Genomic DNA, 975,000 nt, shown 5'->3' on the forward strand with positions numbered 1-975,000 from the left:
CAAAGTTTTCATTACATACATCATTGCGCTGAAAGGTTTGTGCTTTTTGGGCACTGAAAACGCTATTTAGAGCGTTTCAAGCGATAGGAGCTAAGGAAAGTGGTTTTTTTTTAACAAAGACATGTATGCACCTGCTTGTAGTTCTTTTGAATGATTTTTTTTTCATGTTTCTAATGAAGACCTGATGGAAAATGATTGTTTACATTAAAATGGATACTTTTGGATTGAAGGGTGAAAATGGCAAATTCGTGAATTGGAATGTTTAGAAAGGCAATTTTTCATCAAATATCAACTAACACACTGTTTTAATTACATCCGACTATGTGCTATAGGACGTGTACATTTTGGGAGCTGAAAAAGCAATTTAGAGAAATTCATGGCGATAGGAGCTAAGAAAAGTGGTTTTTCTAACACAGACATATATGCACCTGCTTGTAGTTCTTTTCAATGACATTTTTTTCATGTTTCTGATGAAGACCGTAACGGAAAATGATTGTTTACATTAAAATGGATAAAAAGAGAGAAAAAGTCTAAAATGCGAAATATAATGTTTAGAAAATCTTAATCATCAAATATACTCTATCACAAAGTTTTCATTACATACATCATTGCGCTGAAAGGTTTGTGCTTTTTGGGCACTGAAAACGCTATTTAGAGCGTTTCAAGGCGATAGGAGCTAAGGAAAGTGATTTTTTTAACAAAGACATGTATGCACCTGCTTGTAGTTCTTTGAATGATTTTTCTTCATGTTTCTGATGAAGACCGTGATGGAAAACGATTGTTTACATTAAAATGGATACTTTTGGATTGAAGGGTGAAAAAGGCAAATTCGTGAATTGGAATGTTTAGAAAGGCATTTTTCATCAAATATCAACTAACACACTGCTTTAATTACATCCAACTATGTGCTATAGGACGTGTACATTTTGGGAGCTGAAAACCCAATTTAGAGAATTTCATGGCGATAGGAGCTTGGGAACGTAGTTCTCTGCTAAACGTCTGTACACACATGCTTGTAATACTTTTCAATGCAATTTTAACCATGTTTCTGATGAAAACCGAAGAGAAAAATGATTGTTTACGCTAAAAAGTTTTAATTACAAACATTTAGGCGCTGAATGATTTGTGCTTTTTGAACGCAGAAAACTGTATTTAGAGCGTTTCAAGGCTTATAGGAGCTTGAGAAAGTGGTTTTTTCTAACAAAGACTTATATGCACCTGCTTGTAATACTTTTCAATGATATTTTTTACGTTTTTGATGAAGACAAACGATTGTTTACGTTAAAATAGATGAAAAGAGAGAAAAAGTCTAAAATGGGAAATGTAATGTTTAGAAAATCTTTAATCATCAAATATACTCTAACACAAAGTTTTCATTACATACATCATTGCGCTGAAAGGTTTGTGCTTTTTGGGCACTGAAAACGCTATTTAGAGCGTTTCAAACGATAGGAGCTAAGGAAAGTGGTTTTTTTTAACAAAGACATGTATGCACCTGCTTGTAGTTCTTTTGAATGATTTTTTTTCATGTTTCTAATGAAGACCTGATGGAAAATGATTGTTTACATTAAAATGGATACTTTTGGATTGAAGGGTGAAAAATGGCAAATTCGTGAATTGGAATGTTTAGAAAGGCAATTTTTCATCAAATATCAACTAACACACTGTTTTAATTACATCCGACTATGTGCTATAGGACGTGTACATTTTGGGAGCTGAAAAAGCAATTTAGAGAAATTCATGGCGATAGGAGCTAAGAAAAGTGGTTTTTCTAACACAGAAATATATGCACCTGCTAGTAGTTCTTTTCAATGACATTTTTTCATGTTTCTGATGAAGACCGTAACGGAAAATGATTGTTTACATTAAAATGGATACTTTTGGATTGAAGGGTGAAAAAGGCAAATTCGTGAATTGGAATGTTTAGAAAGGCATTTTTCATCAAATATCAACTAACACACTGCTTTAATTACATCCAACTATGTGCTATAGGACGTGTACATTTTGGGAGCTGAAAACCCAATTTAGAGAATTTCATGGCGATAGGAGCTTGGGAACGTAGTTCTCTGCTAAACGTCTGTACACACATGCTTGTAATACTTTTCAATGCAATTTTAACCATGTTTCTGATGAAAACCGAAGAGAAAAATGATTGTTTACGCTAAAAAGTTTTAATTACAAACATTTAGGCGCTGAATGATTTGTGCTTTTTGAACGCAGAAAACTGTATTTAGAGCGTTTCAAGGCTTATAGGAGCTTGAGAAAGTGGTTTTTCTAACAAAGACTTATATGCACCTGCTTGTAATACTTTTCAATGATATTTTTTACGTTTTTGATGAAGACAAACGATTGTTTACGTTAAAATAGATGAAAAGAGAGAAAAAGTCTAAAATGGGAATGTAATGTTTAGAAAATCTTTAATCATCAAATATACTCTAACACAAAGTTTTCATTACATACATCATTGCGCTGAAAGGTTTGTGCTTTTTGGGCACTGAAAACGCTATTTAGAGCGTTTCAAACGATAGGAGCTAAGGAAAGTGGTTTTTTTAACAAAGACATGTATGCACCTGCTTGTAGTTCTTTTGAATGATTTTTTTTCATGTTTCTAATGAAGACCTGATGGAAAATGATTGTTTACATTAAAATGGATACTTTTGGATTGAAGGGTGAAAAATGGCAAATTCGTGAATTGGAATGTTTAGAAAGGCAATTTTTCATCAAATATCAACTAACACACTGTTTTAATTACATCCGACTATGTGCTATAGGACGTGTACATTTTGGGAGCTGAAAAAGCAATTTAGAGAAATTCATGGCGATAGGAGCTAAGAAAAGTGGTTTTTCTAACACAGAAATATATGCACCTGCTAGTAGTTCTTTTCAATGACATTTTTTCATGTTTCTGATGAAGACCGTAACGGAAAATGATTGTTTACATTAAAATGGATAAAAAGAGAGAAAAAGTCTAAAATGGGAAATATAATGTTTAGAAAATCTTTAATCATCAAATATACTCTAACACAAAGTTTTCATTACATACATCATTGCGTTGAAAGGTTTGTGCTTTTTGGGCACTGAAAACGCTATTTAGAGCGTTTCAAGCGATAGGAGCTAAGGAAAGTGGTTTTTTTTTTAACAAAGACATGTATGCACCTGCTTGTAATTCTTTTGAATGATTTTTTTCATGTTTCTAATGAAGACCTGATGGAAAACGATTGTTTACATTAAAATCGATACTTTTGGATTGAAGGGTGAAAAAGGCAAATTCGTGAATTGGAATGTTTAGAAAGGCATTTTTCATCAAATATCAACTAACAAACTGTTTTAATTACATCCGACTATAGGACGTGTACATTTTGGGAGCTGAAAAAGCAATTTAGAGAAATTCATGGCGATAGGAGCTAAGAAAAGTGGTTTTTCTAACACAGACATATATGCACCTGCTAGTGGTTCTTTTCAATGACATTTTTTCATGTTTCTGATGAAGACCGTAACGGAAAATGATTGTTTACATTAAAATGGATAAAAAGAGAGAAAAAGTCTAAAATGGGAAATATAATGTTTAGAAAATCTTTAATCATCAAATATACTCTATAACAAAGTTTTCATTACATACATCATTGCGTTGAAAGGTTTGTGCTTTTTGGGCACTGAAAACGCTATTTAGAGCGTTTCAAGGCGATAGGAGCTAAGGAAAGTGTTTTTTTTAACAAAGACATGTATGCACCTGCTTGTAGTTCTTTTGAATGATTTTTTTTCATGTTTCTGATGAAGACCTGATGGAAAACGATTATTTACATTAAAATGGATACTTTTGGATTGAAGGGTGAAAAAGGCAAATTCGTGAATTGGAATGTTTAGAAAGGCAATTTTTCATCAAATATCAACTAACACACTGTTTTAATTACATCCGACTATGTGCTATAGGACGTGTACATTTTGGGAGCTGGAAAAGCAATTTAGAGAAATTCATGGCGATAGGAGCTAAGAAAAGTGGTTTTTCTAACACAGACATATATGCACCTGCTAGTAGTTCTTTTCAATGACATTTTTTCATGTTTCTGATGAAGACGTAACGGAAAATGATTGTTTACATTAAAATGGATAAAAAGAGAGAAAAAGTCTAAAATGGGAAATATAATGTTTAGAAAATCTTTAATCATCAAATATACTCTATCACAAAGTTTTCATTACATACATCATTGCGCTGAAAGGTTTGTGCTTTTTGGGCACTGAAAACGCTATTTAGAGCGTTTCAAGGCGATAGGAGCTAAGGAAAGTGATTTTTTTAACAAAGACATGTATGCACCTGCTTGTAGTTCTTTTGAATGATTTTTCTTCATGTTTCTGATGACGACCGTGATGGAAAATGATTGTTTACATTAAAATGGATACTTTTGGATTGAAGGGTGAAAAAGGCAAATTCGTGAATTGGAATGTTTAGAAAGGCAATTTTTCATCAAATATCAACTAACACACTGTTTTAATTACATCCGACTATGTGCTATAGGACGTGTACATTTTGGGAGCTGAAAACCCAATTTAGAGAATTTCATGGCGATAGGAGCTTGGGAACGTAGTTCTCTGCTTAACGCCTGTACACACATGCTTGTAATACTTTTCAATGCAATTTTAACCATGTTTCTGATGAAAACCGAAGAGAAAAATGATTGTTTACGCTAAAAAGTTTTAATTACAAACATTTAGGCGCTGAATGATTTGTGCTTTTTGAACGCAGAAAACTGTATTTAGAGCGTTTCAAGGCTATAGGAGCTTGAGAAAGTGGTTTTTCTAACAAAGACTTATATGCACCTGCTTGTAATACTTTTCAATGATATTTTTTACGTTTTTGATGAAGACCGTGATGGAAAACGATTGTGGAATGAAATGTGAAAAAGGCGAATTCGTGAATTGGAATGTTTAGAAAGGCTTTTTTCATCAAATATGAAGTAACACACTGCTTTAATTACATCCAAAGAGAGAAAAAGTCTAAAATGTAAAATATAATGTTTAGAAAATCTTTAATCATCAAATATACTCTAACACAACGTTTTCATTACATACATCTTTGCGCTGAAAGGTTTGTGCTTTTTGGGCACTGAAAACGCTTTTTCGAGCTTTTCAAGGCGATAGAAGCAAAGAACACTTTTCTTTGCTCCTATCGCCTTTAAACGCTCGAAAAATAATAAGAAATAGTTTCAACAAAGTGGTTTTCCTGACAAACGCATATATGCCATGGCTTGCACTCTTTCTTATCATTACATACAATCTGGGTGTTAATAGACTTGCTGGAATTGGGTGCTCAAATTGCTATTTAGAGCGTTTCAAGGCGATAGGAGATTGGGAAAATTGTTTTTCTGCAATAGGCATTATATGCTTTATGCATTAATATGTATAATTTTGCAATGAATCGTGAAGAATACGAATTCGTGAATTGTAATGTTTAGAAAGTCATTTTTCATCAAATATGAAATAACACATTGTTTCCATTAAATATGGGAATGTGAATTAGTCATTAAATAGACGTGTGCGCATTGGTTGCTGAAATCACTATTTAGACAGATTCAAGTCAATAGGAGCTTTGTAAAGTATTTTTCTAACAAGCGTATGTATACACCTGCTTGCAGTACTTTTAAATGACATTTTTCACATGATTCTTATGAAAACCGATAACAAAAATGATTGTTTACATTAAAATGCATAATTTTATAATGAAATGTGAAAATGTGTAAATCATGAAATATATTTTTTCAGAAAGCCATTTTTCCATCAAATATGCACTAAAACTGTTTTCATTAAGTACATGTATTTGCTAACGGACGGGTGCGCTTTGGGCGCTGAAAAGGCTATTTAGAGCGCTTTTCATATCGATAGGAGCTTGCGAAAGTGCTTTTTTTTAAACAATCGCATATATGAAATTGCATGAAGTACTTTTCACTGACATTATTCACATGTTTATTTTGAAAAATAATCCCAAATACGATTGTTTATCTTAAAATGCATAATTTGATAATAAAATGCGAAGATCGTTTATAATAATGTTTAGAAAGTCATTATTCATGAAGTATGAACAATGCTTTCTTGACAATTGTCTAAGTGCTAACACTAGTGTGCGCTATAACCGGTGAAAACGCTATTTAGACAGTTTCAAGGTGCTACAAGCTTGGGAAAGTGGTTTTCCTGACATATGTGCATGCATTTATATGCATAGGCATGAAGTACTTTTCACTAACATTTTTTACGCGTTCATGACGAAACATGGTTGTTTACATTAAAATGCATAATTTGATAATAAAGTGCTAAAAAGTAAAATATTCGTGCAAAATTATGTATAGAAAGTCATGAGTCATTAAATATGCAGCAGCACACTGTTTTTTTAAAAAAATGTCTATGTACTAACTGAAAATGCTTTTTAGACAGTTTCAAGGCGATATGGGCGAAGTGGTTTTTCTAAAAAAAACAAAAAAAAAACAAAACGCATGTATGATCTCCCATGAGATGGCATCCCATGAAATTAAATAATCACCAAAACTGTGCCATTCATTTGCTAGCTGTATGACGTCACTCTCCATCCTGTTTCTCTCCAATCGCGCCAAAGTGGCGCCGTTCATATGTGCTCGGTTTGTGCCGTTAAAACAAACACTATTTCTCTTCCTTAGATATAGCAAGAACGTTTTCGGGAGCGGTGACGTCACTCTCCACCCCATTTCTTTTAAATCGCACAAAACCGGGCCGATTTTTGCCGAATAGTGCCATTAAAATTAACATTGTACCTATTTCCCTTCCTTTGAAATAACATATTCGACTCGGGGCAGTGATGTCACTATCCACCCCATGCCGTCCAAATCGCTCCAAACCGGTTCCTTTCGTTTGTGCTCGATTTGTGTTGTTTTATGCCTGAGGAAAAAATAATCATAACTTATTCCCATCCTTAGATATTATAAAGTCTCTGGCGAGCAGTGACCTCACGCAAGCCGCTTTCCCTCCTCTCCTCCACAGCTGTTTCGTTCGTTTCTCCTCACGAGGAGCTGGCTTGTTACCGTTGCTCTCATTGTTTTTTGTTTGTTTGTTTGTTTGTTTTTTAGATGTGGAATTTTGTGTTTTAGATTTGTGCCAGGTGTTGTCACATATATTGAATTTTTTAAGATAATCGCCAATGCACTGTGATCTTACCTGAAATAATGTACTGTAACTAGCTGTAGTAACACTGTAGTGGGACTGAGGCTTGATTAAGTCCAATATGCAATGATAAAACTATATTATTGTGTGGTCTCTTAAGTTCTCTGAATACCTTTACAGCTAATAGATGTTTAAAGTCTTTGCTCCCCCTTAAAACGTTTATTAACCTACTACATAGTGGGATAAAAAAAACAGGAAATAACTGTGGAAAAAGGTAAGAATGTGCTTTGAGATCAACCTCTTAAAAGTATTTTTTATTGGGCAATCAAGCAAAACTCACATGAGCATGTCAGCTTTATTCCATGCCATAAAACACATTAAGTTATGATCTGCACACCAATGTACATTTCATTGCAATAAAATCAAGACGGTATGCAGAGGAACACCCCAAAAATGACAAAAAGCAATATAAAAGTATATGGGTTCCATTTAGTCTTCTGAAGTCATATGATAGCTTTGCAGAACATACTGAATTTTTAATATATTTCATTTAAAAAATAATAATTAAAAAAAAGTCATTGATTTCTGTTAAATTTTCCTTCCAATGATCTGGATAACAGAGTCAGTCAAAAAAATTCTTTAAAAAGAACTCAAAAGAACAGCGCATTCACTAGTCATAAGAAAAGTAGCAGTAAGTGAAGATGGCAAATATAGGAGAGATGACAAGATTTTCTGTGAATGACTTAAATTTCAGTCTGTTCATGAAGTAAAGCGAATTGACCTTCAGAAGAGGGAATATAGTGTAAGATGCATAGACCACCACATGATATTTTAATTTTTTTTTTCAACCATCCTTTACTTGAACTGATTTGAAAAAGATGCAGCGTAAGTGGAGTGAGGTGACTGAGGCTGTCATTCCGTAAGATTTTGCCTAGCATCTCCTAGTGTTCCATGGAAGAAAGTTACATAATTGTAACTTTCCTTTATGGAACACAAGAAGATGCTAGGCAAAATGTTACGGAATGGCAGAAAGACTCAGTCGCCATTCACTTATACTGCTTCTCGGTAATTCACAGGTGACACATTTTTTTCCTTTGACTGGTAATTCACAGGGAAAAAAATTCTTTAACATGTAAGCAAGTTGCAATCAGTAATGGGTTAGTGCCTTTGGCCAGGGATTACAATAAAAATAATTCCTGTTTTGATCTGTTGACAAGGAGACCAACCTGTTGAAGTGATGACATCATCAAAGTCATAAGTGCTGTAAAGGACCAGATTATTACAGGACAGAACATTGCAGTTCCCACAGAAAAGGTGTGGGTAGATTTAAGCTGATACATAAACAACAAAAAAAATTTATACTTTTATCAAGACAACCAGGCACAATATATGGCAAATCCTTGAGCTATACAAATATTCAAGTTAAACATCCAGAAGCTCAATACATTCCAGACTTGAAAACATATATCAGTCAGTGCTTTGGACTGCTGACAAAGAAGCCCAAAAACTCAAAGTTACCACCTTGCATCATCAAAGTAGACACTGCACACTGCATCAAAGCTCATTAGCTGGGGTAATGCCTAAGACAAAGAGAAAACAGAGTTGGAGAATTCTATATCTGAGCAATGGGACAACTTTTACAATCCGATTCACTGGAAGATGCAATGGAGCTCATTAATTAAGGATTTTTGCTTTAGCACTATTTTCACCTCATATTAGAATAGTTTTTTAAATCTATCTTGTTCTTGTGTTCTTGTTCTTGGTCTTGTGTCTTCCTGTACTGTACCCCTGCTGTTGCTAAATGCAATTTCCCCACTGCGGGACAAATAAAGGAATATCTTACTCTTACTTACTTACTCTTAATTCAGATGCAGTTGTCGCCTTCAGTGAATCAGAAGTAAATGATGACAAAGGTCTTGGAAAAATGCATGACTGAAGAGATGATTTGCAGAGGGGGTCTTGCCATGTGTCACTGAAGATGCCCATTTAATAGAGGTGACTGGAATCGAGGAGACACTCCACACATATCTGAAAACATGGGTCACATAACTCTGTGAATTGAGGCTCATCATGGTGACAGAGACAATCAGCACTTCTTTCTAGAGCTTGTCTCAAATATCATAAGAATGGCATGACACCTGCCTCTTTGGACAGCTGTGATGGTTGCACACTTCAAAAGTGTACACAACATAGCAAGCTCTGCAAATACTGAGGCTGAATTTAAAAACATAAAACATGGTCTCTTCAAACATGAAAGCCTCCATATCCGAATTAACTTTTTTTGGTCATACTCCACCTTGAGTACCTTGAGGGCACCATGAGGCTTTACTCTGCACCTGTGAAGACAACAAAGCAGGCTGAGACAAAGAATCAGAAGACTGAGCCAAAAAACTGCCAGTAGTGAGCAGGCAACAAAGGTTAAGTCACAATCAGTGGAAGAAGACCCTGTTGAAAACCGGAAAGGCCTTAGTGTTTCATTCAGGCCAAACTGCTTGTAAATGTAAATAATACCTGCACCTTTGACTTCTGTTATGTTATATTGTTCACAAAGGAGGCATAAAATTTTTGGTTAATGATTTTTTTTGGACTGGTCTCTGCAGAACTGTCATAGAACTAACAGAATTGTCCATAAAAATATTTCATTTCTACTGGCTTTATGCCCTTTTAAACAGTTCCATGATTTTTTTGAACAGCAGTTCTTTTTTCTTTAGTAATTGTTATGTTTTTTTTTTACATAGATCTCTTCATTTTTACGCATCTCTAACAATCAAAGAGAATTTTTTTTTCTAGCTGATCTGTTCTTTTATTGACATTATACCAGTCTAAACATTTCCATGGCTCTTTGAAAATTAATTTGTTTACAATTACTCCACAGTAATTGTTCTTTTATTTGTACATTTTTCATCTTTGCATTTGAAAGGAGCATCTCTCAAGCTTTGAGAGATGTCTGTTCTTTGTTCCATTTTTAAAAGATAATGCTGCATGCTGTGTTCTGCTTGATACCTTTAATAATATCAATATCAAGTCAAGTGCCTTTATTGTCGTTTCAACCATATACAACTAGTCAGTACCCAGTGAAACGAAACAACATTCCTCCAGGACCATGGTGCTATGTAAAACAACATAGAAATACAAGAGACCACATATTTTGCACGTGCAGACGTGTAGACAGCACAAGACAGTACAGTGACTACTGAAACAGGAAAATAGGCCCAGTAAGATACAGTACAGTGCCGAATAGTACACAGTTCTAGTAAGACAGTGAATCAGACATGACAGTAGTGCAAAAGAGCAATAATATAAGTTGCTGTAAATGTAAACATATGTAAGCAGCCAGGTAATGCATATAAAAAATTATATACAGTATTTTTATAAATATTGTAGCAGCAAAAATGCAGGTAGTAGAATATAGAGATTGCAAAGAGGATGGGATGGTGTTCAGTTGTGTGTGTGTTTGTGTGTTTTCAGTACAGTCTCTGAGGGTTGAGTCTGATGGCATGGGGGAAGAAACTGTTGCACAGTCTGGCCGTGAAGGCCCAAATGCTTCGGTACCATTTGCCAGACGCCAGGAGGGTGAAGAGTTTGTGTGAGGGGTGTGTGGGGTCATCCACAATGCTGGTGGCTTTGCGGATTTAATGTGTGGTGTAAATGTCCCTGATGGAGGGAAGAGAGACCCCGATGATCTTCTCAGCTGTCCTCACTATCTGCTGCAGGGTCTTGCGATCCAAGACGGTGCAATTTCCAAACCAGGCAGTGATGCAGCTGCTCAAGATGCTCTCGATAGTGCCTCTGTAGAATATGGTGAGGATGGGGGGGTCGTAGATGGGCTTTTACTCAGCCTTCGCAGAGAGTAGAGACGCTGCTGGGCTTTCTTGGTTATGGAGCTGGTGTTGAGGGACCAGGTGAGGTTCTCTGCCAGGTGAACGCCAAGAAATTTGGTGCTCTTGACAATCTCCACGAAGGAGCTGCCAATGTTCAGCGGAGAGTGGTCACTCCTTGCTCTCCTGAAGTCAACATCCATCTCTTTAGTTTTGTCCACATTCAGAGATAGGTTGCTGGCTCCACACCAGTCCATTAGTCACTGCAATTCCTCTCTGTATGCTGACTCGTCGTTCTTTTTGATGAGACCCACCACGGTCGTGTCATCGGGCGAACTTGATGCTGCGACTCGAGCTGTGCGTTGCTACACAGTCATGTGTACTGTGAACAGCAATGGACTGAGCACACAGCCCTGGGGGGCCCCAGTGCTCAGTGTGGTGGTGTTGGAGATGCCTTGGAGCAAGTTGGAACGACCGTGCTACTCAGGGAGGTGTTGAAGATGTCAGTGAAAACATCTTCCAGCTGGTCTGCACATCCCCTGAGCACTCTGCCAGGAATGTTGTCTGGTGCAGCAGCCAAAGCAGGCCTGAAGAGCAGAGATGGCTCCTGCTGGCCATGTTTTCACCTGCTTCAGAACCGGTTTGGAGCGGTCTGTATGCTGGGATTAGCATAACAGAGATGTGGTCTGAGTAGCCGAGGTGGGGGCGGGGCTCCGCCCGGAACACGCCGGGGATGTCTGTGCAAACAAGATCCAGTGAATTCTTCCTTCTCGTTGCAAAGTCCACATACCGATGGAATTTAGGAAGCACTGTCTTGAGATTTGCATGGTTGAAATCTCCGGCAAAAATAAACAGCCCCTCAGGGTGTGAATTCTGCAGTTCGCTTATAGCCCCATTCAGATCACAGTCACAAACTTCACCAGGAATGAGCAGTAACTAGAAACTAGCACCAAGTTCTTGCACCATTCCGTGTTGAAGTAAACACACAAGCCACTGCCGTGAGCCTTACCGCACAGAGCTGCATTTCTGTCGACACGAAACGAGGCTAGCCCATCTAGCTGAATGGCGGTGTCTGGACCTCTGTCGCTGAGCCATGTCTCCATGAAAACAAAGAGACAACAATCTATAAACTCACACCACATAGTTTGCTGGCGTTGGATGTAGTCCAATTTATTGTCCAGGGAGCAGACATTAGAAAGCAGGATAGAAGGGAAAGCCGGCCAGCTAGGGTTTGTATTTAGCCAGCTTGCTGCGCTTCTGCTTCCTCGCACACCGCTTCCAACATCCCCTCCCCCTGGCCACCAGCATCAGGCGACGCCAGGAGCTGGCGGCCTGGTCCCCGCAGCAAGCCGAGATTGCGTAGCTTCTCCAGCAGATCATTGTGCAGATCGGTTGTTGCATGGTTTCTGTACTTAGTGTCTGGCGATGATAGACATGGACACCGGTTGGTCCACTGTCCATGTGCCGTTAAAAAGGCAAGCTAAAAACAAAAATAGCACCAATTTGGATCCAGGGGGGTGGATCAATATGGTTGATGTGTTGGAACTGACATATACAGAACTAAGCAACATTATTTGCCATTAGCAATATTTCAGATAGTTACCCCGCTGAAAAAAAACAGCCTTTTTAACCAGCTTAAGGTGGTTTGTCATTCTTAAAGAAATTGTTCACCCAACAATGAAAATTCTATCATCATATACTTGCCCTCATGTCATCCTAAAATCTCTTTTTTTTGTTCTTAAGAACACAGAAAGAAAGTTTTTTTTCCATATAATGAAAAATGTTATGGAAAATATGGAAAATGTTTTTATTTACCATACAATGAAAGTCAGTGGTGCCCAAAACAGAGCTCGATTTTGAACCCCTTTAACTTCAATTGTATGGACAAATATTCTTCAATATATCTTCTTTTGTTTTCCTGCAAACAAAGAAAGCCAGAGATTTTAGGGGACATGTTGGAAAGTATATGATGACAGTTTCTTATAATGCAGTAACCTAAACTATTCCCTGAGGCAAAGTTAGGCTACTACTTGAATAAAATCTAAAAAACATAATGATAACAAAGAAGATTAAATACACTGCTCCAAAATATAAGGCAACACTTAATCATTATAGTATAACACCAAGTCAATTAAACTTGAGGGATATCAATCTGTCCAGTTAGGAAGCATAAAGTGATTGTGAATCAGTTTCACCTGCTTTCACCTTTCAAGGGCATGGAGGAGATACTGGGAGAAGGGCAACAACCCAGCAGCAAGACCGGTATCTGCTCCTTTGAGCAAGGTGGAATAGGAGGAGCACTGCCAGAGCCCTACAAAATGACCTCCAGCAGGCTACTGGTGTGCATGTTTCTGACCAAACTGTCAGAAACAGACTCTGTGTGGGTGGCTTGAGGGCCTGATGTCCTGATGTCACAGCTCAGCACCATGCAGCTCGACTGGCATTCGCATTCGAACGCCAGAATTGCCAGGTCCACCATTGGAGCCCTGCTCTCTTCACTGATGAGAGCAGGTTCACACTGAGCATATGTGACAGAAGTGAAAGAGTCTGGAGATGCCGTGGGGAATGTTATGCTGCCTGCAACATCATCCAGCATGACCGGTTTGCCGGTGGGTCAGTGATGGTCTGGGGAGGAATATCCTTGGAGGGTCACCCAGACCTCCATGTGCTAGCCAACGGTACCCTTACTGCTGTTAGGTAAGGGGATGAAATCCTCAGAGCCATTGCCAGACCTTACGCTGGTGCAGTGGGCCCTGGGTTCCTCCGGGTGCATGACAATGCGGCCAGAGTGTGTAGGCAGTTTCTGGATGACGTATGCACTGATGCCATTGACTGGCCCTCACGTTCCCCAGACCTTAATCCAATAGAGAACCTCTCTGACGTTATGTATTGGAGCATCCGAAGCTGGCAAGCAGCACCACAGACTGTCCGAGAGCTCACTGATGCCCTGATCCAGGTCTGGAAGGAGATCCCCCAGGACACCATCTGCCATCTCATCAGGAGCATGCCCAGACGTTGTAGGGAGTGCATACTGGCACGTGGGGGCCATACACACTACTCACTTACATTGTGAGTTGCCGTGATGAAATTTATGCAAGTTGGATCAGCCTGTAATTTCAACTTTTTTACTTTGACTTTCGGTGTGATTTTGAATCCAGCCCTCAGTGTGCTGATGACTTTGGCTTCCATTGACCATTGTGACATCATTTTGTTCTCAACAAATTAAGTAAGGATTTTCAACTTGAATATTTCGTTCATCGAGTTCCAGTGTGTGATTTAAGTGTTCCCTTAGTTTTTTTGAGCAGTGTACTTACTTTAGCGACGAACAAGAGCACAAACAAGCAAAGAGCTTGTTCCAACATGCTAAGAAAGGTTTCAAATGCTGTGATACACACAATGTGAATTTTCAAACAAATGATACACGCTCGAGCACAGAAAGAGTGTTGGCGCAGCCATTCTTGCGTATGGTAACCGGTAAATTAAATTAAATTATATGGAGGAAAAACATGCTCACTACTCGGTATTCTGTTGAACCGGAACTGCCTTTTTATTTGCATATGGCCTTTTATGGAAGACAGGCCACATATGACATGAGTAGGTTGAGGGCACACCCAATACAAACGTTAACAGAGAGGTATTTGGAGGAGATGGATGGAGAACGGCTTTCGTGAAGTCACTGCTCCGCCAGAGATTTTGTAATATCTAAGGATAGGAATAAGTTATGATGATATCTACTGCACAAAACAGCACAACTCGAGCAAAAACGAACGGCACCGGTTTGGAACGATTTGGACGGCATGGGATGGAGAGTAATGTCACTGCCCCGAATCCCATGTGTTAGTTCTAACGAAGGGAAATAGATACAATGTTCACTGCAACGGCACAAACCGGCACAAACGGAGCACAAACGAACGGCACCGAATCGGTTTACGTGGGGTGGAAAGTGATGTAGCTGGTCTTAAAAGATTTTTTTTCTGGTATGTTTAAGAAGGGATCATAGATGTGGGTTTTTTTTTTAACGGCACAAACCGGCACCGATTTGGCTCGATTTGAGCGACAGGGGTTGGAGAGTGACGTCACACAGCCAAAATAATTGATGTTTACAATCTCAAACACCAAACTAGCATGAACGTTCGTTTTTGCAGCACAAATCTGCACAAACATAGCACAGAAAAATGGAATACTTTTGGTGATTATTTAATTTTATGGTGTGGAAACTTCACGGAGATGGGAAATAATTTTCACTGAGATTTTTCATATTTTTATGTTGAAAATGATACGAAATATGATTGTAACATTCAGATGCACTATTGGTTAATGAAGTTCTAAAATATGAAAATCTCTCAAACTAATGTTTAGAAGGTCATTATTAATCAAACATGCACTAACACACTGATTCGTAACAACCTCCTATGTGCTAACGTTTCAATCACTGAAAACGCTTCAATCACTGAAAACGCTATTTAGACAGTTTCAATTCGATAGGAATTTGGGAAAGTGGTTTTTCTAACAAACGCATATATACACGAGCATGTAGCACTTTTCAATGATATTTTTCACTTTTCTGACGAAAACCGATAAGAAAATGAATGTTTACGTAAAAATGGATAATTTTGTACTAAAAGAGTGGAAAAGGCTAAATTGTGAAATATGATGTTTAGAAAGTCATTATTCATCAAATATACTCTAACACACTAAACAGTGTGTCATTACATACATTTCATTAGATACATCTATTCGCTGAAAGACATGTGCTTTTTGGGTGCGTCAAACGCTACTTAGAGAGTTTCAGTGAGGTAGGAGCTTGGGTGTGTGTTTTCTAGCAAATGCATATATCCACTTAGTTTCACATTCTCTTTTCTTTACATACATCTGTGTGATTTTTCTAAGTGATTTTTCTAACAAATGCATATATGCACCTGCTTGTAGCACTTTTGAATGATATTTTTCACGTTTCTGATTGAAGACCGAAACGGAAAATGATTGTTTACATTAAAATGGATACTTTTGGAATGAAGGGTGAAAAAGTCGAATTCGTGAATTGGAATGTTTAGAAAGGCATTTTTCATCAAATATGAACTAACTCACTCTTAATTACATCCAACTACGTGCTATCGGACGTGTACACTTTGGGCGCTGAAAACGCTATTTAGAGCGTTTCATGGCGATAGGAGCTTGGGAAAGTAGTTTTGCCTGTAAAAATGCCTGTACACACGTTTGTAATACGTTTTAATGACATTTTTCAGGTTCTTGTTGAAGACCATAACGGAAAATGATTGTTTACGTTGAAATGTATAATAAGAGTGAAAAAGTCTAAATTATGAAATATAATGTTTAGAAAATCTTTAATCATCAAATATACTCTAACACAAAGTTTTCATGACATACATCTACACGATGAAATGTCTGTGCTTTTTGGGCGCTGAAAACGCTATTTAGAGAGTTTCAAGGCGGTAGGAACTAGGGAAAGTGGTTTTTCTAACAAAGGCATATATGCACCTGCTTGTGATACTTATGATAATGATATTTGTCAGGTTTCTGCTGACGACCGAAAAGGAAAATGATTGTTTACATTAAAATGGATACTTTTGGAATGAAGGGTGAAAAAGTCGAATTCGTTAATTGGAATGTTTAGAAAGGCATTTTTTTTTTATCAAATATGAACTAACACACTCTTTTAATTACATCCAACAATGTGCTATCGGACGTACACAATTTGGGCTGTGAAAACGCTTTTTAGAGAGTTTCAAGGCGATAGGAGCTTGGGAAAGTGGTTTTCCTGACAAAGGCATATATGCCATGGCTTGCACATTCTCTTTTCATTACATACATCTAAGGGCTAAGAGACTTGGTGGAATTGGGTACTGAAATTGCTATTTAGATCGTTTCAAGGCGACAGGAGATCGGGAAAGTGTTTTTTCTAAAAAAGGCATATGCACACTCTTGTAGTACTTTTGAAAGATATTTGTCATGTTTGTGACGACGACCGAAAAGGAAAATGACTGTTTACATTAAAATGGATACTTCTGGAATGAAGGGTGAAAAAGTCGAATTCGTGAATTGGATTGTTTGAAAAGGCATTTTTCATAATTTATGATCTAACACACTGGTTTAATTACATCCAACTATGTGCTTTCGGACGTGCACAATTTGGGCTGTGAAAACGCTATTTAGAGCGTTTCAAGGCGATAGGAGCTTGGGAAAATGGTTTTCCTGACAAACGCATATATGCCATGGCTTGCACACACTCTTTTCATTGCATGCATCTAAGTGCTAATAGACTTGATGGAATTGAGTGCTGAAATTGCTATTTAGAGCGTTTCAAGGCGATAGGAACTTGGGAAAGTGGTTTTTCTAACAAAGGAATATATAGGCATCTGCTTGTAGTACTTTTCAATTATATTTTTCACGTTTGTGTTGTGTTGAATTGTTTACATTAAAATGGATAATAAGAGTGAAAATGTTTAAACTGTGAAATATAATGTTGAGAAAATATTTAATCATCAAATATACTCTAGGGGCTTCCGGTTTGGTTGGCAACATGTGAAGACGTCTTTGACTGGTCTCCATACTGAACTGTTTATATTTGTTTAACAAACGCATTCTCGACCAGCTCGAGATGATTTTATATAACTAAATATAACTAAAAGAGTAGAGACTGTTTTAAGGCAAGTTTGAATAAATAATTGCCCTATTTTGAGGTTTATTGAATATGCCCGTTATGCGTAGCGAACCAGATAAGATGGCGGAGAGCGCGACGGTGGAAGCAGCGGAAAGCAGAATGGAAACTAATCAAGAGCTCATTCTCCGCGAGATAAGAGTGCTTAAAACAGAGTTACTCTTGAAAATAGACGAAAAAGCTGCGGTCCAGGCCACAGAGATAAAGACGCAATGCGAGTTACTGAGAGAAGAATTTGTGACTGTGATGGGCCAGGCAAGCACGAGAATAGCGGCACTTGAGACTCGAGTGCTCTCGCTGGAAGAAGCAGGGAGCGGGCATTCGGATGATGTGAGTACTCTGCAGCGAGAGGTGGCGAAACTTAAACAAGATGTCGCTGTACTAGAATCAAAAAATGAGGATCTAGAGGCCAGATCTCGCCGCTGTAATTTACGCATCACGGGAGTGAAGGAGAGACGGGAGGAAGGAAAGTATATTCCCGACTTCATATCTGAGCTCCTTAAGGATTCGTTACAGCTGGATAAGGCCCCCGTAATAGATCTGGCTCACAGAACTCTGAGATCGAGACCAGAAGACGATCAACCAGCAAGGGCAACTATAGTGAAATTCCACTATTTTCAGGAGAGGGAATTATTGCTTAAGAAAGCCGTGCAGAGAAAGGAGATCGTCACACGGGATGGAGACAAAATACATCTTCAGCCTGACTACACCCAAAAGGTCATGAGACAGCGGTCAGCGTTCATCGAGGTACGTGGTAGCAATGCACAGCTCAAATCATATCATCAAGTTCGCCGATGACAGGACTGTGGTGGGTCTCATCAGCAAGAACGATGAGTGAGCATACAGAGAGGAGGTGCAGTGGCTAACGGACTGGTGCAGAGCCAACAACCTGTCTCTGAACGTGGACAAAACTAAAGAGATGGTTGTTGACTTCAGAAGAGCACAGAATGACCACTCTCCGCTGAACATTGGCGGCTCCTCCGTGGAGATCGTCAAGAGCACCAAGTTTCTTGGTGTTCACCTGGCGGAGAACCTCACCTGGTCGCTCAACACCAGCTCCATAACCAAGAAAGCCCAGCAACTTGATGTACTTTCTGCGAAGGCTGAAGAAAGCGCATCTCCCACCCTCCATCCTCACCATGTTCTACAGAGGGACTATCGAGAGCATCCTGTGCAGCTGCATCACTGCCTGGTATGGGAATTGCACTGTCTCAGATCGCAAGACCCTGCAGCGGATAGTGAGGACAGCTGAGAAGATCATCGGGGTCTCTCTTCCCTCCATCAGGGACATTTACACCTCACGCTGCAAGCCCACACACCCCTCACACACACACTCTTCACCCTCCTGCCGTCTGGTAAACGGTACCGAAGCATTCGGGCCCTCACAACCAGACTGTGCAATAGTTTCTTCCCTCATGCCATCAGACTCCTCAATACCTAGAACTGGACTGAAGGAAGGAACACACACAGACACATACATACATATGCACACATACACACAACTGAACATCCTCCATGCACATGTTTTACACATGTTTTGCACATGTTTTATGTTGCTGCTGCTACTATTATGTTTACATAATACAATACCATATGTTTACATTACTTCAGCGATTCATATCAAACTCCGGATTATTTGCACTATTGTTACTTAGCCACTTTCAAACAGAACTGCGTACTGGTCGGTGTTGTAGTTATTGTACTGTCTTGTTCTGTCTTGTGCGTCTGCACGTTTGCACTTGTGCACTTTATGTTTAATTATGTTTAATTTATGTAGTCCCCGTAGCTCTATGTTGTTCTGTGTTGTCTTATGTAGCACCTTGGTCCTGGAGAAACGTTGTTTTGTTTCACTATGTACTTGTATATGGCTGAAATGACAATAAACTCCACTTGACTTGACTTGACTTGGTCTACTCAGACGCTGTGAGGGTGTACACTACGGCCTATTCTATCCTGCTGAGCTGAGAATCACCGCGAAAGATGGAGTGAGGCGCAGCTTTAAAGATCCAAAGCAGGCTATGGACTTTGTAAGAGACACTTTGAAGCCTTAATGCAAACGATATGACCTGCAGCAAATAGCCAGTTAATGTATGGTGAGTTAAACAAAGACTTTGGCTATACTTGTATCATTCGGACTTTGTTTGATTGCGTATTATTGGCTATGACACTCAGCATCTGAGGAAAACGTCTGTTGACAGTAATACATTCAAGAGATATGTTCTTTTTATCTCTAGAATTTAAGATTTTCCTGTTAATAAGAGAAATGCAGTTTGTGATAATGTTATTTTATTATAATAGTTCAGATAGGAGTCTAAGTCAGAAGTTAAGAGGATATGTTACCTGGCAGTATTAGCAGCCTCCTTCAGAGGCCAGCTCAAGTTGTTCTATGTACTTTTTTTTGTTTTTATCCCCCCCCAAAAACCCAACCCAATCCAACCCAGGGAGCTTGTACTGTGCTGCAAAAGTAATCACATATGGCAAAGAGTGGTAGTACAGTAGTTTTAAGTTGGAATTGCCGTGGCCTTAATCATCCAATAAAACGAAGTAAAGTTTTCTCCCACATCTCCAAACAGAGAGCATCTATTGTATATTTACAAGAAACACACTTGATCCCTAAGGATCACAATAAGTTGAAGAGAGGGGGCTTTCAAAAAATTTTTCATTCAAAGTTTACTGGGAAAAGTCAAGGTACTGCCATATTAATACACAGAGATGTAGCATTTGAGGAATCAAAGGTGATAGCTGATAAAGAGGGTCGCTATATTATTGTCCAGGGGAAATTGTTCAACCAGCAAGTGCTGCTGGCTAACATATATGCACCTAATTGGGACAATGTCAATTTTTTTAAAGACCTCATTACACGTCTTCCAGATCTTGATAGTCACCAGCTTATTTTAGGAGGTGATTTTAATTGTATACTCCACCCAGTGTTGGATGGATCTACTGCGGCATCTGGGCCACTTAGTAAATCGGCTCGATGTGTCAATGAGTTTCTGCAAACTTATGGTATGGTTGATGCATGGAAATATAAAAATCCAACATCGAGGCTGTATTCTTTTTTTTCTGCAGCTCATCAGATCTATTCAAGATTGATTTCATCTTTATAGACAAGAGAATGTTACCATTACTTAGAACATGCGAATACACAGGCATAGTAATTTCTGACCATAGTCCTGTACTGATGTCTCTCTGCTTTCCGGATAACATGCCATCACGGGGTATGTGGAGATTTAACTCTAAATTACTGGCAGATGAGAAGTTTGTTGATTTTTTATCAGAACAGATAGATTACTTTTTTGAAACCAACTGCACGCCTGGTATGACTTACTGTAACCTCTGGAAGACAATGAAGGCCTTTTTATAGGGCAAATAATTTCATATAGTGTGAGTATGAGGAAAATAAGAATGGAGCGGATCAATCAAATTATTTCAAGGATAAATGATATAGTTCAAGAGCACTATAGATCCCCTGCCACTACTTTATATAAGGAGAGAGGAATATTACAGTCAGAATTAGATAGCCTAATCACAGAGGCAGAGGAGGCACTATATTTGAGATCTAGACAGCAAGAATTTGAGTATGGTGAAAAGGCTAGCAAGTTGCTTTCACATCAATTGAGACAGACAACTGAAGCTAAATATATAGCTGAAATTCACATGCACATCTCTATGCACATCCAACTGCTTGTATAAGAACCAACAGGGTAATATCAGACTATTTCTGCTTATACAGGGGTACAAGACAGGGCTGCCCCCTGCCCCCCTCTTATTTAATATAGCAATAGAACCCCTAGCTATAGCTTTAAGGAAAGAGGCAGATCTGTTAGGTATTAATAGGGGTGGGAGCACCCATAAGATTTCGTTGTATGCAGACGACCTCATAATATATATATATATATATATATATATATATATATATATATATATATATATATATATATGCAACCCAGATATTTCCATACCTAAAGTGATACAACTTATAAATAGTTTTGGGGCTATATCAGGATATAAGATTAATTTTAATAAAAGTATATTATTTCCAATTAATAATGAGGCAAGGCAGTTAGACCTTAACAGGTTCCCATTTAAAATAACTTATGACTCTTTTAAGTACTTGGGAATTTCAGTGACGAGTACATATAAAGAGCTATTTAGATGTAATTTTGCTGTAGTGACGGAAAAAACTAAAAAAGACTTAAACTGATGGTCATTATTACCTATTTCATTGGCAGGCAGAATAAACACAGTTAAGATGTCTATTTTGCCAAGGTTTTTATTTCTATTTCAAAATGTTCCTTTGTTTATCCCCAAATCTTTCTTTAAGGAGTTAGACAAATATCTGTCCTCTTTCATATGGAATAAAAACATTCCAAGAATTAGGAAAGCTTTTCTAGAAAGACAGAAAGATGTGTGGGGATTAGCGTTGCCCAACTTTATGTATTATTATTGGTCATGTAATATTGATAAGCTTATCTATTGGGCAGGGCATTTGAATCAGGAGAATGAACCGGTTTGGGTAGAAATGGAACAGGCATCTTGTGGGCCAGTTTCTCAATTTTCAATGCTCTGTGCCCCACTACCACTCAACAGGAAGTATCTGCCAAGTAATCTCTTGGTGACTAGTTCTTTTAAAAATATGGGCTCAATTTAGGTCACACTTTAAGCAAAAACGAGCACTTTCTTTGCTACCCATTACTTCTAATGCATTGTTTCCATCATCCTTAACCGATCATGCCTTTCAGGTATGGTCTAGAAAGGGACTTAGATATATAAGGGATTTTTTTCAGGGCAGTAGTTTTATTTCATTTGAACATATGATCAAAGCGTTTGATATTCCTAAATCTAATTTTTATAGGTATCTGCAGGTACGATGCTTAGTTAAAAAATATTTCAATACCCTTTCAACCCCTCCTCCTCACAGTTGGATTGAGGAGCTCTTTGACTTGAGTGTATCTGAGCGGGGTCTGATATCAACAGTGTACAGTTTGATTCAAAGAGTAGCCTCACCGTCTTTAGATTTTTTAAAGAAACAGTGGGAAGAGGACTTGGGAAGTGTAGTCCCAGAGACAGTCTGGCAGTCAGCAGTTAAGCGAATTCATTCAACATCTATTTGTGTCAGACATGGACTACTACAGTTTAAGATAATTCATAGGCTACACTTTTCTAGGAGTAAACTGGCGAGAATATTCCCAGAAATAAACCCGACATGTTGTAGATGTCACAGAGGTGAGGCTACTTTAGGTCATATGTTCTGGGCATGTCCAGCTCTAGGACCATTTTGATCTGCTGTGTTTGAGACATTTTCATATATTTGTGAAAAGGAGATAGAACCGAATCCAATAATAGCAATATTTGGTGTGACATTTGAGAACCTCTAACTACCAACAGGTCAATCGGATGCATTGGCTTTCTCTTCTTTGTTGGCCCAACGACTTATACTCCTACAATGGAAGTCAAACAAACCACCAACACATATCAAGTGGGTAGAAAGTGTCATGGCATGTTTAAAGTTAGAGAAACTCAAATACTCCAAGCAAGGCTCCATTAACAGATTTTTTAGAGTTTGGAGACCTTTCCTTTTATATTTTGAGGACAGATTCATTCCAAACACTAACTGCAAGCTCCCCACTTAGCGCCCCCCCCATCCCCCAATCCCCTCCCAACCTAGCGTTTTTTTTCCCTTTTAAGTACTGTGTTTGTTTGTGATGTTATGTAAAGAATTTTAGTTTGATGTGATTGTTGTGTAAATTTTGGAAAATTCAATAAAAAGATTTGTCTACAAATATACTCTAACACAAAGTTTTAATTGCATACATCTATACGCTGAAAGATTTGCGCTTTTTGGGTGCTGAAAACGCTCTTTAGAGAGTTTCAAGGATGTAGGAGCTAGGGAAAGTGGTTTTCCTGACAAACGCATATATCCACTGGCTTGCACATTCTCTTTTCATTACATACATCTAAGGGCTAAGAGACTTGGTGGAATTGGGTGCTGAAATTGCTATTTAGATCGTTTCAAGGTGGTAGGAGATAGGGAAAGTGGTTTTTCTAAAAAAGGCATATATGCACATGCTTTTAGTACTTTTGAATGATATTTGTCAGGTTTGTGGTGACGACCGAAAAGGAAAATGATTGTTTACATTAAAATGCTTAATTTTGGAATGAATGGTGAAAATCTCGAATTCGTGAATTATAATGTTTAGAAAGTAATTTTCATCAAATATGCACTGACAGTTTTCATTACATACATCTATGTGCTTTCGGACGTGTGCACACTGTCCGGTGAAAAGGCTGTTTTGAGAGATTCAAGGTGATTGGAGCTTGGGAATTTTTTTTTAAACAAACGTATTCATGCACATGCATTAAGTAGCATAGAGAGTTTTGTTTTGTGTTCTTTATTTTCGCTCTACCTTTGTTGCCTATTCTGTGTTTAACTTTTGAGTTGGTCGGAAATTTTACCTTCTTGTGTTCTTCCTCCAGGTCTGTTTTGACAAGTGTGTCTTTAAGTATGGCAGTAGCTCCATGTTTCCTGGTTTTCTTCTTCTCTGTCATTGGCCCTGCCTTATTTTGCGAGTTTGAAGGCTGAGGCTCTGGCCTGTCAGTGGCGTACCAGGGAGCAAAATAAGCATCACCAAATGAAGCAAAGATGGTTTACTTGTGTATTTATTTATTTATTTGTTTGTTTGTTTACCTACTTAATTATTGCATAATTATCTGACTATGAGGGCTATCTATGAATTAGTTTAGGCATACATGATCCTTTAACTGTATTACCCACCTCCTTTGGACACAAGCCATAGTGCATGGCAGATGCTGTGTCAAGGTAATGGCTAAGTATCCTCTCCTGATCTAAGAACTTGCTGATGACTGGAGTAACCAAAAGAGGGGTTCTTCATCAATCCTGCTTCCTCATTTTTTTCTCCAATATGATAAATATATGCAGAGTCAAATGACAGATGCCTTAGCTCCTAGCCACACCTCTTATTGACTTGCCTCTTGTTACTTCGTGCCCGGCCATTAACAAAACAGCAGTAGGTACACCCCTGTCGGTGTTCCTTGGTGTGCTTCTCATGCTGCAGTAAATAAAATCATAAACGGGAATTGTGTGAATTTACAAGGCTAACTGAACGGAATAGCATAGTGCTCTTGTAAAAGCGGGGAAAGTTTTACCACAGCGTTACAACGTTACTCCTGTCTGCAACTTAGTTTCGGACCTGACTACTCAAATCTGAAGGCTATATAAGCATTTAGAGACTATGCAGTATAAATGAGAGATTAACGATTTGATACTGAATTTGTTTTTAAATTAACGCTAAACACAGAGCTTAAAATTAAGGTCTGTGTGAAATTTTACTTACAGTATAGTAGAATGATATCTTCGAAAGTTGTTTGTGATTTTTTTAAAAAGAAAATGTTGGTATGGCGACCAGTTTCGTTATACTAATGTATGCGGAAACTACAATATAAAATCTCTTATAACGCGCCCAGCCTTAGGTTGTGCCCCGCTCTCTCCTACTTTTCAAAGACATTTTTCGCATGTTTATGATAAAAAAAATGATACGCGAAATGATTTTTTAAAAATCAATTAATTTTTTTTGAAATATAATGTTTAGAAATTCATTATTCATCAAATGTGCACTAACACACTGTTTTCATTACAAACATCTATGTGTTATCAGCAGTGTGCTCACTGGGCGCTGAAAACGCTATTTAAGCTTGGGAAAGTGGTTTTCCTAACAACCGCATGTATGCACCTGCTTGTAGGCTTTTCAGTGACATTTTTCACATGTTTCTGATGATATCCGACACGAAAATAGATTGTTAATTTAAAATTTTTAAGTTGATAATAAAGTATGAAAAAGTCGAAATCGTTACAAATAATGTTTAGAAAGTCATTGTTCATCAATTATGCACTAACACGCTGATTTCATTACAAATATCTAAGCTATCAGAATTGTGTACTTTGGGCACTGTAAACACTATTTAGAGAGATTCAAGGCGATAGGAGCTTGGAGAAGTGGTTTTTCAAACAAAGACATATATGCATATGCTTGTAATACTTTTCAATGACATTTTCCCATGTTTCTGATGAAAACCAATACAAAAAATGATTGTTTACATTAAAATCAGTAATTTTGTAATGAAGGGTGAAAAAGTCTAAATCGTGAAATATAATGTTTAGAAAGACATCATTCATCAAATATGCACTAACACACTGTTTTCATTACAAACATCTTAAGTGCTATCAGAATTGTGTGCATTGGGCACTGAAATTGATATTTAGAGCGCTTCAAGGCGATAGGAGCTAAGGAAAGTGGTTTTTCTAACAAAAACATATATGCACCTGCTTGTAGAACTTTTCAATGACATTTTTCTCATGTTTCTGTTTAAACCAATACGAAAAATGATTGTTTACATTCAAATGCATACGTTGATAATAAAGGGCGAAAAAGTCTATATCGTGAAATATCATGTTTAGAAAGTCATTATTCATCAAATATGCACTAACACTGTTTTCATTACAAACATCTACGTGCTATCAGAATTGTGTGCATTGGGCACTGAAAACGCTTCAAGGCCATAGGAGCTTGGGAAAGAGGTTTTTCTAACAAACGCATGTATGTACGAACTTGTAACACTTTTCAATTACATTTTTCACATGTTTCTGATGAAAACCAATACGAAAAATTATTTTTCACATTAAAATGCATAATTTTATGATGAAGGTGAAATCGCTAAAAATAATGTTTAGAATGTCATTATTCATCAATTATGCACTAACACAGTTTTCATTACAAACATCTATGTGCTATCAGAAGTGTGCGCTTTGGGCGCTGAAAACGCTATTTAGAGAATTTCAAGGCAATAAGCGCGAAATATAATGTTTAGAAAGTCATTATTCATCACATCTTTGTTCTAACAGATGTGTGTGCATTGGGCTCTGAGAGTTTCAAGGCGATAAGAACTTGGGAAAGTTGTTTTTCTAACAAACACGAATGTGCATGAAGTACTTTTCACTGACATTTTTCACATTTGTAATGAAAAATGACAGTAAATATGCCTGTAAAAAAATTAAAATGCATCATTTGTTAATAAAGTGCTAAAAAGTGAAAATCGTGAAAAATAATGTTTAGAAAGTCATTATTCAGGAAATATTCACTTACACAATGTTTTCTTAACAAACACGTGCTAAAACGTGTTGTCTTCAATCGCTAATAACGCTATTTAGACAGTTTAATGCGCTACGAGATTGGGAAAGTTGTTTTTCTAACAAGCGCATATATAAATGTGCATGAAGTATGCATAATTTGCTAATAAAGTCCTAAAAAGTGAAATAATGGAAAAATAATGTTTAGAAAGTCATTATTGATGAAATATGCACTTACACAATGTTTTCTTAACAATTGTCTAAGTGCCAACAAAGTGTGCGTTTCAAGCGCTGAAAACGCTATTTAGACAGTTTCAATGCGCTTCGAGCTTAGGAAAGTGTTTTTTTCTAACAAACGCGTATATGAATGTGCATGAAGTACTTTTCACTAACATTTTTCACTCGTTTATGAAGAAATATAACTGTTTACATTAAAATGCATAATTTGATAATAAAATGCTAAAAAAAAAATCGTGCAAAATTATGTTTAGAAAGTCATTATTCATTAAATATGCAATAGCACACTGTTTTCTTAACAAATGTCTATGTACTAACAGAAGTGTGCGCTTCTGGCGCTGAAAATGCTTTTTAGACAGTTTTCAGGCAATATGGGCGAAGTGGTTTTTCTAAAAAAACGCATGAATGATCTCCGTGAAGTTGGCATCCCATGAAAGTAAATAATCTAACTGTGCCATTCGTTTGTGCTACGTTTGTCCTCGGTTTGGTGTTTGAGATATTAAACAATATTTTTTGGCTGTATGACGTCACTCTCCACCCTGTTTCTCTCAAATCACGCCAAAGTGGCGCCGTTCATATGTGCTGGGTTTGTGCCGTTAAAACAAACACTATTTCCCTTCCTTAGATATAGCAAGAATGTTTTCGGGAGCGGTGACGTCACTCTCCACCCCACTTCCGTTAAATCGCACAAAACCGGGCCATCGTTTGTACTCGATTTTTGCCGAATTTTGCCCTTAAAATTAACACTGTATTTCTTTCCCTTCCTTTGAAATAACACACTGGATTGGGGCAGTGACGTCATTATCCACCCCATGCCGTCCAAATCGCTCCAAACCGGTTCCTTTCGTTTGTGCTCGATTTGTGCTGTTTTATGCCGTAGGAAAAAACATCATAACTTATTCCCATCCTTAGATATTACAAAGTCTCTGGCGAGCAGTGACGTCACGCAAGCCGCTCTCCATCCGTCTCCTCCACACCTGTCTCGTTCGTATGTGTGGCTTGTTACCGTTGCTGTCACTGTTTTTTGTGTGTGTGTGTTTTAGATTTGTGTCAAGAATTGTCACATGTAATGATTTTTTTTTTAAATAATCGCCAATGCACAGTTATCTTACCTGTAATAATGTATTGTAACTACTCTAGCTGTGCTAATACTGTAATGGGACTGAGGCTTGTTTTTGTCCAAAAAAAAGAGAAAAATAATAATTGTGTGGTGTCTTAAGTTCTCTGAGTACTTTTAACAGCTAATAGATGTGTATTTATTTACCCCAAGCACTACATAGTGGGATAACAAACCAGGAAATAACATGACTGTGGAAAAAAGTAAGCATGTGCTCTGAGATAAAATTCTTAAAAAGTACTTTTTATTAATATTGGGCAATCAAGGATAGCTCACATGAGCATGTCAGCTTTATTCCCTGCCATAAAACACATCAAGTTATGATCTGCACAACAATGTACATTTCATGGCAATAAAAGCAAGATGTTATGCAGAGGAACACTCCAAAATGACAAAAAGCAATATAAAAATACCAAAAAAATGGGTTCCATTTAAATGAAATATATTAAAAATTCAGTCTGTTCCTCAAAGCTATCATATGACTTCAGAAGACTTTCTGAAGTCATATGATAGCTTTGAGGAACAGACTGAATTTTTAATATATTTCATTTAAAAATAATAAAAAAAAGTCATTGTTTTCTGTTAATTTTTCCTTCCAATGATCTGGATCACCAAGTCAGGAGTCACATAAATCAGTCACATTCGTTAATGAATTAAGACTCAAGAATTATTTTGTGAACTGAATCAACCAATTCATTAAAAAGATCCAACTCAAAAGAACAGCACATTCACTAGTCATAAGAAAAGTAGCAATAACTGAAGATGGCAAATATAGGAGAGATGACAAGATTTTCTATGAATGACTTAAAAGGAATGGACTCCTTTATGGAACACAAAAAAAATGCTAGGCAAAATTTTAGGGAATGACAGACTCAGGCACCATTCACTTATACTGCATCTCGGTAATTCACAATTAACCATTTTTTCCTTTGTATGGTAATTCACAGAAAAAAACTTCTTTTACATGTAGAAAGTTACAATCAGTAATGAGTTAGTGCCTTTGGCCCAGGGATTACAATAAAAATAATTCCTGTTTTGTTCACCTGACAAGGAGACCAACCTGTGGAAGTGATGACATCATCAAAGTCTGCAAAGGACTAGATTATTATAGGACAGAACATTGCAGTTCCCTCAGAAAAGATATGGGTAGATTTAAGCAGACATTCAGTTTGAGATTAGTCTCACTAATCAGAGATGGGTAGAAATCTGGCCTGAAAAAAAGTAGTTTACAATGACAAATCACTCAACACATGTAAAAGGGAATAGACCATCCTGAAATGTGGTGTATGGACTCTTATCCTGTATGAAGAAATATGGAAAAATATCAAGACCTCATGAGCTCTTAGATTCAGGAGAGCAAAAATTTTTCCAAATGTTGCATCTCACTGTATAGACAAAATTGGGCACTGCACAGAGTGTTAGGCACAACTATCTACAACAGCTGAGAATATGCCAGCGGCTAGCGAACGAGTTGTACTTAAATATGCATGATCCGCAATGATGATGACAGTCTCCATCGCGGCAAAGCAAAACTCAGGTTATCAGAGGATCTAAGAAAACGTGTGTCTAAACAACTCTGGGAAGGATGAAAACCAGCACATATGGCGACCTGAGGCTTACAAACATGATGGATGTTGGTGACCCAAAGCCTAGCCACCTACCAAATCTGGCAACTTTAACAAAAGCCAAACAAGAGATGGGTGACAAAGAGCTTGGAAAAAAAGACACAAATCATGTCATTCCTTCTACTAAAATACAGCATTCCCAACAATGGAAGCATTCATGGCATTGGCCTTGATAGTTATTTTTTGCCATTACTGGACCCTATCTCATATGCAGGTTTATGAAATGAAAAGTACTCCATTGTGAGTTTTGATGCAACAGGTACAGTTGCGAAAAGACTGAGAAGGCTCTGTGGCTATTCTGGGCATGTTTTCCTGTACCAAGGAGTTTTGTGTTCACAGGGAGATCATGTTCCAGTGGTGCAAATGCTATCAGAGCACCACACCATCAATTCTATTGCAAACTGGCTAACTGAATGGAGCAGTTGCTGCTGTGCCCAAAGTCTGTGATTTCTCCTTGGCTTTGCTTGGAGCATTGGTTAAGGCCTTCACTCCTTACCCAGACTTGAAAACATATGTCAATCAGTGCTTTGGACTGCTGACAAAGAAGCCCAAAAACTCAAAACTACCACCTTGCATCATCAGAGTAGATGTTGCACACTGCATCAAGCTCATTAGCCGGTGGTAATGCCTAAGACAAAGAAAAAACAGAGTTAGTGAATTCTATATCTGAGCAATAGGAAAACTTTTACAATCCAATTCACTGGAAGATGCAATGGAACTCATTAATTCAATTGCAGTTGTTGCCTTCAGTGAATCAGAGAGAATGACGACAAGGGTATACCTGTTGTCATGGAAAAATGCAAAGCACAACTGAAGACACAATTTCCAGAGGGGGTCCTCCCAATTGTCAGTGAAGATGACCATTTAATAGAGGTGACTGGAATCGAGGAGACACTCCACACAGATCTGAAAACATGGGTCACAGAACTCTGTGAAAAAATTCAGATGATTGCAGCTCATCATGGTGACAGAGACAATCTACACTTTCTTCCAGAGCTTGTCTCAAGTATCATAAGAATGGCATGATACCTGCCTAATTGGACAGCTGTGATGGTTGCACACTTCAAAAGTGTACACAACATAGCAAGCTCTGCAAATGTTGAGGCTGAATTTAAAAACATAAAACGTGGTCTCTTCAAAATGAAAGCATCCATATCCAAATTGACTGTTTTTTCATAAGCAACCTTGAGTTCGTTGAGGGCACCATGAGGCTTTCCTCTGCATCTGTGAAGACAACAAAGCACGCTGAGACAAAGAATCAGAAGACTGAGCCAAAAACTGCCCGTAGTGAGCAGGCAACAAACGTTAAGTCACAATCAGTGGAAGAAGGCCCTGTTGAAAACTGGAAAGGTCTCAGTGTTTCATTCAGGCCAAACTGCTTGTAAGTGTAAATAATTCCTGTGCCTTTGACTCCTTTTGTCATATGGTTCACAAAGGAGGCATAAAATTTTTGGTTAATGAATTTTGTAGGATCTGAAGTGAACAGGCAAGGAAAGCAAAGAAGCCATAAAGCTAGGAATCCTGCTCCCAGACTTTGCAGACCCAAGTTAATTACCACTTGTTTACTGATTGCTGGATTTCAACTGCCCTGTGAACAATCAGTAACTGATAGGACATCCCTGACCAGAGGACGAACCCTCTTAGCCAAGAGGAACCTCTGTCAAACTTGTTGATCTAGGTCTCTGGTCAAGACCAGATGGCTCACCCAACACGATGCTAAAACTGATAACTACAGAAAAGGGGGGGGAACTCACCCAAGGACCCTCATGGAATGAGACCTTTGTTCTCCCCAGGAACACAAAGTTCACCACCCTTCACACATTCCACAGAACCCAGCTTTAACAGACTGCATAAGGATACTTTACATCTCCTATAAGGACAATGACTTTCAAGATGATGCACCATAGTTTGGAAACTTGTTGCCTCTTTTAATGTCATTCCATATGTGTGTCATGCTTATAGCCACCAGGTCATTATGATGCTTTTTGATCGTTTAACCGGGACCATAGTGTTCGTGTGTGTATCAATAACAGCAGGTATGTCATGTTTGGTATGTGTGTGATGACTATTGAATTTCCTAAGGGTTGGTATAATGTAAAGTTGAGTACCATGTATTACATGCATATTACCAAATTCCTTAACAAAGTTCTAACTTAACCTTATGCAAAGTTTGCAAAGCACATAACTCAGAGACCAGAATGTTAATTAGTGTCAGAGGAGGAGAATACAGTTTACACCCTGCCCCAAGATCCTGCTGATTGGAGCAAACACTTTGGGGTCAGCCCAACTGGAAAGGGTTAAACCCCCCTGATACAAAGGAAACTTTGAGAGTCTCATCCACAACATCTTCCAAGAGTTTCATCCTATCCATTCTTGAGAGAGTCCAACATCTTTCAAGGAGTCTCATCCACAACATCTTCCAAGAGTCTCATCCAATCCATCTTTGAGAGTCTCATCCAAAACACCTGTGCAAGAGTCCATCAACATCTTCAGAGAGCCTTTACCAACATCTTCAAGGAGTCCTCTTCAACTAACAGCTCAAGAGAGTCTCCATCCACATCTGAAGGAAGTCTCATCAATCAAGAGCTTTAGAAGTTCATCACAAGGAGATCACGCTTGCTCCGAGACGCAGCATCCAGACTGGTTCTTGCAAAGCCTCCAACTCTCGCCTTCGCACCGCTGTGAACCATTCTTCAAGGTTTTGCAACCTGCCTACGAGACTCCGCTGGGTTCGTGCCTCACTCTGTTTATCTTCCTCATTGGTCTTTCGAGACACTACATAAGGCCAACCAGACTGCCGACCAATCAACATCGCCGGAAAATCCTTCCAAACAATAACGCAACGAGGGAATCCTGGCAACACAAACGCAAGTATAGTACCTCCAGATTCTCGCTGAACTGGTGCATTTAATACAAGTTTAAAGCCCTTCTAAAAGCGAATGTTAAATCAAACTCATAAGTTGATGGTTCGTTCAGGTCATGGTCTGAGAAACTGCTAGTAACTTGGAATTTCATTCACTATCTTTTCAAAGCCATTTTCACCCCTGTTTGTGTGTGTGTGTGTTTGTGTTAGATTAGTTTCTGTGTTGTTAGAATAGTAATAAAGTCTTGTCTGATTTTATAAAGGCCAGTGTCTTGTGTCTCTGTGCTTTAAATTTACTGCCTTAAACTGCCGATCTTGTTACTGTGCTCTTAATATAGTGTTTCACTATATTTAGGATATTATTGCTGGTGGCCACGGAGGTAATATCCCATATACAATTAATAAATACACTCATTTCAACTTATCGCTGGACGAATAGTTGATCAGCTGTTAAAATATTAAGTTTACAAATTTCCCCTTTTGAACTGATCTGCTATTCTCCTACATATTTTGGTGGAGAATACAACAGCTTAACCTAAACAGCTAATTTCCTTACATATTGGTGGAGAATACATCAGCTTAATCTAAATGAGCTAAAATTTTCCCTACAATTTCTTGGACTGGTCTGCAGAAATGGGTTAATAATCAATAACAGAATTGTTCATAAAAATGTTTCATTTCTACTGACGTTATGCCCATTTAAACAGTTCCATGATTGTTTTAACAGCAGTTCTTTTTTCTTTAGTAATTGTTATGTTTTTTTACATAGATCTCTTCATTTTTACACATCTCTAACAATCAGTGGAATTTTTTTCTTGGTGATTTGTTCTTTTATTGACATTATACCAGTTTAAAAATTTCAATGGTTCTTTGAAAATTAATTTGTACATTCTCCACAGTAATTGTTCTGTTATTTGTACATATATCTCTTCATTTTTGAATGTCTCTAACAATCAAGAGAATTTTTTTTCTAGCTGATTTGTTCTTTTATTGAAATTATACCAGTTTAAAAATTTCCACGGTTCTTTGAAAATTAATTTGTTCATTCTCCACAGTAATTGTTCTTTTATTTGTACATTTTTCATCTTTGCATATGAAAGGATACACAAGCTTTGAGAGATGTCTCTTCTTTGTTTAAAAAATAATGCTGCATGCTGTATTCTGCTTGATACCTTTAATACTGTCAATATGGTTCATGTGTTAGAATTTACATATACATAACTAAGCAACATCATTGGACATCAACAATATTTCTGATAATTACCCTGCTGAGAAAAAAAAACAGCTTTTTTTTTTAAACCAGCTTAAGGTGGTTTGTTGGTCATAAAGAAACAATTCAGCCAACAATGAAAATTCTGTCATCATATACTCACCCTCATGTCATCCTAAAATCTTTTTTTTTTTTTGTTCCCAGGAACACAAAATAAGCTATATTTTTTCCATATAATGAAAAATGTTATGGAAAATATGGAAAATGTTTTTTCCATATAATAAAAGTCAATGGTGACTCAATTTTGGACCCTTTTAACTTCAACAGTATGGACAAATATTCTTCAGAATATCTTCTTTTGTGTTCCTGGGAACAAAGAAAGTCAGAAATTTTAGGGAACATGTTGGAAAGTATATGATGACAGAATTTTCATTGTTGGGTGAACTATTCCTTTAACTGGTCTGCCAGTATGATCTATGGCTGGCTTTAGAAGGGTTCTGTGCACTTTTCAAATGACTAAACTGGAGAGACCAGGTTAAACAACCTAAGAACAACAAACCAGCACACTAATTAGTGAAGGTGGCAGGTAACTAAAACAAGTTCTCTACTCATTGCGTTAAAAATATTTTAAACAAAATGAAACACACCTCACCTGTACTTGCATCACTGGTTATGCAGCTTCCTCAGAGAAAGATAAAATGCTGCAACTGCCGTAATATCTTGCAGAATCGTTTATGCTCCGATTATTTAATTATCTGCAATATACATAAAGCAATACACACTTTAATCACGTTACATACTATTACTCGAGCAAATGTTTGTTATAATGCAGTAACCCAGACTATTCTCTGAGGCACAGTTAGGCTACTACTTGAATAAAATCCACTACTACTTCAATAAAGTATATTTAGTGGGACCTGTGCTCACAGCCCAGCACCGTGCAGCTTGATTGGCATTTGCCAGAGAACACCAGAATTGGCAGGTCGGCCAATCAGCAGCAGGTCATTTCAATTTTTTACTTTGATTTTCGTTGTGATTTTGAATCCAGCGCTCAATGTGCTGATGACTTTGGCTTCCACTGACCCCTGTGACATCATTTTGTTCTCAACAAGTTACACAATGTATATAAGCAAAGATTTTCAACTTGAATATTTCGTTCATCGAGATCCAGTATGTGATTTAAGTGTTCCCTTAATTTTTTGAGCAGTGTAGTATTGTCTAGTATTTCCATAGGTCGTAGAGCCTTCAAACCATCTAAATAGTGTTTTCAGCGCTTATAACGCACAATTGTGTCAGCAGATAAAGGTTTGTGAAGAAATAGAGTGTGTTAGTACATATTCGATGAATCATGACTTTCTAAACATTATGTGTCACGAGTTTGACTTTTTTAACACTTTAATATCAAAGTGTGCATTTTCTTGTAAACAATCATATTTCGTACCATTATTCATAATAAACGTAAAAAATTGTCATTAAAAAGTACATGCATGATTCTTTTTTTTTTTTTTTTGGAATCACTTTCTCAAGCTTGTAGTGACATGAAATGGTCTAAGTAGCATTTTAAGCGCCTAAAGTACACAGTTGTGTCAGTACTCAAAGTTTCTTAAGACATATAGTGTTAGTGCATATTTGATGAATAATGACTTTCTAAACATTCGTTCCATGTTTGACAATTTTGACTTTTTAACACTTTATTGTTAAATTATGCATTTGAATAATTGAATAATGACTTTTGCTTTTTTATTTTGACTCTTTAAGACTTTAGTATCAAATTATGCATTTTAATGTAAACAATGATAGTTCTTATAATTTTTTTTATCATAAACATGAAAAATGTTTTTGACAAGTAAATCAGGCACATGCATGTATGCTTTTTTTTAAAATCACTTTTCCAAGCTGTTATCGCCTTGAAATTGTTAAATTGTTGAAGCGCACACATAGAGGTTTGAAAATAAACCACTGTAGAATAGTGCATTGAAAACTATTTCATGCATGCGCGTATGTTTTTTTTAACACCTTCTCAAGCTCGTAGCGCCTTGAAACTGTCTAAGTAGCATTTCTAGAGCCTAAAGTGCACACTTGTGTCAGCACATAATGGTTTGTTAAGAAAATAGTGCTTTAGAGCATATTTGACGAATAATGACTTTCTAAACATTATAAGTTCACGATTTTACTTTTTAAAACTTTTTTTTTTAAATCAGTTTCTCAAACTATCTAAGCATTTCTCTAGGTCGTAAAGCCTAAAGCCTTCAAACTGTATAAATAGTGTTTTCAGCGCCTAAAATGCACAATTCTGTCAGCACATAATGGTTTGTTAAGAAATATAGTGTATTAGTGCATATTTGATGAATAATTACTTAATATTATTAATTTTCTTTTTTATTAATTTAAATATTAATTTTCACTATTCACTATTTTGACTTTTCAACAATTTATAATCAAAGTTCGCCATCATTATTCATCATAAGCATTTAAAAAATATAATTGAAAATTAATTCATACAAGTACATGTATGCTTTTTTTTTTTTTTTTTTTTTTGAAAAATCACTTTCTCAAAATAGTATCACCTTGAGACTGTCTAAGTAGAATTTCCATAGGTCGTAGAGCCTTCAAACCATCTAAATAGTGTTTTCAGTGCTTATGGTGCACAATTGTGTCAGCACCTGAAGGTTTGTTAAGAAATAATGTTAGTACATATTTGATGAATCATGGCTTTCTAAACATTATGTTTCACCAATTTGACTTTTTAAACCGTTAATATCAAAGTGTGCATTTTAATGTAAACAATCATATTTAGTATCATTATTCATCATGAACATGAAAAAATGCCATTGAAAAGTATTTTATGGGCATGCATATGCACTTTTTATTTTTTATTTTTGAAAAAACACTCTCAAACTCGTAAGCACTTTCTTTATTATCAAATTATGCCTTTCACTATACTAGTCAATATAATTTTTCATCATAAACATGTGAAAAATGTCTTTGAAAAGTATTTCATGCAGGTGCAAGCAATGTTTTTTTAATCACATTCCCTAAGCGCCCTAGCGCTTTGAAACGGTCTAAATAGCGGTTTCAGTGCCTAAAGCACACATGTGATTTAGCACATGGTGGTTTGTTAAGAATACAATATGTGAGGGCATATTTGATGAATAATGACTTTTTGAAACACTATTTTTCACAATTTACTTTTTAACAATTTATTTTCAAATTATGCATTTTAATGTAAACAACGATAGTTCGTATAATTTTTCATCATAAACCGGAAAAATATCATTGAAAAGTATTTCATGCACATGCATATATGCTTTTTTTGCACCTAGAAACTGTCTAAGTAGCATTTTTAGAGCCTAAAGTGCACAGTTGTCAGCACATAAAGTTTTGTTAAGAAATACAGTGTGTTTGTGCATATTTGATGAATATTGACTTTCTAAACATTATTTTTTCACGATTTTTACTTTTTATCACTTTATCAAGTTATGCCTTTCAATGTAAACAATGATAGTTCATGTAATTTATCATCAAAGACATTTGAAAAATGACATCGAAAAGTATTTCATGGACGTTCATATATGGTTTTTTTCTTTCTTTTTTTTTATTTTTTTTTATTTTTTTTAGAAAAATTACTTTCCTTAGCTCATAGCACTTTGAAATGGTCTAAATAGCGGTTTCAGCAAATAGAGGTTTGTTAAGTATACAGTGTGACATATTTGATGAATAATGACTTTTGAAATATTATTTTTCGTGATTTCACTTTTTAACACTTTATTATCAAGTTATGCATTTTAATGTAAACAATGATAGTTCCTATAATTTTTTCATCATCAATATATGAAAAATGTCATATTATATATATATATATATATATATATATATATATATATATATATATATATCTTTTTTATTAATTTAAATATTAATTTTCACTATTCACTATTTTGACTTTTCAACAATTTATAATCAAAGTTCGCCATCATTATTCATCATAAGCATTTAAAAAATATAATTGAAAATTAATTCATACAAGTACATGTATGCTTTTTTTTTTTTTTTTTTTTTTTGAAAAATCACTTTCTCAAAATAGTATCACCTTGAGACTGTCTAAGTAGAATTTCCATAGGTCGTAGAGCCTTATATACATATATATATGGAAAAATCGCTTTCTTAAGCTCGAAGTGCTTAAGTAGCCTTTTAATTGCTCTAAGTAGCATTTTAATTATGTCAGCACACAAATGTTCCTAAAAAAAATATAGTGTGTGTGTATAGTGTGTTTGATGAATAATGACTTTCTAAACATTATTTTACACAACTTTTTAACTTTTTAACACTTTATCAGGGGGTGCTTTTTAATATAAACAATAATATTTGATATCATCATTCATTGTAAACATGTAAAAAAATATCATTGAAAAGTATTTCATGCACGTGCATAAAGGCTTTTTTTTTTTTTTTGAAAAATCACTTTTCTAAGCTCATAGCACCTTGAAACTGTCTAAATGGTGTTTTCAGACCCTGAAGAGCATACTTGTGTCAGTGCATAATGTTTTGTTTAGAAACAGTGTTTTAGTGCATATTTAATCAATAATTCAATTCAATTCAATTCAATTTTATTTGTATAGCGCTTTTAACAATGGACATTGTCACAAAGCAGCTTTACAGAAATAAATGGATTCACAAAAATATATTGTAAATATTTAAATTTATCACTGTGAATTTATCCCTAATGAGCAAGCCAGTGGCGACGGTGGCAAGGAAAAACTCCCCGAGATGATATGAGGAAGAAACCTTGAGAGGAACCAGGCTCAAAAGGGAACCCATCCTCATCTGGGTGCAACGGATAGTGCAATTATAAATAAATCCCTTCTATTGTGTACTATATGGACAAATAGTGCAATTGTGCAACCAATAAATTCATCGCAGTATTTGCAAGAGGTCCGGCTGGTTAAAATCTATCCACTGTCCACTGATGGAGTCCTGAGTACGAAGCTGCTCGTGGCAACTGCAGCCCCAAAGCCACTACAGCAATCGCAGTCCCAAGCCATTACAGTACAGCTCCCCATATGTGATCCCCAAGCCATCTCCACAGCCCCCAGGTGGCACCATCCCCAGCAATCCAAACAGTTCTTCAGGCAGTCCATATGGGGCCACCCCCAGCAGCAGCGAGCGAACTCAACCGATGAGAACTCCAACCAGAAGTAGGGCATCAGGATGGGTCAGGCAGCGAGGAGGAGCAGAAGGGGTCAGGATCACTGGCATCATTGGCATCTCAGAAGTAGCATGTGTAGCTCGACAGAGAGTGAGGGAGAGAGAGAGATGGAGAGAAAGGAAGAGATTGTTAGGTGAGCTTTTGTCCTCTAATGGTTAAGCACGATGTACTTTGCATGCAGAGTGCAAGCAGGGACTCCGGCAAGACTAGCTATGACAGCATAACTGAAAGGGAGAGCCAGAAGCTAACACAGACATGAGGGCACCCTGGGACATAAGGCAGCCAGCCACTCCACCGTCGACAAACCTGAGTGAACGTGTGAGAGTGGGGGGGCGACAGCATCCAAACATCCCATTTCACCACAACACTCTATGCCTGTGAAACCCTCCAGACCTGCCCCTGTACCTAAGAAAACTATTCACAAAAGGCTTGACTAAACAAATATGTTTTCAGCCTAGACTTAAACACTGAGACTGTGTCTGAGCCCCGAACACTAAGTGGAAGGCTGTTCCATAACTGTGGGGCTTTGTATGAGAAAGCTCTACCCCCAGCTGTAGCCCGCATTATTCGAGGGTACCAACAAATAGCCTGCATCTTTTGATCTGAGTAGGCGTGACGGATCATAAAAGACCAAAAGTTCGCTCAGGTACTGTGGCGCGAGACCATTTAGTGCTTTATAGGTCAATAGTAGTATTTTATAATCAATACGAAATTTGATTGGGAGCCAATGCAGTGTGGATAAGATAGGGGTGATGTGGTCATATCTTCTGGTTCTAGTAAGGACTCTCGCTGCTGCATTCTGGACTAACTGGAGCTTGTTTATGCATCTACTGGAACATCCAGACAGTAAGGCATTACAATAATCCAACCTAGAGGTAACAAAAGCATGAACTAATTTTTCTGCATCGTGTAGCGACAATATATTTCTTATTTTAGCAATATTTCTGAGATGAAAGAAAGCAATCCTAGTTATATTATCTACATGAGCTTCAAAAGAAAGACTAGAGTCGATAATCACACCAAGGTCTTTTACTGCTGCACATGATGAAACGGAAAGGTCATCCAGAGTTATTATGTAATCAGAAAGCTTACTTCTAGCTGCATGTGGTCCTAGTACAAGTACTTCTGTCTTGTCAGAATTAAGTAAGAGAAAGTTAATAAGCATCCAGTTTCTAATGTCTTTTACACATTCCTCAACTTTATTAAGCTGGTGTCTGTCATCTGGCTTTGCTGAAACATACAACTGTGTGTCATCAGCGTAACAGTGGAAGCTAATACCATGCTTACGAATAATTTTGCCCAGAGGTAGCATATATAAAGAAAAGAGCAGTGGGCCTAAAACAGAGCCTTGCGGAACACCAAACTTTACCTTAGCATGAGAAGAGAAGTCACCATTTACGTTTACAAACTGATAACGATCAGTCAAATAAGACCTGAGCCAGGAAAGGGCTGTTCCCTTAATGCCTACTACATTTTCTAGTCTATTGAGGAGAATAGCATGATCAATGGTATCAAAAGCTGCACTAAGGTCAAGCAGCACCAGCAAGGAGACACAACCCTGATCAGAGGCCAGTAGTAAGTCATTTACAACTTTTACCAGTGCTGTCTCTGTGCTATGATGAGGCCTAAATCCTGACTGATACATTTCATGAATGTTATTCCTATGTAAGTATGAGCATAGCTGCTGTGCTACAACCTTTTCAAGGACCTTGGAAATAAAGGGGAGGTTTGATATTGGCCTGTAGTTGGACAGTTGACAGGGATTGAGGTCAGGTTTTTTAATCAGGGGCTTGATAACTGCTAATTTAAAAGATTTAGGTACATAGCCAATGCTAAGGGAAGAATTGATTATCTTTAAAAGAGGTTTGATTGTTTCAGGAATTATCTGTTTGAGGAAACAAGTAGGTAAAGGATCTAGCATACAGGTTGATGATTTTGATGATGAAATTAGTGAAATTAGTTCAGTCTCTTCAAGGGGACTAAAGCGTTGTAGTTGTTTATCTAATATTATCATATTATCATCTACAGGGTTAGTTATAGAACTGTCCGGTTTTAAATTAATAGTCTGAATTTCTAGCCTGATATTTTCAATTTTACCATTGAAAAAATTCATGAAGTCATCGCTGCTATATAATGATTGTGTGCGTGTTTCTATTGTGGTCTTATTCCTAGTTAATTTTGCTACAGTATTAAATAAGAATCTAGGATTATTTCTGTTATCTTCAATTAGGGTGGAGAGATACATTGATCTAGCAGCACTAAGAGCTTTCTTATAGCTCAATAGGCTCTCCTTCCATGCTATTTGAAATACTACCAAGTTAGTTTGACGCCATTTACGTTCTAGTTTTCGAGTGGTCTGTTTTAAAGTTCGTGTGTGATCGCTATACCAGGGTGCTAGCTTTTTCTCCCTAATTATTTTTCTTTTAAGTGGAGCTACCTTATCTAGCGAGTTGCAGAACGTTGATTCTAAACATTCAGTTGCCTGGTCAAGTTGTTCGGGATCAGACGGTGATCCAATCATGGTTGATAAATCTGGGAGATTACTGATAAAACTTTGTGCAGTTGTTGACGTGAACGTACGTTTGACATGGTGACGTGGCAAGGTGCATATACTATGATTAATACACATTTTAAATGAGATGAGGTAATGATCTGAGATAGCTTCAGACTGTGGACATGAGACTATATTTTCTATATTTAATCCGAATGTTAGTATTAAATCAAGAGTGTGACCACCACTATGGGTGGGTCCTATTACATTCTGATTAACCCCTACAGAATCTAGAATGGACACAACTGCTGTTCTCAGAGGGTCATCTGGATTATCAAAATGAATATTAAAGTCTCCAACAATTAATGCCTTGTCTAAAGAAACAACCAGGTTAGAGATGAAATCCGCAAATTCACACAGGAATTCAGAATATGGCCCTGGGGGTCTGTAAATAATAATTACTGGAATCACCTGGGTAGACTTATTTTTAGTGGCTACGTATGTTATGTTAGAATAAAGAACTTCAAATGCGTTGAATTTATGACTAGGTTTTTGTGTGACGGCTAGATTATCATTATAAATGACTGCGACGCCTCCTCCTTTGCCAGTTAGACGGGGCTGATGTATGTAACTGTACCCGGGAGGACTAGCTTCATTTAATGCTACAAACTCGTTTGGTTTAATCCACGTTTCTGTTAAACACAGTACATCAAACTCCTGATCAGTAATGGTTTCATTAACAATAAGCGCTTTAGACGTAAGAGATCTAATATTCAACAGTCCTAGCTTCAGATCAACGGTGCTGGCTATGCATTCGGTATGGTTTAATTTTATGTTAATTAGATTACTAAAACAAACTGTCTGAGTATGTCTATAATTTTGTTTAGCTCGGGGAACAGACACAGTCTCAATACGGTGGAACCTAAGTGACGACTCAGTGCAGCTAGCAGACGGTCGGTTTAGCCTGCTTGTCTGCTCCCTGGCCTTGGCCCTGGATTGTCACCGATTAACTAGGCCTGTTCTGAGACTATGTGCTATGCTGCAAGAAATGAGAGCAGCACCTTCCCGAGTGGGATGGACACCGTCCCGCCCTAACAGGCCAGCCTTGCCCTCAAAGTTAGTCCAATTATCTATAAAGCCCACATTGTTTTCGGAGCACCACCTGGACATCCAGCAGTTCAGCGACCATAACCTGCTGTAAGCTACATCGCCATGCCGCATTGGGATGGGGCCAGAGCATACTACAGCATCGGACATCGCCTTCGCTAATTTACACACCTCTACCAAGTTAATCTTAGTAACCTCAGACTGATGAAGGCGTATATCATTAGCTCCTACATGAATAACTATCTTTGAGAACCTGTGCTTGCCTAAGACCCTAAGATTACCTGCTATGTCCGGCGCCCTGGCTCCCGGTATACACCTAACTAAAGCTGCTGGTGCCCCTAAAGGCCTAGCTAATTTCACGTGCCGCAAGATAGAGTCACCTATAACCAGAGCTCTTTCAGGTTTCTCAGCGGGTGCTTCACTGAGGAGAGCAAACCTGTTGGACACGTGAAGCGGAGAGGAGTGGTGCTCCTGTGGGCGAGCCTTAGCGTTAGCTTTGGCTTTGCGATTATGCCGCCGAGTCGTCACCCATTCGCCCCGCTGTGAGGGCTCTAATGCCGGAGTTGGGGGATTACTAACTCCGCCTAAGGCATCCAGACTTTCCCCTACAGAAACTACGCTGCTCTCACTCTCACTAACCCTCTCTAGAGACTGGATGCGCACCTCTAATGCAGCAATCTTCTCCGTCAGAGAGCTAACTAACATGCATTTATCACAAATAAAGTTAATACTAACGACGGAGGAAGAGTGACTAAACATCCTGCACTCAACACACTGAACAAGCTGAATGTTAGACATGTTGTTTAACGCACCTTAGTCGAAGATTTGTTGATATTATTGTAGACGGCGTGGATCCGGTGTGAATGGCCTCCGCTCGCTGTCTTGACAAAATACAAAAGCGCACTTCGAGAGAAAAAAAAATGAAAATACGGTAGAAGAGAACGTGAAAAATACAACAGATGAAAACGATAGCGCGATATTATTGATTTAAAAAAAGAAAGAAACAGTATAGTTAAGACGCCGATGCAGGCAAGAAACTCCCGGCAAAACAATTCGAAAACAGGAAGTGACGCGATATCACACACAGAGAAGTAGAACCTGCAAATTAGGACAAGACAGTGGTCCTAATGACTTTCTAAACACTACATTTCGAGATTTTGACTTTTTAACACTTTATAATCATAGTTTACCATTTAATGTAAACAACCATATTGGTTGTCATTATTCATCATAAAAATAATGTAAAAAATATAATTGAAAATTAATTCATGCACGTGCATGTATGCTTTTTTTTTTTTGTGGAAAATTCACTTTCCCTAGGCCTTGAAACTGTCTAAAACGCTTTGTCTTCGCCTATTTTAAAATGCAGCCCTCTAGTAGTTTGAAAAGAATACATTGTGCTAGTCCATATTTGATTAATAATGATTTTCTAACATTAATTTTCACGATTTTGACTTTTTAACAATTTATGATCAAATTATGCATTTTAATGTAAACAGCTATAAATCGTATTATTTTTCATCATAAATGTGAAAAATGTCATTGAAAAGTATTTCATGCACGTGAATATATGTGTTTTTTTTTTTGAAAAATCACTTTCCCTAGCTCATAGCGACTTGACACTCAGAGTGCCTTGGTCTAAATAGGGTTTTTAGCACCTATTAATGATGATTAATGACTTTCTAAACTATTTTACACGATTTTACGCAACCATATTTGGTATAATTACTCACCATATATGTAAACTACATTTACATAAAATGCACAGTTGGTATTTGGTATAATTTCTCATCATATGGATGTAAAATACATATACGTAAAGTGCACAGTTATGTCAGCACATAAAGGTTTGTTAAGAAATATAGTGTGTTAGTGCATTTTTGCTGAATAATAACGTTCTATAAATCATTTTAAACAATGTTGTCTTTTCAACAGTTTAATATCAAAGTATGCATTTTATTATAAACAAACATATTTAGTATCATTATTTATAAACATGTAAAAAATGTCATAGAAAAGTATTTCTTTTTCCTTTTTTTTTTTTTTTTGAAAAACTTCTTTTTTTTTTTGAAAAACTTTTTTTTTTGAAAGAAGCTCGTAGGGCCTTGAAACTATCTAAATAGCCGTTTCAGCACACACTTTTGTTAGCACACACAGTTTTTTAAGAACACAGTGTGTGTTAGTGCATATTTGATGAATAGAGACTTTCTAAATGTAAACAAAAGACTTTCTACATTATTTTGCATGGCTTTGAACCATATTTGGTATCATTATTCATCATAAACATGTAAAAATAAAAGTCATTGAGAATTATTTCATGCACGTGCATATATATATATATATATATATATATATATATATATATATATATATATTATTATATATATATTTAGAAAAATCACTTTCCCTAGCTCGTAGTGCCTTCAAACGATCTAAATACCGGTGTCAGAGCTTAAACCGCACACTTTTGTTAGCACACAGAAGTTTGTTAGTGCATGATTGATGATTAATGACTTTCTAAACATTAATTTTTCACGATTTTGACTTTTTAACACTTCATTATCAAATTGCGTGCATATATATATATATATATTTGCATGTATTTCATGCAAATGCATATATGTGTTGGTGAGAAAACCACAAACACTTTTTTTTACTTTTCCAAACTCCTAGCACCTTGAATCTGTCTAAAAAGCTTTTTCATCGCCTAAAGCGCACACACCTATTAGCACATAGAGGTTTGTTAAGAACAGTGTTTAAGTGCATATTTAATTATTCATGATTGTGTAAACATTATTTTTTATGATTTAGACTTTTTAACACTTTATTATCAAAGTCTACATTTTAATGGAAGCAATCATAAGTATCAATCTTCATAATTAATATGCGAAAAATGTGATTGAAAAGTATTTCATGCACATGCATATATGCGTTTGTTAGAAAAAATACGTTCTGAATAGAAGAAGAAGAAATAGAAACTGTCTAAATAGCGTTTTCAGTGCATAAGGCGCACTTGCAATTGTTAAGAAAACAGTGTGTTAGGCCACATTTAATGAATAATTACCTTCTAAACATTATTTTTCACAATTTTAACTTTGAAACACTTTTTTGTCATATTGTGCATTTTAAAGTAAACAATCATATTATGTATCATTTTCCATCATAAACATATGAAAAATGTCATTTGAAAAGTATCTGATGCAGGTGCATATATGTTTTTTGTGTATTTTTTTTAAAAATCACTTTCCATAGCTGTAGTGCCTTTAAACCATCTGAATAGATTTTTCAGAGCCTGCAGCTCACAATTGTGCTATCACGTAGAGGTATAGTGTGTTAGTGCTTATTTAATGATTAATGATGTTCTTGAAATAATTTTTTCAGGATTTTGCCTTTTCAACAATATTATCAAATTATGCATTTTAATGTAAATAATAGTTCATATTATTTTTAATCATAAATATGAAAAATGTAATCGAAAAGTATTTCATGCAGTGCATATATGCTTTTTTTTTCTTTGAAAAACAAAACAAAACAAAACACTCTCCCTAACTTGTAAGTGCCATGAAACTGTCAAAATAGCGTTTTCAGCTCCTAAAGCGCACGTACATAGAGGTTTGTTAAGAATACAGTGTGTTTGTGCATAATTGATGAATAATGACTTTCTAAACATTATTTTACATGATTTTGACCTTTTTAACATTTTAATATCAAAGTGTGCATTTTGTTGTAAACAGTCACATTTGGTATTATTATTATTCATCATAAGCATGCATAAAATGTCATTGAAAATCATTTTATGGACGTGCATATATGCATTTTTTTTTTGGAATCACTTTCTCAAGCTCGTAGTGCCTTGAAACTGTCTAAGTAGCATTTCAGTGTCTATAGCGCACAATTGTGTCAGCACATAAAGGTTTGTTAAGAAATATAGTATGTTAGTGCATATTTGATGAGTAATGACTTTCTAAACATTATTTTACACGATTTTGATTTTTTAACACTTTACTATCAAATTGTGCATCTTAATGTAAACAATCAAATTTGGTATCATTACTCATCATAAATATGTAAAAAAAAAATATAATTGACAAGCATTTCATGGACAGCATATATACTTTTTTTTGGAATCACTTTCTCAAGCTAGTAGTCGCTTGAAACTGTCTATTTTTCAACGCCTATAGCACACAATTGTGTCAGCACATTAAGGTTTGCTAAGAAATAGTACGTTAGTGCATATTTGATGAATAATGACTTTCTAAACATTATGTTTTTCCTGATTTTGACTATTTAAGACTTTAATATCAAATTATGCATTTTAATGTAAACAATGATAGTTCATATAATTTTTCATCTCAAACATGTGAAAACTGTCTTTGAAAAGTATTTCTTGCAAGTGCATATACGCTTTTTATTTTTGAAAAAAAAAACACTTTCTCAAGCTCGTAAGCACCTTAAAACTGTCTGCGTAGCATTTTCAGCAACTAAAGCGCACAACTGTGTCTGCACATAAAGGTTTGATAAGAAATATAGTGTGTTAGTGCATATATGAATATTGACTTTCTAAACATTGTTTTTCACAATTGCGACTTTTTAACACTTTATTATCAAATTATGCCTTTTAATGTAAACAATGAAAGTTCGTATAATTTTTCATCATAAACATGTGAAAAATGTAATTGAAAAGTATTTTATTCAGTATTTATTATGCTTGCTTTTTTTTTTTTTTTTCTTTTTTTTGAAAAAATCACTTTCCATAGCTCATAGCACCATGAAACTGTCTAAATAACGTTTTCAGTGCCTAAAGTGAACACTTCTGTTAGTGCATAAAGGTTTGTTAAGAAAACAGTGTGTTAGTGCATATTTGATGAATAATGACTTTTTAAACATATTTTTCACGATTTTGACTTTTTAACACTTCAATAGCAAAAAGTGCATTTTAATGTAAACAATCATATTTTATATTATTTGTCGTCATAAACATGTGAAAAATGTCATTGAAAAGTATTTTGTCTCTGTGCATATGTGCATTTTTCTTTTGGAACCACTTTCCCATGTTCCTATAAGTCACAGATGGGAAGTGCACATGAAGTTCTGACTTGAATGGAACACAGCATAGCACTAATGCTAAATCAGTGAAGCTAATTTAAAAAATTCGAATTTTTTTGTTATCTACAATGTTTGGCATGTTGTAGCCCGTGTTGAAGATCAAAGATCACTCCAGAGAGCCGAGGTTCGAGGCCATAGACTTTATTCTTTCAAAAAATAAAGCCGAGCGGTTCTCTGCAGAGAAAGCTTCCCAACTCTTCAGAGAGCCATTCTTATATACATTTACATGAACAAAAACTTCCACGTCCAGTTTTTTCACAAGACTCCAGGTGTTTAAGGCAGCCATTCTCACTTAAATTTACAGCTTGTTCCTGCTCTCCCCACTTAGGGGGATACCAATGCCTATGTAAGGTCATATAGATCACGTTCAGGCCTAGGATACTTAGGCCTATGTAAGGTCATAAAGATCACTTTCAGGCCTCTGTGTCACCTTGTGCCCTATACCGGTTCCATACATCTACAACATTGAGGATTACATGTTATCAAATATGAGTACACATTTCTTGGTTACAATATTTCTATATATTTCCCCTTCTGAGACTTAATAAGTCTCACTGTCATTACCTTCTTCAAGAGAGCGATCCCACAATCCAGTAGTTTCAATTACCCCCCTCCAGTGACCTAAGTAGATCACCCAACCTTTTTATCAATGACTAAATTCTGGAATCGCTGTGGAGAATCGGGACCAAACATCTCCCTCCCCACTTGACTAGGAAGGAGTAAAAGATCTCGTCTCCCTAAACATCAAAGAATTCAATTCAATTTTATTTGTATAGCACTTTTAACAATGGACATTGTCACAAAGCAGCTTTACAGAAATAAATGGAGTCACAAAAAATATATTGTAAATATGTGAATTTATCCCTAATGAGCAAGCTAGAGGCGACGGTAGCAAGGAAAAACCTCCCTGAGACAATATGATGAAGAAACCTTGAGAGGAACCAGGCTCAAAAGGGAACCCATCCTTATCTGGGTGCAACGGATAGTGCAATTATAAATAAATCCCTTCTATTATTGTGTACTATATGGACAAATAGTGCAAATGTACAACCAGCAAATTCATCACAGTCCCCGCAAGAAGTCCGGCCGGCCAAAATCTATCCACTGTCCACTGATGGAGTCCTGAGTATGAAGGTGCTCATGGCAACTGCAGCCCTGAAGCCACTACAGCAATCGCAGTCCCAAGCCATTACAGTACAGCTCCCCATATGTGATCCCCAAGCCATCTCCACAGCCCCAGGTGGCACTATCCCCAGCAATCCAAATGGTTCTTCAGGCCGTCCATATGGGGCCACCCCCAGCAGCAGCGAGCGAACTCAACCGATGAGAACTCCAACCAGAAGTAGGGCATCAGGATGGGTCAGGCAGGTCCGGGGAGCAGAAGAGGTCAGGATCACTGGCATCTCAGAAGTAGCATGTGTAGCTCGACAGAGAGAGAGGGAGAGAGAGAGATGGAGAAAGAGGGAGAGATTGTTAGGTAAGCTTTTGTCCTCTAATGGCTAATGACAATGTACTTTGCGGGCAGAGTGCAAGCAGGGACTCCAGCAAGACTAGCTATGACAGCATAACTAAAAGGGAGAGCCAGAAGCTAACACAGATATGAGGGCACCCTGGGACATAAGGCAGCCACTCCACTGTCGAAACAGTGTTTTAGAAGCATGAGTGTGCAATAGGTTCTGCGCTTGCCCGTGGGTATCACGGTTATGTAGATTATACACCAATCAATTATCCTTATACTATAACAAACACACACGTTATGCATACAGTCTCTTTTATATGCAGTAGCCATATCCTGGTGCGCTGAGAGGTCTTCAACTTCAACAGGTCTTTACCTGTGGGGAGAGGTTAGGCTAGCACTTACATGGGGCAAGGCTCATCATTCATCTTCTTCATTGTCACTTGAGGACTTGGGTTCTTCTGTTTTTTGTGTAATATCCATTATATCTCGTCAAATGTCCCATGGGTTCTTTTTTGGTACTTTCTGCATCACCACCGTCTGTTTAGCAGACGTATTGGCCACTAGAGTTCTAAAAGTAGGTAGGACACAACAAACCAACAGCCCACCAACAACTACAACTACGCCAATCATTATTCCCACTTTAGTTAACCAAGCTCCCCATTTTCCTAAGTTTAGTTCAAACCAGTCCCATGCACTGGCTTCTCTGCCGGCGTTTTCAGTCAGTTCTTGTCTGAGATTTTTTAGTTTGTTCATGGCTTCAGTAAATGTTCCTTCTGGTGCAGTATTATTAGGGATATAAGTACAACATTGATCCCCAAACAAAATACACACACTTCCTTTTTCAGCTAATAACCAATTTAGTGCTTGCCTGTTTTGCCATGTCATTTTGCTTGCTGCATCTAATTGATCTCCTAAGGCAGCTAATGCATCATCAGTATAATTAATAAATCTTTGCTGATTATAGTAAATATAATTTATCCAATCTGTATTTTTATTGGAGGTTATCCATACTAAAATAGACTCAAATCCTGACCTCACTTCATCTCTGACTTTGAATTCATTAGGTATATCTCTTGGCTGTCCTATTGAATCTATGTACACTTTAGGATCAGTCTGATATGCCCTCTTTGCTCTATGGTTCTCTTTTGTGTTACTTCTAACAGGTTGTTCTATATTCCAATCCACTATTAAGATCTCTTGAATCGTCCGTACTCTAGTACAGATCCCTTTCCATCCTTTAGGTAAAGTTGCTCTCAACAGTGTTTCTCCACAAAGCCAGAGGAAATCTGCTATAGGTACTATTTATTCATCATACCGATGTTTTATTGGAAAGACTAATGTTTGATTTGTGCATCTATGTATTAATGTCATATTCTCAGGTACCGTTACTGTTGCATGAAGTATAGATTTCTTTTGGACAACTGTTCACTGGTATGAGTCACTGTCCAGGTGCCACATCACCATACAATTACCTTGAAATTCTCCCATGCTATATTTGTCTTTAGACTTATTAAAGCATTCGTACTCAAGTGTATAATCTATTTCATAATCTGAGGGGTTCTCTATCTTTTTAGTCTCTATTTTTATATCGAATTGTTGACACCACTCTCCCCATCCTGGTGAATTGTAACTACCAAAGTATAGTTAAGCATTCAGCTGGGCAATATGGTCTTTTAAACTCATGCAGATGACAAAAGTGTTGATTAAACTCAGCACACTGTATATAGTCATACTGATTGGGGACTACTATAAGTGTTCTTAATGGTCATGGTGTGCATAGTAAACAATTACTCATTCCTGTTTCATGGGCTGTGTATGTAGCCCACTTATACCACTCATTATTTTGTGCTATTCTTAAAAGCTTTTCTTTTATTCCTTTACCAGTAATCTTATCACTAGATGTTTTTTTGTCCCTCATATAGTCATTGCCTTGTAGGGGCTGGCTTAGAGTTACTTTGTTACCCAATAACTAATGTCAATTAAATTTTATTTGTATAGCACTTTTAACAATGGACATTGTCACAAAGCAGCTTTACAGAAATAAATGGAATCACAAAAAATATATTGTAAATATGTGAATTTATCCCTAATGAGCAAGCCAGAGGTGATGATGGCAAGGAAAAACTCCCTGAGACAACATGAGGAAGAAACCTTGAGAGGAACCAGGCTCAAAAGGGAACCCATCCTCATCTGGGTGCAACGGATAGTGCAATTATAAATAAATCCCTTCCATTATTGTGTACTATATGCACAAATAGTGCAATTGTGCAACCAGCAAATTCATCACAGTTTTTGCAAGAAGTCCGGTTGGTTAAAATCTATCCACTGTCCACTGATGGAGTCCTGAGTACGAAGGTGATTGTGGCAACTGCAGCCCAAAAGCCACTACAGCAATCGCAGTCCCAAGCCATTACAGTACAGCTCCCCACATGTGATTCCCAAGCCACCTCCACAGCCCCCAGGTGGCACCATCCCCAGCAATCCAAATGGTTCTTCAGGCCGTCCATATAGGACCACCCCCAGCAGCAGTGAACGAACTCAACCGATGAGAACTCCAACCAGAAGTAGAAGTAGGTCCGGGGAGCAGAAGGGGTCAGGATCACTGGCATCTCAGAAGTAGCATGTGTAGCTCGACAGAGAGAGAGGGAGAGAGAGAGCTGGAGAGAGAGGGAGAGATTGTTAGGTAAGCTTTTGTCCTCTAATGGCTAATGACAATGTACTTTGCGGGCAGAGTGCAAGCAGGGACTCCGGCAAGACTAGCTATGACAGCATAACTAAAAGGGAGAGCCAGAAGCTAACACAGACATAAGGGCACCCTGGGACATAAGGCAGCCAGCCACTCCACTGTCGACAAACTTGAGTGAATGCATGAGAGTGGGGGGGGCGACAGCATCCAAACATCCCAGTTCACCACAAGACTCTATGCCTGTGAACCCTTCAGATCTGCTCCTTTACCTTTACAAAACTATTCACAAAAGGCTTGACTAAACAAATATGTTTTCAGCCTAGACTTAAACACTGAGACTGTGTCCCGAACACTAAGTGGAAGGCTGTTCCATAACTGTGGGGCTTTGTAAGAGAAAGCTCTACCCCCAGCTGTAGCCCACACTATTCGAGGTATCAACAAATAGCCTGCATCTTTTGACGTGGCGGATCATAAAAGACCAAAAGTTCGCTCAGGTACTGTGGCGCGAGACCATTTAGTGCTTTATAGGTCAATAGTAGTATTTTATAATCAATACGAAATTTGATTGGGAGCCAATGCAGTGTGGATAAGATAGGGGTGATGTGGTCATATCTTCTGGTTCTAGTAAGGATCTAAGTAATTGCTGCTGCATTCTGGACTAACTGGAGCTTGTTTATGCATCTACTGGAACATCCAGACAGTAAGGCATTACAATAATCCAACCTAGAGGTAACAAAAGCATGAACTAAATTTTCTGCATCATGTAGTGACAATATATTTCTTATTTTAGCAATATTTCTGAGATGAAAGAAAGCGATCCTAGTTATATTATCTACATGAGCTTCAAAAGAAAGACTAGAGTCGATAATCACACCAAAGTCTTTTACTGCTGCACATGATGAAACAGAAAGGCCATCCAGAGTTATTATGTAATCAGAAAGCTTACTTCTAACTGCATGTAGTCCTAGTACAAGTACTTCTGTCTTGTCAGAATTAAGTAAGAGAAAGTTAATAAGCATCCAGATTCTAATGTCTTTTACACATTCCTCAACTTTATTAAGCTGGTGTCTGTCATCTGGCTTTGCTGAAACATATAACCGTGTGTCATCAGCGTAACAGTGGAAGCTAATACCATATTTATGAATAATTTTGCCCAGAGGTAGCATATATAAAGAAAAGAGCAGTGGGCCTAAAACAGAGCCTTGCGGAACACCAAACTTTACCTTAGTATGCGAAGAGAAGTCACCATTTACGTTTAGAAACTGATAATGATCAGTCAAATAAGAAAGGGCCGTTCCCTTAATGCCTACTGCATTTTCCAGTCTATCGAGGAGAATCACATGATCAATGGTATAAAAAGCTGGACTAAGGTCAAGCAGCACAAGCAAGGAGACACAACCCTGATCAGAGGCCAGTAGTAAGTCATTTACCCCTTTAACCAGTGCTGTCTCTGTGCTATGATGCCTAAATCCTGACTGATACATTTCATGAATGTTATTCCTATGTAAGTATGAGCATAGCTGCTGTGCTACAACCTTTTCTAGGACCTTGGAGATAAAGGGGAGGTTTGATATTGGTCTATAGTTAGACAGCTGCCAGGGGTCAAGGTCAGGTTTTTTTAATCAGGGGCTCGATAACTGCTAATTTAAAAGATTTAGGCACATAGCCAATGCTAAGGGAAGAATTGATTATCTTTAAAAGAGGTTTGATTGTTTCAGGAATTATCTGTTTGAAAAAACAAGTAGGTAAAGGATCTAGTATACAGGTGGATGATTTTGATGATGAAATTAGTGAAATTAGTTCAGTCTCTTCAAGGGGAGTAAAACATTGTAATTAACATGTAATAATTGTTAATCGGATATTATTATATTATCATCTACAGGGTTAGTTATAAAACTGTCCGGTTTTAAATTAATAGTCTGAATTATTTGCCTGATATTTTTAATTTTACCATTGAAAAAAATTCATGAAGTCATCACTGCTATATAATGATTGTGTGCGTGTTTCTGTTGTGGTCTTATTCCCAGTTAATTTTGCTACAGTATTAAATAAGAATCTAGGATTATTTCTGTTATCTTCAATTAGGGTGGAGAGATACATTGATCTAGCAGTACTAAGAGCTTTTCTATAGCTCAATAGGCTCTCCTTCCATGCTATTTGAAATACTACCAATTTAGTTTGACGCCATTTACGTTCTAATCTTCGAGTGCTCTGTTTTAAAGTTGGTGTGTGTTCGCTATACCAGGGTGCTAGCTTTTTCTCCCTAATTATTTTTATTTTAAGTGGAGCTACCTTATCTAGCGAGTTGCAGGACGTTGATTCTAAGCATTCAGTTGCTTGGTCAAGTTCTTCGGGATCAGATGGTGATCCAATCATGGTTGATAAATCTGGGATATTACTGATAAAACTCTGTGCAGTTAAGTGTGTTGAACTTTGATTAGCAGCTAGTGGACGGGCCTGAGTCTGCGGGACCAGCTGTATCAGGTACACCACAGTCAGTATTGAGCCCACTACCGTGATCTTCCTCTTCACGCTCTGGATCCACGGAGGTGGATGGTGGCTTACCTCCTCCTCCATTATTTGTATCTGGGTTTGTTTCCCTCCCTCTCTCTCCATCAGTGGTGCTTGTTTCTGTCCTTTCATGACTGTCCTCTGAGGGCCCCGCTTGCTGTTTATTTTCTTTTTGCTGTTCTGGTGTTACTCTAGTACAGTGGTTTAAATGATACCAAGTAGTACTACCTTCTACATGTACCGCTGTTGGTGTAGCTGTTACCACTTTGTAGGGTCCTTCCCTTCTGGGTTCATTCCATTTTCTTCTGAACACTCCTTAGATACACCTGATCTCCTGGTACCTGGTACACTTGTGCTAGCACAAATCTTATTGAGTTTAGATTTGAGAGTACCATTAACTCTCTCCACCATTCCCTGTGATTGCGGATGATAAACACATCCCAGCCTTTGTTTTATCCTTAGTTGCTGCAACACTTTCTTCACCATGTTCTGAGCAAATGCTGAACCGTTGTCAGAGCTGATTTCTGACTGTATACCAAACCTTGGAATTACCTCCCTTGTCAAGAATTTAATTACTGTGCCTGCAGCTTGATCTACTGATGGAACTGTCTCTACCCATTTACTGAATCTGTCTATTACCACTAACATATACCTTTAACCATGTACTTTCTTTATCATGTCTACATAGTGTATTACCAGGTGTTTGAATGGACCTTCTGGGACAGGTATATGACCTATTGGGGCAGTCCCTTTCCTGACGTTATTGTGGGCACAGACTTCGCACTCTGTGCATCGGATATGAGAATAGTAAGAAGTGCTGTAGGAGCAATACTAAGTGCTTCATGTGAACACCATACACCATTTGTATCCTTATTAGCACCCCTATGTTGCCACTCTGTTTTTTCTGACTGACTGGCCTGGTGCTGTATATGAATGAGGTCTACTAGCTGCGGGTGCGGTTCTATACTAACCATTGGAGCTAACACTGCCATCTCACAACCTGGAGCCTTCTTGGCTTCTAAGTCTGCCGCATTATTGCCCTTGATGACAAAATTGTTTCCTTTTTTATGGGCTTGACATTTGATGAGTGCTAATCGCTTTGGCTGCATCATAGCTGACATTAACTGACTAATTTGCTCAGCATGTTGGTGTTCCATCACTTTTTTAAAAACCCCTTTGTTTCCAAACTGCCCCAAATAGATGACACATCCCATGGGCATAAGCAGAGTCAGAGTATATGTTAGTCACCATTCCTTTTGCTAACTGACATGCGGCAGTGAGAGCCTTCAATTCAGCTAATTGGGCAGAGCATGGCTGCTCGCAACGTTGTGAAATCACAGGTTTCTTGCATTAACACTGCTGAAGCATATCCATCTGTTCTATTTGCTACATACAAATGGAATGGTTTAGTGTAATCTGGGGTAGCTAGTGTAGGTGCAGTCTGAAGTTCCTTTTTGATGTCCTTTTTGAAGTTTCCTTTTGATTCAAAGGCTGATAGTGCTTTGCTGTTCCAGGTTAGAGCTGAATGCAAATTCTGTAGTCCAGCTTGCTTCATAATTTCCCTCAGCGGTGCAGTCTTTACTGCATAGTCTTCTATCCAGTCTGAGCTGAACTCTGTCGTACCTAGAAAAGTCATCATTTGTCCAAGGCAGTGGGGCCTTACTTATTCCTTCTAAATGGGTTGGTGTTATTACTGTAGTTCCATGAGCTATCAGGCGGCCTAAATATTCAATTCATTTAGTCATGGATACCTTATGCCTGCCCTGTGCCAGTTTGGTTAACACTTTAATAGAGTCTCTATGAGACTGTTCTAGGGATGCAGAACAAATCAATAGATCATCCATGTATTGCAGTATCATACTTTCCAGTGCCATATCAGCTAGATCAGCCCTAAGTACTTGATTGAAAACATGTTGGGAGTGTTTGTAACCTTGAGGCAGCCTAGTGTATGTGTACTGCTTCCCAGCATAAGTAAAGGCAAATAGATGTCTACTTTCCTCTGCTAGAGGAACACTGAAATAGGCTGAGCAAAGATCAATCACTGTAAAATACTTGGCATCAGGAGGGATATTAGTTAACAATGTGTGCAGGTTCGGTACCTCGGCAGGCCAATCTTCCACTATTTCATTGACAGCCCTCAAGTCATGCACTAAACGCCATTTTGATTTGTCTGCTTTAATGATAGGTAAAATTGGAGTGTTACAAAAACTAACTGTTTCATTAGTACCCCAGCCCGAATTAATCCATCAATGGTTTTTTTTAATTCCTAGTTCTGCATCTGGCCGCAGTGGGTATTGTTGCTTTCGTGGTAGAACTGCTCCTGGTCTGACACAAATCGTAATCGGGCTTGCTGATTTAATAAGACCAACATCTGCGCCTTGTTGTGACCACAGTACCCCTGGAACCTGTGTCTCCATTTGATGTACTAAATCATCTGTTCTAGACTCTATGCTTTCAATAGTTTCTGTGCCTGGTACTTGTGATGTGCTGCTGAGTACCACTATCTGTGGGCGCCCTGTCATTAGTGTGGCACAGAGAATTTTTATATACGATTTATCAGTGGAATGGAAAATTAAAGGGTGCTCCGTGGCATACCATTCACTCTCTTCTGCTCTTTTCATCATGGGTCCCAGATCTTTTGATTCATACCCTTTCCCTACAGACAAAGTGATGAGTGGGACAGTGTCAAGTACTTGAAAGCATTTTTGAATAAATTCACATGAGTCTACTTGCATAGTGGCTCCTTGTTTACCTATTATTACATATTGAGACATCAATGGTATCTTCCTGGGCTTGGTTTTACCCTCAGCTTCTTTTAGCCATTTTTTCTCATATACAGTTTCTAACTGTGTGTCATAGTGTATTGTACAATGAAAGTTGGATCTTGGCTGTTGTGCACCTGGGATCTGTGCCTCTATGTACTTTTGCCATTTGTTAACACTTAACATTACCTCACTTTCTACCTCTCCTATCCAATATACATTTGCTTTAGGCCTACTAATCACCATCTGGTTAGTAATTCCCCTATGTTATATATATATATATATATATATATATCCCTTCTGGTGAACACCATATCTGCAGTCCCAATTTACATAATGCATCTCTCCCTAACAAATTAATAGGAGTTTGCTCAGACACCAAAATGGGCAATGTTACACTTTTGTTTGGGGTTTGTAAACATACTGGAGCCGTCATAGGAATTAGCTGCATCTGTCCCGAAAATCCTACTGTCTTTGCAAATTTACCAGACAAGGGGAGGTGAGAGGCATAATTTAGACTTACACCAGTGTAAGTGGCTCCAGTGTCTACCATCATAGGAGTGCATTTTCCCTCTATATCAACCTGCAGCATAGGTTCTTGATCAGCATCAGTGGGTTTGGCATAGTCGCTGGTATAGCTGATTGCACAGCAGGAACTGGAGGCACATTCACTGAAGCCATCAACCCTGAAGGTTCTGCTTCCTCATTTTCCTTCGTTTTAACTGGTGCCTGGGTTCTTTTCTTTGCTTTGCTTGTTAATTCTTCAAGCTGGAGCTGTGCTAGTTTTCTTTGCATGTCTCTCTCTTGCCCTCTGAATTTTTGTTCATTTTTTCGGAAATGCTCTACTGCATGAACCACATGATCACAGAACTCTCTGTGTGTTTTAGAGCTCAGACCGACCACTTCTTCAAGCTTGCTTTTAACTGCTGGCGGCATGGCCTCCACCACAGCGTTTCTGAACAACGTGGTCATTAGGGGGTCTCCTTCCAGGTCTCCTTCCATTTCCTGTTACCACCTTTTCAATTGTCTTTGCACATAAGCAGTTGGATTCTCCGTTTCCCCCAGCTGTTCTCCTTTTAGGGCTTTAGGGTCCACATGGGCTGGGTACTCGTTTCTTAGCGCCCGTCACAGAGCTGGTCGACGTGGATCAAACGCAGTTCCATCCATCTGTGGAGTGCCTATGGCCCCTCTCATGTTTGCTGCTGTAAGCAGTTCTTCCATTTTAGCACCTCCCAGGATTTTTGCTAATAAGGCTTTTATGTCTCCTACTGCCAGTAATTTACCAGAGGTCTCGTCCTCAAAAAATTTTATCCATTTGTTTGCTCCACAACGGATGTCAGGGAGATGAGAGACCAGCCCATAGAGATCCTGTGTGGCCCAGGGCACATATTGGCCTTGTGTTCCCTTAATTAATATAGGCAAGTCCCCTGCCCATTTTGGCTCTCGGAGGTGCTCCCTTGCTCTCAGGCACCTTTCCCCCTCACCCTGGGTCCATAAAGGGGTTCCCTCTTCTTCTTCCATGTCATCAAGTCTGACTAAGGCAGTGATACATTGTAGATTATATACATGGGGCAGTGCCTAGAGATGGAGGCAAAGCACTAGGGTGGCGACCCTAAACAAAGCATGCAAATGAAGTAGACAGTTCTGGCCACCCACCCCGTTTCACTAGTCTTAATTCAATCAACATAACTATCCTACTCAGACAGTTCATTATCATAGAAACAAAGAAAAATCCACACCTATGGGGGTACGTTCAGGTATTGAGGAACACAAACAATGGTCCCCAGTTCAAAGGATATGAAAGGAGCACCAAGATCTATCAATTACAAAAAGGTGATAGTTACAGTATCCTGGTTCATTTGACTTATAAAGAAAGGAACAAGACTGGCAGAAACTATACATGTCGAGAAAGAATAGCTCTTAAAATTTGTATTCCCACACCTTTTTAATGGGTGTCTATCCCTCACGGCTGACTATCTGCTTCTTCCTGTTTTCAAGTTCAAGTTCAAGTGGAGTTTATTGTCATTTCAGCCATATACAAGTACATAGTGAAACGAAACAACGTTTCTCCAGGACCAAGGTGCTACATAAGACGACACAGAACAACACAGAACTACAAGGGACTACATAAATTATACAATAAAGTGCACAAGTGCAAACATGTGCAGACAGCACAAGTCAGTACAAGACAGTACAAGACAGTACAATGACTACTGGGACAGACAATGGGCATAGTAAGTCCCAGTGCAGCGCCGACCAGTATACAGTTCTGTTTAAAGTGAATCTAGTGACAGAGTGGAAATAGTACAAGAGATTTCTGCTGTCTAAGCCGCTCTTCTGTTTCTTTTAACTGTTCTTCTAATTTGTCTATCTCCTCATCTATTGCTTCTCCTATACTCTGCCTGAGTCTATCCTCATCCTCTCTTACCCACAATGAGCTATCTGCCTCCTATTCTCCCACCCTTTGCATAGCTTCTCTTACTTGCTGATAGCAGTCTTTACCTTTCTTTCTTTCTTTATTACACTGCCAGTCCCCACTCTCTTTCCTGTGTCCATCTGCTACATTCCTTGTTGCCTGGTTCTCTAATTCCACTTCCCCTCTAACATGCACGGTACCTGTTACTATTGGGAACTGCCGCTGGGTGGCTCTGGTGGGGCATATGGTGGTGGTCCCTTGAATGCCTCTTTCATCTTTTCCTCTGATTTTTTATCATCATTTTTCAACATCTTTCTTGCTAGCTTCATGCTTTTCCATAACGACTCCCCTTCTTGTTTGAATAATGATAACACTTCTTTTTCTATGTCTTTTTTGGCTTCCCTCTTCTTGCTCTTATCTTTTACTTTATGATTTTTGATTAACGTTTCCTTTTCCATGCATACGGACACATCAAATGATCCTTCAATTGGCCAGTTGGTGTTCAAGCCTCTGGTTCTCTTTCCCCACTTTTTGGAAACTTTTATTATGAGTTCTTTACACAAAGGGTGTTTGTTCCCTAACAACTCAACAGGGGTAGTTGCCATAATGAGTCTCTATAGTCTGCGCTTTACTTATGGAATTATGAGAGCAGTCCGTATTTCAAGTCACTACCATCTTTACTAAACATCAGTCCTTCTACTCCTTATTAAATTAAACAGATATGAACTAAGCCCACACTGCATGCATAACCTGCTCACAGGACAATGCTTGTATGTCTAAGAAGCCTACAAGCCAGCCTCAAGACCTCTCTGATTTAAAGTTAACCCTTATCCAATAAGCTGACACACTTAACCACAAGATATCTCTGAGACAAAAATGCAATTCTATATATTGCACAGCACAGTCAGTGCTTTCTCACAGCATGCACATTCTCCCACTTACTCTCTTTTGCTCCTCCACTAACAATTAATCATGGAACCAAGTACTTAAGAAACTATGCAGACTGTCCCCACATGGACCTTTTATACGATGTCTACTATACGGTGCAATACATAGAGCATAAATTCAACAGATGAGTTATGTGACACCCAACAAAAACTCACATGCCACCCAGTAGAGATTCCAGTGTGCTAACTGGATCACAATGGCTGCATTCAGGCGAATGGCGAAATAATCTACAGACCATGTATTTGGGCCGTCATTTTATGTAACTCTTTGTTCTATGACACCATTAGCTCCCAAAAACCTCAAACCTTTTTTTTTTTCCTCAACAACCTCCGAACTAACCTATTGGTCTGTCATATGGGATCACTCTGATTTGCACACACACGCATGCTGGCATACACACTCCTTTTTCGGGGCTACTGATTGGCTTCCACATTCAAAACTTTGGAGCTCATCATTCATAACTTGTCTCCTTATCTACAGAGCTCATCATTCACTCACCCTGGTCAGTGTGATATGGTCACGTCCGTCTCTACCAGGTCACACTTAAGTGACAGTCCAGGAGAGGTACGTGTCTAATATCCAGCCAAACACAGAGTTTATTTTTTCGTGCAAACTTAAACTTGTATTCACACACTGGGTATCATGTACAGGACTATGGGGATGTGTTTTTCGACATTGGATTCCAGAAGTGTAACCTGACTCTCACCTCTGCTGCTCACACTCATGCCCACACACACACACACACACACACACTCACTCGCTGCAGCGAGTGATACACAAACAAAAAGCACTCAAAAGGACAACACACAGACAATCATCCACAGAACCCCAAACTGGGTATAGCATATACAACGCCAACAAGAGACAGACAGAAACCAGAGCAAGAAGAGCTCTTTAACAACCCAAACCTTGTTTACAGTATTATACAGCTATATACTGTACTACTCTCGAGAGACTTGCACACCCCCCCTTCTGCCTCTCACCCCAGAAGATTTAAAATCTATCTATCTGCATGTATTCAAATCTATCTGCAAGATTTGAACAGCCACACTCGTTGATTCACCTCAACCTGACCAAACTATTTACCTGGCTAACACTCATCGATACACGAACAAGCTTGTAAGGAAATTTAGCTGTTTAGGTTAAGCTGATGTATTCTCCACCAAAATATGTAGGAGATTAGCAGATCAGTTCAGAAGGGGAAATTTGTAAACTTAATATTTGAAGTTAATAAGTTGAAATGAGTGTATTTATTAATTGCGTGTGGAATATTACCTCCGTGGCCACCGGCAATAATATCCAAAATATAGTGAAACACTATATTAAGAGCACAGTAACAAGATCGGCAGTTTAAGACAGTAAATTTGAAGCACAGAGACACAAGACACTGGCCTTTAAAAATCAGACGAGACTTTATTACTATTCTAAAACACAGAAACTAATCTAACACAAACACACACACGTAAACAGGGGTGAAAATGGCTTTGAAAAGAGAGTGAACGTATCTAGCAAGTATCTAGCAGTTTAGCAAGTATCCAAGTATCTAGCAGTTTCTCAGACCATGACCTGAACGAACCATCAACTTATCAGTTTAATTTAACATTCACTTCGTTTAGAAGGGCTTTAAGCTTGTATTAAATACACCAGTTCAGCGAGAATCTGGAGGTACTATACTTGCGTTTGTGTTGCCAGGGATTCCCTCGTTGCGTTGTTGTTTGGAATGAGTTTCCGGCGATGCTGATTGGTCGGCGGTCTGGTTGGCCTTATGTAGCGTCTCGAAAGACCAATGAGGAAGATAAACAGAGTGAGGCGCGAACCCGGCAGAGTCTCGTAGGTGGGTTGCAAAACTTTGATGAGTGGTTCACAGCAGTGCAAAGGCGAGAGTTGGAGGCTTTGCAGGAACCAGTCTGGATGCGGAATCTCGGAGCAAGCGTGATCTCCTTGTGAACTTCTAAAGCTCTTGGTTGATGAGACTTCCTTCAGATGTGGATGGAGACTCTCTAGAGCTGTTAGTTGAGAACTCCTTGAAGATGTTGGTAGAGGCTCCCTGAAGATGTTGATGGACTCTTGCACAGGTGTTTTTGGATGAGACTCTTGCAAAGATGTGGTGGACGAGACTCAGAGTTTCCTCTGTGTCGGGGGGTTTTAACCCTTTGCAGTTGGGCTGACCCCAAAGTGTTTGCTCCAATCAGCAGGATCTTGGGGCAGGGTGTAAACTGTATTCTCCTCCTCTGACACTAATTAACATTCTGATCTCTGAGTTATGTGCTTTGCAAACTTTGCACAAGGTTAAGTTAGAACTTTGTTAAGGAATTTGGTAACATGCATGTAATACATTGTACTCAACTTCACATTATACCAACCCTTAGGAAATTCAATAGTCATCACACACATACCAAACATGACATACCTGCTGTTATTGATACACTCACAAACACTATGATCCCGGTTAGACGATCAAAAAGCATCATAATGACCTGGTGGCTATAAGCATGACACATATATGGAATGACATTAAAGAGGCAACAAGTTTCCAAACTATGGTGCATCATCTTAAAAGTCATTGTCCTTACAGGAGACAATGTAGCCTTATGTAGTCTGTTAAAGCTGGGTTCTGTGGAATGTGTGAAGGGTGGTGAACTTTGTGTTCCTGGGGAGAACAAAGGTCTCATTCCATGAGGGTCCTTGGGTGAGCCCCCCCCTTTCTGTAGTTATCAGTTTTAGCATCGCGTTGGGTGAGCCATCTGGTCTTGGCCAACGGCCTAGATCAATAAGTTTGACAGAGGTTCCTCTTGGCTGAGAGGGTTCGTCCTCTGGTCAGGGATGTCCTGTCAGTTGCTGATTGTTCACAGGACAGTTGAAATCCAGCAATCAGCAAACAAGCGGTAATAAACTTGGGTCTGCAAAGTCTGGGAGCAGGATTCCTAGCTTTATGGCTTCTTTGCTTTCCTTGCCTGTTCACTTCAGATCCTACAAGCTTTTTACACTTACAGAGCTATTTACTGGCCACACTCATCAATTCACTTCCCGAACTTACAGAGCTATTTCGGGCTATATTCACTTTCCTTCTCCTTCTGCCGAGCTACACTCCTGAGCTGCCGGTGATCCAGACCTCCCCCCCTTCACTCTGGACCTGTCCACCGGCAATGCTTCATACTGCCACGAAAACGCTTCAGCTGTTTTCCATGGACTACACCAACACACATTGTGCTCACACACACACTACAGTGTAAACCCATATGAGGATGGGTTCTCTGTTGAGCCTGGTTCCTCTCAAGGTTTCTTCCTATCACCATCTCAGGGAGTTTTTCCTTGCCACCGTCGCCCTGCTTGCTCATCAGAGACGGCACACACACACACTTCACTTTACTTTTGTTTGTGTAAAGCTGCTTTGAGACAATGACCTTTGTAAAAAGCGCTATACAAATAAAAATGAATTGAATTGAATTGAAAATTGAATTTACTGGCCACACTCTTTTCACACTTATTTACACACTTTACTGCTATCTATCAAAGCCCACTTAACAGTAAAGACAATACTTATTTACAGGCTTTACTGCTATCTATCAAAGCCCACTTAACAGTAAAGCAATTCAATGCATGCGCATGACGTCGAAACCCTTCCGTTATTTGTAGGTCATCTGGGGCAGCCTTTTATGAGTGCTTAAGCTGCCACGGGCAACCCACAAGCGAACCACTCAAAACCAATATTCTAATGGCAAAAAACTGCCTTACCTTTTTATGCCTGCACCAGTTTTGAGCAGATCGCTCCCAGAAGCCCGCCACAGCTCAGCCCTCCTGGCTCCTGCCCAGTCCCATCTGGGGTGCCAGTTGTTGTAGCCTGTGTTGAAGATCAAAGATCACTCCAGAGAGCCGAGGTTCGAGGCCATAGACTTTATTCTTTCAAAAAATAAAGCCGAGCGGTTCTCTGCAGAGAAAGCTTCCCAACTCTTCAGAGGGCCATTCTCATATACATTTACATGAACAAAAACTTCCAAATCCAGTTTTTTCACAAGACCAGACATTCCCATATATTCTTATGTTAGTGTTTAAGGCAGCCTTTCTCACTTAAATTTACAGCTTGTTCCTGCTCTCCCCACTTAGGGGGATACCAATACCTATGTAAGGTCATATACAGTAGATCACGTTCAGGCCTAGGATACTTAGGCCTGTGTAAGGTCATAAAGATCACTTTCAGGCCTCCGTGTCACCTTGTGCCCTATACCGGTTCCATACAACATTGAGGATTACATGTTATCAAATATGAGTACACATTTCGTGGTAAACATTTTCTGGTTACAATATTTCTATAGGCAGAGGTAGGAAAAAACATGAAAAGAAAGGATGAAAGAGACATTCTGTGGTTTCTGACTAAAAAGAAGCCCAGCCTGCCTGTCGGTGACAATGACAAGCAATCAGTGTGAGAAGAGGGAGAGAGTGAGGGAGAGTCAGTGTGAGAAGATGGAGAGCATGAGGGAGAGTCAGTGTGAGAAGAGGGAAGGAATGATGGAGAGTCAGTGTGAGAAGAGGGAGAGAATGATGGAGAGTCAATCTGCCTGCTTCGGCAAAGAACAGTGCAGCACCCAGCCCTTTTCACCAGGTTAGCAAAATTTAGGCACAGCAAGATAATGACAAGAATGTGACACTCTGTATGTGACACTCAGGTTTACAATTTAAAACACTGATGGGTGTGATATGAAAAGAAATTTTTTTTTGTCATTACTTCTTGCCCCTATACTGACGAGGTCTAATGGATTTGTTATGCTATGCAGTGCATTTTCATGTCTACCAGAGCTCTCAATATATGGTTCAAACTCTCAGGCTTTTGTTTAAAAATTTCACCCATGAAGAGCTGTCAAACATTTTGTGAGAAAATATGCTTGGATTTTTGTTACATTTATTTCCATTTCAGATGCAAACTTGGATGGTGCAGGTTCAGATGACTTAGATGGACGTCTTTTTATAGACATCTTTTCAACGACCTGAAAAAGACAGCTTTTCACGTTTCGCTTTTCAACCAAATCTCAATGTTGCTGAGACGTCTGGCAAAGTCATCTTTTCAACGTCTTTTCAATGAGTATTTGCCAGGTGGAGTCAGTCCGACAGCGTGTTTTGGGTGGCACGGCTCCAGCGGCTTGATGTGGGTGGGCCTCCGTTGGCCGATCAGCAGCAAACAGATAGTTGACTCATTGGTTTACTAGCCTTTCTTCAGCAACAGGCCGCTAATGTATAAATTAAGTGCTGGGGAAATAATAATAATAATAATAATTAATATAACAAATAATAATATATATTAATATAGTAAATAATGAGAATGACATGCATTTTTAGTTGTTAGTTTGATTACGAGTGCAACATCTGTTGCTGTTAACACTATAAACTAATTGAAACTTATTATGAACTATAACCTATTTGGAATTTTGTAAAGGTAATGCACTGTCATTCTAGAGTGAAGCAGTCCTCCTTTCAGATTTCTGAAGTATTTTTTTCAGAAATTCCTCAAAAGTTTGCTGGATTAAGGAATAGGATTTAATTTACATTCATTTTGATTGTTAATTAGATTATGAGTCTATTATTTGTTTCTGTTAAGACAATAATTGAATAAAATGGTCCGCCAATGATGGTGTTTGAATTTTGCATAGCTAATGATCTGCCATTCCTGATTGAACCGGTTCTCACTTCAGCTAAGTACAGAAGGTATTTCAGAGGTAATTTCTGAAGTAAGTTTTCAACTAAATATGACAAAATGATGGTATATTGATTAACTGAAATTAGTTTATGTACATTTTAGTAGTTTATTTTACTATGAGTGTTTCATGTTGCTGTTTAAACGATAAACATAATAATGGCTAGCTAGCTTTTCCAGCTTGTCAGACCACAGTTCTTGGAAATATCTTTTCTGAGGTAATTTTTCAGTTTAAACCCATAAAAAAGCGTGTGGATTAATTGACTTGAATTAGTTAACGCCCCTTTTTTTTGTTAATGTGATTGTTGCTGTTTATATTAAACAAATCCCTGCTGGAAATTTAAGCAAAGCATTGTCGTACACAGTAAAATGAGGCTTAATAGATATAATTACATATGAATGATGGTTATTATTAAATTATACTAGTAGACAGCTTTATAATTATAATGGAAAAAATATAGTTTTGTTGTGCTATGCTTATGGGTTTTAATGAAGAAATGATTGTCAGTTTTTTGCCATTAATAATTTAATCGATTAAGAAAAAAATGCTCGATTAAGAATAGTAATCACAGTCAGACACAAGAAAAATTAAACTACAATCCGTTTAATTTAAAAATTAAACTACAAATGTTTGCATGGAAAATAGCGTATGTTTGTGCATATGCAGCATTTATACATCAAGCCCCAGAGATTTAAAATAGTGACACTTTATATAATGGACAGAAGATCTATTTCAGGCAACATTGTTCACAGTAAGTTATTATTATTAGTCATTAAGTTATTATTGTCATTAATTCACTTAGTGGAAATAAATCTTGAGTCAGTTTTGACTTTGAAACTAGTTTAACCTGTTAGCTGCCATGCCCCTTTTTGAACATATACATGAAAATGAACTATCCAATCTTCCTGATCTTTTACTGATAAACAAAAACTGATGATAATTTTCTATGATTTCAGGAGCTATAAGAAAGAACGCCTCTACAAGAGAGGCAACAGGGGAGCCTCCAAGAGGTGGTGGTTTCAAATTTTTGAAGGAAAATGCTGACAGAAACTGAAGAGGCTTCAGTTATTTTTTATTTTGTTCTGTACATTTTTGTGTACATTTTTATTATAGTGTACTGTGTAAAAAAAAAAAAAAAATATATATATATATATATATATATATATATATATATATATATATATATATATATATATATATATATATGTATGTATGTGTGTGTGTGTGTGTGTGTGTGTGTGTGTATATAATGTTAATATTTATTAATGATGTTAATGATTTTGAAAGTCCAACATCTATATTTGTATGTACATTAAGTTATATACAATAACACACACACACACACACACACACACACGCACATGTGTGTGTGTTTGTGTGTGTGTGTGTGTGTTATTGGCCTTACTATATCATCAACAGTTGATTTTTAGTGATAGTTTGTAATAAATTTCCAATATGGCTTAATGATTGTGAACTGCTCTGCAACAGCTGGAAACTCTCCCCTGTGTGCTTGGAGAAAATACAGCAGTGCCATGTTTTCACTCTGAAGTATGCAGGGCATGCATTAATTAAATCATACTCTTTTGAAGTTTGTTAATCACATTAGGTCATGATTACTGTCCACAAATTTAAGACCTCTTTAAATGATAATTAAGACTTTTGTTGCATCATTTAAGATATTTACGACCTTTTTATGACCTTAAATTTTGGAAAACTGAATTTAAGACATTTAAAAACTTTTTAAGGATCTGGGGGAACGAGCCCCGTTCTTCAGCTTACCTTGGAACTGATTACTTCGATTAAACTTCAGTCAAACATGAGTTACTCTATTATAATTACTTAATACTTATCCACTGTGTCTCCCATGCTCTCAGTTTCAATCTAACATATATACTTCCGCCTGCCTTTTTTCACTACCCCTGCCCTTCTCCTTCCATACACCCACCTGCAACTATTTTGACTTTTGAATTGAATAGCAATGATTATGTTCAAAATGTTCACAAAGACTAATTTGGGTGTAGTGTACACAGCACAACACTTTTTCATCGAGATATAATTTCCCACTTGCTGCAATGTGAGCTTATTTTCATGGCTGTATTAGGGCTATATGTGGTCCGAAACAGACATCCATCTTGGGATAACATCAGATGGACTAAGCAAAGCCCAATTTTTAACGAGAAAGGCCATGACGGGTCGACCAGATTTAGTCCAAAAAACATCCATGGACGACTGGTGGGTGAATACTGACCTTCAAAACATAATTTTTTATGTTTTGGACTTTTTAACACCTTGTCAAACGTACATTCACGTCAGCTACTGCACAGAGTTTTATCAATAATCTACATGCTAGATATGGTAGCTCCACTTAAAAGAAAAATAATTAGAGAGAAAAAGCTAGCACCTTGGTCTAACGATCACACACGCACCTTAAAACAGACCATTTGAAGATTAGAACATAAATGCCGTCAAACTAAATTGGTAGTATTTCAAACAGCATGGAAGGACAGCCTCCTGAACTATAGAAAATCTCTTAGTGCTGCTAGATCAAAGTCTCTCCACCTTAATTGTAGATAACAGAAATAATCCTAGATTCTTATTTAATACTGTAGCAAAATTAACTAGTAATAAGACCACAACAGAAACACGCACACAATCATTATATAGCATTGTTGACTTCATGAATTTTTTCAATGGCAAAATTGAAAATATCAGTCAAAAAGTGCAGACTATGAATTTAAGACAGTTTTATAACTAACCCTGTAGATAATGATATAACAATGTCAAATCAATGATTAGAATGTTTTACTCCCCTTCAATAGACTAAACTAATTTCACTAATTTCCTCATCAAAATCATCAACTTGCATAATAGATCCCTTACCTACTTATTTCCTGAAACAGATAATTCCTGAAACAATCAAACCTCTTCTAAAAAAAAAAAATCAATTCTTCCTTTAGCATTGGCTAGGTACCTAAATCCTTTAAACTAGCAGTTATCAAACCCCTGATTAAAAAACCTGACCTCGCCCCCTGTCAATTGTCCAACTATAGACCAATATCAAACCTCCGCTTTATCTCCAAGATCCTAGAAAAGGTTGTAGAATAGCAGTTATGCTCATACATACATAGGAATAACATTCATGAAATGTATCACTCAGTATTTAGTTCTCATCAGCACAGAGACAGCGCTGGTTAAAGTGGTAAATGACCTACTGCTGGCCTCTGATCAGGTTTTTGTCTTCTTGCTTGTGTTGCTTGACCTTAGTGCAGCTTTTGATACCATTGATCATGCTATTCTCCTTGATAGACTAGAAAATGTTGTTGTTAATGGAATGGTCCTCTCATGGCTCAGGTCTTATTTGACTGATCTTTATCAGTTTGTAGATGTAAACAGTGACTTCTCTACACATACTAAAGTAAAGTTTGGTGTTCTTCAAGGTTATGTTTTAGGCCCACTGCTCTTTTCTTTATATATGCTACCTCTGGGCAAAATTATTCATAAACATGGTATTAGCTTCCACTGTTATGCTGATGACACACAGTTGTATGTTTCAGCGAAGCCAGATGACAGACACGAGCTTAATAAAATTGAAGAATGTGTAAAGAATATTAGACACTGGATGCTAATTAACTTAATTTATTTAATTCTTACAAGACAGAAGTACTTGTACTAGGACCACATGCAGATAGAAGCAAGCTTTCTGATTACGTAGTAACTCTGGATGGTCTTTCTGTTTTATCATGTGCAGCAATAAAAGACCCTGGTGTGATTATTGACTCCAGTCTTTCATTTGAAGTGTTCGTTGATAATATTACGAAGACAGCCTTCTTTCATCTCAGAAATATTGCTAAGATAAGAAATATAATGTCACTACATGATGCAGAAAAATTTGTTCATTTGCTTTTGTTACCACTAGGTTGGATTATTGTAATGCCTTGCTGTCTGGCTGTACCAGTAGATGCATAAACAAGAAGATATGACCACATCACCCCTATCTTATCCACATTGCATTGGCTCCCAATCAAATTTTGCATTGATTATAAAATACTACATTGGACCTATAAAGCACTGAATGGTCTTGTGCCACAGTACTTTTGATCTTTTATGATCCACCATGCCTACTTCGATCAAAAGGTGCAGGCTATTTCTTGGTACCTCGAATAGTGAAGACTACTGCAGCGATAGAGCTTTCTCCTACAAAGCCCTACAGTTATGGAACAGTACTCCAATTAGTGTTTGGGGCTCAGACACAGTCTCAGTGTTTAGGGCTGGGCTGAAAACATATTTGTTTAGTCAAGCCTTTTTGTCCATTTGTCCATTTGTTTAGTCAAGCCTTTAGTTTTCTCTTAGGTAAAGGAGCAGATCTGGAGGGTTCACGGGCATCGAGTGTTATGGTGAACTGGGATGTTTGGATGCTGTCGCCCCCCACTCTCACGCATTTGCTCATGTTTGTTGACGGTGGAATGGATGGCCGCTTTATGTCCCAGGGTGCCCTCATATCTGTGTTACATTCTGGCTATCCCTTTTAGTTATGCCGTCATACCTAGTCTTACCAGAGTCTCTGCTTGCACTCTGCATGCATAGTACATTGTCCTCAACCATTACAGGACAATAAGCATACCTAATAATCTCTCCATCTCTCTCCTTCTCTCTCTGTCTCTCTCTCTGTCAAGCTACACATGCTACTCCTGAGATACCATGATCCTGACCCCTTCTGCTCTCCGGACATGCCTGATCCATCCTGATGCCCTACTTCTGGTTGGAGTTCTCATCAATTGGAAATCATTCGCTGCTGCTGAGGATGGCACCACATGGACAGCCTGAAGATCAGTGAGATTACTGAGGATGGTACCACTTACAACCATGAAGATGCCTTTGGACCACAATTCATATGAAGAGTTATGGTATCCTGGCTTAGGACTACAATTGCTATGATAGCTTTAGGACTGTAATTGCCACAAACAGTTTTGCACTCAAGTATCCATCAGCGAACAGTGGATAAGTTCAACAAAACAGACTTCATGTGAAAACTATAGTGAATTTCCTGGTTACAATTGCACTATTTGACCATGTAGTAACCAGTTATAGAAGGGATTTATTTATAATTGCACTATCTGTTGTCACCTAGATGAGGATGGGTTCCCTTTTGAGTCTGGTTCCTCTCAATGTTTCTTCCTCATATCATCTCAGGAGGTTTTTTCTTGCCTTCTTGCTCATCAGGGATAAATTCACACATTTAAAATTTACATCCTGCATGTATTCATTGCTATAAAGCTGCTTTGTGACAATGTCTGTCGTTAAAAGCACTATACAAATAAAATTGAATTGAATTAACACATTATTATCAAATTATACATTTTAATATCAACAATCATATATTGATATATTTTTTTTATCATAAACATGTGAAAAATGTCATTTAAATGTCCTTCATGTACATGCATATATGTGTTTGTTTGAAAAACCCCTTTCCTGAAGCCTAAGCATCTTGAATGCTCACTATGTTTTCAGCACATAGTGGTGTTAGCACATAGTGGTTTGTTAAGACACCAGTGTGCTGGAACACATTTAATGAATACAGACTTTGTCATTTTAAAGTATGTCATGCATGTGCATATATATGTGTTTGCTTGAAAAACACTTTCCTGAAGCCCTAGTGCCTTGAAACTCTCTAAATTGCCTTCTCAGCACCTAAAGCACACTCTTGTTTTAGCACATAGGAGTTTGTGGATAAAACATTGTGTTAGAGCATATTTGATGAATACTGGCTTTCTACACATTATTTCTGTTGGTTTTGACTTTTTAACACTTTAGTATCAAATTATGTATTTTAATATAAACAATCATGTTTCATATCATTTTTCATCATAACCATGTGAAAAATATCATTTAACAGGAAGACTTGCATATGTTTGCTTGAAAAACCACTTTCCTCAAGGCTGAGGACCTTGAAACTCTCTAAATTGTCTCTTCAATGCTTAATGCACACAGTTGTTGCATATATCGGTTTGTACAGAAAACATTGTGTTAGAGCATATTTGATGAACACTGGCTTTCCGCACATTATTTTTGATTGTTTTGACTTTTTAACAATTTTTTTTTTTAATTATGGATTTTAATATAAAAATCATGTTTCATTTCATTTTTCATCATAACCATGTGAAAAATGTCATTTCACAGGAAGAATTGCTCACGGTTACTTGAAAAATACTTTCCTGAAGCCCAAGCACCGTGAAACTCTAAATCCCCTTTTCAGTGCTTAAAGCACACAGTTGTGTGAGCACTTATCAGTTTGTTAGGGAAACAATGAGAGCATAGAGCATATTTAATGAATACTGGCTTTATATACATTATTTCTGATCATTTTGACTTTTTAACATTTTATCAAATTATGCATTTTAATGTAAACAATAATGGTTCATATCATTTTTCATCTTAGGATAACACTTTATTGATCCCAAGGGGAAATTAAAGTGTTCTTCTATCATACATTACAGTCAAGGCACAAATACACATAAGATATAAAGTAAGAATAAACTAAAGATAAGATAAAGTAGAATAAATATTGGAAATATTGAAAAAATAAATAAAAATGTATGAATAGTATAGATATAAATAGTACAGGGTTTTGCAATTTAGACTGAACTGCCTGCATTCTCCACCAAAATATGTAGGGGAGAACTAGCAGATCAGCTCAGAGGGGGAAATTCTGCAAACTTATTATTGCAATGACTAATCAACTCTTCATCCAGCGATAAGTTGAAATTAGTGTACATATAAATTCTTTATGGGATATTACCTCTGTGGCCACTAGCAGTAATATCCTAAATATCAACAAGATCGGCAGTTTAAGGCAGTAAATTATAAGCACAGAGACACAAGACACTTCCCTTTAAAATCAGACGAGAATTTATTAAACTGTTCTAATACACAAAAACTAATCTAACACAAACACTCGCATGCACACACACAAATTTCAACAAAGAAGGTTTTACTGCCATAATTTTGATTTACCTTTTATTTAAATAATATTGAATGACAGGTAATAATAGGTGCTTAAGAGAAATTTAGTGCTTTTATTTTGGTAGTCATCTGGTAGGAACTGTTGTTTTTTTTGTTCGTTCTGATGGATCCTTGTTAGAGACGCACGCCTGGTTGAAAGACAGAAGTGTGGTGTGTCGGCAAATCAAGCAATTAAGGTTAAAACAAAAGGAAACAAAGTAAAGAAAGGGAATAAATGTGTGTTTTAAACATCATTCTACCTCCAAGGTGTTGGTCATCCAGCGAGGTATGTTTTTATTTGTAATTTTATGTCTTTATTTTGTGTTTCATATTGTACTATTCTGATTGTAATTTGTGTTAATGTCAGTTCGACGGTGGTCAGAGTGGCGTTGGTGGCCAAGATCGCATCAAGCCACAATAAAGATTAATTAAGCCATCAGTGAAAGAACTCTTTATTGACTAAGCGAGGAGGTGGTGTGATAGTCGAACTCGGACCTGCATGATTCTCGGCCTCCTGGTGGTGACTTTGCGTCATTACAACAAGATCTCGGTGCTGCAAATGTTAATGGACACACATGTTCAACGGTTTCCTCCTCATGAAGACGTCCAAGAAGCCAGACATTAAAGTTTATGTTTGAAAAGGGGACAAAATAAGGAGAAACTACAAGGAACTGTGTTAAGCCAGACAACAACTGCACAATAAGGTAATAAAAGGGGAATTCATGCAAATCAAGCTCAAGTTCACTCACGTCAAGTTTACAAGTTTAAAAACCACAAGTAGTAAGTTCATAAAGTATCAGGAAGATTAAACATGTTTGAAATAAGTGAAACTGATAATGAAGGACCTGCTGCATATGAGGTAGCAGATACAGAGCCAGCAGATGAAACTTGTTTAGAACCAACAGTGCAGACGAAGCCTCGCAGAAGTGAAAGGCCTCGCACACTGTCAGAAAAGGGAAAAGAATTCCACAAAGATAAGTTACAAGGACTGCAACTTCGCTTTGACAGCATTTATGACAGATGGAAGGCACTGAGCAAAGTTGCTAAAAAATCTGTACTCAAGAAGGATCCAGATGATGTTCTTCAAGGACACACGAGCATTATTCAAAGAGAACTGGACGAACTGAACCTTGTTTATGAGGAATATCGCTCCATTGATAGTCCACCTCATGAAATGCGTTCCAGGTTAGACAAGTGCACATCAGTGACTAAGATTGTTCTGCAGAACACCAAATCTCACATTGAAGGAGCAAAGGAAGAAGAGATTATATGGCCTGATGTTGGCTCAATATTTGCAGCCTCCACCACAAGTGTGTCACTCTCAGCTGATACAGTAATGTCCAAAGCATCCTCTGTAAAAAGACAAGAAGCTGCTGCAGAGTATGAAGCTACAAAGGCTGTACTGAAAATAATGTCAGAACAAGAGAGACACAGAGAGAAGATTCTAGTGCTTGAGGAAGAAGACAAGCGCATAACTGCAGAACAAGAAATAATTGCACTGTCACAACGCCTCCAAGAGGAAAAGGAGGAAACTGAACGCAAGATTAAAAGACAACAAGAGAAAGCAGCTGTTTTAAAGAAACAACAAGAAGAAAGTGCTGCAAGAAAAAGGTCAGTTGAAGATTTGAAAAGAGAAATAGAACATCTGGAAAACCTGAAAAGACTCAATGCCGCTAAAGCCAAGCTCCAAGTTTATGATGAAGACTACTTTTCAGTAAAGTCTGTTACTCATAACATTCATCCTGCACAGGAAGAGATAACAGAGCACTACTCACACCCACAGAGAGACTCTGATGTCATTCATGAGAGTACAGCTGAGCTAGTGAAAGTTTTGGCAGAAGCTATGTCAGCAAATAGACTACCTATTCCAGAGCCTTCAGTATTTAGTGGCGATCCACTTAAGTTTAAGCACTGGAAATCATCTTTTCAGACCCTAATAGAGAGAAAGAACATTCCCACAACAGAAAAGATATTCTTTCTACAGAGCTGTTCGAGAAGCCTTAGATGGTTATTTTCTCCTGGGCTCTGAAAACTCATATGAGGCAGCATGGCATATGCTCAATGAATGTTATGGTGAGCCATTTGTCATTGCAAAGGCATTTAGAGACAAGCTGCATTCTTGGCCAAAGATCACAGGCAAGGATAGTGCAGATTTAAGAAAGTTTGTGGACTTCTTACAAAGCTGTCAATCTGCCATGGTTAACAATAATAATTTAAATGTACTTGATGATGGAATAGAGAACCAAAGACTCGCCGCTAAACTACCTGATTGGTTAAGTAACAGATGGAACAGAAAGGCCACAGAGTATCAACTGGAGCACAAGCAGTTTCCACGCTTCAGCTATTTTGTGACATTCCTATCCATGGAGGCAAGTATCGCTTGTAATCCTATTACATCATACCAAGCTATAAGACAAAGTGACTATGATAAAACCAAGACAAAGCCTCCACTCCCGGCCAAAAGACAAGACACAGCTAAAATCTTCACAACTAACACAAAGGAGAAAGGTACACTCTCCTGTTTGTTCTGTAAAAGGGCAGCACACAGCTAACACAAGTGTCGTAAGTTCATAGAGAAACCAGTTACAGAAAGAGTCAAGTTTATTCAAAGTGAAAGACTGTGTTTCGGCTGTTTAAACAGTGGCCATCAGTCCAAAGCCTGCAGCAACAGGATGATATGCAGCACATGCTCCAAACGTCATCCCACATGTCTGCATGAAGAAAGACAAAGACAAGAGACCAAGAAAGAACCACCTAAAGAACAACAAGTAAGTGAACAAAAGGAAATCACGCCACAGATAACACAGCCACAAGACATAGTCACAGAGAGCACCTCCAACCGAGTGACTCATGATAGCAGTAACACACAAACCTCTGCAATAGTGCCTGTGTATGTGTCCTCACAAAGTGATCCAAGTAAAGAAGTGCTTGTTTACGCTCTGCTGGACACACAGAGTGATTCCTCATTCATTTTAAATGAAGTAGCAGACAACTTGGATACAGCCAAAACTCAAGTCAAACTTAAGCTATCCACAATGTCATCCAAGAAAACTACTGTGCCATGTACAAGATTAGAAGCTCTACAGATAAGAGGACTATTCTCCACAAAGAAGCTCACTGTGCCAGTAGTCTACACTCGTGACTTTATACCTGCAAATCGTAGTCACATTCCAATCCCAGACACTGCAAGGGCATGGCCACACTTGGAGCATCTCGCTGAGCATATTGCTCCACCATTGGAATGTGAAATAGGGCTCTTGTTAGGTTACAACTGCCCACAAGCTTTAATGCCCAGAGAAGTTGTTTGTGGTGAAGAAAACCAACTCTTCGCTCAGAAAACAGATTTAGGCTGGAGTATCGTTAGTTACTGTGATTCCAGTGATACAGTCAGTGATGTGATTGGAGTAAGTCACCGCATCATTGTAAGACAAGTTATACCAGAAATTGAGTTAAACACAAAGTTAAAGAAAGAAGTTCATTACATCTGCAAGACACAAGTAAAAGAAGTAACCTTTCCAGATGTAATCAAAGCACTTGAATCGGACTTTACAGAGAGAGCAGTGGAAGAGACAAGCATTTCACAAGAAGACCTCCACTTCCTAACAAAGCTAAAGGAAGGAATCAAACACAAGCAGGATGGACATTATGAAATGCCACTGCCCTTCAAAGGTGACAGACCAAACCTTCCAAACAACATGTCAAGTGCAATGCAACGCTTAAACAGTCTTGAGAGGAGATTTAAAAGGGACCAAAGGTACTACATGGATTATGTAAGGTTTATGGAAGACATCATCACACGTGGAGATGCAGAGAAGGTACCTGAGAATGAACTTTGCAATAGTCCTGCCTGGTATATACCACACCATGGGGTATACCATCCGCAAAAGCCTGATAAGATACGTGTAGTGTTTGACGCCTCTGCACAATACAAAGACACTTCACTGAATGAACACCTGCTTACAGGGCCCGACCTCACAAATACACTGGTGGGAGTACTCTGTAGGTTCAGGAAGGGCTCAATTGCTGTAATGTGTGATGTGGAACGTATGTTTCACCAGTTCCATGTTAGGCCTCAAGACCAGGACTATTTACGCTTTCTATGGTGGGAGCATGGTGATTTAAGCACTCCGCCCTCTGTCTTCCGCATGAAGGTTCACCTTTTTGGTGCAGCTGGCTGTGCTAACTTCGGCTTGAAACATCTAGCCACACAAGGTGAAGACAAGTTTGACCCAAGTACAGTTAAGTTCATTCAAAAGAACTTCTATGTAGATGATGGACTTGTTAGTATGATGTCAGAAGAAGAAGCAATAAAATTAGTCAAAGAAGCAAGAGAGCTTTGTAGCACAGGTGAACTAAGACTCCATAAGTTCATATCAAACAATGAAAATGTGTTAAAATCACTACCCAAAGAAGAGTGTGCTGAAAGTATTAAAGCTCTAGACCTAACATTTGGGAAGCCACTCCTGGAAAGAGCACTTGGTGTACAGTGGTGTGTGTCTTCTGATGAGCTTCAGTTCAGAATAACAGTGAAAGAGCACCCTATGACAAGAAGAGGAGTCCTGTGCACAGTAGCTTCAGTCTACGACCCATTGGGATTTGTAGCACCATTCATCTTAAAGGGGAAGCAAATCCTACAACAGTTGTGCCAAGAGAAAGCTGGATGGGATGAACCGCTCTCAGACCAACTTCGGATCCAGTGGGAATCCTGGCTCCAAGATCTTCAGAACCTGTCAAAGGTGAGAATTCAGAGATGTCTCTTACCTGCAAACACAGACATCAAACAGTGTGAACTACACCACTTTTCGGACGCTAGTGTCACAGGCTACGGACAGTGTAGTTATCTAAGAACTGTTACATTTAAAGGTGATGTTCACTGTGCCCTAGTATTGGGAAAGGCACGCGTCGCCCCTACTAAAGTCACTACTGTTCCTAGACTTGAGTTAACAGCTGCAGTAGTCGCAGCCAGGACAAGTGTAATGCTCAGAAAAGAACTGGAGATAAGTAACCTCCAAGAACATTTTTGGACTGATTCTAAAGTTGCGTTAGGTTACGTGAATAATGATGCAAAGAGATTCCACGTGTTTGTGGCAAACAGGATTCAAAGAATAAAGTCACTCACAGACCCACAACAGTGGCATCATGTGCCATCTGAAAGTAACCCTGCTGATCATGCATCAAGAGGTTTAAGTGTTCAGCAACTCCTCAAGTCAAACTGGTTCAAAGGTCCAGAGTTTTTGTGGCAAAGTGAGCTATCCATTGAAAATGTCCAAGTTAGCGAACTTACGCCAAGCGATCCAGAGTTAAAAACAGTGCATGTGCTCAACATTCACGCACAACAAGGAGAGAGAACAATACTAGACCGCCTTACAAAATTTTCAGATTAGAGAAGAGTTGTTAAAGCCATTGCTCGTTTAAGGAAATTTGTGAAAGACTTTAAAGGTGTCACACAAACAAAAGGTGAAAACACAAGTATTCAGGATAGACAAGAAGCAGAACTGTTTATAATAAAGCTGGTACAAGACAGTGCATTTTCCAGAGAAATCAAAAGTTTGTCTCTAGGGAAAGACATTCAGCTCCAACATAAGACACACAAGCTGTACAGACTGAGCCCCTTTGTTGATGAGCAGGGAGTACTCAGGATGGGAGGACGTTTAACCAGATCAAGCCTTCATCCACATGTCAAACATCCTGCCATCATACCTAAGACAAGTCATGTATCATCTCTGCTGATTAAACACTACCATGAGAAAGTGCATCACCAGGGAAGAGGAATAACTGCAAACGAGCTGCGCTCCAATGGACTATGGATCATAGGATGTACCGGTGCAGTCGCTTCACACATCCACAAGTGCATACACTGTCGTAAGTACAGGAGAAGTACACAAGACCAACGTATGTCAGATCTGCCAGAGGATAGAGTGGAGATGACACCTCCATTCTCCTACTGTGGGATTGACTGTTTTGGACCTGTTTATGTAAAAGAGGGCAGAAAAGAGTTCAAAAGGTATGGTCTTCTTTTTACTTGTATGTGTTCTAGGGCAATTCATATTGAAATGTTAGATGACCTTACCAGTGATGCTTTCATTAATGCTTTACGTTGTTTTATTGCTATTTGTGGACATGTAAGACAAATCAGATGTGACCAAGGTACGAATTTTGTAGGTGCTAAGGGAGAGTTTTTGATTGCTATGAAAGGCTTTGACCAAGAGCAGTTGAAACAATATGGATGTGAGTTTGTACTGAACACCCCCTCATCAAGCCACATGGGAGGTGTTTGGGAGAGGCAAATAAGAACTATTAGAAGTGTGTTAACAGCTATTCTTGATCAAACCTCCAAGAGACTTGATAGTACCTCCCTTAGAATGTTTCTTTATGAAGTTATGGCTGTGGTGAATAGCAGACCATTAACAGTAGAGAACCTGAATGATCCAACTAGTGTTGAACCACTAACACCCAATCATATTCTTACGATGAAATCCAACATCATACTGCCCCCTCCTGGTGAGTTCATAAGCCAGGACCTGTACCTAAGAAAGAGATGGCGCCAAGTTCAGTTTCTGACAAATGAATTCTGGACACGGTGGAAGAAGGAATATCTTCTCAATCTTCAGCAAAGGCAAATATGGCAAAAGGACAAGAGGAACACAAAGGTTAATGACGTTGTTATTCTTCAAGAGGATAACTCTCCAAGGAACAAGTGGAAGCTTGCACGAGTAACAGAAGTTTATCCCAGCACAGATGGACGAGTAAGGAAAGTCAAGCTGATACTCAGCGACGCAACTCTGGATAAGAATGGAAAGAGGACTGTCAAACCAGTATATCTTGATAGACCTGTACATAAAACTGTGTTATTACTTGAGGCAGAGTAATGGTAATAAGTTCTTTATTGTTGTTAAATGTAATATGTTTGAGAAATCACAATAAGTATGTGATTTGGTGGGAGTTTTACTGCCATAATTTTGATTTACCTTTTATTTAAATAATATTGAATGATAGGTAATAATAGGTGCTTAAGAGAAATTTAGTGCTTTTATTTTGGTAGTCATCTGGTAGGAACTGTTGTTTTTTTTGTTCGTTCTGATGGATCCTTGTTAGAGACGCACGCCTGGTTGAAAGACAGAAGTGTGGTGTGTTGGCAAATCAAGCAATTAAGGTTAAAACAAAAGGAAACAAAGTAAAGAAAGGGAATAAATGTGTGTTTTAAACATCATTCTACCTCCAAGGTGTTGGTCATCCAGCGAGGTATGTTTTTATTTGTAATTTTATGTCTTTATTTTGTGTTTCATATTGTACTATTCTGATTGTAATTTGTGTTAATGTCAGTTCGACGGTGGTCAGAGTGGCGTTGGTGGCCAAGATAGCATCAAGCCACAATAAAGATTAATTAAGCCATCAGTGAAAGAACTCTTTATTGACTAAGCGAGGAGGTGGTGTGATAGAAGGGTTTTGAACAGAGAATGAATGAAATCTCAATTTTGTAGCACTGTATGCTGTTTCTCAGACCATGACCTGAACGTACCATCAACTTATCAATTGAACCTTCTTGTCATTCTTTAGAAGGGCTTTGAACCAGTTCAGCAAGAATCTGGAGGTACTGTACTTGCTTTTGCGCTGCTCTAGATGGGGATTCCCTTGTTGCGTCATTGTCTGGAGAGGTTTTCTGGAGGGGAGTGAAGAGTGCACCTGGCGGAGTCTCACTGGCAGGTTTCAGAAGAGCGGGTGGTTCATGGCGGTGCAAAAGCTGAAGTCAGAGGCTTTGCAGGAACCAGTCTTGATGCAGAGTCTCAGAGCAAACGTGATCTCCTTGTGATGTTGATTCTTGGTGTCAGAGGTTTTTTTTTAACCCTTTCTGGCTAATCCAACCCCAAAATGTTTCTTCCAATCAAACATTGTCTTTGGGTGGGGTGTAAGCCATATTCTCTTCCTCTGCATTAATTAGCATACAATCACACACATTCCAAACATCACATACTTCCTGCTATCAATATACTCATTAACCATTATAATACATGCTAAATGATCAAAAGCATGATAATGAACTGGTGGCTATAGGCATGATAGGTATAAGGCATGACATTAAAAAACCATAATGCATCATTTTAAGTGTCATTGTCCTTTTAGGCTATATGGAGTGTTCTGATATAGTCTGTGGAATGTGAGAAGTGTGGGTGAGAACTGAGTGAACTTTGAGTTCCTGTGGGGAAAGAACAAAGGTCTCATTCCATGAGGAGCCTATGTTAACTCTTTCTTAATGCCCCCCTTTGTGAATCACCTACATGATGTGTGTGTAACTTCTATACACTGGTGTAAGTTGATTTAAGTGGGTGTATGTTTACCTGGTGTGGGATATTCTACCTGTCATGAAGGCAGTTGAATGTTTCCTATGGTGTGTAGGAATGCAGGGATCATCAAACCAAAAAAATTGACTCTCGACTCAAACCACACATGAGACAAACAAAGATATTCCTTTACAAAGAACAGACCAGAGATGGCTCCAGCATTTCTTGGATTAAATGACAAGCTGTCAATCATGATGGATGCTAATAGCCACAGGGATGGTTAAAGCTCCAATAAAAGGTTGCAATTTCCCCCCCTTTGTGAGATGAACTCAAGTTGACCAGCAATTAAGCAAGACCTTTGCTTGGAGCATCTGCCTTGTTAAGCTATCCCAATCCACACCCCACTATATCCTGCTAGGATTGGAATGGTCTTTGTTCTCATTGAGTCAGCTAAAACTCTATGCCTATGCTTTACAACGTTAAGTGCTTTTCTTTTTCTCAATCTAGCCCCTGCAAATGTGTTTTATATTCCAATGTACCCTTACTACATAGTGTGTTAATCAGAAAGCAAGAATCAAAGGCTAACACTCCATAACCTAGCCTCAGCATGAACAACGAAATACGTCAACTTCTTATACAGTGTCAAGCTTGGTAATACTTGTGAAGTCATGGATTCAAACTGACGATGTAAATTAACCCTACTCTTAATGAAATTGTACGTAATAGATTTGTTATTATTCTGTAACTATACCATTCTTTCCAGAAGTTAATTGTTACACTTACATACAGTCAGGTCCAGAAGTATTTGGACAATGACAGAGTTTTTGTGATTTTGTGATTTTGCCTTTATACACCACCACAATGGATGTGATCGAAGTGTACACTTTCAGCTTTATTTTAAGAGGTTCCACAAAAATATGGCATTTACCATTTAAGAATTACAGCCATTTTCAACAAAGTACCTCCATTTTCAGTGGCTCAAAGGTATTTGGACAAAGTGACATAACTGTAAATATAACCATAATTTTAATACTTGGATGAAAATCCTTTACAGTCAATGACTGCCTGAAGTCTGGATCCCATGGACATCACCAAATTCTGAGTTTCCTCCCTGGAGATGCTTTGCCAGGCTTTCACTGCAGCCATCTTCAGTTGCTGCTTGTTTGTGGGTCTTTCTGCCTTCAGTCTTGTCTTCAGTAATTGAAAAGCATGCTCTATTGTGTTGAGATCAGGCAACTGACTTGCCTTCAAAAAGTCTTGAGTTGCTTTCGCAGCATGTTTAGGGTCATTATCCACCTGCACTGTGAAGCGGCGTCCTATCAGTTTTGTAGCATTTAGCTGAATATGAGCAGAGAGTATAGCTCTATACACCTCAGAATTCATCTTGCTACTTCTGTCAGCAGTCACATCATCAATAAACACCAGTGAGCCCGCTCCATTGGCAGCCATACATGCCCATGCCATAACACTCCCACCACCATGTTTGACACATGATGTGGTATACTTTGGATCATGAACTGTTCCTTTCTTTCACCATACTCTTCTCTTCCCATCATTCTGGTTAATCAAGTTAATCTTGGTTTCATCAGTCCAAAGAATCTTATTCCGGAATGTGGGAGGCTTTTTTAGATGTTTTCTGGCAAAGTATAATCTGTCTTTCCTGTTCTTGAATGTTACCAGTGGTTTACACCTTGTTGTAAGCCCTCTATATTTGAAGGGGTTTTTCTTCACCAAGGAAAGGATTCTGCGATCATCTACTTTAGTTGTCTTCCGTGGTCTTCCAGGCCTTTTGATGTTGTTGAGCTCACCAGTGCTTTTTCTTTTTAAGAATGTACCCAACTGTTGATTTGGCCACAGCTAAGGTTTTTGCTATCACTCTTATAGATTTATGCTGTTTTTTCAGCCTAACGATGGCCTCCTTCACTTGCATTGAGATCTCCTTGGACTTCATATTGGTAGCTCTCGTCGAACAGCTGCCAAATGCCAACTCAATACCTGATATCAAATCCAGACCTTTTAGGGAATGGACTGCACCTGGTCAATTAACTTCTTGTCAGTCAGTTGTCCAAATACCTTTGAGCCCCTGAAAATGGAAGTACTTTGCTTAAAATGGCTGTAATTCCTAAATGGTAAATGCCATATTTTTGTGGAACCTCTTAAAATAAAGCTGAAAGTCTACACTTTGATCATATTTTGATGGTTTTATTTCAAATCCATTGTGGTGGTGTATAAAGGCAAAATCACAAAAACTCTGTAATTGTCCAAATACTTCTGGACCTGACTGTATGTCATGTTTGGTATGTGTATTTGTTTTCATGTTTTAAAACTGTTGGTGATTTGCAAATTTAAATACCTCATACCACACAGTTATTATAAGCATCAAGGACAAATAATGCCGAATTATAATGGGAAATCAAGAGGTATGTGACCTAAAGGGTCGCAGGCTAATTAGCTGGAGGGCCAGGCAAACTAGTCACCAGTTGCCTTTAAGCTGATCTTTGGTTGGCTGAAAACCCTATAGGGCTGGTTTAGCCAAACTGATTAAAACCCTCATGGCCAAGTAAATCATGGAACTGGAAGAACCCCAAGGCTCTGTTCGTTGGCATCGTCTGGGTCATTTCTTCGCTCGGCCATCCAGTCTCCATCCACTCTTTCCGTCGACGACCAACGACTTCTCCAAAATTCTTCAACTCCTATCCTACTAGAATCTTCTGACCACCGACAACTACCTCCATACATAGACCAAGCAAAGCAAGTATTGATACCTCCTAACTTTATTAAGCTGCTGCAGTAACACTAACAACTCTCTGACTAATTCACAATTTAATACAGACATATTGATGGTTCACTCAGGTCAGAGTCTAGTGGTTTTTCATACTTCAGTCTAAGAACCCAATCTTCTGTCTTTTATCACTGGTTTCTCTTATGACATATTCATATGTGTATGTGTGTGTATGTTTGTGTGTGAGTGTGTTATGTGTATATAGTAGTTTAGTCTATGTGTAGTAGTTTAGTGTAATAAAGTCTCATCAGTATTCAAGGTGATGTTGTGCTGTGTTTCCTTGCTCACCATCTAAGTTCCTAAGGTGCCTTGTTACCGTGCTCTGAAGTAGTCATCATCATAGGAAGATATTACTGTTGATGGCCACGATGGTAATAACTTGGCAGAGTTGATAGATGCCTCACTAAACATTACGGTGGACTAAGTGAGCAGTTAGGGGTGGTAAATTAATTCTGATGGAATTTCCCCAAAGTAATTAATATTGCCTTTTGTATTAATAATCTCTACATAACTGGTGGAAGATTAAAATAAGTCAACATTCAAATGAGCTAAATTCCTTCCAGGTGTTAAGATGTCAGTCTGTTTTAGCTTCCCCCTTATATGTTTGACCCAGGAGTTTCTTGATCTGGTTTCAAAGGACCTAGTTGAGGATCAGCTTGTTGTGTCCTTGGCTGGGATGAGAGCTTGTCCTTGATCTTGTCCGAGACAGTCAAATAAAGCAGGAACTTCTTTGACAAACAGTGACAAACACTTCGTGACCTTCTGCGCTTTTCTGTAGTTGCTGTTGCACAAATCTGAATGTGGTTCTTGGATTTGGGCCCATATTTGTAGTCTTTTTTTGTCTCATTTGAATGTTAACATTTTAATCTTCCACCAGTTATGTAGCGATTATATTTTTTACCTTTTTACCAATACACTGGCATTTCATTCCACTGGCAGAATGGAAATCAACTAATCAGACATTTTCAATCAGTATAAACAAATTATTTTATCGCCGCAGATCTGTTATAAGATTAGTCAGGACACTGTTGGCTTTCTGTGTGTGAAGTGTAGTGACTATATTTAGCTGCTGGTGAGCAGGGCGATGGGAAAGGGAAGGGGTTTGAGCCCCCCTGCTGGGCAAATAATTCACACCTCTCCACGATAACATTGGTACAGAGATAAAACGCACAGCACAGCTAAATCTCTATTGATTGTAAAACACTGTATACAACTGCCACAATAAAATTATAACAGTTAAACCCAGTATCAGACTTTTATAAATGTTAACTTCCTTACATTACCTACAAAGACGAAAATCCAGTTCGTTCCCGGTTTTATAAATCATGCACATTTCCATCGGTATACAGTCCATCAAAGTTATTGTAGAAAAAAAATGCAAATTTTCACATTTAGTCACAGATGTCATCTTTGAAATGCATTTAGTGTTTTGGTGTCCCACCCCTCTGGATTTTAGTAATTAGGCATACATTGTAGTGACACACATTCAAAAATATTGCTATCTACCTTGTCTATGCTGAACAAACCTCATTAAATTAAATTTTAATAGGTCAGTCTTACTTGACTGACACCCACATAGACCAATTGTAGAAACTTTTAGCTTTCAAACAAGACCTCATTTGAGAAGATTGACCATTCAGAGACAGAGCAACAGAATTGCGTAATGTCACCCTCCCCCACTTTTAGGCACCTATTGGTCTGGAGCTGTCGATATGCTGTCAGTCTGCGGCTAAAGGCCAATCAACTTGTAGCACCAGGGGGGTTTGTTGTGCAAGCAGCCCTGATGGCTGTTCAGGCCTGGTTTTCCTCCCCCAAAAGTTATGTTTTGGCATGTTTTAGTCCCTGCAGCATTTCCTTGCTCTGATAGCTTGCTCTTGGTTTTCGCTTAGCACCTGATTTATTAGCGTCTTATAGAGATGGCTAATTTGAGGGTTTTTAGGAGGAAGACAGCATGGATTCAGCTGAAGAGCAAGCATTCCAGCAAGGACTGAACCCGCTACTTGAAATGTATGTAAGCTACATTGCTTTCTATTTTCAGTTTTTGCTTGTTTTATTTGCAGGCAGTATGTGTCACGGCAAAAACGGAGGCGGATTCAGTAGCGAGTAAAGCGAGGCTTTAATGAAGTTGCAGAAACTGAACAAGCGGAAACGAACAGTCCCAGGAAGCCAGCTGGACACAGTAATCCTCCCGAGGAGCAAGGCACGCAGCGCAACCGCGGAGCTGAAACAACATAAACATGAAGACAACGAACTGACAAAAGACAGGACAAACGCTGAGGTATAAATCGAGCCGGTAATGAGTGGCAGCTGAAAGCAATGACTAATTAACCGTAGTACATGAAACGGCCAGAAGGGGCCGGTGAACCCATGAACCGTGACCCCTCCTCCTAGGAGCGCCTCTTGCGCTACCAGGAGAACCTACCAGTCGATTGTAATCATCGATAAGGGAGTGATCCAATATGTCCCCGGCCGGGACCCAACTTCTCTCCTCCGGACCGTAACCTTCCCAGTCCACCAGATACTGGAATGCAGTTAACCGAATAAACGGGTTCCCCATCTACGAGACGCGGCGGGGGGGGGGGAACGGGGGCTGGCGGATTAATAGGCGAGTGAAAAACAGGTTTCAATTTGGATACGTGGAACACGGGATGGATTCTCCTGTATGAGTTTGAGGCGGACTGCCACTGGGCTAAGAATCTTAGTGACAATGAATGGGCCAATGAATTTGGGAGCCATATTAGAATATTTCTAGAATATTTTTACTAGAAAGCCACATTTTTTGACCGACGACGTAGACAGGAGGCTTCGACCGGTGGCGATCAGCCTGAGCCTTGGTGCGCGCACCCACCCGGAGAAGCGTCTGACGAACAGTTCTCCAGGTGCGACGGCACTTCTGGACGAAGGCGTGGGCAGAGGGAACCGCGACTTCGGATTCCAGGCTGGGAAAAATAAGCTACACTCAAACGGAGTAAGGCCCGTGGATGACACTGGCAATGAATGTGCGTACTCCACCCAAGAGAGCTGTTGGCTCCAAGAGGACGGGTTCTGTGAAACCAAACATCGTAACACTCGCTCCAGATCCTGGTTGGCTCGCTCGGACTGTCTGTTGCTCTGAGGATGGAAACCAGACGAAAGGCTAACACTCGCCCCCAGTAACCGACAAAACTCTCTCCAAAATTTGGAAATGAACTGGGGACCCCTGTCAGAAACCACATCAGTCGGGAGGCCATGAATGCGAAAGACGTGATCAACGACAGCAACCGCCGTCTCCCTGGCAGAAGGCAATTTGGGCAGGGGAATAAAATGGGCCGCCTTCGAGAACTGGTCCACCATGGTCAAAACCACCGTGTTACCCTGGGACGGAGGGAGGGCGGAAACGAAATCTAATGCTATGTGGGACCAGGGTCTAGAAGGGACAGACAGCGGTTGAAGGAGACCCTCTGGGGGACGATTGGAAGTCTTACAACTGGCACAGACCTAGCAAGCCAAAACAAACTCCCGAATGTCACGAGCCATCAGTGGCCACCAGAAGCATTGTTTGACCAAAAAAGGCAGTACGACTAATCCCCGGATAACAAGGGACCTTAGAGCAGTGGCACCAGCGGATGACGTCAGACCTTAACCTCTCCGGCACAAATAACCGACCCTGTGGGCACCCGGACAGAGGCGTTACCCCTTGTAAGGCCGTGCGGACCTTAGACTCAATCTCCCAAGTGATGGTGGAGACCACAAGTCTCTCGAGTAAAATAAGCTCGGGAGTAGTCTGCCAATCGGAACCATCAAAAACGCGGGAAAAGGCGTCGGGCTTGACGTTCTTAGAGCCCGGATGAAAAAACGAAAAAAAACGAAACGACCGAAAAAAAGAGCCCACCGAGCCTGCCTGAAGTTAAGACGTTTGGCCGAGCTGATATATTCAAGGTTCTTATGATCAGTCCAGACGATAAAAGGCACCCCCGAACCTTCCAACGCCACTCCTCCAAGGCCAACTTAATTGCCAACAGCTCTCTATTACCAATGTCATAATTCTGTTCGGCGAGAGACAGGCGATGAGAAAAAAAGGCGCACGGATGCATCTTGCCGTCCGCGGAGGAGCGCTGGGACGCGCCCACCCCCACCTCCAAAGCATCGACCTCCACCACAAACTGACGCGATGGATCAAGGGCAATAAGAATAGGGGCCGAAACGAAGCGGCTCTTGAGGTTTGTAAAAGCAGCGTGGGCTGTGCTCGACCAGTTAAACGCCGTCTTGGTGGAGGTCAAGGCGGTCAGAGGGGCGGCGAGTTGGCTGAAGTTGCGAATGAAACACCGGTAAAAATTGGCGAACCCCAGAAACCTCTGCAGGGCCTTGCGAGAGCCAGGGGTTGGCCAATCCACCACAGCCTTGATCTTATCGGGATCCATGCGCACCCCCCCAGACGACACGATGAACCCCAGGAATGGAACGGACTGTGCATGAAAAACGCATTTCTCCGCCTTGACAAAAAGCCCATTCTCGAGCAGCCGAAGGAGCACTCGCCTGACGTGCTGAACATGTTCCTGGAGAGAGGAGGAAAAAATCAATATGTCATCCAGGTAGACATATATGAACTGATCAACCATATCTCTCAGCACGTCATTAACGAGTGCCTGAAAAACCGCCGGAGCGTTAGACAGCCCGAAAGGCATAACCAGGTATTCAAAATGCCCCCTGGGGGTATTAAAGGCGGTTTTCCACTCATCCCCCTCCCTTATGCGAACCAGATGATAGGTGTTGCGCAGGTCAAGTTTAGTGAAAAAAGACGCTCTCTGCAACCGCTCGAAAGCTGAAGACATCAGCGGCAAGGGGTAAGTGTTCCTTACCGTGATGCTGTTCGGCCCCCAGTAATCAATACACGGCCGCAGAGAACCGTCCTTCTTGCCCACAAAAAAGAACCCAGCCCCTTCGGGAGAAGAGGAAGGACGGATGAGCCCGGCTGCCAAAGAATCAGAAATATATTTCTCCATGGCCTCCCTTTCTGGGACAGAAAGCGAGTATAACTTGCCTTTAGGCGGAGACTTACCTGGCAATAAATCTATGGCACAGTCATAGGGACGGTGCGGCGGGAGAGAAGCGGCTCGAGACTTACTGAACACTCCCTTCAGGTCCATGTACTCCTTAGGCACGTTAGACAGATCCACCGACTCCTTCTGGAAAACAGAACTAGACACAGATGAACAGGCAGACACAAGACAATTAGCATGACAATATTCGCTCCATGACAAGACCGTACTGGAACGCCAATTAATGTGAGGGTTATGGAGCGAGAGCCAGGGGTGACCTAAGACAACAGGAGCGAGCGGGGAGTTGGCAAGAAGGAAGCACCCAGACTCACTATGCACCACATTTAGCAGTATCCAACACCACAAGACTTTTAACACAAAAGGACTGCACTCAAAATTGAGCAGTCAGCATCCCCTTCTCAGAGGTGGTGTGCTGACCCAGCAAATTGGAACATCCAATTGCTGATGTCTACAAGGGGTGCCAATACACTGGAACGGTGACAGTAGCGAAAATTCCCACCTCCAAGCAGGTGTCGTGGGTGACTCTCTACTTCTGAAGCTCTTGGTTGACAAGAACTCCTAAGTGATTCTTCATGGATGACTCAACTTGACTCTTGGTGTCATAGGGTTTTTTAACCCTTTCTGGCTAGTCCATCCCCAAAATGTTTCCTCGAACATGTCTTAGGGCAGGGTGTAAGCCATATTCTCCTCTGACATAATTAGCATACTGTTCTCTGTGTTATGTGCTTTTCAAACTTTCCACAAAGTAAATTTAGAACATGGGTCATAAATTTTGTGTCATGGATGTAATAAAATTCTACTCAAATTTACTTCATCCCAAGTCTTAGAAAATTAAGCAACGATCACACATATCAAATATCACATACTTGCTGTTATCAATATACTGCTTTTCATTGTATTTGTACACTGCACAATGACAATAAATTTGAATCTCATGTCATACTCATTAATCATTATGATACATACTAAATGATCAAAAGTATAATAATGAACTGGTGGCTATAGGCATGATACATATAAGGCATGACATTAAAAGACAATAAGTTTTGCAAACCATAATGCATCATTTTAAGAGTCATTGTCCTTTTAGGCTATATGGAGTGTTCTGATGCAGTCTGTGGAATGTGAGAAGTGTGGTGAGAAAAGGGTGAACTTTGTGTTCCTGTGGGGAAAGAGCAAAGGTCTCATTCCATGAGGAGCCTTCATTAACTCTTTCTTGAGGCCCCCCTTCATGAATCAGATTACCAGATTTACGAATGAGTGTCCTTGGGCATTATCCCTTGGGCCAGCCATTTGGTCTTGGCCAATGGCCTAATTAATAGGCTTGACAGAGGGTTTCCTTGGCTGAGAGTGTTCATCCCTTAGTTCAGGGTTGTCCTAACAATTGCTTTATTGTTCACAGGGCTGTTGAAATTAGACAGGCACAAACAGGCCTGTTAACTCAGCTTCTTGCAATCTGCGAGTGAGTGTCCATTGTTTTATGGTTCCTGTGGCCAACTGATTGGAATCCGTGATGGGGTTATTTGTGTTGCTTGTGGACATGGGAATCCTGCACTAGTAAACCTATATAGTATGTATCACATACATCTATCGCTATGGTAAGGTGCAAGAAGTCCAGAATATTGTGTTGCAGTTCTATACAGCATAATGATTATGTATAAAGTATTATACATACAGATGAAGTAGTTATCAACAGATGACGTATTATCCACCGATGAGGTTGTTACAGTTGTCATATTGTGTCCAGTGCAGATAATCCATAGATGTACAATGATGCATGGATAAAAAGATCGATTAGAGTGCAGTGCACTCTGATGGCTGCCAGGGAAAATGACGTGTGAAAGCATTCCTGAAATGCTGCTGCCCCAGCACATAGCAGCAGTATAAAATACCCTTTACACCAAAGAACCTCAACCTCCTCAGGAAGTAGAGTTGGCTCTGGCCCTTCTTGTACAGCCTGTCTACGTTCACTTCCCATCCAACTTTTCACACAGATAGACACCCAGGTACTTGTAGGTGTTAACTGCCTCGATGTTCTCACCCTGGATGGTGACAGGAGCTGGAGGGGACTTTGTCTTCCTGGAATTTAGTTGGAGATGGATGTGCTAACACCAGTCCAGAAATCTGTTCACCAGGCTCCTGCACTCCTCCCTCCCCAGTGTCTTCTGAGAACTTTTGTAGATGACACATCTACCTGAAATCGGAGGTATACAAAGTGAAAAGAAATGGGGCAAGTACAGTCCCCTGTGGTGGTTACAGTCTGTTCTGACACATAGATCTGTAGCTGCACATACTGGTGCCTGCTGGTGAAATAGTGAATGATCCAGGACACCAGGGCAGTGCCCACTTGTGCCACATTCAGCTTCTTCCTCAGCATGAGGGGCTGGATGGTGTTGAAGGTACTAGAAAAGTCAAAAAACATAACTCTCACAGTGCTCAATGCAGCCTCCAGGTGCGAGTAAGCTCTGTGCAGCAGGCAGATCACGGCATTCTGAACCCAGACATGCAGTCAGTAGGTGAACAGTAAGGGGTCCAATGCCACACCCACATGTGTCCTGAGGTGACCGAGGACAAGCCTCTCTAGTGACTTCATCAGGTGTGTCATTCAGTTCCTAACTGCATAGTAGCATAATAATGTCTGCATAAAACTATCTCCTCTTCCTACTGTATATTCATGAAAAATGTCTTTATATCAGACACTCATTATAACATCACATATCTTCCTTTCTCCCTGTTATAACCCGCGATGTTCTGCGGGTATGTTTTGTGTGTGTGCGCTTAGTCTGTGCAGATTGGTCCATTCCATACTCCAGTCCGGGCCTTCCTACTCTGGCTCAGCTGCTGCTCCATCACCGTTGTGTTGCGGCTTCCGCCCCAAGATGACGTCATCGATAGGCGACAGTATTTGGAGGCGACGAAAGCCAGTGCCCCCAGTTTTGAATTATCGATGCTCACCCCATTGCATTTGTGGTTGTGCGTGTTAGTCCGCTCCGTGTTTCTGTTGTGATATTTCTGGTTTTGATCTGTGCCTTAGTTTTTGTCTGCTGCCTAGATTTGTAAATAGTCACGCTGCTCTCTCTCTCTCCCTATATATATAGCAGAGTGATTATTTACAAATAAGAGAGAAGTAGTATAAGGATCACATCACTGCCTATACAAAAGCAGTCATCCTTTATTTAATTTGAGTTGACCATATTCTAATCTCAACTGTTTTAAGACTGAAGTTTGTGACACTGTATGGAAAAAATATCTGCCCTCTATGTGATAAACTTGAAATGGTAAGTCTTTAAATGCTTAAACTGCAATAGCTTGTTATAGTGTGTTTTCAACTGCTCTTTTTAATTACATTCTTAAGTAAAACATTTCCACACATCACCTCTTTATTTTCTTTATTATCTTTTATACTGCTGGGGCTTAGCCATCCAACACTTGTTTAAAAGACCTGTTCTTAAAATAATTTTTTTATATACTGAAGTGGGAGCTTACTGGAAAAAAGAAGGAAAAACAGGGGCCGTGTTCACAAAGACTTTTGTCATACCACTAAAAGTGGCACTAAAATTTACTCACTTTAAAATTTCTTCTTAAAACCTATTTACGAAGCCACTGAGAGTAACTTTTACTTTGGAATTCCTAAGCTAGGAATAAGGTGTGGGGTTGACCCCCTGGCTACAGAGATGGCATATTTCATGAATGAATAATGTCACATGTCAAATACATTTTCAGCAAACTCAGCATACCTTATATGCCTGTATAATGACAAGATTTGTATTTTACTGTACATTTGATTAGCGTATTGATTTGCACATTCCTTACATGGGGTAACATACAACTACAGTATGTATCAAAGGCTCTCAACTGAAATGTCTGAATAAAAAAATTTGAATAAATTCTAAGAAATATCATACACTCTATTGCCTTTTGGCTACAGAGATGGCATTTTGGCAGTTTGTGAACACCTTACCTTCACACCCATATGTGCTTGCTGAACATCCCATAATAGATTTAGTCTTCTGTTGCTGTTATAATAACCTCCACTCTTCAGGGAAGGGCTTCCACTAGAGTTTGGAGCATGATTGTGGAGATTTGTGCTTATTCAGCCACAAGAGCATTAGTGGTATCAAGCACTGATGTTGGGCGAGGAGGCCTGGGGCATGTTCAATGGGGTTGAGATCAGGGCTCTGTGCCATCCAACCTTGGCAAATCATGTCTTCATGGACCTTGTTTTGTGCATAGGGGCATTGTCTTAGAAAGTAATTATAAATATCAGAATTTGAAAGCACTCTATAAGCACTTGGAACTTAACCACATTAGACTTACCATTTCAGCATGTTTATCATATTGAGAGTAAATATTTTTCAATAGTTTCACAGATTCACTAGTTACCTGATATGTAATGTATCTAGCTGCCACATGAAACATTTTATGAACCTAACATCAATATCAATTTATAGGCTTCAGGGCTTCAAAATTATTTTATTCTGCAGTTGCATGATGCATTAACTCTAAGTTTCAAAAAGCAGCTGACGTCACAAGCCTACAAGTACTACTGCCATGTTCTCCATGTTCTCTTCTCACAACAGTTGATGTGATCCTTAAAGTTCAAGAATATAAGCTCTGTGGCTCCAGTAAATAGCCAGAATATTACTGTGCACATTTGAATAGTTGGATTATGTTCATGAAATAAATGTGTGCTGTAATATTTTGCTGAAATAAATGTGGGTTTTGTGGAGTTTATTTTACAGTAAAAGGGATCTCTTGCTGCAAAACATCTGAGAACCTCTGCTTTGACTATTGGACAACTGGTATTAATTGTCATGGCAAAACTCTTCAGTTCAGAATAAGGAAAATAACTTTCCAAAGTCAAAGGGTTTTGGATGACAAAAATCAGACTTTATTGAAACAACCAATAAAGCCGAGATGTCTGCAGATCATCTGATTTACATAGTCATGGCTCATGCTTTTATACACTTCTAAAACAATGATCTCATTAAGTGAAGTCTTCTCTTTTTTTCTTTTTATCACACCATTGTCTCTCACCACAATTATTTAATTGAACCTCTATCTTAGTTTTAACCATGGCGAGAGTTCAGTCAGTTTATTTTTTAAAATGTTAACCTTCAACACAACTTCCACAATGCACTTCAGTAGTCTGGTAGAGAGAAAAACACCCTCCTATGAGATACAGTTGAGGGCAAAAGTTTGCATCCCCCATTACAAAAGGAGAAAAAAAAAGAAATGTATTGTCATCAACACAATATTTAATGCATGTTCAGTTTTCACAAATGTTCCTTCATCATCAAAAGTAACAAAAATGATCAAAGAGTGTATAAAAAGAAAGTGACAGTGAAATAATGGAAATTATATCAGTCCAAAAGTTTGCATCCCCCTTTATGAAATGTTTTCTAATACTTTGTATGTGCTCCCTTTGCCTTTATAACCTCCTCCAACCTCTTTGGGTACCCTCTGAGCAGCTTTTGTATCCTCTCAGGTGTAATTTTAGCCCATTCTTCCTGGCATATTTGTTCCAAGTCTACCTTGGCTGTATGTCATGCATGGCCTTCTTCAAATCTATCCACATATTTTCTATTATATTCAAGTCTGGGGACTGGGAAGGCTTTCACCTTTCACCTTATTCATTTTAAATCCTGAGTTGACTTTGCTTTGTGTTTTGGATCATTGTCTTGTTGAAGGATCCATTGCCTCTTCATTTTTAGCTTTTTGACTGATAGTAGGAGACTTTGCTTTCAAATCTGTTGATATTGGCCTGCATTCATTTTCCCTTCCACTTTATGCAGAGCTCCAGTGCCTGATGCAGACATACACGTCCAAAACATCAACGAGCCTCGACCGTGTTTGACTGTGGGAATGGTGTTCTTCTCCTCATAGGCAGAGTTTTTTCTCGCCACACGTACCTGTGCAAATTATGACCAAATAATTTGACTTTGGTCTCATTAGACCACATAATCTTATTCCAAAACTCATTTGGTTTGTTGACATGCTCTTTAGCATACTCCAAGCGTGCTGCCTTGTGTCTAGAAGTAAGCAATGGCTTCCTGGCTTTTCTCCCAAACAGTCCAGACTTGTGCGGACTGCGCTTGACAGTGGAGATGTGGACTTTTATTCCACTTGCTTCTAAGAACTTTTTCACGCCCCCTGCTGTTTGTTTTGGATTCTTATGTAGCTCTTGAGCAAGTTGCCTAGCAGCTCTTTCAGTTATTTTTCTTGGTCTTCCACTCCTTAGTAGAGTCTTAGTGTGTCCATCTTTCTTCCATTTCTGGATTATGGTCTTCACAGTTGGCACTGGTATCCCTAAACACTTTGAAATTTTTTTATAACCCTCTCCAGCTTTATGAAAGTTGAACAAAAAGTTTCATTTTTAGGTCTTCTGACAGCTGTTTCCCTGATCCCATTGTTGCTTGAGACTGCTCCTGGAGATCTACCCACTTGCAAATATAAAATTCACACCTAATTTAACACACCTGGTGCCACTCATCAAGCATTAAGTGTTGATGATGTTTTTTAAAGGATCAGACACCTAATTTTACATATTAAATTAAATGCCTAGAGGGTTTATCAAAGGGGATGTAAACTTTTGAGCTTGCTATTAAAGATAAATTTGGAAAATTGAGGCCATACCATAAAAGGTTTTCAGAGGGGAAACACATTTAAATGATTATGGAAGGCTATTTTGAAGATGAACTGTACAACAGAGGCAGATGTTTTGATTATTCACCCAAGGTGTAAGGGGGATGCAAACTTTTGCACTCAACTGTATGACACAGCAAATCTGGACTGAAGAAGATACAATTTATGAATGAGACTTGTGTGCTTATTGTTTTTCCCAAAAGCACACCTGCAAGGTCACACCAGTTTGTTTTAGGTTTCTTGATTCACATACACAGAAATATCCTTGTAAAATCATATGCATAAAGTCACTCTCTAAATGTACTAAATCTCTTATTATTTCTAAGTATTTTAACTCTTGATTATACTTGATGGATTATATAATAACCATACTTAAATCATACTTTGATTAAGAAAGTTCTTCTATATAATCTACTGGTAATAAATGTTTTGCAATATCTTGTACAGACTGACACAGTGCTGTCACTAATATCACAAAGGTAGCAACCTTAATTAAGGGGAAAAAAACTGTAATGATCTTATAAGCCTATACTGAAATACAATATACAATAGTTTTCAGCTATTTTCACAAGCTTTGTGATTATTTTCTTTAAGTATAAATAAACTGGAAATAAATACACAATTGCTTTGCATTAACAATTTATTTACCAATTAATAAAATACATGTTAAAATCTGTAGTTTATTGGTGTAAGGAATGCAAAGGATCATGCCATGCAAATCTGTCCTGTTCATGATAATCAACAATAGGGGAGAAAGGAAGATACACTGTTAGAAATTGCTGTTAATTTACTTATCAACAGTATAATCCTGTTATGTTTAAATGCAGTACATTACTGTTAATTTTGGTTGGTGAAATGACTTAGATGAAATATAACAGTATTTTACAGTATTGATTGCTTGAAGGAAAGAAAACAGTCCTTTACAGTAATTTTTGCATTGTATTTTGAAAGCTGCAGTGAGACCACATGTGAGTGTTTAAGTGGTGATTTTTCACCCATCTTCATCTTGTGAATTAATAGAGGAGTGACCTTTTGCTTTGCTTGTGAGCACAGGCAAAATACATCACATTTGCAATCAACTCATACTGTGCTGTGATAATGATTTGTTAGCCTATACCTGCCATCAGATCCCAACATCAAAAAAAAAAAAAAAAAAAAAAAAAGCTATTTGTAACTTTATACACTGCTCAAAAGAATTAAAGGAACACTTTGAAAACACATCAGACAGCGATCAGTGTGTACAGTGTCTGTACAGTTTCTAATGTTAAGTTTTATGCAGGGATGCATGATATTTCTTCTCTTCTAATCTGAAAATTTCAGTGATACTGGAATGGTAACTAACTTTTTAGACACTCGTTTCTGTGGGAACTGTGACACCGTGGAGTGGAGCTGGATTTCTAAATTTGATCTTCCCGATTACAGGGTGGGTTTCATCCAACGTTAGCTAATAAATTCTTCTTCTGCAAAGTGCAGCCTTCATCGTTCAATTGCTGACTCTGTACCTCACTGAAATGACAGGCAGCTTGTTTGATAATATTGCTATTATTTGCTTGCTAGTTTAGTGAAATAAACAATTACATTAATTTACCGAAACCTGCAAGATTAGTCAAAATGTTAATTTCCGTGCCCTTGTGCTTGCAAATTTGGGTAAACTTGTTATAATTTGTACATATCTCTGTTCTCAGGGGGAAATGTTTTCTCTAATAGTGTTGTGGTTGTTTTGTGTCTTTAATGTTGGCTGTATTTTGGATTGTGACAGTCCAAGTTGGTGATAGAATATTCCAAAGGATAATTCATATTCACAGTTTAGCTGTTGCTAGTTTGTATTCTTATGTTATTTTGCCCAGCACAGAATGCTAATGGACACTTGAGCTGGTGGAGATTCTTTTTTTTTGGTTGCGATTGAGGTTTTTTTTTTTTTTTCATGTCCAAGGACTGCCCAGTTTGACTTGTCAGCATGTTTCCATGTCAGATCTGTGGACATCAATGTAGTACTACAGTGACCTATGTGAAACACATGAGAATTCATAGCAATGCCCCTCACTTGTTTCTTCAGTGTTGCATCCAGGAACTTCCAAAAATTAGCAGCTTTACAGACATCACAAGGAAAGTGGAGCGTAGATCACATCTATGCCCTGCAGTAGACCTAGCATGCCATGTTGATTTGTGTAGTGTCAAATTTGATACACTGACTCAGTTTTATTCCCATCTTAAAGTGCACATTAAAGAAGTATGAACAGTGGCACGCAGGTGAAACACCAGGAAGCTGTATTCACCACTGGATGATTAGCCTTGAGGGGCACACCATTTGTGAGGGCATCCAGCCAGCTTTTCTGTCTGGGCTTGCTGCTGTCTTTTCTGCTTACTACATTTTCAATCTTCAGTACCAAGATGCTTAGATGCATACACCCTTCAGCCATCACTGTGTGATTTGAGCATTGAGGACCTTGTGTTGATCATGTTTCATTTCACTGGTCATATACCAACTGCCCAAAAGATCTGATGGCTGGAGCTTGTTAAGAAAGCTCTCCTGACACTAATCAGGGCAGAGCAAACTACCACTTTATCTGAAACATGTTTATATATGGATGTACAGGTGACAATGTGTAACTCCTAAGAAGATGCTAAAATGTAACATTGCCTACACCCAACTTAGTAAAGGGCAACATTCTTGATACAAGAATAGACTTTATTTATATTGTCTCAGTGAGTAAACTTTTTTCCCACACTAATTCTGAACACACACATTTGTTTTTCAAGCGGTTCATTGGAAAAATCCTGAGAGAAGCACCAAGGCTGGATGAGGCAAAGTCCTGTCAAAGCAGATGGGGAAGGTCACCCAGAAAAAGATTACATCAGTCAACGCTCGTGTCTCCAGTCTACTAAAGAAACTACTGGACTTTGAGTGAAACTTTATATAAGTCAGTGAACCCAGTCGTACAAACACACACACAACACACCCACCCACACACACATACACATACATACACACACACACACCTTTAGTCTCTTTAGTCACAGTATTTTTTTTTCAGGTATTCAGTAAGCCATTCTTATTCACTCAGCCACTCTCTCAGTCATTTACTCAGGCATTCTCTGAGACACTCTCAGTTTTTCACTCATTCACTCAGCCACTTTCTAAGTTATTCCCTATTCAGTCACTCAGTGTTTGTTTTTGTCCAGAGTTCAGTTTTTGGACAGCCTGCAAGACATGTTGATGTATTTATTATTAGGTATTTGTAATTTTTAAGGGTTTGTATGTTCATTCAGACATTCACTTGGCTTGTCAGCCACTGATTTTGATAATATTTTGTGTTTATTTGTGTTCAGTGTTCACACTGACTGCACATCTTGTTACAGTATTTATTTTTAAATGGCTGAAAATTTAGTTTTTGCCCTAAATGTGCTTCAGGATTTTATTTGTATTTCAAGAAAGCTTTTCAAAGGTTTTTCCAAAGCTTAATAATGAGAGACATTGTTTGAAAAGACACTTTGAAGCTGTATTATTTGTGTTAAAATTTTAAGTCACTATTTCAAAAGCTACATTTATACACTGTATTAAAACATAATTCAAATCACAAGGTTCGAAAAGAAATGTAAAAAAAAATTGTCCTTTTTGCTAGCAGTCCATTACTCAATAGCTTATACAGTAGCGATAAAGTTGACTTCTTTTATTTAAAGTTGACTCTTTTTATTTAAAGATGACTTCTTTTATTTAAAACTGACTCTTTTTATTTAAAGTTGACTGTTTTTTATTAAAAGTTGATTTCATTTTTTTTTTTTTTTTTTTTAAAGTTGCCTCCAAGTTGACCTTTTTTTTAAATTTTTTTTTTAGGTGCCTTGCACTTCTGGGCCACCGTGCCAAATGGACATTATAAATTTTTCGCAACCCTGATGCTTGATCACTCTACATTTTTCATTACTGATTTATATTTTAGGGCTGTTGTAATATTTGAACATTTGACCATGTCAGTAACATATGTTTAACATACTAAAAACCAAAGGAATATTCTTTGCACTGAGTTACCAGTCTAGCGGGAACGGTGAGCTTGTATTTCTAGACACAGCTTTTCAAAAAGTCAGGAGGTGTGTTTGAAATGGCACATCTAATTTTCCGCAGTCACATTCAGCTTTGAACAATTCGTAATAATAATAAAACAGTGGAAAATAATCCATGCCGAGGTAGTTTGATCCACCTCAACATGCAGCGGAGTTACTTACGACCCCAAAGTGCATTGTTTTCCTATAAAATTATGTCCCAATGTGTGTTATTCCTCTTATACCACGATGGCTCAAAGTGGGCCTTATTAATGCAGCAGAGAGCGCTGAATCCAGCTTCACACTGACAGGAGCTTGTAAAGAAACAAATATAAAAATATGGCAAAATATGTGTTACTCGATGTTGTCAAGGGAGGTGCACTATACAGTATGTGACACCCACATGTGCTTGTTTAGCATCCTTTTCCAAAGGCATGGCATTACTATGGCCCCTCCTTTGCTGCTTCAACAACTAATCTTCTGGGAAGGATTGTCCATTTAATTTTGGAATGTTGTTGTAAGGATGTGTGACCTTTCATTCACAAGAGCATTATTGAGGTCAGGCACTGACGTTGGGCATGGAGGCCTGGCATGCAGTCAGCATTCCAATTCATCCTAAAGGTGTTCAGTGGGGTTAAGGTGAGGGCTCTGTGCAGGCAACTGGACTGCTTCCAAACCAACCTTGGTAAACCATGTCTGCATAGGCCTCACTTTATCCTCAGGGGCACTGTCATGCTGGAACAGGTTTAGGCTAGGCCACTTAGTTCCAGTGAAGAGAAATTGTAATGGTACAGCATAAAAAGACACTCTAGACAATTCTGTGCTTCTATCTTTGTGTCAAATGTTTGGGGAAGGTCCACATATGGGGTTCATGGTCAGGGGTCCATGTACTTTTGGCCATGTAGAGTAGACGGATGGAAAATCTAGTGTAATTTATCTCCTACACTAGTGCTGCATGTCAAGATCGTGAAAAAGACTAAAATAGTATGACACTCTTAATATAAATGTGGCTTGTTTGAAGGCAGCTCCCAGTAACATTTCAAAATAGCAGTAAAATAGCAAAAATCTCTTTTCTCCCTTAATAAATAAAATAAAAGAGTAAAATGTGGGTCTCTCTCACACCCCATTTGTAAATCGTCACCCCACACGTAGTTGCGGCCCCTAATTTGGGAACCCCTGCTCTAGAGACTGATGTGTGTGAAAATGTCAGGAGATGAGCGGTTTCTGCTCAAACTAGTCTGTCTGTCACCAACAACCATGCAACAAAGTCACTGAAATCACAATTTTTCCTCATTGTGATGTTTGATGTGAACATTAAATGAAGCTCTTGACTTGTATATGCATGATTTTATGCATTGTTTTGCTGCCACATGATGATGACTTTATTTCCACTTTTCAGCTGTCCAGTTTAGGTGAACCAGTTGTACATTGGAGAAACTAAGAAAGAGCTCATCTACACTCTTCGAACTTTGGAACCCCAAAGAATGTATCTAATGTTTTGAGAACAGCTGTTGACATTGGCCAACATTTCAAATCTGTATTGGTTTATGTCCACACAAATGATGAAGGACTTTTGTCTGAAAAGTCCTGTTTCTCTGGAAACTTTGTATACTACACCTAACCTTTATTATAATCTACTATTATACTACTAGTACTTCCAGTATTCTTCTTCAGAATTTATATATAGCTCATGATCCAAAGTATACCATATCATGTGTCAAACATGGTGGAGGCAGTGTTATGGCATGGGCATGTATGGCTGCCAATGGAATGGGCTCACTGGTGTTTATTGATGATGTGACTGCTGACAGAAGTAGCAAGATGAATTCTGAGGTGTATAGGGCTATACTCTCTGCTCACATTCAGCCAAATGCTACAAAACTGATAGAACGCCACTTCACAGTGCAGGTGGATAATGACCCTAAACATACTGCGAAAACAACTCAAGACTTTTTGAAGGCAAAGAAATGGAATATTCTTCAATGGCCAAGTCAGTCGCCTGATCTCAACCCAATAGAGCATGCTTTTCACTTACTGAAGACAAGACTGAAGGCAGAAAGATCCAAAAACAAGCAGCAACTGAAAGTGGCTGCAGTGAAGGCCTGGCAAAGCATCTCCAGGGAGGAAACTCAAAATTTGAGTTTTGAGAACATGGGCTCCAGACTTCAGGCAGTCATTGACTGCAAAGGATTTTCATCCAAGTATTAAAATTATGGTTATATTTACAATTATGTCACTTTGTCCAAATACCTTTGAGCCCCTGAAAATGGAGGTACTTGAAAATGGCTGTAATTCCTAAATGGTAAATGCCATATTTTTGTGGAACCCCTTAAAATAAAGCTGAAAGTCTATACTTTGATCACATCTTGATTGTTTTATTTCAAATCCATTGTGGTGGTGTATAAAGGCAAAATCATAAAAACTGTCATTCTCCAAATACTTCTGGACCTAACTGTGTGTGTGTGTGTGTGTGTATATATATATACACTATATTACCAAAAGTATTCGGTCACCTGCCTTGATTCACATATGAACTTAAGTGCCATCCCATTCCTAACCCATAGGGTTCAATATGATGTCGGTCCACCTTTTGCAGCTATTACAGCTTCAACTCTTCTGGGAAGGCTGTCCACAAGGTTGAGGAGTGTGTTTATAGGAATTTTTGACCATTCTTCCAAAAGCGCATTGGTGAGGTCACACACTGATGTTGGTCGAGAAGGCCTGGCTCTCAGTCTCCGCTCTAATTCATCTCAAAGGTGTTCTATCGGGTTCAGGTCAGGACTCTTTGCAGGCCAGTCAAGTTCATCCACACCAGACTCTGTCATCCATGTCTTTATGGACCTTGCTTTGTGCACTGGTGCACAGTCATGTTGGAAGAGGAAGGGGCCCGCTCCAAACTGTTCCCACAAAGTTGGGAGCATGGAATTGTCCAAAATGTTTTGGTATCCTGAAGCATTCAAAGTTCCTTTCACTGGAACTAAGGGGCCAAGCCCAACTCCTGAAAAACAACCCCACACCATAATTCCTCCTCCACCAAATTTCACACTCGGCACAATGCAGTCCGAAATGTACCGTTCTCCTGGCAACCTCCAAACCCAGACTCGTCCATCAGATTGCCAGATGGAAAAGCATGATTCATCACTCCAGAGAATGCATCTCCACTGCTCTAGAGTCCAGTGGCGGCGTGCTTTACACCACTGCATCCGACGCTTTGCATTGCACTTGGTGATGTGTGGCTTGGATGCAGCTGCTCGGCCATGGAAACCCATTTCATGAAGCTCTCTGCGTACTGTACTTGGGCTAATCTGAAGGTCACATGAAGTTTGGAGCTCTGTTGCAATTGACTGTGAAGAAAGTCGACGACCTCTTTGCACTAGGAGCGAGGAAATTTCACAACTGTATTTGTTGCACAGGTGGCATCCTATGACAGTTCCACGCTGGAATTCACTGAGCTCCTGAGAGCGGCCCATTCTTTCACAAATGTTTGTAAAAACAGTCTGCATGCCTAAGTGCTTGATTTTATACACCTGTGGCCAGGCCAAGTGATTAGGACACCTGATTCTGATCATTTGGATGGGTGACCGAATACTTTTGGTAATATAGTGTATATATATATATATATATATATATATATATAAAATATGAAATTCTGAAGAAGAATACTGGAAGTACTGCAGTGTACTTCAGTAATAATAGTAGATTATAATAAAGGTATTTTAAATTTTAAGTATTTGGACAATGACATAATTTTGGTAGTTTTGCCTCTGTACGCCACCACAATGGATTTGAAATTAAGCAATCAATGCGTGACTGAAGTGTAGACTTTCAGCTTTAATTCAAGGGGTTTAACAAAAATATTGCATTAACTGTTTAGGAATTACAGACTTTTTTTTTTTTTTTACAGAGTCCCTCCATTTTCACAGGCTCAAAAGTAATTGGACAAGTGATGATAAGCAGTTTCATGGCCAGGTGTGGCCTGGTTCCTTGATATATCAAGACAAATTAAGGAGATAAAAGGTCTGGAGTTGATTCCAAGCATTGAATTTACATTTGGTAACTACTCATTGGACCTTTGGTCCTATGTTGTCCAAAGGGGTGTCGATGCAAGTGAACGAGGCCATCATCAGGCTGAAAAAAACAAAACTGACCTATCAAAGAGAGAGCAGATACTTTAGGAGTAGCCAAATCAAAAATTTGGTATATTCTTAAAATGAAGGAATGCACTGGTGAGCTCAGCAACACCAAAAGGCCTGGAAGACCACAGAAGACAGCTAAAGTGGATGATCACAGAATTATTTCCTTGGTGAAGTAAAACCCCTTCACAACTCCCAAGGAGGTAGGCATATCATTGTCAAAGTCTACAATCAAGCGACACCTTTATTAATGTTAGTTCAGAGGGTTTGTCGCAAGATACAAACCACTGGTAACACTTGAGAACAGAAAGGCCAGATTAGACTTTGCTTAAAAAAAAAAAAAAAAAAAAAAATCTAAAAATCTGACCAATTATGATGCAAGATTAACTTGTACCAGAATGATGGGAAGAGTATGTCGAAAGAAATGAAGGGCTCGTGATCCAAAGCACCCCACATCATCTGTCAAACATATGGAGGCAGTGTTATGACATGGGCATGTATGGCTGCCAATGGAACTTGGTGACTGGTGTTTATTGATGATGTGACTGCTGATAGAAGTAGCAGGATGAATTCTGAAGTGTATAGAACTATACTTTCTTCTCCGGTTCAGTCAAATGCTGCAAAACTGATAGGATAGCACTTCACAGTACAGATGGATAATGACCCAAAACGTACCATGAAAGCACCCAAGAGCTTCTTAAGGCAAAGCAATGGATTGTTCTTAAATGGCCAAGTCAGTCAACTGACCTCAACCCAACTGAGCAGGCTTTGAAAGGCAGAAAGACCCACAAACATTCAGCAACTGAAGTTGGCTGCAGTAAATTCCTGACAAAGCATCTCAAGGGAAGAAACTCAGCATTTGGTGATGTCCATGGGTTCCAGACTTCAGACAGTCATTGACTGCAAAGGATTTGTATCAAAGTATTAAAAATAATCCTGATATTTATGATTGTTAGTTTGTACAATTACTTTTGAGTCTGTGAAAATGGAGGGACTATGTAAAAAATGGCTGTAATTACTAAACAGTTAATGCAATATTTTTGTTAAACCCCTTGAATTAAATCTGAAAGTCTACACTTCAATCACATCTTGATTGCTTCATTTCAAAACATTGTGGTGGTGTACGGAGGCAAAATTAAATTGTTCACTGTCCAGATACTTATGGACCTGACTGTATATATGTGTGTGTGTGTGTGTGTGTGTGTGTGTGTGTGTAGACATGTGTGCACAAGAGAGCATAGAGGGCCTGTTAAATATAGTTGGACTACAGTTATTTGCATGCATGGTAGGTCACTTCTCTTTATCCACGCTCCCTCTTCATTGCTTTAGTGATCCTTTCTTCCTGTGTGCAACATTATTCCTTCTTCTGACAAACAGTAACCGGTTTTTCTGGTTTTTCTTTTTTTGTCTTTTCTTTTTTTGTATTTTTGTTTATCCATTCAAACTGACACTTCAAACAACCACCAGGATCCTAACTCCCACCCTATCTTTAAGGGGCACTCTGAAGAAGGGACAGAAAGAAGAGCAGAGGTGAAGAGGAAGTGGTAAGAAATTTGGTAACTGGATTATGACCATATATGCAGTATACAGTTTCAGCAGCCAGGAATTATTTGATGCTCTTGACACCCAGAAGTAATATTGACTTAACATTATAATATCACAAGAGATACAACTGATATATAAGTACTAACAGTGCTAAATCAGGCTAAATGTGCCAGGCTTAATTCTTCATGAGATTGCTATAGCTGCATGGCTGCAGAAATTGTATGTTTAAGGCTGATGAAACATTGCTTTTTCAACTTTGACTTAAACTATGGAGTCACACTTGTGATTAAGATTATTGATAAACAAATTCAAGCTAATAATAAATCATTTTTAAATAACAGTATATCAATCATTGATTTACCATGAGACATACAGTATAAAAAAGTGGGTTTTCTGGCTTCAAAGTAACATTGCTTCAATGGCTAAACAAGTCACTTAGTGTAATTAGTGTATTGGTTGAGCTGAAGTTTTTTATATCCCACACAGACCTACATACTGTGTAAGGTGGGGGAAGGAGTACGAGTGTCATGTGTCATTGGCCAGGCTTGGAAACCTGTGACTGATTTATCTTAACAAGAATCAGGTTATTCTGTCCATGTGGAACTGACATACAATCCACTTCAGTTAATCCGCTCAGTGTACTCCTGGTCAGCAATCAGTAGTATGTCACTACACCTTATAATGTACAAAGTATGCATTTAAAATTGTGGATATGCTTTAGATCACCACTTTAATTTAGTTACAGCTATCACAGAGAGAGGAACCACACAACAAACTTGCTATCAAAGTCTCTCAGTGTAATATAATATAGGAAACATTGGATGCATATACCTCAGTCTGAGCCTTAGTCAAACCTCAGGGTTTTAATGAAGGTCTACATTCTTAGCATTACTGACTGTTTGAAAGAAGTGACAGTTTGTAATTTGATCATGAATATCTGTTATGGCATCTCCTATTAATGAGTCCAGTAAATAAAACATGCTTTAAGCAATCTTTCGATTTATGGGCTGATGATTTTACTAGCTGTATTGAGTCTAATGATGTAGTTGTAGAAACTGTCTTTAGAACGTGCAAATTCTGATTCTTATTCTGTTATTGCAAAGAAAAAGGGAAAATAAGTGCTTGTGTTGTGGGAATAAAATCACTAATGGTAATCTTTTGCCTGCTGAGGCAGTGCTTTGTACAAATGTCCTGGATTAAAGAGTGCTGTATGGTCTGGGTGTCTTGACCACCCTTGCACAGTGCTTTGTGGTCTTTCGCTCTAAATTTGTGCCATAGGAGGATTGGCTATGTGTAATTGTTTCTAAGTATGAATTACTGTGTGAATGTGTGTGCATGGTGACCTGCAATGGACTGGTGTCCCATTTAGGGTATATTCCTGCCTCGTGCCCAGTGTTCCAAGCACAGGCTCTGGGACCACCATGACCATGACCAGGATAAAGCAGTAACTGAAATTGAATCTATAGAAGTTGTTGTCTATAAATTGGGACAATCAAGCTAGGTCAGAGCTGTCTACCAAAGTACTATTCTTGTGACTTTTTGTGACAACCGTAATGTGTGTCATTTTTAAGATCAAGCCAGAATATAGTCTCTAATCTTAAATCTTTCTTTGATTTAAAACATTTTTGCAAACAGTATGTAATATTGCTTGAATGTCTGTGGTCAAGCATTCCGTCAAATATAGACACAGTCTAGATATAACAGGATATAATTTGAGGGTATCAGATGCATCTCAGCCTAGATGTTTTTGTAAAATACTGATCCCAAAAAATATCAATCAAATGTGTTATTACCACTTATTCTGGGGTCTGGGTTAGCTAGTACAGAGTAGAGCAAGGGCATCAAATGCAAGTGCACACAGCATACTCTATGTGTGTGAAGCACAGTTTTAGATCAGGGATCCTGTTTCCTGGAGTAGGCTCTGGGAAAAAGGCTATATTTATAGTGATGAAATAGTTGTGATGTGTGCTAGTAGTGTGTCTGTGAATAAAGTGGGTCAATTAAAGAAAGACAGATCAGCTCTGCTTCTCTTCTCTCTGTCTCATGTTCTTTTGTTTATTATGTACACATACACAAAAATCCTTTACTTTGAGAGATGAACTTGATATCTGCAAACTTTGCTTTAGAAGTCTAGTACACATGCAACTACAAATGCAGAACTAATACAGCTATAATCTAACATTACAAGGTATGTGCAATGTGACATGATCTTAGAGTGGAATATATGCAATAGACATTTTCCCCTGGACATATTAGCTTCAGAAGTTTCACAATGTCCAACATTTATTTCAGACATACTGAAATAAAATTTATGTATATACCTGCACATAAAATATCAATAGAATTGTTATTGCACAACAGGATAGTGAATAAACAGTGATTTATCACTACAAATGTTTCTGTTAATCATACAGTCAATAGTTTACCCTATACATGTTTATTTCTCCTAAAAAGTATAAAATTCCTAGAGGAGTTTTTCTACATGTGTCAAATACACATCTCTCATTGTCTGGGTAGTTTATCTACAAACTCAAGATAGATTCACTGCAAAAACAAATCTTAGCAAGTGAAAATACACTATATGGCCACAAAGGTTTGTGGACACCTGACCATCGCACCCATATGTGGGCCTTCCCCAGACTTTTGCCACAATGTTGGAAGCACACAATTGTATAGGATGTTTTAGTATGCGGTAACATTATGCTTTCTTTTCACTGTGGTTAGGGCCCTAGCCCAAACATGTTCCAGCATGACAATGCCCCTGTACACAAAGCGAGGTCCATGAAGACATGGGGGCCTTTCGCACCACGGGAACCTTTTCGTAGTACCTGAACTAATTGTGGAACTACCCACTTTTTGGCATTTTCGCACCTCCGGAACTGGGTGCGATTTTAGTACCGGACTGCCTTTTTCGAGAACCAAATTAGCTCCTACTCCGGAGCAGGGTCTAACCAGCACAACTGGTACTATCCGTGACGTAAGTAGACGTTGATTGGCCAAACGCATACGAAAACGCCCTCACCCGCCATGATTTAAAACGCCGTGTAAACATACTGTAGTGTCAACTTATTTCGCAAGTATGGAGAACAGCGATAGATGGACGCGAGACACAACAAAAACACAGCTCCAATCACAGCATCCTCCATCCTCCAGTTGTTTTTTACGTTGTTCTTCTTCGTTTCCGTTGTTGAACGCTGCGCACAAATGACGTCGCTGTCGACCAGCTTACGTCACTTCCTGGTGCCCACTGTCAGTGCGAATGCAACCCTTTAAACGGTACTGGGAAATAGTTCGCGCAAAATCGCCCAGTACTTTAGTACTGTAAATTTAGTTCTGGAACTAAAGCGGTGCGAAAGGCCCTATTGTTTGCCAAGGTTGGAGTGGAAAAACTTCAGTGACCTGCACAAAGCCCTGACCTCAACCCCACTGAACACCTTTGGGATGAACTGCAATGCCGAATCCACCCCAGGCTTCCTCCCCTTACATCAGTGCCTGACCTCATTAATGCACTTGTGTCTGAATGGGCAAACCCCCACAGCCATGTTCCAAAATATAGTGGAAAGCCTTCCCATAAGAGGGGAGGTTATAACAGAACAGGAGGGTTAAATCTGGAATGGGATGTTCAAAAAGCACATATATGGGTGTGATGGTCAGGTGACCACACACTTTTGGCCATATAGTGTATCTTGAATATGGACAAATGTATACTATAAGGCCAAAGGCCAAAAGTATGTGGATACCTGAACATGACCCCATATGTGGGCCGTCCCCAAAATTTTGCCACAAAGTTAGAGGCACATGATTGTGTAGATTATCTTTGTATGCTGTAGCATTACAATTTCTCTTTACTAAGGGGCCTAGCCTAAAGCATGACAATGTCCCTGAGCACAAAGCAAGGTCCATAAGGACCTTTGCCAAAGTTGGTTTGGAAGCACTCAATCACCCCATTACAAATACCACCTTAACCCCATTGAACACCCTAGGGATGAAAGCTGTTGTAGATAAAAGGGAACAAGTCCTCACAGCAACATTCCAAAATCTAGTGGAAAGCCTTCCCACAAGAGTGGAGGCTATTTTGGCAGCAAACTTCATTTAATGCCATGCCCTTAGAATAGGATGTTCAGCAAGCACATATGAGTGTCATGGTCAGGTTTCTACACACTTTTGACCATGCATTATATCTAATATTTCTTATGATATTATTACAAGTCAAATATAAGATTATTCAGTGTGTTTTTATATACTTTTGCCCATTTCAAGTTTTACATTTTCTTATTCTATTGGCAGATAATTTTGCTTCTTTATGCTTCTTAAGCAATAAATGCTTAATTTAGAAAAATTATCTGCCACTAGAACAAGACTATTTCAAGCTTGCAATTAGTAAAAATGTCTAGAATCATATACATTTGGTTTGTTGTAATCTTATAACAGGAAATACTACATAAAATGTGACTATAATCAAGATGTTTTACTTGCTAATATACTATACAGTCCCATCTGGTGATGATAATAATCTAATACTATGAGTGACTAGGGTCACTGGGGAATGGGGAGTCTGTATAAATGTTAACAGTCTGTTTGTCTGTCCACTTTATCCTGTTTGGTTGGTCTTTCAGTACTTGGATGCGGTGCATGATGATGGAGAGCATAGTCATGAATCCAGTGATGGCTGGTTTTAGGCACAGGAAGTCTTTGTAGTGCCTCTCTTCACTCTGAGGAGATGGATCTCAGTCCCTTTGACAGGATATGGAATAAGTATTGCACCTAAGGCTATGCAAACTGCAACTTGGCCAAAGAGGTGCAATAATAATAATAATAATAATAATAATAATAATAATAATAAATTTTTATTTGTTGGTGCCTTTCATAACACTCAAGGACACAGTACCACAAGAAAAAACAACATGCTTTAAGAGCAAACGTTGTTAAAATAGATACGCGAAATTAAAATAGATACAGCAATAATATAGATGAGATAATTATAATGAATAAGCTATGGAAAGCGTGGGCTTAGAGCAAATTAGAAGAACCTCACTTTTATTGCCATTGTGTTTTAAGAGGTTATTGGCCATCCGAGTTTTAATGTCCTAAGACAGGTAGTGAGGATGGGGATGGGGTGGGTCAGGGAGGTGTTTGGTTTTGTGGCGCTGAGTATCATCGGCATATCAGTGAAAATGCACTCCATGATGGCGGAGCATATGACCAAGGGGCAAAGGGTAGATGATAAAAAGGAGTGGTCCCAACACTGATCCTTGCGGGTCTAACCATTCTTGATTTGGAAAAACTGTTTTCTGTTGTTGAGGTAGGATGAGAACCAGAGAAGAGCATTGCTGTTTGCCCCAATATCAGCCAGGTGTTCCAATAATAGTGAATGGGACATGGTAACAATGCTACCATGGATGAAGATGGTCAGAAGGCTGGAGTCAGCAGCATGAAGGCGGTCGTTAATAATTTTAACAAGGGCTGTTTCAGTGCTGTGTTCGGGACGGAAACCAGATTGAAATGGCTTGTAAAGATTATTGCTTTGCAGGTGAGCCTGGAGCTGAGATGCTACTGTCCATTCAAAAATATTTGCTATAAAAGGAAGATTGGAAATAGGCGAGTAATTATTTAAATCATGAAGATCAAAACAAGATGGCGGCGTGTACGGACACAGCGGCCCCTCTCTCTCCGACATCAGTGTTCAATTGTGCATTTTCGAGTGTTTTTGTTCACGTTCATGTTCGCATAGTTCGCCGTCATCTCTGTCCAAAGCTAGGTACAGTCGCTACTTGCTTTTGGAAATTGAAACAAGGACAATAAACCACATCTTGGACAACACAGTATCTGAGGAACTTCGGGCCCTTGGTTTATTCTGCTGACCCGACCAAACCGCCGACCTCGCTTGCGGCACCTCACCCAGAGAGGAGGCGTCGAAAGCGCTGCGAGAGGAAGCAGAAGCGAGGCAAACACAGAGGCATCCGGGCTAGGCTAGCAGCTAGCCCACACAGACTCACGATACCATCTCTCATTTTAGCAAATGTAAGATCACTGGATAATAAAATGGACCACATACAACTTCTAAGATCTGCGTAACGTGAGGTGAGAGAATGCTGTGTTTTCATCTTTACGGAGACGTGGTTAAATGACAACATACCGGACTCCGCTATCCAGCTAGCTGGGCTAACATGCTACTGCACTGACCAAGTCTGTGTTGAGGGAGGAAAGACTCGCGGCGGGGGTGTTTGTGTTAATATCAGCGATGCTTGGTGCCAAAATGCTGCTGTTGTTCGTAATCACTGTTCTCCGCTGGTAGAGTTTATTATTATCAAGTGCCGACCCTTCTACCTACCGAGGGAATTTACAGTGATTTTACTCGTCGCTGTTTACATCCCCCCCAGTGCTAACAACAGCGACCGAATCGAGGCATTCAGTGAATTAGTTACCAAGCTATCAGCGAACAACAGACAGCACACCCAGACGGATTTCTCATTACTGGCATCCAGACTCTAACAGACTATAAACCCCTACCACGGACCTGTGACGGTGACATATCTCTGCTTAACAGCCTCAACGAATTCTTTGGCCGATTTGAGACCTATAACACACCGGCACAGAAGATCCCACCTTTCCCACACGATTTACAGCCCTTTCTACCAAAACTTAATCAGCACATATTGCCCCTTGTGGGAAAGTTTAACACATTTGACTTAGCATACACAAATAGCAAAGAAGCATACAAAGCCTCCCCCCTCCCCCACCTTGGACTCTCTGACCACATCACCATCTTGCTTAGACCTGCGTACAGACCGAAGGTGAGAGTCACCAGACCAACCAAGAAGGAGGTACGTGTGTGGCCAGAGGGGGCCCAGTCTGCCCTTGAAGACTGCTTTGACACAACAGACTGGGACATCTTCAAAGAAGCAGCAACTTACAACAACCACATAGGCATAGAGGAATATACTGAGGCTGTTACTGCTTACATCTTAAAGTGCACCAACGATGTCACACACAGAAAAACCGTCACTATTCGGGCTAACCAGAAACCATGGTTGACAGGAGAAGTGCACAAGCTTCTGAGGGCACGGGATGCAGCCTTTAGAGCCGGTGACACTGCAGGCCTAGCAAGAGCCAACTTGTCCTGGGGAATCAGGGAAGCAAAACAACAATACAGCAATAAAATATCTGGACATTTCAGCAGCACCAGAGACACACAGAGTCTCTGACAAGGCATCCAAACTCTAACAGACTATAAACCCCTACCTGTGACAGTGACATATCTCTGCTTAACAGCCTCAACGAATTCTTTGGCCAATTTGAGACCTATAACAACACACCGGCACAGAAGATCCCACCTTTCCCACACGAGCAGGCTGTGTGTCTGACCCCAGTCAGCGTGAAAAAGACCCTCCTGAGGATCAACCCATGCAAGGCAGCTGGACCAGACAACATACCTGATCGCGTTCTAAAGAATTGTGCTGAAGAACTCAAGGATTCCATTCTTCCTCCCTCCCATGACCCGTTCCAGTTTGCATACAGAACCAACAGGTCCACAGAAGATGCCATCTCAGCTGCTCTCCATCCAGCCCTTACACACCTGGACTCTAAAGACTCCTATGTGCGTATGCTATTCCTGGATTTTAGCTCAGCCTTTAACACAATCATCCCCCAGCAGCTAATAAACAAACTAAGACACCTGGGACTCAACTCCCCTCTCTGTAACTGGGTGCTGGACTTCTAGTCAGAAAGACCACAAAATGTACGGGTTGGCGGAAAAACATCTAAGACCGTCACACTAAGCACAGGGTCGCCACAAGGGTGCGTGCTCAGCCCGCTGGTCTTCACCCTGTTGACCCATGATTGTGTACCCAGTTACAGTACCAACCACATCATCAAGTTTGCAGACGACACGACTGTAGTGGGCCTCATCACCAACAACAATGAGGCCAACTGCAGGAGCGAGGTGAGCCGACTGGTCCAGTGGTGTAACGACAACAATCTCTTCCTCAACATGGGGAATAGAAATTGTCATTGACTTCAGAAGAGGATCTCCACTGCACCCCCCACTAACCATCAATAGTGCAGTGCCGCAGTCGTGAGGGTAAACAGCACCAAGTTCCTAGGGGTGCATATCTCTGAGGACCTCTCCTGGGTGACGAACACCACATCGCTGGCCAAGAAAGCTCAGTCACGCCTCTACTTCCTTCGCCAACTGAGGAAAGCACGAGTCCCACCTCCTATCATGTGCTCCTTCTACCGGGGCACCATTGAGAGCATTCTCACCATCTGCATCACTGTGTGGTACGGAGGCTGCACTGCCTCCTGTCGAAAGACTCTGCAACGCATAGTGAATGCAGCCAGCAAGATCATCGGAGTCTCTCTGCCCTCCCTTGTGGATATCTTCCACACCCGCCTCACTAGCAAAGCCATCAGCACCGCAGCAGATGGTTCACACCTGTCAAACCTCCACTTCAGCCTACTGCCTTCAGGGAGAAGGTGCCGGAGCCTCCAGGCTCGTTCCACAAGGCTTTCTAACAGCTGTCAGGATGCTGTCAGGATGCTGAACTCTGTCCATTATCCCAGCTCACCCCACACTTCTTTCATTGCACATAAGACACTTTATACTTCTGCAGAACTCTGCACACATGGACATTTTTACAAACACCTATTCAAAATGTTACATGTACAAACTATTTAAATCTGACACTGTTTGCACTTTTACACTTTACAGTCTTTTTGCACTACTGTCATACTGCTGCTATTCTGTCTTGCATCTTACAATAGGACTCTATACCCAGAACTACTGAACGTTACATTTATTGCATGTATATTTGCACCTTTGGGAGTATATTGTATATAAACAGAATTCACTGTTTACATTTACTCAGAGGTATATTGAACATTTACATTTATCTGCATGTATATTTGCACCTTTGGAAGTATATTTGTATTTAACAGAATTCACTGTTTACATTTACTCAGATGTATTTTTCATTCAGATGTTTACAATATATTTTTCACTCTGTTTATTTATATCTATTTATTACAAGTACATTGCTGTTACCTTCACACAAAATCTGTTCTATATTGCACTGACTGCATTGACTGTAAACACTTGAGAAGAGAGAAGAGAAATGGTATTTCGATTCCTCTGTATGTATGCACATATGGTGGCATTGACAAATAAAGAACCTTGAACCTTGAAGATCTGCACCAGTTTTTTCAGGATTGGTGTGATGGAAGCAATTCTTAATGAGGAGGGAACAGTGGCAGTGAACAGAGAAGAGTTAATTATGGATGTTATAATACGGGAAATTGAGGGAAGCCAGGCTTTACCCAGGCTAGTAGGAAGGGGATCCAGTGAGCAAGTAGACAACTTGGACATGGTAATGAGTTCCATGATATCCTCGACTGATGAAGTTTTGAAGGCCAAGAGAGTAGTGGAGTATTCAATGAGGGGGAGTAGCTCATCACAGATGTAGAAGAGGCCAGTTGTTGATGGATGTTAGTGATTTTGGAGCTTAAAAATTCCAAAAAGGCAGAACACTAGTGGAAATGAAATAAGAAAAGGTGTTTTCTGGAGGCTTAAGTAAATTGTTGATGGTGGAGAGTAAGGTCTGTGTATTACTCTGTCCAGAACTAATAATGTTAGCATAGTAAGATGATTTGACAGCATTGAGTGCACTCTTATAACATATCAGGTGATCAGAGTACATCTGTTTATGTATAGTAAGTCCAGTTGTTTTTTGACAACTGCTCCAAACGACAGCCCAGAGCTTTTAGCTGCCAAAGATCAGAGGTATACCATGGAGAGGAGTGAATAAATAAGACTGTATTCAGGGGGGCCAAGGTTATGAAAAGATATGTGGTGATCTAGTTTAGATTTTGATAGGGGAACAGTGACATAAAAAAAGACAAGCTTGTGATCAGAAATGGGAAGTTCAGTAGAACTAAGATTACATGGCAAGACACCAGAACAACAAACTAAATCTAAGATGTGACCTTTATTGCATGCTGGGAATTTAATAAACTGATTAAGCGCAAAACTATCCAGGAGGGTATTAAAATCTTTATAAAATGTGCTGTTGAGGTTATCAAAATGAATATTAAAATCTCCCATTAAAATAACATTGGGGCATAGCACACAAACTTGTTAAAATAGACGTGAGTTCAGGGCTTAGGAGGTCTATAAATCACTACAACAATGGTAGGAGTGGATGTATTTGTAACCTGTTTGTCAGGTTAATATCAAAGGAAAGGAGGAAAAATATCTACTTGGGTCTGAGCTCACCAAAATACGTATAAACAATAGTATTTGGAGTTTCGGGTTCAGGGTCCCACACCATGAAAACAAAAATTAATAAAATACTTAATAATTGTATCTTAATATGTGTGTCTGCACTTGAATGAACTTAGTTTGACTTCAGAACCAACTGAACGAATAGAAGGGAACATACACAATCAGTTTCACTGAACAGTAACTGTCTTCACTGAATGCATTACTTCTTCACTTTCACTTCAATCAACAGCATAATCTGTAATTAAACACTTTGCACATTACCATATGAAAGTATTCCTTGCTGTTTACAATCTACCAATTGAACACAAAGGAATCAATCAGCAATATCCAAAAAAAATAATAATAAATTAGTCAACATATATATATATATAATTATAATTATTTATTATTGATTAAGCCTCTCTCTCTCTCTCTCTCTCTCTCTATATATATATATATATGGAAGTCCGAATGAAAAAGGACTGCGTTTTGCTCAGTTCAGTCAATGCGAATGTGTGAATGCCTACTGAGTCTTTGCAAGAATTTGATGACGAAGAAACTTTCTCTTCCTTGAGGCTGAGTCCTCTGATGACGAAATTACTCCGTAGTAATCCAGCGCGCCTCTCCCTCACTGCGAAGCCAACACGATCACAGAATACTGAGCCAGTACGTCCACAAGTAGCTTGCGATGTAACGTCCAATCGCTAATGCAATAGAACAGTTCAGACATCCATTTAGAAAAATATTCGCGAGGATGGATAAGATTGAGTGATAGCCACACATGCGGCTCACATCTCTCTTCAACGAGCTGGCGCGCATGTGTCATCACCCATCGTAGCATATATGGATATAACAATAAAACTTTTAAACTCACAACATTATTTCCATAACATAAATGTGCAAACAGGTTTACCAAACATACTAATTCGGCGACAACAATTTACATGCGTTGTATTGCACACTTTATACCCGATTAACGAATAGCATTAGTCATCCACATTTCCTCATATGAACAACAAAATACTTAAACAATATTTATGAAAATAAAGAATGACTGTGACTTACCTAATGCAACAAAACAGTTCAGACATCCATTTAGAAAAATATTCGCGAGGATGGATAAAATTCTGCGGCTTACATCTCTCTTCAACGAGCTGGCGCGCATGTGACGTCATCACCCATCGTCGCGCTTCGTTACTTATTTTCGTCCCACACACACACACAAATTGTATATATATATACACACGTTTTACACATCTTACACATCAGGCAAGGGAAATAACAACAACAACAAAAATATTATATGTATATGCATATGAACATACTTAAGGATACAGCATCAATTATTTGGGTGGGTTACACATTAAGCTGGACGGCCAGAATTTCGAAGGACGATGGTTCTGACACTGAAACCGGGGTGATTTTAAGGTTCTCGCGAGAAATAAGTGCGATCCCGCCCGCGGGGTTTACAGTTGTAAACAAATCCAGATGGTACTGTTTGGTTTAGGTAGAAAAAGCCCTATAAAAAGACATATAAAATCAAGTTTTAGGTCTGCAACGAGATCGTGAACAAAAGGGGCCTTATTGCTGAGAGATCATTGCAGAGACATTAATAAGGGAGAATTTGAGACAGTCCGAAACAGCAGGTGAAGTTGAGCTGGCCAGAGAACTAGAACACTGCTGTCTACGGATCTAGCGATATTTTTAGGCGTACGAGGAAAAGTGGACCAAAATGTGCGGATGGAATTTGCAGTACTGTGGTGAAAATTCCGACGGGATCCACGATGGGTGTATCTCGGATGCCGGACGATGTGCTTGCTGGTGACGGAATAAAGTTGATCGATGCTCAAGCGAGACCTGAGTCGGTAGAGCTCTGAGTACGTCAGTCGCGGAAAGGTACTGATGGTGGCAAAGAATAGAATAATCCATAACAGCGGCTTGAAGATCCACATAGTAAAAATATCAGCATCGCTAGGGATCCAGAGCCAGAGCGGAGAGGATGTACCCAAGCAACCAGAACGATCAACAGCGGATCGCATCCACCGGACAACGCCAATCAGACATTTGCCAGGTAATGTGGAGAGGAGTTTTAATGAGTCTGTGACACACATCGTAGCTTGTACCTCTAAAAGTAGGTCATCTGTAAACTGGATCAGAGCTTCAGACATGTCCAAGTCCTCTAAGTTCCTTTTTATGCAGCGGCTGCATAAATGGTTGCACTCTCTGTATTGTCCACGTGTAATGCTTACCATCATATGTAAGAGCAAACAGATACAGACTATCTTGGTGCAATGGAACTGAGAAAAAAAGGCATAACAGTCTTCTACTGTAAAATGCGAAGCGTTACTGGACTGGTTGTTAAGAGCTTGTTTGGCACTAAGGGTATAATGGGAATGACTGCTTGATTAATAGAGTGATTACACTGAATTTTTCCTCTCTATTAGAATATTTTGTTGTAATAGTAAAGAAATGACTGGCTGTATCACATGGGAGTGGGACTTCACGCTTAAGTGTGAATACATGTGGTTTGGGAGATGAATCATACAAACACGATTCTAGTGTTTTGCCCAAAAGTTAGAATTAACTTAAAGGTGGTGGTGAAATGTCAGTTTAAGGTGGGGGAGGTTATACAGAGTTCAACAGCCTGTTTGGGTGGTGATTGTCACAAATGCAGCAAGAAGTGTCTCTCACTTAGGACAAAAAAAATTCAGCTTAAGCTTCAAACTTAGATTGAATTTTCATTTGTGTCATTAGCAAAATCATAGGACCCAGACGTTGCGCACAACATCCGGATTGCAAGGAGAGAGACATGCGGGTTTGAGTTTTCTACCTTTTCCATCAGCTCGTGTATTAAATCAGTTTTAAAAGTGCAGCCTTATCATATTGAGTCTAAACAGTATGTGCAGTTTCAATTCTAGTTTTTGCTGATACGTAGAATCAAGTGGTCCTGGAACATAAGAAAGAGTACAATGTAACCAAGACAGTGTTTCAAGTATTAACAATGCAGAGGCGACAGACAGATTGACCTTTTCTAATGTTTGAGCAAATTGCTGTGTTATCGGATTTTGCGGTAAAAGCAGGTCCACAAAAGTGTCTGACAGAGAGTCAGAAAACATTTGTAATTGCCAAAGATTATTTTCTGGGACTTCTAAATAGAAACCATCATCTTTACAATGAATTCAAGCATTGAGTTTACATAGAACATCTCTGTCTTGTAAATTGATGGGTGTGTGAGATGAGACAATCACAGTTTGATTTCTGCAGAAGGCTTTTAAGCATTTTTTTTGCTAAACCTCTCCTTATGAAACCTTTTCTGTAGTATAGGATATTGCTCAGTGAGAGCAGCTATATGTTACTGTAACTCTTCTATACGTGTGAAGGTGGGAGTTTCTGTCAGTTGAGACAGGGGTTGTGGTTGAGGAGAAGACTGCTCTCATAGGGCCATGATAGTGGCTATATCCAAAAATTCTGTATCAACATAAGCAGGAGGTGCAGATGGTAGAGGAGTCAATTTTGGATAAAGGGGCACAGTTGCAGTAGCAGACACATGCTTATGAAAACTCACATGTTTAGCTAGGTTGAACCTTCCTTCCAAAAATACACAACGTATTTTCTCAGGATGGTTTATCTGTATTACAAGTCCTCAACATTAATGCTTCATGCTGCACCAACTGTGTCTTAGTTTGTTTACTCATCAGTTTTTAGGCTTGTCATTAAAGTGTGACTTACAGTAGAACTGCACTGTTCAGAGAGTTCTTTCATTGTAATTGCAAGGGCTGAATCCTACCACTTTCCTTGATTGTGCTTGTCTAGGAGCTTTTACTAACCTTGGTGCTTTAGGTCACTACTGAGGTTTTTGAGCTGACTCAGATAAGTGGGCTGGCTGATGCAGTAATGGACACGGTGTAGATCTACTATCTTTGCTCTTATTAAATTCGGGCAAATTAGCATGCAAAGAGACTTTGCAGTAATCATCACTAAGTGACTTTTCCTTTGTTTTACTATACTTTCCTCCCATGGCAGTTTACTACTAAATTCACAGTTAGTCACAGTCAAACATTCTTATGCACACTCAATCACACACAATCACAGTGCTGAAGAGTAAACCTCTCTCCATCTGCTGTGGGTCTCCCAGACCACCCCACCCTCCCCCACTCCCTCTGGGAATGGCAGTAGTCCTTAATATTTCAAACCATACCCCTCTTGGGTCACCTGGACCCCCACAACTCCTTCCAGGAATGGCCCCAGCCTTTATTTCAAACCAGACCCCTCTTGGGTCACCTGGACTCCACCACTCCTTCCAGGAATGATGGTTATAGTCCTTTTCTTTATGAACTCTTGGCTAGATCCATTCAATCTACTCTCTGTTGTGAGGTCGGGGATCCCATCTGACAAAGGTAAGGAACAATTTAATTTAGATGCTTACCTTGTCTTTTTTGGGACATTTCTGACACCAGGATTGATTTATGGAGAATTTTCCCTATTCGCCAAATGAAACCAATAGATAATTATATAGATCAAAAGGAGAGAAGTTCATTCTTCCTCTACAGAGGGAGCACACTTCAGCAATACAGCAACACTGAGTTATCACTTCAGATATACAGTCAGGTCCATAAATATTGGGACATTGACACAATTCTAACATTTTTGGCTCTATACACCACCACAATGAATTTCAAATGAAACGAACAAGATGTGCTTTAACTGCAGACTGTCAGCTTTAATTTGAGGGTATTTACATCCAAATCAGGTGAACGGTGTAGGAATTACAACAGTTTGCATATGTGCCTCCCACTTGTTAAGGGACCAAAAGTAATGGGACAGAATAATAATCATAAATCAAACTTTCACTTTTTAACACTTGGTTGCAAATCCTTTGGAGTCAATTACAGCCCGAAGTCTGGAACGCATAGACATCACCAGACGCTGGGTTTTATCACTGGTGATGCTCTGCCAGGCCTCTACTGCAACTGTCTTCAGTTCCTGCTTGTTCTTGGGGCATTTTCCCTTCAGTTTTGTGAAATGCATGCTCAATCGGATTCAGGTCAGGTGATTGACTTGGCCATTGCATAACAGTCCACTTCTTTCCCTTCAAAAACTCTTTGGTTGCTTTTGCAGTATGCTTTGGGTCATTGTCCATCTGCACTGTGAAGCGCCGTCCAATGAGTTCTGAAGCATTTGGCTGAATATGAGCAGATAATATTGCCCGAAACAGTTCAGAATTCATCCTGCTGCTTTTGTCAGCAGTCACATCATCAATAAATACAAGAGAACCAGTTCCATTGGCAGCCATACATGCCCACGCCATGAGACTACTACCACCATGCTTCACTGATGAGGTGGTATGCTTAGGATCATGAGCAGTTCCATTCCTTCTCCATACTCTTCTCTTCCCATCACTCTGGTACAAGTTGATCTTGGTCTCATCTGTCCATAGGATGTTGTTCCAGAACTGTGAAGGCTTTTTTAGATGTCGTTTGGCAAACTCTAATCTGGCCTTCCTGTTTTTGAGGCTCACCAATGGTTTACATCTTGTGGTGAACCCTCTGTATTCACTCTGGTGAGGTCTTCTCTTGATTGTTGACTTTGACACACATACACCTACCTCCCGGAGAGTGTTCTTGATCTGGCCAACTGTTGTGAAGGGTGTTTTCTTCACCAGGGAAATAATTCTTCGGTCATCCACCACAGTTGTTTTCCGTGGTCTTCCGGGTCTTTTGGTGTTGCTGAGCTCACCGGTGCGTTCCTTCTTTTTAAGAATGTTCCAAACAGTTGTTTTGGCAATGCCTAATGTTTTTGCTATCTCTCTGATGAGTTTGTTTTGTTTTTTCAGCCTAATGATGGCTTGCTTCACTGATAGTGACAGCTCTTTGGATCTCATCTTGAGAGTTGACAGCAACAGATTCCAAATGCAAATAGCACACTTGAAATGAACTCTGGACCTTTTATCTGCTCATTCTAATTGGGATAATGAGGGAATAACACACACCTGGCCATGGAACAGCTGAGAAGCCAATTGTCCCATTACTTTTGGTCCCTTAACAAGTGGGAGGCACATATGCAAACTGTTGTAATTCCTACACCGTTCACCTGATTTGGATGTAAATACCCTCAAATTAAAGCTGACAGTCTGCAGTTAAAGCACATCTTCTTCATTTCATTTGAAATCCATTGTGGTGGTGTATAGAGCCAAAAATGTTAGAATTGTGTCGATGTCCCAATATTTATGGACCTGACTCTACAACAGGAGTGAGCCCCTGATCATAGGAACCATACAGTTGGGTCCATAAGTATTTGGACAGTGACACAATTTTCAGAATTTTGCTTCTGTACACCACTAGAATGGACTTGAAATGAAGTAATCAAGATGTAGTTGACCCCTTTTGGTGTTGCTGAACTCACGAGTGCATTCCTTATTAAGAATATACCAAATTGTTTATTTGGCCACTCCTAAAGGTTCTGCTAACTCTCTGATAGGTCAGTTTTGTTTTTCAGCCTAATGATGGCCTCCTTCACTTGCATCGACATCTCTTTGGACCACATATTGAGAGTTCCCATGAACAGCTACCAAATGCAAATTAAACACAGGTGGAACATTAAACTGGAATCAACTCAGATTAAACAAATTAAACAAATGCAATTAAACACAGGTCTGGAATCAACTCCAGATCTGTTATCTCCTTAATTTATTATGAAATAACCTTGCCATGAAACTGCTTATCAGTCACTTGTCCTGTTACTTTTAAGCCTGTGAAAATGGGGGAGCTATGTAAAAAAAATGTCTGTAATTCCTAAACGGTTAATGCAATATTTTTGTTAAACCCCTTGAATTAAAGCTGAAAGTTTTCACTACAATCACATCTTGATTGCTCCAAAGGGCATTATACAGAGGGCAACCGATATCCATCTTCCATGATCTCACTTCTAGCAAAGCAAAGAAGAAAGGGACTTTCATGGACATGTGAACATGGACAGCTGCTCTACTTTGGATAGTAGAATCTATGAGTTATCTAGCTAAGTAGAAGGACATTAATCAGGATCCAGTGTCTAATGTCCTTTACACATTCCTCAACTCTATTAAGTTAGTGTCTCTCATCTGTCTGTGTGTCATCAGCATAACAGCTAATACCATGTTTATGAATAACTGTACCCAAAAGTAGCATATGTAGAGAAAAAGGCAGTGGGCCTAAAACAGAACCTTGTGGATCACCAGACCTTACCTTAGTATGCATAGAGAAGTCACCATTTACATTTATAAAATGATAATGATCAGTCAAATAAGACCTGAGATAGGAGAGAGACATTCCCTTAACTCCAGGGGTTTGGTAACTGCTAGTTTAAAGGATTTAGGTATATAGCCAGTGCTCAGGGAAGAATTGATTATTGATTGCTTCTGGTAGTATGAGTTTGAAGAAATGTGTTGGTAAGGGATCTAGTACACAAGTTGATGACTTTGATGAGGAAATTAGTGAAATTAGTTCGGTCTCTCAAAAGGGAGTAAAGCATTCTAATCGCAACTCTGATATGTTTATATTGTCATCTACATGTTTAGTTATCAAATTGTCTGGTTTTAAATTAAAAGATTGAATTTTTTGCTGAATATTTTTTTTTATTTTGTCATTGAAAAAAATTCATGAAGTCATCACTACTAAACAATGATGGTGTGCATGGTGCTGTGGTGGTCTTATTTCTAGTTAACTTTGCTGCAGTATTACATAAGAATCTAGGATTATTTTTGTTATTTTCTATTAGAGTGGAAAGTTATGATGATCTAGCAGCATTAAGAAGCTATAGCTTCTATAGCTAAGAAGGCTCTCCTTCCATGCTGTTTGGAATACTACCAATTTAGTGTGATGCCATTTTAGTTCCAATAACTGTTACATTGTCTAGCTGGAACAGTAGAGGTTTAGGCAAGCCCTCAAAATGAGTGTTTTCACATCTCAATAGCCTGGGTCCAAGATCCAGGCAAAATGCATTTGAACATACAGTATTTGGCCATACCAAAATATTCTGGCAGTGGGTTTGTCAATCATGTGGTTTGGTATTCAGTAGTAAAGCAAGGGGTGGTGCTATCCTTATTAATGGGTCTATACGGTATATATCATCAAACTAGACTGCTATCATAATAGCAGATTGCAGTGGGTATTACAGCGTTGTAACAGGAACATTGTATGACACTCCTCTGATACTGGCAAATGATAGGGTGGAATGGGACTACTTATTCTATACCTTTGGTTTTGGCAGGAAGTTTATGTCATGTGTCAGATTATTGTATATAGGTCTCTCTCTTCACATTGATAAGACTTACTACAGACACTTTCAGGTTGGTCATGGGACAAGACAGGGCTGTCCTCACTCACCCCTATCTTTTTTTAATCATATCCATGATAAAGAGCTTAGTGGAACCACATTAATTTGATACAAATGATACAAATTCTTCCCAGATTTACATATCTATTTATCCCAATATTTAATCCTAAGTAATTTTTAGCAGACTAAATGGCATTATTTCCTCCTTCATCTGGAATAATAAAACACACCGTGAAGCAAGAACCACTGTACAATTCTCAAGATATCTTGGAGGTTGGCTCTTTGAAAACCCAGCTGTAGATGCCTTTATCTTGATATGTCTCCTTCTATAACTAGGGGTGTAAATCAGATAGTTCCTCACGATACGATATGATATCGATTTTCTCCGCCAGCGATACGACATTTGCCGATACCTCAAATTTCTGCGATACGATTACGATTTGATTCGATTCGATTAATTTATCGATATTTTGATATTATGTGCCTAGTTTACACAAGCAGTTACATTTTTAATAACTCACAAATGCAACCAAAATATATAACATGAACATTTAATTGAACTCTTTGAAAATTGCACACTCTCTATCCCAATTGGGACATTTACAACAAGAAACTAACAAAAAAAAATTTTTTAAATAAAGAAAAATAAATAATGGGGGGGAAAAATGAAGTCACATGAAATTAATCAAGCTTATGATGGCAACAGTCAAAGTCTTCCAGTCTTTTGTGCCACAATGTGCAATAGTGCAAATCACTGAGGTACTGTAGTTGTAGAAAAAAAAAAATTTAATAAAAAAATAAATGACAGTGACAGAGGCAGTTTTTCGTCAGCCAAAGTACTTTCTTCAATTCCATGTTTCCTTTTCAGGTGCGCTGACAAGTTTGTCGTATTTCCTCAGTGTTTCAGCTGGTATTGGCAAAGTTTGCAAATAACAAGGGTTTTCTTTGTCTGCCCATCTGTTTTCCCAAAAACAGAATATTTCCAAACACATGATTTGCGTCCGACAGCAGGCACAACGTTTTCTGCGTCTGTCTTTTCGCTGCTACAACCGCTTTGTTGCTGCATCGCATTCGCGTTCTTTCTGACACACAGGCAGACAGTGTGGGGAGTAAACGAAAATGCGCGCTTTGGCGGAAATGCGTAGACGGACGTTACGTGAGGAATGAGGATGTGGAGTGTCAAAATAAAGGTACTGCATATCGATATTTTACATGTGGCATCAATACATCATATCGTTAGAAATTTAATCGATGCATCGATCCATATCGATGTATTGTTACACCCCTATCTATAACCTCAACAGTTTATACAAAAATTAAGATTTAATTCAACTGTTAAGATCTGGACACAAATACAATGACACTGTGGATGGATTTCATTCTCTCTAAAAATCTCCTGTCCATTCAAACCCTCTCTACTCGACAGGACCTTCGCTGATTGATACAGATGGTGTTTTTCCTCATCTGAGCAACTCTGACAAATTCAATTTGTCTAAAATTATTTTTGTCAGGTTGGTACAAATCCAAAATTTCATATTTAAAGTGGTACCCAAATTTCCTGCCCTACCCTCATACAATCCATGTAGTACTATCCTTGAAAGGGCCTCAGTCATTTAGAGGTGTAATATCCACTTTGTACAGTTAGTTTTCATTGGAGCAACATTCGTTCCTTGCTAGATTTAGTTGATATTTTTTATCTTCAATCTGCTCCAGGCATGGTTTTATATGCAATGCAAATTTCTGCATTGTATTCAATGGACAAAACAAAAAAATTCAAAATACTTCTCAGATATCAGTCCTGAATGTAATTAAATTTGATTAGATTCAACTTTATTGTCACTGAACAGAGTACAAGTACAAAGCCAACTAAATGTGTTTTATTTCTAAACAATTTCTATACAATTTCAATTTCTACCACTGATGCCCATGTGATTTGGTCATGTAGCAAAGTTAATAAGTTTAGGTCTTTGACTTTTTAATACAATGACAGATTGCTTGAACAAATCTATAGATCTGTGCTATTTTTGAAGTGTATCCAACTATGCTGATATTTTCAGCTACTGAAGCTGACTGCGTTGCTTTTTTCTTTTTTTAACCTTACTTGCTAGATGCTTTATATTTGTCATGTAAGAGAGGCTGAGACGGATGCAAATGCAGTTAGGCGGTTTATTCGAATGGCAGGCAGACAAATCTAAAACGTGAATCAAAATTGGGAATCAATACACAGGCAGAGGTCAGGCGATTAGTGAAAAGCAATGGCAGGGATAATCCAAAATACACAATAACAACACGAAACAAAAAGGCTTGGTACAGACAGGCAGATAAACACTGAACAGTACTTCGCACTGAACACAGAAACGTGAGGGTTTAAATATATAGCCTAATCAAGGGGCAAACCGAATGCAGGTGAGAGTAAACAGGGAACACGAGGGAGACAAACAATGACAGGACATGGGAGGAGACAAGACATGAATGAAAACAAACACCTGTGGCAACGTAAACAAACACATGACAGCGTGGGAGAATGTGCCACAGTGCTGCTAGCCTCTCCGTGCGCTGAGAGTCTCTGTGTGCAGCTCGGGGCTCAAGGAGGAAGTACATGACAATATTGCTTAAGTGGAAGGACACCCATCTTCCTACCTTTGCCCATTGGGTCCAAGATGTACTCTTTTTTTTTTTTTCTCAAGTTAGAAAAAAATTAAATATTCATTAACTCTTTTTACCAGAGGCCAAAAAAATGGAATTTCTGCCTGTTTTGGGGTCCCTGTTTTCAGCATGGGATTTTTGATGTCACACTCCACAGTCGTGGTTAATGGCTCATATGAAATTAGATACTCAGGGTTTTAAGAATTTGTGGTTTTTCATAAGTATTTCTTCTTTTACCTAGCCTACTAGGGGCAATATAATCAGAGAAAAGTTAAAAAAAAAAATACTAACAACAAAAGTATGCAATCTTGGCCAGAATGAATTTACATACTATCTGCAAAAATGCAGTGCCATGCTACATGCAAAAATGCATTGCCATGCAACATGCAAAAATGAGTTCACATCCTGCCTGCAAAAAGACATTCCACGCTACAATTAAAAATTAAAAATGGAATGCAACAGAGCTTACGTACATTTCAAGGACCGGGTTCAGTCTAGTGATGGGAATTCTGGCTCTTTTTAATGAGCCAGGTCATTTGGCTCAGTTCAGCAATAAGAGTACCACTGCTGGCTTTTATAATTCAGGCAAATTTAGTAATGTTTTGACCTACAGTTGGGGTCATAAGATTATATACACCTTGTAGAATCTGCAAAATTTTAATAATTAAAAAAAATAAGAGGGATCATAAAAATTGAATTGTTTTTTACTTTTTGTACTGCCCTGAATAAGTTTTTTCACATAACAGATGTTTACATACAGGGGATATAAAAAGTCTACACACCCTTGTTAAAATGGCAGTTTTTTGTGAAGTAAAAAAAATGACTCTAAGATAAATCATGTCAGAACTTTTCCCACCTTTAATGTGAAATTACAACATATACAAAGCAAAAACAATCAGAAACTTTTTAGGGAAAAAAAAAAAACTTAGAATAATTTAGTTGTATAAGTGTGCACACCCCTAAACTAATACTTTGTTGAAGCAGCTTTTGATTTTATTACACTACTCAGTTGTTTTGGATAAGAGTCTATCAGCATGGCACATCTTGTCTTGGCAATATTTTCCTACTCTTTCTTGCAAAAACATTCTAAATTGCCCAAATTGTAAGGGCATCTCCTGTGCACAGCTCACTTCAGGTCACCACACAGATTTTTAGTTGGATTCAGGTCTGGGGTCTGTGTAAGTCATTCAAAAACATCATCTTTTGGTAAAGCCATTCCTTTGTTGAATTGAATGTATGCTTTGGGTCATTGTCATGCTCAGCTTAACAGCAGACACCTGAAAGTTTTGCAGTAAAATAGACTGGTATTTGTAGCTATTCATGATTTCCTCCACCTTGATAAAGGTCACAGTTCTGGCTGAAGAAAAGCAGCCCTAAAGCATGATGCTGCCACCACCATGCTTCACCATGGGTATGGTGTTCTTTTGTTGATATGCTTTTTTTGTGCCAAACATACCTTTTGGAATTATGGAATTATTACACCTTTTGGAATTGGTCTCATCAGACCATAACACATTTTTCCACATGGTTTGGGGTGATTTAGTTGAGCTTGGATTTTTTTTTTTTGAGAAAAGGCTTCCTTCTAGCCACCCTACCCCATAGCCCAGACATGTGAAGAATACGAGAGATTGTTGTCACATGCAGAGACTAATCAGTACTTGTCAGATATATCTGCAGCTCCTTTAGTGTTGCTGTTGGTCTCTTGGCAGCCTCCCTGGTAAGTTTTTGTCTCGTCCTTTTGTAAATTTTGGAGGGATGTCCTTGTTCTTGGTGATGTCACTGTGGTGCTCCATTTTCTCCACTTGTTGGTGATGGCCTTCACAGTGTTCCATGATACATCTAATGTTTTGGAAATTATTTTAAACCCCTCCCCTGATCGAAATGTTTCACCAAATGAGATACCATACATGCTTTGTAAGCTCTTTGGGACCATGGCTTCAGCAGTCAGATGAAACCAAAAAGTTGTGAAGAAAATCTTACAGAAAAAAATCCTGGTCTTTATTTGGGGTTAATCAGAATAATTTAATTGATGATCACTGTATGATAATTACTTTTGGACATAAGATTGAATGTGATTGGTTCATTTTGAGCACAGCCACATCCCCAATTACAAAGGATGTACACCAGGTTATTGTAACATTTTTAATTTTTCCTAATTTTCCCTAAAATGTTTCTGATTGCTTTTCACTTAATTTTTATATGGTGCAATTTCACAGTGAGGGTGGAAAAAGTTCTGACATGATTTATCTTAGTTTCATTTTTTTACTTCACAAAAACCTGCCATTTTAACAGGGGTGTGTAGAATTTTTATATCCACTATATAGTCCACAAGACAAAATGACACAAATGAACCAGTTCAAAAGTTTACGCACACATTATTCTTAATACTGTGTGTTGTTACCTGGATGATCAGTGACTGTTTTTATATTTTATGATAGTTGTTCATGAGTCCCTTGTTTGTCCTGAGCAGTTAAATTTCCCACTGTTCTTCAGTAAAATCTTCCAGGTACAGCACATTCTTTGCTTTTCCAGCATCTTCTGCATATTTGACCCTTTTCCAACAGTGGCTATATGATGTTGAGATCCATCTTTTCACACTGAGGACAACTGAGGGACTCATACACAACTATTACAAAAGGTACAAACATTCACTGATGCTCAGTAAGGCAACATTAAGAGCCGGGGGTGTACATTTTTTACTGGATAATTGGTGTAAATTGTTATTATTTTGTTTAAATAACATTTAACAAAAAATGTTTTTTGTTTAAACATTTAGTACCCTTAGTGCCCTTCAGAAGCTACATAAGATATTTACATGTTTCCCAGAAGACAAAATAATAACAATTATTTTGCTTACCTATATATCGGTAATCAAGGACATTTATAAAAGTCTGATTATTGGGTTTAAATGTTGTAATTTTATTGTGGCAGCTGTCGAAAAAGCTTTAGTTGTGCTGTCTGTTTTTATCTCTGTACCAGTGTTATTGTGTTGCGGTGTGAATTGTTTGCCCAGCAGGGCTCACACCCCTCCCTTTCCCATTGCCTTGCTTGCCAGAAGCTATACACAGAGTCAAAATACTTTACAGACATATATAAAATGTTTCATTTGGTTATACCGATAATATCTGGTAAGTCCATTTCCGTTCCATCAGCGGAATGAAACTCCAGTGGACTATAAGAAAGTGTGGAACCCCATAAAGACTTTTCACAAGGTGTGGAATCCTCTTTTGAATTATATAAAAGAACACGTTCAGCTGCCTGCTGTTTCCTAGCCAGTACAATTTTTCATATGACATATATTGTGTAGTACCTACACTATATTACCAAAAGTATTCGGTCACCTGCCTTGACTCACATATGAACTTAAGTGCCACCCCATTCCTAACCCATAGGGTTCAATATGATGTCGGCCCACCTTTTGCAGCTATTACAGCTTCAACTCTTCTGGGAAGGCTGTCCACAAGGTTGGGGAGTGTGTTTATAGGAATTTTTGACCATTCTTCCAAAAGCGCATTGGTGAGGTCACACACTGATGTTGGTCGAGAAGGTCTGGCTCTCAGTCTCCGCTCTAATTCATCCCAAAGGTGTTCTATCGGGTTCAGGTCAGGACTCTGTGCAGGCCAGTCAAGTTCATCCACACCAGACTCTGTCATCCATGTCTTTATGGACCTTGCTTTGTGCACTGGTGCACAGTCATGTTGGAAGAGGAAGGGGCCCGCTCCAAACTGTTCCCACAAAGTTGGGAGCATGGAATTGTCCAAAATGTTTTGGTATCCTGAAGCATTGAAAGTTCCTTTCACTGGAACTAAGGGGCCAAGCCCAACTCCTGAAAAAAAACCCCACACCATAATTCCTCCTCCACCAAATTTCACACTCGGCACAATGCAGTCCGAAATGTGCTGTTCTCCTGGCAACCTCCAAACCCAGACTCGTCCATCAGATTGCCAGATGGAAAAGCATGATTCATCACTCCAGAGAACGCGTCTCCACTGCTCTAGAGTCCAGTGGCGGCGTGCTTTACACCACTGCATCCGACGCTTTGCATTGCACTTGGTGATGTGTGGCTTGGATGCAGATGCTCGGCCATGGAAACCCATTCCATGAAGCTCTCTGCGTACTGTACTTGGGCTAATCTGAAGGTCACATGAAGTTTGGAGCTCTGTTGCAACTGACTGTGAAGAAAGTCGACGACCTCTTTGCACTATGAGCTTCAGCATCCGCTAACCCCTCTCCGTCAGTTTACGTGGCCTACTACTTCGTGGCTGAGTTGCTGTTGTTCCCAAACTCTTCCATTTTGTTATGATAAAGCTGACAGTTGACTGCGGAATATTTAGGAGCGAGGAAATTTCACGACTGTATTTGTTGCACAGGTGGCATCCTATGACAGTTCCACGCTGGAATTCACTGAGCTCCTGAGAGCGGCCCATTCTTTCACAAATGTTTGTAAAAACAGTCTGCATTGCCTAAGTGCTTGATTTTATACACCTGTGGCCAGGCCAAGTGATTAGGACACCTGATTCTGATCATTTGGATGGGTGACCGAATACTTTTGGTAATATAGTGTATCTATAGTCTATTTAGAAGAATATAGTCATCTATGGTTTCAAGCCAATCAAAGAGAGATGACTTTTGTCAGAGGACAGTATTAGATAGCAGCAGAACTGTTACTTAAATCTTTCTAATATGTTAAATAGGAACCTGAACTCCATTCTTTAAAAGCTTTACAGATATTAAGAGATACACTAAATATTCTGTCTTGAGTGGCAATTGCGTACTGTACCACATTGAAGCGGCCTTGTATATTTATGTGTTTATGAAACATCTTTAATGAGGTTTTGTCAGACTGAGTAGATAAACCACTCTCCTAGTGAGAAGTTTAAATAGCAATTTACAGTAAACTCTAATCAGGCCAAGCAATGCCTGCAGTTCCCCTTTGATGTTTCTTCTTTTGTGACTTCCTGGTTGAGTTGGTGATGCACTCTTGGGGGAATTTTGGTAGGCCCGTCACTTTTATCTCCATTTGAAGTTAACGGCTCTCACTGGTGTGCTGGAGTTCCAGAGCCTTAGGCTGCGTTTACACGACAACGATGTAGTCAAAAACGGAAAAGTTTTTCTCTTGCGTTTTCAAAAAGTTTCACGTATACACGACAACGTTTTCAAAATGATTCGCGTTTACACATATCCGCGATAACGGCCAAAAATGCTGTATTATGTATGCCAGGCCAGTAGTTTGGGCGCTGTCACCTTGTTAGTTGGTTGTAATATTGGTGAAGTAAATCCACACTTTGCTGAAGAAGCGTTAGCAAACTCTTGAGCAGCAACAACACTACCATGTACTCTGCCATTGCTGTGTATGTTTGTTCGCGCTTGCCTTTACAATAGACATGTACTGCGCATGTCTACATACCTAACATGTACTATGCACGCGCATGACGTCACCGTTTTCAAAGATTCCCGTTTTGGGTGTTTACATGGAGACGATAATGGCGGCATTTTCAAAAACTTGCACTTTGAAACCCGTTTTCAAAAACATGCGTTTTCAGTCCCCAAAACGCCGCTGTCGTGTAAACGAACAGGCAAAACGCATAAAAAGTTTCCCGTTTTTGGCTGAAAACGTTATTGTGTAAACGGCCCCTTAGAAATGGCTTTGTAACCCCTTACAGACTGATAGTAATCATTGATTAGTGCCAGCAGTAATCCAGCTTGGTGTGTCTATTCTAATTGAAGTAACTAAGGGGGCAATTGCATTTGCACACACAGCCCATTTGTGTTGGATATCTTTTTTGCTTCAATAAATGAAGTGAAATTAATGTTTAAAACTGTATTTTGTGTTTACTCAGGTTGTCTTTGTCTTATATTAAATACTGTTTGAATCTGAAGTGTGAAATATGCAAAAAAACCAAAAAAAATCAGGAATGGGCAAATACTTTTTCATGGTGCTCTATGCGTAATTATATTAGTCATATTCTATTTTATTTGTTTATTTTTTAATTGTGTCTTTCTTTCACGTTACACTGTATTACAGTTGACAGCAAAAGAAAAAAATTATTATGGCTGATGGCAAAGATTTAAGCTCCTTTCAGGTCATTTTAATGGCCACCAAAAGCACTATACCACTTCTGGTCTTTAGACTCACTCTGCCAGTGATTCTCTTGTATTATTGCACTGAACACATTTTCCACTATTGTAAAAGACTTTGTCTTGCCAGTCAATCCAGTTTGTATATGCCACATGTAAAGAAACTCAAAGTGTTACACAATACACATGCAAGATGTGTTTTGCTGCAGAGTCAGTTGGATTGTGTATTTAAACACATGGTTGAACCATTTAACAGCTCCATTGGCAGGTTGTAGAGTGAGGAGTGGTGATGGCATGTTTGTCTATATTCCAGCACCTGAACAGGAAACTGAACCCTATTGAGTCACAATACTTGCCATCACTGCAAAAAATTAAATCTTAGCATAAGTGTAGATTAGTGAAAAAAGTGAACATTTTGCTCTCTAAAATAAATGTATAAAATTAGTAAAATAATCTGCCAATACCATAAGACTATTTCAAGCTTGAAATGAGTAAGAATGCCTAGATATACAGTATTTGGTTTATATTTGGTTTCTTGTAATCTTATAATAGGAAATGCTAGACAAAATACTACATAAAACCTAGATAAATATGTCTCAACATATTTTAACTTTGCTAAGATATAATTTTTCTGCAGTGATGTCAGCTGAAAATGTTTCACAAGATTTTTGTTACAATAGAGGAAGTCTTTGTGAATGTAAAGACTACCTCAAGCCACATACTGTAATAAGTCAGTAAATTAAATTCATACTTGCAGTCGCAAGCATCAGTTTCAAACCTATACTATGTCCATAGCCATTTTTTGGCATGGCCCATCTGGTAGAGGTGTAGGTTTAAGAGGAGTAGGGTGTAGCTAAAGGTGTGTTCACATTAGTGAGTGACAAAATGACAGGTGCTTGTTAATTTCCTATGTATGCAAGTGATGTTTATGAAACACTTTGCTTCATTTTGCATGTTGGTTTGAAACCCCACCTTACTTCATGGGTCATTAGTTGGATTGGTTGAGTGCCATGGCTTTGATATTTTGGTGAACTGTATCAGAAGTTAAACGTTATTTTACTGTATCACATTGACAAGAATATTGACACCTATTTGGTATTTATAGCCACACTTTGGTACGTAAATGAGATTGTCAAATGATAATCAGCATGTAGTCTTGTTAGGCTTCTATTTGTGCACATCAGACAGACAGTCTATATCAATGAAGTGTGCAGGTGCTTTATCCAAAGAAGCTTAATCAATTCTCTTGAGTTTATCATTGCTATAATTTTTGCAAACCACAAGATGTCACGGTTTTCGATACTAGCAAGGCTTTATCCACTCATCCCTAATGTACACATGTGACACAAGCAAAAAAAGTAACAGCACGACAAGCGACATGTGAGTTGAGATGATCTCAACTTTATGCTAATTAGACATGACCTGGTAAAGTGACAAATCCATTGGTTTGAATGATTCCTTGGAACAACTGCATGGTTACAACTTTAGTTTCTACCTGCACATAGTTCCTATATACTGCTTGACTTGAAAAAGCTGGAAGAAAAACCTATAAATGTGTTTGCATCTTATCCTGTTATATACTGTATATGACCTTGAATTAAATGTGAATATAGACGTTATGAAGAAAAATAAAGTTTTGTAGGACGTAGAAGATCATTTGTGTCTCTGGAGAGTGGTTGTAGCTAGTATAGTTAGCTCCCGCTCTTAATCTGATAATAGCTAATAGCTTGGCACGTAACATGTAAATCAAGCAAACATTTTTTCACACTGTATAATGTGTTAATTTAATTCGTGTTTAACTAGTTGTAAGAAGATATGCATATAGATGTATGGGTATATGGTGGTGCTTCTGGTGAGTTTGCTAGTACAGTTATTTCATGCTGCTAATCTGCTAGCAAAGCTGATACGACGCCTGGCATGTAACACGTCAAACAATCAACTTTTACATTTTTCACTGTATTATAATAGTAGAATTCAATTTAAATACATTTAAATAATTTAATAAATCATAGTAAACAAAAATACAAATAAATAATTTCATAAATCATAGGATATTGTCTGCTGGAAGCTACATATTTTGGCTACTGTGCCAAGGAAAACAAGAGCTGGTGATGACGGAAACACAAGAGCTGTAAAGAAAAACCCAAAAACTACAGTCAATGACATCACCAAGGGGTGAAGGTATCACAATCCACCATTCAAAGAACTATATATTTCTATATTTCACCATTTGAGAGCAGAGATATAGAGACCATACCATAAGATGCAAACCACTCATCAGCAGAAAGAGAGAGGGAGAAACAAACAACAACTGAAAGAAGCTGTGGTACAAGCCTGGAAAAGCATCACGAAAGAAGAATGCAACAGTTTGGTGATGTCAGTGGGTCTCCAGCTAGATGAGATGTTGCAAACAAGGTTTTTCGAACTCTTGTTTTGCAAGTGTTTTGAACCTATATCCAATATTACCCAACACAGCAATGTCCCTCCAAATTGATGAAAGGACAAGAAGAAAACTTATCATGGAGGATGCCAAGAGACCTATTGAAATGAGCTGCAGGAATATCTGGCAAGTACTAGTCACTCCCTGCATGTGTCAAGAGTCTCTTTTATTCTTCACGTCTGGGCTATGGGCTACGGTGGCTAGATGGAAGCTCTTTCACCTGGGAAAAAAAAACAAAAAAAAAACTCCCACCCTGCCTAAATCACCCCAAACTATTTGGCAGAATGTGTTGAAGCGGAACTAGAAGGTAGAAAGTTTTGGGCATAATTCTAAAAGATATGTTTGGTGCAAAAACAAATGGTGGGAATCATGGATGGCTTCAAATCTATTGTATTCTAGAAAATCTATTCTATTCTCCCATTCTATTCAAATCGACTCTATCTATATCCAGTCTATTTTGGCACAAAACTAGACCTCTGTTAGACAGCTGAAGAAAAATGTCACCTTCCAGCATGACAATGACCCAAAAAACGAATCCAAGTCAACAAAGAAATGGCTTCAGAAGAAGATCAGAAGAAGTAGTTTTGGAATGGCTCAGTCTGATCCCAGATATAAATCCTGTTGAAAAACTGTGGAATAACTTGAAGAGGGCTGTGCGCAGGGTATCGCCTCACAATTTGAATGATCTGGAGTGTTTTTGCAAGGAAGAGTGGAATAAAATTGCCAAATCAAGTTGATAGAATCTTACACAAAAAGACAGAGTGCTGTACTACAAGCAAAAAGTGCTCTAACAAAGTATAACTTAAGGGGTATGCAACCAGGCTATCATAGCTTTTTGCTGTTTTTCCCCTAAAATGTTTCTATTTGTTTTTCACTTAAATTTTGTTGGTTGCTATATCACATTAAAAAGTGATAAAAAGATGGAAAAAATATCTGACATGATTTATCTTGGTTTAATTTTTTAATAAGTTTTAACAAGGATGTGTAAATTTTTATATCCACTGTATGTGGTAGTGTTTTCTGAACACCATAAAAATCTGATCTTGTCTTCACTTTAATTTTTAACCTTACATGGGCACATAACATAGAGTCGGGTCCATAAGACACAATTTTTGTAATTTTGCTTCTGTACATCACCACAATGGATTTGAAATGAAGCAATCAAGATGTGATTGAAGCTTTAATTCAAGGGGTTTAGCAAAAATATTGCACTAACCGTTTAGCAATTACAACCATTTTTTACATAGTCCCTCCATTTCCATAACTGCAGAAGTAATTGAACACTTGAATGATAAGCAGTTTCAATGGCCAAGTGTGGCCTGTTTCCTAGTTATTTCATGACGAATTAAGGAAATAAAAGGTCTGGAGTTGATTACAAGTGTTGAATTTACATTTGGTAACTGTTTATGGGAACTCTCAAAATGCAGTCCAGAGAGGTGTCAATCCAAGTGAAGGTTAGTGAATCATAAGGCTGAAAAAACAAAACTGACTTATCAGAGAGATAGCAGAAACTTTAGGATTGGATACAAGATGCTAATGTTAGCTAGCAAAGCTATCTGTATATGAAACAAAACCAAGAGTTGTTACCCAAAACTATGATGTTTCTTGGAAGATTACTACTGCTGATGTTTATCAAAGGTATCAAAATTCACCATTAGCAGAAAAGAGTTTCCCACTTATAAAATGTTTAAGATTATAAACGTTTACTACAGAGCAAGCCTTCGCTATATACTTTGATCAACTATAACATTAACACACCTCCCCCTTGTGCCGCCAAAACAGCTCTGACCCTTCGAAGCATGGACTCCACAAGACCCATGAAGGTGTGCTGTGGATTACCAGCAGATCCTTTAAGTCCTGTATGTTGTGAGATGGGGCCTCCATATATTGGACTTGTTTGTCCAACACAGATGCTCGATCAGATTGAGATCTAGGGAATTTGGAGGCCAAGTCAACACCTTGAACTCTTTGTCATGTTCCTCAAACCATTCCTGAACAATTTTTTGCAGTCTGGCAGGGCTCATTATCCTGCTGGAAGAGGTGACTGTCATTAGGGAATACTGCTGCCATGAAGGGGTGCACCTGGTCTGCAACAATGTTTAGGTAGATGGTACCTGTCAAAGTAACATCCACATGAATGCCAGAACCCAAAGTTTCCCATGAGAACATTGCCCAGAACATCACACTGCCTGGCTTGCCTTATTCCCATAGTGCATCCTGGTGCCATCTTTTCCCCAGGTAAGTGACGCATACGCACCTGGCCGTCCACGTAATGTAAAAGAAAACACAATTCATCAGACCAGGCCACCTTCTTCCTTTGCTCCATGGTCTAGTTCTGATGCTCACATGCCCATTGTAGGCGCTTTTGGCAGAGGACAGGGGTCAGCATGGGCAATCTGGAAAAAAAACAAAAATCCATACTTAATAAAGCCCAAAATGATGAAATAAACATATATTTGTTGAGTTCTGTCATTTTTATTTCTACAGTATAAGAAAAGACATAGAGTTTGACATTTCTATTTTCTCAGCCTTAAAAATCTTGAAGCTTTTTGATAGAGATGCATGCTGTGCTGTGATCTGTCTCAGAGTGTCTCAAAGGATTCTGATGGCATGGGGGAAGAAACTGTTACACAGTCTGGCCGTGAGGGCCCGTGTGCTTCTGTACCGTTTACCATACGGTAGGAGAGTGAAGAGTTTGTGTGAGGGGTGTGTGGGGTCATCCACAATGCTGGTGGCTTTGTGGATGCAGTGTGTGGTGTAAAAGTCTGTGATGGAGGAGATAGAGACCCTGATGATCTTCTCAGCTGTCCTCATTATCCGCTTAAGGGTCTTGCGATCCAGTGCAATTTCCAAACCAGGCAGTGATGCAGCTGCTCAGGATGCTCTCGATAGTACCGCTGTAGAACATGGTGAGGATGGGGGGTGGGAGATGGCCTTTCTTCAGCCTTTGCAGAAAGTAGAGATACTGCTGGGCTTTCTTGATTATGGAGCTAGTGTTGAGGGACCAGGTGAGGTTTTCCGCCAGGTGAAAACCAAGGAATTTGGTGCTCTTGATGATCTCCACAGAAGAGCCTTCAGGTTCATCTTTCCAATGAGGTGGAAACTGAAGTCTATGAACAGCATTCGAATGTATGTGTCTTTTGTGTCCAGTTGGGTGAGGGCCACGTGGAGGATGGTGGTGGCGAAGGGTTCATTTGTTGAGCGGTTGGGGTGATATGTGAATTGCAGGGGGTCCAGCAGCCTTCCATTGGTTAACTCTGTGTAGACACAGTATCTGGTCATTGGAAGGAGGAATGGTCTTCCTCGCTGTCACTTCATTTTGCACCTTGAACTGAGCGTAGAAGTTGTTCAGCGCCTCTGGAAGGGAGGCATCACTGTCACAGGCAGGTAATGTCCTGTAGTTGGTGATGGCCTGGATGCCCTGCCACATGAGCCGCATGTCACCGCTGTCCTTGAAGTGGCTGTTGCTTCTCTGTGCGTGTGCGTGCTTTGCATCTCTGATGGCTGAGACAGTTTGGCCCTCGCCAAAGATCCAGTGTGTGCTTCCCTCTCGTTGCAAAGTCCACATGCTGATGGAATTTAGGGAGCACTGACTTGAGATTTGCATGGTTGAAATCTCCGGCAACAATAAACACTCCATCAGGGTGTGAATTCTGCAGCTAGCTTATAGCCCTATACAGTTCACAGAGTGCCTCCTTGGCATTAGCACTGGGGGGAAAGTACACTCCGATTATATGGACAGTGGTGAATTCCCGTGGTAAATTAAATTGTCTGCATCTAACAGTCACAAACTCCCCTAGTGATGAGCAGTAACTAGAAACTAGCACTGAGTTCTTGCACCATTCCGTGTTGGTGTAAACACACAAGCCACCACCGCGAGCCTTACCACACAGAGCTGCATTTCTTTCAGCACGAAATGAGGCTAGCCCATCTAGCTGAATGGCAGCGTCCAGAACTCTGTCGCTGAGCCACATCTCCATGAAAACAAAGACACAACATTCTCTAAACTCACGCCGCGTAGTTTGCTGCAGTTGGATGTAGTCCAATTTCTTGTCCAGGGAGCAGACATTGGAGAGCAGGATGGACGGGAGAGCCGGCCGGCTAGGGTTTGTTTTTAGCGTAGCACGGACCCCTGCCCTCTTGCTGCGCTTCCGCTTCCTCGCACACCTCTTATGATGTCCCCTCCCCTGGCCACTGGCATTAGGCAACACCGAGGGCTGGAAGTCTGGTCCCTGCAGCAGCCGAGATCGCATAGCTTCTCCAGCAGATCATCATGCAGATCGGTTGTTGCATGGTTTCTGTACTTTATTAGTGTCTGGCGATGGTAGACACGGACGCCGGTTGCTCCGATGCCCATGTGCTGTTAAAAAGTCGGGCTAAAAACAAAAATAGCACTGGGCTGAAATAGAATGTTAGGTTATGGGGTGGGGGGCAATGTTGATCTTATAAAATCTGGAGAGGTGCATGGTGATGGCCTTGAAACTGCATGCCTCTCTGTTGTGAACATGTGGATGGAAGTGACCTGTGTGTGTTTATACTATAAGTTCAAGTTCAAGTTCAAAGCGTTTATTGTCATGTGCACAGTGAGGAAAGCAAGTTTCCCTGTACAATGAAATTCTTTCTTTGCTGTCCACATTGAATGCCAAGACAAGTGCAAACTGTAAAGTTTCAGAGGTAGAAATATAGATTATGTATATAGAAGTATAGACTATGTACATCTGTATGTGTGAGTGTGCAATGTTGACTTGTGCAAAACAGTATTATAGACAGTAATGTGTTCACATGTAGCAGTAATATGCAGTATATCTCTATGTGCAATATCGACTTATGTACAAAACAATAGTGCAGTAACCTGTAGCAAATTGAGTGCAACTACACAATAATAATAGCAGCTGTCACATTTAACAATGTGCAAAATGAGATGAAGCTTCTCGATAAGAAGATAGCAGCAGTAACATTTACAAATGTGCAAATTCAGCTGTAGCAGTTCAGTCTACCTATTCTATGAGATATGTGAGACTAGACTGTGTCCACTGGCTAGTTGGGTCCTTAAGGGTGGAGGCAGCTCTCCTGTGGACTCTGCTGTGGTAAATGGTCTGCAGAGAGGGCAGTGGAGTCCTGATGATCTTCTCAGCAGTCTTCACCACTTTCTGCAGATGTTTGCGGCCCCTCATTGTAGTGCTGCCATACCACACAGTGATGCAGCTCATCAAGACGCTCTCAACAACACAGCTGTAGAAGTTGTTGAGGATCTTAGGTGACATGCCAAACCTCCTCAGCCGCTGTTGTGCTTTCTTAACCAGCTGGGTGGTGTTGAGTGTCCAGGTGAGGTCCTCGCTGATGTGGACCCGCAAATATTTAAAGCTGCTCACCCTCCACTTCAAGCTCTCGGATAAACAGTGGCTGATGAGTTCTCCTCTCTTTCTTCATGTCCACTGTCATCTCCTTTGTCTTGTCCGTGTTGAGGGTGAGGTTGTTGTCCTCACACCATGTCACAAGACTGGCCACCTCCCTTCTGTAGGCCGCTTCATCTCCGCCAGTGATCCGTCCTATCTCGGCGGTGTCGTCAGCGAACTTCACAATGATATTGTCCTTGTGGGAGGCGACACAGTCGTGTGTGAACAGTGTGTAGAGGATGGGACTGAGAACACACCCCTGTGGGGTGCCAATGTTTGTAATGATGGTGTCTGATGTCCTCTTTCCAATCCTGACAGACTGCGGTCTACCAATCAGGAAATCTAGGAGCCAGTCGCAGAGTGTGGGGTGTAGTCCAAGTGCAAACAGTTTGTGGGTAAGTTTATGGGGGATGACCGTGTTGAAGGCGGAACTGTAGTCGATAAAGAGCATCCTGATGTAGGTGTCCTTATCTTCCAGGTGAGAGAGGGAAATATGGAGGGCAGCAGCAATGGCGTCTGAGGTGGACCTGTTGGTCCGGTATGCATACTGCAGGGGGTATAAGGCATATACTGGACATGGTAGTAATCGTTCTGCAAATTGACCTTTGTATCATACTACAAACAGCAGTCTCTCAGGTTTGAGATACATAACATTAGGCAGAAACCCTGAGTTCCACCATGTGGTCATCAGTAGGGTTGTCACAATACCACAATTTTGACTTGATGCCATCTTTAGTATCACAATGTTTGATAATATTATGATTCTATGGCAAAAATTATGCTTTATCAGTTAGCAGCCCATTATCTGTTTATTGCACTGATTAAAATAGAACTTATTACAACATTATTAAGTTAATTAAGTAAGTCATTATTAATTAACATTTTGTCCATACTAGACTGATATTAGTAATTAAATTTTCATGAATAATTACTTAATTAAATTAATTTTGACTAAATAAATATTTGCAAAGTCCACAGAAACAGGCAGAAATTTTAATGACTCCATGCATGTTTGTCATTGTCTTGAATACTTCACTCTCAGAAAAAAAGGTACTCTTCCCTTGTCACTGGAATCTTTTGTACCTTTAGTGTGCCTTTTAGTAAAAGATTACCTTTAGTAATCTTTCACCTAGAAAGGTACATGTAGTGTAGCTTTAATACTCTAAAAGCTAATTAATCCAAGGTCCAATGATGTGCCTGAAGTCATTTTAAAAGTACTCTACAGTCCTATTACCACGTAAAACATACACGCTAGCGATACTCTTGAGCATTCTTATTCGCCAGTTTCTTATTTGGATTTTCCATTTCACCTTAAGAGTTCCATTAGTTGTGATCTCGTGCATGTAAATAGTGCCTTGTGTGCTGCTTGTGCATTGCACAGAATCAAATCCAGTGGCAAAGAGCAAGGCATCTTTGCTACACTCTTTCTCAAGTGGATGTTTTGTATTAGAGGGGACTGATTGTTTGGGACAGTTGTTTACTTTCTCTGGTATTGTAAAATTTTATTCAGATAAATATTTGGTAGAACAAAACCTGATTATTTGTGGAACCAAAATAAGGACAGAAATATTTGAATTGAAAAAGACTTGAATTTTAAAAGCCATTGAATTCTTAATAATATAAATGAATGACTTTCCTAATATGGTTGAAAACCACACATTTGTATTTATACAGACATAATTAATCTCTTTGAAATTCAAATTAGCTTTCATTTCAGTGTTCAGAGATTCACATTTTAATGTTCAGGACTTCAAGAAAATCAAGTATCTATATTCAAATATTTTTATTTCCAGTGTTCACATATTCAGTTTTCAAATATTCAGAAAACTGTATTCAGGTTGCTAATTTCAGTGCTCCAATTCAGATTGCAAAATTCAATATGAAAAAATGAAAGTTTAACATCTGGGCTACCCAGGAGTAGGCAAAAGCTATGGAGCCTGCAGAGTGTTCAATTTTATTTTTATTTGTATAGCGCATTTAAAAATGGACATTGTCACAACCAGCTTTACAGAAATCTATAAATTCCGGATATAAAATTTAAATTTATAAATTTGTCCCTAATGAGCAAGCCAGAGGTGATGGTGGCAAGGAAAAACTCCCTGAGATGATATGAGGAAGAAAACTTGAGAGGAACCAGACTCAAAAGGGAATCCACCCTCATCTGGGTGACACTGGATAGTGCAATTGTAAATAATTTCCCTTCTATAACAGTATATTATATAGTCAAAAAGTGCAATTATTATGAGCAACATTTCTGAATTCATTATACATTAACTTGATACATTTAACTCAATGATGGAGACTTGAGTGCAAAATTGTTCATAGCAATTGCAGTCCTAAGGATATCCAAGGAAGAACATCCACAGCCATCTTTATGGTTTGTATGTGGTACCATCCACAGTAATCTCTAATCTAATTGATCTTTAGGCTGTCGATGTGGGGCCACCCTCAGCAGCAGCAAGTGGTTTTCAGGTGATGAGCACTCCAACCAGAAGTAGAGCATCAGGATGGATCAGGCAGGTCTGGAGAACAGAAGGGGTCAGGATCACTGGTACCTTATCTCAGGAGTAGCATGTATAGCTCGAGAGAGAAAGAAAGAGAAACACAGATTATTTGGTATGCTCAATTATTTCTGCTCATTATTTGGTATGGTTAAAGACAATGTACTGTGTGTGCAGAGTGCAAGCAGGGACTTTGGCAATACTAGCTATGACAGCATAACTAAAAGAGAGAACCAGAAGGTAAAACAGACATGAAGGCACCCTGGGACATAAAGCAGCCAGCCACTCCACCATCAACAAACCTGAGTGACAAACATCCCGGTTGACCAAAACACTCTATGCCCATGAGCCCACCAGATCTGCTCCTTTACCTAAGAAAAAAAACTATTAATGAAAGATTTGACTAAACAAATATGTTTTCAGCCTAGACTTAAACACTGAGACTGTGTCTGAGTCCTGAACACTAATTACAAGGCTGTTCCATAACTGTGGGGCTTTGTAAGAGAAAGCTCTGCCCCTGTGGTAGCCATCACTGTTCACAGTACCAACAAAGAGCCTGCACCTTTTGATCAAAGTAGGTGTGGCAGATCATAAAGGATCAGAAGTTCCCTCAGGTACTTTGGCACAAGACCATTCAATGCTTAATAGTTCAATAGTAGTATTTTATAATCAATGCGGAATTTGATTGATAAGATAGAGGTGATTTTATGTCTTTTGGTTCTAGTAAGGACTCTGGCTACTGCATTCTGGACTAACTTGAGCATGTATATGCACCTACTGGAATATCCAGACAGTAAGGCATTACAATAATCCAACCTAGAGGTAACAAAAGCATGAACTAGTTTTTCTGCATCAGGCAGTGACATTATATTTCTTGTCTTAACAATATTTCTGACATGAAAGAAAGCTATCCTTGTAATATTATCTACATGAGCTTCAAATGAAAGACTGGTGTCGATAATCGCAACAAGGTCTTTTACTGCTGCACATGATGTAACTGACAGGCCATCCAGGGTTACTATGTAATCAGAAAGCTTACTTCTAGCTGCATGTGGTACTAGTACAAGTACTTCTGTCTTGTCAGAATTAGGTAGAAGGAAGTTATTAAGCATCCAGTCCCTAATGTTCTTTATGCAGTATTGTGCTGTTTCAGATCTCCTGCTTTTAAATGCCTCCCCCTCTCAGGAGTGTGCGCCCCTATATCAATATTTCAAAAGAAAGCTGTGAAGGCAGTCATGAATTTGAATTAAATTTTGAAAAAAGGAAATTTGTCTTTTAACTATTGTGTTCTTTAGTGGGAGTCCGTGCTGGGAGTGTGAGGGACTGATCCAAATATAACATGGTACACCGGATACCTGTTTGTGGTTCTTACTCTTGGCTTTTTGTACTCAATTTGCATATGGTTCTGACGAACTTTAAAATGGTTTCATTTTGAGCATTGTGGAAGGGTTGCATTATGGAATTCTTGTTGTTTGTTGGCCTTAAAGCCTTGGGTTTTTGTGTTATGAAATGTTTTGCAATATCAAATGTAATGTTTTCTTGGTTCACTCTCTTTCTTTTTTTTTTTCAGTCACGTGTATGGTCTATGTGTGCGCACAAGTTGGTTAAATTGTCTTACTGGCCATATCGTCTTATGATCAGTATAATTTGCATAGAGTACATTACCCCTGCATGCCCCTGTTTCAAATGGTTTGATTTTGCAAATCATTTGTCATGATTACTACTAAATGTCCAACAACACCTTAAACAGCTCACGCAAGGAGTAGAACTCTAATAGGAGAATGCACTTGTAGCAGTCTTTATAATGACTAAATGTACAAAACCCACACTATGTAATAACAGTAAGTAACCAGCTTACACAAGCCATAGCTTATAGCCCAAATCTACCAAATGCATCATATGTACTCCCTTGGATACTCACAGGTCCCTGCTTGATCAGGGGAAGTCTGTGGTGCAGGGGGGGTCCAGAACAGTGTTCCCAGTACAAAGACTGAACATTTATCCTGGAAATGCTAGGGCTCTCTGCAGCACTAGCATGCCTGCCTGGGCTTTGCCCCCGCATCCAAGGCTCCCCGAGTGTCGACCTGTGTGGGGACAGAGAGAGAAATAAACATACACAGATCAGCCATAACATATTAAAACCACTGACAGTTGAAGTGATTAACATTTATTATCTCATTACAGTGGCACCTGTCAAAGGGTGGGATATATTAGGCAGCAATTGAACAGTCAGTTCTCAAAGTTGATGTGTTGGAAGCAGGAAAAATGTTCTGCTGGGAAACACTGGGTCCTGGAATTCATGTGGATGTTACTTTGATGTGTACCACCTACATAATCATTGGTGCAGACCAAGTACACCCCATCATGGCAACAAGGCGGCACAAGGGGGACATAGCATAACATTAGGCAGGTGGTTTTAATGTTATGGTTGATCGGTGTATATAAACATATAAAATTTGATTATGTTCTGGTATACAAATGATATTACCTAGAGATATATTTGGTGCTGTTTTGGCACCTAAATGTAGCTTAAATGCATTGTAAGGAAGCTCTTTTATTAGCTAGGAATGGTGAATGATAATATTGAACCAACAAGTGTACTTATGTATTCTCATCTCTTTTTCTAAAGATGAAGATACCAACCACAAACCTCAGTAAAAAAAAAAAAATGATTACTTCATTCTTCCAAACAAGCAAAGTAAGTGGAAGCCTATTAGTGAATTTATTTTTTTTGTTTATGTTATTTTATGTGGTTAGTCCCATACTTGAAATAGAACTCATCACAGGGATCTACTGCTAAAAATAAAACTACTGATTATAACATTCACTCACCATCTAATGGATTAAGTGTATAATTGTAGAATAAGTGAAATATATTCAAGAAGAGCAGTAATGGACACAAATTAATGAAGAATGTATAAAAAAATCATTGGAAATACAGTTACTGTGCAGTTTTATGTATACATTAGTGTAGTGTACATTTTTAATGTTTTAGGTTCTCAAAATTCTAGATATTTATTTTATTAGAATTAATTTTTATTTGCAGTAATTATATAAGCTGGAATTCTCACAAAGTGTGTGTCACAAATCCCCCACAGAGCACTGGACTTTTATCTGTGCTGTGTGCTGATCCCATCCTCTTATTGTGACATTTGTTATTTTCATTGTCATCCTATTGAATTCAGCTGTTCCTGATTAGTTTCCTGATTACTATGTGTATTTATACTCTCCTGTTTAACTGTATGTTATGAAGCATCATTTCATGTACATTACTATATTTGCAGCTCAGAGCCTTTTCCCCACATTCTCTTATTTCCTGTAATCCAGCTTCCTAGCATCTGAGGTTTATCTTTTCCAGTTTTGATCCTCATGCCTGTTTTTCTCTGAAAGCATAGCATTCTCAAGATCTGTTACTTCACAACCAAGCTTACCTGTTTGCAGTTTGAGGTCACGGAGACATAAGGTTGATGTGCTTTATGCTGTGGCTCGGACTAACAAGGCGACAAGACTAGCTGTAACTGAGACCTGGCTAAAGGAGGATCCTACAGATTCAGTCATAGGTCTTTCTGATTATAATGTAGAAAGGAAAGATAGAGTTTCTTAGAGTGGTTGTGGAAATGCAATGTATGTCAGAAATAAATAGCACATAAACTTCTGGCTGAACTCAAGGGTGACAAATACAAATGCTTTTGGACATGCTTGAGATTGCCTCATTTGCCATGTGGTGTAAAGTGCATTATGGTTGTTGTGCTTTGTAACCCTCTAAAGTCCTCCAAGGAGGCAAACTCTGACTCCAATGTACTACTAATATATTTGTTTTTGTGTGCCATCCAACAAAAATTTACTTAATCTGGAATTGTAATAGTAGGCGATACCAACTCTGTAAAGTACAGCATGCTTTCTTCACATTTGGTAAAAAAAAAAAGTCTGTAAGGATTAAGTCAATAACATTCCATTATTACAACATGAAGGGCTTGTATCATGATCCATCATGATAATTCATGATCTGTGCCCTGTTGGTACATCACACATCACAGACCAATCTGTTGTCTGGTCTGCTGGGCACTGGGCTAAATTTCGTGTATCGCTGAAACTGGTCAAAGAGGCTGAATGGAATGTACACTATATGGCTACAAGTGGACACCTGACCATGACACCCATATGTGCTTGTTTAACATCTTTTTCCAAAGGCATGGTATTAATGTGGAGTTGACTGAAAGTAGAGCATCCTGACAGGTTGAGCATAGGAAAACCCTTGAGGCTCTCTGCCAGGCTAACCATTGGTGAATCCACCTGTGGAGGTTACATGTAAGCCAGAAATTTAACCTTATGCTGCCATGGTGATCTATGTACTTGACTGTCATTATGTTGTCAGAAGTGATCAGGGTATGACAGTTTCAAAAAAAGAGGTAGGAAGAACTTGAGGGCCAGCCAGGCTGCCCTGAATTCTAAAAGGGTGATGTGCCTTTTTTTCTCTTTTTTGAGAAAAGCCCTGTGCTTAAGGAGAATTGTGCCCTTCATACTGAGACAAGGATATATTCCTGTCTGTGGTATTTGGGGTTTAGCCACAGAGATTTGCTAAATCCTAATAGCCCCTAATGGGGTTAGTGTTGCAGCTATGGTTAACATTTACATTTATGGCATTTGGCAGACACCCTTATCCAGAGTGACTTACATTTAATCTTATTTTTATACAATGGAGCAGTTGAGGGTCAAGGGCCTTGCTCAAGGGCCTAGCAGCGGCAGCCTGGCGGTGCTGGGGATTGAACTCACAACCTTCCGATCAGTAGTCCAACGTCTTAACCACTGAGCTACCACTGCCCTTTAAGTGTGTTTAAGCGTGTTTAAGCGTTTAAACAGTTTAAGCGTGCCAGCAAAAGCTGGAAACATCCATAGCAACCTACTTAAACTGCCTGCCACACGGTGGGGTGAAAGGGGGGCTATCTATATTTGATAGCTTGTTGTCACATCACTGCACCATATGAAAAGGGATACTCGGATGAGGTACCACACTTTTGTTACCTGCTGTCCGTAATGTTGCAGTGCAAGCCTCTTTCCACTGTTATCCAAACTGTGCCATTCACTGGGCTGACTGAATTTTATGCTTGCTGGTACCAGAGTATTCTTCTATTGAATTCTCTGGTATGTTGACATGTGCTGAACATATTTTGTTATGTACTACATGATAGCAGCTAAGGTATTTAGTTGCCCATTGCCCATACAACTACTGTACGGACCATTCACAGATTGGTTGGTCCTTTGTCTAGTCATCCGGGGTTTGTGTTTCCCTATGTGTATTGTTTTCTCTTCCTCTCACTTAGCTGTGTAATCACATCTCTTGGCCTCCTTGGTGTGACTAAGCTGTGTGCCCTTAGTCTGTCTATATTACATCATCTGTGGTTTTCAGGATGTGCTTTCTTACACTATAATCGTGCAGTTTAGAGCTCAGTGTAGTACATACAGAAAATCATACCCTTTTATTCAATTCAATTCAATTCAATTTTATTTGTATAGCGCTTTTAACAATGGACACTGTCACAAAGCAGCTTTACAGATATAAATGGATCCACAAAAATATATTGTAAATATTTGAATTTATCACCGTGAATTTATCCCTAATGAGCAAGCCAGTGGCGACGGTGGCAAGGAAAAACTCCCCGAGATGATATGAGGAAGAAACCTTGAGAGGAACCAGGCTCAAAAAGGGAACCCATCCTCATCTGGGTGCAACGGATAGTGCGATTATAAATAAATCCCTTCTATTGTGTACTATATGGACAATTGTGCAACCAATAAATTCATCACAGTTTTTGTAAGAAGTCCGGCTGGTTGAAAATCTATCCACTGTCCACTGATGGAATCAGTGGAATGAGTCCTGAATACGAAGCTGCTCATGGCAACTGCAGCCCCAAAGCCACTACAGCAATCGCAGTCCCAAGCCATTACAGTACAGCTCCCCATATGTGATCCCCAAGCCATCTCCACAGCCCCCAGGTGGCACCATCCCCAGCAATCCAAACAGTTCTTCAGGCAGTCCATATGGGGCCACCCCCAGCAGCAGCGAGCGAACTCAACCGATGAGAACTCCAACCAGAAGTAGGGCATCAGGATGGGTCAGGCAGCGAGGAGGAGCAGAAGGGGTCAGGATCACTGGCATCACTGGCATCTCAGGAGTAGCGTGTGTAGCTCGACAGAGAGTGAGGGAGAGAGAGAGATGGAGAGAAAGGAAAAGATTGTTAGGTGAGCTTTTGTCCTCTAATGGTTAAGCACGATGTACTTTGCATGCAGAGTGCAAGCAGGGACTCCGGCAAGACTAGCTATGACAGCATAACTAAAAGGGAGAGCCAGAAGCTAACACAGACATGAAGGCACCCTGGGACATGAAGCAGCCAGCCACTCCACCGTCGACAAACCTGAGTGAATGTGTGAGAGTGGGGGGGTGACAGCATCCAAACATCCCAGTTCACCACAACACTCTATGCCTGTGAAACCCTCCAGACCTGCCCCTGTACCTAAGAAAACTATTCACAAAAGGCTTGACTAAACAAATATGTTTTCAGCCTTGACTTAAACACTGAGACTGTGTCTGAGCCCCGAACACTAAGTGGAAGGCTGTTCCATAACTGTGGGGCTTTGTAAGAGAAAGCTCTATCCCCAGCTGTAGCCCGCATTATTCGAGGTACCAACAAATAGCCTGCACCTTTTGATCTGAGTAGGCGTGACGGATCATAAAAGACCAAAAGCTCGCTCAGGTACTGTGGCGCGAGACCATTTAGTGCTTTATAGGTCAATAGTAGTATTTTATAATCAATACGAAATTTGATTGGGAGCCAATGCAGTGTGGATAAGATAGGGGTGATGTGGTCATATCTTCTGGTTCTAGTAAGGACTCTCGCTGCTGCATTCTGGACTAACTGGAGCTTGTTTATGCATCTACTGGAACATCCAGACAGTAAGGCATTACAATAATCCAATCTAGAGGTAACAAAAACATGAACTAATTTTTCTGCATCGTGTAGTGACAATATATTTCTTATTTTAGCAATATTTCTGAGATGAAAGAAAGCTATCCTAGTTATATTATCTACATGAGCTTCAAATGAAAGACTAGAGTTGATAATCACACCAAGGTCTTTTACTGCTGCAGAGTTATTATGTAATCAGAAAGCTTACTTCTAGCTGCATGTGGTACTAGTACAAGTACTTCTGTCTTGTCAGAATTAAGTAAGAGAAAGTTAATAAGCATCCAGTTTCTAATGTCTTTTACACATTCCTCAACTTTATTAAGCTGGTGTCTGTCATCTGGCTTTGCTGAAACATACAACTGTGTGTCATCAGCGTAACAGTGGAAGCTAATACCATGCTTACGGATAATTTTGCCCAGAGGTAGCATATATAGAGAAAAGAGCAGCGGGCCTAAAACAGAGCCTTGCGGGACACCAAACTTTACCTTAGCATAAGAAGAGAAGTCACCATTTACGTTTACAAACTGATAACAATCAGTCAAATAAGACCTGAGCCAGGAAAGGGCTGTTCCCTTAATGCCTACTACATTTTCTAGTCTATTGAGGAGAATAGCATGATCAATGGTATCAAAAGCTGCACTAAGGTCAAGCAGCACCAGCAAGGAGACACAACCCTGATCAGAGGCCAGTAGTAAGTCATTTACAACTTTTACCCGTGCTGTCTCTGTGCTATGATGAGGCCTAAATCCTGACTGATACGTTTCATGAATGTTATTCTTATGTGAGTATGAGCATAGCTGCTGTGCTATAACCTTTTCTAGGACCTTGGAAATAAAGGGGAGGTTTGATATTGGTCTATAGTTAGACAGCTGACAGGGGTCAAGGTCAGGTTTTTTAATCAGGGGCTTGATAACTGCTAATTTAAAAGATTTAGGTACATAGCCAATGCTAAGGGAAGAACTGATTATCTTTAAAAGAGGTTTGATTGTTTCAGGAATTATCTGTTTGAGGAAACAAGTAGGTAAAGGATCTAGCATACAGGTTGATTTTGATGATGAAATTAGTGAAATTAGTTCAGTCTCTTCAAGGGGAGTAAAGTGTTGTAGTTGTTTATCTAATATTATAATATTATCATCTACAGGGTTAGTTATAGAACTGTCTGGTTTTAAATTAATAGTCTGAATTTCTAGCCTGATATTTTCAATTTTACCATTGAAAAAATTCATGAAGTCATCGCTGCTATATAATGATTGAGTGCGTGTTTCTATTGTGGTCTTATTCCTAGTTAATTTTGCTACAGTATTAAATAGGAATCTAGGATTATTTCTGTTATCTTCAATTAGGGTGGAGCCCAAAAGGCTCTCCTTCCACGCTATTTGAAATACTACCAAGTTAGTTTGACACCATTTACATTCTAGTTTTCGAGTGGTCTGTTTTAAAGTTGGTGTGTGATCGCTATACCAGGGTGCTAGCTTTTTCTCCCTAATTATTTTTCTTTTTAGTGGAGCTACCTTATCTAGCGAGTTGCAGAACGTTGATTCTAAACATTCAGTTGCCTGGTCAAGTTGTTCGGGATCAGACGGTGATCCAATCATGGTTGATAAATCTGGGAGATTACTGATAAAACTTTGTGCAGTTGTTGACGTGAACGTACGTTTGACATGGTGACGTGGCAAGGTGCATATACTATGATTAATACACATTTTAAATGAGATGAGGTAATGATCTGAGATAGCTTCAGACTGTGGACATGAGACTATATTTTCTATATTTAATCCGAATGTTAGTATTAAATCAAGAGTGTGACCACCACTATGGGTGGGTCCTATTACATTCTGATTAACCCCTACAGAATCTAGAATGGACACAACTGCTGTTCTCAGAGGGTCATCTGGATTATCAAAATGAATATTAAAGTCTCCAACAATTAATGCCTTGTCTAAAGAAACAACCAGGTTAGAGATGAAATCCGCAAATTCACACAGGAATTCAGAATATGGCCCTGGGGGTCTGTAAATAATAATTACTGGAATCACCTGGGTAGACTTATTTTTAGTGGCTACGTATGTTATGTTAGAATAAAGAACTTCAAATGCGTTGAATTTATGACTAGGTTTTTGTGTGACGGCTAGATTATCATTATAAATGACTGCGACGCCTCCTCCTCTGCCAGTTAGACGGGGCTGATGTATGTAACTGTACCCGGGAGGACTAGCTTCATTTAATGCTACAAACTCGTTTGGTTTAATCCACGTTTCTGTTAAACACAGTACATCAAACTCCTGATCAGTAATGGTTTCATTAACAATAAGCGCTTTAGACGTAAGAGATCTAATATTCAACAGTCCTAGCTTCAGATCAACGGTGCTGGCTATGCGTTCGGTTTGGTTTAATTTAATGTTAATTAAGTTACTAAAACTGTCTGAGTATGTCTATAATTTTGTTTAGCTCGGGGAACAGACACAGTCTCAAAACGGTGGAACCTAAGTGACGACTCAGTGCAGCTAGCAGACGGTCGGTTTAGCCTGCTTGTCTGCTCCCTGGCCTTGGCCCTGGATTGTCACCGATTAACTAGGCCTGTTCTGAGACTATGTGCTATGCTGCAAGAAATGAGAGCAGCACCTTCCCGAGTGGGATGGACACCGTCCCGCCCTAACAGGCCAGCCTTGCCCTCAAAGTTAGTCCAATTATCTATAAAGCCCACATTGTTTTTGGAGCACCACCTGGACATCCAGCAGTTCAGCGACCATAACCTGCTGTAAGCTACATCGCCACGCCGCATTGGGATGGGGCCAGAGCATGCTACAGCATCGGACATCGCCTTCGCTAATTTACACACCTCTACCAAGTTACTCTTAGTAACCTCAGACTGACGAAGGCGTATATCATTAGCTCCTACATGAAAAACTATCTTTAAGAACCTGTGCTTGCCTAAGACCCTAAGATTACCTGCTATGTTCGGCGCCCTGGCTCCCGGTATACACCTAACTAAAGCTGCTGGTGCCCCTAAAGGCCTAGCTAATTTCACGTGCCTTAAGATAGAGTCACCTATAACCAGAGCTCTTTCAGGTTTCTCAGCGGGTGCTTCACTGAGGAGAACAAACCTGTTGGAAACGTGAAGCGGAGAGGAGTGGTGCTCCCGTGGGCAAGCCTTAGCGTCAGCTTTGGCTTTGCGATTATGCCGTCGAGTCGTCACCCATTCGCCCCGCTGTGAGGGCTCTAATGCCGGAGTTGGGGGATTACTAACTCCGCCTAAGGCATCTAGACTTTTCCCTATAGAAACTACGCTGCTCTCACTCTCACTAACCCTCTCTAGAGTCTGGATGCGCACCTCTAATGCTGCAATCTTCTCCGTCAGAGAGCTAACTAACATGCATTTATCACAAATAAAGCTAATACTAACGACGGAGGAAGAGTGACTAAACATCCTGCACTCAACACACTGAACAAGCTGAATGTTAGACATGTTTAACGCACCTTAGTCGAAGATTTTATACAGTCAGCTAGAATCCAGATTTGATCCCCAGGGACATTTTTCAATGTGAAATACTGAATTTTTCCTTGTGCCATTTCGTCTATTATTGAGTGTACTCAAAGGCCTCAGGAAATATTTTCCTGAAAATCTGCTTGGCCTTCATTAGCAACTATGAGGTAACAGGTTCATGCCTAGCTGAAAAAATAACAGAAAAACAGGCCAAACCTGCTTTATTAGTATGGCTGTTACAGCAGTTTTTTAGCAGTATTTCTAAAGCATTGAAATGGCCACTTAGACAGGGGCACTTCCAGTGTCTTTCTCCCATAAAAACAGCATTGATCTGATGAATGAATCGCCAACATCCAGTCAACATAGCACTGTAGGGCGTGCATTTGGCATAGCAAGGAACTCTCAGCAGTGTCCCCTTCACTTCGAGTTCAATAGATTGGTTCACAAAAGTGGGTTATATGACCTTAGACATAAACCCTGGGTTTAGCCACAAGATTACTCTAGAGCGATCTGACTACCAATGCATGCAGAGTGAATTCACCACCAAGGCATGCAGCTCCCCAAATCTTTTTGCCAACTTGAAGGCTAGCAAAAAGGTGAACTTTGAGAGACCCATTTCCGGCCTCCTGTATGGGCTCATAACGGAAGGTCTTAAGGGACATTGGTACAATGGTGACATCGGAGGCTGGCCTCCTTTTTTCTCCTTACCTTTTGGAGCTCCTTACCTTTTTGTAACATGTTTATGAGCCCCCAGTGAGACACCATCCATAGTGTTGCAGTGTGCTGCAATGGCTGGATGGAGATGGAGACTGGAGATGGAGATTTCCCATAGTCTAGCAATCCTTTTGGAAAGAGTAGTACTTTTATGTACCTGACAGTGCATGGGATCCATACGATGGAGTGCACACCATTCACAGAACAGTTTTCACTTAAGAGCGCACAAGGCCTGTGTACTTGGGACTCTTGCATTCAGTAGGCTTGTGAGATCCTGTGTAATATACCATCATTCTATCATCCCCCCTAACTATCGCTGGTTGACGGTAGTATCACATGTGAATTTGAGGGGGGAAAAGCAGGGGGTGTGGTCAGATATAAGTAACATGTGTCATGTACATATTACATTATTAAAGTGGAAAAAGTACTGGAAGCTGGCTATGAGTCTGCTATATCTATATAGGCAGGTTTTTTTGGCTTAAATACTCTTTAACAAGTTCAGGAATGCTTGCAAAACTGAAGTCGGGGCTGTAAATAAACCTAATGAGCTATTAGCTGTAACTAGGTTCATTATAAAATTTAAATAAAATTGTATGTGTGCATGTGCTCTGTGTTGAACAGCATCAGAGATACTTATTGAATTCTTATATAGTGAAGTTGCCCTTAGTGGTCAGCACGTTTGCCTCGCACCTCCAGGGTGCCTCCACCCTGTGTGTGTGGAGTTTGCATGTTCTCCCTGTGCTTTGGGGGTTTCCTCCGGGTACTCCAGTTTCCTCCCCCAGTCCAAAGACATGCATTGTAGACTGATTGGCATCTCTAAATTGTCCGTAGTGAGTGAATGGGTGTGTGAGTTTGTGTGCGATGGTGCCCTGTGATGTGTTGGCACCCCGTCTAGGGTGTCCCCCACCTTGTGCCCTGAGTTCCCTGGAATAGGCTCCAGGCTCCCCAAGACCCATGTGTAGTATAAGTGGTACAGAAAATGGATGGATGGATTGATATTTTGAGTTTAAAGACACTCGTGGCTTTATGGATAAGGGAAGCTAAGAAGCATCGGAAGAAGATGTTGCTCTGCTCTGTTTGTCTCTCTCAGTGCTCTGAAGTCAGATATAAGCTTATAAAGGTTTGTATAAGATACAAAATAGGATACATTATGAAATACAACAGACTTAGCATTCTGAACATATAACGGTACAATTTACAGTCTGAGAACTGAGGAGTAATATTCAGAGAAAAAATGTGTTTTTAAGAGGTTTTTAAGGGAGAGAAGGGAGAATGCTTGACGGATGTCTTGGGGAAGAGCATTCCACAATCTGGGAGCCACAACACTGAAAGATCTAGCTCCCATAGTCACCAGACGAAACTTAGGAGTGACTAACAATCCCTCACTAGAAGATCGTAAGGAACGGGCAGGAATATAAGGCAGAAGTAAGTCGGATAAATATGCAGGACCAAGGTTATGGAGAGCTTTATAAGTGAGGATTAGTATCTTGTAGTTTATGCGCAAGGAAACTGGAAGCCAATGAAGGTGATAGAGGATTGGGGTAATGTGATCATTCTTTCTCGTGTGGGTGATCACACGAGCTGCAGAGTTACACATGCACAAATATATACATGTAAGGCATACTCTTACAAATCCTCTTTCCTCTGCCCAGACAGGCCAGAAGCCATGCGTTCCCGTAGCAACAGCCTGGAAAATATTTCAGAGGTGAATTCATCTCAGGGGCAGGCTCAGGCAGAGCAAAGAGAATCCAAGTCTAATGAGCCCTCAACCAGCTTTCAAGGTTCTAGCCGATCACATCACAGGGAACCCCCAGACAGCATGAGTACAGTACAGCGAAAGCACAAGAGCAGTTGCTGCAGCCAGGCACACAACAAAAACAGTGAGCTGACAGAGCAGAAAACATCATTGGGGAACAGCAAGGACCTCTCCCACGATGATCTCCTTCTCCTGTTGAGCATCCTGGAGGGAGAGCTACAGGTATCAATGAACGGAATGCAATCAAAGTAAGAACCTCAGTTCATGTAAATACAGATAAGAACAGAGTCAGGCTACACAAGCAATGAGCAGAAACTAAGTTAATTTCAGAATGACCTTTTAATATTGAAGCTTTGAATATAGAGCAGGATCTCTTGCATGAAACAGAAATTTAATCATGCATTACATATACAGTAACAGACAGCAACTCCACTGTCTTGCACTGCCTTTCTTTATGGAATATACTGTATTATGGGAGCTCATTAGAGTTCATATTTCTACCAAGAATCTGACTATTTTATCACAGGCAATGGACATGTCAGGTCTGGTTGGTATAGGATGTCATTAAAATAGGACATTTGAAAGGAAGCCATGTTCCTTCACCTCACAATAATCTCAAGAACAGAGCATGACAAGCGACAGAGCTTGAAAAAAGGGGGGAAAAGAAGAACAACATAAAGGGCAGGAGACGAGGAATATCATGACTGGTCATATCATAGATAACCTCGGAATATTAAAGAACCTCAGTATTCATAATTTGAGGTGTTCAAACCCCCCACAAAATGTGCATTATCTTTATTATTATAGGCCAGAGATGAGGTGATCACGGTGCTGAGGGCAGAGAAGATAGAGCTGGCATTACTGGAGGCCCAATATGGATTTGTGACTCCTTCCAAAGTCCTTCAGGCCCTGCAGAGAGACACCATACAGGGCAAAGGTCATGGCTGGCAGGAAGACATCTATGAGAAGCCTATTGCAGAGGTGAAGCAAAACATCTTCATCCACTGTAGAATTTAAGAGGTTACTCTTTCCGTGTTCATGGTGCACGTGCAAAAACATATTCTCTATGTTATGAATTCTCCCATGCCCAAGAGCCTTATCCACCTACTCTACTGACACAAAGCCATGAAAATACAGTTTTGATGTCGCATCTGTCCTAAGTGGGAGTCATGGCCAGACAGTATTGCGTTACAATTCATTTTAAATGACACAGTCCCTGTTGCACTACACCCATAGTAGCACAGACACTTTCATTTTTGACCACAAAAAATAGCAATAGAAAACAAATGGGAAAAAGGAAAGGAAATTAGCTACTTGGAAAGCTATTTGAATTTTGAAGAAGCATGGATTCCTTTGTAGAACATGAATGTCTTTTTGATGTGAAATCAGAACTGTATCAAGATAAAAAAAAACCACACAAACACATGATAAAAAAGAAACAAATGTTTCCTGTATTTTATCTAACAACGTATGTTAGATATGTTAGCCAACAAGTCCATATTTTTGCTAGGTTTCTTTACTGTATATGCTGAAATGAATGCAGGAACAACAGCTAACAGCAAATTATTATTTTCATATTCTCAACTAATGTGAGTCTACATTTGCTTATGTTTCTTAGTTGGACAAGCTTGTGGAGAAGCAGAGAGAGACATACAGACGTATGCTGGAACAGCTGCTGCTAGTAGAGCAGGCACATAAACAGACACTCTACAGACTAGAGGATGAGAAGCGGAATCACAGAGAGTACATGAAAAAAAGTGATGAGTTCACCAACCTTCTGGAGCAGGAAAGAGAAAGGTCAGTGCCAGCAGAAAAATAGTCTTGGCCCAAACTGACAAAGTAGCCTAATATCCCTTTTAGGGTACATACTTTGTATCAGTTTGATAAAAGAATATAATTACATATATGGCAAATAAAATATGGCATACATATATTTGGCAGCCTTTTCCTACAACAGTTGAAACAAGGTTTGTTTAGACAAAAAGTTTAGGAAAGTCATGTTTTAGGAGACTTAGAAAAAGGGTCACAAAGAAAATAATTAAGGTCATGGATATAATAATTAATCATGAATAAAATGTTTATTAAGCACTGCAACTATGAGATTACTTATTAGACTAATTACTTAAACTGATTAAAACTGTGGAAAACAGTGTTAGTTATCATTACTGTTAAAGCTATTAGAATGACCATTATGCCATCATCCTGGTAGGTGCCTTTGAACTGCCGATGGGGGCACAGAACAATGTCCGTGAGCTGCTTGAACATCATGGGGGCCTTGTGGTGCTCCAAGGGGAGAACCGAGGGAATTCTGACACCTGATTAGGAATTCACAACAATGGGGCAGGAAGATTCCTCAATAATGCCATCACTTACCATTTTGGTTACTTGCATCAGGCGACAGACATTAGTTTAGAGACAAAGCGCGTACCTTGGTGCTTGACTATTGACAATTACCTGGGTGTAATCACGACACCAGACTGCCCAGAGAGATCCCTCCTAATCCTTTCAAATGGAACTCCGATGATGGGAGGGGGATGAGAGGTGCCGGAGCTGGCTTTTTGGAGTAGGTACTGGCACTTGACAGTCAAGTGGAAGCTGTAACTGAGTTTTTCCAGTGTGTAAAAGACTCCCCTTTATTTAGAAATACAGACAGGTCCATAAGACTTTGGACAGTGACACAATTTTCGTAATTTTGCCTCTGTACACCACCACAATGGATTTGAAATGAAGCAATCAAGATATGATTAAAATGTAGACTTTCAGCTTTAATTCAAGGGCCTGGCAAAGTATCTCAAGGGAGGAAACTCAGCATTTGGTGATGTTCATGGGTTCCAGACTTCAAGCAGTCATTAAAAATAATCCTAATATTTATGACTGTTAGTTTGTCCAATTACCTTTGAGCCTGTGAAAATGTATTGACTTTGTAAAAAAAGTCTGTGATTCCTAAACAGTTAATGCAATATTTTAGTTAAAACTTGATTGCTACATTTCAAATCCAGTGGCAAAATTACGAAAATTGTGTCACTGTCCAAATAGTTATGGACCAGACTGTATAAATCGGGCAGGGCCTCTGCCAGGTGGGTAGCTTGTAGCATCTGCACCACTTGTAGCACATGTCTCCAACAGTATTTCAGCCTGTCATCCTCTTTTTGCTCAAATAAAGTTGCCCTCTCTTCATGGTCTTGCCCCTATTTACATTTCAGATCTTCTCCATTTCTATTCTCCTGTGAGAACACTTAGATCATCTTCTCAGAAGTTATTGATTGTCCCAAAATCTCGTTTAAAATCTAAAGGGAACAGGGCCTTTGCAGTTCTGGGTCCTACGCTCTGGAACTCTTTGCGTTTATCCATCAGATCATCCTCTACATTATCTTCTTTTAAATCATCTCTTAAAACATATCTTTTTTCTCAGGCTTTTGCTTGAAAACATTTTTTGTTTTGTTTCTGTTTGTTTTTTTTTTGTTTGGTGATGTCTTGCATTACTTATTGTATAATTTAATGATTTTAAATTTTATGTTTTAATGCTTTTGTTAGTTGATATTTTTGATGTTTTGGCTGTGCAGCACCTTGGTCAGCACTCGTTGCTTTTAAGGTGCTATATAAATAAACTTGACCTTGACCTTGACCTCTCTGGATTCCTGGTGGTATGCAGATAGGAGAAGATTAGTTATATTTGTGGACTCACCCTCAACCTCCTAACTCACACAGTCTTCCTCCCCTTCGGGGCAAATACGGTGGTCATAGATGCTCAGGCTTCTTCCATAACTTCAGTAGTTTATGGCCATGGGGTTGGGAATTGGGGAACCCAGGCCAGTCTCTCATTATGAGTTAAGGCACAGGTAAGTCAGGGACTAGATCAATAAGCTGGGGAGACTGATAAGCTTCAGCATATCTGTATGGCCCTGGGAACAATGATGGACAGGCTAAGGTTACTGTGTTCAGGAGCCCTCAAAAATTTATCCATACCCGCTCTGGCAATAAACTCAATCCTCAACCCTCAGGATAGCTTTTGAATGATCTCCTACTGGTGCAGACTTGTTTCTAGCAGGTGTTGCAGCCTGGGATTCATGGTTCCTTCACTTCAGAAGCATTTAGGGTCTGAGGCAAGTTACACAGTTCAAACTCCTTTATTAAAGGTGAGGCGGGAAAAGAGCGGAGGGAGGTGAGAAACATTGTGGTGGTGTAAGGGACATGAGAATGGACATGAGAAGCTAGGGTGGAGGCATTGGAGTTGCTGTATGGTGACGCAGTGGTGTCAGGATGTGGTTGAGGCAGAGGAGCCTGGGACGTTGAACTCTTTTTGGAATGGGGCTAGCAGTGTCAACATTGGCTCAGAGAGTTGGTAGGGAATACGGCTCATCATCATCGGTCTCTATTAGGAAAACAGACAGGAGAAACTCTGTCAGTATAATGCCAGAAACTACTCACCTCTCTATGCAAATGCTCTCCTTTTATCTTCATGGCATGATGGGGAGAGAGGGAGAAGCTGAAGCAATCATCTACTTCCAGACATGGCTCATCGCTGATCTCTGCCTTGCGGCCATGTGCTTCCAGGCTGTCTTTAGCAGTGGGCTAAAGAAGTGCTGTCCTTTAAGCACCACAGCCCCAGTTTGGCAAGGAGAGTGCAGTCATGTGGCCATGGTATACGCCGGCCTGCTATCATAAGTGGCTTATGACACTGATTATTTTCCAGGAACATAGCAAAAGCAGCTATATAAAAACATCTACACTCTATCAAGGACATGTCTAGGGAGGTGTACTGGTGTCCTCAAGTGTAGATAGTGACAAATGAAATATTGCCACAAATGGTAATGGAAAAATTAACACTAAACATTTTGTATTCTTCTCAGAAATAATTGGAAAAACAAATTGCTGTACTTTTACTTGCACACATGTAAAATGCTTTTGTCATCCATCACTAGGGGGACAACCAAAGAGCTCATGACACAAAAGATGGTTTATGGATATAAAAATGACAGAGCCCAATCAGGGACATAATGTAAAAAGCATTAAACCTTAGCTAACCTATTTAGAAGTTATATCTCTGTTAATCAACATCTGTTGATGCAACTGGCCCCTTATATCTAAACCAATTTATATGTAGTAGAACATATTTTATGCAGTTACACATATTACAGGATATGGTAGCAGCACCTTCCTGAGTGGGATGGATACCATCCTGCCCTAAAAGTCCAGGTTTGCCCTCAAAAGTAGCCCAATTATATATATAAAAACCCATTGCTTTCATTGTTTTTGGAGCACTACTTAGCATCCAGCAGTTCAGTTGCTGTAACCTGCTGTAAGCTATATTGCCACATCACATTTGGATGGGACCAGAGCATGTTATGGCATTGGACATCACCTTCATCAATGTACTTACCTCTACAATCTCATCCTTAGTAATCTCTGACTGAGGAAGGCATAAACATTAGCGCCTACATGAATAACCATCTTGAAAAACCTGTGCTTGCCTGTGCTTTCTGGCGAATACCTGTTAAATGTGTCTATATATATATATATATATATATATATATATATATATATATATATATATTATTATTATTCTTCTACAAACAGTTTTTCTTTGATTATTTTTCTAAGTATTTGTATATGGCCTTACGTTTCCACTGGATTTGTTTCATCTCTTGAGCACTGTAAATAAACCATCACTTTACACTGTAACACCCTTGTGAGTAATGCCTTCACTTTGTTGCAGTTACACACTCTTTATATCACCTGGTATCGGGCCTGTGAAGACCCGCTGCTGCACAAGCCTAGGCTAAATGATTGAGACTGTGTCTGAGTCTGGAACGTTAATTTGGAAGGCTATTCCATAACTGTGGGCCTTTGTAAAAAAAAAATATCTGCCCCTTGCTGTAGTCTTCGATATTCTAGGTACTAACAAAGAGACTGCAGCTTTTGATCAAAGCAGGTTTTAGTGGATCATAAATGACCAACATTTTGCTCAGGTACTGTAGTGCAAGACCATTCATTGCATTATAGGTCATTAGTAGTATTTTATAGTCAGTGTGAAATTTTACTGGGAGCCAATGCAGTGTGGATAAGATGGGGCAATCTGGTCAAATATTCTGGTTCTAGTAAGGACTCTGGTTGCTGCATTCTGGGCTGACGGGAGCTTGTTTATTCGACTACTGGAACACCCAGACAGCAAGGCATTACCATAGTACAACCTAGAGGTAACAAATGCATGAACTAGTTTTTCAGCATCTTATAGTGACATTATATGTCTTAACAATATTTCTGAGACGAAAAAAGTTTATTCTAGTAAGACTTACTATATAAGGCTTAGTATAGACCTATCTACATGAGCTTCAAACAAGAGACTGGAGTCAGTGATCACACCAAGGTCTTTCACTGCTGCACACAATGTAACTTAAAGATAGATTTTATCAGAGATTTATCAATAATCGATAATCAATTCCTCCCTTAGCACTGGCTATGAACCTAAATTCTTTACACTAACAGTTACCAGATCAATATGATCTATCCAGATGTGAAATGGGTGGTTTTGCAACGGGTCGGCCGCACCCCAGAACAGCATAGTCAGAGCTTCCGAATGCTGACCTTCTGTGAGCTCAGCCGCCCGTTTGCGTTCGCCCAGAAGCTCCGGGACACCTGCCGGAGATGGCTATTGGCTGAGGGCCGTGAATGAGGGCCATAAGCTGAGCAGTTCGTCGCCTGACTTCCGGAGGGGATGGCGGAGTGGGTCCAGTGTCACCAACCGGCATCGCTGGAAGAGGCCGTCCAGCTGGCAGAGGACCACATGGCAGAGTATCCGGGGGCAGGCGAGCTGCCCTCTTCTCCTTCGCTCTCTCTCTCCCTCTCATGTCTCTCCCCCTCCTCCTTGCCCTTCCCCTTAGCCTGCTCCACGAAAACAGGGGCCAAATCCCCTGAAACCCGTTCCCCGAACCCGTGCTTTCGCTCCCCCTTCCTCTTCACTGGCACTGGCCCGTCTCCTGGCCCGCTCCTGGCTGGGTATTCACGGCAATGTTCGCAGGTGGTGCGCGGCATGTTGCGAATGTCAGCTGGTGAATCCTCTGGCCACCCCAAAAGCGCCTTTGTGCCCCCTCCCATTAATCGAGGTCCCCTTTGAAAGAATTGGCATGGACCTCATCGGGCCATTGGAGCGGATGGCACGAGGGCATCGCTTTGTATTGGTTCTAGTGGACTATGCAACGCGATACCTGGAAGCAGTGGCCCTGCACAACGTAATGTTGCGGAGGCACTCTTCCGTGTTATCTCCCGAGTTGGGATCTTGAAAGAGATCCTGACCGATCGGGGCACGTCATTTATGTCACGAACACTACGCGAGCTTTGAGTTGTTAATCAATTCGCACCAGCGTTAATCATCCGCAGACAGATGGGCTGGTGGAACGATTCAATCAAACATTGAAAAACATGATTCGTAAGTTCGTTCACAACGATGCGCGGAATTGGGATAAGTGACTAGAGCCCCTGTTGTTTGCGGTACGAGAGGTCCCGCAAGTCTCCACGGGGTTTTCCCCATTTTGAATTGTTGTATGGGTGGAGGCCCCGCGGTGTGCTTGACGTCATTCGTGAAAACTGGGAGGAGGGACCTTCCGGCAGTAAAAACGAAATTCAATACGTTCTGGATCTGAGAGCAAAACTCCTTGGCGACGGTGGTTCTGGAGAGAGAGGAGCTAGGACCAGAAGTAACTCTAAAAACTGCCGCTCAATCCACCCCTGTCCCTTATGGGGACCACCTCTCTCTGTCCCAAATCACGGACATGGCAAAACTGCAAAACTGGAGTTTTCCGACGTGTTCTCGCCTCTCCCCGGTCACACTGATCTCATAGAGCACCACATAGATCCCCACGCAGATCCCCTTGACTCCAATATCTCGCGAAAAAACAGCCTTTTCCACTCCGTTTGGGTTACACCAATTCGTGACCCTTCCTTTTGGGTTGTTAGGGCACCCCGCGACGTTCCAGCGACTCATGGACAGAATCCTTCGCCCGCACACTGCTAATGCCGCTGCTTATTTGGATGACATTATTATCTATAGTAATGATTGGCAGCGGCATATGCAGCACCTGAGGGCTGTCCTGAGATCACTGAGTTGGGCGGGACTCACGGAGAACCCAAAGAAGTGTGCGATTGTACGGGTGGAAGTACGATATCTGGGCTTCCACTTGAGTCATGGGCAGGTGTGTCCCCAAATTGAGCGATTGCGGCCTGCCCGAGACCCAAGACCAAAAAGGAGGTTTCTGGGGCTGGCTGGATATTATCGGAGGTTTGTGCCTAACTATATGGACGTCACCAGCTCGCTGACTGATCTCACTAAAAGGGGAGCACCAGATCCGGTCCAGTGGACGGAGCCGTGTCAGCAGGCTTTCGCTCAGGTAAAAGCTGTACTGTGGGGTGGATCACTGTTGCATTCTCCTGACTTCTCTCTCCCTTTTATTTTGCAGACAGATGCATTGGACAGAGGGTTGGGGGCCGTGTTGTCCCAGGTGGTGGAGGGGGAGGAGCGCCTGGTGCTGTACATCAACCGCAAGCTCTCAGCGCAAGAGACGAAGTACAGCACGATAGAGAAGGAGTGTCTGGCCATCAAGTGCTCGGTCCTCACACTCCGATACTATCTGTTGGGACGGGCCTTCACCCTCTGTTCGGACCACGCTCTGCTCCAGTGGCTTCCCCGCATGAAGGATGCCAACGCGCGGATCACTCGTTGGTATCCAGTGCTTCAGCCGTTCAAGTTCGAGGTGGTCCATAGGCCAGGGGCACAGATGGCTGTGGCGGACTTCCTCTCTCGGTCGGGGGTGGGGGGGGGGGGGGGGGGGGTTCGGTGTAGGGCCGGATGGCTCCCCGGCCTGAGTCGGGTGGTGGGGGTATGTGGAAGCGGCGGCATGGTCGAGCGCCGATTTATGAATGGAGGGCGGGGTCGGAGAAAGGGGTAAGGAGTGCGCACCTGCGGGAAATTTAACTAACAAGCATTCTGTGTTGCAGTGAGCGGAGGCGAGGATAAGAGAGTGAGAGAGAGACGAGTGCCTGGAGAGAGAGAGTGCATGAACCAGCCCAGAGCAGTGTGCTTGCGGGTGTGTGTGTATAGGTGTGGGGAACAAGACGTGACTGCTGAGAGCGGGGAAAAAAAGGTTGCGAATAAAGAGCCTCTGGGTTGTGCTAAGCCTGTCTCCTGCTTCCTCATTTCAGCCTATAGTGAGCTTGTCACATGACACTGATCCATGATGGCCCTGGTTAATGCTAGATCTGTGTCTAATAAGACTTTTATTTTGAATGACTTTTTTACTAGTCACGAACTGGATTTTTTATTTTTAACTGAGACCTGGGCTGGAGCGGGTGAGTCGTCTGTCTTTAGCGAGCTCTGTCCTTTAAACTGTTGTTTTATCAGCACTCCAAGATGTGTTGGGAAAGGAGGTGGAGTGGCTATGGTTTTTAGGAACTGGTTTAAATCTCGGACTATCTCTGTTGGGAACTTTTCTACTTTTGAATCTAAGTGTGTTCTGATAGAATCTGCTACCACTCCGTTATTATGTGTTTTGGTTTACAGGCCCCCAAAGCCAGATAAGGATTTTATAAAGGAGTTTTCTGAATTAGTTTCTCATGTTATCACATCATATGATCGTTTGTTAATTTTAGGTGATTTTAATATTCACGTCTGCTGTCCTGGAAAGCCCATGGTTGCTGAGTTTATCCATGTGTTGGATTCTTTTGGTTTTACTCAGCATATAGAAAATGCTACACGTACTTGGCCACACTCTGGACCTTATCATGTCTTATGGGTTTTCAGTTGATAACATAATCATTGGAGATGCTTGCTTTTCAGATCATAAGCCTATTGTATTTAATGTCACCCTATCTAGCCTTCGGGGTACTACAAAAACTACAGGTTTCTATTCACGTTGCATACATTCTCTCACTGCAAATCAGTTTTCAGGTATGTTTCATAGTAATGAAGTGTCTACTGCAATCTCAGTTGCTGCGGAACATTCTTCAAGTCCTGACGATCTATTTTCTCTCTTTAATTCTTCCTGTTTACACTGCGTTTCACATTATTATGCAAATGTAATTTTTCTCTCTTTTTCCTAAATAATCTATAAAAATGATAGTTCTCATAATTTTCAAGTCATCAAGCATTAGAGTATAACTCGACTGTTTTCGAACGAACCAAATCATAACGTTTTTTTTTTAAAAAATCAAAATCTTAAAATACACTGTTCCACATTATTACGCACAATAGAGTTTCAAAACATTCTACTGTTGTAAACAACTGAAAATGGTCATTAGTTAAACTGCAAGCATTTGCAGGTTATATTTGCTGAAATCAAAAGCTCTTTCAATCAAAAATATCTTAACAGGCCAAATTACATTTTGACATAGGACCCCTTATTGGATAGGAGTTTCACAATTCTTGCATCCATGGAAGTTGTCAGTGTTTGGATGGTTTCTGCAGGAATTTCTTTGCAGGATGTCAGAATAGCCTACCAGAGATGCTGTTTTGATGTGAATTGCCTCCCACCCTCATAGATCTTTTGCTTCATGATGCTCCAAAGGTTCTCAATAGGGTTGAGATCAGGGGAGGATGGGGGCCACACCATGAGGTTTTCTTGTTTTATGCCCATAGCAGTCAATGATGCACAGGTATTCCTTGCAGCATGGGATGGTGCATTGTCATGCATAAAGATGATCTTGCTACGAAAGGCACGGTTCTTTTTTTTGTACCACGGAAGAAAGTGGTCAGTCAGAAACTCCACATATTTCACAGAGGTCATTTTTACACCTTCAGGGACCTTGAAGGGGCCGACCAGCTCTCTCCCCATGATTCCAGCCCAAAACATGACGCCACCACCTCCTTGCTGACGTCGCAGCCTTGTCGGGACATGGTGGCCGTTCACCAACCATCCACGACTCCATCCATCTGGACCGTCCAGGGTTGCACGGCACTCATCAGTGAGCAACACTGTTTGGAAATTAGTCTTCATGTACGTGTAGGCCCACTGCAGGCGTTTCTGCTTCTGAGCTTTGGTTAAGGGTGGCTGAATGACAGGTTTATGCATAACTGCAACCCTCTTGAGGATCCTACACCTTGATGTTCTTGGCACTCCAGAGACACCAGCAGCTTCGAATACCTGTTTGCTGCTTTGCAGTGGCATTTTAGCAGCTGCTCTCTTAACCTGACACATTGGTCTGGCAGAAATCTTCCTCATTGTGCCTTTATCTGCTCGAACCCGTGTGTGTTCTGAATCGGCTACAAATCTCTTTATTGTACGCTGATCACGGTGAAGTTGTTTTGAAATATCTAAAGTTGTCATACCTTCTCCTAGGCATTGAACAATTTCTTGCTTTTTGGCAGCAGAGAGATCCTTCTTCTTCCCCATATTGCTGGAAAATGGTGGTCTGCTTAATAATGTGGAACATCCATTCTTAAGTAGTTTTCCGTTTAATTGGACTCACCTGCAAACTAATTGGCACAGGTGTCTGAGATTGATTGGAGTGATTGGAAGAGCCCTGACACACATTCCCATCCATGTGTTTAAACTGACCGACAAAAAAATGACCTTTATGACCTTTAAACACAATTTGCATAATAATGTGGAACGCAGTGTAGATTCCATAGCTCCTCTGAAATACAAAAATCCAAAATTTAAATTGCAACCATGGCTGGATGATTCCACTCGTTCGCTTAGACAGATCTGTCGGAAAGCAGAGCGGTGTTGGAAAAAAGATCATCTTACTGTCTCTGAATTTTCAGAGAATCCCTTGTGAACTTTCAGAAAGCAGCAAAAATAGCTAGAGCTAAATACTTTTCTGATATTATTAATAAATACTCTCATACCCCTAAAATTTTATTTAGCACTATAAACTCAATAATTAATCCCCGCTGCTCGTATGAAGTAGAACAATCACCAGATATTTGTGAGAGATTTTTGAGATTTTTTATTGAAAAGATTGCTGGTATTCGACCCTCAATTGATCCTCTTTGTTCTAGTTTCTTGGTTGACTGTTCAGTTTCTACAGCCACCTTGTGTAGTTTTCAGCCGGTGTCTCTCTCTGAGTTAAGGGACTTGGTGATGCAGACGAAATCTTCAACTTCGCCTTATGATGCTCTTCCCTCTGACCTTCTTAAAGGGGCTTTTGATACAATTGGTCCTAGTATTCAATAATTATAAACTCTTGTTTAGTTTTGGGCACTGTCCCTGCGTTTTTGAAGCATGCAGCCATTGCTTATAAAACCCAATGCCGATATTAATTGCTTGAATAACTATCATCCTATTTCAAAACTCCCATTTCTTTCAAAAGTTCTGGAAAGAGTTGTTCTGTCACAGTTACATCCTTTCTTACATTCCAAACATATACTTGAATCTTTTCAATCAGGTTTTACTATCCACCACAGCACTGAAACAGCTTTGTTAAAAGTGTTGAATGATTTGTTACTGTCGGTTGATTCTGGTGATAATGCAGTTTTGGTTTTACTGGATCTGAGCGCCGCTTTTGATACAGTAGATCATAATATCCTTTTGTCTCGCCTTGAACATTGGGTGGGCATAAAGGGTATAGCACTTCGCTGGTTTGAGTCTTATCTCAATTCCAGGTCATTTTCAGTGGCTGTGGGCCAGTTTATCTCATCATCTGCCTCTCTTCTTTATGGAGTCCCTCAGGGGTCCATTTTGGGGCCACTGCTCTTTAACTTGTATATGCTTCCACTTGGTGATATCATAAGGAAATATAAAATCTCTTTTCACTTTTATGTAGATGATTCTCAGCTGTATCTTCCTTTAAAATCTCGAGATTCTCTGCAGCCTCTCATTGACTGTCTGGAGGAGATAAAATGCTGGATGTCAAATAACTTCCTGCAGCTCAACAATGATAAAACTGAGGTAATTCTCTTTGGTCCCTCTAAAACCAGAAATTCTGTTGTTGGGAATTTAGAAAACCTCGCTCCATATATTAAGTCTCATGCAAAAAAATCTAGGTGTTATCTTTGACTCTGAGCTTTGTTTTGAGAAACAAATTAGCAAAAAAACAGTTATTATCAGCTGAGAATCATCTCCAGACTTAAATCGTCACTTTCCTTTCATGATCTGGAAAAAGTCATTCATGCTTTTATCACATCACGCCTGGATTATTGTAATTCATTATATATTGGTCTTCCTCAAATGTCGTTGGCACAGCTGCAGATGGTTCAGAATGCGGCGGCTAGACTGTTAACTGGCACCAAAAAACGCGAATCTATTTCACCTGTTTTAGCGTTCCTTCATTGGCTTCCAGTATTTTTTAGAATTCAGTTTAAGATTTTACTTATTGTTTTCAAAGCTCTTAATGGACAAGCCCCATCTTATGTTTCTGATTTTATTCATTTGCATTCAGTGCCCAGGTCCCTGAGGTCAGCTACTAAAGCTCTATTACATGTCCCTCGGTCTCGACTTAAATCAAAAGGGGACAGAGCCCTTGCAGTCGCTGCTCCATGTCTGTGGAATCAGTTGCCACCTGACATTAGGAGTGCCTCTTCTCTTTCTATTTTCAAGTCTAGACTTAAGACACATTTTTATTCTCTTGCTTTTCAGGTCTTTTAATTTATTGTGTTCTGTTGTCATTGTTGATATTATTGTTTTATTATTATTATTGTTGTTGTTTTTTATTCTATTTTAGAATTTGTTGTATTGGTTTTGTTCAGCACTTTGGTCAGTGTAATGCTGAATTTAAATGTGCTTTATAAATAAAACTTACTTACTTACTTACTATGTATATTTTATTCTCCTGAATAGACTGAATAGAATGGACACAAACTCTGTTCTCAGTGGGTCTTGCGGATTATCAACATGAATATTAAAGTACAGAAACAGCCAGGTTTGAGATGAAATCCGAATTTATGTCTAGGTTTTTGTGTGACACCTAGAATATTGTTATAAATAACTGCGACACCTGCCAATTTGATGAGGGCAGTGTATATAGTTGTATCGGGGGGAGGGGGGGATTTGGGCTCGGGCTCGTTTCATTTAATACTACATACTTATTTGATCTAATCCAAGTTTCTAATGCAATTTTACCTGGTATGTCTGGCGTCCTGGCTCCAGGTATACACCTAACTAATGTGGGCGAGCCTTAGCTTTGGCTTTGGCTTTGTGGTTGTGCTGTGAGTCTTCACCCATTTGCCCCAAAGTGAGGGCTAGGGTCAGGTAGCACAGCATAAGTTAAAAGGCAAGGGCTAGATGTGAGATGTAGTGAAATGATTTATTGGGGTCCTGGGGACAACTAAGGAATGAGACACAAAGAATTACTAGTTCAAAGATCAAGGCCCAAAATAACTAAAAAAAACCTCACTGTTTTTTTACCAAATAATTCAATTCAATTCAATTCAATTTTATTTGTATAGTGCTTTTAACAAGGGACATTGTCACAAAGCAGCTTTACAGAAATAAATACATTCAGGATATAAATTTATCCCTAATGAGCATGCCAGAGGCGACGGTGGCAAGGAAAAACTCCCTGAGACGATATGAGGAAGAAACCTTGAGAGGAACCAGACTTAAAAGGGAACGCGTCCTCATCCTCTGGGTGACAACGGATAGTACAATTATAAATAAATCCCTTCTATAATTGTGTACTACATGGACAAATAGTGCAATTGTGTAACCAGGAAATTCATTACGGTTTTCACATGAAGTCTGTTTTGTTGAACCTATACACTGTGCACTGTTGGAGACCTGAGTGCAAAACTGCTCGCGGCAACTGCAGCCCCAAAGCCATCACAGCAATCGCAGTCCTAAGCAATCACAGTACAACTGCCCATATGAACCACAGTCCAAAGCCATCTCCACAGTCCCAAGTGGCACCATCCCCAGCAATCCCAATGATCTTCAGGCCGTCCATGTGAGGCCACCCCCAGCAGTAGCGAGCGGTCTCTAACCGATTAGAACTCCAACCAGAAGTAGGGCATCAGGATGGATCAGGCAGGTCCAGAGAGCAGAAGGGGTCAGGATCAATGGTATCTCAGGAGTAGCATGTGTAGCTTGACAGAGAGAGACGGAGGGAGAGCAAAACATTCATTTTCAGCAAAGTTATACATCCCATCCAAGAGATAGGTAAGGAATCCCAGTGTTTTAGATCCTCCCTTATTCTGTCAACCAAAGGAACAATTTTTTAAATATATAACAGATTAAATTTTGTGCTAATAAAAATACCTAAATATACAAATTCCTTAGGTGACCAGTTAAAAGGAAATTTAGGGTCTATATCAGGCATAGCTTACAAACTGCTGACAGTCATGGCCTCAGACTTTGCAGGGTTGATTTTATAACCTGAGAAAACACTAAATAGATCAATGATATTAATAAATGCTGGTACTGACAGTCCAGGAATAGTAACAAATATTAACATGGCATATACAAAGAGAGTTATTTTATGCCACATATCACCAACCTGTAAAACTTCAATAGCCAAGTCCACCCTAATCACTTCAGCCAGTGGTTCTATGGCAGGTGCAATGAGCAGAGTTGACAAAGGACACCCCTGTCTTGTTCCTCTATGCAGTGGAAAGCTATCCAGTCTAGAGCTAATTGATGCCTTGGGATCTTGATACAACAGTTTGACCAATCAACAAAAAATAAGTAAAACACTTCTATCCAGTCAAATGCTTTCTCTGCATTGAGAGAAAAGCATTAGTTCAGTCTCCTTTATTGTGTCTGTAAGCCTGCGTAGTGTTAAGAAGACGTCTTATGTTATTTGAAAAATGACCTTTTATGAAGCCAGTCTTGTCTCTAAGAGTTTCAGGTAGCTTTTCATTTCAGAAATGAATAACTGAACATACTGAGTATAGGTTCAATTAGAAGGTTGTTACTTGTTATCTTAAGATCTAAAGTAACCATTGCATGGTCAGAAATTATTATATTATTAGTATGACTTGCTAGGATAGAATATAAAGATGTTCTAGGCATGAAGTAGTAGTCTGTCATAGTACAGCATTGATGGAATGGGGAGAAAAATTTATACTCTTTCTTTGAATAGAGAAGAGACCTCCAAACATCTATATAGTCCAAGTCATCACATATACCTGAAATTAGTTTTGCTAAAGGGGAGGGTGAAGCCGTTTTGTGTGGAAACCAGTTAGTGGATTCAACATACAGTTAAAGTCACTGGCTAGCACCATATTATCTAAAAAAAACCTCAGAAAATTCTGCAAATATTTTGGTAAGAAAATTAGGTGGTTGCCCAGGGAGAAGTAGATATTCATTAATACAATTTTCCTACCATAAAAAAGACTAATGAAAATCAAATATCGTCCATGACTATCCTCAATAGTTTTTAAAACCTTAAGTGGAACATTCTTCTTAATTAGAATTGCCACTCCTCCACTTTTGGATGTAAACGAAGAGGAAAAAATCTGCCCATATCCCATGCTCTTGTTTGTTCAAAGGTGTTTCCTTCAATAAAGCTGAATCAGAACTTTCTTAAGGCAATAGATCATTTTCTTTCTTTTTACTGGGTTATGTATTCCCCTTACAAATCATGTACCTAAACATAGCTTAGACATCCCAAGCCTCTAAGATATATTATGATGTGCCCTAGACACTTGCAAAAAAACTCTCAATTACCTGATTCATTAAATATTTATCGAGCTGATAACAATAATTAAAAAAAACCTATAACATATATAAGCACATAAAGGGGGTTCTCCCTATCAAATAACAAGCAAGGGTTTTTTCTCCATTCTTGTAGTGTAACAGAACAGTTTATAAGAACCATCTCTTCCTGAATAGTTTTTAACCAACAACTTTACATCATATGTAAAACACCAGTCTCCTGTTCAGTTTGCGTGACAAATTATACACACCTTGGAAGACGTAGTCAGTAAAGTGAATACAAATTGTCATACCTTGAATTCGAAGAGAATGCTTTGTTTCAAACACAAACTTTTAAAATGTCTGTAGCTATTAATTCACATATCTGAGTGCGAAATCCAGTTGCAAATAACTTTCTAAAGCATACCAGCAATCCAGGTAGCGACAGTCAGGGACAACATGAAACATAGAATTTTACATGGATTCTATAAAGGCAGCTGCTTCCTTCGGTGTAGTGAAATTTTTGTGTGTTCCATTAATTGCTACTCTGAGTGTGGAAGGGAATAGTAGAGCATATTCCACTTTCACGGCTCGCAAATGAACCTTCACGTTGTCAGATGCCTTCCGTTTATGGACTGCTGCCTCCAAGTAGTTGTTGAAGAACGAAAAATCCTGATATTTCCAGTTTGTTTCTTATCAGATGTGAAGCACTTAATGGCTGCAGCCATTACTCTCTGTTTGTCCGTGAAATTGTGGAGATGAAGGTGGCGATCAAGCCTGGACTTGGGGCAGAGAGAGCGATGAGCTCGGTTTAACTTCACTCGCCCTGCTTTAGTTTTAATGTTGAGATAGTCTGGAACCCATTTTTCAAAGAAAGTAACAGGATTGGAGCCCTCCATATCTTCCAGTAAACCAGGTATGCGCACATGATTCTGATGACTGCGATTCACCAAATCTTCTAATCTCTCAGCCATGGCCTGCGCCTGCTTTTCCAGCTGCTCTATCTGCACACCATGTGTTTCACTGCTTCGGTCCTCTTCTCAGATTCTTGAATTCACTGCACCATACCCTGTATTTTGAGCGATTGGTTGTCAGTTGCCTCCAAAACACTTTTGGTATCAATCACATTCCCAGTGTTGTCGGTCATATTCTGCATTGCTTCTAACAGGTTCGGGTCGGCCACGGGTTCACTAGCTAGGCTTTAGCTAATCATGCTAGCAGTGTCCTCATTAGGATTTAACACAGCCTTAGTCTGCAGGTTGTCTGACTCCACATTGGCCATGGCTTCGGCCGGGTTTTTAGTGTTGCTTGAGGTGGAGCTCGATGATTTATATTGTTATAATTGTTTAGAGTCATTAAGTTAAGAGTCACATTCATCTAATATTCGTTTCCAAGCAATTTAGAAAGAGAAGATATTAGAATAATAAAATTCGTCAAGCAGCTCACCAGAGTACCTGATTGGATAATTGCATGAATGAGCAGCTGTACATGTGTTCTTAGTAAATGGCTGGTGAGTGCAAATCTATGGAATGCCATTTGAGGCCAATACACAATACACAAATTTGATGCTGTTAATTTATTAATATCATGGTCCCTTAAAGGACACAAGGACATTTTCCCACTTGTAGGACGTCATTGTTTTATACAGGAAAGCACATCAAACTAAAATAACAGATTTTTAGATTATAGCTACTTGAATGCTTACCATCTTTTCACTCGTACATCGACACATCGATTAGAATTTTTATTCTATCTGCTTATTCAGCGAACATTTTCTATCCCCCAATTTTTTTCAGGCTTAAAAGGCAAGTGCTTGTATTTAAGGCTGGTGGTCTATACACTATTAAAACCTCATCTCGGACACCTTGACTCAAGAAAAATCTGCCCACCTCAGATGCATGAACTACATACATACAGGTGTTTTTCATCAGAAATATGCACCCAGAAAATCGACTTATGCAGCTGCCTAACATGTCTCTCAATACATGTAAAAATTGAAGTAACTTTTAGACTTATATCAGCGACTCTTATATCAGCTGTATACAGCCCTTAATGCAGGGATGCACAACATACAGCCCATGGACCAGACACGGCATGGAACACTTCCATAAACCTGTGTGGTGAAGACCAGACTGATAGTGAAGACCCAAGTTTATGTTCTTGAAACATGTGAGGGCCTGCTAAATGCACACCTGATTGCCATCCCCTTGATTGAAACACCTGACTTCAATTACCCCTTTAAATTAACTCATACTCCTAGATATTGAATAACTCCAGTGGGGGACCAGATACGAGCCTATAATTTTTATAGAAATAAGTCCTCTATAGTAGCATTCTGCTGTAAAAAAATTAAGTTTGAGGTTCCACTGGTTACAGAGCTACAGCTAGTAGAAATCTGGGGCAAAGCCTACTTTATTCATGCATTTTGGGAAATAAACAGATGTAATATAAGCATAACAAATAATAAAAATGAACAGTATTTTACAATAGTTATGTTTATGATTGACATACAATAGCTTATGCTTGTCAATGTTGCTACATCAAATGTAGCAATAGGTTCAAAAGGTTCAAATATCAAATGTTACTACATTTGATATTGGCAACTGTGAAGCAAGATCTATCACAGGGTTTTTCCAATTTGCAGAGTTTAGCTCCAACCTACAAACTCACCTGCCCGTAATTTTCTAGTAATCCAGAAGACCGTGGTTAGCTTGCTCAGGTGTGCTTGATTAGGGTTGGAGCTAAACTCTGTAGGAGAGAGGACCTCAAGGGCCAGATTTGAAGAACTCTGATCTATCATGATGGTACAGTTGGTATGCATGAATAGATTTTATATAAATATGGAATTACAGTGTTCAGTGGGTGTTTTACAAATGAAGTGTGTCATAACGGAGCTATGGTGTTGTTTCTCCTGTGATAAAAGCAGTAAGTGACTACAGCTCAGAAGAAAAGGAGTTACTGTGTTCAGGGGTAGGATGTGATGTTCCATCAGTTTGTAAGTACCATGAAAAGAAATTTCTATCAAAATATAACAGTTGTTGTGATCTCTTGGAATATCACAAAAAATCCTATTAAAAAAGGACTATGAGAAATTAGAGCACATATCCAAGGGAATTAACTATACTCTAAACCTGTCCCTGGTAGGTCACTGTGTCCCACTTGCTACAAAAAAATGTTTGTGATTGAAAAAGAAACATATATGGAGCAGAGTGAGGTAGTGCTGGGCGATTTTCATGATTAATTTGGTTAATTCAAATTAAAGTTTTAGCATGATTTTCAAAATGTTCTAATCGAGATATGTATGTACATGTACACACACACACACACACATACACATATTATATGTATATATGTGTTTGTGTGTGTATATGTATGTATGTACATGTATTTAAAAGTTTAAACCAATACGAAGGAAAAACACAGCCTTCTTAACCTGATAAACGCCTCCTACCTAGTAAACATGACCCTTTGGGGCCACTGCGGACAAACAATTGGGGAACGTGTGGGCCCCACACTATGGGGCCCAGGTGGGGCCTCAGTGGGACAGCTCAAACATGTGGGCTGAGTGTGGGCTGAGTGTGGGCTGCCCACACTAAGTAGAGGCCCCAAATGTGCATTTCACGCCAGTAACTGTGGGCATGCAGTGGGTCCATAATGGGCACCAGTGAGGGCAACAGTGGGGCTGCTCATAGTGGCCCCACACTGTGGGAATACAGTGGGCCCATAATGGGCACCAGTGGGACCCACAATATGCCCACACTTTGGGTTGGGTGTGGGCTGTCCCACTGGGGCGCTGCATGGGCCCCATAGTGCGGGGCCCACACGTGCCCCCAAAGCCTGTCTGGGGCCACTGTGGGCCCGTGTGGGTAGCCTATGGGCATACTGTGGGCACAGATCTGGGCCCACAGTATGCCCCGTGGGCATGCTCTGTGGGTCTTTAACAAATAGCAAAATTAGTTTGGTCCTACTTTGTACCTGCAGTATACCACAACATTACTATTAATTCATATGCAGAACAATTGCAGTAATTAAGTAAGCAGTAATAAAGTAAGACTAACTAAAACTGTTTTGAATACTTACATTTATTCACAGCCAGGTTAAAAGAAAAAATGAAGAAAATATAGAAAATTTTGTACAAAACTGTGCATGTGGATTGAATACTGAATGCTTTTTATTAAACAGAACCACATAACAACAACTTTTTATAAAATAGAACGAACACAGAACCATATTAGAACACAATAAGTATGACTCAATCCCCTCAGGGGCACCAATGGATGTCTGCAACAAGAGAGAGATAGAGAGAGAGAGACAGACAGAGAATATAATCTTTTGGAAAAATGTAACATTTAAAAAAATGAGTGCCGATTAATTACAGTTAGTTTACAGTTATGTATTTTATTTAATTTGTGTAACATAATTTGTTTACTTAAACTTGTGCAACTAATGCAACAATATCAAATTTGTTACAGTGATACATGACAGCCTAAAACCATTGCTTACGAGTAATTGTCAGCCTTCTTGATGAGTCGTGTATGGAACAGGCTGGTGGAGTTGGTGGAACTGGTGGGGCTGGTGGAGCTGGTGGGGGTGGTACAAGGTTTGATTATGTCATCTTCTTCAGTAGACTGGCACTCTGGGTAACATGAGTTTGGTCTAGTGTAAATAAAAATACATAAATGTTGCAAACAAAATTTCACTAATGAAATATCTTTTTATACATATTATGTCTGTTAGTGATTGTAAAAGTATGTAAGCACAATGTTAATTAGTTTTAGACAGAGAGAATATAACTAGGTACATTTACTTCAGGTATAATTCTGAGGTACTTGAGTATTTTCATTTCATGCTACCTCTGCTTCACTACATTTCAGAGAGAAATATTGTACTTTTTACTCAACTACTACATTTGTTTAACAGCTATAGCTACTAGTTACTCACTGTTCTGCACTAACTTATTTTCTAACTTATTTCAAGAGAACATTCTTTTCAATGTCTCTCTATGGGGATATGCCCCCTTGCATATTCACAGAAGCACTTAGTCTGTCACAATGTGCTCCTCAGATTGTTGAAGTTGCCATGTGCTTCATGCCTTTGCTTTCTAGCCTCTGTATTCTGTTTATCTGTATTCTGTTCACCTGAAACACTGTGTCGGTCATATGACTCAGACATCATGATTACTTTTACTTAAGTAAAGAATCTGAGTACTTCTTTATGGTGGCCCTACAGTGCAAAATAATCAAATAATTTTGTAAACAAGCTTCACTGATTAGCGTTACGGATTTGCTGCATTCAATTCAAGTCAGAACTCTGTGTTGAAGCTGTCAGTTGCCCAGCTGTCCCAGCTGCCATGGGATGCAGCATTAGTTTTATTTACAACAATTAATGACTGTGGCTGTGTGCCATGACCAAACATTATAGGTTTTATGTGTCAGCCGCTGTGTAAGCAATGTTGGATGGTAGCTAGCTAGTTGGATGGCTAACTAATTAGCCAGCCAGCTAGCTAGCTAGCTAGCCACCATCCAAAATTGCTTGGCCTAGGTAACTAGCTAATAAACTAAACTAGTGTGTTGTTGTAGCTAACTAGCTTCCTAACGTTAGAAAAGAGAAGTTAAGTAACAGCAACACTAATGTCCTTTGAGACGTTAGTTAAAGTGTTGAATAGGTACTTAATGTTGAAGCTTAAGTGGACAAGGATGATGAAAATGCACTGTCTGAGCAGCAGCTGTTACGAAAAAAAAGCGGTTACACAGGTTGAATTTCAAACCAACCAACTCAGCCAATGGAGTGCTTTGATGTAGATCAGCAATGAGTGACTGGACAGGGGCACTTCGGGAGCCAGTCAGATTTAGGCTACGGCCAATGCCCCACTGGCCCCAACCCTGGATCTGCCAGTGAAACAAAAAGAGGGAATTTCATACTAAACAGGCTGTTTGCTGTTGAATGTACATTTTTGTTATGCCATGGACAACTTATTGTTTACATTTTACTGTCATTGTTGCAGACCTCTGACTTTATGCAACATTCGCATATGGATCTTAAATAAAAAGGTTTGAGTACCCCTGGCATCTAATGTTAAAGCTTTTTAACTGTTCTGTGCTGTTGACAAGGAGGGTTGCCCACAGTAAACTCTCATGGTGGCCCCAAAGGGCAAAAGTGCTCTGGGGCCCACATGGGCTAACCCACAGTGAGGCCCATGTGGGCTTTCTGGTGGCAAGACCACAGTGGGTTGCCCACAGAAAGCCCAAATAAGGGCCCCAAAGGGCAAAACTACATGTGGGATTAGTGTAGGTTTGCCCTGCCCACATTGCCCCACAATAAACCCACACCTGCCCACGGTGGGCCCACACAGGCATGTTTGCTGGGTACAGCCTGTGCTATTCCCAAACACTGCATGCTTAGATTAAAAAAAAAAAAAAAAATCCAAGTTAAACAGGCAGCACTTCACTGAGAACTGTGCTCGTAGCAAAAGTTTCAAATATCACTTCAGGGATATAGATTTGGTACAGGTTTGAAAAATCAGATGAACAAGTGTATGTAAAATATAATGCTGCCTTACATCTAAGTGGTAATTCGCTGGTCGGAATTACGTCATTTTTGACCTTGGCACATTCGATAGATGAAGTGGGAAAATTGACTCCCCCCTGTTTGTATCTGTCAGCAACAAGCTAGGCAGATAACTCGGATGAGGGATGTATATTTTCTTTCTCAACCAGCAAACTGTGTGGTCAGTGTTTTAGATTTAACAAACGAATATGTGTGTATGTTGATTAATCTAAAGCTAATACTTGTATATACAGTATAACTCACTTAAAGGTAAGACGTTTTACTTTGTTTATTTCTGATGCTGTGTGCAACCATGCTGATTTGATGTCACTCCATAAACAGGGAAGGAACTCGGATTTGAGAAGAATACCCCAAGTTAACTTCTCAGTTGCAGTGACATTTCATGTCACGAAAGACATGGTCCCCATTTACTCTGTTGAGAAAGAAGGGTTCACCAAGTTGTGCAAAAATAGTAACAGTGATACCTATAGCAAATAGTGCAAATAATGTTTTTTTTTAATATTTAAAAGAACAATTGTTTGCACTATTTGCTATAGATGGTGCTGTTACTATTTTTCCAAAGTCCATTCTAATAAACAATAAATTTATAAACAAATTGTGTAATTTTTCAACTGCATTATGTAAGAACAAAAAAAAATTGAAATCGTAATTGAGAATTGTTCATAAAGTTGAAAAAAATCGTGGTTTTTTTTTTTTTGGCAATATCGCAATATAAATTGACCATAATAGTGGAACTGTGAGCAATCTTGAGCATTATATTAGGACTTATGTTCTAAGTCTAATGAACAAGAATGTGCATAATGTGTTCTAGAGATCAGTTTTTGTTCCAAGGAGCGAAGACCATCCTGAGCCGAGATACTGAGGTTTCTGTAAACAAAATCATGGTTAAACCAAGTGAAATAATAAAAAAACTGGTGGTTTTGTAATGCCAATACGTAGAGGTAATCTCTCAACAAAAATAAATAAATAAATAAAATTAAAAACGGTCAAGCAATCAACTTTACAATTATTGGACTACTTGAGATGGACTTACCCAAACATCAGTGAGTTAGGCATTAGATTTCCATCCACCTGGATCTCTGATCATCAACTTCAGAGTCATGTTTTCAATTCTTAATTCTGGCTGATCCTACCTTGATCTCAGCCAAGTCTCCACCGTTGCAAGACGTAGACACAGGAGAACTTGTCTGTCAGCTATTTCACTACATTTATATATGTTTTCATTGCCATATACATACGTTTGTATTATACTGATGCATAGCTTTCTTTTTATTATTAAACTTTGTATGTTTTACTATTTCTCTCTTGTCACAAATGAGTTCTACAAACTGTCAACAGATTCACTTAATTTTATGTAAATCAAATATCCATTGGGTAATAGGCAATTTATTACTATTTCTTATCTTGGTGATGCAACCATCACTAAGTCATATCTCATGCAGGGATTCTGTTAGCTGGTAAATTGTATTTGTAGTTTTTACTGGACAAATACTGGACAAACCAGTATTTGACCAGTAAAAACTCTGAATGACTGGCAAATTAAGATCCTGCCGGACACCATGTCTAGTAAAAATATTCACTTAAGGGACATACAAATTTCAGTAACATAAATAAAATACATATAATATTTAAAGTATATAAAGATATTTTCTTTTTTTTTTTTTAACAGAGAAAATTAGACAGATAGCAAAGTATGCATCTTAGCTAAATAATGATAATTCCGCTCGCTGCGAGGGGTGTGTTTGAGGGACAGACTCTCTGGTTGGTCTTTATGCTGGGGGAACTTTCTGCTGACATGCACAGAAAAGTAACAGATACATTATTCAATTACAGTATTAAAAATTCCTGTCACCCAGTCATATATACTCTGTTCAAGTCTAGAATTAAAAATGTCGTTTTACCCAGTCAGATACTACTTTACTCAATTCCAAAGATCAAATTTCTTCTTGCTTGCAGAAGTCAAGGCAGCTGATAACGAGACCTATCAGCAGATAATCAGTATGATCTCATTCTTTTCTCATTCTTTCATTATTTTGTCCATTGGACTGGTTATTAAAATAATAATCATTTCTAATATTTAATTTAATAGTAATAAATTCCCCACCTCACATACCCTACACTCAAAGAGAAACTGTAGGCATATCCTGCATGTGAATTAAGTGTCTCCCTCAATAGCAAAGCCAGTTCCCATTGAAAAGGTCTAGTCCATCTAACACCTGCATTTCCCTCCCTCATACATACTGTATACATTTGAGGGAGGATCATGCAAATAGTGGGAAGTCAGCACAAAAGACAGTGAAGTCTGGCTGATTACATATTCTATTTGATGTCCTAAACTTTTAGACCATTTAAAACTTTGGTTTAAAGAAAACAATTTAGGGAAACTTTTGTAGCGACTCTAGGTAGCAGCAGGCTGAGCACAAACACACAGGAGGTGGACTGCAGGAAAAATAGTGCTCTTTTATTAAGGAAAGTCACTGAGATTGTGGAGCCGTTGTAATCATTAGCCACCAACCATGTGTGTTTTAGCTGCCTTGCCTTGCAGCCACACGCTGTCGGGCTGTCCAAAACAGAAGGTGTGCTGAAGCGAAGCTGTTCTTTCAGCACCATGGTGGCAGTTGTGCGAGGAGTGCTTTTCTTTCTTTCTGCGCAGGCTGACAGTCCACTGTTACACTTTTCTTTTGTTATGCAGACCTGGCAATGTCAGGAACACATTCATCAACTTTCAGTTAGACAGGGCTTATTGCCAATTTTCCAAGTGTTAGAGAAGATGATCCTTAAAAATCAGTACAGTTTAAAGGTGCATTAGGCAAGATTAGTCAAGATTAGGTTTCTAGCTGATATGTAGGTGAATTGAAACATTGGAATGATTTTTCTACTCCTTGAATCTGCCTCCCAATCCTAACCATGTGCATGAAGTAAGACTCAAAAATGTGTGGTGGCCAGTGGAGTTCAGTTTGTCTTACCAGAGATTGTCGTGAAATCGTTTTCAAGAAATAGATGATAAAAATACCTAACATTTGTTGTACCAAATTAGGTGAGATAGTGCTACCCAGCTGGCATTATGCTAATACTCCTAGATAGGAGACCCAAATACTCAACATAACTTACATCTCATTAGTGGAGTTGATTTTCATAGTGGACCTCTTTCCTAGCAATTACAACAAATTTACAAGTTGCTAACGACATGGCTATAGGCTAGTTTATATCAGGGTAGCTGTTCTTGCTTTCAGAAACCTAGCTAGAAGATGTGCATCAACAGAGTGCTACAGTACTGCTGTCTCCTTGGCTGGTATACACTTATCCAGACCGATGTATCAATGTATCCTAATCATGTAACCCAAGTACTCTTCTTCATACAGCATCATTTTTACCAGAGCATGCATCAAACTCTCACGCTGAGTAGCTTCACTGTCCTGTTTTTCTATGACATGCTATTTGTATATTTAGTAGTATGCAGAATGGATTTGGGACATAACTATAATGAAACACGTACTTCACCAATTTTTCACTACAATTTTTTTTGGAAAACATAAATATTGTCAATACCACTTTAAGGTCATAGGCCAACTTTAATTAGAGGGACCACAGAGGGACCCAATGATAAAAACTGCTGTTGAAAGCATTAATCATCCACCACCATATCTTGCAGAAGATATAGGTCCTTTTGTTTTTCTGCTATATTGAAATATTTGCAATGTCTGACATGATTTCAACTGTCCATTGATGATTTTTTTTTTTTTCAGATTGAAGCTACTCAGTGATCAAGAAAAGGCTTACCAAGAACAAAGAGAGGAAGAGAATAACAGGAAGGTCACCAATCTTAAAGATGAACTGACTAAACTGAAGTCATTTGCCCTCCTGGTTATTGATGAACAGCAGCGTGTCACAGAACAGCTGGCTCAGCAAACTGCAAAGGTTCAGGAGCTGCAAGCTGCTGCCAGAGAGGCCCAAGAGGAGCTGAACTCTGCGCAGAGCAGGGCACAAAAAATGGAGAGCAAAGTGCTGTACTTGGAGGCTGAATTACATGAGCAGGCTATTCAGTTCCACCAAGAGCAGGAAGCCATAAGCACAAAACTGACTGATGAGAACAGCCAAAACAGGCATCTACGTCAGAAACTGTCTACACTTTGCCAAGAGCTGGATGAGCTTGAAGAGTCAAACAAGACCCTTCGCAGGGCAGAAGAAGAACTGCAGGAGTTAAGGAACAAAAATAGGAACGGGGATCATGGAAACTCTAGCCTTGTGTCAGAAGTGGAAGAATTGAGGAAAAGAGTGGTAGAAATGGAAGGAAAAGATCAGGAATTAATCAAAATGGAGGATTTGTGCAGGGACCTCAAGAGGAAGTTGGAGAGGGAGTCCATCCAGAATCATAGCCTGAAAGCAGAAGTGGACATGCTGAATTGCAGAATTACAGAGCTTGAAAGATTAGAAGATGCTGTTGGAAAGAGCAAACAGGAATGTAGCTTGCTCAAGTGTAACCTAGAAGAAGAAAGGACAGTAACTAAACATATGTGTAATCAACTAGATATTCTGAGGGTAAGGATCAAGGAACTTGAAGCTGCTGAAGATCTATTAGAGAAGACAGAGTGGACACTAAAGGAAGAACTTACAAAACTGAAAACACTAACAGTGATGCTTATAGATGAAAGGAAAACCATGGCAGAGAAAGTGAAGCAACTGGAAGACAAGGTTCAAAATAGCACTGATAAACTTCAGGCCGAACAGGACAAAGTCACATCAGTGACAGAGAAGCTGATTGAAGAAAGCAAGAAAGCTTTGAAGATCAAAGTGGAGATGGAGGAAAAAATCTGTATTGTCACCAAGGAAAGAGATGATCTTAAGACCAAGCTGAAAGCTGAGGAAGAGAAAAACAATGCCCTTCAGTCCAAATTCAGCATGATGAAGAAGAGGCTTCAGTCCTTGGAGGCTGTTGAAAGGGAGTTTTTGAGGAACAAAGTAAAAAAAGGGAACATGAAGGGACCCATCCAAAAAGATTTCCAAGAGGAAGACAACAAAGTGAAAGATTTAACACAGGAAGTAGAATGGCTCAGAAGGAAACTCGGAGAGATGAGTGTGGTTGAAGATGATCTAATGAAGACACACAATGAGGGTGAATGCTTGGAAAAGAGATACTCCAATGAAAAAGCCCTAATGGAAGAATTAGAGAGTGCAAGGAAGGCGCTTTCTAAATACCAACTAGTTGAGAAGGAAAATTTCAGCCAAGAACACATTCTGTATAAGCAGTTGAAAGAGGAAGAGGTCAAGTCCAGTCATCTGACCAAAGAGGTGGAAGTATTAAAGGAAAAGATACACAATTACATGAGTACAGAAAAGTCCATCTGCAACATGAAAACAGAATATGCAACTCTGCAGAGAAAGCTTACCCAACAGGAAGTCAGAAACAAGGAACTTGCTAGGGAGAAGGAGAGCTTAACAAGGGAGCTGGAGAGATACCGTCGCTTTAGTAAGAGCCTCCGGCCTGGCATGATTGGAAGACGGTTCTCTGACCTGCATGTCTCTACAAAGGAGGTTCAGACTGAGCAAGCAGATATCTTTACACCTACTTATAAGAGCCTTAGTCTTCTAGAACGAGCTGTGGTGAATGGGAAAATGTATGAGGAGAATAATCGACAATATGAACTCAATTATAATGAGATTAATCCAGCTAAATGTAGTCCTTCACACAAAAACATTAATAACCACCAGAACAACACAAAGCAAATTAGAAATCCTGTTTTAAAGAGTATAGAAAAACAACAGCTTATTAATTGCAAAATACAAACCACACAAAATGGAACTCACATTCAGCAAGGGGATGTGTTAGTCACCCATAATCCGAGCCAACATCTCCACATCAAGGTGACACCAGACCATAGCCATAACACAGCTGCTCTTGAGACTACAAGTCCTACTACAGAGAATACTCAGGCTTATACTAATACAGCAGTTATCCCAAAAACTGTTTGCACCAAGAAACAACAAATTACCATTGTCCAGAATGCACCAGTCTCACCACAGAATAATAAATATCATCCTTCCATTGAAAGCCCTTCCACACCTGAACAGTCAATGCCACCTCTTAGTATAACAACTTATTCCCAAACGTTGATTCCTGAATTCACAAGTTTATTGACACCAGACAGTGCAATGTCACCTACTCAAATAACAACAGTCACAACAGGAGTTTCTGATACAGCACAGGAGACAGAGGTCAAAGCAGGTCACACCGTGCTCTGTGCAACACCACAAAGGAAAAATAACTGGCATGTACATAGGTATAATAGTTCAAGCCCAAGTGTCATCACCAAAGAAGACAACAAAATTCAAATTCACTTAGGCATCCCTTACCTCCAGACTATCAACAGTAATACAGAACCCCTCAGTCCCTGCTATTCTCCTGGGCAGGAGCAAAGAACCTCAGCATTAACAACTGGTACCCCGGCCAAAGTTAACAGCAAAATTGTGAGTAGCATCAGGATAAAGCCCGCCTCCACTCCAATCCCACAGTCATCACAAACTACAGTAAGTAGTGTCTATAACTGACCTAGACTGTTAGTTTACCCACATACCATTAGGGGATGTAACAATACACTCCAGTCATGATTCCAATACTGGCTTCACAATTTGATTCAATTTGATTCTCATAATATTTTGAACAAAATTTTAATGAAGAAAAAAATGACTGAAAAGACCCCTTTTGTATTTCTGCACAACAGTGTGCTTTTTTGTCTGTATAAAAGTAAATAAATCAAAAATGGCTACAAACAGAACGGTTCACCATAGCAATAAATTTATAAATTCTCCCAAAATTTTGACTTATAAACAAAGTCTCTGACCTGGGGAAAATGATGAGGTGAAACATAATGAGCTCTGTAGCAGCACCTGAAGCATCATTTTAACCAGAAATAGAGCTCCAAAGTCAATGCCTGGGTTCCACAGCCTCTTTCTTGGGCTTCGTAGATTGTAGTGTGGGTTAGTGTTGCGTGGATGCTACTGAAGAGCTATTTTTAACTGTTATAACTTGGTCATGTAACCATATGACCTATAATGCCTGTCGGTCATTGTGATCTGGAGCTATCAGGCTCATATTTTAACTCTATGTTTTGTGCAGGACCTCTGGTGTTCAAACAGTGCAATTGCATTAGATGCATTATTAATAGAATGCTGATTCCCACAATGTGAACTGCACATTCCCATGTTGAACATTGTCAAATTGTTGCGCTCCAGTGGTGACCACTTCTCATTTTTTTTTTTGTTTTTTACTAGGGTGTTTGTAACTAGAGTGTTTGTTGGATTCGGCTTATTCTATATAATATGTGTGCATGTCCCAGAAGAGGAAAAAACAATAGTAAAGCAAATAATTTTGGCTCTATCACTGAATCTAATTCAGTTTTGGATTAGCTTTATTTAGTGCACTTAATGCATTTAATGCAAAGGTCAGTGATCATGCAGTTTACCATTATAATGTTATTTTTCATTTACCACATGATCAGCATTTAATAAAGTGCCATATTTTATGTTTTATATTTTACACATTTTATAAGCATTTCTACAAAAAGCAACAAAGGGAAAAAAGGGAGAAAATCCAGGAATTCAATGGGTTTGCTTGGCTGATTTAATTTCACCAACTGATGTCATATGACTGTAGTCATAATCATAGCCTTTCTCCAAAAATTCCAAAAATTTTAATCCATTAAGAGCAAGAATATATGTGTATGACTAAATTTGCAATCTTTTCCGATGATGCACTGGAAACCAGTATTGGGGTTGATACTATTTAACCATGACCATATGTTACATGAGCTACTTTAATTCCAGCTTTTACATTATTTTGTGATTTTCACACATAATCACAATTCATTAGACACAAATCAAGTATCACTTTATACATATATACAGTCTGGTCCATAAGTATTTGAACAGTGACACAATTTTAATAATTTTGCCTCTGTGCATCACTACAATGGATTTGAAATGAAGCAATCAAAATGTGATTTAAGTGTAGAATTTCAGCTTTAATTCAAAGGGCAGTAACTGTTCAGGAATTATAGCCATTTTTACATAGTCCCTCCATTTTCACAGGCTCAAAAGTAATTGGACAAACTAACAATTATAAATACAAGGATTATTTTTAATACTTTGATGCAAATCCTTTGCAACCAATGACTGCCTGAAGTATGGAACCCATGGACATCACCAAATGCTGATTTTATGCTCCCTTGAGATGCTTTGCCAGGCCTTTACTGCAGCTGTCTTCAGTTGCTGTTTGTTTGTGGGTCTTTCTGCCTTCAGTTTTGTCTTCAGTAAGTGAAATGCATGCTCGGTTGGCAAGTTAGGTGACTGACTCTGCCATTTAAGAACATTCCATTTCTGTGCCTTAGGAAGCTCTTGGGTTGCTGTCGTAGTATATTTTGGGTCATTATCCATCTGTACTGTGAATTGTTGTCCTATCAGTTTTGCAGCATTTGACTGAATCTGAGCAGAAAGTATAGCTCTATACACTTCAGAATTAATCCTGCTAATCAGCAGTCATATCATCAATAAACACCAGTGACCCAGTTCTGCTGGCAGCCATACATGCCCATGCCATAACACTCCCTCCACCATGTTTAACAGATGATATGGTATGCTTCGGATCATGAGCCCTCCCTTTCCTTCTCCATACTCTTCTCTTCCCATCATTCTGGTACTAACTTGTACCACATCTGGAACAAGTTTTTTTTGTACAGAAGAAACCAAGATTAACTTATCTTGGTTTCTTCTGTACAAAAAAACTTGTTCCAGACCTGGACAGACTATTTTTTAGATGTTTTCTAGCAAAGTCTAATCTGACCTTTCTGTGTTACCAGTGGTTTGCATATTGAGGTAAACTGTCTGTATTTACATTCATGAAGGTGTCTCTTGATTGTAGACTTTGACAATGATACACCCACCTCCTCCAGAGGGTGAAGTGTTTACAACTTGGCTAGATGTTGTGAAGGGTTTTTTTGTCACCGAGGAAAGAATTCTGCAATCATTCACTTTAGTTGTCTTGTGTGGTCTTCCAAGCCTTTTGGTGCTGCTGAGCTTGCCAGTGCATTGCTTCTTTTTTCTGTTTTGTCATTTCAGCCTAATGATGGCCTCCTTCAATTGCATTGACACTTGTTTGGACCCCATTGAGCGCTCCCATGAACAGCTACCAAATGCAGCTTCAACACTTGGAATCAACTCTAGACCATTTATCTCCTTAATTTGTCATGGAATAATGAGGAAATAGGCCAGACCTGGCCATGAAACTGCTTATCATTCAAATGTCCAATTACATTTGGGCCTGTGAAAATCGAGGAACTAAACCCCTTGAATTAAATTTGAAAATCAACACTTCAATTCTTGATTGCTTCATTTCAAATCCATTGTGGTGGTGTGCAGAGGCAAATTTACTAAAATTGTGTCACTGTCCAAATACTCACTGTGCACTTTATTAGGAACACCTGTACACCTGCTCATTTATGCAGTTATCCAATAAGCCAATCATGTGGCAGCAGCACAGTGCATAAAATCATGCAGATACAGGTCAACAGCTTCAGTCAATATTCACATCAAACATCAGAATGGGGGACAAAATGTGATCTCTGTGACTTTAACCATGGCATGGTTGTTGGTGCCAGCTGGGCTGGTTTGAGTATTTCAGAAACTGCTGATTTCTTGGGATTTTCACACACAACAGTCTCTTGAGTTTACACGGAATGGTACGAAAAACAAAAAACATAGAGTGATAGACAGTTCTGTGAGTGGAAGCACCTTGCTGATAAGAGTGGTCAGAGGAAAATGGCCAGATTGGTCCAAGCTGCCAGGAAGGATATAGTAACTCATATAATCACTCTTTACACTAGTGGTGAGCAGAAAATTATGTCTCAGCATGCACAAAACCTCACACCTGGAGGTGGATCACATCTAGTTCCACTCCTGTCACCCAAGAACAAGAATCTGAGGAATCATGGTCACAGGCTCACCCAAACTTGGCAGTTGAAGATTAGAAAAAAATCACCTGGTCTTTTTCCAGTCTTCAATTGTCTGGTTTTGGTGAGTTTGTGCCCATGATAGCCTCAGATACTTGTCCTTGGCTGACAGGAGTGGAAACTGATGTGGTCTTCTGCTGTTGTAGCCTATCTGTTTGATGTGCATTCTAAGATGCTTTTCTGCTCAAAATGGTTGTAAAGCTTTTCTGCTCATCATGCTTGTAGAAGGGGCAACAAGATGGTGCCGTGGATGGTGACATCGGTAGAGAGCTCCTATGAGCTTTGTTTGTTTACCATTGTTATTTGTAACGCTGATCTACTCAAATACATGAGAGATAAACTGTTGAATCACACTCCGAGTGATTTGATCCCCAACGTCATTAATCCGATGCAGTTTTTGAATTTTAGTCGGAGTGGCTTCTGCACTATACAGCAGCCACAAAAGACACAAGCAGGGGAAGCAGGCTGGCATGCTGGTATGGCTCCAAAATTCGGGACTTCATTTTCCACTCCCAGCTCTACACCTCGCTAAAACTCCGCTCATGAAATAAAATTGATGGAACTACAACTCCTCATCAAAACCAACAAAGACTTTTTGCAATCTGCTGCCCTGTGCTTCATGGAAACATGGCTACGCAACCTAATGCCTGATGGTGCGGTCCACCTACCTGGCTTTCAACTATACCATGCAGACCGCAAATCAGAGCTAACAGAAAAGTCTAAAGGCAGTGGAGTTTGCCTCTATGTAAACAAAGGTTGGTATTCGTATAATAGATGTATCCTTTTTAAAACAGTCTGTGAGCCCTTTCTAGAAGCACTAATCATAAACTGCAAACTGTTCTATTTGTCATGGGAGTTTCCATCGTTTTTTCTGATGAATGTTTACATTTCACCACAAGCTTGCGTGAGTGAAGCACTCGATCTGCTTAGCAGCCAGATTCAATGCATGGAGAAGAACCACCCGGACTCACTTCTCATCATTGTGGGCAACTTCAACAGAGCGAAACTCAGTGACGAACTTCCTAAATACCGGCAACAAATTACCGCCCAACAAGAGTTAAAAACACTGCGACACTCTCCCATGTTTGGGTGGAAATGAGGAAGCAAGAGGCAGGGTTGGGAACAACTCAAGAGGTGTTTTATTCTATGTCTTTCTCTTTCACTTTTCAGCAGTTTTATTTTCCCTACTATACATGTGCACGCACATATGCGGCTTTGTGCTGGTTGGCTGTCTCTCTTTCAAGGCACTTGTCTCTCTAATTTTTATCCTTGCCACAGCTCACTGCAACACAGAACACTCATTAGTAGAATTCCCCACAGGTGTGCATTCCTTACCACTCTGGCTCTGCCCTCCATTCACAAACCGGCATTCAGTCGTTGGAACGTCATGGGGGCCCTGAACAACCCAAAGGAAGGGTTACGAATTGGTGTAACCCAAATGGAGTGGAAAAGGCCATTTTTTTGCGAGATATTGAAGTCAAGGAGATCTGCCAATATCCCTTTGTTAAATCCAGTGTCGAATAAAAGCGAGCCGCGCCTAGCCGATCGAGTGCCTAGCCGATGAAGCAGTTCGTCAAAGCAAGGCATTGGTTATGCGTCGATTTTAGACACTGCATTGACTTTTCTAAAGCCCACACAAAACCAGACCGTCCCATTGGCTTTGGGCCCGAAAACCACTGGGCTGCTCCAGTCACTGTGGGACTTGATCACTCCAGTGTCGAGCATAGCCTTGAATTCATCCTGAACCACATTTTTTGTTCTGGCAGACAATAGGGGTGGCTGCTTACCACCATCCCTGGTGTTGTCTCTATGTGGTGCTCTATGAGATCAGTGCCACCGAGGAGATGCGAGAACACGTCGGAAAACTCCACTCGCAATTGGTATAAAGCTGTTTTTAGGTTTACCTCTGGTCCTAGCTCCCCGCTCTCTGGAACAACCATCGCCAAAGACATGGGAACCGCCACCCTCCATGGTTTAAGGAGGTTAAGGTGGTACACCTACCGTGCCCTGCCTCGGCCTTCAGCTTACCTCATAGTCGACGTCCTCAACCCGTTGTGTGACCTCAGAGGGCCCTTGCCACTTGGCGAGTAATTTAGAGCTTGATGTGGGTAGTAAAATGAGCACTTTATCTCCCGGTGCAAACTCTTGTAGCCGAGTACCCCGTTATACAGCTGGGATTGACGTTCTTGCACCTGTAGCAAATTCTCCTGTGCTATGTGGCTTAAGATGTGGAGTTTTGCTCTCAGGTGAAGAAGGTATTGAATTTGCTTTTACTGTTAGAAGGTCCCTCCTCCCAATTTTCCCGAATGATGTCGAGCATGCCAAGAGGCTTCTGCCCATACAATAACTCGAACGGGGAAAACCCTGTGGAGGCTTGCGGGACCTCTTGCACTGCAAATAACAAGGGCTCTAGCCACTTATCCCAATTTTGGACATCGCTGTGAACGAACTTACGAATCATGTTCTTAAGCCTTTGATTGAATCGTTCCACCAGCCCATCCATTTGCGGATGATAAATGCTGCTGTGAATCGATTTAAAGCTCGTTCTTACATGAAAGACGTGCCCTGATCAGTCAGGATCTCTTTGGGATCCCGACTCAGGAGACAACACAGAAGAGTGCCTCCACAACATTACCTGCGGAGATACTGAATGACTGAACAACTCTTTCGCAAGTTAAGCCTGATGAATCTTAGCATTTTCATCCTGGAATATGCCTGTGCCGTCAGGGAAGTCCATTGACGGGATAACCTTGTCATTCAGTACATTCAGGTGCTCAGCTGACTTCATTTTATTGCCACACAATGAGGCTGAGCCTAGACCTGACCAGTTGATGCAACCCCAGATCATAACACTGCCTCCAGAGGCTTGTATAGTATGCACTATGCATGACGGGTGAATCACTTCATGCATTTCCCTTCTTACCCTGACACGCCCATTGCTTTGGAATAGGGTAAATCTGATTTTATCAGACCACATGACCTTTTTCCATTGCTCCACAGTCCAGTCTTTATGCTCCCTAGCAAATTGAAGTCATTTTTTCTGATTAGCCTCACTAACAAATGGCTTTCTTGTGGCCACACAGCTGTTTTGTCCCAATCCTGTAAGTTTTCATCACATTGTGCCTGTGGAAATGCTCTTACTTTCACTATTAAACATAGCCATGAGTTCTCCTGTCGATTTTTTTACGATGTGACATCACCAAGCGTTTTAAAGCTCTCCGATCACAATCATTCAAGATTTTTTTCCGACTACATTTGTGCTATAAAGTTGACAGTTCACCAATATCTTTCCAGGCTTTAATAATGCACTGGACATTTCATAACCCAGTTCCAGGGATTTCAGCAATTTCCTTAGTTGTTTTCTTTGCTTGATGCAGGCCAACAATTTTCCCCTTCAGTAACATCTTTTCCACGACCATGGGATATGTAATCTGCCGTGGTTGTTTAAGAAATGAGAAGCTACACACTGCATCAGTTTAAAAAGAAGTGTTGCTAGCTGAAACATATTAATCACTGCAGTAATGATCCAATCATAGGCTTTTAAGTATTTGCTTATTTAAACCCAAGCAGCGACCTTTTTTTTGGCCAGGCAGTGTATATACATACACTATGGCCAAAAGTTTGTGGACACCTGAACATAACACTCATATGTGCTTTTTGAACATCCCATTCCAGATTTAATTCCCGTTTGCTGTTATAATAACCTCAACTCTTCTGGGAAGGCTTTCCACTAGATTTTGGAGTGTAGCTGTGGGGTTTTGTGTTCATTCAGCAACAAGAGCATTAGTGAGGTTAGGCACTAATGTTGGGTGAGGAAGTCTGGGGTGCAGTCGGTGTTCCAGTTGGTCCCAAAGGTGTTCAGTGGGGTTGAGGTCAGGGCTCTGTGCAGGACACTCGAGTTCTTCCACTCTAACCTTGGCAAACCGTGTCTTCATGGCACTCATTTTGTGCACAGGGGCATTGTCATGCTTGATCATGTTTGTGCCTCTTAGTTCCAGTGAAGGGAAATCTTAATGCTATAGCATACAGACATTCTAGATAATTTTGTGCTTCCAACTTTTTGGCAACAGTTTAGGGAAGGACCACATATAAGTGTGATGGTCAAGTGTCCACAAAACTTTTGGCCATACAGTGTGTATGTGTGTGTATATATATATATATATATATATATATATATATACACACACAGTATGAACATCGAGATACACTCACTGTCCACTTTAATATTCCTATTAAAGTGGACAGTGAGTGTATACTGAATGAACACGGGTATATATTTAATGAACCCTGGCAAAACCAGAATCACAAAACCAAAGGACAAAGAGCTCATAAATCAGGTATCAAAACAGGAACAAAGGCTTGGCACGTCAGGTCTAACAACACTGAACGATACTTCTCCTTGTGTGTGTGTTTACAGAATGTATATATAGGGTGTATGTATGACTGGAACCAGGTGTGTAGTCGGGGGATCTAGAACATGACAGTGAAGCAATGCGCTGGGGAGTGCAGTCCTGAGTGGCCATTTTTGTAAGCTGTGGTACAACTTAGAAGTTGGAGTCCACCGATTCCAGCTTTGACCTAACAGAAGAGCTTGATCCAAGAGAAGAACTTTCCTTGGGTCTGCCTCAAGGGCCTGGAGCTGGGTGCTCTGGTTGATGAGCATGAAACTCTCTGCAGAGGAGGGGGATCAAGAACTGCCTGAGCAGGTACCCAGCATCTCTCCTCTGGGCTGTACCGCTCCCATTTGATGAAATATTGAAGCTTGCCATTCTTGTGACATGAATTTAGGATTTCCTTGACAATGTATGCTGGTTGTCCCACATTGTTGAGAGGTACGTGGAGGGACATAATCGGCTAGGGGATCTGGTGTGATGGGTTTCACACATGACACATGGAAGGATGGAGCTAAGTGGCAATTGCATAGTAGATCCAGGTTATAGGTTACATTATTGATTCATTGCAATATCTTATAAGGACCGATGTGTCAATGAGTGAGTTTTCTGCAACCTTGTGCATGTCTCAGGTGGAGAGCCAGACTTGGTCCCCAGGTTAATATTGGTTGGTTGCTCCTCTATGTTGGTCAGCAAACTCCTTGTTAGTTTGTGCTATTCGTTCAAGCCATTTTTGCATGGTCTCCCACACTTGCTCGCAATACCTGAACCACTCATCCACTGTGGATGAGTCTGTGAGGTTAGCGGTCCATGCGAACAAGGATGTTTGGTGTAAGCTGGGTGGCGGAATATCTGAGAGAGTTCTGAGTGCATTGGGCCCAAGGGAGAAACTGTGACCATTCTTCTTGATTGTTGGCACAAAAGATTCTTAACCCTTAAACCTGCCAATTTCCTGGTTAGCTTGTTCAACTTGAACATTTCACTGTGGTTGGTAGCCTGATGTGAAGCTAACCAACACCCGCAACTTTTCCATGAACCTGCTCTAGACTTGTGATGTGAACTGAGTGCCTTTGTCATTTACAACGTTCTCCTGGATACTGAAGTATCTGAACACATGTTGGAAAAGACTGTAAGCAGAGAGGTGTCTCAAATGAGGATGGCAAATTGGGCAGGGGAGTGAGACGCAGTGATTTAGAAAATCATTGATAATGACCATTGTGACCATGTAATTATTGAAGCTGGGGAGGTCTGTGATGAAGTCAATGGGGTACCATGGTCGCTGAGTGGTAGGCAATGGTATTATTTTCCCTGCTGACAGGGTTCTCTGGCTTGGACACATGATGAACAAGAAGAAAAGAATTTGTTTCTGTAAGCATATTCAGCCACCAGTACTTTATCTGGAGAAGCTGAAATGTTCTGTGAACCCTTGGATGCCTAGTAGCAGGAGCCCTTTGGGCCCAGGTGATTAGTTTGTCTCTTAGAGTGGGTTTCACATAGGTTTTATCTGTGGGGCAGGACATTGGCACCTGTTGATGTTGGGATTGGACTGGTCAATGTCCCACAAGAGAACACCCACAAAACAAGATTGTGGGAGGATGTGCTCTTCACTGGTTTCTTTGGGAGGAGCAGGATAAGGGCATGATAGTGAGGCTTTAGTGTTGTTGGACCCAGGTCTGAAGGAGAGTGTGAACTGAAACCTGGAGAAGAAGAGAGCCAACCTTGCTTGGCGTGAGTTTAATCATTTAGCAGTTTTATTGTATTTGAGGTTTTTATGGTTGGTATAAATGACAAATGTGTGTTCTGCCCCCTCCAGCTGGTGGCAGCACAGTTATAGGGCCAGTTTGACTGTGAGCAGTTCTCTGTTTCTGTTGTCATAGTTCCACTCTGCAGGTGAAAGTTTCCTTGAAAAGAAAGGTGGAGCTTGGATTTCTCCCTGAAACTTTGTAACAACACAGCTCCTACTCCTGTTTGGGAGGCATCTACTCCTTGACTGTACCTGGCATGGGCCATGCTCTAATGGCAGTCACGTTATTAGTCTCCATGAGCACTCCTTTGGTGCTGATAACATATCCCAGAAACAAAGTCTTTGGCACATGAAATTCACACTTTTCCCCTTTGACATACAGGTGATTTTGGAGAACATGAGTCAGGACCTGTTTACCATGGTTTACATGAGAGTCTATGGAAGGGGAATAGATCAGTATGTCATCAATGTAAGTGGTCACAAACTTGCCCAGCATGTCCCTGAAGACGTGGTCAGACATTGGAATACTGAAGGCATGCAAGAAAGCCCATATGGAATTAAGTGGCCAGAGGTGGTGCTAAAAGCTATTTTCCATTCATCCCACTTTCGGATATGGATGAGATTATAGGCACTGTGCAGGTTTAGTTCAGTGAAGGTTTCTGAGTTGTTCTAGGGCTGAGGGAACGAGTGGCAGAGGGTAGCAATATTTTACTATAATTTGGTCAGTCCTCTGTAGTTTATGCATAGTTTGTGTCCATCCAGCTGATGCCGGAGAAGTGGAGTTTCGAATAGAGCCTTGCTTGAGTGCTTCCTCAAGTTAAGGGATAAATGCAGTTCTGTGGTGGGCTGGTGCCTGCTATGAGCTCAAGGGCACAGTCATATGGTCTGTGAGGGGGTAAAATGCTGCCTTTGGCCTTACTGAATCCTCTATGCACTCCTGATAGAAGGGGGAATTTCCACCTTGGTGGTTACCTCAGGGCTTTCAATGGAGGTTGATTCGGCCAGGACCTGACATGCTTTGAGGTATGATGCAAGACAGTGAAGGGACCAGGTGATTTCTCATTCTGCCCAGGAGATCTGTTGGAAAAGCCGAGGAAAGCTGAAGGGGTGCTCATGGACACTAACAACTAACAACACTAACATTAGAGCATGGCTCATGCCAGCTACAGTCAAGGACCTGCAGAGATTTCTAGTTTTCACCAGGTTTTACGGGAGATTCACGAGTAACTTCAGGTGCATGATGATGGGGTACCATTTAGAGATGGTGATTGAGTGAGAGTTTTTTTTTTGGTGCAGAGCACTGATTTGGACCATAATGAGTTTGCTATGGTGGGTGATAGAGCTTCCTGAGATGGGTTCACCCTCAAGGGCTTGAATCTGTAGTGGGCTCTGGAGAGGCTGGGTGTTGAGATGGGGCTTTTCCATGAGGGCCTGGTCAACGAAAATGCCAGCTGATCCAGAGCCAATCAGTGCTGTAACAGTTGAGAGACCTTCTGAGTGTCTTATCTAAGCTTTTATTGAAAACGTTTGAGAAAATAAGAATATGGTGGCACTTGCCGTAGAGGAGTGAGTAGAGCAGTGGACACACTTATGTGAAAACGTTGGTACACTTGGCATGGGGCATGAGGTGCCCTGTGCTACTTGATGCTTGGGGCTGGCACAATAGTAGCATAGTCTCTCCCATTGCTGCCTTTGGCATTACATAGTGGTGAGTTTGGCCTGACTGATTTGCAGGGTTTGGGCTGCGCCCCCCTCCGTGGCTCCCCCCTTATGGTTTTGCAGGAGTTGGTCCAGGCAGATAGAAATGTCAATAAGGGAATCCAGAGAAGCTCATTTAGAATGTCCTATATCAATACTTGTTACTATGCTGTTTTGAGCACCACTTTCTTCCATCCACTGCCAGCTACAAGTGAACTCAGTGGCAATACGGCTGCCCTGCTTGTTGGACAGGAGTTGTTTCCCAATTTCCTTGCCCTCTGGGGAATGATCGGAGACTCTTTGGAAGCAGTTAATTAAGTGCTCATAGGATGTGGTGTGCTCCACTCCCTGAGACCAGAGTGCTGTAACCCAGGTGAAATTCACTGGTGTAGCTGGCTGTGGTCACAGTGTGTTAGTTAGCTGTGTGAGCTTAGCATCATGCATGACTTGCTGCTGTTGTTGGTTTCCCACTAGCCAGCCTTGAGCTGCTAGCACCTGTTGCCAATCCAGCATACTTGCTGCATCCATGGAGACGGTGAAGTATACTGTCAGGTGTCAGAGGAGGATGCAGTTGCTTTATTTTTAAATGCATCCTTTAAATAAAGATATGCATTATTTAAAGCAGACAGGCAAACAAATACAAAAACGTGAAGCAAGGGCAAAGTCAAAAACAGGCAAAAAGTCAGGCGATCACCAAACAATGTACATGTCAAAACCAGAACCACAAAACCAAAGGACAAAGAGCAAGATCATCAGCCAGGTATCAAACTATGGGAACAAAGGCATGGTACATCAGGTATAATAACACTGAGCGATACTTCATGTTGTGTGTGTTATATAGGGTGTGTGCATGATTGAAACCAGGTGTGTGATCAGAAGTCAGGCGAGCTAGAACATGACAGTTAAGCGGTGTGCTGGTGAGATTTGCCATTTTACATATTGACTGTGTGAGAAACATATTGTTGCTTTAGCATGCCCACTGGATAGTTTATTAACACTGGTTTCCAGGGAGAAGTACTGGTTTATTTATATTGATTTGTTAGGATAAGTACTTCCATTTTCCTGGTGGTAAAATGAGTTTTTCTGCAGGCAGGCAATGAGACAGCATATGAAAAGCAGCATCAAAGAGATTCAAAATGGGATGCAAATGTAAATTAGTTTCTTTAGGGCCTTGCCTCTTTTCTAAGTATATATTCATTTTTTAGGATGTATGGTCTGCTTGTAATAAGTGAAACATGGGTATGTTTAAAGGCAGCATGGTACCATAGAGGGTTAATGAGGTTGAGCTTTAGACACTGTGTTGGCCATTCCGACCGAGCTTTAGCTGTCAAACAGGTGGGCTCACATTTGTTTGTAGAATACTTTGGTATATTAAATAAATAAATGAATAAATAAATAAATAATAAAGGCGATGCCAGTCGACCCACTGACATCAAACTGTTGCATTCTTCTTTTATGATGCTTTTTCAGGCTTATACCACAGCTTCTTTCAGTTGTTGTTTGTTTTGGGGGTTTCTCCCTTCAGTCTGGGATGAACTTCATGCATTTCTCTGTAAACTGGCAGACAGAATGTTTCTGTAGACTTTTGAATTCATTCTGCTGCTACCTTCATGAATGCATCATCAATAAAGATTATTGAGCCTGGTCCAGAAGAAGCCATGCAAGCCCAAGCATTGACACTACCTCCACCATGCTTGATCGATAAGCCCGTATGTTTTGGATCATGAGAAGATACATTCTTTCTCCACACTTTGGCCTTTCCATCACTTTGGTAGAGGTAAATCTTGGTACCTTTTGTGGTTCATCTCTGTATTTCTTTGTGAATTCCATTCTGGCCTTCCGATTCTTACTGCTGATGAATAGTTTTCATCTTGTGGTATGGCCTCTCTATTTCTCCTCTCAAAGTCTTCTTCAAATGGTGGATTGTGATACCTTCATCCTTGCCCTGTGGTGGTTGTTGGTGATGTCAATGGCTGTTGTTTTCGGGTTTTTTGTCTCCATTTTTCCTCTTTTCTCAGCTTCAAAATGGCTTGCTTTTCTCCCATAGAAAGCTCTCAGGTCTTCATGTTGGTTTTATCCTTTTTAACTACAAAGGATTCTTCACAGGTGAAACCCAGGACTCAAACTAAGAGTAGATATTCAGAGCTATTAATTGTTTAAACAATTAATATTTTTGATCACTTGAAAAATGGGTGGGTTCAAACAAAAGCTGCCATGTTTTAAGCTGTTTAACATATCTAGATGTAAATATGAATATGTAAATTCTGATTTACATATTACATATTTTACAAGGACCAAGGAACCATTCTACTGACAAACCAATACTAATAATCCAATACACAGGTGAAATAACCAATGTATATGCTGATAAATCAGTATTAATACCAGCAAATAAGTGTATCATAACAAATATATACATTACATTGAGCTTTGATTTATCATTAGGCATTGCTGTGGGCACCTTTGTTGGGTCCTCTACTGCAAGCTGCAAGTGGTTTTTAGGGTGTCGGGGGAGGGGCTATAATTTTTCATCATTGCAGAAAGTGTCAGGGAGTTAATTAAATCTTAAATGAGCAATGCTTTACTGAAATATGTATAAAGCAAGCACTTGTACAAACAGCATTACTAGCGGGAGCAGTGTTATTCAAATGGTGCAAAAGAGGAGATACAGAGTTTTAAACGTTCTGACTCCAGAACCAGTTCAGTTTTTACGCTGGGGTGGCACACGGTCTGATTCTCGGGAACCGGTTCTCTGAGAGCCTCAGGGGCGGGTCTGACTCAAAACGTTTTAACTCTCCGTTTGTGTTAGCATCAGTGTCCCACTTAGTATTTGCACCCAAATTTGGGCATCTCATTATAAATGATTATAAAGCAATAACACAAATAATTGTTACTTTTGTGTTACTATTTTTAACCCATTTCTTCCCTAGCCATTATCACAGGTTTTTAAATTCTTTTTGGAATTTAAGGAAAATATATTAATTTTACATATATTAACATTATATAATTAAAATTGTAACATTAATTTGATGTGTTCAGTGTCTACTCTTGACAAAGTCTTATGGCAGTCAGATGAAAGAAACCATATTTATGATAGAGAAGGTAAGTAAATCGGTCAGGTTTTTTCCAGAACACAACAAGAGTTAAAGAGCATGTTCGTTGCAACATTCCAGAGATAGGGGGCTCGTATAAATCACATTCGAGCATGACCATGTTCTGCACCACTATACAGTCACTTGGAATAATTCTTTTAATATAGTCAGGCAACGTATTTTCAACCATCAGAATATGACCGATAAATAAAGGTTATTCCAATTTATATCAATTTCTTTTTGCAATGATATATTGCAACAGTTTCATTTAGAACATGTTCAGCTTCCTTACACTTCTTATAACAACTGTGCTGTACTGAGGAGCTGTGATTTCAAAACAGTTAATGTATCAGTAACACAGTCCTGATCTATCAGAGGTTTATTTTCTTGTATCAGAGCCATGATTTCTAATGATAACACATTTATGTTCTGAATTTAATCTAGAGTGTATTGTGGTTGTGAGGCCTGTATGCTATAAGCCTGTAAGCTTTTTATATATTACTTATATATTTGACATCTTTCATTAAACTATTCTGGATCAGTAATATATGTAGGAATTCTACAGAGTAGTGTAGGTTCAATAAATTTCAATGAAGCTGAAACACTGATTTAAACACAAAAAAATCATCACAAAGTGCTAAATAAATGTCTTGAAAAAGAAAAGTAAATGTAGAAATAACTCTGATCATTATAACATCGGTAGTAATTTCATGTGTTACAGCCTGCTCGTTCCAGCTGCAACAAAGAAAGGGAGACCACATAGCAGTGCAAAACTAAGTTGGTATTTTATTTACAATTAAGATACCAAAACCAAATTGAGTAGTCAATGGTCAGTGCCATGCAAATGGTGGGTGCAGGGAAATTCTAAAAAAAATCTCACACACACACAAACAAACAATGGAAAAAAAATCAAGATGAAGGCTTCCCAACAAAACCACCTAGATACCAACTTCCAGGAAAAAGAAGCCTCAAATCATGAGCAGGCCAAGCTGCCATAGCCTTCCCTATAATATCAACCAATTAATCTTCAGGGGCAGGGCATGACACAGGCCAGTACAAACAATAGTAAAGCCTACAGAGGAGGACAGATGGCCGGGCCATCACCCATGTTAATTTTTATATATATTTTAGCCTATTTTATTAGTTACAAATCTCCTTGTATAAAACTCTGGTCCAGATGAGATTTTGTTCTCACAGTCAAATTCTGGTGTTGTGTGTATGAATTCATTGTGAAGATACATGAGCACCATCTTGTGTTCATTTCTGAATGATGCTGTCCTACTGATTTATTGTCACATTTCCCTATCAAAAGAACAGTAGCATAGAATGGGGTTGTCACATGGGTACATTGCTTATACCGCCAACACCAGAGGAACTCAAAAATTAAATAGCTGTTTTGTGTGACTTCATGTTCTGAGGTCAGTTTCCTGTTCAAATGTGGTCAAAGTCACTAATATATGGTGAGCACAATTTTATTATTTTTGATCTTTTAAACTAAAAGAACAGAGTGCACTTCATATTTTATGTAATAAAACTTTATTAGGTATGAATTTTCAAAATTCTGATTTTTTTTTATGGTGGGGGGGGGGGGGGGGGGGGCGAACTGCAGTTCTATGTTAAGTTAGCCTTGCGCTATAGCTACAATTAGTACACATGTCAGTTTGGGGCAAGTTGTTACAAAGGCTTTAAGGTAAGCACATGTGATAACTTGCCCCATTATTAACTGATGGAACTTGCTCAAAAATTATTATGATAATGTGTAATCACCTACTGGGTTGCTGCTAACAGTATTAAAAAATTATTGTAAATTGATTATTATATACAACATACAGTGTATTATTTATATTACCCATTCCAGATTTGGCCTACTGATTCTTTTGGTAAGTTGTACTTGGATTTGAATTTGAAATAAATTGTTACAAGTGCACAGCCTCTGCTTAACTATTATGAAGATGAATTATAAAATAATTCTGGCATTACACATAGTTCTTTAATGTGTCATGTCAGTGCACGAATAAGCGTATAACTCCCAAGGGACATTTCGGCCTACAAACATGGCTGCCAAGGACTCCAACTCCCGACACATACGTTCAAGCTCATCTGATTACTGATCAAGTACACCTGGACTCACTCAAACACACAGTCACGCACACTATAAATAACACATTCAAGAATGCAGTCAATTATCACTCAGTGTAGACTCATCTCTTGACATATGAAGCCTTGTTGTTTATGCTTGTTTATCTAGTTATAATCTTTGTTTGTCCCCTGTTTTCTGAATCTTATCTTGCCATGTTTTGGCCATTTATTTATTACCTGACCACTGGCTGTTTATACTGACTTCAACTTGCTTCACGATTTACACCTGTTTGCCTGTTGTAAAAATAAAGCCTTTTATCTGCACCTGCAACATCTCTGCCACCTGACATAATGTGGTCTGATATATCACATCACACCCAGGAAATGTAAGAAACAGTGAAAAGTGTAACAACAATGGCAGATCGATCGACCAATTGGCATATGAATCCAGATTGACAATATTGACAAACATTTGTTCAGGTGTGTTGAGCTCTCCTCACGAAAGATACTCTTCCTCGGCATCCTCAGCTTCTCTCATGGTAAATAGTTCATTACCATGATATTGTAGCTGATTATTGTGAAATAAAACCTATCAATGTATATCCAACTTAACTATATAATTATTCAATGATAGTTAACAGTTATTTAATATTTTATTTAAAATTTCATTAATTTTATTTATAATATTGACTTATTCAGCCAAACATAGTCAGAAAATTGTATTTTTTTTACAGGCATTACTGCATCACTGCATTTACCACCCCTTTCTGCTGTGTAATAAGACTTATTGTCATGCTGTTTTGTGGAGGGGCAAGATGGATCTTGGTTTATGGATGGGACAGGGTGAAATAACAATAAAAAAAATCATTAATAAGAGGCCTAGAGCTTTTGGGGGGGGGGGGAGTCTGATAGCTTTTTGGGCTAAGAGAGAAAATACATGCAGTACAGTGCTAGGATCTTGATTTCTTGTATTTCCATTTTACAAATAACAATAATTTCCTCTTCTTCTTTCCCGACAGGTACCTGTTGAAGCATTCCAGCAGTCTGGCCCCACCAGGATACCTAAACCTAAAGCCTACAGTACACCAACAGGAACAAATTCCAGGACTGCACTGACACAAAACACAGGAACTGCCCAGGACCTGCCTAAGTTGGGGGAAAACATACAATGACTTGAATACAGAGGACCTGTTTACAAAGTCATAATGAATATTATTTCAGCAACTTTTCAGAAACCAAAAAGAATTTTAAGTGATTTATTATTTGTTTATTTTTGGTATTACTCATCAGAAAAATAGCAGAAATTCCTGAATTACTTGTGAACAATCCTCATGAGAGAAAGGAGACAAAGAGCAAAGCCAGAAAGATTTTTTATATATTTTAGGGTTGAATTAGACCTTAGACTGACCTGGACTACCAGAGATCCATTATATTTTTAGGATACACCCCAGCCCCCATGGCCCCCTCACACATTACAAGACTTGACAACATTAAAACAGGAAGTCTAAGTACTAGAAAGTAATTTTATTGAACTTAAACAATCTGTAAAAATACAGTGTTTATATTGTTTTTAGTTTCTGTTTTTAACAGTGTAAAGCAACAGTTTATCCAAGAAGAAAGCGATTGTTCTATGGCTGTGCAAAACTGACCCTATACAATAACCATTCTGTATCATGCTGTCACAAACCCTTAAGTTAATGCATCTTACAGCACAGCAGTGAATTTTCTTTGATTTAGGTGAAAGCCTAATGGTACCTCATTAGGCTTTCAGCCATTTATGGTACCTCAACTCAAAAAATATTAATTGATATTTTTCAAATATGAATTACAAAAAAAGACTTCTTTTAAGGTCACTATAACAGAAGTACTCTATATGGCCAAAAGTATGTGGACACCTGACCGTCACACCTGTATTATTTTAAAAGAGGAGTGAATATATGGTAAACTCCAGAAACTTAAATTTATTTTCCCCCTTCTCTGAGCATACCATCACACATCTTTCTGTCACACAGTGCAACAACTCCCAGTGCAACCCCTAGAGCCTCCTTGTAGGAACTGCATAATATGTATAATTGTACCAATTACAAATCTATATTCAAACAGATTGAATATTACATCCCCCTTATTTAGAAGACTTGACCATCCTATGGCAGTAAACACAATATAGCCACAAACTTAAATAAAATGACTTCAGCCAGACTTTATGGCATAATATACCAATGTATGCACAGTATGCACAAATCAGTATGCCAACAATCAAACAACAAAAAAAAGAGAGAAAAATATCCATAACTATTTCAATGGGTAAAGTAGTGAGAATTTATATGACACACTTTTTTTTCTTCTTTCATATATGTATATATTCATATATGTATGTATATATATATATATAGCCGTAACATTAAAACCACTGAGAGGTGAATTGAATAATATTGATTATCTCGTTACAATTGCATCTGTCAAGAGGTGGGATATATTAGACAGCAAGTGAACAGTCAGTTCTCAAAGTTGATGTGTTGGAAACAGGAAAAAAGGGCAAGCGTAAGGATGAGAGCGACTATGACAAGGGTCAAATTGTGATGGCTAGACGACTGGGTCAGAGCATCTCCAAAACAGCAGGTCTTGTGGGGTGTTCCCGGTATGCAGTGGTTAGTACATACCAAAAGTAGTCCAAGGAAGGACAACCGGTGAACCGGCGACAGGGTCATTGGCGCCCAAGATCATTGATGCGAGTGGGGAGCGAAGGCCAACCTGTCTGCTCCGATCCCACAGAAGAGCTACTGTAGCACAAATTGCTGAAAAAGTTAATGCTGGCTACGATAGAAACGTGTCAGGACACACAGTGCATTGCGACTTGCTGCGTATGGGGCTGCATATGGGGCTGGAGTACTGTGCAAAAGATTTAGGCACATGTAGAAAAAAAAGCTGTAAAGTGAGGATGCTTTCGAAAGTATGAATTTTAATTGTTTGTATTTATCAGTTAACAACATTCAAACTGTGTAAATGGAATAAAACCTTAAATCTAATCAATATTTGGTGTGACCACCCTTTGCCTTTAACACAGCATCAGTTCTCCATGGTATCCTCGCACAAAGTTTTTTAAGGAACTCAGCAGGTATGTTTTTCCAAACATCTTGGAGAACTAACTACAGTTCTTCTGTGGATTTAGACTGTTTCAGTTGCTTCAATTCAATTCAATTCAATTTTATTTGTATAGCGCTTTTAACAATGGACATTGTCACAAAGCAGCTTTACAGAAATAAATTCAAATATTTACAATATATTTTTGTTAATCCATTTATCACTGTGAATTCATCCCTAATGAGCAAGCCAGTGGTGACGGTGGCAAGGAAAAACTCCCTGAGATGATATGAGGAAGAAACCTTGATAGGAACCAGGCTCAAAAGGGAATATATGTATGCACACACACGCTCACACACATAGTATATATATGTAGGGCAGCGATCCGATCAGCCTACACCCTTTACAATTATACTCTACTGGGTTTCACTTCACATCCTGATCAGTCTGGTCTCGGCAGTGTTAGGCTGTGCTTTATCTTGCAGATTACAATGATTCCTGCAGAAAATTTGACCTTCAGCAGTATGTACATGGCAAGATCTGAATGTGTCATCAGGCTTGATGACTAAAGCAGGCTTCCATCTACCATTCTCCTTAATGCTTACATGCTCTCCAACCTGTAGCGGTATAAGTGATTTTGCTGATAAGTTGTAGTACTTTTTTTGATACTGCTGCCTTTGTTCATGCTTGGCATACACATTTTTTGTGCTGACACTTTTAGGCTGTAGCTGTTTGCTGGTAGTGGGTAGGATGGAGCATAGTCTTATGCTCATCAGTAATTGGACAGGGGATCTGAAACCATCCAAAGATGTGTTATGGTATTCCAACAGACTGATGTACAGGTCTTTCTTGTCTGCTTTTCCTTTGTCCATTAGTGATTTGGCAATCTGTACTGCCTTTTCACTCAGCCCATTGGTCTGTGGGTAATGTGGGCTACTTGCGACATGCACAAAATCTCAAGCATGAGCAAAGCTCTCAAACTCTATTGAGCTGAATTGAGGTCCATTGTCTGAGATAACCTTTTCAGGAATTCTATGTGCTGCAAATCCGTTGTTCAGTTTGAGAATCACTGTAGCAGCTGTGGTGCTTTTAAGCTTCTCCAGATCAAAATATCTGCTGTAATAGTCGACAACCAGAACATAGTCTTCATTATTCCAGGTGAATAAGTCAGTGTTTACAGTTTGCCATGGTCAGTTTGGAATAGGATGGGAAATGAGAGGCTCTTTGGCATTTGACTTGCGGCGTTCAAGACAAATAGAACAACGTCCCACCATGCATTCAATCTCTTCAAACGTGCCAGGCCAAAAAAGACCCTCTCCAGCACGTTGATTTGATCAGTCCCATGTATCCTGAATGAATGTGTTTAAGCATCTCTTCTCTCAGCTGTAAGGGGATTATGATCTTTTCTAGCTTGAAAACCATACTGCCCATCTCTGATAGTTCATCCCTATGATTCCAGTATTCCAGTATAGCTGTAGGGCACCTCTTTCTCTCTTTAGGCCAGTCTTCTTTGATCACCCTCTTTAATGTGGACATCTGAGCATCTCCCTCTGTTTCTTCTCAAATAGTACTGTACTTTGCATCATTGACTGGGAGAGCACTGAATACGGTGTGGACTTGCATGTCCATCCCAAGGCTGTGATCATGGTAGGACACAGATTTTCTTGAGTGTGTGTCAGCTACTGGAATGTGCTTTCCAGGAATGTGTATGATAGTGAAGCTGTACTTTTGCAATTGCAGGATCATTCTTTGCAGAGGGGCAACAGCTAGTCGCTTTCTGATGATGGTTTCCAGGGGTTTGTGATTGGATTCCACGTTTATGTGCCAACCATAAATGTAGTGATGAAATCTTTTGCAACCAAAGAGAATGGCAAAAAGTTCTTTCTTGATCTGGGCGCAGTATATTTCTGAGCCAGTGACTGAATTTGCGGCATCTGTAAGCGGTTTACCCCCCTGCAGCAACACCACACCCAGGCCATATTTGGAGGCATCAACCTGCAGAGTGAGATCTTTACTTGGGTCAAAATATGCCAACACAAGTCCTGGTTCCTTTGTGATGACGTCCTCCATCTTTTGAAATGCTGCATCATGTAGCTTGTCCTGTATGAGCTCACTGTTGTGCTGCAGTAGCTGTCTCAATAGGGCATTAATGTCTGAAAGGCTTGGTATGAACTTTAAAAGATAATTGACCATGGCTAATATTGTCTCAATTTCAGCACAGTTCTTAGGTGGTTCCATTTCTTTTATGGCTGCCACTTTTTGAAGATCAGGTCTGATTCCATCCGATCAAAACTTAAGACACATATGATCAAATGCTGTTCATAGACTTCATTTCAGCATTCAACACAATCCTTCCTCAGCACCTGATTGGAAAGCTGAACCTGCTGGGCTGAACACCTCCCTCTGCAACTGGATCCTGTACTTCCTGACTGGGAGACCTCAGTCAGTCCGGATCGGGAACAGCATCTACAGCACCATCACACTGAGCACTGGGGCCCCCCAGGGCTGTGTGCTCAGTCCATTGCTGTTCACTCTGCTGACTCACGACCGTGCAGTAACGCACAGCTTGAATCACATCATCAAGTTCGCCGATGACATGGCCGTGGTGGGTCTCATCAGCAAGAACGACGAGTCAGCATACAGAGAAGAGGTGCAGTGGCTAACAGAATGGTGTGGAGCCAACAACCTGTCTCTGAACGTGGACAAAACTAAAGAGATGGTTGTTGACTTAAGGAGAGCAAGGGGTGACCACTCTCCACTGAACGTTGGCGGCTCCTCCGTGGAGATCGTCAAAAGCACCAAATTTCTTGGTGTTCACCTGCCGGAGAACCTCACCTAGTCCCTCAACACCAGCTTCATAACCAAGAAAGCCCAGCAGCATCTCTACTTTCTGCAAAGGCTGAGGAAAGCCCATCTTCCACCCCCCTTCCTCACCATATTCTACAGAGGGACTATCGAGAGCATCCTGAGCAGCTGCATCACTGCCTGGTTTGGAAATTGCACCGTTTCAGAACACAAGACCCTGCAGCAGATAGTGAGGACAGCTGAGAAGATCATCTGGGTCTCTCTCCTCCTCCATCATAGACATTTACACGACACGCTGCATCTGCAAAGCCACCAGCATTGTGGAGGACCCCACACACCCCTCACACAAACTCTTCACCCTCCTGCCGTCTGGCAAACGGTACCGAAGCATTCGGGCCCTCACGGCCAGACTGTGTAACAGTTTCTTCCTCCAAGCCATCAGACTCCTCAACACTCAGAGACTGGACTGACAACACACACACACACTCAACTGAATCTCATTCTCTTTGCAATTTTTGCACATTTCTGTATTCAATACCTGCATTTTTGCTGCTAAAATATTTATAAAATACATTATATAATTTTTTATACTCTCTGGCTGGCTGCTACCCCTTATGTTTACATTTACAGCAACTTATATTGTTACTCTTTTGCACTACTGTCACATCTGATTCACTTTCTTACTAGAACCGTGTACTAGTCGGCACTGCACTATATCTGACTGTGCCTTTTGTCCTGTTTTGGTAGTCACTGTACTGTCTTGTGAAGTCTGCACATGCTCTTTATGTAAAAAATACATAGTCTCTTGTAGTTTTGTGTTGTTTTATGTAGCACTATGGTCCTGGAGGAAGGTTGTTTCATTTCACTGTGTACTAACTAGCTGTATATGTTTTAAATGACAATAAAGCCACTCGACTTGACTTGAGTTTTATTTCTTTTTTCTATTGTTTCTTAATCTTTCTCTTTTAAATTTATATTGGTAACCAGTAATAAGCTTTTACCTCTCTAATCATGCAATTTGAGAGAGTTTTTGTCTTAAGTTTCGCCACGGGACTTCTGTTTTCAACTCTCCGAGTGACTGGCGCGCAGCAACACGGTGCCGGCTCTTTTGTTTACACCAGAGATCAGCTGATTGCATTGCAACCATCCGGCATTTTTGATCCAACTTTGTATCGGATTCATCCATAATAGGCTCAGGATTGCTCTCTGGGAAGGATATAGACAACACCAGCTTAATCATGTCCAGGTCTTAGCATGCTTTTTGTCCAAGCATGTGTGGTGACTGGGTGTCAACAGTGAAAAAATCCAGCAGCATGGCATTCTCTTTGTATTTGCAATGCAGTTGGCATGTGCCTTTAACTGACAATTGCTGCCCACCATATCCTGTTTGCTTTCTTTGGGTAATTGGCCATGCTTTTCATCTAGGCTACTTTCTCTAATGTTAACTCTGCTCCCTGATTGAGCAATTTCTCTCTAACCTGTGGGGAATAAATGCTGAAAACGATGCAATCTCTGGATTAGCGTAACCACAGTCTTCGATGAGCAGTCTGAGCTCAGTGACAAAATGATTAAATGTTTCCGTGGCACTCTACGTTTTCTCATTGAACTTGTATGTCATGAATATTGGATTGGCCTTTGGGACTACATAAGCTTCAAAGTTATAGAAAGCTTTGAGTAACTTAGCGTCATCTGTGGTGAGAGTTCATGTATTGTAGATATCCTGCCCTTTCTCTACAACCCATAACAGCAAGTAGCTGCATTTCTCCGCCTTGTCCTTATGTCGAAACAGTCCCAAGAACATCAGTTCAACATGCGGCTTAAACTTTCTCCATGCATCAGACAGGTTCGGTGATTCCCAATCCATTCGTGGTGCAGGCAGTCCAGCAGCAATTATCTTCTCGATTTACTTCTGACACCATCTATTATTTTTGAAAGAGGAGCGAGTAAGGTAAACTCCAGAAACTTATTTATTTTCCCCCTTCTCTGAGCACACCAACACATATTTTTCTGTCACTCAGTGCACCCACTGCCCAACAGAGCCCCCTTGTAGGAACTGCATAACGTGTGTAACACCAATTACAAATCTATATTCAAACAGATTGAATATTACAACATCCATATGTGGGCCTTCCCCAAACTGTCCTCACAAAGTTTGAAACACATAATTGTCTAGAATATCTTTGCATTGCTGTAGCATTAAGATTTCCCTTCAATGGAACTATGGGGCCCAAACCTGTTCCAGCATGACACTGCTCTCATTTCTTGTTTGAAGTGTGTCTTAATCATAATATAAGCACCTTGCCATGGTACCACGTCAAACAACTGCACAGAGTTTTATCAGTAATCTCCCAGAGTTACCAACCATGATTGGATCACCGTCTGATCCCGAAGAACTTCACCAGGCAACTGAATGCTTAGAATAAATGTTCCCCTATCAAGTTGAGGAATATGTAAAGGACATTAGACACTGGATGCTTATTAAATTTCTTTTACTTAATTCTGACAAGACAGAAGTACTTGTACTAGGACCACATGCAGTTAGAAGTAAGCTTTCTGATTACAAAATAACTCTAGATGGCCTATCTGTTTCATTGTATGCAGCTGTAAAAGAGTTTGGTGCGATTATTGACTCCAGTCTTTCATTTTAAGCTCATGTATATAATATTACTAGGATAGCTTTCTCTCATCTCAGAAATATTGTTAAAATAAGAAATATAATGTCAGTACACGATGCAGAAAAATTAGTTCATGCTTTTGGATTATTGTAATGTCTTGCTGTCTGGATGTTCCAGTAGGTGCATAAACAAGCTCCACTTAGTCCAGAATGAAGCAGCAAGTGTCCTTACTAGTACCAGAAGATATGACCACATCACCCCTATCTTATCCACACTGCATTGGCTCCCAGTCAAATTTCGTATTGATTATAAAATACTACTATTGACCTATAAAACACTGAGGTCTCGCACCTCAGTAGCTGAGTGACGTTTAGGTCTTTTATGATCCGCTATGCCTACTTCAATCAGAGTGCAGGCTATTTGTTGGTACCTCGAAGCAGTCTTCAGTGTTAAAGTCTAGGCTAAAAACATATTTGTTTAGTTAAGCCTTTTGTGAATAGTTTTTTCTTAGGTAAAGGAGCAAGTCTGGAGGGTTCACAGGCATAGAGTGTTGTGGTGAACTGGGATGTTTGGATGCTGTTGTGGTTATGGAGCTGATGTTGAGGGACCAGGTGAAGTTCTCCACCAGGTGAACACCAAAGAGTTTGGTGGTTTTGGTGATCTCCACAGAGGAGCCATCAATGTTCAGTGGAAAGTTGTCTTTGCTCTGTGCTCTCCTGAAGTCAACAACCGTCTCTTTAGTTAACCTCTACTAAATTGAAGGAAAGGCCAAATTGTGGAGAAAGAAAGGATCTACTCATGATCCAAAACATACAAGCTCATTGGTCAAGTGCGGTGGAGGTAGTGTCATGGCTTGGGCTTGCAAGGCTTCTTCTGGAATGGGCTCACTAATCTTTATTAATGATGTAACTCATGATGGTCGCAGCAGACTGAGTTCAGAAGGAACTTCATCCTGCAGTAAGACAATGGCCGAAAACACACTGCCAACACACAAAAGGACTTGAAAAAGTGGAAGGTTTTAGGCTGGCCGAGTCAATCACCAGACCTTAACCCAATTGCGCATGCATTTCACCTCCTGAAGAGGAGACTGAAGGGAGAAACCCCCAAAACTAACAACAACTGAAAGAAGGTACAAGCCTGTGGTACAAGCCTGGAAAAGCATCACAAAGAAGAATGCAACAGTTTGGTGATGTCATTGGGTTGCCGGCTTGATGCAGTCAAGGGATATGCAACCAAACATTAAGTGTTATTTACTTTAAGACTATCTGTTCCAATACTTTTGCTCATCTAAAAATTGGATCTGGCACAAAAGGTGTCATGTTGTTTAGCACATCTAAATGTAAATATCAGGAAATGAAATCTGAAATTCTGATCTATCATCACATATTCATCTTTTGATCTCAAACCCAAATCTATTCAGTGTATAGTTAAAAACAAAAGAGTTGGCCTTGCCATTTCAATACTTTCGGAGGGGACTGTGTGTATATATACAGTACTGTGCAAAAGTCTTAGGCACCAGCAAATAAATGCTGTAGAGCAAAGATGCTTTCAAAAATAATGAAATTAAATATTTCTACATTTAAAAAAAAACTATAAAGATCAGTAAACAGTAATCAATGAAACAAAGTCAATTTTTGGTGTGCCGGCCCTTTTGATTAAAAAAAAAATAGTAATCTGAAGTACAATTTGTGCAGTTTTATAAGGAAATTAGCTGGTAAGTTTTACTGAGCATCTTGCAGACCCAGGCACAGTTCTTCTGGAGACTTTGACTGTCGCACTTGCTTCTTATTTTTGCAGCAAAGCCCAGCAGCCTTCATTATGTTTTTGTCTGAAAAGTGGTCTCTTATGTAATATGCTGCTTTCTTTACTGACATACAAACATTTTTCTGTAATATTTAATTTTGTGCTGGAAAAGTAATGTTTGGAAATCTAAAATGTTTTTGTACTGACTTATAATGTAGAAGTCATTAAATAAAAATCTATAACAAAGTTTGTACTAAAAAAATAGGGTGCCTGAGACTTTTGCACAGTATGTATATAGAGATCAGATATATGCGATATCAGAAAATCTTCAACAGCAAGTTAACAGTGGTGTGCATTTCTGATTTGCAGTATATATATATATATATATATATATATATATATATATATATATAATAAAATTAAAAATAATAATAATAATCTTTGCTTACAATCACAACAAAATAAATTTTCTGTTTTAACATTATCAACTTAAATAATGCCTTGCGGTAACACCAGAGAAAGAAAATACAGCCTTAAATTTAATCTGTGAAAATGTTTTCTGTGCAAAAAAAATCAAAAGGCATTATTCTTTTCTTTTTTGTTTTTTTTACCAGATTTGACAATATTATTTAATTTTGAAGTGATCATGTGATACATTTTTCACAGAATTTTTAGATTCATGTTTATGGCATAGTGTACACCTCTGTAACCTTTTGGTGTAAAGAATTGCTAATTTTGTCCATGTAATGGTTTGGTTCTTCAACAAAGTTTTCCCTTTTTTTTGCTTGATTAATTAAAATAACATATTTGGTGCTTTTGTGGTAAGTCTGTCCTTAAAATGACTTTATGTTTCACTGAGAATATTCAAATTATACTCACTTATCACACAGACGGTGGTAGGATTCAAATGCAGGATTTATTGAAAACAATACCAGTAAACAATCCAGAGGGCAATTCCAAAATCGAAATTCAAACAGCATGCAGAAAGGTCAGGTGACCCCTTCCTGCTGGACCAGGGAAAATATGGGGACCAATCCTCTTGACTTTCTACACAAATGGTTCTCAAGAATCTGCTGATTTCTTTATTGTGCTTGCTCCAATTGACTATTACATTGGAGATGATAACCTGAAGTTAAACTTAATTCCTAACTTCTCCATAAAAGACTATATAGCACATCGAACTTTGTTTGACTTTGTAGATAGCAAAGATTTACAGTGTTGACAACTTTGACGGATTGCATTTACATACCTGTCCAGGAACAATATCACTAGTTCCACATCCAGCATTATCCCTTTCACCAATAATAAATTACTGCATCATGAATAAGTGCTACCAAAGTTTTTTCTGGTTTTACTGTTTCTAAAGATCACCATGAGATTGCTGTGGATGGTTCCACATAGAACTCAAGTCTCCACCATAGAAGAGTTGATAAATTCAACACAATAGACTTTAAGTTAAACTATAACGAATTCAGAAATAACACTGATGCTCATACTCATAAGTTGCTCATAAGCTCATAGGTTTCTATTTACACAACTGCACTTTTCAACTATACAGTTAGTATAGAGTTAGTATACAGTTATAGAAGGGAAATTATTCAATTATTCTTCCTCATGTCCTCTGAGAGGCCATCGTCACCTCTGGCTTGCTTATTAGGGATAAATTTATAGTTTTAAAATTGATATCCAGAATTTATAAATTCCTGTAAAACTGCTTTGTGGCAATGTCCACCATTAAAAGTGGTATACAAATAAAATTCAGTTGAATTGAACTGGAATTGTGTGCACATTCATGAGGCTTGACTATCATTTCTAGCTGTTCCTCAGCCCACAGGTCAACTGCACTTGTAAAAAAGACAGAAAACTATTCTGGAAAATCATCTGTGGAGATGTAATTTAAAATGTAAATTTGGATTGTTTTCCATTCACTGATATGGAATGGGCAGGATTAAAATTGTGCTGTAGCCAGCCACTAGAGGGCCTCATATTTGTAATGAACCAATGACTGTATACCGTGGGTGGACAACATGGCACCATTTGAAGCCTGAATTGGGTGTCATTGAAAATTACCATCTTGACTGAGTTTGCACAGTAGGTCAAAATTGGAGCCAGACCATATACAGTAGACCCTGCCGGTTGGAGAGTAGGTCCACCTCTCACCCACCCATATTGGAACGTGCACACTGAAGGATATTACCTGAACATAAGTTTGCACATCAAACAGTTACTCAAAGAGGTGAGTACAACATTATGAATTAATATGTAAAATGCTAAATTGGAGTCATATAATTTGCATATTAATTATATTGATTTAACCATTGAATAGGAAAGTGTTTTAGAGCTTTGAGTCACTGGCTGAGCTAACATTTGATAGCTAGCTGACACACTAATGTAATGTAACAACTGAAAATATACTGGTGAACAGCAGTCAATATTTACACTCAACACAACCTTTTTTAATTATTGAAAAATTATTGAACAAAAAATTGTTTTAATTATTTAGAAAATTTTCTGCTTTCCATTATTTTCATCTAACTTTGACACCTGCAGTAAGTTCTGCCCATTTTGTTGGTGGAGTATATTTATAAAGGATTGACTGGCTAAACTTTACCAAGCCACTTTCAAGCGTTACATAAGCTATATAGTTGGCGGCTGGTGGTGTATTTGATTGGATGGCTAAAATCTAGTATCTATCAATAGCTCGACAATGAAACTATAGCGTTGACCAATAAATTATATTCTGAGGTCTCATGGATAATAATAATAATAATAATAATAATAATAATAAGAAGAAGAAGAAGAAGAAGAAGAAGAATCATAATAATAATAATAATATTTAAGTTCCTTTGGATGAGGACATTTCTTAAATGCTGTAAATGTAAATAATATTCGGGCAAATTATTACATACACATATCCTGTCCCATCAACATTCCTTCCATAGCGTGTGTTTGTGAATTGTCTTATTTTTCCTTATTTGTCCTTATTTGTCCTTTTCTCATTCATTAAGCAGTCATGATTGTCCCAGAAGTGACAATGAGAGCATACCAGGAGGAGTCATGTTCTGAGAGGCCTCTTCTTTAGCGCTAGAAGCCTGCATTGACAGTCCTCTCACAAAAGTAAGATTCTGAGGCCAGTGAACTGGCAGTCCAATACAGCCTTGCAAAAGTAAAACAGGGGCCATTCAGGCCTTATAGTCATTCCCAGCTTAGTTCAAAAAAGTCGTTTGAATGCTCATATTTTTTAATATTTTACTTCTATGCATACTTTGTAAGACTTGCGCTGGATTGTTAACAATCTACCCTTCCCCGTTCACCTGTCTTCTCCACTCTTTCCGTTAGGCGGCAGTGTGGATAGCTTTTAGTTCGGCCTGCACTGCAAGCACACTGCTCATTCACGGGGAAAGGATGGAGTTGGCGCATCCTCAACTTTCATCTACCGCAAGCGCCGCACCGGACTTTCTGACAAAAGAAGGCGTATTAGATTTGGTATTCGTTTCTATATATTGTACTCCCTTTCACACGTGATATGGATATTAGTGGCGTTTTCTGGCGCCTGGTCGCTTGTTGATCGGCGACGCTGCTCCGGCTATAGGACCATCGGGACATTCAGTAAGCCGCCGGAGTAGCGAGTGTCCATATGACTGCAGGCTTGAGGAAAGGTCTTGGATGCGCCAATACGGGATAGTTTGGAAATATTCGTACAGATCTGTACGTACCGACTGCTGAAGGTCATATGAGCAACAGGGATGGCTTTGCATTTCGTATCTGAGACAATCTACAGTTAACTGATATTTCGTGATGCCTGTTCGCTGACATTACCATAGGTTCCTTTAAGTTTTCACTGACAGCTACTGAGAAGGATCCTATGCGCACTGCGAAGATTTAAAAAACACACAGTCTGCGCCTCGGTTTCGGATTAAACCGCGGTCAAACCGACAACGTTGAGACCTACCTAAATGGGATATTTCTGCATAATTTAAGCGCTCTTTGAATTGATGGGAAGACGTGCCGTTCCTCCGGTGTGATGGGTACCCTCGGACTTTACTGACATCGGGAACGGTCATTCTTTGGGTTTTTTTTCCCGCGGTAAGCCTCAAATCTGTGTGGTCATTTTACAGTCATATTTTGGGTAAGAAAAAAGGACTGTTACATTTATCTGTTGCTTGTACAAACAACCACGGCAATGTCGTATATCCGAGTCAACAATCTTACAGAATAGGCAGGAGAGGATGAATGGTGCTGCTCAATTAAGACTCTCGTTTTAGAATTCTGCAGTCTCTTTCAAGCTCACTTCATTGCTTCATTCTTCATTCTGCCTGCACAAAGTGCCTTAAATTAAATACATGCTTCTTTGCTTGTAATTGGATGTCTAAAGTGCATGTGTCATGTTAGACATACACACGCACACGCACTATACACACACACACACACACACACACATATATTTATATATATATATATATATATATATATATATATATATATATATATATACACACACACACACACACACACACACACACATATGTATATTTTATATATATATGTGTGTGTAGAGAGAGAGAGAGAGAGAGAGTCTGTATAGGCTAAATGAAGTCAGGTTTAATGCATTTTATCGTGAATTCCTCTGGATAAAGGAAAACCTTAGCTATGTGTTTGTTTAGGCCTACACCGCACATTAAAGTTGTGTACCCTAAAGGACTTTCCTATCACCATTAAAACTAGGCTATCTTGCAGGATCTATGACGTTGTAGGGTTATGTTATCGAAGGTCCAACATTTGCAGATGTTTTTCAGTGGATTGCCCTTACAGCAGATGTAACATCAGGAGAGAGAGTGAGAGTGAGAGTGAGTGAGTGAAAGAGAGAGAGAGAGAGAGAGAGAGAGAGAGAACAAAAGCAGAGTCACGACACTAGCCAGTTTCTATCAGCATGGTCTCACGCTGCCTCTTTAAGGGAGTTATATACTGGAGATAACAATTAGGAATTTAGCTGTCAGGATTTTGAATAAAGAAATGCCCTTGAAAATGATCTACTGACGATGGATAAAGGATAGATTTCAGGAGCCTTCATTCGTCCAAAATAACAAATGAAAGTGTATCAACTAGTATTACAACATAGGGCTACATTAGGTTCCTAAACGTACAATGGCATACAAAAATAGGGGGGGAAAAAAGACTAAATTTTATATGATCGGGCTAAAACCGAATAGTGCATGTCCCTTTAGTATCATGTTAACTTGGTGTCCTATTTTTTTACCCCCTGAGCAGGGTTGCCAGGTTCCGCGTATAATGTTCATGTGTTGCAGATATTTCAAATTAGAAATGTGTACCACTGTTAACTTGTAACTCCGGAAAGACTGAGAAAAAAAAACGTAAAATGAGCCAATATTTTCATTGCGTTCTGGGCTAGTGTCAAGTCTTTTTGTGCAATATTTGATTTGTAGTGGGGTTGGGAATTTTGATGAAACCTGGCAACCCTGCCAGGCTTCCGTGAGTTATTATTTGAGGCTCCACATTAAAGTTAAAAAAACAAAACAAAACAAACAAACAAACAACAACAAAGAAAAAAACTCGCGGTCACGGGAGTGTGCTTTGTGACATCCTGTGGGATCCTGATGCACAAACCTAATCTAAAGCTTTCTGGCAAGCTTTCTATAGAAACAAACAAACAAACAATTGTTCGTACCTGTTCTTATTTGTTCGCTATTTGTTCAGTCCGATTAATATATTCGTATTTGGTTACACCCTAACTGCAGAAGTTGTTTCCGTGATTCATCTCGCCTTCACGTAAAAAATAATCACATACACAATAAAGGTAAAACAAAACTATTCCGCTAGTTTTTTATACTTCACTAATAATACTTCCATTTTATTGTCTTGATTGATTCATAAGCAAAAGTAGATTTTGCCATGTAGCACTGGTGCTACCCTGCCAGAAAACTAAGAAGACCAGCACTAACAAAAATTCAGAACTCCACTTGAGGTCTTCCATGGACCTCCCTTTGTGCACAGGGACACTGTCATGCTGGAACATGTTTGGGCCCCTTATAGTTCCAGTGAAGGGTAATTTTAATGCTACAACATACAAAGACATCCTATACAATTGTGTGCTTCCAACAGTTTGGGGAAGGCCCACATATGGCTGTGATGGTCAGCCGTCCACAAACTTTTGGCCATGTAGTATATAATTATATAGATATTTGTAATTCCTTAATTAACTAGCTAGGCCATGCCACTGCTTTCTCTATGCTGTTGTATCCTCACAATCACAAGCAGCAGACTTGGAATCTGACAGCAAGGCTTTTCTTATTTTTGCACATATTTTTCACACCACCTTTCTCCAGCATTGTCTAGTTAACTTTCTTCAACAAACATATGTAATTGATCAGTGAATTAGAAATAGGATCTCTGAGTGGTATTGTCATGCTGTGTGTGTGCATGTGAGTGTCACCTGTAAAAGAGCATACATTAGAGAGGAGGCAATGTGAAAAGAAAGAAAATCATTCAGCCCACATATGGGAAAATGTGACCTACTGGGAAAATCCACAGACTTTCTAATGGCCTGTCTGCCCTGTGACAGATTTTGTTCCTGACAGCTCAAAACCACATAAAGTTGGCTATGATGCTAATTTTATGACCACTTTACAGTTTAAATGGGTGCACAATTGGTTCCTAACAATAGGCCCAAATTAGTAAATAAAATAAAAAAAAAACCTTGAGTTATTAATACATAAAACAACACAATATGTTGCAGAAAAGCACAAGTTTCACTAATAGCACAGGACTAAAAAACAAAACAGCTATAAAAAAAAACATATAACAGTGCTTAGGGGTTCAAGCCCCAGCACTGCCAAGCTGCCACTGTTGGGCCCTTGAGCAAGGCCCTTACCCCTCTCTGCTCCAGGGGCACTTTGTCATGGCTGACCCTGTGCTCTGACCCCAGCTTTCTAACAAGCTGGGATATGCGAAGAAAAGAATTTCACTGTGCTGTAAATGTATATGTGACAAATAAAGGCTTCTGCTTCTTCTGAACTAAAAAAAATGCAGGGTTTAATGTGATCCAGTCCATTCCTGCAAACTAGTGCTGGGTCAATATATAACACAACACATGTTGGGTCAGTTTGGCCACAAACTGTTGGGTTATATATAGAACTCAATGTGCTTTTTGCTTTAACTGCCCAAAGTTGTACAAACCCGATTCCAAAAAAGTTGGGACACTGTACAAATTGTGAATAAAAAAGGAATGCAATAATTTACAAATCTCATAAACTTATATTTTATTCACAATAGAATATAGATAACATATCAAATGTTGAAAGTGAGACATTTTGAAATGTCATGCCAAATATTGGCTCATTTTGGATTTCATGAGAGCTACACATTCCAAAAAAGTTGGGACAGGTAGCAATAAGAGGCCGGAAAAGTTAAATGTACATATAAGGAACAGCTGGAGGACCAATTTGCAACTTATTAGGTCAATTGGCAACATGATTGGGTATAAAAAGAGCATCTCAGAGTGGCAGTGTCTCTCAGAAGTCAAGATGGGCAGAGGAGCACCAATTCCCCCAATGCTGCGGCAAAAAATAGTGGAGCAATATCAGAAAGGAGTTTCTTAGAGAAAAATTGCAAGGAGTTTGAAGTTATCATCATCTACAGTGCACAATATCATCCAAAGATTCAGAGAATCTGGAACAATCTCTGTGCGTAAGGGTCAAGGCCGGAAAACCATACTGGATGCCCGTGATCTTTGGGCCCTTAGACGGCACTGCATCACATAAAGGAAGGCTACTGTAATGGAAATCACAACATGGGCTCAGGAATACTTCCAGAAAACATTGTCGGTGAACACAATCCACCATGCCATTCGCCGTTGCCGGCTAAAACTCTATAGGTCAAAAAAGAAGCCATATCTAAACATGATCCAGAAGCGCAGGTGCTTTCTCTGGGCCAAGGCTCATTTAAAATGGACTGTGGCAAAGTGGAAAACTGTTCTGTGATCAGACGAATCAAAATTTGAAGTTCTTTTTGGAAAACTGGGACGCCATGTCATCCGGACTAAAGAGGACAAGGACAACCCAAGTTGTTATCAGCGCTCAGTTCAGAAGCCTGCATCTCTGATGGTATGGGGTTGCACGAGTGCGTGTGGCATGGGCAGCTTACACATCTGGAAAGGCACCATCAATGCTGAAAGGTATATCCAAGTTATAGAACAACATGTGCTCCCATCCAGACGTCGTCTCTTTCAGGGAAGACCTTGCATTTTCCAACATGACAATGCCAGACCACATACTGCATCAATTACAACATCATGGCTGCATAGAAGAAGGATCCGGGTACTGAAATGGCCAGCCTGCAGTCCAGATCTTTCACCCATAGAAAACATTTGGCGCATCATAAAGAGGAAGATGTGACAAAGAAGACCTAAGACAGTTGAGCAACTAGAAGCCTGTATTAGACAAGAATGGGACAACATTCCTATTCCTAAACTTGAGCAACTTGTCTCCTCAGTCCCCAGACGTTTGCAGACTGTTATAAAAAGAAGAGGGGATTCCACACAGTGGTAAACATGGCCTTGTCCCAACTTTTTTGAGATGTGTTGATGCCATGAAATTTAAAATCAACTTATTTTTCCCTTAAAATGATACATTTTCTCAGTTTAAACATTTGATATGTCATCTATGTTGTATTCTGAATAAAATATTGAAATCATTGCATTCTGTTTTTATTCACAATTTGTACAATGTCCCAACTTTTTTTGGAATCGGGTTTGTACTTTTCTGTAAAGTATTTTGTTGATAAAATATAAAAATATAAAAAAAATATGTATATATAACCAGTTGCATTAGCAGTAAGCTCTTGAGTGTCGATTGAGTAAGCTTGTGTTTTCATTCCTTTTTTTAACTGCAAAATAATATCACTATTTATTGATTGATTGTAACCAAATTATACTATATGTTACCACCAAAACTACAAAAGATAATCTGAGAAATTAGGTACTTACAGATTTTTTCTCAGCTTTTCATTTTCATCTTTTCATCTTGAAATTTTAAAATTCTCAACAGCTTCATGTTCTATACAGTGACATTGCTGCAGTAAAACTGACCAAAATGTGATGTTATCACATTTTAGCAGAAGAATTAAATGAGTATGTTCTGTTGTGTTAACTAGGCAAAAGTTAACATTGTGAAATAACCCAGAAAATGACCAAACACGCTCAACCCATTGGATTAATTAAACAGATTATGTAAGTAATATCTAGTTTTCTGTAAAGCTGCTTTGTGACAACGACCATCCGAGCCTTGAAATGCTGCAAAGAATGTTTGCTTTCAAAAATAATGAAATCCAATGTTTCTACATAAAGAAATACTATAAAGATTAAACAATAATAAAATACAATAACAGTAAACAGTAATAAACTAAAAAGAGTCAATATTCTGTGTGATAACCCTTTAGTTGCTCCTGCACAATTTGTTTTATAAGTTTTATAAGAAAATTAGCTCATGAGTTTTACTGAGCATCTTGGAGGATCTGCCACAGTTCTTCTGGAGACCCTAACTGTCTCCAGACAGTTCTTTTTTGCATGCAAAACCCAGCAGCCTGCATTATGTCTTTTTGTCTGAAAAATGGTCTATGTAATATGTTGCTATCTTTTCTTTATTTTTTTTTTTTGTTGGAACAACATTTTTGTACTGACTCAATAATGCATAAACATCTATAAACATCTACAACAAAATTTGTACTAAAAATAATAGGGTGCCTAAGACTTTTGAACAGTAACATACAGTATAGTCGCAAGCAAAAGTTTGTAAACCCTTTGGAATTACCAGTTTTTGCATTGATCACCTAAGCAACAATTATAAACGAATACAAACACAGTACTAGTTTTCATGTCTTTATCGAGCATATTGAGTAATCATTCCCGATGCAGCCTGGAAACAGTAGGTGAACCTTTGCTAACAACTTGTCCAAAAATGTGTTGGAGCCAAGTGTTTCAATTAAGCAGATGAGACCTGTAATGTAGGTTGAAAAAGGTACTTTGCCCTTTAAATAAAAACACACAAAGGCTATGTTCACACAGCAGGCAAAAGTGGCCCAAATCCAATTTCCTGGACAAATCCGATTTTTTTGTTAGGCTGTTCACACTATGTTTTCAGTGTTTCCTATATCTGACAGTAGTCTGAAGAGATCATGCTCCTAAACGGACCTGTATGCACAAAGGAACAATGTGCCGTGTGATGCATTCAAGCTCGCTGTAAAAAGGGCACATTATTCAGTCATGGTCACTTCTATGGTTTTGTGTACTTGGTTTCTTTAAATTTTTCTTTTGAACTTTTAACTTTCCTTTGGCAATGCATCCAGGTTCTCCTTTGGCTGTGTTCAGCCATTTCTTTTGAGGTCTGTTCAAACACAGAGCGGTGCCTTCTAATTTTGTTTGTACAACATCATCACCCCAAATATTTATGAGGCCCCATTACCTTTATATTACACCACTGAAATCCTACTTCACTGTTATCTTCCATTTTTCCTTCCCATGAAATTATGACAAATGTCGGGTTGGATTGAAGTAAAAGTCACATGAATTCTGATCTGCCTGTTCAGACAGAGGTCGCATTGCCATGTATCGGATACTTATCAGATTTCAGCACCACATATGAAAGTGGCCCAAATCAGAATTGAAGATGTGAATGTTCAGTGTGTTTTTTTGCTGTTCACACAGCTATGCAAGTAACAAACCTGTGTCACATTTGAAGAAAAGATTGGATTTGGGCCACTTTTGCCTGCTGTGTGAACATATCCAAAGTTTGGTTACTGACAAATCTGTTCTTCTCAAGAACATTTGAGTAGTTTGAACCATGCCTTGATCCCATCAGCTTTCAAAGGACCTTAGAGGATGCATTATAGAGATGCACAAAGCTGGAAAAGCCTACAAAAACATTTGTAAAGACATGGGTGTTCATCAATCCACAATAAGACAAATTGTCGACAAATGAAGGAAATTCAGGACTGTTACTACTCTCCCTAGGAGTGGGTATCCTGCAGAGATCACACCAAGAGCACAGCCTGATAGAGGTGAAATAGAACCCAAGTGTAATAGCGAAAGACTGCAAAAAAGTCTACAAACTGCAAAGGTCATGTGTCCACTATCAGAAAAACACTGAACAAGAATAGTGTTAATGGAAGGACACCATGGAGGAAACCACTGATGTAAGAATAAATAAATAAATAAATAAAAAACCCTTTGTGGCACATCTCAAGTTCGCCCAAACCGCCTGGATGTTCCACAGTGCTTCTGGGAAAATGTGCTGTGGACAGATGAGACAAAAGTTGAACTTCTTGGCACAAATCCACAATAGTATGTTTGGAAGAAAAAAGGCACTGCACACCAACACCAAAACCTCATCCATTATGGCATCATGGTTTGGAGCTGCTTTGCTGCCTCAGGGCCTGGAAGCCTTGCAATCTTTGAAGGAACAATGAATTCAAAACTGTATCAAGACATTTTACAGGAGAATGTCAGGTCAACAGTCCATGACCTCAAAATTCCTCCTCATCTTTGTACCAGTGGAGGTTGTTGTTGGAGGTGGAGGTTGGTGGAGGTTGTTGTTGTTAAAGGAGGTTTTACACGTGACAAAATTCAAAGGTTCACTTATGTGGCAAGTGGTTTACCAGGAGTTGGTTATGTGGCAAATGGTTTACCAGGAGTCTGCAGCGGGAGTGTGGGGGAGTGAGGAAATTAATGGTGCGCACCTGATTCTTATTGGTGAATGAGTATGTAACATGCTTTTCTCTCTCGTTCTCACTCACTCAGTGCAGCTGGAAAAAAAATGGGAAAGTGAAAAAGTTTAGGGAAATTGCTCAAAGGGCAAAGGGATAGCATGTCAGGTTGTTCGCCCTTGGTACTTAAGCCAGTGTGTTCCAAACCCTCAGGCCACTGACTGAGATACAGTGCCCCAATAAGAGCCTTTGAACATTCTCTGAACATATCTGCAGAAAATAGCAAAATACACTCACCAGCCACTTTATTTAGAACACCATACTAATCCTATCCCTTTGCTCTCAAAATGGCCTAAATTCCTCATGGCATGCATTCCACAATGTGTTGGAAACATTCCTGAGATTTTGGTCCAAGTTGACATCACTGGAGAGGCAGATTTGTCAGCTGCACATTCATTAATGTCTACGTTCCTGAGCAGGATGCAGAAAGGCATTTTACTTTGGGGGTGCTGGAATTTTAAGCAGCATACATGTGGTGTGTGCTATGATGTCACACCCGATTGATAGTAAAATAATATTTCTTTTAACAGGCAATGTGTGTTGATATCAATAATTATGCCACAGCAGATAGTAAAATAGTATTTCTTTTAACAGACAATGTGTGTTGATATCAATAACTATGCCACAGCACAGCTGAAGTCTTGAATCAAAAAGTGTTTATTAATTTTCTATAGCACGGATCTTAATATTTACGAATGTAACATAAATGATAGATTTATATTAATGTGCTCATCCTAATATGTTATCATTCCTATAATAGCTCTTTCATGAGGACTAGTATGGTGGAAGCTCCACATATAACCTAGAACTGAAATAGAATTATTTACAAAAAAAAAGTCTACATAGGTATTCACCCCATGGCTGTCAAACCCGTAATGTCGTGCAGGTGAAACCAGTTGCCATCAGATTTAGTTGAATGATTTAAATACATGCCACAGTTTGTTAAAGAACATACAAAAACAAGTCATGAGCATCACGAAGATCAAAGAGTTATCAAAACAAGGTCGAGACAAAGTTCTGGAAAAGTATCAGGATTTGGTTATTAAAAAAAAATATCCCCAACTTTGGAGTACTGCTCCATTATTGAAAAAGGAAAAGAGTATGGAACAACTGTAACTCTGTGTAGAGGACACCATCCACCAAACATTAGCAAATGGGTAAGTTTCTTGGATTTTTGATATATGGGATCGTTCGTCCATAACGCGCAAATGAAATGTGGATCACAGCATCGTTAGTCTAACCCGAACAGAACTTGTTTCTTGGATCTTGATTATGGTGAACAGTTTTCCCATAACTCAAAAATAAATTTGATGGCAAATTCGCAACATTAAAACATCAAAATGCTCTTGTGAGGAGGGCTTGGAATTTTGCATTATGCCATTTGTTTTGATGTAACACTTGATGTGATGTGTGACACAAGCCTTGACGCAACACATCTGGTGCTAATTTGGGGTTAATCCTGATTATGTATAATAATATAAATAATTGATTTTTCTCTGTTTGTCCTGATATTCTAGGCATTGCAAAGATCAAGCTTAGTGAAATATCATAAATCATTTAATTACCCACTGGCTGCTGGCATGGGGAAACTGACGGCAGTGACAAGTAGGATTTCTATGGTCAGTGTATGAGACTATATTTATTTACATGAAGTGGGTAAGGTCGATAATTTCATGAGACTGTAATGCTTCCTGGATTTATTACTCAATGCCCATAGTTTCTGCCACTGACAGTAGATCCACCCAGTTATGGGGAGGTGCTGCACTGGTGACAGGTCTATGGCATACTCATAGATGCAGTGAATAGGGAGACAAGTAGCTTTACATTTGCCGAACATGTCCAGAATTTTGTGACCTGCCTGAGTGATGCTGACTTGGTGAAAGGTTACTGGACTTTCTGTCATGCTGAAATTAAATTGTATTTTAATACAGTTTTTCATTCACTGTGTCAAGTTGAACCTTAGAAGCAGGACTTGTTTATGTTATGCTGATGGGAGCCATGGAAATTGGGAGGCAGCAGATTATAATGAAGGACAGGAATACTGTCGATGGCTCTGATTGTCTGCTAAGCCTTAATGGAGAGTGGTTGAAGTGTAGATTACTAATTATTCATTTTATCAAGCTTTGGAAAGCATTGGTAAATGATGGATGCTTATGAGTTTACTGCACTTTTACTAATGTGTTTTTGCAGAGCCATGTTCTCTCCTCTACAAATGATGAACCATTTTCTGTGTGTGTGTGTGTGTGTGTGTTTGAGGTGTCTTCTCAAAGTGGGTCTTCACTTCAATTTCTCACAAAAATAGAAATGTTTATAACTTAAAATAGCAGCATGACCATCAATTTATCACCATGCCACCAAATAAAGGAAAGGAAAGCACAGGGATTGGAAGGGAGGATGGTGCTGGTGGGTTTGGGTATATAGAGATAAGGGTACAGAAATGCAGAGGTGGGGAAAATTTTACAGTGTATCCCATGGGGCTTACAGCATGCCTCTCCCTTTGACTTTCTCCCTCTTCTTCTCCCTTACGCTGAGACATACTGTAACTGGATAGTTTTATATGAATTCAATGGATAGAAGGAGAAGTAATGAAGAGGGAAGCCAAAACAATCTACTTAACTCAAATGCAAAGCTTTTTCTCCTGACTTGCAGAAGCTAGTATTTTAGGAATAAAAACAGATTGTTTCAAGCAATAATTTGATATAGTGTTACAAACAAGTTCTTGTTTTTTAGCCATAACAGATGGAAGTTTTGCTACTATAAAAATCAACTAAGATCAGTTACATGTGAATGAAACAGTTTCAGTCTGTGCAAGCTCTACAAATATGCCCATCAATACCATGATAATACCTCTAAAACAAATTAAACCCAGCTGGTTTTCCTAAGATTAGTAACATACAAACTTGACTGACTACCCACTGGAGATGTTCACTTCTGAGTCTGAGTCTGACTAAGTCTGAGTCAAGTCTTTAGTCATGTACTGTAGTTAATGCTCAGTTCATTAGCTGTAGGTGTTTTATTGCACATACAGTAAGCAAAACACTGCTACACTTGTTTTAAGTATTTTATTCATTGATTCTTTTTATCCATAGAAATTCATTCAGATCACAAAACTATACATTCTATATGCTGTGCACTTTATTTAAAATCATAATCTACAAAGATGTCATCATTGTGCAATAAGAGCTGCACAGAAAAGTGTTTGTATGCTGTGAAACTCATTGTACACCAACATGGAGAAATAAGAGAAACATTTTCATGTCACACTTTAGGTGAATGATTTTGTAATTACAACTGGCGGATTGGTATGGCCAAAATAGGCTTAGTATTGAAGGTTTTTGGGTGTTCTACATCCATTGTATTAGAGCCCTCTTCATCACAGTTTGGAAAAAATATTTAGCTAAGCACCTACTACAGCACTTCATGTATAGCAATGCGAGTTACCAATGAACAATTAACAACAGGTGAGTGTAATTTGTAAATGGGAGATTTCACTAGGCTTAGTTGAAAGAGGGCAAGTTTGTTGACTGAGGATTCAGGTATCTTTCAAACTAGAACTGTTCGATTAATTATTAGACATTAAGCAGTAAATATCTCTCCCAAGACAAAACAAATGCTGGATTTGTAAATTCAAATGACATAATTGAATGCATGACTTGCCAAAACAGACAAAAATTGAAGTGCTCTTTCTCCTGCCAGTAGCTTGTATGCAAACACAGCTGAGACACGTCTGGTAAGGCTTCATTGAGGTTTTGATCAGCAGTGTAGGGGCACATAAGGCACTGACAGGAAGAAAAAAAACATCTGTAGGAGTATGCAAGAAGAAAAGTACATTTTGATTACAGTTAAAGGTAAGAATATTTTGTGTACTTTTTCAATAATTCCATGCTTGAGCTTTCACTCATTTCCGATCAGTGTGCTTGTAAGAAAGATATGGCTTTGTGCTATTCTCTGGGATGATGGTGAGCATTTTAATGGTTTTAAGAGGCAGCATGTACTGTCATAGGAAAAAGAAAGTACACCCCCTTCAATTCTATGTTTTTATTTATCATGGCCTAAATAACAATCGTGTGGTCCTCATCAACTTCTATAAACAAAAAAATAACCTCAGGGGACAACAAAAAACATTAAAAAGATTTCAATATGCAGTATTTTATTTTTTTTTTCCCCAAAATGGAAACCGACACTTAGAAACTAGGTGGGAAAAATGAAGTGCACTCTATAGTTCAGGAACCTGTAGAACCACCTTTAGCAGTAGGAGTTTATCAGTCTCTCTAATATCATTTTGGAGAAATCTTGGCTCACTTTTCTTTACAGCATTGCTTTAGGTCATTGATGTTTGAGGGCATTTGTTTACGCAGAGCTCTCTTAAGATCCCACCACAGCATCTCAATGGGGTTGAAGTCTGGACCTTGACTTGGCCATTCCAAAGCCTTGATTTTTTGAGACATTATGAGGAAGAAACCTTGAGAGGAATCAGACTCAAAAGGTGACCCATCCTCATCTGGTTGACAATGAATAGTGCAAGTATGAATAATTCCCTTTTTTAACATTGTACTACATGGTCAACAAACATGGCACTGTGGATGATGACCAAACATCTCCATCTTGGTCTCATCAGTCCAAATGATATTGTTCTAGAACTTTGGTGGTTTGTTCAGATGCAGTTTTGCAAAGCTAAGTCTAACCTAAGTTTGCAAACCAAAAGTGCTGCTATATTCTGTTTGGAGAGAAGGGGCTTTTTCCTAGCCACCCTTCCATGAAAGCCATACTTGTTCAGTCTTTTTCTGAATGTGCTGTCATGAACGTAAATATTTAATGTGCTTACCTGTAGGTTACATGATGTAGCTCTTGGGTTTTCTTTACATCGCTGAGCACTAAAGGGTCTGAACTTGCACTGCTGAGACACCCACCTTCTCTCAGTACGCCTCATTTTTCAGTGTTTTAGTAAACTTTGTAAAGTATGTAAATGTTTTGTAGGCCAAACCCAAAATTTTTCTCCAGATTTACAATTTTAGAAACCCTTATGTTCTTCATACTTGTGTGTACAGTCAGGTCCAGAAGTATTTGGACAATGACCGAGTTTTTGTGATTTTTATACACCTTTATACACCACCACAATGGATTTGAAATAAAATAATCAAGATGTGATCGAAGGATTTCAGCTTTATTTTAAGATGTTCCACAAAAATATGGCATTTATCATTTAGGAATTACAGCCATTTTCAACAGTACCTCCATTTTCAGGGGCTCAAAGGTATTTGGACAGTTGACTGACAAGAAGTTAATTGACCAGGTGCAGTCCATTCCCTCGTTACTTCAAGACAAATGAAGCAGATAAAAGGTCTGGAGTTCATATCAGGTATTGAGCTGGCATTTGGCAGCTGTTCAACTGGAGCTACCAATATGAAGTCCAAGGAGATCTCAATGCAAGTGAGATCACCAAGGACAAAATGTTAATTAAAATTGAAGGTCAAGAACTTATTTTTTTAGCTTTCTTCAGGCACCTTGTCCAGTAGATGTTCAGTCTGGAAGATGTGGCTGGGGCGTCAGGGACCCAAACCAATGCCTCCACCTCATCCTTCCAGTCCTGGAAATGCCTGGGCTCCATACAATGCCAGTACACCTGCCCAAGCCTTACCCCAGCAGTCATGGTCTCTGGGCCTCTGATCTTTGTGAGAGGAGGAACAGAATCAGAAGGAAGGAGAGGGCTTGAAGGGACTTGGATGGAAGGGTGAGGAGGAAACTGGGTCCAGGGAACTGGTTTTAGGGAAAGGGTGCTCGTTTCCGAGGAGCTGGGATGGGAGAAGCGCTTGGGATTCTGTCAAGGTCGAGAAAGAACTGAACCTATGCTCTTTTGAAAGAAGCTTCGAAATAAGAGCCTCCAGGGCTGTTTCTGTGGAGTGCACCACTTTGGAACCAGACTGAATAGGATCCTGGAAGTTATTCTTGGTATTAACAAGACAGCTGATGTACACAGATCAGCACTAACATTAAAACCACTGGAAGGTAAAGTGAATAACATTGATTATCTCATTACAATGGCACCTGTCAAAGGGTGAGATATAGTAGGCAGCAAATGAACAGTCAGGTCTGGAAGTTGATGTTTTGAAAGCAGAAAAAAATGGGCAAGCTGGCAGAGGCAGTGTAAAATGGGCAGTTTTCTGCTGGGAAACCTTGGGTCCTGGCATTTATGTGGTTGTTACTTTGAGCAGACACCTAAACATTGTTGCAGACCAAGTACACCCTTCATGGCAATGGTATTCCCTTGTCCAATCCATGGAGGCCCACCTCACAACTTACAGGACCTAAAACGTCTTGGTGCCAGATACCACTGCAAACTTTCAGAGGTCTTGTGGAGTCCATGCCTTGATGGGTCAGAGCTATTTTGGTGGCACAAGGGGGACCTACACAATATAAGGCAGGCGGTTTTATTGTTGTGGCTGATCAGTGTAGAGCTGTATACAGCATGTTCAAGAATTTTAGAAAGAAAGAGGAGTGATACTTGTGTTTTTTTTTTCCAGGATGAAGATAACTTAGGCATGTGCTAAGATTGCTGGGCAAGAAAAGCTGCAGAATGTCTTCTGTAGAAAGAAAAGAAAAGCATGTTAAAGAGATGAAGAGAAAAAAGGATAGTGTGTAGGAATTGGGCTAGGAGTGAAAACGTAGAGATGGAGTGGAGGTTACAGTAAATGGGGGAACATGAGGAGTTGTTGGCAGGCAGGGTAGGTAGGTAGAATGAAACTGAAGAAAACCATAATTTGTGTAAAAGTGGAACAGGGTTGTGTCAATGTCCAAAACTGAAGGTTGGATAATGACAAGGTCTAGAATTTTTCCTCCTGTCTGTATCAGATGGCAGTTGTTGAAGGTCAGGTCAAAAGAATAAAAGTCACAGAGAAGGCAGAAGGAATGTAGCTAGTTTTAAGGGTTGCTGTTGCTGAATTCTATGGAATGATCCAGGTATCAGTCATTAGAGAGAGAAGGGAAGATAAAGCTGAGATACTATCCCAACCTGGGTGCTTAGAGTCTGTTCTGCTTTCAGGTGTCCTTATAAACATGTATAGCACCTCCCTCATACAGGTAGTTGTACTGTGTACTTGAAGACCACTACAATAATCTCCAAGCCATACAAATAAAATTGAATTGAACTGAATTGAACTGAATTCTTCCTCTCTCATGCTCCTGCACACCCAACCCAGCTCCTAACCATTAAATGTCACCATTTCTACCTTCCTTGGGAATTTACCTCAGTCATAGTGCTATTTATATTCCACCTCAGGTGGACACAGAACACTGCCTTATGTGAACTACATGAGGCTATTACTCAATACCAGACTCATCACAAGGATGCTGCACTCATTGTGGTGGGGGACTTTAACAGTGTCAAACTCAAACGTGAAGTGCCGAACTTCCACCAATACATCACCTGCCCCATCAGGGGCGAAAGTATCCTGGACCATTGCTACAAGATGGCTACTAGGCTTAGTCTCATCCACCATTGGAAATGATTAGATACAAACATGCCTAGATACAAACAAAGACTGAAACAAAGATATTCAACCTCTCCCTGGCACAGTCGATAATTCCCACATCCAACTCTAGCACCATTGTCAAGTTTGCTGACAACACTGTTGTGGTGGGCCTGATCTCTGATAATGACAAGAAAGCCTACTTAGAGGAGATTAAAGCCTGGAGAACTGGTGCCAGGAGAACAACCTCCTCCTGAATGACAGCAAGACAAAGGAGTTGATAGTGGAGAGGAGCTACCACCCCCATAACATCAATGGTGCCCCAGTGGAGAGAGTGAACAGTTTTTGGTACCTTGGTGTCCATATTACGCAGGACCTGTCATGGTCCTATCACATTAACACCTGGTGAAGAATGCTGGCAGTGTCTTATATGCTTAAGGGACTTTATCCCCTTCTCACAGTAGACAGGTGTTTGAAATCAACTTATCCGACATGAGTATAAAAAATGAATTATCGCCCCAAGTCTGCTATAATTATCGCCCCAAGTCTGCTATAAGATTAGTCAGGACACACAGGGTTTCTGTGTGTATATATACACAGTGTGTGTGTGTGTGTGCATTATTTTCCCCAATTACATTTAGAAATTCTGAGATGGCATGAAAATTCATCATTTTTGCTGCCATTTCCACTGCTGGTTTTGGAAATGTAATGTATTGCAGTGTAAGCAATTTGAATGAAGGTAAGACATGTCATTATTCAATTCGTAGTTGATTGGGAAATGCCAGTACTATCTCCAATTTCTCTTTGAAATATACCCGTAGCTAAAAACCCTAGAATAGAGATCAACTAAAACTGCACTTGGCTGATGATCCACTCCTCAAAGTAGAGTTTCCAGTGGTGTTAAAAACACATTCCCTCTGCAAAGCTGCATGAGCCAAATCTTCATACAAGGCATAATCCCAATTGATCTATAAATCTTCTTTTATATGATTTCAGTTTATATTCCGTCTGTGTCATCTGTCTGCATCTCTCAATTATGCTGATATGATAGACAGTACATGATATAGAAGCTCCACATAGTCAGTTTACCTGATATTATACTTTTCTACCACTAGGGGTTCTTGCATGCAGATGATCAAGAATGTGTGGAAATATACGCACATCCCCACACATAAGCAAGTCAACAAACATCCACCAACTTGAAGAATCTAGAATCTGCCAGGTAGAATGGATAAAAATCACTCCCAAAAAGTTTGCAAAGCTGGTAACAAATCCAACAGACTTAAAGCACTGCTGTTACTGTTACTGCAGCGAAAAGTAGTTCTACCCGCCACTAGTCTGAAGGGGTTGGATACTTATGAAAGCAGCCTTTTTTGGTTTTTAATTTTGTTTTAAAGATCTGCTGACAAATAATGAAATTTGTAATCGGAAAGCTTGCTTCTACCTGCCTGAAGTCCTAGAAGAATTACTTCTGTCTTGTCAGAATTAAGTAGGATCAAGTAACTCAGCATCCAGTGCCTAATGTCCCTTACACATTCCTCAACTTTATTAATCTGGTGTCTCTCATCTGGCTTTGCTGAAACAAAACTGTGTGTCATCCACATAACAGTTGAAGCTAATACCATGCTTATGGCTAACTGTACCCAAAGGTAGCATTTATAGAGAAAAGAGCAGTGAGCCTAGTGCAGAGTCTGGAATATCAAACTTTACTTTAGTATGCACAGAGAACTCTGCATTTCCATCTACAAACTGATAATGATCAGTCAAATAAGATCTGAGCCAGGAGAGGGCCATTTCCCTAAATCCAACAACATCTTCTAGTCTATCTAGAAGAATGTTATTATCTGTAGTGTCAAAAGCTGTACTAAAGTCAAGCAAGGAGACTCAACCCTGATTGGAGGCCAGTGGTAGGTCATTTACCATGTTAACTAGCGCTGTCTCCATACAGTGATGAGGCTTAAATCCTGACTGATAGATTTCATGAATGTAATTTAGATGTAGGTATGAGCATAACTGCTGTGCTACAGCTTTTTGTAGGATCTTGGAGATAAAAGGGAGGTTTGATAATGGCCTATAGTTGGACACCTGAAGGGGGTCAAGGATGAGTTTTTTTTAATCAGGGGTTTGATAACTGCTAGTTTAAAAGATTCAGGGACATAGCCAGTGCTCAGAGAAGAATTGATTATTTTTAGAAGAGGATGTTTCTGGTAGAAATGTGTAGATAAGGGATCTAGTAGACAAGTTGATGATTTTGATGAGGAAATTAATAAAATTAGTTTGGTCTCTTGAAGGGAAGTAAAGCATTCTAATAGCTGACCTGATGTGGTTATATTGTCATCTCCATGGTCAATTATCATATTGTCTGGCTTTAATTTAATATTCTGAATTTTGTGCCTAATATTTTCAATTTTGTCAGTGAAAAACTTCATAAGGTCATAAAGTTATAAAGTCATTGCTACTACATACTGATGGTGTTTATGCTTCTGTGGTGGTCTTATTTTTAGTTCATTTTGCTACAGTATTAAATGTAAACCTAGGATTATTTTTGTTATCTTCTATTAAGGTGGAGAGGTATGCTAATCTAGCAGTAGCTTAGAAGTAATTTTGATTCCATTCACCAAAAAGATTCGTTCAGCGACTCTTTGCGTAAGTTACATCATTACACCAGTAGGTGGTGCCAGTGAGTGCCTTTTCAGATATTACGAGTAGGTCATTATTTCAGCAGATATCAGCAGAGCCGACATCAGTGAGTCAGCAGATCCTTGTTCGTTCATCAGTAGTCTTTATAAAACAAGAAAAAACTACCAAAGCAGTCATGTGTTTTACATGGGCGGGACTTAAGTGAACGGAAAATATGAGTGAATACATGGAAGTGAACGAGAATGATTCATTCACTTAAAAGATTCGTTCGAAAACACAGATTTGTTCATGAACAAAACACCACTATTCAGAAGGCTCTCCTTCCATACAGTTTGGAATACTTCCAAGTTAGTTTGAATGACTTGGTTTTGCCTGCTTGTCTGCTCCCTGGCCTTGACACTGGATTGTCACTGATTAACTAGGCCTGTTCTGAGACTATGTGCTATGCTGCAAGAAATGAGCGCAGCACCTTCCCGAGTGGGATGGATAAAGTCCCGCCCAGACAGGCCCAGCCTTACCCTCAAAACTACTCCAATTATCAATAAAGCCCACATTGTTTTCAGAGCATCACCTGGACATCCAGCAGCTCAGCAACCATAACCTGCTGTAAGCTACATCACAAAACCACATTGAGATGAGGCCAGAGCATTACTGCATCACCTTTGCTAATTTACACACCTCTACAATATTACTCTTACTCTCTGACTGACGAATGTATATATCATTAGCTCCTTCATGAATAACTATCTTTCAATTCAATTCAATTTTATTTGTATAGCGCTTTTAACAATGGACATTGTCTCAAAGCAGCTTTACAGAAATAAATGGATTCACAAAAATATATTGTAAATATTTGAATTTATCACTGTGAATTTATCCCTAATGAGCAAGCCAGTGGCGAAGGTGGCAAGGAAAAACTCCCCGAGATGATATAAGGAAGAAACCTTGAGAGGAACCAGGCTCAAAAGGGAACCCATCCTCATCTGGGTGCAAGGGAGAAGGGGTCAGGATCACTGGCATCACTGGCATCTCAGAAGTAGCATGTGTAGCTCGACAGAGAGTGAGGGAGAGAGAGAGATGGAGAGAAAGGAAGAGATTGTTAGGTGAGCTTTTGTCCTCTAATGGTTACTTTGCATGCAGAGTGCAAGCAGGGACTCTGGCAAGACTAGCTATGACAGCATAACTAAAAGGGAGAGCCAGAAGCTAACACAGACATGAGGGCACCCTGGGACATAAGGCAGCAAGCCACTCCACCGTCGACAAACCTGAGTGAACGTGTGAGAGTGGGGGGGAAATAGCATCCAAACATCCCAGTTCACCACAACACTCTATGCCTGTGAAACCCTCCAGATCTGCCCCTGTACCTAAGAAAACTATTCACAAAAGGCTTGACTAAACAAATATGTTTTCAGCCTAGACTTAAACACTGAGACTGTGTCTGAGCCCCGAACACTAAGTGGAAGGCTGTTCCATAACTGTGGGGCTTTGTAAGAGAAAGCTCTACCCCCAGCTGTAGCCCGCATTATTCGAGGTACCAACAAATAGCCTGCACCTTTTGATCTGAGTAGGCGTGACGGATCATAAAAGACCAAAAGTTCGCTCAGGTACTGTGGTGCGAGACCATTTAGTGCTTTATAGGTCAATAGTAGTATTTTATAATCAATACGAAATTTGATTGGGAGCCAATGCAGTGTGGATAAGATAGGGGTGATGTGGTCATATCTTCTGGTTCTAGTAAGGACTCTCGCTGCTACATTCTGGACTAACTGGAGCTTGTTTATGCATCTACTGGAACATCCAGACAGTAAGGCATTACAATAATCCAACCTAGAGGTAACAAAAGCATGAACTAATTTTTCTGCATCATGTAGTGACAATATATTTCTTATTTTAGCAATATTTCTGAGATGAAAGAAAGCTATCCTAGTTATATTATCTACATGAGCTTCAAAAGAAAGACTGGAGTCGATAATCACACCAAGGTCTTTTACTGCTGCACATGATGAAACAGAAAGGTCATACAGAGTTATTATGTAATCAGAAAGCTTACTTCTAGCTGCATGTGGTCCTAGTACAAGTACTTCTGTCTTGTCAGAATTAAGTGAGAGAAAGTTAATAAGCATCCAGTTTCTAATGTCTTTTACACATTCCTCAACTTTATTAAGCTGGTGTCTGTCATCTGGCTTTGCTGAAACATACAACTATGTGTCATCAGCGTAACAATTCAATTCAATTCATTTTTATTTGTATAGCGCTTTTTTACAAAGGTCATTGTCTCAAAGCAGCTTTACACAAATACAAGTAAAGTGAAGTGTGTGTGTGTGACGTCTCAGATGAGCAAGCAGGGCGACGGTGGCAAGGAAAAACTCCCTGAGATGGTGATAGGAAGAAACCTTGAGAGGAACCAGGCTCAACAGAGAACCCATCCTCATATGGGTTTACACTGTAGTGTGCGTGTGTGTGTGTGTACAATGTGTGTTGGTGTAGTCCATGGAAAACAGCTGAAGCGTTTTCGTGGCAGTATGAAGCATTGCCGGTGGACAGGTCCAGAGTGAAGGGGGGGGGGGGGGGGGAGGTCTGGATTACCAGCAGCTCAGGAATGATGCTCATCTGGTCCAGAGCGTAGGGGGGGGTTTGGATCACCGGCAGCTCAGGAGTGTAGCTCGGCAGAAAGAGAAGGAAAGTGGTTAGGTACACTCACAGTCACTGTGTGGAGATAAAACTCAACATCCACGAGTCCCCCAGATCTACTCCTTTGATAAAAACACTAGTCGCTAAATGCTAGGTTAAATAAATAAGTCTTCAACCTCGACTTAAACACTGAGACTGTGTCTGCTTCACGTACATTAACTGGGAGGCTATTCCATAATTTTGGGGCTTGGTAAGAGAAAGCTCTGCCCCCCGTCGTGGTTTTGGCAATGCGTGGTACTGATAGACAGCCTGCATTACTTAGAGCGAAGTAGGCGCGGCGGAACGTAAGGTACTAACATATCGCTTAAATACTGCGGAGCGAGACCGTTTAATGCTTTATAGGTTAGGATTAATATTTTAAAATCGATGCGGAATCTTACTGGGAGCCAGTGTAATGTAGATAAGACTGGCGTGATATGCTCATACTTCCTAGTCCTAGTAAGGACCCTCGCTGCTGCGTTCTGAACTATCTGAAGCTTATTTATGCATCTAGACAAACATCCAGATAGTAAAGCATTACAGTAATCTAATCTGGACGTGATAAATGCATGGACTAGTTTTTCAGCATCACTTAGCGAAAGTATATTTCTAATCTTAGCGATATTTCTGAGGTGGAAAAATGCTAACCTGCTTACATTATCTACATGTGCCTCAAATGAGAGATTAGAGTCTATAATCACACCGAGATCTTTTACTGTTAGACTACTTGAAACAGAGAGACCATCTAAAGTAACAGTGTGATCTCTAAACTTACTTCTAGTGGCTTGTGGTCCCAGTACCAGAACCTCTGTTTTTTCTGGGTTTAGGAGGAGAAAGTTGCTTAGCATCCAGTCTCTTATGTCTATCGCACATGCCTCAACTTTCTTTAACTGGCTATTCTCATCTGGCCTAGCTGAGACGTATAACTGTGTGTCATCAGCATAACAACGGAAGCTAATATTATGTTTATGGATTATGTTACCTAAAGGGAGCATGTATAATGTGAAGAGCAGTGGGCCTAAGACTGAACCGTGCGGAACGCCATATTCTACTCGATAACGTGCTGAGTGGTCACCGTTTACATCTACAAACTGATAACGATCAGTTAAATAAGATCTAACAGTGGAAGCTAATACCATGCTCACGGATAATTTTACCCAGAGGTAGCATATATAGAGAAAAGAGCAGTGGGCCTAAAACAGAGCCTTGCGGGACACCAAACTTTACCTTAGTATGAGAAGAGAAGTCACCATTTACGTTTACAAACTGATAACGATCAGTCAAATAAGACCTGAGCCAGGAAAGGGCTGTTCCCTTAATGCCTACTACATTTTCCAGTCTATCGAGGAGAATAGCATGATCAATGGTATCAAAAGCTGCACTAAGGTCAAGCAGCACCAGCAAGGAGACACAACCCTGATCAGAGGCCAGTAGTAAGTCATTTACAACTTTTACCAGTGCTGTCTCTGTGCTATGATGAGGCCTAAATCCTGACTGATACATTTCATGAATGTTATTCCTATGTAAGTATGAGTATAGCTGCTGTGCTACAACCTTTTCTAGGACCTTGGAAATAAAGGGGAGGTTTAATATTGGTCTATAGTTAGACAGCTGACAGGGGTCAAGGTCAGGTTTTTTTAATCAGGGGCTTGATTACTGCTAATTTAAAAGATTTGGGTACATAGCCAATGCTAAGGGAAGAATTGATTATCTTTAAAAGAGGTTTGATTGTTTCAGGAATTATCTGTTTGAGGAAACAAGTAGGTAAAGGATCTAGCATACAGGTTGATGATTTTGATGATGAAATTAGTGAAATTAGTTCAGTCTCTTCAAGGGGAGTAAAGTGTTGTAGTTGTTTATCTAATATTATCATATCATCTACAGGGTTAGTTATAGAACTGTCCGGTTTTAAATTTTCTAGCCTGATATTTTCAATCTTACCATTGAAAAAATTCATGAAGTCATCGCTACTATATAATGATTGTGTGCGTGTTTCTATTGTGGTCTTATTCCTAGTTAATTTTGCTACAGTATTAAATAAGAATCTAGGATTATTTCTGTTATCTTCAATTAGGGTGGAGAGATACACTGATCTAGCAGCACTAAGAGCTTTCTTATAGCTCAAAAGGCTCTCCTTGCATGCTATTTGAAATACTACCAAGTTAGTTTGACGCCATTTACGTTCTAGTTTTCGAGTGGTCTGTTTTAAAGTTGGTGTGTGATCGCTATACCAGGGTGCTAGCTTTTTCTCCCTAATTATTTTTCTTTTAAGTGGAGCTACCTTATCTAGTGAGTTGCATAACGTTGATTCTAAACATTCAGTTGCCTGGTCAAGTTCTTTGGGATCAGACGGTGATCCAATCATGGGAGATTACTGATAAAACTCTGTGCAGTTGTTGACGTCAAGAGTGTGACCACCACTATGGGTGGGTCCTATTACATTCTGATTAACCCCTACAGAATCTAGAATGGACACAACTGCTGTTCTCAGAGGATTATCAAAACGAATATTAAAGTCTCCAGGTTAGAGATGAAATCCGCAAATTCACATAGGAATTCCAAATATGGCCCTGGGGGTCTGTAAATAATAATTACTGGAATCACCTGGGTAGACCTATTTTTAGTGGCTACGTATGTTATGTTAGAATAAAGAACTTCAAATGCGTTGAATTTATGACTAGGTTTTTGTGTGACGGCTAGATTATCATTATAAATGACTGCGAGGCCTCCTCCTCTGCCAGTTAGACGGGGCTGATGTATGTAACTGTACCCGGGAGGACTAGCTTCATTTAATGCTACAAACTCATTTGGTTTAATCCACGTTTCTGTTAAACACAGTACATCACACTCCTGATCAGTAATGGTTTCATTAACAATAAGCACTTTAGATATAAGAGATCTAATATTCAACAGTCCTAGCTTCAGATCAATGGTGCTGGCTATGCATTTGGTTTGGTTTAATTTTATGTTAATTAGGTTACTAAAACAAACTGTCTGAGTATGTCTACAATTTTGTTTAGCTCGGGGAACAGACACAGTCTCAATACAGTGGAACCTAAGTGACGACTCAGTGCAGCTAGCAGACGGTCGGTTTAGCCTGCTTGTCTGCTCCCTGGCCTTGGCCCTGGATTGTCACCGATTAACTAGGCCTGTTCTGAGACTATGTGCTATGCTGCAAGAAATGAAAGCAGCACCTTCCCGAGTGGGATGGATACCGTCCCGCCCTAACAGGCCAGCCTTGCCCTCAAAGATAGTCCAATTATCTATAAAGCTCACATTGTTTTCAGAGCACCACCTGGACATCCAGCAGTTCAGCGACCATAACCTGCTGTAAGCTACATCGCCACACCGCATTGGGATGGGGCCAGAGCATACTACAGCATCGGACATTGCCTTAGCTAATTTACACACCTCTACCAAGTTACTCTTAGTAACCTCAGACTGACGAAGGCGTATATCATTAGCTCCTACATGAATAACTATCTTTGAGAACCTGTGCTTGACTATCTTTGAAACCCTATGCTTGCCTAAGACCCTAAGATCACCTGCTATGTCCGGTGCCCTGGCTCCTGGTTTACACCTAACTAGTGTTGCTAGTGCCCCTAAAGGCCCAGCTAATTTCATGTGCTGTAAGATAGAGTCTCCAATAACCAGAGCTCTTTCACGCTTCTCAGCGGGTGCTTGACTGAAGGGAGCAAACCTGTTTGTTTCTCCCTCCAAGCATATGCAGACACAAGTGGTTTCCATACTACTGGTTTATTTGATGGCTATTCCCCCAAATCCATCGAGAAAACTAAGTAATGAAATACAAAACCACATTAACTTAATACAAACCAAAACATACAAACACAAAGCAAATATAAAGGGAAATACCTCTTTGGCTGCATGCTACATGAAATAGAAATTGTCTTGAATAGTCCTTAATCAGACGTTCAAGTTCAAGTCCTCTGCAAGAACACATCCACTGACACGCACAACGTTCGTGTTTGCCGCTTGCTGACTTGCAGGAACTGAGATGCAGTCAGCCATTATATACAACCATCGGCCGGTATTTCAAAATAAAAGTACTAAACTTCACAAAAAATAAATTCACAAATATTAAATGCAACTTATTTTTTTCATAATCTTAGAAAAAGTAAACAGCTTATATACATAATGTAAACAAAATAATAGCAACAGTTACACTCCCACCAAATCACACAACCTTAATGTGAGATTTCTCAAAATACAATATAGTTACTGATTTACACTTTTACACTTCAACCTTTCCTGTTATTAACCAGTTAAACATCAAACCTCTTAATCCATTTCAAGCAGAGTAACAACCTTATGTATAGGTCTTTCAGGAACGTTTCAAACGCTTTCAAACGTAGTGTCACTAACCATCAATTTTAGTTTTCTCACCCTACCATTTGACCCTGGGTAGACTTCTATGACTCTGGCAATTTTATTTATTACGTGGTGCCAGATCATCTTGTAGGAGGACAATGTCATTGACTTTCAAGTTCCTTCTGTTTTTATGCCACTTTTGTCTTGGCTGCAAGTTTAAAAGATACTCCTTTTTTCCATCAAGTCCAGAATTCATTTGCCAAATACTGTACTCTACACCACCTCTTTCGAAGATAAAGATCTGCTCTTATAAATTGTCCAGGTGGGGGCAGAATGATTGTGGACTTCATTGTAAGAATGTGGTTTGGAGTTAAAGGTTCAGGTCCGGATGGGTCATTCAAACACTCAGTGGTGAGTGGTCTACTGTTAACGATGGCCATAACCTAATACAGGAATGTCCTGAGAGAGGTACTGTCAAGCCTTTGCGCTGACTCGTCGAGAATAGCAGTAAGAACACTTCTTATGGTTCTTATTTGCCTCTCCCAGACACCTCCCATATGACTTGACGCTGGAGGGTTCATAAGAAATTCACATCCTAGAGCCTTAACTCCTTCTTGATCAATTCCTTTCATGAGTTCTGCAAACTCTCTCCTTGCTCCAACGAAATTGGTTCCTTGGTCACATCTCAACTGACGAACATTTCCTCTTATTTCAATGAACACTCTTTAAAGCATTGATAAATGAGTCAGTTGTCAAGTCAATCATCTCTATGTGTATGGCCCTTGAACAGAGGCAGGTAAGTAAAAGACCATATTCTCTCGAGCTCCTTTCTTCCTTCTTTGATATGTATTGGACCAAAGCAGTCAATACCAGCAGAAGTGAATGGTGGAGTTGTTTCCATTCTATCTTGCGGTAAGTCACCCATTTTTTGTTCTTCTGCAGGCCTTCTATACTTCCTGCACTTGACACATTTGAAGATGTGTGATGAGACCGCACCACTACATCCGAGGATCCACCATCCATTAGCTCGCAGTTCGTTCATTGTCATTCCACATCCTTGATGTACCTTTTCGTGAAAGTGCTTAATCAGTAAAGCTGACATGTGGCTGTTCTTGGGGAGTATTGCCGGATGCTTCACATACGGATGTAACGTAGCTTGACTTAAGCGTCCTCCGAACCTCAGGATACCTTCTTCGTCTAAGAATGGATTTAACTTGTACAGCCTATTATTTTTGGTCTTAACAACTACTTTCTTTAACTCTTTATCTCATCTAAGAATGCTTCCTTTTGAACCAGCTTGATGATAACATGTTCTGCTTCTTTCCTTTCTTCCAGGCTTGTATTTTCTGTGGTTCTTTGCTTCACATCCCTGAATTCTTTAATTATACATTTCAGTCTAGCAACTGCCTTTACCACCCTTGACCAGTCAGAGAATTTCTGTAGGCGGTCAAATAATGATCTGCTCTCCTTTGCAGCAGTGTTACACACAGGAACCTTGCGAAGTTCAGGATCATCTTCCTTAATTTCTATCACCTTGCAATCTCTGTCGGGTAGTTCCTTTTGCCAAAGAAACTTTGGTCCTGTGAACCAGTTTGAGGTTTTAAGTTGCTCTGCTGTCAAACCTTGAGAGGTATGATCAGATGGATTGTTCTCTGAGGCAACATAAGCCCATTGTTCAGGCTTTGTACTGGATCTGATTCTCTGAGTACGATTGGCTACGAACACATGAAACCGACTGGCATCATTGTTAATGTAGCCAAGAATGACTGTAGAATCTGTCCAACAGAACTCCTTTAGATCTTGAATTTCTAACTCGTTCCAAAGCACGTCACTGGTTTGCACTGCAACAACTGCCGCTGTGAGTTCTAGCCTCGGTATAGTTGTAACTTTGGTTGGTGAAACTCTTGATTTTCCCATTACCAAACAGCAATGAACTTTGTTAGACTTGTTAATTGCTCGCAGATAAGTACATTCACCATATCCAGAGACAGTTGCGTCTGCAAAATGGTGGCGCTCATGCCTTTTGGCCTTGCTCTCTTGATTTCCATTTCAGCTAGATTGGGCAAATCTCTGATCCAGAACTCCCACTGAGGTCTTAAGTTCTCTGGAACTTCCGCATCCCAACTAACCTTCTCTTTGCACATTTGCTGAAGTATTACCATACACAGAGGCCACGGTAGAAACCACGCCCCTTCTTGTTAGAGGATTGGGTTTCACTTGAACTCTGCATTTAAAGAAATCAGATGCAATACACCACTCTACTCCAAGAGCTCTTTCCAATTGAGGTAAACTCAAAGCCATATCCAGATCTTTGACTGTGGCACGTTCTTCTTCTGGGATGGTTGCCACCACTCTTTCACTGTTAGAGACAAACTTGTGGAGTCTTAACCTGCCAGTGAAACAAAGTTCTTTTGATTCTTTGATAAGCTGGATGGCTTCTGTCTCAGTTTGAACGCTTATCAGAACATCGTCTACATAGAAGTTTCTTTGAATGAAGCGTATGGTGTCTTCACTGTACTGACCACACCCTTGAGTTGCCAGATGTTTCAGGCCAAAGTTGGAACAACCAGGAGACGAGGCAGCTCCAAACAAGTGGACTCTCATTCTATAGACTTATGGTGTGATCTCCAAATTGCCATTCTCCCACCACAGAAATCGCAGGTAATCTTGATTCTCCTTTTTCACGTGAAACTGGTGGAACATTCTTTCAATGTCACACATGATTACGATGGGACCCTTTCGAACACTTACCAATACATTGGTCAAGTCAGGACCTGTAAGCAGATGGTCGTTGAGGGATGTGTCCTGAAACTTGGCAGAACAGTCAAATACAACACGTATTTTCCCTGGTTTCTGTGGATGATAAACTCCATGATGTGGAATATACCATGCTGGACTGTTGTCAATTTCTTCCTCAGGGACTTTCTCTGCGTCACCATGTGAAATGATGTCATCCATGAATCTTACATAGTCCTCATAGTACCGCTGATCTTTCTTGAATCTCTTTTCAAGACATTTCAGGCGGTGTACTGCACATATCTTGTTATTTTTCTCTTTTGAATGGTAATGGCATTTCGTAGTGAACATTGCTCTTTTGTGTGATATTTTCTCTCAGAATCGACAAGAACTTTAGATCCTCTTGGGACACAAGATCAGTCTTTCCAGCTCTTTCTGAAAAATCTGATTCAAGGACTTTTATTTTGTCTGAGGGAATAATTTCTCTTACTTTAGTTAGACTTACATAGTGTACTTCCTTTCTGACATTAACAGAAGATTCCATGGCTGGTGTCACTTGCTTTACCACTATCCTGCAAAGGTGCTATCTCATCTCGAAGGTGCTCTAGATAGGACCAAGCTTTTGCAGTTTCATTTGTTGGTATGTGAGTTCTGTTGGCTGGAATAAACTCCTGAGTGTAGACTGGTGGTAAAGAGATCCTTTTATCAGAATAAAAGCCTCTGACTTGTAGGTCTTTTACCTTTTGAGTGCTTACCACTGTGGTCTTTGAGGTCATAGTAGATAGCTTGAGCATAACTTGTTCTTTGCTTGCTTTTAATGCTTCAGCTACTTCACTTAAAAACATAAAAATCGTGTCGCTTTGAGAGTCTAAAAGAGCATAAACAAAAACTTCTTGTGCTGGTTGAGTTCTAGATGAAATCCAAACAGGAATTATCGCTGCTGTTTGTGTGTTAGTCTCATCAAGAATTACTCTATTTGAAGTAACAGCTGTGTGGTTATTTCTTTATGTTGTATTGATGGAGGTCTTTCTTGGTGCCTTTCTTGACTTGTACTTGACTTGTGTTAACGTTTGGTTTTCTTTAATTCGCTCCTCGTGCAGACAGGTTGGATGCATCTTGTGGTACATATCGCAGACACTCCTACTGTTGCAATTCTTTGAGAAATGGCCAGGCTTAAGACAACCAAAGCATAACTTTTCAGCTTGAACAAATTTAATTCTGTCAGAAACTGATTTCTCCATAAGCTTCCTGCATTTGTGCAAAAGATGTCCAGTCTTCTGACAGAAAATGCATGTTATGACAGGTTTTTCACTGGTACTTGTAGTTAGGGTCTTTCCTCCAAAGCTTTGACGTTTTTGAAACTTTTCAACCTCACGTAGTTTAAGTGCTTGCAATGATGTAGCAGGATTACAGGCAATTTTCACCTCTCCCGTCAAAAACTTGACAAACTGGCTGAAGGAGGGAAATTGGTTAGTCTCCTCTTCTATTTCAATAACCTTACGATTCCATCTCACTGTTAGCCAATCTGGTAACTTTGAAAGAATCTTCCTGTTTTCATTATAATCATTCAAGATTTCCAATGCCTTGATGTGAACCATGGCAGCCTCACAACTACGCAGAAAATCAACAAATTCTTTGAGCTCAAAACTGTCTCTAGATCCCATCTTTGGCCATGCTTGGAGCTTATCTCTATATGATTTTGCAATCGTGAATGGATTCTCATATCTCTCCTCTAAGATTTTCCATGCAGCAGCATACGCAGATTCAGTTCCAAGTAAGAAGTATCCATCGAGCACTTTCTTAGCTTGGCCACTTACGTACCTATGGAGGTAGTCTTCTCCTTATCTTGAATGTTCTTCTGGTCGATCAATGTTTCAAAGGAGAGTTTCCAGTCATTGTACTGCAATGGATCCCCACTGAATACTGATGGTTCAGGAACTGGAATTCTATTTGCACTTAAAGCACCTACCAGCACCTTCATGAGATCTGCTCTACTTTCATTAGAGGAGGAAGTGGTCACAGCTTGTGGTGCAGGAGACATTTTCAAGAAGTCTTTCTGATCTTCTTCAATGACCTCCTCTTGATCATACACCTTCATTCTCGCTCATGCTGCCTTCAGACTTTTCACTACTTCCAAATGTTGTATCTTTCCGTTTTTCCTCAAGAGTCTTTCGTAGAGCTGCATGATGTCCTTCCATTTGAACTTTAATTTTGGCTTCCTCTTCCTCTCTCTTTATTCTTTGTTTCACCTCTTCTGCTTCTTGCTCTAAATGACGTTTTGCAACTGCTGCCTCTTGATCAGCTATCTTCTTTTTAACTTGAGCTTCTAAGAGCTGAATTTCCAGTTGTTCTTTATTCGTCTGCTTAGACGATTTGAAACATGTTTTCCATTTGTTGTAAATATAAGTAAACCTTTGTTGTAAATATAAGTAAACCTTTGTTGAAGTGATTTAATTTTTGCAGCTTGCATTTCTCTACCCTTCTCTGTTAGTTCTTTTTCTTTTACTTCAGCTTGACTGTTGTTCCTCTTCTTTCTGTTCTTCAACACCTTCTTGACTTATTTCAGGTTGTGCTTGAGAATCTGCACTATCCTTAACGCTATCCCTTACATGAACTGTGGGCTCCCTTGGCTCTAACATTTGAGCAACTACATTAACCCAATTTTATAAGTAGAAAATATGCATAAATTACATCTAAACCAATATTGGCCCTTGCTCAAAGGTAAATGCCCTTAAAATACAAATAATTTAAGGCTTGAACACTCAGTTGTTGATTAATAGCTTTCAGTAACAACACTGCATGGGATATTAAATGTGCAAAATAACCTTTCAAATATTGTTTTCAAACACTCAATATAAACACCTCAAACACTTGAAAAGATTGATATCAAATAGCCAATAGCATTTACAAAACCCCTTTCATTTTGAAATCTAGAAAATTCAGTAAAACCTTTAAATATGTATATAAATTGCAATCTTGAATTAAATGTGAACAAACAAATTAAACGCTTCCCACACACATTGCAAATGCACAACATTAACTTACAATGAAAATTCTTTGAGAACCTTTACAAAACCCTCTTCTTAGGCCACTCTTACTAAAATTCTTAATAACTTAGCCCTTTGTTCTTTGTAATTATGTGCATCTTCTTAAGTCTATGTGTGTGTGGTATACAGTGTTTGCTCATCTGTTAGTCCTTCGACGACGCACTTCCACGCATTGCAAACATGTGCTAATCCCACTATTTCGGCAAACTTGCTGCATCACGTTGCGTCACACACTCGTGTCGTTGAACAGATCGAGTTTTCACTGTTTCTCCCTCCAAGTGTACGCAGACACAAGTGGTTTCCATACTACTGGTTTATTTGATGGCTTTTCCCCCAAATCCATCGAGAAAACTAAGTAATGAAATACAAAACCACATTAACTTAATACAAACCAAAACATACAAACATAATGCAAATATAAAGGGAAATACCTTGTTGGCTGCATGCTACATGAAAGAGAAATTGTCTTGAATAGTCCTTAATCACACGTTCAAGTTCAAGTCCTCTGCAAGAACACATCCACTGACACGCACAACGTTCGTGTTTGCCGCTTGCTGACTTGCAGGAACTGAGATGCAGTCAGCCATTATATACAACCATCGGCCGGTATTTCAAAATAAAAGTACTAAACTTAACAAAAAATAAATTCACAAATAATAAATGCAACTTAATTTATTCATAACGAAAATAATCTTAGAAAAAGTAAACAACTTATATACATAATGTAAACAATATAATAGCAACAGTTACACTGTTTGATACGTGAAGTGGAGAGGAGTGTTGCTCACGTGGGCGAGCCTTAGCGTTAGCCTTGGGTTTGCGATTATGCCCTCGAGTTTTCACCCATTTGAGGGCTCTAATGCTGGAGTTGGGGGATTGCTATCTCCACCTAGACTTTCCCCTACTGAGAGAGGCTTCTCAGTCAGAGAGCTGACTAATATACAATTATCACAAATAAACCTACTACTGATGACAGAGGAAGAATAACTAAACATCCTGCACTCAACACATTGAACAAGCTGAATGTTTGCCATGTTAAACATACCTTAGTTGAAGCTTTGTTGAAATGAAAGCTCTGTCTCTCCCTTTCTCTCTCTCTTTACCTATAACTCTTTCCCTCTTTTTGGCTGATCATGATGGCATCTTGTTCCAGTGGTTCAATATTCATTCCAAGGCTTAAGAAGATTTTTGCTTGAAACCAAAACCTGCACAATGGGATCAACCTCCAAACTAAAAGGACAGGATCACATATTAGGAGGAGGGGGCAAGGGGACTGGAAGGCAGGGGTGAGGTTAACACATGCTAAAATGTGCTGTGCAATTTTGAATTATGTCAGTTTGGTAGACTGTGGCAGTTTTTGGTGGAGAGCCCCACCTTCTAGCCAATCCAAATGTGCAAGTGGGTTTGCACCTCTGGTCAACCTTTTTCCATTGGAAAGGATTCTACCTTAACACTGCTGCTTCGTCAGAGATATATCTGCTACCAGGGGCTGATAGCTTGGAAATGGGGATTTTTGAACTACACTCTCTGCACTCTGAATGGTGAAATGTAAGCAGTGAGCAGCTGATTGCCAACTCTGCCCAAATCAGTGCCTTAGTCCACATGTAATATGACGTAACATAGAAACTTCTCTGTGTTGGTTCTCTCAGACTGTCCACTGCCATGCAAATGGACCCCTGTGGACAGAATGTCAGAAATAATGCACAGAAAACCTTCTAGCATCCGGATGTTCAATTCAATTCAATTTTATTCATATAGTGCTATAGGGCTCCAGTCATCCTGAACATTAACACATGAGTGATAATGTTCTCTGAAATATCACGCTGGCTCTAGCTGCTCAATACCAATATAACTATATCAGGCTTTTATAGCTGCCCATCCCTTTGTATGTAATTACAATGGTCAGTCAGTTACATTTAAAATCACTGGAGATATAAATGAATAACAACTGAATTAAATTTTATCCTACTCAAACAACTTTATAATTACATTCTCATTACATACAATCATCAACAAATGCTTTCTGCTGGAAAAGTCGTTCTTATTGGGAGAGTCACAACAAAGGGAAATATGCACCAAGGTCTTAAAAAATGTATAAATATAGTGCTAAAAGATCAGCCAGCATAGTCATACAATGAATCTAAAGTGCAACTTAAATGGCACATTGGCTAACTCGCATTGCCCATTGTTGATAGTGTGGCTCAAAGGTTAAGGCTCTGGGTTACTAATCTGATGGTTCGGGTTCGAGCCCCAACACCCTCAGGTTGCTGCTGTTGGGCCCTTGAGCAAGGTCCTTAACCCTCTCTGCTTCCTAGCAAGCTGGTATATGTGAAGAAATGAATTTCACTATATTCTAATGTATACCTGTATGTGACAAATAAAGGCTTCTTCTTAATCAAAGTGAACGCTAAACTGTAGTCATATTTTTTTTGCAGGTAAATTGATTTTTACCATTGTCAGGAAAAGATTTTAGAGCTTTGAGTCACTACTGAGCTACCATTTGCTAGCGAGCTGACAGTATCCATCATTTTAATCAAAGTAATGTAAGTATAAGTAGCAAATGCAAGGTACCAACTGAAAATATACTGGTAATAAGCAGTCAACATTTACACTCAACACAAACAATTTTTAAGGAAAAAATCGCTGCTCTCCATGATTTTCATCTAGCTCTGACACACAAGTTTAAGTGCTCTTTTATGCTCAGCTTCTTCTGTCAGTGCAGTGACTGGCTAATTTACCAAGATATTTTGAGTGTTTGTTAAGGTCATACAGTAAATAAATTATTATGAATTTTAGCTATTGTTAGCTAGCTAATGTTAGCCTTGGTTTATTTCATCATTTCCTTTGCTCACCTTGGTTTGCTAGTTATAATATCAGTACACCGAGGTATCTTAGACATCAAAATGAGCAACATACTGGAAAAACTGCAAAGAACTCCCCAGTGAGGGCCTGTTAGAGTAGTTTACAGCAGAACAGGACCTGGCTTTACTACAGAACTGTCCAGAGCTTCAGGTGCGTGCTTGTGTATCTAATGAGGCTCTGAATCACCTTATCAACCATGCCCTTCTATTTATCAGGATTTATCAGAGATTTAACTCATATAAAGTGCATTTATCATAGGAAAAATAATCTGAAAAAAAGATCATCTGAACTTGTGAAAATGACAGATCACTATTCCTAAAAATAATTTATGGAGCTGTAATTTAAAATAAAATTTTGCTCAGTTTCCATTCACTAACATGGGAATGGGTGGGGCTAAAAATTGTACTGCAGCCAGCCACTAGAGGGCCTCATAGACATTTTGGCGTCATATTTGACTCCCTGTTACAATATCTACTCATAGATACATTGATTCATTGGTTTTAATCCGTTATTTCCACAAAACCTGTGTTTTTTTTCTCGAGAGTAAGTGATTTGTATATATTTTAGCATTTACTATATGTTGTGTATGTTGTAGTGTTCTATATTTGATTTTTCTACTATTGATTTTTTTCACGTTCTATTATTTTAAACTTTGGTAGCGTCTGGCTAATGGATGTGTACCATGTATGCATGTTTACTGCATTATTGGGGCTGCAGAGAATTTCTGTAATAACTTCCAAACTCATAGGGAAAAAGTTCACATTTACCTTACGTGTAGCACCTTCTATATGATGAATATCAGCATCTATTCTCAAATGTATATCTGTGTAGGCTCCATCCAAACTTTCACTCCATGGTCACCCGATCCGCACCTCCTGCTCGATTTGCATGTGCTGTGTGAAAAAGTAATGTAACCTCGCCAACATTTCCACTATGCTTTTTGAGTAACATTGATATTTATTAAATAATTTACATTTTTTAAAAATCATATACAACGTGGGCCACTTTCTGTGTAATTTAGTGATACACATGGTTAGACAGTTAGAAGGTTAATGAAATAATCAAATTTATCCTTGGCTCTATTCACATGGTATGTACATTTTTTATGTACCTTTTAGCCACTCAGTCATCTTTACTCTTTCACAATCTTCAATCATACCCAGAATCCTTGTCTTCTCCCAGCCAATCAGAAATGCCCAAGATGCAATAGCATAATATACTCATGAGAAAAAGAAAGTACACCTCCTACAGTTCAATGCTTTTATTTAACAGGGCCTAAATAACAATTGTGTGATCCTCACCAACTTCTATAAACAAAAAATACCATCAGGTAACAATAAAAAATAGATTTCAATATGTAGTAATTTTCAAAAAAAGTAAGCCAACATTCAGAAACCAATTGGGAAAAAATAAGTACACTCTATAATTCAGTAACATGTAGAACCACCCTTAGCAGCTCCTACGTCTGTAGAAGTTTAGCAGTCTCTCACATCATTTTGGAGAATTTGTGGCCCATTCTTACTTACATTGCTTCAGTTTTTCGATGTTTGAGGGCATTTGTTTATGCACAGCTCTCTTAAGATCTCGCCACAGCATCTCAATGGGGTTGAGGTCTGGACTTCGACTTGGCCATTCCAATACCTTGATTTTTTCTTCTTTAGCCATTCAGAAGTAGATTTGCTGGTGTGCTTGGGATCATTGTTCTGTGGCATGACCCAGTTTGGCCCAGCTTAAGCTGCTGGACAGATGGCCTCACATTTGTTTGAAGAATCCACCCCTCCACCACCATGCTTGATAGTTGGTATGGGGTGTGTTTGGTGATATGCTTTGTTTGGTTTTGCCAAACATGGCACTGTGCGTGATGACCAAACATCTCCAACCCTGGTCTCATCAGTCCAAAGGATATTATACCAGAATTTTGTGATTTGTTCAGATAATATTGCAGTAATTTTGCAAACCTAAATGATGCTGCCATATGCTATTTACAGAGAAGGGGCTGTTTCCTAGCCACTCTTCCATGAAAGCAATAATTGTTCAGTCTTTTTCTGAGTGTGCTGTCACGAACATAAACATTTAATGTGCTTACAGAGGCCTGTAGGTCACATAATGTGGCTCTTGTGTTTTTCTTTACATCGCTGAGCATTAAACGGTCTGACCTTGGGCTGAACTTGCTAGGATGCCAACCCGTAGGAAGATTGGCAACTGTCTTAAAGGCTCTCTATTTGTAAACAATTCTTCTCACTATAGAATGGTGAGTTTCAGAATGTTTGGAGATGGCCTTATAACTCTTCTCAGACTGATGAGCAGCAACTCTGAGGTTATGGCTGATTTCTTTTCTTCTTGGCATGATGTACACACACCTGAGTGCTCCACAACACCAAAGTGCCAAAAGTTCTGCTTCTATAGAGGTAGTCACACTTCTTGATGATTAACTAATCTTGTGCATTTCATTACTAACACCTGGCTGCTCATTACTCATAATGAGTGTGGAAGTGGGAGGGTGTACTTTCTTTTTCCCATGACTGTAGCCTTAGTAATGTCAAAAAGGTTCATATGTCAACACACTTGCAATGTTGACATCACATGCTCTTTTTATAAAAGGATAAAAGGAATTTTTATTCCTTAAATAAAATGAATGAATAAATAAATTTTATAAGACAACATTAATGTGAGTAAAATGTATCCTATCTATAAACCAAAATACAGTATGATGGTGTGTGCTAACATATATGCAGTACACTTTCTTCAGTGCTAATGGCTTATATAAATGTATGTTCATATACAGTTAGGTCTGGAAGTATTTGGAGTTTTTGTGATTGTTTTATTTCACAAAAACATAAATCAAGATACCATTTAGGAATTACAGCCATTTTCAGCAAAGTACCTTCATTTTTAGGGGCTCAAAGGTATTTGGACAAAGTGAATGTGAGCAGAGAGTATAGCTCTATACACCTCAGAATTCATCTTGCTACTTCTGTCAGCAGTCACATCATCAATAAACACCAGTAAGCCCATTCATTTGGCAGCCATACATGCCCATGCCATAACACTTCCTCCACCGTGTTTGACACATGATGTGGTATACTTTGGATCATGAGCTGTTCCTTTCTTTCACCATACTTTTCTCTTCCCATCATTCTGGTACAAGTTAATCTTGGTTTCATCAGTCCAAAGAATCTTATTCCAGAACATGGGAGGCTTATTTGGATGTTTTCTGGCAAAGTCTAATCTGGCTTTCCTGTTCTTGAATGTTACCAGTGGTTTGCACCTTGTTGTAAACCCTCTGCATTTACATTCATGAAGGAGTCTCTTGATTGTAGATTTTGACAATTACATGCCTACCTTCTCCAGAGTATTTTTGACTTCTGATGTTGTAAAGGGGTTTTTCTTCATCAAGGAGAGGATTCTGTGATCATCCACTTTAGTTGTCTTCCGTGGTCTTCCAGGCCTTTCGATGTTGTTGAGCTCACCTGTGCTTTCTTTCTTTTTAAGAATGCACCCAACTATTGATGTGGCCACACCTAATGTTTTTTCTATCTCTCTTATAGATTGATGTTGTGTTTTCAGCCTAATGATGGTCCTTCACTTGCATTGAGATCTCCTTGGACTTCATATTGGTAGAGGGATTGGATCGCACATTGTCAATTAACTTCTTGTCAGTCAGTTGTCCAAATACCTTTGAGCCCCTGAAAATGGAAGTACTTTGCTTAAATTGGCTGTAATTCCTAAATGGTAAATGCCATATTTTTGTGGAACCTCTTAAAATAAAGCTGAAAGTCTACACTCCGATCACATCTTGATTGTTTTATTTCAAATCCATTGTGGTGGTGTATAAAGGCAAAATCACAAAAACTCAGTCATTGTCCAAATACTTCCAGACCTGACTCTATGTGCATTTACCAGGGTATGTCTGCCCCCTTCCCAGCTGTTATGCTGTCTTAATACCCCATGCTCAACCATCCCTTCCTTACCCCCATACCCACCTCACATCCAAGTACACTTGCAAGAAAAAAGTTTGTGATCCTTTAAATCATCCCTGGGTTACTGTATTCCTCATAACATGTTACCTGATCTTCATCCAAGTCATAATAATAGACAAACTCATTCCACCTAACCTGATAAAACGCATACGCTACTACACCATTTAAAAATTCATATTCTAGGTTTTAAAATGTATATAAATCTCTGACAATTTGTCTATTGGCTAAATTTAGTCAGTCACTGTCTTATAAAACACATACACAGGTTACTGACGGAGTCTGCTCTTCTTGAGAAAGGTATGTTTATATAAACTTTGCCCTGTGAACCATAATCTGATCAAACAAATGCCAGAGTACATGTTAGAGGAAGCATCATGGTTTGGGGCTGCTTTGCTACCTCAGGGCCTGGACAGCTTCCAATCATTGAGGGAATGATGAATTCGAAATTGCTTCAAGAACTTTTACAGAAGAATGTGAGGGTAGTGATCCATCACCTTAATGAATGCTGGATGACGCAACAAAATAATGACCCAAAACACACAAGTAGATAAGAAGAAGAATGGTTTAAAAAAAGAAGAAACTTTACCCTAGTACTGTAGGAACCTTAATTCCTCCTCACTGTGCAAGTACTATCAGCAGCTATAGGAAACCTTTGGTGGAGGTTGTTACTGCTTAAAGAGGTACTAGTACTACTAATGTAAACAGTTCAGATAATTTTTTCAGCCAAGGTTGTGAATTAGTAATCAAAGACTTCACTTAAAAGCTTGTGTTATCAGTTTAAAGAAGAGTATTTTATTATGACCTTAAATGAAGACTCGATCACATTTTATGAGTAATTAATGCAGAAATTCTGATGCTACATAGGCAATAGCATGTGGGCCCTTTCCTGTTTCAGCATGACAGTGCCTCCCTGCATAATCCAAGGTCCATTTGTAGAGTTTAGAAGAAGGCAGAGAGACATCTTTCACATGATGTCTGCTAGTCAAACCCTTTTTACTCAACATCAGTAGCTATGTTTATATGCATCTTAATATTCCATTAATAATCCAACTGATAGTATGTGTGCATTATGCACATGTGTGTTTGGGTCACAAGGCACTGCACAAACCATAGGTCATGTTACATTTTGTATATTTAAAAATAATTGTGAGGTTGGATGGACAATGAAATGGGCATCAAGCTAACATTTTGTGAATTGACAAAATGTGAATATGTAAAAATACATGTAAAGATGTGAATTGACCTTTATTTATTTCTTTATTTATTTATTGATTGTTATTCATCAGTATTTAATAGTCACCAAATATTCAGTGAGGATGCAGCACATACACATGGTAAAAGGAGGTAAAATCACTGATAAACTTTTACTTCTCGTACTATTCCCAAACAGTGACCTCTAATATTGCAATAAGAATATAAGTAAAGGCATTATACTGTGTTTTAGCGACCATCCTTGTTCCTGAATGTTGGACAAATATGAAATGGTGGGCAACCATTCTGTGGTCATAATGTCTTCTCACTGACCAACCTCAATAATACTTCTGTGATCAAAAAAACAGTATGTCTATAAAATTGTATATGAATTGTAGGGAATCCCCACAGCCATGTTCCAAAACCTAGTGGAAATCTTAAATGTATTTTACAAGGATGCAAAATAGAGGACCACCATACTCGATTCTATTCATAATAACAGACGTTTTTCATTATGCTTTTTATGTTATAATAAAGTTCATATTGCAGAGTTTGGTTTTGTATGTTACAACTGTGGCAAATCAAATAATTGAAAAATTATTTTTTCAATTAGAATGGATGTTAATATAACTTACATGAACATGGGAATTATACAACACAGAAATACTAGATGTAAAAAAAATCTGTTCATTAAATGTGCATATGAACTGCTTATCTCCCCCTGTTATTTATATTATTATTTTGGATATGTTTTTCCTAACCATAGCTATCAAATAAAATTCAAAGCTAAAAAAAATTGAGGCGCACTTCCCCGTGTGTTAAATATCCCTCACAGTTCCCCTAACAATAGCACATAACAGCCACTTCACATATGAATGTGCCCATAATATACCACCTGTGGAACCATATAGATTTATATGTACGTGATAGAAAGTTGTGTTGTTGATGTTTTTTGTGCTACTGTGTTTTAAAATAGTGTGTTTTGTACAGGTTATACAAATGGGAATGTTCTTTTAGTAAAATATGTATGAATTAGGGCTGAGACCAGGCTTAAGTATGAACCAAGGAACCTGAACTAGAATATCATGTGGAATCATGGACTAGTGATTCAAAGTTTAACATAGTTTATTTTGTTGTGGACTTACCAAAGCTACTAGTAGACTTACTAAAATCTGTGTACAAGGCTTTGAAATGTTTATTGTATTCTTTTGATTCCGTTTTTTTTCAAATCTTAAAAATTGATTGACTTTTTCATGTATTTGCAGGACATTGTCACAAGAGAAAATGAAAGGATCTATCCCTCTTCAGGTTCTCCTCTATGCTACATTAATTCGGAGCTTAAAGGTCGTATCCAAGAGAGGTTCAGGTAGGCCTGCAGTTATTGTCTTCAAGTTGAACTCGATGCCAATGGTGTCAATGGGGGTGCCTCAACAAGTCTAGTCCTTCTTGTTACTAATTTGTATGCCTCAAATAACCTTAAAATATACTTCAAACAGGAAGGAAGCTATGTTCTTCAGATATCATTCTACCGATAATCTTGGACAGACAGACGAATGCATGGAAAACCCAAAAACATAATGCCTCCACCACCTAGTGGCAGAGGCATAAAAATATTCTAAATACTGAACTTTAAAACACTGAAGAATGGGTCAGCATTTCTGAAGTTCAAGACATGCAATGGAAATAGTCTCAGATGAATAAATATGTACTATAACCTAGTTGCGTGCAGGAATATTTTGAACTTCTGAATATTTTGAATTTTGACTCTTTCGTATCATATTGTTTCTGAAAATAGACTAGACCAGAAGAGTCTTAAAAATTATATTAAGAATCATATTAAGAAATAAATTTGGGCCATGTGAAGTAAGTCTTCTGGCTCAACAGAGAAATGCAGTGTAGCATGGAGATTGTTGGGCATGACGAATATTTTAACCTTCAAGATCTGAATACGTTCTCTATGAATATTATATATGAATGCGTTCTCAATCAGGTAGAGAGGATTCTTGGTGATCAGACTCATTTCTTGTATTTACAGTATGAATTGCTTCCCTCTGGTAGAAGATATAGAATCCCAATGTGTAATTAAATCGATATAAGAATTCCTTTGTACCTGTATCGGTGTGTTTGTTTAACAAGAGTTTATCTTGATCTTATTTGAGTTTTTCTTTTTATCATTGTTTTTTACTGTTATTATTATCTGTTTATTGTATGTCTGCAGCAACATGTAGTCCACAACAATTTTCCTCTCGAGGACAATAAAGTGATTGACCCATCATGCATAGTGCCTACTGTACAAGCCTCTGGAGGCAGTGTTATGATCTGGGGTTGCAACAATTGGTCAGGTCTAGGCTCAGCCTCATTGTGTAGCAATAAAATTAAGTCAGCTGAGCACCTGAATGTACTGAATGACCAATGGAATGCATGCCATAATCAAAGCTAAACGCAGTGCAACAAAATATTAGATTGTGCGCCTTTTTTTGGCCAGGCAGTGTATATGAAATGAACCAAATTTAACCTTCAAACACATGCATCTATACTTATTGGCTCTGAGAAGAGATCAACTGGTAACTTGGAATGAGGAAGGTATATAGGGAGGTGGATAGGAAAGTGTGGTGGAGAAAGACAAATATATGGAGTCAGTATGCAGCTGCTGCAGAAATTATATGAAAAACTATTATCATATTATCATATCGTATTATTCATAATATTGTCCTAAAAAGATTCATAATATTATCATATTAATGACAAATGAGCTCAGTTGGTAGAGCATGGGACTCTTGATCTCAAGATCATGGGTTTGAGCCCTACGCTGGGCGCCAGCCCCAGCCACTGGGGGTGAACAGGCTAGTGCACTTGTGTGCACTAACTTCTGTTTGAGAGAGGTGTACAGATGAGGAGGTGAGAGAGCTGTAGAAGCTAAAGGACTAAAGTGCTACTATTAATATTGAAATAACCTTTTGAACTTTTCACTGATTTATGTTGCCAAAACATCCTAATATAATGTGCTTATAGTGAGGGCCATTCCTGAACATTTGGGGGCCCTTAGTATCTTGATCAACTTACTCAGGGGCCCACGCAAATCATATCATGTTATATGCAAGAATGAACAGAATTAGTACTTCATTATCCTGGGAAAAGCAGTTTAATAAAAAATAACATAAAACCAACTAGAACTAACCAAGAACTATTTAAACAAGTAAAATATGTACTAAAAATTACGGTAAAGAAAAATAACCAAATAAATACAAATTGAAATATGTACTAAAAATTAACTATATATAAAAATAACTATATATAACTATATTTTTCTTTACCTTAATTTTTAGTACATATTTTATTTCAATTTGTATTTATTTAGAATTACAAATAATATGCTTATTGTAGCAGATACTACTTGGTAGCTGTTAACCTTAGCTAACATAATTAGTAGCTAGGTATGTATAGTCAAGTTGAATTTGGTTTAAAAATTCTACCTACATTGTTCCTTCTTTGTGCTCTTCTGACATTGGTTAAGTTAGTTACCTAATTTAGTTGGAATAACTAAGTAAATTGCAGATGCATAAACCCATATATTGCAGCTCATACCTAAATGGTGCAGGAAGGTTTCAAGCATGTTGCAAGCATATGGTGACTGGATCAAGTAAAAAAAACTGTTTTGAAAAGCTGAGGGATATGTTAAACAAATGAAATTAGAATTATATTCCCCCTCAGGCCATTTGTACCAGCCAGAGGCAGGACAGGCAAGGTAGGCAATAGCTTGGAACCCTGAGTTTTGAGACGGCCCGAAGGTTTGAAGCACATAATATTAAATATTTAGCTAGCTTTTGTAGGACTAAGTTTAAAGTTATAATACTTAATCCACTGCTCTCATAAAACCAAATGTGTGTATTAATATTATTACTATTAAATATCTGACTCCAGTTTATAATGAGTTATCTGACTCCAGTATTAGTTAACTTAATTATCTGACCCAATTTACTAGCTTAATGTAACTGATTCCAAAATCAACCTTTTAGTTAAAGTGTTTAGTGAACTGTAATGTCTTAGAGTTCACTTCCAGTACATTTAATTCATGCAGCTTTATTGCATTATTGCATTATAGGTTTGACTTGCATGCCTTTTCTATCTAGTTGTGAGAGGTTTCATTTAAAATTGCAAGTATTACAGAGGGTTTACAACAAGGTGCAAACCACTGGTAACATTCAAGAACAGGAAAGCCAGATTAGGCTTTGCCAGAAAACATCTAAAAAAGCCTCCCATGTTCTGGAATAAGATTCTTTGGACTGATGAAACCAAGATTAACTTGTACCAGAATGATAGGAAGAGAAAAGTATGGCAAAAGAAAGGAACAGCTCATGATCCAAAGTATACCACATCATGTGTCAAACATGGTGGAGGTAGTGTTATGGCATGGGCATGTATGGCAATGGAATGGGCTCACTGGTGTTTATTGATGATGTGACTGCTGACAGAAGTAGCAAGATGAATTCTGAGGTGTATAGAGCTATACTCTCTGCTCACATTCAGCGAAATGCTACAAAACTGATAGGATGCAGCTTCACAGTGCAGGTGGATAATGACCCTAAACATACTGCGAAAGCAACTCAAGACTATTTGAAGGCAAAGAAATGGAATATTCTTCAATGGCCAAGTCAGTCGCCTGATCTCAACTCAATAAAGCATGCTTTTCACTTACTGAAGACAAGACTGAAGGCAGAAAGACCCACAAACAAGCAGCAACTGAAGGTGGCTGAAGTGTAGGCCTGGCAAAGGATCTCCAGGGAGGAAACTCAGAATTTGAGTTTTGAGAACATGGGCCCCAGACTTCAGGCAGTCGCTGACTGCACAGTTCATCCAAGTATTAAAATTATGGTTATATTTACAAGTATGTCACTTTGTCCAATTACCTTTGAGTCCCTGAAAATGGAGGTACTTTGCTGAAAATTGCTGTAATTCCTAAATGGTAAATGCCATATTTTTGTGAAACCTCTTAAAATAAAGCTGAAAGTCTACACTTCGATCTTGATTGTTTTATTTCAAATCCATTGTGGTGGTGTATAAAGGCAAAATCACAAAAACTCTGTCATTGTCCAAATACTTCTGGACCTAACTGTAAATGGACAGATGTGGTCTCTCTGACCCACATTCCTGCAGCCCAGGGTATTAAATGACTCCACCAGTCTACATCTTCTTGGTAGAAGTCGTAGTTGTCTAGATAGCAAAGTTACATCTTTGATTTTATTTCTGTCTATTCTCTGTGCCATTCGTGTGTCTGTGTCGGTGATGGGATAGGTGTCTTTTGTCTGTTCCTCTTTCAAGCCCAGTCCACTGCAATGTCACGATCCTGCATCCGTTTTTGTCATTGGAAGATCACAACTCTTACATGCCTTGCTCCCACCTCATGTGTATTTAAACCTTGTCAGTCTACACCCCTGTGCAGATCATTGCCTTTGCCTTGTCCTGTATGAATTTTGCTATGTGTGCTGATTTCTTCTGTGTATGACCCTCTGCCTGTTGTTGAACTCGATTGTGCTTTGCCCCTTTAGATTTGGTTGCTTCGTTTGGAGATATTTTGTAAATATCACTTTTTTGTAAATAGTACATTGTAAATAGTGGTTAGTAGGAAGTCAGTGCCATTTATATGGCATTTAATCTGTTTTCTCTTGGTTTGGGGTTAGCTAGGGAGTGAGGGAAGAAATTGTATTTTTTTTGTTTTGTTTTTTGTTAGGTTAGTTAGTTCACTTTGTGTATAGTTAGAGGGAATTTTGTTTCTTATTTTGGCCTGGTCAACTTTTGAAGCTTAAAACACATTGTGGGGAAGAAAAAGAGAATAAAATACAAAGAAAACGCAATCTTGATCTCACCACACCTTTCTTCCTTTGTATATTGCAGCCCGACCTAGAGCGGGTCATGACAGAATTGGGGGCTTGTTTTGTGCATTTTGTCAGTTCGCCTTGTTTCTCTCCAAATGCATTTATCTAGCAGTTTTGCCTTTGTGGTGGGCAAATGTGTGTGTTTAAGGCTACGTTTACACGACAACGATGTAGTCAAAAACGGAAAAGTTTTTCTCTTGCGTTTTCAAAAAGTTTCACGTATACACGACAACATTTTCAAAATGATTCGCGTTTACACATATCCATGATAACGGCCAAAAATATGCCAGGCCAGTAGTTGGCACTGTCACCTTGTTAGTTGGTTGTAATATTGGTGAAGTAAATCCACACTGCTGAAGAAGCGTTAGCAAACTCTTGAGCAGCAACAACACTACCATGTGCTCCGCCATTGTTGTGTATGTTTGTTCGCGCTTGCCTTTACAATAGACAAGTACTGCACATGTCTACATACCTAACACATACTACGCACGCGCATGTCGTCACCGTTTTCAAAGATTCCCGTATTGGGTGTTTACATGGAGACAATAACGGCGGTGTTTTCAAAAACTTGCACTTTGAAACCCGTTTTCAAAAATATGAGTTTTCAGTCCACAAAACACCGTTGTCGTGTAAATGAACAGGCAAAACGCATAAAAAGTTTCCCATTTTTGGCTGAAAACTTTGTCCTGTAAACGGCCCCTAAGTTATGAGATATGGCTGCTAAGTTTAACCTTGATCAGTTTATTATGTGTCCCTTGCTAGAGCAGTTTGAGCAATGTCATAAGGATGATCTGTTACTCTTTGAAGATTTTTACAGCATATTGGTTCCACGGAGCACAGCTAATCATGACATTAAAAAGCTGCAGTATGTGGAGCTGGTCGCAGCGAATCCTTCTTGAGAGTCTCCAAGACAGCTATTGCATCACATTTGCAGGCGGTTCCACAGATATGACTGCAGCAGAGGCTGGGACCAAACCTGAGTATCCGACAGGCATAGATAACGCGGTTGTAGGCTCACCGTTAGAGGAACCCATGCTCACACTATGACTGAAGCAAATTGATCTTGACTTAAGGCATCCAAATCGAGCAACTATCAAGCTCAGCTACTGTAGTTGCAAACATGGAGCTTGAGACTCAGAAGGAGATAAAAGTAAAAGAGCTGAAGACAGAGCTGCATTTCCTAATCCCCACCATAAGTCATTGTCTGTGCTAGAGCATGCACATCGATGCACTTCGGCTGTGAGTCCTGCTGGGTTTGATGTTAGCAAGCACATTGTTTCAGTTCCTATGTTTATGGAAAGTTAGGTGGACTGCTATTTCCCTGTGTTTGAACACACTGCTGTCACTGTGCAGTGGCCTTGAAATATTTGGTCTTTATGATTGCAGTGCACGTTTGTGGGGAAAGCTCAGGAAGTATGTTCTGCTCTAATGTTAGAACAGAGTTTGGATTAAGAAACAGTTAAATAAGTGGTGTTACGAGTGTATGAACATGTCCCTGAAGCTCGGCAGACATTTCGGAAACATGGCAAAACCGCCAGCCGAACATATGTTGAGTTCGCACACTGAAAATCTGCTTCATTTGGTAAGTGGTGTGCCGCAAATAAGGTAGTTACCTTCAATCAGTTAAAAGAATTGATCCTGCTAGAAGAATTTAAGACTTGCATTTCTGACAAAATTGTGGTTTATTTGAATGACCAAAAAGTTTCTTTGCTCGCTGATGCTGCCATTTTGGAGGATGAGTTTGTGCTCACACACTAAACTGTACTTTCCCCTCCACGGTGAGATATTTCTGATCACAGATCTCTAGAGCTCCTGTGAGTGCACTTAAAAATGCTAGTGATGCTAGTCTCATGAATGTTTTATTGTCATGAATCTGGTCACCTCATTGCTGCTTGTCTGGTGTTAACATGCAAAAATTGACTGAAAGCACAAAACAATCCTAAGAGTGTGGCCTTAGTGCATGTGCCACTGCAGCACTGTGACAGTTTTCTTTCACTTTCCTCCGTTGATGCTGCCTATGAACCTTTTATTCTGGATGGCATAGTTTCACTCACTGATGCAGACTTGGGACCTAAACCGCTGCATATTCTGAGAGATATTGGAGCCACACTGTCATACACAAGCCAGTCACACACAGAATGTCTTTTACACACTAGCAGGATAAAGTCACAATTCTAAAAACCTGTTACTGCTGTCAATCATGAATGACTTGCTAATCAGAGGTAAGTGTAGAGGTGTTGAACTTTGCAACATCATGGTTGAACTTGCTGCCCAGCTTCTACCATTGTGAGTTCATGAAAAAGGACAGGTTCAATCACAGTTGTCCAAATTTCATTTGATATAACTGTTCTTCTGTCCCTGCCCCTTCCTCTGTGCTGTCTTTTGCCATTGTTTTTTGTCCATTAAAAAAAACAACAAAAAAAAACACATGGCTCTTTTTGTACATCCTGAAATTCTAATTGGTGTGGTTGAACCATTTTGCTGCATCGTGTTTCTATGAGGAGAGTTGTGTGTTAAATGAGTTCAGGTTGTAAAGACTTGCGTTAATTATATGGAGTGGTAGTGCTTGCTGAATGAGCGTACAATGTGGCTATGTTTTACAAATGATAATTGTGTGTAAAGTTATACTTAAGTAATGCAACCAAATAAATTCAACGTTTATTGGCCACACACATAGCCATACACAGTACGAAATGCAGTGAAATGCTTTTCATGACCGTCTGGTGACATACATAAGAACAGAATTTACATAAAACAGAATTTACTTGCATACAAGTAGAAAAGAAAAATATGAAAATATAAAAGATATAAAAGATAGATGGCAGAAACAGTGTGGACTACACTACATGTGGAATACAGTGCATATATATGCAGTTGTATGTGCAATATGATGCTGTGCAACGTCGGGCTGAGGTAGTTGCAGTGAAATAGCTAACAATCTAATAAATATTTATTAATACAGGATAATACAAGTATATTAACAGGAATGCAGGATTGTGGGTGTTGTGCAAACAAATCCAAGATCTAGTCCTAGGTGTTGTTCTGCTACAGGGCGCGAATGGCCTCCTCATTCTCTCTATGTTGGCTTTCAGGGAGTGGAAGTGCTTCCCTGACTGAAACAGAGAAAAGAGTCCATTGTTCGGATGGCTGAGGTCCTTCACTATCTTCCTGGACTTGGTCCAGCACCGCTTGCTGTAGATAGAATGCAGGTCAGGAAGCCCAGTACAGATGGTGTGCTCAGCTGATCACCCCACCCTCTGGAGAGCCCACCTATCCTGCTTGGTGCTGTTCCCAAACCAGGCTGTGATGCTTCCCAAAAGGCAGCGTGGGTGTCCACCTGAGGTGGAATATAAATGGCACCAACTATGACCAAGGTAAATTCCAGAGGGAAGTGGAAAGGGCATTTGATGTTCAAGTGCTCTAGGTTGGGTGTGCAGGAGCGTGTGAGAGGAACAATGCTCATGCTGTTGCACCAGCTGCTGTTTACCATCAGACATACTTCACCTCTTATTGACTTCCGCAACTCCACTGTCCTGTCCATGCGGTAAACTGAGAAGACCTTGGCCGGTTTCAGCTATGTCTAATTGAAGTGGAGGAGGTTGCAGTCCCTAATGTCCCTCTGGAACTTAACTCTGGCAGGATGCTAGGCAGGGGAGCATGTTGTACTTGAGCCCTCAGCCTCTTCCTGATGCTGGCTCGTTTCCTTTCAGGGCCACTACTTCAGGTCGTGTCCTTTGTTCTTCCTCAAGATCTTGCTCGGTCAGCATGGATCCAGTATTAAAAATGGTGATAGGTGAGAGGATTGTAAACCAACCAAAAAAAAGATGAGTATTTCTATCATGTCTGGTAATAGCTGTGGTGAAAAGAAAAAGAGGCTAAAGTAAACATATCAGTGCAGTTGTGATGGCAGCCTCACCAGCAGCATCTTAGAACCGAAGATTAACGTGTGAAAACTTTTGAATACATTTAAAACAATTTAAATGTCTAGGCAACACAACAAGCTAAAATAATTCATGTGAAATGATTCCTGTTCTTGGCTGACAGGAGTGGAACCCTATGTGGTCTTCTGATGTTGTAGCCCATCCACCTCAGGGTTCAATGTTTTGTGTATGCTGAGATGCTTTTCTGCTCATGGTTGTAAAGAGTGATTATATGAGTTGCTGTATCCTTCCTGGCAGCTTGGACCAATCTGGCCACTTTCCTCTGACCTCTCTTATCAAAAAGGTATTTCCACCCACAGAACTGTTGCTCACTCAATGTTTTTTGTTTTTCCACACCATTCTGTGTAAACTCTAAAGACTGTTGTGTGTGAAAACCCCAGGAGATCAGTAGTTTCTGAAATACTCAAACCAGCTCAACTGGCACCAAATACAGCTTTCCAGAAAGTTCCACAGGGTGTCCGGTTCAGCAAATTGCTATTTGTTGTTATAATTTGCTAATCTTTCCAACAGCCCTTTTTTCAGTGTTTTCCAGTGTTTCCAGGGCATAGGAGTGGGATTAACATAAAACATACAAAAAACTTCCAGTATAGACAATGCCTACTATTGTGAATTGATCACACTCTGTCTACATAATTCAGTCTAGTAATTAGAAACTTTATTAAAATTAATGTGTGCAATGAAGGCACGTTTTGATGAGAAATTTAATACTTTTATGTAAACTATACATAATATCTTCTGCTAAATCTGACCCATCACATATTCCCTTTTTTAAATTAACTTACTACAGCATACACACTTTTAAAAGTTAAACCCTTAAAGGTTCTATGTAGAACTCTATAACAGTGTTTTCCTATCAGATTTCCTATCTTTTTGGAAGCTAAGAAACAATAATTATCCAATGAACCCTTAAAGAACCCTTTAGGTCAAAGGTCAAAACTGTCAGATATTCCTATTTGGTACCCACAAAAATATAAAAATCATACATACAAAAACACACACACACACACTTGTGCACACACACTAAGCTTGTTGCCTCCCCTCGCTCACTTGTTTGCTATTGCCTATTCATCATTGCATCATTCACTTTATGAACTTCTTTTCTTGAAAAGGACACTTGTCTATTTTATTATATGACATATTATGTGAGATGGCTCTAGAACAAATCTGTGGCTGTGAAGGCTGATTTATGCTTCTGCGTGTGCGTCTTTGCATGCATGCAGAATGTTATGTGCTGACACGTGCACAGGGTGAAATGTTCACGTCACCTAGGAGGTGCTGTGACATGAACCCCACCAGAATCAAGCAAACTAATTTCTGTTTTAAAAATAAGACAGCATATGATTAAAAGTACAATTTATAATCCAATCAAAGCACTTCAATTTAACTAGTGTTTAAATCTGCAATTCTATCAATCACTGATTGAGGGATGCTTTAGTTTTTATTTTTATTGAGTTGCTGTGATTTACATCACCTGCACTGTGTGTTTATTGAGAGACTGTTAGAAGAAAGATAAAGTAAAGTGTGCAATCCTGCAGGATTAAACTGGCCATTATAATGAACTACAGCCAGTATATACCTCTCACTTTATGTAATAGATATTTATATCATGATACAATATCATGATTGCAGTTTTCTGGAAATAGATCCATTATACAATAATGTGATTATATCAACATGTGTGAAGCAAACATAAAACTTGAGGGAAGATTTACTTGTGTTGATTTATACTAGCTGTTCGGTGCAAAAGTTTTATCATAGAGGAGAATTTTCACTTTTCACATATTTCTTTCACATATTATTTTCACTTCAGATGCATATTGAACAGTAGAACTTTGAAATAAACAATATTAATCTAAATTTGATTAATCCTGCAGAAGAAATGTTACAGTGTCTTATTAAGAATGAGACTGAAGATAAGCACAATGGATAGTTAGCTCATTAAACAACTGTGCCCTAGCACGTCTCTGTGTGTCACATTTACCTATGAGTCCGCTCTCTGTGTAGCAATAAGTATAAGTAAGCCTTGAGTTTTTTGGTTCTCTTTTAGAGGAGCTGGGCTGTGGAGGATCTGGGAAGCATGAGGGAGTCAATCTGTCTGTGCTCTCTTCTCCAGAGCTACCTGAGAAAGACTGTGCAATTCAGCACTACTGAAATCATTTCTATTTCTCAAACAGAGTGTCGGAACTCAGAGTCCCTCTCTGAGTGGACTCACTCGAGGGTGGACTCTACTCTCTGCCAATTACCTATATTTCACTTATTGTACTCACTGAAAAATAAACCTTAATGAAGAGTCTTCAGTCTTTGGATGAGAAGAAGCAAACTTCTTTACCAACACAGCACATTCCAATGAGCTCAAAGAAGGTGAACAGCCACAGCGGTGACACAACAATCTCACGCAGGAGAGTTGAGTGCCCCGAGTCCTCCAAATTCCCTTGCATACATACCCCCACTTTGGTCCGCCTATGTCATTATCTTCAGTTTAAACCATTTTGACTCCTCCTATCCTAATTTACATACACTCCACCATTTCCCACTATTTACCATTATCTTCTGACTTTTCTCCTCCTACTGACCTTTTGTCGTCTGTCTTCTTAGAATTTCCCCTAAATGTCCAGTTACCCAGCCTTGTTGACTTGTTACCCAGACACTTCTGTCTTCTGAGACCCCATATCCTGTTTTTATTGTCTGAAAAATGGGATTCTAAACCACATTCAGACTCCTCATCTTGTTTTGAGATGTCTCCTGACCCCTGGCCTAGTTAGTAAACTGCTATATAGAAGCCCTCACTTCCTGTATTCGCTTTATTGCTTTATTTTGTATTCATTCTTTTTATACTGAATCGACAACGTGCAGATGTACCTTCTGCCATGTGAAAGTTTTGCTTTATTCTCATTTTGTTGTTTTATGGCTGCTGTTTTATAGTCATTATTACTATTTATGCTTGATTAACTTGTACCAAGAGATAATGTTTCTACCGTATCTCGCCCTAAAGCTAGCCTTATGATTAATCTTATTCTCTACTCTACTTTTGCTCAGTTTCACAGACACACTGGATGTAACCTTCAGTGTGGCTTCTGTCACACCAACTGTCTGTCCTTGCAGCTAAGCTCGTCCACTTCCTGCCTCCGCATGTTGTGCACCAGATTTCTACCTCTGATAAGAGCACACAAACCATAAACTACTAGTCTCCTAATAGGCTACTAAGCTGCCCATAAGCGATATTTCTATATTTTTCTCGACAAGAGACTGGGATTCCATCTCTTTCTGTGGTGCTTTGTAAACTGCATTTTGCGCTGTCTATCATTTCTGCTGTCTGTTCTTCCCTAAAGCCAGGGTTTACCTGATTTTTGGCCCAATTTTGCTGTCACAGACCAAAATTGCACATTGTAAAATATTAATTTTGGTGTGAGTTGTGAGTTGGTCTTAGAATGCATAATGTGATGTCCTCACTGGTGGCCAATTTAGTGCCATTGTGAACAAAGACAGCAAATAACAAAGTTCTGCTCCACAGTGAGGTGTCACTGGGGATTGGTGACACAGTCCTCTAGTCAGACTCAATAACTGTGCTTGCCTGGCTGAAATCCGAATTCCTGCAGGTTCAAAGTATCTGTAGGAACAAGAGTCGCAGAGATCCAAGAACTCATTGAGGGCCACAGCTGGCACTACATGGACTCAGCCAGCAACCTAGCAGATGACATCACACGTGACCTTTGAGGACCTTTTGGAGGCCACCTGCAGATACCAACATGGGGCATCAGGGTCAATCAGGGGACCCGGATGCATCAGATTGCCAGAAGCTGTAGAATAGATAAGTGTGTGAGTGGTAAATTACACTATGTTACAATAGAAAAGCTCTAATAGGTATATATACTAGGGATATATACTAAGAATCTACAATTATATATAGATAATACAGAATATACAGTATAGAATAGAGCTGCAGGATGATTACAGGCAGTAAAACATCAGTGGCCTAACAGTGTAGTGTAGAGTTCGGCAGGGCAATGGTTGTGGGGAACAAGCTGGCCCTGAACCCGCTGGTTCTGGTGATAATGTTCCTGTATCTCCTTGCGCTGCACGTTGCCTATTACATGACAGATTCATGCCACATTGGTGCAATGCAACCGGAAACTGACAAAACCATTTATGTAGGCTTGAGGAGTGAGCAACAATCATATATACCTGGGAAAAAATCAGTTAGTCAGCTATATTGTTGATTATTATGTTTATTAGTTTCTAGTATTATTATGTATATATAATGGTTATATGGAGTTTATTGATTATATATGAGAAAAGATATACTTATATCTGTTTGTACTTACCTGTTTATAGTTGGTTCCAGGAGTGGGGAGAAGCCTAGGGCTTAAAAAGGAGTCCAAAGTTTCATTCTGAAGTTCCTTGCGAGCTGAGAGAATGTGCAACCATAGTGCCGTGAGAAAATTGAGTGTGGATTGTGGATGCATATATATTGTGTATACCTATATATAGTAGCTCTTTTTGTTGATTTATTTTCTTTATTTTGTTTTGTTTTGGGACCTTGTTGTTGGGCACTTGTATACAGTCTTATTCACCCATGGACATTTTTGACCTTTTTGGCACTGTAAATAAACTTCACCTTGCACATCTGTGCACTTGCAGAGTTAGCAATCATTTTTCATCTTTTATGAAATTTTAACATGTCCCATAGCGAGTCTGTGGGGCTCGCTTTGTGACATTTGGTGTCAGAAGTGGGATGGCTATCTGCAAGATGGTGCCAAAAGGCAAGAAAAACAGAGGGGGTTTACACTCCCTGGTGATGCATGGGACACGGTGGAGACTACGGAGGATGAGGAGGTGGCTGAGGATTGTCCAAGAGCTCCGACAAAGTCCAGCTCACCGCACACCAGGTCAGTCAATCCAGGTGCAACACTCAGCAGGGGAATGGTGGCCATTACGTGCTAGTGCCTCTGTAAATAAACTTCACCTTGCACATTAGTGCACTTGCAGAGTAGGCCATCATTTTTCATCTTTTACGGACTTTTAACACATCCCATAGCGAGAATATGCGGCTCACTTTGTGACACTCCTCCTGGAAGGAAGGTGGTTGAACAGTTTGTGACTGGAATGGGAGGAGTCCCTGATGATGTTGCATGTGCCAAGCAGACATCTACTGTGGTGAAGTTGTTCAATAGCTGGTAGTTGGGTACCATTGATGTATGGGTGATTTTCTCCACCCTTTGCATGGCTTTCCTTTCAGACACTGTGGAGCTGCCATACCACACAGTGATGGGGTTGGTCAGGATCCTCTCAATGGTGCAGCGATAGAAACTTGTTAAGATATGGGGAGACAAATGAACTTTCTTCAGTCTCCACAGGAAGTAAAGACACCGTTGCACCTTCCTAACCAGAATTGAAGTGTTAAGGTGCAGGATAGCTCCTCAAAGACATGGACATGGAGTGTCTGCTGCTTTTAGATTTCTGAAAGTCCACAATGAGCTCTTTGGTTTTCTCGGCATTGAGGGTGAGGTTGTTGGCTGAACACCATGCTGCTAGGCTTTGGATCTCCTCCCTGTAGGCTGACTCATCATTGTTGCTGACGTGACCTACCACCGTGGTATCATCCACATACTTGATGATGATATTGAAGTTATGCCGAGGTACACAGTCATGGGAAAACAGGGAGTAGAGCACCGGACTCAGCACACAACCCTGTGGGCTGCCAGTGTTCAGGATGAGGGTAGAGGACAGGTGATTGCCCAACCTAACAGACTGAGGTCTATTGGTTAGGAAGTCCAGAATCCAAGAGGTGCTGTTGCCCATGTCATTGAGCTTGGTGATCAGTTTGGTGGGGATGACAGTGTTAAATGCAGCTCTAAAGTCAATAAACAGCATCCTTATATACGTGTTGCTGTTGTCCAGATGGGTGAGTCCAGTGTAGGTGGTAGGCCCACTGTGAGGTGACTCAAAACCAGTTTCTCAAAGCACTTCATTACAATGGGGGTGAGTGCAACAGGCCGGAAGTTATTCAAGCATGCTACAGTAGAATGCTTAGGCACCAGTATGATGGTTGTAGTCTTCAGGCATGTGGGGATAGTTGCCTGGGCCAGTGACAGGTTGAAGATGTCAGAAAAGACCTGAACCAGCTGTTCAGCACATGCCCTGAGCACATGCCTGGGTATGCCATCAGGGATAGCGGCCTTACATGCAGCTACTCTGCTTAGTGCTGAATGCACATCTGTTGTGGAGAGTGAGAGGGGATGGTCAACAGTAGGGTCACCTTTTGCAGTGTGCTGCCTGCTGCCTTGGTCAAGGAGAGTCTGTCTTTTTGGATTGTGGTCAGTGATGGTCTGGATACCCTTCCAGATGTATCTGGGGTCAGAGGTGTTGTGGAAGTGCTCCTCAACACCAAGTTTGTAGGAATATTTAGTTTTCCTAATGCCCCTAATGCTCTGCTATAAGCCTCTGCATCACCAGATTTAAAAGCAACGTCTCTTGCTTTCAGCAGGAGGCGGACCTCAGAGTTCATCCACGGCTTCTGATTAGGAAAGATTTTCACATGTTTGAGGGTTGTGTCATTGTCTATACATGTGTTAAAATGATCCAGGACAGATGATGTGAAAGTGTTCAGATCTGTGTGTGAGACCTCGGTGGCCTGTGAGGCAAACATACTCGAGTCAGTATCTTGAAGCTTGTGTTTTAGTGAACAGTCCGCCTCCTCTGGCCATACCGTCACTGTCCTCACTGATGGTTTCACACATATGATGAGTGGCATGTACATGGGTAGCATAAACAAGAGAAGTGACCCAAATCAGGGAGAGGAATGACCTTGTACACCTCAGCAATGTTCATGTAAAAATCATCCAGTGTATTGTCCCCTCTGGTAGAGCAGGAGATATTCTGGAGGAATTTTGGAAGTAAAGTTCTCATATTGGAGTGATTGAAAGCTCCATCCAGATGTGCAGACTGTTTCTTGCTGATAGCTGCGTGGAGCTCTTCTATAGCTACTTTAGCAATAGCATCTAGAGGAATGTAACCTGTAGTTTACAACAATGACTAAAAATTCTAGGTAAATAGAAGGGTCTGCACTTAATTATCAAATACTCTAAATTAGCAGAGCAATGACGGTAGAGGTACAGTAGAGTCAGTGCACCATGATTTGTTAAAATAAATGCACAGACCTCCTTCTTTGCTCTTACCAGAGTCCATTACCGTTCTCTCTGCCCTGAAGACACCATGACCCTCAAGCTCAATGGTGCTGCTAGGAATGTTGTTGTTAAGCCATGTTTCCATAAAAGTCATCATGTCGCATTCCATAATCTGTTTATGCAATGTTATCCAAAGCCGCAGTTCATCCATTTTGTTCACCAGAGGCCATACATTTGCAAGAAAAATGCTTGGGAGAGATGGTTGATGTGGGTTTAGCTTTAGCCTAGCTCTAATGGCACCTTGCTTCCCCCACCTTTGTTTACAGTCTTTGGGCGGATGCTGGGTTCTCTTTGCCGGAAGAGCTGGATCAGCAGTCCATGGTGTCCTGGTGATTTCCCAAGGGAAAAGAAAGTTGTTGAGTATGCCATCTGTGCAGCTGTAACTGATGTCTAGCAGTTCTTGTCAGCTATATGAAATATATGCAAAGCTTTTTTGAGTGAATAAGCTTGAACCAGTAGATTAATAACTACTAAATCGTGAAATCTGGGGAGACGCAGAGCATCAGGTTGTGCATGCACCACCATCTTGGTCTAGACCAAGATATAAAACCGTGTACTATAAATGTTATTTCCTAAACTTGTATGATAGTTATGATGTCACCACACTGCTCACTATGAAATATGGATTAGATTGATATCAAACATGTAGAATATTTTAGTTAAGCATAGTTTAGATGACCAGGTTTAGTTTACATGGACTCACTGACCCACATTACTGATCACTTTAATCTTAATCAAATTACTACCACAGTTTATAAATCTACTACCGATGACACTCACTGGATAGCTATATTCTGCTAATCCAAGCTGATCTACTGTGAAAGCCTCATGGATTTGGAATTTCCTCTGTGGGTCACTTGGGGTGGACAGTGTCAAAGTCACAGATGTGCCATACAAGGCTCTGACCTCTTGGCAGAGGTTTGCTACCTGATCCTGACAGGTCCCGAAAAACTCACAGGTTTTGGATTAGGTTCCTGTTAAATTTTCATGAGTAGCTTCGGGTTTGTAACTAAATAAAAAGAAAATGTGCTCCACATGCGCTTTGTCACAACATGACAGACAGCACACAGGTCTCATGAGTGAAGTTATCTAGTTAGCTAGTTGTGCACAATGAGTGAGATAAAACAAAAAAATATTAAGGGAGAACTTTTTACAGTGCCAAATGATGCAGGGAAAGGTGCACTGTGGAAAAATTATGACCTTGTCGTTACAACCAATAAAGAGCTTAGCAGTTATGTGCAGTGTAGGGCTTGCAAAGCTGTTTTTTATTGTTTTTTTTTGCAAACCTCTCTTTGTGATGCAGAGTGACTGACAACCATCAGGAACACTCGGCCTCCACTGTGGGGTTGATCTAGGTAAAGTGTCTCTGTGGTGGTGTTACAGAGGGTGCTGCTTCCTGTATTGGTTTCTGCCCTTCACTGGTTTATATCATGGAGGGAGGAAAGGTGTTTTCACTTACAGAAACAGCAGAGCTTCTTTAGGTCGTAGTCTTTCACTATGTGGGCCAATTAATTAAGGCAAATTTGCTGATTTATTTATTTATAAACTCTCAGTGCAGTATTTACACTCTCATTTATGTGCAGTATCAGTGTGCAATATTTTAATGTGCAATACCGTCACACTACTGGCAAGCTACACTATTCTCAACCAACCTGTACTTATGTGTATACACCCCTCTCCCTTTTTTGTTTTGTGTTAGGATTTTTGCTTTTAGCACTATTTAAGCCATTTATGTACAGAATAGTTTTTAATCTACCTTGTTCTTGTGTGCATACTCTTTCTGTACTGTACCCCTGCTGTTCTTGTGTGCATACTCTTTCTGTACTGTACCCCTGCTGTTGCTAAATGCAATTTCCCCACTGCGGGACAAATAAAGGAATATCTTACTCTTACACTTACTCTTACTTAATGGAGTCAATGTTCCAATTAATTACCTGGTCTTTGGTTAGTGATGTGAATGCTGTACACTGACGCAGACAATGCTCCTCAGAACAGAATGGCTTAGCTTCTGTGGCTACTTTAGGAGGGGGCAATATGTGAGGGACGAGCAATGACCACGGCAAGGCCAGAGCGGGTGAGTGATGAACATGACGAGGAGAGAGGGGGGTAGCGACGACCCGTAGTAGGCCCGGCTGGCACACAGGTTATAGCCCCTCTGTGCTACCAAAGACAGAAGTTAAATACCAATGCTTATTAGACATTAACATGACTAAGGTGCGTATGATCTTGTGATGTGCAGGGGCTGATGGGTAACATAGTCCTTACAGCTATTGCACAATGGACTGTAAACTATTGTTTAGTGTAGCAGCAATATTGGCAGCAAAAAGAGTCTCATAAATAAAAACTGCACAGCAGGTTTGCAGTGGTATTGAGTCATACTGGGTGAGCGTTGGGAGGCAGCAGGGTGTTAAGTAATCTGACTGCCTCAGGGAAGAAACTGTTGCGGAGTCTGGTGGCGGTGGTATAGATGCTCTGGTATCTTCTGCCAGATGGCAAGAGGGTGAAGAGTCCATGAGAGGGGTAAACAGCAATGCTGGTGGCTTTGTAGATGCAGCAGTTATTGTTTGAGGTGATAATGGTGGATAGAGAGACCCCAATGATCTTTTCAGCTGTTCTTACAGTCCACTGTAGGGTCTTGTGATCAGAGACTGTGCAGTAAACATGCCACATGGTGAGACAGCTGGTCAGGATGCTCTCTGTTGTCCATCTGTAGAAGGAGGTGAAGACAGAAGGGGGGAGGTTGGGTCTCTTCAGCCTATGCAGGATATGGAGGAACTGCTGGGCCTTCTTGGCTAGGCAGAAGTCCTCTGTTATGTGCAAACCAAAAAACTTGGACTTTCAACTCTCTCCACAGTTGTTCCGTTGATGCGGAGTGGTGACTGGTCCACTCGGGCCCTCCTAAAGTCAACAATCATCTCTTTGGTCATATCAACATTAAGAGATAGACTGTTGTCTCTACACCATTCTGTGAGCTGGTTCACCTTCTCCATGTATGTGACACTGCATGAAAAGCACTGTATTTGGACCAGTAAATTACAGGGAACTCTGCCAAATTACAGTAGTAACCAGGAATTTACTCCCCAAAACCTCTTAACTCTACGGGACTGTGAATTTCTTGTTATATCTAGTTTGTACCACTTCGAGATGGGCATACACTGATGATTACCCTCCCATGTTTCCATGGTGTGTAATCCCCTTCTACCTGGGAACATTTTCACAGGTTGGTGTGAAATTTTGCACCTTTGTGATACCCTACTGATCAAAAGGGTTTCCCTTATTGGTCAATTTTCTCAACCTGAATTTGTAACCACTCCCCTAAACCCAAAAGCAATTGGGCCACTGCATTCCTAGACTTGTCTCCAAAGTCTTAGTCTGCCCCAAACTCTTACAACCATATACTTATTGGTTCACTAAGGAGCAATTTCATTATTATTATAATTTATCAATTTAAAATTTATATCCAGAATTTATATATTTCTGTAAAGCTGCTTTGTGACAATAGCCACTGTTAAAAGTGCTATATAAATACACTTGAATTGAATTTTATAATCTCAGGATCTGCATATGTGCTACCATCACAGATATCTGTTTAAGAAGATGCGCTGTGACTGCCTGGTTATGTGGAGAGCCGAGTCTGTGGAAACATTGTGATATAATGTTTTATTATACTGTGTTGTATTAGATCATTTTAAACTTAAATTTAGTTTATAAGAAATACAACTAGTTAGAAGTTGCTATAGGACAATAGTTAGTCTGACCTGTTCTGTGTATAACATTTTGTGGATTATTTTCTGAATTATTAAGCCGTCTTGTCTATGTATGGGTTAAACACATTAAACAAACTTGCTAAGGTTTTTTTTTTGTTGTTGTTAGGGTATGTAGGTTATGTAATGCATTTAAAGTGTCGAGTTACTGAGGATTTATTTGGTTGTTTGTAGTTAAAATAAGTGATGCATTTGTAATGATAATATATATAATCAACTATGCTGTATTTGTGTTATGTTAACCATCCATAAATAACCATTTGGTACTGTTCAAACCCAAAATCCACCCCAATGCTATGACTCAGCAGACATGAAAGAAATATCTCTATAACTTTAAAAATGTATTTTTTTATTTTATATTTTTAAATGTTTATTATCTGGCTTGTTCCCAGTGAACAGTGTTTAGTACCTACCAAAAGTGGACCAAAGAAGGACAACCAGTGAACCAGCGACAGGGTCGTGGGTGCCCAAGGCTCACTGAAGCGCATGGGGAGCGAAGGCTAGCCCGTCTGGCTTGATCCCACAGAAGAACTGCTGTAGCACAAATTGCTGAAAAAGTTAACGCTGGCTATGATAGAAAGGTGTCAGAACACACAATGCATCACAGCTTGAGTCTTCCTTCTCGTGTGCCAGCCAGTTTTCACCAGCTTCATCACACTAAAACTTTGTTCGCAGTCAGCAGAAGATGCTGGGATGGCAAGTATGAGGTCAAAAAATTTTAAGAATATCAGGACACTCATGACCCATCATCCTGTTCACAGCAGGCCAGGTGATCTTCTCAAAGGTCCAATTAGTGCTATCAATTGATAAGTTGAAAGTCAACATCCACTCTGGCTGACAGGAGAAGTGTCTCGAAATGATGAGTGAGCTCTTCCCTGTCAGTGTTGCCAAAGACTATAATAAATAAAAATTGTAAATATGTTTAGCATTTTAATGTAAAGTTAGTTTATAAATTTAATTACTAACTGTACACATGTCTGCATCTGGCCAGCACTGGAAATTGATCAGTTGCATAATCTTCAGGAAACCATTGCTTACATCCCCAAATCTATTAGTGAGGCACTGGCACTCACTAATCTATAAGCTGTTTCTTGGCCATATCCAGCTGTTCAGCATTAGCAGGCTTCAGAAGGATTGTCTCATTGGTGACAGCTTCCAGCACTGACCTCAGCTTAGGCCCCGTTCTAAGGTAAGCAAATTTTAGGCTTTTTGTGACAAGTATACAAGCACAGAAAGAGCAAACTACCTCTTTATAATTAATAATTCTATAATGGAAATATCTAACACCAAGTAAAATTAAGAATGTATACCCTGACCTATACTTCTGTATAACTGCCTGAGTGGAGGAGAGGCAGCTTTGAGCCTCAGCCAAAGTCACTAATGACTCCTGCAGTGTGACTGATTGCTGAGCTGTGTCAAAATGTCATACAGGAAGCAGGAGAACTTTACAAATGCACCATCACTGATGATATTGAGGAATCCCTGGGCCTTGGCCTTAAGATTTTGTTTGACATCAGCCTGCATTGTCTGCAGATACATAAAAAATGCATTGTATCATACACTTATGATACAAAGAAAAAAAGAAAAACATGCATCTGTGGTACCTGTCTTTACAGTGTAACTTAACAGTAGTATAGCTTCTAGTACAAAGTGATGTGTAATCGCTGCATAGCCTCTCAGGAAATGATCTAAAGCCCTCAGGAAGTGTGCCACTCACCAGGTTCCACCAATTCTGGTTGGAATTATGGGCTTCATGTTGAGCTCCTCAAAGCTTGCCTTGAGACTGCCTCTGTGTACTGAACTCTTGTGGTGCAAAGTATAAAGATCAGTCAATAGGTCCTGAACCTAGCCACCACACTTTTCCTCACTGCATCAGTATAAGCTAGCTCAAGCCTATTGGCCATGCAATGGATGTCCACCACATAAGACCTTTCTCCCCAGATTCTTCTGACCACACCGTTCTTGTTACCAGTCATCACTGCAGCTCCATCTATGGTCAAGTTTGCTCTTCCACTGAGTGCTCTCTTCACTACTCCCTGATATTCTGTTCATAATGCTACTCACTGCTTCAGCAATGTGAATAGCATCTGGCCTAGAGACTGCCTGAACAACAGCAAAATCAACCCTGACCTGCCCAGCCTTTGCAGTCCTCATGTACATCATCTCTTCTTACATAATTGAAGAGTCTACGGATCCATCTGTCATCACAGAGATGAATTTCGCAGTGGACACACTCTCCCTTAACTTCTTCTCTTGGCCTCCGCTATGCAGTGCATGAATAGCTTTGCCTGATTGACATTCCTGTATGTTTTCCTTACACCTAGACCTTTCTGACTGTCAAGCCTCAAAATGAAATAACAGACTACTCTACATATTTAATATGTTTAACATAGCAAGCTGACATGTAAATATGCATGTTTAGCATGAGTACGCTGATAAATGTAAAACACCATTTCCTATGTCACGGTTTAGTAAACATTCTACCAGTATTTTGGAGAGCTTAAATTAGCTAATATTACTTAGCTAGCAGTTAATCACAAACAGCATGTATCTAAATAGCTCTGTAAAGGAGAACAAACTTACTCGCACATCAATGTGTAATCCGAGAAGGGTCTCCCTTTTTTCCCCACAGCATGAACATTTCTGAAGAGAAGTTTCATACGGTCAAATAGCAATGACTTAATTGACACTAGGCTCCTGACAGCAACGCTGTTCAAAAACCTTTTGCTTGTTTTGTTGCTAAGCTCTGGAGGTGACTTTTAGCATTTCCATGGTCTTTAACAGCCTCCACTTTGAAGTTGTTGGTTCCAATAACAAAATTGCTTGTTTTCTGTTTTTCTGAAGCATACATCCTGCAGTCCTCACAATACATTACATTATTTGTGGGGTCATACACAAGCCACTCACGTCCAGATTGCCACTTGGCATTAAAACTCCAAATTTTCTTTTCTTGTGCTTCTTTTTCGTTGCTTGGTGGGACTTTCCTTTGTACACTGGGGTTGGTTACACCAGGCAAGTATTGGCACATGACTATGTTTTTTGAATTACCTATTACCTTAGAAGCTAGGTCAAGTTCAAGTAAGCCAGATACGCTTAGTGACGATCTTGTTCAAATAAGCCAGATATGCCCAGATGCTGCGCTCTTAGGAATTTAGTGCATATCGTGGCTCACAAGTACAGCATTTGCGCTAAACCTTCACAGATTTCACTTATATGAACTTCCCCTGAATTTTTTTGACAGGCTGCAGTCAGCAATGGCCTGCAAAGTGAAAGAACATAAATTATGAATCATAACCCGCCAAATTGGCTAGTGAGTTGACAGTGTTACCCACCATGGTTGATTTTCACCCGCTTTTAGTGGGTGTTCATTTCAAACCCTGTATATATAGTATATTTAGCCTGTTTGCTATATAGATTTTTTGCCTACAATGAGGGAGAATGTGTCTAACTATTAGTCATCTTCCTCCTCCAGTCTGAGAACAAAGCAGGCACCCATGACCCAGGAAATTAACATATGAACATTAGTCTTTCAAATCTTTCAGTATTCAGTGTGGTGGTGCTGGAGGTGGTGTTTCCAATCCTGACAGACTGGGGTCTCTGACGCAAATAGTTCAGGATCCAGTTACAGAGGGGGTGGTCAAACCCAGCAGGCTCAGCTTTCTTATCAGTTGATTGTTTTGAATGCTGAACTGAAATCTATGAACATCATCCTTACATAATTGTCCTTTTCATCCAGATGAGCTAGAGAAAGGTGGATGGTGGCAGATATGATGTCCTGTGTTGAGCAGTTAGGACGGTAAGCATACTGAAATGGGTCCAGTGTGGTAGGAAGACTTCGAAGCACTTCATTATGAAAGGTGCGAGTGCAACAGCTGCTAGTCATTCAGGTAGGACACAGACAATTTTGTGAGCACAAGGATGATGTTGGTCATTTTGAAGCACACAAGGATTACTGCTTGGCTCAGGGAGATTTTGAAGATGTCTGTGATTACATCTGCAAGCTGATCAGCATGTTCCCTTAATGCCCGGCCAGGTATGTTGCCAGAACCAGCAGCTTTCCATGGATTAGCTCTGGACAGAGTCTTCCTGACATCTACTGCAGATAGACAAAGTACTTGGTCGGTGGGAACTGGGTCGTTTTCCCCACTGGCATGTTGTTCTGTGCTTCAAACCATGCATAGAAATTGTTCAGTGTGTCTGGGAGCGAGGCATCACCATCACAGACGCGTGATGTAGCTTTATAGTGTGGCCTGAATACCTTCCCACATACGCTGTGTGTCCTTGGTGTTTAGGAAGTGGCCATGGATTCTTTGTGCATAGTTGTGCTTTGCCTCTCTTTTAGCCTGGGACAGATTGTCCCTTGCTCTTGACATGAGAGTTGCCAGGTCATCAGATCTGAAGGCAGTGTCTCAGGTTTTCAGAAGCATTCGCACCTTTGCAGTTATCCACAGTTTCTGGTTTGCATGTGTGGTAATGGTCTCAAAGGAAGTCACATCATCTACAAACCTGATTCCAAAAAAGTTGGGACACTGTACAAATTGTGAATAAAAACAGAATGCAATGATGTGGAAGTTTCTAATTTCAATATTTTATTCAGAATACAACATAGATGACATATCAAATGTTTAAACTGAGAAAATGTATCATTTTAAGGGAAAAATAAGCTGATTTTAAATTTCATGGCATCAACACATCTCAAAAAAGTTGGAACAAAGCCATGTTTACCACTGTGTGGAATCCCCTCTTCTTTTTATAACAGTCTGCAAACGTCTGGGGACTAAGGAGACAAGTTGCTCAAGTTTAGGAATTCTTAGGTATTCTTGTCTAATACAGGCTTCTAGTTGCTCAACTGTCTTAGGTCTTCTTTGTCGCATCTTCCTCTTTATGATGCGCCAAATGTTTTCTATGGGTGAAAGATCTGGACTGCAGGCTGGCCATTTCAGTACCCGGATCCTTCTTCTATGCAGCCATGATGTTGTAATTGATGCAGTATGTGGTCTGGCATTGTCATGTTGGAAAATGCAAGGTCTTCCCTGAAAGAGACGACGTCTGGATGGGAGCATATGTTGTTCTATAACTTGGATATACCTTTCAGCATTGATGATGCCTTTCCAGATGTGTAAGCTGCCCATGCCACACGCACTCATGCAACCCCATACCATCAGAGATGCAGGCTTCTGAACTGAGCGCTGATAACAACTTGGGTTGTCCTTGTCCTCTTTAGTCCGGATGACATGGTGTCCCAGTTTTCCAAAAAGAACTTCAAATTTTGATTCGTCTGATCACAGAACAGTTTTCCACTTTGCCACAGTCCATTTTAAATGAGCCTTGGCCCAGAGAAAGTGCATGCGCTTCTGGATCATGTTTAGATATGGCTTCTTTTTTGACCTATAGAGTTTTAGCCGGCAACGGCGAATGGCACGGTGGATTATCAGGAAGTATCAGGGATACTTCATGTTTTCTGGAAGTATTCCTGAGCCCATGTTGTGATTTCCATTACAGTAGCCTTCCTTTATGTGATGCAGTGCCGTCTAAGGGCCCAAAGATCACGGGCATCCAGTATGGTTTTCCGGCCTTGACCCTTACGCACGGAGATAGTTCCAGATTCTCTGAATCTTTGGATGATATTGTGCACTGTAGATGATGATAACTTCAAACTCCTTGCAATTTATCTCTGAGAAACTCCTTTCTGATATTGCTCCACTATTTTTCGCCGCAGCATTGGGGGAATTGGTGATTCTCTGCCCATCTTGACTTCTGAGAGACACTGCCACTCTGAGAGGCTCTTTTTATACCCAATCATGTTGCCAATTGACCTAATAAGTTGCAAATTGGTCCTCCAGCTGTTCCTTATATGTACATTTAACTTTTCCGGCCTCTTATTGCTACCTGCCCCAACTTTTTTGGAATGTGTAGCTCTCATGAAATCCAAAATGAGCCAATATTTGGCATGACATTTCAAAATGTCTCACTTTCAACATTTGATATGTTATCTATATTCTATTGTGAAATATAAGTTTATGAGATTTGTAAATTATTGCATTCCTTTTTTATTCACAATTTGTACAGTGTCCCAACTTTTTTGGAATCGAGTTTGTATGCACTTGCTGATCAATATCATATTCCACCATATTCCTTCACTGAGTGCCCTCATAGGCAATAGAGTTGATGTGAGAAAGACTTCTTAGACTTTTTAGTGAGAAAGTTGTTTCAGTGTTGCTGATCAGAGCACACTATGAATTGTATAGGCTTGATCAAGGTCTTTGATGTAGTTCATCTGGCCGACTTGGTGGATTTAATGGCATGGATGGCGGATTTAATTGTCACCCCAATCAGCCACACGCTGGCACTAGTGATCAAAACAAAAAAATGTACAAAAATGCCCATAACTTTTAAACCGTTGGTAACAGACTTTTGCGAGCTAGTCCTAGGCCATTCATCTGATTGGAACCAAACCAGTGCAGAAAGATTCTCTGCAGTCCCATTATCGACTTTTGATTTAAACTCAAGATGGTGTAGGTTTTGAGCGAACAGGCAAGAAAAGCAAGGAAGCTGTAAAAACATGAGCCCCACTCACAGACTTTGTGGAGCATAGTGAATTACCGCCTGCCTAATTTCAGCTATCCTGTAAATAGAGTAAACATTCGAACATCCCTGACCAGAGGATGAACCATTTCAGCCAAGAGGAAACCCTGTCAAACATTTTGATTTAGGCCATTGGCCAAGACTGGATGGTTGGTCCACAGGATAACACCCAAGGACCCTAAGCCATAAATCTGATAACCAAAAAAGGGGAGTGACTCACCCAGGGAGGCCTCAAGAAAGAATCAACACAGGCTAGGCCTTCTGGAATGAGACCTTTGTTCTTTCCCCCAGGAACCCAATTATCACCCTGATCTCACCACCAGTCACACATTCCACAGAACCCAGCTTTAACAGAATGCATAAGATTACTTTACATCTCCTAAATGGTCAATGACATTTAAGATGATGCACCATAGTTTGAAAACTTGTTTTAATGTCATTCCTTATATACTCTTGCCTATAGCCACCAAGTCATTATGATGCTTTTGATCATTTAACAGGTATCATAGTGTTAATGAGTGTATCAATAACTGCATATATGTGATGTTTGGTATGTGTGTGATCATTGTATAATTTCCTAAGAGTTGGGATACAGTAAATTGGAGTACAACGTGTTACATTTGTGTTACCGAATTCATAACCAAAGTTCTAACTTTACCTTGTGGAACGTTAGGAAAAGCACATAGCTCAGAGACCAGTATGCTAATTAGTGTCAGAGGAGGAGAGCATCGTTATACCCCGCCCTGAAGTCATACTGATTGGAGCAAACACTTTGGGGTCAGCCCAACTGGAAAGGGTTAAAACCCCCCGACACAAAGGAAACTCTGAATCTCATCTACCAACATCTCTGTGAGAGAGTCTCTTTTAACAAGTCTGAGTCTCATCCATCCAGAGCGAGAAGTCTCTTTTAACATCTTCAGAAGTTCTCGCCCCTCAACATCATGAAGAGATCATGCTCATGCCGAGACTTTGCATCTAGCCTGCAAAACCTCCAACTCCTGCCTTTGTGCTGCTGTGAACCACTCATCAAAGTTTTGCAACCCGCCTAGGAGACTGCCAGATTCGTGCCTCACTCTGTTACGATCCTCAATTGTCTTTCCAGACGGTACTTAAGACCAACCAGACCGCCAACCAATCAACAACTCCGGAAAACCCCTCCAAACAATGACGTAACTAGAGAATCCTTGGCAACACAAACGCAAGTATAGTACCTCCAGATTCTAGCTGAACTGTTGAATTTTATATAAAGTTTAAAGCCCTTCTACATGAAGCAAGGTTAAACTGATAAGTTTAGTTCAGGTCATGGTCTGAGAAACTGCTAGAAACTCAGGACTTCATTCACTCTCTGTTCAAAGCCTTTTTCACTCCTGGTTGTGTGTGTATACATGCATGTGTTTGTGTTAGTTTCCGTGTCTTTGAATAGTAATAAAGTCTCGTCCGATTTTAAAGGCAAATGTCTTGTGTCTCTGTGCTTATAATTTACTGCCTTAAACTGCCGATCTTGTTACTGTGCTCTTAATATAGTGTTTCACTATATTTAGGATATTATTACCAGTGGCCGCGGAGGTAAATATCCCATGCACAATTAATAAATATACTAATTTCAACTTATCGCTGGACGAATAGTTGTTCAGCTATTAAAATATTAAGTTATAAAATTTCCCCTTCTGGTGGTGATCTGCTAATATCCTGCATATTTTGGTGGAGAATGCAGGAAGCTTAACCTAAACAGCTAATTTCCTACAATGGCACGTCAAAACGTTTGAAGTGGGTATGGCCACTTTTACTTAATTAGCTATAACTCTTGAACAGAGTGAGATATTTTCACCAAAATTGATACACTTATGTATGGGCTCCAAATGACTTGAAAATTTGCATGCAGTGTCTTTATCAACGGTCCAGTCAAGATTTATGAGGACAATTGCGAATCTCAAAAACATGTACTCCATCGGTCAATTAGTTTTCAACAGCTATTAGACAATGTTACCAAAGGCCAATTGGAGCAAAACTTGGTGGACTTGCTTGACTCTTGACTCTAGAGGTCTGTGAGAAATTTGAAACTAATTGGCCACTGGGGGGCACCATCGAGTTTTTCATGCACATAAATGGTTTTATATACCGCAGTGTTTCACACAAATACAAGTAACTCACAATTTGATGGAGTTCCTCATTCTGAAGGACTTTGCCTCAAGAACCATTGGAGTCAGTCAAATTGTTCATTAAATACTTGCAATTACTTAAAAACATACTTTTGCGAACTAGTCCTAGGTTTTTCACTCAACAAAATAAAACCAGTGCAGGACAATTGTTTAGACTCCTTAGATCAATAATTATCAAAAAAAAATTGAACTTTCGATTCATCACCGTGACGGCAGGCATCATTTGTAGAGGGCGTTGCCACTTTTACTGAAATGGCTATAACTCTTGAACAGAATGAGATATTTTCACCGAACTTGGCACACTTATGTGTGGGCTTAATCTGAGGTCACATGCGTAAAATAGTGGAGCTTGGCTGTATGGTAGTGCTATAACAAGACAAAATATGAAATTGGCACTAAATATGGAACCATTGGTCCAACTGACTTGATATCTTGCATGATGTTTCTTTGTCCAAGGTCCTATCAGTGCCTATGAGGACAGTTGTGAATCTTGAAAAACATGACCACCATCAGCCAATCAGTGTACAGCAGCTACCAGACAAGGTTAATGAAGGCTGATATTTCTTAAAATTATCTTTCTTTTTCTCTGATTTAGGTGTTTATAGGCTTGCACAGTGTTAATTAATATCTTTTTATGCATGTCCTTAAAGGTCCTAAAGTGCTTGAACCCCAACAAATGCTGCTTGCAGCTATTCTTCTTCTTCTTATTATTATGTCCTAAAATTGATTGTGCAGACCAAACCATAAGACCTTGAGATCTGAAACTTTGAAGTTTGGTAGTACTCCACCATTCTACAATGGTGCAAAGTCTCACCCCGATTGGTCACACGGTTGCACTACAGTGATCAAAACAAAAAAAATTTACAAAAATGGCCATATCTTTTGAACTGTTTGTCACAGACTCAAGACAAAACATGAAATTGTTGCTAAATATGGAATCATTGGTCCAATCAACATGAAACCTGTCTTTTTTACTCAATCACAACAAAACTAGTGTAGTACAATAATTAAAATAAATCTGTTGAACTTTTTTATTTAGATAGTCATAACAGGGTTATTTACAAAAATGAGTGTAACTTAGTGTACCCAAAATAACTCCTAAAGGAATACTCAACATTGCATGAAATTAAGTAAGCACATGCAACATATATGATTCTTAAGAAACATGCAAAATGTAATGGAGATTGGACAATAGATGGCACTACAACAGTTTGAATGTTTAAAAATGCTATTTCTTTATGGTAAATTATCATATATTTTTTAAAATTATCTTGCTTTTTCTCTGATTTGGGTGCTTACAAGCTTACAATATTAAGTAATATCTTTTTTTAGACATTGTTCTTAAAGGCCCTAAAGTGCTTTAATCCCGATAATTTCTGCTTGCAGCTATATTATTCAGTATGTGATGGCAGTTCTGTCTTGTAACAAATAGAATTTGATATTTGGTTTGAGTTGTTTGATTTTAGCTTCATTGAGAGTTGCATGCCAATAAATTACTCCTGGGTTCTAGTGTGACATCTGACCCTCAGTTCACATATATAAGCTCACAGTTTTAAGTAGTTCATTGCCAGTTCTCTTCCCAGATAGCAGATGACTCCGATCTGGATTTACAGATCCAAGTAACAGTCACCTCCGTTTAGTTGATTTGTACGACTCCGGTGCAGATTTGTTTCGGGAATCTAGACTCCTGTATGGCAAATCCACATAAAAGTTGCAGTCATTTCAGAGTCAGATACCCAGACAGCCGACGATTCTGATCTGTATCCGCTTTTTTCCAGCACATTCTAACAGTCAACTTTGTTTAAAGGATTTAGCCCAGATCCAGTGCATGTTCAGTTCATTCAATTCAGTTAGATTTTATGTATGTAATGGACATTGTCACAAAGCAACTTTACAGAAATAAATGGATTCACAAAAAATATATTGAAAATATGTGAATTTATCCCTGTGAATTTATCCCTAATGAGCAAGCCAGAGGCGACGGTGGCAAGGAAAAACTCCCTGAGATGATATGAGGAAGAAACCTTGAGAGGAACCAGGCTCAAAAGGGAACCCATCCTCATCTGGGTGCAACGGATAGTGCAATTATAAATAAATCCCTTCTATTATTGTGTATTATATGGACAAATAGTGCAATTGTGCAGCCAGTAAATTCATCACAGTTTTTGCAAGAAGTCCGGTTGGTTAAAATCTATCCACTGTCCACTGATGGAGTCCTGGGTATGAAGGTGATTGTGGCAACTGCAGCCCCAAAGCCACTACAGCAATCGCAGACCCAAGCCATTACAGTACAGCTCCCCATATATGATCCACGAGCCATCTCCACAGCCCCCAGGTGGCACTATCCCCAGCAAACCAAATGGTTCTTCAGGCCATCCATACGGGGCCACCCCCAGCAGCAGCAAGCAAACTCAACCGATGAGAACTCCAACCAGAAGTAGTGCATCAGGATGGGTCAGGCAGCGAGGAGGAGCAGAAGGGGCATCAGCATGGGTCAGGCAGCGAGGAGGAGCAGAAGGGGTCAGGATCACTGGCATCTCAGAAGTAGCATGTATAGCTTGACAGAGAGTGAGGGAGAGAGAGAGAGATGGAGAGAGAGGGAGAGATTTTTAGGTAAGCTTTTGTCCTCTAATGGTTAAAGACAATGTGCTTTGTGTGCAGAGTGCAAGCAGGGACTCCGGCAAGACTAGCTATGGCAGCATAACTAAAAGAGAGAGCCAGAAGCTAACACAGTCATGAGGGTGTCCTGGGACATAAGGCAGCAAGCCACTCCACCGTTGACAAACCTAAGTGAACACATAAAAGTGGGGGGGGGCGACAGCATCCAAACATCCCAGTTCACCACAACACTCTATGCCTGTGAACCCTCCAGACCTGCCCCTGTACCTAAGAAAAAACTATTCACAAAGGCTTGACTAAAATATGTTTTCAGCCTAGACTTTGAGACTGAGACTGAAACACTCGGACTGTGTCTGAGCCCCGAACACTAAGTGGAAGGCTGTTCCATAACTGTGGGGCTTTGTAAGAGAAAGCTCTACCCCCAGCCGTAGCATGCACTATTCGAGGTACCAACAAATAGCCTGCACCTTTTGGTCTAAGTAGGCGTGGTGGATCATAAAAGATCAAAAGTTCGCTCAGGCACTGTGGCGCGTGACCATTTAGCGCTTTATAGGTCAATAGTAGTATTTTATAATCAATACGAAATTTGATTGGGAGCCAACGCAGTGTGGATAAGATAGGGGTGATGGGGTCATATGTTCTGATTCTAGTAAGGACTCTTGCTGCTGCATTCTGGACTAACTGGAGCTTGTTTAGGCATCTACTGGAACATCCAGACAGTAAGGCATTACAATAATCCAACCTAGAGGTAACAAAAACATGAACTAATTTTTCTGCATCGTGTAGTGACAATATATTTCTTATTTTAGCAATATTTCTGAGATGAAAGAAAGCGATCCTAGTTATATTATCTACATGAGCTTCAAAAGAAAGACTAGAGTCGATAATCACACCAAGGTCTTTTACTGCTGCACATGATGAAACAGAAAGGCCATCCAGTGTTATTATGTAATCAGAAAGCTTACTTCTAACTGCATGTGGTACTTCTGTCTTGTCAGAATTAAGTAAGAGAAAGTTAATAAACATCCAGTTTCTAATGTCTTTTACACATTCCTCAACTTTATTAAGCTGGTGTCTGTCATCTGGCTTTGGTGAAACATAAAACTTGGTGTCATCAGCGTAACAGTGGAAGCTAATACGATGTTTATGGATAATTTTGCCCAGAGGTAGCATATATAAAGAAAAGAGCAGTGGGCCTAAAACAGAGCCTTGCAGGACACCAAACTTTACGTTAGTATGAGAAGATAAGTCACCATTTACATTTACAAACTGATAACGATCAGTCAAATAAGACCTGCGCCAGGAAAGGGCCGTTCCCTTAATGCCTACTACATTTTCCAGTCTATCAAGGAGAATAGCATGATCAATGGTATCAAAACCTGCACTAAGGTCAAGGAGCACAAGCAAAGAGACACAATCCTGATCAGAGGCCAGTGGTAGGTCATTTACCACTTTTACCAGTGCTGTCTCTGTGCTATGATAAGGCCTAAATCCTGACTGATACATAGGAATAACATTCATGAAATGTAAGTATGAGCATAGCTGCTGATCCTACAACCTAGGATCTTGGAGATAAAGGGGAGGTTTGATATTGGTCTATAGTTAGACAGCTGACAGGGGTCAAGGTCAGGTTTTTTAATCAGGGGCTTGATAACTGCTAATTTAAAAGATTTGGGTACATATCCAATGCTAAGGGAAGAATTGATTATCTTTAAAAGAGGTTTGATTGTTTCAGGAATTATCTGTTTGAGGAAACAAGTAGGTAAATGATCTAGTATACAGGTTGATGATTTTGATGATGAAATTAGTGAAATTAGTTCAGTCTCTTCAAGGGGAGTAAAACATTGTAATTGTTGATCTGATATCATTATATTATCATCTACAGGGTTAGTTATAAAACTGTCCAGTTTTAAATTAATAGTCTGAATTTCTTGCCTGATATTTTCAATTCTACCATTGAAAAAATTCAGGAAGTCATCACTGCTATATAATGACTGTGTGCATGTTTCTATTCTAGTCTTATTCCTAGTTAATTTTGCTACAGTATTAAATAAGAATCTAGGATTATTTCTGTTATCTTCAATTAGGGTGGAGAGATACACTGATCTAGCAGCACTAAGAGCTTTCCTATAGGCTAAAGGCTCTCCTTCCATGCTATTTGAAATACTACCGATTTAGTTTGATGCCATTTATGTTCTAGTTTTCGAGTGGTCTGTTTTAAAGTTGGTGTGTGATCGCTATACCAGGGTGCTAACTTTTTCTCCATAATTATTTTTCTTTTAAGTGGAGCTACCTTATCTAGCGAGTTGCAGAACGTTGATTCTAAGCATTCAGTTGCCTGGTCAAGTTCTTTGGGATCAGACGGTGATCCAATCATAATCTGGAAGATTACTGATAAAACTCTGTGCAGTTGTTGACGTGAAAGAATGTTTGACATGGTGACATGGCAAGGTGCATATATTATTATTAAGACACATTTTAAATGAGATGAGGTAATGATCTGAGATAGCTTCAGACTGCAGAAATGTGACTATATTTTCTATATTTAATCCGAATGTTAGTATTAAATCAAGAGTGTGACCACCACTATGAGTGGGTCCTAATACATTCTGATTAACCCCTACTGAATCAAGAATGGACACAACTGCTTTTCTTAGAGGGTCATCTGGATTATCAAAATGAATATTAAAGTCTCCAACAATTAATGCTTTGTCTAAAGAAACAACCAGGTTAGAGATGAAATCCCCAAATTCACATAGGAATTCCGAATATGGCCCTGGGGGTCTGTAAATAATAATTACTGGAATCACCTGGGTAGACTTATTTTTAGTGGCTACGTATGTTATGTTAGTATAAAGAACTTCAAATGCGTTGAATTTCTGACTAGGTTTTTGTGTGATGCCTAGATTATCATTATAGATGACTGTGACGCCTCCTCCTTTGCCAGTTAGACGGGGCTGTTGTATGTAACTGTACCCGGGAGGACTAGCTTCATTTAATGCTACAAACTCGTTTGGTTTAATCCACGTTTCTGTTAAACACAGTACATCAAACTCCTGATCAGCAGTGGTTTCATTAACAATAAGCGCTTTAGATGTAAGAGATCTAATATTCAACAGTCCTAGCTTCAGATCAATGGTGCTGGCTATGCATTCGGTTTGATTTAATTTTATGTTAATTAGGTTACTAAAACAAACTGTCTGAGTATGTCTATAATTTTGTTTAGCTCAGGGAACAGACACAGTCTCAATACGGTGGAACCTAAGTGACGACTCAGTGCAGCTAGCAGACAGTCGGTTTAGCCTGCTTGTCTGCTCCCTGGCCTTGGCCCTGGATTGTCACCGATTAACTAGGCCTGTTCTGAGACTATGTGCTATGCTGCAAGAAATGAGAGCAGCACCTTCCCGAGTGGGATGGACACCGTCCCGCCCTAAAAGGCCAGCCTTGCCCTCAAAGATAGTCCAATTATCTATAAAGCCCACATTGTTTTCGGAGCACCACCTGGACATCCAGCAGTTCAGCGACCATAACCTGCTGTAAGCTACATCGCCACGCCGCATTGGGATGGGGCCAGAGCATATTACTGCATCGGACATCGCTTTCGCTAATTTACACACCTCTACCATGTTACTCTTAGTAACCTCAGACTGACAAAGGCGTATATCATTAGCTCTTACATAAATAACTATCTTTGAGAACCTGTGCTTGCCTAAGACCCTAAGATTACCTGCTATGTCCGGCGCCCTGGCTCCCGGTATACACCTAACTAAAGCTGTTGGTGCCCCTAAAGGCCTAGCTAATTTCACGTGCCGCAAGATAGAGTCACCTATAACCAGAGCTCTTTCAGGTTTCTTAGCGGGTGCTTCACTGAGGAGAGCAAACCTGTTGGACACGTGAAGCGGAGAGGAGTGGTGCTCCCGTGGGCGAGCCTTAGCTTTGGCTTTGCGATTATGCTGCCGTGTCGTCATCCATTCGCCCCGCTGTGAGGGCTCTAATGCCGGAGTTGGGGGATTGCTAACTCCGCCTAAGGCATCCAGACTTACAAAAACTACGCTGCTCTCACTCTCACTAACCCTCTCTAATGTCTGGATGCGCACCTCTAATGCTTCAATCTTCTCCGTCAGAGAGCTAACTAACATACATTTATCACAAATAAAGCTATTACTAACTAAAGCTCAACACACTGAACAAGCTGAATGTTAGACATATTGTTTAACGCACCTTAGTTGAAGATTTGTTGATATTATTTTAGACGGCGTGGATCCGGTGTGGGTGGCCTCCACTCGCTGTCTTGACAAAATACAAAAGCGCTCTTCGAGAGAAAAAAAATGAAAAATACAGTAGAAGAGAATGTGGAAAATACAACAGATCATGAGTTCATGAGTCTATATCAGTCTGTTACAGAGCTGCCTGTGTGCAATCTACGCATTTCTGGCAGATTTGGGCTGAATATAATAAAATTAAAGATAGAGCTGTGCCAGCTCTGGCCTACATTCACATCAGATTTACAGAATGCACCTGTGCCAGTTTTGGCCTGATCTGCAAAAATAAGCCAGGCCGAATTTGTTTGCCAGATTTGTCTCAGAGCTTGGGAAAGGTTTGGGCCAGATCAGAGCCAGAGTAGTTTTGCTATCAGGGTGGCTGAGTAAGTTCTGGGCCTTCTTAGTCTATAGTTTGTTTATAGACTATGCCTGATGATTTGAATACTGGTTCTGTCCTTTAATGCTTGACCATGTTTTGACATTGTCTGCTCTACCATTTTGAATTCTGGATTGTGTTTTTTACTGTTCCACCTCTCTGGAACTATGTTTACAAAACAGTTTCTTCTGTCTTTTGTTCACTGGCTGTTCAGGTCAGGTCACACATACATACTGTATATATATGACAAGTGTATATAACAAGTGTAGGAACATTGCCAATGATATAGCCCCTAAGATAAGCCTTTTACAATCCAGCCAAAACAATACAAAGAAAGTATGACACAGGGTTAAAAGGATGTTTTAAAAAAAAGTCACCATATCAACACTGTAAGAAAAAATCTTGAATGTAGTCTCATTCATTTAATATTTCCTGTTATAGGTTTACAATAAATCAAATATATTTTACTGATTTCACACTTGAAGTCATCTTGTTCTATTGACAGATAATATTTCTAACTTTGAGCATTTATTTCTAGAAAGAATCAAAATTATCTGCCAGTAGAATAACAGAATTTAAAGCTTGAAATTATTAAGAATGTGAAAACAGGCTGAATAACCTTATATTGGATTTGAAATAATCTCATAAGAAATATTAGATAGATTCACCCATAGTCATGATATTTTCACTTGCTAAGACATTTTTTTTTGCAGTGAATGATTATACATTTTCTTTGTTAAATAACAGCAATTTTTAATACTGTTTATCGTTAGCCTATGTAGATCACCCCCCATACAAATCCCTATGAATGAGCTGTTACTATAGAAATGATAATGTTTTAGAATGTGCACATTAATGTAATCAGCTGGAATTACTGTCAGTGCTGCTGTTATAGTTAATTAATGATTAAAAAAATCTACACTTTCTGATTTCTGCTCTCTTTTGAAATAAAGTCACTATAGTTGACAAAGTTGCTAATTTTGCAATACTGGTACTAGATGCTTTGCATATTTCACTACATAAACCACAGCTGCATGATGTCTTTGTACACCTTTCCCATGGATCTAAGGTAAATTTGGCTTTTGCCATGATTTTATGCTCCCTACACCAGGGGACTGAGGGAGACTGCCAATAACTGGATTACTAAGACCCATTAGCCTTGTAATACAAAACTATGCATTATATTCATAGTTAAAACTGTGCTGAATGAAAAGTTACAAATGCATTCTGTCTAGGATATTCTGCGTGAATTGGCAGTCTACAAATGGCTAAGCAAGGTGATTATTTATTGTGCAATAAAATGAAATGCAAATACTCTCCCCCTCTGCAGTGCAATACACATACATAAATGAATAATAAAAATCAATATGGACAAAGGTTATCTAATTAATAGGAATAAACAACCAAATTCATGGGTAAATATACAAAAGATGTTACTTATCACTGCCCCTTCATTTGGAATTAGAAAGAAGAAAGCTGAAACAAAAATGTTTAGGAAGTCACATGAGTGTAGAATTAGTTGCTATGGTGACAGTAATTTTGTACAGTGATACCAGTTGATTTATTTCATTTTATTATATACTTCAATTCAAAGGATTGGTCTAATTAACATTTATCTTAATGGCATTTGGCAGACACCCTTGCCCTGAAGTCTCTATCAATAAATACATCCTGATACTGGTTCACTAGGTTATGGACTAAGAATACTATCAGTCAAGAACTCTGATGAGGAGGTAGTATAGTAAGAAAAGCACACAGAAAACACATTTTTTAAATTGTGCTAATTTTAAAAAGTGCTAATTTATGTTTTTGGCTTTGTAGGCAAACATCAATATTTTAATTCTGATTCAGCCAGTGGAGGGAGCGTAGCAATGGGGTGGTGTGGAAGAACTTAGGAAGGTTGAAAACAAGTCATGCGGCTACATTCTGCAGTTCAGTTTTGCTGGGGTTAAGTTTAAGCTGATGAACTGCCATCCATGATGAGATGTCTGCCAGCCATGCTGAGGCCTGAGCGGAAACGTGAGTGTCTGAGGGAGGGAAGGAGAGGATGAGTTGAATGTCAGCCGCATAGCAGTGGTATGAAAATCCATATGAGGATATGACCTCACCAAGAGATCGAGTATAGAGGGAGAATAGAAAAGGACCAAGTACTGAGCCTTGTGGGACACCAGTGGAGAGTCTGCATGGAGCAGATGTGGATACCCTCCACCTCACCTGATATGACCGAACTTCCAGGTAGGAAGCAAATCATTGCCATTCTGTGCCACTATTTCAAGACCCATGAGGATGGACAAGAGAGTCTTGTGGTTGATTGTGTCAAACACTGCTGAAAGGTTGAGGAGGATGAGTATTGATGACAGTTTGGCAGGTCTAGCAGCATGTAGCTTCTCAGTGATGGCCAAAAGGGCAGTCTCTGTGGAATGTGCCACTTTGAAGCCAGACTTATTAAGATCTTGGAGGTTGTTCTGTGAGAGATAGAGAGACAGTTGATTGTAGAGAAGTGATACAGGTCAGTAGTTGCTGATGTCTGAGGGATCCAGACTGGGTTTCTTCAGGATGGAAATAACCCTTGCTGTCTTGAATGCAGTTGGTACATGACCAGATGACCAGATGATATGGAGCCATTGATATTAGTGATGAAGGGGAGGAGGTCTTTTGAGATGGTCTGGAGCATTGTGGAAGGGATTGGATCCAATGGGCAGGTGGTAGGATTGCAGGACAAGATGACTTGCAGGATCTCTTCTGTTGCTGTTCTCTTCTGTTTCCAGTGAAAGAGAAGGGAAATCTAGAATGTCTAGTGTAGGAGTCAGGCTAGGAATGAAGGTCTGGCAGATTCTTGCAATCTTCCCATCATAAAAGGTGGCAAAGTCTTCAGCAGTCAGGAAGGATGGAGCAGGAGGAACTGGCAGGTTAAGTAGTAAAGAAAAGATGTTGTGGAGCTTGAGAGAAGGAAAAGCAGAGGATAGAGCAGCCAGTGTAGCTGAGGTCTGTGGTGATACCCAGGTGCTGTCTTTTCTCTGTATTGCAACAACATGAATGACCCTTTCAATTAAACTCTCCATGTAATTGTATAGATAATTACAATGTGAAACATAATGAAAAAAGACGGTAGGCACTGCCTCATTTTCTGACAAAGGAAAGATAAACAAATATTCACTGATGCCCTAATACCCTGTTCTCACTCTCTCTCAAACACCTGACTATCATATCTATATGTGCTTGTTGAACACCCTAATACAAATTTAGTCCACTTTTACTGTTACAACAACCTCCACTCTTCTGGCAAGGCTTTCCACTAGATTTTGGAGGGTGTCTCTGGGAATTTGTGCCCATTCATCCACAAGAGCGTTAGTAAGGTCAAGAACTGATGTTGGGTGAAAAGGTCTGGCGCAGTCAACTTTACAATTCATACCAAATGTATTCACTGGAGTTGAGGTCAGGGATCGGTGCAGGTCACTCAAGATCTTCCACACCAACCTTGGAAAATATACACTACTGTGCAAAAGTCTTAGGCACCCTATTCTTTAGAACAAATTTTTGTTTGATTTTTTTTTTTGAGTTATTGAGTCATTTTCAAAGTGAAATGTATTGACTTCAATATGTCTTGATATGTCTAGAAATGTTATACTTGGGCCAGGGTGAGCAATATTCTATGTACAGTCCCTTCCAAAAGTACTGGAAGGCCACTTATTTGTTTTTTTTTTCTATACTAAAATAAGAATCAGTTACAGAGAGTAAGGAAGAAAGGGGAGATCAGAATTCTGCCAAAGAGGTGTATGAAGGCAGGACATGACAGGCAGTATGAAGCTTGGGGGACAAAGAAAGGCCACATTGATCAACATATGAGAAAACCATCACTAGGGTATAATCACTTATGCTCACCCAATATATGTGAGTTTGAAATACAAAAATATGTCCCTTTCATGTTCCAAAATGTCCCTTTAATCAGTAGCCGGCTATCAAGAGTTCTTTAGCTGTAACATCTCAAGTGGGTTGTGATAAATGAGCATCTATCATTCACTAGCTGACCATTTAATTAGAGAGCTAATAAATACCTTATGTGATCAACAAGAAAAAAGCTAAAACACCACCAGTCCTAAATCCTTTTTCCTCATATAGTGTAATATTGGACTCTTTCACTGTCTCACTGACTGTAAGGGTGGATTTCTGTAATGCCTAAATTTAGGTCATGATGACTTTAGAAGTTTCTGAGGTGCCGTATGATACATGCATATCACACAATTACTTAGCCTAAATTAAGTAATCTTCTAAGTGAAACTACTAAGTTTATGTGTTAATTGAAATTAGAAATAATTACGCTGGATGGTTATGCTGTTCACTCTGGAGACATAGAAGCACTGCAAAAATGTTAGTACAACTCATTATACTCATTGTTCCTGGTTCCCTGATCTGTATATGTATGTTACCACAAGAGGCCATCACACCCCTTAGCAAATTTTCAACTGCAGTCAAGTTATTGTGTCATACACAACGATCAGCCATAACATTAAAACCACCTGACTAATAATGTGTAGGTCCCATTTGTGCTGCCAAAACAGCTCTGATCCATCGAGGGATGGACTCCACAAGACCTCCGAAGGTGTGCTGTGGTATCTGGAACTAAGACATTAGCAGCAGATCCTTTAAGTCCTGTAAGTTGCAAGGTGGGGCCTTCATGGATAGGACTTGTTTGTCCAGCACATCCCACAGATGCTCGATCAAATTGATATGTGGGGAATTTAGAGGCCAAGTCAACACCATGAACGTTTTGTCATGTTTCTCAAACCATTCCTGAACATTTTTTGTAGTGTGGCCGGGTGCATTATTCTGCTGAAAGAGGCCACTGCCATTAGGAAATACCATTGTCATGAAGGGGTGTACTTGGTCTGCAACAATGTTTAGGTATATGTTACATGGCAAAGTACAAACATGAGTCACATGAATGCCAGGATCCAAGGTTTCCCAGCAGAACATTGCCCAGAGCATCACACTGCCTCTGCAAGCTTGCGTTCTTCCCATAATGCATGCTGGTGCCATCTCTTCCCCAGGTAAACGAGCACAAGCACCCGGCCTTCCACATGATGTAAAAGACAATGTGATTTATCGGACAAGGCCACCTTCTTCCATTGCTCCATGGTCCAGTTCCGATGCTCACATGCTCATTGTAGGTACTTTAGGCAGTGGACAGGGGTTAGCATGGGCACTCTGCCTGGTTTGTGGCTACGCAGCCCCATACACAGCAAGCTGCGATGCACTGTGTGTTCTGACACCTTAATATAGTAGCCAGCATTAACTTTTTCAGCGATTTGTGCTACAGTAGCTCTTCTGTGGGATTGGACCAGACAGGCTAGCCTTTGCTTCCCACATGCATCAGTGAGCCTTGGGCGCCCATAATCCTGTTTTCGGTTCACCAGTTGTCCTTCCTTGGACCACTTTTGGCAGGTACTAACCATTGCATACAGGGAACACCCCACAAGACCTGCCGTTTTGGAGATGCTCTGACCCAGTCGTCTAGCCATCACAATTTCACCCTTGTCAAAGTCACTCCGATCGTTATGCTTGCCCATTTTTCCTGCTTCTAACACATCAACTTTGAGAACTGACTGTTCAATTGCTGCCTAATATATCCCACCCCTTGACAGGTGCCACTCTAACAAGATAATCAATGTTATTCACTTCATCTGTCAGTGGTTTTAATGTTATTTATGATCTGTGTATATTCTAAAAGCTAGCTAAAAGTAATATGTGTGATGACAACCTACCAAAGTTACTGAAATTAATTTACTTTATTTAGCCAATGCACAACAAAGAAGGAGAAGGGCTTTATTAAGCCTGTAATGGCAATGTGTGTTTGTAAAATGATGTGAAGTTCCATTTAGGAAAGATTTAAAGCTTGCTGCATGTGTCATTTGGAAATTCAAAAAGTATTTATTGTGTGATATTTGTGGAGGTAAAAGACTATTTTCACTGACTAAAACTTTTCAATTTTAGTTGTCTAAAATTGCTGTATTTGTATTTGTCAACTACAGTAAGTCTGGATCAAAATAAACGAATTACTAAATTTGAATAAAAATATTATGTATTTTTGTCAGGGTAAGACTAAAACTAAATCCACATCATCTGCTAAAATTAACACTGTACTCAAGGTAACAGCACTAGTAATTACTGCCATCCATGATCTATTCAACCCATTTACATTGCTGACCCTTCAGTGTCTCTGATGGTTATGGAATAATTTTCCATGTTATATTATTAACTGTTATATTAACATGAGTGGAATTTAGAGAGTATAAAATAATAACGAAATTGGCATGATATTTGCTTCGTTTAGAGGGCCAGTCATGTGCTGTTAATATGATTGTACATATTCAGCAAAAATAGGCTGAGTGCAGCATGCTGGAGCATTACCAGTTAGCATTACCAGTTCTTCTCAATTTCTTCTCAATAAACATGTATGTAGGTGATTTGGCTAGTGAAATAGTAGCTTTTGTTGTCTCTGCCATCTAAACATTTGAATGCAGGTGGCCTATGTATTAACCAGTTTCTAGTGTGAGTACTTAGCATGTATGTAGCATAGAAAACATAGGGAGTCAGAACAGTATCATGAAAGCCATTCAGTCATTCTGCCACAGGGCTGTGCAATCTCTAAAAGAGCTTACCTCAGCCTTGCATCTTTTTGTCTCTACTGTAGCTTGTCCTCCCTCCATTTATCTCTTTCTGACATGCTTTCTCTCTCACCCCTACTTTGATACTGTCCACTCTTTTTTCCTCTGCTCTTCTGAAGAGTGGAGCCATAAGCTGTCACATTGGCAGGCCTTAACAGCATTTTCATGAGTGGGTGACTGAAAAAATCTCTAGCAGAGAAACTGGCCAAGCATGGCCCAGCTTAGAGCCTAGCTAAGTCATTTGCTACCATTGCGCTTGATCCATAGTGGTACAGCTCTCCAAAAATGAGTGAGAAACCTGAGCCATGGAAACCCATAGTTATATACACACCTCAAGTAAGAAGAAGAAAAAAAACTAAATTAATTACAATATATTAGCATCTGACAACACAGCTCCAATGGGCCCACTTTACAAAGATTCTAAGCAGAGTTCGATCTGAGGGGTGATAAGTAAAAAAAAAATCATCTCTCTTGTCTTGTCTTCTGTCTTCCTGTTCTATTTGCTTGGTATTGATGGTGTTATATGCCATCACATACTATATAGTCAGGTCCATAAACATTTGCGCATTGACAGATGTATTATTTTTTATATTTAACACAGTATTTTGGAGTTATAAGTTTTTAAATAATACAGTTAAATAGTGTATATGTCAGAGAATGGAGGCAAAGAAGGATGCAATTGCAGGTAATGCAGCTTTAATGAGAAAAGTCACCAAATCTAAAACTATAAGCAAGTTCAGGGTCAAAAACAGGCAATGGTCAGGCGATCAGCAAACAGACTAGACTAGGCAGGGCAGAGGCAAAAAAACAATAAACAGAATGAGTCAAAAACCAATATATCACCTTAAAGTACAGACTTTCAGGTTTAATTTAATTTAATTTAAACTTTTCGATGTGGGCCACCACCTTTTCAAGGGACCAAAAGTAAATGGGCAAACAAATATAATCATAAATTAAATTGTCATTTTTAATATTTGGTTGAAAATCCTTTGTATTGAAGCCTGGAACCCATAGACATCTCCAGATACTGGGTTTCCTTCCTGGTGATGCTCTGCCAGGCCTTTTCTATACCTCTCTTCAGGTCCTTCTTGTTTCTGGGACGTTTTGCATTCAGTTTTGCCTTCAGCAAGAGAAATACATGCTCAATTAGATTCAGGTCATTTGAGTGACTTGGCTCTACTTTTTTGCCTTAAAAAGTCTTGGGTTGCTTTTGAAGTATGCTTTTGATCATTGTCCATCTGCACTGTGAAGCACCATCCAGTGAGTTTTGAAGTATTTGGCTGAATCTGAACATATAATATAGCCCTATGCACTTCAGAATGCATCCTGTTGTTGTTGTCAGCAGTCATGTAATCAGTAAATACAAGGTAACCAATTCCATTGGCAGCCATACATGCCTATGCCATAAGATGAGGTGGTATGCTTTGGATCAGCAGTTTACCTCCCTTCTCCCTATGCTTCTTTTCCCATCATTCTGGGATTTGTCTCATCTGTCCATTGGATGTTGTTCCAGAACTCTATGGGCTTTTTAGATGTTTTTTTTTTTTTTGTTTTGGCAAACTCTAATCTGGTCTTCCTGTTTTGAGGCTTTCTAATGATTTACATCTTGTGGTAAACCCTCTGTATTTACTCTGGCAAAGTGTTCTCTTGATTGTTGACTTCGACACAGATACGCCTACCTCCTGGAGGGTGTTCTTGATCTGTCCAACTGTTGTGAATGGCTTTTTCTTCACCAGGGAAAGAACATATCTGTCATTCACTTCTGTGGCACATTTACCCCTAATTCTATTCAATTTACACTGCCTGCCTATGAAGTCCCATATCGATTACAAAGTTTTGTTAATGACATAGCTCTCAATGGTTTAGCTCTGGCATATCTTGCTGATCTTCTGGAATGTTACAACCTATCTCAACCATTTTGTTCAGCTAGTGAGGCAAGTTTATTATCACTACCTAAGATGAATCACAGCTCAGCCAACAGTAGATGTTTCCCTTAAACTCTGGAACAGTATTCCAGAGGATATTAGGAATGCAGGCTCTTTAAATGTTAAATGTTAAATTCCAGGTTAAAACCCTACCTGGTCAAACTAGATTGCTTTACTAATTGTGACTTGCTTTATTGTGAATTGCCTTTTCATTATTATTGTTAAACATATTGTTTATTGTTTAATTCTCCATCTTATTTCTATTTTTTAATATGAAGAATGCTTGTGAGTCAAAAATTAATTTGAGCTTTGAGCTTTGACCCTTTGTATTCAAGAAAATCTTTATTTGCACATTAGCTGGTCCTCTTTTTGACATAGCATTGAATTGATTAACCTGCATGAGTGATTTACAACTAACTGACAGCTTCAGGGTTCGCTATGGAGCTAAACAAACTTGAGTTTTGATAGCTATGCAACACTGGAACCTCTATTTCAGCAATATAGTAGCATCTTGGAACATTGCCAATCAGTTATCAGTGTGTATATTTTATTGTAAATAATTACTAATGTTACACATCAAAATAAGTATTAGCGGTGTTACATTATTGATCACATTAAAAATCTTTAACCTGTGGTGAGAAAACCTGCATTATTAAAATGGATGAATAATTTATACCAGAAGTTTCCTGGTGTACTAAGGTGTAGGAAGCTTGAATGCAGCATGCATGATAAAGAATAATATTATAAATTTGTGTTAAACAATGCTTCAACAAATTGTGCTTGCAGTTGTGTTTGTGTGTGCCTGAAATATTACTTTATTACACCCATATGTGCTTGTTGAACATCTCATTACAGATTCAGTCCCCCTTTGCTGCTATAATAACCTACACTCTTCTGGGAACACTTTCCACTAGATTTTGGAATGTTGCTGTGAGGATTTGGCCATTCAGCCACAGGAGCATTAGTGATTATTATTATTATAATTACTACTACTACTACTACTACTAATAATAATAATAATAATAAACTATAGCTGCAAGCAGCTACTGAGGTATCATGTACTACACAGCACCACTTTGGGGTCAAATGGCACCAATATTTTGTCTTCCCTCAGGACATGGTCCTCAACATAACATTCAAATTGGTAGTCGATACAATGAAACACTGCAGAGATATGGCCTCACTTTTTTTGGGTGAAACCTTTGGGTGAGACCTTTTTTGGGTGAAATAAGGTCTTCCATATTACACTGCAGATTTCAAAAGCAATACATGACTTTAAAGCGTCAGTCTTCAAGTGTCACAGAATGGAGATGGAGACGGATGCAAGTGCAAATAGTTCATTATGTAAAGTGCAAACAAAACCAAAAGTGTGAAAACAAGAACCATAAACAGGAACTGTGGATACGAAGCAAGAAACATAATATATGCAATAATGTGGCACATACAACAACAAAGGACAACTCTAACAAAAGCCTAATGGTGAGACACTGTAAGACTGCATAACAAGACACAGCTGAGAGTGATTACTGAGGCATGTGACTTGCTGGGGCTGATGGATAGTGTAGTTCTGCACCCTTTGGCGCTACCCTGACACCAAGGAACCACAACATTATGATTTTAAATTATTTTTAAAATTATTTTACAGACTAAAATCATTGTAGTGCTTGTAAACACTGAGACTATTAATTAACATAGGAGTTTTATTGTTACCTTAACTGTACAATTTTGGTATGGCTGGATTTCTGTTCACTCTCGATTTTTACGTGACATTAAAGCAATGTTTAGTGTGTGTACATATGATTCATATTTTCATGCCTACCAAGGTTTTAAAAATACTTTATATTAGTAAAAATTACACTAATGAAAAAAAGGAAGGAAATTCCTAACAATTTCTACAAACCAAATGAGTTGAGAAATCTGGTAACATATCAGGGTTCAGAACTCAGTGTGCTTTGTTTTTTAACATTCTAGCATGAAAGGCTTTGTATGCTGTACACACATAGTATGCCTCAACATTGCCTTTTTTTTTTTTTAACTTACCATGGGTCTAGGAACATGTATGATGTAGGTTCATTCTGATAACTAGATGTCATGATTTTACATGATTTTGTGAATTCATATGTGTGTTTTCAACATATGATCTCCCTGTTTTACACCTTCACTATCAAATTTGTTTGCTATGGGCGAACAGTTTCGAATATCAAATTCCGCCTGATAACTTTTGTGCAGCTTGGTGTGAAGATGATCTGAGCCAAAAATGGTGAGGATTGGACAAAAATTGGAGGCTGTGAAATGTTTTAAATGGATTTCAAGAAATTTCAAATATTCAAAATATTTATAATATATAACTGACATTTACATCAACTGAAGGAGTCAGGGAAAATAAGAATTATGATGCTAAACAAAACACTAAAAAATAGAAAAAAGAACATGGCTTTCCTTATTATAGCACCACCTAGCGGTCAAATGAGACAATAGGGTCTCTCAAGACATCATTTTTGAGGTGTCTACCAAGTTCGGTGTGAAAAAAAGCATTGCTGAGATATAGTCAACCTTACTGTTTTGCATAATGGCAGAAAATTAGAAATGGTAGATGAACATTTTTTGCATTGACTCAGCATCATATCAGAAATCAGATGAAACGAGAATTATGAATTTATTCCAAATGGTTCCAGAGTAAATAGCAAAAACATAGTGCTCAAATGACATGAAAATTTTTGGGACCCCTGGGGGTGCCTTCCCAATAAGTATTCTCAAGTTTCATGTCAGTCCATCAAGAGATATGGCCTCATTTCTGTCAGGGATTTGTAGAGGGCACAGATGAAAGTGCAGAATTGTACTTTAATGAAATGCGAACAATTCAGAAAACGTAAACTTAGACACAGAAACATGAACTAGGATCTTGAGGCAGAAAGATCGATTAATTAAGTCACGTCTTGCACCTCAGTCATTATCTACAATAGCTTTTGTCTTGTGTTGCCATTAGGTAATGACTGAGGTGCAAGACGTGACTTAGTTAATCGTGTTCGTTAACCAAAACATGACACAGGTGCAAACAGTCATGTGACATGATCCAACGAGGTGCAGTGGCTGATGAGAAATGTAGTCATGCACTGATTTCGGCATAACCATGACAATTTCCTATTTGGTGTTTTCGCCATCAGATTTGTTTGTATGTTATTGGTGAACACTTTTGAATATCAAAAAACCTGATAATTTTTGTGGAGACTGGTCTCAAGATCATCTCAGCCAAATTTAGTGAAGATGTGGGCTGAGAAGTTTTCTTTTTTTCTCCTCACTTTGCAAAAATCTTCATTATTTCCTCTATTCCCACAATTCCCAACCCATACTTATCACTCAAATGTATCATTGTCTATTGCTAAGTCTTATCAGGTAACCATCTATGCCCCCAGTTTCTTGCCTTTCCCTCACAATTAAAAACAATGAACAGACTTGAGATAACAGTTAAAATGTCAGCAAAGTAATTAAGAACTATCAAGGGCCATGCTTTCCTGGTGTCTGCCTGGGGGGTATAAGAGACTTTGCCTGGCTCTTAGCTACCAGACAGGAGCAGGTATTCCCCATGACTGGGGATGGCATGCTTGGAAACTTTCTGCCAGTGTGAATGGGATCTGTTTGGTCTACATAAGGCGCTCTCAATTTAAAAACATTTTTAAACTGCATATTTAGCCATTTAATTTTGTCATTGCCAATCCCTACTCTCAACTAGTTGTTATTTCCTATCACAGCTACTAATTGGGGAGGCTGATGTCTAGCATGTTCTTCCTCAAAAAGACATGAAGCCAGCCACTGTATCCTTCTGAACTGTTGCTCATGCTGCATCATAGGAAAGCAGAGTGAAAAAGCCCTTTTCCTACAAAAACTTTGTGGTGCACAATGTATAAACATGAACAGTCAGGTCCGTAAGTATTTGAACAGTGATGCATTGTTTGTAATTTTGCCTCTGTACACCACCACAATGTATGCGAAGTGAAGCAATCAAGATGTGATTGAAATGTAGACTTTCAGCTATAATTCAAGGGGGTTTTACAAAAATATAGCATTAACCCTTTAGGAATTACAGCCATTTTTTACATAGTCCCTCCATTGTCCCTTTGAATTAAATCTGAAAGTTTACATTTCAATCACCTCTTTGCTTCATTTCAAATCCATTGTGGTGGTGTACTGGTGTAAGTTATGAAAATTGTGTCACTGTCCAATTAATACTTATCAACCTGACTGTATGGACATATATTGATATCTGGGAATTATTTAATAATTACATATCTAGACCTAGAATCTACTCACAATTCAATTTGATTCACAGTACTGGCTTCAGATTAGATCCTCAGAATGTTTTAAAAAATAATTTAATGAAGGAAAATTATGACTGAAAAGACTCCTTATTTATAACTGAATCATATACATTGCAAAACAATGTACATTTTTGTCTGTATAAAACAAAAATAAAATATTGCTATGAACAGAGGTTTAATATTGCAAACAAGATGTACTAATGTATTATTACTTTAAAAATAAGTAAATAAATAAATAAATTCCCACAAAATTTTGATTGAATAAACAAAGTCTCTGACCCGGGGAAGATAATCGCTTGAAATATAAAGAGATCCTTAGCGGTGCCTGAGATATCATTTTAAATGGAAATAGAGTTCCAAAGGTGGCTAAAATGCCCGGATTCCGCATTTGACTTCTTGACTTCTGTAAATTGGGACCACTGGATTTGAAACAGTGCAATTGCATTTGAAGCAAGATTAATAGAATACTGATTTACACTATGTGAATTGCACATTTCCACTATGCACATCACATCTTTGTGTCATGACGCAGGCAAAAAATTCTAATGACAGTGCTATCTGGACCATGTTGGGCCAGTGGTCAAATCATTCTTTCTTTTAGACATGAGGCATATTTCAGGAATGAAATGAGTGGAGGTAAGTGGTTAGATTTTTCATCATTTATTAACTAATGTTGCAAAAAGTTACTGCTCTGTACACTATAGTGGCAACAATAAACCCAGAATTAAGTGATGTTGAGCACAATTAGTAGTTTCATATTTAGGTTGTAAATTAACCTTGAGGACTGGGTTTATTTTCAGTGATGCTAATTCAAACTTGCCTTGCTGGTCTCATTTCTGAAAACAGGATGAGAAAAGAACATAACCCAAATTTTCCGGGTATACCTCCCAGTAAATGTGATAAAGGTTCTAAGAGTGAATTCCCTGCATTCTTTAGGGAATGAGAGATAGAGCAGAAAGGGATTTTGGGGGAGGGGGTTACTAGCTTGTACTTGTGAAGCATGTTAATCTCATATTTTATCTCTAGTTTCTTTAACTTAGTGTTCAGCCTTACAGGGCTATTACTGTACAAATGAATCTAACCTACAGCAGTGCCCACTCTGTTTACTCAAACAGAACTCACAACATGAGCTAGTTATACTGGGCGATGGCCAAAGCCATATGAACATCACAACTACTGAACTGCTTGAAACTACTTCTTACCCTTCAGGTCCTGCCCTTTACATGTCAGACATTATAAATGACTCAGTCACACAAGATTAATAGTAGTGACTTGGGTTGCTCAGCAGAAAACTGTTAATGGAAAAGAAGCTTTGTGTGAATTTTGGAAAGGAAAACAGGAAGGGCCTTTAGATGGGTGAGCCTCTTGACTAGGACTTGTTCTAATGTGAATGGCTTCAGAAAAGACTGAACCATGCATTTATTGACCTTGTAAGTTTGAACGTAGTCAAACAACACATGGCAGAAAAACACTGTTTGAATTCATCACAAAGCAATGTAGGTCATATTTATATTAGTTGATATACTGGTCAGTGATATGAAAGGGTTGAAATGAAATTAAAGGGTTTCTTAATTAGGACTTCCACAAAGATCAAAATTTCTAGACAATTGTACTAATTTCAAACTTGAAATGATCTACTGACATGATTTTTCTAATTATAAGCAGCTAATTCTAGAAAGAAGCAAAATTTTCTGTCAAATGTAAAACAGAAAAATTTAAAACTTGTAAAAACATCTAAAATCAGAGTGAATAATCTTATATTTGATTTAGAATAATCTCGTAATATAAAAATAGTAAATTTTCCCATATACAAGATATGCTCCCTTGCTAAGATATGATATTTTGCAGTGTATTCACGTGTACTGCAAGTTTTATGACATGTCCTCACATTCCTCTAACTGAATATGGAGGGCAAAATACAAACACTTTCCAAATACAAGAATCCAAAATAGAAACAAAAATCATTATCTTAACATTCTTTATTTTCCCTTAGATTTAAATTAAACATTAAAAAAGAAATAAAGCACCAAAATAAGCAGACCAAAAAAGAAATTAAACTGAGTCTAACTAAACTGAGTTTTGTTAAACTAATTACTGTATTCTGTGTACACAAGGACTGTCAAGGGCCTTTACAAGTTGTATTCAAATTGCATATAAAATGTAGTATTAAAGTTCATTTAAATATTAATAAGCTTATAATTTTATACTACCAGTAAGTGACCTACATTTAATATAAGAACCTACAACAATTTAATTATTGTGTAGCTGTTTGTATAGTAATGACACTCAAATAAGCCAAATATGCTGTTTGTTCATCATCCCACTGTCTCATGTCACATTTATGAGTAATTACATCTGCCATCTGTGACTATCAGTACACTGACATTCATCAACCAGACACTGATGTTTCAGTCAAAATGTCTGAAAACTGGTTTTGTTGTAGTTGTTGTTGTTTTTAATAAAATGTTTATTTGTCTAGCTGTGATTAACAAAGGTTATGTGAAATCCCAGTATTTTTCATAATGCAGTCTTCAGAGTGCATTTTTATAGAATACAGCACTTTAGTCTGAACTGAGGTAGAGATGGTGCATTTGAATTAAAGGCAGCTCAGCAGCCTCTGGTTTCTAATACAGCTGGGGATGACATGCTTGCTTGACCAAAGAACCTCACACCAGTACACAGCATTTCTGTGGTCTTCTTCATTCCTATATAGGTTTCTAATACACACTACTCAGTCATTTTACTATCTCATCCCTGTCCTTTGCCCCTGTCTTCTATCTTTCTGTCCATATTTGCTTCTCTGTTTTTGATTGTTTTTCTTTCATTCTTTTCCCAGTCATTCCCTATCCTGCCATCAAACTGTTTCAGCTCTAGTTATGCTTGGCCTTCATGTGTATGAAAAGCTGCTGTCCCTCTCTGGGAGCCTATGGCCCTACATCAAAGACTTGTTCTGGTCTCTGATGTTTCAGACTCTAAAGTAAATCTATGTGCATGTGTTTATTTGCTTGTGCATTTCTGTCCATGTGTATGTGTGTGTTTATATTCACCTCTTTGTTAGTTATAGTGTTTGAATTACTAATAAGAGAGAAAGAAAGAGAGAGAGAGAGAGAGAGAGTGAGAGAGAGAATTAAATTTAGCCAGAGAAGAGTGCAAGTCACTCACCTTGACTTTAACTAGCTAAACAACAAACAGGTGATGCATTTGTATGCTTGAAATTACTTATGATAATAATAATAATAATAATAATAATAATAATAGTAATGGAAGAAGAAGAAGAAGAAAAACAACAACAAGAAGAAGAATACAAAATATTTTCAGCTTCTGCTAGATCCAAATTTATTTTTCCCTTCTACAGTTTACTTCTTTCCTTAGATCTTGGGTAACTGTAGACTACTGAACACTTCATTTTTATTGGTTCACCATTGGAACACCTGCATAAAACAGGGTGTGTTTCATGTAAATAAAAGATTAGTGGGTGGGAGCTTGCATCCACAAAGCTGAAGCTGATTCTTCATTTGTGCTCAGATCACTGCTTGTTCTGATGCCGTATGACATTTTCACGAATCATTCACAGATTTGTATGTTATGCCATGCACTCAAATCTGCACTCCTTTCTACACAGTGCTGATGAATAAGGTCTATTAACTCTCCTTGCTATAACAGTACATAGTCATTAAAAATGGAATCTTAACCTTCAAAATTCTAATGTGGTTACACAGGATGACCCGGCATTCTCTATCATGTGTGGAAGGCCTTGTCTTCATTTAAATCACTCAGTCAATTTGACAAAGCTGATGTGATCATATTGCATTCCCATTCTTTCACCTTGTGAACTCCAGCATCATCATCTTTTTATTAAACACTAACCTATCCACCAACTGGTATACTACACAGAAATATGTTTCAAATCCATAATATTAATTTAAAACCAACATTGTTTTTTTTTTTTTTTTTTTAAATTTTCCAGCTCTGCACTCAGTCTGTGCTGCATGAACATTTATATCAGCAGCTACGTTATAAATAAATTGTGTGGCCACTGAGCTTATGTAGTCATATACAGTATATTCATAAAGAATTAGTAACAGTAGTAACACCATACACACCAGCTTCTTACACACATAGACACACAAACAATCACTAAAGCCAGTGTTTAGCAAACGTTATTTGTTTAGAGATTTGTTTATATCATCTTCAGTAAGCGCTTTATCGCTGTTAGGGCGGCAGTGGATCCAGAGCCCATCCCAGGAATATTTGGTGCGAGGCAGGTATACATCATGGATGGGACACCAGTCCATCGCAGGACATCTTGCACACACATTCCAGACTTAGGGGCAATTTAGCATTTAACTGGTTTAATCCTACTCTTATGTCTTTTTATGGGTAACACAGTTTTTCACAGTGCAACACTGCAGGTTCAACCTTCAGAAAAGTAAATGTAGTAAATGTAAATAATTCTTTAGGCAATGCAATGTTGCATTAAGTAGGCTGTCACAGTAGATAGCTAGCTAACTGGTTCATATGGATTTTACCTACATTTTATACATTCTGTTGTATTTTAAGCACTTGATTTTACAAATCAGCTGTCAAAATCTTGTCAGATTAATGACAAAATACCAAAGTGGAGGCAAGCAACCTGCTGAAGGGTAATTTTGCCTGTTATAGTGTTTGATTATGTTATTTGTCAAGGTCCTTATGGATCTACACACCATCTGATTTGCTTTTCTAAATGCATTAACTGATTTTGTGAGGTGCAAATTGACCACAGCAGCTGTCAGTAGAAGTGCACATATGAGAATCTGTCTGAGAGAGTTTGTATCTTCATTTTTAATTTAGAATATATCAGTATTTTTTTTTCTTGCAGGTAGCAGAATAAACATATCTCTTACCCATGAAAGTTATCATTATATATAGAAGTATTTTTCTAGTGTGAAAACCTAAAAGCAAAAAAAAACCAAAAAACCAAAAAAACAACTTAGACCAACTTCGAATACAACACAAAAGAGACTGGAAGGTCAACTCAGAGGCTGTGTACAGGAAAGGGATGAGCAGACTCTAATTTTTGAGGAAGCTTAGGTCCTTTAATGTTTTCAGCAAGATATAAGAGATCTTCTACCAGTCTGTGGTAGCCAGCGCATTCTTCTTTGAGTAGTATGCTGGGGAGGTGGCATCAGAGCTGGAGAAAAACTCAACAAGCTGATCAAGAAGGCTGGCTTGGTCTTGGGCTGCTCTCTGTACGGTTTTTGAGGTGGTGGTGGAAAAGAGGACACTCAATAAACTCACAGCCATTCTGGACAGTAAACATCCCCTCCATGACCTACTGGTTAAACAGCGGAGCTCCTTTAGTAGGAGACTCTACTCTACTGCGCAAAGGAACGGTACAGCAGGTCGTTTGTGCCAACTTTGATCACACTGTACAACAGCTCATCAGTGGGCTGGGGCACTATTTTGCACTGAGCCAGTCTTAAGCTCATTGGACAATAGTTGAATTGTATCAATATTGATTATAGATAGTGATAGATCTATCTATCTATCTATCTATCTATTAGCTACAACGTTGCAACCAGCTGGGATCATATTGAAACTCCATATAGGAACTCCTAGCAAACACCAGGGACCCCATAACAGCCACCTAGTAACATCCTAGCAACCAGCTGGGTTAGCATAGCAACTTTTTAATGTTTTAACTTTTTAACCTATAAACATATTTCAATGCTTTGTCCAAGCCACAATAGTTTAGAAATGTTTACCATTCAAGTGCTGAATTGACTTGCAAATTAGTCAGTGTGTGACTCAAGTGTGAATCAATTTGGAGTTCCTACCTTGAGTCCCCGTCTCTGGCATGAGCACAGGCTTTGACGGCTATCTCCACCTAAAGAAATCAGTACTTGACATAGAGACAGTATACAGGCAGTATACAGATAGACCTAGTCTACAGGCAAGAAAATAATACAGTATAAGGGATGCCATCTAGAGACTAGTACATAGTACACAATTTTAGCCCTGATTTTCCAGTTGCCCACTAACTTTGGGGCTGGGTGACTTGTTTCCATGCAAAATACTGATAAAGTCACATGAGAAAGTGGAGAGAAGGTGTGCTTCAGCATGGATCTCTTCAGGTGTAAGATAAAGACATTGTTTACCAATGTTGGTGTAGAAGAACTCAAGTGGCATTCACAGAACCCTGACCTCAACCCCACTGAACATTTTGGCATGAGTTGGAACACCATCCTCACTCCAGGCCTTCTTGCCAGACATCAGTGCCCAATCTCTTGTTGTCTTGTCACTGAATAGGCACAAATCTCCACAGACACTTTCCAAAATCTAGTGGAAAGCCTTCTCAGAGGAGCAGAGGCTGTTATAGCATCAAAGGGGGAACAACTCAATATTAATTTCCATTAATATTGAAATGGGATGTTTTGGAATGGGATGTTCAATACTGAAGTGTCCGTATACTTTTGGCCATATAGTGTATAATCAGAATAAATGCCACTGGACAGTGTGACAGTGTAAGATTGTTACGTTGCACAAGCCTACTACCCAGTCCTCAGTAGCTTTCATTTATTGTTAGCCAGATTTTAGGGAAAGTATTACTTTAAGCTAACAGTAAGGCCATAGTTAAAGCCAGTTCTCCAGGCCTCATAAACCAGATATGGGTCCACAGCTTGTAGATGACAGCAGGGGATTGACAGTGGTCTGCATGCTGCAGATCAGGGATCCTCTATCCTGTATCCAGTGAAGCGTTTACATAATAAAAAAAAATAATAATAATCAAACCTTGACCAGGATGAAGTATTTACTGAAGACCAATTAATAAAAGGCTGCTACAAATTATTACTCAAAAATGCACAAAAAGAGCAGTGTTCTTTTTTCCACAATAGGATCTGCCAAAAAGGCAGATGAAAATGTTTTGAGTTAATGTGAATTAAATTCTATCGATGTTTTGAACCACTGTGAAATAAAGTATATCAATTTATGTTCGACTTGGCTAACATTAAACAAGTACATAGTTAACATCAGTTAACTATATTCTTTTAAGGATGCCACTGTCAAGTGTCAGATATGGATGCAGGTGCAGGTACAGTAGAGTTTTACTGAAGCTCTACTTTTTATTGTATCAAAATCCAGGCAAGGGTCAGGTGATGTACAAACAACATAGAGTTTGTTTGGTAGGTTTGTTTATTAATCCTGAATTCAATCATGAAACAGTCTTGTTTCAATCGGTTGCCACTTAGTGTGTAACATAGGGATGGAACGAAATACAAATACGTTATTTGGAGTGAACAGATAATGTGTTGTAAAAAGACACAAATATAAATAGAAGGCTGACTATTCTTTTTTTTAAGTTTGCCAGAAAGGTTTAAAAAGCATCTGGTTAAGACTGGCGGGTGTTCATTGGGACTGGCGTCCCAAAACAGATCACACTAGCAGGAGGTTTTTACTTTTCCTGCAGGAGTTCTCATACCATGCTGACAGTGTATTTAATATGGATGTCATTTGTCGCATCGGTTTAGTTGCATGTATTCACTTAATCACCAGCATTTGTTATTAAAATTAACTCTTTAAAGCCAGCTTCAGTTGCTTCTTCAATCTGATGGAATTGAGATGAATGCAGGGAACGTGGATATTATCACAGAAGCAACTGTAGCCTATCTATCTGCTTTTCTATTCTTCTATTGGCAACAACACAATCATGCAAATATGCCTGGCATGAATCGCTTTTGATCTATTGCTATCGCTAAGCATTGTTGTCATAGTCCTATTTCAGGAAAGGCCATACATCATCAGCACCAAGAAAGACAAATAGCTTAAAAATGACAGTGTTGTTTGTTGTTTGTGCCCTGTAGCAGATGTTCAAGAGGTTTATAGAAGAGGCAACAAAGACAATAACCATTAGATTCATATTAGAGTTTGTCTCATGGTGCGCTCTGGGCCATAAACTGCAATTAAACGCAAAATAAAATATTTATCTTCAGTACTTGCTGCAGTGGAAGTAATTCTGGATTTGTAGTGCAATGAATGAGTCAGTGTAGTTTCCATTGGGTGGTTTGTTCAATTTGAGCAAGGTGTTTAGTAAAGCACTAAAATGCTGGAAGAATAGAGCCACCAAGTGTTTCTGACTGCAGGCTTCATTTACTTTAGGCAAAGGGTGTATGAACATTTGCTACTGATATCATTCTCAGTTAAGTGACACAAGGTGGTATTTTGTATAATAGGCAAATGAATGTACTAAGAATAGGCTGGGATCAAATAGAATTTATTCAGGAGTGATCAATGTGTAATTTGATGCTTGCTGACCCTGGAAGTTCATCACGGCATATGCCCTCTTGTTCTTGATCTTGCACCTTGTGCTACGTTTGCTCGCAAGAGCTTATCAGAGATTTGAACTTCAGGATAGAGACATGCACAAGTTGTTGTGACTTGATAGCACTGCTTTTCTACTTCTGTCCAGGATGGGTTGAAAAGCATAAGAGGCATTTAACTTATAGGAACATACTGATCAATAGTAAAATATTCTTTTTTCTTGTATTATATTATTAACAGTACTGTGTTTCCCAGTTCACCGAATGAGAGCCTAGTCTCCATCATCTGTGTATCTGTTAATCACACACCAACCTTCACTACAATGGTGTAAACATGGTGGTGATATTAACGCTCTTGTGGCTGAATGGGCAAATCCCCACAGTCATGTTTCAAAATCTAGTGTAAATCCATCCCAAAAGCAAAAGGGGGCGGGGGACTAAATCTGGGTTGGGATGTTCAACAAGCACATATGGGTGTGAGGGTCAGGTGTCCACATACTTTGGCCATACAGTCTATCTCTACAAGAAAACATAGTCTCAGAAAAAAATAGACCACTTAGGCCAAAGTAGCTTTTCAAACAAATTTTAGTAACGTGCACTTCCCCAAAAAAATGTAAACAGTTTTTTTTTTAAATAAAACAATAAAGCATAGATAGCATATTCTAAAAATATTGAATAAAAATGTTATCACCTCAACTAATGTCTTCAGTATTTAAAAGTGCAATAAATGGTTATTGACAGGCAAGTGAGTATTTAAATATGTTTAAACCCTGAATAGAGTACCTGAGTTTGTTTTACATTTTTTTTATTTAACCGGCTGACTGGGAACGCTGGCGCGTTTGGCTGCCGCTCCTCTCACCGTTTTCCTTGTTTGTTTTTTTTAATGATTATTTAGTTACTTTGAATGGTAGCGTGGGGTTTTGGGGCTTTGAAGTTTTAAGCTCTTACAGCCTGATCGCTGTCTTAATAATTGCCTTGTTGCAATGTGCGATCACTTTTTAAACTTCGGACTGTTGTTTTTATCTGTGAGCTTTCTCTGGTGGAGTCTACCTTGCTCGGGATTTACTCTATTGCGAGGTCACTGTGGACGTGGATTCCCTCAGCATGGCTTTAAGGTACACCGCACACCAGCTACTGAACCTAAACAGGAACTTCTATTTGGTGAATGATACTTATGAGCTTTGCCATAATACTGGAATATTGCGACCAAGGCGCTACATACAATGCTCTTCTAGGCACAGTTTTATCCACTCGTCTTCTCCTGCCATCTCTGTTTAATATTTCGGCATAAAGCTAAGAGACGTTAACTTGAACAACTTGTCAGCACTTCCTCGCTCCGAGTTTTCCTCGTTACCCTCTGTGTCCATGAGTCTGGTTAAAGTGGCGTGATTTAACGCACGCTCTGTGAATAACAAGGCTCTGCTTTTGTCAGACATTATCACAAAAAAAAAACTGGACCTTGTGTGCTTCACAGAAACATGGCACAACCAGAGTGATGGACTCCTCTTTAATCAAATTACCCCCACGGGCTATGGGTTGTTTGATCTCCTGCAACTCTCTGGCAGAGGTGGGGGTATTATGGTGATTCATAACCTACAACACAAGCCCAGTGTCAGTACCACTGTTTACTTCTTTTGAGTGCCTCGTTCTGAGTGTCTCTGCCCCCCTCACTACCATCATCGCTACGGTTTATAGACCTCCAAAGACTAAGGAAGCCTTTTTGTCTGAGTGTGCTGATTTGCTGTCTATGCTGTGCCTCAAGTTTAAGAGGATTCTCATCTTGGGGGACTTTAACATCCATATTGACTCAAAAGACTCAGTGATAACAAAGGACTTTCTGTCTTTATTGGAGTGTTTTGATTTAATTCAGTTTGTTGACTGTTCCACAAAAAACAGGGGTCACACATTAGACCTAGTTATTGCAAATGGTTCTTTCGTGTCTGAGCTTGCCTCTGCTGATTTATGTCTTTCTGACCATCTAGCTATCTTTTTTAATATGGAGTTATCACACACAAATGTCTCAAATCGTACTATAAAATTTAACAAATGGAAATCCATTGATCTGCCTTACTTCATTATGTAAGGAAATTAGCTGTTTAGGTAAAGCTGATGTATTCTCCACCAAAATATGTAGGAGATTAGCAGATCAGCTCAGAAGGGGAAATTTGTAAACTTAATATTTTAATAGCTGATCAACTATCAACGATTAACTATGGGATATTACCTCCGTGGCCACCGGCAATAATATCCTAAATATAGTGAAACACTAAATTAAGAGCACAGTAACAAGATCGGCAGTTTAAGACAGTAAATTTGAAGCACAGAGACACAAGACACTGGCCTTTAAAAAAAACAGACGAGACTTTATTACAATTCTAAAACACAGAAAATAATCGAACACATAAACACACGCACACGTAAACAGGGGTAAAAATGGCTTTGAAAAGAGAGTGAATGAAATTCCAAGTTTCTAGCAGTTTCTCAGACCATAACCTGAACGAACCATCAACTTATCAGTTTAATTTATGCTTTGTTTAGAAGGGCTTTAAACTTGTATTAACTGCACCAGTTCAGCGAGAATCTGGAGGTACTATACTTGCATTTGTGTTGCCAGGGATTCCCTCGTTGCGTTGCTGTTTGGAAGGAGTTTCCGGCGATGTTGATTGGTCGGCGGTATGGTTGGCCTTATGTAGCGTCTCAAAAGACCAATGGGGCTGAAAAACATAGTAAGTAGCGAACCCAGCGGAGTCTCGTAGGCGGGTTGCAAAACTTTGATGAATGGTTCACAGCGGTGCGAAGGTTGGAGGCTTTGCAAGAACCAGTCTGGATGCGGAGTCTTGGAGCAAGTGTGACCTCCTCGTGATGAACTTCTAAAGCTCTTGGTTGATGAGACTTCCTTCAGATGTGGATGGAGACTCTCTTGAGCTGTTAGTTGAAGAGAACTCCTTGAAGATGTTGATGGACTCTTGCACAGGTGTTTTGGATGAGACTCAGAGTTTCCTTTGTGTCAGGGAGTTTTAACCCTTTCCAGTTGGGCTGACCCCAAAGTGTTTGCTCCAATCAGCAGGATCTTGGGGCATGGTGTAAACTGTATTCTCCTCCTCTGACACTAATTAACATTCTGGTCTCTGAGTTTCTGTGACCATTCTGTGCTTTGCAAACTTTGCGCAAGGTTAAGTTAGAACTTTGGTAAGGAATTTGGTAACATGCATGTAATACATTGTACTCAACTTCACGTTATACCAACCCTTAGGAAATTCAATAGCGATCACACATATACCAAACATGACATACCTGCTGTTATTGATACACACACGAACACTATGATCCCTGTTAAACAATCAAAAAACATCATAATGACCTGGTGGCTATAAGCATGACACATATACGGAATGACATTAAAAGACGCAACAAGTTTCCAAACTATGGTGCATCATCTTAAAAGTCATTGTCCTTACAGGAGATGTAAAGTAGCCTTATGTAGTCTGTTAAAGCTGGGTTCTGTGGAATATGTGAAGGGTGGTGAACTTCGTGTTCCTGGGGAGAACAAAGGTCTCATTTCATGAGGGTCCTTGGGTGAGTACCCCCCTCTTTTCTGTAGTTATCAGTTTTACCATCGTGTTGGGTGATGCGGTAATTAACTTGGGTCTGCAAAGTCTGGGAGCAGGATTCCTAGCTTTATGGCTTCTTTGCTTTCCTTGCCTGTTCACTTCAGATCCTACAATTAAATTGTTTTTCTCCATCAGATCCCCTTGATGACAAAATTTCTCTGTTAAATAATGTTCTCATATCTGGCTCGGATTCCTTTGCTCCTTTGAAATCACAAACCATTTCCTTTTTGCATTCTGCGCCTTGGTATAACGACAATCTCCGCTCAATGAAGGCACCTTGCCGAAAACTGGAGCGCAAGTGGTGGCTTTCTGGCTTCTACCAGGTTGGAAAGACCACTTGCAAGATTATAAAGCAGAAATGTTATCTGCCAGGTCTCATTATTTTTCCCAGATCATTGCTAACAACCAAAACAATCCCAGACAACTTTTTCATACTTTAAATAGATTGCTCAAGTATAACTGCTCCACCAATTTGCCTATTTTATCTGAGCTTTGTAACAAATTTCTTGACTTTTTAAAGAGTGCCTTTTCCAAAGCATTTGTTATTGGGTTTACTTCAGCACTGTTTTTGATTGAAGAGCTATTCACATGAGCTCCCTGTATTCTCTGGATTTCGGCACAAACTTTGAGTTGCCTATCATGGAACTCGCAATCTCTCTGTAAAAAGAGAATATGGAGATATTTAGTCGTTCTAAAATTGTCTTATCGCTCACCCCTAATAGAGATGCTGATTTACAGAAAAAAATGTTTAATCACTCTGGTTTGTAATCACAGTGGAATGGCATAGCCATTTAAAACTCTGGAAGTTGGCACCATATACCTCATGATTACTTGTTAAAGAATAGGAAGAAATGAGGACAATGACTTTGGTAAAGACTAAGTGACTCAATTAGGTTGTACATAGATGCCATGCGTTGAGGGGGTGAGACGGATGCAATTGCAGTTTAAGCATTATATATTTAATGAGAGGCAGGCAGAAAAATCCAGTAACTTTTAGCAGAGGCAGGGTCACAAACAGGCATAGGTCAGGTGATCAGCAAACAGAGACAACGGGGCTAAGGCAAAACACGAAAACCAGGAAAATAGCAGAAGTCAAGAAAGCAAAATACAAACATACAAAATGAAAGTTGGTAAAGACATGCGGGTAAACACTGAACAATACTTCACACTGAACACAGAAACACGAGGGTTTAAATATACAGGCTAATCAAAGGGCAAACTGAAAACAGTAATTGATTTCGAGTAATCGAGACACCCGAAGCAGACAACCAATTACAGGACTTGGGTGGAGACAGGACATGAATATAAACAAAAAAAAATGTGGCAGTGCATGACAGTAGATAAGATGCATATAGATAAAAGTACTAGTTTTGTTCTCATGTTATTGCTTTTATCCTTAGTCATGGTTACCATGAAGCTTACACATATTTTGCCATCTGGAATCCAGAGGTGGAGCCAGTGAGTTGGCTATGATGGTATTGTCTACAATAGACAATTAACGTAATACCTGTGTGCCTGCACAAAGTCTTTCACACAACTGTCTGATTAGATTCCTTCACCAACACTTCTGGGAGAAACAAAATCAGTTCTGTATGAACGGTCTTAGTATTTGCTGTTAGACAGAGACACCAAAAGATTTTACACTAGTGAATGAGTAACATGACTTAGTGGTGAGATAACTTTCCAACCCTTCATCTCTGTATAGGTCAATCCATCTCATTCTCTGTGTTTGGTGTTGCTTTTGGTCTATGTTTCATAAAAGAAATTCAACCAATCCATTGTTCTCACGTCCATACTACTCATGTTTAGCCACTTTCCTGCACTCAAGTGTCTGTTGTAGATGCCTCCAGCACTAGCGCTTGGGATTGGTGAAGAGGTTGGCCATCTCTCTGTCTCCACTCTGAGTGGATGATGGTTGATGTGTGGATCAAAGAAATGAGGTAGTCTAGGAGGGTCTTTCCACTATGTATACTCCAAGGCTGATTACATAATTTTGTGGGTTTGAGAAGGGTGCAACAGTCTACATATATTAAAGGAAAAATCCTCCTTGAACAAATTGCATATTAAACTTTACAATTAACTTATCTTCAATGGCGTCCATCTTTGTCAAAATGAAATACTGGTCTACTTTTGTTTTGGTTAGCAGTTTCCTACGTTATCAACAGTGCCTGCTGATAGTGGCACTAGTGGGATTTAACACTCTAACCTCTAATCTCTAACCTCTACTTAAAGAGAGTGTTGCAGCATCACTCAAACAGACCAGCTTCCAAAGCCATAACTTTCATGATAATACCTGCATCAACACCATCATGTTGGTCATTTTGCACATCACAAACGAGCTGATTCTCTGCATAGCATTGTGGAACTTTGAGTCCAGCGTCTCCACTATTGGCCACTATTGTTTTCTCTACTATTTCTATGTTGGATTTCTCATTAATATGACATTAAACATCACTGGACAATGGTGAGTGAGAAAAGTTCTTGCTCTTGTGTTTAGGAGCTAACAGTGAAAAATGATGTATTTATGTTTGAGATCATCAGTTTTTTTTCTCCTATTAATACCCATTGTAACTGCACTAGCAAGATGGCTGACAACTACTAACATCTTAGAAGAATTATGTATATAGCACCAACTGATAAATTAGCCCTAGAAACACTAAAGCGGATCTCAAATATTTCAATATAAACAAGTGTTTTATGGTGGAGTTTAAGCAAATCTCCCTTTATAAATATTAGATAATGGTTGAGGACTGGTTACATTTCAATACATTAGAGAGAAATGAGGAGTTATGAACAATGTATCTCAAATAAGAATAATGACAAGTATGAATAGTATGTCTTAAAAATAAAACATTATTTGGATTCTGTTTTAAAGAATTTAATCTATAGTTTAACAATAACATTCAATATTTCACATACAGTGGGTTCTGTTTGATACTGTTCTGTCTTCTACTATGCACTGCCCATAATGTTTACCACTTTATTTTCTCTAATTATATCTTGACTACATATACTTGTGTTCACTTATGATCATTTCCTGTGTGCTTTGGCAAACTGTCTGAATAGAGACATTTCCAGAGTTCAGAATTTATCCTGAACATTCCATTAGCCCATAACTGAGATGGACTTAACAATGGGTTAATGATCTGTAAGAATGCGGTTTTTGCTACAGTGGAGGTGCCATGAGCACAAGGTTTATAGTATTGACTTTGTGTGTACTAATCATTCCAAAGTCATCATGCCAGCAGTGCTAATAGCAATAGTATTAATTACAGTGCTATTTAATTAGTTATCAGTGTGGCAGGAAACGTACACTGAAATATATTTTAAGGAAATAATAGGATAAATAACTCCCTCAGTAATAAATTATGACTGATTTTAAAATACTTACTGAAGCACAGCATAAATAAGCACAGTGTATTTTATTCATGGTGTGTAGTCTAGGTTGTCTTATGCAGCTTTCTTTCAATTTGGTCCAATATCTATTGATGGTGAATTGATTGTAATGAATGGTTTTTAATGATTGATACATTGCTGCAGTCAGCAAATCATGTAATTTCCATTTATTCGTTTCCGTTTCATTCTACAACTGAGTTTATGACACACTATCTTCTAGGGCAGGAAGAAAAGCTATTTTTGCATGTAATAATGTGTCTTTTTGTGCCACCATTAAACACCAATGCTATAGGACTAAGGACTTTTACCATGTGTTTTACCAAGTGCATGTGTACAAGCACAAGTGTGTATCCCCCCACTCTTATTAAATTAATTACAAAAGAGAAGTTTGTAATTGCCTTTTCAGTTCATGATATGCACACTGGCCTAGTCTTGGTCTCTGCCACGAGGATAGAATTTGCACCAATGAACCTGAGGGATTAGACCCTGACAATTGCCTTCTGGGTTTTTTAATGGTACTTAGTATTTGACCTATGATATTTTGTATTGACCTTAAAACCTCTGGTCAACATGGTTTCTATTATAAATGCATTTTCAAGGGCAGATACACAATGCCCTACAGAAATGCCCTAGCTTCCTTCATAAAAAAAGAGCAAAAATAATATATAAAAAAGAACACATGCAATAACATACGTGGACATAGTTGTATTTAAACATATTTTTTTCAAACACTAAAAAACACTTTGGTGAAGTTCAGGTTCAGTTCACTGAGAGTATGTTTGCATTTATCTAAAATATTCCTTAAGGGTGTCACTAATTTTTGCACCTATATTTTTGAGAGAAAATACCATTGTATAAAAAAGTTGATTTTTCCCAGTGTTTGAGTAGAAAATTTAAATTGTTATTCGTACATCTTTGGTAACTGCTTTATCCTGCTCTGTGGTGGATCTGTACCCTATCTCAGGGACAGTGGGCATGTGTTGAGAATCTGGAGGAAACCCACACGGACATGTGTGGGTTTCCTCCAGAACATATGAACATAGGCAAGTATCCTGAGCTCATGATCAAACCCAGGAGGCAGCAGTGCTACCTGCTGCACCACCATGCCACTCAACCACAATTTATTTATTTTTAATTGATGCATAGCCTCCAGTTTTCCATCTGATCAGTATTGTGAGGTCATATAAAGACATGAAGTCTCATCTTCCTGTGATGGTAGAAAAGAAAGCAGAAATTGACAAAGCAGCATATGTATGCAACATATATAAAGATAAGTGTGCAAACATAAATAAATAAATAAATAAATAAATAAATAAAATAAGGGCATTATGAACATCTCAGTATATGAAAATGTAATTTGCAAAATAACAAATGCTATTTCATGAACAGTCCTAGAGAATTGCACTTATGAGGATGCAATGCAGTATTACAGATTTGCATGGGTTTGTTCAGTGTACAGTGTAGAACTACAGTGTAGGTTGAATTTCTTCAACTGCTGCAGGAAGACTGTCCTCTGAAGAGCCTTCTTCACAATAGTATCAGTGTTAGCTTCACATTTTGCAGTCCCTGGAGTTTGTTATTCCCAGGGTCATTTTATGGATAAAGGGGAGTCCCCTTCTAATTTCCAAAAGCACCTCTACAATGTACAGAGTGTTTAGCTTCAAGTTTCTCAGACTGCACCATGTAACAAAGAAATGTACAGTTAGATTTAGCACAGGTAATAGTTTTTTTCTGGAAAATAATTATTGAGCCTAAGAGACACAGGTGATGCATGACAGTGATTCTCATCATTGTAGGGGAGGGCCACACCAGCTCAGGGCAGAATCCCTCCCAGCCAGCAGTCTCCCAAGTACAGAGGAGCACTTCTTCTCTAGTGGACTTCTTGGTTGTACTTCCTGGATTCCAGAGTATATAAATTCTGGGTTCATCCCAAAACTGTAATTGTTTCCTCTCTGATTCCTCAATCTTCAGCTTGTGACCTGGGCACACATTTTAGGACATACTAGTTTTTAAAATGCACTCGGTGGGATCAAGGAATGAGAAGGTAGGAGGCTACAGCATCAAGGACACACATGCTTTTTACACAGAATTCTTTTTAATTGTAGCATGTGACATAAGCCTGTGGTTAATTCAGTGTGTAATCACTATTTTGTGTATATGTAGGTCAGTTACATAGTTTAAAGTGATGCTTCAGTGATCATTTGGCAAATGCAGTTCAGACTCACCAGGTTTGGAGAGTTCAGCTGTACTGGGATTGGCGACTGTGGTCTCACCAGAGTCAGAAAGTGCAGCATGAGAGAGTGAAGCCTCAATAACATTAGAGAATACAGCCTCACTTGGATTGGAGAGTGTGACCTCACCGGTGCCAGAGAGTGCAGCCTCACAGGTACCAGAGTGTGCTGCCTTTTCAGCATCAGAGAGTGTGGCCTCACCACATCAGAGTTTTCAGCATTGAAAAGTTCAGCATCATTAAGATCAATTGGAGTTGACAGGTCATTTTGAGGAATTTCCTCTCCCTCTCTTAATCGCACATATTGAGCTCTATTCTGACAGGCCAATCTTTCTCTTTCTGCCTTCTGAATTGAGTCAATGTACTGGGAAACTTGTCCACTAAGACTAACATAATGTTCATCATGACCTTCAGCAATATGATCTAGAATTAACAGTGGCAAATTCTCATCATAGACATTTGAATGTGATATGAGGGAAGTTGCATATGGACCCAGAAATTATTAGCACCTGAACACTGAACAATTCAGAGGCTCTTTGCAGCGTGGTATGGTCTTCATATGTGCCTTGTTGAACCATGCTCTGTAAGTAGGTATCCCAGTCACCAGTTACATAATTAGCAAGTGGAGTCCCATGTGCTGTTTGTGGATTTGCAAATCCATGACAATTTCCTGCCTGAGGGACATGACTGACTGAAATATTCCAAAGTTTGCCAACTGGTCGGCCACTGCTGAAAATGGGAAATCACCATTGGGCTGTGGATCCAGCTCTGTGCAGAAATCGGAGGAACCAAATGAAAGTAATCAGTCTGCATGTGTATAAGGAAACCAGAAGTTTCTTTGATTTGACTTCTGTCATCTGTGTTCTTCATCTCTGGTGACACTGGTGATATCTTTGACTGAAAACCACCTAAGCAACAAATCTGTGTTCCCAGGAGGTCTAAACCTGTCAATCTCAGATTCCTCTGTACAGTGATTCCATTAACAATAGCATGTTTCTTTATCAGGTTGTGGGGTCATCATTGACACTATAAATGGATGGAGTAGATACAGCATGCGCCTTGTGAATCATTTGTTCATCACAACAATTGGTTGCGTTTGCTGCTCTTCTTCTCACTCTCTTTCTCTTTATTTCAAATTATTTCCTTATTTTTCTTGAAGAAAAATGTGTATCTGCGCTATGTGCAGGCCCACAGCCCTTTTCAAAGTCAGTTGATGGATGGGTAATTTCAGCCAGCACTATGTTGTTGCTTTTACAGCCATAATACACATGGAACAGTGTCATCCAACCCAACTCTTTTTTGGGATTTTCTTGAAGAACTTGAGCATAAATAACTGGCCCAATTTACCCCTCCTCTCTGTACACTGATCATACTTGTAGACAGAGGTAGGTAGAGTATTCAAAATCTGTACTCAAGTAAAAGTACAAGCACTTATGGAAATATTTACTCAAGTAAAAGTAAAAGTAACAATCGTAATAGTTACTTGAGTAAGAGTAAAAAGTATCTGATGAAAAAACTACTCAAGTAGCTAGTTACTAGTTACTTCTGATCTGATTGATATGAAGCGAAAACCCTGAATTTCAAACTACTTGGAGAGCTTTCACACACCTCTCCTTGAAAGTCTTTGTTCTACTTATATTAAACCTAGGTTGAAGTAAAATAGCCTATCTCAGTCCTGTGATGAGCACATTAACATCACATAACCTGTCATTTGCAATAAAATCTCAAACACACCCAGATGTTTTTCTAACAGTTAACTCTGTCTTTATTTTCACAACACAAACTTGTCAGCATCTGCATTTAAACAAGCTAACGGAGAACAAAAGAGAAGGTATGTGTGCAGAGTGTGTGTTTGTTATTATGTTTGTGTATGAACTTGTTTATGTGTGTTTGCGCTGCAGTATGTGAATGTTTATTTGGTCATATGTTCTTTCTTGAACAATCAGTTTTTACAGAATTTTAATGTTGAACTTCAGCAGTGCCCATAGTTACCAAATTACCATTAATAGGGTTCAAATAGGCATCATTTTGACACTTACCGCTATGTGTTTTTTCAGGTTGGAGTTTGTTTTGGTGCACACAACATGCATCGCATTATGAAACTATTCTTTTTGACATGTTGGAGTGAAAACATAGACTGAACTTGAGGCCACGGGTCTTGCACACGTCTTCCTCTGCTTCAGCCATCATCTTCCAACTAAACGCGTGCTAAATGTAAGCGGGAGCTGCATAGCAGCCTCTCGCGAAGCAGCCTCTCCAACGCCTCGCGAGACTTGCGAACAAGTCATATAAACTACTTATTTAAAAAAATCTCATATTTATTACCATTTGGCAGTAACGGAGGAACGCAGCCAAATGTAGCAAAGTAAAAGTAAAAATTTTTCACTAAAAATGTACTTGAGTAAGAGTAAAAGTACATATCTTTAAATATACTCTAAAAGTACAAGTTACCCAAAAAATTTACTCGAGTAAATGTAACGAAGTAAGTGTAATTTGTTACTACCCACCTCTGCTTGTAGATTGCTCTTCCATGTGTGACTTTCCATTCTGTCATGTCCAGTATGTCTGTCTTGGTCTTTCCTGAACCTTTGTAGCTTTTATTGTCTTCAAAGGTGGCCTGTTTGGAAATTTTGCCTTCAGCAACTGGCACTCTCTAAATTCCATACTTGTTGAACAGACTTTTCTCTTGACCTGGAGTATGTCTGTCTTAATCTGACATTTACTTTCCATGCATTAGAACCTTTGGTGGCACCAAATCCTTGCTTAACAAGTACTGGACTAGCAGTCTACTTGACCATGAATTTTCCATCACACAAAATGGACTCTCTGTCGTCATTTAAGGAATACATTTACAGCATTTGGCAGACATTTTATCCAGAGCAACTTACAATTATCTCATTTATACAGCAAAGCAGTTGAGGGTTAAGGGCCTTGCTCAGGGGCCCAGCAGTGGTAGCTTGGTGGTGCTGGGATTTGAACTCTCAACCTTCCAATCAGAAGTCCAACAGCTTAACCACTGAGCTGCTAGTTCCCCCTATTAATGCTATTGATTATTTTTCCGAATTCTGACCAGAGCTGTCCATTGTTTTTGTCCTGTCTGGGACGAAACAGGAACATCAAATTCACCCCTGAGTACCTTCAGTATAACACTGTAGGTCTCATCATCCATTAACTGTTGAGTGTTGACTGTTAATTGCACAGAGGATGGACAGGAGAATCTACAGCCTAGAACAGTTAAAAAATGTTAGCTAATTTATACATTGCATTAGTAGCATTGTGTATGCAGTGAACTCTTTATTTATGTAATGTTTAGTTATTCATTTGTTTATGTTCACTATTATATAGCTTATGTTGTACTGTCATTTGAGTATATGAGAGAGTGTGTCTATTGAAGTGTAGCCAAGTATGGTGACCCATACTCAGAATTTGTGCTCTGCATTTAACCCATCTGAGTGGACACACACACACACACACACACAGAGCAGTGGGCAACCTTTTTTGCTGCAGTGCCCAGGGAGCAGTTGGGGGTTCAGTGCCTTGCTCAAAGGTCTCACCTCAGTCATGGTATTGAGGGTGGGAGAGAGCGCTGGTCATTCACTCCCCCCACCTGCAGTCCCTGCCGGACCTGAGACTCGAACCCACAATCTTCAGGTTCATCTTTGGGTTATAAGTCCGAGACGCTAACCATTAGGCCACGACTGTGTTTGTGTGTAGTCACCACTGATGTATAGTGTAGCCCCTGAGGCTAATCTGTCTAGCCCAAACAACTTCCAGCATGACAATGCCCCTGTGCACAAAGTGAATTTGGTTTACCAATGTTGGAGTGGTAGAACTTGAGTGGACTGCACAGAGTCCTGACCTCAACCCCACTGATCACCTTTGGGATGAACTGGAATTCCAACTGCACCCCAGGCCATCAGTGTCTGACCTCATTAATGCTCTTGTGACTGAACGGGCAAATCCCCATAACCACACTCCAAAATCTAGTGGAAAGCCTTTCAAGAACAGTGGAGGTTATTATAACAACAAAGGGGGACTAAACCTGGAATGGGATGTACAACAAGCACATATGGGTGTTATGGTCAGATGTCCATAAACTTTTGGCAATATAGTGCATGTTGAATTGCTGGAGTGAGATTAACATATGTCGAATGTTCTATATATGGTTGGGCTCTGCCCCATCTCCCCCTATGTATGAGCCGCCACTGAATAAACATAAATTCAAACCATACAAAATTAGGCACTGCTGCTTCAAGAGGCTAATATTAACAGTTGTAGCATGCTCAGATAGGAGCGTGGATCGCTATCACTCTTTCCCAGAGTGAAATTTGTGTTTTGAGAGACAGGCCTCTGTGATGAATAACTTATGTAACATCCCATGGCCAAGCCCTCATGGACATGGTGAGCAACTGTCTCCAACACATTTAATTAATCCAGCCTTCGCTTATGCCTGTGTGGGGTGGCACAGTCTGCTCTCGGATGCCAGGCACTCACTAATAACACCAGATGGACTGGAAAGAGATGTTATGGATTTGATTGAGATAGTTAGGATCAAAATACTTGCAATTTGCTCTATATTGATTATTTTCTGCTTGAATATAATTTAACATAATTTGCATAATGCAAAATGATACCCATCTCACTGATATCGCTGAAATGGTAATCTTGTGATTTAAGTATCAGAGTAAGAATGCTTTGAATAAATAGCTCTGTTATGCTGCAGAGACATTTATTTTTCACCCCACCCATAAGGCATGGGGGCTGACTAAATGGCCTAAGATCTAGCGACTAAAGGCCATAGCATCTTAGAACACCTGTGGGAGATTACAGCACAAAGTGTTAGACAGCACTCATCAAAACATCAACTGAAGGAATATCTTTTGGAAAAATGTTGTTCATCCCGCAGGTGCCATTCCAGACTTGAACTGATGCCAAGGAATACTGAAGCTGTTCAGGTAGGTCAGGACCCCCAGAAGGCTTCTTAGGCACTTACATTATATTTTAACACTCCTAACTACAAATCTAGATTTGTAACTAGATTTGTCATGAAGTATATGTATCTGCTGAATGAATTTTACAGTGTTGCTTTGATCTTGATTTCCTCTTTTAATTGCCTAATATTCAGAGACTTGAGGTGCCCAGCCATAAGCAGGATCAAAGTCACTCAACCTTTGGAGAGTCTGGATGCAATGTTAGAAGGATTTTATCACAATGTATGATACTAAGACAATTCTTTTGTATGTCTGAAATGGCAAAATTCTGACAGATGCCTGATAGCCAGCTGTAAAGAACATCAAAGTGATAGCACCTGACACAATAAAGAGAAGGAAAGCTCACCGAGGAATCAGTGTTGGATAAGGACAGAAAGAGTATTATCAGTCATCATAATATTAAAACAGAATAATATTAAAAAGGCATCTTACATCTGGATGTTGAAATTTCTCTGGACATGTAGCATTTGGTGTTGTATACTCTGTTGTTTGGATGGTGATTGCAGGATCTATGAAGAAGGGGCAGAGAAACTGATGTGTTCGTTCAACTTAAATCTGAGTATCTTAGTTTTATCTGTGAGTTGTTCATGGGATTCCATCTAACTGGATCTCTGATCCTCAGCTTCAGTCTCTTCCATTGCAAGATGAGAAAGCATGAGAAACTGTGACTTCTACGTGAAACCAGTGCACATTGTCATAAGGCTTTCTTGGTGGTGACTTCTATCCAATTAACTGATCAGGCACTGGGCTATATGAAGGATGTCTTGAGCTACATAAAACTGTTTTTTTGTGATATTGTATAATTTTTAGTGTCACCAGCTGCCTCATTTTAAATATAATAACATTGTTTATTTTTTCATGAAGTAGAAAAGAGAAATACCCTAAGTAGAAGTAATGCAGTAGAGGGAAGAGGTGATAATACAGTTCACATTATTTATGCATCCAATGCCAAGGCTAGAAAGATTAGGGAGATTTCTTTGCCTTCTCTCTCTCTCTCCCTCTCTCTCTCTCTCTCTCTCTCTCTCTCACTTATTGTTTCCTGCATTGTTCTTTTTCTGTCTTGATCACTCTTTATCTTACTCCTTTAATTTTGTGTTTTTGTTCCTGTTGCTTTTGATAGTTTCTTCTCTCATATTAATCCACTTTCTCTCTATTGCTCTTTCCTTATCTCTTGCTGCAACCCTCTCTGTTGATCAGTTCCTAATTCCAGTGATCACTTTGATCTTCTCTTTTTCTTCTCTTGTTCTTACCATCTGTCTCTGCTTTTTTATCAGTTTGTGCATTTACTCCCTTTTTTCTGCTTCTCTGTAATAAGGACATGTGATATGTGAATTTTTCATAAGATCAATCACCCTTTGAGACCCAAACCTTCATTTTTTGTTAACCTGCTTTAAAGGCAAGCACTTAAAGAGAAAGGAGTGTGTAAAAAGTAGAGGAGCTGGAATAGAGAAGTAAAAGAAGGGAAAGATGTTTCTGTTAAGGAGCAGAGCTCTTATCTGTGCTATTGGACTATGATGCTTGGCAAGAATTCTCTGGGGCACAACCATGAAAAAACCTCTCAGAGAGTAACATGAAGACAGTAAAAGAGAGCTGAGTTGAGGAGAAGTAGAGAAGTATGGAGAGACTGTATGGAAAGTTTTTTCTTTCTTTTTTCTTACATTATGTTAATGTTACACAAGATTTGCATGAGTGAAAAAATCCCAGCAATTTCTCTGTTTCTTACTGTCTGGGGAATTTAAAACTATGCTTAGAGTGATGATACTGCACAGCTGTTTCACATGTGATTTTTCATGACAGTACTAAGCAGAAAGGGCAATCTGAGGTGTGCAGTGTATTTTGTATAAATTACCTTTTTATGTATTGTAATGGTTCTGCACAACTGGGCTTATATTTTAGAAGCTGCTCTGCAGGGTTTTTGCATTGTATTTAGGAGAGCTCATTTACAGCATTTCTCCACCCAACAGCTCGATATGTTTTATGTCTTATAATGCATTTCTTTTCGTAAAGGCTGAAAAATTAGTTGGACTAATTCTGGACTAATTCTGCATCACATCATAGCTTAACACATACGTAGCTATTGTACGTTCTTAACCATAAAGAAATAGTATTTAAGCATGGCAATGTATGGATGAATAGATGCATTGTATGGATATATAAACTTTGGTGATTGACTGACAGAAATGACAGTAGGGTATTACACAGTCAAGGTCACAATTTTTCCCATTTTAACATTTATTTTTATGATTTTATCATTTTATTCCCTGCACACCTCAGATTGCCCTTTCTGCTTAGTATTGTCATTAAAGTGATATCTTTAAAAAAGACCTCAAATGTTCCAAGTCAGCTAAATCCTCAAAAGGAAAAAAGGGGAGAAGAAAAGGGGAGAGAAAGAATACCTTCACATTCTTCCTAATATTGGAGGCAGATGTTTAGAAGGTTTGTAGGAAAACAGAGAGAGAGAGATTGGAAGACTGGAATATGGAAGTCCTCTATAAAATATATCTCTGGAGCAGGCAGAAAGATTAAGCATGCTTGACAGCAGGACTGCATTATCCAATATTGGGTCCAGGACAAGCTAGAGAGTTAGATAATTCATCCACTGAAGTATAAGATTGAGTCGATTTGATTTCCTGATATTTACTGCTCCACATTGTGCTCACACCATGCTGATTGTTAATCTTTCCTCTGCAATGTTTTATGGTAATTTACTGTTTCTCCTTCCTGTCATACTGTTGTCAGCAATAGATGGATGGATAGATGGATGCATGGATGGATTGTAGGATGGATGGATGAGTAGATAGATAGATAGATAGATAGATAGATATCATTTTAATTATTTTATCTATCAATCAGTCTATCTATCTAGCTGTCTATCTATCTATCTATGTATCTATCTATCTATCTATCTATCTATCTATCTCTCTGCAGTCCCCCTGAAAGGATTGGAATGGCAAGGCCTATTCTTTCATTTTTGCTTTACATTGAAAACATTTGGTTTGAGATCAAAAGAGAAATATGAGACAAAAGATCAGAATTTCAGCTTTCATTTTCTTGATATTTACATCTACATGTGTTAAACAGCTTAGAACATGGCACCTTTGGTGGCAGATCACGCAATTTTTAGGTGAGTAAAAGTATAGGATCAGGTAGTCTTCAAGTACATTAAAGTAAATTACATTTAATATTTGGTTGCATGACTGCAGTGAGTGAGTCTAAATTCACACCATGGATGACGGCAAACTGTTCTCCTGTCTCCATGCTAAGACTAAAGTCACAAAGGTATTTTTCCGTGAGATGCTTTTCGCCAATGATGCTGCCGTGACATCACACACAGAAGACGGTCTGCAGGAGCTTGTCAACCGCATCTCCCACACCTGCAATGAGTTTGGACTGACCATCAGTCTGAAGAAGACCAATGTCATGGCCCAGGACACAGACTCCCCTCCTACTATCCTCATTGATGGGGAAAACCTGGAAGTTGTCGAAAATTTCACCTACCCCGGATCCACCATTTCCAGTTCGCTCTCCATCAATACAGAGATGAACGGCATGGCGAGACATGAGAGGAAACTCAACAGCTTCCACCTGAGGTGCCTATGGCGTATTCTGCACATTCATTTACATTTACATTTACATTTATGGCATTTGGCAGATGTCCTTATCCAGAGCGACTTACAATAGTGCTTTGAAGTCTATCAAAAATACATACTGATACTGGCTCACTAGGTCACAAACTAGGAATACCATCAGTCCAAAAATCTGTTGGGGAGGTTTTTTTTAAAAATATTTATTTATTTATTTTATTTTTGTGTGTGTGTGTGTGTGTACGTGCTAACTAAAGTATTTTATGAAGAGGTAAGTCTTTAGACGTCGTTTGAAGACTGCCAGTGACACAGCTGTTCGGACATCTAGGAGAAGTTCATTCCACCACCTTGGTGCCAGAACAGAGAAGAGTCTCGATGCATGCCTTCTTTGTACCCTGAGAGATGGTGGGACCAGTCGAGTAGTGCTAGAGGATCGGAGGGAGCGTGGTGCCGCGTGAGGTGTGATAAGTGCTTTGAGATAAGTGGGTGCTGGTCCGTTTTTTGGCTTTTTAGGCCAGTGGAGGGAGCGCAGCAATGGGGTGATGTGGGAAAATTTAGGAAGGTTGAAAACCAATCGTGCAGCTGCATTCTGGATCAGTTGCAGAGGACGAATGGCGCTCAGAGGCAGACCTGCCAGGAGTGAGTTGCAGTACTCCAGTCTTGAAATGACAAGGGACTGAACAAGCACCTGTGTGGCCTGTGTGGAAGAAATGGACGAATTCTTCTGATGTTATAAAGGAGAAATCGACATGAGCGTGTCAGATTAGCAATGTGAGAGGAGAAGGACAGTTGATTGTCTATGGTTACCCCAAGGTCACGTGCAGTGACCGAAGGTGAGATCAGAGAATTGTCTAGAGATTGCAAGATCCTGAGCTGGGGATGAATCACCTGGGATGAACAGCAGTTCAGTTTTGGTGGGATTAAGTTTCAGCTGATGAGATGTTGAGTGTCATCTGCATAGCAGTGATATGAAAACCCATGTGAGGCCATTCCAGAAGCAGCCATGCAACCCCCACCATGCTTGACCGATGAGCTTGTATGTTTTGGATCATGAGCAGATCCTTCTTTCTTCACACTTTGGCCTTTCCATCACTTTGGTAGAGGTTAATTTTGGTTCCAGAACTTTTGTGGCTCATCTCTGTATTTCTCTGTGAATTCCAGTCTGGCCTTCTGATTCTTACTGCTGATGAGTGGTTTGCATTTTGTGGTATGGCCTCTATATTTCTGCTTTCTGCATCTTCCTTGAACGGTGGATTGTGATACCTTCACCCCTGCCCTGTGGAGGTTGTTGGTGATGCCACTGACTGTTGTTTTTGGGTTTTTCTTCACAACTCTCACAATGTTTCTGTCATCAACAGCTGTTGTTTTCCTAGGCCAACCAGTTTCGATGTCTGGTTGTTAGTTAACCAATGGTGGCTTTCTTTTTCAAGACATTCCAAATTGTTGTACTGGCTATGCCCATTGCTTGTGCAATGGCTCTGATCAATTTTCCCTTGTTTCTCAGCATCAAAATGGCTTGATTTTCTCCCATAGACAGCTCTCTGCCCTTCTTGCTGGTTTATCTTTTTTTAACAACAAATGCAGTCGAAACCCAGGGCTCAACCCACGAGTAGACATTTAGAGATATTGATCGTTTGAACAATCAATCTTACAGGGCACACCTGGGCAACAAGAAACACCTTTCAGTCATATGTTAAAATATTTTTGATCACTTGAAAAGTAGGTGGGTTCAAATAAAAGGTGCCATGTTCCAAGTTGTTTAACACATCCCAATGTATATATCAGGGAATGAAAGCTGAAATTCTGATCTATTGTCTCATATTCATATTTTGATCTCAAACCCAAATGTATAGCAGTGTATAGCAAAAACAAAAGAATTGGTCTTGCTGTTCCAATACTTTTGGAGGGGACTGCAGATAGATAGATAGACAGACAGACAGGCAGACACCTAGCTAGCTAGATTGATAAATAGATACATGGATAGTTAGATAGATAAAATGATTCGTTGACTGTGTAGAATAATGCATCAGTTAATTGTCCAAGTGAGACAGGTGACAGGTTAATTTATAATTACTAAAAAAAATAAATAAATGCATTCTGCCTGAAGCGCAGATCATCTGAGGTTATTTCTAAATGTTGGTTCATAGCAAACTAACAATGTTAGCTGACTGCAGCAGATTTGCCAGAATTAAACGTATAGTGATTGTGGACATTGAAACTGCTTCTAAGAAATAAGAATGTTTTGTTCAGTTTGTTGATGTTCACAGCAATAATAATTAAACTGGGACAGAAATACATTTTATCTACAATTAGGCAGCCCATTTGAGGTTTATATTCAGTATATACTGAACTGGCTGAGATGTTTTTACTGTCAGTTTCTTTCTGCCATGTAAGCTCCAGCTAGCTATTTGCATGGCATGGGGAATGCACTGAGGTGTTCTTTGGGGTTCCAGTTCCAGTAATGAAACTGCTTGTACTATTCAGACTAACAAACTCACAATTGGTTCCTAGAGAGAAGGGATAGGTGTGTGTTAGATTGGTGGGGTTCAGTGGGGGTAATATATCCAGATCCTAGCACAGGAACACTGGGGCCCCATTCATACCTGGCATTAACATGCACCCTAGATAACTGAATCATAAGTGGTCAGTACAGGTGTGAATGGGGTCAAATGCATCTCATTTACATTCTCTCCAGAGTGACTTACAATTATCTCATTTATACAACTGAGCAGCTGAGGGTTAAGGGCCTTGCTCAAGGGCCCAGCAGTAGCAGCTTGGTGGTGCTGGGATTTGAAGTCCAACATCTTAACCACTGAGCTACTACTTCCCTGTCTCAAATAAAATGCATTATGAACCGATCATTAAACCATATTCAGAGGTGGTCTTGGACACATATGACCGCATAACATTTGTAGTGTGAATGCGAATGTCCCTCAATGCATCTCTGACAGCAACAAAGGACCAACTAATGGACTGCATCATTGCCCGAGCTAGAGAACATGTAATCATTGTCAGACTGTTTGGAAATCATGCTGAAGATTAGAGCTCTCTGCCACTAGGCTAATGGATAAAGATGATGCTATAATAGCAGAGATGAACGCATCTGCTTTTCATAGCTTCACTCGTTGTCTCATCTCTCATTCATTTATAAGTTTCCTTAACAGACCAGACGATTAAAATGTTTGAAACAGTCCATACAGGTACATGAGTTGGGATTCGCGGGACACTTCTACCTGGAAATTAACGCAGCAAAAGAGCACACAATTAAAAATTTCAATACAGCCTGTAAAGGTGCATGAAATTTCATTCACTGAACATTTCTGCCTGAAAATAAATGGCGCGTAAGACTAATGTAACAATTGTGTGTGACAGCCTTTCTCCAGCAGAAACAATGTATGAAATCTGATCACAAGTGGTTACTAAAGGTGCATCCATAATGGCAGGTGTGAATGGCTGTGTTTCAGCTGCCCTCTTGTGAGCCGATCACCCAGGACACGTGTTAATGCCAGGTGTAAACGAGGCCTGGGTGAGAACCACCAAAAGGCAATTTGGTGTCAACTTTAATGTTTTTGCATAATGGGAGGAAACCAGAGATCCAGGAAGAAATCCTCAAAGACTCAGTGAGAACATGTAAAACTCCTCACAAACAGTAACTCAAGCTCAGAATAGAACCAGGGTACATTGGAGCTGTGTGGTTGCAATTCACTGCACCACCTTACCGCCCCATCATATGTCTTACTGCAGTAGGTTACAGTTATCTTTCATTACAGTAATCAAGAACATTACTGTGAACCCGAGAAAATCAGGGAATGTAGGTTCTAAAAACAGACAGATCTAGAAAGAAAGAAAAAAGAGGGAATAAAAAAAAATGAAAATAAGAAACAAACGGAAGACACAAAAAGACAAATAAGAGCAAATTGAATAGACACATACACAGAGAGAGAGAGAGAGAGATGAGGGAAGCAGTAGCATCACAAAGCACTGTGCCTTCGCTACATGCCCTGTATCTAATCATCATTCATGTATGCAGATGCCTCCTACTCATTCTCTCTCTCTCTTAATCTCTCATCATATTCATGAATAAGGGTATTTATTAAGGGTATCCAAGGTGTGCCAGGGGTTTTTAGGGCTGTATCTGGTGTGGAGAAAGAATTTTAGGTCATATTCTGCCCAGCTAATCAATCTGGGCCATTGCTTTTTGCAGCATGAGCCACTGTATTAATATACACAAATTTAGCATGCTGTTGGCTCCTTCTGATTTTTTGCTCTTATACCTCTTCCTTTCTCATCTGTCTCTCTCTCTCTCTCTCTCTGTTTTTTCTCTTTCTGTCTCTCTTGTTCTCTTTCTCTGTGTATCTCTCTTTGTCTATCTCCCTCTCTCGCTTTCTCTCTTTTCTTGTTATTTGATTTGGTGTTATAACTTTGTGTGAAGTTAATAGGTTACAGTGTGTATACCTTTTAAGATGATATGTTTTTTCATATATATTTTATCCTTGATTTTATTTTTTTTGTCATATTAATTTGTTTTTTAATGAAGTGACAATGTTTGTAATAAAGGTCTTTGAAAATTCAATTCTCTCTTTCCCCCCCACTCTCTCTCTCTCTCGCTCTGTTTCTGTATAAAATGTTTTCCTTACACATGAATTTCTTTCATCCTCCTCATACCATGCTCTGTCTTTGTCATCCTTCTCACCGTATAAAGGTGGCTTAAGCAGTGCTTCTCAGTATTTCTATTCCCATCCCCTTTCCTCATACGTGCCTTTTTATTTCTGTCCTTTTTTTCAGTTCCTTTTCACTAGGTAACAGTGCTAAGGGAGGGATGCAGAGAGGAACACATCAGCTGCCCAATTCCTGGGCCACACTAGATGATATTGAGGCATATATAGTATATTTATATACAATATATATGGTATATTCACCCCTTTCGATTTAATATGTATTAAATGATTATCTTTCTAAATTATCCTGTGCTGTGGGGTGTGTGAAATCCAATCTTAATCTCTCCAATCTACTTTCTGTCCTGGCTGCCCAGATGTAAAATCATAAATGTTAAATGCAGAACACTACGTCATGCATGAAAGACCAATAACCAATGATAGCTGAACTGAAGTATCATCTCCCATGTGTGTTTTGATCGGCAGTCATGTTTGTTCATGAGGAATTCTGTGAGATCGCAGGTTCAGAGATATCTCAGGTTCAAATCTTGTTGTGATCCTATGAAATCTACAAATATGCAGGAATTGGGGTTACTCACAGTGCTTTGGGTTGTATTAATCTTATTTGTGTCCCAGTCATAAGTATTTTACTCTTATTTGATGCTTAATCTGCTGATTTATCCCACTGACCATTCAGTGAAGCTCAGCTCAGTCACTTCTAGTTAAAAATATTAACATTGAATATTTCCATAGTTTCTATGATAGTGTAACTGTCAAAATAAAATATTTTTAGTTGCCTCCAGTTAATTAATCTGTTCTTTTTCATTATATGAAAATTCATTTCATTCATGTGCTGTGTGAAGAAAATAAGTTGAGATGATAATGTGTGAATGACAGACTATCAGATTATTGATCTGACATCTGAGAGGAGAGAGATTGAGAGAGAGAGAGAGAGAGAGAGAGAGATTTTTTTTTACAGCTTTAGACCTAGAAAGAGAGAGATTTAGAGGATGACAGCTTTGCTAACTTCATGCATAGAGCTTCCCCCACACATACACAAACCTTTACAGAAAAGCCCTTCTCCCTTCCCTCCTTCTGACTTAACCAGGCAAGCTGTTAAATATTCATTAACATTTCATGTTATTAATGTAATCTCCTTGTCCACAGGTTATAGCCTATGCTTTTTAACACAGTGTATCTCATGTGGGATCTAATGAGGATCACCTCTCTACCTATATTTTTTACTAAATAACTATAACTATATTAACTAACTATAATAACTATAACTATCTTATTCTTCTACTCAAATGTAAAACAGAATCAGGTAAATTTGTATATAACCATTGTGTCCACAGATGTCAGTATCTTTTTGCCTTCTCTGTAGCTTTGATTTTGATTAAGAGATAATTATTCTGTAGAGTCTCTCTACTATGAGCCTATCGAAATGTGTATACTGTGAAATTTGAGTGTATGTATGCAGTCTATGTAGCTCATTTTATAAGAACACAAAATCTCAACTTATTGCACATTGATATTTCTCCAAATAAATAAATAAATAAAAAGTTAAGTTGTATTTTGTAGAAGCAGTTGGTGCTAAACTCAAAACCCATTTTACTGAAAATTTCTTCTTTCTTCTTGTGTAACACACTTTTTGCGAAAAACACCACATACATGAAATGCTTTCTGCTCAGCATAGTTGTAAAGATTGGATATTTGAGTTACCATAGTCTGTCCATTGTCTTCTGACCTTTTTCATTAATAAGGCATTTCTGATTTTTTTTCACACCATTCTGTGTAAACACTAGAGACCGTTGGTAAAATCCCAGAAGATCAGCAGTGTCTGAAATACAACCATGCCACGGTCAAATTCAGTGAGATCTTGTTCTTTCCTCATTCTGATGTTTGATGTGAACAGAAGCTCTGATGTAACTGTTTGATATAAAAGTTTGATGTAACTGAAGCTCTCGGTCTGTATTTGCATGATTTTATGCATTGCACTGCTGAATGTGTACAGGTCGTCCTACTGGATGTGTGAGTTCAGTGCCAGATATAAAACAAGGCAGCATGGTTGTGCCACCTCACAGCTCCAGGGTCCCCAGTTCAAGCCTAAGCTAAGGTTACTGTCTCTTTCTCCATCTCTAGATCTAGCTTTTTTAAGAACGTACAGGATTTTCACAGCTCCAGGGTCCCTGGTTCTATCCTGATGTCTGGTCACTGTCTATGTGGAGTTTCATGTGTTCTTGCCATGTCTGTGTGGGTTTACCCAGAATACTCTAGTTTCCTAGAGTACTCTGAACCCCAGCCTCTTGAAATGATGCCAGATCCTGACATGCTTCTGCTGTGACCTCTCTTACTGTGGACCTGCCTGATTTTATCCTCTGCTCTCGCTCTGTTTCTCCTGCTTCTTCAACTTTATATCGCATTTCCTGTAGTTGTGGATAATCTCACATGGTTGCACTAAAGACGGACTCAGAAAAAAACAGATTGTGCCTAAGACTCACCTTTCTGGATGCAGCATTATCTTACCTGCATACTTCAGAATTGCTAATGAATGTATGACTTTGCAACTGTGTGAACATATGTGAATGTGGTGCATATGGAAACATACATACATACATACATACATACATGTGAAGTCACACATTCTGGCTGAATGAATGTCTGTGTCTGTGTGTGCTTACTATCATATTGAGCAGGCAGGTAGTATTCCATCCACTCTGCTCTATAATTGAATTGGTACTCTAATCAGCGGCCAGGAGGTTGCTGGGTTTCAGCAGCTGACACTAATGTCCTCTAACAGTCAGGCTCTTTCATGTTCCAATTCACCAAGTCCCCTCACTGGCTTCAGCAAAGCCTTAACTTTGAGAGAGAGAGAGAGAGAGAGAGAGAGAGAGCGAGACATATACAGACAGACAGACAGACAGACAGACAGAATCTGAAGCAATGATGTAACACCAGTGGTTCATAATTTCATCAGGACCACAAGGTTGCCTGGTAAAAAACAGATATTCTAATGTAAAATGCTAAATTCTAGATTAGCAAGATTTCTGAATATTGCCAATAGCACCATTATCTTACTGTAAGTTGTCAAAACTACAGTAATAAACTACTGTACTAAACTACACTGCAATAAACATCATTCTTATTGATCCAGCTAATTTCAGCAGGAAATGCTTCTGTGACAGGAGTACCCTCCAATTATCATTTTTGTTTCTGTGGTAAAAATAAAATGCTACCAAGCATATAAAAATTTCCTGACAACATTCAGTAGGACATCGCAGTATGCCTGGGAGCCTCTACGCTACAATCTAGCACTCTGTAAACCAAAGCTTAGTGGGGTTGCCTTTTGTGTCTTTGGTGTGACATTGATCTGAGTACTATTTGTACATGGGATAAGTGTTCTCGGTATAAATCACCTGGGAGTGTCTTCACAATGTTTGCATGGTTATCACAATACTACAAACTCATAGTACATACACCTCATTTTAATACAAAAACTATTTTTTTTGGGCTTTATTATACATACTTCTTATAGGGCTTATGACCACATGCTTCATGAGTAGCAGGTCAGCAAGACTATAACTTGTACACTCTAAAAACGAACTCTGAAAACCTTTAGCCAATACATAAATATATGTATTGTTTTGAGATAAAAAGTCAAGGTCCTTGATATTGTTCGATATTATTTTATTGAGTTCTGATGACAAACGAATGATAAGTATTGTTTGAACACACCAGCATGAGTAATCTGAGCTTAAAATCTTTGATTATATAATAAAGAACACAATTTAATTTCTGGTAACTTAATTAAATTTGTCTGACAGCTTAATTTCTCTTCATATTTGTCTAAATTCCCCTGCCCACTTTATGTGCCCCAGCAAGTTCTCACGGCTTGACTGAGGACAAATCGCAGAAATGCAAAGCACGTTTTTCATGAACAAGGTTGGTGTTATTACCATGACAAATATATTTTCTTTATGAACAAAAAGAAGTGTTTATTTTTTTCGATTGAGATATTATTACCCTGGCCATTTTGCGGCTGTGATGTCTGATGCTAATTAGCTAGCTTTTTGTAATTCTGCCACATATGGACAGACCTGCAGGTGCTCTACATCTAAATTGAGTGAAAAGTGGCAATTATATGTGTAAATTATTTACAGTGACTCAGAATTCTGTTGGTTTATTCTGTTGTTGTATGGAAGTTACTGTGTATTGATCTTTTTTAACCATGCATGGTGTTCTCATCGTTTGGTATGACCACCTATAATGTGGTGTAACCAATAAATCGCAATAACTGTATTATAATTAAAACCAAAAGTTATTAATAACTGATACAGTATGTGCAATACTTTGTCAAAATTTTAAGCTTATTAAGGAAATATATTATTTATTATAGTGCATGATCATTTTTAAAATCATGACCATTTAATGTTGATGAAAAAAAGTGCTATATAAATATATGTGTAAACATCATTCCAAATTTAACAATTGCCAAATCTACTGTATGCTTGATTTTTTTTATTTGCCCCTTCAAAGTCCTTTTTTGTCAATGACCCATCTGTTATCTGTTAGTAAGAACATTTGCTTTTTTTTTTTTTTTTTTTTTAACCAAACATAACCCTTTAGTAAATCAAGAAAATATGTCTGAAAACCATTTAAATGGTTTTAATCAGGAACATAATGCTAAATAAGACCAATAAGCGAAGGGCAGTCAATAGTAATATAATATGTTCTAGAGCATGCTTTTTTTTTCTAGAGCATGCTTTTGATCCTCTTCTTCCTTACATTTCATGTAGCGGCTACCAGAGTGACATTTTCCACACAATATATAAATTTTTTTTTCTTAAAAAATGTTCTGGCAGAGTGGGATACTGTTTGGTCTAATGTCGAAAAATCAACTCATCCATTTTAAGGTTATTCATAGATCATATATTACACCTTATAGAAGACTTAGAAGGAACCTCCAACCCACTCCAAAATTTATCCAAGGGTTACTGTTTAACTAGGTCACTTCTGGAAGAGTCAGCAAGTCTCTGGAATTTTGTCTAAACACTAATTTATCTGCTCAGTAGGAATCTACTATATGTCACAGATGGTAAACAACATTGAGAAGACTTTTATCTAAGTCTCTTGCATGTCCAAAACAAAACTGCACTCAGCATGGGTTTTGGAGTAAAAATGCTTGAGTTTTCTGTCCAATGGATGCAGAATAATATCACATACAGAATAAATTAACTGACTTAGTCATTCAAAGCCAAAAGTGGCATCCACTCCGCATTATTAGCCCATCTAAGAAGAAATAGCCGTTTGAGAGATTTTCTACTCAGGCACAGCATCTTTATGACAGAGTATGCTTTCTGCACATTAATTAATGCCACATTGTCTGAACTTGTAACTGGTTAAACAGGTAAATATATAAAAGTATCTAAATTACTGTTTAAAATAACTATATACCTAAATGAATCTTGAAAGAAAATGTGTGTGTTAAGGGGAAGATTTCAGGTTAGGAACAACCAGTCTTTATCAAAGCATCGTTTTTGCACTTGTAAAAGTTGAACTGTTCTCTTTGGGTCTTGGCTCACATCCTGGATTCAGAGATGATCGATTGCGCATGTCTGTTTTGGGTGAGGGGGCGCTCGCGCTGTGTCTCTTCTCATTCGCGATAAAGACACAGAAGAGACAGCACACAGTTGAGAGTTTGTTATTTAATTATCTCCCTTTACAGGTAAAAATGCACAAAACATGAAGATTCATGTAGTTAAATTATTTGCTATTTGCACTACTGGTTGGATGCTAACTGTATTTCATTTCTCTGTACTCGTACTCTGACAATAACAATAAAGTTGAACCTAACCTAAATGTGCTTGTTGTCACGGGAGAGGGAATGACTAATCACATAACCCTCCACGGTTAGCATGAGGCACTCGGAGCATTGCGTCTGATTAAAAAACAACAACAACAAAACAAAACCAAACCAGTACGCGAATGTCAGATTTGATCGGTTAAAAAGTAATAATGCTACTGCAGTGACATACAAACTTATGAATGTCAAACACGACTGATTGAAGAGTAAAAGTATTCCTATAGCAAAGTACAAGCTTCTGAATGTTGGATGGTTAAAACGTAATGATTACAAGTTATTTTAGCAATATTCAAACTGTTGATTATTGAATGTGAATGGGTGAAAAAAGGAAACAACTAATAACTTAAACAACTAAAAACAACTTATAATTTCTATAAATGTTGGTACAACAGTATGCAACCTTTTTGGTTACAAGACTGCCTGTTTCTGTTATTGTGTTTTATTGTAACTGGATTCAGGTAAGAAAAAAGAATGGAGAAAAGCATAAAGAGAAAAAAATATTGAATTGTACATATTTATAAATTAGAAGTATGTAAACAAAAGCTGTATGTAAACCTTGTGGAATCTGTTTTTACAGTGTGTATCTGAATCTCGTTCGCCATAAAGACACAGAAGAGACGACACACAGTTGAGAGTTTGTTATTTAATTAATTAATGTAGGATCACTACAGTAGCACCTGCAAGATGTCTGACTGATATCAAGATCATTACTCCATTAAAACTCACTAATGTCCACAGCACTACAGAGATGTTGTAAAGTCTCCTATAGCTGTACTTTAATCAACACCAGAGAAAAACGTACAGCACTGCTAACGACACATCCAAGAAATTCCTCTATATGCTCCTGTGAATACGTCATGTTTATCTCATCTGGCAATTAAAGTAGATTAGCATAGTGTTCCCTCAAGCCAAATTATCACCCAAAATAAATACACTTCATTTAAATTGATTCTAGGTCTCATCCTTTTCAGGACTTGACAAAGGAAGGTAGTGTTTTTCATGGGGTAAAGATAAAAAAACACTACAGTTGAGTTATCTGCACTGCCAGAAACCTTGTTCAGAGTTTAGTGGACAAAAGCAGAAACTTACATACCAAGAAACTTGCATTCCCGGGCTATCAGTTTTTCCTTCACAGTTGCCCGGCAGACAAGCAGGTTCAGTAGGCTATTGATATATAACAGTCGTGGCCTTTTTTTATTTTATTTTATTTTATTTTTTAAAACTTGTCCAACAGCCAGAGAAAAAAGCCTCTGTTGTTGAATCTGAATCTATTTTTACTAGGTATTTTAATATGAAGCTAGACAGTATTTCTGGAATAAGGAATACAACCTGAGAGTAATACAGCACAATGCAGCACAAAACCTGTTATATAACTCTAATTCTAGCACAATATGCAGTCACCTCGTATTTAAACACAAAAATTAAGATGCTAGCAAGACAGCTTTACATGTGACGAGAGAAAACCACGACTCTTTTTGCCATTTTGTTAAGGGCACAAACACGTTTCATCACCAAAGATCTGCACATAAACTCACCCCCTCACATGGATTCAAGTACTTGCTTATTTTCTGTTGTCTGTATTAATGCACATGTTTTTGAGTTATACTTTTTGAGTCATACATTTGAGTTAAATTATTTCAGTTGCCGCTTTTTAGCCGAGATAAATGGGTCTCTGGGCAAGCATAACATAGGAGCATGGGGCAGCACAGTGGAGTTGCAAATGAATTCATGATTTGTATATGGTCCCAGTAACCCTGTATATGGTTAGTTAGAAAGGCACTGATTGTTTGATTGTCCTGGCAGTATTGTGGTTTGTAGAGGAAGAGTCCCATAATGTCTCCTCTCTCAAAAGTGAACATCATTCGATGTGTAGCTGAGAGGGAGAGAGAGAGAGTTAATGTGAGAGCTGAAAAGGAAAATATGGTTGCCTGAAGATGTTGAATACCACAGACAGACAGAGACAAGAGTTCAGATAAAGTACAGGTATTGGACAATATAAACAGTTAATAGGGCCATGATAAAATGTACCTAGTTAGATTTATTTATTTATTTATTTATTTATTTTTTAGCAATTGTGCAAATTGAGTGCAGAGAGAAAAAAATGATGGAGACAGGTGGGCTGTGGCTTTTAAATCACTGTGATATACTGTATGATATGGAAAAGAGAGCAAAAGGGGCCTGGCAGCGGTGTTTATTTGGAATGGGAAAATAACAATAATTTTCCATGCTTTTGCATATAAATGATGGCTGCCACACCTGCTAACACAGAGAGAGGAGGGAGGAAGACGGAGTATGGCAGTGATGAGTTAAGATTGGGCAAGGAAATGAGGACAAGAATCTAGTCTTTTTTTGTGCTGGGTTGCAGGTTAAAGCCAGCATATTGCCAATTCGGTTGGGTGCAAACATTTGCACTGTTGCTATGTTGTTATTTTTGTGGTCATGAGTGAGCAGATGTGGCTCAGGCGGCTGTGTGACATTGGAAACCCGATAGTCCAGTACTAATTTTAAACTCATTTTGTCCAAATGCGTCTCTGCTCCCACCTGCAGAGATCCACTCTTAGCACAAATGCAATACTCAAACTGTATTGTCCTGACTTTAAACACAGGCTTAAGAGTTGAGCACTAATTTTTTATTACTAATTTAATGGTTCTGTTCTGTTTGTGTCACCCCACTTCAACAGACAAGAGCATACATCACATGCAGGCTCAAGTATATAAAACATCATATCCAAACTTCAGGCACAAAATAGGACTGACTACACGGTGGCAGCAGCCAATCAGGACAGAGATAGTTCAATTCAATTCAATTTTATTTATATAGCACTGTTAACAATGGACATTGTCACAAAGCAGCTTTACAGAAATATATAAATATATAGTGTGAGTAAATTTTTTAAATGCTTTTTTTCACTCGCATTATTCATGTTCCTTTGCATTTCTATGAAATATTCTTCAGAATGTGTCACTGTCACGTTTTGAAAGAAAAATAAAGACCTTATTTTGTTCCTTTACCTCACGAGTGTAAAATCAGAGTAAAAAGAGTGTTATTTTTATCTTTTAAATGACATCCAGTGAAAATGAAATAGTCTACTTCCATTCAATTTTAGTCTCTAATTAGAAAGGTAAGTATTAAGGCCCTTTAACGTACCCAAAAGAGATAGCATGTTTTATCACCATAAGTGTACACTGTTGTTTTCATTAAAGCCAAATGATTGCTCAAAGCATATTTACCATCCATATCATAAAATGGTTAAACAACATTCCATATGTTTACAGAAGTGTTAGTAAAGTAATGCTGCGAATGGACTTATAAATTTAACTTGATGCATATTAACTGTGCAAAATTCAGTCTTCATTAAAGCCAAATGATTGTTCATAGAATACAGAATATCATCTACTGTTCGTGTAATAAAGTGACATTCAGTTTCATACCCATTTGATAGGTGATGTTGAGCTAAACAATTATGAAGGTTTTTACAATGTTTTATGAATGTATTGCATTCATTATATCATTTATATAACATATTCACTATATAATAAATTATATAATAAATACATTATAAAAGTACTGATATATGTCTATAATATATGGTTGGCCTACTTTAGCTGGGTTATTTTTTTTACTGGTCAAGCATAGACACATACATACCAAATGTTTTTTCTTGGTCTTGGCATTTTTCCCCTTTTGTGCTGTTTCAGCATTTTCATCAGGTGACAAAACTGGCAAGCAAAAATTAAATAGAGCCTGTCTGCACAAAGAACACTTACATTGTGCACCTATGTGTACGTGTGCTTTAGTAATAAGCTGACCCTGCATTTGTGTGGATGAGTGTCTCTGTGTAATAGGTGTTTGTGTCCAGCAGAAACATCCTCCTATACCCTGAATAGCAATTTCAGAAGGGTTAAAGTTTCTTTAAGATATCTGCCTTAAATTATTTAAAGTGAGGTGAGTGATGGAATCCACTGTGAGTATATGTGTGTAAGAGAGAGATTGTATGTGTGTTGAGCTATGTACACCATGGGAAGAAACAATTTAAATCAAATGTACAACAGTGGAATTATAGTTCACTTAGTTATCTTACAGAACACTTACAGTTACAGGATTTTACAGTTATGAACATTGAATGAGTTTTAAAAGTACACCACATTCTCTTGTATCTCTAAATAAAGGTATAGAAGGTGTACCACCCCACTGACGAGCATTTCTAAATTGAAAGGTACACTTTAGTACCTGTTTATAAGAGTGTATTTATTGCTGTATTAAAGTACAACAGAGGAACGTTATCATACTGTGTGTCTCCAGGCTAAGACCTTTCTCTTCTCAGATCCATCAGCCCTTTATTTTGTTGGCAGAACACAACTATCTGTAATGCTCTCTCATACCTGCTTACTTTAAAGGGACATTGGGTAGGATTAAAGTAAATAGCATTGGAATGAATTGTTTACCCCAGACATCCACATCCATGTACATGACGCCCTGCCTTTCACAATATATTGTGGCCAGTAGTATTTACTCGCATCAGTTAGGTAACTAGCTAATGCTCCGTCTGCTACCTAACTGGTCTTAGAGCATGGATCATTTTTTTAGTTCTGGCTGTCATTCACAGCATTCCATCTGTGGTTAAAAAAAAATAATAATAATAATAATAAAAAAAACAACAAAGGAACCTTTGACCCTGTATACATGTATACTGTACATGAATATTTAAAAAAAAAGTTTTCTTGCCTTCATTAAAAAATAAAACCTGTCTACTTCAAAAATGCTCACACAAACAGGCCAGCCAAATAGGGAGTGATGGTATGTCATAAACTGTTACGTAAACGAAGAGCTAACGAGTATGAAAGAGGAAATGCAGGTTAATTCATTTAGTCATCTCCAGTAACTGCTCAGGGTTGCTGGTTAGGGCCGCAGTTGGCAAAAAGGTCTTAAAAAAAAAAAAAAAAAAAGACAAACACAAGGATTTGTATGACTGACGAAGAAGTGGAACTACTGGTTCCGTTTTCAATCTCCATTCTCAGTGCAGTTTGTAGCGTTGGAGCGGTATGATTCAGGGGCAGTACAGCACATATCACACTCTTGCTCTGCAGCATGAGGGAGTAATAATAAAAGAAAGCAAAATTAAAGTGCAAACACATAGTAACAACCTGGTCAGCAGCCAAGATAAATAGAGCTGTAGCACATTCATAATGTCATTCATAAAATAGTAATGGGTATGCACAGATTTCCATTCACACAAAAAACAACAACAAAAAACTTTTAGGGTGGTTTTGAAATGTTTTGTATTCATATGGACAGGAGTCCAAAACACGGAGAACAATCTGTGTGAACAAGGCCTTCATTTTAATTTTTTTTTATAACTTTTGTTAATTTTTGCTTGTTGGAAAAATGGCCTCCTGTAGATTTGTATATCTGTCCATCCATCCATCAATCCATACAAAACAATTATATGTGTCATTTCTTTCCCGATACCTTGTTACACCTCATCTTAACAACAGCATGACATGTTCCCTAAGGGGATATATGCCTTCCACACTCATAATAATTATGAGCAAAAGTGACAAATGGCAAGAACCTTGTTGAATATAAAATATTCCCGTCAAAATTCTCTAATTGAATCCTTAAACAAAAAATTTATATTCAGAATTGACATATCACCTCCCCAAACCTTCCTTATATTCCTCCCTGTGCTATCTTTCTTTCTCTTTCCTCTCTTTACGCTAAGCTTTAACTGCTCAATTAAGCTGCTGACATTTTCAACATCACAGATCTGAAATGAAAAATCAATTGATTGCCTGCAGGATGTTTTTACAACTTTGATTTTGCACATTAAATGGACTCTGAACGAGCAGCCAAACGCAATCAGCTCTCTGCTGTAATTTCAAGCACCCTACTTACAAACTGGAACGCGCAAATGAAACCTGAAATTTCGACTCGTTATATATGCCATTCTTTATGTAGCACACTTGAAATTATCAGGTGGATCAAATAAAACATGCACAAATTTTATTCCCAAACATTGTTTCATAATCCAGGTCCTGGAGTACCCTGAACTGCACATTTTCATGTTTTTGTGCTCCTGACATAACTCAATACCACCTTTATATAGTATATAGGTGCACTATGGTCTATAGTTACTGGCTGTAGCCCATCTGTTGCTATTCATAATTTGTCTGATGTTCTCTACCCTGTCCATCAAAGGACCACAACAGGCCATATGTTATTTGGGTCAGTGCAGAATGGACAAGATAACAGGGGTATCTTAGTGAGTCATGCACTGATTTGAGTGTCTCAGGTGGAGCGGTGTTGCTGGGACCTCAGCGAAAAGATCTTGAGACAACTGTACTCTGATTTTGGTCTCCTCCCAGTTTTAAGCCCTACCAAGTCTCAATGACAGAGATGGTGATACTCCAAATTTTAAAAAAATATAGGCGTTAAACATTTTTCAAGGACATCAGCCTTCCCACTCATCTAGCTCTGACAATATTGGAATGTGATAGTCAAGACCAAGTGATAAAATGGGAGCGGAGACCAAAATCAGGGAACGATTTTCTCGTGATCTACAATCCTGAAGCACAGGATTTCAATGTGGTCAGGACGAAGATGAAGATACCCCGAAAATAATAATGTAGATGTGTATCTGCTTTCCCACTCCTCTAGTTCTGACCTATAATATATTTTGGATTTGAAAAAGATATGGATGTGTGCATGTTTTTGTGATCTTAGAGGTTTTTGTGATCTTAGAGGTCTCATACTCTTGGACTTGGTTTTGTCTGTAAAGATTTCAGCCTTTTCTTGGTGTTAATTGATATGGGTCATGGTGTTTTCTTGGTCTTGGCTATAACACTGCTATTCCATTCACAGTGAGAGTAGAGTGAGTGTTGCATAGCAACAGATGGGCTACAGTTGGTTATTTATGTACCTACAAAGTCTGTACATGTGATAGGTTTACCTGATAAAATGGCTAATGAATCACACACATCATTTGGAAGTTGGTAACTAGCAATCACTTTATGTATTATATTATTATACATATTGGGCAGTATTCAGAGTTGAGTTACTCGCACATAGTGAGGGTTTAATAGAGAAATTTTGGACATGAGACCTCAAACATAACTACAGACCTAGGCACTATTCAGACAGTTGCATGTGAATTGTGTGTGGGATGGATTTCTCAGTTTTGTATGATTCTACCCTTGGATGTAAGCCCAGACTAAATGACTATATAAAAGATAATCAGTTTTTTTTTCTAAACTCGATTTCTCATAATATGTCACACAATGTTAAAGCTACGACAGTTCTTCTAATTTAATGTTTTATGACGGTTGGCAAACCAACTTATGGTGCATATTCTGCCACCTACTGGGTTCTGACAGTTCTTCTGATATGAGAGGATATGAGAGGAAGTTGTGTAAAAATGCCCACAAATGGAAGGTGTGTTTTGGTCTGTTGACACACGTCTGTAAGTTCACGAGTGGTTTACATGATTTGTGAATCATTTTTCAACACAAGCAAGTTGGCAGATGAATATGCAATACTAACAAGAAATATTACAGCAAATCAAGTTGCTGTCATAGACTTCATGCATGCAGATAGAGAAGACAGTGGTGATAATTAGGGAATATAAATATGTTTTATCTGTTTTAGCAATTGCTTGTTTTAGTTACAGATTACCATGACGCCTTGCAGTTATTACAGTGCACAAAACAAGTCTTAATTAGCCACAGCTTGATTAGCAAGGTTACCCCCCCCCCCCTGCAGTTCTGCTGAAGCAACCCCTTCCTCCATTGCCATAGCAACAGAGATTATAGCACTTTAATAAGTATCGTCACTCCTGAACCCAGCAGCATTTCAAATACCTTCACATTCCTGTTTTTCATTTTCATTTGCAGCTTGACAGTGAGACAGATTCGGGGGGTGTAAGCTAATTCAGAGGCAATTAGCAAATTCCCTGTTCTGTACCTTTGCTGATTTCTTTTGACTGCACAATTCAGGATACAATTCATTCATTGCATAAAAATATGCACATAAAAAAGTGGTCTGAGATATTACAGTTTTTATATTCCATCGAGATATTACATGTTACTGAAATGAGGCCCTCTAAAAGTTCTAATATCGAAATAAATAACCCAGTAGGTATGATTGACTTATGAATAATGGGGAATGCATTCTGCTCTGTTGATTATTTGCTAAAATGTTTCTTGTGTAAATAAAACATCCACAATTACACAATCAGCTTAGCCTGTTGAGCATTCACACAGCTGCCTTCACCAGCTGTTCCGCTTGGAAGAGAAGTGAGGGAGAGGGGGGAAGGTAGAACAAGAAAGAATAAAAGAGAAAGTAGAAGGACAGATGAAATAAGTGTAACTTGAGTTATTATGCAATTACGATCATCGCTGTCTTGCCTACAGAAAAATATCCAATATGGTGAACTGAATGTGGCTTTCCCTCAGCTGTGTAGGCAGACACAAAGCAAGTGAGGTCTTGCTTAGTACAATTGTATGTTTGTTGGTGTGTGGTGTGTATCTGTAATTTTGTTTACAAAAATCTTGATGAGCAGCTAACATGACTGAATGGCGTCAACATCTTTTGAGATGTGTAGAAGTTTTTTTGTAGTGACGCTTCATATTACCAGAGATGTGACAATGCATAGATGAGTAAATGCATACTTTTCTATTAAATGCGTACTGTCTGTTTGTCTTTTTATTTTTGTCACTGAATATTAGTGGATCAAAGGCTTGATAAAAAATATGACCCATGGTTACTGTATGTTGCTACTGGGCTCATACACATTTACCTTACCTTGTCATTCTTCATTTCATTGTGTCATGTCTTTTTTTGGTCCTTATTTTCCAGTGTTCCCACATGTTCCATTCACTTTGTCCCTATGTTTCATTGCAATTTTGGCAGAGGATAGAGCACAGAGTATGAGAGTGACAGAAAAAGGGACTGAGAAGAAGAGAACATATCAGTTGTCAGAGTCTGTGTAATTTACAAAATCTCAGTGTTATTCTAGACACTATTGCACATATTTTTTTATCTAGGCTCTGTAAAGGTAGCAAATATATATAATGTAGTAAATGCAGTAATCTCTTTAGTCTTGAGTAATCATATACTGAATCAGAAAGAGAAACTCTTCCTCATACTCTTTCTCTCTCTCTCTCTCTCTCTCTCTCTCTCTCCCCCTCCCCCTCTTGCTCGTACTGGGTCACAGCTGGTGCTGTTGCTCAGGCTCTGCTGGATGCTCAGTCAACTGCTATCAATCCACACACAGCTACAGGCAGCCTCAACACACACACACACACACACACACACAGTGCTGCAAGCTTTTGTGCCCCAAATGTTGACACTGAAGAAATGAATCTGTTGCTAAGCAGTTCTTGATTTCTGTTATCTTGTGGTGATAGATCTGTTAATTATTAAAATAGTTTTAAATTAGTTTTTCCCTATAATCATCCAAGCAGTCAAAATATTCAGTGTTTATTCAAGGTTTAACTGTTAAAAATAAATATGTAAATTTTGGAAGTAACACTAAATGCTTTAAAGTTCTATCACCTATGTTATTACAGTTTACACCACTGACATATCCCTTTCTGTTTTATTTATTAACAGTGGATGGCTGTACAGACTGGTCAGTGGACTACTTAAAATACAAAGTTCTTCTTGGCGAGCCAGTGAGGATTAAGTGTGCATTGTTTTATGGATATATCCGAGCAAACTATACCCATGCTCAGAGTGCTGGCCTCAGCCTGATGTGGTACAAAAGTGTGGGCCATGGGGACTTTGAGGAGCCCATTACCTTCGACGGGATCAGGATGAGCAAGGAGGAGGATTCCATCTGGTTTAGACCAGCTGAATTACAAGACGTTGGTCACTACTCCTGTGTGCTACGGTAAGCAGAAAAAACATTCTTTATTACAATCTTTATTTGGGAAAACATTACTGTTTATTTTTTAGGCTTTAAAATGTCATACCCCTAGCTTCAGCTATAAAAGATCACATTATTTTTTATACTTTATTAACAGTTGTATTGTTTTATGAGCTAATGATTATTGTAGTTGTGTTTGAGTTTAAAGTTCAAACACAACTAAAAGAGCATCTCTGTGCAAATGAAAAGTCAATAGACTGGGACTTAGTTGCTAATGAAAGCTATATAATGACATTTTGCAGAAGAGATGAATTACTGGATTGCCAGTGTAAAGATTGCCACACTCTTGTATCTGCTTGTTTTGATGTATTTACTGTATAATCCATTGACTTTCAAAGGCTTTCGTTGTTTTTCTTCTCTCGGAGTGGTGCACTGAAGAGAAAGGGTTATTCAAATACTGTATCATGTATCAGGTTGTTTTAGTCCTCCCATAATAGTTTTTAATGTCTTTTTCCATTGTTCAGCCAGCTGCTACAGAATCCCTCTGCCCCATCACTGCCTCTGTCTCACTGATTTCAACCATGCATTCAGTCCGCACTGCTCAGGGTTGTGGTTGATCCCGATCCTGGGAACACAAATACGCTCTGGGATGCCAGTCCATCGCAGCTCACTGTACAAACACATTCACACCTAGGGGCAATTTAGAGAAGTCAATCCACCTATGTGCATGATTTTGGGAGGTGGGAGGAAACCAGAGAGCCCAGAGGAAACCTACACAGACATGGGGAGAACATGCAAAACGCTGCAAAGACAGGAACCTAAGCTCATGATTGAACTGGGGACCCTGAAGCTGTGCAGCAGTAACGCTACCCGCTATACCACCCAACTGTAATGCATTAAGGAGCAGTGGCACAATTCAGGGCTTGCATCTGCATATCATATCATTGTTTATGAAAGTGCATAAGAATTTGGTGCCATGTGTGTGAAAGATCAACCTAAACCCAGGCTAGTTAAGAACTCTCCATTCACTTGTGGAATTGAAAGGACATAAATTCAACTTCAATCAGTTGTAGCTCTTCCAGAGGTGAGCAAGGACAGAAACCCTCTGGAGTGTCTTTGGTTGTCCTGCTGCTCTTTTAAAAACTAGAGAGCAACACGCAGAGAGCACTAAACATTGCTTGTAAGGAATTTTGTAAAATATCAGCATGGTATAATCACACACCTTTTTTTATTGACTCTGAGTCGGTGGTGGCCTGATATGTCCTCAGGCATCCTAGTATCTCCAACAAGGAGAGACTATGTTTTTAGTGCAGCAGGTGAATATAAAAGTTTGAGTATATATTCAGATTTGAAAATTGTTATTGAGGTGAAATAAAATAAGGGCCACTAATCTCCTTGTACATTGATGCAATCAATTACATTGATGGACAAAGACCTTGAACATAAGTTGATTTTTCTTGTGATATCGGCTCGAGTGAGGAGCAGTATTAAGTGCCACTGTCTGACAGTTTTATGTAACAATATGTCATTTTGAAATTTATGTTTTGGGCAGTAAATACACTCAGAAACTATGGAATTCCATTTGAAGTCATTATTAAATTCTTAAGTATGATGGTATTAACTAATAAATTATTATAATTGTTTTCAAGTCCACAAAAGTATTTTTTTCCTTACAAAGAAGATCAGAGGAGACAATCAGAGAAATTGCTTATCTCAAGGACAAAGTTGTTTTATGGATAAAATTCTGAATTAAATTAAAGTGAGCCATAAGTGTATGAAGCAGATTAGTGCTCAATTTATCCTTCAAAACATGGGCATGTTTTCTTTACAGGAGAGTCCATTGAATTAACCAAATCATTATTTCGTTAATTTGACAACTCAGAATAGTGAAATAAAAGCCTTATTTAATAGCATAACATCCCAAATACACATTTAAAATTAATTAACTTGATTTAGTATCTTGTAACTGTATTAATTTGTGCAAACAATTAACTTTGCCATGGTAGCACAGAACTTCACTACCCATCAGCCCCTGTATGTCACATGAGCTTGTCACATGCCTCATTTATCCCCCTCACCTGTGTCTCATTATGCCTTGTTAAGCACCCTGTTTAAGTTCTGTTGGCTGTGTGTTTCTTTGTATAGCTTTTGTCATGTGTCACCCATGTTGTGGTTTGTTCCTTGTCTAGAGTCCATGTTCATGCATATAGGCTTGTTTTGGTTATTTGTTTATTTCACTTAAATTCAATAAAGACCTAGCACTTGTATCCTTCTCCAACTACCATATCTGACAGAAGCTAGACGAACCTATGGATACAGCTTGACATTCAAATTGACATACTGTTCAAGACTCTGAATATGGCCCTTTAAATTTCTCGCTCCAGCACTGTGTCTGTTATGTTACTATGCTTTTGTTAATGGTCAGTTTGGCTCTTTGTTTTGACTCCCGTCTGTTTACCAGTCTCTCATTTGCCTTGTCTAGTTTATGCCCAGTATTGTTTAGCCATTTTAGATTGTATGGCTGAGTGGGTTTTAATAAAAACCATAAATATTCCCTGCACCATATTTCCACCTTCATGACATGTATGTATATTTGGAGTTACCAACCTTAATTCTTAAGTTTGCTATAATTCAATATCTTCTCTGTAATGCAGGGGGTTGAAAAATGATAAATTCTCCTCTCTCTCAGTGTGCCACTCTAATCTTCTGCATTGTGTAATCAGGCTGAAAATAGGGTGTAGGGATTGTTTGTGTGTTGCTTTTTAGCTACACACAAATACTCAGACAAATTAGGGATAACAATTACTTGACCAGAATTGTAAGGACTAATCCCATTCTGTATTTGTGCCACCGCCTCTCTTTTCCCAGGTTGCTTAAAGTTTTGGTGCTGCTCTGAAGGCTAGCGGTTCAGTGGGCAGTGACAGGGGGCAGAAAAAACAGTCTATTTATCTCCACAGCATTACACTGATAGAGTGAAGTGATGGCTCTTGCTCAGATTCCTGCTTTTTCAGAGCTATAGTACAGTGCCAAAGTGAGGTACGGCAGGGAAAAGAGGATATATCTGATCTTGCCACAGAAAGAGAGTGACAGATAAAGTGACTGAGGAGAAGAAATATATCTCTAAAATGTAAGATGTCACAGTTGATGTAATTTAGTAAATCCCAAACTGCTAGACATCATTGCACACACACACACACCGATCAGCCATAACATTAATACCACTGACAGGTGAAGTGAATAACATTGACTATCTCATTACAATGGCACCTGTCAGGGGGTGGGATATATTAGGCAGCAAGTGAACAGTCAGTTCTCAAAGTTGATGTGTTGGAAGCAGGAAAAATGGGCAAGCATAAGAATCTGAGTGACTTTGACAAGGGCTAAATTGTGATGGCTATATGACTGAGTCAGAGCATCTCCAAAACAGCAGGTCTTGTGGGGTGTTCCTGGTATGCATTGGTTAGTACCAACCAAAAGTGTTCCAAGGAAGGACGATCGGTGAACCTGCGACAGGTTCCTGGGTGCCCAAGGCTTACTGATGTGCATGGGTAGCGAAGGCTAGCCTATCTGGTCTGATCCCACAGAAGAACTATTGTAGCACAAATTGCTGAAAAGTTAAAGCTGGCTATGATAGAAAGGTGTCAGAACACACTGTGCATTGCAGCTTGCTGCGTATGGGGCTGCGTAGCCACAGACCTGACCAAGTGCCCTTGCTGACCCCTGTCCACTGCCAAAAGCACCTACAATGGGCATGTGATCATCAGAACTGGACCGTGGAGCAATGGAAGAAGGTGGCCTAGTTTGTTGAATCACGTTTTCTTTTACATTATGTGTTTGGCTGGGTGCATGTGCATCGCTTATCTGGGGAAGAGATGGCACCAGGATGCACTATGGGAAGAAGGCAAGCCGGCGGAGGAAGTGTGACGCACTGGGCAATGTTCTGCCGGGAAACCTTGGGTGTTTCATGGGGATGTTACTTTGACACGTACCACCTGTCTAAATATTGTTGCAGACGAAGTACATTTCCTCATGGCAATGGTGTTCCCTAATACCAGTGGCCTCTTTCAGCAGGGTAATGCACCCTGCAACACTGCAAAATTGTTCAGGAATGGTTTGAGGAACATGACAAAGATTTCAAGGTGCTGATTTGACCTCCAAATTTCCCAGATCTCAATCCGATTGAGCATCTGTGGGATGTGATGGACAACCAAGTCTGATCCATGGAGGCCCCACCTCGCAACTTACAGGAAATAAAGGATCTAATATTTTGGTGCCAGATACCACAGAACACCTTCAGCGGTCTTGTGGAGTCCATGCCTCGATGGGTCAGAGCTGTGAATAATATATATCTGTGCTTTATAAAGGTACGAAAGATATACCATGTTGTCGCCTCTTTAATCTCTAGTAATCACCAACTGAATCAGAAAGAGAACCTTTAAATAATAACTATTAATAACTATTTATCTCCCCAAATCCCTGGATCATAATAAGGCACCTCTCACTGCAAGCTGGCACAAAGCTATAATGAATGATTTGATGAGAAAAAGGGTTTACTGGAATTTCTCTACTTTCCACAGAAGTTCTTTCACTGAACTTCACGTGCTCTCTCTATGGTGAATTTCAGCTGCTTATCTGTGGAATCAATTGCATTAAAAGTGAATATGTATATTATATGTATGCATAATTATATGGTAATAATGCATTAACCTCTGAGGTAAAGGGTGTCTTTTTTGAAAGGCTCATTAGGACACTTCATTAAAGGGAAGGCTGGTTTTAGAAGACTTTCTTCCTCTGTTCCCTTTTCCCTCTCTTGCTCTGCTTGAGAAATTTAATGTTACACACTTCATTTCCTTGCTAATTTAACCTTCTCTCTGAATCAAAATGTACTTTCATCCTAACCATAATCACAGAAATGATAAAATGGGGAAAATATTAATTTCTTCTTGAAGCTTAATCCAGGTTTTCAAGAGTTAAACCATGTCAGAATGATCTTTCATAGAGGAAATTTGAACATTTTAACAGGTACACTATATAGCTGAAAGTATGTGGACACTTGGCTACCTGACCATTTGTATGCTTTATCATTAAGAATTCCCTTCACTAGAACTAAGGGACCTAGCCCAAAACCTGTTCCAGTTTCTGTTCCTGAGATCCATTAAGTTATGATTTGCCAAGGTTGGAGTGAAAGAACTCAAGTGGTCTGTACAGAGCCCTGACCTCATCCCCACTGAACATCTTTGGGATGAATCTGAAAGCTGACTGCGCCCCAGGCCTCCTCACCTGACACCACTAATGCTCTTGTGGCTGAATGGACACAAATCCTCACAGCCACACTCCAAAACTTAGCAGAAAGCCTTCCCAGAATAGTGGATTTAATTACAGCAAAGGGGGACTAAATCTGGAATGGGATGTTCAAAAAGCACGTATGGCTGTGATGGTCAGGTGTCGTCAGTCTTGTAGCCATATAGTGTACTTAACATGTCTTCAGAATTTCATAAATATTTGTGTGCCTAAGAATAAACATAACATATACAAATAATAAAAGCTTGCATGCTTTTTCTTCAGAATCAGAATCATATAAACACTCCTGCTAGCACAACACAGGGCACAGTCACCTTGCAGTCACATATACCGAGAGAAAATAAAGATGCTAGCCAGGCTCAAGTAATATTTTTACTTGAAATGTGAGGACAGAACACCACAGCTTGTAGCTAAAACATTTGCTAACTGTAACTTTTTTTTCACAAGTATGAAGTGCTACATTAAAAATGGGAATTTCTATACTCATTTGTTTTCCTTAGCCTGTAGTAATGCACCAAATTTGCTCTCTATATATTATTACATTACATTAGCCATCATTTTTGGCCTGATGAAGAAACCGTGAGAGGAACCAGGCTCAAAAGGGAACCCTTCCTCATCTGGGTGACACCGGAGAGTTATAAATAATTCCCTTCTAAACTGTATACTATATGGTCAAAAAGTTCAATTGTGTAAACGCGAAAGTTCATTATAGTTTACAAATGAAGTCTATTTTGTTGAAGTTATCAACTGTTCACTAATGGGGAATTGAGTGCAAAACTTTTCATGGGAATTGCAGTCCTAAAACTATCAAAGCAATTGTAGTCCTAAGCCATCTTAGCAAAACTGTTCATATCAACTGAAGTCCAAAGCCATCTTCGTGGTTTCTAAGTGGCACCATCCACAGTAATCTCTTGTCACTTTAGGCTGTCTATGTGGGGCTATTTTCAGCAGTTTCCAAATGATGAGAAATCTAACCAGAAGTAGGACATCAGGATGGATCAGGCAGGACTGGAGAGCAGAAGGGGTCAGGATCACGGGCATCTCAGGAGTAGCATGTGTAGCTCGACAAAGAGAGAGAGAGAGAGATTGTTAGGTATACTAATTGTCATGTAATGGTTAAAGAGTGCAAGCAGGGACTCCGGCAAGACTAGCTATGACAGCATAACTAAAAGGGAGAGCCAGAAGGTAACACAGACATGAGGGCGCCCTGGGACATAAAGCAGCCTGCCACTCCACCGTCAAGAAGATGAAACCTGTATTGTCACACATACACGTGCAATACAGAAAAATTATTTTCTTCACATGTCCCAGCTTGTTAGGAAGCTGGGGACAGAATGTAGTGTCAGCCATAATACGGCACACCTGTGCTATCATAGTGAACCTAGATTAAGCTCAGGAGATGATGGGCCAAGACAAAAAGGTTGGGTCCTTGTTTTGGAAACAGTGAGCATTAAAACCTGATTGATCCGGATTTTGTGCCAGCAGACTTATGCTCCAGAGGACAGTAACATAAATAATAATGTGTAACCATTTTGGAACTGCACCATAGAGTAAGGTTATGTAGTTAGACTGATCTGACACAAATTTGTGATTTAAATGGATAATTGTGTCTTAACAGAAGAAGTTTAGAGGAAATGTGGCTGTGGTGTCCTAGTGGTTGCAGAGAACAGCACTTGTTTACCTGGATATAGTGTGTGTGTGTGTGTGTGTGTGTACATGTGGTGAGCAAGGAGGGGGCTCTACTCTTCTTGCCACTTAAACCACCATTCAAAGTATATTAGCATTAAACAGCACTGCTACTACTGTGAAATAAATGACATAAAACTATGAAACATTCTAATGGAGAAAGGAAGACTGAGAAAATGTTTCATGGGCTGTATCGTGTCAGTGTCACAGGTCAGCATTGTAAATACGAGTTTCCTCCCTGGAGACACACTCCCTTCTCCAAGACACATTTTTGGTGACTGTGTGTGAAATCAGATTTATAATCGTTTAGAAGAGACATGAGATGGCTAGTGGTTGTAAGAATAAGGAGTCATTGTAATGATGTATATTGTAGCAGCACTGTCACCTGTCTCTGACAGAATGGTGTCAGTGGTGGATAATTTTGGCATATAATTTTGTTTAAACAGAAGTCATGCTTTAAATGTAAAACAGTAACGCTTTACAATACTGTTTAACAGCTTATAGTGAAGTGAAGTGACTAGTGGCCAAGTATGGTAACCCATACTCGGAATTTGTGCTCTGCATTTAACCCATCCAAGTGCACACACACACAGTAGTGAACACACACACACACACACACACTGAACACACTCCCGGAGCAGTGGGCAGCCTTTTTTGCTGCGGCGCCCGGGGAGCAGTTGGGGGTTTGGTGCCTTGCTCAAGGGTCTCACCTCAGTCGTGGTATTGAGGGTGGGGGAGAGCGCTGGTCATTCACTCCCCCCACCTACAATCCCTGCCAGACCTGAGACTCGAACCCACAACCTTCAGGTTCACCTTCGGGTTGCAAGTCCGACTCTCTATCCATTAGGCCACGACTGCCCCCTATAGGCAGGATCTAAGCAGAAATGAATGAATAGTTCTTCATTAACACACATTCCTATTGACTACTGAGAACTCCTTGTTAATTACTCCTAACAATGTTAGGAGTTAATTATTAACTATGCAGTAATTACTGAGTCTTGCATTTCTCCTGCAGAACTACTAGCTAACTATGACTTTTTTATGATAACTAACTACTGTTTAATTACTGATCACACAGGCATCAGTTCCCATGTTCCTCCTGGAGATCTACTACCTTAATATACCTTAACCTATACCAATACCTCAGTGACTAAAATGTGATTGTTTAAATGTGTTATTATGCGTAGGTCTCCTCAGAGGAGTACAGGGTCAGAGTGTTGTTTTTATTTAGCCAGTCTAGGTGTGAAAAAAAAGAAATGGACAACAATAACGACAATAATTGAGAAAATATTCTCCATTCACATAGTTTTTGGTAAATAATTTTCTTTTAAATAATAAAAAATAGTAATGAATTACAATGTATAATACTGTTTCACATCTTCATTAACTACTGAAGGACAACACAATTTTTTGAACTCATCCATATAGTTAAAATACATGCAAACAACATTTTTAAGTGATTCATACAACTTGCAGCTGTTATGGAACAAATAGGGCTGGCAATTAATTTAAAGGTTACAGTCTAATTTCTTAAAATATATATTATTCAAAAAAATATAGTAATAAACAAATATTAACACTAGCGTACAATTTGCTCGTATTACATAAATTACAGAAAGTTAAAAAAAAACTGTTGCTTGACAGGTTGAGAAGGCAAAATTTTATAATTTACTTTAGTATTTTATATTAATTTCTCTTTATGTACCTGCAGTAATGTTTTAGCCCAGTTGTCCTTTTTTTTTTTAGCCTACTCAAATCTGTGTAACGCCCAGCAATCTCTAACGTTTTTTTTTTAATGCAGAATCTCAAATGATTTCCTCCTTATTAGAGCTTTCAATTACATGAGGTATGTTTTAATGTAGTTGTAAAACCTATGTAGTGCATCCTGTTGCCACTGCAGTATCATTTGAGATTCAACCACATAAAATAAGCAACTCTACTCAGTGCCTGATCACAATGTATAACAATATATAGTTATAGGAGTAATAGGAGTTTGGATGTGTATGTGTTATTACATCAATAAAAAAAAAAACAATATAAAGTTATTAACGAATATAAAATACAGACTGATATTGTTCTAAAATTTATATTAGATGTACAATGTTAAGAAATTTAATCGCTCAGTAGAGTCACTCTTTGTTTGTGGTTGAATCTCAAATGACATTCTAATGGCAAAGTAGTGCACTACATAGGTTCTACAAAAGTATTAAAACATACCCTATGTAGTGAGAAGCACTAGTAAAGAGGAAATCATTTGAGATTCTCCATAAAAAATCATGGGCTTTACACAGATTTGAGTAGGCTACGAAATGATAACCAGGCTAAACTATGACAGTATGTATATAAAGGGAAATGAGTATGAAACACTAAAGTAAATGATAAAATTGTGACACTGCCTTCTCATAATATTCTTTGTTTAAAAAAGTGACAGCTTTTTTTTTCGTTTTAGATTCTGTATTTTATGAAATACGGGCAAATGGTATGCTAATGGTTAATGTCTGTTCAGTTTATTATTATTATTTATTTTAATTGTTTTAAGTAATTAGTTAATGATTTGCACTTTTGTAAGACATTGACTGGTTAAATAAAAACAATACTCCAACCCTGTGCTCCTCTGAGGAGACCTACTAGTAGTTTTTAGTAGTTAATAGGAATAAGCTATGTGTTAATGAAGGACAATTCATTCATTCTTGATTAGTTTCTGTATAGTTGCCTATGAGTTGTTGAACACTGTTATAAAGTGTTGCCTAAAATATATCTGAAAATCTAAAAATATTTATAAGGAACATTAAAGAACCAATCACTCAAGAAATGCCTGTGGACCTATGAAAATTGCTATGAATCATGAAGTATATTTAACAAGATAAAGACCCAATCACCATGAACTGGCTAAGTTAAACAGCTACTCAACTGGTGTTTTGGATGTTCTTTGTAACGCTGTTGTTTTTGTAAGAAAAACATTTCACCAGATGAGCTGTGACTGATCCTCTGGACTATCAGTAGGCCTGCCTCAGTCGAGCCAAGTGCTCTGGATGGGGTACACTGTTTCATGTGATCAGCAAGATACACACAGGGCTAAACCATTAGGAGCTCTAAACATGTTTAACAGAACCTTATAGCCAATGCAAAATTTAACAGGCACCAGTGTAGCTTGAATAACCTTTTTGCTGGAAAGGATGCACACTGCTGCATTCTGAATAAGCTTAAGCTTTCTTAAAGACACAGCAGGGCTGCCAGCAACACATTACGATAGTCCAGTCCACTTTATTTTTTAGCATTGTGTAGGGTTAGTATATTTCTTATTTCGATTATGTACCTCAGATGAAGTAATGAATCAGCCATTTTAAAGATTTTACTTACATGGGAATCAAATGAGAAAAAGCATCTAGCGTTACAACAAAGGTCTTAACTGTAGAGTTTGGTTTCACATAGCTTTCACAAGCTTTCAAGCGCTAGGGTGAAATTGAAACCTTTTTTGGGGAACTTGTTCAGATAAGCTTGCTAAGGTAGTCTCATATTGTATGTTGTTCAGTAAAACAACTTAACATGAGTTTAATCTCTGTCTACATGGTAAAATATTTTTGGAAAAATCCCAAACAACCTTGAAAAAAAAACAACAAACTGTTGTCCGTAGGCTTGGAAAAGCTCAGCTCATGGAGTAAAGCCAGCTCAGAGATGACATGAATGTAAAATGAATGCTCTTGGCAGGTTTTAAAGCCTTGCCTCAAATCTGCTGAATTCATCGCTGAGTGTTGAGCACAACTATTAGCCCAAGTGCCCAAAATAAAACCAATGAAAATGTCTTAGAGTTCGTAGTGGCAGCGTAATCACTTCTCTTTACGTGAACAGAGCTTTATTTAGGATGTTAGTTATGATTTATCACCTAAGCTAGAATTTTATGACAGTTCGTGAAAATATGTGTAGCACACTATACAGTATATTGTGACAATATGTATTTATAATGTATCATGATAAAACCGTCTGGCTGAATGTTTATTTATTTATTTATTTATTTATTTATTTATTTATAGTTTTTAACTGTGTTGTGCAGAAGGGATGCAAAAAGAGTAATGGCAATTCAAACTCATCCCTTGAACCATGTCACACTTGTGCTTGTGTTAAAAACAATGGATTCTTTGAATGGTTACAAAACACCTTCAACTCTTGACATTTTCTCTTCTGACCCATTTACCCTGTCTTCTGGTATTGATTATCAGCCTCACTTTCCACTTTATTTTCCCCCTCTGTCCTACTCCCTTACTTCCTTCATGATCCTAAGGCTGTGATGCCTGCTTCCTGCCAGTGCCTGCTGGATATTTATGGATTTTCTGCATGGTCCTCCATGCCATACTTTTCCACAGCTGGCATGCTGAGGGGGCGAGTGACGGCTATCTCTCAGCCTGGTGACAGGGGATCGTGCCTCGTACGGCACTTTTTCACTTTACTTAGGCCAGCCCTCCATACAATAAATCCAGCTCACCTGTCCTAACACACACACACACACAGAGCATGGACTAAATGGGGATTTATACTGAGGCACATTTGCTGTGGTTGGACAGGCATGTATAATGAATCAGCAAGCAACATTCATGCAGAATATAAATACATGCTGCTTGCCATTAGCGAAGCACTTAGATTATTTTTTATGCAAGGATTGGAATAAAGTGGAATGTAGTTAGAATAGTAATTATCATTTGTATATGTAAAAAATCTGTCTCAAAGTAACATTACAAATAAGGTTTTGTCTATATTGCTTCACAAATACAGATCAAAGTAGAATATAAGTAAAAAAATATATGTATAAAAATAAAAAAAGTACCACCACAGAAATCAAATGCTAAACTCTAGAATATTTTAAGAGAAGTGAAGTCAGGGCTAAAATAATGGTGAATAGTGAGCATCCTTATAACCTACAGGTAGGGCAAGCATTTTCAGATATCAAACTGGAGCCCAGTATCATCCTCATATCTTTTTCGTTTTATTATTACACAATCATCTCAACGCTAGTTATAATTATCAAATTATGTACACTTCTAATAAATGAGAATGACAAGATGGATGTAGAAAGACTGATTTTGTATAACAACATAAACTGTATAAATTGCTTAACCAGGCAAGTAAACATAAAGAGATCAGGGCCTGCAATTATACAGACAGTTCTTTGTTAAGAGTTTCTCCTTAAAACCTATTCACCAACCCGCTAAGAGGATCTTTTGCTAATGAAATCCTAAGCTAAGAGGAATGGTGGGGAGTGATGAGAGTTTGATGAATGAATAACATGGTAGTAGACTGAGGTAAACTCAACTTAAATAACAATAACACAATGTCATATTGGGAAAAAGAAAGTGACACTAATTTTATGTATGAAAAACAAAACTCTAAATAATTACATAAATAATTTGTTCTGCTAATTGTTAACACTTCACATTAATGAGAAGATTTTGATTAAATTTACACTGAAAGGTGCAATAGTCATTTTTTATTTTTACTAGTACAAAGTTCCTGGAAAATATGTAAAAATTTCAAATATTTTGATTAAAAAAATGCTTGAGCAATGGCATCAGCACAAGTATTATGTGGCTGAGAAAACCTTTTTGGACAACTGTGGGCTATGAAGGCCTGCTTGTGTGTGTTTAAATAGGTCTTTTTATAGACATTCCCCAATGCCCTTTTACTTCACCTCCACCTCCCCATCAGGAAGACATGGCAGAATCTGGTACGCATTCAGCATGGCCAGTTACTTTAATTCCAAAAAACTTTTAATGACAAGAATAAATACTGGTAGAGCTTTTCCAATGTGGAGAAATTTCACACAGTGTCAGTCTCTGGTATTTACACAGAATGGTGCAAAGAACAAAAAACATCCTGTGTGCAGAAGGTCTGCAGGCTGAAACACCTTGTTGATAAGGGAGATCAGAGGAGAATGAACAGACTGGTCTGAGCTGACAGGAAGTCTATAGTAACTCAAATAAGCACTCTTTACAACTGTGGTGAACAGAAAAGCATCTCAGAACACACAACACATCAAACACACAGAAACATGTATACATATTATATTCATTCACACACAACAGTATAATCAGTACTTTCATGTCTGTACTCCTCTGGATGAGGACATCTCCCTGCTGATTGAGTTTGACCTTTTCAAAGCAAATTGCAGAAACACTGAGTTTTTCTCTCTTCACTTATCCTTCTGTGGGTATTTCTTAGAAATTACAGCCTGTCTCCATGTACTGTATCTAATCCATTAAGCAGCACTGTTTTTGTTGCACATACCCATGCACTCCACATACACAGACTATATGTGAATGTGTGTGTGAGAATGATGATAGGTTGGTGCATGGGTGCTTCAAGTCTGACGAAAAGTATTAGATCCCATTCATAATATGCTTATTGGAGATTTATAGCTTATAAATTGTAGATATGGGGAAGTACAAGGAAACGCTTCCTAGAGTATGTTTGGGGGCCTCATCTTTTCTCTTTTACATACACATGCCCACATATAGTCCTGTCAAGAAATCCATCAATCAGAGACACAGACTCCAAATAATATAATGTACTATATAAGTGATAGTCCTTTTGTGGTCCTTTTCTGCTGATGGATGGGGTGAAGGGGGGGCAATACATTGTGCATAGCAATAGATGGGCTACGGTTAGAAGTATTCCACATACCAAGTGCCTAGTAGCTTAACCTGGTAAATGGCCAAAGAGTGTCAGGACAGGGCAGGTGTGCCTAATAAACTTGCAACTCAGTATATATTTTTTTTTTCCTTTTATTTCTTTTAACTGATGATTTGTAGATTTGTAGATGATTTGTAGAAAAGTAGTCAAAACTTCTTTTTAGCATACAACCTCAGCCATGGTGGATAAACAAAATCTTGCTTATTTTACGGCAAAGCCAGATTATACTATAAAACCTTCTGATGGCTAGAATCATGCTACTTTTTAAGATTAAAAAAAACTTTAGTGGTTCATGACATTTAAAATAAAAATATTTGCGTACACAATATTTGTGTATTTGCAGTGAGCAAATCATCCCATTTCTGTGCTTATCTTCTGATATTTCTCTGGCTGTACCATTTGTCCTTGTCAGCCCCTGAACTGCAATTTTGCAAGTTTGCTGCTTTTAAATTCTTAGCTCTAGTCTGTGTTATATTTCCCGAGGCCTGCATAAGAGGAAAGGAAAGATACCTGCAGGACGACACAGTCTGATAGCTCCTACACTGACCTTCTTACTATCTGATGTATAGCTTTATCTTTCAAGCAAAATGTCAGAATGCAGTTCTTTAGCTAAATCAAATTACCTTGGCTCTCTGTGCCAACATCTCTCCTCCCTCTGCACCCCTGCTTAGCCAGTGCCAGGAGTCAAAGTCAAACACAATGCTGCAGCTGTCACTCAAAGCATGATGGGATATTACTTAAATGGTGATCCTATAGGGAAAGATCCATGTGTGTGTGTGTGTGTGTGTGTGTGAGAGAGAGAGAAAGAGAGAGAGACTCCTCACATATTAAGACATGCCTTCTATTAATCTTCATTCTCCAGATTTCAGTAAATAAATAAATATTAATATTAATATTAATGACTCTACAGTAGTTTGAAGGGTTTGAGGGTTTTATAGCTTTCATTATAAACATGTTTATGTCATACACTCTTGACACAATGGTAGATCGCGCAGTGGTGCCTCTTTTTTCTCATGTTAGCGCCAAAATCGGTGCAGGACTACTTCTTGTTCATAGTTTATGTTTCATATCCATAGCTCATGTTTAGACTCAGTTTCTTTATTGTTTGTTTGTTTGTGTTTCACCTGTAGATAAACCACTTGCATCCAACTCCTGAATCCCTGACAGAAACAATAAACATATCAAAACAAGTGCATTATATAATATAAACTTGCGATTTGAAATACAGTCAGCGCTACTATCACATGCTGTATTTAATGATTTTAGTATTTTCTGATTCCTTCTGCTTTATTTTAGTGTTATTGCTAAGAGAGCAATAATTTACTAATTCAGTCAAATTGATTTTGGGGCAGATTAAATTAAATAAAAAAAATTTTGAACAATTAGATGAAAAGAGAAAAGGAGATAAAGTTACCAGTAATTTTTCATATTGAATTTTTCATATTGGTGATGTGGAGCTCAGCTAATTGAAGACATTTTCATCTCTGCCTGCTGTCCATGTACTGAAAGTGCAAATTTCCACCAAGGTTTTCATGTTAACCAAATTAGCTTTCATTTATTATAGATGATAAACAAGGCTTAGTTTCAACTTAATTAAAAAGACAAATAGTTCTTTTAACGCGATAAGCATTAACTTCTTTGTAGCTTTTCAATGCTTTTGCTTTACACACCAGAGAGGAAAGACACACAGAGGAGGGTAGAAGAGAGATAAGATGAGGGAGATGAAGACAAAGAAATTCATTGTTCTGTTCATTATTCTGCTTATACACTCTATACACTTCAGCTGACCACACTCATTTTATTACCTGCTGAAGTACGCAATATTTTTATGCAGTAGTTTTATATATAAGCTCACTGTGTAGATAACATAATATTCAGCTCAATTACAAGAGAGAGAGAGAGAGAGAGAGAGAGAGACAATGCCTGAGAGACTTTTTAGGATGGGGTGGGAAGTCTTAAAGTAGAGCCTTGACATATAAGTGACATGTATGTGTCTGTAAGTTTGAGATGCTGTAAGTGTGAGGTGCTGGTAGTGGGCAGTGGGTGTTAAATGCAGGCCAAGTGGGCGTCATGTGGCTGAACCGTTTCAGTAATAATTAATCAACAGGCCTCCACGCACAGGTCGCATCCCGAAGCCATGTGTGTTTACTGACCTTCCACCAGGTCATAAATAAGCACTGGCCATAAAGGAGTGATTTAGTAGGATGTTCCCACCACAGCTCCAGTCCCACTGGTCTGAACAGACTGTGGCCAGGGTGACACACACACACACACTCGCTTTATTGACTATTAGAGAAAAGCCAATGCGTTGATATGACAAAGTAATTTAAGTATTTTTTTATAAACAGCAATGAAAAGAGGAAAAATGAACTAATAGAGAAAAAACACAAATGTCTATAAAAATAATCATTTAGGTGAAAGGCCAAACAGTCCCCCCCCCCCGCAATCTCTCTCTATCTGTAGCCCACCCACCTCTGTCCGAGTATCAGGCAACTAACATATTCAAAGGTCAAATGCCTTGTGCTCAATATATTACTTTTACTGCCTGTATGTTGATTTAATTGAATGTCTGGTTGTACTCCCTAGAATGGCACTCAATCACTTTAGCCAGACAAAATTTAATCCTGGATTTGGGTGGTGAGCCTTTTTTTTTTATAATTATATGATTTGCTGGAATGGAAGCTCATGGATTATTTCCTATATTCTTAGCTGTGCTATGGGCATTCAGCCTACATCTACACTTATTTCTCCTTCACATCTGATTAAGAGACTTCTTTATTTAACTGCTGGTTGCCATAGTTTCACCAGGCTAGGGCAATAAGGCTAAACATACAACACAAGTATTTACAGAACATATGCAAAACCACCAATTTCACCCAAAAAACCTAAAAATTTCTATGTTAGACCACAAATCTATTCTGACTTACATAAAAAAAACATCACCATCTACTGTCAGAATGAGCATTTTATTCACGATTTCTGCTTCCTGTATTTCTGTTTTCCCTAGCCTAGCCTAATCCACAAGATATGCAAATTCTTAAAGAGAAATAACAAAGATTCTTTGGTTTGTCCCTCTGGGCTAATCCTTAAAGGATCTGTGTAAAATGCTAGCACAGAGTGTTTCTCTCTCAAAAAAGGTTCCAAGTATAGAATCCCTTGGGACTGCTAGAGCTGTTAACCATCCACAGAACAATTGAGAAACCTTCTTCTAAAAGAAAAATTTCCATATAACTGATTATTTGATGTCCATTATTTTCCCTTCAAGCTTTTTAATCCCTGACACAAAAGGTCAAGCATGATATTTTAGCAGCATTCTTTTATTTTTTTGTCACAAAACTGCATAAACATTAAGAATTAAACAGGTTAACTTTACAGTGACGAACTGGAAGTGTCAGAATTTTTTGTTATTAAAATGTGACTGATGCTATGACACTTGTCTAAAAGGAGGGCAGCATGAAATTACATGAAACTCCTTAAATCCTTAAATTAGCTGAGCAGAAACGAAAATTACTTTGTTGTGTGAAATTGATTTGTTCACATTTGTTCATATTCTATTGTATTTCATGTCATTTCTCAAGTGTTGTCAAATATTCAAATTGAAAATGACATGAACAAAGACTTGAATAAATTATGTGCAAGTATGCATGAAAAAACATCACATATCATTTCACAGGAAAGTATATGTTCTTTTCTGTATATGTGGAAAAATTTGCACACGAACACAAGAATGTGCCCATGCACAAACCCTTCATGCAACATCAGCAGTGAACCCAAGTACAGTTAACACTTCAGCAGATTTTTCCCAAAGGAACTGTTTTTCTCCACTACTTGTCCAGAGGAGACTGGATATACAGTTGCCATGCCATCTCTGCTCCTAGCTATAATACACACAGAAGCACAGTAATACCGTTATGACATTATCATCCGTATATTTTAATCCTGCTCCTCACCAGAATCCCACGAGTGTAAAACCATTCTTTCATCTACAGATGAGACAAAACAAAGAGACAAAGACAGAACAGGGGCAATAGGGGACAAGTCCCAGACAAACAGTGAGGAGTGAAAGACATTGTAGGACAAAAACCTGCTCTGGAGCATCAATCACTTATCCCTCTTTGGACATGATCCGCTGTTCCCCATGGGCAGGTTTAGCAGTGGCACACAGAATATTTTGCAGCAGCAGGAGGCTTGGGGGATTTCATTTGCACAGGTGTCCATCTGCTTTACTGTGTCTCTAATAATCTTCACATCATGTTTCATTTGTGCCTGAACTTCATAAAAATTCATCACTTACTCTCAGTGTGTTTGGGCTGTTTGTTGCATTGCAGTGTGGCCGATCTAATGGCCATAACCAGCCTTTTCTCATAGGATTTTGACACTGAATTTGCTCATTATCCCTGGAGTCAATGCTATCTAGAGCTTAGTGCCTGCTACATGGTCAGTAATAATCTATTGAGCTATGGATAGCTGAGGCAATTCTGTTAGCAGTATTAGAATGGATCAGATGCATTGATCTGGATTCATTTGTTTCCTTGTAGCATCGTTTCATTCAGTCAATACCACTGTCTGTTAATCTTAATGATGTGTGTGTATGCGTGTTTTTCTTCCAAAAATCAGCCAACCAGGGCAAGATAGAGTCCACATCCCAAATCACAAAGTATGTAGAAGTTCATAAAGGTTAGCTATAACCCACAGTCATGGAAGTTTTTAACTTTACCTGGATGGCAGTTTCTAATCGTTTTCCCCTTTTGAAGTCATGACTCATGTCATGAGTGAACATCAGTCCTGGCAAGTAATTTTCTGCAGGCTTGCACCGTATTTCCATAATATTTGAAAACAAAGGCCTCAATCAATCTTCAATGCTGTTGACTATCAGGGCTGCCTCTAAGCATTAGGTTCTGTTACTCCCCTTTTGCATTCACTGTTCCATCACCCCATTTTGTTTCAGTATTGTTTTCCCTTTAGTTTCCTCAAAAGTTAATGCAACATTGACCAGGTTCATCTCTCTCCCATCATTGCTATTCATTCTTGAATGGCTGAGCAAACACAATACATTTCTGCAGGCATTTGTAAAGCTGCCGACAGTCCGTATTGCCAGGCAGAGGGAACGATGATATTTTCATATTGATGTTATGAGAATGTCAGAGGCGGACTCTGCTTGTCTCCTCTAGAAAACAAGCAGTACATATCATCTATGTTGAAGCTGTACTGTGAGTGCAAAATTACCTGCGCTGCAGAATCATAACTGTGACAAATGACAGGCAAGGATTGTTCTTATTTATAAATGTTGAATTCCTAAGGTATGATCGTGTTTACCTACCTACAGTATGCTTTCTGTTGAACATTTACGGGTCTTTTTAAAAATTCTAATAAGAAGAAAAGCAAACGGGGCACTTTATGCAATCATAAACCAAAATACTCCATCACCACAGACCATCATTCAAACAAGGCTCAGAAACTCCGTAAATTGATGAGGGATTACTGGTGTGTGGCATAGGAGGGCCCAGTGGTTAGTAGGGCAATGCTGCTGAAAAGTAATTGTCTGATAAGGACAGCATCGAGATTGTTTGTGCCAGGGATTCAGCATTACTCTTTGGGGCCAACCCCCTCCACTCCCCCTCAGTCCACCAATTACTGAAACCACCTACATATCTGAGAGGCCAGGAGCAGCCTACGCCAGTAAGGAGGAGGAGAACATACTGCTAGGCCAAGGGACCAGAAACCACTGGTCTAAGAAAGGGTATATGGAAAATGGGTGACACATGGATATTGTGTGATAATAGCGCTGTTTTCAGACAGAGGAGGGTGATACTGTAGCACACATCAGAAGGGGGTCAAGCCAGTAACGGAGTTATAAGTAAATTATGTTTATATTCTGCCCATTTGTATTGTACTTTAGTTGATTCTACCAGAAGCTATGTAGCAATCTTTCAAACTCGTGATTGAGCCTGTATATTTGACTGTAGATGATAGCCAGATTTAGGGCTGCATATAACGTGTTTGGTGCTTGTGCCATGGTCTAACATTTGTGTAAATTTTCGTCAGCTTTAAACTAAGATCAAGATCAAGACCAAGACAGTCACTTGATTGAATGCTCTTTGAGTTTTGAGAGTTTTGCCTGAAACAGAGGTGAGTAAACAGGAAATCCTCATGTTTGTGGGTTGTGATTTGTTGTTTGTCAGTCTATTCAGTCTATTTAGTCTAAATGGACTATTCCTGTGATAGTAGGTGACATTTAATGATGACTATCACCATATGTTGTAGTGTACAATGCTTAAAATCATGCAGATTTTATGTTGTAATATACCTGAAGAGTTTATGGTGAAATGAGTATCACTGGGTTTTCAGTGGCATTTAAAGCACATAGTAGTTCGATGAGCTTGGTGTAGCACTGTAGGGACCATGACAGTTTGTAGATTTTACCATAAAAAAGTAGGCTTGTAGAAGCCTCAAATAAGGTTGAGCTGAGGCAAAGTAGTTCTCCCAAAGCTGATCCTTCCAGAGCATGCACTTATAGGTGCACCTATAAGCGGAAGGAGAGGACAGGTAATATTTAGTGTTTTTGACTAATTCCTCACAAGTTAAAGTACCCACAGCTCTAGTATTTAGGTTGGCTGTAGTGGAAAAAGGTACCTTTCTATTATGGGTGTAACATCACAAATTCAAATTCAAATTCGATATCCTACAATATGGTGGGATCTCGATAAAATTTCAACACAGCAAAAATGATCTGAATATGTGTCTTAGGTTTCCATTTTCAATTTATTTAAAACATTCAACATTATTAAAGTACAATAATTTAATATTATTAATGACACAGTTATGTGATCCATTCAGACTCTTAGCAGCGTATAATGAAACAAAAGCTATGCATTGCAATGTAATGAAATGAAATATGGCTAATAAGCAGTAGCTTTTCTGGCCAAGCTTTCAGTGGTGTGCAGGGTTGCCAGGTCTCAGTGAAATGTCCCCAACTACATTTCAAAAAAGGCACAAAAGCACCTAGCTTTTTAAAAAGAAGGTGCATTTTTCTTTTCTTTTTTTTGGTCTTTGCACCTTAAATGATTTATTTTTTCCACTCGTAATCTTGTTTTAAAACTATCCCAATTTGTGATGTACATAGATGTAGATGCAATGGTGTTAGGGAAGGCTAATATGGTAGTATGATACCATATTAACTCATGAAAAACAGTGTGCTTAGAAGTGTTTTTTTTAAACTACTGTAGCCTTTCCTGATTCGAGATAAACGGGAAGTTGCATTTTCAGAGGAGGGATCGTGGGCCTTATTACGTTTAAATGTTTATTACACCTCACTTGACAGAAGGCAAATAGCCTACTTTATTATGCAGTCTGTTGAATGTATTGTTTGTTACATCTCGAATTGAGAACCTCGTTTTAAATGACATGATACAATACGCTGTGATGTTACATACCTACTTGTTATGGATAGTGAATGAACTTGCTTTGATTGCAGAATGTGGACTAATCACCCTGGGTGTCCATTCCCATGGTACTTGTTTTTAAGAATGTGGAAGCATGTAACTATTACCTAGTTGGCTAGTCATGTGTTGGCGAGTGGTCAGTTGTACTGCATTACTAGCATAGTGCCTGCTGGCCATGTTGCCTTGACTTGAATGGCTGGCACTTTCTCTTAGTTGTTAAGAGGAGACAGATAAGGGTATATTCTATTAGCTGGGTATGAGATGAGAGAGAAAATCCAAGAGGAAGGTATGAATGTCATAATTTGAATCCTTAGGTCTTCTCAAGTTCCTACGGAACAAATACAATAGTTTATTCCAACTACTGAAAGCAAACATAGTTCTTGCTTCAAGGGCATAATCTGAAGCTGGGTGCTGGCCTCGCCTAATGTGCAGCTGCTCGCCTCCCTCGTGTCCCTCAGTAGGATGATCAAAGATGAACTAAATAATGTACACTTGTCTGGTGTGTCTGGTGTCAAGTTAGCCTAGAATGGATGAGCGTATGGGACCGCTAGTGTAGTACAGGTGTCCTGAACATGGGTAGGCACAATTTTGGGTTGACCAGAAAGTTGGAAATCATCAGAGGTGGAGTAACTGGACACTATAACATACCTGAGATATTGTGCTTTCAGTGATGACCCCTGAATAGCTTCAATCACTGCATTAAACAGGTTAATCACATTGGCCATTTCACAAGAGTTTCCATTCAGATCAACTGCATTGTATTTGGAAAAATCTTCTGCAATAAACAAGGTCAGAATGCTGGTGACTGAATGAAGTAATGCAGGACAATGACATAAAACATGCAAACAGAACAAAAGGAGCAATCCAGAGAATTACAAAAATGAATTCATAAAAAAAGAGACAAAGAGTATTCGCAGAACTCAGAGAATACATAATAAGTGCATACCACTGTGCAGGTGCGGAACGCTGGGAGAAGCAGCAGCAGCAGAGGTTAGAAGACAGGGGATGATGAACACTGGAGAGTATGAGGACAAATGACTGGAGGCATAACACCAGTACATTTTTATTTTTATATGCTACATTAAAACACTGGTGTTAACCTACCATGCTCAAATCAAACCATTTTTTTATTATATAATGGATATGAACCATGGAATGGCATATTTATATGTCTGAGTATACTGTTCCTGTTATCCAGCATAATCCCCATGAGCTATACCTTATCACATCTGCCCAGTGCAGTTTGTCCTCTTATAGCTTCTGTCTACTTGTCCTGTTTTTTTGCTTGTACTAGTGTTTAGGGAGGTGTCTTTGAATAAATTCAATTGTAGCTGTTACTGCACTCTGCTATACTGTAAAGCTGCTGAAGGCAGCATTCTAACTGACCTGAAAAATGGGCCTCCTGCCCACTTCCTGGGCTGGAGGAAAACTAAGAAAACACTTTTGGGAAGATTTACAATAATCCTATACATTTTTATGGTTGTTTCACATGGAAGACTTGTTTCCATTAACAATCACAAAAGAACAAAACAAAAACAAAGAAACCTTTATATGCTCTGTTCAAATTTGAAAATTTGAATTATAGGTTACAGCAAGTCCAATCTTTACTTGAACTTTCTTCTTTTTCCAGAAATTCCACATACTGCATGAAAGTGTCCATGTCGCTAACTGTGTCAGAAAATGACACAGACCTGTGCTATAACTCTAAAATGAAGTATTTGGAGAAGGCTGAACTGAGTAAGGGGAAGGACATCCTCTGTCCAGGCATAGATGACTACATCCAGCCTGGCAAGGACCCAGACATTGTATGGTATAAGGTAAGAGTTTTGTGACACTGTGCATTTATAACGCAATTGAAAGTTGACAATAAGCTTAAAAAAAAAAGGTTAAACATTCTAACATCTGATTTTACCTCAGCAGTACAGTCAGTGTCTATTTAAACTATCATGTGAATCCATGTAATGCATTGCAACCGAGATTACACATCTCTCTCCTAATGGAATGACTCTTATCTTACACTACTGTACTATTCCTTCTACTTCAACTTCGTATTTATGTTACACATCACATTTTGAGGTGATAAAGTGTAAAAAAAAAAAAAAAAAAAATGATATGAGTTTATCTAGCATCTGCCAACAGCTCTGATGACCCCTGGATATTATGCTCTGGAACATGTTTGAATACAGTTACTGTGAATGTAGAGGTGAGAGAAAGACACAGAGTGTGAAAGACTAGAAGTGAAGAGAAGTATGTGTGTATGTGTGTGTGAACGAGAGGGAGAGAGAAGGGGGATGGGGGATGGGGTATCAGAGAGACACCTTAGACAGAAAGAAAAAGAGAGGTAAGAGAGATAGCCTACCAAAAATCCTATGAGTTACAGAATTGTTCTCTGATAGAGCAGCGTAATAATAATAAACTCATATGTTCATCGAGATGAAAATGAAATATTAAATAATTGACTGACATGTACTACAGGCATCCATTTCCCAGGCCAGCACTCAAAACTGAAAGCAGATCTGTTGTCAAAACTGTGTCACTTCTGAAGTTTTACTGCACTCATTGTACTGCAGTCACTCAAAGACCTCCCACTTCAAGTCAATTTATGAACATGTCAGCTCAATGAAATTTGTATGCAGGGCTATCAGTGAATGGCATTTTCTACAACACCACTGTGTTTCTCTCTGTCTGTCTCCTTTCTCTCATCCAAAAGGAGTGTAAACCCAAACAGTGGCGACAAAGCATTGTCAGGAGGAAAGATATGCTTTCAATTAAGGAAGTGAGAGAAGATGACATTGGAAATTACACCTGTGAATTAACATTTGGAAACTTTCTAGTTCGAAGAACCACCGAATTGTCAGTCACAGGTAAGACATGCTCTAATTTATTTTTTTCCATCTCGCGGGGTGTTTAAAAGTTTAAAAAAAAAAGAAGAAAAAAAACCAGAGTTTTTTATGAGTTGTTGACTATGACCGCCTTAGTATATTATTAAGATTGCCTTTTTTGTTAATTTTATTAAAGCTTTTCATATTGTTAATGCTCTGATGGTTTTGCTTCTTACCACTTGAGGCCTATTCTTAAAAAAATCATGTCTTATAAATGTATGGGTTCATTAACAGTATATAAGGCAAGGACTAGATCAGTGATTCTCAAAATGGAGTCTGTAAAGCACAGCCAGGTTTCCCTGATTTTTCTTTTCTTACAGTGTCGGAAAACACAACCCACTCTTATCAAAGCTATTATAATTATTACTGAATTATTATATAATGGATATGAAAAGACTACACATCCCTGTTAAAATGGCAGGTTTTTGTGAAGTAAAAGAATGACACTAAGATAAACCATGTCAGATCTTTTCCCACAAAGAAAACCCTAACCCTAAGTTGACTGTACTCAACTGATTGAGTAAACTCGTTCCCTCAGTTTAATTGAGTAATGGGGTCTTCCAAAAGTTGTATATTTAATTTCACTTAACTTGGTGCTCATGTAGACTGTACTTAAATTGTTAGGTTCACTTAACTTGGTGTTCATGTAATGTACCTTTTAGTTTGCTGACTGTGAATCGAACCTGGGCTGCGGTGGTGAGAGTGTTGCATGCGAGCCACTAGTCAATACAGGGTGTCCCAAAAGTCTCCATACATAAGGGAAATTAACACTTTTTAGCACATCCTCTACATGATTGCCGTTTCTTTGTAAACACAAGGAGTCATCTTTCCTACTCATGATGAGCTCTTCAACTTCACTACACTGTTACCAGCAACAGATGAGACGAAGAGGATCGCCTTTGGCAACTGTCTACCAATCAGTGCATTAATTCTCTTGTTGCCAGGCGGAACTCCTTGCATGGCCAATTACATCAAAGAAAGACCAGAGTGAGCTATTTAATGAATCACGATTTAGAGTTCATAACACTTAACTTCATATATTTTGTAGGTAAATAAGTTAAACAAACTTAGATTTTTGATTTATGGGTAGAAAACACAACATTTTAAGTAATGCTTAGTCATGATTACTTGACAGTTTAAGTAAAGACAACATTAGGATTTACAGTGCACCTTTAACGTGCAAATGCAAAGTATACAAATAAAGTGAAAAACAACCAATTTTTAGGGAAAAAAAGAAAAAATCAACACTTACAATAACCTGGTTGCATAAGTGTGCACAGCTCTAAATTAATACTTTGTTGAAGCATGTTTTTTTTTTTTTTTTAATTGCATTAGTCTTTTAGGGTAAGAGTCTATCAGCATGTCACATCTTGACTTGGCAATATTTTCTCACTCGTTCTTGCAAAAACATTCTAGATCTGTCAAATTGTAAGGGGATCTCCTGTGCACAGCCTGCTTCAGGTCACTCCACAGATTTTTAGTTGGATTCAGGTCTGGGCTCTGGCTAGGTCATTCAGAAACACTGATCTTCTTTTGGTTAAGCCGTTCCTTTGTTGAATTGGATGTACGCTTTGGGTCATTATCGTACTGAAAGGTGAAATTCCTTTTCATCTTCAGCATACTAGCAGACACCAGAAGGTTTGCACTAAAATCGACAGGCATTTGTAGCTATTCATGATTCCCTCCACCTTGATAAAAGCCCCAGTTCTGGCTGAAGAAAAGCAGCCCTAAAGCATGATGCTGCCACCACCGTGCTTCACCATGAGTATGGTGTTCTTTTGTTGATGTGCTTTTATTTTTGCACCAAAAACATACCTTTTGGAATTGTGGAATTAATATACCTTTTGGAATTGGTCTCGTCAGACCATAACACATTTTGCCATGTTGCTTGGGGTTATTTAGTTGAGTTTTTTTTTAGTTGAGTGAGAAGGGGCTGCTGTCTAGCCACACTACCCCATAGCCAAGACATGAAGAATATGAGAGATTGTTGTCACATGCAGAGAGTAATCAGTACTTGTCAGATATTCCTGCAGCTTCTTTAATGTTGCCGTAGGTCTATTGGCAGCCTCTCTGGTAAGTTTTTGTCCTTTTATAAATTTTGTTCTTGGCAATGTCACTGTGGTGCTCCATTTTTTTCACTTGTTGATGATGGCCTTCATGGTGTTCCATGATACGTCTAATGTTTTGGAAATTTTTTTGTACCCCTCTCCTGCTCAGTTCCTTTTGACAGTGAGACCCTCTATAGGCTTTGTTAGCTCTTTGGCGATCACGGCTTCAGCAGTCAGCTGAAACCAAGAAGATGTCAAGAAAATCCTACAGAAACAGCTGATCTTTATTTGGGTTAATCAGAATAATTTCATTGATAATTACTTCTGAACACAGCCTATTTTTCCCTAAAATGTTTCTGATTGTTTTTTCCATAATTTTTATATGTGGTAATTTCACATTGACGGTGGGAAAAGTTCTGACATGATTTATCTTTTTAATTTTTTTTTTCATCACAAAAACTTGCCATTTTAACAGGGGTGTGTAGACTTTTTATATCCACTGTACACATTTAACTAATTAGCTTAATATTTGAATTGTTGGACTATTTTCAATTTTAAATCAGTGCTGAGTGGGTCTGTGGAATTTATTTTAAAGTTAAAGGGGTCCCTTGCAAAAGGTTGCTTACTGAGAATCCCTGGACTAGATCTCTTAAATCTTAATGATGAGAAGATGATACAACCCACTAGGCCTGTTCTTATGACTGTGTTCCTTGTGTGTCAGTTGGAGAGGGTAAAACACGTTTATTTACTGTTTTATTTTATCCTGAAGTTTTCCCACTTTTAAGGAGACATTATGTTTGGCTGTAGTCTGACCTGCTAGAACGAAAAACATCTAGGGTAAACATCTAAACAAGATCTAACTCATTATTCTATTACAAATTCCTAACAAAGATGGCAGAAAAACTGATCTGTATCATATGAAATGGCAGCACAACAGACAGCTGCCACAATGCAGCTGGACCGACCATTCTTTTTCTTTCTGATTGTTCACCAAACGAAACGGTCAACACTGAAAAACTGTCATCCTGATGTTGCTAGTTTAGCTATATCTCGTGCTCAAAGAACAGAGAAGGAGTGATTGTTTATAGACAGTAGTGACCTCATTCTGCCTGTAGGATTTCTGCAGAAAAGGAATGATTCGAGGTTATTTTAATGTGATATCTGGCTTTCAATGATGATGACATTGGGGGACATACAGTATTGTTGTCCTATAATATAGTTACAAAAATAATCTTACAACCCAATTATCCTGTATTAAAGGCAACCATATATAGATTTTTTCCCCCTGAAACCTTTATTTTTGTGTTTCATACCTGTTGTTTGAGTTCTCCACAACAGAGCCTAAACATATAGTTACTAAATACTGGATTTGATCTCATACAGAGTTAATGCTTGACTGAGATATTTATTGAGCTCTAGAATTCATGTTTCTGACTTGGTATGTGTGTAACACTGCGAAAAGCTCTAGGCCTTGTGTGTCATCTAGTTGATCTAATAAACACACTATAACTTAGTTTGTATTCAAAAAACACATGGGGATTTTTTTATGGTTATAAAGCAAATTCCACTGCCAAACACTGCCGTGAATTAAGTCCAAGACCTCAGTTTTCTTTTCTCTGGAGTAAGATGTGAGCACTGTAATCAGGATGATGATATTGTTAATGCTCCAATATTGAACCAGTTTCTGGTGGCTGTAATTGCTAAGCTTTGGAACAATTCATTAGCTACTTCAGCAGTTCTGCTGCCTCAACTTAGACCATAATGTCAGAAAAATCAGAAGACATGTAATTAGCAATTTGCTGCCTCTGATATGAGTGGCCTAAACCTGAGGCATGCCTGCTTAGGCTCTTTTGTGTGTACAAGTACATACAACAGATGTGCCAAGTTGGTGATTATTTAATTTTATTGTTGCTGACAAGTGAAACTGAAAAGGTGAAACTGACTGTTTCTTTCAGGTCCTTCTGTTGTCTCAACTTTCTTAACAGTAATAGAGCAATTTTTAACGTTTGGTCAGCCTTTGACATTTGTCTAGGGTTTTTTTTTTTTTTGAAATATCATCATAAAAAGCTCAAATATGGGATTTCAGCTATGACTGGCTGATTGTCTGCTGTCCCTGGAGTAATGAAGCCTTTCCACTTTACATATTTAACTGCTGCTACTGCACGATGAGAGAAATTTAATGGCAGTCCGTGGTCTTCTTTTGAGAAGAACATAGTCTAGAATAGACTGTAGAAAATACTGATTTAAGGGGCCTTTGCACAATATTTTGGCTCATGTTACTACATTTACAGTTTACTTATAGTTAAATGTATAAGTGTGCATAGTTTAGATTATTGCAGGCTCTGGAATAGTAATTGCAGGCTTAAGTTGATTGTAAGCTCTATTTGGGCTGTTGCACGATTTTTTGCTCATTAGTTAAATGAAAAAATATTTATTTACAAATCCAGCTTGATTAAAATCACTAAACAGTCTTAAATCCTTCTATCCATTTGTAGCAGTCTGGGACACACGTCACATGGTCAAATTTCCACATTTTCTACTATACCTATTTAGACTTTACTGAACTGAACTATGTTTTTTTTGGGGTGTATCTCAAACGCAAGTAAAGTTATAAAAATGTAAAATTTTATTACCTCTAAAGAAAAAGAGGCCTTTATTTGTCACAGATACAGTACAGTGAAATTCTTTTCTTCACATATCCCAGCTTGTTAGGAAGCTGGGATCAGCCATGATACGGCCCTCCTGGAGCAGAGGGCCCAATAGTGACAGCTTGTTGGGGCTGGAGCTTAATCACTGAGCTACCACTGCCCCAGTGAAAAGACCTCGCCTACATATATAACCTAATCTGTTTATGAAAAAACAACATTTTTTGCAAATTTTAAGCATTAGCAAGTTTACAATGGGAAATGAGTTCCCACTTTGATTATCAGCATCATCTACATCAGTCGCTGTCTCATCACCTGTGGAAAAAGTCACTTGCAGCATTTAAACATAAGTCTCATTTCACAAGTCAAAATTTCATAATTTTTGGCTGTTTTCCAGAAGTCATCCACAACAACACTGAACATTTCCTTGCACATGATGCAAGGACTGCATTTAAGCTAGGCACCACTCGTTCTCTCACCCCCGCCCCCCCAAGAAAGGTTAATTCTTCATGCTGCCTAGGCACAATGCCACAATGTATGCAATAGCAGCTTTTAAAATGTCATGGAACCATTGCAGTGAATAATTACCATTTACACCTTATTGACAGTGCCATTGAAAAGGAGGGACAGAATTAAAGATTATCTATCACAGAGAATATTCAAACCTACGCTCAGCTTTGTTTTCAATTTGTTAATGCATTGATTCCTGGAATAGTTGCAGGTTACAGGTCAAAAAACTGTCTCAAATTTACTATTTCGAGATGCCCCGGACTTTTTGTTAAAGGCCAATATCAGCAATCACCAGCTACATTCTTTTGACTGGTTATATCTTCCATCTTATAAGCCAGCAGATGAGCAATTACTATTATTATTATTATTCCAAACAGCAAAAACATCCCATGTTACAAATTTAAATCACTGGTGAATTAAAGTGAGGGCCAGAGAGTATTCCTTCTTGTTATATTCTAAATGAATCTGCCATTTACCAAGACAGGATGTGATTGCCTCTAGGTTATTTAAATAGCTTTCTTGGGGGTCACAAGATGAGAAATGTTTGACATGCACAGCATGGGATTTTAGCAGCATGAGTTGTATCACGATCTGCCAGGATTTCATTACAGAAATCACAGTAATATACAGTATGGGCATATTCAGAGCATTAACTTGTATCCAACTGTGGAGCAAGAACACAGATGTGCTTGTGGAATATATTCACTCAGCTTTAACACAGGTAGACATAGTGTGTGTTATTACCACAAATTACAGAGTACGAGCTGTTTGTGCATTTTCACATTCAAATTCGTAATTAGCCTTTCTGCATTCCTGTTGGAATTAAGGCTGAGATTTGATTTGGAAATGCTGATCATTTTTCAACTCCATAAAATTGATGTAGTTTAAAACCATGGTTTGGTGAAGAGATGAGTAATTGTTATCCGACAGGGCCACAGTACTGCAAAGTTTAGAGCTTATTCTGCTTGTACAAAAAACTTGTAAGAGATTGGTAATTAGATGATGTATAGAATTGAGTGCGTTAGAGCTGGGAAAGTGCCAGATTGTGTACTGATATAGAGCTCCATAACTAGACATCATTTTTGTTCATTAGAGCATCAGCATGTTTTATCAGTCCTTTCCAGTTTTAAAACATTAAGTACATGAGGCCCTGGGACTTACTGGTTACACACAATCTGTGCTCATGATAGACGCACGTATAATAGTATATTAGTCTTTGGCTTTTCGAAGGCTCAGAAAAATGCTGATGTGCCCTGGGCAGAAATTGAGTTCACCAACCCTGTTATAAAACATACTTAACATTTGAACAGTTAGAAAAAGAGTTCCACATGGAAGGAAATGGACATCTTTATGCATTTGCATTAATGCAGATAAATTTGAGTGTTAATCCATAGAGCAGTTCTGCTTTTCCTGAAGGGAAGTAAAACATAGAAGTAGGAGTGTTTGTGAGCTGAGGAAGGCTATACATAATAAAAGTACATTGACCTTGTCAGACATGGACAGGGGTTTGGATGCAAATGCAGGTTTTATTGATGCAAATGGCAAAGCAGGCAAATCCAAAGGGCGAAGATAGAGTCAAAGTCATAAAAGAGATAATGGTTCAGGCAATCAGGCTAGAATAGGCAAAGCAATTTCTATAAACTAAACAAACAGGTTCAAAAGCAGAATAGAGTGAACTCAGTAGTAAAGTCTTAGTAACATTACTAGTGATTAGCTAGGAGTTACACTTCACAGTGAACTGATGGGTCTTGTGACAGATCAGATGATAAGTCTTATAGTTTGTTATTGGTTTGAATATTCTTTGAAATGGAGTTTGTGTATACAGAATTGGATTGTACTGCACTAAATCAGGGAAAATGTAAAAGCAGTGTAACAAGATATTTAATCACAACTGAAATCAATCAAAGCGTGTAGCATATTTTTGAGAAGTTAACTTATCTAAAATCTCTGTTTCTACCTCATATAAAATAAAGTACTCATATAATGTGTCTGCCTTGCTGAGCTGCTAGTTAGTTTATGGTGATGAGTCATTTTTCCAATCTCCATGGCTGAAGAGTTCACCTTCACTTCACAAGCGTGATGCATTCTCTATCATCACAGTAGTCAACGAGAGGTGAAAGTTTAATTTAGTGGCCTTGAAGAATTTTTGGGGTATTTTCAGATCAGCCTTTTCACTAATAGAAGTATATCTTCAGAAAGTTTTTACCAGCTCAGCTGAGGCCCATTTTATGTGTAGAGCAGAGAATGAGAGGGAGACAGGAGAGAGAAGGTAAGAGAGAAGCAGGCCTATGGCTGGCAGAGCCATAGCGTGTTATTGCCTCTGGTGTGTTCTGTCACAGAGACCCATCATACCAAAATACAAAGAATAAGAAATACAACATATTTTGAGACAGAGGCATAAACCTGTCATCATGTATATGAAATAGAATACATGAATGAACATAAAACTTTAGCAAACGAGTACAGAGCCAGAGGGAAATAATTAAAAGCTAACAATTAAAGGTAAATATTTTCTTCAGTGGAAACACACTAAACTATTTTAGGTTTATGCAAAGTAGCAAAACATACCAATACCAATGCCAGTACCAAACAATACCAGTGACAACATCAGAAGTGCTGTCTACATACAAACTTCGCTGATTTTAATTCTGTGCTCACTTTTTCCCAATCATCTGTTGTCATTCTTTGTGCCAATGCTATATTTAGAAATCAGTCAACCAAATCCCCTTCCTCATTTCTCTTAAATGAGATAGGTTGTTGATCCATACTGCTATAATTGATTAAGTAGGTCTAAGATTAAGAAATTGAGTGAGAATATTGATCCACTTTATGCTAGTTTTAGCCTGGGAAAATAAGAACCTCCTCAATGTTCGTTATGTTGCACCTCTCACAGTACTCTGCATTGCACATACTAAAGAAATCCAAAGAATTTATATTTACATACAGAATACTCACTTGGATAGAGCTTTGTTTATTGATATATTCTGTTGAAACATTTGAAAAATGTGGCATGTTGTACATACATATTGAATGTGTTCTTCATCTGAGGAGGCTGCTCTGATATCTCTCTCTCTCTCTCTCTCTCTCTCTCTCTCTCTCGTTCCACTGTGTCTTGTTATTACTGAGGTCATTCCATGCCTTTTTGCTCAGGTTGGCTGATTACCATATGAAGGATGGTAGACCATAATTGCTCTTTTAATTGATAGAGTATAATTAGGGTGACCAAAGTGGCCCTTCTTCTGAAAAGAAATACAAAACTCTAATTCACTGCAAGACGTCCTTAGTGTGACCATATTGGGCCTTTTTAGTGCTGCCTTTGGTCCTATTAAAGAGTGTCAGATAAGGGCTATTCAGTACAAATAGTATTCTTCTGTCTTTCAGTTCATATGCTGTGCAGTACAGAAGGAAGCAAGACGAGTTAAAGCAGGATTGATTTAGTACAGAGGTGGCCATATCAGTAGAGACAAACAGATTTCATCTTCAGGGCTTTTTGGAAGAAAAAAATACTTACTCATATTGACAAAACAAAATTATGTAGGTATGTTTAAAAGTAATACACTCTGCAGTGGTGTGACACACCTCGATGTGTTTCCAAATTTCTAAATCCCACTGCTGCACACATCAGCAGAGGCATGATCTGGTTGACAGTATAACAATTTACCAGTCAGATTAATTAGCATGCATACATCAGAACACTAGAGTTTATAGCCGAAAGTTTTGCTAAAAACTTGTTGACTTTTTATTGAGGGTCCAAACACAATGCTCTACATGATCATATACTTGTTCATTTCCCTCAGTCTGTATTACTGCACTAGCTAACTAGCTCATCATACTGTATGTTATTACCTTGCGTTAGTTACCATTTTGTAGCCTCATCAGTTGTGTGGTCTAGCTAATAAAGTTATTATTTGTCCACCCATGTAGTGTTTGTGTGTATACTGTGTGTGTGTGTGTGTGTGTGTGTGTGTGTGTGGTCTTCACACAATCTCTTCCTCTTGGTGAAAGGACTGTAAAGCTCCAGCCCACATAAAGATCAATATTTAATGTCAACATTTTATAATGATTTTCTTTCTTTGCTTGCTGAAAGTCTTGCTACTGTGCAGGAGCCATTGTGGGTTCCTTAGCGATGACTCATCTCTCTGAATGCAGAATTTTCACTGTCTCAAGTGGGGCGATAGCAATCGCAACATTATTGCATGTCGTGCAGATAACTTAGTTAATCCTCCGTGACTGTGCAATACAGTCGTCCCCAAGCTGCAGCAGTCAGGTTGGCGGCATTAGCATCAGATCTCATAACAATAAACCACAGTTAAATAGTTCAGGAATATCACTTCCATCTGTGTCCTCCTCTCTCGGATGAGAACACATGCTACCACTTGCTGGAAGTTTCAGAGATGTCCATCAAACTTGTGTTGCCCTGGCAACTGAGTCAAAAATAATGAAAAGTGTATTTTGTTGTTACAAGGACTTTATCTTTGCCATGTTTCAGCTTCCTTTTTTCTCATGTGTGATTCTGTATGTCAGGGAGGTAGAAGAGACACAAGACTGGAGAGAGAAGGAGAGAGACAGAAATAAAAGGATAAAAAGAAAGTGGAGAGAGAGAGTGAGTCAGAAAGGAATAGGGTGAGAGAAAGAAGGCAAAAAGAGTGAGAGGAGTTTGGTAAGAAATGAAAATAGAATGGTAGAATAGGCTCTATTTTCAGCTCTATTTCAGGAGTCCAGCTTAGCTGTGTAACATGTTGCTCATCAAGTCATATTTTCTGATCTTTTTCAGTTGCTATTTTTATTGTCAGCATTGAAAGAGGCTGCACTTTCATACGTGAAGAGTCACAAAAGGGGGTGTGACATTCAAAATCCTCTAGCACAGTGGTATACATAATACATAACACGCTAACATTACTTCCATTCAGGACTCACTCTTTTTGCTAGGGCAGAATGGTAGGTTTCAATGTTTACAAGGCTTAAATGCTGTTTCATTTCATACATTTATATGTCACCACTCTTCAATATAAATAGGCCACTTCACTAAAATGTTAACTAAATACCATTGACCATGGGTGGATAGAAGAATTGTCTGGATGCCCCGGGCAAGAACATTGCATGTCCGGGCTATTAGTTTTTCATTCTTTGCTGCCTGATGGACATGTAGACTCAGCAGCAGTCAGAAAAATAAGCTGTCTTATTTTTTTGCTGTTGACTTTTGCAAAAACAAAAGCTTTTATTTGGAATATATATATATATATATATATATATATATATATATATATATATATATATATATATATCTAGTTAGTTTGTTAGTTAAATATTTATATATTAGTTAGTTTGTCCTATTACTTTTGAGTCTGTGAAAAGGGAGGGACTCTATAAAAATGGCTGTAATTCCTAAACAGTTAATGCAGTATCACATCTTGATTGCTTCATTTCAAATCCACTGTAGTGGTGTACAGAGGCAAAATTACAGTGTATATACAGTACTGTGCAAAAGTCTTAGGCACCCTATTTTTTAGTACAAACTTTGTTATAGATTTTTGTTTTATGACTTCTACATTATTCATGATTCAGTACAAAAACATTTTAGATTTCCAAACATTAGTTTTTCAGCACAAAATTAAATGTTACAGAAAAATGGTTGTATGTCAGTAAAGAAAGCAGCAGATTACATAAGAGACACTTTTCAGACAAAAAAACATAATGAAGGCTGCTGGGTTTCACTGCAAAAATAAGAAGCGAGTCGACAATCAGAGTCTCCTGAAGAACTGTGGCTGGTTCTGCAAGATGTTCAGTAACACTTACAGCTCATTTCCTTATAAAACTGCACTAATTGTACCTGAAACTACCATTTTTTTAAGCGAAGGATCGTCACACCAAATATTGACTTTGTTTTATTTATTACTGTTTACTGCTCTTTATAGTATTTTTTTAAAATGTAGAAACATTTAATTTCATTATTTTTGAAGACATCTTTGCTCTACAGCATTTCTTTGCATGTGCCTAAGACTTTTGCACAGTACTGTATATATATATATATATATATATATATATATATATATATATATATATATATATATACAGCTACATGCTCATTCTGAATTCCACTGCCTGCTGCACTACACATATTGGTTTTTACTATGCAGCTTAATTAGCATACACAAACGACATACGAGCTTTTCAGAATCACACCGTGAACACAGGAATGTGGAAGCACTGATGAACCTGAACAAAGTAAAGTACATTGTAAAGAGTAATGCTGTCATATAACTGTCATAACTAGCACAATACTTCACCTCACTGTTAAACAACTTGTGAAAAGATAAAGGCTTGAATACCTTTTATGTGCAATGTGAAGAGAAAATAACTCATAGCCAAATGTTGGCCAATGACTTTTGTTGTGGAGCAAACCTGATGTGCTACCTCAGACTCTTTCTTAGAAAAGGATAATCACTGGCCAAGTCATGGTCTATGCAGGCATTTGTATATTCATTTGTATGTGTATTAATGCACATAACTAGCTGACTAGGTCACCACAACTGTTACCATGTTACCTTGTCACCATAACCTTATTAGTATTAGTCTTTAGCCTAGAGAATTAGGTTTCCAGACAACCAAAACATTGGATTGGGACATTGGACATTAGATTTTAAACTTGCCTGTTGGACTAGCTAGTGAATTTATGTTTTGTTGTCCCCTGCTGACAGATTCAATTTATCCATAACAAAAAAGAGCAACTCATTTGAAGCTACTAAACATGAATCAGATAGTTGATGTGTCATTACACACAGAACATCCTACAATTAACAGAATCATAAAATATCTAACATCTAATTAAATGCCACACTCACCAATTTTATTGCCACATAGAGACAAGGAATTAGTCATAATAGACAGTGTTCTAGAGTAAACATCCAGAAAAGCACAAAAGAAGGCAAAAAAACTCCACATTTTTATCAGTTCTAGTGATTAAATCAGCCTGCTGCTCTCCTCTACCACTAAAATATTGACATGAGTTGTTTTATGTAAATGTCAGGTTGTCAGCTGCATCAAAGGTCATGAAAATACCAAAAATTATGCCTTATTTTTGTATATGCATTATGGATCTGTTGGGGGTTGGGGGTAGAGATGATAGGAGAGGAACGGGTCTGTAGAAAGGACTTTGTAGAGGTATGAGTCAGGTAGAGTGGCAGACTAAAGCACAGGGGATTGGAGGAAGAGAGAGAGTGAGTCCTTGTATGCTGCTCCTTCAAAGCAGAGTGAGTAAAGGGTGAAAGCAGGTGTGAGAGGATGTAGAGGGATGGAGAAGGGATGTAGAATGAGCGATTAGTGCAGAGCCGAGTTTCTACACCCCAGGGAGGGTCTTTTTTTTTTTTGTTTAATTTATTTATTTTATTGTTATTATTTTTGTCACAACTTAGCATTATCAAATTGATTATATTCATTATTGAGTTATTCTCGTTGTAAGCCTATTTGACTACCCACTTCAAACCTCACTTCATCTTCAATCTAATGACAAATTTACTAAAAATGTGTCCTGTGAGTGAAGCATTCAGGAATAACAAATTCTATGGATCCTACCCAAAATACCTATTAACTACGTATTAATGTGTGCATTTAAATAATGTGCCTAATATTGATTGTTTTTTCCCAGTTAAAAGGGTCCCTGGCTGCAAAATTTTGAGAATCCCATGTGTAGAGGAGAGAGAGCTATATATTCTACTCCGTATGGAAAGAGAAAGGGGGGTTTAAAATGAGGAAAGGAGAGGAGGATTATAACCAGCACAATGTGCTCAGTGGAAAAGTTCTTAAGCATGATGGATGGCCATGTGATCCATTGCAGTTATTTCATAAACGTGTTAAAGATGGAGGACTCTGAGCGTGTTTGGCGGCAGACGGGCTGCCCTGCAATGTCACTAATGCTTCCACAGCATTCATACAATGCCTTCCATACGCTTAGTCAGTATCTTTCATTTAGTATGGAATCCTGTGCAGTTTCCTCCCCTACTCTCCTTGAATTTCCCAGATGTTTGTCTTTTCTTTGTGTTCTCCTTTTCTCCCCCTACCTTTAATTTCTGTCAAGCAGTCTCTGTAGGCTTTTTTAATTTCCACACTGATCTCCTTAACTCTTATACCCTAATGATAGCACTTTGCAGCAGTGTTAATTTTGTTTAATACTAATGGTGCATTCACAGTGCAGTGGAATGAAGCACTTTCCATTCATTTTCTATGGAGAGTCTTTGCTGGTAGTTGGAGTTATTCCACCTTAAGTGTGTCACTGGTTGAAGGAAATAGGCCCGCTAAAAGTGGGTGAAGTCATTTTTGTTCAAGCGCAGCAACCAACCAGTGATATGTGATTACTGATGTGTAGCAAGATAAGGATAGAAGTAAGACATCCTAAAAACACATGAAATCTTTGTAAGGCACTGTTCCCCCGGAACTTCTCCACATTTTGTAGTGTTACAACCTGAAACTGAAATTGACTTGAAATTGACTCACCCTCATTGGTGTGAAACCCCACAAATTAGTTCTGTTTCAACCATTTGCCATCTGAATTCACACTTACTTGGATGGAATACACATGTGCATTTAAAGTGTCATGTGATCTCTGCCTAGGAGTGCATTAGTCAGAGAGGCACCCAATAAGCCAAGGGTAGCTGAAGGAGCTGGAGAGATCCATAGCTCAGATGTGAGCCGCTGTTTACAAGGCAGTCTCTGCTCATCACCCTGATAACACCCTCTCCACAGTGAAGCATGGTGGTGGTAGCATCATGCTGAGGGTCTTCCTTGGCATGTTGGTGCTTCTGTGACTAATGCTCTGCTTACCCAATCACTGATTTTTTCCCTAAACAGAGTCATGCTTGTGCCTTTTTAAACTAACAGATAAAATGGTGCTCTGTGGGATGTTCAGAGTTTGAGATAATTTCTTATAACCAGATTGATATTTTTCCAGAACTTTGTCCCAGACTTGGTTTGATAGCTCTCTGGTCTTCATGATGCTATTCTCCAACAATCTCTGGGGCCTTCCAGGTGTACTTATGCTGAGTTCATGTGATACATGTGATACTTGCACACAGGCAGACTCAACTAATCAAATAATTTTGTGATTTCTGGTAGCAGCTGGTTGCACCAGAACTAATTTTACACCAACCACACCAATCAAGCACAGCTATTCTGTTTATTTGTAAGTACGTCTGCATTGACTCCCCCCCTCAGTATTATGGTATATTTTGTGTAGATTCATGACATACAGTATAATCCAGTCTAATTTCAGTCCATTTCTGTTTCAGGTTTCCACACTACAAAATGTGGAAATTTTTTTAGGTGGGTGAATACTTATCCAAGCCACTATTACACTAATTATGTGCTAATTAAGCTGTAGATAAAACTAGCTAAAATACTTATACACCGATCAGCCATAACATTAAAACTACCTGCCTTATCCTGCTGAACCAGGCCACTGCCATTAATTCAATTCAATTTTTAGTATTCATTAGGGAATACCGTTGCCATGAAGGGGTGCAGCAACAATGTTTAGGTAGGTGGTATGTGTCAAAGTAACATTCACATGAATGCCAGAACCCAAGGTTTCCCAGCAGAACATTGCCCAGGGCATCACACTGCCTCCGCCAGCTTGCCTTTTTCCCATAGTGCATCCTGGTGCCATCTCTTCCCCAGGTATGCCATGCACATGCATTCGGCTGTCCACATGGTGTAAAAGAAAACATGACTCATCACACCAGGCCACCTTCTTCCAATGCTCCATGGTCCAGTTCTGATGCTCACATGCCCATTGTAGGCGTTTTTGGACAGGGGTCAGCATGGGCACTCCGACCAGTCTGTGGCCACGCAGCCCCATACTCAGCAAGCTGTGATGCACTGTATGTTCTGAAACCTTTCTGTCATAGCTAGCATTAACTTTTTCAGCAATTTGTGCAACAGTAGCTCTTCTGTGGGATCGGAACAGACTGGCTAGCCTTCGCTCCCCACGTGCATCAGTGAGCCTTGGGCACCCATGACCCTGTTGCTGGTTCACCGGTTGTCCTTCTTTGGTCCACTTTTGGTAGGTACTAAGCACTGCATACCGGGAACACCCAACAAGACATGCCGTTTTGGAGATGCTCTGACCCAGTTGTCTACCCATCACAATTTGGCCCTTGTTCACTTGCTGCCTAATATATCCCACCCCTTGACAGGTGCCATTGCAACAAGGTAATCAATGTTATTCACTTCACTTGGTTTAAATGTTATGGCTGATCAGTGTATAATTCCTCATTACCTGCCTTATTGTTTGAGTAATGTTTGCATTGGAGATATGTAGTGACAATATTCTAAACATGGTAACACACATGCTTAAATGTGCTTGACTTGTATTGTGTTTATAAAGTTTGAATTGTGACATTTTTTTAAATAAATGGTTGGAAATGTGCTTGAGTTATCATTAAAAACACTTATATACACTGACAAGGAAACGGCAGAAATGCATTAATAAAAATTTATATTAATGTATTTGCTTGTATATAATCATACAACTAGAAATAAACCAGTGGTTTCATCCAAGTTATAGAGAGTGAGGGCTCACCTCTAAGAGACCTCTAAACCATGTGTTTATCTTCTCACTGGGGGAAAAGCAGTGAGTCCAACACCAATCTAAATAATTATGGACAGGATGACAGGCTATTTCTCCCCATGTGTATCTCCATCCCAAAATGCAGGATGCTGCAAAGAGTAATCGGAGAATTGCGGAGGATTGTGGTAGCTAGGGCACTGTGAACCAAGCAAGGATAGCAGAGAAAGTTGAGAATCTATCAACTTTATGCAGATTAAAGTTTGGTGGCCAGTCTGATTGCTTTACATGTTGTGGCTCTCCTTATGAGTTGCACCCATGGTCTTGGTGAAGCCACACCAAAGTCAGTGCAATGCAAACTGGAAGACACAGACACTAGCTCAGTAGTAACTAAAACATAATTACAGCAACAAAATTACTAAAAGTTGCTTTTTATTGCCTACTATACTCTGCAAATCACTCCCAAACAAGCAAGAAGTAACCTTTTAACATTTTTAATACTTGAACACATTTTGAGTGGATAAGGAAAAGTGTGTATGAACATTCAGTGGCATTTTAGTACATTTAGAATTTAATGAAGTTTAAGAAACAGGAACTAAGATGTCTGAAAATAGTATAGCCAGCCTGAAAATCTTTCCTCCCCATCTTTGTTCTCGCACTTTTCATTGGCAATACAAAGGAATTAATTGAGGCACACAATGCACAGCCAAGCACTTGGCCATGTTCAGCAGCTGTGGTTGTGTGCACACTGTAAGCCTGGATAAATTGAATTTACTTTAAAAAAAAAAAAAAAAACTGAGGAAACCTTAAAACCTTAAAAAGACAAAGTAAATGAGTAATGAAAAGTTGAGTGAAATTTAATTTGAAGTTAAATAGTCTAAATATTAAGTTGATTTAACTTAGTCTTTTGTGCTATCAATTCCTTTGTCCTATTGTCTATCCTTTGTTATTCTACTTAGATTCTCTAGTTACAGATTTCATTTCTATTTAGTTTTCATTTTTAAATAATTTAACTACAAAGTTTAAAGTGAGTGAAAAAACAGGTGAAAATGTCTGTTGCATTGGTTAAAACAAACCTTTCCTCTTCTCACAAACAGGCCCTAGAATTCACACACTTGCAAACACAAGAAAATCGGCTTTGCCTGACTCTGCAGTAGCGAACCAGTGAGTGGCTTTGACACATGCACAAAATTCACCAATGTCCCTCCATTAGATAACCTTAACATAATATATTAAAGTGAGCTGCTATAATACTTTTAATCCATTCAATTTAAAGTTGCTCACACATTTCAATATTTCTTATATTTAGTATTTAGTAAAATATAATTACTGTACATTTAATATTTCTGCAATCAAATTTAAATAATTTGTTTAATTAGATATGAAATCTGGGCTAACAGTGCATTACCTAGATTCTGGACTCTTAATACTTCCATCATACTTCCATCTGCCTAATGTCACATTAGCAACATTGTAAAGTACAGTGATGTTATTTAAGTAAAAAAAAAAAAAAAATCATCAATTATCTAATCATGACACTTCATCAAAGTCACTAAAATTAGTAATCAAAAGAATATCACTAAAACGAATGTGTTTTTTTTAAATCAAAATAAAGCTACATCCAAATTAGCTGTTGAACATAACACTGAGTCTTAATTTTCTGAGTTTCCCAACTCAGGAATTTTTTAAATAATTTACAAGAGTCCAAAAGTCCAAACTGGAATCATTGCATGACAAACTATCAGTGAGTAATCCAGTTATAAGAAATCCAGTCATCATACTTTATATTATATATAGGTTTTTTTTGATAGTGAGAATAATCGTGGAGTGACTAAATGTCCTCCTGCTCCCTACTTGGGTAAACTACTCCCCAGTTTGGTAGGAAATATTGTGTATTACTTGGGTACTATACTCCCACTGCAGGATTCAACCTGTCTGTAAATGTCTTGTCAAAAGGCTAGTCATTGGTTAAATGTTTAAAATGAGTGTGATTAGCTCCAGACTTTTTTACTCTTTATGAGTACATCACATGTTTTCCCTGAATTTCAATCACCTAAATTCACCTCCTTTAGCTTGAATCTCCAAGACAAGAATTTCAGTAAGATAAATTCAGAGCCAGTATCGTCAGGTTCATGTTCTGATCAGTGTAATTGAACTCAATGGAAATATTTATGGCAGGTTCAGCTGCTGATAGTAAAATATCTCATACTCAGAAAGGAGAAAGTAAATGATGCACATTATATTTCTTTTAATTTCAATAAAATTTGGATGTTATAAACAGTTCATAACAAATTAAGGATAAATATCACACATTAATCATGTATTATTCTTTAGAACTAAGCCATAAAATGCCCCACCCGTAAACTTCATGTCCATAGCACCGATTTTCTTCTCCAGCCATTTCTAGGAAGATTGATCTACGGAAATCACATTTTGATATTTAAAGACAAACTCTTTTTTCACATCAAATGATAACATATAAGTAGCCTGGGATGTCAAAATAATGTTATTTAATTCCGTTTCATAGTTAAAATCATTTTGTTTGTTACAGTTTTAGAAGGGCAATAATAATATGAAAAACACTCACTAGGCTTGTACAGGTTTATAGCACAGCTCCTTTCTTCTTTGTCGAACTGCATTGGAGCTTCACATTCTTCTTACTTTGATCCAGTTTACACACAAACACACACACACACACACACACACACACACACAAAACCAGTGCAAACCAATATAGATTTAAGTCAACTAAAGATTTTAAATTTAAAAAAGATGATATTCCAACAGAAATGTATTTGAGTTGATGAAAGTCCTTATCTTCTACAGTCTTTTACTCAATAAGCAGGGAGTGAAGTAAGATCACTAATATTGGCAATGTAATAAACTTAACGTAAGCTCATGGGTGAACAAGCCAGTAGCCCAAGGGTCCAGGACTAGTGTTTTTCATGCCCTGGCTATTAGGTTTTTTTTTTTTTTGCGTATGTGTGTTAAGTGGTCTAGTAGGTTCAACAGCCACAAAAAACCAACAAAAAACTACTTATTGAATTTTGCAAAACAAAAGTATATAAGTTGTTAAACTCAATGCACAAGTTTGTAACTATAGTATGCGCTACTCGTTCTGAATCCTGCCACCTGATCTTCTCAGAATCAAGAACACATAGGTATGTGGAATCGCTGACAAAACAGCAAAAAAAAAAAAAAGTTCAGTGCAAAGCCATCACTCTCACACAACTGCTAGCAAAAATAACTCTCGTACAACTGCTAGCATAATGTCACCTCATGTTGAAGAAAATAAAGAGACTAGCCAGACTCACATAATATATTTTACATGCAATGTGAGTAGAGAACACAATGTTCTACATGATCATATACTCGTTCGTTTCCCTCAGTCTGTATTTATGCACTTAGCCAGTTAACTAGCATTATTACATTACTACCAGTTACCATAGCTGCCAGTTTTTAGCCTTGTCATTTAGGTTTCCAGGCAAAGCATGGGACTGGGTAGCGCACTGAAGCTTTTACTTGCTTGGTGGGCTCACAAAGGGATTCATGATTTGTCCACCCCTGAAACTGAATGAATGGATAATATTCTGAAAGTAATACAAACTATGACAAACTGTGAAGATGACAACTTGTGGAAAAGCAAAACAAACCAGTAAACAATGTGCACATTTCAATTTTGCACAAAAACCCAGCCTTTGTAATCATGCATCAGTGATGAGTCATATGTGTATGTAGTCTTAAGCAGGGATTGTAGAGGTATTAGTAAGGAAGAAGGAGGGGGAATAAGATTTTTATGGAAAACTCCATTAATGTACACTTTGCATTTTATCACCATAAAAATCTTAAAACTTCATTACAATCAACTAGAAGTTTCTTAACTAGAAACTTAACTAGCCCATTATATTCCCTATAGTTGAGGGCAAATCTGGGTTTGTTGTATTTTTGACTGAGAGTGAAAGAAAACTCTTGGAAAAACAGCAGAGTGCCTGTGATCATGATGGGTGTCAGAGCTTTGTGATGAGTGGGCACTTTCCCAAGAATCTTGGTGCAGTGTTAAATAAATGATTGACACCTCCGGGGGGTGCCCCCATGGATGGAACAGCTCTGGGCGTTAAGGAGGACATCTAATGCAATCTGCTGCCTGCATGTCTGCTCGCTGCTGCACTTATATTTAGAACTCATTAGCAGAGGAATAGTGCAAATGACAGAATTTTTCAAATGTGTTTTTAATTAATTACACACAGCTCCCCATTTGGGTGGACACAGAGAAAAAGAGAAACAGAGAAAAGAGGATTATGAGTTATTTTCAGAGATCCACACTAAGGCACACATACACTGGGATTAGCAGTTTGCTGCGGCAGGTCAGCACTGTGTCACACTTGGAAGATCACATCTCAGCTCAACTTAATTTGGGGCCGGCAGGTGATTCACAGTGACACTCCTGACTGCCCCAAAAATAATTTCGCTTCCACCTAATTGCTCTAAAATACATGAATTTTTAGAAATGTTCATCATTTAAATCTGTTGATTTTGAATTCTACTTTTGCAACTTTTTGGCCTTCAAACCGCATTAATACTGAGTGGCGTGGAGAAAGCTCAGTGGCTCCCATATTTTATATACTAAGTGCCTTTAATACCTGTACAGCAGAGGTGCCAACTTCTACAGTTTAGCTATAGAATTTACGATTTTTATTCCTTGGTACACGTGATACAGGAGCCACCTGAAAACTGCTTTTCTCATTTTTCAGCTAAAGCAGCAGTCAGACCAAACAATTAAAATTTGCCCAGTAAAAAAAACTAATTCACTGAAGAGAAAAGAACATGGAATGTGTAAGATGTGCATTTGCGGCTGGTAGTGGATACTTCCACCTTGTGCTGACTTTATTTAGGTGAACTTTGACTTATGAATTAGTGAAAATCTGTCCTGTAAACCAAGAGAAAATAAAAGTGTGAGTATTTTACATTTTTATGTTGATAAATAGGTCACCTAATAATAAGCACAAGGTTAAAATGTGCTCTGGGTCACTATTGAATATTTTCTTTCAGTATGCATGATATACTTTTTCTGTTTTATTGCTAACTTGAACACAGTTTTCTTTTTTGATGTATGTATTGATACTTTCTCATTTCCTTTCATGTAAAGACCTTTTTTTTTAAGTCTACACGAGCTAAAGTTATGCTGGACATGTACACACACTATGTGACAACTGTACAGTTGAGGAGCTCCAGCTTTTTTATATCCTTTCGCCACGTGTCACACATCCCTGGGGTATATATACTGTATTATAAAATATCGTTTGCCCTGGCTTGATCATAACATTTTAAACATACTATATCTTTGAAGTCACTAGATTACACCTTGAAAACTGCTATCCCTTGCAAACCGACAAACTATCATTCCAAATGAGGAAAAGTGAGGTTATTTTTAACGGTGAATTTCCCTAGAATGTCATAGATGATGCCATGGTCCACTATTGAGAAAACAGATGGACTAACCTCTTCATAATCTACTGCTAGGACAGAGAGAATTCAATTTGTTGCTTACTTATCATCCCACTAATAAAACAGTGGCTGAAATTATACTTAAATATTCTTCAGGGCAGTCCTGAGACCGCTTTCTCTTTTAAGGAGTTTACTCTCCTCTCCTACAAACAGGACCTGCTAGTCAGGAGTGAATTAAATGGTCAAGCTAATAGAAACTGTGGCATTCTTGCATGCAGCTGTTCTAGATGTTTTGCATGCAAATTTATTAATAAAGCCAGCAAAATCACAGGCCCTGAAGGATCATTTTTTGTCACTTATCTCTCATTATTAAATGATGCAATCATTTACATTGGTGACTCAAAAGGAGACTGGCTGATCATTTTGTTGAGCACCTTCGTACCATCAGAATGAAGGATTTCTCTTTCCAGTAGGGAAACACATTGACAGTGCTGGTCATAACATTAATGACATCTCTGTGTGCATCTACTGGGTTTACCTAATACATCCTCAGAAGCACTTTGCTTGCACAGCTGATGAAGGACTTTTGTCTGAAAAGTCCTGTTTCCCTGGAAACTTTCCCTGCACCCACCATTACAACTGAAGTACACTGCAGTTATTTCCTGTATACTTATTATATTATATGGCAATATACAGTAGTCATTGTACTGTCTTGTGCTGTCTGCACATGTTAGCACTTGTGCACTTTATGTATAAGTTTATGTAGTCCCTTGTGCACTTTATGTATAAATTATGTAGTCCCTTGTAGTTCTGTGTTGTTCTGTGTTTGTCTTATGTAGCACCTTGGTCCTGGAGGAACGTTGTTTTGTTTCACTATGTACTAACTGGCTGTATATGGTTGAAATGACAATAAACCCCACTTGACTTGACTTGACTTGATACTTTATCATCTCCAACTTCTTACATGGACTGAACTGCAGACCAGACATGCACTTACATTAATTTTATAACAGCTGGTTAGGTATAAATCCAAACAATTCTACAGATTGCAGTTAAACACCAATATATGTTTTAACACTCATGCTGTTAGCATGGAACCGACCTGTTCACCGACATACACTAGGTTTTTATGGTAAAATTCTGCTATTTTTCTCTGCATGCTATGCATATTCATGTCAGCAATGTTGTCACCTCTGTATACAGCTACTGCTGATGGATCACAGTAGAACATTCCATGTAAATACGCATGTGTATTTTGCAATTTTGGCTCCTGTAAGTACACAAGGTATTATGACATAAAGTCTAACTTTTCTATAGTTTCTGTACCACATTTGTGTTGTAACATACCAACCCAGCAAAATCTGATTTATATTAATCTGTAATTTGACATTTCCTGTGTAGTTTGTATGCACACAAAGTCTTATTGGAAATCAAGAAGTCTGTACTCTGTTACATTAGGTGTTCTTCCAAGACTGGTTAGGTAACCTGTAAATGCATGCTCAAATATATGCTTGATTATTCAATTAAATGATTGTTTTTTCAATTAAACATCAAACGTGACAGAATTAATAACATCTTATTATTTCTTTAATAAGATTACACGATAGGTCTGTAAGTTTTGGAGGGGGAAGACGGCAGTACTGACAGTAACAAATACAATGGATATAAAAAGTTTATATATCCCTGTTAAAATAATAATTGAAATCACATTCAATCTCATGTTCAAAAGTAATTATCATACAGCTGTCATCAGTGAAATTATTCTGAGTTACCCCAAATAAAGACCAGCTGTTTCTGTAGGAATTTCTTGACATCTCCTTGGTTTCATCTGTCTGCTGAAGCGATGGTCTGTAAAGAGTTGACAAAGCCTGTACAGGGTTTCACTGTCGAAAAGAATTAGGACAGGGGTACCAAAAAATTTCCAAAACATTAAATATGCTGGAACACCGTATAGACCATCATCAACAAGTGGAGAAAATGGAGCACCACGGTGATAATATCAAGAACAGGATATCCCCATGTACAAAAGGAGAAGACAAAAACTTACCAGTGAGGCTGCCAAGAGACCAACGACAACATTAATGTAGCTGCAGGAATATCTGACAAGTACTGATTACTCTCTGCATGTGACAACAATCTCTCATATCCTTGTCCTAAGCCCTTTCTCACAAACAACACTCAAGCCCAACTACATTACCCCAAACCATGTGGCAAAATGTGTTATGGTCTGATGAGATCCAATTCCAGAATGTATGTTTGTTGCAAAAAAAAGGACATCACGAAAAGAACACCATCCCCACAGTGAAGTATGAAGGTGGCAGCATCATGCTTTAGGTCTGCTTTTCTTTAGCTGGAACTGGAGCTTTAATCAGGGTGGAGGGAATGATTTTGGTACAAAACCTTAAGGCTAAAACACTTAAGATGAAGAGGAATTTCACCTTTCAGCATGACAGTGACCTGATCACACCTCCAAATCAACAAAAGAATGACTTCACCAAAACAAGATCAAGGTTCTGTAATGGCCCAGCCAGAGTCCAGATCTAAAATCAATCGAAAATCTGTGGGGTGACCAGAAGAGGGCTGTGCACAGGAGATGCCCAGCCAATTTGACAGATTTAAAATGCTTTTGTAAGGAAGAATGGCAAAATATTGCTAAGTCAAGATGTGCCAAACTGATTGAGCCTTACCCCAAAAGATTGAATACCGTGCTAAAATCTAAAGATGCTTCAACTAAGCATTAGTTTAGGGGTGTGCACACTTATGCAACCAGGTTATTGTACATCCCACTGTGTCTTAGGAACAAATGTGTTACCATTTGAATAAAACGTTGCCGCGAACAACACATGTATGTAAGAAATAAAGCACTTGGTGGTGTGTTGTTATTGGAAAATAATCATTGATGTGGTGGTGTGGTGCAGCCTGTCACAAAGTGGAGCTACTGTTACCATCCTGAGGTTGATTATTTACCTGTGAAAGTTTTTTATTCGTCTTATTATACAGCAGTTTGCCAATGATCATTTATTAACTTAATTAAATAACGATTCATAACACTTTATATCCCTTTTACACACTGTTGTGGAACATCTGTGATTCAAGTTAGTTCCTCTAATCATTTACGATATAACAGCTATAAACACAGAGTGGCTGGTTGTTCCCTCACCAGCCTCTTTCTTTTTCTCTCTTTCTTGAAGGTAACAAGACAAAAAAATGTACATTGTCATGTTACAGACTGGAAACCACAAAGCCCTCCATCCTGAATACTTTCCTTTGTATTTGTTAAATACTTAAAATTACAGCTTTACCTCTGACTGTTACAAAGCCCTGAAACTGGAGACTCACCTCACGTCATCTCACAGAAAACTTCACCATATCAACAATTAGACGTGTTTTTAATCTGTTTATGAGGAGGGTCTAGCATACAAATCTCTGTGGAACCTGTTACCATAGAAACAATAACGTATTAGAACGGGTGTGTTAATATGACCCTTGTAGTCGCACTCCTGTCAGAGCTGTTATTATAGAAAATTAATCAACACCTTCTGACCAATTAGAAGTGAGAATTGGACAACATTGTGGTATAAGTCACAATTAAGACTGTCGGCTATTCCTATAATATGAGCATAATAAGAGTGTAGCCAGGGTCTGTACATGCCCTTGTTATTATGTGCCGGTTGTCATTAGTCAGGTAGAAGTGATGAAGGTCACACGTCTTGCTGACCAGTCTCCTCTCCAGGTGTCCCCTCATGCCCAGTGCAGGTGTCAAGCCTATTCTCATTCTCACACTAATGCTCCACACTCGCAAGGCCTCACTCCGGAATATTCCAGGTGTCAGATGGTTGCCAGGGCAACAGGAATTAAAATAGAACAGAGAGGGAAGTTCCGTCGTTGCTGTTGCTGTGGTAATGAAGTGAGAACACGATCTGATCTCTCTGATGGTCAAAGATGTTCTTATCAGCCTAGGTTTTTTTTTTTTTTTTTTATGTTTGACACTTTGTCCACCAGAGAGAAGTCCACAGACGGTTTATCCCATTGATGTAACCCTTAGAGAAAGCAGATACACTGCATCACACATTGCACATGGTACATAATGGACATGGCCTAAACTATGTCCTTTTTTCTTTTATAATGGATTTTCTCATTCCAATATGGATGGAGATGGAGCATCATTCTTTGGCTCATGTATCCATTTCACTTTAACACCTGCACAAAGCTCCTGGTCTCCTATGATTTCTCTCTCTGTCTCTGTCCCGCCCTCACTCCTTCTCTCTCTCGCTCCACCCTCCAATTTTCCTTCTTTCCCTACTTCTTTCCTTCCTTCCTTCCATCTCCTATCTCTATTCCCTCATCTCACTATATCACTACTGTATCTCTAATCAATCAGTTTGTCTTATCTCACCCTCCCTGTCCCCGCTCCCTCTAAAGCTTCTAAGACTTAACTCTACTCCTCTGCCACCATTTCCTCTGCTGTTTTTTGTTCTTTTACACTAATTGCATAGTGTAACATAATTAGCTCAGATGTGAGAGCACCTGGCTGCGAGAGTTCTCACTGCACTGCTCAGCATGATGCTAAAATTTTTTCTTAATTTCTCAAATTTTGCTGTCTTGTGGTATGTTTTAATTTATTCCTTATTTCTTGTAAAAGATTTGGTTACTGACATATCTAATGCTCAGTTTGTACATTGCTTAGTACTATATGTTGTTTGTTAGCTTAATGCAAAGTGAAATAAATGGTTACACTTGATGTGGTTACTTCCTTCATCCTTCAATGTTTTTGTTTTTTTTCAAATTAAGTCATTTTCCAATTCCCACTAACAAGCTACAGTTCTCTCCATAAGTATTGGAACGGCAAGGGCAATTCTTTTGTTTTTGCTATACAATGAAGACATTTGGGTTTGAGATCAAAAGATGACTATAAGACAATCGATTAAAATGATATTTACATCTAGATGTGTTACACAACCTCTCTCACCTTTTGTTTGAACCCACCCATTTTTCAAGTGTTAAAAAATACTGGAACATATGACTGACAGGTATTTCTTGTTGCCCAAGTGTGCCCTGTTAGATTGATTGTTTAAACAGTTAATAGCTCTGAATGTGTACTCTTGGATTGAGCCCTGGGTTTTGCCTGTGAAGACTGCATTTGTTGCTAAAAGGGATAAACCAACATGAAGACCAGAGAGCTATATATGGGAGAAAAGCAAGCCATTTTGAAGCTGAGAAAAGAGAAAATCTGTCAGACCATTGCACAAGCATTGGGCATATCCAATGCAACAATTTTGGAATGTCCTGAAAAAAAAAAAGGGGGGGGGGGGGGGGGGCGAACAGCATTCAAACATCCCAGATCACCACAACACTCTATGCCTGTGAACCCTCCAGACCTGCTCCTTAAGAAAAAAAACTATTCATAAAAGGCTTGACTAAACAAATATATTTTCAGCGACTTAAACACTGAGTCTGTGTCTGAGCCACCAACACTAATAGAAAGGCTGTTCCATAACTGTGGAGCTTTGTCAGAGAAAGCTCTACCCCCTGCTGTAGCCTTCACTATTTGAGGGTACCAACATATAGCCTGCACCTTTTGATCAAAGTAGGCGTGGCTGATCATAAAAGACCGGTGCTTTATAGGTCAATAGTAGTATTGTATAATCAATACGGAATTTGATTGGGAGCCAATGCAGTGTGAATAAGATAGGAGTGATGTGATCATATCTTCTGGTTATAGTAAGGACTCTTGCTGCTGCATTCTGGACTAACTGGAGCTTGTTTATGCACCTACTGGAACATCCAACTAGCAAGGCATTACAATAATCCAATCTAGAGGTAACAAACACATGAACTAATTTTTCTGCTTCATGTAGTGACATTTCTTATCTTAGCAATATTCCTGAGATGAAAGAAAGCAATCTTAGTAATATCTACATGAGCTTTAAATGAAAGACTGGAGTTAATAATCACACCAAGGTCTTTTACTGCTGCACATGATGAAACAGAAAGGCCATCCAGAGTTATTATGTAATCAGAAAGCTTACTTCTAACTGCATGTGGTCCTAGTACAAGCACTACTGTCCTGTCAGATTTAAGTAAAAGAAACATAATAAGCTTCCAGTGTCTAATGTCCTTTACACATTCCTCAACTTTATTAAGCTGATGTCTGTCATCTGGCTTTGCTGAAACATACAGTTGTGTGTCATCAGCATAACAGTGGAAGCTAATACCATGTTTATGAATAATTTTGCCCAGAGGTAGCATATATAAAGAAAAGAACAGTGGGCCTAAAACAGAACCTTGCGGAACACCAAACTTTACCTTAGTATGAATAGAGAAGTCACCATTTACATCTACAAACTGATCAGTCAAATAAGACCTGAGCCAGGAGAGGGCCGTTGCCTTAACGCCTACTACAATTTCTAGTCTATCAAGGAGAATAGCATGATCAGTGGTATCAAAAGCTGCACTAAGGTCAAGCAACACAAGCAAGGAGACACAATCCTGATCAGAGGCCAGTAGTAGGTCATTTACCACTTTAACCAGTGCTGTCTCTGTGCTATGATGAGGCCTAAATCCAGACATTTCATGAATGTTATTCCTAAGTAAGTATGAGCATAGCTGCTGTGCTACAACATTTTATAGGATCTTGGAGATAACTCAAGCCATACCACAGTATGCAGTACAAGAATGGAAAAACATCAGAAATGAAGAAATGAAGAAATGAACCAAGCAACAGTTTGGTGATGTCAGTAGGCTGCTGGCTTCCTGCAGTTATTGAAGCAAGGGATATGCAACCAAATATTAAATGTTATATACTTTAAGACTATCTGTTCCAATACTTTGGCTCACCAAAGGAATTTGGTTATCTGCCACCAAAGATGCCATGTTCTAAGTTGTTTAACACCTCTAGATGTGAATATCAGCAAATAATACCTGATCTATCATCTCATATTCATCTTTTGCTCTCAAACCCAGCAGCCTTGCTGTTGATTTAGGGTGATACACTGATGATTGTGCAAGTTTTCTTTTTGACAGAAAAGTTCAGGATGGATGTGTGTTAATGTCCATCTTCTAAAATGTAATGAAAGAAAACCTTTAAAAATCCAGAAAGTTATTGTATGTCTAAAATATCTAAACATATTGACTCCTTCTCTCAATGTAGAAAGAAGAAGAGTGCAGTGTTATTTGAGGTAGTGTTATTGAACACAGGGGATTTCTGAGCTGTTGATTGCTTCTGTTCATGAGAGACCATCTATTAAATTACAAGGTATACGGAGTGAAAGAATAAGAGCAAGGCCAGATATGATTCCTAAGGTTGGTGACATGCTGTAATACTTATTATGCCTATTGTTTTAAACCACATACACACGCACACACACACACACACACACACACATACACAGAGAGAGAGAGAGAGAGAGAGAGAGAGAGAGAGAGATTATCCCTGCACTGCTGACGTTGGTTTATTTTCAGTGGTGACTTGCTGCAGGATGCATAGGGATGATGTCCAAATGAGAGCTTTTACAGTCATATAATAAGGCCGGCTAGATAGATTCACTCTCACTGTTGTCATTTTCATCTCTCTGCACAACTCGTGTTTCTACTCTCCTTCTCTCTCTCTCACACTCTCTCTCTCTCTTTCTCCCTCTTCTTTCTGTGTCATACAGGACTGAAATGTGAAGATTTTTTAGGCTACTTAATGTTTAATATAGCCAGCTATACACCTGCTTATATTAGTGCGAGATCTACCATGGTTACATGCTGCTGGTCTTTTGTGTCTATTTGTATATGGTGAATTTTGATGCATTTTTTATTGTTACTTCTTTCTCTCTTTCACTCTCTCTCTGAGTGCCTGATGCAGATCATAGGTGTTGAAACCAGTTCCTCTCTTTATCTCTAATCCCTTACTCACTAAAACAAGCTCTTTATCACCATGGCTCAAAGCAAGTCAGCCAACTAATTGCCTATAAAAGACCTTTTTTTTATTTTTAAACAACACTTTTATTGATGTTGGAAAAGCAATTGATGTTGTAGCATTTAGGTAATACTCCATTAGAATTTTGGACCTCAACCTATTGTGAGTCTTTCATGGTTTGCCTTGTTTCCTGGAAACATAGTACAAATAGCAGTGATATTTCGCACAATGGTTCTTAAAATTATGAGGAAAAAGGTATCACAGTACCTGAAGGTATTGTTTTTAGGCACCAAAAACACTAAAAAAAATTGGCCCAAATATTTGCCTTGGGGGGCAATATAGCATCATGTATTGTGTCATTGTACATGAAATTGCTAAACATTTTACAGTTTGACTTGAAACCCGGGGAGTTTTTTTTTTTGACTCTGACATGCCATCTAGTGGATGTTGCTTTTAATCCACCAGATGTGCATAAAGTACGCAGGCAACTATGTGAACAATGTTGCTCGTGCTGTCACTTCTTCTACACACCCACACAAAGTCATGCATCGATTATAAACTGGCCTCAAATCGTTGTTGCGGCTCCATGTCATGTACATAGAAAATTAATGATCATCTGTCGCTTTGTCATTTGCTAGTGTGAATGCAGGGTCAGAATATCTGGAAGTAAGTGACACAGTCTCCAAGATCTTTGAAATACCTGACTAGCCCATTTTCTTATAAAACTGCACACCTGAGAGGACTAATGTAGTTTTAAAAAAGTATGGTCACACCAAATATCTGTTTAATTAAGTTTTTTTTTTTTTTTTTTACTGATTATTGGTAATTATGTTAAGAATAACACACAATCCGAAGTGTGTTATTCTGGTTGTTTCACATCATTTTTTCAATTTCGATCTTGAAAAATTTATTAATGAATGACACATAGTGCTTATTAACAGATTATAGTTAATAAGTGTGTAATATGTGATGTCTGCAAGGCAAGTTAGTTGCTGTTATCACTTATATTATAGCAGTCATTTGCTCAGCAGCATCTCCTGTATTCTCTCTTGAAGTCTCTTGAAAAAAATAAAACTAAAAAAAAACCACACCTTGTCATATGACTGAGAAAATGGAAAGCTCCTCCATTCTGAAGACTCTCCCGTGTCAGAAAATGCACTGAGCGCAGCGCTGACAGATTCCATATAAGGTTTTCTTTGTTAAAGAACAATACTTTTTTTCTATCCATGTAATATTAGAATTATTAGATTATGTGGATCTACTGTCAGAGCAGTAATTAATGCCCATCTTCTGAATTCAACTGCACTGTGGTATAAAGGAATTTATTTGACATATAGAAACTTTTCATTTACTTATTTTAAATGTCTATGAGACACATTTTCTTTAGATGTGCCTAAGACTTTAGGACTGTCCTGTATACAAATAGAAGCATAATATACACAAATATTGAGAAAAATATTTTTTTTTCCTGTAATTTTTACTAGTTCTACATGTATTATTAAAATACACTGCCAAAGTTATCAGGATACTAATAACTAGAGTTCTGTCTGTGAATTTTAGTCAAAGGTTACACTCCTGGTTCCTTTTGTATTGTTTAAAATCACATGATAGTCACCAGGTGAAGTTAACAGCTGGCTTAGCTACAATAGGAAAAAATTTTAATAATGAACAGTTATCAAAATACAGAGAGGCAGAGAAAGAATCTTGAATGGTTAAAAAGCACACACACACACACACGCACACACACATACACATAAACACACACCTTTCACTCACAGAACTACACAATGCCCAGTGGAATTTGAGTGCTAATGAGTTGTATGTACTTGTGAGCTTCCTCATGACTTGCATCTGGGGATCTCTAATGAGTATGACGTGTCATATAATTAATTCCAGTTCTTGCCAAATTAGCACTCAATTAGCGTGAGAGCAGTCACAGAGCACACCGCAGTGCTAAACTGGCACCATTTGCAGGGAAATCACACACTCTTGCATTAACACCCTGAAAGTTGAGTGAAAGTTCTCATCTTCCCTACAGAAAAAAAATAATAATATATCACTGAGTAACATGACTTACTTATTTTTTGCCTTGATTTAGGGTAGCTGATGTGTTGTTTATTTAGAATGCGGGCAAACAATTGTAGGCAAACATGCCATTAGACAGTGAAAATTAACTGCAGAAACTTAATCTCTTCATTCATTTAGAGGGTTTATTTAGAGGGTGTAAAATTATATGATAATTACAAACGAATGAAAACTAAAGCAGCCAGTTAAAAGATAATCAGCTCAGATAGAGACATAATATTGAATTTTTTCAATATTTGTTACATAATCCATCATCATAACTGCATTCATACATACCCTCCACTCTTTTCACACTTTTTTTTTTTCACTCGGAGTAAATGGAGGTAAGTAATTAAAATTGATTGTGTGGCCATGTTTTTATGTAAGGAGTAACACATGACAGACTGTGCAGTTGTAGGAAAATAATCCATGCCAAGGTGGTGTGATATGGCCTGAAGCAAATTAGAGGTCTGGAGTGTGCTATTCCTCTTGTACCACAGTGATCTGCCAATGATTGCAATGTTTTAAATTATTAATGAATGACATGGTGTGCATTTTAATGGGTTAGTTCAATTTATTGTTATAGAGTGGCTGAGAGACATTTTGTCATTTTGCAGAGAAGCCGCAAAGTTTAAACTCCTCTATCCTGAAGACTTTCCCATGCTAGGAACGTTTGCAAAGAACCGTGACTGTTACAAAGTGCTGACACTTGAGACTTCTTCCATAAATGTTAAATAAAAGTTTCCTAAAAAAAAAAATTCACCACATTAATGAATATATGATTTTTCTTTGTAAACAACACATTTTATTTAGCCTTAGATTATGTGAAACAACATACATACAAGTCTCTGTGTAAGAACGTAACAAATTTAAATAAACAATAAAGCAAAAAAGCATTAGAACTAGCACATTAATGTCGTTCATCTTACAGCTGGAGCTACTGTCCGAGCAGTGCGGTTATACAAAAACTATGCACACATTCTGATTAATCAGATTCGAGAATTCAACTGTGCTGTGGTATAAGACAAGTTGTTTTAGTGGATCTAAAATCCTTTGTCCTGAGCTGAAAGAGGGAAACAGAAGAGTGACATAAAGCGTGTTTTTCACCTCCTAGGCCACGCTTTATTTATGAAATGACATGGCACATGCCGATAGAATAGCATTTCTTTTTTTCCCCTTACTTTGCAGATTTTTCCCAGCTGAAAAAGTATGTTTCTCCCTATAGCTCTGTACCTGGCAGAAGGGGCTTCATGTATCCAGCTCTGTGAGCTATGTGCAGTTGATTTGTAGTCTTGAAGGTTCATCATTTCAGTGACAAGCAAGACAGCCTTGAAAAGTCCCAATAAAGCAAACCAGCAAAGCACATTTTTCCCTCCTAACTGATCGGCTTTCTGGAGCTCCCTGCAGGGAAAGAGGGCTTTACAGAGGGGAGTAAATCAATTCTTTATTTGGCTTACACATGTACGACTTTACCTCGTGGGTTTTAGGTGGAAATGCCGGCACTTTGGCTTTCCTGGAAGTCATACAGGTAATAGTGAAAAATATAGTTATTTTCTCTTATTGTAAGAAAATATAACTATATTTTTCACTATTACCTCAAATATGGATGGTCTCTAGACATGTAGTCTGTGATAATTTTGTTTTTAGCTTATCGTTTCTTTCTAGAGAAATGATGGTAGCTGAGTTGGTAGTGCTACCAACTGAAATCTGTTTTTGTGATTTTCACATATAAATTTTAATATAAATGTAAAATACTGTGTAAATTATCATTATCATAAGTATTACATCAAGCAAACCTCTATGTTTTGTAGGGTTAATTACACACAATAATGCACAGGTGCCAATATCTAAGTTAGCATTTATAATTTTTGCATTTATGAACTGGTGGTCCGACCAACAATGAATAGAATTCCCTTGATTTTCCCTGACAGAAAAGCAAATTCACTGAAGGGGAAAGGATGGAGGATGTGACAAAAACATTTGTGGTTACTTTCAATTTGCACCAACATCGTCTATCTGGGTGAACTTTGACTTGTGAATTAGTGAACCTCTTACGTGTGAGCCAGTAAAAAATAAGAGGGCGTGTATTTTGCATTTTCAATTTCAATTCAATTTTATTTGTATAGTGCTTTTAACAATGGACATTGTCACAAAGCAGCTTTACAGAAATAAATGGATTCAAAAAAAATATATTGTAAATATGTGAATTTATCCCTAATGAGCAAGCCAGTGGTGATGGTGGCAAGGAAAAACTCCCTGAGACAATATGAGGAAGAAACCTTGAGAGGAACCAGGCTCAAAAGGGAACCCATTCTCATCTGGGTGCAACAGATAGTGCGATTATAAATAAATCCCTTCTATTATTGTGTACTATATGGACAAGTAGTGCAAATGTACAACCAGTACATTCATCACAGTTTTCACAAGAAGTCCGGGTGGTTAAAATCTATCCACTGTCCATTAATGGAGTCCTGAGTACGAAGGTGTTCGTGGCAACTGCAGCCCCAAAGCCACTACAGCAATCGCAGACCTAAGCCATCACAGTACAACTCCCCATATGAGATCCCCAAGCCATCACAGTACAACTCCCCATATGAGATCCCCAAGCCATCACAGTACAACTCCCCATATGAGATCCCCAAGCCATCACAGTACAACTCCCCATATGAGATCCCCAAGCCATCACAGTACAACTCCCCATATGAGATCCCCAAGCCATCACAGTACAACTCCTCATATGAGATCCCCAAGCCATCACAGTACAACTCCTCATATGAGATCCCCAAGCCATCTCCACAGCCCCCAGGTGGCACCATGCCCAGCAATCCAGCAATTTTTGTGTAGATAAACAGGTTGTTCAATAATAAAAGCACACAGTAAAGTCCATTTTATTTTATTTCATTATATTATATTCTTACTTATATACAGTGGATATAAAACGTCTACACACCCCTGTTAAAATGGCAAGTTTTTGGGATGCAAAAAAACCCTCTGTGTGAAATTACAACATATAAAAATTAAGTGAAACACAGTCAGAAACATTTTGGGGAAAAATAGGAAAAATAAAAAACTTACAATAACCCAGTTGCATAAGTGTGCACATTCGTAAACTAAAACATTGTTGAAGCACCATTTGATTATATTAAACCACTCAGTCTTTTTGGCTAAGAGTCTATCAGCGTGGCTCGTCTTGACTTGGCAATATTTTCTCACTCTTTGTTGCAAAAACATTTTAGATCCATCAAATTGTAAGGGGATCTCCTGTGCATAGCCTGCTTCAGGTCACCTCACAGATTTTTAGTTGGATTCAGGTCTGGGCTCTGACTAGGCCATTCAAAATCATTGATCTTCTTTTGGTTAAGCCATTCATTTGTTGATTTGGATGTATGCTTTCTGTCATTGTCATGCCAAAATAGGAAATTCCTTTTTATCTTCACCTTACTAGCAGACACCCAGACATGTGAAGAATATGAGAGATTGTTGTCACATGCAGAGAGTAATCAGTACTTGTCAGATATTCCTGCAGCTCCTTTAATATTGCCGTGGGTCTCTTGGCATCTTCCCTGTTAAGGTTTTGTCTTGGCCTTTCATAAATTTTAGAGGGACGTCCTGTTCTTGGTAATGTCACTGTGGTGCTCCATTTTCTCCACTTGTTGATGATGGCCTTCCCAGTGTTCCATAGTACATCTAATGTTTTGGAAATTTTTTTCCCCTCTCCTGAAACCAAGGAGATGTCAAGAAAATCCTACCGAAACAGCTGGTCTTTATTTGGGGTTAATCAAAATAATTTCATTGATGACAGCTGCATGATAATAACTTTTGAACAACATTGGTTCATTCTGAGCCAATTCATTCTGTATAAGTTGTCTACTGTAGCACAAATTGCTGAAAAAGTTAATGCTGCCTATGATAGAAATGTGTCAGAGCACACAGTGCATCTCAGCCTACTGCATATGGGGCTGTGAGTGCCCATGCTGACCCCTGTCCACCACTGAAAGTGCCTACAATGGGCACGTGAGCATCAGAACTGGACCATGGAGCAATGGAAGAAGGTGGCCTGGTTTGACAAGTCATGTTTTCTTTTACATCATGTGGACAGCCGGGTGCTTGTGAATCCCTTATCTGGGGAAGAGATGGCACCAGGATGCACTATGGGAAGAATGCAAGCTGGCGGAGGCCGTGTGATGCTCTGGGCAATGTTCTGCTGGGAAACTTTGGGTCCTGCCATTCATGTGGATGTTACTTTGACAAGTACCATATACGTAAATATTGTTGCAGACCAAGTACACCCCTTCATGGCAACGGTATTCCCTAATACCAGTGGCCTCTTTCACCAGGATAATGCACCCTGCTACTCTGCAAAAATTGTTCAGGAATGGTTTGAGGAACATGACAAAGAGTTTAAGGTGTCTACTTGGCCTCCAAATTCTCCAGATCTCAATCTGATCGAGCATCTGTAGGATGTGCTGGACAAACATGTCCAATCCCTGGATATATACACATATGTATATATAGGTATACAGATAGATTGATAGATACATAGATATAGATACATATATATTGTGCCAAAGCATATGTGAGATGGTGCTAAAGGGTAACTTAGTTGACAATTTCACCATTTTGACCATTTTGGCAGTGGCAGGCCTTGCCTGGCAAAGACATGTAATTTTCTTGATCAGGTTAACCTCAAATTTGAATACATATCTGAATTAAAATCATGAAATTATTACAAACCATAACAATGTCCCCAACATAGTTGAAGATCTATTGATATACTTCTTGAAAATAGGTTATTGTATATAAAATATTTAAAATAAAATGCGAGGACTCTCACCATAATGTGTTTAAAATGTCCACCACAGAAGAAAATGACATCACATGATGCTGGTCACATGGTTTAGGGATAAGCCTTTTTTAGTTGCAGTGAAGTTTCTGGTTAGTAACAGTTGATAGAACTTTTGTGGACATGAGGAAAATCAAATTTCATCAAAATTCTTCATTTAAAGGTCAAACTAAATCTAAAAAACTAATTTCTTGAGTATGTGGATTTTAGAAATAAATTAAATATAGATTATGTTTAACATTTTTTATTCATTAATTTGAACTCAAGACCCACTCACGTAAAAAAAAAAACAGACATTGCAAAAACTGTCAATTAAGAAACATCAAGGCAATTTCAAGCAAACTGAAAATTAACAATTTAATTAAATCTAATGCCTTAGAACAAAAGCATTAATATAATTCATGTACAGTCAGGTCCATAAGTATTTAGATAGTGACACAATTTTCGTAATTTTGCCCCTGTACACCACCACAGTGGATTTGAAATGAAGCAATCAAGATGTGATTGAAGTGTAGACTTTCAGCAGTAATTCAAGAGGATTAGCAAAAATATCGCATTAACTATTTAGGAATTACAGCCATTTTACAGAGCCCTTCTATTTTCACAGGCTCAAAAGTAATTGGACAAACTAACAATCATAAATATTAGGATTATTTTTAATATTTGGACGCAAATCAGTGAGTGCCTGAAGTCTGAAACCTACCGACATCACCAAATGCTGAGTTTCCTCCCGTAAGATGCTTTGCCAAGCCTTTACTGCAGCCGCCTTCAGTTGCTGCTTGTTTGTGGGTATTTCTGCTTTCAGTTTTGTCTTCAGTAAGTGAAAAACATGCTCAATTGAGTTGAGGTCTCAGCCATTTAAGATCATTTCATTTCCAAGCTCTTGGGTTGATTTCTCAGTACGTTTTGAGTCATTATTCATCTGTACTGTGAAGCACTTGAGCAGATAATATAGCTTTAGTTCAGAAAATATATCTGAGCAGAAAGTATAGCTCTATATGCTTCAGAATTCATTTTGCTACTTCTGTCAGCAGTCACATCATCAATAAACACCAGTGGTTCCATTGGCAGCCATACATGCCCATGGCATAACACTGCCTCCACATGTTTGACAGATGAAATGGTATGCTTTGGATCATGAGCCCTTCCTTTCCTTCTCCATACTCTTCTTTTCCCATCATTCAGGTACAAGTTAATCTTGCATCAGAACCAGTCAGGCTTTTTTTTTTTTTAAAGCAAAGTCTAATTTGGCCTTTCTGCACTTGAGTGTTACCAGTGGTTTGCATCTTGAGGTAAACTGTCTGTATTTAGATTCATGAAGGCGTCTCGTGATTGTAGACATAAACAATGATACGCCTACCACTTTGAGAGTGTTCTTGATTTGGCTAGATGTTGTGAAGGGGTTTTTCTTCACCAAGGAAAGAATTCTGCGATCATCTACTTTAGTTTTCTTCTGTGATCTTCCAGGCCTTTCAGTGTTGCTGAGTTCTCCAGTGCATTCCTTCTTTTTAAAAATGTACCCAATTGTTGATTTGACCACTCCTAAAGTTTCTGCTAGCTCTCTGATAGGTCTGTTTTGTTTTTCAGCCTAATAATGGCCTCCTTCACTTGCATCAACACCTCTTTCAACACTTGGAATCACCTCCATACCTTTTATCTCCTTATTTTGTCATGAAATAAGGAGGAAACAGGCCACACCTCACCATGAAACTGCTTATCAGTCAATTGTCCAATTACTTTTGAGCCTGTGAAAATGTATGTACTATGTAAAAAATGGCTGTAATTCCTAAACGGCTAATGCAACTCCAGTTTTTTTTTTTTAAACTCCTTGGATTACAGCTGAAATCACATCTTGACTGCATCTTTTCAAATCCATTGTGGTGATGTACAGAGGCAAAATTACGAAAATTGTGTCACTGTCCAAATACTTATGGACCCGTCTGTATGTTACAGCTGGACCTACTGGCAGAACTGCTTTTAGAGAAAATGAATAAACACCTTCTGACCAATCACAATCAAGAATTCAACAGTACTGTGGTATAAAATAAGCCTAAACCATCAGCTGGTTCCTTATAAATCCAAAATTTTAAAATTGCAGTTAAATAATAATACTAACATATGCTAGGCATTTGTGGTAAAATCCAGTTTTTTTCCCTCTAGGATTTTCTTGTTCGCAATCTTTACCTAGTGTTAACGTTAATTAGCTATTCAGTTCAAAATGGCTAGATAGGTATAAACATATTATCCAAACATGTCATTAACGTGCATTTTCTCCAGCATCTGGCCAAGTTACCGAACCTGGATGGGGTCACGTATTGTAAGTCTGAGTGTCCCATTCCTCGCTTTTTATAATCTTTCTAATCCATGGTTCTCCCCAGTTACACTATACACTGGTCCACCTTGTGTCATGCTCCTGTCAGTGATGAGAAATGGGAGTGAATTGAGTTACATGTATTGCCTAGCACTTAGGGGGTAGTAAGGCCGTCTGGGTGATGGAGCCAGCAAGCAGCAAATTCCATTAGATTCCCTTCTCTAACCACACCATTCAGAATTTATAGTAAACCTGTGGCCAAATACTCCAAGCTTTGTGTGACTAATAATAAAACTGTGTTGAGATCATTGTTATCATTTCGTCTATAATAAATGAGGATATACACTTCTATGAATACATACCCATAATCGGTTTGGTGGTAAATGCCCTACAAAACAAGCTCACTGGTCAATGCATATTATAAAAAAGTGAATTAAAGTGTGATAAGTAGCATTTGCAAAATGAGCAAAAAACAAACCCAGACATGTCTTAGAAAAAAGGTTGTCAGATGTGTTGCCATTTTAATACAACCGCTGACTTTATTATGTCTTTTTCACAGCACTAGTATGCTCTAATTTGCACTTCGTCATCCCCTTTGCCATGTGATAAATACTAACTAATTTGTGAAGCTGTAAATCTCTCCACATCTCCAGTCTTTCACAAATAGGTTTTACTTTCTTTCGTGTCAGACCGCCAAACTAGCTTTGCTCATGTCCTTACAGAGTACCAATAGCAAAGTTGACAACTCATGTCCCCAACCTTGACCCCACGTGAGTGACCTAGAAAATGTCTCAGTCACTTCACACACATTCCCAGGGGGATTGTCATCTTGTCAATGAGTTGTGGAAATAGATTTAATACACCAAGTATAGAGCTATAATCCTTTGTTTCTTGATGATTTTGTTAATAAGGAGTGTGTTTTGATGCACACCATCGGTGACAGTAAATTATTACTATTCTCGCCACAATCGAGTGTGTTGTTAGAATAGACACACGGCCTAGGGTTTGTGTCAGCATGTAGCAACATGAGCACTCTGGAGGCAAAGTAACTAATTTCATTATTATTTTAACTTGTTGTGAATGATCGAGGTTTCCCAACCTCGGGGCAGTATAGAGAGCTATTATTTCAGCCAGGTTAGCCCACTGGGTAAAAGAAGTGATTGTGCAAGCATACTTGAACACAGGTCTAGAGGCCTTTTGTCCCATTAAATATTATTCACTGTACTGTACCCAACTTTGCCAGGTTTTACAGATTGAATATTGCTTTTCACACCATGTGCTCTGTGGTGAGTTTAAGTTATTCTCACCCTCAATAGAGAGCAATATCAGAGCCTTGAGCAAATGTATCTTCAATGGATATCATAATCTTCAATATCATAATAAGCAATTTTTATCTTCAGTAGAAACAATACTTTGAGTGATTCTCATTTGCAGTAGAGTACTGCATCTGTACCTGATCCTCAGTAGAGAGCAGTATGATCACTTTGAGTATAGTATCATTATTTAACTTTGAGTGCTATCTGTTATTGCCTGGCAAAGTGTGCAGTCAGGACATTATAAACCACTGTGATGACTTTGATAGGTGGCCCCTACTAGTACCAAAGAAACCTCCAAAGCAGCCCAAAGGTACCTAGAACAGAAGGCTACATATGTATCCATGGTTGTACGAATGAGTGAAGGACCATCAGGGCAACCTGGGTCACTCAGGTTGATGAGATTGACCAGGGGATGATCGTGAAGTAGTAGGGACCTTTTCCCATGTGGAATCACATTTACAAGATAATGACTTTGATACTTAGCAAGAAAACGGGCAACCACCCTGACAGTTCTCCACTTAGTCGTAGAACAATGTTTACATTTGTAATCTTACTTTGTCAGCCCTCTCTCATGGCTTTCTCTCATGGCTCTCTCATGGCCTGTCCTATAGATAACCAAAAGGTTATGAAAGGTCCAATGCCTAATGAGGATAAGGGGGCTATTGAGGTTTGCTTATCAAGATGGATTTTTCCCATGTTGACACTTAACTGTTTAATCCTCCCTTCAAAGCTGCAATGTTCAAATGACCTTATAAAGCATCTGCTGGTCAGGTTCATTTATTTCACTTCGTACAACTCTTGTTTTACCCAGAGAGGAGGAAAACACAGTCTATGCTGTTGGGGGGAGGCAAAAGCTTCAGTAGTTGCTGTTAAAAAGGAAAAATATCGGCAAACTCGCAGTTGCTCGACAGCTCTACTGTGGCAGGAGAATTTAAATGATATAGGTACAGTATTATAGAACATTTAATATAGAAATGGTAATAGTGTAGGACTCGCTTCTGTTTTTAGATTTTTCAATCGCAATCCATGGCTACTACAGCATTAAGGTGTTTGGTAAATGTAAAAGTGGAAAACAACCGTGCACATATTCACGAAACAACCATAACCTCAAAAATGGTAAAATGCAAGGAGCTGGCCTCTGGCACTGGGTTGTAGGAGCAACATGCTGCATGCATCTTGAAGGAAGGTGTGATTTATTCTGCTGGCCTCTGTACAGATGCTCATTTCCAGCTGAGATGTTTACAGATTGAGGTGAAGCTGTCCGACACTATGGGTGTCCAGTAGTACATCCTGTTTACATTTATGTTCTCAAATTAGGCGATTAGTTAACAGAATATTTAGTGAGGGTTAGTGTGTGCAAGTGTGGAGGAGAATAAAATGTCTGAACTCACTAATACACTCACTAATACACACAAAAAAGATACAGATGCACATATACTTACCTTTTCCTGTTCCCTGACTGATAATTTACAGTGATTATAACGTCTTCCCAGTGAACTATTTATGACTATAGTCTGCACACTCTCAGAAAAAGGGTACTAAACTGTACTTTCCTTATCGCTAGTGTGATACATCTTTTGTACTTCTAGTTATATCTTTTGCTTGGAAAGGTACATGTAGTGTACCTTTAAAATATTACTTTAAAAGTTAATTAAAGGTACAAGAGTGTTCCTTAAAGTTCATACATGTACCTTAAATCATTTGTAAAGGTAAACTGCATTTACTTTACCATGTAATAGAAGTACACTAAAGGTGCAAAAGACGTACCCCCAGTGACCAATCAAGGTTCAGTTTAGTACCCTCCTTCTGAGAGTGTAGATATATCAGATACTATTTTTTATTCCTTAGATAAGATTTACATTTTTCTGATTTTTTTTATTTTTAAAATCAGAATCTATTTTAATTTGAACAGCTTTACCTTCCCACTCTTTTCCCAAGCACTATATTCAGTATGAGGTTCAAGCTGACTGACTGCAGCTTATCACAGATTGTATGCCCTCGTGTCCTGTGCTGGCATGATGGGCTAGTGGCTCATGCCCGGCAGCCACTACCATTACACACTGACCTGTTTAAACAGCTGGCCAGTTTGGCACAGCCTGTCTGTGGGGATTAGCACATAGTGGCACAGTCAACACTGTCTCTGCCACAGCCAGAGGCCATACATGGCCATACTGTATGTATGCTGACAGATTGAACTTAGCCGTCTGTCAGAACCGTATCTCATCTGTGTGTGTATGTGTGTGTGTGCAGACTGAAAAAAGGCGATCTCTTATACCTAAAGCTGTGCTCTGTGCATATCTGTGTGTGATTAAGAGGATTCGTGTATATATGTACTAATATGTATATTTCTAATTTCTAACTTATCTGCATTTTTTTGTTCATGTTTCCCTTCTTTTCTTTCCTCTTCTTTTTTTCTCAGTGCCTTGGAAATGGCTTATTAGCCTAAAAAGTCAATTAAAACATATAACTTTAGATATTGTTAACAAAGTCTTTATTTAAAAAACCCTATATGTAGCCTACTGTACATGTAAACATTGCTTTAACATAAACAGGCTAACCAGCAATTACAAGTAGGAAATTGCTATGTAAAAAAATATCAAGCCCCATTCCATTATCTAACATGAAGCAGAAGTTAGACTATTTCAGTTAACAAGCAAAAACTTCTTGGAGTTTTTTTTTGTTTGTTTGTTTTTTTGTGAAAAATCAATACTCTGCTACGAAATAACATATCCACTGTGCCTACACTGCAGTGCCATCACACTTATACTTTTTTGAGTGAAAAACTCCCAATTTTAACATTGTCTTCTTTCTTTCATTCTTCTTTCATTTTCTATAGTATTACAGATGCAGTGAAAATTTTTTATTCTCATGTGTCAGAAATTAAGTTTGCAGAGTAAAGAGAAAAAACACACAGCTCAGGTGAGCAATTTTTAATAATAGTATTCACTTATTTAAGTTTCCAGAAATAAGAGTCTCTTTCAGAGGTCACAGATTTGTGTTGAAGGTCACCTACATTAATACTTTTTTTTTCTGAAAGAGGTCAAAAGGGCTTTTGAAAGCTACTGGCTGTTATAATCTACATGAGAAATTATATTCAATTTCATAGCACTTTTAAGAATAGCATTGTCGTGAAGCAGTTTTACAGAAATCCGGATGTAGGTTTAGATCCCTTATGAATAAGCCAGAGGTGACAGTGCCAAGAAAAACTCCCTGAGAGGACATGAAGAAGAAATCTTTAGCAGAGCGGGATTCAAATTGGAGCCCATCCTCTTCTGTATGACACCAGATAATCGGATTATAAATCATTACAGTATACAGCAGCGGAATGGTAAAGATAAACAATACTAAGTGTGTTGAAAGGATGATCCGCTTCTATGTTTTACGCAAAATCAGTTGATCTGTGTCATTAAATAATGATAGAAGTCAGTACTGCACACAGTTATATTATGATGAAATGAAACTGCTGAAGCAGCTTCAGGTGTGTATTGCATTCTACCCAAAAACAGAGGCTTTGTTTTTCCTTTTTTTTTTACATTATAACTCGTTTTTGTTGCTGGATAAGGAAAGGACCCGTCCACCATAAAAATCTGGATGAGTGAATTTTCATAATTGATGTAATCATTTTTTAGCCCTAATATGTGCATGTTTGTTTGCACAAGACCCATGCCCAGATTTCTACTCTGTATAATAATGTTTGTGTGTAAAGACACACACCCAGACCTAGATCTGTCCTTCCCTATCATAGTGATGCTATTCCTGCAGGTATATGTGAGTGGACATGCAGCACTAATTCAGCATCAGAAAACATATGACCACTGTCCACATTGAGACGATGAACACCTGTGTCTGTGCAGTGTCCTGTGCAGTGTCCTGTGCAGTGTCCTGTGCATCCCCTCTCCTCTGTCTGTACTTCAGCCTTATGTGTTCAGACCCAAATATATCTGGAATAATCATCAGGAAATGTTGAAGGCGAATGGGTTGAATAAAGAGTTGTTTTATTTCTACATAAATCATGGGGCTTTCTGGGACAACACAATGCATTTAACTTGTCCGAGGTATAATTATTCACTAATATGCTATAAAATTATTTGGTTTATTAGGTCACAGTATTAGTATTATTAATCACAAAAGCTTTGTGCCATTGGCTGCTGGTTACAATAAATGATGTGAATGTAGTGGAGTGGTAATGGAGTGGTTAGAGAAGGGAATCTCATGGAATTTGCTGCTTATTGGCTGCTTATTGGCCTAAATGCTAGGCAGTGTTTGTAACTCAGTTCACTCCAATTTCTCATCTCTGACGGGAACATGATACAAGACGGACCAGTGTACAGTGTACTGGGAAGAACCATGGAGTAGACAGATTATGAAGAGAGGACAGGACACACAGAGATGGCTTAAATGCTATTACTATTCATGAACCCCTCCACCATAAATACGCCTCTGGCACTACTGTTGTTATAGAAAAACTTACGACCAATCAGAATGCAGCATTCAACAGCGCTGTGGTACAATAAATTAGAAAATGGTCAATGCAAAACTTGGAGTGATGCTAGTAATTAAAGCAGAAGTGTATTATCAGTGTTTCTGCCTGCACGCATGTTTGCGTGTGTTGATATCAGACGTTTTTGCCAGTGTGCATGTAGAATGTGTTTTTTATGGTCTGAATGTAGTCATAACTGCAAAGCAGCAGCTCCATGTACAAGTATCGTTGTCTCCGTTGTGCCTATGTGTGATTTATCAGCCATGTAGTTGGCTTATTAAAAGCATGTTGCAGCAGTTCAGAAATGGGACACAGTAAATGATTTCAGTTATCAGTCTGCTACAGGAGAATGTGCTGTTAATGATGCACCACTTTTCAGTGTAACAAGCCGATACAGTCATATGAGGGAAGTGGAGCATGAAAGCTGTCACCATTAGTGTGTGTGTATGTGTGTGTGTGTGTGACTGACTTTAATTTAGCTTATTCAACTTTTTAATCTGGTCACTACATCTAAGTGATCACAGTTTATTTATCAGGCGCAGAACTTAAAGTGAGGTGTGAATACTTCTTGGGGGAGAAGCGTGTGTGTGTGTGTGTGTGTGTGTGTGAAAGGGGGGGTTAAACAGTGCAGTTTGCTTCTTTGCTGAGAACAACAGATGGTCAGAGAGAGAGAGAGAGAGAGAGAGAGAGAGAGAAGGTAATTCGCTATTAATATTTGTAATCCGGTATGGAACATGCACATGGATATGAATATAAGCCCCACCCCCCACCGCCCCAAACACACACACATACACACACATACTCACAGCCTTAACTTTATTTATTCAAAAAACAACTCCAGCAAATTTAATGAAAGAAAAAAAACTGTAAAAACATAATGTAAAAATGCAAATGCTTTATTATCTCTAATTTTGATAATTTGTTCAAAGGTGGGGTTTGCCTAAGACATGAGTTGAAGACCATGACTTCAGCTCATCCAGGGGGACAGGACTTATTTAATTCCCACATTTCAATTACACATCTTTGCACTGGTCTTAGACAAATCTCTGTGTTTTTTTTTTTTAAATAAGGGAAGTGTCTGTTATTGAAGTATAGTAGTGCACTCACCATCCACTTTATTGGGAACAGCTGTACACCTGCACATTCATGCGGTTATCCAATCATGTGGCAGCAGCACATACAGGTACACGTACAAATACAGGTGAAGACCTTCAGTTAATGTTCACATCAAACATGAGAATGGGGGAAAAGTGTGATCTCTGAGACGTTAACCGCGGCATGGTTGTTGGTTTGAGTATTTCGGGAAACTGCTGACCTCCTGGGATTTTCATGGACAGCAGTCTCTAGAGTTTACACAGAATGGTGCAAAAAACCAAAAGGATTGAAGGATTGACACATTGAAGGAGTGCTAGTTCAGTGGGTGGAAACACCTTGCTGATAAGAAAGGTCAGAGGAAAAATTGCCTGATTTGTTCAAGCTGCCAGGAAGGATATTAGTAACTCACATAATCACTCTTTACAACCGTGGTGAGCAGAAAAGCATCTCAGCTTGCACAAAACATCAAACATTGAGGTGGGTGGGCTACAACAGCAGAAGACCACATTGGGTTCCACTCCTCTCAGCCAAGAACAGGAATTTGAGGCTATCATGGGCACAGGCTCACCCAAACTGGACAGTTGAAGAAAAAAAAAAAACACTTGGTCTTTTTCCAGTCTTCAACTGTCCATTTTCATTACCATTTCAAAGACTGGCACTGGGTTAAGGGGTTCCACCCCTCTGAGAGATCTCCCAGTCATCATATGGAGAAGCCGTGCACCAGGCGGGACAAGCCAAGAGCGCACCGATCTATAAATGTTTCTTTTTTTTTTTTTTCTAAAACACACCTGCCCATACACTCTTTGATTCCCAGTGTCATGCATGCTGGTGGGACCCAAAATGAAGTATTAAAAGTCTGCTATCCAATGAATGTTGATCTTTCCTTCGAATAAATCCCAGTGTACTTGAATCTGCCATTAGTGGTGCTTCTATGGGATTCAGAGGAGATTTTCACACAGGCTTTGCTGTCCACTGAAATCAGTTCTCATTAAATTAACAAGCAGTGCAATACTTCAGTGAGATGTTTAATATTTTGATTCTGAATACTGAATTTGACTAATAGTAATCAATTATATAGACACATTTCTACATTTAATGTAGAATCTGTGACCAGTAGCCCAGTATGGGTGGATCTGAGAGTCCGAGTAGGGGTGTAGGGCTTCAGGAGCTCGGAGAGATAAGGCGAGGTGGGGCCATTTAGTGCTTTGTAAGTAAGAAGTAGGAGTTTGTATTTGATTCTTTGTGAAACTGCTAGCTGTTGGAGTAGAACTGTTGGAGTATGGGTGTGGTGTGTACTGAACATTTGGTATGAGTGAAGATGAGTGATGATTAAAACTAATCGAAGCACATTTACCATCACATGAAGTTCATCACCAAATAACAAACATCAAGAAATGAAGTTGGAATGTTCAGTTATTGTCAGGCCTTTTATTTCACACTGCCTGTGATTCATTTATTTGACATTGCCTTCCTTCGTTCAATTTACACTGGCCAGGACGCTATTCATTCATTCATTCATTCATTCATTCATTGCGGTCTGAAACTTGATTTCAGTGATTTTGCATCATGGGTAAGTGCTGTACATATACAGTATAAAGATGAGAGCCACTGTATTATCAAATAAGGTTTATTAGCCAATAATCTAATAATAATAATTAGTGTGCATTATAATTAAAATGATATAGCAGGCTCTCTAAAGCCGTGATCAGCTCCTGAGAATTAATGGACTCGTCTGGAGTATTTCAGCTGTAAAAAAATCAAAATTCAGAACTTTATATAGCTTCCACTGCCAAATAAATAACATTGAGTGTCTTTCTGTAGGTGACCCCTCACCACTGATTGTCAGGGTGTCCAGCAGGCAGTGACACAGATGGTGTTTGAACATGGGGGTGTGAAAAAAAAGATTATAAGTCTTCTGGATTTGTTCTTCAATGCAGTTCTTCCTCTTTGTTCTTTTCTTGCTATAATGCAGAAATATCATAATTAGTGGCGAGGCATTCAATTACAACAACCAAGCAGTTCTGTTTGATTTCAGCTAAAATCCATGAACATGAAAAGTTGGCCTTCAAAAACATAGCATAAGCATTCATTTTTACTTGTCTGTTATATTGTAGCATAGAGTGAAATCTCTTAATTAAAGATTATATCAATTTTTGTGCATACAGAAGTAGCAAAAAAGCCCAGTGACTAAATGTCCTTTTCCCACTATTTCCTTAAGAAGAAGAGTAGCTGAAATAATTTGGTTGAAGTTGAAGGGCAAAAGCTATCTCTAGAAGTCAGACTGACATTTTTAATATTCATCACACCAGGCTGTTGGACTGGGAGACTCCCAATGTGTGCCAGTTTTCATTTGAAAATTTATTGTCAGTTTCTTCAGAGTTTTTAAATATTTTAGTCAGAAAACAATGCGCAATTAAAGTAATCATGATTAATTACTGTTCATTCTCAGTCTATACATCTGCGTAATTATAACACTGAAAAATAATTTCACTGAGTTAGGGTGTGTGATGCAGGGCTGTGAGTCTCATCTGAAATGATGTACTCTTAAAGCAGTGGAATCCCAATTTGGCTCTTTTGTTGATTGTATTCATAGGGATTATTATCAGCATTTTGTTGGATTTTGCACAAATTAAGTCATATATAAAATATAAAACAAATTTAAAACAGCAAATATAAAACAGCAGCTCTGACAACAAAATTGAAATGCTCTCATTCAAATGTGTAACTATTTCTATATTAACAACTAATTCACAGTGACTTGTACGGTGAACATACTTACAGTGGATATAAAAAGTCTACACACCCCTGTTAAAATGGCAAGTTTTTGTGATGAAAAAAAATTAAATTAAAGATAAATCATGTCAGAACTTTGTCCACCCTCAATGTGAAACTACAACATATAAAAATTAAGTGATTAAGGGAAAAATAGGAAAAATAACTTGGTTGCATAAGTGTGCACACCCTTTTATAATTGAAGATGTGGCTGTGTTCAGAATGAACCAATCACATTCAATCTCATGTTCAAAAGTAATTATCATACTGTTGTTATCAATGAAATTATTCTGAGTAACCCCAAATAAAGACCAGCTGTTTCTGTAAGATTTTTCTTGACATCTCCTTGGTTTCATAAGACTGCTGAAGCCTTGGTCGGCAAAGAGCTGACTGTACAGGGTCTCACTGTCAAAAGGAACTGATCAGGAGAGGGGTACATGGAACACTGTGAAGGCCATCATCAACAAGTGGAGAAAATGGAGCACCACAGTGACATTACCAAGAACAGAACGTCCCTCCAAAATTTAGAAAAGGACAAGACAAAACCATGGAGTCTGCCAAGAGACTAAAGGCAACATTAAAGATGCTACAGGAATGTCTGGCATGTACTGATTACTCTACAATCTCTCAATCTCTCTTATGTTTGGGCTGTGGCGTAGGGTGGCTAGATGGAAGCCCTTTCTCACAAAATGTGTTACCGTCTGATGAGACCAATTCCAAAAGGAATAATAATTCCATAATTCCAAAAGGTATGTTTGGTGCCCAAAAAGGCACATCAACAAAAGAGCACCAGACCCATGGTGAAGCATGGTGGTGGCAGCATTGTGTTTTAGAGCTGCGTTTCTTCAGCCAGAACTGCAGGTTTTATCAAGGTAGAGGGAATCATGAGTAGCTACAGATACAGATCAATTTTAGTGCAAAACCTTCAGGTGTCTGCTAATAAGCTGGAGATGAAAAGGAAGTTCACCTTTCAGCATAAATCCAAATCAACAAAGGAACGGCTTAACCAAAAGAAGATCAGTGTCTTTGAATGGCCTAGACAGAGCCCAGACCTGAATCCAACTACTAATCTGTGGGGTGACATGAAACAAGTTGTGCACAGATTCCTTCACAATTTGATGGATCTAGAATGTTTTTGCAAGAACAAGTGGGAAAATATTGCCAAGTCAAGACGAGCCACACTGATAGACTCTTACCCAAAAAGACTGAGTGGTCTAATATAATCAAAGGGTGCTTGAACAGTGTATTAGTTTAGGGGTGTGCACACTTATGCAACTAGGTTATTGTGATTCTTTACGTTTCCTTTTTTCCCTATAAAAGTTTCTGAATGTTTTTTTTATTTTATTTGTATTACTCACATTAAAGGTGAGTAAAGATCTGGCATGATTTATGTTAGTGTTGTTCTTTTACTTCATGAAAACCTGCTATTTTAACAGGGGTGTGTAGGCTTTTCATGTCCATTGTACACCTAACAATAAAGGAATAAAAATGTGCTGTCATTTAACAAAGAAAAACTTATAGACATTGCTATGCTGAAAATATTTGTAAGGAGGACATTTATTTAACATTTACAGAGGGAGTCTTCAGTGTCAGTGCTTTGTACCAGTCAAATGCAAAGTTGTAACTTTTAGTTTCCCATGCAGGGAAAGTTTTCAGTGGAGAAAATTTGTGGTTTGTGGTTTCTCCAAACAAACTGTGGGTTTTTTGTATTATTAACTTCAAGAGAGAGAGAGAGAGAAAAGAGAGGCTGGTGAGGGAATGACTGGTTCTAACAGTGATAAATGATATAAGTGATAACGAAAACTAACTTGATTGTTCCACATCAATAAATGTGATTATAAATGGATAAAGAGTATGATGTGTCGTCTTTTAATCCACATCATACCACCACGCCATTTATTATGCTTTTATAACAGCACAAACTAATGTGATTCATATCTTACATAATTTTAAATGTTTGTCCTTTACACCTAGCTGCAAATGGATGCTGACTATCTTTAAATAGTCACAATTTCACAAGAACAGCTCATTGCTGTTAAACCAGGCATTTTTTTGTGTCATCAACCTTCTCTATTCTTCTTTCAGTGCTCTTGAAGCTCCTGTGAATGAAAGCATTTAAGAAAACCTTTTTAATTACAGAGAGAGAAAAAGAACAATAGCCTAATGTGTACCTCTCACTTACACACTGCTGAGGGAGCAGAATATGAGCAACTATGGAAATCGATAAAGTATTTTCTCTCTCTGCTTCTTCAGAGCCACACCAACTGCTCCATTACAGAAAGGACACAGGACTAGTGGAAGGCAAAATATGCTAGCACACTGCAGTTGTGGGTTAGGATGTGAGAATTGGATGTGTTTATTAGTGAAGTGTACTGAAAACTAAAACTCAGATATTACCCTGGCCACACACACGCCTTTCCCTCAAGAGCATGAAAATCCTCCATGGAGACCATTTCTGGTACTTAAATGCAAAGATAACACAGGAAGAATAAATAAGAGACAAAGAGGATTTTAAGACTCATTTAAGAGAGCTAAAGGATGGCTGTGAGCTAATGAGTCTGTCTTACCTTGTAAAGGTAAAGGCTCTATCAAAGAAATGGATTTCTTCTAAAGAAAACCTTGCACTCATTAGAAAGGGAACTACACCTTTTTGGTTATTCCTGGATTCCTCAACCAAACTTCCACCAGAGGATAATGTCCTGTTAACCAGCTTCAACAGATGATATTTTAACTTAAAGTAATGCAAATGTACTTCTCTTTCTTCCTCTCTCTTTTTACACCTACATAAATGTCAAGAGGATGCACTAAGTCACAGTACCCTATTCACAACTATCCTCCACTGCCTCAGTATATTTTCTCTGTCGTTAGAAGTGATTGATGTTATATAAAGTGGGGAGTGTTATTGCTAATTAGCAGGCTACTTTCACACACATCAACATCGCACTGACAGTGCACTTGAACAATACATCTGAGGTACAGCTAAATTTTACAGAGGTCTTCTTTAAATCTATCATTTGTGAGTGAATCGGGGTAATTGTGCATTGTGGTGAATGACACTGTATTATAAATAATGAGGGATGTGTTTATTAGTTCTCATCTAACCTTTTCTAAAATGTCTGTTGTTGTAAGTAGTACAAAGTAGTTGAGTTGATGTATGGGACAGCCACATACACAGTTCTAATTTTGGGTTCACTTAGTAGGTGCATAAATGCTGGATAAAGGCAAATCAAATTTTGCAGACTGACAGTAAATCTGAGAGAAAAAAGACATCAGTGGATTATATGCTGATGAACATTCACTGACTTACATAATAAGAAATAGTGATTAATTACTTAACCAATAGTCCAAAGGTGATTTGACCTTAAAGACAATAAAGATATTTGCAGTGGATAGACTGTGTAAATTTCTCTTAGGTCAGGGTTATATGTGGTATGTGACAAAGCATGTAGATATGGCAGCTACTCAAGTGCCATTGTTCACATTCATATCTGCATATATTTGTACATCTGGGGGATTAAAAGCTGTGTCTTTTAGGCAAGCATGTCAGGACCAAAATATCTCACCAGCACTGGAAGACCTTCTTTGACCACATCCTCTGATTTTGCACAACGAGGTAAACAGGGAAGATTGTGTAAATGATAAGGCTATTATAATTTATGTCTTGAGTAGTAGAGACAGTTCAGTGGTTGAAAAATGAATGTGATAGCACACAACAGTCAACATGATTACATAAGTCCTGCTCCTTAATAAAGAGCCAATCCTGACCTAATCCTGGCCTATATGATTCTTGTATTAATGTTTACGCTGATATAAGACATTGCTGTCTCTGTGACACTCCTGACTGGGTTTTTATTTCACTCATTCCAAAAACTTCACCACTTAAGATATCACCTTGATGTGATGATGATAATACAGAGGAGATGCATATGGTTCATTCTGGACCAGCTAACATGGAAGTATTTATGAAACCAGAATGACTGCACATAAGTTCCATAATATATAACAGTCAACTGAGATGAATATTTATGAAATATAATGGAAACAAACCACAAAAACCAGATTAGCTAAACATGGCCAACTAGCTGTCTAGCTGTTTCCATTAGGTTTTGCCCTGTGTAGTGCACATATGTAGGAAGTAGGAAACAATCTTTATCTGGTCTAATAAAGATTGTTACCATGGAAATAGCTATAAACAAGGTTTTTTTGTGTGTGTGTTATTAGAGACAAAGACCAGCCATTGCTTAAACCATTTTAGTCAGATTTTAACAGTGGTTTTAAACCCACGCTTTAACTGTTTGAGTTTCTCCCCATTCAAGTAGATAGGAACCTGCTCTTGTATGAGTAAAAGTAACTGCCTGAAAAAGTGCCAAGATGGCCACCATGTGGAAAGACTGTTTTATGTTGTATAATATTCAATCTTAAACCAGCCTCTACTGGATCCTGAACCTTCTTTGGGTGATAGGGAGTTTAGCAGTGCAAAAAAAAAAAAAAAAAAAAAAAAAAAACAGAATCAGATGTCCTCACATCACCAAAGTAGCTTATTAACCTCTTGATTGCTGTTCTAGCACACACAACACTTTATTGCAAAGAGCTGACCAGGCCTGGCAGATAATCTCAACACAGTCTTGGTGCTAAAGACATTTGGCCTATTGTGGCCATGGGCCTTGCCTCTGGGTTTCTTTGGCTGGAGTGTTCAGTATGACCTGTCAGTCAGCACTTCCTTATCCATGTCCAGCACATCTTTTAACATCTTTGAGACAGAACCTGGAGGCATTGCTACTGGTGTCTTTGCTATATTTACAATGCGAATGTTAGGTCTCCCTATTTTCCCTTCCATAAAATATGTGTTGCAATGAGAGAGTTACTCCATGGTATGCTGTTGAGGGTGGTCTTATGCCTCTTTGTCTTAATTTGGGAGATATATTTTCAATACCCCATGCAGAAAAAAATAAACTGCCCATCGAATAGCCGCTAACAGTCAGTAATTGTGTCTTGATACACCAGCCACATGGTGAGTAGAACACCCATAACCTGCAGACAACAACACTCGTCCTTGCTGATGGCACAGTTTGCTTCACTTTTGTGATAACTATTATGTAAAACTTGGAAATGCTTAATAAATTATCTGCTCTTGAATAATCAAATGTTAAATAATATGATCTAAACCATAATAGCTAGGCTTATCAAGGAAAGAGTATTTCAGAGACCCATGAATAGTCTGTACATATGAGGGATAATGCAGGAGAGAGTAGAGTAGGTGGTCATTAGGCTAGAGAAGCTGGCTTTTTTCAACTGCAATTCTCTATCAAAGATACCTCAATGAGCAAGCATATAAATGTTTCTTGTGCTCTGTTAGAGTGATTGTTTAAACAATTAATAGCTCTTAATGTGAGCCCTGGGCTTCCCTGTGAAATCTGCATTTGTTGTTAAAAAGGATAAACCAACATGGAGACCAGAGAGCTGTCTACGGGAGAAAAGCAAGCCACTGATCGATCAGAAAATCGATCAGAGCAATTGCACAAGCATTGGGTATGGCCAGTACACAATTTGAAATGTCCTAATCACTATCCACTGTAAGAATACTTTGAGAATAGAAAAATAGAGGCCATACCACAAGCTGCAAACCACTCGTCAGCAGTAAGAATCGGAAGGCCAGATTGGAATTTGTAAAGAAATACAGAGTAGAGCCACAAAAGTTCTGGAACCAAGATTAACCTCTACCAAAGTGATGGAAAGGCCAAAGTATATAGAAAGAAATAATTGCTCATAATCCAAAACATACAAGCTCATCGGTCAAGCAAGGTGGAGGTAGTATCATAGCTTGGGCTTGCATGGCTGCTTCTGGAACAGGCTCACTAATCTTTTTTGATGAAGTAACTCATGATGGTAGCAGCAGAATTGAATTCAGAAGTCTACAGAAACATCCTATCTGCCAATTTACAGAGAAATGCATCTTATTGGGAGGAACTTCATCAAGCAGCAAGACAATGACCCAAAACACACTGCCAACACAACAAAGGATCTAATCATGGGAAAAAAGTGGAAGATTTTAGACTGGCCAAGTCAATCATCGGACCTGAACCCAATCGAGCATGCAACAGTTGGTTGTGTCAGTGGGTTGCCGGCTTGATGCTGTTATTGCAAGCAAGGGATATGCAACTAAATATTAAATGTTGTTTACCTTAAGACTATCTGTTCTTATATTTTTGCTCACATAAAATTGGGTGGTCTGCCACCAAATGTGCAATGTTCTAAGTTGTTTAACACATTTAGGTGTAAATATCAGGAAATGAAAGCTGAAAATCTGGTCTATAGTCTCATATTCGTTTTTTGATCTCAAACCTAAATTAGCTTTGCCATTCCAATACTTTCATAGGAGATTTTATATCTTTTTTGGTTGTGGCTGATAATGAGTGTACTGCAGTTTCGGATCCAAACCAAACAACAAACACTTGATCTCCTGGCCAGCAAATGGTTTTGTTCTGAAAGTTATACCCCCAGAGATGTGGTATCTGTGGACAATCTACTTCTGAACCTCCATAAATACTGCATGTCTTACTGGCTCATATCCTAAACATGGCCAGTTAATAGATATTACATGCTTGTTACATGTTGTGTAATCCATGACTTTTCATAAACAATTTAGAGCTCTGTCAGTGAAAGAATTCATGATTCAGTACCATTTTTGCTATATGATTGTGTTTAAAATAAACCAAGAGTAATTTTCTAAATTTGAGGTGTTGAAGTCATGCAGTGAAAGCAATGTAGTATTTGTCAAGTGCCTACTGGGTTGGCAGTGATTTTGAAAGACAGGGAATCCAGGCAATTATCTGGGTGTTCAGAGAACCACAGTTGCATCCACAATTAGTGTTCTACTTTACCCCTACACCATACCAGGGACAGTGTCTGAATAGCCCCTGCCACAAGCACATGAGGAACCAACTCACCTGTTGGCTGAAAAGGTTAGTGTTCAGGGATGATTGCCATGCTGACATTATAAGGAGGGTCACTGCTGTACCTGGTGAGGTACATGGTGGTGCCCAGGTAGCTGCAGCACAGGCCTCCTGGAGCAGCACAGCTCTCAGTGGTGCCCATAAGGAAAATATTGTGAAATAGCTCAGTGTCCAGCTCATTCATAGGCTGTGGTGAAAACCTCTTTGCCCCAGTGGGCCAATTCCTACTTAAACTGGGGAGCACCCCATGTGGTTGCACTGAGACTAATGAAAACTAGTCTGATGAACACAGAGCTGCCATGCCTTTCAAATATAAGGCCCATACTGGACACGATAGGGAGCATTTTTCTGAATGACCTATGTAGAATGGTCAAGAACTTGTTTCACAAATTTGATTGAAATAACCTTATGTAACGACAGTAGGTTCAGCCACAAGGTCACTTTGAAATCATCTGGCCACCAGCAGATGATTTCCTTAGCCTTAAAGGACTCAAACACAAGGGGGAGTTCCCATGGTGGGCCTTTAGGGGAGCATTTTGGATGGACATTCCTAGCTCTCTTGCCACTATCCAGCAGCGCTGCAAGAGGGCTAGGATTTTGAGCACCTTTATGCAACAGGTCCAACTGACTGGCTGCACACTGTTTTTGGCACAGTTCCCACCTGTGAGCATAGCAGGGTTGCATACATTGCATACTAGGGGCTCTAGCCTTCAGGATAATTTCCTGCTAAGACACAATCTTGGCAGAGTTGCCCACCTTTCAAAGGAGCCAATCCCACAGCCTCTGGGATAGTCTGCCACAGCTCCCCATTCATCTGACATTACAAGTCTACCTGGGGAAGGAGTTGCCAGATTGTTTCAACCACTAGTGAGAGAAGCTGGATATAGTTGAACATTCCAGGGTCTTAAATAGAACTCTGTGGTTTGATTGCTGAATTCTGTGTACCACTGGCATGGGAACATAGAGGAGGCCATTATGCCAGTTGTGGGCTATTGCATCTTATCTGAGAGGACTGTTTGGCTCTGCTACAGAGAACCATGTCTGACAGTGAGTCAACTTGGTGCAAGCAAAGAGATCCACCTGTGTCTGGTGAAATTTTACCCAGTTCCACTGGCCCATGGTGCTGACCTGGTAGATAAGTTGCTCTAAGTGAGTCTACCTGTTGGTGAGTCCATTTAAGGAGCTTTTGTGTAAGGTGGAGTTTTTCTACCTTTTGCAACCCTTGCAATTTAAGTACCTGACTGTCCCTCTGTTGCCTAAACAGATCAGGCATGACAGTGTCTCAGAACAGGCAGCAAGAACCTGAGGTTCAGCAACATCACCTGGAATACTCCCAGGGGCACAGTGGGTTCTATCACTTTAAACTGGAAGAAGTTTGGAACCACCAGGACTCTACCTAGAGCTGACTGTCTGGATAAACTCAGGAACAAGACTAGAAGGACCTTGGACACTGAAGTGAACAAGAACCCAATGGTCACCGTAACAGTGCTTACAAAGTCCTCCACAGAGATGGGAGAACCTACCGGAAGAACAGTCATCTCAGAAATACTCCATTAATCAGCCCTGTATGATAGGGTGGCTAGAATGAAGCCACTTCTGAATAAAAGGCATACGGCAGGCACTTAAATCACTCTGAGAGTGTTAGGAAAAATATTCCCTGGTCTGATGAGACAAAACAAAAGAACTCATTGGGCTGAACTCCAAATGCTACATTCAATGAAAACCAGGTACTGCTCATCAACTGATAATACCATCCATATGGTGAAGTATTGTGGTGCCAGCATCATGCTATGGGTACGCAATGATTCTAATGAGGAGAACACTGAATGTGGTATTTATGATGGACTAATTAACCAAGTGAAGCACATCACATTTGATAAAATCTCTTTCTGGGGTAGTGGTAGCTGATGAGATTAAAGTGGGAGTTCCAGAAGGTAATTTGTTTCATTTAGTAAGCAAATTCAAAATGTTGGCCCATGCTCCATCCGTTTGAAGTCATTCTGTTCCCTTAAAAGACAGTCAAAAAGTCAACCATGGGCTTGAAGGCCTCTCTCTCTTTGTAAGGCTTTTGAAGTTGCTTAATTCTATTGCAGCTGGAGTGTGATATAACAGATTATGGACATTTAACTAAATGTGAAGCTTTTATTTGGCAGCAGTTGACAACTGACAACTTTAAAATGACTATAGTTCCAAACGATATGTTTGAATTGATTTGACTATGTGGCAGTGAATCTTTAGCTTTTTAACAGGATCCTTTGAGGATAAAAAAATTGAACACTGTATTAGAGTTGATCAGCACATATATTCTTATACCTTGGTTCTTTGCTCTTCAGCTTTCCTCTGAGCATGTCCCTTTGCTCTTGCCTAAAACCAATGGGATCCAATTATATTCAGAAAGATGCTGGTTCTCTCTTCTGCTCATTTTCACCTGACTGGAACAAAAGAGGCTTGCAGGAGATGCAGGAGCGCCCATGTTTAAAAGTGGAGCGCTTTTATAAGCCTCAGTGCTGGCCCTGGCTGGGTTCCTGTGATGTTCGAAGCTGTAGGGAGAACACTTCCCTCTTCTTTTCCAGTCTGACATTTGTTAAAGGAACCCCCACAGAGAATAGCTCTTCAACCCCTGATGGTGATTAGTAAGCTCACTAAGCAGCACAGTGAGCCAGAGCATCTTCAGTCAGCAAAACAGACAGACAAACTAGAGCAGTGGAAAGGGGAGAGAGAGAGAGAGTGAGAGAGAGACGTAATAAGCAACACATACGTTATATTGACTGAGGCATAGGAAGTGAAACAGGAAGAGAGAGAAGTTTTTTCAGATTCAAAGCCCAGGATATAATTAGCACATCTTCACCAGCAATATTCAAGCATTGTATCATTCAAACTTGGTATGGTATTTTACCAAGATGCATATATTCACATTTGCCATGAAAGTACCGTTACCCAGTTTGTGACATTGAATTTGCATTTCAAGCACTTTTAGTTTGTTTATCATCAACCTCTTCTCTGCATACAGCATGCTCTTAACATTGGACAGATGACAGACCAACTTTTCTGCAGATGAGCAATATGCAAGGATGTGGAACATTCCCAAAACTGAACAAAGCACAGAACAGTACAGTGCAAAAGTATCATACAGTTCTGCTAATAACACAAACATACACGTGCAGACTTGAATGAAATCTTTTATGTGTAATGTGAAAACAGTACAGTTCAGCCAATATGCTAGAAAAACACTTGCTTCTGATGTATCGAGGGTGTGAACAATATTTTACGTCAGACAAATTATATGAAAGGACTGTAGGTACAGAAGTACTGTATTCTCTATTTGTCATTAGTCTGTATTTGTGCACTTAAATAGCTCACTAGCTCAATAAACTTTTGGGATAAATGACACTTCCTTGTACACATGCATACACCTGCTGAAACCTCCCAAACAAAGTCACATAGTGACACATGACACAGTGTTAGGATATCCGGCCTGAGGGGAAAAAAAAAGAAGAAATGATGAAAGTTTATGAGTGTGTTTTTTGCCCCATCCCTTCCCAACAAATGTTTTTTGGGTTTTGGTTTGTTTACTTCTGTGCAAGGACGTAGGAGGTGGGGGTGCTGAGGGTGAACCAAACCAAACAGCAAAAAGAAACTCAAAAGTACTAATTCCACTCTGATACATTCTAATAGGTGAGAAAATGCCCTCAGAAATAAAAAACAGTCTCTTTATGTCCCTGGTGTATAAAAATGACTATTCAGTGTAGATTCATTGACTTTCCTACAGTTTTCACATTTTACAGTGGCCGGTAATGAACGCTAGACCAAATCTGGCCTTTTTCCATGTGGAGGAGAGAGAAGTGCTGGTAGTGATAGTTATAGGCAGTCAGCCATGCTCATGGGTGCATGAGGTTAATAAGGAAATACCAGGCGTTTGAAATGAAAACTACACCATCTGGTGAGAGAGAGAACGTGAGCAAGAGAGAGAGGCAAAAGGATGGTGCTCCTTAAGGGCCACTTCTACAATCTGCCCTCTCCTGGGGCCATTATCATTATAGAAGCCTCTACTGAGAAGAAATAATGAAATGCAGGATAAGTATAAAGGTAAAGAGACAAATCTGAGAGATGAGAGAGCTGTAGCGACAACAGTGGCAGCAGCAACAGAATGGTGGAGGAAAGGCGATCAGGAAAGGGAGGATGTTTGCTGTCTGAGGGCACTGACTGGTCCTCGTGTAATCCTCATCTCCTACTGTTTCTCCACACATATGTATTCTGGAACAGTGTTAGGTCAGATTTAGCGAGCATCCAGCACTGCAGCCTGTTCCCAGTATGAGTCATATCCCACTTTATTGGCTGAGCTGGGCCAAGACTGAGGCTGATTTAAAACCTGTGTATGTGTGTGTGAGTGTGTGTGTGTGTGAGTGTGTGTGTCTGTATATGTATGACAGAATGCAAGGCAGAAAAAGCAGAAGGCCTGTGTATATAACATTTACTTGCACCAAATCAGGGTATTTTTACTACACTGCTCCATTACTCATGTATGTGATAAATTATGCTTTAGTGATATTGCAAGGCAGCATTTGGTGAAAGAAAAAATCAATAGAGTGTTTGTGTTACACTCATGCTGATGAGTTGACTCAGGAGAGCCTTAATGCCTTAATGCAAGTGAGAGTGGAGGGGAGAGCCGAGGGCAGCCATGCAAATACCTCAACTGGCAATTCATTAGTTTTCCCCTTTCCTCTGCACCTCTTCTGCAGAATAATGGTCCCGAAAATATGGCAGTCACTACTCTTCTGAGCAGAAATTGGATTTTGGATGAATGATCAGAAGTTTTACATTCATCAGACCCTCACCTTTTAAATCCCAGCTCACTGCTGCCTGTGATCAGAGCATTGGAAATAAGAAGGACACCGGCAGAGTCACTTACCAGCCCCAAAGAAATCTGCAGATTAAATACAGCAAAAGTCCCTCAAGGTTTTCACTTCACCTAGATTGCAATTTAAAAATGCCATTTAACAGGCAGATGAATTCACAGTCACATATAGACATGAGCTCAGTGTAAGTACCATCCATTCACCTTGGGTGGATCCCTTTAGATATTATGCAGATACAGAATTTTAAAAAGTGCCTTAACCTCTGATCTTTGGTTAACCCAGTGTAGGTATAGGGAGAAGGGAAGCTCATGGTCTGTAATTAGAGCAGCCACAGTTCTTATCTTATTTTTTCACCCCACCTTCAAATGTCACAATTGTATACTCTAGAAATCGCCAGTTGATGATAGTATCATCAGGGCAGGGGGGGATAGGCTTTCCCAAGTTTTGGTTCTAAACTTGATTGTCATGTCAATATGTTAACAACAGAATTCATTCATTTATCTTCAGTAAGTGCTTTAATCCAGGTTAGGGTCACTGTGGATCTGGAACCTACACTGGCACAAGGATGGAAAAACCTTGGATAGGACACCAGTCCTTCACAGGGCACCATCCATATACTCTTTCATATACTTACAGTAGTAGGCAATTTTTAGTGTTTTGGGAGATAGAAGGAAATCCTTAAAACCTGGAGGAAACCCCCCACAGACACGGGAGAACATGCAAAACTCTGTACAGACAGTAAACCTGAGCTCAGGATTGAACCAGGGACCCTGGAGCTGTGGGTAGCACTGTTACCCACAACAGCTGCTGTTGTTTAATGCTCTAAGTTCTAATGGTACAGCCCTCAATGGAAGTAGTGCACAGTACCTTTATCCTGTTAATTGGTAAAAGACAATAATATTCAAACAAATCCTGCCCATGCCACAGTGGCCCTATTCACACCTGGCATTAATATGCATCTTGGGGATCTGATCATAAGTAGAGAGCAATAAATGACCACCTAATTGACTACATCATTGTCCTAGCTGTAAAAAACAGAATAATTGTGAGACTGTTTGGAAATCGAGCTGAATGGTAGAGGTTTCTATTGCTAGGCTAATGGATAAAGGTGATGCTTATAACTGTAACTGATGCACCTGCTTTTTGTAGCTTCTTTCTTCATTTAATCTCCCATTCATTTATAAGTTTTTTGAACAGACCACACAATTGAAATAAACCTTTGAAACGGGGTACATGAGATAGGATTTATGGGACATTTCTGCTTGAAAACAAATGCAGCAGAAGAATGACGCAACAAATGTGTGCAATACCCGTCCTCCAGCAAAAGTGATGTATGAAATCTGATCACAAGTGGTCACTTGAGACGCATTCAAAATGGCAGGTGTAAAAGGCTCTGCGTTTCAGCTGGCCAGTTGTGATAAGATCACTCGAGACAGATGTTTATATGTGGTGTGAACAGGGCCAGTGACATGCATAGCGGCAAACCTTCATGCGCGTGCCTTGTGATGGGTACATAACCTCCCATTTCCAAGTTGAAATGTTTTCAGCTTCATTGCCATCATATTTGCTGAGATCATAGATAAAAATATGGTCAATCCTTTTGGGTATTATTCATGGTCAGATTTTTTTCCATCCTTGATTTGTAGACTGTAGGTTTTTAATAAGAATGCATACACACTGCGCAGATGTCATCCTCATCTCCCTGTGCCTTCTAAACACCGCTCGGTGTGTACACTGTGTCAGAGGCATATCTGAATACAACCAGTTTACAAATGAACCTTTTCATCATGAAAGTGTGGATTTCAAATTGGTTTTATTTCTGTTGCCTAGCTACCTTTTGGTTGAATTAACAAACAGCAGATGTGCTATTATAACCTTTTAATGCAGTTCAGCTGCTACTTACTTTTAACTCACCAACAGCAGAGACAGTTTGGAAAAACCTTCTGCCGGATGACATTTATTTTATTTTTTACCCATACAATCATGAAGTTGCGGTCATACGTCAGAGAGAATCAAGATAATTGCTATAATGTCGTGAATGACTTTTTGGGTGGAACATATGACAGAAAGATCTATCTATTCAGACCATCATTTGCAGTCGGACAACACCACATTGGGTCCTGAGTCATGATTGATCAGCGCTATGCATTTGCTGTGTTTTAGGCAATTCTGAAGTGAAGAACGCAGGACGCTTTGAAGGGTGACACACCCACCACAGCCATTCATTCCATACTGGAGTGATGGAAAGCATTTTATTTCAAAAGGCCATTCAAAATGTTCTCAAAAGGGAACAACCATTGGATGCTTTGCTCCTGAGATTCCTTGTGCAATTTTTGTGCTGAATGAACTCAGTAACAGCAAGCTAATCTATAAAAATAGGTCAAGATTAAGTAAAACACACTACATTTAGTAACAATATATTGTGTTCCCTGGATAAGCTTTGTGACCCTGACCAGGACAAAGCAGTTACTGAAGATGAATGAATTAATATTAAAATAAAAAAGAACAGATGAAATTAGTGCTGAAGCAAACAAGCTCTTTAATTAAGATTTCATCTTTTTATTACACCATGGATAAGAGCTCATAGCTTGTGCATTTGTGGTTTTTTGCTTCTTTAAATTTACAAAATCAGCAGCTTCTAAATGAATTTGAGGGCAGGAGCAGGAAATTTCTGTTGCTTAGTTTGTCTGTTCATTATTAAATTGTGATACTTTTTCTCGTTTAAGTAAGTGTCAGTGCTTGTGTGACAATAAATCATCAGCTTCCCTATAAAAAGATGTTCAGGTGCATATCAAATGGTCTGTACTTCCGACGACTATGGAGGGAGATCCAACAAAGTGCTTAAGGTGAAGGGCAGAGCCTTCAGAAGGAATAAGACATAGTCATGATCACTTCAGAATCTCAGCCATATAGAGTTATGCTTTGAAATGTTCACGTTATGATAACTTACTCTGAAAATATCACAGTATTAATCAACCATTTATAAAACACAAGCCAGTGGTGAAAATAAAAGGAAAGATTGATTGTAAAATATTTTTTTCCATTATATCTCAGTTATATTTATTTATATTTTTCCATTATATCTCATTATATTGTCAGTATTTGTCATGTCGTTATAAGCTGAGAGTGGCTGTATGTACAATATGTTAAATGTCACAGTGTGGGCAGATGGGGAGGCATGTGGAGAGAGTAGAATGTGAGTACTTGTCTTTTGGAACATGATTGTGTTGAATGTCACTTTCTTTGGAGATGTAACTGCAATTTCACTGTCTTTGACGATGACAAACCTTGAAACATTGGACAAAATGAAGTTTAAATAGTGAAATAGACACAAATAGATAATTGTTTAGTTACGGTCAGCAGTGCTATGTTCTTCAATGCATTTGATCTCCATCATGTATGATAAAGCAGAGGTTGTAATGCAGCATGTTTACAATAATAGTGGAATACACAGCCAAAGAGTTTTCAGTGCTAATATGACGATTAAGCCGAGTCCTTTGGGATGTAGTTGTGAAATTTTTGGGGAGTTGCAACTGGAAAAAAAGGGATTAGAACCACTGGAGTAAGGAACTTGACTGGGGTTAAAAAAAAAAGGTTTATGATAATAGACCATGCATTACAGACCATGCATGGAAATGCATTTTAATCTGTATTTTGTAAAAGTCAAAAGTAAGGTAACTGTTTTTTTTACCGGTCTTATACCATGACACCATATCAGCGATATACAGCCCTACAGCCCTAATTTGCATAAATCCAACTCAATCCCACAATCCCTTGCATATTTTTTTTCAGTTACTCATCATTGAAAATGAATGGGTGCAAATTTTGGATGGCATATTTGTGTTTTGCGTATGTACCTTTATGGTGCCATCCTGGTTGGTCATGTGCTATCTGTAGCATCGTTGTTACTATAGTTACCACACGAGCGATGCGAGGACGTAACTTTGATGGAGACTACAAGCAAAAAGAACTTCTGTAAGTCATTCTGGGTGATGGCATCTGCCAAATGCTCTGAATGTAAATGTAAATGCAAGCGATTTTTCATCTGCTGTATCAAAAGCTGTGCTAAGCAGGAATTCTGCCTTTCATATGCAAAGCGAATGGAGACAGGTGGAGCAGAGAGAGATTTGCCGCTCGCTTTGTCTAAAGCCCTTGAAAGCTGCAGACAATTTTTCTGGCATTTAAATGGCCCAATTTAATCGCTGTTGCATTGCATGCAAGTGTATCAGCGATTCTCGATACTACAGTCGATCGCCGCAAACCTACTACAAGCGCACTTCTTTAATCATTTGTTTCCGTCTTCCTTCCTTTAACATATGCATGAGTTTCGCACGGCTTTTACACACTATTCTATCCATTTCCTATCTGAGCTTTATTGTCAAGTGGCGGAGATGGCTGCAATTGCAAAAGTGCTTTTATAAAAAAAATTCAGATTGTGGAGCAAATCCAGAGTGTGAGACAAACATCGTGGTCAAAAGAGGCAAGGCAACTAACAAACAGGATAACCAGGGAAAATCCAGAATAAAGAAAACAAAGAGAAAACCAGATAAACATAGACAGCAAACATCAGGTGAATTCACAGCACTGAGCGACACTTGAATGAATGTCCAGAGTCTGTGTATATAGGGTGTGTGGGAGATTGAAACCAGGCGCACATAATCAGTATGAACGTCATAATGAGCATGTGTGTTGTAATTCGTAGTCCGTGGTAGCCATGAGGTCGATGCCAATTCCAGCGTAGACATGACATTTATTTACAAAGAATTGTGTGCGTGTGCCCCCACCTCCAATCCGGCGCTAATCAGCGCTGTGTGAGATCTTTAAATGTCCCTTCGCATTCTCCTGCTCTTGCCCCTCACCACGTTCTGGAAGACATCACATTACAGACATCACATGACACATGATCATTCAACACACGCTGATGCAAATCAGCAATGCATCAGCAATGCATAGCAACACACACACATTTAGTTATTTAGTTATTTTATTTATTTATTTTTTTTCTCTGTTGCCTTGTATTTTTTATTTCTAATAAATTGCTTCATAAAATCAACATTAGTTAAGTATTCCAACCTTCAGAATTTCATTCTATTACTCCACTTTCAGGTACAAAGACCTCCGTGTCACCAAATATTTATCACTAAGTCATGTCACAGGAAGTCATGGATGACTGCTTAAGAATTCCTAAACACTCAGGTGACTTTATAAAAATAAAATATAAATGGGGACGTGATTCAGTTACATTTCATTCATAGGAATTTTCAAGAGGTGCCAATAATTGACACATGAATTTGTTTAAAAACATGTTTATATTTTCTTAGAATAAATTTACTTCAATTGGAGGTTCAATTTCTCTCATGACAGATTAAGCTAATTAACCAAAGACATTTTTCCATGACCTTTTTTTTTTATGAGACCAATTAGTTAATAAGATTTACTCCAACAGCTGTTCCAGCCTCCGAAATGTATTTTTCTTTTCTTTTAATTTTCAGTTTGTTCAAAACAAGGTGCCTCTGTTGCCAAACTGTGCTGCTACTGTCTGTTTAGCAGTAGCTGACGAACCGCACATGCAGGCCTAATCATTTTAAGCCCTGCTTGAGCCTGTGTTTCATGTCTTCATGAAACAAAATAATCAATGCATATTTCAGAGAGAAGGAGCTAATTAAGATAATGAGATTTTCTCTCTGGAGTGGCGCCTACCAGCCAAATGCAGAAGCCTGTGTTTCCAGCTGAAATCTGTAATTGTGTGTGTGTGTGTGTGTGTGTGTGTATTCTAGCTCTATCTTTTCTGGATAGTTTATTCCTGTGTCTCCATTTCTTATTTGTCATGTACTTATAATCAGCATCATTATGAGCACATGATGAAATACAATTACGTGAAGGTGAAATGCTGCCATTTTAACAAATTGGGACACTGTTCATGAAAAACAAGGGGAGATTCACTGAAGCAAAACATGCTTGGCATGAGAAAAGAGAAGATCTCCACAGGACTACAAATTAGAGCTGGCATGATAGGCATTTTATTATACAGCAGGGAATGAGAGAAAAATGATATAGTATTATCTGTACGTCTTACATTAAACATCACTGAGGCGACACCAATGGCATAGACAATTGCATACATGAAGTACCGGACTTCCTAGAGCTTGTAGTGCTTACGATTGAATACCAGGGTGTAAACAATAAAAACATGGAAACAGTATTTCTTCTTATCATCTTATGTTCTGCAGAACAGCGTGGGCATGAGAGAGAGAGAGAGAGAGAGAGAGAGAGAGAGGTGTTTCACTGTTTCTTTTAGATGGTTTATTTTAAGCAAGATGCTCAAATTTTACTCAGGTATTTACAGTTATTGTAGCTCGTCTCAATTGCTTTTTACAAATTCTCAGAGCCATCCACTATTATCACAAAATTATGGACTCTATCACCATTACTACAAAATAACCAAAAAGAAAAGAACGCAATTTGAAACAGTTAAAAAAAGACACAACCACTGAAAGCTACACACACAGTGCTCAAATATACACTGAATACAGTACAAACACACGTTACATGTCTGTTGCGTAGCACTAAAAACCACGAAAAAAGAAGAAATCCATCCATTTAACTATTTAAAAATTATTTTAAAAGGGTTTTTTTTTGGATAATGGCTACATTTTGCTCTTAAATGACTAACAGTTTTGAAAGTCACAGCTTGATTTTGCATAGAATTAGCAAATACACAAAATGTGGTTAACTAGCGTCCATGGTAACGGCAACGATTTTATTTCCTTAAATTAATTTAATTTAATCTGTAATTTGGGTCAAATTTACAAAATGACCTCATCAGTCATTATCACAAAAGACTGCACTTAAAGAAAAACAAATTGAGAAAATTTACTTTTCTTCTTCCCATGATCTTCGGGAAATTCAAATGATGCAACTTCCTGTTGAAAGTAATTCCAAATAACTTGTAATTCCAAAAATTTCATTAAAATATATATTTTTCATTAATTGTAATGGACGGAGAAGGATATTTCAAGAATGAGTTGTTACATGTATTCACACATTTATGCAAAAAATAATGATTTTTGAAGTGTTTTAAAGAATCCAGTGATATAAAGTGTAGTTACAGTGGGCTGAGACAGAAAATAAATGCTGTTTTCTCCATGCTGTAGTGGTTTTATTAATGTTTTAAGTTATTTATCGGAAACATGCACATTGTTTGAAGGTTATTGTGTACCTTTTCAAGTACTTACATACATACATAGTATATGTAAATGTGATATCACAAATGGCACCTCAATTGTAGAATCATCCAAATATACATTATTATTATTATTATTATTATTATTTTAAATGAAAAGGGGAAATTCTCTTTGGCCAATGACTGTTTTCTACACTACATTTTCTCTCTAGACAGATGATTGGAAAAAATTCTGGCCTATTTCCTGCACAAATCATGTTTTAGAAAAATGGTCAACTACAGTAGGCTGAATCACATTTGAGTGTGTTTGTCTCCTTGGGCGAAGTTACACCGCAGTCTGTCTGTAGTCCTGGCCGTGTTTTCCAGCATATCACTAACCACCAGCCCAGTCAATTAGCTGCACCTGTGTCTCATTAGCGCTGTGTATTTAAGCTCTGTTAGACTTGCTCGTCTTTGTGAAGTCTTGCCATTGGTTGTGTGTGTGTGCAGTTACAAGCCTTATGTGAGTTGGCTGCTCGTTTTATTGACTCTTTGGCTGTTTTACAGTTCCAGCCTGCTATTGGTATTTTGACTGTCTGTTTTTGACAACACCTTTGCTTGTGGACTGTAAAACTGTGTGTGCATGTTCATATTCCACAGTTTTTGAAGCTCTTTGGTAGTATGTTTTTTTCCCCCCTTTTTTTAAATAAATTAAAATTTGACTAACCCCTAAAAATGTTTCATTAGCAATTTGAGAAGTTATGTATTATCAGAAATGGCAGATGTGTTTATACTGGTTATTATGCTTACTCACTGAACTGTGTGTATTAGTTTTATAATGCGATGTAATTACACTACAAAAAGCAGGTAGTGAAAGAATGTGTTCTGAGTTTATTATAAAGCATTGGCACATGTGGGTGTGGCAGGTGTATTGAGTTTTTGTTCCTATTATGTAAGGAATGAGCAGGATGATGGGAAAGAGGAGGGGTGTGAGCCCGCTTCTGTGCAAACAATTTACATCTTTCCACAATAGCATTGGTACAGAAATAAAACGGACAGCACAACTAAAGCTTTTTTAAAAGTATAAGACTGTATACAACTGCCACAATAAAATTATATCATTTAAACCTAGGAGGCTAGGTCAAGAAAAGAAATAATAAGGAAAAACTGCAAATTCTTACATCCCTGAGTGTAACTGTGGAGTGTGACATCACAAATAAATTCAATGCTGAACACGGGCACCCCAAAACAGGTGGAAACTCCATTTTTTCAGCCTCTGGTAAATAGAGTTAATCAACACCTGACCAGCCAGATTTGAGCTTTCAACAGTGTTGTGGTATAACAATAATTCAGTTATATACAGTACTGTGCAAAAGTCTTAGGCACATGTGAAGAAATGCTGTAAAGATGCCTTCAAAAATAATGAAATTAAATGTTTCTACATTGAAAAAATACTATAAAAAGCAGTAAACAGTAATAAATGAAACAAAGTCAATATTTGGTGTGACAACCCTTTGCTTTAAAAAAAAAAATAGTCTCAGGTACATTGTGTGCAGTTTTATAAGGAAATGAGCTGTAAGTGTTACTGAGCATCTTGCAGAAGCAGCCACAGTTCTTCTGGAGACTTTAACTGTCACACTCGCTTCTAATTTTTGCAGCGAAACCCAGCAGCCTTCATTATGCTTTTTTGTCTGAAAAGTGTCTCTTATGTAATCTGCTGCTTTCTTTACTGACATACAAACATTTTTCTGTAACATTTAATTTGGTGCTAGAAATCTAATGTTTGGAATCTAAAATGTTTTTGTACTGACTTGATAATGTAGAAGTCATAAAATAAAAATCTATAATAAAGTTTTTACTAAAAAATATAGGGTGCCTAAGACTTTTGCACAGTACTGTATTTAGTTACTGGTTAGGGGAAGTGGTAATATACTGTATATCACCGAGAGATAACAGTAGTGTACTTCTGCTAAACTAGGCTGGAAGAAATGGGACAGAAATGTAAGTCTGGAAAATATCATTTTGTGGTAAGAGGGGCTGAAAGCCAGTAATGGTGGCACAATTTTGGACCATAGTGAGTTTGAAAATGCCACTGCACCAGCAGATTTCGACTCTCTTGCCTTTTCCCTATACGACTCTGTACTGTAATGATTTATAATCCAACTATATGGTGTCACCCAGAAGAGTTGTTTTTCTGAGTCTGGTTCCTCTCAGGGTTTCTTCCTCATGTCATCCCAGGTAGTTTTCTTTGTCATTGTCGTCTCTGGCTTGCTTAGATCTGCATCTGGATTTCTGTTTTGGAACAATGTCTGCCGATTAGAAACACACTATACAATTAAAAACCATGAGGTGTATTTCTGACCACAAAAATAGCAACAGAGGAAAAAGAGGGAAATTTGTTTAACAACTGCATATTCAGCTAAATAGAGAACTTAAAGCTCTAGAGTTATAAATTTTCAGTGCCTTCTATTCATTTCTTTAGTGTTTGTTTGAAATTGCAAACTGGTACTGAAATGAACCCCAATCCTATTCAGTCTCATGTACACTCAGTGCCACTTTATTACGTATACCCATCTTATACCTGCACTGGCACATTAATGTCAGTATCTGTGCTGTACTGAGAATGGTTCACTGCCCAAACAACATCTGGTCTGCATCAGCAGTGGTCCTGTGATGGTCTCTTTCCGTTAATAGATGACTGACAAACAATGGATGGGTTAAAATCAGGAACTGTATACCTGCAAAAAAACCTATATCAGGGGTATTCAGCTAAAATTAGTGAAAGTTTAGTTACATAAAATTCCTTATTACATGTCCGGAGAAGCTAACATGACTGAATGGTGACAACAGTTACCCTTTAATGCTGAAATATTTGTCATTACTTCAAAATCAGACACATCAACTTTGTGAAGTGGTTATGTTTTGCACTGGTGCTTCACTTTACCATTTTTGACTGGAGCCACAAACTCTGAACAGATGAGATGTCTGTTTTGAACTTGAAGTGGAGGATGATCAAAAGGAGAACAATTCAATAATTGGACCAGAAAGGGTAGATAATGAGATAATAAATAATTTACATAAATGTACGTGATTGGCCACAACAAGCTGCAACAGAGGCTCTATTACAGAAGGTACAGGTGGTTCATTTAAAAAAAAAAAAAAAAGACTACAGTCTGGACTGAACTTAAATAAATTTTTTTTTTTAAAATACATGACAGAATCTGATACAATATTTTTCCAGTGCTCAGTTTGATCGGATGAAATACTTTGCTGGGTCTCCTGATATGAAGGGTGTTGCAGAAAACTTTCATCCATTTCAAAGGAGGCAGATAGAAATGTTGAACATAATATAGAATCACTTGTCATGTACAAAGCAGCTGATAAATAGCTCTAGTTCCTCTTATTATAAAAGGAAACTCTTAAATTCTGTGCTTTGTGCAAAGATTGTCACATTTTCTGCATTATATCATGAAGAAAAAAAACATTCGACTGAGAAGGAAAGAATATATGGCTCTGAGTGCCCTGGCCTAATTATCACAAAAAGTGTTTCTAATGTATTTATTCAAACCCCAAGCTATAAAATATCACTGTTACAGTATCCATTACAAAGACACTGACATCGTTTTTAAAAAATGAGGTTTTTTTTTTCATCCACTGGAGAACACGATCTCACATTTTCTCACCCGAATTTGTAATCATTTGCACGACTTAATTTGTAGGAAATTTAACAAGGTTAACATCAGGGGCAGGGCTAGAGTTCACGCAAGAAATCCGCTATATCATCCTCACTGGTTTGTATTCATACAAATTTCTCATTAGGCTGCACGGGAGCACATTAAGCCTATCCATAAGTGATTATCTGCTAAGTTATAGTGAGGGGTCGTAATGACCTAATGTAATTACAGACAGAATTAATAACTATAGCAGCATGTTAAATAAATTAAACCAGTTAATGTTTTAATGCTGCAGTATTTTCTTGTATTTAACTTGCATACAAATGTAAATGGTTGGCACCGAGCATATTTGAGCTGGAAATCAGACAGTACATCACCCAGAGAACAGACATGTTAGCTTGCCAACGCTGAAGATGGCCATCCAGGTCTGAGCCCAGGCTGAAGTTGCAGATGGTGCAGAATGAGGATAGAAGCTGTTTCTGAATGAGTATTGCCAGCGTTCTTTCGCATTCCAGAGTGAAATAGCATGACACAGACGTGTCCATTTCATTAAACAAAAGAGCACCTGAGGCACATCACAAACATAATAGTCTCCATATATTTTATGATACAGGATCATGTGAGGTTAAAGAGATGTCCTGTGCACTGCTAGGTAATGACAGAACTTCATGAAAAGCACCGTGAAAAGAAAGCTCAGGTTTACTTTAAGAAAGCAGTACACAAGTATTCCCAGTCGGGCCCAGTTATGTTCTTCTGTCACGCAGAGAGAAGAAATAAAGATTCTAAAATTAAATTTCCACAAGTTCATTTTAAACATGCTGGTTTTATCCTTTGTATTTGCTGTTGTGTATCCAAAAATGCAGAAGATCCCTAGCCATGCATATAATTTTAGGTTGCTGATTTCAGTATAGCATGAATGGGCCTCTGTTTTCAGTTTTTCCTTATAAACTGCTGCTCATGTAAGGGATAACTGTCTGATTAACATCTGAAAGGATGATGACTGTAGCCTTCTGTAAAGTGAACAAAACACCATGGTTACTAACTCCTATTTGTGTGTCCTGTCTCACACTCACACCACTTAAACTATCATGAAAACTATGAATAAAAGCCTGCCTTAATGAAGCTAAGCTTGTAAGACAAAGTCATTTTTTTCAGCATGGGAAACACTGATTGGTTTATAAGACTATTGATTAGCCATCTGTCCTTGACAGCACAAATCAGATCTGATTAACACTTAGCAGGGTAACACAGTACAGCCAGGACAGGCCTCAGTGGTGTCCTTATATGCAAGAAATAATGGCAGACCATCTCCTCACGTAAACATAAGCTGTTAGAGAGTTTGTAGTTAGAAATATGTGCCAGTCGCAAACAAAAAAAATCACAAACACAAACGTAGATTTGAGAAACTGTACAGCAGATCTTTGGCATTTACACACTAATTTTACTGCAAAGTTAGCACAATTTATGAAATGGATGTCCTATATAGAAATAAGCATTAGTATCAATGTCATACATGAGGCATACCTGAGACAGGTAAGCCATGATTGGCTAGTGTTGCTGTGATTGACAGGGAAAAGAGAACACGCCATCCCTCATCCCATCCAGCCATTTTTGCTCTCTTGAATTTTGGATGACTGTGGCATTGTCAGGATTCATGAGAACTTGTGATCTCCAGATGACTGAGCGAATGCTTTTCTGTTGCGCCACTTGGGAGCCCAGTTAGTTGTCTTTTCAGAAGTAGATTAGGTTATAAATGTAGGAGGAAGTAGGAGGGGTGTCTTTCAGTGGAATTAATTGAAATAATTCAAAGCAATCTTCTCCGTTTTAATTTTTGCGGGTTAGCAGACTTTAAAATTCTAAAATTTGTGATTTAAATGCATGCAAAAGAGAAGCATTTCCATTGAAGGAAAAAGTTTTCAGAACTGTATATAGTAGAAAATGTTCAAATTAGACTTTGTGAAGGGGTTTTTCTCAAGATTCCACACATTTCATATGAGTACTCAGATTTATACAAACATGCAGTCAGTGATGAGTATGCACAGTTAATACTGTTAATTATTGAAGACTTTACATTATCCTATATGTTCTGTTGATTTATTTGATAATGATGGCCTTATTGCGGAAAACTGCCTTCACAAAATGCAAAACACCCATAATTCACTGTGGCCTTGGAAGATGACATCTAGCCAACAGTGTTAACTGACACATTCACAGTGGACAGATGAAAAAATTCTGAATGAGAAATACACTATGTGGTGAATGGAAATGACTTGAATAATAAATTCTCTTCTGTGCTGGTGATCGTGCTTGTGCATTATTGAGGAATAGTCCTACGGGAATCATATGTTCAAAACCTTTAGTTCTATTAGTGAGTCAGGTGGCTTTAAAAACACAGACGCTGCCCTGGAGCAGGTTTGCTTTGGAGATGGAGCTGATGGAATTGAATGTGCTGGTAAAATATTGAGCTGATGTTATGTCAGGGTGGTGTTAAACCACAGTAAAGCCCAAAATTAGTTTAGGAATCCCATGTGGTAGTCTGCCTTTCTGATGTCTGATGCAATATCAGGTGCAATAGTCTATTTAAAAGAATTCCTTTTTAACTCTCTTTCTCTTCCTGTTTTGCAATACAGTCTCACTAGAGAACATTTCTCCTCTGATAAATGCAGCTTAGTGAAGCAATTTTGGCACGAAAACACTCGCCAATTAGGCAGCCCGAGGACCAAGTCAGGGTTGAGGATCTCTCTCTTGTTTTTTTTTTTTTTCACCTTCATAATTACTCTACGTTTTACTCTATTAATAATCTCTTGCAGTATGAGGATTTTTCTGATGAGACTTTGAAGAAGATAAGCAATTAAAGAGAAATGATAAGAAGCTAGCCTAAGTCCTGCTCTTTTGTTAGGAAGTGACTGGTTAATTGACATGGGTGTATCCTCGAGAGAAAAGCTTACAGTCGTCTCGTACAAGCAGTGATGCTGCTGTGACCTCTTCCAAGTCCAAGGCCAAAGTCAGTGTTTTACCAAGATGGCATCCTCCATCTCTCCTTGGCTCTCATTCAATCTTGAAGGATGAGTTCTTGGATGAAATGTTTGGGAAGATTTGAGCTATAAATTAAAGAGGTTAACTCTTTGTTTTTCGTTGCCTGATTTGGAATAAGTGCACTTATGTGATATAATAGACTGTTTAATGAGGCTGACCTACTAATAAAGTTGCTATCAATCTATCTGTGTATCTGTCTATCTATCTGTCTATCGGTCTGGCTAGCTAATTGAATACTCAAACCTCATTGGTCAGAAGCTTAGCAAATCACAGATTATAATATCATAACACATTTAGAAATCGTAATATGTTATTGTTACAGTACAGGTACAGGACTTGTATGGTGGATGTTTTTTTTTTTTTTTTATAACATGACAAACTACATGTTTTTGAAAGAAAAAAGAGACTCTGGTGAGGGAACAACTGTTTATTCCTGCTCTAATGTAAGCGATAACAGGAACTAACTTGTTTCCTGGATGTTCCCCAGCATTACATGTAACTATAAATAGAAAAACAGTATGATGTAGTTTTTTGTTTAGTTTGTTTAGTTTTTTACTGTTAGTGGTATAAGAGGAATAAAACACTAACAGAATTCTATAAGACTGTATGCTAACATGTGTTCTATATTTCAGATTAAATGATAAAGATAGCTACTGTATCCTGCCATACTGGGTGCTCAGCAACACGGCACAAGTTTATAGCTCTTCAACTGGAAAGCATAAAAATAGTTTCATATTGTCATAATAGTAAATACACTCTATGAACAGAGCGTTTACATTCTAATTAGCTAGCTACACACCTTGAAGCTGTAATTAATTCTATTTCTTTCCATGTCACATCCCTTTTTGTCCTGTTATGATATAAGTGTGATGAGACATTATAGAGACATTCTGTTTGCTGCAATTCAACAAACTCTTCTCTTAAATCCAATAGCTTTTGATTACATTTGGCCATTGTTATTACTGTGTTTGTAGCTGTCGTGTGAGTTTCGTGTGATCATATGCCGTCCTGCTGTTGGTGGATTTTAGATGAGTATTGTAGCAGCGGTCACACTGAAATTTTTCATCGGCTGTCATACTCAGAACTTTTTCATCGGCTGTCTTTGGTCACAGCGGCACAAAATCGGCCACCAGGGAGCATGTCACATTATACATTCTATACTAATATATGTAACCAATAACCAAAGATTATCCTTTGTGATTTAAGATTGTGTCTGGAACAGCAAAATCGGGCCACATATCGTACAATGTAAACCCTGTTTAACTTTTACCATACCACTCTGTCATTGATTATTTTCTGATAACAGCACACCTCACCTTGTTTTATTCCTTACTTAAATAAAATAACTCATGCAGTTTGTTCATGCAGTCCTGGTGTTTTAGCTAATTACCCATGATGCATGGTTTCTACTGTATCTAGTGAACAGTTGAAATAATAAGCGGGTTTAATGGCATTAGCACGGTGCTGTGTGATGAATTATGAATGTCGTTACAAGCGAGAGAAAAGCTGGGACTCACATAGTGTGACAGAGCAAAACAGTGTGCAGAAGAAAGCAAACAAAATCAATGTGCAGAATTATTCCAAAGAGTGCATTAGTTGTTTTAGCAGATATTTTAGTATGAGCACTGACAGCGTTGTGATTAAATTATGTCTATGGTTATAAATTACGATAGATATTTATTTAAAGTGAGACAAGATGTTACTTTCTGTGTGTAGTGTAGAATGCTGAGAACACTGCTGAGTATTAATGCATACCAGTAAAATTGGAGAGTTTCTGACAGAGCTCACTGCATTATGGGAGGTTATAACATACATATATTACAGTTTCTAAGATACATTTGCCTCCCTAACTCACTCCTTCTCTCTCTCTTTCTCTCTCCCCTCCTACCTCCCTTCCTCCCTCTCTCTCCATCTCCCTTCCTCTCTTTCTCTCTCCCTCCCTCTCGCTCATTCTCTCTCTTTTTTTCAATTCCTTGATTTGCCTTTCCAGATAAAGACTGCAATAAATAGAGAACTGTATTATTTAAAATGATTGTCCTCCATTTTTATCTAAATGTTTGAACTATTGTGTGTATCATGGGAGATTTGCCTCGAGAACAATCTTTATGCAGAGTGAGACATAGTTGGCTCTTTTCTCTTCCCAGCCACTATAAATAAGAATAAAGATTCTCCTGGGTTTATATTACAGTGCAATCCTAGTTTGCAGTGAATGTCCACTGCACAGAGTCTGCCCTTAATACATGTTGGTTTGGTGGCCCATCTTTTGCCTTAATCACTGACACTATGCTTCCTCGAAGGTACTGAGGCCATTAGTCGACTTGAAATGGTTGTCAGGTCATGTATGGAAAAGCCCATTACGGAGAGAGAGACAGGGAGAGAGAGACTGAAGGAGAGGGGAAAGATGGAGGCAGAGAGAGAGGCACAGAGAGAGAGAGAGTTTTATACCATTCCCTTGGTGCTTATTTTACCATGTCTGTATTTTCCTCTCTTCAGTGGTTTGGGTTTTTGGCAATTTTACTCTTCATAGCTGTTTTACTCTTCTTTATAACTGAAATTTCTTTTTTGAGTGTTGACACAGAATTAATATTATTTTTGTGTCTTTTTTTGCAGCCCCTTTGACCGACAAACCTCCAAAGATCATCTTTCCTGCTGAAAACAAAATGAGTATCATGGAGATGCAGTTAGGTAAGAACACTGGGATTTCTTCAAGCACCTTGTTAATGCCAGACTGAGAATCAGGGCCATCCTTATGCCTCTCGAGATCCAGTCAGTCCTCCGCCTCTGCCTGATACGTCATGTATATGATGCACATTCATAATGATTGTGTAAAGGTGGCGTGTCTGTTTTTGGTGTGTGTATGTATGAACGCTCAGGTCATGGTGACACCTGAATGTGGTTTTTTTTTGGACATATTCCAGGCAACCTACATTTCTCCGATATTGCATGGAGTATGCTGTGTTGTGCGTGGCAGTAGGACCACAGCAGGGAGAATATAGTGTGTTTGATTACCTGTATAATGCACAAGATTGCCACCGTTTGTGAGACAATGCCCTGCTGCTTGAGGCTGCGGATGTCTGAGTGGCAAGGACAGCAAATCAAACCCCTAAATAAAGCATGAATGATGGGCTTTAAGAGGACCTAACTAAGCTTGGATCACTGCAGCCCCATGGGAATAGTCTTGCTGAGCAGTGACAGGTCAAAGACTTGATTATAATAGAAGTGAAAAGCATCCATTATGGCATCCTCCTTTGAAAATGAATTTGTCGTGGTCAGTGAACATCAGAGAAAGCCATTTGGAGAGCAAACACCTCTGTGAAAGAATGGAGAGAAAAGAAATGTATCCTTTTTAAGGTTGAGGTGCAATTCAGAACACTTCGATAGTGACGTAACGTGAATTAATGCAGCTGCAGTTTAGATGTCAGCACAGTTGAAAGCACTGAGCGATGACACGCAGCCTGAAGGCAAAATACGAGAATCTTCTATGAATGGCAGCTCCCTTCTGCAGCCCTGCCCTAAGATCCACCAGTACTCTCTCTGCAAAATAAACTCATAAAGTGTTATGCTGAGAACATGAGCACATTGCATTTCATTTCCACTCCGTTAACATGCACATATGGAGACATTCAAGGGACTGCCACATTTCTTTCAGTTTTCAACATGGTAGTGACAGGTGCATGTCGAGATCCTGCATTTTCTTTCCTTTTGCTTGGGACACATGCTTGGGGCGCTGTTTAATATTCATCTTCCAATAATGTATAGAAGCATAAATGGCCCATGTGACAGTCAGTTAATTAGGCATATGTACCCGAGAGAGAGAGAAACAGTTAAAAGGTAGAAAGAGTGGGAAGAGCGATGGATGGGTATGAATGCAAAACACTGTTCTGAGTTAATCAACACCTCTTTCTTTCCGTTCTGCACTTTCTACATTTATTATGATAGCTTTTTTTATGATAGCTCTCTTAATTGACAGTCGCTTCACAGTTAGTCACTGAATTAAGGCTCTACTCTAAATACTAGCCTGGTTTAGTTAATCAGGAGTGCAGGGCTGCAGAATAACTGACTCACACAGGACTTCAGATCATCGTAAATCAAAAGAAATGTTCAAGTGTCCACTTTCAGGATAGATAAATTTCAACTGTGAGATTTGGTGGAAAAATTGAACTGCAGGTGTCTGGTCTTTGATGTTGTTTTGTGCGTCTGGATGTCTTTACTCATATTAGTTCTGCTAGAAATAAACGACACCAGCAATCTATTGTCAGTAAATCAGCCAAACTCAATGACTAAGGCTCTGACAAGAACTTGTGCACACTGCATACTGTAAGTAGTTGTATCTCAGAATTCTCCTCACCTGCTGCTAAGCATTTTGGTGCATTGCCCAGAATGAACCGCCACTGTTTGTTGACAGCACTTGCAAATATTCAGCGACAGTGACTTGTTTCAGCGCCTGGTGTCTGCCCCTGAGGCATGCTCAATTTGGGCTGGTCTCAGCTGGGCTTGCCAAAATGATGAATGACAACCCTTCAACCAAGTGTCCCTTGCCCCTGAAGGGCTGTATATCCCCAGCGATCGCCTCAAATGGACTTTATGGCAGCAAATTCTGTATCGGTCAGGGTCTGTCGCCCTGCAATAGATCAAGTGGAAAGTACCGGAAAGTTTCGCAGACTTCTAGCTTGTCACCTGGCATGAGTTGATATGTGGGTTATGTCTGCGGCCTACAGAATAAGTCTGCGTTTGGTAGCACTGCACTGTTTAACCCTGCTGTGGGAGTGAAGCTTGATGCCCTGACCTGAATGCCAACAAGCTGATTGAAATAGACCTGATGAGCAAAAGATATTTGTTCACTGTGTGTTTTTTTCCATAAGAATTATATTACATACAAAAATACTCCAGTGTGTCTGTCTTCACACTGAAAGCAAAGGGCAATCAAACGTTTGATAGAGATCACAGTGATGAGTACAGCTTCTGGCATTTGTAATGAACCTTAAAGCTGGTGAACAGAAACCAGTCATTTCAAAGCTGTTTTTGAAGCATGTGCAAAGTATCACTGTAAGCTAAAATAGATAAAAAGGTAACTTCAAAAGCTTTTTGCTAACATGCTGGGCAAAACAGGGACTGTTCCTAAAATAAAAACCCAATTTTAACTTTAGTTTATTTGTCATTTCTTCAGTGTGAAGATTAATAGACATAATGTGTAATATAAAACTGAAGTATTTATGTGATGACACTGATTCTATTGGTATGCAATGCAAGGCATATATTTGAGGCAAAGCAGTGAGGAGCATCAATTGTTTTTTAGAAATTACCAATCAAGGAATTATGTTTTCACCTGTGGTAAAAGTCAATCATAGACTGCCACACGCCTATTAATTGGATAGCAAAGATATAAGTTTGTTACAAGTATGCCACATTGATCAATTCAATTCAGTTTTATTTGTATAGGGATTTTAACAATGGACATTGTCACAAAGCAGCTTCGGAGAAATAAATACATTTAAATTCACATTGTTGGTGCTTATGTTTTTGCTGTCCAACAGTGATCTGGTTTTAATTTTTACGTTAAATCAATTTTTTTTTCATTTAATGATAAGCAAATCATCTGTACTGACTGTGCACAATGATCACAGAATAGCTCTTTGGAATTCCGAGGCAATAGTTCAGGAGCTGCTGCTGCTAGAAAGACTCAATGCCTTTTTGTTTCTTGGCATTCCGAACGCACAGTTGCTCACTCAATTGCTCTCAAAGAAAAAATGCTGAAGAGCTTCACCCACATATCTGTGAGCACTTTTCTCATCGGAGAGCTAGCCAATATAGCAGACTAGTCTGAACTGAATCCCAAAGCCTTTTTTGTGTGTATGTGTGTATGTTTGGCGGTGGGGGCAATATATGCGTGATCAAGGGCTTTAGTGTTCTGGACACCCAGCAGATGTGGGCATTCTAGTGGAAAAAATAGGCAAGCATTGTTTCAGCAGATAGCGCCCATCAGCACAACTGGAGCATTAATGATCAACCCCCACCCTCTCTCTCTCTCTCTCTCTCTCTCTCTCTCTCTTTGTCTCACACTGTCTCTCCTTCAAGCTGAAAGAAACTAAGGCCCTGCAGACACTGAATTTGCCAAATAAATGAACAAAATTGAGAAAGAGAGAGAGAGATGGTTGTTGCAGTATTTCAGACGTTTGATCTTCAATCACTGAGTCTTTTTGTCCAGCTGTTACTTTGCCATATCACTTATATCCACTGCTGTTCTTATCTCACCATGCCATCGAGACTCGCCCTGTTTGCTCTTTCCACTTTCTGTACAAAAAAATAGTTTCCATCTCTTTTCTTTCGCTCTGTCCTTCACTATTCCCCACTCTGTTTTTCCTCTTTCTTTCTGTGTCCCACTTGCCTTTTCTGCTTCTCTCTCTGATCAGATAGCCCTCAATGTCTCTTTGCTGTCATTCTTGGCCGATACCCCAAGCACCTGCTCTCTACCCTGTGACACCTGACATTCAGCTCCGGCAATGATTTCTGACAAAGTGTACCAGTGGGGTGTGGGAATGGTTCTTCATGTGAGTGCCATGGGAGATTCAGAAAAGCAAGGAAAGAAAAAGCACCACAGTTTAATACGTGTACACACAAGCTTCTCTCCCTTGTTTTCAATATAAAAGTATGTTTTGTAATTCATTATTTATAAAAGTATTCACGGATTTATTAATTGCAGTTATGTGTGAAATGTACATTAGGACAGAGATTCTTAGTCTAGATATGTTCAGAGGACACACATAGCCAGTTTTTTTTCAGCACTCTAAGCACTGCAATAAATTGAAATCAGCCAGTGAAACACAGTCCACCTGATTCGCAGTGTGAGGAATGGAAATAAAATATAATTGTGAACTGGCAGGAGTCCTGGAGGCTTGTATTGAGATTACCAGCATTATTGCATGAGTGTTATGCAAATGAGCTTCCACACATAAATGTATGAAATATGCTATGATAAATTGGTGTGCCATCTATGCTGTATTCCCTGCCTTGCACCCATTGTGATCAGGATAAAGCAGTTACTGAACATGAATGCTAAATGTCCGATCTTAGTAAATGTCAAAGGGACACTGATCTCAGCAACCACTATGACCAGGAATGCTGTAACCTTTTGGTTCCATGGCCTCTGGGAGAAGTTCCAGCCACTCGCTCTCAAGGACATGCTTGTAAAACCAGCGCAGTTCACATTGGTCGCCATTGATTTTTTTGTCCTACCTGATGTTTTTCAGGCTGTAATTAGAGTATAAAGGTCCGTTATGGTTTGCCATCTCGACTCATTTTTATCCCAGACTTTGGCTTTGAACCTGGTCGAGTTCAGTAGAGTTCAGGAGCAAATGAGGTTTCTTACCCTTAGCTAGAGTCTGCTAGCTCTCTTCATGCTCTCATTTCTGACCTCCTTCTGGAAATGACACAATTACTTTAAGTTTAATATTGTTGCATGGTGATGGACTGTACTGTGTTGTAGTCTGAGGCATTGCAGCATCATAGCTCCAGGGTCCCTGGTTTTATCCAGAGCTCTGGTTACAGTCTGTGTAGAGTTTTGCATGTTTTCCCCATGTCCACAAGTGTTTCCCCAGGTTCTTCAGTTTATTCCCACCTACCAATAACATCCCACTGGTGGATTGGCTATGTTAAATTGCCCCTAGATGTGAATGAGTGTGTGAATGTGTGTCTATGTATGGTGGTCTGTGATGGACAGGCATCCCATTCATTGTGTATCTATTAGCTTTTTAAACTTTTTTTTGTGGACTTGTTTGGAGTAGAACAGAGATGTGAATTCCCAATATTTCACTGGAGTCGAGAGCTGCTGCTTGAGTAAATGTCACGTCATTGGAGTAAGTGGAGGTGCGACCACTGGGAGCTGTAAGGAAGATCAATATTACATCATTTCTCTCAATTAGGGGATGCTTATTGTTTGTTTGAGGCATTGCTGTCCTTATTTAGTCCAGCTCCTCAGCGTCTAGGCCATAAAATGGGGGGGGGGGGGGGGGGGGGAGGGAGAGAGAGAGAACTAGAATTGATTGATACTCTGAAAATGGATCTGTGTATCTGTATGTGGATGATGATGATGATGATGACGATGAAGAAAACCAAAGAATGAAAATGTATGAGACATTAAAACAGACATAACCAAGAGCAAGAGCAAAGTGAAAAATATGTTTAGAGTAAGGCACAAAATGTTTGTTCTGAATATTAAATTCTCATTATACCTCAGTGCTGCTGAATACCTCAGTGCTCGAATCTGATTGGTCAGAAGGTGTGCAATGTTTTCATAAAGAGCGTGGCTCGTAACAGCTGTAACTTGAAAGATAGGTTAATAATAATGTACTTGTATTTGTGCAGTATGTTATTGTTTCTATAGTAACAGCTCACACAGGGACTTCTATGCCAGGCACTCCACATAATCTAAAACTAATAATAAATGGATTTAAAAAACTTGTTGTTTAACAAAATAAAACCTGTAAACATTGATGTGGTGACATTTTTTGTTAGGAGACATTTATTTAACATTTAACAGAGAGACAGAGAGAGTGAGAGAGAGAGAGAGAGAGAGAGAGAGTAAATCTGATGAAGCAAGAGAGGAAAGAGAGCAAGGCTGGTGAGGAAATGAATGTTTATCGTGGCTGTAACATAAAAGTGAGAATAGGAAGTAACTTGTCTCTCGGAAGTTCCACAACATTAAAATCGACCTATAAACCATTAAAATGTGTGACATTTCGTACATAAATAAATGAAACATTGTAATCGTTGGCAAATTGCTGTGGTATAAGCTGAATACCACACTCCAGGCCATGCTGTTATACGAAAATACTCACAATTAATGTGATTTGAAAGAAATAAACAGGCTCCAAATGGGAAGGATTTAGGAAGTACATCAATATTTATGATTATTCCACTCTTAAGGATCTTTAACCTCTGATAGTCATCTTTTGCTGGCTGTGCGTATGTGGTTACACAGAAGGATTCTTTTATTGGTGGAATGCCAGTGTACTCAGCAAGATTCAATTTCACTAAACTGTAATGCCTTTACTATATGTAAGTTTATTCCAACTGTAAGTAAAACTGTTGATGTTGAGAACTTTGCTGAGGTGCAACCTGTGAAGTTTGAAAATATATAAAATATAAATATACTGTACTTCCACTTCCCTTCATTTTGGACTGCCAGAGTGGGCTCCTCCGGAACTAGTGGAGTTTGATGTTTGCTCATTATTCCTTAAAAAGTGTTGGTTAGTGATTAATATTTAAGTTCTTACCCTTAAATATTGAAGATGCCTCACCGACACACGGTTTTGCAAGTTGAATTCGGCGAAGCAAACCATCATAAATCTCCTCCTCCTTCACGCAAGGAGTTGTGGGCAATATTAGCTGAAAAAGTGTCCACTGATCAAAAATCTACCAGATATAGTAGACCATCCGGGTACCTTTGGGATACTCATTTCAGCATATTACAATTTGGGACATACTATTCTAATCTAGGATACTATTTAGGACAGATAGCAGGCGAATTGGTACGCAGCATTGGTTTCATCCAACTGCTGAAGCCATGGTCCGCAAAGAGATTATCAAGCATGTATAGGATCTCATTGTTGAAATGGTATCAGTGAGGAGAGGGGTGCAAATGAATTTCCAAAGCATTAGATGTACCATGGAACACTGTGAAGGCCATCATCAACAAGTGGAGAAAATGGAGTTCCACAGTGACATTACCAAGAACAGGACGTCCTTCCAAAATAGATGAAAGGACAAGAAGCAAACTTATCAAGGAGGCTGCCAAGAGACATGTGGCAACATTTAAGAAGCTGCAGGAATATCTAGCAAGTACTGGTCACTCCTTGCATGTGATAATAGTGTATGGGTAAAGAAAGAAATAAATAAAGTAAGTAATAAAAAGAAAGAAAGAAGGAAGGAAATAAAGAAAGAAAGTAACCTAAATCGCCCTAAAAAATGGGTTATGGCCTGATGAGTATACGATTATTATTCAGTACTGAGGGAATCACTGATTGCTCCAAATACCAATATATTTTGGCACAAAACCTACAGGCCTCTGTTAGCCAGCTGAAGATGAAGATTCACCTTCCAGCATGATAACGACCCAAAGTACAAATCCATGTCAAAAAAGCAATGGCTTCAGAAGAAAATCAACATTTTGTAATGGACTAGTCAGAGCCCAGATCTAAATCCTATCAAAAACCTGTGGAACGACCTGAAGAGAGCTGTGCACAGGAGATCCCTTTGCAATTTGATCTGGAGCATTTTTGCAAGGAAGAGTGATATAAAAATTGCCAAATCAATATGTGCCAGTAGACTCTTACCCAAAAAGACTGAGTGCTGTCTTATAGGCAAAAAGTACTTTAACAAAGTGTTAGTTAAGAGGCGTGCACACTTGTGCAACCAGTTTATTTAATTTGTTTTCTTTTCCTTTTTTCCCCAAAACCTTTTTTTTGTTTTTCTCTTGAATTTGTTGCTATATCACAATAAATGTGGAAAGAATCTAACATGAGTTATTTTAGTTTAATGTTTTTAATATCACCAAAATGTGCAATTTTAACAGAGATGTGTAGACGATTTGCGCTTCTCAAAAACTATTTATTAAGTCTCATCATTTGTACCCAAGAACTGCTGCTGTAATCATAATGACTGTCCTGTGACCCATCCCAGGACTCTTACTCAGAATCTGCTCATACTCATACATATAACCGCACTATCCTATCAGCCAGCAGAGTCTGATTCCTCTCAGGGTTTCTTCATGTAGTCTCAAAGTTTTTATTGCCACTCTGGCCTCTGGATCTAAATCTACATTAAGGATCTAAATCTACATTAAAATATCTGTAAAGCTGTAAAGCTTTTTTAATGACGACTGTTGTTAAATGAGCTATGTTAATAAAATAAAATTGAATTGAATTAAAAGTCATCATCTGATGACCTTGACGCCACATGGGTAGACTATAAAAGGTTACGCTTTTATCATGTATATCACGCCCGTCTTCCTTTTTCCCAGTCTTGTCTTATTGAGGAATTGAGAAAGTGAATTCAAGACACTGAGAACAGCTCTCTAATTCCTTGGATTTTTTAATACTAATCTTGTTCTTGTTAAATCGGCAACATCATATAGAGTGTGTTGATGTGCATTGTGCATGGCAGTACGTCTAATACTTAACTTATTACTATTTTCTGTTTATTTATTTATTTATTTATTTTTACTATTTTTGATACGGAGCCAGAGCAGACAGATTCTCCCTCAGAGAAAAAAAAAAAAAATTTTTCACAATGTGAAGTAACACAGCTTCCAGTAGCACAACTCTCGTGCACACAGCCAAGGCCAGTACACACAAACACACACATATTCTATCATTTCTTTTGTCTTTTAGTTGTAATTCATAGGTTTCCATCTTATATATATTTTTAATAAAACCTGGTCTTAAATTAAATATATTGAGGCCACAAGTTATGTTTCTTTATCAATTTTATGTCCTTGAAATATTGCTCCCACCAAATAATTAACTGGAGACCATGTATTAAGTATGACATTATGACTACATATTATGTTGTGGGTTAAAGTTACACAATTCTTGACCACAACATAATAATTTGTGGCTATAAGATACTTGCAATCCTAATTCATGGCCATGCCTTATTTAAATGAACCCCAAGTCACCTCAGTGGCTCTGTGGTGTTTTACTCTTTTATGTGTTTAATTAATTCTATTCTGTGGAACCCTGTTATCGCCTGAAGGTAAACTATTTTTAAAACCATTAGAACTCCACCCCTTTGGAATCTGAGTCACTAATCATGATCATCATTCACAGATAATAATTAAGGTTTTAATTAAAAAATTGCTACAGATTGGTAATTTTAATTGTAAATAAAGTTCCCAATGACGGTGAATAATTAATGATCTTTTTTTTTTCATTTACAGCGTAATGCCTACACACTGGTGCCCACACATGAAGATTAGCACATACATGAAGATAAGAAGGAAGAGCAGGATTATGCGCAGTACACAGTCAACACTTTACCAATTTACATGTTCAGAATGCAAGATTACTTTTTAAGAGCAAGAGACCCCCTTAATTCATTTACAGTTTATATATTTGTAAACCAGAATCATAATCATGTCATTTCTTTTAAAGAGAGCCATTTCACACAAACTAATTATAATTTCACAATATTAGCCTTTTTTCTACCAGCCTTTTCAAATGCTTTTAATGTCAATATGTAATTATTAAGCTTTTTTCACAGATGTTCTTACATTATCCATTAAGATTTAAGCCTTGAGCTCTAAGATCTGATCGTTAAATTCTATTACTTAAAGAGCTATTTGGGAAATGGATTTAGTGTGAATGAGTGAGAGCTCAGAGACATGGGAAAATTGTTTAGAGCTAATTTTATTCCCCAGTCAAGCATTCTGTTCTTCTCATTACTTTTGTGTCTGTTGTTTACAAAGGAGTTGCTATATGATTGTATTGATTGGGAAAGATGATAACTTTAAAATGGATTAGATTTTGATTTGTACTTTTCACTTTTCAGCAATCCTATAAAATTAAAGTGATTCCAGGCATCAAAATCAAATCAGCAGTCCTTTTTCTGAGGCTTGCCAGTCCACCCAAGTCAATTCAAACCACTTTTGTCAAATACAATTATGTGTCAATTACATAGTTTTATTATCCCAAGGAAGATGATACAGAGGTATTGTGTTCTTGAAAGATAGATCACAGACAGTGAAGGTGAAAAGGGCAGTTTAAACATGATCTTTTTCCAGAAATATGGTCGAGTTTTCACTACACTCGGGTCATGATTTAATTCAATTCTCATAATATTTTGAACAAAATTTGAATGAAGAAAAATTATGACTGAAAATTGTTTGCATTATTTATTTATGAATTATAAACAGTGCAAAGCAATATGCAATTTTTGTCTATGTAAACCTAAGTAAATTTTTGAAAAAATTGCTACTAATGGAGGTTTAATATCGTAAACAAAAGTACTACAGGTTCACCATATCTTAAAAATAAATAATAAATTTCTAGGTTCTCCCCAAAATTTTATTGAATAAAGTGTCTGACCTAGCAGACTGAGGTATCATTTTAACTGGAAATACTGTAGAGCTCCAAAGTCGGCAAAAATGCCAGAGTTCCGTGACCCCTTTCTCAGGCACTCGCAGCAGCAATGTGGGACTGGTGTCGTTTGAAAGCTACTGAAGAGCTCTTTTGAAAGCTACTGAAGGCCCAGCATGCTCTCTGGTTGTGCAGCAGGAATCACGTGTACCGAAAGAGAAGGGGTGGTGGGAGATTATTGGGTATGCTCTTGTCCTGTAATGGTTTAAGAAGTTGCAAATTGCAAACAGGGAATCCAGCAAGACTAAATATGACAGCATAAATAAAAGGGAGGGATAAAAGGTAACACAGGTATGAGGGCACCCTGGGACATAAATTGGCCAGCCACTCCACCCTCAACAGACCTAAATGAATGCGTGAGAGTTGGGGGTGGGTGGGTGGTGGGGGTTTTTGTGACAGCATCCAAACATACCAGGTTACCAGATCTCTCTATGCTCATAGACCCTCCAGATCTGCACCTTTACTTAAGAAAAAAGCATCCTATTAAAAAAATGATTGAGTAAACAAACCGATTTTTAACCTAGACCCAGAGATTGAGCCTGAGAAAGAGTGTGTCTGAGTCCTGAACACTAGTTGGAAGGCTGTTCCATAACTGGGCCTTTGTAAGAAAAAGTTGTGCCCTCTGCTTTAGTCTGCGTTTTACTAGGTACCAACAAAGAGACTGCACCTTTTGATTGAAGCAGGCATGGCAGGGCATACAAGTTTGCTCAGATACTGCAGCATGAGACCATTCAGTGCTTTATGGGTCATTAGTAGTATTTTATAATCAATGCAAAATGTTACTGGGAGCCAAAGCATTGTGGATAAGATAGGGGCGCTGTGGTCAGATTTTTTTGGTTCTAGTAAGGACTCTGGCTGATGCATTCTGGACTAACTGGAGCTTGTTTATGCACCTACTGGAAGACCCAGACAGCAAATCATCACAACGGTCAAAGCCAGAGATAAAAAAGCATCTTGTATTGGCATTATACGTTCAACAGTCACTTTAATAGGAAGACCTGTACACTTCCTCATTTACGCAGTTATCAAATCAGCCAATCATGAATCAAACAGCGGAAGACCACATCAGGTTCCACTCCTGTCAGCCAAGAACAAGAATTTGAGGCTATCATGGGCACAGACTCACCTAAACTGGACAATTGAAGATTAGGAAAAAAAAAATCACCTGGTCTTTTTCCAGTCTTCCAGTCTTTACAAACCGACCAAGTGATTTTTTTTCTAACCTTATACTGTCCAGTTTCAATGAGTCTGTGCCCATGATTGGAACCTGATGTGGTCTTCTGCTCTTGTAGCTCATTTGAGTTACTATAATCCTTCCTGGCAGCTTGAACCAATTTGGAACCATTTTCCTCTGACCTCTCTTATCACCAAGGCGTTTCGACCCACAGAACTGTCGCTCACTCAATGTTTTTTGTTTTTCGCACCATTCTCTGTAAACTCCCAGGATCCCAGGATTGGACAGTGATTGTATTTCAGTGTAGCATGACTGCAGCGCACTGATGGAAGAAAAATACAGTGCATGGAGGATTAGAATTGGCTCACAACTCACAACACCTGAATAAATCAGGATGTGTTTCATCAAAATGTTTTTATAAATATTCTGACGAAATATTTTGGGCAAAACTTTGATGAATAAGGGTGAATGAGCTGGTTAAGTTCTGCAGAGAATTTTGATGTCTTATAGCTGCAATAATATCTTTAAAGACCATTCCAGGTGAGCTGTTTTTACATTCTGATAGATGGCTAAAAACAGATGCTCTGAGAAGGAAAAGGTCTTTGTGGCTGTCTAGACCTCTGGCTATATTAAACAGAAATGGAGGTGGAGTTCTACTGAATTTCCTACTTTGACTGCTGATAATAGTTGATTGATAACTTGAGAAGTTGGACCTCATGGCCTGTCAATTACTCTACACATGCGTGGGCAGCCCATATTTTTATATGTTATAAATAAAGAAGAAGTAGTGTTTCCTGCCCATAATTCACCTTCATCTCTTCCCTGACAATTTCTTTGACACTAGTCAGTCATCTAGAGAGCAGGGCTGGGTATGTCTGTGGCATTGATGGGATTCAGACTTGCAATCTCCTGGTGATAGAACAAAAGTTTTACCATTACATCAGAGTTTCTTCCATATTTCTTGCTATTGCACTGGGTATGTGCATGGTCTGAGAGGGAGGAGATGCAGAGAGAAGGCTGGATGGAGTCTGTGGAGCTTAAGAGAAAGGGTGGACTCCTTCAGTGGTTAAAAGATAATAAGATCTCCAGCATAGATCACAGTGGCTTTCAATATGTCTGCTCTTGTACCTGGATTACATGCTTTGGTTTATCCCTACTGTGATGCTACTGTATCTATCTTAACATACTAACATATGAATAGACCAACTGAATGTTCTGATTATTCTGCATTATAGTGCCCAGTAAAAACATTCATGAATCTCACAAAAGGTCACATGGCTTTGCTGTATGGATTCAGCTAGTTTAAACTCCAGCAGTTTAGATAGTCACACAATTGAGGATCTTTTATTGGACTTAAAGATTTATAATACAGATGATAAAATATTTGCTGCTGAGTATTGGTATTAATAAAAGAAGTTATAACAGTGGAGAATCTCTTGAGGATAACATTAGTGCTCACTGACATGGACAAATGGTTTGCTATAATAGAAATGGCAGAAGGTGAAAGCTCAAAAAAAATTGAAAGGCTCATAAGATTCAGGATGGACTACCTCGTCAAAATAATCATAGTTTTGCACTTGTTTTATTTCCGATCCATTTTTGCCCATTTACAGACACTCCCAAATTCTCATGTAATATTTATATCTGTATATGTTTTTATCGCTCTCTCTCTCTCTCTCTCTCTCTCTCTCTGCCCATCTACACATCACAGCTCCAGTTATCACCACAAAAGCGATTGCTGCAGTTGTGAGAACCTGTATAAGACCACTACTTCTACTTGAGCTGAAGCTCCTTATCACAGATATTATTGACATCACTAAGCAGGGGCACTAATGGGTTTAAATCTCTCATTTTACTGTATAATATACGGAGCGTAGCAAATGATCATAAAAATTACAACGTACCAACATCTTCAAAACAAAGTCATTGATATGTAAACTGCACACATAGTGATGGTGTACGTGTAGAATCTGTGTTTTTAATACTGCTTCATTAATAAATACTGTGTGGCATTACTATTTAATGGGTTTTACAACGCATTTTGTATTGATGTTCTTCATGTTGGATTTAGTGTATAAGGTTTGTAAACAGCCTATGTTGTGTTTGGCAGTGTACATTCAGACATCAGATGGCACTTTTAAGAGAAGCATATTGTTGGACAGAATTGTAATATTAAAGCAATTGAGTGCACTTAATGGACAGAAAGCACATAAAATAAATTTCCAGATATGAAGCTTTAAACAGTCTGTTTAATAAACTATATGTACTGTATAGCTACAGTATAAGAACAATGTTATCAGTATGTTTGTTTTTTTATAAATGTGTATATATATATATATATATATATATATATGTATATATATATATATATATATATATATATATATATATATATATATATATATATAAATGGAGTATATAAAGGAATATATAAAACTATACATTACAGCTTAATGAGATTCATACAATTCATACAAAAAATAGAATAATAATACTTACAGTATGGACTCTGAGTTTCTAACCTTTGTGCACTTTGATCTGATTTGTTAGTGCTGTGTTGCTGAGGAAGTAATTATCTTAATAATTAATAGTTAATAAGAATTAACATCCATGGTCCCAATACAAAGTGACTAAATTAGTGTCTGCAAGTCGCATTTTACTTCAGTTTTTACTTCGCTTTCTTTCGGTTATTTGTGTGGTTGTTGAAAGCACATGGAGCATAATTAGCTAGGCGAAAGCTGCACAAAATACAACAGTCTGCCACTGACAGTGTGTGTTTTAACAACCAGGCTGCGCACTCGGCAGTTTAATTGGGAATTGCAGTTTAGCAGCTAAATATAAACACTTTGAGTTTTCGTACTGAGCTACTTTTCTTTTTGTTGTCTGGTTTAGAAGCGATATTGGGTTGGTTATGGCAGATCTGTCACTGATTTTAGTCATGAAATGTGATCAGACGTAGTCAGTGAAGGTGCATAATGTGTGGCTATCTGTCTTGGACGTCTACTTGTGTGCAGATCACCCAAGATGGATCTTAATACAAATTCTGATCAGGGCTTTTGGTTAGAAAAATCACCAAAGTGTGCTGGACTCTGACTCTCCAGACTGGAATTGATCCTTGCATTCATAGGTGATTTTATAGGGTATAGCTGTGCACAGAAGAGCAGCTTTATATTTACATAAAACAGTCTTGGTGAGCAAATTAAGACACAGGCAATAAAAAAGCTCTTTGAACAGACAGCTTTGACACATAAGGACAGTCAGCATAGTCAAGAGCAAGAGATGAAGTTAGTGTGGCGACAGAAAGAGAATAACAATAAGAGTAATAGTGTGAACAAAAGCAGACAGAGAGAGTGTTTTGCTGGTGAGAGAGGAGGTGACACAGATCAGGACAGTAAAATATCTGGCTGAGCAACAGGAAGACCTTCAGCACACCTTCAGAGTCACACAGCTGGAACACATAGGCAGGACAGATGCTGTTACAGTAAAGTGACAGTATATTGTATTGATAACGCATGAGTGTAGGTAACCTAATACATCCTGAGCCAACTCAAATCTAGACTTTTGTCTAAGAAGAAAAGTTTGCAGTAGGACTGCAGTAGGATGTTCCATTTATTTTCACTCATAAACCAGAGAAGCGTGCCTTTGAGTTGCTATCTGCCATGTTAACCATGTTGAGTTGCTTCTCCATGCTAGCATTTTTAAAAGTTATTTCTATTTTATGTTCAACTCCAAAAATCTTCAGATATTTGCTTTTTACCAGCAAGGTCCTAGCTGTGATCAGGGCTGTTATATGTTTGTCAGATCACAGCTCCAGTTATCACCACAAATTTGTATTCAGTAATTTCCAGTACTGAAAAATTGCTTTTTGAAACAGCTTAACACACTTGCTTTTAACTTTCAGTCATTATAATAATAATAAAAAAAGAATTAACAGAAGAAATTGGATCCACTTTTTTTTCAGAATCATCCCGAATGTGTCAGCCATCCAAAGTGAAAATGGCTGTCCTAAATAATACTTTTCTTTATATTAATATTTATATTACGGTTACATTTAGTTCTCAGTTTAATGACTTTCTGCCATAACACAATCCGCTGCTTTTTGATCATCTTTAATATGCAATTACACAGACATCAAGTTTACTTACTCTAGCTGACTGAAAATTTAGAAAATCTTTTTTTTTTTTTTTAGTCAGCTAGAGTAACACTGGTATTTAGTGTGAAAACGTATAGTAATACTATAATATTGTCAGTCCTGTAATTCTGATAATACTCTAACTATAATTCCATTTAAAAATGTCTTCTTCGTGTTATAAGACAGAAAGTCCCCTTCATAGACTTAGATACTAATTTACATTAAAATACCATCCTCTGGCAGTGGCAATGATGACAGAGAGCCAGATTGTTTCAGACTGGAGAGTCTGGCTCTTTGAACAGCATCAAACCAGCCCAAAACAGCCTGCTAGCAATTTCCAATTTGATGGACACAAAGAGACCTGGAGCATGAATGTGTAACAATCTGATTGTGCTAATTAGCATTTGGTGCGTGTGCGTGTGTGTGCTTGTATGTGTGTGTGTGTCCCTGAGGTAGGTCCCGTGTGTACATCAAATAAGCTCCCATTGTACCAGAGCACAATATCAGCTAGTCACACACCTGTGGGAGAACTCACGCTGTGGGAAAATCTAGGACGCTTTGTTTCCCCTTTGAAATCCCTTTAAAATGGTTGCGGTGTTGAATGCATGCTGAGCAGAGCACATAATACAGCTCAGTAAGATATCACAACCAGTATATTCGAAGACCTGATCCCTCACTCCCTAACCACCAGCACACACACACACACACACAGGGGCACCTCTGTTGTGTGGTTGTGTGAATATACCATACTGTATCTGCTCACCACACCCCCCTCATCCATCCCCATCATGATAGTTATGGAGAAGAGGGCAAGCTAAAATTTGGCTCAGAGTCCTTTATAGTAATCAAGCTCTTGTTTGTCCCTCAGCAGGTATTGACAGATGCATCACAGTGAATAAATACTGATGCCTAGGGATGACGAGTCTGTAGTGACCCTGTGTCCTGCATAGAGAATGACTAAATTAGTCATTTCTTCACTTTTTACAGTGTATGAAGCTATCTGTGCAATCCACAGCTGTAAAATGAGCTGATGTCTGCATGGTGATCCTAAGGGCAAACACACCTTTCATGAGGTTCATGACGAGGTAATAACCCTCACAGAAATGGTCCAAGTGCATTTCACTGAGATTAGATGCTAAGGTATTGCTTTATGATCTCATCTTGAGAGAAACCCTCTTCCCAGTTGATAGCTATTATGTTGTTATACACTCGGACATGATTCGCCACTTTGACAAGCTTTGTTTTATCCTAAGTTACGTTATACAAAGTATAGCCTCAGGTCCGAGTACTACTGAGGTGTCTTCTCCTGGCCAGATCTGTATCTGCTCCAAATTTCCATATTTAAATTGGGAATTGATTTTAAACAGAAGTGGGCGTGGATTAGATCAGAATGATCTATCTATCTATTGTTTACTTGTTTGTTTGTTTGTTTATTTTTCAAAAGAACCATGCCTCTATGCTCCAGAAAACACTCGGAAACCCCGAGGTAAAAGTGCCAGTATGATCTTGTGAGTTCTGGCTCAGATGTCCAAACAGCTGAGTCGCTGGCAGTCTTCAAACGACGACTAAAGACCTTCCTCTTCCTGAAGTACTTAAATTAGCACTTTATTTTAAACAAATTTGAAATGTTTTTTAAAAAAAAACCCCAACAGGGTTTTTTCGTCTGATAGTATTCTTAGTCCATGACCTGGTGAACAGTATCAGGATGTATTTATTGATAGCGATTTCAAAGCACTTCTGTAAGTCGCTCTGGATTAGGGCGTCTGCCAAACGCCTTAAATGTAAATGTTTATAATTGGTCTTAACTAGAGATGTGCATGGGACTTTTTTGTGCCTGGCCGCAATATTTTATAATGAATTTAGTTGGTTCTATTTCCAAAATATAAACAAATTGGTAGCCTAATTTAAACCACTGTTACCCTGAAGAGGCACAGTTACAGAGGATGAATGAAAGAGCGATGTAATTGTGCCATGCAGCGCAGCACGTTCGTGGAATTTGTTTGTCGCCTGAGCATACTATCTCTCGCTCACATCTGCATAAAAAGTAAACACTTTGCGCGCATGACTTTTATGCTCTGCAGGACCCCAGGCCCAATGCACACCTCTAGCCTCCTGCAAACCTTTCTGGCAACATACGAAAAAAGAAAAAAAAAAACACAATAAAATAGTGCATCTCTTAATCAGATCTGTATTTAGATTTTATCTGTTCATTCCATTATCTGTTCATCATGTAATTGTTTTAAAATAATAAATAAACAGAAAAATAATTTAGTAAAAACTGCGGGGTTCTAAACACAGTTTCCATGGCAACATTGGCATGGCCAAATCCAAATCAGCTAGTTTAAATTCAATTGGTTTCATCTCCCACTGTTTCAGAAGTAAATTTATTTAAAGTAATTTTACTACTTTACCATTTTAGTAGTAATTTTAATATAGAAAGAAGATTCCAGAACTGCAGTGTAGTTCAGTAATACGTTAAATGTATTAAAAGGTATGTGAGGTACACAAAGGTCCCAGAGAAACAGGACGTTTCAGACAACAGTCCTTCAAATGCTTCAGAGTCTGTAAGAGATGAAACCTGTTGATATCTGAAATGAATGTACTGAATAAAATGTATATTAACGTTTATGGAAGGAGTCTCCAGTGTCCATGCTTTGTAGCAGACAGAGGAAAAGCTCTTTCATGATGTTTTCCACTATGTCTTTAGGACAGATGACGTTGTGTATTGTGGTATCTCAGTAACATAACAAGCTGCGCTTTTTTTTTTTTTTTTTGGTGAGGGAACATCTGTTTACAGCTGCTACAACTTGAAATGATAACAGGAACTAACTTGTGTCGTGGATTTTTAACAACATTAAATGTAACGAAACAAAGTATGACATTTTGTCCATTTTTAAAAAAAAAAAAAAAAGGCTTCATCATACCACTGTTTTGTTGTTTATTTTCCTATAACAGCACTCCCTGTTGTTTTATTCTTTACCTATTTTACATGTAATAAGACCAGAAAACAAGAGCACACCCTTCTACCAGATGGAAAAGACGAATTGGCCATAGACGATGTTTTAAGAGCAGAATTTCAGCTGGCTGTGGTGGTGTTCATTCAGCTGGTTTTCTCTTGTTATTTCAGGGAATCTTGTTGAGGTTTACCTGCCGTACTTTTCTGCGCTGTGCTCTACTCCTTCTTTTTGTTCTTTGGTCCTCTATAACTTAATCCTTATGATTCCACCTTAAAACCTAAACCTGTTACTATACACCTGTGCGTGTTTCCTTTTAACTTAATACGACTCTGCTTATCTTTAATCTTGGTGTCCAGATTGAATTTTACCAGTGCAGTCTTTTGGCTGTTGATGAATGCACCCTTCCCAGAGGACTCCTACATTATTGATGCCTACTGTTCTACAAAGGAAGAAAGAAAAAAACACGACAAAGGAAGGAGTAGAGGGGAAATACTTCCTGCCAGTTATTGAGAACAAATTACAGTTATTTGCAACTGCAGCTGTATGTACAGAGCCGAATTGTCTCAGACAGTTTGTGCTACTTGGTTGTTAGCATTAGTTTATTTCTCATAAAAGCGCTAGAATTTTAGACAGGCGCACTTTTTTGCCCATACACCTAATGTGTAAAAGTTCTCTATTTAAAGACTGTTTAAAAAGTTTCAAGTTGTATCTGCACATCTTTAGTCCAGGGTAAAAATGAACTTGGTACATTTGTTTATTTTGATTGTTTATTTCAGCCTACTGCTAATGTAATTGAATTCTACTAGTGCATGTTTTCGTGATGACTTGAAGCACTGGCTTGTAGTCATCAATAGCTGATCTTGTTTGTAGTTTCAGTAGAGAAAGCCTGAGTCTACAGAGGATTGCGTCAGTCAAGTGAGCAAATATACAAGTCTTTTCATTAGGTGTTTCCATTAGTTCAAGTGCAGTTTGAGGTGTTTTTACCTAGAAATGCAGAAAAACAGGATGTTGTCAGTCCAAATAGATTCATTTTGTGCTTTCAAGCTGATTTTCAGAGGCTTGAAAGTCACACTGGCAACAGTGATTGTATGTGCAAATTAATATGAGTGAAGGGCTGGTATTAAATTTTCAGAAGACCATTTCCACATTTTTGAGGGCTAAAATAAAACTATTATTTTTATTATGTTATGTTATTATTTATGTCTCAGTATCCCATCATAATAAGACTTTCTTACAATAATTATATTAGATATTTGTTGCATGCATTGCAAGAGCCTGTGAATGATTTTATTTACATTTATCTCATGAACAGTACACACACTCATTTTTATACCTCTTTTTTTTGTCTTCATATTGTAAACGTAAGAATTTTTGATGCGTCTCATCACATCTGAAGTGCAATGAATATCCAAGCTTGTGGTGGTTATTAAGAACATGCAAAAAACATAATTTAAGTATTGTTTCATCCGTCTACTTTGCTGGTGATATCCTTTATGCAGTTCTGCTCTGTAAAGCCCACTGACCGCACATGCAATTCATGAGATTGGCAAATAAGCCTCTTTATTTGTGATCTTAATAAAAATCAGAGCATGAGCGTGATGTCTGCAAATTAACTTGGTCTTTAGACCATGCAGTTGCTGGGGAAGTGGTCATTCCTGAAATGTTGGTAATTAAATGTACTTGCATATGTCCTCCTTCATCATTCTCAGATATCCTGTCACTAAAGCCTTTACTGTTTACCGTCTCTTCCTTGTGTCATTGTGAACTGCTGCCAATCAGGCAGATTGCAGCTCTCCTCTATCAATCGATAGTCATTACCCTGGTGAGCTTGCTCTTCAGGGGCAGCCTGTGAGCTCCCTTCCAAACGCCACACAGATATGTGACTTACAGGCGAAATCTGATTTAGAGCAGATAGAAAGGATTGACCCCTGTGTCTTTTAAGCCACTACAAAAAATTCTATAAAAAAAGTTTCTATAAACTCATTGCTTTGGTATGGAGCTTTTTGGCAGTGTTAAGTGGCTGTGTGTTACCATTTATTTCTTCGGGAATGGGGCAGCACAGGTAGTAGCACTGCCGCCTCACAGCTCCAGGGTCCCCGGTTCGATCCTGAGTTCAGGTTACTGTCTGTGCAGCTTCACATGTTTGAGATATGTGGGTTTCCTCAGAGTTGTCTGGTTTCCTCCATAAGACAATCCAGTAGGAGGCTTGTACAGTATATGTTAAATTGCCCTTTGGTGTAAATGAGATCCACTGTATAGCCAATATACAGTATACTTTATTAAGAACTCCATAATAATATTCAATAGGACCTGCCTTTGATCTCAGAACAGGCTTTGACTTTCCTTTGACATTCTGGTCCATGCTGATGTGTTCCATCACATATTGGTGGTGGATTATAAATGAGATAAATGTAAGTCGCTCTGGAAAGGGCGTCTGCCAAATGCCATAAATGTAAATGTAAATGTAGATTTGTCAGCTGCACATTCATGGTGTGAATCTCCCGTTCTATCACATCCCAAAGATACTCTGTTTAATTCTGATTTGGTGACTTCAGAAGCTATTGAGTTTCGCAGAACTCATTACAACGGAACCAGTTTGAGATGACTTGTGCCTTGTAACATTATGCTGTATCATGCTGGAAGTATCCATTATATGATGGGTAAATGGTGGCCATAAAGTTATGCATGTGGTCAGCAGCAATGCTCAGATAAGCTGTGGCATTCAATTGATGCTCAGTTGGTATTAAGGGAACCAGTGTGTGCCAAGAAAACATCCCCACACCATTACACCGCCACCGCCACCACCAGCCTGAACTGTTGACACAAGGCAGGTTAGGTCCATGAATTCATGCTGTTGATACCAAATTCTGACTCTCATATTGCAGCAGAAATCGAGATTCATCAGACCATTTTTCCAACATTTTTCCAATCTTCATCTGTTTAGTTAGCTCTTACAGTGACACTAGCCAGTAGTAGTAGTTTCCACAGAGTGTGTAATGCTACCCTGTCATGCAGCATGAGCTGCAGCTGATTATTCCTCTCGGAGGAAGCTTGTGCTAACCTGCTATCCCCAGTTGGAAGTTGTTGTATGATAGGGAAGAGCTGTCTGGTTGGTGGGAACTGACAGGTGATGATGATGATGGTGGTTGTGATGATGATGGTGGTGGTGATGATGGTGGTGATGGTGATAGTGATGATGAGGGTGGTGATGATGAGGTTGGTGGTATTGATGATGATGATGGTGGTGGTGGTTGTGATGCTGGTGATGGTGGTGATGATGGTGGTAGTTGTGGTGCTGGTGGTGGTGGTGATGAGGATGGTGATGGTGGTGATGGTGGTGGTAGTTGTGGTGCTGGTGGTGGTGGTGATGAGGATGGTGATGGTGGTGGTGGTGATGAGGATGGTGATGGTGGTGGTGGTGATGAGGATGGTGGTGGTGATGATGAGGTTGGTGGTAGTGATGATGAGGGTGATGATGATGATGATGGTGGTAGTTGTGGTGGTGGTGGTTGTGATGGTGGTGGTGGTGATGATGATGGTGGTAGTTGTGATGCTCGTGGTGGTGGTGATGATGGTGGTAGTTGTGGTGCTGGTGGTGGTGGTGATGAGGATGGTGGTGGTGGTGATGGTGGTAGTTGTGGTGCTGGTGGTGGTGGTGATGAGGATGGTGGTGGTGGTGATGATGATGGTGGTAGTTGTGGTGCTGGTGGTGGTGGTGATGAGGATGGTGGTGGTGGTGATGATGATGATGGTGGTAGTTGTGGTGCTGGTGGTGGTGGTGATGAGGATGGTGGTGGTGATGATGAGGTTGGTGGTAGTGATGATGATGATGAGGGTGATGATGATGATGGTGGTGGTTGTGATGCTGGTGGTGGTGGTTGTGATGCTGGTGGTGGTGGTGGTGATGATGACGGTGGTAGTTGTGATGCTCGTGGTAGTTGTGGTGCTGGTGGTAGTGGTGATGAGGATGGTGGTGGTAGTTGTGGTGCTGATGGTGGTGATGATGAGGATGGTGATGGCGGTGGTGGTGGTGATGATGATGGTGGTAGTTGTGATACTGGTGGTGGTGGTGATGACTATGGTGGTGGTGATGATGATGATGATGGTGGTGGTGGTGATGGTGGTGGTGGTGATGATGATGATGGTGCTGGTGGTGGTGCTGGTGGTGGTGATGATGAGGATGGTGATGGAGGTGGTGGTGGTGATGATGATGGTGCTGGTGGTGGTGGTGATGGTGGTGGTGGTGATGACTATGGTGGTGGTGATGATGATGATGATGGTGCTGGTGGTGGTGCTGGTGATGGTGGTGGTGGTGATGATGATGATGGTGCTGGTGGTGGTGCTGGTGGTGGTGGTGATGAGGATGGTGATGGAGGTGGTGGTGGTGATGATGATGGTGCTGGTGGTGGTGGTGATGGTGGTGGTGGTGATGACTGTGGTGGTGGTGATGATGATGATGATGGTGCTGGTGGTGGTGCTGGTGATGTCACTTTCACAGGCTGCAGAATCTGTTGCTATACTATGCGAATGTGACAGAACAGTATATAATATTTATAATACTGTATGAGAGCAAATCTTTTTTTATTTGTCTTCTCAGTGTAAGTGAAAAAAATGTGCTGGTGTCTGATGACTTCTTTAGAGAGCTGATCAAACATGAATATACGAACACCTACTTATCTTAATTAGGTGATATTCTTTGCACAGGTTATGAAATATTTTTGCATGTGGGTTGATATATCATTTAGCTATTTTTAATTCCATTTTATGCAGTGGCATTTCTGCAGGGTGCATTTATGTTATTTTGTGTGATGGCTTTAAAGCTTTTTTTTGCCAAAGCCTATCATTATCTGGTTTAGTACTGTCTGGATTACAGAAAATTAAATTGATTTTCATATAAGTGTGAATACAGGAGCTGGAGGCTGCAGGGTGTTCACACACTAACCCTTGTCCAGCCTGTTTGTCCATCATGTTGTTTAGACAGCTGGATCAGATATGATTCAATAGATGCAATGTATGAACCCTTGCAGCACACAATGCCTTTTTCCCTGATTGCCCTGCAGCTGACGAGAATTTCATCATGGATTTCACTTGATGCAACCTGTTTTTGGGCAAAGATGGTTAGCTTCTTTTTTTTTTTTTTTTGTTATTTTATTTTGTTTTTGTGTGTGTGTGTGTGCACGTGTTTTCTAAATAATTTAGCTACACCTGACACTGACAATAAAGCTACACCTGACACTCGTACAGTGGAGCGCTTATGGTGGTTGAGCCTGTTTTCGGTCACTCGGTAGTCTGTTCAGTTTTAACAACGGTAGGCTGCTTGGTTGAGCTCGATTTGGAGTGGATTCATATTGCAGTTGTGTTGTGTGATAAACTGTAATAAAACAGTTTTAGTTTTGTATCAAACATTGCTGTGGAGAGAAGCAGGGTTTCAAACAGACAGGAGAATAAGAAAATAAGAAACTTTATTGGTAACACCACCATAACAAAAAATCTATAAATCTATTAATACAGATTTTATATGTACCCTCAGCAGGTTTGTTAAAGAATGACATACTTTTTATTTGTTTATAGTTATATGTTGTGAAAGTCCATGAAATAAGTTAGTTCCTGTCGGCCACTTTATTAGGTACACCTATGCACCTGCATATTCATGTCGTTATCTAATCAGCCAATCATGTGGCAGCATTGCAATGCAAAAAATAATTGCAGATACACACCTGTATTTGAGTTACAATAGACTTCCTGTCAGCTCAAACTAGTCTGGTCATTTTCCTCTGATCTCTCTCATCAGAGGTGTTTCAGCCTGCAGACCTTCTGCACACAGAAAGTTTTTTATTTATCACACTATTCTATGTAAACTATAGAGACGTTTGTGTGTGAAAATCTCAGGAGATCAGCAGTTTCTGAAATACTCAGACCAGCTCTTTAAACATCCATGTTTAAAGTCACAGAGATCACATATTTTCCCCATTCTGATGTTTGATGTGAACTGAAGGTCATGACACGTATCACGCATGATTTTATACATTGTGCTGCTGCCACATGATTAGATAACTGCATGGATGTGCAGGTGTACAGGTGTTCCTAATAAATTGGACAGTGCCTGTATGTTATAGCAGCTATAAACAGTCCTTCCCTCACCAAACTCTCATGAAAGTAACAAAAAATTGGCACTTGTCATGTTACATAGAATCCATAAAGCACAACAACTTTAAGACTTTCCCATATTTGGAAGCCATCAGACTCCTAAACACTCAGAAACTGGACTGAAAGAACACACACACACACACACACACACACACATATATACACACACAATTGAGCATCCTCCATCCTCTTTGCAATTTTTTTGCAAGTTTTTGCACATTACATTGTGCTGCTACGATATTTATTATACCGTGCATAGGCTGCTACTCTTATGCTTTCACTATTTCAGCTACTTGTATTGTACTCTTGTACTCTTTGCACTATTCTCACTGGATTCACTTTTAAACAGAGCTGTGTACTGGTCGGCGCTGCACTGGGACTTACTGCGTCCATTGTCTATCCCAGTAGTCATTGTACTGTCTTGTGCTGTTTGCACTTGTGCACTTTATGTATAAATTTATGTAGACCCTTGTAGTTCTGTGTTGTTCTGTGTTTGTCTTATGTAGCACCTTGGTCCTGGAGAAACGTTGTTTTGTTTCACTATGCACTAACTAGCTGTATATGGTTGAAATGACAATAAACTCCACTTGACTTGACTTGAAAACTTAAAGTTACAGCTTTAATTACAAATTTACAGAAAATTTCACTTTTTTCAAGCAGTCCCTAAGTTGTTACAATTACTATAGACTATTAGATTGAGTGTGTTAATATAAACCCGTGGTTTGAGTTACAGTTGGCGCTATCATCAGAGCTACTGTTACACAAAATTAATTAGCACCTTCTAACCAATCAGACGTGATAATTCATCATCTCTGTGGTATAAGTATGTTTAAACATATTTAAACATACAATATAAACGCAAGTTCGGTTATGGGACATATCTTGATGCTGTAACTAGCGTGTGATTTTGCCACCTGCTGCACTACACACATCAGCGGAGGCGTGGCCTAGCTGGCGGTAAAACTATTTTTACTAGACTTGCAGGGATGATACGCACCAGAACGCAGAAACAACTGAGAAAAAATACAGTGCTGGGCAAAACCCTAGACTAGAATAATGTGTTTTGATGTGTGATGCGAAAACAGCACACTACAGCTCATAGCCAAAATGGTAGTCAAAGATTTGTAACCTTTTTTTTTGAAAGAAGGTAAGGACTATACCCAAAGTCATCTGTAATTCAAATACTCTATTTTCCCCTTAGTCTCTGTTAACGCAGTTATGTAGCTCACCATACATATGAGATAAAGTAAATGAGTTATCACGTTTAACCTATCGGCCAACTAAAACATGCAACTGAAGCTTTTGATATGACTAGCTAGCTAATACACTTAGGATTTGTCCGCCACTAAATGATGATGATGAACACTGGTATACATTTGACTCTTTCTGTGGCAGGATGTTTCAGGCATGTCATGACACCACATGACTTTAAGCTCTCACAGGAAAGAGCGTTCTGCCCATTGTGTTGAGCTCAGTGCAGCCAGTGATTTTTGGCTGGGATTTCTCAAAGCTAAATTATAGTGAAGAGCCCAAAATGGGGAGCGATAATTGTTGGTTTTGCATGCTTGAATAGGGGTTCAGAGAGCACGTGGGAACCAAACTGCTCTTTAATGAACAGATTCCATCTCATTTAGTGACACCAGCTCAGGAAGCTAAGGTTCCTGGTAATTGTTTGTATTTTTTGCTTTTATTTCCTATGTTTCTCTCAGTTGTCTTCTGACCACCTAATCAAACACACACACACACACACACACAGAGCGATTCGCTGCTGTGAGCAACTTGGAATTCGGGTTCGTTAGAAGTAATCAGCAGTTGTGAGGGGAAAATATTTTCAGTTAATGGCTTTCACCTGTAGGTTACATAGCTGTGATGTTTTTAAATGAGCACATTCGATTGTCCCTCTATTTGGTGAGAACAGACACACTGGGGGGGTAATTGTCCTTCTCGATGTCCAATATTTTCTGGATACATTCAAATTAAGTTATTATCTTCCTTGATGTACAAATTGTCACACACTCAATTCGAGCACAGACCGAGCACACAGACATTTCAAATATGTGAAAAAGACGTTACTCTTTATACTGATACATGGTGCATCTAGACCATCTATCTACAGATTTTTTGGCCGGCATTTTTATGAAATGTAATAAATCATATACAGACCTTTATCCTTAATACAGACTGAAGAGATGTGTATATATATATATATATATATATATATGTACACACACACATCTCTTCAGTCTTTAGGGACCGGCCAAAATGAATTTTGTTTTGAAGTTTGGCTTAGTAATGGACATCCAGGACATCTCTGGTCAGTCAGTGCTTTATCAAATAAGAACATTATAAAACTTTAGAGAATGTCAGTCAGCATAACCCACATATGGTGGTCCTTAAAACCCTGTTAAAATGAATAATGTATGTGTTTGAGTTGTGTCTCGATACTGCATTCAAATCACAGCTGTCTGCTTGAATAAAGTCAGGCCAAGAACTCCCCTCTGTAACATTTCATCAGTAATTAAACATAAAGAGAGCTTTAGTTAATAGAGTTAAGAGGTCCTCATTATGGAAGTGATGTTTGATGAATTCTGTCATCTGTGAGTTAATGGCTGTGTCTGTAGGTCACACCTGTAATCTGGTTAACCTTGTCATGTATGATTTTCACTTGACGCTCTTTCATCATTTGACCCAATTATCCCAGTCGAGCTCTCGCTCCCAGCAGACTCAGTTCATGGCAAAGTCCATGCTGTCAAATGCCAGCATTTTAAATACAGCACACAGCTAAAACACAGTGAATTATAAAAAAAAACAGTGAGTGATAATATTGTGGATATTGCAGGTATTTTTCATCTAAAACAGGCACACTGTCTCTTGGCGCTCATCTCCGTTTGTTAGGGTAACGATGGATGTTATTTGCTATTCCAAGTCCTCCTAGGACATGCCTTCATGAATATGTATCAACCCTTCATAACTTCATTATATATTTACAGAATGTGGATCTCTGGGTATAAATATGCAGAGAAATCTGCAGCCCTGGTCCACGTTACATAACAACTGTTAGATCTAGAAGGGTTTCATTACACATTTCATTAATTTTTCCAAAAATTCAGTTTTTTTGTATTTTGTTAAGTAATTGACCATATTAAGTGAAAGATCTTGTTTCTATCTGGGTTTTTTTTTTTTTTTTTTAGAAGAACTAGTTCTCCAAGAAGCCTGGAGCAACCTGCCAGCTGATTTCCTTAGAAAACTGTACAACAGTTTACCTAAGATAATTTAATGCTGTTTTAAACTCAAAGGCAAAATGATTCATTCTCAGTAACTACTTTATCCTGATCAGGGTCACAGTTAATGCGGAGTATCCCAGGAACACTGGGATGAGGCAGGAATTCATTTTCTTCATTCACACAAACATGGGAAGAACATGTGAAACTTCACACAGTCCATTATTCATTAGTGTTAGATTTTGTTCATTAATTATTCTTAGGGATACTGTAATGCATGATTCGTCTCCTTAGGGAAGCATCACAGCAAATAGACGTTCACCTGACTGATCACCTTTATACTATGAAACATTGCTTTCCTTTTGAGAGTGCACTCCGCCCCATTCCACAGTGCCCGAGGGCTCAATGAATGATTTGATAAGGATGAAAATGATCATATAATATGGCCTTCACAGTCACCCAAATTGAGCACCTATGGGAGATAATTAATATGTATGTACATATTTCTAGTTGATGGTACAGGCTAAATGCACGAGGATGGATTAGGTGTAAGGTGTATGGATGGTAACTGCTGTGTTCTTCTTCTCCACTGGTTATCCACATGTGGCACACACACACCCCAAAAGTGTGCATTTTCTGAGAGTTTTGGAGGTTGTTGAATTTGAGGAGTGTTTTTCAATGCAGAAGTGTGACTTTGCCTAATGGCCTCTGAGCTGTAGCCCTAATGCTGTTAGGGAGTTATGGTTTAAGTAGATTTCTGGTGTTTTGGAATCGACTGCAGTGCTGACCTAGTTTTTTTTCCTCCCCTCTTCTCACACTTTTATCTCCAACCAGACTTCCGAAAGCAGAACACTGCACACAGCTCATTAAAGTGCTGGCGTTAGAAGTTCATACTAAAACACTTTTTCGCTACTTTTTGGGACTGAAAACTTTGGACCGCAGACTTAAATGGGCCAAGCAGTACAGACTACAAGTAACAACAGCAATTATAATACCCCCTCTGACCTAGGTCTGCAAGAAGGCCACATGAAACCTGAGACACTTGCAATAATCATAGTTTAAAAACATACAAATGGTTTATATAAGGAATAAAACATTTGGAGCATGCTGTTATAGAAACAAATGAGGTGGTGTGATGTGATGTGACGTGACATGAAGCGGAGTTAACGAAGTTGATCATTTAGCATGTGTTTTATTCCTCTTATACCACAGCAACCTGCCAGTGCCAACAGATTTTTTTATGTATTACAGAATGACACATTATACTTTTTGAGTTACAGTTAATGTTGTGGAGCTTAAATAAGTTTCTGTTACATTCTCTGATGGCAGAAAGCTGTTACAAATTACTGACACTGGAGACACCTTCCATAAATGTTAAATAAAGCTCTCCTTACAGAAAACGTCATCGTTATTTACATATTTGATCAATAACTGCCCATTTTTAATCAGTTTATTATTAGGCTTAGACTATATGGAGCGTTTGCCTTACAAGTCACTGTGAATGAGTTATGATAGGATTAATAAGATATTAGAATAAGCGCATTAATGTAAACCTGTGATTTGTTTTGCGACCAGTAACTGTCAGAGCTGCTGTTATAGAAAATTAATCAACACCTTCTGACCAATTAGATGTGAGAATTCAACAGCACTGTGGTATAATGATCTATTAGTTAGTGGAAGGTTGTTTTAATTAGACAGCTCATTACTGATTATTTAGACAGGCTGTTTTGAGCTTTGAGGCTAACTATATATATTCCTGTTATTGCATTTCCAGTGTGCTTAGTTCATAACGCAGGCATCAGACACAGCCTCCTTGTTTGTCTCTTGCATGACTAGAAATTGGATGTTTTTACTGCAATAACAATTTTAACAAGGTCTTGTTTAATGTAGCTTTGTAATGGAATGGATCCTAAGCTGCATGAGTTCCTTTGTAAACCATCTTTTATATTGGCACCCCACGGTCACTGCTATAATAAGCTCTGCTTTTCATTTAGAAAGAAATATGACATGATGCCCGGTGAAATTTAGCTCTGGGTTTTCTTTCTGTAACTGAATATATCATTTGCTCTTTCTACCTATCTTTCCTGATCACTTTCCCCACCTCTTTCATTTTCCTTCTTTCTTTCATTCTCACTCTCTCTCTCTCTCTCTCTCTCTCTCTCAACACCTATTGCTTTCCTGAGGAATGTACATGTTGGGTAATCTCCTTTAATCAGAGCAGAGTTAATTGCCGTCAGCTAATCTGGTACTGAATAAGAACAGAGGGGCAATTCCCCTCTGTCCTCTGTGGCAGAGAAACAGGAAAGAAGGTCACTGGCTCATCAGCTTCCTGTGGCCCTTTGCTCGATGACTGTGGTCCCACACTACACCGGCACTGTGAAAAAACCCACAACATTACCTGATTGAGCGTTAATTGTGTCATATCTTAATTTGTTTCTGCTGCACAGGTTCTAAAACAGCTTGCTGCCTGATTGGGAGCCGCATTAAACAAGTGAAAACAAACAGAGATGTTGATTGAAAAGCTCTGCATGGGTGAAGGCTAATGGAGGTGAAAAATAAACAGAGGACACATGGGGCTGATGGGCAGTAAAGGCTTGAATGGCCTCAGAGCCCTTTTTCTCCAAATCAGTGCAGCAGCTGATAAAGATGAAGTGCCATATCTGCATTAATAACAAACGTCATACCACAGTGCTTTTGAATCCTGGATTCTGATTGGCCAGAAGGTGTTTATTAATTTTCCGTAACAGTAGCTGTGACAGTAGTTCCAGCTGCAAGGTTTGTATTAATACATTTTTACACTAGCAGCTTAAACAGGGATTTGTATGGCGGACAATCCACATAAATGGATGTGAGTATATTGTTGATGCGGTTAAGTTTTCTGTGAGGAGACATTTCTTATTTATGGAAGGAGTCTCCAGTGTCAGCACTTTGTAGCAGTCCGAAGTAAAGCTGTAACTTTACAGGTAACATGACAAGTGGTGTTTTTTACCTTATTAACTTAAAATAGAGAGAAGAAAAAGAGACGCTGGTGAGGGATGAGTGTTTATAGCTGCTATAACATAAGTGATGATAGGAACTAACTTGTAAAATGTTATTATACTACACCAAATTGCTGTGGTATAGAAGGAATAAAATACTTCAGGATGTGCTGTTATAGGAAAATAATTAACTTTGGGATCGTAACACTATAATCAACATCAAGCTGAATTACACCAACCCTAAGTTGATTATTTTCTTATAACAGCATGCCCTGTTGACCTGAACCATAAAATTAGTACCCAGAATGCACCAGTCGAAACAATACTGCAGAGTACCAAAAATTCTCAAAAATGTTGATGCTTATTTTTGATACTTTGGAAAATATTACTTCATAAAGGATTACTAAAGACAATTGAAAAAAGAAGAAGAAGAAGAAAAAGAAGCTAAAATTGGTAAATGACGTCCAAGTCTGACTGGCTGATTGCTGCACAGAGAACAAAAATAAAGCATGTAAACGTGTCTCAGAGAGTCCAGCTGTACTTCGTAAAAGTAAAGGAAAACAGTTCCTGGTTAAATAAATGCATTAGCCTTGTAGTTGCACAGTCAGGTGATACATCAAACCTGATGAAACATCTGATTAAACACAGGATTAATCTCCGTCATGAAAATAGCAGGATTTTTAACTGTAAGAAGAGCAGCACTGCTCTGTCACCTCTGGGGATATGAGATCTGAGCCAAATGCACAACAAAACAGATTTCAGCAAGGACATATCAGCAGGTTAGTTAACAGCTTTCAGACTTTTGGTGGAGAAACTTAACTACTGTTACGTTTGTTAGTGTGTGAACACGTTTGGATTCGGCAGCACACATACACACACAAAAAAGATGATTTTCTGTTGCTGTATCCACATCGCTCTACACCTGAAAAAGTCTGTTTCAGTGACTTTTCCCTTGTTTACTTTTGCTGTCATTGGTCAATCAGTAATTAAATCAGTGGCAGATGAAGAACTTTAGGACATTTTGATTGGCACAAAGTGGGGCACAGAGCTAGTGTGGGGCAGCGATAGCAAAATAAGACTTAATTAGCAAGATAATGTGCAAATGCTAAAGTTTGACATATTTTAGCTAAAGCATTTCAATATGTAAGCCTTGCTTGTAGTATTTGTAGTATTTTTCCCAATAACACGTATACTTTTAATACTATACTATAATACTATAGAGTATTATAGTTTCTATTTCTGTTTTTTTTTGTTGCTAGCATGGTTTGAGTCTGGTTAGAGGGACAAGTCTGCAGATCAACACAAACTCCATCTGATTGATCATCTTTATTCTGTGATAAAACTGTATGCCTGTTCTGAAGGGAGTGGTCTTTTTCCAGGATGACTGAATATTCATTGATGAGGATAATAATTATGTAAATTATAAGCTATGACCTTCAGACTCAGAACACAAGGCATGGACTCTGCAAGACCTCTGAAGGTGTGCTGTGGTATCTGGCACCACGACGTTAGCAGCAGATCCTGTAATTCCTGTAAGTTGCGAGGTGGGGTCTCCATGGATCGGACTTGTTTGTCCAGCACATCCCTTGGATGCTTGATTGGATTGAGATCTGGGGAATTTGGAGGCCAGTTTAACACCTTGAACTCTTTGTCATGTTCCTCAAACCATTCCTGAACAATTTTTTTGCAGCGTGGCAGGATGCATTATATTGCTGAAAGAGGCCTCTGCCATTAGGGAATACCGTTTCCATGAAGGGGTGTACTTGGTCCGCAACAATGTTTAGGTAGGTGGTACGTGTCAAAGTAACATCCACATGAATGCCAGGACCCAAGGTTTCCCAGCAGAACATTGCCCAGAGCATCACACTGCCTCCACCAGCTTGCCATCTTCCCATAGTGCGTCCTGGTGCCATCTCTTCCTCAGGTAAGTGAAGCACATGCACCCAGATGTCCACATGATGTAAAAGAAAACGGGATTTGTCAGTCCAGGCCACCTTCTTCCATTGCTCCATGGTCCAGTTCTGATGCTCACATGCCTATTGTAGGTGCTTTTGGCAGTGGACAGGGATCAGCATGGGCACTCTGACTGGTCTGCGGCTACACACTGTGTGTTCTGACACCTTTCTATCATAGCCAGCTTTAACTTTTTCAGCAATTTGTGCTACAATAGCCTTTCTGTGGGATTGGACAAGACAGGCTATACATATTTTCACGTATCCATAAATCATCACGTGTTGATCAGAAGTGCTCAGTTCTGTCTATAAAGCCCATCTAATCCATGCAAATAATGCAGTGTAATAGTTGGTTTTCCTACAAAATCATTCAAGAACTTTTAGAAGTGCTTCCTATGTAATTCCAGTCATTAACTTTGACTTCCATACCATCAGTCTGAAAGGATGACACTAATAGCTACTTTCCTCTTTTTCATGGGGAGCAAACACACTTTTTTTCTGCTTCTGTCTTCAATGCCCTGGACCCTCCTCCCTAACAATCTCTGTCCATAGCAATTGAAGGAAAATTGCTTTTTAGTAACAATCATAGCTGCTTTGAATAGTTCACCTTGTTCGCAGCATGCAATTAAAACCAACAACAGCACTGTGTACCTCACAATCCTGTTTACCAATTATGCCTAGAATTTTCTTCCTTCTCGTGCTAATTTAATGACTAAACAATCAGAGTGCTGATTAAATCAAAATTACAGTTTATACATCCCATGCTTCTTTGGAAACTTTTAAAAAGTGTTTTTTTTTTAAGGGATTTAAGGAACTTGTATACACACACACACACACACACACACACGCTAATTGAACCTTGCTACAGATTTTGTCACCATCTGGAATATTGACGTGATCCAGAGCAACGCTCTAAATATCCTTTTAATTTCACATTAATGCAGGTTTATGATTCAAGTTTATGATTTCATTTAGAGTTAAGTTCAAGGCACTCACTTTAAGTCTCCTTCATCCCTATCCTGCTTCCTCTTCTCCTATCTGCCTGAGAGCCATCTATTGCTCAAGCTCCTGAGAAGGCCGGCCTCGCAGCTCTCTCAGTAATAGATAGAAACCTCCAGATTGTCGGGCATCAAGGTGGATGAAAGAAAAGCATGCATGGCTTTTAAAAAAAAGGGCAGTTTTCAAATATAGTGATAACTCGTATGTGTGGCGGTCTGGGAAAACCCCTCGGATGTTCCTGTAGTGGAGCAGCCAAGAAAACATAACTTTTTTGCCAAACGCCAGTGAAATTTACATTTTTTGTGAAGGCTACTTTCTAATCTTGCCTTGCCTGTTTGTCTGCAAGTCAGTCTGCATAAAGATGTCTAAAATCAATGCTAGCTTTTACCTCAGGTAGAAGTCACTTTTACCTCTAATTTCCCCTTGGGATCAAAAGTGTTGTGTTATCTTAGGTGATGAAACAGACACTGATGTAGATGACGCTGATAATCATTGAGAACTCATTTCCTGTTGTCAACTTTAATTCTTTCAAATTTGGCAGTTATGTTGTTTTTCCATGAGTAGATTAGGTTATAAATACAGAGGTAGGCAGGGCGATTTCACTTTCTGGGGGATTTTAAAATGTTGTAATTGTGCTTGTGTTTGAGATACAGCCAAACAAGAAACATATTTCAGTTTGGGAAATTCTGAAGTTTTCAGAACCACACACCACCAAAAAAACAAAACTCAAAGGGTTTCCCAGACCACCACACACCCTGGACCTCTCTCTCTCTCTCTCTCTCTCTCTCTCTCTCTGTTTACTTACCCACAGTTCAGTAATTATTCCCATTGCGGCAGTACACTTTTGTAATCCTACATCCCTGGCTTTTGTAATTCCACTAAAAGAGTTCATTAATCCACCATTGTCCCTCATTTATATTAATGGCCTTTATCCATCCAGCCTCATCCTCTAACAATAATATATTTCAGTCGGGGCAGACGTTTTTTTTTTTTTTTTTCCTTTTTCCTGGGAACAACCTGCATAGTTTCGGATCAATTAGCTTCTCTGAATAGGCTGATTTGAGTGAACTTCATTAGTGCTGTTTGGCTGGTGAAAAATGATTCGAGCAAGACCTCAATTCCTGCTTGCTAATTACATGTGTTGTTGTCTGTGATTCAGCGAGACAGATGTAGTCCTGTCCTTTCCAAAAGCAAATCATCTTTTTTGTATTGTGTGATCATTCTTTTATATCTCGACAAATATGCAGCTCCCTTAATGAGCGTGCTAATTACCAGTGCACCAGTCTTCCATCTAATTAGAATAGAGAGAATCGCCATGATGTCCTGCGCCACACAAGCCTAAGATTTGTTGTTGGTTTTTTTGTTCATGTTTGTAGGTACCAGCATGTTCTTGCTTTATAAGGTGGTATCTAATGCATGTTTAATATAGAGCGGGAACAGTGCCAGTAATAAAGAAGTCTTAATCTAATACATGCAAATAAACCAATCTCTCTCTCTCTCTCACACACACACACACACACATACACACACACCCACACATACATGCTTTCAATAAACAATCTGCAGGACTGTTTCTCTTGTTCATTTGTCAGCGGTTATTGTTTGTAGAGACGGTGCGGTTCCACAGGGCTGACTGAAGTGAAAGATAAATTCTTTTCTCACCTTGTACATCCAGCATTCACATCCACTGCCACGATGCAATCATGAACTGGTATAATTTGCATGATTTCAATGTCACAGGTCATGAACGTGCTTTTACTTCGAGAGAAATGCTAATTGTGGATCCCTGCTGCTTTACTGGTCTTCCTTAATGTGCTAGAAAATGTCTAAGCATCACAGCAATATAGTGTGAGATGTCATCTCTGTGGTAATTGTTAGATTTAACATCGTTCTGTGATTAAAGATATTTCATTTTATCGCTCACTGACAAAAGGCAAATTACAGTTTTATGACTTCCACAGATGAAGTGCGATGCTGGAGCTATGTGTTCTTTACTGCTAGTGTGCTAATGTTCCTATGATTCCAGTGATTGGAGTGTAGTTTAACCCTTATAACTCTTAGAAAATTCAACTTTGTAACATTCCTTTTCGGCATTATTCAATATTTAATATTTCCAATCAAAAAAATTGTGGTAACCCATTTCAGCAACGATCTCATTTTACAAAGTTTCTGCTAACAGGCTTCATTTTGCCCTTAAATGAGTAACAGTAACAGTTTTTTTTTTTTAAACCTTTTAATACAAATACACAAAATGTGGTTAACTAGCAGCCATGCTAATAATAAAATTATTATTATTTCTAAATTTTTCATTTACTTTTTATCTGTAATTTGGGTAACATGGTTGTACTTTCAAATTGACCCTGTAGGTCAATATCACAGTATCATTGAAAATAAAGAAAAAAAGGAATGAGAGAGCTTTTCTTCTTCCCACGATCTTCATGAAATTCAGATGATGCAACTCTCTGTTGAACTTCCTGTTGGCTTATGGAATATTCCAGATATTTCCTAGGGGTGAATGTGTTCAGGTAACAGGGTGGCGTGAATGTTGTGTAAGGAAATGAAAATGTACATTATTCATCACCTATAATGGATGACTGGTGGAAACGGATATTTGAAGTATGAGATGTTAAATGGAATCACACATTAATGCAAAAATATTATTTTAAAAGTATTTTAATGAGTATATTTCCGAGTAGTTACAGTAGCCTGGGACAAAAAGACCTGCTGTTTTCTCCATGTTGTAGAGTCTTTATGAAGTAATAATTAAATTTATTACAAAAAAGTACCTGTGTTTGAAATGTCTTTTACCTTTTCGTTACATACATATTTGTAAATATCAGTGATATCAGTGAGCACCTCAATTGTGGACTCACCCTGAAATTTACTCACTGGACTCACCTGAAAATTAAATTCAAAGCAAAACAGTTTTCAGATTTATTTGTTAAAAAAGAAATCTTTCAAAAAGGTTAATGATTATAATAAAAAGACTGAAAATAAAGAGCAGCGCACGGCTGCTCCTTCCTGAGCGGAGAGTTGACTACCGATAGTACTGTATGCATCTGTGCACAGCCATGTTTGATTCAGCACTTTTTTTGTCTCCAAGATTTGCATTTCACACATAAATAGAAGAGTCTTGCTTCGTGGCGTTTTCACTCCATCCAACGTCAACTAATAATAAAATAGAGCTCATGTTACATTGGCTGTTTAAAATCCTGTTCCAGCCCACTGCATGCCTGGGCTGATGAGGGCAGCCAGATTCTCCGGGGGTAAATAGCAAGTATGTTTGTTTCTAAATTTATGGAAGGGTCTACTGCAGTAATGAATGATCTACCCTGTGCCTTGCAGGTAATATATTTCCCTTTACTGCCTCAGTTATCTCTCCCAAAAGAGTCATGTGCAGCTGCCGCATAGAGGAGAACCAAATTTACCTGCTAAGGATTGCAAGGACCGCTGCACTATATATTCACTTCAGGCTAGTGAACATGGTTTAATAGTTTAATTGGATGATGGTTTATCTAGAGAGATGGTTCTGCGTGGGTGTAGGCTTTAATTGAGATGACTCATTAAAAGCTGATGAATATTTGATTATTTATTATCACATTTCTCGATATTTTAAGCTGTAATCCGGGAATGTGTATATTTTTCATTAGGATCGGACCATCGCCTGTTCTTGCAAAAATCTGTGATTGACTATAATGGTCTTGTGATTGTATATGCATTTTTTAAATTTTTTTTTAGTGTCTTACATTCTAAGGGGTGAGTATTGTATGGCAATGAAAAAATGGAAATATTTCCCTGGATACAATTTGTCTGTATGGCAGCAACATAATTCAGGAAGTCAGGTTTGCTGGCAAGATGTCTTGGTCCACTATTCTGATTTATACACATGTCCCTTGCAGTGTCAGTTTCAATATTTCCCTTTCAGCTGGATTAACCAGTATGATATAGCAAAGCTTTTTTGATTCCACACGCTGTATCAGGTTAGATATTCGCAAAAATTCATGAATTCATGACCAGTGAGAGCCCGGAGGAGTGTGTGTGTGCGTGTGTGCGTGTGTATTCAAGGTGATGATGTTTACAGGGCAGATTTCAATTCATTCATGGAATAAAGCAGTTCACTTCTGTCTGTGGCGGTGAATATTGCCCCAATAGATCTTATCTTAGAAATAAATAAATAAATAAATAAATAAAAAATAGCATGACCCAAGAGGAAGGCTCTTTATTTGAATGTGGCAGGTATTGGATTTGCTGAAGAGAGTATATTTAAATATACTTGAACCTGGCACATTTAAATGGTCTCTCCCCTCTTTCTCTCTCGCTCTCTCGCTCTCTCTCACTCTTTCCATCTCTCTTCCAGCCTCCTCTAATTTCTGCGTGTGGAGCAGGTCTGCAGTTGAATGAGCTTTCCTCTCCACCTGCACATTCTCTTCTTCAGGGCCACTTCTTGCCTCAACCTTGCCACTTTTCTGAAGCGTAGGGCTCTTTATGTGCTGATGAGAGCAGCCTGACTACAGCAAGCGACAATACTTTGTAGACTAGGCATCATCCTGGGGTAGAAATAGGCATATAAAAGCAAAATTACATACTGCTAGGCGGGGGGAGGCTTTAGATGGAAGTCAAGCAGCGTTTTAGACCCCTCTTTCCCCCACAGGCTCATTACAGCACTGGCTTCTGTTGAAACAGTATCGTTTTGTTGCACAGGGATTCACCTTCAACACAATGGATTTCACTTCTATCATCATTTATTGCTGCTGTTTCCTGAGAGGTCAACTGGGTGTGTGTGTGTGTACCAGTTGTGTTTCAAAAGCCCATTTTTGCACATACATATGGACTGGTCTATAAATATTTTCATTCAGCAGTGCATTCACAATCTGCTCATACTGAGCATCCTTTCAACACACTTAGTACTGTTTATCTTTAATCTTTTACTGCTGTATATTACTGTATATGACGTCACTCAGAAGAGGATGGGTTTCCTTTGGAGTCCTTTTGGTTCCTCTTAAGGTTTCTTCCTCATGCCACATCAGGGAGTTTTTCTTCCCACTATCACCTCTGGTTTGCTCATTAGGCATCTACATCTAGATTTCTGTAAACCTGCTGTTTCACAATGTCTGTTGCTAAGATAGCTCATGGCTGGCCTACGAATAGCTCCCAACCAAGTCTGTGACACTTTGATGTTTCCTCATTGGACTTGCACCCGAATGCCATAACACACAGTTCAGCAAATGGTTAATTACCACGTTCTATGCATGAACTGGCTGTAGCTGGCGCAGCAACGGGTCTGAGGCCTCAGCACGGGGTCCCGCTGCATTCCCTCTGCTGGAAAATGATCTAAACGTTTTTTTACAAATGCCATGGGAGGCCATCAGGCCCTGTTAGTGAGTAAACAACACATTTATTCCCCTGCTTGGGTGTGTACTCTACCAGGCCCTACTGTTAAGCCTAATTAATTTGTTTACCTTCGATTTGATGTATCTGCATTTGTGTCCCCTTGTGTCCCAGCTGAGAGAGATTTGAATTAATTTTTCGCTTCTTCTGATGGTAGCGTACACAAGCGCGCACACACAAACAGTCTTAAATAATCTGGCACAACTCCTCTCTCAGAATAAAATACACCTAATACCTAAAAAGGCCATTTTTCATCTTTATCTTCAGCCACCCCAATCTGTGCTCGGCAGCCAGCAGGACCTTCTCATTGGCCAATTAGCATCAGGGACTCTCCTTCCAAGGATCGATAAGGCCAATACTTCTTCAGTGGAGCCTTCTTAGAGGCTGAACCCTAATCAGGGTGTGTGCATTAGTGCACAGATTGGGCTTGTATCATAGTGGCACCTGTACAACCTCAACACCTTTAAGAGCAGAGGCAGAACCACTGCAGGGGCAGGTATGGCTCATCAGAGATAAGAGGAAGAGTGTTACTCAAGACGAGAGAAGGAGGTTTCAGAGTGGAACTGGAATGTGTGTGTGTGTGTGTAGGGGGATGTTCTAAGGTGTACTAAACCACGGAAGTTGTTTAAAGTTCTGATAGCTCCTCTTATGGACAGCAGAGAGGAAGAGAGAGTCTGTTGAGTGGGGGACGGAGATGGGATTGAGCTTATAGGACAGATAAATCTCTAAAGGGCAGAAGGTCTCAAATTGGGGCAATGCAATGAGTTCTGGGGAGACGAGAAAGGAAAGATGAGAGGTTGAGTGGGAGGCAGGTGGATAGAAGGCAGTAGAAGAAGGAGTAAAAAAGGCATTACTTTGTACTTTCATGACTTCTTGTGGTGCTTAGTTGAGCTTTATAATCAGGCATTATCAGTCTCATTGCCCTACTGTTTGAGATAAACAGTCAGAGGCGCTGCTTGAGTCACTTCAGAAGAAGGGTGCTTTTTGTTTGCTTAATTGATGCTGAACCAATGGACATATTGTTTGTTATGCAATTTTCTAATTCCCCAGTATAAATGATTTCTTTCCTTTGAACCAGTTATAGAACCTGTTCCTTTGTTTAATTGAACATAGAAGAAAAATACCATCCAACAATCCACAGTAATCACTGTTAACTCTAATAGCAGACTGATAATGATTGTCTTTATTCTGTTGAAAATGCAGAATACATTTTCCACTTTTTTTTCATGCTCAGCCATAAAGCAGTGCTGATGGAGTTTCCTTGCTTAAAATGAAATGAAAGTTGGGGAGATAAGGCAGGGATGAGAAAAGCATTTTAAGCAGACTGGGTTGACTTGAAATTTGCAAAAATGTGAAATTTTTTAAAGATTTGTGAAGGTACATTGCATTCAATTCTACTATAACTGTTAGGCAGCAAGATGATTCCAGTGGAAATGAAACCCTTTTTCATTTTCTCCAGTCCTTAAACATTTTCTGCCACCTTGTTCCAATCCCAGTGAACACTCCATATCTTTCTGTTGTTACAAACAGAGTGATTATGGTCCATTGCCTCTTTAACATGCCATGTCTTTTCCTCCGCTTGCAAGTGCGCTGAGCTGTTTACGCTCCCTGCCTGTTTATTAGTGTTTGGTTTAAGAGCTTTATATCTGAATGAGGAGAGAAGTGAGGGTGGGAATAAGTAAGGGTTAGAGTAAGTGAAGCCGGTGATAAGTGTGAAGTGTAAGTGAGGATTAGAATAAGAATACGTGAGTGAGGGAGAGATGTGTGGCGGGTCTGAAACATGCTGCCTACTGAAGCTGTATTCAGAGACACGTTCAAATGATTGCACTGGATGCTCAAATCTGATTATTTAATGTGGGGGAATTTTTTTAAAAGCATCCTTCATGTATGTTTTTCTGTCCCATATTTCTGTGTGTCGGTGAAAAATGGCATCAGAAAGCCCTGATACAGTGGAGAGAGAGCGCTGTTTAAACACAAATTATCTGTAATTGACTGCAAGTTATCAGTTATAACTGGTGTAGTGACAGAATAGTTGTTCATGGACTACACCAGTGGTATTTTATGTCATGTACTCAAACACACATTTGAGGTTCACACCCATTAGCATATGTCTTGGTGTACTTTGGTAACGTTCTGATGTTTAAGTGCCTAGGTGCTAGGACATTGTCTTATAGGACAGGATAGGCAGCATGTCATGGCAGCTTCCTTCTGTTTTAGACACACTCCTTACATAATGAAGTCACTTAATCATTAAATAAATGAGCGTAAAGCGATGTTTGTTCTCGGGAAATTATTCAAGCATTATTTTATGACACTGAATGCTCTTTATGAGTGAAATTTGTTAAGTAAGGAATAAAACAATCTAGGAAATTAATTTCCTAGAGACAATGAAGTTGATTTTTTTCTGTCACAGCAATTTGCCAGTAATTACTTTTTTTTTTAATTAATTAAAAACAACACATCCAAATTCTAGCCATTTAGTCATTCCAGTGGCAGAAAACTGGTATTACAAAGCGTTGACACTGGAGACTCCTTCCATAAACATTAAATAAACATTTGGTTATATAAAACATCTCCATGTGAGTGATTAAATGTTTTCCTTTGTTAAATACCACTGCATTTTTAAAAATCTGTTTATTATTATCCATCTTGCGTGGAGCATCTTCTATACAATTCCCTGTGAATTAGCCGTTACTATGGAAACAAGTGCATTAATATAAACCTGTGACATGCCTTACACCTGGAACTGCTGTCAGAGCTGCTCTTATAAAAAATTAATCAATACCTTTTGACCAAACAGAATTAAGAATTCAACAAATAAATATAACATTATCTCTCTTATAATTTCTAAATTACAAGTATTTGGTGTTGATAATAGCTAAACTGAAGGCATAATTTTTTAATTTTGGACAGTTAAACAAGTATAGTGTTTTGAAATGTTTGCTGTTTTGACATAAATTTCATAAATGTGTTACCTCAGAGATAATTATTATAATATTATATACAGTTATACTGACTGCCCAGCCTTCTGACCACTTGAATATAATCCTCTCAGTCTGTTACTGTTAAGCAAGTATACAGAATAAGGTCTGAAGATTAATGAACACTTTGCGTTCATGGTGTATAGCTATAGCTCTGTGTGTGTGTGTGTGTGTGTGTGTGTGTTTGGGGAGGGTGGCACGCTGGTTACAGTGTCAGAGCTGCAGGCATGGTAACACAAGGTCATTATGTCAACATTTTTTTTTTTATTACAAAATCCTCTAAATTAAATGGTCACTAGCCTGGAGTTATGTAAAATCCCCTCTTTCTCTCTCTCTCTCTCTCTCTGTCTATCTTTTTCCTCTCTAAGCAATTTATTCAACTCAATTTAGTCCCAAGAAAGGATTTGACATGAATTCATTTTTGTTTGTGTTGCCAAAAAATAGCCAAACTCTCACTATTCACTTTTTTTTTTTTTTTTTTTTTTTTCATATCAGAGTTGAAAGCATTCTCACACACCATCTTCGAAAAAGCAACCTGAACTTCTGTATGGCTGCTTTTGTCCAAACTTTGATGCTCTCAGGCTGATAATCTTTGTGTTTTGATGTAGTATTGCACCAAGATTTAGTATCCTTTTGGCAGTCTGTAAAAACCTTTTAGATGTCTCTGTGGCTGAATTCAGGAATTCAGCCAAAATGATGAAAACTCCTATCCAATTTCGACCAAAATTGAGTTTTTCTGTGAAGAATACACTTTGACTTTTCTACTTTAGGAAAACATGAATATATTTAACCAAAACCATGTGGAAATGTTTTTTATTTAGACTATTTACTAACCTTGCTTTGACTGTCTGTCTGCAAAGCTCATGTTTTATAAGTTTCAGTTTAACAAACACAGCAGTAGATCCAGTCAGTCTGTCTGAAACTCTGCTAGCTAAGCATGCGAATGTCACGATGTTATCAATTAGTTGCATATCTATGTCTTCTTGCGAAAAAGGATGCTTTGTTCAGTTCGTAATCAGATACGGGCTGTCAGAATGTCCACAATGCTCCTGCACTGTTACATCATCATCATTATCACAACAGAGAAGAGCACTTGCACACACATTGTACAGATGAAGTAAAAATGGCCTAATAAAAGACGTTAAATAACAAGAAATTTAATCAACTAAAATGACTGAATGAATCAATTTCCACCGATGTTAGCACGAAGAAAAATCAGTGGAGTGAAGAGACAAACGATGAGGCCTGTAGATTAGATTATAAATGGAGACATAGGTGGAGCATCGTTCAGTGGAATTGGAATGAAATCTAACTAGACTTGTTGAGGTACATGCAAAATAGAAACAATTTTGAATTTGATGTTGTAAGTGCAGTCTAGCACTCAGGATGTTGGTATAAGTTTCAGTGCTAATGCTTCTTCATCCTGATTTGCAGAGTCAGGTCATGTCCAGACACCAGAGGTGATATGTGTTATATTACTGATAACAATGCGATGTCGTGGCTGGACACACTGAGAGCAGGCATGGCTGAGACATTTATCTGAACCTCTGTCTTTCTCTCACTTCGTCTGTTGAGGCGTTCTTCAGCCGTGTTTCAGCGGGAAGTGGCTAGTCATGCTAGCAATCCATCATGTTGGATATCACATCCCGAGGGGAAGTGGTCCTAGACAGTCAGCTCTGTTTGTTTGGCCGATTGCTGCCTTCCGGAAGAGCAATGCTTCCAAAATGCACTTGGCGACACATTTTGTCGCAGCAGGCGTCATTAGCCAGGGACGCAGGTGTTCCTCTGCTTCCTGACCTCAAATACAGGCGGCTCCTGTCCCACGGCTCTGTGGCAGAGCATCTGGAAGACTGCAGAGGAAGGGAAGGAACCTTGCAAATTAAACAGAGGCAATTTTCACTATGTGTTTCACTATGGAGAAAATTTCACTATGGAGAAAGTACCACAGTGGCTCGCTCCTGCCCTACATTCTGACAGAAAAGAAAAGTATCTTTTTATGATGATACAAAAATAATGACGCATACAATTATGTGTGCAAGTTATTTTATGTTCACTCCCAAGCTGCACTCTCTGTCGTGTGCACATCTAAAGCACGCTCAGAGCAAGCAGTCTCAGCAAAACGATCATTCACAGCGTAAATGAGGCCGTGCTGGTGACAGCGAAAAACATTAGCACTGCTGTAGCGTCAGCCCTTTATGAGATAAGATAAGCTGTGAATGGCAGTTTGAGTTTGACACATGGCTATGCTGCTGGATATAAATGCCCACCTGTCTCTCTCTCTCTCTCTGTCTGTCTGTCTGTCTGTCTATCTCTCCCTCTGTCTGCTTACCTCTATCTCTCTGTCTTTCTCTATCTCTCTGTCTGTCTGTCTGTCTTTCTGTTTATCTCTCCCTCTATCTACCTCTGCCTACCTCTATCTCTCTGTCTGTCTCTGTCTTTCTCTATCTCTCTACTTCTGTCTCTCTCTCTCTCTATCTCACTCTCTTACTGTCTGTCTGTATCTCTCTCTGTCTGTCTCTCTGTCTATCTTTCTGTCTCACTCATTCTGTCTGTCTGCCTGTCTGTCTGTCAAACATTATCTCTCCATCTGCTTTGTCTCTGTCTCTCTCTTTCTCTCTATCTGTCTTTCTCTATTTCTGTGTTTCTTTCTCTCTGTCTGAAAGTCTGTTTCTCTCTCTCTCTCTCTCCCTCTCTCTTTCGTGTGTGTGTGTGAGTGTGTGCATGCTTAGGCTGGCACACTGCCTTCTCTGTCATGACAAAAGTGAATGCTGACACACACAGTAATTTAATCACATGTATACACACACACACACACACACACACACACACACACTATGCTTTTGAATGGATTCAGTGGACATGCCAGTGTCCCATTCTGGATTGTTTCGGGGACTAGGTTCATGTTTGAGGATGGAAGTCAGCCATGGCTGGAATCCTAATAAGGTGTTGCAGCAAAGCCGTTTATGTTGCTTCCTCCCTCTCTTACACACTCTCTTTCCCTCTCTTTTAGCTTACTTTTTATTTTCTAGGCAAACGGGGTGATAATTAATCCCTTGATGTGACAGGCTAGATAAGATCCACCTCTTGTTTTTTTTGTATCGTCTCTTTACACAACCTGTGGGGTTACCTAGGCAACCTCTGTGCCGTTGTTGGCTGTGATACAACGCTCGGGTTGAGAAGAAATGCAGTTTACAGAAGCTCTGTGTGTATTATCGTGCAGAATCGGTGGTGCTGTAGCGCTCCAGTCCTAACCTACAGCTCTGTTTTAATGCCTCTAAATTACAGTGCAGGGAATAGATATCTGTGTCTGTGGTGCTAAAACGCGCTGCCCTGGCCCAGTGATGCAATATTTCTCTCTGTCTTTGAACCGCAAGGAGTTATGACACACCGAAAGTTATCATCCTTATTTCTTGCTCTCTTCCTTTAGCGCTCTCTCAGTCTATGGCTATCTCAATATCTCCCTCTTTCCCACTGTATTCTGATCTGCTCAGTCAGCAGTGCTATAAAATTCCTTGACTACTTTTCAGGGCTTCTTTGGACTAGCAGCCTACTCTATAAAGTGCATGCAGAAAGGATTCACACTCCTTCAGTTTTTCCTCTTTTTGTTATGATAACTCTAAAATTAAATAAATTCATGTATTCTTTAAAATCTGGGAAAAACTTCTCTATAATAGAATAGCATTAGCAGATTTTAAAATGAATATGAAATATGAATATTAAAATGAAATCTCCAGAGTCCTTGCTGTGACACAATTGCAAGGTTTCAAAGAGCCTAGCAACCATTGTTCCCAACAACCAAACACTGCTCATCATCGCTCCCAATGACCAATTACTGATCACCATTGTTCCCAGCGACCAACCACTAATCACCATTGTTTCCAATGACAAATCACTAATCACCATTGTTCTCAGTGACCAGTCACTGATCACCATTGTTACCCATGTCCAATCATTGATCACCATGGTTCCCAACAACCAATCACTGATCACCATTGTTCCTAATGACCAGTCACTGATTACCAGTGTTCCCAACAACCAATCAATGATCACCGTTGTTCCCAGCAGCCAGTCATTGATCACCATTGTTCCCAGCAACCAATCATTGATCACCATTGTTCCCAGCAACCAATCACTGATCAACATTGTTCCTAGTGACCGATCACTGTTCACCTTTGTTTGTCCCACCCATGCACTTTTTAAATTCCCTTCTATATTATTATAAGTAATAAGTAATTAATGCTATATTTATATTATATATGTAATCATTACTTCTATATTATTATAAGTAATAATAGCGAGCTCTTCTATATTTCTAGACTACTCACTACCACTGCTTCTTTTTATCTGTCTTCTTGATAGAAATGATAGTCAACTTCTTGGCAACACTGGGTGAAAGATCATAAAAGATTTATTTAGTCCCAAAGAACACAGCAGCTGTCATCATTTTTAAATGGAAGAAGCTCAGTGGCTGTGATGCAGCAAAATGAGGAAACGGGGAAAGAGTCTGAATAGTTTCTAAATGCAGTGTGTATATAAATGTACAGAAGTGTTATTATTAATGTGTTGCTGTGTGGACTGTATGTGCATGCAGCCCAGTCTGCTATCTGCTGTTATCTGGAGTACAAATAATCTGTGTGTGTGTGTTATATTAGCTATCGTCCTGAAATGACAGATAAGCATTACAAGATGGAATATGGAAATGTAGTGGAGATTATAATACCCTGAGAGAGTGTATGTTCTCATTGCTGTATGCTTGCACAAACACACAGAAAAGAAATGCAATCATAGTTAAATTACCAAGTATTACAGGTGTTGAATTTGTGCAGTGACTATATTTATGTTATTGTTCTACTATAACTGTAGCTCAGTTCTAATTTAATTGCAGTTGTGTTTTCTGCTCTCTGAAATGGTGACATTAGACACACTCAATTTTCAATTCAATTGAATTCTCGCTCAGATTGAGATCTGGGGAAGTTCTCAAGTCAACACCATGAACAGAGGTTTTTTGCAGAGTGGCAGGATGCATTATATTGCTGAAAGAGGCCTCTGCCATTAGGGAATACCATTTCCATGAAGGGGTGTACTTGGTCTGCAACAATGTTTAGGTAGGTGGTACGTGTCAAAGTAACATCCACATGAATGCCAGGACCCGAGGTTTCCCAGCAGAACATTGCCCATAGCATCATACTCCCTCCACCAGCTTGCCTTCTTCCCATAGTGCATCCTGGTGCCATCTCTTCCCCAGGTAAGTGAAGCACATGCACACGGCCGTCCAAATGATGTAAAAGAAAACGTGATTCATCAGACCAGGCCACCTTCTTCCATTGCTTCATGGTCCAGTTCTGATGCTCACGTGCCCATTGTAGGCGTTTTCGGACAGGGGTCAGCATGGGCACTCTGACCGGTCTGTGGCTACGCAGCCCCATACGCAGCAAGCAGCAATTCACTATATGTTCTTACATCTTTCTATCATAGTCAGCATGAACTTTTTCAGCAGTTTGTGCTACAATCGGACCAGACAGGCTAGCCTTCACTCCCCACCAGCATCAGTGATCCTTGGGTGCCCACGACCCTGTCGCTGGTTCACCGGTTGTCCTTCCTTGGACCACTTTTGGTAGGTACTAACCACTGCATACCGGGAACACCCCACAAGACCTGCTGTTTTGGAGATGCTCTGACCCAGTCATCTAGCCATCACAATTTGGCCCTTGTCAAAGTCACTCAGATCCTTACGCTTGCCCATTTTTCCTGCTTCCAGCACGTCAACTTTGAGAACTAACTGTTCACTTGCTGTTATTGGTTTTAATGTTATGGCTGATTGGTGTAAATCTTTACTCTTCCACACCTGTATGCTATAAAGTCAAACAGTATGAAGTGTGTTGAAAGGATGTAATGTATGAACAGATTGGCATGAGTACAGGAGAGTCTTTATGAATACAGCAGCAGTACATACAAATCTACACTATGCAGGTGAGATTAGCTACTGAACCAAGGGAAATGCAAATGACAGATCACTTTTGTTTGGAAGAGATGACATTTTCAGACCTCATACCACTGGCTGAAGCACAATACTGAGTACGACAATAAGCACACAGGATAGGGCAAACACTCCACATGTGCCCTCTGTGATTATAAAGAAAGAGAAATTTCTCAAAATGAATCATTGATTATTTCAAATAGATCAATTATATTCGAATTGTTTTTCTAACTATCTAACATGAGCAAGAGAAGAAGAAGAAGAAGCGAAGAGAAGACAATGGAGAAGAAGAGACACTGATATGAATCTGATAATATCTTTTTTTGCATTCTGAAGTTGTTCATCTCAAGGTTAATGAGTGTAAATAGCCCATTCAGTTTTCATGACCTGTGCAGCTTTGTGTAGAGACACACACACTCACACACATATCTACATAATATAAAGACATAATATGATTAATCCTTCTATTATCTATTACTCAGACACTAAACCAGCCATCCACACACACACACACACACACACACACATAAAATGAAGATCTTCCCTCTGTATTCCTCATGGAAGCTTGGAAGGTTGCTTGATATTCAGTGATCTTCTCTGTTTCTGCATCTTTCACGGAAGTCTTCTGGAGATGGGCGCTCAGGTGTACAGACTCTCGCACTCACACACTTCCCTTCAACGGAGCACGAGCTAAACTCCACCACATACAGAGTAAAGCAAACTCTACTGCATGGCTAGATTGTAATCAGGCCCTGATTCCTGTAACGCCAGGAGTAGGAGGAAGCTGGGACTCTAAGTTAAGAAAAGTAAATGATGTGCTTTGGCATAATGAGGAAAAAAAGATTTAACTTCTTCCAAAAAATGTTAACGTGGCCAAAAGCGAATGAAAAATTGTCCAATCCATATCGCATTTGCATAATGCTGACTGACCCCTAATTAGCAGTCATCTGTTATTATTACCATTAATGACCGTTAATTATCATTCATTATCCTTCTTAACATTTTTTGGCTGAAGCACTCTTTTAATAGAGTCGGTGCACTGGAGATAAGCTCCGTATGAAACCGTGCTGTATTTCTGGATCATAGGAGAGTCATGCTGTTCTGAGCTTTTGTGTTACTCAATATACAAGCTCTCATACCTGGCTCTGACAAGTCTGCCAAAATTAATATTAAAAAAATAAAAATAAAAATAAAAAATCCAGGATGGATGCAAGGTCTCACTCTCTCTATCTCTCTCTCTCTCTCTCTCTCACACACACACACACACACACACACACTAAATCCCACAAAAGGTTCTTTAACATGCCAGCTTGTTGTGCTTCAACCCACAGTGCTTTTGGCTTGAGGGAAGTTTTGGGGCAGAAGGGCTGTCCAAGGACACAGAGGGAATTAGCATCTCCTCACAGGTGAACTGGGGAGATAGAGCTTCCTCTCTGTCTATCTCTCTCTCTCTCTCTGCTGCAAGCTCTTGCTTTTATCTGTCCCTGACAGTAGGCTACCATTAGCAACATTTAGCATGAGTGTCCACTTTGGGCAAAGTGCCATGGCACAGCCAGTAGTGAAATATGTGTGTGTGTGTGTGTGTGTGAGAGAGAGAGAGAGTATTCTGCTTAGTTATTAAGCCTTTATATTTAAAGATGTTTTCTTTAGCAGCTCTGATCATTTTCAAGGCGTGATCTGGAGCCGGTATCTCCTGATCCATGGATGCTGGCTCATTGGTTTGATGGAGGTCCTGATAACCTTGTTGTCCTTTTGATCCCGGCTCAGTGGACGTTAGCCAGGTCACTCAGACGTGAGCCATACCCAGGCTCAGGTTAATATGGAGGTGAGGGAATCATTTTCTTGACTGTCTGCTAGAAGCTTCAGGCTCCACTGGGACTCGTCAGGATGAAGGGCCTTACTGTCACACACTCTTGGCTGTGAGCAGTGGTGTGTGTATCGCACTGGATAGAGACAAGCTTCCAGATGAGTGTGGTGTATTTCTATGAGGCAGAAGATGTAGAGTTCAGGCTTTTCTAATCATTTGATTACCTCTCTGACAGGTGTTGTGATTGCAGAGTGTGTGTGTGTGTGTGTGTGTGTGTGTATGTGTGTATATGCACATGTGTGTGTATAGGGGTTTTCTCTTCTATAACTGTATATGTATACATATGTGTGTGAACATACCTGTACATATAACACGCTCACCAGCCTCTCGTTTTTTTCCTCTCTCTCGAAGTTAGTAATCCAAAAAAAAAAAAAAAAAGAGAGAGAGTGAGAGAACCAAGCTGTCCACCTTAAAGATTTTCCCATGTTGGAAAACAGTTACACCTTTACCTCTGACTGTTAAAAAACACTGACCGGAGACTCCTTTCAAAAATGTTAAATACACGTGTCCACACAGAAAACCTTCAGCATATCAGCACGTTAGAGATTCCGCCATACGAGTCCCTGTGAAAGCTACTGCTATGGAAAACGATAACGTATTAGAACAAAGACATTCATATCAATATTCATATCTTTGCAGCCGGAACTACTGTCAGAGCTGCTGTTAGAAAATTAATCAACACCAACGACATAAGAATAGAGCGTTCACCAGCGAGAGTAAAAACTGGTATGTTATTATGATGTCCTATTGAGTTATTTGATTGAGGGTCTCCTGTAGCTAGTGCACACAGACAGGTGTTTGGTATTTGTATGGTCTAGTGCTTGTTTTATATGTTGGGAGTGTTTATTGCGGACAGTAAGGCACATTAAGCACAGAATGTATAATATATGACTAAGCTTAGGGCAGCAGTTGTTTAGAGCGGGTTATTTTGGATTTAACAGCATCCTTTAGTTACAGTCTCATTATTCTACACGGCATTAGACCGAGCCCTGGAGCTAACACCTCCCTCCCGTCTCTCTCTCTCTATCTCTCTCTTTAGCTGCCCATGCTCTTCACACATACACAGACCCTTTTTTGTTGCCTGTCTCCTCCATGCTTTCCTCCCTTCTCACTATTTTGTGCTGTGACAACACCTTTGCTGTAATTTTGACATTAGGGTTTCAGATAGACAGTTTTACATCACACCTCGATTTTCCCAAGGTCAACACCATCAACCTGCATTCAGCACAGAATAAATTAACTTTCACGTTCGATCAGCTTGACAGAACTCCTCTCCTCCCCTCTCCTCTTCTACTCTGTCGATCTTTCAGGGGTTTCAGACGTGACCCAGGCTCGTGTGGCTCTGTGGAGGGCATGTGGCACTGCCAGGGTCCTTGGCATGCTTTCCGTCTTGCTCCTTGCCCTTGTGATTTAGGATATGTGATGTCGAGCCAGGCTTGCTGGCCGGTATCCCAGCCTGCCTCATGCCCTATTAACCCGCCATGGTGGCCACATCTCTGGCCTCGCTCCCTTCTTCCGCCCAGTGATTATGTTGAGATCACAATCTTCTCCTCCTCTCTCTTCCTCTCTTCTCCTGCTTTATCACAGACTCCTCCTCTATGCATCTGAGGACAAAGCCATGTAGTCTGGCCTCTGCTGCGCGTTCTTTCTCTCTGCCCCCGTGTGAATAGCTTTATGTGAATATCCATTGTCGTTCTGAGAGGCTTGAATGCTAATGAGCTCGAAATGCATGGCATAAATGAGAGCATTGAATATTGCTATTGTTTATCAGTGGCTTTTTTAATTGGGTACAGGCATTAATACAAGAGGGAACACCTTATCTACAATATATACTGTGGATATTACACACTCCCTCACTCTGTATTTGAGCATGTGCCTCTGTGTGTGTGTGTGTGTGTGTGTGTGTGTGTGTCTCACTATCTATTTCTGTCTCCCATGCATCCGCACATTCTCAAACAGACCATGGAAGAGCGCCAGCCACACAGATTTTTTAGGCAGCCCTTGTAAATAAGACTCTAACAGCCATGTTTGTTGATAATTCCGCTTGTTTCATGAGATGGGGATGGTGCTTTATGGCAGCCAAGTCAAGCAGCACCCAATTAAGGAAAAATAACTTCATCTCTTTAATGAAGCCACAAGCAGACTGTGCAAAAGTGTCAGAACCAGTGATTTACTCGCACAGTCTACAATCTGGTGTTAGGGAGGCAAAGACCGTATACACACACACATGCACAGTTTTGTCGTACTCTCCTTGTGAGGACCTTCTATTGACGTAATTATTGATCCAGCTAATTAATGCTCAATAACCAAAAGGAAACTTTTCAGCTCTTCAAGTTTTTTAAATGGATTTAAAAAAAAAAAAAAGTTTTCCTCATTGGTTCCAGCGCATTATCCCCACGAGTTCAAAACTGTCAGATCTTTATAACAGAGAAACCCTTACACGTATAAGTATGGCTCAGAGATTAACACACACATACAACAGGCTTGAGTAGTGGTATTGGGAATTGAGAGCTACATCTACATGTACTCAGATGGCTATTAAATTAGATGATTTAAATGCCAGAACATTTTTTGTGTGCAGCTTTAAGGGTTTTTCACTTAGCAGGTGACAAATCCCTACACTTCCCATGTGAAAGGTCAGATGTAGCTCTCAGCAGAGCTTTTCACACAGCAGGTGAAAGGTCTCTTGGGCTCCTCATAGTGACCGTGATGCAAAACGCTAAGCATAGCTAGCTATAGTGAAAAGAAAAGTATTTGATAATTAAGAAATTTAAACCATTAATTTTTTTGTTTTTTTTCTCCCCCTTTTTCATTCATTTTCCTTGCACTTTATCTAGTGGGGGTTGCAGTGGCAACAGGCTGAGAAAGTCAGCCCAGACTTCTCTACACCTAGCCACAGATTCCAACTCCTCCTGGAGGATCACCAGACATTCCAAGCCAACTGTGAGATATAATCTCTCCAGCAGGTGCTTAGTCTGCTCTGGTGTCTCTGTCCAGTGGGACGTGCCAAAATATAAACATGGTGGTGAAGTCCTTTGGAAATGTGTAGAGAATTAAGACCTGCACCTGAGTTAACTACACTCATTATAGCTTTCATAATTAGTCTGCACTCTTACAAGCTACGTTACATCATTGATGGCGATTTCATTACTATTCGAGAAAACACTAAGCTGAAAACACTCACCAGTATACAGTAGGAGTTCCTTTAATTGGGAGATTTTTAAAGTTTGCAGGTGTGTGCTTGTCTCAGGCAGCCATGCGGTGGTTTCTCAGGCTCGATCCCCTCTGCTGCGTTGACTGCTGTTCTGCCCGGGTCGCTCTGCTTGCCCGTCGAGCTCTCATTGAAAAAGAAGAGGGAATGAACGTTTGCTGTGTCCCATGTGGGAAACCAATAACAGTGGCAGCAGCTGTTGCCCTTGGAATTAAGCTAGCATGCTCTGCTGGTGGTTCTGCCTCCAATGTCTACGATTTTCACTGGATTTTTTTCGCCCCATAAGCGGCAATCTGGTTGGTCAACATGCTTGTGCTCACCATTCTTACTTGGTTTGAAATCAGAGTTTGCTATCTACGAAGTTTGTGTGATATAACTATTTGTTTGTCTCCACACAATCTTGCAATCCAGATATTACCAGACCTGCCCACCTTTATGCATCTTGCATAGGAGGGTCATAATTTACCATCAGTGTACACTAGTATGATTGATCACTCAAAAAATACGTCAAAAGAGCTGTCTTTCATTTCCCAATAAAACGGGCGATGAACCAATCCACGTATTAATCTAGAATTATTTGCGCATGTGTTTTCCACCCACCAGTATTAACTGATCTGCTGTAAGTCCCGCCCCCTTCATCCCAACTCACATTAGTAATCACAACATTTGATTTTTTCACTTGAAAAATGTGCTTTCATTCACATCTAGTGGATGTTTTGAGTTCTTTAATGTGAAATAACATCTGTCAGTGTAATTTGATGTAGTTAGCATTTGAAAAACTACAAAATTAACATCAATTAATTGTACATATTAAAGGTGTCACCAATACATTTCAGACAAAATCATCAAAAACTGCACTGTGACAAAAAAAAGAATGAAAATATACTGTTTTATTTATTATTTACTGTGCATTACTGCAGAATCACCTACAAATCTTCAGGAGTGGAACCCAATGTGGTCTTCTGCTGTTGTAGTGCATTGTTGTGCATCGAGATGCTTTTCTGTTCACCATGGTTGTAAAGAGTGGTTATTGGATTTACCGTAAACTTCCTGTCATCTCAAACCAGTTTGGCTATTCTCCTCTGACCTCTGACCTCTCTCATCGAAGATACACCTTCAGAGCTACCAATCACTGGGTGTTTTTGTACCATTCTGTTGTGCAAGAGATCAGCAGTTTCTGAAATACTCTCAAATAAATTCCTTATCTTTCATTGATATAATATAAATGACCATCAGTATATTTGGCAGTGATATACATATATGAACATTCATCCCATATTTATCGATGTGCGTTTTGTATATATTAAAGTTTCCTCTTTGGTATTCCATAATATAACTACATATACATAGTAAATAAACCAAACAAGCAAAACGCAAAAAAATTGTGTGCATTTACTGCATTTTAAGACCTTTGTATGTGCCTTTGTATGTGTGTTATATATTTGTGGTCCCCAAAAAGACACACGCACACACACACACACACACACACAAGCTTATCTAACCATGCGGTTTGTGTTGTTTCAGTGAGAAGGTGTTGAGTTCTTTGAGATTAGGGATTCAAAGCTCAGCTGGAGAGCTGTTAAGCATGAAGAGACCCTTACATGCCTTTACCATTCATTTCTTCCCAGAGATCTGAACACACACACACACACACACACACTCTCTCTCTCTCTCTCTCTCTCTCTCTCTCTCTCTTACATTCTCTCTTTTCTCTGTACATACACAGTCAGTGTCCAAATGCAGTCTATATTCGACCACTTGGACCGCAGAGCTCTGTACAGGACACAAAGCCATGTTTTGCTCAAACATTCTGTATTAAAAATATCACACTTTATTGAAGGGCAGTATTCATAGCACTGCGTGAAACCTAAGGCTTTATAAGCCTGTAGTGACAACACTTATTTACATTTTTTTTTTTCATTTGGCAGACATTGTCATCCAAATCAGCTTCCAACTGAGCTGAGCAGATGAGAGTTAAGGGCCCAGCAATGACAGCTTAGCATTACTGAAATTCAAACTCACAGCCTTCTGATCAGTAGTCCATGTCAGTCATTGTCTTTTAAATTGATGCATCAATCCTAATTTTGGGATCTTACACCCCTACTAGCCTAAACATAGTTGTCAAGGCCTTTGTTACCATTTGCTGCTTGCTTATTAGAAGTAGGTTCGCATAAGGACAGAAAAAGGATGAAAAATGAGGAATGGGAAAAACTTTCATTTTCTCACCTTAATCCCTAAATCAGGCAGGGAAGCCAGGCTCCTGAGCCACGAGGCTTGTTTGTGTAATGTTAGCTTGTCATATTAAGCCTAGCATGTCACTGCTACTAATACAATAGTGAAATTTCTGTAACTCTTTACAAATGCTCTGGGAATATCAAGGTACACAAGGTACAGACCATCAAAATCAACCCTAACCCTGTGAAATGGAGTGTCAGCCACAATCCTGACATGTCCACTGAATTAGTTTTGTGTATCTGCAGTATTGATCTTTTTACTGCTTCTAAAGAAGGAAGTGTAACATGTTATACTTTAAGTATACAAGGTTTAATCTGTTTCAGAAAAAGGAAAGCTGCAATATAGTATTGTAGAAGTGTTGTTTTTCTGGAAATGTTTTTCCCCGCTTATAACTATCAACCTAGAAAGAAGTAAATGAAGTTGAAAAGGAAGAAGGAAGTTAAGGAATTATAGGAAGGAAGGAAGGAAGGAATTGTAGGAAGGAAGTGAATGAAGGAAGGAAGTAAATGAAATGAAAGAAGGATGTAAATGGAGGCAGTAAAGTAAGTGAAGGAAGGAGGGAAGGAAGGAAGTGAAGGAAGGAAGTAAAGGAATTGTGATAGGAAATAAATCAAGTGAAAGAAGGAAGTAAAGGAAGGAAGTAAAGAAAGTGAAGGAAGAAATTAAAGGGAATTAAGGAAGTAAAGGAATGAAGTAATGAAGTGAAGGAAGGAGGTAAAGGAACTAAAGGAAGGACTAAAGGAAGTAAAGGAAATAGTGGAAGGAAGTAAAAGAGTGAAGGAAGTAAAGAAAGTAAGTGTAGGTCACGCCCATTATTGCTTTAAATCTCTAAGCACTAAACAGTAGTGATGGCACTAGATCACTTTTTCTTTTCTGGTACTGATACTGAAACCTTGAGTATCAGCCAATTCTGATTGTTATTGTTTTCATTAAAAACTACTAAGCTTAATTTTATTTTTACTGAAGCACTTCACAGTTAATCTCTTCCACACAAATTACTTACATTGTAAATATAATAAATATATGAAAGTATAAAGTATACATATAATAAAATCAATCCTAAAACAAATCTCTTTATAAATCTCTGTTTCCTGTTACAAAAATAAATCGCTTTTCTAAAGACAATCTTTGTCATTTATTACAGGATCTGATCTCTGATATGTTTTCTCTGATATCCAGTCCACCATTTTTTGTTAGTATAGGCCCGATACTGAGTATTGGATCTCTACTAATCAGATACACGTAGTGGCGTTGTGGTACACCTCTAATGTGCCAGTGTGAATAAAACAGAGACACAATGGTTGTGTATCGAGCTTCTGTCTCCTACGTTTCACTTGTGAAAAGCAGTAGTTGGAATCTATGCAATTTCAATTTCAATATGCCGCAGTAGTCCAATGCTGCCTGCTGTGTGTGCGTGTGTGTGTGTGTGTGTGTGCGCAACAGCAGAAGGGAAAAAGCATTTGATTCTCAGAAACATTGACAGTGTGTGTGAAAACGAGAGAATAGAAGATAAACGAAACAGGACATGTATGCAGTCATGCACACAACCTCTTATTATCATCTCCCTTATGACTAAGCACTACTTTTTTTTTCTGATTTCTGGAAATATTCTGAAAAACTGCCAATGAGCTGTGCATGGCAGCTCATTCCCTGGATATCCTCACACGAACATCAAAGCAGGATGACTGAGGACCAACACATGACTGGTTACACACACACACTCACACACTCACACACACACACTCACAGACAGAGAGAGGGACTGATAGATGAAGAGAGTGAAACATTCACATGTGAGAACACGCTCACTCAAGAGGTTGCACACACTCAATCTGTATACTGCCACATGCTGAGATAACAGCTTGAACAGGTCAGAATACACATACACTATTCATAGCTCACCTTGCTCTCACCCTGTCTTACAAACACACACACACACACACACACACATACATTTTGCCTCCTTCCCTTCTCCTTTTCTGTCAAGTGTTCATCAGGAGCGATTAGCCAGGCCTGGGGATGGAGGCCAGGAGAGCTGCCGTGCTCAGAGGATTTGAGATGAGAAGGAAAGAAATGATGGATTTGAGGTCTTTTAAGCTCTCTGGCAGCGAGACATAGAGGAAATGAGAACGATGTGTGTGAGGAGACATGTTTATGTAAAGAAGTGTGAGAATATGTGTGTACATATGAGAGTGTGTGTGTGTGTGTGAGAGAGAGAGAGAGTGTCAGTCAAGTAGATTAAGGGGTTTAGTGCTCTTCTGCAGTGTTCTCATACACACAACTGAAAGGACAGACTTAGTCACTCTCTGTAATCTGAATACAGCGGACATCACTGCATGTTTTTGGCCTTTTAGGAAGTCAGTTCTCTCTGCTCCATGAAATCCATACACAACTCGTTCTCCACAGGAACTGCTGACTGTGCGCAGTATAGGAGGGGGAAAAAGGGCCAGTGATTGACAGGTCTGGCCAGGAATTTATGCGAGCACCATGGTTACCCCTTAAAAATGTTCTCTCCTGCGCAAGGTCATAATTTAACTTTCTTGTTGTTCACTTTGCCTTGATAGCATTGCTTGTAATTTATTGTATAGTTTTAATTAAATGGATTGAGAGGAGCTTAAGTGCCAGAGGTTTTTAAGACAAGCTGTTTTTTTTTTTTAGGAAGCACAAGGTTATCTATTTCTCAAGCTTGGGCACAGCACAGCCTGGACATAAAGCGTGTCCATAAACTGGAATAGGCTCTAAACTCCAGATGTATGTTAGTGAAATTAGAAAATGTTATACAAATGTCAGGCACTAAGATGAACACAGATATACAAACACCTAAATAGACGTTGATGCAAACACAGACACACAAAAAGGACCAGATGTGGACCTGTATGGGTGCAAAATACGACTTGACGTTGCCATTAAATGTGCTTTTCAGCATGTTTGATGTTAACATTCGATGGGCTAAGGCTGTAGCTCATCACATAAACTTTGCCTGGGATGTGTATTAACTGCACTCTGTGGGTTTTAATCACTGGCAGTGACTTAAGTTAAAAAGTTTTCTTGTTTTTTTGCACAGCGAAGGTTCTCCTGAAATTACCTACACGTGGTTCAGGCCTCGAAGGTTGCCAGAGTTTGTGTAGAGCAAGAAAACAAGTGGACTGACAAAGCAGATTGAATTTTTCGCAATATGATGTAGTATGTAGAGTTCTAGTAGTCATAATTTTTCAATTTCACAGTCTGGATTGATACAGCACATAGTATTTTCCACAATGAACTAGTACTATACTGTATATAGTGTGTGGTCAAAAGTATGTGCACACTTACCATCACACCCATGTATTGGCCTTCACCAAACTGTTGCCACAAAGTTGGAAGCACACAGTTGTCTAGAATATCTTTCTGTGCTTTAACTTTAAGATTCCCCTTCACTGGAATGAAGGGGCTGTTCCAGCATGACAATGCTCCTGTGCACAAAGCCAGGTCTTTAAAGATATATTGGTGTAAATGGTCAAACACAGAGCCATCAAAAGGCTTGAGACTAAAGAGGAAATGCAAGTTCATTAAGGAAGAGATGAATGGGTTCATAATAAAGACAAGTAAACATTAATGGCTGATATGCTGTTATATTCCCAACTGATCAAAAAGCTGCTGTGTACAGAAGCTACCTCATGAAAAAGTGTGTAATTAAACTCTACTCCAGTTTTCTTGTGCTTTACTCCAGCTCCGTAAATAGGTAATGTAAAAAAAAAAAACTGTTTTATGCGTTGAATTTCTGTTAGATGTGAGGAAATTGAAGTGTTCATACCATATGTTTTATGACCAGGGTTGCCAGATCTTGGTGACAAACACAGAGTATTTAACAAGCAGCATTAAAACGTAGTTTTTCTGAGTTATTCTTTGAGTAAGTGGCTAATGCAAGGTGCTTGTTCATAGATTTCATATTAATATGCATTTAACATAAAGAATACATAAAGAACATATATGAGATGGAAAAAATGGATGAGGAAAAACTGAGACTGCAGTTCAAAAGCAGTCCAAAGCAGGCAACACTGGCTATATGGCTCCGAGCAGCAAACATGGCACTAATTTACACCCGGTTCAGGAGGTAAAGAACATGACGTGCAAAACTAGCCGCTGAAAATTGCCCGAAGTTTGTACGTCAAATGGAATATATCATCACTCGCACTTCCTGTTTCTCCGCCCTTTTTCCCCAACACAGTATGAGGCCTAATTGCGGCTAAAAATGGGTGCAAACAGCTAAGTGCGTCGATGAGATTTAGAGAAGCAGGTGGTGCTAAGACTTCTCAGTGAAAGTGGGCAATAGTTATTTTTATGTCCAATGGGTGTATAAGATTAGAAACACTCTCACTGTAATTAACATGGCTATAATAGGCATATAGCCTGTTGTGTCACTCAAAGATGCTGCAACTTTGAGCTCCGTTCCTAATCTAGTGCACATGTTGTAATATTCAGATGTTCTTAATTACCATAATTAGCTGGAAAAGGTATGCTAAATGAGAGCTGGAGCTAAACTCTACAGGCTGGCAGGTTTCCTGGAGCAGGAATGGGCATGGTGATTTATTACTCTTTTCATATCGTGCCCCAAATAGCAGTTAACCCACAGTCTCCAGGATAGTTTTCCTTTCTAACCAATTCATACACCCTCTGCAGTGCTTGAAACGACCAAGTCGTTTATTTTCTATTCTTTTACCCCAATGCTGACATTTATTCAAGCTTATTGGGTGAGTCGCTCCTCATCAAGGGCTGTTTGCAGTGTGTGATTCTCCCTGTGCGAATGCTTAATGTCATCTGTATGTGACAGCAGTGTTAACGCTTCTCTCCGAGTCCCAGAGGAAATGCAGAGTGCTGTTGCTGTAGCGCGTTTAACACATCCTTCAGCACATGCACACTTCTGTACCCACAATGCAACACTGCATTTTTGCACACAGAGGCCTCATGGGATACTAAGAGGAGAGAAGGGGAGGGTAGAGAGGAAGAGAGAAATGAAGACAGAGGCAGCGGAAAGAATGAAGAGAGATAGGAAGAGAGACAGAAATGGAGTCAAGCAGCAACAAAGAGATCCAGTGTGAGAACGAAAATGAGGGAAAGTCAGTTACAGACACAACACACTGTCTGTCTGCTCTGCTGGCCCACTTTTCCTTCTCAAGTCTGGAGAGAAGTGTTGCATTTTCACTCCTTTTTTTCACATGCCCTTTCTTTCTGTGCACCTCTGCTCTTTCTGTGCTGGCGCTAGTCTCCTGGCTGGACCCCTGATATGCTCCTGTGATCTCTACAAAGTCAGACAAGTGAAGAAAAGGGAGAGGAGAGGGAGAGGGGATTCATTTGCCCCTGAGCTGTGATTCGGATGAACTAGCAGGACTTAGCAGTGAGCCCTGTTCTCCATGCTGATGGAGGATTGCAGGTTCTTGCTCCACTGGGCCATGGCACAGAGAAAGGGCTCAGAGCAAAGGACTGCATGCAGGGTAAACCTAACCAAACAAGGTGCTGTTTTTTTTCTACAAGCTGTGTAGTGAAGATCGAAAATGTCACTGGGGAATACAAAAGAATCATTTCAGCTCCCAATCTGACACTTAAGATGATCTCGAGGTTACGGTACCAGTGAGGATGTTTAGAGAAAGTGCTTGCTTTCTGCCACTTGAGCTTTGCACTTACAGCTCGCTCAGCAGGAGCAGCTAGCAGCATGCTCAGTACTCGCTGTCCTCTCTGCAAGATGCTGTGACTTAACAGCAGCCAGAGCAGAAGCTCTTATTAAAGAGAGAGAGAGAAAGAGAGAGAGAGATTACAGAAACCCGGGGATTACAGAAACCCCATTATTTTAGCTCATTTCCTTACTGATTATCTGCAGCGGCAGAACATGCGGAGAAGAGCTGAGCTATTTGCTGCATTGTTCACACGATGGAGAGATGGAAGATGTTGAGAAATAATGTTGCAATATTGGCTTATAAGCAGAACTCATCACTTCAATTCTCAAGCCATACACACACATCAAATCCACCCACTGCAGGAGAGGACAGATCCGTAGCCTGGGTGCCCGGCTGGGACAAGCACAGCTCACATCTGCGTTGTTAGTTTATTATTCATAGTTGTCCAGAGGACAAGCGGATTCAGTAACCAGCTGACTTTTTCAAAATGAAAAGTTTTCTGAAGGTGAAGGATATGTGGTGTGGCGAACGCTGCATGTGCTACTCATTCCAAATCCCATCACCTGCCACACTACACATCATCCGAGGCTGAGATGTGGTTAATGGTGGAACGATTTTTTTACTAGCCAGGCTAATTAGCCTGCACGGATGCCAGATGATCATTTCAGAATCAGAAATGCAGGTATGTGGAAGCTCTGAAGAAATGGAACAAAATAAATTCCAGCTCAAAGCCATCATATAACTCTCCACATCATCTCACAGTTAACCATATGAAGAGGAAATAAAGATGCTCTTTACAGCTCAAAGCTAAATAAATTGCTTTTGCTGACATTCTTCTGCACCATGTCCTCCTTCAGAAAATTTGCTAGAAGAGGATTATACAGTTGCTCTCTCCCAGGGAGATCATATACACGTTTGTTTCCTTTAGTCTACATTAATGCACTTAATGGGCTAAATAGCTGGCAATGCATTATTTATTATATTACATTAGCTACCACACTTTAGCTTAGTTAATTCCAGGCAGCCAAAACATGCAACTGTGCAGCACACTGGAGTTTCGGTGTCATTTGTCCGCCCTGCACTGTTGAACCAGTGAGCCTAGTTAAATGTATTTTGATTAAAAAGAAAAGCTCCTCTGCCAAGCTGTCAAAATGTGCCGTGAAACTGTGAACACTGCACTGCATATTGTTATGATATGTTTCAATTACCAAGTGTTTAAACAAGGTCACTCAAATGAAGTGCCATAGAGCCTTGGATTCCTGTGAAACACTTACTACTTATTATTTGTATGTCTATGGCAGGAGAAAGTGCACAAGAACTGTGCGCTCTGCTGGGTGGACTCGAGTACCTTTCTTTGTTGAAGCAGGAGTGGAGAAAGGAGCACGTTGATCTTTTCAAATGTCAACCCGCACCGGTAGTCGAGTGCCTTATTTTAGCAAAAGGGGGTTCTGCATTCTTAGCTGCTTGGCAGAGCGGCTTTGACACCAGTCCACACACAGACACATCAGTCCATTCATGTGTGTGTTAGATTGCCGTGCTTTTGACCCCCTGCATTGAGTCCCCACAGCGCCGGACGCCCCAAAGCGTCCAGCATACGGTGTGATGAGTGAGCTTTGGGTAAACATGACACCCACACACACACACAACCTGTGAAGACACAGTAGTTTAGTTGTGGCATGTGAAAGCACAAAAGCTCTCTGTAGCATGGCAATAAGCAGAATGGCGCTGAAGCCAACCGTTTTTGTCGTCTGGTCATGCGTGAATAGGAGCGAATGTGCTGTCCTGAATGAACTGCACAAATTGGCTGAGTGCACTTAGAAAATAGGAGAGCAGAATGCAATTAAAATGCCATGGAGACGTGATTAACCATAGAAAAGCTGGATCTCTCTCTCTCTCACTCTCTCTCTCTCACACACACACACACATATTTACAAGCATGTGCACACTACGTGTGAAACGTGTAAAATCAACAGGAAAGGAGTTTATCTTTGTTTTGTTTTTGTTGTTATTATTGTCATTATGCTGTAATTGGGATGAAGCTTCACCTCATTAGGAAAGTAGTGCTTTTGTTTTAAATACGGTTCAGAAGTGCTCCAGGCAATTTTCCGGTCACTAATACAGTTAGTGGATTTAAGGAGAAAGAAGGATGAAAAATTTCCTCTCGCTTCTGTACGGCCACTGTACTGGCTCACGTGTCTCACAGCGTTCCAGTCTAATCTCCCATTTCCACTGAACCCAGGTGTGCAATTAACACAACACAGACGACGTGTTTATCACATACACCATACATCAGGGTGATCTGGTTAATTTGTGAAATGCAAAGCTTATAAATGTTTCATAATGCTGCCTCAGAAAGATATTACATAATTACATAAATATAAAATGAGCACTTGTGAGGACCTATCGATTTGCTGGAATGGTACACTGAAGCCCTCTCTCTCTCTCTCTCTCTCTCTCTCTCTCTGGATCTCTCTCTCTCTCTCTCTCTCTCTCTCTGAGATAAAAGCCATCAAGGTCTGAACTAATCCTGCACTTCATCACCAGCGATATACATTCTCCCTCTTAATTTGACGCTGAAATAAAGGTCTTCATAATAACCGTGTGTGTGTGTGTGTGTGTGTGTGTGTGTGAGAGCTCCCTATGTGCATAATGTTTCTGATGGTTTTCGTATCTGCTCTTCTTTATGTCCGTTGGCCGTCTGCTCCTGCTCGCTGGGGGGATGTGCTGCAGTTTTTCCTCTCTTCTTCCTTCTCTCTGACTGTGGAGGAGAAGCTTAAGAAAGGCAGGCAAGATAAGAGGATGCAGAGAAAGGGAGCAGACAATCGCATTAAGCCGCAGCCACCCGGGCCAAGGGGTCTGGATTTAAATGAATCAAAAGCTTTCGGATGTGCTCTTGCCACTCGTTTCAGGCGTGGAGGCACGAAGAACTCAAACTCTGCAGCAAGTGTGTCATCAGCGCCGAAATCTGTTGACGCACTTTTCCCAGTTCTGAGTTTTCCACAACTGACGTAACACATCAGCTCATTATCAGTGAACTCGAGAGTGTTAGTGCAGTGAAAAATGCGAGCGTGTGGGAGTCCTCAGAGAACTGAGAGAGAAAGGAAAGTAAGACATGGCTAATAATAAGTAAGCGCTACCTGGAAGGAGTCTTGTTCTTTGGTTTTTTTTTTTTTTTTTTAGATTCATTTTTCATTAGAGTTAATCTTTAACCAGTGCATAGCCATGAATAAACCATGGGTTACATTCACGTGGTCAGAAACAGCAATTAGAGGCATTGACAATTCGCTGTGTAACTCAATAATGGCTTAGTGATTAGACAAACAGGGTCCTTCCTTCTGGATCTCTCTCTCTCTCTCTCTATCTGCCTCTCTATCTTATAAATGTGTAAAGATGGTGTTTTGGCTTCATAGTAGTGCAATGCCCTCTGGTGGCTGAGAGTAGAACTACACCTAGGCTTTGCAGTAGACAACTGAAATGTTTTTGGCAGCAAGACTGATTGAACACAAAATGTTTCCCCACTGAGAGATACACACAACCTAAGTGACTAATGTACACTAATTATTTTGATAGAGGTAGAATTATTTGTCATTAGCATCATGAAAGATGTCTCTCTTCACATCCTCTCATACGGGAGCTGAAGTAAATCAGGCTTGTTGACAAAGTGTACTCGGCTGAATAATTATGAAGACTTGTGTAAAGTTCAGGGCTCTCTGTGGCGTGAGTGTTTTGCAAGTGTGTGCACAGACATGCTGTCTTTTTTTTTTTTCTTTTTTGTTAGTTATAGCATATATAACTGAGTCTCTTGTGCTCACTTCCATTAAACAGGAGTGTGTGTTGTTTATACCAAACACATTTCTCAACTGCCACATATCATATAAAGTATCCACTGTCAGACAGCTGTCCCAAGTGAAAGGAAGGCAAAGAGATGGAGGGGAGGTGGGCTCGATCGGAATTCCCTCTAGAGATATGTAAAATGTGATGAACAAGGAAAAGAGAGGAGCAGTGCCGACAAAAATGGTTGTTCCTCTGGGCATGTCAGATTAGAGCTCTTGCATTCAATTCAACATCACTCTCATCCGCTCCTTTTCAGTCTATCTGCGTATCTCTCTCTCTCTCTCTCTCTCTCTCTCCCTCTCTCTCTCTCCCACTCTCTGCATTGAATGTGTTTTTGTCAGCTCACAGCTCTAAACAGAGTATCGACAGAAGACCCATTGTACTTGCATCAGCTCCTGCAGTACAGGCACGTAATAAGAACAGGTCAATTTAATAAACTTTATTGCTCCTTTACACGGCACTTTGTTGTAGCATCCAAAATAGACTAGATTATACGTAAATACAAATTCTACCAATGAATAAATCCAGCATAATACTCCAAATAGCTAAAAATCCTTACTAAGCTTAGTTTTTGATTTAACCTGCTCATCTGACAGCAATGCATTTTCCTTTACAATAGCCTCTGGAATAAGGATGACACTCTGTACTGCGGAGTGAAGGTTAGTTAAAATTCAGAGTATAGCACATGAGAGAGATCATTAAGTATTAATGATTCTTTGCTCATAACATAAAAGAGAAAATCCAGAAAATGCTCTCCATATTAAAGAGATAAATGATTTATGAAGCAATGTAAGCACCTGGATTTCTCAGCATATAGAGCTACTACTGAGCTTTTGCCAAACTCGTACTGGTGTTGTGTTTCGAGTCATCAATAACCACGCTCATGTTTTTACAAGAATCTATAACCTCAACATTCTAGGGGCAATATTCATTATTTTTCTGAAATCAATATTTTATTCATTCATCCATTCATTTTCAGTAAGCGTTTCTTCCTGCTCAGGGTCACGATGGATTTGGAGCCAATCCCGGTAACACTGGACACAAGGCACGAGCATTCATCCTGAATGGGACACCAGTCGGTCACAGTGCACCGTGCACACACATTTTCACACTCATTCACACACAGAGGCAATTTCGCACATTTTTGGACAGTGAGAGGAAGCTAGAGAACCAGGAGGAAGCCCACATGGACACGGGAGAACTGACTGTAACCTGAGCTTAGGATCGAACCAGGGATCCTGGAGAATGTTCCATGCAACCCATGATGTAAGGAATAAAACAGAACAGCATGCGCTGTTACAGGGACATAATCAACAACATTTTTTTTTCCCAATAACAGCACTTTAAATGGGTTTTATTCTTCTTATACTACAGCAGCTTGCCAATTACAATTACAATTTTTATTCATTAAAGAATCACACATACTTTTTTCCATTTACATACTGTACAGTTACATTTAATGTTGTGGAACGTCCATGAAACTAGTTCACCGCAAAGCCCTCTGTCCTAAAGACTTTCCTGTGTCAAAAAAACATCTGACTGTTCCAATGAGCTAACACTGGAGACTCCTTCCACAAATGCTAAACAAATATCTCTCTAAAATACTAGAGAAATTGGTCAACAAGCAGCTTATGCACCATTTGGAGACTTATAATGTCCAGGCATAGCTGTATCACTGCTACACTTAAGGTTCTCAATGACATCATATGTGCCATTGACAAGAAGGAGTACATTCGTGTAGCTGCATTCGTTGATCTGGCAAAGGCTTTTGACTCTGTGGACCATGAAATATTGCTGGATAGGCTAAGAGGTATAGGACTCTCTGAGAGCTGGGTCTGGTTCAAGAGTTACTGCTCTGGTCGTTTATAGTCAGTGAGGGTGGAGGGGCTTCTGTCAGATCCCTTGCCCCTATTCAAAGGGGTCCCACAAGGAAGCATATTGGGGCCTATACTTTTGAATATTATTTAATGTTAATGACATTATTCTTGATGCAGGTGATTCTCATGTACATTTATACGCTGACGACACTATCATTTATACATTTAACGCTTCTCTGACTACTGCACTATTTTTATTGCGGGCCAGTTTTACTCGCATCCAACCTGCTTTCTCTAGTCTTCATTTAGTTTTAAATACAAATAAAACAAAATGTATGGTCTTTAACAGAAATCTTCCACGTGTCGAGTATCCGCCTAAAATTTTCACATTGGATGGCTCTGAGATCGATTATGTTGAATGCTACAAATATCTTGGTATCTGGCTCGATAGCAAACTGTCATTTGAAACTCACATAAATGTACTGCTCACAAAGGTTAAAACTCGTAGCGGTTTTCTTTATCGTAGCAAATCTTCTCTTACGCATTCTTCAGAACAGCTTCTGGTTAAAATGACAGTGCTCCCAATTCTGGATTATGGTGATGTAGTTTATAGGTTTGCTTCAAAAACTCTCCTTCATAAACTGGATGTTTTTGTTTATTTACAAAACTCTTATTGGGAAAACTCCGCTATATTTACAGTCACTTCTTAATATTCATAATACAAGTCATAATTTGCGTTCTAGTAGTTTTATTAATTTCTGCATACCTAAAGCTCGTTCCTACTTTGGTCGTTACTCTTTTCAGTTTTCTTAAAGCTTAGTTCATTCATTTCACTTACTTCCTTTAAAAATTTTATTCAGTCAATAATACAGGATCATTGTACTTGTTTTTAGTTATTTGTTTGTTCTTATGTCACTGTTCATAATTGTGTTATTTGTAGTTGTATTATGTCTTTATTGTTTTGTACCTGCTTTTTATGCTGCCTCTTGGCCAGGTCGTCAATTGACTTACCTGGTTAAATAACGGTTATTATTATCTCCTCATATCTCACTTCACCGTATCAGCAGCTACACACGGTTTAATCCGTTTATGTGGCGCATCTACAGTACAAGTCCCTGTGTATGTTGTTAATATAGAAACATATTAGAATGAGTGCATTCATATAAACCTGCAGCAGAAAATATTGTCAGAGTTACAGTTATAGAAAATTTATCAACACTTTTTAACCAGTCAGAATCAAGCATTGAATTTGTGCTATAAAAAAATCAGGAAAAAAGTTCTCATGGATCCCTTTTAGCTTAGAGTGAGGAGACAGAGGCTTGATTAACGTTATGTGGGTGTGTTTTTCTTCGAAATAGATACCATAGTGACCTTCTTAGACATATGCAGGACATTTGGACAAACAACAACAACAAAAAAACTAATTAAAAAAATTGAGTACGTGTGAAATACTCTCCCACATGCACTGTCTTGCATGGGGTGCTTTCTCTGTAAAGCTTTTAATACTATTTCTTTATTTGTACTATTGAAATCTGGCAACCTAGAAACTGATGCAGCTCCTCTCTCCTCTAAATTGATGCGCATCAAATATCAAATAAAAAAATATTTCAAGCCATTCACCATATCAGTTTTGTTTGTAAAAGAGCCCCCAGAGGTAATTTCACAGTTGGTCTTCCTTTGCAATCCTTCCATAGCCTTTATGCTTCTCCAGGCAGATATAAAGCTGCTGACTGTAAGCTTCTCTTCCACAAAAGTTTGAGACTTTCATTTTGCCGTCCTAATTCCACGTCTCACCTTTTTATTGGCCTTTACTTTGTCAAAAGCTGTCGACTGATAAAGTGCCAGCTTTCTCCTTCAATGTCACCTTCAACAGTCTGGAATTACACAGCATATTAGGATGTATTTTAATGTTAGTCCAGGAGAGATAACAGCTTTTTCATAGACATTAATGTAAATGCTGACAAAGGATTTAATGTGTTTCAATGTATTCACTTAGTATTCAATGCAGAATTTCATATATATATATATATATATATATATATATATATATATATATAATATAACATTTTCATTCTGCAGCAGTATTATGTAGAATTCACCATCACCACACCCATCCAATCTACATCTGTGTCATCACAGAAGCATGCTTAATTTTATAAAGAACACCAACACCCTTAATGTACAAAGTGTCCGTGAAACATGAGTAGTAGGGACAGATGGTATTGGAGCTGCTGTATTTACAATACAGTTATCATAAAAACGTGAAACAAGAAAGTGGAACGGTGAACAACCACATAATTACCCATAAGTATCATTATTGTTCACGTTGCAGCTACAGCACAGACTGCGCAATCATGACATCAGTATATATTATTTTAAATAATATTGTATTGAAAGTGGAAGTTTTTATGGACTTAAATACCGACCTGTGCATCTGCAGCATATGATGGGTGTCTAAAAACGCTTCAAAAATGCATCCAGTGTTAATCAGCCTTTGATATAATGATTGACTCCAAATGGGACTCCAATGAAAACCTATATGATTTCTTCTTTACTCATGCAGTACAAAAGCATGGTATGAATTAATACAATTTCATCATTATGAGGCAAAAATAACATTGTCGAAGTGACTCGTGACAATTATCACATTAGAGGAGATATGCACTTATATTAATAATACATTAAAAACATAATACTCTTAGTTAAGAGCCCTTCAGGGTCTCAAATTGAGTTCACCACCCTGACATCAGCATCAATCCATACATCAGTCATGGCAAAAGGAAAATGCTATCCTGATCATTACTGCCTGAAGGAGGTGTTTGAAAGCTACTTTTGCAGTAAAAAGTGATCCATATCACAAATTCAGTGTTTGATTTCAGAGCAGTTCACATACTGGGAGTGATTCAGAGACTTGTAGAGGAAATTAATTAAAGTGATTAAACTTTCCGATAATGAAATGTGGTGCATCGAGTGAATGGAATTGATTGAATTCTAATGTAATTGACTCGATGACCCCTGATGCATGAGCCACAAACTCCTTGAGGTAGTTATTATAGACTTCTAAAGTCTGAACCTACTACCACTAACTGGTTTTACACTTCACATTTGAAAACAATATACTTTTTGCAGAATTTTATTTCTGAAACAAGATAACACCATTCTTTACTAATTTTAATGCAAAATATCTGTTATTATTTACAGGAAGTTAACACCATGACACCTTCTACACATGGGATGTACACCATTTTTGTTCATATTCTTTAAATAAATTCTCTAGCTGTCGATGAACAGAAGGTTAAGTTGGATTATTTACAGTTCTGTGCAAAAGTCTTTTTTTTTAGTACAAACTTTGTTATAGATTTTTATTTTATGACTTCTACATTATTGATTCAGTACAAAAACATTTTAGATTTCCAAACATTAGTTTTCCAGCACAAAATTAAATGTTACAGAAAAATGGTTGTATGTCAGTAAAGAAAGCAGCAGATTACATAAGAGACACTTTTCAGACAAAAAAACATAATGAAGGCTGCTGGGTTTCGCTGCAAAAATAAGAAGCAAGTGTGACAGTTAAAGTCTCCAGAAGAACTGTGGCTGGTTCTACAAGATGCTCAGTAACACTTACAGCTCATTTCCTTATAAAACTGCACATATTGTACCTGAAACTACCATTTTTTTTTTTAAAGTGAAGGATCATCACACCACATATTGACTTTGTTTCCTTTATTACTGTTTACTGCTCTTTATAGTATTTTTTTAATGTAGAAACATTTAATTTCATTATTTTTGAAGGCATCTTTGCTCTACAGCATTTCTTTGCATGTGCCTAAGACTTTTGCACAGTACTGTATTTATTTAATGTTTGGATGGATGTATAGATGGATGTAGGTATGTGTTCAATTTATTTAGCGTATTTCTAACACACAAGATCACTTTATGTAAAACAAGTACGCAAAAACTAAGTAAAATCATTTAAAAATCAAAAAGGAAAAAAACTGTTTATTCTGTGTTGAAGAAAATTCTCATTCTGCTTACACTGACATATAACTTCAATCTCATAAACATTACAATGAAAGTTAAGACCATGACTATGGAAAATTTGTCCAACATCTAGCATGTATATGATAAAAAGGCAAGGACTGAGTACTGAGTTTTGAATGACAGAGGTACTGGGTGATTTATGTTTTCCTAAAGTCTGTGATCTAAAGCGTTCTAGCAATACCTGCAATACTTTATAGAGGAGAGACAGAAAAGAAATATATCACGGTTTACTGAATCAAAAGCTTTGGATCACAGACCCATTTCAAACCACAACATTTTTGTAGTGTTCTCAGATTGATGAATCCAAATCCAAAGAAAAATCTGTTGGTTGAATTCTGAACGCTCTAAGACACTACCTGCTTGTGTCCTTCTGTGAAAAAAAAAGAGAGACTTTTCTGAGAGTAGTGTAAGTGAAAACCAAGTACTGCATATTAAAGGCTATAATACTGACAGAAGAGAAGCCTTTTTTTTTTTTTTTGGGCTAATTTTTGCCTAATATGTCTGTATCTTGTCTTGAATAATTTTCGCAGTATAAACACCAATTGTGCAGTAATGCTTCAGTGCTTGTTTACTTAACCACATATACACTACGGGCAGCGTAATAAGCTGCTCTTCAGGTGATCCTCACTTCATTTAACTTAAAATAAACAGAGATGATTTGGCTTCATGATGTGCCATCTTTTTTTTTTTTTGTCCCAGAAACTTTTATTTGAATCACCATCATCTTTATGTCAAACACCTCTGTGTGATAGAAGAGCCAGCAGTGGCCTGAAAAACACTCAGCATGTGCTGTATTGGTTTGGTTTGGTTTAATTTAGCGTTTTCTAATAAATCTTCATTCCCTGTGTGAATAATTTTGCTGTGCTATCATTGTGTGGCGTATTAAATATGAAAAATGAATTGACCAGGATTCTGAAAATGTTCCTGACACATTTATTAGATCTGATATTAGATAGATGTGATCTAGAAAAAAACCCACTTGAGAATTACTTAAGTGATGTCTCCAGGCAATTTATTGAGTGATTGAGGACAGTGTTGCGAAGATGATTGGGGAGGAAACTGGTCTCATCACGAACAGCAGCTTTGTAGCATTATTAGCTCTACATCTAAGACATCAGGCTATTACACATCAATCAGGACTGTCACTTGCTGTTTGTATGGGAAATAGACAACACTTGATTTCCCTGTCTTTATTATGTACATGTATCTGCCATAAATATTCAAAACACAGTTTGTGATTATACATTAATAATATATAGAGTATAATGAAACACTTATCTCACTGAACTCTCTGTGAAGTAAGCATGCAGAAGAATACACTGATTTGTTCCCAGTATTAGAAGAATTGCAGCAGATGCATCACACATCAACTAACACAGCTTTTATATCTATGCATCTGATAGATGCATATTAGGCTAGTATAAGTATAATAAAAATAAAAGGAGCATGCGCGTGGTGTGATTTTCATTTGTACGGTCAGCAGCACCTATTCAAGGTCCTTCCATGTCTGCGATGGATGTCGAGCTGACCAGTCCTGTGACAACTCTGACACTCTGTTTTTCATCTCTGCAGGGAGTCTGGTGAACCTGACATGCCGAGCGTTCTTTGGCTACAGTGGTGATGTGAGCCCGCTCATCTACTGGATGAAGGGCGAGAAGTTTATTGAGGATCTGGACGAGAGCCGGATTCGAGAGAGTGAAATCAAGTGAGAAAACTTTTCTAGTCAATGTGACCCATTGTCTTTAAAGTGATATGCTGTAGCTCACCGTAGTACTCTTGCATGTGTCCTTGAAGCAGTCTTCAGATAAGCTAAACTATGCATTAATCTTTGCCTTTTATGAGATATTGGATGCTACGTGGAAACAGGGACAAAAATTGAAGTTTGAACTATGTTCCGTTTCAATTCTGGCCCCAGATCCTTCTTGACCTGTAATCTCTCCATGTTATAAGAGACTTACTGTAATATTTAGCATTTACAAAGAGCAGTTTACTCATGCAATCTGATTACAGGCTCTGACGGTTGTTTATGGTATAACTATAGTTTTATGGAATTTAAATGTATCTCTACATATAAACTGCAGAATCTCTTTTACTGATTTATATTTTGAGTTGAGGACAGGATTAGTGTGAGATGGCTCCTTCTGAAAATCATGTTGGCTGCTCATTTTCTAATCATTATCAATGTTTTATTCTGTGCATTGTACCGCAGCATGCAGTCTTGATTAAGGTATGGTAAGACTAAAAGTACACAGTGCTGACAGGATCTAATGCATGAAGTCAGGGTTAAACAGTCTGCTGAACACATAGCCCTGAGTCTGAGGTCTAGCTGTTCTAGATGTTTCCCTTCATATTTCACAGAGCTTTGAATCCAGTACAGCCCAGCTCACACACTTGAGTCATCCAGTACACCCCAGCTCACACACTCGAGTCATCCAGTACACCCCAGCTCACACACTCGAGTCATCCAGTACACCTCGAGTCATCCAGTACACCCCACTTCACACACTCGAGTCATCCAGTACACCCCAGCTCACACACACAAGTCATCCAGTACACCCCAGCTCACACACTCGAGTCATCCAGTACACCCCAGCTCACACACTCGAGTCATCCAGTACACCTCGAGTCATCCAGTACACCCCACTTCACACACTCGAGTCATCCAGTACACCCCAGCTCACACACTCGAGTCATCCAGTACACCCCAGCTCACACACTCGAGTCATCCAGTACACCCCAGCTCACACACTCGAGTCATCCAGTACACCCAAGCTCACATACTCTAGTCATCCAGTACACCCCAGCTCACATACTCTAGTCATCCAGTACACCCCAGCTCACACACTCGAGTCATCCAGTACACCCAAGCTCACATACTCTAGTCATCCAGTACACCCCAGCTCACATACTCTAGTCATCCAGTACACCCCAGCTCACATACTCTAGTCATCCAGTACACCCCAGCTCACACGGCTGAGTCATTCGGTACACCCCTGCACACTTGATCAAGTCTTTGAGTATACCCGAGCTCACACAGTCAAATCATTCAGTATGCCCTATCCCACACAACTGAATCATTTAGTACACCCAAGCTCACACAATTGAGTCATTCAGTACACTCAAACTCACACACTTGAATCATCCGTTACACCACAGCTCACATACTCTAGTCATCCAGTACACCACAGCTCACATACTCTAGTCATCCAGTACACCCTAGCTCACATACTCTAGTCATCCAGTACACCCTAGCTCACATACTCTAGTCATCCAGTACACCCTAGCTCACATACTCTAGTCATCCGGTACACCCCAGCTCATACAGTCGGGTTATTCAGTACACCCCACCTCACACAATCAAGTCATTCAGCATGTTTTCCACTTATAAAGTGCCAAATGGAGCTAGTTGCAAGTTCAGGGTGCCAGCAAACGTTATGCTGCTGTGCAAGTTTCTTAATTCATTCTTAATCAGGAAGAAGTTGTTCTTTTGGCCTTGAGAATGCAGTGTAATATAAAATGTTGGAAATGCACCATAGACACTAGCTCTAGAACCATCACCAGCTCTATGTTGGTGAAAAAGACCTAACAGTAATCCGCCTGTACTGGTCCACTGGTTTTCTGTGGTGGCAGATTATTCAGTGCCACTGGACTTTGGATTCCCATTCCACCAAATGTCCATGACCAACTGAAAACAGATATTTTCTTTACACTACAACCATTCTTCTTCTACCTTTCTTACCATAGACCATTTCCATTTCATTTTATTGCAGGTGGCCATGACTATGATCACCATATAATTAAAAAAATAATAGTCTTATATAGCATATTCCAGGTGAAAATGAAGTGAAAGTGCTTTAGATAGAAAAGACTGAAATGTCACAACAATGTATTTACAGTGCCTATAAAAAGTCATGTCAGAACTTTTCCCACCCTCAGTGTGAAATTGCAACATATAAAAATTAAGTGAAAAACAATCAGAAACATTTTAGGGAAAAATATTAAAAATGAAAAAACTTACAACAACCTGGTTGCATGAGTATACACACCCTTTAATAATTGGGGACGTGGCTGTGTTCAGAATGAACCAATCACATTAAGTCACATGTTCAAAAGTAAATATCATACAGCTGTCATCAATTAAATTATTCTGATTAACTCCAATTAAAGACCAGCTGTTTCTGTAGGAATTTCTTCAGATCTTCTTGGCTTCATCCGATTGCTGAAGCCATGATCTGAAGCCTGTACAGGATCTCACTGTCGAAAGGTATAGATCAGGAGAGGGGTACAAAAAATTTCCAAAACATTAGATGTACCATGGAATTTATAAAAGGACAAGACAAAAACTTAACAGGGAAGCTGCCAAGAGACCTACGGCAACATTAAAGGAGCTGCAGGAATATCTGACAAGTGCTGATTACTCTCTGCATGCGACAACAATCTCTCATATTCTTCACATGTTTGGGCTATGGGGTAGGTTGGCTAGACAGTAGCCCTTTCTCACAAAAAACATCCAAGATCAACATCATGCTCTGATGAGACCAATTCCAAAAGGTATGTTTGGTGCAAAAAAAAAACACATCACCTAAAGAACACCATACCCATGGTGAAGCATGGTGGTGGCAGCATCCTGCTTTAGGGCTGTTTTGCTTCAGCCAGAACTGGGGCTTTTATCAAGGTAGAGGGAATCATGAATAGCTACAAATACCAGTCGATTTTAGTGCAAAACCTCCAGGTGTCTGCTAGTAAGCTGGAGATGAACAGGAATTTCCCCTTTTAGCACAACAATGACTCAAAGCAGACATCCAAATCAACAAAGGAACGGCTTAACCAAAAGAAGATCAATGTTTTTGAATGGCCTAGTCAGAGCCCAGACCTGAATCCAGCTAAAAATCTGTGGGGTGACCTGAAACTGGCTGTGCACAGGAGATGCGTTTACAATTTGATGAATATAAAATATTTTTGCAAGAAAGAGTGAGAAAATATTGCCAAGTCAAGATGTGCCACGCTGATAGACTCTTAGCCAAAAAGTCTGAGTGGTGTCATATAATCAAAAGGTGCTTCATCACAAAAATCTGCCATTTAACAGGGATGTGTAGACTTTTATATCCACTGTATGTTAAGGCCCATTAATGAAGCAATGTACAGTTCCTAATTAAGCATAAAGCTGAGATTGGCCAGCAGAAAACTCTTGTGTAAGATGATGCATAAACAGAAGTATTTATTTATTTATTTATTGCAGTTAAGACAGGTATAGAAACAGCTTTAGAGTGTCTATGGCTCCTGCAATTGATACCAATCTTAAGAGTGACCTTCAGGATTGTAAATGTGCACATAATAGTTGTCATGATTACACTTAGTCACAGTCCTACTCATATCTCATTTATACATGACTACCCATAATTTCCTATTCAAACTAGAGTAATATACATCATGTTGTCCTCTAGCTGGAAACTGTATTGTAGTGTAACCCGGTATCTCTTACAATTATCTATGTTAGAATCTATGATAACCTGTTTTACTTACAGCTGAGTTTTACAAATCTCTGGGGACAAAATCTCTGACCCCAAGACAGTGTTTGTCCTTGATTTCCTCAGAGTCTATAACCTTAATTTTCTTAATATTTAAATAAACTAGGTATAACAATAACCCTTGTGCACATGGACAAAGTGGAAGTGTTGCTGCAATTCATGATGTGGTATCTGTCATTAAAAAAACTACCACTTAAGGGTATTCTGAACTCTTGATTATAGATGTTACTGATTTTTCTACATTCATATTTGCTACAATTTATGAGCATTAATTACAGGTATTATAGTTTGGTTTTAGGAATTATCATTGTTCAAAGTCATTGCTGGCTAAAGTGGTTAATGTGGATGTCCTTCTGCGTTGGTACTGTTGGACAGAATTTGACAATATTGATTATTATATTTTAATGAACAGGCTTAAAAACACAACTGCCTTAGACAAACTAGTTCTTGTCCAGTTTACACTGACACACTACACTTTGTAAGCATAAGTGGAGAACCTAAAAATACAACATGTTGTCCCACAAAGGCCTGTTCTGGGTCCCGTCTTATTCACCCTTCATATGCAGTCCATTGGACATGTAATTTGCAAACGTAATGGTTGGCTTTCACTTTCACACTGATGGTCCATAATTATAATTGTCAGTTTGTCAGTTGGACCGATTCAGCAGCAAAGCAATGCAAAATGAAAGACCTAAAATATTTGATAAAGAGAAACTTTTGAAGACTATTCAGAAATTCTGATGTTGGTATGTTGGGTACTGCCTGCAATAAGGATGTTGATTTCTCCTAAGAGCTTGACAGCTTTTTGAAAGCTAAGGTTAAGGGTCTTCGTGTAACCTTACAATACATGCTAGTTTTAATTTGATCTCCATGTAACTAAAAAACTGCGTTTTAAGTTCCACACTTAGTCTTAGATTATACTTAGGACATAGTATTTGGTTAAAGTTACATGAATCATAGTAATTCTCATAGATTTACGAATAGTTCATTTGTGATTGACATCTTTAACATGCTTTATTATAAATACCTTGTACTGACCTTGTAAATACCTTGTATTCTATTTTTTATATGTAAAGCACTTGAACTAGCTGAAGCTTCCTTAAAGAGACCCAATCTAGAGGTTATGGAAAGCACATACTGATGTACTGTAGCGTAAAGTAATGTCTCAGATGCATATATATTAATATGTTTTTGAGAGATGTTACTACACTGTAATTGAATAATAAGCTAGCATCTTGATTTACACCAAACTCCTTGGCATTTTAGGAGTCACAGTATCTCTGTCATGCCCTAGGGTGAAATCAGCAACCTTGCTGAGGGCAGATATAGTATCCAACATCAGTATTTGGATGGATAAGCTCATTGGATGATAGTTGAACTTTACCACTATCATGCAGTTATTTAATCAGCCAATCATGTGGCGGCAGGACAGTGCAGATATGGGTCAGTTAATGTTCACATCAAACATCAGAATGAAGAAAAAGTGGGATCTGTGTGACTTTGATCGTGGCATGGATATTGGTACCAGAAGGGCTGGGGTGAGTATTTCAGAAACTGCTGATCTCCTGGGTTTTTCACACACACACACACACACACACACACACACAGTGAGCAAAAGTTCTGTGGGTGGAAACTTGTTGATAAGAGAGGTCAGAGGATAATGGCCAGATTGGTTCGAGCTGCCAGGATGGATATAATAACACATATAATCACTCTTTACTACTGTGGTGAGCAGAAAAGCATCTCAGCATGCGCAAAAATTCTATTTCTGTCAGAATTTAAGAGACAGACATTTCAATTCATAGTCATTGGCATAGAAATGAAAGCTAACATTATGTTTGCAAATTACACGTCCATGAAGCTGGATATGAAGAGTGAATAATAACAGACCCAGAACAGTTCCTTGTGGGACACCATATCGTATTTTCGCATGTCCAATGGGAACGATTTAAATTGGAGTATAATAGAGAACCTAGAACAGGACCTTGTTGGACACCATAGTGCACTCTCGATTACAATCTATTATAATTACTATTATTATTATTAGTAGTAGTAGTAGTAGTAGTGTAATATTAGTAAAAATGCAAATTTATTATTATTTTTTTTCTGGAAAGGAATGTGCTTGATGGTTTTTCCGTTCCACATATTTCATTCATTACACTCATTTTTGTTCCATTTTCTCCCATACTCACATGAAGTCTTGGCTTTCTTCATTAACTAAGACACTCATTTATGATAAAAATGTTCCATTGCTGCAGTAGAGGAAATGATTATTGTTTCATTATGCTCGGCCACATTGAGAAATGAGATATGGAATATCTTACAATGAAAAGGCTTTGTTCTTCATGACATATTTTCTTCTCTCGCTGCGACTTGCAGTCAATATATTGAATTTTTCAAATTAATTAAAAAAGCCAGAATATGTCAGTTTACCATATGCTTGCTAATGTATTTCTGCTGTACAGTCCTTACACATGTCCTTACACACATATGTATGTACATGTGTGCTGAACATGCACACACTGTTCCCAGCCCACACACTGTGCCCAGCCAGAGTTCACGTTGTTCCCCTATGCTCAGCAAATGGAAACTGATACAAAGGTTAACACTAACACATGGTCAGACAGGTAGCGAAAAGAATGAGAAAATGAGGCGGTCAACTGAGTGACATTTAAGAAACATATTTTTGTTAGACCAGCAGAGGTGGAGCGCCAACATCACCCTCTATCCTTGGGGAAAATCCTACCAATTAGGGGCTGTGGAGGTGACAGCTGGGGGAAGGGTGAGAGAGCGAAGATGAGAAAGAAGGGAAAAATAATAAGAAGAGAATGGAGGAGAATGTTGGTAGGAGTGATAAGTGACATAGTGGAGTGCGTCTACAGTATATGTTGACTGACAGGTTGACAGATTCAGGAAAAAGCCAAGGGGAGATGCATGTTTATGTGTGGTTGTGTGTGTGTATTACCTTGCAGATCAAGATATATTTTTCATTTTTCCCATCTAGTATAGAATAAAAGAGTTTCATGATAATACTTCAGATTTATCAGCATCCCAACAGCCATGAGAGCCATAACCCTGATGCTTGCTGTGTCTTAGCCTGTGGGTTTGGGCATTGTGCCATACTGGGGATCAGACAGTGTATTTGTACTGCCACTGTGCCCTGGAGACATGTCAGTCATGCATCGCCTCGAGACTCCTATCTCACATTGCTTCAGAGCCATCAAAGCCTAAAACTACATTCTCATGAAGCTGCTTATCACAGAGCCTCTGGAGTCTTGGTTATTACTATTTGCTGGTTGAATATATTTTTGTTTATATGTGTGCATTTTTGTGTGTGTGGCATTTTTCATATGCCACTATAAACTGAAAAGATATTATGCATGTTGCTGAGGGTTAGATATTAAATATTTTGATTTATAACCAAAGGCTGCTGCTGCTCTGTATGAATTTGAATGGCTTCTCTGTGTTTTTCTTCCCGTTCATATTGACTGTAGTCAGGGGCTTGAGCTGCCTCAAAGCACACACATACAGATGCTGGGCTCAGCACAGATGAATAAACACACTGACCTCCCCGGCATTCCCCAGCTGCCTTTTTTTTCCAATGACTCTTTAAGGCTAAAGTATTGCACATGGTCAAGTGCACATTTTAAAAATCATCAGCTCTTCACCAATCCTGCTGTCAGAATAAACAAGGGAATAGAGAGAGGGGAGAGTAAGAGAGAGAGAGAGAGAGAGAATGGATGGGAGAGAAAGAGACGTCTTTACTTGTGTACTGTTGTACATTATGTTCTGCCTCTTTATCAGAGCAATATTGCATCTAAAGATGTACTTTCTCAACTGTTTGTTGGCTTAATGATGCCAAAAGGGATGTGCTAAGAAATCACTCAATTACTCTGCACACGCTTTTTCAACACATGAGAGATGAAGGAAGTACCATATTTTCATAAAGCTGTCATTTTGTTTTTATTTGCAAGCTATGTGCAGACAGTTTACCTCTCCGCTTACAGTACAGTAAGAGCTTTATGTGGATTATTTAACCAAACCTAACTTTTGCACTTACTCTAAGGTTGGTGTGTCAGCAAGTCAGCAAATCTCTGCAGTATGCTGTTGGAAGTTTGTTAAAACAGGTCCTTAGGCGAGTTTGTCATTCAGGGTATGCAGGAGCTATTAGACTAGCTGCACAAGCAAGTTAACAAAAGATAACACAAAGGAACTCACTGTAACACATAAGAATAAACCACAACAACATGCTGTCATAGAAAAATAATCAATAGCTGAGTCTGACACAAAGTGAGTTTACTGACACCATCCCAAGGTGGATTCTTTTCCTATAACAACATTCCTCTTATACGGCAATAATTTATCAGTGCTAACAATTATTTATTAATTATGTCATGTTTTTATTTGTTTAGTTGCATTTAATGTTATGGAACGCCTGCACAAGTTAGTACCTGTTATCTCTTACATTACAGCAGCTATAAACAGTCGCTCCCTCACCAGTCTGTCTTTTTCTCTGTCTCTCTCGAAAATAAGAAGAAGATTCAGCTTGGCATCTTGCTGAGAATCCACACAGCCCTCACTCCTGAAGACTTCCCCGTGTCCGAAACGTAAAGTTACAGCTTTACCGCTGATTGTCACAAAGCACTGATACTGGAGACTCCTTCCAAAAATGCTAACATTTAAATAACAACCATTTAAATAAACATTTCATCACAGAAAACTCCATCATATCAACAGTTACACTAAAGCTTTTCTATAGAAATGTATTAGAAATGTATCCTGGAGCTGGAAGAACTGCCATAGCTGCTGCGAAATGAAATGAATCAACAGAAACATGAAAAGAACTGATTCAACAGTGCTGTGGTGTAACACAACATAACAGAAGGGTAGTGGCATCTTGACACTGTGGTGTATGATGATTCTCTGATTTCATGGGTTTGACTTGACTCATGCTGGATGGCCTCTCATTAGTTTTATCAGTGTGTTAATATGTTACTGAGTTAGTGCGTGTGTGTGTGAGATAGAAACACAAGAAGAAGAAAGTGCAAGGCAATAACAGCCCTCCTTCTTGACCGCATAGCAGAGAAAGGCTTATTTGATCCAGCCAGGTCAGTTCAGTCTCTGCTTCTCCACGATAATATAATGGGATTTTTATTAGCAGGGGCCGGTCCCGGGTCAGCAGAAAAAGCCCTGGATAGAACCTGTGAGTGACGGGTACACAGGAAGAGTGGACACATTTCAGCCATTATTAGCCCTTCTGCCATGGCCCGCATGCTGTAATTTGTCTGATTTACTCTCGGCGCAAGTGTTGCCAGAGCAGTGGTGATTAATTGTTATTAAACGAACTGGAGTGTCCTCTGGGGAGGACAGGGTACAATACACTGGTGATCTGGCACTCATCTGTCGTGTGTTATTAATCCAGCGTGATGTGGAAAGCACCACAATGACAGCGGAATTATTAGCAAATAGCACAGAACGTGGAACAGGGAGGGGAGGGAGACTCAGAAGTGATGAGAAGCTTCATTTCTTTTATGGAATATTGTTTTTTTTTTTCTCTTCCCCTAACCGGGCTTAGTTTCCATGGTAGCTGCTAAGAAAAGCAGCGTTTTTTTTCCTCCTCTAAACCACATTATTGAGTAGTCTTTCCTACTGTGCAAGCAAAATCTCTGTATTTATACAGCCCATGGTGTATTCTTATGACAGTCCCTTACTGAAATTCTCATTAATACACTGCCTTTTCCATAATCTGTTGTGTTATTGGGGTTGCTGGTGACTTAGGCAGATCATTGCTGCTCTTTATATTACATCGCCTATACTGATTTTCGTGTAAGCCATTACACTGCCGTGTTATGATGACGAAAAAAACTAGGTAATGCTACAACTATCCACCATGATATCATTAATAGCTTATTATAAAAACTTACATTAGCAAACCAAACCTTTTCCAGTACACAGCTGATACCAAGCGTTGCTGTAATACTTGATTGGATCAGTTCCTAAGTAATGGCATCTTTTTTTATGCGCATCACTGTCCTGTAGGACTCTGCGGGAGCACCTGGGAGAACAGGAAGTGTCCATCTCTCTGACCATAGATGCCTTAGAAGAAACGGACCTGGGTAACTATACGTGCTTCGTGGAGAACGGGAACGGCAGACGACAAGCAAACGTCCTGCTCACCAAGCGCGGTAAGAAACCAAACACAAAATCTCACACACACACACAATCTTACTAACACATGGATAAGTCAAAGTCAAAGTCAAAGTCAACTTTATTGTCAATTCTGCCACATGTTCAGCACATACAGAGAATTGAAATTATGTTACTCTCAGACCCTAGGTGGATACAGATAACACACACACACAAAAAAGGATGTAAAAATACAAATGGAAATGCAAATGGATACATATAAATAGAGTAGAAATGTAGATCTACAAGGCACAACAGATAGAGTGCAAACAGTGCAAATGTAAAGTGTAAACCATTTCACATAAACTAACACATAAACTAACACATACACACAGAGCAAGCACCAGAAGCATTGGAAGATTTTATGATTGTTCTAAATGCTTCTACGTGGGTGGTTAACATAACACACATACAGAGCAGATGATTATATACGTGTGAGAAAGCATTGTTTTAAACAGTGATTGCACCATAATGACATTCATAAAACGTCAAATATTCAACGAATGTGTTGCTTAGTTTGTTTAACCACATTTTATTGGTTACCAGTTATTATGGTAAGAAACAGGATTAACCAATTGGAATCAATTGAAATTACTTCCTGGCTCCACCACTGGCAAGCACATCTTCCTCAGTGTCAAATATCTGTAAGTGAGCATGCTCAAAGCATGCTGTTTTTTCTTCTACTTCTTTTTTTAAGTCTTCAATGGTCCTATGTGGGGTCTCTAAGCCAAACAGCGAAGTTATCATTGTTGCTAAGTGACTTCCTGTATGCATTTTTGAACGACTTTCTCAGATTCCTGCTCTCTCTTGCCTTTTAGTGGTACTCTATAATCGAAATGGTTGCACTCATTCTTTGTCAAGAGGTTTGAATTCATGTCTGGAAGGACTGTTAAGGGGCAAAAAATAGCAATACCAAGAAAGCATCAAATCCATGGCCACTTTCATTTCTGTTTTGGTTGCGCAGAGAGACAGAGAGAGCACGAGTGGGAGCATGAGTGAGATTGCATTTAATCTGTTTTGGAGCCGTCTATTTTTCACAGCATATTTAGCTCGGTGCAGGCCTGTCCTCTGCGCTGTTGTACACTGCTCGGCAGGTCCAGAGCCTCAGGGTCTTCTGGTAATGGAATCTCCTGCAGTGTGTGTTCAATGTCAGCGTGGGATGGATGGAGGCCACTTGTGATGCAGCTGTACCGGCACAAAGACCGTGCCCAGTTTGATACCTGCAGGAAATTTTAATTATGCATCAACGAATACAGATGCTTTTATCTAGAGTCAATAGAAGTGCTACAATGCAGCTGTGTGTGCGTCGCAGATCACTAACGAATTCGCAGACTAAATCAGGTCAGATGATATAGTAAAAATTTAGTAGAGCCTCTGCAAAGTGAACATTAAATATTATGAGGGTAAGCAATCGTGGCTCATCCATAGGGGCAGATGGGGCAGAGCAGCATCATATACAGTATATCAACCATGCAACAAATGTTAATCTTCATAAAGTCCTTCATAACTCCATAAAGTCACCAATTAAATTCCATTCAAATGCTAATTATGACTTCTGATTGACTAATGATAATTTTTTTTTGCTATTTTACACATATAAACTCACTTTTCTAGATAGTGGTGCAGCATGTTTACAAAGCATGTTTCGCAAAGCCTGAGAAAAAAAAAAATCTCTCTTTTCCAATGCCCAAATACTTTTGGACGAGTTTCAAGTCTGAGTGGTTTCTGAAATCTAGTTGGACTGGAAACTTTGCTGAAATCTGTCAAACACATCTGCTGTACTAAACACAGTTGAACAAAAGTACATCTAAAACTACTCAAAACATTTTGCTAGATTGTATGCTGGATGACTGTATGCTATCGACTGCATCAGCTGTCTGTTACAGAGCTACTCTAAACATTCAGTAGATAATAGTGTGTAGCATAAGTCAAGTGTGATAGCATTTGACTTAAATTTATTTGAGGCTATGTTGATATTAATGTCTTCCTGCTCCACCAAAATCTATGATCATGAACCACTGGTGAGGGTAAGTGTCCTTTTTTCACCCCATTTTCTCCTAATTTAGTCATTATTGAATCACAGACCCACGCCATCTCCCTACACACTCACACACACACACATAGAGAGAGAGAGAGAGAGAGAGAGAGAGAGAGAGCAGGGTCATTTACCCAGCCATGGATGGCTTTAGCATAGTCGGAAAGCTATACAATAGGCTAACCGCTGCACCACTCAGGAGAATGAGGTTAAGTGTGCATTTAACATGGGAGATATGTTTTTGTAGTAAGCTGAATCGTGTGTTAGGAGGCCATAACAGAACCCACAGGGCTATAAACGTTACTCAGATTTATGAATCTTAAATCTTCACGATTTAAAAATGTCTCCATATTTTTTAACAAGGCAGAAACTGGGTGGTCTGTTGCAGTGAATAATGCTACGTCCATATCTGCCTGTTTAAATATTAAAGCCATCCAAAGCCCGAGAATCAGCCATGACTGACAGCTTCTTGTCCAAGAACAAAGAACTGCTTATTCATTTTCAGTATTATTGTGTGTGTGTGTGTGTGTGTGTCAGTGATATACGGAGTTCTGAAGTCAGTATTCTTCCTAAAAGTTAGAACAAGGCCCACTGGTGGTTGTTCATGACTTCTAAATCTCGCTGAATAAGTCAGAAGTGCCGCTTCATGCTAGTTGAGCCTGACAAGCTGCAGGGACTGCGTCTTGTCAGATTTTATCCAAAAGTAGTTATACTTTATTTCTTTTATCCTTTTTCAGAGTCAAATAGAAGAGAAGTCTCTCCCTTTCTCTCTCTCTCTCTCTCTCTCTCTTCCTTGATCTCAAAACTGCAGTCGCTCTATATTCAACATTTGACTCATCATTTCTTTATTTTCTATTCACTACCCTTGTTATGAGCCATCATGTATGGTTTGGTCATTTTGATTTCCTTCTTCTGTATGCAGCAGAGTTTTGGAGGAAGTAAGACTAAGCCAATACGTTTTGTTTTAAACCAAAGTGCTGAACATACGATTGCACCGCTGAAATACACACGTGGCAAATTAAAGGAAAGAATGATGGCTGTGTTATGCTGTGGAAGGCATTTTTTTTTTTTTTGCTGACATTTTGGGTCCACTTAAAGCATCACTGCAAATCAGAGTTCTTCTGACTGATCACTTTTATCCTATGAAGAAACATTTCTATTCTGAAATCTATTGAACTGACTCCGTCCATATCCACGCCGCATGAGGGCTCAGTGAACTGTTTGATGAGGATGAAAATGATGTAAATGATATGCTGTGACCTTCACAGTCATCAGATCTCACCCAAATTGAACATCTATAGGAGATTTTGGAGCGACATGTTAGGCAGCTTAGGGACTATCTTTTGAAAGATAGTGCATTGAAGTTGTTTAGGCGCTTCCTGGTGGCCTGCACATCACTAAGATATTTTTCCTCCTTTAATTTGTCACCCATCTGTCCATAAACAGACACAATATGACACTCATCTCAGTCATCCCAACAGTGTGGGAAGCATGTATATGTGTCATGACAGAAATGATTAAGCAATTATGGTTATTATCTTGAACTACAATAACAACATGACTAATGGAAGACCCTCCACTGCACAAATGTTTGAGTCTGTCGCAGATTTTAGCATCCTGTGGTGGGTTTGTTTGAGCTTTTGGCTAGTAATGTCATGTCAAGTCAAGTTTATTTATCATTTCAATACATTGGAATGCTTATGGCGAGACTCAAGTTGATATGATTAATATAGAATAAAGGTAGGTACAGTAAGAATACAATGATACAAAATACATTATACAATATAACAATATAAGAACAAAACTGTGTAGATTACACCCTACTTTGGTGCAGTACAAAGTACAGCGGACATGTAAATTGACACTGAAACTGGGAACAGAAGAATGAATTGGGTTCCAGGCTATAGAGCTATTTAGGAGCTCGATAACCTGCAGGTAAAACTGTTCTTTATCCTGCTTGTCCGTGACTGGATGCTCCAAAAACAGTTGCCAGATGGCAGTCTGGAAAACAGATTGTGTGCTGAGTGACTGAGGTCTGAGGTGATTTTGTGAGCCTTCCTCAGGCACCGTGTCCGGTAGATGTCCTGTAAAGTTGCAAGTCTGTTGCCTGTGATGAGTTCTGCTGTTCTCACCACTCGAAGGAGAGCCTTGCGGTTGTGGGCGGCACCATGCCGTGATGCAACCAGTCAGGATGCTCTCAGTGGAACAGCAGTAGAAGTTATAAGGATGTTAGGGGTCAGAGCAAACTTCTTGAGCTTCCACAGGAAATGCAGCAAAACTTGAGATTATTGACATTAACAATAAACTTTGTCCGTTTTAAAGAACAGAAAACAACTTGATTTATGTAATGTAAGGAAGAACAGGGAAACAGTGTCCAACTATTTTGCATTTTCTGAGGCACAGTATATTGTTTTGATGCTTCAGATCAAACCTGGCTGGACTGGGGAAGTTGTTCTGGACCAGGGTTCAGTTCTAGCCCATGGGGTAGGCCTGTTTGACCAAAAATATGTTGGTTAAAAACACAGGTGTGTCCCAAACAAATTGGTTAATAAAGATGACTTTGTCCGGATTCATCTAGGATCTGAATTGTGATTAATCAAATGCTGGAAAAATGTGTTTGGAGATGTTAAAATGTAAAATAACTCCTGCGCACGCTCTGGATGTTTCCATTTCAAGCAGTTCCTGCGGCTCTGACAATCCTGTAATAGTAATTCACAGTCAACACTGTGTCAGGTCAAAATTGGCGTGAAATTTGTACGCATACATCATACACCAGCTAGGATATGTCAAACCTCGTCATGCTCCAAATTTAGGCACAAAAGAAGTACGAGTACGCAGTGACAGACAAGAGATGTCTACCAATCGAGGGAAAAAAGTAAGTGTTTATTTGTTCTCTAATTGGATAGAAGTTGGTGAATGATATTCAGAAGATTTATCCTTGATACCCAGATATCCTTGATACTCCACGCTCCGTAAGTAGCATGTAGTACTGTAGCATTTTTCTACCAAAGAGGGAGAAATTCCAAAATCCTGTTGTTTTTAACTGGGAAAATTCATTTGCCTTACAGATTTTGATATTTGGAAACATTTTTCAGATACTATCGTGAGCACAAATCATTAGGCCTCAAAGCAAGATCAGCAGAGCAGTGGAACAAGATGTTGTGCTCTGAATGTTAATACCCAGTCAAGTCATGGTGGTGAACAGAGATCGCCTGCATAATTCTAACTGTAGAGTGTCTTTTTCCCACCAGGAGCTTTCATTTGATGCAGCATATGGAAAAGATTTCTTCCAAAACTTGCAGAAAAATCTCTGGAGCTCTCAGCTCTTTGTTCTTAGTCTTCTGCACTGAAGACACAGTGTTCACATCCTGTGCTCAAATGTTCATTTCATGAGTGTGATGCTGCAGTATTAATGGGTTTCAGATCTACGGGGGCAGGGTCATGTTTTCTACGTAGAAATCTGCACATTTATTTCATCGTCTCTAAGATGAGAGCCAGAATAATTCGTAGAATCATCGTGGCAGCACTGTGTTGACTACACACACACACACACACACACACACACACACACACACACACACACACACACAGAGTTGCCACATTATATACTGTATGTTCTACTATGTTCATGAACGCAGTCTTCTCTCTCTCTCTCTCTCTCTTTCTGTCTCTGATCCCTCTCTCTCACTCTCTCTCTCTCTCTCTCTCTCTCTCTCATGTACCTTTAAGAGCCCTTCAGCCTCAGAGAGTCTGAAAAATAGGCCATCTAATTAGAGGATGTGTTCAAATTAGAGAACAAAGCTGCTTTGAAGATGCATTTCTACCTGTTACATATTGCTTTCTCTTTTAAACTTAATTAGCCACTGCACTCATCCATGCTGTAATTTGTGCCATTTGAAAGAATGACCCCATTCCCTTTTTCCTGGTTAATGGCCGTTAGGAGTAATGAACTTTTCCTTTCAGCTCATTGTGTATCTTAATGCTCACTATTGATTTTGGATCAGCTTTACTCTATTGTTTGGATGTATGGATGTTTTTTTTTTTTTTTCCCTGAACATTCCTTGAGTTTCTAAAAACTTCTGAAATAGCAGTTGTCAATCTCATATGTGGGTGGCATGGTGCTACAGCAGGAAGCGTTGCTGTCTCACGGCTCAAGATTTGATCCTGAGCTCTTGTTACTGGAGTTTCACAAGTTTTCCTTGTATCTATGTGGGTTTCCTCCAGGTTCTCCAGTTTCCTCCCAACTCCCAGAAACATGTAGATTACTACTCCAAATTAGCTACTCCTCGTTGTCCCTAGGTGTGAATGTGTGTATGTGTGTGTGTGTGTGTGTGTGTGCGTAGTGCACTGCGATGGTTGGGTGTACTATCAAGGGTGTACTCCCAGGATTAGGCAGTGAATCCACAGACCAGGATAAAGTGGTTATGGAGGAAGAAAGAATGAATGATTCTCACCTGCTGTGAGTTAGAATAATTTTTCATTAGTGTCATTAACTGTATGTGGATAGATGGAAAAAAACATATCACACAGTCTATAAAAATATTTTTTAGGAAGGTTGACTCACTGAAATCCGCTCTGCTGTTCTTTTCTCCTGCTTCTGCCAGTTCATGCGTCCTAGTTGACTGAGTGACCTGGCCCATTGTAAATCTTTCAGGCTTTTGCTCAGCGCTAATGTTGCCATTATGTAAGCACTTGGTGTCCTGCCACCTCTGCCTGTGTTCTTTTGATAATTGTTGTTTTCATTACATCACTTGGCACTGACAGCACCTATAATAAGTTATTAATGGCACCAGAGGTGTCTACGCTGACATCTTGTGTTTGGTTTTGCAGCACATTAGGCAGCCTCCTCATTTTTTGAGTGCAAAGTAAAGATGGCTGAACTGTGATTGTGGATGAAATATGACAATAAGAGTGGAGGACACAATGTAAAGGTGCAAAGTGTGTGGACGCTTACTGTATGTGTCTGCATCAGCCACAACTAGAAGTACATGTATGTTTATCAGCTTAATCCTGTAGTGAAGACAGAGATGATGATGATGATGTGTGTGTGTGTGTGTGTGTGTATATGAGAAGAATAATTTGTGAATGACTACAGGACTATAGGTTTGCATCAAGGTTGAGGCAGTTCAGTTCACTTTCAGTGATCACCATACCAAAAATAGACAAACACTGCATTAGAAGCCAAAATAATGCTGAAATTTACAGGCTTCAGTTCAGCATTTGACTCTCAGCATGTGAGCTGTTTCCTCACTGCAAGCTGCATGTTTGCAAGCATTAAACAAAGCATTATCTTCTTTTTTTTTCTAGACACACAAACACACAAGATGCATTCTGTGTCAGGAAGGCAAATCAGCTAGCTTCTTTTCCATTTGCGTGACACTAAGCCTCCAAACAATGAACCTCATCCATCTTCCCCCTCTCATTCTCCCTCTCTCTCTCTCTCTCTCTCTCTCTCTCTCCTTTCAGCTTCTTTCCTGAGTCATCCCTGCGTTCTCCTTTCCTAGAAGAGAGCAAATATCAGTGACTGATTCCTCAGCAGCCGCTGTCCAAATATCAGCTCTGACAGATCGAGATGGCAGAAGCTCCATCTCAGAGAGAGAGAGAGAGAAAGAGAGAGAGAGAGAGAGAGAGAATGATGAATCACACAACACCAAGTGGCTTTGTAAAATCTATTGGCACATAAGTGAAGCATAGACCTGCCAGTTCACAGATAATTTGTCTTAATCTACACAGCGGTCAGGAGGAGAGAGGAAGAGCGATGGACGAAAAGAGAGAGAGCATCAGTGATGGACAAGTCAGGGATGGACATAGCAGATATGGTTAGAACACAACAGATCTTCAGGGCGGATGTAAGAAAGAGGAGAGTGAGTAGAGAAAAAGAGAAGAATAGGGACAGAAGCTAGATGTAGTTAAGACCCATTTACAACTTTTATGCCTGTGTGATTGTGTAGACCTATACACATACTGTGTGTGTGTGTCCATTTTTGTTGCCATTCAGTCCATTGTGGTCTGAAAGTGGAATTGGCTTCTGTGATGGATTGAGACAAATGCAGTCCATAGTTGAACAAGCAAACATTAGTCAGCCGATGTGCCATGCCTACAGTCTGGACAATCCAGCAGCAAAGCCTGAAAGCATCTGGACACACACACACACACACACACACACACACACACACAGACCAGTCTAGCCTCTATATTCTATCTGCATGCTACACGTACCCTAGCAGAAGCCGTATTGAAAACTGGCAATTGAAGCCGTGATGAGTTAGACCTAAATCGATTTTCCTTAAGTGGTTTGGAGGATTTGGACCGTTGCAATTCATTCTTTGCAACAAAGCTACACAACTGTGGTTCTTTAACATGGGAAAATGTGCCTTAACTATGTCTAATTGGCAGAATGGCTTACATCCTTCTCTGCATCACTTCCTCCGGTCGGGTGTCGCCTCCCTCTGTAATTACACTCTATACACATTCAGACGCCAGAATATTCCCTTGCTCAGCTTTTACAGATGTTGTCATGGCCACTGGGATGATAGATAACCAGGCTGCGAGGAAAGTTCGATCATCTATGAAACCGACTGCTTGAACACTAATCATTTGATCCTGTTGGATGTTTGTAACCCACAGGAAGTTGCTCACGAGCAGTGTTTCCATTTACCACAAAGTGTGTGTGTGTGTGTGTGTGTGTGTGTGTGTGGTGGAGTGGGTTAGGGGGGCGGTCGATGTAGTGTCTAACGAGCTTCACCCCAGCAGCTACCTAAAGAAGTGCTGTGGAGTCTTTTTTCTCGGTCAAGTGTTAATTCAATAGAGACGTTGCTGTGCGAGTTGTGAATAAATCTCTCTTCTCTTCTTGTCCCTCTCTCTGTGTATTTCTCAGCAGAGCTCATGTACACAGTGGAGCTGGCCGGTGGACTGGGTGCCATTCTTCTCTTGCTCGTCTTCCTGGTCACCCTGTATAAGTGCTACAGAATTGAGCTCATGCTCTTTTATAGGAACCACTTTGGTGGCGAGGACGTGGACGGCGGTAAGACATTAATGACTTAAGACCTCTATATGCTTTAACAGTAGAAGCAATAAATGGTTTATACAAAGATTTCTTTGCTACATTACTTTTATTGTGTGTGAATGTAATTGTGATAAACATACAACCAGTTTGAGTGTATAAAGTATAGAAACATTAGTTGCTCTATTCACTGCTGTTGCTAGCTACTGCAATATGTCTTGCAAGTCTATGGCATGTCTATGAAGGGATGTGGGGCTACCATAAGTGTAACATAACACCTTCGACATTGGGGACACTGGACACATGTCCCTACCACTTTTTAGTAAGCTCAGTTTTAAGTCCAGAGAAAAACCGCACTTACATTTTTATTTAGACCTTTAAAGTACTCGTGACAAATCTTGAAGGTCTCAAGGTCTCTTCTTCTCTCATCCAATCAATGACTGTACGCTATACATCAATTGAATGGGTTCAGCTTAACATCTAATCATTTCAGTTTGGCATCCAATCAAGTTCTTCACTGTAGAAAAGACTACCAAGAATCATGCAATTCATCACCAACTGTGACCTTCTCACGCTACACAACGTAGGTAATGCTGTAGCTATCCATGTACTTCGGAGGACGGTTAAGCCACTGGACTGCCCCTGGTCCTACCTCAGTAAAATGTTTCAGTGTGCTGGAGTAAGCAAAGACTCTCAAAGTCTCCTTTGCCTCCCTAGAAGGTATGAACTCCATCTAATTTGAGCCATGTTGAGGTAGGTTTCACTAATTTGCTCACATTAGCTTGGTATGTTTCAATAAGCTAGCCTGTTTTCTTTGCTAATGCCACGTTAGACTAGCATCATTTCCAGTAGCTAACCTAATTTGCTAGTCAGCAAGTCAAATTCTAGCTAATGGTAAATATTGCAAACTTACAGAATGAGGTTTTTAGGCAAAATGGTGTACTTTGAAACAAAAATCATCTTCTAACCAGTTTAATGTTAATGTTCACATCAAACATCAGAATGGGGGAAAATGTGATCTCTTTGACAATGGCATAATTGTTGGTGCTTTGAGTATTTCAGCTGATCTCCTGGGATTTTCACACACAACATGTCTGTAGAGTTTACACAGAATGGTGTAACAAACAAGAAACATCCAGTGAGCAGCAGTTCTGTGGGTGGAAAGGCCTTGTTGACGAGAGAGATCAGAGGAGAATGGCCAGGCAGTTTCTAGATGGTAAATAATCACTCTTTACAACCATGGTGAACAGAAAAGCATCTCAGAGTGCACAACACATTGAACCTTCAGGCGGATGAGCTACAACAGCAGAAGACCACATCAGGTTTCACTCCTGTCAGCCAAGAACAGGAATCTGAGGCTACAGTGGGAACAGGCTCACTGAAACTGGACGCTTAAACATTCGAAAAAAGACTAGGGAAAATTGTGCAATTTTTTAATCTTTACCTGTACAGTTTTTAAGCTAGCTCATCAGGCATCAACACCCATGCTACAGTCTATATCACATTATTTCCCTCATTTCGATGTTTGATGTGAACATTACGCTGAGGCTCTTGACCTGTATGTGCATGATTTTACACACTGTATTGCAGGAATGATTAGATAATTGTATCAATGAGCAGGTGTACAGGTGTTCCTAATAAAGTGATCAGTAAGTGTACATCATGAACTGAATATTTATTTTCCATCATAGCTCAATCATGACTCAACAGAGTAAAACATAAAAGTTTTATAGATCTAATTTTAGGCTGCAGGATTCCTGGTGAAACAGGAATCACAATTTTAGACGTCAGATCATGATTATCGCTTACGAAAAATATGCATATTTATTCAACTCTTACGTTACTCTAGCAGACCGTGGTCACTCCATTTTTCCTGGTGGATGTTCGAGTGACAGCTCATTCACATTACATTACATTGCATTACATTATTCACAGGATTTATTGCACATTTATATCTGAAATATCTGAAATCCTGAGCAAAATAACTGCGATTTCGTATAAAACTTTAACCATATCAGGGCTCCAAAAGTGGCGTGTCCTCCCAAAGTTCCAAAAAGTGGTATGTCCTCCCAAAGTTAAAAGGAAATCAGCAATATAAGTCCCAGAAATGGGTCTTGATAAACACGCTCTATGTGTGCTGCATCACTGGCGTGTTTTCAGAGACAGCACGTGCAGCCATTACTCATTCATCCCCATTCGTTCATTTAATACATTTAGTTATCATTTGTTTGTAATTGGGAATTTAATATTTAATACATAATATTACAGATTTTTAGGACAAATTTGTTCCTTCTCACTGCAAGCATACCATTTTAAAATTCACTTACAGCTTTCCTACGTTGTTTGTCCCCATTTTCTTCTATATATTTGCTGAGCTCCGTGCGTGTGAGGCCATGTGATACAAAGTCTATGGTCTTTGGTCACAGATAATAAGGAAGGAATAGTGACTCTGTGACTCCGTGAGTGCAAATACTGCAGAATAATATAATCTACACGATTTCTAATTAATGTTGTTCAAGCACAAACAAATCCGGTAGCGGTTAATAGCTTGTATATGGGACCTACTGAAGTGTGATCATAAGCCAGCAACAGCAGCAGTAATTTACACCACCTCTCTGCTTATTAATGTTTCATCATTTAAAAATCTTTAGAACCCTGACCTGCTACTCTTTTATTGTGGGCTCTAATGAACATATACATTTCAACCCCGTGCTCTGTTTATTTCCTTTAGTCGCAACTGAGAAATTACAAGCAGTTTATTTGATGAATTGTGTTCAGTGGTGTGCCTCGCTCCGCCTGACATTCCATTAAACAAATTGAATGGGCCTTGAACTTTAGAACAAGACAACATTGGCGAAATATTTCAACAGATTTAACACTGTCTGCTGTAACATTGAATTGTCTTACTTTTTCAAGAGGAATTGATAGATATTTTCTCTAAAAAAAGTCATAATGAAGCGATACTTTGAACGTGTCTAGGACATTGTAAAAAAATGAATGAAAATACCTTGAATATAGTCAAATTTATCTAATATTACCTCATATAGGATTACAACAAACCAAATATAAGATGATTAAACCTACTTCTAGACATTCTTTACTAATTTCAAGCTTGAAGTAGTCTTTTTCTATTGGCAGATAGCTAGTTTGATCATTTTAAGCATTTATTTCTAGAAAGAATAAGAAAATGTACAACATGAAATTAGTAAAAATGTCTAGAAACAGGTTTAATGATCTTATATTTTGTTTATGAGAATGTTCTAATATAGAAATACTAGATAGAGTTGATTATATTCAGGATATTGGCACTTGGTAACGTTTTTTTTTTTTTTTTTTTTTGCAGTGCAGTCGTGTTTCAAAAGGAACTAAAACTTTTCTGGAGTGGTTGTCAGTGTGAGGTTATTCATAATGTCCTCTAACAGGCATTGGCAGGCATCTGTGCTGAAATAGAGAGAGAGAGACAGAGAGAGACAGAGGAAGGGGGGGGAGGAGAGAGGAAAAAATATTAGTCAAGAGCCAAGGGACATGGCATATAGGATGTCAGTAAGTCTACAAAGCTGTTTTGTTTTGTTTGTCTGAAGCCATGCATATTTTTTCTTTTTGGCCACCTTCATGCCCGACATTCTGGAGGTTTCTTGTTATTACGGCGAGAGTTGCGAGGCCGTCCCTCTCCAGGGCTTGAGCATAATAGATGGCTCTAAGGCAGATAGGAGAAGGGAGAGCAGGATAGGGATGAAGGGGACTTAAAGTGAGTGCCTTGAACTTAATTCCAAACAGCAATTGTCTCCTTTAATTGTAGCACTCCAGTGAGCTCGAGGGAGAGGGAAACAGATTTTCAATTTGCTCTCAGTTTAAGGGGATCAGTTTCAATAAGCCAGCAGGCCATGCCCACAACTCCCTGAAGAGATGCACATGTCCCAGATACACAGAGGTGATTATTCCTCTTCCAACTTCTCTCTCTCCCTCTCTCTCTCTCTCACACACACATATATCCCACTTCCTCGATGAGTCTACTAGCTGAGGAATCTCTCTGTCAAAGATCTTCACTTTTATATAATCATATTGTAAGATGTAAGAGGTTGGCTCAATGGCCTCTCCAGTTAAATGAAGTTCCTGATCTTGACGTGACACTCAGGGCATCTTAGAATTATCGGAATTACCGGAATCACAACATGCTGAATGGGGAAAAGTGTTCAAGTGGCACTTTGAGCTGTAATTACTAGTGAAAACCTTAAGCAAGAATTGTTCCATAATAACTGTCTCTTGTCCCATTTTTTTTTTTTTTTTACAAATTTCAAGTGCATGTTTAATAACATCACTGATCCTTGTAGTCACTATCCCTGTTTTACAGCCCCGTACAGATCAATTATAAATCAAAGGGAAACAGGAATTGCGTGAATAAAAGTATTTATTCTTTAACCTTATATAACTTCGGCTTAAACTTAAATGTGGCCATCTGGGTATATATTTACATTTTTAAAATATAAAATATAAATATTCCATTAGCATCGGTTGATTTGCATATTTTTTTCCCCTTATTTTTTTTTTTACTGCAAAAACAATGGGAGTGTACAGAATTAAATCATTTGAATGAATAACATGAATAATAAAACAGTTACATCTGTGCCTGTTTTTACAACCTGTGCCCAAGTCACCTTGAGGAACAACAGTAAGATTTAAACTACAAAAAGTTTGGTGCCTCAGACCAAAAACTGGTGCCCCGATTGAATCCGCTTAATCCTCGGATTGGCTGATATGTGTTGTTGGTGCGTTGTAGTAATCATGTGAATTTGCTGAAAGCCAGAAAATGCAACATCAGCTGTGATATAGTGATGAAGATGATACACAGGACTCTGCAGAGACAGTGCTGCAGTGAACATCATGATTAATATCCAGACATGCAATAACACATATCAGAAAATTACCTTTCCTATGAGAAATATGAAATTTGAAGCATACGGATATCTCAGATTGATTAATTGGTCATGAAGTGTTGATTATTTAAGAGCTCAACAACTGAGTCTGATTCTTTTATACACTATTCTGATTCTAGCCCTTGAAAATCACCTTCTTTGCTTTGATTGGCAGAATTTCAAAAAAAAAAGCAAGGTGTTAATTATTGCTAGTTTTATCAGCTAGGTTTATTTTAATAATAAGCAAAGTACCAAGTATTTGGAGTATTATTTAATGACTGGCAAAGAGCTGCAAGTTATTTTTTATACCCAAGTGAACGAGTACACAAAATCCTTTAGTCAGTCCTTTGCTTCTTATGAAAAGACATTACTGTCAGGGAGAAGGTAATTGAATCTAATACAAGTGTGCCTCATCCCTCAGGGTTTAAAAGGTCTGAAGTGTACTAAAGGTCTATAACAGGATGCAAAAACACGATGGATACTGACCACGTCGGGGGCCAAAACGCCGCTTTGTTTTTCTTTTTGTCATTCTCAAAACATCCAGTAAGTGCAGGGAATAATATTAGAAAACTGGAACATGCAGTATATAATCTTGTAATGCAGTTTCCCTAATTAGTGGAAAACATGTCAATGCACATTAAAAAGGTAGCTGGCAGTAGTGAAAAAGACCAGCAGACTAATTCACTGAAATATGCTAATGTAATATACTGTGAAGGACAGCTAGTCAGGAACAGAAAGGGTGATCTTATTTGCATAATGCAAACGCTTCCCCATGTGCTTTCATACATTATTAGTAAAGAGTAAGTTTTTTTAGGAAAGTGTGCTTCTAACGTTGAGCATGCATAGTGTATTTCTATTCAGTGCTACACTTGGGGAGATTTTATTCATTTTCACGTCCTGTATGTGTGTAAATTTAATTCAAAGGAAAAAAAAAAACCCTTCAAAATCAAGATTATATGGATGCAATCTAAGAGCCTTTTCAGAGTTGGCGATTTAAGATATGTCTACATATAGGCAAGGAACGTTATCAGTATTCAGACCTGCACTACGCCTGGGCTTAACTAGATTTCCTTCCATTTACATTATTGAAATTACGTTCATGCAGTTCGTGCCTGCCTGCAGGATTTTTAAAAAATTTTGTGTAGACCTTTCAGAGTTTCATTGTTTTACTATACTACTACTACTACTACTAATTATTATTATTATTCAAAATGGCCAATTGATTTCAGCGATAACAGAAATCTATAGATGATCAACAAAATGTCAGGTGACTGTCATGAACAAGTCTATAAACTGAGTCTCAGAAACATGAGATGTGTTTACAGTTATTAGAGAATCTGTAGAGAGTCAGTGTGTCTGGTGCAGTGGTGGCTTGGTGGTTAAGGCTCAGGCTTACTGATCAGAAGGGCATGGGTTCAAAGCCCAGCCCAGCTGTATCAAGGCTGACCCTGCGGTATAACCCTGACCACCTAACAAGCTCAGATATGCAAAGAAAATTGAATTTCACTGTAATCTGTATGTGACAAATATTCTTCTTAGCTCTGTAGTGCAATCATTTTAATTTGAAATCCAGACATTGTGGTGTTGTTGTTGTTGTTGTTCCTCTTTCGGCTGCTGCTGTGAAGGGTCGCCACCGCGAATCGTTGGTCCATGTATTTTTGATTTGGCACAGATTTTACGCCGGATGCCCTTCCTGACACAAACCTCCCCAATTTTTATCTGGGCTTGGCACCGGCACTGAGAGCACACTGCTGCACGCAACCCCGGTGGCTGGGGTTGGTTCCCTGACCTGGAAACAAACCCGGGCTCCAGCGGTGAGAGCGCTGTGCCCTAACAACTAGTCCTCCTGGGACCAAATCCAGACATTGTGTACTTTTTTTTAAATATGGCTTGTTGTTATCTTATGATGAGTGCAGTAGTTACAGATAGAGATGGCACTGATCCAATAAGCAGAATCAGTATCGGGCCAAAACTAATAAAACACAGTGAACAGGATATCGGAGGAAAAAAAAAAAGAATTAATTTGACACTGTAACGTATGGAAAAGATCGTACTTAAGTTTGAAAAAATTATTATATTTATTGAGTTTTATAGTTATTATCCTGCTCGACCAGTCACTTGAATGAATCCAAACCTCAATAACGCAGAAACCATAAGGAATCAGGAACAGAAAGCTGTATGACTCCATTATATAGCCAGAATGTTATTGTACCCATTCACATAATGAATCTAATATTCAGATAGTTGGATTATGCTCAGAGGGGGTCTGAGAAATTTCTTATTATTCACCCGTGGCTACAAAAAGTTTGAGAACCCCCCACTATAGATGATTTGGTGACTGCAGAGTATCTAAAATGGCTTACCCAAAGAAAGTGTTACTGTATCAGGAGAATACAGACTGATGAACCAGATTACATTTGTAGTTTAATGTAGTCTAATATATTGAGTTTGAGAGTTAGGAATAGTTCTAATAATGCTCTTGTGATGAGAGCTGAGATCTGCAATGAACAGGCAATACTGTTTAGCACCAACCGTGCCAGAATGTGTGAAAACACCGCCATGTGATCTCGACTGTCTGATCAGTGCTTAAAGTCTATGGATCGGCTCGGCTCAGTATCTTGTGCCACCTGCTTTCTTTGCCTTGCACTGTGGCTGTCTACCGTAAGAGACCACATAAATATCTCACATAAATGTCCTGCATAAATACTAGTGTTAAACTGTGTGTGTGGGTAGCTAAAGGGGAGAGGTGGTGTGTGTGTGTGTGTACGTGTGTGTGTGTGTGTGTGTGTGTGTGTGTGTATACGTGTGCTGTTCTGTGCTGTGCTCAGCCTCTGGATCACAGCTTCCTGGAACACTTTGGCCCCATGACAAGAAGAGCTAACAGGAAAGCATGATTGATTATTCCTCCTCCAAATCACAGTCTCTTCTTGCGCTTTTACTCTTTGTTTTGACTTTTGTATCTTCTCTCTCTTTTTCTCACCTTTTCTCCCTCTCCTTCTCACTCCCCCGAACACAAGCATGATTCATCTGCACTTAAATAGTGATGAGCTGATGATCTGCCTACCTCTCCTCCTAAAGGACGGCCCACTCTCATTGCACAGTAGATTTTCTATGTGCGTATTATGGACTGGAAATACTTATTTGCGGCTATTCCCGACACAAGGTCATATGCGATTAAGCCTAACCCTTAACCCGACTTGCAGCCTACACTAGCATCGATAGCATCGTGAACCAGAGTCAAGAGGCAATCTATACTCTCAGTCAGAGGGAAATGGAAGTGCTGGTGGGAAAAGAAATACTGAGACAGAGATAAAGATAAAGATGTGCTGAAAAGTGTGATTCAAGAGCGACTGCTAGGAGAATGGTAAAGAAATGATGGACGAGTGAGAGAGAGTGATGGGACTGTCTGTAATCTGAAATGAGCCATTACGGCAGCATATGGGACGCACCTGCCATGTGCCGTCTGCCTCCACGCTTCTGCACAACTGCCGACGACAGAAATGTGAGGCAGAGTGTGGCAGTAAACTCACAAGAGGCTTGCTAAAAGTTGGGGCTCTCATTATAAAATCTGACAGGTTGATTTTTTTTTTTGTTGTTGTTTGTTTGTTTTTTTAACGTTGGCTTTACACCAGTAACAGCAGCATTATGTCCATGTTAGTGTGGAGTGTATTGTAGCTTGATTTTTTCCTATGATTTTTTTAAAAAATGTTCTTTTATAAACCTGAAATATGTTTGGTATATGATTTCTTTGTGAGACCACGTCTTCTTATAACTTTCATTTGATGACAAAATGTAAAACGGGCTGCACATCCTCATGCTTGCTTTTCATTTTGCACATTTGCATCACGCCCTAGTGCTATTTATCGTCTTTTTTATTAACTAACACGTGCAGCCAATCTTTATCCATCTTACCTCCTAAGTGGGATCAAGTTTTACTTTAATCATAATGAAAGCTAGTACAGTGCACTTAAAGAAAGATTGCTCACCCTCCTTTGTTCTCCTCCCTCTCCGTCATCTCTTGCTCACGGCTCCCTTCCAGTCAATGGAGGGATGAGCGATGGGACTCGATTAGCCTTTCTGGGGGATAATTATGAGCCAAAAAAAAAAAAAAAAAAAAGTGGAAGGGAAGAGTTTGAAAGATAATGAAAGAGAGAAAGAGACAGGAATGAACATGAGGAGAGGGACAGAGAGACAGAGAGACAGAGTGGGTTATGAAGGGAGAGAAAGCAGCGGTGGGGGGGTTGGGGGGGGATGGGGTGGTGTTAGGGGAGAGAACAGATATGGATGTTAGGGTCATAAAGAGACCGAGAATGGGGATATGGAAGGAAGGGAAATAGATTGGGTTGTGTGGTGAGGCATTAGGAAGAAAGATAGAGGAGCCAGGAGACACATTGGGCTACAATCACTGGAGAAAGTGTCAGAGAGAGAGAGAGAGAGAGAGAGAGAGAGAGAGATGGTCTTGAGGGACCATTCTGAGATAAGTGCTTCTAAGGGCACATTAGTGTTCCTGAGAGGCTATTTATTGGGCAGACAAGCTCCAAGTAAAACTGAGTCAACCTACATTATCTTGATTAGCTAATTATTTGGATTAATTGACTGCTTGTATTTATTTGAAATTCATGATTGCCTGTGGTGACTAAGATAAGCTTATGCAAAAAAAAAAAAAAATCTCCTAAGGTGCAGTTTCTACTGCATTTGATGCCTCCTATACCTTACCAGATGGGTAACTCCAATGCTAGCACACCCTGGATTGGCCTTAGTGCTTACATAGAGGTTTTCGAACTAGCTGCTACACCAAAGCCAATTTCAGCCCCTACCACTGTGGTGAAAGAAAGAGCATCCGGATATCAACAGAATTATTAATAAATGTAAAAAATGGGAATAGCAAGCACTTGGAATTGAGTACCACAAGCTATCAATACTGACAGAACATACAGAGAACCTTCCAATTCATATACCACAGCCAACTTCGCCTAGGGACAATGTTTCACTGCCTTACCACCTAAAGCACAAAATTTCTGGCTGCAAAGAATCACTTATTGTGAAGCATTTTATCAGAGAACACCACAATCTGGCAGCTATAAGTGTAGCCAGCCCCCACATATTGTTTCAACATTCTGTATATATGCAGGCTGTCGAAGACAGAAAGTTTGAAAAAGAATCCTTTTCACCAATCTAACTTTCTCGACTTTTTTTTTTTCCAACCCATAGACGTATCGGCTCCTACACCCACACTTGAGAGGAAGACTGGGCTGTTCACTAGCCTACTGGGATTACATACTTGACTTGCTTATATGTGGGATGTATTTATACAAGGTCAAGTTTCCATACATCATCAACCTAGTCTGAAAAGTCAGAAATCCTTTTAAAGGTGATGGGTTTAGCCTTATCATAATGCAACCGCTTGCATCAAATAGCATCTGTTCTATAGTGACTCTCAACAACAGTCTCAAAACATCAAGCAGTGAAGTGTTCTCAAAAGTACGTGGATCATCAAAAAAAAAAAAAAAAGAAAGAAAAGAAAAGAAAATGTGGATCATCAAAAACACAAAAAAACCTCACCCTCCTATCACTTTTCTAGAATAAATAAGAAGGTGGTGTCAGTTAAAGTGCAGCACATGATGCGGTGAGCAGATTTCTCCTGGGGAACGTTCCACATTTGAATACCTTGGACTGCATCTCAAGGGTGACCAATCTGTTCTTAAACACATCAAACATCTTCTAGATGAGTTTAATGAATTCCTTTCTGTGATTTTAACCAGCTGGAGCTGTGTCTTAAAATAGATTTTAATATCTATTCTCATGCTCATGCTCAAGCCTCATAACTCTACATTGTACAAACTTCTGATCTCATTTACTATGTCTTAGGTGTCGTTCCTGTTGTTGTACCACAGTGTTGATGAATTCCTGGTTCTGATTAGTCAGATATTGTTGATTAATTTCCTATAACAGCAGCTCTGACAGTAGTTCTGGATGAAAGGCAAATCACAGGGTTATATTAATGTTCTCTTTCTAATACGTTATCAACAAGTACATGACGTACAACAACGTTTTCTGTTAAGAGACGTAGCATTTTCAATTAGCATTTTTGGAAGGAGGCTTCAGCGTCAGTGCTTTGCATCAGTTTGTAACAGTTTGCTGTTTTTTCTGTAACATGACAAGCTGCATTTTTTTCTCATCAACTTTTTTCCTCGAGAGAAAAAAGAGCAGATCTTGTTCTGTGGATCTTGTTCAGCAACATTAAATGTAATTATAAATGGATAAAAAAGTATGCCATTCTTCAATATATAAAAATGTTAGTGTTATAAGAAAAAATTGCTGTGGTATAAGAGGAATGAAACACTTCAGGACATGCTGTTATTGGAAACTTAGTAATGAGCACCACGCCATCGTTGATTATTTTCATATAACAGCACACACCGTTATGATTTATTCCTGATTCTGTGGTTTCCTATGTAGGTCTCATTCTTTCTTTACTTCCTTTCGTACATGTTTTCCTTTAACACGAAACTCACTGCATGTGATATAACAATGCTTTCCTAAAGCAAAGGAAGACACCAAATCAATGTCCTTGAAAGAATAGAACTACTACTATAAAATGAATCTTTCTGCAGAAAAGCAAGAACGGGACAAAAACTATTCACTATTCACCCTATTTATTCAAGCATTTGAATGTCAAGGTAATTACTTCGCAGCCTTGATTTCAAATCACATAGAAAAACTAACATTCGTATTACCACTATAGATATATTAATGAATCCCTCCTATCGAATCCCATATGGATTTTTGCTAATTGAAAAACAACTCTTTGTGTAGTTACTGTTCAGTTACTTAGTCTCTCTACCATCAATCGTTTGCATTTTTTAAAATAAGTGTCAAAATATTTGAGGTAGTTTTGTCTGTCTATTAAGATCCACATCTGCTAGCGTAATATCTGCACAGAAACATTTTAGCATGATATCTGTCTTGGTTCTTGTACATTTTAATGTTGCTTATTTGACAACTAACCGCAAAAGTGCATCTGACCTGCTGCAGACCTTTCTGGTCCAGTTCAAGGATTAAACTTTGTGTTTGTTTCCATGGGTGCCAGTACCTAGAGGATTCCCCAGGGCTTGATTCTGAGCTAGCACAAAAATGCTTTTACTAGTTGATATATTAATAATTTGAATGTAATTTAAATTTCTTCCATCAGTACACAGATGACACACCGCTATTTATCTGCTCTGTGTTTGACTGAGCAGATTACTTCAGTATTGTCTATATCTAAATATTTGTGTGCTTAATTCAAGTTGAGATTCTTGCTGTATGTGATAAAGCATAAAAAGACAGATATTTATCTTGATTTGCATTTATACCCCAAACTGTCACAAGAATCACACAATCCCACAAACTATCACAAGAATCTAGAAGTCATTTCTGCTTCATGAGCCACAAGATGCGTCACACAGACTAGACCACTGTAATACTTTTTTACCCGAGAGATCTAGTACATCTCCTACCAGAATCATTGCACTGTTTCTTTAATTCCTTTATTGATTTCCTGTATGTTTAACACTTGATTTTAGAATTGTTTCATGTAAGAAATAAAACGTGGCATGCTGTTGTAGTCGATTATTTCCGTCAGGTCAACGCTGGACTTGGCAAGAAGCTCTGTTTCCCAGAACACACCGCGGCATACAAACATGGCCGCCATGGACTACACTTCCCAACACCCACAGACTTGGTCACGATCAGTCACCGGACTTCTAATCGCACACGCATGAACACAATCCCTAACACAGTATTTTAAGAAAGCCATTTCCACTTCCACATTGCAAAGTAACACTCAGTATACGTTTACCTGAACTTGCCAAGCCTTGCTTTCTGTGTATCATTATTCTGGTTTTTGACTTTGCTCTGTTCCTAGTTTGGATTTTGTCCTGGTATTAATGTTTGCTGATCATCTGACCTTTTGCCTGTTTATTGGACCATGTTTTTGAACATTGTGTTGGATTTGTTTGCCAGTCTCGTTAATAATACTTTGAACTGTATTTGCATTCACCATCACCATCCTCTTATGATAATTTCCCAATATCAGCTCATCCCAAAGTGGTCTGTTCCTCTCATGCCACAGCAACTTGCCAAAATGTAGTAAACAGCAGAATGTCATACATGTTATAACAAGTTTAACAAGCTGAAGTGTAGGTGGGAGAGACAGATGGCGCTGAAGTTAGAGAGCTGGACTTTGGCCTATTACAGTTATAACATTAATTAAAAGGGAATATAAGTGACATGTAAGAGGCAAACCCTTATCCAGTGTACTATCAAAATAAAGCCTGGCTGTATGACATCACATACTCTAGCCCTCACAGTTAGATAGCCAACATCAGGCATGCCTTTATTTATTTATTTATTTATTTATTTATTTTTAACATACTTATCATATTAGAGGAAGAATTTTTCCCTGACCAAAATAACTGTTCATGTTTTAAGCAGCTGGAAGATGTGATCGTGTCTTATTTATTTAGCTTCACTACTAAATAAATGGCAGTGTAATTTATGTCTAGATCTTCTGAACATTTTTGCTGCGAAGAAAAATATTTTGAACAGCTGTGCTCAAATGGCCACTTACGAGAACAATTCAGCGTGACCATTAGGAAATTAAGGAGCATTAGGATCAGCCAGGGGACTAAAAACATCACAGAGTCGGCGAGATAGCCCATTCAAACTGTTCAATCATGCTGGTTAAAACCTGGGACATGAAACAAACCACTGAAAGGTTTTAGGAATGTACAAGCAATACAAAGAGTATCACTGATGGATGAAGGCTAACAACAGTATTGACTGGACTTTCCTAATGATCTGATTTTGTTTGCAGCAGTTTAATAGATTTAATTTCTCTTTTAAGGAACACACATTTGAGCTTTCGACATAGCCGTGGTGTTTGGCTGTAAGTAAAATGTTTGACCGTGTAAAACAAGGCTTGCGCTTACAGTGGTACATGCAGGAAGTTCAGTTTTCCAGAGCGGCCTGGAAGTCAAATGCAACCAAGGGAAATAAAAACATGATTGATTCTTCGTAATTATGTAGGTGTCCTAACTAATAGGTTAGCCGATTTTGCTGTATCTACCAAGAGATTAAACAGTAGTGAAAAAAAATCCTGACCGCAACTCATAAATGAAAAGAGACTTACTAAATTACTTTCAGAGATTAAATACACCATGCACAATAGCTCTATTAAATAAAATGAAGTTCAATTATAGACATAAGAGGTAATTTTTTTCCCCCTTCAGAAGTCCTTAAGCTATTTCTTCGGGCCTGTAAGGCTCTTCAGGTTTCCCTTTTGGGAATCTTCTTAGATTGGTTTAGAAACAATGCTGAACCTCATTAATGACAGTGTGCAGCCTCATTTTCCCACATTTACCTCATTTTTCTGACATGCCTTACAATTAGGCTGGATTTTCTATCCAGCTCTAAATATAGAAGCATTTTCTTGTTTTTATCCAAACGCATTAAAGAATAATAACCGTATGAGAATGAGATCTCCAGCCAAAGCCTTACAAACCAGCAGCCACAGTTCATTAGTGATTACAGCCAGAGTCGTAGATGTAAAAATAGCTAATTATGCAGGGCTTTATTCTCTCCATGAGCTACTGTTCATTCACGGCTAAATGAAAAGGTCTAACAGGAGCGAGAAAGCAGCTTTTCCACGTTTGCGAGACATATTCAGCATGTTACATCCTGCCTCAGACAGAGAGTGTGTCAAAGTCGATAAACCGCCATCACGTCTCTGCTGGGGGCTAATTTTAGATGAGGGCGTTCAAACAGCCTTGCCACCATGAGTTAGCTCACAAACCACACATATCCACAGGTTGCCTTGGCAGTAAGTGGACGGTCATTTGGAAAAGGTCCGAGATCGATGGCCCACGCTGTTCTCGCTCGATGAGCATTAGCCTCCTTTTGTGAGCGAGAGCTGCTCACTCCCAGATTTGTTGATTACTTTGTTGTGGTAAATCAGCCCAGTGGAGGTGCCCTGAGCTGTGAAAATCTAATACGACTTGCTAATACAAAAAGCAAAAAAAAAGGGTGTTCTGCCAACCTCTTTGATTACTTCGCTATTTCCCAGTGCTGCTAACGGCCTGTGTACAATTTAGTCACAAATCTAACTGACACAGGCTATTTATGTAACTTATACCGCATATCTACAATGATTTATTTGGTTTACATTATCTAAATGTGAAAAGTGCATTAGCATGATGTTAAGTGTTTTCTTTCAGAGAATATGAGCCACTATCACCCATGATATATTTCAGACAGTGCACTCATTATAACTGGGTTTTGTATGTTTTGCAGAAAACAAGGACTATGACGCATATTTGTCCTACACTAAAGTGGAGCCAGAACAGTGGAGCCAAGAGTCCAGAGAGGAGGAACGTTTTGCCCTGGAGATTCTTCCTGATGTTCTGGAGAAACATTATGGGTATAAACTCTTCATCCCAGACAGGGATTTGATTCCTACTGGAAGTAAGTTCAGCTGGTCAAGCATGAAATTCTGTGTAGATTTCTCACCGTGGCTGTGTGCATGTATGTACAGCAGTCTGGAAATACCCATCCGATATCTCTGTGCCTGAAGTTTTAAAAAAAAAATGAGTTATGACCAAAACAAACACATTGAATTACATCTTTTGAAAACAAAAGGCTACAATTTCAAGATGTCTAAAACCTTGCTAGCTAAGCCTGAGTTTCTGACAGTGAATGTCAGGAGTTGATGGATAGCTACATGCTGTAGTGAAAAGCGCCTAATCAGTGCTGTTTGTGATCAGATCCCGGCTGTCCAAAAGTCTATAATGCTTCTGTATAGATAAATTTTTAAAATGTTTAAATGACCTAATAAAAGGACATTAATAACAAGAAATTCAGCCAGACAGAAGTGACTGTATGAATCAGTGATTCCCCACTGATGATATCGTGAACAGTGAAGAGATAACGACGAAGATGAAGCTCATGTTTACAGGTGATGAGAAAAACTGTTGTTTTTCTGTAAGTAGATTTGGTTATAAATGTAGAGGTAGACAGGACATCTTTCAGTGGAATTGGAATAGAACTTTTAAAAGCACTTTTCACTAAGCAGACTCTAAACTATGGCCAAAAGTTTGTGGACATCTGACTAACATCTGACTATATCACCCATGCAGGTCTTCCCCAAACTATTACCACAAAGTTAGAAGCACATGATTATATAGAATGTCTTTGTATGCTGTAGCATTACAAATTCTCTTCACTGGAACTAAGAGGCCCAAACATGTTCGAGCATGACAATGCTCATGTGCACAAAGCGAGCTCCATGAAGACATGGTGTGTTAAGGTTGGAGTGGAAGAACTCGAGTGTCCTGCACAGAGCCTTGACCTCAACCTCACTGGAAACACCTTTGGAATGAATTGGAATGTCGACTGCATCCCAGACCTTCTGACTCGACATCATGCCTGATCTCACTAATGCTCTTGTGGATGAATGATCATAAAGTTCCACAGAATTTTACGCTCCAAAATCTAGAAGCGTGGAGCTTATTATAACAGCAACAGTGATGGTCAGATGTCCACAAACATTTGGCCACTTCATATTATGAGAACGTGTAGTTTTCAGAACTATACATAGTAGTACTAGTCAGTGTTTTTTCCAAGGCTGCTACGTGTGTGTGTGTATGTGTGTTATGTATATGTATGTGGACACTAATATGTCATTACATGTGTATGTATCTACCTGATTGATTATTTGTATTGTATGTGGTTGTATGTACTGTATGTCTATGACATCTATGTCTCTTGTCGTCTCATAAATGTCTCTCATTTATATTCATTTTATTCCATGAGTCATGTATGTTGTCATTGTCTCGAACCTCATTTTAATTTCAAATCCAGAGTATGTTATATAAACGAACACTTGGCAAACCTCATTGCTGGAGGACCTCATTAGAATTTTGTCACTCTTCCATGGCATTACCTGCTTTCATTACTGCCAGTCAGCAAACAACATTAAAATGCTTCTGTGCATCCATGTCTGCTTTATGTGCGGAAATAAAGCAAATACCACATTGCTGTTTGCTTCTTTAAAAAGATTATGTACCTACTAATGTTACTGAAGGTGTTTATTTGAAATACTTATCACTTTAGTGCTGTTTTCATCATCTCCTGTTTCTTCCATTTTGACCGCTATGTTTCAACTTTTCATTGTCACTGTGTGTGTGTGTGTGTGTGTGTGTGTGTGTGTGTGTGTGTGTGTGTAATTGACCTCCGATGGGACTGTTTGCTTTTAATGTGGGATAAACACACAGGGTTAATAAAGCTCAATCTGACACCTCGATCTACACCAGATTTATTTTACAATACATTTTTACAGTTTTAAAGTGTTTTTAAATCACATTTTGCAGCTTCATACTTATTCTTCATCATCACATTTACATTCATTTCCTGTTAATAACTCAATAACTTGGGGGTAAAGACCCAGAATGAGATGCTTGTATACACAGCAGCTGAATTATTGGCACCCTTGGTGAAGATATATATATGGACTTCTTTTATGTAAATACATGACCATGCACAAAACATAGACTATCACACACTGCTACTGAAAATCTTTACTGAAAAGTCTTTGGTCTCTTAGCCTTTGGTCCCATCTATGTCTCATCTCCATGATCTGTGTGTAAAAATAAGTCTCAGTGTTGTATCTTGAGCTGGCTTACTCATATAATTAATGTAAAACTTTTCAAACAAGCACAAGTGCTTTAAAAAGTAACTCCTACAGGCTTTGTTAGCCCTGCAGTGCCAAGTCCCATATTAAACTGGGAAAAACTGGTGTTTTTTTTTGTGTTTGTGAACACAAAAGCAAATCATCAGGGCCAAAAGCAAAATCAAATAGCTGGTGCCAGTTTCTCTTCTGTGGAAGTCCCTGCACTATTGCTGTGATAAGTTGCTGCTGAGTTTTTTTTTTGCTGTTTGATGAAATATTGAAATTATTTATGTTTAGGTTTCACCAATGATCATTTCCAGGATGACACGAGACTCCTTAGAGGTACAGCTTTCTCCACTTCTGTCAGCAGTAGTAGACTGCACTTTTTCTTTTCTTTTTTTTTTTTTTTAAAACTTTTCAGACATGGGTGGCTCAGCGTTTAGTCTAAATCGGGATCAAGGTCTGGCGCAGTGCTAGCTCAAGGGCCGAGGCGATAAATCTGATATGAGATGCTCAGACAAGGGCTTCTCAAGGGCTTACTTCTGTAATGTCAGCTCACTTTTAGTAAACCTGGTGTCAGAAAAGCCACAGACAGTGCAGAGAGGATGTATGAGTACAGTGTGTGGGAGTTAATATGGAGAAAGAGAGACAGACAGAAAACCAGTAAGATGGAAGTGTGACAGAGAGAGAGAGAGAGAGAGAAGGACAGACAGATAGACACAAAAGAATTAGGATCACTTTCAAAATGTAATTTATTTCCTGTATTAAGAGGAAGTTTGCTTCTTGAGTGTGTTGTGTGTGTCTCTGCCTCTGTCTTTGAGCTCTTGATTACTAAATCCCACATAAATAGCAGAAGAAACACACTTAGCACAGCCCAAAGAGTGGCAGCAAGGTGTTCCGCTTTGTTGTCTTATTTGTCTTTTTGAGCTTGATAGCAATGTACAGCATTGGTTTTGCATTTAAAAGTGTTATTGTTGCTTCTGATTAAGTCCTTGAATGTACTACAGCTGGCTCTGGCTTTCTTTGTTAAGCCGCTAAATCGGTGCAGAACAGTGGAGTGTTGAAAAACGGCTCTTGGAAAATGCCTGTGCTTCTGTTTTATGTCACGTCCCCATTTCGTGTGTGTGTTTGTCCCGTTTTGTGTAAATTGTCTCACGTTAATGCCTTTAAGTTATTTGTTAAAAATGTTTTAAAAATGTACCCGATAAACAAATTGTGAAAGCTTTTTAAACGAGACATTGCAACAACATTCTCAGGACGTATCATTAATGCTGTATGTTTAACCGGATATGTGCGTGTTTTAGATACTCATTTCTTTCTCTTTTCCGTCTCCCTTCCCGTCTTCCTAAGCCTACATTGAAGACGTTGCACGCTGTGTGGACCAGAGCAGACGGCTCATCATCGTGATGACACCAAGCTACGTGGTGCGGCGTGGCTGGAGCATCTTCGAGCTGGAGACGCGTCTGCGCAGCATGCTGGCGAGCGGCGAGATCAAGGTGATCCTGATCGAGTGCGCCGAGCTGCGCGACACCATCAATTACCAGGAGGTGGAGGCACTTAAGCACACCATCAAGCTGCTCACTGTCATCCGCTGGCCCGGGCCTGAGGGCAGCAAGCTTGGAAGCAAGTTCTGGAAGCGGTTACGCTACGAGATGCCGTTCAAGCGGCGTGAGCGTGCGCTGTCACACGAGCTCTCGCATGAGCTCTCGCATGAGCAGGCGCTGGATGCCGGGGAGCTGCAGAGCGTCTCGGCTCTCTCGATGGCCGCGGCTGCCTCCACGGCTGTGGCCACTGCGCGGCCCGAGTTGCGCTCCGCCTTCCGCAACAGCAGCTGCCACGCTCCGATCGGACAGAAACACTACTACCGCAGCTATGGGTATGACGTGCCACCGCTGGCGACTCTGGGCACCCATCATACCTACTGCAACATCCCTATGACTCTGCTGAACGGACAGCGCACACAGGGCAAAGCACAGCGCACTGAGCAGCAGCAGCAACTGGAGGAGCAGCACGCCAATAACGCCATGTTGCCACTGCTACCACGTGAGACGAGCATCTCCAGCGTCATCTGGTGACGTCTTCTGGTGCCAGAAAAGGACCATTTTTTTTAGCAACAGTCTTTAAAACCTTGTTGACACCTTTCCTAGTAATGTAAGCGATAAAAAAAAAAAAGACAAAAACAGATCATATAGATTGCTGTTGCTGCTGTTGAACTTATTCACAAACATCAACAAAATGAGAAGTCCAGTAACACTGGACCTGAGGTGATAAGGTGTGAGTGCAAAGGTCTATAAAAACACAGAGAAGATGCTGTGTTTCAAGACCTGCACACTCGCCCTTATACACACACACACACACACACACACTCACTCTGACACTTAAGGAATACAGGGTCTTGTACATATATTTGAGATTTCTTTGTAGCATTGGTATTTTTTCAGTTACAACATTTCTGTTTCTTTTACTTTTTTATCATCCAAATGTTTTGTATCTAATTTTTTAATTATCATTATTATATTTTTTTTTCTTGAGAAGAGATCTGTAAGGTATTAAGATTTTTTTTGCATTTTTCTCAACTTGTAGTTTGCAAGAATTTTTTTATTTTTTTTTTTTTTTAAGTGTTTTGGGATTTGTGGCGTTGTGATGTTTTCTTTGAGAGAACACCGTTGTTCTGTTGTATTTTATTTTTTTTTGGTTGATGGTTGAACAGTGAGTATCTCAGTTTTTAGAGACTCATGAACAAAACTCGATTATGCAAAAAGTGCAGAAGCCTGGGAGCTAAATTTCTTCCTGAACAAACGACCAAGCAGAAGACACGGGAGAGGAAGCAAAATGCCTCAACATGATGATCTAGTGTCTCTGTACTCTCTCTCTCTCTCTCTCTCTCTCTCTCTCTCTTGCTCTCTCTCTCTTTCATGAATATTAATACTTTCTATCAAAAAGAGAAAACCAACAGCTTTGCTGTTTAGCTTGATAGTAAAAAAAAACATTCACCATTGAAAAAAAAATCTGTATATTATTTTAAAAGAAAGAAGTATATTTTTATAACAAAAAGAATTTGCTTGGAAAGACATAGTCGCATTTCAGTCCACTAATCAAAGGTGTAGAGTGATTTGTTTGCATAAAGACCTACCTTTAATTTGAAAGTTAAAAATGAAAGTATTTTCATTTGTTTTTGTCAAAGTCTTAAATCAGGGATGGGTGAAGGGGAAAGAGGGAAAAGAGTATATTTGTGTTTTTATCTTACCCATGGCGACAGTGTCATTTTTGAGTGTCATAGCAACTAGATATGTATTCAGTTTATAATATAAATATATAATTATATATTTACAAAATATTTCACATCATCTTCATCAAACCCAATCGGGATTGTTCTTATTTTCCGTTCACTACTGAAAAAACTTTGAACCTCCAGTTTAGTGCCTCCCTGCACACTCACATATACTCACTTCCTGTCGCATAACAAAGCACCTTCTACCAGTTTGTCATGGAGCTGCATTGGATATGTGCTCACTTCCTGTTAGGAACATACAGTCATGACATCATTTCCTCTCTGTGCCTCATCTTTGTTTTGGAATAGAAGCTGAAATTCAGTGTAACTTATCACAAACTGGTCACAGTTTCACCTACAGACAGAAAACGGCCAAGTCTGAGCTCCAAGATAAGAAAATGTACTCATGTTGATTCTCTCAGGAGCAGCTCGGATGTCCAGGGCCGAGCGATGTAAATTTGGAGCGGAAGAATGGAGGCAATTCTCCTGCTTTTCCAAAACTAAACCTTTTGTGAAAGCCAGAGGCAACTATGAACTTGTTTAGGTTCAGAACAAACATATATGTTAGCATAGTCCCAGAATATCAAATTTGCAAAGCAAAACTCGTATAAAAATTAGGAAAAGATGACGTTTCTTCTCTCATTCACTACGTCACTCCTCCATCTCTCTTCTAGTAAATATTCCATGAGACTGGGATGTTTGTATCCTTGGCCTCATGTTGAGGTGCATGGTGCAACCAAGCTTTAGGGTTAATGAAGGATCCAGCTGTTCCTTTCCACATCCATTACCATTTAAAGATGAGACGCAAAGCTGGTCTTGGAGCAGCCTCCAAACGGCACTTCCACCCTTCTTACCAACGTACAGCCTCGTTGTCAGCCACGCTGGAGGTGTATGAGCACCAGGGTTTGCGAGCATGATTGCTCTAAGCAGATACTTCACAGCTCTGTCAGGTTTGGATGCTAATCTAAGACGAGCTTTGCAACTGGACTTTAAATAGGAAAAAAAAACCAAAGCTGTTCAGCATTTTTGTCAGCATGTGCAGGGCAGTGGAATACAGAATATGTGATACATCACTTTTTTTTGTCATTTTGTTTTTCAAATGTATTTATTGCTGTTGAAACAGAAGTGATAAGTCCCAGGTTATGACAGAGAATGCAGTATTATCCAGAATCACATCATTTAATATAAAAAACTTTGATCATGATCCAGTATTTGTTCCTCACACAGTCGTGCTAATAGAGTGGTGATTATAATATAAAAAGACAAATGATATGCAAAATTATGTAAATTAGGGAATGGATAGGAAACAGGGTTGTCTCAATTTACTGCTCATCAAACAAACATTTGATTTTTTTTTTTTTGAATGACTCTATTAAACACTTCACTATTACCATGTTTGTTTTGGGTGTTATGTGCTGGAGGTAGACTTCTGTCTCCGAGTCGCTGCTCTGCTAAATTAGGCAAATGTGTCGAATGTTAAACTGGCAGAAAGATACAGCAGAAGCCTGATGGATTTCCGAGTGCACCGATCGTTAGTCATTATTTCCATTTTTAACCATTTCAGTCTGAGCGTTGTGTATATTTATCATACAAACTGAAATGGTAATTAGATCTAAGACAATAAGACAATCCAGACACATTCATAAGAAGATGTCCAAGTCAGTGGTAAATTTCCTAAACATTTGGGATAAAAGTGATTAAAAAAGGTAGCTCAGATTTATCCTTGACAGGTTCACAACTCTACGCTAAAGACACGAAAGATTAAGCTGCTGTTTGATCAATAAAAAAAAGACAATGATTAAAAAAATACCCTTTTTTTATCATTCTCTTTTTTTAATCGGTACCTTCATTGTTAATTAAAGAGATATTATTATTATTATTATTATTATTAACAATAAAATATACATTTATTAATTGCATTTTAATTCATTTAATTAGCTATCATGTTATGTTACCAAATGAATGATCATCAACACGCATCAGTATTTAGTATAAAAATGCCTGAATTATCAAATCAAAGCTGTTAAATGAGAATGAATATGTTGAGTTTTGTCCCGAAACTGTGTGAAACACTTCTTGAAAATCTGTTCCACCTACCAGCAGTGTGTAAAATTGACAGATTGAAACAAGGACAGACACACACACACACACACACACAGCGTGCTAGTTTTCTGCAGAGAGGAAAAGGAAGAAAGGTATGTTGACTGTTATCCTACGCCGCAGCTATTGGCCTGTTACCATGAGAACTACATTACACTCTGTCCTGATGAGAGAGTAATCTTTTTTGGAACAATTTTGGAACAAACATTTGAAAATCTGTGGTGGTGGTGGTGGTGCAGGAGGAGAAGAGCACAAAAACACAAAAGAATACTAATGGCATTGTTAAATAAAGAACAGCATACACACACACACCCACACACACACACACACCTGGCTCCAGTGCTCACAGCTCTCTGCTGTAATAGGTCAGCTTGGGCCAGTGCTGACCAAGGGGCAAGCGTCCATTTCAGGACTAATTAAGATAATTGTGTTTGGAGGCCAAAGCCGATCACTGCCTGGAGACCGTAAAGCCGAGCGTGGCTCTGTTAATTCCCCAATGGAGCGCACAAATCAGGTTGCACTCAGTAGTTTAGGCACTGGTGCAGGCATCACTGAGGCTCGAAGCTTTACTGCAAGTCAGAGCTTGGCTGAGGGAGTAATTGGTCAAAAGCTCTAGTCTCTGACTCTCTTACTTTATCCCTCCCTCTTACTCCTCCCTCGCTCTCTCGCTCTCTCATCAGAACCTATAACTCACAGCTCTGCTGTAAAATCGGGATTCTGCAATCAATAGGACTTTTCATTCTGTTCTGCTTCTTCCTCGGGCACTGAATCCTATACCACACACACACACACACACACACACACACACACACACACACACACACACACACGCACACACCGAGGCATGGGAGTGAGTATACACTGCAGATAAGTGCTCTTCAGTGTATTCATCTCCTCCTCAGGTCTCCCTTAGCCATCTTTGTACAATTAAGAATTTTTATTGGATGTGAAGTATTTGACACTTGCAGGATGCCCTTGCGTCATATTCTGCACTCAATCATGGCGGCTGTGATGACCAGATGCAAATCACTTCCAAAAGAACCGACTGCTGTAAGGAAGAATGGAGGTGAAATGAATTCAATTCAGAGACAATGTATAGGAAAAAAATGTTTATTAATTGACTCTAGTCTCATATAGCCTCATATAGCCTTTACATTATTAATAAATTATATTATAAATAAGTTTTATTGTTTTTCTATTTATGTTTATGTTCACTTTACTTTTGTTAAATTGCAGCCACACACTTAGTCCTAAATTTTTTTTTTTTTTTGGTTTGTCACTAAGCTATCAAACTCATAACTATCATGGAATCTTTTTTTAAGGGTACTGACATAAACCAGCCACAGGCCACATCACCTTTCTAGTTCTAAAGGTCAGAGTTCATAAACAGGATACAGTTAATCTACACACACACACACACACACACATTAATAAAGTGTCTGTTGGCTTGCACTGTACTAACTAGTATTACATGTAAGATTCCAGTAAATGCATCTCTAGCACTGGCATCTCCTAGAAAAAAAGAAAGAACTGATTAAAAAAAAAAAAAACGCTACCACACCAGATGTTTTCATTTAGCATAAAGCAAACGCCATCTGGCTGTTCGAAATCAGTCTCGCCTCTCCAGCTAAAATACCACTCGCTTCATTAAAGAGGCACACAGTGAAGCCAGCCTCCAGACAGCCACCAGAAGTGCGAACAACTTCATCACATTAAGCACCGTTCCTCAGAAGGCAGTGTGTGTAAGTATGTGTGTGTGTGTGTGTATATATATATATGAATACATATATACACTCCACATGTTTTTTATAGAGAAGTACATTTTTTTTTTTCTCATTTCTTTTTAATTGTTGAGGTACAGTTTATGGTCAGTTGTAGTCATATGTGTATTAATGTGTGTGTGGAGACTAAATGTACTCATGATTATAAGAATCCAGTACATGATGTTTCCATTTGTAAGGAGAATGTAGGAGTTTTTAGGTCACAAAGTATTACCTATTGAAGTGATTACCTTTTGAATACTGATTGTATTGATTGAATACTGATTTACAGACTGTAAACACACACTGTAAGGCTTACAGTAAGGTTGACCAGGCTATAGAGGAAAGCGTTATTAACCTAGACGCTGTTCTGATATCTGCTGTAACAGGTTCCTGAGCAACATGCTAGTAATATGCAGGAACATTATGTAACTGCATGAATTATCCAGTGCCTGAAACAAGCATGCATCAATTATCAAATACATCTAAGCAAAAGCATCATGCATAAGACATCAGAGGAGTCATGCTTCAAGGATGAGGTTTGTTTTTTTTGTTTTTTTTTTTCTCTCTGTGGAACAGTGCCATCTGTTGGTGCTCTAGCTATGAGTATGAAACATCTGCTGTGATACCTGACAGGATTCCTCATACCTCAGATTTCAGCCTTTGAAAGAAATGCAGAATTAAAATGCTTTTCTTGCCACTCTAATAAGGCCAAATGCAAATAATACAAGCAAGTGATTATATGCTTTTTAAATTACAATCCTATCTCGAATCTTACCACTGATTTGCATTTCGGTGCATGCATTAATTTCTGTCCTCACAGGATTTTTGCTCCTGTCTATATATTAACATATTTTTAAGACAGACTCTGAATGAATCGTGTTCCTCCTCATTAAAGCTAAATATGTCTGATCAGATCCTAAATCAGTTGTTAAAGACCTAATGTGACCACTGGTCATGATCTTAAGGGACCTTCAGCATGGGCATGCTGTAAAGTGTCTCAAAACAAAGCCCTAAGTGATTCTCCTGAGGCTGCTGGGAAACCAAACCGCCTCAGAGCTCCTCAGACTGCAGACAGGAAGATGTATTTTATGTGTTCTCTGGATGCTGCCCATGGGGCCTGTAAGGGATGCAGTAGATAGAAGCAGTAGTTTCTCCTCTTAAAGCACTGACGCAAATCTCACAGCACTCGCTGTCTGGGCAGACATCAATCTCCTGATTGTGTTGTGCCCTGTGTTGTGTAGAATTATTGGTCTGTTGGAGTGTTGTGTGGTGTGAGCTAAGCTGGGCTGGCCAATGTGGGCTGAGCGTAAAGCCATAAAGGGACAAAAGTGAAAAAAGATCTGTCATTTGACACCCATAACCATAGTGGCTTTTAATTCATATAGACGTTGTGGGCCTCTAAAGAGAGAAAGCGAGAAACAGGAGAAGCTTTTGTTTTTTTATTGTACAACAGTAGCTTATATGTGGGATTTTTGCAATATCTTTACACTTTCTGTCTAGATTCCCTAAATATATATTCACTGGTAACTACATTGACAGTCAGTAAGAAAACATTTCACCCAAAATGCTATGACAACTAATAGTGTAATATAAGAACTAGTATCTTGACTTCCAATGCTAGTGTCAGAATGTGCTGTTATAGGAAAATAATCCAGGAAGAAATGGTGCGATGCTACCCGGCATAAACAGGGTTACTGATATTCCAATAAAAGCATGACCCAAAGTGTTTATTCCTCTTATACCACATGTCGGAAAAATTACACTGGGGACAAAGCCCGGATTAAGACCCACAGTTAACACCAAGGGACCTCCATCCCATCTTGGTACCCTATGTTGTTCAAAATGTGAGCTTCATTTGCTGGCATTGTGCACTATCTCTCTAAAGTTATGAAAAGCTATTACTTATAGATCCACGTTTGTAACACAGAAGTGTGAAAACAGGGTCTATTAAACCCAAATATGAATTCAGAGCAACACGTACAACGTTTTGTACAGTAGCTACTGTACATTGTGATGATGTAGGCATTGATTATAACCTGTGTTTCAGGGCTGTGAGATGAAACAGTGCTGTACAGTGGCCCGTGCAGAACGCATCTAGAAGATATATATCATATACCTTCTATAGATGATATAGATCATGCAGAATGAAATGAGGCAGCGTACCATTTTTGGCAGGGGGCCTTGAGTTTGACACATGCTCTTTAGTGCGTCTTACCATTAAATGCTCTTCTTCCTGGCTTTACAAGAGGTGAACGTTTTTATATAATCTGTATCTGTAGCCATGACACATTCCAGGGACATACACATCAGGTGGCTCAGTCTCTCCTGTCCAATAGCAGACCACAAGGGATTTTTCATTTTTAATTAAAGGCTGTGTAGAAAAGGAGTGCTCTAATGACACACTGGTAACAGGCAATGTTAGGTGAGGCTATATCCACATTTGGAAAAATATTTTGCACATTGCCTGAAATTATTTTTTAAAAATCCTGTTATGCGCTGAAAGCAGATCAGTGTCAGAAACTGACACAAACGACAGCCAATCAAGGGCGCCGTCCGAGCTCAGGCCCTCAGCCCCACCTAGCCCCTGTTATAATCCAGGTCTGCTGGAGACTCCTTCTTCAAAAAATACAAAATAAACATCTCACAGAATGCTTTACCATGTCAATATTAATCCATTTATGTGGAGCATCTGCCATCCAGTTCCCAGTTCCCAAGTTGTTACTATAGAAACTATAACATATTCGAATGTGCATATTATTATATAAACCTTGCAGGCAGAACTACTGTCAGAGCTGCTGTAACAGAAAAGTAATGAATACCTTCTGACCAATCAGAATTGAGAATTCAGCAGCACTGTGGTATAAAATAATTTAACACACGACTCGAGTTAGATGCATGTAGATTAATGAGGAGAGACACTGCATTATGAAGCCACAAAATCATGCAGAATAATTCACTCCATGAAAGTGAAGAGTCTGAAAAAAAAAAAAAAGGATGCAAATAAGGACACTCTATACCCAGGTGCACATGCAAATCAATGCTCTCTATACCTAGAAAAGGGTCCCTGGAACTCTCATAAGTGTGTGTGTGTGTGTGTGTGTGTGTGTATGAGAGAGAAATTCAGCAGCTGAGGTCTGGGGAAGCAGAGCAGAATGAAGAGTCCTATTGATCGCTCAGTCCCAGTTTTACAGCAAGCCTGTGAGTTATAGGCTCTGATGAGAGAAAGAGGGAGAGAGAAGAGACGAGAGAGAGAATATCAGAACACAATCTTTCAGTTCACAGACGCGCACAGTGAGTTAGCTCCACCGGATTTATAAAGCTGCAGCACACACATACACACACACACACACACACACACACACATCTCTTCCTTCACCCCAGATGTCAGCTTAGTGTGTCATTGTGTGTCAGAAGATGGTACGAGATATAAACACCTTAACTCTTCACAACATGTGATCTTGTGTAAAAGTGCTATTCTCCTCTCTGATACAATGGGCAGTTATTTAATTGTTACTTATGCGTTCCTTAAAATTTACATTTCTGTCCTGTGTATAAATATTAAAGAAAACCTGCCCTGATTTTCCTTTTAAACCACAAGAGCTTCTATGTGATATAGAATTTATAGAATTTATTCCCTTTTTTCCCCTCAGGCATCAGTGAAAATGTGCCAACAATTTACTGACAAAGGCAAGCTGTGCACATCTCCATCGAACATTTTTGAATAGACTGACTGAAAAGAAAATTCAATCCAGCATCGCTTCAGGTTGTACGTCTCTCTCCTGATACATCTGTGCCTCCTGAGCTGTGGTTAAACTTATGAAATGCTTGCTTTCACTGGTCCTATCAGACATCTTATAGCCTCGGGCTGGAGTTTAGGTCAGCATGTAGTTCTTAACGTCTTCACTAGGACCGCTAGATATCACAGGCAAGCTATTCAACAAGCAGTCAGTGCATGCTGATATACTGAATGCACAGGCAACAAAATAATATTTATTGATGTTGAATAATAAGCAGCCCCATTCACTATTCATGCTTCAAGCCCAGTGTTCCCAGGATAGGCTTCGGATCCACCGCAAACCTGACCTGATAAAGCACTTGCTGAAGGTGAATGAATAAAAAAAAAACATATATATATATATATATATATACAGTCAGGTCCGGAAGTATTTGGACAATGACAGAGTTTATGTGATTTTGCCTTTATACTCCACCACGATGAATTTGAAATAAAACAATCAAGATGCGATCGAAGTGTAGACTTTCAGCTTTATTTTAAGAGGTTCCACAAAAATATGGCATTTACCATTTAAGAATTATAGCCATTTTAAGTAAAGTACTTCCATTTTCAGGGGCTCAAAGGTATTCAGACAATTGACTGGCAAGAAGTTAATTGACCAGGTGTGGTCCATTCCCTCATTATTTCAAGACAAATGAAGCAGATAAAAGGTCTGGAGTTGATATCAGGTACTGAGTTGGCATTCGGCAGCTGTTCAACTGGAGCTACCAATATGAAGTCCAAGGAGATCTCAATGCAAGTGAAGGAGGCCATCATAAGGCTGAAAAAACAATATAAGTCTATAAGAGAGATAGCAAAAACCTTAGGTGTGGCCAAATCAACACTTGGGTACACTCTTAAAAGAAAGAAAGCACTGGAGAGCTCAACAACATCGAAAGGCCTGGAAGACCACGGAAGACAACTAAAGTGGATGATCGCAGAATCCTTTCCTTGGTGAAAAAAAACCCCTTCACAACATCAACAGAAGTCAAGAATACTCTGGAGAAAGTAGGCGTATCATTGTCAAAATCTACAATCAAGAGGCCTTCATGAATGTAAATACAGAGGGTTTACAACAAGGTGCAATCCACTGATAACATTCAAGAACAGGAAAGCCAGAAAACATCTAAAAAAGCCTCCCGTGTTCTGGAATAAGATTCTTTGGACTGATGAAACCAAGCTTAACTTGTACCAGAATGATGGGAAGAGAAAAGTATGGGGAAAGAAAGGAACAGCTCATCATCCAAAGTATACCACATCATGTGTCAAACATGGTGGAGGCAGTGTTATGGCATGGGCATGTATGGCTGCCAATGGAATGGTGTTTATTGATGATGTAACTGACTTTTTGAAGGCAAAGAAATGGAATATTCTTCAATGGCCAAGTCAGTCGCCTGATCTCAACCCAATGGAGCATGCTTTTCACTTACTGAAGACAAGACTGAAGGCAGAAAGACCCACAAACAAGCAGCAACTGAAGGTGGCTGCAGCGAAGCCCTGGCAAAGCATCTCCATGGAGGAAACTCAGAATTTGAGTTTTGAGAACATGGGATCCAGACTTCAGGCAGTCATTGACTGCAAAGGATTTTCATCCAAGTATTAAAATTATGGTTATATTTACAATTATGTCACTTTGTCAAAATACCTTTGAGCCCCTGAAAATGGAGGTACTTTGCTTAAAATGGCTGTAATTCCTAAATGGCAAATGACATATTTTTGTGGAACCTCTTAAAATAAAGCTGAAAGTCTACACTTCGATCCTGATTGTTTTATTTCAAATCCATTGTGGTGGAGTATAAAGGCAAAATCATAAAAACTCTGTCATTGTCCAAATCCTTCCAGACCTGACTGTATATATATATATATATATATATATATATATATATATATATATATATATATATATATATATAGCCTATATATTTTACTATATAGATAGATAGATAGATAGATAGATAGATACTACACATATATAATAAATTGCATTGTATTTTCTAATATTTTGCACTATATTTCTGTTTCATAAGGCCAAAGCAGGTTTTGCCACAGGACATTGAAATCAAGTAACCGGGAAGGCATTGCCTTTTTAAGCCCATAACCCACAATTCAAGATTTGCCAAAAAAACATCAACAAATTCAAACAACATTCTGGTATCTGTATGTGAGGATTGTTTGAACAGGTTTATTTGGCTTGGCAGATTGATTTCTGAACTGGCAATGCACTACACTGATGATGTGTGCTGGACAATGTTGGTGTTTTTTTGGAGAATTTTGTGTTTGTTTATGGTGTTTTTGAAGGCGTTTGTTGGCGCATGCTGATTGGGTGATCTTGTGCTTTGAGAGGGATGACCTACAGGAGTGTATTTCAATCCAATCACCACAGACGCCACACTGATTCCTTTTCTTCCTCACATTAAATCTGGAGGGCTTCCTTCTTTCAGAACTCATTCCTTCTTCTCATAATCTAAGATTCATCTCTGAATCGCAGCACGTCGTCAAGGTCACAGAATTCTCAGCTAGATAGCGATAGCACGGTTTCCGTGGTGACTAGCGACAGCGGCCGCGTGGCTTTGCTCACTGACAGCTGTGCTTTTATTAGCATGGAGACAAATAATTAGCTCGTTATGATCTTTAGCAATTATAGGTTTAAGTGGAAAGAAAATCTGGTCCGGCCAGGGGTGTGAGGTGAGATACTGTAATGCACAGAGACATATGAATTAATGTAGCGTGTTTTATTCCGAGACAGAGGGGATGGGGGAGGTTGGGGTTTGTGAGGTGAGATCTTAGCATGGCCTGTTCTCTACACACCCCATAGCATACTTTTCCCCAGAGGAGTTGAATAAATCTCACACAACAGCTGGAGGAAATTAACAAAATTAGCCGTAATGGAAGTCCCACTGGAATAGAGGTATGTGGGTTTGTCAAGTGCAAAAGAGGAGAATCTATCAGAGGTGTTCTTAATTGGCACGAGGAGTAGATCAGGACTCGTAGCCATCTTGTAGCACACTGTGTGAAGAGCTGTTTTGAGAGTTTTTGACAGGTAACAGTGTGTTCCTGTAAAAGGCACTGAGAGAGAGAGAGAGAGAGAGAGAGAGAGAGAGAGAGAGAGGAAGGAAAAAAAGCTCTTCGGCTAATTAAAACCTACCTCAGTGGAATGTGATCACCTGTCACTGTCTCCTGGTTATATTACAGTACAATTATGCTCATGAGCCACAGAAGACAAAATTAATCCTACTTTTCAGTGAAAATTTGACATGAAGAGACTCATGAGATGCATCCCCTTGTACAGCTAGTATGCTATATAAAGGCTATAAAAGAAAAGGTACAGTCTCCAGATATCTGCACTACAAATGACTGACATTTTAATTACCCAGTAATGATATAGGTTTGAGTGTGTAATATTTTATATTATAACCTATATCTGAAAAGGTTAATGAAATTTAAATTTAAGACATGCTTACAAAAAGGGAACCATTCTCCTCTGTTCAAAAACATTCACTTCCTTTTTTCTTTCTTACCGTTCATGACCTTACATCAGTATCTCTGATACACGTCTGCCTGTCCTTGGGCCACACGCTGAAGCTTAGATATTGTGTAACGTGTGATCATTAATGATTAAGCGCGGAAGGCTTTGACTTGCTGAATTATAATAACAAGCCTGTATTATTTCCAGCTATTTTTTCCGCTATTCCATCATGGATGAAAAGTGGTGAGCAGGTATAGTAATAAACAGATAGGAAATGGTTTGCTTGTTCAAGGTCATGTGCTTCATACATATGTGTAGTAAATTATTATTATTATTATTATTATTTTAAAATCCAGTACTTTGCACACTACATTTAAAAGGTAGAATTTGTTGAAGAGATAATGCACTGAGATAATCAGAAATAAACATTTCGTGTTCAGAAGCTGGATGTAAATCCTTTTCAATCTGAATTCTGCACCTTGTAGTTCTCATAAAGCCCATAAAGGTTCTGTATATCTATATTAAGAGTGTATTAGTGTATATGACGCTCTGTCAGCTTTACCAGGACAGTCACATCAGTGGGACTGCAGTAGAGTGTGTATCCAGCTTCAAGTTTCTGGGTGTCCACATCTCCGAGGATCTGTCCTGGTACCATAATACTTCAATTCTGGTAAGAAAGGCGCAACAGCGTCTTTACTTCCAGAAGAGACTGAAGAAAGAAAGTTCATCTGTCTCCCCAGGTCTTAACAAATTTCTGACCCAACAGCATCCTGACATACCACAGTGTGGTATGGTGTCCGGAAAAAAAAGCTCTGCAAAGGGTTGTGAAAACCTGCCAACATTACATATTCAACCTGCACTCAGCTAAATTTGCACAATGCTACTATTTGCACTTCTGGTAGATGCTAAACTGCATTTCTTTTCTCAGTATCTGTACTGTGCAATGACAATGAAGTTCTATCTATCTACAGTATCTATCTATCTATCTATCTAGCTAGCTATCTGGGTGTCTCTCTATCTATCTAGCTATCTTGCTTGTGTTCAGTGGAGTACAGTTTTTAGGGTTTTTTTGAATTGTCTCTTTTACTGACTGTGACACACTGATATTTTCATCTGATTCAATTTCTCAATCTGAACTGCTCTTTCTTTAGAGCTCTACATAAAGATGTTGTTGTTTCTGGTATTCATGCTGATTTAGACCTTTACTGCATGTATCTATTACAGTTTTTCTCAATCACTTTGGCTCATTTTTTTCTCTAAACTGTAAGTGCAATTGTCACAACTGTTTTATGGGACATCAACTCTAGTGACAACTCTAGTGTACGTCTGCAAAATGTAGTAAAACTCCCAAACCATTTAATTCATGCTTCAAAACCTAGTTATTGTGTCAGAAAATCGGTCAATGCCACCAAAATGAAAGGTTTTTTTGACATTGTGTGAGCCGTACTGGTTAAAAGTGGTTTAGATGTTTTTTTTCACCATGACAGTCAACCCTGGAAATGTTTGTTATATACAAATGTCATTTTTGTTCTACTTTTTTGTTGACACTGACTGCTTACTATACTATACAAGAATGTCAGTTTTGTCTAGCTGAATGCTATTGTGTATCACACTGAGCTTTTTTAGATACACATTTCAACAGTAAAAGTTTACTGGGAATACTCGATACTGTAGTACACAGAAAAAGAATATGCACATTTGTATGTATACAGTACAGTTATTTTTGTAGCGCTGTGTTACATGTAAACAGAAATATTCACGTTTGCATGTCCATTTTTACACATTTCTTACATGTAAAGTCGTATATAGTGAACAGAAAATTGCCACAAATTGACATCCGTGCATAAATAAAAGAAAAACAAATGAACAATGAAAGAACCTGTGGTAGTTCTGTAAAAAAACCAATAATTTGTTCCTCCTTACAGTATGTAACACTACAAGTTCCCATCTTCTTGGTGGATATCCTGTCATTCTTGTTGGTCTGGCCAGAGATTTTTGTCAACATCACATCTGATGAAAAAAATTAGGTCTCTGTAAAGTGTATTTTGGAAGGCCAAGAGAAGTTGGGTGTTGTATGGCCCAATGTGTGGAACATGTGTGCTCACACCATTCTCAGAAATGGCAGCACTCATTGTAATATTGCCCCCCACGTTGGCCTGGTGTGCCAATTATGGCTCGGTGTCCAATGAGATAGCAGCCATATCTCCTGCCTATGGCCAGATTGAACCCAGCCTCGTCCACAAAAACAAAAATGTGGGTCATTTCATGTCTTTCCAGCTCCGTTATTCTCTATATAGTAACACAAAAACAAATGATAAAGTTTTATATAGCTGATTCCAGAATCAGACAGTTTAGTAAAGTAGAAATGTTTTCTGTTCTTATGGGTATCTACAACTTCAAGAAGTATATACAGGCATCATTGAAGTACAGTAAAACTCCCCGTACTATATACCATGTGCACACCAATGGTTTACCTGGACATTCTGGTACCGCAGCTCCGTCACTCTGTCACTATTCTTCTCAAATGGCACCTTGTTCCATAGTCATTTGATGTTTTTTTTAGTGGAAATGCTCACAGAATTGATATTTGACAAGATATTATTGTCATTTATGATTGCACTTTGGATCTCTCTTAGCCTGATGGAATTGCTGGCTATGACCATGTTGCAAATTTCTTGTTCTGCATCCAGTATGAGATCGTCGTGCACTCCTATATATGTAGAATGTACAAATAGATCATGTTACAGAGAGTATATAGTATTCAAATTGTGCCGTATTACTGTATATTCCTCATACATATCTTACAGTACATTGTGATTTTCAGACTTGCATTTACCTTTACAATATTTGCTGTATTGTTGTGAATGGTGTGACATGCTGTAACAAAAGTAATTCTTTTCGAGTACATATTTACCTGTTTTCTCTACAGAATGTTTACACAATTGATGACACTGTGAACCTGTTTACATTAGGCTTACATTAGTCTTCTAGTGTAAGACCATAGTTTATGACGTCCACAGTTGTGGCTCTGATTTCATCAGGAACTCTTATTCTTTGAGTTCTTCCTCTTCCTCTTCCCCTAACACCACCACCACGCATTCTTACACATCTTCTTATTTCTCTTCCACGAGCATTCAGCTGCTGTTCAGGGTTGGGATGTTCTTCCATGTTCAAAAATGGTAGTGATTGTGCTGTAGGCAAGCTCCATATATATGCTTCCAAACTTGATTGGTTGACTGGTTGATTGGTAAGATTGTGATTCCTATTGCATTACTATGGCAGGTCATTTGCCAATTTAGCAGACATCACAAACATTCCATGTCACAGATATTTATGGAATATACATGTATGCCTGACAGATTTTGATAACTAAATGGATCATTTTGCATGTGATAGCTCACACAATGACGTTTCAGAAGACAATTCAGAAGACAATTTCACTGAGAACCAACTCATCAGTTTTGATCAGCAAGCCATGTGCATTTAGTTATTGTGCAAATTGTGCTTACTCTTTTGCACACAAGTGTCAAAACACATGCAGTTTTCTTAAATGAATAAGAAATTCAAATCTGGTGTGAACAAGAAACTAATCGTTGAGAGATCTGAACTTGTTGTTTTGAGAAAAAAAAACTGTCATTTGGGAATGAGAAAGCTAATGAGAAAAACTGTAACTAAGGGGTAAATCTATAAAAATATAGATAGAATCTTGTAGCGTATCTAAAATGATAGTATATTGGACATAATTGTCCTATTTTTTAATGTCATTGTTTTATTTCAAACCCACTTTTCACTATAAAACCAGATTAAAGGCTAATAAAGATTACTTCAAGGCTAATCAATTGTAAAACAATGTGCAGTGCATATTGTCCATTTGGTCCGTATTTCTTTCATATTTCACATTTCTTATTTCACATTTGCATCACGTTAACTGGCCCAATCTAGCATGCAGTCATTAACAATCCATTTCCGGGTTAAGTTGTCCTTTAAGCTTTGCAGCTTCAGCAGCACTTGGCATACACTGTCGTTGCACAGTCTGCTGCATTTACAACAGCTTGTTATCACTTTGCTTCCAGATGTTTTTACGTATGGCTAGCAGACTGAAGTGTGAGGCAGATGGGAATCTTTCAATCAACTCTGACTGTGAAGGAGTGTCAGGACAGGGAATTCCAGAGCATATCTGAAATCCAGGTACTGCTCATTATAACAGAAGAAATAAAGACACTACCCAGACTTCTGCTGCGTGAGCTCAGATTTTGGTAGCTTGAGGTGATATTTTCATTAGTGTGAACTTCTCAATCTGATCTGCTCAATCTTTATATGGAGCTCTACATCACGACGTGACATTCAGGCTGATTCAGACCTTTACTGCATGTACTCTCCATATCATTTTTTTTTATCCTTATTTAACAGGAGAAGCTTGTAGAGGGATAGAGACAGAGAGAGAGAGAGAAAGTGAAAGAGAGACACTGTGAGAGAGATTTCCTGTCTGCGCAGTCTAGTGGCTCAGGGGAGCAGATTAATTAGCCGAGATGTGCTGAAAGGTCTTCCATAACTGGATGGGCTGTGACAGCACCGCAGGCCCACAGATCAATCCGTCATGATCTCCTGCCTGCTTGGGAATGAGATGAGATCGCTCGGGGAACTGGAGTGTGTGTGTGTGTGTGTGTGTGTGTATGTGTGTGAGTGTCAAACACTGACTTTAGCTTGACTTGCTGTAGATTGAGCGGAGGGACATATTTCACCTTCCAAGAGTGAGTGTTGAATTCAGAAAGGAGAGTGATGTTCAGTAGAGCGCTCGGAGATCATCTTGGAGCCAGTATGGATTCTGTACTGCGCATCGCGATCACTGCTGTATCGACTCACAGGGTAACAAGATCAGTGCGCTTTTCCATTAGCCGTTTCTAATGTACACTACAATAACACTCATAGCGTATAATCAATTTTCTAATAAAATTTACTACGCACACTGTCTTAAAGGGTCTTTCGGATTTTAGGGTTTTTTTCCCCCCTTCATTCATTCCTTCATCTTCAGCAGCCTGATTTATCCTGATCAGGGTCACAGTGGATTTGGAGCCAATCCCTGGAGCACCGGGCTTGAACTGAGAACACACTCATCACAGGCACCACACACATTCATACCTAGGGATAATTTAGAATTTATAGTTGCCAAATTTTGGCAGAGGAGAGGAAAACTTCAGAACCGATAGGAAACCCTTGTATGAAGGGAAAAAAACTGTGTGCAGACAATACCCCAGGCTTAGAATCGAACCAGGGACCTGCTGTGATGATTTTTTTTTTTGTTTTAAATAAAATCTTATGTTTTTCCAAGATAGTGTGACAGATCATTATGTTTAGACGGAGTGCACACCAAAAACACACATGCCTCTAAGCCAAGATTTTAATATTTCAGGCTATTGTTTTAATATTTTCTTCATATCTCTCTCTCAAAAAAAAAAAGTCAAGGTGCCAGGTTGCCATAAGCATTCTGCTGTCCTATCAGACATTTTACTTTACACTGCTATGACTAATGCTTTCAGAGACCAACATATGGTGTCCTGTCCCAAATCATCCAAGCATATCCAATCCTGTCACAAGGACACAACACAGTGTTTTACACTCCAGTGCCTTTGTTCACGCACTTTGTTTGGTCAAATGGTAGTTTGTTAAAACTGATATGCATTTTGGCTGAAATAATGAAATATAAATTTGAAGGTGTACTCTGCCCTCAGAGATGTTTTACTGCTTCGCTTTCGAGCTCCAGGTTTGTGGGCTCACATTGCCCTCTTCTGGTAAGACACTTTCACTTTCTCATTCATTTTTATTTTCTATTTTTTTTCAGTTTGCAATCACTTTGACACTTACTTAATCCGAGTAACCTTTGTCAATGCAGAAAACCGGAATCCATAACTATATAAAGGTTGTGTTGGAATATATGCATGTGTGCACTGTTCATTGTGGTCAATGTAACAATAAAAACAAAGGCTTAGGACAGTTTCTATAGTTTAAATATACTCAAATAAATAGCCTTTTTCATAATATGGCTGTACAAAACAACACAGAAAAGCGAATCAATTGAAGAAAACAATGTAAAGCTATTTCCCCAAAAGACGATAAAGTCAGATTTTGGATTCAGCAATGAGTTCAACTCAGAAGGCAATAAGGGAATACAGTCCAAGGAAATATTGTACAAAAATAGCATGTGTAAAAATTTGTGTGTGTGTGAAAGCCTGTGGCCATGTCTCAGGTCCGCAAAGGCGTGCGGCTTTCTACTTTCCGTAAAACATCTCGAGGAGAAGTTCTTCCATGTTTACTGTGCCAGTGACGGGTCTGAAGAAGAGCCCTGCCACGACGTTGGCGTTGATGGATCGTAGCATTGAGAGGGCAATGAAGAGTTTGGCAAACCTCGTGGTGTCTCCTCGGTGAATCAGTTTGACATGTTCATTAAGAGCCTGGTGCGCTTCGCTCTGCAGAGCCTGGATGTAGTGCTGACACTGCAGTCCAGCAATGTCTGTGAAAATAACGTGCACACACACACACACACACACAGAAAAAAAAATTAGTAGAAGATATCTAAGCACTAAACACTTGAGCTTGGATAGTAAGGATAAGAATTAGAAAATACCAAAGTAGAGGAGGGAAATGCATTTAATAATTTGAATCATATCATTGTTGTTGTTGTTTTAATAATAATAATAATAATAATAATAATATTGGTGATGATGATGATGATGATGATTATTATTATTATTAATAATAATAATTCCCAATTCCCCCAGGTGACCTCCCCCCTCCCACACACACACACACCTACTGACAGTCACACTCACTCTCCCCTCTGAAGCTGCAATATTTTTTCTACCTCCCATGTACACTCACTTTTTCTGTACATAACTATTTCTATTATTCATTCAATTTATTCTATCTTGTCTGCTGTTTACATATTTCATATTTATATATAGCATGTTCATCTTGCACCATGGTCTCTTGCACTTCAGTTTGTTTTCCCCTTGTTATTGTACACATTTTTGTAGTCTTTATCTCTGTATCCCCCTTGACTTTATATCTTTGGTTCTGTGTCTGCACCTGACATCAAGACAAATTCCTAGTACTGTGAAGTGTCCTTTACTGTACCTGGCAATAAACTGTTTCTGATTATTATTATTATTATTACGATGATGATGTCAGGTGTGTAGACATTTTTCCAGCTGTTCTGTGTTATAATGTTGACTAACTTTTGCTCACCTGGGTTAAACAGAATGGCTCCTTTTAAGTAGGCGTATTCCTTGGTGCTGATGTCGAGGTCCCAGCACTTGCTGAGGAACGCTTTAATGCCCTGCGCCTCGGCCAGCGCCACTCCTCCGCCGCCGTTAATGACGTTTGCGCCGTGGTCGCGCGGGCTGTCGGGCCGCTCGTGCGCGCCGGTGAGGAGGCGCTGCAGCATGCTGGGCTCGGCGCTCTCGCGCGTCTCGAAGTCCAGTCCGTCCTGCGCCATTCCGAGCACCAGCAACGGCGCCCAGCCACTGCGCACCAGCGCGCGCTGATCGCAGGCGGGCAGCTCACCGAAACACGGCACGCTCTTGACGAAGCGCAGCGTCTTGGCGAGCACGGCCGAGGCCGCGGCGCACGTCGCGTGCGGAGAGCGCAGCGCTACAGGCCTCGCGACCCCGCACGCGCACGTGCGCGCCGCCACGGCGAGCCTGGCGCTGCGAGGCGCTCGCGCGGACGCGCACGGGGCGCTCTCCTTCTTCAGCAGGCTGTAGAGAATGCTCGGGTGGCGCCGCTCGCCGCCGCACTCACAGCTCTCCGAATGAGCCATGCTCGCTGAGCGTCCTGACTGCAACAGATGCCTCTTCTTCTGCTCACTTCCATGCATCGCCGCTGCTTGTGCTTCCTCCCTCCCCAACGCAGACTAGTTAAAGAGTTTATAACCGGCGCTCCCGACGACACCACCCACTCTGACGCACGCGCACAGGAGCTGATCCCATAACACTGGGGGCAGGACTCTCTCATCATCCATCATCATCTTCTTCTTCATCTTCATCATCATCATCTTTGACTTGGTAGATTGTCTTCTAATGGTTCCTTTTGCTTTTTGATTTCCCTTTCTTTCAGAATTATGACATGCATCTGTGTTAGTGTGTATAGTGTGTATAGTGTATGGTGTGTATGCATATTTCTTTCTGACTATATGCTAAATATATTTGCATATACACACAATTCCACTGTGTGTGTGTGTGTGTGTGTGCAATATTCAGTCAAATTCCAATTCCAATCAAGTGATATTGTCCTTTCTGGAGTAAACAAATGAAGACACTTCAGACTGGGCAGGAAGTGAACTCCGGAGGCACTTCACATCAACAATCACTTTTATTCTCCATCGCTTTCCATACCAGCTTTAATTAGGGTCGTACATTTACACCACTCAGGCTCTCTGAAGGGGAGCAGACAGAGAAAGAGCAAGAGACGCCAGAGAGAGGAGGAGGAAAGAACCGCACACCGTGCCTCGCACCTGATTTTTAGCCTTCTTCGCTTTTGTCCTAGGCAGCGAAGTAATTATAGAGTTGTGAACTCATTATGTCAGGTTTGTGTTTAAGCGTATGTCTGATCATGTTTGGTGATATAGAGAAAAAAACAGTATGGTACTATTGTAGGGTGACTACTTGCTGCTTTTTGTCTTAAAAAATTCAGTATGGGAAGTTTAACAAGACATTGTCACAAGCAATCTTTAGAAAATTGTCATTGTCAGTAATCCTGAGGGAAACATTCCCATAAACCCCATAATGACTTCTCTCACATCTATTTTGTGTAATTGTTTCATAGTTATTTATTTTTTGCATACAATACGAGAACAAAGATGCTAACAAAACAAAAGATGTTACATTATCAGAGAAACTTTGAAGCCCAGGGTCAAACGTATTGTGCTAATGTACGAGAGACAGACAAATTCATATCAAGGCAATGCTCTTGGATCTGAATGGCCCGAAGGACAAGTCTGCATGTAGGGCATGAAAGCAGTCACACAGCATTAGAATATTGTGAGATAAATGTGAACTTGTACAATTGATTTTTTGAAAGAGATTTTCCCCCCTTTTACCATGTATATCAAGGCCAATGTCAAGTAAACAGTCTTCACAGCCTTCTTTATCCCCTCCCCTTCCAAGCACACTCACAAACACACACTCACACACACACACACACACACACACACAGTGTTTTGTATCCAACTGAGCTTCTGTTCAAGGTCTCCAAGTCTGACAGGCAAGCATCTCTGGGAAATTAGAATTTTGCCTTTGATTATGGCTCTCAATGGCATTCTGTAAAACTGTGAGCATTCTTTTCTGGGTCATGTTCTCGTTGGTGACTTGGAAAGTCAACCTTGAAGACCAAGGCTCATGTTGTCTTCTCCCTGCTCCCTCTGTAATTTAACTTAAATTGGACTTGACCTAGCAACAGTCACACGCAAAAGTATAGTATCTTAGTCTGAGAATTTTAGTTCAAATCTAAGGCCCTGTCCACAAGTATACCGATATTTTGAAAACTTTTTTTGTCCCTCTGTTTAAAAAAAAAATCCTGCCCACACAAACAGCATTTGAAAATATCTCTGTCCAAATGAAAGCCCAAAAACGCCAAAACGCTTTGAAGATACTCGCATGAGCATGCCAGCCCGGTAGGTGGCGATAGTATGTCATAAAGTGTTACGTAAAACGCCTCAAGGATAACGTTAGGAGCACAAGCAGGTAGAAGGTGAAATGTAGAAAGTTTGAAAGTGAAAAATGATAAATATAAGGAGTCATATGGGTGGACCGACAATTAGATGGAACTACTGTTTAACTTAGCACTTGAATAGAAATTATTCACCTGGTCTTATCCTCATTAAACCATTCATTAAGCACTTGTAGATGGGACAAAGTCATCCTGGAAGAGACCACTCCCTTCTGGATAGAAATGTTGCATCATTCTTGTCTTTTTCTAAGGTGACGCTATCAACATGCACCTAAAAAGCTTTACTTACTGAATTTCCATTCTGAATGCTATTCAAGGTCTTTCATTTCTTAATTGCCTCTTTGTGTATGTGTGTTATGTATAAATTGCACGATAGATTTTACAAAGAGCTTTTCATGGCATTCATGGGAATGCAATCCATGCCATGTTCAAGCATTTCTCCAGCACATTTCTTTTGTATGCCATATTCTGACCATCAGATTTTATGAGCTTTTATGCAGCAGCATATTAATTGTTTACCTCATCACTCATTGCAATCCATTTTGATGATATTGCTAAATTCTCCACCTCGTCACGTCTCAACAAACCCTTCTGCTCAACACATGCACGCTCCCAGTGTGATGGTATTATAATGTAACATCATGATGCATGCAAAACAGCTCAACTCCTGATTTCAGATGAATGCCTAACAATGACTGATTTTGTAGAATTATTGAGGTGTGCAACTACTAATTTTTTTTGTTTGTTTTGTTACATGCCCAAGTCTCACCCTTGCTTCAGTGGATGATCTGTGCCTTCTGAGAACTGCTTCTGTCCTGTGTTTACAATCTGCTCGTACTGAACATGCTTTCAACCGACATACCTGGGAAAGCTTGTGCACAAAAAAAAAGAGAGAGAGAATCTGCAAAGTGGCTTAATAAGATGGCTCTTTCATACTATATGCATTGGCCTATAAGAGTCACAAGCATAAAGATAAAGGTACTAGAATTAGTTGGTTTTGAAATTATGAAACTATTTAACCGTATTTTATGTTATTCTTTTAGTTTTGTAAGCTGGAGTCATCAGTGATTGCTGTTGAGAACTCACATATTACCATATCTAAAGTTTCATGTGCCAATAACATTGAAAACATTTTCCCAAAGGATGTAAAGATTGTGTTTTTTTACTTCATCTTTTTTATTTCCCAAAAAAATGATTCTAAATAAATCATAAATAAGTCATAAAACTGGGGGCAGAACACAAGGGAGTAGAGCTTCATAGCCTTTGGCTTATATGTACACATGCAGAGCTGAGCTCTGGTACTTTACTTCGATGTAAATGCAAATCATAGCATGGCTGTATGGTGATAATGACAACAACAGCAATGATGTAATATAGTTTCCCACTGCTTTATAGAGACATGCTTTGATTTAAAAATGTTAAATGTTTAACTGTATTTAACAACCTACAATCATTCAGCATACAGTCTAACATCTTATTTTGAGTGATTTTAGGTGCATTTTCGTTCAACTGTGTTCAATACAGCAGGTTCCTGTTGCCAACAAGGTGCACACAGAAGAGCTAACATCATTAACCAGCCCATTTCAAAAAACACACAAAAGACTTGCCTAAAACATTTGCGCATTGAAAAAGGTAGACACTTTTTTCTTCTTTTTCTTAGCGTTTGCATGCAAAACCTTGGTGAACAAGCTGTGGTGCACACACATTTACGATGTATGGACATTGGGCCACATTAATCAATCTGTACTAAAGTAAAGATTGATTAAAAAATGTTTTTATTATAATGTCGCTGATCTTTATGGATGATGTAACTCATGATGGTAACAGCAGAATGAATTCAGGAGTCTACAGAAACATTCTGTCTGCCAATTTACAGAGAAATGCATCCGATCTAATAAGGAGGACAGCAAGACAATGACCCAAAACACACTGCCAACACAAAAAGGAATTCACCAGGGGAAAAAAGTGGAAGGTTTAGACTGGACATGTCACTCACCAGATCTTAAAACAATTGAGAATGCATTTCACAGAGGAAACCCCCAAAACAAAACAAAAAAAAAACAACTGAAAGAAGCTGGAGTATGAAGCCTGGAAAAGCATCATAAAAAAAAAGGTTGGTGATATGAGTGGGTTTGATACAGTTATTGCAAGCAAGGGATACACAACGAAATATTAAGTGTTATTTACTTTACTTTACGACATTAAATTGTGTGGTCTGCCACCAGTGGTGCCGTGTGCAAAGCTGTTTAATACATTTAGATGTAAATTTCAGGAAATGAAAGCTGAAATTCTAATCTATTGTACAATATTCATCTTTTGATTAATCTTCAGTGTACTGCATAAACAAAAGAATTGGCCTTACTATTCCAATACTCTCGAAGAGGACTGTATATGCCGCTGCTGAAACAATGTATGCTGAAAACAAATACTTCTCAGTATTCATTACTGATTTGTTTGCCTGGTTAAAAGGTGTAGTGGTTTATAATGTTTCCACCTGCATTGGGATCTTATGGGAACTTATTATACATATAATTCGCTGCATCATATGGTATATCGGAAATCACGTACATTGCTTATAGCAGTGATCAGAATCAGATATGTTTTTTTGTGTAGCTTACTAAGATGCTTGAGCTGGTGTAGTAAATCTATGTACATAATAATGATCATTAAAATGTGCTTATAAATCAGTAGTGGGAATATAATTTAGTTCATTCAGATGAACATTTGCCATATGTAAGAAACCGTATCCTCTGCTTTTCCCTCGCTCTGACACACTCAGACATGCCAGAAGCATCCAGCCAGGTTGTTATGACCTCATGAGAATAAGAAATTGGTGAAAATGAACAGCAGCAACCTTGATGATTTGAAAAAAAAAACATAAAGCAGTTGGTTTCATACACATAAAAAAGAAATGAAAACAAAACAAACAATTTCCCTGAAATTTCTTGTATGCGAATTCCTCTTGTTCCTTGTTGTGTTATGAGTCCTGGCTGTTACTATAGTAACTAGTTTGATTTTCTCCCTGCTTGCTTCTATGACTTTACCCATAAACTGAGGCGACCTTGTGGCTGAGAGACTTACAAATTGAAAAGTCTTCCTTTCAAGGGCTTCTGTCTTTCTGTCTGTAACTTACAGAGCTTTGGGAGAGGAAATTCATTTGACGCTTGTGTGTGAGTGTGTGTGTGTGTGTGTGTGTGTGTGTGTGTGTGTGTGTGTGTGTGTGGGTGCATGCGTGTTAGGAAAAGTGTATGAACAACAGTCGGTACTAACAGCAGTACAGAGTTAATTGTAAGGAAAGTCACAATTTAAAATATTGTTTTGCTCTGGTAATTAATATTTTTGATGGATCTGGAGAAAAAAATGCCCCTTATCCAGGGTGACTTATAGACTTAATGGTGTAGTCTCTGATGAAACTCATATCCCCATGCTAGTAAAAATACATAATAATAATAATAATAATAATAATAATAGTAGTAGTAGTATATGAATTAGCAAATAATTAGACAAAATTCCACAAATTCCTCAAGAATTTGTAAAGAAATAAAGCCCATATACTGTATATGTGGCTTTTATTTCTTTACAAGTTTCATTACTTCTAAGGTCTTGAGGAATTTGAGAAATATAAATTTGCAAGTCTAATTATTTGCTAATTTAGCTAATGTGTTAAAAATAACCTATTTTTGATATTATTGTTGTTATAACTATATAAGTGTTACAAGTGAGATTTTCTCTCGATCACTTCTCTTTGCTTCTCTAACAGGCTTCTCTACTGTTAATCCTGAGGGTCAGTCACAGCACAAGCTATTTAAGCTATTTAATTTTAGACTGGCATTCAATATTCTGTTCAAATTCCTACCTTTTTATAATCATTCACTTTTACATTTATGGCACTGGCAGACGCCAAAAGTCGCCAAGTCACAGACTAAGAATACCATCAGTCCCTAAACTCTGTTGTTTCATGTAAAAGAGTAACAAGCACTCAGAACATTATTATTTTTTTTTTTACTTAAAGTACTTAAAGTACTAATTTAAGTACTTTAGGATAATCAGTGACATCTATCTTGGTTTAATCTGTATTTGAAGACACTCTTGGAACCAGGAGCTTTCTGATTGGCCGCTTTCCTTTCTTTACCCTCCTTGTGTTTATCTTTCCCTCTGTCCACCAACCCCTGTTGTAAGGGCTGATTGTTAATCTGGTCTAAATTTATGTTGATTGAATTAAAAATGCTGGTTGTGGTTGTACCAGCAAATGTGCTTGTACCTTGCATGCTATTAATGTGTGCTAAAAGTCAATGATGAGGTAAGGAAAGGAGGACAAAACTAGTCATTGAGGCAACTAAGAGGCCAAGGGAAACTCTGGAGCTAGAAGGAAGTAAATGCACTCCTTTTATAATAACCAGTGATTGCTATCAAGGTTGTATTGGTATATGACGCCACTTTAAACATACTGTGGCTCTGGGAGTATTCTGATTGGCTACTTGGGTAGACATTTGGAATATTGGGCGGGGCTCCAACATTTCCTTGTCTACCCTCTTCGTGCATGTCTTTCCCTGTTGTTACCTAGACATTTTTGTCATTCTGTCATATCTAGACTTTTATGTCATTCTAGCATCATCATTTGTGTTGAGTGTAAACTGAGATTAAGTTGGTTATTGTTTTTTTTTCCCTTTGTTTCAGGTATTCCTTGTGTATGAAACATCTTTGAGTAGGGAAATAAGTGGGTATGCTAATACTTAATGTAAAGGTGCTGTTAATGCATTTTTAATATACTGCAAGCACTGTGTAATAGTGCTACGTGCTGAATGTATTTTAGTGTTTGTCTGTGTGTATATGCATCATGTGTTAAAATGAATATACCACAGTATGTTTCCAGTGTACCAAAATACACTTAAAATGCTCCTATTAAAATATTAAAAGAATATGGCACAACTACAGTGCTGTTTGTGGAGGCTGTGTACCAAAAGTCAGTGACCGGGTAAAGAGGGCATTAGTCAGAGTAGCAACCAAGAGGACAAAGGTAACTCCAAAGGGGCTGGAGAGAGCCTCAGCTCAGATAGGTGAAGCTATTCAAGACTCTGTAAGGCTGATGAAGCCAAAATTTGTTTTTCTGGTATTGGCACAAAGTGCAATATTTTGTGACAACTCAACACCATTCCCCACCCTGAGAACACCGGCCTCACCATGTTGTAGGAATGCTTTTACATAAGCTAATCTGTTCCAGGGCAGGTTAAGTTGGCATTAAAGCCTGCCTCCTGTTCAATCAGAGAGCTCATTCTTGGAGGAAATCACGGCTCATATTGTGAAATGATCGCTACAGCATGCTAGAGTTTTCTGAAAGAGAGATTATTTTTGGGAGTCTTGTCACACTTCAGTTGTTTATGATTGTTAAGTGTAGACCCAGCCAAGGCATGTGACATAACAGTGCTGCACAGTTTGGTGCATCGTGTCACTATGGAACAATCAGAGGACAGGGCTGTGAAACAATTCTTTGTTCCTTAATGAATTTGTTTCACAAATGAACATCCCATAGAGCACCATTAAATCTATTATTTAGAAAACTGAAGTCTGTAAGAGAATTGAGAATGGGGTGGAGCTTCACCATCCAACAGAAGACTGACCTGGTATTGGTTGCAACATTTTGCGACAACTCAACACCACTCCCCACCCTGAGAACACCAGCCCCACCATGTTGTAGAAATGCTTTTAATCAGCAGGGACTGGGAAACTTGGTGGGGTTGAGGGTTAAATGGATAGGCCAGTCCTGGTGGAGGCACTTTCCTAATCTGAATACTGCCCAAGTTGTGTAAACTGGGTTGGCAAAACCATCAACCTGAATGTATTAGAATGGCCCACTCAAAGCCAAGGCTGTGCTTTATTTTTAACTAGCGGTAGTTTTCCATATTCTCTCTGTATTTGATGACTAGTTCCAGGATTTTTCCAGTTGGATTTTGTGGTAGTTGATTTGCATGTCTGGAGAGGTTCTACCTGTCACTTGTATACAAGCATTTTCTACTTACTAAATCTTTTATATGCTGCAAGCACTGTAATAGTGCTACTTGCTGAATGTATTTTAGTGTTTGTCTGTGTGTATATGCATCATGTGTTAAAATGAATACACCATAGTATGTTTCCAGTGTACCAAAATACACTTAAAATGTTCCTATTAAAATATTAAAAGAATATGGCACAACTACAGTGCTGTTTGTGGAGGCTGTGTACCAAAAGTCAGTGACCGGGTAAAGAGGGCATTAGTCAGAGTAGCAACCAAGAGGCCAAAGGTAACTCCAAAGGGGCTGGAGAGAGCCTCAGCTCAGATAGGTGAAGCTATTCAAGACTCTGTAAGGCTGATGAAGCCAAAATTTGATTTTCTGGTATTTGGTACAAAGTGCACCATTTTGTGACAACTCAACACCATTCCCCACCCTGAGAACACCGGCCTCACCATGTTGTAGGAATGCTTTTAATCAGCAGGGACTGGGAAACTTGGTTAGGGTGAAGGCTTAATGGATAGACCACTCCTGGAGGAGAAGCTTTCCTAATCTGAATGAGTCTTGAGAAGTGGGTGGTGTTTAAGCTTCTGATAGGACTCTAATGATTTGACTATAGGTTGTAACTTCTAACCAGGGAAAGTAAGATAAAACACTATCCTACTTGGTAACTCAGTAGACTTCTCAAGAATATTCCTTAATCCCATTCAAAAAGAAAAACAAGAAGAAGTAGAATTTTTGTTCTTGCTCTTCAATCTTGAATGATTAAGTTTAATATAACTGATGTTTGGAGCAATCTAGGTTATGATAAATTTGGAAAGCCATTATTTAAAAAAAAATTATTATTACAAGCTATTCAAATGTACATTCACATGAGTGTTTTCAAGAACTTATTATGTCAACCTTTAAAAGCTATAGTTTTCACATGTAAGCCTTGTGGCCTGAGTGTATGTTTAAATAGAATATATTATTTTGTCACAAAAGTTGATACTGGTCTGACATGTGTAGCTCACATATAATACTTTAACCTCTGTTATTATAGAAGGGGTGTCATGTTTAAGATACCATTCACTATCAGTCTAATACTGCCACATAGACCACAAAATAATATGAATGGACACATACAATATGTTAGAATGGTCCAGTCAAAGCTCAGACCAGTCAAGTGCATTCCTCAATGCACACCTTTTTTAACCATTGATACCTAGGTTCTAGCTGTGTTTGAAGACACTTAAAACACGTTATAGCAAGTTATAAGTGTTACACTGTACTCTTCTCCTTTGCTAAGAATTAATACTACAGCCAATATTTCTTAGGTTCTCATAAAAATATAGTGTTGCAGGCTGTAATTATAGTGACATTTAATAATATGTTATGGGAAGTATGTTGGTTGTTAAGTGTATCTTTAGGGTCCATCCCAACAATTTCAAATAACATGTAATTTAGTACATTTTGAATGCGAGGCACCATTAAATCTATTAGTAAGAAATTGTAAGGATATGGTACAACCAAGCCTCAAACTAATGGAGGCCATCTGCAGGCCATCAACAGTCAGTGACCGGATAAGAGGCCATTAGTCAGCAAAGCAACCAAGAGGCCACTCTGAAAGAGCTGGAGAGATCTAAATGCACTCCACAAAGCATTCCCTATTTTTTTATTTTTTTTATTTTTTTTTTTTTAACAATCAGTAATCACTATTTAGCTTGTATCTGTATTTGAAGACAATTTAAACATAGTGTGTAACCAGGAGATTTCAGATTGGCCTCTGTGGGCGGACATTTTGAATTCTGGGTGGGGCTCCAGCTGCTTCTCATCTACCCTCTTTGTGTGTCCACCAACCCTTTGTGTTTATCTACCTGTAGCCTTTTGACTCACATGGGAGTGTTTTAAGACCTTGTTTTTAAAAAAATTTAAATAATCATAATTGTTATTTTGAAGAGTCCCCTTATCCAGAGGAACATTCTGAACGTTCTCAAAAATATGTTCTCTTTCTAGTTCATTAGGTCTGGACTTAAAAATACCACCCATCTGAAGGTTAGTATGGTATGAAGGACTACAAGAATATTCATAAGCTTTTTGTTTTAAATAATAAAACATTAATTTTAGCACTTGATAAAGGGATAGAACATTTGAAAACAACCAAGAGAAGTTTGTCCAACCATGTATGTGGTAGGGCAAAGAAAGGCATTCATGCATGTTTTGCTCGTAAGCTGAGATATGGTGGGTCCCAAGCAAAGAACCAGAAAAGCCAGTGGATGGAGTGCAGCAATGGGGTGGAGATGGGTAGGGTTGGGTGGGGTTGGGCGGGCTTGTAGAGCTTGGAGTGATTGAAACAAATCTTATAGTTGCACGTGGAGATAACCTTCCATGAGCGAGTTACAGTAGTCCAGTCTTGAAATGAAAAGGGACTGCGCAAGTATTGGAGTAGCCAAAATAAAATGGACAAATCCTCTTTATGGTGTAGAGGAAAACCCTGCATGAGTGAATCAGTTTAGTTATGTGAGGCAAGAAGTACAGCTGGTTGTCTGTTGTTAGCTTCGTTCTGTCTGTATTCAAAGATGCTTTAAACATATTGTGGTTACTTTGTAGCTTGGAATGAGCTACAGCTTTACCTTATCAACCTGTCTGTGAAATTCACCTGGCTAGAGTGAGGAACATGCATGAACTACAGAATGGATTAGCCAACCTGGTCAGCTAACACTGGGTTAAATTTCAGTATATATCATTTTACATGGCTAATCTGTTCCAGGGCAGGTTAAGTTGGCATTAAAGCCCGCCTCCTGTTCAATCAGAGAGCTCATTCTTGGAGGAGCCAATGGAGATCACATCTCATATTGTGAAATGATCGCTATAGCATGATAGAGTTTTCTGAAAGAGAGATTATTTTTGAGAGTCTCATCACACTTCAGTTGTTTATGATTGTTAAGTGTAGACCCAGCCAAGGCATGTGACATAACAGTGCTGCACAGTTTGGTGCATCGTGTCACTATGGAACAATCAGAGGACAGGGCTGTGAAACAATTCTTTGTTCCTTAATGAATTTGTGTTACAAATGAACATCCCATAGAGCACCATTAAATCTATTATTTAGAAAACTGAAGTCTGTAAGAGAATTGGGAATAGGGTGGAGCTACACCATCTAACAGGACACAGACCCTAAGCATACTGCCAAAGTTACATAAAAGGGGTGTAAGACTAAGACCCGGAATGTGTTAGAACGGCCCAATCAAAGCCAAGGCTGTGCTTTGTTCTAAACCAGTGATAGTTTCCTATGTTCTGTCTGTATTTGATGACTAATTCCAGGAATTTTCCAGTTGGCTTTTGGGGTAGTTAATTTGCATATTTGGAGGGGTTCTACCTTTGTCTACCTGTTCCTTGTATACAGGCATCTTCTACTTACTTCTTTAATTGTTTGTGGGGTTTTGAAAGCAAATACATCAACACAAAATTGGGGTTGTCTGCTGAATGTTCTTTTATATGTTCTTTTATAGTCTATTATAGCTTCTTTTTGGATAAACTATGAGAAAAGTTCTGTTAATGTTCGTAAACATGCTTCTAATATACTGGAAGTTCAGTTGTAATATATTTTTAAAATGTATCTTGTCTGTGTGCTTGTCTTGCCTGGCCAGTTGAAGAGCACAGAAGAAGAGCGGCAGAGTTGCCTATCTAGTTTCCTAATGTTAAAATATTGCCTGATCTGATAGCACTGATTAAAGCTCATGATGAAAAAGACCAGTAGCTGTGGGTTAGTGACCATGATAGGAAAGACCGGTAGCACAGTTCCTGGCCATGACACTGCTGATAAACCCCACTGCATTTGCGTGTGTGAAATGAGCAATGACTGTAGAGATAGGCAAAGACAAGAAACATCACTGACAGTGAGATAATATTTTGCAAATGAGTTTATGATTAGCAAATTTGGGCCTTGGGGCAGAAATGCATGTCTTAGGATGAAGTGAAATTACATTGTGGTTCAGTTTGTTCTACCCTGAGATAAATAAATATTTCCTTAGCTGCAATGTTATACTACAGACTGAAAATCCTATCCATTAATATGTTGTGTATATACACATCTGATTACTTTCCTAATCTGGCTCTTTTTTAACCATTTCTTTGGCCTCTGTAGCTCTGTACTTTTAAAAACCTGTACTTTCTCCGTACTTACTTTCTCTTGGTTGTTTTTTTCTACACACACACACACACACACACACACATACACACACACACAGTTTCAGGGCCACGCAGGAACAGTGGTTGTCTGCCGCTTCAGCTCAGCTCAAGGCCAGCGCACAAGCACACAAACACAAGGTCAGCCTGTTCACAGCACATAAAGAAGTATATGCCAAACACACAGCAACTCACCGTCCCCCCCCCCCCAGACACACACATATACACACACACACACACACACACACAAACCGGCAGTATTACAGCTTCTACTTACTTCTTAATTGTTTGTGGGGTTTTGAAAGCAAATATATTAACACAAAATTGGTGTTGTCTGCTGAATGTTCTTTTATTGTCACTATAGTCTAATGCACTGAGGTTTAACATGTCAGTAATGACAAAAACATTGTTATATCAATCACTATCTACTTTCTTCAGTTTAGGATCTTGTTCTAATCCTGATTTCATTTTTTTATTTGTAAAATGTATCTTGTCTGTGTGCTTGTCTTGCCTGGCCAGTTGAAGAGCACAGAAGAAGAGCAGCAGAGTTGCCTATCTAGTTTCCTAATGTTAAAATATTGCCTGATCTGACAGCACTGATTAAAGCTCATGATGAAAAAGACCAGTAGCTGTGGGTTATGTTATGGGAGCTGTATTTGGTATTTGGTAATATCTTGAATCAGACCTGTTATAACAATAAAAACACTAATCTGTGGTACAAACCACTGCATTACACTGTCTCTGTAAAAGCCTAAGAATGGGCCTCATTTATCAAGCTGGATACGAATGGATTTACTTGTAAATCATTAGTATGAGTGTTTACACAAGAAATTTGGTATTCATGAAAATCCCATAAATTTGGAAAAAAGTTCGTATCCTCTTGATTATGTGTAAATTTATAAGATAAGATGACTAGCATAAGAGGATTCACTAATATAAACCTTGACTTGATCGACTTCATATCAGTGCTCGGTGGTAAGCAGAATTCATAATGTGTTTTACTCCATTGATCTGCAAGAACTTCTGAAACTCACTTGAAATGAATTGAGGTCTATTATCTAATACAATTTCATCTGGAAGACCACAAGTAGTAACCCCTTATCACTTCTACAGTCTTCTCAGCCAGTACTGGACAGAAGCACTACCTCAGGCCAGCATGAGTATCTATCAGTGACCACGAAGAAATTGTACTTCCTCTTTTGTGCAAAATCAAGGTAGAATCGTTCCCATGGCCTATTAGGGCAACTCCAGTTATGCACAGTAGCTCTAGCTGGCCGATTCCTATCCAACTGGCATGTTGGACACCTACTGACAAGTGCTTCTATTTCAGAATCAAGATTGGGCCACCAAAAGTGGCTACAAGTCAGGGCCTTCATCTTTACCATCCCCTGATGATTTTCATGCAACAACTCTTTTAGCATCTGTGGTCTTAGCCCCAACATTAGACAGTCAGATTCCACCCTCAGTTTTGAGTTTCTCAGGTTTTAGTTCCTCATCAGTCTTGTGTTTTGGCCATCCATTTAAGGTAAACTGCTTTATTGTCTGCAATTTTGCATCAGATTTAACCAGCGGTCACACTAGACTTTCAGCATGTGAAATTTCTTGGGAGACTGCTGTGAATATGGGCGGCAACCGGATATGACATCACGCACCAAGGTGCTGTTTTTTTTTTTTATCCACGCATCATGGATGCTTGAAAAGTTGTTGTTGTGACAGTGACGAAAGCATCTGCAAAGGAGAAGGCTGTGGGTTCACCCTATCCCCCAGTCGCAGAATGAGCATAGAGTTTCACTCTTTAATCCAGGAGCTTCGTCTGGATGAGGACCACCACCAGGAGCCACCACCACTGGTTGCTTGCTGTGGTCATTCCCCTCATTCAGAGGCAGGACACCAAATTGCGCCAGGCAATAGGTCCTTCAGAATGGCCAGCAATCTGTTTACAGTGAGTATACATATAATGTTATTTTGTTTTAGCGTTAAAATATATTATTTTATAATATATATTTTAGATATCAGGGTTGTAATGATGACTGCAGCTTGTAGCTAATAAAAACTCAGTTTGTTACCATATTGGCAAAAAGTGTTTGCACTTGGTTATTGTCAGTAATATCTCCATTTCAGGGCAGATTCATTTACCAGGCCATTTGTCTTTTTTTTTTCACAAATTTTCACTATTTCATTGTGAAATGTTGAGTACATTGCTGCAGTGTTCTTCATTTTATGATGAAACACTGACAAGTTACTGGATATTAGTTTTAAAATACATTATTATTCTTTAATGCACATGTCTTCTTCAATTCTAGGTTTATGGCTGTTATATTCACAGTAATGAGAGGACCCAGTAGCAAGAACACAGACACTAGGGTTGAAGGTTAAAAGGGTTTTATTGGAGGATAGGGTAGGTAGGAGCACATGTTAAGTGAACAACAAAACACTGGCTAGCAAAACAAACACAAGAAGGCCTGATGTGTTACCTCACTGGAAGCTGGAACAATCTGGCAATATGTTGCCGATTAAGTGAGTAGATGAGGAATAGGTGTGTTCAGTGATTCCATCAAGGAGCGGCGTGAATTGGAGTGTTACGCCCAGATACACACACATACACAAACAGAAACGAGAGGGAGAGAAAACACTGGATTCAAAAGGCACTCAAAAGCAGCTATTCCAGTGGCCGAGGAGCGGAGGGTGTTGTGGGCATACTTGGCCCACGTGATGAACGAGGATCAGGAGGACAGATTGTTTGCTACCATGCAACTCAGGGTTGTCTCCAGGTATAATCACTCCGGAAATTAGAAGTCCACCATTGGTAACAATGTCCTGTGGTTTTCCATAAACTCAGAAGTCATGGCTATTGATTAATTTGACAGTTTCTTTGGCTGTGGGTAGCTTAGGCAGCTAGCAATTTTCAGTCCCCAACATAGTAATTTCTTTCAGAAGGTGTTAGATGATGGGACAGGAAGGCGCAAGGATGTAATTTGTTATCCCCCCCCCCACCTCTGGAAGAGAACTGCGCAAACCCCCACATCACAGGCATCCACTTCCACCATGAAAGGTATGTCAGGGTCGGGGAGAGTCAACATGGATGCTGAGGTGAAATGACATTTAAGTTCCGTGAATGCGGTCTTGGCTTCCGGGCTCCAGCAAAACCTGATGTCTTTAATCTTGGTGATGGCAGAAAGTAGGGCTACCACAGAGCTGAAGTAGCGAATGAATCTGTGACAAAAGTTCGCAAAGTCAAGGAACTGCTGCATCTCTTTCACTGAAGTGGGAGAGGGGCAATCAGTTACTACCTGGACCTCACGGGGATCCATCTGAATGTTACCCAGATTAATGATGAATCCTAGGAACTGTATTTGGGCCACATGGAATTCACATTTTGCAGGTTTGACAAAGAGATGATTGTCAAGGAGGCTTAGAACCTTCCAGACATGCTGAATGTGCTTGTGGAGAGAACTCAAGAAGATGAGGATGTCATTCAGGTACACAAACATGAATTTGTTGAGGTTGTCTCTGAGCATGTCATTGATCAGAGCCTGGAAGACTGCTGGGGCGTTGGTAAGGATGTAAGGAAGGTGCTACATGAAGTTAACACCAGAAAAACATGCAGTCCAGACAACATCCCCGGCCCTGTGCTAAAAGTCTGTGCTAACCAACTAGCACCAGTGTTTACCACCATTTTTAACCTCTATCTCAACCAGAGTGTTGTCTCCACATGTTTTAAGTCCTCCAACATTATTCCTGTCCCCAAATCCACCTGTCTTGTCTCCCTGCATGACTACTGTCCTGTAGCACTCACTTCTATAGCGATGAAGTGCTTTGAAAAGCTGGTCAGAGACTCCTCCCAAGCTGCCTAGACCCATTACATTTTGCATACTGGTCCAACAGGTCCACAGATGACATCATCAACCACACCTTACACACTGCCCTCTCCCACCTGGACCAGAGGAAACAAAACTATGTGAGGATGCTGTTTGTGGATTACAGCTCCGCCTCAAGCACCATCACAAAAAGATCCAGAATCTGGGACTGAACTCCATCTGCCACTGGATTCTGGACTTCCTGACTGGATGCCCCCAGGTAGTCAAGATGGGAAACTACACCTCCTCCATGCTCACCCTCAGAACTGGAGCCACACAGGGTTGTGTCCTCAGCCCTCTGCTGTACTTCCTCTACACCAGTGACTGCACAGCCACACACAGCTCCAGCAAGCTGGGGAAGTTCACATACGACACAGTAGTGGTAGGCCTCATCACCAACAAGGACGAGAAGCCCTACTTAGAGGAAGTGGACATCCTCTCCACATGCTGTCGAAATAATCTCTCCCTGAATGCCACCAAGACTAAGGAGATGATTATTGACTACGGGAAAAAGCAAGTGAGGAACTACAGCCCAACAGGTTTTGATCAACAGGGCCACAGTAGAGAGGGTGAGCAGCTATAAATACCTTGGGGTCCACCTCAGAGAAGACATGGACAACACACATAAATAGTTTGGTGACAAGGGTGCACCAGTGTCTCTACTGTCTCCGATGTCTGGCCAGGTTCAAGGTCTCTCACAGGGTGCTGAAGGCTTTCTACACTGGGGCTGTGGAGAGTCTTCTCACCGGGAGCATCACCACCTGGTTTGGAGGGACCATGTCCAAGGACCGGAAGGTGCTGTCCAGAGTGGTGAGGGCAGTGGAGAAGGCCATCAGGACTTTTCTCCATTGCATCATAAACATCTACAGCCAGCGATGCAAGACTAGGTCCAGGAGAATTGTAAAAGACTTTCACCACTCTAGAAACATTTCACTACATTACATCACATGTATGTATGTATGTGACAAATAAAGAGCCTTGAACCTTGAACCTTAAGGTGGAAGGGCATGACTTCGTATTCATAGTGGCCCATAGTTGAAGGTCTTCCACTCATCCCCTTGCCTGATGCACACAAGATGGTAAGTATTGCACAAGTCGAGTCTGGTGAAAATGGAAGCTCCCCATAACAACTCAAAAGCAGTGGCCATAAGTGGCAAGGGGTAGCAGTTAGCCAGACTGTGATTTTATTAAGGCTCTGATAAGGTGGTAAGGTGGTGGCCCTCTGCTTGCTGAAGACTGATCATGGTGCTAGGCGGGAAGTCGAGATAGGTCTAGGGGATCTAGAAAATTAGGAATGGGATCTGAGGAACTTGGGAAGAGACAGGTACAAAGACAGGTGGGGCCCCACTCAAGGATAGTGCCAGTGGACCAGTCGATATGTGGACTGTGACAACAGAGCCAGGGGTGATCATGGGGAACTCAGGAGACTGTACTAGATGAAAACTTATTTCCTCCTGGTGTTGGATGAGTTACCTTCCAATCGCCCAGAGGTCTTCCATCCAGGGCTGTTACCACCAGAGGAGAAGAGAGGGGGTCAGAGGGGATCTGGAGGTTCTTGGCTAGGGAAGAGTCCAAGAAATTTCCAGCCATGCCTGAATCCACCAAGGCCAAGAGAGAGTGTTGTCGATTAATCCAGGATAGCGTGGTAAATACCGTCAATACAGTACAAATACAAATACTCAAATGAACTCCAAATCCAAAAATGCAAACACAGAAAAAGAATAAAACAAGAAACAAAGGTTATCCATAAAGTTCAGTCAATAAATCCTAAGAAATAATCCACATAAAATTCACAGCACAAAATCTCCTCAAAGAGGTAATACAACAAAAATAAATTCTTCAAGAAAGAAGAAATAAAAATCACAATTTCACTATTACAACAGGCAAGGAAAAAACAGAGCGACTTACATGAGACACATAGGGCTGGCCGTAACACAACTAAACACAGAGTGAGGAAACTAAGAATCAGGACAACTTAAATACACACGGGGAAATGAGACACAGGTGGCAACAATGACACAATTAACAAACAGAGAGAAAACACATAAGGGAGCAATGGAAATCACCTGGAGCATCCTCTAGTATCTAAAACATGACACACTGACAATGAAGGCCCTCAGGCCCTTCTATCTTAAGCAGCAACCGGGACAACACATCAGTGCTGGTGTGTTGCTGAGAGGGTTTGTACTGAATTTCATACTGAAACACAGCTAAACTCAATGGCCATCTTTGCAGTCCAGTGGTGGCTAATGTAGGAATGTCAGTTTTAGGTTAACGAGAGGCTTGTGATCAGCGGAAAGCATGAATTTACGCCCGTATAAGTACTCATTGAATATTGTATCACCAAAAATTTATGAGTATGAATTTACCAGAGTGATTAATCATTGCCAGGAATGACCTTAACTCAGTCGCATTTTGGAGCACTGATGCTTTTTCTATTGCCTCGGTTTTTTTCTTTTATGGGGTGCACCCCCCCTCTGCATTGATAACATGCACTAGGTGTGTCACATCTTTTGGAAGAAAGTATGCTTTTCTTTGTTTACCTCTTTCTTTCAGTCTCTGTAGCACTTCCTTTAAGTTGCACAAATGTTCCTGTGTGTCTTTTCCACTGATGAGTATATCATCGCGGTAACAAACTGTGCCATCTAAGCCTTGTAGTACCTGGTCCATAGTGAGTTGAAAAATAGCAGGTGCACTAGCAACCCCATATGGTAAACAGTTATATACATAAAGTCCGCATTGTGTATTAATGGTGAGAAATGGTTTACTAGTTTCAGTTGAGTGTGCGCCTGTGTCAAGATGAAACTCACGTGTGTACGCCTTGAGATGAGAGTGAGAGTGTACGCCTTCAGACAAGACTCACAACGTGGCAGTTACACCTTTTATGCACCCCAGAGCTGAACAGAGCTGAATCAGAGCTGAACATTGCTTTGTGCTCCGAGCACAATTTCTCCACTGGGTCATCTATGTGATTCACTTTTGACCAAGCGAGTTTAAGCACGCAAATCCAATCACATCCCATGGGATCTAGGCACTTGCCACGAGACACTAGCAACGATAGCTGCTCTTGTCGCTTCCCACATTGGATGCTCACATTCGTCTGGCCTAGCAAGTCAGTTGGTCAGTATACTGGATGTTTTCAATGGTAGATTTCAAGGCTGTAGCTTAACCTTTTTGAATTTCAACCAGTACAGGCTCTCTGAAATCAATGACATTGCTGCCCCAGTATTTATCTCCATGTACATCCTAACCCCATTACATCTCACCATTACTTTGTATTGTTTCACATACTCACATGCGGTTTTCACAGTAAATAGTAAATAATTTCAGTTCGTTCACTGTAACTCTGCAATGACAAAGTCCCTTGGTCCATGCTCTGTGTCTCATCCACGAAGTTCAGAAATCAGGCCTGTACCACTGCTGTACAGTGCCATTGCTCTTCTCTTTTACTTCTTGGCTTACCGCTGGAGCTACCCATTGCATAAAGAAGAAATCCCTTGTATCCAGTTAGACAAAATACAACTATAACTTCTTTATCGTAAACTGAATAACCACATGAAGAAAAAAAGATTTATACCAATGAGTGCAGTCAAAAGTTTAAAGCATCCAATTTTCAAGAGAGTGTATTATGACATGCATTGCTATTTAACTAGGGCACATCCACCAATCAATGCAGGGATCAAAGGCTATCCAATAAGCCTTTATACAACAAAAACATTTAGCATCCCCAGTTATTTTCACATGTATAATTTAACATAAAATGTATTTTTAGTTTCTGTGTGATACACATGTCACATTTTCTCAGTGTTTCTGAGAAAGTCTAAAAAAACGCCATAATACAGCCAGTTTCCTTAATATAGGGCCATTAATGGCACATCAGGTTTAGTATGGGGTTTGTGTGTGTGTGCTTGTGCTGGAGGTTGCTGAGGTTTTCATGGAAAATTTTGTGGTTTGCTTGTTCTCACAAGGCCCAGGCTCTTCTCTGCCTTTTGTGCAATTCTTTGAAAGGCTGGTCTGTGAGGACTCTCTCTATCTCAGCATAGACTCACTGATGGGCCATGAATGCTCAGCCTTGGGTCTGTCCTTCTAGATGCAATGAAAAGATAAATCATTAGATGTGCAGAAGGCAGGAAAGCTAGTTTATAGACATTGGATCACCTTCAACCAATCCATATGAACAGAATTTAAACCTACAACTTACATGTCTTTTTAAGCATACTGTCCAATTTCCTCATTTTGGAAAGGAAATGATGCAATATCGAACATGTTACTTTATTAAAAGATATGGTCAATTTTAGAGTTTGGGATCCTAAAATCCAGAAATTTTTCTGGGCTCTGCAACTAATATCCTTTGTGGAATCTGTAGAACCTCATCAAGGACTTGGTTCTGCTTTATGCTCAATTAACAAGTAATCCAAGTAGCTACTTAGGCACAACTTGGGTTTGTACAGCAATGAAAAACAGTAAAAATATATGGACTTGCAGGATAAGTGAGCATGAAGCATGCCGCATGATATGCTAGTTTAATTACTGAACAGTCATAATCTTTATATATACATCTGTCCTTGTATAATGTCCCTGTAGCTTGATTTTGGTACATGTTTCATATTTGAACAGAACCACTGACCACCGTCCCTAGTGTGCCGTCAAACAAATCAAATTTTGTATGGGGCTTATAACATATTTTATATCATACTTTGAACATTATCCCAAAGCAGATTTACAGAAATACAGTTCTAGATTTAGATCCCTAATGATCAAGCCACAGGTGGCAAGAAAACTTCCCTGGGATGGTGTAAGAAAAAATATTAAGAGGAACCAAGCTCAAAATGAGGACACATCCTCTTGTAAACAACAACAAGCAGTGGTATTTTGAACACTACAGCAAAAAAATGAAAAGAGAAGAAATATGACACATGTTGGAATTTTCCAGGATGTTAGGTATGAGCATATTGTGTTGAGATGCAGCAATTCTGGGGAGGAGTGGGTCTCTAGGGTATCCAAGAGAGAAAGAAAGTCCTAGTTTCTAGGGTATGCAGGTGAGATTGTCTACTGCAACAGAAAGGTGAATCATATACAAAACAGTTTAAGAGAAATTCAAGCCTTTGCGATATCCAGGTGAGATGATCTACTGCAGCAGTAAGGTGAATTACAAGCTACAAAGAAAATATGGAACAGAAACAGGAGTACAGCATCAAGATAAATCTCCATTGTAATCTCGGGCAGGAATATGAGAATAGCCACAGCATGACACAGCAAATGCATCAGGATCTTTCACCAGCATCACACCATACACATATGAAAGTCACATATAGTCAGTTCTGAACTAAATGGTGATTGTTTTTGCACCTACTGCAACATCCAGACAGCAATACATTATACCTATAGGTATTAATGCCAACAGAGTGTGCAGAAAAACATTGTCGTGTTTCTTAGCTTAGTAGTCATTCTGAGAATGAAGGCTGTCCTTCAACTATATGAGCTTCAAACAGGAAAGAAGATTCAATAATCAAAGTTTTTCACTACTACACACCATGCAAGTGCAAGGCCTAAGAAAGTTAACATGTATTCACTTCTAAAAGCTCAATTCTAATGCCCTGTGGCCCTACCTTGAAGAATATTGTGACTGATGGTGTCAAAAGCTGCATTAAAATCGGTAATACGAACAAAGAGACACAACTGTGGTCAGAAACCACAGTTAGGTAATTTGCTACTTTAACCAGCACTGTCTCAGTACTGCGCTAAGATCAAAACCACTTCATATATATGATTCCTATGCCACTTAGCTGGTGAACTTTTCTAGAGTCCTGGAGATAAAGGTGGAGGTTTGAAATTAGCCTATAATTTATCCACTCATATGGGTCAAAGTTAGATTTCTTAATCAGTGCTTTTATAACTGCTAGTTTGAAAGTTTGGGGTACATATTTATGTTTATTACTGTTAACACAGGTCCATTTGCTTCATTAGAGTGGAGAAATATGCTGATTAAACAGCAACAAGAGCCTTTCTATAGCTGAAAGCACTATAGATTTAAAACATTACCAGTTTAGTTTGATGTAATGCATGTGTGAGAGGATCATAAAAATGAGTAGCAGTGTAGTGTGTCAATATATCTGGAGGCGGGGGGAGGGGAGATCATGGCCATTTCACATAAAATGAACAGTACTCTTCTCATATACATACTAGCAACCATGAAAGAGGGTAGACTCCCACACCTCTTAAATCTCAACTTACCCCTAATTAAAAGTATAAAATAATGCAAAGACCTATGTAAATGCAGAGTGAATATATGTAATAATGTCTAATAATAATAGTCTTGTTTATTTTCAAATCCCTGTGTGAATATTTAACATGGCATACACATATTTACACAGGTTTATTGCTCATTATATTCATTCACTCAATCAATTCATCTTTGTTAACCACTTTATCCTGGTCAGGGTCGTGATAGATCTGGAGTCAATCCCAGGAACACTGGGCACAAGGAGGGATAATTAACTTGGCTATAGCAGGGCATCATGCACACACATTCACACCAAGGGGCAATTTACCAATAACCAATCCACCTATCAGAATGTTTTTGGGAGGTGGGAGAAAGCCCATGGGAGAACCTGGAGGAAAGCCATGCAAACATGGGGGAATATGCAAAACTTCACACAGTAACAGAAGCTCCAGATTGAACAAGGGACCCTGGAGCTGTGAGGCAGCGACACTACATGCTGCCCCACCATGCCACCATTAATCTTGATAATACAAGCTAATTTTAATTCATTGCAGTTGAGCTGTATGTAACTCTAATATCCACTATTTCTTTCTACTAAGCATACTTTCTACTACTGACATAAGGAATAAGATAACTTACTATTACATATATATTTTTTCCCTAGCATACATAGGCTACTTAGTTATTTATCTTGTGGGTTCACTAACTTCTCTGTTTCTTATCAGAAATTAGACTACATCTTCAGTTTCAGTACATAAAATAGGTTTTTGTCATACCTTGTACCATCTAAAGCACTTTAACTCCTATCTATCTCTTTAAATCTCTCTCCTTTCCAACTACAGGTGAATCAGGTTAAGCACAGTTCATCTCATTCGCTCCCTCTCCATCACTCTGCTGCTTCCTCAGGTGGAGCATCTGTCAGCGCCCCGGCCAAGATTGATGATGGTGGCCTTTACTGTGGCAGCTTCACCAGCATGCTCTGCCAATTTTACATATTAATTTATGGCCCGCAGCGCTGTAATTGAGAGGGGAGGTGCCATCGCTTTGAGAGAGGGATGAAAGCCACCCCATTGCTGATTTATGCTCCTTTCATCAACTTTTATGGGTTTTTTTATAGGTCAAGGAGGGCATGTATACATTGCCTTCACAGGTGAGTGCAAGGGTTTATATTTTGCATAAGGCTAAATTATGGGTTTAACAGTAGTGCCCAAGCAAGCACAGCCAATGGGAAGCAAGAAAGGCGAAAGAGATTGTGCAGGAAATGGCACTAAATGATGAATGTGCCTTGTGGAATTGACATGGTAGGTATATAAATGCTATGGTTATAGTTAAGGCTATGGGTTAACAGCTTTATATACAAGCATTTTTATGTGTCCACGTGTTGTTGCAATTGACTATTGGTTAAGCACTAAAATGTTTACTGTAATAATAAATCAACTAATAGAAACTGATGTGAAATCAAAGACGGACAAATAACTAGCTTGGGTACTCGGAGCAATCAGATTTCACAGTGTCTGGGCTGTTAGTTTTTTATTCATAGTGGACATATATGTTAGCAAAGCTGTCATATAAGTATCCTGCTAACACAATACACAGCAGTCATATACACTGAGAGAAAATAAAGATGCTAGCCAGACTCCAATAATGGTTTTACTTGCTATGTGAGGAGAGAACACCACATCTCGTAGCCAAAACGTTCGCCAATGACTAGGTAACATTTTGATGAGGTTGCAAATACGAGGACAATGGCTATGCCTACAGCTATTAGCTAATTAGCCTGCCATACATTATCACATTATGTTAGCTACCACTTTTTAGCCTGGTCAGTTAGATTTCCTGGGAATGGGCAGCACATTGAAGCTTTCACTAGTTAATAAATGTATCATTTGTCCACCACTGGAAAATGGCAAATTAACCAACAGTTAAAACTAACAATTGTATCATTATTAACCTGTAGCTGTACTAAAAGATCCCTGATTTGAGGCGTTTATCCAATATCATTTGTTCACTGCTGCAGTTGTTCAGAGATTTTCGACCAGCTATTCAGACTCTCCTCATCATTAGCCAATTGCAAGCAAATTTTAAATGTTTCTGAAAGACTGAGCACTGCTCTCAAGACCCTTATTACAGCTGCATAATTAGCTGCAACCAAGTTGCCTTGATGATGATTTTAAAAAAACGTTTGATCTCTGACTGCCTTGTGCTGTGATTTTTGTGTTGCATATTGCATCGTACTTGTCTTTGAATTTCCAGGTCTTCCGTGTCTGAAACATTCCCCCTGCAGTCTTGCTCAGAGCGGTCAATGAAATGGAAAGTGAATGCTTTTTTTTTTTTCTCACACTTCTCAATGTCAGTTGGTGGGATAAGATACGATGCACTTTTTTTCTCCCACATCTTCACCTGACGTAATTACAAACAAATGTCTTCCTCAAGGCCATAACAAAGCATGAAGCTGAGAAGAAAATTACTGATTTAATGAAATGTCAGATATCTCTGTGAGGGGGCATGTGCAAGCTGTGTTTCTGTTTACATGTATACAATGTATGTATATGTTGCTCTTTCTTGTTCTTTATCTTTCCTTTCATTTTCTTCCCTTCTCTCTTTCTCTATCTCTCTCTCTCTCTCTCTGCCCCAATAAATCTGCATGCTGTCACCTGTAATAAAACCCATTTGTGGAGCACAGGATGTGAATAAGGAAGGACAAGGTCAGGGTCAGTTGACTGGTGAAGGGGAAAGAGAGCAGGACAGCACTGTGCAAAACATCCATTTTCTATCTTTTCACACACACACACGCTTACACTTTCTTCTCTTTCATGCATGTATAGACATAAAAACAGGCTTGCAACAATAATCACAAGTAGACTTTTGATTACTCTCCCTGAGGAAATGCGTTTTCACAAAGACACAGCCTTGAGCATACAGTGCAGTGGACGGAACCGGCACTCAGAAAATTAACTGTAAAACATATATACTATAAAAGGTTTCAAATGTTTTCCAATTCAGCTGTGTGTAATCAAAGCACTCAATATGACGATGTGAGAGAGAAAGAAGTGAAGTGAGAGAGAGAGAGAGAGAGAACCGGAGTGGGATATGTGAGTGGATAGAAACATTAATGATTGGGTAAAAAAGAAAATAAAATAAAAAGTGGCCTTCATTTTGATTTGAGGTGTTCTGACCTTGGTCTTATCCAACCCCTGGATTAATGTCATCTTGTGTCTGGGAAATTACTTTATGAACCAATAAAAGACACTTATTTTTTTCCACAGTATCTCGCCTGTATTGCCTCACTCAAAGCACAAATTTGTTCCCACTGACTTGCTGCACTTTTCTTTATGTGTCTACTACGAGTCAATGTGTGAGCACAAAGGTCCAACCATAAGCCCAACATTAGGACCTCAAAACAAGTGTTGAAGGAAAATGTTAAAAGGAAAATCTATAACTGTTAGCTAAAAATATTTTGATTAATACTTCAATCAGTAATAAGGTGTGTTTGGTTATATACACTCACTTAACACTTATTAAGAACACTTGACTAATACTGAGCAGGGCCTCCCTTTGCTCTCCAAACAGCCGCAATTCTTCATGGCATGGATTCCACAAGATGTTGGAAACATTCCTTTGAGATTCTGGTCCATGTTGACATGTTGACATGATTGCAATTCCTGCAGATTTTCCAGGTGCACTTTCATGCTGTAAATCTACCATTCTACCACATCCCAGAGATGTTCTACTGGGTTCAGATGGGGTTATTGGGAAGGCCGCTAAAGAACATGGAACTCATTTTCATGTTCAAGAAAACAGTTTGAGACATCTTTTGCTTTGTGACATGGTGCATTTTCATGCTGGAAGTAGCCATTAGAAGATGGGTAAATTGTGGCCATGAAGGGCTGCACATGGTCAGCAACAATACTCAAATAGGTTGAGGCATTCAAGTGATGACTGATTGGTATTAATGGGCCCAAAGTGTGCCAAGAAAACATTCCCCACACTATTACACCATCTCAATCAGCCTGGACTGTTGCAGGTTGGATAAATGGATTCATTCTGTTGGCATCAAATTCTGACCCTACCATCTTTGTGCCTCTTTGTGTAGAAATCTAGATTCATCAGACCAGCCTATGTTTTTCCAGTCTTCAGCTATCTAGTTTTGGTGTGCCTGTGCCCACTCCAGCCTCAGCTTTCTGTTCTTGGCTTACAGAATTGGAACCCGATGTGATCTTTTCCTGTTATAGCCCATCTGCCTCAAGGTTCGGTATGTTGCTCGTGCTGAGATGCTTTTCTGCTCGCCACAATTGTACAGACTGGTTATTTGAGTCACTATAGCCTTTCTGTCAGCTTCAACCAGCCTGGCCATTCTCCTCTCTCATCACCAAGGCGTTTCCATCCACAGAACTGCCAATCACTGGATGTTTTTTCTTTATTGCACCATTCTGAGTAAACTCTCGAGACTGTTGTGCATGAAAATCCCAGGAGATCAGCAGTTATAGGAATACTCAAACCAGTCCATCACCAATAATCATGCCACTGTCAAAATCATTGACATCACATTTTTTCTCCTGAATAAATAATTGCATGAACGAGTCAGTGTACAGGTGTTCCTAATAAAGTGCTCGGCGAGTGTAAATTAGGAGCCAGTTACCACTATGCAAACAAGAAAAAAGATTGGGAGAAAATACCTCTGAAGATAATAATGGTACAGAGACTCTTTCTGCAATGTGGAACAAGATTGGACATAACTTGTGGTAGGATCTTGGACCCTCCTTCATGCACAACATTTTAATCTCCTTTATATTTTTTAGTCAGAGGGATTTTTGTAAGCGGTCCCCATTTTTCTCCTTTTTTGGAACATATTCCAGGTTTGATTTCAGTTTGTGAAGTTCAGACACTTTTGCATTTTGTGGGTTGCTCTGAGGGTTTTTTTTTTGCAACCCTCTCAAATAATTTGTTATCATTACAATGACATCTATTAGTTGATCTTGAAATCTCACAGCCACATGAATTGACACTAAAATGAAATCCTGAAACTGTGGTCTTTGGGCTCTTTTTATGGCTCCTCCACTAGGTGGTGGAGGCATTATGTTTTTGGGTTGTCCGTCCTTTGTGTGTCCATCTGAGAACAGTCAGATGGACACACAAACGACATAGTGAAGGAGAGAGTAGTGGGAGAGAGTAAACCCCTCATTACAAAGATGAATGCACATCTAAGAGTTCAGTGGTATAAAGACTATGGGCACTGGTCTACAGAGATGAAAACAGTTGATATAGCATTCCAAGAGAATATTACAAAATGCTTGACCACAAATGAGGGGGTCCTGTGGCTTGGTTAGGCGGTCTATTTTTCTAGCATATTGGTTTGGTTCCACTTGTACCCTTAGAGCAGATATATTCCAATTCTTTTCTCCATATGGCCCAGTTTTTTTCTGGTGTTCCCCCCACCAGAATTGTCAAACATCGTTAAATTATCAGCTTATAGCATTAAGAATATTTGCAAAGTGTTAGATTTAACACTTTGTTGTATGCTATTTTTGTTTGTTGGGTTTTTTGCCACAATGTTCAGCTTTAGTCTAAAAGTGAACTAAACCATTCCCTATTTACTTTGACAGAAAGCAAACGTGCAGCATTAGTGCATCTTTCGAGCACCATGAGCACGAGCCAAAACATGAAGTGAAATAGGGGTAGAGGAGGGGCTTCAAGAGAGTGTCAGTTAATATCAAAGAATGTATTTTCTTGCATTTCTTGCATTTCACCATGCATTTCCTTCTCTCCATATTTTGAATACCTCTGCCTTAGAGGGAAGTGTCACTTCAAATCTATACAAAATTCTTCTGACTGATCACCTACACCATGATGAAACATTTCCCTCCTGATGGGAGTGGTCTCATCGAGGATGATTCCGCCCCCATCCACAGGGCACGAGGGCTCGCTGAATGTTTTGATTAGGATGAAAACAATGTAAATCAAATGACGTTTGTGCCTTCGCAGTCACCTATGGGAGATTTTGGAGCGATGTGCTAGACAGTGCTCTCCACTACTATCATCAAAACACCAATTTCTTTTGAAATGATGGTGTTCATCCCTCCTGTACACTTCCAGAGACTTGTAGAATCTCTGGCGAGGCACTCTGAAGCTGTTCAGGCAGCTTGTGGTGTCCCGAAACTAAGATGATTGCCCTCAAAACAGATGTGTTTTGCTTCTCCTTTTTGTAAAAACAGAAACACACAAGTTGGCATGTTAGTGAATGGGTGGAGTGATCTCAGATTGGATTTCATGGTCAGTCCACCGTAAACAGAGGAAACAGTGGATAGAGAAGTTTTATAAGATTCTTTATACATTCATTCTTTGCTCTAATTAGATTATATTTGTGTGGAAGAAAGAATCTGCTATAGGCACAAAAGCTTGAGCCCCAAGGCCTCCATGCAAATGAACAGTGAGACTGCTTTTTATCATGAGACCTTGGGCCAACTAAACAAACCCCATGTGGACTTCATTTGCAGTTTAATGATCTGCCATATGCTTCATGTCTTCTCGAAATGTGATTTAAATCAATAATATTTTCATTTCTATGTATGAATCATTTCTAAGCTTATGTATAGTGAAGATGTTTGGGAATTTTCTCAGGTTGTGGCTGCCACATTCCTTTTGCTTAGGAATTAATGTAACATCTCAGCATCTGTTTGGGACTAAGTTTTTATCTATTCTTCTTTGGGAATTTATAGATATGTGATATGGCATTAACCTGAGAGTGTTTAAAAAGTAAACTGTGCTTATTAAAAATGATAACAGTGTGTATGGAAAATGCATGATTTTCTTTATTTCTGGGCCATTTTTCAGCCCCTACTACTAGAGGAATTTATCTTTATTCCTAACTTTGTGTATTTTAACTATACACCTGCCTTTTTTGTCAGTGACAGTTGAGACAATCTTTGAGACAATTCAGGTAATGGATTCATTATTTTCAAATAGAACAAATACATTTATTGCCTCACAGCTCCGTTCGTCATTTGTTGAATTACAATTTATTCCAAGCACACAGCACAGGACATATTCTGTGATTATTTTAATGTATTTGTGACAATAAAAATGATGAGAATTTACAATTCAGTGTGAGTTTCAGTAAAAAAGTAAGCAGAGTGCCACATTTAAATACATTCTTTATCGCATGTAAAACCACACAGATAGCATTATTATTATTATTATTATTATTATTATTATTATTATTATTATTATTATTATTATTATTATTATTATTTTCTACAGTCAGCTGCTTAAAATATGTTAATATAAAAAGCAAAAATGTCAGGGCCTTGTTTTTTTTTATTGTTTTGTACAACCTAAAGATCAATGAGATTACTGCGGATGGTACCACTGAAAAACCATGAAGATGGCTTTGGACTGCAACTGATATCAACCGTCTCGCTACAGTGGCTTGGGACTACAATTACTATGATAGCTTTAGGAGTGCAATTGCCACGAACAGCTTTTCACTCAAGTCTCCATTAGTGAACAGTTGATAACTTCAACAAAATAGACTTCATGTGAAAACTGTAATGAATTTCCTGGTTACACAATTGCACTTGTTGTCCATGTAGTACACAGTTATAGAAGGGAATTATTTATAATCACACTATCCTGTGTCACTGAGGTGAGGATGAGTTCCCTTTTGAGTCTTCTTCTTCTCTAGGTTTCTTCCTCCTGTCATCTCGGGGAGTTTTTCCTTGCCACCGTCACCTCTGTCTCGCTCATTAGGGATAAATTAATAAATTTATAGTTTTAAAACTTAAATCCTGAATTTATATATTTCTGTAAACCTGCTTTGAGACAATGGCCTTTGTTAAAAGTGCTATACAAATAAAGTTGAATTGAACTGAATTATACTGAAAAATAACATTTTTGCAAAAGCTGTTTAAAGATGCCCTGCTTGGCAATTTCGGTAATTATGTGATTATGAGGGAAACAATTATTTTATCTAAGAAAGCTTCTTATCTTAATACTAAAAGGGAGTCAAAAAAAATTCACACATTCACGGTCTGAATAAAAAAGACATGAAAATAGGAAAATGGCAAACCGTGTTCCTTTAATTTGAGATAAGAGATAAAACATTGACAAGTATAATGAAGTATAATGATTTTGCTTTTTAAATTGTTTTAAATTTTTTTTAAAACATTTAGCATGCATTGTGTTTCACATTTTCCTCACTGTCCAGTGGCAGGAGCTCCGCGCGCCCTCTAGTGGCCAATATCACTAACAGTGGCCACATGGACACATAGAGCTTTATTAAATAATTAACAAATATACTGTACATACCAAAATGCAAATCTGAACAAAAATAAGAGTAAGAAATGATCTTGTTTTGTTACAGTGATTTTATAAGAAGCAAAAAAAGCTGTATTATATCACCCTGTGCACAACTTAACCAACATTTGGCAGACGCCCTTATCCCGAGCAACTTACTTTTTTTTTTTTTTTTTTATAAATACAGATGAGCGGTTGAGGGTTAAGGGCCTTGCTTAAGGGCCCAGCAGTGGCAGCTTGAACTCATGACCATCCGATCAGTAGTCCAATGTCTTAACCACTGAGCTACCACTGACCAGTAAATTTGTCCAGTTTGACTGTCTCTAATTCATCCATTTTCCATACCGCTTGTCCTGCACAGGGTCATGGGCAGCCTGAAGCCTATCCCAGGGAACTCAGGACACCCTGGCCAGGGTGCCAACCCATCACAGGGCACAACTGTAGACACATTCACACACACCACAGACAATCTGGAAACGCCAGTGCATGTCTTTGGACTGGGGGAAGAAAGCAGGGTGCCTGGAGGGAACCCCTGGAGCACGGGGAGAACATGCAAGCTCTGCGTACGCAGGGTGGAGGTGGGATTCAAACCCCCAACCCCTGAGGTGTGAGGTAAATGGGCTAATCACTAAGCCACCATGTCCCCACCTGTCATTAATCAACAGTTTATATTTAATCAAAGCAACAGAGATGTTATGCGCAATTGTCCATGTGACAATATACTACCAACGTCATCCAAATACAGGACAGCTGGAAGCTAATACTTATTCTATTGTTCTATGTAATTACCAGGAAAAACACTGACTTCTAATTAATCAAATAGAAAGTCACTGGCAATTTATTAGGCGAATAATTAAATTTTAAACGGGAAACTCATTAGTTTTGTTAAAATATTGTTTTAACAAATGAATTTGTCATTTCAGTCTGCTCTGCTATGAGACACATCCATGATATGTTTTTAATTTTGTTATATTCTCTTTTTTTTTTCCACTAATAAAATCGAATACATTTGATTTACTTCACTCTCAACGGAGTCATTAACAGAAAAAAAATGAAGGATGTATAAAATGGGATAGTTCTTCAGCCTTGGAGAAGAGAACTCTACCATATAAAGATAAATCTCTTTCAAGCCACAAATTGAATATATTCCCTTAAAAAAAAAAAAAAAAAAAAAATCTTACCAAGGCGTCTGGCTGCAAGGTTTTTCATTATATGAATGACCAGGTATTTCACTGTATCCTTCACCAGATTATTTGTTTTCACATCAATGTCATCACAATCATGAAGGTACTGTATAAAACAAAAAAAAATCAAATCAAACTTGAAGTGTAAGAAGTGTAAGAAAACCGAATCTGTGATAAGAAACATGAAACTGAGCTCTTATCAAATTAGCTTTTTCCTCACTCTTCTAGCCTTGTGTTTCTTGGGGAAAATCAAATCAAATAAAATAAAATCTACTTTACCATGTCATGCATACTCCTGGTATTCAAAGACATATTAAAAAGCGAGTTCAACTAAAAATTCCTAGTAAAAAGAAAGCAAAATGTTCACTAACCCATTAACTCTAGCATGAACAAATAACAAGTTTCAGAAGTTTAATAAAGAGTGATAAACAATGAACATACTTCAATATATTTGCTAAATAGATGTTGTCCGTGACTGTAATTTAAATAACTATGTGAATGAACTGAATAAAAGTGTATTGTTAATAGTAACCGTGTTGGAGACACTGACCTATACAGTAACATCCACATTCACTCATCATGTATTTCTAGTTTCTTTTCTTTTCCCTGTTTTGTCCATTAGAATGAGGGCCATTTTAGTCAGTTTCAGTCAATTACAGCATACAGAGTACAGAAGAAAGCAGGTTGTCTCCTCCTATCCTCTGTGGACAGACGCCCGGGTTAGTCGCTGTTTTTGTTTAGTAGAAACTTGCATCCTCTGGAGGATTCCCAGGCAGTGTCACCAAGATGCTGGAAAGCACAGAGGATAATAACAGATTTCTGAAAACCATCTTTGGGCTGAAATGATGAACAATATCATGCTCTCTATTCTGACTTCATGAAGATTTGTGCTGTTGTTATTTTTCGACGCTCTGTATGATGGCTTTCAGAAGGCTGGCTGTGATCAAAGCAGCGAGTGTAGACTCGTATTCTCTGTGGCTTACAGAAGTGGACATTCTGCTCTGTAGAGTGTTCATGGTCTGATACAAGCTCACGCAGGACTATACCCCTCGAGTGGCTCTCTATTTGCTGAATGTGCTCCTGGTAACCCATGCTCCTTAGAGAGCTTTCACAAAGCATCTGTGTAAAGTGGAAATTTTTTGCTTTGTCAATACAAGATTGTGCAAAAAATAATATTACTTTTGTAATATATCTGAGAAAACCCTGAAAGGAAGAACAGAACCCACTTACCTTGTTGTGTTTTTCTGTCTGTGTCAGTGATGAGTCAAGAGTTGTAAAAGCTATGACTGTTCACACCGCCCTTGTTCAACTTTTATACACAACTTTATGGCAGGATTGTCAGAGGAATAGGACACCTGAGACATAACTATTAACCCAAAATGTTCTTCTCTATTGAAGACAACTTTATGAATTCTCATAAAATCTTGGACTTTATCTTCTTGGAAGTTTCCATGATTTTTTTTTTTTTTTCTACAAATTGTAAACATGCATGCCAGGCAGACAAACATTGATATGCAGGTCGAAAAACAAAACCTTTGGTCTTTTCAGTTAACAAGTAGAACAATGTCTGAACTCTTGAGTTAAACTCAGCCTGGACTTGTAAGGACTTTCCCTGAGGAAGGGGAAACAGAAAAGCAAAACAAAAAGATTAGTATAGCAATATTTTAGAAAATCTATGGTAGTAAGTATAATAATCAAATTACAATATAGCCTAAAACCATGGATAAGCAGGAACAAATACACTGAATATTCCTTGATAAATATTTAAGAAAAAAAGCAACTGAAAACAGGAACGAAACTGAAGTATTAATAAATTTGGCAAGAATCTAAACATCTATGTGAATAAACCTTTTGGAAACATTTTTACACCTTTGACTCATTCATTTCACTCACAGCTGCTGGTATGGTGTCTAGATACGTAGGAATGCCTATAACACTGTGCATTAGCTGTGTAACCATATTTCTATAAATCCCAGATAACTTCCAGAGGCTGTGAGGACCACCTAGCTACCTTCTTGTACACAACAAATTAATGATTTATTTTGAGGCCAGTCTTGGACCAGTGCATCCTGTCCTGATCTGCCAGGGAAAACCACAAGTGGCAATTGCTCAGATATTTTTTTTATATATATATTGAAATGCATAAAATCATGCAGATACAGGTCAAGAGTTAATGTACAAATGAAACATCAAAATTGGAGGAAAAAATCTCGGCGTGATCTCAGAAACTTTGATTGTGACTGTTGGTGCCAGATGTTCTGGTTTAAAACGGTTGAACTCCTGCAATTTTCACTCACAACAGCATCTGGAAGAGAAAAAAAAACATCAAGTGATTGGCAGCTCTGTGGATGGAAACGTCTTGTTGGCCAATATTTTGAACCTTGAGGCAAAACTGGACAGCTGAAGATTGGAAAAAGACCAGAGAGAGCGAGAGAGAGAGAGAGAGAGAGAGAGAAAGAGAGAGAGAGAGTCCAGGGAGTAACTGCAATGTACTTAAGTAATTACTGAAATAATAATTATAAATATTTAATTACATAACTCTCTCTCATTTTCTTTCTCAGAGCAGTAATTAACTACAGAAATAATGAGGGCTGTGGAAGCCCACTGAATGTGTATGTGTGTGTTTGTGTGTGTGTGTGTGTGTGTTTGTGTATGCACAGAGCAGAGTAAAAGCTGGAAGGAGGGGTTTGATTTGCTAATTAAGGATCCGTGTGAGTGAACTTATATGTACTGGCCTAAATATAATGCCCATCTGCAGACTCCATCCTTCAGCCTAGTGACAGTAGCAGCTACATTCACAACAGGACTGCCAGAATGGTAAGTACACACTCACTCAATCATTTTCTAATTACTGAGTTAATAATATATATATATTTCCATAACTGAATGCAAATAAATAGTCGTAAACATCATTAGTGTGTTGCGCTGCACTATAATGTGATGACTTTATTGAAATGATTCATATAGTTTATATATATATATATACATATATATATATATGTATATATAATATGTTTATACATGCATACATACATTATGTGTGTATTTATATATACATATATGTTTATAAATAAATATAGTTTATTCCTGTGCACATATTTAATATATGAATACTGACTCAGTCTTGGTACAACAATAATGTAAATCTGTCAGGTTTTACCGATATGTGTGCCTGTCATTATATATATATAAAATTATTGATATCTTGTGTAGTTAATCTGTGTGTGTGTGTTACATCCCACCGAACGCTGTTGTGAATAATGACTTATCATGTTTTCTTTTGTCCATCCCTATGTTCCCTGTCCTGATAGTACGGCTTCATTAACACATGTTTGAGGACGTTAGTGGTTGAGAAGTTTGGAGAAGAGACATGGGAGCAGCTAAGGTATGTGGGTAAATACTTAATGAAAGCAGCCTTATCTGCTTTAGAGTGATTTGTCCTGCCCTTTGTGGCTAAAGTCATATTTCCTCAGGTTATTGGCAGAAGTCCAAGACACCTTTATGACCTACGAAATTTACGATGACATCATGACTATTCGTCTGGTGCAGGAGGCTTGCAAAATGCTGGGTGAGACAAATTTTAATCACGTACCTAAACTACTTAGCTTTCTATCTTTCAAATGCTCAGTGGTAATGCTGAGGTGTACAGGAAGTTGTCGTGGATGCTTTGTGTCTCCAGATGCCATTAACCTCTTTGCTTTTCTGCTCTTGTCAAAGTTTTTTTCTTTTTCTCAACTCGCATTCACCAATTTCACCTTCTTCAGCTCACAAACATCATCTGTTTCATAAGCGTGCTGAATTCCTATTTAGAAATGCTCTGTATGAGTCCAGGGTCACATTCAGCATTGATAAACTCAGACAGGAATTTAAAAAAAAACAAGAAAAGAAAAAAAAAACAAGAAAAAAGGTAGCAAAAGGTTTTCAGCTGTTTGTGGGCTGTCTCTGTATGTGTGATGGCCTTGGAGACTGGTTTTGTGCTGTACAGAGACAGAGTGAGATGGTGTTAACAATGTCCCCATGAAGGCTGTCCACTGAGAGCAGCGTGTCGCACAGGACGCCATTCTGCACGAAGTGTGTGGACAAGGACAGGTGTGAACCCCTGGACAGGTTTCACACCTGAGCTCCTGGAAATGATAGATACGTAGATCTGTAGAAAGTGAAACTGAAATGTTTTGTCCCTTGTGTTTCAACTTCTAGATGTTTCTTCCGAAATGGTGTTGAAGTTGTTTGGAGAATACTTCTTCAGCTTTTGTAAGATGTCTGGCTATGACACCATGCTGCGCACCCTCGGGGGAAATTTGGTTGAATTCATTGAAAATCTTGATGCCCTCCATAGTTACCTGGCATTATCTTATCAGGTCTGATTTGGTACTTCTTCTTCTTCTTAGTGACTGCTTGACTTAATACAAGCCTCAGATCAAGACTCCTTGATTTTTTTTTTCTGCCACTACAACCATGTTATCAATTACTACAACCATGTTATCAATTCACTTTATAGAACATGGTTTTTAGTGGCAGGAAAAAAAAATCAAGGATCTTTGGCCTGGTAGTTTGATGCAATTTAAGTACGTTTATTGTAACAGGCACTTTATGAACAGATGACTGCTAGTTCCTTGTGATCTAGGTGCTAACACCTTCTTTCATTTTTAAATAGTCACAATATATTTCAAATTAACATTAATTTGATAAATTAATTAATATTATTTCTAGATTTTTTGGTTAAAAATGTAATAAGTTCAACTGTAAATACTCTGTAATTAGAAACTTAATGAGGAATAGGTACAAGTGATTTGTGAATTGATTGGTGAAATATTTATTTATTTATTTTTTTTTTGTAGCCGTGAAGGTGATTAAACAGTATTATACCACAGCACTGGGGAATTCTTGAATCTGATTGGTCAGAAGGTGTTGATTAATTTTCTAGAACAGCAGCTCTGACAGTAGTACAGGTTCATATTAATGCACTCTTCCTAATAGTAACAGCTAATTAGGGCAGGTCAAGACAAGAGAGAAAAAAATAGAGGATGCTGAAAAGCGACTGTTTATAGCTAATACAACATGAACTTATTTCACAGAAGTTCCAAAATTTAAACGTAACTATAAATGGAAGAAACGTATGACATGCTGTTATAGGAATTAATCAACATCAGGGTCGTATCAGTATTCCCAGCTGTGTGTTAATCCTTACATAAACATAAGACGCTCCATTGTAATCAATAGACATTGTTAGAAAGCAGGCTTTTAGAATGCTGGTGAACTTTACATCTGCTTCCTCAGGAGATGAATGCACCTTCTTTCCGCGTGGAGCGAACAAATGATGGCAGGACACTGCTCCACTATTACTCAGACAGGAAAGGACTCCACCACATAGTGCCTGGTACAGACAGTACAGACAAAATAAGAACTAATTGCTGCCAATGTCTGAGATAACTGCTGCCTGACCTTACCATTAACCATAGTGACCAATTCCGAAAAGCTGAAAAACACACTTATTCTTTCTCTTTGTTGTTTCCATGACTACACCTCAGGCATAATTGAAGCAGTGGCAAAGGATTTCTTCGGCAGCAAAGTGACCATGAGCATCCTTGAGCAGCCGGAGGAGAAGGAGCGCACAGGAAAGAGGGAACATGTCATTTTCCTCATGACACAAACAAGCGAAGAGACAAAAGCCGAAACTCAGGCTAAAGAAGATGATGGTCGAGAGAAGAGTGAGATCGAAGAGATGGTTATGTCAGGTAGGAGCACCTGTTGCAGTAGTCAGATGTGTGACGCGGCCCAATTTTTTCACAGCAATTTAAGAGTGAACAGCTAACATATTATAGTCCTTGATTCAATTTATATTTATAAGATATAAAACTTGTCTGTCTTCTCTGTGTTGCACCATAAAGTGATGCATGTTAGTGCCAAATCGAAATAAAGTATAAAGTCTTGTACATTCTAAACATTTTATATTTTAATTTTAGTTCTGAACTTCACACACATGCATTGTGTGTGTGTGTGTGTGTGTGTTTGTGTGTGTGTCAAATTTCATGCATTTGTTTAAATACAACACATAATACTGCTCTTTTATCTTTCCATTCCAGAGAGAATCCTTCACTCTTTCTGCCCCAGCTACCCGAAGAGACTGTGGATTGATGAGAAAGCCTTCTGCAATGCTTTCCCTTTTCATATTGTGTTTGACCAAGATGTAAGGCTTTTTTCATGGATGTACTTTATGGCAAAGAGTGGAATTTTTTGTATTTATTTATTTATTTCTTACGGTCCTCTCAAACACAACGCGTCGTAGTCTATAGTTCTGACATATTTTTGATTTGTAAGCTGTAACTTCTTTCAAAAAAGTGTTTGTATATCTATTTTTGTTAATTAAGGATCCTTATTATATATTTCATTTACATGATATACATCATATGTATATCAAATACAGTACATATCAGTATACAATTAATTTATGCAGATGTATGTGTAAGAGCACATACAAATTATACAAAAATTGCTAACAAATTTTGTATGTATGTATGTATATATAAGGGATAATATATATATATATATATGTATATATATAAGGGATTCCAGAGATCCCTGGATCTTGCATAGAACAATTGAAGTTGCATAGTATTTTTTGCATAGTATTTTTTTAAATATACAATATCACTATTGGCTGTTATCACTATTATAGTTAGCAATATATATATATATATATATATATATATATATATATATATATATATATAAAGATAGCAATAACTAAATAAATTAAGGTTCATAAAGTTTAGGTTTATGTTCATATGTTTGGACTTTTCTCTATGTGGGATCATCTCTCTTTTGAGTTACAATTTACTTTCACTTTTTCTCTTTTTATATAGAACCCCACAAAACTGTCTAACACACATGCGCACAAAGCTCAAACTACTAACTGAGAAACACAAACAAGGAAAAAAAAAAAAAAAGGTTTACAAAAAACTCCAAAAAACCTTGTGGCTAATACAAAAGTATTGAAAACAACCTCTCCATAACTCGATTCCTCAAGCCCATATGCAAATCAAGTGCAGAGCCAATATGCCATGACATTACCGTCGTACTGCTACAATGTGTGTGTGTGTGTGTGTGTGTGTTTGCAGCTGATTGTAAAACAGACTGGTGTGAACATACAGAAGTTCGTGCCAGGGCTGCAACAGCCAGGGATCCGCCTGGATGAATACTTCAGCGTGGTCCATCCTGCAGTAACACTCAACATCTACAGCATCAAAAAGTTCATCAACAGCCAGTTTGTACTGAAGACTAAAAGGGAGATGCTTCCGGAAAGCTTCCAAAACCAGTCTATGCTCAAATTACGAGGTATTATGTACACTTATAAAGTATTCATTCTTTCATTCATCATCAGTAAGAGCTTTATCCAGGTAAGGTAGCTGTGGATCAGGAGACAATCCGGGAACACTAGGCATGAGGCCGGGACACATCCTGTATGTCACACTGGTCTATCACACTGCACCTTGCATACATACATTCACACCCAGGGGCAATTTAGCACAGCAAATCCAATCAGAATGTTTTTGGGAGTTGGGAAGAAACCGATATGGACATAAGAAGAAAATGCACAAAAGCTCCATGCAGACCCTGTTGAGAAATCACTGAAACAGCATCATGGCAGCTCCTGAGATTGAGAACAGCCTGAATCTCCCGGTCAGCTTCATTAAGGTGGTCATAAAGGTGCTGTGCTTAACCAATTACAGCTTTTTAAGTTTAACTGTTGTGTTAGAGAAAGGAAATCACTAAGCCTCACACCGTTGTCACCCTTCACGCATTGTGTTTGACCCCAGTGCATTAGAGAGCATGATTTTAACAAATCATAGGCCAAATCTCTTGTGTAATGCAGTGTATTTGCTGTACATGTGCATTTTAGGTCAGATGGTATGGATGGAGTCGCTGCACTGTATGGTATATCTCTGCTCTCCTAAACTGCGTAGCCTGCAGGAACTGGAGGAGCGCGGCCTGCACTTGGCCGACATCGCTCAGCACGACACCACGCGTGACCTCATCCTGCTCAACCAGCAGCGGCTGGCCGAGATCGAGCTCTCCAACCAGCTCGAGCGTAAGAAGGAGGAGCTGCGCATTCTCTCTCGCCACCTGGAAATCGAGAAGAAGAAGACAGAGACACTGCTGTATGCCATGCTGCCACGTCATGTCGCTAACCAGCTCAAAGAGGGCAAGAGGGTGGAGGCAGGTAAAGGAGGAAGTGGCCTGAGACATTCACCATGGCTATGAGATATACCCATAGACCCTAGACCTTGTCTTTAGAAACTCATTCATACAGAATAGATCAGTTAGCTCTCTCCACTTTCACTCTAGTAGACTGGTAAAGTGCAACTGAGGAACCACAAAGAGAAAGTTGAAGTCGGCTATTACTAAATTGGGAAGGATTCTGATCTTTTCTCATATTTTACAACTATATGCATTTAGCAATTATATATAACTGTAAAATTTATATTTAAGATACATCCTGGTCATGGTTGTGGTGACACACCCCGAATAGGACACCAGTCCATCACAGCGTGCAATACACACATATACACAACTTATTTACACTTAGGGGCAATCTAGACTTTACCCAGAGTAAAGTCCTGATGAAAGGACGGACGGTTAACAGTTAAGTAGTTTTCCCATTGAGCATTAATTAGTACTATTTAATATGGCTTTCAATTTTCAAAAGAATAAAAATAGACAATAATTATAATTCAAGCACCTACCCCTACTACTACTTAAAATAATATTAGACCAAATGTTTTTAATGTGGATTTTAATGTGACGCCAATATTTTTGCAAAAATGCTGAGGCTTAGAGATGCTAGGAATTATGTAGGATTTAACAGCAAATGCAGCAAAACCAAATCAAATGAGCAAATTCATATGGTTTACTGTGTGTGAAGAAACACAGTGAAATGTCTTGAAAAGTGAAAAGAACCTCAGGGTAATTTTTGCATTAATTGCTGTATCTGTTTTTCCTCTGTGGTGTCACATCAGGTGACTTCAAGGTGTGCACTATTCTCTTCAGTGATGTGGTCACCTTCACAAACATCTGTGCAGCTTGTGAGCCCATCCAGATTGTCAACATGCTTAACGCCATGTACTCCAGGTTCGACCGCCTCACGAATGTCCACGATGTCTACAAGGTGAGAAGAAAACTCAACAATGTCAGCTGATCATTCATCACTATCTTTCTGCTTCGGCATGCTTAGGAGCAGTCACGAGTAATTGTATGCAGTTTGAATATATTAAAGATCATCTTTCAGAAAAATCTTCCAGAACATTTTTTTCTCAAACTACACAATACCTAGTGCATCATGATCATGATGTGAAGTGATGCTTTTACCAGTGTGAAAATTTTATATTGCAAACAGAATAACAACTTGAGTGCAACACAAGGGCAGTTTTAAAACAAGTTAACTGATTGTTGCAATTTTATTTCAGTGGTCTGCTGTCTTCTCCCTGAAATCATGTGCTCTATTGCAGGTAGAGACGATTGGCGATGCTTATATGGTGGTCGGTGGTGTGCCCATTCCCAAGGACACACACGCTGAGCGTGTGGCAAACTTTGCCTTGGGCATGAGGATTGCTGCCAGGGAGGTGAAGAACCCTATCACAGGACAGCCAATACAGGTGCTGGAGCTTATCTCTGTTTCACTGTGGTCATGGGGGAGATTTTGCAGCTGTGTTTATCAACTTTTTTTTTTTTTTTCAAAAATTCACATGTGTTATCTGTGTATTTTTCAGATCAGAGTAGGTCTACACACTGGGCCTGTGCTGGCTGGTGTAGTAGGTGAAAAAATGCCCCGCTACTGTTTGTTTGGAGACACAGTCAATACAGCATCACGAATGGAGAGTCACGGCGTCCCTGACCATATACACCTGAGTCCTTTCACCTACAGGTATCATACCTGCCTAAATCCATGTGTCTGACATAAGCAATGTAAAAATATTGTAATAATCACCAAAAAAAAAAAAAAAGCAAAACTCTTGACTGGAAAAAGTGACACTCTTTCACCCAAGGACTTCCACTACAGGTTTGTGTGTTTTTTTTAATTAGGCCTCAATAAATAAAATAGTTTTAATAATAATAATAATAATAATAATAATAATAATAATAATAGTTAAAGCTGCAAGCAGCATTTTCAGGGACCAAGCATCCAGACTCAGTGAGCCGCATATTCACGGACGTGCTACAATCGTTGCATAAGCAATCACAGGAAAGCAGAACCATAACTATATTCAAAGGGATTCAAGAGTGATTTGTAGTTTAACGTATTTTCCAGTCTGTTATGGGAGAACAGTTGTGAATATCAGAGATCTTTTGATAAGTTTTGTTCAGACAGGTCTCGAAATTTGGAGAAGTAGCAAAAATGGCAGTTAGATGTAAGCATTTTCAGCATGGTATTATAACTTTTGACCAGTAGGTGGTGCTGCAATGAAATTTGTTTCATAGCCTCAGGTCATGGTCCTGAAGATGCCTACTCATTGCTGTGTCAATGCTGAGATATAGTCTCATCTCCTGTTTGGCAGCTTCGCTGTGAGATTCGTTGGCCCATTACGGGCAAACCGTTTGGAGTATTCAAAATTCTTTTAATAACTTTTGTGAAGCTTACTCTGAAGATGATGTTTGGTGATGATTGGATAAAATTTCTAGGAGGAGTAGCGAAAAAACAAAATCTAAGATGGCAAAAGATCTAATTAGGCGGAAGCTGATGTCATAGGGTGTGTATATTTCGGAAATATGGTTCAAAAGTTATGACCATAAATATGCTTTCAAATTAGGCCCAAATCTGACCCGATGATGGCGCTAAAGTGTTGGCAGTTGGGCTGCCACAGACACCCAAGCCAGAAGAAGAAGAAGTAGAATAACAATAGGGTGCCTATGCACCTTTGGTGCTTGGCCCCCTAATAATAATAGGGTTTTAATTTTTTAGTCCAGAGTGGCCTGAATTTTGAATTCAGCTCACACACACACACACACACAAACACACACACACACAATAGACATGATTGTAAAATCTACTGAAAGGATTTTCACCTAAAGTCCTGCAGTGTCTCACCTGTAATCTGGATGTGTTTGACTTTGTTCGCTCATCTGTGTAGTGTTCTGAAGGATAAGCACTTTGAGATCCGTGAAAGAGGTGAGATCCAGGTCAAGGGCAAGGGTCTGATGACCACCTACTTCCTGCTCCAGAACCTCGAGCTGTCCGAGGAGCAGATCATGGGCAAAGGGGAAGAAGCCTCTTGTTTGTACAGAGATGACCATAAGGAGGTGACACAAGCCACAGACGGTATGTTTTTTTTTTTTTCTATGAACATTTGTTCAATTCAATTTCAATTCAGTTTTATTTGTATAGCGCTTTTAACAATGGACTTTACAGAAATAAATGGATTCACAAAAAATATATTGTAATTATGCGACCGTGGCAAGGAAAAACTCCCTGAGACAATATGAGGAAGAAACCTTGAGAGGAACCTGACTCAAAAGGGAACCCATCCTCATCTGGGTGCAACGGATAGTGCAATTATAAATAAATCCCTTCTGTTATTGTGTACTATATGGACAAATAGTGCAATTGTGCAACCACTAAATTCATCATGGTTTTTGCAAGAAGTCCGGTTGGTTAAAATCTATCCACTGTCCATTTGTTCAGTAACAGATGCTCTGCTGAATTCTTAAAAACAAAAATAGTTCCAGCCCATGCCTAAAAGTGTGATCACCTAACCTCCCCAACTACAAGACAAAACCACAAGACAGCATACCAACCAAATATCTTTTATTCAGAAAGCAAAAAAAACTGCTTACAGCCATACCACTCTGAGAACGTCTGATCTCGTCTGATCTCGTCTGATCTCGTCTGATCTCAGAAGCTAAGCAGGGTCAGGCCTGGTTAGTACTTTGATAGGAGAAAGCAAAAGTTAAGAGTTAAGTAGAGCAAATTTTAATTCAGCAAAAAGTATTTGTATATAACAAGCTGTATTTGACATCTTTTTGGAGAAAGTGATTTATGCCGATTTATTTACAAAGATGAATTATTGAGATAGCTGATGCACAAGTACCAGCCATCAGCAGCCAGTAAACAATAGTTCCCAAAGCGGTTCCCAAATTAGGGGTCACGACCCCACATGGGGTCAGTCGATTTAAAAATGGGGTCGCGAAAGAAATCTCCTCTTATTTTTCATTTTCATTCATTTATTTTACAAAGGATTATAAGAAGTATCGAAGAGGGATTTTGTGTAATAATATTATTTGGAAAAGTTACCGGGAGTCACATTCAGAGAAGCCGCTTTTAAATGAATAGAGTACAAGTTCTGCAATAAAAATGGACGAACTTCCCTGTTGATGTACCTAAAAAAACGTGTACTATTCAAGGCCATTACTTAATACTTTTACTATTACATAATGTTAAAAATCTCTCATGTTGCCTTTAAACATGTCCTTAAAGTCTTCTGGATTTTCTAGACTGGTAAATACTTTTGAATGTAAAGTCAGAGTTTTCGATTTGAGTCGTAACCCAGGACAGCAATCACAATGTAGGCGGAAAGTTTTAAGAGAGACAGAGCTTATCAGTGCGTTTAACGCTGCTGTGCATAAAATCGCTAAACATTTGACAGTTCAACTTGGAAACCTGACGGAGAGGGATGATTTGGCTCTGAGGCGACATCTAGGGAACGTCAATTTTAAATCTTCCAAATATACATAAGATACGCAGTGAGTGTGTGAACAATGCCGCCCATGCTGCCGTAGCTTCTGCATGCAAACACATGTATAAATCAAGTATAAATCAAGTATAAACCAGGCTTCTCAGCCCTGTCTCAGGCCGTATCTGTTTCCTGTAATGACACACCACTTCCCAATAGACTGGTAACGAAGTGCAAGGAATATTCCTTTGGGTTTTTTTAGCCACTTACCATACACATACGTATGTTCCTGATATAATAAAATGTTCAGATATTACAGTAGTCCTATATTATAAATTTGTAATTTAAAAAAAATGTAGGGAGGTCAAGGCTTGGGGTCAAATTCATAATGTCATAATGTCAATTTTGAGTCATTTGCCTGAAAAGTTTGGAATTTCTCATTCTCACCAGATAAAGTCAGAGAAGTAGAAGAAGAGATGAAACCCACCAAAGAGCAAAGCCGCAGGTCCTCTCCCTCTCTTTCTTCTGGTGACCTTTCACCGCTTCCTGTCACGGATGACCCTTCACCCTGTTCCCCTGCTGCTGACTCTCCTCACCATGATGTACTTCATTACGTGCCTGATTACTCAGAACCCATAGAGAATGGCTTTCCTTCGGAAAATGTCAACATCAACTCCCGTCTCTGCACACTCCTTTAAATCACACAGTACACACAACCTCTACATGTATGTTAGTATACAGTATATATAGCAGATACAAATCCCATCAACTATTTTATTCAATTTTTTTAACTTACTAGTATGAAATTGTTCAAATAATACACACCCAGATAGGGTGATAGTACAGATTATTATGCTTTGGTGGGTACGAGGGATGCACAGACCTGATCAGTGTAGATATTTGCCTGAAATCTTGATTGACGAAGAAGCTTGCAGAGAGTTTGCAGGTTACTAAGGTAACCTGGTACCAAGAATCAGCCAGTACTTCAACCTTTGACATTGATATTGTATCAAAAAGCGAGATCAGTGCACCTCTGTCGCGTACATGTTTGTGTAAATCATTTCTATTTATTGTTCTGTTTAATGCAGCTTGTTTATTACAGTAGGTCCTCCTGGTATTAACAGGCATCGGTTATGTTTCATGAACTAAATTGTAAAGAATTTCTGTAATTTTTCTACAATCAAATAACATGTTCAAACCAGGTATAATACTATAAATGTTCTGCAGTTCAATAAAGCAGCCTGTGTGGTGTTGTGCATTGAAGAAACGTACTGTATTGCTACTGTAACACTGCTGTAACTATATACAGTATCATTAACTTTCCTGTAAAACCAGGCTCCAAAGACAATGAAAGACTTTTTATTCATTTTTCATTCTTCCAGTCTTTTTTTTTTTTTTTTATGTTGATCAAACATACTATCAACAAACCAGGGTGAATGCAACAAGTGCTTTCAATAGGCCTATTTTGATAGCTTTATAAGTGCAAAGAAGATGAAATAATCACGACTATATAACAGAAATGAAGCATTTGCATTTGTACATAGTGAGAAAAATGACTTTTTTATATACCAATGGCAGTCTCATTAACAAAGTCACTACAAGCTAGTTATGTTACATTATTAATGGTGATTTATTTATTAAAATAGACAAATTACCTACATGCTATGCTAATTTTCTGCAACCATGGCAAATAAGTTTGTTAGCAAAGATTCTTGGGGATTTTGCTGTCTTGCTTCAGCATCCGCTGCTCCACTCGTACCTCCCACTGAATATGAAAGCAGTTGTTGGGTTTCGTGTGAAAAAAAAAAAAAAAGACCCCTGATGCCTACAAAATCCTGGTACATTAGTCAAAGCACCGGGAAAACTTTCCCCAGGGCTGCTATCTGAGAAGGCTTGCTATACAAAATCTAGCTAGCTAATGTTTGATAGCTAGGTGATTAAATAGTGCGATAAATACCATATAAAAAAATATTGGCACCACACCCAACATAGCCAATATTGAACACGCCCAAAGCCAAACAAATCCCAATTTTAACGTAATATTGTCCTATTTTTGACTAAAATCTAAATTTTTATACTTAGTTAAGTCATTTGATGCCACGAATACAAGCAAATACAATCATATCAACGTTATGTACCTGCTGGGATAACTATTAAAGTGCAGTGGTGATTTTTTCAGTAATATATTGTTATCAACAGTCCTGTTAAGATAGTTTTGCAATCAAAACTTCCAATACAATATGCCATTACAAACCGTAAGCAAACTGTAATCTGCAAGCAAATTGACAGTAAGATACTGCAAATGTGTTTGTTTCCATTTTTCCATGTATGTGGCCATCATCATGCTGTGGTTCCTGACTAGTGAGGTTTACACTCACCTGTATTGTGTGAATTGTTGACCTACAACACCTAAATATTTATTAATTATTTATTATATAATGATCAGTGTAGATAGTAGATATGATGAAGGGTGCTGGAGAGTTTTGAATCAATAGTTTGTTCCTCTGTGACTGTGTTTGTACAGCTGCTGCTCATCTGATTACTTAATTTACAATGAACATGAACACAAAACCTTTTGCTGTTCCACTGTTGAATTTCTGAAACATTTGGATGGAGGTGTAACTACTTCCAGCTTGGCTACAGCAGCTCTGTGAGCCCTGACTCTCCATCTGGGAGAGACATGAGCCCTACGGCCACGCTTCATTTGCACCTGTTTTCTCCCTACACGCGGCGCCGTGTCAAAACACGACCCAGTACACGGCACTAATCACTCTCTGGAGAAATCATCCACATGTCCCAGAGTGTTTTGTTTTTTTCAAATGAAAATCAGATGTGGCAAATACAGATGACGGAAGGTAAACATCAGCCAGGTTGGACAGCCGTTAGCCTTGCTGTGCTGTGCTCCAAACACACAGCTGGGACTTGAGAGTGTTGGTGGTTTAGATTTACAGCATGTTCACAAACAACTTTCATATTTTTGATGTGTATTATATAATTGATGCGAATTTTGTTGTATTCTAGTAGAAGGTTATCTTTGTAATAGGTACCCTGGGCTATCGCTAATCAGTTTTATATATCAGTGCTGTTGAATTCTAGCTTCTGACTGGACAGGTGTTGATTTTAATTTTTAAAATTAATGAAACAGCAGCTCTGACAGTAGTTCTGGCTACAAAGGTTTATATTAACGCACTTGTTCTAATACATTATCATTTCTATAGTAACAATTTACACAGGGACTCGTATGGCGAACTCTCCACATAAATGGTTAAAAAAATGTCTATAATCATTGATATGGTGAAGTTTTCTGTGAGATGTTTATTTGACATTTTTGGAAGAAGGCTCCAGTGTCAGTACTTTGCAACAAGTTTCGCTGTAACATGACAAGCTGCATCTTTTTGTTTTTATTAACTTTAAGACAGAGAAGAAAGAGAGGCTGGTGAGGAAATGATTGTTTATAGCTGCTATAATGGTAATAATAGGAACTAACTTGTTGTCCAGATGTTCCACAACATTAAATGTAACTATAAATGGATAAAAAGTATGATGATTAATGATTAATTAATAAAAATGTTTTGGCAAATTACTGTGATAATAGGGATAAGAGGAAGAAAACACTGCATTTGTTATTGGAAAATAAACTTTGTTACAGTAACTCTGCTTTGCACCACACCATTATTGATTATTTCCCTCTTCCTGTTTTATTCCTTACTCATTTATCTTTTTCATCTGCTTTGTTTTACTCATTTTTACCACATGTTAAGCAGTTTATATATGAGAATCTAAAAAAAGATGTGAATGGAAAAAAGTGCGAAATGCAAATCCAAAAAAAAAAAAAAAAGTACATTATGCTCCAAAAACTACTTTATTCTCTTGAAGCTGTTGTAAGAGTGCCTTACTAAATATTACAAAATCATAAAATAAAAGAAATCAATGTTAGAGGAAGGAAGAGCACATCGGGTTGCATCTTTCTGTTTCTGTTCTGCTTTAGCTGAGCATTACATAAAGTTGCTGATTCAGTTGAAAATAGATTTATTCTGTAATGTTCATTCTTGCAATTGTCAACCAGAACTCTTAAAAAAAAAGAAAAAAAAAAAAACACTCTTCTGCGCTGTCATATAATCATTTAGTTTCCCCCAATACTTTTTGGGGAAAGATTATAAGCCAGAAATGATAATCCAATAAGTAAATGTGGAAGCAGACAGTGGAAAGCAGGGTAATGGAGTTAAAGCTGGATTTGCCTAGCTGTGGTAAACAATGTGCAGTTCGCTCTCTCCGTTTCACTATCAGGCAGAAAGTTCAGCAGTAATGCAAGGTACATGTTAGATAAAAGTAAAAAAAAAAAAACAATCATCCCATATACTTTTAATGCATTTTTTTTTTCCTACATTAAATATATTAACACATCAAATTCCTCCATGCGAAGAATCAATTTTAAGGCAAAATGATGTATATAGGGGGAAATGACTGCTAAAATCTGGCAACTTATTATAAATAAATAAAAAAAAGTGTGTATTTGCATAATAACTGCATAAACACTGGAGCATGCCAAGTGCACAACAAAGCAAAAGTAAAGCATAAAAGAAATGGGAAAGTCCATAGATTTTTCAAAATGTCAGCATAATTTGCTCAGTGTTTGCTCGGTTAGATACATTTTCTTAAAACAACATTTGTGACAGGGACTAAAGCGCAGCGAGAGCCATTTTGTTTGTTCTCCAAACTACGGTTTGGAGTGCGGTAAAAAGGGCGGTTCTATATGCTTCGATTTATTGTGCCAAATCTAAAGAATTATTTTTTTCCATACTGATGCACCATGTAATTTAGCAAACTATATGCTACATAACCAACACAAATGGCATAGGCACAAATGGGTCCCGGTGAGAACCAAAGATGAAATTCTTACTGTAAAAACAGCCCCTAAGGCAACATATTTGTAACATTTTAGAGGTTTTAGTACATCAGTATTGACTTTGCACTCAGCAAATTATACAGAAATTTTGGAAAAAAAAAAATTACCCTTTACTGTCAGTACACTCACAATATTGCCACTCACTTGGCACTGTAACTAAAACCTTATTCATCAAGGTTCTCCTCACAAAAGGCTACATGTCACTTGTGAAATCCAAAGTGGATTTCTATTCTCTTCACTGATGGGCTCGTGTGTCACAAACAAAACAACATTTATCTGGAAAACAAAGCAATTTAAGAGATCTGGGGAAAAAAAAAAAAATACAAACATTCAAACTTTGTTTTCTGTCATTTTCTTATTAAAGTGCAACAAAATTCTTCACTGAGGGAAATAATACTTCCTAAACATCAGTAATGCGGAGCTGCAAACAGTAGCTGCACATCAGCACGTTTCCTCCTGCTCGTGTAACCCCGAAAAATCTGCGCTCAGAGTGACAAGTCTGACTCCGGAGTGTCCGTTTCCATTATTAAACACGTCCCCGTGCCGATCTCTTCAGGAATTACTGGTGCGGTGTCACCGTTTACACTGGCTTTGGGAAACAGCACAGGACCTTTTCGGGTGAGAAACAGACATAAGGGAAAATTGGAAAGACACCGAAAGCACCTGCCTTGAATGTCAACTGAACCTTCTCTTTAACATGCGAGACAGTTTAGCACTTAAACAACATTTTTCATTAATATCTTGACGTGAACTATGATAATGAAACCTGCTTTATAAAAATGCTTCATAATAACATTCAATTCAAGCCATTAATAAGTGATGTGTTTACGATTTGTTTACAAACCATCTAACACTGTTGGTAAGTTAGTAATAACCCATATGCAAATAATAATTAATAAATATGGAGTTTAATAATGGCCTCACTACATAAGGCATTAATTGGCCATTTTTTTTAAATCATGTTAAAATGAAACAATCTACCCATGAACCAAAATGTATTAATTATGTACTAACATTTATAGGTTATTCGATACTATGCGTAAGGCATAAACAGTGTTTGTTTTAGATCAAGCGCCAAAGAATAAATTATTATACCACTTATACCAATTATACCAATTATTATTAAATCTCAGAATATAATATGTTTCTGTAGTAACGACTCATTCACAGCGACTTGGATGGTGGACGCTCCACATAATGTAAGGCATAAAAAAAAAATGATAAAAACTTCCTTTTTTTTAACAAAGAAAAATGTAGAATTGTTGATAGAGTGAAGCTTTCTGTAAGGAGAGGTTTATTTAACATATATGGAAGGAGTCTCCAGTGTCAATGGCAGTAGATTTTCCACCATGGGAAGGTCTTGAGAACAGCCGAGGTCATGGTTTCTTATTAACGAGTTGCATTTTTTTTTGTCTTACAGTCAGGTCCGGAAGTATTTGGACAGTGACAGAGTTTTTGTGATTTTGCTTTTATACACCACCACAGTGGATTTGAAATAAAACAATCAAGATGCGATCGAAGTGTAGACTTTCAGCTTTATTTTAAGAGGTTCCACAAAAATATGGCATTTGCCATTTAGGAATTACAGCCATTTTAAGCAAAGTACTTCCATTTTCAGGGGCTCAAAGGTATTCAGACAATTGACTGACAAGAAGTTAATTGACCAGGTGCGGTCCATTCCCTCGTTACTTCAAGACAAATGAAGCAGATAAAAGGTCTGGAGTTGATATCAGGTACTGAGTTGGTATATGGCAGCTGTTCAACTGGAGCTACCAATATGAAGTCCAAGGAGATCTCAATGCAAGTGATGGAGGCCATCGTTAGGCTGAAAAAACAATATAAGTCTATAAGAGAGATAGCAAAAACCTTAGGTGTGGCCAAATCAACAGTCGGGTACATTCTTAAAAAGAAAGAAAGCACTGGTGAGCTCAACAACATCGAAAGGCCTGGAAGACCACGGAAAACAACTAAAGTGGATGATCGCAGAATCCTTTCCTTGGTGAAGAAAAACTCCTTCACAATATCAACAGAAGTCAAGAATACTCTGGAGAAGGTAGGCGTATCATTGTCAAAATCTACAATCAAGAGACACCTTCATGAATGTAAATACAGAGGGTTTACAACAAGGTGCAAACCACTGGTAACATTCAAAAAGCCAGATTAGACTTTGCCAGAAAACATCTTTTAAAAAAAAAAAAAAAAAAAAAAAAAAAAAAAAAAAAAAGCCTCCCATGTTCTGGAATAAGATTCTTTGGACTGATGAAACAAAGATTAACTTTAGCTGAATGATGGGAAGAGAAAAGTATGGGGAAAGAAAGGAACAGCTCATGATCCAAAGTATACCACATCATGTGTCAAACATGGTGGAGGCAGTGTTATGGCATGGGCATGTATGGCTGCCAATGGAACTGGGTTCGATCACATCTTGATTGTTTTATTTCAAATCCGTTGTGGTGGTGTATAAAGGCAAAATCACAAAAACTCTGTCATTGTCCAAATACTTCCAGACCTGACTGTATATAAATGACTGTTGATAGCTTTTATAAGTGATAACAGAAACTATCTTGTTTCATAGATGTTCCACAACAATAAATGTAATTATAAATGGATAAAAACATACAAAGTCTTGTTCTTCAATAATTAAAAATAAAATTGCAATTGTTGGCAAAATTACTGTGGTCTAAGTGGAATAAAACACTATTGTATGATCCTCATAATACACTAGTACTGTAAAATGCCTTTAAAGATAATTATTAATACTGCAGGAAAGGGTTTTCAAAATAATTTTTACAACAAATTAATTCAATTCTGCATATGAGGTTTTAAACAAGAGTAAATGATTACATATCATGATTACATATCATCTAAAAAAAAAAAGGCCTGTAACCACATCATATGCCGAGGTTATTATAAAGCGTTAGCAAAATAGTGCTTGCAAATGGGTATGTATTTTCAGTGACATGCAGTTAGCAGTCTCTGTGGTTTTGTGTGTGTGTGTGTGTGTGTTCATGCACGGTGACTCACGCTCCATCTCCTCTGCACCACCGTCACTGAGAGCCTCCGTATCTGAGTGCGTCCGTGTGCGTCTCTGTGATGACCTGTGATCCATCGGCGCACTGGACCTTGAGAAAAGGTACAAGATGTTGAGTGTCCAGGGATGTGGCCACACTGAGACACGCAATAAACACACAAAATAAACTTGCGTTGTGGATGTCTCAGAATATTGTTACCTGTCATAGCTATATGTGCCTGGATGGCTGATGGAACGTTTCATCTACTCAGTGAAGAAGAGGGGAAAAACACAATTTTTTTTTTTACAGTGATTAAATAATATAATTACATTACATTATTATTCTCATCATGGTATAATTGTATAAAAAAAAACAAATGCTGGTTGTTTCCATAGTTAAAGCAGATATTCGGTTTTATTCTAGTTAACGTTTATAGCAGGTAAAATTAAGTCCTCACTCTGGCCATTTGGATGGGAGACGGGGAGACAGGTGACATCAGTGGGTCCGAAGGACTCGACTGCAGCATGTCTGTCTGGAACTTCAAATTAGCAATCTTCATACATTCCTCCAGTGTCTGAATGAAGGTATTACATGTGGCGCTCAGTAAAGACGACGCCTCATTCCTCGTCTGGAAAAACATCCGAATCAACAAGAACTTATAAGCATAGCAGAGTCGGGTCGATAAGAGTTTGGACAGTGACACAATTTTCATAATTTTCATAACCTCCATTTTCACAGGCTCAAAAGTAACAGAACACTTGACTGATAAGCAGTGTAATGGCCAGATGTGGCCTGTTTCCTCCATATTTCATGCCAAATTAAGGAGATAAAATGTATGGAGTTGATTCCAAGTGGTGAATTTGCAGTTGGTAGCTGTTTATGGGAACTCTCACTATGCGTTCCAAGGAGGTGTCGATGCAAGTGAAGGAGGCCATCATTAGGCTGAAAAAACAAAACAGACCTATCACCAGAGAGAGCAGAAACTTTAGGAGTGGCCAAATCAACAGTTTGGTACACTCTTAACAAGGAGGAATGCACTGGTGAGCTTAGCAACACCAAAAGGCCTGGATGACCACAGAAGGCAACTAAAGTGGATGATCTTGGAATTCTTTCCTTGGTGAAGAAAAACCCCTTCACAACATCTAGACAAGTCAAGAACGTTCTTGAGAAGGCAGGCGTATCACTGTCAAAGTCTATGATCCAGAGACGCCTTCATAAAAGTAAATACAGACGGTTTACCTCAAGATGCATACCACTGGTAACACTCAAGAAAAGAAAGCCCACATTAGACTTTGCTAGAAAACATCTAAAAAAAAAAAAGCCTGCCCAGATCTGGAACAAGATTCTTTGGACAGATGAAACCAAGATTAACTTTTACCAGAATGATGCCAATAGAAGAGTATGGAGAAGGAAAGGAATGGCTCATGACCCAAAGCATACCACATCATCGGTCAAACACGTGGAGGCAGTGTTATGGCATGGGCAAGTATGGCTGCCAATGGAACTGGATCAATTGTGTCACTGTCCAAATACTTATGGACCTGACCTTATAAACAGCAGTATAACAAATAGAAATGGTCACAGAAGCTTATTTTTACTAATGAAAATATGCAGCGCTATGGAAATATAATTTACCAGTTAACAAATTAATAGAACGAAAAAGCATCTATGATAGCATTCTCATGTTGCTTTAACTGAAATGCAACCGTATGGTGTGAGGTGACTGACCTCGGCATGGTCTCCCTCCTGCTCCACCGACTCCTGAATGGTGTGAACCTGTTGCATTAGTAAGTCACAGTACAGACGCAGTTCTGACATCTTGGTTTTCAAAGACTCGGTGGTCTCTGTTAATTCTGCAAGAGATGAGTATAACCACCTCGCTTTTACAATCCATGCTGGATTAAACTTCATGCATGTAACGACACCACAGAATGAGGTGAGGCAAAGCATACAGAGTTGGAGAGTTGGACGTGTAAAATGTGGCTTAGGAAACAAGAATCTCAGACCTCTCTCTTTTTTGGTTCTTGTGTCAGCAAGCCCAGCCTTCGAGCTTCCTAGAGCCACCAGCCATTTCTGTCTCTCGGCTGCATTTACAGCCTTCACGTAGAAATGCTGCTCTCCTGGTATGATCAGCTCCAGTCTGGTATTATCAGTAGGGTGAACTGGTTTACAGGAATGAAGAAGTAAAATAAACCAAACTGAACCAGCTTATGCTTAACAGGCTGCACTTTTAACATAAATGGTTCATCTGTGTAGCACAGGAAGTATGATTATAAATATTTATTAGCCATAATTGTTTAAAGTGTCGTACCTTTAATTTCACACACTGACATCTTTATGCTGCCCTTGCTGCCTTTGCACACATTATCTTGTGAGTCGTAATATGAAATGATTCCATTGTTCAACACAAACCAGCGTGGCTGCCATCCTACAAGACAGAATAAATTTTTTTCAAAAAATACTGCAGGTAATTTGTGTAATGCAGTGTCCAACCCTGGTGCGTTTTCCTCTTTGGTGTGGTTCTGATTGGACCAAGCAGACCTAGTTAGTCTCAGTCCGGTTTCAATCACACTCCAGTGCTGTTGGAGTGCAGTGCTTCAACTGCGACAGTGATTTGATTCGAGTGCAGTGTTTCGACTGTGACACTGATTTGATTCGAGTGCAGCGGTTCAATTCGAGTGCAGTGATTCGATTTGAGTGCAGAGATTAGACTGTGACAGCGGTTCGTTTTGAGTGCAGCAGTTCGACTGTGACAGTGATTCGATTCGAGTGCAGCAATTTGATTCGAGTGCAGCGATTCGATTCGAGTGCAGCAATTTGACTCGAGTGCAGCGATTCGATTCAAGTGCAGCAATTCGACTGTGACAGTGATTCGATTCGAGTGCAGCAATTTGATTCAAGTGCAGTGATTCTATTCAAGTGCAGCGATTCAATTCGAGTGCAGCGATTCAATTCGAGTACAGCGATTCGACTGTGACAGTGACTCGATTCGAGTACAGCGATTCGACTGTGACAGCGACTCGATTCGAGTTCAGCGATTCGACTGTGACAGCGATTTGATTCGAGTTCAGTGATACGACTGTGACAGTGATTTGATTCGAAAATGATTCGACTCTGAATCGACCCAACTGCAGGAAGAAGAACCAAACACGGCATGGATTTTCGATTACAGGTGACATTTCCCTGCAGACGTGAGCTGCTAAACTGAGCCACAGGACACAGCTGCAGAAGTGTTCTGGAGATTCAGACTGACAAACGAAAATAGAAAATAAACAGTTGATGCGACCCACAAAATGTCTGAAACTAGTTTATGTAATTATCTAGTAATTCACTGCACTCCAGCTCAGCGCTCAGGTGATTTTTATGATTTCCACTTACTTGATAAACATTTGTTTACTTTTTCCGTCAAGGTTTATGACTGTGTTTTCAGCCCTACACACCCCCAGACTTTTTATTTTATTTTTGGTTCGTGTAATTACATGCAGTGAGAAAACAAACCAAACAGCAAACGAAGCAAAAGTATCAAATTTCGCTTTGATTCAGACTCAGCAACTGGACTAATAGGTGTGAAAGTGCCCTTAGATACCTATAAAACTATTTACAGTCCAATCATAGAAAGACAGATTGATAGACAGACAGACAGACAGACAGACAGATAGATAGATAGATAGATAGATAGACAGACAGACAAATAGACAGACAAATAGGTAGAATAATGTTCTTATATATATATATATATATATATATATATATATTTTTTTTTTTTTTCTTATATATATATGTATATTTATATATATATATATATATATATATATATATATATATAGAGAGAGAGAGAGAGAGAGAGAGAGAAACAAACAGATAGACAGATAGGTAGAATAATGTTCTTTAGTTGAATTATAGATAGATAGATAGATCAGGCTATTATATTTCGGATGGATATATATATATATATATATATATATATGTGCATTTTTTAGCTCTTTATAGACATGAGATTATAGACATGAGATTATAGACATGAGAGCCTCGCACCTCCTCCTGCTCTGTAATTAATTACCTGTCATGTAATTAGTCCACTTGTACAGCACTCCTTCCATTATTGTTATGGCAGAAAGACTGTAAAAACAAACAGGAAGATGATAACGCAGCCAAGCGCCGCTCTGAAATGTTCAGGTGCTTCTCATCTTGAAAAAGCAAACAAAAAAATGAAGTAGGAAATGAAAAACGCTTCCATAGCGCTTTTATCCAAAATTCAATTTCATCATGAAAGAAAGGTCCTCTCTGAGCCGAGGACGGAACACCAGCGGGTTCACCACAACCACACCGGAAGTGGATGTTTAAAACCCATAAAATTCAAGAGGTGAAAAATACACGAAGGATAACAACAACAACAACAATAACAACAACACTAATAACAATAATAAAAATAATAATAATAATAATACGCAATTGGTATTTTAAGGAGCTGCACGTAAACAGGAAGTGACGTTTTTAGACTCATGTGAACCGGAATTGAATTTTAACTTGGGCTCCAATGTAATAAGCTGATTACCGTAGAGATGGCTGGAGACGCAGAGGATGAGATACCTGGTAGGTTTGCTTTACAAATGAACATATTATTATAATAGTTATTATTTTTTTACAGTTATTATTACATTACAGTTTCAGAATAGCAGGATAGCAAGCGCAAAGTCCCAAAGCTATTAGTCTTTCTATTTGTATTGACAGTGTAACGTTAGATAACAAGAATAAGAAATTTAGGTAAGAAGAGAATCTAATGGCAGAGGATAGAGAATAAAATATAAATCATGAAAACGCACAATATAATAACTCAGTTTTTACTGTCCCTTCTGCTACTGTGTAAAGAGCTCTCATTTATTTCAAGCAGATGAAAAGTAGCTTCTGTGCGTTGCTAGGGGCAACCAAGCCACGCCCCCTTCTCTCTCTCTCTCTCTCTCTCTCTCTCTCTCTCTCTCTCTCTCTCTCTCTCTCTCTGTGTCTCTCTTTCTCTCATTATTTTTATTTTTATTTTTGTATTTATTTGTATATTATTAAAAAATATGTTTAAAATAACAGTTACTTTGGCAATGTATTTAAGAACACTAACAAAACTAGTTTTTATATTTTAAAAAAGTATAAAAAGTAGATTTTTAGAAAATGAATTTGTTGATATTACAAAAAGGTGTATAAATGCTATATCAAAATACTATTTAATTATAAATCTTTGAACAATTATTTAATTTTGATTTGATATACTCATAAATTTGGAATTGCCCTAGAACTACTGCTTTAAAACAAATGGTGTTTTGTTCACTGCATTTTCTACACTTTTATAAGCCGGTTAGTTTGTGCATGATGTTTGAAATGACTTCTTCTCAGGGCAGTTACGGTTATTTAAAATCTGTAAAAAATTTTATCTTCTTAAGTTATGAGTTATACATAGAGATAAGTTGACATAATGAGTTTCATGTGAGGATTTCATGTGATCTGTGAGTTGGTCTGTTGACATATGTATAATGTTTAAAGCACATTAGAGCTTTTCACATCAATTTACATGCAATATTCTGTGAAATTTATATTTGTTCATAACCAGTGATAGCTGTCTAGGTTCCATCTGTATTTGAAGACACTTTAAATATATTCTTGCCCTGGTAGCTTTGCTATTGACCCCCAGGGCAGGTAATATGAATATTGGGAACACTGTACTAAGCACAAGCTTTCTGGTAAAACAGTGCTTTCTCTTAGGAAGGTTAGAGCTTATGATGTTGGGAGTTGCACTATATGGCCAAAAGTTTGTGGACACCTGACCATTACACCCATATGTGCATAAGTAGGAAGGCTTTCTGCTAGATTTTCAAGCGTGGCTGTGGAGATTTGCTCTTTCAGCCACTAGAGCATTAGTGAGATCAGGCCCTGATGTTGGATGAGGAGGTCTGGGGTTCAGTCGGAGTTCCAGTTCATCCCAAAGGTGTTCAGTGGGGTTGAGGTCAGGGATCTGTGCAGGACACTGGAGTTCTTTCAAACTAAACTTGGCAAACCATGTCTTCATGGAGCTCGCTTTGTGCACAGGGAACATAGTTCCCAGTGAAGGAACATTCTAGACAATCGTGTGCTTCCAGCTTTGTGGCATCAGTTTGAAGAAGGCCCACATATGGGTGTGATGGTCAAATGTCCACAAACGTGTGGCCATATACTGTACATTTATAGTATAGAATGCCATAATGGTAATACATTATTGGTAATACAATTGTTTGTTTAGTGCATATCTTACGGCATGTTTTTGGTTATTTAAACTTGAAGAATAGATATTTAATTTAATAATTTAATAATTTAATAATAATAATTTAATATTACTAAATTTAATAAATAATTAATAATTTAATAATAATTTCTAAGTGCATTTCTAATATACTGAAAGTGCATTTGTAATTATAAATATATTTTCATTTCACTCGACACTCACTAACCACTTTAATAGGAACACCTGTACATCTTCATTCTGATGTTTGATGTGAAAAATAACTGAAGCTCTTGACTTTTATCTGTATGATTTTATGCATTGTGCTGCTGCCACGTGATTGGCTCATTAGATAACTGGCTGAATGAGCAGGTGTACAGGCGTTCCTGTTAAAGTGGACAGTGAGTGTACATGCATCAGTAAAATGCATACACTATAGTATATTTCGAGCATAACAATGTTTCAGTACTTCTATTTTTGCAAGTAAGTACACTTTACACAATTAGTTTCAGGTTTTAATACTGTTTTTTTTCCAAGTTAAAGAATATTACTAAAACAGTTTTTCCATTTTAGTACACTCTAAGAGTATTAATCATTAGTGTAGCTGCGAGTACACGACAGTGCGCTGTAAAATAATTATGATTAGTGCACTATACTAGGGTGTAATAAAAGAATATCTGAAAGTTAAAAAGAAGGGAAAAATAACCTAAGATTGCATATAATAAAATAAAAATGAAATATATAAGTGAATCGTACATAATTAAATATATATTCTCTCTATCACTTCTCTGACATTCTCTCACAGTGAATTTATTAAACCATTCAGATTAAGTAGTCGAGTAAAAGGGTAAACTTCACTTAAGCCTGAGATGGTTGACTAGATTAAAGACTTTATAGTTTATTGAATTCTTTTCTTGTTTTGTGGCAGAAACGGGAGCTGTGTTCACTTTTGGCAAGAGTAAATTTGCAGATAATGTTCCCAGCAAGTTCTGGTTGAAAAATGACGTCCCTTTAAAGCTAGCATGTGGAGATGAACACACTGCACTAATTACAGGTATGATTAACATGCTGGGAATCTATTCTGATGTTAATAGTGCTTTAAAAAAAACATTTTTGCCATTTATTATACAGTAAATCCATTGTGTACCAAATCCAATGTCATTAAGCACTCTGTATTAATCTGTGTTTTTCTCTCCTATGTAGAGAATGGAAAATTATTCATGTTTGGCAGTAATAACTGGGGACAGTTAGGCCTGGGCGAAAAGATCAGTGTGAATAAACCTACTTGTGTTAAAGGTAAATTGCACTCTTTTCCTTTAGCATGGGGACGCAGTGCAGTCCGTGTCTGCTAAATCCATTAGCACCCACACACACGGCACACACGCAAAACAGACATAACATTTCCAGGCTTTGAAGAACCTACAGTAAAATATCAGTTCTGTTGTTTGGTAAAAATGTGACCCAGCTACTGCTGTTGCTGGAGGTCTAACATGGATACTCAAAAACAATTGTAATTCACAAAAATGTATATGCCTAAGACTCATCTTTTAATGGATAATCTCACCTGGATACTGTAAATGTGTGTCTAAGAACTGCTGCTATAATCCTAAAGACTGTCCTGTGTTCATCTCAGGACTTTTATTTACAATCTGCACATACAGAACATCCTTTTAACACACATTTAATCCCACTATCCAGGGTCACTCAGAAGAGGATGAGTTCCTTTCAAAGTTTCTTCCTCATAACTTCTCGGGCAGTTTTTCCTCACCACTGTCACCTCTAGCTTACTAATTAGAGATCTAAATATAAATCTACTTCCAGACATCAGTAAAGCTGCTTTGTGGACATAAAATTGATGTGTAAATTTAAGTGGAGCAGCATATCTCTAAATCGTCTCTTCAGTGTTATGGCAAATCGCATGCACAGTCACCATCTTTGTGGGGTTTTTTTAAGTCTCAGAATGGTTTTCGCACACCTTTTGAAACTAACATGAAACTGTATCTTTTGTTCAAGCCTTGAAATCTGAAAAAGTCAAGCTTGTCGCTTGTGGAAGAACTCATACACTTGTTTACACATGTAAGTATTTTACACCTCATCCAATTTAGTATATCAGTAGAGAAGCACATGGTGCAGGTTGTGTTTGCATTGCTAACATCCAAAAACGTTTGGATATAATTGCCAACCAAACTATTCCAATTTTTTCACTGAGTTCGGACACAGATTGGACATTGTTGCATATGTGTAAACAGCTCAGATTGGATTTTTCACATTCGAATGACACACATTAATCATGGAGGGCATCACTGGAGTCCAGATGAAATAAACTGTCTTATCAATATACACTCACCATCCACTTTATTAGGAACACCTGTACACCTGCATTCATGCAATTATCTAATCAGCCAATCATGTGGCAGCAGCGCAATGCAAAAAAATCGTGCTCATACAGGTCAAGAGCTTCAGTTAATATTCAGATCAAACATCAGAATGGGAAAAATGTGTGATCTCTGTGACTTTAATGGTGGCATGGTTGTTGGTACCAGATGGGCTGGTTTGAGTATTTCAGAAACGGCTGATCTCCTGGGAATTTCACGCACAACAGTCTCTAGAGTTTACACAGAATGGCGCAAAAATACATCCTGTGAGCGGAGGGTCTGCAGACTGAAGCACCTTGTTGATGAGAGAGATCAGCCGACAGGAAGTCTATAGTAACTCAAATAATCACTCTTTACAACCGTGGTGAGTAGAAAAGCATCTCAGAGTGCACAACACATGAAACCTTGAGGTGGATGGGCTACAAGAGCAGAAGACCACATCAGGCTCCACTCCTGTCAGCCAAGAACAAGAATCTGAGGCTATCATGGGCACAGACTCACTGAAACTGGACAGTTGAAGACTGGAAAAAGACCAGGTGGGTCAACTGACAGGAGTGGAGCCCAACAGCCATGCCACGGTTAAAGTCACAGAAATCATTCTGATCCCATTCTGATATTTGATGTGAACATTAATTGAAGTTCTTGATTGTATGACTACATAAATAAGCAGGTGTATAGGTGTTCCTATTAAAGTGGAATGGCTAGTGTATATGGGTCAGGTCCTATGTATATGTAAACAGGCAGGAAAAAAAATCGGATTCGTGTCACAATATCAAGGCCCACAATGTAAATGCAGAAACAGACCCCAGAAATATAGTATTATTTCAGAGAGGAGTGTGTGACAGTAATCTCCTTTGTGTTTGCAGCATGCGGTAACCTGTACGCAGCAGGTGGGAATAATGAAGGCCAGCTCGGTCTTGGAGACTTCGTGGAAAGAACTTCATTCCAGCTGGTGGAGTTCTTCACCAAACATAGACCAATCAAGATGCTCGCAGCTGGTTCCAACACATCGGCTGCTATTACGCGTAAGAGATTTAAATCCTGAAGTCTTCTGACTAATGTAGTGATAAGCAAACAAGCTAATAAGCGATGCTGTAAATCATCTCTTACTCATAAGTCAAACCTGAGTCATCTCACTTTCATATTCAAGTCAAGTCTAAAGGTCCCTAAACTGCTAGTAAAGCTGAGTCCAAGTGAAGTAGTTGGAATAGTTTGAGTAATGTTATTTAATGTCGAAGAAGCAATTGTTTACGTAGTTTTACACGTCAAAGCAGGACCATGCATTAAGCCTCATAAACTAAAATACAAGTCAAGTTAACTCATATTTAAGTGAGATCAAGTTAAAGTACAAGTCTTGAAAATTGTGACCCAGGTCAAATTTAAGTCTAAGCCCAATAACACACGTATTAACATATTGTAAATTGTTTAAGTACTTGATTAGACATACAGTATAATAATTTATGACAGTATTTCTAAATTTGAGTCCTGCCTAAAAATTGAGTGCTTCAAAGTCTAGAAATATCCTTATAAAAATGAAAACGGATTGAAACCTTGGCGGCATGTATGACATCCCATATTAGGTTACACAGAAGATATTTCAGTACAAACCAAGGTGTGGCAATGTCATATCACAGGATGTCCCATTATGAGAATATATTATATTTAAAGTAAAATGAATTTTAAATAAAATGAATTTTAAAAAGCAGTTAAAAATGTCCAGGATGTTGATCACACTGAGGTAGCTTCCTTAACTGTAAGTGATGTATGACTTATTTCTATGGATTGTCTCAAATTATTTATTTCACATATTAATTCTCGATATTCATGATCAGAAATTCTCACAATTTCTACATTTAGCTAATCAAGGGAGGGCTTTGTGATGGGGAAGACTTATAATTTGCTATAACCAAATCCATGTAAACGTCATAGAAACCAGCATCAGCGAGCACAGAAGTGAGGGGAATTTCATCTCTGTTCTGTGCATCAGATCATTTGGCTTAACTGAACAATAAATCTCTTTTGGCTCCTAAATAGCTCACATTTCCTTTACACCAGACAAGGCTTGACTACATACAGTACATCTTCAACAAGCAGCTGTGCAGTGGAGGCTTCCTGGAAACATCCTGATTTAATTACACTGATTCAATGACACATTTTAGTGTTTTTCCTATGCCCAAGACACCTGATTCAATTAATCAGCTATTAACAGCCTGAGTTGAAGTGTGTTAGAGCAATGAAAACACTAAAATGTGCAGGACAGGAGGTTCTTCTGTGAACTAGCCAGTTGAAAGATTCATGAAGAATATAAAACACAATTCTTGATCATTGCATAAGTGCACATGTGCTATTTCATCATGTTAATGTCTTCTTTATTATTCTAAAATAGTAGAAATCCTTCTCATTCATCTTCAATAAGTGCATTTCCTATACAAAGTGATACTTCAGTTGTTTTCTATTAGATATATTAAAAGCTTGCGGAATTCCTCCTTCAGTTTATTGAGTTAGGTTCTGTCTTTTTATTGTCTTCTTCTAGAGGACGGGAAGCTGTATGTGTGGGGCGATAACTCAGAAGGGCAGATTGGTTTGGGAAAGGAGGAAGGGACTTCCACTCCACGTGAACTTTATGTAGGGAGACGGGTGACGTGGATTTCCTGTGGTTACTACCACTCTGCTTTTGTAACAGGTAAACTCATCTTAGCGTACTTGTTATGACTTGATGATGACGAACAAAAAATGTATTTAAAAATCTTTTATATGCTGGATGCCAATAGAGATGCGGCAGTTAGTTTCCTGCCTGGCCAGAAGGCATTGATTAGTTTCCTATAACAGCAGCTTTAACAGTAGCTCTAGCTCTAAGTCAAATCACAGGTTTATATTAATTTGCTCATTCAAATACAATAACATTATTTCTATAGTAACAGCTCATTCAAAGGGGCTTGGTGGGTGTGTCACATAATTTAGGACTAATAATAAATGCATTAAATATGTGATATCTAACAAAGAAGTTGAAGTTTTCTGTAAGGAGATATTTATTTACATTACTATATGACATACTGTAGAGTTCCTTACTAAATTAAAAATTGTAATTGTCAGCAAATTGCTGAGGTAACAATTCCCTAACCACCCAGTCATTGATTATTTTTCTATATCAACATTGTGTTTTATTTCTTACTTAATATGTGTGGAAAAAGCACTGGTCAAGCTTTTCAGCATTATTTCTATCTCTGTGACTCATGATCCATTACTGCTAACATCATTTCACTGGCCTTCAGTGGCTTATGGTGCACAGCATAATGCATCATTAACTTGAAAGAATGAAATGTACAGGTCATACTGCAGCTAGTTGCTAAGTAACAGTCGTATTGTGCGTTCCAGACGACGGGGCATTATTCACCTTTGGAGAGAGAGACAGTGGGAAGCTGGGATTGTCCACAGCACAGGTGCCCAATCACAAAGTGCCTCAGCAAGTGGAGGGCATCTGTGAGCGGGTGCTGCAGGTGGCATGCGGGGGAGGCCACACGCTGGCACTCACAGGTACTACAACTGTACTGACGCAAAAAGTGACACTGAAGAAATGACAGTGGAAAGCAGCCCTTTTTCTAGAGCTGTGCCAAAAATATGCTTGATTTAGAAATGTAGCATGTGTAGTCATCCCAACAGACAGTACATAGACTGGTACCTGACACTCACTACTGTATTTTAGTGAATATCGTCTGTTATGTGAACGTCATCTGTTAATTATGGCCTGTCTGAGTTCCTTTCCGTGTACTGTTATTCATTGTACTCTGTACTTTTTGCTGATCCTTGATGTGTTTGTGTGTTTGTGATTGTACTCAGAGAAATATCTGTATTCCTTTGGCCTGGGACAGTTTGGCCAGCTGGGGCATGGCACCTTCACCTTTGAGTCCCGTTTGCCGAGAGTGGTGGAACATTTCCGCAAGGGAAGAGTAAAAAGCATAGCATGTGGAGAAAATCACAGTGCTGTTCTCACAGGTACTGCAAAGGTTCTGTCACTGTGCTGTCACCAAAACTTTGCTTGTCTACTAAGCCATGTGCTGCTACGTCTGTAAACACAGATTTTTATTTAGCATTCCTTTGACTTTTTTTGCCTTTACTATTTTTGTGTGTTTTTACCTTCAGGTATGTTACTACCTATTTTCTGTTTTACAGCTTATGTCCACAGTGCTGTCGAATTCTCTAATTTGATTGGTTAAATTGGTCATGCTAGCTGTATAAACAGGTTTATATTAATGCACTCATTCTAATATGTTATTGTTTCTATAGTAACAACTTACACAGACAGTCCACTTAATCAAAGATTTATAATAAACACTGTAGTAGCATCTCTCAGCAGTGGCAGGCGGAACACAGGCACACAGAGAGAGAGATGGCGGTTAACAACCCTCAGTGGGGCTCCTTTTTATTTACAAGATGCGGGAAAGGGCAGAGGAGAGTGAGGAGGAAAGGCTTCTCCCAGAGTCCGTACCTTCGTGAGAGACCCTCTGCATTGCCGTGGTGTACTACTGCTCGCTGTTGCAACTGGAACAAGAAGCCCTGCAATGAGAGAAACTACCGGGTTGTACAGGCATTGTTATCTTTAGCTTTTGCCATCCAAGGGGCCATGATTCATGACCAGGGTGATATGTCTGCCCGAGAGGTAGAACAGCAACTCCTCAATGGACCACTTTGTGGCCAGGACTTCTCATTCCACAGCAGCATAGCGCCGCTCTGTGGGGGTCAGTTTTCTACAAGACCAGGTGTTCTTCTCCGTCAGAGTTCTGGGAGATCGGGGTGCCAGGGTCATGGGTATTCTTTGACTGCCTCGATTTCCTTTTCGTGAGGTTTCAACAGCCCCTGGCCAACGCGGTAGCTCAGGTCCTGTGCCTCGGTCAGCCCCTTATGGCACTTTAATGGGTTCACCATTAGTCCTGCCCATCAGAGTTTGCTTAAGACTTCCCACAGATGGAATAAGTGGTCTGACCATGTGTGTGAGTGGATTATGACGTCATCCAAGTATGCTGCTGTGAATCGTTGGTATTGTTGCAGGACATTGTCCATGAATCTATGCAATGTTGCAGGTGCTCTGTGGAGCCCAAAAGGGAGACACGGGTACTGCCAGTGGCCACTGCTGTATGTGCTGAATGTGGTTTTGGGCTTTGCTTCTGGGATCAGGGCCACCTGCCAGTATCCCTTTGTAAGGTTGAGGGTGGAGAGGAAGTGGGCTCTCCCCAGACACTCCACCAGGTCGTCCGCTGAGGAAAGGGGGTAGCTGTCAAACTCTGATACTTAGTTCAGTTTTTGGAGGTCATTGCAGACCCTTAGGCTTCCATCGGGGTTTGGGAACCACTGTGATTGGGCTGGACTAGGGTCTGGCAGACTCTTCAATAATTACATCCCATGGCATCTTAGGCCACTTCATCCTCAATAGCCTGGCAGTGGGCCTCTGGGACTGCCACTGCCAAATCACCACTCTGGATGGGGTCTTGATGTCATGTTGTATCAGCTGTGTGCCTCGGGTCCTTTGAGAATACGTCAGCAAATTGATCCACCAATTCCATCAGTTTTTGCCTCTGTGAGGGGGTAAAGTCTCCCCCCTTTGGACCAAGGCGCGCCTGGGTGTTTCTGAGGAGAAACCAGCAAAGGCTGAGAGCAAAGGGACAGGTTCAATCAATTTTTTTAATCAAATTGAAATGACATAGCTGGGTGTCTTTTATCTTACCTGGCTGTTTCAGATGGTAGTTCACTGGTTCCACCCATTCGTTGACAGTATAGGGGCCCTGCCAGCTGGCTAGAAACTTACCGTTGGCACTGGCTAACAAAAGAAGCATGCCCGTCACCAGGCTGGAACTCATGGGGTCGGGCAGGTCGATTACATATAGGAGAAGCGAAAGCTGAGCAAAAATGTATGTGTTGTCTCACGATGGAGCTATGCGGTTGATTATAGTCTTGCATATGTTGAACATATTCAATGGCTGAGTGAAAGGAGGAGGGTTATTCTTCCCAGGCCTCTTTTGCCATGTCTAACAGTCCCCAGGGTGTCCTTCCAAACAGCAGTTCAAAAAGGGTGAACCCAGTGGAGGCTTGTGGAGTTTTGTATACTACAAACAGGACATAGGGCAGGAGGAGGTCCCAGGTCCTCTGTTCCTCATCTACCGCTTGACACAGCATTCTCTTCATCTGGTTGAATCTTTCAACAAGGCCATCTGTCTGTGGATGGTATACAGACATCCTGATTTGATCAGACACTTCGAAACAAAAGGCATGCCTTGGTCAGTCAGTAGGTCGTTAGGGATCCCTACGCGGCTGAAGAGGAGGATGAGCTCCCTGGCGATTTTTCATGATGTGGCCTTTCGGGGTGGCACTTTGGGATACCAGGTGGTGTAATCTATGATCACCAGAATATACTCTTGTCCCTAGGCCAATTTCACCAGTGGTCCCACAAGGTCCAGTCCTACTGTTTCGAAGGGCATGCCGATGATGGGGAGCAGAATGAGGGGGGCAGGTGCATCTTCTCTAGGGGTGATGGTGGGTGCGCGGGGGAGAGTGTGTGCGTGTGGACTGTGCATCCCACTAGCATCACACTACCCTGTCCTTGGTTATTTTCATATAAAAGAGCACCCCAAGTGTTTTATTCCTTAATTATTCTATTTTGTGATACCAGTCTTTTTTATTTTTCATATGACATCTATTCAATTTGTATGTAATTTCTATGTGGTTCATTAATATTCCTTTAGCGCTATTGTTCTAGAGCTACTGCATGTCGTTGTTGTTGTCACCATCATTCCTTACATTAATGTGTGATGTGTAATGTAGAATAATGTAACTAATGCTCATAAAATAATATTTCATGGTTGTTTTAAAAGCATAATTAAAGCCAAAAAAATACAGATTCACCAAAAAGTCACACACAAACTTTGATTGTGTTTAATCCTCCCTTGATTTGTGCTCATCAGTAAGTGTCAAAATTTTGCATGTCCTTATGTCAAAATGATGAAAACAAAGAAATTTAATTTACAACGACAAGACATTTAGTGTGCTAGGTTTCACATTAGTTCCTTCATTATCACAATTAAATAAACAAAAATGATCAAAATTATTTATGTTTAGATAATAAGCATGAAAAAAAACCCTCAAAATGATATCAGTTCAAAAGGTTGCATCGTTCTTTCTAAATGTGATATAAATAGTCTCTAATAAGTTCTATGCCTTCTCTTTCTCTGGTTCATTTCACTATTAACATCCTGGAATTTTTGTAGATAAATAGTGAAATAGAAGTTTGTTTTGATTTTTTTTTAAGTATAAATTGTGAAATAGATGTACATTTACTGCACCATATATTCCTGTGTTGAAAAATATGCTGTTTATTTGTAGGAATGTAATCATGCAGTGAATGCTCTTATTCTAAAATTAAATGTGTTCATTTCAGAGAGTGGACTTCTCTACACGTTTGGCGATGGCCGTCACGGAAAACTGGCTCTAGGAGAGGAGTACTTTGCCAACCAATTCAAACCAACACTTTGTCCACGATTCCTCAAATATAATGTGCAAGCTGTGGGTTTCATTAACTAGTCCTCTAAATCCTACAAGCTATTTTATCGTTATACATAAAGCATATACTCTGTACTTGTGTTTGTTTGTTTTTTCCTAGGTTACTTGTGGTGGGTGTCACATGGTAGTATTGGCTAAACCTCGGCTCAAAAGGTCAGAAGATGTGATCCTAGAGGACGATGATGTGACTGAAGACCATCTGGAGAAGCTGCTCAGAGAGGCGGAGTCTCGACACGGTCTGAACAGAAGTCTCTCAGCCCGGGACAGACGCAGGGAGAGGGTGAGTCAATTGTAACATCTAATTTTAATGATTATGTTGCTATCAGTGAATTAGTGCTCATTAGTAGAAGCAATTAGCTTAACCTCATAGAGTTTTACCTAGGAAGGTTGAGGAGTAGTTACAGGATGGACATCAGATTTGAACCCAGACCAAAATATTTTAAGATAAGACAAGATGTACTTTTATTGATCCCTCGTAGGGGAAATTCAAGTTGACACAGCAGCAAAAGTAGGAGGAGTAACATCAAGGAAAAGAAAAGAATTTCCATAAATACCTATACAATAGAAATAATAGAAACAATAGAAATAATAAAATAGAAGCAATAAAATAGATCTGGGTGTATGTACATACGTATGCTAGAGTTCTATTTGAATATGTACATGTGCAATATCTATGGCATTTATATACATGTACATTTATGAAAGTTCCAATGCTATAATGATGTTCATGATGTTCATGAAAGATTAAGTAATACTACATATTTAACTGCCCCAGACATCAAATGAACATGTCTCTTAGTATAATTAATAACATTTTACCAGCTGCTGTGTTTTTCTGTACTGGAGGTATACAGTTCAGGGAGAAAAAGACGAGAAAATGGCATTTTGCCTTGTTACTAGCATGTTATTTTAATCATTTTGGGTGGAACTGTCATGAAGGTATTTTATGTCAAAATAACTAATATAAGATTGGTTGATGGTAGATGGTGCGATAACTATAACCATCACCACTCCTACTTCTGTCTGACATTTACCTACTAAGCTTTAAACGATATATTTTTATATTTATAAACAGGAAAAATACATGGCTAAAATCACAGGTTAAACTCTTTCACTTAGATGGCAAATATAAAAAATATAATAAAGTATAAATATAATAAAATCAATCCTAACCAAAAATACAAGCATATTTCTAATGTGGGTACGGATTATGTGTAAACATTTCCAGTTCCAAGAAAATCCTTTAGAATTTTCTTTGTTGTTTTTCTGATTCTGATCCTGGGAATCGGATAGATGCAATCTCTAATACACATCGTGTCTCCTCTTTTTTAGGAGCGCTCTCCAGAGCAGTTTGGGATGATGTTCCGGACTCTTCCACCTCTTAGTTCAGGTCACCTTAATGTGTCTCTGCCTGCTTCTAGTCAGACTTTACCCTCACAACTAATCAAGAGAACCACAAATGGCTTCCAGAGGAATGGCCTTCTCAGCAACAATGGTATTGAAGGCTTTTGAAAGTATTGAATACTTTAATTAACACTGATGTGTCTGAAAGCTTTGTGCATTATATATGTATTTTGCTAGGCAAGGTCAAAGAAGAACATGAAGTAGATGGGAAGACTCCTGTTGAAAACTATGAGGATAATGAAAGTGTGAAAGATTTGGGAGAAACTGCTGATTTATTAAATTTAGTGAGTACAAAAAGGAATGTTTATATTAAATGTTAAATATTTTTATCTTTAGTATTCTAAGTGCAGTGTGTATGCTATGATAGATGATAGATATGATTATACATAAGTAGAGTATGATTGAAAGGGAAAATGCTGGTGTCGGATTTTCATGTTTTTTTTTTCCTGCTTTAAAAGACTCATGTAATGAAGATGGATCCTGGTGAGAAGACTATTACTTTGTCTCCTGTTCAGAAGGTAAGCAGTGGATTGAATCTGAGTGGTGTTTAATATGTTAAATATATATATAAAGGAATAATGATGCTTCCAGACAGATGTTCTGCATAATACAATTAAGCAATCCATCATCAACTACATAGAGAGGTATATTATATTAGTCTACAGAGATGGATAAAAGTGATATAATCAGATGAGCCGTCCATCATCATATTCTCCACAAGTAGGTGAGTCTATGTGTGGCATACAACAAGAGAACGATACACCGCTGAGTGCTCGACCCCTTCAGTGAGCACACAGACAAGCTTATGTTAGGTTATTTTTCCACTTGAGCTCCATCACTGTAGACGTATGGACAAAATATTATTTCTACCCTCTTTTCCAACACTGCTGTTGTTTACATTGCCATGGAGAAGCCACTGCCAATTCTTGTGACATGACCATACAATTCTAACAAGCCAGAAAATTGGAATTTTTGTAGGGATTAAATATAATTAAGCTATAGTTAAGGCTATGTATCTATCTATTTATCTATCTATCTATGTATCTATTTAAGGTCTAACGAACAGGTCTCATTTTAACGCTCACGTTCTCCCCATTAGCATGGATCTCTCTTTAACTCACTCTATAGCATTTATTTATTCGATGTTTTTCATCTTTGTGTTTATTCTGCACTCATTCTTCCTGCACTGCATGTTCACTCAATTCTCACTCTTTCATTTTCCCTTCTGCTGCCGGGGGCTTGGATAGAAGAAGGTTAAAGCTGGGGAAAAGCGCAGTAAGGTGGTGGAGCAGCTTATACAAGACCCTGCCTCTGATACTGGGTGGGCAGGGCTTAGTTCATGCAAGGCCCTGCCTACCGAGTTACTAAGAAGTCACGGTGGCAAATCACAGCGTGGGGAAAGTCAACACCCCCGCATTCCGTACCAAAGTTCCCAGAGCTGGGACAGTGATAACGGGAATGCTGTGAAGGAAAGTAGGCTTATAAGGCGTACAGAGAGGAAACATAGAGCTAAAACCAAGAGCCAGCCAAAGTCTAAGTCTAAGCCTGACTTGCAAAGCCAACTAATTGAGATTAAGCCTAAAGCTAAAGCCCAGCCAGGTCAAAAGGACTTAGGCAAGTCTGAGGTAAAAGCATATTCAAGTAACGTTGAGACAGCGAGTGAGAAAGACGTTTCTAAATCAGAAGAAAAGCCTAAACATTTTAGACAAAGGGATTTAGACAAAGCAGGATCCAAAACAAGGTCAGTGGACAAAAGACAGCGACAAGCCATTGAGGAAAGGAGGCAAGAGCTGCCTAGAGAGGTTTCTGTTCAAATCACACAGGTGAAACACATACCTGCAGAGTCTGAACGCAGAGTAGTGAAAGTGAAAAGCAAGCCGATAGTTGTGCAAAGCAAATTACCGGACAATACCATTGAGCAAGATGTAAAAACATGGGATGGCAGCACTAGTAGTGAACAGTATAATCAAGCAGAGGTACCAACCAAGAAGACCCGGTCTACCAAACCTGAGCGCAAAGTGGACACACAAAAGAAAAGTAAAGGGCTTGTGCTGGACTTTGAAGCAGCAGCAGCCAGTTCAACAGACAGCGCAAGTTCACAATCAGAGAACACACTGCCAAGCTCTCTCCTGGGGGTGACATCACTAACAGAGGACCTGCCAATTGAGAGTCCTGTGCGTCTTCTGAAGGAGGTAGCGTCCAGCCAGTTCCTGTCCCGAGTAACATCTGTCAGCTCCTCAAACACACTGGACGAACAGAGTCTTTCAAATGCTGCCTCTATCAGTGAGGAGCCAGAGAAGAATGTAAGCAAAAGGACAGCGGTTACCATTAATGTAATGCCTGTACCTGTGGCTTCAGATGAGGAAACTGAGAAGAACATGTCTCAGTATCGGTCTGAGGAGAGAAATGAAGATAAAGGAGGACAGAGTGAGGGGGATGAGATTGGTCAGTTATCACAGGAGGAAGAAAAGGAGGATGAGAGTAGAGACAGTGAAAGATTGGCGAAAGGAAGGAAGAGCAGCACTGTGGAACATGCTAAAGAAGGAAGTAAAAGTGTTGGCCAGGTAACGGACGATGATGGCGAAGAGCAAGATGACACGACTCGGAGAGTGTCGAACGAAGACGAGGAGAGCGAAGGAGAGGAGAAAGAGGAGAAAAGTAAGACTGAGTCTGAGAAAGGAAAAGAGATTGAGACAGAGCCTGAGGAAGAAGAGAGCAGTCATGTTATGGAGGAAAGAGAGGACAAAGAAGTGAGTGAGACTCAGGATGTGGAGCAGGAAGAGGAAGAAAGCATAATGAGCTATGGTGAAGAAGAGAGCAGTAAAGAAGAGAGCAGTAAAGAATCGACTGGAGAGGTAGAGAGCCAGAGCAGTGAGCCAGAAGAGGAGGAAGGTGAGGAAGAGAGTAAACGTTCTAAATCTGAAAGTGTTAATGAAACGAAGGAGGATCATGGTGAGGGGGATGAAAGTGAAGAGGAAGAAGGAGGAGAAGAAGAAAAGAATAGTTCCGAAGAGGAGAATGGGTCTGTCTGGAAAGAGGAAAAAGAGACAGAGGATGAAGAGGAAAGTGGAAATGAAAGTGAGGCAGAGGGAGACACGGCAGAGGGTGGGAGTGAGAAAGAAGAACAGGAGAGTTGGATGGAAGAGCAGGAAAGTGAAGGAGTGAAAGAGAGTAAGAAAGAAGATGAGAGTGAGGAAGGAGAGGAGAGTGAAGCAGGAATGGAAGAGAGTGAGGAAGAAGAGGAGGAGAGTGAAGCAGGAAAGGATAAGAGTGAGGAAGAAGAGGAGGAGAGTGAAGCAAGAATGGAAGAGAGTGAGGAAGAAGAGGAGGAGAGTGAAGCAGGAAAGGATAAGAGTGAGGAAGAAGAGGAGGAGAGTGAAGCAAGAATGGAAGAGAGTGAGGAAGAAGAGGAGGAGAGTGAATCAGGAAAGGAAGAGAGTGAGGAAGAAGAGGGGGAGAGTGAATCAGGAAAGGCTGAGAGTGAGGAAGAAGAGGGGGAGAGTGAATCAGGAATGGAAGAGAATGAGGAAGAAGAGGAGGAGAGTGAAGCAGGAAAGGAAGAGAGTGATGAAGAGGAGGAGAGTGAAGCAGGAAAGGGAGAGAGTGAGGAAGAAGAGGAAGAGAGTGAAGAAGGAATGGAAGAGAGTGAGGAAGAAGAGGAGGAGAGTGAAGCAGGAAAGGAAGAGAGTGAGGAAGAAGAGGAGGAGGGTGAGGAAGACGAGGAGGAGAGTGAAGCAGGAAAGGGAGAGAGCGAGGAAGAAGAGGAGGAGGGTGAGGAAGAAGAGGAGGAGAGTGAAGCAGGAAAGGGAGAGAGTGAGGAAGAAGAGGAGGAGGGTGAGGAAGAAGAGGAGGAGAGTGAAGCAGGAAAGGGAGAGAGTGAGGAAGAGGAGAGTGATGAAGAAGAGGAGGAGAGTAAAGCAGGAAAGGGAGAGAGTGAGGAAGAGGAGAGTGATGAAGATGAGGAGGAGAGTAAAGCAGGAAAGGGAGAGAGTGAGGAAGAGGAGAGTGATGAAGATGAGGAGGAGAGTAAAGCAGGAAAGGGAGAGAGTGAGGAAGAGGAGAGTGATGAAGATGAGGAGGAGAGTAAAGCAGGAAAGGGAGAGAGTGAGGAAGAGGAGAGTGATGAAGATGAGGAGGAGAGTAAAGCAGGAAAGGGAGAGAGTGAGGAAGAGGAGAGTGATGAAGATGAGGAGGAGAGTAAAGCAGGAAAGGGAGAGAGTGAGGAAGAAGAGGAGGGAATGGAAAGAGAACCAGACAATGAAGAGGAGGACAGTGAGGGAAAGGAAAAGGAGAGCGGTGATAGAGAGGAAGAAAGCGGAGTAGAAGAAGAAGAAGGTGAAGATAATGAAGCAGAGAAAGATGTAGTCGAAGAATCAGAGCAGGAGAATGAAGAGAATGAAGATAAAGAGAGTGAAGCAGGGAAGGCTGAAGAAGAGGAGGAAGGAGGTGAGCAAGCAGGAGAGGACGAGGATGAAGAAGAAGAGGGAGACCAAGAGGATAAAGACGAGGAGGAACATGACGGGAAAGTGGAAGAGGAAGCTGCAGAAGAACAAGAAGAAGAAGAACCTAAGAAGAAACGAAAAGGAAAGGAAAAGGCATCTTTTATTTCAAAGCAAGAGGCCTCAAAGAGTAAAAAAGGTCCAGCTAGGAAGCGGCGGTCGAACTCTGAGTCTCAGGAGCCGCGACAGTTCTGGGATGATGTTCTCCCTCAATACCTCAACTTAAAATAAATCTTACCCGGTTCCACTCTCTCGCTATGATGAACAGACATTATTTCTGTACATATGTTTCATACGAGTATCATTTCAATGCTTTTATGAAAAAAAACTGTTTCATTATGGGAATGTTTATAATGCCTTACAGCTGTTTATGTACATCATCCTCAGCTGCTGTTTGCTACAGTGTATTTCTGCTGCTGCTTGTGTACTCATTTGTCTGCTTATCTTCTGTATTGAATCACTTCTTATGAATTTCCTGATTGGATAAGATTGCTTGAAAGTTTATCGATGTATTTATTCAAAGTGTTTTTTTTTTTTAAATTAAACTCCTTCTTATTTTCCTTTTTTCAGTTAGATTCATTCTTTGGCATCTTTGGAATGGCCCTCTTTGGATAGTCAGTGCTAATCTTTTTTCCCATTCTTCCATACCAATCATTTGCTTTATTTTTTGAGAATCTACTGTATATCTATTGGAGGGATGTGTATCCTGTTAACACTATGCAATAATTTAAACAGCGGATAAGTAAATAATGAATAAATGCACTGAGCACTTATGTGGGTGATATGTATGTTTACGATGATGTTAAAAAAAACTCCCGAACGTTCAAGAAATGCAGAGCATTAAAAGGAAGTGGAATGAGTGGATTGCAATTTAAGGTGAGAATTTTCTACCCTTAGCAGATGAGCAAGCGTAGATCTGTGTCTAGCGTCTCTCAGTCACCTTGTGTGTTTTTTTCTGTGTGGTGTGTATGAAAGAGAATAGGTGAGCTCTTTCTCATATATCGTGTGTTCCGTAACTCCCAACTACGTGCTAACACATTTTCCGGATGTCCCTTGCCTCCTTGCTTTGACCCCTGCCACTACTTTCCACGAACGTATTCATTTATTGCAATGCTTTATACCGTAGTATTCTTATCATCTTCCTTTTTTGGTCCTCTGCAGATCTACGACCACAAGAGCATAGAGTTCAGTGATGATGAGACAACTGGAGAGGAAGACCAGACAGAAGACGAAGAAGATGATGAAGATGATGATTTGGAAGAGGAGATTGATGAAAAGAAGGAGCAATGTGAAAAAGAAGAAAATAAAGAGCCAGCGGAAAAACCAAAGCAGCAAGAGATCAGTGTAATCCAGCCAACACCTCAGGTGATCTGAACCCTTAAATATAAAACAGCTTCTATTAATAAAAAAAAAAAAAAAAAAAAAAAAAGGTTTGGTGCATGTAAAGTAGTAGAACTCTCTTCTGGAAATATGATGGCACACACACACACACACCTTTGAAAGTGTCAATGTTAGCCTTGATTTGTTTGGGTCAACTACACTGATAACCACTTGAAAATAGTTTGATATATAAAAACTAAATCAATCAGTAGGTATAGTTGCACATGCAGCTTTTCATATTAATATTGCACAATGAACTCGGCATGTTAAAGTAGTTACATAAATCATACTTACTGGATCTATTCGATGTAGGTAAGGAATGATGCAGAAGAGGCCACTGTACCTGATGGACCAGACAAACGTAAGTGTCAGGATTATAGTTTCATATTTTATTTCATATATTCTTTTTGGGTTGAAATTGGCTTCAACTAGGCTATGATGTCTGGAATGAGTATTGTGTGCCTATTACAATAAAAATAATGACATAAAAATATAAAATATATACTGGGTGGGGTGGAGTAGCAGGTAGCATTGAAGGTTTGGGTTATGGTCCATGTTCTCCCCATGTGTGTGTGGATTTTCTCCAGATCATCCGGTTCCCTCCCGCCTCCCAAAACCATGCCAGTAGGTGGATTGGCCACTTGAAATTGCCCCTAGGTGTGAAGGAATGTGTGAATGTGTGTGTGCACGGTGCCCTGCAATAGCCTAACATCCCATCCAAGAGAAATTACCTCCTCCAGACCCACAGTGACCCTGACCAGGGTCAAGCGAAATGAATAAATATACACTGGTTTCACCTCCTACAGTTTTAGAAGCGATTTTCTTGCATAACTGCTGGAGGACTGATGGAGGACTTCTGTCTGAACCATCCTGTTTCTCTGACATCTTTGTGTAATACACAGCAGTTCTTTTTTACTACCTCTCATCAAGGCTGTCTGGGGTTTTATCTGCAGACACCAGTGTGCCTAAGAGAACTTATGCTGTTTTGTTTTGTTTTAAAAGCAAAGGCAAATTTGATTTCATTCGCGTTTTATTTAAAAAAGAAGGTGCAAGATGTTGGTACTTTTTACCACTTAATATGGTAATATGATACTTATAAACTGAAGGTCTGAAGGTCTCTATGCTTTATTATGCTTATTTATTATGTTTTATTTGCTTTATTTATTTAGATGTGCCAGTATTCAACACATGTAATTTGAATATTTATAGATTCTGAGGATAAAGACACTTCTTGTCCACTTATTGAGGAGAAGCCGCAAAACCAAAATGAGGCCAAGCAGGAGAGACCAAAGCGCTTATTTGGATCAAACAGCAAGGTATTGGAATCAGGTTAAACTTCCCGAGATGTGCCGCTGCTGTAAAGACAAAATATAATGTATTTTCTAAAATAACAGGATGATGATGATGATGATGATGATAAGTAATAGTTTCAAGCTCCTGAGTAGAACAACAGAAAAGCATTCGCTCTGTGAGTTCGAATCCCATTGATGCCACAGCCATCCGTGGCCAGGAGCATAGGGAGCAAAACTGGTCACGCTCTCTGAGTGGGATGGATGATATACTCTCTCCCCCTGTCAATCACAGTGCCACTGGCCAATCATAGGTGTCTGTGAGCTCATGTATGAGGAAGAGGGTGGATAGCGCATTCCTCTGAGTTTGTTATGCTGCCCTCTGACCTCGGAGGAAGCACAGGTTAGCCTTCACCCTCCCCAGTTGGTAGCTGTTGTATGATAGGAGAGAGATGGCTGATGGGTGGGAATTGGCAGGTGACCAAACTAGGGAGGAAAATGGCGAAACTAAATGTTGTAGCATCAATACACAAAACACATTAAAGTATTTTTTGTTGCTGCTATTTTATGCCTTCAGATCTCTCTTTTCAAGCGGAGGTCTTCCACCAAAAAGGAGAAATCAGAAGCCCCAGTGGAGGAGAGCAGCTCTGCTGAGAAAGCTTCCAGCTCAGACAGTGGAGATGTGGAGCAGAGCAGCAGTGCTGAAGCCTCTGACTCTCGACTTCTCCGATCCCGCTCAGCCACCTGCACTCTATTCTGACTCCATCCAAAACCAGCAGCTTCTAGTCCTGCTTCTGAAGGATGTTTCCACTAACCTAGTATTAGATCAAGGAAAACACAGAACCCAGAAGTGTTTGCTCTGATCAGGACTGAGAACTTGTAGAGACTTTCATCTTTATGCGGCAGACAACAAAGCTGGTCACGACGCAATTTCTGGAGACCCGAAATATAAACAACAGCCATAATGTGCCTTGTAAAGCAAACTCTACACAAACATTGTCTTTAACACAAGAGATCTGGGACATTTTCCAAAGCACTATGGATAGCCATAGGCAGTTTGGGATTTCATGACATTGTGCTTATTATGTTATTTCTGTCATATGATTGCATTTTGTGATATTTTGTGCTTCATCGTGGCTTAGCTGTGTGGGAAATATATCATAAAATGTATTTAAAAAAACTACAACAGCTATTTATTTATTATTTGAAAATATTACCGCACCTTTGCACTTTTGAGTGATTTTGAACATTTCACTGTCATTGGATTGTTTTTTTTCCTATTCTTTCACATATTGTATGAAATGTGTAATAAGTAAAAGGAATTCAGTGAATTCAGCCTTGTGTTTTTCATACGTAGAATTTAAACTCTGATTATTTCAGGTTTTTTTTTTTCTTCTGTTTGACCTTTAAACATCCAATGTCCATTATGCTTTCAGTCATGGACATGTTTACATGTAACACACACCTTGATGGAACTGCTTCCTGTCAGTTGTTATGACCTGAAATGCACACATGAACAATTTATTTAAACTCTATAGGGCACTGTAAATCCTGGGGCGGAGCTTTGATTACGTGGGAATGGGGGCGGGGTCAGTAAAACCATTCGCATCATTTAGACTCCACCCACTTAACCTTTACAGACCTAATCTGGACATAGTTTGATTTTTTTTTTTTTTTTTTTTTTTTTCATTTTAAAGGAGGCTGTCATTCCTTTAAATTTGTGTCTTATTTGTAAAATTAAAAGGTTTTTAAAAAAAAAACGCCAATCAGATGGAGACTTGAACAGCGCTGTGCTGTAATAATGGATGACTGTCTCTAGATGGCGCTGCACCAAAACACTGAACCATGCCGTGAAAAGGGACGGAGCTCTGCGCGTGCGCACTAAGTCACGCATGCGCGCTGCGACTCGCCACCCGGGTGCGGAATTGGGCAGTGACAAACCCTTCTGTTGTCTTCACATTTTCCTCATTTTCTCGCTTTTACAGGGAAATAATGGAGGAGTTCAGTTCCGGAGATGAGGTAAATCTGCGTAAACGTGTTGACTGATAGACAGAAAATAAGATCTATTCCACGTCCAGAGGCCGGAGCCCAAAAACAGCTGGCGTCAGACACTTCAATCGCATAATTAATCAAATAACATGATGATATAAGTTTAAGGAGTTAAAATGCTTCCATTAGTGTAATGTTTAAATCAGAAAAACGGTTCGTTGTGAACAGTAATATTGTGATCCTCTGCAGTCATGTAGAATCGGGATTTCCGGGTGTGGCTGAGTGACGTTGCTATGGAGAATGTTTGTTTATGAAAAGGTAGCGGTGCGTGACTAGCAACAAATCTGTGTCTGAAATAGTGTCCTGTCCCTTACTCCCTGTCCCCTACTACTTACTCCCTAGCCCTTACTCCCTGTCCCCTATTGCTTACTTCCAATCCCCTACTCCCAATCCCTTACTCCCTATCCCCTACTACTTACTCCCAATCCCCTACTCACTATACCCTACTCCCTATCCCTTACTCTATATCCCTTACTCCCTACTTCCTGTACCCTACTCTATATCCCCTACTGCTTACTCCCAATCCCCTACTCCCTCTCCTCTACTCCCTATCCCTTATCCCCTACTCCCTACTCTATATCCCTTACTCCCTACTCTATATCCCCTACTGCTTACTCCCAATCCCTGTACAGAATAGTTTTTAATCTATCTTGTTCTTGTGTGCATACTCTTCTGTGCTGTAACCCTGCTGTTGCTAAATGCAATTTCCCCACTGCGGGACAAATAAAGGAATATCTTACATCTACTACTTACTCCCAATCCCTTACTCCCTGTCCCCTATCCCCTACTACTTACTCCCAATCCCCTACTCACTATACCCTACTCCCTATCCTTTACTCCCTTTCCCTTACTCTATGTCCCCTACTCCCTACATCCTATCCCTTACTCTATATCCCTTACTCCCTACTCCCTATCCCTTACTCTATATCCCCTACTCCTTACTCCCTGTCCTCTAGTCCCCTAGTCCCCTATCCCCTACCACCATGCCCTACTCCCTTACTTATTGCATTATGGGTGTTCAAGATTCTTAACCCTGGTGCTGCAGTACTCCCTCTCCTGAGCATTTTTAGTGTTTCCCTGCTTTCTGAGTTGGGGTGTGTGTGTGTGTGTGTGTGTATTTAGTTATCATGGTTGGAAAATGAGTTAATCTAAAACTAAAAACAGCTCTCTCTAATATTAACTTTAATAAATCCAGGAAGTTCTGTTAATATGATGCACTGTATTTCAAATCTACATCTGGAAGAGTGGAAAGTGGCTCTGGTAATTTAATAGAGTATTTGCCTAAAGTTTCTAATGTTCACGTGATTACAGGGATATTCTTTTACTCGGGACGTTTAACTAGCTGTAAAAAGTTGGAGAACCCCTGCATCATCTCGTGTGCTTTCAGTTTCTCCATTATAAATTTAGACACGTTATAAAATGATATAAACTCCCTAACTTCTATAGAGTATTGCGAATAGGGACATGCTTCAGGTTTATTTTTAAACATATTCAGGCAGCTCTAATAGCGAGCTCAGGAGCAGGTAAATATTATGTGCTTTGTTATTATGCGTGTTTGGAAGCTCTGTGTAAAGATGTAGGAACAGCGCGGCATGTTATTGAGTCCTGACAGAAACGAGCAGGAGTGATTTCATCTTCTCCATGTTTTGTCTTTCTTTTTCTTAGGTTGGATTCAGTCCTGATGATGCAAGTAACGCAGTAAAAGAGGTAACTCGCATCAGCAACACGAGGAAAACGGCATTGAATCCACTCGTTCTGTCCTGGATGATGTGTACATGTTATGAGTTGATTTATTATGTATCAGATCCCAGGTCTATACCAAGTACTGAAGGATTAGCAGTTACTTTTTAAAAACATGCTTTATTTTCATGTGTGTGTGTGTGTGTGTGTGTGTGTTGGACAGTGCATTGAAGGTGTAATTGGAGGCGTGGATTACAGCCAAAACAAAGTGAACCAGTGGACAGCGAGCATTGTAGAGCACTCTCTCACTCAGCTGGTTAAACAGGCGAAAGCTTTTAAGTACATTGGTAATGATGTCTTCATTTGTGCAAGAATTAAACATTTCGCATAAAAATATCCTGACTTATTCTAAACTGCGTGTATACGTGTGTGTGTGTGTGTGTGTGCGCGTGTCCTTTAGTTAACTGCGCTATAATGCAGAAGAGTGGCGCAGGACTCCACACGGCCAACTCCTGTTACTGGGACACCACCACTGACGGTAAGTGATGGGGGGCGTTAGGTATGTGTTTAACCATCTGTGTGCAAAATATGGAGAAATTCGTAGCATTAGTGCTGAGTATTTCTACATTTTAGATGCCTTAGGGAGTTAAAAGGACATTAAAGGACGCTGGACAAGGACGCAATTTGGGTTTGGCATTTTCATACCATCCGAGTCCAGCTCGAAGAAGGATTTTTAATAGAGGAGTTATAGTTAGGGCTTTGACGTGGAATAATATCGAAAATCCACAGTATGATAACCGTATGACACAATTTTTCAGTTATCAGTGTCTCTTTACAGACTTTTTTTTTTGATTGTAGTTCATTCGTATGTAAAAACAATGTAGCTTAATTGCAAATCAGCTTAAGATCGGTCAGCTTGATGCTATCTGGTTTGTCTGAATTTGCAAAATATGATCATTAACATACACAAAAGGTGTATAATCAATTATGTAAACATCAGGCGGAGTAAAGATCACTGTTAAGCATATGAGAGAGATAGAACTTTATTCATCCCGAGGGCAATTCTTGTGCCAGAGGTTGCTCAAACAGACACATCACAACAATGTAGGAATAAAAGACAATATAGTAATAAATGAAGTAGTAAAAATAACCACAGTGTGTAATAGAATAGGAAAAAAAGTGAGATACTTTAGTTAAAAATAAGCAAGTACACAAAAAATAAGTGGAAAAGTAGAAAGTGACATTACACACGATATTGCACTTTATGCACGTTGAATAAACTCACGTTGTGTTTTTTCCACCTAAAGAAATATTTTTCCATATAATGCAGTAACAAAACAGGAGCAAAATGTCCACCAATCCATCACTAACGACCATTTAGAGTACCCCTTTGTTTGTTTGTTGTGTTTATACCACAGTGATGATAAATTCTGGGAACTGATTGGTCAGAAAGTGTCGATTAATTTTCTATAACAGCAGCTCTGACTGAAGTTCTTGGTGCAAGACAAATCACAGGTTTATATGAACGCACTCGTTCTAATACGTTCTTGTTTCTATAGCAACATCTCATGCACGGGGGGCTTGTATGGTCCAGACGCTTCATGTAATCTAAGACTAATAAAAACTCTTAAAAATACTTCTTTATTTAATGAAGAAAATATGTAATCATTGATTAGTAGACATTGGTTTAACATTTATGGAAGGAGTCTCCAGTGTCAGTCTCAAGCAATAATCGAGGACTTTCTCGTTTATAATTTCTTGCTGCTTTTTTTTTTTTTTTTTTTTTTGGTGTAATTAACGTGCAGAGAAAAGAAGAGAGGCTAGTAATGGAAGAATTGTTTACAGCTGCTATAACATGTAATTTACAGGTACAAACTAACTAGTTTTATGGATGTTCCCCACCATTAAATATAACTATAACTGGATAAAACGAATAATGTGCTGTTCTTTAAGCAATTCGTCATTTTAATTCTTGAGTAAGTGCTGTGGTATTGTAGGAATAAAACCCTTTGGGACGTTCTGTTACAGGAAAATAACCAACTCCGGGCTGGGAACAGTAACTGCGTTGCCTCAGAAAGCATGGAATAATTGTTTATAGCTGCTATAAAATAAATCATCCTATAACAGGATAATGTTGATTATTTTAACAGTATCCTATGTTATAGGATTATTTTCCTGTAACGGCATCCTGTCGCAATGTGTCTCATTCAAGTCAAGTGGAGTTTGTCATTTCAGCCATATACAAGTACATAGTGAAAGGAAACAACGTCTCTCCAGGACCAAGGTGCTACATAAGACAAACACAGAACAACACAGAACTACAAGGGTCTACATAAATTTATACATAAAGTGCACAAGTACAAACAGAACAAGACAGTACAATGACTACTGGGATAGACAATGGATGCAATAAGTCCCAGTGCAGCACTGACCAGTACACAGCTCTGTTTGAAAGTGAATCCAGTGAGAATAGTGCAAAGAGTACAAGAGTACAATACAAGTAGCTGAAAAAGTGTAAACATAAGAGTAGCAGCCTATGCACGGTATAATAAATAGTGTTAGTGTAATGTAATGTGCAAAAACATGCTAAAAAAAAAATTCCAAAGAGGATGGAGGCTGCTCAGTTGTGTGTGTATATATGTGTGTGTGTGTGTTCCTTCAGTCCAGTTTCTGACTATTGAGGAGTCTGATGGCAACTTGTTTCCTTAACACCCTGCTTAGGCTTTAATGATTTTCATTTAAACTGAACTTTTGCCACAAACAAACCAAGATATATTTTGTTTTGTAGTTAAGACTACTAGTTCAAAATTTGCAAATGCAGCTGACAAGTAATGTCACTATGAAAAGTCGACACTTGTGCGGCGTACTGTGTGATGACCGTACGGTCAGCTGGGGATGTTTGTAATCTTGTCTTTTTTTTTTTTTCTTTTTTCTTTCTCTGTAGGAAGCTGCACAGTCAAATGGGAGAATCGCACCATGTATTGTGTTGTTAGCGTGTTTGCCGTGGCTTTGTGAATCAAGGCCATGCTGCAGCATGCCAAGAGACCAACACATCTCACACACACACACACACACACACACACACACACACACACACACACACACACACACACACACACACCCCACCAGGTGGCACTATGAACTTATTTCAGTCTAATGAAGCAGAGTGTTATTAAAGCCCCGTGTTGTTGGGCTTACGACCGGCCGGCTGAGTTCACCTGCCCGCAGTACTTTAATTTTGTAACATAAAGGCTTATGTTTGCCAGACATCATTTTTATCTCTTAACGTTTTGTGTAGAAAGACTGTAAATGCATTGTGTAGTAGTTAGCATAAATGTGTTTGTTCAGGTTGAATTAAATCCAATGTTGTATAACTGAGGACATGCTTCTTTAATTCCTTCTCTTTATACAGTATTAAATTCCTTAATAACACACAAATAAAAATATGCAAGGAAATTAATCAGATATGAAGCTCAACTATTGACTTTTTTTTATTTTTAAGTTTTATATTCATCAATCCTTGTACAAGGTTTATAGAAAGTCCTAGATGTTATTTGTTCATCTGGATAAAATGGGTATTACATTAAATTTGTTTTCAGAAACAAAACAAAATGATATTTCTATTATATCAGGAAAGCATTAAGAGTCACTACCTGTTCACAGTGTGCACAAAATCTCACAATATACTGTAGTTTACAGTGTGAATAGTGTGCAGCTGTAACAGCAAATCATTTTTTTTAAATGATTGTTTTCTCTTTATATTCATTTATGAATGGCTTAAGAATAAACCTGATTTGTGTCATTCACTATTTCATTATGATGGTGAGAAGATTTTTCTATCTAACAGCATTGTTTAAAAGAAAGGACACCATTTGAACTTTTATTGCGATTTGTCCACAAGTTCATTTGACATTACTGCAGATTTGCTTCCTAATTTCCACAACTCAAAAGCAAAGAGGAAATAAAATTTTGAAAGTCCATTATTGGTGTGAATACTAGGCAGCTATTTCTAAAAACACTTCTGCAACAAAATCCTGTGATTTCACCATGTTAGAAGAAAAAATATATATATATATGGAATGAAGACTTTTGAAAATTGACAATTTCAATTGAAAATGACAGTGTAATATTGTCTATTTTTGGTCTTACCTAAAGAAAAGGGTTTTATTTTTTGCCCCAAATCCTGGAATTAAGTTAAACTAGTCTCATTTGTGGCAGAATGGTTTGTAGGGCTTGTTACATCTATACATACAGATTGGAGTGTATGTAATGTAAGGCAAAAAAAAATTAAAAATCTGCAGAGTGAAAACGAAAAGCAAGTATGATGAGCAATTACGAATTTCATAGCCAACATACATCAGTGCAAAACAATTATTTTTGAGCCATTTATATCAACATTACAGCTTTTCATATCTCATACTGTAGCAAAAGCTTCAAGATTAACACCTTTATATGCTGTCATATAAGGGATTTTAGCAACCTAGCATGGTTCTGACATTCTTTCGCCTCATCCTTTAATCATAACGTTATAGGAATGCTATGGGTTTTTTTTTTTTTTCCAAACTATTTATAACTTTTAAACTTTATCCAGTGCATCTGTAATATGTGTGATGATTACTTCAACAGGCAATGATTAACACATTTCCTTGCACAGAAGAAAGAAAAGAAAAGAAAACCAATTTCCTCAAAACTCTCATAAATTGGAAGTCAGATGCTGGCACTCCATAAACATTATTTATAATACTGTCAATTAATTTTCTATAACTCAAGCTTGGATAGCTCTAATATTAATGTGCTTATAATGTGTTATTATTTCTAGAGTGATGACTTACACAGGGTGTAGCAGATGCTGAAGTTTTCTGTGAGGAAGTGTTTCTTTAGAAGGGTTTTTTTGTTTTTTTTTGAGAAAACGAGGGCGGTAAAGGAACGGCTGGTCACAGCTGTTATAAAGTAAGTGACAAGAGGAACTGAATTGTTCCACAACAGTAAATGTCACTATAAATGGATAAAAATGTATGACGTCGTTCTTTAATAAATAAAAAATTGTCTGTATTACTAAATTGCTGTAGTATAAGAGGAATAAAACACTTCCTGACGTGCGGTTACAGAAAAACAATCAGTTTGGGGGTGGTAGTAGTAAAGCTGCTTTGTGTCCTGGCACGTCACACCACCATGTTGTTGAACATTATGCCGTGTTACGTTTTATTCCTTCCTCAGATAGAACTACTGTTTCAGGGGGAAGATTTTGTAGCTATGTGTTAGCATTTAAAGCTTATAGTAAAGATGACATTGTGCTGTTTTCCACCTTCTGCCCTGCCAAAATCTTCAGAATTAAGATGTAAGACACCGGAATTGCTTATCGCAACTCCAGTGTTTAAATCCTGGATTTATTTCATCACATATTTTAAACACATATCAATGAAGTTCAGTAGCTACCCTTAAATTTCCATTATAAGTATGTTTTGAGTAAACTTTTTTTTTTTCTTCTTCTGTGGTCATCACACATACACTACAAATTAGTTGAGTAGAGATGAGATTATTGAAGTTGTATCCCCGCCTAGCCATCTCCAAGATTAGAAGTTCTCCTTGTTGAAAATGAATTCGGCTCCAGCCTGCGACTGGTGGAGACATTGTTTTTCTAAGGCTTTTGCCAGAGGAGTCGGTCCACAGAGAAACACCCCGACTTTAGACCTGTAGGAAGGAGAAAAAGAGAGAAATTAGTGCTGTGTGTAAATACAGACAGATATCTAATTTCTTAAGATTTGTGCACAATGCAATAAAGAGTGTTGCAGCATTGTATTCAACTAAAATTACGCAGATCTGGATAAGTGATTAGTTCACTAGATAAATAAATGTATTTCATTTATTTAGTATGCTGTCATAAAACCAAGCCAGAGAGGGTGAATGGAATAAAAATTTTTATGAAAGTCTTTGCTTTCTTGATAAGGTACCTTCAGCTAAATTATTTACAGAAATGCATCTGATTGGCTGCAACAAGCCCATTGAAACCAGCGATGGGTAAAACCTAAGGTCAGGTTTGGTCACAGGTTGATCAGTTTTGCGACAGTATTTTTCCAGCGCTCGGCCTCGATTCACTGAAATGCTTCGCTAGAACTGTGGTTCAACATTGCCCACCCCCTGTTTAATCCTATAGGAAATCTTTTAACACTAACGTTATTAGTCAGACACTAATGAAGACTGTGACATACCCTGGGTGACTGGTGGCGATAGTGTTAAACTCGTTGTCCCAGTTGGGTTTTCCGTACAGTGTTTTTTGCTTCAGGCCAGTGATGGGGTCGTTTTCTGCTTCATGGTGAACTCTGAAGTGAGCAGCCTTCACAAAGATGATTATTAAAAGGTTAAAAACAAAAAGAGTACATTGTGAGACCTGGAAAGCCATTACTGTTTATATGGAATACAAAATGTGGTCCTATTACACCTATAAGATGCCATTAAATAGAAACATTCAATCCTACTGTATGCCTAAAAATATTGGGAGTGGACAAAGCCTTTGCATGAATACATATTTTCTAAAGAAAAAAGATCATTCAATTTATTTGTATTGCGCTTTTAACAATGGACATTGCCACAAAGCAGCTTTAGAGAAATTTATGAAATTTATGAATTTAAATCATCCATTTTGTGTATTTTCTTGTTCCACATTATGCTTTTGTACTTTTGTGGAAGTGTATCTAACCTCTGTCTCCTTCCAGCGAGTGAGGTAAATGTTGTAATTGAGAAAGTCACCCATGTTTTTCTCGCTCATCTGGCGCTCCAGGGACTGTAGCAAGTCTGCAAACCACTCAAACGCCTGTGTCTCCGGACACAGCCAATAAAAGTAGATCTGCCAGGGTCAAAAGGTCAGAGAAACAATAATATAGTTAAAGCTAGAAGGCCTTTACATATTGACAGGGATGTCACACTGAGGGGGTGAAGCATTATACAGTTTAGTATTTTCCCTGATCTACTCATTTAGTTTTCAATGCAATTAAATTGTTATTGTGCTTTAACTAAAGCAGCTTTACAGAGATCTGGATGTACATTTAGATCCCTAATGAGCAATGCTCAATAGTATATAGCTCAATAGTATGAGAGTGGCAGAACTCCCTGAGTTAAATAAGAATTAACTAAGAATAAAACTCCCTAAGAGGAAAAACTTCCTGAGATGACACGAGGAAGAAAGCGTAGGAGGAACCATACTCAAAGCGGAACTTGTCCCCTTCTGAGCGACACCAGATAGAGGGATTATAAAATATTACAGTATACCGCTGTAGAAGAGTAAAGTCGAACAGGACTAAGTGTGCTGAAAGGATGTTCAGTATAAAAGCAGAATGAGAGTGAATGAGAGTCCTGGGATGAGCACAGGACAGTCTTTATGATTACAGCAGCAGTTCTTAGGTACAAAATCAACAGTATCTAGGTGAGATTATCTACTGAAGCAAGCATGAGACTTGGGCATAAAGTGTTTTTTGGGAAGTACCAACCACAACAGCAATATGGGACACCTCCACTATGATATAGATCAGTTATGTTACATCACTGAAAACTAAATAATCTACTTGGAAGAAAGAAAAACCATTTCAAACAAATCGAATCCTCTTCACAGCCGATAGTCTTTTTCTGCATTTCTAGAGCATGAGCAGTGAAAGCATATTCTTATTTTCTTATTTACATCTATAAGAAACAGGGGACAGTGCCAAACTTCCAAGCTGCCAAACTTGTAATTCATTAAAACTGAGGAAGCCTCACCTTTTTGGTGAACACATTGGTGTTTTGCTGTACAGTTTTGTACCACACAGACTTAAGGATGGATGCAAAGGGAGTTACACCGATGCCTGCACCCACCAGCATGACCACCTCGTAGCGAAACACATCTTCACTGGCTGTACCAAAGGGGCCGTCCACTGCGATCCTGCACACAGACACACAGTTAGGCTCAGCTGTCTGATCATGCAAATCAAGAATCTTATAATGTAATAATAATAATAATAATGGCACTATCTGGGGAACACTATGAGGTGGGAAGCCAGTCGATTGCAGGGCACCATGCACACACACATTCACACACGCCTTCTCAAGGGGCAATTTAGAGTAGCAATTTAGAGTTTTTGGGAGGTGGGAGGAAACTGGAGAACCCAGAGGAAACCCATATGCACACGTTCTCAAACATAGTGTGATCTTTGTGAAGGTTTTTTTTCTATATGCCAAAATATTTCAAAACATTATTTCTTAAAAGAGGTAGCAAAAAAAGTTTGTGATGATGAAATTCACGCTCAGTAACTGCCCCCTGCTCTCAGTGAAATCATTGCAAAAGTCTGCTTTAATCTGCTCACTTCTTCTTTCCAACAGCACAATATAACCCTGCTAAAGCCACATCCCCTTTTCACAAGCGTGTAGTTTCCCAATGAGCGACTGTTCCTTGCCCATACAACAGACCATTTCAGTGCACACACAGACATACAAATACATTAATAATGTTATGACTGTAAAGAGGCTTAATTCAATGCTACTAACGTTAACAACAACAGTAAAAACAGGTCAATCAACAAAACAAGCCGTTTGAGCTACCTGTGTATGAACAGTTCTCTATAAATATTTTTCTTCTTTCGACAGATTTTGAAAAAAAAAATTTCTTCTTCTTCTTATTATTATTGTTGTTATTATTAAGGTACTCAGTTTTTCATATTGCTCAGACATTTTGTGTCCAAAGTAACACCATATCCTTTTTTATATCCTTTTTTAATAATTCTTTTCATATTTTTTGTTTCTTTTGAGGCTTTGTGGTGCAATTCAAGTGGAATTCAGTTTATTCCTCCATCAGTAAAATATTAATTCTTACTTGGGAAGTTCCCAGGCCTCCTGAACTCCGCTCTTGTCCCCGCCGCATGCCTTGTACAGGGCATCGGTCCAGTCTCCAACGATACGGATATGGATACTGAAGTGGTCTTCCTCGGGGGCAGAGGTCAGGGTGAAAGGATGCCACTCCAGATGCGAGATGGATGGACACTTCAGGAAGACGTACTGACCCACCTCCATTTTAAAGCCCTTCTTCTTCAACTGCAGCTCCAGGGTCTTTGATGGATGCATCACTACCTGGTGGGCAAGAAACATTGAGCCATATGGTAAGGGCTAGATTCTTAGGACATCTCAGAACAAAGATCTTTATTGGCTAAGCAAGCAAAGAGCTTCCCAACATGGCTTCTTTCTCAGAAAACATGGACAACTCCAGAATTTCAGAGCAGTTATGGCCTGGATTTTCCTTTGTACTATTAGGGCACTAACTCAGAAAACAATAACATATGTATGATACTATTTTACCAAGTTTAACATTGCTATTCAGTTGTGTGTTATGTACTCTACTCACTAATATGATGGATGTTTTGCACAATCTATGCTTGTCCACTCTATTTTTGTGATTTTCTTTAGTGCACAGGTGATCAATAGAGACATCAGTCTCAATCATTTAGAGACATCAGTCTCAATCATTTATCTCAGCATGCATTACTGAGAATCAAATGAAATGTTCTGGTTGTAATTATTGTGCTGAATGTCATTTCCACTGACCTTGGTGATAACCACCTTCTGCTGCGAGCGGTAGATTCGCACAAACATCTCACACACATACAGGATCATCGGCCCAATGACCCACTTCCATGTCTGTGAATAAAGCATTATGCAATGTTGGAAATCACGTCATGGTCATGGTAAAACAATACAAGGACAATAAATGCAAATAAGGAATGGATTTTAAAAAAATATGAAAATCAGTCTAATTTTTACATACAGTATACAACTTCATATAAACTGTCTTAATAAAACTCAAGTTTAAGAGCCAGGGTCAGAAAAAGGTTATTAAAGACATAAAATGGTAAGTGTGTCCAATCAACAGGTCTAAGGTGCAGCAAAAGGAAGGAGGGTGGAGCTTAAAGAGTGCAACAAGACAATAGTCCAAAATAAAGTACAAATCAATGTCAGGTTATATAGGAATAAAAAGTAGAAGCTTAATGACCAGTCAAGTCAATCACCAGCCATCAGCTTGTGTGCATTTGACTTCCTGAAGTCAAGATCTGAAGGCAAATGAGCCTGAAACTAGTTTTCAGGAACTGAAAATGGATTGTTTATAGGCCTGGTAGGGCAATTTCAGGAAAAATACCCTGCATCTGGTAATGTTTAAGACTTTAGCTAAACATTAATTGTGACATTGTCTATTGTTATAAGTGCTTTATAAATAAAATTGAATTGGATGAATTGCAAAAAAATGAAAGCCATATTACATGTGATGAATGTATGTAAGATTATAAGATTAGCAATTTAATCTTATAATTATTATTTCATTTAAAACTAATGCATTGTAATACAGACTTAGTATATATGTGTGTGTTTCACTGAATGTTATTGGGTGTATTTGTATCAGTAGGCTTGTGTAATGACTGAAAATTGGTTTACCCCTGGTGGATTTCCTGCAAATTCCGGCTTAGGACAGTCAGGGTCGAGGCCCCATCTCTCAAACCGACTGCTACAATTTTTAGGGTTGTGATGCTTTACATTCTCAATGGTCTGCCCTCGTACAATACGACTGGCGAGTGACAACACAAACATGCAAACACATACAGAGGAAGGATGAGTGTTTACCAAATCACTGTGTTGCAAATGTCAGTGTGATACAAGTATAAGGTTGCGGTTGCTTCATTCCTTTGTTGGTCAAGACATGGCTGTTGGTCAACACTTAATACAAATAAAGCTGCATTTATAAACACATTGTTCAAGTAAGTACAGTTAAATGAATAAGAAGGAGAATAAAAAGTGTAGTGACAAGATTGAGAAATGCACGTCTGGACCCACTGATTGCTCTTGAGGGTGAGTTTAAGGGGTTAAAACATTATGTTCGGTTCAAAATGTTTTAATTAGTAGTTTTAACTAGATAGTGGATAACTTTCTTTTGGTGTGTTTATATATATTTTTGTAATTCAAACTCAGGTTACATCAGCATCATTATGTGTATTTTATCCAGTGATCCGTGTCTTTTAGGGACCACGAGTGAGTTTTATTCTCTACATTTCTACGTATTTTAGCTAGCTAGAATTAATAGGTTAGCTTGCTACCATCGGCCTTGGAGATGCACATAGCTTCAGAGAAATTCATTATGCTCACAGAAAGTCGCTACGGTAAAATACATTATAATTGCACAGCTAAAATAGAAAAAAATATAGCCTGCATACATTGCTAAATAACGCAATGTTTCAAAGTATCAGTCTATCACGCCCACACTTACCCAACCCCATGCAGCACCAGTCCAATGAAAAAGATGATAAAGAGGTGATGGGTGAACCAGAACACCTCAAAATAGGACCTGCGAATGACTTCCATGGAGGATGTAATGATGAGGATGAGGGCGAGGGTGATTACTACACCTGTCAGTCCTGCAATCGTAGTGAACATCACAATAGTCTGGCTCTGTGGCATGGCAAAGAATGGAAAAAAAAAACCACATGATTACCAAAACCAAGATTACATTTTTTTGTTACATTTTTTTTACTCATTTTATTTAACTAAAACTCTGTTCATGTTCAACGCATGTCCAATCTTTTAGTCGAGACAACATTCTATATGACATACTGTACATTCTGCATTGTAGGGGTAATGCGTGGTAGGAAATTAGTTTGGGTAAAAAAAAAATTAACCAACTAATGAACATAATTTCTAATTTCACTGGTTACTTTTATTACAAATATAAGTATTTCTTTAGTATTAAAGGCACAATTTACAATATTTAAAAGTGTTTCTATTCCTGTAAGAATCATAGAATTTCAAAGATAATAATAATAATAATAATAATAATAATAATAATAATAATCCTTTAAAATATTATCTCTGGACCCCTTCAGGCCAAGTCATAAGGCCATATGACCAATATTTGTTTTTTTGACAGGATATGATTCATTATTCTTAACAGATCTTCCTAACATATGACCACAGTGTAAACAGAGCATGACTGAGTGTGTGTGTGTGTGTGTGTGTGTGTGTGTGTGTGTGTGTGTGTGTGTGTGTGTATGAGAGAAAGCCTGAGACTTTCCTTCATCACTGTGACCAGTTCTAACAGAAGTTTCCCTGACCTCAAAGAGGAAACTTCACCCACAGTGTGACCATGTGAAGGGCTGCTGAACCACCACACTCATGTAGTCAACCCCGACTTCCAAACACTTATAACGTGTCTTAATATAATCACAAGATGCATCACTGATGCTCAAGATGGCAACACACTGTAATGTATTAAGATCCGGGGGGGGTGTAAACTTTTGAATAGGATGATCAGTGTAAATTGTTATTATTTTGTTTAAAGATCTTATTTTTTTTATTTAGTACTGCCCTTCAGAAGCTACATAAGATATTTACATGTTTCCCAGAAGACAAAATAATAACAATTTACACCGAACATCCTGTTCAAAAGTTTACACCCCCCTGGCTCTGAATGTATCGTGTTGCCTTCTTGAGCATCAGTGAATGTTTGCACCTTTTGTAATAGTTTTGATAGTGTATGAGTCCCTCAGTTGTCCTCAGTGTGAAAAGCTGGATCTCAAAATCATATAGCCGCTGTTGGAAATGAGTCAAATATGCAGAAGATGCTGGAAAACCAAAGAATGTGCAGAACCTGGAGGATTTTTCTTAAGAACAGTGGGCAGTTTAACTGCTCAGGACAAACAAGGGCCTCATGCACAACTATCACAAAACATAAAAACAGTCGCTGATCATCCAGGAAACAACACACAGTATTAAGACTCACACGTATGTAAACTTTTGAACTGGTTCATTTGTGTAAATTCAGTTATTATTGTGTCTTGTGGATTATATGTAACCATCTGTTATGTTATAGCTTATTCGAGGAAGTACTAAATAAAAAACAAAATGCAATTTTTATGATCCCTCTTATTTTTATTTTTTAAATGATTAACACTATGCAGATTCTGCAAGGCGTATGTCAACTTATGACCCCGATTGTAATTTGTAATGAAAATTATTGTATTAAATTAGAAAAGAATGCAAAATAGAAGCATTATTTTGCATACAGTGAGTCTCAGACTTTCGGAGCCCACGTTTGTAAGGCAAACATAATCCAGATACACGTTTGACTCCACACAGCTCCAAATTCTTAATCTGTACTTTCCCATATCTACAAGGATTTCTCTTTATGATCACCTCTGGAATTTAAATATATGTATATGCTCCAGATAAGAACACACAGGCGTGGTCTACATGTGCTGCTCATTTTTAATCGTCTAGTTTGTTGTCTGATCTGACCACAATTTCCTAGGCATACAAAGGGGATTTGGTGGTTTAGTCATTTGAAATACCAATATTATATCCTCTTCTTTTTCAAAAAAATTGTAACTGGTATTAATATTTTTAACTGGATAGGAGTAGGTTAAGTGAAAGAATAGTGTAGTTTTGGTTCATTTTTTAATGTCAGCTACATGTGGGCCACACAAGGGACTGAACTCAGTCATAATAGAGTACTGTGCAAAAGTCTTGGCACCCTATATTTTTAGTACAAACTTTGTTATAGCTTTTTATTTTATGACTTCTACATTATTAATGCAGTACAAAAAATATTTTGGATTCCAAACTGTAAGGCGGTAGGTGCCTTCTCAGGCAGATCCGCGGCCACCTACACGGGCTTTTATAACGCAGCGATCTCAGGAAGGTAATCAGCGTCAACGTGCAGCACCTGGCCACGCCTCTTTATAGGCCCTCGGATTGCATCACTCCGCGTGCGGATATAGATCTGTGCCAGGTAACAGAGTAGAGCCACGCTACTCTGATCGGTGGTTTGGATATGTTAACAACAACAACAACAACAAAATATTTAGGTTTAGAAAGAAAAGGAAAGGGAGAGAAATTATTGAGGGAAAGAAAGAAAAGGGAACTCAGGATTAAAGAGGAAGTAGGCACAAAACTAAAGAGGAGGACAGACTGAGAATAAAGATTATAAAGTAAAGAATAAAGCCCAGATAAAAATTCAGCCATCTTAAGTTAGAGATTGTTTTTTTGTCTCATTTGGTGCCTTTAAGTTCAGCCAGAAGGAAGGACAGGAAGTTTTGAGTTGTGTTTTTGAGTTCAGTCGTTGGCTCTGAGCTTCCCGATCCAGTTTCAAAAGCACTGCAACACTCACAAATTCCTTACAATAGTATTAGCTCACTGGGTAACGTTACCGCTTGCGGTTCATAACCTCTTCGGTTCGTGTCCCGCTCATAACGCAAACATTAGTTTTCCACCACAAAATTAAATGTTAGTGTTCAAAATGTTTGTATGTCAATAAAGAAAGCAGCAGATTACATAAGAGACACTTTTCAGACAAAAATCATAATGAAGGCTGCTGGGTTTTGCTGCGAAAATAAGCGAGTGTGACAGTTAAAGTCTCCAGAAGAACTGTGGCTGCTTCTGCAAGATGCTCAGTAACACTTACAGCTCATTTCCTTATAAAACTGCACTAATTGTACCTGAGACTAAATTTTTTTAAAGCAAAGGGTTGTAACACCAAATATTGACTTTGTTTCATTTATTACTTTTTACTGCTTTTTATAGTATTTTTTTAATGTAGAAACATTTAATTTCATTATTTTTGAAGGCATCTTTACTGTACAGTATTTCTTTGCATGTGCCTAAGACTTTTGCACAATACTGTATATTCCATGTGTGTGTGTGTGTGTGTGTGTGTGTGTGTGTGTTGCTGTAGCCTTATACTCACTGTCTCCCTGGATCGGATGGGGTTGAGGTAAGACTCATTGCCCTTGTTGCCAATCAGAGACAGAACGTGGGGCAGTGACTTGTTGTTGCCCTCCCGCTGAGCAGACTCGAAGCGCTCGAAATTAAAAAGATGAGCGATGGTGTGTACCGCTGATAGAAACACGAGAGAGAGCTGGTAATAGAGCTGACAACTCTTTAAGAAAGCAATTGTTGTTTTAGCTCTGATGTAGTGTATATAAGCAGATTGAAGTTCACATGGTACCTGTGTGGAAGGCAATCATGTAGGCCACCAGTTTGTGGAAAGTGATGTTCCTGTCTAGTTGACGCGCAGCCGTACGGCTACAACACTACCCAAACATCCAAACACAGTGTTAGTGTTAGTTAGTTTTCCTTGTTGCATTTGCAATGCTAATGAATTCATTGTGACTGAGTTTTTGAGTGTGACTGAGGCCCCATCTGACCTGTATGGTGCCTCGGAGGAAGGACAGAAGGTTGCGGCAGACAGGCAGGAGGATCAACATGCAGTTAAAGTTCAGACACGCAGCTGGAGCTCTCGCCCAGGGCAGAGCATGCTGCGGAGACACATATGGGAAATGAGAATGACAAAGGTGGGTCGTAAAGTTCACTTCGTATAAAGAAACAGTAAATGAGAGAGAGAAGTGATACGTTTTGCTGTATGTACTTTAAGCTCTAAGACGTGCTTTGCTGCATGTTCTGTGTTCTGTGATGCAAGACAAAAGCAGAATTGATGCCATTTTACAATAATGTATTATATTATGAATTAAAAAGCACAGTCATGACGACGTGTTATGCATTTCAGCTTTTCCTGAAGAACTGTGGAATTAAATTTTCAAGAATTTTTTTGTTTGGTGTTGATGCTGAGCCAGAGTTTCAGTACTGGAAAGTCACTATTATATAGTGTTTCAGTACTGGAAAGCCAATATGATGTAGAGCATCAGTACTGGAAAACCACTATTATAGCCTATATAATTATATTACAGCTCTTCACTTGTAAATCTATGTCTGGCTCAGCTCATCTATAGGCCAGACATATTTTTTTTTTTTTTTTTTGGTTTATTGGTTATGTTTCGGGGGTTTTGTATATGTTGGATTAATAATATCAACATTCTAAAAGCCAAATAAGTAAGCTGGTGGTTCTTTAATGCAAACAGAAAAATATTTGGCAATGGTAGCCATGAGTTTGTCTTTTCTGCAAGAAAAAAGGTTTATACCTATTTTATTAATCAATATATTTTTTATTAATTTAATTGACACATTACTATTAAAAGGCGTACTAGTAACAAACATGAAGATTGTTTCATTTTAATTTATTTTGATATCATTTAGCTGTGTTTTCTCTTGTTCTAATTAACAATCTCTGAATAACAAAATATGTAAAATTCATGGTAAAATAACACAAGTACTGTATAAAAAGCATTATACTTTTTCTTGAACTGCAAAATGACATTGCCGTAAAATTTAAAGATTTATTTTTACAGTGCAAGCACTACAATAACGATTTGTGTAATATAAAAATGTTCTCATCATACAGCATACTGTCAATTCCTGAATTTAGGGATTCAGTGAACACCCTTGCTTAGTGAGTGAATACTGTATGTACACACTTAAAGCACGAATACTCAGCCTTACCCCGAGGATGACTCTGCTGTAATAGAAACGGTCGACCAAAAATGCCATGTAGAAATGGACAAAGAGGAAAGCATTGATTCCAAGCCATACCAGCTAAAGAGAAAACAGCAAGTCACAACACGTTTAAAACGTTGAGTGTTCAATAATATTTAAACATGAATACTGTAAAGTATTATAATAATAACTGTATCTATAACTGTGTAAATATATAACAGGAATCATATTCAGAAACAAAAAACTCACAATAACAAAGATGGATAGTCCTTCATTTGCTGCAAAGTTGCCCATGCTGAAAGAACAGATGAGAGTGTGTGTGTGTGTGTCTGTGTGTGTAAAAGCGACAGAGTGAGGTACAGAAGTGAAAGTCATCTGGTATTTAAGGCAGAGAGTCATGGAGGAAGTTGAATAGACCTGAGAGAATCAGTTCATCAGAACAGATGAAGCACAGTTCCTCAATATGCGTGTGTGTGTGTGTGTGTGTGTGTGTGTGTGTGTGTGTGTGTTGGGGGGCGGGGGGTAATGTGTATCCGTGTATACACTTGAGAATACGTAGGACACGGAAAAACTGAAGTCGTCTTCCATTTTTACTCATTTGTACAAAAGATCTTAACACAAATAGTGTTTCAGAGAGACACCTACACTCTTTGTTACTATGGAGACAAAGACACATGATGTTTTCTGGCCTTAACATTTTTATTCTTATTTTCTCAGACTCCACTTACAGAAGAAAGCTGTAACAAGCAATCATTTGTAGGTCACATTTTAAAATGACTTTATCCATCTGTAAGAGTGCGTTCATTTACCCAAACACCAGAGGGCACCAAAGGCTTAAATACAATCATCATGCCCACGTAACACCATTTACTTTCCTTTAGCAAACTTTTATTGTGTGGTCCCATTTGTAAAGCAGTGCAAACTATAAGTGTGAATAATTAAATATTTAAATAACAGTAAATCATTCTTTTTTTAAAGAAATAGAACACACAGACCTTTCAAAAAAATCTTCCCAAAAACCTTTCTTACCTTATTTTTGGCTTTATAATTATAACCTACATGGTAGAAACATACCATCACAGATGTCATTAAATATCCTTCTGAATTAGTGAATAAAAAGTCTCATTGGAGTTGGATGCTGGTAAAAGATCAATAAGCTGTTAATGATCAATAAATATGTAAAACAACATAGTCAAGGAATAAACCTGAGAAGCTTGTAAATAAAACAAACTCTTCACAATACAGGGGACCAACAAAATATCAAGGACACCAAATGGCATTTTGATATGATTATAGCATAACTAATGCCATCGTAAGCATTTAAACTTTAATATGCATGTATCATTTTGTTTTACATAAAATGTGAAATCATAGTTAAATGCAGCCTGTATTGTTAAAGCCAAGAAAAAGGAAAAGTTAATGCAAAACATTATAACTGAAGAATTGGAAATAATGTATTAATAATGTATTAAAATTGTGGCAATGAGGAGATCCTTAACTGCTTGGATTGTATTCGCTCTCAATTGTAAGTCACTTGCAATGTACTTATTTGTCAAATGAATAAACGTACATGAAATGTAACTGTTGTTTTCATGAGTCATTTATACTTATACTCTTATAAGAATATTTTCTAGATTTGGAAGGGATTTTAGTTTGGAGAAACTAAAAAAAAAACAAAAAAACTTAATAGTGCCACTTGCCACCACTGCTCACGGTGGTACATGCCATTTTTAAAACAAGAAAGATTTCATTTTCTTCTAAATTGTTGTACTAAATGTGCTCTAAATGTGTTCAGTGGTGCTTTCATTATTTATTGTAACATTTATAAGACTGTATTTTAAATAAATAAATATTCAACTTTTAAAGAGACAGTACACTTTATAATTATGGTAAATTAGGGAGGTATGGATAGAGAAAGAGAAAGAGAAGTAGAGAGAGACAGAGACAAGCAGACAGCAGCTTACATGACAAAAGCAGCATTCTCATTTTGTTAAAGTTAAACAGCACATGCATTCAGCAACAGCACGTAAACAACCCAAGCCACAATCATGCTGACTGGTTTGTCTCAAAATCCAACGGAGACACACACAAAAACAAACTAAAGTCTTAGGAAGACTTTTAACACAATCCACAGAACATACATTAACTTCCTTGGCTAAACAAGCTTCTGGTCCATAAGGGGCACTTAAAAAAAGAAAAAAAAAAAGATATCAGCTCAGGAAAGTTTCATTATAGGCTCAGTCTGACACCTCCATTTGTCTCAGTTTTTGCCTGAATCACAACATTTCACACTAATTCTCAACTAAAGCATTTGCTTGCACAGGGTGTCCAAGTGATTTGCCACCTACTCCATTTCTCCATCTGTACTGCGGCTCTTCACCTCAGTAGAGACTCAGCACAGACACTGGTTGATGTCTCCATTGGTAGTGGAAATTTGTTCATGGTCCACATCTTTGGCTTGATCAGGGTTCTCTAATGAGACTTTTTCCTGCGTGCATCCAGGCTGGGAACATGACACAGCCGGCATCCGTAGTGAGCCACAGCACTCCCACAGTCCCTGCACTGGGCTGGAGGAGAACAGGTGCCTGCAGGGGTGGCAGCACTGGTAGAAGAGGAGCATGAAGAACACAGCAAGGGCATAGCTAAGCAGCAGCAGCAGCTCAAGCACTGGTGCGTCTACTTGTCGATAAAATTCAGTGCGGTGGGTGAACCAGAGAGATGTGAGTGCTATGTTTTCAACGAAGCGTATAGAATAGTAAGCAGTTGCTCGCCTCCAGCCGTAATTTTTGTCAATCAGGTCGGGGTCGTCAAGCTTGAGCTGCACGGCCGACCAGCAGAAAACGTTGATGCCGGCGTACAGAAAAGTGAGCATGGCCAGTGCAGTGGCCGTGCCCACGCGCGTCAGTGTCTTCTCGATGCTCTCGGGGAAGGGTGAGCCGCTCCGCCAGAATGCCGCCCATGGGTGCAGGAAGAAGGCGAAGAAGCTGAGCATGACTACAGGCAGCAGCCAGGCTTTCAGCACGGAGCCGAAAAGCACAAGCACAGCAACGCGTGTTGCAATCTCAAAGCTGCGCCACAGCAACACGCACACGTACGCCGCAGGACGCACTGACACCGCGTAGTCATCGTAACGGATCTTGATGGCCAGGATGTTGCAGCGCAGTGCCCCATACACGATAGAGAGCAGAGAGATGACCATCAGGGTGCCTGAGAAAGAGAAAGAGAGAGAAGGGAACAAATGAAATGGAAAAAATGAAAGTGAGTTGCAGACAGTTGGGAAGTCAGGGAAATGGAGTACATAAATATCATGAGACAGAAAGAGAAAAAAGAGTTATGAATGAAAAGGAACTCTCTAGAGTTTATACAGAATGGTGTAAAAAACAAAAAACATCCTGTGTGCGGAGGGTCTGCAGGCTGAAGCACCTTGTTGAAGTGAGAGATCAGAGGAGAATGACCTGACTGGTCTGAGCTGACAGGAAGTCTATAGTAACTCAGATAAGCACTCTTTACAACCGTGGTGAGCAGAAAAGTGTCTCAGAATGCACAACACTTCAAAGCTTGAGGTGGATGAGCTACAACATCAGAAGACCACATCAGGCTCCACTCCTGTCAGCCAAGAACAAGAATCTAAAGCAACAGTGGGCAGCTAAAGACTGAAAAACCAGATGATTTTTTTCCTAATCTTCAACTGTCCAGTTTGCGCCCATGACAGCATCAGATTCTTGTTCTTGGCTGATTGGAGTGGAACCCAATGTGGTCTTCTGCTTTTGTTGCCCATCCACCTCATGGTCGATATTTTGTGCATGTTGAGGTGCTTTTCTGCTCACCACAGTTGTAAAGAGTGATTATTTGAGTTTCTATATCCTTCCTGGCAGCTTTGTGTAAACTCTGAGACTGTTGTGTGTGAAATTCCCAGGAGATCAGCAGTTCCTTAGATACCCAAACCAGCCCATCTGGTACTAACAACCCTGCCACGATCAAAGTCACAGAGAAGACCTCTTTTTCTTCATTCTGATGTTTGATTAAATATTAACTGAAGCTCTTGACCTGTATCTGCTTAATTTTTTTGCACTGCGCTGCTGCCACATGATTGGCTGATTAAATAAATGCATTAATGTGCAAATGTACAGGTTTTCCTAATAAAGTGGATGGTGAGTATATAGGTGTTCCACAACTTGAAATGTAACTATTAACTGTAAAAAGTATGTAGTTAATTAATTTTTTTAAAAATTTAATCATTGGCAAATTGCTGTGGGATTAGGAAAAAAAGAAAACACTTAAGGGTAAGCTGTTAAAAGAAAGTGATCAACCACTGGGTGACATTGCACTCTTTCACTATAACATTATATCTTATTATATACATGAGAGACAGGTAAAGGTAAGAGATGGGTCTCATATATACTTTTTGACTGATTGTGCAATTGTGGAATCGTTTTAGGGATTATAGTCATGTTTCTTGTTTTTCCTAGTCTCACATTTCCCTGGTTCCGAGTCTAGTTTCCCAGTTACTGCTACTAACTCTAATCAGGTCTCTAGTTTTTCCTCGTTTTAATCTCAGTTCAGTATTTGTGGATACAAATATAGATTTGTCTCTGATTACCATATCTGCCTGTAAATTGATACTTGACATGGACGTTAACTACGATTTTTGGAACACCTTAAATACCAGCTCTGAAATTACATCCACCTGCTAGTGGCTCTCATGTAAGGCAATCCAGCAAGAGCAAGTGTAAACACAATGCAATGCCTAGATGATTAGTTGGCTGCAGTGGCAACTTCAGTTATTTGCCACCTTTAGGCCTGTGCTAGTAATCAATATGCCACACTCTCCTATTGCCTCAACTGCTTCTTAATATATGTCTTCTGCTACATTAATTCCTGATGACTTGCCCCTTTGGCTGACAGTTAGGATGAGATTCCTTGGGGCTGGCAATAAATTTCTCTGCCAGTGCTACCTGCATTTTGTGCATATGGTTACAACCCCGTCTCCCGACTTTACCCCCTTTGGTGGTACCATGCCATTGGTCTTAAGCTACACAACAGGGTAGTGGTGCAGCAAGTACTCAGACCCCTCAGCCTGCTCTCCAGGCTGCTTAGGTCCCTGAGCCCACAGGGCCAGCTGTTACAGTTCCCCCAGTCTACAGCTGGAGTCTCTGACAACCTCCAAGTCCAAAACCCCTATAGTTCTACAGTTTACCCTGCTCTTGTTGTATTCTTCCTGAAGTCCCTCAATAGTGTCCCTCTGACTGCTGCCCCAGCAACACTATCCTCTGATACTAATCAAATTCCAGAGCATGATTTCAGTACAAAATCCTGGGAATACCCTCAGATTCACTGCAGATGCCAAAACCCTGATAAAAAGGGCATCATATTACCTGATTCTTGTTGCATACCATCGGCTTCGCCACTGTAGTCACAACTTCTCTTCTTGGCAGCCTGGACCTATCAGAGTCAAACATAGCCCCAGGACTTACACCTCTCCCACTGAATTCTTTGGCAATCCCTGTCTCTGTCCCTAATTCTGGTCATTCCCTGGCACTGCTGACCCCGGCCATGTTACTTGCACTGGCGCTTGTCTCAGTCACTGATCCAATCTCTGCCTCAGCACTTGATGAGATCTGGTTTTGATCCTGTTTACCTGTTTTTTCTTTTCCAGTTTCTTACCTAGTCACAGCCCTTGATTCAGTTCCTGCCCCTGCCTCAGTACCTGATGCATACTATAAATTTTACTGCTGCATCAGTCCTTGAATCGCTCAGACAACCAAATCCACAACAACCCTGCAAACATACGGCCTCTTTCAGCAAATTAGTCTCCACTCCACTAATCCTCACCTACTGCATTACTTGCCAAGAGTTCCCAAATGATATGCCACATGCCGTGATCCTCCATCTGTACCAAGGAAGATCTATATTCCTGCAGGCTCAATTGAGGGAGCTGTTACATAGTGCTGGATAAGCAAATCGCTGCTTGGCAGAAAATACAACAAACTATGCAGGTACTGTTATGAAACTGACAGGAGTATGAGGTGCAAACATTAGCAAACACGTGCTACATGTGCTTCACGTGCTTCACGTGCTATTAAAGAACGGAATGATTCTTAGGGAAATCCTAAGGAACTGAATATTCCTTTCTGTAGAATGGCTCTTTAGGATTTTGTGCAATCAGAATATCCATGGTAATAAAGTAAATGTGAAAATAACATTGCTAGAAGTGGGAAAAAAAATCCCACATTTTGAGCTAGTCTTTAGAGCTAGTCTTCTCATTAAGTGTAAACAATTCTATTTTGCTCCTGCAACTTTATTGGTATAATACAGTAAAACATACATTATTGTTATGGGAACTATATTTCCCATTATTTTAGTGCAAACTGGAGGTAAAGCTAGGTAACACTGATAAGGCTAGACTAGCTAAATAGCTCACATTATTAGCTAGCTTGGTAGTTTAAATAGATTACGTATAGCTTGCTTTCTTAATTTTTTTTCTGTGATATTCAGGACCTACTGTTTTTGTCACTGTTCTCATTGTTCACGTAATTTCGTAATTTAATATATATATGGTTTTATGTGAACTGAAATGACTGCTTTAATAAACACATTTTAAACACATTTTTAGTAGGATTTTCTTTACTTAAATTTAAGATGTATATTCAGCAATAAGAGTTGAACTGTACACAGTATAAATGTAAAGTTCCAGTAGATGTTTTTACACTAATATTCTGCTACCAAAACGTAGTGCTGTAAAATACAGTTTTGCATTCCTTTTAGAGATACAGTACAGTGCTATCATTGTGAAACAAACATTATAGTATATGGGTTAGAAATAATAATGACAAGAAGCTCCTGCCAACTCCTGCCAGTTAGTTACTGTACATTTTCAAGGTAATGGTTATAGTGTACTATGCAATTAATTGTGTCTTGGCTCTGGATTGCTCTCTCCAAGATCAGAGCATTATTTTAATAGAATCTGTAAGAAGCTCAGGCTCAACTGCAACAAACAAAGCGAGATTAAATACTTGTGTGACAGCATTTATAATCCGTAGCTGAAGCAGAAACAATACAGGGTGTCTCAAGAGACTTTTGGGACACCCTGTATATTTACTTTCTGTTCTTTTAGTTTATTATTATTATTATATTTTTGATTTGCATCATTTGATTTTTCCCTTCATAGTTTTGTAAATAGTATTCAAACACTGTTTTTCTCTTTTACACTTCTATTGTTTATTGTCCTATTGTTTATGCTGTCCTTGTATCATTTCATCTTTGTGTCTTTGCACTGCCTCATGTGTGTATTTTCATTAATAATTCTACGTTTATTCCTTTCTGAAGCTGCTTTGAGATTTTAATTGTGAAATGTGCTATATAAATAAATTACATGTCAGCAGCCCATACCTATCCGCATGAATGAATTTGACATTTCATTTCACCTTGGTTGGTGGATATAAGCAGCACTTATCTTATTTATAAACAGAGGGAAACTGCGTATAACTGCGTCTAACACTGGCGTCTTTGACCTTTATCTACATCCTTATATCCTTCAAAATCCAGTGTGCATCCTGGAGATAAGGCTCTAGGAAGCAGTTAGATTGTTGTGGTGTGAAGTGTTTCACTGCCATGTGGTAAAGTGTAGAATGTAGCAATAACATGGTAGGAGAATTGCTTAGAAAAATGTGCTGCAAGTGCTCTTAGAGATGGAACTCTGAAATGATTCTTGGGGAAATCCTAAGGAACTGCCATGGTAACAAAGTAAATATGAAAATAATATTTCAAGAAGTGAGAATAAAATCCCAATTTTGGGACAGTCTTCTGTCAGTGGCCTGATTAGATGTAAATTATTTTGTTGTGGTCATATCATTATATCATTGACACTATTGTAAAGCACTCAGGTTATGATCTTGGTTATGGGGTATGTCATGCTCAATGCAATCTACATTTTGCACTAACTTTATTTTAGAAAGACTTTTAAATGTTTCTTTTTTCAAACCAAAACAAAAAAAAACTGTTTGCTACAGCTAATCACATGCATTCAAGTAAAAGCCTTCAGAAAGAGGAGAGTTTTCAAGCTGTTTTATATTTATATATATATATATATATATATATATATATATATATATATATATACAGTATATATATATATATATATATATATATATATATATATATATATATATATATATCATTAGTAATGTGACAATGCCTTTACTTTTTTTAAAGTGGATCACAAAAACAGAAGACAAATGGACTGAGAAGTACGCATTTATCCTTCACTTCAAGGCTAAAACAGACATCATGTCTTTTCTAGACTTTATGCTGCAAATACGAAGTTGTAAGGTGAAGCACCAATGTGAAAGAAAAACATAACTACATTAAATGATGCGTCACCACTCATTCATGTTAGTTGCTTATCCGAATCTTTGCAAGAAAGGAGTTTTAATCGAATTTTACATTTTAGTCGAATGCCCTGGATTTATGAAACTGTCAAACTGGATTGAACATTGTGCGCAACATCTGCCAGGCAGGAAAGTAAGGTTTGTTTAAGGTTTGAGATTTTAGAATAGGTAGAAGATCTTCCTCTAACAATGTGTATACACAAATAATACCAGAAAAGGTGTGCCTTTCCTCCTGAATGCAGACACATTGCAAGTTAGGCCCGGATAACCTGAATAGACAGGAAACTGTTCCTAAATCAGCACATCCACTCCAAGAAGTGTTACAAAAACAAGCTCAAAAGAGGCATATATAGCACTGTAACACAGCAAGTCAAATGTAGCATTAAATAATCATTTGAGTGCTGAGGCTGTCGATGAGCACATCCTCTAAAATGCACTACGACATGATAGTAATAACAATGAGGAATGCAATCTGGATTATAAATACCATTCAGATCCAGCATTTCCCCTGTGTGTGTCTATGACCTTTCCCTCACCTCTCCCAATGGAAACATCCCTCTGCAGCACGCAGATGTAGAGCTGCAGTGTGAGCTGGGGGGCAGAGCCCAGGAAGGCCTGAATGACAGAGGTTCGGGCGAAGGCTGCTCGGTGAGCAACCAACTTGCCTTCAGCCTGCCCAACTTCATGTTCCACCTCCTCGGCCTGGCCACACCGAGGCATTTGTTTCTTCCTAGTGATGGTGACATACGGCTCCTCCACCTTCCCCGAGCTTCCATAGATACAAAAGGCATCCAAACACCTGGAAAGGAGTAGGGTTAGGGTTAGGATTAGGGTTTGTAGGTATTACATTATCTCCTACATTTTCATCAAACCATTCAGCCCAGGTTTCAATGTTTTTTTAGGACATTGTATAACCAGTTACTCTGTTGCTGGACAACACTTAACTAAAAAGATACTTCAGTAGGTATATCATTACGTACACCCTCAAATGTCATCATGCACCATCATAACTTCCTGTTCACATAAAAGCACAGATAAACAGACAGCAAAGATTCCCTTGAAAAAAAGTTCCTTCACATATAGTACAAGTTTATCCAAATTTATTATCAGCATACAATACTGAATGAAATACAGTATGTATAAAGTACATAGTTATTTTTCTGACTTGCAGTGATGTCTAGGAACACTTGAAGGGAAGTACACTACATTCCAAGTATAGGTATAGTATATTTTTGATATTAACATGTCTAGGTAAAACAAAGTAGTAAAATATTGGTTAATATTTAGATGTACTAGCTAAACTACTAACTAGACAGCTATTAAAACTATTTCTGTATACCTACACTAATAATCAGGTCTACTGCAAAAACAAAACAAAACGTTTTAATCTAGTATACGACATGCACAGAATACATTTATATCAAGTATTTCACATTGTAATCACTTTACAGTTCCCTGTATTCCCTTCGTAGTAACGTGACAAGCTAGCTAACATACCTAGCTACCAAATTATATGTGTTATATGTAGGCAAATTTAACCACTGTAAGGAATGTAAGGAAAATAAATATTAGCTCTGAGACAGGAAGTTAGTTTTACATTGCACTTGTAAACATACTCCTTAGTCAAATATCGTATAGCCAATTATATATGAGCCAACATGCGCATACACAAAGCAAAACTGACATCTTTTCACTTTATATAAGTGCATTTGTGCTCGCTGGGATATTGCAACACCACAATAGAACAGGGGAAGTGAAAAGGTTCAAATGTGGTCCAGTAATAGTCTTCTAGCTGATCGATTAGCCACAGAGATGTGAGAAGGCAGGATTTACTGCAGTGAGTCACACCTTCTTATTGTGCAATTGTTGTGCAACAAATCAAGCCTGTCCCATTTAATTCCGTAGCAAAATGTATCCAGATGCCTTTGCAGAACTCATAACATCTGTTATCTCAATTATAATGGCGATTACTCGAGGGACAGAAGTCAAGACACATAGCAATATGCCCACATCCTGTTTATTTCCTTCTATAGTAAGAGAATACAACCACAAAGACACTGTCCTTTTCTATTTAAGGGCAAACTCTCCAGCAGACAATTCACAGCCTAACATAACACACTCATCATCATACATCCTCATGCAGTTTGTTTTAAGCACATCACATCACATTAAATTGTGCTATTAACGATCAATTCAGTGCTACATTAGCACAGAAGCTAGATAAATACTGCCTGGGGGAGGGCACATGCAAGCTCCACTGGACCATTTTTCTATCTAGCTTATTTAAAATGCTCTTCCATTGTACAGTACAGATCTGATAACTTTTGCTATATAAAAGCATCCAACCATTAAAAAATACACGTGCAGGTATTACCAGCTGACATCTTGGCCTTCATAATATTTTGATTCCCACATTGTGCTATAAGAGACTGCATAATGGCTTATAAATCACCCATTAGGGGAAGGTATCTGAATTTATTCTAGACGTCATTGTGAGAGAGGCTATTAAAAAGAAAGTATTAATTATTGATGAGCCGCAAACAGCCCTGAAACACTGACCAGCCCTATCTGATTAGGACAGCACAGGCCACATTGTTGAACTGCACTGGAACAGAAGACAGTGCCAATGTATCAATTATACACACTCTATATGAGGCTGAGGGATAGCTGGAACTGTCATGTTGCTGCAGTGTTGACTGCTTTAAAACATCCCAATGACACACTGACACACTTCACAATGTCAAGCAGTAAACACATTTCTATTCAATTCATTGCTAATGCAACCTTTAATGATACCGAGTACAAATACATAATCACAAACATACGCTGAATGAACCGTTCTGTTTGAATACATACATATATATATATATATATATATATATATATATATATATATATATATATATATATATATATATATATATACATAAATTTGCTGATCAGCCATGTTGACGGTGGAGTGGCTGGCCGCTTTATGTCCCAGGACGTCCTCATGTCTGTGTTACCTTCTGGCTCTCCCTTTTAGTTATGCTGTCAAAGCTAGTCTTGCTGGTGTCCCTGCTTGCACTCTGCATGCAAAGTACATTGTCCTTAACCATTATGGGACAAAAGCTTATCTAACAATCTCTCTCCCTCTGTCTCTCTCTCTCTCTCTCTCTCTGTCGAGCTACACATGCTACTCCTGAGATACCAGTGATCCTGTGACCTTCTGCTCTCCGGACCTGCCTGATCCATCCTGATGCCCTACTTCTGGTTGGAGTTCTCGCCAGTTGGGGAGATTGCTCGATGCTGCTGGCTGTGGCCCCACATGGACGGCCTGAAGATCATTAGGATTCCTGGGGATGGTGCTGCTTGGGGGCTTGGAGATGGCTTGGGGATCTCATATGAGGAGGTGTACCGTGAAGGCTTGGGGATCTCATATGAGGAGTTGTACTGTGATGGCTTGGGACTGCGATTGCTGTGGTGGCTTTGGGGGTGCGGTTGCCACGAGCAGTTTTGCACTCAGGTCTCCATCAGTGGATGGGTTGAAAGAACCAAAGTTCATGTGAAAACTATGACTTTACTATAATTTACGTATAATTGCACTATCCGAGAGCACCCAGACGAGGATGGGTTCCCCTTTGAGTCTCATGCTTTCTTCCTCACATCGTCTCAGGGAGTTTTTCCTTGCCACCGTTGCCTCGGCTTGCTCATTAGGGATAAATTCACATATTTACAATTTATTTTGATTTAATTTAATATGAATGTATTTATTTCTGTAAAGCTGCTTTGTGACAATGTTCATTGTTAGAAGCTCTATACAAATAAAATTGCATTGAATTAAAACCTCAAGACCTCTGAAGGTGTTAGTAGGTGTTAGTACCTACCTTCTGTGGGATCAGACCAGATGGGCTAGCCTTCGCTCCCCACGCGCATCAATGAGCCTTGGGCACCCATGGCCCTGTTGCCTTCCTTGGACAACCGTCCACCGGTAGCCCAAGGCTCATTGATGTGCTTGGGGAGCGAAGGCTAGCCCATCTGGTTTGATCCCACAGAAGGTAGGTACTAACCACTGCAAGAACTACTAACCAAGAACACCCCACAAGACCTGCTGTTTTGGAGATGCTCTGACCCAGTCGTCTAGCCATCACAATTTGGCCCTTGTCAAAGTCGCTCAGATTCTTACGCTTGCCCATTTTTCCTGCTTCCAACACGTCAACTTTGAGAACTGACTGTTCACTTGCTGCCTAATATATCTCAACCCTTGACAGGTGCCATTGCAATGAGACAATCAATGTTGTTCACTTCACCTTTCAGTGGTTACGGCTGATCAGTGTGTATGCATACACACACACACACACACACACACACACATACATACATGCATACATATATGTAAGTTACAAACTAATCAGAAGAATCTGTTCTTTACAGTAATACACTGAAGATGCTTCCACTCTGGGACTCTTGCTGTGTGTTTTGTGCGTTAAATTATGCGTAATGACTGCGTCATGGAACAACTAAGGGCTTTACGCACAGCTGTCACATACAGAAGAAAAAAACCCGTCTCTCTGCTGCGATCAGCGTGGATAAACAAAAATAAACAAAAACCTGGCTCATTATGTAAGTGTGCTTACAAGCTACATTCAGTAATGACAGAATGATTAATGACTCTACACCCTGTGAAATGCGCAGTGTGTCTGACAGTTATTTATTCAGCCTAATATCTCATGTTGAGTTGGAAAGTCTTGAGATTCAGAAGATTTATTAACCTGCTCTATCCATCCTAACCATGGAGCACTCTACACCTCCATGCTGATGTAAGCTTTGCTTCTATCCTGAAGGACTTGAATGCATGGCAGAAGGGAAGATGGCCAGTTACCTGATGACAGGTCCAAGCTGCAGAAGGTGCAGCAGCAGGATGAGCGGCCTGTCTCTGCTCAGGTCTCGGTGGATGAAGATGAGGGTGAGCTGCACCAACACGCACGGCACCAGCGTGAAGAGCAGCGTGAAGCCCTGCCAGATCTTATCTCCAGCCGAGCGGTACGTGGTGCTCAGGTACAGCGCTGCCGTCGTTTCGGCTGTAAACAGAGACACCGACACCAGGACGGAGCTGGGCAGTCTCATCCTCTCATCCCTCACTCCGCCATCCTGATCCGCTTCTGAGCGCTGCCTCACACACACACACACACACACACACACACACACACACAGAGAGAGCGCAGCACAACAGGGTTCTGGGTTGCCATGTTCTGTCATGTATAATATTCCAATTTTTTCCCAATTTCCCCACATATATATTTTGCCACACATATATATATACCAATAAATTATATATACTCTATTACATCATCTTTTTGCGACGTTAATTTCCCAGTCCTGTGTTCTGAACTGTTTAAACGCAGACTTGGAGCAGATTTGGTATTCACCCTACAGATGGTTGCCAAATAGGTTAAAATTCTCCATATTTCATATACACCAATTGTAACTAAATAATACAGCGTTAAGAGCAACAGAGAAATTTTATTGTGTGTTATTTATTGTGGGATTCTAAATTTGGAAGGTAACTGCTCAATCTGGCAACATTAATCAGAGAACTGAGCGCGGTTTGCTCCAAGTTAATGACAGTAGGAAAAAAAATACAATCAGCTCACTGAGGTGTGCTTAAGACCAACTCTTTTGAGCATAACCACATAATTAAAAATATGTTCATTCCGTGGCAGATTATCTGGCAACCCGGAGGTCCATGCTCATGTCAGCTTTCTGCCTACAGGGGGCGACATAAGAGCAGGTCAGTGAGCGGCGCGCGCGCGACTCGTGTTCTCGTGCAGGCAGACGGGGGCGTGTTCACAGCCACGTGCGCTCTGAAACCGACCCAAATGGAAAGCCCTGCTTAAGCACATTCTTCTGAAACTTAAGATCTTTAAACCTTTAACCCTTGTGCTATATCCGCTACGGAATAGATGTAGGGGAGAACGGGGTGTGTCGAGCCAATGGGTAAAAATGAGCCACCCCTCAAAAGTAATCACGTGATCACAAATTAAGGAAGTATAGTTCACATTAGTCAATCCATCTTGGACTCAAGCACATGGAGAGAGTTGGAAGCAAAGCAGAGCAATCAATCAATCAATCAGTCAAATAAAATAAAAAATAAAAAGATTTTTGTCTTACCAAGTGAATTCATCATATTATTAAAGTTATCCATCTTGTGTCTTAATTAAAATAAATAGGTTTTGGACATTATTATATGATAATTGAAGTCAGTGTAAGCCAAAACATGGTCATAAACTTGGTATAATTGTGGATCTGAGCCACGGTGTGAAACAGTTTTGTCAAAATGGAGGTTGTGGGGTAAAACGTGCCAGTAATGTTGGGGCAAGTTGAGTCAATTTAACCCCAAAAGTTTAAATAGGCTACACATGTACAGAGTAAACTGTGTATTTATTTATTTATTTATTGATAGATAGATATATTACAGATAAGATCAATATGGCAAGGCAGTACAAAAGAAAGACAACCAGAGGCTCAGCTTCTTGGATGATCTGCAGACAGCAGCAAGTTAATGTCAATGTTTGATCACTGTTACAAGTCTTACAATGCTACAGTAATAAATAACTAATTGTTGACTAATGTTAAGTTTAAGCCTATACACAAAAGCTCATTTACATATACAGTACTGTGCAAAAGTCTTAGGCACCCTATTTTTTTTAGTACAAACTTTGTTATAGATGTTTATTTTATGACTTCTACATTATTGATTCAGTACAAAAACATTTTAGATTCCAAATATTAGTTTTCCAGCACAAAATTAAATGTTACAGAAGAATCTTTGTATGTCAGTAAAGAAAGCAGCAGATTACATAAGAGACACTTTTCAGACGGAAAAACATAATGAAGGCTGCTGGGTTTCACTGCAGAAATAAGAAGTAAGTGTGACAGTTAAAGTCTCCAGAAGAACTGTGGCTGCTTCTGCAAGATGCTCAGTAACACTTACAGCTCATTTCCTTATAAAACTGCACACAGTGTACCTGAGACTACTATTTTTTTTTTTAAAGAGAAGGATTATCACACCACATATTGACTTTGTTTCATTTGTTACTGTTTACTGCTCTTTATAATATTTTTTTAAAATGTAGAAACATTTAATTTAATTATTTTTGAAGGCATCTTTACTCTACAGCATTTCTTTGCATGTGCCTAAGATTTTTGCACAGTGCTGTACATTTCTGTAGCTAACACACAAGATCACAGTTGAACAACAAGACACTATTTACCTCATCCCCATGCACGTTTTACCCCTACCTTAGGCCATAGGACTAACTTTTTTTGAGGGGTCATTGTTCTAAAACCATAATAATTAGGTAACTTTTTTTTTCCACTGATAAACCAACTAGAGGTATATATAGTAACTATTATTTGAAACAAATACACGTTTATTTTGCAGTAAAATCATCAAATGTAATGTAAGCCCTTACGTTACCCCTTTCTCCCCTACTGTCCATGTCTTACTGACCGAGACAGGAAATAACCAACCTTGAATACATCTACACACAAAACATATTCTTATAACTGTGGATGCTCTTTGTGTAATGAGGTATAAGTGAAAATAAGGCATGAAGGTAGTGTAACAGAGTAAACTTACCTATTCGTTTTCCTTTTCTAAAAAGCACTTGATGTTAGTTGATATTTCACCGTACTGATATTTTTTTGCAAGTGATATTTCATCAATTGATTTTTTTTTTTTTGCATTATTTTTCACATATTAAATATAACCTATGTAAAATAAATATAAGGGGGATGTGTCATAGCAGATGCATCAAAAGTAAATTTGTCTTTCTTCATGTTCAGTAGAGCCAAGCACATAAAGTTTCATGTTGGAGGGAAAAAATAGGTGTGAGTTCCATCCATCCATCCATCCATCCATCAACCTTCTGTACTGCTTATCCTACATAGGGTTGTAGGGGAGCCTGGAGTCTATTCCAGGAGGACTTGGGGGGAAAAGGAAGGGGACATCCTGGATGGAGTGCCAGCCCATCGCACACACAATCACACACTACAGACAATTTAGAGATGCCAGTCAGACTATAGTGCATGTCTTTGGACTGGGGGAGGAAACCGGAGTACCCAGAGGAAGCCCCTGAAACACGGGGAGAACGTGCACGCAGAGTGAAGGTGGGAATCGAACCCGTAATACTGGATTTATTTATTTATTTGTTTGTTTGTTTATTAATTATGTGAGTGAGGGCTTAGCTCTACTAGCCCATTTATCCCAGCCGTCCCTTCCTATCTCATGTTTAGGTACTGGAATAAGATACAGACCACAGGATCAGTATTTAACTTGAACCCAATAACCTTTTAACATACACAATCATTAACAACTGTTAACCTACTAGTAATATATTTTACTAAAATTGCATGGCTTCCTTCTCTACATGATGACACTGTATCACATGTCTGAATGTAATTTTTGTTATGATGCACTAGGTGTCAGTCTTGTTCTGTTTTTTTTTTCTTTTAAGCATGATGTATTTGAAAATGTCCTCTAGAATTTTTTTGCCTCTATATGTGTTGGGTTAATGATTTGTAATTCAGGTTGTGTTTGTAGTCTGTAGACTCAAATGATCTGTTAATTCATTGGAGGACAAGTAGCCAGCTAATCAGTTACTCTTTGTTATTGTTAAGTTATATTGTAAATTACGTCGTTAGTCCAGGTTAATAATAATAATAATCTTAATGTCGTGTGTGATCATGGGGCATGCTGTTATAGGAAAATAGTCAATGATGTTGTAATGTGTGATACAGCCTGGTCTGAAGCCACCATGAAGTTGATTATTTTCCAATAACAGCATATTCTGAAGTGTTTCAATCCTCTTATACCACAATTTGTCAACACTAACAGTTTTTATTTATTAAGGAATTTCACATCATATGTTTTATATGCGCTCCTAGTTACACTGAATGCTGTTGAATGTCTGCAAAACAAATTATTCCTGTTATCACTTATAATATAAGAACTATAAACAGACCTTCTCTCACAAGCCTCTCTCTCTCTCTCTCTCTCTCTCTCTCTCTCTCTCTTGAAGTTAATAAGACAAAAACTGCATCGTTTTACAGACAAACCTCAAAGCCTTCTATCCTGAAAACTTTCTCTGATTGTTACAAAGCGCTGACACTGGAGACTCCTTCCAAAAATGCAAAATAAATGAAAACTTCACCATATTTAAATCTGCTTATGTGGTGCATCCACCATACGAGACCCTGTGAATTAGTTGTTATTGTATAAAAAACATATAAGAATAAGAACATATTAATATAAGCCAGTGATTTGCCCCACAGCCTCTTTTTTTTCTTTTTCCTTTTTTTTTTTTTGCTGGCAATCTGCTTTTATTCTTTGCTTCAATTTCACAACATCAATAAGTAATGCAGGAACATAATCTTCATGATGCCCCCATGAATTAATAAGAGTGTATTTATTCTATAAACTGATTCAAATATAATAAATCTTTTGGAAAAGATATGTGTGCTGCCCATTTTTTAATAGATGTGATCTACTAATCAATTACCGTTTGACTGTATTCAGTTAGTGTGTATTGCTGTAGTATACACCAATAAATAAATTAAAAAAAACATACTTGTTTTTAAGAATTTTATCTCTTAATAGCAGAGCTTAGCTCACCAGACCAGAGGATTGCTTTATCTATTCCCTTAAAATAATACATCAAACAATGTTGGCTCTGTGGCTCCACAGCTCCATGGTGTGATCCTGAGCTCTGGTTACTGTCAGTGTGGATTTGTTGAGCACATTACACGGATCATGGCTCATCACTTACTCAGTTCTGTGGTATAAAGTATTGTATTAGCAAATCTAAGCTTCCTCTGGTGTACATGTGTGTGTGTGTGTGTGTGTGTGTGTGTGCTGTACGCATCCCTTCCAGAGTGCATTGCTGACTTGTGCGTAGTGTTCCCTGGATAATCTCCAAATCCACCACAATCCTGATAAAGAGGTTACTGAAGAGGATTATTATTATTATTATTATTATTATTATTATTATTATTATTATTATTATTATTATTGTAGTTTAACCATAAGCCCGTTGTTATACGCTGTGACTGCTTCAATACGCTCCTCACATTAAGAGTGTTTGCTACAGACAATGAGTATATAAGAAAGTATACAATAAGTATATAAAAAAAGACATTACTTTGTATTGTATGTTGTATATATGATTGAACTCTACTGGGATTGTGGCACTTTCACTCCGTCCTACACCATCCACTATCCTTCTCGAAATGTACCTTGTAAAGCTGTTTCATTTTGTGTATACTGTCTTTTCAGCAGCCTATCTATTGTGGAGAGGTCAGCAGAATTGATGTTTGTGGATATGCTGCCAGCTTCTGCTAGATTGTCTGTCAAACAATGCAATCAGGCCATCAGAGGAAGAAATACTGCAGATTTTTTCCTCTTGCTAACATGTGAAAACTTGTGAACCACCACTGAAATAAAAAAAAAAAAGAAAGAACCTCTCTGACCCTTTATTGCCCTTATTGACATCTTCACACCACTTAGTCTCGACCTCTCACAAGTGCAAGCTGCTGATCGTGATGCATAGTAATGCATAGCTCACCTGTAATATAAAGATGACAGCATATGATTGGCTGCTCTTAAATGCAAGAAAATGTCCTTATTAAGAGAATCTCAAGATGTTCTTTTTACCTCTGCAAAGGTTGTTTTGATAATTTCTTACTATTACAAATAACCTGAAAAATATGGAGGATATTATTAAAAGATATATTTAAGCAATTGGATAAGCACAAGTGTATTTATGTGGCTAATAAAACTCATTTGGAAACTTGTGGTCAAACTGTAGACTGCTTCATGCATCGGCCTCCTGTCAGTCTTTTTATAGACACTTTCCAACGCCCCTTCACTCCACTGGTTCAAAAGCAACCACAACCACACTGATATAAACTATCCATGCTATTCATTTTCATTAGGAACTTGTGTAATTGCTGTTTTAGCTTTGAAAGATGACAGCAAGATGTCTACTCTGCTAATGAGATGTAGGTTGGGTCTCCTGTCAAGTATCTTTAGCATTATGCCAGCTAAGAAGCTATCTACTTGCATGCAAGTAGATAGCATGAAAACAAATGTTAGGTACTTTTATGATCTATTTCTAAATAACGAAGCAAGCCAATACCCTTCCTAAACAGCCTGCCTGATTTGCTTGAAAGAGATGTTCTTTAAATTCGACATAAATATTATCTTTATACATAGTTCTTACATTATTATCAAAATATATTTCAGTGCTATTAAGGATTTACACAATGAATATGACGTAAAGCATATCATGGCATGCAAGCATAATACATTTCAGTTGAAAATGAGACTAGAAATTCAACAATGACCCAATAATGTCAGCAAACATTGCATTAATAGAGACTTTTCTTAGACTTTCTTTTGGCTCATGCTGCTTTCTCCATCTTCCCAGAAATGAATAATTAGCTCTGCAGAGTCTTAGACAGCCTTCAAGCTAATAAAAATGCACCCCCCCCCCCCCCCCCCCCCCCCACACACACACACACACACACACACACACACACACACACACACACCCCGCCCCCCTCCAATTCTCACTCACTTTCCCTTTTTTTCTTTTCATTTGAACTAAAAACATTAACATCTTTGATACACCACATGACATTGCCATCTCTCACCAATTAAATATGCGTCACTCTGCACACTGAACTACACTTGAATTTACAGCGGATGAGAGAAATAAAGGAAAAAGGAAACAATATATTGTTTTACTGTATAATCTCACCTTAATCATCAGCATCTGCATTTTCCTCATGTAATATAGGCCAATCGTTATGAAAGTGCACAGGGTGCACTTGATCCTGTAAAATTGCCTCATGTATGTTGCCTGTTATATAACCATGCAAAACAATCATTGACCCTAATGATTTCCATATGATACTTGCCCATACCATTACTGATCACCCACCATAGTTAGCAAACGGAAGCAGACACTGTGATTAAAGGCAACCTGTCCAGATGTAGGTAATAAGGAGTAAAATTATATAACTTTTTTTCATTGCTCAGTAGTCCAGGTTTTGTGCTGCTTACAGCAATTTATGGATCTTCACACACTGGCTTTTGATACAAAAGGTTTTTTTTTTGAGTGCCATGAATTCTAGCTTTGTGAAGTGCTCATTGAATTCTGTTGTCATTTTTTGTCTCATCTATCTCTTTCAGTCAGCATCAGTGTACTAACACTGTTCCTCTTTGGTGATGCTTTTGTCTGTGTTTGACAGAATATTTTTGAGATCTATCCACCCTGAAACATTCAATTGCTTTCCAATTTTTGTGCCTGATGCACCTGCAATTTAGGCACTCACAATTTTGCCTCTTTGAAACTCTGTTACTTGTCTCATGTTGCTTTAAAATATCACATATCAAAGTACTAATTGTCAACTGTGCATTTATAGCTAATACATGCCACTAGTTGTCCTAATGCAGTTGTCTCATACAACTCACTTGTGCAGCTGTGTTTTGGAATAATGATTTAGTGTGAATAGTGATTTAGTACAAAGTCAAGGTCCTTTTATCTACCCCCTTTATATGCTGATGCAAGATATGTATACAGCTCCTCACATCCCAAGCACTGCAAAAATCCCATTCTGTTTTCATAGCTACTGAGAATGAAACACACTAGCTGTGATAAAGAACGACATTCAGAACTATTTCTGAAGTGAAGCCTTCCAGCTTTCCAGCCTAGACTGTGATAAGTATATGAGAAGTATGACTGATCCTGAGTTGTAGTTTAGGCAGAGAGTGTTTGTCTGTTTTTATGACTTGGATGAAAATCAGACAATATTTTATTTATTAATTAATGCAGGAATCCAGAGATACAAAGAAAGTCATATTTGGTACAGTGATGCAAACTTCAGTAAAAAGTAAGAAGATGTATTGCACTAATCTGCTTGTTAGGTTAATTCATGTAGTAACATAAGGAACCCACTGAAGGTTGACAAACATGTTTTACATATTTAATTAATTGTAAAGTTTAATGATCAGTTTTGGCTAGCATGTCTGCAATTGACTTAAGACTGCTGATGAGTGCCCATCTAAACCTCCACAAGAATTTCCGACCACTCGGTCTAAACAGTTTATTAGCAGAGAAACATATAATGCAGTTTGGCTGTAATCCTGTTTGCCTGATGAGATTAAAATGAACAAAACACAGTTAGGACTGATCATTGTGCGTTTCCTCTGCTCTGAGCTACATTTAGGACCCACAGGATGCCTGGATGGGAGTAAATATCTGCTCGGGTGTGTGTCAGGGAGCAGTGCCACAGCACTCCTGAGGGATCTGCTGAAGCCTATTTGTCGGCTTCAGTGCAACCGTTCACAGCTTGTACTTATTTAAGTCCCATGATTTAAGGTCACTTTCCAGGAACAAACACAAGAATGAGCAGGGAGGTCTAGATGTCTCTTAGACTAACAATGAATGAAAGCCACCAGTCCCTCTTCCTAGAGCTGGAGAGCAGCCAAACTGAGTAAATGGTGAAGGACTATAGTCAAGGAAGTCACCAGAAATGCATAGGTCACTCTGAAAGAACTTCATCGGTCCTGTGGAAAGATGGAATAACCTGATATAAGGACAACCAACTCTTGACCAATCATGTGGGGCAGTGAAATGGAAGCCACTTCACAGTAAAAAACACATGAATACTTGTTTGGCAATAGGGATGTAAAGGACTCCCAGGCCATGAAAATTAAGATTATATGGTCTGATGAAACCAAAGCCATGTCATTAATGAAAGGGCATGCAATTAATGAGAAGCAAAAAGATTGCGGAGAAAAGAATGAAAGGCAGTGAGTGAATGAATGTGAGTGAGTGAGTGTGCGTGTGTGTATGTGTGTGTGAGACAGAGAGAGAGACAGAGAGAGAGACAGAGAGAGAGAGAGAGAGAGAATGACAGAGAGGGGGACAGGAAGCATGTGAGTGCCTTGTGTGAATTACTCAGACTCTAAGCCATTTAATATTTCAAGTCACTCAACACAACACAAAATGTAATCTCCAATGACCTTTCTGATGGAAGCGTAAGTGGCACTTAATTTGAAGCCAATTTGTCTGCATCAACTTTGTTTACATATGTCTTCTGAACAGTGATTAGTTTAAATGCCTTCTCAGCTCATGGTAATATTTTTTTTAATCACAGCTTGATGTCAAAATATCAAGGGTTTTGATCAGTGTATTTACATAAAAAGGTAAAAACAAAATGATTAGCACTTCACATGTGTGTATCACCTCAATAGCACAAGGAATATTAGATGTGGGAAAAGTTAGGAGCAATACCATTCTAAAGTGCTCATTTTGCTTCTGTGGTGTGATGCTTATTTGTAGTTATTGATATGAAAAGGTCTCACAGGCAGATATATTACCTAGAAAGGTCATGATTGTCTGCTTTAGGTCTGTTGCTCTTTGATACAAAGTCTCCCTTTTTCTCTAATTCCCAAGTGTTCAAACCTATCACAGATATGAGCTTAGTAAGGAAGGGCCATCTTACAAATGACAAAAAAAATCCATTAAGATACACTGTTTCACACTTCCATACATCCGGTTCATTATTTGAAAATGTCTTTGCATACACACCTTTGACACTGGTGGGAAGAAAGAATGCCAGATATCCTGTCTGCTTTTCATATTCAGTGAATTTGAATTCTTATCTTTCTGAAAGCCAATAATTGCTGCAAAAATGCAGTGCAGAGATCTTCAGACTATGATTCAGAGGCATGCAGTGGCTTTTGTAATGCAGATAGTTTAGAGATGTAATATTAAATTTGCCTTGCGTTCAGGTAAACCAATAAAGCTGTCAGACTGAAGAGACATTTTATTAAAATTTACTGTAAGAGACACAATGCAAGATAGTATATTGCATTCATGGCTACAGTGAAGCATATTTATTTGTCTAATATTAATGGTTGTTTTTTCTTTCACAGTATAACAACTGTGATATGTTCCTGTGCTTATACAAACGCTTGATGTCACAAGTGTGAAAAAGACGTCATTAAAATGTTCTGTCCTCTGAATGATAAAATCACAATCTTTCTATTCCACACAGCTCTGCATGCACCCCAGGACTAATTCTATATAATAGCCTGGCCTTAAAAAAAAAACACAAAAGCCCTTTTCTTCACTAATGGCAATAATAATAACCCATATTGCTACAGTGAGCTCCAGAATAACTACTAATATTCTGTAGTATTATAATTTTGCCATGTGTCTTTGAAAGAAAATACACATTTGAAAATGTACCATTATAAAAAAAAAACATTCTGTTAGAGTAAAGGTAAATGGCTCCTACAGTTGTAGACAGTAGTGGAAAATCTTAATAAATTGTGGTTTATTTTACAATAGTTTTGTCAATTTTATTGAAAGGTGCTAATAATTCTGGAGTTCCCTCTCTATACTTTCCTTTTCACATTTAATCCCAAGAGATCATGTGCCAATTGAAATATATGTGACACGATTCAGTGATTTTTCTCCATTAAAATACATAAAGTTCACCAGCTGGTTAAAAGCGATTTTTCCAATCTTCTTTATATGTATTTTTACACATTGATGTCCACAACTGATGGCATCCAAATAAAACTTAGGGTTTAAATAAATGTTTTTGAACAGTAAATACATTGTTCTGTAAAAACTGAAGTTACCAGTGGAGGTACAATGCTAGTAGGGCTATGTACATTTGAAGAGTTTGAAGTTCTTCTTCTTTTTTTTCCAAATGCAATGTTTTATAATATTCAATAGTCACACAGGATTAATGTTTGTGTTCACAGTTTACAGAATGAGCGGTCATAGAACTCCTAGCAGATGGATATCTGTCTAAAACCGAATGTTTGTGCTCCGAGATTAAGAATGAAGATACTCTCAGGACTAAGGCAATTGATAAATTCAGAAATAAAAAATTAACAATTGACTATTAAAAAAAAGTGACAGAGTAGGTCAATTTTAAGATACTTAGTGACTATATATCATATTATTTATGATATACTGTATATACATATATTTATGATATACTGTATATACGTATATATACTAAATACTTATAGCTATAAAATATAAATAATAACCCCTTACAAAATAATGAATTTAGACAGCAGAGCAGACTGGCAGCAAAAGCCAAAATGTGCAAAACATGACAGGCAGAAAAACCCCATCAGATCAGAAACTAATAAAAACAAGCTCAGGAAACAGGGTCCTTAACAGCAACAGAGCTGGATATGACATGTCATGAAAATGGGTATGAAGAAATTTTCTAAATGGTGCTTCATACCAAAGGAAAAAAATCCTTTACAATTGTTAAAAAGAATTATAAAAAGAATGAGCTGACAATTACACATCATATTATCATAATAGTTATGTTAAAGCTGGAACAAAGTGTACAACTATAGGCCAATATCAAGCCTCCACTTTATCTCCAAGATCCTAGAAAATTTTGTGGCTGTCTATGAGCATAACCTAGTCAATGTGTGCCTTAGAGTGTACCTGGCATTTCAACTCCTGATTGTAGAGGTGGGGACTTACCTTTACCTTTACTCTATGTGTTTTTCCCTTATATTCAATTTTTAAAGGCACTAAGGGATAAATGCACACATTCCCATGAATACACCTTACCTTCACCTCTCAGACTATATCCAATGCCTTGGCTTGAATCAGGCATTGGTGCACTAGGGTTTGGGATACTCACTGGTACCCTTGGATACTCAGTGGTACCTGGTAATTCAACTCCTGATTGGGGAGATCAGTGGGGCAGCAGAGATCTGGAGTATTTGATCCACTCCGATCCACCCCACTCCCCCTGAATATGCCCTGGATCTTTGCAATTCCAGCCGACCTAGGTCCAATCTCTCAGGCCAGTAGTGGAGATCCCCTGGGAAACCAAGGGAGGAGGAAAGAACACACAGAAGTTAGGGGGAGAGGTAACAAGCTCAGGGGAAATATATTTCATTTCTGCAGGACACTGTAGATCAGACACACCCACCAGGGTTCCACTCCCTTTCCCGGTCAGTGGTGCTGCTACAGCTTGCCCCATGTCTAGTGGCAGCTCCATTCTTCCCAGGGCTAGTGTGGCCAGAACTGTGGGTGGGTAGACAGGACAGTTGTATGGCCTAAGAAATGGTCTCAGGTTGGTGAATTTGGACCCACTCCTTGGTTATGCTGGGTAGTGAAGCAATGAACCACTCCAGTTGTGGTGTAAGCTTCATTGATTATGCGGCTAGTGGGTGGCAAACTGCAAGCGGCCAGCCGTGCTTCGCTGGTCAACAGGGCTTGGATGTATAGCTCCCACTCACTCTCCACAAATGGAAACAGTATATTTTCAGTATATCTCCTAGTGGGGAAAAAGTCCACTTTCCCTCAGGGGATATCTGATTTCACATCAGTGGTCCATTATGAAGAGGAATAAACTATTTTGACTTAGGTATTTAATATAGTGTATATCACCAGTAATATCTCTAGTAAATAAGGCATTCTGTTTTTCATTCTCCTGAAAGTGATTAATGGAAAACCTGGAACTTACATCATACGAAAACATGTAATGGGCTCCTGATGCTGCATAGCATCTAATTGGAAATATAATTGGTTTAGGCAATGCAAGGGATCTGCTCTCTTCTCTCCTGCTGGATATCCATTACTGAGTAATCTAAGACAAATATCACCCAATTATGTTTATTCTATAAAATTATAAGTTTATGAAATAAAATGATAGGTAGATGCATATACATAAGTATAAGTATAGTATAATCTGTTTACTCTCAGCCTTCTTTAAATGTTTAGTTCCTGTCTTTTCATGGAACTCAACCTCATATTTTAAAAGTGTGGTTACAAAACACACAACTGCCATGAGGATTAATGTGGCATCACACATTAAGCATCTCATACACATATAGAGCTACACAGTGACAAGTGTGAATTACAGGCATACCACAAGGGGTCCAGGAACAAATAATTAGGCTGAGTAGATCGTTATCTGCACCTCTTTGTTCCTCTCTCTCTCTCCTTTATATCAAGCTAGATTATCTTGCCTTCTTGAGAGACTGTGCCACTTTCATGTGACAGTTCACAGCAGGTGGAAAGTATTCATGTTCTGGGGAATTATTACAATCTTCCGGCTGTTCTTTTGCCAGCACATCACAGTGCTTACAGACTCACCACTTTGCCAATTTGTTTCAGTCCCCTTTCATTGCTTGCCACTTGCATTTTGTAAATGGCTGTGGCAGTAGTGGAATCAGGGAAGTATTGTCATCCCTGCCAATTAATCACACATAGTTGATTTTCATTCATTCATTCATTCATTCATGGTCATTCATGAAATCACATGATATCTTTTTATAAGGCTGTTGACAAATTATGGCATATAGACAGCATATATTTAAGATCATGATACCTGCTAGGACACACACAGTGATGGCTGGTAGTGGTACTGTGATTTATAATACTGTACAACAACTCATAGATAATATACAAAAACTAAGGAGAAATGAATGAGTAGTTCTTTATGAACACTTCACTAGGACTTCACTATTAACTGGCCAGTAATTAACTGAGTCTTAAGCAGTAATTATTGAGTCTAGCTCTTTTATAATAATTACTGATAATTATTGATCAAACTGAACAAACATTAGTTTAGTGTTTTATATTTATTTATTTTTATGTACCTACAGTAATGTTTTAGCCCAGTTACCATTACTTAGCCAACTAGCTACCATTTCTTTCTACAATCTTTGTAAAGCCCCACGATCTCCAACCTGTTTTTTTTGTTTTGTTTTGTTTATGCAGGCTCTCAAAATGCTTCCTCTTTACTAGAGGCTCTCACTACGTAGGGTATGTTTTAATGGCATTGCAGAACCTACATAGTGCAATATGTGGTCACGAGGATTTCATTTCCGATTCAACCACAGAAAATGAGTGACTCTACTAAGTGCCTGATCAAAATTAACATTGTTTTTGTAATATACTTTTTAGCACAATATGAGTCAGTATTGTATATTTGATTTAAAAATATTATATATTAATACATACATATCCAAAACTCCTAGATGAAAGACCTATTTGGGGGAAAAAAAAAAAAAAAAACGTGTGGCAAAATCTGTCATGGTCTGATGAGACCAAGTTAGAACTTTTAGGCATAATACTAAAAGATATGTTTGGTGCAAAAACAAGACAGCTTATCACCCAAAGAACACCATACCCATGCTGAAGCATGGTGGTGGCAGCATCATGCTATGGGGCTGCTTTTCTTCAGCTGGGACTAGGGCTCTAATCAAGATGGAGGGAATCCTGGATAGCTCCAAATCTGTTTTGTGCCATCTGTTTTGGCACAAAACCTACAGGTCTCTGTTAGACAGCTAAAGATGAAGAAAATTTTCACTTTCAGCACAATAACAATCCAAAGCACAAATCCAAGTCAACAAAGGAATGGCATTGAGACCACACCTAAACCTGTGGAATGACTTGATTGGCAAATCAGTATGTGCTAAGTTGGTAGACTCCTAACTAAAAAGACTGACTGCTGTATTACAAGCAAAATTTGCCTTAACAAAGTAAAAGTTAAGAGTGTGCATAGTTGTGAAACCAGGTTACTGCAATTTTTTTCTTTTTTGACCTAAAATGTTTATAGTTTTTTTTTTCGCTTGAATTTGTTGGTTGCAACATCACATTAAAGGTGGAAAAAGGACACGATTAACAGAGCATGAAAGGTTGTTGCTGCCGCAAACATTAAATACCGACAAACACATATACCACTAAGTGGCCAAAAGTATGCAGACACCTGACCATCACACCCATATGTGCCCATTCCAAAACCATGGGCACTAACACAGAGTTGGTCAATGCTTTGCTGTTATAACAGCCTCCACTCTTCTGGAAAGGCTTTCCACTAGAATTTGGAACATGGCTGTGGGAACTTGTGGCCATTCAGTCACAAGAACATTAATGAGGTCAAGCACTGATGTCAAGTGAGAAGGCCTGGTGCGCAGTTGACATTCCAATTCATCCCACAGCAGGGCTTGGGCCACTCAAGTTCTACCACATCAACTTTGACAAACCATATCTTTATAGACTTCTCTTTGTGCACAGGAGCAAGGTATGGGCCCTTTAGTTCCAGTGCAGGGAAATCTTAATGCTACAGCACACAAAGACAATTACAAATACAATCTAGACAATTGTGTGGCCCAAATATGGTTGTGATGGTCATGTGTCCATAAACTTTTGACCAAACTGGCCATACTGTACAAAACCGAGTGCTTGAGTGATGGTATATGATCGATTTGAGTAGTAGCCATTTGAATAATTGTAAATAATTGTCTTAAAACCCCATTGCCTCATAGGGCAATGCTCACTGCCAAGACTCATGCTGGCTTAGACAACCTCTAAACCTTGAAACACAGGACAGAAAACATGTAAAGGAAAAACATAGGATCCTACTTTTCAATAATAATAATTGCACAATGTTCAACTTACCGCACAATGGTTCTTGTGATTTTACTGGCTGATTTCATAGCATCCAGCTTTTACTGTTCACTGGCCAGTCACACAGAGTCCAGCAAGAGCAAAATCTCAAGTCTTAGCAAACAAAAGATGGTCTCATTTCTTACCTCAGTAAATGGATTATGTATTCCCCATTGAGTTCTCCCTGGTGGATCCAACTTCCTTTTGTTGATGAGGAATTTCACAGATCCCGGAGTCTCTGTTTAGGTGCCATCAGACAATAGAGATCATTGTAGATATCCAGTGGCAAAGGTAACCAGTCCAATAAACAGCTTGCTCCCACTTTTTCTATGACCGTTCCATGAATCAACCTGCCCTCGCTCCACCTGAGAAATTCAATGGTGATCCTGCAAAATGCCAAGGTTTCCTGATGCAGTGCTCCTTGTATTTCTCTGCCCAAGAATCCACTTCAGATTATACGAATATTACACATCTAATTTTCCTGCTCACAGACAAAGCTTTCACCTGGGCTACAGAAACATGGTCTCAAGAAGGGCAGATGATCCTAGCACATATACATTGGTCCATTTAAGGTATACATCAACAAGGTGACATATAAACTTGACCTGCCAACATCGCATATCCCCATTATTCCATATATCTTTTTAAAAAACCCTGATATTTGGTACCTTTGATGGAGAAACCCCAGCAGACTCTCCCATCCCTTCCTGTCAATCTTGATGGCAACCTGTATACCCAATCAAGGAGATCCCTAATTCAAGACGATAAAGAGGAAGATCTCATTGAATGGGAAGGACACGGCTCTGAGGAGAGATTCTGGGTCCTAGTTTAAGATATTCTAGACCCTTTGCTCATCAGAGAATTTCATGCTTGTTGTCCACACTGTTCTGCTCCACACCCAGAGGCAGACCTCACAAACACTCACATTCAGCTTGTAATCCTGTGATGTAATCATTTTTAATCACCAATCATCAATCATCAATTTAATCACAGGATAAAGTAACATGAAATGAATGGAACGTGCTGTCACTGCGGACATCGGACTCCTCCAAAAGATCAGAACTGCAGTTTGTTGAGCAATGCATGGTGCTTTGCAAAACCAAAGTCATTTTTAACTGTAATAAAAATGTTTAACAAAATGATGGTTTTGCACTGTACACATTGTCATTAATCATAAGAATTAGACTAGGCCTGGTTTCCTTTTAATCAGTTGAAATCTGACCTGCATAAGAATACATAGCGTATACGAATTTTTTTGTTATTAAAAAAAAAACTGTTAAGTTTGAATTGATAGGCCTGTGACAGGCCTTTTGCTGTATTCATGTTAAGCATATACAGTTGAGGCCAAAATTTTACATACAACTAGATATTCAATTCAAATTTTTCACAACCCCTCACATTTCATGTAGAGGTTGTGAAACTATACACTATACACTTCTTTTGGCAAGTCACTTAGAACATCTACTTTGTTCATATAAGAGACAATCGATCAGAGACAGATTTATTAACAGTCTGAAAGAAAATTGATGTAATAATGTTTAGAAGTTCCTGATTGGCCTATTGTTATAATTAGGAGTTAATTGTAAGTGCACAAAGTGCCTTTTTTGCTCCTGAAACCATGTGAAAAGCCTCAAAAGTATGTACATCCATTATTGAGAGGGTCCTATATCACCATGGACTGAAAGGCTGCTGTGCAAGAAAAAGCCCCTACTCCAAGACCAGCATAAAATAGACAGCATCATGTTGTGGGGGTGTTTTACTGGAAAAGGGACTGGTGCACTTCAGTTTTTTCAGTTAACTGAAGCAAAACCTCAAGACATCAGCCAGAAAGTTAAAACTTGTTCGCAACCAGGTTTTCCAGCAGGACAGTGATTCTAAGCATACCACCAAAGTTGTAACAAAATGGCTTAAAGACAACAAAGTGAAAGTATTGGAGTAGCCATCACAAAGACCTGACCTGAATCCCATAGAAAATCTGAGCAAGAAATGACTTAACACAGGAAATGTATGGTAACACTGTGCAAAATTGAGTTTGAATGCCTTTAGCCTTGGTATATGCAAATATTTGGCCTCAGCTTTAGACCGGCAAAGTTCCAGAAATGTGTGGTTTTTATCTACTCTAGCCATGGAAACCTGTGTGTGTGTGTGTGTGTGTGTGTGTATGCTACAGTAAACAACTGGCATTTGTGATGACAGTACTATGTGCTGTGAACTGAAGTGAATTAGGCCACAATATGGATTACTGAACTGGTGAAAGAACAAACTTCTTGAGTGACAACCTTTCAACTTGTTGGCCACTTTATGTCATTTAAGTAACTGCTGGCATTTGAGTTTTCTCTTCAAGCTCTTGCCCACCCTGTTTTACCCTGGCCCACCCACTGTTCAATTTCAACAAGTTTAGTCTCTGCTTTCTGTTTCAGCAAATCTGACGTAACAGCTTCTGAACTGAACAGCTTCTGAACTTCATGTTTTTGTATGACACGCTCAAGTTTCAAGTTTATTTGTCATGTGCACAAACTGTCAGTCACAATTGTACATTGAAATGCTTGTGTGAGGCTCATGTACTCTACAACTATGCAATACAAAAAAAATATACATCAGAAGATGTATATATATGTATGTATAGGAGAGAGGAGGGAAGGGGAACGAGATTATTTGCAAATACAGTCATATGCAGAATATATTGGTATGTATGGTACGTGTGCTTACATAGTATAAACCATACTCACGTGAACTTACGTCACCGTACGTGAACAAGAGTGCAAAACGTAGTAAAATAAATAGTAGCTGTGTGCAGTTGTAGTGTCTGAGCAGTCCACTATAGACATAGGAGAGTATAAAAAGCAGATGAAGCAGCAGTACAAAGTAGCATTTAAAAATTAAAAAAAAATATACAATTAAATTAAGTGTAGTAGTAGGTGTAGTGTGTAATAAATATGTAAATATTTCATATTATTGCACTATATTGCACAGAGACAGGACTTAGTCCTTAGCAGCAGTGAAGTGGTAATCGTGTTCTTGCAACCTGCCCAAAAGTGACAGAAATATGTGAAGAAATTTTCCATGAGTGTCCTTGAGCTGCCAGTGAGGTGAGTAGTGTGGGGGAGGTGGTAGAGGCATGAGTGAAAGAGAGGACCAAAGAGTAATGTCAGGATTACAGTTTATTCAGGATCCTGAAGGCCTGCAGGTAGAAACTGTTCTTCAGCCTGCTGCTTCTGGATTGAATGCTGTCGGGTAAATGATCTGTGTTCTGGGTAATTGCAGTCTGTGGTGATTTCCCGAGCCTTCCTCAGACATCGTGTGTGGAAGATGCCCTGGAAGCACGCAGTCAGGATGCTCTCTATGGTGCATTTGTAGAAGGTGGACAGGTTTTGGGGGAGACCAAACTTCCAGAGCCTCCTCAGGAAGTAGAATCGCTGACAAGCAGATTTCACTACTGTCTCAGTGTGAAGGGATTAAGTCAGGTTATCAGTGAGGTGCACGCCAAGGAACTCGATACTCCTAACTCTTTCCACAGCAGCCCCACCGATGTATAAGGGGGAGTGGCCATCCTCCTTTGGTCTACAATCATCTCCTTAGTTTTGCTGATGTTGAGGCAGAGGTTGCTGTCGTTGCACCACTCTGATAACACTCTGACCTCACCTCTGTAGGCTGTCTCATCTCCGTCCATGATGAGGCCCAGGATGGTGGCGTCATCAGCAAACCCGAAAATGATGTTGGAGCTGTGCTTGGCGACACAGTCGTGAGTGAACAGGGAGCACAGGACTGGGCTGAGAATGCATCCTTGTGGAGCTCCTGTGCTCAGAGACAGTGTGGAGGAGATGCAGTCACTGATTTTCACTACTTGGGGTCTGCTCATCAGAAAGTCCAAAATCCAATTGCACAGATGAACGTACAATCCTAAGTCCTTGAAGGCAGATGTGTAGTCGATGAACGGCGTTCTCACATAGGTGACTCAGATGCTACTTTGTTAAAGTTGTCTTTATTGCAGCTGATTCCTATAGGAATGAAACCTTATAAGCTTTTATCTAGGTCTATGTAGTTACAAAAGAACCCACTATTTGTTTGCATAAATCATGTTAAATAAGGAGCCAGTTTAACAACAGTAGGAGTAAATGCAGTCATTCTGCCTAAAGATGACTAAAATCTTGCTAGATAAGTGTGATTATTTAATCACAGATGTAAGACTGGACAGAGATCAGTTGAGTGAAAAGTGACCATTAGGCTTGTGTTATCTTAGATGATTGACTGATGAGACTGATGGGGATGATGCTGAACCTGAGATCCGTGCTGAGGTCTGTGCAGAAACATGAGTGTGTGAGGGAGGAAAGGAGAGAATGTGTGTAACAGTGGTACGAAAACTCATGTGAGGATATGATCTCACTGTGAAAGCAGGTATAGAGGGAGAACAAAAGAGGACCCAGCACTGAGTCTTGTGGGACACCAGAGTCTGTATAGAGTAGATGTGGATCCCCTCCATGTCACCTTATAGGTAAGAAGCAAGCCATTGTCATGCTGTGCCAAGTCTGCATGAGGATGGAAATCAGAGTCCAGACAAAAAAAAAATTGTAGATTGTTTATTTGTAGATTATATTTACATCATAAACTATTTTAAGTACTTCTACCTACAGAGACTCCTCAGGTGCTTGTTTAGTCCCTTGTCATTTTGAGACTGGACTACTGCAACTGATCCAGAATGCAGCTGTATGATGTTTCAACCAGCCGAAGTTCTCCCACACCACTCTATTGCTACACTCCCCTACCTTTGGCTTTCTGTAGCTGCCTGCATCAGATTTAAAACACTGATGCTTGCCTACAAAGCCAAAAACAGACCAGTGCCTGCCCTACCTAAGGCACTTACCACACCACGCTTTGCACCATGCTTCCTCTGAGCTTCTGGAATTGTTCAACCAGACCCACTCTCTCTCAATGTACAAGGAAGACATGCATTAAGGCTCTTTTCTGTCCTGGCACACAGGTAGTGGAATGAACTTCCCCTGGTTGTCTCAACAGCCGAGTTACTGACTGTCTTCAAAGGAAGACTAAAGACCTACCTCTTCACCAAGCAATCCGAATCTACCAGAAACTGGTAGAATGAACATTAATGAACATTGCGAATGAACTTAGATTACATATTAAACAGAATGAACATTGTGAATAGCCCATTGTGAAGAGAACATTGTTTTCAAGGTCATATAAACATGACCATGAAAACTATGTCTATGAATTACTTTATACCACATTTTGCTGGTATAAAGATAGACATAGTTTTCATGGTCATGTTTATATTTTGTATATTTTATTTATTACACATGCAAATAAAAAAAATAATAAAAATTCCATAACTTTATATCGAATTAAATTTGTTAAATACTTAGTAAATTTAACTAACCATATTTTAAATGGCACCAAAGATTTTTCATCTAAACAAATTTTACATAAATTTAGCTAACAATTTTGCATACTTGTATACAATTTTGTGTACTATGTGCACACACCATATACCTTACTGTGAAACACAATGAGGGTGAACAAAGAAAACTTTCTTCTTCACTTGATCTTCCAAAACATTTCATAATACAAAAGCATTACGCCTGAAAGCCAACCAAAAACAAGAAATATTGAAACCAGCCCATCCATAATGCTCAAAATTAGCATTATCAGTTTAAAGTTCTGTGAATGCATATGCAAATCGAGTTCAGAAACCACGCCCCCTCTTTAGTATTCAATCGGTTGAAGTAAACATTTTTTTTTTTTTTTTTTTTTTTTTTTTTTTTTTTTTTTAGTTTTGTGAGCAATTGCAAAATAATAGTAAATTCAGTCAAGTAAAGTGAGTAAAATATCAACTTTGAGGTTTAGCCACAAATAAAAATGAATGAATTTAGTAGAGAATTTAAAGCATTTTTAGAGAGACTTTCTAATAATTTTTTTTTTTTTATTTATTTATTTATTTATTTATTTATTTATTTATTTTGTGTAAAAAAAAATCACAGATTTGTTTTTGTCATATTTATTTACTGAACCACAGATTTTTTTCGGTGCAAATAGCAGGATAATATGGGAGGATTTTTTTTTTTAATTTCTTTATTTTTCTTTATTTTTACTTTATTGCCAGTAGTCAGAAGTCGCCAGGAAAGTATCTTCAACCTTCCCAGCGGTGAATGACTGAACAGCGGTGGTCGAGGAGGGGGGCTCTGTGATGCGCATGCGCACAAGCCTTACATATCCAAACACTTGCGCTCCACTAACGTGCGCTCTGGATGACACGCACCTGAGCAGGAAACAGAAATGAAGCGTTGCTTTTCTCTCCTCTAGCATTCCATCTGGGAAATCTGCGAGTTGGAAAGTGTCTCTAAGAGCTTGTAAAATGCGCAAAGTAAAGTAGATATGAAAAACAAAAATAACTAAAAAAAAAAAAAAAAACAGCAGGAGGATTAAATCCTCAAGCAGTAACCGGTATCATGTCTTTAGAGGAAATGTTTATCTCCATCGCTGAGGAAAAATCCGCGTGCAATGAGTCGTGGGATTGCCGGAGCTCTCCGGACGCGCGCGAAGCCTCGCTGTGGCACGCGGGAGTCGCGATCGCGGCGGCGTACGCGCTGATCATTGCAGTGGGTCTTATAGGCAACGTGACGCTCATTCGCACCTTCTGCGCCGTCAAGTCCATGCGCAACGTCCCCAACTTGTTCCTGTGCAGCCTTGCGTTCGGCGATGTGCTCCTGCTTGTTACGTGCGCGCCCGTGGACGCCAGCCGGTACCTCGCCGACGAATGGCTCTTCGGAAGAACAGGATGCAAACTGATCCCGTTTATCCAGCTCACGTCTGTTGGCGTGTCAGTGTTCACGCTCACCGCTCTGGCAGCCGACAGGTAAGAGCTTAGGGACAGTCTGATTTGTTTGGGACAGATCTGTGTCCTGTTCTGCAGACAGGACCATAAAGTCATGCACTGCACTGCAATGTCTCTACATCTTTCTTCTGCAATATACTAAAATAGATTTTAAATCAAGGTATGCATCAATTTCTAATGAGGATGAAAGCATTTTTTGATTTACATGATGTAAATTCTAACCAGTTGATTGTGTCCTGAAAGTAACAAGGTAAAATAAAGATGCTGAAATGCATAAAAAAAAAAGAGAGAGAGATAATTTTGGTCATTTAGTCATCTTTAATTTGCACTTCTGCCATCTAGTATGTGTAGGGTTTGTTTATTTCAATAAATAGTGATTATAACACTAAAAAATTGAAATGGAAATCTTATTTGGAAAATATATTTGATATTTTACAACTATACATAATTCTAGAATGCATGAAAAATCAACAGAAATAATATACAAAAGGCAACATATATATGACATATAGAAATGCTGTGTAGTTTTCTTGTAACACAATATATATATATATATTTTTTTTTAAACATAAAAACGTCCCTAGAGTCTATTCCTTGGAGAGAATAAAAACACTCATTGTCTTCCTGTAATGTCAGGTTTGGAAGTGGACCACTCTTTCACGCAGAGCATTTCATTTACACTCTTAGTTTTGTGCACTGGGACTTTCTTGCCTGTTCCATTCAGACCACAGCTTTTCAGCAGGGTTCAAATCTAGAGACATTTCAAAACAGCGATATGTATCCCTTTAACCATTTCTTTTTGGTTGCTAATGTACGTTAGGGGAAATTCTGTTAAAATTCATCTCCAATCAAATTATAACCATCTGGCAGAAATGTCCATTTATTTGGGTAGAATATCTTGATATTCAATGGAATTCATGATGTCTTCACAAGATCCCTGTTTTGCAGGGTGGTAGGTATATCCTGCTCATCAACCTGCACACACTGACTAGCAATGATCAGACTAACAATGACCTCTTTTGTAACGTTTGTTAATTAAAGGACACCATTCTGTAAGCAATATGTGTGTACATCCGCGTATGTTTACGCATTGGAAAATTGTCCTCTGGGTTAGTCCAAACCATATGTGTGTGGTCCCAGTCTTCTGGAACAGAATGATCCCCACCAACTTGATGGAAATAAGAAGCCTAATGTCACGCTTGGCTTCTTCTGCCCAGCGTTAGAAGTAACATTTAGTCATGTGCTTACAGATGCCCGTTTTGTAAAGCATTGTCGGATTGGATTGGATTGAACTGGATTGTACTGTATACGAAGTCTTATATTCTGGTAGTGGCCATTCCGTTCTTTTTTCCTAGTCAATCTATAAGCCAAACTACAGATATCTTCTGATAAAACAGCCACAAAAGATCCATATCAACATTTTATAAGCTCCCACGTATATCAGACAGATCCCTTGCTGCAAAAACGTACGTTAAGGATTGGATAATAGTTTCACATTTCACAGCATGATGACATTGATGCCAGTTTTGCTCATCATATAATTACCTGGTTGATTGTAAGTGCTCTAATTAGCACCTTATCGTTGAGGGATGATTGGATGGCAGTTTTCAGGAAATACAGATGTTTGGAGCACAGATGATAGACTGCAAAACAATAATATGTTTACATCTGATCATCATTATGAGATCTTTAATAGTAACCGCTTACAATACATTGACAAATATATCAGTGTACCTGTAGTACAGTGGTATAATCATCACTGGCACTTTGGCACAAAATCACTTGCTCCGTCAGTCTTGCTCCCTTTATATGAGTACCTGAAAGCCTAATAAATCAAGTGTAAAATTCCCCATTAGTGTAGCAGCCTTGTTCTGTAGCAGTGGCCATCAGTGTAGCAGTTATTCTTAGGAATAAAAGGTAACAGCATTCCCACTCAGACGAATCTATCAGAAGCAGTTATACATCATCCAAACCAATTTCTCTTAGAAAATGTTTCCTGTGTGTAATTAAGAGATTTTCAAACAGGGGAGATGGTCTTCATAACAGAAAAGATAGGTCTGGTCTGCCGTGATGTGACATTAGCACTTACAAGTGCATTATTGGCTTAGGACTACAATTGCTATGATAGCTTTAGGAGTGCAATTGCCACGAACAGCTTTTCACTCAAGTCTCCATCAGTGAACAGTTGATAACGTCAACAAAATTGAATTCATCTGAAAACTATCATGAATTTCCTGGTTACACAATTGCACTTTTTGACCATGTAGTACACAGTTATAGAAGGGATTTATTTATAGTTGCACTGTCCGTGTCACCCGGATCAAGGTTTTTTCCTCATATCGTCTCAGGGAGTTTTTCCTTACCACCGTCACCTCTGGCTTTGTCATTAGGGATAAATTTATAAATTTACATCCTGAATTTATATATTTCTGTAAAGCTGCTTTGGGACAATGTCCATTGTTAAAATTGGATTGAGTTGAATTATTCTGGGGTACTTATTATTGTGGGGCTTGGAATAGATTAAAGTAGTAAGACATTATACATCACCACCAGAATCACATTTTCATGTAGCTGCTCACACAGTCGGAGTTATTGCTTTGGAATTCCTTATAATCTATTTTTAAATTCCATATCAAATCATATTCCAGTAATTAGATAGATAGATAGATAGATAGATAGATAGACTTTACTGATCCCATGAGGGAAATTCTTGTGTTACAGCAGTGTTGTGTTAAATCAACAAAATTGATTTTGATTTATTTATTACATGCATGATTTATGTATAATTTATATAATATATGCATTATATGTTTATTACTCATGTAACAGTACAATTACACATGGACTCTGTGTAAAATTCTGTAAAATTCTCCTTCTCTTTCAGATACAAAGCCATTGTAAAACCCATGGACATCCCAACGTCCCATGCTACAGCTAAGATCTGTTTGAAAGCTGCTGCTATTTGGCTCTTGTCCATGGTTCTGGCCATCCCAGAAGCCATTTTCTCTGACCTGCATACCTTTCACGTCACACAGACCAATGAAACCTTTAAAACATGTGCTCCATATCCCCACACAGGAGACCTGCACCCCAAAATCCACTCCATGGCCTCATTTCTTATATTCTATGTAATCCCCCTTTTCATCATTTCTGTGTACTACTTCTTCATCGCCAGGAGCCTGATTAGGAGCACAATTAATTTGCCAGTCGAGGGGAAGATACCCATTAGGAGACAGGTGAGATGCTATGAATTCATCAAGTAATTAAATGAATCATTATGCATTAGCAATTTCTTAGAAACCAGAAACACCTGAGGACATAAATAACAATCTTGAATAAAAATCTCATATATTTGCATATATTCTCATGTCTCATATCTGCATATATTTGCCCAATACCAAAAATGCTTTTAATAATTAATCACAAATAAATATAAATAAATTCATTAATACATGCTGGTATAGTAGAATAATCAGTGATGTGTGTGGTGTGGTGTGATGTGGCCCAGTGTGGAAATACTTTTAGTGGATGATTTTTCATGTCCAGAATCTTTTACTTGCTCTTATACCACAGCAAATTGCCAACAATTATAACTTTTAATTGATTAAAGATGGCACGTACTCTTCAATGGTTTATAGTTATGTTTAATTCCAAGAGACAAGTTAATTCCTGTTATTACTTATGCCCAATAACAGCTATATACAGTTATTCCCTCACATTCCCTCTCTCTCTTTTTTATTTCCTCTTAAGACTGATAATACACCTTAAATAAATATCTTAAATAAGGTTAAATAAACATCTCCTTACAGAAAACTGGTCAATCATGATATGCTTTTCTCTGTTAAATAACCAAATAAACAAATACGCAATTAACAAAAACTAACCAAAAAATGCTTGTCCACTTTTATTGAAGTTTACAAGATTTCTCAAACCTTTCTATTAATTGGTTCTGCAATTATTAGCTAAGACATATTTATTGTATTATATTAAATTATATAATTTATGAATGAATGTAAAAAAAAAAGTGAAAAGGTTTCCTAAGCTAATCATGTTATGTGAAAAGAGACCAAAGTCTAATTACCATGCTACTGATAAGCTTGTAATTAAAAGAAATATGTTATTAATACATACACCATGCATATATTTTAGTCTTTGTGTGCACTTTGAATATAAATACCCCTTGATGTGTAGCATGAAAAGACTGCATGAATACATCGTCAGTGGATTTAAATAACCTTTCATTCCTTCTATGTGTTCATAAAGAAACCGGTAATTGGTTCTTATGATTATCGATGCATGAAGTAATAATGAGCATGTATGGTACACTGAAAAAAGAAGATGAAATATCAAATGATTCGTGTTAACCTGAGTCAAAAGGCATTGAATATTATGAGATGGACAGTATGCTGTACTTATTCGAGATAAATCTGACCATAATACTCATTAGATCATTAATTTGTCCATAGATGTTTAATATTGTTCATAATATTGTTAATATGTTGCCCTGAATTGAAGTTAAATAATGATGTTGAGAAAAAGCTAAAATAATACAGTGAATTGGATAAGAAAGATTTTCCTTATATCACTAATACAACAATAATGTGGCATCATGAATCAGATGTCTCAATGTTAAACATTTCCAACAGCATCAGTTTGCATCAGGAAATCTTTTTATTACAATGAAAGAATGAAGTGTTATATTGTTTTTATTATCTCAGTCATGGATGACGGCCAGATGCCTGACTTGTATGAACGTATTACAAATACATTTACATTTAATTATTTGGCAAAACAGCTTATAATTGAGCTGAGCAGATCAAGGTTAAGGGTCTCGCACAGGGACACAACAGTGGCAGCTAGAATCTGATGCCATTTTGTCATTAAAACTGTAATATAATTTGTATAGCACAGGATATGAGATTACATAAACAGTTTGAGAAAGTGTATAACACTTTATAAAAACTAAGAATGCAACTGGAAATTAGAATATTGATTTGAAAGTCTTTTGTCCACTACATTTTTTAATTGATGAAACGTTTCCCTTTCTACCTCAGATGGAGTCAAGGAAGCGGCTGGCTAAGATGGTGTTGGTGTTCGTGGGTCTCTTTGCTATCTGCTGGCTCCCCAGTCACGTCATCTACTTGTACCGCTCCTACCACTACTCTGAAGTGGACACATCCATGATGCACTTTGTCACCAGTGTGGCTGCCCGTATCCTGGCGTTCACCAACTCCTGCGTCAACCCGTTCGCTCTCTACCTGCTGAGCAAGAGTTTCCAGAAGCAGTTCAACAAACATATCTGCTGCTGCTGCCCTCCTCTGCCACTGCACATGCACAGTACGGTGCGTGGGAACACACACATGAGCTCACTCAAAAGCACGCAGAATCACACCGTCGCCAGCTTCAGTCTCATTAATGGCAATCATGGCTGTCATGAGGGCTCTGTGTGAGTGTGCTGTGAAAGAGCTTTAGTCATTTTTTTTGTTTGTTTTTCAGTGTTCATGAATGGTCCTTGTTCTTGGTGGTTGCTACTGTACTGTATTATTGTTTTGAATAGGTGTTATGCTTTATATTCTACACTGGGCAAAAAAGCAAAAAGCACTGGAAAGCAGGAAAGCTCTTCAGCCCACATTTCCACCGCAAGAGTTTGAGCATAATTTTCATGAATCATCACTGGGGTTTTATGAGTCCTTGCTGCTCAGTGCTGGATTTGGAAGTTTGGAAGAAGAACATGAACACATCTGCTCCACTACACACAGTAGAACGTGCAGTCGGTAAAATGGTGTGGTCCCATCTGTGGTCCTGTATTAGATGCTAATTAATGGCGGAAGTATTTACGTTCAGTGTTTTCGTAATGGTTAAAATGTTTTTAACATTTGCATTATTTTGGATTTAGATGCTGATATTAGTGTCTTGCTGTGTTAATACATTATGTTAATGAACCAAACATAAGCCTGTTATTTTGGTTGTCCGTGTAACTTAATGCTGTAAATTATTTGGTACGGTGAAACTGTGTACATGTGCGCTACTACAAAATGTTCAAACAGGAAGTGATCTTTATTTCAGAGGCATATTGATTTGTACAGGCTTCAAATTTATGTTTAGGTGACAAGCAGTGCTCAGAGTATAATTTGATAAAGGTGTAGCTACCTGCTTGTCTCAATTTCAGCGGTGATCGGTCACGGCATTGGTGTCTGAGCTATATCTGCTCCTGTGTCCTAGAAGCAGTGCTTCATCCGTTAATGTTTTAGTGTTTCAGTGGGGGTTTCTGTGGGTGCAGACAAAGCCATTTTGTTCATTTTGTGGCTTAAATGTTACATTCAAATAGGGAAAAAGAAAAAAAGAATGAAACATTATGCAGCTAAAACGCATATGCTGTTCTTCATGGCACTGTGACCTTGTATCAGTGTAAGAAATATTGGTTTGGAAACATGAATAAATGTCTCTAAAGAATTGAAAGTCTTTATGTGTGTTATGTATCCACCCAGAAAGACTTACATATAAATCTGTGTGATTTCCAAGCATCCAAGATTTATTTTGTAATGAAATTCGGAGTTTTTTAGGTTTTTTTTTGTCCCAACTCAGTTCAACTGTGTCACATAGCTGCATTGCATTGTGGAACTTCTGGAGTCCAACGTTTGCTGTGTCCAACACTGCTTTAGATTTGCACTCCAGAAATATTTCAATATAAATATTTAGTAATATATATATATTATATAAGAAAGTGTCAGGGTGCAGTTATTTTAATAGTGTGTGTCAACATTCCCAAAGATTGCCCGCCTCTGTCTGATGCTGTTTCATCATGAAGTGAAAGCTAGAGAAAGAATCGTTTCTTTCTTGGGGACATCAGGCACCAAACAGCACAGCTGGAACTGGGATTCTGGATTACAGAAGCATGCTTTTAGCCAATGCTTGCTCGGAGTTCTGGGAAATGTCCGATTTTGTTTTTGTTAGCCGTCCCCTGTCAGTTCTTTTTGGTCTCTGGTGAAACAAATCAGGTCTTTTAGTTACTGTTACTCATTTCTCTTTTGCCATGGCATGTTTATGGCCTGTATTCTGTCCTCATTAGCGGATTTGCCACCAATAAACCCTTTGATATCTGCAGATTGCCGTCACTCGCGCTGGAAAAAAGATGAAAGGATCCTTAATACAGCCTTGCTAGATCTGGTCATGCTGTTATTCTAACTACACTAAAGATTATTCCTTTTTTACTTTTTCTTAATTGTAGATACATTTGTAGATACATGTCTCCATGTTTTGCACTTGCTTAGAAGAGTGTGTGTGTAATCTCTTGGCATCTCCAATCTATACTGTTTAAAGATGACGTCTGTTTATATTTGAAATGGATTGAGTGGTTTATGCACTATGGCTTTATTGGAATATAAATGGGACAACTCCAAATGAAGTTTATTCTCCATTTGTGACAGGTATCTTAATAGCAGCTCTGGGTTTAAACTGGTGCTGCTGTTATTCATCAGGATACTGCTATACCATGTCACAATTCAGATGGCTTCAGCCTTTCGAGAAAACTGGCTTAGGGGAATTCTAAGTTGTCACATTGGATCAGTCTGATTTTGTGTACATTTGCCTGTGTGTGTGTGTGTGTGTGTGTGTTTATATCTAGGTGGGAATCAAATGTCCCCACAAAGATAGAAATGGGTGTGTCTGGCAGTTTTGACCTTGTGGGAAATTTAGCGTTGTTTTTTGTTTATTTGCTTGTTTGTAACAAAATCTGTGGCTTTTCTTGGAAAAATTAAAAATGTGTAGCATAGGAATAATTATCTATAATAATAGTATTAATAATATTAATAGTATCACACCTTTAAAGTGGATAAAAAGTTTTGTTGTTGTTGTTGTTGGTTCTTTTCTGCATGGAGGGCATCAGAGGAAACACTGTTTAGGGCAATGACGAAGTTATGGATAAAATTACGAATAAATTTAAAGGGACTCAACAGTAGCAGATTGGTCAGTTTACTCTTCAAAATGTCAATTTAGTATCTCGTGGCTTCATTAATTAGTGTGCACAACTGTGACAGCATGATTTTTTTCCAGCTTAAAAGGCAAGTGAATAATTATTTAAAGTCAATGGTCGAGATGCTATTGAAAATCCTTGTCAAGGATGCTTCTATTCAAGAAATACAGTGCTGCCAGAATGTATTCACCTTCCGATGATTATTTCTCTTTTTGCTGTGTTGCATCAAATTTAAGCATATCAAAATCTGATTTTTTTCTGCTCCTTTGAAGTGACTCTCTACAGAAATAAAATATAATAAATTATTCAGATGTCCTCAGAATTATTTTTAAAAAAATCTAAAAGCCGCTTAATTGATACGTTTACCCCCTTAGTGTGAATTGTCTTTTTGCAGCACTGATTTGAGTTGTCTCGGATGTGTCTATATGAGCTTTGCATATTTTAATTTTGGCATTTTCTTCCATTCCTCAATACCACTTTTCTCCAACTCTCCAAATTATTTGGAGAATGTTGGTGGACAGCAATTTCCAGGTCCTGATTTTAAATTGGATTTAAGCCCTATCTTTGACTTGGCCATTTCAAACCAAAAACCTTCTTTTTTATTCAAGCCATTCATTTGTAGATTCTGCCCTGCGCTTGTAACCTTCATGACAATCTGACGTTTTTAACTATGAGATCTCCCAAAGTCAGATATTGTATATTTATTGTACAAGCATACAGTTGGACAAAAGGATTTGAATTTTACACAGGTGTACCCTGTTTACCCTATTTTTTAGTGTAAGCTTTCAAAAATTAAATACTATTAATTACCTAATTAAATACCTAATTTAGATTGTTAAAAGAAAGAGGGAGAATTACAATCAATTACAATTACAATCAACTACAATTACTTTGCATAATCTGAATTGGGAGCCCAAAAAATCATCCTGAGCAGCTGCATAATTCAGATGGACAGCTTTCTCCATGTAAATAATCATATAACCATTGGTCTTAAGTCAACTGCTTCATCTTCATGCCCTCATTCAATTCAATTCAATTCAATTTTATTTGTATAGCACTTGTAACAGTGGAAATGGTCACAAAGCAGCTTTACAGATATAAATACATTCAGGATATAAATTGTAAATGTATGAATTTATCAAGCCAGAGGCGACTGTGGCAAAGAAAAACTCCCTGAGACGATATGACGAAGAAACCTTGAGAGGAACCAGACTCAAAAGGGAACCCATCCTCATCTGGGTGACACGGATAGTGCAATTATAAATAAATCCCTTCTATAACTGTGTACTACATGGACAAATAGTGCAATTGTGTAACCAGGAAATTGATTACAGTTTTCACAAGAAGTCGCAGTTCCAAGTTATCACAGTACAACTACCCATATGAACTGCAAACTCCAAAGCCATCTCCACTGTCCTCAAGCGGCACCATCCCCAGCAATCCTAATGATCTTCAGGCCATCCATATGGGGCCACCCCCAGGAGCGGTGAGCAATCTCCATCTGATGAGAATTCTAACCGGAATAAGGCCATCAGGATGGATCAGACAGGTCCGGAGAGCAGAAGGGGTCAGTGGTCACTGGTATCTCAGGAGTAGCATGTGGAGAGAGAGAGAGAGAGAGAGAGAGAGAGAGAGATTGTTAGGTATGTTTTTTTGTCCCGTAATGGTTAAGGACAATGTACTTTGCATGCAGAGTGCAAGCAGGGACTCCTCATTGCATTCATACCCCCATTACCTTCAGGTAGTCACATCCTTCATGGCCCCATACTCATTTATCACCTTCATGTTCTTATCTCCTTCATGTTCCCTTCTCCTTCATGTATTCATCACATTCATGCCCACATCACTTTTATACCCTCATCACCTTCATACCCTCATTTCCTTCATGCCTCATTACCTTCAAGTCCCATCACATTCATGTCCACCCCTGTTTTGATCAAAAGGTGCAGGCTCTTTGTTGGTACCTCAAATAATGAAGGCTACAGCCAGTCAGAGCTTACTTTTACAAAGACCCACAGTTATGGAACAGCCTTACAATTAGTGTTCGGGAAAAAGTTTCAGTCTCCCTTACTGAAAGTGCTATCAATATTTTCTAACTTGTATGCCCATTTTTGTCTTTATGTCTTTGCTTTTTGGATCCTTTCATTTGCTGTATTCACTGTTTCTTGATATACACTATATGGGCAAAAGTATGCGGATACCCCTCCTTATTATTGACTTCAAGTGTTTCAGTAACTCCCACTGCTAACAAGTGCATAAAATCAAGCACATCAGCACTATGTACACTGCCAAGCATCAGCTGGAGTGGTGTAAACCATGCTGCCCATGGACTCTTGAGCAGTGGAAACATGTTCTCTGGAGTCATCAATCACACTTCACTACCTGGCAGTCTGATGGATGAGTTTGGGTTTGGTGGATGCCAGGAGAACACTACCTACTGGAATGCATAGTGCCAACAGTAAAGTTTGGTAGAGGAGGATAAATGACCTGGGGCTGTTTTTGGAGGTTTGGACGAGGCCTCTATGTTCCAGTGATGGGTAGTGTTAATGCTACAGCATACAAGGACATTTTAAACAATTGTATATTTCTGACTTTGTGGCAACAGTTTGGGGAAGACCCTTTCCTGTTTCAGCATGACTGTGCTCCTGTGCACAGAGCAAGGTCAATAAAGACATGGGTTGATGAGTTTGGTGTGAGCCAGGTGCAAGCCAGCCCTTCTCCAACATCAGTGCCTGACACACAATTTTTTGGGCAGAACTGAATGTACTGGATTCACTGGATGAACTGAATTGCACTGAATGGGCAGAATCTCCCAGAGACACTCTCCAAAGTCTTATAGAAAGCCTTCCCAGAAGAGTGGAAACTGTTGTAGCTGCAAAGTTGGGGCCAACTCCATATTAATGCCCATGGTTTTGGAATGGGACGTCCAACAAGCTCTTTGTTATAACTCTGCTGATGTCACATACTGCCTTCTCTAATATAGAGACAGTAGGCTGTACTGTACTCTTATAACGAATTGTTTCTTGGTTTGCATTTGGGACATGTCCAATACATATATCCCAGATGTAGAGCACAATGTAAGCAGAGTTGAAATATAATATTTTACAAGATATAAGCAACCATGTATTCATGTTTTTCTCCTGTAATTCAGGTCTGTTATGTGTTCTGAAATAAGCGAGTCTCACACTTCTCTGGGCATGGGAAATGGGCTGTGCACTTCCTGTAAATACCACTCTGCCAACATCAGAGTATCGTGGGACCATTATCAAAGCAGCTGGACAAACAGAGCATAAACAATATGCACATATCCAAAACTGTATGTTCTCCATTCAGCAAAGTGTTTCCTATTATGCGTGGGATATCTTACCTGACCTGGACATTTTAAAGACATGCAACTGTTAAAATAAATACTCTAGTCTTTATGCAAACATTGTGCGCTTGAAACTTGATCACCATGGATATGTAAAGAATCAACATTAATCTTAAGCAAATTGCTAAGGAATGACAAGATCTATAAATTACAAACCTAATAACAGTTTGGAATGAGCTTATATGATCTCTCTAAAGGTTGTTTTATAGTATATTTTTCTTATTCAATAGAGATTATCCACACATTTTACTTTGTTACTTGATGTTATCCATACACTAATTACATACAAGGTCTGAACACCATTTCAAACTCATTTGAAAACTCAGTCTCAAGTGTGGAGCATAACATCAAATACATACAAATGCTCCACTGCTGTTTTTATTTGAATTTGTGTGCTTTGCTTGAATAGTGTGGGCTGCTAGAGACATATTAAATTTATTTTATCACACTGAAAGTACTACTATACGTTTCAAAAGCAACACCTATTTTGGGATTTACTCCAAAAGTTGCTATATCAACTAGTTTACATGTATGATAATGCATTATATACTGGCGTAATCTGAATACGTCTTCAAAAAAATGCATCATTGCATAAAATAAAAATAAAACAGTCACACAGATTTTACATGTGAATAATCGCATGATTCAAAGGTGAAATTTACATATGCAGTTTTAGATACTTCATAGTATTCTTCACACCTTTTTTTTTTTTTACACATGATGTATTTATATTCATATGATATTTATTTTCATATGTGATTTGTTTTACAAATGATTAATTTATTTTCATATGTGATTTATTAGATGTTTATTTTTAAATGTGATTTTTTAAAAAGCAAGATTCATTTATTTTTCACTTGTGATTTTGACACATGCATTAATTTTCATGTTTAATTTTTTTTTTTTTACACAATTCATTTATTCTCGCAGGTAAATTTTTCACATGATTAGTACAAATGTGATTTTTTTTTGTGATTTATTACACAATTAATTAATTTTTTTACACATGATTTATCTATTTTCACTTCCATTTATTTTTTCATGTAGATGGCTTAATTTAATCACATACTGTTCATATGATGTTTATTGCAGTTTGAGGGCGTAACATTGAAATCCAATTTCACTTGCTTTTCAGATATTACTCACATAATAATGTGAATATACATATGTATATGTCTTATGGATTTTTCCATAAGGGAAGACACGAACCTTTAAGTTAATGTTATTGCAGAATTACCAGTATTTATAAAATAAAAAAAAGTTTTGAGTTGGCATATAACATATAGCATGACCTAAATAGTGTTTAATAAGTATCTTGTAAATACATCATTCCTCACATGAAGATCATTTTAGAAGGCTTTATTAATGCATCTTACTAAAGCCCACAATTAATAGCGAGAGAGAGTTATAACTAGATTAGAGAGTTGCAACTAGATTAGAGATTACATAAATCTCAACAAAATCAAGATTTGTTATTTTTTCACCAGAACCACATGGAACCATCACCACAATATCTAGCAGAATTTTTAATTTGTTATGATTCCAGACTGACCAGGCATTTTATCACTGTATTAGGATGATGTCAGACTTGTGAAGAGGGCTCCTGCTACTGGCTTGAGAGGAAGTTGGATGAATGAACATGTGTGTCAAAATTATTCATCAAATAATAAGTGTCAAGGCAGTTCTCTCAGATAAATCCTTGACCCAAGGAGTTGGGAACATTCCTTTGACATTCTGGTGCATGTTGACGTAATTGCCACTGAAGTACACTGAACTTAATTGTCATGTTAATGGAACCTCTTCAGTGCTACTTGTGCTTTGTGACATGGCCCATTATTATGCTGGAAGTAGCCATTATAAATTGATGGGTAAATTGTGGTCATAAAGGGATGCACAAGGTTAGCAACAATACTCTTTGGCATTCAAGTGATTAGTATTAAAGGGCCCAGTGTGTATTAAGACAACATTCTCGCAACATTACCAAACCAGCAGCAATGAACTGTTGACACAAGGCAGGTTGGGTCCATGGAGTCATGGTGTTGATGGCAAATTTTGACACTACCATCTGCATCTGCAGCCAGCAGAGATCTAGATTCATCAGACCAGGCGTTGTTTTTTCAATCTTCAGCTGTCCAGTTTGGGTGAGTCTGTAGCTACTGTACCCTCACATTCCTTTTCTCAGCAAACAGGAGTGGAAGGTGGAGGGCGGAGTCAGGAGAACGCATGGTAAAGAATGAGCGTGCACATGTGGGTGATTAAAAGACAAGTGTTTTGTGTTTCAGTGAGTTACTGCAATATGATAAAGGAAGAAATGTGTGCAGAGTGGCACGAGATCCAAGTAGCTAGAGCTAAGTTGTTTGTGTCTCTATGTGAAACAGAAACCTTGGAAGTGTGAGCAGTGCGGAAAAACACTTGCAAAGAAAAAGAAAAGGGAATAATAAAGAGAGAGCTAAGTTGTACTATCCCAAGCCTGCCTTCTGTATCCTCGTTCCCCTCCAAAAAGTTGAGTGCTAAAGTACATTGCTATGTAAAATTGGCTAACTTTTTTTTTCCCAAACAAATGCTGAATTAACTGCAAGGGTCAGAATGGCAAATGCAATAACAATATGGGAAACTTTCATCTAATTATTCTGACTAGATTAATACAATGGAAATCAGGTCATTGAGCCATCACGTACTGTTGCACTTAGGAGCACTTGGGATATATTTTCATGCAGAAAGCTCGAGCTTGAAGCTCCATTTGTGATCTCTGTTCTTTTTTTTCCCTGGAAGGACAATCAGTTGTGAAAAAATAATTCTACTTCAAGGTAGCTTATTCAAGCTGAAATAATCTTCAGCAATTCAAGTAAATATATGCAGGATTATTCAGATGCACTTCACCAACTGACATTCAGTTTTGATTGTTGAGAGTGTTGATGAGTGCTGGATTGAAAAGTGGATGCTTTAGTAGGAAGGGAATAAGAAATATTTAAGGATAACCTGGTAAACAAAAAAAATCCTTTTTAATTATAAACCTTTGTTTATACAGTAAATGTTACTTGTCATTGTATTTACCGGTGGAGAAAGTGATAGGTGAAATCTCCATCTTTGTGGCCTATTTTAATAAAAAAAAACATGGCATTCTGTTAGATGATGCTGCTCAGTATGATGTAGAAATGAGCAAACACCTTGCAAGCATGTCTGCCTGTTTAATATTTGCATGTTTGAGGATTCCTCACTGAGACTGTCATTGTTTCAATGGGATTCTGTGACACTGGTACCCAGTTCTGCCCTCAGCTGCCACTTCTCCATCCATCAGAAACCGTTACTTAGACTATAAGCATAATCCTTGACACTCTTGCCCTTTGGTCCTCAAAGCAGAGGGTATTACTGTTTCTTGGTAGGAAAAACTGCATTTTTTGTCTCATTAATGTCAAGGGAGAGAGACAAAAAGAGATTAGGAAACGACTGCTTACAGCTGCTATAGTGTAAGTGATAACAAGAACTAACTTGTTTAATGGATGTGCCACTACATTAAATGTAACTATAAATGAATAAAAATCTCCAACATATCATTCTAGAATGAATGAATGAATGAAAAAAGCACTTTTCAGATAAAATATAATTCAGGCTATCTGGGATTACCTAACAGGCAAACCTTCCAGAAGAACTCTTCTCCAAGATTAATGAACCCTTGAGTCCTTTGTAAAACTTCACCACAGTGTACCTGAGACAACCGATGTGGTTTGAAAGGCAAATCGTGGGCCCAATATATAGAAACATTTCATTTCGATATTTTAAAATCATCTGTTGCTTCTCAGGTTACTTTTACATGTGCCTATGGTTTTTGACAATACTGCATACCATTAAACCAGAATTAATAATAAATAAATGGTGGTCTATAATAATTTCCTGCTCTGAAAACATCAGGGTTCCATGAAAAATGGAAATTCTTCGAATAATTCATTTACATTTATAGCATTTAACAGATGCCCTTATTCAAAGCAGCTTGAAGAAGTTCTTTGTAGATGCTTGTACCTTGGTGGGTCCAGTCAAGCTGTGGTTGTGGCTCAAAGGGAATGGGTTCTTGGGGTGATTCTGGGTAAGACCGAGAGACACGTGATTGTATATATCATGTTCAAGAATTTTAGAAAGAAAGGAGAGAAGTGATACCAGTTAGTTGTTGCTGATGGCTGAGGTATCTAGTGTGGACTATTTCAGGATCGGTATACCCCGAACTGTATTGAAGGCATTTGGTACATGACCACATGTTTTAAAGTCATTTACAATGGAAGTGATGAAGGAGGTTCTGCAGCATTGTGGAAGGGCATTCTTATCACTATAAATGTATAGATGGTGAATGCATTATGTGGTATCACTGTTTGTGTGTCCATCTATGATTCTAATTCTCACAATGAGATATCTCACAATATCTCAAGAACGAGTGGTTGATTGTTGGTAAGATTTACATAGAATTATCATTCTAACGAAGAGATCTACTGATTAGATTTTGGAATGGTTCCAAACAGGGTCAAGGTCACAGCAAGGTCAAATGTCTGAAAGGACTGTTGACGCCATTGGCGTTGAGTTCTGCGTGTTTCTGGTGTCCCTTTGAACAGTGTAATCCATCATAACCTTTCACTAATCATAAACATTTGATAATTCTTATCTCAGCACATAAATGTTTTAATGTTGTAGTCAGCAGAGCCTTTCTGGGAAATCATCTCTCTGCCCTCAAAACATGCAGATCCCTTATATTTATGGCTGTATCTACTGTATATTTTATTCCTTGCCTTTTCTCTTTTTGCTGTATTGCAACATCAAATTTGAGTATATTATAATGGGATTTTTTTTTTCTGTTAATTTTTTTTCTGTTAAAAATTGACAACAGAATTAAAATCAAATGAAGTGTTTAAAAAGTCTAAAAACTACATAATTTAAAGTATCCACCAGGGTCTAACTGTATACTTGCACAATAAATATCTCTGACTTTGGGAAGTCTCCCATCTAAAATGGCAGGTCAGATCAGTCCTGCTGTCATGAAAACCAAGAATGCTTTGAGATGAAGTTGTTGGGATTATCCATTATAACAAAGTAGAAAAATATGGTGTGTAGACCTCAAATATATCATCAGCTCTTCACAAATCTGGCTTCTATGGGAGAGTGGCCAGAAGGAAGCCAATTCTGAGAAAGGCTAGCTATTTGGTCCAAAAGCCAAAGCATTATGTTTGTTGCAAATGCAAATAGAAATACAGCCTAAAACCCAGATAACATCATTCTTACAATTACTTTTTATCCACTTTGGTGGTAGTTTCATGCTCTAGGGTTGCTTTTCAGCAGGACGAACTGGAGTGCTTATTGCCATCACAGGCAACATGGATGGAGCCATATATAAGCAAAGTGGTAAGAAGGCAGCCAGACCTTTGCAGTTAGGGCAAATATACTGTATATGTTCCAACAGGACAATGAACCAAAGGACAGGGCAAAAACTACCAAGGAACAGCTTGAAAAAAAGGAAAGGTTGTATTTTGGAACGTTTGCTGAGTCAAAGCCCAGAACTAAATCAGATTGAAAACATGACCTGAAAATTGCTGTCCACCAACATTATCCATGTATTTTGGCAGAGCTGGAGAGCATAACATTTAATCTGCAGAGTTTGCATATGTAGCAGCAGTCAGGACAACATTGCAATTTAAAGAGGCTTAAATCAGTAAAGTTAAAAAAAAAAAAAAAAAAAAAAAGATAATGTGTGTCAAGAACAATACCGAAAATACTATTTAAAGTGATGATCAGAATCAGAATCATTTTATTTGCCGTTATTAGAAATTTTTCTTGGTGCTTGGTCAAAACGCACACATCACAGTTAACACAGTCGTGGCTTAATGGATAGAGAGTCTGCCTTGCAACCCGAAGGTCATGGGTTTGAGTCTCAGGTCTGGCAGGGATTGTAGGTGGGGGGAGTGAATGACCAGTGCTCTCTCCCATCCTAAACAAATTCTGAGTATGGGTCACCATACTTAGCCACAAGTCTCTTCACTTCACTAATATCCGAATATTTCACCTTAAGCAGAAATTGGTGGGCTCAGTTGTAATTTTAAATGTTTAATATGTGTGGTAGTTCCAGGATAACCAAAGTGAAGCCTCTGTTTGTATTCCTCAGTCTCAGTGAAAACTGAATAGCATTTCACAGGGATTTGACACATCTGTTCTTCTAGTTCATTTTATTATCACATTCATTTCTTGTAATAGAGAAAAATACAGCACAAGGGTTCTTTTGTTCCTGGATGAATCCCACTTGTGTTTTGAATAACAACTTGGGAAATAAGGCCTTTCTGGTCCACTTAACATTTGACACAAAGGAGAACAGAAAGAAAGCTATTGTTCATGATATGCTATAGTGTGCATTTGATCTGTTTCAGGCTGACTGATGAGTCACAATATGCGTCATGACACGTCAGTACGGCAAAATTGTAAAATAAAAACAAGTTAAGATTCTAAAAAAGAGTTCCATCAGGAAAACTCACTTTAAAATTTTTAACACAGTAGTGCATGTATATTCAACTGAAATCTATGAAGAGCCAGCTACATAAATTTCCTTGCTCACAAAGGTCCAGATAAGCAACTAACATGACTGAAAGGTGGCAACAGTTACTTTTTTGCTTAACAATTAGTGATTAGTTCATAAATAAGACACAGTTTGAAGTGGTTCTGTGCATTAACACTTCACATTACCACTTTTGCCTCTGAACAGAGGAGACACACTGCAAAAAATTCTGTTTTAGCAAGTGAAAATATTTATCTAGTAAAAAATGTATCTAGTATTTCCTATTAGATGATTACAATAAACCAAACAGTAGACTATTCAACATATTTCTAGATATTTATACTAATTTTTAAGCTTTACATTATCTTATTTCTTTGGCAGATAATTGAGCTTCTTTCTAGAAATAAATGCTTAAAATGAGCAAAATTATCTGCCAATAGAACAAGCTTGAAATATTTCAAATATAATCTTATATTTGATTTATTATAATCTTATAATAGAAAATACTATACAAATTGGACTATATTCAAGATATTTTTGCTTGATAAGATGCCATTTTTTTGCAGTGCATATGTTTTGAACTTGAAGCAGACAATAAATAAATTCTTTGTCCATTTAATCTTTAACCATTCTGCTTTTGTCATTGATTTTGGTTTTGTTTAATAATGTTGCTGTTGTTTTTAACAAGCCAATGTCACCTCAGTAATCAGACCAGAGAGGGTAAATGAAATAAACAGAAATCCATGTAAATGTGAAAACTCTTTCATTTCTCAATGAGCTGCATTCAGCTAAATAATTTCCATAAGTGCATGTGATTGCGTATAGCTGCATCAGAGGATCGACTACAAAGACTGCACTGGATCACTTTTACACAACTAGATTCATTGCACTGTGGGCTTTTTTTTCCATGCATTCATCGGTTACAGTGTTACAGTGTTTTTTTTAAATTCATGGTTCGAATTAGTGACATACTTTTTTGGGGCCATGGTTTGCTAGTTAATGACGTCTGCAATAGTGCATTTGATTATAGACTTCAGAGATGATGAAAGCTTCCCTAGTTATTCCAGAAGCTACAAATGTCAAATAAACTGTCTTATAAACTCACCAGACATGCAAATAGGCAATATACCATATATATAGTAATGTCTTGGACTGATTTAGAGTCTTATCAAATATTATTGACTTCATGAAGACTATCTAGGATGTAATGCAGGTAAATTCATAAGCTAAACCACAAAACCTACCTGTGATCTTACCAATAACCATTCACAACATCTTATACAATTATTTCACACTCTGACATACAATATCCTGGAGTTTGGTGAAAGCCTGATAAAGAAGTCGCTTGCATTTTTTTCGCACTGAAGCAGACTGTGGGGAAGGAAGGGACAGTGGAGCCAGGCGCTTGGGCAGACGCAGAGGGTCTGACCTTTTCTCTTTTGGTTTGACAATTTGAGTTGAAGAGTGCCTACAAAATATCAGCAAGAGCTGCCGAGAGTGACACACACACACACACACACATACACACACATGCAACAGTATGTTGCTATCCTCTGCCTGTATCCTCTGTTCCCTGCAGACAAGTAAATTGATTCAAATAAAACACTCTAAGGGGGAAAAAAATTTAAAGGAGATAACAAAATGCTGGTGATGACAGAAAGAAAGGAAGTGTCCGAAGAAGAAGAATTAAAAGTAGTGAAATCATGACAATATAACAAATTTCTAACTGCCATTTGGACAATATGGACATGGATTTCACCACATAACCACATCTCTTTTGGATTATTTATTCTCCTGTTGTGTTAGTTATTATTATGATGATGATAATTAATTAATTAATGTCTCTCTCTAAAGTTCTGTCATAAGATAAGATAAGATAAGATAAACTTTATTGATCCCACAGTGGGGAAATTCACTTATCACAGCAGCTCACAGACAGTTAAAGTGCAGGAAGAATAAGCCATGAACTTATATAAGGTTCTATCTGATTGTCAATCATCGTCCAGGCTCAACAAAGGCTAAACGCAACATAGACGGCCTTGACCCATCTTTATCCATGTTCTATTTACACTCTGACAGCAAAGAACAGACTTGAAGCTTCAACAGGGGAGTGTAGGTGTAGCCGGTTAGAAAGAGAGAAATATAATTTTTTATATACGTGTGCGTGATGAACTTCCCAAAACTTCCCTTTTGGGCTAGGAACTATAAATTAAGGTGTTTTTCAAGTGGGACATTTATCTGTGTTGCGTGCTATACCTTCCGGGAGAGCGCGGGAGTTACGTCAGCCTCAGACCACGATTAGACGCTGGCGAGGCAAGACGCTCGAGTTCCTCTTCTCTTCTCCCAGTTCAAAATGAGCGTGTGGGAGGAGGATAGCATGGTGATTGTTACTAATGAAGTGTCCCATGTGTTTCCAGATGCAATAAATAGAGGTGTTTGAGGCTGACCCTCTGTTTCCGGTGTGAGTTCTCTTATGTGCAGAATCGGATCTGCTACACAGGGAACAACTAGGCCCGGATTAACACAGTGTGGTGCCCTAGGGTGACCAGACTTGAAGTGCCCCTCCTCCTCCCACTTTACACATAAAAAAGTGAAATTTGCTATGGCTAAAGAAAGACCATAGATTACCAACTAAAAAAACCTGACACCATAGATAGACATGGGCCTATAAATGCTCAAAACTGCATGCAACCAACATGCTAATGCAACATGTCATGTCGAATATGATTATTTCTGTCATTAATGGCCTTTGTGAGGACTACATGCAAAACCATTACAGAGTATTTCTAAAAAAGTTACTGCACACATATACCAATGTACCATTGCACCACATACACCCAACTGCGATTTTTTATATACATATATTTTTATATTCTCTCTAGATATATATTATATTAACTGTTAATATTTGTTTGTATCTGTTTTCAAGGCCAGATTATCCATATATGGGATTGAGCGAGTGCCCTGGGGCACCAGCCAATGGGGGCGCTAAATGATTAAGATAATGACTAGACCTTTAAAATATTTGTCATATTTTCTATATATATTATTTAATGGAAGAGAGGCAAACAGATACAAAATTAACAGCATTGTTGCTTATGTATGCAATGATTTTTTAGACATACTCTGTAATGGTTTTGCATGTTGTCCTCATACATCTATGGTGCCAAGTTATTTGGTTGGGTCTTCCATTTTTCTGTAGTATGTGTGGTAAGCCTCTACTTTAGCTATAAGTTCCACTCTCCGCTGAACATCTGCGGTTCCTCCATGGAGATCATCAAGAGCACCAAATTTCTTGGTGTTCACCTGGCGGAGGACTTCACCTGGTCCCTCAACACCAGCTCCATAACAAAGAAAGCCCAGCAGCATCTCTACTTTCTGCAAAGGCTGAGGAAAGCCCATCTCCCACCCCCGATCCTCACCATGTTCTACTGAGGGACTATTGAGAGCATCTTGAACAGCTGCATCACTGCCTGGTTTGGGAATTGCACCATCCCGGAATGCAAGACCCTGCAGCAGATAGTGAGGACAGCTGAGAATATCATCAGGGTCTCTTTTCCCTCCATCACAGACACTTACACCACACGCTGCATCCGCAAAGGCACCAGCATTGTGGATGACCCCATGCACCCCCTACACAAACTCTTCATCCTCCTGCCTTCTGGCAAATGGTACCAAAGCATTCAGGCCCTCAAGGCCAGACTGTGCAACAGTTTCTTCCCCCAAGCCCTCAGACTCCTCAACTCTCAGAGAAACACACACACACACACTCAACTGAACATCACCCCATCCTCTTTGCAATTTTTACACATCTGCGTATTCAATTTCTGCTGCTACAAATATTTATTATATACTGTATATAATCTTTATACGGCTGCTACTCCTTATGTGTACATTTACAACAACTTATATTGTTACTCTTTTGCACTACTGTCATCTGATTCACATTCTACTAGAACTGTGTACTAGTTGGTGCTGCACTTATTGTGCCCATTGTCATGTTTTGGTAGTTTTGTACTGTCTTGTGCTGTCTGCACCTTTTTTGCACTGTGCACTTTATGTAAATATATGTAGTCTCCTGTAGTTCTGTGTTTGTTTTATGTAGCATCTTGGTCCTGGAGGAATGTTGTTTCGTTTCACTGTGTACTAACTAGCTGTATATGGTTGAAATGACAATAAAAGCCACTTGACTTGACTTGAAGTTCATGTAAATCTATGGTCTTTCTAATACAGCCATAGTAAATTTCACTTATTTACATGTAAAATGGGAGGAGGGGGGTCACTTCAAGTGTGGTCACCCTAAGGCTGTGTTAATCCAGGCCTGTGTGTGTTGCATCTGTTTGCAAAATATGACAAATATTTTAATTTATATTACATTAATCACCATCTTCTTGCCTACGACGCAGCAACATTTTGAAACATGTGACCATCTCACAGCAAGTGTTAGCTAGGCTTAAGTACAAACTTCAAACTACAAACTTTTGCTGCGGGGATAGTTGATACTCGGCATTACAACTAAGCCAGCCTTTCATAAACAGTGACATCAAGTTAACTCTCTCTCATATAAAATAGAAACAATGAATTCTTGAAAATTTTAATCACAGAATGAGACACCGTGTAAGAAAAGCCTTGTGTGTGGTGAAGATTTTGCTTCCTCTATTCCTCTAGCAATGGGTTAAGCGTGTCTTCTGTGAGGAGTGGGACCATAAACTGTGCACTAAAGGGTATAAATCATTTCTCTCTCTCTCTCTCGCTCTCTCTCTCCCACTCTCTGTCGAGCTACACACGCTACTTCTGAGATGCCATTGATCCTGACCCCTTCTGCTCCCCGGACCTGCCTGACCCATCCTGAGGCCCTACTTCTGGTTGGAGTTCTCATCGGTTGAGTTCGCTCTCTGCTGCTGGGGGTGGCCCCATATGGACGGCCTGAAGAACCGTTTGGATTGCTGGGATGGTTAGATGCTTCTGCACATTAGAAACAACCATTAAACATCCTAATGGAGGAGTTGAGGTTTACCGGCAGGGAGTAGGCTAAGGGTGGACACTATCATCCAAGATTTAATCTCCAAGATTCTAGGAAAGGTTGTAGCGCAGCAGTTATGTTCATACCTACTTAGGAATAACATTCATGAAATGTATCAGTCAGGATTTAGGCCTCATCATAGCACAGAGACAGCACTGGTTAAAGTGGTAAATGACCAGAGTTGTGTCTCCTTGCTTGTGTTGCTTGACTTTAGTGCAGCTTTTGATACCATTGATCATACTATTCTCATTGATAGACTAGAAAATGTTGTTGGTATTAAGGGAACACCCCTGACCTGGCTCAGGTCTTATCTGACTGTTTGTTATCAGTTTGTAGATATAAATGGTGACTTCTCTATGCATAATAAGGTAATGTTTGGTGTTCCACAAGGTTATTTTTTAGGACCACTGCTTTTTTCTTTATATATGCTACCTCTGAGTAAAATTAATCATAAACACGGTATTAGCTTCTACTGTTATGCTGATGACAGTCCGTTGTAATTTTCAGGAAGGCCAGATGAGACACACCAGCTTAATAAAGTTAAGGAATATGCAAAGGTCATTAAACACTGGATGCTTATTAACTTTCTTCTACTTAATTCTGACAAGACAGAAGTACTTCTACTAGGACCACATGCAGCTAGAAGTAAGCTTTTGATTGCACAGTATCTATGGATGGCCTTTCTGTTTCATGATGTGCAGCAGTAAAAGACCTTGGTGTGATTATTGACTCCAGTCTTTAATTTGAAGCTTATGTTGATGATATATCTAGGATAGCCTTCTCGTGCCACAGTACCTGAGTGAACTTTTGGTTCGAACTTTTGGTTTTGGTTCTTCTATGATCCATCCCGCCTACTTCGATCAAAAGGTGCAGGCTGCTTGTTGGTACCTTGAATAGTCAAGGCTACAGCAGGGGGTGGAGCTTTCTCTTACATCTTGATGTTAACATCTTGATTAGCCTATTGGTTATTAGTAAGAGGGTATAAAGATATGCCTTGTGCTACCTGGAATTGCATCACTGAGTCACTGCCCTTCCCTGTGTCACACTCGGTCGTCAGAGAGACATGTCGCTAGCATGTTGGCTAGTCAGTTATTCTGTGTGCTGTAGCTAATTGTAATTTAACTTTTAGAGAGTGGAGTTGGGGATCCTTTCTTCGCATCTGGCAATTAAGTGCCGTTGTCCATCTGCAGGCATCCCTGTACTAATATGGATCGAATGAACCTGTACATTTCCAGTATGCTGATTTATGCTTTTTTTATGTTGGTAGAGTTCTGTTTAAATTGTAATTTTGTTTGTTTCAGGCAGACTGGGCTAACACATTGGGTAACAGGGCTTCCTCATCATCAGGGTTATGGGGGAATTCCTAAAAGCAGAGACGCTGCTGTTTTGCTTCAGCTGAGCTTGGGTTTGAGTTGTTCTGCAGGTTCCAGTCATCTCTCCATCTTGTTATTTCTCGCAGACCAGGAGGTTTGGGTTATCAATGTTATTGTGTTATTGTGTAATTTTGTTTTGTTATGTAAGTTTGATTGTATTGTTTTATGTGTATTTTAGTTTAGATATTTCTATTTACTTGCTTTTTTTGTTGTTCTTTAGTATCTATCATGTATGGAAGTGATCTTGATGCTGTCTGTTTTGGTTATGCCTGTTGTCTATGATTCAGTTGTCATTGTGTAACATGACAGAGGGTTGGATCATTTGATGGCGGTTTTCCATTTACTTGTGCTGTGTTGTGCTCTCAATACCCAGCTGGTGTGTGCGTGTGTGTGCACATGTGAGTGGGGTGACTCCTTGCATTCTGGGCTGCTAGTGTCCATCCTTAGTCTATTCTCTGCTGTGTTGCTCTTTTCTTGGCTCCTCCATTAGGATGTTTAATGGTTGTTTCTGATGTGCAGATGGCTACCGCATATCATATTTACACTTAATGTGTGACTGTCAGTGACTTGTCTTCATGGTTCATTTCTTGGATAACGTAATTTTTATTTTGTTGGTTGTAAATGAATAAAACTGTATATTTTTTGTATATCTACAACACCCACCTTTCACTAGTGAAATATACCTGTGTTAGTCTTTTCATGACCCTTTTTAGAGTTAGTAAATATTCCCTGGGTGAATTCCTCGGGGTGGCGTAGTCATTGCGTTCTTTCTAGCACTTGAGTTTATTTCTTTGCCCTCAGCACCACATTTGACAAAGTCTAATGTCAGTATTCATCATATAATTTGACTACCTAATATCATACCTGATCAGCCTGTCATATATACAGCACTGTGCAAAAGTCTTAGGCATGCTGTAGAGCAAAGATGCCTTCAAAAAGAATGAAATTAAATGTTTCTACATAACAAAAATACTATAAAGAGCACTAAACAGTAATAAATGAAACAAAGTCAATATTTGGTGTGATGATCCTTCACTTTAAAAAAATATAGTAGTCTCAGGGACAATTAGTGCAGTTTTATAAGGAAATGAGCTGTAAGTGTTACTGAGCATCTTGCAGAAGCAGCCACAGTTCTTCTGGAGACTTTAACTGTCACACTTGCTTCTTATTTTTGCAGCAAAACCCAGTAGCCTTCATTATGTTTTTCTGTCTGAAAAGTGTCTCTTATGTAATCTGCTGCTTTCTTTATTGACATACAAAGATTTTTCTGTAACATTTAATTTTGTGCTGGAAAACTAATATTTGGAATTCTAAAATGTTTTTGTACTGAATCAATAATGTAGAAGTCATAAAATAAACATCTATAACAAAGTTTGTACTAAAAAAATAGGGTGTCTAAGGGTCTCCCAAGGCAAACTGGTTCTATGTGAGGGGCCAGACTAAGAGCGATTCAAAGACCAGTCTGAAAGAAAAAATCAAGGACCTAGATACCTCGTCTGGAATAGGGAAACTGGGGCCCCACCCTGGATCCATGCCTGGGGAGTGAGCTTGTCGGTGAGCGCCTGGTGGTCGGGACCTTACCCATGGGGCCCGGCCAGGCACAGCCCAAACAAGCTACATGGGACCATCCTCTTGTGGGTCCACCACCTGCAGCAGGAGTAGAAAGGGTCAGGTGCTTTGTGGATTGGTCAGCAGTTGAAGGCAGAGGCCTTGGCAGACCAATCCCCGGCTACTGAAACTGGCTTCATAAAAATGGAATGTGACCTCTCTTTTGGGAAATGAGCCAAAGCTAGTGCGGAATGTGGAGAGATACTGTCTAGATATAGTCGGGCTCACCTCAACGCACAGTATGGGCTCTGGAAACAAACTCTTGGAGAGGGGCTAGACTCTATTCCACTCTGGAGTTGCCCTGGTTGAGAGGTGCAGAGCAGGAGTGGGCGAACTAGCTGGAGGAGGTGACTAGGGATAGGGAGGTCTGAGCATCTCTGCTTAGATTTTATATATATACAGATGTGGACAAATTTGTTGGTACCCGTCCAGCACATTGAAACAATGCTTCATTCCTCCTGAAAAGTGATGAAATTAAAAGCAATTATCTCATGTATACCTGCATGCCTTTGGTATGTCATAGAGTAAAGCAAAGAAATGGTCAAAAGAGATAAATTATTGCTTATTCTACAAAGATCTAAAATGGCCTGGACAGATTTGTTGGTACCCCTAGAAAAGATTATAAATATTCAGATTATAGTAATATTTCAAGCTAACTGTTTTCTTTAATTAGTATCACACATGCCTTCAATCTTGTAATCAGTCATTCAGCCTATTTAAATGGAGAAAAGTAGTCACTCTGTTGTTTGGTATCATCATGTATACCACATTGAACATGGACCAGAGAAAGCAAAGGAGACTGTTGTCTGAGGAGATCAGAAAGAAAATTATAGACAAGCATGTTAAAGGCATAGGCTTTAATAAGACCATATCCAAGCAGCTTGATGTTCCTGTCACTACAGCTATGTACACTATGAAACATGGAGGAGGCTCAGTTGTGTTATGGGGCTACTTTGCTGCGTCTGGCATGGGGTACCTTGAATCTGTGCAGGGCACAATGAAATCTCAAGACTATCAGTCATTCTGGAGTGCAACATATGGCCCAGTGTCAGAAAGCTCTGTCTCAGTCGCAGGTCATAGGTCCTCCAACAGGATAAAGACCCAAAACCCACAGCTAAGAGCATCCAAGAATGGCTAAGAACAAAACATTGGACTATTCTGAAGTGGCCTTCTATGAGCCCTGATCTGAATTTAATCAAACATCTATGGAATCTGTGGAGCTGAAACATGCAGTCTGGAGAAAGCACACTTCAAACCAACAACAAATTCAAATTTTATTTGTCTTAACCATACACAGTACGACTTGCAGTGAAATGCTTTTTATAACTGTTCCAACATAGAAAAATATTAAATATTAAGAAAAATATATACATAAAAAGAATATATATATATATATTAGTCAGGGTCAGAATTATTTGGACAATGACAGAGTTTTTGTGATTTTGCCTTTATACACCACCACAATGGATTTGAAGTAAAACTATCAAGATGTGATCAAAGTGTAGAATTTCAGCTTTATTTTCAGAGGTTCCAAAAAATATGGTATTTACCATTTAGTAATTATAGCCATTTTAAGCAAAGTACTTCCATTTTCAGGGGCTCAAAGGTATTCAGACAATTGACTGGCAAGAAGTTAATTGACCAGGTGCGATCCATTCCCTCGTTACTTCACGACAAATGAAGCAGATAAAAGGTCTGGAGTTGATATCAGGTCCTGAGTTGGCATTTGGCAGCTGTTCAACTGGAGCTACCAATATGAAGTCCAGTCCATTAGGCTGAAAAAACAACATAAATCTATGAGAGCTAGTAAAAACCTTAGGGGTGGTAAAACCTTCTAAAAAAAAAAAAGCCATGCAATGTCATTGTGTCATTCCTTTAGAATCCAATTTTTAAAGAATGTAAAGAGATTGAATGTAAAAAGGGATTGAAGTAAAGGTGAAGACAAAAACTCTACAACTTTAACTGCCAAGTACCTTAAGTATCTTCATATCCCCAACCTATTTCTTGGAATAAGTTAGTCTCACAGTCTTAGTCTTGCATGTCATAGTATCTCCCAATGGTTTCAATCAATGGTGACAACGCGCCAATCCTTTCTGGTATGTTTTATCAAAAAGAGCTCCAAGATCAAGTAATTATGAGCAATTCGCTCTCATCAGAGAAAGGTCAGTCCCTGCATGATAGCTGATTGCCAATCAGAGCAGGAGAATAAAAAGCACAGGCAGGGAACAAGCTCACCTGCACATGACACACAACCATCAGAATCTATTCAGGCCCGAAAGAAGACACAAAGCACTTGATTGACCTGAGCAATTTGGAAACAAAACAAAACAAAAAAACAGCCAGATTGTTTTGTGAATGAGTATAGTTTAATTAAATTCAATGCATCCATTTTCCATCTCTTTGTGTGTGTGTGTGTGTGTGTGTGCAGAACTGAAATTTGAATTGAAGTCCCATTGTGGGAAAATTTTCAAGTATTTCTGCATTAGTGCTACAAATATATAATATATGAAAACATTTTTAAGGCATTGTGAATGATAAGGGGATAAGACCTCTTAATCAAAATCCCAGACAGGTGGTACCTGGCCTTCTCTTCATCCATCAACCTTCCAGTCTTCATTTTTTTTTTTTTTTGTTTTGCTTTGTTTCAATGAGGCCCACATTGGAGAGAAAAAACTATTACTGTTAGTAATTTAGCATTTGTGTTCGCAACTTGGCCAAACGGAATAACTCTCATATATTTTATCCTATACAACCAGTGTTGCCAAAAATATGGCAAAAATATATCTTCTATTTCTTCATCTTCCCTGAGAGACAATCAATCAAGTCTCAGATGGTGTGAGGTTAGTGATGGTATAATGCAGCGCTTCCTTTATCCAATAATGTGTCGAGTGTCAACCCGCATCTAAAGTAGAATTGTCATTTTCTGAAAATTGTTTGACCCATTTTTTTCCATGGCTGTCACAATGGCTTAAGGCTGCACTGTAATATGGAATCAGAGCTGAGAGCCCTACATATAAGTATGTTCTTATCATTTTTTAATGTTTCTTTCACAATTAAAAAAAAATTGAATCAGAAAAAGAATAGAAAAGAAAAGTGATGCCTCGTGTTTTCAGGATGGAAAAATATTATAAAGTACTTCGGCTGTTCTGAGTGTTAATTTCCTTTATTCGAGTATTTTATTTTATTATATATTTTTTTTATTTAGGACTTTTGAGCTACAGTATATAGAAAAATGCTGAGATGTAGACAGAGATAAATACAGCAGCAACTAAAATGTGCCACAAAAGCTAGAACAGATACTGATTAATATATTTGAAGCACATAGATTATGTATCCAAAATAATAGGCAATATTAGATACAATGCCACACCTTTAACTGCGGGGTGTCAGGTTCTAAGAACACTGAGATATTGGCTTTTTCAGGGAACATGCTAGGGGATTTTGGACATAACTGGCCCAAGACAGGAAGTAAGGCATTCTACCTGACCATTACCCTGGGGACTGAGGACAGTTCAAAGTGCTACAGTGCATTATCTGTATAACATCATCCATACATGAGAGGTACACTGCACTCTGTGATCAGAACATATGGGAGACCTTAATGCTGTCGTTGCCATGGCAATAAGATGAGCTGGCAGGCTTTTGAAAAATCTGACTATAATATTAAGAATAGAGGTACGGTAAGAGGACTGACAATATTAATGTGTTTGCTCTTGTCTTCTTTTAAAACGTTAGAATGATTCAAGGAATGGGATTAATTATGTAAAATTAACTAATAAAAATAAATTTTATATTGGAGGAGGAAATGTACAAAGCAATAAGTCATTGAGGATAGTGTATTAACATGAACAGTTCTTGTGTTTTCTTAGTTTAAGCCCAAACACCTATGTTGATTAAGGGCTTGATAATTAGCTTGTGAGTGAAAGCAAATGTTAAAGTGCTAACCACAACAATGTGCAAAGCTCACTGTTCCATTACTGGAACAAGAATTCACTGCTATTGACCTTTTTCCTCACAGCCCTCGTGTTTATGACCATAATTTATCACCATCGCCATGAAACTAATGGCAGAAAATTCAAATACATCCAAGAAGCAATACCTGCAAAAATATTTTGATCACTGATTTTGATTTGTTCCATGTCCTAGGAAAAATATATACAGATCTGAAGGCAGCACAGACATTACCAAATCTAACATCCACACATATTTATATATATTTATCTTTAAGGAGCTTTAATGAGTAGAGAAGCCTACTGGTACTTCATTGCTGGATGGGTTGGTAAAATGAAGCAGTGGCACTTGAATGATAAAACACTTTGTCTTCTCTGGTTGGATAAGTAAACAGCAGTATCACTTTTCCAGGCTTTATTAATGGAAACAAAAGTTCGTGGTAGCATTAAGTGCGGGCTAAAACTAGTGAACAGTGTAGCCTAGGTAGCTGTGTAGATATGGCCAGATAGATCGATATGTACAAGAAGAGATTTATTCTTCAAAAATCCACTGGTAAAGCAAGAAACAACATTAAAATGAAAAACCTCTACACATCTGTCACTGACGAATGCTGGTCAGTAACTCCTACAGTTATAAATATAGCGTCACATCAATAAAATATTTGTCGCATTTCATCGGGCCACGTCTGTACATTATCATTTGTATTCTATGGTCATTGATCCCATCATCATAAGATAAAATAATATAATAATCCACAAAGGCTTAGTCTTACAATCAATATCAACATTTTCTGAATCACACTCAATACATATAAAATATACGAAATAAGCATTTTGTGACTAAATCACATTTTGTGCGACTCAATATGAAAATGCTCCATGGTTACAGTATTAAAAGGTCAATAGTTTGAATTGAATTAAATATGTACACAATTATTAGATACCATATACTGTACTATATGCACGTCCACAATATGCTTCTCATGCATTGAATGAAATTACTTCAAACATACCACTCTTTATAGTAAGACATTTTTATATTTTACTGTATTCAGTGCACAGGAACCAGTATATTATTTACATATCATGATTAAACTGGAATTGTTTCTTTTTTTACACGTGAAGTGATTTAACACAGTCATGTGAAATGTGGGGTTAAATGTTGTACTCGTGTGCATAAGGCAGTGTTTTAAATAAGGACGTAAATAAATTAGAATGTATCTTCGTTTGCAGCTCCAGCAGAAGCAGATTGTCCGAGGTTTCATGCCTGCATTGTGTGCACGCTTTCACTTTCTCTTGCAGCTGTAAAGGAAAGCATGCAGACGACAATATAATGAATACCACAGATAATTTATGCCAGTTACTTAAAAATATGTATTTTAAGCAATTAAAAAACTAAATGTTTTTCATTGTACATAGTTTGGTACATGATGATTTAGAGGTTAGCAGTCTCTTCACTTAGAGGTTGACATGAAAGTGCGGCTTTTTCTTTATAATCTCTAGGTTTAAAACCTGAGATCTAGATACAAGTCCAGAACTAGACGTGGAGAAATGACTGCTACCTGCATGACGTATGGTTGAACGGCCTCCTCCTGGATGCACACAGACATGGAGGATATTTCCGTGTGGATGTCACCTCTTTGGGAATACATTCGCATTTTTCAACATCAATTTCACAATCCTCTTTCTTTGTTTTGGAAGGAAATTCTGCTGAACCAGAAGGGCAACAGACTGTTAATCATTATACCTTGATCACCTCTTCTGATTTAAAAAAAGAAAGCAAAACTGTAAAATGTATTTTTTTAAAAACTTAATGCTTTATATCACCAAAAAGTCTAGAAGGTAATTACAGAATAGAGTTGCTTATTGCTCCACTGCCACACAGATATTTGCTAGCAAAGCATTTTGAAATGTCGACCCACTGACCTGTCCACTATGCTACCAATGCAGAGCTTAGTGCATTGCATTAAAAACACAATGCATTTGAAAGCAGAGCAGTGAAAATCTTTTGAATCCTGCCTTACATTCCAAGAATTTTTTTTTAATTAATCTGTCACTGATAACTTTAATCCGTGAACTAGCCTACTGGCATGGTTGTGTGAATCCGTGTTCTGAGGTTTACTGAAGTATTTACAATGACAGAGTTCCAAGCAATATGAAATTCAAATAATCTCAAAAATGTTTTAGAGTTGACAAAATGAGCGTAGACAGACAAAAGCAATAGTAAACCAAAAGCAAGGCAAAAAAAAAAAAAAACGTTAAAATGATCACAAAGGAAGTGCTGCTTAGAAATTACACAAGAAGTTGGAATGAAAGCATGCAAGATTTCTAGAGCTGAAGATGTTTGGTCCAGATGCTCCCTGTAAAACACTGTGATGAGCAAAGCGATTAGGGAAGTCAACAAGTTCCACAGGTGTGCATTCAGCCTCCAAGGTGACCAGATAGAACATTCACTGGCCCTTATGCTTGGAGTCACACATAGTCCATATCGAGCAAGCCAAGATACTTCCAAAGTCTCAGCTCCAGGTTTCACCTCCTGTGGTATAGGGACCTCCAGAGAATTGGGCACATTCCTCAATGGATGTCCACCAGTAATGAATTCTTACTAGAGCAGTGATGATATGAAAGCCTGGGTATCTTGAGTTGAGCATGGTATGCATACTTCTAGCTGATTGCAAACTGCTCTAGGAAAACATACTTTATGGCTGGTTTAGTTGCTTGTGCTCTGAAAACTTTGTCCATTGCTGAGGAGGCTGTTTGACCTTGACAAAAATGATTCCTTAAATCGTATTTCCTGAGGGCTTTCTTGGCAATGCATTGGTCTATTGTGTTCTATGAGCCAGGTCCGTAGATGAATATGAAGCTGAACCATGAAAAAAGAAAAGAGCCAGTGCCACCCTTGACATACTCCATGTTTCTATGGTCAGTGAGGCTGATAAATAGATGGTCTGCACCTTCAATATCTACATTGTTATAAGGCTCTCGTAAATCCCAGAAACTCATTATTTCTTAAATTGTCAACTCAAGTTCCTTTTTCAGTAGACTTCATGTTTAAAAGAAGATGCCACTATAACCACGTGGCTCCAATGCAATTTCCTGAAGCATATACTTCCACTATGAATGGTAATGAGGCATCTGGGTGTTTTAGAATGAGGGCACGGCTAAATTGCTCCTTCAAGATGCAGAAAGCAGTCTTTGCTTATTTGTTACACTTCGAGACACTTGATTTGCCCAAAACAGAGAGATGAGTGTGAAATCTATAAAGTAAAATCAGTAATGCCAAACCCAGTTCCCTACATGTTTTACGGTTGCAGTGCTTAGGATGTAGGTGAAGAACGTCATCCTATCGTGCCCTGTAACTATCGCCGATTGACCATAGTGTCACTCTTGTGCTCTGTGTCGAACATCTATGGAGATACTTATCAATTTTTTATACTAAATTAGCCCTGATTAATGACACATTTATGTCCCTGTTCATTTTTTGCAAGCAGAGACATTCCATGCATGGAAGCCTAGCACAACTTAATGTCTTTGGCAGGCACAGACAGGAGAAGCTAAGATGCATCAGAGAAAGATGTTTTGTTGTCTTGCTCTGAAGCTATTATGGTATATATAGGACTACAAAATTGGCTGGAAACACGTTTTATGAGATACAACAGCATTTTGTTAATCTTAAAGCTGTAGACACCTAATTTTTCGACACAGATTTAAAATTGTCCACCTTGAAAGCCATTACGATAGATGGAATCTACTGGTGATTCTCGATACTATCATTAATCATCTCAAGCCTAGAGGGTAGTGAAACATGCACTATTTGAGATTTAGATATATATGGTTTTCAGGTGGATTATAGTGCCATGGCCATTTTGGAAAATGCACATGTACTTTATCGGTGCAGAGGCAGACCTGAAACAACTGTGACTGAGAGAGGTGGTCGTTTTTGTTAGGCAATCCATAAGTGCAGGTTCATTCCAACTGGTCTCCATTCTTCATCCGTGGATTATTGAGGTGGATTGGCTTGTTTGACGATTTGACATGATCCTGTATTTGGCCGTTTTGTTGCCGTTGGACTCAGAACAAGCTGTAACTGCCCAGCAGCAGTCTTATTCAAGATAAACAAGGTTAGACTGAAATCCAGTAGCTACATTAAATTAAACTGTGCTAGAAAAACTTTTAGGTGAGATAACTCAATCCAGATTTACTAATCAACTTCTCAGGTTTGGTTGATGAACGAATCTAGAATGATCACAAATCTGTGCAGTAAGGCTTGCGGTGGTGGCTTGTGTGTTTACATCAACACGGAAGGGTGCAAGAACTCGGTGCTAGTTTCTTATTAATGGTCCTGGAGGAACATCGTTTCATTTCACTGTGTACTAACTAGCTGTATATGGTTGAAATGACAAAGCCACTTGACTTGACTAGTAAATATGACATATGCCATCTTATTTTGGATTCTCTAAGGGGTATACGAAGAACAAGGCACTGCTTTCTGCAGCTAATGTGCATGAAGTCAGGGAATATTCCACTGCAGCAATAGGAATGATTCAGCTCAATGATCAAATACGTCACCCAGCCACTATGCAACTGAAGGAAGGTTGCTGAATAACCATTGTCATGGCCCAGGTGAGAGGTATAAAGAATTATAAATGCTGAAGAAAATAACACAATGCATTATGATGCCCTTTCATCATACTTTGGGTAGTGCTTCTACACAGAACCTGCTATATTCAGATGGCATAGACAGCATCCCTTCAATTAGGAAGCTTGATTATTGATTTAGGATGACTGATCATTCTACAAGGCTTTGGCATTCTACAAGGGGTGGTGCCTCATCAGACTTACACTATTTCTTTTATGGTGGCTGTAATTCTCTGTAGTCATTGGGTGTGATCCCTCAGGAGTTTCCATTGCATAGAGAAAGCAAACTGGAATTTCCCCACTACTGTTGGATCCATAGTTTATAATGGAGCCTTCTATAAGATAAAATTGTGATCATTCCTGTTCAAAAGTATTTACAATGAGAGCGAATGATTCCAAAGTTGGTACACAAAAGGCCACGGAAAAATAAAGGCACATGGATAATGCAAAGCCAAGAATCACCAAAAAGTCCAAAAGTACCAATATCAAACATAATTGCTGAGGAAACAGCTCAAAACTTACTGTGACCTCTGGTGTTACGGTAAGTGTATCAGAAAGATGTATAGCAGTTAACTGGTGTGACATCACGCTTGAGGGTCTTTCTATAGTTTCATATTTACAAAGGTCTCTAATTGCTCTCAGGATTAAAATGATCTGAACGTAAACATTCATTCATTTATCTTCAGTAATCGTGCTATCCTGGTCAGGGTTGCCATGGATCCAGAGCCCTGGATGAGATGTCAGGCCATCACAGGGCACCATACACACATAGGGAACACCTAAGGGCAATTTAGCAAAGCCTGTATGTTTTTGGATGGTGGGAGGAAACTGAAGAACCCAGAGGAAACCCACAAGAACACAGGGAGGACATGCACAACTCTGCACAGACAGTAACCCAAGCTCAGGATAGATCTGGGGTTGCTGGAGCTGTGAGGCGACAATGCTACCCACAATGCCACCATGCCACTCCAGAACATTATATTTTTAATAAAATATAATTTAGTAAACTGTTTTGTAACACTGTTGCAGTTTCATTACGAAATACACTCCAAACTGAGTGTAAGTGTTACAAAAGCAAGAGAAAACTTGAATGTCCTTTAAGTGAATTTCCTTCTGAATTATTTGTCATTATATAATTGATGCCAAGTATAACTAAAATGCAAATGAAAGTGAGCTGGATGCTTTTCTGACCTTGTTTGCTGAAGGGATAAGGTACACACCGATCCTCCATACAGTCCCATATCAACCCTCGGTCACATAGACGTCTGGAGTCTTCTGACTGGCGAATGGGAAAACACCTGTAGTTGGATTTGCGTGCACACATACACACACACACACACACACATGCACACACACAGAAATGAGTTCAGTGATGAAGCTTGGCACACCACACATGTGACACTGTGCTGACGATAAGGGGCTGGGTTGTGGATGTTCACAGACGTAATTGGTCTAGGAGATGTTTAGAAGATCTCTTCCAGAAACAGACTGCCTTAATGAAATTACTACCTCCATTTACTATTACTTTGTCATGTGGATCTGTCAGATTAAGAAATCTATCTTAAATGATGGTCTGACAATTGGCCTAACAATGGACCTATGTAAAATTTCTAGCATCTCCTGGTGAACATCTATAATAAAAATCAAACTCAAACTCATTAGACCATCTATGATGCCAGTGATGTAAAGGAACAGTGTTAATTTGAGATAATGAAGCCGGTACTGACCCACTCTTCCTGTGGGGCAGAGCGTGTCTGCGAATCATCTGCGGTTCCTGGCATTTACACTCCGTGTGGTTAGCTACTCTGATCAGCATCGGCTCAGGCCCGTATTTAAACGGCACCACACTCAGAAGCTGGAAGGAACAGATCCAACAACATTCATGCTACTAATAACCAACGGCAATAATACTATTACTCTTAACTATAAAAACACTTCCTAAAGCATTAACACCTGTATAACACGTTATACAGATTAAACAGATAAGATCACTTATTAGAAGATTAAAATGCCAAGCTGGTCATAACATACCTGTAGGATAACTTTATCAGTTTGAAAAATCCTTATAGACAGTTGAACTATGCCTAAATATGCTGGTCAGAAATTATTTGCTCCATTCACACCTAAGGGGAAATGTAGAATAGCCAATCCATCTACTGGCATGCTTTAAGGAGATGGGAAGAATCCAGAGAACCCAGAGGGAACCCACGTGGACCCGGAAAGAGCATGCGTCACTCCACACAGCCAGTAACCCAAGCTCAGGATCACACCAGGGACCCAGGAGCTGTGAGGTGGCAAAGCTAAGCCATCATGCCAGCCATCATCCTTACAGTTTTTTGGTAAATAAGAATCTGCTATTTATTATTTACAGTACTGTGCAAAAGTCTTAAACACCCTATTTTTTGAATACAAATTTTGTTAGATATTTAATTTATGACTTCTGCATTAGAGTCAGTACAAAAACATTTCAATTTCCAAACATTTTACCACAGGTTTACCTGCAAAAACAGAAGCAAGTGCCTTATAAATTTCCAATTTCCTTATAAAACTGCACAATGTGTACCTGAGACTACTGATGCATTCTTAAAAAGCAAAGGGTTGTCACACCAACTATTGACTTTGACATTTAGTTTACTGCTCTTTACAGTTTTTTTTTTTTAATGTAGACCTGTTTAATTTCATTATTTTTGAAGGCATCATTGCTTTACAGAATTTCTTTGCATATGCCTTTGAACAGACTTTTGGACAGTAGTGTATATTAGTGAAGAATTATGTAGACTTTGCACAAAATCAAGTATTTGAACAATTTGTTTTGTACAAACGCAAGTTTTAGACTTTCATTAACTGATGAAATAACTGTTCTTGGTAATTAGAGTCACACTCTTGAGTGTCTGGAGTATGCTGCAGTATTAACAGAGCCCAGTATTAGTACGAATAAGAGTTGGTGAATTGAGTTAGAGCCTTGGACCCGAGTCTCGACTAGACTTGGTCTTGGTCTTGAACTTGACTGACTCACAATTCAACTTGGGCTTGTATTTGAATCTTTATATACAGTGGATATAAAAAAGTCTACACATCCCTGTTAAAATTGCATTTTGTGATGTAAAAAAATTAAACCAAGATAAATCACGTCAGATCTTTTTCCACCTTTAATGTGATACAGCAACCAACAAGATTCAAGTTAATAACAAATTTTACGGAATTTTAAAGAAAAGAAAAAAAAAACTTACAATAACCTGGTTGCACAAGTGTGCATACCCTTTTATAATGGGGAATGTGACTGTGCTCAGAATTAACCAATCACATTCAGACTCGTGTACAAAAGTAATTTTCATACTCTTGTCATCAATGAAATGATTCGGATTAACCCCAAATAAAGATCAGCTGTTTCTGTAAGATTTTCATGACATCTTCTTGGTTTCATCCAACTGCTTGTCTGCAAAGAGCTTACAAAGCATGTACAGGATCTCACTGTCCAAACGTAATATGCAAAATAATTTCCAAAACATTAGATGTACCATGGAACACTATGAAGGCCATCATCAACAAGTGGAGAAAATGGAGTTCCACAGTGACATTAGCAAGAACAGGATGTCCGTCCAAATCTGATGAAAGTACAAGATGAACACTTATCAGGGAGGCTGCCAAGAGACCTACATCAAAATTAAAGGAGCTGCAGGAACATCTGGCAAGTACTGTTCATTTCCTGCATGTGACAACAATCTCTTGTCTTCTTCATGTCTGGGATATTGGGTAGGACAGCTAGACAGAAGCCTTTACTCATGGGGGGGAAAAAACTGCCAAAACCCATCTAAATCACTCCAAACCATGTGGCCAAATGTGTTATGGTCTAATAAGACCAAGTTAGAACTTTTGGGGCATAACTACAAAAGATATGAAACACAGAAATAAGACAGCTTATCTTATAGAACTCTATACCCACAGTGAAGCATGGTGGTGGCAGCATCATGCTATGAGGCTGCTGCTGTTAAGAGACTGGGGCTCTAGTCAAGATAGAGGGAATCATGGAAATAACAATCATTTTGGCACAAAAAACTTCAAGATCCCCTCACACTTTGATAGATTTTTGCAAGAAAAAGTGGAACAAAATTGCTAAATCAAGCGGTGCAAATGAAACCAAGTTAGTAGACTCTTATCCCAAAAAGACTGGATTACAAGCAGAAGGTGCTTTAACAAAGTATGAGATAAGCAGTGTGCTTTTCTTTTTTTCATTGAAACATTTCGAATTTGTTTTTCAGCTTAGTTTTGTTGGTTGCTATATCACGTTAAAGGTGGAAAAACGATTTGACACGATTTATCTTAGTTTCACCTTTTTTTTTTTTACATAAAAAAACTGTAATTTTAACAGGGCTGTGACTTTTATTTTAGACTTTTTAATATCCACTGTATACTGTTGATAATCAAGGTGGTGGTCACTTCAGAATAGCTTCCTTGGTTAGTATAACATAAGAACAGAATAGAAAATATGACCTTTTCACATGAGTTGTGTCAACTGTAGACATATTCATTTGCAAACAATATGCAAACAAGTAATTTGTAAAGTAATTATTCAAGCAGCTCTTTACTAGAGGACCTATTTAATCTTGAGTAATTTTCTTGATGACTAATTTACTTTTATTCAACTGAATTAATAATACAGTAGCAGTATTCAAATAATAATATAGTATTGTACTCAAGTCTGTGTGTTTTGTACCCTTTAACAACTGATTTCTTTCTGAGCCCTTTACAATGTGCACTGTGGTGCTTTCCCTACAAATAATGCGAATACTTAGATGCAATAAAATGCCTACAGCTGACAGGTTGAGTGAGACTTGACTCAGACTTGCGAAAAGTGGCTTGAGAACATTTTTGGTATAAACACAAAAAAGTAAACGTGGTAAGAGAGAAAGAGAGATCAGTACTATTTTATCAACATAGGTGGTGCTAGTGTTGCGGCATGTGACCCCCTCTTTGTTGCAGCAGCCACTACATCTGAACACGGAGACACACGGTGGCTTGAAGAACATGTCATTGCTAGTGCCGAACTCCTGAGCCACATCCACACACGTCTCCCGGGGCATGCACTGTGTTTTCTGCCACTCTTCATCAATGGCTAGGACAAAGCACAGCATACTTTTATATTAATGATATGGATTCTTTGAACAAAGCTTTAATCCATAGAACACAGAAGCTTTTTTTCATATACAGTGGTTTAAATTGTATAATAATATTCAAAATCTTGTTCAAATTAATATTACTCAGCGTACAGGTACAATACATTATTTTAATTATAATAAAATACATAGATTTTTCTTTTCCTTTACTCTTGATGAATAGTGCTTTCCTTTTTGCCATCCTGTGAAAGTCCAGCTGTAGAAAGTGTTCAGAAATTGTTGACTGATTCTATTTTTAACATCACTTTGGGGTGTTTTTGAAGTTGTTGACCTCACGATGCCATTTCTTTCCTATCATGCAGCTCAGTATGTTTAAACAGCCTTATCTGCTGTTTGGTTTGTATGGTGCTTCATCTATTTCTTAAGAGCAGACAGTGTACGCACGGATGATCACAGATTTAATCTTTGAGATTATCACAAAAAAAAAAAAAAAAAAAAAAAATTTATGAATTACTGTGACTACTTCATTGTTGATTCAATTCACCATTGCAGATTTTTATTTATTTTTTGGTCATTCAATTAGTCTACTGACTCCCTTCCCAGTTCATACATCATTTAAATGTTTTATTTTCCTTTTACTATGTAACTAGAGACAAATGTTTCATTGTTTTAATCTGTGTTTATGTGTGTGGCCTCACTTGTGTGTGTGTGTTTATATATCTGTACTGCTACCTTTGAGTACCTCCAGACTGTAAGAGTTGGCAGCAAAGCGTGTGAATCTGTGTGATCCCACTGAGGCCGAACGGAATTCTGGGAACGAGGCCGAGTCAATGTGTTTCAGCTTTAGACGACACCTCCACAGCTTCCAGTCTGGGAAGTCAGTCAGCATGAGCAGCTCGTCCAGGCTAGCAGCTGACCTGATGTCCTTCTCCCACTTCTCCTGGTTTATGTCCTGCATAATGATGATATATAATAAAGCATTAACATGAATAAGGCGAATGAAGTGGCAGCAGGATAAAAAGACAAAATGGTCTATCCTGTTTTCAAAATGATCACCAAATTTGATAAGAACATGTTCATTCTCACCACAAGAGGGCAGCAGAAGCACATGTAATTTCTCAACAATAGCTAGATGACCTCAAAAAGAACTCCAGTGACACTGCTTCATCCATTTTTGCAGCAGTTTTGAGAACAGAGTCAAAGTTCTTTTGGCATGTACAGATATATATATATTTTTAAATTTTCCTCAACAGATTAAAAAGGGCATGTTCAATGTGTTCAAAAAGGAGAGCAAGCACAATTTCACTACCCATGTAGGTTTATTTATTGGTACATAAATTAAAAAAAAGACCTATACAAGTATGTTACAGTAAAATATATAGTTAATATAGCTGTATGATCTTACTGCAGGAATGATATATGTCACTATTGGATCTGTTATTCTTTTTATAAATTATTTTTGCCAATAATTCTGGAGAATACTGTACAAAATTTTATAAAACAATTTTATATCAGACAAACATATAATTTCCTCTTCCCATAATTCCAAAAAGCAGGGGTGTTGATTGGGTTCCTGTTTATACAATTGTACTTTTTGACTATATAGCATACACTTATACAAGAGAAATGATTTATAATCGCACTATCCGGTGTGATCCAGATGAGGATGGGTTCCCTTTTGAGTCTGGTTCCTCTTAAGGTGTCTTCCTCATATCATCTCAAGGAGTTTTTTCTTGTCCCTGTCTCCTCTGGCTTGCTCATCGGGGATAAATTTATCAATTTAAATCTGGAATTTATATATATCTGTAAAGCTGCTTTGTGACAGTATCCATTGTTAAAAGAGCAAAACAAATAAAATTGGATTGAAATTGAATATTGTGTGTGCAACAAGAATATTTCTTTTCTTTCAACTGCATTTATATCGCACCCAGTGTTCCTGGGAGTGGCTCGGGATCCACCACAACCCTGACCAAGATAAGTGAGTGAGTCAGCATTCAGATGCTAGACAAGCTACACTTGCTGAATGCAACCGCAAAGGACCCATCAAAAAACAACCTTATACTTCACTTAACGAATGCTAATGCTACATGCTACCTAGTTTGGGTTTGCAAACAAGACCTAGGACTATTTTTGGCTTTGCAAACATCTAAAACAGCACATACACATATTACATACTTCAGTATCTACAGCCTTAGCACTTCTTGGCTGGGCCTTTTAAAAGTCTGCAGCATATAATTCATTGTTATTTTCAGTCAGTCTTTAAACGTTTTAGTGAGTTAATCTATAATGCACCAGGAATAAGCGGCAGATGTTTCTGCATTTACTTTGTCATCAGTCATGAGTTAGATTTGCTCAGAACAGTTGTCTCTTTCTCTTTCCTATACAAACCAGCATCTGGAACAAGACACAAACACAGATCACAGATCATCCTTTGAGAACAGCCCACCCTAAACAGCTGGGACACGCAATCCATGCTGGAACATGAATACATTAGCTCAGTGTGTGGAACACATTTCCCCTTGGACCTGTTTAGATGCGAAAGAAAAACTAATGGACTAACTCAATGAACAGCAGTTAGGAAATTAGCCAACAATTCAGTATGAATTGAGTTTGCCTATGCGTTCTCAAAATCCCAGAAGACATCACCTGCTGACAAATGGAGATACTCAGGAGCCAGAAAATAACAAGCAGCAACAATTTTTAAGCTTTTGGAGTTCATCCCAATCAGACATTCATGATTTCCCAGCTTCAGATCAACTCGTCATCTTATTAGTGAAGGTTTAAGGAGCTAAAACAGGCACAGTGAAGCCTTTTGAAACGGAATAAAGCATGTGGGAGCAGTGCTGTGGCCATCTGGGATCCTGAATGAAAGCCCATGAAAAAAGATTGATTAACGTTGATCCCAGACTCATGTTTAATCCAAGAAGCATAGTGTATAGTTAGGAGATAAGGGTGAAAATGGGGTCAAAAACACAGCAGCCATATTGCCACTTCACAACACAACAAAAAGTTACAGAAACTCTAAAAAAAAAAAAAAACTAAAAAAGGAGTAGATAGCAAGGTTACAATTAAAAAAGTAAACAACAAGACTAAACCTCAGCCTAAAGCCACACTTTACTTCCACTTAAGTCTTAAAATGTGAGTGCCCTAGAGGCATGCCAGAAACAAAACCCAGCACAATGGCTGCCAAAGCCAAACCTCTGTGAGTGCCATCTGCTTTGTCCAAAATATCAGCGATACCTCTACTGAGTCCGACATCACTACCACAACCTCACCAAAACAAGCAGGCCAAGTCCTCACTTCATCATCAGTCAACAGTATATCCTGCAAATGAAACAGCTTCAAAGCAAATAGCAATAACAGCCTGGCGTCCAGCGTGTTTACTACATGGTGGGTGGATCTGACTTGCACAAGAACAGCACGCACAGAACCCTGTCATGCATCTCTGAGATGGGAAAGTCATGGGTGAAGCAGCTGAGTTTTGAAGGGATGGGAGGAAAAGAAGAGAAGTTGTTGTAGGAAGGCATGGCACACCTGAATTTGCATTGTATCTGCCTTTTTTGGGGAATGTGTTCACATTATATCCATAGAGTACCATTCTTTTTACAGTGGGAGAGGGAAGACCAATGTGGCATCCCAGTGGCCTCACATCTATGTGTAGAGAATGATGTCAACAGCTATTTAGGCATCTAGTATTATGACAATCAACAAATAAAATATGCTTTCAGTGCATTCATTAGGATGAAGTGTACAAAATACCTTGGCTACCACTACTGTTTTTAACACACTTATATAATTTTCCACTTTTCCACACTTTGCCTCCTACTACCATCTCCTTTTCAGTAGTATGACCCTATGTTAGATGACCCTAGAAGCCCAAGGGAAGTAGTTAACCTCATTATGGACTTCAGGAAGCAGAACCTGTTCAGAATACACTGCAGTCTGAGGGATATTCCAGTGACCTCTTAAAACAGAGTTTGGACAAATCCAGAGTTTTTCATTCCAGAAGCAAGATAAGAGTTTATCTAGGTCAGTTACTATGGCAGCTTTCACTGTGAAACTAACATGCTTTGTAGTAGGTTTCCCTGCACTAAACTGAACTAGGTTTTAAGCACCAGAAATTGGCTCAGCTTGCAGTTGACAGTTGTCAGAAGAGGCGTTACCTTTAATAGAAGATTCAATATATACTGATGTACATTTTACAGCTTTACATTGATTGAGGCCCAATTATCCACTATAAGTAATCATTTATTAATTAAATATTTTCCTGATTTGTCAGCACTAAACAAAATGAATTTTCATTAGTCTTATATTTATTGCATGCATCTAGACTCTAAAATAAAATACAAAATATGCCCTGTAGTTTCTTCATGATGAAAGTAAGTTCCACAGAATCACAGGGTTGACAGTCAAATAAAAACTTGTAAGCTCTGTCAACCTTTTGATGACTGCTCCCTTCAGCCTGAACCTGCCCCACTGGGACTACAGACAGGGATGAGATGCTCATAGACATCACCCTAAAGACAGTATGTGATATTATTGTGGCATGTGTAGTCCTACACAAAGCTGACACAATGAGACCAACACCAAAACTTTCCTCTCTTCAATTTCTTCAACCATGGACCTCCTCTGCCTTCTATATTCCAAACCTAGGAAGTCTTCTCGCCCTGCTCCTTGGCCGTCAAATGTGTTGTGCAGCAATCAAAGAGAATGAAGAGCAGCTGAGAGAAAGAAGAGGAAATGACAGATTGATACTGATCTCCTCTCATACCACTCTCTCTCCTGTCCAACTTCTTATCTGATATGACAGCTGCTAAGACCTCCTTCTACAAGGGAAAGCTGGAAGCCTCAGCACATGATCCTTGCAAGCTCCACAACATCTCTTAATGACTTCTTAACTACCTGCCTCCTCCTTCACCCACCTCCCTGACAGTTAAAGACTGCCACCTTCTTTGACAAGAAGATTGGTAAAATCTGACAATCCTTTACTCCTACCCCTGTTCCTACACTACACATTCAGGCTTCCCTTCTCATTCAACAGGAAAGATCCTGCACATTATCCTGTCCAGGAATCCCACCACGTGCCCACTGGATCCCATCCCTTCCATGATGCTCCAGACCATCTCGAAAGACCTCCTCTATTATTAATGACTCCATAACATCTGGTCAGATACCCACTGCATTCAAGACAGCAAGAGTTATTCCCATACTGAAGAAACCCACTCTGGATATCTATGACATCAGCATGTCTCTCCATCTTACCCAAATTACCTCCAAGATCCTGATCAGTCTGGCTTCAAGGCGGCACACTCCACAGAAACGGCCCTGTGGCAGTTACAGAAATGCTTCATGCTACTAGATCAGCCAAACTGTCATCAGTCCTCATCCTCCTCAACTTTTCAGCAGACCTCAATACAGTCAATCACAAGACTCTCCTGGCCATCCTCATGATTCTTTAGTCATGAGAATTCATAACACAGCACGGCAATGGTACGCTTCCTATCGGTAGGGATGATCATATCAGGTGGCATGAAGAGGATTCATTCAATTCAATTTTATTTATATAGCACTTTTAACAATGAACATTTTCACAAAACAGCTTTCCAGAAATTCGGATATAAAAATTTTATTTATCCCTAATGAGTAAGCCAGAGGCGATGGCAAGGCAACAGCATCAGCTTAAACTAAATCTCAGCAAGACTGAGCTGCTATACATCCTTGGAGATGCATCCCGATGCCAAGATCGCGTGATCTCCCTGGGCAACTAGCAGATCTCACCATCTGTCACTGCACACAACCTTGGGGTAGTCCTTGGCAACCAACAATCCTTCTGACCTTACATAGCTTAATGGTCTCACTCATGCAGGTTTCTCCTTTATAACATCAGGAGTATCCAACATTTCTATCCACAGAGACAACTCAGCTGGTTGTTTAGTCCCTTGTCATTTTGAGACTGGACTAATGAAACTCACTCCTGGCAGGTCTGTCCCTGTGCACCATCCGACATCTACAACTAATCAAAAATGCAACTGCAGAACTTGTTTTCAACTTCCCAAAGTTTTCCCACACCGCCCAGTTGCTACGGTCCCTCTACTGGCTTCCTGTAGCTTCTTGTAGAGATAAAACACTGATGCTTGCTTAAAAAAATCGACCAACGCCTAATTACCTTATAGCACTTAACACACACCACACTGTGCACCATGCTCCCTCAGAGCCTCTAGCACTGCTCAGCTAGACCCACCATTTCTCAGGGTACAAGGAAGACATGTATCAAGATTCTTCTGTCCTGACACCCAAGTGGAGGAACAAAATTCCCCTGGCTGTCCAAACAGCTGGGTCACTCTCTGTGTTCAAACAAAGGTTAAAGACGTACCTCTTCACCAAGCACTTAAATTAGTGCTTTGTTTAAAAAAAATCCGTGTCTTGTGTGTTTTTTTCCATACTGTACTATCCTCCCCAATAGGGTTTTTATGGTGTTATGGTCAGGTGTCCACATACTTTTGGCCATATAGTGTAGCTGAGGCCATTTACCTTTATGCATACATACTATAACATACTATATACATACATACTTTATGCACAATACCTTTATGCATACATACTATATTTCCACTGCTAGCCTCATTTTCTTCTTTTTGAGATCAAAATGGTCAATCTGGAGATATAGTTAAAACCTAAGGTTCAAAAAGTCTGCAGTAACTCTTATCTCTGAAGCAGCCCAGAGTCTCCTCCCATTAATCCTGTAATGGAAATGCATATTTGTGGATATGGACTACTTAAAGCCACTACGCAAAATCAAGACAAAAATAATACATAAATAAATGGCTCTGATAATGCCATCAGTTAAAGAACACCCACTGCTCTGTGACGGTGCCAGCAACTCTGCTTGTGCAGGCTATGATGGAGGTGGTGATGACCCCCCTACCCATTTTATGGGCCTCAGCCTCCTTGCAAATAAGACAAGGCCTGAAATTAGGGTTTAGTTTAGTTTCTATTAAGGACAAGGTGCAGATATACACCAATCAACCGTTACATTAAAACCACCTGCTTAATATTGTGTAGGTCGCCCTTGTGCTGCCAAAACAGCTTTGACCCATCGAGGGATGGACTCCACAAGATCTCTGAAGGTTTGCAGTGGTATCTGGCACCAAAACTTTAGCAACAGATCCTTTAAGTCCTGTAGGTTGTGAGGTGGAGCCTCCATGGATGAGACTTGTTTGTCCAGCACATCCTACAGATGTTTGTTCGGATTGATAACTGGGGAATTTCAGCGCCAAGTCAACACCTTAATCTATTTGTCATGTTCCTCAAACCATTCCTGAACAATTTTTGCAGTGTGGGAGGGTGCATTATCCTGCTGAAAAAGGCCACTGCCATTAGAGAATACCATTGCCATGAAGGGTTGTACTTGGTCTGCAACAATCCTTAGGTGGGTGGTATGTGTAGCACCTAAAGTAACATCCACATGAATGCCAGGACCCAAGGTTTCCCAGCAGAACATTGCCCAGAGCATCACACTGCCTCTACCAGCTTGCCTTCTTCCCATAGTGCATCTTGATGCCATCTCTTCGACAGGTATGCAACGCACACGCATTGTGATTGTGATTCATCAGATCAGGCCACCTTCCATTACTCCGTGGTCCAGTTCTGATGCTTGCATGCCCATTGTAGGCGCTTTCAGAGGTGGACAGGGGTCAGCAGGGGCACTCTGACCAGTCTGAGTCTATGCAACCCCATACGCAGCAAGCTGCAATGCACTGTGTGTTCTGACACCTTTCTATCATAGCCACCGTTAACTTTTTCAGCAATTTGTGCTACAGTAGCTCTTCTGTGGGATCTGACCAGACAGGCTAACCTTTGCTCCCCTCACCCATCAGTAAGCCTTGGGTGCCCATGACCCTGTTGCTGGTTCAGCAATTGTCCTTCCTTGGACCACTTTTGGTAGGTAACTAACCACTGTATACCAAGAACACCCCACAACACCTGCCATTTTGAAGTTTCTCTGACCCAGTCATCTAGCCATCACAATTTGGCCCTTTTCAAAGAAAGGAAACCCAGCACAAACTATTAAAAGTGAACTTTTAGAACTATTAAGAGGACAACATTAATCATGACATAACCTCAAAGAAAATTAAGTCGTGAGTAACTCTGTAATAGGTAGTTCAGAGTCGACAACATAAATTCATTCAGCACAAGGTCTAGCAGCTAATTTTGAGAGATTTTATACCTTTCTACAACTGTGTTTGATACAGCAGGCATGCTTCCCATCAAAGCACCCACAGGAGAGCTAATATCATTAACCAGGATTGCCAGGTTACAGCAAAATTTCCAGCCCAACTACATCTCAAAATCCATAAAAAAAGACCTAGCTCAAAAAAATCAGCCACCAGAAAAGGCAGACACATTTTTATTTTTCTTTGCCTTTGCATGTGAACCAAGGTCACTGTGTTGCACATGTTTTTCTCATGTATAGACATTATCCACTCTATAATCCCCATTTCCCTCTCCCAACCATTGCGATATATCTTAAAATAGAAATGTACATCATAAACACATTGTCGTCAATTTGTTGTCAATTTATTAGATTTAATTTCAACTATCTGCTCCAAAACAAGATCTCGAAGGCCGCAGAATATTTTCAAACTGGGTCAGTTTGGTGTAAAAACCAGGACTGCTGCTTCACTAAAAATGTTCACACAGTGAGCATGAGGCAGTGTAATTCTTACCCCAAACTGGGCCTCTATTAGTGTTTGTTAAATGGGCCACTATTAGTGTTTGTTGCACTTCCCATTTTTGACCACTAGGTGCAATAATAACTCTATGGAGCTAAATAGGGCAGTGAGTGTGCTGCCCCATTATTGTGAAAGATTTAGAAAGGTGAGCAAATTGGCTCAATGTAATATCTGTCAAATCGCAACATTCTCTTTAAATCTTTGGGGTCTCTCAAAAGACATATGGAGTTGTGAAAAAAGTCATTATGAAGATTAACATTTGTGAACAGCTGATTGTGGGCCCCAATTGCCCCTACCAGTGGATGAGCCACCACTGGTAGTCTGCAAATTTAGACTTCACTATCTTATGCTCCAGCTATGATAAATGGTTTTGTTTATCTCCTACACCCATCATAAATCTGTTTTTCAGTGCTTCATTAATGACATATTTTTTTACGTTTACCATGAATTCCCCGTGGTTAGGGTCAACATACTCAGAGTGGATTAACTGGATTAACCTCAATCACGAAAATTCAAATCTGCTGCAGGTGTGGATGAGTAATGTGAGGAATTTGGAAGAATTTGGAAGAAGTGGTTGGATTTCATCTGGTGTCATGGTTGTCTGAAATACCACCCCTAACCATAACCTTACTATTTTTTTTTTTAATGATCATGATGTAAATCGTCCATATTGTTCCAAATTTGCTTACGTCGGAGAGCTTCCCACAACCAAATCCACTGGAACTAAGGCTCTATGACAGGATCATAGGAATATTACTAAAATATAGTCTTTATTACTTTATGTCTCAACCCCATTATTAGCATTAAACACTTAATTAGGCTATTTATATCCTTTACCATGCAGGAAAAGATATTAGAATCTATAGCCTACATAAATGAGGGATTTGAAATACGGCTCTGAGCGTTCTCCATCTGCAGACTTGGAGCCCCTGCAGACCACATGCAGCTGAAATGAATGAATTCTGTCTATCCTCCATCTGAGTAGCAGCGAATTATTCTGACAGATGTGAAAAAATAGACCACATGCACTGTTCACTATGACTAGGCTATTATTAAAAAAAAAAAAAAAAAAAAAATCCTACAAACAGTTTAAATGCATTAAATCCCCTGGACTTCTAAAGACAAACTAGTGGATGGGAAATAAATGATCTTTTTAATTAAATCAGTGTTTAATGGCAAATGAATGATGGGTCACAGCCTTTGTCTTTTACAAGCTTATGCACAGCTAATTAATCGATTAATAATACTATTCTCCAGACAAGATTAGCAATAAGCATAAAAGCAAACTCTAAAAGACTCAATGATGAAGCACTGAGCTTTCAGTAGAATCCTATAAGATCTTGTTTGGTACCATGTTCACTCATTAGACATGTTTCATTTTCTACTATCCACAGAGGTACAGTACAGCTTAGGGATGAGCAGAAATAGTGTTTTCTCCATATTATATAGTAACTAGCCAGAAGTTCTATGCGATGCCTTCAACGCAAATATGAAATACATAAGTAATAGTATTAGTGTGCAAGTTATGACACGTTCACGGTGACATTTGTTTGTAGTTGATTATTTTCCCCCCTACCATGCACCAGTAATGTTTAGGTATACATCACTTTTCATTTTAAGCTCAAAATATGTACATACACAATCACTAATATACTAATTATAAATCTATGACAATTACTACTAATGAAATGTATTTCTAACAAGATAAAACTATGAATCGGCCATGTTATTGGCCAGTATTAGTGTACACATGAATGAATTAAGGTGCTATGGTAATAGTTGGCTGGAGGCAAGAGTAAGAATTATAAACATTACTCACTCTGATCGAAGCCAGGACATCTGTCGCTAGCAGCAGTAGTCTGACATACGCAAGCAGCAGCACGTGAAGCCAAATGGAAAGCAGAGTCCGCATGTTGTACGTTTCCTGTTCTCTGGGGTCCAATCTACAGACAGTTTACTATGAAGAGCCAGTCCTCTTACACATCAAGGGAACACAGAATGTTCCTTAAGAAGTTTTCCAAGACCACACACACACACACACACACTCACTCAAGGTCACTCTTACTCTGTTTCACACATACACACGGACAAGTCAGATGGTTCCACTGATCAGAAGAGAAGAGTTGTCACTGAGAGAGTAGACACCTCAAGAGCCAAATGGAGTTTCCTTTCTTAATAAAGCTGAAGTAAAAAAACAAGCCACACACATCTGGGAGTGCTTTGAATCTTCCTCTGTCGGAGGAGAAATCCCTTCCTTTCCTCTTTTGCTTCAACGATTCAACAGGAATGCAGGCTGGATATGGCATGGGTGTTTGGAGATGGCACCCCCGGCCTTCTATATTCGATATCACCGTTGCATAGCGAGTAAATGTTCATGCGTGTGTGCGTGTGTAGGAGACAAAACAATCCAGTATGGAGCTCAGATCTTCCAGTCTGCAGCCACGTGCGCGCTGGTGGCAGACAGGCAGGGTGGAATATACGTCCCGTCCCATCCCATTCAAGCTGCAACTGCGCAAAGCTCCTCATTCGCTCCTCATTCGCTCCTCATGCACACACACAGCAACATGTGGTTTTAAATGTGAACCAGACCACCACGCAGGGTGAGCAGAGACAGGGAGGGGATGGGGTGATGGGGTGGAAGAGAGAAGAGAGGCTGGAGTCTGTATCCCAACCAAACACAGCAACGCTACGCAATAAGAGGCAGGGCAAGGCTGACTCACTTCTTCACATGGTGTATATGCATGTATGTATGTTTGCAATGTCATTCTAAGACAATCCTGAAAATGAGTTTGAAACATGAGACGACAATTGGAGGTGGTTATAGTACTCTTTAATGGTTTATAGGTGGAGCTAATTGTGTTCATGGTCCCTGTGCAGACACAAAACTTCACTCTAAAAGCAATTATCTATGATGTTACAATTACATGAAAGCAGTGCAATCAACAAACACAATGATCAGCCATCACTGTAAAAAGAGCAAATCGCTAAAGTAAATAAATGCAGGTTATATATTCTATTTGAAGTTAATAAAAGTGCTTTTCTAGTAACATATAAAAATTCAACACATTTGTTTAGACAAACATTTAGAATGGTCCACGTATTTTTGATTGCCAGTGTCTTGCTCTCTCAAATCCATTTGTGCATGTTCTGTAGTCCGTAATGGTTTGCTCTATCTCCTCCTCAGAGTTCATGACGAATGGGCCTATAGTGGAGAGACACAGATACAGGATATTACACATCTGTCTATTAACAGGGCCAACTTTTGCTCAACACCAGCACACTGGATCTGAACTATAACTATGACTGAGGGAAAGCAGCATTAAGGGCATTTACATTTCTACTTGTTGAAACCACACAGGAATCAATGCTTTTTTTTTTTTTTTTGTACAGTTCCTTCAGTTGATGATCTAAAATTATTTGGATAAAATATTTCGTCTTAAACTTGGCATGTTCATGTAATTAGCTGTTAATCCTTTGTGATTGCGTAAACTCTGAGATCCACAGACACACAGATACTCACTCACACACAGATACTCACTGATACTCTGTCACGTAAGTAATTATGCAATTTTGAATTCAATATAATGATCAATATAGGCGCAGTCAGTTTTTGAAATTTATCCATTATCACTAAAAAAACAAAAAAAACAAAGTGATCCAGGTTCACTGTCATTGACAATAGATGCCCAAGTTATTACACACCTTCTACTATGTTTCACAGATTTTTTTTAAATTTCTTAACCCCACTGTTAACCCTCTGTAGGGGCCTTGGTACTTTAGTCATCTATGACACCATTCTGGGGTTAATAACCGAAAACATTTTTGTGGCCTTTTTCTCTACTGCTTAGTTGTGCAATTTCTACGTGTTTGTGTGTTATTTGTGTGACTGAGAGAGCTACTGGAAAACCAGAGTCAAACTCCTTTTGTGTTGAGAAATCTTACTTGGCAAATAAAACTGATTCTGATTCTAGCTTCTTATCAGTTTATCTTTGTTGTAAAGATCTTTTCATGGGCTCTCCTGGACAGAAACTAACGATGCAATGACACCCACTGTAATTAGCGATATGATTTCATAAAATATTAAAATGGATATACGGTTCACTTAATAGAGATGTAAATACCCTCACATTAAAAGGTACACTGTGTACTTTAATCTAATTAATCATTGTTTCAATTCAAACCCAATATCCTGGACTGCAAAGCCAATAGAAATGGTATTTCTCTAATGAATTGATTCAGCCGATTCTGTGATTCTATTCTATGACGAATCCATGGCTTATACACTAATGGTTTATTGTTGCTTTAACTGTACCATGCTGCACCACTGGTTCCTTGATAGGTTCTCCAGCAATCAACACGAAGTGTGCCTCCTCAACTGCCTGGAAACAACAAAAAACCAGGTCAATTGTAAAATGTTATTCAATCTCACTACAGTGTTGATAAACCTAAAGAAATTACTATTGCATTTCTACCTTATTTTCCACTCTGATACAGTCACCATCCTCAAAAACCACAGTGTGGTGAGGTTCCACTTTCTTCTGATCTTCTTCCGGCCCTAATAAATGGAAGTATAACACTGAAACCGTGTAACTGGCACTGATGACCAACAATTCTTTCGGAAATGGGTCTTCCGTGAAACTTGGTGGATTAGAAGAATGTCTGGGCAGGAAAAATATTTTTAGAGTACCCTGCCCTCCCTTTGATTCATGTCTTTGCTCATTTTTTAGATGCTGAATGATAATGGTGGACGCCTTTATCGAACACAGCTGCTCAACTTGTTTGCACTGAATGGTAATGCGGTGGTTTCTTGAAACAACTTCAATGCCAAAGCAGCTTTCATTTCTCCCTGTTCCAAATCATCTGCTAACAATTATGTCAATTATACAGTCAACAAAGTATACTCGAAGGACCAAATGTACAATCCTTTTATGTCAGCTGAAGATAACCTATGAGATTTGCTCATAATTAGTTAAAACACTTGAAATCAAGAGCACTACATCAATAATCAGATAATGTTTAACTGGAAGACTTCCTGTTTTTGTCAATGATCCAGGCAGAACGTTTCTTATGCAAGACAGAAATTCTTCTTTTTTTTTTTTTTTTTTAAATTGGAGCTGATAAAAGAAGTATAAACATGTTCTCCCTGTAGTCAAAACGGAGCTCAGAAAACATCTAAACATGCGAAGCCAGATTCATCTCACTGATGAAAATAATAACACTTTCCTTGGAAGTTAAAGCAGAGGTTTACACTTTTCATCCCTGCTTATTATGGATTTCAGCTGTTATACAGGAACCAGTACAACAGTCACTGGATACCAGCTCTTTGATAAACCCTGACAATGAGACAATTACAGTAAAATAGTCTATACTGTTGTTAAAGTATTACTCGATACAGAACTGGGTTATATTAAGACTAACAGAAAACAGAAACTAAGAAACGTACATTAATTATGCAATATATAGACGTAATACAAATGTTGGACCGAGCTCAAGAGGGGTGTTGGTTTCACATGAGTCTCCACAAACTCGCCTTGGAAAATTCATCAACTAATGACCGTGTAGACAATCCGCCTACAACCTGGAAATCATCATAACCAACTCAATAAATCAACACTTCAAACAGTGCAATAGTAGCTGTTCCTCAGGCCAGGGGTGTGCGCTGTTGCCGTTGGAGTGAGATCACAAAGGCAACCTCATGGGTCTGTGTCGCGTCCAAGACCAGGAGAGAAAGTGGAAATCAAGATATACTCAAAATTGCAGGGAAGAAAAGAAGACTCTGATACCGGAATTGTGAAAAAAAAAAAAAAAAAAAAAACACAGACTCTGTATATTATGGATTTTAGACAAAAGCTTTCTTGTGTCTGGATGCAAATGCAAATGTCGAAGGAAGTTTGTACTTACCAGTATGCACAATTCCCGAGAGCGTGTAGATAAAAGCGGTCCAACCTAGTCAGCAGAACAGAATACGTTTTCAATAGATTTCCTACATATTTTAATTATATGAATATAAAAAAAGGTCTCCATGGGGTCAGGAGCGTGAATAATGCATTAACATGCCTGCAGCTCACTCTGATAAATAACTGAAAGTCTTCTGAGGTCATTCTCTGAGGATAAGTGTGCATGTGAATGGACCAAACAGCCTCATAACTATTACAAGGACATACAGTCAGTCTCATTAGAATCCTTGCAGAGTACTCTGGTGTTTCTTTTCTTCTTTTTTTAATGTTTCTTCATGGCTTAAGTATGCAGGTGTGGACTTAACACTGATGTGGCTCACCCTAAATGACATAATGAAAGCATATCCTTGGAAGCTGTAAAATCTTTCTGTTTATACATATTTGGCAGCTCTGTATCTGTAATCTGAGAAATGATCCTGTAGGCTGAGGGTGTTTGGATAATAAGGGCAGTAAATTGCAAAAGTCTACATATATATATATATAAGCAACATATATGTGTGTGTGTATATATATATATGTATCTCTCTCTCTCTCTCTCCCCATCCCTTCACACCAATCAGCCATAACATTAAAACCACCTGCCTAATATTGAGTAGGTCCCTCCTGTGCCACCAAAACAGCTCTGACCCATTGAGGCATGGGCATCACAAGACCTCTGAAGGTGTGCTGTGGTATCTGGCACCAAAACATTAATAAATTAATAATTAATAAAGAAGATCCTTTAAGTCCTGTAAGTTGTGAGGTGGGGCCTCCATGGATCGGACATGTTTATCCAGCACATCCCACAGATGCTCGATTGGATTGAGAACTAGGGAATTTGGAGGCCAAGTCAACAACCTTAACTCTTTGTCATGCTCCTCCTGAACAATTGCTCCTGAAAAAAAAAAAAAAAAAAACAGTGTGGCAGGGCACATTATCCTGCTGAAAGAGGCGACTGCCATTAGGGAATACCGTTGCCATGAAGGGGTGTACATGGTCTGCAACAATGTTTAGGTAGGTGGTACGCGTCAAAGTAACATCCACATGAATGCCAGGACCACAGTGCCTCTGCCAGCCACATGATGTAAAAGAAAACATGGCTCTTCAGACCAGGCCGCCTTATTCCACTGCTGGTCCAGCTCTGATGCTCACGTGCCCATTGTAGGTACTTTCGGTGGTGGACAGTGGTCAGCATGGGCACTCTGACCGGTCTGCGGCTACGCAGCCCCATACACAGCAAGCTGCGATGCATTGTGTATTCTGACACCTTTCTATCTGTAACAAACTTCAAAGATGGGAAAGGAGGAGACGGGAACCGAGTGAACTCAAAGGTAACATTTAATAATAAACAGAACTCAAACATAACAGAAACAAACGTAGCACCAACATAAAAACAGACGTGCATCTCTCTCCCTCTCCCAGGCTCCTCCAGCTGCTCCTTTATCACTCTCTCCCACTGATCAGACAACTCCGTGCCAGGCGTGCGTCCTCACAGCCTGGCCCCTCCCTCCTCCTCGTCACACTGTCATAGCCAGCATTAACTTTTTCAGCAGTTTGTGCTGCAGTAGCTCTTCTGTGGGATCAGACCAGACAGGCTAGCCTTCGCTCCCCACATGCATCAGTGAGTCTTGGGCGCCCACGACCCTGTCGCCGGTTCACCAGTTGTCCTTCCTTGGACCACTTTTGGTAGGTACTAGCCACTGCATACCGGGAACATCCAACAAGACCTGCTGTTTTGGAGATGCTCTGACTCAGACGTCTAGCCATCACAATTTGGCCCTTGTCAAAGTCGCTCAGATCCATTTTTCCCCACATCCAACAGATCAACTTTGAAAACTGACTTGCTGTCTAATATATCCCACCCCTTGAAAGGTGCAATTGTAACAAGATAATCAATGTTATTCACTTCACCTGTCAGTGGTTTTAATGTTATGGCTGATCAACATGTATACATGACAGAAATCTAACATTTAATTTAAGTACATTTATTTTATTGAAATTAAAAGTATTCATTTAAACAAAACCCATCTGTCACATTTATTGGCAGTGCTGCATTTAGTACTTGGTGCAAACTCCCTTTAATGGGTGCCGTTAATTTTGGAGCTAATGGTAATTCTTTCTAGTTTGACCTCTAATATACAAGCTTCTTTCTGTAACAGTCTTCATTTACTGGATGTTGCAAGTCCTACAATCAGGGACCTGTGCATAAATCATTTCCCAGACTTTCGTGAACGTTTCCTTTCAGAATGACCTTCAGGATGGAGCTTACACTCATAGCGTGAGTACTCTGGAAATTCCAGAGAAAAAAAATAAAACCACAACATAAGACAACCACTCATTTCCCTACAGCTGTTTTTGTCTAAATGTAGATGTTGTCGTGCAGAACAGTAGTTTTTGGTAAGAAGGGCCATCGAGAGGTATATGATCGTCAGTAAGCATGCTCGTCTGACCCGAACGCTGGAACGACTCGGAGCTGAGTCACAGCTATGAATTGCACTAAGAACCAAACTGACGTCTTTGAGGAGACGCTGTTTTGACAGCGCTCACGAATATGGGATAGATGTTTGTGTTGTCTATTCGAAGTGAAAGTTTACGTGTATGGGGCATGTTGGACATGGGTGTTTTGCGGTTACGATAATCATTATTACAAGAGTGAGTAAGGGTTTAATGAGAGAAAAAAATGTTGAGAGCTTCCTCATGTCTAAACTTTCATTCCGTCGCTCTGCCGAAACTCTACAACAGTCATCCTGACATCTGTGAATAGAGAACAGCTGGCACCACTTTCATGAGATCTGTATTTATTGCCAGTGCTTGATGGGTATGTTAGGCCAAACACCACAGTTGCTGTTTCACTGAATTCTATCAGTACAGACACTGATTCTTACCCAAGGGTATTGGCTGCACGTGTTTTGCCCCCTCACTGAGTCGGAAGTCAAGATAAACCGTTGGAGTTCTGGTGTAGATTTTTGACTAAAAAAAAGAATACAGCAAGACATTAATAAATTGTTGATACTATAATGCGAAATAACCCATTTCCAGGATCAGTCGCCTAAATGTACCGCATGACTGAATATTTAACTTTTTTCCCCCAAGTCATTTTTAAGAAGTAGTAGCGTGCAAACTGCTAACTGCCGTCTCCAGTGAAAACGACAAATGAGAACTTTTATTAGACGATTCTACTGAAACAGCATCAAAGAAAGTAGCCCATGATTTGAAATTAAAAACTGACAGAAAACGTTTTCTTCACATTTCTATTCTGGTAATAGTTTATGTTTTTACTGTTTTTTTTTTTTTTTTACTTCAAAATGATTTATGGACATACATTCCAGTCCAGACCAAATATACTTTAATATGTAAAACCCTAACTGGGTTTTTATCTTGTTCTAGTTTCCTAGTTATTTTATTTTTATTTATATTTTATTAAATAATAGTTTTGTCACATACACTGTTAGATAAATTTTACTGTTTTTTTTTTTTTATTGTCTATGTCACCATGATGTTCTAGTAATAATAATAATGATATTACCTTACAATGGTCTAGAAATACTTTTCATCATCACCCAGACTGAAAACCTTAAAGAATGTGCTATTTCTTAACAGATGTGATAACGGAGTATAAGACTAACAGCGAGCGTCTGGTTTCAGGCAACACTTGGCTGCTTGACTGACCTAATTTCGCTCGAGTCCTGGGTCACTTCCACTCGTTTCTGGCCTGGGGGACCCAGACTCAGCCACAATTCACATTTACAACATTAAAACCCTACTTCCACCCCCCAAAAGTCTGTTCCCAATTTCCTGCTTTTGTCCGATAAATGGGGGGCCTGGCTGATGACGTCTTACGCCTGCAATTTCTAGATAAACTCGAGGGTTCCGAGTGAAAATGAGATGTTAGGGGTGATGTTTCCGGACCCAAATAAGGATTTTTGATCCTCACCTTCACCCCAAGGGCTTCTCCCGAAATGACGGCCACAGTCACGCCATCTTTGCTAGGCTTGGGAACCTGAATGCTTTTCAGTTCCTGGTACTGAGGTTCCACCATTTTATCTGCTTTTCGCAGGTTCACCCAAAGCTGAAGGCCCCGCATTGGCTCTTCTGATAGAGGCATCTCTGCATGAACCACACCACGTCCTGCAGTCATCCACTGCCGCGCCACACACACACACACACACACACACATATTTCAACCAACTTGAGAAATGATTTCTCTTTCTGGCTCATTCTTGAATTGGTTTAAGATTAAATTTGTTTAATTTAGTATGACCAGGTCCAAAAAAAAAACAAGCCGTGGCCAATTCTATTCTCTCTAATCCTAGAGTCAAGCTTCATAGTGGGTGATATTTGTTTGATGAGCACACCCAATTCAACTGTCTGGGCAAGGAAGGAAAAAAAAAAATCATTAAGTACTTTTTTGTACAAAAAAAAAAAAAAAAAAAAACAGTGGCTAATTAAGTTAATTCAGCGGCACATAATAAGCCTATAAGCTGAAGCACAACTCAGCCAATTATAACACAGCAAAGTGCTATTACTCTTAAAGTTACCTCCCATAAAAAAGCTGCCTGCTCTGACCTTTTTTTTCCTACAAAGCAGCAAATGGCGGCGAATGTAATCTTTCTGCTAAACGAAGTGCAGCTCTCTAACTTGCTTCATTGTAAAATGAACCACTACATTTTTACAAGCAGAGCTTAATGCGCCCTTTGGGGTCTACCTCTCTTATTCTCTGTTTCACCATGGAAATTTCCATCCATGCTCTCAGACCTAAAGCATTACTGTGTGGTTTGAGTTACGAAGTGAAACACTGTCAGCAGCTTTCATAACTCTCTGGTCGTGCGGTTGGCTGAGGGCTGCTAAGCTTCTGAATGAACATAGTAGAAATAGGGCAGACATTGAAAAACACTCTGTGGGCTACAGATACATGACAACCCTACTTCCTCACTGACCCCTGAAACAGAAAGACAGCTTTACAACACTGGAATTATAGGAATTACAGCCCCATAGGTCTGATCTCTTATTAGTTTTTGCAGCCCTGCGTCTGTGTGCATGTCAGAGGCTTCACAATATATTGTAGAAATCAGACTCTTATTAACATATACAGTTTGTCAGTTTTAAATTGCTTCGGTTTTACAAACTACCTGTCTAGAACTACACCAACAGCAACGATTAAACTATGTTTTAGATCCTCTTTGTTAATCAAAGCCAAAAATCCATTGATGACTTTGTGTAGATTTTAATCAGGCCCCGTTGTGTGGTCTACCTGCAAATCCCCAGCCTCCAGTTTACCATAATGTCCACAAAAATCCTCGTGAGCCGATGCACCAGTTAGAAGGTACGTTACCTGTGGAGAAAACAAATACAGGTTTTTACGATAGCACAGATATACGGTGTAACCATATAATCACGGTGTTCCGTAAACGAACACAGAATCTCGATTCCTCATAAAAAGAGAACACATTTTCTACTGCTGAGAAAAATACAGCGTGTAAAGAAAATGACTTGTGCAATAAATAATGGAACTTGGAAAAAAAAAATTATTTAATTTCTTGCTCCCCGGGGAATGAGCCAAGTTATTTTGTTACAGTGAAACAGACCAAAGGAACAAAAAAAAAAGCCTTGATTTGATATTATAGCAAAGAACATACATTTCAGAAATAAATATGAGCTTGGATCAACGTAGGATACCAAGAAACTGTTAAATCTTGTTAAGTAACTAAATAATAAATATAAAACAGCCTGTATTGCAGGAAGAATCAGTGAAGCTTGTGGGAGGTAGGGAAGGACAAGGTCAGCGTCTTTTCCCCTGGATGCCTGCTGAAATAAAGGAGCAGCCTGTGATCTCTGAACACAGCTGTGAGATAGTCGTCACGTGTCCGTCCATGAGAAAACACACCTGTTCCACTGAGGCATCATGGGAATGTTGCCAAAGCGCTGGTTGTTGAGTCTCAAACTCTTAAGCTTGTCCTCATAGGGGAACCCTGAAAGGTTTTATGTAGAACCCTACAGCTGTATGAGATAGGGCTCTGGATAACTCCCCTTTACAAAGCTAAGAACTCTCAACTATATGAAGGACTCTTAAAGAAAGGTTTTTCCCAAATCACAGATTTGGGAATGTACAAAATGTTAAAAATATAGCAAGCGGTAATCTTGGGGGTCCAAGCACCCTTTATTATTGTAGGTACCCAAGCTGCCACTATCCACTAGTAGGCACCACACCTCCTGCATCTTATGGGAAGAAGAGAGATGACTGCACCTGAGACCCCTTGGGATAAATGCCACCAAGGGAAAGTTTCTTGCTCATCTTTCCTTTCTTATTTTCACTAGTCGAACCCAACTGGTGACAAAATAGTTGCGAGTAACGAATGAAGCAGTTGGACCCTTCTGTGCACTTCAAATCGAGATCTCGGTTTTTATTTTTCCCCTGGAATGAACGGATTCACAAGAATCCTGCCGAGATGCATCATTCTTCTGATCACAAATCACACTGGATCATCAAGACGTCAATTTCAGCGCTTCTCCAGGCCTGCACACCTCAGACCACGTGAGCCGGCCAACACAACTCCTCGAGACACACCCAAGCAGGATCAACTCAAAGTGAGACTGACCATCTGGGCTTAATTAACTATAGGAAATATACTTCTTTTTCTATTAGTAGTATATATATATATATATATATATATCTATATATATATATATATATATATATATATACACGTAAAAAGTTTACACACATGTAAAAAATGAAACCAAGACAAATCATGTCAGAACTTTTTCCATCCTCAATATTATAAAGTGAAAAACAATCCGAAACATTTTAGGGAAAAATAAAAACTTACAACAACCTGGTTGCATAAGCGTGCACACCCTTTTACAACTGGGAACGTGGCTGTGTTCAGAAGGAACCAATCGCATTCAATGTCATGTTCAAAAGTAAATATCACACAGCTGTCATCAATGAAATTATTCTGATTAACCCCAAATAAAGACCAGCTGTTTCTGTAGGATTTTCTTCACATCTTCTTGGTTGCACCCGACTGCTGAAGCCATGGTCCGCAAAGATCTTACAAAGCCTGTACACTGTTCCACTGTTGAAAGGGATAGATGAGGAGAGGGGTACAAATAATTTCCAAAACTTTAGATGTACCATAGAACACCGTGAAGGCCATCATCAACAAGTGGAGAAAATAGAGCACCACAATGACATCACCAAGAACAGGACGTCCCTCCAAAATTTATAAAAGGACAAGACAAAAATTTAACAAGGAGGCTGCCAAGAGCCCTACGGCAACATTAAAGGAGCTGCAGGAATATCTGACAAGTGCTGATTACTCTCTGCATGTGCTCCTGGACAGTCTGAGGTGCAACCTGGCGGCGTCAGATGGACCGAAACATAATGTCCCAGAGGTGTTCTATTGGATTTAGATCAGGCGAGCATGGGGGCCATTCAATGGTAGCAATTCCTTCATCCTCCAGGAACTGCCTGCATACTCTCGCCACATGAGGCCGGGCATTGTCGTGCACCAGGAGGAACCCAGGACCCACTGCATCAGCGTACGGTCTGACAATGGATCCAAGGATTTCATCCGGATACCTAATGGCAGTCAGGGTGCCATTGTCTTGCGTGTAGAGGTCTGTGTGTCCCTCCATGGATATGCCTCCCCAGACCATCACTGACCCACCACTAAACCGGTCATGCTGAACGATGTTACAGGCAGCATAATGTTCTCCACGACTTCTCTAGACCCTTTCATGTCTGTCACATGTGCTCAGGGTGATCCTGCTCTCATCTGTGAAAAGCACAGGGCACCAGTGGCGGACCTGCCAATTCTGGTGTTCAATGGCAAATGCCAATCGAGCTCCACGGTGCCGAGCAGTGAGCACAGGGCCCATTAGAGGACGTCGGGCCCTCAGGCCACCCTCATGAAGTCTGTTTCTGATTGTTTGGTCAGAGACATTCACACCAGTGGCCTGCTGGAGGTCATTTTGTAGGGCTCTGGCAGTGCTCATCCTGTTCCTCCTTGCACAAAGGAGTAGATACCAGTCCTGCTGATGGGTTAAGGACCTTCTAGGGCCTTGTCCAGCTCTCCTAGAGTAACTGCCTGTCTCCTGGAATCTCCTCCATGCTCCCCTAGAGTAACTGCCTGTCTCCTGGAATCTCCTCCATGATCTTGAGACTGTGCTGGGAGACACAGCAAACCTTCTGGCAATGGCACGTATTGATGTGCCATCCTGGAGGAGTTGGACTGCCTGTGCAACCTCTGTAGGGTCCAGGTATTGCCTCATGCTACCAGTAGTGACACTGACCCAAGCTAAATGCAAAACTAGTGAAAAACAGTCAGAACAGATGAGTAGGGAAAAAAATGTCAGTGGCCTCCACCTGTAAAACCATTCCTGTTTTGGGGGTCGTCTCATTGTTGCCCATCTAGTGCACTGAAACTGATTAACAACCCCCTCTGCTACTTAACTGACCAGATCAATATCCCAGGAGTTTAACTGACTTGATGCTATACTCTGATTAAAAAGTGTTCCTTTAATTTTTTTTGAGCAGTAACCCATTAGGCCTATACAAAGTCCCGCTTTGATCTTTTCTTTCTCTTTCGCTCCTCATATCTCCACAAGTTCCTTTGAATGCTCCAGTTTTGTGTATGATCTGTGCATTAAGCTTATCAATGTTCATCAATGAACTGTAGAGATTCTGTAGTGATTTGGTGGATAACAGAGTAACATCACATCACTCCTATTTCACCTCTGAATCCACTCATTCGAAAACTGGGATCAATTAGCTAGCTTGGAGCTAGATTGGAGCTAGATTGGAGCTAGAGTTTCTTATAAATCCATAACAATTATTTAAAGGTCTGTTCCCAATGCGCTCATGGTGTGGAAACCTTGCATTTCAAATTTCCTAGTGTTTACTTCAATCCTCTTTTGTGCTTGGACATGCAGGCATCACGCTCCCTTTTTTCTCAAGCCAAGCGTGAGCACGCCCTTTGTTTACACGTGGTCATACATCGACGCCACGCACGCACTCACATTCCAACAACACACCTTGCCACCGTCACTTCTGGCTTGCTCATTAGGATTAAATCTAAATCTAAATTATATCTATATCCTGATATCTGTAAAGCTGGCTATGTCCATTGTTAAAAGCGCTATATAAATAAAACTGAAGTAAACATGCAAGATGATAAAGTTGGCTTTGATTTTGAATTTACAGTGATTGATAAGAAGCAGATGGAGGTCCACTCCCAAACAGAGCTGTGACTTAGTAGGAATCCCAGATAAGATTAATTCACTCCGCAGTAAACAATGCAGCAAGAGCTTTTTGAATACTCGATTAACTGGGAGGTGACAAATACGGAAATCACTGTTCTAGTATTTGTTATGCGGTGATGAAAAAAGTCTTACTATGCCCTGTGGCAGTTAGAACTTTCACAAAGTTGGTAAAAGTTGACTTTTAACTGACGCCTGAGTGCTCACTGTTACTGTAAATTTAAAAAAAAAAAACGATTATACTACAAGAATCTCAGTGCGTGTCAGTGGACAGTAGTGTATGTTAACAGCATAAATATTAAAACAGCTCTGTGTATAAGCTTTCTTTATGCAACTGTTACAAAATTAAAATAAATGCATATCCGCTCTGCAGTCCATTCCATATCAGATGTGATTCGTGATTGGTCCGACTGCTGCTTTACATGAAAAAGCAGAAAAGCTTAGTGTCTCCTATATCATAGCAGCACGGACTCAAAAATGATAATATGGCTAAACCATAGATGTTGGCACCTCTGCCCTATTCTCTGATGATTACAGTACAAGCCTCAAGCTCAGTTAAGTAGCAGAACCTGCTAGAATGTGGAACACTTGAACAGATGGAAGGCTAGTCTTGCCGGAAATCATCCAAGGCGAACGAGGCGTATAACATGGTGTAGTGTAGTCGAACGTAGAGAAGAACATCTGAAATATAAAAAAACATCCCATTGCTGCATTCCCTTCACTGGCTTCCTGCAGCTGCTACATCAGATTTAAAACACAGATGCTTGCCTACGAAGCCTGGCCCACCATCCCTCGCAGTACACGTGGAAGCCGTCCTTTAAACCTCTGTCTTGGCACCCCCCCCCCCCGGCTGTCTGAACAGCTGAGTCACTGGCTTCAAGCGACAAATAAAGACCTACCTCTTCACCAAGCACCAACTACCACTTAGGTAATCTATTTTTAAAAACCCTTGTCTTGTCTATTTTTCTTTTCATGCTGTATTAACAGGGCTTTTAGCTAGTGACCTGGTGAACTAGCGTGAGCATGTAAATAAAACCCTCGGGATAAGAGCATCTACTAAATCCTGTGAATGTAATTGTAAAAGTTTTTTTCAAAAAAAAAAAAAAAGGACAAGTACAAGTAAAAGTACTGCGCTAAGTGCAGGCCAGTCGAGCATGCAAGGGATAAAAACTGACTTAAGACAAGAGAACATAATATACTGCTCAGTAACACTTAAAAATAATGTTCGTCTTAGAAACGAGAACACATTCTCCGAGGTGGAATGGAAATAACGGGGGGGTTATGAAAAGCTTGAATTGGACACCTGTAAGGCAAGAAAATAAAAAGCGAATGATTCATCCATGACAGCAGTATTTACTGTGGACACGAAATGATGTTTGTATTGTCAGAAAAGAGAACACATTCTTGGAGGAAAAATGGAAATAACACGGGGCTATAAAAAGCTTTGGAGAATTGGACACCTGTAAGGCAAGAAAAGAAAAAAGGGAATGATTCATCTATCACAGCAGGATTTATTGTGGACACTGTGTTATACGACATACGTATGTGACCCTCAAGTGGTTATACACTGCCCCTGGTGGTTAAAAGGGGTGAAATCCTTTGTCCAAGTAGTATGCCAATAATTTTGTTTGGTCATGGTGAGGTGCTTAAATGCCTTGATGATGATGCTGGTACACCTGTAGCAACCACCACGCCATTATCATGTCAGTGTTTTAGCCCTGATGAGATTTCAGACCACTTCTTGTTCACCCCACAACTCCTTTACCATAGTTTAACAGTGAATATGTGCAACACTAGATAATTCAAAATGGTTGTTTTACATGATGCTATCGTTTGACTTGAAATGCTTTGATTTGGCTGAAAAACAGATTTGAAGTGAAGCATTTCTGATGCTGAACCATCAATATCAACTCATGCTTCATGCCATAGAGCTACTGACTGCAGTACTGGCTGATGTGAGTGGTTAGGGTAGACAAAATACATGCATACACTACACAGTATAATACACACATACTTTATAGTAATAGTATTATACTGTAACTATTGTTTCTGTCACTCATACAATAATATTATTGCTGCCTAACAACTTAAGCTCTATAGCTTAACTGCTGATGCTACAGTGGCTCTATTAGCTTATCTGTCATGTTGCTACCTAACACTGCTGACCTTGTTATGGGACCACATAACCACACGGAAGGCCATTTGAGTTGTTTTTCTGCTAGGTGACAGAAAACTGGAGCTATGTATGTACGGCAACTCTTTATCTATAAAGAAAAATGAGAAGCGGACTGAGACAACTTTGTTTTCACAATGTACAAATCAAGCGGACCACAAAAATGAACCACGAATGAACCATATTCAGACTCCGATTGTAGTCCGGGTACAGTTCGCTTGCGGGTCACTTTAGGGTGTTTTCACACTTGAGTCCTCTTTAAAAGAACCGAACTCAAGACCCCTTGAAGTGGACCAAGAGGTGAACCAAGTGAAAAAGGACCCGGCTCTCTTTACCAACTGTCCCTGTCCCTGAAAGAGGACGTAGATCCTTTTTTTTGGTCCACTTAAGCAGTAATGGGGTCAGACCTCTGTGTTCATACTGTTGCTTTTTGAGTCCTTGTCCTCTTGCAATGCTGTGAATTGTGGGTACAGCAATAATGTGCAAGATGGCTGACCTTAAACATGTGCTAATTTTCCTGTACAACATGTTTATAAAATTACAAAAGAGAACTAGAGAACAAAATTAACAAATGAAAGAAATCAAATCATTTATTCCTGGCGATCTGGTTACTCCAAAGCGGTCCGGTTAAATCCTCTGTTTTTCAGTTTAGCTGAAAATTGAAGAACTACTTTTGAATTTCTGTGGGTGGGTAGATAACTGTTTCTTAATATAGTCTTCCTTCCAAATTTGGAGAAGTGCTGCTGTTTCCTCATCCATCCATAACATACCTGTTCCAGCAGGAGCAGCCATGTTGAGTAGCGTAAGTTGTACGGAGGCGTGTATGAGAATTTGCGGATGAAAAATCAAGTGAGTCCGGAGCGATTTGTGTTCACAGTGTACGTTTTAGTGAACCATACCATAAGCTGAGAGTGAACTGTACTCAGACCACCTCCCACGATGGTCTCGGTTCAGTTCGCTTTGCTGTAAAGAGGTCTGAGATTGTTTGAAGCATTCACATATGGGCCAAAAATCCAGCGAAACCGTTCTCAGATCCCTGAAACGGACCAAGTGTGAAAAATCCCTGTGTGTACGTTCAATAAAACGGTTGCACAAGAGCCCTCTCTGGTGGCAAAACAAAGACACACAACCTGTCAGTGCTGAGTCACAGTGAGAAAGCTGGAGATTTTCATGAATTAAAACTCTTGACCTCTTGGCTATTCTGTTTTTGGCAAACTATAATGACAATGCTAAAATTATTTCTGAACCAAGAAGCACTGATTCATTTTAAAACTAATAATTGGACATTTGTCCAGGGCTTTTAAATGGTATCAATTAATGATTCCTTTAATAATGTGATACATGTACATGTATACTGAAATAAATGCATTGCATTGCACTGTCTGATGTTTATTAGATTTACAGTTTGGGGCTAGATTTCTCTTGACATCTTAAGTCATGTACTTGTGTGTTATAGAATGATTTTTATTATTATTATTATTATTATTATTTTGATTATGTGACCTTATGACTGACCTCCACCTTCCTGTGCACAGGTAAACACCTGCACCTGGAGGATCCCAGGCATTTCCATAACTATTTGCTTATAATGCAGATGATTAAAATAAGATGCACAGATGTAATGGTATAAAATCAGAAGAAGGTTATCAGTCTGTGATGAACAGAAGATGAGTGTTACCGTCTCAAAGCCACGGTGAGGATGATCAGGAAAACCTGCAGGCTTCCTCACACAGAACTCATCCAGCATCAGAAATGGATCCAGGTTTCTTAGCTGAGAAGAGTCCACACAAATCACTGCAGTATGTCATCATGTCATCATGGCTTTAACTGCATGAAGACTTGAGTGAAGTCGAAATAAACCTACTTCTTTTCGCCCGATGCTCCTACGAACCCTTGCTCCGACTCCTTCCGACTGCTCCACGCTTAAAACCACTTTACTCACTTTTCTCACCTTCATCATGTTTAATCAGCTTTCTTAAAAAATAACTCGACTCCAACTTCTGTCCTAATCAGCTGGAACAGCACTAATGTTTTGGTTGGTGCTCCACCGGTGGAACCTGTCAATAAAGCTCTGGTACTCGACTCTTCGATTCCTGCCATTATAAAAACGAGATTCGACTCCGAGTCGATTCCACACTGAGATACTGATTCGGCTCATGCGCGCGCGCATGACAGCGGTAAGGAAGTGTCTGGGAAAACTTTCTCTCCACATTAAAACAGGAAATAAAACGATGTTTTCTTTCGTAAAAATTAAAAATGACAAACCTGCTCACATACCTGAAACAAGGTATTAAGGCATTTTAAGGCTATATAGCTGAACGAGCTAAGATAATAACCAGTGTTGGCGCTATATAACTCTTCAAATGATTCTTCAAATGATGGTCCTAACTAAAATAGCAGAAATATCTCGTTTTTTATGTCCGTGTTTTAGTTTTGAGTCAAAAACAATGTGTGGAATTGACTCGAGGAATTGACTTTTAGTATTGTATTGAACAATTGTTCGAATGTTGTTTACATTCTTTAGGGGCGTCTATTGCAATGCTATTGCGCATGCGCGTACCGGATAGTCTGCCGAGCGAGTCACGTGGGCGGGGATTCCTTAAAGGGACAGCTCACAATTCAGGTTGTGCAGTAGTCTGTTGCAGAAAGTAGGATCTGCGAGTTATAAGCCTGATAAAGCAGGTTGAAATTCACCAAAAACTGTTACAGATACACGGATTAGACGAAATCAAGACCAAGACAATATATGCTGTGAAAGTAACCTGCAAAATAGCATGGTTATAGAAGGGTATGTAGATGGGTATGTACTCTCTAAGGCCAAACTTTTTTTTTGCAGTATTCAAAGCATGTTTGCATTATTTTGAGTTATTCAAAATAATAATTAAGAATTAAGTAAATATAATAAAACCTCATATCTTTAACACATAGTGACTTACATGTTGTGCAACATGTGCATTAACCATTTGAACATCTGGGGAAATGTATGGTACTGGAAGTTACGGAAGATATGGAAAGGTGGCCCACAGAACTGTTGCTCACTGGATGGGTTTGTTTGTTTGTTTGTTTTTCACTTTTCGCACCAGTATGTATGTATAAACTATAGAGACTGTTGTGTGTGAAAATCCCAAGAGATCAGTAGTTTCTGAAATTCTCGAACCAGCTCATCTGGCTCAAATAACCATGCTACAAAGTCACTGAGATCATTTTCCCTCATTGTGATGTTTGATGTGAACATTGACCTAAAGCTAGTGATTTCACCCTTGATCCTGAAGCTCAGAGGTGTGCATAAAAATGCTTTGAAACACTGTATCAGTGCTTGATTCATTTCTGCACAAAGCTTCATTTGGGCACACAACCATGCAACTGCTTTGGAATTTGAGTCAAAAGAAGCTCAAACCCTGACATGTGCTTTTGAAACATTTTCAAGGAAAGAGTGGTTTGAGTTAGTTAGTGATACTCTGTAGTTATGGAACCAACAATAAAACATAGAGTTCTGAAACTGGGAAAACGCATATCAACAAATAAGGTTGTCTGTGTATAAGAAATTTGTATTAATAATGTGAAAGAGCTTAGATTTGCCTATACCATAAAACAAATCTATATGGATATGTATGATTTCTTTATTAAGTAATACACAGCATTACTTAATGTTACAATGCATTCAATGCTCTTGGACTTGTTAGCTGGAACCCAAAACCCCACTGCAGCATCCACTAGGAGCTGCACTTCATCGTTTTGACAACCAGATGCCACTAATGCACAGTGTTAAAAGGCTTTGAGTAATGAACTTCTTTTTTTTTTTGATACATTTAGGAGGAAAGCTTCATTTTGCCATTGCTACATAAAGCTCTTGACCTGTGTCTGCATGATTTTCTGCACAGTGCTGCTGCCATCTGATTGGCTGATAGTCTAATTGCATACCAGCTTTTCTATTCTTAAAAGTTAAGCTCAATACTAGTTAAACTAGTACACTACACCTGTCTAGAAGGCAAGTCAAGGCAGGATGCCACTATCAGAAAAGGACTTGGCACCTGTGTCACATGCATAGAAACGTCCACATTTCACAGTGGTCATGATAGCGTCATTCTGGCCATTACAATCACTTGCAGTGCTTCCCCTCCCAAAGTGAAATGTCAGCATGTTTTCTAGGGTAAAGTGATAGAAGCGTGTCTCTATTAGCGTCATAGCCACATGAGGCCATGCATATGGGAAATGTACTCCTCAGTTCGTGCCTTTTCCACTTTGTTGGTATCTGTGTTCTGTTCTTCACTGCCGTGTTCATCTATGATATCCCTGGCAATGCGTAAAGCTGCTGCCTGGCCTCCTGCAAGGTTCACAGCATGGGGACCAACCTGGCCATATAATAAAAGCATGTGCATACACACACACACACACACACACACACACACACACAAAAGAAACATTAAAACATGCATATTTTCTGCAGGATCAGCTGACAAGTTTTCAAAGAGGAGAATGTTGCCACGCTATACACAGTACAGGTGCAAAATCCATTACCTGAAGTGCTGCATACTGTCCCATCAGGTAAACAGGACATCCAGGAGCCCACTGGAGTGTCTCTGATATACACGGCCATCCTTCAAGCACCTGCAAACCAACAGGGATCATTTCCTTCAGTAGGACATAGTCAGTATATATTACTATGTATAATAAACTTTGTCAAAAAAGCAGTTTTACAGAATTCCTGATGTAGCAAGATTTCTCTAGATCTCTAGATTTTCCACAATGTTATTAAAAAGCTTTTTCAGGTTAGAATAAAACCTTTAAACTTCTTCTCAAAGAGCTCCAGCCATTCAAAGTAGTTGTTAAAGTCCAACACATCTGCTAAGAGTTTAGCTAATTCATCAGTGTATTAAATGGTAACTATAAGTACTGAGATGCTTCAAGGAAAGGTTTGAAAATGATTAAGCTAACGCACTGACACTAACAGATTGATAGACCAGTCAACATAGTCTTGTATCAACAAGGAGGTCAACACTCAGCGAGTAATACCCTGTCAAGAGATGAAGATCAGGTTATCACAAAGAAAGACTAAGAACGTGGTCCGAAAATGCAATTCGAAAGAGCACAAAACTGAAGGAAATCCAGTCAAATGCTTGCTTATCTGCCAAGTCAATGCGTCGACTGTTAGAAGTCTTTAAATAAGTCATCTTGTAGGACATGTTGCATCTAATAAAACATTTTTTTTAATAGAAAAATCTAATATCACAAACTGTAGTACATTGAAGACCACAACACACAGAGGGAGAACTGAGTCCAAATTTGTTTTGCTCACAAAGGTGCTAGTATGTCAGAAAAGCTGATGCAAAGCACATACATTTCCGTCTGAATGTGAATTACGGAGGTGGATCTGTCATGGCATGAGGGTGCATTTCAACCAACAATGTAGGGGGAAAAAAAAACAAAACAATGGAATGATGAATGCAGAGGAATAGAAAGAAATTTTGCTTAATCATTTGAACCTATTTGAAAACAACTGACTGATAAAAAGACACTGAGAGCATGATTAAGGCCATCTTGTAGTGGAAGACTGATGGTTCTAACTGTAAAAGTTTTATAAACTAGCAGAATATGTCCATATTAAGGTGGCATGTCCATATTAAGTGGGTTTTTTTGAAGCACAATCCAAAACTAGCAGCTATAGGCTTTTAATAGCTGTTAGCTATAATACCCTTGTAGCTCTGGTGCAAACGTAATGAAGCAAACTTCAGACTTCTGAAGTCTAACTGAATACATGGCTAAACTAATGCCTTAAACAAAATTTCCTTGAGTGGCCTATGATCCTGACCATTCCATGTAAGAGTAAAGTTTAGGTCTTTTATCAACAGTTAAAGAGACTGACAAAAGGTTTTACTTTTACTAGCCTAGGCTAAGGTATGATTGACCTGAATTGGGAATTGCTTCTTGATGTCTGAGAGTAAGGGGTCTTGATTAACATCCAGCTTGCAGCCAGTTGCAAGCCAGATCCTGTCACCAGTCCATTTTTCACCATCACATAGGGAGACCTTCCACCTCTGAGTTTCATAGCACCACACTGCCTCAGTCACCTACACACAGACATAAGGGGCTTTTAACAGTTGTATACACAAAAATATACTGCTGATATACTAAAAAAAAAAAATTCTAAAAGCAATGCAGTATTAGTGCCATAACGTGAAAAGTTTTGTGATTTAATACCAAATTTCCCAGACATTTAATGAATCTAAGGCTGTTTCTTCAACCAAGTAAATGACTCAGTAAGCATTATAAATGGCTGAGGATATAGATGAGGATACCTGGCAGTATGCCTTGACAAGGAGCTGCCCTGATTGAATGAAAGGCTGCAGCTGTGCATAAGCCTCTGGAGTCACGGCTCCTCCTTTACGCGCCTGTTTGATCATGGCTAGCCTCCTGTGTAGACTCCTCTCTCCATAGAACTGCCGCAGGTAGGCCAGACCATCCAGCTTGATGCCGTGCTCAATGTGCGAGTAGCGGCCGATCAGACTCTCCACATCCCCAACATCAAACTGTTTGAGCTGCACAGACAGATAATGGTGGAAAATATGTATTATCAGTACTTTTAGGCAGTATTTGAACTACACTCACTAGCCTCTATAATAGGAACACATGCACCCCTGCTTATTAGTGCAATTATGTGCAGTTTCTACTCCTCTCAGGCAAGAACAGGAATCTGAGGCTACATTGGGCACAGGCTCACTGAAACTGGGCAGCTGAAGATTGGAAAAAAAAAAACGCCTGGTATTTTTCATGTCAAATTTACTTATCGTAGATCCAAATTACCTGTGTGTATTACATGTCTCCTGAGGTTGCTTGATTTTTGTCCAGTAGAGTCTAGCTCACTGTCTTTAAGCGAAAGCATTCCCTTTAACCCCCCCAAAAATTGTGCAACATAAAATGAGAAATAAGGAAGTATATTACATTTTTTCTTTGCTGTCAAATGTGTTACGCAATGCGTAAGTCTGCAGCTACGTCTGAGGACTGAATATGTCAATGTCACTATGTATGCATAACTCAATTCTGAATACAGTCTTTGTGTGAATTTTTGTGTGCATACTGTATATGCACATAGAGGATATCTTATTGCCTTTCAGATTTGGGTAAATACCAGTGTCTATGGTGATCCTTTATTACTAATGGACAGGTTAATGTCTATACTTTCCTTACAACCCAACCCTTTTAGACCACGAATGGGTGGAAGACAGCACAAAAAGAACATCACTGTGGTAAAGTCCCAATTCTCCACATTCACTGCTCTTCTCCAGCTCCATCAGTAGATGGTAGTATTGAGAGTGGTGGATATTTTGCATGTTGCTCTGTGCCAAAAGTTCTGAGGTATATGGCTGGTGAATAGGACATGCCATGGAAATTGGTCTGCCTTTTCGTATTAAACGTCTTCCAGGAAAGCTCAGGTCAGATTACCTGTACGTGTTTGCGCAAGACCCAGGTCACTTGACTTGCACCTTGTTGGAGAGCCATGGAGATGATGTGGGCGCTGGTCAGGCCTCCACCAATCACCATTACTCTCTGGTTCCCATGGCATACAGGAGGTGGGCCTGGGATAGTAGTATTGAATCCTTGATCAGTTATTTTGCCTGATCAGTTATTGTCAAAGTGAATGCAATGGCTCTTAAAATAACCCCAAAGGAAATTATGCGGCCAAGTCAATGGGAAAAGGGAATATTGAAACCAGGCTTACCTGTGAAGTGATTGCCTTTAGCTTTATGTTGAGAGAGGAGGTGCATCAGTTCCACCGTGTGCTGCAACCTCTCTTCGGGGTAAATCTCTGTGATTGCTCTCACCCATGGAGGGATATTTGCCATCTGTTCTCTGGTGGGTCCTGTGGCTAGCACCACCCTTTTGGCCTCAAGAGTGTCCCCTGTGTCTAGAATCACTCGAAAGAATTCAACTTTCTTTTGTTTTTCGGAGAGAAATGGAGTAATTCTGTCCACAGTGCCTTTGATGAGGACATGGTCCAGGTTGTAACTGCGCACCTGTTTGAGGCAGTGCTGTACAATGTTTTACTGAATAAACTGAAAGAGGTGCTAGATGCTACCATGCACGGAATTTGTAGCAGTATCCTAATACAAGCATCCATGTGTAAATGATGAATGATGCCATAGGAACTTTCTCCACTTTCAGATGCAATGGTATTTCCCAGCAACGTTTGATTAAACATTTAATCATTATGGTTTTATTTCATGCTTTATGTGCACTTTTATTAGTCATTAGTCATTCAGCAAGTTGGTGTTCCAACATACATCACACGTATCATACTGTCCATTTATGTTACATACAACATAAGTGAGAATGTTTATTTCCTTTTCCCATGCCACACACATCTGTTCAGTAGTACATAAGTACATCCATGGTTATGATCCATGCCAAACTGACCCCAGACCTGCTCCTTGAAGAAGTCCACACTGAGCTGAGTTCCTGGCAGGCTGAAATATAAGTTTTTCTGCAGGCCTCGAGCAGCACTGAGAAGCTTCCTGTTTTGCTTGCCAAGGCGTCCGTCATTAAAGAAGGCATTCTTATCCTGAATGTAGACCCTCTCAGGGAGAGAGTGAAGCTCAGCTACACGATCCTCCGCTAGCACAAACTCTTGCAAGGCTTTCTGGGATTGCACACGATTTTGAATTTGAGACTTTTTTATAGAGCTGTTTATGAATGAAATTTGTAACTTCGTTTCGATTGCATTGAACAAGTCACATGATTCAGTTTGCTATTACCTTATTGAGAGGGTTAGTGTGCACCAGCATGTGTGAGCGAAGGTGAGGGATATTGAGGGCAGTGAACTGGCTCTCCCACAGCGAAGTCCATTCTCCATAAGAATCCACTACCTTGAAGTTCAAAGGAGGACATTTTGGACATTGTGGGTCTTTGTGTAGTTCTGACAGTGTATCTGTGGAAAAGCAATGTTTTGTGAAAACTGACATACTGCTCTCTCATTTGGTGGAGTTATGTATATGATTTTATTAGGAATCTCTTTGGAGTATATAAAGTAATGCTTTATATAGATATAAAAGTGTTTAGGGTCAGGCCAAGATAACGATATAAGCAATAAATACCAACAGATCTCTTCTTGCTCTTGGTCCGTCCAGTCTTGGAATTTGTTTTGCTGAGCTGTACCCCCTGGAGGATTTCCGCATTGGAGGAGTTGACATGCTGCTGGGGGTTCAAGAGCAGGGTAGCCAGAATGAGAGCGTGAGGACCTGCTCCAACTATCAACACATCCAACATCTCAGAAAGACACACAGACAGAGAAATACCTAGAATGTAAGGCGCTTCTATATCAGAAAATAACATCGTCATAACCTTTGTATATAACAACCACTCTATTTTAAGTAAGGAATCAAAGGGAATGGGGCATCCCATACAAGTCCCTGTGAATGAACTGTTACTTCTAGCTGACACTGCTGTCAGAGCTGCTGGTCTAGAAAATACATCAACACCTTCTAACCAATCAGATCTGAGAATTCAACAGCACTGTGGTATTATATAGTATAAAGTGAACCATCAAATTTGAAATTATTTAAGCAGATACTACCTGATGAAGCGTTTTCAAGGTCAGAACAGATGAACAGAGAGAAAGAGAAATAGAGAGACCTGTTGTGTGAAGTCTGCAGACAGTCAGTATGAGACTCCTGTAACTCTAGCTGTTGTTTCTTTAGATATACTGGCCTCTGATTGGCTCCAAGAGTTGAGTGTCAGTATTAAAAATAACTATGCCATAAAACAGAGAGTCAAAATTTGGCTCCACACATGCACACACAATTTGCTTTTAACTCTTAACTAACCAGAAGGACAAGAATATTTAAATTTTGTTTGTATGCAATAAGATGCAAAAAGGTACTATTGTGTATTAGATAATGTTTGCATGTTGTTGCTGTATACAAGTACACTGATCAAGGTAGTCAGTTGTTTATAGAACATTCATTATGAAGTACTAGTATGTCTGAAAAATTACACCTAAATGTATACACAGTTAGCAAGAAGACTAGTCTAGGAGCACAAAAAGGCAATTAATATTAAAATAAATCTGATTCAGTGAATCCATGTATGAATTTTACACCCAATTTTACTCCCCACAGTGTATTGTAGTGTTTTATTCATCTTATACCACAGCTATCTGGCAACCCTAAATTTATTAGCCTGACATATCATACATTTTATCCATTTATAGTTATATTTAATGCTGTAAACATCCGTGAAACAAGTTAGACCCTGTTATCACTTACGTTATATGCTGCAACATGTGACATCTAACCACATGAACATATCTTGGATATAGTCAAATCTGTGTAGTGTTTCTTACAATAAGATTGCAGTAAATCAAATATATGATTATTAAACCTATTTCTAGACATTTTTACTCATTTCAAGCTTGTAATAATTTGAGATCATTTTTTTTTTCTAATTTTAAGCATTTATTTCTAGAAAGGAACAAAATTACCTGCAAATAGAATAAGAAAGCTTGAAATGTGTAAAAAGCATCTAAAACAGGCTGAATAATATTATATTGATTTGAATAATATTATAATAATATTATAGTGATTTAGAATAATCTCGTTATTAGAAATATTAGATAAATTCGCTCATACTACATAACATAAGTTATGTTTACTTTTTCTCTCACTCTTAAAGTAAATAAATCAAAAAAATTGTCATTTTACCAAGAAATCTTGACCTCTGTCAGAAGTCTGAAGACTTTCCCATGTTGGAGAACTTGGAGACTCCTTCCAAAAAAAAATGATAAATAAATGCCTCTTCACAGAAAGCTTAAATAAAGTACACACAGTTTTTAACCAGTTGATGTGGAGGCCTGAAGTGGATTATTATCTTATAACAGAACAGCACAATGATTTTTTACAACAATTACACTTTTACATTCATTAATGAATGCAGTATTACCCATGTAATGTATTGGAATGTCCACAAGACAAGTTACTTCCTGGTATGGCTTATGTTATAAAGACATGTTCCCTCACCAGCATCTCCTGTATTCTGTCTCTTGAAGTCAATTAGACAAAAAAAACTCACCTCATCCTTTTTACAGAGAAACTGGAACGCATAAATTCCTCTGTCCTGAAGACATTCCCATCCTGGGAAAACTGACAAAGCACTATGACTGTTACAAAGCGACTCACACCGGAGACTCCTTCCATAAATGTTACATAAATGTCTCCTAAAAAAAAAACTTCACCAGATCAGTGACAATGTGCTATCCTTTGTTAAACAACACTTTAAAAATAATCTGTTTATCATTAGTCAAAGATTATGTGGAGCATCTGCTATACAAGTCCCTGTGTATGAGCTGTTACTATGGAAACAATAATGTATTAGAATGAGCCTATTGTCTTTACAACGAGCAAAACTGGAAAAAACTGAACTTTCTCATACGTTTGAGAACAGGGGATGTTTGCCTATCTGTTTTTGTTGTTGTTGTTGTTGTTGTTGTTTGTGAAAGTCTCATATTACTGATTTGCCAGAACCAATATAGGATGTTCATTTGCTCTAATGCGCAGGTGAAACCGGTAGGTATGAGCTTCAGACAAAGATAGTCTGTGTTTCCTCTGAGTGGTGTCATGGACATGCAAATAGGTTAGGCAAACACTGCCCTCAAGCCACACTGAAGCCTTTGTGATCCTGCATCTTCTTTGAGCAGTTATCAGAAAAACCAAACCAACAGGCACATTGAATTCGGTGGTGAGAAGGCAGACGGATCATTCTTCTCAAGGTAGCACTATATATATATATTACTATATATATTCTTACTGCAAGATTATATCGACAGTTGTTATGTGCGATAGGGGGGGCGATTACAACTATTACCACTTCATGCACTTGTTTCGATGTGGACAATTTTCAGCGCTGCAAACAAACGATGGCAACTGATTATATAAATATAGTCCAGTTTGTCAAATTTTTCTGGATTATAATATTATTATAAGCTAATTATATGATTACTACGAGTATTATTATTCATTTCACGCTTAAAATGGTCTCATTTTATTTGAAGAGTTTTAACATTTTCTATAAATACTTGAACTTGAATTAAGTTTAAAAATAATGTCTATGAATAAGCTTAATGATCTTACGCAGAAAATGAAATATTAGATAAATTGCGTATCTTCAGGATATTTTCACTTGCTAATACGTACTTGCATACTTGTATGTTGCAGTGGATCCTAAAACTGAAGTTTTGTAGGGGTTTCAGAATTATTTAATTGCTTAATGTTGTTAAGCCATGATTCTTGTTATGGTGATGAAACTTAGATAGAAGGAAAAATTGATTATCTGATTTTCTTAAAATTAGATTATATGAGTGTTTTTTTTAATGGGGAGGGGGGTTTGTGCTTTAAGTGTTCCATGGAGCAGACATATATCTAAAGCTATGTGTTTGTGTGTGTGTGTGTGTGTGTGTGTGTGTGTTCACTGGTAAATGTGTAGTGTCTGTACCAAAGTGGCCCAGATGAGCGAAGCCAGTATCATTAAGGAAGGCATCCTGCTGAAGATGTCCCAGCAGAAAAAGAAAATATCTCCTAGGAACTATAAAGAGCGGCTCTTCGTTCTGACCAGCCAGGCTCTGATTTACTATGAACAGGAAAAGGGGGTAGGCCTTTCACATTCCAGGTTTACATGCCAGATACTAATTTACATTTAGCCTTTACTGATTACTGACATCCTATATTGTCTATAGACATTGTGTGCAGAGATTTAAACATTTGCATGGTAACTGAGAGCTTAAAATGTTAGAAATCATTTACTATTACTTTGTTAACATTACTAATGGTTTACTAATGAAGAATTGCTTCAATCGTGAAGTAAAGCATCACCTTTACTAGTGTTGTTCTGTATGTATTATATGTTCTGCAGAAGAAAAAGAAAAAAAAAGGGTCAATTCTGACAGAAAAAATCTGCTGTGTGGAGAAAGTTGAGCCAGAGAAGAATGCGCCTGTGGAAAGAAAGTTCCCTTTTCAGGTTCCATTCAACACACACACACACACACAGATCATATAGGCCCAGGAATTAAATGCGGTCCTTTAAAGACTATTCTGACTATAGTTCTAAAAAGTGACCGCAAGTGACTTCCAATAATCGTAACGCCTTTTGCACAATGCTAATCTGATGTTCAGAATTTTCACTTCCTTTTCACCATGTTAGGAGACATACTATGTTTGTCAGCCTGGGAAACCCCATCGGATATTGCTGAGGCAGACATCCAAAAAGACAAAAAAAAAAAAAAAATCCTTTTTTCAAAACTGGGAGTTTCTGGCTGTAACATACTTTGACACGTCAACTTTAAGGAACCATAAATATACAGTATTTCACCAAAACAACACGGAAACATGTTTATTACATTTTAATCTTGTCTAGGCTATATGAAGATGTCTTGAAACTATAATGCTGATTGAAGGTAGCAATAATTGATCCTTTCCCATTAGATTGCATATGATGAATACATCCTGTACGTGTTCGCAAAGGATGACACAAATAGGATGGACTGGTTAGAGGCTGTGATGCAAGGCAAGATATTTATGCAGTTATTTACAAGTTATGCTCTCATTCTGCAAGTGTGATAAAGAACACACTCAGATCTATATATACATATATATATATATAGAGAGAGAGAGATCTGAGTGTGTTCTTTATCACACTTGCATATATATATATATATATATATATATATATATATATATATATATACATATACATATGCATATGTTTATTCACAGTAATAAAGGGTAATGACAGTCTCTCTGCAAAGTACCACAAAGGATTATGGGTAGATGGAATATTCCTGTGCTGCAGCCAGACCGTAAAGAATGCTCCAGGCTGCAGTGACTGGCACAAAGGTGTGTTTTTCGCCATTAGGTGTGTCGCTTTTGTATTAACTGATAGCATGCAGTTCTGTGAATAAGATTCAGTGACCTCAGCTGTCAGATGTTTCTTTGACATGAATGACAAAAATGGTTTAAAAAAAAAAAAAGATCTGACTGTATTTTGTTGTAGTTTGCGATAAAGGTAATCACCTGAAAAAAAAAAAAAAAAAAAAACAACGTAGTTGATGTTGAATTTTTTTTGCAGAATCAATGACGCTCAGAGCAGCTTGTCGAACTATTGCATTACCTCCTGTGCCTTCTGCAAAGGTGAGCAGCAAATTTATGATGTTTCATGATGATGATGATGATGATGATGATGATGATGATGATGATGGCGGTGGCAGGTATAATGGGTTTGGATCAGCGTAACAGTGCATCTTTACAGCTCCGAGACAGAGTCCAACTCCCTCCCATCCCAGAAGATGAAGGCAGTGCTTGTGTGGAGGTTGTGGCTCTGTATGACTACACTGCCAGGAAGCCTGGAGAGCTAAATCTAGTGAAGGGGAGCAGATATGTCTCTCTGGAAAAGATGTCGGGCGACTGGTGGAAAATCAGAGACACAGCTGGGTAAAAGATTACCATTCTCTCATATGGTACCAATAAAGAATACTGGATAATAATAAGATTAGCATATTTCAGGTGTAATAATACTGCGAAACCAATCATTATTCACTCAGCAGGGAAAAAAAATATAGTATAAAAATTATAAATGTAGTATATCTGCTACATTTATATTTTGTGAGTCACCCTGGCAATCTGTAATAGTTCATTCAAAGTAATTCAGTCAGAAATGTCGGTTTGAACTGGTGGGATTTTTTTTCAGAAGCCCACAATCATACACCAGACATCATACATCCATGGTACATCATAATGTCATCTCAGCCCATTTTGCATCATTTTCATTTGGGGCAGTTGTGGCCTAATGGTTAGAGAGTTGGAGTTGTAACCTAAAGGTTGTGGGTTCGAGTCTCAGGCCCGGCAGGGATTGTAGGTGGGGGGGAAGTGAATGGCACCGATCCCCCTTTTGCTCCCTGGGTGCCGCAAAAAAAAAAAAAAAAAAAAAAAAGGCTGCCCACTGCTCTGGGTGTGTGTTCACTACTGTGTGTGTGTGTGTGTGTACTTGGATGGGTTAAATGCAGAGCCCAAATTCTGAGTATGGGTCACCATACTTGGCCACACATCACTTCCCTTTTTTTCGCTTTTCTCCATCCATTTCTCTTCAAAGCCCACTGTAGCACTAGTACGTGCTCTGGTTGGCGTGAAATTAATACGGTAACATTTACATTTAGCAGATGCTATTATCTATTAACATTTAAAACCAGTGTTCTGTAAGATTATTTTCTGGTGTTTTAGTCTGAGAATGATGGAGAATGATGCAAAAACTAGGCAAATAGAACATCACAAATAGTGTATAGAACATGAACGTTATAAAGATGACCTGAATGACACATTTTTCCCAAACCTTAGTGCAGGTTTGATGTCGTCAGCTGCGTGCTCTGTAATGAACTTTTAATATGTAAAATATGTGTTAATGGTTTTGAGTAAAAGTAGTACATGTTTTTCCATTTAACCTTTTTTTTTTTTTTTTTAATCATTTGGTCTGTCTAGTTCTGAAGGACTTGTCCCTTGTAATTACTTAGAGGAAGTGGAAACTGACAACAGGTAAACCATTACTTTTCCCATTTTCATAATCAATTGCCTTCCAGAAATTCTGTGTAATGCTGCGACTGCAAGAAATCCCTTCTAATAAGTTAATCATTTCCTACTGTGATTCTTTTTCCTTTCATTGCCTTTGCCAATGAAAATATGTCCAAAATGTCCAAACATTCCATTAAAATGGATTTTCAGTCAGTTTTGACAAAAGGGTGAACCCTTTTTTCTTCAGAATTGTGTCCTAATACAAGGTACTTTATTCTATGAAATATCATACATGCCTGAAATATTACAGTGAGAAGGAAGAAGTGTCCCGGAGGTCGAAAAAGGAGAGACCCAGCAAATTAAAATCACAGTGAGTCTTTTTGTTTTTACTGGAGAAAGCACATGCTTCTCCATGTCTCTTCATGTCTCTTGTCCACCAGAGGGTGACATTAAGGCATTGCATTTTGTTGTGCTTTATTTTATTAAAACATACAGTAAGTACAGTATAATCTCATCTGACATGAGACAGTACAATACATGGACAAAACAGAGTTTCAGTGGGACATGATCTTTTTGTCAAACCCAGTCCAGAAAGCATTACAGACTTTAAAAAAAAAAAAGAAAGAAAAACACTGGTTGTGCCTGTGTCTTTATTCTTTTCATGTCCAGCTCGAGACGCTCTGTTGATGACCACATAGAGGACTATCCGTGAGTTTCATTAACTCTTTTATTCACTGGTCTTCATTCAAATAATGTGAAATAAAAGAAAAATCATTATACTTCTAGTACAAATATTTCTACAATTGTTACTACTACTACTAGTACTACACTCTTTCATGGGGAAAAAGCATTAGGTTAATGTGCTTTCAGCTAATTTGTCTTAACTTGGTTTATTGAATCGAACTCATCCAGCTGGTATGTGGGCAATATGTCTCGAGTGAAGACTGAGCAGCTACTTCGCAAGAAGGTGGGTGACGTTGTTCACGTTTACTTACTTTTATCAGTTGACTCTTATGTACACTCACCAGCCACTTTAATAGGAATACCTCTACCCCTGCTCATGCATGCAATCAGCCAATCATGTGGCAGCAGTACAATGCATAAAATCATGCAGATACAGGTCAGGTAATATTCACAGCAAACATCAGAATGTGACTTTGACATGACATGGCATGCTTGTTGGTGCCAGACACGCTGGTTTGAGTATTTTAGAAACCTGGGATTTTCACACACAATAGCCTCTGTGGGCGGAAATGTGTTTCCGAGAACAGATTCGAGGTGACAGGAAGGCTATGGTAGCTCTACCACTCTTTACAACCATGGTGAGCAGAAAACCATCTCAGAATGCACAACACACAACAGTACAACAGCAGAAGACCACATCAGGTACCACTCCCTTCAGCTACAATGGACACACATTCACTGAAAATGGAGAGATGCAGATTGGAAATACATCACCTAGTCTGGCACCAGAAACCATTCCATGGTAAATGTCACTGTGATTACATTTTTCCCGCCATTCTGATGTTTGAAGTCAACTGAAACACATGTCCTGTATCTGCATCATTTAAAGCCTTGCTGATTGGATAACTGCATAACTGAGTAATGGTACATGTGTTCCTATTAAAGTGGCCACTGACTTCTTGTTATTTTCACAGCTTATTTCCATCTCATGTACTTTACTACTATAATAAAGGTCTCACCTTTTTTTTTTTTTTTTTAACAGGGTAAAGAAGGATCATTTGTGGTCAGAGATTCCAGTCAAAAAGGAGTGTACACAGTGTCGCTCTTTAGCCGAGCACTAGAGTGAGTACAGAGGAAACATTTCCTTCTTCTTTACTAGGGTCTAAAAATCCCCACATATACACATGACCACATCCACCTTCCATGCAGCTCGAAGTCACACATGCGACTTGACTTGTGAGAGGTCTAACGTAAACTGTGTGTTGTGTTTCCAGCGAAGCGAATGGGACTGTAAGGCATTATCTCATTAATGTCAATGCAGAAGGGCTGTATTACTTGGCAGAGAACCACCTGTTTGAGTCCATCCCGCAAATGATAGAGTACCATCAACACAATGGGGCAGGTGTGGAACCTTTCTTGACCTATTTACACAGACACACACATCAGAACTCATGTACATATTTAGAGTACTGTGCAAAAGTCTTGGCACCCTATATATTTTTTTTTAGTATAAACTTTGTTATAGATTTTTATTTTATGACTTCTACATTATTGATTCAGTACAAAAACATTTTAGATTTCCAAACATTAGTTTTCCAGCACAAAATTAAATGTTACAGTGTTGCTGTATGTCCGTAAAGAAGCAAAAATGCTTGTATGTCAGTAAAGAAAGCAGCATATTACATAAGAGACCATTTCTCAGACAAAAATCATAATGAAGGCTGCTGGGTTTTGCTTCAAAAATAAGAAGCAAGTGTGACAGTCAAAGTCTCCAGAAGAACTGTGGCTTCTTCTGCAAGATGCTCAGTAACACTTACAGCTCATTTCCTTATAAAACCGCACACAATGTACCTGAGACTATTTTTTTTTTTAAAGCGAAGGATCTTTAACGTAGAAACATTTCATTTCATTATTTTTGAAGGCATCTTTTCTCTACAGCATTTCTTTGCATGTACCTAAGACTTTTGTCCAGTACTGTATAAATGACCTTACACACACCCACACACCCATGCACATCTTAGTCATCACTACTCCTCCACTACTTGTTCACTACTGCTCCATCGCTTATTATAGTACATGAGTAAAATTCAATGGAATTGTGGGAGGTCGTTTGTGTTTTGACTGGAAACTGTTGTGTAGCCGATATTTCATCCATCACTTGTTCACACAGAAAAGTCAGCCTTTCAAATTTGTTTTGTGGTTTGTGTACGTGAGTGTATTTTTTTATTTGATTGTGCAGGCATGCATGTGGGTGTCAGAAAATCCTGTTTGCTTTTTTTAGGCCTGCTGACAAGACTGCGGCTTCCTGCTACAGAAACCGATCTCATAACTCAATCTGCACAGGGTGAGACAAACAATAAACATAGCTTGAAACACACGGCACTTTTGAAATAAATTTGAAATCAAATAGGACAAATCAATCTTCTAACAAGAAAGCCAGATTGCAGACAAACGTCGACACAGGGTGCACAATTTACGCCCCTACGATGTAACATGAAGCTCGCATGCCAATTGAAAAACAGTGCACCTGTGACTCTATATGGATACCCTAAAGATTTACACTTCCGAAAAAACAGTATATATCCAATCTCCTCTCTCCAGTGGATAACCTCACCTGCATACTGTAGGTTTGAACTGCTGCTGTAATCATAAAGACTGTCATCTCAGGACTCTTATTCCCTTATTATCTGTAGTAGAGTAATGATTCAGAATCCTTCTATCCACTGTCACACAGAAGAGGACGCGTTCTCTTATGAGTCTGGTTCCTACCGCATGCCCTTGTCCCCTTCGTCTTAGATTTAAATCTACATCCACTTTTCTGTAAAGCTGCTTTGTGACAATACCTGTGACAATCTGTTGCTATAGAAGTAACAATGAACTGAATTGAAAGAAGTTGGCACACAATCATTTTTTTCAATTGTCTGATAATTGACAAAAAAAAAAAAGGCAGAATATTAATAAAATGCAAAAACAATGTTGTCTTGCCAATTAGCGAAATGTTATATTGTTAAGACATACAGTAATTTGTGCATATTGTTCCAACCTTGGTTAGATGTGTGTGTGTGTGCTATCTGGGATGTGGGTTTTGCAGTATAAGTTCAGCATGAGTTTAATTTGTGTGTGTTTGTGTGTGTTATGATTGCATTTAGGTGCATGGGAGCTGAGTCGAAAAGACGTACGTCTGGTGAAAGAGCTAGGCAGCGGCCAGTTCGGAGTGGTCCAGCTCGGTGTGTGGAAGGGCAAACACCAGGTGGCCATTAAGATGGTGAAAGAGGGCTGCATGTCCTCAGATGAATTTATAGAGGAAGCCCAGGTCATGATGTAGGTTTCTGTCAATGCTCGTTCTACCTCTTCCCCTTCCCTTTTCAATGCTGGCTCATTGTAATACTGGTAAAATCCAAGGCGGCACGTTAGCATGTGTGATATGTGGTTAGCAACTGTGTAAAGCAGTTCCTGTTCTCAGCAAATATTCAATAATGTACTCGTAGATATATCAAAATTCCATTATACCGCCTTCTGTTTTAAACATTTAAACAGCCTTTATATTATTTTATATCAGTTAGTGTGCCAAGTCAGGGCCCAGTCAGTGTTTCGGCTCACAGTTCAAATCAACGCAGAAGTAATAAATTCATAAATCAGGCACCATAGCAAAGAGGAGAACGGGAATGGGGAAGAAATCTTAGAATAGCACATACCTTGGATTTTTTTTATTGAGTGGCATGTTTACCCATACTCATTAATGTGTTACGTGTTCGTTAATTCCAGGAAAATATAGGTAAACGTCGCTTAGGTAATTTAGGGTGGGGTTTTTTTTTTTTCAACCACCAGCACAGGTTTTACATGGGAAGCAGATGCATTGAGGGCAGGATGCTGCTGCTTTTAAAAAAGTTCTACCTCATAGCAGAGTGTTTCAGACAAGCACCGAGTAACGTCAGGGGATTTTTTTTTTGTTTTTAATCTCAAAACCAGATCACATCACATGTCGGGGGGAGGGGTGGGGGGGGGGGTTCATGCGAGAAAAACAAAAATGACAGAGAGACTGATGGTTTGTCTTGTAAGAAGAGATTTACAACATGTTGAAAATATTTTTCACTGCCAATATTCCAATATTGCAATATAACTTAAAAACCCAACTTGGCTATTGTTGGGACATTCACTAGTACATGATGTGACGTCCAATTTAAACTGTGGCTGCGTACAGTCAAGTCACACAAACAAGCTTGTCTTCTCTTTATTTATTTTTTAGAATTGATCATTTTATAATTTAATAATTAATCTAAGCTAAATAACAAGCCAGGCTTTTTAGTGAGCCAGTAATAGCTAGAATGTTATTATGGTTACATTGTGTCACATCACAAGTGAGAAAGCACTCTTACTGCAAAAGATTTGTGAAAGATATGCATGTGACAGGCATAGATTAGTATCATTAAAGCTCAAAATTTTAAAGGTTGAGTCGCTCTAATAATCCGGCATTCCTTTTGAACACAATAATAAAAAAAAATATTGTATGTCTATATTTGTGCCTTTCTTTAATCTGTGTAAATTATTAAATAACATAGCACATTAAGTGTGTCCAACATTTCCCATAGTACTATTCCACTTGAATTCAAACCTATGGCGTAATTTCTTTAGCATAACATAAATTTAATACTTTGACCACCTGTAATAAACACAGTCAACATCTATAGTACAGTGTTTGTGTATCATTGTGTACTCGAAGGAAACTCAGGCATCCTAAGCTTGTGAGGCTCCACGGTGTGTGTACCGAATGCTTTCCCATCTACATTGTGACGGAGTTCATGAGTAACGGCTGCCTGCTGGAGTACCTGAGGCATCATGGGAAAGAGCTGAAGCCTCAGCGTCTCCTAACCATGTGCCTGGATGTGTGTGAGGCGATGGCTTACCTCGAGGATCAGCAATTCATTCACCGAGATCTAGTAAGTACACACTTTCCGGAATGATAATGACAACCAAATGTTTGATTGTGGTTTGATGAAATCACGCGTTTTGGGAAGTGCTACTATCACTACTATCATTTATACTACAGCCACTTCTCTCTTTTTTTCTCTTTCTCTCCATACTGCTAAACACAACAAAACATAAAAGACAGCTTGTAGCTTCTATAGCCTTAGTGATAAAAGGGAACAAACTTGCCGAAGTTCCACAACATTAAATGTAACCATAAGTACAACCTGACGTCCGTTACGTCTTGACAGGCATCATCACACCACCCTGTTGTTGATTATTTTCCTATAATAGCACACCCCTAAGTGTTTTATTCCTTAGTTAATATTAATATATTTTCACCTTGCAGCCAGCCCTACTATCAGACCCATGTTGTTAAGGAAATTTAATCAACACCTTCAGAAGGTAGTAATCTCCAGATGTTTAGATCTTGCAAGCAATTTCATCGTTTTCCTTCATTTTCTTTTCAGGCTGCGAGGAATTGTTTGGTAGATAAAGATCTATCTGTCAAAGTGTCCGATTTTGGAATGGCAAGGTGACACGTACCACACATTTACAGACACAAACTCAGTTTTGCATGTATATATATATATATATATGTGCTTTTGATTATTTATGTGTTTTCTTCCCCCTGTGTAGATATGTACTGGATGATCAGTACACCAGTTCTGCAGGTACAAAGTTTCCCGTGAAGTGGTCAGCCCCTGAGGTTTTGAACTACACAAGGTTTAGCAGCAAGTCCGATGTGTGGGCATTTGGTTTGTCTGTTTCCATTTACTACATTTTCCATGATGCAAACCTTACTGCTCTACTTGCAGCGTGTACTCATGTCTCACCACAGAATCACATGGTTACACATTTACCACAAAGACTAAGTTGTGTGAAGAGATGAGACCCATCAGCCTTATAGTTGTGAATGTAAACATGAAGTAATTTTTTCCAACAAAGTCAGCAAGAACTCTACTCACCAGGGTAAAGTGCAAGCAGGGCAGACTAAGTTCATCCGTGTTGCTGTTAATACTGATATGATTATGTAACCTGCAATAATATTGATAGAATTGGCGATAATAATTTTGCAGTTTCAACCAGGGCGGTTTCTGAAACTCAGGGGGCCCTAAGTGGCATCCTACCTCCTCTCTTTTTTAATGTACCGAAGCAGTTTAAATTCCCAAAAGTGAAAAAAAAAAAACATGTAAAATATTCAATTCCACTGAAAGACACCCTGCTTGTACATCTACTTATGGAAAAATAACTACTGCCAAATTGTAAAGAAATATCAGCTTACAGTGGGAAAAGAAATTCCAAGACATTCAAAAGAAAGAGTTACTCCTCACTATAATAACAACAAAAAGTCAGATTCATTTTCTTCGTGATAATCACGCGTAGCAACAAGCATGCGATGAGTTTAGTGACCTAAACATTTCTGTTTGAGTTATTGATGATGTGTTGCACTTTTGGTTTGTTAACGCGTTTTAAATTTACAGGCCACTGTGGGTAAAAGTCACTCATGGCATTTAACCACGAGCCTCATCATCATGAGGGAAATGAACACTGATTAAATCAGTCATTTCCGTTCTGTTGCTAAAATTTCTTTTTCTTAACCTCTTTTAATTGGGTCATATAAACATTTTAAAACGTTATCCACTGTCATCTGTACAAAGTGTGTAAGCTCTCTTCTCTATTTTGTTGATGATGTGACGGAGCAGGAGCATCATCAATAGTCGGTCTCTGATTACAAACAGAATTGATCAGGCTCATGTCCACTTTGCTACAACAATAGTCTTTTTTTTTATTTCTTACATGATACAGACTAATAGTTTAAGCCATGACCTCAGCACAAGTGTTTTATGTGGCTGAGAACATCCATTTGGAAAACTTTGTTATGGCCCGGACTGCATGTTTGTCTCCCCAGTACGCCTTTACTCAGTCCCATCTCAATCTCAGAAAGAAAAAAAAAATGCTAAAATCCATAAGCTCCCAGGGTAGCCAGATAATTCTCATGATATCAAAAATGACAAGAAATGTAATAAAACCAGTGCTTTTTCCAAGATGGAGTAATTTATACTGGTCAAGGGCATTATGCTGGAAGCAGAATTAGCGACAAGTCAACACCTCGAACCCTTTGTCATGTTTCTCAAACCATTCCTAAACAATTTTTGCAGTGTGGCAGGGTGCATTATCCTGCTGAACGAGGCCACTGCCATTAGGGAATACCACTGCCATGAAGGGGTATACTTGGTCTGCAACAATATTTAGGTAGGTCATCCACATGAATGCCAGGACCCAAGGTTTCCCAGCAGAACATTGCCCAGAGCATCACACTACCTCCACTGGATTACTGTCTTCCCATAGTGCATCCTGGTGCCATCTCTTCCCCGGGTAAGCGACGCACATGCATACGATGTATAAGAAAACGTGATTCATCAGACCAGGACATCTTCTTCCATTGCTCCATGGTCCAGCTTTGATGCGCACATGCCCATTGTAAGAGCTTTCGGAGGTGGACAGGGGTCAGCATGGGCACTCTGACCACTCTCCCATACACAGCAAGCTGCGATGCACTGTGTGTTCTGACACCTTTCCTACCATAGCCAGCATTAACTTTTTCAGAAGTTTGTGCTACAATAGCTCTTCTGTGGGATCGGACCAGACGGGTTAACTCCCCCCCTCCCCCCAAAACGTTCATCAGTGAGTCTTGGGCACCCACGACAATGTTGCTGGTTCACTGGTTGTCCTTCCTTGGACCACTTTTGGAAGGTACTAAGCACCGCATACCGTGAACACCCCACAAGACCTGCTGTTTTGGAGATGCTCTGACCCAGTCATCTAGCCATCACAGTTTGGCCCTTGTCAAAGTCACTCAGATCCTTTCGTCCCTATGCTTGCCCATTTTTCCTGCTTCTAACACATCAACTTTAATAACTGACTGTACCATATATATATATATATATATATATATATATATATATATATATATATATATATATATATATATATATATGCTCTGGCATTATTATTTATTTAGGTCTCCTATTATCAAGCAACGTTAGCTTAATGCTAGCTAGGTGAGGTATATATTTTTTTCTTATTAAAACTTTCCTAATGTAGTACAATAAACGGTAGGTACTTTCATCATCTATATCTAAATAACAAAGTAAAGCAATGACTTTAACAAATAAACAGCCTAGCTCATCACTCAAAAGTGATTCATAGTAATGCTAATCATTGCTAAAGTTACAATTTGCTAATGCTAACTCTAGTTGAATAGAACCTAGCGGCGGAGCTTTGTGAACATGGGTAGGAATGGGGAGCAGGCTCAAGGACTGAAAAAAAAAATCATTCAAATGTTGACCCCCACCTAAACATTAGAGAAGTAATCTTTACAAATTTGGACTAACATTGTCACAATTTCATTAAAGGAGCCTTAGGCAATCATTGCTAGCAAGGTTTTTAAACATCTTCAGTCAGACTGACTATTTGTACCTCCGAGTTTTTTAATTTGCCTCCTTACCTGAAGTGATCATGACATGGCTAGAAAGTAACCTAAATTGAAAAAAAAACATTATCATGTATATTTATGTTTTAGTAGTAATTTCAGTATAATTTTGGTCACTTTTGGCTGTTCAAAGAATTGTGCTTCACCACCTTTATACAGTATTATTAAAAATCCTGCATTCTTATGGGCGCCCTTGTACTTGGGAGCTCTTAAGTCGCTGTTTATGTACAACTTATAGCTAGAAACTGCTCTGGTTTCACCTCTGTAATAGTGATGCTAATAAACAAGTATTATGCATTGACATGATGATAATGATAATGAGGATGATAATGAAGCTGATTTTGCTGTGTAGGGGTGCTGATGTGGGAGGTGTACAGTCTGGGCAAGCAGCCCTATGAGCACTATGATAATGCACGTGTAGCTGAAAGAGTGATGCAAGGTCATCGCCTGTATAGACCCCAGCTGGCTACAGATCAGATCTACCATGTTATGAAATCATGCTGGCATGAGGTAGCCATGTTAAATCTCTCTCTCTCTCTCTCTCTCTCTTTCTCTCTCTTGTGCTTTCTCTTGCTCATCCTATTGCCATATCTGAAGCATAAACACACTGAAACCCAAGAATTATCCCAGACATATCTCAAGCATGTGACCCCTACGTGCGATGACCTCTTTTCTCCAGCTTTCACTTTACCACTTCCTTTTTCTCAGTACTCAGTATCATCTCTCATTCTGTCTCTGTCTCTCTGTCTCTCTCGCTCTCTCTCTCTCTCTCTCGTGCTTTCTCTTTCTCATCCTATTGCCATATCTGAAGTATAAACACACTGAAACCGAAAAATTATCCCAGAAATTTCTCAAGCATGTGACCCCTACGTGTGATGACCTTTTATCTCCTACTTACACTTTACCACTTCCTTTTTCTCAGTACTCAGTATCATATCTCTCTCTCTCTCTCTCTCTCTCTCTCTCTCTCTCTCTGTCTCTATCTCACTGAACAATCCTGAAAACATATGCTAAAATATGTATCATTCTCTTTTTACAGCTTCCAGAGGAAAGGCCCAACTTTCAGCAGCTTTTGAAGGATATCAGTGCGTTTGTAGAGGACAGTAAACAATGATTACACTACATGAACTTTATTTGTGTGTTTTCCAGAGTACCCACAAAAAAAAAAAAAGAAAAAATGCAATACAATAATCTCAAAAATGGTCCTTCTGTTCTGCTGACGTTGCCAATACTGCTGTAACAACTTGTATTTGTATATTGTTATGTGTCAGTAATAAAAAAAAATCCTCTTCCTCTGTGTACCATGCACAGTAACACCTGAATGATTTGTTGATATTTGTTTTGTATATCCGAACAATGAGTAGTGGAGAATAGTTGTAATAAATCACACCTCTGCATCCTCCGAAAAAAGTACACACAACAGAATGAGTAGCAATATTTCCATTAGCCCACACACATCTATTGGTTTTAGTGACGGTGACTTTTCCTTTCCTTTCCTTTCCTTTCCTTTCCTTTGCTCATAAAAACCTTCTGTTCACTGGAATCTCTCACTAAAATTAGGTTAAGTAGTAGTACTTCATGTATTTATGGACACATTGCTGCCTGGTAACGTTGATAGTGCTGTTTGCCTCAGTACAAATTGTTGTAATAAGAGCATGTAATCTAATCTAAAGGAAGATTAAAAAAGGAACTGTTGGTGTGAATCAGAATAAAGTCAGCATAAATCCTCTGTCATCTCATACAAAGCAAAGGATAATGCTTACATCCTTATTTTGCGTGCCTCCCCTTTCATTCAAGTGTTTATACCTTTCCCCCCGAGCTTGGCTTCTTCCTTTTCTGTAACTAAACATATTGTTTTATGGCTGCTTCTTCCCCCTGCGGTTTTGTGCCACTTCCCTTTTTTGTTTTAGAGCATGCTTTCAGTCTAGTGAGATCAGACATGACAATACGAGTGTCATTACTGAAGCCCAACCCACCACCTATGCTTTATAATACCACAAAATCCTGCGCTGCTCCCAGAGTCATTACTGTCTGCAAAGGTTGCAACATGGAAGAGGTATGTCTGCGTTTCTGTCTGTCTATCTGATCAAGCTGATAAAGGTTATTCCAATGGTGTATGAAAAACAAAGCCTTGTTTCATTGAGTTGACTTCACCTAATTTAACACGTGGTTTTCTAGGAGAATTTTCTCTTTGGAGGTGCTGCCTTGTATCACACTGTGGTTGATGGCAAGCACTGTTATGAAGTGGGTAAAGTTTTGACCAGTAAACCAAGTGATTTTGGCAGGTAATAAAGACCAACAGCATACAATTACATTAAATTCTAATTTCATTGTTGTTTTAATGTGATCCTGTAATTATGTCAAGCAAATGAAGTGTGTTTTTTACATTACTTATAAACGATAACAATATGGCATATGGAATAACATCATGGTTTCTGGCCTCTTTCATTCTGCAGAAAAGGGGACAAGCTCCTGATGATAAATGATGTCGAAACTCAGCATTTGCCTCCAAAGAAGTTTGTCAGGATGCTAAGCTCAGGGTCTCCCTTCCTGGTGAGTAGTTTCTCTCTTTCACACACACACACAGCACTGTGGCTGCCCCATTTCACTCCGGTGTTCATGTATTTGTACGGATAAATGATTTACAGACAGGTACACACACCCAGCCCCACCCACCCTCCCACACACACTCAAAATGGCTTGTGAAATAATCAGGTATCTGATTCATTAAATTATTGTATGATAAATGAGCGAAATTTATGAGTCAGCTTCCGTTGCATAGAAATATCTTCCTGCCTACTAATCAATTATTTACATATTATATAATGTACTCTCATAGCCTATGTACAGCATGTACATCTGAAAAAAAAAATAATAATCCTTTTTTTTTTTTTAAATAAATCTGTTTATGGTCAAAATTAGGTGGAAAAATGAACAGATTCTAACCTCATCTGTGGGTATTTATGTGGTTTTTATTCATTTTTATATTTCATTTTAGTCATTTTTCAGTACATCAGCTTAGACTGAAGTCAGATTGAAGAAAAGTTTAATTTCGAAATGGAAGTGAGCCAAATTTCTTTCCTAAACAAATGAACAATGTAAAGAAAACACCAAAAGAAAATGTTAAAACTGCATTTTATTGGGTCTGTACTCGCACTCTGCTCAATGCCATTAAAGTTCTAAATAAAGAATCTAATCTAATCTAAAAAAGGGTCAATGGATATCCCTTCTGTCCAAATAAGACTCCAGATCAGAGCTTCATAGATCCTTATTGTATATAAATGTGCTTATTTCTCAACTCAAAGATCCATATACATATGTGCTTTCTGATTCACGTTAAATTGTAGACACTAAACCCCATTATCTGTATTTTAGTACAAGGGTTTACCTGTGCGCAAGTGTTATTATTAACATTATTTGATTTTTATCATTACTTACACTCATTAGTGGAAAAACCTCAAAACACACTGACTTGAGTAAAAGTATTATTGTTACACACTTCACTTGAGTCAATGTATGAAGTGTTCAAAATTAATTAAATGTGTAATGGCGATCAAGTTGGATTTTTTTTCACTCAAGCAAAAGTACTAAGATTTTCTTATAATCAAAAAAGTACTGTTACATGAACCATGTGCTTAAGTACTGTAATGAACGTATATGTAGTTTGTTACGTTCTTATATTATTCTACTTATAATGTCTGTTGGAATTATTGATGATATCGATTTCTATTAGATATGATATGATTTATTTCTCCTCTAATATGTCCCCATACATCACTCCATTCATGTTTCCTTCGATGATGTGTAATGCCCCAGTACGATTTGCCAAGCAGCAGCCCCATATCATGATGTTCCCATCTCCATACTTCACAGGGTGTATGGTGTTCTCGGAATCATATGGGCAACCCATCTTTCTCCAAACATGACAAGCTGAATTATTGCAAACGAGTTCTATTTTTGTTTCATTTGACGAGAGTATATTGTTCCAAATAGAGTTCTGATTTGTCTAAATGCTTTTAGCTGTGTATCTCTGTGCTTCTTCTTTATCAGAGGAGTTTGGCTTTGGTGTTAGGAAGGGAGATGATTGTGGCACAGTTCATTGCTTATTGCTTATTGGTCTCTGTGTTACTGTTGTTCCAGCTGCTTTCAGGTCATCCTGCAACTCTTTTCAAGTGACTGCTGGATTCTTTCTTACCTTCCTTATCTGAGAGAATGTTGTGAAATCTTGCCTGGCACACTTGTTTGGGGATGATTTGTTGTGGTTCCATGAGGTTCCACCTGCATATTAACAATCCAGTTGTACTGACAGGAAGTTCTTTGCTGGGGCTCTGTGGCATTTTCCATTTTCAGCTACTTGTATTGTACTCTTGTACTATTTGCACTATTCTCGCTAGGTTCACTTTTTAACAGAACTGTGTACTGGTTGGCGCTGCACTGGGACTTACTGTGTCCATTGTCTGTCCCAGTAGTCACTGTACTGTCTTGTGCTGTCTGCACATGTTTGCACTTTATGTATAAATTATGTAGTCCCTTGTAGTTCTGTGTTGTTCTGTGTCGTCTTATGTAGCACCTTGGTCCTGGAGAAACGTTGTTTTCCCTGAGAACTTTAGGAACTCCTGCACCATGATTGCTACTTGTTGTGGGAAATCTTCCTAACCAATAGCAACTTCTTTTAATATGACTGCATTTTTTACAGCATTTCTACCTATAACTTGATTTATTTCCATGTAACCTTAACATATATATTATTTTTTTAATATGGTGTCTGATTACTGTTTCCATACGAATCTTTTTTATGCTTATGAATACAGTAAAAAAATTGTTCATATTTACACCCACAAAGTAAAAAAAAATTATGCACTGTTGGAAGTATGTTAAATAAAACTAAAAAAACGAAAGTGTTCAAATACTTATTTTCCCTCACTGTATTGTAACCACTTGTTGTTATCAATCCAGTTGAGGATATCATTTTTTCTTGTGTTTGCAGACCATGCACCGGGCAAGTATTGATGAGGCAGAGAAGAAATGCCCAGAGTCTGAAGGCATGAGACCCTACCACAAGGAAAGGACAGTTTTAAACTTCAGTCTGGCCATGGTTAGAGAAGCATGTCTGGATAAAGATGAAGAAAATCCACAGGTGCCAGAAGAGTCTGAATGGGAGAGCAGTAATATGGAAGGCGAGTCCTTCACTGATGAGGAAATTCTGCTTGTGTCTATGACTAACACAAGTATAGCAATTGTGCAAGCAAGAGGATGCGATGCCCAAAACCCATGCGGCAGTTGTGGCGGCACAGGGTGCACCATCAATGACATTGTCATGGCCAGTAAGCAGAGTCAGATCACATCAGGTGAGGGCTAAAGCAAAGATTCTTGCAGTCGTTTTTTTTTATGTTTAACACGTTGTAGTAAAATGATGACTATGCTCAGTGATTCATTTAGTTCTGTTCAGGATGTGTATTACATCAGTGATCTCCGAAGCTCCTAACAGAAACAACCAATCACAGCAAGACTGGACTCTTGTAGCCACACCACATAGCCACAGCCATTCCACACTTCTGTAAACATTCTTTAAAACATTCACTCACACACATTTAGTTAACTCCAGAACCACAAGCATGGTTGTACATTTTGTTCCATATGCCAAAATGTGAAGAGATTTCTTTTTCCTGCAATATTGAAAAGTGATTTGAGAACATTTTCAAATAAGTAACACATCAACACTTCAGCATTTATTGAATGTATTGAAACTTGTTGATACAGTTTATATACAGTCAGCATATAAAGTAGGACTAGAAGACTAGTCCTCTAGTGTCAGTTTATGTATCCATAGTGGTCATCCAGCTTCTGTTTCTCCAGTTTGCAGAGAATATATTAAAAAAAATTTTGAAAGAGGTCAAGTTTTGATCCAGAGTTTACTGCAAAAATCCATCAGTCCTGAAAATATCCCCAATCCAAGAAGACGAAGCGCTTGCATTAGTAATCCCACCACAGGTTAGTACAGAATCAAATTCTAAGCATCCAGGATGCCTGGCTAATAAGTATAAGTAGAAAGTAGAAAGTACATATACAAGGTATATGGACACTTAACTAATCACACCCACACACTCTGTCCAAGCCACTTGAGGACTTCCACACCTATCTTGCAAAGCATATTTTTTCTTTATAAAACTCGATTTGTGCAGAGGGGCATTGTCCATGCTGGAACAGGTTTGGGCTCTGCCCCTTAGTTCCAATAAAGGGAAAATCTTAATACCACAGCATACAAAGACTTTCTAGACAATTATGTGCTTCAAGATATTTGGCAACAGTTTGGGGAAGGTCCACAAATGGGTGTGATGGTCAGGTGTCCACATACTTTTGGTCATATCATGTAAATTCTAGTAGATTTTCAGGTCCATGAAATTGTGCTAGGATTAAATATAATATTTTAACAAATCATACAGTTTTAGTGATTTTTTTTTAATATATTTTACAGTGCTTATACTTTTTTATTGTATGATATCAAACTCCAGCTCCAAATTTAAAGCATGCATACTGCCTGTCTTACAGCAAATATCACAATCTACTACTACATATCAAATGCAGAAAAAGATTTCGACAAAGGTGTTCCTGTTGTTTTGAACTTCAGTGGCTCAACAAGCTTTCTTAAATGCATATGTCAGAATGACAGACCAGCTTTGACTCTTGAGGTAAGAAATAATCCATTCGAGAATGCAAAAATGTAGTGAAACAAGGAAATTTGTAAAACATGTGACAGTTGAGAGTACAAATACAGAGATGGTGTGCATCATGACTGAAACCCAACAAAAATTGGTGCTGAGGGCACTGGTAGCTCAGTGGTTAAGATTTTGGACTACTTCTTGGAAGGTCATGAGTGGTCAAGAGTGTCTGTGTGAGAATGGGTGAGATTGGGTAAGAGTGTCTGCAAAGGTCACGGGATTGGTGAAGACTGTCTGCGAGAAGGGGTGAGATTGTTCAAGAGTGCCTGCAGGAGGTGGCGGGATTGGTCAAGAGTGTCTGCGCAAGTGGGCAGGATAAGTCAGGAGTGTCTGCTGCAATGGGTGGGATTGGTCAGCATATAGACACCTAGAAGATTACTATAATTGGCCCGATGTATGTACGGAGGTTGTGGTATTGGTCAAGAATGTCTGTGAGAATGAGCAGGATTGGTCAAGAGTGTCTGCAAGAATGGGTGAGATTGGTCAAGAGTGTCTGCAGGAGGTGGCGGGATTGGTCATATACAATCAGCATATAGATACCTAGAAGACTACTATAATTGCCCCAACGTATTTACGGAGGGGTGGTATTGGTCAAGAATGTCTGTGAGAATGAGCAGGGTTGGTCAGGAGTGTCTGCGAGAATGGGTGAGATTGGTCAAGAGTGTCTGCAGGAGGTGGCGGGATTGGTCATATACAATCAGCATATAGACACATTATAGGATGCTACTATAATTGGTCAAGAGTGTCTACGGAGGGGGCAGGGTTGGTCAAGATTGTCTGCAAGAATGGCCAGGATTGGTCAAGAGTTTTTGCTTGCACAAGTGGGTGGGATTATTCAAGTGTGCCTGCAGCAATGGGCAGGATTGGTCAAGAGTGTCCACGGAGGGTGTGGGATTGGTCAAGATTGTCTGCGAGAATGGGCAGAATTGGTCAAGAGTGTCTACTGAAATGGGTGGGATTGATCATGAGTGTCTGTGGGGATGGGCAGGTATCCTTCCAGAGTGGCCAAAAGTGGGATTTAAAAAAACGATCATGCACATACCTCTAGCTTCCAAGACAGTGTATAAACATTTTAAGTCATGCCGAATGTCACGTAGTCTTGAAGACATATTTAATTCAATCTGAGGGCCTTCATCAGTTCTGAATGAAGACAACTGCTGAAGAACCATGGAGGATGCTGAACCAACAGATTAACTGAAGTCCAGATTATTCAACACTATAACACAAGATTACATAGACTGAGATCTTGGTATTCACATAAGAACCAATGGGCTACAAAGTTCTGTTGTGTTGGTTTTCTGTTTCAGTCCTGTGAGAAGAGCAAGCTGCAGTCTATCTGTAAGGATGACCCGAGCACATGGCCTTTTGTCTTCTACCTGAAAACTACAAAGGACAACCACCGTCGCTTTGAGTCGGCTGCGTACAGTGGTTGGTTCATCCACACGAAACCTTCTGGCTTGGTGTGCGTGGACCAAGGAACAAATTACACAGAAAGTAACTTCTACATCATCCTCCACTTAGGAAATTAATAAAAATATTTCTTAAATATTTTAACCCATAAACTTGGGTTGAAATGAAAAGGAAGATCGATATTTGCAAGATATTCAAATTTATAAGATGTATGGATTCATTATCATCAGCATAAACACAGCGGTGTTGAGTTACCATCTGACATTAATCCACCCAATTACATTTTTCTCTCATTGAGATTAAAGTCACGCTTGATTTAAAATGTCACTAATGCTAATAATAATTATCCCTGATTTTGTAATTATTAGTCACATTAGCATTCTGTTAAACATTTGGACATATGAATTAATTTTTGATTAGCATTAAATGGCCATGTTTACTCAGAGCTGATACGCACCTTTTAACTGCTATTGCAGTATTAAGTAAATATGTATCATATCACAATTTATTGATTTTTACATTTTCACATTCATTTTTTATAGTGCTTTTCTTTGCTACATCATCTGCAAAAATGTACTGTGTATAAATTTATTCTGTATTATTTCTGAATGTTATTGTTTTAAGAATTCAGTGTTCCCAGAATATTTTATGTCAAGTATATAATTGTTGTTTTTGTGCTAATATGCTTAAATGTCATTATTTTTTGATGTTATTATAGCATAAATGAAAAATGTTTTATACTTTAGTGCTATTGAGTATTTACATCTATTCACACAATACATGAGAAATCATCTATCATTATTTCATTTAGCTAATTCTGCAGTTTTGTACATATTAATGTTTTTTTTATGACTTTCACACAATAAAAATGTATAGGTATGTTGGCAGTATTCTTCCTTCATCCTTCATCTGTTCATATGTAAACATAATTATTTATAGCTGCTAGATTGTGATTATCATTTCTTATTAACACTTCTCTCTTTCTTTGTTGGAGGATTTGCAGTGTTCACCAGTTAAATTAAATTCCATTAGTTTACTTTTCTTCTTAGGAGCTGTGTTTATGGCACTTAACTGAACATTGTTTTGCCATTGCAGTTGTCTTTACAAATGATAGTAAGCAAAAGGTAATCCTGAACAGCATTAGTTATGATAGAAAGAATTGCTCATGCTACTGACCAAATCTTGTTGTTCCTCTTTCCTGGGAATGGCACTGAGAGCGCACTGTTGCATGCGGGTACGTTTCCCGGCCCACAGCGGTTAGTGCGCTGTGGCCTAAACACTAGTCCTCCAAGGACCCATGCTAATGGCCAAATAAGAGTAACCACATAAGTGGAATTTCTTGTGAATAAAGCCACAAAAACAGAAATATAAAACTTGCTTGACTTAATGTTCCCTTTAACGGTCACTTCCCTTTTCATTTCTCACTGAGACTTGTGCGTTTCTTGACACATTGTGACTACATGAGTTATCTGAGTTTCTATAAAATTGAAATGCTTACGAAAATTAAGCGTTGATTAAAAGCACCTTAATCGTCTGTGTTGAGAGCACAGAAAAATAAAAATACAGCAACTGTAACTGAAGGAATAAAGAAGAAATCATCTATAATATACAGTTCTTATAAGAATAAATCATCTATAATACACAGACTCATATTCTTAAACAATTCATCCAGAGCTTTCCTTTAACTACGCATGTTACTTTCTGGCTTCTAGACAAACTTCCCTTTTTTTGTTACCGACCCAGTGAAATCAGATCATATCACATGAACGCTAATGCAGATGTTCAACCCACTATTGACTCTATAAAACCACACACCCCTATACTGTTTCCAGAGCCATTACAGACTACAGAAGAGCAACATGGAACAGGTAGAGTACTGTCCATCTGTGTCTGTCTCTGTGTATCTATCTGGCTGTCTGTAGACGTTATTCAGATGGTTTAAGGAAAAGCTATCCTGAATCAGTTTAGTCTCAGTTTACTTCACTTAATTTAAGATGGTCAGGAAGTTTGTTATTAATCATTCGATTTTGTGTCTCTGAAAATGTTTTGCTGTTTTTTTGTTTTTTTTTTTTAAGGAAAGTTCTGTAATTCTGTAGGATGATAGAAAAGCTCCTTATGATAAATCAAGCCGAAACTCAAATTTGTGGAGAAATTTGTCTGGATGCCAAGCTTAGGGTCTCTAATGCTGTTTAAAGTGTTAGCATTTAGATCCGTTAACCCTTTGGGGCCTGTGCAGACGTGTGCGTCGGATAAACTGCTTTGACAATAATTATAATAAAATTGTTTGTAAAATAAGGTAAACAGACAAAAAGCAAATATTGTCCCTTGTCTAAAACAGCTGATTTGGGAGGTCTAATCCTTCTCTACCTATCTAACTGAAATAATATACAAAACACAAATCCCCACAAAGTGCCAAAATTACTTTAATTAAGGTATAAGACTTTGCATCCTTTGGAAGATGGCAGGCAACAAAACCACTAAGGAAGCTTTTTTTTTTTAGCATGGCAAAACACTACATATAGGCAAAGCTCCTTTTCTTTGCTGGTAGAGACACATATATTATTACAGTTTATTAATAATATTGATAATGTTAATGTTAATATTATTAACTTGTAAATGTTTGGAAATGAGCATGCGCTTTGTCGGGAGGCTGAGGGTAAATTGGGAGCATTGGGTGGTTGTGACATGACCTGATATTTGTGCAGTTTTGATCAGCTAAAAATTAAGAAATAAAGTCAGAATGTGTGCCATTTCTTTTACACTCCACATAGACTTATAAAGACAAACGTTTATTTTATAATTTAGCTTTATAACTCAACAAGCTGCTCTGTACTTATCTGTACAACAAGATCTCAGTGCTAGATGGGCTATACATTTAGGAATAATATAACACCTGGCTAATTATAGTCTAAAAAATTTGACAGCATGATCCTGTACTATCCCTTGTAGCTATGACAGATGTTAGAACCTGATATCAGCCTAAATCAGTACATTTCTTCTTCTGTTTGCAGATTATACAGCAGTGGAGTATGGATGAGAAAAATAATGAATGTCTGGAGTCTGACAACAAAAAGGAGAACAACTTCTTGCACTTCCATATGGCTATGGTTAGAGACATGTCTCTAGATGAAAAAGGAGAAGATCCACAGAAACTAAAAGAGTCTGAATATAGTACAGGTGGCACAGAAGGCAGTACAGAGGGCAATACAGAAGGCGAATGTTCTGTGGATGAAGTGTTGTCTAGGAGCGAGAACTATGGCATGACTTGGTGCACCTACACCAAACAGTGTGAGATTACATCAGGTAAGGCCTAAAGCAAAGATTCACATACTTTTTGTTTGTTTGTTTAACATGTGGTACAGTGATGACAGTGCTCAGTCATATTGGTGAGCATTAAATTGAGTTCCACAATATTCCTTCCTATATGTTCAAGAAAACTACCAGTGAAGTGTAGAAGTGAACATACATAACCATTAAAATGTGATCTACCTGAGAAGGTTTGAAGGATGGTTTTTTTTTTTTACTATTTAATGATAAAGATTAGTTTCAGTAAACTTTGGTTTTGCTCTAAATCTCCATGCTGTCCGGGAACTACCAGGTGATTTCCCTCAGAATAAGTAGAGATTCTCATGTGCTTGTTTATTGCTGAGTACAAATAGCACAGTTATCACCTTGTGATCATAACCCCAGGTAGGTAGTCTATATAGGTGTCATGTTTGTCAACTGGCCATTATCATCAACTCAAGTGTCCAAGGTCTTTTTTATCCACTTCCTCAGCTTCTCGGATCATGAGAGAATGAGGATCACTCATAGATGTGATATTGTTCTCTGTTGTACTGAATTCTCTCTATTTTACTGAAAATAACTGTGACTCAAACTCAGCACAGCTCAACATATAGGGTGCAACATTCAATCTATAAAATCTGGCGATGGTAGATATTATGTCCAAGTGGCAGTCCTCTTAGTGTGAAGTGGACACCTGGCTTAAGTGGTGCTCAATAATGAGCTGTAAGTGAATTTGTATTTTCAGTGTTTTCATATTCGGCATTTCAGATGCATCATATTTTGGAAACACTGTCACACCCTGATCTGGCCCTGATTAAAAATTGTTTAATTGCTCTGGATTTGTGCAGCAGCACCAATGTGGCCAATGGTACAGTGGTGTGAAAAAGTGATTTCCAATCTTTTTGCATGTTTGTCACACTTTAATGTTTCAGATCATCAAACAAATGTAAATATTAGTCAAAGATAACATGAGTAAACACAAAACACAGTTTTTAAATGAAGGTTTTTTTATTATTAAGGGAAAACAAAATCCAAAACTACATGGCTCTGTGTGAAAAAGTGTTTGCCCCCCTTGTTAAAACATAACTTAACTGTGGTTTATCACACCTGAGTTCAATTTCTCTGGCCACACTCAGGCCTGATTACTGCCACACCTGTTTGCAATCAGGAAATCACTTAAATAGGACCTGCCTGACAAAGTGAAGTAGACCAAAATATCCTCAAAAGCTAGACAGCATGCCGAGATCCAAAGAAATTCAGAAACAAATGAGAAAGAAAGTAATTGAGATCTATCAGTCTGGAAAAGGTTATAAAGCCATTTCTAAAGCTTTGGGACTCCAGCGAACCACAGTGAGAGCCATTATCCACAAATGGTGAAAACATGGAACAGTGGAGAACCTTCCCAGGAGTGGCCGGCCGACCAAAATTACCCCAAGAGCGCAGCGACGACTCATCCAAGAGGTCATAAAAGGCCCCACAACAACATACAAAGAACTGCAGGCCTCACTTGGCTCAGTTAAGGTCAATGTTCATGACTCCGCCATAAGAAAGAGACTGGGCAAAAATGGTCTGCATGGCAGAGTTCCAAGATGAAAACCGCTGCTGAGCAAAAAGAACATAAAGGCTCATCTCAGTTTTGCCAGAAAACATCTTTATGATCCCCAAGACTTTTGGGAAAATACTCTGTGGACTGACGAGACAAAAGTTTAACTTTTTGGAAGGTGTCTGTCCCATTACATCTGGCGTAAAAGTAACACCACATTTCAGAAAAAGAATATCATACCAACAGTAAAATATGGTGGTGGTAGTGTGATGGTCTGGGGCTGGTTTGCTGCTTCAGGACCTGGAAGACTTGCTGTGATAAATGGAACCATGAATTCTGCTGTCTACCAAAACATCCTGAAGGAGAATGTCCGGCCATCTGTTCGTGACCTCAAGCTGAAGCGAACTTGGGTTCTGCAGCAGGACAATGATCCAAAACACACCAGCAAGTCCACCTCTGAATGGCTGAAGAAAAACAAAATGAAGACTTTGGAGTGGCCTAGTCAAAGTCCTGACCTGAATCCTATTGAGATGCTATGGCATGACCTTAAAAAGGCGGTTCATGCTCGAAAACCCTCCAATGTGGCTGAATTACAACAATTCTGCAAAGATGAGTGGACCAAAATTCCTCCACAGACTCATTGCAAGTTATCGCAAATGCTTGATTGCAGTAGTTGCTGCTAAGGGTGGCCCAACCAGTCATTAGGTTAAGGGGGCAAACATTTTTTCACACATGTAGTTTTGGATTTTGTTTTCCCTTAATAATAAAAACCTTCATTTAAAAACTGTGTTTTGCGGGAATAGTATGATTGCTAGATCTCCACCATCTGTACCACCCCATATTTCTATTGGGTTATTCATTCATACAGCCATGTCAAGTGGAAAATCTAGTTAATTTCCCTAATGCGGCCTTAATACCATCCTGCAATATGTTTGCTGTTGCTTCTATGCTGCACTCCTGCATTATGCTCTGATACTCAATGTTCTGATGGCAGGCTCTCAGCACTCAAGGGTGGGCTCCCTGACTGTCTATATATATATATATATATATATATATATATATATATATATATATATATATACTGCAGCTATACTAGGCTCCTCAGAATTCTGCTCTTCAAGATGCTCTTGCCTTGATACTAACAGCTCTCACATTTGTATTATGCAACTCACTTTGCAATCCAGCAACCATTAAAAGCACTCACTCTTCTGCTTTCGGGCAGCCAAGCTCTGTTCCTGCTGCATCTATACAGCAACCTCAACTTCTGCAACCACATAGCATCAGAAAAAGGATAATGAATAATCAATGGTATTCATATAGTCTGCAAGCCTCACTTATATACTGCAGTCAAAGGTGCTCCAGTGCCTAACAGCTTGAGTACTGATCATTGTCCATCATCCAGCATCCAACAACTCACCATCCTGCCCTGAGATACATGGGAATTCACAACAAGTGAAGAATTCAATTGAATAAGAATTTGATTAATTCATAACTTGCTGTGAACTTTTGAAACTTCTCATGTAAGGGAACTATATTTAAGTCTTTTATCCACTTCCTCAACTTCTCAGGGAACAACAAGAATGGGAAATAGTACAAATGTGACGTAGCAGGATCCTTTTATAGGCTACCCACATAAGGTTATGATCACAAGGTTACACTGATACTTGTACATGGCAAGGAAAGAGCACACAGAAATTCCCCTAAATTTTCCATGCAGGTGGTCCAGAAAGTAAGGAACTAAAACAAAGTATAAGGTAACCAAAACAGTTACCTCTAATACGCCATGCTAAAGCAATGAACAACTGCATCCCTGATTCCCAGTCAGAAGTTACAAGGTTCTGACCAGGTCGCAAACAATAACATTTTGTAAATTTGTGGTTGATAAGATTCCTTTAATAAATATGGACTAAACATACATATTTGTATGGTAGCTTTCATACAATCTGTCTGAACTGTTACAATGCAATACAATACATTTCATTAAAGACAAATATCCTTTAAACAGTATTTATGTTGTTCCACAAAAAATATGTGAAACTTACCCAGTTTATCTCTGCATGCATTTGTTTTCCATGTAACTGAATATGTGCATTGACATTTTTTGTGAGATAACATGGGATTTTCTTCTCCCCCAGTTTCTATTATCAAACAAGAGGAAAGACGTCAGGTTGTGATCCAGAGTTTAGGACAAACAATCATCCATCCTGAAATCTTCCCATCAAGAAGAAGAAAGGCGTGCATGGATGTCTCCAAATCTGGTCAGTACCGGATCATATTCAAAATTTAAAAGACACAGGGACTGATGTACTACATTGTTTGCACTTGTTTTTAGGTGTATTTAAATCACATTTTGCGCGAAAAACCGTGTTATATACAAATCTGGTGTGCATGCCTAAATGCACAATTTAAGCAGGGGGTATGCAGCAGCACATAAAGTGCTCTTCTCTCCCTCATTCATGTACGTTTGAGGAAGGATGATGCAAAACATCTTAAATTCAGAGCAAAACAACTTCAGAAAAATGCAAAGTGCAGCATTTAACGAAGAAATTCATCACATTCAACAGAATTTTTTTCCTGCCTAACATTGCCAATTTTCCGAAATCAGTGAGTAATCAATTGAGTACTTTGTGGCTGTATCAAGCTGAGTTTTGTGCAGCACCTCCTGACATACAATATGTACATCTGGTCTACAGTTTTGTCTAATTAGTGCCAAAAAATAAGGTTTGGTAGATTTTCTTTTAACCATGAATAAAATTAGCCACTGATTAGTACTTGCAGGCTTAAACACAGAATAATAGAATGTCTTTTAACAAATCATGCATTGTCCTTTGTGGGTTTTTTTTACTCTCCTTTTCCTGTTTATATAACATATTTTAAGTTTTGCATGTTTTCTGTGTTTTAGATGAGATGACAATACACTACTACAAGTCAGACATAAAAGATCGTAAAGGTCGGCCTGTCGTATTAAACTTTAGCGATACAAATCGTTTTCTGAAATGCATATACAAGAATGACAAAGCAGTTCTCACTGTTGAGGTAAGGCATAATCCACTTTATGTACGTTTGTATTTAATAAAAGTATTAGTACGAATAAGTATTAGGTTTTCCTGTGTATAGGAGAGAAGGAATCAATCTATGGTCGAGTCTATGAAATGCTTTGAATGTAATTTCTAGGACTTTGATTTTGATACACATCATTTGGCTCGGCTCACCAATACAATCTGACTGTTTCCTTTGTTCTAAACCATACATATACACAGTAAAACCATACACAAAGATTTTTTGACCAGTGATTTGTTTTGTCTATGGCTGAGTTCTTTTTCATGAGCATCTTGCTCTACCTTCTAATAAAAAAAGATTGCATAATTTGCATTACATTTTTTAAATTTAAGTTAAATAGTTGTAAAATCAGCAAGGCATTGGCAAACACAGTAAGCATCCCTGCATTAATGTTATTGTGAGGTTGTGTCTGTGAGCCTATGCAAGATGTTTGAAAACTGTCTTTTTAGTAGTGATTACTTTGGGGGAAAAAAAAAAAAAAAAAAAAAACTGGGAGAATTGTTTGCTCTGGTGATCAGCTCGCCTCACATGCTTTGGTGGCTAGATGACTGTGGAGTGTCTTTATGGTTAAATCAGTGATTTCTACCCCAAAGTGATATCAAAGTTTGTGAATTGACCTTGTAGCATTCTATGAAGATGAACCTTCAGACACAGTGTGACACAAGAACATCAATTTCAGATGCATTGCGACTGCAATTTGTGGCCACATCAAGTTGTGTTTTGCACTGCACCGCCTTCCGTACATGCTATATCTGTCCCTGAGTAATTATTTAGCACAATTCTGCTTGTGCTATGCTAAACTGGACGATATAAGCCATAACTGCAACAGCCTTCTAACACCAGTGCAAAGCTGAAGAAGCAAATGTCAGACACTGAACATATTGACTATATTTGCTATAAGGGATAAGTTTAAATTTTGGCCAAAATGTTCATTTAATCTTAAATGCAATCCAAGAGGCTTCAGCACAGTGGCAAAATGACTTCAAAATCATAAAAAAAGTGCAGTAAAAAAATTGTGAAATTAAAAAACTATTAAATTCTCCAATAGATCTTAGCATCCTTGCATGTAAAAGTCTTCATAGTTCTGTATGCATGAGCTGTTTATAAAAATTGTTCGGCCAACCGAACTCACCTACTGTGTTGTATTTTATATTGCAGTGCTGGGATCAAGACGGACTGAAGTTTATCTGTAAGAATGACAAAAACGCATGGCCTTTTGTCTTCTTCCTCTCTACTATGAAGGACAACTTGTGTCGCTTTGAGTCAGCCGCATGCAGTGGTTGGTTCATTCACACAGGATCTGACTTGGTGTATGCATGTACTAGACTAGACGAAAATGTCCAAGAAAATACCTTCAGAATTATCGCTTTATAACAACTTCTGTAATCCGAATAGGCCCTGCCATTTAGAGTTCATATGAAGAGATGTGAAATTCAATTGAATTGCAATGAAAATTCAGTTATAAGATATTGATCATTATATAGCAGATGTAAATCATAAGCAGAGAGAAACTGGTAGTAGGTTGCTCTTTGACAGTGATTTGTCCAATAACATTCACTGAAAATGTTAACCATGCTGAAAACAAATTTCCCCACAGTATTCTTTTAAAGTCCTTATACCTCAGTTTATTAATTCTCAATATATTTTTTGTTCTTACATGAGTGTTCTTACATGAGTGTATCCTTCACTTTTGCTTCATGTTGGAATTTTCAGAATGTTTTTTTCTGAATTGAAAGTCAATCATTTTTGGTGCTGAAAGAGATATTTGTTTTGATACTATTAAAATATTATTTCGTGAATATTTCAATATTTATTCAATTTACTATAATCGCTGTAATACTATAATTGCATGGGGTCTCCAGTAACATTTTGGCCGTCAATGTTATCTGCAGCGTTCAGATCATGAAAACAAAATCTGTTTGAGCAAGTCATAGTTGGTACTTGATTGAGTTCAGTAGTTCAGTATATCTGGAAATGGGCTCTCAAGTTTAATAGGGATGATTAAAATGCTGTAAAATTATAGGAACATATGCTATAAGGATTTTTATTAAATTAAATTTTATATAAATTTGATAGGAATATACTAGTATACTAGGAATATACAGGGATTATCCAGGTAATTGAGATGTGAGGCTTTTTGTTTTTTTGTTTTTTTTCGGCTTAGAGCCCAAAAAGACTAAGCAACTAAATGAACTGGTTCCATCTGCAGTTTTCTATTTCTTTAAATGTTCATCATATGAATGTGTGATGTCACTATAATTGTAATTATGTTCTGTGTAACAAGCTATATTACACAGCTTAACTTTTGTTGAAAAGCTACAGTTTTCCATTGTATTATTAAAAGTATCTTGTAATTATCCATGTGTGAATTCCACTCGACCATTCAGTAATATGTAATGTTTACAGCATTCAAAAATAAGTAGATCTTAGACTTGAGTCTGGTCTGAAGACTTGTTCTGTATTGACTTGGACTTGTCTTGAACTTTCTGGCATTTGTAATTATACTCAGGCATTGGCCTCGCTAAATATGGTCTTAGTCTGTATTGTAATAAAAATAATGTACAGTATTTGACAAGAAGTAATTCCTTCCGACCGGGCTATGCACAGGCTAACCTGGGCCATAGAACAGGGTTCCGGGTGAAAGGGGACCCCCAAATTATTAGGGGGCCAAGCACCAAAAGTGCATAAGCACCCTACTGTTAGGGGGCCAAGCACCGAGGGTGCATAGGCACCCTATTGTTATTCTATGTTTCTTATTCTTCTTCTTCTGCTTCTTCTTCTTCTGGCTAGAGTGTCTATAGCAGCCCATAGAACTGTCTGGTAAAAAGTTATGTAATTTGGCACACTCGTTAGGGAGGGTCTAAGAAACATTCTGAACAAATTTGGGCCAAGTGCTGCCAAAGTTCTAGATCCACCATCAGGTCAAATTTGGGCCTAATTTGAAAGTACATTTATTGTCATAACTTTTGAACCATGTGTCCAAAATTTAAAGGTTCCCTGGGTTGAAACAAGGTCAATGCCCTATGATGTCAATTTCTGTTTCAATTATTTAGATTTTCCGCCATCTTGGATTTTGTCAAAAACATTTTTTTCGCTACTCCTCCTACAAATTTTGTGCAATCATAACCAAATTTGGCACACATCATCTTCAGAGTAAGCTTCACAAAAGTATCAAAAAGAATCAAAAGAATTTTATTGCAAAGAATATTTCAAATGGTTTGCCTGTAATGGGCCAACTAATCTGAATGCAAATCAGCCAAACAGGAAGTGCACTGACACAAAACTTGGTAGGCATCTTCAGGACCATGACCTGAGGCTACGCAACAAGTTTCTCATAGCACCACATACTGGTCAAAAGGTACAATAAAATGCCAAATATCTAACTGCCATTTTTGTCCTCCAAATTTTGTCCAATCTTCACCACATTTGGCTCACATGATCTTGAGACCTGTCTGAGCAAAAGTTGAGAAAAGGAATTTTGATATTCAAACCCGTTCTCCTGTAATGTGCCGGCAAATGCAAAAAACAGGATGTGAGTGTGTATCTCACCAATGCATCTACATATCATCAGGAAACCTGATAAGTATCTTTAGGGCCATGCCCTGGATGAAGTTTTGTGACTGCCCCACCTTGTGGTCAAGAACTGTAACAACTTTCATTTTTTCCTTATATCATTTGAAGATTTTGTGATAAATTCACAGTTCATTTTTCCTATAAATCCCCGGAGTATGCAGAAGTGAACGCACACCAACAACTGAAATTCAAGTGTACTTCCTGTCAACCATCTTGGATTTTGTTTTTTCACTACTCCTCCTACAATAATGCTACAATGCCACCCTGCTGCCCATTTGCTCATCTAGACCTTTCCTTCTCCAGTCAGAGAATTCCAGCACACTCCGTAGTCAAAACATGCACATCATGAGTGAAACTACAAATCACTCTTGAATCCCTTTGCCTAAAGTTATGGCTCTGCTTTCCTGTGATTGCTTAGGCAACAATTGTAGCATGTCTGTGAATGTGTGGTTCAGTGTGTCTAGGTACTTGGCCCCCGGAAATGCTGCTTGGAGCTTTCATTATTACTATTATTGTACGTCTGACATATTTGTCTTGTGTTTATTGCTTTAAGTTTTGACAATGAGACGGAACGCAGAGGCAGAGCAGTCATATGGGCTTTTGATATTAGCTAGGTAATTGTCATAATACCTTCTTCCATTGCTCCATGGTCCAGTTCTGATGGTCACGTGTTCATTGTAGGCACTTTCAGCAGTAGACAGGGGTCAGCTTGGGTGCTCTGACAGTCCTCACCTACACAGCCCCATACGTAGCAAGCTGCAATGCATTGTGTGTTCTGACACCTTTCTTTCATAGCCAGCATTAACTTTTTCAGCAATTTGTGCTACAGCAGCTCTTCTGTGGAATAGAAACACACGGGCTAACCTTTGCTCCCCACTAGCATCAATGAGCCTTGGGCATCCATGGTCCTTTCACCGGTTCACCGGTTGTCCTTCCTTGGACCACTTATGGTAGGTACTAACCACTAAAACACTAAGCATACCTAAAACACCCCACAACACCTGCCATTTTGGAGATGCTCTGACCTAGTCATCTAGCCATCACAATTTGGTCAGAGTTGCTCAGATCCTTATGACTGCCCATTTTTCCTGCTTCCAACACATCACTTGCTGCCCAATATATATCCCACCCCTGGATAGGTGCCATTGTAATGAGATAATCAATGTTATTTACATCAGCTGTCAGTAGTTTTAGTGTTATGGCTGATCAGTATATATGGCCCCAGTAAAAAATTTCAGCCCAGGAGCCCCCACCACCCTAGGTCCACTGATTTTTGGTCTCAATATTGTCTCATTTTCATTTGGATTTGATCTTGGCTTGGTTTCAACCCCCTTAAGACCCAGTCTTGCCTTGTATAGTAGTCCTGGACACCGCAATGGCAGTCTTGAGTACAGATCAGGTAGAGGAGGCTTCTCGATCATTAGTCCACCTGCAACTGAGTGTCCTTCCATTCCTTGAGACAAACTATAAATCGTGGACAAACATTCAGAAATGCCTTACATTTGGTTTAAAGCACTGTTGCGTGTATGAGCTAACATTGTGGGCTTAACTGCTGCAGCATACTGATAAACACATGGACTCTATAAAAGAAACATGGACAGTTTTATTGATATTATACTATTCATAATGGCCACATGCATACAGTCAGGGACATAAATATTTGGACATTGTCAAAGTTATTGTAATTTTTTTATTCTTATTGTTATTTTAGCTCCTTTGCAGTCAATGACTTCCTGAAGTGTGGAACCCAAAGACATCACAAGACACTGGGTTTCTCCATTGGTGATGCTCTGCCAATCATTTACTGCAGCTGTCATCAGTTTCTGTTTGTTCTTGGGGCATTTTGCCTTCAGTTTTGCCTTCAGCAAGTGAAATGCAGCTCAGTTGGTTTCAATTCAGGTGACTGACTTGGCCATTTCAGAACATTCCACTTCTTTGCCTTTAAAAATCTTGAAGCATTTGGATGAATCTGAGCAGATAATATAGGTCTATACACTTCAGAATTCATCTTGCCACCTTTGCAAGCAATTACATCATCAATAGACACAAAGGAGTTTTTTTACTATAATGTGGTCTTCCTGTTTTTGAGGCTTACCAGTTGTTTACGTCTTGTGGTACACCGTCTGTATTTCCTCTTCTGAAGTCTTCTTTTGATTGTTGGTTTGACATATATACATAGATATTGTTCTGGCCACCTGTTGTGAAGGGGAAGTTTTCTTCATTAGGGGAAGAATTCAACTGTCATCCACCAGAGTTGGTTTCCATGGTCTTCTGGTCCTTTTTGTGTTCCTGAGCTCACCAGTGCTTTCTTTCTCTTTAAGCATGTACCAAATAGTTGATTTGGCCACACCTAATATTTTTGCTATCTCTCTGATGGATTTTTATTGATTGTTCAGCCTAATAATGTCTTATTACCCTGGCAGTGACAGCTCTTTGAACTTCATATTGAGAGTTAACAGCAACAGATTCCAAATTCAAATGCCACACTAGAAATCAACTCCAGAACTTTTATCTGCTTCCTTATAAGTAAAATAATGAGGGAATAACAAAGACTTGGCCATGGAACAGCTGAGCAGCCAATTGTCCAAGTACTTTTGGTCCCTTAAACAGAAGGGGACCACATATAAAAAGATTTGGATGTAAATACCCTCAAATAAAAGCTGAAAGTCATATTCATTATTTAAGGTCCATTCCTATATACTGTGGTAGAACGCTAAAATAAGAATAACTTTAACCTTATCAATGTCCAAATATTTATGGATCTGACTGTATTATTATTATTATTATTATTATTATTATAATTATAATGATAATAATAATAATAATTTTTTTCTATGGTTGGTGCTTTTCTCGAGGAGTCCAACCTAAAGCACCATAATAAAACTATATGTATATATACTATATATATATATATATATATATATATATATATATAAAATGCAAAATCATGTGGAAATTATAATGAAATGCTTAAAGGACCTCACTTTTACTAGCAGCATTTACATTTACAGTACATTTATGGCAGTTGGCAGATGTCCTTATCCAGAGCGACTTACAAAGTGCTTTGAAGTCTATCAAAAATACATTCTGATACTGGCTCACTAGGTCACAAACTAGGAATACCATCAGTCCAAAACTCTGTTGGGGAGGTAATAGACAAGCGCTCAGACAATACATTTTTTTTGTAAGCGCTAACTAAAGTACTTTATGAAGAGGTAAGTCTTTAGCCGTCGTTTGAAGACTGCCAGTGACTCAGCTGTTTGGACATCTAGGGGAAGTTCATTCCACCACCTCGGTGCCAGAACAGAGAAGAGTCTCGATGCATGCCTTACTTGTACCCTGAGAGATGGTGGGATCAGTCGAGCAGTGCTAGAGGATCGGAGGGAGCGTGGTGCCATGCGAGGTGTGATAAGTGCTTTGAGATAAGTGGGTTCTGGTCCGTTTTTGGCTTTGTAGGCAAGCATCAGTGTTTTAAATCTGATTCGGGCAGCTACAGGAAGCCAGTCGAGAGAGCGTAGCAATGGGGTGGTGTGGGAAAATTTAGGAAGGTTGAAAACCAATCGTGCAGCTGCATTCTGGATCAGTTGCAGAGGACGAATGGCGCTCATAGGCAGACCTGCCAGGAGTGAGTTGCAGTACTCCAGTCTTGAAATGACAAGGGACTGAACAAGCACCTGTGTGGCCTGTGTAGAAAGAAATGGACGAATTCTTCCGATGTTATAAAGGAGAAATCGACATGAGCGTGTCAGATTCGCAATGTGAGAGGAGAAGGACAGTTGATTGTCCATGGTTACCCCAAGGTCACGTGCAGTAACCGAAGGCGAGATCAGAGAATTGTCTAGGGAGATTGCAAGATCCTTTATTTGCACAGGTGTAAAGTATAAGCAACATTTATATATGGCCTATACTCATTTTCTCATTTTCCTGAACAGTTGTTTAGTAAACAACACAATACCTTTATAAACTCACTTATTCACTTCCCCATTATGTGAAGTTGGTCATTGTTCTGTTAGCGATCTACAATGATCCGCCTTTTCAGCCTGTGTGCGAGCACTGGTATGAAGTCATTTGTTTATTAATAAGCTAATGAAACAAATGAAACAGGACTAGCCATGATGTACTGCAAGGGTACAAAGTGAGAGAGGAAAAAAAACAGAACATTTGCCCAATGTTGCATCTTTCTTTAAAAAAAAAAGCAGGCTCATGTGATCCAGTTTAGCAGCTCTTCAAGTTTAGAAGCTGTGAGTAGCTGGGCATGATGCCAAGCAACGCCCATTCTCCAACACAAGATCTGCCTGAGCATCATATGTTCAGATCATGAAAGTGAAGAAACTGAAAAAGACCTGCATGAGCACACTAATAATTACACACTACTTAATTATTTGATAATCAATCATGCAGGGTAAGAGGCTCTCAAGCTTATGATGGATTAATATCATAGAAAATATTAAACGTTAAAAAAAAAAAGGAAAAGGAAAAGAATGGTGGAGTAGAAGTGGAAGGGTTTTTTCAGGAACCCAGTGTGGGGATTTCCCACAAAAATCAGAAATGATGAGGCTGACTCTACATGTTGTTTCCGTGGCTACTGTTTCCTCTTTTATGTCACTTCTTTTTTTCCTTAATGTGCTTCACAATCCAATGACATCATAGAGAATCAGAACGTATGACTAGTCCAGCCCACTCTAAGACTGTCAAGTATAATAAAATCCCGTGTTACTGCTGCAGTTGGTACTGACTTCCAAGAGAGCAACATGGCACAGGTATCGTCCAATCATACTTTCTTACTGAAATGTTAGCTTTGTAAAATATCTGCCTTTCTCTATGAATGTGTGTATGTGTTATTTGAAACTGCTCATATATCTTAGGGAAAACATGCTCTGGTTTGACTGAGTTGTTTGATTTGTTTGTGTGTTTTCCAAATCACATAGCATGTGTTTAAATTGTGTCTTTAAAAATATAGGGATGGATTTTAGGATAGTTCTGTAATGCTGTAGGAAGCAAAGAAAATCGCTTGATATTAAATAACTTAGAAATTCAGGATTTGACTCCAGAGACGTTTGGGATAAGCATAGGGTCTGCACTGCTGCTCAGTAGTTTGATTCTTACCCACACACACACTCACACATGTACACGAGCACGTACACACACACACACACACACACAGCAGGGTGCCTCCCCTGGTTCGCATTGTCTGTGTTCCTGTTTAAAGTTTTAGCACATTAAACCATTAATAGGAGTTTTGCATTAGCAGTAGGATTTGCTTCTTATGCACGTTTGCGTACTACAGACGTACAAACGTGTATGCATGCACACACACACACGGACTCATACTTTTGTGGTCTATCGACTGTGCAGACAAACGTACTCTAGCTGATCTAATTTAGTGTTACACATTGTCTTCAACTCAACTTTTTAGTTCTGTTATATTTAATAGGTTCCGCTTACATTTTATCCATTTACATATTCAACTTTCACAAAGGATGCACAAAGAAGTACCTGCACATATTAAAATCTGGTCTAGTACATTCTGATTAATTATTGCATTTTGGCTTTCTGAGCAATGATTGCATCATTGCACGTACTATTGTACAAACCTGGTAGTTTCCACACAGGTCACTATGTACAGTAAAAACTGACATAAAACTATGTAACAGAAACCGTACTGTAAAACAAAGCACTACTAAGTTATATAATGATGTGCTTATTTAAACATAGGCCCTACGGAATGAATGAACGAACGAATGAATGCATGAAACCCAATAATCGTAACTGATGACATGGTTAACTAGTGGAGCCTGAATTTCATTTGTGATTGTTTGCCTCTTCTTCATACATTATCTCTGTCTTCACATTTGACTCACCCTTTTATAACTATATACAAGGATGAGTCAAATGAAAACCTTTTTTTTTTTTTTTTTTTTTTTCATTTCGCATTCCACTGTATTGTAAATAGGTGTCACAAAAGTGTGTCATGTTCCAGATTCGTTTGAAAAGAAAAATTCTTCCTCTTGCACGTGCAGGCCACTGACTCACTACCTTTTGCAATTCTTTATCCGAGTAGAAAGTGGTTCCACCCTACTTTGTCCCTTAGGAGTCCAAAAACATCCCTGCAGGATGTTGCGCGAGCGATAAATGATGACGCATATAAATTACCGCATAGCTACATCTGTTTTTCTAATTTATGTCGCAATTTTAAAGTTCGAATTTAACCATATGTATATAGACATGCACGTACATAGATGTAAGTTGGAGCCGTACTGTACACTATGTTCTCTAACTTTGCAATAAGAGACACATACCTCTCATTCTCTCTGCCAGTCGGTTTCTCTCTTGGTGTTATCTCTCCTATGGAATATTCCAGATCTCTCACCATTTACTGAACTATAGACGTGACTGAGAGATTCTCCCAAGATGACAATGGTGTAGCTCCATGTTTAACTCCGGCTTCACTACCATGGCAGTGTGACAGCAGTATTAAATATCAAATACAGAGTAAATATCAAATACTTTGAGTTATCTTAATGGAGGATTTAGAAAGACACTTCACCCATTCTGGTCAGACAGCTCGCATGTTCTAGTTCATTACTCTTGTATGCTGTATGACAGCAGCATTTACTGGAAATAAAATGGGTGACTGTTGAAATGTCGTGGCATGCATGCACGTGAGCACAAGAAGCCAATCGGGTCAATCTCATGACTCTGACTTTATAAAACCACAGCTACATTTGTAACTGGCATTTCCAACAAATGTCTTTAGTTACTGTTTTTATTTATATGTGTGTTCTTGTACAATAGTCCTTTCTGGATGCTTTTTGGTAAAACATGGGAGCATGTAAACATTTAAAAAAAAATGTAGTTATTAAATTCTAGCTTTGCTTATATTCTTGTAGATGCTTATGTCTGGCTTTAATCCATGGGGTTTTCTTGTGTTGTGTTGCTTATCGAATATGACATTTTAATCTCTCCACAATATGGCATGAGCGTGTACCATGATATTTGTGGTCTCAGAGGTGAGAAAACAAAACTGAGTTTTGGCTCCTGGAAAATGTGCAACAGTGTGCAATACCAATACCCAAGCACTGTTATGCAAAAGGACAAAAATGGTATAATAAAAAGACTTATTACAGAGAGGGAAAATCTGAGAATTAAAATACTAATCACTGTCTGAAAATATAAGGTTGATTTTGGAAAAAAAATGGACTGGAAACACAAACACATTCAGACTGCTTTTAAAAGACGTGGATATCTGGAGGTGTGATCCAAAAATACAGACATAGCACAAATCTGTATCGTTACATTTAACAGTTCCTGCAGATTGGCCTTTTATCAGCCTAAATCATGATACATTTTGTTTGCATTTTGTACACCAGCTCAGTATCAGGGAATACCTGACGTCTGAATGCAAAAAGGAGAACATCGTCTTACGCTTTCATCTGGCGATGGTTAAAAAGGCACATCTGGACATACAAGAGAATCTGAGTGAATCAGAAGAGTCAGAATGTCAGTGCAACAGTACAGAAGCTGGATGTGTCGTGGATGGAATACTTCAGCAAGAGACGAGAGGTGAGTTCAGTAAATCCGCTGTGCCCACAAAGTATTGAGATTACATGAGATGAGCAAAGCTATGAGTTGTCTGACATGGCGTGGTACAAAGATGACTATGTGCCGTGACACAGACAACGGAGATGTACTTAAATTCTGTTCTTTGAGCTGCTGTGCTGAAAACATCACAACGATGAAGATGTTAGTGAGTCTTTTGCCTTTATGGGTTAGCTATATTCATTTAAAAAAAAAAAAAAACGAGGACATGAGAAGAGCAGCATGTATGCACAACATTACAGCATAAACATACTGTGATATCCATGTTACATTGATACTTAATAAGTAAAGTTAGAGACATATTTAAATAATGGTTCCTCCCTGCCTCATTTCTTCATCTTGCCTTTTAGGCAAAATATGAACTGCTCTAGTTCTAATCATATACTACATTAAACTTGGCACCCAAGTGGTGCAACAGAAAAGCATTTGCCCTGTCCTTGGTAGACTGCCAGTTTGAATCCTGAGGATACAGCAGCCATCTGTGGCTGGGAGTCCAAGATAGCAAAATGGCCGTGCCCTCTAGGTGGAGGCCAGATTATGTAATTACATATGGGAATGCCATTACCCAGCTAGTGCACTAGTTCTATGCAAGTAAATACTTGTGTCGTAACCGTTCCATTGTTTTTCACTTGGCACAGGGTCCTTTAAAAAGGATAAAGAATGTCAAGTGCTGATCCAGAGTTTACACCAGACAACCATCTGCCCTGAAAATATCAAACCAATAAGAAGAAGGGGTTGCCTGAGTAGTTCCACCTCAGGTCAGTATGGGATCGTATTTTATCTGCATTTTTCTAAGCCACAGTGGGTTTTTTTTGTTTCTTCCATGAACTCACTGAAACTGTACCAAATCCAAGTTTCACTGTAGAATCAAACATGAAATAATGTACAATAAGTTTTTCACAAGTGATATAATATTGATGGGAATTCTCTTTTTCTTGTGTTCAGTTTTATTCTTTTTAATCAACAAGATTAAAGCTTTCGTATTTCCTGTCTTTTAGATGACATCACCATCTACTACTACAAGTCAAATATGTTAGAAGATCTGGAAAAAGGTGTTCCTGTCGTATTGAACATCAGCAACTCAAACCAGTTTCTGAAATGCACATTCAGAAGTGACAAAGCAGTTCTGACTGTCGAGGTAAGAGAGAATCATAGTGTGAAACATGAATATGGATTCATAGTGATTTTCGTTTTAGCAGTCCTGACACAGCAAACAGACTTTAAGCTCCTGATCAATCTACCTGTCTACACTCTTTTTTTATGCTAGCTAGAGATAAATAAAACTGAGTGTGTATGGTTTTACGCGTTTTTGTTTAGTATGGTAATTCTACTTCATGTAATACAGCTGAACTGTACAGTATGAGGAGTCAACAATATATAATTCATTAGGTGACTGGACTTGTGATTAATTCTTTTAACTCATCCAAAAGGCTTCGTTAGTTCTGAATGATGACTTGGATAAGTGGGGAAACTTAAATAACCTTAAAGATTACAATACAAATCTAGCCGACATGGCTTACTATTATAACAGAGTGGTAAACATCAATCATCATTCAGTTCCGTAGGTTCGAATTAACATGTTTTTTAATATATTTGCCTGCAGACCAATCAAACTCATCTGTTTTTTATTGAATATTTTCTTTTTCAGTGCTGGGAAAAGGATAAACTGGATTCTATCTATAAGAATGACCCAACCACATGGCCTTTTGTCTTCTACCTCACGTGTACCAAGGACAACTGCCGTCGCTTCGAATCAGCCGAGTGCAGTGGTTGGTTCATCCACACGGAATCTAACTACGTGTGCATGGCTGAACAAAAGGATAAAGATAAGGATTCAGAGAAATATTCCTTCCTCATCTTACGTTCACCCAATACGACAAAGTCAAAGTGATGTGTGATCATAAAAACATCGGCTCAACTATACAGAACGTGAATTATTCCAAAAATGTGGAGTCTAATGCTGCGTAATTAAGCTATAGGGAAATATTTCTCATTATACAATGTGTGAATTGATTACCAGCAGGTAGACAGAGAGAGAGAGAGAGAGAGAGAGAGAGAGAGTGGTGATCTAACTTGCTTTTTGACATTTAGGTGTCTATCCAGAGAAGTATTTTTCTCATTATAATCATATATGCATATACATCTATATGTCAAATATGCTAATAATATGCATTGCTGCTGAATATCACTAATAATAATGATATATTTGAATAATTTTATTCATTTTCTATTCAGAGGTGTATAGGATCTGTTGTTTAACCTTTAACTGCCATTGCAGTAGTAAGTAATATGCATCATATCACATTTTATCGATTTTATATTATAAGTATTGGGTGTCTTTGCATTTCTTTGCTATGTCAGTTGCAAAATATTTTATCTTAAAAAAAATTATTTACATTTTTCCCCCTTATTCTTATAAGCGCAGATAGGCACTAAAATTAAAGGGAAAAAAAATTAAAAAAGGAGAAAAAGCTTTTTTCTGTTGATCTGTGGGAGGTACTCTAATGTGCTGACATAATTTTTGGCCCACTTGTACTCTTAGACAGATGAGTCACTACAAATCAATATTGCAGCTGTTCTGACTGATCACCTTTAGCCTATGATGAAACCTTTTTATTCTGATGGGAGTGGTCTATTCCAGGATGACCACGCCCCTTCAGTGGGCACTAAGGAATAACTTCAGTCCTCTCAGCTGAACCTTGTCTAAATTAGACTTGTACAAGCTAATTCTGGTGACTCATGGTTGCCAGACAACTTATTTAGACACTTTATGTAGGTTTTTCCTTTACTTTGTGACACAATTTCATAAACTGAGACACAATTTTCTATTTTATTTTCTTACATGCTGATTTTTATTTTGATACATTTCAAATATTTTTTTTTAAAAAAACATTTTCTTTTGTGTTTTACATAAATATTTGTAACACTTTTAAATATTTACATTTATCAGCATAATGTAGAAGCAAGTTTATATGTATATATATATTCCATTTTTTTATAATACATATTTGCAGTATCAAGATGAACAGTAATTCATTGCAACGCTCTAACACATAAATTAAATGTTTGAGCATGTTAGCAAAATTCACTGGTCCATCTCTTCATGTGTACAGTCAAATATATCTCATGCAGTTGATTGTCTTTTAATTGTGGATAATTACTTCTTATGCTCATTTCCTTCTGCTTGTGTCTCCAGAATGATTTGCATTGCTGATCAGTTCATTAAAATCCTGTTTGCTCACTATCGCTCTCATAAGCTTTGTTCACTGTCCCATTAGCATGTTCCTCATATGGGTTCTCAGGGTTGTCCACTTTCTTGGCTTTCCTATAAACCAAAACAGTTGATTGAACATACAGGATTTGATTAAACATCCTATGTGGTGAATTTATCATTTAAGTATTACGACAGAAGAGCTGTAAATATTCACACTTAAATATCACCCCAAGATGTTGTCATTGTGAATGAAAAAAAAATGAAATGGAAACAAATAAGCAGTTAGCTTGTATTGGGCTGAAAAATGTCCATTCAATTCAAAGCGAATTTCATAAGAATGTCATAAAAAAATATATATGCAAACACTTTTCCTACAAGTTGGCTTACAATTTGTGGCAAATTCATTGTCAGCCAATTATAAATACATGCAAACCACTAATTTCACATCAAATATTTACAATGTAAGTCATTGTTTTCAATTCAGCCAGCAGGCTTATGCAATACACCTATTTTGCAATCCACTCTTTTTTCACTTCCATGCTTTGCGTGTTCCGTGATGCTCATACAGTAGGTGTTTTCCCTGATGCACTTACCTCTTCCTGTTAATGGAGCCCGTGACAACGACGTAAATGCCGATACAAACCACCAAGGCCATCACCACTCCAAAAACGACCAGCCACACTTGAACCGGTGGCTCTGTGACAGGAGCCAACGTGGCACGCAGGCCTTCAAACTCCAACGTGTTATCTGTCAGCTGAAAAACCCCATTGATGCGACCTCTGGACAGCCTACGCGGGGGGAGGGGAGAGGAGGGGGGAGGGGGAGAGGGGGAGGGGGGGGGGGTTTCACGCTCTGTAATTACAGCCACTAATAACCTAACTTCTTGTCATAAGTGATTCAATTGCCAAGCCTCCTTCACATTTGGGGAGTACCTACATTTCACAGTCCAGCCGCTACAGGTAATTATACATATCGAGAGTGATGAACCACTTTGAACTCTTCAGATTACTTATAATTATACCACAGTGCTGTTGAATGCACAAGGCTGATTAGTCAGAACATTTCCATAACAATGGCTCTGACAGTAGTGTCTACTAGAAATCACAGGTTTCTAGTTCATCTCGTTCTAAGATGTTATTGATATGCTTACGTTTTTTGTAAGCAATAAAAGTATGATGTGTCATTCTTTGCAATGGCTTCATGCATCACACACGCTCTCTTTGATTATTTCGTATAACATGTTAGCAGTGCTCTCACCAGATAGCAGCCTCCACTTCTGCTTTGGGAATAATCCTAGATGCATTAGTAGGATCAGTCACCACAAAGTAAAAAGAGATCCTTGGCATTTCTTTGTATGTGTAGATATCATCTGCCCTGGAGATATTGATTTAAACAAAATGACATTGATTTAAGCCAAGCCAAATACTTTGTTCTAAATGCATATAAATATATACACACACCCATCAGCCATAGCATTAAAAAATTGTGTAGGTCCCCCTTGTGCCGCCAAAACAGCTCTGACCCGTCAAGGTAAGGACTCCACAAGACCTCTGAAGGTGTGCTGTGGTATCTGGCACTAAGATGTTAGCAGCAGATCCTTTAAGTCCTGTAGGTTGCACAGTGGGGATCGGACTTGTTTGTCCAGCACATCCCACAGATCATTGATCAGATTGAGATCTGCAGAATTTGGAGGCCAAGTCAACACCTTGAACTCTTTGTCATGTTCCTCAAACCGTTCCTGAACAATTTTTTGGGGGTATTTGGTCTGCAACAGTATTTAGGTAGGTGGTACATGTCAAAGTAACATCAACATGAATGCCAGGCCCCAAGGTTTCCCAGCAGAACATTGCCCAGAGCATCCTTCTCCTCCTTCTTCCATTGCTCCATGGTCCAGTACTTATGCACCATTGTAGGTGCTTTCGGGAGTGGAGAGTGGTCAGCATAAGCTGCGATGCACTGTATGTTCTGACACCTTTCTATCATAGCCAGCATTAACTTTTTCAGCAATTTGTGCTGCAGTAGCTCTTCTGAGGGATCACAGTACACAGGCTAGCCTTCTACCCCCACTAGCATCAGTGATCCTTGGGTGCCCACGACCCTGTTGCCGGTTCACTGGTTGTCCTTCCTTGGACTACTTTTGGTAGGTACTAACCACTGCATACCGGGAACACCTCACAAGACCTGCTGTTTTGGAGATGCTCTGACCCAGTCATCTAGCCATCACAATTTGGTCCTTGTCTTAGTCTCTCAGATCCTTACACTTGCCCATTTTTCCTGCTTCCAACACATCAACTTTGAGAACTCCCTGTTCACTTGCTGCCTAATATATCTCACCCCTTGACAGGTGCCATTGTAACGAGGCAATCAATGTTATTCACTTCACCTGTCAGTGGTTTTAATGTTATGGCTGATCGCTGTGTGTGTGTGTGTGTGTGTGTGTGTGTGTGTGTGTGTATATATATCTATATATTTATATATGTTTGATACTGACATGAAATCGACAGCTTCACCCTTGGTCTCTAAATAGTATTGTCGCATGGCAAAGGCCATGGAGGCCTTAAAGAGGTACATCTCATTGGCATTCCACTGGTACTGAAAAAAAAAAATCAATGTCTTTATCAGTATGTATGATGAATATTTATATTTAAAAATATACTAAAATATAAATAATATGGAAAATATCTACAGTATAAGGACAAAAAGTAAACATACTGCATTATCTCCCAGGGCAGCTTTTAGACTCACTCTCACTTTAATAGCATTTTCAGAATCTGTGTATAAGCAAGGTGTATTAATAACGATAAAGTCACATTTACTGGACTTGAAATCTAGCTTCACCAGTTATTTTTGAAAGATTATTTTTAGCACGTTAACAGTCAGGAGCAGTAGTATTTTCTGGCATTGCGCACTTACATGGATCGACAGAAGCATCCCACCCTGGTTCTCGGTTGTTTTTCTGGTTTTCAACCTTAAGCCACTCATACAATGTACTGAAGTAGTTCAGGAGAGGTTTGGAGTCCATCCTGGTGTCACCTGAGATATCCTCCAAAGCCCGTGTCCAAGATTTTGATCGGCCCAACTCGAGCATATGCCTGTCAGTAGACACATGATACAATTTGGTATCATTCCTCACATTTACTATTTTCAGTGAAATGTGGAACCTTTTCCTACATTGCCGGTCAAATATTTTTTGTGCTTTATTACAGTTTATCCAATATTGAATAAACTATTAAATTAAAGAAGGGAAAAATTAGATAAATGTCCAGTTGTTACTAGACAGTGTATTTAACTTGAATGTATGTTTGTTGAAGTTTAACCAATAAGGAATAAAACATGACAGAGCATGCTGTTATAATCAACCACGAACTTGATTATTTTCCAACAACAGCACGTACAAAATTATTTTATTCCTCCACAACAATTTGTCAATTTTTACATTTTTTTAAATTGAAGAATAGCACAACATACGTTTTATCCATTTATAGTTATATTTACATTTAGTTGCATTTAATGTTGTGAAAGGTTCGCAAAACTTATGCTCGTAACAGATGTTGCCTCATCAGACTCTCTTTACTTCCCTCTTGAAATTAATGACAAAAAAAATGCAGCTTGTTATGTTACTGAGAAACCGTAAAGCCCTCTGTCTTGAAGACTCGGAAAACTTAAAGTTACAGCTTTAATTCTGACTGTTACAAAGTGCTGACACAGGAGACTCCTTCCAAAAAATGCTAAATCAACATCTCGTCACAGAAAGTGTCACCATATCAAAATCATACATAGTTTTAATCCATTTAAGTCTCCGTGAATTAGCTGTTACTATAGAAATGATAATATATTACATACTGTATATTGAGTGTGTTGATATAAACATGTGATTTGCATGGCTGTGAAGCTGTGAAAGCAAAGCATTCTGCGTACCTAAGTTTGTTGCCAGCATTGGTGGAGTTTGTGATGTCACATTTGTAAAGGGGGCCAGTGTGGCCAGCTTCCTGGCAAAGTGCAGCCTGAAACTGGAACTGGTATACTGTCCTCGTGAAGTATCTGCGTTAGAGACAGACAGGAAATGGGCGTCATCTTTATCAGAAGGGCTACCACTATGAACACTATATTTTTATACTTTAAGCATCAAAGAATATTTATTGATATTATACTGTATTTTATAATGTCTTCTGAACCTAAATCACAAATGACACAGGCATGTTTCATGTATACATTCTATACATTTATTAATTGAAGGTTACATGTTACAAGTGATTACCGGATAAATGAATAATCGCCAGACACGTGGAAAAGAGCAGGTGGGTCACAATATGTCTCATCTCTAGGTAAAGGCTCCACCACACCAACCAGCTCTCGTCTGTAACAGACAAACAATAAGAAGTATTATTAGCCTAGTGCACTAGTGTTATAACCAAGAAAACTGTTTAAATAAGACAAAAAATAAACTAGTGTTCCATCAAATAGATAAATGTTTGTATTTAAGGACTGTTCATTCCACTCTCAGCTTGTAACAGGACTCTATATGAGTATTTCTTACTTAGATTTGAACACATTTTTTGAAGTTTAAAAAATTTTAGTAGAGTAACAGGAACATAGAGGGGGATAATTCATCATCAGTATCAGTGATTATTAACTATAAGTGGCACTCTTTCATAAATAGCCAATAATTCAATTACATTTTTTAATTTTTAAATCAAATTTCTGTGCATGCATTTGGCACACTGCCCAAAAATTTTTACCTGTGACAAATTTACATCAAACATGTGTGACATCCTTGTGACTACTGGACATCCCTAATGAGTGACATTTGACGTGTAATTTTTTGTAATGTGCCTAAAAACATTAGTGACCCTCTAACTGACAGGGTTGCGTCATAGAGGACTTTTTCCAATGCCAGTTACATCATCAGAGTGAAACCATTTTGAGGGTTTTACACTTACTTCATTTCCCACCAGCGGAGCATCCACTGGTCTTTGGGGATAGTCCCCTGGAACACCTGCCACCTCCATTCCTCCAGCATGTAGGTAAATGGCATAGTTGCCACAATGGTTAGGGCCTGCTTCAACAGGAAGTTAATATCTGTCTCTGAAAAAGTAGAGCGGATGTAGGTAATTTCAGGTTAGCCACAACGTCACTTACACTTCTACTCAATGTTTCATTTTAAGATACCATATGTGATGTTTTTCTGTATAATATAATGTGACAGACCTGCCAACCCAACGCACAGCCCTGGACAAGCAGGAATGCAGGAGAAACTATACGGTTTCCATGCAGTCCTTTACACAAATCATTTGCATAAAGTACAAAATGTTGTGCACATATATACTGGGTTTTATGGTAACCACAGGCGCTTTTTGAGTCAGGGTATTTGGGGGAAGGAGAACTACTACTTCCTGGTCATTACTGCTTCCTGGTAAAGCCTGAATCTACGCATACTCCAGTTTCTGCCTCAACGGGTTTGACTGTGCTGTTTGATCACTGCTGCGGAGAGCATGATAGCAAGCAGTGTTTTTAATCACTTTCTAATTATCATTACCACTAAAATGATTTGGTACGTATTCAATTTTCAGCGTTGTTGTAGGCCTGTTTTCTCTTTTTCGTTTTCTCTTACAGTTTTTGTGCAGCCAAGAACTGGTGGTAGTATCCCTAATAAATGGAGTGAACTGCTTTTAACTATATACTTGTCTAAATTTAGCCAGACATACACTGATAGATTGATAGAGCACATTAATGAAGTCAAAGCATCCCCCATTTACATTGACAGAAGGCATGGAAAGATGCCTGGTGCATCTTTCAGACAGGACAATAGATAGAGAGGAGAGGGTGTCAGTTAATATTGGAGAACACCTACGCAGCTGTCAATCATTCCTGATTCTCATGTCAGTTCACTCATTGTTTTTTTTTAATTGAGGAAGAAAAGATTGCGCTTTTTGCATATTTTTGAGTGATAAATCATAGCAGCGTACTCTGATGTTAAAATACAGAGATCCTACGCAATATGTGTAGTGGTTGGCAGGTCTGAAGTTAAATCTATCTATCTATCTATCTATCTTTTATATACGTATTTCTGTCTGTTTATTTGTCTATTCATTCATTTAGTCTATTCTGGTCAGGGTCACAGTGGATCTGGAGTCTATCCCATGAACACTGGAGACGATGTAGGAATGCACTAAAATTGGAAACAAGTCTATTTCAGGACTTCTTTGCTTGTTTGTTTGCTTGTTTATTTGTTTGTTTGTTTGTTTTTACTCAATTTTTAATCCCATAAGATCCGAACGTACTTGTTCTTCACTCGTAACTATTTACCTTTATTATTAGTTTCACTGTAATTACTCGATAAAGCATTGTAGTTGCTGAATAGTATACTGTAAGATTATTAACTGAAATAACAAAGCGAAAGGGTTAAAATGATATTTCTACTACATGGATTGTGTCACAGAAGTGTCTGACCGGAGTGGTAATGTGAAATAGAAATATCATAAATGAAAAAAAAAATTCTTTTTATATTAAGGCGAAAAAATGTGAAAAATCCCTGACGCATGACCTCCATCGTATTTGATTAGGAATCTATTTTGTGAGTCTATATGAATTAAATCGTAGTGATATATTGCTAATAATTGATACGAGGCTAAATTATTAGACTGTTTTATAATGAATTTTACAGCTGTATTGATTGACAAAATCAAAATGGACCCCTCAGTGGTGAATGTGTGAAACAGTTAAGGTGTCTCCGATGCAGCTAATGTTTTCATACCTGTGTCTTCTATAAAGTCAGAGGGCAGGAGCCCCAGCGACTGCAGGTGAGATGGGGTTGCGGCTGACAGACTCATGATCTCTCCAACTGCTTCGTGAAAGCCCTCGTTGGCTCCGTCTCTGAGAAGGTAAGGAAGGTGTCGATAGGCCATCTGGTACTGGTTGTGTCCCATCTCGTGATGTGCAGTTAGAAAATGGTCCATGTTCACCGAAGAGCACATCTTGATTCTGGAGGAGAGGAAGTTAAATCGATATATCAGTGCCTGCTGTATTTGAATAGCATTCCTTTAGAAGAACTTACTTTCATCTCGCATTGAAGAATTCCTAACCTTCTATGTTTATCTGTAAATTTGTAACTATGTTCATTCATAAGTCAGTGATTTTCTATGTAACTAAAAGCTCTAGAGATATAGAGGGCTTTTAAAGTGATACCTTTCAAGCAACAGGAGAAAAAAAATAGGGAGGGAGGATTTTTTTTTTTTAATTGTGGGCTTAAAAATGCTAAAATTGATCCTGGAACTTATAAATAAAATAGAAAATTGCACTGGGAATGCATAAATTTTATAAATTTTAATTGTAATAATTATATATTTATTATTTATCATTTAATTATGTATCCAATGATTATACAAATGATGTTGATTTCTATAAAGTTAAAAAAAAAAAGCCAAAATATGAAAAATTATTATTTTAATAACCGAAATCCCAGAAGAATAAATGGGCGTGTGAGGTGGCCTGCATACCTGTAGTCCTCTCGGTTGCCCATGTCCCACGCTGTGGGGTGACACACCACTTTCCTGCCGTCACTGGGTTTCGTGAGCATTGAGTTCGTCCAGAAGTTATCAAACATGGCCGACATGTTCACAGATACAAAGAACTTTTCTGCTTCCTGGAACAGCCGCAGTTCTTTCCAGCCCTGAAATCAACCATAAAATATTTCCTAATCATCATTTTACAGCTGAAAATTGATAACGGATGATAACGGATAAAGGATCCTGCGCCACAAATCGGATAACACATGTAATCTGATTTGAAATGGACCTTTGCATTGAGATAAAAATCAGCTGCGGATTGTTGATTACGTGCGTAGTCATTAAAAGATCTGACCTGTGCTATCATTGCCGAGGTTACGTCGATATCAGGCTTGTCTGGATAAGGGACGCAGAGTGAATAAAGGCTGGTCCAAAACCTTCCCCACATATCACCTGAAAAACAACAAAGATAAGAGGAAACATCAGACTCAGGAACTAGTGCTTTACTACTTTTAGTTTGTATACCTTCAATCCTGCTCTATACTCATGTATTTGCTTTATAACATTAATTTTGATATCTGTTTTATGATTGTACAGTAGATTATGTGTATGTGATATGGTGGATGTGCTACACACTAATTTGCCACATGAAATTACTATGAACCCTGTACATTTGGTAAATACTACCACTACTACTGCTTGTTATTTACAGCATTAGTTAAGACTGAAAATCCTAGTAGGCAGAGATGACAAAAGAGAATTTTTTACCTATAATAACATTCATTAATATAGGTATGTTTAGAATTCATTAATTAATATTTGTTCATTTTTTTGTTAATATTGTCCTGAAATTAGCTAATACAGTACATAATGTTAGCTAAGGGAAATTTAATGTAAAGTATTATCCTACTAGTACTGTTACTAGTAGACTAATGATCATCTAAATGTGCAGATAAAAGATACCACTCAATTTAATGACACAATATTAAATATATAATAATCCAATCTGATTCATCAAATCACTATCAGGGTCAAACCTACAGATCTAAAGATCAAATGTTCAAAAGCACTTTGTACTCAAATATAGATATGAATAGGAGGTGCGCTATTTTATCACACATCTAGGGTGAGACTAGAGGTGTACATCAGGACTGGGATGCCAGCAAAGACTACGAGCCTTAGCATGAAACTATGGGACTAAGCAATGCATTTACAGCATTCATCAGTCATCCTTAGTAACTGCCTGGTCAGGGTTGGCTTACTTCAAGCTACTAGTTTATATTTGGGTTAAAAAATATTTGTGGGCATGTACAAACAAAAATAACAATTGCATCAGCAATCAGTCCATATTCTCTGCTTAAATTTTGGACTACAGACGTGAGCCATATAGTGTAGTTTGCTATTATGAATAGAGCGTGAATTCAAACATGTGGTTCTTAAATTGTAGCCTTACCAAGCAAATGAGCTGGAAGACCTCCATTAGAGGCGATGTGGCCAGGATATGTGTCCTGCAATTTGGCTCTTACATATGCGTGAAGCTCTTTGTACAAAGGCAGAATCTAAATATGAGTACAATATCAGTTATAAGGACAACTCTTGAACTTATCATTCAATCGAGTTTCATTTGTATAGCACTTTTAACAATAGACACTGTCACGTAAGTGACTGTGCAGAAATCCAGATGTATAGTATATTTAGATTCCTAATGATCCATCTAGTGGCAAGGAAATACTCATCTACTGTGTGCCATCAATAAAAATATAATTTTACTTGCATTTTTAAAACCAGCAGTTAGCTTCCAGTTCAGCTAGCTTATTAACCTCTATGGCATGTGTTATAAATGATCAGACATACCTCATTATATATGCGTCTCACATCTGTCATCAGTTCATCTCGAGTGTAGCTGTATTTTGGCTCGTCAAATGTTTCATAATTGGCCCTCCAGTAGTCTCCATGGTCTTTATAATCTTGAATACAAGCACAGAGAATGAGCACATCTCAACTAGCTGACTGAAGAACCGTTTTTAATGACCTTCCACATTACGATTTGAAAGCAATCTCCACTCAAATGGCTGTTTCTAATTTATCGATATATAAATTCTGTGTAACAGTTTGTCCCTTAGCTAATAATGAGACAAATAACTAGTAAATGAATAAATGAAAGATTGCAGTGGATCGTAATCAAGGTCGAGTTTATATTAGTCACGATGTGGCATACTGTTCAGCTTGGCAGCTTCGTTCTTCAAGTCCACATAGTCTTCATAGAGTCGTCTCATCTTCTTGCCCACTTGAACCCTCCAGCCTTCCCACACATGCAGCCGCTCGTAGTAATCCCTGCTGTTGGCCATGATGGCTTCCAGGCCTGAGAAGGAAACAGATGCCGGATATACTAGATCAATCAAAGTGGAATAGAATTTGCCTAAATTTTTCAAAGCCAGAAAAAATGGGTTTTATCCACATCAGTTACTTATCAAAGCCTTGTGGAGATGAGTTGCGTATAACAGGGCAGAGAAAACACAAAAATGAGAATAAACTTTAAATGTTTGCATATGTGTATGTTCAATTAACATTGACAGTCTGCACTTGTGTATGCCAGTCAGAAGGTTTTATATACACAGATTGTGATCCTGTATAAGCCAATAAAATAAGAAAAAAAAATATATATATATAAAGTGTTCCATCAAACCCTTAAATCTTTGTATTTCTTCATTGTCCACTCTCAGATTCTAACGCTACTTTAAATGAAATTAAGTTTCTGTAACACTAATATATGTTGCCTAATTAGAGCAATCCAGTTAAATCTAGATATTTTTTTTCCAATAAAATAAAACGCAATATCCAAACCAAGTTTGGTAAGGTTAATATAAGATGACTGGAATATGTAAAGAATAAAAAAAAAAACAACGTGACATGCACTTATAGTAAAATAATCAGGCCTAACATGATGTGGAGATACTTTTACTTCCCCAAAGTTGATTCATTTCCTGCAACAGCATGTCCTCTATCCTGAAAACTGAAATCTCTTCTCTATCTTTGTTGTATAAATGTATCCTTATTGAAAATTTCACCATATCAACAATTATACAATTTTTCTTTGTTAATTATTAGGCTTAGTTTATGTGTGCTGTCAATGTCCATGATAAGGCCATGTGTGATAATGTATTAGAAGTGATATAGACCTGAAATGTTCGTGCTGTTATACAAATTTAATCAACTCCTGACCAATCAGATTTGAGAATTCAACAGCACTGTGGTATAATTAAAAAAATCAACCTTATTGAGTTTACGATTTAAGGAACGTGTTATCTCTGCAGTGGCAGTACCTGGTTCCAAAGTCTCGCAGTTGAAGGGGTCGTCGATTTTACACACCGTTCCTGTGCTATAAATAGTACTCATCTCATTCATGACTTTGCTTAGCTGCAATACAAACAGACAGTTTGTAAGAAAGACAAAATTTTTTTTGATATTAGCTATTTACACAAATTATGTGTCTGAAACCAATTATTACATTGACGAGAAATGATGATCTAACACGGTCTGTTTGAAACAATGTACAAGTGCTGTATTAAAAGATATTTAAGTCTAAATATTTATGAAAAGATTCAGGTTAAGGTTAAAGTTAAGGTTAGTGCTTTCATTTCTTGAGACCTTATTTGTAGGAAATTGAATAAAATCCTATCACATCATACTTCTTCAATCCTTTGTGCTGATTATTTATTTGTTATACAAGAAACTAATCATTTTTACGCAAATCTAGAGAATAGTGTCCTTTAAGCTGAACAGTGTCACTGTACTTACATAGCTGGCTTTATCGGGTGACAGCGCACCTTCCCCTTTGTCCTGGAGTGATCGGAGCTGGAGCTTAATCTCTTGATCAGAAATCTGATCAATAGGGAAAGCATTGGATTGCTCTGATGCTTTAGAGTAATATTCACTCCAGATTGCCCCCTGTGCTGCCTATGGAAAGAGTCTCAATTTAGCATCATTACTCTTAAAATCATAAAACCACTAATATCTATTTTATGCTACACAGATGAAATAAATAAAGTGTATACATTAAGTAAGGAAGTTGGCATTTGAGGACTGAACTGTGGCTCATAATTAGTTTTCAGTCCTCAGATTTGAAATCACAGTCTATCACCAAAGCAGAACTTTATCCGTCGTCCCTTTAAAAGTTGTAGCTATTGCAATCTAGGCTCATTTAATTGCAGCATTTTTTTTTTTTTTTCAGGAAGGACAATAAAAAGAAGCATTTAAATTCTTTCCATTTGGTTACAAAAAAATTATGTCACACAGAGGTCACAGAAATGAGCAAGTTCAGGGAAAAAAACAGAGACAGTTTCCTCTTTTACATGACTGCGCTCACCAGTTTGTCCGAGTTCTCTGCCGTGATGTTCGTGTTGTACTCCCAAGAAGCGAGACTGTATTGGTACATGAGACGGGATGCATCCTCATCGAATTTCTGCAGGAACTCTCTGGCCCTGTCCTCAACTGTCTGAGCCCAGGCCGCAGAAGTCGCGGCCAAAACCAAGATGCACAGAACAGACATCTTCCAAGAGCACTGACAGCGTCTCAGCAAAGTCACCGTCTTATCAAGAGTGTTCTCTGGCTACACCCTTTGACCTGAGCTATAAAACAAAATAAACTCATATCATTTAGTGCTTATTCATTGCACAAAGTACAGGCATTTGAAATGCAATGGCAGAGTCTTAATCGAGTCTTATGGGGAGCTGTATGACTAAATATCAAGGGAACATGTACTATGTTAAGTGTCTGCTCTCTGATGGTGATGAGTTTAGCGTAGAATCAAATATTCTATTCAAACCATTCTATTAAAAGCATGAAAAACATTTGACATTTCTCCATAAAAGGAAAAAATACATTATGTTTGTTAAGTTTGTTCTATGAATTTTGTAAATCACAATTGCTTGAGTTGTTATTAGATATTTAATTTGAATTTGCAGTGTTTTTTTTTTAAATAATAGTTCTTATATTACTGTTTATTAACTGTTTTTAAACTGTACCCTCATAACTGTTTACTAAGATGATTAGATTTTCTATCACTTACATCCAAAATCAACCTGACATTCATCAAAACAATCTGACTTGTTTGCTCAAGAATTCACATTAAAAGATTGTCAGTGCTGCTCTCATTATGTTGTGAAGGTTTGTGATGGTGAAGATAAATGACATGGGTTTGTGTTTCGATGTACACATTATGGCTGAGGAAAACAACTAGTTAAAAGGATTAAAGGTTGGTTTGTGTTTCTTTTGTTGCCTTCAGAAGGTCAAAAGACATACTCTGATGTGTAAGAATGTTTTGGAAATGGTTCTTTGAAGCAGAAAAGTCAGATTAAGCCACAAACCACAAGCAGTTTTCCATTTTTAAACTAAATGTGAGTTTGAGTAATATGAAAACCTTTTTTGTGCATTGTTTATTGCAAAAGGTTATTGTAGGAAACGACATCAGAAAGAAACAATGAGGTGAACCTGACTCAAAAGGTAACCCATCCCTTTCTGGGTGATAGGGTGAGTATGAATCATTCTCTTCTACAACTGTATACTGTCAGGATATTGTAGAGGAGACTGATGCAAGTGCAGATTTCTATTTTAATGAAGAACGTACAAACAAAACAACAACAACAAAACATGAACTATGGCTTCAAGGCAAAAAGACATACATGAACTAGTGAGTGACAACAAATGACAATGAAAGACAAAAGCTAGACCATGTGATCTGGTGGGGTGCAGTGGCCGATGGGAATCGTAGACCTGCACCGAAGTCAGCATAACCATGAAACATACTATTAACTCAAAGTTTGTTGTAAGTCCTGAGTCCTGAGATGAGCACAGGCAAGTCTTTATGATTACAGAAGCAGTTCTTCAGTACAAGTCTACAGAATCCAGGTGAGATTGTCATGCCACTCCTGAGATACCAGTGATCCTGTGACCTTCTGCTCTCCGGACCTGCCTGATCCATCCTGATGCCCTACTTCTGGTTGGAGTTCTCATTAGTTGGAGATTGCTTGCTGCTGCTGGCTGTGGCCCCACATGGATGGCCTGAAGGTCATTACGATTCCTGGGGATGGTGCCACTTGGGGGCTTGGAGATGGCTTGAGGATGTCATATGGGGAGTTGTACCGTCATGGCTTGGGGATCTCATATGAGGAGGTGTACTGTGATGGCTTGGGGATCTCATATGAGGAGTTGTACTGTGATGGCTTGGGGATCTCATATGGGGAGTTGGACTGTGATGGCTTGGGGATCTCATATGAGGAGGTGTACTGTGATGGCTTGGGGATCTCATATGGGGAGGTGTACTGTGATGGCTTGGGGATCTCATATGAGGAGGTGTACTGTGATGGCTTGGGGATCTCATATGAGGAGTTGTACTGTGATGGCTTGGGGATCTCATATGGGGAGTTGTACTGTGATGGCTTGGGGATCTCATATGAGGAGGTGTACTGTGATGGCTTGGGGATCTCATATGAGGAGGTGTACTGTGATGGCTTGGGGATCTCATATGAGGAGGTGTACTGTGATGGCTTGGGGATCTCATATGAGGAGGTGTACTGTGATGGCTTGGGGATCTCATATGAGGAGTTGTACTGTGATGGCTTGGGACTGCGATTGCTGGGGTGGCTTTGGGGCTGCAGTTGCCACGAGCAGTTTTGTACTCAGAACTCCATCAGTGGACAGTGGATGAATTTACTGGTTGCATAATTGCACTATTTGACCATATAGTACACAGTTATAGAAGGGATTTATTTACAATTGCACTATCCGATGGGTTGAGGATGGGTTCCTTTTGAGTCTGGTTCCTCTCAAGGTTTCTTCCTCATATCGTCTCAAGGAGTTTTTCCTTGCCACCATCACCTCTGGCTTGCTCATTAGGGATAAATTCAAACATTTACAATTGATTTTGGTTTAATTTAATTTGAATCTATTTATTTCTGTAAAGCTGCTTTGTGACAATGTCCATTGTTAAAAGTCCTATACAAAGAAAATTGAACTGAATTGAATTGAATTATCTGCTGAAACAAGGGTGAGACTTGGGCATGAACTCTTTTTTGGGAAGTGCAAATCCTGTCACCAGAAGGTTGTTTGCCACTTAGTTGTTTTCAAAAGGCTGTTTTCTTTGTCAAGAGCTGTTTCCTATGGAGTCCGTCACACCCTTTTTGCCCAGTGCTGCAAAGATGGTGCAATAAAAACTTCATTAATGTTTGGTGCCACTTTGTTTGAACAGACAATTACTTATTATGCCCTCGTGTTTATTACTCGCTTCCTCACAACTCCAGGGTCCCTGGTTTCATCATGGGCTCGGGTTCCTTTCCGTGCAGAGTTTTTGCATGTGTGCATGTGGGTTTCCTCCAGGTTATCTGGTTCCCTCTCATTTACGTGTGTTTGGTGCCCTGAGATGGCCTGGGTTCCCATCCAGGATGTTTTCCAACCTCACGCCCAGTGTTCTTGGGATAGGCTCTGGATCCACTACAATCCTGACCAAGATAAAGCATTTACTAAAAAAATGAATGAATAAATGAATAAAATAAATAGCATGTGTTTCACAGGCTTTCTTTCTTTATTTTTTGGTTTAGATGATGTAATGTTTAGTCTTTTTTCGTTTAGTTTTACTTTCTGATCATTATGAGATACTAAGGTATATTCTTGGTAGACTTTCTCATTATTAAAACTTAGATACAAGACATAATATCTGTTTTTGTACATCAGGGCTAAAGTGTGTAGAAATGTTTTGCAGATGGATAAAATATGACATTTGCAAATATTCAAATTTAGGGTGAGATTGACATTTAAGGGGCTTTAACCACTTACTAAAAACCACCCAAAATAAAATGGGTCACGGGTATCCAAGTAGTAAATCAAAGATTACCACTGAGAAGCTGACTCGAAATGTCAGGTTTGAGTCACCAGTTGTCACTTTTCACAGAAAACAGAAGGGTGGTTTCCATTCACATTCGTATTTTGTTTTCTTTTTCTTTACATCATCAAAACTGCAGTGAAACTGGGTAAAAGCAACAGCAGAAATGAGACATAGTAACACCTATTGTATAGCACTTTGGGAAATTACAGTATATATACTTTATATAGTGTGAGTGAGAGTGAGAGGGGTTTTTTTTCCTCCTAGGAAATTACAGAAAGAGTTCAAACTGACAAGCAGTTTGTCTGTTTATTTCCTCTACAGATTTGTAAGAAAATGCAATAGCTTGCTTTTTTGTCATAAATAAATTCAATAACCATATGAAAGGTTGAATTAATAAGGCTACATGATAGGAAAATGGAGGTGATTGCTTTTGCATTGTTTGTGCACAGTAAAGAAGCCTGTGAAACGTAGCCTGTAATGATTATAACTCATATACTTTGAGTTATATACTGAATTAGCTGAAGTCATAGAATGTGATCATGCAACACACCAAGTCATGGAAAAGGTCTTAGGTCTTCTTCTCAAGACTAAAATCAAAATTTGACCGAGCTTTGAACCTATTACACCCCAAAACGTGATCTCCGCTCCTCCAACTCCAACTGTCCCTCAGACTCGTTTGCATATTATCTTCATCTCATATTCTCATCTTACGCTCCAGAACTGTGGAACTCCCTTATATCAATCTCTTAGTACATTTAAATCTTCTCTTAAAACGTATTTTTTTTTAGGATTGCTTTTATTTGATTACTTTGTTTTGTTTTGTTATTAAATTATTGTTATTACTATTATTGTTATTGTTATACACTCTTATGTAAAGCGCCTTGAGAGGCCTTTTTAAAGGCGCTATATAAAATAAAGGTTATTATTATTATTATTATTATTAAAATCATAAATCAGTTGATTGGCTCAGCAAAGCTGTGCTGTGAAGAGCATTTTTTGCTCAGTCATTGGCTTTATTAATGCTTTCTTTTGCATTTTTCCTGGTAAAATCACAAGAAATATATAGACATAAAATCTGCTAAAATCTGCTAATACCTTATATTCTGCACAAAGATGATGAAAAAGATGATGCATTATTTCAAATTTTCAAAAGAATTTCCCTGTCTGGCACTATAGAAAGAGGAACAACATTTTTACTACGAAAGCCTGCCTTCAGCAGATTCCTTTTTCTGCCACAACGTCCGGAAAAAAATGTGATCTCTTAAAAAAAAACTGTCTGTGGCCACTGTAGCCTCAGGTTCCTGTTCTTGGCTAACAGAAGTGGAATCCGAGCCACCTCAAGTTTCCACGTGGTATGCATTCTAAGATGCTTTTCTTCTCACCTCGGTTGTAAAGAGTGAATATTTCAGTTACCGTAATCTCTGTAAAATCAAACCAGTCTGACCATTCTCCCCTGACCGCTCTAACCAGATAGGTCAAATCTGGCACCAATAACCATGCCAACCATGGTCAAAGTCAACCAGATCACATGCTAAAATCCTTTTAAACCCAATTTTCTCTCAATTTAGTCACTGGCACTGGCATTGCCATCTACAAGCTTGTTCTCTTATTACGTTACAGCTAAAGATACAGTGTGATTGTCAACATGTTCTTCCTTCAAAACACCTGAAGCTACTTTTTTTTAAACTGCAAACATAGGGCAACATAGGGCAGCTCTGGGAAATGTTAACTGTATTTTCCATGAGCTAGGAGACATTTAATATTACTGTAAATAATCCAGATAGCAATCCTGATTACACCTCTATAAATGTGATACTTTAGTCTGTACATGTTGTATTATTATAAATAACTGTTCATTATCTGTGCACTTACTGATATAATTTTTATATCCTTAATAAATATTATCTCGGATATCTACATATAATTCTGTTACACCTGGATGCTTACGTACGGAGCTTGGAAGCATGGATTGTTTCATATATAATAACGATCCAAATCCTGAATTCTCAGATTTTCTCTCATTTTTCATTCTTATAAGTGAAATGCGAAAATTAATCTCTAATAAAGGCTTGTTTGAGCTACACACTGAAAGGTCACCAGCAGGGGGAGACAGAATTTGAACAGGGAATACGCAGGGAAAATAGCTAAAAGGTGTTGGAAAGAGGACATCAATGCATCATTGGAGGGAAATTTGTTGAGCACACAATGGGCTAATTGCACACACACTTCTGCAGTGTACGGTTCCTGCGTTTCCGCTTCTTTCACTACACTCACAATTGAGGTATTTTATAGTCTGTATCTGAAGGGCTCCTGAAGATAAATATCAGTGACTTTCAGATATGTAAGAACACTTGCAAAGCTGTTCCTAGCTAGCCGGTAGAAAGTGTGTATGCTTCATCATAAATAAACAACTATGAAGGGAAGAAAATATGTTTAACAGAAATGGGGTGAAGTAGTGCAATGGTTGTGACATAGGCATGTTTGCTAATCGTCGTCTCCTGACGTCATTCTGAGCTGGGAAGCTGAGGCAGCTAAAATAGTTCTTAAATTCTGTGAGGGACACAGAAGTGCTCAGACTGGAACTTCTTTGTTCCTGAAAATGTTCTGTCTTAAACACATTACAGTGGACACTCATTTTGATGTGATATTATGAAGGAAGTCGCTGTCTCACTGTACTGACTAGCGTAAACGATGCTACCGGAAACGCTAGAGCGGCATTATTTCAAAAGGGAACTGCGTCATCAGCCTGAATGTAGCCCAAGTAGCCCATAATATTCTAAAATATCATATTCAGAGTCAAGATTGTCCATGAAAACAGAATAAAATGCTGGTTTTTGAAAGGATAAATTCAGAAAACAAGTAATTTAGAGTTTTCCATTTTTGATTGGAATACGTATTTAGGAGAAGATACGCAGATTGGATTGTGAAGGAGGGAATCTGCTTATCACATTGCCAGAGTGTGGAGATTTATTAAATCATTACCAGGAGGGGGTGCTGTCTTACAACACTGACAGGTTTAAAACACGTTATACTCAAAGCTGGCTGAAAAATGATGAAAAAATTAGGACCCCAATGAGCTAGCATGGGCTAAGTTCCATTTTGAGATAATGCGGTTCTCGCATTTCCAGTAGCATTGTTTACGTTAGTCAGAACAGTGAGATAGCGACTTGTCCTTCATAAACACCACATCAGAATGAGTGTCCACTCCAAAGTGTTTAAGGGAGATCATTTACAGACACATAGAAAGTAATATTCTGATTACTGCTGTGACCCTCTGTGCACAGCGGTCTTCAGAATTTGAGCACTTTTTAAGCTGCTACAGCTTCCCATCTCAGGAAGAGTTCAGGAGACGATGGGAAACAAACGTCCTGATCATTTCACTACTTCGCCCCATGCTATGGTCTGTAGTCAACATTTAATAAAACATTTTCGCGGATGTGCTGTTGTAGGAAATTAATAAACGACAGTGAACTGACATGAACAAGAGTGACTGTTACCATACCAAAGTTGATTGTTTTCCTAGAACAACACTAAAATGTTTTATTCCCTTTATACCTCAGCAATTTACTAACAGTTACAGTTACGTCATTTAAGTTTTATGGAACATCCTTGAAACCAGTTAGATCCTGTTGTCCCTTCCAGCTATATAACAGCTTTTCCACTGACTTCCAAATATGCTTAATAAAGTCTCCTAAAACTTCACCACATCAACAATAACACACATTTTAAAAAAATCTTTTTGCATGGAGCATCTACCATACAAGTCCATATGTAAGTTACTATGGAAACAATAACATATTAGAATAGAGCGAAGCAGGTATCAGAAAAGTGGCGTTCATTCAAGGTCTACCGAGATTTCTCTTGTGTTTAAGTTTAATCATTTCACAAGCCTGTCCACGTGAAAGCATCATTTACTCCATTCAGCTTAACTTGGACTATTAAAATATGATGTTTGCCCTGAGCACATCTCCTCAAGAAAAGGCACCATAAATCCTTCTCCAGACCAAACCTCCAATTTGTCGCTAGGCCTTTTCTATAACAATATTTAAATCACCGTCGACCCCGTGTACCTAGGCCGCCAGATGTTGTCAAATCAATGTGTATCAAAACCACCAGACACCCGAAAAAGCTTCTTTTCACATTCAGACTTATCGACAATTATGAACAATTCACGTCCTCACAGATATCACGACTATAACACTGACGGTACTGTGTATTGTTTATACAAAGCAATAACTTTTGTGCGCAATATTTATCTTTATCACAGTGTAATAGCTGTATATAGTATCCACTTCTGTTCATAGCAACTTGTTTCTTATTACCAGTGTTGTCTTTGTCCTTGTCTTTGTTATCTTATTGTAATGTGTAATATCTACAAGCACAGTTAGACTGATAAGAACAACACGGAATAGATAAGAACAAGACCGAGTCGGATTCCCAAGCTGGTAAAGCATGGGTCTGATTATGATTCTTATAGTTTTATATATTTATTGTTTCATTTATTATGTATATACAGTGTGTATCAATTTAATAAAATGTGACTTCACAGGTAGGAACTAGGAAGATATCAAAAGAACATGGAGGCAACATAACATCTTCTATTAAGACATAATATGGAATTAATTAGCTTTAACACATGTTTTGTAAATGTGGCTAACTTTTATTTACTATTCTCTAATATTCTCTAAATCAGTGGAGTATATGGGATCTAAAAAGAAGGTACATCTAGCTACATGCCTATAGTTTTATTTTGCTCTAAAATATTTATTTATAATGTATTGCAGTGGGAATTTGCTTTGTAATATCTGTAGAAAAGGAAAAGCAATGAATAAAAAAGCACTTTGGTACCTCAAGTTCCTTTTATTGGTCTTTATTCGTGTGAAACAGGTGCAGTAATGTCACTTTCACGGCTGATTGTTTAAGGCTGGAGGATCTGACTCATAAAGCCAGGGCCATGGAGATTCCAAAAACCTTCACTTTATGTAGACTCATGTGGAAACATAGAGCAATATGCATCTGTGGAAACTCTGATCTGATGACACTCTTCGGCTCAGGACAGGACTCATGCCATGACTTATGCCTTGAGTAAAGTGGATAGAAAACTCAGATTGCACATGCTTTATCTGAACACTATAGCAAGTGCAATTATCGACAAAAGGTGACGTTTTCATAACGTGAGGCACTTGACTATTGCGGAAAATGTGTCAGGATCCTAGTTAAAGTGCAATGCATAGGATGTGAAGTACGCCATCCAAAATAAGTGCAATTTGTATATGTAAAATTGATATACAAGTGAAATTTGTGACAAAGGATCACAGTGTTCAGATCACAAAGTTGTAACGCAACTCTTGGATATATATCTGAGCTTCGTTCAATAAATAACGTTGTGTCATTTTAAAACATGGAAAATACTGTATGCTGTAGATGTTTCATCTGTGACTTAGTGAATGCAAGCAGTTATGGTGTATAATACACCCTGTGAAGTAGCACTTTATTAGATTGTAGTGATGAAATTATATTTTATATATTTTAACAGTCACTTTATTCAGACTTAAGATTCCTAGTGCCACCATTGGGCACTTTAGCTAAATAACACTACTGTAGAGTTTACAATGGAACTTCTGTCTGCCTCTCTCTCTCTCTCTCTCTCTCTCACACACACACACACACACATGCACACACACTTTTTTCCACCTCATTCAAATTTCTCATCTGCACCTGTAAAGCAGGTGCAGTTGCATTGCAGTACCACCAGATGCTGGTGTTGTTACTGCGAAATTTCTGTCATGTCAGCACGCCTTGTTTAAAATGGCTTTACACACACTATGTTCCGCTTGTCAAATATTTCCCAACAAATAGTTCAAGGTCTACTCAAGGTCACGAGCTTTCTCTAGTGTTTGGGTTTAATCATTTCGACAGTGAGCCTGTTCATGGGTAAGCTTCATTTACTCCATTTAGCATAACTTGCACTTTTAAAGCATGATGTTACATGATAATATATGTGTGAGTGGTCATATTCTGACACCTCGGACATCAACAAAGAGAATTTTGTGATCTTTCTAAATCATAATGCATTTAGTTGGTTAGCTAAGTAGGGAATAAAACACTTGGGAGCATGATGTTAAAGGAAAATAATCCATGACTGCGTGATGTGATTGTGATGTGATGTGATGTAACCCGAGACTAAGTGGCGTTGCTGTTACCAGGCTGAAGTTGGTTATTTTTCAATTAGAACAGTTTAATAATTGTACTTGTATACAGGGACATCGTAACCCCTTAAAGTCCAAGCTTATTATTCTTTTATTCACCTTAAGGCATTTTATTCTATTATGAATTGAAGCATTTTTCTCCAGATTGGCATCACTGAACTCCCCAAGCCAGGCAGGAAAAGTGCATAAAGCACACTCCCTCCATCCCAACCATCATTAGTGCCACTGACCTGCACAGATGATTAGGTTTGAGAAGGTTAGGTTTTTACTGGTAAGATACTGGAGTGATGGATTAAAACTTTAGGTTTTAGAGAGAGGACTTTTATCCTTAGATTTGATGGCTTGTACTCGAAAAAAATGAGATGTTTGGCTTCAGAGTTCTTGAGGTTTTTGTCAGTTGGAATGTCTGAGGATTCACCTGACCAGCGGAAGAGAGGAGGAAGCGTGACAGCCTAGGACACATCAGTCCTGTGGACAGGACAGTTACTTATGTTGCAGTGCTATCACATACGCAGCGATTAGTCTGTTTGAAGCAAACCCAGATGCATTCTAAGTGTGTGAGGGAGGTGGTCTCGGTCTGGGTCCAAGCACGATCTAGGACAGTTTGATTACAGTGAGGAAGTGATTCAGCCCTGAATCGAACAAACTGCAGGACATGGCAGGTACTTCGGGTTGCAGACTGAAAGTGTGTAATCCAAATAGACACAGGATTAAAAAAAATGTAGGTATGTAGTATCTACTCCCTGATATCTACTCCCACAACATAAATCATCTTCAGTCACCAATGTGTCCACTAATTAAGCTTCTCAGTCTTTAGGCAGCAGATTCGTAAATGCTTAAATGCTTAATCAAGCGTCCACAGGGTGACTTGTGTACCCTTTATTTTGTACTTTTCCTCAGCAATAGACATATGTCATTGTCTTTAATATTCGAAAAATCATTTTCTGAGCCAAAGGACAAAGCTGCAGTAATGCAGAAATGCCATGTGTTCTAGATGTTGGGAATATAAAAACAACAACAACAACAACAACAACACATTTTGGTTGCACACACAAAATAATTAACTAACTCATTAATTCATTCATTCATTCATTCATCTTCAGTAAACACTTTATCATGGTCAGGGTCACAGAGGATCTAGAGGCAGATCTAGCTAGCAGTCTAGCTAGTCAAATTTCATTATAGCTACCCTTAGCTAGCAAGTAGTGAACAATACCAGGGACATTCTGTGATATACACACACCTGCTGCATTTGTTTGCAAACAAGCCTACCTCCATGTCATTTTTGGATAGTTGCAAGGAGGGAGATAGGTTAGCTAGAGGTTAGCTAGAGGTAGGTTGTGTCGTTTCATGTAGATGTGCGTCCTTGCTTCAAATATTATTGAAGCTCAAACCTCTGTTAAATGAAGGGATGTGAGGATGTACTGTACTGTTGCATGTGTGCGCTTATAGCTACATACCGGCCGAATTGATCTCAATCGTTATGTTGTTTACTTACATGAATGCGTGTTGTGCGCTTAGCTAGCATGCTATCTAATGTTAGTTACATTTCAGTGGAGATAAAATTAGATAGCAAGCAGCCAATGATTCGTATGTATCTGCTGAGTTTGTTCGTAAGTAGCCGATTTCCGATTTCCTGATAGTCGCTGAGAGTAGCTGTAGGTTAGCTAAAGTTTCGTTTTATAAAGGTGTGCGTCCATGTTTAAAATATTATTGTAGCGAATATTTTATATTTAATGAAGGAGCATGAAGATGTACTGTACTGTAGCATGACTGCATTTGTAGCTACATACTGCGCGTATTTATCTCGACCATTATGTCGTTTATTTACATGAATACGTATTCTGAGCTTACACACATAGCTAGCTATATAACAGCACTATATATATAGTACTATGCAAAAGTCTTGGCACCCTATTTATTAGTACAAAGTTTGTTATAGATTTTTATTTTATGACTTCTACATTATTGATTCAGTACAAAAACATTTTAGATTTCCAAACATTAGTTTTCCAGCACAAAATTAAATGTTCCAGAAAAATCTTTGTATGTCAGTAAAGAAAGCAGCACATTACATAAGAGACACTTTTTAGACAAAAAAAACATAATGAAGGCTGCTGGGTTTTGCTGCAAAAATAAGAAGCAAGTGTGACAGTCAAAGTCTCCAGAAGAACTGTGGCTGCTTCTGCAAGATGCTCAATAACAATTGTACCTGAGACTACTATTTTTTTTAAAGCGAAGGATCATCACACCACATATTGACTTTGTTTCATTTATTACAGTTTAGTGCTCTTTATAGTAATTTTTTAAATGTAGAAACATTTAATTTCATTATTTTTGAAGGCATCTTTACTCTACAGCATTTCTTTGCATGTGCCTAAGATGTGCGTCCTTATCCATGCACTGCATTCTAAGACTTTTGCACAGTACTATATATATATATATGCTCTTAATATTATGTAAGTTACAGTTTGTAAGCAAACCAAATAGCAATTGAAGCAATGTATTTCTTTGAGTAATCTGACTAATAAGTGTGAAAGAAGAACTAGCTTTAGGTCTGATGTAATTGGTGTGCTTTAGTGCTGGTCTGCGTAGTGCACATTCTCTCCCACACACTCCATCCCGCGTTTTCTCCCTCTCCTTTAAAACCCCTCCAAAGCGTTGGATGGAAAAGAGGGAAGAGGCAGCGGCTCAGTGGAAGGCGTGCAGGAATCAGGAGGAGGAGGAGAGAGGAGACTTTGATTGGGGGGGAAACCGCCGCCTCCAGCGCACTCCATCCCGATGTGATGAAGTGAGATGGAAGAAGCCATGGAGGCCCGGATGGTGGATCCATGGAGTTTGGCTTAGATTTTCAGCGCTGCTTTTTAACATTTCCGCCTCGGATTAGTTTGCAGCAGCAGCAGCTGGTGGAGCTGGTGGTGGTGGTGGTGGTTGTGGTGGTGGGAAGGAGTGCAGAGTGGTTTGGGATTTGCAAAAAATGCCGTTCGCCAAACGGATCGTGGAGCCGCAGCTGCTGTGCAGGCACGCCGTGCCCAACGATGAGGGCTTGCTCTTCGAGGACCTGCGCTCCATCAGCAACGTGGCGCTCGCGCGCAGCCTCCGCCAGCTCGCCGACCTGGCCCGACACGCGTGCTCCATCTTCCAGGAGCTCGAGGACGACGTCGTCGCCACGAGCCAGCGCGTGCGCCTGCTGCAAGGCAAATTAGGCCACATGCAGCAGACCGCGGCCGCGCTCGATCCCAAACTGGAAGCCGTGCGTAAGTAGCCTCGCGCCCGAATGTTCTCATGCACGTCGATTCCGATGCCTTGCACTATCTTAAGAAGTCGTTTAAGGGACTGGTGAGCTCGTGAACACCCCCCTCTCCAGCCTTGCACATTATCATGTATCACACGCCTGCATGCGTAACCAGCACCTGCGTCGCGCCCCGGTTGCGCGTTCGCCTCCCAATGATCCAAACAGTCGAGCTGTAATAGATTTGTCGATTTTTTTTTTTTTTTGACACGTTGAGGTGGTCACGAGTAAGTGGTCACTGATCATTCTTCAAGGTTTCAGGGTGAGGAAGGTGCGCCATGGCTTCTATCCTCTTATTTACAGGAGAATGTTCCATATCCATGCACTGCATTCACATCCAAGGCTTCATTACTTCTATATCTAAACTGGATGTAGTCTTAAGCCCAGTCATGCAGTATATATGCATATATGCATATATGCATATGCATATATACAGGATGATGATGTTTAGATGGTAATGAAGTACATCACTGTAATACACGGGCACGTTTATGCAGTAGGCGCTCTTCTTGAATGAACATCTGCCCCTCTGATTTGAAGAGGAATTGAGAGAGTGCTGTATTTCTTTAACTGCAAGATGCTGCTCAGGTGCAGCCCGAGGTGCAGTGAAGCCAGCGCTCCAGTTGCTGCCTTGAAATCAAATGCACTAGGTGGTGATGTGATATGTGACCATGCCTTTTCATTTTCACTGATGTCACTATTATGACCTGTTTTTTTTTTTTTTTTTTATCGGAGCAGCCTGCATTCTCAGAGCGACATGAACAAAATGATTCGAACAGGGAAAGATTAAGGCATGTAGGTCAAACGAGAGAATAATCTCTTTTTCCTGTGTAGGGTCTGATCAGAAGGGAAATGATTCTTTTTCTTGGTCCCTCCAGAACCTCTCAGGCTGACCCCTCATCCCCTGCAGGGGTACTAACCAAACCAAAGGGATGTGAAATCCAAAATAAAAAGCTATGAGCACTAGTAGTGAGCACTAATGGACTTGGCTAACAAACGACAATGCTAGAATATCGTTCTGAGTCATCCATAAACTTCCATAAACTTCATGCACTTTTAACAAGCTTATTATGTGTGGCCTGGCCATGCTTACCATCTTCGCTTAGAGAGTGTGTCTGCTTTTGTTATGTACCAGAGAGCACAGTGTGGGTTCTCTTTGTTGAAAGTCCCCCGGAGAGCTTTGGCAGGATTGAGATAACACCAGTAGACTGGCTGGCCTTGTTGTTCCACCCCTCCCCAAGCCCCCTTTGGCTGCTGAGAGTCTGAGGGTCTCTCCACAGGGGCAAAGGTCATATCAGCTATGAGCTTTGGTGTAAAGGTTGTTCTTAGGTCAGGTAGCCAAGCAGCCACAGATTCCTTCCTAGTTTATAATTGCACCTTTGCACACATGGGTCTAATCTTAGGAAGATTAAGAATGCTGAATGCCAGGCTTGAGGGAAGGAAGTGATTTTAAACTTGACTTAATTAAAGGTGACATTATCTTCCTGAACTTGTGCAGGATCAAACAGATTGCATCAAGCTTGCTCGAAACTCGAAGAGTCAACTTGGACTTGCTGAATCCTTCTATGAGTGATATCATGAGTAATGCTTTTAATGTGAGAGAAAAAAAAATCATAGCTAAAAAAACTTCTTTTCGCTTTTTTGTGCTGTGAAACGAGGTGAAATAGGAGAATCTGTGGTCAGGAGGTATAGATTCATTTTCTATAACAGAAGCTCTAATTCAGATCATATGGTTTATATTAATGTACTCGTTCTAATACATTATCATTTCTATATTAATAGCTCGTTCACAGTGACGTGGATGCCAGATGCTCCACAAAATCTGGAAAAAAGTGTTGGTTTTTAATAAAGAAAAATGTATAATTGTTGATATGGTAAAGGAGAAAGTTGATTTAACATTTGGAAGGAGTCTACAGAGTCAGTGCTTTGTAGCAGTCAGAGCTAAAGCTAGCAAAAGTCTTCAGGACAGAGGATTTTTTTTCCCATTGAAACACAACATGCTGCATTTGTTTGTATTGTTAACTTCAAGAGAGAAACTTGTGACGGGACGATGGTTTAGAGTTAAGTGATAACAGAAACGAACTTATTTCATAGACATTCCGTAGCATTAAATGGATAAAAACTATGATATGTTTCTTCATTGAAATTGTTGGGATATTGCTGGGGTATAAGTGGAATAAACCACTTTAGGATTGGAAAATATACTTTGTCACACCACCCCACTGTGTTTTATTATTCTTACTTATCCGAATTTGAAATCCCCACAACAGAGACGTGAAAAGTCCCATTCAGCTACTGCTCCGAGTAGCGTGTTGATATGATGAGTGTGTCGACGTGTTCAAGGTGTGGGGTCGGCCTGACTTGAGCTGGTTTGATTAATTGCTAATGAAAGTCCGACATAAGCTTGTGCAAACATGCTACGAAAAACGAGAGCAAGCGTGTGGTCCTGGGAAGTGTGTGTTTGTGTTTATGTGGGTTGGTGTATAATATCCCATGTGAACATCTAATAAGAGGAGACAGACTAGGCATTTGCGAGCCTGCTGTGTTTTGCAGTCAAAATAAACACACTAAAGTGTATGGTCTCCAGTCTGAGATCGAGGTTAAAAAAGGCTTGGCTTCGTAAGGCTGTAATTTCTGTGGCAAACACATTATTCCCAGTCAAATAGTCAAATCCTAAGCATAGAAATTAGGTTAATGCTACAATCAGTATTTGTTGATGCAAACACTTCTAATTTCTATCAAAACAGTGGGTTCAGGTTTCTCACGTTTCTATAAATATACACTTTTAGATCATCGTTCTTCATAAAGCCGAACATTTCAGACATTTTTGCATGTTTAATGATGTATTACATGTACAGTAATGTACACTTTGTAGTAATGATGCTTAGATAAAAAGTTATTAACAGTAACTGCAGCTCAAATAGTGGATGATATATATATATTTTAATTCTATAATGTTACAGCCTAATACTGTGGACGTAGTTTGGGCCTAAACAAAATAAACTACCAGCCTAAATGATGGTAATTAGCACTATTCTCTTTTTGTCAAAGTGGAAATTGCTTAATTAGTGAGCTTTACACCACCAACAACCCTCGATCTCCCCCAGAAATATATCAACTACCCTATGACCACCTATATATACCATAATAAATACAATTAATTAAAGCTTACTTCCGAACACAAGCATATAGAAACAAAATAGGCCACTGACACACTACGTCTAGGCTAGCTCTAGCTAGCTGTATGACCACCTATACATACTACAATAAGTACAATTAATTAAAGTTTACTTCCTAACACAAAAAAAAAAAAAATAAGCCACTTACACACTACATCTAGGCTGGCTCCAGACAAACACATTAGCTAGGGAAGAGTCGAGTTGGTCAGTGGGCGAGACAAATGGTAGAAAAGTAATGTGGGGCAACTGATATTTCATATTATGTGAAATACGTAAGAAATAAAACACGACAGCAAAAAAAAAACGCAAACCCTCTTTTCTTAAAGTAAGAAAACTTAAAGTAACAGCTTTACCTCTGACTGTTAAAAAGCGCTGACACTGGAGACTCCTTCCATAAATGTTAAATAAATATCGCCTCATAGAGAACTTCAACACCTGCTGACCAATCAGAATCAAGAATTCTACAGCCGTGTGGTATAAATCATCCATCATTCCCGAAGAGATTACGGTGCTGTTGATGGCCCTGTTCAGAAGGGAGGTAATTGCACAGGTGTGTAAGTGCTCAGGATGTGTGGTTTACCTTGAGGCTATGGTGTGTTTGAAGATAAGATGATTATGGTACTTTAGGAATGGATGACGAAGCAGAAAGCTAGGCTTGCACCTTCCTCAGCGTACCTTTCCATGGGTACTTTTTCTCTCTTGGCATCTTTGACTAGCTACAGTCATTGCTGATGTTGCACTCCAAGGCAAAAGAAAAGTGGGGTGAAGCTTCAAATTTCAATATTCTTGTGTCAGATTAATTGTTTATTAAATATTAAAAATAATTAGTAGTAATGGAAATAATTGGCTAATCTTAGACTGGATGTTTATGTAGTTGTACAGACTTATTAAATGTTCAGCCAAAAAAATGACATTTATACAGTAAATGTAGAAAAATCAAAGCCAGTCAACTAGCTGAGACATCTAAGACACCTCCATGACAGAGGGTGACGATGAAGAACTGTTTTTCAAGAACTGTATGCTAATCATTCCTTCTGATTCTGATCTGCTTTTGGGAAATGGAGTACATCCTGCTTCAGGTTTCAGTTCCTTTGAATCTAAGCTGAACTTTAGAAAAGACAGCTGCATCTATCTAATTAGTTTGCCTTCCTATTTTTGATAATGATTCATAAAGAGTCAGTTTTCACACAGTACCTAAAGAAAGAAGTACCACTGACTTGCTACACTTAGCACCAGCGGCTCATTGTTTCTATTTGAAATGCTTACACCTGCGAGCAAAGCACTGTTCTGGAAATGAGACTTGAATATATATATATATATATATATATATATATATATATATATATATATATATGACATGATATATATCACAATATATTACATTTTCTCTAAAATTGATGAAAAAATTATCAATACATATATATAAATAATAATACATTTTATTTATAAAGCACTTTCCATTTTAAAGAAAATCTCAAAGTGCTACAGAAAAGAGTCATAATAACATACAGCAATTAAAACCAGCTGCCAACTGAGATTAGCACAGAAATTTCAACTCTAAATATTAAAACACTTTTTAAAAAGGTACATTTTTAGACCCCTTTTAAAACCATCAGTCATTTGTGGAGCCCTCATATAACAAATAAATTACATTCCTGGCTGCTTTTTGATCATTCTGTGAACTAAATACCAGTGAAGGACACATTTTCTTGCCTCCTTTTTTATTGGGAAGTGACATTGAACATTGGAAGTGACATTGAACAGAACTATTACCAAAAAAAACGAGAACAAGAAAAGCATAACACTGTCAAAATGGGTACACTATGATTACAAAGTATAAAAAGTAAGTATTAAAACACTATTCGACTTCAGGTTTCAGGAATCCAAACGACAGATGTACCTCCCTTTTCAGGTACAAGTTCCTCATCTTTTAGTTGGACTGATACCTGTTCTGGGACGGAGTGTTGTGAGGGGTTTCGCTCTGTCTCACACTGCTCTATGCCGAAAAGTAGCTTATGTGACATTGGCGATATGGACGATATCTATCAATAGACGTTCTCCTATCATCCTATGATGTGTATAGCACAGCCTTATTGGCCATGGTGTAAGTTTTGGCATTTGGCAGAATTTCTAAGGCATTATTCAAATAATATGTGACTATTGAACTTTCAGATGATGAGCGATGAAATCACTTGGCACCAGCTACGCCACTGTTTTCCTATGGAAAGCGAGCAATTTTATGTCTTGAAACAAACTCAAATTTGGCAGACTAAACCACTGAGACAAACCAGTGTTTGAGAAGTATACCAGTTTGTGCAGGCATAGAATCATCGACACATTTACTGAGACAAATACTGCATAGTAACGTATTAGCCGAGAGACAGCTACACTATGGCATGGGCGGTCCTACGTTTTTTTATCGTAAGATTGAGATTTTCTCAAAACTCCACAAAAAAAAAACCCTCAGTTGAATAGACTTCCACAGTGAGCGCATCTTGATGACGCAACACAGCAAACTCTCAACCAGCACTCCTGTCAGATTGAATATTCAAAAATATAGACCCCCAACCATGTGATACGTGTATTGACTGATTTGGTACTGGAAATTCAGTACTCCAGCATAAGAGCAGGGATTGGACAGTGTGTAATGTGTAATGGAGGGACTGGCTCGCCAGCTTGTGTGCTGCTTTTGCCATGTAAAGGCCACGAGGCAGCCATGTCCTTAACACTGTGTCTGCTTAGTAACAGAAACCTGAGGGAGATGTGGCCAGACTTTTTACCAGGCCTCACTGCTGCAACTCTTCTTCCTCTCTCTTCCTTAATCCTCCGCTCACTCTTGTTCAGCTTAGAGTGGCCCTGCAGCCAAATTCATTGTCCTGTTGGTTTATTAGGCCAGCTTTCACACAAGCAAAAATAGAGGCACATACTAGTGTTTGTGGACAGGCAAACAGCACTGAATGCACACATCACGCTTCTTACTTGAGTAATAGCTACCAGAAAAGCAACGTGCCATTCTGATGATGATTATCATCCACGGGCCTCCAGTGACCTGGAAGTGAAGGCGCTATAGTTAAAACATCATCCTTGTTGCTCTTGTTGCTTTGGGCAGCATTTCGGACGGCTGAGCTCTGATTGGTCAGCCTCTGGTCTTACAGCATAAGTGCTTTTAGAGTTTTCCCCACACACACACACACACACACACACACACACACACACACAGCCTCAAAGAAGCACAGAAAATAGTGCAGCACACTTCTCAGGCAATGCTTCAATTAGTTCCACAACAAGAGCACTTTACTGTTGTGTTGTGTTGATGTAGTACATTTAGATGGTGGTCGAAAAGAGTTTTTATTTTTGCTGTCAAGACTGAATCCTTCACTACCTTGCGGAAATGTTTTCCCAAACACGTAGTCTATTCTGGACCAAATGATATTATTAATAGTAATTCTAAACTATTAAACTATTCTAGACTATTAGGTTTAGTCATACATAAAAATAAAGTTAACTTAACGTGCCAATTCTTTATAATTCTTTATAATTAACTTATACTTGACAGTGCTGTTGAATTCTCTAATTTGATTGGTCAGGTGTTGATTAATTTTCTATAACACAGTAGTGCCGGTTCTGATACGTCATCATTTCTATAGACTTGAATGGCTGTAGACTTGAATAGCTTCTCATAAATTGCTTTTTTTTTTTTTTTTTTTTAAAAAGCATGTTTTGTTCCAAAGAGAAATGTTTAATTGTTGACATGGTAAGGTTTTGTTTAAGGAGATGTATATTTAACATTTATGAAAGGAGCACCCAGTGTTAGCGCTTTGTAACCGTTAGAGGGTTTTCCACCATGGGGAAGTCTTCAGCAATGACAAGCAGTATTTTTCTGCCTTATTAACTTCAAGAAAAAAAATGAGAGAATGATTGTTTATAGCTGCTATAACGTGTATAAGTGATAACAGGAATTAACTTGTTTTGTGGATGTTCCGCAACATTAAACCTACCTGCAAACGAGCGAAAAGGAAGATTCTATAATAATTTTTTTTTTTAATTTAATTGTTGGCAAATTGCTGTGGTATAAGGGGAATAAATCATTTCAGGAAGTACTGTTATAGGAAAATAATCAACTTTGGGGTGGTAAAGGTAACTTCGTGTCTCCATCGCATCACTCTCTCGTTATTTTTTCCTATAACAGCACACTCCAAGTGTTTTAATCCTCACATACAGCAAGTAGTGGTTAATTATTTGGGGTCGCATTAGAAAATCTGAATTCCGTCAATGCAAAATGTAACCAAAATGGCACATTCTTGCGGAGAACGTTTGCAGAATAGACGGAAAAGCTTTAAGGTTTAGGGTTGAAATGGTCAGGACTGAGCTGCTCACCAACAAATCTGCTCCCCATTTATTTATCTAAATTGTGCAAATGGTGCCACCTTAGAATTTCACCCGAGACATTTCTCATGAAAGCTTGGTAGACTTGTAATTACAGACTCATTGTGATGAACTCCGAGAAGTGCTGTTGATGTTAGGGCAGACTTCTTTTTTCTTTCTTTTTTTTTTTTTTTTTATTGCTGTCTCTGACACCGCCAGATGGATTGGTTCAAAGGGTCATGAAGAGATCCTCACTGCAATGTTTGCCCTGAGGTGCACTTGCCCTAACATCGGGGTTAACACAACGTGGTGGAAAGGAGTGTTAAACAACTTCCTCTCAAGCCATCCATCATGACACATCACAGGAAGGGCTGAGAGGCAACTCTTACAGTCTCACGTATTGCAAATTTCGACTTGTACAGCTGCCTGATTAATCACATGTTGATCGTGATCAGGACATGCCTGTGTATTATTTAAACATACTGTAATTAACTGCAATATTGCTGAGCATAGATAGTGAGCTTGGCTACCATTGGCTACCATCATTTAACATTAGATATTGGGTTTTTGACTCATTGGTGCGTTAAATCACTATTTTGAAAACCACAGTGGCATATTGACTCGATTTGTGTCTGTATTAAGCATTTTTTTAAAAATCCACTCCATTATTGTGACTTTTAGTGTCTTATTTTGGTTCAAAAACTTATACATGTAAAGGAATGTAGGCTCATAATTATAAGGAAGGCTGTTTTTCCTATTGATTTTAAATAATTAAATGCATAAACCCATTCGTTATGAAATTAGATTAGCCATTATCTTTCAGCCCTACTAACTAATGTATTGCAAGTACAGCTTTGCTCAAAAATTGTAACCACAGGATGTTATTAGCACACCTTTACAGGTGTTCATGTTCTGCGTCATTAAGTATTTTACCTGGATGCACACATTCACATTTATAATAAAACACTCAGGCTTACACAGGCTTTGACATACACTATATGGCCAAAAGTATGTGAACACCTGACCATCTCACCCATATGTGGTTCTTCCCCAAACTGTTGCCACAAATTTGGAACCACACAATTGTATAGAATGTCTTTGTGTGTTGTGGGATTACAATTTCCCTTCACTGGAACTAAGAGGCCCAAACCTTTTCCAGCATGACAATACCCCTGGGTACAAAGCGAGATCCATGAAGACATGGTTTGCCAAGGTTGGAGTGGAAGAACTCGAGTGTCCTGCACAGAGCCTTGACCTCAATCCCACTGAACACCTTTGAGTTTTTACTCCCCAATTTTATCCTGGTTTGGAACCAGCACTAGGAGTGCACTGTTTTGTGCAACCCCAGTGGCTGGCGTTAGTTCTCTGGCTGGGAACTGAACCCCGGTCACGGCGGTGAGAGCGCCGAGGCCTAACCACTAGTCCTCCAGGGACCTATTCATTCAGCGAATAACTACTGTATATCATTTTCGTCCAAAGGGCCAACAGCTGCATCATTTTAAAATCACTCTAAGCATCGAGACTCCTTACTTTAGGCTTTACCCTTTTCCTCCTATTGGGCAAATCTTACAGCGAATCAGTCACCTAAAAAGGTCTTTTTTCTTAGTAAGGCATTGTCTTTACACATAACGTCTCCCAATAATTTCTGGGAATCCCATCCCAGTCACAATAAACTACCGTCCAATTAATTGCCATTAAATTTCCATATAAAATGCTTTGAAAGGGGTTATGAAATCCAATAAAATCACTCTGGGTATTTAGATGCCACTTAAGAATAATTAAAAATACAGAGAGCTGCATATTAAAAAAAGAGTAATAGTCTGTCTTTATCCGCCTCTCTACTTTCTTTTTCTTCTCTTGTGTTTGTAATGGCCTCAGCAACGTGTCTCACTGAAATAAGATGAATAAATGTGGCAGAGCCCCCGCTGTCACTCGAACCTCTGACTGATGACGGAGAGTTTAGGGTCCAACCTCATGAATAATTAGTTAGGACAGCAGGGTCACTGCGATTTCCTTCTTTTGTTTTCTTAACAGTCAGATGCATAACTGAGGAGATTAACAAAGGAAGATACCTGGGCCTGAAGTTAGGGAGGGGGTTGCTGATATCAGTCTCTACGGCCTTCGTCTTATTGCTTAGCGAGTTTACGAACCGTTACCAAACAGATTACAATTATTTTGCATTTAAAAAAAAGGTATTTGTTTAATTACATTTTTTTATCCAGCCATGAATGTACTGTTTAGCATTTAATTCGAATTTTCTGTTCGGTAGTTAGGGATAGATATCAGATTTATCCACGCCAACTGCTTTTATTGTAGTTTAGTTATAACATTTATTGTAAAATAACTGATATATATTATCTTAATTTATTCAACTTCAATATATTTCACCCCAGTTATTAGTAAAGTTTGTGTTTGTATTAATATATACTCTCAAAAATAAAAATTATGTGCACATGGGCATACGTGGGATTGCAAAAAATAAAAAAAACTATAGAGGTCATGTGACTGACTAAAAATCACATTAAAAATATATTTTCAAAATAAAAATACAATATTTTAACCCCTTTATTACTCTGTCATAGAACAGCCTAAACATAATCTTTTGCTTTGTATATATATATATATATATATATATATATATGTGTGTGTTTTAGGCTTTAATGTCCATCAGAAAGTTGAGTAAAAAGCTTATAAAGCTTCATAGTGGAAAAAAACATCCTTGTTGTTATAATGTTTTAAATGAATAACAGTCAAAGAGAGAATATAACAGTTATATTGTCTGGCAAAATAAAGTATGACTGTTTTGACTGTTTGTTCCACCAAACAAGGTGAAGATCAAGACGGAGTGAGGGATAGGAATTAAAACAGACACACACACACACACAGTCCTCTAGTGTTTTGACTGGGTCTAGACAAAGATAAACAAGTGGATCTGGTAGAATGCTCAAGCCCATGGTGGATCCACCCGAAAGTGCCTTCCCATCTTCCATCACTTTACCAGTGTGAGAGCTCAAGGGAAGCCCTAAAAGCCCTCATCCTAAAAGCATGCCTATAAAACTTCCCAGCATGCCCACTTGGTGACATGATGTCTGATTTGGGGGTTAGTGACAGGTGTTGTCTCACCCTTGAGGAATATGACTATCTTTGCTGACTTTCCGTTACCTTATCTTTCACCATGAAGCCTCACTGGCTCTTTGGTGTATCACCTCGTCTGGCATTTTAACACCAATCTCTCATTACCTTGAACTTAAAGCGTGTCTGGGCAAAAATAGGCGAGCCAGGATACAAATTTAATAAGAAATCTCTCTTTTTTTTTCATAGTGGATGTAAACCATGAATCTTTGAACATGCATGTACAGTAATTTACATATTTAATACATCCCTGAATAAAAGAGTAGAGAGAGCCGAGTAACGTCGACAGTTTTTCTGCCTCTTAGCAGTCTCCGTGCCCTACTTTCATACGGCTTCTGGGTTTGACAGTACTTTTAATGTTTAATGCCCTTTGATTTGCACTGGAGACACATCAAGGTTCTCAACAAGGCTTGTCATAGAGATGCTTGCTTGCATGATGGAAAGGCCTTATATATGCCCCAGAAAGAGAAGGTCGAGAGGAGAGGAAAATTTATACCATAGGCAAAAAAAGAAGATATATCTTCAACCACAGGGAGTCAAAGAAGCCACTGTTTTGATCAATCTACCCCAAAGATGTGTAACTTTTGTTTTTTAGCCTTATCAGATGTGGTAAAAAAAAAAATCTTAACTCAGGTAAAAATCGAAATAAATAGTTTGGCAAAATTTGAAGTACACCTTCAATGTCCTTCATCAAGTTAAAGTTGAAAATATGTTGTTCTTCTTCTTCTTGTCGCTCTCATTAGTGGCTGGAGGCAGTTCCCTTGCCGGGAATCGAACCCGGGTGATGGCGGTGAGCGCCCCAAGGCCTAACCGCTAGTCCTCCAGGGACCTTAAAGTAGAAAATATAAACTCTTAAATTTACACAAAGTATCAAAGTAAATGTAGAAGGAAGATTCACAAAAGCTAGACATCTGCCACAGATCACAATTCCTCTTTCACTAAGGAATGTGGGAAAACTTTAGTTAGCTAAGGCTTACTAACAACATCTTTATTCTTAATCTCTCAAATGTTAGCTAGCATGGTAATAACTCTGATCACACAGCTAGCCAACTAGCCGACCTAGCCAACTATTACCAACTAGCCGAATGGTAATAGCCAGCTGTCACAATACAAACTGCTTTAATAAATACAAAGTGTACATAGTAGCATATAGATTACAGTGATACACACGTTTATGTGTGTTGTGTTGAAGTGGAGATTTGGTAGCGATTGAGATCAACTCCTTGAAGCTGTCTGATGCTAGAAATTCAGCATGTGAGTTTTCAAATGGTTGAAAATGTAGTAAGTAGGAAGTAGAATTTTTTCTTTTGAAATGTGGACAGTAAAAGTCAAAAGTGTTCCGTGAAAGAACAAAAAGTAAAGCACACGTATTTAAAAAAACAGACTTAAGTATAGCAACATAGTAGTTGTACTGTTGCTTCCAATCTCTGAGACTGCTTACGTGAAAAAGTTTTTTTTTTTTTTTTTTTTTTTTTTGCTGTCATTGATTTATTTAGTCTAGCTTTCAGTGTACAGAGAAGCCTCCTGAATTGTCCCAGACTGCGATGGCTTCCCAGAAGGATCCTGTTGTAGCACAATACATCACAGCTTAGCAAACGCTTTGAAGATGACATTATTATCATACCACCAACATATTAGTTATGCAGACTGCATATTCGTGTATAAGACATGCATCTGCGTGTCACCACAGGTCTCTGTGACTGATGTGAGGAATTCCGTTATCCATGCGGCCAGGGATGTGGGACCTGCTTCCTCTGGGCATGTTGATACCTGTAGGAATTCCCGTGGTTGACTGAGACGTGGGTTTTTGGTCTGGAATTAGAGGGTATGGGAAATAGTTGGTGGTGTGTGTTTTATTTCTCAAAGTTAAAGGTTCTTAGCTGTGTTTATACAGCAGCCTATATAAATCATAGAGAATAATTACAGTAAATAAAGCAGATTCTTGTCTTTAGTAATAGTTTTTCAGTTTGAATGTTACTTGCCATGGAGGGAAGGGTTACGTGCCATGGAGGTTGTGAATTCAACAATCAGCTCATTCTTTATTCTGCTTCAACTGCTTTTTGGCTTGGTCTGATTATAGAAATGTGATTACTGATAATCTTTAGATGACCCGAGCCATTTTTTTCATTGTTATTAGACTACATTCACACTCACAAGCAACAGCGTCTATGCAAATTTAACAAATTCAAATGAGGCTCATATGATTTCCTGGACCAATCCTGTGGCCTGTGTGGTCCGTCGTTTCTTCAGTTCCCCACTCACAACTTTAGTTCCTACCTTCAATGAGTTCCCATTTACTATTTAATGCACACAAACATCCCATAGAAAAACTTAATCATAAAAAAATAAAGCTTAGGAAGCAGCGGAGAGCATTGGTGCCTCTATCGAGTGTACATAGCTAGTAAAGTTAGCTTGCCAATACATAACTTGCAAATCAAACAACCAGTTTTCACACTGATTAGTGCATTACATCATTTGTCTTTAATTACTTAGCTTTAGAAGTATTTACAATTTGGCTACTACTGGAACAATACTTGACCACAAGCATTAACACTAGAGCTAACGGTTGTTAATAGTCGCTAGACACCCACAAGAGACATAAAACAAGAGACTTGTCACTAGTGTAAACGTGAGGTTATTCAGCTAGGAGTGCCAGCACACGCTAAGTAATCACTGCCCTGGTCATAAATACCTATGAGGACACCGAGGTCCAGACCTCAGTGGTTTCAGAAGAGTTTTTTTTTCTTAGCTAACCTCTCTTTTTGTATTTCCAGTTGTCAAATCTGGAAACTGACAGCCTGGTAATGTAGGGGCAGAATGTCACCTATTTGGAAATGTTTAACCCAATAAAATCACCCAGTTTAACTTGAGTCAGAGCAGCTTATTTAAGAATGGAAGTATAAGACACCAGAGATTAGAAAGTAGCAAGTGGTGTAGTACACATTTATCATTATGCTGTATGAAAGATGTGGGTCACATTGCTGCAGCCTGGACCTTGAAATTTTGATTCTGGTTATGGCCCTGATCAGAGTGATTGTCATATTTAGTGTTTTTAGGGCTGGCTTTCTTTCAGAGCAGTAATGAGGAAGTAGATATCTTGCAAATGTTGTGTTGTTTGCCTGGAAACTTCCTTAAAAGTCTGACTTGTTTGTCCATAAACATGTTTTTAATGGCACAGGTGTGATTTAGGTTAACATGGATTTTCTAACAGAAGGCAGCTTTGCTTAGTGCTACAGCACAAAGTCCAGTCTTAAATCATCAGCTTCAGTATGTATATTAGCCTTGGTGAGGGTCAAATTGTTGGCGGTGATAGTAGTAGTTGTGCTTTCATTCCAAACACGCCTGACCTTGTTTATTCACTCAGTATAAAGTGAGAATGGAGGGGGACTGAAGCCTAAATAATGAATAGAGCACCGTCCTGGAGGCCCTTAGCTGCCACTGCAATGCAGGTAGTTTCAGGGAAATTGGGGTCATAAAGGAAAAATGAAATAAAATAAAGCTTGACGTTTCCTTGTAAGAATGCTGAGTCTTCATTTTAAAAACCCACAATGTCCCTGGCTGCCTGTCATAGGGTTTTGGGCCAATTAAGATGATGATGATGATGATGATGATGATGTCCCTGGCTATGGATGAGCACAGTTCAGCTGCTGTATAAGATAAGCCTCTAGAGATTAACCATCGGCTGATGTGCTGTCAGACGCTTTTTAAAGCGTGCAATATCTAGCAACTCTGCACTAGGGCAAGGATAAAGATACACCTCAATCTGAGGAGCCTTTTTTTTTATTATTATTGAATTATGATGCTGGTGATTTCTGAACACAAGTAAAATTTCTGGTCTAAATCTTCAGTACCGGTTTTCCTCTGTTATCTCATGGCGCTTATGATTGCTTTTATAGAGATCATCGAGTGAGATTAGGCCCAAAACTTTGGGGGAAAACTAACAAAATATGAAAAGAACAGAACTTTATAGTTCTCTTTGCCCCAATCTAGTGTAAGCATTTCAGCATGGTACACCACAGACAAAACCTGTTTACGAAGATGCTGTCAGAGTCTGAAAGCTGATTTGGTGAGTTTGCTATATTGTACAGTAAATCTTAGAGGATTAGGATGACTTGCTTTGTTATACAGCATTATGTACTTATCAGGGAGGGTGCTTTCACACCTACGTTTGCCAAGCGCAAAATTGATACTTTTGGTTCGTTTTTGGTTTGGTGTCATTTCACACTGCGTGTAAATAAACAAATCAAATAGTACAAAAATAGTACCCGTAAAACTCTTCATTCATTGGTCAAAAATACAGAGAACGAAAAAGGTAAAGTGCGTCAAAAATCACAAAATTCCCCCTAAAATAGTGTGTCACATCCGACATTTGTTTCCCTTTTCAAATATCCAAAACACGTCACAGTTCAGTAGTTCTGGCCTCTGGTTTAGCACCCCATGGCTCAATCTGCAAAAGAAAGTACCCTGCATACCAGAATACATGTTTGGTTCACATCCTTGTTTTGGGTTGAATCACTTTCTCATTGCATCACTGAATCACTTAGCGCTCACATGGAAACCACCTCGCTCAGATATTCTCAGACGGGTTTGTTTTGCTCCATACCTGACTATGATTACTGAGTTCTCGTCTGCCTAAAGAAGTGGAAAATGCACCATGATTCCAATCCAATTGACTAAACACTGCATATGTGAAAGCACACAGACCACAAGTTGGGCTCCTTTTTGAAGATGTGAAACAGTTAAGAACTTAACCTGGCCTTTCAGTATGAGGCTTTCTTGTATGATTTTGAATGACTGACGTCAGGTCATTTGTGGTGGAATGAGCATGTTTTTATTGATATTTTAAACTGGAGTATTGTAGAACATGTGTGTGGAGAATGTGAGACATTTAAAGATCAGTCTTAAGTCACTGATTATGCCTATTTCTGTATGCTCATAGAACACCATAGAATGTGTGTATTGCCCCATCTGGATCCACACACACTTTAACTACCTGAAGGGATTGTTAACGAGTTGGCTCAAATGTTTTAGAGTAGAAAAAACTCTCCGTCTCCCACACACACACACACACACACACAAAACCCTGAAAAAAGACTGAAAGACAAGACTATGTCTGCAAAGGCACCCTGGAGAAAAAGTACTCTACTTGAAACATCTCTGGATGCTAGAAAGAGCTCATAACTTATAGACAGATGCCCAAAGCTGTGTGGCTTGGCGGACATCCCAGGCTCAGTATATCCACGTTCCACAGGCACGTGAGAGGTGTGTGTGCCGATACTTTTAAAGCCACTCTCTCACTTCCTTTCTCCACTCAAGCACCCAGCAAACCAAAACCACAGAAGTCTGTGGAAAAACTTAAGAGGGGTGGAGTGCATTGCGCTTGGAAAGGAAAGTGAATCTAGTACTTCTGTCTTTTCTGATTGTGATCTGCTCATCTTCGGTGAATAGATCAACGATTTGAGCCCGACTCGGACAGGATTAGATTTACATGGGGATCTTCAATGGGGCAATTCCATTATAAGCAGGTGCTATTCTGTGAATTTCTTTCTATCCAGATTGGCCATGTTGGTGTTTTTCTCCCTCCTCTGAGAAAATGACACACCAAATTGCTGCTGTGGGGTTTTTTTTTCCTCAGTGGTCTGGTAATTTTAGTGCTGTCCATATATATATATATATATATATATATATATATATATATATATATATATATATATATACATATATATATATATACCTCTGTGATTTTGCAGGCTGGTGCATTGGAATTTTTGTTGACTGCTGTTACTTGCCATATTATTTATATTAAACTGTTTCTGAAACAATCAGAAGAGCGTTAACCAATAGACTTATTTAAAGGAGCTTTTATAATGACAGCTAAAGGTATAAAAGCCGATTTATGTTCACATATGCCACAATATCATGAAACTTATCATTTTATAGAAATAAATGAATGAGAAGTTATATTGCTGTCAGCTGTAAACTTTATATGCTGCCAGAGAAATTCATATAATTTCATATAATGATCCAAAAACGTTTTATTCAAAAGGATAATGCATACACCAATCAGCCAAAAAATTAAAAGCACTGACAGGTGAAGTGAATAACATTGGTTATCTTGTTACAGTGGCACCTATCAACCTATCAGGTGGGATATATTAAGCAGCAAGTAAACAGTCAGTTCTCAAAGTTAATGTGTTGGAAGTAGGAAAAATGGGCAAGTGTAAGGATCTGAGCGACTTTGACAAGGGCCAAATTGTGTTGGCTAGAGGACTGGGTCAGAGCATCTCCAAAATGGCAGGTCTTGAGGGGTGTTCCCGGTATGCAGTGGCTAGTACCTACCAAAAATGGTTCAAGGAAGGACAAGCGGTGAACCGGTGACAGGGTCACGGGTGCCCAAGGCTCATTGATGCGCATGGGGAGCGAAGACTAGCCCATCTGCTCCTATCCCACAGAAGAGCTACTGTAGCTATTAAACACTGATTTTTTTAATATGTTTTATATTTTAAATACATCTTATTGTACCAACGTACCCATTGTCGAGGCTAGGCTAGGATATCCTTAAACGTAGAGATAATGCTAATTAGGTAGAATGGAAGTGAGTAGGTATGTCAGTGTTTTGGCAGTACTTGTCCCAAGTTTTGTGTAAATTGTGTCAAGTAATGGTGGCTCTGTTACACCTACGTAGGTCATTTTTTAAAAAATAAATTGTACTTGAATAATTTGAGCACTTTTTACTGTTGTAAGAGCAAATATGTGAGGACAGATGCATTTCCTATGCACTTTCCATTCAGCTTTGTTTTTCCACATTTGTTTCTGTGGCTGAATCTCATGGTGCACACTACATGTAGTGCACTATATAGGGTGCACAAGGCCATGTTATACTCTAGATAGAGCTCATAAGAAGTGAATAGGAAGTCATTTGTGTTATGTTTGGTCATGGGGCGTGAATAGATAAAAAAAAATATTCCTGCGTGAAGATGCATTGAGTCGCAAATCGTAACAATTACGTTAATGCTAGAAAAAAAAATTGATATTTATTCAGTATGCATGCTTTTCATAGAACATTAGCTGATGTTCCAATAGTGAATTTGGAGCATTAATCTTCAGGTTCTGTATTTAACCGGCTTAATTTATCACATCTAATATCGTCATAGCAACAGCAAATAACTTGTTTTAAGTTATGTGATATTTTATGTGTAAAAAATAAAAGCAGTCTAAAAATATGCCCAGGACCCAGAAACTATTGAATTAAGGTTGTGCTTTAAGAAATTATGTAATTTAATTTAAAATCTGTGTAAATATTTAGTTATTTATATACTGCACTTGTTGTAGACCTCAAGACTACTGTTCTCTGATCCCATTTTTTCCCGGTTTTAACCACTCCATGTATCACAGCAAAGACATTGCCTACTTTATTCACATGTGATTATAGAGTTTTCTCTCAAACTAAGACCTAATTGTGAGTATATATATATATATATATATATATATATGTGAGTGTATATATATATACATATATATATGTGAGTGTATATATATACATATATATATATATATATATATATATATATATATATATATATATATATATATATATATATAGCGAGAGAGGGAATCCTCTGTGTTTCAGAGACTGAGGGAAAACCTGCTATCGCAAAAGGAACAGACGCGATCTGTGTGTGTGTGTGTGTGTGTGTGTGTGTTTGGCTCTGGAAACGTGTGAGTGGATTCTGTCACACAGCATGAGAGTGAGGAAAAACAGAGAGGAGAGACTTGGCTGAATGAGCTGCAACAGAGGGAATTGTCATAATTAAATCATGAGTGTGTGTGTGTGTGTGGATCGAAAATACAATAAGAGAATGTTTGCGTGGATGTGTGCATGTATGGTCACATGTTTCACTTCATAACCAAGGTGTCCCTTGACGTTTCTGTGTTTTAATATGGGGAATCGGATATCTTTTGCCATCGTGTTAAATGAAGTGCTTGGAGGACAAAAAAAGGTTGAATAAAAAATTTAAAAAAAACTGAAACATAAATTGAAGTTATAAATTGCTGTAAGGAAAATAATGTTTTCTGGTCAAAGACTGGAAAGGTTCTGCTTGTCTAATTTTACCCGCTTAATAACAAACACATGACGGGAATTTTTTTTTTTTAAGGAGAATCGTAAAGCAGGCCAGTTACATAATGATTTTATGCTGACAGTTTGTTTTGATGTGAGAAAGTTTCACACAGGGCCTGACCATGTCCAGAAACACTTTGTGGCTTTTTATATGAAGGTGTTGGACTTTCCTGATATAAATCTCTCAGAATGCTCTGTAACTAAAAGCAGACCTTTTTTAATTTTTTTTTTTTTTACAGTGTCTCTTGAGGTGACATTTATATTATATTTATATATAAGTTGATAGTTCAAGGTCACAAACTAAGCACCTTGTGGCCGCGACTTCTGTAACTTAATCAACGAGTTAATATTAGTTAATTGGATATCTGATCTCCAGTTAATTATTTTGTGAGAATGGGGGAAAAAAAGTCTGTTCAGTCTCTAATTCTATTGATTTCTCTGTCTCAGTATTAGGGTCGCTTCAAGATACTTTGTAGCCACCAAATAGATCTTCAGAAATGTATTATTATATTACGTCGTGGCCACACCTTATTCAAACCATGTATTTATCATTTATCTGTTGATCTAATGAAAAGCTCTGATTTAACTGTGTCTGTACAGAACCATGAGATGCCATGTGTAGAACAAGCAAACTGGATTAAACCCAAATTGAGTTCTAAACTACACTACATGGCCAAAGGTTTGTTGACGCCTGACCATCACACTCATATGTGCTTGCCCATTCCAGATTCCAGATTCCCATTCCCATTCCAGATTTAGTCCCACTTTGCTGTTATGATATCCTCCACTCTTCTGGGAAGGCTTTCCACTAGATTTTGGAGTGTGGCTGTGAGGATCACTCATGGCAGGTGAGGAGGCTTGGAGTGCGGTTCATCCCAAAGGTGTTCAGGGTTGGGCCTCTTAGTTCCAGTGAAGGGAAATTGTAATTCTACAACATACAAAGACATTCTATACAACTACGTGTTTCCAACTTTGCGGAAAAGTTGTGATGGTCAGGTGTCCACAAACTTTTGCCAAAATATTGTATATAAGCATTGCTACTACATGGTAAAATGACCAAAACTACAGTAAGCATTAACGTCCTATTTTGAATTCTTTGTCATGAAGTGCATCCCAAACACTCTTAAAGGTGACTACATGAAAGAAGCAACTCATTCTCTAAACACTTGATGTTCTTGTTGTAAACAATTTACAATTATTTACTGGCTTGGTGAATTGCCCCTAAGTGTAAATGAGTGTATGACTGTGTGTGGGTGTGTGTGTGTGTGTGTATGACTGGCGTCCCATCCAGAGTGTGTTCCCATCTCGTGCCCAGTGTTCCCAGGATAGGCTCCAGATTCATGGTGACACTAACCAAGATAAAGTGGTTATTGACGATGAATGAATGAACTGATGGATGTTTTGATTAAAAATTTGAGTCTTCCTTCTTCTCTCTGCTTCTCTGCTTCCTTCATCTCAGCGCAAATGCTCTCTCTGATTTACTTTCCTTTCATCCATCCCCCTCTCCTCGCTGTGTCCTCGCTCTCTGTCTCTCTCCTCTCGCTCTGTCATGTCCTTGAGGTCTTGGCAGTGTTCCTCCAAGTTGCCATTTAGACATTAAAGTGGCTTAAATCATTAGAGAGTCCCTTTTTACGTTGAACAAGGTTAATTCATTGTTAGTATTTTTTTTGTATCGTATTGATAACCAATCCTAATCCTGATATTGCAAATGGATGCAATATGCAAACGAGTCTCGTAACAAATCATATTTTCGTGAGATCTTGGAATCCTAATCAGCACTATGATGTTCCATATTAGAGTTTCTGTACATTTGGACAAATCCTGGCAATTACATAAACTTACAAATGTAATTTTGGGTCAAATTAAGGAAGATGACTTTAAAACATGATGTATTATGGTTTGGTCAGTGGAATCTCTAACAGGTTGGCACGTTACGTTCGCAGTATCTAGCTATGCAGTTATAATATTTATTTTTAAAATCTAGTTTAGAGTGTGTTTTCATGAGAACGAACCATATCCAGGACACGGTAGATAATTTGGTGTTCGTGGACATTCACAGTGTGCATTCGGGGAGCTTTAATGTTGGCTCGCCGGTGCATTTTTGTGTGGTTTGATGCCCACGCTGACATGCGCCACTCTGACAGCACAGAGATGCGCTGCAGGCCCGCAGGCGAGTGCAGCTGCTCCAGTGGACATCGCAGGAAATGTGCTTTAAGCATGCAGCTGATCATGTGACCATGTAGAGAGAGAAAAAGAAGAAGGCCTCACCACACCACAAAGCACTTTAACCCTTATATTACATTCTTTTAAATAATAAAATAGAATAGAAATGGAATAAAATCATTATATGAATCAAATATTTATTGTAAAGTGTACTATTGGTAGAAGAAGACTAAAATAACTTTTCCAACAAGTTCCTAAGCTCGTTTTTATCCAAAAGAGAAAAAAAATGGTAATAATATTTATACCACAAAATTATACCATTATGGTAATAATTTTCTGTATCTGCAGCTCTGACAGTAGTGCCAACTGAGCAGAGAAAGTATGAGAGATTCTCTCCAGGTCTCATGAAACTGAAATGTCCCTAATTATTCTTTTCTACAATTACACAATTTTTTGCATGTTTTAAAGACATCTTCAGTCCTTGTGAAAATTGGAGCATGTAGAGCCTCGTTCGGCGAACAGTAACAAATCCACCTCCACCGTGTGATCAAGTAATTGAAGGCGACTATTTTTACTCAGTTGAATAATTACAGCTATGCCCAACTGCAATTAACTTGCCTTGTAATTTCCAAAGGGTCTCCCAACCCCAGCCCACCCTGTGGTAAATTGTGTACGTGTGAGCGTGCGATTCTCAGCAGAGCGCTGGATTTGAAAAGACTTTTTTATGTCTAGCTGCTGCACCGTCAGCTGTTTGCTGTTACAGAATGCATTATTAGTTTAAAAAAAAATTTTTTTGAGTTGTCCTCCTTTCTGGGACATTTTTGTTCGGACGCTTTCTCTTTTCATTTCTTTCCAGTATGTTTGTCTAAGTCTTTGAGAAGTTATGAACCTCTCTTTTTTGCAGTAATGACACCTGACCTGCCCAGAAGTTGAAGATATTTTTGAAAACAGCTTTAGTTTTAGCTAAAACCTGAAATTAAAATGTGTATGCTGAAATTTTTGGAAATTTTTGTTGGTGATGTTGAGTTTTAAAGCTACAGGGGGGTAAGATTTGGGAATATTACCCTCTTTTAGTAGGAAAAAAAAACCACTCAGTGCATCCTTAACTGTAGGGCTCATCTGACGGTTACAAAAAGCTATGCTGCGTCCCAATTCACCTATTTATACTATGCACTTTCTTCTTTTTGTGAAGAAAAAGTACACACTTTTGTGTGTGTAGCAAAAGAGTATTGCCCCAATCCACCTACTATCCATCCTAAATAGTATCCGAGATTAGAATTAGTGTGTCCCAAATTGTAGTATGTAGTATTGTAAATGATATGTGGAAAAATAAATCAACGGAATGGTCAATTAAATCATATAGTATAAATTATATAAGGAATAATGAATGAAGAAAAGCTGAAATGCAGCGAGGAGTTTGTGTACGGTGACAGTGTGCGTAAGTAGGCAACAACGTTCACAAAAAGAGTACAAACTTTTAGTGTATAGTAGAAGTAGGCGAATTGGGACGCAACACTAATAAAAAACATTCAAAGTAAATTGACGGCTGTGTCCCAAACCACATTCAGTGCACTAAAGAGAACATCTAAATAGCAATGTTGTCTTATTTAGTACAGCAGTATGCAGTTTGGGACTCCTTGTCCTAATTGTTTCCTCAGTATAAGAAAAAAATGTCACTGCAGATGACAATGTGACTGTAACATTTACTGCGTACTAAGAACTTATTACTTTAACAAGAGCTTTTTTTTTTTTTTTTTTTTAGTGCACTAATATTATTAAGTTAGCTCACTACCACTTGCTGTTTGTGCTTTGGGATCTTGCAGTGCTGGTTACCGAGAAACTTAACATTACAGCTTTAGTTCTGACTGGTACAATGCGCTGGCACTGGAGACTCCTTCCAAAAAATGCTACATAGCGTTTCTTCAAAGAAAGCTTCGCTATACACGTTTTTTTTTTTTTTTAAACCGTCTATTTGACGCATAGGTCATACTAGTATCTTTGTAAGTTGTTACTATAGAAACGATAACACTTAGGAACAAGCGCATTAATATGATTTGAAATTTGTGATTTGTCTTGCAGCTGTTGTTATAGAAAATTAATCAACACCTTCTGACCAATCAGAATCAAGCATTCAGGAGAGCTCAGGATTTCCAAGAAAAAAATCACAACAGTTCAGGAACATCAGGATTTAAAAAAATTCAATAATTTTTTTTAATGATTATAGTTTAACAAAATGTCCTGTGCACTGTAGCTTTAAGATGAACTCAGCATTCATGGGCCGCTTAGATTAAGCACGCTTTTGTCCATGTCTCCAGCTAGGAGTAATTAATTACTTAATTAATTTAAAGTAGCCAATAATAGGCCAAAGTGAGCTGTACCTAATATTGTAGATTTTCCCTCAATATTTTCAAATGGTTTAAGACAGTGAAGCTGATTCAAAACAAAATTCCTAAACTTTGCATTCCAGCCTATTAATATTCAATTTGCACTTACATTTGAAAAGATAAATATGTTTGGGTTTTTTTTTCCTAATGTGATGGTGATGATATGTGGGAATTTGTGCAGATGAGGAGTTTTGGGCCTTTAAAACACGGTCTCTTCCTGGAAGCGTGTGCCATATGGCCACCAACTTGCTCAGCAGTCTGTTCATTCGCTGCTTCGCCGTTTGGAGGAATCATCTGCGTGTGTTTGCTGTGCTTCACTAGCACTTACTAGGTCTTGCACTTGCCCTGATGCTAACCCTGTTAGCATGGGATGATCTTAGCCCACTAATCTCCACTCCAGATTAGACGTTTACAGTCAGATTATGTCCTTAGTGTTTAAAGTACAGGATCGGTCCTTGTCTCAAGCTAATTATTCACGGCTTAACGCAAGCATGCTGCTGCATTATCTCTGTTGGAATGGTGGCAACGCCGTGTTTACGTCGTCATGTGACTTATTGCTGGTGAAATCACATGCAGGTTCTTCGGAAAACAAAGATGGCAGGGTTATAATGAAAAATTCAATGTCAAAAGTTGGTTTTTCTGTTTAACATTCACGCTTGCAAACATTTTCTTTCCAGCACCAGTACCTCTTGTAATGTTAATCATGTGATTCCTTTTTTTTTTTTGCCCCCTCAATTTATCATTCACTCCTCCTTTTTTCTCTCGTGTGTCTGACACCTGGCCTCGCTGTTTTTCAGAGCACAGAGGGTGCTATTCAGTGGCGCTGTGGTTGGCCCCCTTTGTGAAACTGTTTTGCTTTTCTGGGACTCGTGAGGAAGTGACCCCACACATGGCAAACCTGTCTCACATCTTTGCAAATAGTGAGGGCTGAGTGATGACAAAAAAAAAAGGGGAGGAGGGAAGAAATGTCAACCTGCAGTTGGCTGGTTTGAGAGCGCACACTTCAACACACACACATATACACACACACACACACGCGCGCGCGCGCGGCACAATGAAAGGAGCTCCCAAGTAGCATCTGGTCTTTGGCTTTTCACAGAATGAGCATAATAATAACAAGCGTCACTAATAAGTCAATCAGACGCAATCAGTCAGAAACGTCCTGCCGGTCGTCTGCTGCGCTGACCTTTTGCCCTTTCACAAACTTTCAAGAGCGCGAACGCTAACCTTTGATCACGTTCAGATCCTTTTGAAAAAGAAATCTCGCATGGGGGTCATTACAATCTCCTGATGTCTTGGAACAAGTTGTTTAGGAAATGATACAGAACACACACCGAAAGATTTTGTGCGATATGGAAGCAAAAAAGTGACATAAAGATTTGAATTTTAAAAGCTATAGAATTCTTAATAATTTATGTTTATATAATTAATGTGTATTTCTTTCGAAATCTCATAGAAATAACTTTTCTATACCCGCAGCTCTGATAGTAGCTGTATTGAGAATTAGTGGTACTATTGTAGTAGTAGTGTGAGAACAGGTTTATTTAAATAAATGCAAGTCTTCTGTCATGGGAAAGTCTTCAGGACTTTGTGTTTTCTTGGTATAATGACAAGCTGCATTTGTTTTCTGTTATTAACATCAGGAGAGAGAAGAGAGGTTAATGCAACAGTTATGTCCGGTCCACTAATTTGATTGGTCGAGAGGCATTCTAAGAGTGTTTATATTCAGTATAAGCGTGCTGGGACGTTTCACTGCGTGTTTTCGTCTGTTTTCGCTACATAAAATTCAACAGTTAATACAGTAGAGTTATCGAAATCATCAGCAGACATGAAAAATGATACATTTCATGAGTATAACTTTTGACTTAAAATATGAAAGCTGGTCAGGCGAAGATGAAAAGGAAGAAGGGATGCCAGTTTTTCCGGAAGCACCTTTAACAGGAATATACAAATCAAAATGACTTCTGTAGGATCTATTTCCGCTAGTGGAGCAAAAATAAACAGAACGTTTGGGCATATTGTGTCTGAAATGTCACTTATTCAATATTAATTTCTATGTTTATAGAGCTGTTGTACTGTATATAAGCAACATCACACTCACAATCGTGCTGTTATACTGAATTACCTATAGCTTTCAAACTGTGGCCTCATGCCTACGGTGAATCACAGCTGTTACAATATTCAGTACAACAAACTAGTTTTGTAAACTTTAAAAAAAAAATTAATTTTAAATTTAAAAAAAATTGCAATCTGTAGCAAAGTGCTGAGGTATAAGAGAAATAAACACTTCAGGATGTGCTGTTATTTGAAAATAATCTCCAGTGTGGTAACAGTTACTGTGGTTTGTGTCGGGCCGCATCACACCACCATGTTGTTGATTATTTTCTTATACCAACACACCCCCTACGTGCTTTATTCCTTACTTATTGCGTAGTTGTTTTCTTGGTTCGGCTCATGATTCATTCTGCTGTTTAACTTTTCCGGTGTAGCCTGTGGAGCCTTGGTCTCATGGATTGTACAAATAAAAAGTCTTTCTTGCATGATGTATGTTATAATGACATACAGTAAGTTATTTATGTAAAACGTGCTACGATAAACAATCAGTGCTGATATACAGCTGTTTAGCATAGCCTAGGCGCTAGCCAGAAAAACTTTCCACAGATGTTAATGTTTCCATGTGAATATTGAGGTCTGAAAATGAACAAAAATAAGAAGCGGCTATAACGTCACTGGGTTCAGAAGAGATTGTGCACAAATCTGTTCTTATATCCAGACATTAAACATCTTCATCACTCAAAATCTACCAAGTACTAATATCTAAACTGACCATTCTCTTCTTAATCCTGTTTTCAACTATGTTTAAGACTTCTAATGTACAGTACTCGGATTTGAAGTTTGATTCTGCACTGATATTCCACTGTTATAAATGAGTACAAAAGTTTGTATCCCCCATGGCTTTCGAATGACAAAATGGAAACTTTACCTGTAGTTAAAAAATGTTAAAAATGACAGCAGCAATATATATTTAGGAAAAGTTTCATTTGAGAATTTAGGACATCATTTCTTGGAGTTTCATGCCTGAGCCTCGACGCATTACCTTCCCAGTAGCTTTCATCAGGCCTGGCGCTCGTGATAAACATCCTGTTTCTTATAAAAACTCCAACCTGAAACCTGGGCTTATTTTGTGCAAAACATAAACAGGAAAGAACGTGAAACTAGCAGTCAAATTTCCACCTTGTGCAAAAATCTCATTTGTCTACTCCACATTTCCTCTATGTCACAATGCCAGGCACTACACTTAAGCTAACCACACTGTAGATCCAGCACTTTTTCCCACAGTATTTATGGCTGTGGTTTTGGTCTTGCTCTGTAAAGCAAAACAGAAAGCCAAACCACTGAGAATGCACAGAAGAAAAAAAAAAAAAACCTGGGGAAGACAAGCAAATTTAATATCATCAACCCTACATGACAATAGCATAGTATTTCAATATATTTTAATTCTATTCCACTACAGCAATTTGCCTATGATTATCACTTTTATTTATGAAAGAATGACATGCCATCATTTTTGTCTCATGTTGTGGAATGTCCATGAAACACGTTCCCTCACATTCTCTGGAAGTGAAGAAAATATGAAAATAAGAGAAAAGAAATGTAGCTGTTTATTGACAAATAACAAAGTCCTTTGTCTTAAGACTTTACCATTGCAGAAAACGTAAAATTACAGCTTTACTTCTGATTGTTACAAAGCTCTGACTCTGGAGACTCCTTACAAAAACATTAAATAAACATCTCCTTATACAAAATTTCACCATACCAATGCGTAAAAGTTTTTACGTTGTTAAACAACAAAACGGTTTGTTAGTCTGTTTATTATTAGTCTTAGGTTACTGTGGAGCGTCATCCATTCACGTCCCTGTGTATATTGTTACCATAGAAATTATAACGGATTCGAACGAGAGCAGTAATATAAACCTGTGATTTGAATGACTAGTGTCAGAAAATGAATGGACCTTCTGACCAATCCGATTTGAGAATTCAACAGGTATTAATCATGGTAAGGGTGGACTAGTGGCTAGCATGCAGTGCTCTCATTGCTGCGGTCCAGGTTTGATTCCCGGTCAGGTAACCAACCGATATGTAAACAACTTGACTACTACATATCTTGACTACGATATCCGCATAATTACAAGTGCATTCTTTTTTTTTTCATTGAAGATTTTGCATAACAGTAGCTGCTAGAAATAACATTTGTGAACATTTTGGATGGTAAAATACCAATAATATTCTGCATTTTTGACTCCATTCAGCTGGCTGCTCTTTTAGACACTGATGAAAAATTGTTCTAGGGCGGATGGTTTGTTTTGAATACAATACACCTACATCAGTCATCCAATAACATACCACTGATGTGGTACCCCAGAAAAACCTCATAGGCTCTGAGCTGTGGTTTGTTGCCCAAGGCAGACTGTGTGTGTGTGTGTGTGTGTGTGTGTGTGTTTCAGGATGATGAAGAGTCACATGTAAGTTGCGTCCCGGATCCAAGTGGTGTCTGGACTGGACTGGTATACGGTCTATTCATGTATGCTGTTCAGCTCTCATGTTCTGTTCTGTTCAGGTCAAAATGGTAGGAGATAGATATATATATATATATATATATATATATATATATATATATATATATATATGTAAATATAGATAGATAGATAATAGATACAGATATAGATATAAACCCCACCTCCAGGGTTAGGGGTTCTATTCCGGTCTCCGCCTTGTGTGCGTGGAGTTTGCGTGTTCTCTTCGTGCTTTGGGGGTTTCCTCCAGGTACTCCGGTTTCCTCCTCCAGTCCAAAGACATGCATTGTAGGCTGATTGGCATCTCCAAATTGTCCATGGTGTGTGAGAGTGTGTGCAATTATGCCCTGTGATGGGTTGGCACCCCATCCTGGGTGTCCCCCGCCTTGTGCCGCAAGTCCCCTGGGATAGGCTCCAGGCTTCCTGCGACTCTGTGTAGGATAAACGGTACAGAAGATGGATGGATGGATGGATTTTTTTTTTGTGGGGCAGAGTAGAAAGATATATGCTTGGTACTATTTCTGTACTGATTTTAAACATCATGTTTATAGAGATCATACTTTGACTTGAGACTAAGATGATGAAATAAACGTTCACAAATTGCTGGTCTTTGTTAGTATGAAACAAAATGATGAGTTCAGGCTCTGTCATACTGCCTCCATCACTTCTTCGCTCGGAAATTATATATTGGGTATTTTGGAATAAATTGTACAAGTGCCTGGGTGTAAAAATGAAAAGAGATGGCTGGTTCAATCAGACATCTTTTACTAGACAGTGAAGAGAACATGAGGGCGGACGGCAGGGTGGCCTGGCAGATTGTTGTGAGTGGAAAACCTTCCAAAATTTCCAGGAGGAACCGTTTATCACATAGATGATTAAACATAATTCTTGCAAAAACCTGCCGTGAGGTTTTTTTTTTTTCAGGGTTTTTAAAGGATTAAATTATCTTCAAACTGTGTTAAACATTCTGCCTGATTTATCTAATGTTTTTATGTCAAAAACACCCCTATTTGAGATACATCATGTGAGTAGTCTGTAGTAGATTCTCAAAGCTTCAGGCTCAGGTAATTTAGGGACTTGGCATCTTAAATGTTGCCACATTTAATTAGCGCCTTATCTGCTAATTCTTAACAGCGTTTATCTGGAAATGGTACTTTAGGAAAAGTACCAAAGCTGCTAAAGAAACTAATGTAACTACTAAACATTATAGTATAATGAATGAATTCTTCAATCAGAAGGTGTGGATTCATTTTCTATAATAGCAGGGCCGTGCTGGACATGCCATATAAACAGATTAAAAACATGTAATTGTTGGGAAGGGATGTTTGTGTAGCATTTTGGAAGGAGTCTCCAGTGTCAGTGCTTGGTGACAGTCAGAAGTAAAGATATTCCTTTAAGCTTTCCAACAAGGGAAAGTCTTCAGGACGGAAGATAAACCTGCATTTTTTTTGTCCTATTAAGTTCAAGAGAGAGGAAAAGTTTTGTAGCGTAAGTTTTGTAACGTAACTTACCTTACCTAATGTAACTTGTACCGTGGACGTTCCGCAATGAAACATTCAACATAACTACAAATGGTTTAAAAGGGCATATTAACAAATAACGTAAGTGACTTGTGTAACATAGCTAAACTTATGTTATGTAACTTGTATCATGTATAACTACAAATGGTTACAAAGGACGTGAATATATTTAACGTAAATGACTTGCGTAACATAACTTACGTTAGGTATCTTGTACCGTGGATGTTCCACAATGAAACATTAAGCATAACTACAAATGGTTAAATAAGACATTAACACATAACATAAGTGACTTGCGTTAAATAACTTAACTTATGTTATGTATCTTGTACCATGAATGTTCCACATTGAAAAATTAAACATAAATACAAATGGTTAAAAAGGGTGTTAACATATTTAATGGTAATATCTTGCGTAACATAACTTACATAATATAATTTGTATCGTGTATGTTCCACAATGAAACATTAAACATAACTACAAATGGTTAAAAAGGATGTTAACATATTTAATGTAAATGTTTTGCGTAACATAACTTACGTAATGTAACTTGTATCGTGTATGTTCCACAATGAAACATTAAACATAACTACAAATGGTTAAAAAGGGCATATTAACATATAAGTGACTTGCATAACGTAACTAAACTTATGTTATGTATCTTGTATCGAGTATGTTCCACAGTGAAACATTAAATATAACTACAAATGGTTAAAAAGGACATGTGAACATATTTAACGTAAATGACTCATTTAACGTAACTTAACTTACGTTATGTATCTCGTATCGAGTATGTTCCACAATGAAACATTAAACATAACTACAAATGGTTAAAAAGGACATGTGAATATATTTAACATAAATGACTCACATAACGTAAGTTACGTTACGTATCTCATATCGTGTATGTTCCACAATGAAACATTAAACATAACTACAAATGGTTAAAAAGGACATGTGAACATATTTAACGTAAATGACTCATTTAACGTAAGTTAACTTACATTATGTATCTTGTATGTTCCACAGTGAAACATTAAACATAACTACAAATAGTTAAGAAGGACATGTTGTTCTTTAATAAAGGAAAAATGTTAGTGTTGGCATACTGATGTGGTATAAGCGAAATAAAACACTTTGGGACGTGATTTTATTGGAAAATAAATCAGAAAAGAACCAGTGCGGTAACAGGAACTCCACTTTGCCTTCGCTTTGGCCACATCACTCCATCCTGTCCTGTTTCATTCCTTACTTCTCGCTCTTTGAATTAGACTTTATTTACCTCTGCATGGAGTTTTCCAAGCCTGATATTTGTTTATGAGAGTGTGAAAAGGATGACCAGAAGGATCTGATGACTAAACGACTGCGGAGGAGGATTCGTGAGACACGAAAAAGCAAAAAGACAGGGGATGTGTATATTTTTATAAATATTAATTTGGGAATAGGTGATTCAGATTTAGTCAGCCTCCTTCTGTCAGAGCTTCATGAGGAAATCATGCTGCATGAAATGATTAAGAATCAACATTAATCCAAATGTCTGATGATCAACAGCACATCAGAGAAGCGATAAAAGGGAATTCGGTTTCAAAAAATATGTTCGTGCTGCTTTAAATTTAAATTTAATTTAAATTTTTTCGTGCATATTTAAATCCAACCCATACCAGGAGAGATGGACAGAAAATACATGAAGGAACGAATGAATGAATTTATTTGACATTTTAAATATTGATTGAGTACTGCTGGTGAGATTAGCACACTATAACGGCTCACGAGATGCAGTGAAGCACCCAAGCGTGGCAGACAGTGAGGATATATAGGTCAGGATACACTGCAGTGGGAGTTAGGGATGGTGGAAAACACACACACACACACACACATACACACACACAGTGTTTGTATTGGCTGATGGCCCTCAGTGTGCCATGTGCGGTATTCCATTCCATTGTTAATCTGTTTGGAGCAGGAAGTACATCCCTCAGGTCTATCATAAAAATATCCATCATTGAATAAGCTTTACTGGACACAAAATTGTTGTGGCACTGCCAGAATAAGCACTTTTGATTATCTTCTGCTTCAAAACAAAAGTAATGAATGGTGTGCGATCTCACTTTTTAACAGCCACTGTTATATGGGAGAGTAGTTATTTATATATATTTATATACAACCATTAGGTCCACTAATTTGATTGGTCTAGGGGCATTCCAACAGTGCTTGTATTTACTATAACCACACTGAGACATTTGACTGTGTGTATCACACTGCTCGTATGGGTTCACTACGTAAACCTCGAAACGGTTACTACAGTAACGTTAGCGACATCATCACCAGACATCGCAAACGATACTTTTCAAGAATATAACTTTTGACTTAAAAAGCTTTGAAAGCTTGTCAGATGAAGATGAAAAAGAAGAACGGATGCCAGTTTTACCGGAAGCACCTTTAACGGGATTCTACAAATCACAGTGAGCTAGCTAGCCAGCTAGCCCACATGCAGTAAAGAGAGCGTGGCTTCTTTGGGATCTATTTCCGCTAAATAAACAGAACATTTGGCCACGTCAGTTACTCGATATTAATTCCTTGTTTATAGAACCGTTGTATGAAAACAATATTGCACTCGCAATTGTGCTGTTTTACCAAATATCAGCACGGCTGTGATTAGCTACAGCCTATGCTGAATCACATGCTAATATTCAGTATAAGTATTACTTAAATATAACACAGCACATATTTTTCTGGCTTAGTAAATTTTAAGAGAGAGACAAAACGAGTCTGAGTCTGTTGAAATGTATGTGACTATGTGTTTCTTGTGTCCTGATTAGGGGTAAAGATAAAAAATCCTGGGCCTCCTGAGAAATTCTTACACTTGGCAACCCCATCCCCATCCCCATCCCACCAGTCTAGCTTAAGACACATCCATATCTGGTGTGTAAGTGTAAGACCACTCAGAGCTTTTCACCCATTATGGCGCCTCTGGTCCTGATGACACATGCAGTGGATCTCACAGGGTACGATGGATTTAGCACGGATAAGGAAATTTTTCTTGAAGCTTCTAAATCCTAGGAAGTATGTGGAATTTCCTCTGGTTATTACTTGGCGCTAATATAATATAATGTCTGTTACTAGCAATAAGATGGTTTGTTCATGATTATATCCACATGCAGGAAATAATGAAAATCGAGTGTTTATTTGACATCTTTATTTTGTAGGTGAATTCCACTGACTTTAAAAATATGCAGTGAGACTCTTGCTTTATTCCGGTGTGTAGCAGAGAGTACGTTGTATCTGTGTTTGCTCGTCCTTTTTTGTCGATGGTAGTAGGTGTTTCCTCTTCGCTCGTGACCTCATTTCAGCAGCAAGGCTCCGACTGCTGGCGTAAAAGTGCCTCACATCGTCACCGACACACACACACACACACACACACACACACCCCATGCTATTGGCTGTGGCCTCCCAATCTCTCTGCTGCATTTGCCATTAGGGTTTGTTGAATGAGAGCAAGAGAGAGCGTGTTTGTGTTTGTGTGTGTGTGTATGCACTCATCATGGACTTGAATGAATTTGGAACACCGGATTCGGTGTATACTGAGAAAGTCTTTCAGCACCAGCTTTTTTTTTTTTTCAGAAATAAAAACGAGACTTCATCTCAGAGTGTCTGTGCAGTGCGAAAGCACCATGAAACGCTAATCTTTAAGCAGTTTCCATAGTAACCTTACATTGCAAGAGGGGATGAATAGCTGTCTGTTTTTTTTTTGGCATGGAATGTGCACTTCCTCACATAATCAATATGAATTCTTATTAACTCACATATTACTTATGTAGAAAACATAGATCTCTCAACATAGTGGTAGATTCAGAGCTAATAAATCCCCAAGACTGAGCTTTTGGATAAAAAGCTTTATATGTCTGTGTTCTGTATGGAAACATAAGTGACAAGCCACATGAGCACTTCATAGACAAGTTCAACATCAAATTTATCAGGAGACCTAAGAATTCAACCAAACTCGTGGTAACTAATCCCCATTTATTCTAACCAAACTTGTGCTAGCTAAACCCCATTTAATTTAACCAAACTCGTAGTAACTAATCTCCATTTCTTCTAACCAAACTCATGGTAATTAAACCCCATTTATTCTAACCAAACTTATTGTAACTAAACCCCATTTATTCTAACCAAACTCATGCTAACTAAACCCCATTTATTCTAACCAAACTCATCCTGACTAATCCCCATTTATTCTAACCAAACTCATGCTGACTAAACACCATTTATTCTAACCAGACTCGTGCTACCTAAACCCCATTTATTCTAACCAAAATCGTGGTAACTAATCCCCATTTATTCTAACCAAACTCATGGTAACTAAACCCCATTTATTCTAACCAAACTCGTAGTAACTAATCCCCATTTATTCTAACCAAACTTGTGCTAACTAATCCCCATTTAATCTAACCAAACTCGTGGTATATAATCCCCATTTATTCTAACCAAACTCATGCTAACTAAACCCCATTTATTCTAACCAAACTCATGCTGACTAAACACCATTTATTCTAACCAGACTCGTGCTAGCTAAACCCCATTTAATCTAACCAAACTCGTGGTAACTAATCCCCATTTATTCTAACCAAACTCATGGTAACTAATCCCCATTTACTCTAACCAAACTCGTGTTAACTAATCCTTGTTTATTCTAACCAAACTCATGCTAACTAAACCCCATTTATTCTAACCAAACTCATCCTGACTAAACCCCATTTATTCTAACCAAACTCATGCTAACTAAACCCCATTTATTCTAACCAAACTCATGGTAACTAATCCCCATTTACTCTAACCAAACTCGTATTAACTAATCCTCGTTTATTCTAACCAAACTCATGCTAACTAAACCCCATTTATTCTAACCAAACTCATCCTGACTAAACCCCATTTATTCTAACCAAACTCATGCTAACTAAACCCCATTTATTCTAACCAAACTCATCCTGACTAAACCCCATTTAATCTAACCAAACTCATGCTGACTAAACCCCATTTATTCTAACAAAACTCGTGGTAACTAATCCCCATTTATTCTAACCAAACTCATGGTAACTAAACCCCATTTATTCTAACCAAACTCATGCTGACTAAACCCCATTTATTCTAACCAAACTCATGCTGACCAAACCCCATTTATTCTAACCAAACTCATGGTAACTAAACCCCATTTAATCTAACCAAACTCATGCTAACTAAACCCCATTTAATCTAACCAAACTCGTGGTAACTAAACCCCATTTATTCTAACCAAACTCATGCTAACTAATCCCCATTTATTCTAACCAAACTCTGACCAAACCCCATTTATTCTAACCAAACTCTGACCAAACCCCATTTATTCTAACCAAACTCATGCTAACTAAACCCCATTTATTCTAACCAAACTCATGCTAACTAATCCCCATTTATTCTAGCCAAACTCGTAGTAACTAATCTCCATTTATTCTAACCGAACTCATGGTGACTAAACCCCATTTATTCTAACCAAACTCATGCTGACCAAACCCCATTTATTCTAGCCAAACTCGTAGTAACTAATCTCCGTTTATTCTAACCAAACTCGTAGTAACTAATCTCCATTTATTCTAACCAAACTCATGGTAACTAATCCCCATTTATTCTAACCAAACTTGTGCTAGCTAAACCCCATTTAATTTAACCAAACTCGTAGTAACTAATCTCCATTTCTTCTAACCAAACTCATGCTAGCTAAACCCCATTTATTCTAACCAGACTCGTGCCAGCTAAACCCCATTTATTCTAACCAAAATCGTGGTAACTAATCCCCATTTATTCTAACCAAACTCATGGTAACTAAACCCCATTTATTCTAACCAAACTCATGGTAACTAATCCCCATTTACTCTAACCAAACTCGTGTTAACTAATCCTCATTTATTCTAACCAAACTCATCCTGACTAAACCCCATTTATTCTAACCAAACTCATGCTAACTAAACCCCATTTATTCTAACCAAACTCATGCTAACTAAACCCCATTTATTCTAACCAAACTCATCCTGACTAAACCCCATTTAATCTAACCAAACTCATGCTAACTAAACCCCATTTATTCTAACAAAACTCGTGGTAACTAATCCCCATTTATTCTAACCAAACTCATGGTAACTAAACCCCATTTATTCTAACCAAACTCATGCTGACCAAACCCCATTTATTCTAACCAAACTCATGGTAACTAAACCCCATTTATTCTAACCAAACTCATGCTGACTAAACCCCATTTATTCTAACCAAACTCATGCTGACCAAACCCCATTTATTCTAACCAAACTCATGGTAACTAAACCCCATTTATTCTAACCAAACTAATGCTAACTAAACCCCATTTAATCTAACCAAACTCATGCTAACTAAACCCCATTTAATCTAACCAAACTCATGGTAACTAAACCCCATTTATTCTAACCAAACTCATGCTAACTAATCCCCATTTATTCTAGCCAAACTCGTAGTAACTAATCTCCATTTATTCTAACCAAACTCGTAGTAACTAATCTCCATTTATTCTAACCAAACTCATGGTGACTAAACATCATTTATTCTAACCAGACTCGTGCTAGCTAAACCCCATTTAATCTAACCAAAGTCATGGTAACTAAACCCCATTTATTCTAACCAAACTCATGCTGACCAAACCCCATTTATTCTAACCAAACTCATGTTAACTAAACCCCATTTATTCTAACCAAACTCATGCTGACTAATCCCCATTTATTCTAACCAAACTCATGCTGACCAAACCCCATTTATTCTAACCAAACTCATGGTAACTAAACCCCATTTATTCTAACCAGACTCGTGCTAGCTAAACCCCATTTATTCTAACCAAACTCATGTTAACTAAACCCCATTTATTCTAACCAAACTCATGCTGACTAATCCCCATTTATTCTAACCAAACTCATGCTGACCAAACCCCATTTATTCTAACCAAACTCATGCTAACTAATCTCCATTTATTCTAACCAAACTCGTGGTAATTAAACCCCACTTAATATAACTAGACTCGTGCTAGCTAATCCCCATTTATTCTAACCAAACTCATGCTAACTAATCCCCATTTATTCTAACCAAACTCGTGCTGAACAAACCCCATTTATTCTAACCAAACTCATGGTAACTAAACCCCATTTAATCTAACCAAACTCATGCTGACTAATCCCCATTTATTCTAACCAAACTCATGCTGACCAAACCCCATTTATTCTAACCAAACTCATGGTAACTAAACCCCATTTATTCTAAACAAAACTCGTGGTAACTAAACCCCATTTAATCTAACTAGACTCGTGCTAGCTAATCCCCATTTATTCTAACCAAACTCGTGCTGAACAAACCCCATTTATTCTAACCAAACTCATGGTAATTAAACCCCATTTAATCTAACCAAACTCATGCTAACTAAACCCCATTTATTCTAACCAGATTCATGTTGACTAAACCCAATTTATTCTAACCAAACTCATGCTAGATAAACCCCATTTATTCTAACCAAACTCATGGTAACTAATCCCCATTTATTCTAGCCAAACTCATGCTGACCAAACCCCATTTATTCTAACCAAACTCATGCTACCTAAACCCCATTTATTCTAAACAAACTCGTGGTAACTAAACCCCATTTAATCTAACCAAATTCATGCTTACTAAACCCCATTTATTCTAACCAAATTCATGTTGACTAAACCTCATTTATTCTAACCAAACTCATGCTAGCTAAACCCCATTTAATCTAACCAGACTCGTGGTAACTAATCCCCATTTATTCTAACCAAACTCGAGCTAACTAATCCCCATTTAATCTAACCAAACTCGTGGTAACTAATCCCCATTTATTCTAACCAGACTCATCCTGACTAAACCCCATTTATTCTAACCAAACTCATGCTAACTAATCCCCATTTACTCTAACCAAACTCGTGGTAACTAAACCCCATTTAATCTAACTAAACTTGTGCTAACTAATCCCCATTTATTCTAACCAAACTCATGGTAGCTAAACCCCATTTAATCTAACCAAACTCGTAGTAACTAATCCCCATTTATTCTAACCAAACTCATGCTAACTAAACCCCATTTATTCTAACCAAACTCATGCTAACTAAACCTCATTTATTCTAACCAGACTCGTGCTAGCTAAACCCCATTTAATCTAGCCAAACTCATGGTAACTAATCCCTATTTACTCTAACCATACTTGTGCTAGCTAAACCCCATTTAATCTAACCAAACTCATGGTAACTAATCCCAATTTATTCTAACCAAACTCATGCTAAACCAGCGTGAATTCATAGTTTTCCCTCTCTGTAAAATCTGTAGACAACAGGACTTCCAACACAATGTTTGTGTGCGTGTGTGTATGTGTATATATATATATATATATATATATATATATATATATATATATATATATATATACATATATGTGTGTGTGTGTGTGTGTGTGTGTGATTTTTCTCATATATATATACAGGTGCATCTCAATAAATTAGAATGTCGTGGAAAAGTTCATTTATTTCAGTAATTCAACTCAAATAGTGAAACTCGTGTATTATATAAATTCAATGGGCACAGATTGAAGTAGTTTAAGTCTTTGGTTCTTTTAATTGTGATGATTTTGGCTCACATTTAACAAAAACCCACCAATTCACTATCTCAAAAAATTAGAATATGGTGTCATGCCAATCAGCTAATTAACTCAAAACACCTGCAAGGGTTTCCTGAGCCTACAAATTGGTCTCTCAGTTTGGTTCACTAGGCTCTTGTTAAGCCACTCCTGAGCCACAGACAATGTCAGAGCCATCTTATCTGGGCTAAAGAGAAGAAAAACTGCACTGTTGCCCAGTGGTCCAAAGTCCTCTTTTCAGATGAGATTAAGTTTTGTATTTCATTTGGAAACCAAGCTCCTAGAGTCTGGAGGAAGGGTGGAGAAGCTCATAGCCCAAGTTGCTTGAAGTCCAGTGTTAAATTTCCACAGTCTGTGATGATTTGGGGTGCAATGTCATCTGCTGGTGTTGGTCCACTGTGTTTTTTGAAAACCAAAGTCACTGTACCCGTTTACCAAGAAATTTTAGAGCACTTCATGCTTCCTTCTGCTGACCAGCTTTTTAAAGATGCTGATTTAATTTTCCAGCAAGATTTGGCACCTGCCCACACTGCCAAAAGCACCAAAAGTTGGTTAAATGACCATGGTGTTGGTGTGCTTGACTGGCCAGCAAACTCACCAGACCTGAACCCCATAGAGAATCTGTGGGATATTGTCAAGAGGAAAATGAGAGACCAAAAAATGCAGATGAGCTGAAGGCCACTGTCAAAGAAACCTGGGCTTCCATACCACCTCAGCAGTGCCTCAGACTGATCACCTCCATGCCATGCCAAAATTGAGGCAGTAGTTAAAGCAAAAGGAGCCCCTACCAAGTATTGAGTACATATAAATGAACATACTTTCCAGAAGTTGAATTACTGAAATAAATGAACTTTTCCACGACATTCTAATTTATTGAGGTGTGTGTGTGTGTTCCAGTACTTCTGGTGTTGCTATAACGTGAGTCTGTATATCATTAATCAGTTTAGATCTGACTCTGTGAAGTGTGTACTTCTTTTATATGCCATGTTGTATAGCCAAATAAGCAATTAATTAATTATTCTCATGAAAACAGGTTAGACGCTGAGTTGGAAATAATTCTTTTCAGTAAGCTATGATGAAGTGAGATGTCTGATGTGTGTTTAATTCCAGTCTGACATCAACAAAATGCAAAAATGACACACACTTGTACACACACACACACACTGCAACACGCACATCATACTGTGAGTAATGTCAACACTAAATGAAGGAGGATGAACTGCTGCATCCACACACACACACACACACAGCAGGGCACACTGCTCACTGCATATGTGCTGGTTTCCATGGAAACTGAGAGTTAAAAATAACATGGGCGATGGCTTTCTTGTACCATTAGCCAACAAGCCTGACGCGAAATGTCACACAAACACACACACACACACACAGTTGCTGCTCCAGTGAGGCAGTGCTGACGTTAAAAATTGTGATAATGGGCAGTTCAGATAGTGACGATTAGGAGTCTCTCTCTCTCTCTCTCTGATGCGCGCGCGCACACACAAACACAGCCGTTAGTCTTTATCTCTCCCTCTTCTCTTTTTCATGCACACATTGTATCTGTGTCTTTCTGTCTTTATACATACACACCTTCTCTCCCAGTTTCTCTCACATGTACACGGAGGGAAGATTTTGTTCACCCCATGGGTTCCGCAGTGCTGCTGCACGATGTGGCTGCACCCCACCCCGCTGCAGTGGCATGCTCACACACACACACACACACACACACGATTAGCTGTGAGAGTGTGCACTCTCTTCCTGAAATGACTTGGACTTACTGACATTGTGCAAAGCAACATTACTCAATAATACCTAAAAAGCATCTGCTTACACGCTTCCTCTTATTACTCATATTGTAGCTTATATAGCATTTATGAAACATGTAGAAGTGATTGTTTTGAGTAGTAAGCTTAAAGTTTTTCGCTAGCGATGACGAAGTGTAAAGCACTGTCACAATGCATTATGGATAATATTCTGACTTATTTTCAAGTTGTCTGTGAAGCTTTTTTGCTAAATTACTGAATGGGTAGTACCAACACTAGTGTCTTTGTTGGCCTACTGTATATATCTCTGAAAACACCTCTCTATAAAGATATATTTGTTAAAATTGAAGTAGGAAATGTGCCATAAATCTCCAATAAAAAGCTGATAGTAACATATATCTGCTGATTTAAATGAAAATGGGTGACAAGAACATTTTCTCTCTCTCTCTCTCTCTCTCTCTCTATATATATATATATATATATATATATATACTGTATGCTTTAGTTATTCTATGTTAAAAACGGCATCCAAAAACAAGTTCTGAACTTTTTCCGTCCCTAAAGCTTAACACATGCTTCCTCTGAGACACGTTAAGCCATTCCACCCCTTCTTTTCGGACTGATGTGTGACAGGGCAGCGTAGCACACTCGGAGGAAAGCGCTATCCGCCCTCTTCTGCATACATGAGCTCACAGACACCTATGATTGGCTAGTGTCTCTGTAATTGATCCCGGCCATGGATGGCTGTGGCATCATCAGGATTCAAACTCGTAGATGAACTTGACTATGTTTGTGTTGTATTAAGCCAATGTCACCCTAATCTTTCAAGCCTTCTCTAGAATCTAGTCGTTTTCATGACTTAAACGTGTAAAAGAACCACCTACTTTTAAAGCACGACATTCATCTGTTTTCCTGTTACACAAAGGCTACAACCTTTTGAGATCCTGAAGCCTGTGACCAGAAAAGTGTACAAAACATTCCAGATGTTTTTTTAGCCTGTAGGCAGAGCATTAGAGACTAAAAATCACCCTTACCACTGATTTAATGGTACAACAACAGTAAGTGCTCTGCAGACACATCGCCGTGACCTCCTGTTACATAAACAGTCTGAATGTTAGGAAAGTACACAGCAATTTGAAACCAAGTAATTTTCTGTGTTATATACTCCGCTGACAAGCGCCTACTGGCTTTAGTGCTCATTCAACACAGCTCAGAATTCTCCAATCTGATTGGCGAGAAGGTGTGGAGTTTAGTTTTCTCTAGCTGACAGTAGCGCCATTACGAGAGCCATATTGCACTCGTTCTGTTGTCGTTTCTATAGTAACAACTAATCAGGGACATGTATGGCGGATGTTTATTGCATCAGTATCACATTAAGTGTGTATGTGTGCATGTGTGTGTGTGTGGTCATTTGCTCTGACAGGGTCCATACATCACCTTCAATTAGCTTTATTTATGGAGTTCTTTTTGAATGGCGTCTGGTCTACAATAAGCCCCTGGAGGCTCCTCGAGATGATCGAGTACATTAGTAGGTCAAAGGTCATGTGCTGGGTAGTTGGCCACGAATGGCCCAGGTGTGACTAAAGAGGTCAGTGTGGAAAATAATAAACCAACTTGCTTGTTTTAAGCTCTGCCTTGGCCTAGTTCCCTCTGGCAAATATGCACACACGCTTGCAGAGTGATGGCCCACTCTAGCCCTGATGATGTCTGAACATGAGTGTGTGTAAAGGTTTACGAGGTGTGTGAGAGATCGTGCACCACAAATAGGCCCTAAACGACCTACAAGGCACCATAAACGTGCTGATCAAGACAACTGATAGTGTTCTCACTAAGTGTCCTTAATACTGCCTGTAAGGGGCGCAATGGAATGAGAGTTTTTGTTTGAATTTCTCTGTTTTTATTCATCCATTTGCTCTCAATTTCTCTGAAAACTTCCTACGCTCAGGACAATTAATGAATGCGCATTGAACAAGGCGTGATAACAGCATCAAATATTTACTTATCGAAATTTCATCACATTCCAATGAGAAGTAACTGTGTATCCTCTTCCTCATTCCCATTACTCTCTCTCTCTCTCTCTCTCTCTTTTGGATATTGAATTCTTGGGATGAGAAACAGAAATCTCATCAATGAGAGAAAAGTTTTGATTTATTTAAATTGACTCTTGTTTCACTTTTTCATGCTTTGATTTGTGTTTACACACTTATCAGCTGTATCACTTATGTAACTAATGTTACAATGTTAAGCAGCCTGGCCATCTGCTGATATCAGCACTTTATTCTACAGTGTCGATAGTTTGTGCACTTGGATACATGAAAGTTAGCATAGAAGCAGATGGTTTATTTGTTGGTCAGAGTTCTTGTGAAATCTTGTCACAACACTGGAACTCTCAGAGTTTTGACCAAAATTGGGTTTTAACAAACGCACTGGTAAACGCAGTCAGTCTGCTTAGAATTATCAGAAATCTTGCTGGTTAAGTGTACTTTTTCTCCTGTTACACTTTGATTGCAGCTTATTGCATAGCTACCTGCTATAGTGAAACAATAATCTATCAATCAGATATTGTCTATCAAAATGTCTACGACGCTCCTGCACTGTAACATCATCATCAAAACAGATAAGAGCGCTTAAACATCACAAATCACCTTTACATCAGGCGAAGAGACAGAGACTGATGCTGATAATCGTTATGTTAAAAACATTCCCCTGTTGTAAACTTAACTTTCTTTCAAATTTGGCAGTAGTGTTTTCCATAAGTAGAGAACGTAGCGTAAGAAATGCAGCAAATGTTAGGAGCAGGATATTCAACCAGAGAGCTGAAAGATTATGGATCAGTTTTTAATAGTAATCTGACTCAGTATCTTATTGTATGCATTCTGCTGTAATGCTTTCCAAATAGTTGCACTTGTAAAGGTGAGATTGAGAGACGCTGTAGCACCGATTAACTTAAAACTGTAATGTGAGCTCAGTAGCATCATATCCAATTCCTGCCACAAGAGGGCGATGTTTCAAATCATTTTAGTCCAGAAAAGAAAATATTTGTGCCTTGATAAATCAATAAATAGCAGAAAAGCATCTAGCTTTTACCAACAGAAAAAAATACATACGCACAACTTTTTCCATCACTCCTCTAGCAGAGCAGAGGTCATGCGAACAGCCGCCACAACTCCACCAAACATAAAGCGGGTCAAAGGATGATGGAACAGACATCTCTGTCTTCCTTCCTCCAAACACACACACACACACACTTGTATGTGTAGTCATTAAGCTGCGTATGAATGTGTGTGTCTAAATGGGAATGTGGCCCAGAGGTGCAATCTCAGTTTACTCAGAGTATCCAGGAAATTAATTTCAAATCTTAATGACCATAATATCAGCATCAGAGTTCCTTCATAAGATGGAGGAGGATGGAGAAGACTAAAAAAAAACTCAGTAATAGACATAAACAGAGAGACAGTGATGGAGGATGGGAGAGAAAAATGAAAGGGAGTGATGGTGAACAGACTCTTAAGTCTTCCTGCAGCTCATAACAGTGCTGTTTTTGGCTGTTTTCTATCAGAGAAGTGTGTGTGTGTGTGGTAAGGGTAAGGGCTGTGTTAGCTTGGAACATTACTGGTGTCCAAATCATTTAGTTTTAAGTTAATAACAGTTCATTCTGGGTTGCCAGGGTTGAGCTTTTTCACCACCAAGATCTTGTTTTATAGCAAATAATTGCAATTAAATCTCGTACATTTCCCCAAACAAAGCCAAAGTGTACATGCAGACAGTGTGTCAATGATGTACTTCTATTGAAGGATACACTGAAAGGATTGATAGAGGGAAAGGGGGATTATAGAGTGGATAATATCTGTTCGTTAGAAATGCGTGTGCACCACGGTGACCTTGTTTCACATGCAAAAGCCTGAGGGGAAAGAAAAGAAAAATGAATTTCCCTTTTCAAATGCCCAAATTTCAGGTGTGTTATGTGGTTTTTGAGATGCACTTGGGCTGGAAATTGTGTGATAGGCTCCCAACCTAATTTCGTTTGAGGCTATGTCGTTATTAATGCCATCCCTCCTCACTAAAATCTATGGTCCGGAGCCGCTGCTGAATGCTCGACTAGGAAGAGGTTTGCGGTGGCTTTTTTGGCTGTGGCCCATGACTCAACCTGTGAACATGTGCATGTATTGGACTGCGTGTAGAGCCTCAAGCTGCTAGTCACAGTGGTCAGGCCTGTATTTGTCTGGGTAAAAGTATGACTGCGCTTGGCACCTCTAACTGTGCTAAACACTCACCTACCGCAGGAGCCATTGGTGCCAAGGTCACAGGCATGAGGGCTTAACAGGGATTAAGAATGAGGACAGCAGGGATGCTAACACACACACACACACACACACACACACAGGTACACATCCTAAATTCAGTTCACTGAGTAGATGTATGCCTTAACAATACTGATTGAGAAATAGGAGTGTGTAAATATCTGGTTTCTATGCATTGCTTTGGCATATATGGCTTCATTTTTATTACTAGTATATATGTGGTTTGTGTGTGAGTGTTTTTTCAGGGTTTTGTACCTAGATCTTAAAGCTAATTCTACAATTGTGAAGACATTTAATATCCCAATATTGATCAAACATTCCTCATTATCTTTTAGGACCATGCTTAAAACCTGCAACAACAGATCCTCATTCAGTGAGGCCGTGTGCTTTGTGGATGTGCTAATAGTTAAATAATGTTCATTACAAGATATGGATAGAGAATAGTTATACAGAGTTATAGAGATGTTAGAAATGGTGTAGCACTGCATTGTGGATTATCCTAACACCCCCCTCTTCTCAGTCAGCTTATTCACTGGCCTGCGAAGAGATTAAGAGCAAACCAGACGCTGACGGGCTGTACCATGTGCGATAGACTCATCGGAGGAAGGATATAAATGAGGAGAAAGGGGTAGATATTAGGCCTACAGATGTTACAGTCGAGACTGTGTGTTTGTGAAAATGTGGCCATAAAAGATACTATTCTACTGTGTTCACGGCTCTACTCTAACATGATCACTTTGGCCTGCTGTGTTCCAATTAGACCAAGAGGTACTGTACACCTTCATTCTAGCATCAGAGTCTATTTTATCTGTGTGATTTAGTCTGCTTTATAGCAGTAATCCTTATCTCTTTATTATGCCATTACGCGCCATGGTGAAGATGATTCACATGTTCCTTATACTGTATATAGACTTGTTTTGTTGCCATAAATGATTATCAGATAGCAGTCAGATACACTTGAGAATCAAATCAACACATAATGGGAAATCAGATCACTTTTTTTTTTTCTCACTGTCCTGACCCAAAGTAGCAAATTATGGCATCTGAAAATGATTTGTGTCCTATCCTGAAACCACTGGCTCTGTTATGCTGTGGAAGGGCATTAGCTGGTTGGCGGTGTAATGATACATTGTTACACGATGCATCGGGATACAAAAATGTGACGATATGCATTCTAGACATGTGCGATTCATATGAAATCAGCATTCTCTTAATTACGCATGTAATGCACTGTGTGAACTCTGGGGTCCCAGACTGTGCAACCCATACAGTTAAAATAGTTGGAGAGCAGACTGGTCACATGATTGCATTGTTTTGTGAAGAACCTGTGAGATCATCTACACTTGTGAAGCCCGATAGCCCGAAAGCTCCGTATTGCAATGGCTAAATCACGTTATATACCTTATACAGTTGCACACCACGTTAGAAAGGTTAAAAAGAGTTTGTGGAAATCGGTCATTTTAGCCAACTTTGAGCTCTAGTAGTGTTACGCAGCTCATTATGTTTCAGATGACCATTTTCAAATTAATAAATTCTCCCATACATTTTGATTGAATAACCAAACACTTTCTAAAATAAAACGGTGAACCTGTAGTACATTTTGTTTACAATATTAGACCTCTGTTTGTAACAATTTTAACATTTATTTAGTTTTATACAGACAAATCAACTATTGTCTGCCCAGGAAGTTGTTCATTTAAAGTTACAAAGTGTTATCATTGACTATTGGCATGGAATCATTTATGATGTTTCTAAGAATGAGGACAGCTGTCAGGCAACAGCTTCTTCTAAGTTGATGTTTTGCCGTGTCAATTACACAGACTGTCCATCTCTGTTTACATCTGTCACTGTGACCTGCTGCTGTGCTGTAAATTACTGTGGCATCACATGGTAAATTATAGTACACTGGTGACCCCGACACACTGGGTTTACCAGAGAAGTCATGGCAGCTTTGAATTCCAGGGTCCACGGTTAATGGCTAGCTTGACCTAAGTAGGAATTGTTGCCTATTATAGGAATTGTGACGTTTATAGGTCACTTTAAATCCCAGTACTCTGTTTCTGTGAGCAGAGTGTGTGTGTGTGTGTGTGTGTGTGTGAGAGAGAGAGAAGCTGCGTCATCTTCCGAGCCTCTAATAAGTTTAAGATTTTTTTAGGGAAGATTGTATACAGTTATAATGTGGTGGAATGAACCTGAATGGAGTTGAGAAATTTGAATTGAATTCTTTTCCATATCTTTATATATGTGTGTGTGTGTGTGTGTGTGTGTGTGTGTGTGTGTGTGTGTGTATATCTGTTTCTTAAGTCCTCACATTTCTTGCTCCCTTCTTCTATGGTGCATTACGAATGACTAAAAATGGGAAAGTATGGATGTGAATATTGCAGTAGAGAGGAAGTGCATTTTAGGTCACAGTCACAGCTTGTGTCATAATGTGTGTATGTGTATGTGTGTGTCGGAGCATTGATGTGGTCAGTGTTCATGCCTCAGTGATCACACTGGGGCTACTTTGTCATGAGTCAATTGTGCACCAGGGTCCACTTTATTTGAAGAGTTTGCTTTGGGTCAAATCTTAGGCCTTGTAAATGATGCGTCATGATTTTTTATTTTTTTTTAAATATTACAAGAGGACTCATGAGTAGTTTGGTGCTATATTAGAACTATGTTTGGTCATAATTCCTGGATGTAGAAGTTTGTAGCCTTTTTATTTATTGTTACTGTGTACCAGTCACTGTACCACTTATCCTACACAGGGTTGTGGGGGAGCCTGGAGCCTTTCCCATTGCAGGGCACAATCACACACCCATTCACACGCTACAGACAATTTGGAAATGCCAAAAAGCCTACAACGCATGTCTTTGGACTAGGGGAGGAAACCAGAAGCACAGGTAGAACACACAAACTCTGCACATACAAGGCAGAGGCGGGAGTCAAAACCCCAACCCCCGAGGTGCAAGGCAACAGTGCTAACCACTAAGCCACCATGCCAATGTTAGTACATGTTTTAGAATCAACTTCGATCTGTGCCATTAAGACTGGTGTTCAGTGAACCCACACATGATGTCATGACACAATAGACATGATACTTTGTCATTCTATTCAAAAGTACACAAATGACAGCTATGAATGTACTTCAAGTGAGTTGGCGTTAGGCAACTTATAAAAATAATAAAACCTTACTAATACTTGTTATTGCTAAGCAGCATCATAGCAGTAAATGACCTTTGAAGGAATCTCTTTTAGGATTCACATTTATAATGTTATTACTCATAAGTAACATAGCCAACTAGCTAGCACTAAATTTTGCTGCCTAACCTAAGTGACTTCCTCTCAAACTGAATGCATGAAACTGAATATACTCTCAACAGTTTTCACAAAAAATTATATTATATAGTTGAATCAAAGGGTGTTTCTGGGCAAAGGTGGTCTACCTCCAGGGTCCGCAGTTCGATCCAGAGCTTGCGTTACTGTCTATGAGGATGTTCTCCCCTTGTCAATGTGGGTTTCCTTTGGGTTGTCCCAAAAAATAAAATGTGTGTGTGCATGGTGCCCTGTAATGGATCAGACTCCCATCCAGGGTGTACTGACTCACTGCCTCATGCCAAGTGTTCCTGGGATCGGCTCCAGATCCACCACAACTGACTGAAGATATTATTGAAGATGAGTGAATAAAGGTCCATAATAAACCTTCTAAGAATTTTTGGGCATGCAAATCTGTTTCCAAAATTGAATATAGTTGTAGTAATTTTTTTGAAGTGTCCAGTGTTATACTTATTTAATATGTATTCTTTCCTTTATTTTCAGTAACTGATTTATCCTAGTTGGTCATGGTGGATCTAGAGCCTATCCTGGCAACACAGGGCATGAGACAGGAATACAACCTGGACTGGTGGGACACCAGTTCACCACAAGGCACCATGCACATGCATTCACACACTTGTTCACACCGAGGAGTAATTCGCAGAAGCAAATCCACCAACTGACATGTTCTTGGGAGGTGGAGCACGGGGAGAACATGTGAAACTCCACAAAGACAGTAACGCTTGTTCAGGATTGAACTGGGGTCAATATACTCACATGGGCAGTTTCTGTAGATTTAAAAATATGTGTTGACAGAATTTGAGATTATTTGGATTTTTTGTTTTTTTTCGCAGTGGCTAATTTCTTGAGAGATGTTTCAGTAGTTTTGTGTATCTTGCCATTGGCAGAGAATCTGTTCCCTACTCACAGTGCTGACCATGCACCTGCTGGAGAGAGAGACAGAGCAAAAGAGAGGCGAAAGGGGGGGAGAGAGATGGATAGAGAGCGGGAGAGACAGAAAGAAGGCAATAGGAGCAGGTGCAGAGCTCTCCTCTCTCCATTTGGATGGCGCTAGCATTCTGACGTTAGCCAGCCCACGGAGGAATGGGCAACTCGCACAGAAAGACACCCGTTCTGGGCCTGCAGGAGAGGAAGAGGAGGGTAAAGAGGAAGAGTAATCATGCAGGACAGGGGGAGGAGACTGCAGGTAGGGTGCCTATACGTTCAATACGGGCTTGAGCAGCTCAATGTTTGAGATTTACTCTCTGATAACGTTCTGCAGTGGGATTAAAACTAACTCTCGGTTAAGTCCAGAATTTCCCTTACACGTGCCGTGTGTGTGAGATCAATCGCCAAAAGGAATGTGTTTAATGAGTGCTCCTTTATTGCTGCTTGTATGTATATAGTACACTAAGTGATTGTGATTGAAACAACACCCACTTTGCCCCAGTTGATTTGGTTTGGAGTCGTCCACATTCAGAGCTGCGTCGGAGTAGTACTCAGTAGAGGTCACGTCGTTGCTCCGCAGCACTCGTTTTTATGATGATGCAAAGCAGAAACCGAGCGCTGGGGATGATGCTGAGTAATAGAGTGTGCGCTCTAAAACACTGCAGCATCAGATCTGATCAGATTTACTCATTAAGCCACACAGCTAGGGGGGAGGGGGGGGTAATGAAGAAAAATTGAGATATAAAGGGAGATGAGAAGGTATACAAAGGATGGAGAGGAAAGAGAAAAGACAGCAAGTGGAGGTCGTTGACTGTTGAACTGAAGAAAAAGTAACAATAAAAACCTTAGAAAATAAATACTTTTATACATTACAAAGGAAGAGAGGAAGTTCAGGTGAGGAGATTCAGAGAAATAAGCAGTAAGAGAGAAGGAAGACAAGAACGGTTGAGAGAAAAGAGTTCATATTATTGAAAATATATTGTATATTTTTTTTATTTAACCCTTTCTCACTGGCGTAAGTGACTTATTGGACATTTTCAATTAGTATACAAAATGATTTTTTAACTTTTTTTTTTTGCCGGAAGTAAGATTAGTTAGGACACTGTTGGGTTTCTGTATGTAGAGTATCTTGACTCTGTGTTTAGCTGCTCATGAGCAGGGCAATGGGAAATGGGAGGGCTGTGAGCACACTTTCATAGCACACATTCATTGTCCACTACTAAGCAATATGACATCTCAAATAAATTCAATGCTAAACATGGGCACCCCCAAAACAGGTGGAAATTCCATTTTTTGGACTCTGGTAAAAAGAGTTAAAGTGATTTTTGTAGTTTTAGTAGTCCTATTATAGTCGACAGATCCATCTATAAACGTTGGCATATATGTGAAGATTGCTTTCTTATAGAAATTACATGTGAATAATATTATACATGGAGTTTCCGATGTTCTCCCTGTGTCCCTATGGGTTTCCACACAGTTCTCCAGTTTCCTCCCAGCTGGTGTATGTGGATTGGGGTAAAATTACTGGTAGGTGTGAATGAGTGTGTGAACATGTGTGCATGGTGTCCTGGGATGGACTGGCGTCCCTATCCCAGATGCGACCAGGATAAAGCGTTTACTGAAGACGAATGAATTACCATTAGGCATTATGCTCATTTGATCAGATTTTTTTATTTTTTCAGAATATATTATTTTGGTTGGTTTAGACAAAAAGTTTCTTTATTTTAAAGACTTAGCTCAAGCCATGCACACTGGCATTCAAAACTGCCATGGCCACTTGCGTGTTGATGTTACCAGCATGGCGATAGACATGAACAAAGACGGTCTTTTGTCACTCAAAAGAGGTTAGGTTCCCTTTGAGTCTGGTTCCTCTCAAGTTTTTGTTGTCATATTGTCTCAGGGAGTTTTTCCTCACCAACGTCACCTCAGACTTGTTTAGTAGAGACCGAAATCTGCATCCCAATTTTATCTAACGTCCATATGGAACCCAAACCAGATAATGAAATAAATTGCAGCTACAAGATTATGCTTGGCAGATTCCTACAACTGCAATATGTCCAAGTATGTTCAGTAATACTCATCATGTACTTCCTGGATTTACTGTTGGACGGGAGTAGCAGTGTACTAATCTAGCCTGGACACCCTCCAACACTTGCTTAGCACTTGATACATCACTAACTTGCCAATAAGAATTCAATTAAGTATGTAAAAAGTGTGGGTTCTGTTGGGTAACAGGACCGCTCTTGTCAGAGAGACTGAAAAAGTGGTTGTAATTGACCATTCAGGCCCTTTTACATCCTTCTTTTTTTTTACCTGTTCATTCATGTAATGCTACCGAGTCATATTATTTCAACATTATCTCAGGTCGTTTGCATAATTTTGTAAGAAGTAAATATTAGGTACGATTTGATTGAACCATGTTGAGTTACCGCAAGCCTAGAAATACACTTGAGGCGGTTGGATAATTGCTGAAATGTCTCAGGGTCACCACCTCACAGCTCCAGGGGTCCCTGGTTTGATCCCCTCATGAACTTGGATTGCTCTCTGCACAGAGGTTTCCATCTTCTCCTTGTGTCCCACTGGGTTTCTTCTAAATTGCCCCTAGGTGTGAATGTGTGTGCATGGTGCCATGTAATGAACTAGTGTCCCATCCAGTGTATAGGAATTGTGCAGCTCCTGGAATAAACTCTGGATCCACTGTAACCCTGAATAACAGTTACTGAGGTGTTTGTGTTGCAAAGAGGGAACTATTAATAAGTGTAAAGATACTACAGCAAGACAACAAATATAATTCAATCAGTCTTCTTGTAGATTTGATTATGTTTAGTAAGAACTAGGTTGGATCCTAAGCTCTGGTTATTGTTGGCGTAGGTGGATTGGTTACTCTAAATTTGAGTGTGAGTGTATGCATTGATGTCCTATCCCGGATGTTCTCCAAATTTGGGCTGAATGTTTTTTGGATAGACTCCAGATCCACGATGAGCTCATTCAATGGTACGAATATTTATTTATTCTGAATGTTTTGATTGAGATTAGAAGAATCTAACAAATGATTTGCAATTTCCTGAAGTTTATACATCTTTATAAAAAAATAAGACATCTTGAAGCAGTATGTTAGGAGAAAAGGGAGGCAGCTAATATTCACTCTCTCTCTCTCTCTCTCTCTCTCTCTCTCACTTTCTCTCTCTCTCTCACACTTTCTCTCACTCTGTCTCTCTCTCACACTGTCTCTGTTGGGCAAAAAGAGCATCTCCTGTTATTGCTGGCAATTGTGGTCTGATAAGGATCTGCTAATTCACTGTAAATTAGATATGAAGGGTTGCTTAGATACGGCTGACTCGGGGCTATTCACGGGCACAGCCGCACGGTGCATACTGATGGGCAGATGCTGCTTTATAGAGGGAGAGGAAAGAGAGGAGCGAGGGTTGGAGAGAGAAGATGGTCTATCTTTTTTCCATCTCTCTTTTGAGGTTTCAGAAATGGGAGCAAAGTAATGTTCATAATTTAAACTGACGAATGGTTATTTTTGGACATCTTTTGATGTAGATGCACGAGTTGTTTTGAGTTTGAATGAATGATATGAATTGAAATACATTGATGTTTGGCATGCGGTTAAATCCAAAGTGACTGACAAATGAGCCAAACCTGGGCATTGAACTGAAAACCTTTGTCACCTTGTATGTGTAGGGTTAGAGACTACAGCTCATCCTTTTCCTTGCAAATTAATATTAATAATCCTATAACTCATGATCAGAGGTTAATTTCAGTTAGTTGAATGTTAAAGGCTGGAAGACTATTCTTAATCCAGAACTGACAATGAAGTGTTTAAAAAAAAAAAACCTTACCCATGCACAATACCAGGTAAAATGTCAGTGCTTTACTGAGAATGGTGAGCTACCTAGTATTATCTGTTGAGTGATGGCCCTGATTTGATCTGTTTCAATTCAGTTGTATTTGTATAGCGCTTTTAACAACAGCTCACAAAGCGGCTTTGCCATAATCCAGATGAGGGTGACAGTGGCAAGGAAAAACCTCCTGAAACGAAATCTTGAGAGGAAGCAGACACAAAATTCTAAAGACAAACGGTACTACGTGTGTTGAAATGATATAATAAGAGTCTTGGGATGAGCACAGGACCGTTTTTATGATTACAGAAGCAGTCCTTAGGTACAAGTCTACACTATTCAGATGAAAACTTGGGCATAAACTGTTATCTTTAGTGTATCCATGACCACATAGAACAGCAGAGAATGTGCCACAATGCTCCATCAGGCAGGTCTGGAGAATGCCTTGCAACTTCTGCACAGAATGGTGACATGCAGTGGCTGTACATCTACAAGTGCACCTATATGCTAAAATGTCCAATACAGGTATAGTTATAGGTGCAAGATCAGCATTTCTAATAAACTGGCAACTGACAAAGAGTATCCCAAAAGTATTTGGCCAAAAGTTGGTTATGACCATATGTGCTTGTTGAACATCCCAGTCCAGATAAATCCCCCCCTTTGCTGTTATAATATCATCTACTGTTTTAGATTTTGGAGCGTGGCTATGGGGTTTAGTGTTCATTCAGCCACAAGAGCATTAGTGAGGTCAGGCACTGATGTTGGTGAGGAGGTCTGGGGTGCAGTCAGCATTCCATTGGTGTGCAGTGGGGTTGAGGTCAGGGCTCTGTGCAGGACACTCGAGTTCTTTCACTCCAACGTTGGCAAACCATGTCTTCATGGATCTCGCTTTGTCTCACAGGGGTATTGTCATGCTGGTGACATGACAGGTTTGGGCCTCTTAGTTCCAGTGAAGGGAAATTGTAATTCTACAGCATACAAAGACATTCTATACAATTGTGTGCTTCCAACTTTGTGGGGAAGGTCCATATATGGGTGTGATGGTCAGGTGTCCACAAACCTTTGCCATTATAGTGTATCTGAAAAAAAGATCTTGGCCTCTGACCATATTTTGAGCAGTTTGTTTCTCTTCTGTGTGTCTCTCTGCAGCGGTGTCGAATCTGGATATTGAGAGTAAATTAACATCCCACTATCAGGCCCCATGGCACCAGCAGCACAACATGTTTCACCCCAACACACGGCTGCCATGTCTGGAAGAGCTGCACCGCCATGCCCAGTTCAGTCTACGGGCACTGCACAGAGGTAAGCTGGCATAGCTTCAACATCTGCAGCTTATAACCCTGTTTGGCCCAAGCCACCGCCTTTGATTTTATAGTGATAGAGTTAAAAAAAAAAAAACTCCTAAGATACATTATCACCCTCATCTCGATCTCTGGCAATGCAGTCTTTATGAAAACCCAAACATAAAATCTCTTAACATGCTGGGGGTTTGTGAAGCATGCAAATAAGAGATGGAGGCCATGTGACAGGTACTAAAAATCGCCTTTTTGTTTCTAGATTCAAGCTCAGAAAGAGGCTTATACCTTTTAGTACTGGTCCACCTTCAAAAAAGCTGTAAGATGGATTATCTTGACCCTAACAGACCAGAAGGGTTAAATACTATAAGATTTGTAGGCTTGTTTGTTCTCAGTTTATATAAGCCTATCAGTACGTAGCAAGAAAAAGTGCAGTTATGAATGAAACACACATGTACCTCTCCATGCAGAACCTAGTCATAGTTAGTTTCTGCACAAACACACAGCTTAAGAAGCCTTACAAGTAGCAAGAGTCTGTGTGTAATATCTTACACATGCTGCCCCCTGGTGTTAGAAAGCTTCACTCATTAACGCAGGTGAGCTTTTGGTTTTCAGGAACGTGTAGCAATCTGATGAAAATGTATAATGTGTTATATATATATATATATATATATATATATATATATATATATATATATATATATATATATATATATATATATATATATATATATATTTACATTTTATTCAGAGCCACTAGAGCTGTTTTCACTAATTGACCAGAAACAAGTGCAGCGTAGTTGTAATAGGAACAGGGAAAGAAAGCCCAACTAAACAAACACGCACACACGCACACACAGACACACACACTGTATAAGAAGTAGAGACGGTTTAGTGGTTGAAATATGAACTGGAGAGCTTGTAATACTCATCATGTCAGCTGCATTTACAAGTCCCACCTTCAGCTTACTCTCTGATCCGACAATCAGCGTTATCACAGAGAGAGATGTAAACACCGTTTGTTGTCAAGCCTTTGTGCTTATTATGGAGAAAGTTTTGTAGTTTTGTCTGTCTTAATGATAATGACAATCCAAGAGTGCTGCCAAGATAGCAGTTTGTCAAACAAATTGAACAAAACTATCTTGTAATAAAGTGCAAGATGATATAAAACAACAATCAGCACAGGTCATTTGACCTGTTAACACAAAGCACAATGATAGAGAACACACCTAGACAGCCATATTGACATGCTGAATATTCATACAGTTCTTGATGGCTGAGTAATCCACACTTACAGCACCACGGATGACAATGAGACTGTCATGACAGTGGTATCAACAGGTGTTGATCACTCACAGACTAATTATTGGGGTGGAACATTGGCCGTAATGAGTGACTATATTTAAAGTTTGTTTGGTTTTGTGTTTGTTTGTGTTTTTACATCTTGGTGGAGACCAAATGTCCACGATACGAATAGAACTATCTGACAGTACCTTACAGATGCTGTGTAACTGTGAATGTGAAGGTTTTTTTTTAATTATTGGCCCTAAATCCTTGAGCAAATGTCCAGACCTTGGCATTAACACCAGTGGAGTAATTATTAAACCTTCCTTTTTAGTTTAATGCTAATCCAGACTGTGTCCGATAACAGAGCAGCGTCAGCGTTCAACCAGCAGAGAGCGCAGTCGGGTCACCATATCCATCTCGGTGGCTCCGCCCATGCCCACATTCCCCTCCCCTCGTTCCCTCAGGAGGCAGGATCAGAGAAGTCGACACTCACGTATGGTAAGCGTTATTACAGTTATAGTACAATACTAGCATCTAGAATGGTGTTAATTAATTTAACTATTTTTCCGATGTTTTGACTGTTAACTTGCGGAATCTTTAAACTACTCGTATGGTACACAGCGTAACGTTTTTCAGTAATACTGCAGTTTTTTTTTAATTGTATGTTTTTTCCTTGTGTTTCATGGCACAGCTGGACAAAGCTGAATATCAGACAATGCAGAGGAAGGTAATTGACATTTGTTGTTAATGCCCAGTGTGCAACTGGCATTCAGAAACACTCCCGATCCCCCACTGTGACTGAAATAAAACATTCAATTTGTAATTATTGGCCCTAGTGCTATTTGATTAGTGATGTTTTGCTTCTTACTGACTGAGTCATATTAAGATACACGCAGATCTCAGGTTCCTTCTCTCCTCTTTCCGCCAACACTTGGAATAGGAAAGAAGCACCAGAGAGTCAGACATGCAGACTCTCCCCAGGAAAGTTATCCAGGTGCTGCTTTTGCTTTAATGTTATCATTTTAATTCTAACGCAGCATGAATGTCATTTATTTTCAGTTTAGATCCATGGTGGTAAACCAGCTTCCATTCTTACTATCATTTTTCCTTTTTATATCCTTTCCAACACCACTAAGCAGACCAGATTCTCTAAATCAGGACAGTCCCAATTTTACACACCATGTCACCTGGTCTCGGTAATTTGACTTCGTTTAAGGTTTGCTTGCTGGCAGAGAAACGCTTTGAACAAATTAGTAAATAAAGCATATCTAATATCAAACTTTATATGATCAGTTTTTCATTTTCAGTTGTCCGGATTTTTTCGCATGGTCATCTGGTCACTCTAAATTCCACTCTGTTATTTTGATCCTATTATTTTGTTGTATGTGGTTTTTAAAAACCGTTCTGCATGGTCCACAATCATCAAACATACATTTTTTTTTTAGTGGCTCAACCTTTTATAATCCAAAAATAAGCTCACATTGCTATATCATTTGCAAAGCATTATGACGTATGATGTAGCTCCTGTCTATGTAGGATGTAGCTACTGTCTATAAAAATATGCTTATTATTTCCCATAATGCAGCAGGAGAGACCTTCGAGGGAGGTGGAGTTTCAGCCAGCACAGAGAAAGGTAAATGAAAAGATATGAAGCGTCTTCAGTATGTTGGTTAAGATTCTTTTTCGTGTGTTAACCAGGTCATGGGCTGGATCCTGACGTGAACCACATCCAAGATCAACCGAGTATTTTCCCTGTGTGTCTTTTTGTTCCAGTACTGTTTTCATCCATGTGGACTTCCTGTTATAACACTAAAGTATATAGCTGAAGTAGTTTGCTGCATAAAATCCAGTTTGTAGTATATCAAATTATACTACAGCATTGTGTCATCCATTAATAAATTAAAAATGATAATCGTTAGCAAATTTCTGGTGTATAAGATGATTTGGGATATGCTGTTATAGAAAAATAATCAACTTTGACCTGAGAAGAGTAACTATGCTTCACATCGAGCATCATTACATTACAAATTCTCAGTAATTTGTTGATAATTTTTCTACTGTATGTTGACTCCATGGGCTTACACTGGGTCATCTAATTTCCACTGTGCTAAAACAGTGTTACTGTCGTCTACTCTAATATCCCTTAAAATCATGACAAGGAGTTCATGGGGAAATGGTAAGAGGAAGTCCAGGAGGGTTTAAATCCAGTGTAGGAATGCAGACTTTATCCCATCCTTCACAGTTTCAGGTCTGGAGGACTCTGAAGTACAACATAACCATTTTATTTCCCATTAACTTAATCATTTTTGTTCCAGAACCATATTCACCTGGTGTCCCTTCCCTTGATTCATGTTGCCATTATTATTATAATTTTTTTTTTTAATCTTATGTCTGTTACTTTGAACCATCAATGTTGAGCCATGTGTTTGCCTTTCTTTTTTTTTCTTTTTTTTTTTTTTTTTAATAGCATGAGCGCTCTCGTCCCACCTCCCCTACAACGTGTTGTGTGTTCATCCCCTGGATGCGAAAGGTATTCTCCTTGCAGTCTGTGCTTAGCTGATGTTTCTGAGCTGATTCCTAATGCAAATTTATTTATTTAAAATATTAAGAACCAGTTTGTATGAAAAGTTACAAATGGGTAACTTGAAATGAAAACTTGAAACATGAAAACTATGCAAATTGACTCAATCAAATTGTTAGAATACATTTTTATATTGTATCATACTGGAAACTCTATCTGAGAGCTTACTTCCTTTTCTTTTCTCCTACTCTTCTTTTAGCACAGCTACCCTGGTAGATGTACTCCTCTAAATATCTGATATGCTTCATACTATCATGTCTTATCATGTGTCATTTCATTACTTTCTGTCTTTAACTGCTTTAACTTTCTGAATATGTGTAACACTGCTTTTAACACTGGACATGACTTTTCCCTTTGACTATGTTTTTTTTTTTTATATATATATTCACATATTCAGTCTGAACAACATACAAATATACATTCTCTAAGATGTTTCATTTTGAAATGCTGTTGTGGTCAACATATGGCTATTAATATTAACTTTTATTTATAGGCCTTGATTTACTATAGTTTTTCATGTATAAAAATAAATGTGTTAACGGAGGGGTGTGTCTTTGATATGAGCAAATAAGCATGTTTCATCCATTTTGTGTGTTTGCCTTAATGAATATGCAATTGGGGGTGTTCATGCTTAAAATGACAAATATCAAATAGATCAGTTTGGCTTTTAAACCACTGACAAACTACCAGCAGCATTCAGAAAGCCTTTGAAAAGGCTATCTTTACATTGACCTTATGGAACAAAACATACACTTTGCCTAAATTAAATTTCAGTTTAAATTATATTTCACTATTTATTTGTATCCAAGCTCCCCATGCCTTACAAAAACATTTTGCCCAATGATTCCTTCATCTACTATGCTCATTATTTTAGTAAATCAGGGCCAGAATTACCAATGTAAGCATTTTAGAAAGCTCAGAATGAACCACATTGAGGGGAAATATTATTTGTCTAAAGTACCTGATTTGGAACCATGTCCCCTTAAAGCTATTGTTTGTCTGGCAGGAGGTTAGTGACTTATTTAAAGCTCCTATGGCAGGGCACAACCTTGCTGAATTCTTTGGCACCCTTTTCCTGTGTTCTTACATGTATTTTGTACGAATGGAATAGGATCTGGACCTAATTCCTGACTCTGAATATTTGCCTGACAGTTCTCCTTCTGTCTTTCCTTTTCTCTCCAGCTATTTCTGTCTCTCTTTTATCTCCATTTCTCTCTGCATCTTCCTTTTTAGTACATTTCTCAGTCCCATGGTCACAACTGCTTCCTTGATGAAGATAATACGTAACAGTTATGTGCGGAAAATTTGCTTCCTGTCAGTTTGAGACCTCTGTATACATTTGTGTGCTTTCAGTTTTACAAGGCCATTCCATATAACTCTTCTAAAATGATTGTGACTCAGGTTGGAACCAATACAAATACAGACGGGGAGTTGGTGGCTCTGGGCCACAGACCTAAGTGTCCTGTTCCCAACGTTCCCACGACACTGGACAAGCAGACCAACTGGTCGAAAGCCCTGCCACTCCCCACACCAGATGAAAGGATGAAGAATGAGTCTCAAGTCATCTCATCCTGCATCATCCCTATCAATGTTACTGGTAAATCTCCATTTATAAATTATTAAAATATATAAATACATTAATATATTAATCAAACTATTGAAGTGTGTGAGTGCAGATTAGATGATTATTCTAATGTAGTGCATATTTCATGTGGCCTGGAGTGCATGGGGAATGGGATCCCGAGCAAGCAGTCTGATGTGAAGCTTGCAGGATGAACAAAGACCACATTCAATATCATAAACATGCATTCACAGCATTCATTCATTCATTCATCCTTAGGAACTGGCTGGTCAGGGTACTCATTTCTTTATATTTTGGGAGCCAAATAAATTTTAGGAAATATCACTGGCCTGTACAAACAACAATAATAACTGCATGAGCAGGATTTAAAAAAAACAACAAAAAAAAACAGTCACATCCACAAAAGTAGTCTGGATTTCAAAGCTAACTTTAAATATCAAAATGTTGCTGTATATTTCACTTCTGCATTTTTTCTCAGTGATTGAAGTATCTCCTGTTTTATTATAAAGAGCATGATTGATTCTGAAGCTGTATGTATCGGATTGCAGGTGCAGGATTTGACCGAGAAGCCAGTGCTCGCTGCTCGTTGGTTCATTCCCAGTCTGTGTTGCAGCGCCGAAGGAAACTAAGGAGGCGGAAAACTATCACAGGCATTCCCAGACGAGTGCAACAAGACATGGGTATGACTACCTGATGCACTATACTCATTCAAAGTCTTATTGTTTTTCCTTTTTTTTTTTTTTTAGAATAAGCTTTGTAATCACATTTTTGTTCTTACAGTTGAAACGTAGCCTATATTGACACACTATACCATATAGCAATTTTATCTACAATTTATGAATCTGCAAAAACTAGCATAAATACATGGAGAAACTTGTACATTATATCTTGGTTGATATATCATTTAAAGGGTTAAACACAGTAATTACCAGTGTAATGTTATAGGTTTTATCAGAGCCTCCAGTAATGACATTGTGTTTATATTTTACAATAAATAATTGAGCTGCCAATTATTAAATAAACAAATTTTAAAAGCAGCCCATGTTTATTCATTATATTCTTGTGCAGGAATGAATAGGGATAATATCCATATAGTGATAGTTAAACAAAATATATTATGTTGAACCGCAACTCTGCCAACTTTAAGCTAAATCACAAATTACTGGGATCTTTTGGTATTTTTCATGATTTAGCAAATACTTCCAATTATCTTTTCATTAACATTGATGCTAATGACAATAAATATAATGTAATGACTTACTGATAATTTTGTTAAAGTCATTAGATATTTTTTATACAGTTACCTTTTGTACCTTATTTTAGTAAATCAAAACTTGAGTGCTATTTGTAAGATGCTCTTAATGTTCACCAGACTCGGATGAATCTCCTGTCGCCAGAGAACGATCTGTGGTAGCCCATGGCAACCCACACATGTCCCTCTACCAGGAGGAGCTGTCACTTAGTGGCCGGACACTAAACACCAAGGACTCCGGCTGCCAGACCGATGACTTTTTGATTGCTGCTCCATCCCGTAGGCGTATCCGTGCACAGAGGGGCCAAGGAATTCCAGCTTCCCTCTCCCACTCCACTGGTAATATCACTTCATTACCAGATCGCTCTGATACAACCTATACCACTGCTTTGGGCACTCGTCTGCGTTCAAGAAGTTTGCCCCGAGAAGGTAGTCGACTCCGCGACAATGATCAAGATGACAGTGATGATGATGAGGAGGATGATGAAGAGCTCTCTCCATATGAGGCTGAGGACTTTCTGCCAGGTCCGGGACGGAGGATGCTAAAGGATGAGGAGGAGAGCACCGATGACCAAGCCATGCCAGAGCTCCAGCTGGAAAGTTTAAAGAGGATACAGCATGGAGGTAGTCCTGAAAATTCTTGGATTGAGAGGGGTAGGTCCCGGCTTCCACGTAATTCTGACATGGGAAGCTGTGAAATCTCCTCAAGTTCAGACACCTTTAGCAGCCCCATCCACTCTGTTTCGACCACAGGTGTGCTTGGCAGCCAAATTGACCACAAAGAGGACCATCAATCGTCAAGTGGAAACTGGAGCGGAAGCAGCTCAACATGCCCTTCACAGACCTCAGAAACACTACCACCAGCTGCCTCACCTCCTTTGACTGGTTCCTCACACTGTGATTCAGAACTGTCTCTCAACACGGGGTCTCATATCATTGACGATACTACTGGCTTCATCATTGACCCCTACCACATGGACAGGTCACAAGGTCAGGGACACAGGTCTAGTTCATTCACCTCTTCAGCTACAGATCAGATGGATGATGCAGGTGTTAGTACTGCTAGTGATGGGGAGTGGAACTGCAACCAGGACCAGCAGGATCAACCTTGTCCTCCAGACTTCAGCCCAAAGCGCTCACGGGAAGATGAGAGTGGCATAAGTTGTCCCAGTTATTCTAGTGGAGAAACTTATGAGTGTTTTAGTGGGCAACCGTCGGGTGAAATATTAGAGAGCTCTACACATTACACTGTTGACACTGAAGGCTTCTACACCTCTGTGCACTTGGACTGTGGTCTTAAAGGTAGCAGAAGCTATTGCAACTATGCAGCCATTGACCCCGACTGTGGCCCAAGTGGGAACATTGCACCTGGCATGGGTGAATACCCTCAACCAGATTACAAGGGAATGAGTACACTTGGAAGAGGGTGTCTTTCTTTAAGAAAACCAAAGGCTAAGCCGCCCCCACCAAAACGTAGCTCTTCTTTAAAGGAAACAAGCAGCAGTATGGATGTTCAAGAGCAGAATGAACCAAAGATTACTAGTGAGCTGCCCCTGCCTTTGTCTTCCAGGGAGATGAAGCTGCAGCTGGAGTTGGCTGGTTCTGACAGGCACCTTGACACTGAAGGTCTCTGTGACAAGCAGCTTGGTAACTGGGGTGTAGAGAATATCAGAGAAATGCTAGACTGCTCCTCTCCATTTAGTTCTTCTGACACACATTCCTTTAAGGGTGAGGGTGCTGTGCAGTCAGACTATGCAGACCTTTGGCTCCTTAATGACTTGAAATCCAGTGATCCTTACAGGTCACTGTCCAACTCCAGCACTGCTACGGGTACAACAGTTATTGAATGTGTCAAGTCACCAGAGAATCTGGAAACTCAGGCCTGTTGCCCCAGGTCCAGACCCACCTCACCAACACTTCCACCACAAGAAGGTGACTTCAGACTGGGCTCTCCTGAGAAACTTGCAGCATTGGCATCCCCATCAAGTGGATACTCCAGTCAGTCAGAGACACCTACATCTTCCTTTCCATCTGCATTCTTCCCAGCTCCACTGTCCCCAACCAGTGGCAAGAGGAAACCCAAAGTGCCAGAAAGAAAATCATCACTCTCCTCTCTCCAACAACAGCAGCAGCTTGCCCTTCGAGATGCAGGCTCTTCCTGCAGGAGAGATACTGATTCCCAGGCACCACCTAGTCACCTTGACCTAAGTGCTCTTCACACCAAGCCCTTTGCCCACAGGAACCAGATACACCTCCTTCACCAGAACAAACAGAAAGCAGCTGCAGCAGCAGCTGCATTAGCAGAGGCTCGTGCTGCTGCAAGTGCAGAGGCATCCAGCTCAACCCACACAGCAGTCACTTCAACTGTTCTGAGGTCAATTCATTTACGATCCATTGATAAACCAGCAGAGGGCAGCCATGGTTCTGAGCACTCTAGTGCTGATCAATCAACTCGACCCAAGTGTCCCACAGTAACAGTTGAGACTGTGCCTGCTGACAACAGGCACAACAGGAAACCACCAGCCTACAAACCACCTGCTGTGCAGCACTGTGAATCTCAGTGCACACCTCCAGAAGCCATTGTTATACAACATGAGGGGATTAAAATAAGGCAGGAAAGGCATGGCCCAGGAACGTACTGGGCCATGACAGCGTTCAGAACACCTGTGCAACCAACCAGTGAACAAGAAGACTTCTTAACCCCAACAGCCCAGGCTTGTGAGACCCGTAATGCTCAGCAAGAAGGAGAGTGCAGCAGGTATACAGAGGAGGAAGAAGCGTTGTCAGCAGAAAGTGTTAAATGTGAACACAGTCAAGCACCCAGGCCACAACCTCTGGCAGAACCATCCTTGAATTTGAGCAGCACACTGTCTCCACCTGCTTACAGTGAAATACGCAGGAGTGACTTTGTACTGTGCAACAGCCCAGATAAAGTGCCTGCCAGAAGTTTAGAAGCCTCATCAAACACTTACACAATCAGCGATATCAAAAGCAAAGAGGAGGCGTATGAGACATGTGTCACTACCAGAAGTGCCTCACATGACGGACAGGAGGACGAGTCAACCCCAGACACAGAAGACTACTTCAGCAAAGGTAATAGAGAATGAAACATATTAATAGAAGTGCATAAATGTATTTATGTTGTTTTTATTGGGGAAATAAAAGGGTTCTACATTGCATAAAAAAGAATTTCAGGACTGTAAAATGTATTTATTTTTCACAGACTCCACACCTAGTGACAATTCAAATTCTCCTCTGACTGATGACTCTAAGTTTGATGATGATAGTATATTCCCTTCGCCTAATAAACTACGCACAACTGAAGATCTGTTTGCCATGATACACAGGTAAACTAAAATATAAAAAAATTTAAATACGATACATAAGAGATACTAAAATGTATGATAACTTATTTTGGTGGCCATAAGAATAATTTTTCATAGTATATGTAATCCTAACATCCTGTAGTCCTACATAATATGTCTCCTGATGTTTCTAACCCATTTTACCAAAATTATTTTAGATCAAAGAGGAAAGTTCTTGGGCGGAAAGACTCAGGGGAGCTCAATGGGAAGAGTCGTCTTGGTGTTGCTCCTGTCAGTGGTCCAGTCAATCTTCCTGTAGTGTGTCCAATCACAACAAGTGTCCCAGCTCCTGCATCTGGTTCTCAGAGGGCACCAGGACCCATATACAGGAGTGCCAAAAAATCCAGCACCTCCAATGAGGAGTTTAAGTTACTGTTGCTGAAGAAGGGCAGTCGCACTGACTCCAGTTACCGCATGTCTGCAACAGAAATCCTCAAGAGCCCCATCACTCCGAAGTCCCCAGGCGAACAAGAGGCTTCCAGGCAACCAGAGGAACCCCCTTCACCAATGCAGGAGTCTCTAGCCAGCACAGAGCCACTCTCCAGTACTTTCCCCAAGGCAAATATTGAGGGTTTCTCTACAAAAACCCTTACTATGTCTGCTGCCTCTAGGCAAGGTCGTTCTAGGATCCCACCTGCAGCAAGCAGCAGCAGGTACAGTACACGCAGCCGGCTATACACTGCCCCAATGCAGGCAATCTCTGAAGGAGAAACTGAAAACTCTGATGGAAGTCCACATGATGACCGCTCCTCCTAGTGGTATCTTTCGTCTCTTTTGGTATTTTTGGTTTTCTTACCAATGAAAAAACAACAAATCCCTCAGACTAAAAAAAAGAATAAATTACAGAAAAAAAATGTGATATATGGGCATATGCATATATATATTTCCCTCGATTCTATTATATCTTAAAATTAAGTGAAAAAAGGTCCCCTTGTTCACTTTGAACTTTTTGTATTCCATGAATTGACAGTGAACTTATGTTTTGATCAGTCATGAACTTTCATTTCCATCAAAAGCTATTGGATCTTGTGGCACCACAAGTACTACTTGTGGTATTTTTTTTATATGGATGCCAGATGGATATTGATTCCTAAAAAAAAAACTAAACCAATAGCCAATCCTTTCTTTTTTCACTCATAATAGCAATGTTTGTAGACATAGAAAATATAGAACTTTATTTTCAGATTCCTTCCTCTTCATTCACAAAGTGATTAGTATTGTGTAGGTTGCAAAATTAAAAGGAAATATTAGACACGACCCTGCTAAAGTCTCAGTCAGGAAGTATCAAAGTACTCCAACCTTCCCCAAGATTAGTTGGTGTTTCTAGTGAACTTACATATTACTAGCATGTGTGGTTTGTAGCATTGTTGACACTGGTTATTGCAGTACTGAATACTGACCTTCCCATTGTTGTGACTCCTAATTGGGACTTTAGTTAGGCTTACACAGGACAATCACACTGTGGCCTTTCCTAACAGAAGGTCTGTAAATTCAGGAGAAGAGAATGAGTCTCCAGGATTATAGGCATTTTTCTATGGCTGAGAACTCTTGATGCAAATTTGAATTGGTTTGCAAAACCTGCAAATATTTTGCACTTGTTTGGAAAGGCAAAGATAATTCCTTTAAACATCCTGGATACAAAGGAATGGTGCAATTTATGTCTGATAGAAATGAGCCCATATGTTAGTTCTCACATGGTGTCACCCATGACATTAAGAGTTTATATTTTCAGTTACAGGCTGCCATGTTGCTTTTAACTATAGTCCTCTTAACACCAGCTTTGAGCTTACACTACCAGAAAAGATTATGTTATATTTTACATTTTAATGCACTTAATTATGTTAATTATGTGTACATTTTGTAGGTATAGAACATGTAGGGGCTAATGTCTAGGATGAATACAACAGTGAAATCGTAAACTGTATTCTATGAATACCGTTAAAATTGTGCAAGCTGTTCACTTTGAATTCAGTTTGCAGTGATTTTTTTTTTCCATGCAGTAAGAGATGTTAGAAATTAGCGAGATCTGTCAAGCTTACACTGTGCCGAAAAGTGGAAGATGGACAAGCTGTGAATCAGTCCATTTCAGATCATTGTTTTCTGCTGAGTACTGTCAAGGTGCTCCCTTTCCCCTTTTTTGTTTGTCTTCTGTACAGCATGCAATAAGGGTCTTTAATTCATAGGGACATACTTACCTGAAGGGGGAAAAAAATCATTTTCTAATCATTTGCATTCATTGAGTATTTGTATGTTGAATAAGTGATAAAGTTTATGAGTTTGTTGATGTTTCATTTTTTTCAAATTGTTGTATGTATAGACTCAGCTTTATATCCCTTATGTGGAAGAACTGGACAATCTGTTAAAGCACTGTTGGTATAAAAGAAAAAGAAAAATATGATACAAATATAGAGAGGTCTGTGGACCGATTTAGACTATATGAGTGTATTTGGGTGATATCTGTGCTGGTTCTGGGGAAATATTGTGGGGGAAAAAAAGGTGATGAACTTTGAATGATCAACTGTTTCGCGTTTATGTAGCTGCATCTCTTAGCTGCTGATCTGCAATGCTGGGAGAATGCGTTGCTCATTATTTGTATATATGTGGTTGTGTGACTAACAGATATATGAAAATAAGTCAGCCTTTTTTTCTGGACTGTTCAGTTACCATGTACTGTATGTCCTGACAATACTTTATGTATGTCCTGACAATAATTTGTATTACTTTTTATATATACTATAACATTTCTCCAGTAACAGCATTCACTGAAAAATGTTCCATATGCTTTCCATTATTTTTTAGTCTAATATCATCTTTTTTTTTTAATCAGAACACTGAAAACATATGGACTGTACCTTTTAATCTGTGTGTGGTCATATGCATACCTATAGAAGTACGAAATCTGTAAAATCCTCTATTAGATTGCAACATTTAATAGGAAAAAAAAATATCAAATATTTTTCATTAAGGGATATTTTATCCAGAGAATTATTTTGTTAATGAATATAGAAAAGAGTAATGATAAAGCTTTATTTAACTAAAAAGGTTATAATTGAACATATTTCATATCAGGGGTGTATTAGCCAATGGTAAAATACTGTACTTATTTAAAAAGAAATCTTTCTAATTAGCTGTAAACTTGCATAATTTACATATGTGCTGTATGATATGAAACTTAATTCAGCTGTTTTTGGTGCTCTAAACTGATTTTATACCCAGGTCATATTCTGTTATTGTTGCCGTTTTTTTCTTTTTTCTTTTTTTTTTTTTTTCAATTTGCCATCTGACATTTCATAGCAGCTTTTTTAAAATCCCACCAACTGGCTTATGTAAGAAGATACCTTCAACACTAGTGACATCATAAATCTTAAGATATTGTAGCAGTGTACATGTAATTGCCCATGTTATCTTCCTATTTCAAGACTCAGATTACGGTAGCTGTATTTTAGGATTTAAGAATCCTAAAAATTGTTCAGGCTTTGCATTGACATCTGTATTGGAAAAGGGGAATGAAATGCAAAGCCTTTAGAAATATTTGTTTCTAAGTTTAGCTTCATTGAACTGTCAGTACCTCAGCGTCCAAACACACGTCGAAGGTGTTCATAGGAAATAATCACCAATCAACCCACATACTGCTGTTTCATGTCCTCACTGAATCTCACTGTAACTTGTGTTTTCTTTTAATGAAATGATTACACATATCACCTGATATATCACACTGCACAAATGGGGAAGCACATTATGCTTTTGCCAAAGGGTTGTACAGGTATGAAAGTGAATAAAAGAAGTCAAGAAACCAGAAACTGGATGAATGACCATGGGTTAAACTGCAAAAGTCTCTGTGCTATACAGCATTGTCACTCAACGTCTCTTCACTTCGAATTGCATCTGTTTTTGTATTTTTGTACAAATATGTACATATGATCTTTTTAAAGAAGCAAACAAAAAATGTTACACAGTCGTTTCTTTTTTGTAAAATGTTTTCAAAGTTTACATTAATTACACGCCTTTGTATATTTTTGAGCTGTGCAAACTTCTCTCTCTGTCCTTGTATTTATTTTTTAGTAAACATTGTGACAATTTTCATTGTAAATTTAAACCATTCCTTGCCAGCCCTACTGGCTTGCTTAGTAACTGTGCATAGAGAAGGCCAATAAATGTGACTGCATTAAAAAAAGAACCTCAGTGTTTTTTTTTTTATTATTTCATTTGATTGATTGATTGATTGATTGATTGACTGATTGACTGATTGAGTAAATTGTGTGATTAGTTGGCTGAGTGCTTGGTTGGTTGAATGATTGGTTGGGTGGTTGGATGGTTGGTTGAATGGTTGGTTGGTTGGTTGGTTGGTTAGTTGGTTGGTTGAATGAGTGGTTGGGTGGCTGGATGGTTGAATGGTTGGTTGAATGATTTGTTTGTTGGTTAGTTGAATGATTGGTTGGGTGGTTGGTTGGTTGATTGGTTGGTTGAATGATTGGTTGGGTGGCTGGGTGGTTGAATGATTGGTTGGTTGGTTGAATGATTGGCTTGCTGGGTGGTTGGTTGGTTGGTTGAATGATTGATTGGGTGGTTGGTTGGTTGAATGATTGATTGGGTGGTTGGTTGGTTGAATGATAGGCTGGCTGGTTGGTTGTTTGGTTGGTTGAATGATTGGCTGGCTGGGTGGTTGGTTGAATGATTGGCTGGATGGTACATTCTCATGAAAATAATCCCAACGTGTAAGCCGTCCATAAAGCATGTAAACTTACTCGGCAAGGGCATCCAGCATTACAAGATTACCTCACAACCATTGGCTCTGTGGTCTTTTCTGAACTTGCAGAATGAACAATTGCACAGACCATACCATCAACAATCAGGTCAGCGATTCATAAGCATAGCGCTGAGGGATCACAGTAAAGCACAAATGGCCCAAGTCAACAGGCTAACCAGCTTACATTAGCTCAGTACAACAAAGTGGGTTTGTTAAGTTAATAATAAAGTTTGTATTGTCATAACACTTATGTAGTACTAACAAAACAATGATAATGACAGCAGACAATAATATCTTTGACATCACAAATAATAGAGCTAAACCATACTCTACCATCCTAAATGGTTCTTAAGTACACCAGTTTCATCAATACTATGTAGGCATTCTATTTAGTAGCCCTGACCCTGCAGCTGGTTGTGTAAAAGAAAAAGCACTTACTATCAACTAGTAATTATTAAAAGCTCAAGTGTTTACTTTCATATGTACCATTAACCACCAGGATGCACTGTGGTGCCATTAAAAAAATTCAAGGTAAACTGACATTTTATGCCCACTGTCAAACACTAGTGCTTTACAGTAATATACTGTAATAAGGCAAGCGACTTCCTCCTTACCAAGATTAAAACGATTTTCCAGGTTAATCCAAATGAATTTGGGTCCAAATATGGGCCGTATCTTCACATTTGAGATTCTTAATATGGCCAAGATATTTGTATTATTTAAATCATCCATGTAAATTATGAGAAATATTAAACTGATTTGAGTCACAAATCACAAATCATACCTGTTGTCAACTCATAAATCTAACTAATTAGCTAGATATGATTATATTAGGCTAGCTAAAATCCTTAGAAAGTTGCCTAATAATTTGCATGGAAAAAGTGTTAACTGCTAACTGATAAGAATTTGCACAGAACTGGTAAGCCTTAAGCTGTAAGCCATTAAGAATGAACTTTTTCAATTTACTCAAATATGTAGATGATATTTTCCAAATTTGAAGCAACATTCAATGTCATATTAATGAGAAATCCAACATAGAAGTAGTGGAGACAGCAAACGTTGAACTCAAATCCCAGAATGCAATGCAGCTATTGGACACTAGTTTGGCTGTTGGCTAGTTTGCGATCTACAAGAAGTGCGATGCTGCTGAAAGGGATATTAGCATGAATGTTGAAGCTTTGGAAGCTGATCTGTTTGGGCAGAGTGTACAGATGACGAGGTGAGAGAGCTGGACAGAGTAAAGGACTAAAGCGCTGCCGCATCGCTCTCTTTAGGTAAAGATTGGTGGTAATGTAGGAAACCGTTAACCAAAGTGAATGTCAGTGAAAGAAGTTTGAACTCAGAAACTCACCCCAGATTTCATTCGCCACTCACTGAAGATCACATGTTTAGTTATAAAGACTAATAGGCAAGTTGTTCAAATGGATGGATTTTTCCTTTAAGTGTAAACAGTGTGATAAACTGGTGTATCTATGACTTGTTTTGTACAGGTATGACATTTTTGATCAACAAGATAAAATTGCCATCAGCACTTAAACATTATCTGGACTGAAATACTGCATATCAGCTGTGAGTTGCACCCAGATGTCTTTTTATTTTTATTCAGCATGGTCCTAGACATTTTTTTAGTTGTTGAAATTGATATACACTGCAGAATTGCATAAACTGGTGGTTAATCTAATCTACAGTGGGTGTCTTTAAGCTTTCAAATTATCAGATGTCCATTTGATGACAATATGCTATGAACTGACTTTAGACCATGTTGCATATTATTTCATGTAACCAGCAGAGGGCAGTGCAGAACATCATACTTGTTGAGAGGAAGCTAGAAATGATTCCTTTGGTAACCCCTTAAATGTTTTTCTTCAGTTTAGAAATGGAAATGATTCAGTGCATTTACAAGATATTTAATATGCTTAAAATATCAGTGAATGGTTTTATGCAGTGCCACAAAATCCTATATGAATCAGACTTTATCTATCTCATCATGCGCATTGTGAATAAGTAAAACATCACAGAGAAGAAAAAGCTTCACACGCTCTTCTGCTGAAGAGGAGGCCCACAATGCACCACTCAGTTCTCTGCAGGAAACTAAAAACCAGCCATTGAGAGCTGATTAAGGTGCTGGATGAGACATGGTTAAAGGGCGATTAAGGGGGCTGCTCCGTGGTTGTCCCCTCTGACCCGTAGGCTTTAAGGCTCTGGGACACTGGGAAGATCATTCCGGCCTTTGAGGCAAACGGTGAAAACAATGAGCCTTTTAGGGATGACAAGAGCGAAAGAGGCCATGATGACTTCATTCAAATTCCTCACTCCTCTATGCAACCTCCAAGCCTAATTCAGTTATGTCTCTGATAATAAGATACGCCATGGCCTGGTGAAACTCACATATAAACAAGAAGTACAGTTTGCTCATATTGTGCATCGTATGACAAAACTAATTCAATAACAAAATTTATATCCTGTGGAAAGCATATCACATCATCATAATCTGCCTGTAATCTAAAACAACAAAATATTGATTTTTGGGTGTACTGCTGAACAAAGAGGTAAAATGTCATGTTGCCATAATACATTCCTTGTATTATGACTAGTGTTCTGCAAGAATGAATCCTAATCCTAATTTATATTTTACTCGTATTGTTATAATTATATATACACCCACCATCCACTTTATTAGGAACACCCGTACACCTGCACATTCATGCAGTTATTCAATCAGCCAATCATGTGGCAGAAGCGCAATGCATAAAATCATACAGATACAGATCAAGAGCTTCAGTTATTGCTCACATCAAACATCAGAATGAGGAAATTTTGTGATCTCTGTGACTTTAGCTGTGGTATGGTTGTTGCTGCCAGATAGGCTGGTTTGAGTATTTCAGGAACTGCTGATCTCCTAGGATTTTTCACACAACTGTCTCTAGAGTTTACACACTGTGTGCAGAAGGTCTGCAGGCTGAAGCACCTTGTTGATGAGAGAGATCAGCGAAGAATGACCAGACTGGTTTGAACTGACAGGAAGTCTATAGTAACTCAAATAATCACTCTTTACAACTGTGGTGAGCAGAAAAGCATCTCAGAATGCACAACACTTCAAACCTTGAGGTTAATGAGCTACAACAGCAGAAGACCACATCAGGTTCCACTCCTGTCAGCCAAGAAAAAGAATCTGAGGCTATGATGGGGACAGACTCACTGAAACTGGACAGTTGAAGACTGGAAAAAGACCAGGTGATTTTTTCCCCCTAATCATCAACACTGATTTTATTTGTAATTTAAATGATAATACTAAAGTTATGGTACAGAAAGAAACAGCACAGTTGCTAAATTACCACTTGCAGTGTGGACACAGTGCTGAAACAACATAGTGGTGCATTAACACCTATAATGTAAATACTAGTTCTTACAGTGTTGAATTAAGACCTACATTGTTAAATTATCTTACTGTGCTGTTTCTAAAAGATGTTTAGCCAAGGCGTCAGTGATTTAAAATTTTGTTACCGTGCATGAAATCACAACCCACCATTATTAAAGTTGTATTTATTGCTGAGTTCTTATGGATATTATAGCCTGCATGTTTGGTCACTTGATTTGAATCCAAATCATAATAACTCGGAAAAAAAACAAAACTAAAAGCATATAAAGTTGAAGGTTCAGGACTGAAATGCTCTAACAGCAGGAATATTTTTGTACACGTTTGAATAATGAGGCTAATGTTTAATATTGTCTATAGGTCAGAAAATAAATCTGCACTGAGGTGCTCACTGGATTTTTTTTTTTTTCAAATAGAAGTTAGGTCTCTGGGTGCAAAGGTTCGAGAACCCATTTCTTATTATGATATAGTGCTTATTATTATTATTATTATTATTATTATTATTGTTATTATTATTGTTGTTGTTGTTCTTGTTGCTGTTGTTCTTGTTATTGTTGTTATTATTGTTATTATTATTATTGTTCTTGTAGTTGTTATTATTGTTATCATTATTATTATTATTGTTGTTGTTGATATTGTTGTTATTATTATTATTATTAATATTATTATTATTATTATTATTGTTGTTGTTGTTGTTGATATTGTTGTTATTATTATTATTATTATTATTATTATTATTATTATTGTTGTTGTTGTTGATATTGTTGTTATTATTGTTGTTGTTGTTGTTGTTGTTGTGGTTGTTGTTGTTATTATTATTATTATTGTTGTTGTTGTTGTTATTGTTCTTGTTGTTGTTATTATTATTATTATTGTTGTTGTTGATGTTGTTATTATTGTTGTTGTTGTTGTTGTTGTTATTATTGTTGTTGTTGTTGTTGTTATTATTGTTGTTGTTGTTGGTGGTGGTGGTGGTGTTATTATTATTATTATTATTATTCTCAAGCGTGTCTTTTCAAAAATGCATGTTTACCCAAAAAAAAAGAAAAGAAAAAAAGAAATTCTAGGGAGTGTGGCTGACTTGAAATGAAGCCAGCAGTATGTATTCAGCAGATAGACTTGTGTGATTCTCTGATCCTCTCCCACCTCCAGCAGAACAGTGTGAAGCGCTTGAATCGAATAGACTAGAATGGAATTGAACAGAATAGAAGGCTGTCCATGGAGTGCACTTCTTATCGCGATTGGCAAATGACACACTTCCAAACACCGGTATGCAGGAGCAGTATCAGAGCCCGTTAACGTGGCTGGAGTGTGGTACGAGAGCGCATTGCAGCTGAAGCCTATCCAAACCTGTCAGAGGTAAGACCTGGGGGTGATTTATTTATTTATAAACCCATTTATTCATATCTACTGTGATATTTGTATGAAATGAAGATGATGATGGAAAGGGTGCGCTTTTAAGTGCGCAATCACTCCGCGTATTTCTAGTGCGCACTTTGGCTTATGTGGAAAGTTTCCACTTGAATTGTACTCTTTTCCAGTGTTCTAGTGGTTGGATTTTTTTTTCTGTTACGCAGAAATGATATGAATAGTGCTCTTTTAGGGTTTATTTTCAGCAAACGACCATAAAAGAGAAGTAACAAACCCAAAACGAGGCATGAAGCTTATAAATGCGGGTGCCAAACCCCGACAAAACAAACCAGCAACAGTCTGCTGCTCACTGGGTCTGAATCAACTGGATGAGATGTTTCAGATCCCATACTGGACCAAACTATACCGAGAATGGAGTTGTGATTGGATCTGAGCCACTTTAATGCTTTTTTAGGACTAGTTTTTATTGATTTTTTTTAAGGAAACGCCTGGAGTTGTTCATAAAGCAGTTCAGCATGTGTCATTCGACCTACTGTGTCATTTGATCTGATTTTTAGTTTTCTTTCATGTTGAATATTTCAGTTGAATGTATGAAAAAAAGCAGTGATATAACTATTTTTAAAAAATAAAAAAAGTTGCTTTCCATACAATTCCATGTATTAAAATTCCATGTATTATAATTTTTCAGATTTTCTCCAAACACATAAAAAACTTTAACTTCAAATTGAAATGTGAATTTATTCCGCAAGAAGGCAACAATCCAAAAACAGCACGCAAGTTGTCATCAATTCTCCATCATGAGCATTTCTGTCTCTACCAGAATCCAAAAGGACGGCGTATAACATCTGTCAGAGTTATAATATGCAATATTGTTTAGAGATATTGGAGAATTTTTGGCAAGTAGTACACCTCAGAGGCTCTAAGTGCGACTGATATTAGCTCCTCAGAAGTTCTTGCATCTTCATGGTCAGGTGTGTAGTGAGGACACATCCTGAATAGGATGCCAGTCCATCACAGGGCACCCCACACACACACACACACACACACACACTCATTCTCCCCATACAGTAGCTACAGTACACCCCATAGAGTAGCTAGTCCACCTACTGGTAGATTTGGGAGGTTGGAGGAAACCTGAGAACCCAGAGGGAGAACATGTGAGTCTCTGCAGAGACAGTAACCTGAGCTCAGGATTGAACCAAAGCCCTCAGAGGTGTCAGGCAGCAATGTTACCCACTGCACCATCATGCCGTTCATCATTTTATAGTTTATCTCCAAAGCATAAAGCGCTCCAATCATTTTAGGCTACTTGAGAAGGTCAGTAAGCTACTGAAGAACCATCTGTGAACCATAAAAACCTATGAAATTTGATGGCTTTCTTCATTTTTTCCTAAGGATATGCAGCATGAAGTACCTATTGCCAATTTCCTTGTCACACCACATACACAAGTATCCCACCCACTCTTTAAGAGGAGAGATGGAGGCTGGAACCTGTAAGCCATTATGGTAAATTATGGCACTCTGGTCTTTTTCAAACATACACACGGGTTAAATTATCACAATGAACAAAAAATAGTGTCAAATAGTGTATATATTATATAAAAACGATTTACCTGTTAATTTCGCATGATGTTTTGAAATTTTGAAATGAATATTTTCCTTTTATAACCAAGAACGCATGGTGGATGCAAATGGATGCACTGTAATAATACTAATACGTGACCAAAGCTGTTGCTGGTCCTCTTATACGATTTTAAAAGCCCAATATAGTTCTATTTATTTTGTAATGGGTGCTATTTTCTCCTTAATCCCACCAGAGAGGGTCGTTTTTCACTCATAATCTTCTTTAATTTGTTTTAGCCTCTCTGGTGTTGGCCCAGTGGCTTTCCACATGGAGGATATTAAGTTCCGTATATGGCATATTCAGCTCATTAACGTTGGCCTCAGAGGAACATGATTAGGAAACTAAAGCAGAGAGCCAAGCACTGATTATATCCACTGCTGTGGATACGGCACACGGCTTTGCAGTACTCTTCCATGTATTTATTGCATCGAGGTGTCAAGCAAGAATTTCACTTTTTACCAGTTTATGTGAATGAGGTCTAGGCCTGACTCTAATAAAGAAGACTTGGTATAATCCAAGATAATAGCAAAGCAGTTTGGGGTTAATGCTCTGTGATTGAATGTATTCCCAGCTTGCTCACAGTATAAGCTCCAGATCCACTACAGTCCTGACTCGGATAAAGCAGTTACTGAAGATACATTTATGAATGAATGAGTTAAGGTTTAAGAGCCAAGGATCCAACACTGACCCTCTGGTTGCCCTGCAGTTTGAACACAACCTACTTCACTTCCATCATCAAATACAAATACAGATACAAATGAGAATTTTTTTTTTACTTTCAGAACTTGCCAGAAGGCTTCAGACCAGGTGTATGCATCGGGACTGGGATCCTGCAGTCAAACCCAAACAAACAAAGGTGAGCTTATTACATTCATATGGTGCTTGAAAGGAAAGCAAAACACTCCAACCCAACTACAGCTCAATAACTGCAAAAAAAAAGACCAAGAATCTAGCACATAATGTTTGGGTAAAGAAAAAGTTAGCTGCATTTTTCTTTTTTCTCAATCTTTGCATGGGAAACGAGTTAACGGTGGTGCGCACGCATTTCTGATTTGCAGTGTCTGCAATATACTGCGGACATTATACAAGCGCCATGGCAACTCTGCTCCCGGGACGAGCGCCATCTTCGTCTGTCGTGTTCCCTTCATATTCGTGCGTGTTTTCAAGTTTGAGAAGTTCTTCTTCATGTTTCTAGTGTTTGTATTTGTGTAGTGCACTCCTTCAATGTTTATCTGAACGTGCATCCGCCTCTGACGCAATATCCGGACAGAGATGCACTATTTGGGTTTGATTTTTTATCCAGTAGCCTGAATTAAACCTAAAAAGCCATTTTCTACCACATTACTGTACATTTCTGTCCAGTGTTTCCAGGGCAAGGGGTAAGGTTCGGTATATGCTACGCCCACTTGTAGTTTAAATCTGATTATGAAAACATACTAATATTTTGAGCGGAGACAGTGGTATTGCGTTATACCGCTATATAACGTGTGGGTTTTTTTTATCCCTGATTTTGAACTGCCTCTTAGATGTAGCAACATCGATTTTTTTCTCTATGGTAATATCAACAGTTTCTGAATTTTAAGCAGAGGTTTACGAGACTGTCAATGCACTAAAGATTTTGTGTAAACAGCGCCTGATATTTTGCGAGGCCGGCCCCCTGTCTTTGCTTACTGCAGGGTAATCCAAACCAGGGCTGCTTTCTGCTGGTGATCATTAGAGCTGATGGTGATTTATGTAAGTGTTGAGTGCGTTTGCATAACCACCATAACCGCAGATGTACAAACACGCAGAATTACTTCACTTGTCATACTAATATTTACTACTGTGTACGTCTGGTCACTGTGCTTTGCCTGATTCAGTAGAAATAAAGCACGCACACCACATGAATAAGAGGCAATAACAGTGAATAGGGACATATAATTACTCTTTCTATTTATTCCACAAATTTGTGAATTCTCAAATCTGATTTCTATTAATGTAGTTATTGTAATACATTATCATGTAACAGCTAATTCACAGGACAGATGTGCAACATAGATTTATCTAAGACTATATAATAAACACATTAAAAAATGTGTTGTTATTTAACAAAGAAAAATATATAATATTTTTGGAAGGAGTCTCCAGTGTTAGCACTTGTGCCTATATAACTGTCCAAGGTAATGTTTTCTACCAAGGGAAAGTCTAAGCATGGGGTGTGTTTCTTGGTAGCGAGTTAAATTTTCTTGTCTTGTTAACTTCATTAGAAAGTGAGGGAAAGACAGCTGTTCATAGCTGCTGATAGCAGGAATCTGTTTCGTGGATGTTCCACGATATTCAATGGTATGACAAAAAGTATGCAGTTCTTTAATAACTAAAAACTTGTAATCATTGGCAAATTGCTCTATAGCTACTTTATGAAGTTTATAGGTCCTTTCTAAAGTTGAAAGGTTGCAGTTATGGCCACAATATGCTGTGCTTAAAACAAACTTTCTTCTATATTCTGAGGCAGAACCACTATTTGGATCCTTGAGTTATTTTTGGGAAGGGACGTGCACTGAGAAAGGCTGTAAATAAATAAGTGTCACCTTGGCAGGTACTTGGTGTGTTTGGAAACGCTGACTCATTTAAATCTCTGCTTTATGACATAGTTACTCCTCAGCTCGTATAAATCATCGGCACAGTCTGCAAGCGACCTTGTAGACTTTCCAACTCTGAATTACCATTTAAAAGGCTTTTTTATGGCCACAATTTATTTCAGAGCTCTTGGCAGGCTGTTTAGTATTTTTTAGGCCCGTCAAGCGGGATTCATGGTGTCAGACATGTGTTTGTTTTCCAAGGATTTAAACAAATGCTCGAATTTATGGCTGGTTATTGATTACATCGCTTCATTGGCTAACAATGCATGCAAAATGACAACAGTGGTGAGAAAATGAAGCTGTGCAGTGCTCCGATGAGCAAAATTTTATGATTCTCTCAGTTTCATAAGACACATTTATGTTGAAGTGTTATGTTATCGTAGCTAAGAGCCCGAAACCCAGAAACAAAATATCACACAAATATTGAGGGAATTACAAAAAACATTAATGTTGGCCAAGCAATTCAATTTAATTCATCAGGTTTTCATTTTTATTATGGACATGTACAGTATATGTGCATGGAACACATCCTATGGCCCATCACATGAGAAATGAACTGTCTGATTTATATTTGGTGTTATAGCCATGACAAAAACAGGCCATAATGTTTCTAAGTAGTGTATGTTCATCTGTGTGTTTTCCAAAGGTCATATTAGCCTATTAGCCTGAGCTTAACCTCTTCGAATGGAAGGTCCGGTAGGGAAGCATTATACACCCGAACTCTTGTTTTCACCTCAGTAGTTACACAGCAGTGAAAGAAAGCTAGTTTTTATTTGCTCAGTAGATGCTTGTCAATAATAGCATCAGCACAATGTAATTCTAAGGCTACAAATATACACACATTGAATTCACATATGTATACATTGAATTCTTGAACCTGATTGGTCAGAAGGTGTTGATTAAATTTCTATAACAGCGGCTCTGACACTAGTGCAAAGCAAAGCAAATCATACGTTGATACTCATGCGCTTGTTCTAATACGTTTCTATATACGTTATCGTTTCTATAGTAAAAGATGCTCCATATAATCTAAGCCTAATAATGAACAGATGTGTTCAATGTGTTGTTATTTAACAAACAACGTTTTCCGCCACCGGAAAGTCTTTATGACGGAGGGTTTTCCAGTTTCCCTGTAAAATGACAAGAAAAAAAGGAGGCTGGTGAAAAAACGATTGTTTATAGCTGCTACAAAGTAAGTGATAACAGGAACTAACATACTAATGTATGATAATGATGTTCATTATAAATACATATGAATAAAACTTGCTGTCATAGAAAAATAATCAACTTTGCAGTAATAACAGTAACTGTGCTTCATATTAAGCTGCATTACACCACCCTGTCACTAATTATTTTCCTCTAACAGTGCACCCCTCATGTTTTATTCCATACATATAAAACGTTTAGCTGGAAATTTTATGTTTTAATCCAAAGATATTCGATTTGAAGTTCTGTATCCCTTCACGCCTGACACTTGCAATGCGTCTTAACTAGGCCTACTTACTTGTCAGTCTGATGTATACGATCTACATGTGATCATAATTTCTTCCTCTGCAGATGTTTACTTTACTATGATTCAGATGAACGGGTTTCAAGCGTGAGCAAACCCAGACGATTTGGGGTTTTTGTTTTCTTTATTTATTGGTGATTTTTCAAGCATCTCTTCAGGGTGAACACTCCCATTAAATAAACACAAGAGGCATTAGATCATTGAAAAGGTTACACTGTGCTCAAGAATCCTGTTTGCTTTTAAGTGAATCTTACTCATAAACCAGGGTAAAGACATAAACGCATAATTTTAATGGAAATGTTTAATAATGTATATTTGATACTATATAGATTTGACTGATGATACGTTCTATTCTTTTCTAGGAAAACCACTAATGCTCGGTTATTAGTGTTCACCATGGAGGGCTTACACCGTGAGCCTTGTCAATTTGTGGGGGTTGAAACCAAAGCACATAAAGAAGCAGAGGATTTGGAAGAACCCACACTCCCTTCTGAGACTTGGAGCAAAAATTCAAATAAGGCTACAGGACCAGTCCATTCTTCAGAAGTGGTTGTTGAAGACTCAACCATTTCCATTCCTTTCTCTGAACCTTTGCTGGGTTTAATTGTGAAAATGCCAGCTTCCTTGCAACCTGTGTGCTTTGGCGGTAGTCCAGTCATGCTGCCTGTCGAAGTGCAACTAGCAGGGGGAGTAGAACCTCAAACAATAGCCACACCTATAATTACACCTACACCAGGCTGTCTCACTCTACCACTGATCTTTGATCAGCCACATATGCAGTATTTAAGCCCTCTGTCCTCATGTCCAATCACTGAACACCAGAACCTTCCCCAATCACTGCAGCAGAATAACGGACTCTCTCAGAACCTGTCTTTGCCAATGGGTCAGTCTCCGAGTGGCGAAGGGAAGTCAAATATATCTCAACCCTCTGAGAACACTGCCATGCTCAGCTCTGAATTTTTAGCTGCTTTACAAGAACTGTTTCCGTTCCTTAGAAATTACAGCTCCTCAGCTTGTCGAGAGAGTAATTCATTTCCATTAAATGCCTTCAGTTCAGGTTTCATCCCCCCAAACACCACTTTGTCACACCTCTATACTGGTTCTCCACTGGTTTCCTTGCTTCCTCCTGCCACCTTGCTAGTGCCCTTTCCATTTGTTGTTCCTTTGCCAGTGCCTCTACCTATACCAATCCCAATCCCACCCTTTCCAGACTCTGGTTCCCGCTTGAAAACAAGCAAAAGCACCCAGACTATGACAGAAGACATTCCAGTGTGTACCCACAACAGAATGTCTGGCTATGATTTCCTGCAGTTTCCAACACAGCCTCCCCCTCCAGTTTCTCAGGAAGAAGTGCTTGACCTCACAGTTAAGGTTGTGCCAATTCAAACAAAGCAGGAAGTCCAGTTTTCTTTCTGTCAAGACAACATTCTGGACCTTTCTGTGGCTAACAAATCATGCATTGAGACAGGCAAAGACACTAAACAAAAACATCATGGAAGGAATTCAACGAATGAAGAATCAACAAAGTTGATCCTGCCCGTGAAGCGTTCACAAACGCAAGCCACCAATCAGTCGAATGGTTACTCTGATGTAGAGTTTAGCATGCAATACAAATGGACAACAGAAGAGCGTTATGAAAATTATGCCTTAAAGTATTCAGGCCAAAATGGCAGAGTCATAACTCCAAAGCAGATACCAAGAGTCACTCGGTCAACCAAGGACACTTCAGTCATGTTTTGTGAGAAACTAGTAAGGCCACCACAGGGACAAGTTTTAAAGAACAGAGCTGTCAAGCAAAAGAGAGTGAACTCTCAGAATATAAACATTCCTCCAATCAAGAAACAGCATTTGATGACATTTCTTCCTACCAAGTAGATTCCTGATTGAGATATTGGATTGAGCTTTTGCAGGACCATTCTTCAGAAAACTTTATTAGAACCTTAACTGGGTTTATTTCCCAAATTTCCATCTTCCTTGCAAACTGGCTGCATTGTTGGTAATCTAGTGAAGTGAAGTGACGTGTAGCCAAGTATAGTGACCCATACTTGGAATTCGTGCTCTGCATTTAACCCATCCAAGTGCACACACACAGTAGTGAACACACACCCGGAGGAGTGGGCAGCCTTTTTTTTTTTTTTTTTTTTTGCTGTGGTGCCTGGGGAGCAGTTGGGGGTTTGGTGCCTTGCTCAAGGGTCTCACCTCAGTCATGGTATTGAGAGTGGGAGAGAGCGCTGGTCATTCACTCCCCCCACCTACAATCCCTGCTGGACCTGAGACTGGAACCCATGACCTTCAGGTTCACCATCAGGGTACAAGTCCGAGACTCTAGTCAGGCCCCCTAGTCAGGCCACGACTGCCCCCTAGTCAGGCCACGACTGCCCCCTAGCCAGGCCACTTCACTTTAGATTCACTTTAGATCTTAGATCAGCCATATCTGCCATATTTAAGCCCTCTGTCCTCATGTCCAACCCCATTTACTGCAGCAGAACAGTGGACTCTCTTAGAACCTGTTGGATTGCCAATCCCGTTGGATCGACCTCAGAATGGAAGGGAAATCAAACATACACTATACAGCCAAAAGGTTTAGCTGTTTTACAATCGTTTCACTCTCTTAGAAAGCAAAAGATGGCGAAAATATAAACGCACCTCAACACCACGTAATGACATTTTTCCTGGCAGATTGATGCATCTTGGGTTTGCATCTCTGACTGAGATATAATTTTTTTTCTTTGTGCAAGTACTTAAAATTTCTTTTAGGTTTAGAAATGCAAACTATTAGAGCTTAATCATATGAATTGATTTATACATTACGTATTATTTTCTTATGTATTTACTAACGTGTCAACCCTAACTCCTGTTTTTTGTTAACTTGATATCTTCAGATTTGGAATTTGCAAGTTTGCAAAACTATAAGAATATGTTTTCCAGGTTTTCTGGATAAGAGCGTCTACCAAGTTTAGAACAGCTGTAATCAATATGAAAGGTTTTTTTCAACTAGCTGTCATTGATATGATCCTTGGTGAAGGCCCAAGTTAAATATCAATACCTGCTACAGCGATAAAGCTACATTAGCTTTTTTAAGAAGTAAAACAAGGCATAAACAATATTGTTTTGAAATTTTATTACTAGAAATAATGGAAAAGTACTGGAAATGGCTATATTTTTAAATGAGGTCAAACATAAACCCTCTTTTCAAGTTTTGTTCCAGTGAAATATATGAAAGAAACGTGACCATTTTTTAATGCAAGCAATTTACGCTATTGTAGAAAAGTATACAAATAAATGAAAACTTGAACCTGAGAATAACAGAAATGTAGGGATGCCCTAAGAACTAACACACGTATAAAAGTATACTTTTTTTTTTTTTTTTTTTTTTTTAGAAAAGCAGCATTGTGCTCATTAAGATTGACATTTCATCAAAACACAGAAATATAAAACCATATGCAATGCAAAAAAAAAAGCAAAAAAAAAAAAAACAAGAGATCGCTTAGCATAAAATGGCTGGGATTAGATTATTGTGACCAAGCTGAGAAACAATCATCTCAGTCACATGTGAAGTCAGTGTGAAGTCAGTGTGATCATTGTTTTAGTAACATGGTGCCCCTTATATGGATTTACAGTTAAATTCTATGGCAGCAGAACAGAATTTCACCCCACCAACAAACAATGTGCGTATTTGCGTATATATTTCTCCGCTGCTAAATTCACAGCCTGGGATTATTCTTAATTAATGAACTAATTCTTAATTTTAATAAGTGGTATCCTATGTATAAAAAAGGTCCGATGGTCAACAAAGAGCTCTTGGGTGTCTGTTTTTTCAGCTGAAACCACAGACGTCTTCAGAAGCTTTTTTGTAAACTTTAACCCGTATATAAAATTGTGTAAATCGTATAAATAAGGATGAATTGTATATAGACATTTAAGTCAATTTAGAAGATTTTATTCTAAATTGACTGCAAAATGATGGCGTGATTTCACAAGTGGATAAATAAATGAAAAGCAATGAAAAACACTGGCATCCTGAGGAGTAATAAATTAACAAAAAAAAAAAGTAAGTAAGCAGTCGTTCCAGTATATTTAAACTGAATTGTGCTAACATCCTCGACTTTTATACTATATTTTATACTATAATGGATAATGAAAAATGGATAGCTGCCTTTTATATTTTGGCTTATGATGATGTCTTTTTTGCAATAAAAGTGTTCCTGATTTAACAGTAGAAAATTTGTTTAAATATAATTATAGTAAATGGTTTTAAGTGGTTATTTTATAACAGCCTTGTTTGAAGTTACAGATTTTTGTTCACATATAAAAGAGCATGTAAATCTCTCTGCTAAATAATACATGATGGTTCATTACCCATTACCTCCTGTGTGATTTTTTTTTTTTTTTCCTTAAATCGCTATTGAAATGGGGGGGGGGGGGGGTTTACAGTGTCAGCATGGTTCTGTCACATAGACAAAGAAATCCTTTGGGATTCAGCTTTAGTCCAGCTGCTGAATAGTTCCTGCATTGTTCCTTCTCACAAAAGGAGGTGCTGAGGTCGGTAGTGGCAGTATTTAACCCGCGTTTGTGTCTAAGATGATCCCTATATAAAATTAGTGTAGTGAGAGGAGCATTTTGTCCCCCTGCTGTCTAAAAGACTCTTTGACAACGATTTTGGCTCTCACAACCTTGACGGTTTGCTTCGTATTGTGATTGTTGTTGCTTGTTTTTACGATGTTCACACTTCAACTAGCCTTATTTATTAAGCGCAACTTTTTCAATACAAGGGTTTGGTATTTACTCCAAGCAAATCCATCTTCAGGTCCTCATCCGGTTCTAACTCCAGGAGGACTTCATGCGCTCGGATGCCCCCCGCTGGAGGCCGTGTGCATACGCTGTGCTCGAGTGAAGCCAGCTACAGTTTGCCCTGTTTAAGTTTTTCAATATGATGGCACAGTTTGAGAGCAGGCCCCAGCTTCAGGCCCATGTACTTCATGATCATGTCACTTCGCAGCAGCATTAAAGCCTTGCCATCGATCTCCTGCAAGCATAAAACAGCAGCCGGTGAAATACTATTTAATAAGTGTGTTTTCATGCAGTCATGACATGTCTGATAGGAAATGGCTGAGATATTTTATATCATGTGTAAACAGCGCCTACATGCTTCCTGAAGAGTTCAGCATGAGGCGCTAGGGCCTGAGGGTCGGCATCCCGCACAAACTGCATCACTTCCTCTATGCTCCATGAGGACGGGCTTTTGTTGGACGTCTCTCGCTCAGCTGTCTGGTGATCTGGACCGGTGGTAGAGCTTGCAGCTGAACAAACAAACACACACACACACACACACACATATATATATACAGTCTATCAGTATTGTTCCACTTGTACTGAATATTAAAATAAATATATAAAAATGCTATACGAAGCCATTGCATTGGTTTAATTTACATCAATAAGGCTTCTGTATTATATTTACATTAGTAGAACATCTTCGTTCGTTTTGTGCCAATTTGTTTTATTGAATTACTCACATGCACTACAGAAAGATCTCACACACTGACACAATGCATGAAGCACAAATGCACACACACACACACACACACACACACACACACACACACAGATTCAGCTGATCTACAGCATGATAAAATATTATCTTGAGTGTATGAAAGGGATTGTTGGTGGCATAACAGTCATCCCACAAAGCAATGACATTAAAAGGCCACACACTCCTGACATCTCTTAGTCATAAAAGTAAATGTTTGTAAATCCAAGCTCTCTTACATAGCGTACCTTCCACTCGTCTGAGCATGCGTGTGGTGGCCAGCTCGGATGGGTTGGAGGCGACGCGGCGCAGAGGGGGTTGCTGGGGAGTGTAGTGCGGGCTGTTCCCGGCTGGATTACGATGCTCGGCTGTACTGCGCGGCGCAGGAGGCCGGGATGGCACAGAACTGGTGTCCATGGGCTCCTCGGAGAAATGCTGCTCAGTAGAGACACCATTTTCCGAGGGGAGTGTTTCTGCTGAGAAGAAGCAGGGACAGGGGAGACAGCGGTCCAGGCTTAAGTGTGTACTTACTTTGGGCCAAAGTATATGACAGTATTACAGAGACTACACTCTAAGGGGCTGTTTACACGACAACGTTTTCAGCCAAAAACGGGAAACTTTTTATGCGTTTTGCATGTTCGGTTACACGACAACGGCGTTTTGGGGACTGAAAACGCATATTTTTGAAAACGCCGTTGTCTCGTATCATCTCCATGTAAACACCCAATACGGGAATCTTTGAAAGCGGTGACGTCATGCGCCGTTTTTGACTACATTGTTACTGTAAACGTAGCCTAATGATCTGATTCAAAATGATAAGAAAAATGGGCCTGTTTTTCTTAGGACAAACCAAACAAAAAATTCCGCCCGAGTTTCGTCGAAGCTGATTTTCTGTGACTCATGTCCATATGATGATAAATGCAATCATTTGTAAATTATCAAGCGAATTACTGTACATACGCCCACAAAACTCCATAAAAGGCAAAGCTCACAGAGAGCTGAAAACAACAAAATGACTACTAAATGGTGAAAGAACACCTCCTAAACATGGCATGCACTAAATATTCCAGTAATGCAGCTCGGCCATTGCAGTGTGTCGGCTACCACAGACATACACCAGCCCTTCCTCCTGTTATAGGGTTCCATTTGCATTGTCTTATTTGTTTAAATTCATAGTTTTCATTGGATTGTTTTTATGAAACGGCAACATTTCACAAAAAGTTCTACATTTTTGTGTGTAATTAAAATAAATAAGTGTTTTAAACGTGACAGTGTAATATACAGTCAGTAGACAGTATATTGAAGCCGATGAACTGAGATCACAATCGTGAGTCTTCTTGTACATAAATTTTCACAAATTCAGGAGCTCTTGTAGAAAAACGGAAAACATCAGACAGCAACATGTGGTGTTTTTTTTTGGATTATTACGTATACACACACCACACTACACACAAAAAAAAAAAAACATTAAACCAAAGGCTGTCAAAGGCCTTACGACGTCTGTGGCACTTAATTAGGTAACAATGTGGGTGCTTTAATTAAGCATCGGGGGGCTGCGGGAGGGATTTGAAATGGATGAATACTGAGGCACTCGTTGCTTAATGAGGGAATGAAGAGAGGCGGCGAACTCTTGCCACGGGCTTTTCAGCTGCAGCAGCAGGAAACACTCTATCCCGCCAATTAACTTGAATGCTAATGCAAGATACTGTAAGAGGCACTGGGGTGTGAGGCCAAAGACAGCACTCATTCAGCTCTGTGTTAAGCCGTGAGGTTAAACTATGTCTCTGTCCTATATAGCAACAGTGCTCTGAAAATCTGTACATAACAATTACGGCAGCAACAGAGGCTCGGTCTAGTTTAGTTAAAGAAGCTATTTAAATTTGGGTGCTTTAGTGAGGACAACGAGCCAACCCTGACAGCAGGATAACCACGGTTTTAAACCATAAAAATACCAAATTAAACTGGATGTAAACACGTACTACCGACTTGTATGTGCATTAACAGTCTAGGATGGGTTTCTCAAAACGTTTGCAATGCTAAGTACGTCATTATCTCGTTCGCTAGAACGTTCTTTAATTAATGAGCGTTTCCCGAAACCTTTCGTAACTAACGAAGTATATAAATGCATTCGTAAACTAATGAGCAACCTGACCCATTCATTATACACTAAGTACTTTGGTATCCGGATTGCATGAGTTCCACCTCAAAAAGACAGAGGCCGCTAATTTCTATACGGAAATCTTCCATTTTTATAGCGGAAGTGTGATCTATTGCCGTAGTGTTAACTTGATTTATCTGTTAGTTTTGTAGTGGGTAGCATAGCTACCTTACAATGCTAGCATTTGAGGTTTGAGTGCCTGTGTGGGGCTACACATCATTTTTATTAATCACATTAGCTGTACAAAAACAAATAAAGCAAACTGCATTTAAAACCTGACATGTTGATGTAAATCCAACAAATGGAACCAACCAAATTTAACGTAAGTACGTACAACTCGTTCGTTCCATCTCTTAAAATGAATATTTTCAGGAAACCCTCGCAAATCGTGCTCGTACTTAATGTACGTCTTTTTTTAAGATGTTTCTTCTTCGCTAAGATTCATCGTTAGCAGAAAAACCACGCCTGATTAGTTCTATGCAACTGATAAAGACGTCAACAAACATGTGAACCTGGAATCCAACCAGGGAAGTGGACATAAAGAGTGTTTACCATCAATGAGCTCATGAGCATGCAGTTCAGCTAATGATCACATGAGACTTGATTTGCTCCTAAATGCTGCTCTGAAAGCATCATTCCGCTTCATAAACTTTTGCAACGTATGTAGTTTTTTTCCTCTTTAAAATGACTTTAATTACTTCTGGTTGATAAACCATCATTTTTGACAATTTTGCATGAATAATTATGCAAACTTGAGTTTAAACCACTTCTGAAACAGGCCATATTTGGGCCAGATATTAAGTTAAGACAAACAAAGCCGGTATGAGTGTACCTTCTGAAGAGTGTGTGTCTGTTCTCGGTGGGTTGGTAGGAGTCGGAGTGCTATAGGTGGACGAGTCTCTGGTGAAGCGTCTGCTACCCCGGACTATAGATAACGCTTCTGACGTCTCTTCCTTCACTGCAAGACGGAAAGCAGAACGGTTATCATTTATTAATTTGCAATTAAGCAACATTCTGTAAGGTTGGTTGAATAAAATCAAAAACATTTGCGTTTCCATCAACGATTTTTGATATTCTGACCAAATGTACAGTATGTAGCTGTTTTCCATAGGTAAAGGTGATATGCGATGTCATATATTCCCAATGTATTCGTTACCACATTAACATTTGTTAGTTAGCACGAAAACCTGCATGCAATATGGAGTCTCTCTCACTCACGTACGCCTTCACGTACCTGACTTGCTCCTGTCGTAGGCGTTGTGTGTGTTAGCGGTGAGGGGACTGAACGGCTGGCTGCTGAACAGGTTGTCAGACTGCAAATGGTGACACAGGGTCTCGAGGAAGCGCAGCACGAATGAAGCACTGGAGGCTCGAGGTAACTTAACGTAGTGGATCCCTCCGTCAGAGCGAACTGAGAAAGTGGGCAAAAGAATATACAATAAATAAAAGTTACACCGAGACTGAAGGAGAAGAGGCTTGAACTATCACATTATTTGGCTTGTACGTACAGTATATAATTACTGACTGTAGCCCGTGTTTTGCTATGTACAATGTCAGCCATTTTCTATGCCATTCATTAATAGAAATGGACCACAATAGGACCACTGCTGACCCCTAGTTAAAGAATTTTATACCACAGTGCTAAATTCTCCACAATGGGTCAGGGTGTGTTGATTAATTTTCTACAGCTCTGGCTGCAAGGCAAATCACAGGTTTATATTAATGTACTTCTGTTTCTATAGTAACAATTCTTTCATACGGACTTCACACAAATTAAGCCTAACAAAGAAAACATTGATTTAACAAAGAAAAAATGTATCATCGTTGATACGGTGAAGCTTTCTGTCATGACACATTTATTTAATCTTTGTTAAAGGAGTCTCCAGTTCCAGCGCTTTTTTTTTTAAAGGTAAAGCTGTAACTTTCAAGACGAGACAAGACTTGCGATTTTACGGTAATATGAAAATCTGTCTTAAGAGAGAACATGAAGGAGCAACTGTTTATAGCTGCTATGATGTAAGCGATATCATATCAGGAACTAACTTGTTTTTGGATGTTTCAAATACAACATTAACTATAAACGGATAAAAAAAAATCACTGATAGGAAAATATTAATTATTTCCCTATAACAGAACATCCATCCTGTTATCTTCTGAGCAACAGAGTAGTGCTGATAAACAGTTAACAAATTAAATTAAACGTAACTAATGATTAATTGTATTTATGTACTTTATTCCACCTTCACAGTAAACATAGCAGTCCTGTAATAATGCAGCTATTTAACACTGAACGTGGGTCAGTTAAATTGAATTAATCCAAATTATGTTTCCGTTTGCCTGTCAGACTATAAAAAAACAGTGTATATGAATTTACAGAACAAATTGTGACTTTGATATATGAAAATTGTGACTAAAAGACACTAACAATCATTTAACACTACAATATGAACTACAGAAAATAGTACTAAAGATTTCTTCTTCTTCTTATTATTATTATTATAGAATAGTACATTATCGTCATCTACAGCTACTGATTTGTGCACCGTGCATGGTGTGTATGAGTTACGCTATAAGTCTATAAGTCTATAAGTCATTCAGAAATTACCCAGGTTGCATTTGTTCGTTTTGTTTGGCACGGCAATGCAAAACCCAGCTGCACTACATATAAGATCCTAAGTGTAACTGTTTGGTTGGTTATTTTACCGTTGAATGTCTGTGATATGATGCAATATCCGTACAAACTTATGAGCACATGCAACATGAAGGCTGCTAAACACCGGACCAGACAAGCGCGAACTAGAAAACTCTCCAACGTCTGTAAAGTAAAACTCATCTGCCGGCATTTTCCTTATCCAGTGTGTTATGACTTTCGTGGTGTGAACAAGAAGACAACAGTGTGCCGTATGTGCTACACGCTCTTTTCATACAGTGAGCATGCTAGCACACCTACACACACATCGCAGCTCAGTTTCACTGCTATTCAGGTTTCCTTACGCATCCACACAAATGCAATTTCCAAACGGTTCCCATTTCAGGAGAAACTTCATTTGCACTTCATTAGCAATGCTAATTCGATCTCATTTCTGAAAGACTGTTTTGCATAAGGACATGATACATTCCCATGCAAATACTCACACGCACTCACTCACTCACTTTCAGTAAGCGCTTTATCCTGGTCAGAGGTGCAGTGGATCCTGAGCCTATGCCGAGACGCACCCTGGATGGGACACCAGTCAGTGTCTTAGGGCGCCGTGCACACACATTCACACACTCGTTTACACCCCTAGGGGTAATTTCTCTTAGCCAATCAACCTATTGGCATGTTTTTGAGAGGTGGGAGGAAACCAGAGAACCTGGAGTAAACCCAGTGTGAACACAGGAAACAAGACGACCTGCTGTGTCATCGCGTTGGCCCCTCCCCCCCATGCAAACAAATATTTGCAAATTATAATTTGAATTTTACTGAGCTAGATCAATCTGTGTAGCGTATATTTGCATGTATACAAACATCAGACCTCGAATAAAATTTTGAACTGAAGATGTGTGTATAATTACACACATTATACTTCATTCCCCCCCCCCCCCCCCCCCCCCCCCCCACACACACACACACACACACACACATTTAATTCACTTTAATTCAGCAGCAGTTATTTGGGTCCTCTTGTGTATTTGCAATATGAGGGACATTCCTTTGTCACTATTCCCAGTCTTCAATGGTGAGAGTTTGGCTAAATTAAGGAAGCAGACCATCACAACAGATGGCCGGCCACCCACCCACACACACACACACGCACACACACACACGCGTATGTATATGCTCCCCCCCCTGAGACGAGCCCCAATCTAATGCTCCTAACCAGGTTACACACAATGTCATTCTTGATTACCATCAGCGGAGCAGACAGGCTTCCTTTTCCCACAAACACACCATGAGCTGCTTTTCTTTATAGGATTTTCTCTTATTAATTCATACGGACACATGAGCTTTCCAAATCTCATATCAGCGCAGACACGCGGACACAATTTTATCTGGGAAAGTAATATGGTCGTATTTCATACACACAGGCTTGGTGTATGAGGAAGGATGTGTAGAATTTATAGTCAAGTCTTCAAATTTTGGCTCGCGCAACAACTATATTGCGAATTTTTAGATTTAATTATGGGTTTAACCCACAACACACACACACACACTCCTACCTCGGATGATCTCTCCGCCGTCTGACTGGGACTGCAGGAAGCTGAAGAGAGTTTTGGGCTGGTACGCGCAGTCCACACACGCTTGCACGGCGTGCTGCAGCACCGTGTTCACCGGGCCTGGTCCGAAATGATCCGGCAGCTGCAGCATCAGCTTTCGGTCCAGATGTGGGCCGCACTCGCCATGCTTGTTCACGTACACACACACTAAAAAAAAGAGAGAGCAAGATCTGACATCTAAACAGAATACATACTGCAGCAATACATAATGCTGTTTCCATGTTATTTATTTACTCAAAAAAATGTTCCGCCTCCAACTGACGTCCCTTTTGGTGTAAATGGCCTTAAAGGTCATATTGATTAACACAGGAGTGTATTGGAGGCAGCAGCTCTGTGGTGCACAGTGGGCTCGCTGCATCTAATGTCAAAGGGGTTTAATCTTATAAGTAGTGGGAAACACGCTGAATCTGTTGCCCGTGGTAACCAACCATACACTACAGATGTTTAAAATCCAAGAGCTGCATTTGTTTAAGGCCACATATATTCAAATTTCAATTATCAATACGTTAAAATTGTAAATATGTCATTTCAGACACAAGCTATTTTAAGGTCCATTCGACACACTAAACTTGATAATTTTATAGTATTCCCACACTTTACCAGTAACGCTGCGCTTTCTTGTTTTCCCTAAGCTTTACGTTTATTATCCTTACACTGAAAAATCTGCCATCTTGCCCTCGCGTAGATTTTTTTTATATTTAATACAGTTATGCCGAATCCCAAATGGCTTCCTATTCACTGTTTATATTCACTCTACCTAATGTACAGCAATGGTTTTGCACAACATACATTATGCATTACATAATTACATACACATACACACACATGGATCAATTGTGCACAGGGATACAGTTGCTATACTGTATACAATTTTTTATACTATGTTAATAGAAAGCTCTCAGGCTCTAATAAATAGATAACCTATTATTGTACATATTTAAATTAATGTTCATGAAATAAATCTTTTTTTTTATAGTTCAATATTTGAGAATCCTGATACAGGCAATAATTTGTGGTTCAGACAATAATTTCTCTTTGATTCATTCTTATCATGTTGACTTTTCGGTCAAAGTGAGCAATAAAATTCTCCACCTGCTTCATTTTGATGTTTTTTTTTTTTTTTCGATCTCCATTAGAGATAAGAAATGGCGCGCCAATTCCCGAAGAAGCCAATTTCTTTTCTCGTTTGTTCCTCGGGTAAAAAAAAAATCAGCGAGACCCGACTTTCATGAATCGAGATGAACTCGCTGATAATGGGGACATTTCTATGCAGGCGGGGGGACGACTGTCCTCTGTCTGGACGCGTGTAGATGAGACTAAGTCCATTTAAAATAAATAAGTAAATAAATAGGGGTTTAATCGTATTAGCACCAAATTGTATTTTTCAATTTGGGGTGTAAGTAGAACTTTAAGTGTTGAGATACAATCAAAAGAGAATTTTTTCCTATATATATATATATATATATATATATATATACATACATACATATATAAAATGTCAGCACTTGCACATACACACATAAAAGAGACAAGACATTACCTGTGGATAACACTCCAGAGTCTTTGGTCATTTGGAGACTGGAGAGACGGCCATCTGAGACGGACGAGGACAGAGACGGGCTGGACAGAGGAGGAAGAACTCGCGGTTTCCTCTGGAGAGACGGGAAGAGTGAAAACAACCTCAGTAGACGACAAAGGCTCTGGGGTTGACTGTCACTGAGCCACGGCGAAAATTAGGAATCTGTCGGACTATTGTTAGTCTCCCGTGCCATGCTTAACGAAGCGTTCAGAAGGAAATGATTCTTTACGGTGAATAAACATTGCATTTGGATAATTCCTCCTGACGCGCTAACCGACATTTCCTCTCATTAGCACGAGGCTAAACAAAGCAGTACAACTCGTTTCAGATCAGTTGTTTTACTCCCTCTTTAAGCATCAACGCTTGGTTATAATTAACTGAAAAGACGTTGTATTAGCTATTGCTAATATAAGAATTAACCCTCTTGTTCTTTTTACTGTTATCAAATAGGCGAGGTAAACCAAAACCTTAACCGAAATGGTCATTCTTCTTCTTCTTCTTTTTTTTTTTGGTCTGTAATATGCAGTAATAAGAGTAATAAGAGTCTGTAGATCCTAAAGACACCTTCCTTCATTACCACAGGTACTATAATGGCCAAAAAAAAGTGTATGTTAAGTTATTATTAAGATATTATTACGACAATAAATATAGATAAATTGTCTTTATAGATAAATTGTCAAATTACCCAGAAACCCTGCACATTTTTGTACTCGTGTTCTAAACATGCATTTCATTACTGATTGATGAAGATTTATGACATCATTTGGATGTAAGTGAGTTAACGCTCCTGTGACTCCTACCTTGCTGCCAGGTTTGGGTCCTCTCTTTTTGTGCAGCCTGGGCTCCAGGTGTTCAGGCTCGGCGCTCTTATTCGCGCTGCTTTGCGATTGCGTCTGGCCGTTCTGTATGGCCTTGAGCATGGCGATGGTCTGGCTCTTGGGCCGGCGGCCCCGCACGCCCTTCCGGACGGGCAGTGGGGGCAGCGGGTGAGGAAGCTGGTACGGGGATTGCATGGAGCGGCGCCACGATCGGGACGGGGACAGCGAAGGAATCGGGCTCTTAAGGAGAGTGACTGCAACAAGGAAAATAATGAATTAAGCTAAACATGATTCTGTCTTTATATATATATATATATATATATATACACACACACATATAGTATAGTATGTCCACCTCTACAATAATACACACACTTTTATACTACAGCGAATCTGATTGGCTGTTATGTATACTCGCAGATTTAATATTTATGTAAGGAGTCTCCAGTGTCAGCACTTTGTTTCAGTCTTAATAACTTCAAGAGACAGAAAAAAAGAGGCGTATTATATTATAGCTGCAATATCATAAGTTTAAATGTTACGTATAAAAAGTATGGCATGATTGTGCATTAGTAAATTAGAAATTGTTAGCATTGGTAAATGGTATAAGAGGAAAAAAAAACACTTCAGGGTGTGCTGTTATAGGAAAATAATCAAATCTGGGGTGGTAACTGTTACTCTGCTTCACCCAGGGCTGTAACATCACACCACTCGGGTGTTTGTTGTTTTTCTTATAACACACATCCTGTCATTCTTTTATTCCATACAAATAAAAATAAAAATTGATTTCTCTGATTTCTCTTTGCATGTTATAACATTGAAATTACTGCTTTGTAATAACTTACGAGCAAGCACACATAAACAACACGTCTCTAAACACTCATTATGCCTAAACATCTGTACTTTCGAGGCCACGAGTAAGCGTGATTAACAGTGCTAACCCTGATCACCTGACCCACAGGTGCACTGGGAGTTTTTCACACCCTGTCGGTGTGTATTACATCAAAATACACTCATCAGCAAACAGACGAGCCCATTTGTGCCCATCACGCTTTTTCACACGGGTTATTGTGTTTGTGTGACACACAGATGTAAGAAAAAAAAAGAGGTAAACGGCATATGTTTACTGATCTTATCGCCGGATCCTGTCTCTCTTTGTTTAATTTCCAAACAAAGCTAGAGTCAATGTAGTGAATGATTTGATTCCGACGAGCGCACTGTAGTGCCAAGTAGTAAATGAAACAAACGCAGATTTATTAACGGGAAATGGGTCCATTACATGAAAGCAAAAAAAAAAAGAAAATGCTACTGGAAAACACGAAATGTGAAAAGAGTAAACTCGACATCTCAAATGCGGCCAATTGTTCATCTTAAATTCATCAAAGCACTTCATGGAGGGACTGATGATCAAATATTAATCTCAGCTCCAAGCTTTGTGCCACTACTAATCAAACAACTCTGATGCCTTCAATTCCTCGCCTTTCTAGCCCACATCCACACACACACACACACACACTGGACGACAGAGGATCAGATATCTGCAATTCAAAGTGTCAACCAATCCATCAATGGAAGGTGCAAAATGGCACAAGGAAAAGCTTTGTGGAAAACACACAAAAGCACCCTTTCCCCCTCCTCTCTCTCTCTCTCTCTCTCTCTCTCTCGCACTGCTTTCTCTCCTTTATTGGCTCTGTACACCGCATCGCAAATGAGATCAGATAAAGTGCTCATATTTCAGCAAGGCTGAAAGGGCGTCTAGCTTCCCTAAGTACATCTGGGAGTGTTCGTAGGGCACTACACATGGTCGCCTCCCCTGAGCTTCACTCCGGGAGAAAAAATAAAGGGAGGGAGAGAAAGTGGATGAAGAATAGGTGAGTGTTTGCTCTCGTTCAAAGGGCCAAGTTCATTCAGGGAACACGTGAGCGCCCAATTCAAAAGGGTGTACCTACGATTACAATTAAGACATCCTATTACTCAAATCATGTACATATCTTCATTCTTTTATAGCAAGTCTAGATCAATATAAATAAAACTAGACTGATAAAAAAAAAAAAAAAAAAAAAATCTCCAAAGCCACAAAGCAAACCTGACTCTTCGCCTCTTCGCCAATCTCGATCCTCTATGGAAACAGATCACGTTTCTATTCATTCATCATCTCTTGATTACAGAAACATGTGGAGTCGATCAGGCCACTCGCTCAATGACCCAGTGACCTCTGGGCCACGAGCGGAGCCGGTGATGGCCAGGCGCTGGGCCAAAATCGGCCCGGCGTGGGCCCTGAGGGGATTCTGAGTCCTTCTGGTTGGGGGGGAGGGAGACGTTCGAGTGCAACCCGGGGTAATTAGTCCATTTACAACGAACCAATGCTACACTATTTCCAATTTGCCCTGCTTGGTGACGTGCGCTGCCAGACCATGGTCCAGTGAGAACTAGAACCACATGTTGTGTGTGTATATGTATGTGTGTGTGTGTAAAGAAGGGAATACTACATGCCTCGGGCCCCTAGTGATTAAATGAAACAAGGCAATATGTTTAAGATACCGAATGTCCAAAACGGCTCCCACAGTGCCCCAGATCTTAATGAAAACATGCCACCTTTCTAAGCTTTCTTATGTAAATAGATGCAAAAAATAAACAAATGCTGTCAGTGATCAGTTGCAAATGTCATGAACAGACACAGATGTTAAGGTCACAGCAGCTGTAAAGTCTCCTATCTTTATCTAATGATAGATAAATAGAGAATAAATCTCCTGGTGCATGTGGATGCATGTCTTTCCTATAGAAAGACATCCATATTTATTATTATTATATTATATTATATACAGATTATATCACACACAAGCCAAGCTGGTGTTAGAGAGATTATGGAAAGTTATATTGCACAAGTATAAAAATGAACAAATGAAATATATGGTGTTAAAAATGCTCTCAGCACTGGGGTTTGCATGAACATGACTAAACCCTGGTGCATTACATGGAAGAGCTGAAGCTTTTCTTCTGAGAGAGCAACAGAAAAACAACAGAACAAAAGAGGCAAAAAGAACCGGATGCACGCCAGAGAACTCACCCAAACTTTCAGCTTTGCTCCTCTCCTGCTCGCCAGCCCTGTCTGCGGATCCTCACGGGGCAAATTTCAAAAAAACTCGACGCACTTTTTTTTTTCGCCCCGGTTTTTCCAGCCAGCTGCGACTCTGCGCCTTGCGAAGCAGCAGCAGCGGCGGCGTAACAAAGCCCGAGCCGGCGCGCGCTCTGAATGGGCGACGCGTAATTAGCATGGGGGCGGGGTTTGTGGGAGAGTGGGCGGGGTCACGTGGTGGAGTGGGCGTGGTTACAGCTGCCAGAGAACTTGTGTATATATATACACACACACACACACATATATATATGTTTATATTACATATAATACACATGTAATTATAAAACACACACACACACACACGCACACACACACACACACACACACAGAGAGACATAGACACACACAAACACAAACACACACACACACACACACACACACAGAGAGAGACATATACACACACACACACAAACACACACACACACACACACACATACACACACATATATATATGTATATATATGTGTGTGTGTGTGTGTGTGTGTGTGTATATGTCTCTGTGTGTGTGTGTGTGTGTGTGTGTGTGTGTGTTTTATAATTACATATATGTTTATTAAGAAGGGCCAAACAGGAAATAATTCTGAATTAATGAAGTCTGAATATCTATTTAGAAATCTTAGAAAGGCTTCAAGTTAGAATTCTGAATATACAAATGAAAACGAGAATATATAGTTATAACTCTGAATATAGAAATGTAAATCGGACTATATATTTCTAAATCCTGAATACATTTACATCTTCCGATTTACATTTATATATATTCAGGATTCTAACTTTGTATTCAGGTTTTAATAAATATATATATATTCAGATTTCATATAATTATTTCCTGTTTGTGTGTGTGTGTATATATATATATATATATATATATATATATATATATATATATATATATAATATAATTATATAATAATATAATAAAAATATAAATACATTGTTATTATTTTGTCTTCTGGGAAACATGTAAATATCTTATGCAGATTCTGAAGGCCAGTACTAAATGAAAAAAAAAAAAAAGATCTTTATACAAAATAATAACAATTTACACTAATTATCCTGGCTCTTAAAGTTTACACCCCCCCGGCTCTTAATGTATCATGTTGCCTTCTTGAGCATCAGTGAATGTTTGCACCTTTTGTAATAGCTGTGCATGAGTTCTTCAATTGTCCTCAGTATGAAAGGATGGATCAAATATGCAGAAGATGCTGGAAAACCAAATAATGAACTGGTTCATTTGGTTCCATTTTATATATATTTTCCATATATATATATATAATGGTGATATTGACAGCAGGCTTCAATTTAATGCTTTAACAAACACAGTCAGGAGAGGTTCCATCTCTACTTTCCCGTCTCTAATTTATCCAAACATTAATATTACACCTCTCCCCTTCCATCCCTCCGTACCTACGGAAACACACTGCTGCCACGCGAGAACGAAAAATCCCATCATCATCTTGTTATTATGAGATATGTATCTCCTTAATATCGGAAAACACCTCATTGTTACAAGAAAATCACCTTGATACCAAAAGAAAACTTTTGAGTGAGATAGTTATGAGATAGATAAAATAGTCATATAAAAACAACATAACAATAATCTGAAAAAAAAAGTGCAGTTGGTAGAATTAGTAATAACAAAGTACTTTATTTGTAATAATGTAGGAACAAAATGCTAGTTTTGTGATGGGTTTTTTTCCCTCCTCCATCAGGTGTGATCCATCCATCCTGATACTGAGGGCTGCTAAAGGGTGGAAGGGTAAAAAGATAAGTCTGTAAGCCGGTACAGATCAGAGCACTCCCAATTAAGAAGGTGGGCCCTTAGGGTAAAATATGTAAGTCGGAAAGCAGAGTTCCCCCTTTTGCCTGTTGTTTGTGGATAAAAAGCTAAAAATCAACGATTGAAGGACTGAAATGGAGACGTGCCCGTTTGAGGAAGGGGTAGATGGGTAAATCGGTTAAGAGCCCTCCAGACAGCTCCTGGGAAGAGGGGGGTGGGTGGTGGAGAGGGGGAGGGTTTCTGTAACCCAAAGCCTGATCCCAAATCCCCTTGAGACCTGGCTGATGGACAGCTATGAGCAGGCAAAGAAAGCGGGCAAAAATGGCATGAGGAGCAACGTGACACTTCTCTAAAGTCACATTTCCTGGACAAGAAGAAGAAGAAGAAGAAGTCGTCGCCTTATCCGTTCGCGATTTTAAAAGAAATCTGTAACATGTACTAAGACAACATTTCCTACTTATCTATTCTCTATGGAAGTATGAAATCGAGAGCAGAACTGGTTGCATGTCTAATGTAAATAAGAAAGCTTGGCAGGTAACTGTAAGAAACACAAAGAAAACACACCAAGACAAAGAAAAGGATCCGCTTTCATTCTAACCAGACAGATAATCCGAAAAAAAGAATTTACAAAAACACTCATTCATTCTTAAATCAATCTTTTAATAAAAAGAGATATTAAGAATTAAGAATTAAGGTAGATGTATTAAACTTTCCTAATATTTACATAATTACTTGTATTAAAGTCCCCACTGATATTTTTTTATCACTCAAGGAAAATTGATGATTGAAGGATTGCAAGAATCCTTTCCTTTTATTTTCTCTTTAAGAATTAAAGGACAAGAATTTCCCTGATGAATGATAATTCCCTTAAAACAAATGCCTTTCAACCGATTCTGTCCATCACCATAAATAAGCAGGGAACAAATCGGCACTATTAACCACGCTAACGAGGTGACACTGATGACCCACATTCACACTTCAACCCGCTCATGCAAAATGCATTAGAGAAGCAAATTCAGACGCCCTCCCCCTCCCGCTGTGCATTAGAGATAGGGAATTGTAACACCGAACTGAAATCTGCCTATAAAATAAAAAAATATATATATTTTTTACTTTGATATATGTTTCTGTCTTGTTTTTCTTACATAGCTATTAGTAATATTAGTCTATATCTAATATTAGTCAATATTAAATCAAAATCACCAGCATGGAATAACTTTCCTTCCTCTCCTTTCCTTCATTGTTTGCTTCTCTGTCCTTCCTTCTTTCCTTCCTTCATGCTTGCGTCTCTGTCCTTCCTTCCTTCCTTCCTTGCTTGCTTGGTTCTCTGTCCTTCCTTCCTTCATTGCTTGCTTCTCTGTTCTTCCTTCCTTCCTTGCATGCTTCTTTGTCCTTCCTTCCTTCCTTCCTTCCTTGATTGCTTGCTTCTCTGTTCTTCCTTCCTTCCTTCCTTCCTTCCTTGCTTGCTTCTCTGTCCGTCCTTCCTTCTTTCTTTCTTTCTTTCTTTCTTTCTTTCCTTACTACCTTGCTTGCTTGCTTCTCTGTTCTTCCTTCCTTCCTTCCTTCCTTCCTTGCATGCTTCTTTGTCTGTCCTTCCTTCCTTCCTTCCTTCCTTCCTCTGTCCTTCATTCCTTCTTTCCCTCCTTGCTTCTCTGTTCCTTCCATCCTTCCTTCCTTCCTTCCTTGCTTGCTTCTCTGTTCCTTCCTTCCTTCTCTGTCCTTCCTTCCTTCCTTCCTTCCTTCCTTGCTTGCTTCTCTGTTCCTTCCTTCCTTCTCTGTCCTTCCTTCCTTACTTACTACCTTCCTTGCTTGCTTCTCTGTCCTTCCTTCCTTCCTCATGCAAAATATAAAGTGATTTTTGGCAAACAGCCCAAAATGACCCAAACTGTGTTTTTCTGCCAACGATATACTTAGACACTTCTGCTACACTACTACTCTACTACATTCAGACGCCCTCCCCCTCCCGGTGTGCTTTAGAGATTCAGAATTGTAACCCGGAATTGAAATTTGCCTATAAAATACAATAAAATAACATTTTCATTTGATATATGTTTCTATCTTATTTTTCTTACATACTTATAATACTTAGATATAAGTAATATTGTCAATATTACATCAAAATCACCAGCACTGAATAACTCATGATGTGATAAAACCCTAAATAAATAACTACCTAAACCTCTCTCTCTCTCTCTTTCTCTCTCTCTCTCTCTCTCTCTCTCTCTCTCTCTAAGCAACAGAAAAATGATCCCATTAGCATACTCATATTCGCTCTGTAATGAAGATAAATTATAACACTTACGTTGTGTGTGTTGGCGGCCGCAGAAACACACAATCCTGGACTCATTATACAGGTGTTGCTTATTTACTAGTATGTGTTTAGAACAGAAAGGAGAAATGATAATAATATACAGCATATTTACACAAAAAAATCTATTCATATTATACGTGTAATTGTGTTATTCCAGAACCGTGTTATCTGCATGGAGTTTTAGCATAGCATGTGGATTATTAGGACTGGCAGTTTAAACGCCTGCTTCAGGTCCAAATCAACCACTGTGCTGAGGATAAGCAGCTCACTCAAGAGCCAAGCTCCAATCTATCCCCAGATTCATCCCCAGATTTATCCCCAGATTCATCCCCAGATTTATCCCCAACAAAGACCTTTAACCCCTGAGCCACTATTACAAGCTCTTACAGGCACACGACTAAAGTAGTTCTGACTCTTCTAAATCTGTGGCACTATTACGTCATGTCAAAGGCCCTTCCTTCCTCCCTCACTCCTCTCCTTCCTTCCTTCCTTCCTTCCTTCCTCCCTCACTCACTCACTCCTCTCCTCTCCTCTCCTCTCCTCTCCTCTCCTCTCCTCTCCTCTCCTCTCCTCTCCTTCCTTCCTTCCTTCCTCCCTCCCTCCCTCCCTCTGTTCCTTCATTCCTTCCTTCCTTGCTTCCCTGTCCTTCCTTCCTTCCTTCCTTCCTTGCTTGCTTTCTTCTCTGTCCTTCCTTAATTCCTTCTCTCCTTCCTTCTTTGCTTGCTTGGTTCTCTGTCTTTCTTTCTTTCTTTCCTTCCTTCTTTCCTAACTTGTCTGTCCTTCCTTCATTCCTTCCTTCCTTCCTTCCTTCATTCCTTCCTTCCTTCTTTGCTTGCTTCTCTTTCTTTCTTTCTTTCTTTCCTTCCTTGCTTCTCTGTCCTTCCTTCCTTCCTTTCTTCCTTCCTTCCTTACTTACTTACTTCCTTGCTTGCTTCTCTGCCCTTCCTTCCTTCCTTCTCTCCTTCCTTCCTTCTTTGCTTGCTTGCTTCTCTTTCTTTCTTTCCTTCTTTCCTTCCTTCCTTGCTTGCTTCTCTGTCCTTCTTTCCTTCTCTATCCTTCCTTCCTTCCTTCCTTCCTTCCTCATGTAAAATATACACAGCCTGGGGAAAACCTGTTACATATTACTGAGACTGATTTTTGGCAAACAGCCCAAAAATGACCAAAATTGTGTTTTTCTGCCAGCGATATACTTGGACATCTCTGCTACACTACTAACCTCGAAAAAAATAGACTATATCAACCCCCACCCCACCCTCCACCTCTCCACCCCTCCACCCCTCCACCCCTCCACCCCCCACTTAATCTACTGTTAAATATGATGTTAAAGTAAATTAGGTTTTTAACTTCAGAAATAAATCTTCCTTCCCTGTCAGTGCCAGAAAGTACTTGGTGTCTATGACATTTTTACTTGATTATGGAGACATATTACATATGCATGCCTCAGTGGAATATTTTTTTTTTAATTTTCCACATTGTTGAGGCATTCAAATTAAAACACTTAAAACTTGCTCTGCTCCCTTCTCTGGTTGAATTTACGGCGCTTAAATATAATTTAAATAATTTTCAGCATAGCCATATTGAAAGTTGTTTCTTCCATATTTGTTTATATATTATTATTTTGTATTTTTTTCTATTTCTGTTCCATTTATTGATTTATTTGTTATGTGTTAACTGTCATTGTGTCGTTAATTGTTGCCGTGTGTTTTGCTGCCTTCTCGGCCAGGTCACTCTTGTAAAGAGATTTTATTTCAATGAATTTTTTTTATAGCCTGGTTAAATAAAGGTTACAAACGAACACACACGCACACACACACACACACCACGTGCTAGAAAAAAATCTTAAAAAAATAAATAAATATTCAGAGTGCATTTCACAGCCAAGAAACTGTGAACCAAGAAATGTGACAAAAAACAGTACAGTGTAAAGCAGCCTTTACACACACACACACACAAACACACACACACACAAATCTGGACGTCATGTTATACTACAAATGATAAGAAAACAATCGAAACATTATAAGCCTACACCTCTTGGGTGGTGCAACTTTTAAGCAACATTCTCTTTGTCACTCAACATGCTTCCTTCCCAGTCAAAAAAAAGAAAGGAAAGAAAAGAAAAACTGCAGGAAGTGTGTTGCAAATTGCTGAAAGGAGGAAGAACTGATAGGGAGCCTACAAGACACACATGACCACCATCGCCATCCATCACACTCTACACGTTACGGTCAGTTCACATCAATTACCCCTGCTTGTGCCGGAGGAACCGTTCAAGCACAGGGCCAGCAGGCAGAGATAAAGCCGTGCGCTCCTGATTTACGTCCCACTGGGAAACACGGATATGTGCGGCTCAGCGAAGAATGCGTGCTAAGTGTAGCCTGTTAAGCATACGCCGTTTAAAAGATTTAGTGGCGAGGCATTTGTTTTCGACCAGGCCATTTCTCTATTTTCAACGAGGAAATGAAATCTGTAATAATAACAAATTTTGATTCCATCGTTTATTTAAAGACTCATACCTTAACACTGATTCACAATATAACAATATCGCCCAAAGACAACACACTCCACTGCATAAATCTTTCATTTTTGCCCAATTGATCTATTATTGGGATTTAACACATTATCAAAACACTCCTTATTAGATAGCGGTTATGAAATAAAATGTGAGACGGATCACTTTAGTGTTTTTAAACGCATTTTGGATCACTCACAAATTCCTAAAAAAAAAGGTGTAACATCAGTGAACTTATAAGAGTCTGTATATTTTTTACCTAACATCTAAGAGAAATCATTTATTTAGAAAATCTGTTTAAATGCAATATTTTAAAGCTGCACTAAAACAAGCCCATTATAGCATAATAATAATAATATTAGGAAATGAAGAACGATATTTTAACCATGCATGGTAAGGGTTAAAACAACTATATAGTGATGAGGCCTGTGCTAAATGCTGACTAATACGCCACAATATTCAATATCTAAAATATAGTATGTTCTCATGGGAACATCAAAATGCCATTACGTTTTGGCATTTAGACTTCTGGCTGTTTTTTCGTGTGTTTCTTATGGATATAAAGACTCCACACCTACTCCATCTGCATTTTTAGAGAAATATTCATGTCTGAAAAGGAGTTGTTTTATATATGCATATCATAAAGAGTGTCTAAAGATATGATATAATATTTTCACAGGGTCAGGTCAGGTCAAAATCCAGACACCATCTTGACAAGAAACAGAGAGCTACATTAATGAGACACATGAGAAATATGTCAAGCAGAGAGATTAAAATGGAGTTTACTAATGCTGCTTTCAGACAAGTCACACAGTTTTTACACAATTACAACTCGAGAGCTTTTCTATAAGAGCAGACTTTCCGAGTTTGGGGAGTGTCAATAGCAAAAAGTCACAGCGGTCGCCAGTATAAACATGATTTGCATGTAATTTGTAATTTTGCGCGTTAAAATAAACGTCTTGTAGCTGATGATATAAAAATAAAGAAAGAAAACAAAATAATACCCCAGAAAAATCCATTTTTTTTCCAGTTAAATCCACTTAAACACACACCACGTCATAATCACAACCCTGAATTCGTGTGCACAAACTTCTGAGCAGGACTTGAAGCTAGTATATGGTCTTATATGTAAAGTAATGGCTGATGTGTACAGTAATTATATAGGAAGTGATAGAGTATGGTTAGGTGTGAATGTGGGTATGGTTAGAAAGAACAGAAAAAAGAAAGAAAGGCAGAAAAGACAGAGAGAGAGAGAGAGAGAGAGAGATCCGAGTGCGAGTGATTCGCACCTCTCCTGTTAGCTGAAGGTCACAAACGCAGGTAGGCGAAGATTGCGTAAAATCTCAGCATATTATTATTCAGTTATTCATATTAAAGCATACTGTATTATCCAGTAATTAAGTAATTACTAAGAATTTTAATCAGTAATTACATTTAATTTAAAACGTGTAGGAAAGATTTGCAGTTATGAGTGTGTAATAAAAAGTTCTGAACCTCCTGATGAGGTATTTTATTTTCATTTCTTTTATTTTTTCATGCATGTTTTGTTTAATTTAAAGTTAAAATAACTTTTATTTTTGTAAAATTCATTCATTATTGGAAATTTTGGACAATTTTGCCATTTTTGGACTCAAAAAAATCTACAGTTGGGTCAAAAATTCTGAGACCACATTGAATTGAGGATCTGAGTTTTTGTATTTATTTATCTAAAATTGGAAATAAACAGAAGGTTTGAGAATTTTGAAATATTTCAAACAAAGAAAGTCAATGTTCAAGATTCTGTGCTTTTTCTATATTTAAATGTAAGCAAATGTGGGATATTGAGCATGTTAACTGCTTTGAACAAAAGGTCCGATTTTCCTCATGTCTAATCTCTTACTGAAGTGTGTGTTCAGACGACACTCAGATGGATCTGATCTAAAACGGATCATAAGGTTTTTTGCACAAACCTGGGGAGAACCAGGCCAGCTCGAGTGTCATTAAAGCATAAAGGAGACGTAAAAAATACTAAGAAACTGTGAATTTCATGTAAATCTTTCAAAGATTCTACGTTTCACTCAAGTTGTTGTCAATAATATAATTTGTAAAAAAAAAAATTGTTGTATTAAATTATAAAACAATGCAAAATAGAAGCGTTTTCACTACTGCTCTCAGACTTTTGGAGACTCACTCAGCATCTAAGATTCTGGAAAATCATTTTGAACACAATTTAAGGCAACAATTAAAATTATACTCATTCTTGTCTGCCATTTCAAAACCATAAACGTACTTTTTTTTGTAAAAAGATCATTTGTCACGATATACTAAACTACAATGAATTCCTGATTAGATATGATTGATATTCGACTATCAGAATATGAAATTTTTTTAATTAAAAAAAAACATAAATGGCACATCACAGTACTGTATCTATTTATAACCTACACACTTACAGTATATTCACATTGCATACATTTAATAATTGAAAAATACATTATGTCTGAGAAAGTTTCTGGCCTCTGGTAATTAAAGTCATATTCATTCAGAATCCGGCGCTATTCACAACTCGACTCGACTCGGCCACCAAAAATCCTCAGATATGACAAAACTGGTAGACCGTCCTGCTACAGTCTTGCTGCACTGCCCCCTTATACAAGCCCTCACGCTTGGATACAGTGCAGTGCAGCCATGCTATAATCAGCACCTATATCTGTATGGAACTTAGAATGATTCTGTCTTGGACCGTTTAATATATTGGACGCCCATGGACTTACAGCAAAGCTAAGTTTTTGTATATTATAGAGACATTGAAACTTCACACCCATCACACCATCATACCTAGTGTTCTAATAATGTTGTAAACAACGCACAGTAGAAGACTTTATTACATTGACTGTGCTTGATTTAGAAGATATGTATATGTACTGTGAACAGTTCTCACACATCAGCAGACATTGAACAAGTGTGCTCAGTGGACTTAGAAAAAAAAAAAAGAAAAAAAAATGTACTAAAAGAGTTCCGGTCTGTAAATTACCTGCAACAAGGGACTGAGAAAAGAACTGAATGTAACAAAAGAGTTCCAGCCTGTAACAAATGTTTGGACATGTTTTGTCATATTTGATGAGTGTAGGTCAGAGATAATGATGTTGAAGACAACATTTTTGCTATTTTTGATGGGGAGTATGTGACAGGTGGAATAATATCCACTACATACTTTAATTCAGATCCAGTAGAAGAATGCCACCTACCCATCTCACAGTTAGTGTATTTTGAAATATGGACAATTTCATATTGGATGATCCCATTGGATGATGTTTATAGTCTTATGTTTCTAATGTTACTGTCAGTCTCAGCAGCTGAAGCACGATATTTTTGTGTTATGTTTTATGCCAGTATTATATTAACGCTGGGGTTTTTTTACGAATAGATGTAGTTACAGAATGAGTCCAGTACTTTATATTTGTTTATTACGAAGAATGAAGTAAATTACCTGACGCTAGTCATATTAGCCTTGTTATGCTAACCGCGCCCTCGCCTGTGTAGTAGCGGTGCACAGGAGCCATCTTAACAGCCGTTTGGCGGATGCTGTAATACGGTCAATGTTATAGTTACGTTGTCAAAATGTTCATTACTGAGTGAATGTGCCGTTAGTATTGTATGTATTTACCACGAGTTGAGACATGTCTTAAGCGGGAACATGGCGCTGTGTTTGTTTATTTTTGGGATTCACAGTTTAAAACGTTAATGCCAGTGTTAGTGTCTATTGACAGGATGGACATGTTGTCTTACTGTTGGACGTACATTTCTCATTGTGATATTTCAGTACAACTTTCTGATATTTCTTGCACTTAAGCAAGAAAAGATTTGCTGTGCTATTGGTTCCTGTTGTATGAGACTGTTGATGAACCACTCATTATACACGTGAGCTGAGGAAAGTTGTGTCCGTGCATCTTTCACACTAATACCTCCCTTTTCAGGGCTTTTTCACTGACTCTTAAAAAGCCTTGTCCTAAACTGTCTGTCTCTCATGCTGTCAGTACTAAAATTCAGACATGGTGAGCTGACAAAAGACATTATAAGAGATACTATTTATAAATATGATCAATACATGCCATTATCATGCTAGAGAATTGATAAAAACACATCACATCAAACATCAGAATGAAGAAACAGTGTGATCTGTGTGACTTTAACCGTGGCATGGTTGTTGCTGCCAGATGGGCTGGTCTGAGTATTTCACGAACTGCTGACCTCCTGGGAATTTCACACACTACAGTCTCTAGAGTTTACACAGAATAAGTTGATGTCAACTTATGACCCCAGCTGTGTATATGTATGTATACAGTGTATATATATTTAAATATTTTCTGTGTCTTATCATCGTTAGTATACCACAGTGCTGTTGAATTCCCTAATCTAATTGGTAGCGAAAGGTATTAATTTTCTATAAAAGCAGCTCTGACATTAATGGCAGCTGCAAAGCAAATGAATGCAATTGTTCTAATGCGTTATCGATCCTGAAGTAACAGCGTACACAGAGACTTGTATTGACGCTCCAGATACACAAAACAGATTTTAAAATGTGTACTTGTTGGTGCAGTGAAATGTTAACCCTCTCGGAAGGAGTCTTCAGTGTTAGCGGTTTGTAACGATCAGTGTGTGTAGGACTTTGTGATGTTTCGGTAACATGGAAAGCTTCATTTTATTTGAACTTTTTTATTTTTTTATAACTACTTTTGGGAAAAGAATTACCTTCAGAGTGCTAACAATAACCCTACATCATGCTGGACCGCATCACACCACCCCTTTGTTGATTATTTACCTATAACAGCACACCCTCATGTGTTTTATTCCTTACACAATGTATATTAAAGCTGTGACAATATACCAGTATAACACACACATATGTATAGCACGATAGGAAAATCTGAAATAATTCTATTGTTAATATTATGCAGCACTGGCACACACACACAAAATGTCAGAGATGTTTAGAAGATGTCTAAACGTGATATAGCTTACTTATTTAAAAAATACAAGAAATCAGAAAAATCAAACTATGGCGGCGAAGTTCACTAAATTTTGGCAGATTCTGTAGTCATAACATTTAATAATCTTCTTCTTAAGATGCCTTAAGGTGATATGATCACATAATCAAAAAAAATAATAGTGTGTTAAAGGGTTATACATTTTTATATTCTCCAAATGCAAATGTGTGTTTCAAACAATATAAATCAATAATAAATAATTACCTACATATATGTTTAGGATAATTAGTATATGATGTATATATCAGATGTACTAGAGGACTTTTCAGATTTTTTTCAATTCTTAAAAATAAAGCCTGCTCTTTATCATTTCTCCTTGCTACAATTTCTTTGCAGTAGACGTGTGTATTTTGAACAATAAAGCCAATTCAGATACCAGGTTAGGTTAAGCGTCGGAAAGGAATACCAAAGCTTTTGCGCCATCTAGTGGAAAGTGAGCGTACTCACAGCTGGTACCAGGTGGCTGGAGGCTGTGGTTGGTCAGATGACACCAGCCGATGGGGAAGATGTCCCTGGAGTAGTACTTGCACCAGTAGTCGAAGGCTCCACGCCAGCCGTCGAACATGACGAAAGCCTGGTCTCCACGCACCTGTCCGATAGTGGCGGGGCAGATCAGACACGGGTTCTTTCTGTCCACCGCTTCCAGCTTCATGCCCACCTTGAAGTGGTTTTGCAATGGCTTGAGTGGCTCCTAGCAAGAAATAATGCAGTAAGAACAGATGTAACGCTGATTATTCCTCTAAACGATTGCTCAGTAGAGATTTTAGCTATTTGCTTATTTGTAAGTGATCGATTTAAAGAGCTGACTCTAACACTATTAACACTGTTAATTGCAGGTTTGAGTGGGGACAGAAATAATAAAAAAATACAGCTTACACCTATACCATTATTATTATTATTATTATTATTATTATTATTATTATTAGTTGTTGTTGTTGTTATAAAAAACACAACAAATTTATTACAGAATTTATATAAAAAAAAATATAAAAACACAACAAAAATATTGTTATTATTATTATTATTATTATTATTATTATTATTTATAAAAAACACAACAATTTGATTACAAAATTTATAAAAACACAACAAAAATATTGTTATTATTATTGTTGTTGTTGTTATTATCATTGCTATTATTATTATTATTATTATTAGTTATAAAAAAAAACAACAATTTGATTACAAAATTTATAAAAAACACAACAAATTTATAAAAACACAACAAAAATATTGTTATTATTGTTGTTGTTTTTATTATTGTTGTTATTATTATTATTGTTGTTGTTGTTGCTATAAAACAGACAACAAAAATATAGTTTACACCTATACCATTATTATTATTATTATTATTATTAGTTGTTGTTGTTGTTGTAGTTGTTATAAAAAAACACAACAGATCTATAACAAAATTTGTAAAAATTGTTGTTGTTGTTGTTATAAAAAAGATAAGAAAAATATAGTTTACACCTATACCATTATTATTATTATTAGCTGTTACAAAAACACAACAAATGTATTACAAAATTCATTAAAAAAAAACCACAACAAATTTATAAAAACACAACAAAAATATTGTTGTTATTATTATTAATATTATTGTTGTTGTTGTTGTTATAAAAAACACAACACAAATTTTTTTCATAAAAACACAACAAAACTATTATTATTATTATTATAATCCATACCATATGACGTGACTTATGCTGTATTACTGAGACAAAAATAAAAATTATGAAGAAACCTCCTTCACACAGGCGGTTATTAAAAAACACGTAAAGAAATCTTTAACCTGATGATAGAATGAAGTGCAACATATTGAGCATTTCAATGTAAATGGATCAAATGCACTTCTTTACAATGAAAAAGCGCAGGGAATACGGCAATAATCACTCACTATTAGCCCCAAATACCTTACAATACTGTTAACATCAGCCATATTTTTACTCAAGCTACCAGCTGCTCAAGCCTAGAGCAGACCAGGCATGCTGGGAATTGTTCTGACGGGAGGGTTGGTGGCTAAATAAAGCTATCTTAATGTTACTGTTGTACACTTTGCTCACTACATTTTCCCACAGATGTTAACGAATGGTAACTTTCATCCGAAAAAAAGATCCAACACGTTTTGTCTAGAATATAATGACAGTTATTTTACGTGGTGAGTATAGTAATATTTGCATATTGCATATTGAATTAAGCATAAATTATTTATATGCATATCCAGATCCTTTTATACTTTCTCTTTTTATTTAAAAAATAAATAATGTATGAATGATGTATGAATTTTGATTCTGTCTAAATATTAGTTAAAAAAAAAAAAAAGCAGACTAAAGCAGTATGCCAAAAAATATTTTTTTAAAAAAATGAAATTTTCCAATGTCCAATTTTTTTTTTTTTTTTTAACATTCAGGCCTTGAAGACAAACATTTTTAGAAAATATCAAAATATCTGAACATACCAAATGTGCACAGTTTCGAACAAGGAGGTTAAAAAAAAAACTTCCCAAAAATAACAATTTCAAAACAAACAAAAAAAATAGTTTTTAAAAATCTAGGGCAATCAATGGAGTCACAAAAATCACAAAAATATTTTTATTAATTTTTGTTACTTTTTTAAAAAAATTATGTAGAAATTTAGTAAAGATTGAGATTGACAAATGATTTATATAGCTACAGAAATTTGTTAATTTACAAGAAGGCTAAAAAAAACATAACAAAAAAACAACATATCAATAAAGGTGTAAATTGACTGTGTATAAGCGTGGATTTCATTATGCATGAAAGAATATATCCTGAACAAAAATGAGTTTATTGTTAGTATTTAGCGTAAAATTTTAACCGTATGATGCTTCAGGTGCAACGAGCAGCGTGTCTATGTTAAAGTGGAAATAAAACCCATGGCACCGCCTTCAATTCCAAATAGACCCACCTTTTTAAATGCCGAGGCTGGCGCTATCTCCGCTCCACTTAACGTCCTTAACAGGAACATGGGCCAGGATGACGCGTTCATCCGGAAACCTAAGAGGAAGCAAAAACAGCATTATGAATTACAGAATTACATTTACGAATTAACTCTATTAAGTGGGATAGATATCAGATATGAGGCTAAGATAGATCACGAACAAGTACTTACTTCCTATTGAAGTGCTTTACCTCTGACTGTTGCAAAGCATCGACACTGGAGACTCCTTCCTTAAAGAAACGTCTCCTTGCAAAACATCTCACGACGTCAATGAGTAAATATGGATTCAGATGGGAATCTTACCTAGTGGTGGCTGCAGCATGTCTCCAGTCTTCTCACACGTGCCGACTGGCTGAATATCAGAAGAGTCGACCAGCCGCCAGAAGTCATTGGTGCTGTCGCTGCCGTCCAGCCGCAGGCGCAGACGTGCTCCCATCAGCCCCATCACAGTGGCGATACACACGGACGTAGAGTTCCGAGGGTCGTACGTCTCCAATTTCATACCCACTTTGAAATCATTGGTGGGAGGAATCCTGGACTGAAGGTATTATAAAAATGGTTCATAAAGGTTAATATTCCAAAAGGTTTTAAGCCAGAATCAGCACTAACTAAGTAAAAACATCACCATATTTCATATTATGTACAAGTGGAACAGTAAACAATCACACCCAAGGCCCAAAAGGTATATTTTCAGAAGGATCATGCAAAGCAGAACATCAAAAATATAATAGTACGAAGTACACACTGTCAGAAAAAGGGTGATAAACTCTACCATGTACCTTGTTGCTGGGGTGGTACCTTCAAACATTCATGTTTTGTACTTTTAGTATGTATCTTTCACCTAGAGTTGACATTTAAAGCTCTAAAATGTGATTATGAATCAATTATGTACCTTTATGTGCCAATTATGTGCCAGGTGAAAGACACTTATTATAGGAAAGGTATAAGGAAAGGTACACTTTAGTACCTCTTTCCTCCTTTTTCTTATAGTGAATCGTACATCATCATCATCATCATCATCATCTAATGCATATTTATAGCTGTGTGTGTGTGTGTGTGTGCTGAGAATCCATTAAATAACTATGCTCTGTTTGAGAGTCTGGATTTGTTGCCTGCTCGCTTCATTTCTAGCACCACAGCTGGACTGAATGGCTCTTACCTGTCTAAAACAGCTGGCGGGTGCCGGCGTAGATGAAGTGTCCTTTAAATAATTCTCCCAGGTGAATGGCTCTGGGAAACACCCGAGAGAGCGGAATTAAAAAAAAAAAAAGATAAGCATCAAGTGAGTTACAGTACATTCGGTTGGTTAGAGTTAAAAAGACAGGACTGTACCACTGTGAGTAGTCTGGAGGGGGGTGGGTACATCAGTGCCAGTGCCACCCCGTGGTTTCTCTTGCTTACCATCTTTTTTGTCTGTGAAAGAAACCGAACACAGGTTCAAGGTAGAGTTGTAATAAAGATTGCATTTTAAATAAAAATAAAATAAAATGACAAAGGAGTTACAAAGGTAAGGTGACCTTTCTGAGGTGTTTTGCCCATGATGTCATCAGGCACCTTGGCGAACAGTGGAACAGTCTAGAACATCTACATCCTAACGAAAAGAGAATGAATGAGGGAGTTAATGAGAGTTATTTGATATTTAAGCAATTCCTTATGTCTTAGAACAAGAGAAATAGTTAGCAAAAACATGATAATCATAATAATTCAACCAAAATGAATTGAATTAACTGTGTTCATGCTGGTGTGCCTCTTTAAACGCTTGAGCTGTATCCTCAAAGTCAGATTTATCGCCTTTAACATTCACACACTGACCCGAAATCCATATATCCAGCATTATGAGGATTATTTTGCTCTTCCTGGATTGCATCTAAACAGCATTCATTTTCTTCTCCAAAAGAAGCGTCACTAAATCACAAACCGAAGCATGATTTTTTTTTTTTTTTTTTTCTGTGCTCAGTCTAAAGCTAAACGTACGCCTAAAGAACTCCAGATGGCTGCACGGATCAAAGCATTTGCTCTCACAAGTGAGTGATAATTCACCAGAAAACTGGCTACAGCTGAGACAGAGTGCAAGCTGACAAGGAATCACGAGATGTCTTCCATTCGTCCATCCATTACTCCCATGAAGGCAGTTTGAGAAAACAGAGAGAATGGAAACATATAATTCAGCTCGTTGGATGTGGCGAGGAAAATGCACTATATCCGGAATTTTTTTAAAAAATGCTCAATTAACATGGAATAAAATACAT

At 38.8% G+C, this 975,000-nt stretch overlaps 21 protein-coding genes and 5 long non-coding RNA genes across 50 annotated transcripts in view; 15 read left to right on the top strand and 11 right to left on the bottom strand.

Annotated features, from left to right (window-relative positions):
* The first annotated feature begins 91,941 nt into the window (after window positions 1–91,941).
* LOC128317439 (uncharacterized) lies at window positions 91,942–102,541 on the top strand. The gene is made up of 3 exons (XR_008300949.1): window positions 91,942–92,575; window positions 98,703–98,863; window positions 101,380–102,541. It is a non-coding gene; the product is annotated as an uncharacterized LOC128317439 (long non-coding RNA).
* Window positions 102,542–103,900: 1,359 nt separating this feature from the next.
* Window positions 103,901–212,958, top strand: filip1l (filamin A interacting protein 1-like). Of its 9 annotated transcripts, none has more exons than XM_053229332.1 (7): window positions 103,902–105,398; window positions 105,581–105,657; window positions 156,103–156,428; window positions 157,014–157,187; window positions 157,825–158,003; window positions 183,082–185,860; window positions 203,360–212,957. In XM_053229332.1, the coding sequence occupies exons 3-7, from the start codon at window positions 156,117–156,119 to the stop codon at window positions 203,510–203,512; spliced, it is 3,597 nt and encodes a 1,198-aa protein (XP_053085307.1). In that variant the 5' UTR covers window positions 103,902–105,398; window positions 105,581–105,657; window positions 156,103–156,116; the 3' UTR covers window positions 203,513–212,957. The 9 variants fall into 9 exon arrangements, with proteins under 9 accessions (XP_053085311.1, XP_053085307.1, XP_034155556.1 ...); XM_034299665.2 differs by having other exon boundaries at window positions 156,107–156,428; XM_053229333.1 differs by lacking the exon at window positions 103,902–105,398 and adding an exon at window positions 145,917–145,985 and having other exon boundaries at window positions 105,405–105,657.
* Window positions 170,229–188,064, bottom strand: LOC128317450 (uncharacterized). Of its 2 annotated transcripts, XR_008300955.1 has the most exons (4): window positions 186,175–188,064; window positions 178,540–182,029; window positions 177,272–177,424; window positions 170,229–177,049 (listed from the first exon to the last, which is right to left on the bottom strand). It is a non-coding gene; the product is annotated as an uncharacterized LOC128317450 (long non-coding RNA). The 2 variants fall into 2 exon arrangements; XR_008300954.1 differs by having other exon boundaries at window positions 177,272–182,029.
* Window positions 212,959–215,818: 2,860 nt separating the features above from the next.
* Window positions 215,819–566,003, top strand: il1rapl1b (interleukin 1 receptor accessory protein-like 1b). Of its 6 annotated transcripts, none has more exons than XM_053229547.1 (12): window positions 215,819–216,670; window positions 256,546–256,646; window positions 351,190–351,469; window positions 374,186–374,372; window positions 375,266–375,419; window positions 451,719–451,793; window positions 524,376–524,508; window positions 534,371–534,516; window positions 543,433–543,576; window positions 558,801–558,971; window positions 561,472–561,516; window positions 562,525–566,003. In XM_053229547.1, exons 2-12 carry the CDS (start codon window positions 256,565–256,567, stop codon window positions 563,247–563,249), a joined length of 2,142 nt encoding a protein of 713 aa, XP_053085522.1. In that variant the 5' UTR covers window positions 215,819–216,670; window positions 256,546–256,564; the 3' UTR covers window positions 563,250–566,003. The 6 variants fall into 6 exon arrangements, with proteins under 6 accessions (XP_053085522.1, XP_034155730.2, XP_053085524.1 ...); XM_034299839.2 differs by having other exon boundaries at window positions 215,820–216,670; window positions 543,430–543,576; XM_034299837.2 differs by lacking the exon at window positions 215,819–216,670 and adding an exon at window positions 217,182–228,207 and having other exon boundaries at window positions 543,430–543,576.
* Window positions 566,004–580,951: 14,948 nt separating this feature from the next.
* On the bottom strand, window positions 580,952–583,560 carry nr0b1 (nuclear receptor subfamily 0, group B, member 1). The gene is made up of 2 exons (XM_026947797.3): window positions 582,792–583,560; window positions 580,952–582,057 (listed from the first exon to the last, which is right to left on the bottom strand). The coding sequence occupies exons 1-2, from the start codon at window positions 583,420–583,422 to the stop codon at window positions 581,816–581,818; spliced, it is 873 nt and encodes a 290-aa protein (XP_026803598.3). The 5' UTR covers window positions 583,423–583,560; the 3' UTR covers window positions 580,952–581,815.
* LOC117596044 (uncharacterized) lies at window positions 583,471–588,415 on the top strand. Its single transcript, XR_004577204.2, has 4 exons — window positions 583,471–583,609; window positions 586,036–586,250; window positions 586,797–586,904; window positions 587,149–588,415. It is a non-coding gene; the product is annotated as an uncharacterized LOC117596044 (long non-coding RNA).
* A 25,144-nt stretch (window positions 588,416–613,559) lies between these two features.
* On the bottom strand, window positions 613,560–616,418 carry LOC117596045 (uncharacterized). Its single transcript, XR_004577205.2, has 2 exons — window positions 616,213–616,418; window positions 613,560–616,101 (listed from the first exon to the last, which is right to left on the bottom strand). It is a non-coding gene; the product is annotated as an uncharacterized LOC117596045 (long non-coding RNA).
* A 49-nt stretch (window positions 616,419–616,467) lies between these two features.
* Window positions 616,468–631,099, top strand: gucy1b2 (guanylate cyclase 1, soluble, beta 2). Its single transcript, XM_053229292.1, has 14 exons — window positions 616,468–616,500; window positions 618,294–618,367; window positions 618,456–618,550; window positions 619,180–619,340; window positions 620,260–620,359; window positions 620,511–620,717; window positions 621,066–621,169; window positions 622,101–622,317; window positions 622,883–623,203; window positions 624,000–624,148; window positions 624,489–624,635; window positions 624,750–624,904; window positions 626,109–626,296; window positions 628,098–631,099. The coding sequence occupies exons 1-14, from the start codon at window positions 616,468–616,470 to the stop codon at window positions 628,343–628,345; spliced, it is 2,199 nt and encodes a 732-aa protein (XP_053085267.1). The 3' UTR covers window positions 628,346–631,099.
* Window positions 631,100–631,490: 391 nt separating this feature from the next.
* plekha3 (pleckstrin homology domain containing, family A (phosphoinositide binding specific) member 3) lies at window positions 631,491–639,894 on the bottom strand. 2 transcript variants are annotated; one of them, XM_026947772.3, is made up of 8 exons: window positions 639,625–639,894; window positions 637,876–637,992; window positions 637,571–637,726; window positions 637,293–637,417; window positions 636,022–636,192; window positions 635,784–635,827; window positions 635,578–635,675; window positions 631,491–633,163 (listed from the first exon to the last, which is right to left on the bottom strand). In XM_026947772.3, the coding sequence occupies exons 1-8, from the start codon at window positions 639,662–639,664 to the stop codon at window positions 633,039–633,041; spliced, it is 876 nt and encodes a 291-aa protein (XP_026803573.1). In that variant the 5' UTR covers window positions 639,665–639,894; the 3' UTR covers window positions 631,491–633,038. The 2 variants fall into 2 exon arrangements, with proteins under 2 accessions (XP_026803573.1, XP_053085481.1); XM_053229506.1 differs by lacking the exon at window positions 631,491–633,163 and adding an exon at window positions 634,044–634,378.
* A 136-nt stretch (window positions 639,895–640,030) lies between these two features.
* Window positions 640,031–658,786, top strand: rpgrb (retinitis pigmentosa GTPase regulator b). The gene is made up of 14 exons (XM_034299468.2): window positions 640,031–640,157; window positions 642,734–642,859; window positions 643,009–643,101; window positions 643,819–643,881; window positions 645,047–645,205; window positions 646,714–646,863; window positions 647,556–647,714; window positions 648,018–648,173; window positions 651,607–651,731; window positions 651,829–652,008; window positions 653,061–653,223; window positions 653,310–653,416; window positions 653,591–653,650; window positions 654,380–658,786. The coding sequence occupies exons 1-14, from the start codon at window positions 640,127–640,129 to the stop codon at window positions 657,860–657,862; spliced, it is 5,055 nt and encodes a 1,684-aa protein (XP_034155359.2). The 5' UTR covers window positions 640,031–640,126; the 3' UTR covers window positions 657,863–658,786.
* A 3,385-nt stretch (window positions 658,787–662,171) lies between these two features.
* dynlt3 (dynein light chain Tctex-type 3) lies at window positions 662,172–667,494 on the top strand. The gene is made up of 5 exons (XM_026947787.3): window positions 662,172–662,319; window positions 664,015–664,056; window positions 664,253–664,376; window positions 664,490–664,567; window positions 666,974–667,494. The coding sequence occupies exons 1-5, from the start codon at window positions 662,293–662,295 to the stop codon at window positions 667,042–667,044; spliced, it is 342 nt and encodes a 113-aa protein (XP_026803588.1). The 5' UTR covers window positions 662,172–662,292; the 3' UTR covers window positions 667,045–667,494.
* Window positions 667,495–667,895: 401 nt separating this feature from the next.
* LOC113547443 (cytochrome b-245 heavy chain) lies at window positions 667,896–680,804 on the bottom strand. The gene is made up of 13 exons (XM_026947786.3): window positions 680,665–680,804; window positions 680,422–680,514; window positions 679,233–679,343; window positions 679,034–679,118; window positions 678,773–678,921; window positions 675,302–675,483; window positions 674,476–674,605; window positions 673,594–673,686; window positions 672,869–673,122; window positions 671,779–671,941; window positions 670,727–670,873; window positions 670,239–670,363; window positions 667,896–669,720 (listed from the first exon to the last, which is right to left on the bottom strand). The coding sequence occupies exons 1-13, from the start codon at window positions 680,788–680,790 to the stop codon at window positions 669,603–669,605; spliced, it is 1,776 nt and encodes a 591-aa protein (XP_026803587.3). The 5' UTR covers window positions 680,791–680,804; the 3' UTR covers window positions 667,896–669,602.
* A 300-nt stretch (window positions 680,805–681,104) lies between these two features.
* On the bottom strand, window positions 681,105–693,976 carry xk (X-linked Kx blood group (McLeod syndrome)). The gene is made up of 3 exons (XM_034299485.2): window positions 693,664–693,976; window positions 689,339–689,601; window positions 681,105–683,622 (listed from the first exon to the last, which is right to left on the bottom strand). Exons 1-3 carry the CDS (start codon window positions 693,906–693,908, stop codon window positions 682,808–682,810), a joined length of 1,323 nt encoding a protein of 440 aa, XP_034155376.1. The 5' UTR covers window positions 693,909–693,976; the 3' UTR covers window positions 681,105–682,807.
* A 21,569-nt stretch (window positions 693,977–715,545) lies between these two features.
* Window positions 715,546–722,568, top strand: grpr (gastrin-releasing peptide receptor). Its single transcript, XM_026947796.3, has 3 exons — window positions 715,546–716,168; window positions 719,032–719,383; window positions 721,202–722,568. The coding sequence occupies exons 1-3, from the start codon at window positions 715,762–715,764 to the stop codon at window positions 721,595–721,597; spliced, it is 1,155 nt and encodes a 384-aa protein (XP_026803597.1). The 5' UTR covers window positions 715,546–715,761; the 3' UTR covers window positions 721,598–722,568.
* A 23,915-nt stretch (window positions 722,569–746,483) lies between these two features.
* Window positions 746,484–767,043, bottom strand: vegfd (vascular endothelial growth factor D). Of its 3 annotated transcripts, none has more exons than XM_026947805.3 (7): window positions 766,270–767,043; window positions 756,451–756,670; window positions 755,527–755,717; window positions 752,332–752,459; window positions 751,796–751,902; window positions 747,526–747,676; window positions 746,484–747,268 (listed from the first exon to the last, which is right to left on the bottom strand). In XM_026947805.3, the coding sequence occupies exons 1-7, from the start codon at window positions 766,360–766,362 to the stop codon at window positions 747,253–747,255; spliced, it is 906 nt and encodes a 301-aa protein (XP_026803606.1). In that variant the 5' UTR covers window positions 766,363–767,043; the 3' UTR covers window positions 746,484–747,252. The 3 variants fall into 3 exon arrangements, with proteins under 3 accessions (XP_026803606.1, XP_026803608.1, XP_026803607.1); XM_026947807.3 differs by having other exon boundaries at window positions 747,526–747,673; window positions 766,270–767,040; XM_026947806.3 differs by having other exon boundaries at window positions 747,529–747,676; window positions 766,270–767,040.
* Window positions 767,044–767,258: 215 nt separating this feature from the next.
* On the bottom strand, window positions 767,259–783,987 carry pir (pirin). Its single transcript, XM_034299637.2, has 9 exons — window positions 783,685–783,987; window positions 783,499–783,591; window positions 775,638–775,718; window positions 774,321–774,527; window positions 773,272–773,356; window positions 770,352–770,396; window positions 768,923–769,005; window positions 768,763–768,829; window positions 767,259–767,652 (listed from the first exon to the last, which is right to left on the bottom strand). The coding sequence occupies exons 1-9, from the start codon at window positions 783,778–783,780 to the stop codon at window positions 767,534–767,536; spliced, it is 876 nt and encodes a 291-aa protein (XP_034155528.2). The 5' UTR covers window positions 783,781–783,987; the 3' UTR covers window positions 767,259–767,533.
* A 389-nt stretch (window positions 783,988–784,376) lies between these two features.
* Window positions 784,377–809,019, top strand: LOC113547429 (cytoplasmic tyrosine-protein kinase BMX). 3 transcript variants are annotated; one of them, XM_034299633.2, is made up of 22 exons: window positions 784,377–784,608; window positions 794,292–794,454; window positions 794,718–794,822; window positions 795,287–795,368; window positions 795,578–795,697; window positions 795,930–795,991; window positions 796,110–796,291; window positions 797,333–797,386; window positions 797,673–797,732; window positions 798,032–798,070; window positions 798,275–798,329; window positions 799,089–799,168; window positions 799,321–799,448; window positions 800,328–800,390; window positions 801,196–801,367; window positions 802,767–802,983; window positions 803,482–803,546; window positions 803,651–803,769; window positions 806,860–807,017; window positions 807,547–808,563; window positions 808,686–808,792; window positions 808,964–809,019. In XM_034299633.2, exons 1-20 carry the CDS (start codon window positions 784,595–784,597, stop codon window positions 807,619–807,621), a joined length of 2,013 nt encoding a protein of 670 aa, XP_034155524.2. In that variant the 5' UTR covers window positions 784,377–784,594; the 3' UTR covers window positions 807,622–808,563; window positions 808,686–808,792; window positions 808,964–809,019. The 3 variants fall into 3 exon arrangements, with proteins under 3 accessions (XP_034155524.2, XP_053085471.1, XP_034155525.2); XM_053229496.1 differs by having other exon boundaries at window positions 803,651–803,758; XM_034299634.2 differs by lacking the exon at window positions 784,377–784,608 and adding an exon at window positions 793,431–793,578.
* On the bottom strand, window positions 784,649–791,493 carry zgc:113276 (uncharacterized protein LOC553748 homolog). Of its 2 annotated transcripts, none has more exons than XM_053229497.1 (10): window positions 791,448–791,485; window positions 790,910–791,081; window positions 790,571–790,743; window positions 790,240–790,455; window positions 789,538–789,832; window positions 789,261–789,394; window positions 788,117–788,356; window positions 787,727–787,888; window positions 786,339–786,428; window positions 784,649–786,172 (listed from the first exon to the last, which is right to left on the bottom strand). In XM_053229497.1, the coding sequence occupies exons 2-10, from the start codon at window positions 791,079–791,081 to the stop codon at window positions 786,002–786,004; spliced, it is 1,653 nt and encodes a 550-aa protein (XP_053085472.1). In that variant the 5' UTR covers window positions 791,448–791,485; the 3' UTR covers window positions 784,649–786,001. The 2 variants fall into 2 exon arrangements, with proteins under 2 accessions (XP_053085472.1, XP_026803584.3); XM_026947783.3 differs by having other exon boundaries at window positions 785,203–786,172; window positions 791,389–791,493.
* Window positions 808,555–815,728, top strand: LOC117596034 (uncharacterized). Its single transcript, XM_034299469.2, has 8 exons — window positions 808,555–808,563; window positions 808,686–808,792; window positions 808,964–809,060; window positions 811,495–811,855; window positions 811,974–812,026; window positions 812,309–812,498; window positions 813,057–813,196; window positions 814,534–815,728. Exons 1-8 carry the CDS (start codon window positions 808,555–808,557, stop codon window positions 814,753–814,755), a joined length of 1,179 nt encoding a protein of 392 aa, XP_034155360.1. The 3' UTR covers window positions 814,756–815,728.
* A 469-nt stretch (window positions 815,729–816,197) lies between these two features.
* LOC113547441 (uncharacterized) lies at window positions 816,198–824,881 on the top strand. The gene is made up of 5 exons (XM_026947784.3): window positions 816,198–816,504; window positions 817,648–817,939; window positions 821,600–821,722; window positions 822,367–822,500; window positions 823,683–824,881. The coding sequence occupies exons 1-5, from the start codon at window positions 816,496–816,498 to the stop codon at window positions 823,896–823,898; spliced, it is 774 nt and encodes a 257-aa protein (XP_026803585.3). The 5' UTR covers window positions 816,198–816,495; the 3' UTR covers window positions 823,899–824,881.
* A 5,865-nt stretch (window positions 824,882–830,746) lies between these two features.
* LOC113547442 (uncharacterized) lies at window positions 830,747–836,940 on the top strand. Its single transcript, XM_026947785.3, has 5 exons — window positions 830,747–830,857; window positions 833,468–833,660; window positions 834,335–834,454; window positions 834,695–834,834; window positions 835,345–836,940. Exons 1-5 carry the CDS (start codon window positions 830,849–830,851, stop codon window positions 835,585–835,587), a joined length of 705 nt encoding a protein of 234 aa, XP_026803586.1. The 5' UTR covers window positions 830,747–830,848; the 3' UTR covers window positions 835,588–836,940.
* ace2 (angiotensin I converting enzyme 2) lies at window positions 836,826–848,964 on the bottom strand. Its single transcript, XM_026947809.3, has 18 exons — window positions 848,782–848,964; window positions 848,214–848,372; window positions 847,739–847,832; window positions 846,634–846,777; window positions 846,270–846,382; window positions 845,869–845,974; window positions 844,771–844,868; window positions 844,407–844,579; window positions 843,665–843,891; window positions 841,851–841,995; window positions 841,169–841,267; window positions 840,829–840,951; window positions 839,824–840,002; window positions 839,623–839,681; window positions 839,402–839,502; window positions 838,168–838,284; window positions 837,504–837,698; window positions 836,826–837,021 (listed from the first exon to the last, which is right to left on the bottom strand). Exons 1-18 carry the CDS (start codon window positions 848,962–848,964, stop codon window positions 836,919–836,921), a joined length of 2,418 nt encoding a protein of 805 aa, XP_026803610.1. The 3' UTR covers window positions 836,826–836,918.
* On the top strand, window positions 842,004–849,568 carry LOC128317465 (uncharacterized). The gene is made up of 3 exons (XR_008300989.1): window positions 842,004–842,461; window positions 843,682–843,791; window positions 848,647–849,568. It is a non-coding gene; the product is annotated as an uncharacterized LOC128317465 (long non-coding RNA).
* Window positions 849,569–861,270: 11,702 nt separating this feature from the next.
* nhsb (Nance-Horan syndrome b (congenital cataracts and dental anomalies)) lies at window positions 861,271–929,600 on the top strand. The gene is given in 13 exon segments (XM_026947799.3): window positions 861,271–861,473; window positions 861,476–861,760; window positions 915,224–915,376; window positions 917,021–917,154; window positions 917,348–917,383; window positions 917,597–917,650; window positions 918,242–918,289; window positions 919,124–919,186; window positions 920,639–920,834; window positions 921,368–921,499; window positions 922,192–925,164; window positions 925,295–925,418; window positions 925,595–929,600. Coding segments are annotated over 13 exon segments (4,935 nt in total). The 5' UTR covers window positions 861,271–861,334; the 3' UTR covers window positions 926,193–929,600.
* A 5,076-nt stretch (window positions 929,601–934,676) lies between these two features.
* Window positions 934,677–943,304, top strand: si:ch211-161f7.2 (retinoic acid-induced protein 2). The gene is made up of 3 exons (XM_026947802.3): window positions 934,677–934,918; window positions 937,337–937,410; window positions 941,045–943,304. The coding sequence occupies exon 3, from the start codon at window positions 941,079–941,081 to the stop codon at window positions 942,555–942,557; it is 1,479 nt and encodes a 492-aa protein (XP_026803603.3). The 5' UTR covers window positions 934,677–934,918; window positions 937,337–937,410; window positions 941,045–941,078; the 3' UTR covers window positions 942,558–943,304.
* A 406-nt stretch (window positions 943,305–943,710) lies between these two features.
* Window positions 943,711–975,000, bottom strand: part of scml2 (Scm polycomb group protein like 2) — a 35,379-nt gene continuing 4,089 nt past the window's right edge. For 3 of the 5 annotated variants that reach the window (XM_026947745.3, XM_034299846.2, XM_026947746.3), the window contains exons 2-15: window positions 974,269–974,342; window positions 974,084–974,164; window positions 973,911–973,981; window positions 973,055–973,289; window positions 972,719–972,807; window positions 970,238–970,481; window positions 955,007–955,278; window positions 954,168–954,279; window positions 952,571–952,774; window positions 949,605–949,781; window positions 949,203–949,328; window positions 946,452–946,688; window positions 945,828–945,982; window positions 943,711–945,708 (exon numbers count right to left, since the gene is read on the bottom strand). In XM_026947745.3, the coding sequence (XP_026803546.1) occupies window positions 945,583–945,708; window positions 945,828–945,982; window positions 946,452–946,688; window positions 949,203–949,328; window positions 949,605–949,781; window positions 952,571–952,774; window positions 954,168–954,279; window positions 955,007–955,278; window positions 970,238–970,481; window positions 972,719–972,807; window positions 973,055–973,289; window positions 973,911–973,981; window positions 974,084–974,164; window positions 974,269–974,290 (2,151 nt within the window). In that variant the 5' untranslated portion in view covers window positions 974,291–974,342 and the 3' untranslated portion in view covers window positions 943,711–945,582. The remainder of the gene's footprint in view (window positions 945,709–945,827; window positions 945,983–946,451; window positions 946,689–949,202; window positions 949,329–949,604; window positions 949,782–952,570; window positions 952,775–954,167; window positions 954,280–955,006; window positions 955,279–970,237; window positions 970,482–972,718; window positions 972,808–973,054; window positions 973,290–973,910; window positions 973,982–974,083; window positions 974,165–974,268; window positions 974,343–975,000) is intronic. The other 2 variants (XM_034299847.2, XM_034299848.2) reach the window with 2 other exon arrangements.

Source organism: Pangasianodon hypophthalmus, chromosome 25 (genome assembly GCF_027358585.1).
Source record: "Pangasianodon hypophthalmus isolate fPanHyp1 chromosome 25, fPanHyp1.pri, whole genome shotgun sequence".
In the NCBI taxonomy this organism is placed as follows: Eukaryota; Metazoa; Chordata; class Actinopteri; order Siluriformes; family Pangasiidae; genus Pangasianodon; species Pangasianodon hypophthalmus.

Bases quoted from the DNA above. Each gene is read 5' to 3' on its own strand.
- gucy1b2 (XM_053229292.1), top strand. From the start codon at position 616,468: ATGCATGCCAGGCAGACAAACATTGATATGCAG. The intron at 616,501-618,293 runs GTCGAAAAACAA...CTGTCCTGATAG, and splicing joins AGACAAACATTGATATGCAG to TACGGCTTCATTAACACATG. The intron at 624,149-624,488 runs GTGAGAAGAAAA...GCTCTATTGCAG, and splicing joins ATGTCCACGATGTCTACAAG to GTAGAGACGATTGGCGATGC.
- LOC113547442 (XM_026947785.3), top strand. The intron at 834,455-834,694 runs GTCAGTATGGGA...CCTGTCTTTTAG, and splicing joins CCTGAGTAGTTCCACCTCAG to ATGACATCACCATCTACTAC. The intron at 834,835-835,344 runs GTAAGAGAGAAT...TTTCTTTTTCAG, and splicing joins AAGCAGTTCTGACTGTCGAG to TGCTGGGAAAAGGATAAACT.
- ace2 (XM_026947809.3), bottom strand. From the start codon at position 848,964: ATGTCTGTTCTGTGCATCTTGGTTTTGGCCGCGACTTCTGCGGCCTGG. The intron at 841,996-843,664 runs GTATGAAAACAT...CTACTTTTTCAG, and splicing joins TGACTTTATAGAAGACACAG to AGACAGATATTAACTTCCTG. The intron at 837,022-837,503 runs GTAAGTGCATCA...TTTGGTTTATAG, and splicing joins GGCTCCATTAACAGGAAGAG to GAAAGCCAAGAAAGTGGACA.
- xk (XM_034299485.2), bottom strand. From the start codon at position 693,908: ATGAGACTGCCCAGCTCCGTCCTGGTGTCGGTGTCTCTGTTTACAGCC. The intron at 689,602-693,663 runs GTAACTGGCCAT...ACTCCTTTCCAG, and splicing joins CAGCTTGGACCTGTCATCAG to GTGTTTGGATGCCTTTTGTA. The intron at 683,623-689,338 runs GTGAGGGAAAGG...TCTCTTTCTCAG, and splicing joins GGATGTTTCCATTGGGAGAG to GCACCCTGATGGTCATCTCT.
- vegfd (XM_026947805.3), bottom strand. From the start codon at position 766,362: ATGCGGACTCTGCTTTCCATTTGGCTTCACGTGCTGCTGCTTGCGTAT. The intron at 752,460-755,526 runs GTACTGATCTCT...TGTTCCTTCCAG, and splicing joins CCACCTATGTTGATAAAATA to CTTCTGAGTGTGGTGCCGTT. The intron at 747,677-751,795 runs GTCAGAAAAGCA...CTTCTGGTTCAG, and splicing joins TTATCCCTTCAGCAAACAAG to CAGAATTTCCTTCCAAAACA.
- LOC113547441 (XM_026947784.3), top strand. The intron at 821,723-822,366 runs GTCAGTACCGGA...TCTGTGTTTTAG, and splicing joins CATGGATGTCTCCAAATCTG to ATGAGATGACAATACACTAC. The intron at 822,501-823,682 runs GTAAGGCATAAT...TTTATATTGCAG, and splicing joins AAGCAGTTCTCACTGTTGAG to TGCTGGGATCAAGACGGACT.
- grpr (XM_026947796.3), top strand. From the start codon at position 715,762: ATGTCTTTAGAGGAAATGTTTATCTCCATCGCTGAGGAAAAATCCGCG. The intron at 716,169-719,031 runs GTAAGAGCTTAG...CTTCTCTTTCAG, and splicing joins ACCGCTCTGGCAGCCGACAG to ATACAAAGCCATTGTAAAAC. The intron at 719,384-721,201 runs GTGAGATGCTAT...TTTCTACCTCAG, and splicing joins AGATACCCATTAGGAGACAG to ATGGAGTCAAGGAAGCGGCT.
- pir (XM_034299637.2), bottom strand. From the start codon at position 783,780: ATGATGAAGGTGAGAAAAGTGAGTAAAGTGGTTTTAAGCGTGGAGCAG. The intron at 768,830-768,922 runs GTAGAAATGCAA...TGTTGTTTCCAG, and splicing joins GTATCAGAGTGGAAAATAAG to GCAGTTGAGGAGGCACACTT. The intron at 767,653-768,762 runs GTACAGTTAAAG...TCTCCACTATAG, and splicing joins GGAACCAGTGGTGCAGCATG to GCCCATTCGTCATGAACTCT.
- filip1l (XM_034299665.2), top strand. From the start codon at position 105,333: ATGTGTGCACAAGAGAGCATAGAGGGCCTGTTAAATATAGTTGGACTA. The intron at 105,658-156,106 runs GTAAGAAATTTG...CTGCCCAGACAG, and splicing joins GCAGAGGTGAAGAGGAAGTG to GCCAGAAGCCATGCGTTCCC. The intron at 156,429-157,013 runs GTATCAATGAAC...TTATTATTATAG, and splicing joins TCCTGGAGGGAGAGCTACAG to GCCAGAGATGAGGTGATCAC.
- LOC113547429 (XM_034299633.2), top strand. The intron at 796,292-797,332 runs GTAAAAGATTAC...TGGTCTGTCTAG, and splicing joins AAAATCAGAGACACAGCTGG to TTCTGAAGGACTTGTCCCTT. The intron at 802,984-803,481 runs GTAAGTACACAC...TTTTCTTTTCAG, and splicing joins AATTCATTCACCGAGATCTA to GCTGCGAGGAATTGTTTGGT.
- LOC113547443 (XM_026947786.3), bottom strand. From the start codon at position 680,790: ATGACTTTCACTTCTGTACCTCACTCTGTCGCTTTTACACACACAGAC. The intron at 675,484-678,772 runs GTGAGTATAAGG...GCCATGCCACAG, and splicing joins CCATCCGATCCAGGGAGACA to AGCCAGACTATTGTGATGTT. The intron at 674,606-675,301 runs GTAAGTGTGGGC...GTCACTCGCCAG, and splicing joins CTGGTGCTGCATGGGGTTGG to TCGTATTGTACGAGGGCAGA.
- il1rapl1b (XM_034299839.2), top strand. From the start codon at position 256,565: ATGAAAGGATCTATCCCTCTTCAGGTTCTCCTCTATGCTACATTAATT. The intron at 374,373-375,265 runs GTAAGAGTTTTG...CTCATCCAAAAG, and splicing joins CAGACATTGTATGGTATAAG to GAGTGTAAACCCAAACAGTG. The intron at 558,972-561,471 runs GTAAGTTCAGCT...ATTTATGTTTAG, and splicing joins GGATTTGATTCCTACTGGAA to GTTTCACCAATGATCATTTC.
- rpgrb (XM_034299468.2), top strand. From the start codon at position 640,127: ATGGCTGGAGACGCAGAGGATGAGATACCTG. The intron at 640,158-642,733 runs GTAGGTTTGCTT...GTTTTGTGGCAG, and splicing joins CGCAGAGGATGAGATACCTG to AAACGGGAGCTGTGTTCACT. The intron at 653,224-653,309 runs GTATTGAAGGCT...GTATTTTGCTAG, and splicing joins TGGCCTTCTCAGCAACAATG to GCAAGGTCAAAGAAGAACAT.
- nr0b1 (XM_026947797.3), bottom strand. From the start codon at position 583,422: ATGCATGGAAGTGAGCAGAAGAAGAGGCATCTGTTGCAGTCAGGACGC. The intron at 582,058-582,791 runs GTGAGCAAAAGT...TTATTTTCACAG, and splicing joins AGCCATTCTGTTTAACCCAG to ACATTGCTGGACTGCAGTGT.
- zgc:113276 (XM_053229497.1), bottom strand. From the start codon at position 791,081: ATGTTGGATGTGTTGATAGTTGGAGCAGGTCCTCACGCTCTCATTCTG. The intron at 790,744-790,909 runs GTATTTATTGCT...GCTTTTCCACAG, and splicing joins GAGCAAGAAGAGATCTGTTG to ATACACTGTCAGAACTACAC. The intron at 787,889-788,116 runs GTATCCTCATCT...GTCTGTGTGTAG, and splicing joins TTGTCAAGGCATACTGCCAG to GTGACTGAGGCAGTGTGGTG.
- si:ch211-161f7.2 (XM_026947802.3), top strand. From the start codon at position 941,079: ATGGAGGGCTTACACCGTGAGCCTTGTCAATTTGTGGGGGTTGAAACC.
- plekha3 (XM_026947772.3), bottom strand. From the start codon at position 639,664: ATGGAAGGAGTGCTGTACAAGTGGACTAATTACATGACAG. The intron at 637,727-637,875 runs GTACGACACTTT...CCTGTAAACCAG, and splicing joins GTCAGTGTGTGAAATTAAAG to TTCACCCTACTGATAATACC. The intron at 635,676-635,783 runs GTAACAATATTC...CCTTTTCTCAAG, and splicing joins GGCACATATAGCTATGACAG to GTCCAGTGCGCCGATGGATC.
- LOC117596034 (XM_034299469.2), top strand. The intron at 809,061-811,494 runs GTGAGTAGTTTC...TTGTGTTTGCAG, and splicing joins GCTCAGGGTCTCCCTTCCTG to ACCATGCACCGGGCAAGTAT. The intron at 812,499-813,056 runs GTTAGTACAGAA...CCTGTCTTACAG, and splicing joins CATTAGTAATCCCACCACAG to CAAATATCACAATCTACTAC.
- dynlt3 (XM_026947787.3), top strand. From the start codon at position 662,293: ATGGAGGAGTTCAGTTCCGGAGATGAG. The intron at 662,320-664,014 runs GTAAATCTGCGT...TCTTTTTCTTAG, and splicing joins AGTTCAGTTCCGGAGATGAG to GTTGGATTCAGTCCTGATGA. The intron at 664,377-664,489 runs GTAATGATGTCT...CGTGTCCTTTAG, and splicing joins GAAAGCTTTTAAGTACATTG to TTAACTGCGCTATAATGCAG.